At 54.0% G+C, this 1,153,433-nt stretch overlaps 6 protein-coding genes and 8 long non-coding RNA genes across 27 annotated transcripts; 9 read left to right on the top strand and 5 right to left on the bottom strand.

Annotated features, from left to right (window-relative positions):
* Positions 1–49,384: 49,384 nt before the first annotated feature.
* Positions 49,385–89,055, top strand: LOC310882732. The gene is made up of 2 exons (XR_014573118.1): positions 49,385–50,535; positions 82,507–89,055. It is a non-coding gene; the product is annotated as an uncharacterized lncRNA (long non-coding RNA).
* A 7,107-nt stretch (positions 89,056–96,162) lies between these two features.
* LOC310882734 lies at positions 96,163–150,401 on the top strand. Its single transcript, XR_014573120.1, has 2 exons — positions 96,163–97,313; positions 136,738–150,401. It is a non-coding gene; the product is annotated as an uncharacterized lncRNA (long non-coding RNA).
* Positions 150,402–279,404: 129,003 nt separating this feature from the next.
* On the top strand, positions 279,405–314,958 carry LOC310882733. The gene is made up of 2 exons (XR_014573119.1): positions 279,405–285,449; positions 314,465–314,958. It is a non-coding gene; the product is annotated as an uncharacterized lncRNA (long non-coding RNA).
* A 66,703-nt stretch (positions 314,959–381,661) lies between these two features.
* On the top strand, positions 381,662–403,117 carry LOC310882730. The gene is made up of 2 exons (XR_014573116.1): positions 381,662–382,514; positions 403,016–403,117. It is a non-coding gene; the product is annotated as an uncharacterized lncRNA (long non-coding RNA).
* On the bottom strand, positions 391,390–1,065,166 carry LOC310882731. Its single transcript, XR_014573117.1, has 2 exons — positions 1,065,127–1,065,166; positions 391,390–393,039 (listed from the first exon to the last, which is right to left on the bottom strand). It is a non-coding gene; the product is annotated as an uncharacterized lncRNA (long non-coding RNA).
* LOC310882625 lies at positions 867,750–961,020 on the bottom strand. Its single transcript, XR_014573058.1, has 11 exons — positions 959,147–961,020; positions 952,317–958,892; positions 948,104–951,231; positions 942,889–947,849; positions 930,971–934,472; positions 914,887–917,467; positions 898,675–905,594; positions 889,961–898,420; positions 882,256–885,756; positions 869,598–873,839; positions 867,750–868,512 (listed from the first exon to the last, which is right to left on the bottom strand). It is a non-coding gene; the product is annotated as an uncharacterized lncRNA (long non-coding RNA).
* On the bottom strand, positions 907,044–913,433 carry LOC310882627. The gene is made up of 4 exons (XR_014573060.1): positions 913,227–913,433; positions 911,899–912,141; positions 908,138–908,232; positions 907,044–907,883 (listed from the first exon to the last, which is right to left on the bottom strand). It is a non-coding gene; the product is annotated as an uncharacterized lncRNA (long non-coding RNA).
* Positions 909,441–923,212, top strand: LOC310882626. Its single transcript, XR_014573059.1, has 3 exons — positions 909,441–909,561; positions 911,313–911,760; positions 921,051–923,212. It is a non-coding gene; the product is annotated as an uncharacterized lncRNA (long non-coding RNA).
* ITCH (itchy E3 ubiquitin protein ligase) lies at positions 992,832–1,058,934 on the top strand. Of its 8 annotated transcripts, none has more exons than XM_083801861.1 (25): positions 992,893–992,985; positions 1,012,342–1,012,413; positions 1,019,436–1,019,526; positions 1,022,097–1,022,235; positions 1,024,750–1,024,874; positions 1,026,103–1,026,240; positions 1,028,404–1,028,446; positions 1,031,421–1,031,590; positions 1,032,828–1,033,062; positions 1,034,352–1,034,447; positions 1,035,718–1,035,892; positions 1,036,920–1,036,986; positions 1,038,192–1,038,276; positions 1,039,651–1,039,779; positions 1,042,531–1,042,603; positions 1,043,563–1,043,634; positions 1,045,488–1,045,576; positions 1,046,210–1,046,369; positions 1,047,104–1,047,237; positions 1,051,135–1,051,275; positions 1,053,092–1,053,212; positions 1,053,912–1,054,016; positions 1,054,232–1,054,328; positions 1,054,832–1,054,904; positions 1,055,552–1,058,934. In XM_083801861.1, exons 3-25 carry the CDS (start codon positions 1,019,457–1,019,459, stop codon positions 1,055,649–1,055,651), a joined length of 2,637 nt encoding a protein of 878 aa, XP_083657987.1. In that variant the 5' UTR covers positions 992,893–992,985; positions 1,012,342–1,012,413; positions 1,019,436–1,019,456; the 3' UTR covers positions 1,055,652–1,058,934. The 8 variants fall into 8 exon arrangements, 7 of the variants coding, with proteins under 7 accessions (XP_083657983.1, XP_083657987.1, XP_083657984.1 ...); XM_083801858.1 differs by having other exon boundaries at positions 992,898–992,972; XM_083801860.1 differs by having other exon boundaries at positions 992,929–992,972; positions 1,011,070–1,012,413.
* DYNLRB1 (dynein light chain roadblock-type 1) lies at positions 1,063,894–1,072,937 on the top strand. Of its 3 annotated transcripts, XM_083801868.1 has the most exons (5): positions 1,063,894–1,064,366; positions 1,066,427–1,066,460; positions 1,066,757–1,066,832; positions 1,068,281–1,068,448; positions 1,071,863–1,072,937. In XM_083801868.1, the coding sequence occupies exons 1-5, from the start codon at positions 1,063,909–1,063,911 to the stop codon at positions 1,071,904–1,071,906; spliced, it is 780 nt and encodes a 259-aa protein (XP_083657994.1). In that variant the 5' UTR covers positions 1,063,894–1,063,908; the 3' UTR covers positions 1,071,907–1,072,937. The 3 variants fall into 3 exon arrangements, with proteins under 3 accessions (XP_083657994.1, XP_083657996.1, XP_083657995.1); XM_083801870.1 differs by lacking the exons at positions 1,063,894–1,064,366; positions 1,066,427–1,066,460 and adding an exon at positions 1,064,481–1,064,564; XM_083801869.1 differs by lacking the exons at positions 1,063,894–1,064,366; positions 1,066,427–1,066,460 and adding an exon at positions 1,065,496–1,065,755.
* Positions 1,072,938–1,076,256: 3,319 nt separating this feature from the next.
* On the top strand, positions 1,076,257–1,092,861 carry MAP1LC3A (microtubule associated protein 1 light chain 3 alpha). Its single transcript, XM_083801871.1, has 4 exons — positions 1,076,257–1,076,444; positions 1,085,861–1,085,916; positions 1,091,059–1,091,165; positions 1,091,658–1,092,861. Exons 1-4 carry the CDS (start codon positions 1,076,405–1,076,407, stop codon positions 1,091,818–1,091,820), a joined length of 366 nt encoding a protein of 121 aa, XP_083657997.1. The 5' UTR covers positions 1,076,257–1,076,404; the 3' UTR covers positions 1,091,821–1,092,861.
* A 6,088-nt stretch (positions 1,092,862–1,098,949) lies between these two features.
* LOC310882501 (uncharacterized protein) lies at positions 1,098,950–1,100,218 on the top strand (the record flags this gene model as incomplete). The annotated part of the gene is made up of 2 exons (XM_083801359.1): positions 1,098,950–1,099,230; positions 1,099,754–1,100,218. Coding segments are annotated over 2 exons (696 nt in total), but the record flags the coding sequence as incomplete, so codon positions are not given.
* Positions 1,100,219–1,103,761: 3,543 nt separating this feature from the next.
* On the bottom strand, positions 1,103,762–1,141,343 carry L3MBTL1 (L3MBTL histone methyl-lysine binding protein 1). Of its 5 annotated transcripts, none has more exons than XM_083801863.1 (23): positions 1,141,120–1,141,343; positions 1,123,371–1,123,493; positions 1,122,962–1,123,124; positions 1,121,988–1,122,211; positions 1,120,686–1,120,830; positions 1,120,394–1,120,532; positions 1,119,594–1,119,717; positions 1,118,859–1,118,946; positions 1,116,637–1,116,728; positions 1,115,922–1,116,026; positions 1,114,877–1,115,012; positions 1,114,232–1,114,332; positions 1,113,036–1,113,187; positions 1,111,828–1,111,904; positions 1,111,317–1,111,402; positions 1,110,627–1,110,737; positions 1,110,228–1,110,342; positions 1,109,874–1,109,973; positions 1,108,646–1,108,843; positions 1,108,263–1,108,309; positions 1,107,133–1,107,290; positions 1,106,211–1,106,273; positions 1,103,762–1,105,240 (listed from the first exon to the last, which is right to left on the bottom strand). In XM_083801863.1, the coding sequence occupies exons 3-23, from the start codon at positions 1,123,095–1,123,097 to the stop codon at positions 1,105,106–1,105,108; spliced, it is 2,532 nt and encodes an 843-aa protein (XP_083657989.1). In that variant the 5' UTR covers positions 1,123,098–1,123,124; positions 1,123,371–1,123,493; positions 1,141,120–1,141,343; the 3' UTR covers positions 1,103,762–1,105,105. The 5 variants fall into 5 exon arrangements, with proteins under 5 accessions (XP_083657989.1, XP_083657992.1, XP_083657993.1 ...); XM_083801866.1 differs by having other exon boundaries at positions 1,123,371–1,123,488; XM_083801867.1 differs by having other exon boundaries at positions 1,114,232–1,114,323; positions 1,141,120–1,141,342.
* Positions 1,141,344–1,147,795: 6,452 nt separating this feature from the next.
* Positions 1,147,796–1,152,674, bottom strand: SRSF6 (serine and arginine rich splicing factor 6). The gene is made up of 6 exons (XM_083801855.1): positions 1,152,390–1,152,674; positions 1,151,832–1,151,980; positions 1,150,304–1,150,431; positions 1,149,869–1,150,077; positions 1,149,421–1,149,510; positions 1,147,796–1,149,302 (listed from the first exon to the last, which is right to left on the bottom strand). Exons 1-6 carry the CDS (start codon positions 1,152,494–1,152,496, stop codon positions 1,148,939–1,148,941), a joined length of 1,047 nt encoding a protein of 348 aa, XP_083657981.1. The 5' UTR covers positions 1,152,497–1,152,674; the 3' UTR covers positions 1,147,796–1,148,938.
* Between the last annotated feature and the right edge of the window lie 759 nt (positions 1,152,675–1,153,433).

Here is a 1,153,433-nt window from a genome sequence, read left to right as displayed (position 1 = left end):
ATGCACTGCAGTGAGTCCAGAGAGTGCACTGGCACCACTGGGGATGCACTGCAGTGAGTCCAGAGAGTGCACTGGCACCACTGGGGATGCACTGCAGTGAGTCCAGAGAGTGCACTGGCACCACTGGGGATGCAGTGCAGTGAGTCCAGAGAGGGCACAGGCACCACTGATAATGCACTTCAGTGAGTCCAGAGAGTGCACTGGCACCACTGGGGATGCACTGCAGTGAGTCCAGAGATTGCACTGGCACCACTGGGGATGCAGTTCAGTGAGTCCAGAGAGTGCACTGGCACCACTGGGGATGCAGTGCAGTGAGTCCAGAGAGTGCACTGGCACCACTGAGAATGCACTTCAGTGAGTCCAGAGAGTGCACTGGCACCACTGGGGATGCAGTGCAGTGAGTCCAGAGATTGCACTGGCACCACTGGGGATGCAGTGCTGTGACTCCAGAGAGTGCACTGCCACCACTGGGGATGCACTGCAGTGAGTCCAGAGAGTGCACTGGCACCACTGGGGATGCACTGCAGTGAGTCCAGAGAGTGCACTGGCACCACTGGGGATGCACTGCAGTACTCGAAAGAGTGCACTGGCACCACTGGGGAAGCCGAGCAGTGAGTCCAGAGAGTGCACTGGCACCACTGGGGATGCACTGCAGTGAGTCCAGAGAGTGCACTGTCACTACTGGGGATGCAGTGCAGTGAGTCCAGAGAGTGCACTGGCACCACTGAGAATGCACTTCAGTGAGTCCAGAGAGTGCACTGGCATCACTGGGGATGCACTGCAGTGAGTCCAGAGATTGCACTGGCACAATTGGGGATGCGGCGCAGTGACTCTAGAGAGTGCACTGGCACCACTGCGGATGCGGTGCAGTGAGTCCAGAGAGTGCACTGGCACCACAGGTGATGCAGTGCAGTGAGTCCAGAGAGTGCACTGGCAGCACTGGGGATGCAGTCCAGTGAGTCCAGAGAGTGCACTGGCACCACTGGGGATGCACTCCAGTGAGTCCAGAGAGTGCACTTGCACCACGGGGGATGCAGTGCAGTGACGCCAGAGAGTGCACTGGCAGCATTGGGGTGCAGTGCAGTGAGTCCAGAGAGTGCACTGGCACCACTGGGGATGCAGTGCAGTGAGTCCAGAGAGTGCACTGGCAGCACTGGGGATGCAGTCCAGTGAGTCCAGAGAGTGCACTGGCACCACAGGTGATGCACTCCAGTGAGTCCAGAGAGTGCACTTGCACCACGGGGGATGCAGTGCAGTGATGCCAGAGAGTGCACTGGCAGCATTGGGGTGCAGTGCAGTGAGTCCAGAGAGTGCACTGGCACCACTGGGGATGCAGTGCAGTGAGTCCAGAGAGTGCACTGGCAGCACTGGGGATGCAGTCCAGTGAGTCCAGAGAGTGCACTGGCACCACAGGTGATGCACTCCAGTGAGTCCAGAGAGTGCACTTGCACCACGGGGGATGCAGTGCAGTGACGCCAGAGAGTGCACTGGCAGCATTGGGGTGCAGTGCAGTGAGTCCAGAGAGTGCACTGGCACCACTGGGGATGCAGTGCAGTGAGTCCAGAGAGTGCACTGGCACCACTGGGGATGCACTGCAGTGAGTCCTGAGAGTACACTGGCTCCACCGGGGATGCCCTGCAGTGAGTCCAGAGAGTGCACTGGCGATGCAGTGCAGTGAGTCCAGAGAGTGCACTGGCACCACAGGTGATGCACTCCAGTGAGTCCAGAGAGTGCACTTGCACCACGGGGGATGCAGTGCAGTGACGCCAGAGAGTGCACTGGCAGCATTGGGGTGCAGTGCAGTGAGTCCAGAGAGTGCACTGGCACCACTGGCGATGCAGTGCAGTGAGTCCAGAGAGTGCACTGGCACCACTGGGGATGCACTGCAGTGAGTCCTGAGAGTACACTGGCTCCACCGGGGATGCCCTGCAGTGAGTCCAGAGAGTGCACTGGCGATGCAGTGCAGTGAGTCCAGAGAGTGCACTGGCACCACTGGGGATGCAGCGCAGTGAGTCCAGAGAGTGCACTGGCACCACTGGGGATGCACTGCAGTGAGTCCAGAGAGTGCACTGTCACTACTGGGGATGCAGTGCAGTGAGTCCAGAGAGTGCACTGGCACCACTGATAATGCACTTCAGTGAGTCCAGAGAGTGCACTGGCACCACTGGGGATGCACTGCAGTGAGTCCAGAGATTGCACTGGCACCACTGGGGATGCAGTTCAGTGAGTCCAGAGAGTGCACTGGCACCACTGGGGATGCAGTGCAGTGAGTCCAGAGAGTGCACTGGCACCACTGAGAATGCACTTCAGTGAGTCCAGAGAGTGCACTGGCACCACTGGGGATGCAGTGCAGTGAGTCCAGAGATTGCACTGGCACCACTGGGGATGCAGTGCTGTGACTCCAGAGAGTGCACTGCCACCACTGGGGATGCACTGCAGTGAGTCCAGAGAGTGCACTGGCACCACTGGGGATGCACTGCAGTGAGTCCAGAGAGTGCACTGGCACCACTGGGGATGCACTGCAGTACTCGAAAGAGTGCACTGGCACCACTGGGGAAGCCGAGCAGTGAGTCCAGAGAGTGCACTGGCACCACTGGGGATGCACTGCAGTGAGTCCAGAGAGTGCACTGTCACTACTGGGGATGCAGTGCAGTGAGTCCAGAGAGTGCACTGGCACCACTGAGAATGCACTTCAGTGAGTCCAGAGAGTGCACTGGCATCACTGGGGATGCACTGCAGTGAGTCCAGAGATTGCACTGGCTCCACTGGGGATGCAGTACAGTGAGTCCACACAGTGCACTAGCACCACTGGGGATGCAGTGCAGTGAGTCCAGAGAGTGCACTGGCACCACTGGTGATGCACTGCTGTGAGTCCAGAGAGTGCTCTTGCACCACAGGGGATGCAGTGCAGTGACTCAAGAGAGTGCACTGGCAGCACTGGGGATGCAGTGCAGTGAGTCCAGAGAGTGCAATGGCACCACTGCGGATGCACTGCAGTGAGTCCAGAGAGTGCACTGGCTCCACTGGGGATGCACTGCAGTGAGTCCAGAGAGTGCACTGGCACCACTGGGCATGCACTGCAGTGAGTCCAGAGAGTGCACTGGCACCACTGGGGATGCAGTGCAGTGAGTCCAGGAGTGCACTGGCACCACTGGCGATGCAGTGCAGTGAGTCCAGAGAGTGCACTGGCACCACTGGGGTGCAGTGCAGTGAGTCCAGAGAGCGCACTGGCACCACTGGAGATGCACTGCAGTGAGTCCAGAGAGTGCACTGGCACCACTGGGGATGCACTGCAGTGAGCCCAGAGAGTGCACTGGCACCAGTGGGGATGCACTGCAGTGAGTCCAGTGAGTGCACTGGCACCACTGGGGAAGCAGTGAAGTGAGTCCAGAGAGTGCAGTGGCACCACTGGGGATGCAGTTTAATGAGTCCAGAGAGTGCACTGGCACCACTGGGGATGCAGTGCAGTGAGTCCAGAGAGTGCACTGGCACCACTGGGGATGCACTGCAGTGAGTCCAGAGAGTGCACTGGCACCACTGAGAATGCACTTCAATGAGTCCAGAGAGTGCACTGGCACCACTGGGGATGCACTGCAGTGAGTCCAGAGAGTGCAGTGGCATCACTGGGGATGCACTGCAGTGAGTCCAGAGAGTGCTTTGGCACCAGTGGGGATGCACTGCAGTTACTCCAGAGACTGCACTGGCACCACTGGGGATGCACTGCAGTGAGTCCAGAGAGTGCACTGGCACCAGTGGGGATGCACTGCAGTGAGTCCAGAGAGTGCACTGGCACCACTGGGGATGCACTGCAGTGAGTCCAGAGAGTGCACTGGCACCACTGGGGATGCACTGCAGTGAGTCCAGAGAGTGCACTGGCACCACTGGGGATGCAGTGCAGTGAGTCCAGAGAGGGCACTGGCACCACTGGGGATGCAGTGCAGTGAATCCAGTGAGTGCACTGGCACCACTGGGGATGCACTGCAGTGAGTCCAGAGAGTGCACTGGCACTACTGGGGATGCATTGCAGTGAATCCAGAGAGTGCACTGGCACCACTGGGGATGCACTGCAGTGAGTCCAGAGAGTGCACTGTCACTACTGGGGATGCAGTGCAGTGAGTCCTGAGAGTGCACTGGCACCACTGGGGATGCACTGCAGTGAGTCCAGAGATTGCACTGGCACCACTGGGGATGCAGTACAGTGAGTCCACACAGTGCACTGGCACCACTGGGGATGCACTGCAGTGAGTCCAGAGAGTGCACTGGCACCACTGGGGATGCAGTGCAGTGAGTCCAGAGAGTGCACTGGCACCACTGGTGATGCACTGCTGTGAGTCCAGAGAGTGCTCTTGCACCACAGGTGATGCAGTGCAGTGACTCAAGAGAGTGCACTGGCAGCACTGGGGATGCAGTGCAGTGAGTCCAGAGAGTGCACTGGCACCACTGGGGATGCAGTGCAGTGAGTCCAGAGTGCACTGGCACCACTGGGGATGCAGTGCAGTGAGTCCAGAGAGTGCACTGGCACCAGTGGGGATGCACTGCAGTGAGTCCAGTGAGTGCACTGGCACCACTGTGGATGCAGTGCATTGAGTCCAGAGAGTGCACTGGCACCACTGGGGATGCACTGCAGTACTCGAAAGAGTGCACTGGCACCACTGGGGAAGCCGAGCAGTGAGTCCAGAGAGTGCACTGGCACCACTGGGGATGCACTGCAGTGAGTCCAGAGAGTGCACTGTCACTACTGGGGATGCAGTGCAGTGAGTCCAGAGAGTGCACTGGCACCACTGAGAATGCACTTCAGTGAGTCCAGAGAGTGCACTGGCATCACTGGGGATGCACTGCAGTGAGTCCAGAGATTGCACTGGCTCCACTGGGGATGCAGTACAGTGAGTCCACACAGTGCACTAGCACCACTGGGGATGCAGTTCAGTGAGTCCAGAGAGTGCACTGGCACCACTGGGGATGCAGTGCAGTGAGTCCAGAGAGTGCACTGGCACCACTGGTGATGCACTGCTGTGAGTCCAGAGAGTGCTCTTGCACCACAGGGGATGCAGTGCAGTGACTCAAGAGAGTGCACTGGCAGCACTGGGGATGCAGTGCAGTGAGTCCAGAGAGTGCAATGGCACCACTGCGGATGCACTGCAGTGAGTCCAGAGAGTGCACTGGCACCAGTGGGGATGCACTGCAGTGAGTCCAGTGAGTGCACTGGCACCACTGGGGAAGCAGTGCAGTGAGTCCAGAGAGTGTAGTGGCACCACTGGGGAAACAGTTTAATGAGTCCAGAGAGTGCACTGGCACCACTGGGGATGCAGTGCAGTGAGTCCAGAGAGTGCACTGGCACCACTGGGGATGCACTGCAGTGAGTCCAGAGAGTGCACTGGCACCACTGAGAATGCACTTCAATGAGTCCAGAGAGTGCACTGGCACCACTGGGGATGCACTGCAGTGAGTCCAGAGAGTGCAGTGGCATCACTGGGGATGCACTGCAGTGAGTCCAGAGAGTGCTTTGGCACCAGTGGGGATGCACTGCAGTTACTCCAGAGACTGCACTGGCACCACTGGGGATGCACTGCAGTGAGTCCAGAGAGTGCACTGGCACCAGTGGGGATGCACTGCAGTGAGTCCAGAGAGTGCACTGGCACCACTGGGGATGCACTGCAGTGAGTCCAGAGAGTGCACTGGCACCACTGGGGATGCACTGCAGTGAGTCCAGAGAGTGCACTGGCACCACTGGGGATGCAGTGCAGTGAGTCCAGAGAGGGCACTGGCACCACTGGGGATGCAGTGCAGTGAATCCAGTGAGTGCTCTGGCACCACTGGGGATGCACTGCAGTGAGTCCAGAGAGTGCACTGGCACTACTGGGGATGCAGTGCAGTGAGTCCAGAGAGTGCACTGGCACCACTGGGGATGCACTGCAGTGAGTCCAGAGAGTGCACTGTCACTACTGGGGATGCAGTGCAGTGAGTCCTGAGAGTGCACTGGCACCACTGGGGATGCACTGCAGTGAGTCCAGAGATTGCACTGGCACCACTGGGGATGCAGTACAGTGAGTCCACACAGTGCACTAGCACCACTGGGGATGCAGTGCAGTGAGTCCAGAGAGTGCACTGGCACCACTGGGGATGCAGTGCAGTGAGTCCAGAGAGTGCACTGGCACCACTGGTGATGCACTGCTGTGAGTCCAGAGAGTGCTCTTGCACCACAGGGGATGCAGTGCAGTGACTCAAGAGAGTGCACTGGCAGCACTGGGGATGCAGTGCAGTGAGTCCAGAGAGTGCACTGGCACCACTGGAGATGCAGTGCAGTGAGTCCAAAGAGTGCAATGGCACCACTGCAGATGCACTGCAGTGAGTCCAGAGAGTGCACTGGCTCCACTGGGGATGCAGTGCAGTGAGTCCAGAGAGTGCACTGGCACCACTGGGGATGCACTGCAGTGAGTCCAGAGAGTGTACTGGCACCACTGGGGATGCACTGAAGTGAGTCCAGAGAGTGCACTGGCACCACTGGGGATGCAGTGCAGTGAGTCCAGAGAGTGCACTGGCACCACTGGGGATGCAGTGCAGTGAGTCCAGAGAGTGCACTGGCACCACTGGGGATGCAGTGCAGTGAGTCCAGAGAGTGCACTGGCACCACTGGGGATGCACTGCAGTGAGTCCAGTGAGTGCACTGGCACCACTGTGGATGCAGTGCATTGAGTCCAGAGAGTGCACTGGCACCACTGGGGAAGCAGTGCAGTGAGTCCAGAGAGTGCACTGGCACCACTGGGGATGCACTGCAGTGAGTCCAGAGAGTGCACTGGCAGCACTGGGGATGCAGTGCAGTGAGTCCAGAGAGTGCACTGGCACCACTGGGGATGCAGTTCAGTGAGTCCAGAGAGTGCACTGGCACCACTGGGGATGCAGTGCAGTGAGTCCAGAGAGTGCACTGGCACCACTGAGAATGCAGTGCTGTGACTCCAGAGAGTGCACTAGCACCACTGGGGATGCAGTGCAGTGAGTCCAGAGATTGCACTGGCACCACTGGGGATGCAGTGCTGTGACTCCAGAGAGCGCACAGGCACCACTGGGGATGCAGTGCAGTGAGTCCAGAGAGTGTACTGGCACCACTGGGAATGCACTGCAGTGAACCCAGAGAGTGCACTGGCACCAGTGGGGATGCACTACAGTGAGTCCAGTGAGTGCACTGGCACCACTGGGGAAGCAGTGCAGTGAGTCCAGAGAGTGCAGAGGCACCACTGGTGATGCAGTTTAGTGAGTCCAGAGAGTGCACTGGCACCACTGGGGATGCAGTGCTGTGACTCCAGAGAGTGCACAGGCACCACTGGGGATGCAGTGCAGTGAGTCCAGAGAGTGCACTGGCACCACTGGGGATGCACTGCAGTGAGCCCAGAGAGTGCACTGGCACCAGTGGGGATGCACTGCAGTGAGTCCAGTGAGTGCACTGGCACCACTGGGGAAGCAGTGCAGTGAGTCCAGAGAGTGCAGAGGCTCCACTGGTGATGCAGTTTAGTGAGTCCAGAGAGTGCACTGGCACCACTGGGGATGCAGCGCAGTGAGTCCAGAGAGTGCACTGGCCCCACTGGGGATGCACTGCAGTGAGTCCAGAGAGTGCACTGACACCACTGGGGATGCAGTGCAGTGAGTCCAGAGAGTGCACTGGCACCACTGATAATGCACTTCAGTGAGTCCAGAGAGTGCACTGGCACCACTGGGGATGCACTGCAGTGAGTCCAGAGAGTGCACTGACACCACTGGGGATGCAGTTCAGTGAGTCCAGAGAGTGCACTGGCACCACTGGGGATGCAGTGCAGTGAGTCCAGAGAGTGCACTGGCACCACTGAGAATGCACTTCAGTGAGTCCAGAGAGTGCACTGGCACCACTGGGGATGCACTGCAGTGAGTCCAGAGATTGCACTGGCACCACTGGGGATGCAGTGCTGTGACTCCAGAGAGTGCACTGGCACCACTGGGGATGCACTGCAGTGAGTCCAGAGAGTGCACTGGCACTACTGGGGATGCAGTGCAGTGAGTCCAGAGAGTGCACTGGCACCACTGGGGATGCACTGCAGTGACTCGAAAGAGTGCACTGGCACCACTGGGGAAGCAGTGCAGTGAGTCCAGAGAGTGCAGTGGCACCACTGGGGATGCAGTTTAGTGAGTCCAGAGAGTGCACTGGCACCACTGGGGATGCAGTGCAGTGAGTCCAGAGAGTGCACTGGCACCAGTGGGGATGCACTGCAGTGAGTCCAGAGAGTGCACTGGCACCACTGGGGATGCACTGCAGTGAGTCCACAGAGTGCACTAGCACTACTGGGGATGCAGTGCAGTGACTCAAGAGAGTGCACTGGCAGCACTGGGGATGCAGTGCAGTGAGTCCAGAGAGTGCACTGGCACCACTGGAGATGCAGTGCAGTGAGTCCAAAGAGTGCAATGGCACCACTGCAGATGCACTGCAGTGAGTCCAGAGAGTGCACTGGCTCCACTGGGGATGCAGTGCAGTGAGTCCAGAGAGTGCACTGGCACCACTGGGGATGCACTGCAGTGAGTCCAGAGAGTGTACTGGCACCACTGGGGATGCACTGAAGTGAGTCCAGAGAGTGCACTGGCACCACTGGGGATGCAGTGCAGTGAGTCCAGAGAGTGCACTGGCACCACTGGGGATGCAGTGCAGTGAGTCCAGAGAGTGCACTGGCACCACTGGGGATGCAGTGCAGTGAGTCCAGAGAGTGCACTGGCACCAGTGGGGATGCACTGCAGTGAGTCCAGTGAGTGCACTGGCACCACTGTGGATGCAGTGCATTGAGTCCAGAGAGTGCACTGGCACCACTGGGGAAGCAGTGCAGTGAGTCCAGAGAGTGCACTGGCACCACTGGGGATGCACTGCAGTGAGTCCAGAGAGTGCACTGGCAGCACTGGGGATGCAGTGCAGTGAGTCCAGAGAGTGCACTGGCACCACTGGGGATGCAGTTCAGTGAGTCCAGAGAGTGCACTGGCACCACTGGGGATGCAGTGCAGTGAGTCCAGAGAGTGCACTGGCACCACTGAGAATGCAGTGCTGTGACTCCAGAGAGTGCACTAGCACCACTGGGGATGCAGTGCAGTGAGTCCAGAGATTGCACTGGCACCACTGGGGATGCAGTGCTGTGACCCCAGAGAGCGCACAGGCACCACTGGGGATGCAGTGCAGTGAGTCCAGAGAGTGCACTGGCACCACTGGGAATGCACTGCAGTGAGCCCAGAGAGTGCACTGGCACCACTGGGGATGCACTACAGTGAGTCCAGAGAGTGCACTGGCACCACTGGGGAAGCAGTGCAGTGAGTCCAGAGAGTGCAGAGGCACCACTGGTGATGCAGTTTAGTGAGTCCAGAGAGTGCACTGGCACCACTGGGGATGCAGTGCAGTGAGTCCAGAGAGTGCACTGGCACCACTGGGGATGCAGTTCAGTGAGTCCAGAGAGTGCACTGGCACCACTGGGGATGCAGTGCAGTGAGTCCAGAGAGTGCACTGGCACCACTGAGAATGCACTTCAGTGAGTCCAGAGAGTGCAGTGGCACCACTGGGGATGCAGTGCAGTGAGTCCAGAGATTGCACTGGCACCACTGGGGATGCAGTGCTGTGACTCCAGAGAGCGCACAGGCACCACTGGGGATGCAGTGCAGTGAGTCCAGAGAGTGCACTGGCACCACTGGGGATGCAGTGCAGTGAGTCCAGAGAGTGCACTGGCACCACTGGGGATGCACTACAGTGAGTCCAGTGAGTGCACTGGCACCACTGGGGAAGCAGTGCAGTGAGTCCAGAGAGTGCAGATGCACCACTGGTGATGCAGTTTAGTGAGTCCAGAGAGTGCACTGGCACCACTGGGGATGCAGTGCTGTGACTCCAGAGAGTGCACAGGCACCACTGGGGATGCAGTGCAGTGAGTCCAGAGAGTGCACTGGCACCACTGGGGATGCACTGCAGTGAGCCCAGAGAGTGCACTGGCACCAGTGGGGATGCACTGCAGTGAGTCCAGTGAGTGCACTGGCACCACTGGGGAAGCAGTGCAGTGAGTCCAGAGAGTGCAGAGGCTCCACTGGTGATGCAGTTTAGTGAGTCCAGAGAGTGCACTGGCACCACTGGGGATGCAGCGCAGTGAGTCCAGAGAGTGCACTGGCCCCACTGGGGATGCACTGCAGTGAGTCCAGAGAGTGCACTGGCACCACTGGGGATGCACTGCAGTGAGTCCAGAGAGTGCAGTGGCACCACTGGGGATGCACTGCAGTGAGTCCAGAGACTGCACTGGCACCACTGGGGATGCACTGCAGTGAGTCCAGAGAGTGCACTGGCAACAGTGGGGATGCACTGCAGTGAGTCCAGAGAGTGCACTGGCACCACTGGGGATGCAGTGCAGTGAGTCCTGTGAGTGCACTGGCACCACTGGGGATGCACTGCAGTGAGTCCAGAAAGTGCACTGGCACCACTGGGGATGCAGTGCAGTGAGTCCAGAGAGTGCACTGGCACCACTGGGGATGCAGTGCAGTGAATCCAGTGAGTGCACTGGCACCACTGGGGATGCAGTGCAGTGAGTCCAGAGAGTGCACTGGCACTACTGGGGATGCAGTGCAGTGAGTCCAGAGAGTGCACTGGCACCACTGGGGATGCACTGCAGTGACTCGAAAGAGTGCACTGGCACCACTGGGGAAGCAGTGCAGTGAGTCCAGAGAGTGCACTGGCACCACTGGGGATGCACTGCAGTGAGTCCAGAGAGTGCACTGTCACTACTGGGGATGCAGTGCAGTGAGTCCAGAGAGTGCACTGGCACCACTGAGAATGCACTTCAGTGAGTCCAGAGAGTGCACTGGCACCACTGGGGATGCACTGCAGTGAGTTCAGAGAGTGCACTGGCTCCACTGGGGATGCACTGCAGTGAGTCCAGAGAGTGCACTGGCACCACTGGGGATGCAGTGCAGTGAGTCCAGAGAGTGCAATGGCACCACTGCGGATGCACTGCAGTGAGTCCAGAGAGTGCACTGGCTCCACTGGGGATGCACTGCAGTGAGTCCAGAGAGTGCACTGGCACCACTGGGGATGCACTGCAGTGAGTCCAGAGAGTGTACTGGCACCACTGGGGATGCACTGAAGTGAGTCCAGAGAGTGCACTGGCACCAGTGGGGATGCACTGCAGTGAGTCCAGAGAGTGCACTGGCACCACTGGGGATGCACTGCAGTGAGTCCACAGAGTGCACTAGCACTACTGGGGATGCAGTGCAGTGAGTCCAGAGAGTGCGCTGGAACCACTGGGGATGCAGTGCAGTGAGTCCAGAGAGTGCACTGGCACCACTGGGGATGCAGTGCAGTGACTCCAGAGAGTGCACTGGCACCACTGGGGATGCACTGCAGTGAGTCCAGTGAGTGCACTGGCACCACTGGGGATGCAGTGCAGTGAGTCCAGAGAGTGCACTGGCACCACTGGGGAAGCAGTGCAGTGAGTCCAGAGAGTGCAGTGGCACCACTGGGGATGCAGTGCAGTGAGTCCAGAGAGTGCACTGGCACCACTGGGGATGCAGTGCAGTGAGTCCAGAGAGTGCACTGGCACCACTGGGGATGCAGTTCAGTGAGTCCAGAGAGTGCACTGGCACCACTGGGGATGCAGTGCAGTGAGTCCAGAGAGTGCACTGGCACCACTGAGAATGCAGTGCTGTGACTCCAGAGAGTGCAGTGGCACCACTGGGGATGCAGTGCAGTGAGTCCAGAGAGTACACTGGCACCAGTGGGGATGCACTGCAGTCAGTCCAGTGAGTGCACTGGCACCACTGGGGAAGCAGTGCAGTGAGTCCAGAGAGTGCAGTGGCACCACTGGGGATGCAGTTTAGTGAGTCCAGAGAGTGCACTGGCACCACTGGGGATGCAGTGCAGTGAGTCCAGTGAGTGTTCTGGCACCACTGGGGATGCACTGCAGTGAGTCCAGAGAGTGCACTGGCACCACTGAGAATGCACTTCAGTGAGTCCAGAGAGTGCACTGGCACCACTGGGGAAGCAGTGCAGTGAGTCCAGAGAGTGCAGTGGCACCACTGGGGATGCAGTTCAGTGAGTCCAGAGAGTGCACTGGCACCACTGGGGATGCAGTGCAGTGAGTCCAGAGAGTGCACTGGCACCACTGAGAATGCAGTGCTGTGACTCCAGAGAGCGGACAGGCACCACTGGGGATGCAGTGCAGTGAGTCCAGAGAGTGCACTGGCACCAGTGGGGATGCACTGCAGTGAGCCCAGAGAGTGCACTGGCACCAGTGGGGATGCACTGCAGTCAGTCCAGTGAGTGCACTGGCACCGCTGGGGAAGCAGTGCAGTGAGTCCAGAGAGTGCAGTGGCACCACTGGTGATGCAGTTTAGTGAGTCCAGAGAGTGCACTGGCATCACTGGGGATGCAGTGCAGTGAGTCCAGTGAGTGTACTGGCACCACTGGGGATGCACTGCAGTGAGTCCAGAGAGTTCACTGGCACCACTGAGAATGCACTTCAGTGAGTCCAGAGAGTGCACTGGCACCACTGGGGATGCACTGCAGTGAGTCCAGAGAGTGCAGTGGCACCACTGGGGATGCACTGCAGTGAGTCCAGAGAGTGCACTGGCACCACTGGGGATGCACTGCAGTGAGTCCAGAGAGTGCACTGGCACCACTGGGGTGCAGTGCAGTGAGTCCAGAGAGTGCACTGGCACCACTGGGGATGCGGTGCTGGGAGTCCAGAGAGTGCTTTGGCACCAGTGGGGATGCAGTGCAGTTACTCCAGAGACTGCACTGGCACCACCGGGGATGCAGTGCAGTGATTCCAGAGAGTGCACTGGCACCACTGGGGATGCAGTGCAGTGAGTCCAGAGATTGCACTGGCACCACTGGGGATGCAGTGCTGTGACTCCAGAGAGCGCACTGGCACCACTGGGGATGCAGTGCAGTGAGTCCAGAGAGTGCAATGGCACCAGTGGGGATGCACTGCAGTGAGTCCAGTGAGTGCACTGGCACCACTGGGGAAGCAGTGCAGTGAGTCCAGAGAGTGCAGTGGCACCACTGGGGATGCAGTTTAATGAGTCCAGAGAGTGCACTGGCACCACTGGGGATGCAGTGCAGTGAGTCCAGAGAGTGCACTGGCACCACTGGGGATGCACTGCAGTGAGTCCAGAGAGTGCACTGGCACCACTGAGAATGCACTTCAATGAGTCCAGAGAGTGCACTGGCACCACTGGGGATGCACTGCAGTGAGTCCAGAGAGTGCAGTGGCACCACTGGGGATGCACTGCAGTGAGTCCAGAGACTGCACTGGCACCACTGGGGATGCACTGCAGTGAGTCCAGAGAGTGCACTGGCAACAGTGGGGATGCACTGCAGTGAGTCCAGAGAGTGCACTGGCACCACTGGGGATGCAGTGCAGTGAGTCCTGTGAGTGCACTGGCACCACTGGGGATGCACTGCAGTGAGTCCAGAAAGTGCACTGGCACCACTGGGGATGCAGTGCAGTGAGTCCAGAGAGTGCACTGGCACCACTGGGGATGCAGTGCAGTGAATCCAGTGAGTGCACTGGCACCACTGGGGATGCAGTGCAGTGAGTCCAGAGAGTGCACTGGCACTACTGGGGATGCAGTGCAGTGAGTCCAGAGAGTGCACTGGCACCACTGGGGATGCACTGCAGTGAGTCCAGAGAGTGCACTGTCACTACTGGGGATGCAGTGCAGTGAGTCCTGAGAGTGCACTGGCACCACTGGGGATGCACTGCAGTGAGTCCAGAGATTGCACTGGCACCACTGGGGATGCAGTACAGTGAGTCCACACAGTGCTCTTGCACCACAGGGGATGCAGTGCAGTGACTCAAGAGAGTGCACTGGCAGCACTGGGGATGCAGTGCAGTGAGTCCAGAGAGTGCACTGGCACCACTGGAGATGCAGTGCAGTGAGTCCAGAGAGTGCAATGGCACCACTGCGGATGCACTGCAGTGAGTCCAGAGAGTGCACTGGCTCCACTGGGGATGCACTGCAGTGAGTCCAGAGAGTGCACTGGCACCACTGGGGATGCACTGCAGTGAGTCCAGAGAGTGTACTGGCACCACAGGGTATGCACTGAAGTGAGTCCAGAGAGTGCACTGGCACCACTGAGAATGCACTTCAGTGAGTCCAGAGAGTGCACTGGCACCACTGGGGATGCAGTGCAGTGAGTCCACAGAGTGCACTAGCACCACTGGGGATGCAGTGCAGTGAGTCCAGAGAGTGCGCTGGAACCACTGGGGATGCAGTGCAGTGAGTCCAGAGAGTGCACTGGCACCACTGGGGATGCAGTGCAGTGAGTCCAGAGAGTGCACTGGCACCAGTGGGGATGCACTGCAGTGAGTCCAGTGAGTGCACTGGCACCACTGGGGATGCAGTGCAGTGAGTCCAGAGAGTGCACTGGCACCACTGGGGATGCAGTGCAGTGAGTCCAAGGGAGTGCACTGGCACCACTGGGGATGCAGTGCAGTGAGTCCAGAGAGTGCACTGGCACCACTGGGGATGCACTGCAGTGAGTCCACAGAGTGCACTGGCACCACTGGGGATGCAGTGCAGTGAGTCCAGAGAGTGCTCTGGCACCACTGAGAATGCACTTCAGTGAGTCCAGAGAGTGCACTGGCACCACTGGGGATGCAGTGCAGTGAGTCCAGAGATTGCACTGGCACCACTGGGGATGCAGTGCTGTGACTCCAGAGAGCGCACAGGCACCACTGGGGATGCAGTGCAGTGAGTCCAGAGAGTGCACTGGCACCACTGGGGATGCACTGCAGTGAGCCCAGAGAGTGCACTGGCTCCACTGGGGATGCACTGCAGTGAGCCCAGAGACTGCACTGGCACGACTGGGGATGCACTGCAGTGAGTCCAGAGAGTGCACTGGCAACAGTGGGGATGCACTGCAGTGAGTCCAGAGAGTGCACTGGCACCACTGGGGATGCAGTGCAGTGAGTCCTGTGAGTGCACTGGCACCACTGGGGATGCACTGCAGTGAGTCCAGAGAGTGCACTGGCACCACTGGGGATGCAGTGCAGTGAGTCCAGAGAGTGCACTGGCACCACTGGGGATGCAGTGCAGTGAATCCAGTGAGTGCACTGGCACCACTGGGGATGCAGTGCAGTGAGTCCAGAGAGTGCACTGGCACTACTGGGGATGCAGTGCAGTGAGTCCAGAGAGTGCACTGGCACCACTGGGGATGCACTGCAGTGAGTCCAGAGAGTGCACTGTCACTACTGGGGATGCAGTGCAGTGAGTCCTGAGAGTGCACTGGCACCACTGGGGATCCACTGCAGTGAGTCCAGAGATTGCACTGGCACCACTGGGGAAGCAGTACAGTGAGTCCACACACTGCTCTTGCACCACAGGGGATGCAGTGCAGTGACTCAAGAGAGTGCACTGGCAGCACTGGGGATGCAGTGCAGTGAGTCCAGAGAGTGCACTGGCACCACTGGAGAAGCAGTGCAGTGAGTCCAGAGAGTGCAATGGCACCACTGCGGATGCACTGCAGTGAGTCCAGAGAGTGCACTGGCTCCACTGGGGATGCACTGCAGTGAGTCCAGAGAGTGCTTTGGCACCAGTGGGGATGCACTGCAGTGAGTCCAGAGAGTGTACTGGCACCACTGGGGATGCACTGAAGTGAGTCCAGAGAGTGCACTGGCACCACTGGGGATGCAGTGCAGTGAGTCCAGAGAGTGCACTGGCACCACTGGGGATGCAGTGCAGTGAGTCCACAGAGTGCACTAGCACCACTGGGGATGCAGTGCAGTGAGTCCAGAGAGTGCGCTGGAACCACTGGGGATGCAGTGCAGTGAGTCCAGAGAGTGCACTGGCACCACTGGGGATGCAGTGCAGTGAGTCCAGAGAGTGCACTGGCACCAGTGGGGATGCACTGAAGTGAGTCCAGTGAGTGCACTGGCACCACTGGGGATGCAGTGCAGTGAGTCCAGAGAGTGCACTGGCACCACTGGGGAAGCAGTGCAGTGAGTCCAGAGAGTGCACTGGCACCACTGGGGATGCAGTGCAGTGAGTCCAGAGAGTGCACTGGCACCACTGGGGATGCAGTGCAGTGAGTCCAGAGAGTGCACTGGCACCACTGGGGATGCACTGCAGTGAGTCCACAGAGTGCACTGGCACCACTGGGGATGCAGTGCAGTGAGTCCAGAGAGTGCACTGTCACTACTGGGGATGCAGTGCAGTGAGTCCTGAGAGTGCACTGGCACCACTGGGGATGCACTGCAGTGAGTCCAGAGAGTGCACTGGCACCACTGGGGATGCAGTACAGTGAGTCCACACAGTGCTCTTGCACCACAGGGGATGCAGTGCAGTGACTCAAGAGAGTGCACTGGCACCACTGGGGATGCAGTTTAATGAGTCCAGAGAGTGCACTGGCACCACTGGGGAAGCAGTGCAGTGAGTCCAGAGAGTGCACTGGCACCACTGGGGATGCACTGCAGTGAGTCCAGAGAGTGCACTGGCACCACTGAGAATGCACTTCAATGAGTCCAGAGAGTGCACTGGCACCACTGGGGATGCAGTGCAGTGAGTCCAGAGAGTGCAGTGGCACCACTGGGGATGCACTGCAGTGAGTCCAGAGACTGCACTGGCACCACTGGGGATGCACTGCAGTGAGTCCAGAGAGTGCACTGGCAACAGTGGGGATGCACTGCAGTGAGTCCAGAGAGTGCACTGGCACCACTGGGGATGCAGTGCAGTGAGTCCTGTGAGTGCACTGGCACCACTGGGGATGCACTGCAGTGAGTCCAGAGAGTGCACTGGCACCACTGGGGATGTAGTGCAGTGAGTCCAGAGAGTGCACTGGCACCACTGGGGATGCAGTGCAGTGAATCCAGTGAGTGCACTGGCACCACTGGGGATGCAGTGCAGTGAGTCCAGAGAGTGCACTGGCACCACTGGGGATGCAGTGCAGTGAGTCCAGAGAGTGCACTGGCACCAGTGGGTATGCACTGCAGTGAGTCCAGTGAGTGCACTGGCACCACTGGGGATGCAGTGCAGTGAGTCCAGAGATTGCACTGGCACCACTGGGGATGCAGTGCTGTGACTCCAGAGAGCGCACAGGCACCACTGGGGATGCAGTGCAGTGAGTCCAGAGAGTGCACTGGCACCACTGGGGATGCACTGCAGTGAGTCCAGAGAGTGCACTGGCTCCACTGGGGATGCACTGCAGTGAGCCCAGAGACTGCACTGGCACCACTGGGGATGCACTGCAGTGAGTCCAGAGAGTGCACTGGCAACAGTGGGGATGCACTGCAGTGAGTCCAGAGAGTGCACTGGCACCACTGGGGATGCAGTGCAGTGAGTCCTGTGAGTGCACTGGCACCACTGGGGATGCACTGCAGTGAGTCCAGAGAGTGCACTGGCACCACTGGGGATGCAGTGCAGTGAGTCCAGAGAGTGCACTGGCACCACTGCGGATGCACTGCAGTGAGTCCAGAGAGTGCACTGGCTCCACTGGGGATGCACTGCAGTGAGTCCAGAGAGTGCACTGGAACCACTGGGGATGCACTGCCGTGAGTCCAGAGAGTGTACTGGCACCACAGGGTATGCACTGAAGTGAGTCCAGAGAGTGCACTGGCACCACTGAGAATGCACTTCAGTGAGTCCAGAGAGTGCACTGGCACCACTGGGGATGCAGTGCAGTGAGTCCACAGAGTGCACTAGCACCACTGGGGATGCAGTGCAGTGAGTCCAGAGAGTGCGCTGGAACCACTGGGGATGCAGTGCAGTGAGTCCAGAGAGTGCACTGGCACCACTGGGGATGCACTGCAGTGAGTCCAGAGAGTGCACTGGCACCAGTGGGGATGCACTGCAGTGAGTCCAGTGAGTGCACTGGCACCACTGGGGATGCAGTGCAGTGAGTCCAGAGAGTACACTGGCACCACAGGGGAAGCAGTGCAGTGAGTCCAGAGAGTGCACTGGCACCACTGGGGATGCAGTGCAGTGAGTCCAGAGAGTGCACTGGCACCACTGGGGATGCAGTGCAGTGAGTCCAGAGAGTGCACTGGCACCACTGGGGATGCACTGCAGTGAGTCCACAGAGTGCACTGGCACCACTGGGGATGCAGTGCAGTGAGTCCAGAGAGTGCACTGGCACCACTGAGAATGCACTTCAGTGAGTCCAGAGAGTGCACTGGCACCACTGGGGATGCAGTTTAGTGAGTCCAGTGAGTGTACTGGCACCACTGGGGATGCACTGCAGTGAGTCCAGAGAGTGCACTGGCACCACTGAGAATGCACTTCAGTGAGTCCAGAGAGTGCACTGGCACCACTGGGGATGCACTTCAGTGAGTCCAGAGAGTGCACTGGCACCACTGGGGATGCAGTGCTGTGACTCCAGAGAGTGCACTGGCACCACTGGGGATGCAGTGCAGTGAGTCCAGAGAGTGCACTGGCACCACTGGGGATGCGGTGCCGGGAGTCCAGAGAGTGCTTTGGCACCAGTGGGGATGCACTGCAGTTACTCCAGAGACTGCACTGGCACCACTGGGGATGCAGTGCAGTGAGTCCAGAGAGTGCACTGGCACCACTGGGGATGCAGTGCAGTGAGTCCAGAGAGTGCACTGGCACCACTGAGAGTGCACTTCAATGAGTCCAGAGAGTGCACTGGCACCACTGGGGATGCACTGCAGTGAGTCCAGAGAGTGCAGTGGCACCACTGGGGATGCACTGCAGTGAGTCCAGAGAGTGCTTTGGCACCAGTGGGGATGCACTGCAGTTACTCCAGAGACTGCACTGGCACCACTGGGGATGCACTGCAGTGAGTCCAGAGAGTGCACTGGCAAAAGTGGGGATGCACTGCAGTGAGTCCAGAGAGTGCACTGGCACCACTGGGGATGCACTGCAGTGAGTCCAGAGAGTGCACTGGCACCACTGGGGATGCACTGCAGTGAGTCCAGAGAGTGCACTGGCACCACTGGGGATGCAGTGCAGTGAGTCCAGAGAGTGCACTGGTACCACTGGGGATGCAGTGCAGTGAGTCCAGAGAGTGCACTGGCACCACTGGGGATGCAGTGCAGTGAGTCCAGACAGTGCACTGGCACTACTGGGGATGCAGTGCAGTGAGTCCAGAGAGTGCACTGGCACCACTGGGGATGCACTGCAGTGAGTCCAGAGAGTGCACTGTCACTACTGGGGATGCAGTGCAGTGAGTCCTGAGAGTGCACTGGCACCACTGGGGATGCAGTACAGTGAGTCCACACAGTGCACTAGCACCACTGGGGATGCAGTGCAGTGAGTCCAGAGAGTGCACTGGCACCACTGGGGATGCAGTGCAGTGAGTCCAGAGAGTGCACTGGCACCACTGGTGATGCACTGCTGTGACTCCAGAGAGTGCTCTTGCACCACAGGGGATGCAGTGCAGTGACTCAAGAGAGTGCACTGGCAGCACTGGGGATGCAGTGCAGTGAGTCCAGAGAGTGCACTGGCACCACTGGAGATGCAGTGCAGTGAGTCCAGAGAGTGCAATGGCACCACTGCGGATGCACTGCAGTGAGTCCAGAGAGTGCACTGGCTCCACTGGGGATGCACTGCAGTGAGTCCAGAGAGTGCACTGGCACCACTGGGGATGCACTGCAGTGAGTCCAGAGAGTGTACTGGCACCACTGGGGATGCAGTGCAGTGAGTCCAGAGAGTGCACTGGCACCACTGAGAATGTACTTCAGTGAGTCCAGAGAGTGCACTGGCACCACTGGGGATGCACTGCAGTGAGTCCACAGAGTGCACTAGTACCACTGGGGATGCAGTGCAGTGAGTCCAGAGAGTGCGCTGGCACCACTGGGGATGCAGTGCAGTGAGTCCAGAGAGTGCACTGGCACCACTGGGGATGCAGTGCAGTGAGTCCAGAGAGTGCACTGGCACCAGTGGGGATGCACTGCAGTGAGTCCAGTGAGTGCACTGGCACCACTGGGGATGCAGTGCAGTGAGTCCAGAGAGTGCACTGGCACCACTGGGGAAGCAGTGCAGTGAGTCCATAGAGTGCACTGGCACCACTGGGGATGCAGTGCAGTGAGTCCAGAGAGTGCACTGGCACCACTGGGGATGCAGTGCAGTGAGTCCAGAGAGTGCACTGGCACCACTGGGGATGCACTGCAGTGAGTCCACAGAGTGCACTGGCACCACTGGGGATGCAGTGCAGTGAGTCCAGAGAGTGCACTGGCACCACTGAGAATGCACTTCAGTGAGTCCAGAGAGTGCACTGGCACCACTGGGGATGCAGTGCAGTGAGTCCAGAGATTGCACTGGCACCACTGGGGATGCAGTGCTGTGACTCCAGAGAGCGCACTGGCACCACTGGGGATGCAGTGCAGTGAGTCCAGAGAGTGCACTGGCACCACTGGGGATGCACTGCAGTGAGCCCAGAGAGTGCACTGGCACCAGTGGGGATGCACTGCAGTGAGTCCAGTGAGTGCACTGGCACCACTGGGGAAGCAGTGCAGTGAGTCCAGAGAGTGCAGAGGCACCACTGGTGATGCAGTTTAGTGAGTCCACAGAGTGCACTGGCACCACTGGGGATGCAGTGCAGTGAGTCCAGAGAGTGCACTGGCCCCACTGGGGATGCACTGCAGTGAGTCCAGAGAGTGCACTGTCACTACTGGGGATGCAGTGCAGTGAGTCCAGAGAGTGCACTGGCACCACTGATAATGCACTTCACTGAGTCCAGAGAGTGCACTGGCACCACTGGGGATGCACTGCAGTGAGTCCAGAGAGTGCACTGGCACCACTGGGGATGCAGTTCAGTGAGTCCAGAGAGTGCACTGGCACCACTGGGGATGCACTGCAGTGAGTCCAGAGAGTGCACTGGCACCACTGAGAATGCACTTCAGTGAGTCCAGAGAGTGCACTGGCACCACTGGGGATGCAGTGCAGTGAGTCCAGAGATTGCACTGGCACCACTGGGGATGCAGTGCTGTGACTCCAGAGAGTGCACTGGCACCACTGGGGATGCACTGCAGTGAGTCCAGAGAGTGCACTGGCACTACTGGGGATGCAGTGCAGTGAGTCCAGAGAGTGCACTGGCACCACTGGGGATGCACTGCAGTGACTCGAAAGAGTGCACTGGCACCACTGGGGAAGCAGTGCAGTGAGTCCAGAGAGTGCACTGGCACCACTGGGGATGCACTGCAGTGAGTCCAGAGAGTGCACTGTCACTACTGGGGATGCAGTGCAGTGAGTCCAGAGAGTGCACTGGCACCACTGAGAATGCACTTCAGTGAGTCCAGAGAGTGCACTGGCACCACTGGGGATGCACTGCAGTGAGTTCAGAGATTGCACTGGCACCACTGGGGATGCAGTACAGTGAGTCCACACAGTGCACTAGCACCACTGGGAATGCAGTGCAGTGAGTCCAGAGAGTGCACTGGCACCACTGGGGATGCACTGCAGTGACTCCAGAGAGTGCACTGGCACCACTGGGGATGCACTGCAGTGAGTCCAGAGAGTGTACTGGCACCACTGGGGATGCACAGAAGTGAGTCCAGAGAGTGCACTGGCACCAGTGGGGATGCACTGCAGTGAGTCCAGAGAGTGCACTGGCACCACTGGGGATGCACTGCAGTGAGTCCACAGAGTGCACTAGCACTACTGGGGATGCAGTGCAGTGAGTCCAGAGAGTGCGCTGGAACCACTGGGGATGCAGTGCAGTGAGTCCAGAGAGTGCACTGGCACCACTGGGGATGCAGTGCAGTGACTCCAGAGAGTGCACTGGCACCACTGGGTATGCAGTGCAGTGAGTCCAGTGAGTGCACTGGCACCACTGGGGATGCAGTGCAGTGAGTCCAGAGAGTGCACTGGCACCACTGGGGAAGCAGTGCAGTGAGTCCAGTGAGTGCACTGGCACCACTGGGGATGCAGTGCAGTGAGTCCAGAGAGTGCACTGGCACCACTGGGGATGCAGTGCAGTGAGTCCAGAGAGTGCACTGGCACCACTGGGGATGCAGTTCAGTGAGTCCAGAGAGTGCACTGGCACCACTGGGGATGCAGTGCAGTGAGTCCAGAGAGTGCACTGGCACCACTGAGAATGCAGTGCTGTGACTCCAGAGAGTGCACAGGCACCACTGGGGATGCAGTGCAGTGAGTCCAGAGAGTGCACTGGCACCAGTGGGGATGCACTGCAGTCAGTCCAGTGAGTGCACTGGCACCACTGGGGAAGCAGTGCAGTGAGTCCAGAGAGTGCAGTGGCACCACTGGGGATGCAGTTTAGTGAGTCCAGAGAGTGCACTGGCACCACTGGGGATACAGTGCAGTGAGTCCAGTGAGTGTACTGGCACCACTGGGGATGCACTGCAGTGAGTCCAGAGAGTGCACTGGCACCACTGAGAATGCACTTCAGTGAGTCCAGAGAGTGCACTGGCACCACTGGGGAAGCAGTGCAGTGAGTCCAGAGAGTGCAGTGGCACCACTGGGGATGCAGTGCAGTGAGTCCAGAGAGTGCACTGGCAGCACTGGGGATGCAGTGCAGTGAGTCCAGAGAGTGCACTGGCACCACTGGGGATGCAGTGCAGTGAGTCCAGAGAGTGCACTGGCACCACTGAGAATGCAGTGCTGTGACTCCAGAGAGCGCACAGGCACCACTGGGAATGCAGTGCAGTGAGTCCAGAGAGTGCACTGGCACCAGTGGGGATGCACTGCAGTGAGCCCAGAGAGTGCACTGGCACCAGTGGGGATGCACTGCAGTCAGTCCAGTGAGTGCACTGGCACCGCTGGGGAAGCAGTGCAGTGAGTCCAGAGAGTGCAGTGGCACCACTGGTGATGCAGTTTAGTGAGTCCAGAGAGTGCACTGGCACCACTGGGGATGCAGTGCAGTGAGTCCAGTGAGTGTACTGGCACCACTGGGGATGCACTGCAGTGAGTCCAGAGAGTTCACTGGCACCACTGAGAATGCACTTCAGTGAGTCCAGAGAGTGCACTGGCACCACTGGGGATGCACTGCAGTGAGTCCAGAGAGTGCAGTGGCACCACTGGGGATGCACTGCAGTGAGTCCAGAGAGTGCACTGGCACCACTGGGGATGCAGTGCAGTGAGTCCAGAGAGTGCACTGGCACCACTGGGGTGCAGTGCAGTGAGTCCAGAGAGTGCACTGGCACCACTGGGGATGCGGTGCTGGGAGTCTTGAGAGTGCTTTGGCACCAGTGGGGATGCAGTGCAGTTACTCCAGAGACTGCACTGGCACCACCGGGGATGCAGTGCAGTGATTCCAGAGAGTGTACTGGCACCACTGGGGATGCAGTGCAGTGAGTCCAGAGATTGCACTGGCACCACTGGGGATGCAGTGCTGTGACTCCAGAGAGCGCACTGGCACCACTGGGGATGCAGTGCAGTGAGTCCAGAGAGTGCACTGGCACCACTGGGGATGCAGTGCAGTGAGTCCAGAGAGTGCACTGGCACCAGTGGGGATGCACTGCAGTGAGTCCAGTGAGTGCACTGGCACCACTGGGGAAGCAGTGCAGTGAGTCCAGAGAGTGCAGTGGCACCACTGGGGATGCAGTTTAATGAGTCCAGAGAGTGCACTGGCACCACTGGGGATGCAGTGCAGTGAGTCCAGAGAGTGCACTGGCACCACTGGGGATGCACTGCAGTGAGTCCAGAGAGTGCACTGGCACCACTGAGAATGCACTTCAATGAGTCCAGAGAGTGCACTGGCACCACTGGGGATGCACTGCAGTGAGTCCAGAGAGTGCAGTGGCACCACTGGGGATGCACTGCAGTGAGTCCAGAGAGTGCAGTGGCACCACTGGGGATGCACTGCAGTGAGTCCAGAGAGTGCACTGGCAACAGTGGGGATGCACTGCAGTGAGTCCAGAGAGTGCACTGGCACCACTGGGGATGCAGTGCAGTGAGTCCTGTGAGTGCACTGGCACCACTGGGGATGCACTGCAGTGAGTCCAGAGAGTGCACTGGCACCACTAGGGATGCAGTGCAGTGAGTCCAGAGAGTGCACGGGCACCACTGGGGATGCAGTGCAGTGAATCCAGTGAGTGCACTGGCACCACTGGGGATGCTGTGCAGTGAGTCCAGAGAGTGCACTGGCACTACTGGGGATGCAGTGCAGTGAGTCCAGAGAGTGCACTGGCACCACTGGGGATGCACTGCAGTGAGTCCAGAGAGTGCACTGTCACTACTGGGGATGCAGTGCAGTGAGTCCTGAGAGTGCACTGGCACCACTGGGGATGCACTGCAGTGAGTCCAGAGATTGCACTGGCACCACTGGGGATGCAGTACAGTGAGTCCACACAGTGCTCTTGCACCACAGGGGATGCAGTGCAGTGACTCAAGAGAGTGCACTGGCAGCACTGGGGATGCAGTGCAGTGAGTCCAGAGAGTGCACTGGCACCACTGGAGATGCAGTGCAGTGAGTCCAGAGAGTGCAATGGCACCACTGCGGATGCACTGCAGTGAGTCCAGAGAGTGCACTGGCACCACTGGGGATGCACTGCAGTGAGTCCAGAGAGTGCACTGGCACCACTGGGGATGCACTGCAGTGAGTCCAGAGAGTGTACTGGCACCACAGGGTATGCACTGAAGTGAGTCCAGAGAGTGCACTGGCACCACTGAGAATGCACTTCAGTGAGTCCAGAGAGTGCACTGGCACCACTGGGGATGCAGTGCAGTGAGTCCACAGAGTGCACTAGCACCACTGGGGATGCAGTGCAGTGAGTCCAGAGAGTGCGCTGGAACCACTGGGGATGCAGTGCAGTGAGTCCAGAGAGTGCACTGGCACCACTGGGGATGCAGTGCAGTGAGTCCAGAGAGTGCACTGGCACCAGTGGGGATGCACTGCAGTGAGTCCAGTGAGTGCACTGGCACCACTGGGGATGCAGTGCAGTGAGTCCAGAGAGTGCACTGGCACCACTGGGGAAGCAGTGCAGTGAGTCCAGAGAGTGCACTGGCACCACTGGGGATGCAGTGCAGTGAGTCCAGAGAGTGCACTGGCACCACTGGGGATGCAGTGCAGTGAGTCCAGAGAGTGCACTGGCACCACTGGGGATGCACTGCAGTGAGTCCACAGAGTGCACTGGCACCACCGGGGATGCAGTGCAGTGAGTCCAGAGAGTGCACTGGCACCACTGAGAATGCACTTCAGTGAGTCCAGAGAGTGCACTGGCACCACTGGGGATGCAGTGCAGTGAGTCCAGAGATTGCACTGGCACCACTGGGGATGCAGTGCTGTGACTCCAGAGAGCGCACAGGCACCACTGGGGATGCAGTGCAGTGAGTCCAGAGAGTGCACTGGCACCACTGGGGATGCACTGCAGTGAGCCCAGAGAGTGCACTGGCTCCACTGGGGATGCACTGCAGTGAGCCCAGAGAGTTCACTGGCACCACTGGGGATGTAGTGCAGTGAGTCCAGAGAGTGCACTGGCAACAGTGGGGATGCACTGCAGTGAGTCCAGAGAGTGCACTGGCACCACTGGGGATGCAGTGCAGTGAGTCCTGTGAGTGCACTGGCACCACTGGGGATGCACTGCAGTGAGTCCAGAGAGTGCACTGGCACCACTGGGGATGCAGTGCAGTGAGTCCTGAGAGTGCACTGGCACCACTGGGGATGCACTGCAGTGAGTCCAGAGATTGCACTGGCACCACTGGGGATGCAGTACAGTGAGTCCACACAGTGCTCTTGCACCACAGGGGATGCAGTGCAGTGACTCAAGAGAGTGCACTGGCAGCACTGGGGATGCAGTGCAGTGAGTCCAGAGAGTGCACTGGCACCACTGGAGATGCAGTGCAGTGAGTCCAGAGAGTGCAATGGCACCACTGCGGATGCACTGCAGTGAGTCCAGAGAGTGCACTGGCTCCACTGGGGATGCACTGCAGTGAGTCCAGAGAGTGCACTGGCACCACTGGGGATGCACTGCAGTGAGTCCAGAGAGTGTACTGGCACCACAGGGTATGCACTGAAGTGAGTCCAGAGAGTGCACTGGCACCACTGAGAATGCACTTCAGTGAGTCCAGAGAGTGCACTGGCACCACTGGGGATGCAGTGCAGTGAGTCCACAGAGTGCACTAGCACCACTGGGGATGCAGTGCAGTGAGTCCAGAGAGTGCGCTGGAACCACTGGGGATGCAGTGCAGTGAGTCCAGAGAGTGCACTGGCACCACTGGGGATGCAGTGCAGTGAGTCCAGAGAGTGCACTGGCACCACTGGGGATGCAGTGCAGTGAGTCCAGTGAGTGCACTGGCACCACTGGGGATGCAGTGCAGTGAGTCCAGAGAGTGCACTGGCACCACTGGGGAAGCAGTGCAGTGAGTCCAGAGAGTGCACTGGCACCACTGGGGATGCAGTGCAGTGAGTCCAGAGAGTGCACTGGCACCACTGGGGATGCAGTGCAGTGAGTCCAGAGAGTGCACTGGCACCACTGGGGATGCACTGCAGTGAGTCCAGAGAGTGCACTGGCACCACTGGGGATGCAGTGCAGTGAGTCCAGAGAGTGCACTGGCACCACTGAGAATGCACTTCAGTGAGTCCAGAGAGTGCACTGGCACCACTGGGGATGCAGTGCAGTGAGTCCAGAGATTGCACTGGCACCACTGGGGATGCAGTGCTGTGACTCCAGAGAGCGCACAGGCACCACTGGGGATGCAGTGCAGTGAGTCCAGAGAGTGCACTGGCACCACTGGGGATGCACTGCAGTGAGCCCAGAGAGTGCACTGGCACCACTGGGGATGCACTGCAGTGAGTCCAGTGAGTGCACTGGCACCACTGGGGAAGCAGTGCAGTGAGTCCAGAGAGTGCAGAGGCACCACTGGTGATGCAGTTTAGTGAGTCCAGAGAGTGCACTGGCACCACTGGGGATGCAGTGCAGTGAGTCCAGTGAGTGTACTGGCACCACTGGGGATGCAGTGCAGTGAGTCCAGAGAGTGCACTGGCACCACTGGGGATGCAGTGCAGTGAATCCAGTGAGTGCACTGGCACCACTGGGGATGCAGTTTAGTGAGTCCAGAGAGTGCACTGGCACTACTGGGGATGCAGTGCAGTGAGTCCAGAGAGTGCACTGGCACCACTGGGGATGCACTGCAGTGAGTCCAGAGAGTGCACTGTCACTACTGGGGATGCAGTGCAGTGAGTCCTGAGAGTGCACTGGCACCACTGGGGATGCACTGCAGTGAGTCCAGAGAGTGCACTGGCACCACTGGGGATGCAGTACAGTGAGTCCACACAGTGCTCTTGCACCACAGGGGATGCAGTGCAGTGACTCAAGAGAGTGCACTGGCAGCACTGGGGATGCAGTGCAGTGAGTCCAGAGAGTGCACTGGCACCACTGGGGATGCAGTGCAGTGAGTCCAGAGAGTGCAATGGCACCACTGCGGATGCACTGCAGTGAGTCCAGAGAGTGCAGTGGCACCACTGGTGATGCAGTTTAGTGAGTCCAGAGAGTGCACTGGCACCACTGGGGATGCAGTGCAGTGAGTCCAGTGAGTGTACTGGCACCACTGGGGATGCACTGCAGTGAGTCCAGAGAGTTCACTGGCACCACTGAGAATGCACTTCAGTGAGTCCAGAGAGTGCACTGGCACCACTGGGGATGCACTGCAGTGAGTCCAGAGAGTGCAGTGGCACCACTGGGGATGCACTGCAGTGAGTCCAGAGAGTGCACTGGCACCACTGGGGATGCAGTGCAGTGAGTCCAGAGAGTGCACTGGCACCACTGGGGTGCAGTGCAGTGAGTCCAGAGAGTGCACTGGCACCACTGGGGATGCGGTGCTGGGAGTCCAGAGAGTGCTTTGGCACCAGTGGGGATGCAGTGCAGTTACTCCAGAGACTGCACTGGCACCACCGGGGATGCAGTGCAGTGATTCCAGAGAGTGTACTGGCACCACTGGGGATGCAGTGCAGTGAGTCCAGAGATTGCACTGGCACCACTGGGGATGCAGTGCTGTGACTCCAGAGAGCGCACTGGCACCACTGGGGATGCAGTGCAGTGAGTCCAGAGAGTGCACTGGCACCACTGGGGATGCAGTGCAGTGAGTCCAGAGAGTGCACTGGCACCAGTGGGGATGCACTGCAGTGAGTCCAGTGAGTGCACTGGCACCACTGGGGAAGCAGTGCAGTGAGTCCAGAGAGTGCAGTGGCACCACTGGGGATGCAGTTTAATGAGTCCAGAGAGTGCACTGGCACCACTGGGGATGCAGTGCAGTGAGTCCAGAGAGTGCACTGGCACCACTGGGGATGCACTGCAGTGAGTCCAGAGAGTGCACTGGCACCACTGAGAATGCACTTCAATGAGTCCAGAGAGTGCACTGGCACCACTGGGGATGCACTGCAGTGAGTCCAGAGAGTGCAGTGGCACCACTGGGGATGCACTGCAGTGAGTCCAGAGAGTGCACTGGCAACAGTGGGGATGCACTGCAGTGAGTCCAGAGAGTGCACTGGCACCACTGGGTATGCAGTGCAGTGAGTCCTGTGAGTGCACTGGCACCACTGGGGATGCACTGCAGTGAGTCCAGAGAGTGCACTGGCACCACTAGGGATGCAGTGCAGTGAGTCCAGAGAGTGCACTGGCACCACTGGGGATGCAGTGCAGTGAATCCAGTGAGTGCACTGGCACCACTGGGGATGCTGTGCAGTGAGTCCAGAGAGTGCACTGGCACTACTGGGGATGCACTGCAGTGAGTCCAGAGAGTGCACTGGCACCACTGGGGATGCACTGCAGTGAGTCCAGAGAGTGCACTGGCACAAATGGGGATGCAGTGCAGTGAGTCCTGAGAGTGCACTGGCACCACTGGGGATGCACTGCAGTGAGTCCAGAGATTGCACTGGCACCACTGGGGATGCAGTACAGTGAGTCCACACAGTGCTCTTGCACCACAGGGGATGCAGTGCCGTGACTCAAGAGAGTGCACTGGCAGCACTGGGGATGCAGTGCAGTGAGTCCAGAGAGTGCACTGGCACCACTGGAGATGCAGTGCAGTGAGTCCAGAGAGTGCAATGGCACCACTGCGGATGCACTGCAGTGAGTCCAGAGAGTGCACTGGCACCACTGGGGATGCACTGCAGTGAGTCCAGAGAGTGCACTGGCACCACTGGGGATGCACTGCAGTGAGTCCAGAGAGTGTACTGGCACCACAGGGTATGCACTGAAGTGAGTCCAGAGAGTGCACTGGCACCACTGAGAATGCACTTCAGTGAGTCCAGAGAGTGCACTGGCACCACTGGGGATGCAGTGCAGTGAGTCCACAGAGTGCACTAGCACCACTGGGGATGCAGTGCAGTGAGTCCAGAGAGTGCGCTGGAACCACTGGGGATGCAGTGCAGTGAGTCCAGAGAGTGCACTGGCACCACTTGGGATGCAGTGCAGTGAGTCCAGAGAGTGCACTGGCACCAGTGGGGATGCACTGCAGTGAGTCCAGTGAGTGCACTGGCACCACTGGAGATGCAGTGCAGTGAGTCCAGAGAGTGCACTGGCACCACTGGGGAAGCAGTGCAGTGAGTCCACAGAGTGCACTGGCACCACCGGGGATGCAGTGCAGTGAGTCCAGAGAGTGCACTGGCACCACTGAGAATGCACTTCAGTGAGTCCAGAGAGTGCACTGGCACCACTGGGGATGCAGTGCAGTGAGTCCAGAGATTGCACTGGCACCACTGGGGATGCAGTGCTGTGACTCCAGAGAGCGCACAGGCACCACTGGGGATGCAGTGCAGTGAGTCCAGAGAGTGCACTGGCACCACTGGGGATGCACTGCAGTGAGCCCAGAGAGTTCACTGGCACCACTGGGGATGCACTGCAGTGAGTCCAGAGAGTGCACTGGCAACAGTGGGGATGCACTGCAGTGAGTCCAGAGAGTGCACTGGCACCACTGGGGATGCAGTGCAGTGAGTCCTGTGAGTGCACTGGCACCACTGGGGATGCACTGCAGTGAGTCCAGAGAGTGCACTGGCACCACTGGGGATGCAGTGCAGTGAGTCCAGAGAGTGCACTGGCACCACTGGGGATGCAGTGCAGTGAATCCAGTGAGTGCACTGGCACCAGTGGGGATGCACTGCAGTGAGTCCAGAGAGTGCACTGGCACTACTGGGGATGCAGTGCAGTGAGTCCAGAGAGTGCACTGGCACCACTGGGGATGCAGTGCAGTGAGTCCAGAGAGTGCACTGTCACTACTGGGGATGCAGTGCAGTGAGTCCTGAGAGTGCACTGGCACCACTGGGGATGCACTGCAGTGAGTCCAGAGATTGCACTGGCACCACTGGGGATGCAGTACAGTGAGTCCACACAGTGCTCTTGCACCACAGGGGATGCAGTGCAGTGACTCAAGAGAGTGCACTGGCAGCACTGGGGATGCAGTGCAGTGAGTCCAGAGAGTGCACTGGCACCACTGGAGATGCAGTGCAGTGAGTCCAGAGAGTGCAATGGCACCACTGCGGATGCACTGCAGTGAGTCCAGAGAGTGCACTGGCTCCACTGGGGATGCACTGCAGTGAGTCCAGAGAGTGCACTGGCACCACTGGGGATGCACTGCAGTGAGTCCAGAGAGTGTACTGGCACCACAGGGTATGCACTGAAGTGAGTCCAGAGAGTGCACTGGCACCACTGAGAATGCACTTCAGTGAGTCCAGAGAGTGCACTGGCACCACTGGGGATGCAGTGCAGTGAGTCCACAGAGTGCACTAGCACCACTGGGGATGCAGTGCAGTGAGTCCAGAGAGTGCGCTGGAACCACTGGGGATGCAGTGCAGTGAGTCCAGAGAGTGCACTGGCACCACTGGGGATGCAGTGCAGTGAGTCCAGAGAGTGCACTGGCACCAGTGGGGATGCACTGCAGTGAGTCCAGTGAGTGCACTGGCACCACTGGGGATGCAGTGCAGTGAGTCCAGAGAGTGCACTGGCACCACTGGGGAAGCAGTGCAGTGAGTCCAGAGAGTGCACTGGCACCACTGGGGATGCAGTGCAGTGAGTCCAGAGAGTGCACTGGCACCACTGGGGATGCAGTGCAGTGAGTCCAGAGAGTGCACTGGCACCACTGGGGATGCACTGCAGTGAGTCCACAGAGTGCACTGGCACCACTGGGGATGCAGTGCAGTGAGTCCAGAGAGTGCACTGGCACCACTGAGAATGCACTTCAGTGAGTCCAGAGAGTGCACTGGCACCACTGGGGATGCAGTGCAGTGAGTCCAGAGATTGCACTGGCACCACTGGGGATGCAGTGCTGTGACTCCAGAGAGCGCACAGGCACCACTGGGGATGCAGTGCAGTGAGTCCAGAGAGTGCACTGGCACCACTGGGGATGCACTGCAGTGAGCCCAGAGAGTGCACTGGCACCACTGGGGATGCACTGCAGTGAGTCCAGTGAGTGCACTGGCACCACTGGGGAAGCAGTGCAGTCAGTCCAGAGAGTGCAGAGGCACCACTGGTGATGCAGTTTAGTGAGTCCAGAGAGTGCACTGGCACCACTGGGGATGCAGTGCAGTGAGTCCAGTGAGTGCACTGGCACCACTGGGGATGCAGTGCAGTGAGTCCAGAGAGTGCACTGGCACCACTGGGGATGCAGTGCAGTGAATCCAGTGAGTGCACAGGCACCACTGGGGATGCAGTTTAGTGAGTCCAGAGAGTGCACTGGCACTACTGGGGATGCAGTGCAGTGAGTCCAGAGAGTGCACTGGCACCACTGGGGATGCACTGCAGTGAGTCCAGAGAGTGCACTGTCACTACTGGGGATGCAGTGCAGTGAGTCCTGAGAGTGCACTGGCACCACTGGGGATGCACTGCAGTGAGTCCAGAGAGTGCACTGGCACCACTGGGGATGCAGTACAGTGAGTCCACACAGTGCTCTTGCACCACAGGGGATGCAGTGCAGTGACTCAAGAGAGTGCACTGGCAGCACTGGGGATGCAGTGCAGTGAGTCCAGAGAGTGCACTGGCACCACTGGGGATGCAGTGCAGTGAGTCCAGAGAGTGTAATGGCACCACTGCGGATGCACTGCAGTGAGTCCAGAGAGTGCACTGGCTCCACTGGGGATGCACTGCAGTGAGTCCAGAGAGTGCACTGGCACCACTGGGGATGCACTGCAGTGAGTCCAGAGAGTGTACTGGCACCACAGGGTATGCACTGAAGTGAGTCCAGAGAGTGCACTGGCACCACTGAGAATGCACTTCAGTGAGTCCAGAGAGTGCACTGGCACCACTGGGGATGCAGTGCAGTGAGTCCACAGAGTGCACTAGCACCACTGGGGATGCAGTGCAGTGAGTCCAGAGAGTGCGCTGGAACCACTGGGGATGCACTGCAGTGAGTCCAGAGAGTGCACTGGCACCAGTGGGGATGCACTGCAGTGAGTCCAGTGAGTGCACTGGCACCACTGGGGATGCAGTGCAGTGAGTCCAGAGAGTGCACTGGCACCACAGGGGAAGCAGTGCAGTGAGTCCAGAGAGTGCACTGGCACCACTGGGGATGCAGTGCAGTGAGTCCAGAGAGTGCACTGGCACCACTGGGGATGCAGTGCAGTGAGTCCAGAGAGTGCACTGGCGCCACTGGGGATGCACTGCAGTGAGTCCACAGAGTGCACTGGCACCACTGGGGATGCAGTGCAGTGAGTCCAGAGAGTGCACTGGCACCACTGAGAATGCACTTCAGTGAGTCCAGAGAGTGCACTGGCACCACTGGGGATGCAGTGCAGTGAGTCCAGAGATTGCACTGGCACCACTGGGGATGCAGTGCTGTGACTCCAGAGAGCGCACAGGCACCACTGGGGATGCAGTGCAGTGAGTCCAGAGAGTGCACTGGCACCACTGGGGATGCACTGCAGTGAGCCCAGAGAGTGCACTGGCACCACTGGGGATGCACTGCAGTGAGTCCAGTGAGTGCACTGGCACCACTGGGGAAGCAGTGCAGTGAGTCCAGAGAGTGCAGAGGCACCACTGGTGATGCAGTTTAGTGAGTCCAGAGAGTGCACTGGCACCACTGGGGATGCAGTGCAGTGAGTCCAGTGAGTGTACTGGCACCACTGGGGATGCACTGCAGTGAGTCCAGAGAGTGCACTGGCACCACTGAGAATGCACTTCAGTGAGTCCAGAGAGTGCACTGGCACCACTGGGGATGCAGTGCAGTGAGTCCAGAGAGTGCACTGGCACCACTGGGGATGCAGTGCAGTGAGTCCAGAGAGTGCACTGGCACCAATGGGGATGCAGTGCAGTGAGTCCAGAGAGTGCACTGGCACCACTGGGGATGCGGTGCCGGGAGTCCAGAGAGTGCTTTGGCACCAGTGGGGATGCACTGCAGTTACTCCAGAGACTGCACTGGCACCACTGGGGATGCAGTGCAGTGAGTCCAGAGAGTGCACTGGCACCACTGGGGATGCACTGCAGTGAGTCCAGAGAGTGCACTGGCACCACTGGGGATGCACTGCAGTGAGTCCAGAGAGTGCACTGGCACCACTGGGGATGCACTGCAGTGAGTCCAGAGATTGCACTGACACCACTGGGGATGCAGTGCAGTGAGTCCAGAGAGTGCACTGGCACCACTGGGGATGCACTACAGTGAGTCCACAGAGTGCACTGGCACCACTGGGGATGCTCTGCAGTGAGTCCAGAGATTGCACTGGCACCACTGGGGATGCAGTGCAGTGAGTGCAGAGAGTGCACTGGCACCACTGGGAATGCACTTCAGTGAGTTCAGAGAGTGCACTTGCACCACTGGGGATGGGTTTCAAGCCAACTGCATTAACCGCTCATGCTTCTTTTTTATGAGAATTAGTAAACCAATTACATAGCCTTGTCAAGACTAAATCACAGGTAAAAATCCTGTACATCTCATGTGGCCAACCACTCCCAACTAGGATTCCAAGAACCAGGAGGTTCGGTGAAAATAGGGCTAGTGCTATTAGAGGGGTGATTATTAGGGTAAGCCCTAAGCTGTCTTTAATGGAGAAGTATGGGTGGAATGGGATTTTGTCGCAGTCTGATACGATTCCTAGTGGGTTATTTGAGCCTGATTCGTGTAGGAAGGTTAGGTGGACTAGGGTGATTCCTGCAATTAGGAAGGGCAGTAGGAAGTGGATGGCGAAGAATCGGGTTAAGGTTGGATTGTCTACTGAGAATCCTCCTCAGGCTCATTCTACTAGAGTTTGCCCAATGTACGGGATGGCTGAGAATAGGTTGGTGATTACGGTGGCCCCTCAGAATGACATTTGTCCTCATGGTAGGACATACCCTACGAAGGCAGTTGCTATTAGGGTGAGTAGGAGGATTACTCCTGTGTTTCAGGTTTCTTTGTATAGGTAGGAGCCGTAGTAGAGGCCTCGTCCGATGTGTAAGTAGATGCAGATAAAGAAGAGCGAAGCACCGTTGGCGTGGAGGTTGCGGATGAGCCATCCGTACTGGACGTCTCGGCATGTGTGAGCTACTGAGGAGAAGGCGAGTGAAGTGTCTGCGGTGTAGTGTATGGCTAGTAGCAGGCCTGTTAGGATTTGTGTGGCTAAGCAGATGGCTAGAAGGGAGCCGAAGTTTCATCAGGCAGAGATGTTGGAGGGGGCGGGTAGGTCGATTAGGGAGTTGTTGATTATTTTTAGTAGGGGATGGGATTTGCGGATGTTAGGGGCCATTAGTGAGTCTGTGTGTTATTAGGATTATTACCAGGATGGAGAGGGCGAAGGATCCTAGGTAGGCCTTAATTAGCCCTGTGTGTATTGAGGTTGCGGCTTTGCTTGCGGCTACTTGTAGTTCAGCAAGGCCCTCTGGCCCTATTTTTTTGAGTCAGGAGAGGTCGATCAAGTGTAGGGCAATGTTTTGTCCCTTTTCTAGTAGGTTTTTGGAGAAGAATCGGTGTACTAGGGGGTTGAAGTACCCTAATGCAGAGGAGAAGTTTATGAGGGGGTTTGGTTTGGGGTGAGTGAGGGTGTGTGTTATGTTCGATAGTTCTAGGGCTAGGATGATTCCTAGGATTGTTATGAGGATGGCAGCGGTTTTGGTGATAAGGGGTATGGTTATTGGGGGGGTTTTGGTTGGTGTGATGAAAGAGGTAATGATTATTCCTGCTGTAATGCTGCCTAGGGCGAGTCGGGTTAGGGGGGCGGTGATTAGTGGGTTGTTTTCGTTTATTGATACTATTGGGGGGATTCGGGTTTGTCCAGCTTGGACTAGGATGGTTATGCGGATGCTGTAGGTTGCGGTGAATGCTGTGGCTATAAGGGTTAGGAGTAGGGCTCAAGTATTTAGGTATGATGTGTTTAAGCTTTCGATGATGAGGTCTTTTGAGTAGAATCCGGCTAGGAATGGGGTTCCTATCAGCGCCAGGTTTCCGATGGTTAGGCAGGAAGTAGTGACTGGGAGTATTTTCTGTAGGCCTCCTATCTTTCGGATATCTTGTTCTCCGTTTAGGTTGTGGATGATAGACCCTGAGCATAGGAATAGTATGGCTTTAAAGAAGGCATGGGTTGAGATGTGTAGGAAGGCTAGTTGTGGGAGGTTTAGTCCGATAGTGACTATTATTAGTCCTAGTTGGCTGGATGTTGAGAAAGCAATGATTTTTTTGATGTCATTTTGGGTTAGGGCGCATGTGGCAGCGAATAGGGTTGATAGAGCACCTAGGCATAGGCAGGCAGTTAGGGCTGTCTGGTTGGTGGCTAGCAGGGGGTGCATGCGGATGAGCAGGAAGATTCCGGCTACTACTATGGTACTGGAGTGCAGTAGGGCTGATACTGGGGTGGGGCCTTCTATTGCTGCGGGCAGTCATGGGTGGAGTCCAAATTGGGCGGATTTTCCTGCGGCTGCGAGGATTAATCCTATGAGGGGGAGGATTGGGGTTTGGTGGGGGTGTACGGCTTGTTGGATCTCTCAGGTGTTGAATGTTGAAGCTAGTCATGCTATGCTCAGGATCAGTCCGATGTCTCCGATTCGGTTGTAGATTACGGCTCGTAGGGCGGCGGTGTTGGCATCTGCTCGGCCTTGTCATCAGCCGATGAGAAGGAAGGACATGATTCGTACTCCTTCCCAGCCTACGAATAGGAGGAATATGTTGTTTGCGGTTGTTAGGAGGAGTATGGCGACTAGGAATGTCAGTAGGTAGGTGAAAAATTTTGTTACGTATGGCTCTGAGGCCATGTATCATATGGCGAATTGTAGGATTGATCATGTTACAAATAGGGCGATTGGAAGAAATGTTATTGAGTATTGGTCTATTTTTAGGCTCAGGGGGATTTTAAAGTTTATAATGAATTTTCACTCCCAGTGGCAGGTGACAGATTCTACTCCCGAGTAGATGAATGCGGTTGTAGGGGCTAGGCTAATTAGGAATGCGGTTTTAACAGCGCGGGTGGTGGCTTGTGGGGTGTTTTTAAAGTTTTTAAATAGAAATGGCAGGATGATTGGGGTTAGGAGGATTGTCAGCGTGAGTAGTGTGAGGGAGTTGATTAGTAGTGTGGGGTTCACTACTTTTACTTGGATTTGCACCAAGATGGGTGGTTCCTAAGACCAGTGGATTGCTGTTATCCTTTAAAAGTAAGGGGGCTGAGGTTTTAGGCTCAGATGTAAGAGTTAGCAGCTCTTGTTGGTTAAACCCTCCCCTCGGCAGGTAAGAAGGTTTGAACTTCTATTCTTAGAATCACAGTCTAATGTTTGGTTTAAACTATACTTGCATGAGGGGATTCCGGAGATCAGTTCGGGTTTGAGGATTAGGAGGAATATTGGGATAATGTGGAGTGTTATGAGCAGGTGTTCTCGCGTGGTTGAGTTTTGCATAGATGTGATGTGGGAGGGGATTGAGCCTCGTTGGGTCATTAGTAGTATGAATAAGGTGTAGGAGGCGGTTAGTAGGGTTGCGATTCCTGTTAGGATGATCGTGAAGGCAGATCAGTTGAATAAGGTGATTATAATGGTTAGCTCTGCTATGAGGTTTGTTGTTGGGGGTAAGGCTATGTTTGTTAGATTGGCCAGCAATCATCAGGTAGCTACGAGTGGTAGGAGAGGTTGTAGGCCTCGTGTGAGTAGTAGAATTCGGCTGTGCGTACGTTCATAGTTTGTGTTGGCTAGGCAGAATAGTATGGAGGAAGTTAGTCCATGGGAAATTATTAGGATCATTGCCCCTGAGAATGATCAGTGGGTTTGGATTATTCCTGCGGCGATAACTAGGCCTATGTGGCTAACGGATGAATAAGCGATTAGTGATTTTAGGTCTGTCTGTCGTAGGCAGATTGAGCTAGTCATTAGGGCGCCTCATAGGGCCAGGGTTAGGAAGGGGTAGTGCAGGAGGTTGGACAGTGGGCCCATAAATAGAGTGACTCGTATAATTCCGTATCCTCCTAGCTTTAGTAGTAGGGCGGCGAGGAGTATTGAGCCTGCGATGGGTGCTTCTACGTGGGCTTTTGGCAGTCAGAGGTGTAGGCCGTATAGTGGGGCTTTTACTATGAATGCTATGAGCAGTGCTAGACCTGATAGTATTCCTGTCCATGAGGTGGATAGGGTTGGGTGGGTTAGTTGTAGGGTTGGCAGGTGCAGGGTGCCAATTTTCACGTATAGGTGTATGATTGTGATTAGCAGGGGTAGAGAGCTTACTGGCGTGTAGAATAGCAGGTAGATGCCAGCGCTTAGGCGTTCTGGTTGGTTCCCCCATCGGGTGATTAAGATTAGGGTGGGAATGAGGGTTGCTTCAAATGAGATGTAAAATAGTGCTAGTTCTGTGGTGGAAAAGGCTAGTAGGATGAATGGCTGGACTGCGACTAAGGTTGAGATAAAGATTCGTTTGCGTTGTAGGGGTTCTTGTTGCAGGTGGTTTTGGCTTGCTATGATTATGAGTGGGAGTAGTCAGCAGGATAGTACTAGGAGGGGGGATGAGATTTGGTCAATTCCTGTTCAGTTGGATAAAAATTTGTAGGGGTAGTAGGTTGGGATTAATCACTGTAGGCTTAGGGCAGCGATTAGGAGGCTGTATAAGGTGGTGTTAGTCCATAGAAATTTTGGTGGAGACAGCAGGGCTGTTGGAAGAAGTATGATTGTGGGTAGGATGATTTTTAGCATTGCAGGAGGTTTAGGTTGTGTAGATGGTCGGAGCCATGTGTGCGGGTGGAGGCTACTAGGATGGCCAGGCCTGTGCCCGCCTCACACGCTGAGAAGGTTAGCATGAGAATTGGTACCATGGTGAATGAGGAGACTTGGTTTTCGATGGATCATATTGATAGGCCTACGAATATCGATAATATTATGCTTTCAAGGCATAGTAGGGCGGATACTAGGTGGGTTCGGTGGAAGGCTAGTCCTAGTCCGCTGAAAATGAAGGCTGAGTAGAAGCTTAAATGTAGGGGCGACATAAGAAAGTTACAGGGTTGGCTGTAATCTGCTGGGTCGAAACCAGCTATCTTTTTGGTTAGACTAACTTTCTGTTATTCTGCTCATTCTAGGCCCCCTTGAATTCACTCGTAGGCCAGTCCGAGTGTTAGGAGAAGGAGGATCACTACAGTTCAGGTGAGGGTCATTAGGGGGGATTGGAGTTGGACGGCTCATGGCAGGGGGAGTAGGAGGGCGATTTCTAGGTCGAATAGGACGAACAGGATGGCTACTGAGGAAGAATCGGACTGAGAATGGTAATCGAGCAGATCCAAGTGGGTCGAATCCACATTCGTACGGTGAGAGTTTCTCTGAGTCGGGGTTTATTTGGGCGAGTCAGAAGTTTAATGCGGTTAGGGCGGCGCTTAGGATTGATGATAGGGCGAATATGAACATGAGTGCGTTCATTGCTCTCCTCTGGGTTTATACCAGATTCTAGAGATTGGAAGTCAATTGTAATTAATATACTAGAAGAGCAAGATCCTCATCAGTAGATGGTTATGTAGAGGAATAGTCAGATGACGTCTACGAAGTGTCAGTATCAGGCTGCTGCCTCGAATCCGAAGTGGTGGTCTGATGTAAAGTGGAACTTGATCAGTCGGAAGAGGCAGACGGTCAGGAAGGAGGATCCGATGATTACGTGGAGTCCGTGGAATCCAGTGGCAACGAAGAAGGTAGATCCGTAGACGCTATCGGCGATTGAGAATGGGGCTTCGTGGTATTCTATTGCTTGTAGGGCTGTGAAGTAGAATCCCAGGAGGATCGTTAGGGTTAGGGCGTGGATGGCGTGTTTTCGGTTTCCTTCTGTGATGCTGTGATGGGCTCACGTTACGGTAACGCCTGAGGCTAGTAGGATGGCTGTGTTTAGTAGGGGGACTTCTATCGGGTTGAGTGGTTTAATTCCTGTTGGGGGTCATTGGCCTCCTAGTTCTGGGGTTGGGGCCAGGCTCGAGTGGAAGAACGCTCAGAAGAACCCTAAGAAGAAGAATGCTTCGGATGTGATGAAAAGGATTATGCCGTATTGTAGGCCTTTTTGGACTGTGGGAGTGTGATGGCCTTGGAAGGTGCTTTCTCGTACAATGTCTCGTCATCATTGGAGTATTACTAGGAGTATTGAGATGAGGCCTAGGGTTAGTAGTATGGATGAGTTGTAGTGGAATCACATGATTAATCCTGAGGTTGTGAGTAGGGCGGCGGCTGCCCCGAAGATTGGTCAAGGGCTTGGGTCAACTATGTGGTATGAGTGTGCTTGGTGTGCCATTAGATGTTTTCTTGTAAGTATAGGCTTAGAAGGAGCACGAAGACGTAGGCCTGGATTATGGCTACTGCTACTTCTAGGATGGTTAGGAGTAGTAGGATGATTATTGTTAGGATGGATACTGCAGGAAGCGTGGGTATTAATGCAATGGAAGCTGTAGAGATGAGTTGGATGAGTAAGTGTCCTGCTGTAAGGTTGGCTGTAAGGCGGACTCCGAGGGCTAGGGGGCGGATTAGTAGGCTGGTTGTTTCGATCAGGATTAGTGCGGGGATTAGGGGTGTAGGGGTACCTTCGGGTAATAGGTGGGCTAAAGAGGCTGATGGTTGGTTTCGTAGGCCTGTTAGTAGTGTGGCGAGCCATAGTGGGAAGGCTAGGGCTATGTTCATAGATAGTTGGGTGGTTGGGGTGAATGTATATGGAAGGAGGCCTAGAAGGTTGATTGTAAGAAGTATGATTATTAGGGATGTAAATATTATGGCTCATTTGTGGCCATTTTTGTTGAGTGGGACTATTAGTTGTTTTGTGATTAGGTGAAGGAGTCATGTTTGGATAGTAGAAAGGCGGTTGTTGATTCATCGGTTGTTTGGGGACGGGAATAGTAGGGCTGGGAAGAGTAGGGATAGTAGGATTAAGGGGATGCCAAATAGATTGGGGCTGGAAAATTGGTCAAAGAAGCTTAGGTTCATGGTCAGGATCATGGTGTGGGTTTGGTAGTGAGGGAGGTCTTATTTGATGGGGGGTTGGTTGTGGTGAAGGCTAGTAGTTTTGGTTGGATGAGGAGTGCTAGGGTTAATCAGGTTATAATTATGATTGAAAATCATGGTGCGGGGTTAAGCTGTGGCATATCATTAAGGAGGGGGAAGTCCCTCTTTGGCTAGCTTAAAAGGCTAGTGCTGTTGCATAGCTTCTTAATGATTAGGATGATGATAGAAGGGACGATCAGGCCTCGAAATGTGGGAGTGGGGTTGATTCTACTACAATGGGTATGTAGCTGTGATTAGCCCCGCAAATTTCTGAGCATTGTCCGTAAAAAATCCCAGGCCGGGTGGTAATGAATGAAGTTTGGTTTAGTCGGCCTGGGATTGCGTCTGTTTTAACTCCGAGCGTTGGGACTGCTCAGGAGTGGAGTACGTCTCCTGCAGTAATGATCACGCGGATGGGGGATTCTATTGGGATAACTACGCGGTGGTCAACTTCTAGCAGTCGGAAGTGGCCGTTGGGTAAGTCTGGGGTGGGCACTATGTAGGAGTCGAATGATAGGTCTTTGAAGTCTGTGTATTCGTAGCTTCAGTATCATTGGTGGCCGATGGCTTTTAGGGTGAGGTCTGGTTCGTCGATTTTGTCCATTATGTAGAGGATTTGTAGGGATGGGAGGGCGAGGAGTACCAGGACGATAGCAGGTAGGATTGTCCAGATCAGCTCTACTTCTTGGGCGTCTACAGCATTGGACGAGAGTTTTTTCTGTTAGTATGTGGGCTAAAAGGTAGAGAACTAGGCTGCAGATAGCTAGGGCAACGATTAGGGCGTGGTCGTGGAATTCAACGAGTTCTTCTATGATGGGTGATGAGGCGTCTTGGAATCCTAGTTGGGAGTGGTTGGCCACATGAGATGTACAGGATTTTTACCTGTGATTTAGTCTTGACAAGGCTATGTAATTGGTTTACTAACGTCTCATAAGAAAGAAGCATGAGCGGTTAATGCAGTTGGCTTGAAACCAGCATGTGAGGGTTCGATTCCTTCCTTTCTTGTACTTGGACGAAGGCCGGTTCCTCGAAAGTATGGTATGGGGGAGGGCAGCCGTGGATTCATTCAACGTTTGTGGTAGTTAGTTCTGGTTGTAGGACTTTTCGTTTGGCCGAAAAGGCTTCTCAGATGATGAATATTAGTATGATTACGGCTACTATTGAGATTAGGGAGCCGATGGAGGAAATGGTGTTTCATAGTGTGTAGGCGTCGGGATAGTCCGAGTATCGTCGGGGTATTCCTGCTAGGCCTAGGAAGTGCTGGGGGAAGAACGTTAGGTTTACTCCTGTAAATATTACCCCGAAGTGGGCTTTTGCTCATGTTTGGTGTAGGGTAAACCCAGTGAGTAGTGGGAATCAGTGAGTAAATCCTGCTAGAATGGCAAAGACGGCGCCTATGGATAGGACGTAGTGGAAGTGGGCAACTACGTAGTACGTGTCGTGCAGGGCGATGTCTAGGGAAGAGTTTGCAAGAACGATTCCTGTTAATCCTCCGATGGTAAATAGGAAGATAAATCCTAGAGCTCATAGTATTGGGGGGGTCTCATTTGATTGTTCCTCCGTGCAGGGTGGCTAGTCAGCTAAATACTTTGATTCCGGTAGGGATGGCAATGATTATAGTGGCTGATGTAAAGTAGGCTCGGGTATCAACGTCTATTCCTACTGTAAACATGTGGTGAGCTCAGACGATGAATCCTAGGAAGCCGATGGATAGTATGGCTCAGACTATTCCCATGTAGCCGAAGGGCTCCTTTTTGCCTGAGTAGTACGTGACTACGTGTGAGATGATTCCAAACCCCGGTAGGATCAGAATATAGACTTCTGGGTGTCCGAAGAATCAGAATAGGTGTTGGTACAGGATTGGGTCTCCTCCTCCAGCGGGGTCGAAGAATGTGGTGTTTAGGTTTCGATCAGTTAGTAATATTGTAATACCGGCGGCGAGTACGGGGAGTGATAGAAGGAGTAGGATGGCGGTAATTAGTACGGATCAGACAAATAGTGGGGTTTGGTATTGTGAGAGTGCGGGGGGTTTTATGTTGATGGCTGTGGTGATAAAGTTGATGGCCCCAAGGATGGAGGAGATACCGGCTAAGTGGAGTGAGAAGATAGCCAGGTCTACTGAAGCTCCGGCGTGGGCAAGGTTACCTGCTAGGGGAGGGTAGACAGTTCAGCCTGTGCCGGCGCCAGCTTCTACAGTGGATGAGGCTAGTAGGAGGAGGAATGATGGGGGGAGGAGTCAAAAGCTTATGTTGTTTATTCGCGGGAATGCTATGTCGGGGGCACCGATTATGAGGGGGACTAATCAGTTGCCGAATCCTCCGATCATGATGGGTATGACTATAAAGAAGCTTATTACAAAGGCGTGAGCGGTAACGATTACATTGTAAATTTGGTCGTCGCCTAGGAGAGTTCCTGGTTGTCCTAGTTCTGCGCGGATTAATAGGCTGAGTGCGGTGCCGACTATTCCTGCTCATGCCCCGAAGATGAGGTACAGGGTGCCAATATCCTTATGGTTAGTGGAAAATAGTCATCGGTTGATGAAGGTGACGGGTAAGATGGCTGAGTGTTGAAGCGTTAGGCTGTAGTCCTTTTTACAGAGGTTTAATTCCTCTTCTTATCGGCTCTGTAGTGAAATTCATGTTGAGTTGCAAGCTCATCGATGCGCACTAGGGTGCGTCAGGGTCTTTGTAGGCAGAAGCCAATTGGTTTAGGCATTTAGCTGTTAACTAGAGTTTTGTGGGATCGAAGCCCATCTGTCTAGGGAGGCTTTAGCTTAATTAAAGCGTCTGACTTGCATTCAGAAGATACAGGTTAATATTCTGTAAGTCTTAATGTGCAGAAACTAAGAGGGTTTAACTCTTATTTAAGGCTTTGAAGGCCTTCGGTTTGGGGTGTTATCCTAAGTTTCTAGACAATGGCATGTATTATTGGGGACAGGGGAAGTAAGAGGATTGATAGTGAGGCAAGGACCGCAGTAGGTGTGCTTGGGGCTTTGCTAGTGTATCATTGTTTTATGTGGTTAGAGGAGTTGGGGGGAAGGGTAATTGTTGAGTGGTATGCGAGGCGTAGGTAGAAGAAGAGGCTGAGCAGTGATAGCATGGCAATTGCCATGGCTGCTGGTGTTATTTCCTGTTTAGTTAGTTCTTGGATGATAAGTCACTTTGGTATAAAGCCTGTTAATGGGGGGAGGCCTGCTAGGGATAAAAGTACTAGTATTAGGGTGGCGTTTAGCACTGGGGTTTTTGTTCATGAGGTTGTGATCATGGATAGGTTAAGGGCTTTGATTTTGTTAAGGGCTAGGAATACGGCTGATGTTATGATTGTGTATAGGTAGAAGGTAAGTAAGGCCAATTTGGGGCTGTAAACTAGGATGATGGCGATTCAGCCTAAGTGGGAGATGGACGAGAAGGCTAGGATTTTGCGTGTTTGTGTTTGGTTCAGTCCTATTCAGCCTCCTAGTGCTGTTGAGGCTAGGGCCATGGCGGTGAGTAGAGCTGGGTCGAGGGATTTGGATGTTAGTAGGAGCAGGGTTAGTGGGGGGAATTTTATGAGGGTCGAGAGTAGCAGGGCTGTTATTAGTGGCGATCCTTGTAGTACTTCTGGGAATCAGAAGTGAAATGGCACTAGGCCCAGTTTAATAGCGATTGCTGCTGTCAGTAGTAGACAGGAGGTTGGGTGGTTTATTTGTGTGATGTCTCATTGGCCGGTGACTCAGGCATTGGTTATGCTAGAGAATAGGACCAGGGCGGAAGCAGCTGCTTGGGTTAGGAAGTATTTCGTTGCGGCTTCTACTGCTCGTGGGTGGTGGGATTTGGCAATTAGGGGAATGATGGCTAGTGCGTTGATCTCCAGTCCTGTCCAGGCCAGAACTCAGTGGTTGCTGGAAATTGTGATTGTGGTGCCCAAGATGAGGCTGAAGGTTATGATTGGGGTCGCGTAAGGGTTCATTAGTAGAGGAGGGGGTTAAACCATCATTTTCGGGGTATGGGCCCGATAGCTTGATTAGCTGACTCTACTAGAAAATAATATAAGGGAAGTATGGAGAATTTTGATTTCTCTTGTGTGGGTTCAATTCCTACTTTTCTAAGGTCAACAGGAAATGAGAGGGCTGTTATACCTCTATGTTCACTTTATCATAGTGACCCTTTGTAGTTCAGGCACATTTCCTTATGTAAGGAGGTAGGCCTGCATAGCAGATAGGTATGCTGATGTGTCAGAGGCACAGAGCTAGTGTGAGGGGTAGGAAGTTTTTTCATAGTAGGTGCATTAGTTGGTCATATCGGAATCGTGGGTATGAAGCTCGGACCCATAAGAAACCAGAAGATAGTAGGAGGACTTTTGTGGCTAGGATGACGGGGAATAGTTCTGTGGGTGGCCCTAGGGCGCTTGGGTTTAGGAATATGATGGCTGTAAGTGTATTTATTAGCATAATGTTCGCATATTCAGCTAGGAAGAATAAGGCGAAGGGTCCTGCGGCGTATTCAACGTTAAACCCTGAGACTAGCTCAGATTCACCCTCTGTGAGGTCAAAAGGAGCTCGGTTTGTCTCTGCTAGGGTGGATACGTATCATATTATTGCTAGGGGTCATGAGGAGAAAATGAAGTATAGAGGCTCCTGTGCGACGGCAAAGGAGCTGAGTGTGTAGCTTCCGCTTAGTATGATTATTGATAGCAGGATTATGGCCAGTGTCACTTCGTATGAAATGGTCTGTGCTACTGCCCGTAGGGCTCCGATTAGTGCGTATTTTGAGTTCGAGGCTCAGCCTGATCATAGGACTGAGTAGACGGCTAGGCTTGACATGGCTATTAGGAAGAGAACTCCGAGGTTTAGATCTGCTAGGGGAAATGGGAGTGGTAGTGGTGCTCAAGTGGTGAGGGCTAGGACAAGGGCTAGTATTGGTATCAGAATGAATAGAAGTGGGGAAGAGGTAGAGGGTCGGATGGGCTCTTTGGTAAATAGTTTCAGTCCGTCCGCAAATGGTTGAAGTAGGCCAAAAGGCCCGACAACGTTAGGGCCTTTGCGGGATTGTATGTAGCTTAGGATTTTCCGTTCTACTAGGGTTAGGAAGGCTACGGCAATCAGGATTGGGATGATGTATAGGAGGGATATAACGAGGCAGCTTAGTGTTGTTATTTGAATCATGGGTGAAGCTAGGGAGAGGATTTGAACATCTGGGGAAAGGGCTTAAGCCTTCTGCACTTGCCGGGCTCTGCCACTCTAGCTGGTCCTTTTCTAGGATTGAAAGTGGTGGGGGAAGGCCCTCTTCACGGTTTAGTTGGTTTCACTGCTTAGAGGGGGGGGGCGTGCTTGTGGTATTGGCCCCACTTTCCCGGTCCTTTCGTACTGGGGAGAGTGTGTCATAGATAGAAACCGACCTGGATTGCTCCGGTCTGAACTCAGATCACGTAGGACTGTTAATCGTTGAACAAACGAACCCTTAATAGCGGCTGCACCATTAGGATGTCCTGATCCAACATCGAGGTCGTAAACCCCCCTGTCGATATGGGCTCTTGAGGGGGATTGCGCTGTTATCCCTGGGGTAGCTTGGTCCATTAATCAATTATATTGGGTCTGGTCACTGTTAGCACTTTGAGGGGTAGCTCTAGGTAAAGAGGTATGGTCTTGTTTTTGGAGGATTTGTTCTCCTCCAAGGTCGCCCCAACCGAAAAATATCGACCAGGCTCTGCGATGGTAGTGGCCCCAGTGGGGTTGATTGAGGATTCGCGGTGGTCGTTGATTTTTAAGTTCCACAGGGTCTTCTCGTCTTATGTTCACATCCCCGCTTTTGCACGGGGAGATCAATTTCACTGATTATCTGTGAGAGACAGTTAAGACCTCGTTTAGCCATTCATACAAGTCTCGATTTATGGGACAATTGATTGCGCTACCTTTGCACGGTTAGGATACCGCGGCCGTTAAACCTAAGTCACCGGGCAGGCATCACCTTCAATACTTGTTTAATTTGCTGAAGGCTATGTTTTTGGTAAACAGTCGGGCCTTATTAATTTGCCGAGTTCCTTTCACAGATTTTAATCGCTCTTATAGGCGCTCCTGAGTCGGGTTAACAGGGTTAGTTAATACGTGGTCTTGTAGGGGTTTTTGTATCTGTCTAGGTCTGTTAATAATGTTTCTATGTAAGCTTGCGCCGTTAGAGGGGTGTGGCCCTGAGTTACTTATTTTAGCATTAATTCTCCTATATTCATAGGTTGACCTGTTTGTGATAAGGGAATCATCTTATTTTGGTATTTTTAGGTGGTGGAGCTTTGACGCACTCTTTTTTGATGGCTGCTTTAGGGCCCACGGTAGGATCAGTAGTAAGAATTATCCGCTAGTCGAGGTTGTGTCCTTTTTTAATGGAGCTGTCCCTCCATTAAATAGCTCTTAATCATCTCATTAGGGTTCAGGATGTCCGGTAGGGAGGATTAAGGGGGAACTTAGATTCGTTTCACAGGTAACCAGCTATCACCCAGCTCGGTTGGCTTTTCACCTCTACTGACAAGTCATCCCACTCTTTTGCAACAGAGACGGGTTCGCTCTCTTTAACTGCTTGAAAGTAGCTCGCTTGGGTTTCGGGGGGGCAAACTTTAGTTCACTTTGCTTGGTTGTTCTCGCTAAACCATGATGCAAAAGGTACAAGGGTTGATCTTTGCTGTCTGTCGCTTTGATTGTTTCACTGCTATTTCATCTTTCCCTTACGGTACTGGGGTCTCTATCGCGTCTAAGTGTCTTTTCTATCGCCTATACTAAGACTGTAAAATGCTTTAGTTTAATTAGTTTAGTAAATTCTTTAGTTTTGGTGTACTATTTGTGTGGTTGAGCTAGAGGGGGGGCTTCAAGACGATCCGGTCTAGTAGATATCTTTCAGGTGTAAGCTGAGTGCTTTGGTGTTATAGCTACGTCTTGATATTCTAAGTACACCTTCCGGTACACTTACCTTGTTACGACTTACCTCATCTTCAGCGTATTTATGGTATTAGTTATGTGGGATGTGGCTTTTGAGGAGGGTGACGGGCGGTATGTACGTGCCCCAGGGCCGGCTTAAAGTAGGCTCTATTGTCCCACTTTACTGCTAAATCCGCCTTCCAGAAGTGGTTTCACGCTTCTTTCCGTGTGCCCTATGAATAGGGAATGTAGCCCATTTCTTCCACTCCATAGGCTATACCTTGACCTGTCTTATTAGCGGGGTGCTATTGTGTCCACTGTTGTGCTCTCATTCGAGGTGGGCTGGCGACGGCGGTATGTAGGCTGTGTTGGCAAGGGGTGGTTGGGTTAATCGGGGATTATCGATTGTAGAACAGGCTCCTCTAGGTGGGTTTGGGGCACCGCCAAGTCCTTAGAGTTTTAAGCGTTTGTGCTCGTAGTTCTCTGGCGGATACTTCGGTAAAGTAAGTATCAAGATTTAGGGCCAGGCATAGTGGGGTATCTAATCCCAGTTTGGGCCCTGGCTTTCGTGGGTTTAAATCAGTCGTTAGTTCCTAAGATCATCTTAATGGTGTGTTTAGGTGCATCTTGGGCTTATGACAGCTCAGTTGCATTTTGATCTTAGTTAGCTAGGATAGGCATTTTACCACTCTTTACGCCGTGTCAATAGGACGGTTGATTTGGGTTTCTTGTATGACCGCGGTGGCTGGCACAAGATTTACCAACCCTTGAAGTTAGGCTGTTGCTATAACTAAGTCAAGTTTGCACTCATTGCTTAATGTTAATTACTGCTGAATACCCGTGGGGGCGTGGCTTAGCGAGGCGTCTTGGGCTACTACTTGGGTGTGCCTGATACCCGCTCCTCAAGGCCTGTATGGGGGTAGGTGGTCGAGGGCGTTTACACTGGGGCGCGGATACTTGCATGTATATATTTAGCAAAAACCAACCGTAAGGTTAGGACTAAGTCTTTTGTCCGCAGGCATGTTTTATGCCATCTTGGCAACTTCAGTGCCATGCTTTGTGTTAAGCTATGTGGACGGGGGTGTGGTTAGCTGATAGTTGAGTGGTGAGTGAGAGTGAAGTATATGAAATTATTGCTTGTGTTTACTATTTTTAGTACTGGAGTTTCTCTAATAAGTTTAAGTTATTTTGTATGTGTTTGTGTGTATATATACATCGTTCCGATGATGTCATGGAAGGGATGATTAATGGAGTTTTAGAGGTAGTTTGCTGGGATTGGGCGATGAAGGTTTATGCTACATGGTGGTTAGCGAAAGTTTACTGGTTTAGTTTGTGAAGCGCAGGGGTTGCGCTTAATGATTTGTTGTTTTGTGCTATGTCCAACGAGCATTCATCCAATAGCCCCATTTAACCCGGAGGGTGGAGGTAACATTAACTGAATGTGGTCAAAGTGCATCAGTGTCAGGATGATTCCCCATATACGCCAACCGTCTCATCGAGGGACCCTTGAAATATAGGATAGGCCGTGAGGCAGGTGTGTCCAGGCTTAGATTGTGGGACCCCCGAGATCACTGGGAATAGCCACCTGTGAGGTAACCCCGGAAAAAATAAGAGGAACCAGAGGCGCCAAAAAGCTGGAACATGCCGCGATTACGCATTGAGAAGGTGAAAGTACTCACAGATGCCACTTTGAAGGGCAAGGAGGGGTGAGTGAACCCAATGGATGGCCCTGACCGAGGAACCAGAGGCGCAAAAATGTGAGGAGGGCGAGGGGTTTAGGGGGAACGTATGGGCCTGAAGCTAGTCATACCGGACATTATGTGCAACGGGTTGCTGATTTCACGTGAGGAGTACGATTAATAAATCCGTCTGATACGAACTGCATGAGATATGTGGTGGAGAGTTGTTGTTGGAGCATGTCCTGTGAGCATTCATTAAAATGGGGTCTTGTTATGCGCTTGAGTGGAGTTGTATTGGGTGTTGTGGGGTATGGTCCTAGAACATTCATGCCGGGTGGTTTGGTAGGAGTGTGTTTAAGGGTTTAATGGCCGTGTACATGTATGGGTTTAGCACCTGCTTATAAGATAGTCCGTATATAATGTATATTACTGGTACTATAGTATGTATGTATATGGGGTATATAAATTTATGCACGAATATGCATAACCAAATACCCCCGCCTCGGGGGGGGAGGGGGGGGGGGGTTAAGCATAATGGCATAGATGGGGTAGAATTATTGGGGGCTTGCGGTTAGTTCCTGTAGTTGAGAACAATGGCGGCTTTTCGAGCCGCAGGCCTCGGGTAGTGTCCGGGCAGGAATAATGACTTATTTTATGTTTTTTTTAGGGATTTGCTTTGCGGTGGGTGTTTTGGGTGTGGCGTCGAATCCTTCGCCGTATTATGGGGTTGTTGGTTTGGTGTTAGCGTCTGTGGCGGGGTGCGGGTGGTTGCTGGGCCTTGGGGTTTCGTTCGTGGCTTTAGTGCTGTTTATGGTGTATTTGGGGGGTATGCTGGTGGTGTTTGTTTATTCAGTAGCTTTAGCAGCGGAGCCTTTCCCTGGGGCTTGGGGGGATTGACGGGTGATTGGATGTGCAGTAGCGTTTGTGGCAATTGTTTTTGGGGGGTTGGTGTTTGGGGGGTTTATGGGGGCTTGGAAGTTCGGGGTTTCTACTGTGAATAATGTTGGGGTGTTTGTTGTTCGGTCGGATTTTAGTGGAGTTTCCATGTTTTATTCACATGGGGCAGGGATGTTTTTAGTGGCGGGTTGGGGGCTGTTGTTGACTTTGTTTGTTGTATTGGAGCTTGTGCGGGGGTTGTCGCGGGGTGCTATTCGGGCGGTTTAGGGGTTAGGGTCAGAGAATAGTTTATTGAAAATGCCAGCTTTGGGAGCTGGAGATAAAGGTTTGAGTCCTTTTTTTCTGAGTTTGGGGTACTCTAAGAAGTGGTAAGTCTTCAATCTTTGGTTTACAAGACCAATGTTTTTATAAACTATTAGAGTATTTAGCAGTTGAGTATTTTGTTTTCTAGGGCGCTTGCGGCGGGGAGGAGAAATAGGAGGATAGTGAAGTAGGCGATTGAAGCGAGTTGGCCGATGATGATGAATGGGTGTTCGACGGGTTGGCTTCCTACTCATGTTAGGACGAGGAGGTCGGCGACTAGTACTCAGAATAGGAGCTGGGAGAGTGGTCGGAATGTTATTGCTCGTTGTTTTGATTTGTGCAGGAATGGGATTAGGAATAGGATCAGTACGGAGGCGGCCAGTGCTAATACGCCTCCTAGTTTATTTGGGATTGAACGTAGGATGGCGTAGGCGAATAGGAAGTATCATTCTGGCTTGATGTGTGGTGGGGTTACTAGTGGGTTTGCTGGGGTGAAGTTTTCTGGGTCTCCCAGGAGGTTAACCGCTCATGCTTCTTTCTTATGAGACGTTAGTAAACCAATTACATAGCCTTGTCAAGACTAAATCACAGGTAAAAATCCTGTACATCTCATGTGGCCAACCACTCCCAACTAGGATTCCAAGACGCCTCATCACCCATCATAGAAGAACTCGTTGAATTCCACGACCACGCCCTAATCGTTGCCCTAGCTATCTGCAGCCTAGTTCTCTACCTTTTAGCCCACATACTAACAGAAAAACTCTCGTCCAATGCTGTAGACGCCCAAGAAGTAGAGCTGATCTGGACAATCCTACCTGCTATCGTCCTGGTACTCCTCGCCCTCCCATCCCTACAAATCCTCTACATAATGGACAAAATCGACGAACCAGACCTCACCCTAAAAGCCATCGGCCACCAATGATACTGAAGCTACGAATACACAGACTTCAAAGACCTATCATTCGACTCCTACATAGTGCCCACCCCAGACTTACCCAACGGCCACTTCCGACTGCTAGAAGTTGACCACCGCGTAGTTATCCCAATAGAATCCCCCATCCGCGTGATCATTACTGCAGGAGACGTACTCCACTCCTGAGCAGTCCCAACGCTCGGAGTTAAAACAGACGCAATCCCAGGCCGACTAAACCAAACTTCATTCATTACCACCCGGCCTGGGATTTTTTACGGACAATGCTCAGAAATTTGCGGGGCTAATCACAGCTACATACCCATTGTAGTAGAATCAACCCCACTCCCACATTTCGAGGCCTGATCGTCCCTTCTATCATCATCCTAATCATTAAGAAGCTATGCAACAGCACTAGCCTTTTAAGCTAGCCAAAGAGGGACTTCCCCCTCCTTAATGATATGCCACAGCTTAACCCCGCACCATGATTTTCAATCATAATTATAACCTGATTAACCCTAGCACTCCTCATCCAACCAAAACTACTAGCCTTCACCACAACCAACCCCCCATCAAATAAGACCTCCCTCACTACCAAACCCACACCATGATCCTGACCATGAACCTAAGCTTCTTTGACCAATTTTCCAGCCCCAATCTATTTGGCATCCCCTTAATCCTACTATCCCTACTCTTCCCAGCCCTACTATTCCCGTCCCCAAACAACCGATGAATCAACAACCGCCTTTCTACTATCCAAACATGACTCCTTCACCTAATCACAAAACAACTAATAGTCCCACTCAACAAAAATGGCCACAAATGAGCCATAATATTTACATCCCTAATAATCATACTTCTTACAATCAACCTTCTAGGCCTCCTTCCATATACATTCACCCCAACCACCCAACTATCTATGAACATAGCCCTAGCCTTCCCACTATGGCTCGCCACACTACTAACAGGCCTACGAAACCAACCATCAGCCTCTTTAGCCCACCTATTACCCGAAGGTACCCCTACACCCCTAATCCCCGCACTAATCCTGATCGAAACAACCAGCCTACTAATCCGCCCCCTAGCCCTCGGAGTCCGCCTTACAGCCAACCTTACAGCAGGACACTTACTCATCCAACTCATCTCTACAGCCTCCATTGCATTAATACCCACCCTTCCTGCAGTATCCATCCTAACAATAATCATCCTACTACTCCTAACCATCCTAGAAGTAGCAGTAGCCATAATCCAGGCCTACGTCTTCGTGCTCCTTCTAAGCCTATACTTACAAGAAAACATCTAATGGCACACCAAGCACACTCATACCACATAGTTGACCCAAGCCCTTGACCAATCTTCGGGGCAGCCGCCGCCCTACTCACAACCTCAGGATTAATCATGTGATTCCACTACAACTCATCCATACTACTAACCCTAGGCCTCATCTCAATACTCCTAGTAATACTCCAATGATGACGAGACATTGTACGAGAAAGCACCTTCCAAGGCCATCACACTCCCACAGTCCAAAAAGGCCTACGATACGGCATAATCCTTTTCATCACATCCGAAGCATTCTTCTTCTTAGGGTTCTTCTGAGCGTTCTTCCACTCGAGCCTGGCCCCAACCCCAGAACTAGGAGGCCAATGACCCCCAACAGGAATTAAACCACTCAACCCGATAGAAGTCCCCCTACTAAACACAGCCATCCTACTAGCCTCAGGCGTTACCGTAACGTGAGCCCATCACAGCATCACAGAAGGAAACCGAAAACATGCCATCTACGCCCTAACCCTAACGATCCTCTTGGGATTCTACTTCACAGCCCTACAAGCAATAGAATACCACGAAGCCCCATTCTCAATCGCTGATAGCGTCTACGGATCTACCTTCTTCGTTGCCACTGGATTCCACGGACTCCACGTAATCATCGGATCCTCCTTCCTGACCGTCTGCCTCTTCCGACTGATCAAGTTCCACTTTACATCAGACCACCACTTCGGATTCGAGGCAGCAGCCTGATACTGACACTTCGTAGACGTCATCTGACTATTCCTCTACATAACCATCTACTGATGAGGATCTTGCTCTTCTAGTATATTAATTACAATTGACTTCCAATCTCTAGAATCTGGTATAAACCCAGAGGAGAGCAATGAACGCACTCATGTTCATATTCGCCCTATCATCAATCCTAAGCGCCGCCCTAACCGCATTAAACTTCTGACTCGCCCAAATAAACCCCGACTCAGAGAAACTCTCACCGTACGAATGTGGATTCGACCCACTTGGATCTGCTCGATTACCATTCTCAGTCCGATTCTTCCTCAGTAGCCATCCTGTTCGTCCTATTCGACCTAGAAATCGCCCTCCTACTCCCCCTGCCATGAGCCGTCCAACTCCAATCCCCCCTAATGACCCTCACCTGAACTGTAGTGATCCTCCTTCTCCTAACACTCGGACTGGCCTACGAGTGAATTCAAGGGGGCCTAGAATGAGCAGAATAACAGAAAGTTAGTCTAACCAAAAAGATAGCTGGTTTCGACCCAGCAGATTACAGCCAACCCTGTAACTTTCTTATGTCGCCCCTACATTTAAGCTTCTACTCAGCCTTCATTTTCAGCGGACTAGGACTAGCCTTCCACCGAACCCACCTAGTATCCGCCCTACTATGCCTTGAAAGCATAATATTATCGATATTCGTAGGCCTATCAATATGATCCATCGAAAACCAAGTCTCCTCATTCACCATGGTACCAATTCTCATGCTAACCTTCTCAGCGTGTGAGGCGGGCACAGGCCTGGCCATCCTAGTAGCCTCCACCCGCACACATGGCTCTGACCATCTACACAACCTAAACCTCCTGCAATGCTAAAAATCATCCTACCCACAATCATACTTCTTCCAACAGCCCTGCTGTCTCCACCAAAATTTCTATGGACTAACACCACCTTATACAGCCTCCTAATCGCTGCCCTAAGCCTACAGTGATTAATCCCAACCTACTACCCCTACAAATTTTTATCCAACTGAACAGGAATTGACCAAATCTCATCCCCCCTCCTAGTACTATCCTGCTGACTACTCCCACTCATAATCATAGCAAGCCAAAACCACCTGCAACAAGAACCCCTACAACGCAAACGAATCTTTATCTCAACCTTAGTCGCAGTCCAGCCATTCATCCTACTAGCCTTTTCCACCACAGAACTAGCACTATTTTACATCTCATTTGAAGCAACCCTCATTCCCACCCTAATCTTAATCACCCGATGGGGGAACCAACCAGAACGCCTAAGCGCTGGCATCTACCTGCTATTCTACACGCCAGTAAGCTCTCTACCCCTGCTAATCACAATCATACACCTATACGTGAAAATTGGCACCCTGCACCTGCCAACCCTACAACTAACCCACCCAACCCTATCCACCTCATGGACAGGAATACTATCAGGTCTAGCACTGCTCATAGCATTCATAGTAAAAGCCCCACTATACGGCCTACACCTCTGACTGCCAAAAGCCCACGTAGAAGCACCCATCGCAGGCTCAATACTCCTCGCCGCCCTACTACTAAAGCTAGGAGGATACGGAATTATACGAGTCACTCTATTTATGGGCCCACTGTCCAACCTCCTGCACTACCCCTTCCTAACCCTGGCCCTATGAGGCGCCCTAATGACTAGCTCAATCTGCCTACGACAGACAGACCTAAAATCACTAATCGCTTATTCATCCGTTAGCCACATAGGCCTAGTTATCGCCGCAGGAATAATCCAAACCCACTGATCATTCTCAGGGGCAATGATCCTAATAATTTCCCATGGACTAACTTCCTCCATACTATTCTGCCTAGCCAACACAAACTATGAACGTACGCACAGCCGAATTCTACTACTCACACGAGGCCTACAACCTCTCCTACCACTCGTAGCTACCTGATGATTGCTGGCCAATCTAACAAACATAGCCTTACCCCCAACAACAAACCTCATAGCAGAGCTAACCATTATAATCACCTTATTCAACTGATCTGCCTTCACGATCATCCTAACAGGAATCGCAACCCTACTAACCGCCTCCTACACCTTATTCATACTACTAATGACCCAACGAGGCTCAATCCCCTCCCACATCACATCTATGCAAAACTCAACCACGCGAGAACACCTGCTCATAACACTCCACATTATCCCAATATTCCTCCTAATCCTCAAACCCGAACTGATCTCCGGAATCCCCTCATGCAAGTATAGTTTAAACCAAACATTAGACTGTGATTCTAAGAATAGAAGTTCAAACCTTCTTACCTGCCGAGGGGAGGGTTTAACCAACAAGAGCTGCTAACTCTTACATCTGAGCCTAAAACCTCAGCCCCCTTACTTTTAAAGGATAACAGCAATCCACTGGTCTTAGGAACCACCCATCTTGGTGCAAATCCAAGTAAAAGTAGTGAACCCCACACTACTAATCAACTCCCTCACACTACTCACGCTGACAATCCTCCTAACCCCAATCATCCTGCCATTTCTATTTAAAAACTTTAAAAACACCCCACAAGCCACCACCCGCGCTGTTAAAACCGCATTCCTAATTAGCCTAGCCCCTACAACCGCATTCATCTACTCGGGAGTAGAATCTGTCACCTGCCACTGGGAGTGAAAATTCATTATAAACTTTAAAATCCCCCTGAGCCTAAAAATAGACCAATACTCAATAACATTTCTTCCAATCGCCCTATTTGTAACATGATCAATCCTACAATTCGCCATATGATACATGGCCTCAGAGCCATACGTAACAAAATTTTTCACCTACCTACTGACATTCCTAGTCGCCATACTCCTCCTAACAACCGCAAACAACATATTCCTCCTATTCGTAGGCTGGGAAGGAGTACGAATCATGTCCTTCCTTCTCATCGGCTGATGACAAGGCCGAGCAGATGCCAACACCGCCGCCCTACGAGCCGTAATCTACAACCGAATCGGAGACATCGGACTGATCCTGAGCATAGCATGACTAGCTTCAACATTCAACACCTGAGAGATCCAACAAGCCGTACACCCCCACCAAACCCCAATCCTCCCCCTCATAGGATTAATCCTCGCAGCCGCAGGAAAATCCGCCCAATTTGGACTCCACCCATGACTGCCCGCAGCAATAGAAGGCCCCACCCCAGTATCAGCCCTACTGCACTCCAGTACCATAGTAGTAGCCGGAATCTTCCTGCTCATCCGCATGCACCCCCTGCTAGCCACCAACCAGACAGCCCTAACTGCCTGCCTATGCCTAGGTGCTCTATCAACCCTATTCGCTGCCACATGCGCCCTAACCCAAAATGACATCAAAAAAATCATTGCTTTCTCAACATCCAGCCAACTAGGACTAATAATAGTCACTATCGGACTAAACCTCCCACAACTAGCCTTCCTACACATCTCAACCCATGCCTTCTTTAAAGCCATACTATTCCTATGCTCAGGGTCTATCATCCACAACCTAAACGGAGAACAAGATATCCGAAAGATAGGAGGCCTACAGAAAATACTCCCAGTCACTACTTCCTGCCTAACCATCGGAAACCTGGCGCTGATAGGAACCCCATTCCTAGCCGGATTCTACTCAAAAGACCTCATCATCGAAAGCTTAAACACATCATACCTAAATACTTGAGCCCTACTCCTAACCCTTATAGCCACAGCATTCACCGCAACCTACAGCATCCGCATAACCATCCTAGTCCAAGCTGGACAAACCCGAATCCCCCCAATAGTATCAATAAACGAAAACAACCCACTAATCACCGCCCCCCTAACCCGACTCGCCCTAGGCAGCATTACAGCAGGAATAATCATTACCTCTTTCATCACACCAACCAAAACCCCCCCAATAACCATACCCCTTATCACCAAAACCGCTGCCATCCTCATAACAATCCTAGGAATCATCCTAGGCCCCTCATGTACAGGGCCACACCCCTCTAACGGCGCAAGCTTACATAGAAACATTATTAACAGACCTAGACAGATACAAAAACCCCTACAAGACCACGTATTAACTAACCCTGTTAACCCGACTCAGGAGCGCCTATAAGAGCGATTAAAATCTGTGAAAGGAACTCGGCAAATTAATAAGGCCCGACTGTTTACCAAAAACATAGCCTTCAGCAAATTAAACAAGTATTGAAGGTGATGCCTGCCCGGTGACTTAGGTTTAACGGCCGCGGTATCCTAACCGTGCAAAGATAGCGCAATCAATTGTCCCATAAATCGAGACTTGTATGAATGGCTAAACGAGGTCTTAACTGTCTCTCACAGATAATCAGTGAAATTGATCTCCCCGTGCAAAAGCGGGGATGTGAACATAAGACGAGAAGACCCTGTGGAACTTAAAAATCAACGACCACCGCGAATCCTCAATCAACCCCACTGGGGCCACTACCATCGCAGAGCCTGGTCGATATTTTTCGGTTGGGGCGACCTTGGAGGAGAACAAATCCTCCAAAAACAAGACCATACCTCTTTACCTAGAGCTACCCCTCAAAGTGCTAACAGTGACCAGACCCAATATAATTGATTAATGGACCAAGCTACCCCAGGGATAACAGCGCAATCCCCCTCAAGAGCCCATATCGACAGGGGGGTTTACGACCTCAATGTTGGATCAGGACATCCTAATGGTGCAGCCGCTATTAAGGGTTCGTTTGTTCAACGATTAACAGTCCTACGTGATCTGAGTTCAGACCGGAGCAATCCAGGTCGGTTTCTATCTATGACACACTCTCCCCAGTACGAAAGGACCGGGAAAGTGGGGCCAATACCACAAGCACGCCCCCCCCCCTCTAAGCAGTGAAACCAACTAAACCGTGAAGAGGGCCTTCCCCCACCACTTTCAATCCTAGAAAAGGACCAGCTAGAGTGGCAGAGCCCGGCAAGTGCAGAAGGCTTAAGCCCTTTCCCCAGAGGTTCAAATCCTCTCCCTAGCTTCACCCATGATTCAAATAACAACACTAAGCTGCCTCGTTATATCCCTCCTATACATCATCCCAATCCTGATTGCCGTAGCCTTCCTAACCCTAGTAGAACGGAAAATCCTAAGCTACATACAATCCCGCAAAGGCCCTAACGTTGTCGGGCCTTTTGGCCTACTTCAACCATTTGCGGACGGACTGAAACTATTTACCAAAGAGCCCATCCGACCCTCTACCTCTTCCCCACTTCTATTCATTCTGATACCAATACTAGCCCTTGTCCTAGCCCTCACCACTTGAGCACCACTACCACTCCCATTTCCCCTAGCAGATCTAAACCTCGGAGTTCTCTTCCTAATAGCCATGTCAAGCCTAGCCGTCTACTCAGTCCTATGATCAGGCTGAGCCTCGAACTCAAAATACGCACTAATCGGAGCCCTACGGGCAGTAGCACAGACCATTTCATATGAAGTGACACTGGCCATAATCCTGCTATCAATAATCATACTAAGCGGAAGCTACACACTCAGCTCCTTTGCCATCGCACAGGAGCCTCTATACTTCATTTTCTCCTCATGACCCCTAGCAATAATATGATACGTATCCACCCTAGCAGAGACAAACCGAGCTCCTTTTGACCTCACAGAGGGTGAATCTGAGCTAGTCTCAGGGTTTAACGTTGAATACGCCGCAGGACCCTTCGCCTTATTCTTCCTAGCTGAATATGCGAACATTATGCTAATAAATACACTTACAGCCATCATATTCCTAAACCCAAGCGCCCTAGGGCCACCCACAGAACTATTCCCCGTCATCCTAGCCACAAAAGTCCTCCTACTATCTTCTGGTTTCTTATGGGTCCGAGCTTCATACCCACGATTCCGATATGACCAACTAATGCACCTACTATGAAAAAACTTCCTACCCCTCACACTAGCTCTGTGCCTCTGACACATCAGCATACCTATCTGCTATGCAGGCCTACCTCCTTACATAAGGAAATGTGCCTGAACTACAAAGGGTCACTATGATAAAGTGAACATAGAGGTATAACAGCCCTCTCATTTCCTGTTGACCTTAGAAAAGTAGGAATTGAACCCACACAAGAGAAATCAAAATTCTCCATACTTCCCTTATATTATTTTCTAGTAGAGTCAGCTAATCAAGCTATCGGGCCCATACCCCGAAAATGATGGTTTAACCCCCTCCTCTACTAATGAACCCTTACGCGACCCCAATCATAACCTTCAGCCTCATCTTGGGCACCACAATCACAATTTCCAGCAACCACTGAGTTCTGGCCTGGACAGGACTGGAGATCAACGCACTAGCCATCATTCCCCTAATTGCCAAATCCCACCACCCACGAGCAGTAGAAGCCGCAACGAAATACTTCCTAACCCAAGCAGCTGCTTCCGCCCTGGTCCTATTCTCTAGCATAACTAATGCCTGAGTCACCGGCCAATGAGACATCACACAAATAAACCACCCAACCTCCTGTCTACTACTGACAGCAGCAATCGCTATTAAACTGGGCCTAGTGCCATTTCACTTCTGATTCCCAGAAGTACTACAAGGATCGCCACTAATAACAGCCCTGCTACTCTCGACCCTCATAAAATTCCCCCCAATAACCCTGCTCCTACTAACATCCAAATCCCTCGACCCAGCTCTACTCACCGCCATGGCCCTAGCCTCAACAGCACTAGGAGGCTGAATAGGACTGAACCAAACACAAACACGCAAAATCCTAGCCTTCTCGTCCATCTCCCACTTAGGCTGAATCGCCATCATCCTAGTTTACAGCCCCAAATTGGCCTTACTTACCTTCTACCTATACACAATCATAACATCAGCCGTATTCCTAGCCCTTAACAAAATCAAAGCCCTTAACCTATCCATGATCACAACCTCATGAACAAAAACCCCAGTGCTAAACGCCACCCTAATACTAGTACTTTTATCCCTAGCAGGCCTCCCCCCATTAACAGGCTTTATACCAAAGTGACTTATCATCCAAGAACTAACTAAACAGGAAATAACACCAGCAGCCATGGCAATTGCCATGCTATCACTGCTCAGCCTCTTCTTCTACCTACGCCTCGCATACCACTCAACAATTACCCTTCCCCCCAACTCCTCTAACCACATAAAACAATGATACACTAGCAAAGCCCCAAGCACACCTACTGCGGTCCTTGCCTCACTATCAATCCTCTTACTTCCCCTGTCCCCAATAATACATGCCATTGTCTAGAAACTTAGGATAACACCCCAAACCGAAGGCCTTCAAAGCCTTAAATAAGAGTTAAACCCTCTTAGTTTCTGCACATTAAGACTTACAGAATATTAACCTGTATCTTCTGAATGCAAGTCAGACGCTTTAATTAAGCTAAAGCCTCCCTAGACAGATGGGCTTCGATCCCACAAAACTCTAGTTAACAGCTAAATGCCTAAACCAATTGGCTTCTGCCTACAAAGACCCTGACGCACCCTAGTGCGCATCGATGAGCTTGCAACTCAACATGAATTTCACTACAGAGCCGATAAGAAGAGGAATTAAACCTCTGTAAAAAGGACTACAGCCTAACGCTTCAACACTCAGCCATCTTACCCGTCACCTTCATCAACCGATGACTATTTTCCACTAACCATAAGGATATTGGCACCCTGTACCTCATCTTCGGGGCATGAGCAGGAATAGTCGGCACCGCACTCAGCCTATTAATCCGCGCAGAACTAGGACAACCAGGAACTCTCCTAGGCGACGACCAAATTTACAATGTAATCGTTACCGCTCACGCCTTTGTAATAAGCTTCTTTATAGTCATACCCATCATGATCGGAGGATTCGGCAACTGATTAGTCCCCCTCATAATCGGTGCCCCCGACATAGCATTCCCGCGAATAAACAACATAAGCTTTTGACTCCTCCCCCCATCATTCCTCCTCCTACTAGCCTCATCCACTGTAGAAGCTGGCGCCGGCACAGGCTGAACTGTCTACCCTCCCCTAGCAGGTAACCTTGCCCACGCCGGAGCTTCAGTAGACCTGGCTATCTTCTCACTCCACTTAGCCGGTATCTCCTCCATCCTTGGGGCCATCAACTTTATCACCACAGCCATCAACATAAAACCCCCCGCACTCTCACAATACCAAACCCCACTATTTGTCTGATCCGTACTAATTACCGCCATCCTACTCCTTCTATCACTCCCCGTACTCGCCGCCGGTATTACAATATTACTAACTGATCGAAACCTAAACACCACATTCTTCGACCCCGCTGGAGGAGGAGACCCAATCCTGTACCAACACCTATTCTGATTCTTCGGACACCCAGAAGTCTATATTCTGATCCTACCGGGGTTCGGAATCATCTCACACGTAGTCACGTACTACTCAGGCAAAAAGGAGCCCTTCGGCTACATGGGAATAGTCTGAGCCATACTATCCATCGGCTTCCTAGGATTCATCGTCTGAGCTCACCACATGTTTACAGTAGGAATAGACGTTGATACCCGAGCCTACTTTACATCAGCCACTATAATCATTGCCATCCCTACCGGAATCAAAGTATTTAGCTGACTAGCCACCCTGCACGGAGGAACAATCAAATGAGACCCCCCCAATACTATGAGCTCTAGGATTTATCTTCCTATTTACCATCGGAGGATTAACAGGAATCGTTCTTGCAAACTCTTCCCTAGACATCGCCCTGCACGACACGTACTACGTAGTTGCCCACTTCCACTACGTCCTATCCATAGGCGCCGTCTTTGCCATTCTAGCAGGATTTACTCACTGATTCCCACTACTCACTGGGTTTACCCTACACCAAACATGAGCAAAAGCCCACTTCGGGGTAATATTTACAGGAGTAAACCTAACGTTCTTCCCCCAGCACTTCCTAGGCCTAGCAGGAATACCCCGACGATACTCGGACTATCCCGACGCCTACACACTATGAAACACCATTTCCTCCATCGGCTCCCTAATCTCAATAGTAGCCGTAATCATACTAATATTCATCATCTGAGAAGCCTTTTCGGCCAAACGAAAAGTCCTACAACCAGAACTAACTACCACAAACGTTGAATGAATCCACGGCTGCCCTCCCCCATACCATACTTTCGAGGAACCGGCCTTCGTCCAAGTACAAGAAAGGAAGGAATCGAACCCTCACATGCTGGTTTCAAGCCAACTGCATTAACCGCTCATGCTTCTTTCTTATGAGACGTTAGTAAACCAATTACATAGCCTTGTCAAGACTAAATCACAGGTAAAAATCCTGTACATCTCATGTGGCCAACCACTCCCAACTAGGATTCCAAGACGCCTCATCACCCATCATAGAAGAACTCGTTGAATTCCACGACCACGCCCTAATCGTTGCCCTAGCTATCTGCAGCCTAGTTCTCTACCTTTTAGCCCACATACTAACAGAAAAACTCTCGTCCAATGCTGTAGACGCCCAAGAAGTAGAGCTGATCTGGACAATCCTACCTGCTATCGTCCTGGTACTCCTCGCCCTCCCATCCCTACAAATCCTCTACATAATGGACAAAATCGACGAACCAGACCTCACCCTAAAAGCCATCGGCCACCAATGATACTGAAGCTACGAATACACAGACTTCAAAGACCTATCATTCGACTCCTACATAGTGCCCACCCCAGACTTACCCAACGGCCACTTCCGACTGCTAGAAGTTGACCACCGCGTAGTTATCCCAATAGAATCCCCCATCCGCGTGATCATTACTGCAGGAGACGTACTCCACTCCTGAGCAGTCCCAACGCTCGGAGTTAAAACAGACGCAATCCCAGGCCGACTAAACCAAACTTCATTCATTACCACCCGGCCTGGGATTTTTTACGGACAATGCTCAGAAATTTGCGGGGCTAATCACAGCTACATACCCATTGTAGTAGAATCAACCCCACTCCCACATTTCGAGGCCTGATCGTCCCTTCTATCATCATCCTAATCATTAAGAAGCTATGCAACAGCACTAGCCTTTTAAGCTAGCCAAAGAGGGACTTCCCCCTCCTTAATGATATGCCACAGCTTAACCCCGCACCATGATTTTCAATCATAATTATAACCTGATTAACCCTAGCACTCCTCATCCAACCAAAACTACTAGCCTTCACCACAACCAACCCCCCATCAAATAAGACCTCCCTCACTACCAAACCCACACCATGATCCTGACCATGAACCTAAGCTTCTTTGACCAATTTTCCAGCCCCAATCTATTCGGCATCCCCTTAATCCTACTATCCCTACTCTTCCCAGCCCTACTATTCCCGTCCCCAAACAACCGATGAATCAACAACCGCCTTTCTACTATCCAAACATGACTCCTTCACCTAATCACAAAACAACTAATAGTCCCACTCAACAAAAATGGCCACAAATGAGCCATAATATTTACATCCCTAATAATCATACTTCTTACAATCAACCTTCTAGGCCTCCTTCCATATACATTCACCCCAACCACCCAACTATCTATGAACATAGCCCTAGCCTTCCCACTATGGCTCGCCACACTACTAACAGGCCTACGAAACCAACCATCAGCCTCTTTAGCCCACCTATTACCCGAAGGTACCCCTACACCCCTAATCCCCGCACTAATCCTGATCGAAACAACCAGCCTACTAATCCGCCCCCTAGCCCTCGGAGTCCGCCTTACAGCCAACCTTACAGCAGGACACTTACTCATCCAACTCATCTCTACAGCTTCCATTGCATTAATACCCACCCTTCCTGCAGTATCCATCCTAACAATAATCATCCTACTACTCCTAACCATCCTAGAAGTAGCAGTAGCCATAATCCAGGCCTACGTCTTCGTGCTCCTTCTAAGCCTATACTTACAAGAAAACATCTAATGGCACACCAAGCACACTCATACCACATAGTTGACCCAAGCCCTTGACCAATCTTCGGGGCAGCCGCCGCCCTACTCACAACCTCAGGATTAATCATGTGATTCCACTACAACTCATCCATACTACTAACCCTAGGCCTCATCTCAATACTCCTAGTAATACTCCAATGATGACGAGACATTGTACGAGAAAGCACCTTCCAAGGCCATCACACTCCCACAGTCCAAAAAGGCCTACGATACGGCATAATCCTTTTCATCACATCCGAAGCATTCTTCTTCTTAGGGTTCTTCTGAGCGTTCTTCCACTCGAGCCTGGCCCCAACCCCAGAACTAGGAGGCCAATGACCCCCAACAGGAATTAAACCACTCAACCCGATAGAAGTCCCCCTACTAAACACAGCCATCCTACTAGCCTCAGGCGTTACCGTAACGTGAGCCCATCACAGCATCACAGAAGGAAACCGAAAACACGCCATCCACGCCCTAACCCTAACGATCCTCCTGGGATTCTACTTCACAGCCCTACAAGCAATAGAATACCACGAAGCCCCATTCTCAATCGCCGATAGCGTCTACGGATCTACCTTCTTCGTTGCCACTGGATTCCACGGACTCCACGTAATCATCGGATCCTCCTTCCTGACCGTCTGCCTCTTCCGACTGATCAAGTTCCACTTTACATCAGACCACCACTTCGGATTCGAGGCAGCAGCCTGATACTGACACTTCGTAGACGTCATCTGACTATTCCTCTACATAACCATCTACTGATGAGGATCTTGCTCTTCTAGTATATTAATTACAATTGACTTCCAATCTCTAGAATCTGGTATAAACCCAGAGGAGAGCAATGAACGCACTCATGTTCATATTCGCCCTATCATCAATCCTAAGCGCCGCCCTAACCGCATTAAACTTCTGACTCGCCCAAATAAACCCCGACTCAGAGAAACTCTCACCGTACGAATGTGGATTCGACCCACTTGGATCTGCTCGATTACCATTCTCAGTCCGATTCTTCCTCAGTAGCCATCCTGTTCGTCCTATTCGACCTAGAAATCGCCCTCCTACTCCCCCTGCCATGAGCCGTCCAACTCCAATCCCCCCTAATGACCCTCACCTGAACTGTAGTGATCCTCCTTCTCCTAACACTCGGACTGGCCTACGAGTGAATTCAAGGGGGCCTAGAATGAGCAGAATAACAGAAAGTTAGTCTAACCAAAAAGATAGCTGGTTTCGACCCAGCAGATTACAGCCAACCCTGTAACTTTCTTATGTCGCCCCTACATTTAAGCTTCTACTCAGCCTTCATTTTCAGCGGACTAGGACTAGCCTTCCACCGAACCCACCTAGTATCCGCCCTACTATGCCTTGAAAGCATAATATTATCGATATTCGTAGGCCTATCAATATGATCCATCGAAAACCAAGTCTCCTCATTCACCATGGTACCAATTCTCATGCTAACCTTCTCAGCGTGTGAGGCGGGCACAGGCCTGGCCATCCTAGTAGCCTCCACCCGCACACATGGCTCTGACCATCTACACAACCTAAACCTCCTGCAATGCTAAAAATCATCCTACCCACAATCATACTTCTTCCAACAGCCCTGCTGTCTCCACCAAAATTTCTATGGACTAACACCACCTTATACAGCCTCCTAATCGCTGCCCTAAGCCTACAGTGATTAATCCCAACCTACTACCCCTACAAATTTTTATCCAACTGAACAGGAATTGACCAAATCTCATCCCCCCTCCTAGTACTATCCTGCTGACTACTCCCACTCATAATCATAGCAAGCCAAAACCACCTGCAACAAGAACCCCTACAACGCAAACGAATCTTTATCTCAACCTTAGTCGCAGTCCAGCCATTCATCCTACTAGCCTTTTCCACCACAGAACTAGCACTATTTTACATCTCATTTGAAGCAACCCTCATTCCCACCCTAATCTTAATCACCCGATGGGGGAACCAACCAGAACGCCTAAGCGCTGGCATCTACCTGCTATTCTACACGCCAGTAAGCTCTCTACCCCTGCTAATCACAATCATACACCTATACGTGAAAATTGGCACCCTGCACCTGCCAACCCTACAACTAACCCACCCAACCCTATCCACCTCATGGACAGGAATACTATCAGGTCTAGCACTGCTCATAGCATTCATAGTAAAAGCCCCACTATACGGCCTACACCTCTGACTGCCAAAAGCCCACGTAGAAGCACCCATCGCAGGCTCAATACTCCTCGCCGCCCTACTACTAAAGCTAGGAGGATACGGAATTATACGAGTCACTCTATTTATGGGCCCACTGTCCAACCTCCTGCACTACCCCTTCCTAACCCTGGCCCTATGAGGCGCCCTAATGACTAGCTCAATCTGCCTACGACAGACAGACCTAAAATCACTAATCGCTTATTCATCCGTTAGCCACATAGGCCTAGTTATCGCCGCAGGAATAATCCAAACCCACTGATCATTCTCAGGGGCAATGATCCTAATAATTTCCCATGGACTAACTTCCTCCATACTATTCTGCCTAGCCAACACAAACTATGAACGTACGCACAGCCGAATTCTACTACTCACACGAGGCCTACAACCTCTCCTACCACTCATAGCTACCTGATGATTGCTGGCCAATCTAACAAACATAGCCTTACCCCCAACAACAAACCTCATAGCAGAGCTAACCATTATAATCACCTTATTCAACTGATCTGCCTTCACGATCATCCTAACAGGAATCGCAACCCTACTAACCGCCTCCTACACCTTATTCATACTACTAATGACCCAACGAGGCTCAATCCCCTCCCACATCACATCTATGCAAAACTCAACCACGCGAGAACACCTGCTCATAACACTCCACATTATCCCAATATTCCTCCTAATCCTCAAACCCGAACTGATCTCCGGAATCCCCTCATGCAAGTATAGTTTAAACCAAACATTAGACTGTGATTCTAAGAATAGAAGTTCAAACCTTCTTACCTGCCGAGGGGAGGGTTTAACCAACAAGAGCTGCTAACTCTTACATCTGAGCCTAAAACCTCAGCCCCCTTACTTTTAAAGGATAACAGCAATCCACTGGTCTTAGGAACCACCCATCTTGGTGCAAATCCAAGTAAAAGTAGTGAACCCCACACTACTAATCAACTCCCTCACACTACTCACGCTGACAATCCTCCTAACCCCAATCATCCTGCCATTTCTATTTAAAAACTTTAAAAACACCCCACAAGCCACCACCCGCGCTGTTAAAACCGCATTCCTAATTAGCCTAGCCCCTACAACCGCATTCATCTACTCGGGAATAGAATCTGTCACCTGCCACTGGGAGTGAAAATTCATTATAAACTTTAAAATCCCCCTGAGCCTAAAAATAGACCAATACTCAATAACATTTCTTCCAATCGCCCTATTTGTAACATGATCAATCCTACAATTCGCCATATGATACATGGCCTCAGAGCCATACGTAACAAAATTTTTCACCTACCTACTGACATTCCTAGTCGCCATACTCCTCCTAACAACCGCAAACAACATATTCCTCCTATTCGTAGGCTGGGAAGGAGTACGAATCATGTCCTTCCTTCTCATCGGCTGATGACAAGGCCGAGCAGATGCCAACACCGCCGCCCTACGAGCCGTAATCTACAACCGAATCGGAGACGTCGGACTGACCCTGAGCATAGCATGACTAGCTTCAACATTCAACACCTGAGAGATCCAACAAGCCGTACACCCCCACCAAACCCCAATCCTCCCCCTCATAGGATTAATCCTCGCAGCCGCAGGAAAATCCGCCCATTTGGACTCCACCCATGACTGCCCGCAGCAATAGAAGGCCCCACCCCAGTATCAGCCCTACTGCACTCCAGTACCATAGTAGTAGCCGGAATCTTCCTGCTCATCCGCATGCACCCCCTGCTAGCCACCAACCAGACAGCCCTAACTGCCTGCCTATGCCTAGGTGCTCTATCAACCCTATTCGCTGCCACATGCGCCCTAACCCAAAATGACATCAAAAAAATCATTGCTTTCTCAACATCCAGCCAACTAGGACTAATAATAGTCACTATCGGACTAAACCTCCCACAACTAGCCTTCCTACACATCTCAACCCATGCCTTCTTTAAAGCCATACTATTCCTATGCTCAGGGTCTATCATCCACAACCTAAACGGAGAACAAGATATCCGAAAGATAGGAGGCCTACAGAAAATACTCCCAGTCACTACTTCCTGCCTAACCATCGGAAACCTGGCGCTGATAGGAACCCCATTCCTAGCCGGATTCTACTCAAAAGACCTCATCATCGAAAGCTTAAACACATCATACCTAAATACTTGAGCCCTACTCCTAACCCTTATAGCCACAGCATTCACCGCAACCTACAGCATCCGCATAACCATCCTAGTCCAAGCTGGACAAACCCGAATCCCCCCAATAGTATCAATAAACGAAAACAACCCACTAATCACCGCCCCCCTAACCCGACTCGCCCTAGGCAGCATTACAGCAGGAATAATCATTACCTCTTTCATCACACCAACCAAAACCCCCCCAATAACCATACCCCTTATCACCAAAACTGCTGCCATCCTCATAACAATCCTAGGAATCATCCTAGCCCTAGAACTATCGAACATAACACACACCCTCACTCACCCCAAACCAAACCCCCTCATAAACTTCTCCTCTGCATTAGGGTACTTCAACCCCCTAGTACACCGATTCTTCTCCAAAAACCTACTAGAAAAGGGACAAAACATTGCCCTACACTTGATCGACCTCTCCTGACTCAAAAAAATAGGGCCAGAGGGCCTTGCTGAACTACAAGTAGCCGCAAGCAAAGCCGCAACCTCAATACACACAGGGCTAATTAAGGCCTACCTAGGATCCTTCGCCCTCTCCATCCTGGTAATAATCCTAATAACACACAGACTCACTAATGGCCCCTAACATCCGCAAATCCCATCCCCTACTAAAAATAATCAACAACTCCCTAATCGACCTACCCGCCCCCTCCAACATCTCTGCCTGATGAAACTTCGGCTCCCTTCTAGCCATCTGCTTAGCCACACAAATCCTAACAGGCCTGCTACTAGCCATACACTACACCGCAGACACTTCACTCGCCTTCTCCTCAGTAGCTCACACATGCCGAGACGTCCAGTACGGATGGCTCATCCGCAACCTCCACGCCAACGGTGCTTCGCTCTTCTTTATCTGCATCTACTTACACATCGGACGAGGCCTCTACTACGGCTCCTACCTATACAAAGAAACCTGAAACACAGGAGTAATCCTCCTACTCACCCTAATAGCAACTGCCTTCGTAGGGTATGTCCTACCATGAGGACAAATGTCATTCTGAGGGGCCACCGTAATCACCAACCTATTCTCAGCCATCCCGTACATTGGGCAAACTCTAGTAGAATGAGCCTGAGGAGGATTCTCAGTAGACAATCCAACCTTAACCCGATTCTTCGCCATCCACTTCCTACTGCCCTTCCTAATTGCAGGAATCACCCTAGTCCACCTAACCTTCCTACACGAATCAGGCTCAAATAACCCACTAGGAATCGTATCAGACTGCGACAAAATCCCATTCCACCCATACTTCTCCATTAAAGACAGCTTAGGGCTTACCCTAATAATCACCCCTCTAATAGCACTAGCCCTATTTTCACCGAACCTCCTGGTTCTTGGAATCCTAGTTGGGAGTGGTTGGCCACATGAGATGTACAGGATTTTTACCTGTGATTTAGTCTTGACAAGGCTATGTAATTGGTTTACTAACGTCTCATAAGAAAGAAGCATGAGCGGTTAATGCAGTTGGCTTGAAACCCATCCCCAGTGGTGCCAGTGCACTCTCTGAACTCACTGAAGTGCATCCCCAGTGGTGCCAGTGCACTCTCTGCACTCACTGCACTGCATCCCCAGTGGTGCCAGTGCGCTCTCTGGAGTCACAGCACTGCATCCCCAGTGGTGCCAGTGCACTCGCTGGACTCACTGCACTGCATCACCAGTGGTGCCAGTGTACTCTCTGGACTCACTGCACTGCATCCCCAGTGGTGCCAGTGCACTCTCTGGACTCACTGCACTACATCCCCAGTGGTGCCATTGCACTCTCTGGACTCACTGTACTGCATCATCGTTGGTGCCAGTGCACTCTCTGGACTCACTACACTGCATCCCCAGTGGTGCCAGTGCACTCTCTGGACTCACTGCACTGCAGACCCAGTGGTGCCAGTGCACTCACTGGACTCACTGTACTGCATCACCAGTGCTGCCAGTGCACTCTCTGGACTCACTGCACTGCATCCCCAGTGGTTCCAGTGCATTCACTGGACTCACTGTACTGCATCACCAGTGGTGCCAGTGCACTCTCTGGACTCACTGCACTGCATCCCCAGTGGTGCCAGTGAGCTCTCTGGACTCACTGCACTGCATCCCCAGTGGTGCCAGTGTACTAACAGGATTCACTGCACTGCATCCCCAGTGGTGCTAGTGCACTCTCTGGACTCACTGCAGTGCATCCCCAGTGGTGCCAGTGCACTCTCTGGACTCACTGCACTGCATCCCCAGTGGAGCCAGTGAAGTCTTTGGACTCACTGCACTGCATCCCCAGTGGTGCCAGTGCACTCTGTGGAGTCACTGAAGTGCATCCCCAGTGGTGCCAGTGCACTCTCTGGACTCACTGCACTGCATGTCCAGTGGTGCCAGTTCACTCTCTGAAGTCACTGTACTGCATCCCCACTGGTGCCAGTGCACTATGTGGACTCACTGTACTGCATCCCCAGTGGTGACAGTGCACTCTCTGGACTAACTGCAGTGCATCCCCAGTGGTGCCAGTGCACTCTCTGGACTCACTGCACTGCATCCCCAGTGCTGCCAGTGCACTCTCTGGACTCACTGTACTGCATCCCCAGTGGTGCCAGTGCACTCTCTGGACTCACTGCAGTGCATCCCCAGTGGTGCCAGTGCACTCTCTGGACTCACTGCAGTGCATCCCCAGTGGCGCCAGTGCACTCTCTGGACTCACTGCACTGCAACCCCAGTGGTGCCAGTGCACTCTCTGCACTCACTGCACTGCATTCCCAGTGGTGCCAGTGAAGTCTCTGGACTCACTGCACTGCATCCCCAGTGGTGCCAGTGCACTCTCTGGACTCACTGCACTGCATCCCCACTGCTGCCAGTGCACTCTCTGGACTCACTGCCGTGCATCCCCAGTGGTGCCAGTGCACTCTCTGGACTCACTGCAGGGCGTCCCCAGTGGTGCCAGTGCACTGTCTGGACTCACTGCAGTGCATCCCCAGTGGTGCCAGTGCACTCTCTGGACTCACTGTACTGCACCCCCAGTGGTGCCAGTGCACTCACTGGACTGACTGCACTGCATCCCCAGTGGTGCCAGTGCACTCTCTGGACTCACTGCACTGCATCCCCACTGGTGCCAGTGTACTCTCTGGACTCACTGCACTGCATCCCCAGTGGTGCCAGTGCACTCACTGGACTCACTGCACTGCATCCCCAGTGGTGCCACTGCACTCTCTGGACTCACTGCAGTGCATCCCCAGTGGTGCCAGTGCACTCTCTGGACTCACTGCACTGCATCCCCACTGGTGCCAGTGTACTCTCTGGACTCACTGCACTGCATCCCCAGTGGTGCCAGTGCACTCTCTGGACTCACTGCACTGCATCCCCAGTGGTCCCAGTGCACTCTCTGGACTCACTGCACTGCATCCCCAGTGGTGCCAGTGCAATCTCTGGACTCACTGTAGTGCATCCCCAGTGGTGCCAGTGCACTCTCTGGACTCACTGCAGTGCATCCCCAGTGGTGCCAGTGCACTCTCTGGACTCACTGTACTGCATCCCCAGTGGTGCCAGTGCACTCTCTGGACTCACTGCAGTGCATTCCCAGTGGTGCCAGTGCACTCTTTGGACTCACTGCACTGCAGCCCCATTGGTGCCAGTGCACTCTCTGGACTCACTGCACTGCATCACAGGTGGTGCCAGTGCACTCTCTGGACTCACTGCACTGCATCCCCAGTGGTGCCAGTGCACTCTCTGCACTCACTTCTCTGCATTCCCAGTGGTGCCAGTGAAGTCTCTGGACTCACTGCACTGCATCCCCAGTGGTGCCAGTGCAATCTCTGGACTCACTGCAGTGCATCATCAGTGGTGCCAGTGCACTCTCTGGACTCACTGCACTGCATCCCCAGTGGTGCCAGTGCACTCTCTGGACTCACTGCAGTGCATCCCCAGTGGTGCCAGTGCACTCTCTGGACTCACTGCACTGCATCCCCAGTGGTGCAAGTGCACTCTCTCGAGTCACTGCACTACATCCCCAGTGGTGCCAGTGCACTCACTGGACTCACTGTACTGCATCATCTGTGGTGCCAGTGCACTCTCTGGACTCACTGCAATGCATCCCCAGTGGTGCCAGTGCACTCTCTGGACTCACTGCAGTGCATCCCCCGTGGTGCCAGTGCACTCTCTGGACTCACTGCACTGTATCCCCAGTGGTGCCAGTGCACTCACTGGATTCACTGCAGTGCATCCCCAGTGGTGCCAGTGCACTCTCTGGACACACTGCACTGCATCCCCAGTGGTGCCAGTGCACTCTGTGGACTCACTGCACTGCATCCCCAGTGGTGACAGTGCACTCTCTGGACTCACTGCAGTGCATCCCCAGTGGTGACAGTGCACTCTCTGGACTCAATGCAGTGCATCCCCAGTGGTGCCAGTGCACTCTCTGGACTCACTGCACTGCATCCCCAGTGGTGCCAGTGCAGTCTCTGGAGTAACTGCAGTGCATCCCCACTGGTGCCAAAGCACTCTCTGGACTCCCGGCACCGCATTCCCAGTGGTGCCAGTGCACTCTCTGGACTCACTGCACTGCATCCCCAGTGGTGCCAGTGCACTCTCTGGAGTCACAGCACTGCATCCCCAGTGGTGCCGGTGCACTCTCTGGACTCACTGCACTGCATCCCCAGTGGTGCCACTGCACTCTCTGGACTCACTGAAGTGCATTCTCAGTGGTGCCAGTGCACTCCCTGGACTCACTGCACTGCATCCCCAGTGGTGCCAGTACACTCACTGGACTCACTGCACTGCATCCCCAGTGGACCCAGTGCACTCTCTGGACTCACTAAACTGCATCACCAGTGGTGCCTCTGCACTCTCTGGACTCACTGCACTGCATCCCCAGTGGTGCCAGTGCACTCACTGGTCTCACTGCAGTGCATCCCCAGTGGTGCCAGTGCACTCTCTGGGCTCACTGCAGTGCATCCCCAGTGGTGCCAGTGCACTCTCTGGACTCACTGCACTGCATCCCCAGTGGTGCCTGTGCGCTTTCTGGAGTCACAGCACTGCAACCCCAGTGGTGCCAGTGCAATCTCTGGACTCACTGCACTGCATCCCCAGTGGTGCCAGTGCACTCTCTGGACTCACTGAAGTACATTCTCAGTGGTGCCAGTGCACTCTCTGGACTCACTGCACTGCATCCCCAGTGGTGCCAGTGCACTCTCTGGACTCACTGAACTGCATCCCCAGTGGTGCCAGTGCACTCTCTGGACTCACTGCACTGCATCCCCAGTGCTGCCAGTGCACTCTCTGGACTCACTGCACTGCATCCCCAGTGGTGCCAGTGCACTCTCTGGACTCACTGCACTGCATCCCCAGTGGTGCCAGTGCACTCTCTGGACTCACTGCACTGCTTCCCCAGTGGTGCCAGTGCACTCTCTGGACTCAATGCAGTGCATCCGCAGTGGTGCCATTGCACTCTCTGGACTCACTGCAATGCATCTCCAGTGGTGCCAGTGCACTCTCTGGACTCACTGCACCGCATTCCCACTGGTGTCAGTGCAGTCTGTGGACTCACTGCACTGCATCCACAGTGGTGCCAAAGCACTCTCTGGACTCCCGGCACCGTATCCCCAGTGGTGCCAGTGCATTCTCTGGACTCACGGCACTGCATCCCCATTGGTGCCAGTGCACTCTCTGGACTCACTGCACTGCATCCCCAGTGGTGCCAGTGCACTCTCTGGACTCACTGCACTACATCCCCAATGGTGCCAGTGCACTCTCTTTACTCACTGCACTGCATCCCCAAGGTGCCAGTGCACTCTCTGGACTCACTGCACTGCTCCAGCCTCGGCATCCGCTCCAGCCGCGTTAACCGCTCCAGCCGCGGTAGCTCCTGCAGCCGCGCCAGCCGCTCCAGCCGCGGCAGCCGCTCCAGCCGCTCCAGCCGCGGCAGCCGCTCCAGCCGCTCCAGCCGCGTCAGCCGCTCCAACCGCGGCATCCGCTCCAGCCGCGGCAGCCGCTCCAGCCGCTACCGAGTGGAGCGGCTGCCACGGCTGGAGGACTACCGCGGCTGGAGCGGCTGCCGCGGCTGGAGCAGTGCAGTGAGTCCAGGGAGTGCAAAGGCACCAGTGGGGATGGAGTGCAGTGAGTCCAAAGACTTCACTGTCACCACTGGGAATGCAGTGCAGTGAGTCCAGAGAGTGCACTGGCACCACTGGCGATGCAGTGAAGTGAGTGCAGAGAGTGCAATGGCACTACTGGGGATGCACTGCAGTGAGTCCAGAGAGTGCACTGGCACCACTGGGGATGCAGTGCACTGAGTCCAGAGAGTGCACTGGCACCATAGGGGATGCCCTGCAGTGAGTCCAGAGAGTGCACTGGCACCACTGGGGATGCAGTGCAGTGAGTCCAGGGATAGCACTGGCGCCACTGGGGATGCACTGCAGTGAGTCCAGAGAGTGCACTGGCACCACGGGGGATGCACTACAGTGAGCCCAGAGAGTGCACTGGCACCACTGGGGATGCCCTGCAGTGAGCCCAGAGAGTGCACTGGCACCACTGGGGATGCAGTGCAGTGAGTCCAGTGAGTGCACTGGCACCACTGGGGATGCACTGCAGTGAGTCCAGAGAGTGCACTGGCACCACTGAGAATGCACTTCAGTGAGTCCAGAGAGTGCACTGGCACCACTGGGGATGCACTGCAGTGAGTCCAGAGAGTGCACTGGCACCACTGGGGATGCACTGCAGTGAGTCAAGAGAGTGCACTGGCAGGACTGGGGATGCAGTGCAGTGAGTCCAGAGAGTGCACTGGCACCACTGGGGATGCCCTGCAGTGAGTCCAGAGAGCGCACTGGCACCACTGGGGATGCACTGCAGTGAGTCCACAGAGTGCACTGGCACCACTGGGGATGCAGTGCAGTGAGTCCAGAGAGTGCACTGGCACCACTGGGGATGGACTGCAGTGAGTCCAGAGAGTGCACCTGCACCACTGGGGCTTCAATGCAGTGAGTCCAGAGAGTGCACTGGCACCACTGGGGATGCAGTGCAGTGAGTCCAGAGAGTGCACTGGCACCACTGAAAATGCACTTCAGTGTGTCCAGAGAGTGCACTGGCACCACTGGGGATGCACTGCAGTGAGTCCAGAGAGTGCACTAGCGCCACTGGGGATGCAGTGCAGTGAGTCCAGAGAGTGCACTGGCACCACTGGGGATGCACTGCAGTGAGTCCAGTGAGTGCACTGGCACCACTGGTGATGCAGTGCAGTGAGTCCAGAGAGTGCACTGGCACCACTGGTGATGCAGTGCAGTGAGTCCAGAGAGTGGCGCTCCAGCCTCGGTTTCCGCTCCAGCCGCGTCAACCGCTCCAGCCGCGGTAGCCCCTCCAGCCGCGGCAGACGCTCTAGACGCTCCAACCGCGTCAGCCTCTCCAGCCGCGTTAGCCCCTCCAGCCGCGGCAGCCGCTCCAGCCGCGGCAGCCGCTCCAGCCGCTCCAGCCGCGGTAACCGCTCCAAACGCGGCAGGAGCTCCAGCCGCGGCAGCCGCTCCAGCCGCTCTAGCCGCGGCAGCCGCTCCAGCCGCTACCGAGTGGAGCGGCTGCCACGGCTGGAGCGGTTGCCGCGGTTGGAGCGCCTGCCGCGTTTGGAGCGGCTGCCGCGGCTTCCGCGGCTGGAGCGGCTGCCGCGGTTGGAGAGTCTACCGCGTATGCCGCGGACGGAGCGGCTGCCGCGGCTGGAGCGGCTGCCGCGGTTGCCGCGGCTGCCGAGGCTGGAGGGCTACCGCGGCTGGAGCGACTGCCGCGGCTGGAGTAGTGCAGTGAGTCCAGAGAGTGCACTGGCACCACTGGGGATGCACTGCAGTGAGTCCAGAGAGTGCACTGTCACCTTTGGGGATGCACTGCAGTGTCTGCAGAGAGTGCCCTGGCACCACTAGGGATGCAGTGCAGTGAGTCCAGAGAGTGCACTGGCACCACTGGGGATGCAGTGCAGTGAGTCCAGAGAGTTCACTGGCGCCACTGGAGATGCAGTGCAGTGAGTCCAGAGAGTGCACTGGCACCACTAGGGATGCAGTGCAGTGAGTCCAGAGAGTGCAATGGCACCACTCGGGATGCAGTGCAGTGAGTCCAGAGAGTGCATTAGCACCACTGGGGATGCATTGACGCGAGTCCAGAGAGTGCACTGGCACCACTGGGGATGCACTGCAGTCACTCCAGAGAGTGCACTGGCACCACTGGGGATGCGGTGCAGTGAGACCAGAGAGTGCACTGGCACCACTGGGGATGCAGTGCAGTGAGTCCAGAGAGTGCACTGGAACCACTGGGGATGCGGTGGCGGGAGTCCAGAGAGTGCACTGGCACCACTGGGGATGCAGCGCAGTGACTCTAGAGAGTGCACTGGCACCACTGGGGATGCGGTGCAGTGAGTCCAGAGAGTACACTGGCACCACTCAGGGTGCAGTGCGGTGAGTCCAGAGACTGCACTGGTACCACTGGGGATGCAGTACAGTGAGTCCAGAGAGTACACTGGCACCACTGGGGATTCAGTGCAGTGAGTCTAGAGAGTGCACTGGCACCACTGGGGATGCACTGCAGTGAGTCCAGAGTGCACTAGCACCACTGGGGATGCACTGCAGTGAGTCCAGAGAGTGCACTGGCACCACCGGGAATGCACTGCAGTGAGTCCAGAGAGTGCACTGGCACCACTCAGGGTGCAGTGCGGTGAGTCCAGAGAGTGCACTGGCACCACTGGGGATGCAGTACAGTGAGTCCAGAGAGTGCACTGGCACCACTGGGGATGCACTGCAGTGAGTCCAGAGTGCACTAGCACCACTGGGGATGCACTGCAGTGAGTCCAGAGAGTGCACTGGCACCACCGGGAATGCACTGCAGTGAGTCCAGAGAGTGAACTGTCACCACTGGGGATGCACTTCAGTGAGTCCAGAGAGTGCACTGGCACCACTGGGGATGCAGTGACGCGAGTCCAGAGAGTGCACTGGCAGCACTGGGGATGCAGTGCAGTGAGTCCAGAGAGTGCACTGGCAGCACAGGTGATGCACTCCAGTGAGTCCAGAGAGTGCACTTGCACCACGGGGGATGCAGTGCAGTGACGCCAGAGAGTGCACTGGCACCACTGGGGTGCAGTGCAGTCAGTCCAGAGAGTGCAGTGGCACCACTGGGGATGCAGTGCAGTGAGTCCAGAGAGTGCACTGGCACCACTGGGGATGCACTGCAGTGAATCCTGAGAGTACACTGGCTCCACCGGGGATGCCCTGCAGTGAGTCCAGAGAGTGCACAGGCAGCACTGGGGATGCGGTGCAGTGAGTCCAGAGAGTGCACTGGAACCACTGGGGATGCGGTGGCGGGAGTCCAGAGAGTGCTTTGGCACCACTGGGGATGCAGCGCAGTGACTCCAGAGAGTGCACTGGCACCAGTGGGGATGCGGTGCAGTGAGTCCAGAGAGTGCACTGGCACCACTCAGGGTGCAGTGCGGTGAGTCCAGAGAGTGCACTGGCACCACTGGGGATGCAGTACAGTGAGTCCAGAGAGTGCACTGGCACCACTGGGGATGCACTGCAGTGAGTCCAGAGTGCACTAGCACCACTGGGGATGCACTGCAGTGAGTCCAGAGAGTGCACTGGCAGCAATGGGGAATGCACTGCAGTGAGTCCAGAGAGTGCACTGGCACCACTGGGGATGCAGTGCAGTGAGTCCAGAGAGTGCACTGTCACCACTGGGGATGCACTGCAGTGAGTCCAGAGTGCAATAGCACCACTGGGGATGCACTGCAGTGAGTCCAGAGAGTGCACTGGCACCACCGGGAATGCACTGCAGTGAGTCCAGAGAGTGCACTGGGGATGCAATTCAGTGAGTCCAGAGAGTGCACTGGCATCACTGATGATGCAGTACAGTGAGTCCAGTGAGTGCACTGGCACAACTGGGGATGTAGTGCAGTGACTCGAGAGAGTGCACTGGAACCACTGGGGATGCAGTGCCGCGAGTCCAGAGAGTGCACTGGCTCCACTGGGGATGCGGTGCCGGAAGTCCAGAGAGTGCATTGGCACCACTGGGGATGCAGTGCAGTGACTCCAGAGAGTGCACTGGCACCACTGGGGATGCAGTGCAGTGAGCCCAGAGAGTGCACTGGCACCACTGGGGATGCGGTGCCGGGAGTCCAGAGAGTGCTTTGGCACCGCTGGGGATGGCCTGCAGTTACTCCAGAGAGTGCACAGGCACCAAGGGGGATGCACATCAGTGAGTCCAGAGAGTGCTCTGGCACCACTGGGGATGCACTTCAGTGAGTCCAGAGAGCGCACTGGCACCACTGGGGATGCACAGCAGTGAGTCCAGAGAGTGCACTGGCACCACTGGGGATGCACTGCAGTGAGTCCAGAGTGCACTAGCACCACTGGGGATGCACTGCAGTGAGTCCAGAGAGTGCACTGGCAGCAATGGGGAATGCACTGCAGTGAGTCCAGAGAGTGCACTGGCACCACTGGGGATGCAGTGCAGTGAGTCCAGAGAGTGCACTGTCACCACTGGGGATGCACTGCAGTGAGTCCAGAGTGCAATAGCACCACTGGGGATGCACTGCAGTGAGTCCAGAGAGTGCACTGGCACCACCGGGAATGCACTGCAGTGAGTCCAGAGAGTGCACTGGGGATGCAATTCAGTGAGTCCAGAGAGTGCACTGGCATCACTGATGATGCAGTACAGTGAGTCCAGTGAGTGCACTGGCACCACTGGGGATGCAGTGCAGTGAGCCCAGAGAGTGCACTGGCACCACTGGGGATGCGGTGCCGGGAGTCCAGAGAGTGCTTTGGCACCGCTGGGGATGGCCTGCAGTTACTCCAGAGAGTGCACAGGCACCAAGGGGGATGCACATCAGTGAGTCCAGAGAGTGCTCTGGCACCACTGGGGATGCACTTCAGTGAGTCCAGAGAGCGCACTGGCACCACTGGGGATGCACAGCAGTGAGTCCAGAGAGTGCATTGGCACCACTGGGGATGCAGTGCAGTGAGTCCAGAGAGTGCACTGGCACCACTGGGGATGCAGTACAGTGAGTCCAGAGAGTGCACTGGCACCACTGGGGATGCAGTGCAGTGAGTCCAGAGAGTGCACTGGCACCACTGGGGATGCAGTGCAGTGAGTCCAGAGAGTGCACTTGCACCACTGAGAATGCACTTCAGTGAGTCCAGAGAGTGCACTGGCACCACTGGGGATGCACAGCAGTGAGTCCAGAGAGTGCATTGGCACCACTGGGGATGCAGTGCAGTGAGTCCAGAGAGTGCACTGGCACCTCTGGGGATGCAGTACAGTGAGTCCAGAGAGTGCACTGGCACAACTGGGGATGCAGTGCAGTGAGTCCAGAGAGTGCACTGGCACCACTGGGGATGCAGTGCAGTGAGTCCAGAGAGTGCACTGGCACCACTGGGGATGCACTGCAGTGAGTCCAGAGAGTTCACTGGCACCACTGGAGATGCACTTCAGTGAGTGCAGAGACTGCACTGGCACCACTGGGGATGCAGTGCAGTGAGTCCAGTGAGTGTACAGGCACCACTGGGGATGCAGCGCAGTGAGTCCAGAGAGTGCACTGGCACCACTGAGAATGCACTTCAGTGTGTCCAGAGAGTGTACTGGCACCACTGGTGATGCACTGCAGTGAGTCCAGAGAGTGCACTGGCACCACTGTGGATGCAGTGCAGTGAGTCCAGAGAGTGCACTGGCAACACTGGGGATGCACTGCAGTTAGTCCAGAGAGTGCACTGGCACCAGTGGGGATGCAGTGCAGTGAGTCCAGATTGTGCACTGGCACCACTGGGAATGCAGTGCAGTGAGTCCAGAGATCGCACTGGCACCACGGGGGATGCACTTCAGTGAGTCCAGAGAGTGCACTGGCACCACTGGGGATGCACTGCAGTGAGTCCAGAGTGCACTAGCACCACTGGGGATGCACTGCAGTGAGTCCAGAGAGTGCACTGGCACCACCGGGAATGCACTGCAGTGAGTCCAGAGAGTGCACTGGGGATGCACTTCAGTGAGTCCAGAGAGTGCACTGGAACCACTGGGGATGCCCTGCAGTGAGTCCAGAGAGTGCACCTGCACCACTGGGGATGCACTACAGTGAGTCCAGGGATAGCACTGGCTCCACTGGGGATGCAGTGCAGTGAGTCCAGAGAGTGCTCTGGCACCACTGGGGATGCCCTGCAGTGAGCCCAGAGAGTGCACTGGCACCACTGGGGATGCAGCGCAGTGAGTCCAGTGAGTGCACTGGCACCACTGGGGATGCAGTGCAGTGAGTCCAGAGAGTGCACTGGCACCATTGGGACGCACTGCAGTGAGTCCAGAGAGTGCACTGGCACCACTGGGGATGCACTACAGTGAGTCCAGGGATAGCACTGGCACCACTGGGGATGCAGTGCAGTGAGTCCACAGAGTGCACTGGCACCACTGGGGATGCAGTGCAGTGAGTCCAGAGAGTGCACTGCCACCACTGGGGATGCAGTGCAGTGACTCCAGAGAGTGCACTGGCACCACTTGGGATGCAGTGCAGTGAGTCCAGAGAGTGCACTGGCACCAGTGGGGATGCACTGCAGTGAGTCCAGAGAGTGCATTGGCACCACTGGGGATGCAGTGCAGTGAGTCCAGAGAGTGCACTGGCACCACTGGGGATGCACTGCAGTGAGTCCACAGAGTGCACTGGTACCACTGGGGATGCAGTGCAGTGAGTCCAGAGAGTGCACTGGCACCAGTGGGGATGCACTGCAGTGAGTCCAGAGAGTGCACTGGCACCACTGGGGATGCAGTGCAGTGAGTCCAGAGAGTGCAGTGGCACCACTGGGGATGCAGTGCAGTGAGTCCAGAGAGCGCACTGGCACCACTGGGGATGCACTGCAGTGAGTCCAGAGAGCGCACTGGCACCACTGGGGATGCACTGCAGTGAGTCCACAGAGTGCACTGGCACCACTGAGAATGCACTTCAGTGAGTCCAGAGAGTGCACTGGTACCACTGGGGATGCACTGCAGTGAGTCCAGAGAGTGCACTAGCACCACTGGGGATGCAGTGCAGTGAATCCAGTGAGTGCACTGGCACCACTGGGGATGCAGTGCAGTGAGTCAAGAGAGTGCACTGGCACCACTGGGGATGCACTGCAGTGAGCCCAGAGAGTGCACTGGCACCACTGGGGATGCGGTGCCGGGAGTCCAGAGAGTGCACTGGCACCACTGGGGATGCAGTGCAGTGAGTCCAGAGAGTGCACTGGCACCACTGGGGATGCAGTGCAGTGAGTCCAGAGAGTGCACTGGCACCACTGGTGATGGACTGCAGTGAGTCCAGAGAGTGCTCTGGCACCACTGGGGATGCAGTGCAGTGAGTCCAGAGAGTGCACTGGCACCACTGGGAATGCAGTGCAGTGAGTCCAGAGAGTGCACTGGCACCACTGGTGATGCACTGCAGTTACTCCAGAGAGTGCACTGGCACCACTGGGGATGCGGTGAGGTGAGTCCAGAGAGTGCCCTGGCACCACTGGGAATGCAGTGCAGTCAGTCCAGTGAGTGTACTGGCACCACTGGGGATGCAGTGCAGTGAGTCCAGAGAGTGCACTGGCACCACTGAGAATGCCCTTCAGTGAGTCCAGAGAGTGCACTGGCACCACTGGGGATGCACTGCAGTGAGTCCACAGAGTGCACTAGCACCACTGGGGATGCAGTGCTGTGACTCCAGAGAGTGCACTGGCACCACTGGGGATGCACTTCAGTGAGTCCAGAGAGTGCACTGGCACCACTGGGGATGCAGTGCAGTGAGTCCAGAGAGTGCATTGGCACCAGTGGGGATGCAGTGCAGTGAGTCCAGAGAGTGCACTGGCACCACTGGGTCTGCAGTGCAGTGAGTCCAGAGAGTGCACTGGCACCACTGGGGATGCACTGCAGTGAGTCCAGAGAGTGCACTGGCAGCACAGAGGATGCAGTGCAGTGAGTCCAGAGAGTGCTCTGGCACCACTGGTGATGCAGTGCAGTGAGTCCAGAGAGTGCACTGGCACCACTGGGGATGCAGTGCAGTGAGTCCAGAGAGTGCAATGGCACCACTAGGGATGCACTGCAGTGAGTCCACAGAGTGCACTGGCACCAGAGGGAATGCAGTGCAGTGAGTGCAGAGAGTGCACTGGCACCACTGGACATGCAGTGCAGTGAGTCCAGAGAGTGCACTGGCACCACTGGGGATGGGTTTCAAGCCAACTGCATTAACCGCTCATGCTTCTTTCTTATGAGACGTTAGTAAACCAATTACATAGCCTTGTCAAGACTAAATCACAGGTAAAAATCCTGTACATCTCATGTGGCCAACCACTCCCAACTAGGATTCCAAGAACCAGGAGGTTCGGTGAAAATAGGGCTAGTGCTATTAGAGGGGTGATTATTAGGGTAAGCCCTAAGCTGTCTTTAATGGAGAAGTATGGGTGGAATGGGATTTTGTCGCAGTCTGATACGATTCCTAGTGGGTTATTTGAGCCTGATTCGTGTAGGAAGGTTAGGTGGACTAGGGTGATTCCTGCAATTAGGAAGGGCAGTAGGAAGTGGATGGCGAAGAATCGGGTTAAGGTTGGATTGTCTACTGAGAATCCTCCTCAGGCTCATTCTACTAGAGTTTGCCCAATGTACGGGATGGCTGAGAATAGGTTGGTGATTACGGTGGCCCCTCAGAATGACATTTGTCCTCATGGTAGGACATACCCTACGAAGGCAGTTGCTATTAGGGTGAGTAGGAGGATTACTCCTGTGTTTCAGGTTTCTTTGTATAGGTAGGAGCCGTAGTAGAGGCCTCGTCCGATGTGTAAGTAGATGCAGATAAAGAAGAGCGAAGCACCGTTGGCGTGGAGGTTGCGGATGAGCCATCCGTACTGGACGTCTCGGCATGTGTGAGCTACTGAGGAGAAGGCGAGTGAAGTGTCTGCGGTGTAGTGTATGGCTAGTAGCAGGCCTGTTAGGATTTGTGTGGCTAAGCAGATGGCTAGAAGGGAGCCGAAGTTTCATCAGGCAGAGATGTTGGAGGGGGCGGGTAGGTCGATTAGGGAGTTGTTGATTATTTTTAGTAGGGGATGGGATTTGCGGATGTTAGGGGCCATTAGTGAGTCTGTGTGTTATTAGGATTATTACCAGGATGGAGAGGGCGAAGGATCCTAGGTAGGCCTTAATTAGCCCTGTGTGTATTGAGGTTGCGGCTTTGCTTGCGGCTACTTGTAGTTCAGCAAGGCCCTCTGGCCCTATTTTTTTGAGTCAGGAGAGGTCGATCAAGTGTAGGGCAATGTTTTGTCCCTTTTCTAGTAGGTTTTTGGAGAAGAATCGGTGTACTAGGGGGTTGAAGTACCCTAATGCAGAGGAGAAGTTTATGAGGGGGTTTGGTTTGGGGTGAGTGAGGGTGTGTGTTATGTTCGATAGTTCTAGGGCTAGGATGATTCCTAGGATTGTTATGAGGATGGCAGCAGTTTTGGTGATAAGGGGTATGGTTATTGGGGGGGTTTTGGTTGGTGTGATGAAAGAGGTAATGATTATTCCTGCTGTAATGCTGCCTAGGGCGAGTCGGGTTAGGGGGGCGGTGATTAGTGGGTTGTTTTCGTTTATTGATACTATTGGGGGGATTCGGGTTTGTCCAGCTTGGACTAGGATGGTTATGCGGATGCTGTAGGTTGCGGTGAATGCTGTGGCTATAAGGGTTAGGAGTAGGGCTCAAGTATTTAGGTATGATGTGTTTAAGCTTTCGATGATGAGGTCTTTTGAGTAGAATCCGGCTAGGAATGGGGTTCCTATCAGCGCCAGGTTTCCGATGGTTAGGCAGGAAGTAGTGACTGGGAGTATTTTCTGTAGGCCTCCTATCTTTCGGATATCTTGTTCTCCGTTTAGGTTGTGGATGATAGACCCTGAGCATAGGAATAGTATGGCTTTAAAGAAGGCATGGGTTGAGATGTGTAGGAAGGCTAGTTGTGGGAGGTTTAGTCCGATAGTGACTATTATTAGTCCTAGTTGGCTGGATGTTGAGAAAGCAATGATTTTTTTGATGTCATTTTGGGTTAGGGCGCATGTGGCAGCGAATAGGGTTGATAGAGCACCTAGGCATAGGCAGGCAGTTAGGGCTGTCTGGTTGGTGGCTAGCAGGGGGTGCATGCGGATGAGCAGGAAGATTCCGGCTACTACTATGGTACTGGAGTGCAGTAGGGCTGATACTGGGGTGGGGCCTTCTATTGCTGCGGGCAGTCATGGGTGGAGTCCAAATTGGGCGGATTTTCCTGCGGCTGCGAGGATTAATCCTATGAGGGGGAGGATTGGGGTTTGGTGGGGGTGTACGGCTTGTTGGATCTCTCAGGTGTTGAATGTTGAAGCTAGTCATGCTATGCTCAGGATCAGTCCGATGTCTCCGATTCGGTTGTAGATTACGGCTCGTAGGGCGGCGGTGTTGGCATCTGCTCGGCCTTGTCATCAGCCGATGAGAAGGAAGGACATGATTCGTACTCCTTCCCAGCCTACGAATAGGAGGAATATGTTGTTTGCGGTTGTTAGGAGGAGTATGGCGACTAGGAATGTCAGTAGGTAGGTGAAAAATTTTGTTACGTATGGCTCTGAGGCCATGTATCATATGGCGAATTGTAGGATTGATCATGTTACAAATAGGGCGATTGGAAGAAATGTTATTGAGTATTGGTCTATTTTTAGGCTCAGGGGGATTTTAAAGTTTATAATGAATTTTCACTCCCAGTGGCAGGTGACAGATTCTACTCCCGAGTAGATGAATGCGGTTGTAGGGGCTAGGCTAATTAGGAATGCGGTTTTAACAGCGCGGGTGGTGGCTTGTGGGGTGTTTTTAAAGTTTTTAAATAGAAATGGCAGGATGATTGGGGTTAGGAGGATTGTCAGCGTGAGTAGTGTGAGGGAGTTGATTAGTAGTGTGGGGTTCACTACTTTTACTTGGATTTGCACCAAGATGGGTGGTTCCTAAGACCAGTGGATTGCTGTTATCCTTTAAAAGTAAGGGGGCTGAGGTTTTAGGCTCAGATGTAAGAGTTAGCAGCTCTTGTTGGTTAAACCCTCCCCTCGGCAGGTAAGAAGGTTTGAACTTCTATTCTTAGAATCACAGTCTAATGTTTGGTTTAAACTATACTTGCATGAGGGGATTCCGGAGATCAGTTCGGGTTTGAGGATTAGGAGGAATATTGGGATAATGTGGAGTGTTATGAGCAGGTGTTCTCGCGTGGTTGAGTTTTGCATAGATGTGATGTGGGAGGGGATTGAGCCTCGTTGGGTCATTAGTAGTATGAATAAGGTGTAGGAGGCGGTTAGTAGGGTTGCGATTCCTGTTAGGATGATCGTGAAGGCAGATCAGTTGAATAAGGTGATTATAATGGTTAGCTCTGCTATGAGGTTTGTTGTTGGGGGTAAGGCTATGTTTGTTAGATTGGCCAGCAATCATCAGGTAGCTATGAGTGGTAGGAGAGGTTGTAGGCCTCGTGTGAGTAGTAGAATTCGGCTGTGCGTACGTTCATAGTTTGTGTTGGCTAGGCAGAATAGTATGGAGGAAGTTAGTCCATGGGAAATTATTAGGATCATTGCCCCTGAGAATGATCAGTGGGTTTGGATTATTCCTGCGGCGATAACTAGGCCTATGTGGCTAACGGATGAATAAGCGATTAGTGATTTTAGGTCTGTCTGTCGTAGGCAGATTGAGCTAGTCATTAGGGCGCCTCATAGGGCCAGGGTTAGGAAGGGGTAGTGCAGGAGGTTGGACAGTGGGCCCATAAATAGAGTGACTCGTATAATTCCGTATCCTCCTAGCTTTAGTAGTAGGGCGGCGAGGAGTATTGAGCCTGCGATGGGTGCTTCTACGTGGGCTTTTGGCAGTCAGAGGTGTAGGCCGTATAGTGGGGCTTTTACTATGAATGCTATGAGCAGTGCTAGACCTGATAGTATTCCTGTCCATGAGGTGGATAGGGTTGGGTGGGTTAGTTGTAGGGTTGGCAGGTGCAGGGTGCCAATTTTCACGTATAGGTGTATGATTGTGATTAGCAGGGGTAGAGAGCTTACTGGCGTGTAGAATAGCAGGTAGATGCCAGCGCTTAGGCGTTCTGGTTGGTTCCCCCATCGGGTGATTAAGATTAGGGTGGGAATGAGGGTTGCTTCAAATGAGATGTAAAATAGTGCTAGTTCTGTGGTGGAAAAGGCTAGTAGGATGAATGGCTGGACTGCGACTAAGGTTGAGATAAAGATTCGTTTGCGTTGTAGGGGTTCTTGTTGCAGGTGGTTTTGGCTTGCTATGATTATGAGTGGGAGTAGTCAGCAGGATAGTACTAGGAGGGGGGATGAGATTTGGTCAATTCCTGTTCAGTTGGATAAAAATTTGTAGGGGTAGTAGGTTGGGATTAATCACTGTAGGCTTAGGGCAGCGATTAGGAGGCTGTATAAGGTGGTGTTAGTCCATAGAAATTTTGGTGGAGACAGCAGGGCTGTTGGAAGAAGTATGATTGTGGGTAGGATGATTTTTAGCATTGCAGGAGGTTTAGGTTGTGTAGATGGTCGGAGCCATGTGTGCGGGTGGAGGCTACTAGGATGGCCAGGCCTGTGCCCGCCTCACACGCTGAGAAGGTTAGCATGAGAATTGGTACCATGGTGAATGAGGAGACTTGGTTTTCGATGGATCATATTGATAGGCCTACGAATATCGATAATATTATGCTTTCAAGGCATAGTAGGGCGGATACTAGGTGGGTTCGGTGGAAGGCTAGTCCTAGTCCGCTGAAAATGAAGGCTGAGTAGAAGCTTAAATGTAGGGGCGACATAAGAAAGTTACAGGGTTGGCTGTAATCTGCTGGGTCGAAACCAGCTATCTTTTTGGTTAGACTAACTTTCTGTTATTCTGCTCATTCTAGGCCCCCTTGAATTCACTCGTAGGCCAGTCCGAGTGTTAGGAGAAGGAGGATCACTACAGTTCAGGTGAGGGTCATTAGGGGGGATTGGAGTTGGACGGCTCATGGCAGGGGGAGTAGGAGGGCGATTTCTAGGTCGAATAGGACGAACAGGATGGCTACTGAGGAAGAATCGGACTGAGAATGGTAATCGAGCAGATCCAAGTGGGTCGAATCCACATTCGTACGGTGAGAGTTTCTCTGAGTCGGGGTTTATTTGGGCGAGTCAGAAGTTTAATGCGGTTAGGGCGGCGCTTAGGATTGATGATAGGGCGAATATGAACATGAGTGCGTTCATTGCTCTCCTCTGGGTTTATACCAGATTCTAGAGATTGGAAGTCAATTGTAATTAATATACTAGAAGAGCAAGATCCTCATCAGTAGATGGTTATGTAGAGGAATAGTCAGATGACGTCTACGAAGTGTCAGTATCAGGCTGCTGCCTCGAATCCGAAGTGGTGGTCTGATGTAAAGTGGAACTTGATCAGTCGGAAGAGGCAGACGGTCAGGAAGGAGGATCCGATGATTACGTGGAGTCCGTGGAATCCAGTGGCAACGAAGAAGGTAGATCCGTAGACGCTATCGGCGATTGAGAATGGGGCTTCGTGGTATTCTATTGCTTGTAGGGCTGTGAAGTAGAATCCCAGGAGGATCGTTAGGGTTAGGGCGTGGATGGCGTGTTTTCGGTTTCCTTCTGTGATGCTGTGATGGGCTCACGTTACGGTAACGCCTGAGGCTAGTAGGATGGCTGTGTTTAGTAGGGGGACTTCTATCGGGTTGAGTGGTTTAATTCCTGTTGGGGGTCATTGGCCTCCTAGTTCTGGGGTTGGGGCCAGGCGCGAGTGGAAGAACGCTCAGAAGAACCCTAAGAAGAAGAATGCTTCGGATGTGATGAAAAGGATTATGCCGTATCGTAGGCCTTTTTGGACTGTGGGAGTGTGATGGCCTTGGAAGGTGCTTTCTCGTACAATGTCTCGTCATCATTGGAGTATTACTAGGAGTATTGAGATGAGGCCTAGGGTTAGTAGTATGGATGAGTTGTAGTGGAATCACATGATTAATCCTGAGGTTGTGAGTAGGGCGGCGGCTGCCCCGAAGATTGGTCAAGGGCTTGGGTCAACTATGTGGTATGAGTGTGCTTGGTGTGCCATTAGATGTTTTCTTGTAAGTATAGGCTTAGAAGGAGCACGAAGACGTAGGCCTGGATTATGGCTACTGCTACTTCTAGGATGGTTAGGAGTAGTAGGATGATTATTGTTAGGATGGATACTGCAGGAAGGGTGGGTATTAATGCAATGGAAGCTGTAGAGATGAGTTGGATGAGTAAGTGTCCTGCTGTAAGGTTGGCTGTAAGGCGGACTCCGAGGGCTAGGGGGCGGATTAGTAGGCTGGTTGTTTCGATCAGGATTAGTGCGGGGATTAGGGGTGTAGGGGTACCTTCGGGTAATAGGTGGGCTAAAGAGGCTGATGGTTGGTTTCGTAGGCCTGTTAGTAGTGTGGCGAGCCATAGTGGGAAGGCTAGGGCTATGTTCATAGATAGTTGGGTGGTTGGGGTGAATGTATATGGAAGGAGGCCTAGAAGGTTGATTGTAAGAAGTATGATTATTAGGGATGTAAATATTATGGCTCATTTGTGGCCATTTTTGTTGAGTGGGACTATTAGTTGTTTTGTGATTAGGTGAAGGAGTCATGTTTGGATAGTAGAAAGGCGGTTGTTGATTCATCGGTTGTTTGGGGACGGGAATAGTAGGGCTGGGAAGAGTAGGGATAGTAGGATTAAGGGGATGCCGAATAGATTGGGGCTGGAAAATTGGTCAAAGAAGCTTAGGTTCATGGTCAGGATCATGGTGTGGGTTTGGTAGTGAGGGAGGTCTTATTTGATGGGGGGTTGGTTGTGGTGAAGGCTAGTAGTTTTGGTTGGATGAGGAGTGCTAGGGTTAATCAGGTTATAATTATGATTGAAAATCATGGTGCGGGGTTAAGCTGTGGCATATCATTAAGGAGGGGGAAGTCCCTCTTTGGCTAGCTTAAAAGGCTAGTGCTGTTGCATAGCTTCTTAATGATTAGGATGATGATAGAAGGGACGATCAGGCCTCGAAATGTGGGAGTGGGGTTGATTCTACTACAATGGGTATGTAGCTGTGATTAGCCCCGCAAATTTCTGAGCATTGTCCGTAAAAAATCCCAGGCCGGGTGGTAATGAATGAAGTTTGGTTTAGTCGGCCTGGGATTGCGTCTGTTTTAACTCCGAGCGTTGGGACTGCTCAGGAGTGGAGTACGTCTCCTGCAGTAATGATCACGCGGATGGGGGATTCTATTGGGATAACTACGCGGTGGTCAACTTCTAGCAGTCGGAAGTGGCCGTTGGGTAAGTCTGGGGTGGGCACTATGTAGGAGTCGAATGATAGGTCTTTGAAGTCTGTGTATTCGTAGCTTCAGTATCATTGGTGGCCGATGGCTTTTAGGGTGAGGTCTGGTTCGTCGATTTCGTCCATTATGTAGAGGATTTGTAGGGATGGGAGGGCGAGGAGTACCAGGACGATAGCAGGTAGGATTGTCCAGATCAGCTCTACTTCTTGGGCGTCTACAGCATTGGACGAGAGTTTTTTCTGTTAGTATGTGGGCTAAAAGGTAGAGAACTAGGCTGCAGATAGCTAGGGCAACGATTAGGGCGTGGTCGTGGAATTCAACGAGTTCTTCTATGATGGGTGATGAGGCGTCTTGGAATCCTAGTTGGGAGTGGTTGGCCACATGAGATGTACAGGATTTTTACCTGTGATTTAGTCTTGACAAGGCTATGTAATTGGTTTACTAACGTCTCATAAGAAAGAAGCATGAGCGGTTAATGCAGTTGGCTTGAAACCAGCATGTGAGGGTTCGATTCCTTCCTTTCTTGTACTTGGACGAAGGCCGGTTCCTCGAAAGTATGGTATGGGGGAGGGCAGCCGTGGATTCATTCAACGTTTGTGGTAGTTAGTTCTGGTTGTAGGACTTTTCGTTTGGCCGAAAAGGCTTCTCAGATGATGAATATTAGTATGATTACGGCTACTATTGAGATTAGGGAGCCGATGGAGGAAATGGTGTTTCATAGTGTGTAGGCGTCGGGATAGTCCGAGTATCGTCGGGGTATTCCTGCTAGGCCTAGGAAGTGCTGGGGGAAGAACGTTAGGTTTACTCCTGTAAATATTACCCCGAAGTGGGCTTTTGCTCATGTTTGGTGTAGGGTAAACCCAGTGAGTAGTGGGAATCAGTGAGTAAATCCTGCTAGAGGCCATCCTAGTATAGGTAGAAGGTAAGTAAGGCCAATTTGGGGCTGTAAACTAGGATGATGGCGATTCAGCCTAAGTGGGAGATGGACGAGAAGGCTAGGATTTTGCGTGTTTGTGTTTGGTTCAGTCCTATTCAGCCTCCTAGTGCTGTTGAGGCTAGGGCCATGGCGGTGAGTAGAGCTGGGTCGAGGGATTTGGATGTTAGTAGGAGCAGGGTTATTGGGGGGAATTTTATGAGGGTCGAGAGTAGCAGGGCTGTTATTAGTGGCGATCCTTGTAGTACTTCTGGGAATCAGAAGTGAAATGGCACTAGGCCCAGTTTAATAGCGATTGCTGCTGTCAGTAGTAGACAGGAGGTTGGGTGGTTTATTTGTGTGATGTCTCATTGGCCGGTGACTCAGGCATTGGTTATGCTAGAGAATAGGACCAGGGCGGAAGCAGCTGCTTGGGTTAGGAAGTATTTCGTTGCGGCTTCTACTGCTCGTGGGTGGTGGGATTTGGCAATTAGGGGAATGATGGCTAGTGCGTTGATCTCCAGTCCTGTCCAGGCCAGAACTCAGTGGTTGCTGGAAATTGTGATTGTGGTGCCCAAGATGAGGCTGAAGGTTATGATTGGGGTCGCGTAAGGGTTCATTAGTAGAGGAGGGGGTTAAACCATCATTTTCGGGGTATGGGCCCGATAGCTTGATTAGCTGACTCTACTAGAAAATAATATAAGGGAAGTATGGAGAATTTTGATTTCTCTTGTGTGGGTTCAATTCCTACTTTTCTAAGGTCAACAGGAAATGAGAGGGCTGTTATACCTCTATGTTCACTTTATCATAGTGACCCTTTGTAGTTCAGGCACATTTCCTTATGTAAGGAGGTAGGCCTGCATAGCAGATAGGTATGCTGATGTGTCAGAGGCACAGAGCTAGTGTGAGGGGTAGGAAGTTTTTTCATAGTAGGTGCATTAGTTGGTCATATCGGAATCGTGGGTATGAAGCTCGGACCCATAAGAAACCAGAAGATAGTAGGAGGACTTTTGTGGCTAGGATGACGGGGAATAGTTCTGTGGGTGGCCCTAGGGCGCTTGGGTTTAGGAATATGATGGCTGTAAGTGTATTTATTAGCATAATGTTCGCATATTCAGCTAGGAAGAATAAGGCGAAGGGTCCTGCGGCGTATTCAACGTTAAACCCTGAGACTAGCTCAGATTCACCCTCTGTGAGGTCAAAAGGAGCTCGGTTTGTCTCTGCTAGGGTGGATACGTATCATATTATTGCTAGGGGTCATGAGGAGAAAATGAAGTATAGAGGCTCCTGTGCGACGGCAAAGGAGCTGAGTGTGTAGCTTCCGCTTAGTATGATTATTGATAGCAGGATTGTGGCCAGTGTCACTTCGTATGAAATGGTCTGTGCTACTGCCCGTAGGGCTCCGATTAGTGCGTATTTTGAGTTCGAGGCTCAGCCTGATCATAGGACTGAGTAGACGGCTAGGCTTGACATGGCTATTAGGAAGAGAACTCCGAGGTTTAGATCTGCTAGGGGAAATGGGAGTGGTAGTGGTGCTCAAGTGGTGAGGGCTAGGACAAGGGCTAGTATTGGTATCAGAATGAATAGAAGTGGGGAAGAGGTAGAGGGTCGGATGGGCTCTTTGGTAAATAGTTTCAGTCCGTCCGCAAATGGTTGAAGTAGGCCAAAAGGCCCGACAACGTTAGGGCCTTTGCGGGATTGTATGTAGCTTAGGATTTTCCGTTCTACTAGGGTTAGGAAGGCTACGGCAATCAGGATTGGGATGATGTATAGGAGGGATATAACGAGGCAGCTTAGTGTTGTTATTTGAATCATGGGTGAAGCTAGGGAGAGGATTTGAACCTCTGGGGAAAGGGCTTAAGCCTTCTGCACTTGCCGGGCTCTGCCACTCTAGCTGGTCCTTTTCTAGGATTGAAAGTGGTGGGGGAAGGCCCTCTTCACGGTTTAGTTGGTTTCACTGCTTAGAGGGGGGGGGGCGTGCTTGTGGTATTGGCCCCACTTTCCCGGTCCTTTCGTACTGGGGAGAGTGTGTCATAGATAGAAACCGACCTGGATTGCTCCGGTCTGAACTCAGATCACGTAGGACTGTTAATCGTTGAACAAACGAACCCTTAATAGCGGCTGCACCATTAGGATGTCCTGATCCAACATCGAGGTCGTAAACCCCCCTGTCGATATGGGCTCTTGAGGGGGATTGCGCTGTTATCCCTGGGGTAGCTTGGTCCATTAATCAATTATATTGGGTCTGGTCACTGTTAGCACTTTGAGGGGTAGCTCTAGGTAAAGAGGTATGGTCTTGTTTTTGGAGGATTTGTTCTCCTCCAAGGTCGCCCCAACCGAAAAATATCGACCAGGCTCTGCGATGGTAGTGGCCCCAGTGGGGTTGATTGAGGATTCGCGGTGGTCGTTGATTTTTAAGTTCCACAGGGTCTTCTCGTCTTATGTTCACATCCCCGCTTTTGCACGGGGAGATCAATTTCACTGATTATCTGTGAGAGACAGTTAAGACCTCGTTTAGCCATTCATACAAGTCTCGATTTATGGGACAATTGATTGCGCTACCTTTGCACGGTTAGGATACCGCGGCCGTTAAACCTAAGTCACCGGGCAGGCATCACCTTCAATACTTGTTTAATTTGCTGAAGGCTATGTTTTTGGTAAACAGTCGGGCCTTATTAATTTGCCGAGTTCCTTTCACAGATTTTAATCGCTCTTATAGGCGCTCCTGAGTCGGGTTAACAGGGTTAGTTAATACGTGGTCTTGTAGGGGTTTTTGTATCTGTCTAGGTCTGTTAATAATGTTTCTATGTAAGCTTGCGCCGTTAGAGGGGTGTGGCCCTGAGTTACTTATTTTAGCATTAATTCTCCTATATTCATAGGTTGACCTGTTTGTGATAAGGGAATCATCTTATTTTGGTATTTTTAGGTGGTGGAGCTTTGACGCACTCTTTTTTGATGGCTGCTTTAGGGCCCACGGTAGGATCAGTAGTAAGAATTATCCGCTAGTCGAGGTTGTGTCCTTTTTTAATGGAGCTGTCCCTCCATTAAATAGCTCTTAATCATCTCATTAGGGTTCAGGATGTCCGGTAGGGAGGATTAAGGGGGAACTTAGATTCGTTTCACAGGTAACCAGCTATCACCCAGCTCGGTTGGCTTTTCACCTCTACTGACAAGTCATCCCACTCTTTTGCAACAGAGACGGGTTCGCTCTCTTTAACTGCTTGAAAGTAGCTCGCTTGGGTTTCGGGGGGGCAAACTTTAGTTCACTTTGCTTGGTTGTTCTCGCTAAACCATGATGCAAAAGGTACAAGGGTTGATCTTTGCTGTCTGTCGCTTTGATTGTTTCACTGCTATTTCATCTTTCCCTTACGGTACTGGGGTCTCTATCGCGTCTAAGTGTCTTTTCTATCGCCTATACTAAGACTGTAAAATGCTTTAGTTTAATTAGTTTAGTAAATTCTTTAGTTTTGGTGTACTATTTGTGTGGTTGAGCTAGAGGGGGGGCTTCAAGACGATCCGGTCTAGTAGATATCTTTCAGGTGTAAGCTGAGTGCTTTGGTGTTATAGCTACGTCTTGATATTCTAAGTACACCTTCCGGTACACTTACCTTGTTACGACTTACCTCATCTTCAGCGTATTTATGGTATTAGTTATGTGGGATGTGGCTTTTGAGGAGGGTGACGGGCGGTATGTACGTGCCCCAGGGCCGGCTTAAAGTAGGCTCTATTGTCCCACTTTACTGCTAAATCCGCCTTCCAGAAGTGGTTTCACGCTTCTTTCCGTGTGCCCTATGAATAGGGAATGTAGCCCATTTCTTCCACTCCATAGGCTATACCTTGACCTGTCTTATTAGCGGGGTGCTATTGTGTCCACTGTTGTGCTCTCATTCGAGGTGGGCTGGCGACGGCGGTATGTAGGCTGTGTTGGCAAGGGGTGGTTGGGTTAATCGGGGATTATCGATTGTAGAACAGGCTCCTCTAGGTGGGTTTGGGGCACCGCCAAGTCCTTAGAGTTTTAAGCGTTTGTGCTCGTAGTTCTCTGGCGGATACTTCGGTAAAGTAAGTATCAAGATTTAGGGCCAGGCATAGTGGGGTATCTAATCCCAGTTTGGGCCCTGGCTTTCGTGGGTTTAAATCAGTCGTTAGTTCCTAAGATCATCTTAATGGTGTGTTTAGGTGCATCTTGGGCTTATGACAGCTCAGTTGCATTTTGATCTTAGTTAGCTAGGATAGGCATTTTACCACTCTTTACGCCGTGTCAATAGGACGGTTGATTTGGGTTTCTTGTATGACCGCGGTGGCTGGCACAAGATTTACCAACCCTTGAAGTTAGGCTGTTGCTATAACTAAGTCAAGTTTGCACTCATTGCTTAATGTTAATTACTGCTGAATACCCGTGGGGGCGTGGCTTAGCGAGGCGTCTTGGGCTACTACTTGGGTGTGCCTGATACCCGCTCCTCAAGGCCTGTATGGGGGTAGGTGGTCGAGGGCGTTTACACTGGGGCGCGGATACTTGCATGTATATATTTAGCAAAAACCAACCGTAAGGTTAGGACTAAGTCTTTTGTCTGCAGGCATGTTTTATGCCATCTTGGCAACTTCAGTGCCATGCTTTGTGTTAAGCTATGTGGACGGGGGTGTGGTTAGCTGATAGTTGAGTGGTGAGTGAGAGTGAAGTATATGAAATTATTGCTTGTGTTTACTATTTTTAGTACTGGAGTTTCTCTAATAAGTTTAAGTTATTTTGTATGTGTTTGTGTGTATATATACATCGTTCCGATGATGTCATGGAAGGGATGATTAATGGAGTTTTAGAGGTAGTTTGCTGGGATTGGGCGATGAAGGTTTATGCTACATGGTGGTTAGCGAAAGTTTACTGGTTTAGTTTGTGAAGCGCAGGGGTTGCGCTTAATGATTTGTTGTTTTGTGCTATGTCCAACGAGCATTCATCCAATAGCCCCATTTAACCCGGAGGGTGGAGGTAACATTAACTGAATGTGGTCAAAGTGCATCAGTGTCAGGATGATTCCCCATATACGCCAACCGTCTCATCGAGGGACCCTTGAAATATAGGATAGGCCGTGAGGCAGGTGTGTCCAGGCTTAGATTGTGGGACCCCCGAGATCACTGGGAATAGCCACCTGTGAGGTAACCCCGGAAAAAATAAGAGGAACCAGAGGCGCCAAAAAGCTGGAACATGCCGCGATTACGCATTGAGAAGGTGAAAGTACTCACAGATGCCACTTTGAAGGGCAAGGAGGGGTGAGTGAACCCAATGGATGGCCCTGACCGAGGAACCAGAGGCGCAAAAATGTGAGGAGGGCGAGGGGTTTAGGGGGAACGTATGGGCCTGAAGCTAGTCATACCGGACATTATGTGCAACGGGTTGCTGATTTCACGTGAGGAGTACGATTAATAAATCCGTCTGATACGAACTGCATGAGATATGTGGTGGAGAGTTGTTGTTGGAGCATGTCCTGTGAGCATTCATTAAAATGGGGTCTTGTTATGCGCTTGAGTGGAGTTGTATTGGGTGTTGTGGGGTATGGTCCTAGAACATTCATGCCGGGTGGTTTGGTAGGAGTGTGTTTAAGGGTTTAATGGCCGTGTACATGTATGGGTTTAGCACCTGCTTATAAGATAGTCCGTATATAATGTATATTACTGGTACTATAGTATGTATGTATATGGGGTATATAAATTTATGCACGAATATGCATAACCAAATACCCCCGCCTCGGGGGGGGAGGGGGGGGGGGGTTAAGCATAATGGCATAGATGGGGTAGAATTATTGGGGGCTTGCGGTTAGTTCCTGTAGTTGAGAACAATGGCGGCTTTTCGAGCCGCAGGCCTCGGGTAGTGTCCGGGCAGGAATAATGACTTATTTTATGTTTTTTTTAGGGATTTGCTTTGCGGTGGGTGTTTTGGGTGTGGCGTCGAATCCTTCGCCGTATTATGGGGTTGTTGGTTTGGTGTTAGCGTCTGTGGCGGGGTGCGGGTGGTTGCTGGGCCTTGGGGTTTCGTTCGTGGCTTTAGTGCTGTTTATGGTGTATTTGGGGGGTATGCTGGTGGTGTTTGTTTATTCAGTAGCTTTAGCAGCGGAGCCTTTCCCTGGGGCTTGGGGGGATTGACGGGTGATTGGATGTGCAGTAGCGTTTGTGGCAATTGTTTTTGGGGGGTTGGTGTTTGGGGGGTTTATGGGGGCTTGGAAGTTCGGGGTTTCTACTGTGAATAATGTTGGGGTGTTTGTTGTTCGGTCGGATTTTAGTGGAGTTTCCATGTTTTATTCACATGGGGCAGGGATGTTTTTAGTGGCGGGTTGGGGGCTGTTGTTGACTTTGTTTGTTGTATTGGAGCTTGTGCGGGGGTTGTCGCGGGGTGCTATTCGGGCGGTTTAGGGGTTAGGGTCAGAGAATAGTTTATTGAAAATGCCAGCTTTGGGAGCTGGAGATAAAGGTTTGAGTCCTTTTTTTCTGAGTTTGGGGTACTCTAAGAAGTGGTAAGTCTTCAATCTTTGGTTTACAAGACCAATGTTTTTATAAACTATTAGAGTATTTAGCAGTTGAGTATTTTGTTTTCTAGGGCGCTTGCGGCGGGGAGGAGAAATAGGAGGATAGTGAAGTAGGCGATTGAAGCGAGTTGGCCGATGATGATGAATGGGTGTTCGACGGGTTGGCTTCCTACTCATGTTAGGACGAGGAGGTCGGCGACTAGTACTCAGAATAGGAGCTGGGAGAGTGGTCGGAATGTTATTGCTCGTTGTTTTGATTTGTGCAGGAATGGGATTAGGAATAGGATCAGTACGGAGGCGGCCAGTGCTAATACGCCTCCTAGTTTATTTGGGATTGAACGTAGGATGGCGTAGGCGAATAGGAAGTATCATTCTGGCTTGATGTGTGGTGGGGTTACTAGTGGGTTTGCTGGGGTGAAGTTTTCTGGGTCTCCCAGGAGGTTAACCGCTCATGCTTCTTTCTTATGAGACGTTAGTAAACCAATTACATAGCCTTGTCAAGACTAAATCACAGGTAAAAATCCTGTACATCTCATGTGGCCAACCACTCCCAACTAGGATTCCAAGACGCCTCATCACCCATCATAGAAGAACTCGCTGAATTCCACGACCACGCCCTAATCGTTGCCCTAGCTATCTGCAGCCTAGTTCTCTACCTTTTAGCCCACATACTAACAGAAAAACTCTCGTCCAATGCTGTAGACGCCCAAGAAGTAGAGCTGATCTGGACAATCCTACCTGCTATCGTCCTGGTACTCCTCGCCCTCCCATCCCTACAAATCCTCTACATAATGGACGAAATCGACGAACCAGACCTCACCCTAAAAGCCATCGGCCACCAATGATACTGAAGCTACGAATACACAGACTTCAAAGACCTATCATTCGACTCCTACATAGTGCCCACCCCAGACTTACCCAACGGCCACTTCCGACTGCTAGAAGTTGACCACCGCGTAGTTATCCCAATAGAATCCCCCATCCGCGTGATCATTACTGCAGGAGACGTACTCCACTCCTGAGCAGTCCCAACGCTCGGAGTTAAAACAGACGCAATCCCAGGCCGACTAAACCAAACTTCATTCATTACCACCCGGCCTGGGATTTTTTACGGACAATGCTCAGAAATTTGCGGGGCTAATCACAGCTACATACCCATTGTAGTAGAATCAACCCCACTCCCACATTTCGAGGCCTGATCGTCCCTTCTATCATCATCCTAATCATTAAGAAGCTATGCAACAGCACTAGCCTTTTAAGCTAGCCAAAGAGGGACTTCCCCCTCCTTAATGATATGCCACAGCTTAACCCCGCACCATGATTTTCAATCATAATTATAACCTGATTAACCCTAGCACTCCTCATCCAACCAAAACTACTAGCCTTCACCACAACCAACCCCCCATCAAATAAGACCTCCCTCACTACCAAACCCACACCATGATCCTGACCATGAACCTAAGCTTCTTTGACCAATTTTCCAGCCCCAATCTATTCGGCATCCCCTTAATCCTACTATCCCTACTCTTCCCAGCCCTACTATTCCCGTCCCCAAACAACCGATGAATCGACAACCGCCTTTCTACTATCCAAACATGACTCCTTCACCTAATCACAAAACAACTAATAGTCCCACTCAACAAAAATGGCCACAAATGAGCCATAATATTTACATCCCTAATAATCATACTTCTTACAATCAACCTTCTAGGCCTCCTTCCATATACATTCACCCCAACCACCCAACTATCTATGAACATAGCCCTAGCCTTCCCACTATGGCTCGCCACACTACTAACAGGCCTACGAAACCAACCATCAGCCTCTTTAGCCCACCTATTACCCGAAGGTACCCCTACACCCCTAATCCCCGCACTAATCCTGATCGAAACAACCAGCCTACTAATCCGCCCCCTAGCCCTCGGAGTCCGCCTTACAGCCAACCTTACAGCAGGACACTTACTCATCCAACTCATCTCTACAGCCTCCATTGCATTAATACCCACCCTTCCTGCAGTATCCATCCTAACAATAATCATCCTACTACTCCTAACCATCCTAGAAGTAGCAGTAGCCATAATCCAGGCCTACGTCTTCGTGCTCCTTCTAAGCCTATACTTACAAGAAAACATCTAATGGCACACCAAGCACACTCATACCACATAGTTGACCCAAGCCCTTGACCAATCTTCGGGGCAGCCGCCGCCCTACTCACAACCTCAGGATTAATCATGTGATTCCACTACAACTCATCCATACTACTAACCCTAGGCCTCATCTCAATACTCCTAGTAATACTCCAATGATGACGAGACATTGTACGAGAAAGCACCTTCCAAGGCCATCACACTCCCACAGTCCAAAAAGGCCTACGATACGGCATAATCCTTTTCATCACATCCGAAGCATTCTTCTTCTTAGGGTTCTTCTGAGCGTTCTTCCACTCGCGCCTGGCCCCAACCCCAGAACTAGGAGGCCAATGACCCCCAACAGGAATTAAACCACTCAACCCGATAGAAGTCCCCCTACTAAACACAGCCATCCTACTAGCCTCAGGCGTTACCGTAACGTGAGCCCATCACAGCATCACAGAAGGAAACCGAAAACACGCCATCCACGCCCTAACCCTAACGATCCTCCTGGGATTCTACTTCACAGCCCTACAAGCAATAGAATACCACGAAGCCCCATTCTCAATCGCCGATAGCGTCTACGGATCTACCTTCTTCGTTGCCACTGGATTCCACGGACTCCACGTAATCATCGGATCCTCCTTCCTGACCGTCTGCCTCTTCCGACTGATCAAGTTCCACTTTACATCAGACCACCACTTCGGATTCGAGGCAGCAGCCTGATACTGACACTTCGTAGACGTCATCTGACTATTCCTCTACATAACCATCTACTGATGAGGATCTTGCTCTTCTAGTATATTAATTACAATTGACTTCCAATCTCTAGAATCTGGTATAAACCCAGAGGAGAGCAATGAACGCACTCATGTTCATATTCGCCCTATCATCAATCCTAAGCGCCGCCCTAACCGCATTAAACTTCTGACTCGCCCAAATAAACCCCGACTCAGAGAAACTCTCACCGTACGAATGTGGATTCGACCCACTTGGATCTGCTCGATTACCATTCTCAGTCCGATTCTTCCTCAGTAGCCATCCTGTTCGTCCTATTCGACCTAGAAATCGCCCTCCTACTCCCCCTGCCATGAGCCGTCCAACTCCAATCCCCCCTAATGACCCTCACCTGAACTGTAGTGATCCTCCTTCTCCTAACACTCGGACTGGCCTACGAGTGAATTCAAGGGGGCCTAGAATGAGCAGAATAACAGAAAGTTAGTCTAACCAAAAAGATAGCTGGTTTCGACCCAGCAGATTACAGCCAACCCTGTAACTTTCTTATGTCGCCCCTACATTTAAGCTTCTACTCAGCCTTCATTTTCAGCGGACTAGGACTAGCCTTCCACCGAACCCACCTAGTATCCGCCCTACTATGCCTTGAAAGCATAATATTATCGATATTCGTAGGCCTATCAATATGATCCATCGAAAACCAAGTCTCCTCATTCACCATGGTACCAATTCTCATGCTAACCTTCTCAGCGTGTGAGGCGGGCACAGGCCTGGCCATCCTAGTAGCCTCCACCCGCACACATGGCTCCGACCATCTACACAACCTAAACCTCCTGCAATGCTAAAAATCATCCTACCCACAATCATACTTCTTCCAACAGCCCTGCTGTCTCCACCAAAATTTCTATGGACTAACACCACCTTATACAGCCTCCTAATCGCTGCCCTAAGCCTACAGTGATTAATCCCAACCTACTACCCCTACAAATTTTTATCCAACTGAACAGGAATTGACCAAATCTCATCCCCCCTCCTAGTACTATCCTGCTGACTACTCCCACTCATAATCATAGCAAGCCAAAACCACCTGCAACAAGAACCCCTACAACGCAAACGAATCTTTATCTCAACCTTAGTCGCAGTCCAGCCATTCATCCTACTAGCCTTTTCCACCACAGAACTAGCACTATTTTACATCTCATTTGAAGCAACCCTCATTCCCACCCTAATCTTAATCACCCGATGGGGGAACCAACCAGAACGCCTAAGCGCTGGCATCTACCTGCTATTCTACACGCCAGTAAGCTCTCTACCCCTGCTAATCACAATCATACACCTATACGTGAAAATTGGCACCCTGCACCTGCCAACCCTACAACTAACCCACCCAACCCTATCCACCTCATGGACAGGAATACTATCAGGTCTAGCACTGCTCATAGCATTCATAGTAAAAGCCCCACTATACGGCCTACACCTCTGACTGCCAAAAGCCCACGTAGAAGCACCCATCGCAGGCTCAATACTCCTCGCCGCCCTACTACTAAAGCTAGGAGGATACGGAATTATACGAGTCACTCTATTTATGGGCCCACTGTCCAACCTCCTGCACTACCCCTTCCTAACCCTGGCCCTATGAGGCGCCCTAATGACTAGCTCAATCTGCCTACGACAGACAGACCTAAAATCACTAATCGCTTATTCATCCGTTAGCCACATAGGCCTAGTTATCGCCGCAGGAATAATCCAAACCCACTGATCATTCTCAGGGGCAATGATCCTAATAATTTCCCATGGACTAACTTCCTCCATACTATTCTGCCTAGCCAACACAAACTATGAACGTACGCACAGCCGAATTCTACTACTCACACGAGGCCTACAACCTCTCCTACCACTCGTAGCTACCTGATGATTGCTGGCCAATCTAACAAACATAGCCTTACCCCCAACAACAAACCTCATAGCAGAGCTAACCATTATAATCACCTTATTCAACTGATCTGCCTTCACGATCATCCTAACAGGAATCGCAACCCTACTAACCGCCTCCTACACCTTATTCATACTACTAATGACCCAACGAGGCTCAATCCCCTCCCACATCACATCTATGCAAAACTCAACCACGCGAGAACACCTGCTCATAACACTCCACATTATCCCAATATTCCTCCTAATCCTCAAACCCGAACTGATCTCCGGAATCCCCTCATGCAAGTATAGTTTAAACCAAACATTAGACTGTGATTCTAAGAATAGAAGTTCAAACCTTCTTACCTGCCGAGGGGAGGGTTTAACCAACAAGAGCTGCTAACTCTTACATCTGAGCCTAAAACCTCAGCCCCCTTACTTTTAAAGGATAACAGCAATCCACTGGTCTTAGGAACCACCCATCTTGGTGCAAATCCAAGTAAAAGTAGTGAACCCCACACTACTAATCAACTCCCTCACACTACTCACGCTGACAATCCTCCTAACCCCAATCATCCTGCCATTTCTATTTAAAAACTTTAAAAACACCCCACAAGCCACCACCCGCGCTGTTAAAACCGCATTCCTAATTAGCCTAGCCCCTACAACCGCATTCATCTACTCGGGAGTAGAATCTGTCACCTGCCACTGGGAGTGAAAATTCATTATAAACTTTAAAATCCCCCTGAGCCTAAAAATAGACCAATACTCAATAACATTTCTTCCAATCGCCCTATTTGTAACATGATCAATCCTACAATTCGCCATATGATACATGGCCTCAGAGCCATACGTAACAAAATTTTTCACCTACCTACTGACATTCCTAGTCGCCATACTCCTCCTAACAACCGCAAACAACATATTCCTCCTATTCGTAGGCTGGGAAGGAGTACGAATCATGTCCTTCCTTCTCATCGGCTGATGACAAGGCCGAGCAGATGCCAACACCGCCGCCCTACGAGCCGTAATCTACAACCGAATCGGAGACATCGGACTGATCCTGAGCATAGCATGACTAGCTTCAACATTCAACACCTGAGAGATCCAACAAGCCGTACACCCCCACCAAACCCCAATCCTCCCCCTCATAGGATTAATCCTCGCAGCCGCAGGAAAATCCGCCCAATTTGGACTCCACCCATGACTGCCCGCAGCAATAGAAGGCCCCACCCCAGTATCAGCCCTACTGCACTCCAGTACCATAGTAGTAGCCGGAATCTTCCTGCTCATCCGCGTGCACCCCCTGCTAGCCACCAACCAGACAGCCCTAACTGCCTGCCTATGCCTAGGTGCTCTATCAACCCTATTCGCTGCCACATGCGCCCTAACCCAAAATGACATCAAAAAAATCATTGCTTTCTCAACATCCAGCCAACTAGGACTAATAATAGTCACTATCGGACTAAACCTCCCACAACTAGCCTTCCTACACATCTCAACCCATGCCTTCTTTAAAGCCATACTATTCCTATGCTCAGGGTCTATCATCCACAACCTAAACGGAGAACAAGATATCCGAAAGATAGGAGGCCTACAGAAAATACTCCCAGTCACTACTTCCTGCCTAACCATCGGAAACCTGGCGCTGATAGGAACCCCATTCCTAGCCGGATTCTACTCAAAAGACCTCATCATCGAAAGCTTAAACACATCATACCTAAATACTTGAGCCCTACTCCTAACCCTTATAGCCACAGCATTCACCGCAACCTACAGCATCCGCATAACCATCCTAGTCCAAGCTGGACAAACCCGAATCCCCCCAATAGTATCAATAAACGAAAACAACCCACTAATCACCGCCCCCCTAACCCGACTCGCCCTAGGCAGCATTACAGCAGGAATAATCATTACCTCTTTCATCACACCAACCAAAACCCCCCCAATAACCATACCCCTTATCACCAAAACCGCTGCCATCCTCATAACAATCCTAGGAATCATCCTAGGCCCCTCATGTACAGGGCCACACCCCTCTAACGGCGCAAGCTTACATAGAAACATTATTAACAGACCTAGACAGATACAAAAACCCCTACAAGACCACGTATTAACTAACCCTGTTAACCCGACTCAGGAGCGCCTATAAGAGCGATTAAAATCTGTGAAAGGAACTCGGCAAATTAATAAGGCCCGACTGTTTACCAAAAACATAGCCTTCAGCAAATTAAACAAGTATTGAAGGTGATGCCTGCCCGGTGACTTAGGTTTAACGGCCGCGGTATCCTAACCGTGCAAAGATAGCGCAATCAATTGTCCCATAAATCGAGACTTGTATGAATGGCTAAACGAGGTCTTAACTGTCTCTCACAGATAATCAGTGAAATTGATCTCCCCGTGCAAAAGCGGGGATGTGAACATAAGACGAGAAGACCCTGTGGAACTTAAAAATCAACGACCACCGCGAATCCTCAATCAACCCCACTGGGGCCACTACCATCGCAGAGCCTGGTCGATATTTTTCGGTTGGGGCGACCTTGGAGGAGAACAAATCCTCCAAAAACAAGACCATACCTCTTTACCTAGAGCTACCCCTCAAAGTGCTAACAGTGACCAGACCCAATATAATTGATTAATGGACCAAGCTACCCCAGGGATAACAGCGCAATCCCCCTCAAGAGCCCATATCGACAGGGGGGTTTACGACCTCAATGTTGGATCAGGACATCCTAATGGTGCAGCCGCTATTAAGGGTTCGTTTGTTCAACGATTAACAGTCCTACGTGATCTGAGTTCAGACCGGAGCAATCCAGGTCGGTTTCTATCTATGACACACTCTCCCCAGTACGAAAGGACCGGGAAAGTGGGGCCAATACCACAAGCACGCCCCCCCCCCTCTAAGCAGTGAAACCAACTAAACCGTGAAGAGGGCCTTCCCCCACCACTTTCAATCCTAGAAAAGGACCAGCTAGAGTGGCAGAGCCCGGCAAGTGCAGAAGGCTTAAGCCCTTTCCCCAGAGGTTCAAATCCTCTCCCTAGCTTCACCCATGATTCAAATAACAACACTAAGCTGCCTCGTTATATCCCTCCTATACATCATCCCAATCCTGATTGCCGTAGCCTTCCTAACCCTAGTAGAACGGAAAATCCTAAGCTACATACAATCCCGCAAAGGCCCTAACGTTGTCGGGCCTTTTGGCCTACTTCAACCATTTGCGGACGGACTGAAACTATTTACCAAAGAGCCCATCCGACCCTCTACCTCTTCCCCACTTCTATTCATTCTGATACCAATACTAGCCCTTGTCCTAGCCCTCACCACTTGAGCACCACTACCACTCCCATTTCCCCTAGCAGATCTAAACCTCGGAGTTCTCTTCCTAATAGCCATGTCAAGCCTAGCCGTCTACTCAGTCCTATGATCAGGCTGAGCCTCGAACTCAAAATACGCACTAATCGGAGCCCTACGGGCAGTAGCACAGACCATTTCATACGAAGTGACACTGGCCATAATCCTGCTATCAATAATCATACTAAGCGGAAGCTACACACTCAGCTCCTTTGCCATCGCACAGGAGCCTCTATACTTCATTTTCTCCTCATGACCCCTAGCAATAATATGATACGTATCCACCCTAGCAGAGACAAACCGAGCTCCTTTTGACCTCACAGAGGGTGAATCTGAGCTAGTCTCAGGGTTTAACGTTGAATACGCCGCAGGACCCTTCGCCTTATTCTTCCTAGCTGAATATGCGAACATTATGCTAATAAATACACTTACAGCCATCATATTCCTAAACCCAAGCGCCCTAGGGCCACCCACAGAACTATTCCCCGTCATCCTAGCCACAAAAGTCCTCCTACTATCTTCTGGTTTCTTATGGGTCCGAGCTTCATACCCACGATTCCGATATGACCAACTAATGCACCTACTATGAAAAAACTTCCTACCCCTCACACTAGCTCTGTGCCTCTGACACATCAGCATACCTATCTGCTATGCAGGCCTACCTCCTTACATAAGGAAATGTGCCTGAACTACAAAGGGTCACTATGATAAAGTGAACATAGAGGTATAACAGCCCTCTCATTTCCTGTTGACCTTAGAAAAGTAGGAATTGAACCCACACAAGAGAAATCAAAATTCTCCATACTTCCCTTATATTATTTTCTAGTAGAGTCAGCTAATCAAGCTATCGGGCCCATACCCCGAAAATGATGGTTTAACCCCCTCCTCTACTAATGAACCCTTACGCGACCCCAATCATAACCTTCAGCCTCATCTTGGGCACCACAATCACAATTTCCAGCAACCACTGAGTTCTGGCCTGGACAGGACTGGAGATCAACGCACTAGCCATCATTCCCCTAATTGCCAAATCCCACCACCCACGAGCAGTAGAAGCCGCAACGAAATACTTCCTAACCCAAGCAGCTGCTTCCGCCCTGGTCCTATTCTCTAGCATAACTAATGCCTGAGTCACCGGCCAATGAGACATCACACAAATAAACCACCCAACCTCCTGTCTACTACTGACAGCAGCAATCGCTATTAAACTGGGCCTAGTGCCATTTCACTTCTGATTCCCAGAAGTACTACAAGGATCGCCACTAATAACAGCCCTGCTACTCTCGACCCTCATAAAATTCCCCCCAATAACCCTGCTCCTACTAACATCCAAATCCCTCGACCCAGCTCTACTCACCGCCATGGCCCTAGCCTCAACAGCACTAGGAGGCTGAATAGGACTGAACCAAACACAAACACGCAAAATCCTAGCCTTCTCGTCCATCTCCCACTTAGGCTGAATCGCCATCATCCTAGTTTACAGCCCCAAATTGGCCTTACTTACCTTCTACCTATACACAATCATAACATCAGCCGTATTCCTAGCCCTTAACAAAATCAAAGCCCTTAACCTATCCATGATCACAACCTCATGAACAAAAACCCCAGTGCTAAACGCCACCCTAATACTAGTACTTTTATCCCTAGCAGGCCTCCCCCCATTAACAGGCTTTATACCAAAGTGACTTATCATCCAAGAACTAACTAAACAGGAAATAACACCAGCAGCCATGGCAATTGCCATGCTATCACTGCTCAGCCTCTTCTTCTACCTACGCCTCGCATACCACTCAACAATTACCCTTCCCCCCAACTCCTCTAACCACATAAAACAATGATACACTAGCAAAGCCCCAAGCACACCTACTGCGGTCCTTGCCTCACTATCAATCCTCTTACTTCCCCTGTCCCCAATAATACATGCCATTGTCTAGAAACTTAGGATAACACCCCAAACCGAAGGCCTTCAAAGCCTTAAATAAGAGTTAAACCCTCTTAGTTTCTGCACATTAAGACTTACAGAATATTAACCTGTATCTTCTGAATGCAAGTCAGACGCTTTAATTAAGCTAAAGCCTCCCTAGACAGATGGGCTTCGATCCCACAAAACTCTAGTTAACAGCTAAATGCCTAAACCAATTGGCTTCTGCCTACAAAGACCCTGACGCACCCTAGTGCGCATCGATGAGCTTGCAACTCAACATGAATTTCACTACAGAGCCGATAAGAAGAGGAATTAAACCTCTGTAAAAAGGACTACAGCCTAACGCTTCAACACTCAGCCATCTTACCCGTCACCTTCATCAACCGATGACTATTTTCCACTAACCATAAGGATATTGGCACCCTGTACCTCATCTTCGGGGCATGAGCAGGAATAGTCGGCACCGCACTCAGCCTATTAATCCGCGCAGAACTAGGACAACCAGGAACTCTCCTAGGCGACGACCAAATTTACAATGTAATCGTTACCGCTCACGCCTTTGTAATAAGCTTCTTTATAGTCATACCCATCATGATCGGAGGATTCGGCAACTGATTAGTCCCCCTCATAATCGGTGCCCCCGACATAGCATTCCCGCGAATAAACAACATAAGCTTTTGACTCCTCCCCCCATCATTCCTCCTCCTACTAGCCTCATCCACTGTAGAAGCTGGCGCCGGCACAGGCTGAACTGTCTACCCTCCCCTAGCAGGTAACCTTGCCCACGCCGGAGCTTCAGTAGACCTGGCTATCTTCTCACTCCACTTAGCCGGTATCTCCTCCATCCTTGGGGCCATCAACTTTATCACCACAGCCATCAACATAAAACCCCCCGCACTCTCACAATACCAAACCCCACTATTTGTCTGATCCGTACTAATTACCGCCATCCTACTCCTTCTATCACTCCCCGTACTCGCCGCCGGTATTACAATATTACTAACTGATCGAAACCTAAACACCACATTCTTCGACCCCGCTGGAGGAGGAGACCCAATCCTGTACCAACACCTATTCTGATTCTTCGGACACCCAGAAGTCTATATTCTGATCCTACCGGGGTTCGGAATCATCTCACACGTAGTCACGTACTACTCAGGCAAAAAGGAGCCCTTCGGCTACATGGGAATAGTCTGAGCCATACTATCCATCGGCTTCCTAGGATTCATCGTCTGAGCTCACCACATGTTTACAGTAGGAATAGACGTTGATACCCGAGCCTACTTTACATCAGCCACTATAATCATTGCCATCCCTACCGGAATCAAAGTATTTAGCTGACTAGCCACCCTGCACGGAGGAACAATCAAATGAGACCCCCCCAATACTATGAGCTCTAGGATTTATCTTCCTATTTACCATCGGAGGATTAACAGGAATCGTTCTTGCAAACTCTTCCCTAGACATCGCCCTGCACGACACGTACTACGTAGTTGCCCACTTCCACTACGTCCTATCCATAGGCGCCGTCTTTGCCATTCTAGCAGGATTTACTCACTGATTCCCACTACTCACTGGGTTTACCCTACACCAAACATGAGCAAAAGCCCACTTCGGGGTAATATTTACAGGAGTAAACCTAACGTTCTTCCCCCAGCACTTCCTAGGCCTAGCAGGAATACCCCGACGATACTCGGACTATCCCGACGCCTACACACTATGAAACACCATTTCCTCCATCGGCTCCCTAATCTCAATAGTAGCCGTAATCATACTAATATTCATCATCTGAGAAGCCTTTTCGGCCAAACGAAAAGTCCTACAACCAGAACTAACTACCACAAACGTTGAATGAATCCACGGCTGCCCTCCCCCATACCATACTTTCGAGGAACCGGCCTTCGTCCAAGTACAAGAAAGGAAGGAATCGAACCCTCACATGCTGGTTTCAAGCCAACTGCATTAACCGCTCATGCTTCTTTCTTATGAGACGTTAGTAAACCAATTACATAGCCTTGTCAAGACTAAATCACAGGTAAAAATCCTGTACATCTCATGTGGCCAACCACTCCCAACTAGGATTCCAAGACGCCTCATCACCCATCATAGAAGAACTCGTTGAATTCCACGACCACACCCTAATCGTTGCCCTAGCTATCTGCAGCCTAGTTCTCTACCTTTTAGCCCACATACTAACAGAAAAACTCTCGTCCAATGCTGTAGACGCCCAAGAAGTAGAGCTGATCTGGACAATCCTACCTGCTATCGTCCTGGTACTCCTCGCCCTCCCATCCCTACAAATCCTCTACATAATGGACAAAATCGATGAACCAGACCTCACCCTAAAAGCCATCGGCCACCAATGATACTGAAGCTACGAATACACAGACTTCAAAGACCTATCATTCGACTCCTACATAGTGCCCACCCCAGACTTACCCAACGGCCACTTCCGACTGCTAGAAGTTGACCACCGCGTAGTTATCCCAATAGAATCCCCCATCCGCGTGATCATTACTGCAGGAGACGTACTCCACTCCTGAGCAGTCCCAACGCTCGGAGTTAAAACAGACGCAATCCCAGGCCGACTAAACCAAACTTCATTCATTACCACCCGGCCTGGGATTTTTTACGGACAATGCTCAGAAATTTGCGGGGCTAATCACAGCTACATACCCATTGTAGTAGAATCAACCCCACTCCCACATTTCGAGGCCTGATCGTCCCTTCTATCATCATCCTAATCATTAAGAAGCTATGCAACAGCACTAGCCTTTTAAGCTAGCCAAAGAGGGACTTCCCCCTCCTTAATGATATGCCACAGCTTAACCCCGCACCATGATTTTCAATCATAATTATAACCTGATTAACCCTAGCACTCCTCATCCAACCAAAACTACTAGCCTTCACCACAACCAACCCCCCATCAAATAAGACCTCCCTCACTACCAAACCCACACCATGATCCTGACCATGAACCTAAGCTTCTTTGACCAATTTTCCAGCCCCAATCTATTCGGCATCCCCTTAATCCTACTATCCCTACTCTTCCCAGCCCTACTATTCCCGTCCCCAAACAACCGATGAATCAACAACCGCCTTTCTACTATCCAAACATGACTCCTTCACCTAATCACAAAACAACTAATAGTCCCACTCAACAAAAATGGCCACAAATGAGCCATAATATTTACATCCCTAATAATCATACTTCTTACAATCAACCTTCTAGGCCTCCTTCCATATACATTCACCCCAACCACCCAACTATCTATGAACATAGCCCTAGCCTTCCCACTATGGCTCGCCACACTACTAACAGGCCTACGAAACCAACCATCAGCCTCTTTAGCCCACCTATTACCCGAAGGTACCCCTACACCCCTAATCCCCGCACTAATCCTGATCGAAACAACCAGCCTACTAATCCGCCCCCTAGCCCTCGGAGTCCGCCTTACAGCCAACCTTACAGCAGGACACTTACTCATCCAACTCATCTCTACAGCTTCCATTGCATTAATACCCACCCTTCCTGCAGTATCCATCCTAACAATAATCATCCTACTACTCCTAACCATCCTAGAAGTAGCAGTAGCCATAATCCAGGCCTACGTCTTCGTGCTCCTTCTAAGCCTATACTTACAAGAAAACATCTAATGGCACACCAAGCACACTCATACCACATAGTTGACCCAAGCCCTTGACCAATCTTCGGGGCAGCCGCCGCCCTACTCACAACCTCAGGATTAATCATGTGATTCCACTACAACTCATCCATACTACTAACCCTAGGCCTCATCTCAATACTCCTAGTAATACTCCAATGATGACGAGACATTGTACGAGAAAGCACCTTCCAAGGCCATCACACTCCCACAGTCCAAAAAGGCCTACGATACGGCATAATCCTTTTCATCACATCCGAAGCATTCTTCTTCTTAGGGTTCTTCTGAGCGTTCTTCCACTCGAGCCTGGCCCCAACCCCAGAACTAGGAGGCCAATGACCCCCAACAGGAATTAAACCACTCAACCCGATAGAAGTCCCCCTACTAAACACAGCCATCCTACTAGCCTCAGGCGTTACCGTAACGTGAGCCCATCACAGCATCACAGAAGGAAACCGAAAACACGCCATCCACGCCCTAACCCTAACGATCCTCCTGGGATTCTACTTCACAGCCCTACAAGCAATAGAATACCACGAAGCCCCATTCTCAATCGCCGATAGCGTCTACGGATCTACCTTCTTCGTTGCCACTGGATTCCACGGACTCCACGTAATCATCGGATCCTCCTTCCTGACCGTCTGCCTCTTCCGACTGATCAAGTTCCACTTTACATCAGACCACCACTTCGGATTCGAGGCAGCAGCCTGATACTGACACTTCGTAGACGTCATCTGACTATTCCTCTACATAACCATCTACTGATGAGGATCTTGCTCTTCTAGTATATTAATTACAATTGACTTCCAATCTCTAGAATCTGGTATAAACCCAGAGGAGAGCAATGAACGCACTCATGTTCATATTCGCCCTATCATCAATCCTAAGCGCCGCCCTAACCGCATTAAACTTCTGACTCGCCCAAATAAACCCCGACTCAGAGAAACTCTCACCGTACGAATGTGGATTCGACCCACTTGGATCTGCTCGATTACCATTCTCAGTCCGATTCTTCCTCAGTAGCCATCCTGTTCGTCCTATTCGACCTAGAAATCGCCCTCCTACTCCCCCTGCCATGAGCCGTCCAACTCCAATCCCCCCTAATGACCCTCACCTGAACTGTAGTGATCCTCCTTCTCCTAACACTCGGACTGGCCTACGAGTGAATTCAAGGGGGCCTAGAATGAGCAGAATAACAGAAAGTTAGTCTAACCAAAAAGATAGCTGGTTTCGACCCAGCAGATTACAGCCAACCCTGTAACTTTCTTATGTCGCCCCTACATTTAAGCTTCTACTCAGCCTTCATTTTCAGCGGACTAGGACTAGCCTTCCACCGAACCCACCTAGTATCCGCCCTACTATGCCTTGAAAGCATAATATTATCGATATTCGTAGGCCTATCAATATGATCCATCGAAAACCAAGTCTCCTCATTCACCATGGTACCAATTCTCATGCTAACCTTCTCAGCGTGTGAGGCGGGCACAGGCCTGGCCATCCTAGTAGCCTCCACCCGCACACATGGCTCTGACCATCTACACAACCTAAACCTCCTGCAATGCTAAAAATCATCCTACCCACAATCATACTTCTTCCAACAGCCCTGCTGTCTCCACCAAAATTTCTATGGACTAACACCACCTTATACAGCCTCCTAATCGCTGCCCTAAGCCTACAGTGATTAATCCCAACCTACTACCCCTACAAATTTTTATCCAACTGAACAGGAATTGACCAAATCTCATCCCCCCTCCTAGTACTATCCTGCTGACTACTCCCACTCATAATCATAGCAAGCCAAAACCACCTGCAACAAGAACCCCTACAACGCAAACGAATCTTTATCTCAACCTTAGTCGCAGTCCAGCCATTCATCCTACTAGCCTTTTCCACCACAGAACTAGCACTATTTTACATCTCATTTGAAGCAACCCTCATTCCCACCCTAATCTTAATCACCCGATGGGGGAACCAACCAGAACGCCTAAGCGCTGGCATCTACCTGCTATTCTACACGCCAGTAAGCTCTCTACCCCTGCTAATCACAATCATACACCTATACGTGAAAATTGGCACCCTGCACCTGCCAACCCTACAACTAACCCACCCAACCCTATCCACCTCATGGACAGGAATACTATCAGGTCTAGCACTGCTCATAGCATTCATAGTAAAAGCCCCACTATACGGCCTACACCTCTGACTGCCAAAAGCCCACGTAGAAGCACCCATCGCAGGCTCAATACTCCTCGCCGCCCTACTACTAAAGCTAGGAGGATACGGAATTATACGAGTCACTCTATTTATGGGCCCACTGTCCAACCTCCTGCACTACCCCTTCCTAACCCTGGCCCTATGAGGCGCCCTAATGACTAGCTCAATCTGCCTACGACAGACAGACCTAAAATCACTAATCGCTTATTCATCCGTTAGCCACATAGGCCTAGTTATCGCCGCAGGAATAATCCAAACCCACTGATCATTCTCAGGGGCAATGATCCTAATAATTTCCCATGGACTAACTTCCTCCATACTATTCTGCCTAGCCAACACAAACTATGAACGTACGCACAGCCGAATTCTACTACTCACACGAGGCCTACAACCTCTCCTACCACTCATAGCTACCTGATGATTGCTGGCCAATCTAACAAACATAGCCTTACCCCCAACAACAAACCTCATAGCAGAGCTAACCATTATAATCACCTTATTCAACTGATCTGCCTTCACGATCATCCTAACAGGAATCGCAACCCTACTAACCGCCTCCTACACCTTATTCATACTACTAATGACCCAACGAGGCTCAATCCCCTCCCACATCACATCTATGCAAAACTCAACCACGCGAGAACACCTGCTCATAACACTCCACATTATCCCAATATTCCTCCTAATCCTCAAACCCGAACTGATCTCCGGAATCCCCTCATGCAAGTATAGTTTAAACCAAACATTAGACTGTGATTCTAAGAATAGAAGTTCAAACCTTCTTACCTGCCGAGGGGAGGGTTTAACCAACAAGAGCTGCTAACTCTTACATCTGAGCCTAAAACCTCAGCCCCCTTACTTTTAAAGGATAACAGCAATCCACTGGTCTTAGGAACCACCCATCTTGGTGCAAATCCAAGTAAAAGTAGTGAACCCCACACTACTAATCAACTCCCTCACACTACTCACGCTGACAATCCTCCTAACCCCAATCATCCTGCCATTTCTATTTAAAAACTTTAAAAACACCCCACAAGCCACCACCCGCGCTGTTAAAACCGCATTCCTAATTAGCCTAGCCCCTACAACCGCATTCATCTACTCGGGAGTAGAATCTGTCACCTGCCACTGGGAGTGAAAATTCATTATAAACTTTAAAATCCCCCTGAGCCTAAAAATAGACCAATACTCAATAACATTTCTTCCAATCGCCCTATTTGTAACATGATCAATCCTACAATTCGCCATATGATACATGGCCTCAGAGCCATACGTAACAAAATTTTTCACCTACCTACTGACATTCCTAGTCGCCATACTCCTCCTAACAACCGCAAACAACATATTCCTCCTATTCGTAGGCTGGGAAGGAGTACGAATCATGTCCTTCCTTCTCATCGGCTGATGACAAGGCCGAGCAGATGCCAACACCGCCGCCCTACGAGCCGTAATCTACAACCGAATCGGAGACATCGGACTGATCCTGAGCATAGCATGACTAGCTTCAACATTCAACACCTGAGAGATCCAACAAGCCGTACACCCCCACCAAACCCCAATCCTCCCCCTCATAGGATTAATCCTCGCAGCCGCAGGAAAATCCGCCCAATTTGGACTCCACCCATGACTGCCCGCAGCAATAGAAGGCCCCACCCCAGTATCAGCCCTACTGCACTCCAGTACCATAGTAGTAGCCGGAATCTTCCTGCTCATCCGCATGCACCCCCTGCTAGCCACCAACCAGACAGCCCTAACTGCCTGCCTATGCCTAGGTGCTCTATCAACCCTATTCGCTGCCACATGCGCCCTAACCCAAAATGACATCAAAAAAATCATTGCTTTCTCAACATCCAGCCAACTAGGACTAATAATAGTCACTATCGGACTAAACCTCCCACAACTAGCCTTCCTACACATCTCAACCCATGCCTTCTTTAAAGCCATACTATTCCTATGCTCAGGGTCTATCATCCACAACCTAAACGGAGAACAAGATATCCGAAAGATAGGAGGCCTACAGAAAATACTCCCAGTCACTACTTCCTGCCTAACCATCGGAAACCTGGCGCTGATAGGAACCCCATTCCTAGCCGGATTCTACTCAAAAGACCTCATCATCGAAAGCTTAAACACATCATACCTAAATACTTGAGCCCTACTCCTAACCCTTATAGCCACAGCATTCACCGCAACCTACAGCATCCGCATAACCATCCTAGTCCAAGCTGGACAAACCCGAATCCCCCCAATAGTATCAATAAACGAAAACAACCCACTAATCACCGCCCCCCTAACCCGACTCGCCCTAGGCAGCATTACAGCAGGAATAATCATTACCTCTTTCATCACACCAACCAAAACCCCCCCAATAACCATACCCCTTATCACCAAAACTGCTGCCATCCTCATAACAATCCTAGGAATCATCCTAGCCCTAGAACTATCGAACATAACACACACCCTCACTCACCCCAAACCAAACCCCCTCATAAACTTCTCCTCTGCATTAGGGTACTTCAACCCCCTAGTACACCGATTCTTCTCCAAAAACCTACTAGAAAAGGGACAAAACATTGCCCTACACTTGATCGACCTCTCCTGACTCAAAAAAATAGGGCCAGAGGGCCTTGCTGAACTACAAGTAGCCGCAAGCAAAGCCGCAACCTCAATACACACAGGGCTAATTAAGGCCTACCTAGGATCCTTCGCCCTCTCCATCCTGGTAATAATCCTAATAACACACAGACTCACTAATGGCCCCTAACATCCGCAAATCCCATCCCCTACTAAAAATAATCAACAACTCCCTAATCGACCTACCCGCCCCCTCCAACATCTCTGCCTGATGAAACTTCGGCTCCCTTCTAGCCATCTGCTTAGCCACACAAATCCTAACAGGCCTGCTACTAGCCATACACTACACCGCAGACACTTCACTCGCCTTCTCCTCAGTAGCTCACACATGCCGAGACGTCCAGTACGGATGGCTCATCCGCAACCTCCACGCCAACGGTGCTTCGCTCTTCTTTATCTGCATCTACTTACACATCGGACGAGGCCTCTACTACGGCTCCTACCTATACAAAGAAACCTGAAACACAGGAGTAATCCTCCTACTCACCCTAATAGCAACTGCCTTCGTAGGGTATGTCCTACCATGAGGACAAATGTCATTCTGAGGGGCCACCGTAATCACCAACCTATTCTCAGCCATCCCGTACATTGGGCAAACTCTAGTAGAATGAGCCTGAGGAGGATTCTCAGTAGACAATCCAACCTTAACCCGATTCTTCGCCATCCACTTCCTACTGCCCTTCCTAATTGCAGGAATCACCCTAGTCCACCTAACCTTCCTACACGAATCAGGCTCAAATAACCCACTAGGAATCGTATCAGACTGCGACAAAATCCCATTCCACCCATACTTCTCCATTAAAGACAGCTTAGGGCTTACCCTAATAATCACCCCTCTAATAGCACTAGCCCTATTTTCACCGAACCTCCTGGTTCTTGGAATCCTAGTTGGGAGTGGTTGGCCACATGAGATGTACAGGATTTTTACCTGTGATTTAGTCTTGACAAGGCTATGTAATTGGTTTACTAACGTCTCATAAGAAAGAAGCATGAGCGGTTAATGCAGTTGGCTTGAAACCCATCCCCAGTGGTGCCAGTGCACTCTCTGAACTCACTGAAGTGCATCCCCAGTGGTGCCAGTGCACTCTCTGCACTCACTGCACTGCATCCCCAGTGGTGCCAGTGCGCTCTCTGGAGTCACAGCACTGCATCCCCAGTGGTGCCAGTGCACTCGCTGGACTCACTGCACTGCATCACCAGTGGTGCCAGTGTACTCTCTGGACTCACTGCACTGCATCCCCAGTGGTGCCAGTGCACTCTCTGGACTCACTGCACTACATCCCCAGTGGTGCCATTGCACTCTCTGGACTCACTGTACTGCATCATCGTTGGTGCCAGTGCACTCTCTGGACTCACTACACTGCATCCCCAGTGGTGCCAGTGCACTCTCTGGACTCACTGCACTGCAGACCCAGTGGTGCCAGTGCACTCACTGGACTCACTGTACTGCATCACCAGTGCTGCCAGTGCACTCTCTGGACTCACTGCACTGCATCCCCAGTGGTTCCAGTGCATTCACTGGACTCACTGTACTGCATCACCAGTGGTGCCAGTGCACTCTCTGGACTCACTGCACTGCATCCCCAGTGGTGCCAGTGAGCTCTCTGGACTCACTGCACTGCATCCCCAGTGGTGCCAGTGTACTAACAGGATTCACTGCACTGCATCCCCAGTGGTGCTAGTGCACTCTCTGGACTCACTGCAGTGCATCCCCAGTGGTGCCAGTGCACTCTCTGGACTCACTGCACTGCATCCCCAGTGGTGCCAGTGAAGTCTTTGGACTCACTGCACTGCATCCCCAGTGGTGCCAGTGCACTCTGTGGAGTCACTGAAGTGCATCCCCAGTGGTGCCAGTGCACTCTCTGGACTCACTGCACTGCATGTCCAGTGGTGCCAGTTCACTCTCTGAAGTCACTGTACTGCATCCCCACTGGTGCCAGTGCACTATGTGGACTCACTGTACTGCATCCCCAGTGGTGACAGTGCACTCTCTGGACTAACTGCAGTGCATCCCCAGTGGTGCCAGTGCACTCTCTGGACTCACTGCACTGCATCCCCAGTGCTGCCAGTGCACTCTCTGGACTCACTGTACTGCATCCCCAGTGGTGCCAGTGCACTCTCTGGACTCACTGCAGTGCATCCCCAGTGGTGCCAGTGCACTCTCTGGACTCACTGCAGTGCATCCCCAGTGGCGCCAGTGCACTCTCTGGACTCACTGCACTGCAACCCCAGTGGTGCCAGTGCACTCTCTGCACTCACTGCACTGCATTCCCAGTGTTGCCAGTGAAGTCTCTGGACTCACTGCACTGCATCCCCAGTGGTGCCAGTGCACTCTCTGGACTCACTGCACTGCATCCCCACTGCTGCCAGAGCACTCTCTGGACTCACTGCACTGCATCCCCAGTGGTGCCAGTGCACTCTCTCGAGTCACTGCACTACATCCCCAGTAGTGCCAGTGCACTTCACTGGACTCACTGTACTGCATCATCGGTGGTGCCAGTGTACTCTCTGGACTCACTGCACTGCAGGCCCAGTGGTACCAGTGCACTCACTGGACTCACTGTACTGCATCACCAGTGGTGCCAGTGCACTCTCTGGACTCACTGTACTGCATCCCCAGTGGTTCCAGTGCATTCACTGGACTCACTGTACTGCATCTCCAGTGGTGCCAGTGCACTCTCTGGACTCACTGCACTGCATCCCCAGTGGTGCCAGTGAGCTCTCTGGACTCACTGCACTGCATCCCCAGTGGTGCCAGTGTACTCACAGGATTCACTGCACTGCATCCCCAGTGGTGCTAGTGCAGTCTCTGGACTCACTGCAGTGCATCCCCAGTGGTGCCAGTGCACTCTCTGGACTCACTGAAGTGCATTCTCAGTGGTGCCAGTGCACTCTCTGGGCTCACTGAAGTGCATCCCCAGTGGTGCCAGTACACTCACTGGACTCACTGCACTGCATGCCCAGTGGTACCAGTGCACTCTCTGGACTCACTGTAGTGCATCCCCAGTGGTGCCAGTGCACTCTCTGGACTCACTGCAGTGCATCCCCAGTGGTGCCAGAGCACTCTCTGGACTCACTACACTGCATCCCCAGTGGTGCCAGTGAAGTCTTTGGACTCACTGCACTGCATCCCCAGTGGTGAAAGTGCACTCTGTGGAGTCACTGAAGTGCATCCCCAGTGGTGCCAGTGCACTCTCTGGACTCACTGCACGTCCAGTGGTGCCAGTGCACTCTCTGGACTCACTGTACTGCAGCCCCACTGGTGCCAGTGCACTATGTGGACTCACTGTACTGCATCCCCAGTGGTGACAGTGCACTCTCTGGACTAACTGCAATGCATCCCCAGTGGTGCCAGTGCACTCTCTGGACTCACTGCAGTGCATCCCCAGTGGTGCCAGTGCACTCTCTGGTCTCACTGCAGTGCATCCCCAGTGGTGCCAGTGCAGTCTCTGGACTCACTGCACTGCTTCCACAGTGGTGCCAGTGCACTGTCTGGACTCACTGCAGTGCATCCCCAGTGGTGTCAGTGCACTCTCTGGACTCACTGTACTGCACCCCCAGTGGTGCCAGTGCACTCACTGGACTCACTGCACTGCATCCCCAGTGGTGCCAGTGCGCTCTCTGGAGTCACAGCACTGCATCCCCAGTGGTGCCAGTGCACTCACTGGACTCACTGCACTGCATCACAGGTGGTGCCAGTGCACTCTCTGGACTCACTGCAGTGAATCCCCGGTGGTGCCAGTGTACTCTCTGCAGTCACTGCACTGCATCCCCAGTGTTGCCAGTGCACTCACTGGACTGCATCCCCAGTGGTGCCAGTGCACTCTCTGGACTCACTGCACTGCATCCCCAGTGGTGCCAGTGTACTCTCTGGACTCAGTGCACTGCATCCCCAGTGCTGCCAGTGCAATCTCTGGACTCACTGTAGTGCATCCAGAGTGGTGCCAGTGCACTCTCTGGACTCACTGCAGTGCATCCCCAGTGGTGCCAGTGCACTCTCTGGACTCACTGTACTGCATCCCCAGTGGTGCCAGTGCACTCTCTGGACTCATTGCAGTGCATCCCAAGTGGTGCCAGTGCACTCTCTGGACTCACTGCACTGCATCCCCAGTGGTGCCAGTGCACTCTCTGGAGTCACTGAAGTGCATCCCCAGTGGTGCCAGTGCACTCTCTGGACTCACTGCACTGCATCCCCAGTGGTGCCAGTGCACTCTCTGGACTCACTGTACTGCATCCCCACTGGTACCAGTGCACTCTCTGGACTCACTGTACTGCATCCCCAGTGGTGACAGTGTACTCTCTGGACTCACTGCAGTGCATCCCCAGTGGTGCCAGTGCACTCTCTGGACTCACTGCAGTGCATCCCCAGTGGTGCCAGTGCACTCTCTGGACTCACTGCACTGCATCCCCAGTGCTGCCAGTGCACTCTCTGGACTCACTGCAGTGCATCCACAGTAGTGCCAGTGCACTCACTGGACTCACTGCAGTGCATTCCCTCTGTTGCCAGTGCACTCTCTGCACTCACTGCACTGCATCCCCAGTGGTGCCAGTGCACTCTCTGGACTCACTGCACTGCATCCCCAGTGGTGCCAGTGCACTCTCTGGACTCACTGCAGTGCATCACCAGTGGTGCCAGTGCACTCTCTGGACTCACTGAGGTGCATCCCCAGTGGTGCCAGTGCACTCTCTGGAGTCACTGAAGTGCATCCCCAGTGGTGCCAGTGCACTCTCTGGACTCACTGCACTGCATCCCCAGTGGTGCCAGTGCACTCTCTGGACTCACTGAACTGCATCCCCAGTGGTGCCAGTGCACTCTCTGGACTCACTGCACTGCATCCCCAGTGGTGCCAGTGCACTCTCTGGACTCACTGCACTGCATCCCTAGTGGTGCCACTGCACTCTCTGGACTCACTGCACTGCTTCCCCAGTGGTGCCAGTGCACTCTCTGGACTCACTGCACTGCATCCCCAGTGGTGCCAGTGCACTCTCTGGACTCACTGCAGTGCATCCCCACTGGTGCCAGTGCACTCTCTGGACTCACTGCACTGCATCCCCATTTGTGCCAGTGCACTCTCTGGACTCACTGCAGTGCATCCCCAGTGGTGCCAGTGCACTCTCTGGGCTCACTGCAGTGCATCCCCAGTGGTGCCAGTGCACTCTCTGGACTCACTGCACTGCATCCCCAGTGGTGCCAGTGCGCTCTCTGGAGTCACAGCACTGCATCCCCAGTGGTGCCAGTGCAATCTCTGGACTCACTGCACTGCATCCCCACTGGTGCCAAAGCACTCTCTGGACTCCCAGCACCGCATCCCCAGTGGTGCCAGTGCACTCTCTGGACTCACTGCACTGCATGCCCAGTGGTGCCAGTGCACTCTCTGGACTCACTGTACTGCATACCCACTGGTGCGAGTGCACTCTGTGGACTAACTGTACTGCATCCCCAGTGGTGACAGTGCACTCTCTGGACTCACTGCAGTGCATCCCCAGTGGTGCCAGTGCACTCTCCGGACTCACTGCACTGCATCCCCAGTGGTGCCAGTGCACTCTCTGGACTCACTGCACTGAAGCCCCAGTGGTGCCAGTGCACTCTCTGGACTCACTGCAGTGCATCCCCAGTGGTGCCAGTGCACTCTCTTGACTCACTGCAGTGCATCCCCAGTGGTGCCAGTGCACTCTCTGGACTCACTGTACTGCACCCCCAGTGGTGCCAGTGCACTCACTGGACTGACTGCACTGCATCCCCAGTGGTGCCAGTGTACTCTCTGGACTCACTGCACTGCATCCCCAGTGGTGCCAGTGCACTCACTGGACTCACTGGACACATCCCCAGTGGTGCCAGTGCACTCTCTGGACTCACTGCAGTGCATCCCCAGTGGTGCCAGTGCACTCTCTGGACTCACTGCACTGCATCCCCACTGGTGCCAGTGTACTCTCTGGACTCACTGCAGTGCATCCCCAGTGGTGCCAGTGCACTCTCTGGACTCACTGCACTGCATCCCCAGTGGTCCCAGTGCACTCTCTGGACTCACTGCACTGCATCCCCAGTGGTGCCAGTGCAATCTCTGGACTCACTGTAGTGCATCCCCAGTGGTGCCAGTGCACTCTCTGGACTCACTGCAGTGCATCCCCAGTGGTGCCAGTGCACTCTCTGGACTCACTGTACTGCATCCCCAGTGGTGCCAGTGCACTCTCTGGACTCACTGCAGTGCATTCCCAGTGGTGCCAGTGCACTCTTTGGACTCACTGCACTGCAGCCCCATTGGTGCCAGTGCACTCTCTGGACTCACTGCACTGCATCACAGTTGGTGCCAGTGCACTCTCTGGACTCACTGCACTGCATCCCCAGTGGTGCCAGTGCACTCTCTGCACTCACTTCTCTGCATTCCCAGTGGTGCCAGTGAAGTCTCTGGACTCACTGCACTGCATCCCCAGTGGTGCCAGTGCAATCTCTGGACTCACTGCAGTGCATCATCAGTGGTGCCAGTGCACTCTCTGGACTCACTGCACTGCATCCCCAGTGGTGCCAGTGCACTCTCTGGACTCACTGCAGTGCATCCCCAGTGGTGCCAGTGCACTCTCTGGACTCACTGCACTGCATCCCCAGTGGTGCAAGTGCACTCTCTCGAGTCACTGCACTACATCCCCAGTGGTGCCAGTGCACTCACTGGACTCACTGTACTGCATCATCTGTGGTGCCAGTGCACTCTCTGGACTCACTGCAATGCATCCCCAGTGGTGCCAGTGCACTCTCTGGACTCACTGCAGTGCATCCCCCGTGGTGCCAGTGCACTCTCTGTACTCACTGCACTGTATCCCCAGTGGTGCCAGTGCACTCACTGGATTCACTGCAGTGCATCCCCAGTGGTGCCAGTGCACTCTCTGGACACACTGCACTGCATCCCCAGTGGTGCCAGTGCACTCTGTGGACTCACTGCACTGCATCCCCAGTGGTGACAGTGCACTCTCTGGACTCACTGCAGTGCATCCCCAGTGGTGACAGTGCACTCTCTGGACTCAATGCAGTGCATCCCCAGTGGTGCCAGTGCACTCTCTGGACTCACTGCACTGCATCCCCAGTGGTGCCAGTGCAGTCTCTGGAGTAACTGCAGTGCATCCCCACTGGTGCCAAAGCACTCTCTGGACTCACTGCACTGCATCCCCAGTGGTGCCAGTGCACTCTCTGGACTCACTGAAGTGCATTCTCAGTGGTGCCAGTGCACTCTCTGGACTCACTGCACTGCATCCCCAGTGGTGCCAGTACACTCACTGGACTCACTGCACTGCATCCCCAGTGGACCCAGTGCACTCTCTGGACTCACTAAACTGCATCACCAGTGGTGCCTCTGCACTCTCTGGACCCACTGCACTGCATCCCCAGTGGTGCCAGTGCACTCACTGGTCTCACTGCAGTGCATCCCCAGTGGTTCCAGTGCACTCTCTGGGCTCACTGCAGTGCATCCCCAGTGGTGCCAGTGCACTCTCTGGACTCACTGCACTGCATCCCCAGTGGTGCCTGTGCGCTTTCTGGAGTCACAGCACTGCAACCCCAGTGGTGCCAGTGCAATCTCTGGACTCACTGCAGTGCATCCCCAGTGGTGCCAGTGCACTCTCTGGACTCACTGAAGTACATTCTCAGTGGTGGCAGTGCACTCTCTGGACTCACTGCACTGCATCCCCAGTGGTGCCAGTGCACTCTCTGGACTCACTGAACTGCATCCCCAGTTGTGCCAGTGCACTCTCTGGACTCACTTCACTGCATCCCCAGTGCTGCCAGTGCACTCTCTGGACTCACTGCACTGCATCCCCAGTGGTGCCAGTGCACTCTCTGGACTCACTGCACTGCATCCCCATTGGTGCCAGTGCACTCTCTGGACTCACTGCACTGCTTCCCCAGTGGTGCCAGTGCACTCTCTGGACTCACTGCACTGCATCCCCAGTGGTGCCAGTGCACTCTCTGGACTCACTGCAGTGCATCCGCAGTGGTGCCATTGCACTCTCTGGACTCACTGCAATGCATCTCCAGTGGTGCCAGTGCAATCTCTGGACTCACTGCACTGCATCCCCAGTGGTGCCAGTGCACTCTCTGGACTCACTGCACTGCATCCCCGGTGGTGCCAGTGCAGTCTCTGGAGTAACTGCACTGCATCCCCACTGGTGCCAAAGCACTCTCTGGACTCCCAGCACCGCAACCCCAGTGGTGCCAGTGCACTCTCTGGACTCACTGCACTGCATGCCCAGTGGTGCCAGTGCACTCTCTGGACTCACTGTACTGCATCCCCAGTGGTGACAGTGCACTCTCTGGACTCACTGCACTGCATCCCCAGTGGTGCCAGTGCACTCTCTGGACTCACTGCACTGCATCCCCAGTGGTGCCAGTGCACTCTCTGGACTCACTGCAGTGCATCCCCAGTGGAGCCAGTGCACTCTCTGGACTCACTGCAGGGCATCCCCAGTCGTGCCAGTGCACTGTCTGGACTCACTGCAGTGCATCCCCAGTGGTGCCAGTGCACTCTCTGGACTCACTGTACTGCACCCCCAGTGGTGCCAGTGCACTCACTGGACTGACTGCACTGCATCCCCAGTGGTGCCAGTGCACTCTCTGGACTCACTGCACTGCATCCCCACTGGTGCCAGTGTACTCTCTGGACTCACTGCACTGCATCCCCAGTGGTGCCAGTGCACTCACTGGACTCACTGGACACATCCCCAGTGGTGCCAGTGCACTCTCTGGACTCACTGCAGTGCATCCCCAGTGGTGCCAGTGAACTCTCTTTACTCACTGCACTGCATCCCCACTGGTGCCAGTGTACTCTCTGGACTCACTGCAGTGCATCCCCAGTGGTGCCAGTGCACTCTCTGGACTCACTGCACTGCATCCCCAGTGGTCCCAGTGCACTCTCTGGACTCACTGCACTGCATCCCCAGTGGTGCCAGTGCAATCTCTGGACTCACTGTAGTGCATCCCCAGTGGTGCCAGTGCACTCTCTGGACTCACTGCAGTGCATCCCCAGTGGTGCCAGTGCACTCTCTGGACTCACTGTACTGCATCCCCAGTGGTGCCAGTGCACTCTCTGGACTCACTGCAGTGCATTCCCAGTGGTGCCAGTGCACTCTTTGGACTCACTGCACTGCAGCCCCATTGGTGCCAGTGCACTCTCTGGACTCACTGCACTGCATCACAGGTGGTGCCAGTGCACTCTCTGGACTCACTGCACTGCATCCCCAGTGGTGCCAGTGCACTCTCTGCACTCACTTCTCTGCATTCCCAGTGGTGCCAGTGAAGTCTCTGGACTCACTGCACTGCATCCCCAGTGGTGCCAGTGCAATCTCTGGACTCACTGCAGTGCATCATCAGTGGTGCCAGTGCACTCTCTGGACTCACTGCACTGCATCCCCAGTGGTGCCAGTGCACTCTCTGGACTCACTGCAGTGCATCCCCAGTGGTGCCAGTGCACTCTCTGGACTCACTGCACTGCATCCCCAGTGGTGCAAGTGCACTCTCTCGAGTCACTGCACTACATCCCCAGTGGTGCCAGTGCACTCACTGGACTCACTGTACTGCATCATCTGTGGTGCCAGTGCACTCTCTGGACTCACTGCAATGCATCCCCAGTGGTGCCAGTGCACTCTCTGGACTCACTGCAGTGCATCCCCCGTGGTGCCAGTGCACTCTCTGGACTCACTGCACTGTATCCCCAGTGGTGCCAGTGCACTCACTGGATTCACTGCAGTGCATCCCCAGTGGTGCCAGTGCACTCTCTGGACACACTGCACTGCATCCCCAGTGGTGCCAGTGCACTCTGTGGACTCACTGCACTGCATCCCCAGTGGTGACAGTGCACTCTCTGGACTCACTGCAGTGCATCCCCAGTGGTGACAGTGCACTCTCTGGACTCAATGCAGTGCATCCCCAGTGGTGCCAGTGCACTCTCTGGACTCACTGCACTGCATCCCCAGTGGTGCCAGTGCAGTCTCTGGAGTAACTGCAGTGCATCCCCACTGGTGCCAAAGCACTCTCTGGACTCCCGGCACCGCATTCCCAGTGGTGCCAGTGCACTCTCTGGACTCACTGCACTGCATCCCCAGTGGTGCCAGTGCACTCTCTGGAGTCACAGCACTGCATCCCCAGTGGTGCCGGTGCACTCTCTGGACTCACTGCACTGCATCCCCAGTGGTGCCAGTGCACTCTCTGGACTCACTGCAGTGCATCCCCAGTGGAGCCAGTGCACTCTCTGGACTCACTGCAGGGCATCCCCAGTGGTGCCAGTGCACTGTCTGGACTCACAGCAGTGCATCCCCAGTGGTGCCAGTGCACTCTCTGGACTCACTGTACTGCACCCCCAGTGGTGCCAGTGCACTCACTGGACTGACTGCACTGCATCCCCAGTGGTGCCAGTGCACTCTCTGGACTCACTGCACTGCATCCCCACTGGTGCCAGTGTACTCTCTGGACTCACTGCACTGCATCCCCAGTGGTGCCAGTGCACTCACTGGACTCACTGGACACATCCCCAATGGTGCCAGTGCACTCTCTGGACTCACTGCAGTGCATCCCCAGTGGTGCCAGTGCACTCTCTGGACTCACTGCACTGCATCCCCACTGGTGCCAGTGTACTCTCTGGACTCACTGCAGTGCATCCCCAGTGGTGCCAGTGCACTCTCTGGACTCACTGCACTGCATCCCCAGTGGTCCCAGTGCACTCTCTGGACTCACTGCACTGCATCCCCAGTGGTGCCAGTGCAATCTCTGGACTCACTGTAATGCATCCCCAGTGGTGCCAGTGCACTCTCTGGACTCACTGCAGTGCATCCCCAGTGGTGCCAGTGCACTCTCTGGACTCACTGTACTGCATCCCCAGTGGTGCCAGTGCACTCTCTGGACTCACTGCAGTGCATTCCCAGTGGTGCCAGTGCACTCTTTGGACTCACTGCACTGCAGCCCCATTGGTGCCAGTGCACTCTCTGGACTCACTGCACTGCATCACAGGTGGTGCCAGTGCACTCTCTGGACTCACTGCACTGCATCCCCAGTGGTGCCAGTGCACTCTCTGCACTCACTTCTCTGCATTCCCAGTGGTGCCAGTGAAGTCTCTGGACTCACTGCACTGCATCCCCAGTGGTGCCAGTGCAATCTCTGGACTCACTGCAGTGCATCATCAGTGGTGCCAGTGCACTCTCTGGACTCACTGCACTGCATCCCCAGTGGTGCCAGTGCACTCTCTGGACTCACTGCAGTGCATCCCCAGTGGTGCCAGTGCACTCTCTGGACTCACTGCACTGCATCCCCAGTGGTGCAAGTGCACTCTCTCGAGTCACTGCACTACATCCCCAGTGGTGCCAGTGCACTCACTGGACTCACTGTACTGCATCATCTGTGGTGCCAGTGCACTCTCTGGACTCACTGCAATGCATCCCCAGTGGTGCCAGTGCACTCTCTGGACTCACTGCAGTGCATCCCCCGTGGTGCCAGTGCACTCTCTGGACTCACTGCACTGTATCCCCAGTGGTGCCAGTGCACTCACTGGATTCACTGCAGTGCATCCCCAGTGGTGCCAGTGCACTCTCTGGACACACTGCACTGCATCCCCAGTGGTGCCAGTGCACTCTGTGGACTCACTGCACTGCATCCCCAGTGGTGACAGTGCACTCTCTGGACTCACTGCAGTGCATCCCCAGTGGTGACAGTGCACTCTCTGGACTCAATGCAGTGCATCCCCAGTGGTGCCAGTGCACTCTCTGGACTCACTGCACTGCATCCCCAGTGGTGCCAGTGCAGTCTCTGGAGTAACTGCAGTGCATCCCCACTGGTGCCAAAGCACTCTCTGGACTCCCGGCACCGCATTCCCAGTGGTGCCAGTGCACTCTCTGGACTCACTGCACTGCATCCCCAGTGGTGCCAGTGCACTCTCTGGAGTCACAGCACTGCATCCCCAGTGGTGCCGGTGCACTCTCTGGACTCACTGCACTGCATCCCCAGTGGTGCCAGTGCACTCTCTGGACTCACTGAAGTGCATTCTCAGTGGTGCCAGTGCACTCCCTGGACTCACTGCACTGCATCCCCAGTGGTGCCAGTACACTCACTGGACTCACTGCACTGCACCCCAGTGGACCCAGTGCACTCTCTGGACTCACTAAACTGCATCACCAGTGGTGCCTCTGCACTCTCTGGACTCACTGCACTGCATCCCCAGTGGTGCCAGTGCACTCACTGGTCTCACTGCAGTGCATCCCCAGTGGTGCCAGTGCACTCTCTGGGCTCACTGCAGTGCATCCCCAGTGGTGCCAGTGCACTCTCTGGACTCACTGCACTGCATCCCCAGTGGTGCCAGTGCACTCTCTGGACTCAATGCAGTGCATCCCCAGTGGTGCCAGTGCACTCTCTGGACTCACTGCAGTGCATCCCCAGTGGTGCCAGTGCACTCTCTGGACTCACTGAAGTACATTCTCAGTGGTGCCAGTGCACTCTCTGGACTCACTGCACTGCATCCCCAGTGGTGCCAGTGCACTCTGTGGACTCACTGCAGTGCATCCCCAGTGGTGCCAGTGCACTCTCTGGACTCACTGCACTGCATCCCCAGTGCTGCCAGTGCACTCTCTGGACTCACTGCACTGCATCCCCAGTGGTGCCAGTGCACTCTCTGGACTCACTGCACTGCATCCCCTGTGGTGCCAGTGCACTCTCTGGACTCACTGCACTGCTTCCCCAGTGGTGCCAGTGCACTCTCTGGACTCAATGCACTGCATCCCCAGTGGTGCCAGTGCACTCTCTGGACTCACTGCAGTGCATCCGCAGTGGTGCCATTGCACTCTCTGGACTCACTGCAATGCATCTCCAGTGGTGCCAGTGCACTCTCTGGACTCACTGCACCGCATTCCCACTGGTGTCAGTGCAGTCTGTGGACTCACTGCACTGCATCCACAGTGGTGCCAAAGCACTCTCTGGACTCCCGGCACCGTATCCCCAGTGGTGCCAGTGCATTCTCTGGACTCACGGCACTGCATCCCCATTGGTGCCAGTGCACTCTCTGGACTCACTGCACTGCATCCCCAGTGGTGCCAGTGCACTCTCTGGACTCACTGCACTACATCCCCAATGGTGCCAGTGCACTCTCTTTACTCACTGCACTGCATCCCCAAGGTGCCAGTGCACTCTCTGGACTCACTGCACTGCTCCAGCCGCGGCATCCTCTCCAGCCGCACCAGCCGCGGCATCCGCTCCAGCCTCGGCATCCGCTCCAGCCGCGTTAACCGCTCCAGCCGCGGTAGCTCCTGCAGCCGCGCCAGCCGCTCCAGCCGCGGCAGCCGCTCCAGCCGCTCCAGCCGCGGCAGCCGCTCCAGCCGCTCCAGCCGCGTCAGCCGCTCCAACCGCGGCATCCGCTCCAGCCGCGGCAGCCGCTCCAGCCGCTACCGAGTGGAGCGGCTGCCACGGCTGGAGGACTACCGCGGCTGGAGCGGCTGCCGCGGCTGGAGCAGTGCAGTGAGTCCAGGGAGTGCAAAGGCACCAGTGGGGATGGAGTGCAGTGAGTCCAAAGACTTCACTGTCACCACTGGGAATGCAGTGCAGTGAGTCCAGAGAGTGCACTGGCACCACTGGCGATGCAGTGAAGTGAGTGCAGAGAGTGCAATGGCACTACTGGGGATGCACTGCAGTGAGTCCAGAGAGTGCACTGGCACCACTGGGGATGCAGTGCACTGAGTCCAGAGAGTGCACTGGCACCATAGGGGATGCCCTGCAGTGAGTCCAGAGAGTGCACTGGCACCACTGGGGATGCAGTGCAGTGAGTCCAGGGATAGCACTGGCACCACTGGGGATGCACTGCAGTGAGTCCAGAGAGTGCACTGGCACCACGGGGGATGCACTACAGTGAGCCCAGAGAGTGCACTGGCACCACTGGGGATGCCCTGCAGTGAGCCCAGAGAGTGCACTGGCACCACTGGGGATGCAGTGCAGTGAGTTCAGTGAGTGCACTGGCACCACTGGGGATGCACTGCAGTGAGTCCAGAGAGTGCACTGGCACCACTGAGAATGCACTTCAGTGAGTCCAGAGAGTGCACTGGCACCACTGGGGATGCACTGCAGTGAGTCAAGAGAGTGCACTGGCAGGACTGGGGATGCAGTGCAGTGAGTCCAGAGAGTGCACTGGCACCACTGGGGATGCAGTGCAGTGAGTCAAGAGAGTGCACTGGCAGGACTGGGGATGCAGTGCAGTGAGTCCAGAGAGTGCACTGGCACCACTGGGGATGCCCTGCAGTGAGTCCAGAGAGCGCACTGGCACCACTGGGGATGCACTGCAGTGAGTCCACAGAGTGCACTGGCACCACTGGGGATGCAGTGCAGTGAGTCCAGAGAGTGCACTGGCACCACTGGGGATGGACTGCAGTGAGTCCAGAGAGTGCACCTGCACCACTGGGGCTTCAATGCAGTGAGTCCAGAGAGTGCACTGGCACCACTGGGGATGCAGTGCAGTGAGTCCAGAGAGTGCACTGGCACCACTGAAAATGCACTTCAGTGTGTCCAGAGAGTGCACTGGCACCACTGGGGATGCACTGCAGTGAGTCCAGAGAGTGCACTAGCGCCACTGGGGATGCAGTGCAGTGAGTCCAGAGAGTGCACTGGCACCACTGGGGATGCACTGCAGTGAGTCCAGTGAGTGCACTGGCACCACTGGTGATGCAGTGCAGTGAGTCCAGAGAGTGCACTGGCACCACTGGTGATGCAGTGCAGTGAGTCCAGAGAGTGGCGCTCCAGCCTCGGTTTCCGCTCCAGCCGCGTCAACCGCTCCAGCCGCGGTAGCCCCTCCAGCCGCGGCAGACGCTCTAGACGCTCCAACCGCGTCAGCCTCTCCAGCCGCGTTAGCCCCTCCAGCCGCGGCAGCCGCTCCAGCCGCGGCAGCCGCTCCAGCCGCTCCAGCCGCGGTAACCGCTCCAAACGCGGCAGGAGCTCCAGCCGCGGCAGCCGCTCCAGCCGCTCTAGCCGCGGCAGCCGCTCCAGCCGCTACCGAGTGGAGCGGCTGCCACGGCTGGAGCGGTTGCCGCGGTTGGAGCGCCTGCCGCGTTTGGAGCGGCTGCCGCGGTTGGAGAGTCTACCGCGTATGCCGCGGACGGAGCGGCTGCCGCGGCTGGAGCGGCTGCCGCGGTTGCCGCGGCTGCCGAGGCTGGAGGGCTACCGCGGCTGGAGCGACTGCCGCGGCTGGAGTAGTGCAGTGAGTCCAGAGAGTGCACTGGCACCACTGGGGATGCACTGCAGTGAGTCCAGAGAGTGCACTGTCACCTTTGGGGATGCACTGCAGTGTCTGCAGAGAGTGCCCTGGCACCACTAGGGATGCAGTGCAGTGAGTCCAGAGAGTGCACTGGCACCACTGGGGATGCAGTGCAGTGAGTCCAGAGAGTTCACTGGCGCCACTGGAGATGCACTTCAGTGAGTGTAGAGACTGCACTGGCACCACTGGGGATGCTGTGCAGTGAGTCCAGAGAGAGCACTGGCAGCACTGGGGATGCAGTGCAGTGAGTCCAGAGAGTGCACTGGCACCACTAGGGATGCACTGCAGTGAGTCCAGAGAGTGCAATGGCACCACTGGGGATGCAGTGCAGTGAGTCCAGAGAGTGCACTGGCACCACTCGGGATGCAGTGCAGTGAGTCCAGAGAGTGCATTAGCACCACTGGGGATGCATTGACGCGAGTCCAGAGAGTGCACTGGCACCACTGGGGATGCACTGCAGTCACTCCAGAGAGTGCACTGGCACCACTGGGTATGCGGTGCAGTGAGACCAGAGAGTGCACTGGCACCACTGGGGATGCAGTGCAGTGAGTCCAGAGAGTGCACTGGAACCACTGGGGATGCGGTGGCGGGAGTCCAGAGAGTGCACTGGCACCACTGGGGATGCAGCGCAGTGACTCTAGAGAGTGCACTGGCACCACTGGGGATGCGGTGCAGTGAGTCCAGAGAGTACACTGGCACCACTGGGGGTGCAGTGCGGTGAGTCCAGAGAGTGCACTGGCACCACTGGGGATGCAGTACAGTGAGTCCAGAGAGTACACTGGCACCACTGGGGATTCAGTGCAGTGAGTCTAGAGAGTGCACTGGCACCACTGGGGATGCACTGCAGTGAGTCCAGAGTGCACTAGCACCACTGGGGATGCACTGCAGTGAGTCCAGAGAGTGCACTGGCACCACCGGGAATGCACTGCAGTGAGTCCAGAGAGTGCACTGGCACCACTCAGGGTGCAGTGCGGTGAGTCCAGAGAGTGCACTGGCACCACTGGGGATGCAGTACAATGAGTCCAGAGAGTGCACTGGCACCACTGGGGATGCACTGCAGTGAGTCCAGAGTGCACTAGCACCACTGGGGATGCACTGCAGTGAGTCCAGAGAGTGCACTGGCACCACCGGGAATGCACTGCAGTGAGTCCAGAGAGTGCACTGGCACCACAGGTGATGCACTCCAGTGAGTCCAGAGAGTGCACTTGCACCACGGGGGATGCAGTGCAGTGACGCCAGAGAGTGCACTGGCACCACTGGGGTGCAGTGCAGTCAGTCCAGAGAGTGCACTGGCACCACTGGGGATGCAGTGCAGTGAGTCCAGAGAGTGCACTGGCACCACTGGGGATGCACTGCAGTGAGTCCTGAGAGTACACTGGCTCCACCGGGGATGCCCTGCAGTGAGTCCAGAGAGTGCACAGGCAGCACTGGGGATGCAGTGCAGTGAGTCCAGAGAGTGCACTGGCACCACTGGGAATGCACTGCAGTCACTCCAGAGAGTGCACTGGCACCACTGGCGATGCGGTGCAGTGAGTCCAGAGAGTGCACTGGAACCACTGGGGATGCGGTGGCGGGAGTCCAGAGAGTGCTTTGGCACCACTGGGGATGCAGCGCAGTGACTCCAGAGAGTGCACTGGCACCAGTGGGGATGCGGTGCAGTGAGTCCAGAGAGTGCACTGGCACCACTCAGGGTGCAGTGCGGTGAGTCCAGAGAGTGCACTGGCACCACTGGGGATGCAGTACAGTGAGTCCAGAGAGTGCACTGGCACCACTGGGGATGCACTGCAGTGAGTCCAGAGTGCACTAGCACCACTGGGGATGCACTGCAGTGAGTCCAGAGAGTGCACTGGCAGCAATGGGGAATGCACTGCAGTGAGTCCAGAGAGTGCACTGGCACCACTGGGGATGCAGTGCAGTGAGTCCAGAGAGTGCACTGTCACCACTGGGGATGCACTGCAGTGAGTCCAGAGTGCACTAGCACCACTGGGGATGCACTGCAGTGAGTCCAGAGAGTGCACTGGCACCACCGGGAATGCACTGCAGTGAGTCCAGAGAGTGCACTGGGGATGCAATTCAGTGAGTCCAGAGAGTGCACTGGCATCACTGATGATGCAGTACAGTGAGTCCAGTGAGTGCACTGGCACAACTGGGGATGTAGTGCAGTGACTCGAGAGAGTGCACTGGAAACACTGGGGATGCAGTGCCGCGAGTCCAGAGAGTGCACTGGCTCCACTGGGGATGCGGTGCCGGAAGTCCAGAGAGTGCATTGGCACCACTGGGGATGCAGTGCAGTGACTCCAGAGAGTGCACTGGCACCACTGGGGATGCAGTGCAGTGAGCCCAGAGAGTGCACTGGCACCACTGGGGATGCGGTGCCGGGAGTCCAGAGAGTGCTTTGGCACCGCTGGGGATGGCCTGCAGTTACTCCAGAGAGTGCACAGGCACCAAGGGGGATGCACATCAGTGAGTCCAGAGAGTGCACTGGCACCACTGGGGATGCACTTCAGTGAGTCCAGAGAGCGCACTGGCACCACTGGGGATGCACAGCAGTGAGTCCAGAGAGTGCATTGGCACCACTGGGGATGCAGTGCAGTGAGTCCAGAGAGTGCACTGGCACCACTGGGGATGCAGTACAGTGAGTCCAGAGAGTGCACTGGCACCACTGGGGATGCAGTGCAGTGAGTCCAGAGAGTGCACTGGCACCACTGGGGATGCAGTGCAGTGAGTCCAGAGAGTGCACTTGCACCACTGAGAATGCACTTCAGTGAGTCCAGAGAGTGCACTGGCACCACTGGGGATGCACAGCAGTGAGTCCAGAGAGTGCATTGGCACCACTGGGGATGCAGCGCAGTGAGTCCAGAGAGTGCACTGGCACCACTGGGGATGCAGTACAGTGAGTCCAGAGAGTGCACTGGCACAACTGGGGATGCAGTGCAGTGAGTCCAGAGAGTGCACTGGCACCACTGGGGATGCAGTGCAGTGAGTCCAGAGAGTGCACTGGCACCACTGGGGATGCACTGCAGTGAGTCCAGAGAGTTCACTGGCACCACTGGAGATGCACTTCAGTGAGTGCAGAGACTGCACTGGCACCACTGGGGATGCAGTGCAGTGAGTCCAGTGAGTGTACAGGCACCACTGGGGATGCAGCGCAGTGAGTCCAGAGAGTGCACTGGCACCACTGAGAATGCACTTCAGTGTGTCCAGAGAGTGTACTGGCACCACTGGTGATGCACTGCAGTGAGTCCAGAGAGTGCACTGGCACCACTGTGGATGCAGTGCAGTGAGTCCAGAGAGTGCACTGGCAACACTGGGGATGCACTGCAGTTAGTCCAGAGAGTGCACTGGCACCAGTGGGGATGCAGTGCAGTGAGTCCAGAGTGTGCACTGGCACCACTGGGAATGCAGTGCAGTGAGTCCAGAGATCGCACTGGCACCACGGGGGATGCACTTCAGTGAGTCCAGAGAGTGCACTGGCACCACTGGGGATGCAGTGCAGTGAGTCCAGAGAGTGCACTGTCACCACTGGGGATGCACTGCAGTGAGTCCAGAGTGCACTAGCACCACTGGGGATGCACTGCAGTGAGTCCAGAGAGTGCACTGGCACCACCGGGAATGCACTGCAGTGAGTCCAGAGAGTGCACTGGGGATGCACTTCAGTGAGTCCAGAGAGTGCACTGGAACCACTGGGGATGCCCTGCAGTGAGTCCAGAGAGTGCACCTGCACCACTGGGGATGCACTACAGTGAGTCCAGGGATAGCACTGGCACCACTGGGGATGCAGTGCAGTGAGTCCAGAGAGTGCTCTGGCACCACTGGGGATGCCCTGCAGTGAGCCCAGAGAGTGCACTGGCACCACTGGGGATGCAGCGCAGTGAGTCCAGTGAGTGCACTGGCACCACTGGGGATGCAGTGCAGTGAGTCCAGAGAGTGCACTGGCACCATTGGGACGCACTGCAGTGAGTCCAGAGAGTGCACTGGCACCACTGGGGATGCACTACAGTGAGTCCAGGGATAGCACTGGCACCACTGGGGATGCAGTGCAGTGAGTCCACAGAGTGCACTGGCACCACTGGGGATGCAGTGCAGTGAGTCCAGAGAGTGCACTGCCACCACTGGGGATGCAGTGCAGTGACTCCAGAGAGTGCACTGGCACCACTTGGGATGCAGTGCAGTGAGTCCAGAGAGTGCACTGGCACCACTGGGGATGCACTGCAGTGAGTCCAGAGAGTGCATTGGCACCACTGGGGATGCAGTGCAGTGAGTCCAGAGAGTGCACTGGCACCACTGGGGATGCACTGCAGTGAGTCCACAGAGTGCACTGGTACCACTGGGGATGCAGTGCAGTGAGTCCAGAGAGTGCACTGGCACCAGTGGGGATGCACTGCAGTGAGTCCAGAGAGTGCACTGGCACCACTGGGGATGCAGTGCAGTGAGTCCAGAGAGTGCAGTGGCACCACTGGGGATGCAGTGCAGTGAGTCCAGAGAGCGCACTGGCACCACTGGGGATGCACTGCAGTGAGTCCAGAGAGCGCACTGGCACCACTGGGGATGCACTGCAGTGAGTCCACAGAGTGCACTGGCACCACTGAGAATGCACTTCAGTGAGTCCAGAGAGTGCACTGGTACCACTGGGGATGCACTGCAGTGAGTCCAGAGAGTGCACTAGCACCACTGGGGATGCAGTGCAGTGAATCCAGTGAGTGCACTGGCACCACTGGGGATGCAGTGCAGTGAGTCAAGAGAGTGCACTGGCACCACTGGGGATGCACTGCAGTGAGCCCAGAGAGTGCACTGGCACCACTGGGGATGCGGTGCCGGGAGTCCAGAGAGTGCACTGGCACCACTGGGGATGCAGTGCAGTGAGTCCAGAGAGTGCACTGGCACCACTGGGGATGCAGTGCAGTGAGTCCAGAGAGTGCACTGGCACCACTGGTGATGGACTGCAGTGAGTCCAGAGAGTGCTCTGGCACCACTGGGGATGCAGTGCAGTGAGTCCAGAGAGTGCACTGGCACCACTGGGAATGCAGTGCAGTGAGTCCAGAGAGTGCACTGGCACCACTGGTGATGCACTGCAGTTACTCCAGAGAGTGCACTGGCACCACTGGGGATGCGGTGAGGTGAGTCCAGAGAGTGCCCTGGCACCACTGGGAATGCAGTGCAGTCAGTCCAGTGAGTGTACTGGCACCACTGGGGATGCAGTGCAGTGAGTCCAGAGCGTGCACTGGCACCACTGAGAATGCCCTTCAGTGAGTCCAGAGAGTGCACTGGCACCACTGGGGATGCACTGCAGTGAGTCCACAGAGTGCACTAGCACCACTGGGGATGCAGTGCTGTGACTCCAGAGAGTGCACTGGCACCACTGGGGATGCACTTCAGTGAGTCCAGAGAGTGCACTGGCACCACTGGGGATGCAGTGCAGTGAGTCCAGAGAGTGCATTGGCACCACTGGGGATGCAGTGCAGTGAGTCCAGAGAGTGCACTGGCACCACTGGGTCTGCAGTGCAGTGAGTCCAGAGAGTGCACTGGCACCACTGGGGATGCACTGCAGTGAGTCCAGAGAGTGCACTGGCAGCACAGAGGATGCAGTGCAGTGAGTCCAGAGAGTGCTCTGGCACCACTGGGGATGTAGTGCAGTGAGTCCAGAGAGTGCACTGGCACCACTGGGGATGCAGTGCAGTGAGTCCAGAGAGTGCAATGGCACCACTAGGGATGCACTGCAGTGAGTCCACAGAGTGCACTGGCACCAGAGGGAATGCACTGCAGTGAGTCCAGTGAGTGCACTGGCACCACTGGGGATGCAGTGCAGTGAGTGCAGAGAGTGCACTGGCACCACTGGACATGCAGTGCAGTGAGTCCAGAGAGTGCACTGGCACCACTGGGGATGGGTTTCAAGCCAACTGCATTAACCGCTCATGCTTCTTTCTTATGAGACGTTAGTAAACCAATTACATAGCCTTGTCAAGACTAAATCACAGGTAAAAATCCTGTACATCTCATGTGGCCAACCACTCCCAACTAGGATTCCAAGAACCAGGAGGTTCGGTGAAAATAGGGCTAGTGCTATTAGAGGGGTGATTATTAGGGTAAGCCCTAAGCTGTCTTTAATGGAGAAGTATGGGTGGAATGGGATTTTGTCGCAGTCTGATACGATTCCTAGTGGGTTATTTGAGCCTGATTCGTGTAGGAAGGTTAGGTGGACTAGGGTGATTCCTGCAATTAGGAAGGGCAGTAGGAAGTGGATGGCGAAGAATCGGGTTAAGGTTGGATTGTCTACTGAGAATCCTCCTCAGGCTCATTCTACTAGAGTTTGCCCAATGTACGGGATGGCTGAGAATAGGTTGGTGATTACGGTGGCCCCTCAGAATGACATTTGTCCTCATGGTAGGACATACCCTACGAAGGCAGTTGCTATTAGGGTGAGTAGGAGGATTACTCCTGTGTTTCAGGTTTCTTTGTATAGGTAGGAGCCGTAGTAGAGGCCTCGTCCGATGTGTAAGTAGATGCAGATAAAGAAGAGCGAAGCACCGTTGGCGTGGAGGTTGCGGATGAGCCATCCGTACTGGACGTCTCGGCATGTGTGAGCTACTGAGGAGAAGGCGAGTGAAGTGTCTGCGGTGTAGTGTATGGCTAGTAGCAGGCCTGTTAGGATTTGTGTGGCTAAGCAGATGGCTAGAAGGGAGCCGAAGTTTCATCAGGCAGAGATGTTGGAGGGGGCGGGTAGGTCGATTAGGGAGTTGTTGATTATTTTTAGTAGGGGATGGGATTTGCGGATGTTAGGGGCCATTAGTGAGTCTGTGTGTTATTAGGATTATTACCAGGATGGAGAGGGCGAAGGATCCTAGGTAGGCCTTAATTAGCCCTGTGTGTATTGAGGTTGCGGCTTTGCTTGCGGCTACTTGTAGTTCAGCAAGGCCCTCTGGCCCTATTTTTTTGAGTCAGGAGAGGTCGATCAAGTGTAGGGCAATGTTTTGTCCCTTTTCTAGTAGGTTTTTGGAGAAGAATCGGTGTACTAGGGGGTTGAAGTACCCTAATGCAGAGGAGAAGTTTATGAGGGGGTTTGGTTTGGGGTGAGTGAGGGTGTGTGTTATGTTCGATAGTTCTAGGGCTAGGATGATTCCTAGGATTGTTATGAGGATGGCAGCAGTTTTGGTGATAAGGGGTATGGTTATTGGGGGGGTTTTGGTTGGTGTGATGAAAGAGGTAATGATTATTCCTGCTGTAATGCTGCCTAGGGCGAGTCGGGTTAGGGGGGCGGTGATTAGTGGGTTGTTTTCGTTTATTGATACTATTGGGGGGATTCGGGTTTGTCCAGCTTGGACTAGGATGGTTATGCGGATGCTGTAGGTTGCGGTGAATGCTGTGGCTATAAGGGTTAGGAGTAGGGCTCAAGTATTTAGGTATGATGTGTTTAAGCTTTCGATGATGAGGTCTTTTGAGTAGAATCCGGCTAGGAATGGGGTTCCTATCAGCGCCAGGTTTCCGATGGTTAGGCAGGAAGTAGTGACTGGGAGTATTTTCTGTAGGCCTCCTATCTTTCGGATATCTTGTTCTCCGTTTAGGTTGTGGATGATAGACCCTGAGCATAGGAATAGTATGGCTTTAAAGAAGGCATGGGTTGAGATGTGTAGGAAGGCTAGTTGTGGGAGGTTTAGTCCGATAGTGACTATTATTAGTCCTAGTTGGCTGGATGTTGAGAAAGCAATGATTTTTTTGATGTCATTTTGGGTTAGGGCGCATGTGGCAGCGAATAGGGTTGATAGAGCACCTAGGCATAGGCAGGCAGTTAGGGCTGTCTGGTTGGTGGCTAGCAGGGGGTGCATGCGGATGAGCAGGAAGATTCCGGCTACTACTATGGTACTGGAGTGCAGTAGGGCTGATACTGGGGTGGGGCCTTCTATTGCTGCGGGCAGTCATGGGTGGAGTCCAAATTGGGCGGATTTTCCTGCGGCTGCGAGGATTAATCCTATGAGGGGGAGGATTGGGGTTTGGTGGGGGTGTACGGCTTGTTGGATCTCTCAGGTGTTGAATGTTGAAGCTAGTCATGCTATGCTCAGGATCAGTCCGATGTCTCCGATTCGGTTGTAGATTACGGCTCGTAGGGCGGCGGTGTTGGCATCTGCTCGGCCTTGTCATCAGCCGATGAGAAGGAAGGACATGATTCGTACTCCTTCCCAGCCTACGAATAGGAGGAATATGTTGTTTGCGGTTGTTAGGAGGAGTATGGCGACTAGGAATGTCAGTAGGTAGGTGAAAAATTTTGTTACGTATGGCTCTGAGGCCATGTATCATATGGCGAATTGTAGGATTGATCATGTTACAAATAGGGCGATTGGAAGAAATGTTATTGAGTATTGGTCTATTTTTAGGCTCAGGGGGATTTTAAAGTTTATAATGAATTTTCACTCCCAGTGGCAGGTGACAGATTCTACTCCCGAGTAGATGAATGCGGTTGTAGGGGCTAGGCTAATTAGGAATGCGGTTTTAACAGCGCGGGTGGTGGCTTGTGGGGTGTTTTTAAAGTTTTTAAATAGAAATGGCAGGATGATTGGGGTTAGGAGGATTGTCAGCGTGAGTAGTGTGAGGGAGTTGATTAGTAGTGTGGGGTTCACTACTTTTACTTGGATTTGCACCAAGATGGGTGGTTCCTAAGACCAGTGGATTGCTGTTATCCTTTAAAAGTAAGGGGGCTGAGGTTTTAGGCTCAGATGTAAGAGTTAGCAGCTCTTGTTGGTTAAACCCTCCCCTCGGCAGGTAAGAAGGTTTGAACTTCTATTCTTAGAATCACAGTCTAATGTTTGGTTTAAACTATACTTGCATGAGGGGATTCCGGAGATCAGTTCGGGTTTGAGGATTAGGAGGAATATTGGGATAATGTGGAGTGTTATGAGCAGGTGTTCTCGCGTGGTTGAGTTTTGCATAGATGTGATGTGGGAGGGGATTGAGCCTCGTTGGGTCATTAGTAGTATGAATAAGGTGTAGGAGGCGGTTAGTAGGGTTGCGATTCCTGTTAGGATGATCGTGAAGGCAGATCAGTTGAATAAGGTGATTATAATGGTTAGCTCTGCTATGAGGTTTGTTGTTGGGGGTAAGGCTATGTTTGTTAGATTGGCCAGCAATCATCAGGTAGCTATGAGTGGTAGGAGAGGTTGTAGGCCTCGTGTGAGTAGTAGAATTCGGCTGTGCGTACGTTCATAGTTTGTGTTGGCTAGGCAGAATAGTATGGAGGAAGTTAGTCCATGGGAAATTATTAGGATCATTGCCCCTGAGAATGATCAGTGGGTTTGGATTATTCCTGCGGCGATAACTAGGCCTATGTGGCTAACGGATGAATAAGCGATTAGTGATTTTAGGTCTGTCTGTCGTAGGCAGATTGAGCTAGTCATTAGGGCGCCTCATAGGGCCAGGGTTAGGAAGGGGTAGTGCAGGAGGTTGGACAGTGGGCCCATAAATAGAGTGACTCGTATAATTCCGTATCCTCCTAGCTTTAGTAGTAGGGCGGCGAGGAGTATTGAGCCTGCGATGGGTGCTTCTACGTGGGCTTTTGGCAGTCAGAGGTGTAGGCCGTATAGTGGGGCTTTTACTATGAATGCTATGAGCAGTGCTAGACCTGATAGTATTCCTGTCCATGAGGTGGATAGGGTTGGGTGGGTTAGTTGTAGGGTTGGCAGGTGCAGGGTGCCAATTTTCACGTATAGGTGTATGATTGTGATTAGCAGGGGTAGAGAGCTTACTGGCGTGTAGAATAGCAGGTAGATGCCAGCGCTTAGGCGTTCTGGTTGGTTCCCCCATCGGGTGATTAAGATTAGGGTGGGAATGAGGGTTGCTTCAAATGAGATGTAAAATAGTGCTAGTTCTGTGGTGGAAAAGGCTAGTAGGATGAATGGCTGGACTGCGACTAAGGTTGAGATAAAGATTCGTTTGCGTTGTAGGGGTTCTTGTTGCAGGTGGTTTTGGCTTGCTATGATTATGAGTGGGAGTAGTCAGCAGGATAGTACTAGGAGGGGGGATGAGATTTGGTCAATTCCTGTTCAGTTGGATAAAAATTTGTAGGGGTAGTAGGTTGGGATTAATCACTGTAGGCTTAGGGCAGCGATTAGGAGGCTGTATAAGGTGGTGTTAGTCCATAGAAATTTTGGTGGAGACAGCAGGGCTGTTGGAAGAAGTATGATTGTGGGTAGGATGATTTTTAGCATTGCAGGAGGTTTAGGTTGTGTAGATGGTCGGAGCCATGTGTGCGGGTGGAGGCTACTAGGATGGCCAGGCCTGTGCCCGCCTCACATGCTGAGAAGGTTAGCATGAGAATTGGTACCATGGTGAATGAGGAGACTTGGTTTTCGATGGATCATATTGATAGGCCTACGAATATCGATAATATTATGCTTTCAAGGCATAGTAGGGCGGATACTAGGTGGGTTCGGTGGAAGGCTAGTCCTAGTCCGCTGAAAATGAAGGCTGAGTAGAAGCTTAAATGTAGGGGCGACATAAGAAAGTTACAGGGTTGGCTGTAATCTGCTGGGTCGAAACCAGCTATCTTTTTGGTTAGACTAACTTTCTGTTATTCTGCTCATTCTAGGCCCCCTTGAATTCACTCGTAGGCCAGTCCGAGTGTTAGGAGAAGGAGGATCACTACAGTTCAGGTGAGGGTCATTAGGGGGGATTGGAGTTGGACGGCTCATGGCAGGGGGAGTAGGAGGGCGATTTCTAGGTCGAATAGGACGAACAGGATGGCTACTGAGGAAGAATCGGACTGAGAATGGTAATCGAGCAGATCCAAGTGGGTCGAATCCACATTCGTACGGTGAGAGTTTCTCTGAGTCGGGGTTTATTTGGGCGAGTCAGAAGTTTAATGCGGTTAGGGCGGCGCTTAGGATTGATGATAGGGCGAATATGAACATGAGTGCGTTCATTGCTCTCCTCTGGGTTTATACCAGATTCTAGAGATTGGAAGTCAATTGTAATTAATATACTAGAAGAGCAAGATCCTCATCAGTAGATGGTTATGTAGAGGAATAGTCAGATGACGTCTACGAAGTGTCAGTATCAGGCTGCTGCCTCGAATCCGAAGTGGTGGTCTGATGTAAAGTGGAACTTGATCAGTCGGAAGAGGCAGACGGTCAGGAAGGAGGATCCGATGATTACGTGGAGTCCGTGGAATCCAGTGGCAACGAAGAAGGTAGATCCGTAGACGCTATCGGCGATTGAGAATGGGGCTTCGTGGTATTCTATTGCTTGTAGGGCTGTGAAGTAGAATCCCAGGAGGATCGTTAGGGTTAGGGCGTGGATGGCGTGTTTTCGGTTTCCTTCTGTGATGCTGTGATGGGCTCACGTTACGGTAACGCCTGAGGCTAGTAGGATGGCTGTGTTTAGTAGGGGGACTTCTATCGGGTTGAGTGGTTTAATTCCTGTTGGGGGTCATTGGCCTCCTAGTTCTGGGGTTGGGGCCAGGCGCGAGTGGAAGAACGCTCAGAAGAACCCTAAGAAGAAGAATGCTTCGGATGTGATGAAAAGGATTATGCCGTATCGTAGGCCTTTTTGGACTGTGGGAGTGTGATGGCCTTGGAAGGTGCTTTCTCGTACAATGTCTCGTCATCATTGGAGTATTACTAGGAGTATTGAGATGAGGCCTAGGGTTAGTAGTATGGATGAGTTGTAGTGGAATCACATGATTAATCCTGAGGTTGTGAGTAGGGCGGCGGCTGCCCCGAAGATTGGTCAAGGGCTTGGGTCAACTATGTGGTATGAGTGTGCTTGGTGTGCCATTAGATGTTTTCTTGTAAGTATAGGCTTAGAAGGAGCACGAAGACGTAGGCCTGGATTATGGCTACTGCTACTTCTAGGATGGTTAGGAGTAGTAGGATGATTATTGTTAGGATGGATACTGCAGGAAGGGTGGGTATTAATGCAATGGAGGCTGTAGAGATGAGTTGGATGAGTAAGTGTCCTGCTGTAAGGTTGGCTGTAAGGCGGACTCCGAGGGCTAGGGGGCGGATTAGTAGGCTGGTTGTTTCGATCAGGATTAGTGCGGGGATTAGGGGTGTAGGGGTACCTTCGGGTAATAGGTGGGCTAAAGAGGCTGATGGTTGGTTTCGTAGGCCTGTTAGTAGTGTGGCGAGCCATAGTGGGAAGGCTAGGGCTATGTTCATAGATAGTTGGGTGGTTGGGGTGAATGTATATGGAAGGAGGCCTAGAAGGTTGATTGTAAGAAGTATGATTATTAGGGATGTAAATATTATGGCTCATTTGTGGCCATTTTTGTTGAGTGGGACTATTAGTTGTTTTGTGATTAGGTGAAGGAGTCATGTTTGGATAGTAGAAAGGCGGTTGTTGATTCATCGGTTGTTTGGGGACGGGAATAGTAGGGCTGGGAAGAGTAGGGATAGTAGGATTAAGGGGATGCCAAATAGATTGGGGCTGGAAAATTGGTCAAAGAAGCTTAGGTTCATGGTCAGGATCATGGTGTGGGTTTGGTAGTGAGGGAGGTCTTATTTGATGGGGGGTTGGTTGTGGTGAAGGCTAGTAGTTTTGGTTGGATGAGGAGTGCTAGGGTTAATCAGGTTATAATTATGATTGAAAATCATGGTGCGGGGTTAAGCTGTGGCATATCATTAAGGAGGGGGAAGTCCCTCTTTGGCTAGCTTAAAAGGCTAGTGCTGTTGCATAGCTTCTTAATGATTAGGATGATGATAGAAGGGACGATCAGGCCTCGAAATGTGGGAGTGGGGTTGATTCTACTACAATGGGTATGTAGCTGTGATTAGCCCCGCAAATTTCTGAGCATTGTCCGTAAAAAATCCCAGGCCGGGTGGTAATGAATGAAGTTTGGTTTAGTCGGCCTGGGATTGCGTCTGTTTTAACTCCGAGCGTTGGGACTGCTCAGGAGTGGAGTACGTCTCCTGCAGTAATGATCACGCGGATGGGGGATTCTATTGGGATAACTACGCGGTGGTCAACTTCTAGCAGTCGGAAGTGGCCGTTGGGTAAGTCTGGGGTGGGCACTATGTAGGAGTCGAATGATAGGTCTTTGAAGTCTGTGTATTCGTAGCTTCAGTATCATTGGTGGCCGATGGCTTTTAGGGTGAGGTCTGGTTCGTCGATTTCGTCCATTATGTAGAGGATTTGTAGGGATGGGAGGGCGAGGAGTACCAGGACGATAGCAGGTAGGATTGTCCAGATCAGCTCTACTTCTTGGGCGTCTACAGCATTGGACGAGAGTTTTTTCTGTTAGTATGTGGGCTAAAAGGTAGAGAACTAGGCTGCAGATAGCTAGGGCAACGATTAGGGCGTGGTCGTGGAATTCAACGAGTTCTTCTATGATGGGTGATGAGGCGTCTTGGAATCCTAGTTGGGAGTGGTTGGCCACATGAGATGTACAGGATTTTTACCTGTGATTTAGTCTTGACAAGGCTATGTAATTGGTTTACTAACGTCTCATAAGAAAGAAGCATGAGCGGTTAATGCAGTTGGCTTGAAACCAGCATGTGAGGGTTCGATTCCTTCCTTTCTTGTACTTGGACGAAGGCCGGTTCCTCGAAAGTATGGTATGGGGGAGGGCAGCCGTGGATTCATTCAACGTTTGTGGTAGTTAGTTCTGGTTGTAGGACTTTTCGTTTGGCCGAAAAGGCTTCTCAGATGATGAATATTAGTATGATTACGGCTACTATTGAGATTAGGGAGCCGATGGAGGAAATGGTGTTTCATAGTGTGTAGGCGTCGGGATAGTCCGAGTATCGTCGGGGTATTCCTGCTAGGCCTAGGAAGTGCTGGGGGAAGAACGTTAGGTTTACTCCTGTAAATATTACCCCGAAGTGGGCTTTTGCTCATGTTTGGTGTAGGGTAAACCCAGTGAGTAGTGGGAATCAGTGAGTAAATCCTGCTAGAGGCCATCCTAGTATAGGTAGAAGGTAAGTAAGGCCAATTTGGGGCTGTAAACTAGGATGATGGCGATTCAGCCTAAGTGGGAGATGGACGAGAAGGCTAGGATTTTGCGTGTTTGTGTTTGGTTCAGTCCTATTCAGCCTCCTAGTGCTGTTGAGGCTAGGGCCATGGCGGTGAGTAGAGCTGGGTCGAGGGATTTGGATGTTAGTAGGAGCAGGGTTAGTGGGGGGAATTTTATGAGGGTCGAGAGTAGCAGGGCTGTTATTAGTGGCGATCCTTGTAGTACTTCTGGGAATCAGAAGTGAAATGGCACTAGGCCCAGTTTAATAGCGATTGCTGCTGTCAGTAGTAGACAGGAGGTTGGGTGGTTTATTTGTGTGATGTCTCATTGGCCGGTGACTCAGGCATTGGTTATGCTAGAGAATAGGACCAGGGCGGAAGCAGCTGCTTGGGTTAGGAAGTATTTCGTTGCGGCTTCTACTGCTCGTGGGTGGTGGGATTTGGCAATTAGGGGAATGATGGCTAGTGCGTTGATCTCCAGTCCTGTCCAGGCCAGAACTCAGTGGTTGCTGGAAATTGTGATTGTGGTGCCCAAGATGAGGCTGAAGGTTATGATTGGGGTCGCGTAAGGGTTCATTAGTAGAGGAGGGGGTTAAACCATCATTTTCGGGGTATGGGCCCGATAGCTTGATTAGCTGACTCTACTAGAAAATAATATAAGGGAAGTATGGAGAATTTTGATTTCTCTTGTGTGGGTTCAATTCCTACTTTTCTAAGGTCAACAGGAAATGAGAGGGCTGTTATACCTCTATGTTCACTTTATCATAGTGACCCTTTGTAGTTCAGGCACATTTCCTTATGTAAGGAGGTAGGCCTGCATAGCAGATAGGTATGCTGATGTGTCAGAGGCACAGAGCTAGTGTGAGGGGTAGGAAGTTTTTTCATAGTAGGTGCATTAGTTGGTCATATCGGAATCGTGGGTATGAAGCTCGGACCCATAAGAAACCAGAAGATAGTAGGAGGACTTTTGTGGCTAGGATGACGGGGAATAGTTCTGTGGGTGGCCCTAGGGCGCTTGGGTTTAGGAATATGATGGCTGTAAGTGTATTTATTAGCATAATGTTCGCATATTCAGCTAGGAAGAATAAGGCGAAGGGTCCTGCGGCGTATTCAACGTTAAACCCTGAGACTAGCTCAGATTCACCCTCTGTGAGGTCAAAAGGAGCTCGGTTTGTCTCTGCTAGGGTGGATACGTATCATATTATTGCTAGGGGTCATGAGGAGAAAATGAAGTATAGAGGCTCCTGTGCGACGGCAAAGGAGCTGAGTGTGTAGCTTCCGCTTAGTATGATTATTGATAGCAGGATTATGGCCAGTGTCACTTCGTATGAAATGGTCTGTGCTACTGCCCGTAGGGCTCCGATTAGTGCGTATTTTGAGTTCGAGGCTCAGCCTGATCATAGGACTGAGTAGACGGCTAGGCTTGACATGGCTATTAGGAAGAGAACTCCGAGGTTTAGATCTGCTAGGGGAAATGGGAGTGGTAGTGGTGCTCAAGTGGTGAGGGCTAGGACAAGGGCTAGTATTGGTATCAGAATGAATAGAAGTGGGGAAGAGGTAGAGGGTCGGATGGGCTCTTTGGTAAATAGTTTCAGTCCGTCCGCAAATGGTTGAAGTAGGCCAAAAGGCCCGACAACGTTAGGGCCTTTGCGGGATTGTATGTAGCTTAGGATTTTCCGTTCTACTAGGGTTAGGAAGGCTACGGCAATCAGGATTGGGATGATGTATAGGAGGGATATAACGAGGCAGCTTAGTGTTGTTATTTGAATCATGGGTGAAGCTAGGGAGAGGATTTGAACCTCTGGGGAAAGGGCTTAAGCCTTCTGCACTTGCCGGGCTCTGCCACTCTAGCTGGTCCTTTTCTAGGATTGAAAGTGGTGGGGGAAGGCCCTCTTCACGGTTTAGTTGGTTTCACTGCTTAGAGGGGGGGGGGCGTGCTTGTGGTATTGGCCCCACTTTCCCGGTCCTTTCGTACTGGGGAGAGTGTGTCATAGATAGAAACCGACCTGGATTGCTCCGGTCTGAACTCAGATCACGTAGGACTGTTAATCGTTGAACAAACGAACCCTTAATAGCGGCTGCACCATTAGGATGTCCTGATCCAACATCGAGGTCGTAAACCCCCCTGTCGATATGGGCTCTTGAGGGGGATTGCGCTGTTATCCCTGGGGTAGCTTGGTCCATTAATCAATTATATTGGGTCTGGTCACTGTTAGCACTTTGAGGGGTAGCTCTAGGTAAAGAGGTATGGTCTTGTTTTTGGAGGATTTGTTCTCCTCCAAGGTCGCCCCAACCGAAAAATATCGACCAGGCTCTGCGATGGTAGTGGCCCCAGTGGGGTTGATTGAGGATTCGCGGTGGTCGTTGATTTTTAAGTTCCACAGGGTCTTCTCGTCTTATGTTCACATCCCCGCTTTTGCACGGGGAGATCAATTTCACTGATTATCTGTGAGAGACAGTTAAGACCTCGTTTAGCCATTCATACAAGTCTCGATTTATGGGACAATTGATTGCGCTACCTTTGCACGGTTAGGATACCGCGGCCGTTAAACCTAAGTCACCGGGCAGGCATCACCTTCAATACTTGTTTAATTTGCTGAAGGCTATGTTTTTGGTAAACAGTCGGGCCTTATTAATTTGCCGAGTTCCTTTCACAGATTTTAATCGCTCTTATAGGCGCTCCTGAGTCGGGTTAACAGGGTTAGTTAATACGTGGTCTTGTAGGGGTTTTTGTATCTGTCTAGGTCTGTTAATAATGTTTCTATGTAAGCTTGCGCCGTTAGAGGGGTGTGGCCCTGAGTTACTTATTTTAGCATTAATTCTCCTATATTCATAGGTTGACCTGTTTGTGATAAGGGAATCATCTTATTTTGGTATTTTTAGGTGGTGGAGCTTTGACGCACTCTTTTTTGATGGCTGCTTTAGGGCCCACGGTAGGATCAGTAGTAAGAATTATCCGCTAGTCGAGGTTGTGTCCTTTTTTAATGGAGCTGTCCCTCCATTAAATAGCTCTTAATCATCTCATTAGGGTTCAGGATGTCCGGTAGGGAGGATTAAGGGGGAACTTAGATTCGTTTCACAGGTAACCAGCTATCACCCAGCTCGGTTGGCTTTTCACCTCTACTGACAAGTCATCCCACTCTTTTGCAACAGAGACGGGTTCGCTCTCTTTAACTGCTTGAAAGTAGCTCGCTTGGGTTTCGGGGGGGCAAACTTTAGTTCACTTTGCTTGGTTGTTCTCGCTAAACCATGATGCAAAAGGTACAAGGGTTGATCTTTGCTGTCTGTCGCTTTGATTGTTTCACTGCTATTTCATCTTTCCCTTACGGTACTGGGGTCTCTATCGCGTCTAAGTGTCTTTTCTATCGCCTATACTAAGACTGTAAAATGCTTTAGTTTAATTAGTTTAGTAAATTCTTTAGTTTTGGTGTACTATTTGTGTGGTTGAGCTAGAGGGGGGGCTTCAAGACGATCCGGTCTAGTAGATATCTTTCAGGTGTAAGCTGAGTGCTTTGGTGTTATAGCTACGTCTTGATATTCTAAGTACACCTTCCGGTACACTTACCTTGTTACGACTTACCTCATCTTCAGCGTATTTATGGTATTAGTTATGTGGGATGTGGCTTTTGAGGAGGGTGACGGGCGGTATGTACGTGCCCCAGGGCCGGCTTAAAGTAGGCTCTATTGTCCCACTTTACTGCTAAATCCGCCTTCCAGAAGTGGTTTCACGCTTCTTTCCGTGTGCCCTATGAATAGGGAATGTAGCCCATTTCTTCCACTCCATAGGCTATACCTTGACCTGTCTTATTAGCGGGGTGCTATTGTGTCCACTGTTGTGCTCTCATTCGAGGTGGGCTGGCGACGGCGGTATGTAGGCTGTGTTGGCAAGGGGTGGTTGGGTTAATCGGGGATTATCGATTGTAGAACAGGCTCCTCTAGGTGGGTTTGGGGCACCGCCAAGTCCTTAGAGTTTTAAGCGTTTGTGCTCGTAGTTCTCTGGCGGATACTTCGGTAAAGTAAGTATCAAGATTTAGGGCCAGGCATAGTGGGGTATCTAATCCCAGTTTGGGCCCTGGCTTTCGTGGGTTTAAATCAGTCGTTAGTTCCTAAGATCATCTTAATGGTGTGTTTAGGTGCATCTTGGGCTTATGACAGCTCAGTTGCATTTTGATCTTAGTTAGCTAGGATAGGCATTTTACCACTCTTTACGCCGTGTCAATAGGACGGTTGATTTGGGTTTCTTGTATGACCGCGGTGGCTGGCACAAGATTTACCAACCCTTGAAGTTAGGCTGTTGCTATAACTAAGTCAAGTTTGCACTCATTGCTTAATGTTAATTACTGCTGAATACCCGTGGGGGCGTGGCTTAGCGAGGCGTCTTGGGCTACTACTTGGGTGTGCCTGATACCCGCTCCTCAAGGCCTGTATGGGGGTAGGTGGTCGAGGGCGTTTACACTGGGGCGCGGATACTTGCATGTATATATTTAGCAAAAACCAACCGTAAGGTTAGGACTAAGTCTTTTGTCCGCAGGCATGTTTTATGCCATCTTGGCAACTTCAGTGCCATGCTTTGTGTTAAGCTATGTGGACGGGGGTGTGGTTAGCTGATAGTTGAGTGGTGAGTGAGAGTGAAGTATATGAAATTATTGCTTGTGTTTACTATTTTTAGTACTGGAGTTTCTCTAATAAGTTTAAGTTATTTTGTATGTGTTTGTGTGTATATATACATCGTTCCGATGATGTCATGGAAGGGATGATTAATGGAGTTTTAGAGGTAGTTTGCTGGGATTGGGCGATGAAGGTTTATGCTACATGGTGGTTAGCGAAAGTTTACTGGTTTAGTTTGTGAAGCGCAGGGGTTGAGCTTAATGATTTGTTGTTTTGTGCTATGTCCAACGAGCATTCATCCAATAGCCCCATTTAACCCGGAGGGTGGAGGTAACATTAACTGAATGTGGTCAAAGTGCATCAGTGTCAGGATGATTCCCCATATACGCCAACCGTCTCATCGAGGGACCCTTGAAATATAGGATAGGCCGTGAGGCAGGTGTGTCCAGGCTTAGATTGTGGGACCCCCGAGATCACTGGGAATAGCCACCTGTGAGGTAACCCCGGAAAAAATAAGAGGAACCAGAGGCGCCAAAAAGCTGGAACATGCCGCGATTACGCATTGAGAAGGTGAAAGTACTCACAGATGCCACTTTGAAGGGCAAGGAGGGGTGAGTGAACCCAATGGATGGCCCTGACCGAGGAACCAGAGGCGCAAAAATGTGAGGAGGGCGAGGGGTTTAGGGGGAACGTATGGGCCTGAAGCTAGTCATACCGGACATTATGTGCAACGGGTTGCTGATTTCACGTGAGGAGTACGATTAATAAATCCGTCTGATACGAACTGCATGAGATATGTGGTGGAGAGTTGTTGTTGGAGCATGTCCTGTGAGCATTCATTAAAATGGGGTCTTGTTATGCGCTTGAGTGGAGTTGTATTGGGTGTTGTGGGGTATGGTCCTAGAACATTCATGCCGGGTGGTTTGGTAGGAGTGTGTTTAAGGGTTTAATGGCCGTGTACATGTATGGGTTTAGCACCTGCTTATAAGATAGTCCGTATATAATGTATATTACTGGTACTATAGTATGTATGTATATGGGGTATATAAATTTATGCACGAATATGCATAACCAAATACCCCCGCCTCGGGGGGGGAGGGGGGGGGGGGTTAAGCATAATGGCATAGATGGGGTAGAATTATTGGGGGCTTGCGGTTAGTTCCTGTAGTTGAGAACAATGGCGGCTTTTCGAGCCGCAGGCCTCGGGTAGTGTCCGGGCAGGAATAATGACTTATTTTATGTTTTTTTTAGGGATTTGCTTTGCGGTGGGTGTTTTGGGTGTGGCGTCGAATCCTTCGCCGTATTATGGGGTTGTTGGTTTGGTGTTAGCGTCTGTGGCGGGGTGCGGGTGGTTGCTGGGCCTTGGGGTTTCGTTCGTGGCTTTAGTGCTGTTTATGGTGTATTTGGGGGGTATGCTGGTGGTGTTTGTTTATTCAGTAGCTTTAGCAGCGGAGCCTTTCCCTGGGGCTTGGGGGGATTGACGGGTGATTGGATGTGCAGTAGCGTTTGTGGCAATTGTTTTTGGGGGGTTGGTGTTTGGGGGGTTTATGGGGGCTTGGAAGTTCGGGGTTTCTACTGTGAATAATGTTGGGGTGTTTGTTGTTCGGTCGGATTTTAGTGGAGTTTCCATGTTTTATTCACATGGGGCAGGGATGTTTTTAGTGGCGGGTTGGGGGCTGTTGTTGACTTTGTTTGTTGTATTGGAGCTTGTGCGGGGGTTGTCGCGGGGTGCTATTCGGGCGGTTTAGGGGTTAGGGTCAGAGAATAGTTTATTGAAAATGCCAGCTTTGGGAGCTGGAGATAAAGGTTTGAGTCCTTTTTTTCTGAGTTTGGGGTACTCTAAGAAGTGGTAAGTCTTCAATCTTTGGTTTACAAGACCAATGTTTTTATAAACTATTAGAGTATTTAGCAGTTGAGTATTTTGTTTTCTAGGGTGCTTGCGGCGGGGAGGAGAAATAGGAGGATAGTGAAGTAGGCGATTGAAGCGAGTTGGCCGATGATGATGAATGGGTGTTCGACGGGTTGGCTTCCTACTCATGTTAGGACGAGGAGGTCGGCGACTAGTACTCAGAATAGGAGCTGGGAGAGTGGTCGGAATGTTATTGCTCGTTGTTTTGATTTGTGCAGGAATGGGATTAGGAATAGGATCAGTACGGAGGCGGCCAGTGCTAATACGCCTCCTAGTTTATTTGGGATTGAACGTAGGATGGCGTAGGCGAATAGGAAGTATCATTCTGGCTTGATGTGTGGTGGGGTTACTAGTGGGTTTGCTGGGGTGAAGTTTTCTGGGTCTCCCAGGAGGTTAACCGCTCATGCTTCTTTCTTATGAGACGTTAGTAAACCAATTACATAGCCTTGTCAAGACTAAATCACAGGTAAAAATCCTGTACATCTCATGTGGCCAACCACTCCCAACTAGGATTCCAAGACGCCTCATCACCCATCATAGAAGAACTCGCTGAATTCCACGACCACGCCCTAATCGTTGCCCTAGCTATCTGCAGCCTAGTTCTCTACCTTTTAGCCCACATACTAACAGAAAAACTCTCGTCCAATGCTGTAGACGCCCAAGAAGTAGAGCTGATCTGGACAATCCTACCTGCTATCGTCCTGGTACTCCTCGCCCTCCCATCCCTACAAATCCTCTACATAATGGACGAAATCGACGAACCAGACCTCACCCTAAAAGCCATCGGCCACCAATGATACTGAAGCTACGAATACACAGACTTCAAAGACCTATCATTCGACTCCTACATAGTGCCCACCCCAGACTTACCCAACGGCCACTTCCGACTGCTAGAAGTTGACCACCGCGTAGTTATCCCAATAGAATCCCCCATCCGCGTGATCATTACTGCAGGAGACGTACTCCACTCCTGAGCAGTCCCAACGCTCGGAGTTAAAACAGACGCAATCCCAGGCCGACTAAACCAAACTTCATTCATTACCACCCGGCCTGGGATTTTTTACGGACAATGCTCAGAAATTTGCGGGGCTAATCACAGCTACATACCCATTGTAGTAGAATCAACCCCACTCCCACATTTCGAGGCCTGATCGTCCCTTCTATCATCATCCTAATCATTAAGAAGCTATGCAACAGCACTAGCCTTTTAAGCTAGCCAAAGAGGGACTTCCCCCTCCTTAATGATATGCCACAGCTTAACCCCGCACCATGATTTTCAATCATAATTATAACCTGATTAACCCTAGCACTCCTCATCCAACCAAAACTACTAGCCTTCACCACAACCAACCCCCCATCAAATAAGACCTCCCTCACTACCAAACCCACACCATGATCCTGACCATGAACCTAAGCTTCTTTGACCAATTTTCCAGCCCCAATCTATTCGGCATCCCCTTAATCCTACTATCCCTACTCTTCCCAGCCCTACTATTCCCGTCCCCAAACAACCGATGAATCAACAACCGCCTTTCTACTATCCAAACATGACTCCTTCACCTAATCACAAAACAACTAATAGTCCCACTCAACAAAAATGGCCACAAATGAGCCATAATATTTACATCCCTAATAATCATACTTCTTACAATCAACCTTCTAGGCCTCCTTCCATATACATTCACCCCAACCACCCAACTATCTATGAACATAGCCCTAGCCTTCCCACTATGGCTCGCCACACTACTAACAGGCCTACGAAACCAACCATCAGCCTCTTTAGCCCACCTATTACCCGAAGGTACCCCTACACCCCTAATCCCCGCACTAATCCTGATCGAAACAACCAGCCTACTAATCCGCCCCCTAGCCCTCGGAGTCCGCCTTACAGCCAACCTTACAGCAGGACACTTACTCATCCAACTCATCTCTACAGCCTCCATTGCATTAATACCCACCCTTCCTGCAGTATCCATCCTAACAATAATCATCCTACTACTCCTAACCATCCTAGAAGTAGCAGTAGCCATAATCCAGGCCTACGTCTTCGTGCTCCTTCTAAGCCTATACTTACAAGAAAACATCTAATGGCACACCAAGCACACTCATACCACATAGTTGACCCAAGCCCTTGACCAATCTTCGGGGCAGCCGCCGCCCTACTCACAACCTCAGGATTAATCATGTGATTCCACTACAACTCATCCATACTACTAACCCTAGGCCTCATCTCAATACTCCTAGTAATACTCCAATGATGACGAGACATTGTACGAGAAAGCACCTTCCAAGGCCATCACACTCCCACAGTCCAAAAAGGCCTACGATACGGCATAATCCTTTTCATCACATCCGAAGCATTCTTCTTCTTAGGGTTCTTCTGAGCGTTCTTCCACTCGCGCCTGGCCCCAACCCCAGAACTAGGAGGCCAATGACCCCCAACAGGAATTAAACCACTCAACCCGATAGAAGTCCCCCTACTAAACACAGCCATCCTACTAGCCTCAGGCGTTACCGTAACGTGAGCCCATCACAGCATCACAGAAGGAAACCGAAAACACGCCATCCACGCCCTAACCCTAACGATCCTCCTGGGATTCTACTTCACAGCCCTACAAGCAATAGAATACCACGAAGCCCCATTCTCAATCGCCGATAGCGTCTACGGATCTACCTTCTTCGTTGCCACTGGATTCCACGGACTCCACGTAATCATCGGATCCTCCTTCCTGACCGTCTGCCTCTTCCGACTGATCAAGTTCCACTTTACATCAGACCACCACTTCGGATTCGAGGCAGCAGCCTGATACTGACACTTCGTAGACGTCATCTGACTATTCCTCTACATAACCATCTACTGATGAGGATCTTGCTCTTCTAGTATATTAATTACAATTGACTTCCAATCTCTAGAATCTGGTATAAACCCAGAGGAGAGCAATGAACGCACTCATGTTCATATTCGCCCTATCATCAATCCTAAGCGCCGCCCTAACCGCATTAAACTTCTGACTCGCCCAAATAAACCCCGACTCAGAGAAACTCTCACCGTACGAATGTGGATTCGACCCACTTGGATCTGCTCGATTACCATTCTCAGTCCGATTCTTCCTCAGTAGCCATCCTGTTCGTCCTATTCGACCTAGAAATCGCCCTCCTACTCCCCCTGCCATGAGCCGTCCAACTCCAATCCCCCCTAATGACCCTCACCTGAACTGTAGTGATCCTCCTTCTCCTAACACTCGGACTGGCCTACGAGTGAATTCAAGGGGGCCTAGAATGAGCAGAATAACAGAAAGTTAGTCTAACCAAAAAGATAGCTGGTTTCGACCCAGCAGATTACAGCCAACCCTGTAACTTTCTTATGTCGCCCCTACATTTAAGCTTCTACTCAGCCTTCATTTTCAGCGGACTAGGACTAGCCTTCCACCGAACCCACCTAGTATCCGCCCTACTATGCCTTGAAAGCATAATATTATCGATATTCGTAGGCCTATCAATATGATCCATCGAAAACCAAGTCTCCTCATTCACCATGGTACCAATTCTCATGCTAACCTTCTCAGCGTGTGAGGCGGGCACAGGCCTGGCCATCCTAGTAGCCTCCACCCGCACACATGGCTCCGACCATCTACACAACCTAAACCTCCTGCAATGCTAAAAATCATCCTACCCACAATCATACTTCTTCCAACAGCCCTGCTGTCTCCACCAAAATTTCTATGGACTAACACCACCTTATACAGCCTCCTAATCGCTGCCCTAAGCCTACAGTGATTAATCCCAACCTACTACCCCTACAAATTTTTATCCAACTGAACAGGAATTGACCAAATCTCATCCCCCCTCCTAGTACTATCCTGCTGACTACTCCCACTCATAATCATAGCAAGCCAAAACCACCTGCAACAAGAACCCCTACAACGCAAACGAATCTTTATCTCAACCTTAGTCGCAGTCCAGCCATTCATCCTACTAGCCTTTTCCACCACAGAACTAGCACTATTTTACATCTCATTTGAAGCAACCCTCATTCCCACCCTAATCTTAATCACCCGATGGGGGAACCAACCAGAACGCCTAAGCGCTGGCATCTACCTGCTATTCTACACGCCAGTAAGCTCTCTACCCCTGCTAATCACAATCATACACCTATACGTGAAAATTGGCACCCTGCACCTGCCAACCCTACAACTAACCCACCCAACCCTATCCACCTCATGGACAGGAATACTATCAGGTCTAGCACTGCTCATAGCATTCATAGTAAAAGCCCCACTATACGGCCTACACCTCTGACTGCCAAAAGCCCACGTAGAAGCACCCATCGCAGGCTCAATACTCCTCGCCGCCCTACTACTAAAGCTAGGAGGATACGGAATTATACGAGTCACTCTATTTATGGGCCCACTGTCCAACCTCCTGCACTACCCCTTCCTAACCCTGGCCCTATGAGGCGCCCTAATGACTAGCTCAATCTGCCTACGACAGACAGACCTAAAATCACTAATCGCTTATTCATCCGTTAGCCACATAGGCCTAGTTATCGCCGCAGGAATAATCCAAACCCACTGATCATTCTCAGGGGCAATGATCCTAATAATTTCCCATGGACTAACTTCCTCCATACTATTCTGCCTAGCCAACACAAACTATGAACGTACGCACAGCCGAATTCTACTACTCACACGAGGCCTACAACCTCTCCTACCACTCATAGCTACCTGATGATTGCTGGCCAATCTAACAAACATAGCCTTACCCCCAACAACAAACCTCATAGCAGAGCTAACCATTATAATCACCTTATTCAACTGATCTGCCTTCACGATCATCCTAACAGGAATCGCAACCCTACTAACCGCCTCCTACACCTTATTCATACTACTAATGACCCAACGAGGCTCAATCCCCTCCCACATCACATCTATGCAAAACTCAACCACGCGAGAACACCTGCTCATAACACTCCACATTATCCCAATATTCCTCCTAATCCTCAAACCCGAACTGATCTCCGGAATCCCCTCATGCAAGTATAGTTTAAACCAAACATTAGACTGTGATTCTAAGAATAGAAGTTCAAACCTTCTTACCTGCCGAGGGGAGGGTTTAACCAACAAGAGCTGCTAACTCTTACATCTGAGCCTAAAACCTCAGCCCCCTTACTTTTAAAGGATAACAGCAATCCACTGGTCTTAGGAACCACCCATCTTGGTGCAAATCCAAGTAAAAGTAGTGAACCCCACACTACTAATCAACTCCCTCACACTACTCACGCTGACAATCCTCCTAACCCCAATCATCCTGCCATTTCTATTTAAAAACTTTAAAAACACCCCACAAGCCACCACCCGCGCTGTTAAAACCGCATTCCTAATTAGCCTAGCCCCTACAACCGCATTCATCTACTCGGGAGTAGAATCTGTCACCTGCCACTGGGAGTGAAAATTCATTATAAACTTTAAAATCCCCCTGAGCCTAAAAATAGACCAATACTCAATAACATTTCTTCCAATCACCCTATTTGTAACATGATCAATCCTACAATTCGCCATATGATACATGGCCTCAGAGCCATACGTAACAAAATTTTTCACCTACCTACTGACATTCCTAGTCGCCATACTCCTCCTAACAACCGCAAACAACATATTCCTCCTATTCGTAGGCTGGGAAGGAGTACGAATCATGTCCTTCCTTCTCATCGGCTGATGACAAGGCCGAGCAGATGCCAACACCGCCGCCCTACGAGCCGTAATCTACAACCGAATCGGAGACATCGGACTGATCCTGAGCATAGCATGACTAGCTTCAACATTCAACACCTGAGAGATCCAACAAGCCGTACACCCCCACCAAACCCCAATCCTCCCCCTCATAGGATTAATCCTCGCAGCCGCAGGAAAATCCGCCCAATTTGGACTCCACCCATGACTGCCCGCAGCAATAGAAGGCCCCACCCCAGTATCAGCCCTACTGCACTCCAGTACCATAGTAGTAGCCGGAATCTTCCTGCTCATCCGCATGCACCCCCTGCTAGCCACCAACCAGACAGCCCTAACTGCCTGCCTATGCCTAGGTGCTCTATCAACCCTATTCGCTGCCACATGCGCCCTAACCCAAAATGACATCAAAAAAATCATTGCTTTCTCAACATCCAGCCAACTAGGACTAATAATAGTCACTATCGGACTAAACCTCCCACAACTAGCCTTCCTACACATCTCAACCCATGCCTTCTTTAAAGCCATACTATTCCTATGCTCAGGGTCTATCATCCACAACCTAAACGGAGAACAAGATATCCGAAAGATAGGAGGCCTACAGAAAATACTCCCAGTCACTACTTCCTGCCTAACCATCGGAAACCTGGCGCTGATAGGAACCCCATTCCTAGCCGGATTCTACTCAAAAGACCTCATCATCGAAAGCTTAAACACATCATACCTAAATACTTGAGCCCTACTCCTAACCCTTATAGCCACAGCATTCACCGCAACCTACAGCATCCGCATAACCATCCTAGTCCAAGCTGGACAAACCCGAATCCCCCCAATAGTATCAATAAACGAAAACAACCCACTAATCACCGCCCCCCTAACCCGACTCGCCCTAGGCAGCATTACAGCAGGAATAATCATTACCTCTTTCATCACACCAACCAAAACCCCCCCAATAACCATACCCCTTATCACCAAAACCGCTGCCATCCTCATAACAATCCTAGGAATCATCCTAGGCCCCTCATGTACAGGGCCACACCCCTCTAACGGCGCAAGCTTACATAGAAACATTATTAACAGACCTAGACAGATACAAAAACCCCTACAAGACCACGTATTAACTAACCCTGTTAACCCGACTCAGGAGCGCCTATAAGAGCGATTAAAATCTGTGAAAGGAACTCGGCAAATTAATAAGGCCCGACTGTTTACCAAAAACATAGCCTTCAGCAAATTAAACAAGTATTGAAGGTGATGCCTGCCCGGTGACTTAGGTTTAACGGCCGCGGTATCCTAACCGTGCAAAGGTAGCGCAATCAATTGTCCCATAAATCGAGACTTGTATGAATGGCTAAACGAGGTCTTAACTGTCTCTCACAGATAATCAGTGAAATTGATCTCCCCGTGCAAAAGCGGGGATGTGAACATAAGACGAGAAGACCCTGTGGAACTTAAAAATCAACGACCACCGCGAATCCTCAATCAACCCCACTGGGGCCACTACCATCGCAGAGCCTGGTCGATATTTTTCGGTTGGGGCGACCTTGGAGGAGAACAAATCCTCCAAAAACAAGACCATACCTCTTTACCTAGAGCTACCCCTCAAAGTGCTAACAGTGACCAGACCCAATATAATTGATTAATGGACCAAGCTACCCCAGGGATAACAGCGCAATCCCCCTCAAGAGCCCATATCGACAGGGGGGTTTACGACCTCGATGTTGGATCAGGACATCCTAATGGTGCAGCCGCTATTAAGGGTTCGTTTGTTCAACGATTAACAGTCCTACGTGATCTGAGTTCAGACCGGAGCAATCCAGGTCGGTTTCTATCTATGACACACTCTCCCCAGTACGAAAGGACCGGGAAAGTGGGGCCAATACCACAAGCACGCCCCCCCCCTCTAAGCAGTGAAACCAACTAAACCGTGAAGAGGGCCTTCCCCCACCACTTTCAATCCTAGAAAAGGACCAGCTAGAGTGGCAGAGCCCGGCAAGTGCAGAAGGCTTAAGCCCTTTCCCCAGAGGTTCAAATCCTCTCCCTAGCTTCACCCATGATTCAAATAACAACACTAAGCTGCCTCGTTATATCCCTCCTATACATCATCCCAATCCTGATTGCCGTAGCCTTCCTAACCCTAGTAGAACGGAAAATCCTAAGCTACATACAATCCCGCAAAGGCCCTAACGTTGTCGGGCCTTTTGGCCTACTTCAACCATTTGCGGACGGACTGAAACTATTTACCAAAGAGCCCATCCGACCCTCTACCTCTTCCCCACTTCTATTCATTCTGATACCAATACTAGCCCTTGTCCTAGCCCTCACCACTTGAGCACCACTACCACTCCCATTTCCCCTAGCAGATCTAAACCTCGGAGTTCTCTTCCTAATAGCCATGTCAAGCCTAGCCGTCTACTCAGTCCTATGATCAGGCTGAGCCTCGAACTCAAAATACGCACTAATCGGAGCCCTACGGGCAGTAGCACAGACCATTTCATACGAAGTGACACTGGCCATAATCCTGCTATCAATAATCATACTAAGCGGAAGCTACACACTCAGCTCCTTTGCCGTCGCACAGGAGCCTCTATACTTCATTTTCTCCTCATGACCCCTAGCAATAATATGATACGTATCCACCCTAGCAGAGACAAACCGAGCTCCTTTTGACCTCACAGAGGGTGAATCTGAGCTAGTCTCAGGGTTTAACGTTGAATACGCCGCAGGACCCTTCGCCTTATTCTTCCTAGCTGAATATGCGAACATTATGCTAATAAATACACTTACAGCCATCATATTCCTAAACCCAAGCGCCCTAGGGCCACCCACAGAACTATTCCCCGTCATCCTAGCCACAAAAGTCCTCCTACTATCTTCTGGTTTCTTATGGGTCCGAGCTTCATACCCACGATTCCGATATGACCAACTAATGCACCTACTATGAAAAAACTTCCTACCCCTCACACTAGCTCTGTGCCTCTGACACATCAGCATACCTATCTGCTATGCAGGCCTACCTCCTTACATAAGGAAATGTGCCTGAACTACAAAGGGTCACTATGATAAAGTGAACATAGAGGTATAACAGCCCTCTCATTTCCTGTTGACCTTAGAAAAGTAGGAATTGAACCCACACAAGAGAAATCAAAATTCTCCATACTTCCCTTATATTATTTTCTAGTAGAGTCAGCTAATCAAGCTATCGGGCCCATACCCCGAAAATGATGGTTTAACCCCCTCCTCTACTAATGAACCCTTACGCGACCCCAATCATAACCTTCAGCCTCATCTTGGGCACCACAATCACAATTTCCAGCAACCACTGAGTTCTGGCCTGGACAGGACTGGAGATCAACGCACTAGCCATCATTCCCCTAATTGCCAAATCCCACCACCCACGAGCAGTAGAAGCCGCAACGAAATACTTCCTAACCCAAGCAGCTGCTTCCGCCCTGGTCCTATTCTCTAGCATAACCAATGCCTGAGTCACCGGCCAATGAGACATCACACAAATAAACCACCCAACCTCCTGTCTACTACTGACAGCAGCAATCGCTATTAAACTGGGCCTAGTGCCATTTCACTTCTGATTCCCAGAAGTACTACAAGGATCGCCACTAATAACAGCCCTGCTACTCTCGACCCTCATAAAATCTCCCCCACTAACCCTGCTCCTACTAACATCCAAATCCCTCGACCCAGCTCTACTCACCGCCATGGCCCTAGCCTCAACAGCACTAGGAGGCTGAATAGGACTGAACCAAACACAAACACGCAAAATCCTAGCCTTCTTGTCCATCTCCCACTTAGGCTGAATCGCCATCATCCTAGTTTACAGCCCCAAATTGGCCTTACTTACCTTCTACCTATACACAATCATAACATCAGCCGTATTCCTAGCCCTTAACAAAATCAAAGCCCTTAACCTATCCATGATCACAACCTCATGAACAAAAACCCCAGTGCTAAACGCCACCCTAATACTAGTACTTTTATCCCTAGCAGGCCTCCCCCCATTAACAGGCTTTATACCAAAGTGACTTATCATCCAAGAACTAACTAAACAGGAAATAACACCAGCAGCCATGGCAATTGCCATGCTATCACTGCTCAGCCTCTTCTTCTACCTACGCCTCGCATACCACTCAACAATTACCCTTCCCCCCAACTCCTCTAACCACATAAAACAATGATACACTAGCAAAGCCCCAAGCACACCTACTGCGGTCCTTGCCTCACTATCAATCCTCTTACTTCCCCTGTCCCCAATAATACATGCCATTGTCTAGAAACTTAGGATAACACCCCAAACCGAAGGCCTTCAAAGCCTTAAATAAGAGTTAAACCCTCTTAGTTTCTGCACATTAAGACTTACAGAATATTAACCTGTATCTTCTGAATGCAAGTCAGACGCTTTAATTAAGCTAAAGCCTCCCTAGACAGATGGGCTTCGATCCCACAAAACTCTAGTTAACAGCTAAATGCCTAAACCAATTGGCTTCTGCCTACAAAGACCCTGACGCACCCTAGTGCGCATCGATGAGCTTGCAACTCAACATGAATTTCACTACAGAGCCGATAAGAAGAGGAATTAAACCTCTGTAAAAAGGACTACAGCCTAACGCTTCAACACTCAGCCATCTTACCCGTCACCTTCATCAACCGATGACTATTTTCCACTAACCATAAGGATATTGGCACCCTGTACCTCATCTTCGGGGCATGAGCAGGAATAGTCGGCACCGCACTCAGCCTATTAATCCGCGCAGAACTAGGACAACCAGGAACTCCATCCTACTCCTTCTATCACTCCCCGTACTCGCCGCCGGTATTACAATATTACTAACTGATCGAAACCTAAACACCACATTCTTCGACCCCGCTGGAGGAGGAGACCCAATCCTGTACCAACACCTATTCTGATTCTTCGGACACCCAGAAGTCTATATTCTGATCCTACCGGGGTTTGGAATCATCTCACACGTAGTCACGTACTACTCAGGCAAAAAGGAGCCCTTCGGCTACATGGGAATAGTCTGAGCCATACTATCCATCGGCTTCCTAGGATTCATCGTCTGAGCTCACCACATGTTTACAGTAGGAATAGACGTTGATACCCGAGCCTACTTTACATCAGCCACTATAATCATTGCCATCCCTACCGGAATCAAAGTATTTAGCTGACTAGCCACCCTGCACGGAGGAACAATCAAATGAGACCCCCCCAATACTATGAGCTCTAGGATTTATCTTCCTATTTACCATCGGAGGATTAACAGGAATCGTTCTTGCAAACTCTTCCCTAGACATCGCCCTGCACGACACGTACTACGTAGTTGCCCACTTCCACTACGTCCTATCCATAGGCGCCGTCTTTGCCATTCTAGCAGGATTTACTCACTGATTCCCACTACTCACTGGGTTTACCCTACACCAAACATGAGCAAAAGCCCACTTCGGGGTAATATTTACAGGAGTAAACCTAACGTTCTTCCCCCAGCACTTCCTAGGCCTAGCAGGAATACCCCGACGATACTCGGACTATCCCGACGCCTACACACTATGAAACACCATTTCCTCCATCGGCTCCCTAATCTCAATAGTAGCCGTAATCATACTAATATTCATCATCTGAGAAGCCTTTTCGGCCAAACGAAAAGTCCTACAACCAGAACTAACTACCACAAACGTTGAATGAATCCACGGCTGCCCTCCCCCATACCATACTTTCGAGGAACCGGCCTTCGTCCAAGTACAAGAAAGGAAGGAATCGAACCCTCACATGCTGGTTTCAAGCCAACTGCATTAACCGCTCATGCTTCTTTCTTATGAGACGTTAGTAAACCAATTACATAGCCTTGTCAAGACTAAATCACAGGTAAAAATCCTGTACATCTCATGTGGCCAACCACTCCCAACTAGGATTCCAAGACGCCTCATCACCCATCATAGAAGAACTCGTTGAATTCCACGACCACGCCCTAATCGTTGCCCTAGCTATCTGCAGCCTAGTTCTCTACCTTTTAGCCCACATACTAACAGAAAAACTCTCGTCCAATGCTGTAGACGCCCAAGAAGTAGAGCTGATCTGGACAATCCTACCTGCTATCGTCCTGGTACTCCTCGCCCTCCCATCCCTACAAATCCTCTACATAATGGACAAAATCGATGAACCAGACCTCACCCTAAAAGCCATCGGCCACCAATGATACTGAAGCTACGAATACACAGACTTCAAAGACCTATCATTCGACTCCTACATAGTGCCCACCCCAGACTTACCCAACGGCCACTTCCGACTGCTAGAAGTTGACCACCGCGTAGTTATCCCAATAGAATCCCCCATCCGCGTGATCATTACTGCAGGAGACGTACTCCACTCCTGAGCAGTCCCAACGCTCGGAGTTAAAACAGACGCAATCCCAGGCCGACTAAACCAAACTTCATTCATTACCACCCGGCCTGGGATTTTTTACGGACAATGCTCAGAAATTTGCGGGGCTAATCACAGCTACATACCCATTGTAGTAGAATCAACCCCACTCCCACATTTCGAGGCCTGATCGTCCCTTCTATCATCATCCTAATCATTAAGAAGCTATGCAACAGCACTAGCCTTTTAAGCTAGCCAAAGAGGGACTTCCCCCTCCTTAATGATATGCCACAGCTTAACCCCGCACCATGATTTTCAATCATAATTATAACCTGATTAACCCTAGCACTCCTCATCCAACCAAAACTACTAGCCTTCACCACAACCAACCCCCCATCAAATAAGACCTCCCTCACTACCAAACCCACACCATGATCCTGACCATGAACCTAAGCTTCTTTGACCAATTTTCCAGCCCCAATCTATTTGGCATCCCCTTAATCCTACTATCCCTACTCTTCCCAGCCCTACTATTCCCGTCCCCAAACAACCGATGAATCAACAACCGCCTTTCTACTATCCAAACATGACTCCTTCACCTAATCACAAAACAACTAATAGTCCCACTCAACAAAAATGGCCACAAATGAGCCATAATATTTACATCCCTAATAATCATACTTCTTACAATCAACCTTCTAGGCCTCCTTCCATATACATTCACCCCAACCACCCAACTATCTATGAACATAGCCCTAGCCTTCCCACTATGGCTCGCCACACTACTAACAGGCCTACGAAACCAACCATCAGCCTCTTTAGCCCACCTATTACCCGAAGGTACCCCTACACCCCTAATCCCCGCACTAATCCTGATCGAAACAACCAGCCTACTAATCCGCCCCCTAGCCCTCGGAGTCCGCCTTACAGCCAACCTTACAGCAGGACACTTACTCATCCAACTCATCTCTACAGCCTCCATTGCATTAATACCCACCCTTCCTGCAGTATCCATCCTAACAATAATCATCCTACTACTCCTAACCATCCTAGAAGTAGCAGTAGCCATAATCCAGGCCTACGTCTTCGTGCTCCTTCTAAGCCTATACTTACAAGAAAACATCTAATGGCACACCAAGCACACTCATACCACATAGTTGACCCAAGCCCTTGACCAATCTTCGGGGCAGCCGCCGCCCTACTCACAACCTCAGGATTAATCATGTGATTCCACTACAACTCATCCATACTACTAACCCTAGGCCTCATCTCAATACTCCTAGTAATACTCCAATGATGACGAGACATTGTACGAGAAAGCACCTTCCAAGGCCATCACACTCCCACAGTCCAAAAAGGCCTACGATACGGCATAATCCTTTTCATCACATCCGAAGCATTCTTCTTCTTAGGGTTCTTCTGAGCGTTCTTCCACTCGCGCCTGGCCCCAACCCCAGAACTAGGAGGCCAATGACCCCCAACAGGAATTAAACCACTCAACCCGATAGAAGTCCCCCTACTAAACACAGCCATCCTACTAGCCTCAGGCGTTACCGTAACGTGAGCCCATCACAGCATCACAGAAGGAAACCGAAAACACGCCATCCACGCCCTAACCCTAACGATCCTCCTGGGATTCTACTTCACAGCCCTACAAGCAATAGAATACCACGAAGCCCCATTCTCAATCGCCGATAGCGTCTACGGATCTACCTTCTTCGTTGCCACTGGATTCCACGGACTCCACGTAATCATCGGATCCTCCTTCCTGACCGTCTGCCTCTTCCGACTGATCAAGTTCCACTTTACATCAGACCACCACTTCGGATTCGAGGCAGCAGCCTGATACTGACACTTCGTAGACGTCATCTGACTATTCCTCTACATAACCATCTACTGATGAGGATCTTGCTCTTCTAGTATATTAATTACAATTGACTTCCAATCTCTAGAATCTGGTATAAACCCAGAGGAGAGCAATGAACGCACTCATGTTCATATTCGCCCTATCATCAATCCTAAGCGCCGCCCTAACCGCATTAAACTTCTGACTCGCCCAAATAAACCCCGACTCAGAGAAACTCTCACCGTACGAATGTGGATTCGACCCACTTGGATCTGCTCGATTACCATTCTCAGTCCGATTCTTCCTCAGTAGCCATCCTGTTCGTCCTATTCGACCTAGAAATCGCCCTCCTACTCCCCCTGCCATGAGCCGTCCAACTCCAATCCCCCCTAATGACCCTCACCTGAACTGTAGTGATCCTCCTTCTCCTAACACTCGGACTGGCCTACGAGTGAATTCAAGGGGGCCTAGAATGAGCAGAATAACAGAAAGTTAGTCTAACCAAAAAGATAGCTGGTTTCGACCCAGCAGATTACAGCCAACCCTGTAACTTTCTTATGTCGCCCCTACATTTAAGCTTCTACTCAGCCTTCATTTTCAGCGGACTAGGACTAGCCTTCCACCGAACCCACCTAGTATCCGCCCTACTATGCCTTGAAAGCATAATATTATCGATATTCGTAGGCCTATCAATATGATCCATCGAAAACCAAGTCTCCTCATTCACCATGGTACCAATTCTCATGCTAACCTTCTCAGCGTGTGAGGCGGGCACAGGCCTGGCCATCCTAGTAGCCTCCACCCGCACACATGGCTCTGACCATCTACACAACCTAAACCTCCTGCAATGCTAAAAATCATCCTACCCACAATCATACTTCTTCCAACAGCCCTGCTGTCTCCACCAAAATTTCTATGGACTAACACCACCTTATACAGCCTCCTAATCGCTGCCCTAAGCCTACAGTGATTAATCCCAACCTACTACCCCTACAAATTTTTATCCAACTGAACAGGAATTGACCAAATCTCATCCCCCCTCCTAGTACTATCCTGCTGACTACTCCCACTCATAATCATAGCAAGCCAAAACCACCTGCAACAAGAACCCCTACAACGCAAACGAATCTTTATCTCAACCTTAGTCGCAGTCCAGCCATTCATCCTACTAGCCTTTTCCACCACAGAACTAGCACTATTTTACATCTCATTTGAAGCAACCCTCATTCCCACCCTAATCTTAATCACCCGATGGGGGAACCAACCAGAACGCCTAAGCGCTGGCATCTACCTGCTATTCTACACGCCAGTAAGCTCTCTACCCCTGCTAATCACAATCATACACCTATACGTGAAAATTGGCACCCTGCACCTGCCAACCCTACAACTAACCCACCCAACCCTATCCACCTCATGGACAGGAATACTATCAGGTCTAGCACTGCTCATAGCATTCATAGTAAAAGCCCCACTATACGGCCTACACCTCTGACTGCCAAAAGCCCACGTAGAAGCACCCATCGCAGGCTCAATACTCCTCGCCGCCCTACTACTAAAGCTAGGAGGATACGGAATTATACGAGTCACTCTATTTATGGGCCCACTGTCCAACCTCCTGCACTACCCCTTCCTAACCCTGGCCCTATGAGGCGCCCTAATGACTAGCTCAATCTGCCTACGACAGACAGACCTAAAATCACTAATCGCTTATTCATCCGTTAGCCACATAGGCCTAGTTATCGCCGCAGGAATAATCCAAACCCACTGATCATTCTCAGGGGCAATGATCCTAATAATTTCCCATGGACTAACTTCCTCCATACTATTCTGCCTAGCCAACACAAACTATGAACGTACGCACAGCCGAATTCTACTACTCACACGAGGCCTACAACCTCTCCTACCACTCATAGCTACCTGATGATTGCTGGCCAATCTAACAAACATAGCCTTACCCCCAACAACAAACCTCATAGCAGAGCTAACCATTATAATCACCTTATTCAACTGATCTGCCTTCACGATCATCCTAACAGGAATCGCAACCCTACTAACCGCCTCCTACACCTTATTCATACTACTAATGACCCAACGAGGCTCAATCCCCTCCCACATCACATCTATGCAAAACTCAACCACGCGAGAACACCTGCTCATAACACTCCACATTATCCCAATATTCCTCCTAATCCTCAAACCCGAACTGATCTCCGGAATCCCCTCATGCAAGTATAGTTTAAACCAAACATTAGACTGTGATTCTAAGAATAGAAGTTCAAACCTTCTTACCTGCCGAGGGGAGGGTTTAACCAACAAGAGCTGCTAACTCTTACATCTGAGCCTAAAACCTCAGCCCCCTTACTTTTAAAGGATAACAGCAATCCACTGGTCTTAGGAACCACCCATCTTGGTGCAAATCCAAGTAAAAGTAGTGAACCCCACACTACTAATCAACTCCCTCACACTACTCACGCTGACAATCCTCCTAACCCCAATCATCCTGCCATTTCTATTTAAAAACTTTAAAAACACCCCACAAGCCACCACCCGCGCTGTTAAAACCGCATTCCTAATTAGCCTAGCCCCTACAACCGCATTCATCTACTCGGGAGTAGAATCTGTCACCTGCCACTGGGAGTGAAAATTCATTATAAACTTTAAAATCCCCCTGAGCCTAAAAATAGACCAATACTCAATAACATTTCTTCCAATCGCCCTATTTGTAACATGATCAATCCTACAATTCGCCATATGATACATGGCCTCAGAGCCATACGTAACAAAATTTTTCACCTACCTACTGACATTCCTAGTCGCCATACTCCTCCTAACAACCGCAAACAACATATTCCTCCTATTCGTAGGCTGGGAAGGAGTACGAATCATGTCCTTCCTTCTCATCGGCTGATGACAAGGCCGAGCAGATGCCAACACCGCCGCCCTACAAGCCGTAATCTACAACCGAATCGGAGACGTCGGACTGACCCTGAGCATAGCATGACTAGCTTCAACATTCAACACCTGAGAGATCCAACAAGCCGTACACCCCCACCAAACCCCAATCCTCCCCCTCATAGGATTAATCCTCGCAGCCGCAGGAAAATCCGCCCAATTTGGACTCCACCCATGACTGCCCGCAGCAATAGAAGGCCCCACCCCAGTATCAGCCCTACTGCACTCCAGTACCATAGTAGTAGCCGGAATCTTCCTGCTCATCCGCATGCACCCCCTGCTAGCCACCAACCAGACAGCCCTAACTGCCTGCCTATGCCTAGGTGCTCTATCAACCCTATTCGCTGCCACATGCGCCCTAACCCAAAATGACATCAAAAAAATCATTGCTTTCTCAACATCCAGCCAACTAGGACTAATAATAGTCACTATCGGACTAAACCTCCCACAACTAGCCTTCCTACACATCTCAACCCATGCCTTCTTTAAAGCCATACTATTCCTATGCTCAGGGTCTATCATCCACAACCTAAACGGAGAACAAGATATCCGAAAGATAGGAGGCCTACAGAAAATACTCCCAGTCACTACTTCCTGCCTAACCATCGGAAACCTGGCGCTGATAGGAACCCCATTCCTAGCCGGATTCTACTCAAAAGACCTCATCATCGAAAGCTTAAACACATCATACCTAAATACTTGAGCCCTACTCCTAACCCTTATAGCCACAGCATTCACCGCAACCTACAGCATCCGCATAACCATCCTAGTCCAAGCTGGACAAACCCGAATCCCCCCAATAGTATCAATAAACGAAAACAACCCACTAATCACCGCCCCCCTAACCCGACTCGCCCTAGGCAGCATTACAGCAGGAATAATCATTACCTCTTTCATCACACCAACCAAAACCCCCCCAATAACCATACCCCTTATCACCAAAACCGCTGCCATCCTCATAACAATCCTAGGAATCATCCTAGCCCTAGAACTATCGAACATAACACACACCCTCACTCACCCCAAACCAAACCCCCTCATAAACTTCTCCTCTGCATTAGGGTACTTCAACCCCCTAGTACACCGATTCTTCTCCAAAAACCTACTAGAAAAGGGACAAAACATTGCCCTACACTTGATCGACCGCTCCTGACTCAAAAAAATAGGGCCAGAGGGCCTTGCTGAACTACAAGTAGCCGCAAGCAAAGCCGCAACCTCAATACACACAGGGCTAATTAAGGCCTACCTAGGATCCTTCGCCCTCTCCATCCTGGTAATAATCCTAATAACACACAGACTCACTAATGGCCCCTAACATCCGCAAATCCCATCCCCTACTAAAAATAATCAACAACTCCCTAATCGACCTACCCGCCCCCTCCAACATCTCTGCCTGATGAAACTTCGGCTCCCTTCTAGCCATCTGCTTAGCCACACAAATCCTAACAGGCCTGCTACTAGCCATACACTACACCGCAGACACTTCACTCGCCTTCTCCTCAGTAGCTCACACATGCCGAGACGTCCAGTACGGATGGCTCATCCGCAACCTCCACGCCAACGGTGCTTCGCTCTTCTTTATCTGCATCTACTTACACATCGGACGAGGCCTCTACTACGGCTCCTACCTATACAAAGAAACCTGAAACACAGGAGTAATCCTCCTACTCACCCTAATAGCAACTGCCTTCATAGGGTATGTCCTACCATGAGGACAAATGTCATTCTGAGGGGCCACCGTAATCACCAACCTATTCTCAGCCATCCCGTACATTGGGCAAACTCTAGTAGAATGAGCCTGAGGAGGATTCTCAGTAGACAATCCAACCTTAACCCGATTCTTCGCCATCCACTTCCTACTGCCCTTCCTAATTGCAGGAATCACCCTAGTCCACCTAACCTTCCTACACGAATCAGGCTCAAATAACCCACTAGGAATCGTATCAGACTGCGACAAAATCCCATTCCACCCATACTTCTCCATTAAAGACAGCTTAGGGCTTACCCTAATAATCACCCCTCTAATAGCACTAGCCCTATTTTCACCGAACCTCCTGGTTCTTGGAATCCTAGTTGGGAGTGGTTGGCCACATGAGATGTACAGGATTTTTACCTGTGATTTAGTCTTGACAAGGCTATGTAATTGGTTTACTAACGTCTCATAAGAAAGAAGCATGAGCGGTTAATGCAGTTGGCTTGAAACCCATCCCCAGTGGTGCCAGTGCACTCTCTGGACTCACTGCACTGCATGTCCAGTGGTGCCAGTGCACTCTCTGCACTCACTGCACTGCATCCCCAGTGGTGCCAGTGCACTCTCTGGACTCACTGCAGTGCATTCCCTCTGGTGCCAGTGCACTCTGTGGACTCACTGCAGTGCATCCCCAGTGGTGCCATTGCACTCTCTGGACTCACTGCACTGCATCCCCAGTGGTGCCAGTGCACTCTCTGGACTCACTGCACTGCATCACCAGTGGTGCCAGAGCACTCTCTGGACTCACTGCACTGCATCCTCTGTGCTGCCAGTGCACTCTCTGGACTCACTGCAGTGCATCCCCAGTGGTGCCAGTGCACTCTCTGGAGTCACAGCACTGCATCCCCAGTGGTGCTAGTGCACTCTGTGGACTCACTGCAGTGCATCCCCAGTGGTGCCAGTGCACTCTCTGGACTCACTGAAGGGCATTCTCAGTGGTGCCAGTGCACTCTCTGGACTCACTGCAGTGCATCCCCAGTGGTGCCAGTACACTCACTGGACTGACAGCACTGCATTCCCAGTGGTGCCAGGGCACTCTCTGCACTCACCTCACCGCATCCCCAGTGGTGCCAGTGCACTCTCTGGAGTAACTGCAGTGCATCACCAGTGGTGCCAGTGCACTCTCTGGACTCACTGCACTGCATTCCCAGTGGTGCCAGTGCACTCTCTGGACTCACTGCACTGCATCCCCAGTGGTGCCAGAGCACTCTCTGGACTCACTGCAGTGCATCACCAGTGGTGCCAGTGCACTCTCTGGACTCACTGCACTGCATCCCCAGTGGTGCCAGTGCACTCTCTGGACTCACTGCACTGCATCCCCAGTGGTGCCAGTGCACTCTCTGGACTCCCGGCACCGCATCCCCAGTGGTGCCAGTGCACTCTCTGGGCTCACTGCAGTGCATCCCCAGTGGTGCCAGTGCACTCTCTTGACTCACTGCACTGCATCCCCAGTGGTGCCAGTGCACTCACTGGATTCACTGCACTGCATCCCCAGTGGTGCTAGTGCACTCTCTGGACTCACTGCAGTGCATCCCCAGTGGTACCAGTGCACTCTCTGGACTCACTGTACTGCATCCCCAGTGGTGCCAGTGCACTCTCTGCACTCACTGCACTGCATCCCCAGTGGTGCCAGTGCGCTCTCTGGAGTCACAGCACTGCATCCCCAGTGGTGCCAGTGCACTCGCTGGACTCACTGCACTGCATCACCAGTGGTGCCAGTGTACTCTCTGGACTCACTGCACTGCATCCCCAGTGGTGCCAGTGCACTCTCTGGACTCACTGCACTACATCCCCAGTGGTGCCATTGCACTCTCTGGACTCACTGTACTGCATCATCGTTGGTGCCAGTGCACTCTCTGGACTCACTGCACTGCATCCCCAGTGGTTCCAGTGCATTCACTGGACTCACTGTACTGCATCACCAGTGGTGCCAGTGCACTCTCTGGACTCACTGCACTGCATCCCCAGTGGTGCAAGTGTACTAACAGGATTCACTGCACTGCATCCCCAGTGGTGCTAGTGCACTCTCTGGACTCACTGCAGTGCATCCCCAGTGGTGCCAGTGCACTCTCTGGACTCACTGCACTGCATCCCCAGTGGTGCCAGTGAAGTCTTTGGACTGACTGCACTGCATCCCCAGTGGTGCCAGTGCACTCTGTGGAGTCACTGAAGTGCATCCCCAGTGGTGCCAGTGCACTCTCTGGACTCACTGCACTGCATGTCCAGTGGTGCCAGTGCACTCTCTGGACTCACTGTACTGCATCCCCACTGGTGCCAGTGCACTATGTGGACTCACTGTACTGCATCCCCAGTGGTGACAGTGCACTCTCTGGACTAACTGCAGTGCATCCCCAGTGGTGCCAGTGCACTCTCTGGACTCACTGCAGTGCATCCCCAGTGGTGCCAGTGCACTCTCTGGACTCACTGTACTGCATCACCAGTGGTGCCAGTGCACTCTCTGGACTCACTGCAGTGCATCCCCAGTGGTGCCAGTGCACTCTCTGGACTCACTGCAGTGCATCCCCAGTGGCGCCAGTGCACTCTCTGGACTCACTGCAGTGCATCCCTAGTGGTGTCAGTGCACTCTCTGCACTCACTGCACTGCATTCCCAGTGGTGCCAGTGAAGTCTCTGGACTCACTGCACTGCATCCCCAGTGGTGCCAGTGCACTCTCTGGACTCACTGCACTGCATCCCCACTGCTGCCAGTGCACTCTCTGGACTCACTGCACTGCATCCCCAGTGGTGCCAGTGCACTCTCTCGAGTCACTGCACTACATCCCCAGTAGTGCCAGTGCACTTCACTGGACTCACTGTACTGCATCATCGGTGGTGCCAGTGCACTCTCTGGACTCACTGCAGTGCATCCCCAGTGGTGCCAGTGTACTCTCTGGACTCACTGCACTGCAGGCCCAGTGGTACCAGTACACTCACTGGACCCACTGTACTGCATCACCAGTGGTGCCAGTGCACTCTCTGGACTCACTGCACTGCATCCCCAGTGGTTCCAGTGCATTCACTGGACTCACTGTACTGCATCTCCAGTGGTGCCAGTGCACTCTCTGGACTCACTGCACTGCATCCCCAGTGGTGCCAGTGAGCTCTCTGGACTCACTGCACTGCATCCCCAGTGGTGCCAGTGCACTCTCTGGACTCACTGCAGTGCATCCCCAGTGGTGCCAGAGCACTCTCTGGACTCACTACACTGCATCCCCAGTGGTGCCAGTGAAGTCTTTGGACTCACTGCACTGCATCCCCAGTGGTGCCAGTGCACTCTGTGGAGTCACTGAAGTGCATCCCCAGTGGTGCCAGTGCACTCTCTGGACTCACTGCACTGCATGTCCAGTGGTGCCAGTGCACTCTCTGGACTCACTGTACTGCATCCCCACTGGTGCCAGTGCACTATGTGGACTCACTGTACTGCATCCCCAGTGGTGACAGTGCACTCTCTGGACTAACTGCAGTGCATCCCCAGTGGTGCCAGTGCACTCTCTGGACTCACTGCAGTGCATCCCCAGTGGTGCCAGTGCACTCTCTGGTCTCACTGCAGTGCATCCCCAGTGGTGCCAGTGCAGTCTCTGGACTCACTGCACTGCATCCACAGTGGTGCCAGTGCACTGTCTGGACTCACTGCAGTGCATCCCCAGTGGTGTCAGTGCACTCTCTGGACTCACTGTACTGCACCCCCAGTGGTGCCAGTGCACTCACTGGACTGACTGCACTGCATCCCCAGTGGTGCCAGTGCGCTCTCTGGAGTCACAGCACTGCATCCCCAGTGGTGCCAGTGCACTCACTGGACTCACTGCACTGCATCCCCAGTGGTGCCAGTGCACTCTCTGGACTCAGTGCACTGCATCCCCAGTGCTGCCAGTGCAATCTCTGGACTCACTGTAGTGCATCCCCAGTGGTGCCAGTGCACTCTCTGGACTCACTGCACTGCATCCCCAGTGGTGCCAGTGCACTCTCTGGACTCACTGCAGTGAATCCCCGGTGGTGCCAGTGTACTCTCTGCAGTCACTGCACTGCATCCCCAGTGTTGCCAGTGCACTCACTGGACTGCATCCCCAGTGGTGCCAGTGCACTCTCTGGACTCACTGCACTGCATCCCCAGTGGTGCCAGTGTACTCTCTGGACTCACTGCAGTGCATCCCCAGTGGTGCCAGAGCACTCTCTGGACTCACTGCACTGCATCCCCAGTGCTGCCAGTGCACTCTCTGGACTCACTGCATTGCATCCCCAGTGGTGTCAGTGCACTCTCTGGACTCACTGATGTGCATACCCAGTTGTGCCAGTGCACTCTCTGGACTCAATGCACTGCATCCCCAGTGGTGCCAGTGCACTCTCTGGACTCAGTGCACTGCATCCCCAGTGCTGCCAGTGCAATCTCTGGACTCACTGTAGTGCATCCCCAGTGGTGCCAGTGCACTCTCTGGACTCACTGCACTGCATCCCCAGTGGTGCCAGTGCACTCTCTGGACTCACTGTACTGCATCCCCGGTGGTGCCAGTGCACTCTCTGGACTCACTGCAGTGCATCCCCAGTGGTGCCAGTGCACTCTCTGGTCTCACTGCACTGCATCCCCAGTGGTGCCAGTGCACTCTCTGGAGTCACTGAAGTGCATCCCCAGTGGTGCCAGTGCACTCTCTGGACTCACTGCACTGCATGCCCAGTGGTGCCAGTGCACTCTCTGGACTCACTGTACTGCATCCCCACTGGTACCAGTGCACTCTGTGGACTCACTGTACTGCATCCCCAGTGGTGACAGTGCACTCTCTGGACTCACTGCAGTGCATCCCCAGTGGTGCCAGTGCACTCTCTGCACTCACTGCAGTGCATCCCCAGTGGTGCCAGTGCACTCTCTGGACTCACTGCACTGCATCCCCAGTGGTGCCAGTGCACTCTCTGGACTCACTGCAGTGCATCCCCAGTGGTGCCAGTGCACTCACTGGACTCACTGCAGTGCATTCCCTCTGTTGCCAGTGCACTCTCTGGACTCACTGCACTGCATCCCCAGTGGTGCCAGTGCACTCTCTGGACTCACTGCACTGCATCCCCAGTGGTGCCAGTGCATTCTCGGGACTCACTGCAGTGCATCACCAGTGGTGCCAGTGCACTCTCTGGACTCACTGCGCTGCATCCCCAGTGGTGCCAGTGCACTCTCTGGAGTCACTGAAGTGCATCCCCAGTGGTGCCAGTGCACTCTCTGGACTCACTGCACTGCATCCCCAGTGGTGCCAGTGCACTCTCTGGACTCACTGAACTGCATCCCCAGTGGTGCCAGTGCACTCTCTGGACTCACTGCAGTGCATCCCCAGTGGTGCCAGTGCACTCTCTGGACTCACTGCACTGCATCCCTAGTGGTGCCACTGCACTCTCTGGACTCACTGCACTGCTTCCCCAGTGGTGCCAGTGCACTCTCTGGACTCACTGCACTGCATCCCCAGTGGTGCCAGTGCACTCTCTGGACTCACTGCAGTGCATCCCCACTGGTGCCAGTGCACTCTCTGGACTCACTGCACTGCATCCCCAGTGGTGCCAGTGCACTCTCTGGACTCACTGTACTGCATCCCCAGTGGTGACAGTGCACTCTCTGGACTCACTGCAGTGCATCCCCAGTGGTGCCAGTGCACTCTCTGGACTCACTGCAGTGCATCCCCAGTGGTGCCAGTGCACTCTCTGGACTCACTGCAGTGCATCCCCAGTGGTGCCAGTGCACTCTCTGGACTCACTGCAGTGCATCCACAGTGGTGCCAGTGCACTCACTGGACTCACTGCAGTGCATTCCCTCTGTTGCCAGTGCACTCTCTGGACTCACTGCAGTGCATCCCCAGTGGTGCCAGTGCACTCTCTGGACTCACTGCACTGCATCCCCAGTGGTGCCAGTGCATTCTCTGGACTCACTGCAGTGCATCACCAGTGGTGCCAGTGCACTCTCTGGACTCACTGAGGTGCATCCCCAGTGGTGCCAGTGCACTCTCTGGACTCACTAAACTGCATCACCAGTGGTGCCACTGCACTCTCTGGACTCACTGCACTGCTTCCCCAGTGGTGCCAGTGCACTCTCTGGACTCACTGAACTGCATCCCCAGTGGTGCCAGTGCACTCTCTGGACTCACTGCACTGCATCCCCAGTGCTGCCAGTGCACTCTCTGGACTCACTGCACTGCATCCCTAGTGGTGCCACTGCACTCTCTGGACTCACTGCACTGCTTCCCCAGTGGTGCCAGTGCACTCTCTGGACTCACTGCACTGCATCCCCAGTGGTGCCAGTGCACTCTCTGGACTCACTGCACTGCATCCCCAGTGGTTCCAGCTCACTCTCTGGACTCACTGCACTGCATCCCCAGTGGTGCTAGTGCACTCTGTGGACTCACTGCAGTGCATACCCATTGGTGCCAGTGCACTCTCTGGACTCACTGAAGTGCATTCTCAGTGGTGCCAGTGCACTCTCTGGACTCACTTCAGTGCATCCCCAGTGGTGCCAGTGCACTCTCTGGACTCACTGCAGTGCATCCCCAGTGGAGCCAGTGCACTCTCTGGACTCACTGCAGTGCATCCGCAGTGGTGCCATTGCACTCTCTGGACTCACTGCACTGCATCTCCAGTGGTGCCAGTGCACTCTCTGGACTCACTGCACTGCATCCCCAGTGCTGCCTGTGCACTCTCTTGAGTCACTGCACTGCATCCCCTGTGGTGCAAGAGCACTCTCTGGACTCACAGCAGTGCATCACCAGTGGTGCCAGTGCACTCTCTGGACTCACTGCAGTGCATCCCCAGTGGTGCCAGTGCACTCTCTGGACTCACTGCACTGCATCCCCAGTGGTGCTAGTGCACTGTGTGGACTCAGTGTACTGCATCCCCAGTGGTGCCAGTGCAATCTCTGGACTCACTGCAGTGCATCACCAGTGGTGCCAGTGCACTCTCTGGACTCACTGCACTGCATCCCCAGTGGTGCCAGTGCACTCTCTGGACTCACTGCACTGCATCCCCAGTAGTGCCAGTGCACTCTCTGAACTCACTGCACTGCATCCCCAGTGGTGCCAGTGCACTCACTGGATTCACTGCACTGCATCCCCAGTGGTGCCAGTGCACTCTCTGGACTCACTGCACTGCATCCCCAGTGGTGCCAGTGCACTCTCTGGACTCACTGAAGTGCATTCTCAGTGGTGCCAGTGCACTCTCTGGACTCACTGCACTGCATCCCCAGTGGTGCCAGTGCACTCTCTGGACTCACTAAACTGCATCACCAGTGGTGCCACTGCACTCTCTGGACTCACTGCACTGCTTCCCCAGTGGTGCCAGTGCACTCACTGGACTCACTGCAGTGCATCCCCACTGGTGCCAGTGCACTCTCTGGACTCACTGCAGTGCATCCCCAGTGGTGCCAGTGCACTCTCTGGACTCACTGCACTGCATCCCCGGTGGTGCCAGTGCAGTCTCTGGAGTAACTGCACTGCATCCCCACTGGTGCCAAAGCACTCTCTGGACTCCCAGCACCGCATCCCCAGTGGTGCCAGTGCACTCTCTGGACTCACTGCACTGCATGCCCAGTGGTGCCAGTGCACTCTCTGGACTCACTGTACTGCATACCCACTGGTGCCAGTGCACTCTGTGGACTCACTGCACTGCATCCCCAGTGGTGCCAGTGCACTCTCTGGACTCACTGCAGTGCATCCCCAGTGGTGCCAGTGCACTCTCTGGACTCACTGCACTGAAGCCCCAGTGGTGCCAGTGCACTCTCTGGACTCACTGCACTGCATCCCCAGTGGTGCCAGTGCACTCTCTGGACTCACTGCACTGCATCCCCAGTGGTGCCAGTGCACTGTCTGGACTCACTGCAGGGCATCCCCAGTGGTGCCAGTGCACTGTCTGGACTCACTGCAGTGCATCCCCAGTGGTGCCAGTGCACTCTCTGGACTCACTGTACTGCACCCCCAGTGGTGCCAGTGCACTCACTGGACTGACTGCACTGCATCCCCAGTGGTGCCAGTGCACTCTCTGGACTCACTGCACTGCATCCCCACTGGTGCCAGTGTACTCTCTGGACTCACTGCACTGCATCCCCAGTGGTGCCAGTGCACTCACTGGACTCACTGGACACATCCCCAGTGGTGCCAGTGCACTCTCTGGACTCACTGCAGTGCATCCCCAGTGGTGCCAGTGCACTCTCTGGACTCACTGCACTGCATCCCCACTGGTGCCAGTGTACTCTCTGGACTCACTGCAGTGCATCCCCAGTGGTGCCAGTGCACTCTCTGGACTCACTGCACTGCATCCCCAGTGGTGCCAGTGCACTCTCTGGACTCACTGCACTGCATCCCCAGTGGTGCCAGTGCAATCTCTGGACTCACTGTAGTGCATCCCCAGTGGTGCCAGTGCACTCTCTGGACTCACTGCAGTGCATCCCCAGTGGTGCCAGTGCACTCTCTGGACTCACTGTACTGCATCCCCAGTGGTGCCAGTGCACTCTCTGGACTCACTGCAGTGCATCCCCAGTGGTGCCAGTGCACTCTCTGGACTCACTGCAGTGCATCCCCAGTGGTGCCAGTGCACTCTCTGGACTCACTGTACTGCATCCCCAGTGGTGCCAGTGCACTGTCTGGACTCACTGCACTGCATCCCCAGTGGTGCCAGTGCACTCTCTGGACTCACTGTACTGCACCCCCAGTGGTGCCAGTGCACTCACTGGACTGACTGCACTGCATCCCCAGTGGTGCCAGTGCACTCTCTGGACTCACTGCACTGCATCCCCACTGGTGCCAGTGTACTCTCTGGACTCACTGCACTGCATCCCCAGTGGTGCCAGTGTACTCTCTGGACTCACTGCAGTGCATCCCCAGTGGTGCCAGTGCACTCTCTGGACTCACTGCACTGCATCCCCAGTGGTGCCACTGCACTCTCTGGACTCACTGCACTGCATCCCCACTGGTGCCAGTGTACTCTCTGGACTCACTGCAGTGCATCCCCAGTGGTGCCAGTGCACTCTCTGGACTCACTGCACTGCATCCCCAGTGGTGCCAGTGCACTCTCTGGACTCAGTGCACTGCATCCCCAGTGCTGCCAGTGCAATCTCTGGACTCACTGTAGTGCATCCCCAGTGGTGCCAGTGCACTCTCTGGACTCACTGCAGTGCATCCCCAGTGGTGCCAGTGCACTCTCTGGACTCACTGTACTGCATCCCCAGTGGTGCCAGTGCACTCTCTGGACTCACTGCAGTGCATCCCCAGTGGTGCCAGTGCACTCTCTGGACTCACTGCACTGCATGTCCAGTGGTGCCAGTGCACTCTCTGGAGTCACTGAAGTGCATCCCCAGTGGTGCCAGTGCACTCTCTGGACTCACTGCACTGCATGCCCAGTGGTGCCAGTGCACTCTCTGGACTCACTGTACTGCATCCCCACTGGTACCAGTGCACTCTGTGGACTCACTGTACTGCATCCCCAGTGGTGACAGTGCACTCTCTGGACTCACTGCAGTGCATCCCCAGTGGTGCCAGTGCACTCTCTGGACTCACTGCAGTGCATCCCCAGTGGTGCCAGTGCACTCTCTGGACTCACTGCACTGCATCCCCAGTGCTGCCAGTGCACTCTCTGGACTCACTGCAGTGCATCCACAGTGGTGCCAGTGCACTCACTGGACTCACTGCAGTGCATTCCCTCTGTTGCCAGTGCACTCTCTGGACTCACTGCACTGCATCCCCAGTGGTGCCAGTGCACTCTCTGGACTCACTGCACTGCATCCCCAGTGGTGCCAGTGCACTCTCTGGACTCACTGCACTGCATCCCCAGTGGTGCCAGTGCACTCTCTGGACTCACTGAACTGCATCCCCAGTGGTGCCAGTGCACTCTCTGGACTCACTGCAGTGCATCCCCAGTGGTGCCAGTGCACTCTCTGGACTCACTGCACTGCATCCCTAGTGGTGCCACTGCACTCTCTGGACTCACTGCACTGCTTCCCCAGTGGTGCCAGTGCACTCTCTGGACTCACTGCACTGCATCCCCAGTGGTGCCAGTGCACTCTCTGGACTCACTGCAGTGCATCCCCACTGGTGCCACTGCACTCTCTGGACTCACTGCACTGCATCCCCAGTGGTGCCAGTGCACTCTCTGGACTCACTGTACTGCATCCCCAGTGGTGACAGTGCACTCTCTGGACTCACTGCAGTGCATCCCCAGTGGTGCCAGTGCACTCTCTGGACTCACTGCAGTGCATCCCCAGTGGTGCCAGTGCACTCTCTGGACTCACTGCAGTGCATCCCCAGTGGTGCCAGTGCACTCTCTGGACTCACTGCAGTGCATCCACAGTGGTGCCAGTGCACTCACTGGACTCACTGCAGTGCATTCCCTCTGTTGCCAGTGCACTCTCTGGACTCAATGCAGTGCATCCCCAGTGGTGCCAGTGCACTCTCTGGACTCACTGCACTGCATCCCCAGTGGTGCCAGTGCATTCTCTGGACTCACTGCAGTGCATCACCAGTGGTGCCAGTGCACTCTCTGGACTCACTGAGGTGCATCCCCAGTGGTGCCAGTGCACTCTCTGGACTCACTAAACTGCATCACCAGTGGTGCCACTGCACTCTCTGGACTCACTGCACTGCTTCCCCAGTGGTGCCAGTGCACTCTCTGGACTCACTGAACTGCATCCCCAGTGGTGCCAGTGCACTCTCTGGACTCACTGCACTGCATCCCCAGTGCTGCCAGTGCACTCTCTGGACTCACTGCACTGCATCCCTAGTGGTGCCACTGCACTCTCTGGACTCACTGCACTGCTTCCCCAGTGGTGCCAGTGCACTCTCTGGACTCACTGCACTGCATCCCCAGTGGTGCCAGTGCACTCTCTGGACTCACTGCAGTGCATCCCCACTGGTGCCAGTGCACTCTCTGGACTCACTGCACTGCATCTCCAGTGGTGCCAGTGCACTCTCTGGACTCACTGCACTGCATCCCCAGTGCTGCCTGTGCACTCTCTTGAGTCACTGCACTGCATCCCCTGTGGTGCAAGAGCACTCTCTGGACTCACAGCAGTGCATCACCAGTGGTGCCAGTGCACTCTCTGGACTCACTGCAGTGCATCCCCAGTGGTGCCAGTGCACTCTCTGGACTCACTGCACTGCATCCCCAGTGGTGCTAGTGCACTGTGTGGACTCACTGTACTGCATCCCCAGTGGTGCCAGTGCAATCTCTGGACTCACTGCAGTGCATCCCCAGTGGTGCCAGTGCACTCTCTGGACTCACTGCACTGCATCCCCAGTGGTGCCAGTGCACTCTCTGGACTCACTGCACTGCATCCCCAGTAGTGCCAGTGCACTCTCTGGACTCACTGCACTGCATCCCCAGTGGTGCCAGTGCACTCACTGGATTCACTGCACTGCATCCCCAGTGGTGCCAGTGCACTCTCTGGACTCACTGCACTGCATCCCCAGTGGTGCCAGTGCACTCTCTGGACTCACTGAAGTGCATTCTCAGTGGTGCCAGTGCACTCTCTGGACTCACTGCACTGCATCCCCAGTGGTGCCAGTGCACTCTCTGGACTCACTAAACTGCATCACCAGTGGTGCCACTGCACTCTCTGGACTCACTGCACTGCTTCCCCAGTGGTGCCAGTGCACTCACTGGACTCACTGCAGTGCATCCCCACTGGTGCCAGTGCACTCTCTGGACTCACTGCAGTGCATCCCCAGTGGTGCCAGTGCACTCTCTGGACTCACTGCACTGCATCCCCGGTGGTGCCAGTGCAGTCTCTGGAGTAACTGCACTGCATCCCCACTGGTGCCAAAGCACTCTCTGGACTCCCAGCACCGCATCCCCAGTGGTGCCAGTGCACTCTCTGGACTCTCTGCACTGCATGCCCAGTGGTGCCAGTGCACTCTCTGGACTCACTGTACTGCATACCCACTGGTGCCAGTGCACTCTGTGGACTCACTGCACTGCATCCCCAGTGGTGCCAGTGCACTCTCTGGACTCACTGCAGTGCATCCCCAGTGGTGCCAGTGCACTCTCTGGACTCACTGCACTGAAGCCCCAGTGGTGCCAGTGCAGTCTCTGGACTCACTGCACTGCATCCCCAGTGGTGCCAGTGCACTCTCTGGACTCACTGCACTGCATCCCCAGTGGTGCCAGTGCACTGTCTGGACTCACTGCAGGGCATCCCCAGTGGTGCCAGTGCACTGTCTGGACTCACTGCAGTGCATCCCCAGTGGTGCCAGTGCACTCTCTGGACTCACTGTACTGCACCCCCAGTGGTGCCAGTGCACTCACTGGACTGACTGCACTGCATCCCCAGTGGTGCCAGTGCACTCTCTGGACTCACTGCACTGCATCCCCACTGGTGCCAGTGTACTCTCTGGACTCACTGCACTGCATCCCCAGTGGTGCCAGTGCACTCACTGGACTCACTGGACACATCCCCAGTGGTGCCAGTGCACTCTCTGGACTCACTGCAGTGCATCCCCAGTGGTGCCAGTGCACTCTCTGGACTCACTGCACTGCATCCCCACTGGTGCCAGTGTACTCTCTGGACTCACTGCAGTGCATCCCCAGTGGTGCCAGTGCACTCTCTGGACTCACTGCACTGCATCCCCAGTGGTGCCAGTGCACTCTCTGGACTCACTGCACTGCATCCCCAGTGGTGCCAGTGCAATCTCTGGACTCACTGTAGTGCATCCCCAGTGGTGCCAGTGCACTCTCTGGACTCACTGCAGTGCACCCCCAGTGGTGCCAGTGCACTCTCTGGACTCACTGTACTGCATCCCCAGTGGTGCCAGTGCACTCTCTGGACTCACTGCAGTGCATCCCCAGTGGTGCCACTGCACTCTCTGGACTCACTGCAGTGCATCCCCAGTGGTGCCAGTGCACTCTCTGGACTCACTGCACTGAAGCCCCAGTGGTGCCAGTGCACTCTCTGGACTCACTGCACTGCATCCCCAGTGGTGCCAGTGCACTCTCTGGACTCACTGCACTGCATCCCCAGTGGTGCCAGTGCACTCTCTGGACTCACTGCAGGGCATCCCCAGTGGTGCCAGTGCACTGTCTGGACTCACTGCACTGCATCCCCAGTGGTGCCAGTGCACTCTCTGGACTCACTGTACTGCACCCCCAGTGGTGCCAGTGCACTCACTGGACTGACTGCACTGCATCCCCAGTGGTGCCAGTGCACTCTCTGGACTCACTGCACTGCATCCCCACTGGTGCCAGTGTACTCTCTGGACTCACTGCACTGCATCCCCAGTGGTGCCAGTGTACTCTCTGGACTCACTGCAGTGCATCCCCAGTGGTGCCAGTGCACTCTCTGGACTCACTGCACTGCATCCCCAGTGGTGCCACTGCACTCTCTGGACTCACTGCACTGCATCCCCACTGGTGCCAGTGTACTCTCTGGACTCACTGCAGTGCATCCCCAGTGGTGCCAGTGCACTCTCTGGACTCACTGCACTGCATCCCCAGTGGTGCCAGTGCACTCTCTGGACTCAGTGCACTGCATCCCCAGTGCTGCCAGTGCAATCTCTGGACTCACTGTAGTGCATCCCCAGTGGTGCCAGTGCACTCTCTGGACTCACTGCAGTGCATCCCCAGTGGTGCCAGTGCACTCTCTGGCCTCACTGTACTGCATCCCCAGTGGTGCCAGTGCACTCTCTGGACTCACTGCAGTGCATCCCCAGTGGTGCCAGTGCACTCTCTGGACTCACTGCACTGCATGTCCAGTGGTGCCAGTGCACTCTCTGGAGTCACTGAAGTGCATCCCCAGTGGTGCCAGTGCACTCTCTGGACTCACTGCACTGCATGCCCAGTGGTGCCAGTGCACTCACTGGACTCACTGTACTGCATCCCCACTGGTACCAGTGCACTCTGTGGACTCACTGTACTGCATCCCCAGTGGTGACAGTGCACTCTCTGGACTCACTGCAGTGCATCCCCAGTGGTGCCAGTGCACTCTCTGGACTCACTGCAGTGCATCCCCAGTGGTGCCAGTGCACTCTCTGGACTCACTGCACTGCATCCCCAGTGCTGCCAGTGCACTCTCTGGACTCACTGCAGTGCATCCACAGTGGTGCCAGTGCACTCACTGGACTCACTGCAGTGCATTCCCTCTGTTGCCAGTGCACTCTCTGGACTCACTGCACTGCATCCCCAGTGGTGCCAGTGCACTCTCTGGACTCACTGCACTGCATCCCCAGTGGTGCCAGTGCATTCTCTGGACTCACTGCAGTGCATCACCAGTGGTGCCAGTGCACTCTCTGGACTCACTGAGGTGCATCCCCAGTGGTGCCAGTGCACTCTCTGGAGTCACTGAAGTTCATCCCCAGTGGTGCCAGTGCACTCTCTGGACTCACTGCACTGCATCCCCAGTGGTGCCAGTGCACTCTCTGGACTCACTGAACTGCATCCCCAGTGGTGCCAGTGCACTCTCTGGACTCACTGCAGTGCATCCCCAGTGGTGCCAGTGCACTCTCTGGACTCACTGCACTGCATCCCTAGTGGTGCCACTGCACTCTCTGGACTCACTGCACTGCTTCCCCAGTGGTGCCAGTGCACTCTCTGGACTCACTGCACTGCATCCCCAGTGGTGCCAGTGCACTCTCTGGACTCACTGCAGTGCATCCCCACTGGTGCCACTGCACTCTCTGGACTCACTGCACTGCATCCCCAGTGGTGCCAGTGCACTCTCTGGACTCACTGCAGTGCATCCCCAGTGGTGCCAGTGCACTCTCTGGACTCACTGCAGTGCATCCACAGTGGTGCCAGTGCACTCACTGGACTCACTGCAGTGCATTCCCTCTGTTGCCAGTGCACTCTCTGGACTCAATGCAGTGCATCCCCAGTGGTGCCAGTGCACTCTCTGGACTCACTGCACTGCATCCCCAGTGGTGCCAGTGCATTCTCTGGACTCACTGCAGTGCATCACCAGTGGTGCCAGTGCACTCTCTGGACTCACTGAGGTGCATCCCCAGTGGTGCCAGTGCACTCTCTGGACTCACTAAACTGCATCACCAGTGGTGCCACTGCACTCTCTGGACTCACTGCACTGCATCCCCAGTGGTGCCAGTGCACTCTCTGGACTCACTGAACTGCATCCCCAGTGGTGCCAGTGCACTCTCTGGACTCACTGCACTGCATCCCCAGTGCTGCCAGTGCACTCTCTGGACTCACTGCACTGCATCCCTAGTGGTGCCACTGCACTCTCTGGACTCACTGCACTGCTTCCCCAGTGGTGCCAGTGCACTCTCTGGACTCACTGCACTGCATCCCCAGTGGTGCCAGTGCACTCTCTGGACTCACTGCAGTGCATCCCCACTGGTGCCAGTGCACTCTCTGGACTCACTGAACTGCATCCCCAGTGGTGCCAGTGCACTCTCTGGACTCACTGCACTGCATCCCCAGTGGTTCCAGCGCACTCTCTGGACTCACTGCACTGCATCCCCAGTGGTGCTAGTGCACTCTGTGGACTCACTGCAGTGCATCCCCATTGGTGCCAGTGCACTCTCTGGACTCACTGAAGTGCATTCTCAGTGGTGCCAGTGCACTCTCTGGACTCACTTCAGTGCATCCCCAGTGGTGCCAGTGCACTCTCTGGACTCACTGCAGTGCATCCCCAGTGGAGCCAGTGCACTCTCTGGACTCACTGCAGTGCATCCGCAGTGGTGCCATTGCACTCTCTGGACTCACTGCACTGCATCTCCAGTGGTGCCAGTGCACTCTCTGGACTCACTGCACTGCATCCCCAGTGCTGCCAGTGCACTCTCTTGAGTCACTGCACTGCATCCCCTGTGGTGCAAGAGCACTCTCTGGACTCACAGCAGTGCATCACCAGTGGTGCCAGTGCACTCTCTGGACTCACTGCACTGCATCCCCAGTGGTGCCAGTGCACTCTCTGGACTAACTGCACTGCATCCCCAGTGGTGCCAGTGCACTCTCTGGACTCATTGAAGTGCATTCTCAGTGGTGCCAGTGCACTCTCTGGACTCACTAAACTGCATCACCAGTGGTGCCACTGCACTCTCTGGACTCACTGCACTGCTTCCCCAGTGGTGCCAGTGCACTCACTGGACTCACTGCAGTGCATCCCCAGTGGTGCCAGTGCACTCTCTGGAGTCACTGCAGTGCATCCCCAGTGGTGCCAGTGCACTCTCTGGACTCACTGCACTGCATCCCCAGTGGTGCCAGTGCACTCTCTGGAGTCACAGCACTGCATCCCCAGTGGTGCCAGTGCAATCTCTGGACTCACTGCACTGCATCCCCAGTGGTGCCAGTGCACTCTCTGGACTCACTGCACTGCATCCCCGGTGGTGCCAGTGCAGTCTCTGGAGTAACTGCACTGCATCCCCACTGGTGCCAAAGCACGCTCTGGACTCCCAGCACCGCATCCCCAGTGGTGCCAGTGCACTCTCTGGACTCACTGCACTGCATGCCCAATGGTGCCAGTGCACTCTCTGGACTCACTGTACTGCATACCCACTGGTGCCAGTGCACTCTGTGGACTCACTGTACTGCATCCCCAGTGGTGCCAGTGCACTCTCTGGACTCACTGCAGTGCATCCCCAGTGGTGCCAGTGCACTCTCTGGACTCACTGCAGTGCATCCCCAGTGGTGCCAGTGCACTCTCTGGACTCACTGCACTGAAGCCCCAGTGGTGCCAGTGCACTCTCTGGACTCACTGCAGTGCATCCCCAGTGGTGCCAGTGCACTCTCTGGACTCACTGCACTGCATCCCCAGTGGTGACAGTGCACTCTCTGGACTCACTGCAGGGCATCCCCAGTGGTGCCAGTGCACTGTCTGGACTCACTGCAGTGCATCCCCAGTGGTGCCAGTGCACTCTCTGGACTCACTGTACTGCACACCGAGTGGTGCCAGTGCACTCACTGGACTGACTGCACTGCATCCCCAGTGGTGCCAGTGCACTCTCTGGACTCACTGCACTGCATCTCCACTGCTGCCAGTGTACTCTCTGGACTCACTGCACTGCATCCCCAGTGGTGCCAGTGCACTCACTGGACTCACTGGACACATCCCCAGTGGTGCCAGTGCACTCTCTGGACTCACTGCAGTGCATCCCCAGTGGTGCCAGTGCACTCTCTGGACTCACTGCACTGCATCCCCACTGGTGCCAGTGTACTCTCTGGACTCACTGCAGTGCATCCCCAGTGGTGCCAGTGCACTCTCTGGACTCACTGCACTGCATCCCCAGTGGTGCCAGTGCACTCTCTGGACTCACTGCACTGCATGCCCAGTGGTGCCAGTGCAATCACTGGACTCACTGTAGTGCATCCCCAGTGGTGCCAGTGCACTCTCTGGACTCACTGCAGTGCATCCCCAGTGGTGCCAGTGCACTCTCTGGACTCACTGTACTGCATCCCCAGTGGTGCCAGTGCACTCTCTGGACTCACTGCAGTGCATTCCCAGTGGTGCCAGTGCACTCTTTGGACTCACTGCACTGCAGCCCCATTGGTGCCAGTGCACTCTCTGGACTCACTGCACTGCATCACAGGTGGTGCCAGTGCACTCTCTGGACTCACTGCACTGCATCCCCAGTGGTGCCAGTGCACTCTCTGCACTCACTTCTCTGCATTCCCAGTGGTGCCAGTGAAGTCTGTGGACTCACTGCACTGCATCCCCAGTGGTGCCAGTGCAATCTCTGGACTCACTGCAGTGCATCACCAGTGGTGCCAGTGCACTCTCTGGACTCACTGCACTGCATCCCCAGTGGTGCCAGTGCACTCTCTGGACTCACTGCAGTGCATCCCCAGTGGTGCCAGTGCACTCTCTGGACTCACTGCACTGCATCCCCAGTGGTGCAAGTGCACTCTCTCGAGTCACTGCACTACATCCCCAGTGGTGCCAGTGCACTCACTGGACTCACTGTACTGCATCATCTGTGGTGCCAGTGCACTCTCTGGACTCACTGCAATGCATCCCCAGTGGTGCCAGTGCACTCTCTGGACTCACTGCAGTGCATCCCCAGTGGTGCCAGTGCACTCTCTGGACTCACCGGGGTGTATCCCCAGTGGTGCCAGTGCACTCACTGGATTCACTGCAGTGCATCCCCAGTGGTGCCAGTGCACTCTCTGGACACACTGCACTGCATCCCCAGTGGTGCCAGTGCACTCTGTGGACTCACTGCACTGCATCCCCAGTGGTGACAGTGCACTCTCTGGACTCACTGCAGTGCATCCCCAGTGGTGACAGTGCACTCTCTGGACTCAATGCAGTGCATCCCCAGTGGTGCCAGTGCACTCTCTGGACTCACTGCACTGCATCCCCAGTGGTGCCAGTGCAGTCTCTGGAGTAACTGCAGTGCATCCCCACTGGTGCCAAAGCACTCTCTGGACTCCCGGCACCGCATCCCCAGTGGTGCCAGTGCACTCTCTGGACTCACTGCACTGCATCCCCAGTGGTGCCAGTGCACTCTCTGGAGTCACAGCACTGCATCCCCAGTGGTGCCAGTGCACTCTCTGGACTCACTGAAGTGCATCCCCAGTGGTGCCAGTGTACTCTCTGGACTCACTGCACTGCATCCCCAGTGGTGCCAGTGCACTCTCTGGACTCACTGCACTGCATCCCCAGTGGTGCCAGTACACTCACTGGACTCACTGCACTGCATCCCCAGTGGACCCAGTGCACTCTCTGGACTCACTAAACTGCATCACCAGTGGTGCCCCTGCACTCTCTGGACTCACTGCACTGCATCCCCAGTGGTGCCAGTGCACTCACTGGTCTCACTGCAGTGCATCCCCACTGGTGCCAGTGCACTCTCTGGGCTCACTGCAGTGCATCCCCAGTGGTGCCAGTGCACTCTCTGGACTCACTGCACTGCATCCCCAGTGGTGCCTGTGCGCTCTCTGGAGTCACAGCACTGCAACCCCAGTGGTGCCAGTGCAATCTCTGGACTCACTGCACTGCATCCCCAGTGGTGCCAGTGCACTCTCTGGACTCACTGAAGTACATTCTCAGTGGTGCCAGTGCACTCTCTGGACTCACTGCACTGCATCCCCAGTGGTGCCAGTGCACTCTCTGGACTCACTGAACTGCATCCCCAGTGGTGCCAGTGCACTCTCTGGACTCACTGCACTGCATCCCCAGTGCTGCCAGTGCACTCTCTGGACTCACTGCACTGCATCCCCAGTGGAGCCAGTGCACTCTCTGGACTCACTGCACTGCTTCCCCAGTGGTGCCAGTGCACTCTCTGGACTCACTGCACTGCTTCCCCAGTGGTGCCAGTGCACTCTCTGGACTCAATGTACTGCATCCACAGTGGTGCCAGTGCACTCACTGGACTCACTGCAGTGCATCCCCACTGGTGCCAGTGCACTCTCTGGACTCACTGCACTGCATCCCCAGTGGTGCCAGCGCACTCTCTGGACTCACTGCACTGCATCCCCAGTGGTGCTAGTGCACTCTGTGGACTCACTGCAGTGCATCCCCAGTGGTGCCAGTGCACTCTCTGGACTCACTGAAGTGCATTCTCAGAGGTGCCAGTGCACTCTCTGGACTCACTTCAGTGCATCCTCAGTGGTGCCAGTGCACTCTCTGGACTCACTGCACTGCATCCCCAGTGGTGCCAGTGCACTCTCTGGACTCACTGCAGTGCATCCCCAGTGGTGCCAGTGCACTCTCTGGACTCACTGCAGTGCATCCGCAGTGGTGCCATTGCACTCTCTGGACTCACTGCAATGCATCTCCAGTGGTGCCAGTGCACTCTCTGGACTCACTGCACTGCATCCCCAGTGCTGCCAGTGCACTCTCTTGAGTCACTGCACCGCATCCCCTGTGGTGCAAGAGCACTCTCTGGACTCACAGCAGTGCATCCCCAGTGGTGCCAGTGCACTCTCTGGACTCACTGCACTGCATCCCCAGTGGTGCCAGTGCACTCTCTGGACTCACTGCACTGCATCCCCAGTGGTGCTAGTGCACTGTGTGGACTCACTGTACTGCATCCCCAGTGGTGCCAGTGCAATCTCTGGACTCACTGCAGTGCATCCCCACTGGTGCCAGTGCACTCTCAGGACTCACTGCACTGCATCCCCAGTAGTGACAGTGCACTCTCTGGACTCACTGCACTGCATCCCCAGTGGTGCCAGTGCACTCTCTGGACTCACTGCACTGCATCCCCAGTAGTGCCAGTGCACTCTCTGGACTCACTGCACTGCATCCCCAGTGGTGCCAGTGCACTCACTGGATTCACTGCACTGCATCCCCAGTGGTGCCAGTGCACTCTCTGGACTCACTGCACTGCATCCCCAGTGGTGCCAGTGCACTCTCTGGACTCACTGCAGTGCATCCCCAGTGGTGCCAGTGCACTCTCTGGACTCACTGCAGTGCATCCCCAGTGGTGCCAGTGCACTCTCTGGACTCACTGCAGTGCATCCCCACTGGTGCCAGTGCACTCTCTGGACTCACTGCACTGCATCCCCAGTTTTGCCAGTGCAGTCTCTGGAGTAACTGCAGTGCATCCCCAGTGGTGCCAAAGCACTCTCTGGACTCACTGCAGTACATCCCCAGTGGTGCCACTGCACTCTCTGGACTCACTGCAGTGCATCCCCAGTGGTGCCAGTGCACTCTCTGGACTCACTGCACTGCATCCCCAGTGGTGCCAGTGCACTCTCTGGACTCACTGTACTGCATCCCCAGTGGTGCCAGTGCACTCACTGGGCTCACTGCAGTGCATACCCAGTGGTGCCAGTGCACTCTCTGGACTCACTGCACTGCATCCCCAGTGGTGCCAGTGCGCTCTCTGGAGTCACAGCACTGCATCCCCAGTGGTGCCAGTGCAATCTCTGGACTCACTGCAGTGCATCCCCACTGGTGCCAGTGCACTCTCTGGACTCACTGAAGTGCATTCTCAGTGGTGCCAGTGCGCTCTCTGGACTCACTGCACTGCATCCCCAGTAGTGGCAGTGCACTCTCTGGACTCACTGCAGTGCATCCCCAGTGGTGCCAGTGCACTCTCTGGACTCACTGCACTGCTTCCCCAGTGGTGCCAGTGCACTCTTTCGAGTCACTGCAGTGCATCCCCAGTGGAGCCAGTGCACTCTCTGGACTCACTGCAGTGCATCCCCAGTGGTGCCAGTGCACTCTCTGGACTCACTGCAGTGCATCCCCAGTGGTGCCAGTGCACTCTCTGGAGTCACAGCACTGCATCCCCAGTGGTGCCAGTGCAATATCTGGACTCACTGCACTGCATCCCCAGTGGTGCCAGTGCACTCTCTGGACTCACTGAAGTGCATTCTCAGTGGTGCCAGTGCACTCTCTGGACTCACTGCACTGCATCCCCAGTGGTGCCAGTGCACTCTCTGGACTCACTGAACTGCATCCCCAGTGGTGCCAGTGCACTCTCTGGACTCACTGCAGTGCATCCCCAGTGGTGCCAGTGCACTCTCTGGACTCACTGAAGTGCATTATCAGTGGTGCCAGTGCACTCTCTGGACTCACTGCACTGCATCCCCAGTAGTGACAGTGCACTCTCTGGACTCACTGCAGTGCATCCCCAGTGGTGCCAGTGCACTCTCTGGACTCACTGCGCTGCATCCCTAGTGGTGCCAGTGCACTCTCTGGACTCACGGCACTGCATAGCCAGTGCACTCTCTGGACTCACTGCAGGGCATCCCCGGTGGAGCCAGTGTACTCTCAGGACTCACTGCAGTGCATCCCCAGTGGTGCCAGTGCACTCTCTGGACTCACTGCACTGCATCCCCAGTGGTGCCAGTGCACTCTCTGGACTCACTGCACTGCACCCCAATGCTGCCAGTGCACTCTCTGGCGTCACTGCACTGCATCCCCATTGCTGCCAGTGCACTCTCTGGACTCACTGCACTGCATCACCTGTGGTGCCAGTGCACTCTCTGGACTCACTGCACCGCATCCGCAGTGGTGCCAGTGCACTCTCTAGAGTCACTGCGCTGCATCCCCAGTTGTACCAGTGCACTCTCTGGACTCACTGCAGCGCATCCCCAGTGGTGCCAGTGCACTCTCTGGAGTGACTGCAGTGCATCCCCAGTGGTGCCAGTGCACTCTCTGGACTCGCGTCACTGCATCCCCAGTGGTGCCAGTGCACTCTCTGGACTCGCGTCACTGCATCCCCAGTGGTGCCAGTGCACTCTCTGGACTCACTGCAGTGCATCCCCAGTGGTGCCAGTGCACTCTCTGGACTCACTGCACTGCATCCCTAGTGGTGCCACTGCACTCTCTGGACTCACTGCACTGCTTCCCCAGTGGTGCCAGTGCACTCTCTGGACTCACTGCACTGCATCCCCAGTGGTGCCAGTGCACTCTCTGGACTCACTGCAGTGCATCCCCACTGGTGCCAGTGCACTCTCTGGACTCACTGCACTGCATCCCCAGTGGTGCCAGTGCACTCTCTGGACTCACTGTACTGCATCCCCAGTGGTGACAGTGCACTCTCTGGACTCACTGCAGTGCATCCCCAGTGGTGCCAGTGCACTCTCTGGACTCACTGCAGTGCATCCCCAGTGGTGCCAGTGCACTCTCTGGACTCACTGCAGTGCATCCCCAGTGGTGCCAGTGCACTCTCTGGACTCACTGCAGTGCATCCACAGTGGTGCCAGTGCACTCTCTGGACTCACTGCAGTGCATTCCCTCTGTTGCCAGTGCACTCTCTGGACTCACTGCAGTGCATCCCCAGTGGTGCCAGTGCACTCTCTGGAGTCACTGCACTGCATCCCCAGTGGTGCCAGTGCATTCTCTGGACTCACTGCAGTGCATCACCAGTGGTGCCAGTGCACTCTCTGGACTCACTGAGGTGCATCCCCAGTGGTGCCAGTGCACTCTCTGGACTCACTAAACTGCATCACCAGTTGTGCCACTGCACTCTCTGGACTCACTGCACTGCTTCCCCAGTGGTGCCAGTGCACTCTCTGGACTCACTGAACTGCATCCCCAGTGGTGCCAGTGCACTCTCTGGACTCACTGCACTGCATCCCCAGTGGTGCCAGTGCACTCTCTGGACTCACTGCACTGCATCCCTAGTGGTGCCACTGCACTCTCTGGACTCACTGCACTGCTTCCCCAGTGGTGCCAGTGCACTCTCTGGACTCACTGCACTGCATCCCCAGTGGTGCCAGTGCACTCTCTGGACTTACTGCAGTGCATCCCCACTGGTGCCAGTGCACTCTCTGGACTCACTGCACTGCATCCCCAGTGGTGCCAGTGCACTCTCTGGACTCACTGCACTGCATCCCCAGTGGTTCCAGCTCACTCTCTGGACTCACTGCACTGCATCCCCAGTGGTGCTAGTGCACTCTGTGGACTCACTGCAGTGCATACCCATTGGTGCCAGTGCACTCTCTGGACTCACTGAAGTGCATTCTCAGTGGTGCCAGTGCACTCTCTGGACTCACTTCAGTGCATCCCCAGTGGTGCCAGTGCACTCTCTGGACTCACTGCAGTGCATCCCCAGTGGAGCCAGTGCACTCTCTGGACTCACTGCAGTGCATCCGCAGTGGTGCCATTGCACTCTCTGGACTCACTGCACTGCATCTCCAGTGGTGCCAGTGCACTCTCTGGACTCACTGCACTGCATCCCCAGTGCTGCCAGTGCACTCTCTTGAGTCACTGCACTGCATCCCCTGTGGTGCAAGAGCACTCTCTGGACTCACAGCAGTGCATCACCAGTGGTGCCAGTGCACTCTCTGGACTCACTGCAGTGCATCCCCAGTGGTGCCAGTGCACTCTCTGGACTCACTGCACTGCATCCCCAGTGGTGCTAGTGCACTGTGTGGACTCACTGTACTGCATCCCCAGTGGTGCCAGTGCAATCTCTGGACTCACTGCAGTGCATCCCCAGTGGTGCCAGTGCACTCTCTGGACTCACTGCACTGCATCCCCAGTGGTGCCAGTGCACTCTCTGGACTCACTGCACTGCATCCCCAGTAGTGCCAGTGCACTCTCTGGACTCACTGCACTGCATCCCCAGTGGTGCCAGTGCACTCACTGGATTCACTGCACTGCATCCCCAGTGGTGCCAGTGCACTCTCTGGACTCACTGCACTGCATCCCCAGTGGTGCCAGTGCACTCTCTGGACTCACTGAAGTGCATTCTCAGTGGTGCCAGTGCACTCTCTGGACTCACTGCACTGCATCCCCAGTGGTGCCAGTGCACTCTCTGGACTCACTAAACTGCATCACCAGTGGTGCCACTGCACTCTCTGGACTCACTGCACTGCTTCCCCAGTGGTGCCAGTGCACTCACTGGACTCACTGCAGTGCATCCCCACTGGTGCCAGTGCACTCTCTGGACTCACTGCAGTGCATCCCCAGTGGTGCCAGTGCACTCTCTGGACTCACTGCACTGCATCCCCGGTGGTGCCAGTGCAGTCTCTGGAGTAACTGCACTGCATCCCCACTGGTGCCAAAGCACTCTCTGGACTCCCAGCACCGCATCCCCAGTGGTGCCAGTGCACTCTCTGGACTCACTGCACTGCATGCCCAGTGGTGCCAGTGCACTCTCTGGACTCACTGTACTGCATACCCACTGGTGCCAGTGCACTCTGTGGACTCACTGTACTGCATCCCCAGTGGTGCCAGTGCACTCTCTGGACTCACTGCAGTGCATCCCCAGTGGTGCCAGTGCACTCTCTGGACTCACTGCAGTGCATCCCCAGTGGTGCCAGTGCACTCTCTGGACTCACTGCACTGAAGCCCCAGTGGTGCCAGTGCACTCTCTGGACTCACTGCAGTGCATCCCCAGTGGTGCCAGTGCACTCTCTGGACTCACTGCACTGCATCCCCAGTGGTGCCAGTGCACTGTCTGGACTCACTGCAGGGCATCCCCAGTGGTGCCAGTGCACTGTCTGGACTCACTGCAGTGCATCCCCAGTGGTGCCAGTGCACTCTCTGGACTCACTGTACTGCACCCCCAGTGGTGCCAGTGCACTCACTGGACTGACTGCACTGCATCCCCAGTGGTGCCAGTGCACTCTCTGGACTCACTGCACTGCATCCCCACTGGTGCCAGTGTACTCTCTGGACTCACTGCACTGCATCCCCAGTGGTGCCAGTGCACTCACTGGACTCACTGGACACATCCCCAGTGGTGCCAGTGCACTCTCTGGACTCACTGCAGTGCATCCCCAGTGGTGCCAGTGCACTCTCTGGACTCACTGCACTGCATCCCCACTGGTGCCAGTGTACTCTCTGGACTCACTGCAGTGCATCCCCAGTGGTGCCAGTGCACTCTCTGGACTCACTGCACTGCATCCCCAGTGGTGCCAGTGCACTCTCTGGACTCACTGCACTGCATCCCCAGTGGTGCCAGTGCAATCTCTGGACTCACTGTAGTGCATCCCCAGTGGTGCCAGTGCACTCTCTGGACTCACTGCAGTGCATCCCCAGTGGTGCCAGTGCACTCTCTGGACTCACTGTACTGCATCCCCAGTGGTGCCAGTGCACTCTCTGGACTCACTGCAGTGCATCCCCAGTGGTGCCAGTGCACTCTCTGGACTCACTGCAGTGCATCCCCAGTGGTGCCAGTGCACTCTCTGGACTCACTGTACTGCACCCCCAGTGGTGCCAGTGCACTCACTGGACTGACTGCACTGCATCCCCAGTGGTGCCAGTGCACTCTCTGGACTCACTGCACTGCATCCCCACTGGTGCCAGTGTAGTCTCTGGACTCACTGCACTGCATCCCCAGTGGTGCCAGTGTACTCTCTGGACTCACTGCAGTGCATCCCCAGTGGTGCCAGAGCACTCTCTGGACTCACTGCACTGCATCCCCAGTGGTGCCACTGCACTCTCTGGACTCACTGCACTGCATCCCCACTGGTGCCAGTGTACTCTCTGGACTCACTGCAGTGCATCCCCAGTGGTGCCAGTGCACTCTCTGGACTCACTGCACTGCATCCCCAGTGGTGCCAGTGCACTCTCTGGACTCAGTGCACTGCATCCCCAGTGCTGCCAGTGCAATCTCTGGACTCACTGTAGTGCATCCCCAGTGGTGCCAGTGCACTCTCTGGACTCACCGGGGTGTATCCCCAGTGGTGCCAGTGCACTCTCTGGACTCACTGTACTGCATCCCCAGTGGTGCCAGTGCACTCTCTGGACTCACTGCAGTGCATCCCCAGTGGTGCCAGTGCACTCTCTGGACTCACTGCACTGCATGTCCAGTGGTGCCAGTGCACTCTCTGGAGTCACTGAAGTGCATCCCCAGTGGTGCCAGTGCACTCTCTGGACTCACTGCACTGCATGCCCAGTGGTGCCAGTGCACTCTCTGGACTCACTGTACTGCATCCCCACTGGTACCAGTGCACTCTGTGGACTCACTGTACTGCATCCCCAGTGGTGACAGTGCACTCTCTGGACTCACTGCAGTGCATCCCCAGTGGTGCCAGTGCACTCTCTGGACTCACTGCAGTGCATCCCCAGTGGTGCCAGTGCACTCTCTGGACTCACTGCACTGCATCCCCAGTGCTGCCAGTGCACTCTCTGGACTCACTGCAGTGCATCCACAGTGGTGCCAGTGCACTCACTGGACTCACTGCAGTGCATTCCCTCTGTTGCCAGTGCACTCTCTGGACTCACTGCACTGCATCCCCAGTGGTGCCAGTGCACTCTCTGGACTCACTGCACTGCATCCCCAGTGGTGCCAGTGCATTCTCTGGACTCACTGCAGTGCATCACCAGTGGTGCCAGTGCACTCTCTGGACTCACTGAGGTGCATCCCCAGTGGTGCCAGTGCACTCTCTGGAGTCACTGAAGTTCATCCCCAGTGGTGCCAGTGCACTCTCTGGACTCACTGCACTGCATCCCCAGTGGTGCCAGTGCACTCTCTGGACTCACTGAACTGCATCCCCAGTGGTGCCAGTGCACTCTCTGGACTCACTGCAGTGCATCCCCAGTGGTGCCAGTGCACTCTCTGGACTCACTGCACTGCATCCCTAGTGGTGCCACTGCACTCTCTGGACTCACTGCACTGCTTCCCCAGTGGTGCCAGTGCACTCTCTGGACTCACTGCACTGCATCCCCAGTGCTGCCAGTGCACTCTCTGGACTCACTGCAGTGCATCCCCACTGGTGCCACTGCACTCTCTGGACTCACTGCACTGCATCCCCAGTGGTGTCAGTGCACTCTCTGGACTCACTGTACTGCATCCCCAGTGGTGACAGTGCACTCTCTGGACTCACTGCAGTGCATCCCCAGTGGTGCCAGTGCACTCTCTGGACTCACTGCACTGCATCCCCAGTGGTGCCAGTGCACTCTCTGGACTCACTGCAGTGCATCCCCAGTGGTGCCAGTGCACTCTCTGGACTCACTGCAGTGCATCCACAGTGGTGCCAGTGCACTCACTGGACTCACTGCAGTGCATTCCCTCTGTTGCCAGTGCACTCTCTGGACTCACTGCAGTGCATCCCCAGTGGTGCCAGTGCACTCTCTGGACTCACTGCACTGCATCCCCAGTGGTGCCAGTGCATTCTCTGGACTCACTGCAGTGCATCACCAGTGGTGCCAGTGCACTCTCTGGACTCACTGAGGTGCATCCCCAGTGGTGCCAGTGCACTCTCTGGACTCACTAAACTGCATCACCAGTGGTGCCACTGCACTCTCTGGACTCACTGCACTGCTTCCCCAGTGGTGCCAGTGCACTCTCTGGACTCACTGAACTGCATCCCCAGTGGTGCCAGTGCACTCTCTGGACTCACTGCACTGCATCCCCAGTGCTGCCAGTGCACTCTCTGGACTCACTGCACTGCATCCCTAGTGGTGCCACTGCACTCTCTGGACTCACTGCACTGCTTCCCCAGTGGTGCCAGTGCACTCTCTGGACTCACTGCACTGCATCCCCAGTGGTGCCAGTGCACTCTCTGGACTCACTGCAGTGCATCCCCACTGGTGCCAGTGCACTCTCTGGACTCACTGAACTGCATCCCCAGTGGTGCCAGTGCACTCTCTGGACTCACTGCACTGCATCCCCAGTGGTTCCAGCGCACTCTCTGGACTCACTGCACTGCATCCCCAGTGGTGCTAGTGCACTCTGTGGACTCACTGCAGTGCATCCCCATTGGTGCCAGTGCACTCTCTGGACTCACTGAAGTGCATCCCCAGTGGTGCCAGTGCACTCTCTGGACTCACTGCAGTGCATCCCCAGTGGAGCCAGTGCACTCTCTGGACTCACTGCAGTGCATCCGCAGTGGTGCCATTGCACTCTCTGGACTCACTGCACTGCATCTCCAGTGGTGCCAGTGCACTCTCTGGACTCACTGCACTGCATCCCCAGTGCTGCCAGTGCACTCTCTTGAGTCACTGCACTGCATCCCCTGTGGTGCAAGAGCACTCTCTGGACTCACAGCAGTGCATCACCAGTGGTGCCAGTGCACTCTCTGGACTCACTGCACTGCATCCCCAGTGGTGCCAGTGCACTCTCTGGACTAACTGCACTGCATCCCCAGTGGTGCCAGTGCACTCTCTGGACTCATTGAAGTGCATTCTCAGTGGTGCCAGTGCACTCTCTGGACTCACTAAACTGCATCACCAGTGGTGCCACTGCACTCTCTGGACTCACTGCACTGCTTCCCCAGTGGTGCCAGTGCACTCACTGGACTCACTGCAGTGCATCCCCAGTGGTGCCAGTGCACTCTCTGGAGTCACTGCAGTGCATCCCCAGTGGTGCCAGTGCACTCTCTGGAGTCACCGCAGTGCATCCCCAGTGGTGCCAGTGCGCTCTCTGGAGTCACAGCACTGCATCCCCAGTGGTGCCAGTGCAATCTCTGGACTCACTGCACTGCATCCCCAGTGGTGCCAGTGCACTCTCTGGACTCACTGCACTGCATCCCCGGTGGTGCCAGTGCAGTCTCTGGAGTAACTGCACTGCATCCCCACTGGTGCCAAAGCACGCTCTGGACTCCCAGCACCGCATCCCCAGTGGTGCCAGTGCACTCTCTGGACTCACTGCACTGCATGCCCAATGGTGCCAGTGCACTCTCTGGACTCACTGTACTGCATACCCACTGGTGCCAGTGCACTCTGTGGACTCACTGTACTGCATCCCCAGTGGTGCCAGTGCACTCTCTGGACTCACTGCACTGCATCCCCAGTGGTGCCAGTGCACTCTCTGGACTCACTGCAGTGCATCCCCAGTGGTGCCAGTGCACTCTCTGGACTCACTGCACTGAAGCCCCAGTGGTGCCAGTGCACTCTCTGGACTCACTGCACTGCATCCCCTGTGGTGCCAGTGCACTCTCTGGACTCACTGCACTGCATCCCCAGTGGTGACAGTGCACTCTCTGGACTCACTGCAGGGCATCCCCAGTGGAGCCAGTGCACTGTCTGGACTCACTGCAGTGCATCCCCAGTGGTGCCAGTGCACTCTCTGGACTCACTGTACTGCACACCGAGTGGTGCCAGTGCACTCACTGGACTGACTGCACTGCATCCCCAGTGGTGCCAGTGCACTCTCTGGACTCACTGCACTGCATCCCCACTGCTGCCAGTGTACTCTCTGGACTCACTGCACTGCATCCCCAGTGGTGCCAGTGCACTGTCTGGACTCACTGCAGTGCATCCCCAGTGGTGCCAGTGCACTCTCTGGACTCACTGTACTGCACACCGAGTGGTGCCAGTGCACTCACTGGACTGACTGCACTGCATCCCCAGTGGTGCCAGTGCAATCTCTGGACTCACTGTAGTGCATCCCCAGTGGTGCCAGTGCACTCTCTGGACTCACTGCAGTGCATCCCCACTGGTGCCAGTGCACTCTCTGGACTCACTGTACTGCATCCCCAGTGGTGCCAGTGCACTCTCTGGACTCACTGCAGTGCATTCCCAGTGGTGCCAGTGCACTCTTTGGACTCACTGCACTGCAGCCCCATTGGTGCCAGTGCACTCTCTGGACTCACTGCACTGCATCACAGGTGGTGCCAGTGCACTCTCTGGACTCACTGCACTGCATCCCCAGTGGTGCCAGTGCACTCTCTGCACTCACTTCTCTGCATTCCCAGTGGTGCCAGTGAAGTCTGTGGACTCACTGCACTGCACCCCCAGTGGTGCCAGTGCAATCTCTGGACTCACTGCAGTGCATCACCAGTGGTGCCAGTGCACTCTCTGGACTCACTGCACTGCATCCCCAGTGGTGCCAGTGCACTCTCTGGACTCACTGCAGTGCATCCCCAGTGGTGCCAGTGCACTCTCTGGACTCACTGCACTGCATCCCCAGTGGTGCAAGTGCACTCTCTCGAGTCACTGCACTACATCCCCAGTGGTGCCAGTGCACTCACTGGACTCACTGTACTGCATCATCTGTGGTGCCAGTGCACTCTCTGGACTCACTGCAATGCATCCCCAGTGGTGCCAGTGCACTCTCTGGACTCACTGCAGTGCATCCCCAGTGGTGCCAGTGCACTCTCTGGACTCACCGGGGTGTATCCCCAGTGGTGCCAGTGCACTCACTGGATTCACTGCAGTGCATCCCCAGTGGTGCCAGTGCACTCTCTGGACACACTGCACTGCATCCCCAGTGGTGCCAGTGCACTCTGTGGACTCACTGCACTGCATCCCCAGTGGTGACAGTGCACTCTCTGGACTCACTGCAGTGCATCCCCAGTGGTGACAGTGCACTCTCTGGACTCAATGCAGTGCATCCCCAGTGGTGCCAGTGCACTCTCTGGACTCACTGCAGTGCATCCCCAGTGGTGCCAGTGCAGTCTCTGGAGTAACTGCAGTGCATCCCCACTGGTGCCAAAGCACTCTCTGGACTCCCGGCACCGCATCCCCAGTGGTGCCAGTGCACTCTCTGGACTCACTGCACTGCATCCCCAGTGGTGCCAGTGCACTCTCTGGAGTCACAGCACTGCATCCCCAGTGGTGCCAGTGCACTCTCTGGACTCACTGCACTGCATCCCCAGTGGTGCCAGTGCACTCTCTGGACTCACTGCACTGCATCCCCAGTGGTGCCAGTACACTCACTGGACTCACTGCACTGCATCCCCAGTGTACCCAGTGCACTCTCTGGACTCACTAAACTGCATCACCACTGGTGCCCCTGCACTCTCTGGACTCACTGCACTGCATCCCCAGTGGTGCCAGTGCACTCACTGGTCTCACTGCAGTGCATCCCCACTGGTGCCAGTGCACTCTCTGGGCTCACTGCAGTGCATCCCCAGTGGTGCCAGTGCACTCTCTGGACTCACTGCACTGCATCCCCAGTGGTGCCTGTGCGCTCTCTGGAGTCACAGCACTGCAACCCCAGTGGTGCCAGTGCAATCTCTGGACTCACTGCACTGCATCCCCAGTGGTGCCAGTGCACTCTCTGGACTCACTGAAGTACATTCTCAGTGGTGCCAGTGCACTCTCTGGACTCACTGCACTGCATCCCCAGTGGTGCCAGTGCACTCTCTGGACTCACTGAACTGCATCCCCAGTGGTGCCAGTGCACTCTCTGGACTCACTGCACTGCATCCCCAGTGCTGCCAGTGCACTCTCTGGACTCACTGCACTGCATCCCCAGTGGAGCCAGTGCACTCTCTGGACTCACTGCACTGCTTCCCCAGTGGTGCCAGTGCACTCTCTGGACTCACTGCACTGCTTCCCCAGTGGTGCCAGTGCACTCTCTGGACTCAATGTACTGCATCCACAGTGGTGCCAGTGCACTCACTGGACTCACTGCAGTGCATCCCCACTGGTGCCAGTGCACTCTCTGGACTCACTGCACTGCATCCCCAGTGGTGCCAGCGCACTCTCTGGACTCACTGCACTGCATCCCCAGTGGTGCTAGTGCACTCTGTGGACTCACTGCAGTGCATCCCCAGTGGTGCCAGTGCACTCTCTGGACTCACTGAAGTGCATTCTCAGAGGTGCCAGTGCACTCTCTGGACTCACTTCAGTGCATCCTCAGTGGTGCCAGTGCACTCTCTGGACTCACTGCACTGCATCCCCAGTGGTGCCAGTGCACTCTCTGGACTCACTGCAGTGCATCCCCAGTGGTGCCAGTGCACTCTCTGGACTCACTGCAGTGCATCCGCAGTGGTGCCATTGCACTCTCTGGACTCACTGCAATGCATCTCCAGTGGTGCCAGTGCACTCTCTGGACTCACTGCACTGCATCCCCATTGCTGCCAGTACACTCTCTTGAGTCACTGCACCGCATCCCCTGTGGTGCAAGAGCACTCTCTGGACTCACAGCAGTGCATCCCCAGTGGTGCCAGTGCACTCTCAGGACTCACTGCACTGCATCCCCAGTAGTGACAGTGCACTCTCTGGACTCACTGCACTGCATCCCCAGTGGTGCCAGTGCACTCTCTGGACTCACTGCACTGCATCCCCAGTAGTGCCAGTGCACTCTCTGGACTCACTGCACTGCATCCCCAGTGGTGCCAGTGCACTCACTGGATTCACTGCACTGCATCCCCAGTGGTGTCAGTGCACTCTCTGGACTCACTGCACTGCATCCCCAGTGGTGCCAGTGCACTCTCTGGACTCACTGCAGTGCATCCCCAGTGGTGCCAGTGCACTCTCTGGACTCACTGCAGTGCATGCCCAGTGGTGCCAGTGCACTCTCTGGACTCACTGCAGTGCATCCCCAGTGGAGCCAGTGCACTCTCTGGACTCACTGCAGTGCATCCCCAGTTTTGCCAGTGCAGTCTCTGGAGTAACTGCAGTGCATCCCCAGTGGTGCCAAAGCACTCTCTGGACTCACTGCAGTACATCCCCAGTGGTGCCACTGCACTCTCTGGACTCACTGCAGTGCATCCCCAGTGGTGCCAGTGCACTCTCTGGACTCACTGCACTGCATCCCCAGTGGTGCCAGTGCACTCTCTGGACTCACTGTACTGCATCCCCAGTGGTGCCAGTACACTCACTGGGCTCACTGCAGTGCATACCCAGTGGTGCCAGTGCACTCTCTGGACTCACTGCACTGCATCCCCAGTGGTGCCAGTGCGCTCTCTGGAGTCACAGCACTGCATCCCCAGTGGTGCCAGTGCAATCTCTGGACTCACTGCAGTGCATCCCCACTGGTGCCAGTGCACTCTCTGGACTCACTGTACTGCATCCCCAGTGGTGCCAGTGCACTCACTGGGCTCACTGCAGTGCATACCCAGTGGTGCCAGTGCACTCTCTGGACTCACTGCACTGCATCCCCAGTGGTGCCAGTGCACTCTCTGGACTCACTGCACTGCATCCCCAGTAGTGGCAGTGCCCTCTCTGGACTCACTGCAGTGCATCCCCAGTGGTGCCAGTGGACTCTCTGGACTCACTGCACTGCTTCCCCAGTGGTGCCAGTGCACTCTTTCGAGTCACTGCAGTGCATCCCCAGTGGAGCCAGTGCACTCTCTGGACTCACTGCAGTGCATCCCCAGTGGTGACAGTGCACTCTCTGGACTCACTGCAGTGCATCCCCAGTGGTGCCAGTGCACTCTCTGGAGTCACAGCACTGCATCCCCAGTGGTGCCAGTGCAATATCTGGACTCACTGCACTGCATCCCCAGTGGTGCCAGTGCACTCTCTGGACTCACTGAAGTGCATTCTCAGTGGTGCCAGTGCACTCTCTGGACTCACTGCACTGCATCCCCAGTGGTGCCAGTGCACTCTCTGGACTCACTGAACTGCATCCCCAGTGGTGCCAGTGCACTCTCTGGACTCACTGCACTGCATCCCCAGTGGTGCCAGTGCACTCTCTGGACTCACTGAAGTGCATTATCAGTGGTGCCAGTGCACTCTCTGGACTCACTGCACTGCATCCCCAGTAGTGACAGTGCACTCTCTGGACTCACTGCAGTGCATCCCCAGTGGTGCCAGTGCACTCTCTGGACTCACTGCGCTGCATCCCTAGTGGTGCCAGTGCACTCTCTGGACTCACGGCACTGCATAGCCAGTGCACTCTCTGGACTCACTGCAGGGCATCCCCGGTGGAGCCAGTGTACTCTCAGGACTCACTGCAGTGCATCCCCAGTGGTGCCAGTGCACTCTCTGGACTCACTGCACTGCATCCCCAGTGGTGCCAGTGCACTCTCTGGACTCACTGCACTGCACCCCAATGCTGCCAGTGCACTCTCTGGCGTCACTGCACTGCATCCCCAGTGGTGCCAGGGCTCTCTCTGGACTCACTGCAGTGCATCCACAGTGGTGCCAGTGCACTCACTGGACTCACTGCAGTGCATTCCCTCTGTTGCCAGTGCACTCTCTGGACTCACTGCAGTGCATCCCCAGTGGTGCCAGTGCACTCTCTGGACTCACTGCACTGCATCCCCAGTGGTGCCAGTGCATTCTCTGGACTCACTGCAGTGCATCACCAGTGGTGCCAGTGCACTCTCTGGACTCACTGAGGTGCATCCCCAGTGGTGCCAGTGCACTCTCTGGACTCACTAAACTGCATCACCAGTGGTGCCACTGCACTCTCTGGACTCACTGCACTGCTTCCCCAGTGGTGCCAGTGCACTCTCTGGACTCACTGAACTGCATCCCCAGTGGTGCCAGTGCACTCTCTGGACTCACTGCACTGCATCCCCAGTGCTGCCAGTGCACTCTCTGGACTCACTGCACTGCATCCCTAGTGGTGCCACTGCACTCTCTGGACTCACTGCACTGCTTCCCCAGTGGTGCCAGTGCACTCTCTGGACTCACTGCACTGCATCCCCAGTGGTGCCAGTGCACTCTCTGGACTCACTGCAGTGCATCCCCACTGGTGCCAGTGCACTCTCTGGACTCACTGAACTGCATCCCCAGTGGTGCCAGTGCACTCTCTGGACTCACTGCACTGCATCCCCAGTGGTTCCAGCGCACTCTCTGGACTCACTGCACTGCATCCCCAGTGGTGCTAGTGCACTCTGTGGACTCACTGCAGTGCATCCCCATTGGTGCCAGTGCACTCTCTGGACTCACTGAAGTGCATCCCCAGTGGTGCCAGTGCACTCTCTGGACTCACTGCAGTGCATCCCCAGTGGAGCCAGTGCACTCTCTGGACTCACTGCAGTGCATCCGCAGTGGTGCCATTGCACTCTCTGGACTCACTGCACTGCATCTCCAGTGGTGCCAGTGCACTCTCTGGACTCACTGCACTGCATCCCCAGTGCTGCCAGTGCACTCTCTTGAGTCACTGCACTGCATCCCCTGTGGTGCAAGAGCACTCTCTGGACTCACAGCAGTGCATCACCAGTGGTGCCAGTGCACTCTCTGGACTCACTGCACTGCATCCCCAGTGGTGCCAGTGCACTCTCTGGACTAACTGCACTGCATCCCCAGTGGTGCCAGTGCACTCTCTGGACTCATTGAAGTGCATTCTCAGTGGTGCCAGTGCACTCTCTGGACTCACTAAACTGCATCACCAGTGGTGCCACTGCACTCTCTGGACTCACTGCACTGCTTCCCCAGTGGTGCCAGTGCACTCACTGGACTCACTGCAGTGCATCCCCAGTGGTGCCAGTGCACTCTCTGGAGTCACTGCAGTGCATCCCCAGTGGTGCCAGTGCACTCTCTGGAGTCACCGCAGTGCATCCCCAGTGGTGCCAGTGCGCTCTCTGGAGTCACAGCACTGCATCCCCAGTGGTGCCAGTGCAATCTCTGGACTCACTGCACTGCATCCCCAGTGGTGCCAGTGCACTCTCTGGACTCACTGCACTGCATCCCCGGTGGTGCCAGTGCAGTCTCTGGAGTAACTGCACTGCATCCCCACTGGTGCCAAAGCACGCTCTGGACTCCCAGCACCGCATCCCCAGTGGTGCCAGTGCACTCTCTGGACTCACTGCACTGCATGCCCAATGGTGCCAGTGCACTCTCTGGACTCACTGTACTGCATACCCACTGGTGCCAGTGCACTCTGTGGACTCACTGTACTGCATCCCCAGTGGTGCCAGTGCACTCTCTGGACTCACTGCAGTGCATCCCCAGTGGTGCCAGTGCACTCTCTGGACTCACTGCAGTGCATCCCCAGTGGTGCCAGTGCACTCTCTGGACTCACTGCACTGAAGCCCCAGTGGTGCCAGTGCACTCTCTGGACTCACTGCACTGCATCCCCTGTGGTGCCAGTGCAATATCTGGACTCACTGCACTGCATCCCCAGTGGTGACAGTGCACTCTCTGGACTCACTGCAGGGCATCCCCAGTGGTGCCAGTGCACTGTCTGGACTCACTGCAGTGCATCCCCAGTGGTGCCAGTGCACTCTCTGGACTCACTGTACTGCACACCGAGTGGTGCCAGTGCACTCACTGGACTGACTGCACTGCATCCCCAGTGGTGCCAGTGCACTCTCTGGACTCACTGCACTGCATCCCCACTGCTGCCAGTGTACTCTCTGGACTCACTGCACTGCATCCCCAGTGGTGCCAGTGCACTGTCTGGACTCACTGCAGTGCATCCCCAGTGGTGCCAGTGCACTCTCTGGACTCACTGTACTGCACACCGAGTGGTGCCAGTGCACTCACTGGACTGACTGCACTGCATCCCCAGTGGTGCCAGTGCAATCTCTGGACTCACTGTAGTGCATCCCCAGTGGTGCCAGTGCACTCTCTGGACTCACTGCAGTGCATCCCCAGTGGTGCCAGTGCACTCTCTGGACTCACTGTACTGCATCCCCAGTGGTGCCAGTGCACTCTCTGGACTCACTGCAGTGCATTCCCAGTGGTGCCAGTGCACTCTTTGGACTCACTGCACTGCAGCCCCATTGGTGCCAGTGCACTCTCTGGACTCACTGCACTGCATCACAGGTGGTGCCAGTGCACTCTCTGGACTCACTGCACTGCATCCCCAGTGGTGCCAGTGCACTCTCTGCACTCACTTCTCTGCATTCCCAGTGGTGCCAGTGAAGTCTGTGGACTCACTGCACTGCACCCCCAGTGGTGCCAGTGCAATCTCTGGACTCACTGCAGTGCATCACCAGTGGTGCCAGTGCACTCTCTGGACTCACTGCACTGCATCCCCAGTGGTGCCAGTGCACTCTCTGGACTCACTGCAGTGCATCCCCAGTGGTGCCAGTGCACTCTCTGGACTCACTGCACTGCATCCCCAGTGGTGCAAGTGCACTCTCTCGAGTCACTGCACTACATCCCCAGTGGTGCCAGTGCACTCACTGGACTCACTGTACTGCATCATCTGTGGTGCCAGTGCACTCTCTGGACTCACTGCAATGCATCCCCAGTGGTGCCAGTGCACTCTCTGGACTCACTGCAGTGCATCCCCAGTGGTGCCAGTGCACTCTCTGGACTCACCGGGGTGTATCCCCAGTGGTGCCAGTGCACTCACTGGATTCACTGCAGTGCATCCCCAGTGGTGCCAGTGCACTCTCTGGACACACTGCACTGCATCCCCAGTGGTGCCAGTGCACTCTGTGGACTCACTGCACTGCATCCCCAGTGGTGACAGTGCACTCTCTGGACTCACTGCAGTGCATCCCCAGTGGTGACAGTGCACTCTCTGGACTCAATGCAGTGCATCCCCAGTGGTGCCAGTGCACTCTCTGGACTCACTGCAGTGCATCCCCAGTGGTGCCAGTGCAGTCTCTGGAGTAACTGCAGTGCATCCCCACTGGTGCCAAAGCACTCTCTGGACTCCCGGCACCGCATCCCCAGTGGTGCCAGTGCACTCTCTGGACTCACTGCACTGCATCCCCAGTGGTGCCAGTGCACTCTCTGGAGTCACAGCACTGCATCCCCAGTGGTGCCAGTGCACTCTCTGGACTCACTGCACTGCATCCCCAGTGGTGCCAGTGCACTCTCTGGACTCACTGCACTGCATCCCCAGTGGTGCCAGTACACTCACTGGACTCACTGCACTGCATCCCCAGTGTACCCAGTGCACTCTCTGGACTCACTAAACTGCATCACCACTGGTGCCCCTGCACTCTCTGGACTCACTGCACTGCATCCCCAGTGGTGCCAGTGCACTCACTGGTCTCACTGCAGTGCATCCCCACTGGTGCCAGTGCACTCTCTGGGCTCACTGCAGTGCATCCCCAGTGGTGCCAGTGCACTCTCTGGACTCACTGCACTGCATCCCCAGTGGTGCCTGTGCGCTCTCTGGAGTCACAGCACTGCAACCCCAGTGGTGCCAGTGCAATCTCTGGACTCACTGCACTGCATCCCCAGTGGTGCCAGTGCACTCTCTGGACTCACTGAAGTACATTCTCAGTGGTGCCAGTGCACTCTCTGGACTCACTGCACTGCATCCCCAGTGGTGCCAGTGCACTCTCTGGACTCACTGAACTGCATCCCCAGTGGTGCCAGTGCACTCTCTGGACTCACTGCACTGCATCCCCAGTGCTGCCAGTGCACTCTCTGGACTCACTGCACTGCATCCCCAGTGGAGCCAGTGCACTCTCTGGACTCACTGCACTGCTTCCCCAGTGGTGCCAGTGCACTCTCTGGACTCACTGCACTGCTTCCCCAGTGGTGCCAGTGCACTCTCTGGACTCAATGTACTGCATCCACAGTGGTGCCAGTGCACTCACTGGACTCACTGCAGTGCATCCCCACTGGTGCCAGTGCACTCTCTGGACTCACTGCACTGCATCCCCAGTGGTGCCAGCGCACTCTCTGGACTCACTGCACTGCATCCCCAGTGGTGCTAGTGCACTCTGTGGACTCACTGCAGTGCATCCCCAGTGGTGCCAGTGCACTCTCTGGACTCACTGAAGTGCATTCTCAGAGGTGCCAGTGCACTCTCTGGACTCACTTCAGTGCATCCTCAGTGGTGCCAGTGCACTCTCTGGACTCACTGCACTGCATCCCCAGTGGTGCCAGTGCACTCTCTGGACTCACTGCAGTGCATCCCCAGTGGTGCCAGTGCACTCTCTGGACTCACTGCACTGCATCCGCAGTGGTGCCATTGCACTCTCTGGACTCACTGCAATGCATCTCCAGTGGTGCCAGTGCACTCTCTGGACTCACTGCACTGCATCCCCATTGCTGCCAGTACACTCTCTTGAGTCACTGCACCGCATCCCCTGTGGTGCAAGAGCACTCTCTGGACTCACAGCAGTGCATCCCCAGTGGTGCCAGTGCACTCTCAGGACTCACTGCACTGCATCCCCAGTAGTGACAGTGCACTCTCTGGACTCACTGCACTGCATCCCCAGTGGTGCCAGTGCACTCTCTGGACTCACTGCACTGCATCCCCAGTAGTGCCAGTGCACTCTCTGGACTCACTGCACTGCATCCCCAGTGGTGCCAGTGCACTCACTGGATTCACTGCACTGCATCCCCAGTGGTGTCAGTGCACTCTCTGGACTCACTGCACTGCATCCCCAGTGGTGCCAGTGCACTCTCTGGACTCACTGCAGTGCATCCCCAGTGGTGCCAGTGCACTCTCTGGACTCACTGCAGTGCATGCCCAGTGGTGCCAGTGCACTCTCTGGACTCACTGCAGTGCATCCCCAGTGGAGCCAGTGCACTCTCTGGACTCACTGCAGTGCATCCCCAGTTTTGCCAGTGCAGTCTCTGGAGTAACTGCAGTGCATCCCCAGTGGTGCCAAAGCACTCTCTGGACTCACTGCAGTACATCCCCAGTGGTGCCACTGCACTCTCTGGACTCACTGCAGTGCATCCCCAGTGGTGCCAGTGCACTCTCTGGACTCACTGCACTGCATCCCCAGTGGTGCCAGTGCACTCTCTGGACTCACTGTACTGCATCCCCAGTGGTGCCAGTACACTCACTGGGCTCACTGCAGTGCATACCCAGTGGTGCCAGTGCACTCTCTGGACTCACTGCACTGCATCCCCAGTGGTGCCAGTGCGCTCTCTGGAGTCACAGCACTGCATCCCCAGTGGTGCCAGTGCAATCTCTGGACTCACTGCAGTGCATCCCCACTGGTGCCAGTGCACTCTCTGGACTCACTGTACTGCATCCCCAGTGGTGCCAGTGCACTCACTGGGCTCACTGCAGTGCATACCCAGTGGTGCCAGTGCACTCTCTGGACTCACTGCACTGCATCCCCAGTGGTGCCAGTGCACTCTCTGGACTCACTGCACTGCATCCCCAGTAGTGGCAGTGCCCTCTCTGGACTCACTGCAGTGCATCCCCAGTGGTGCCAGTGGACTCTCTGGACTCACTGCACTGCTTCCCCAGTGGTGCCAGTGCACTCTTTCGAGTCACTGCAGTGCATCCCCAGTGGAGCCAGTGCACTCTCTGGACTCACTGCAGTGCATCCCCAGTGGTGACAGTGCACTCTCTGGACTCACTGCAGTGCATCCCCAGTGGTGCCAGTGCACTCTCTGGAGTCACAGCACTGCATCCCCAGTGGTGCCAGTGCAATATCTGGACTCACTGCACTGCATCCCCAGTGGTGCCAGTGCACTCTCTGGACTCACTGAAGTGCATTCTCAGTGGTGCCAGTGCACTCTCTGGACTCACTGCACTGCATCCCCAGTGGTGCCAGTGCACTCTCTGGACTCACTGAACTGCATCCCCAGTGGTGCCAGTGCACTCTCTGGACTCACTGCACTGCATCCCCAGTGGTGCCAGTGCACTCTCTGGACTCACTGAAGTGCATTATCAGTGGTGCCAGTGCACTCTCTGGACTCACTGCACTGCATCCCCAGTAGTGACAGTGCACTCTCTGGACTCACTGCAGTGCATCCCCAGTGGTGCCAGTGCACTCTCTGGACTCACTGCGCTGCATCCCTAGTGGTGCCAGTGCACTCTCTGGACTCACGGCACTGCATAGCCAGTGCACTCTCTGGACTCACTGCAGGGCATCCCCGGTGGAGCCAGTGTACTCTCAGGACTCACTGCAGTGCATCCCCAGTGGTGCCAGTGCACTCTCTGGACTCACTGCACTGCATCCCCAGTGGTGCCAGTGCACTCTCTGGACTCACTGCACTGCACCCCAATGCTGCCAGTGCACTCTCTGGCGTCACTGCACTGCATCCCCAGTGGTGCCAGGGCTCTCTCTGGACTCACTGCACTGCATCACCTGTGGTGCCAGTGCACTCTCTGGCGTCACTGCACTGCATCCCCAGTGGTGCCAGTGCACTCTCTAGAGTCACTGCGCTGCATCCCCAGTTGTACCAGTGCACTCTCTGGACTCACTGCAGCGCATCCCCAGTGGTGCCAGTGCACTCTCTGGAGTGACTGCAGTGCATCCCCAGTGGTGCCAGTGCACTCTCTGGACTCGCGTCACTGCATCCCCAGTGGTGCCAGTGCACTCTCTGGACTCGCGTCACTGCATCCCCAGTGGTGCCAGTGCACTCTCTGGACTCACTGAAGTGCATCCCCAGTGGTGCCAGTGCACTCTCTGGACTCACTGCAGTGCATTCCCGGTGGTGCCAGTGCACTCTCTGGACTCACTGCAGTGCATCCCCAGTGGAGCTAGTGCACTCCGGACTCACTGCAGTGCATCCCCAGTGGTGCCAGTGCACTCTCTGGACTCACCGCACTGCACCCTGAGTGGTGCCAGTGCACTCTCTGGACTCACTGCACTGCTACAGCCGCGGCAGCCGCTCCAGCCGCGGTAGCCCTCCAGCAGTGGCAGCCGCTCCACTCGGTAGCGGCTGGAGCGGCTGCCGCGGCTGGAGCGGCTGGAGCGTCTGCCGCGGCTGGAGCGGATGCCGCGGATGGAGAGGCTGGCGCGGCTGGAGGGACTGGAGCGGCTGCCGCGGCTGGAATGGCTGGAGCGGCTGCCGCGGCTGGAGCGTCTGCCGCGGCTGGAGGGGCTACCGCGGGGTTGACTCGGCTGGAGCGGATGCCGAGGCTGGAGCGGCACTCTCTGGACTCACGGAAATGCATTCTCAGCGGTGCCAGTGCACTCTCTGGACTCACTGCTCTGCATCCCCAGTGTTGCTAGTTCACTCTGGACTCACTGCAGTGCATCCCCAGTGGTGCCATTGCACTCTCTGGACTCACTGCACCGCATTCCCACTGGTGTCAGTGCAGTCTGTGGACTCACTGTACTGCATCCACAGTGGTGCCAAAGCACTCTCTGGACTCCAGGCACCACATCCCCAGTGGTGTCAGTGCACTCTCTGGACTCCCGGCACCGTATCCCCAGTGGTGCCAGTGCACTCTCTGGAGTCACTGAAGTGCATCCCCAGTGGTGCCAGTGCACTCTCTGGACTCACTGCACTGCATCCCCAGTGGTGCCAGTGCACTCTCTGGACTCACTGCACTGCATCCCCAATGGTGCCAGTGCACTCTCTTTACTCACTGCACTGCATCCCCAAGGTGCCAGTGCACTCTCTGGACTCACTGCACTGCTCCAGCCGCGGCAGCCTCTCCAGCCGCACCAGCCGCGGCATACGCTCCAGCCTCGGCATCCGCTCCAGCCGCTCCAGCCGCTCCAGCCGCTCCAGCCGCGGCATCCGCTCCAGCCGCTCCAGCCGCGGCAGCCGCTCCAACCGCGGCAGCCGCTCCAGCCGCGGCAGCCGCTCCAGCCGCTACCGAGTGGAGCGGCTGCCACGGCTGGAGGACTACCGCGGCTGGAGCGGCTGCCGCGGCTGGAGCAGTGCAGTGAGTCCAGGGAGTGCAAAGGCACCAGTGGGGATGGAGTGCAGTGAGTCCAAAGACTTCACTGTCACCACTGGGAATGCAGTGCAGTGAGTCCAGAGAGTGCACTGGCACCACTGGCGATGCAGTGAAGTGAGTGCAGAGAGTGCAATGGCACTACTGGGGATGCACTGCAGTGAGTCCAGAGAGTGCACTGGCACCACTGGGGATGCAGTGCACTGAGTCCAGGGATAGCACTGGCACCACTGGGGATGCAGTGCAGTGAGTCCAGAGAGTGCACTGGCACCACTGGGGATGCAGTGCAGTGAGTCCAGTGAGTGCACTGGCACCACTGGGGATGCACTGCAGTGAGTCCAGAGAGTGCACTGGCACCACTGAGAATGCACTTCAGTGAGTCCAGAGAGTGCACTGGCACCACTGGGGATGCACTGCAGTGAGTCCAGAGAGCGCACTGGCACCACTGGGGATGCACTACAGTGAGTCCAGGGATAGCACTGGCACCACTGGGGATGCAGTGCAGTGAGTCCAGAGAGTGCACTGGCACCACTGGGGATGCAGTGCAGTGAGTCAAGAGAGTGCACTGGCAGGACTGGGGATGCAGTGCAGTGAGTCCAGAGAGTGCACTGGCACCACTGGGGATGCAGTGCAGTGAGTCAAGAGAGTGCACTGGCAGGACTGGGGATGCAGTGCAGTGAGTCCAGAGAGTGCACTGGCACCACTGGGGATGCCCTGCAGTGAGTCCAGAGAGCGCACTGGCACCACTGGGGATGCACTGCAGTGAGTCCACAGAGTGCACTGGCACCACTGGGGATGCAGTGCAGTGAGTCCAGAGAGTGCACTGGCACCACTGGGGATGGACTGCAGTGAGTCCAGAGAGTGCACCTCCACCACTGGGGCTTCAGTGCAGTGAGTCCAGAGAGTGCACTGGCACCACTGGAGATGCAGTGCAGTGAGTCCAGAGAGTGCACTGGCACCACTGAAAATGCACTTCAGTGTGTCCAGAGAGTGCACTGGCACCACTGGGGATGCACTGCAGTGAGTCCAGAGAGTGCACTAGCGCCACTGGGGATGCAGTGCAGTGAGTCCAGAGAGTGCACTGGCACCACTGGGGATGCACTGCAGTGAGTCCAGTGAGTGCACTGGCACCACTGGTGATGCAGTGCAGTGAGTCCAGAGAGTGCACTGGCACCACTGGTGATGCAGTGCAGTGAGTCCAGAGAGTGGCGCTCCAGCCTTGGTTTCCGCTCCAGCCGCGTCAACCGCTCCAGCCGCGGTAGCCCCTCCAGCCGCGGCAGACGCTCTAGACGCTCCAACCGCGTCAGCCTCTCCAGCCGCGTTAGCCCCTCCAGCCGCGCCAGCCGCTCCAGCCGCGGCAGCCGATCCAGCCGCTCCAGCCGCGGTAACCGCTCCAAACGCGGCAGGAGCTCCAGCCGCGGCAGCCGCTCCAGCCGCTCTAGCCGCGGCAGCCGCTCCAGCCGCTACCGAGTGGAGCGGCTGCCACGGCTGGAGCGGTTGCCGCGGTTGGAGCGCCTGCCGCGTTTGGAGCGGCTGCCGCGGCTTCCGCGGCTGGAGCGGCTGCCGCGGTTGGAGAGTCTGCCGCGTATGCCGCGGACTGAGCGGCTGCCGCGGCTGGAGCGGCTGCCGCGGTTGCCGCGGCTGCCGAGGCTGGAGGGCTACCGCGGCTGGAGCGACTGCCGCGGCTGGAGTAGTGCAGTGAGTCCAGAGAGTGCACTGGCACCACTGGGGATGCAGTGCAGTGAGTCCAGAGAGTGCACTGTCACCACTGGAGATGCACTTCAGTGAGTGTAGAGACTGCACTGGCACCACTGGGGATGCAGTGCAGTGAGTCCAGTGAGTGTACTGGCACCATTGGGGATGCAGCGCAGTGAATCCAGAGAGTGCACTGGCACCACTGAGAATGCACTTCAGTGTGTCCAGAGAGTGCACTGGCACCACTGGGGATGCACTGCAGTGAGTCCAGAGAGTGCACTGGCACCACTGGGGTTGCACTGCAGTGAGTCCAGAGAGTGCACTGGCACCACTCGGGATGCAGTGCAGTGAGTCCAGAGAGTGCATTAGCACCACTGGGGATGCATTGACGCGAGTCCAGAGAGTGCACTGGCACCACTGGGGATGCACTGCAGTCACTCCAGAGAGTGCACTGGCACCACTGGGGATGCGGTGCAGTGAGACCAGAGAGTGCACTGGCACCACTGGGGATGCAGTGCAGTGAGTCCAGAGAGTGCACTGGAACCACTGGGGATGCGGTGGCGGGAGTCCAGAGAGTGCTTTGGCACCACTGGGGATGCAGTACAGTGAGTCCAGAGAGTGCACTGGCACCACTGGGGATGCAGCGCAGTGACTCTAGAGAGTGCACTGGCACCACTGGGGATGCGGTGCAGTGAGTCCAGAGAGTGCACTGGCACCACTCAGGGTGCAGTGCGGTGAGTCCAGAGAGTGCACTGGCACCACTGGGGATGCAGTACAGTGAGTCCAGAGAGTACACTGGCACCACTGGGGATGCAGTGCAGTGAGTCCAGAGAGTGCACTGGCACCACTGGGGATGCACTGCAGTGAGTCCAGAGTGCACTAGCACCACTGGGGATGCACTGCAGTGAGTCCAGAGAGTGCACTGGCACCACCGGGAATGCACTGCAGTGAGTCCAGAGAGTGCACTGGCACCAGTCAGGGTGCAGTGCGGTGAGTCCAGACAGTGCATTGGCACCACTGGGGATGCAGTACAGTGAGTCCAGAGAGTACACTGGCACCACTGGGGATGCAGTGCAGTGAGTCCAGAGAGTGCACTGGCACCACTGGGGATGCACTGCAGTGAGTCCAGAGTGCACTAGCACCACTGGGGATGCAGTGCAGTGAGTCCAGAGAGTGCACTGGCACCACCGGGAATGCACTGCAGTGAGTCCAGAGAGTGCACTGTCACCACTGGGGATGCACTTCAGTGAGTCCAGAGAGTGCACTGGCACCACTGGGGATGCAGTGACGCGAGTCCAGAGAGTGCACTGGCAGCACTGGGGATGCAGTGCAGTGAGTCCAGAGAGTGCACTGGCACCACAGGTGATGCACTCCAGTGAGTCCAGAGAGTGCACTTGCACCACGGGGGATGCAGTGCAGTGAGTCCAGAGAGTGCACTGGCACCACTGGGGTGCAGTGCAGTGAGTCCAGAGAGTGCACTGGCACCACTGGGGATGCAGTGCAGTGAGTCCATAGAGTGCACTGGCACCACTGGGGATGCACTGCAGTGAGTCCTGAGAGTACACTGGCTCCACCGGGGATGCCCTGCAGTGAGTCCAGAGAGTGCACTGGAACCACTGGGGATGCGGTGGCGGGAGTCCAGAGAGTGCTTTGGCACCCCTGGGGATGCAGTACAGTGAGTCCAGAGAGTGCACTGGCACCACTGGGGATGCAGCGCAGTGACTCTAGAGAGTGCACTGGCACCACTGGGGATGCGGTGCAGTGAGTCCAGAGAGTGCACTGGCACCACTCAGGGTGCAGTGCGGTGAGTCCAGAGAGTGCTCTGGCACCACTGGGGATGCAGTACAGTGAGTCCAGAGAGTGCACTGGCACCACTGGGGATGCACTGCAGTGAGTCCAGAGTGCACTAGCACCACTGGGGATGCACTGCAGTGAGTCCAGAGAGTGCACTGGCAGCAATGGGGAATGCACTGCAGTGAGTCCAGAGAGTGCACTGGCACCACTGGGGATGCAGTGCAGTGAGTCCAGAGAGTGCACTGTCACCACTGGGGATGCACTGCAGTGAGTCCAGAGTGCACTAGCACCACTGGGGATGCACTGCAGTGAGTCCAGAGAGTGCACTGGCACCACCGGGAATGCACTGCAGTGAGTCCAGAGAGTGCACTGGGGATGCACTTCAGTGAGTCCAGAGAGTGCACTGGAACCACTGGGGATGCCCTGCAGTGAGTCCAGAGAGTGCACCTGCACCACTTGGGATGCAGCGCAGTGAGTCCAGTGAGTGCACTGGCACCACTGGGGATGCAGTGCAGTGAGTCCAGAGAGTGCTCTGGCACCACTGGGGATGCCCTGCAGTGAGCCCAGAGAGTGCACTGGCACCACTTGGGATGCAGCGCAGTGAGTCCAGTGAGTGCACTGGCACCACTGGGGATGCACTGCAGTGAGTCCAGAGAGTGCACTGGCACCATTGGGACGCACTGCAGTGAGTCCAGAGAGTGCACTGGCACCACTGGGGATGCACTACAGTGAGTCCAGGGATAACACTGGCACCACTGGGGATGCAGTGCAGTGAGTCCAGAGAGTGCACTGGCACCACTGGGGATGCAGTGCAGTGAGTCCAGAGAGTGCACTGGCACCACTGATGATGCAGTACAGTGAGTCCAGTGAGTGCACTGGCACAACTGGGGATGTAGTGCAGTGACTCGAGAGAGTGCACTGGAACCACTGGGGATGCAGTGCCGCGAGTCCAGAGAGTGCACTGGCTCCACTGGGGATGCGGTGCCGGAGGTCCAGAGAGTGCATTGGCACCACTGGGGATGCAGTGCAGTGACTCCAGAGAGTGCACTGGCACCACTGGGGATGCGGTGCCGGGAGTCCAGAGAGTGCTTTGGCACCGCTGGGGATGCACTGCAGTTACTCCAGAGAGTACACAGGCACCAATGGGGATGCATATCAGTGAGTCCAGAGAGTGCACTGGCACCACTGGGGATGCACTTCAGTGAGTCCAGAGAGCGCACTGGCACCACTGGGGATGCAGTGCAGTGAGTCCAGAGAGTGCACTTGCACCACTGAGAATGCACTTCAGTGAGTCCAGAGAGTGCACTGGCACCACTGGGGATGCACAGCAGTGAGTCCAGAGAGTGCATTGGCACCACTGGGGATGCAGTGCAGTGAGTCCAGAGAGTGCACTGGCACCACTTGGGAAGCAGAGCAGTGAGTCCAGAGAGTGCACTGGCACCACTGGGGATGCAGTGCAGTGAGTCCAGAGAGTGCACTGGCACCACTGGGGATGCAGTGCAGTGAGTGCAGAGAGTGCACTGGCACCACTGGGGATGCACTGCAGTGAGTCCAGAGAGTTCACTGGCACCACTGGAGATGCACTTCAGTGAGTGCAGAGACTGCACTGGCACCACTGGGAATGCAGTGCAGTGAGTCCAGTGAGTGTACAGGCACCACTGGGGATGCAGCGCAGTGACTCTAGAGAGTGCACTGGCACCACTGGGGATGCGGTGCAGTGAGTCCAGAGAGTGCACTGGCACCACTCAGGGTGCAGTGCGGTGAGTCCAGAGAGTGCACTGGCACCACTGGGGATGCAGTGCAGTGAGTCCAGAGAGTGCACTGGCAACACTGGGGATGCACTGCAGTGAGTCCAGAGAGTGCACTGGCACCAGTGGGGATGCACTACAGTGAGTCCAGGGATAGCACTGGCACCACTGGGGATGCAGTGCAGTGAGTCAAGAGAGTGCACTGGCAGGACTGGGGATGCAGTGCAGTGAGTCCAGAGAGTGCACTGGCACCACTGGGGATGCACTGCAGTGAGTCAAGAGAGTGCACTGGCAGGACTGGGGATGCAGTGCAGTGAGTCCAGAGAGTGCACTGGACCACTGGGGATGCAGTGCAGTGAGTCAAGAGAGTGCACTGGCAGGACTGGGGATGCAGTGCAGTGAGTCCAGAGAGTGCACTGGCACCACTGGGGATGCCCTGCAGTGAGTCCAGAGAGCGCACTGGCACCACTGGGGATGCACTGCAGTGAGTCCACAGAGTGCACTGGCACCACTGGGGATGCAGTGCAGTGAGTCCAGAGAGTGCACTGGCACCACTGGGGATGGACTGCAGTGAGTCCAGAGAGTGCACTGGCACCACTGAGAATGCCCTTCAGTGAGTCCAGAGAGTGCACTGGCACCACTGGGGATGCACTGCAGTGAGTCCACAGAGTGCACTAGCACCACTGGGGATGCAGTGCAGTGAGTCCAGAGAGTGTACTGGCAGCACTGGGGATGCACTGCAGTGAGTCCAGAGAGTGCACTGGCACCACTGGGGATACAGTGCAGTGAGTCCAGAGAGTGCACTGGCACCACTGAGAATGCACTTCAGTGAGTCCAGAGAGTGCACTGGCACCACTGGGGATGCACTGCAGTGAGTCCAGAGAGTGCACTAGCACCACTGGGAATGTAGTGCAGTGAATCCAGTGAGTGCACTGGCACCAGTGGGGATGCACTGCAGTGAGTCCAGAGAGTGCACTGGCACCACTGGAGATGCAGTACAGTGAGTCCAGTGAATGCACTGGCAACACTGGGGATGCAGTGCAGTGAGTCCAGAGAGTGCACTGGCACCACTGGGGATGCAGTATAGTGAGTCCAGTGAGTGCACTGGCACCACTGGGGATGCAGTGCAGTGAGTCCAGAGAGTGCACTGGCACCACTGGGGATGCACTGCAGTGAGTCCAGAGAGTGCACTGGAACCACTGATGATGCAGTACAGTGAGTCCAGTGAGTGCACTGGCACCACTGGGGATGTAGTGCAGTGACTCGAGAGAGTGCACTGCCACCACTGGGGATGCAGTGCAGTGAGTCCAGAGAGTGCACTGGCACCACTGGGGATGCAGTGCAGTGAGTCCAGAGAGTGCACTGGCACCAGTGGAGATGCACTGCAGTGAGTCCAGAGAGTGCATTGGCACCACTGGGGATGCAGTGCAGTGAGTCCAGAGAGTGCACTGGCACCACTGGGGATGCAGTGCAGTGAGTCCACAGAGTGCACTGGTACCACTGGGGATGCAGTGCAGTGAGTCCAGAGAGTGCACTGGCACCACTGGGGATGCACTGCAGTGAGTCCAGAGAGTGCACTGGCACCACTGGGGATGCACTGCAGTGAGTCCAGAGAGTGCACTGGCACCACTGGGGATGCAGTGCAGTGAGTCCAGAGAGTGCACTGGCACCACTGGGGATGCAGTGCAGTGAGTCCAGAGAGCGCACTGGCACCACTGGGGATGCACTGCAGTGAGTCCAGAGAGCGCACTGGCACCACTGGGGATGCACGGCAGTGAGTCCACAGAGTGCACTGGCACCACTGAGAATGCACTTCAGTGAGTCCAGAGAGTGCACTGGTACCACTGGGGATGCAGTGCAGTGAGTCCAGAGAGTGCTTTGGCACCACTGGGGATGCAGTACAGTGAGTCCAGAGAGTGCACTGGCACCACTGGGGATGCAGCGCAGTGACTCTAGAGAGTGCACTGGCACCACTGGGGATGCGGTGCAGTGAGTCCAGAGAGTGCACTGGCACCACTCAGGGTGCAGTGCGGTGAGTCCAGAGAGTGCACTGGCACCACTGGGGATGCAGTGCAGTGAGTCCAGAGAGTGCACTGGCACCACTGGGGATGCAGTGCAGTGAGTCCAGAGAGTGCACTGGCACCACTGGTGATGCACTGCAGTTACTCCAGAGAGTGCACTGGCACCACTGGGGATGCAGTGCAGTCAGTCCAGTGAGTGTACTGGCACCACTGGGGATGCACTGCAGTGAGTCCAGAGAGTGCACTGGCACCACTGAGAATGCCCTTCAGTGAGTCCAGAGAGTGCACTGGCACCACTGGGGATCCACTGCAGTGAGTCCACAGAGTGCACTAGCACCACTGGGGATGCAGTGCTGTGACTCCAGAGAGTGCACTGGCACCACTGGGGATGCACTTCAGTGAGTCCAGAGAGTGCACTGGCAGCACTGGGGATGCAGTGCAGTGAGTCCAGAGAGTGCATTGGCACCACTGGGGATGCAGTGCAGTGAGTCCAGAGAGTGCACTGGCAGCACAGAGGATGCAGTGCAGTGAGTCCAGAGAGTGCTCTGGCACCACTGGGGATGCAGTGCAGTGAGTCCAGAGAGTGCACTGGCACCACTGGGGATGCAGTGCAGTGAGTCCAGAGAGTGCAATGGCACCACTGGGGATGCACTGCAGTGAGTCCAGAGAGTGTACTGGCACCAGAGGGAATGCACTGCAGTGAGTCCAGTGAGTGCACTGGCACCACTGGGGATGCAGTGCAGTGAGTCCAGAGAGTGCACTGGCACCACTGGACATGCAGTGCAGTGAGTCCAGAGAGTACACTGGCACCACTGGGAATGCACTGCAGTGAGTCCAGAGAGTGCACTGGCTGCACTGGGAATGCAGTGCAGTGAGTCCAGAGAGTGCACTGGCACCAGAGGGAATGCACTGCAGTGAGTCCAGTGAGTGCACTGGCACCACTGGGGATGCAGTGCAGTGAGTGCAGAGAGTGCACTGGCACCACTGGACATGCAGTGCAGTGAGTCCAGAGAGTGCAGTGGCACCACTGGGGATGCAGTGCAGTGAGTCCACAGAGTGCACTGGCTGCACTGGGGATGCAGTGCAGTGAGTCCAGAGAGTGCACTGGCAATACTGGGGATGCAGTGCAGTGAGTCCAGAGAGTGCACTGGCACCACTGGGGATGCAGTGCAGTGAGTCCAGAGAGTGCACTGGCACCACTGGGGATGCAGTGCAGTGAGTCCAGAGAGTGCTCTGGCACCACTGGGGATGCACTGAAGTGAGTCCAGAGAGTGCACTGGCACCACTGGTGGTGCAGTGCAGTGAGTCCAGAGAGTGCACTGGCAACACTGGGGTTGCAGTGCAGTGAGTCCAGAGAGTGCACTGGCACCATGGGGATGCAGTGCAGTGAGTCCAGAGAGTGCACTGGCACCACTGGGGATGCAGTGCAGTGAGTCCAGAGAGTGCTCTGGCACCACTGGGGATGCAGTGCAGTGAGTCCAGAGAGTGCACTGGCACCACTGGGGATGCAGTGCAGTGAGTCCAGAGAGTGCACTGGAACCACTGGGGATGCAGTGCAGTGAGTCCAGAGAGTGCACTGGCACCACTGGTGATGCACTGCAGTGAGTCCAGAGAGTGCACTGGCACCACTGGGGATGCACTGCAGTGAGTCCAGAGAGTGCACTGGCACCACTGGGGATGCAGTGCAGTGAGTCCAGAGAGTGCACTGGCACCAGAGGGAATGCACTGCAGTGAGTCCAGTGAGTGTACTGGCACCAGTGGGGATGCAGTGCAGTGAGTGCAGAGAGTGCACTGGCACCACTGGGGATGCAGTGCAGTGAGTCCAGAGAGTGCACTGGCAGCACTGGGGATGCAGTGCAGTGAGTCCAGAGAGTGCACTGGCAGCACTGGAGAATCAGTGCAGTGAGTCCAGAGAGTGCACTGGCACCACTGGGGATGCAGTGCAGTGAGTCCAGAGAGTGCACTGGCACCACTGGGGATGCAGTGCAGTGAGTCCAGAGAGTGCTCTGGCACCACTGGGGATGCACTGAAGTGAGTCCAGAGAGTGCACTGGCACCACTGGGGATGCAGTGCAGTGAGTCCAGAGAGTGCACTGGCAACACTGGGGTTGCAGTGCAGTGAGTCCAGAGAGTGCACTGGCACCACTGGGGATGCAGTGCAGTGAGTCCAGAGTGTGCACTGGCACGACTTGGAATGCAGTGCAGTGAGTCCAGAGATTGCACTGGCACCACTGGGGATGCAGTGCAGTGAGTCCAGAGAGTGCACTGGCACCACTGGGGATGCACTGCAGTGAGTCCAGAGTGCACTAGCACCACTGGGGATGCACTGCAGTGAGTCCAGAGAGTGCACTGGCACCACCGGGAATGCACTGCAGTGAGTCCAGAGAGTGCACTGGCACCACTCAGGGTGCAGTGCGGTGAGTCCAGAGAGTGCACTGGCACCACTGGGGATGCAGTACAGTGAGTCCAGAGAGTGCACTGGCACCACTGGGGATGCACTGCAGTGAGTCCAGAGTGCACTAGCACCACTGGGGATGCACTGCAGTGAGTCCAGAGAGTGCACTGGCACCACCGGGAATGCACTGCAGTGAGTCCAGAGAGTGCACTGGCACCACTGGGGATGCACTTCAGTGAGTCCAGAGAGTGCACTGGCACCACTGGGGATGCAGTGACGCGAGTCCAGAGAGTGCACTGGCAGCACTGGGGATGCAGTGCAGTGAGTCCAGAGAGTGCACTGGCACCACAGGTGATGCACTCCAGTGAGTCCAGAGAGTGCACTTGCACCACGGGGGATGCAGTGCAGTGAGTCCAGAGAGTGCACTGGCACCACTGGGGTGCAGTGCAGTGAGTCCAGAGAGTGCACTGGCACCACTGGGGATGCAGTGCAGTGAGTCCAGAGAGTGCACTGGCACCACTGGGGATGCACTGCAGTGAGTCCTGAGAGTACACTGGCTCCACCGGGGATGCCCTGCAGTGAGTCCAGAGAGTGCACAGGCAGCACTGGGGATGCAGTGCAGTGAGTCCAGAGAGTGCACTGGCACCACTGGGGATGCACTGCAGTCACTCCAGAGAGTGCACTGGCACCACTGGGGATGCGGTGCAGTGAGTCCAGAGAGTGCACTGGAACCACTGGGGATGCGGTGGCGGGAGTCCAGAGAGTGCTTTGGCACCACTGGGGATGCAGTACAGTGAGTCCAGAGAGTGCACTGGCACCACTGGGGATGCAGCGCAGTGACTCTAGAGAGTGCACTGGCACCACTGGGGATGCGGTGCAGTGAGTCCAGAGAGTGCACTGGCACCACTCAGGGTGCAGTGCGGTGAGTCCAGAGAGTGCACTGGCACCACTGGGGATGCAGTGCAGTGAGTCCAGAGAGTGCACTGGCACCATTGTGACGCACTGCAGTGAGTCCAGAGAGTGCACTGGCACCACTGGGGATGCACTACAGTGAGTCCAGGGATAGCACTGGCACCACTGGGGATGCAGTGCAGTGAGTCCAGAGAGTGCACTGGCACCACTGGGGATGCAGTGCAGTGAGTCCAGAGAGTGCACTGGCACCACTGATGATGCAGTACAGTGAGTCCAGTGAGTGGACTGGCACAACTGGGGATGTAGTGCAGTGACTCGAGAGAGTGCACTGGAACCACTGGGGATGCAGTGCCGCGAGTCCAGAGAGTGCACTGGCTCCACTGGGGATGCGGTGCCGGAGGTCCAGAGAGTGCATTGGCACCACTGGGGATGCAGTGCAGTGACTCCAGAGAGTGCACTGGCACCAATGGGGATGCACTGCAGTGAGCCCAGAGAGTGCACTGGCACCACTGGGGATGCAGTGCAGTGAGTCCAGAGAGTGCACTTGCACCACTGAGAATGCACTTCAGTGAGTCCAGAGAGTGCACTGGCACCACTGGGGATGCAGTGCAGTGAGTCCAGAGAGTGCACTGGCACCACTTGGGATGCAGAGCAGTGAGTCCAGAGAGTGCACTGGCACCACTGGGGATGCAGTGCAGTGAGTCCAGAGAGTGCACTGGCACCACTGGGGATGCAGTGCAGTGAGTCCAGAGAGTGCACTGGCACCACTGGGGATGCACTGCAGTGAGTCCAGAGAGTTCACTGGCACCACTGGAGATGCACTTCAGTGAGTGCAGAGACTGCACTGGCACCACTGGGGATGCAGTGCAGTGAGTCCAGTGAGTGTACAGGCACCACTGGGGATGCAGCGCAGTGAGTCCAGAGAGTGCACTGGCACCACTGAGAATGCACTTCAGTGTGTCCAGAGAGTGTACTGGCACCACTGGTGATGCACTGCAGTGAGTCCAGAGAGTGCACTGGCACCACTGTGGATGCAGTGCAGTGAGTCCAGAGAGTGCACTGGCAACACTGGGGATGCACTGCAGTGAGTCCAGAGAGTGCACTGGCACCAGTGGGGATGCAGTGCAGTGAGTCCAGAGTGTGCACTGGCACCACTGGGAATGCAGTGCAGTGAGTCCAGAGATCGCACTGGCACCACGGGGGATGCACTTCAGTGAGTCCAGAGAGTGCACTGGCACCACTGGGGATGCAGTGCAGTGAGTCCAGAGAGTGCACTGGCAGCACTGGGGATGCACTGCAGTGAGTCCAGAGAGTGCTCTGGCACCACTGGGGATGCAGTGCAGTGAGTCCAGAGAGTGCACTGGCACCACTGAGGATGCAGTGCAGTGAGTCCAGAGAGTGCACTGGCACCACTGGTGATGCACTGCAGTTACTCCAGAGAGTGCACTGGCACCACTGGGGATGCGGTGCGGAGAGTCCAGAGAGTGCACTGGCACCACTGGTGATGCACTGCAGTGAGTCCAGAGAGTGCACTGGCACCACTGAGAATGCCCTTCAGTGAGTCCAGAGAGTGCACTGGCACCACTGGGGATGCACTGCAGTGAGTCCACAGAGTGCACTAGCACCACTGGGGATGCAGTGCAGTGAGTCCAGAGAGTGTACTGGCAGCACTGGGGATGCACTGCAGTGAGTCCAGAGAGTGCACTGGCACCACTGGGGATACAGTGCAGTGAGTCCAGAGAGCGCACTGGCACCACTGGGGATGCAGTGCAGTGAGTCCAGAGAGTGCACTGGCACCACTGAGAATGCACTTCAGTGAGTCCAGAGAGTGCACTGGCACCACTGGGGATGCACTGCAGTGAGTCCAGAGAGTGCACTAGCACCACTGGGAATGTAGTGCAGTGAATCCAGTGAGTGCACTGGCACCAGTGGGGATGCACTGCAGTGAGTCCAGAGAGTGCACTGGCACCACTGGGGATGCACTGCAGTGAGCCCAGAGAGTGCACTGGCACCACTGGAGATGCAGTACAGTGAGTCCAGTGAATGCACTGGCAACACTGGGGATGCAGTGCAGTGAGTCCAGAGAGTGCACTGGCACCACTGGGGATGCAGTATAGTGAGTCCAGTGAGTGCACTGGCACCACTGGGGATGCAGTGCAGTGAGTCCAGAGAGTGCACTGGCACCACTGGGGATGCACTGCAGTGAGTCCAGAGAGTGCACTGGCACCACTGATGATGCAGTACAGTGAGTCCAGTGAGTGCACTGGCACCACTGGGGATGTAGTGCAGTGACTCGAGAGAGTGCACTGCCACCACTGGGGATGCAGTGCAGTGAGTCCAGAGAGTGCACTGGCACCACTTGGGATGCAGTGCAGTGAGTCCAGAGAGTGCACTGGCACCAGTGGAGATGCACTGCAGTGAGTCCAGAGAGTGCATTGGCACCACTGGGGATGCAGTGCAGTGAGTCCAGAGAGTGCACTGGCACCACTGGGGATGCACTGCAGTGAGTCCACAGAGTGCACTGGTACCACTGGGGATGCAGTGCAGTGAGTCCAGAGAGTGCACTGGCACCACTGGGGATGCACTGCAGTGAGTCCAGAGAGTGCACTGGCACCACTGGGAATGCACTGCAGTGAGTCCAGAGAGTGCACTGGCACCACTGGGGATGCACTGCAGTGAGTCCAGAGAGTGCATTGGCACCACTGGGGATGCAGTGCAGTGAGTCCAGAGAGTGCACTGGCACCACTGGGGATGCACTGCAGTGAGTCCAGAGAGTGCACTGGCACCAGTGGAGATGCACTGCAGTGAGTCCAGAGAGTGCATTGGCACCACTGGGGATGCAGTGCAGTGAGTCCAGAGAGTGCACTGGCACCACTGGGGATGCACTGCAGTGAGTCCACAGAGTGCATTGGCACCACTGGGGATGCAGTGCAGTGAGTCCAGAGAGTGCACTGGCACCACTGGGGATGCACTGCAGTGAGTCCACAGAGTGCACTGGCACCACTGGGGATGCACTGCAGTGAGTCCAGAGAGTGCACTGGCACCACTGGGGATGCAGTGCAGTGAGTCCAGAGAGCGCACTGGCACCACTGGGGATGCACTGCAGTGAGTCCAGAGAGCGCACTGGCACCACTGGGGATGCACGGCAGTGAGTCCAGAGAGTGCACTGGCACCACTGAGAATGCACTTCAGTGAGTCCAGAGAGTGCACTGGCACCACTGGGGATGCACTGCAGTGAGTCCAGAGAGTGCACTAGCACCACTGGGGATGCAGTGCAGTGAATCCAGTGAGTGCACTGGCACCACTGGGGATGCAGTGCAGTGAGTCAAGAGAGTGCACTGGCACAACTGGGGATGCACTGCAGTGAGCCCAGAGAGTGCACTGGCACCACTGGGGATGCGGTGCCGGGAGTCCAGAGAGTGCACTCGCACCACTGGGGATGCAGTGCAGTGAGTCCAGAGAGTGCACTGGCACCACTGGGGATGCAGTGCAGTGAGTCCAGAGAGTGCACTGGCACCACTGGGGATGCACTGCAGTGAGTCCAGAGAGTGCTCTGGCACCACTGGGGATGCAGTGCAGTGAGTCCAGAGAGTGCACTGGCACCACTGGGGATGCAGTGCAGTGAGTCCAGAGAGTGCACTGGCACCACTGGTGATGCACTGCAGTTACTCCAGAGAGTGCACTGGCACCACTGGGGATGCGGTGCGGTGAGTCCAGAGAGTGCACTGGCACCACTGGGAATGCAGTGCAGTCAGTCCAGTGAGTGTACTGGCACCACTGGGGATGCACTGCAGTGAGTCCAGAGAGTGCACTGGCACCACTGAGAACGCCCTTCAGTGAGTCCAGAGAGTGCACTGGCACCACTGGGGATCCACTGCAGTGAGTCCACAGAGTGCACTAGCACCACTGGGGATGCAGTGCTGTGACTCCAGAGAGTGCACTGGCACCACTGGGGATGCACTTCAGTGAGTCCAGAGAGTGCACTGGCACCACTGGGGATGCAGTGCAGTGAGTCCAGAGAGTGCATTGGCACCACTGGGGATGCAGTGCAGTGAGTCCAGAGAGTGCACTGGCAGCACAGAGGATGCAGTGCAGTGAGTCCAGAGAGTGCTCTGGCACCACTGGGGATGCAGTGCAGTGAGTCCAGAGAGTGCACTGGCACCACTGGAGATGCAGTGCAGTGAGTCCAGAGAGTGCAATGGCACCACTGGGGATGCACTGCAGTGAGTCCAGAGAGTGTACTGGCACCAGAGGGAATGCACTGCAGTGAGTCCAGTGAGTGCACTGGCACCACTGGGGATGCAGTGCAGTGACTCCAGAGAGTGCACTGGCACCACTGGACATGCAGTGCAGTGAGTCCAGAGACTGCACTGGCACCACTGGGAATGCACTGCAGTGAGTCCAGAGAGTGCACTGGCACCACTGGGGATGCAGTGCAGTGAGTCCAGAGAGTGCACTGGCACCAGAGGGAATGCACTGCAGTGAGTCCAGTGAGTGCACTGGCACCACTGGGGATGCAGTGCAGTGAGTGCAGAGAGTGCACTGGCACCACTGGACATGCAGTGCAGTGAGTCCAGAGAGTGCAGTGGCACCACTGGGGATGCAGTGCAGTGAGTCCAGAGAGTGCACTGGCTGCACTGGGGATGCAGTGCAGTGAGTCCAGAGAGTGCACTGGCAATACTGGGGATGCAGTGCAGTGAGTCCAGAGAGTGCACTGGCACCACTGGGGATGCAGTGCAGTGAGTCCAGAGAGTGCACTGGCACCACTGGGGATGCAGTGCAGTGAGTCCAGAGAGTGCTCTGGCACCACTGGGGATGCACTGAAGTGAGTGCAGAGAGTGCACTGGCACCACTGGGGATGCAGTGCAGTGAGTCCAGAGAGTGCACTGGCAACACTGGGGTTGCAGTGCAGTGAGTCCAGAGAGTGCACTGGCACCACTGGGGATGCAGTGCAGTGAGTCCAGAGAGTGCACTGGCAGCACAGAGGATGCAGTGCAGTGAGTCCAGAGAGTGCTCTGGCACCACTGGGGATGCAGTGCAGTGAGTCCAGAGAGTGCACTGGCACCACTGGGGATGCAGTGCAGTGAGTCCAGAGAGTGCACTGGCACCACTGGGGATGCAGTGCAGTGAGTCCAGAGAGTGCACTGGCACCACTGGTGATGCAATGCAGTGAGTCCAGAGAGTGCACTGGCACCACTGGGGATGCACTGCAGTGAGTCCAGAGAGTGCACTGGCACCACTGGGGATGCAGTGCAGTGAGTCCAGAGAGTGCACTGGCACCAGAGGGAATGCACTGCAGTGAGTCCAGTGAGTGTACTGGCACCAGTGGGGATGCAGTGCAGTGAGTGCAGAGAGTGCACTGGCACCACTGGGGATGCAGTGCAGTGAGTCCAGAGAGTGCACTGGCAGCACTGGAGAATCAGTGCAGTGAGTCCAGAGAGTGCACTGGCAATACTGGGGATGCAGTGCAGTGAGTCCAGAGAGTGCACTGGCACCACTGGGGATGCAGTGCAGTGAGTCCAGAGAGTGCACTGGCACCACTGGGGATGCAGTGCAGTGAGTCCAGAGAGTGCTCTGGCACCACTGGGGATGCACTGAAGTGAGTCCAGAGAGTGCACTGGCACCACTGGGGATGCACTGCAGTGAGTCCAGAGAGTGCACTGGCAACACTGGGGTTGCAGTGCAGTGAGTCCAGAGAGTGCACTGGCACCACTGGGGATGCAGTGCAGTGAGTCCAGAGTGTGCACTGGCACGACTGGGAATGCAGTGCAGTGAGTCCAGAGATTGCACTGGCACCACTGGGGATGCACTTCAGTGAGTCCAGAGAGTGCACTGGCACCACAGGTTATGCAATGCAGTGAGTCCAGAGAGTGCACTGGCACCACTGGGGATGCAGTGCAGTGAGTCCAGAGAGTGCACTGGCACCACTGGGGATGCACTGCAGTGAGTCCAGAGAGTGCACTGGCACCAGAGGGAATGCACTGCAGTGAGTCCAGTGAGTTCACTGGCACCACTGGGTATGCAGTGCAGTGAGTGCAGAGAGTGCACTGGCACAACTGGGGATGCAGTGCAGTGAGTCCAGAGAGTGCAGTGACACCACTGGGGATGCAGTGCAGTGAGTCCAGAGAGTGCAGAGGCAGCACTGGGGATGCAGTGCAGTGAGTCCAGAGAGTGCACTGGCACCACTGGGGATGCACTGCAGTGAGTCCAGAGAGTGCACTGGCACCACTGGGGATGCAGTGCAGTGAGTCCAGTGAGTGTACTGGCACCACTGGCGATGCACTGCAGTGAGTCCAGAGAGTGCACTGGCACCACTGAGAATTCACTTCAGTGAGTCCAGAGAGTGCACTGGCACCACTGGGGATGCAGTGCAGTGAGTCCAGAGAGTGCACTGGCACCACCGGGAATGCACTGCAGTGAGTCCAGAGAGTGCACTGGCACCACTCAGGGTGCAGTGCGGTGAGTCCAGAGAGTGCACTGGCACCACTGGGGATGCAGTACAGTGAGTCCAGAGAGTGCACTGGCACCACTGGGGATGCACTGCAGTGAGTCCAGAGTGCACTAGCACCACTGGGGATGCACTGCAGTGAGTCCAGAGAGTGCACTGGCACCACCGGGAATGCACTGCAGTGAGTCCAGAGAGTGCACTGGCACCACTGGGGATGCACTTCAGTGAGTCCAGAGAGTGCACTGGCACCACTGGGGATGCAGTGACGCGAGTCCAGAGAGTGCACTGGCAGCACTGGGGATGCAGTGCAGTGAGTCCAGAGAGTGCACTGGCACCACAGGTGATGCACTCCAGTGAGTCCAGAGAGTGCACTTGCACCACGGGGGATGCAGTGCAGTGAGTCCAGAGAGTGCACTGGCACCACTGGGGATGCAGTGCAGTGAGTCCAGAGAGTGCACTGGCACCACTGGGGATGCAGTGCAGTGAGTCCAGAGAGTGCACTGGCACCACTGGGGATGCACTGCAGTGAGTCCTGAGAGTACACTGGCTCCACCGGGGATGCCCTGCAGTGAGTCCAGAGAGTGCACAGGCAGCACTGGGGATGCAGTGCAGTGAGTCCAGAGAGTGCACTGGCACCACTGGGGATGCACTGCAGTCACTCCAGAGAGTGCACTGGCACCACTGGGGATGCGGTGCAGTGAGTCCAGAGAGTGCACTGGAACCACTGGGGATGCGGTGGCGGGAGTCCAGAGAGTGCTTTGGCACCACTGGGGATGCAGTACAGTGAGTCCAGAGAGTGCACTGGCACCACTGGGGATGCAGCGCAGTGACTCTAGAGAGTGCACTGGCACCACTGGGGATGCGGTGCAGTGAGTCCAGAGAGTGCACTGGCACCACTCAGGGTGCAGTGCGGTGAGTCCAGAGAGTGCACTGGCACCACTGGGGATGCAGTGCAGTGAGTCCAGAGAGTGCACTGGCACCATTGTGACGCACTGCAGTGAGTCCAGAGAGTGCACTGGCACCACTGGGGATGCACTACAGTGAGTCCAGGGATAGCACTGGCACCACTGGGGATGCAGTGCAGTGAGTCCAGAGAGTGCACTGGCACCACTGGGGATGCAGTGCAGTGAGTCCAGAGAGTGCACTGGCACCACTGATGATGCAGTACAGTGAGTCCAGTGAGTGGACTGGCACAACTGGGGATGTAGTGCAGTGACTCGAGAGAGTGCACTGGAACCACTGGGGATGCAGTGCCGCGAGTCCAGAGAGTGCACTGGCTCCACTGGGGATGCGGTGCCGGAGGTCCAGAGAGTGCATTGGCACCACTGGGGATGCAGTGCAGTGACTCCAGAGAGTGCACTGGCACCAATGGGGATGCACTGCAGTGAGCCCAGAGAGTGCACTGGCACCACTGGGGATGCAGTGCAGTGAGTCCAGAGAGTGCACTTGCACCACTGAGAATGCACTTCAGTGAGTCCAGAGAGTGCACTGGCACCACTGGGGATGCAGTGCAGTGAGTCCAGAGAGTGCACTGGCACCACTTGGGATGCAGAGCAGTGAGTCCAGAGAGTGCACTGGCACCACTGGGGATGCAGTGCAGTGAGTCCAGAGAGTGCACTGGCACCACTGGGGATGCAGTGCAGTGAGTCCAGAGAGTGCACTGGCACCACTGGGGATGCACTGCAGTGAGTCCAGAGAGTTCACTGGCACCACTGGAGATGCACTTCAGTGAGTGCAGAGACTGCACTGGCACCACTGGGGATGCAGTGCAGTGAGTCCAGTGAGTGTACAGGCACCACTGGGGATGCAGCGCAGTGAGTCCAGAGAGTGCACTGGCACCACTGAGAATGCACTTCAGTGTGTCCAGAGAGTGTACTGGCACCACTGGTGATGCACTGCAGTGAGTCCAGAGAGTGCACTGGCACCACTGTGGATGCAGTGCAGTGAGTCCAGAGAGTGCACTGGCAACACTGGGGATGCACTGCAGTGAGTCCAGAGAGTGCACTGGCACCAGTGGGGATGCAGTGCAGTGAGTCCAGAGTGTGCACTGGCACCACTGGGAATGCAGTGCAGTGAGTCCAGAGATCGCACTGGCACCACGGGGGATGCACTTCAGTGAGTCCAGAGAGTGCACTGGCACCACTGGGGATGCAGTGCAGTGAGTCCAGAGAGTGCACTGGCAGCACTGGGGATGCACTGCAGTGAGTCCAGAGAGTGCTCTGGCACCACTGGGGATGCAGTGCAGTGAGTCCAGAGAGTGCACTGGCACCACTGAGGATGCAGTGCAGTGAGTCCAGAGAGTGCACTGGCACCACTGGTGATGCACTGCAGTTACTCCAGAGAGTGCACTGGCACCACTGGGGATGCGGTGCGGAGAGTCCAGAGAGTGCACTGGCACCACTGGTGATGCACTGCAGTGAGTCCAGAGAGTGCACTGGCACCACTGAGAATGCCCTTCAGTGAGTCCAGAGAGTGCACTGGCACCACTGGGGATGCACTGCAGTGAGTCCACAGAGTGCACTAGCACCACTGGGGATGCAGTGCAGTGAGTCCAGAGAGTGTACTGGCAGCACTGGGGATGCACTGCAGTGAGTCCAGAGAGTGCACTGGCACCACTGGGGATACAGTGCAGTGAGTCCAGAGAGCGCACTGGCACCACTGGGGATGCAGTGCAGTGAGTCCAGAGAGTGCACTGGCACCACTGAGAATGCACTTCAGTGAGTCCAGAGAGTGCACTGGCACCACTGGGGATGCACTGCAGTGAGTCCAGAGAGTGCACTAGCACCACTGGGAATGTAGTGCAGTGAATCCAGTGAGTGCACTGGCACCAGTGGGGATGCACTGCAGTGAGTCCAGAGAGTGCACTGGCACCACTGGGGATGCACTGCAGTGAGCCCAGAGAGTGCACTGGCACCACTGGAGATGCAGTACAGTGAGTCCAGTGAATGCACTGGCAACACTGGGGATGCAGTGCAGTGAGTCCAGAGAGTGCACTGGCACCACTGGGGATGCAGTATAGTGAGTCCAGTGAGTGCACTGGCACCACTGGGGATGCAGTGCAGTGAGTCCAGAGAGTGCACTGGCACCACTGGGGATGCACTGCAGTGAGTCCAGAGAGTGCACTGGCACCACTGATGATGCAGTACAGTGAGTCCAGTGAGTGCACTGGCACCACTGGGGATGTAGTGCAGTGACTCGAGAGAGTGCACTGCCACCACTGGGGATGCAGTGCAGTGAGTCCAGAGAGTGCACTGGCACCACTTGGGATGCAGTGCAGTGAGTCCAGAGAGTGCACTGGCACCAGTGGAGATGCACTGCAGTGAGTCCAGAGAGTGCATTGGCACCACTGGGGATGCAGTGCAGTGAGTCCAGAGAGTGCACTGGCACCACTGGGGATGCACTGCAGTGAGTCCACAGAGTGCACTGGTACCACTGGGGATGCAGTGCAGTGAGTCCAGAGAGTGCACTGGCACCACTGGGGATGCACTGCAGTGAGTCCAGAGAGTGCACTGGCACCACTGGGAATGCACTGCAGTGAGTCCAGAGAGTGCACTGGCACCACTGGGGATGCACTGCAGTGAGTCCAGAGAGTGCATTGGCACCACTGGGGATGCAGTGCAGTGAGTCCAGAGAGTGCACTGGCACCACTGGGGATGCACTGCAGTGAGTCCAGAGAGTGCACTGGCACCAGTGGAGATGCACTGCAGTGAGTCCAGAGAGTGCATTGGCACCACTGGGGATGCAGTGCAGTGAGTCCAGAGAGTGCACTGGCACCACTGGGGATGCACTGCAGTGAGTCCACAGAGTGCATTGGCACCACTGGGGATGCAGTGCAGTGAGTCCAGAGAGTGCACTGGCACCACTGGGGATGCACTGCAGTGAGTCCACAGAGTGCACTGGCACCACTGGGGATGCACTGCAGTGAGTCCAGAGAGTGCACTGGCACCACTGGGGATGCAGTGCAGTGAGTCCAGAGAGCGCACTGGCACCACTGGGGATGCACTGCAGTGAGTCCAGAGAGCGCACTGGCACCACTGGGGATGCACGGCAGTGAGTCCAGAGAGTGCACTGGCACCACTGAGAATGCACTTCAGTGAGTCCAGAGAGTGCACTGGCACCACTGGGGATGCACTGCAGTGAGTCCAGAGAGTGCACTAGCACCACTGGGGATGCAGTGCAGTGAATCCAGTGAGTGCACTGGCACCACTGGGGATGCAGTGCAGTGAGTCAAGAGAGTGCACTGGCACAACTGGGGATGCACTGCAGTGAGCCCAGAGAGTGCACTGGCACCACTGGGGATGCGGTGCCGGGAGTCCAGAGAGTGCACTCGCACCACTGGGGATGCAGTGCAGTGAGTCCAGAGAGTGCACTGGCACCACTGGGGATGCAGTGCAGTGAGTCCAGAGAGTGCACTGGCACCACTGGGGATGCACTGCAGTGAGTCCAGAGAGTGCTCTGGCACTACTGGGGATGCAGTGCAGTGAGTCCAGAGAGTGCACTGGCACCACTGGGGATGCAGTGCAGTGAGTCCAGAGAGTGCACTGGCACCACTGGTGATGCACTGCAGTTACTCCAGAGAGTGCACTGGCACCACTGGGGATGCGGTGCGGTGAGTCCAGAGAGTGCACTGGCACCACTGGGAATGCAGTGCAGTCAGTCCAGTGAGTGTACTGGCACCACTGGGGATGCACTGCAGTGAGTCCAGAGAGTGCACTGGCACCACTGAGAACGCCCTTCAGTGAGTCCAGAGAGTGCACTGGCACCACTGGGGATCCACTGCAGTGAGTCCACAGAGTGCACTAGCACCACTGGGGATGCAGTGCTGTGACTCCAGAGAGTGCACTGGCACCACTGGGGATGCACTTCAGTGAGTCCAGAGAGTGCACTGGCACCACTGGGGATGCAGTGCAGTGAGTCCAGAGAGTGCATTGGCACCACTGGGGATGCAGTGCAGTGAGTCCAGAGAGTGCACTGGCAGCACAGAGGATGCAGTGCAGTGAGTCCAGAGAGTGCTCTGGCACCACTGGGGATGCAGTGCAGTGAGTCCAGAGAGTGCACTGGCACCACTGGGGATGCAGTGCAGTGAGTCCAGAGAGTGCAATGGCACCACTGGGGATGCACTGCAGTGAGTCCAGAGAGTGTACTGGCACCAGAGGGAATGCACTGCAGTGAGTCCAGTGAGTGCACTGGCACCACTGGGGATGCAGTGCAGTGAGTGCAGAGAGTGCACTGGCACCACTGGACATGCAGTGCAGTGAGTCCAGAGACTGCACTGGCACCACTGGGAATGCACTGCAGTGAGTCCAGAGAGTGCACTGGCACCACTGGGGATGCAGTGCAGTGAGTCCAGAGAGTGCACTGGCACCAGAGGGAATGCACTGCAGTGAGTCCAGTGAGTGCACTGGCACCACTGGGGATGCAGTGCAGTGAGTGCAGAGAGTGCACTGGCACCACTGGACATGCAGTGCAGTGAGTCCAGAGAGTGCAGTGGCACCACTGGGGATGCAGTGCAGTGAGTCCAGAGAGTGCACTGGCTGCACTGGGGATGCAGTGCAGTGAGTCCAGAGAGTGCACTGGCAATACTGGGGATGCAGTGCAGTGAGTCCAGAGAGTGCACTGGCACCACTGGGGATGCAGTGCAGTGAGTCCAGAGAGTGCACTGGCACCACTGGGGATGCAGTGCAGTGAGTCCAGAGAGTGCTCTGGCACCACTGGGGATGCACTGAAGTGAGTGCAGAGAGTGCACTGGCACCACTGGGGATGCAGTGCAGTGAGTCCAGAGAGTGCACTGGCAACACTGGGGTTGCAGTGCAGTGAGTCCAGAGAGTGCACTGGCACCACTGGGGATGCAGTGCAGTGAGTCCAGAGAGTGCACTGGCAGCACAGAGGATGCAGTGCAGTGAGTCCAGAGAGTGCTCTGGCACCACTGGGGATGCAGTGCAGTGAGTCCAGAGAGTGCACTGGCACCACTGGGGATGCAGTGCAGTGAGTCCAGAGAGTGCACTGGCACCACTGGGGATGCAGTGCAGTGAGTCCAGAGAGTGCACTGGCACCACTGGTGATGCAATGCAGTGAGTCCAGAGAGTGCACTGGCACCACTGGGGATGCACTGCAGTGAGTCCAGAGAGTGCACTGGCACCACTGGGGATGCAGTGCAGTGAGTCCAGAGAGTGCACTGGCACCAGAGGGAATGCACTGCAGTGAGTCCAGTGAGTGTACTGGCACCAGTGGGGATGCAGTGCAGTGAGTGCAGAGAGTGCACTGGCACCACTGGGGATGCAGTGCAGTGAGTCCAGAGAGTGCACTGGCAGCACTGGAGAATCAGTGCAGTGAGTCCAGAGAGTGCACTGGCAATACTGGGGATGCAGTGCAGTGAGTCCAGAGAGTGCACTGGCACCACTGGGGATGCAGTGCAGTGAGTCCAGAGAGTGCACTGGCACCACTGGGGATGCAGTGCAGTGAGTCCAGAGAGTGCTCTGGCACCACTGGGGATGCACTGAAGTGAGTCCAGAGAGTGCACTGGCACCACTGGGGATGCACTGCAGTGAGTCCAGAGAGTGCACTGGCAACACTGGGGTTGCAGTGCAGTGAGTCCAGAGAGTGCACTGGCACCACTGGGGATGCAGTGCAGTGAGTCCAGAGTGTGCACTGGCACGACTGGGAATGCAGTGCAGTGAGTCCAGAGATTGCACTGGCACCACTGGGGATGCACTTCAGTGAGTCCAGAGAGTGCACTGGCACCACAGGTTATGCAATGCAGTGAGTCCAGAGAGTGCACTGGCACCACTGGGGATGCAGTGCAGTGAGTCCAGAGAGTGCACTGGCACCACTGGGGATGCACTGCAGTGAGTCCAGAGAGTGCACTGGCACCAGAGGGAATGCACTGCAGTGAGTCCAGTGAGTTCACTGGCACCACTGGGTATGCAGTGCAGTGAGTGCAGAGAGTGCACTGGCACAACTGGGGATGCAGTGCAGTGAGTCCAGAGAGTGCAGTGACACCACTGGGGATGCAGTGCAGTGAGTCCAGAGAGTGCAGAGGCAGCACTGGGGATGCAGTGCAGTGAGTCCAGAGAGTGCACTGGCACCACTGGGGATGCACTGCAGTGAGTCCAGAGAGTGCACTGGCACCACTGGGGATGCAGTGCAGTGAGTCCAGTGAGTGTACTGGCACCACTGGCGATGCACTGCAGTGAGTCCAGAGAGTGCACTGGCACCACTGAGAATTCACTTCAGTGAGTCCAGAGAGTGCACTGGCACCACTGGGGATGCAGTGCAGTGAGTCCAGAGAGTGCACTGGCACCACTGAGAATGCACTTCAGTGAGTCCAAAGAGTGCACTGGCACCACTGGGGATGCACTGCAGTGAGTCCAGAGAGTGCACTATCACCACTGGGAATGCAGTACAGTGAGTCCAGTGAGTGCACTGGCACCACTGGGGATGTAGTGCAGTGACTCGAGAGAGTGCACTGGCACCACTGGGGATGCAGTGCAGTGAGTCCAGAGAGTGCACTGGTACCACTTGGGATGCAGTACAGTGAGTCCAGTGAGTGCACTGGCACCACTGGGGATGCAGTGCAGTGAGTCCAGAGAGTGCATTGGCACCACTGGGGATGCAGTGCAGTGAGTCCAGAGAGTGCACTGGCACCACTGGGGATGCACTGCAGTCACTCCAGAGAGTGCACTGGCACCACTGATGATGCAGTAGAGTGAGTCCAGTGAGCGCACTGGCACCACTGGGGATGTAGTACAGTGACTCGAGAGAGTGCACTGGCACCACTGGGGATGCAGTGCAGTGAGTCCAGAGAGTGCACTGGCACCACTTGGGATGCAGTGCAGTGAGTCCAGAGAGTGCACTGGCACCACTGGGGATGCAGTGCAGTGAGTCCAGAGAGTGCATTGGCACCACTGGGGATGCAGTGCAGTGAGTCCAGAGAGTGCACTGGCACCACTGGGGATGCACTGCAGTGAGTCCAGAGAGTGCACTGGCAGCAGTGGGGATGCACTGCAGTGAGTCCAGAGAGTGCACTGGCACCACTGGGGATGCACTGCAGTGAGTCCAGAGAGTGCAGTGGCACCACTGGGGATGCAGTGCAGTGAGTCCAGAGAGTGCACTGGCACCACTGGGGATGCAGTGCAGTGAGTCCAGAGAGTGCACTGGCACCACTGGGGATGCAGTGCAGTGAGTCCAGAGAGTGCACTGGCAGCACTGGGGATGCAGTGCAGTGAGTCCAGAGAGTGCACTGGCACCACTGGGGATGCACTTCAGTGAGTCCAGAGAGCGCACTGGCACCACTGGGGATGCAGTGCAGTGAGTCCAGAGAGTGCACTTGCACCACTGAGAATGCACTTCAGTGAGTCCAGAGAGTGCACTGGCACCACTGGGGATGCACTGCAGTGAGTCCAGAGAGTGCACTAGCACCACTGGGGAATGCAGTGCAGTGAGTCCAGTGAGTACATTGACACCACTGGGGATGCAGTGCAGTGAGTCAAGAGAGTGCACTGTCACCACTGGGGATGCACTGCAGTGAGCCCAGAGAGTGCACTGGCACCACTGGGGATGCGGTGCCGGGAGTCCAGAGAGTGCTTTGGCACCACTGGGGATGCACTGCAGTTACTCCAGAGAGTGAACTGGCAACACTGGGGATGCAGTACAGTGAGTCCAGAGAGTGCACTGGCACCACTGGGGATGCACTGCAGTGAGTCCAGAGAGTGCACTGGCACCACTCAGGGTGCAGTGCGGTGAGTCCAGAGAATGCACTGGCACCACTGGGGATGCAGTGCAGTGAGTCCAGAGAGTGCACTGGCACCACTGGGGATGCAGTGCAGTGAGTCCAGAGAGTGCACTGGCACCACTGAGAATTCACTTCAGTGAGTCCAGAGAGTGCACTGGCACCACTGGGGATGCAGTGCAGTGAGTCCAGAGAGTGCACTGGCACCACTGAGAATGCACTTCAGTGAGTCCAAAGAGTGCACTGGCACCACTGGGGATGCACTGCAGTGAGTCCAGAGAGTGCACTATCACCACTGGGAATGCAGTACAGTGAGTCCAGTGAGTGCACTGGCACCACTGGGGATGTAGTGCAGTGACTCGAGAGAGTGCACTGGCACCACTGGGGATGCACTGCCGTGAGTCCAGAGAGTGCACTGGTACCACTTGGGATGCAGTACAGTGAGTCCAGTGAGTGCACTGGCACCACTGGGGATGCAGTGCAGTGAGTCCAGAGAGTGCATTGGCACCACTGGGGATGCAGTGCAGTGAGTCCAGAGAGTGCACTAGCAGCACTGGGGATGCACTGCAGTCACTCCAGAGAGTGCACTGGCACCACTGATGATGCAGTAGAGTGAGTCCAGTGAGCGCACTGGCACCACTGGGGATGTAGTGCAGTGACTCGAGAGAGTGCACTGGCACCACTGGGGATGCAGTGCAGTGAGTCCAGAGAGTGCACTGGCACCACTTGGGATGCAGTGCAGTGAGTCCAGAGAGTGCACTGGCACCACTGGGGATGCAGTGCAGTGAGTCCAGAGAGTGCATTGGCACCACTGGGGATGCAGTGCAGTGAGTCCAGAGAGTGCACTGGCACCACTGGGGATGCACTGCTGTGAGTCCAGAGAGTGCACTGGCAGCAGTGGGGATGCACTGCAGTGAGTCCAGAGAGTGCACTGGCACCACTGGGGATGCAGTGCAGTGAGTCCAGAGAGTGCAGTGGCACCACTGGGGATGCAGTGCAGTGAGTCCAGAGAGTGCACTGGCACCACTGGGGATGCAGTGCAGTGAGTCCAGAGAGTGCACTGGCACCACTGGGGATGCAGTGCAGTGAGTCCAGAGAGTGCACTGGCAGCACTGGGGATGCAGTGCAGTGAGTCCAGAGAGTGCACTGGCACCACTGGGGATGCACTGCAGTGAGTCCAGAGAGTGCACTGGCACCACTGGGGATGCACTGCAGTGAGTCCTCAGAGTGCACTGGAACCACTGAGAATGCACTTCAGTGAGTCCAGGGAGTGCACTGGCACCACTGGGGATGCACTGCAGTGAGTCCAGAGAGTGCACTAGCACCACTGGGGAATGCAGTGCAGTGAGTCCAGTGAGTACACTGACACCACTGGGGATGCAGTGCAGTGAGTCAAGAGAGTGCACTGTCACCACTGGGGATGCACTGCAGTGAGCCCAGAGAGTGCACTGGCACCACTGGGGATGCGGTGCCGGGAGTCCAGAGAGTGCTTTGGCACCACTGGGGATGCACTGCAGTTACTCCAGAGAGTGAACTGGCAACACTGGGGATGCAGTACAGTGAGTCCAGAGAGTGCACTGGCACCACTGGGGATGCACTGCAGTGAGTCCAGAGAGTGCACTGGCACCACTCAGGGTGCAGTGCGGTGAGTCCAGAGAATGCACTGGCACCACTGGGGATGCAGTGCAGTGAGTCCAGAGAGCGCACTGGCTCCACTGGGGATGCAGTGCAGTCAGTCTTGTGAGTGTACTGGCACCACTGGGGATGCAGTGCAGTGAGTCCAGAGAGTGCACTGGCACCACTGAGAATGCACTTCAGTGAGTCCAGAGAGTGCACTGGCACCACTGGGGATGCACTGCAGTGAGTCCAGAGAGTGCACTGGCACCAACGGGGATGCACTGCAGTGAGTCCAGAGAGTGCACTGGCACCACTGGGGATGCAGTTCAGTGAGTCCAGAGAGTGCACGGGCTCCACTGGGGATGCAGTGCAGTGAGTCCAGAGAGTGCACTGGCACCACCGGGGATGCAGTGCAGTGAGTCCAGAGAGTGCACTGACACCACTGGGGATGCAGTGCAGTGAGTCCACAGAGTGCACTGGCACCACTGGGGATGCAGTGCAGTGAGTCCAGAGAGTGCACGGGCACCACTGGGGTTGCAGTGTAGTGAGTCCAGAGAGTGCACTGTGAACACTGGGGATGCAGTGCAGTGAGTCCAGAGAGTGCACTGGCACCACTGGGGATGCAGTGCAGTGAGTCCAGAGTGTGCACTGGCACCACTGGGGATGCACTGCAGTGAGTCCAGAGATTGCACTGGCACCACTGGGGATGCACCTCAGTGAGTCCAGAGAGTGCACTGGCACAACAGGTGATGCACTGCAGTGAGTCCAGAGAATGCACTGGCACCACTGGGGATGCAGTGCAGTGAGTCCAGAGAGTGCACTGGCAACACTGGTGATGCAGTGCAGTGAGTCCAGAGAGTGCACTGGCACCAGAGGGAATGCACTGCAGTGAGTCCAGTGAGTGCACTGGCACCACTGTGGATGCACTGCAGTGAGTCAAGAGAGTGCACTGGCACCAATGGGGATGCAGTGCAGTGAGTCCAGAGAGTGCACTGGCACCACTGGGGATGCACTGCAGTGAGTCCAGAGAGTGCACTGGCACCACTGGGGATGCACTGCAGTGAGTCCAGAGAGTGCACTGTCACCACTGGGGATGCAGTACAGTGAGTCCACAGAGTGCACAGGTACCAGTGGGGATGCAGTACAGTGAGTCCAGAGAGTGCACTGGCACCACTGGGCATGCAGTGCAGTGAGTCCAGAGAGTGCACTGGCACCACTGTGGATGCACTTCAGTGACTCCAGAGAGTGCACTGGCACCACTGGGGATGCAGTGCAGTGAGTCCAAAGACTTCACTGGCAAAACTGGAGATGCAGTGCAGTGAGTCCAGAGAGTGCACTGGCACCACTGGGGATGCACTGCTGTGAGTCCAGAGATTGCACTGGCACCACCGGGGCTGCAGTGCAGTGAGTCCAGAGATTGCACTGGCACCACCGGGGCTGCAGTGCAGTGAGTCCAGAGAGTGCACTGGCACCACTGGGGATGCACTGCAGTGAGTCCAGAGAGTGCACTGGCACCACTGGGGATGCACTGCAGTGAGTCCAGAGAGTGCACTGGCACCACTGGGGATGCACTACAGTGAGTCCAGAGATTGCACTGGCACCACTGGGGATGCAGTGCACTGAGTCCATAGAGTGCACTGGCACCACTGGGGATGCAGTGCATTGAGTCCAGAGAGTGCACTGGCACAACTGGGGATGCACTTCAGTGAGTCCAGAGAGTGCACTGGCACCACTGGGGATGCAGTGCAGTGAGTCCAGAGAGTGCACTGGCACCACTGGGGATGCAGTGCAGTGAGTCCAGAGAGTGCTCTGGCACCACTGGGGATGCACTGCAGTGAGTCCAGAGAGTACACTGGCACCACTGGGGATGCAGTGCAGTGAGTCCAGTGAGTGCACTGGCACCACTGGGGATGCAGTGCAGTGAGTCCAGAGAGCGCACTGGCACCACTGGGGATGCAGTGCAGTCAGTCCAGTGAGTGCACTGGCACCACTGGGGGTGCAGTACAGTGAGTACAGAGAGTGCACTGACACCACTGGGGATGCACTGCAGTGAGTCCAGACAGTGCACTGGCACCACTGGGGATGCAGTGCAGTGAGTCCAGAGACTGCACTGGCACCACTGGGGATGCAGTGCAGTGAGACCAGAGAGTGCACTGGCACCACTGGGGATGCACTGCAGTGAGTCCAGAGAGTGCACTGGCACCACTGGGGATGCAGTACAGTGAGTCCACATAGTGCACTGGCACCAGTGGGGATGCAGTACAGTGAGTCCAGAGAGTGCACTGGCACCACTGGACATGCAGTGCAGTGAGTCCAGAGAGTGCACTGGCACCACTGGGGATGCACTTGAGTGACTCCACAGAGTGCACTGGCAACACTGGGGATGCAGTGCAGTGAGTACAAAGACTTCACTGGCACCACTGGGGTTGCAGTGCAGTGAGTCCAGAGAGTGCACTTGCACCACTGGGGATGCAGTGAAGTGAGTGCAGAGAGTGCACTGGCACCACTGGGGATGCAGTGCAGTGAGTCCACAGAGTGCACTGGCACCACTGGGGATGCACTGCAGTGAGTCCAGTGAGTGTACTGGCACCACTGGGGATGCACTTCAGTGAGCCCAGAGAGTGCACTGGCACCACTGAGAATGCACTTCAGTGAGTCCAGAGAGTGCACTGGCACCACTGGGGATGCACTGCAGTGAGTCCAGAGAGTGTACTAGCACCACTGGGGATGCAGTGCAGTGAATCCTGTGAGTACACTGGCACCACTGGGGATGCAGAGCAGTGAGTCCAGAGAGCTCCCTGGCACCACTGGCGATGCAGTGCAGTGAGTCCAGAGAGTGCACTGGCACCACTGGTGATGCAGTACAGTGAGTCCAGTGAATGCACTGGAACCACTGGGGATGCAGTGCAGTGAGTCCAGAGAGTGCACTGGCACCACTGGTGATGCAGTACAGTGAGTCCAGTGAGTGCACTGGTACCACTGGGCCTGCAGTGCAGTGAGTCCAGAGAGTGCACTGGCACCACTGGGGATGCAGTGAAGTGAGTCCAGAGAGTGCACTGGCACCACCGATGATGCAGTACAGTGAGTCCAGTGAGTGCACTGGCACCACTGGGGATGTAGTGCAGTGACTCGAGAGAGTGCACTGGCACCACTGGGGATGCAGTGCAGTGAGTCCAGAGAGTGCACTGGCACCACTGGGGATGCAGTGCAGTGAGTCCAGAGAGTGCACTGGCAGCAGTGGGGATGCAGTGCAGTGAGTCCAGAGAGTGCACTGGCACCACTGGGGATGCAGTGCAGTGAGTCCAGAGACTTCACTGGCACCACTGGGAATGCAGTGCAGTGAGTGCAGAGAGTGCACTGGCACCACTGGGGATGCAGTGCAGTGAGTCCAGAGAGTGCACTGGCACCACTGGGGCTGCAGTGCAATGAGTCCAGAGAGTGCACTGGCACCACTGGGGATGCACTGCAGTGAGTCCAGAGAGTGTACTGACACCACTGGGGATGCGGTGCAATGAGTCCAGAGAGTGCACTGGCACCACTGGGGATGCAGTGCAGTGAGTCCAGAGAGTGCTCTGGCACCACTGGGGATGCAGTGCAGTGAGTCCAGAGACTGCACTGGCACCACTGGGGATGCAGTGCAGTGAGTCCAGAGAGTGCACTGGCACCACTCGGATGCAGTGCAGTGAGTCCAGAGAGTGCACTGGCACCACTGGTGATGCAGTCCAGTGAGTCCAGTGAATGCACTGGCACCACTGGGGATGCTGTGCAGTGAGTGCAGAGAGTGCACTGGCACCACCTGTGATGCAGTACAGTGTGTCCAGTGAGTGCACTGGCACCACTGGGGATGCAGTGCTGTGACTCCGGAGAGCGCACTGGCACCACTGGGGATGCAGTGCAGTCAGTCCAGTGAGTGCACTGGCACCACTGGGGATGCAGTGCAGTGAGTGCAGAGAGTGCACTGGCACCAATGGGGATGCACTTCAGTGAGTCCAGAGAGTGCACTGGCACCACTGGGGATGCAGTGCAGTGAGTCCAGAGATTGCACTGGCACCACTGGGGATGCAGTGCTGTGACTCCAGAGAGCGCACTGGCACCACTGGGGATGCAGTGCAGTGAGTCCAGAGAGTGCACTGGCACCACTGGGGATGCACTGCAGTGAGTCCAGAGAGTGCACTGGCACCACTGGGGATGCAGTGCAGTGAGTCCAGAGAGTGCAGTGGCACCACTGGGGATGCAGTGCAGTGAGTCCAGAGAGTGCACTGGCACCACTGGGGATGCAGTGCAGTGAGTCCAGAGAGTGCACTGGCACCACTGGGGATGCACTGCAGTGAGTCCAGAGACTTCACTGGCACCACTGGGAATGCAGTGCAGTGAGTGCAGAGAGTGCACTGGCAGCACTGGGGATGCAGTGCAGTGAGTCCAGAGAGTGCACTGGCACCACTGGGGATGCACTACAGTGAGTCCAGAGATTGCACTGGCACCACTGGGGATGCAGTGCAGTGAGTCCAGAGAGTGCAATGGCACCACTGGTGATGCAGTTTAGTGAGTCCAGAGAGTGCACTGGCACCACTGGGGATGCACTTCAGTGAGTCCAGAGAGTGTACTGACACCACTGAGGATGCGGTGCAATGAGTCCAGAGAGTGCACTGGCACCACTGGGGATGCAGTGCAGTGAGTCCAGAGAGTGCACTGGCACCACTGGGGATGCACTGCAGTGAGTCCAGAGAGTGTACTAGCACCACTGGGGATGCAGTGCAGTGAATCCTGTGAGTACACTGGCACCACTGGGGATGCAGAGCAGTGAGTCCAGAGAGCTCCCTGGCACCACTGGCGATGCAGTGCAGTGAGTCCAGAGAGTGCACTGGCACCACTGCAGATGCAGTACAGTGAGTCCAGTTAATGCACTGGAACCACTGGGGATGCAGTGCAGTGAGTCCAGAGAGTGCACTGGCACCACTGGTGATGCAGTACAGTGAGTCCAGTGAGTGCACTGGTACCACTGGGCCTGCAGTGCAGTGAGTCCAGAGAGTGCACTGGCACCACTGGGGATGCAGTGAAGTGAGTCCAGAGAGTGCACTGGCACCACCGATGATGCAGTGCAGTGAGTCCAGAGAGTGCACTGGCACCACTGGGGATGTAGTGCAGTGACTCGAGAGAGTGCACTGGCACCACTGGGGATGCAGTGCAGTGAGTCCAGAGAGTGCACTGGCACCACTGGGGATGCAGTGCAGTGAGTCCAGAGAGTGCACTGGCAGCAGTGGGGATGCAGTGCAGTGAGTCCAGAGAGTGCACTGGCACCACTGGGGATGCAGTGCAGTGAGTCCAGAGACTTCACTGGCACCACTGGGAATGCAGTGCAGTGAGTCCAGAGAGTGCACTGGCACCACTGGGGATGCAGTGCAGTGAGTCCAGAGAGTGCACTGGCACCACTGGGGATGCACTGCAGTGAGTCCAGAGAGTGCACTGGCACCACTGGTGATGCACTGCAGTGAGTCCAGAGAGTGCACTGGCACCACTGGGGATGCACTACAGTGAGTCCAGAGATTGCACTGGCAGCACTGGGGATGCAGTGCAGTGAGTCCAGAGAGTGCACTGGCACCACTGGTGATGCAGTTTAGTGAGTCCAGAGAGTGCACTGGCACCACTGGGCATGCACTTCAGTGAGTCCAGAGAGTGTACTGACACCACTGGGGATGCGGTGCAATGAGTCCAGAGAGTGCACTGGCACCACTGGGGATGCAGTGCAGTGAGTCCAGAGAGTGCTCTGGCACCACTGGGGATGCAGTGCAGTGAGTCCAGAGAGTGCACTGGCACCACTGGGGATGCAGTGCAGTGAGTCCAGAGAGTGCACTGGCACCACTCGGATGCAGTGCAGTGAGTCCAGAGAGTGCACTGGCACCACTGGTGATGCAGTCCAGTGAGTCCAGTGAATGCACTGGCACCACTGGGGATGCTGTGCAGTGAGTGCAGAGAGTGCACTGGCACCACCTGTGATGCAGTACAGTGTGTCCAGTGAGTGCACTGGCACCACTGGGGATGCAGTGCTGTGACTCCGGAGAGCGCACTGGCACCACTGGGGATGCAGTGCAGTCATTCCAGTGAGTGCACTGGCACCACTGGGGATGCAGTGCAGTGAGTGCAGAGAGTGCACTGGCACCACTGGTGATGCACTTCAGTGAGTCCAGAGAGTGCACTGGCACCACTGGGGATGCAGTGCAGTGAGTCCAGAGATTGCACTGGCACCACTGGGGATGCAGTGCTGTGACTCCAGAGAGCGCACTGGCACCACTGGGGATGCAGTGCAGTGAGTCCAGAGAGTGCACTGGCACCACTGGGGATGCACTGCAGTGAGTCCAGAGAGTGCACTGGCACCACTGGGGATGCAGTGCAGTGAGTCCAGAGAGTGCACTGGCACCACTGGGGATGCAGTGCAGTGAGTCCAGAGAGTGCACTGGCAGCAGTGGGGATGCACTGCAGTGAGTCCAGAGAGTGCACTGGCACCACTGGGGATGCAGTGCAGTGAGTCCAGAGACTTCACTGGCACCACTGGGAATGCAGTGCAGTGAGTGCAGAGAGTGCACTGGCAGCACTGGGGATGCAGTGCAGTGAGTCCAGAGAGTGCACTGGCACCACTGGGGATGCACTGCAGTGAGTCCAGAGAGTGCACTGGCACCACTGGGGATGCACTGCAGTGAGTCCAGAGAGTGCACTGGCACCACTGGGGATGCACTACAGTGAGTCCAGAGATTGCACTGGCACCACTGGGGATGCAGTGCAGTGAGTCCAGAGAGTGCACTGGCACCACTGGTGATGCAGTTTAGTGAGTCCAGAGAGTGCACTGGCACCACTGGGGATGCACTTCAGTGAGTCCAGAGAGTGTACTGACACCACTGGGGATGCGGTGCAATGAGTCCAGAGAGTGCACTGGCACCACTGGGGATGCAGTGCAGTGAGTCCAGAGAGTGCTCTGGCACCACTGGGGATGCACTGCAGTGAGTCCAGAGACTGCACTGGCACCACTGGGGATGCAGTGCAGTGAGTGCAGAGAGTGCACTGGCACCACTGGACATGCAGTGCAGTGAGTCCAGAGAGTGCACTGGCACCACTGGTGATGCAGTCCAGTGAGTCCAGTGAATGCACTGGCACCACTGGGGATGCTGTGCAGTGAGTGCAGAGAGTGCACTGGCACTACCTGTGATGCAGTACAGTGTGTCCAGTGAGTGCACTGGCACCACTGGGGATGCAGTGCTGTGACTCCGGAGAGCGCACTGGCACCACTGGGGATGCAGTGCAGTCAGTCCAGTGAGTGCACTGGCACCACTAGGGATGCAGTGCAGTGAGTGCAGAGAGTGCAATGGCACCAATGGGGATGCACTTCAGTGAGTCCAGAGAGTGCACTGGCACCACTGGGGATGCAGTGCAGTGAGTCCAGAGATTGCACTGGCACCACTGGGGATGCAGTGCTGTGACTCCAGAGAGCGCACTGGCACCACTGGGGATGCAGTGCAGTGAGTCCAGAGAGTGCACTGGCACCACTGGGGATGCACTGCAGTGAGTCCAGAGAGTGCACTGGCACCACTGGGGATGCAGTGCAGTGAGTCCAGAGAGTGCACTGGCACCACTGGGGATGCACTGCAGTGAGTCCAGAGAGTGCACTGGCAGCACTGGGGATGCAGTGCAGTGAGTCCAGAGAGTGCACTGGCACCACTGGGGATGCAGTGCAGTGAGTCCAGAGACTTCACTGGCACCACTGGGAATGCAGTGCAGTGAGTGCAGAGAGTGCACTGGCACCACTGGGGATGCAGTGCAGTGAGTCCAGAGAGTGCACTGGCACCACTGGGGATGCACTGCAGTGAGTCCAGAGAGTGCACTGGCACCACTGGGGATGCACTACAGTGAGTCCAGAGAGTGCACTGGCACCACTGGGGATGCACTACAGTGAGTCCAGAGATTGCACTGGCACCACTGGGGATGCAGTGCAGTGAGTCCAGAGAGTGCACTGGCACCACTGGTGATGCAGTTTAGTGAGTCCAGAGAGTGCACTGGCACCACTGGGGATGCACTTCAGTGAGTCCAGAGAGTGTACTGACACCACTGGGGATGCGGTGCAATGAGTCCAGAGAGTGCACTGGCACCACTGGGGATGCAGTGCAGTGAGTCCAGAGAGTGCTCGGGCACCACTGGGGATGCACTGCAGTGAGTCCAGAGAGTGCACTGGCACCACTGGGGATGCAGTGCAGTGAGTCCAGAGAGTGCACTGGCACCACTGGGGATGCACTGCAGTGAGTCCAGAGAGTGCACTGGCACCACTGGTGATGCAGTCCAGTGAGTCCAGTGAATGCACTGGCGCCACTGGGGTTGCTGTGCAGTGAGTGCAGAGAGTGCACTGGCACCACCTGTGATGCAGTACAGTGTGTCCAGTGAGTGCACTGGCACCACTGGGGATGCAGTGCTGTGACTCCGGAGAGCGCACTGGCACCACTGGGGATGCAGTGCAGTGAGTCCAGAGAGTGCACTGGCACCACTGGGGATGCAGTGCAGTGAGTGCAGAGAGTGCAATGGCACCAATGGGGATGCACTTCAGTGAGTCCAGAGAGTGCACTGGCACCACTGGGGATGCAGTGCAGTGAGTGCAGAGATTGCACTGGCACCACTGGGGATGCAGTGCTGTGACTCCAGAGAGCGCACTGGCACCACTGGGGATGCAGTGCAGTGAGTCCAGAGAGTGCACTGGCACCACTGGGGATGCACTGCAGTGAGTCCAGAGAGTGCACTGGCACCACTGGGGATGCAGTGCAGTGAGTCCAGAGAGTGCACTGGCACCACTGGGGCTGCAGTGCAGTGAGTCCAGAGAGTGCACTGGCACCACTGGGGATGCACTGCAGTGAGTCCGGAGATTGCACTGGGGATGCACTTCAGTGAGTCCAGAGAGTGCACTGGAACCACTGGGGATGCCCTGCAGTGAGTCCAGAGAGTGCACCTGCACCACTGGGGATGCACTACAGTGAGTCCAGGGATAGCACTGGCACCACTGGGGATGCAGTGCAGTGAGTCCAGAGAGTGCTCTGGCACCACTGGGGATGCCCTGCAGTGAGCCCAGAGAGTGCACTGGCACCACTGGGGATGCAGCGCAGTGAGTCCAGGGATAGCACTTGCACCACTGGGGATGCAGTGCAGTGAGTCCAGAGAGTGCACTGGCACCACTGGGGATGCAGTGCAGTGAGTCCAGAGAGTGCACTGGCACCACTGATGATGCAGTACAGTGAGTCCAGTGAGTGCACTGGCACAACTGGGGATGTAGTGCAGTGACTCGAGAGAGTGCACTGGAACCACTGGGGATGCAGAGCCGCGAGTCCAGAGAGTGCACTGGCTCCACTGGGGATGCGGTGCCGGAGGTCCAGAGAGTGCACTGGCACCACTGGGGATGCACTGCAGTGAGCCCAGAGAGTGCACTGGCACCACTGGGGATGCGGTGCCGGGAGTCCAGAGAGTGCTTTGGCACCGCTGGGGATGCACTGCAGTTACTCCAGAGAGTGCACTGGCACCACTGGGGATGCACTTCAGTGAGTCCAGAGAGCGCACTGGCACCACTGGGGATGCAGTGCAGTGAGTCCAGAGAGTGCACTTGCACCACTGAGAATGCACTTCAGTGAGTCCAGAGAGTGCACTGGCACCACTGGGGATGCACAGCAGTGAGTCCAGAGAGTGCACTGGCACCACTGGGGATGCAGTGCAGTGAGTCCAGAGAGTGCACTGGCACCACTGGGGATGCACTGCAGTGAGTCCAGAGAGTGCACTGGCACCACTGGAGATGCACTTCAGTGAGTGCAGAGACTGCACTGGCACCACTGGGGATGCAGTGCAGTGAGTCCAGTGAGTGTACAGGCACCACTGGGGATGCAGCGCAGTGAGTCCAGAGAGTGCACTGGCACCACTGAGAATGCACTTCAGTGTGTCCAGAGAGTGTACTGGCACCACTGGTGATGCACTGCAGTGAGTCCAGAGAGTGCACTGGCACCACTGTGGATGCAGTGCAGTGAGTCCAGAGAGTGCACTGGCAACACTGGGGATGCACTGCAGTGAGTCCAGAGAGTGCACTGGCACCAGTGGAGATGCAGTGCAGTGAGTCCAGAGCGTGCACTGGCACCACTGGGAATGTAGTGCAGTGAATCCAGTGAGTGCACTGGCACCAGTGGGGATGCACTGCAGTGAGTCCAGAGAGTGCACTGGCACCACTGGGGATGCAGTGCAGTGAGCCCAGAGAGTGCACTGGCACCACTGGAGATGCAGTACAGTGAGTCCAGTGAATGCACTGGCAACACTGGGGATGCAGTGCAGTGAGTCCAGAGAGTGCACTGGCACCACTGGTGATGCAGTATAGTGAGTCCAGTGAGTGCACTGGCACCACTGGGGATGCAGTGCAGTGAGTCCAGAGAGTGCGCAGGCACCACTGGGGATGCACTGCAGTGAGTCCAGAGAGTGCACTGGCACCACTGATGATGCAGTACAGTGAGTCCAGTGAGTGCACTGGCACCACTGGGGATGTAGTGCAGTGACTCGAGAGAGTGCACTGCCACCACTGGGGATGCAGTGCAGTGACTCCAGAGAGTGCACTGGCACCACTTGGGATGCAGTGCAGTGAGTCCAGAGAGTGCACTGGCACCACTGGGGATGCACTGCAGTGAGTCCACAGAGTGCACTGGTACCACTGGGGATGCAGTGCAGTGAGTCCAGAGAGTGCACTGGCACCACTGGGGATGCACTGCAGTGAGTCCAGAGAGTGCACTGGCACCACTGGGGATGCACTGCAGTGAGTCCAGAGAGTGCACTGGCACCACTGGGGATGCAGTGCAGTGAGTCCAGAGAGTGCACTGGCACCACTGGGGATGCACTGCAGTGAGTCCAGAGAGCGCACTGGCACCACTGGGGATGCACTGCAGTGAGTCCAGAGAGCGCACTGGCACCACTGGGGATGCACGGCAGTGAGTCCAGAGAGTGCACTGGCACCACTGAGAATGCACTTCAGTGAGTCCAGAGAGTGCACTGGTACCACTGGGGATGCAGTGCTGTGACTCCAGAGAGTGCACTGGCACCACTGGGGATGCAGTGCAGTGAATCCAGTGAGTGCACTGGCACCACTGGGGATGCAGTGCAGTGAGTCAAGAGGGTGCACTGGCACCACTGGGGATGCACTGCAGTGAGCCCAGAGAGTGCACTGGCACCACTGGGGATGCGGTGCCGGGAGTCCAGAGAGTGCACTGGCACCACTGGGGATGCAGTGCAGTGAGTCCAGAGAGTGCACTGGCACCACTGGGGATGCAGTGCAGTGAGTCCAGAGAGTGCACTGGCACCAATGGGGATGCACTGCAGTGAGTCCAGAGAGTGCTCTGGCACCACTGGGGATGCAGTGCAGTGAGTCCAGAGAGTGCACTGGCACCACTGGTGATGCACTGCAGTTACTCCAGAGAGTGCACTGGCACCACTGGGGATGCGGTGCGGTGAGTCCAGAGAGTGCACTGGCACCACTGGGAATGCAGTGCAGTCAGTCCAGTGAGTGTACTGGCACCACTGGGGATGCACTGCAGTGAGTCCAGAGAGTGCACTGGCACCGCTGAGAATGCCCTTCAGTGAGTCCAGAGAGTGCACTGGCACCACTGGGGATGCACTGCAGTGAGTCCACAGAGTGCACTAGCACCACTGGGGATGCAGTGCTGTGACTCCAGAGAGTGCACTGGCACCACTGGGGATGCACTTCAGTGAGTCCAGAGAGTGCACTGGCACCACTGGGGATGCAGTGCAGTGAGTCCAGAGAGTGCATTGGCACCACTGGGGATGCAGTGCAGTGAGTCCAGAGAGTGCACTGGCAGCACAGAGGATGCAGTGCAGTGAGTCCAGAGAGTGCTCTGGCACCACTGGGGATGCAGTGCAGTGAGTCCAGAGAGTGCACTGGCACCACTGGGGATGCAGTGCAGTGAGTCCAGAGAGTGCAATGGCACCACTGGGGATGCACTGCAGTGAGTCCAGAGAGTGTACTAGCACCACTGGGGATGCAGTGCAGTGAATCCTGTGAGTACACTGGCACCACTGGGGATGCAGAGCAGTGAGTCCAGAGAGCTCCCTGGCACCACTGGCGATGCAGTGCAGTGAGTCCAGAGAGTGCACTGGCACCACTGCAGATGCAGTACAGTGAGTCCAGTGAATGCACTGGAACCACTGGGGATGCAGTGCAGTGAGTCCAGAGAGTGCACTGGCACCACTGGTGATGCAGTACAGTGAGTCCAGTGAGTGCACGGGTACCACTGGGGATGCAGTGCAGTGAGTCCAGAGAGTGCACTGGCACCACTGGGGATGCAGTGAAGTGAGTCCAGAGAGTGCACTGGCACCACCGATGATGCAGTACAGTGAGTCCAGTGAGTGCACTGGCACCACTGGGGATGTAGTGCAGTGACTCGAGAGAGTGCACTGGCACCACTGGGGATGCAGTGCAGTGAGTCCAGAGAGTGCACTGGCACCACTGGGGATGCAGTGCAGTGAGTCCAGAGAGTGCACTGGCAGCAGTGGGGATGCAGTGCAGTGAGTCCAGAGAGTGCACTGGCACCACTGGGGATGCAGTGCAGTGAGTCCAGAGACTTCACTGGCACCACTGGGAATGCAGTGCAGTGAGTGCAGAGAGTGCACTGGCACCACTGGGGATGCACTGCAGTGAGTCCAGAGAGTGCACTGGCACCACTGGGGATGCAGTGCAGTGAGTCCAGAGAGTGCACTGGCACCACTGGGGATGCACTGCTGTGAGTCCAGAGAGTGCACTGGCACCACTGGGGATGCACTACAGTGAGTCCAGAGATTGCACTGGCAGCACTGGGGATGCAGTGCAGTGAGTCCAGAGAGTGCACTGGCACCACTGGTGATGCAGTTTAGTGAGTCCAGAGAGTGCACTGGCACCACTGGGGATGCACTTCAGTGAGTCCAGAGAGTGTACTGACACCACTGGGGATGCGGTGCAATGAGTCCAGAGAGTGCACTGGCACCACTGGGGATGCAGTGCAGTGAGTCCAGAGAGTGCTCTGGCACCACTGGGGATGCAGTGCAGTGAGTCCAGAGACTGCACTGGCACCACTGCGGATGCAGTGCAGTGAGACCAGAGAGTGCACTGGCACCACTCGGATGCAGTGCAGTGAGTCCAGAGAGTGCACTGGCACCACTGGTGATGCAGTCCAGTGAGTCCAGTGAATGCACTGGCACCACTGGGGATGCTGTGCAGTGAGTGCAGAGAGTGCACTGGCACCACCTGTGATGCAGTACAGTGTGTCCAGTGAGTGCACTGGCACCACTGGGGATGCAGTGCTGTGACTCCGGAGAGCGCACTGGCACCACTGGGGATGCAGTGCAGTCAGTCCAGTGAGTGCACTGGCACCACTGGGGATGCAGTGCAGTGAGTCCAGAGAGTGCACTGGCACCAATTGGGATGCACTTCAGTGAGTCCAGAGAGTGCACTGGCACCACTGGGGATGCAGTGCAGTGAGTCCAGAGATTGCACTGGCACCACTGGGGATGCAGTGCTGTGACTCCAGAGAGCGCACTGGCACCACTGGGGATGCAGTGCAGTGAGTCCAGAGAGTGCACTGGCACCACTGGGGATGCACTGCAGTGAGTCCAGAGAGTGCACTGGCACCACTGGGGATGCAGTGCAGTGAGTCCAGAGAGTGCACTGGCACCACTGGGGATGCAGTGCAGTGAGTCCAGAGAGTGCACTGGCACCACTGGGGATGCAGTGCAGTGAGTCCAGAGAGTGCACTGGCAGCAGTGGGGATGCAGTGCAGTGAGTCCAGAGAGTGCACTGGCACCACTGGGGATGCAGTGCAGTGAGTCCAGAGACTTCACTGGCACCACTGGGAATGCAGTGCAGTGAGTGCAGAGAGTGCACTGGCAGCACTGGGGATGCAGTGCAGTGAGTCCAGAGAGTGCACTGGCACCACTGGGGATGCACTGCAGTGAGTCCAGAGAGTGCACTGGCACCACTGGGGATGCACTGCAGTGAGTCCAGAGAGTGCACTGGCACCACTGGGGATGCACTACAGTGAGTCCAGAGATTGCACTGGCACCACTGGGGATGCAGTGCAATGAGTCCAGAGAGTGCACTGGCACCACTGGTGATGCAGTTTAGTGAGTCCAGAGAGTGCACTGGCACCACTGGGGATGCACTTCAGTGAGTCCAGAGAGTGTACTGACACCACTGGGGATGCGGTGCAATGAGTCCAGAGAGTGCACTGGCACCACTGGGGATGCAGTGCAGTGAGTCCAGAGAGTGCTCTGGCACCACTGGGGATGCACTGCAGTGAGTCCAGAGACTGCACTGGCACCACTGGGGATGCAGTGCAGTGAGTGCAGAGAGTGCACTGGCACCACTCGGATGCAGTGCAGTGAGTCCAGAGAGTGCACTGGCACCACTGGTGATGCAGTCCAGTGAGTCCAGTGAATGCACTGGCACCACTGGGGATGCTGTGCAGTGAGTGCAGAGAGTGCACTGGCACCACCTGTGATGCAGTACAGTGTGTCCAGTGAGTGCACTGGCACCACTGGGGATGCAGTGCTGTGACTCCGGAGAGCGCACTGGCACCACTGGGGATGCAGTGCAGTCAGTCCAGTGAGTGCACTGGCACCACTGGGGATGCAGTGCAGTGAGTGCAGAGAGTGCAATGGCACCAATGGGGATGCACTTCAGTGAGTCCAGAGAGTGCACTGGCACCACTGGGGATGCACTGCAGTGAGTCCAGAGAGTGCACTGGCACCAATGGGGATGCACTTCAGTGAGTCCAGAGAGTGCACTGGCACCACTGGGGATGCAGTGCAGTGAGTCCAGAGATTGCACTGGCACCACTGGGGATGCAGTGCTGTGACTCCAGAGAGCGCACTGGCACCACTGGGGATGCAGTGCAGTGAGTCCAGAGAGTGCACTGGCACCACTGGGGTTGCAGTGCAGTGAGTCCAGAGAGTGCACTGGCACCACTGGGGATGCAGTGCAGTGAGTCCAGAGAGTGCACTGGCACCACTGGGGATGCAGTGCAGTGAGTCCAGAGAGTGCACTGGCACCACTGGGGATGCAGTGCAGTGAGTCCAGAGAGTGCACTGGCAGCAGTGGGGATGCAGTGCAGTGAGTCCAGAGAGTGCACTGGCACCACTGGGGATGCAGTGCAGTGAGTCCAGAGACTTCACTGGCACCACTGGGAATGCAGTGCAGTGAGTGCAGAGAGTGCACTGGCAGCACTGGGGATGCAGTGCAGTGAGTCCAGAGAGTGCACTGGCACCACTGGGGATGCACTGCAGTGAGTCCAGAGAGTGCACTGGCACCACTGGGGATGCACTGCAGTGAGTCCAGAGAGTGCACTGGCACCACTGGGGATGCACTACAGTGAGTCCAGAGATTGCACTGGCACCACTGGGGATGCAGTGCAGTGAGTCCAGAGAGTGCACTGGCACCACTGGGGATGCAGTTTAGTGAGTCCAGAGAGTGCACTGGCACCACTGGGGATGCACTTCAGTGAGTCCAGAGAGTGTACTGACACCACTGGGGATGCGGTGCAATGAGTCCAGAGAGTGCACTGGCACCACTGGGGATGCAGTGCAGTGAGTCCAGAGAGTGCTCTGGCACCACTGGGGATGCACTGCAGTGAGTCCAGAGACTGCACTGGCACCACTCGGATGCAGTGCAGTGAGTCCAGAGAGTGCACTGGCACCACTGGTGATGCAGTCCAGTGAGTCCAGTGAATGCACTGGCACCACTGGGGATGCTGTGCAGTGAGTGCAGAGAGTGCACTGGCACCACCTGTGATGCAGTACAGTGTGTCCAGTGAGTGCACTGGCACCACTGGGGATGCAGTGCTGTGACTCCGGAGAGCGCACTGGTACCACTGGGGATGCAGTGCAGTGAGTCCAGAGAGTGCACTGGTACCACTGGGGATGCAGTGCAGTGAGTCCAGAGAGTGCACTGGTACCACTGGGGATGCACTGCAGTGAGTCCAGAGAGTGCACTAGCACCACTGGGGATGCAGTGCAGTGAATCCAGTGAGTACACTGGCACCACTGGGGATGCAGTGCAGTGAGTCAAGAGAGTGCACTGGCACCACTGGGGATGCACTGCAGTGAGCCCAGAGAGTGCACTGGCACCACTGGGGATGCGGTGCCGGGAGTCCAGAGAGTGCACTGGCACCACTGGGGATGCACTGCAGTGAGTCCAGAGAGTGCACTGGCACCACTGGGGATGCAGTGCAGTGAGTCCAGAGAGTGCACTGGCACCACTGGGGATGCACTGCAGTGAGTCCAGAGAGTGCTCTGGCACCACTGGGGATGCAGTGCAGTGAGTCCAGAGAGTGCACTGGCACCACTGGGGATGCAGTGCAGTGAGTCCAGAGAGTGCACTGGCAGCACTGGTGATGCACTGCAGTTACTCCAGAGAGTGCACTGGCACCACTGGGGATGCGGTGCGGTGAGTCCAGAGAGTGCACTGGCACCACTGGGAATGCAGTGCAGTCAGTCCAGTGAGTGTACTGGCACCACTGGGGATGCACTGCAGTGAGTCCAGAGAGTGCACTGGCACCACTGAGAATGCCCTTCATTGAGTCCAGAGAGTGCACTGGCACCACTGGGGATGCACTGCAGTGAGTCCACAGAGTGCACTAGCACCACTGGGGATGCAGTGCTGTGACTCCAGAGAGTGCACTGGCACCACTGGGGATGCACTTCAGTGAGTCCAGAGAGTGCACTGGCACCACTCGGGATGCAGTGCAGTGAGTCCAGAGAGTGCATTGGCACCACTGGGGATGCAGTGCAGTGAGTCCAGAGAGTGCACTGGCAGCACAGAGGATGCAGTGCAGTGAGTCCAGAGAGTGCTCTGGCACCACTGGGGATGCAGTGCAGTGAGTCCAGAGAGTGCACTGGCACCACTGGGGATGCAGTGCAGTGAGTCCAGAGAGTGCAATGGCACCACTGGGGATGCACTGCAGTGAGTCCAGAGAGTGTACTGGCACCAGAGGGAATGCACTGCAGTGAGTCCAGTGAGTGCACTGGCACCACTGGGGATGCAGTGCAGTGAGTGCAGAGAGTGCACTGGCACCACTGGACATGCAGTGCAGTGAGTCCAGAGAGTGCACTGGCACCACTGGGAATGCACTGCAGTGAGTCCAGAGAGTGCACTGGCACCACTGGGGATGCAGTGCAGTGAGTCCAGAGAGTGCACTGGCACCAGAGGGAATGCACTGCAGTGAGTCCAGTGAGTGCACTGGCACCACTGGGGATGCAGTGCAGTGAGTGCAGAGAGTGCACTGGCACCACTGGACATGCAGTGCAGTGAGTCCAGAGAGTGCAGTGGCACCACTGGGGATGCAGTGCAGTGAGTCCAGAGAGTGCACTGGCTGCACTGGGGATGCAGTGCAGTGAGTCCAGAGAGTGCACTGGCAATACTGGGGATGCAGTGCAATGAGTCCAGAGAGTGCACTGGCACCACTGGGGCTGCAGTGCAGTGAGTCCAGAGAGTGCACTGGCACCACTGGGGATGCAGTGCAGTGAGTCCAGAGAGTGCTCTGGCACCACTGGGGATGCACTGAAGTGAGTCCAGAGAGTGCACTGGCACCACTGGGGATGCACTGCAGTGAGCCCAGAGAGTGCACTGGCACCACTGGGGATGCGGTGCCGGGAGTCCAGAGAGTGCACTGGCACCACTGGGGATGCAGTGCAGTGAGTCCAGAGAGTGCACTGGCACCACTGGGGATGCAGTGCAGTGAGTCCAGAGAGTGCACTGGCACCACTGGGGATGCACTGCAGTGAGTCCAGAGAGTGCTCTGGCACCACTGGGGATGCAGTGCAGTGAGTCCAGAGAGTGCACTGGCACCACTGGGGATGCAGTGCAGTGAGTCCAGAGAGTGCACTGGCACCACTGGTGATGCACTGCAGTTACTCCAGAGAGTGCACTGGCACCACTGGGGATGCGGTGCGGTGAGTCCAGAGAGTGCACTGGCACCACTGGGAATGCAGTGCAGTCAGTCCAGTGAGTGTAATGGCACCACTGGGGATGCACTGCAGTGAGTCCAGAGAGTGCACTGGCACCACTGAGAATGCCCTTCAGTGAGTCCAGAGAGTGCACTGGCACCACTGGGGATGCACTGCAGTGAGTCCACAGAGTGCACTAGCACCACTGGGGATGCAGTGCTGTGACTCCAGAGAGTGCACTGGCACCACTGGGGATGCACTTCAGTGAGTCCAGAGAGTGCACTGGCACCACTCGGGATGCAGTGCAGTGAGTCCAGAGAGTGCATTGGCACCACTGGGGATGCAGTGCAGTGAGTCCGGAGAGTGCACTGGCAGCACAGAGGATGCAGTGCAGTGAGTCCAGAGAGTGCTCTGGCACCACTGGGGATGCAGTGCAGTGAGTCCAGAGAGTGCACTGGCACCACTGGGGATGCAGTGCAGTGAGTCCAGAGAGTGCAATGGCACCACTGGGGATGCACTGCAGTGAGTCCAGAGAGTGTACTGGCACCAGAGGGAATGCACTGCAGTGAGTCCAGTGAGTGCACTGGCACCACTGGGGATGCAGTGCTGTGACTCCAGAGAGTGCACTGGCACCACTGGGGATGCAGTGCAGTGAGTCCAGAGAGTGCACTGGCACCACTGGGAATGCACTGCAGTGAGTCCAGAGAGTGCACTGGCACCACTGGGGATGCAGTGCAGTGAGTCCAGAGAGTGCACTGGCACCAGAGGGAATGCACTGCAGTGAGTCTAGTGAGTGCACTGGCACCACTGGGGATGCAGTGCAGTGAGTGCAGAGAGTGCACTGGCACCACTGGACATGCAGTGCAGTGAGTCCAGAGAGTGCAGTGGCACCACTGGGGATGCAGTGCAGTGAGTCCAGAGAGTGCACTGGCTGCACTGGGGATGCAGTGCAGTGAGTCCAGAGAGTGCACTGGCAATACTGGGGATGCAGTGCAGTGAGTCCAGAGAGTGCACTGGCACCACTGGGGCTGCAGTGCAGTGAGTCCAGAGAGTGCACTGGCACCACTGGGGATGCAGTGCAGTGAGTCCAGAGAGTGCTCTGGCACCACTGGGGATGCACTGAAGTGAGTCCAGAGAGTGCACTGGCACCACTGGGGATGCAGTGCAGTGAGTCCAGAGAGTGCACTGGCAACACTGGGGTTGCAGTGCAGTGAGTCCAGAGAGTGCACTGGCACCACTGGGGATGCAGTGCAGTGAGTCCAGAGAGTGCACTGGCAGCACAGAGTATGCAGTGCAGTGAGTCCAGAGAGTGCTCTGGCACCACTGGGGATGCAGTGCAGTGAGTCCAGAGAGTGCACTGGCACCACTGGGGATGCACTGCAGTGAGTCCAGAGAGTGCACTGGCACCACTGGGGATGCAGTGCAGTGAGTCCAGAGAGTGCACTGGCACCACTGGTGATGCACTGCAGTGAGTCCAGAGAGTGCACTGGCACCACTGGGGATGCACTGCAGTGAGTCCAGAGAGTGCACTGGCACCACTGGGGATGCAGTGCAGTGAGTCCAGAGAGTGCACTGGCACCAGAGGGAATGCACTGCAGTGAGTCCAGTGAGTGTACTGGCACCACTGGGGATGCAGTGCAGTGAGTGCAGAGAGTGCACTGGCACCACTGGGGATGCAGTGCAGTGAGTCCAGAGAGTGCACTGGCAGCACTGGAGAATCAGTGCAGTGAGTCCAGAGAGTGCACTAGCAATACTGGGGATGCAGTGCAGTGAGTCCAGAGAGTGCACTGGCACCACTGGGGATGCAGTGCAGTGAGTCCAGAGAGTGCACTGGCACCACTGGGGATGCAGTGCAGTGAGTCCAGAGAGTGCTCTGGCACCACTGGGGATGCACTGAAGTGAGTCCAGAGAGTGCACTGGCACCACTGGGGATGCAGTGCAGTGAGTCCAGAGAGTGCACTGGCAACACTGGGGTTGCAGTGCAGTGAGTCCAGAGAGTGCACTGGCACCACTGGGGATGCAGTGCAGTGAGTCCAGAGTGTGCACTGGCACGACTGGGAATGCAGTGCAGTGAGTCCAGAGATTGCACTGGCACCACTGGGGATGCACTTCAGTGAGTCTAGAGAGTGCACTGGCACCACAGGTTATGCACTGCAGTGAGTCCAGAGAGTGCACTGGCACCACTGGGGATGCAGTGCAGTGAGTCCAGAGAGTGCACTGGCACCACTGGGGATGCACTGCAGTGAGTCCAGAGAGTGCACTGGCACCAGAGGGAATGCACTGCAGTGAGTCCAGTGAGTGCACTGGCACCACTGGGTATGCAGTGCAGTGAGTGCAGAGAGTGCACTGGCACAACTGGGGATGCAGTGCAGTGAGTCCAGAGAGTGCAGTGACACCACTGGGGATGCAGTGCAGTGCGTCCAGAGAGTGCACAGGCAGCACTGGGGATGGAGTGCAGTGAGTCCAGAGAGTGCACTGGCACCACTGGGGATGCAGTGCAGTGAGTCCACAGAGTGCACTGGCACCACTGGGGATGCAGTGCAGTGAGTCCAGTGAGTGTACTGGCACCACTGGGGATGCACTGCAGTGAGTCCAGAGAGTGCACTGGCACCACTGGGGATGCACTGCAGTGAGTCCTCAGAGTGCACTGGAACCACTGAGAATGCACTTCAGTGAGTCCAGAGAGTGCACTGGCACCACTGGGGATGCACTGCAGTGAGTCCAGAGAGTGCACTAGCACCACTGGGGAATGCAGTGCAGTGAGTCCAGTGAGTACACTGGCACCACTGGGGATGCAGTGCAGTGAGTCAAGAGAGTGCACTGGCACCACTGGGGATGCACTGCAGTGAGCCCAGAGAGTGCACTGGCACCACTGGGGATGCGGTGCCGGGAGTCCAGAGAGTGCTTTGGCACCACTGGGGATGCACTGCAGTTACTCCAGAGAGTGAACTGGCAACACTGGGGATGCAGTGCAGTGAGTCCAGAGAGTGCACTGACACCACTGGGGATGCACTGCAGTGAGTCCAGAGAGTGCACTGGCACCACTCAGGGTGCAGTGCGGTGAGTCCAGAGAATGCACTGGCACCACTGGGGATGCAGTGCAGTGAGTCCAGAGAGCGCACTGGCTCCACTGGGGATGCAGTGCAGTCAGTCTTGTGAGTGTACTGGCACCACTGGGGATGCAGTGCAGTGAGTCCAGAGAGTGCACTGGCACCACTGAGAATGCACTTCAGTGAGTCCAGAGAGTGCACTGGCACCACTGGGGATGCACTGCAGTGAGTCCAGAGAGTGCACTGGCACCACTGGGGATGCACTGCAGTGAGTCCAGAGAGTGCACTGGCACCACTGGGGATGCACTTCAGTGAGTCCAGAGAGTGCACGGGCTCCACGGGGAATGCAGTGCAGTGAGTCCAGAGAGTGCACTGGCACCACTGGGGATGCAGTGCAGTGAGTCCAGAGAGTGCACTGACACCACTGGGGATGCAGTGCAGTGAGTCCACAGAGTGCACTGGCACCACTGGGGATGCAGTGCAGTGAGTCCAGAGAGTGCACGGGCACCACTGGGGTTGCAGTGTAGTGAGTGCAGAGAGTGCACTGTGAACACTGGGGATGCAGTGCAGTGAGTCCAGAGAGTGCACTGGCACCACTGGGGATGCAGTGCAGTGAGTCCAGAGTGTGCACTGGCACCACTGGGGATGCACTGCAGTGAGTCCAGAGATTGCACTGGCACCACTGGGGATGCACCTCAGTGAGTCCAGAGAGTGCACTGGCACAACTGGTGATGCACTGCAGTGAGTCCAGAGAATGCACTGGCACCACTGGGGATGCAGTGCAGTGAGTCCAGAGAGTGCACTGGCACCACTGGGGATGCAGTGCAGTGAGTCCAGAGAGTGCACTGGCACCAGAGGGAATGCACTGCAGTGAGTCCAGTGAGTGCACTGGCACCACTGGGGATGCACTGCAGTGAGTCAAGAGAGTGCACTGGCACCACTGGGGATGCAGTGCAGTGAGTCCAGAGAGTGCACTGGCACCACTGGGGATGCACTGCAGTGAGTCCAGAGAGTGCACTGGCACCACTGGGGATGCACTGCAGTGAGTCCAGAGAGTGCACTGTCACCACTGGGGATGCAGTACAGTGAGTCCACAGAGTGCACTGGTACCAGTGGGGATGCAGTACAGTGAGTCCAGAGAGTGCAGTGGCACCACTGGGCATGCAGTGCAGTGAGTCCAGAGAGTGCACTGGCACCACTGTGGATGCACTTCAGTGAGTCCAGAGAGTGCACTGGCACCACTGGGGATGCAGTGCAGTGAGTCCAAAGACTTCACTGGCAAAACTGGGGATGCAGTGCAGTGAGTCCAGAGAGTGCACTGGCACCACTGGGGATGCAGTGCAGTGAGTCCAGAGATTGCACTGGCACCACCGGGGCTGCAGTGCAGTGAGTCCAGAGATTGCACTGGCACCACCGGGGCTGCAGTGCAGTGAGTCCAGAGAGTGCACTGGCACCACTGGGGATGCACTGCAGTGAGTCCAGAGAGTGCACTGGCACCACTGGGGATGCACTGCAGTGAGTCCAGAGAGTGCACTGGCACCACTGGGGATGCACTGCAGTGAGTCCAGAGAGTGCACTGGCACCACTGGGGATGCACTACAGTGAGTCCAGAGATTGCACTGGCACCACTGGGGATGCAGTGCACTGAGTCCAGAGAGTGCACTGGCACCACTGGGGATGCAGTGCATTGAGTCCAGAGAGTGCACTGGCACAACTGGGGATGCACTTCAGTGAGTCCAGAGAGTGCACTGGCACCACTGGGGATGCAGTGCAGTGAGTCCAGAGAGTGCACTGGCACCACTGGGGATGCAGTGCAGTGAGTCCAGAGAGTGCTCTGGCACCACTGGGGATGCACTGCAGTGAGTCCAGAGAGTACACTGGCACCACTGGGGATGCAGTGCAGTGAGTCCAGTGAGTGCACTGGCACCACTGGGGATGCAGTGCCGTGACTGCAGAGAGTACACTGGCACCACCGGGGATTCACTGCAGTGAGTCCAGAGAGTGCACTGGCACCACTGGGGATGCAGTGCAGTGAGTCCATTGAGTGCACTGGCACCACTGGGGATGCAGTGCAGTGAGTCCAGAGAGCGCACTGGCACCACTGGGGATGCAGTGCAGTCAGTCCAGTGAGTGCACTGGCACCACTGGGGGTGCAGTACAGTGAGTACAGAGAGTGCACTGACACCACTGGGGATGCACTGCAGTGAGTCCAGACAGTGCACTGGCACCACTGGGGATGCAGTGCAGTGAGTCCAGAGACTGCACTGGCACCACTGGGGATGCAGTGCAGTGAGACCAGAGAGTGCACTGGCACCACTGGGGATGCACTGCAGTGAGTCCAGAGAGTGCACTGGCACCACTGGGGATGCAGTGCAGTGAGTCCAGAGAGTGCACTGGCACCAGTGGGGATGCAGTACAGTGAGTCCAGAGAGTGCACTGGCACCACTGGACATGCAGTGCAGTGAGTCCAGAGAGTGCACTGGCACCACAGGGGATGCACTTGAGTGACTCCACAGAGTGCACTGGCAACACTGGGGATGCAGTGCAGTGAGTCCAAAGACTTCACTGGCACCACTGGGGATGCAGTGCAGTGAGTCCAGAGAGTGCACTGGCACCACTGGGGATGCAGTGAAGTGAGTGCAGAGAGTGCACTGGCACCACTGGGAATGCAGTGCAGTGAGTCCACAGAGTGCACTGGCACCACTGGGGATGCAGTGCAGTGAGTCCAGTGAGTGTACTGGCACCAGTGGGGATGCACTTCAGTGAGCCCAGAGAGTGCACTGGCACCACTGGGGATGCACTGCAGTGAGTCCAGAGAGTGTACTAGCACCACTGGGGATGCAGTGCAGTGAATCCTGTGAGTACACTGGCACCACTGGGGATGCAGAGCAGTGAGTCCAGAGAGCTCCCTGGCACCACTGGCGATGCAGTGCAGTGAGTCCAGAGAGTGCACTGGCACCACTGCAGATGCAGTACAGTGAGTCCAGTGAATGCACTGGAACCACTGGGGATGCAGTGCAGTGAGTCCAGAGAGTGCACTGGCACCACTGGTGATGCAGTACAGTGAGTCCAGTGAGTGCACTGGTACCACTGGGCCTGCAGTGCAGTGAGTCCAGAGAGTGCACTGGCACCACTGGGGATGCAGTGAAGTGAGTCCAGAGAGTGCACTGGCACCACCGATGATGCAGTACAGTGAGTCCAGTGAGTGCACTGGCACCACTGGGGATGTAGTGCAGTGACTCGAGAGAGTGCACTGGCACCACTGGGGATGCAGTGCAGTGAGTCCAGAGAGTGCACTGGCACCACTGGGGATGCAGTGCAGTGAGTCCAGAGAGTGCACTGGCAGCAGTGGGGATGCAGTGCAGTGAGTCCAGAGAGTGCACTGGCACCACTGGGGATGCAGTGCAGTGAGTCCAGAGACTTCACTGGCACCACTGGGAATGCAGTGCAGTGAGTGCAGAGAGTGCACTGGCACCACTGGGGATGCAGTGCAGTGAGTCCAGAGAGTGCACTGGCACCACTGGGGATGCAGTTTAGTGAGTCCAGAGAGTGCACTGGCACCACTGGGGATGCACTTCAGTGAGTCCAGAGAGTGTACTGACACCACTGGGGATGCGGTGCAATGAGTCCAGAGAGTGCACTGGCACCACTGGGGATGCAGTGCAGTGAGTCCAGAGAGTGCTCTGGCACCACTGGGGATGCAGTGCAGTGAGTCCAGAGACTGCACTGGCACCACTGCGGATGCAGTGCAGTGAGTCCAGAGAGTGCACTGGCACCACTCGGATGCAGTGCAGTGAGTCCAGAGAGTGCACTGGCACCACTGGTGATGCAGTCCAGTGAGTCCAGTGAATGCACTGGCACCACTGGGGATGCTGTGCAGTGAGTGCAGAGAGTGCACTGGCACCACCTGTGATGCAGTACAGTGTGTCCAGTGAGTGCACTGGCACCACTGGGGATGCAGTGCTGTGACTCCGGAGAGCGCACTGGCACCACTGGGGATGCAGTGCAGTCAGTCCAGTGAGTGCACTGGCACCACTGGGGATGCAGTGCAGTGAGTCCAGAGAGTGCACTGGCACCAATTGGGATGCACTTCAGTGAGTCCAGAGAGTGCACTGGCACCACTGGGGATGCAGTGCAGTGAGTCCAGAGATTGCACTGGCACCACTGGGGATGCAGTGCTGTGACTCCAGAGAGCGCACTGGCACCACTGGGGATGCAGTGCAGTGAGTCCAGAGAGTGCACTGGCACCACTGGGGATGCACTGCAGTGAGTCCAGAGAGTGCACTGGCACCACTGGGGATGCAGTGCAGTGAGTCCAGAGAGTGCACTGGCACCACTGGGGATGCAGTGCAGTGAGTCCAGAGAGTGCACTGGCACCACTGGGGATGCAGTGCAGTGAGTCCAGAGAGTGCACTGGCAGCAGTGGGGATGCAGTGCAGTGAGTCCAGAGAGTGCACTGGCACCACTGGGGATGCAGTGCAGTGAGTCCAGAGACTTCACTGGCACCACTGGGAATGCAGTGCAGTGAGTGCAGAGAGTGCACTGGCACCACTGGGGATGCACTGCAGTGAGTCCAGAGAGTGCACTGGCACCACTGGGGATGCACTGCAGTGAGTCCAGAGAGTGCACTGGCACCACTGGGGATGCACTACAGTGAGTCCAGAGATTGCACTGGCACCACTGGGGATGCAGTGCAGTGAGTCCAGAGAGTGCACTGGCACCACTGGTGATGCAGTTTAGTGAGTCCAGAGAGTGCACTGGCACCACTGGGGATGCACTTCAGTGAGTCCAGAGAGTGTACTGACACCACTGGGGATGCGGTGCAATGAGTCCAGAGAGTGCACTGGCAGCACTGGGGATGCAGTGCAGTGAGTCCAGAGAGTGCTCTGGCACCACTGGGGATGCACTGCAGTGAGTCCAGAGACTGCACTGGCACCACTGGGGATGCAGTGCAGTGAGTGCAGAGAGTGCACTGGCACCACTCGGATGCAGTGCAGTGAGTCCAGAGAGTGCACTGGCACCACTGGTGATGCAGTCCAGTGAGTCCAGTGAATGCACTGGCACCACTGGGGATGCTGTGCAGTGAGTGCAGAGAGTGCACTGGCACCACCTGTGATGCAGTACAGTGTGTCCAGTGAGTGCACTGGCACCACTGGGGATGCAGTGCTGTGACTCCGGAGAGCGCACTGGCACCACTGGGGATGCAGTGCAGTCAGTCCAGTGAGTGCACTGGCACCACTGGGGATGCAGTGCAGTGAGTGCAGAGAGTGCAATGGCACCAATGGGGATGCACTTCAGTGAGTCCAGAGAGTGCACTGGCACCACTGGGGATGCACTGCAGTGAGTCCAGAGAGTGCACTGGCACCAATGGGGATGCACTTCAGTGAGTCCAGAGAGTGCACTGGCACCACTGGGGATGCAGTGCAGTGAGTCCAGAGATTGCACTGGCACCACTGGGGATGCAGTGCTGTGACTCCAGAGAGCGCACTGGCACCACTGGGGATGCAGTGCAGTGAGTCCAGAGAGTGCACTGGCACCACTGGGGATGCACTGCAGTGAGTCCAGAGAGTGCACTGGCACCACTGGGGATGCAGTGCAATGAGTCCAGAGAGTGCACTGGCACCACTGGGGATGCAGTGCAGTGAGTCCAGAGAGTGCACTGGCACCACTGGGGATGCAGTGCAGTGAGTCCAGAGAGTGCACTGGCAGCAGTGGGGATGCAGTGCAGTGAGTCCAGAGAGTGCACTGGCACCACTGGGGATGCAGTGCAGTGAGTCCAGAGACTTCACTGGCACCACTGGGGATGCACTGCAGTGAGTCCAGAGAGTGCACTGGCACCACTGGGGATGCACTGCAGTGAGTCCAGAGAGTGCACTGGCACCACTGGGGATGCACTACAGTGAGTCCAGAGATTGCACTGGCACGACTGGTGATGCAGTGCAGTGAGTCCAGAAAGTGCACTGGCACCACTGGTGATGCAGTTTAGTGAGTCCAGAGAGTGCACTGGCACCACTGGGGATGCACTTCAGTGAGTCCAGAGAGTGTACTGACACCACTGGGGATGCGGTGCAATGAGTCCAGAGAGTGCACTGGCACCACTGGGGATGCAGTGCAGTGAGTCCAGAGAGTGCTCTGGCACCACTGGGGATGCACTGCAGTGAGTCCAGAGACTGCACTGGCACCACTGGGGATGCAGTGCAGTGAGTGCAGAGAGTGCACTGGCACCACTCGGATGCAGTGCAGTGAGTCCAGAGAGTGCACTGGCACCACTGGTGATGCAGTCCAGTGAGTCCAGTGAATGCACTGGCACCACTGGGGATGCTGTGCAGTGAGTGCAGAGAGTGCACTGGCACCACCTGTGATGCAGTACAGTGTGTCCAGTGAGTGCACTGGCACCACTGGGGATGCAGTGCTGTGACTCCGGAGAGCGCACTGGTACCACTGGGGATGCAGTGCAGTGAGTCCAGAGAGTGCACTGGTACCACTGGGGATGCAGTGCAGTGAGTCCAGAGAGTGCACTGGTACCACTGGGGATGCACTGCAGTGAGTCCAGAGAGTGCACTAGCACCACTGGGGATGCAGTGCAGTGAATCCAGTGAGTGCACTGGCACCACTGGGGATGCAGTGCAGTGAGTCAAGAGAGTGCACTGGCACCACTGGGGATGCACTGCAGTGAGCCCAGAGAGTGCACTGGCACCACTGGGGATGCGGTGCCGGGAGTCCAGAGAGTGCACTGGCACCACTGGGGATGCAGTGCAGTGAGTCCAGAGAGTGCACTGGCACCACTGGGGATGCAGTGCAGTGAGTCCAGAGAGTGCACTGGCACCACTGGGGATGCACTGCAGTGAGTCCAGAGAGTGCTCTGGCACCACTGGGGATGCAGTGCAGTGAGTCCAGAGAGTGCACTGGCACCACTGGGGATGCAGTGCAGTGAGTCCAGAGAGTGCACTGGCACCACTGGTGATGCACTGCAGTTACTCCAGAGAGTGCACTGGCACCACTGGGGATGCGGTGCGGTGAGTCCAGAGAGTGCACTGGCACCACTGGGAATGCAGTGCAGTCAGTCCAGTGAGTGTACTGGCACCACTGGGGATGCACTGCAGTGAGTCCAGAGAGTGCACTGGCACCACTGAGAATGCCCTTCATTGAGTCCAGAGAGTGCACTGGCACCACTGGGGATGCACTGCAGTGAGTCCACAGAGTGCACTAGCACCACTGGGGATGCAGTGCAGTGAGTCCAGAGAGTGCACTGGCAACACTGGGGATGCACTTCAGTGAGTCCAGAGAGTGCACTGGCACCACTCGGGATGCAGTGCAGTGAGTCCAGAGAGTGCATTGGCACCACTGGGGATGCAGTGCAGTGAGTCCAGAGAGTGCACTGGCAGCACAGAGGATGCAGTGCAGTGAGTCCAGAGAGTGCTCTGGCACCACTGGGGATGCAGTGCAGTGAGTCCAGAGAGTGCACTGGCACCACTGGGGATGCAGTGCAGTGAGTCCAGAGAGTGCAATGGCACCACTGGGGATTCACTGCAGTGAGTCCAGAGAGTGTACTGGCACCAGAGGGAATGCACTGCAGTGAGTCCATTGAGTGCACTGGCACCACTGGGGATGCAGTGCAGTGAGTGCAGAGAGTGCACTGGCACCACTGGACATGCAGTGCAGTGAGTCCAGAGAGTGCACTGGCACCACTGGGAATGCACTGCAGTGAGTCCAGAGAGTGCACTGGCACCACTGGGGATGCAGTGCAGTGAGTCCAGAGAGTGCACTGGCACCAGAGGGAATGCACTGCAGTGAGTCCAGTGAGTGCACTGGCACCACTGGGGATGCAGTGCAGTGAGTGCAGAGAGTGCACTGGCACCACTGGACATGCAGTGCAGTGAGTCCAGAGAGTGCACTGGCAATACTGGGGATGCAGTGCAATGAGTCCAGAGAGTGCACTGGCACCACTGGGTCTGCAGTGCAGTGAGTCCAGAGAGTGCACTGGCACCACTGGGGATGCAGTGCAGTGAGTCCAGAGAGTGCACTGGCACCACTGGGGATGCAGTGCAGTGAGTCCAGAGAGTGCACTGGCACCACTGCGGATGCACTGCAGTGAGTCCAGAGAGTGCTCTGGCACCACTGGGGATGCAGTGCAGTGAGTCCAGAGAGTGCACTGGCACCACTGGGGATGCAGTGCAGTGAGTCCAGAGAGTGCACTGGCACCACTGGTGATGCACTGCAGTTACTCCAGAGAGTGCACTGGCACCACTGGGGATGCGGTGCGGTGAGTCCAGAGAGTGCACTGGCACCACTGGGAATGCAGTGCAGTCAGTCCAGTGAGTGTAATGGCACCACTGGGGATGCACTGCAGTGAGTCCAGAGAGTGCACTGGCACCACTGAGAATGCCCTTCAGTGAGTCCAGAGAGTGCACTGGCACCACTGGGGATGCACTGCAGTGAGTCCACAGAGTGCACTAGCACCACTGGGGATGCAGTGCTGTGACTCCAGAGAGTGCACTGGCACCACTGGGGATGCACTTCAGTGAGTCCAGAGAGTGCACTGGCACCACTCGGGATGCAGTGCAGTGAGTCCAGAGAGTGCATTGGCACCACTGGGGATGCAGTGCAGTGAGTCCAGAGAGTGCACTGGCAGCACAGAGGATGCAGTGCAGTGAGTCCAGAGAGTGCTCTGGCACCACTGGGGATGCAGTGCAGTGAGTCCAGAGAGTGCACTGGCACCACTGGGGATGCAGTGCAGTGAGTCCAGAGAGTGCAATGGCACAACTGGGGATGCACTGCAGTGAGTCCAGAGAGTGTACTGGCACCAGAGGGAATGCACTGCAGTGAGTCCAGTGAGTGCACTGGCACCACTGGGGATGCAGTGCTGTGACTCCAGAGAGTGCACTGGCACCACTGGGGATGCAGTGCAGTGAGTCCAGAGAGTGCACTGGCACCACTGGGAATGCACTGCAGTGAGTCCAGAGAGTGCACTGGCACCACTGGGGATGCAGTGCAGTGAGTCCAGAGAGTGCACTGGCACCAGAGGGAATGCACTGCAGTGAGTCCAGTGAGTGCACTGGCACCACTGGGGATGCAGTGCAGTGAGTGCAGAGAGTGCACTGGCACCACTGGACATGCAGTGCAGTGAGTCCAGAGAGTGCAGTGGCACCACTGGGGATGCAGTGCAGTGAGTCCAGAGAGTGCACTGGCTGCACTGGGGATGCAGTGCAGTGAGTCCAGAGAGTGCACTGGCAATACTGGGGATGCAGTGCAGTGAGTCCAGAGAGTGCACTGGCACCACTGGGGCTGCAGTGCAGTGAGTCCAGAGAGTGCACTGGCACCACTGGGGATGCAGTGCAGTGAGTCCAGAGAGTGCTCTGGCACCACTGGGGATGCACTGAAGTGAGTCCAGAGAGTGCACTGGCACCACTGGGGATGCAGTGCAGTGAGTCCAGAGAGTGCACTGGCACCACTGGGGTTGCAGTGCAGTGAGTCCAGAGAGTGCACTGGCACCACTGGGGATGCAGTGCAGTGAGTCCAGAGAGTGCACTGGCAGCACAGAGGATGCAGTGCAGTGAGTCCAGAGAGTGCTCTGGCACCACTGGGGATGCAGTGCAGTGAGTCCAGAGAGTGCACTGGCACCACTGGGGATGCACTGCAGTGAGTCCAGAGAGTGCACTGGCACCACTGGGGATGCAGTGCAGTGAGTCCAGAGAGTGCACTGGCACCACTGGTGATGCACTGCAGTGAGTCCAGAGAGTGCACTGGCACCACTGGGGATGCACTGCAGTGAGTCCAGAGAGTGCACTGGCACCACTGGGGATGCAGTGCAGTGAGTCCAGAGAGTGCACTGGCACCAGAGGGAATGCACTGCAGTGAGTCCAGTGAGTGTACTGGCACCACTGGGGATGCAGTGCAGTGAGTGCAGAGAGTGCACTTGCACCACTGGGGATGCAGTGCAGTGAGTGCAGAGAGTGCACTGGCAGCACTGGAGAATCAGTGCAGTGAGTCCAGAGAGTGCACTGGCAATACTGGGGATGCAGTGCAGTGAGTCCAGAGAGTGCACTGGCACCACTGGGGATGCAGTGCAGTGAGTCCAGAGAGTGCACTGGCACCACTGGGGATGCAGTGCAGTGAGTCCAGAGAGTGCTCTGGCACCACTGGGGATGCACTGAAGTGAGTCCAGAGAGTGCACTGGCACCACTGGGGATGCAGTGCAGTGAGTCCAGAGAGTGCACTGGCAACACTGAGGTTGCAGTGCAGTGAGTCCAGAGAGTGCACTGGCACCACTGGGGATGCAGTGCAGTGAGTCCAGAGTGTGCACTGGCACGACTGGGAATGCAGTGCAGTGAGTCCAGAGATTGCACTGGCACCACTGGGGATGCACTTCAGTGAGTCTAGAGAGTGCACTGGCACCACTGGGGATGCAGTGCAGTGAGTCCAGAGAGTGCACTGGCACCACTGGGGATGCAGTGCAGTGAGTCCAGAGAGTGCACTGGCACCACTGGGGATGCACTGCAGTGAGTCCAGAGAGTGCACTGGCACCAGAGGGAATGCACTGCAGTGAGTCCAGTGAGTGCACTGGCACCACTGGGTATGCAGTGCAGTGAGTGCAGAGAGTGCACTGGCACAACTGGGGATGCAGTGCAGTGAGTCCAGAGAGTGCAGTGACACCACTGGGGATGCAGTGCAGTGAGTCCAGAGAGTGCACAGGCAGCACTGGGGATGGAGTGCAGTGAGTCCAGAGAGTGCACTGGCACCACTGGGGATGCAGTGCAGTGAGTCCACAGAGTGCACTGGCACCACTGGGGATGCAGTGCAGTGAGTCCAGTGAGTGTACTGGCACCACTGGGGATGCACTGCAGTGAGTCCAGAGAGTGCACTGGCACCACTGGGGATGCACTGCAGTGAGTCCTCAGAGTGCACTGGAACCACTGAGAATGCACTTCAGTGAGTCCAGAGAGTGCACTGGCACCACTGGGGATGCACTGCAGTGAGTCCAGAGAGTGCACTAGCACCACTGGGGAATGCAGTGCAGTGAGTCCAGTGAGTACACTGGCACCACTGGGGATGCAGTGCAGTGAGTCCAGAGAGTGCACTGGCACCACTGGGGATGCACTGCAGTGAGCCCAGAGAGTGCACTGGCACCACTGGGGATGCGGTGCCGGGAGTCCAGAGAGTGCTTTGGCACCACTGGGGATGCACTGCAGTTACTCCAGAGAGTGAACTGGCAACACTGGGGATGCAGTACAGTGAGTCCAGAGAGTGCACTGGCACCACTGGGGATGCACTGCAGTGAGTCCAGAGAGTGCACTGGCACCACTCAGGGTGCAGTGCGGTGAGTCCAGAGAATGCACTGGCACCACTGGGGATGCAGTGCAGTGAGTCCAGAGAGCGCACTGGCTCCACTGGGGATGCAGTGCAGTCAGTCTTGTGAGTGTACTGGCACCACTGGGGATGCAGTGCAGTGAGTCCAGAGAGTGCACTGGCACCACTGAGAATGCACTTCAGTGAGTCCAGAGAGTGCACTGGCACCACTGGGGATGCACTGCAGTGAGTCCAGAGAGTGCACTGGCACCACTGGGGATGCACTGCAGTGAGTCCAGAGAGTGCACTGGCACCACTGGGGATGCACTTCAGTGAGTCCAGAGAGTGCACGGGCTCCACGGGGAATGCAGTGCACTGAGTCCAGAGAGTGCACTGGCACCACTGGGGATGCAGTGCAGTGAGTCCAGAGAGTGCACTGACACCACTGGGGAAGCAGTGCAGTGAGTCCACAGAGTGCACTGGCACCACTGGGGATGCAGTGCAGTGAGTCCAGAGAGTGCACGGGCACCACTGGGGTTGCAGTGTAGTGAGTGCAGAGAGTGCACTGTGAACACTGGGGATGCAGTGCAGTGAGTCCAGAGAGTGCACTGGCACCAATGGGGATGCAGTGCAGTGAGTCCAGAGTGTGCACTGGCACCACTGGGGATGCACTGCAGTGAGTCCAGAGATTGCACTGGCACCACTGGGGATGCACCTCAGTGAGTCCAGAGAGTGCACTGGCACAACTGGTGATGCACTGCAGTGAGTCCAGAGAATGCACTGGCACCACTGGGGATGCAGTGCAGTGAGTCCAGAGAGTGCACTGGCAACACTGGGGATGCAGTGCAGTGAGTCCAGAGAGTGCACTGGCACCAGAGGGAATGCACTGCAGTGAGTCCAGTGAGTGCACTGGCACCACTGTGGATGCACTGCAGTGAGTCAAGAGAGTGCACTGGCACCACTGGGGATGCAGTGCAGTGAGTCCAGAGAGTGCACTGGCACCACTGGGGATGCACTGCAGTGAGTCCAGAGAGTGCACTGTCACCACTGGGGATGCAGTACAGTGAGTCCACAGAGTGCACTGGTACCAGTGGGGATGCAGTACAGTGAGTCCAGAGAGTGCAGTGGCACCACTGGGCATGCAGTGCAGTGAGTCCAGAGAGTGCACTGGCACCACTGTGGATGCACTTCAGTGAGTCCAGAGAGTGCACTGTCACCACTGGGGATGCAGTGCAGTGAGTCCAAAGACTTCACTGGCAAAACTGGAGATGCAGTGCAGTGAGTCCAGAGAGTGCACTGGCACCACTGGGGATGCAGTGCAGTGAGTCCAGAGATTGCACTGGCACCACCGGGGCTGCAGTGCAGTGAGTCCAGAGATTGCACTGGCACCACCGGGGCTGCAGTGCAGTGAGTCCAGAGAGTGCACTGGCACCACTGGGGATGCACTGCAGTGAGTCCAGAGAGTGCACTGGCACCACTGGGGATGCACTGCAGTGAGTCCAGAGAGTGCACTGGCACCACTGGGGATGCACTGCAGTGAGTCCAGAGAGTGCACTGGCACCACTGGGGATGCACTACAGTGAGTCCAGAGATTGCACTGGCACCACTGGGGATGCAGTGCACTGAGTCCAGAGAGTGCACTGGCACCACTGGGGATGCAGTGCATTGAGTCCAGAGAGTGCACTGGCACAACTGGGGATGCACTTCAGTGAGTCCAGAGAGTGCACTGGCACCACTGGGGATGCAGTGCAGTGAGTCCAGAGAGTGCACTGGCACCACTGGGGATGCAGTGCAGTGAGTCCAGAGAGTGCTCTGGCACCACTGGGGATGCACTGCAGTGAGTCCAGTGAGTGCACTGGCACCACTGGGGATGCAGTGCCGTGACTGCAGAGAGTACACTGGCACCACCGGGGATTCACTGCAGTGAGTCCAGAGAGTGCACTGGCACCACTGGGGATGCAGTGCAGTGAGTCCATTGAGTGCACTGGCACCACTGGGGATGCAGTGCAGTGAGTCCAGAGAGCGCACTGGCACCACTGGGGATGCAGTGCAGTCAGTCCAGTGAGTGCACTGGCACCACTGGGGGTGCAGTACAGTGAGTACAGAGAGTGCACTGACACCACTGGGGATGCACTGCAGTGAGTCCAGACAGTGCACTGGCACCACTGGGGATGCAGTGCAGTGAGTCCAGAGACTGCACTGGCACCACTGGGGATGCAGTGCAGTGAGACCAGAGAGAGCACTGGCACCACTGGGGATGCACTGCAGTGAGTCCAGAGAGTGCACTGGCACCACTGGGGATGCAGTGCAGTGAGTCCAGAGAGTGCACTGGCACCAGTGGGGATGCAGTACAGTGAGTCCAGAGAGTGCACTGGCACCACTGGACATGCAGTGCAGTGAGTCCAGAGAGTGCACTGGCACCACAGGGGATGCACTTGAGTGACTCCACAGAGTGCACTGGCAACACTGGGGATGCAGTGCAGTGAGTCCAAAGACTTCACTGGCACCACTGGGGATGCAGTGCAGTGAGTCCAGAGAGTGCACTGGCACCACTGGGGATGCAGTGAAGTGAGTGCAGAGAGTGCACTGGCACCACTGGGAATGCAGTGCAGTGAGTCCACAGAGTGCACTGGCACCACTGGGGATGCAGTGCAGTGAGTCCAGTGAGTGTACTGGCACCACTGGGGATGCACTTCAGTGAGCCCAGAGAGTGCACTGGCACCACTGGGGATGCACTGCAGTGAGTCCAGAGAGTGTACTAGCACCACTGGGAATGCAGTGCAGTGAATCCTGTGAGTACACTGGCACCACTGGGGATGCAGAGCAGTGAGTCCAGAGAGCTCCCTGGCACCACTGGCGATGCAGTGCAGTGAGTCCAGAGAGTGCACTGGCACCACTGCAGATGCAGTACAGTGAGTCCAGTGAATGCACTGGAACCACTGGGGATGCAGTGCAGTGAGTCCAGAGAGTGCACTGGCACCACTGGTGATGCAGTACAGTGAGTCCAGTGAGTGCACTGGTACCACTGGGCCTGCAGTGCAGTGAGTCCAGAGAGTGCACTGGCACCACTGGGGATGCAGTGAAGTGAGTCCAGAGAGTGCACTGGCACCACCGATGATGCAGTACAGTGAGTCCAGTGAGTGCACTGGCACCACTGGGGATGTAGTGCAGTGACTCGAGAGAGTGCACTGGCACCACTGGGGATGCAGTGCAGTGAGTCCAGAGAGTGCACTGGCACCACTGGGGATGCAGTGCAGTGAGTCCAGAGAGTGCACTGGCAGCAGTGGGGATGCAGTGCAGTGAGTCCAGAGAGTGCACTGGCACCACTGGGGATGCAGTGCAGTGAGTCCAGAGACTTCACTGGCACCACTGGGAATGCAGTGCAGTGAGTGCAGAGAGTGCACTTGCACCACTGGGGATGCAGTGCAGTGAGTCCAGAGAGTGCACTGGCACCACTGGGGATGCACTGCAGTGAGTCCAGAGAGTGCACTGGCACCACTGGGGATGCACTGCAGTGAGTCCAGAGAGTGCACTGGCACCACTGGGGATGCACTACAGTGAGTCCAGAGATTGCACTGGCAGCACTGGGGATGCAGTGCAGTGAGTCCAGAGAGTGCACTGGCACCACTGGTGATGCAGTTTAGTGAGTCCAGAGAGTGCACTGGCACCACTGGGGATGCACTGCAGTGAGTCCAGAGAGTGCACTGGCACCACTCGGATGCAGTGCAGTGAGTCCAGAGAGTGCACTGGCACCACTGGTGATGCAGTCCAGTGAGTCCAGTGAATGCACTGGCACCACTGGGATGCTGTGCAGTGAGTGCAGAGAGTGCACTGGCACCACCTGTGATGCAGTACAGTGTGTCCAGTGAGTGCACTGGCACCACTGGGGATGCAGTGCTGTGACTCCGGAGAGCGCACTGGCACCACTGGGGATGCAGTGCAGTCAGTCCAGTGAGTGCACTGGCACCACTGGGGATGCAGTGCAGTGAGTGCAGAGAGTGCACTGGCACCAATGGGGATGCACTTCAGTGAGTCCAGAGAGTGCACTGGCACCACTGGGGATGCAGTGCAGTGAGTCCAGAGATTGCACTGGCACCACTGGGGATGCAGTGCTGTGACTCCAGAGAGCGCACTGGCACCACTGGGGATGCAGTGCAGTGAGTCCAGAGAGTGCACTGGCACCACTGGGGATGCAGTGCAGTGAGTCCAGAGAGTGCACTGGCACCACTGGGGATGCAGTGCAGTGAGGCCAGAGAGTGCACTGGCACTACTGGGGATGCAGTGCAGTGAGTCCAGAGAGTGCACTGGCACCACTGGGGATGCAGTGCAGTGAGTCCAGAGAGTGCACTGGCAGCAGTGGGGATGCGGTGCAGTGAGTCCAGAGAGTGCACTGGCACCACTGGGGATGCAGTGCAGTGAGTCCAGAGAGTGCTCTGGCACCACTGGGGATGCAGTGCAGTGAGTCCAGAGACTGCACTGGCACCACTGGGGATGCAGTGCAGTGAGTGCAGAGAGTGCACTGGCACCACTCGGATGCAGTGCAGTGAGTCCAGAGAGTGCACTGGCACCACTGGTGATGCAGTCCAGTGAGTCCAGTGAATGCACTGGCACCACTGGGGATGCTGTGCAGTGAGTGCAGAGAGTGCACTGGCACCACCTGTGATGCAGTACAGTGTGTCCAGTGAGTGCACTGGCACCACTGGGGATGCAGTGCTGTGACTCCGGAGAGCGCACTGGCACCACTGGGGATGCAGTGCAGTCAGTCCAGTGAGTGCACTGGCACCACTGGGGATGCAGTGCAGTGAGTGCAGAGAGTGCAATGGCACCAATGGGGATGCACTTCAGTGAGTCCAGAGAGTGCACTGGCACCACTGGGGATGCAGTGCAGTGAGTCCAGAGATTGCACTGGCACCACTGGGGATGCAGTGCTGTGACTCCAGAGAGCGCACTGGCACCACTGGGGATGCAGTGCAGTGAGTCCAGAGAGTGCACTGGCACCACTGGGGATGCACTGCAGTGAGTCCAGAGAGTGCACTGGCACCACTGGGGATGCAGTGCAGTGAGTCCAGAGAGTGCACTGGCACCACTGGGGCTGCAGTGCAGTGAGTCCAGAGAGTGCACTGGCACCACTGGGGATGCACTGCAGTGAGTCCAGAGAGTGCACTGGCAGCACTGGGGATGCAGTGCAGTGAGTCCAGAGAGTGCACTGGCACCACTGGGGATGCAGTGCAGTGAGTCCAGAGACTTCACTGGCACCACTGGGAATGCAGTGCAGTGAGTGCAGAGAGTGCACTGGCAACACTGGGGATGCAGTGCAGTGAGTCCAGAGAGTGCACTGGCACCACTGGGGATGCACTGCAGTGAGTCCAGAGAGTGCACTGGCACCACTGGGGATGCACTTCAGTGAGTCCAGAGAGTGCACTGGCACCACTGGGGATGCACTACAGTGAGTCCAGAGATTGCACTGGCACCACTGGGGATGCAGTGCAGTGAGTCCAGAGAGTGCACTGGCACCACTGGTGATGCAGTTTAGTGAGTCCAGAGAGTGCACTGGCACCACTGGGGATGCACTTCAGTGAGTCCAGAGAGTGTACTGACACCACTGGGGATGCGGTGCAATGAGTCCAGAGAGTGCACTGGCACCACTGGGGATGCAGTGCAGTGAGTCCAGAGAGTGCTCTGGCACCACTGGGGATGCACTGCAGTGAGTCCAGAGACTGCACTGGCACCACTGGGGATGCAGTGCAGTGAGTCCAGAGAGTGCACTGGCACCACTGGGGATGCAGTGCAGTGAGTCCAGAGAGTGCACTGGCACCACTGGTGATGCAGTCCAGTGAGTCCAGTGAATGCACTGGCACCACTGGGGTTGCTGTGCAGTGAGTGCAGAGAGTGCACTGGCACCACCTGTGATGCAGTACAGTGTGTCCAGTGAGTGCACTGGCACCACTGGGGATGCAGTGCTGTGACTCCGGAGAGCGCACTGGCACCACTGGACATGCAGTGCAGTCAGTCCAGTGAGTGCACTGGCACCACTGGGGATGCAGTGCAGTGAGTGCAGAGAGTGCAATGGCACCAATGGGGATGCACTTCAGTGAGTCCAGAGAGTGCACTGGCACCACTGGGGATGCACTACAGTGAGTCCAGAGATTGCACTGGCACCACTGGGGATGCAGTGCAGTGAGTCCAGAGAGTGCACTGGCACCACTGGGGATGCAGTTTAGTGAGTCCAGAGAGTGCACTGGCACCACTGGGGATGCACTTCAGTGAGTCCAGAGAGTGTACTGACACCACTGGGGATGCGGTGCAATGAGTCCAGAGAGTGCACTGGCACCACTGGGGATGCAGTGCAGTGAGTCCAGAGAGTGCTCTGGCACCACTGGGGATGCACTGCAGTGAGTCCAGAGACTGCACTGGCACCACTGGGGATGCAGTGCAGTGAGTCCAGAGAGTGCACTGGCACCACTGGGGATGCAGTGCAGTGAGTCCAGAGAGTGCACTGGCACCACTGGTGATGCAGTCCAGTGAGTCCAGTGAATGCACTGGCACCACTGGGGTTGCTGTGCAGTGAGTGCAGAGAGTGCACTGGCACCACCTGTGATGCAGTACAGTGTGTCCAGTGAGTGCACTGGCACCACTGGGGATGCAGTGCTGTGACTCCGGAGAGCGCACTGGCACCAGTGGGGATGCAGTGCAGTCAGTCCAGTGAGTGCACTGGCACCACTGGGGATGCAGTGCAGTGAGTGCAGAGAGTGCAATGGCACCAATGGGGATGCACTTCAGTGAGTCCAGAGAGTGCACTGGCACCACTGGGGATGCAGTGCAGTGAGTGCAGAGATTGCACTGGCACCACTGGGGATGCAGTGCTGTGACTCCAGAGAGCGCACTGGCACCACTGGGGATGCAGTGCAGTGAGTGCAGAGAGTGCACTGGCACCACTGGTGATGCACTTCAGTTTGTCCAGAGAGTGCACTGGCACCACTGGGGATGCAGTGCAGTGAGTCCAGAGAGTGCACTGGCACCACTGGGGATGCAGTGCAGTGAGTCCAGAGAGTGCACTGGCACCACTGGGGATGCAGTGCAGTGAGTCCAGAGAGTGCACTGGCACCACTGGGGCTGCAGTGCAGTGAGTCCAGAGAGTGCACTGGCACCACTGGGGATGCACTGCAGTGAGTCCAGAGATTGCACTGACACCACTGGGGATGCAGTGCAGTGAGTCCAGAGAGTGCACTGGCACCACTGGGGATGCACTACAGTGAGTCCACAGAGTGCACTGGCACCACTGGGGATGCTCTGCAGTGAGTCCAGAGATTGCACTGGCACCACTGGGGATGCAGTGCAGTGAGTGCAGAGAGTGCACTGGCACCACTGGGGATGGGTTTCAAGCCAACTGCATTAACCGCTCATGCTTCTTTCTTATGAGACGTTAGTAAACCAATTACATAGCCTTGTCAAGACTAAATCACAGGTAAAAACCCTGTACATCTCATGTGGCCAACCACTCCCAACTAGGATTCCAAGAACCAGGAGGTTCGGTGAAAATAGGGCTAGTGCTATTAGAGGGGTGATTATTAGGGTAAGCCCTAAGCTGTCTTTAATGGAGAAGTATGGGTGGAATGGGATTTTGTCGCAGTCTGATACGATTCCTAGTGGGTTATTTGAGCCTGATTCGTGTAGGAAGGTTAGGTGGACTAGGGTGATTCCTGCAATTAGGAAGGGCAGTAGGAAGTGGATGGCGAAGAATCGGGTTAAGGTTGGATTGTCTACTGAGAATCCTCCTCAGGCTCATTCTACTAGAGTTTGCCCAATGTACGGGATGGCTGAGAATAGGTTGGTGATTACGGTGGCCCCTCAGAATGACATTTGTCCTCATGGTAGGACATACCCTACGAAGGCAGTTGCTATTAGGGTGAGTAGGAGGATTACTCCTGTGTTTCAGGTTTCTTTGTATAGGTAGGAGCCGTAGTAGAGGCCTCGTCCGATGTGTAAGTAGATGCAGATAAAGAAGAGCGAAGCACCGTTGGCGTGGAGGTTGCGGATGAGCCATCCGTACTGGACGTCTCGGCATGTGTGAGCTACTGAGGAGAAGGCGAGTGAAGTGTCTGCGGTGTAGTGTATGGCTAGTAGCAGGCCTGTTAGGATTTGTGTGGCTAAGCAGATGGCTAGAAGGGAGCCAAAGTTTCATCAGGCAGAGATGTTGGAGGGGGCGGGTAGGTCGATTAGGGAGTTGTTGATTATTTTTAGTAGGGGATGGGATTTGCGGATGTTAGGGGCCATTAGTGAGTCTGTGTGTTATTAGGATTATTACCAGGATGGAGAGGGCGAAGGATCCTAGGTAGGCCTTAATTAGCCCTGTGTGTATTGAGGTTGCGGCTTTGCTTGCGGCTACTTGTAGTTCAGCAAGGCCCTCTGGCCCTATTTTTTTGAGTCAGGAGAGGTCGATCAAGTGTAGGGCAATGTTTTGTCCCTTTTCTAGTAGGTTTTTGGAGAAGAATCGGTGTACTAGGGGGTTGAAGTACCCTAATGCAGAGGAGAAGTTTATGAGGGGGTTTGGTTTGGGGTGAGTGAGGGTGTGTGTTATGTTCGATAGTTCTAGGGCTAGGATGATTCCTAGGATTGTTATGAGGATGGCAGCGGTTTTGGTGATAAGGGGTATGGTTACTGGGGGGGTTTTGGTTGGTGTGATGAAAGAGGTAATGATTATTCCTGCTGTAATGCTGCCTAGGGCGAGTCGGGTTAGGGGGGCGGTGATTAGTGGGTTGTTTTCGTTTATTGATACTATTGGGGGGATTCGGGTTTGTCCAGCTTGGACTAGGATGGTTATGCGGATGCTGTAGGTTGCGGTGAATGCTGTGGCTATAAGGGTTAGGAGTAGGGCTCAAGTATTTAGGTATGATGTGTTTAAGCTTTCGATGATGAGGTCTTTTGAGTAGAATCCGGCTAGGAATGGGGTTCCTATCAGCGCCAGGTTTCCGATGGTTAGGCAGGAAGTAGTGACTGGGAGTATTTTCTGTAGGCCTCCTATCTTTCGGATATCTTGTTCTCCGTTTAGGTTGTGGATGATAGACCCTGAGCATAGGAATAGTATGGCTTTAAAGAAGGCATGGGTTGAGATGTGTAGGAAGGCTAGTTGTGGGAGGTTTAGTCCGATAGTGACTATTATTAGTCCTAGTTGGCTGGATGTTGAGAAAGCAATGATTTTTTTGATGTCATTTTGGGTTAGGGCGCATGTGGCAGCGAATAGGGTTGATAGAGCACCTAGGCATAGGCAGGCAGTTAGGGCTGTCTGGTTGGTGGCTAGCAGGGGGTGCATGCGGATGAGCAGGAAGATTCCGGCTACTACTATGGTACTGGAGTGCAGTAGGGCTGATACTGGGGTGGGGCCTTCTATTGCTGCGGGCAGTCATGGGTGGAGTCCAAATTGGGCGGATTTTCCTGCGGCTGCGAGGATTAATCCTATGAGGGGGAGGATTGGGGTTTGGTGGGGGTGTACGGCTTGTTGGATCTCTCAGGTGTTGAATGTTGAAGCTAGTCATGCTATGCTCAGGATCAGTCCGATGTCTCCGATTCGGTTGTAGATTACGGCTCGTAGGGCGGCGGTGTTGGCATCTGCTCGGCCTTGTCATCAGCCGATGAGAAGGAAGGACATGATTCGTACTCCTTCCCAGCCTACGAATAGGAGGAATATGTTGTTTGCGGTTGTTAGGAGGAGTATGGCGACTAGGAATGTCAGTAGGTAGGTGAAAAATTTTGTTACGTATGGCTCTGAGGCCATGTATCATATGGCGAATTGTAGGATTGATCATGTTACAAATAGGGTGATTGGAAGAAATGTTATTGAGTATTGGTCTATTTTTAGGCTCAGGGGGATTTTAAAGTTTATAATGAATTTTCACTCCCAGTGGCAGGTGACAGATTCTACTCCCGAGTAGATGAATGCGGTTGTAGGGGCTAGGCTAATTAGGAATGCGGTTTTAACAGCGCGGGTGGTGGCTTGTGGGGTGTTTTTAAAGTTTTTAAATAGAAATGGCAGGATGATTGGGGTTAGGAGGATTGTCAGCGTGAGTAGTGTGAGGGAGTTGATTAGTAGTGTGGGGTTCACTACTTTTACTTGGATTTGCACCAAGATGGGTGGTTCCTAAGACCAGTGGATTGCTGTTATCCTTTAAAAGTAAGGGGGCTGAGGTTTTAGGCTCAGATGTAAGAGTTAGCAGCTCTTGTTGGTTAAACCCTCCCCTCGGCAGGTAAGAAGGTTTGAACTTCTATTCTTAGAATCACAGTCTAATGTTTGGTTTAAACTATACTTGCATGAGGGGATTCCGGAGATCAGTTCGGGTTTGAGGATTAGGAGGAATATTGGGATAATGTGGAGTGTTATGAGCAGGTGTTCTCGCGTGGTTGAGTTTTGCATAGATGTGATGTGGGAGGGGATTGAGCCTCGTTGGGTCATTAGTAGTATGAATAAGGTGTAGGAGGCGGTTAGTAGGGTTGCGATTCCTGTTAGGATGATCGTGAAGGCAGATCAGTTGAATAAGGTGATTATAATGGTTAGCTCTGCTATGAGGTTTGTTGTTGGGGGTAAGGCTATGTTTGTTAGATTGGCCAGCAATCATCAGGTAGCTATGAGTGGTAGGAGAGGTTGTAGGCCTCGTGTGAGTAGTAGAATTCGGCTGTGCGTACGTTCATAGTTTGTGTTGGCTAGGCAGAATAGTATGGAGGAAGTTAGTCCATGGGAAATTATTAGGATCATTGCCCCTGAGAATGATCAGTGGGTTTGGATTATTCCTGCGGCGATAACTAGGCCTATGTGGCTAACGGATGAATAAGCGATTAGTGATTTTAGGTCTGTCTGTCGTAGGCAGATTGAGCTAGTCATTAGGGCGCCTCATAGGGCCAGGGTTAGGAAGGGGTAGTGCAGGAGGTTGGACAGTGGGCCCATAAATAGAGTGACTCGTATAATTCCGTATCCTCCTAGCTTTAGTAGTAGGGCGGCGAGGAGTATTGAGCCTGCGATGGGTGCTTCTACGTGGGCTTTTGGCAGTCAGAGGTGTAGGCCGTATAGTGGGGCTTTTACTATGAATGCTATGAGCAGTGCTAGACCTGATAGTATTCCTGTCCATGAGGTGGATAGGGTTGGGTGGGTTAGTTGTAGGGTTGGCAGGTGCAGGGTGCCAATTTTCACGTATAGGTGTATGATTGTGATTAGCAGGGGTAGAGAGCTTACTGGCGTGTAGAATAGCAGGTAGATGCCAGCGCTTAGGCGTTCTGGTTGGTTCCCCCATCGGGTGATTAAGATTAGGGTGGGAATGAGGGTTGCTTCAAATGAGATGTAAAATAGTGCTAGTTCTGTGGTGGAAAAGGCTAGTAGGATGAATGGCTGGACTGCGACTAAGGTTGAGATAAAGATTCGTTTGCGTTGTAGGGGTTCTTGTTGCAGGTGGTTTTGGCTTGCTATGATTATGAGTGGGAGTAGTCAGCAGGATAGTACTAGGAGGGGGGATGAGATTTGGTCAATTCCTGTTCAGTTGGATAAAAATTTGTAGGGGTAGTAGGTTGGGATTAATCACTGTAGGCTTAGGGCAGCGATTAGGAGGCTGTATAAGGTGGTGTTAGTCCATAGAAATTTTGGTGGAGACAGCAGGGCTGTTGGAAGAAGTATGATTGTGGGTAGGATGATTTTTAGCATTGCAGGAGGTTTAGGTTGTGTAGATGGTCGGAGCCATGTGTGCGGGTGGAGGCTACTAGGATGGCCAGGCCTGTGCCCGCCTCACACGCTGAGAAGGTTAGCATGAGAATTGGTACCATGGTGAATGAGGAGACTTGGTTTTCGATGGATCATATTGATAGGCCTATGAATATCGATAATATTATGCTTTCAAGGCATAGTAGGGCGGATACTAGGTGGGTTCGGTGGAAGGCTAGTCCTAGTCCGCTGAAAATGAAGGCTGAGTAGAAGCTTAAATGTAGGGGCGACATAAGAAAGTTACAGGGTTGGCTGTAATCTGCTGGGTCGAAACCAGCTATCTTTTTGGTTAGACTAACTTTCTGTTATTCTGCTCATTCTAGGCCCCCTTGAATTCACTCGTAGGCCAGTCCGAGTGTTAGGAGAAGGAGGATCACTACAGTTCAGGTGAGGGTCATTAGGGGGGATTGGAGTTGGACGGCTCATGGCAGGGGGAGTAGGAGGGCGATTTCTAGGTCGAATAGGACGAACAGGATGGCTACTGAGGAAGAATCGGACTGAGAATGGTAATCGAGCAGATCCAAGTGGGTCGAATCCACATTCGTACGGTGAGAGTTTCTCTGAGTCGGGGTTTATTTGGGCGAGTCAGAAGTTTAATGCGGTTAGGGCGGCGCTTAGGATTGATGATAGGGCGAATATGAACATGAGTGCGTTCATTGCTCTCCTCTGGGTTTATACCAGATTCTAGAGATTGGAAGTCAATTGTAATTAATATACTAGAAGAGCAAGATCCTCATCAGTAGATGGTTATGTAAAGGAATAGTCAGATGACGTCTACGAAGTGTCAGTATCAGGCTGCTGCCTCGAATCCGAAGTGGTGGTCTGATGTAAAGTGGAACTTGATCAGTCGGAAGAGGCAGACGGTCAGGAAGGAGGATCCGATGATTACGTGGAGTCCGTGGAATCCAGTGGCAACGAAGAAGGTAGATCCGTAGACGCTATCGGCGATTGAGAATGGGGCTTCGTGGTATTCTATTGCTTGTAGGGCTGTGAAGTAGAATCCCAGGAGGATCGTTAGGGTTAGGGCGTGGATGGCGTGTTTTCGGTTTCCTTCTGTGATGCTGTGATGGGCTCACGTTACGGTAACGCCTGAGGCTAGTAGGATGGCTGTGTTTAGTAGGGGGACTTCTATCGGGTTGAGTGGTTTAATTCCTGTTGGGGGTCATTGGCCTCCTAGTTCTGGGGTTGGGGCCAGGCTCGAGTGGAAGAACGCTCAGAAGAACCCTAAGAAGAAGAATGCTTCGGATGTGATGAAAAGGATTATGCCGTATCGTAGGCCTTTTTGGACTGTGGGAGTGTGATGGCCTTGGAAGGTGCTTTCTCGTACAATGTCTCGTCATCATTGGAGTATTACTAGGAGTATTGAGATGAGGCCTAGGGTTAGTAGTATGGATGAGTTGTAGTGGAATCACATGATTAATCCTGAGGTTGTGAGTAGGGCGGCGGCTGCCCCGAAGATTGGTCAAGGGCTTGGGTCAACTATGTGGTATGAGTGTGCTTGGTGTGCCATTAGATGTTTTCTTGTAAGTATAGGCTTAGAAGGAGCACGAAGACGTAGGCCTGGATTATGGCTACTGCTACTTCTAGGATGGTTAGGAGTAGTAGGATGATTATTGTTAGGATGGATACTGCAGGAAGGGTGGGTATTAATGCAATGGAGGCTGTAGAGATGAGTTGGATGAGTAAGTGTCCTGCTGTAAGGTTGGCTGTAAGGCGGACTCCGAGGGCTAGGGGGCGGATTAGTAGGCTGGTTGTTTCGATCAGGATTAGTGCGGGGATTAGGGGTGTAGGGGTACCTTCGGGTAATAGGTGGGCTAAAGAGGCTGATGGTTGGTTTCGTAGGCCTGTTAGTAGTGTGGCGAGCCATAGTGGGAAGGCTAGGGCTATGTTCATAGATAGTTGGGTGGTTGGGGTGAATGTATATGGAAGGAGGCCTAGAAGGTTGATTGTAAGAAGTATGATTATTAGGGATGTAAATATTATGGCTCATTTGTGGCCATTTTTGTTGAGTGGGACTATTAGTTGTTTTGTGATTAGGTGAAGGAGTCATGTTTGGATAGTAGAAAGGCGGTTGTCGATTCATCGGTTGTTTGGGGACGGGAATAGTAGGGCTGGGAAGAGTAGGGATAGTAGGATTAAGGGGATGCCGAATAGATTGGGGCTGGAAAATTGGTCAAAGAAGCTTAGGTTCATGGTCAGGATCATGGTGTGGGTTTGGTAGTGAGGGAGGTCTTATTTGATGGGGGGTTGGTTGTGGTGAAGGCTAGTAGTTTTGGTTGGATGAGGAGTGCTAGGGTTAATCAGGTTATAATTATGATTGAAAATCATGGTGCGGGGTTAAGCTGTGGCATATCATTAAGGAGGGGGAAGTCCCTCTTTGGCTAGCTTAAAAGGCTAGTGCTGTTGCATAGCTTCTTAATGATTAGGATGATGATAGAAGGGACGATCAGGCCTCGAAATGTGGGAGTGGGGTTGATTCTACTACAATGGGTATGTAGCTGTGATTAGCCCCGCAAATTTCTGAGCATTGTCCGTAAAAAATCCCAGGCCGGGTGGTAATGAATGAAGTTTGGTTTAGTCGGCCTGGGATTGCGTCTGTTTTAACTCCGAGCGTTGGGACTGCTCAGGAGTGGAGTACGTCTCCTGCAGTAATGATCATGCGGATGGGGGATTCTATTGGGATAACTACGCGGTGGTCAACTTCTAGCAGTCGGAAGTGGCCGTTGGGTAAGTCTGGGGTGGGCACTATGTAGGAGTCGAATGATAGGTCTTTGAAGTCTGTGTATTCGTAGCTTCAGTATCATTGGTGGCCGATGGCTTTTAGGGTGAGGTCTGGTTCGTCGATTTCGTCCATTATGTAGAGGATTTGTAGGGATGGGAGGGCGAGGAGTACCAGGACGATAGCAGGTAGGATTGTCCAGATCAGCTCTACTTCTTGGGCGTCTACAGCATTGGACGAGAGTTTTTCTGTTAGTATGTGGGCTAAAAGGTAGAGAACTAGGCTGCAGATAGCTAGGGCAACGATTAGGGCGTGGTCGTGGAATTCAACGAGTTCTTCTATGATGGGTGATGAGGCGTCTTGGAATCCTAGTTGGGAGTGGTTGGCCACATGAGATGTACAGGATTTTTACCTGTGATTTAGTCTTGACAAGGCTATGTAATTGGTTTACTAACGTCTCATAAGAAAGAAGCATGAGCGGTTAATGCAGTTGGCTTGAAACCAGCATGTGAGGGTTCGATTCCTTCCTTTCTTGTACTTGGACGAAGGCCGGTTCCTCGAAAGTATGGTATGGGGGAGGGCAGCCGTGGATTCATTCAACGTTTGTGGTAGTTAGTTCTGGTTGTAGGACTTTTCGTTTGGCCGAAAAGGCTTCTCAGATGATGAATATTAGTATGATTACGGCTACTATTGAGATTAGGGAGCCGATGGAGGAAATGGTGTTTCATAGTGTGTAGGCGTCGGGATAGTCCGAGTATCGTCGGGGTATTCCTGCTAGGCCTAGGAAGTGCTGGGGGAAGAACGTTAGGTTTACTCCTGTAAATATTACCCCGAAGTGGGCTTTTGCTCATGTTTGGTGTAGGGTAAACCCAGTGAGTAGTGGGAATCAGTGAGTAAATCCTGCTAGAATGGCAAAGACGGCGCCTATGGATAGGACGTAGTGGAAGTGGGCAACTACGTAGTACGTGTCGTGCAGGGCGATGTCTAGGGAAGAGTTTGCAAGAACGATTCCTGTTAATCCTCCGATGGTAAATAGGAAGATAAATCCTAGAGCTCATAGTATTGGGGGGGTCTCATTTGATTGTTCCTCCGTGCAGGGTGGCTAGTCAGCTAAATACTTTGATTCCGGTAGGGATGGCAATGATTATAGTGGCTGATGTAAAGTAGGCTCGGGTATCAACGTCTATTCCTACTGTAAACATGTGGTGAGCTCAGACGATGAATCCTAGGAAGCCGATGGATAGTATGGCTCAGACTATTCCCATGTAGCCGAAGGGCTCCTTTTTGCCTGAGTAGTACGTGACTACGTGTGAGATGATTCCGAACCCCGGTAGGATCAGAATATAGACTTCTGGGTGTCCGAAGAATCAGAATAGGTGTTGGTACAGGATTGGGTCTCCTCCTCCAGCGGGGTCGAAGAATGTGGTGTTTAGGTTTCGATCAGTTAGTAATATTGTAATACCGGCGGCGAGTACGGGGAGTGATAGAAGGAGTAGGATGGCGGTAATTAGTACGGATCAGACAAATAGTGTCCACTTCCACTACGTCCTATCCATAGGCGCCGTCTTTGCCATTCTAGCAGGATTTACTCACTGATTCCCACTACTCACTGGGTTTACCCTACACCAAACATGAGCAAAAGCCCACTTCGGGGTAATATTTACAGGAGTAAACCTAACGTTCTTCCCCCAGCACTTCCTAGGCCTAGCAGGAATACCCCGACGATACTCGGACTATCCCGACGCCTACACACTATGAAACACCATTTCCTCCTAGTCCTAGGACTTAGAGAAACTCCAGTACTAAAAATAGTAAACACAAGCAATAATTTCATATACTTCACTCTCACTCACCACTCAACTATCAGCTAACCACACCCCCGTCCACATAGCTTAACACAAAGCATGGCACTGAAGTTGCCAAGATGGCATAAAACATGCCTGCGGACAAAAGACTTAGTCCTAACCTTACGGTTGGTTTTTGCTAAATATATACATGCAAGTATCCGCGCCCCAGTGTAAACGCCCTCGACCACCTACCCCCATACAGGCCTTGAGGAGCGGGTATCAGGCACACCCAAGTAGTAGCCCAAGACGCCTCGCTAAGCCACGCCCCCACGGGTATTCAGCAGTAATTAACATTAAGCAATGAGTGCAAACTTGACTTAGTTATAGCAACAGCCTAACTTCAAGGGTTGGTAAATCTTGTGCCAGCCACCGCGGTCATACAAGAAACCCAAATCAACCGTCCTATTGACACGGCGTAAAGAGTGGTAAAATGCCTATCCTAGCTAACTAAGATCAAAATGCAACTGAGCTGTCATAAGCCCAAGATGCACCTAAACACACCATTAAGATGATCTTAGGAACTAACGACTGATTTAAACCCACGAAAGCCAGGGCCCAAACTGGGATTAGATACCCCACTATGCCTGGCCCTAAATCTTGATACTTACTTTACCGAAGTATCCGCCAGAGAACTACGAGCACAAACGCTTAAAACTCTAAGGACTTGGCGGTGCCCCAAACCCACCTAGAGGAGCCTGTTCTACAATCGATAATCCCCGATTAACCCAACCACCCCTTGCCAACACAGCCTACATACCGCCGTCGCCAGCCCACCTCGAATGAGAGCACAACAGTGGACACAATAGCACCCCGCTAATAAGACAGGTCAAGGTATAGCCTATGGAGTGGAAGAAATGGGCTACATTCCCTATTCATAGGGCACACGGAAAGAAGCGTGAAACCACTTCTGGAAGGCGGATTTAGCAGTAAAGTGGGACAATAGAGCCTACTTTAAGCCGGCCCTGGGGCACGTACATACCGCCCGTCACCCTCCTCAAAAGCCACATCCCACATAACTAATACCATAAATACGCTGAAGATGAGGTAAGTCGTAACAAGGTAAGTGTACCGGAAGGTGTACTTAGAATATCAAGACGTAGCTATAACACCAAAGCACTCAGCTTACACCTGAAAGATATCTACTAGACCGGATCGTCTTGAAGCCCCCCCTCTAGCTCAACCACACAAATAGTACACCAAAACTAAAGAATTTACTAAACTAATTAAAGTAAAGCATTTTACAGTCTTAGTATAGGCGATAGAAAAGACACTTAGACGCGATAGAGACCCCAGTACCGTAAGGGAAAGATGAAATAGCAGTGAAACAATCAAAGCGACAGACAGCAAAGATCAACCCTTGTACCTTTTGCATCATGGTTTAGCGAGAACAACCAAGCAAAGTGAACTAAAGTTTGCCCCCCCGAAACCCAAGCGAGCTACTTTCAAGCAGTTAAAGAGAGCGAACCCGTCTCTGTTGCAAAAGAGTGGGATGACTTGTCAGTAGAGGTGAAAAGCCAACCGAGCTGGGTGATAGCTGGTTACCTGTGAAACGAATCTAAGTTCCCCCTTAATCCTCCCTACCGGACATCCTGAACCCTAATGAGATGATTAAGAGCTATTTAATGGAGGGACAGCTCCATTAAAAAAGGACACAACCTCGACTAGCGGATAATTCTTACTACTGATCCTACCGTGGGCCCTAAAGCAGCCATCAAAAAAGAGTGCGTCAAAGCTCCACCACCTAAAAATACCAAAATAAGATGATTCCCTTATCACAAACAGGTCAACCTATGAATATAGGAGAATTAATGCTAAAATAAGTAACTCAGGGCCACACCCCTCTAACGGCGCAAGCTTACATAGAAACATTATTAACAGACCTAGACAGATACAAAAACCCCTACAAGACCACGTATTAACTAACCCTGTTAACCCGACTCAGGAGCGCCTATAAGAGCGATTAAAATCTGTGAAAGGAACTCGGCAAATTAATAAGGCCCGACTGTTTACCAAAAACATAGCCTTCAGCAAATTAAACAAGTATTGAAGGTGATGCCTGCCCGGTGACTTAGGTTTAACGGCCGCGGTATCCTAACCGTGCAAAGGTAGCGCAATCAATTGTCCCATAAATCGAGACTTGTATGAATGGCTAAACGAGGTCTTAACTGTCTCTCACAGATAATCAGTGAAATTGATCTCCCCGTGCAAAAGCGGGGATGTGAACATAAGACGAGAAGACCCTGTGGAACTTAAAAATCAACGACCACCGCGAATCCTCAATCAACCCCACTGGGGCCACTACCATCGCAGAGCCTGGTCGATATTTTTCGGTTGGGGCGACCTTGGAGGAGAACAAATCCTCCAAAAACAAGACCATACCTCTTTACCTAGAGCTACCCCTCAAAGTGCTAACAGTGACCAGACCCAATATAATTGATTAATGGACCAAGCTACCCCAGGGATAACAGCGCAATCCCCCTCAAGAGCCCATATCGACAGGGGGGTTTACGACCTCGATGTTGGATCAGGACATCCTAATGGTGCAGCCGCTATTAAGGGTTCGTTTGTTCAACGATTAACAGTCCTACGTGATCTGAGTTCAGACCGGAGCAATCCAGGTCGGTTTCTATCTATGACACACTCTCCCCAGTACGAAAGGACCGGGAAAGTGGGGCCAATACCACAAGCACGCCCCCCCCCTCTAAGCAGTGAAACCAACTAAACCGTGAAGAGGGCCTTCCCCCACCACTTTCAATCCTAGAAAAGGACCAGCTAGAGTGGCAGAGCCCGGCAAGTGCAGAAGGCTTAAGCCCTTTCCCCAGAGGTTCAAATCCTCTCCCTAGCTTCACCCATGATTCAAATAACAACACTAAGCTGCCTCGTTATATCCCTCCTATACATCATCCCAATCCTGATTGCCGTAGCCTTCCTAACCCTAGTAGAACGGAAAATCCTAAGCTACATACAATCCCGCAAAGGCCCTAACGTTGTCGGGCCTTTTGGCCTACTTCAACCATTTGCGGACGGACTGAAACTATTTACCAAAGAGCCCATCCGACCCTCTACCTCTTCCCCACTTCTATTCATTCTGATACCAATACTAGCCCTTGTCCTAGCCCTCACCACTTGAGCACCACTACCACTCCCATTTCCCCTAGCAGATCTAAACCTCGGAGTTCTCTTCCTAATAGCCATGTCAAGCCTAGCCGTCTACTCAGTCCTATGATCAGGCTGAGCCTCGAACTCAAAATACGCACTAATCGGAGCCCTACGGGCAGTAGCACAGACCATTTCATACGAAGTGACACTGGCCATAATCCTGCTATCAATAATCATACTAAGCGGAAGCTACACACTCAGCTCCTTTGCCGTCGCACAGGAGCCTCTATACTTCATTTTCTCCTCATGACCCCTAGCAATAATATGATACGTATCCACCCTAGCAGAGACAAACCGAGCTCCTTTTGACCTCACAGAGGGTGAATCTGAGCTAGTCTCAGGGTTTAACGTTGAATACGCCGCAGGACCCTTCGCCTTATTCTTCCTAGCTGAATATGCGAACATTATGCTAATAAATACACTTACAGCCATCATATTCCTAAACCCAAGCGCCCTAGGGCCACCCACAGAACTATTCCCCGTCATCCTAGCCACAAAAGTCCTCCTACTATCTTCTGGTTTCTTATGGGTCCGAGCTTCATACCCACGATTCCGATATGACCAACTAATGCACCTACTATGAAAAAACTTCCTACCCCTCACACTAGCTCTGTGCCTCTGACACATCAGCATACCTATCTGCTATGCAGGCCTACCTCCTTACATAAGGAAATGTGCCTGAACTACAAAGGGTCACTATGATAAAGTGAACATAGAGGTATAACAGCCCTCTCATTTCCTGTTGACCTTAGAAAAGTAGGAATTGAACCCACACAAGAGAAATCAAAATTCTCCATACTTCCCTTATATTATTTTCTAGTAGAGTCAGCTAATCAAGCTATCGGGCCCATACCCCGAAAATGATGGTTTAACCCCCTCCTCTACTAATGAACCCTTACGCGACCCCAATCATAACCTTCAGCCTCATCTTGGGCACCACAATCACAATTTCCAGCAACCACTGAGTTCTGGCCTGGACAGGACTGGAGATCAACGCACTAGCCATCATTCCCCTAATTGCCAAATCCCACCACCCACGAGCAGTAGAAGCCGCAACGAAATACTTCCTAACCCAAGCAGCTGCTTCCGCCCTGGTCCTATTCTCTAGCATAACCAATGCCTGAGTCACCGGCCAATGAGACATCACACAAATAAACCACCCAACCTCCTGTCTACTACTGACAGCAGCAATCGCTATTAAACTGGGCCTAGTGCCATTTCACTTCTGATTCCCAGAAGTACTACAAGGATCGCCACTAATAACAGCCCTGCTACTCTCGACCCTCATAAAATTCCCCCCACTAACCCTGCTCCTACTAACATCCAAATCCCTCGACCCAGCTCTACTCACCGCCATGGCCCTAGCCTCAACAGCACTAGGAGGCTGAATAGGACTGAACCAAACACAAACACGCAAAATCCTAGCCTTCTCGTCCATCTCCCACTTAGGCTGAATCGCCATCATCCTAGTTTACAGCCCCAAATTGGCCTTACTTACCTTCTACCTATACACAATCATAACATCAGCCGTATTCCTAGCCCTTAACAAAATCAAAGCCCTTAACCTATCCATGATCACAACCTCATGAACAAAAACCCCAGTGCTAAACGCCACCCTAATACTAGTACTTTTATCCCTAGCAGGCCTCCCCCCATTAACAGGCTTTATACCAAAGTGACTTATCATCCAAGAACTAACTAAACAGGAAATAACACCAGCAGCCATGGCAATTGCCATGCTATCACTGCTCAGCCTCTTCTTCTACCTACGCCTCGCATACCACTCAACAATTACCCTTCCCCCCAACTCCTCTAACCACATAAAACAATGATACACTAGCAAAGCCCCAAGCACACCTACTGCGGTCCTTGCCTCACTATCAATCCTCTTACTTCCCCTGTCCCCAATAATACATGCCATTGTCTAGAAACTTAGGATAACACCCCAAACCGAAGGCCTTCAAAGCCTTAAATAAGAGTTAAACCCTCTTAGTTTCTGCACATTAAGACTTACAGAATATTAACCTGTATCTTCTGAATGCAAGTCAGACGCTTTAATTAAGCTAAAGCCTCCCTAGACAGATGGGCTTCGATCCCACAAAACTCTAGTTAACAGCTAAATGCCTAAACCAATTGGCTTCTGCCTACAAAGACCCTGACGCACCCTAGTGCGCATCGATGAGCTTGCAACTCAACATGAATTTCACTACAGAGCCGATAAGAAGAGGAATTAAACCTCTGTAAAAAGGACTACAGCCTAACGCTTCAACACTCAGCCATCTTACCCGTCACCTTCATCAACCGATGACTATTTTCCACTAACCATAAGGATATTGGCACCCTGTACCTCATCTTCGGGGCATGAGCAGGAATAGTCGGCACCGCACTCAGCCTATTAATCCGCGCAGAACTAGGACAACCAGGAACTCTCCTAGGCGACGACCAAATTTACAATGTAATCGTTACCGCTCACGCCTTTGTAATAAGCTTCTTTATAGTCATACCCATCATGATCGGAGGATTCGGCAACTGATTAGTCCCCCTCATAATCGGTGCCCCCGACATAGCATTCCCGCGAATAAACAACATAAGCTTTTGACTCCTCCCCCCATCATTCCTCCTCCTACTAGCCTCATCCACTGTAGAAGCTGGCGCCGGCACAGGCTGAACTGTCTACCCTCCCCTAGCAGGTGACCTTGCCCACGCCGGAGCTTCAGTAGACCTGGCTATCTTCTCACTCCACTTAGCCGGTATCTCCTCCATCCTTGGGGCCATCAACTTTATCACCACAGCCATCAACATAAAACCCCCCGCACTCTCACAATACCAAACCCCACTATTTGTCTGATCCGTACTAATTACCGCCATCCTACTCCTTCTATCACTCCCCGTACTCGCCGCCGGTATTACAATATTACTAACTGATCGAAACCTAAACACCACATTCTTCGACCCCGCTGGAGGAGGAGACCCAATCCTGTACCAACACCTATTCTGATTCTTCGGACACCCAGAAGTCTATATTCTGATCCTACCGGGGTTCGGAATCATCTCACACGTAGTCACGTACTACTCAGGCAAAAAGGAGCCCTTCGGCTACATGGGAATAGTCTGAGCCATACTATCCATCGGCTTCCTAGGATTCATCGTCTGAGCTCACCACATGTTTACAGTAGGAATAGACGTTGATACCCGAGCCTACTTTACATCAGCCACTATAATCATTGCCATCCCTACCGGAATCAAAGTATTTAGCTGACTAGCCACCCTGCACGGAGGAACAATCAAATGAGACCCCCCCCAATACTATGAGCTCTAGGATTTATCTTCCTATTTACCATCGGAGGATTAACAGGAATCGTTCTTGCAAACTCTTCCCTAGACATCGCCCTGCACGACACGTACTACGTAGTTGCCCACTTCCACTACGTCCTATCCATAGGCGCCGTCTTTGCCATTCTAGCAGGATTTACTCACTGATTCCCACTACTCACTGGGTTTACCCTACACCAAACATGAGCAAAAGCCCACTTCGGGGTAATATTTACAGGAGTAAACCTAACGTTCTTCCCCCAGCACTTCCTAGGCCTAGCAGGAATACCCCGACGATACTCGGACTATCCCGACGCCTACACACTATGAAACACCATTTCCTCCTAGTCCTAGGACTTAGAGAAACTCCAGTACTAAAAATAGTAAACACAAGCAATAATTTCATATACTTCACTCTCACTCACCACTCAACTATCAGCTAACCACACCCCCGTCCACATAGCTTAACACAAAGCATGGCACTGAAGTTGCCAAGATGGCATAAAACATGCCTGCGGACAAAAGACTTAGTCCTAACCTTACGGTTGGTTTTTGCTAAATATATACATGCAAGTATCCGCGCCCCAGTGTAAACGCCCTCGACCACCTACCCCCATACAGGCCTTGAGGAGCGGGTATCAGGCACACCCAAGTAGTAGCCCAAGACGCCTCGCTAAGCCACGCCCCCACGGGTATTCAGCAGTAATTAACATTAAGCAATGAGTGCAAACTTGACTTAGTTATAGCAACAGCCTAACTTCAAGGGTTGGTAAATCTTGTGCCAGCCACCGCGGTCATACAAGAAACCCAAATCAACCGTCCTATTGACACGGCGTAAAGAGTGGTAAAATGCCTATCCTAGCTAACTAAGATCAAAATGCAACTGAGCTGTCATAAGCCCAAGATGCACCTAAACACACCATTAAGATGATCTTAGGAACTAACGACTGATTTAAACCCACGAAAGCCAGGGCCCAAACTGGGATTAGATACCCCACTATGCCTGGCCCTAAATCTTGATACTTACTTTACCGAAGTATCCGCCAGAGAACTACGAGCACAAACGCTTAAAACTCTAAGGACTTGGCGGTGCCCCAAACCCACCTAGAGGAGCCTGTTCTACAATCGATAATCCCCGATTAACCCAACCACCCCTTGCCAACACAGCCTACATACCGCCGTCGCCAGCCCACCTCGAATGAGAGCACAACAGTGGACACAATAGCACCCCGCTAATAAGACAGGTCAAGGTATAGCCTATGGAGTGGAAGAAATGGGCTACATTCCCTATTCATAGGGCACACGGAAAGAAGCGTGAAACCACTTCTGGAAGGCGGATTTAGCAGTAAAGTGGGACAATAGAGCCTACTTTAAGCCGGCCCTGGGGCACGTACATGGTTAAACATGACTGTTAGTAGTGTGGCGAGCCATAGTGGGAAGGCTAGGGCTATGTTCATAGATAGTTGGGTGGTTGGGGTGAATGTATATGGAAGGAGGCCTAGAAGGTTGATTGTAAGAAGTATGATTATTAGGGATGTAAATATTATGGCTCATTTGTGGCCATTTTTGTTGAGTGGGACTATTAGTTGTTTTGTGATTAGGTGAAGGAGTCATGTTTGGATAGTAGAAAGGCGGTTGTTGATTCATCGGTTGTTTGGGGACGGGAATAGTAGGGCTGGGAAGAGTAGGGATAGTAGGATTAAGGGGATGCCAAATAGATTGGGGCTGGAAAATTGGTCAAAGAAGCTTAGGTTCATGGTCAGGATCATGGTGTGGGTTTGGTAGTGAGGGAGGTCTTATTTGATGGGGGGTTGGTTGTGGTGAAGGCTAGTAGTTTTGGTTGGATGAGGAGTGCTAGGGTTAATCAGGTTATAATTATGATTGAAAATCATGGTGCGGGGTTAAGCTGTGGCATATCATTAAGGAGGGGGAAGTCCCTCTTTGGCTAGCTTAAAAGGCTAGTGCTGTTGCATAGCTTCTTAATGATTAGGATGATGATAGAAGGGACGATCAGGCCTCGAAATGTGGGAGTGGGGTTGATTCTACTACAATGGGTATGTAGCTGTGATTAGCCCCGCAAATTTCTGAGCATTGTCCGTAAAAAATCCCAGGCCGGGTGGTAATGAATGAAGTTTGGTTTAGTCGGCCTGGGATTGCGTCTGTTTTAACTCCGAGCGTTGGGACTGCTCAGGAGTGGAGTACGTCTCCTGCAGTAATGATCACGCGGATGGGGGATTCTATTGGGATAACTACGCGGTGGTCAACTTCTAGCAGTCGGAAGTGGCCGTTGGGTAAGTCTGGGGTGGGCACTATGTAGGAGTCGAATGATAGGTCTTTGAAGTCTGTGTATTCGTAGCTTCAGTATCATTGGTGGCCGATGGCTTTTAGGGTGAGGTCTGGTTCGTCGATTTCGTCCATTATGTAGAGGATTTGTAGGGATGGGAGGGCGAGGAGTACCAGGACGATAGCAGGTAGGATTGTCCAGATCAGCTCTACTTCTTGGGCGTCTACAGCATTGGACGAGAGTTTTTCTGTTAGTATGTGGGCTAAAAGGTAGAGAACTAGGCTGCAGATAGCTAGGGCAACGATTAGGGCGTGGTCGTGGAATTCAACGAGTTCTTCTATGATGGGTGATGAGGCGTCTTGGAATCCTAGTTGGGAGTGGTTGGCCACATGAGATGTACAGGATTTTTACCTGTGATTTAGTCTTGACAAGGCTATGTAATTGGTTTACTAACGTCTCATAAGAAAGAAGCATGAGCGGTTAACCTCCTGGGAGACCCAGAAAACTTCACCCCAGCAAACCCACTAGTAACCCCACCACACATCAAGCCAGAATGATACTTCCTATTCGCCTACGCCATCCTACGTTCAATCCCAAATAAACTAGGAGGCGTATTAGCACTGGCCGCCTCCGTACTGATCCTATTCCTAATCCCATTCCTGCACAAATCAAAACAACGAGCAATAACATTCCGACCACTCTCCCAGCTCCTATTCTGAGTACTAGTCGCCGACCTCCTCGTCCTAACATGAGTAGGAAGCCAACCCGTCGAACACCCATTCATCATCATCGGCCAACTCGCTTCAATCGCCTACTTCACTATCCCCCTATTTCTCCTCCCCGCCGCAAGCGCCCTAGAAAACAAAATACTCAACTGCTAAATACTCTAATAGTTTATAAAAACATTGGTCTTGTAAACCAAAGATTGAAGACTTACCACTTCTTAGAGTACCCCAAACTCAGAAAAAAAGGACTCAAACCTTTATCTCCAGCTCCCAAAGCTGGCATTTTCAATAAACTATTCTCTGACCCTAACCCCTAAACCGCCCGAATAGCACCCCGCGACAACCCCCGCACAAGCTCCAATACAACAAACAAAGTCAACAACAGCCCCCAACCCGCCACTAAAAACATCCCTGCCCCATGTGAATAAAACATGGAAACTCCACTAAAATCCGACCGAACAACAAACACCCCAACATTATTCACAGTAGAAACCCCGAACTTCCAAGCCCCCATAAACCCCCCAAACACCAACCCCCCAAAAACAATTGCCACAAACGCTACTGCACATCCAATCACCCGTCAATCCCCCCAAGCCCCAGGGAAAGGCTCCGCTGCTAAAGCTACTGAATAAACAAACACCACCAGCATACCCCCCAAATACACCATAAACAGCACTAAAGCCACGAACGAAACCCCAAGGCCCAGCAACCACCCGCACCCCGCCACAGACGCTAACACCAAACCAACAACCCCATAATACGGCGAAGGATTCGACGCCACACCCAAAACACCCACCGCAAAGCAAATCCCTAAAAAAAACATAAAATAAGTCATTATTCCTGCCCGGACACTACCCGAGGCCTGCGGCTCGAAAAGCCGCCATTGTTCTCAACTACAGGAACTAACCGCAAGCCCCCAATAATTCTACCCCATCTATGCCATTATGCTTAACCCCCCCCCCCTCCCCCCCCGAGGCGGGGGTATTTGGTTATGCATATTCGTGCATAAATTTATATACCCCATATACATACATACTATAGTACCAGTAATATACATTATATACGGACTATCTTATAAGCAGGTGCTAAACCCATACATGTACACGGCCATTAAACCCTTAAACACACTCCTACCAAACCACCCGGCATGAATGTTCTAGGACCATACCCCACAACACCCAATACAACTCCACTCAAGCGCATAACAAGACCCCATTTTAATGAATGCTCACAGGACATGCTCCAACAACAACTCTCCACCACATATCTCATGCAGTTCGTATCAGACGGATTTATTAATCGTACTCCTCACGTGAAATCAGCAACCCGTTGCACATAATGTCCGGTATGACTAGCTTCAGGCCCATACGTTCCCCCTAAACCCCTCGCCCTCCTCACATTTTTGCGCCTCTGGTTCCTCGGTCAGGGCCATCCATTGGGTTCACTCACCCCTCCTTGCCCTTCAAAGTGGCATCTGTGAGTACTTTCACCTTCTCAATGCGTAATCGCGGCATGTTCCAGCTTTTTGGCGCCTCTGGTTCCTCTTATTTTTTCCGGGGTTACCTCACAGGTGGCTATTCCCAGTGATCTCGGGGGTCCCACAATCTAAGCCTGGACACACCTGCCTCACGGCCTATCCTATATTTCAAGGGTCCCTCGATGAGACGGTTGGCGTATATGGGGAATCATCCTGACACTGATGCACTTTGACCACATTCAGTTAATGTTACCTCCACCCTCCGGGTTAAATGGGGCTATTGGATGAATGCTCGTTGGACATAGCACAAAACAACAAATCATTAAGCGCAACCCCTGCGCTTCACAAACTAAACCAGTAAACTTTCGCTAACCACCATGTAGCATAAACCTTCATCGCCCAATCCCAGCAAACTACCTCTAAAACTCCATTAATCATCCCTTCCATGACATCATCGGAACGATGTATATATACACACAAACACATACAAAATAACTTAAACTTATTAGAGAAACTCCAGTACTAAAAATAGTAAACACAAGCAATAATTTCATATACTTCACTCTCACTCACCACTCAACTATCAGCTAACCACACCCCCGTCCACATAGCTTAACACAAAGCATGGCACTGAAGTTGCCAAGATGGCATAAAACATGCCTGCGGACAAAAGACTTAGTCCTAACCTTACGGTTGGTTTTTGCTAAATATATACATGCAAGTATCCGCGCCCCAGTGTAAACGCCCTCGACCACCTACCCCCATACAGGCCTTGAGGAGCGGGTATCAGGCACACCCAAGTAGTAGCCCAAGACGCCTCGCTAAGCCACGCCCCCACGGGTATTCAGCAGTAATTAACATTAAGCAATGAGTGCAAACTTGACTTAGTTATAGCAACAGCCTAACTTCAAGGGTTGGTAAATCTTGTGCCAGCCACCGCGGTCATACAAGAAACCCAAATCAACCGTCCTATTGACACGGCGTAAAGAGTGGTAAAATGCCTATCCTAGCTAACTAAGATCAAAATGCAACTGAGCTGTCATAAGCCCAAGATGCACCTAAACACACCATTAAGATGATCTTAGGAACTAACGACTGATTTAAACCCACGAAAGCCAGGGCCCAAACTGGGATTAGATACCCCACTATGCCTGGCCCTAAATCTTGATACTTACTTTACCGAAGTATCCGCCAGAGAACTACGAGCACAAACGCTTAAAACTCTAAGGACTTGGCGGTGCCCCAAACCCACCTAGAGGAGCCTGTTCTACAATCGATAATCCCCGATTAACCCAACCACCCCTTGCCAACACAGCCTACATACCGCCGTCGCCAGCCCACCTCGAATGAGAGCACAACAGTGGACACAATAGCACCCCGCTAATAAGACAGGTCAAGGTATAGCCTATGGAGTGGAAGAAATGGGCTACATTCCCTATTCATAGGGCACACGGAAAGAAGCGTGAAACCACTTCTGGAAGGCGGATTTAGCAGTAAAGTGGGACAATAGAGCCTACTTTAAGCCGGCCCTGGGGCACGTACATACCGCCCGTCACCCTCCTCAAAAGCCACATCCCACATAACTAATACCATAAATACGCTGAAGATGAGGTAAGTCGTAACAAGGTAAGTGTACCGGAAGGTGTACTTAGAATATCAAGACGTAGCTATAACACCAAAGCACTCAGCTTACACCTGAAAGATATCTACTAGACCGGATCGTCTTGAAGCCCCCCCTCTAGCTCAACCACACAAATAGTACACCAAAACTAAAGAATTTACTAAACTAATTAAACTAAAGCATTTTACAGTCTTAGTATAGGCGATAGAAAAGACACTTAGACGCGATAGAGACCCCAGTACCGTAAGGGAAAGATGAAATAGCAGTGAAACAATCAAAGCGACAGACAGCAAAGATCAACCCTTGTACCTTTTGCATCATGGTTTAGCGAGAACAACCAAGCAAAGTGAACTAAAGTTTGCCCCCCCGAAACCCAAGCGAGCTACTTTCAAGCAGTTAAAGAGAGCGAACCCGTCTCTGTTGCAAAAGAGTGGGATGACTTGTCAGTAGAGGTGAAAAGCCAACCGAGCTGGGTGATAGCTGGTTACCTGTGAAACGAATCTAAGTTCCCCCTTAATCCTCCCTACCGGACATCCTGAACCCTAATGAGATGATTAAGAGCTATTTAATGGAGGGACAGCTCCATTAAAAAAGGACACAACCTCGACTAGCGGATAATTCTTACTACTGATCCTACCGTGGGCCCTAAAGCAGCCATCAAAAAAGAGTGCGTCAAAGCTCCACCACCTAAAAATACCAAAATAAGATGATTCCCTTATCACAAACAGGTCAACCTATGAATATAGGAGAATTAATGCTAAAATAAGTAACTCAGGGCCACACCCCTCTAACGGCGCAAGCTTACATAGAAACATTATTAACAGACCTAGACAGATACAAAAACCCCTACAAGACCACGTATTAACTAACCCTGTTAACCCGACTCAGGAGCGCCTATAAGAGCGATTAAAATCTGTGAAAGGAACTCGGCAAATTAATAAGGCCCGACTGTTTACCAAAAACATAGCCTTCAGCAAATTAAACAAGTATTGAAGGTGATGCCTGCCCGGTGACTTAGGTTTAACGGCCGCGGTATCCTAACCGTGCAAAGGTAGCGCAATCAATTGTCCCATAAATCGAGACTTGTATGAATGGCTAAACGAGGTCTTAACTGTCTCTCACAGATAATCAGTGAAATTGATCTCCCCGTGCAAAAGCGGGGATGTGAACATAAGACGAGAAGACCCTGTGGAACTTAAAAATCAACGACCACCGCGAATCCTCAATCAACCCCACTGGGGCCACTACCATCGCAGAGCCTGGTCGATATTTTTCGGTTGGGGCGACCTTGGAGGAGAACAAATCCTCCAAAAACAAGACCATACCTCTTTACCTAGAGCTACCCCTCAAAGTGCTAACAGTGACCAGACCCAATATAATTGATTAATGGACCAAGCTACCCCAGGGATAACAGCGCAATCCCCCTCAAGAGCCCATATCGACAGGGGGGTTTACGACCTCGATGTTGGATCAGGACATCCTAATGGTGCAGCCGCTATTAAGGGTTCGTTTGTTCAACGATTAACAGTCCTACATGATCTGAGTTCAGACCGGAGCAATCCAGGTCGGTTTCTATCTATGACACACTCTCCCCAGTACGAAAGGACCGGGAAAGTGGGGCCAATACCACAAGCACGCCCCCCCCCTCTAAGCAGTGAAACCAACTAAACCGTGAAGAGGGCCTTCCCCCACCACTTTCAATCCTAGAAAAGGACCAGCTAGAGTGGCAGAGCCCGGCAAGTGCAGAAGGCTTAAGCCCTTTCCCCAGAGGTTCAAATCCTCTCCCTAGCTTCACCCATGATTCAAATAACAACACTAAGCTGCCTCGTTATATCCCTCCTATACATCATCCCAATCCTGATTGCCGTAGCCTTCCTAACCCTAGTAGAACGGAAAATCCTAAGCTACATACAATCCCGCAAAGGCCCTAACGTTGTCGGGCCTTTTGGCCTACTTCAACCATTTGCGGACGGACTGAAACTATTTACCAAAGAGCCCATCCGACCCTCTACCTCTTCCCCACTTCTATTCATTCTGATACCAATACTAGCCCTTGTCCTAGCCCTCACCACTTGAGCACCACTACCACTCCCATTTCCCCTAGCAGATCTAAACCTCGGAGTTCTCTTCCTAATAGCCATGTCAAGCCTAGCCGTCTACTCAGTCCTATGATCAGGCTGAGCCTCGAACTCAAAATACGCACTAATCGGAGCCCTACGGGCAGTAGCACAGACCATTTCATACGAAGTGACACTGGCCATAATCCTGCTATCAATAATCATACTAAGCGGAAGCTACACACTCAGCTCCTTTGCCGTCGCACAGGAGCCTCTATACTTCATTTTCTCCTCATGACCCCTAGCAATAATATGATACGTATCCACCCTAGCAGAGACAAACCGAGCTCCTTTTGACCTCACAGAGGGTGAATCTGAGCTAGTCTCAGGGTTTAACGTTGAATACGCCGCAGGACCCTTCGCCTTATTCTTCCTAGCTGAATATGCGAACATTATGCTAATAAATACACTTACAGCCATCATATTCCTAAACCCAAGCGCCCTAGGGCCACCCACAGAACTATTCCCCGTCATCCTAGCCACAAAAGTCCTCCTACTATCTTCTGGTTTCTTATGGGTCCGAGCTTCATACCCATGATTCCGATATGACCAACTAATGCACCTACTATGAAAAAACTTCCTACCCCTCACACTAGCTCTGTGCCTCTGACACATCAGCATACCTATCTGCTATGCAGGCCTACCTCCTTACATAAGGAAATGTGCCTGAACTACAAAGGGTCACTATGATAAAGTGAACATAGAGGTATAACAGCCCTCTCATTTCCTGTTGACCTTAGAAAAGTAGGAATTGAACCCACACAAGAGAAATCAAAATTCTCCATACTTCCCTTATATTATTTTCTAGTAGAGTCAGCTAATCAAGCTATCGGGCCCATACCCCGAAAATGATGGTTTAACCCCCTCCTCTACTAATGAACCCTTACGCAACCCCAATCATAACCTTCAGCCTCATCTTGGGCACCACAATCACAATTTCCAGCAACCACTGAGTTCTGGCCTGGACAGGACTGGAGATCAACACACTAGCCATCATTCCCCTAATTGCCAAATCCCACCACCCACGAGCAGTAGAAGCCGCAACGAAATACTTCCTAACCCAAGCAGCTGCTTCCGCCCTGGTCCTATTCTCTAGCATAACCAATGCCTGAGTCACTGGCCAATGAGACATCACACAAATAAACCACCCAACCTCCTGTCTACTACTGACAGCAGCAATCGCTATTAAACTGGGCCTAGTGCCATTTCACTTCTGATTCCCAGAAGTACTACAAGGATCGCCACTAATAACAGCCCTGCTACTCTCGACCCTCATAAAATTCCCCCCACTAACCCTGCTCCTACTAACATCCAAATCCCTCGACCCAGCTCTACTCACCGCCATGGCCCTAGCCTCAACAGCACTAGGAGGCTGAATAGGACTGAACCAAACACAAACACGCAAAATCCTAGCCTTCTCGTCCATCTCCCACTTAGGCTGAATCGCCATCATCCTAGTTTACAGCCCCAAATTGGCCTTACTTACCTTCTACCTATACACAATCATAACATCAGCCGTATTCCTAGCCCTTAACAAAATCAAAGCCCTTAACCTATCCATGATCACAACCTCATGAACAAAAACCCCAGTGCTAAACGCCACCCTAATACTAGTACTTTTATCCCTAGCAGGCCTCCCCCCATTAACAGGCTTTATACCAAAGTGACTTATCATCCAAGAACTAACTAAACAGGAAATAACACCAGCAGCCATGGCAATTGCCATGCTATCACTGCTCAGCCTCTTCTTCTACCTACGCCTCGCATACCACTCAACAATTACCCTTCCCCCCAACTCCTCTAACCACATAAAACAATGATACACTAGCAAAGCCCCAAGCACACCTACTGCGGTCCTTGCCTCACTATCAATCCTCTTACTTCCCCTGTCCCCAATAATACATGCCATTGTCTAGAAACTTAGGATAACACCCCAAACCGAAGGCCTTCAAAGCCTTAAATAAGAGTTAAACCCTCTTAGTTTCTGCACATTAAGACTTACAGAATATTAACCTGTATCTTCTGAATGCAAGTCAGACGCTTTAATTAAGCTAAAGCCTCCCTAGACAGATGGGCTTCGATCCCACAAAACTCTAGTTAACAGCTAAATGCCTAAACCAATTGGCTTCTGCCTACAAAGACCCTGACGCACCCTAGTGCGCATCGATGAGCTTGCAACTCAACATGAATTTCACTACAGAGCCGATAAGAAGAGGAATTAAACCTCTGTAAAAAGGACTACAGCCTAACGCTTCAACACTCAGCCATCTTACCCGTCACCTTCATCAACCGATGACTATTTTCCACTAACCATAAGGATATTGGCACCCTGTACCTCATCTTCGGGGCATGAGCAGGAATAGTCGGCACCGCACTCAGCCTATTAATCCGCGCAGAACTAGGACAACCAGGAACTCTCCTAGGCGACGACCAAATTTACAATGTAATCGTTACCGCTCACGCCTTTGTAATAAGCTTCTTTATAGTCATACCCATCATGATCGGAGGATTCGGCAACTGATTAGTCCCCCTCATAATCGGTGCCCCCGACATAGCATTCCCGCGAATAAACAACATAAGCTTTTGACTCCTCCCCCCATCATTCCTCCTCCTACTAGCCTCATCCACTGTAGAAGCTGGCGCCGGCACAGGCTGAACTGTCTACCCTCCCCTAGCAGGTGACCTTGCCCACGCCGGAGCTTCAGTAGACCTGGCTATCTTCTCACTCCACTTAGCCGGTATCTCCTCCATCCTTGGGGCCATCAACTTTATCACCACAGCCATCAACATAAAACCCCCCGCACTCTCACAATACCAAACCCCACTATTTGTCTGATCCGTACTAATTACCGCCATCCTACTCCTTCTATCACTCCCCGTACTCGCCGCCGGTATTACAATATTACTAACTGATCGAAACCTAAACACCACATTCTTCGACCCCGCTGGAGGAGGAGACCCAATCCTGTACCAACACCTATTCTGATTCTTCGGACACCCAGAAGTCTATATTCTGATCCTACCGGGGTTCGGAATCATCTCACACGTAGTCACGTACTACTCAGGCAAAAAGGAGCCCTTCGGCTACATGGGAATAGTCTGAGCCATACTATCCATCGGCTTCCTAGGATTCATCGTCTGAGCTCACCACATGTTTACAGTAGGAATAGACGTTGATACCCGAGCCTACTTTACATCAGCCACTATAATCATTGCCATCCCTACCGGAATCAAAGTATTTAGCTGACTAGCCACCCTGCACGGAGGAACAATCAAATGAGACCCCCCCAATACTATGAGCTCTAGGATTTATCTTCCTATTTACCATCGGAGGATTAACAGGAATCGTTCTTGCAAACTCTTCCCTAGACATCGCCCTGCACGACACGTACTACGTAGTTGCCCACTTCCACTACGTCCTATCCATAGGCGCCGTCTTTGCCATTCTAGCAGGATTTACTCACTGATTCCCACTACTCACTGGGTTTACCCTACACCAAACATGAGCAAAAGCCCACTTCGGGGTAATATTTACAGGAGTAAACCTAACGTTCTTCCCCCAGCACTTCCTAGGCCTAGCAGGAATACCCCGACGATACTCGGACTATCCCGACGCCTACACACTATGAAACACCATTTCCTCCTAGTCCTAGGACTTAGAGAAACTCCAGTACTAAAAATAGTAAACACAAGCAATAATTTCATATACTTCACTCTCACTCACCACTCAACTATCAGCTAACCACACCCCCGTCCACATAGCTTAACACAAAGCATGGCACTGAAGTTGCCAAGATGGCATAAAACATGCCTGCGGACAAAAGACTTAGTCCTAACCTTACGGTTGGTTTTTGCTAAATATATACATGCAAGTATCCGCGCCCCAGTGTAAACGCCCTCGACCACCTACCCCCATACAGGCCTTGAGGAGCGGGTATCAGGCACACCCAAGTAGTAGCCCAAGACGCCTCGCTAAGCCACGCCCCCACGGGTATTCAGCAGTAATTAACATTAAGCAATGAGTGCAAACTTGACTTAGTTATAGCAACAGCCTAACTTCAAGGGTTGGTAAATCTTGTGCCAGCCACCGCGGTCATACAAGAAACCCAAATCAACCGTCCTATTGACACGGCGTAAAGAGTGGTAAAATGCCTATCCTAGCTAACTAAGATCAAAATGCAACTGAGCTGTCATAAGCCCAAGATGCACCTAAACACACCATTAAGATGATCTTAGGAACTAACGACTGATTTAAACCCACGAAAGCCAGGGCCCAAACTGGGATTAGATACCCCACTATGCCTGGCCCTAAATCTTGATACTTACTTTACCGAAGTATCCGCCAGAGAACTACGAGCACAAACGCTTAAAACTCTAAGGACTTGGCGGTGCCCCAAACCCACCTAGAGGAGCCTGTTCTACAATCGATAATCCCCGATTAACCCAACCACCCCTTGCCAACACAGCCTACATACCACCGTCGCCAGCCCACCTCGAATGAGAGCACAACAGTGGACACAATAGCACCCCGCTAATAAGACAGGTCAAGGTATAGCCTATGGAGTGGAAGAAATGGGCTACATTCCCTATTCATAGGGCACACGGAAAGAAGCGTGAAACCACTTCTGGAAGGCGGATTTAGCAGTAAAGTGGGACAATAGAGCCTACTTTAAGCCGGCCCTGGGGCACGTACATACCGCCCGTCACCCTCCTCAAAAGCCACATCCCACATAACTAATACCATAAATACGCTGAAGATGAGGTAAGTCGTAACAAGGTAAGTGTACCGGAAGGTGTACTTAGAATATCAAGACGTAGCTATAACACCAAAGCACTCAGCTTACACCTGAAAGATATCTACTAGACCGGATCGTCTTGAAGCCCCCCCTCTAGCTCAACCACACAAATAGTACACCAAAACTAAAGAATTTACTAAACTAATTAAAGTAAAGCATTTTACAGTCTTAGTATAGGCGATAGAAAAGACACTTAGACGCGATAGAGACCCCAGTACCGTAAGGGAAAGATGAAATAGCAGTGAAACAATCAAAGCGACAGACAGCAAAGATCAACCCTTGTACCTTTTGCATCATGGTTTAGCGAGAACAACCAAGCAAAGTGAACTAAAGTTTGCCCCCCCGAAACCCAAGCGAGCTACTTTCAAGCAGTTAAAGAGAGCGAACCCGTCTCTGTTGCAAAAGAGTGGGATGACTTGTCAGTAGAGGTGAAAAGCCAACCGAGCTGGGTGATAGCTGGTTACCTGTGAAACGAATCTAAGTTCCCCCTTAATCCTCCCTACCGGACATCCTGAACCCTAATGAGATGATTAAGAGCTATTTAATGGAGGGACAGCTCCATTAAAAAAGGACACAACCTCGACTAGCGGATAATTCTTACTACTGATCCTACCGTGGGCCCTAAAGCAGCCATCAAAAAAGAGTGCGTCAAAGCTCCACCACCTAAAAATACCAAAATAAGATGATTCCCTTATCACAAACAGGTCAACCTATGAATATAGGAGAATTAATGCTAAAATAAGTAACTCAGGGCCACACCCCTCTAACGGCGCAAGCTTACATAGAAACATTATTAACAGACCTAGACAGATACAAAAACCCCTACAAGACCACGTATTAACTAACCCTGTTAACCCGACTCAGGAGCGCCTATAAGAGCGATTAAAATCTGTGAAAGGAACTCGGCAAATTAATAAGGCCCGACTGTTTACCAAAAACATAGCCTTCAGCAAATTAAACAAGTATTGAAGGTGATGCCTGCCCGGTGACTTAGGTTTAACGGCCGCGGTATCCTAACCGTGCAAAGGTAGCGCAATCAATTGTCCCATAAATCGAGACTTGTATGAATGGCTAAACGAGGTCTTAACTGTCTCTCACAGATAATCAGTGAAATTGATCTCCCCGTGCAAAAGCGGGGATGTGAACATAAGACGAGAAGACCCTGTGGAACTTAAAAATCAACGACCACCGCGAATCCTCAATCAACCCCACTGGGGCCACTACCATCGCAGAGCCTGGTCGATATTTTTCGGTTGGGGCGACCTTGGAGGAGAACAAATCCTCCAAAAACAAGACCATACCTCTTTACCTAGAGCTACCCCTCAAAGTGCTAACAGTGACCAGACCCAATATAATTGATTAATGGACCAAGCTACCCCAGGGATAACAGCGCAATCCCCCTCAAGAGCCCATATCGACAGGGGGGTTTACGACCTCGATGTTGGATCAGGACATCCTAATGGTGCAGCCGCTATTAAGGGTTCGTTTGTTCAACGATTAACAGTCCTACGTGATCTGAGTTCAGACCGGAGCAATCCAGGTCGGTTTCTATCTATGACACACTCTCCCCAGTACGAAAGGACCGGGAAAGTGGGGCCAATACCACAAGCACGCCCCCCCCCTCTAAGCAGTGAAACCAACTAAACCGTGAAGAGGGCCTTCCCCCACCACTTTCAATCCTAGAAAAGGACCAGCTAGAGTGGCAGAGCCCGGCAAGTGCAGAAGGCTTAAGCCCTTTCCCCAGAGGTTCAAATCCTCTCCCTAGCTTCACCCATGATTCAAATAACAACACTAAGCTGCCTCGTTATATCCCTCCTATACATCATCCCAATCCTGATTGCCGTAGCCTTCCTAACCCTAGTAGAACGGAAAATCCTAAGCTACATACAATCCCGCAAAGGCCCTAACGTTGTCGGGCCTTTTGGCCTACTTCAACCATTTGCGGACGGACTGAAACTATTTACCAAAGAGCCCATCCGACCCTCTACCTCTTCCCCACTTCTATTCATTCTGATACCAATACTAGCCCTTGTCCTAGCCCTCACCACTTGAGCACCACTACCACTCCCATTTCCCCTAGCAGATCTAAACCTCGGAGTTCTCTTCCTAATAGCCATGTCAAGCCTAGCCGTCTACTCAGTCCTATGATCAGGCTGAGCCTCGAACTCAAAATACGCACTAATCGGAGCCCTACGGGCAGTAGCACAGACCATTTCATACGAAGTGACACTGGCCATAATCCTGCTATCAATAATCATACTAAGCGGAAGCTACACACTCAGCTCCTTTGCCGTCGCACAGGAGCCTCTATACTTCATTTTCTCCTCATGACCCCTAGCAATAATATGATACGTATCCACCCTAGCAGAGACAAACCGAGCTCCTTTTGACCTCACAGAGGGTGAATCTGAGCTAGTCTCAGGGTTTAACGTTGAATACGCCGCAGGACCCTTCGCCTTATTCTTCCTAGCTGAATATGCGAACATTATGCTAATAAATACACTTACAGCCATCATATTCCTAAACCCAAGCGCCCTAGGGCCACCCACAGAACTATTCCCCGTCATCCTAGCCACAAAAGTCCTCCTACTATCTTCTGGTTTCTTATGGGTCCGAGCTTCATACCCACGATTCCGATATGACCAACTAATGCACCTACTATGAAAAAACTTCCTACCCCTCACACTAGCTCTGTGCCTCTGACACATCAGCATACCTATCTGCTATGCAGGCCTACCTCCTTACATAAGGAAATGTGCCTGAACTACAAAGGGTCACTATGATAAAGTGAACATAGAGGTATAACAGCCCTCTCATTTCCTGTTGACCTTAGAAAAGTAGGAATTGAACCCACACAAGAGAAATCAAAATTCTCCATACTTCCCTTATATTATTTTCTAGTAGAGTCAGCTAATCAAGCTATCGGGCCCATACCCCGAAAATGATGGTTTAACCCCCTCCTCTACTAATGAACCCTTACGCGACCCCAATCATAACCTTCAGCCTCATCTTGGGCACCACAATCACAATTTCCAGCAACCACTGAGTTCTGGCCTGGACAGGACTGGAGATCAACGCACTAGCCATCATTCCCCTAATTGCCAAATCCCACCACCCACGAGCAGTAGAAGCCGCAACGAAATACTTCCTAACCCAAGCAGCTGCTTCCGCCCTGGTCCTATTCTCTAGCATAACCAATGCCTGAGTCACCGGCCAATGAGACATCACACAAATAAACCACCCAACCTCCTGTCTACTACTGACAGCAGCAATCGCTATTAAACTGGGCCTAGTGCCATTTCACTTCTGATTCCCAGAAGTACTACAAGGATCGCCACTAATAACAGCCCTGCTACTCTCGACCCTCATAAAATTCCCCCCACTAACCCTGCTCCTACTAACATCCAAATCCCTCGACCCAGCTCTACTCACCGCCATGGCCCTAGCCTCAACAGCACTAGGAGGCTGAATAGGACTGAACCAAACACAAACACGCAAAATCCTAGCCTTCTCGTCCATCTCCCACTTAGGCTGAATCGCCATCATCCTAGTTTACAGCCCCAAATTGGCCTTACTTACCTTCTACCTATACACAATCATAACATCAGCCGTATTCCTAGCCCTTAACAAAATCAAAGCCCTTAACCTATCCATGATCACAACCTCATGAACAAAAACCCCAGTGCTAAACGCCACCCTAATACTAGTACTTTTATCCCTAGCAGGCCTCCCCCCATTAACAGGCTTTATACCAAAGTGACTTATCATCCAAGAACTAACTAAACAGGAAATAACACCAGCAGCCACGGCAATTGCCATGCTATCACTGCTCAGCCTCTTCTTCTACCTACGCCTCGCATACCACTCAACAATTACCCTTCCCCCCAACTCCTCTAACCACATAAAACAATGATACACTAGCAAAGCCCCAAGCACACCTACTGCGGTCCTTGCCTCACTATCAATCCTCTTACTTCCCCTGTCCCCAATAATACATGCCATTGTCTAGAAACTTAGGATAACACCCCAAACCGAAGGCCTTCAAAGCCTTAAATAAGAGTTAAACCCTCTTAGTTTCTGCACATTAAGACTTACAGAATATTAACCTGTATCTTCTGAATGCAAGTCAGACGCTTTAATTAAGCTAAAGCCTCCCTAGACAGATGGGCTTCGATCCCACAAAACTCTAGTTAACAGCTAAATGCCTAAACCAATTGGCTTCTGCCTACAAAGACCCTGACGCACCCTAGTGCGCATCGATGAGCTTGCAACTCAACATGAATTTCACTACAGAGCCGATAAGAAGAGGAATTAAACCTCTGTAAAAAGGACTACAGCCTAACGCTTCAACACTCAGCCATCTTACCCGTCACCTTCATCAACCGATGACTATTTTCCACTAACCATAAGGATATTGGCACCCTGTACCTCATCTTCGGGGCATGAGCAGGAATAGTCGGCACCGCACTCAGCCTATTAATCCGCGCAGAACTAGGACAACCAGGAACTCTCCTAGGCGACGACCAAATTTACAATGTAATCGTTACCGCTCACGCCTTTGTAATAAGCTTCTTTATAGTCATACCCATCATGATCGGAGGATTCGGCAACTGATTAGTCCCCCTCATAATCGGTGCCCCCGACATAGCATTCCCGCGAATAAACAACATAAGCTTTTGACTCCTCCCCCCATCATTCCTCCTCCTACTAGCCTCATCCACTGTAGAAGCTGGCGCCGGCACAGGCTGAACTGTCTACCCTCCCCTAGCAGGTGACCTTGCCCACGCCGGAGCTTCAGTAGACCTGGCTATCTTCTCACTCCACTTAGCCGGTATCTCCTCCATCCTTGGGGCCATCAACTTTATCACCACAGCCATCAACATAAAACCCCCCGCACTCTCACAATACCAAACCCCACTATTTGTCTGATCCGTACTAATTACCGCCATCCTACTCCTTCTATCACTCCCCGTACTCGCCGCCGGTATTACAATATTACTAACTGATCGAAACCTAAACACCACATTCTTCGACCCCGCTGGAGGAGGAGACCCAATCCTGTACCAACACCTATTCTGATTCTTCGGACACCCAGAAGTCTATATTCTGATCCTACCGGGGTTCGGAATCATCTCACACGTAGTCACGTACTACTCAGGCAAAAAGGAGCCCTTCGGCTACATGGGAATAGTCTGAGCCATACTATCCATCGGCTTCCTAGGATTCATCGTCTGAGCTCACCACATGTTTACAGTAGGAATAGACGTTGATACCCGAGCCTACTTTACATCAGCCACTATAATCATTGCCATCCCTACCGGAATCAAAGTATTTAGCTGACTAGCCACCCTGCACGGAGGAACAATCAAATGAGACCCCCCCCAATACTATGAGCTCTAGGATTTATCTTCCTATTTACCATCGGAGGATTAACAGGAATCGTTCTTGCAAACTCTTCCCTAGACATCGCCCTGCACGACACGTACTACGTAGTTGCCCACTTCCACTACGTCCTATCCATAGGCGCCGTCTTTGCCATTCTAGCAGGATTTACTCACTGATTCCCACTACTCACTGGGTTTACCCTACACCAAACATGAGCAAAAGCCCACTTCGGGGTAATATTTACAGGAGTAAACCTAACGTTCTTCCCCCAGCACTTCCTAGGCCTAGCAGGAATACCCCGACGATACTCGGACTATCCCGACGCCTACACACTATGAAACACCATTTCCTCCTAGTCCTAGGACTTAGAGAAACTCCAGTACTAAAAATAGTAAACACAAGCAATAATTTCATATACTTCACTCTCACTCACCACTCAACTATCAGCTAACCACACCCCCGTCCACATAGCATAACACAAAGCATGGCACTGAAGTTGCCAAGATGGCATAAAACATGCCTGCGGACAAAAGACTTAGTCCTAACCTTACGGTTGGTTTTTGCTAAATATATACATGCAAGTATCCGCGCCCCAGTGTAAACGCCCTCGACCACCTACCCCCATACAGGCCTTGAGGAGCGGGTATCAGGCACACCCAAGTAGTAGCCCAAGACGCCTCGCTAAGCCACGCCCCCACGGGTATTCAGCAGTAATTAACATTAAGCAATGAGTGCAAACTTGACTTAGTTATAGCAACAGCCTAACTTCAAGGGTTGGTAAATCTTGTGCCAGCCACCGCGGTCATACAAGAAACCCAAATCAACCGTCCTATTGACACGGCGTAAAGAGTGGTAAAATGCCTATCCTAGCTAACTAAGATCAAAATGCAACTGAGCTGTCATAAGCCCAAGATGCACCTAAACACACCATTAAGATGATCTTAGGAACTAACGACTGATTTAAACCCACGAAAGCCAGGGCCCAAACTGGGATTAGATACCCCACTATGCCTGGCCCTAAATCTTGATACTTACTTTACCGAAGTATCCGCCAGAGAACTACGAGCACAAACGCTTAAAACTCTAAGGACTTGGCGGTGCCCCAAACCCACCTAGAGGAGCCTGTTCTACAATCGATAATCCCCGATTAACCCAACCACCCCTTGCCAACACAGCCTACATACCGCCGTCGCCAGCCCACCTCGAATGAGAGCACAACAGTGGACACAATAGCACCCCGCTAATAAGACAGGTCAAGGTATAGCCTATGGAGTGGAAGAAATGGGCTACATTCCCTATTCATAGGGCACACGGAAAGAAGCGTGAAACCACTTCTGGAAGGCGGATTTAGCAGTAAAGTGGGACAATAGAGCCTACTTTAAGCCGGCCCTGGGGCACGTACATGGTTAAACATGACTGTTAGTAGTGTGGCGAGCCATAGTGGGAAGGCTAGGGCTATGTTCATAGATAGTTGGGTGGTTGGGGTGAATGTATATGGAAGGAGGCCTAGAAGGTTGATTGTAAGAAGTATGATTATTAGGGATGTAAATATTATGGCTCATTTGTGGCCATTTTTGTTGAGTGGGACTATTAGTTGTTTTGTGATTAGGTGAAGGAGTCATGTTTGGATAGTAGAGAGGCGGTTGTCGATTCATCGGTTGTTTGGGGACGGGAATAGTAGGGCTGGGAAGAGTAGGGATAGTAGGATTAAGGGGATGCCAAATAGATTGGGGCTGGAAAATTGGTCAAAGAAGCTTAGGTTCATGGTCAGGATCATGGTGTGGGTTTGGTAGTGAGGGAGGTCTTATTTGATGGGGGGTTGGTTGTGGTGAAGGCTAGTAGTTTTGGTTGGATGAGGAGTGCTAGGGTTAATCAGGTTATAATTATGATTGAAAATCATGGTGCGGGGTTAAGCTGTGGCATATCATTAAGGAGGGGGAAGTCCCTCTTTGGCTAGCTTAAAAGGCTAGTGCTGTTGCATAGCTTCTTAATGATTAGGATGATGATAGAAGGGACGATCAGGCCTCGAAATGTGGGAGTGGGGTTGATTCTACTACAATGGGTATGTAGCTGTGATTAGCCCCGCAAATTTCTGAGCATTGTCCGTAAAAAATCCCAGGCCGGGTGGTAATGAATGAAGTTTGGTTTAGTCGGCCTGGGATTGCGTCTGTTTTAACTCCGAGCATTGGGACTGCTCAGGAGTGGAGTACGTCTCCTGCAGTAATGATCACGCGGATGGGGGATTCTATTGGGATAACTACGCGGTGGTCAACTTCTAGCAGTCGGAAGTGGCCGTTGGGTAAGTCTGGGGTGGGCACTATGTAGGAGTCGAATGATAGGTCTTTGAAGTCTGTGTATTCGTAGCTTCAGTATCATTGGTGGCCGATGGCTTTTAGGGTGAGGTCTGGTTCGTCGATTTCGTCCATTATGTAGAGGATTTGTAGGGATGGGAGGGCGAGGAGTACCAGGACGATAGCAGGTAGGATTGTCCAGATCAGCTCTACTTCTTGGGCGTCTACAGCATTGGACGAGAGTTTTTCTGTTAGTATGTGGGCTAAAAGGTAGAGAACTAGGCTGCAGATAGCTAGGGCAACGATTAGGGCGTGGTCGTGGAATTCAACGAGTTCTTCTATGATGGGTGATGAGGCGTCTTGGAATCCTAGTTGGGAGTGGTTGGCCACATGAGATGTACAGGATTTTTACCTGTGATTTAGTCTTGACAAGGCTATGTAATTGGTTTACTAACGTCTCATAAGAAAGAAGCATGAGCGGTTAACCTCCTGGGAGACCCAGAAAACTTCACCCCAGCAAACCCACTAGTAACCCCACCACACATCAAGCCAGAATGATACTTCCTATTCGCCTACGCCATCCTACGTTCAATCCCAAATAAACTAGGAGGCGTATTAGCACTGGCCGCCTCCGTACTGATCCTATTCCTAATCCCATTCCTGCACAAATCAAAACAACGAGCAATAACATTCCGACCACTCTCCCAGCTCCTATTCTGAGTACTAGTCGCCGACCTCCTCGTCCTAACATGAGTAGGAAGCCAACCCGTCGAACACCCATTCATCATCATCGGCCAACTCGCTTCAATCGCCTACTTCACTATCCTCCTATTTCTCCTCCCCGCCGCAAGCGCCCTAGAAAACAAAATACTCAACTGCTAAATACTCTAATAGTTTATAAAAACATTGGTCTTGTAAACCAAAGATTGAAGACTTACCACTTCTTAGAGTACCCCAAACTCAGAAAAAAAGGACTCAAACCTTTATCTCCAGCTCCCAAAGCTGGCATTTTCAATAAACTATTCTCTGACCCTAACCCCTAAACCGCCCGAATAGCACCCCGCGACAACCCCCGCACAAGCTCCAATACAACAAACAAAGTCAACAACAGCCCCCAACCCGCCACTAAAAACATCCCTGCCCCATGTGAATAAAACATGGAAACTCCACTAAAATCCGACCGAACAACAAACACCCCAACATTATTCACAGTAGAAACCCCGAACTTCCAAGCCCCCATAAACCCCCCAAACACCAACCCCCCAAAAACAATTGCCACAAACGCTACTGCACATCCAATCACCCGTCAATCCCCCCAAGCCCCAGGGAAAGGCTCCGCTGCTAAAGCTACTGAATAAACAAACACCACCAGCATACCCCCCAAATACACCATAAACAGCACTAAAGCCACGAACGAAACCCCAAGGCCCAGCAACCACCCGCACCCCGCCACAGACGCTAACACCAAACCAACAACCCCATAATACGGCGAAGGATTCGACGCCACACCCAAAACACCCACCGCAAAGCAAATCCCTAAAAAAAACATAAAATAAGTCATTATTCCTGCCCGGACACTACCCGAGGCCTGCGGCTCGAAAAGCCGCCATTGTTCTCAACTACAGGAACTAACCGCAAGCCCCCAATAATTCTACCCCATCTATGCCATTATGCTTAACCCCCCCCCCCCTCCCCCCCCGAGGCGGGGGTATTTGGTTATGCATATTCGTGCATAAATTTATATACCCCATATACATACATACTATAGTACCAGTAATATACATTATATACGGACTATCTTATAAGCAGGTGCTAAACCCATACATGTACACGGCCATTAAACCCTTAAACACACTCCTACCAAACCACCCGGCATGAATGTTCTAGGACCATACCCCACAACACCCAATACAACTCCACTCAAGCGCATAACAAGACCCCATTTTAATGAATGCTCACAGGACATGCTCCAACAACAACTCTCCACCACATATCTCATGCAGTTCGTATCAGACGGATTTATTAATCGTACTCCTCACGTGAAATCAGCAACCCGTTGCACATAATGTCCGGTATGACTAGCTTCAGGCCCATACGTTCCCCCTAAACCCCTCGCCCTCCTCACATTTTTGCGCCTCTGGTTCCTCGGTCAGGGCCATCCATTGGGTTCACTCACCCCTCCTTGCCCTTCAAAGTGGCATCTGTGAGTACTTTCACCTTCTCAATGCGTAATCGCGGCATGTTCCAGCTTTTTGGCGCCTCTGGTTCCTCTTATTTTTTCCGGGGTTACCTCACCGGTGGCTATTCCCAGTGATCTCGGGGGTCCCACAATCTAAGCCTGGACACACCTGCCTCACGGCCTATCCTATATTTCAAGGGTCCCTCGATGAGACGGTTGGCGTATATGGGGAATCATCCTGACACTGATGCACTTTGACCACATTCAGTTAATGTTACCTCCACCCTCCGGGTTAAATGGGGCTATTGGATGAATGCTCGTTGGACATAGCACAAAACAACAAATCATTAAGCGCAACCCCTGCGCTTCACAAACTAAACCAGTAAACTTTCGCTAACCACCATGTAGCATAAACCTTCATCGCCCAATCCCAGCAAACTACCTCTAAAACTCCATTAATCATCCCTTCCATGACATCATCGGAACGATGTATATATACACACAAACACATACAAAATAACTTAAACTTATTAGAGAAACTCCAGTACTAAAAATAGTAAACACAAGCAATAATTTCATATACTTCACTCTCACTCACCACTCAACTATCAGCTAACCACACCCCCGTCCACATAGCTTAACACAAAGCATGGCACTGAAGTTGCCAAGATGGCATAAAACATGCCTGCGGACAAAAGACTTAGTCCTAACCTTACGGTTGGTTTTTGCTAAATATATACATGCAAGTATCCGCGCCCCAGTGTAAACGCCCTCGACCACCTACCCCCATACAGGCCTTGAGGAGCGGGTATCAGGCACACCCAAGTAGTAGCCCAAGACGCCTCGCTAAGCCACGCCCCCACGGGTATTCAGCAGTAATTAACATTAAGCAATGAGTGCAAACTTGACTTAGTTATAGCAACAGCCTAACTTCAAGGGTTGGTAAATCTTGTGCCAGCCACCGCGGTCATACAAGAAACCCAAATCAACCGTCCTATTGACACGGCGTAAAGAGTGGTAAAATGCCTATCCTAGCTAACTAAGATCAAAATGCAACTGAGCTGTCATAAGCCCAAGATGCACCTAAACACACCATTAAGATGATCTTAGGAACTAACGACTGATTTAAACCCACGAAAGCCAGGGCCCAAACTGGGATTAGATACCCCACTATGCCTGGCCCTAAATCTTGATACTTACTTTACCGAAGTATCCGCCAGAGAACTACGAGCACAAACGCTTAAAACTCTAAGGACTTGGCGGTGCCCCAAACCCACCTAGAGGAGCCTGTTCTACAATCGATAATCCCCGATTAACCCAACCACCCCTTGCCAACACAGCCTACATACCGCCGTCGCCAGCCCACCTCGAATGAGAGCACAACAGTGGACACAATAGCACCCCGCTAATAAGACAGGTCAAGGTATAGCCTATGGAGTGGAAGAAATGGGCTACATTCCCTATTCATAGGGCACACGGAAAGAAGCGTGAAACCACTTCTGGAAGGCGGATTTAGCAGTAAAGTGGGACAATAGAGCCTACTTTAAGCCGGCCCTGGGGCACGTACATACCGCCCGTCACCCTCCTCAAAAGCCACATCCCACATAACTAATACCATAAATACGCTGAAGATGAGGTAAGTCGTAACAAGGTAAGTGTACCGGAAGGTGTACTTAGAATATCAAGACGTAGCTATAACACCAAAGCACTCAGCTTACACCTGAAAGATATCTACTAGACCGGATCGTCTTGAAGCCCCCCCTCTAGCTCAACCACACAAATAGTACACCAAAACTAAAGAATTTACTAAACTAATTAAACTAAAGCATTTTACAGTCTTAGTATAGGCGATAGAAAAGACACTTAGACGCGATAGAGACCCCAGTACCGTAAGGGAAAGATGAAATAGCAGTGAAACAATCAAAGCGACAGACAGCAAAGATCAACCCTTGTACCTTTTGCATCATGGTTTAGCGAGAACAACCAAGCAAAGTGAACTAAAGTTTGCCCCCCCGAAACCCAAGCGAGCTACTTTCAAGCAGTTAAAGAGAGCGAACCCGTCTCTGTTGCAAAAGAGTGGGATGACTTGTCAGTAGAGGTGAAAAGCCAACCGAGCTGGGTGATAGCTGGTTACCTGTGAAACGAATCTAAGTTCCCCCTTAATCCTCCCTACCGGACATCCTGAACCCTAATGAGATGATTAAGAGCTATTTAATGGAGGGACAGCTCCATTAAAAAAGGACACAACCTCGACTAGCGGATAATTCTTACTACTGATCCTACCGTGGGCCCTAAAGCAGCCATCAAAAAAGAGTGCGTCAAAGCTCCACCACCTAAAAATACCAAAATAAGATGATTCCCTTATCACAAACAGGTCAACCTATGAATATAGGAGAATTAATGCTAAAATAAGTAACTCAGGGCCACACCCCTCTAACGGCGCAAGCTTACATAGAAACATTATTAACAGACCTAGACAGATACAAAAACCCCTACAAGACCACGTATTAACTAACCCTGTTAACCCGACTCAGGAGCGCCTATAAGAGCGATTAAAATCTGTGAAAGGAACTCGGCAAATTAATAAGGCCCGACTGTTTACCAAAAACATAGCCTTCAGCAAATTAAACAAGTATTGAAGGTGATGCCTGCCCGGTGACTTAGGTTTAACGGCCGCGGTATCCTAACCGTGCAAAGGTAGCGCAATCAATTGTCCCATAAATCGAGACTTGTATGAATGGCTAAACGAGGTCTTAACTGTCTCTCACAGATAATCAGTGAAATTGATCTCCCCGTGCAAAAGCGGGGATGTGAACATAAGACGAGAAGACCCTGTGGAACTTAAAAATCAACGACCACCGCGAATCCTCAATCAACCCCACTGGGGCCACTACCATCGCAGAGCCTGGTCGATATTTTTCGGTTGGGGCGACCTTGGAGGAGAACAAATCCTCCAAAAACAAGACCATACCTCTTTACCTAGAGCTACCCCTCAAAGTGCTAACAGTGACCAGACCCAATATAATTGATTAATGGACCAAGCTACCCCAGGGATAACAGCGCAATCCCCCTCAAGAGCCCATATCGACAGGGGGGTTTACGACCTCGATGTTGGATCAGGACATCCTAATGGTGCAGCCGCTATTAAGGGTTCGTTTGTTCAACGATTAACAGTCCTACGTGATCTGAGTTCAGACCGGAGCAATCCAGGTCGGTTTCTATCTATGACACACTCTCCCCAGTACGAAAGGACCGGGAAAGTGGGGCCAATACCACAAGCACGCCCCCCCCCTCTAAGCAGTGAAACCAACTAAACCGTGAAGAGGGCCTTCCCCCACCACTTTCAATCCTAGAAAAGGACCAGCTAGAGTGGCAGAGCCCGGCAAGTGCAGAAGGCTTAAGCCCTTTCCCCAGAGGTTCAAATCCTCTCCCTAGCTTCACCCATGATTCAAATAACAACACTAAGCTGCCTCGTTATATCCCTCCTATACATCATCCCAATCCTGATTGCCGTAGCCTTCCTAACCCTAGTAGAACGGAAAATCCTAAGCTACATACAATCCCGCAAAGGCCCTAACGTTGTCGGGCCTTTTGGCCTACTTCAACCATTTGCGGACGGACTGAAACTATTTACCAAAGAGCCCATCCGACCCTCTACCTCTTCCCCACTTCTATTCATTCTGATACCAATACTAGCCCTTGTCCTAGCCCTCACCACTTGAGCACCACTACCACTCCCATTTCCCCTAGCAGATCTAAACCTCGGAGTTCTCTTCCTAATAGCCATGTCAAGCCTAGCCGTCTACTCAGTCCTATGATCAGGCTGAGCCTCGAACTCAAAATACGCACTAATCGGAGCCCTACGGGCAGTAGCACAGACCATTTCATACGAAGTGACACTGGCCATAATCCTGCTATCAATAATCATACTAAGCGGAAGCTACACACTCAGCTCCTTTGCCGTCGCACAGGAGCCTCTATACTTCATTTTCTCCTCATGACCCCTAGCAATAATATGATACGTATCCACCCTAGCAGAGACAAACCGAGCTCCTTTTGACCTCACAGAGGGTGAATCTGAGCTAGTCTCAGGGTTTAACGTTGAATACGCCGCAGGACCCTTCGCCTTATTCTTCCTAGCTGAATATGCGAACATTATGCTAATAAATACACTTACAGCCATCATATTCCTAAACCCAAGCGCCCTAGGGCCACCCACAGAACTATTCCCCGTCATCCTAGCCACAAAAGTCCTCCTACTATCTTCTGGTTTCTTATGGGTCCGAGCTTCATACCCACGATTCCGATATGACCAACTAATGCACCTACTATGAAAAAACTTCCTACCCCTCACACTAGCTCTGTGCCTCTGACACATCAGCATACCTATCTGCTATGCAGGCCTACCTCCTTACATAAGGAAATGTGCCTGAACTACAAAGGGTCACTATGATAAAGTGAACATAGAGGTATAACAGCCCTCTCATTTCCTGTTGACCTTAGAAAAGTAGGAATTGAACCCACACAAGAGAAATCAAAATTCTCCATACTTCCCTTATATTATTTTCTAGTAGAGTCAGCTAATCAAGCTATCGGGCCCATACCCCGAAAATGATGGTTTAACCCCCTCCTCTACTAATGAACCCTTACGCGACCCCAATCATAACCTTCAGCCTCATCTTGGGCACCACAATCACAATTTCCAGCAACCACTGAGTTCTGGCCTGGACAGGACTGGAGATCAACGCACTAGCCATCATTCCCCTAATTGCCAAATCCCACCACCCACGAGCAGTAGAAGCCGCAACGAAATACTTCCTAACCCAAGCAGCTGCTTCCGCCCTGGTCCTATTCTCTAGCATAACCAATGCCTGAGTCACTGGCCAATGAGACATCACACAAATAAACCACCCAACCTCCTGTCTACTACTGACAGCAGCAATCGCTATTAAACTGGGCCTAGTGCCATTTCACTTCTGATTCCCAGAAGTACTACAAGGATCGCCACTAATAACAGCCCTGCTACTCTCGACCCTCATAAAATTCCCCCCACTAACCCTGCTCCTACTAACATCCAAATCCCTCGACCCAGCTCTACTCACCGCCATGGCCCTAGCCTCAACAGCACTAGGAGGCTGAATAGGACTGAACCAAACACAAACACGCAAAATCCTAGCCTTCTCGTCCATCTCCCACTTAGGCTGAATCGCCATCATCCTAGTTTACAGCCCCAAATTGGCCTTACTTACCTTCTACCTATACACAATCATAACATCAGCCGTATTCCTAGCCCTTAACAAAATCAAAGCCCTTAACCTATCCATGATCACAACCTCATGAACAAAAACCCCAGTGCTAAACGCCACCCTAATACTAGTACTTTTATCCCTAGCAGGCCTCCCCCCATTAACAGGCTTTATACCAAAGTGACTTATCATCCAAGAACTAACTAAACAGGAAATAACACCAGCAGCCACGGCAATTGCCATGCTATCACTGCTCAGCCTCTTCTTCTACCTACGCCTCGCATACCACTCAACAATTACCCTTCCCCCCAACTCCTCTAACCACATAAAACAATGATACACTAGCAAAGCCCCAAGCACACCTACTGCGGTCCTTGCCTCACTATCAATCCTCTTACTTCCCCTGTCCCCAATAATACATGCCATTGTCTAGAAACTTAGGATAACACCCCAAACCGAAGGCCTTCAAAGCCTTAAATAAGAGTTAAACCCTCTTAGTTTCTGCACATTAAGACTTACAGAATATTAACCTGTATCTTCTGAATGCAAGTCAGACGCTTTAATTAAGCTAAAGCCTCCCTAGACAGATGGGCTTCGATCCCACAAAACTCTAGTTAACAGCTAAATGCCTAAACCAATTGGCTTCTGCCTACAAAGACCCTGACGCACCCTAGTGCGCATCGATGAGCTTGCAACTCAACATGAATTTCACTACAGAGCCGATAAGAAGAGGAATTAAACCTCTGTAAAAAGGACTACAGCCTAACGCTTCAACACTCAGCCATCTTACCCGTCACCTTCATCAACCGATGACTATTTTCCACTAACCATAAGGATATTGGCACCCTGTACCTCATCTTCGGGGCATGAGCAGGAATAGTCGGCACCGCACTCAGCCTATTAATCCGCGCAGAACTAGGACAACCAGGAACTCTCCTAGGCGACGACCAAATTTACAATGTAATCGTTACCGCTCACGCCTTTGTAATAAGCTTCTTTATAGTCATACCCATCATGATCGGAGGATTCGGCAACTGATTAGTCCCCCTCATAATCGGTGCCCCCGACATAGCATTCCCGCGAATAAACAACATAAGCTTTTGACTCCTCCCCCCATCATTCCTCCTCCTACTAGCCTCATCCACTGTAGAAGCTGGCGCCGGCACAGGCTGAACTGTCTACCCTCCCCTAGCAGGTGACCTTGCCCACGCCGGAGCTTCAGTAGACCTGGCTATCTTCTCACTCCACTTAGCCGGTATCTCCTCCATCCTTGGGGCCATCAACTTTATCACCACAGCCATCAACATAAAACCCCCCGCACTCTCACAATACCAAACCCCACTATTTGTCTGATCCGTACTAATTACCGCCATCCTACTCCTTCTATCACTCCCCGTACTCGCCGCCGGTATTACAATATTACTAACTGATCGAAACCTAAACACCACATTCTTCGACCCCGCTGGAGGAGGAGACCCAATCCTGTACCAACACCTATTCTGATTCTTCGGACACCCAGAAGTCTATATTCTGATCCTACCGGGGTTCGGAATCATCTCACACGTAGTCACGTACTACTCAGGCAAAAAGGAGCCCTTCGGCTACATGGGAATAGTCTGAGCCATACTATCCATCGGCTTCCTAGGATTCATCGTCTGAGCTCACCACATGTTTACAGTAGGAATAGACGTTGATACCCGAGCCTACTTTACATCAGCCACTATAATCATTGCCATCCCTACCGGAATCAAAGTATTTAGCTGACTAGCCACCCTGCACGGAGGAACAATCAAATGAGACCCCCCCAATACTATGAGCTCTAGGATTTATCTTCCTATTTACCATCGGAGGATTAACAGGAATCGTTCTTGCAAACTCTTCCCTAGACATCGCCCTGCACGACACATACTACGTAGTTGCCCACTTCCACTACGTCCTATCCACAGGCGCCGTCTTTGCCATTCTAGCAGGATTTACTCACTGATTCCCACTACTCACTGGGTTTACCCTACACCAAACATGAGCAAAAGCCCACTTCGGGGTAATATTTACAGGAGTAAACCTAACGTTCTTCCCCCAGCACTTCCTAGGCCTAGCAGGAATACCCCGACGATACTCGGACTATCCCGACGCCTACACACTATGAAACACCATTTCCTCCATCGGCTCCCTAATCTCAATAGTAGCCGTAATCATACTAATATTCATCATCTGAGAAGCCTTTCCGGCCAAACGAAAAGTCCTACAACCAGAACTAACTACCACAAACGTTGAATGAATCCACGGCTGCCCTCCCCCATACCATACTTTCGAGGAACCGGCCTTCGTCCAAGTACAAGAAAGGAAGGAATCGAACCCTCACATGCTGGTTTCAAGCCAACTGCATTAACCGCTCATGCTTCTTTCTTATGAGACGTTAGTAAACCAATTACATAGCCTTGTCAAGACTAAATCACAGGTAAAAATCCTGTACATCTCATGTGGCCAACCACTCCCAACTAGGATTCCAAGACGCCTCATCACCCATCATAGAAGAACTCGTTGAATTCCACGACCACGCCCTAATCGTTGCCCTAGCTATCTGCAGCCTAGTTCTCTACCTTTTAGCCCACATACTAACAGAAAAACTCTCGTCCAATGCTGTAGACGCCCAAGAAGTAGAGCTGATCTGGACAATCCTACCTGCTATCGTCCTGGTACTCCTCGCCCTCCCATCCCTACAAATCCTCTACATAATGGACAAAATCGATGAACCAGACCTCACCCTAAAAGCCATCGGCCACCAATGATACTGAAGCTACGAATACACAGACTTCAAAGACCTATCATTCGACTCCTACATAGTGCCCACCCCAGACTTACCCAACGGCCACTTCCGACTGCTAGAAGTTGACCACCGCGTAGTTATCCCAATAGAATCCCCCATCCGCGTGATCATTACTGCAGGAGACGTACTCCACTCCTGAGCAGTCCCAACGCTCGGAGTTAAAACAGACGCAATCCCAGGCCGACTAAACCAAACTTCATTCATTACCACCCGGCCTGGGATTTTTTACGGACAATGCTCAGAAATTTGCGGGGCTAATCACAGCTACATACCCATTGTAGTAGAATCAACCCCACTCCCACATTTCGAGGCCTGATCGTCCCTTCTATCATCATCCTAATCATTAAGAAGCTATGCAACAGCACTAGCCTTTTAAGCTAGCCAAAGAGGGACTTCCCCCTCCTTAATGATATGCCACAGCTTAACCTCGCACCATGATTTTCAATCATAATTATAACCTGATTAACCCTAGCACTCCTCATCCAACCAAAACTACTAGCCTTCACCACAACCAACCCCCCATCAAATAAGACCTCCCTCACTACCAAACCCACACCATGATCCTGACCATGAACCTAAGCTTCTTTGACCAATTTTCCAGCCCCAATCTATTCGGCATCCCCTTAATCCTACTATCCCTACTCTTCCCAGCCCTACTATTCCCGTCCCCAAACAACCGATGAATCGACAACCGCCTTTCTACTATCCAAACATGACTCCTTCACCTAATCACAAAACAACTAATAGTCCCACTCAACAAAAATGGCCACAAATGAGCCATAATATTTACATCCCTAATAATCATACTTCTTACAATCAACCTTCTAGGCCTCCTTCCATATACATTCACCCCAACCACCCAACTATCTATGAACATAGCCCTAGCCTTCCCACTATGGCTCGCCACACTACTAACAGGCCTACGAAACCAACCATCAGCCTCTTTAGCCCACCTATTACCCGAAGGTACCCCTACACCCCTAATCCCCGCACTAATCCTGATCGAAACAACCAGCCTACTAATCCGCCCCCTAGCCCTCGGAGTCCGCCTTACAGCCAACCTTACAGCAGGACACTTACTCATCCAACTCATCTCTACAGCCTCCATTGCATTAATACCCACCCTTCCTGCAGTATCCATCCTAACAATAATCATCCTACTACTCCTAACCATCCTAGAAGTAGCAGTAGCCATAATCCAGGCCTACGTCTTCGTGCTCCTTCTAAGCCTATACTTACAAGAAAACATCTAATGGCACACCAAGCACACTCATACCACATAGTTGACCCAAGCCCTTGACCAATCTTCGGGGCAGCCGCCGCCCTACTCACAACCTCAGGATTAATCATGTGATTCCACTACAACTCATCCATACTACTAACCCTAGGCCTCATCTCAATACTCCTAGTAATACTCCAATGATGACGAGACATTGTACGAGAAAGCACCTTCCAAGGCCATCACACTCCCACAGTCCAAAAAGGCCTACGATACGGCATAATCCTTTTCATCACATCCGAAGCATTCTTCTTCTTAGGGTTCTTCTGAGCGTTCTTCCACTCGAGCCTGGCCCCAACCCCAGAACTAGGAGGCCAATGACCCCCAACAGGAATTAAACCACTCAACCCGATAGAAGTCCCCCTACTAAACACAGCCATCCTACTAGCCTCAGGCGTTACCGTAACGTGAGCCCATCACAGCATCACAGAAGGAAACCGAAAACACGCCATCCACGCCCTAACCCTAACGATCCTCCTGGGATTCTACTTCACAGCCCTACAAGCAATAGAATACCATGAAGCCCCATTCTCAATCGCCGATAGCGTCTACGGATCTACCTTCTTCGTTGCCACTGGATTCCACGGACTCCACGTAATCATCGGATCCTCCTTCCTGACCGTCTGCCTCTTCCGACTGATCAAGTTCCACTTTACATCAGACCACCACTTCGGATTCGAGGCAGCAGCCTGATACTGACACTTCGTAGACGTCATCTGACTATTCCTCTACATAACCATCTACTGATGAGGATCTTGCTCTTCTAGTATATTAATTACAATTGACTTCCAATCTCTAGAATCTGGTATAAACCCAGAGGAGAGCAATGAACGCACTCATGTTCATATTCGCCCTATCATCAATCCTAAGCGCCGCCCTAACCGCATTAAACTTCTGACTCGCCCAAATAAACCCCGACTCAGAGAAACTCTCACCGTACGAATGTGGATTCGACCCACTTGGATCTGCTCGATTACCATTCTCAGTCCGATTCTTCCTCAGTAGCCATCCTGTTCCTCCTATTCGACCTAGAAATCGCCCTCCTACTCCCCCTGCCATGAGCCGTCCAACTCCAATCCCCCCTAATGACCCTCACCTGAACTGTAGCGATCCTCCTTCTCCTAACACTCGGACTGGCCTACGAGTGAATTCAAGGGGGCCTAGAATGAGCAGAATAACAGAAAGTTAGTCTAACCAAAAAGATAGCTGGTTTCGACCCAGCAGATTACAGCCAACCCTGTAACTTTCTTATGTCGCCCCTACATTTAAGCTTCTACTCAGCCTTCATTTTCAGCGGACTAGGACTAGCCTTCCACCGAACCCACCTAGTATCCGCCCTACTATGCCTTGAAAGCATAATATTATCGATATTCGTAGGCCTATCAATATGATCCATCGAAAACCAAGTCTCCTCATTCACCATGGTACCAATTCTCATGCTAACCTTCTCAGCGTGTGAGGCGGGCACAGGCCTGGCCATCCTAGTAGCCTCCACCCGCACACATGGCTCCGACCATCTACACAACCTAAACCTCCTGCAATGCTAAAAATCATCCTACCCACAATCATACTTCTTCCAACAGCCCTGCTGTCTCCACCAAAATTTCTATGGACTAACACCACCTTATACAGCCTCCTAATCGCTGCCCTAAGCCTACAGTGATTAATCCCAACCTACTACCCCTACAAATTTTTATCCAACTGAACAGGAATTGACCAAATCTCATCCCCCCTCCTAGTACTATCCTGCTGACTACTCCCACTCATAATCATAGCAAGCCAAAACCACCTGCAACAAGAACCCCTACAACGCAAACGAATCTTTATCTCAACCTTAGTCGCAGTCCAGCCATTCATCCTACTAGCCTTTTCCACCACAGAACTAGCACTATTTTACATCTCATTTGAAGCAACCCTCATTCCCACCCTAATCTTAATCACCCGATGGGGGAACCAACCAGAACGCCTAAGCGCTGGCATCTACCTGCTATTCTACACGCCAGTAAGCTCTCTACCCCTGCTAATCACAATCATACACCTATACGTGAAAATTGGCACCCTGCACCTGCCAACCCTACAACTAACCCACCCAACCCTATCCACCTCATGGACAGGAATACTATCAGGTCTAGCACTGCTCATAGCATTCATAGTAAAAGCCCCACTATACGGCCTACACCTCTGACTGCCAAAAGCCCACGTAGAAGCACCCATCGCAGGCTCAATACTCCTCGCCGCCCTACTACTAAAGCTAGGAGGATACGGAATTATACGAGTCACTCTATTTATGGGCCCACTGTCCAACCTCCTGCACTACCCCTTCCTAACCCTGGCCCTATGAGGCGCCCTAATGACTAGCTCAATCTGCCTACGACAGACAGACCTAAAATCACTAATCGCTTATTCATCCGTTAGCCACATAGGCCTAGTTATCGCCGCAGGAATAATCCAAACCCACTGATCATTCTCAGGGGCAATGATCCTAATAATTTCCCATGGACTAACTTCCTCCATACTATTCTGCCTAGCCAACACAAACTATGAACGTACGCACAGCCGAATTCTACTACTCACACGAGGCCTACAACCTCTCCTACCACTCATAGCTACCTGATGATTGCTGGCCAATCTAACAAACATAGCCTTACCCCCAACAACAAACCTCATAGCAGAGCTAACCATTATAATCACCTTATTCAACTGATCTGCCTTCACGATCATCCTAACAGGAATCGCAACCCTACTAACCGCCTCCTACACCTTATTCATACTACTAATGACCCAACGAGGCTCAATCCCCTCCCACATCACATCTATGCAAAACTCAACCACGCGAGAACACCTGCTCATAACACTCCACATTATCCCAATATTCCTCCTAATCCTCAAACCCGAACTGATCTCCGGAATCCCCTCATGCAAGTATAGTTTAAACCAAACATTAGACTGTGATTCTAAGAATAGAAGTTCAAACCTTCTTACCTGCCGAGGGGAGGGTTTAACCAACAAGAGCTGCTAACTCTTACATCTGAGCCTAAAACCTCAGCCCCCTTACTTTTAAAGGATAACAGCAATCCACTGGTCTTAGGAACCACCCATCTTGGTGCAAATCCAAGTAAAAGTAGTGAACCCCACACTACTAATCAACTCCCTCACACTACTCACGCTGACAATCCTCCTAACCCCAATCATCCTGCCATTTCTATTTAAAAACTTTAAAAACACCCCACAAGCCACCACCCGCGCTGTTAAAACCGCATTCCTAATTAGCCTAGCCCCTACAACCGCATTCATCTACTCGGGAATAGAATCTGTCACCTGCCACTGGGAGTGAAAATTCATTATAAACTTTAAAATCCCCCTGAGCCTAAAAATAGACCAATACTCAATAACATTTCTTCCAATCGCCCTATTTGTAACATGATCAATCCTACAATTCGCCATATGATACATGGCCTCAGAGCCATACGTAACAAAATTTTTCACCTACCTACTGACATTCCTAGTCGCCATACTCCTCCTAACAACCGCAAACAACATATTCCTCCTATTCGTAGGCTGGGAAGGAGTACGAATCATGTCCTTCCTTCTCATCGGCTGATGACAAGGCCGAGCAGATGCCAACACCGCCGCCCTACAAGCCGTAATCTACAACCGAATCGGAGACATCGGACTGACCCTGAGCATAGCATGACTAGCTTCAACATTCAACACCTGAGAGATCCAACAAGCCGTACACCCCCACCAAACCCCAATCCTCCCCCTCATAGGATTAATCCTCGCAGCCGCAGGAAAATCCGCCCAATTTGGACTCCACCCATGACTGCCCGCAGCAATAGAAGGCCCCACCCCAGTATCAGCCCTACTGCACTCCAGTACCATAGTAGTAGCCGGAATCTTCCTGCTCATCCGCATGCACCCCCTGCTAGCCACCAACCAGACAGCCCTAACTGCCTGCCTATGCCTAGGTGCTCTATCAACCCTATTCGCTGCCACATGCGCCCTAACCCAAAATGACATCAAAAAAATCATTGCTTTCTCAACATCCAGCCAACTAGGACTAATAATAGTCACTATCGGACTAAACCTCCCACAACTAGCCTTCCTACACATCTCAACCCATGCCTTCTTTAAAGCCATACTATTCCTATGCTCAGGGTCTATCATCCACAACCTAAACGGAGAACAAGATATCCGAAAGATAGGAGGCCTACAGAAAATACTCCCAGTCACTACTTCCTGCCTAACCATCGGAAACCTGGCGCTGATAGGAACCCCATTCCTAGCCGGATTCTACTCAAAAGACCTCATCATCGAAAGCTTAAACACATCATACCTAAATACTTGAGCCCTACTCCTAACCCTTATAGCCACAGCATTCACCGCAACCTACAGCATCCGCATAACCATCCTAGTCCAAGCTGGACAAACCCGAATCCCCCCAATAGTATCAATAAACGAAAACAACCCACTAATCACCGCCCCCCTAACCCGACTCGCCCTAGGCAGCATTACAGCAGGAATAATCATTACCTCTTTCATCACACCAACCAAAACCCCCCCAATAACCATACCCCTTATCACCAAAACTGCTGCCATCCTCATAACAATCCTAGGAATCATCCTAGCCCTAGAACTATCGAACATAACACACACCCTCACTCACCCCAAACCAAACCCCCTCATAAACTTCTCCTCTGCATTAGGGTACTTCAACCCCCTAGTACACCGATTCTTCTCCAAAAACCTACTAGAAAAGGGACAAAACATTGCCCTACACTTGATCGACCTCTCCTGACTCAAAAAAATAGGGCCAGAGGGCCTTGCTGAACTACAAGTAGCCGCAAGCAAAGCCGCAACCTCAATACACACAGGGCTAATTAAGGCCTACCTAGGATCCTTCGCCCTCTCCATCCTGGTAATAATCCTAATAACACACAGACTCACTAATGGCCCCTAACATCCGCAAATCCCATCCCCTACTAAAAATAATCAACAACTCCCTAATCGACCTACCCGCCCCCTCCAACATCTCTGCCTGATGAAACTTCGGCTCCCTTCTAGCCATCTGCTTAGCCACACAAATCCTAACAGGCCTGCTACTAGCCATACACTACACCGCAGACACTTCACTCGCCTTCTCCTCAGTAGCTCACACATGCCGAGACGTCCAGTACGGATGGCTCATCCGCAACCTCCACGCCAACGGTGCTTCGCTCTTCTTTATCTGCATCTACTTACACATCGGACGAGGCCTCTACTACGGCTCCTACCTATACAAAGAAACCTGAAACACAGGAGTAATCCTCCTACTCACCCTAATAGCAACTGCCTTCGTAGGGTATGTCCTACCATGAGGACAAATGTCATTCTGAGGGGCCACCGTAATCACCAACCTATTCTCAGCCATCCCGTACATTGGGCAAACTCTAGTAGAATGAGCCTGAGGAGGATTCTCAGTAGACAATCCAACCTTAACCCGATTCTTCGCCATCCACTTCCTACTGCCCTTCCTAATTGCAGGAATCACCCTAGTCCACCTAACCTTCCTACACGAATCAGGCTCAAATAACCCACTAGGAATCGTATCAGACTGCGACAAAATCCCATTCCACCCATACTTCTCCATTAAAGACAGCTTAGGGCTTACCCTAATAATCACCCCTCTAATAGCACTAGCCCTATTTTCACCGAACCTCCTGGTTCTTGGAATCCTAGTTGGGAGTGGTTGGCCACATGAGATGTACAGGATTTTTACCTGTGATTTAGTCTTGACAAGGCTATGTAATTGGTTTACTAACGTCTCATAAGAAAGAAGCATGAGCGGTTAATGCAGTTGGCTTGAAACCCATCCCCAGTGGTGCCAGTGCACTCTCTGAACTCACTGAAGTGCATCCCCAGTGGTGCCAGTGCACTCTCTGCACTCACTGCACTGCATCCCCAGTGGTGCCAGTGCGCTCTCTGGAGTCACAGCACTGCATCCCCAGTGGTGCCAGTGCACTCGCTGGACTCACTGCACTGCATCACCAGTGGTGCCAGTGTACTCTCTGGACTCACTGCACTGCATCCCCAGTGGTGCCAGTGCACTCTCTGGACTCACTGCACTACATCCCCAGTGGTGCCATTGCACTCTCTGGACTCACTGTACTGCATCATCGTTGGTGCCAGTGCACTCTCTGGACTCACTACACTGCATCCCCAGTGGTGCCAGTGCACTCTCTGGACTCACTGCACTGCAGACCCAGTGGTGCCAGTGCACTCACTGGACTCACTGTACTGCATCACCAGTGCTGCCAGTGCACTCTCTGGACTCACTGCACTGCATCCCCAGTGGTTCCAGTGCATTCACTGGACTCACTGTACTGCATCACCAGTGGTGCCAGTGCACTCTCTGGACTCACTGCACTGCATCCCCAGTGGTGCCAGTGAGCTCTCTGGACTCACTGCACTGCATCCCCAGTGGTGCCAGTGTACTAACAGGATTCACTGCACTGCATCCCCAGTGGTGCCAGTGCACTCTCTGGGCTCACTGTAGTGCATCCCCAGTGGTGCCAGTGCACTCTCTGGACTCACTGCAGTGCATCCCCAGTGGTGCCAGTGCACTCTCTGGACTCACTGCACTGCATCCCCAGTGGTGCCAGTGAAGTCTTTGGACTCACTGCACTGCATCCCCAGTGGTGCCAGTGCACTCTGTGGAGTCACTGAAGTGCATCCCCAGGGGTGCCAGTGCACTCTCTGGACTCACTGTACTGCATGTCCAGTGGTGCCAGTGCACTCTCTGGACTCACTGTACTGCATCCCATCTGGTGCCAGTGCACTATGTGGACTCACTGTACTGCATCCCCAGTGGTGACAGTGCACTCTCTGGACTAACTGCAGTGCATCCCCAGTGGTGCCAGTGCATTCTCTGGACTCACTGCAGTGCATCCCCAGTGGTGCCAGTGCACTCTCTGGTCTCACTGCACTGCATCCCCAGTGGTGCCAGTGCAGTCTCTGGACTCACTGCACTGCATCTCCTGTGGTGCCAGTGCACTGTCTGGACTCACTGCAGTGCATCCCCAGTGGTGTCAGTGCACTCTCTGGACTCACTGTACTGCACCCCCAGTGGTGCCAGTGCACTCACTGGACTGACTGCACTGCATCCCCAGTGGTGCCAGTGCGCTCTCTGGAGTCACAGCACTGCATCCCCAGTGGTGCCAGTGCACTCACTGGACTCACTGCACTGCATCACAGGTGGTGCTAGTGCACTCTCTGGACTCACTGCAGTGAATCCCCGGTGGTGCCAGTGTACTCTCTGCAGTCACTGCACTGCATCCCCAGTGGTGCCAGTGCACTCACTGGACTGCATCCCCAGTGGTGCCAGTGCACTCTCTGGACTCACTGCACTGCATCCCCAGTGGTGCCAGTGTACTCTCTGGACTCACTGCACTGCATCCCCAGTGGTGCCAGAGCACTCTCTGGACTCACTGCACTGCATCCCCAGTGGTGCCACTGCACTCTCTGGACTCACTGCACTGCATCCCCAGTGGTGTCAGTGCACTCTCTGGACTCACTGAAGTGCATACCCAGTTGTGCCAGTGCACTCTCTGGACTCAATGCACTGCATCCCCAGTGGTGCCAGTGCACTCTCTGGACTCAGTGCACTGCATCCCCAGTGGTGCCAGTGCAATCTCTGGACTCACTGTAGTGCATCCCCAGTGGTGCCAGTGCACTCTCTGGACTCACTGCAGTGCATCCCCAGTGGTGCCAGTGCACTCTCTGGACTCACTGTACTGCATCACCAGTGGCGCCAGTGCACTCTCTGGACTCACTGCACTGCATCCCCAGTGGTGCCAGTGCACTCTCTGGACTCACTGCACTGCATCCCCAGTGGTGCCAGTGCACTCTCTGGAGTCACTGAAGTGCATCCCCAGTGGTGCCAGTGCACTCTCTGGACTCACTGCACTGCATGCCCAGTGGTGCCAGTGCACTCTCTGGACTCACTGTACTGCATCCCCACTGGTACCAGTGCACTCTGTGGACTCACTGTACTGCATCCCCAGTGGTGACAGTGCACTCTCTGGACTCACTGCAGTGCATCCCCAGTGGTGCCAGTGCACTCTCTGGACTCACTGCACTGCATCCCCAGTGGTGCCAGTGCACTCTCTGGACTCACTGCACTGCATCCCCAGTGGTGCCAGTGCACTCTCTGGAATCACTGCAGTGCATCCACAGTGGTGCCACTGCACTCACTGGACTCACTGCAGTGCATTCCCTCTGGTGCCAGTGCACTCTCTGGACTCACTGCACTGCATCCCCAGTGGTGCCAGTGCAATCTCTGGACTCACTGTAGTGCATCCCCAGTGGTGCCAGTGCACTCTCTGGACTCACTGCAGTGCATCCCCAGTGGTGCCAGTGCACTCTCTGGACTCACTGTACTGCATCCCCAGTGGTGCCAGTGCACTCTCTGGACTCACTGCACTGCATCCCCAGTGGTGCCAGTGCACTCTCTGGACTCACTGCACTGCATCCCCAGTGGTGCCAGTGCACTCTCTGGAGTCACTGAAGTGCATCCCCAGTGGTGCCAGTGCACTCTCTGGACTCACTGCACTGCATGCCCAGTGGTGCCAGTGCACTCTCTGGACTCACTGTACTGCATCCCCACTGGTACCAGAGCACTCTGTGGACTCACTGTACTGCATCCCCAGTGGTGACAGTGCACTCTCTGGACTCACTGCACTGCATCCCCAGTGGTGCCAGTGCACTCTCTGGACTCACTGCACTGCATCCCCAGTGGTGCCAGTGCACTCTCTGGACTCACTGCACTGCATCCCCAGTGGTGCCAGTGCACTCTCTGGACTCACTGCAGTGCATCCACAGTGGTGCCAGTGCACTCACTGGACTCACTGCAGTGCATTCCCTCTGGTGCCAGTGCACTCTCTGGACTCACTGCACTGCATCCCCAGTGGTGCCAGTGCACTCTCTGGACTCACTGCACTGCATCCCCAGTGGTGCCAGTGCATTCTCTGGACTCACTGCAGTGCATCACCAGTGGTGCTAGTGCACTCTCTGGACTCACTGAGGTGCATCCTCAGTGGTGCCAGTGCACTCTCTGGACTCACTGAAGTGCATCCCCAGTGGTGCCAGTGCACTCTCTGGACTCACTGCACTGCATCCCCAGTGTTGCCAGTGCACTCACTGGACTGACTGCAGTGCATCCCCACTGGTGCCAGTGCACTCTCTGGACTCACTGCACTGCATCCCCAGTGGTGCCAGTGCACTCTCTGGACTCACTGCACTGCATCCCCAGTGGTTCCAGCGCACTCTCTGGACTCACTGCACTGCATCCCCAGTGGTGCTAGTGCACTCTGTGGACTCACTGCAGTGCATCCCCAGTGGTGCCAGTGCACTCTCTGGACTCACTGAAGTGCATTATCAGTGGTGCCAGTCCACTCTCTGGACTCACTTCAGTGCATCCCCAGTGGTGCCAGTGCACTCTCTGGACTCACTGCAGTGCATCCCCAGTGGAGCCAGTGCACTCTCTGGACTCACTGCAGTGCATCCGCAGTGGTGCCATTGCACTCTCTGGACTCACAGCACTGCATCCCCAGTGGTGCCAGTGCACTCTCTGGACTCACTGCACTGCATCCCCAGTGCTGCAAGTGCACTCTCTTCAGTCACTGCACTGCATCCCCTGTGGTGCAAGAGCACTCTCTGGACTCACAGCAGTGCTCACCAGTGGTGCCAGTGCACTCTCTGGACTCACTGCACTGCATCCCCAGTGGTGCCAGTGCACTCTCTGGACTCACTGCACTGCATCCCCAGTGCTGCCAGTGCACTGTGTGGACTCACTGTACTGCATCACCAGTGGTGCCAGTGCAATATCTGGACTCAGTGCACTGCATTCCCAGTGGTGCCAGTGCACTCTCTGGACTCACTGCACTGCATCCCCGGTGGTGCCAGTGCAGTCTCTGGAGTAACTGCACTGCATGCCCAGTGGTGCCAGAGCACTCTCTGGACTCACTGTACTGCATACCAACTGGTGCCAGTGCACTCTGTGGACTCACTGTACTGCATCCCCAGTGGTGCCAGTGCAATATCTGGACTCAGTGCACTGCATTCCCAGTGGTGCCAAAGCACTCTCTGGACTTCCAGCACCGCATCCCCAGTGGTGCCAGTGCACTCTCTGGACTCACTGCACTGCATGCCCAGTGGTGCCAGAGCACTCTCTGGACTCACTGTACTGCATACCCACTGGTGCCAGTGCACTCTGTGGACTCACTGTACTGCATAACCAGTGGTGCCAGTGCACTCTCTGGACTCACTGCAGTGCATCCCCAGTGGTGCCAGTGCACTCTCTGGACTCACTGCAGTACATCCCCAGTGGTGCCAGTGCACTCTCTGGACTCACTGCACTGCATCCCCAGTGGTGCCACTGCACTCTCTGGACTCACTGCACTGCATCCCCAGTGGTGCCAGTGCACTCTCTGCACTCACTGCACTGCATCCCCAGTGGTGCCAGGGCACTCTCTGGACTCACTGCAGTGCATCTCCAGTGGTGCCAGGGCACTGTCTGGACTCACTGCAGTGCATCCCCAGTGGTGCCAGTGCACTCTCTGGACTCACTGAACTGCACCCCCAGTGGTGCCAGTGCACTCACTGGACTGACTGCACTGCATCCCCAGTGGTGCCAGTGCACTCTCTGGACTCACTGCACTGCATCCCCACTGGTGCCAGTGTACTCTCTGGACTCACTGCACTGCATCCCCAGTGGTGCCAGTGCACTCACTGGACTCACTGGACACATCCCCAGTGGTGCCAGTGCACTCTCTGGACTCACTGCAGTGCATCCCCAGTGGTGCCAGTGCACTCTCTGGACTCACTGCACTGCATCCCCACTGGTGCCAGTGTACTCTCTGGACTCACTGCAGTGCATCCCCAGTGGTGCCAGTGCACTCTCTGGACTCACTGCACTGCATCCCCACTGGTGCCAGTGCACTCTCTGGACTCACTGCAGTGCATCCCCAGTTGTGCCAGTGCACTCTCTGGACTCAATGCACTGCATCCCCAGTGCTGCCAGTGCACTCTCTGGACTCACTGCACTGCATCCCCAGTGGTGCCAGTGCAATCTCTGGACTCACTGTAGTGCATCCCCAGTGGTGCCAGTGCACTCTCTGGACTCACTGCAGTGCATCCCCAGTGGTGCCAGTGCACTCTCTGGACTCACTGTACTGCATCACCAGTGGTGCCAGTGCACTCTCTGGACTCACTGCAGTGCATTCCCAGTGGTGCCAGTGCACTCTTTGGACTCACTGCACTGCAGCCCCATTGGTGCCAGTGCACTCTCTGGACTCACTGCACTGCATCACAGGTGGTGCCAGTGCACTCTCTGGACTCACTGCACTGCATCCCCAGTGGTGCCAGTGCACTCTCTGGACTCACTGCACTGCATCCCCAGTGGTGCCAGTGCACTCTCTGCACTCACTTCTCTGCATTCCCAGTGGTGCCAGTGAAATCTCTGGACTCACTGCACTGCATCCCCAGTGGTGCCAGTGCAGTCTCTGGACTCACTGCACTGCATCCCCAGTGGTGCCAGTGCACTCTCTGGACTCACTGCAGTGCATCCCCAGTGGTGCCAGTGCACTCTCTGGACTCACTGCACTGCATCCCCAGTGGTGCAAGTGCACTCTCTCGAGTCACTGCACTACATCCCCAGTGGTGCCAGTGCACTCACTGGACTCACTGTACTGCATCATCTGTGGTGCCAGTGCACTCTCTGGACTCACTGCAATGCATCCCCAGTGGTGCCAGTGCACTCTCTGGACTCACTGCACTGCATCCCCAGTGGTGCCAGTGCACTCTCTGGACTCACTGCACTGCATCCCCAGTGGTGACAGTGCACTCTCTGGACTCACTGCAGTGCATCCCCAGTGGTGACAGTGCACTCTCTGGACTCACTGCACTGCATCCCCAGTGGTGACAGTGCACTCTCTGGACTCACTGCACTGCATCCCCAGTGGTGCCAGTGCAGTCTCTGGAGTAACTGCAGTGCATCCCCACTGGTGCCAAAGCACTCTCTGGACTCCCAGCACCGCATCCCCAGTGGTGCCAGTGCACTCTCTGGACTCACTGCACTGCATCCCCAGTGGTGCCAGTGCACTCTCTGGACTCACTGTACTGCATCACCAGTGGTGCCAGTGCACTCTCTGGACTCACTGCAGTGCATTCCCAGTGGTGCCAGTGCACTCTTTGGACTCACTGCACTGCAGCCCCATTGGTGCCAGTGCACTCTCTGGACTCACTGCACTGCATCACAGGTGGTGCCAGTGCACTCTCTGGACTCACTGCACTGCATCCCCAGTGGTGCCAGTGCACTCTCTGGACTCACTGCACTGCATCCCCAGTGGTGCCAGTGCACTCTCTGCACTCACTTCTCTGCATTCCCAGTGGTGCCAGTGAAATCTCTGGACTCACTGCACTGCATCCCCAGTGGTGCCAGTGCAGTCTCTGGACTCACTGCACTGCATCCCCAGTGGTGCCAGTGCACTCTCTGGACTCACTGCAGTGCATCCCCAGTGGTGCCAGTGCACTCTCTGGACTCACTGCACTGCATCCCCAGTGGTGCAAGTGCACTCTCTCGAGTCACTGCACTACATCCCCAGTGGTGCCAGTGCACTCACTGGACTCACTGTACTGCATCATCTGTGGTGCCAGTGCACTCTCTGGACTCACTGCAATGCATCCCCAGTGGTGCCAGTGCACTCTCTGGACTCACTGCACTGCATCCCCAGTGGTGCCAGTGCACTCTCTGGACTCACTGCACTGCATCCCCAGTGGTGACAGTGCACTCTCTGGACTCACTGCAGTGCATCCCCAGTGGTGACAGTGCACTCTCTGGACTCACTGCACTGCATCCCCAGTGGTGCCAGTGCAGTCTCTGGAGTAACTGCAGTGCATCCCCACTGGTGCCAAAGCACTCTCTGGACTCCCAGCACCGCATCCCCAGTGGTGCCAGTGCACTCTCTGGACTCACTGCACTGCATCCCCAGTGGTGCCAGTGCACTCTCTGGAGTCACAGCACTGCATCCCCAGTGGTGCCAGTGCACTCTCTGGACTCACTGAAGTGCATCCCCAGTGGTGCCAGTGCACTCTCTGGACTCACTGAAGTGCATTCTCAGTGGTGCCAGTGCACTCTCTGCACTCACTGCACTGCATTCCCAGTGGTGCCAGTGAAGTCTCTGGACTCACTGCACTGCATCCCCAGTGGTGCCAGTGCACTCTCTGGACTCACTGCAGTGCATCCCCAGTGGTGCCAGTGCACTCTCTGGACTCACTGCACTGCATCCCCAGTGGTGCCAGTGCACTCTCTGGACTCACTGCACTACATCCCCAGTGGTGCCAGTGCACTCTCTCGAGTCACTGCACTACATCCCCAGTAGTGCCAGTGCACTTCACTGGACTCACTGTACTGCATCATCGGTGGTGCCAGTGCACTCTCTGGACTCACTGCACTGCATCCCCAGTGGTGCCAGTGTACTCTCTGGACTCACTGCACTGCAGGCCCAGTGGTACCAGTGCACTCACTGGACTCACTGTACTGCGTCATCAGTGGTGCCAGTGCACTCTGTGGACTCACTGCACTGCATCCCCAGTGGTTCCAGTGCATTCACTGGGCTCACTGTACTGCATCTCCAGTGGTGCCAGTGCACTCTCTGGACTCACTGCACTGCATCCCCAGTGGTGCCAGTGAGCTCTCTGGACTCACTGCACTGCATCTCCAGTGGTGCCAGTGTACTCACAGGATTCACTGCACTGCATCCCCAGTGGTACTAGTGCAGTCTCTGGACTCACTGCAGTGCATCCCCAGTGGTGCCAGTGCACTCTCTGGACTCACTGAAGTGCATTCTCAGTGGTGCCAGTGCACTCTCTGGGCTCACTGAAGTGCATCCCCAGTGGTGCCAGTACACTCACTGGACTCACTGCACTGCATCCCCAGTGGTGCCAGTGCACTCTCTGGGCTCACTGTAGTGCATCCCCAGTGGTGCCAGTGCACTCTCTGGACTCACTGCAGTGCATCCCCAGTGGTGCCAGTGCACTCTCTGGACTCACTGCACTGCATCCCCAGTGGTGCCAGTGAAGTCTTTGGACTCACTGCACTGCATCCCCAGTGGTGCCAGTGCACTCTGTGGAGTCACTGAAGTGCATCCCCAGGGGTGCCAGTGCACTCTCTGGACTCACTGCACTGCATGTCCAGTGGTGCCAGTGCACTCTCTGGACTCACTGTACTGCATCCCCACTGGTGCCAGTGCACTATGTGGACTCACTGTACTGCATCCCCAGTGGTGACAGTGCACTCTCTGGACTAACTGCAGTGCATCCCCAGTGGTGCCAGTGCATTCTCTGGACTCACTGCAGTGCATCCCCAGTGGTGCCAGTGCACTCTCTGGTCTCACTGCACTGCATCCCCAGTGGTGCCAGTGCAGTCTCTGGACTCACTGCACTGCATCCCCTGTGGTGCCAGTGCACTGTCTGGACTCACTGCAGTGCACCCCCAGTGGTGTCAGTGCACTCTCTGGACTCACTGTACTGCACCCCCAGTGGTGCCAGTGCATTCACTGGACTGACTGCACTGCATCCCCAGTGGTGCCAGTGCGCCCTCTGGAGTCACAGCACTGCATCCCCAGTGGTGCCAGTGCACTCACTGGACTCACTGCACTGCATCACAGGTGGTGCTAGTGCACTCTCTGGACTCACTGCAGTGAATCCCCGGTGGTGCCAGTGTACTCTCTGCAGTCACTGCACTGCATCCCCAGTGGTGCCAGTGCACTCACTGGACTGCATCCCCAGTGGTGCCAGTGCACTCTCTGGACTCACTGCACTGCATCCCCAGTGGTGTCACTGCACTCTCTGGACTCACTGCAGTGCATCCCCAGTGGTGCCAGAGCACTCTCTGGACTCACTGCACTGCATCCCCAGTGGTGCCACTGCACTCTCTGGACTCACTGCACTGCATCCCCAGTGGTGTCAGTGCACTCTCTGGACTCACTGAAGTGCATACCCAGTTGTGCCAGTGCACTCTGTGGACTCAATGCACTGCATCCCCAGTGGTGCCAGTGCACTCTCTGGACTCAGTGCACTGCATCCCCAGTGGTGCCAGTGCAATCTCTGGACTCACTGTAGTGCATCCCCAGTGGTGCCAGTGCACTCTCTGGACTCACTGCAGTGCATCCCCAGTGGTGCCAGTGCACTCTCTGGACTCACTGTACTGCATCCCCAGTGGTGCCAGTGCACTCTCTGGACTCAATGCACTGCATCCCCAGTGGTGCCAGTGCACTCTCTGGACTCACTGCACTGCATCCCCAGTGGTGCCAGTGCACTCTCTGGAGTCACTGAAGTGCATCCCCAGTGGTGCCAGTGCACTCTCTGGACTCACTGCACTGCATGCCCAGTGGTGCCAGTGCACTCTCTGGACTCACTGTACTGCATCCCCACTGGTACCAGTGCACTCTGTGGACTCACTGCAGTGCATCCCCAGTGGTGCCAGTGCACTCTCTGGACTCACTGCAGTGCATCCACAGTGGTGCCAGTGCACTCACTGGACTCACTGCAGTGCATTCCCTCTGGTGCCAGTGCACTCTCTGGACTCACTGCACTGCATCCCCAGTGGTGCCAGCGCAATCTCTGGACTCACTGTAGTGCATCCCCAGTGGTGCCAGTGCACTCTCTGGACTCACTGCAGTGCATCCCCACTGGTGCCAGTGCACTCTCTGGACTCACTGTACTGCATCACCAGTGGTGCCAGTGCACTCTCTGGACTCACTGCACTGCATCCCCAGTGGTGCCAGTGCACTCTCTGGACTCACTGCACTGCATCCCCAGTGGTGCCAGTGCACTCTCTGGAGTCACTGCAGTGCATCCCCAGTGGTGCCAGTGCACTCTCTGGACTCACAGCACTGCATGCCCAGTGGTGCCAGTGCACTCTCTGGACTCACTGTACTGCATCCCCAGTGGTGCCAGTGCACTCTCTGGACTCACTGCAGTGCATCCACAGTGGTGCCAGTGCACTCACTGGACTCACTGCAGTGCATTCCCTCTGGTGCCAGTGCACTCTCTGGACTCACTGCACTGCATCCCCAGTGGTGCCAGTGCACTCTCTGGACTCACTGCACTGCATCCCCAGTGGTGCCAGTGCATTCTCTGGACTCACTGCAGTGCATCACCAGTGGTGCTAGTGCACTCTCTGGACTCACTGAGGTGCATCCCCAGTGGTGCCAGTGCACTCTCTGGAGTCACTGAAGTGCATCCCCAGTGGTGCCAGTGCACTCTCTGGAGTCACTGCACTGCATCCCCAGTGGTGCCAGTGCACTCTCTGGACTCACTGCACTGCATCCCCAGTGGTGCCAGTGCACTCTCTGGACTCACTGCACTGCATCCCTAGTGGTGCCACTGCACTCTCTGGACTCACTGCACTGCTTCCCCAGTGGTGCCAGTGCACTCTCTGGACTCACTGCACTGCATCCCCAGTGGTGCCAGTGCACTCACTGGACTGACTGCAGTGCATCCCCAGTGGTGCCAGTGCACTCTCTGGACTCACTGGACTGCATCCGCAGTGGTGCCAGTGCACTCTCTGGACTCACTGCACTGCATCCCCAGTGGTTCCAGCGCACTCTCTGGACTCACTGCACTGCATCCCCAGTGGTGCTAGTGCACTCTGTGGACTCACTGCAGTGCATCCCCAGTGGTGCCAGTGCACTCTCTGGACTCACTGAAGTGCATTATCAGTGGTGCCAGTCCACTCTCTGGACTCACTGCAGTGCATCCCCAGTGGTGCCAGTGCACTCTCTGGACTCACTGCAGTGCATCCCCAGTGGAGCCAGTGCACTCTCTGGACTCACTGCAGTGCATCCGCAGTGGTGCCATTGCACTCTCTGGACTCACAGCACTGCATCCCCAGTGGTGCCAGTGCACTCTCTGGACTCACTGCACTGCATCCCCAGTGCTGCAAGTGCACTCTCTTCAGTCACTGCACTGCATCCCCTGTGGTGCAAGAGCACTCTCTGGACTCACAGCAGTGCTCACCAGTGGTGCCAGTGCACTCTCTGGACTCACTGCACTGCATCCCCAGTGGTGCCAGTGCACTCTCTGGACTCACTGCACTGCATCCCCAGTGCTGCCAGTGCACTGTGTGGACTCACTGTACTGCATCACCAGTGGTGCCAGTGCAATATCTGGACTCAGTGCACTGCATTCCCAGTGGTGCCAGTGCACTCTCTGGACTCACTGCACTGCATCCCCGGTGGTGCCAGTGCAGTCTCTGGAGTAACTGCACTGCATGCCCAGTGGTGCCAGAGCACTCTCTGGACTCACTGTACTGCATACCCACTGGTGCCAGTGCACTCTGTGGACTCACTGTACTGCATCCCCAGTGGTGCCAGTGCAATATCTGGACTCAGTGCACTGCATTCCCAGTGGTGCCAAAGCACTCTCTGGACTTCCAGCACCGCATCCCCAGTGGTGCCAGTGCACTCTCTGGACTCACTGCACTGCATGCCCAGTGGTGCCAGAGCACTCTCTGGACTCACTGTACTGCATACCCACTGGTGCCAGTGCACTCTGTGGACTCACTGTACTGCATAACCAGTGGTGCCAGTGCACTCTCTGGACTCACTGCAGTGCATCCCCAGTGGTGCCAGTGCACTCTCTGGACTCACTGCAGTACATCCCCAGTGGTGCCAGTGCACTCTCTGGACTCACTGCACTGCATCCCCAGTGGTGCCAGTGCACTCTCTGGACTCACTGCACTGCATCCCCAGTGGTGCCAGTGCACTCTCTGCACTCACTGCACTGCATCCCCAGTGGTGCCAGGGCACTCTCTGGACTCACTGCAGTGCATCTCCAGTGGTGCCAGGGCACTGTCTGGACTCACTGCAGTGCATCCCCAGTGGTGCCAGTGCACTCTCTGGACTCACTGAACTGCACCCCCAGTGGTGCCAGTGCACTCACTGGACTGACTGCACTGCATCCCCAGTGGTGCCAGTGCACTCTCTGGACTCACTGCACTGCATCCCCACTGGTGCCAGTGTACTCTCTGGACTCACTGCACTGCATCCCCAGTGGTGCCAGTGCACTCACTGGACTCACTGGACACATCCCCAGTGGTGCCAGTGCACTCTCTGGACTCACTGCAGTGCATCCCCAGTGGTGCCAGTGCACTCTCTGGACTCACTGCACTGCATCCCCACTGGTGCCAGTGTACTCTCTGGACTCACTGCAGTGCATCCCCAGTGGTGCCAGTGCACTCTCTGGACTCACTGCACTGCATCCCCACTGGTGCCAGTGCACTCTCTGGACTCACTGCAGTGCATCCCCAGTTGTGCCAGTGCACTCTCTGGACTCAATGCACTGCATCCCCAGTGCTGCCAGTGCACTCTCTGGACTCACTGCACTGCATCCCCAGTGGTGCCAGTGCAATCTCTGGACTCACTGTAGTGCATCCCCAGTGGTGCCAGTGCACTCTCTGGACTCACTGCAGTGCATCCCCAGTGGTGCCAGTGCACTCTCTGGACTCACTGTACTGCATCACCAGTGGTGCCAGTGCACTCTCTGGACTCACTGCAGTGCATTCCCAGTGGTGCCAGTGCACTCTTTGGACTCACTGCACTGCAGCCCCATTGGTGCCAGTGCACTCTCTGGACTCACTGCACTGCATCACAGGTGGTGCCAGTGCACTCTCTGGACTCACTGCACTGCATCCCCAGTGGTGCCAGTGCACTCTCTGGACTCACTGCACTGCATCCCCAGTGGTGCCAGTGCACTCTCTGCACTCACTTCTCTGCATTCCCAGTGGTGCCAGTGAAATCTCTGGACTCACTGCACTGCATCCCCAGTGGTGCCAGTGCAGTCTCTGGACTCACTGCACTGCATCCCCAGTGGTGCCAGTGCACTCTCTGGACTCACTGCAGTGCATCCCCAGTGGTGCCAGTGCACTCTCTGGACTCACTGCACTGCATCCCCAGTGGTGCAAGTGCACTCTCTCGAGTCACTGCACTACATCCCCAGTGGTGCCAGTGCACTCACTGGACTCACTGTACTGCATCATCTGTGGTGCCAGTGCACTCTCTGGACTCACTGCAATGCATCCCCAGTGGTGCCAGTGCACTCTCTGGACTCACTGCACTGCATCCCCAGTGGTGCCAGTGCACTCTCTGGACTCACTGCACTGCATCCCCAGTGGTGACAGTGCACTCTCTGGACTCACTGCAGTGCATCCCCAGTGGTGACAGTGCACTCTCTGGACTCACTGCACTGCATCCCCAGTGGTGACAGTGCACTCTCTGGACTCACTGCACTGCATCCCCAGTGGTGCCAGTGCAGTCTCTGGAGTAACTGCAGTGCATCCCCACTGGTGCCAAAGCACTCTCTGGACTCCCAGCACCGCATCCCCAGTGGTGCCAGTGCACTCTCTGGACTCACTGCACTGCATCCCCAGTGGTGCCAGTGCACTCTCTGGAGTCACAGCACTGCATCCCCAGTGGTGCCAGTGCACTCTCTGGACTCACTGAAGTGCATCCCCAGTGGTGCCAGTGCACTCTCTGGACTCACTGAAGTGCATTCTCAGTGGTGCCAGTGCACTCTCTGCACTCACTGCACTGCATTCCCAGTGGTGCCAGTGAAGTCTCTGGACTCACTGCACTGCATCCCCAGTGGTGCCAGTGCACTCTCTGGACTCACTGCAGTGCATCCCCAGTGGTGCCAGTGCACTCTCTGGACTCACTGCACTGCATCCCCAGTGCTGCCAGTGCACTCTCTGGACTCACTGCACTGCATCCCCAGTGGTGCCAGTGCACTCTCTCGAGTCACTGCACTACATCCCCAGTAGTGCCAGTGCACTTCACTGGACTCACTGTACTGCATCATCGGTGGTGCCAGTGCACTCTCTGGACTCACTGCACTGCATCCCCAGTGGTGCCAGTGTACTCTCTGGACTCACTGCACTGCAGGCCCAGTGGTACCAGTGCACTCACTGGACTCACTGTACTGCGTCATCAGTGGTGCCAGTGCACTCTGTGGACTCACTGCACTGCATCCCCAGTGGTTCCAGTGCATTCACTGGACTCACTGTACTGCATCTCCAGTGGTGCCAGTGCACTCTCTGGACTCACTGCACTGCATCCCCAGTGGTGCCAGTGAGCTCTCTGGACTCACTGCACTGCATCTCCAGTGGTGCCAGTGTACTCACAGGATTCACTGCACTGCATCCCCAGTGGTACTAGTGCAGTCTCTGGACTCACTGCAGTGCATCCCCAGTGGTGCCAGTGCACTCTCTGGACTCACTGAAGTGCATTCTCAGTGGTGCCAGTGCACTCTCGGGGCTCACTGAAGTGCATCCCCAGTGGTGCCAGTACACTCACTGGACTCACTGCACTGCATCCCCAGTGGTGCCAGTGCACTCTCTGGGCTCACTGTAGTGCATCCCCAGTGGTGCCAGTGCACTCTCTGGACTCACTGCAGTGCATCCCCAGTGGTGCCAGTGCACTCTCTGGACTCACTGCACTGCATCCCCAGTGGTGCCAGTGAAGTCTTTGGACTCACTGCACTGCATCCCCAGTGGTGCCAGTGCACTCTGTGGAGTCACTGAAGTGCATCCCCAGGGGTGCCAGTGCACTCTCTGGACTCACTGCACTGCATGTCCAGTGGTGCCAGTGCACTCTCTGGACTCACTGTACTGCATCCCCACTGGTGCCAGTGCACTATGTGGACTCACTGTACTGCATCCCCAGTGGTGACAGTGCACTCTCTGGACTAACTGCAGTGCATCCCCAGTGGTGCCAGTGCATTCTCTGGACTCACTGCAGTGCATCCCCAGTGGTGCCAGTGCACTCTCTGGTCTCACTGCACTGCATCCCCAGTGGTGCCAGTGCAGTCTCTGGACTCACTGCACTGCATCCCCTGTGGTGCCAGTGCACTGTCTGGACTCACTGCAGTGCACCCCCAGTGGTGTCAGTGCACTCTCTGGACTCACTGTACTGCACCCCCAGTGGTGCCAGTGCACTCACTGGACTGACTGCACTGCATCCCCAGTGGTGCCAGTGCGCCCTCTGGAGTCACAGCACTGCATCCCCAGTGGTGCCAGTGCACTCACTGGACTCACTGCACTGCATCACAGGTGGTGCTAGTGCACTCTCTGGACTCACTGCAGTGAATCCCCGGTGGTGCCAGTGTACTCTCTGCAGTCACTGCACTGCATCCCCAGTGGTGCCAGTGCACTCACTGGACTGCATCCCCAGTGGTGCCAGTGCACTCTCTGGACTCACTGCACTGCATCCCCAGTGGTGTCACTGCACTCTCTGGACTCACTGCAGTGCATCCCCAGTGGTGCCAGAGCACTCTCTGGACTCACTGCACTGCATCCCCAGTGGTGCCACTGCACTCTCTGGACTCACTGCACTGCATCCCCAGTGGTGTCAGTGCACTCTCTGGACTCACTGAAGTGCATACCCAGTTGTGCCAGTGCACTCTGTGGACTCAATGCACTGCATCCCCAGTGGTGCCAGTGCACTCTCTGGACTCAGTGCACTGCATCCCCAGTGGTGCCAGTGCAATCTCTGGACTCACTGTAGTGCATCCCCAGTGGTGCCAGTGCACTCTCTGGACTCACTGCAGTGCATCCCCAGTGGTGCCAGTGCACTCTCTGGACTCACTGTACTGCATCCCCAGTGGTGCCAGTGCACTCTCTGGACTCAATGCACTGCATCCCCAGTGGTGCCAGTGCACTCTCTGGACTCACTGCACTGCATCCCCAGTGGTGCCAGTGCACTCTCTGGAGTCACTGAAGTGCATCCCCAGTGGTGCCAGTGCACTCTCTGGACTCACTGCACTGCATGCCCAGTGGTGCCAGTGCACTCTCTGGACTCACTGTACTGCATCCCCACTGGTACCAGTGCACTCTGTGGACTCACTGCACTGCATCCCCAGTGGTGCCAGTGCACTCTCTGGACTCACTGCAGTGCATCCACAGTGGTGCCAGTGCACTCACTGGACTCACTGCAGTGCATTCCCTCTGGTGCCAGTGCACTCTCTGGACTCACTGCACTGCATCCCCAGTGGTGCCAGCGCAATCTCTGGACTCACTGTAGTGCATCCCCAGTGGTGCCAGTGCACTCTCTGGACTCACTGCAGTGCATCCCCACTGGTGCCAGTGCACTCTCTGGACTCACTGTACTGCATCACCAGTGGTGCCAGTGCACTCTCTGGACTCACTGCACTGCATCCCCAGTGGTGCCAGTGCACTCTCTGGACTCACTGCACTGCATCCCCAGTGGTGCCAGTGCACTCTCTGGAGTCACTGCAGTGCATCCCCAGTGGTGCCAGTGCACTCTCTGGACTCACAGCACTGCATGCCCAGTGGTGCCAGTGCACTCTCTGGACTCACTGTACTGCATCCCCAGTGGTGCCAGTGCACTCTCTGGACTCACTGCAGTGCATCCACAGTGGTGCCAGTGCACTCACTGGACTCACTGCAGTGCATTCCCTCTGGTGCCAGTGCACTCTCTGGACTCACTGCACTGCATCCCCAGTGGTGCCAGTGCACTCTCTGGACTCACTGCACTGCATCCCCAGTGGTGCCAATGCATTCTCTGGACTCACTGCAGTGCATCACCAGTGGTGCTAGTGCACTCTCTGGACTCACTGAGGTGCATCCCCAGTGGTGCCAGTGCACTCTCTGGAGTCACTGAAGTGCATCCCCAGTGGTGCCAGTGCACTCTCTGGAGTCACTGCACTGCATCCCCAGTGGTGCCAGTGCACTCTCTGGACTCACTGCACTGCATCCCCAGTGGTGCCAGTGCACTCTCTGGACTCACTGCACTGCATCCCTAGTGGTGCCACTGCACTCTCTGGACTCACTGCACTGCTTCCCCAGTGGTGCCAGTGCACTCTCTGGACTCACTGCACTGCATCCCCAGTGGTGCCAGTGCACTCACTGGACTGACTGCAGTGCATCCCCAGTGGTGCCAGTGCACTCTCTGGACTCACTGCACTGCATCCGCAGTGGTGCCAGTGCACTCTCTGGACTCACTGCACTGCATCCCCAGTGGTTCCAGCGCACTCTCTGGACTCACTGCACTGCATCCCCAGTGGTGCTAGTGCACTCTGTGGACTCACTGCAGTGCATCCCCAGTGGTGCCAGTGCACTCTCTGGACTCACTGAAGTGCATTATCAGTGGTGCCAGTCCACTCTCTGGACTCACTTCAGTGCATCCCCAGTGGTGCCAGTGCACTCTCTGGACTCACTGCAGTGCATCCCCAGTGGAGCCAGTGCACTCTCTGGACTCACTGCAGTGCATCCGCAGTGGTGCCATTGCACTCTCTGGACTCACTGCACTGCATCTCCAGTGGTGCCAGTGCACTCTCTGGACTCACTGCACTGCATCCCCAGTGCTGCCAGTGCACTCTCTTCAGTCACTGCACTGCATCCCCTGTGGTGCAAGAGCACTCTCTGGACTCACAGCAGTGCTCACCAGTGGTGCCAGTGCACTCTCTGGACTCACTGCACTGCATCCCCAGTGGTGCCAGTGCACTCTCTGGACTCACTGCACTGCATCCCCAGTGGTGCTAGTGCACTGTGTGGACTCACTGTACTGCATCCCCAGTGGTGCCAGTGCAATATCTGGACTCCTTGCACTGCATTCCCAGTGGTGCCAGTGCACTCTCTGGACTCACTGCACTGCATCCCCGGTGGTGCCAGTGCAGTCTCTGGAGTAACTGCACTGCATCCCCACTGGTGCCAAAACACTCTCTGGACTTCCAGCACCGCATCACCAGTGGTGCCAGTGCACTCTCTGGACTCACTGTACTGCACCCCCAGTGGTGCCAGTGCACTCACTGGACTGACTGCACTGCATCCCCAGTGGTGCCAGTGCACTCTCTGGACTCACTGCACTGCATCCCCACTGGTGCCAGTGTACTCTCTGGACTCACTGCACTGCATCCCCAGTGGTGCCAGTGCACTCTCTGCACTCACTTCTCTGCATTCCCAGTGGTGCCAGTGCACTCTCTGGACTCACTGCAGTGCATCCCCAGTGGTGCCAGTGCACTCTCTGGACTCACTGCACTGCATCCCCACTGGTGCCAGTGTACTCTCTGGACTCACTGCAGTGCATCCCCAGTGGTGCCAGTGCACTCTCTGGACTCACTGCACTGCATCCCCACTGGTGCCAGTGCACTCTCTGGACTCACTGCAGTGCATCCCCATTTGTGCCAGTGCACTCTCTGGACTCAATGCACTGCATCCCCAGTGGTGCCAGTGCACTCTCTGGACTCACTGCACTGCATCCCCAGTGGTGCCAGTGCAATCTCTGGACTCACTGTAGTGCATCCCCAGTGGTGCCAGTGCACTCTCTGGACTCACTGCAGTGCATCTCCAGTGGTGCCAGTGCACTCTCTGGACTCACTGTACTGCATCACCAGTGGTGCCAGTGCACTCTCTGGACTCACTGCAGTGCATTCCCAGTGGTGCCAGTGCACTCTTTGGACTCACTGCACTGCAGCCCCATTGGTGCCAGTGCACTCTCTGGACTCACTGCACTGCATCACAGGTGGTGCCAGTGCACTCTCTGGACTCACTGCACTGCATCCCCAGTGGTGCCAGTGCACTCTCTGGACTCACTGCACTGCATCCCCAGTGGTGCCAGTGCACTCTCTGCACTCACTTCTCTGCATTCCCAGTGGTGTCAGTGAAGTCTCTGGACTCACTGCACATCATCCCCAGTGGTGCCAGTGCAATCTCTGGACTCACTGCAGTGCATCACCAGTGGTGCCAGTGCAGTCTCTGGACTCCCAGCACCGCATCCCCAGTGGTGCCAGTGCACTCTCTGGACTCACTGCACTGCATCCCCAGTGGTGCCAGTGCACTCTCTGGAGTCACAGCACTGCATCCCCAGTGGTGCCAGTGCACTCTCTGGACTCACTGAAGTGCATCCCCAGTGGTGCCAGTGCACTCTCTGGACTCACTGAAGTGCATTCTCAGTGGTGCCAGTGCACTCTCTGGACTCACTGCAGTGCATCCATAGTGGTGCCAGTACACTCACTGGACTCACTGCACTGCATCCCCAGTGGTGCCAGTGCACTCTCTGGACTCACTAAACTGCATCACCAGTGGTGCCTCTGCACTCTCTGGACTCACTGCACTGCTTCCCCAGTGGTGCCAGTGCACTCACTGGACTCACTGCAGTGTATCCCCAGTGGTGCCAGTGCACTCTCTGGACTCACTGCACTGCATCCCCAGTGGTGCCTGTGCGCTCTCTGGAGTCACAGCACTGCATCCCCAGTGGTGCCAGTGCAATCTCTGGACTCACTGCACTGCATCCCCAGTGGTGCCAGTGCACTCTCTGGACTCACTGAAGTGCATTCTCAGTGGTGCCAGTGCACTCTCTGGACTCACTGCACTGCATCCCCAGTGGTGCCAGTGCACTCTCTGGACTCACTGAACTGCATCCCCAGTGGTGCCAGTGCACTCTCTGGACTCACTGCACTGCATCCCAAGTGCTGCCAGTGCACTCTCTGGACTCACTGCACTGCATCCCCAGTGGTGCCAGTGCACTCTCTGGACTCACTGCACTGCTTCCCCAGTGGTGCCAGTGCACTCTCTGGACTCACTGCACTGCATCCCCAGTGGTGCCAGTGCACTCACTGGACTCACTGCAGTGCATCCCCACTGGTGCCAGTGCACTCTCTGGACTCACTGCACTGCATCCCCAGTGGTGCCAGTGCACTCTCTGGACTCACTGCACTGCATCCCCAGTGGTTCCAGCGCACTCTCTGGACTCACTGCACTGCATCGCCAGTGGTGCTAGTGCACTCTGTGGACTCACTGCAGTGCATCCCCAGTGGTGCCAGAGCACTCTCTGGACTCACTGAAGTGCATTCTCAGTGGTACCAGTGCACTCTCTGGACTCACTTCAGTGCATCCCCAGTGGTGCCAGTACACTCTCTGGACTCACTGCAGTGCATCCCCAGTGGTGCCAGTGCACTCTCTGGACTCACTGCACTGCATCCCCAGTGGAGCCAGTGCACTCTCTGGACTCACTGCAGTGCATCCGCAGTGGTGCCAGTGCACTCTGTGGACTCACTGCAGTGCATCCCCAGTGGTGCCAGTGCACTCTCTGGACTCACTGAAGTGCATCCCCAGTGCTGCCAGTGCACTCTCTTGAGTCACTGCACTGCATCCCCTGTGGTGCCAGTGCACTCTCTGGACTCACAGCAGTGCATCACCAGTGGTGCCAGTGCACTCTCTGGACTCACTGCACTGCATCCCCAGTGGTGCCAGTGCACTCTCTGGACTCACTGAAGTGCATCCCCAGTGGTGCCACTGCACTCTCTGGACTCACTGCACTGCTTCCCCAGTGGTGCCAGTGCACTCACTGCACTCACTGCAGTGCATCCCCACTGGTGCCAGTGCACTCTCTGGGCTCACTGCAGTGCATCCCCAGTGGTGCCAGTGCACTCTCTGGACTCACTGCACTGCATCCCCAGTGGTGCCAGTGCGCTCTCTGGAGTCACAGCACTGCATCCCCAGTGGTGCCAGTGCAATCTCTGGACTCACTGCACTGCATCCCCAATGGTGCCAGTGCACTCTCTGGACTCACTGCACTGCATCCCCGGTGGTGCCAGTGCAGTCTCTGGAGTAACTGCACTGCATCCCCACTGGTGCCAAAGCACTCTCTGGACTCCCAGCACCGCATCCCCAGTGTTGCCAGTGCACTCTCTGGACTCACAGCACTGCATCCCCAGTGGTGCCAGTGCACTCTCTGGACTCACTGCACTGCATCCCCAGTGGTGCCAGTGCACTCTCTGGACTCACTGCAGTGCATCCCCAGTGGTGTCACTGCACTCTCTGGACTCACTGCACTGCATCCCCAGTGGTGCCAGTGCACTCTCTGGACTCACTGAAGTGCATTCTCAGTGGTGCCAGTGCACTCTCTGGACTCACTGCAGTGCATCCCCAGTGGTGCCAGTACACTCACTGGACTCACTAAACTGCATCACCAGTGGTGCCACTGCACTCTCTGGACTCACTGCACTGCTTCCCCAGTGGTGCCAGTGCACTCACTGGACTGACTGCAGTGCATCCCCACTGGTGCCAGTGCACTCTCTGGGCTCACTGCAGTGCATCCCCACTTGTGCCAGTGCACTCTCTGGACTCACTGCACTGCATCCCCAGTGGTGCCAGTGCACTCTCTGGACTCACAGCAGTGCATCACCAGTGGTGCCAGTGCACTCTCTGGACTCACTGCACTGCATCCCCAGTGGTGCCAGTGCACTCTCTGGACTCACTGCACTGCATCCCCAGTGCTGCCAGTGCACTCTCTGGACTCACTGCACTGCATCCCCAGTGGTGCCACTGCACTCTCTGGACTCACTGCACTGCTTCCTCAGTGGTGCCAGTGCACTCTCTGGACTCACTGCACTGCATCGCCAGTGGTGCCAGTGCACTCACTGGACTCACTGCAGTGCATCCCCAGTGGTGCCAGTGCACTCTCTGGAGTCACTGCACTGCATCCCCAGTGGTGCCAGTGCACTCTCTGGACTCACTGCACTGCATCCCCAGTGGTTCCAGCGCACTCTCTGGACTCACTGCACTGCATCCCCAGCAGTGCTAGTGCACTCTGTGGACTCACTGCAGTGCATCCCCAGTGGTGCCAGTGCACTCTCTGGACTCACTGAAGTGCATTCTCAGTGGTGCCAGTGCACTCTCTGGACTCACTTCAGTGCATCCCCAGTGGTGCCAGTACACTCTCTGGACTCACTGCAGTGCATCCCCAGTGGTGCCAGTGCACTCTCTGGACTCACTGCAGTGCATCCCCAGTGGAGCCAGTGCACTCTCTGGACTCACTGCAGTGCATCCGCAGTGGTGCCATTGCACTCTCTGGACTCACTGCCCTGCATCCCCAGTGGTGCCAGTGCACTCTCTGGACTCACTGCAGTGCATCCCCAGTGGTGCCAGTGCACTCTCTTGAGTCACTGCACTGCATCCCCTGTGGTGCAAGAGCACTCTCTGGACTCACAGCAGTGCATCACCAGTGGTGCCAGTGCACTCTCTGGACTCACTGCACTGCTTCCCCAGTGGTGCCAGTGCACTCTTTCGAGTCACTGCAGTGCATCCCCAGTGGTGCCAGTGCACTCTCTGGACTCACTGCAGTGCATCCCCAGTGGTGCCAGTGCACTCTCTGGACTCACTGCACTGCATCCCCAGTGGTGCCAGTGCACTCTCTGGAGTCACAGCACTGCATCACCAGTGGTGCCAGTGCAATCTCTGGACTCACTGCACTGCATCCCCAGTGGTGCCAGTGCACTCTCTGGACTCACTGAAGTGTATTCTCAGTGGTGCCAGTGCACTCTCTGGACTCACTGCACTGCATCCCCAGTGGTGCCAGTGCACTCTCTGGACTCACTGAACTGCATCCCCAGTGGTGCCAGTGCAATCTCTGGACTCACTGCAGAGCATCCCCAGTGGTGCCAGTGCACTCTCTGGACTCACTGAAGTGCATTATCAGTGGTGCCAGTGCACTCTCTGGACTCACTGCACTGCATCCCCAGTAGTGACAGTGCACTCTCTGAATTCAATGCAGTGCATCCCCAGTGGGGCCAGTGCACTCTCTGGACTCACTGCGCTGCATCCCCAGTGGTGCCAGTGCACTCTCTGGACTCACTGCAGTGCATCCCCAGTGGTGCCAGTGCACTCTCTTGAGTCACTGCACTGCATCCCCTGTGGTGCAAGAGCACTCTCTGGACTCACTGTACTGCATCACCAGTGGTGCCAGTGCACTCTCTGGACTCACTGCACTGCTTCCCCTGTGGTGCGAGTGCACTCTTTCGAGTCACTGCAGTGCATCCCCAGTGGTGCCAGTGCACTCTCTGGACTCACTGCAGTGCATCCCCAGTGGTGCCAGTGCACTCTCTGGACTCACTGCACTGCATCCCCAGTGGTGCCAGTGCACTCTCTGGAGTCACAGCACTGCATCCCCAGTGGTGCCAGTGCAATCTCTGGACTCACTGCACTGCATCCCCAGTGGTGCCAGTGCACTCTCTGGACTCACTGAAGTGCATTCTCAGTGGTGCCAGTGCACTCTCTGGACTCACTGCACTGCATCCCCAGTGGTGCCAGTGCACTCTCTGGACTCACTGAACTGCATCCCCAGTGGTGCCAGTGCAATCTCTGGACTCACTGCAGAGCATCCCCAGTGGTGCCAATGCACTCTCTGGACTCACTGAAGTGCATTATCAGTGGTGCCAGTGCACTCTCTGGACTCACTGCACTGCATCCCCAGTAGTGACAGTGCACTCTCTGGATTCAATGCAGTGCATCCCCAGTGGGGCCAGTGCACTCTCTGGACTCACTGCGCTGCATCCCCAGTGGTGCCAGTGCACTCTCTGTACTCACTGCACTGCATCGCCAGTGCACTCTATGGACTCACTGCAGGGCATCACCGGTGGAGCCAGTGTACTCTCAGGACTCACTGCAGTGCATCCCCACTGGTGCCAGTGCACTCTCTGGACTCACTGCACTGCATCCCCAGTGGTGCCAGTGCACTCTCTGGACTCACTGCACTGCACCCCAATGCTGCCAGTGCACTCTCTGGCGTCACTGCACTGCATCCCCTCTGGTGCAAGAGCACTCTCTGGACTCACAGCAGTGCATCCCCAGTGGTGCCAGTGCACTCTCTGGACTCACTGAAGTGCATTCTCAGTGGTGCCAGTGCACTCTCTGGACTCACTGCACTGCATCCCCAGTAGTGACAGTGCTCTCTCTGGACTCACTGCAGTGCATCCCCAGTGGTGCCAGTGCACTCTCTGGACTCACTGCACTGCTTCCCCAGTGGTGCCAGTGCACTCTTTCGAGTCACTGCAGTGCATCCCCAGTGGTGCCAGTGCACTCTCTGGACTCACTGCAGTGCATCCCCATTGGTGCCAGTGCACTCTCTGGAGTCACAGCACTGCATCCCCAGTGGTGCCAGTGCAATCTCTGGACTCACTGCACTGCTTCCCCAGTGGTGCCAGTGCACTCTCTGGACTCACTGCAGTGCATCCCCAGTGGTGCCAGTGCACTCTCTGGACTCACTGCAGTGCATCCCCAGTGGTGCCAGTGCAATCTCTGGACTCACTGCACTGCTTCCCCAGTGGTGCCAGTGCACTCTCTGGACTCACTGAAGTGCATTCTCAGTGGTGCCAGTGCACTCTCTGGACTCACTGCACTGCATCCCCAGTGGTGCCAGTGCACTCTCTGGGCTCACTGAACTGCATCCCCAGTGGTGCCAGTGCAATCTCTGGACTCACTGCAGAGCACCCCAATGGTGCCAGTGCACTATCTGGACTCACTGAAGTGCATTATCAGTGGTGCCAGTGCACTCTCTGGACTCACTGCACTGCATCCCCAGTAGTGACAGTGCACTCTCTGGATTCACTGCAGTGCATACCCAGTGGGGCCAGTGCACTCTCTGGACTCACTGCGCTGCATACCCAGTGGTGCCAGTGCACTCTCTGGACTCACTGCACTGCATCGCCAGTGCACTCTATGGACTCACTGCAGGGCATCCCCGGTGGAGCCAGTGTACTCTCAGGACTCACTGCAGTGCATCCCCAGTGGTGCCAGTGCACTCTCTGGACTCACTGCACTGCATCCCCAGTGGTGCCAGTGCACTCTCTGGACTCACTGCACTGCACCCCAATGCTGCCAGTGCACTCTCTGGCGTCACTGCACTGCATCCCCCGGGGTGCAAGTGCACTCTCTGGACGCACTGGAGTGCATCACCTGTGGTGCCAGTGCACTCTCTGGACTCACTGCACTGCATCCCCAGTGCTGCCAGTGCACTCTCTGGACTCACTGCACTGCATCACCTGTGGTGCCAGTGCACTCTCTGGACTCACTGCACCGCATCCGCAGTGGTGCCAGTGCCCTCTCTAGAGTCACTGCGCTGCATCCCCAGTTGTGCCAGTGCACTCTCTGGACTCACTGCAGCGCATCCCCAGTGGTGCCAGTGCACTCTCTGGACTCACTGCACTGCTTCCCCAGTGGTGCCAGTGCACTCTTTCGAGTCACTGCAGTGCATCCCCAGTGGTGCCAGTGCACTCTCTGGACTCACTGCAGTGCATTCCCAGTGGTGCCAGTGCACTCTCTAGAGTCACTGCGCTGCATCCCCAGTTGTGCCAGTGCACTCTCTGGACTCACTGCAGCGCATCCCCAGTGGTGCCAGTGCACTCTCTGGACTCACTGCACTGCATCCCCAGTGCTGCCAGTGCACTCTCTGGACTCACTGCACTGCATCCCCAGTGGTGCCACTGCACTCTCTGGACTCACTGCACTGCTTCCTCAGTGGTGCCAGTGCACTCTCTGGACTCACTGCACTGCATCGCCAGTGGTGCCAGTGCACTCACTGGACTCACTGCAGTGCATCCCCAGTGGTTCTAGTGCACTCTCTGGAGTCACTGCACTGCATCCCCAGTGGTGCCAGTGCACTCTCTGGACTCACTGCACTGCATCCCCAGTGGTTCCAGCGCACTCTCTGGACTCACTGCACTGCATCCCCAGCAGTGCTAGTGCACTCTGTGGACTCACTGCAGTGCATCCCCAGTGGTGCCAGTGCACTCTCTGGACTCACTGAAGTGCATTCTCAGTGGTGCCAGTGCACTCACTGGACTCACTTCATTTCATCCTCAGTGGTGCCAGTACACTCTCTGGACTCACTGCAGTGCATCCCCAGTGGTGCCAGTGCACTCTCTGGACTCACTGCAGTGCATCCCCAGTGGAGCCAGTGCACTCTCTGGACTCACTGCAGTGCATCCGCAGTGGTGCCATTGCACTCTCTGGACTCACTGCCCTGCATCCCCAGTGGTGCCAGTGCACTCTCTGGACTCACTGCAGTGCATCCCCAGTGGTGCCAGTGCACTCTCTTGAGTCACTGCACTGCATCCCCTGTGGTGCAAGAGCACTCTCTGGACTCACAGCAGTGCATCACCAGTGGTGCCAGTGCACTCTCTGGACTCACTGCACTGCTTCCCCAGTGGTGCCAGTGCACTCTTTCGAGTCACTGCAGTGCATCCCCAGTGGTGCCAGTGCACTCTCTGGACTCACTGCAGTGCATCCCCAGTGGTGCCAGTGCACTCTCTGGACTCACTGCACTGCATCCCCAGTGGTGCCAGTGCACTCTCTGGAGTCACAGCACTGCATCCCCAGTGGTGCCAGTGCAATCTCTGGACTCACTGCACTGCATCCCCAGTGGTGCCAGTGCACTCTCTGGACTCACTGAAGTGTATTCTCAGTGGTGCCAGTGCACTCTCTGGACTCACTGCACTGCATCCCCAGTGGTGCCAGTGCACTCTCTGGACTCACTGAACTGCATCCCCAGTGGTGCCAGTGCAATCTCTGGACTCACTGCAGAGCATCCCCAGTGGTGCCAGTGCACTCTCTGGACTCACTGAAGTGCATTATCAGTGGTGCCAGTGCACTCTCTGGACTCACTGCACTGCATCCCCAGTAGTGACAGTGCACTCTCTGGACTCACTGCCGTGCATCCCCAGTGGTGCCAGTGCACTCTCTGGACTCACTGCGCTGCATCCCCAGTGGTGCCAGTGCACTCTCTGGACTCACTGCCGTGCATCCCCAGTGGTGCCAGTGCACTCTCTTGAGTCACTGCACTGCATCCCCTGTGGTGCAAGAGCACTCTCTGGACTCACTGTACTGCATCACCAGTGGTGCCAGTGCACTCTCTGGACTCACTGCACTGCTTCCCCAGTGGTGCGAGTGCACTCTTTCGAGTCACTGCAGTGCATCCCCAGTGGTGCCAGTGCACTCTCTGGACTCACTGCAGTGCATCCCCAGTGGTGCCAGTGCACTCTCTGGACTCACTGCACTGCATCCGCAGTGGTGCCAGTGCACTCTCTGGAGTCACAGCACTGCATCCCCAGTGGTGCCAGTGCAATCTCTGGACTCACTGCACTGCATCCCCAGTGGTGCCAGTGCACTCTCTGGACTCACTGAAGTGCATTCTCAGTGGTGCCAGTGCACTCTCTGGACTCACTGCACTGCATCCCCAGTGGTGCCAGTGCACTCTCTGGACTCACTGAACTGCATCCCCAGTGGTGCCAGTGCAATCTCTGGACTCACTGCAGAGCATCCCCAGTGGTGCCAATGCACTCTCTGGACTCACTGAAGTGCATTATCAGTGGTGCCAGTGCACTCTCTGGACTCACTGCACTGCATCCCCAGTAGTGACAGTGCACTCTCTGGATTCAATGCAGTGCATCCCCAGTGGGGCCAGTGCACTCTCTGGACTCACTGCGCTGCATCCCCAGTGGTGCCAGTGCACTCTCTGTACTCACTGCACTGCATCGCCAGTGCACTCTATGGACTCACTGCAGGGCATCACCGGTGGAGCCAGTGTACTCTCAGGACTCACTGCAGTGCATCCCCAGTGGTGCCAGTGCACTCTCTGGACTCACTGCACTGCATCCCCAGTGGTGCCAGTGCACTCTCTGGCGTCACTGCACTGCATCCCCTCTGGTGCAAGAGCACTCTCTGGACTCACAGCAGTGCATCCCCAGTGGTGCCACTGCACTCTCTGGACTCACTGAAGTGCATTCTCAGTGGTGCCAGTGCACTCTCTGGACTCACTGCACTGCATCCCCAGTAGTGACAGTCCTCTCTCTGGACTCACTGCACTGCATCACCTGTGGTGCCAGTGCACTCTCTGGACTCACTGCACCGCATCCGCAGTGGTGCCAGTGCCCTCTCTAGAGTCACTGCGCTGCATCCCCAGTTGTGCCAGTGCACTCTCTGGACTCATCGCAGCGCATCCCCAGTGGTGCCAGTGCACTCTCTGGACTCACTGCACTGCTTCCCCAGTGGTGCCAGTGCACTCTTTCGAGTCACTGCAGTGCATCCCCAGTGGTGCCAGTGCACTCTCTGGACTCACTGCAGTGCATTCCCAGTGGTGCCAGTGCACTCTCTAGAGTCACTGCGCTGCATCCCCAGTTGTGCCAGTGCACTCTCTGCACTCACTGCAGCGCATCCCCAGTGGTGCCAGTGCACTCTCTGGACTCACTGCACTGCATCCCCAGTGCTGCCAGTGCACTCTCTGGACTCACTGCACTGCATCCCCAGTGGTGCCACTGCACTCTCTGGACTCACTGCACTGCTTCCCCAGTGGTGCCAGTGCACTCTCTGGACTCACTGCACTGCATCGCCAGTGGTGCCAGTGCACTCACTGGACTCACTGCAGTGCATCCCCAGTGGTGCCAGTGCACTCTCTGGAGTCACTGCACTGCATCCCCAGTGGTGCCAGTGCACTCTCTGGACTCACTGCACTGCATCCCCAGTGGTTCCAGCGCACTCTCTGGACTCACTGCACTGCATCCCCAGCAGTGCTAGTGCACTCTGTGGACTCACTGCAGTGCATCCCCAGTGGTGCCAGTGCACTCTCTGGACTCACTTCAGTGCATCCCCAGTGGTGCCAGTACACTCTCTGGACTCACTGCAGTGCATCCCCAGTGGTGCCAGTGCACTCTCTGGACTCACTGCAGTGCATCCCCAGTGGAGCCAGTGCACTCTCTGGACTCACTGCAGTGCATCCGCAGTGGTGCCATTGCACTCTCTGGACTCACTGCCCTGCATCCCCAGTGGTGCCAGTGCACTCTCTGGACTCACTGCAGTGCATCCCCAGTGGTGCCAGTGCACTCTCTTGAGTCACTGCACTGCATCCCCTGTGGTGCAAGAGCACTCTCTGGACTCACAGCAGTGCATCACCAGTGGTGCCAGTGCACTCTCTGGACTCACTGCACTGCTTCCCCAGTGGTGCCAGTGCACTCTTTCGAGTCACTGCAGTGCATCCCCAGTGGTGCCAGTGCACTCTCTGGACTCACTGCAGTGCATCCCCAGTGGTGCCAGTGCACTCTCTGGACTCACTGCACTGCATCCCCAGTGGTGCCAGTGCACTCTCTGGAGTCACAGCACTGCATCCCCAGTGGTGCCAGTGCAATCTCTGGACTCACTGCACTGCATCCCCAGTGGTGCCAGTGCACTCTCTGGACTCACTGAAGTGTATTCTCAGTGGTGCCAGTGCACTCTCTGGACTCACTGCACTGCATCCCCAGTGGTGCCAGTGCACTCTCTGGACTCACTGAACTGCATCCCCAGTGGTGCCAGTGCAATCTCTGGACTCACTGCAGAGCATCCCCAGTGGTGCCAGTGCACTCTCTGGACTCACTGAAGTGCATTATCAGTGGTGCCAGTGCACTCTCTGGACTCACTGCACTGCATCCCCAGTAGTGACAGTGCACTCTCTGGATTCAATGCAGTGCATCCCCAGTGGGGCCAGTGCACTCTCTGGACTCACTGCGCTGCATCCCCAGTGGTGCCAGTGCACTCTCTGGACTCACTGCAGTGCATCCCCAGTGGTGCCAGTGCACTCTCTTGAGTCACTGCACTGCATCCCCTGTGGTGCAAGAGCACTCTCTGGACTCACTGTACTGCATCACCAGTGGTGCCAGTGCACTCTCTGGACTCACTGCACTGCTTCCCCAGTGGTGCGAGTGCACTCTTTCGAGTCACTGCAGTGCATCCCCAGTGCTGCCAGTGCACTCTCTGGACTCACTGCAGTGCATCCCCAGTGGTGCCAGTGCACTCTCCGGACTCACTGCACTGCATCCCCAGTGGTGCCAGTGCACTCTCTGGAGTCACAGCACTGCATCCCCAGTGGTGCCAGTGCAATCTCTGGACTCACTGCACTGCATCCCCAGTGGTGCCAGTGCACTCTCTGGACTCACTGAAGTGCATTCTCAGTGGTGCCAGTGCACTCTCTGGACTCACTGCACTGCATCCCCAGTGGTGCCAGTGCACTCTCTGGACTCACTGAACTGCATCCCCAGTGGTGCCAGTGCAATCTCTGGACTCACTGCACTGCATCCCCAGTAGTGACAGTGCACTCTCTGGATTCAATGCAGTGCATCCCCAGTGGGGCCAGTGCACTCTCTGGACTCACTGCGCTGCATCCCCAGTGGTGCCAGTGCACTCTCTGTACTCACTGCACTGCATCGCCAGTGCACTCTATGGACTCACTGCAGGGCATCCCCGGTGGAGCCAGTGTACTCTCAGGACTCACTGCAGTACATCCCCAGTGGTGCCAGTGCACTCTCTGGACTCACTGCACTGCATCCCCAGTGGTGCCAGTGCACTCTCTGGACTCACTGCACTGCACCCCAATGCTGCCAGTGCACTCTCTGGCGTCACTGCACTGCATCCCCTCTGGTGCAAGAGCACTCTCTGGACTCACAGCAGTGCATCCCCAGTGGTGCCAGTGCACTCTCTGGACTCACTGAAGTGCATTCTCAGTGGTGCCAGTGCACTCTCTGGACTCACTGCACTGCATCCCCAGTAGTGACAGTGCTCTCTCTGGACTCACTGCAGTGCATCCCCAGTGGTGCCAGTGCACTCTCTGGACTCACTGCACTGCTTCCCCAGTGGTGCCAGTGCACTCTTTCGAGTCACTGCAGTGCATCCCCAGTGGTGCCAGTGCACTCTCTGGACTCACTGCAGTGCAGCCCCATTGGTGCCAGTGCACTCTCTGGAGTCACAGCACTGCATCCCCAGTGGTGCCAGTGCAATCTCTGGACTCACTGCACTGCTTCCCCAGTGGTGCCAGTGCACTCTCTGGACTCACTGCAGTGCATCCCCAGTGGTGCCAGTGCACTCTCTGGACTCACTGCAGTGCATCCCCAGTGGTGCCAGTGCAATCTCTGGACTCACTGCACTGCTTCCCCAGTGGTGCCAGTGCACTCTCTGGACTCACTGAAGTGCATTCTCAGTGGTGCCAGTGCACTCTCTGGACTCACTGCACTGCATCCCCAGTGGTGCCAGTGCACTCTCTGGGCTCACTGAACTACATCCCCAGTGGTGCCAGTGCAATCTCTGGACTCACTGCACTGCACCCCAATGGTGCCAGTGCACTATCTGGACTCACTGAAGTGCATTATCAGTGGTGCCAGTGCACTCTCTGGACTCACTGCACTGCATCCCCAGTAGTGACAGTGCACTCTCTGGATTCACTGCAGTGCATACCCAGTGGGGCCAGTGCACTCTCTGGACTCACTGCGCTGCATCCCCAGTGGTGCCAGTGCACTCTCTGGACTCACTGCACTGCATCGCCAGTGCACTCTATGGACTCACTGCAGGGCATCCCCAGTGGTGCCAGTGCAATCTCTGGACTCACTGTAGTGCATCCCCAGTGGTGCCAGTGCACTCTCTGGACTCACTGCACTGCATCCCCAGTGGTGCCAGTGCACTCTCTGGCGTCACTGCACTGCATCCCCCGGGGTGCAAGTGCACTCTCTGGACGCACTGGAGTGCATCACCTCTGGTGCCAGTGCACTCTCTGGACTCACTGCACTGCATCCCCAGTGCTGCCAGTGCACTCTTTCGAGTCACTGCAGTGCATCCCCAGTGGTGCCAGTGCACTCTCTGGACTCACTGCAGTGCATTCCCAGTGGTGCCAGTGCACTCTCTAGAGTCACTGCGCTGCATCCCCAGTTGTGCCAGTGCACTCTCTGGACTCACTGCAGCGCATCCCCAGTGGTGCCAGTGCACTCTCTGGACTCACTGCACTGCTTCCCCAGTGGTGCAAGAGCACTCTTTCGAGTCACTGCAGTGTATCCCCAGTGGTGCCAGTGCACTCTCTAGAGTCACTGCGCTGCATCCCCAGTTGTGCCAGTGCACTCTCTGGACTCACTGCACTGCATCCCCTGTGGTGCCAGTGCACTCTCTGGACTCACTGCACTACTCCAGCCGCGGCAGACTCTCCAACCGCGGCAGCCGCACCAGCCGCGGAAGCCGCGGCAGCCGCTCCAGCCGAGGCAGCCGCTCCACTCGGTAGCGGCTGGAGCGGCTGCCGCGGCTAGAGCGGCTGGAGCGTCTGCCGCGGCTGGAGCTCCTGCCGCGTTTGGAGCGGTTACCGCGGCTGGAGCGGCTGGAGCGGCTGCCGCGGCTGCCGCGGCCGGAGGGGCTAACGCGGCTGCAGAGGCTGACGCGGTTGAAGCGTCTAGAGCGTCTGCCGCGGCTGGAGGGGCTACCGCGGCTGGAGCGGTTGACGCGGCTGGAGCGGAAACCGAGACTGGAGCGCCACTCTCTGGTATCACTGCACTGCATCACCAGTGGTGCCAGTGCACTCACTGGACTCACTGCACTGCATCACCAGTGGTGCAAGTGCAGTCTCTGGACTCACTGCACTGCATCCCCAGTGCTGACAGTGCACTCTCTGGACTCACTGCAGTGCATCCCCAGTGGTGCCAGTGCACTCACTGGACTCACTGCAGTGCATTTTCAGTGTTGCCAGTGCACTCTCTGGGCTCACTGCAGTGCATCCCCAGTGGTGCCAGTGCACTCACTGGACTCACTGCAGTGCATTTTCAGTGGTGCCAGTGCACTCTCTGGACTCACTGCAGTGCATCCCCAGTGGTGCCAGTGCACTCTCTGGACTCACTGCACTGCATCCCCAGTGGTGCCAGTGCACTCAGTGGACTCACTGCACTGCATCCCCAGTGGTGCCAGTGCACTCTCTGGACTCACTGCACTGCTTCCCCAGTGGTGCCAGTGCACTCTTTCGAGTCACTGCAGTGCATCCCCAGTGGTGCCAGTGCACTCTCTGGACTCACTGCAGTGCATTCCCAGTGGTGCCAGTGCACTCTCTAGAGTCACTGCGCTGCATCCCCAGTTGTGCCAGTGCACTCTCTGGACTCACTGCAGCGCATCCCCAGTGGTGCCAGTGCACTCTCTGGACTCACTGCACTGCTTCCCCAAGGGTGCCAGAGCACTCTTTCGAGTCACTGCAGTGCATCCCCAGTGGTGCCAGTGCACTCTCTAGAGTCACTGCGCTGCATCCCCAGTTGTGCCAGTGCCCTCTCTGGACTCACTGCAGTGCATCCCCAGTGGTGCCAGTGCACTCTCTGGACTCACTGCGCTGCATCCCCAGTGGTGCTAGTGCACTCTGTGGACTCACTGCAGTGCATCCCCAGTGGTGCCAGTGCGCTCTCTGGACTCACTGCACTGCATCCCCAGTGGTGCCAGTGCACTCTCTGCACTCACTGCACTACTCCAGCCGCGGCAGCCGCTCCAGCCGCTCCAGCCGCGGCATCCAGCGGCTGGAGCGGCTGCCGCGGCTGGAGCGGCTGCCGCGGATGGAGAGGCTGGCGCGGCTGGAGGGGCTGGAGCGGCTGCCGCGGCTGGAGCGGCTGGAGCGGCTGCCGCGGCTGGAACGTCTGCCGCGGCTGGAGGGGCTACCGCGGGGTTGACTCGGCTGGAGCGGATGCCGAGGCTGGAGCGGCACTCTCTGGACTCACTGAAATGCATTCTCAGTGGTGCCAGTGCACTCTCTGGACTCACTGCTCTGCATCCCCAGTGGTGCTAGTGCACTCTGGACTCACTGCAGTGCATCCCCAGTGGTGCCATTGCACTCTCTGGACTCACTGCACCGCATTCCCACTGGTGTCAGTGCAGTCTGTGGACTCACTGCACTGCATCCCCAGTGGTGCCAAAGCACTCTCTGGACTCACTGCACTGCATCCCCAGTGGTGTCAGTGCACTCTCTGGACTCCCGGCACCGTATCCCCAGTGGTGCCAGTGCATTCTCTGGACTCACGGCACTGCATCCCCAGTGGTGCCAGTGCACTCTCTGGACTAACTGCAGTGCATTCCCAGTGTTGCCATTGCACTCTCTGGACTCACTGCACTGCTCCAGCCGCGGCAGCCGCTCCAGCCGCTCCAGCCGCGGCATCCGCTCCAGCCGCTCCAGCCGCGGCAGCCGCTCCAACCGCGGCAGCCGCTCCAGCCGCGGCAGCCGCTCCAGCCGCTCCAGCCGCGGCAGTCGCTCCAGTCGCTAACGAGTGGAGCGGCTGCCACGGCTGGAGGGCTACCGCGGCTGGAGCGGCTGCCGCGGCTGGAGCAGTGCAGTGAGTCCAGGGAGTGCAAAGGCACCACTGGCGATGCAGTGAAGTGAGTGCAGAGAGTGCAATGGCACTACTGGGGATGCACTGCAGTGAGTCCAGAGAGTGCACTGGCACCACTGGGGATGCAGTGCAGTGAGTCCAGAGAGTGCACTGGCACCACTGGGGATGCACTGCAGTGAGTCCAGAGAGTGCACTGGCACCACTGGGGATGCACTACAGTGAGTCCAGGGATAGCACTGGCAGGACTGGGGATGCAGTGCAGTGAGTCCAGAGAGTGCACTGGCACCACTGGGGATGCACTGCAGTGAGTCCAGAGAGTGCACTGGCACCATTGAGAATGCACTTCAGTGAGTCCAGAGAGTGCACTGGCACCACTGCGGATGCAGTGCAGTGAGTCAAGAGAGTGCACTGGCAGGACTGGGGATGCAGTGCAGTGAGTCCAGAGAGTGCACTGGCACCACTGGGGATGCACTGCAGTGAGTCCAGTGAGTGCACTGGCACCACTGGGGCTTCAGTGCAGTGAGTCCAGAGAGTGCACTGGCACCACTGGGGATGCAGTGCAGTGAGTCCAGAGAGTGCACTGGCACCACTGGGGATGCAGTGCAGTGAGTCCAGAGAGTGCACTGGCACCACTGGTGATGCAGTGCAGTGAGTCCAGAGAGTGGCGCTCCAGCCTCGGTTTCCGCTCCAGCCGCGTCAACCGCTCCAGCCGCGGTAGCCCCTCCAGCCGCGGCAGACGCTCTAGACGCTCCAACCGCGTCAGCCTCTCCAGACGCGTTAGCCCCTCCAGCCGCGGCAGCCGCTCCAGCCGCGGCAGCCGCTCCAGCCGCTCCAGCCGCGATAACCGCTCCAAGCGCGGCAGGAGCTCCAGCCGCGGCAGCCGCACCAGCCGCTCTAGCCGCGGTAGCCGCTCCAGCCGCTACCGAGTGGAGCGGCTGCCACGGCTGGAGCGGTTGCCGCGGTTGGAGCGCCTGCCGCGTTTGGAGCGGCTGCCGCGGTTGGAGAGTCTGCCCCGTATGCCGCGGACGGAGCGGTTGCCGCGGCTGGAGCGGCTGCCGCGGCTGCCGCGGCTGCCGAGGCTGGAGGGCTACCGCGGCTGGAGCGACTGCCGCGGCTGGAGTAGTGCAGTGAGTCCAGAGAGTGCACTGGCACCACTGGGGATGCAGTGCAGTGAGTCCAGAGAGTGCACTGTCACCTTTGGGGATGCACTGCAGTGTCTACAGAGAGTGCCCTGGCACCAATAGGGATGCAGGGCAGTGAGTCCAGAGAGTGTACTGGCACCACTGGGGATGCACTGCAGTGAGTCCAGAGTGCACTAGCACCCCTGGGGATGCACTGCAGTGAGTCCAGAGACTGTACTGGCACCACTGGGGATGCAGCGCAGTAAGTCCAGAGAGTGCACTGGCACCACTGAGAATGCACTTCAGTGTGTCCAGAGAGTGTACTGGCACCACTGGTGATGCACTGCAGTGAGTCCAGAGAGTGCACTGGCACCACTGGGGATGCACTGCAGTGAGTCCAGAGAGTGCACTGGCAACAATGGGGATGCACTGCAGTGAGTCCAGAGAGTGCACTGGCACCACTGGGGATGCAGTGCAGTGAGTCCAGAGTGTGCACTGGCACCACTGGGAATGCAGTGCAGTGAGTCCAGAGATCGCACTGGCACCACGGGGGATGCACTTCAGTGAGTCCAAAGAGTGCACTGGCACCACTGGGGATGCACTGCAGTGAGTCCAGAGAGTGCACTAGCACCACTGGGAATGTAGTGCAGTGAATCCAGAGAGTGCACTGGCACCACTGGTGATGCAGTATAGTGAGTCCAGTGAGTGCACTGGCACCACTGGGGATGCAGTGCAGTGAGTCCAGAGAGTGCACTGGCACCACTGGGGATGCACTGCAGTGAGTCCAGAGAGTGCACTGGCACCACTGATGATGCAGTACAGTGAGTCCAGTGAGTGCACTGGCAGCACTGGGGATGTAGTGCAGTGACTCGAGAGAGTGCACTTGCACCACTGGGGATGCAGTGCAGTGACTCCAGAGAGTGCACTGGCACCACTTGGGATGCAGTGCAGTGAGTCCAGAGAGTGCACTGGCACCACTGGGGATGCGGTGCGGTGAGTCCAGAGAGTGCACTGGCACCACTGGGGATGCAGTGCAGTGAGTCCAGAGAGTGCACTGGCACCACTGGGGATGCACTGCAGTGAGTCCACAGAGTGCACTGGTACCACTGGGGATGCAGTGCAGTGAGTCCAGAGAGTGCACTGGCACCACTGGGGATGCACTGCAGTGAGTCCAGAGAGCGCATTGGCACCACTGGGGATGCACTGCAGTGAGTCCACAGAGTGCACTGGCACCACTGAGAATGCACTTCAGTGAGTCCAGAGAGTGCACTGGTACCACTGGGGATGCACTTCAGTGAGTCCAGAGAGTGCACTAGCACCCCTGGGGATGCCGTGCATTGAGTCCAGTGAGTGCACTGGCACCACTGGGGATGCAGTGCAGTGAGTCAAGAGAGTGCACTGGCACCACTGGGGATGCACTGCAGTGAGCTCAGAGAGTGCACTGGCACCACTGGGGATGCGGTGCCGGGAGTCCAGAGAGTGCACTGGCACCACTGGGGATGCAGTGCAGTGAGTCCAGAGAGTGCACTGGCAGCACTGGGGTTGCAGTGCAGTGAGTCCAGAGAGTGCACTGGCACCACTGGGGATGCAGTGCAGTGAGTCCAGAGTGTGCACTGGCAGCACTGGGGATGCACTGCAGTGAGTCCAGAGAGTGCACTGGCACCACTGGGGATGCACTGCAGTGAGTCCAGAGAGTGCACTGGCACCACTGGTGGTGCACTGCAGTTACTCCAGAGAGTGCACTGGCACCACTGGGGATGCGGTGCGGTGAGTCCAGAGAGTGCACTGGCACCACTGGGGATGCAGTGCAGTGAGTCCAGAGAGTGCACTGGCACCACTGGGGATGCAGTGCAGTGAGTCCAGAGAGTGCACTGGCACCACTGAGAATGCCCTTCAGTGAGTCCAGAGAGTGCACTGGCACCACTGGAGATGCACTGCAGTGAGTCCACAGAGTGCAGTAGCACCACTGGGGATGCAGTGCAGTGACCCCAGAGAGTGCACTGGCACCACTGGGGATGCACTTCAGTGAGTCCAGAGAGTGCACTGGCACCACTGGGGATGCAGTGCAGTGAGTCCAGAGAGTGCATTGGCACCACTGGGGATGCAGTGCAGTGAGTCCAGAGAGTGCACTGGCACCACTGGGAATGCACTGCAGTGAGTGCACAGAGTGAACTGGTACCACTGGGGATGCAGTGCAGTGAGTCCAGAGAGTGCACTGGCACCACTAGGGATGCAGTGCAGTGAGTCCAGAGAGTGCACTGGCACCACTGGGGATGCTCTGCAGTGAGTCCAGAGAGTGCACTGGCACCACTGGGGATGCACTGCAGTGAGTCCAGAGAGTGCACTGGCAGCACTGGGGATGCAGTGCAGTGAGTCCAGAGAGTGCACTGGCACCACTGGGGATGCACTGCAGTGAGTCCAGAGAGCGCACTGGCACCACTGGGGATGCACTGCAGTGAGTCCACAGAGTGCAATGGCACCACTGAGAATGCACTTCAGTGAGTCCAGAGAGTGCACTGGCACCACTGGGGATGCACTGCAGTGAGTCCAGAGAGTGCACTAGCACCACTGGGGATGCAGTGCAGTGAATCCAGTGAGTGCACTGGCACCACTGGGGATGCAGTGCAGTGAGTCAAGAGAGTGCACTGGCACCACTGGGGGTGCACTGCAGTGAGCCCAGAGAGTGCACTGGCACCACTGGGGATGCGGTGCCGGGAGTCCAGAGAGTGCACTGTCACCACTGGGGATGCAGTGCAGTGAGTCCAGAGAGTGCACTGGCACCACTGGCGATGCAGTGCAGTGAGTCCAGAGAGTGCACTGGCACCACTGGTGATGCACTGCAGTTACTCCAGAGAGTGCACTGGCACCACTGGGGATGCGGTGCGGTGAGTCCAGAGAGTGCACTGGCACCACTGGGGATGCAGTGCAGTCAGTCCAGTGAGTGTACTGGCACCACTGGGGAAACACTGCAGTGAGTCCAGAGAGTGCACTGGCACCACTGAGAATGCCTTTCAGTGAGTCCAGAGAGTGCACTGGCACCACTGGGGATGCACTGCAGTGAGTCCAGAGAGTGCACTGGCACCACTGGGGATGCACTTCAGTGAGTCCAGAGAGCGCACGCGCTCCACTGGGGATGCAGTACAGTGAGTCCAGAGAGTGCACTGGCACCACTGGGGATGCAGTGCAGTGAGTCCAGAGAGTGCACTGGCAGCACAGAGGATGCAGTGCAGTGAGTCCAGAGAGTGCTCTGGCACCACTGGGGATGCAGTGCAGTGAGTCCAGAGAGTGCACTGGCACCACTGGGGATGCACTTCAGTGAGTCCAGAGAGTGCACTGGCACCACTGGTGATGCACTGCAGTGAGTCCAGAGAGTGCACTGGCACCACTGGGGATGCACTGCAGTGAGTCCAGAGAGTGCACTGACACCAACGGGTATGCACTGCAGTGAGTCCAGAGAGTGAACTGGCACCAGAGGGAATGCACTGCAGTGAGTCCAGTGAGTGCACTGGCACCACTGGGGATGCAGTGCAGTGAGTGCAGAGAGTGCACTGGCACCACTGGACATGCAGTGCAGTGAGTCCAGAGAGTGCAGTGGCACCACTGGGGATGCAGTGCAGTGAGTCCAGAGAGTGCACTGGCACCACTGGGGATGCACTGCAGTGAGTCCAGAGAGTGCACTGGCAATACTGGGGATGCAGTGCAGTGAGTCCAGAGAGTGCACTGGCACCACTGGGGCTGCAGTGCAGTGAGTCCAGAGAGTGCACTGGCACCACTGGGGATGCAGTGCAGTGAGTCCAGAGAGTGCTCTGGCACCACTGGCGATGCACTGAAGTGAGTCCAGAGAGTGCACTGGCACCACTGGGGATGCAGTGCAGTGAGTCCAGAGAGTGCACTAGCAACACTGGGGTTGCAGTGCAGTGAGTCCAGAGAGTGCACTGGCACCACTGGGGATGCAGTGCAGTGAGTCCAGAGTGTGCACTGGCAGCACTGGGGATGCAGTGCAGTGAGTCCAGAGATTGCACTGGCACCACTGGGGTGCAGTGCAGTGAGTCCAGAGAGTGCACTGGCACCACTGGAGATGCAGTACAGTGAGTCCAGTGAATGCACTGGAACCACTGGGGATGCAGTGCAGTGAGTCCAGAGAGTGCACTGGCACCACTGGGGATGCAGTGCAGTGAGTCCAGAGTGTGCACTGGCACGACTGGGAATGCAGTGCAGTGAGTCCAGAGATTGCACTGGCACCACTGGGGATGCAGTGCAGTGAGTCCAGAGAGTGCACTGGCACCACTGGAGATGCAGTACAGTGAGTCCAGTGAATGCACTGGAACCACTGGGGATGCAGTGCAGTGAGTCCAGAGAGTGCACTGGCACCACTGGTGATGCAGTACAGTGAGTCCAGAGAGTGCACTGGTACCACTGGGCCTGCAGTGCAGTGAGTCCAGAGAGTGCACTGGCACCACTGGGGATGCAGTGCTGTGAGTGCAGAGAGTGCACTGGCACAACTGGGGATGCAGTGCAGTGAGTCCAGAGAGTGCAGTGACACCACTGGGGATGCAGTGCAGTGAGTCCAGAGAGTGCACAGGCACCACTGGGGATGCAGTGCAGTGAGTCCAGAGAGTGCACTGGCACCACTGGGGATGCAGTGCAGTGAGTCCAGAGAGTGCACTGGCACCACTGGGGATGCAGTGCAGTGAGTCCAGTGAGTGTACTGGCACCACTGGGGATGCACTGCAGTGAGTCCAGAGAGTGCACTGGCACCACTGAGAATGCACTTCAGTGAGTCCAGAGAGTGCACTGGCAGCACTGGGGATGCAGTGCAGTGAGTCCAGAGAGTGCACTGGCACCACTGGAGATGGACTTCAGTGACTCCAAAGAGTGCACTGGCACCACTGGGGATGCACTGCAGTGAGTCCAGAGAGTGAACTAGCACCACTGGGAATGCAGTACAGTGAGTCCAGTGAGTGCACTGGCACCACTGAGGATGTAGTGCAGTGACTCGAGAGAGTGCACTGGCACCACTGGGGATGCAGTGCAGTGAGTCCAGAGAGTGCACTGGTACCACTTGGGATGCAGTGCAGTGAGTCCAGTGAGTGCACTGGCACCACTGGGGATGCACTGCAGTGAGTCCAGAGAGTGCACTGGCACCACTGGGGATGCACTGCAGTCACTCCAGAGAGTGCACTGGCACCATTGATGATGCAGTACAGTGAGTCCAGTGAGCGCACTGGCACCACTGGGGATGCAGTGCAGTGACTCGAGAGAGTGCACTGGCACCACTGGGGATGCAGTGCAGTGAGTCCAGAGAGTGCACTGGCACCACTTGGGATGCAGTGCAGTGAGTCCAGAGAGTGCACTGGCACCACTGGGGATGCAGTGCAGTGAGTCCAGAGAGTGCACTGGCACCACTGGGGATGCACTGCTGTGAGTCCAGAGAGTGCACTGGCAGCAGTGGGGATGCACTGCAGTGAGTCCAGAGAGTGCACTGGCACCACTGGGGATGCACTGCAGTGAGTCTAGAGAGTGCAGTGGCACCACTGGGGATGCAGTGCAGTGAGTCCAGAGAGTGCACTGGCACCAATGGGGATGCACTGCAGTGAGTCCAGAGAGTGCACTGGCAGCACTGTGGATGCAGTGCAGTGAGTCCAGAGATTGCACTGGCACCACTGGGGATGCACTGCAGTGAGTCCAGAGAGTGCACTAGCACCACTGGGGAATGCAGTGCAGTGAGTCCAGTGAGTGCACTGGCACCACTGGGGATGCAGTGCAGTGAGTCAAGAGAGTGCACTGGCACCACTGGGGATGCACTGCAGTGAGCCCAGAGAGTGCACTGGCACCACTGGGGATGCAGTACAGTGAGTCCAGAGAGTGCACTGGCACCACTGGGGATGCACTGCAGTGAGTCCAGAGAGTGCACTGGCACCACTCAGGGTGCAGTGCGGTGAGTCCAGAGAATGCACTGGCACCAATGGGGATGCAGTGCAGTGAGTCCAGAGAGCGCACTGGCTCCACTGGGGATGCAGTGCAGTGAGTCCAGAGAGTGTACTGGCACCACTGGGGATGCACTGCAGTGAGTCCAGAGAGTGCACTGGCACCACTGAGAATGCACTTCAGTGAGTCCAGAGAGTGCACTGGCACCACTGGGGATGCACTGCAGTGAGTCCAGAGAGTGCACTGGCACCAACGGGGATGCACTGCAGTGAGTCCAGAGAGTGCACTGGCACCACTGGGGATGCACTTCAGTGAGTCCAGAGAGTGCACGGGCTCCACTGGGGATGCAGTGCAGTGAGTCCAGAGAGTGCACTGGCACCACTGGGGATGCAGTGCAGTGAGTCCAGAGAGTGCACTGACACCACTGGGGATGCAGTGCAGTGAGTCCACAGAGTGCACTGGCACCACTGGGGATGCAGTGCAGTGAGTCCAGAGAGTGCACTGGCACCACTGGGGATGCAGTGCAGTGAGTGCAGAGAGTGCACTGTGAACACTGGGGATGCAGTGCAGTGAGTCCAGAGAGTGCACTGGCACCACTGGGGATGCAGTGCAGTGAGTCCAGAGTGTGCACTGGCACCACTGGGGATGCACTGCAGTGAGTCCAGAGATTGCACTGGCACCACTGGGGATGCACCTCAGTGAGTCCAGAGAGTGCACTGGCACCACTGGTGATGCACTGCAGTGAGTCCAGAGAATGCACTGGCACCACTGGGGATGCAGTGCAGTGAGTCCAGAGAGTGCACTGGCACCACTGGGGATGCAGTGCAGTGAGTCCAGAGAGTGCACTGGCACCAGAGGGAATGCACTGCAGTGAGTCCAGTGAGTGCACTGGCACCACTGTGGATGCACTGCAGTGAGCCCAGAGAGTGCACTGGCACCACTGGGGATGCAGTGCAGTGAGTCCAGAGAGTGCACTGGCACCACTGGGGATGCAGTGCAGTGAGTCCAGAGAGTGCACTGGCACCACTGGGGATGCACTGCAGTGAGTCCAGAGAGTGCACTGTCACCACTGGGGATGCAGTACAGTGAGTCCACAGAGTGCACTGGTACCAGTGGGGATGCAGTACAGTGAGTCCAGAGAGTGCAGTGGCACCACTGGGCATGCAGTGCAGTGAGTCCAGAGAGTGCACTGGCACCACTGGGGATGCAGTGCAGTGAGTCCAGAGAGTGCACTGGCACCACTGGGGATGCAGTGCAGTGAGTCCAAAGACTTCACTGGCAAAACTGGAGATGCAGTGCAGTGAGTCCAGAGAGTGCACTGGCACCACTGGGGATGCAGTGCAGTGAGTCCAGAGATTGCACTGGCACCAACGGGGCTGCAGTGCAGTGAGTCCAGAGAGTGCACTGGCACCACTGGGGATGCACTGCAGTGAGTCCAGAGAGTGCACTGGCACCACTGGTGATGCAGTACAGTGAGTCCAGAGAGTGCACTGGCACCACTGGGGATGCAGTGCATTGAGTCCAGAGAGTGCACTGGCACAACTGGGGATGCACTTCAGTGAGTCCAGAGAGTGCACTGACACCACTGGGGATGCAGTGCAGTGAGTCCAGAGAGTGCACTGGCACCACTGGGGATGCAGTGCATTGAGTCCAGAGAGTGCACTGGCACAACTGGGGATGCACTTCAGTGAGTCCAGAGAGTGCACTGACACCACTGGGGATGCAGTGCAGTGAGTCCAGAGAGTGCTCTGGCACCACTGGGGATGCAGTGCAGTGAGTCCAGAGAGTTCACTGGCACCACTGGGGATGCAGTCCAGTGAGTCCAGTGAGTGCACTGGCACCACTGGGGATGCAGTGCAGTGACTGCAGAGAGTACACTGGCACCACCGGGGATTCACTGCAGTGAGTCCAGAGAGTGCACTGGCACCACCTGTGATGCAGTGCAGTGAGTCCAGTGAGTGCACTGGCACCACTGGGGATGCAGTGCTGTGACTCCAGAGAGCGCACTGGCACCACTGGGGATGCAGTGCAGTCAGTCCAGTGAGTGCACTGGCACCACTGGGGGTGCAGTACAGTGAGTCCAGAGAGTGCACTGACACCACTGGGGATGCACTGCAGTGAGTCCAGAGAGTGCACTGGCACCACTGGGGATGAAGTGCAGTGAGTCCAGAGACTGCACTGGCACCACTGGGGATGCAGTGCTGTGACTCCAGAGAGCGCACTGGCACCACTGGGGATGCAGTGCAGTCAGTCCAGTGAGTGCACTGGCACCACTGGGGGTGCAGTACAGTGAGTCCAGAGAGTGCACTGGCACCACTGGGGATGCACTGCAGTGAGTCCAGAGAGTGCACTGGCACCACTGGGGATGCACTGCAGTTAGTCCAGAGAGTGCACTGGCACCACTGGGGATGCAGTGCAGTGAGTCCAAAGACTTCACTGGCAAAACTGGAGATGCAGTGCAGTGAGTCCAGAGAGTGCACTGGCACCACTGGGGATGCAGTGCAGTGAGTCCAGAGATTGCACTGGCACCAACGGGGCTGCAGTGCAGTGAGTCCAGAGAGTGCACTGGCACCACTGGGGATGCACTGCAGTGAGTCCAGAGAGTGCACTGGCACCACTGGTGATGCAGTACAGTGAGTCCAGAGAGTGCACTGGCACAACTGGGGATGCAGTGCAGTGAGTCCAGAGACTGCACTGGCACCACTGGGGATGCAGTGCAGTGAGTCCAGAGAGTGCACTGGCACCACTGGGGATGCACTGCAGTGAGTCCAGAGAGTGCACTGGCACCACTGGGGATGCACTGCAGTTAGTCCAGAGAGTGCACTGGCACCACTGGGGATGCAGTACAGTGAGTCCAGAGAGTGCACTGGCACCACTGGACATGCAGTGCAGTGAGTCCAGAGAGTGCACTGGCACCACTGGGGATGCAGTGCAGTGAGTCCAGAGAGTGCACTGGCACCACTTGGGATGCACTTGAGTGACTCCACAGAGTGCACTGGCAACACTGGGGATGCAGTGCAGTGAGTCCAAAGACTTCACTGGCACCACTGGGGATGCAGTGCAGTGAGTCCAGAGAGTGCACTGGCACCACTGGGGATGCAGTGCAGTGAGTCCAGTGAGTGTACTGGCACCACTGGGGATGCACTTCAGTGAGCCCAGAGAGTGCACTGGCACCACTGCGAATGCACTTCAGTGAGTCCAGAGAGTGCACTGGCACCACTGGGGATGCACTGCAGTGAGTCCAGAGAGTGTACTAGCACCACTGGGGATGCAGTGCAGTGAATCCTGTGAGTACACTGGCACCACTGGGGATGCAGAGCAGTGAGTCCAGAGAGTGCACTGGCACCACTGGGTATGCAGTGCAGTGAGTCCAGAGAGTGCACTGTCACCACTGGGGATGCACTGCAGTGAGTCCAGAGTGCACTAGCACCACTGGGGATGCACTGCAGTGAGTCCAGAGAGTGCACTGGCACCACCGGGAATGCACTGCAGTGAGTCCAGAGAGTGCACTGGCACCACTGGGGATGCACTTCAGTGAGTCCAGAGAGTGCACTGGCACCACTGGGGATGCAGTGACGCGAGTCCAGAGAGTGCACTGGCACCACTGGGGATGCACTGCAGTGAGTCCAGAGAGTGCACTGGCACCACTGGGGATGCACTGCAGTGACTCGAAAGAGTGCTCTGGCACCACTGGGGAAGCAGTGCAGTGAGTCCAGAGAGTGCACTGGCACCACTGGGGATGCGCTGCAGTGAGTCCAGAGAGTGCACTGGCACAACTGGGGATGCAGCGCAGTGACTCTAGAGAGTGCACTGGCACCACTGGGGATGCACTGCAGTGAGTCCAGAGAGTGCACTGGCACCACTGGGGATGCACTGCAGTGACTCGAAAGAGTGCACTGGCACCACTGGGGAAGCAGTGCAGTGAGTCCAGAGAGTGCACTGGCACCACTGGGGATGCGCTGCAGTGAGTCCAGAGAGTGCACTGGCACAACTGGGGATGCAGCGCAGTGACTCTAGAGAGGGCACTGGCACCACTGCGGATGCGGTGCAGTGAGTCCAGAGAGTGCACTGGCACCACAGGTGATGCAGTACAGTGAGTCCAGAGAGTGCACTGGCAGCACTGGGGATGCAGTGCAGTGAGTCCAGAGAGTGCACTGGCACCACTGAGAATGCACTTCAGTGAGTCCAGAGAGTGCACTGGCACCACTGGGGATGCAGTGCAGTGAGTCCAGAGATTGCACTGGCACCACTGGGGATGCAGTGCTGTGACTCCAGAGAGTGCACTGGCACCACTGGGGATGCAGTGCAGTGAGTCCAGAGAGTGCACTGGCACCACTGGGGATGCACTGCAGTGAGTCCAGAGAGTGCACTGGCACCACTGGGGATGCACTGCAGTGACTCGAAAGAGTGCACTGGCACCACTGGGGAAGCAGTGCAGTGAGTCCAGAGAGTGCACTGGCACCACTGGGGATGCACTGCAGTGAGTCCAGAGAGAGCACTGTCACTACTGGGGATGCAGTGCAGTGAGTCCAGAGAGTGCACTGGCACCACTGAGAATGCACTTCATTGAGTCCAGAGAGTGCACTGGCACCACTGGGGATGCACTGCAGTGAGTCCAGAGATTGCACTGGCACCACTGGGGATGCAGTACAGTGAGTCCACACAGTGCACTAGCACCACTGGGGATGCAGTGCAGTGAGTCCAGAGAGTGCACTGGCACCACTGGGGATGCAGTGCAGTGAGTCCAGAGAGTGCACTGGCACCAATGGTGATGCACTGCTGTGAGTCCAGAGAGTGCTCTTGCACCACAGGGGATGCAGTGCAGTGACTCAAGAGAGTGCACTGGCACCACTGGGGATGCACTGCAGTGAGTCCAGAGAGTGCACTGGCACCACTGGGGATGCAGTGCAGTGAGTCCAGAGAGTGCACTCGCACCACTGGGGATGCAGTGCAGTGAGTCCAGAGAGTGCACTGGCACCACTGGGGATGCACTGCAGTGAGTCCAGAGAGTGCACTGGCACCAGAGGGAATGCACTGCAGTGAGTCCAGTGAGTGCACTGGCACCACTGGGGATGCAGTGCAGTGAGTCCAGAGAGTGCACTGGCACAACTGGGGATGCAGTGCAGTGAGTCCAGAGAGTGCAGTGACACCACTGGGGATGCAGTGCAGTGAGTCCAGAGAGTGCACAGGCAGCACTGGGGATGCAGTGCAGTGAGTCCAGAGAGTGCACTGGCACCAATGGGGATGCAGTGCAGTGAGTCCAGAGAGTGCACTGGCACCACTGGGGATGCAGTGCAGTGAGTCCAGTGAGTGTACTGGCACCACTGGGGATGCACTGCAGTGAGTCCAGAGAGTGCACTGGCACCACTGAGAATGCACTTCAGTGAGTCCAGAGAGTGCACTGGCACCACTGGGGATGCAGTGCAGTCAGTCCAAAGAGTGCACTGGCACCACTGGGGATGCACTGCAGTGAGTCCAGAGAGTGAACTAGCACCACTGGGAATGCAGTACAGTGAGTCCAGTGAGTGCACTGGCACCACTGAGGATGTAGTGCAGTGACTCGAGAGAGTGCACTGGCACCACTGGGGATGCAGTGCTGTGAGTCCAGAGAGTGCACTGGCACCACTTGGGATGCAGTGCAGTGAGACCAGTGAGTGCACTGGCACCACTGGGAATGCAGTGCAGTGAGTCCAGAGAGTGCATTGGCACCCTGGGGATGCAGTGCAGTGAGTCCAGAGAGTGCACTGGCACCACTGGTGATGCACTGCAGTCACTCCAGAGAGTGCACTGGCACCATTGATGATGCAGTACAGTGAGTCCAGTGAGCGCACTGGCACCACTGGGGATGCAGTGCAGTGACTCGAGAGAGTGCACTGGCACCACTGGGGATGCAGTGCAGTGAGTCCAGAGAGTGCACTGGCACCACTTGGGATGCAGTGCAGTGAGTCCAGAGAGTGCACTGGCACCACTGGGGATGCAGTGCAGTGAGTCCAGAGAGTGCACTGGCACCACTGGGGATGCACTGCTGTGAGTCCAGAGAGTGCACTGGCAGCAGTGGGGATGCACTGCAGTGAGTCCAGAGAGTGCACTGGCACCACTGGGGATGCACTGCAGTGAGTCCAGAGAGTGCAGTGGCACCACTGGGGATGCAGTGCAGTGAGTCCAGAGAGTGCACTGGCACCACTGGGGATGCACTGCAGTGAGTCCAGAGAGTGCACTGGCACCACTGGGGATGCAGTGCAGTGAGTCCAGAGAGTGCACTGGCAGCACTGGGGATGCAGTGCAGTGAGTCCAGAGATTGCACTGGCACCACCTGGGATGCACTGCAGTGAGTCCAGAGAGCGCACTGGCACCACAGGGGATGCACTGCAGTGAGTCCACAGAGTGCACTGGAACCACTGAGAATGCACTTCAGTGAGTCCAGAGAGTGCACTGGCACCACTGGGGATGCACTGCAGTGAGTCCAGAGAGTGCACTAGCACCACTGGGGAATGCAGTGCAGTGAGTCCAGTGAGTGCACTGGCACCACTGGGGATGCAGTGCAGTGAGTCAAGAGAGTGCACTGGCACCACTGGGGATGCACTGCAGTGAGCCCAGAGAGTGCACTGGCACCACTGGGGATGCGGTGCCGGGAGTCCAGAGAGTGCTTTGGCACCACTGGGGATCCACTGCAGTTACTCCAGAGAGTGCAGTGGCAACACTGGGGATGCAGTACAGTGAGTCCAGAGAGTGCACTGGCACCACTGGGGATGCACTGCAGTGAGTCCAGAGAGTGCACTGGCACCACTCAGGGTGCAGTGCGGTGAGTCCAGAGAATGCACTGGCACCAATGGGGATGCAGTGCAGTGAGTCCAGAGAGTGCACTGGCTCCACTGGGGATGCAGTGCAGTCAGTCCTGTGAGTGTACTGGCACCACTGGGGATGCAGTGCAGTGAGTCCAGAGAGTGCACTGGCACCACTGAGAATGCATTTCAGTGAGTCCAGAGAGTGCACTGGCACCACTGGGGATGCACTGCTGTGAGTCCAGAGAGTGCACTGGCAGCAGTGGGGATGCACTGCAGTGAGTCCAGAGAGTGCACTGGCACCACTGGGGATGCACTGCAGTGAGTCCAGAGAGTGCAGTGGCACCACTGGGGATGCAGTGCAGTGAGTCCAGAGAGTGCACTGGCACCACTGGGGATGCACTGCAGTGAGTCCAGAGAGTGCACTGGCACCACTGGGGATGCAGTGCAGTGAGTCCAGAGAGTGCACTGGCAGCACTGGGGATGCAGTGCAGTGAGTCCAGAGATTGCACTGGCACCACTGGGGATGCACTGCACTGAGTCCAGAGAGCGCACTGGCACCACTGGGGATGCACTGCAGTGACTCCACAGAGTGCACTGGAACCACTGAGAATACACTTCAGTGAGTCCAGAGAGTGCACTGGCACCACTGGGGATGCACTACAGTGAGTCCACAGAGTGCACTGGCACCACTGGGGATGCAGTTCAGTGAGTCCAGAGATTGCACTGGCACCACTGGGGATGCAGTGCAGTGAGTGCAGAGAGTGCACTGGCACCACTGGGAATGCACTTCAGTGAGTTCAGAGAGTGCACTTGCACCACTGGGGATGGGTTTCAAGCCAACTGCATTAACCGCTCATGCTTCTTTCTTATGAGACGTTAGTAAACCAATTACATAGCCTTGTCAAGACTAAATCACAGGTAAAAATCCTGTACATCTCATGTGGCCAACCACTCCCAACTAGGATTCCAAGAACCAGGAGGTTCGGTGAAAATAGGGCTAGTGCTATTAGAGGGGTGATTATTAGGGTAAGCCCTAAGCTGTCTTTAATGGAGAAGTATGGGTGGAATGGGATTTTGTCGCAGTCTGATACGATTCCTAGTGGGTTATTTGAGCCTGATTCGTGTAGGAAGGTTAGGTGGACTAGGGTGATTCCTGCAATTAGGAAGGGCAGTAGGAAGTGGATGGCGAAGAATCGGGTTAAGGTTGGATTGTCTACTGAGAATCCTCCTCAGGCTCATTCTACTAGAGTTTGCCCAATGTACGGGATGGCTGAGAATAGGTTGGTGATTACGGTGGCCCCTCAGAATGACATTTGTCCTCATGGTAGGACATACCCTACGAAGGCAGTTGCTATTAGGGTGAGTAGGAGGATTACTCCTGTGTTTCAGGTTTCTTTGTATAGGTAGGAGCCGTAGTAGAGGCCTCGTCCGATGTGTAAGTAGATGCAGATAAAGAAGAGCGAAGCACCGTTGGCGTGGAGGTTGCGGATGAGCCATCCGTACTGGACGTCTCGGCATGTGTGAGCTACTGAGGAGAAGGCGAGTGAAGTGTCTGCGGTGTAGTGTATGGCTAGTAGCAGGCCTGTTAGGATTTGTGTGGCTAAGCAGATGGCTAGAAGGGAGCCGAAGTTTCATCAGGCAGAGATGTTGGAGGGGGCGGGTAGGTCGATTAGGGAGTTGTTGATTATTTTTAGTAGGGGATGGGATTTGCGGATGTTAGGGGCCATTAGTGAGTCTGTGTGTTATTAGGATTATTACCAGGATGGAGAGGGCGAAGGATCCTAGGTAGGCCTTAATTAGCCCTGTGTGTATTGAGGTTGCGGCTTTGCTTGCGGCTACTTGTAGTTCAGCAAGGCCCTCTGGCCCTATTTTTTTGAGTCAGGAGAGGTCGATCAAGTGTAGGGCAATGTTTTGTCCCTTTTCTAGTAGGTTTTTGGAGAAGAATCGGTGTACTAGGGGGTTGAAGTACCCTAATGCAGAGGAGAAGTTTATGAGGGGGTTTGGTTTGGGGTGAGTGAGGGTGTGTGTTATGTTCGATAGTTCTAGGGCTAGGATGATTCCTAGGATTGTTATGAGGATGGCAGCAGTTTTGGTGATAAGGGGTATGGTTATTGGGGGGGTTTTGGTTGGTGTGATGAAAGAGGTAATGATTATTCCTGCTGTAATGCTGCCTAGGGCGAGTCGGGTTAGGGGGGCGGTGATTAGTGGGTTGTTTTCGTTTATTGATACTATTGGGGGGATTCGGGTTTGTCCAGCTTGGACTAGGATGGTTATGCGGATGCTGTAGGTTGCGGTGAATGCTGTGGCTATAAGGGTTAGGAGTAGGGCTCAAGTATTTAGGTATGATGTGTTTAAGCTTTCGATGATGAGGTCTTTTGAGTAGAATCCGGCTAGGAATGGGGTTCCTATCAGCGCCAGGTTTCCGATGGTTAGGCAGGAAGTAGTGACTGGGAGTATTTTCTGTAGGCCTCCTATCTTTCGGATATCTTGTTCTCCGTTTAGGTTGTGGATGATAGACCCTGAGCATAGGAATAGTATGGCTTTAAAGAAGGCATGGGTTGAGATGTGTAGGAAGGCTAGTTGTGGGAGGTTTAGTCCGATAGTGACTATTATTAGTCCTAGTTGGCTGGATGTTGAGAAAGCAATGATTTTTTTGATGTCATTTTGGGTTAGGGCGCATGTGGCAGCGAATAGGGTTGATAGAGCACCTAGGCATAGGCAGGCAGTTAGGGCTGTCTGGTTGGTGGCTAGCAGGGGGTGCATGCGGATGAGCAGGAAGATTCCGGCTACTACTATGGTACTGGAGTGCAGTAGGGCTGATACTGGGGTGGGGCCTTCTATTGCTGCGGGCAGTCATGGGTGGAGTCCAAATTGGGCGGATTTTCCTGCGGCTGCGAGGATTAATCCTATGAGGGGGAGGATTGGGGTTTGGTGGGGGTGTACGGCTTGTTGGATCTCTCAGGTGTTGAATGTTGAAGCTAGTCATGCTATGCTCAGGATCAGTCCGACGTCTCCGATTCGGTTGTAGATTACGGCTTGTAGGGCGGCGGTGTTGGCATCTGCTCGGCCTTGTCATCAGCCGATGAGAAGGAAGGACATGATTCGTACTCCTTCCCAGCCTACGAATAGGAGGAATATGTTGTTTGCGGTTGTTAGGAGGAGTATGGCGACTAGGAATGTCAGTAGGTAGGTGAAAAATTTTGTTACGTATGGCTCTGAGGCCATGTATCATATGGCGAATTGTAGGATTGATCATGTTACAAATAGGGCGATTGGAAGAAATGTTATTGAGTATTGGTCTATTTTTAGGCTCAGGGGGATTTTAAAGTTTATAATGAATTTTCACTCCCAGTGGCAGGTGACAGATTCTACTCCCGAGTAGATGAATGCGGTTGTAGGGGCTAGGCTAATTAGGAATGCGGTTTTAACAGCGCGGGTGGTGGCTTGTGGGGTGTTTTTAAAGTTTTTAAATAGAAATGGCAGGATGATTGGGGTTAGGAGGATTGTCAGCGTGAGTAGTGTGAGGGAGTTGATTAGTAGTGTGGGGTTCACTACTTTTACTTGGATTTGCACCAAGATGGGTGGTTCCTAAGACCAGTGGATTGCTGTTATCCTTTAAAAGTAAGGGGGCTGAGGTTTTAGGCTCAGATGTAAGAGTTAGCAGCTCTTGTTGGTTAAACCCTCCCCTCGGCAGGTAAGAAGGTTTGAACTTCTATTCTTAGAATCACAGTCTAATGTTTGGTTTAAACTATACTTGCATGAGGGGATTCCGGAGATCAGTTCGGGTTTGAGGATTAGGAGGAATATTGGGATAATGTGGAGTGTTATGAGCAGGTGTTCTCGCGTGGTTGAGTTTTGCATAGATGTGATGTGGGAGGGGATTGAGCCTCGTTGGGTCATTAGTAGTATGAATAAGGTGTAGGAGGCGGTTAGTAGGGTTGCGATTCCTGTTAGGATGATCGTGAAGGCAGATCAGTTGAATAAGGTGATTATAATGGTTAGCTCTGCTATGAGGTTTGTTGTTGGGGGTAAGGCTATGTTTGTTAGATTGGCCAGCAATCATCAGGTAGCTATGAGTGGTAGGAGAGGTTGTAGGCCTCGTGTGAGTAGTAGAATTCGGCTGTGCGTACGTTCATAGTTTGTGTTGGCTAGGCAGAATAGTATGGAGGAAGTTAGTCCATGGGAAATTATTAGGATCATTGCCCCTGAGAATGATCAGTGGGTTTGGATTATTCCTGCGGCGATAACTAGGCCTATGTGGCTAACGGATGAATAAGCGATTAGTGATTTTAGGTCTGTCTGTCGTAGGCAGATTGAGCTAGTCATTAGGGCGCCTCATAGGGCCAGGGTTAGGAAGGGGTAGTGCAGGAGGTTGGACAGTGGGCCCATAAATAGAGTGACTCGTATAATTCCGTATCCTCCTAGCTTTAGTAGTAGGGCGGCGAGGAGTATTGAGCCTGCGATGGGTGCTTCTACGTGGGCTTTTGGCAGTCAGAGGTGTAGGCCGTATAGTGGGGCTTTTACTATGAATGCTATGAGCAGTGCTAGACCTGATAGTATTCCTGTCCATGAGGTGGATAGGGTTGGGTGGGTTAGTTGTAGGGTTGGCAGGTGCAGGGTGCCAATTTTCACGTATAGGTGTATGATTGTGATTAGCAGGGGTAGAGAGCTTACTGGCGTGTAGAATAGCAGGTAGATGCCAGCGCTTAGGCGTTCTGGTTGGTTCCCCCATCGGGTGATTAAGATTAGGGTGGGAATGAGGGTTGCTTCAAATGAGATGTAAAATAGTGCTAGTTCTGTGGTGGAAAAGGCTAGTAGGATGAATGGCTGGACTGCGACTAAGGTTGAGATAAAGATTCGTTTGCGTTGTAGGGGTTCTTGTTGCAGGTGGTTTTGGCTTGCTATGATTATGAGTGGGAGTAGTCAGCAGGATAGTACTAGGAGGGGGGATGAGATTTGGTCAATTCCTGTTCAGTTGGATAAAAATTTGTAGGGGTAGTAGGTTGGGATTAATCACTGTAGGCTTAGGGCAGCGATTAGGAGGCTGTATAAGGTGGTGTTAGTCCATAGAAATTTTGGTGGAGACAGCAGGGCTGTTGGAAGAAGTATGATTGTGGGTAGGATGATTTTTAGCATTGCAGGAGGTTTAGGTTGTGTAGATGGTCGGAGCCATGTGTGCGGGTGGAGGCTACTAGGATGGCCAGGCCTGTGCCCGCCTCACACGCTGAGAAGGTTAGCATGAGAATTGGTACCATGGTGAATGAGGAGACTTGGTTTTCGATGGATCATATTGATAGGCCTACGAATATCGATAATATTATGCTTTCAAGGCATAGTAGGGCGGATACTAGGTGGGTTCGGTGGAAGGCTAGTCCTAGTCCGCTGAAAATGAAGGCTGAGTAGAAGCTTAAATGTAGGGGCGACATAAGAAAGTTACAGGGTTGGCTGTAATCTGCTGGGTCGAAACCAGCTATCTTTTTGGTTAGACTAACTTTCTGTTATTCTGCTCATTCTAGGCCCCCTTGAATTCACTCGTAGGCCAGTCCGAGTGTTAGGAGAAGGAGGATCACTACAGTTCAGGTGAGGGTCATTAGGGGGGATTGGAGTTGGACGGCTCATGGCAGGGGGAGTAGGAGGGCGATTTCTAGGTCGAATAGGACGAACAGGATGGCTACTGAGGAAGAATCGGACTGAGAATGGTAATCGAGCAGATCCAAGTGGGTCGAATCCACATTCGTACGGTGAGAGTTTCTCTGAGTCGGGGTTTATTTGGGCGAGTCAGAAGTTTAATGCGGTTAGGGCGGCGCTTAGGATTGATGATAGGGCGAATATGAACATGAGTGCGTTCATTGCTCTCCTCTGGGTTTATACCAGATTCTAGAGATTGGAAGTCAATTGTAATTAATATACTAGAAGAGCAAGATCCTCATCAGTAGATGGTTATGTAGAGGAATAGTCAGATGACGTCTACGAAGTGTCAGTATCAGGCTGCTGCCTCGAATCCGAAGTGGTGGTCTGATGTAAAGTGGAACTTGATCAGTCGGAAGAGGCAGACGGTCAGGAAGGAGGATCCGATGATTACGTGGAGTCCGTGGAATCCAGTGGCAACGAAGAAGGTAGATCCGTAGACGCTATCGGCGATTGAGAATGGGGCTTCGTGGTATTCTATTGCTTGTAGGGCTGTGAAGTAGAATCCCAGGAGGATCGTTAGGGTTAGGGCGTGGATGGCGTGTTTTCGGTTTCCTTCTGTGATGCTGTGATGGGCTCACGTTACGGTAACGCCTGAGGCTAGTAGGATGGCTGTGTTTAGTAGGGGGACTTCTATCGGGTTGAGTGGTTTAATTCCTGTTGGGGGTCATTGGCCTCCTAGTTCTGGGGTTGGGGCCAGGCTCGAGTGGAAGAACGCTCAGAAGAACCCTAAGAAGAAGAATGCTTCGGATGTGATGAAAAGGATTATGCCGTATCGTAGGCCTTTTTGGACTGTGGGAGTGTGATGGCCTTGGAAGGTGCTTTCTCGTACAATGTCTCGTCATCATTGGAGTATTACTAGGAGTATTGAGATGAGGCCTAGGGTTAGTAGTATGGATGAGTTGTAGTGGAATCACATGATTAATCCTGAGGTTGTGAGTAGGGCGGCGGCTGCCCCGAAGATTGGTCAAGGGCTTGGGTCAACTATGTGGTATGAGTGTGCTTGGTGTGCCATTAGATGTTTTCTTGTAAGTATAGGCTTAGAAGGAGCACGAAGACGTAGGCCTGGATTATGGCTACTGCTACTTCTAGGATGGTTAGGAGTAGTAGGATGATTATTGTTAGGATGGATACTGCAGGAAGGGTGGGTATTAATGCAATGGAGGCTGTAGAGATGAGTTGGATGAGTAAGTGTCCTGCTGTAAGGTTGGCTGTAAGGCGGACTCCGAGGGCTAGGGGGCGGATTAGTAGGCTGGTTGTTTCGATCAGGATTAGTGCGGGGATTAGGGGTGTAGGGGTACCTTCGGGTAATAGGTGGGCTAAAGAGGCTGATGGTTGGTTTCGTAGGCCTGTTAGTAGTGTGGCGAGCCATAGTGGGAAGGCTAGGGCTATGTTCATAGATAGTTGGGTGGTTGGGGTGAATGTATATGGAAGGAGGCCTAGAAGGTTGATTGTAAGAAGTATGATTATTAGGGATGTAAATATTATGGCTCATTTGTGGCCATTTTTGTTGAGTGGGACTATTAGTTGTTTTGTGATTAGGTGAAGGAGTCATGTTTGGATAGTAGAAAGGCGGTTGTCGATTCATCGGTTGTTTGGGGACGGGAATAGTAGGGCTGGGAAGAGTAGGGATAGTAGGATTAAGGGGATGCCGAATAGATTGGGGCTGGAAAATTGGTCAAAGAAGCTTAGGTTCATGGTCAGGATCATGGTGTGGGTTTGGTAGTGAGGGAGGTCTTATTTGATGGGGGGTTGGTTGTGGTGAAGGCTAGTAGTTTTGGTTGGATGAGGAGTGCTAGGGTTAATCAGGTTATAATTATGATTGAAAATCATGGTGCGGGGTTAAGCTGTGGCATATCATTAAGGAGGGGGAAGTCCCTCTTTGGCTAGCTTAAAAGGCTAGTGCTGTTGCATAGCTTCTTAATGATTAGGATGATGATAGAAGGGACGATCAGGCCTCGAAATGTGGGAGTGGGGTTGATTCTACTACAATGGGTATGTAGCTGTGATTAGCCCCGCAAATTTCTGAGCATTGTCCGTAAAAAATCCCAGGCCGGGTGGTAATGAATGAAGTTTGGTTTAGTCGGCCTGGGATTGCGTCTGTTTTAACTCCGAGCGTTGGGACTGCTCAGGAGTGGAGTACGTCTCCTGCAGTAATGATCACGCGGATGGGGGATTCTATTGGGATAACTACGCGGTGGTCAACTTCTAGCAGTCGGAAGTGGCCGTTGGGTAAGTCTGGGGTGGGCACTATGTAGGAGTCGAATGATAGGTCTTTGAAGTCTGTGTATTCGTAGCTTCAGTATCATTGGTGGCCGATGGCTTTTAGGGTGAGGTCTGGTTCGTCGATTTCGTCCATTATGTAGAGGATTTGTAGGGATGGGAGGGCGAGGAGTACCAGGACGATAGCAGGTAGGATTGTCCAGATCAGCTCTACTTCTTGGGCGTCTACAGCATTGGACGAGAGTTTTTCTGTTAGTATGTGGGCTAAAAGGTAGAGAACTAGGCTGCAGATAGCTAGGGCAACGATTAGGGCGTGGTCGTGGAATTCAACGAGTTCTTCTATGATGGGTGATGAGGCGTCTTGGAATCCTAGTTGGGAGTGGTTGGCCACATGAGATGTACAGGATTTTTACCTGTGATTTAGTCTTGACAAGGCTATGTAATTGGTTTACTAACGTCTCATAAGAAAGAAGCATGAGCGGTTAATGCAGTTGGCTTGAAACCAGCATGTGAGGGTTCGATTCCTTCCTTTCTTGTACTTGGACGAAGGCCGGTTCCTCGAAAGTATGGTATGGGGGAGGGCAGCCGTGGATTCATTCAACGTTTGTGGTAGTTAGTTCTGGTTGTAGGACTTTTCGTTTGGCCGGAAAGGCTTCTCAGATGATGAATATTAGTATGATTACGGCTACTATTGAGATTAGGGAGCCGATGGAGGAAATGGTGTTTCATAGTGTGTAGGCGTCGGGATAGTCCGAGTATCGTCGGGGTATTCCTGCTAGGCCTAGGAAGTGCTGGGGGAAGAACGTTAGGTTTACTCCTGTAAATATTACCCCGAAGTGGGCTTTTGCTCATGTTTGGTGTAGGGTAAACCCAGTGAGTAGTGGGAATCAGTGAGTAAATCCTGCTAGAGGCCATCCTAGTATAGGTAGAAGGTAAGTAAGGCCAATTTGGGGCTGTAAACTAGGATGATGGCGATTCAGCCTAAGTGGGAGATGGACGAGAAGGCTAGGATTTTGCGTGTTTGTGTTTGGTTCAGTCCTATTCAGCCTCCTAGTGCTGTTGAGGCTAGGGCCATGGCGGTGAGTAGAGCTGGGTCGAGGGATTTGGATGTTAGTAGGAGCAGGGTTAGTGGGGGGAATTTTATGAGGGTCGAGAGTAGCAGGGCTGTTATTAGTGGCGATCCTTGTAGTACTTCTGGGAATCAGAAGTGAAATGGCACTAGGCCCAGTTTAATAGCGATTGCTGCTGTCAGTAGTAGACAGGAGGTTGGGTGGTTTATTTGTGTGATGTCTCATTGGCCAGTGACTCAGGCATTGGTTATGCTAGAGAATAGGACCAGGGCGGAAGCAGCTGCTTGGGTTAGGAAGTATTTCGTTGCGGCTTCTACTGCTCGTGGGTGGTGGGATTTGGCAATTAGGGGAATGATGGCTAGTGTGTTGATCTCCAGTCCTGTCCAGGCCAGAACTCAGTGGTTGCTGGAAATTGTGATTGTGGTGCCCAAGATGAGGCTGAAGGTTATGATTGGGGTCGCGTAAGGGTTCATTAGTAGAGGAGGGGGTTAAACCATCATTTTCGGGGTATGGGCCCGATAGCTTGATTAGCTGACTCTACTAGAAAATAATATAAGGGAAGTATGGAGAATTTTGATTTCTCTTGTGTGGGTTCAATTCCTACTTTTCTAAGGTCAACAGGAAATGAGAGGGCTGTTATACCTCTATGTTCACTTTATCATAGTGACCCTTTGTAGTTCAGGCACATTTCCTTATGTAAGGAGGTAGGCCTGCATAGCAGATAGGTATGCTGATGTGTCAGAGGCACAGAGCTAGTGTGAGGGGTAGGAAGTTTTTTCATAGTAGGTGCATTAGTTGGTCATATCGGAATCGTGGGTATGAAGCTCGGACCCATAAGAAACCAGAAGATAGTAGGAGGACTTTTGTGGCTAGGATGACGGGGAATAGTTCTGTGGGTGGCCCTAGGGCGCTTGGGTTTAGGAATATGATGGCTGTAAGTGTATTTATTAGCATAATGTTCGCATATTCAGCTAGGAAGAATAAGGCGAAGGGTCCTGCGGCGTATTCAACGTTAAACCCTGAGACTAGCTCAGATTCACCCTCTGTGAGGTCAAAAGGAGCTCGGTTTGTCTCTGCTAGGGTGGATACGTATCATATTATTGCTAGGGGTCATGAGGAGAAAATGAAGTATAGAGGCTCCTGTGCGACGGCAAAGGAGCTGAGTGTGTAGCTTCCGCTTAGTATGATTATTGATAGCAGGATTATGGCCAGTGTCACTTCGTATGAAATGGTCTGTGCTACTGCCCGTAGGGCTCCGATTAGTGCGTATTTTGAGTTCGAGGCTCAGCCTGATCATAGGACTGAGTAGACGGCTAGGCTTGACATGGCTATTAGGAAGAGAACTCCGAGGTTTAGATCTGCTAGGGGAAATGGGAGTGGTAGTGGTGCTCAAGTGGTGAGGGCTAGGACAAGGGCTAGTACTGGTATCAGAATGAATAGAAGTGGGGAAGAGGTAGAGGGTCGGATGGGCTCTTTGGTAAATAGTTTCAGTCCGTCCGCAAATGGTTGAAGTAGGCCAAAAGGCCCGACAACGTTAGGGCCTTTGCGGGATTGTATGTAGCTTAGGATTTTCCGTTCTACTAGGGTTAGGAAGGCTACGGCAATCAGGATTGGGATGATGTATAGGAGGGATATAACGAGGCAGCTTAGTGTTGTTATTTGAATCATGGGTGAAGCTAGGGAGAGGATTTGAACCTCTGGGGAAAGGGCTTAAGCCTTCTGCACTTGCCGGGCTCTGCCACTCTAGCTGGTCCTTTTCTAGGATTGAAAGTGGTGGGGGAAGGCCCTCTTCACGGTTTAGTTGGTTTCACTGCTTAGAGGGGGGGGGCGTGCTTGTGGTATTGGCCCCACTTTCCCGGTCCTTTCGTACTGGGGAGAGTGTGTCATAGATAGAAACCGACCTGGATTGCTCCGGTCTGAACTCAGATCACGTAGGACTGTTAATCGTTGAACAAACGAACCCTTAATAGCGGCTGCACCATTAGGATGTCCTGATCCAACATCGAGGTCGTAAACCCCCCTGTCGATATGGGCTCTTGAGGGGGATTGCGCTGTTATCCCTGGGGTAGCTTGGTCCATTAATCAATTATATTGGGTCTGGTCACTGTTAGCACTTTGAGGGGTAGCTCTAGGTAAAGAGGTATGGTCTTGTTTTTGGAGGATTTGTTCTCCTCCAAGGTCGCCCCAACCGAAAAATATCGACCAGGCTCTGCGATGGTAGTGGCCCCAGTGGGGTTGATTGAGGATTCGCGGTGGTCGTTGATTTTTAAGTTCCACAGGGTCTTCTCGTCTTATGTTCACATCCCCGCTTTTGCACGGGGAGATCAATTTCACTGATTATCTGTGAGAGACAGTTAAGACCTCGTTTAGCCATTCATACAAGTCTCGATTTATGGGACAATTGATTGCGCTACCTTTGCACGGTTAGGATACCGCGGCCGTTAAACCTAAGTCACCGGGCAGGCATCACCTTCAATACTTGTTTAATTTGCTGAAGGCTATGTTTTTGGTAAACAGTCGGGCCTTATTAATTTGCCGAGTTCCTTTCACAGATTTTAATCGCTCTTATAGGCGCTCCTGAGTCGGGTTAACAGGGTTAGTTAATACGTGGTCTTGTAGGGGTTTTTGTATCTGTCTAGGTCTGTTAATAATGTTTCTATGTAAGCTTGCGCCGTTAGAGGGGTGTGGCCCTGAGTTACTTATTTTAGCATTAATTCTCCTATATTCATAGGTTGACCTGTTTGTGATAAGGGAATCATCTTATTTTGGTATTTTTAGGTGGTGGAGCTTTGACGCACTCTTTTTTGATGGCTGCTTTAGGGCCCACGGTAGGATCAGTAGTAAGAATTATCCGCTAGTCGAGGTTGTGTCCTTTTTTAATGGAGCTGTCCCTCCATTAAATAGCTCTTAATCATCTCATTAGGGTTCAGGATGTCCGGTAGGGAGGATTAAGGGGGAACTTAGATTCGTTTCACAGGTAACCAGCTATCACCCAGCTCGGTTGGCTTTTCACCTCTACTGACAAGTCATCCCACTCTTTTGCAACAGAGACGGGTTCGCTCTCTTTAACTGCTTGAAAGTAGCTCGCTTGGGTTTCGGGGGGGCAAACTTTAGTTCACTTTGCTTGGTTGTTCTCGCTAAACCATGATGCAAAAGGTACAAGGGTTGATCTTTGCTGTCTGTCGCTTTGATTGTTTCACTGCTATTTCATCTTTCCCTTACGGTACTGGGGTCTCTATCGCGTCTAAGTGTCTTTTCTATCGCCTATACTAAGACTGTAAAATGCTTTAGTTTAATTAGTTTAGTAAATTCTTTAGTTTTGGTGTACTATTTGTGTGGTTGAGCTAGAGGGGGGGCTTCAAGACGATCCGGTCTAGTAGATATCTTTCAGGTGTAAGCTGAGTGCTTTGGTGTTATAGCTACGTCTTGATATTCTAAGTACACCTTCCGGTACACTTACCTTGTTACGACTTACCTCATCTTCAGCGTATTTATGGTATTAGTTATGTGGGATGTGGCTTTTGAGGAGGGTGACGGGCGGTATGTACGTGCCCCAGGGCCGGCTTAAAGTAGGCTCTATTGTCCCACTTTACTGCTAAATCCGCCTTCCAGAAGTGGTTTCACGCTTCTTTCCGTGTGCCCTATGAATAGGGAATGTAGCCCATTTCTTCCACTCCATAGGCTATACCTTGACCTGTCTTATTAGCGGGGTGCTATTGTGTCCACTGTTGTGCTCTCATTCGAGGTGGGCTGGCGACGGCGGTATGTAGGCTGTGTTGGCAAGGGGTGGTTGGGTTAATCGGGGATTATCGATTGTAGAACAGGCTCCTCTAGGTGGGTTTGGGGCACCGCCAAGTCCTTAGAGTTTTAAGCGTTTGTGCTCGTAGTTCTCTGGCGGATACTTCGGTAAAGTAAGTATCAAGATTTAGGGCCAGGCATAGTGGGGTATCTAATCCCAGTTTGGGCCCTGGCTTTCGTGGGTTTAAATCAGTCGTTAGTTCCTAAGATCATCTTAATGGTGTGTTTAGGTGCATCTTGGGCTTATGACAGCTCAGTTGCATTTTGATCTTAGTTAGCTAGGATAGGCATTTTACCACTCTTTACGCCGTGTCAATAGGACGGTTGATTTGGGTTTCTTGTATGACCGCGGTGGCTGGCACAAGATTTACCAACCCTTGAAGTTAGGCTGTTGCTATAACTAAGTCAAGTTTGCACTCATTGCTTAATGTTAATTACTGCTGAATACCCGTGGGGGCGTGGCTTAGCGAGGCGTCTTGGGCTACTACTTGGGTGTGCCTGATACCCGCTCCTCAAGGCCTGTATGGGGGTAGGTGGTCGAGGGCGTTTACACTGGGGCGCGGATACTTGCATGTATATATTTAGCAAAAACCAACCGTAAGGTTAGGACTAAGTCTTTTGTCCGCAGGCATGTTTTATGCCATCTTGGCAACTTCAGTGCCATGCTTTGTGTTAAGCTATGTGGACGGGGGTGTGGTTAGCTGATAGTTGAGTGGTGAGTGAGAGTGAAGTATATGAAATTATTGCTTGTGTTTACTATTTTTAGTACTGGAGTTTCTCTAATAAGTTTAAGTTATTTTGTATGTGTTTGTGTGTATATATACATCGTTCCGATGATGTCATGGAAGGGATGATTAATGGAGTTTTAGAGGTAGTTTGCTGGGATTGGGCGATGAAGGTTTATGCTACATGGTGGTTAGCGAAAGTTTACTGGTTTAGTTTGTGAAGCGCAGGGGTTGAGCTTAATGATTTGTTGTTTTGTGCTATGTCCAACGAGCATTCATCCAATAGCCCCATTTAACCCGGAGGGTGGAGGTAACATTAACTGAATGTGGTCAAAGTGCATCAGTGTCAGGATGATTCCCCATATACGCCAACCGTCTCATCGAGGGACCCTTGAAATATAGGATAGGCCGTGAGGCAGGTGTGTCCAGGCTTAGATTGTGGGACCCCCGAGATCACTGGGAATAGCCACCTGTGAGGTAACCCCGGAAAAAATAAGAGGAACCAGAGGCGCCAAAAAGCTGGAACATGCCGCGATTACGCATTGAGAAGGTGAAAGTACTCACAGATGCCACTTTGAAGGGCAAGGAGGGGTGAGTGAACCCAATGGATGGCCCTGACCGAGGAACCAGAGGCGCAAAAATGTGAGGAGGGCGAGGGGTTTAGGGGGAACGTATGGGCCTGAAGCTAGTCATACCGGACATTATGTGCAACGGGTTGCTGATTTCACGTGAGGAGTACGATTAATAAATCCGTCTGATACGAACTGCATGAGATATGTGGTGGAGAGTTGTTGTTGGAGCATGTCCTGTGAGCATTCATTAAAATGGGGTCTTGTTATGCGCTTGAGTGGAGTTGTATTGGGTGTTGTGGGGTATGGTCCTAGAACATTCATGCCGGGTGGTTTGGTAGGAGTGTGTTTAAGGGTTTAATGGCCGTGTACATGTATGGGTTTAGCACCTGCTTATAAGATAGTCCGTATATAATGTATATTACTGGTACTATAGTATGTATGTATATGGGGTATATAAATTTATGCACGAATATGCATAACCAAATACCCCCGCCTCGGGGGGGGAGGGGGGGGGGGGTTAAGCATAATGGCATAGATGGGGTAGAATTATTGGGGGCTTGCGGTTAGTTCCTGTAGTTGAGAACAATGGCGGCTTTTCGAGCCGCAGGCCTCGGGTAGTGTCCGGGCAGGAATAATGACTTATTTTATGTTTTTTTTAGGGATTTGCTTTGCGGTGGGTGTTTTGGGTGTGGCGTCGAATCCTTCGCCGTATTATGGGGTTGTTGGTTTGGTGTTAGCGTCTGTGGCGGGGTGCGGGTGGTTGCTGGGCCTTGGGGTTTCGTTCGTGGCTTTAGTGCTGTTTATGGTGTATTTGGGGGGTATGCTGGTGGTGTTTGTTTATTCAGTAGCTTTAGCAGCGGAGCCTTTCCCTGGGGCTTGGGGGGATTGACGGGTGATTGGATGTGCAGTAGCGTTTGTGGCAATTGTTTTTGGGGGGTTGGTGTTTGGGGGGTTTATGGGGGCTTGGAAGTTCGGGGTTTCTACTGTGAATAATGTTGGGGTGTTTGTTGTTCGGTCGGATTTTAGTGGAGTTTCCATGTTTTATTCACATGGGGCAGGGATGTTTTTAGTGGCGGGTTGGGGGCTGTTGTTGACTTTGTTTGTTGTATTGGAGCTTGTGCGGGGGTTGTCGCGGGGTGCTATTCGGGCGGTTTAGGGGTTAGGGTCAGAGAATAGTTTATTGAAAATGCCAGCTTTGGGAGCTGGAGATAAAGGTTTGAGTCCTTTTTTTCTGAGTTTGGGGTACTCTAAGAAGTGGTAAGTCTTCAATCTTTGGTTTACAAGACCAATGTTTTTATAAACTATTAGAGTATTTAGCAGTTGAGTATTTTGTTTTCTAGGGTGCTTGCGGCGGGGAGGAGAAATAGGAGGATAGTGAAGTAGGCGATTGAAGCGAGTTGGCCGATGATGATGAATGGGTGTTCGACGGGTTGGCTTCCTACTCATGTTAGGACGAGGAGGTCGGCGACTAGTACTCAGAATAGGAGCTGGGAGAGTGGTCGGAATGTTATTGCTCGTTGTTTTGATTTGTGCAGGAATGGGATTAGGAATAGGATCAGTACGGAGGCGGCCAGTGCTAATACGCCTCCTAGTTTATTTGGGATTGAACGTAGGATGGCGTAGGCGAATAGGAAGTATCATTCTGGCTTGATGTGTGGTGGGGTTACTAGTGGGTTTGCTGGGGTGAAGTTTTCTGGGTCTCCCAGGAGGTTAACCGCTCATGCTTCTTTCTTATGAGACGTTAGTAAACCAATTACATAGCCTTGTCAAGACTAAATCACAGGTAAAAATCCTGTACATCTCATGTGGCCAACCACTCCCAACTAGGATTCCAAGACGCCTCATCACCCATCATAGAAGAACTCGTTGAATTCCACGACCACGCCCTAATCGTTGCCCTAGCTATCTGCAGCCTAGTTCTCTACCTTTTAGCCCACATACTAACAGAAAAACTCTCGTCCAATGCTGTAGACGCCCAAGAAGTAGAGCTGATCTGGACAATCCTACCTGCTATCGTCCTGGTACTCCTCGCCCTCCCATCCCTACAAATCCTCTACATAATGGACGAAATCGACGAACCAGACCTCACCCTAAAAGCCATCGGCCACCAATGATACTGAAGCTACGAATACACAGACTTCAAAGACCTATCATTCGACTCCTACATAGTGCCCACCCCAGACTTACCCAACGGCCACTTCCGACTGCTAGAAGTTGACCACCGCGTAGTTATCCCAATAGAATCCCCCATCCGCGTGATCATTACTGCAGGAGACGTACTCCACTCCTGAGCAGTCCCAACGCTCGGAGTTAAAACAGACGCAATCCCAGGCCGACTAAACCAAACTTCATTCATTACCACCCGGCCTGGGATTTTTTACGGACAATGCTCAGAAATTTGCGGGGCTAATCACAGCTACATACCCATTGTAGTAGAATCAACCCCACTCCCACATTTCGAGGCCTGATCGTCCCTTCTATCATCATCCTAATCATTAAGAAGCTATGCAACAGCACTAGCCTTTTAAGCTAGCCAAAGAGGGACTTCCCCCTCCTTAATGATATGCCACAGCTTAACCCCGCACCATGATTTTCAATCATAATTATAACCTGATTAACCCTAGCACTCCTCATCCAACCAAAACTACTAGCCTTCACCACAACCAACCCCCCATCAAATAAGACCTCCCTCACTACCAAACCCACACCATGATCCTGACCATGAACCTAAGCTTCTTTGACCAATTTTCCAGCCCCAATCTATTCGGCATCCCCTTAATCCTACTATCCCTACTCTTCCCAGCCCTACTATTCCCGTCCCCAAACAACCGATGAATCGACAACCGCCTTTCTACTATCCAAACATGACTCCTTCACCTAATCACAAAACAACTAATAGTCCCACTCAACAAAAATGGCCACAAATGAGCCATAATATTTACATCCCTAATAATCATACTTCTTACAATCAACCTTCTAGGCCTCCTTCCATATACATTCACCCCAACCACCCAACTATCTATGAACATAGCCCTAGCCTTCCCACTATGGCTCGCCACACTACTAACAGGCCTACGAAACCAACCATCAGCCTCTTTAGCCCACCTATTACCCGAAGGTACCCCTACACCCCTAATCCCCGCACTAATCCTGATCGAAACAACCAGCCTACTAATCCGCCCCCTAGCCCTCGGAGTCCGCCTTACAGCCAACCTTACAGCAGGACACTTACTCATCCAACTCATCTCTACAGCCTCCATTGCATTAATACCCACCCTTCCTGCAGTATCCATCCTAACAATAATCATCCTACTACTCCTAACCATCCTAGAAGTAGCAGTAGCCATAATCCAGGCCTACGTCTTCGTGCTCCTTCTAAGCCTATACTTACAAGAAAACATCTAATGGCACACCAAGCACACTCATACCACATAGTTGACCCAAGCCCTTGACCAATCTTCGGGGCAGCCGCCGCCCTACTCACAACCTCAGGATTAATCATGTGATTCCACTACAACTCATCCATACTACTAACCCTAGGCCTCATCTCAATACTCCTAGTAATACTCCAATGATGACGAGACATTGTACGAGAAAGCACCTTCCAAGGCCATCACACTCCCACAGTCCAAAAAGGCCTACGATACGGCATAATCCTTTTCATCACATCCGAAGCATTCTTCTTCTTAGGGTTCTTCTGAGCGTTCTTCCACTCGAGCCTGGCCCCAACCCCAGAACTAGGAGGCCAATGACCCCCAACAGGAATTAAACCACTCAACCCGATAGAAGTCCCCCTACTAAACACAGCCATCCTACTAGCCTCAGGCGTTACCGTAACGTGAGCCCATCACAGCATCACAGAAGGAAACCGAAAACACGCCATCCACGCCCTAACCCTAACGATCCTCCTGGGATTCTACTTCACAGCCCTACAAGCAATAGAATACCACGAAGCCCCATTCTCAATCGCCGATAGCGTCTACGGATCTACCTTCTTCGTTGCCACTGGATTCCACGGACTCCACGTAATCATCGGATCCTCCTTCCTGACCGTCTGCCTCTTCTGACTGATCAAGTTCCACTTTACATCAGACCACCACTTCGGATTCGAGGCAGCAGCCTGATACTGACACTTCGTAGACGTCATCTGACTATTCCTCTACATAACCATCTACTGATGAGGATCTTGCTCTTCTAGTATATTAATTACAATTGACTTCCAATCTCTAGAATCTGGTATAAACCCAGAGGAGAGCAATGAACGCACTCATGTTCATATTCGCCCTATCATCAATCCTAAGCGCCGCCCTAACCGCATTAAACTTCTGACTCGCCCAAATAAACCCCGACTCAGAGAAACTCTCACCGTACGAATGTGGATTCGACCCACTTGGATCTGCTCGATTACCATTCTCAGTCCGATTCTTCCTCAGTAGCCATCCTGTTCGTCCTATTCGACCTAGAAATCGCCCTCCTACTCCCCCTGCCATGAGCCGTCCAACTCCAATCCCCCCTAATGACCCTCACCTGAACTGTAGTGATCCTCCTTCTCCTAACACTCGGACTGGCCTACGAGTGAATTCAAGGGGGCCTAGAATGAGCAGAATAACAGAAAGTTAGTCTAACCAAAAAGATAGCTGGTTTCGACCCAGCAGATTACAGCCAACCCTGTAACTTTCTTATGTCGCCCCTACATTTAAGCTTCTACTCAGCCTTCATTTTCAGCGGACTAGGACTAGCCTTCCACCGAACCCACCTAGTATCCGCCCTACTATGCCTTGAAAGCATAATATTATCGATATTCGTAGGCCTATCAATATGATCCATCGAAAACCAAGTCTCCTCATTCACCATGGTACCAATTCTCATGCTAACCTTCTCAGCGTGTGAGGCGGGCACAGGCCTGGCCATCCTAGTAGCCTCCACCCGCACACATGGCTCCGACCATCTACACAACCTAAACCTCCTGCAATGCTAAAAATCATCCTACCCACAATCATACTTCTTCCAACAGCCCTGCTGTCTCCACCAAAATTTCTATGGACTAACACCACCTTATACAGCCTCCTAATCGCTGCCCTAAGCCTACAGTGATTAATCCCAACCTACTACCCCTACAAATTTTTATCCAACTGAACAGGAATTGACCAAATCTCATCCCCCCTCCTAGTACTATCCTGCTGACTACTCCCACTCATAATCATAGCAAGCCAAAACCACCTGCAACAAGAACCCCTACAACGCAAACGAATCTTTATCTCAACCTTAGTCGCAGTCCAGCCATTCATCCTACTAGCCTTTTCCACCACAGAACTAGCACTATTTTACATCTCATTTGAAGCAACCCTCATTCCCACCCTAATCTTAATCACCCGATGGGGGAACCAACCAGAACGCCTAAGCGCTGGCATCTACCTGCTATTCTACACGCCAGTAAGCTCTCTACCCCTGCTAATCACAATCATACACCTATACGTGAAAATTGGCACCCTGCACCTGCCAACCCTACAACTAACCCACCCAACCCTATCCACCTCATGGACAGGAATACTATCAGGTCTAGCACTGCTCATAGCATTCATAGTAAAAGCCCCACTATACGGCCTACACCTCTGACTGCCAAAAGCCCACGTAGAAGCACCCATCGCAGGCTCAATACTCCTCGCCGCCCTACTACTAAAGCTAGGAGGATACGGAATTATACGAGTCACTCTATTTATGGGCCCACTGTCCAACCTCCTGCACTACCCCTTCCTAACCCTGGCCCTATGAGGCGCCCTAATGACTAGCTCAATCTGCCTACGACAGACAGACCTAAAATCACTAATCGCTTATTCATCCGTTAGCCACATAGGCCTAGTTATCGCCGCAGGAATAATCCAAACCCACTGATCATTCTCAGGGGCAATGATCCTAATAATTTCCCATGGACTAACTTCCTCCATACTATTCTGCCTAGCCAACACAAACTATGAACGTACGCACAGCCGAATTCTACTACTCACACGAGGCCTACAACCTCTCCTACCACTCATAGCTACCTGATGATTGCTGGCCAATCTAACAAACATAGCCTTACCCCCAACAACAAACCTCATAGCAGAGCTAACCATTATAATCACCTTATTCAACTGATCTGCCTTCACGATCATCCTAACAGGAATCGCAACCCTACTAACCGCCTCCTACACCTTATTCATACTACTAATGACCCAACGAGGCTCAATCCCCTCCCACATCACATCTATGCAAAACTCAACCACGCGAGAACACCTGCTCATAACACTCCACATTATCCCAATATTCCTCCTAATCCTCAAACCCGAACTGATCTCCGGAATCCCCTCATGCAAGTATAGTTTAAACCAAACATTAGACTGTGATTCTAAGAATAGAAGTTCAAACCTTCTTACCTGCCGAGGGGAGGGTTTAACCAACAAGAGCTGCTAACTCTTACATCTGAGCCTAAAACCTCAGCCCCCTTACTTTTAAAGGATAACAGCAATCCACTGGTCTTAGGAACCACCCATCTTGGTGCAAATCCAAGTAAAAGTAGTGAACCCCACACTACTAATCAACTCCCTCACACTACTCACGCTGACAATCCTCCTAACCCCAATCATCCTGCCATTTCTATTTAAAAACTTTAAAAACACCCCACAAGCCACCACCCGCGCTGTTAAAACCGCATTCCTAATTAGCCTAGCCCCTACAACCGCATTCATCTACTCGGGAGTAGAATCTGTCACCTGCCACTGGGAGTGAAAATTCATTATAAACTTTAAAATCCCCCTGAGCCTAAAAATAGACCAATACTCAATAACATTTCTTCCAATCGCCCTATTTGTAACATGATCAATCCTACAATTCGCCATATGATACATGGCCTCAGAGCCATACGTAACAAAATTTTTCACCTACCTACTGACATTCCTAGTCGCCATACTCCTCCTAACAACCGCAAACAACATATTCCTCCTATTCGTAGGCTGGGAAGGAGTACGAATCATGTCCTTCCTTCTCATCGGCTGATGACAAGGCCGAGCAGATGCCAACACCGCCGCCCTACAAGCCGTAATCTACAACCGAATCGGAGACGTCGGACTGATCCTGAGCATAGCATGACTAGCTTCAACATTCAACACCTGAGAGATCCAACAAGCCGTACACCCCCACCAAACCCCAATCCTCCCCCTCATAGGATTAATCCTCGCAGCCGCAGGAAAATCCGCCCAATTTGGACTCCACCCATGACTGCCCGCAGCAATAGAAGGCCCCACCCCAGTATCAGCCCTACTGCACTCCAGTACCATAGTAGTAGCCGGAATCTTCCTGCTCATCCGCATGCACCCCCTGCTAGCCACCAACCAGACAGCCCTAACTGCCTGCCTATGCCTAGGTGCTCTATCAACCCTATTCGCTGCCACATGCGCCCTAACCCAAAATGACATCAAAAAAATCATTGCTTTCTCAACATCCAGCCAACTAGGACTAATAATAGTCACTATCGGACTAAACCTCCCACAACTAGCCTTCCTACACATCTCAACCCATGCCTTCTTTAAAGCCATACTATTCCTATGCTCAGGGTCTATCATCCACAACCTAAACGGAGAACAAGATATCCGAAAGATAGGAGGCCTACAGAAAATACTCCCAGTCACTACTTCCTGCCTAACCATCGGAAACCTGGCGCTGATAGGAACCCCATTCCTAGCCGGATTCTACTCAAAAGACCTCATCATCGAAAGCTTAAACACATCATACCTAAATACTTGAGCCCTACTCCTAACCCTTATAGCCACAGCATTCACCGCAACCTACAGCATCCGCATAACCATCCTAGTCCAAGCTGGACAAACCCGAATCCCCCCAATAGTATCAATAAACGAAAACAACCCACTAATCACCGCCCCCCTAACCCGACTCGCCCTAGGCAGCATTACAGCAGGAATAATCATTACCTCTTTCATCACACCAACCAAAACCCCCCCAATAACCATACCCCTTATCACCAAAACTGCTGCCATCCTCATAACAATCCTAGGAATCATCCTAGCCCTAGAACTATCGAACATAACACACACCCTCACTCACCCCAAACCAAACCCCCTCATAAACTTCTCCTCTGCATTAGGGTACTTCAACCCCCTAGTACACCGATTCTTCTCCAAAAACCTACTAGAAAAGGGACAAAACATTGCCCTACACTTGATCGACCTCTCCTGACTCAAAAAAATAGGGCCAGAGGGCCTTGCTGAACTACAAGTAGCCGCAAGCAAAGCCGCAACCTCAATACACACAGGGCTAATTAAGGCCTACCTAGGATCCTTCGCCCTCTCCATCCTGGTAATAATCCTAATAACACACAGACTCACTAATGGCCCCTAACATCCGCAAATCCCATCCCCTACTAAAAATAATCAACAACTCCCTAATCGACCTACCCGCCCCCTCCAACATCTCTGCCTGATGAAACTTCGGCTCCCTTCTAGCCATCTGCTTAGCCACACAAATCCTAACAGGCCTGCTACTAGCCATACACTACACCGCAGACACTTCACTCGCCTTCTCCTCAGTAGCTCACACATGCCGAGACGTCCAGTACGGATGGCTCATCCGCAACCTCCACGCCAACGGTGCTTCGCTCTTCTTTATCTGCATCTACTTACACATCGGACGAGGCCTCTACTACGGCTCCTACCTATACAAAGAAACCTGAAACACAGGAGTAATCCTCCTACTCACCCTAATAGCAACTGCCTTCGTAGGGTATGTCCTACCATGAGGACAAATGTCATTCTGAGGGGCCACCGTAATCACCAACCTATTCTCAGCCATCCCGTACATTGGGCAAACTCTAGTAGAATGAGCCTGAGGAGGATTCTCAGTAGACAATCCAACCTTAACCCGATTCTTCGCCATCCACTTCCTACTGCCCTTCCTAATTGCAGGAATCACCCTAGTCCACCTAACCTAATGCAGTTGGCTTGAAACCCATCCCCAGTGGTGCAAGTACACTCTCTGAATTCACTGAAGTGCATCCCCAGTGGTGCCAGTGCACTCTCTGGACTCACTGCACTGCATCCCCAGTGGTGCCAGTGCAATCTCTGGACTCACTGTAGTGCATCCCCAGTGGTGCCAGTGCACTCTCTGGACTCACTGCAGTGCATCCCCAGTGGTGCCAGTGCACTCTCTGGACTCACAGCAGTGCATCCCCAGTGGTGCCAGTGTACTCTCTGGACTCACTGCACTGCATCCCCAGTGGTGCCAATGCACTCTCTGGACTCACTGCACTGCATCCCCAGTGGTGCCAGTGCACTCTCTGGACTCACTGCACTGCATCCCCAGTGGTGCCAGTGACGTCTCTGGACTCACTGCACTGCATCCCCACTGCTGCCAGTGCACTCTCTGGACTCACTGCACTGCATCCCCGGTGGTGCCAGTGCACTCTCTGGACTCACTGCACTGCATCCCCAGTGGTGCCAGTGCACTCTCTCGAGTCACTGCACTACATCCCCAGTGGTGCCAGTGCACTCACTGGACTCACTGTACTGCATCATCGGTGGTGCCAGTGCACTCTCTGGACTCACTGCACTGCATCCCCAGTGGTGCCAGTGCACTCTCTGGACTCACTGCACTGCAGGCCCAGTGGTACCAGTGCACTCTCTGGACTCACTGTACTGCATCACCAGTGGTGCCAGTGCACTCTCTGGACTCACTGCACTGCATCCCCAGTGGTTCCAGTGCATTCACTGGACTCACTGTACTGCATCTCCAGTGGTGCCAGTGCACTCTCTGGACTCACTGCACTGCATCCCCAGTGGTGCCAGTGAGCTCTCTGGACTCACTGCACTGCATCCCCAGTGGTGCCAGTGTACTCACAGGATTCACTGCACTGCATCCCCAGTGGTGCTAGTGCACTCTCTGGACTCACTGCAGTGCATCCCCAGTAGTGCCAGTGCACTCTCTGGACTCACTGAAGTGCATTCTCAGTGGTGCCAGTGCACTCTCTGGGCTCACTGAAGTGCATCCCCAGTGGTGCCAGTACACTCACTGGACTCACTGCAGTGCATCGCCAGTGGTGCCAGTGCACTCTCTGGACTCACTGCACTGCATCCCCAGTGGTGCCAGTGCACTCTCTGCACTCACTGCACTGCATCCACAGTGGTGCCAGTGCGCTCTCTGGAGTCACAGCACTGCATCCCCAGTGGTGCCAGTGCAATCTCTGGACTCACTGCACTGCATCCCCAGTGGTGCCAGTGCACTCTCTGGACTCACTGAAGTGCATCACCAGTGGTGCCATTGCACTCTCTGCACTCACTGCACTGCATCCCCAGTGGTGCCAGTGCACTCACTGGACTGACTGCACTGCATCCCCAGTGGTGCCAGTGCGCTCTCCGGAGTCACAGCACTGCATCCCCAGTGGTGCCAGTGCACTCACTGGACACACTGTACTGCAACACAGGTGGTGCCAGTGCACTCTCTGCACTCACTGCACAGCATCCCCAGTGGTGCCAGTGCATTCACTGGACTCACTGGACTGCATCACCAGTGGTGCCAGTGCACTCTCTGGACTCAATGCACTACATCCCCTGTGGTGCCAGTGCACTCTCTGGACTCACGGCACTGCATCCCCAGTGGTGCCAGTGTACTCTCTGGACTCACTGCAGTGCATCCCCAGTGGTGCCAGAGCACTCTCTGGACTCACTGCACTGCATCCCCAGTGGTGCCAGTGCACTCTCTGGACTCACTGCACTGTATCCGCAGTGGTGTCAGTGCACTCTCTGTACTCACTGAAGTGCATCCCCAGTGGTGCCAGTGCACTCTCTGGACTCACTGCACTGCATCCCCAGTGGTGCCAGTGCACTCTCTGGACTCACTGCACTGCATCCCCAGTGGTGCCAGTGCAATCTCTGGACTCACTGTAGTGCATCCCCAGTGGTGCCAGTGCACTCTCTGGACTCACTGCAGTGCATCCCCAGTGGTGCCAGTGCACTCTCTGGACTCACAGCAGTGCATCCCCAGTGGTGCCAGTGCACTCTCTGGACTCACTGCACTGCATCCCCAGTGGTGCCAATGCACTCTCTGGACTCACTGCACTGCATCCCCAGTGGTGCCAGTGCACTCTCTGGACTCACTGCACTGCATCCCCAGTGGTGCCAGTGCACTCTCTGGACTCACTGCACTGCATCCCCAGTGGTGCCAGTGAAGTCTCTGGACTCACTGCACTGCATCCCCACTGCTGCCAGTGCACTCTCTGGACTCACTGCACTGCATCCCCGGTGGTGCCAGTGCACTCTCTGGACTCACTGCACTGCATCCCCAGTGGTGCCAGTGCACTCTCTCGAGTCACTGCACTACATCCCCAGTGGTGCCAGTGCACTCACTGGACTCACTGTACTGCATCATCGGTGGTGCCAGTGCACTCTCTGGACTCACTGCACTGCATCCCCAGTGGTGCCAGTGCACTCTCTGGACTCACTGCACTGCAGGCCCAGTGGTACCAGTGCACTCTCTGGACTCACTGTACTGCATCACCAGTGGTGCCAGTGCACTCTCTGGACTCACTGCACTGCATCCCCAGTGGTTCCAGTGCATTCACTGGACTCACTGTACTGCATCTCCAGTGGTGCCAGTGCACTCTCTGGACTCACTGCACTGCATCCCCAGTGGTGCCAGTGAGCTCTCTGGACTCACTGCACTGCATCCCCAGTGGTGCCAGTGTACTCACAGGATTCACTGCACTGCATCCCCAGTGGTGCTAGTGCACTCTCTGGACTCACTGCAGTGCATCCCCAGTGGTGCCAGTGCACTCTCTGGACTCACTGAAGTGCATTCTCAGTGGTGCCAGTGCACTCTCTGGGCTCACTGAAGTGCATCCCCAGTGGTGCCAGTACACTCACTGGACTCACTGCACTGCATCCCCAGTGGTGCCAGTGCACTCTCTGGACTCACTGCACTGCATCCCCAGTGGTGCCAGTGCACTCTCTGGACTCACTGCACTGCATCCCCAGTGGTGCCAGTGCAATCTCTGGACTCACTGTAGTGCATCCCCAGTGGTGCCAGTGCACTCTCTGGACACACTGCAGTGCATCCCCAGTGGTGCCAGTGCACTCTCTGGACTCACAGCAGTGCATCCCCAGTGGTGCCAGTGCACTCTCTGGACTCACTGCACTGCATCCCCAGTGGTGCCAATGCACTCTCTGGACTCACTGCACTGCATCCCCAGTGGTGCCAGTGCACTCTCTGGACTCACTGCACTGCATCCCCAGTGGTGCCAGTGCACTCTCTGGACTCACTGCACTGTATCCCCAGTGGTGCCAGTGACGTCTCTGGACTCACTGTAGTGCATCCCCAGTGGTGCCAGTGCACTCTCTGGACTCACTGCACTGCATCCCCGGTGGTGCCAGTGCACTCTCTGGACTCACTGCACTGCATCCCCAGTGGTGCCAGTGCACTCTCTTGAGTCACTGCACTACATCCCCAGTGGTGCCAGTGCACTCACTGGACTCACTGTACTGCATCATCGGTGGTGCCAGTGCACTCTCTGGACTCACTTCAGTGCATCCCCAGTGGTGCCAGTGCACTCTCTGGACTCACTGCACTGCAGGCCCAGTGGTACCAGTGCACTCTCTGGACTCACTGTACTGCATCACCAGTGGTGCCAGTGCACTCTCTGGACTCACTGCCCTGCATCCCCAGTGGTTCCAGTGCATTCACTGGACTCACTGTACTGCATCTCCAGTGGTGCCAGTGAACTCTCTGGACTCACTGCACTGCATCCCCAGTGGTGCCAGTGAGCTCTCTGGACTCACTGCACTGCATCCCCAGTGGTGCCAGTGTACTCACAGGATTCACTGCACTGCATCCCCAGTGGTGCTAGTGCACTCTCTGGACTCACTGCAGTGCATCCCCAGTGGTGCCAGTGCACTCTCTGGACTCACTGAAGTGCATTCTCAGTGGTGCCAGTGCACTCTCTGGGCTCACTGAAGTGCATCCCCAGTGGTGCCAGTACACTCACTGGACTCACTGCAGTGCATCGCCAGTGGTGCCAGTGCACTCTCTGGACTCACTGCACTGCATCCCCAGTGGTGCCAGTGCACTCTCTGGACTCACTGCACTGCATCCACAGTGGTGCCAGTGCGCTCTCTGGAGTCACAGCACTGCATCCCCAGTGGTGCCAGTGCAATCTCTGGACTCACTGCACTGCATCCCCAGTGGTGCCAGTGCACTCTCTGTACTCACTGAAGTGCATCCCCAGTGGTGCCAGTGCACTCTCTGGACTCACTGCACTGCATCCCCAGTGGTGCCAGTGCACTCACTGGACTGACTGCACTGCATCCCCAGTGGTGCCAGTGCGCTCTCCGGAGTCACAGCACTGCATCCCCAGTGGTGCCAGTGCACTCACTGGACACACTGTACTGCAACACAGGTGGTGCCAGTGCACTCTCTGCACTCACTGCACAGCATCCCCAGTGGTGCCAGTGCATTCACTGGACTCACTGGACTGCATCACCAGTGGTGCCAGTGCACTCTCTGGACTCAATGCACTACATCCCCTGTGGTGCCAGTGCACTCTCTGGACTCACGGCACTGCATCCCCAGTGGTGCCAGTGTACTCTCTGGACTCACTGCACTGCATCCCCAGTGGTGCCAGAGCACTCTCTGGACTCACTGCACTGCATCCCCAGTGGTGCCAGTGCACTCTCTGGACTCACTGCACTGTATCCGCAGTGGTGTCAGTGCACTCTCTGTACTCACTGAAGTGCATCCCCAGTGGTGCCAGTGCACTCTGTGGACTCACTGCACTGCATCCCCAGTGGTGCCAGTGCACTCTCTGGACTCACTGCACTGCATCCCCAGTGGTGCCAGTGCAATCTCTGGACTCACTGTAGTGCATCCCCAGTGGTGCCAGTGCACTCTCTGGACTCACTGCGCTGCATCCCCAGTGGTGCCAGTGCACTCTCTGGACTCACAGCAGTGCATCCCCAGTGGTGCCAGTGCACTCTCTGGACTCACTGCACTGCATCCCCAGTGGTGCCAATGCACTCTCTGGACTCACTGCACTGCATCCCCAGTGGTGCCAGTGCACTCTCTGGACTCACTGCACTGCATCCCCAGTGGTGCCAGTGCACTCTCTGGACTCACTGCACTGCATCCCCAGTGGTGCCAGTGAGCTCTCTGGACTCACTGCACTGCATCCCGAGTGGTGCCAGTGTACTCACAGGATTCACTGCACTGCATCCCCAGTGGTGCTAGTGCACTCTCTGGACTCACTGCAGTGCATCCCCAGTGGTGCCAGTGCACTCTCTGGACTCACTGAAGTGCATTCTCAGTGGTGCCAGTGCACTCTCTGGGCTCACTGAAGTGCATCCCCAGTGGTGCCAGTACACTCACTGGACTCACTGCACTGCATCCCCAGTGGTGCCAGTGCACTCTCTGGACTCACTGCACTGCATCCCCAGTGGTGCCAGTGCACTCTCTGGACTCACTGCACTGCATCGCCAGTGGTGCCAGTGCACTCTCTGGACTCACTGCACTGTATCCGCAGTGGTGTCAGTGCACTCTCTGTACTCACTGAAGTGCATCCCGAGTGGTGCCAGTGCACTCTCTGGACTCACTGCACTGCATCCCCAGTGGTGCCAGTGCACTCTCTGGACTCACTGCACTGCATCCCCAGTGGTGCCAGTGCAATCTCTGGACTCACTGTAGTGCATCACCAGTGGTGCCAGTGCACTCTCTGGACACACTGCAGTGCATCCCCAGTGGTGCCAGTGCACTCTCTGGACTCACAGCAGTGCATCCCCAGTGGTGCCAGTGCACTCTCTGGACTCACTGCACTGCATCCCCAGTGGTGCCAATGCACTCTCTGGACTCACCGCACTGCATCCCCAGTGGTGCCAGTGCACTCTCTGGACTCACTGCACTTCATCCCCAGTGGTGCCAGTGCACTCTCTGGACTCACTGCACTGCATCCCCAGTGGTGCCAGTGACGTCTCTGGACTCACTGTAGTGCATCCCCAGTGGTGCCAGTGCACTCTCTGGACTCACTGCACTGCATCCCCGGTGGTGCCAGTGCACTCTCTGGACTCACTGCACTGCATCCCCAGTGGTGCCAGTGCACTCTCTTGAGTCACTGCACTACATCCCCAGTGGTGCCAGTGCACTCACTGGACTCACTGTACTGCATCATCGGTGGTGCCAGTGCACTCTCTGGACTCACTTCAGTGCATCCCCAGTGGTGCCAGTGCACTCTCTGGACTCACTGCACTGCAGGCCCAGTGGTACCAGTGCACTCTCTGGACTCACTGTACTGCATCACCAGTGGTGCCAGTGCACTCTCTGGACTCACTGCCCTGCATCCCCAGTGGTTCCAGTGCATTCACTGGACTCACTGTACTGCATCTCCAGTGGTGCCAGTGCACTCTCTGGACTCACTGCACTGCATCCCCAGTGGTGCCAGTGAGCTCTCTGGACTCACTGCACTGCATCCCCAGTGGTGCCAGTGTACTCACAGGATTCACTGCACTGCATCCCCAGTGGTGCTAGTGCACTCTCTGGACTCACTGCAGTGCATCCCCAGTGGTGCCAGTGCACTCTCTGGACTCACTGAAGTGCATTCTCAGTGGTGCCAGTGCACTCTCTGGGCTCACTGAAGTGCATCCCCAGTGGTGCCAGTACACTCACTGGACTCACTGCAGTGCATCGCCAGTGGTGCCAGTGCACTCTCTGGACTCACTGCACTGCATCCCCAGTGGTGCCAGTGCACTCTCTGCACTCACTGCACTGCATCCACAGTGGTGCCAGTGCGCTCTCTGGAGTCACAGCACTGCATCCCCAGTGGTGCCAGTGCAATCTCTGGACTCACTGCACTGCATCCCCAGTGGTGCCAGTGCACTCTCTGTACTCACTGAAGTGCATCCCCAGTGGTGCCAGTGCACTCTCTGGACTCACTGCACTGCATCCCCAGTGGTGCCAGTGCACTCACTGGACTGACTGCACTGCATCCCCAGTGGTGCCAGTGCGCTCTCCGGAGTCACAGCACTGCATCCCCAGTGGTGCCAGTGCACTCACTGGACACACTGTACTGCAACACAGGTGGTGCCAGTGCACTCTCTGCACTCACTGCACAGCATCCCCAGTGGTGCCAGTGCATTCACTGGACTCACTGGACTGCATCACCAGTGGTGCCAGTGCACTCTCTGGACTCAATGCACTACATCCCCTGTGGTGCCAGTGCACTCTCTGGACTCACGGCACTGCATCCCCAGTGGTGCCAGTGTACTCTCTGGACTCACTGCACTGCATCCCCAGTGGTGCCAGAGCACTCTCTGGACTCACTGCACTGCATCCCCAGCGGTGCCAGTGCACTCTCTGGACTCACTGCACTGTATCCGCAGTGGTGTCAGTGCACTCTCTGTACTCACTGAAGTGCATCCCCAGTGGTGCCAGTGCACTCTCTGGACTCACTGCACTGCATCCCCAGTGGTGCCAGTGCACTCTCTGGACTCACTGCACTGCATCCCCAGTGGTGCCAGTGCAATCTCTGGACTCACTGTAGTGCATCCCCAGTGGTGCCAGTGCACTCTCTGGACTCACTGCGCTGCATCCCCAGTGGTGCCAGTGCACTCTCTGGACTCACAGCAGTGCATCCCCAGTGGTGCCAGTGCACTCTCTGGACTCACTGCACTGCATCCCCAGTGGTGCCAATGCACTCTCTGGACTCACTGCACTGCATCCCCAGTGGTGCCAGTGCACTCTCTGGACTCACTGCACTGCATCCCCAGTGGTGCCAGTGCACTCTCTGGACTCACTGCACTGCATCCCCAGTGGTGCCAGTGAAGTCTCTGGACTCACTGCACTGCATCCCCACTGCTGCCAGTGCACTCTCTGGACTCACTGCACTGCATCCCCGGTGGTGCCAGTGCACTCTCTGGACTCACTGCACTGCATCCCCAGTGGTGCCAGTGCACTCTCTCGAGTCACTGCACTACATCCCCAGTGGTGCCAGTGCACTCACTGGACTCACTGTACTGCATCATCGGTGGTGCCAGTGCACTCTCTGGACTCACTGCACTGCATCCCCAGTGGTGCCAGTGCACTCTCTGGACTCACTGCACTGCAGGCCCAGTGGTACCAGTGCACTCTCTGGACTCACTGTACTGCATCACCAGTGGTGCCAGTGCACTCTCTGGACTCACTGCACTGCATCCCCAGTGGTTCCAGTGCATTCACTGGACTCACTGTACTGCATCTCCAGTGGTGCCAGTGCACTCTCTGGACTCACTGCACTGCATCCCCAGTGGTGCCAGTGAGCTCTCTGGACTCACTGCACTGCATCCCCAGTGGTGCCAGTGTACTCACAGGATTCACTGCACTGCATCCCCAGTGGTGCTAGTGCACTCTCTGGACTCACTGCAGTGCATCCCCAGTGGTGCCAGTGCACTCTCTGGACTCACTGAAGTGCATTCTCAGTGGTGCCAGTGCACTCTCTGGGCTCACTGAAGTGCATCCCCAGTGGTGCCAGTACACTCACTGGACTCACTGCACTGCATCCCCAGTGGTGCCAGTGCACTCTCTGGACTCACTGCACTGCATCCCCAGTGGTGCCAGTGCACTCTCTGGACTCACTGCAGTGCATCGCCAGTGGTGCCAGTGCACTCTCTGGACTCACTGCACTGTATCCGCAGTGGTGTCAGTGCACTCTCTGTACTCACTGAAGTGCATCCCCAGTGGTGCCAGTGCACTCTCTGGACTCACTGCACTGCATCCCCAGTGGTGCCAGTGCACTCTCTGGACTCACTGCACTGCATCCCCAGTGGTGCCAGTGCAATCTCTGGACTCACTGTAGTGCATCCCCAGTGGTGCCAGTGCACTCTCTGGACTCACTGCAGTGCATCCCCAGTGGTGCCAGTGCACTCTCTGGACTCACAGCAGTGCATCCCCAGTGGTGCCAGTGCACTCTCTGGACTCACTGCACTGCATCCCCAGTGGTGCCAATGCACTCTCTGGACTCACTGCACTGCATCCCCAGTGGTGCCAGTGCACTCTCTGGACTCACTGCACTGCATCCCCAGTGGTGCCAGTGCACTCTCTGGACTCACTGCACTGCATCCCCAGTGGTGCCAGTGACGTCTCTGGACTCACTGCACTGCATCCCCACTGCTGCCAGTGCACTCTCTGGACTCACTGCACTGCATCCCCGGTGGTGCCAGTGCACTCTCTGGACTCACTGCACTGCATCCCCAGTGGTGCCAGTGCACTCTCTCGAGTCACTGCACTACATCCCCAGTGGTGCCAGTGCACTCACTGGACTCACTGTACTGCATCATCGGTGGTGCCAGTGCACTCTCTGGACTCACTGCACTGCATCCCCAGTGGTGCCAGTGCACTCTCTGGACTCACTGCACTGCAGGCCCAGTGGTACCAGTGCACTCTCTGGACTCACTGTACTGCATCACCAGTGGTGCCAGTGCACTCTCTGGACTCACTGCACTGCATCCCCAGTGGTTCCAGTGCATTCACTGGACTCACTGTACTGCATCTCCAGTGGTGCCAGTGCACTCTCTGGACTCACTGCACTGCATCCCCAGTGGTGCCAGTGAGCTCTCTGGACTCACTGCACTGCATCCCCAGTGGTGCCAGTGTACTCACAGGATTCACTGCACTGCATCCCCAGTGGTGCTAGTGCACTCTCTGGACTCACTGCAGTGCATCCCCAGTGGTGCCAGTGCACTCTCTGGACTCACTGAAGTGCATTCTCAGTGGTGCCAGTGCACTCTCTGGGCTCACTGAAGTGCATCCCCAGTGGTGCCAGTAAACTCACTGGACTCACTGCAGTGCATCGCCAGTGGTGCCAGTGCACTCTCTGGACTCACTGCACTGCATCCCCAGTGGTGCCAGTGCACTCTCTGCACTCACTGCACTGCATCCACAGTGGTGCCAGTGCGCTCTCTGGAGTCACAGCACTGCATCCCCAGTGGTGCCAGTGCAATCTCTGGACTCACTGCACTGCATCCCCAGTGGTGCCAGTGCACTCTCTGGACTCACTGAAGTGCATCACCAGTGGTGCCATTGCACTCTCTGCACTCACTGCACTGCATCCCCAGTGGTGCCAGTGCACTCACTGGACTGACTGCACTGCATCCCCAGTGGTGCCAGTGCACTCTCTGGAGTCACTGAAGTGCATCCCCAGTGGTGCCAGTGCACTCTCTGGACTCACTGCACTGCATGTCCAGTGGTGCCAGTGCACTCTCTGGACTCACTGTACTGCATCCCCACTGGTGCCAGTGCACTCTCTGGACTCACTGTACTGCATCCCCAGTGGTGACAGTGCACTCTCTGGACTCACTGCAGTGCATCCCCAGTGGTGCCAGTGCACTCTCTGGAGTCACTGCACTGCATCCCCAGTGGTGTCAGTGCACTCTCTGGTCTCACTGCACTGAAGCCCCAGTGGTGCCAGTGCACTCTCTGGACTCACTGCACTGCATCCCCAGTGGTGCCAGTGCACTGTCTGGACTCACTGCACTGCATCCCCAGTGGTGTCAGTGCACTCTCTGGACTCACTGTACTGCACCCCCAGTGGTGCCAGTGCACTCACTGGACTGACTGCACTGCATCCCCAGTGGTGCCAGTGCACTCTCTGGAGTCACAGCACTGCATCCCCAGTGGTGCCAGTGCACTCACTGGACTCACTGCACTGAATCACAGGTGGTGCCAGTGCACTCTCTGGACTCACTGCAGTGAATCCCCGGTGGTGCCAGTGCGCTCTCTGCAGTCACTGCGCTGCATCCCCAGTGGTGCCAGTGCACTCACTGGACTCACTGGACTGCATCCCCAGTGGTGCCAGTGCACTCTCTGGACTCACTGCACTGCATCCCCAGTGGTGCCAGTGCACTCTCTGGACTCACTGCACTGCATCCCCAGTGGTGCCAGTGCACTCTCTGGACTCACTGCACTGCATCCCCAGTGGTGCCAGTGCACTCTCTGGACTCACTGCACTGCATCCCCAGTCGTGTCAGTGCACTCTCTGGACTCACTGAAGTGCATCCCCAGTTGTGCCAGTGCACTCTCTGGACTCAATGCACTGCATCCCCAGTGGTGCCAGTGCACTCTCTGGACTTAGTGCACTGCATCCCCAGTGGTGCCAGTGCAATCTCTGGACTCACTGTAGTGCATCCCCAGTGGTGCCAGTGCACTCTCTGGACTCACTGCAGTGCATTCCCAGTGGTGCCAGTGCACTCTCTGGACTCACTGTACTGCATCACCAGTGGTGCCAGTGCACTCTCTGGACTCACTGCAGTGCATCCCCAGTGGTGCCAGTGCACTCTCTGGACTCACTGCACTGCAGCCCCGGTGGTGCCAGTGCAATCTCTGGACTCACTGCACTGCATCCCCAGTGGTGCCAGTGCACTCTCTGGACTCACTGCACTGCATCCCCAGTTTTGCCAGTGAAGTCTTTGGACTCACTGCACTGCATCCCCAGTGGTGCCAGTGCACTCTCTGGAGTCACTGAAGTGCATCCCCAGTGGTGCCAGTGCACTCTCTGGACTCACTGCACTGCATGCCCAGTGGTGCCAGTGCACTCTCTGGACTCACTGCACTGCATCCGCTCATGATCGGAGGATTCGGCAACTGAGTAGTCCCCCTCATAATCGGTGCCCCCGACATAGCATTCCCGTGAATAAACAACATAAGCTTTTGACTCCTCCCCCCATCATTCCTCCTACTACTTGTCTCATCCACTGTAGAAGCTGGCGCCGGCACAGGCTGAACTGTCTACCCTCCCCTAGCAGGTAACCTTGCCCACGCCGGAGCTTCAGTAGACCTGGCTATCTTCTCACTCCACTTAGCCGGTATCTCCTCCATCCTTGGGGCCATCAACTTTATCACCACAGCCATCAACATAAAACCCCCCGCACTCTCACAATACCAAACCCCACTATTTGTCTGATCCGTACTAATTACCGCCATCCTACTCCTTCTATCACTCCCCGTACTCGCCGCCGGTATTACAATATTACTAACTGATCGAAACCTAAACACCACATTCTTCGACCCCGCTGGAGGAGGAGACCCAATCCTGTACCAACACCTATTCTGATTCTTCGGACACCCAGAAGTCTATATTCTGATCCTACCGGGGTTCGGAATCATCTCACACGTAGTCACGTACTACTCAGGCAAAAAGGAGCCCTTCGGCTACATGGGAATAGTCTGAGCCATACTATCCATCGGCTTCCTAGGATTCATCGTCTGAGCTCACCACATGTTTACAGTAGGAATAGACGTTGATACCCGAGCCTACTTTACATCAGCCACTATAATCATTGCCATCCCTACCGGAATCAAAGTATTTAGCTGACTAGCCACCCTGCACGGAGGAACAATCAAATGAGACCCCCCCAATACTATGAGCTCTAGGATTTATCTTCCTATTTACCATCGGAGGATTAACAGGAATCGTTCTTGCAAACTCTTCCCTAGACATCGCCCTGCACGACACGTACTACGTAGTTGCCCACTTCCACTACGTCCTATCCATAGGCGCCGTCTTTGCCATTCTAGCAGGATTTACTCACTGATTCCCACTACTCACTGGGTTTACCCTACACCAAACATGAGCAAAAGCCCACTTCGGGGTAATATTTACAGGAGTAAACCTAACGTTCTTCCCCCAGCACTTCCTAGGCCTAGCAGGAATACCCCGACGATACTCGGACTATCCCGACGCCTACACACTATGAAACACCATTTCCTCCATCGGCTCCCTAATCTCAATAGTAGCCGTAATCATACTAATATTCATCATCTGAGAAGCCTTTCCGGCCAAACGAAAAGTCCTACAACCAGAACTAACTACCACAAACGTTGAATGAATCCACGGCTGCCCTCCCCCATACCATACTTTCGAGGAACCGGCCTTCGTCCAAGTACAAGAAAGGAAGGAATCGAACCCTCACATGCTGGTTTCAAGCCAACTGCATTAACCGCTCATGCTTCTTTCTTATGAGACGTTAGTAAACCAATTACATAGCCTTGTCAAGACTAAATCACAGGTAAAAATCCTGTACATCTCATGTGGCCAACCACTCCCAACTAGGATTCCAAGACGCCTCATCACCCATCATAGAAGAACTCGTTGAATTCCACGACCACGCCCTAATCGTTGCCCTAGCTATCTGCAGCCTAGTTCTCTACCTTTTAGCCCACATACTAACAGAAAAACTCTCGTCCAATGCTGTAGACGCCCAAGAAGTAGAGCTGATCTGGACAATCCTACCTGCTATCGTCCTGGTACTCCTCGCCCTCCCATCCCTACAAATCCTCTACATAATGGACGAAATCGACGAACCAGACCTCACCCTAAAAGCCATCGGCCACCAATGATACTGAAGCTACGAATACACAGACTTCAAAGACCTATCATTCGACTCCTACATAGTGCCCACCCCAGACTTACCCAACGGCCACTTCCGACTGCTAGAAGTTGACCACCGCGTAGTTATCCCAATAGAATCCCCCATCCGCGTGATCATTACTGCAGGAGACGTACTCCACTCCTGAGCAGTCCCAACGCTCGGAGTTAAAACAGACGCAATCCCAGGCCGACTAAACCAAACTTCATTCATTACCACCCGGCCTGGGATTTTTTACGGACAATGCTCAGAAATTTGCGGGGCTAATCACAGCTACATACCCATTGTAGTAGAATCAACCCCACTCCCACATTTCGAGGCCTGATCGTCCCTTCTATCATCATCCTAATCATTAAGAAGCTATGCAACAGCACTAGCCTTTTAAGCTAGCCAAAGAGGGACTTCCCCCTCCTTAATGATATGCCACAGCTTAACCCCGCACCATGATTTTCAATCATAATTATAACCTGATTAACCCTAGCACTCCTCATCCAACCAAAACTACTAGCCTTCACCACAACCAACCCCCCATCAAATAAGACCTCCCTCACTACCAAACCCACACCATGATCCTGACCATGAACCTAAGCTTCTTTGACCAATTTTCCAGCCCCAATCTATTCGGCATCCCCTTAATCCTACTATCCCTACTCTTCCCAGCCCTACTATTCCCGTCCCCAAACAACCGATGAATCGACAACCGCCTTTCTACTATCCAAACATGACTCCTTCACCTAATCACAAAACAACTAATAGTCCCACTCAACAAAAATGGCCACAAATGAGCCATAATATTTACATCCCTAATAATCATACTTCTTACAATCAACCTTCTAGGCCTCCTTCCATATACATTCACCCCAACCACCCAACTATCTATGAACATAGCCCTAGCCTTCCCACTATGGCTCGCCACACTACTAACAGGCCTACGAAACCAACCATCAGCCTCTTTAGCCCACCTATTACCCGAAGGTACCCCTACACCCCTAATCCCCGCACTAATCCTGATCGAAACAACCAGCCTACTAATCCGCCCCCTAGCCCTCGGAGTCCGCCTTACAGCCAACCTTACAGCAGGACACTTACTCATCCAACTCATCTCTACAGCCTCCATTGCATTAATACCCACCCTTCCTGCAGTATCCATCCTAACAATAATCATCCTACTACTCCTAACCATCCTAGAAGTAGCAGTAGCCATAATCCAGGCCTACGTCTTCGTGCTCCTTCTAAGCCTATACTTACAAGAAAACATCTAATGGCACACCAAGCACACTCATACCACATAGTTGACCCAAGCCCTTGACCAATCTTCGGGGCAGCCGCCGCCCTACTCACAACCTCAGGATTAATCATGTGATTCCACTACAACTCATCCATACTACTAACCCTAGGCCTCATCTCAATACTCCTAGTAATACTCCAATGATGACGAGACATTGTACGAGAAAGCACCTTCCAAGGCCATCACACTCCCACAGTCCAAAAAGGCCTACGATACGGCATAATCCTTTTCATCACATCCGAAGCATTCTTCTTCTTAGGGTTCTTCTGAGCGTTCTTCCACTCGAGCCTGGCCCCAACCCCAGAACTAGGAGGCCAATGACCCCCAACAGGAATTAAACCACTCAACCCGATAGAAGTCCCCCTACTAAACACAGCCATCCTACTAGCCTCAGGCGTTACCGTAACGTGAGCCCATCACAGCATCACAGAAGGAAACCGAAAACACGCCATCCACGCCCTAACCCTAACGATCCTCCTGGGATTCTACTTCACAGCCCTACAAGCAATAGAATACCACGAAGCCCCATTCTCAATCGCCGATAGCGTCTACGGATCTACCTTCTTCGTTGCCACTGGATTCCACGGACTCCACGTAATCATCGGATCCTCCTTCCTGACCGTCTGCCTCTTCCGACTGATCAAGTTCCACTTTACATCAGACCACCACTTCGGATTCGAGGCAGCAGCCTGATACTGACACTTCGTAGACGTCATCTGACTATTCCTCTACATAACCATCTACTGATGAGGATCTTGCTCTTCTAGTATATTAATTACAATTGACTTCCAATCTCTAGAATCTGGTATAAACCCAGAGGAGAGCAATGAACGCACTCATGTTCATATTCGCCCTATCATCAATCCTAAGCGCCGCCCTAACCGCATTAAACTTCTGACTCGCCCAAATAAACCCCGACTCAGAGAAACTCTCACCGTACGAATGTGGATTCGACCCACTTGGATCTGCTCGATTACCATTCTCAGTCCGATTCTTCCTCAGTAGCCATCCTGTTCGTCCTATTCGACCTAGAAATCGCCCTCCTACTCCCCCTGCCATGAGCCGTCCAACTCCAATCCCCCCTAATGACCCTCACCTGAACTGTAGTGATCCTCCTTCTCCTAACACTCGGACTGGCCTACGAGTGAATTCAAGGGGGCCTAGAATGAGCAGAATAACAGAAAGTTAGTCTAACCAAAAAGATAGCTGGTTTCGACCCAGCAGATTACAGCCAACCCTGTAACTTTCTTATGTCGCCCCTACATTTAAGCTTCTACTCAGCCTTCATTTTCAGCGGACTAGGACTAGCCTTCCACCGAACCCACCTAGTATCCGCCCTACTATGCCTTGAAAGCATAATATTATCGATATTCATAGGCCTATCAATATGATCCATCGAAAACCAAGTCTCCTCATTCACCATGGTACCAATTCTCATGCTAACCTTCTCAGCGTGTGAGGCGGGCACAGGCCTGGCCATCCTAGTAGCCTCCACCCGCACACATGGCTCCGACCATCTACACAACCTAAACCTCCTGCAATGCTAAAAATCATCCTACCCACAATCATACTTCTTCCAACAGCCCTGCTGTCTCCACCAAAATTTCTATGGACTAACACCACCTTATACAGCCTCCTAATCGCTGCCCTAAGCCTACAGTGATTAATCCCAACCTACTACCCCTACAAATTTTTATCCAACTGAACAGGAATTGACCAAATCTCATCCCCCCTCCTAGTACTATCCTGCTGACTACTCCCACTCATAATCATAGCAAGCCAAAACCACCTGCAACAAGAACCCCTACAACGCAAACGAATCTTTATCTCAACCTTAGTCGCAGTCCAGCCATTCATCCTACTAGCCTTTTCCACCACAGAACTAGCACTATTTTACATCTCATTTGAAGCAACCCTCATTCCCACCCTAATCTTAATCACCCGATGGGGGAACCAACCAGAACGCCTAAGCGCTGGCATCTACCTGCTATTCTACACGCCAGTAAGCTCTCTACCCCTGCTAATCACAATCATACACCTATACGTGAAAATTGGCACCCTGCACCTGCCAACCCTACAACTAACCCACCCAACCCTATCCACCTCATGGACAGGAATACTATCAGGTCTAGCACTGCTCATAGCATTCATAGTAAAAGCCCCACTATACGGCCTACACCTCTGACTGCCAAAAGCCCACGTAGAAGCACCCATCGCAGGCTCAATACTCCTCGCCGCCCTACTACTAAAGCTAGGAGGATACGGAATTATACGAGTCACTCTATTTATGGGCCCACTGTCCAACCTCCTGCACTACCCCTTCCTAACCCTGGCCCTATGAGGCGCCCTAATGACTAGCTCAATCTGCCTACGACAGACAGACCTAAAATCACTAATCGCTTATTCATCCGTTAGCCACATAGGCCTAGTTATCGCCGCAGGAATAATCCAAACCCACTGATCATTCTCAGGGGCAATGATCCTAATAATTTCCCATGGACTAACTTCCTCCATACTATTCTGCCTAGCCAACACAAACTATGAACGTACGCACAGCCGAATTCTACTACTCACACGAGGCCTACAACCTCTCCTACCACTCATAGCTACCTGATGATTGCTGGCCAATCTAACAAACATAGCCTTACCCCCAACAACAAACCTCATAGCAGAGCTAACCATTATAATCACCTTATTCAACTGATCTGCCTTCACGATCATCCTAACAGGAATCGCAACCCTACTAACCGCCTCCTACACCTTATTCATACTACTAATGACCCAACGAGGCTCAATCCCCTCCCACATCACATCTATGCAAAACTCAACCACGCGAGAACACCTGCTCATAACACTCCACATTATCCCAATATTCCTCCTAATCCTCAAACCCGAACTGATCTCCGGAATCCCCTCATGCAAGTATAGTTTAAACCAAACATTAGACTGTGATTCTAAGAATAGAAGTTCAAACCTTCTTACCTGCCGAGGGGAGGGTTTAACCAACAAGAGCTGCTAACTCTTACATCTGAGCCTAAAACCTCAGCCCCCTTACTTTTAAAGGATAACAGCAATCCACTGGTCTTAGGAACCACCCATCTTGGTGCAAATCCAAGTAAAAGTAGTGAACCCCACACTACTAATCAACTCCCTCACACTACTCACGCTGACAATCCTCCTAACCCCAATCATCCTGCCATTTCTATTTAAAAACTTTAAAAACACCCCACAAGCCACCACCCGCGCTGTTAAAACCGCATTCCTAATTAGCCTAGCCCCTACAACCGCATTCATCTACTCGGGAGTAGAATCTGTCACCTGCCACTGGGAGTGAAAATTCATTATAAACTTTAAAATCCCCCTGAGCCTAAAAATAGACCAATACTCAATAACATTTCTTCCAATCGCCCTATTTGTAACATGATCAATCCTACAATTCGCCATATGATACATGGCCTCAGAGCCATACGTAACAAAATTTTTCACCTACCTACTGACATTCCTAGTCGCCATACTCCTCCTAACAACCGCAAACAACATATTCCTCCTATTCGTAGGCTGGGAAGGAGTACGAATCATGTCCTTCCTTCTCATCGGCTGATGACAAGGCCGAGCAGATGCCAACACCGCCGCCCTACAAGCCGTAATCTACAACCGAATCGGAGACGTCGGACTGATCCTGAGCATAGCATGACTAGCTTCAACATTCAACACCTGAGAGATCCAACAAGCCGTACACCCCCACCAAACCCCAATCCTCCCCCTCATAGGATTAATCCTCGCAGCCGCAGGAAAATCCGCCCAATTTGGACTCCACCCATGACTGCCCGCAGCAATAGAAGGCCCCACCCCAGTATCAGCCCTACTGCACTCCAGTACCATAGTAGTAGCCGGAATCTTCCTGCTCATCCGCATGCACCCCCTGCTAGCCACCAACCAGACAGCCCTAACTGCCTGCCTATGCCTAGGTGCTCTATCAACCCTATTCGCTGCCACATGCGCCCTAACCCAAAATGACATCAAAAAAATCATTGCTTTCTCAACATCCAGCCAACTAGGACTAATAATAGTCACTATCGGACTAAACCTCCCACAACTAGCCTTCCTACACATCTCAACCCATGCCTTCTTTAAAGCCATACTATTCCTATGCTCAGGGTCTATCATCCACAACCTAAACGGAGAACAAGATATCCGAAAGATAGGAGGCCTACAGAAAATACTCCCAGTCACTACTTCCTGCCTAACCATCGGAAACCTGGCGCTGATAGGAACCCCATTCCTAGCCGGATTCTACTCAAAAGACCTCATCATCGAAAGCTTAAACACATCATACCTAAATACTTGAGCCCTACTCCTAACCCTTATAGCCACAGCATTCACCGCAACCTACAGCATCCGCATAACCATCCTAGTCCAAGCTGGACAAACCCGAATCCCCCCAATAGTATCAATAAACGAAAACAACCCACTAATCACCGCCCCCCTAACCCGACTCGCCCTAGGCAGCATTACAGCAGGAATAATCATTACCTCTTTCATCACACCAACCAAAACCCCCCCAATAACCATACCCCTTATCACCAAAACTGCTGCCATCCTCATAACAATCCTAGGAATCATCCTAGCCCTAGAACTATCGAACATAACACACACCCTCACTCACCCCAAACCAAACCCCCTCATAAACTTCTCCTCTGCATTAGGGTACTTCAACCCCCTAGTACACCGATTCTTCTCCAAAAACCTACTAGAAAAGGGACAAAACATTGCCCTACACTTGATCGACCTCTCCTGACTCAAAAAAATAGGGCCAGAGGGCCTTGCTGAACTACAAGTAGCCGCAAGCAAAGCCGCAACCTCAATACACACAGGGCTAATTAAGGCCTACCTAGGATCCTTCGCCCTCTCCATCCTGGTAATAATCCTAATAACACACAGACTCACTAATGGCCCCTAACATCCGCAAATCCCATCCCCTACTAAAAATAATCAACAACTCCCTAATCGACCTACCCGCCCCCTCCAACATCTCTGCCTGATGAAACTTCGGCTCCCTTCTAGCCATCTGCTTAGCCACACAAATCCTAACAGGCCTGCTACTAGCCATACACTACACCGCAGACACTTCACTCGCCTTCTCCTCAGTAGCTCACACATGCCGAGACGTCCAGTACGGATGGCTCATCCGCAACCTCCACGCCAACGGTGCTTCGCTCTTCTTTATCTGCATCTACTTACACATCGGACGAGGCCTCTACTACGGCTCCTACCTATACAAAGAAACCTGAAACACAGGAGTAATCCTCCTACTCACCCTAATAGCAACTGCCTTCGTAGGGTATGTCCTACCATGAGGACAAATGTCATTCTGAGGGGCCACCGTAATCACCAACCTATTCTCAGCCATCCCGTACATTGGGCAAACTCTAGTAGAATGAGCCTGAGGAGGATTCTCAGTAGACAATCCAACCTTAACCCGATTCTTCGCCATCCACTTCCTACTGCCCTTCCTAATTGCAGGAATCACCCTAGTCCACCTAACCTTCCTACACGAATCAGGCTCAAATAACCCACTAGGAATCGTATCAGACTGCGACAAAATCCCATTCCACCCATACTTCTCCATTAAAGACAGCTTAGGGCTTACCCTAATAATCACCCCTCTAATAGCACTAGCCCTATTTTCACCGAACCTCCTGGTTCTTGGAATCCTAGTTGGGAGTGGTTGGCCACATGAGATGTACAGGATTTTTACCTGTGATTTAGTCTTGACAAGGCTATGTAATTGGTTTACTAACGTCTCATAAGAAAGAAGCATGAGCGGTTAATGCAGTTGGCTTGAAACCCATCCCCAGTGGTGCAAGTGCACTCTCTGAACTCACTGAAGTGCATTCCCAGTGGTGCCAGTGCACTCTCTGCACTCACTGCACTGCATCCCCAGTGGTGCCAGTGCAATCTCTGGACTCACTGAACTGCATCCCCAGTGGTGCCAGTGCACTCTGTGGACTCACTGTAGTGCATCCCCAGTGGTGCCAGTGCACTCTCTGGACTCACTGCACTGCATCCCCAGTGGTGTCAGTGCAATCTCTGGACTCACTGCAGTGCATCCCCAGTGGTGCCAGTGCACTCTCTGGACTCACTGCACTGCAGCCCCAGTGGTGCCAGTGCACTCTCTGGACTCACTGCACTGCATCCCCAGTGGTGCCAGTGCACTCTCTGGACTCACTGCAGTGCATCCCCAGTGGTGCCAGTGCACTCTCTGGACTCACTGCACTGCATCCCCAGTGGTGACAGTGCACTCTCTGGACAAACTGAAGTGCATCCCCAGTGGTGCCAGTGCACTCTCTGCACTCACTGCACTGCATGTCCAGTGGTGCCAGTGCGCTCTCTGGAGTCACAGCACTGCATCCCCAGTGGTGCCAGTGCAATCTCTGGACTCACTGCACTGCATCCCCAGTGGTGCCAGTGCACTCTCTGGACTCACTGAAGTGCATCCCCATTGGTGCCATTGCACTCTCTGCACTCACTGCACTGCATCCCCAGTGGTGCCAGTGCACTCACTGGACTGACTACACTGCATCCCCAGTGGTGCCAGTGCGCTCTCCGGAGTCACAGCACTGCATCCCCAGTGGTGCCAGTGCACTCACTGGACACACTGTACTGCATCACAGGTGGTGCCAGTGCACTCTCTGCACTCACTGCACAGCATCCCCAGTGGTGCCAGTGCATTCACTGGACTCACTGGACTGCATCACCAGCGGTGCCAGTGCACTCTCTGGGCTCACTGCAGTGCATCCCCAGTGGTGCCAGTGCACTCTCTGGACTCACTGCACTGCATCCCCAGTGGTGCCAGTGCAGTCTCTGGACTCACTGCACTGCATCCCCAGTGGTGCCAGTGCACTCTCTGGACTCACTGCACTGCATCCCCAGTGGTGCCAGTGCACTCTCTGGACTCACTGCACCGCATCCCCAGTGGTGTCAGTGCACTCTCTGGACTAAGTGCACTGCATCCCCAGTGGTGCCAGTGCACTCTCTGGACTCACTGCAGTGCATCCCCAGTGGTGCCAGTGCACTCTCTGGACTCACTGCACTGCATCCCCAGTGGTGCCAGTGCAATCTCTGGACTCACTGTAGTGCATCCCCAGTGGTGCCAGTGCACTCTCTGGACTCACTGCAGTGCATCCCCAGTGGCGCCAGTGCACTCTCTGGACTCACTGCACTGCATCCCCAGTGGTGCCAGTGCACTCTCTGCACTCACTGCACTGCATTCCCAGTGGTGCCAGTGAAGTCTCTGGACTCACTGCACTGCATCCCCAGTGGTGCCAGTGCACTCTCTGGACTCACTGCACTGCATCCCCACTGCTGCCAGTGCACTCTCTGGACTCACTGCACTGCATCCCCAGTGGTGCCAGTGCACTCTCTGGACTCACTGCACTGCATCCCCAGTGGTGCCAGTGCACTCTCTCGAGTCACTGCACTACATCCCCAGTAGTGCCAGTGCACTTCACTAGACTCACTGTACTGCATCATCGGTGGTGCCAGTGCACTCTCTGGACTCACTGCACTGCATCCCCAGTGGTGCCAGTGCACTCTCTGGACTCACTGCACTGCATCCCCACTGCTTCCAGTGCACTCTCTGGACTCACTGCACTGCATCCCTAGTGGTGCCAGTGCACTCTCTGGACTCACTGCACTGCATCCCCAGTGGTGCCAGTGCACTCTCTCGAGTCACTGCACTACATCCCCAGTAGTGCCAGTGCACTTCACTGGACTCACTGTACTGCATCATCGGTGGTGCCAGTGCACTCTCTGGACTCACTGCACTGCATCCCCAGTGGTGCCAGTGTACTCTCTGGACTCACTGCACTGCAGGCCCAGTGGTACCAGTGCACTCACTGGACTCACTGTACTGCATCACCAGTGGTGCCAGTGCACTCTCTGGACTCACTGCACTGCATCCCCAGTGGTTCCAGTGCATTCACTGGACTCACTGTACTGCATCTCCAGTGGTGCCAGTGCACTCTCTGGACTCACTGCACTGCATCCCCAGTGGTGCCAGTGAGCTCTCTGGACTCACTGCACTGCATCCCCAGTGGTGCCAGTGTACTCACAGGATTCACTGCACTGCATCCCCAGTGGTGCTAGTGCAGTCTCTGGACTCACTGCACTGCATCCCCAGTGGTGCCAGTGCACTCTCTGGACTCACTGAAGTGCATTCTCAGTGGTGCCAGTGCACTCTCTGGGCTCACTGAAGTGCATCCCCAGTGGTGCCAGTACACTCACTGGACTCACTGCACTGCATCCCCAGTGGTGCCAGTGCACTCTCTGGACTCACTGCACTGCATCCCCAGTGGTGCCAGTGCACTCTCTGGACTCACTGTAGTGCATCCCCAGTGTTGCCAGTGCACTCTCTGGACTCACTGCAGTGCATCCCCAGTGGTGCCAGTGCACTCTCTGGACTCACTGCACTGCATCCCCAGTGGTGCCAGTGAAGTCTTTGGACTCACTGCACTGCATCCCCAGTGGTGCCAGTGCACTCTGTGGAGTCACTGAAGTGCATCCCCAGTGGTGCCAGTGCACTCTCTGGACTCACTGTACTGCATCCCCACTGGTGCCAGTGCACTATGTGGACTCACTGTACTGCATCCCCAGTGGTGACAGTGCACTCTCTGGACTAACTGCAGTGCATCCCCAGTGGTGCCAGTGCACTCTCTGGACTCACTGCAGTGCATCCCCAGTGGTGCCAGTGCACTCTCTGGACTCACTGTACTGCATCACCAGTGGTGCCAGTGCACTCTCTGGACTCACTGCACTGCATCCCCAGTGGTGCCAGTGCACTCTCTGGACTCACTGCAGTGCATCCCCAGTGGCGCCAGTGCACTCTCTGGACTCACTGCACTGCATCCCCAGTGGTGCCAGTGCACTCTCTGCACTCACTGCACTGCATTCCCAGTGGTGCCAGTGAAGTCTCTGGACTCACTGCACTGCATCCCCAGTGGTGCCAGTGCACTCTCTGGACTCACTGCATTGCATCCCCAGTGGTGCCAGTGCACTCTCTGGACTCACTGCACTGCATCCCCAGTGGTGCCAGTGCACTCTCTGGACTCACTGCACTGCATCCCCAGTGGTGCCAGTGCACTCTCTCGAGTCACTGCACTACATCCCCAGTAGTGCCAGTGCACTTCACTGGACTCACTGTACTGCATCATCGGTGGTGCCAGTGCACTCTCTGGACTCACTGCACTGCATCCCCAGTGCTGCCAGTGTACTCTCTGGACTCACTGCACTGCAGGCCCAGTGGTACCAGTGCACTCACTGGACTCACTGTACTGCATCACCAGTGGTGCCAGTGCACTCTCTGGACTCACTGCACTGCATCCCCAGTGGTTCCAGTGCATTCACTGGACTCACTGTACTGCATCTCCAGTGGTGCCAGTGCACTCTGTGGACTCACTGCACTGCATCCCCAGTGGTGCCAGTAAGCTCTCTGGACTCACTGCACTGCATCCCCAGTGGTGCCAGTGTACTCACAGGATTCACTGCACTGCATCCCCAGTGGTGCTAGTGCAGTCTCTGGACTCACTGCAGTGCATCCCCAGTGGTGCCAGTGCACTTTCTGGACTCACTGAAGTGCATTCTCAGTGGTGCCAGTGCACTCCTGGGCTCACTGAAGTGCATCCCCAGTGGTGCCAGTACACTCACTGGACTCACTGCACTGCATCCCCAGTGGTGCCAGTGCACTCTCTGGACTCACTGTAGTGCATCCCCAGTGGTGCCAGTGCACTCTCTGGACTCACTGTACTGCATCCCCACTGGTGCCAGTGCACTATGTGGACTCACTGTACTGCATCCCCAGTGGTGACAGTGCACTCTCTGGACTAACTGCAATGCATCCCCAGTGGTGCCAGTGCACTCTCTGGACTCACTGCAGTGCATCCCCAGTGGTGCCAGTGCACTCTCTGGTCTCACTGCACTGCATCCCCAGTGGTGCCAGTGCACTCTCTGGACTCACTGCACTGCATCCCCAGTGGTGCCAGTGCACTCTCTGGACTCACTGCAGTGCATCCCCAGTGGTGTCAGTGCACTCTCTGGACTCACTGTACTGCACCCCCAGTGGTGCCAGTGCACTCACTGGACTGACTGCACTGCATCCCCAGTGGTGCCAGTGCGCTCTCTGGAGTCACAGCACTGCATCCCCAGTGGTGCCAGTGCACTCACTGGACTCACTGCACTGCATCACAGGTGGTGCCAGTGCACTCTCTGGACTCACTGCAGTGAATCCCCGGTGGTGCCAGTGTACTCTCTGCAGTCACTGCACTGCATCCCCAGTGGTGCCAGTGCACTCACTGGACTGCATCCCCAGTGGTGCCAGTGCACTCTCTGGACTCACTGCACTGCATCCCCAGTGGTGCCAGTGTACTCTCTGGACTCACTGCAGTGCATCCCCAGTGGTGCCAGAGCACTCTCTGGACTCACTGCACTGCATCCCCAGTGGTGCCACTGCACTCTCTGGACTCACTGCACTGCATCCCCAGTGGTGTCAGTGCACTCTCTGGACTCACTGAAGTCCATACCCAGTTGTGCCACTGCACTCTCTGGACTCAATGCACTGCATCCCCAGTGGTGCCAGTGCACTCTCTGGACTCAGTGCACTGCATCCCCAGTGGTGCCAGTGCAATCTCTGGACTCACTGTAGTGCATCCCCAGTGGTGCCAGTGCACTCTCTGGACTCACTGCACTGCATCCCCAGTGGTGCCAGTGCACTCTCTGGACTCACTGTACTGCATCACCAGTGGTGCCAGTGCACTCTCTGGACTCACTGCACTGCATCCCCAGTGGTGCCTGTGCACTCTCTGGACTCACTGCACTGCATCCCCAGTGGTGCCAATGCACTCTCTGGACTCACTGCAGTGCATCCCCAGTGGTGCCAGTGCACTCTCTGGACTCACTGCACTGCATGCCCAGTGGTGCCAGTGCACTCTCTGGACTCACTGTACTGCATCCCCACTGGTACCAGTGCACTCTGTGGACTCACTGTACTGCATCCCCAGTGGTGACAGTGCACTCTCTGGACTCACTGCAGTGCATCCCCAGTGGTGCCAGTGCACTCTCTGGACTCACTGCAGTGCATCCCCAGTGGTGCCAGTGCACTCTCTGGACTCACTGCACTGCATCCCCAGTGGTGCCAGTGCACTCTCTGGACTCACTGAACTGCATCCCCAGTGGTGCCAGTGCACTCTCTGGACTCACTGCACTGCATCCCCAGTGCTGCCAGTGCACTCTCTGGACTCACTGAACTGCATCACTAGTGGTGCCACTGCACTCTCTGGACTCACTGCACTGCTTCCCCAGTGGTGCCAGTGCACTCTCTGGACTCACTGCACTGCATCCCCAGTGGTGCCAGTGCACTCACTGGACTCACTGCAGTGCATCCCCACTGGTGCCAGTGCACTCTCTGGACTCACTGCACTGCATCCCCAGTGGTTCCAGCGCACTCTCTGGACTCACTGCACTGCATCCCCAGTGGTGCTAGTGCACTCTGTGGACTCACTGCAGTGCATCCCCAGTGGTGCCAGTGCACTCTCTGGACTCACTGAAGTGCATTCTCAGTGGTGCCAGTGCACTCTCTGGACTCACTTCAGTGCATCCCCAGTGGTGCCAGTGCACTCTCTGGACTCACTGCAGTGCATCCCGAGTGGAGCCAGAGCACTCTCTGGACTCACTGCAGTGCATCCGCAGTGGTGCCATTGCACTCTCTGGACTCACTGCACTGCATCTCCAGTGGTGCCAGTGCACTCTCTGGACTCACTGCACTGCATCCCCAGTGCTGCCAGTGCACTCTCTTGAGTCACTGCACTGCATCCCCTGTGGTGCAAGAGCACTCTCTGGACTCACTGCACTGCATCCCCAGTGGTGCCAGTGCACTCTCTGGACTCACTGTACTGCATCCCCAGTGGTGCTAGTGCACTGTGTGGACTCACTGTACTGCATCCCCAGTGGTGCCAGTGCAATCTCTGGACTCACTGCAGTGCATCCCCAGTGGTGCCAGTGCACTCTCAGGACTCACTGCACTGCATCCCCAGTGGTGCCAGTGCACTCTCTGGACTCACTGCAGTGCATCCCCAGTGGTGCCAGTACACTCACTGGACTCACTGCACTGCATCCCCAGTGGTGCCAGTGCACTCTCTGGACTCACTAAACTGCATCCCCAGTGGTGCCGCTGCACTCTCTGGACTCACTGCACTGCTTCCCCAGTGGTGCCAGTGCACTCACTGGACTCACTGCAGTGCATCCCCACTGGTGCCAGTGCACTCTCTGGGCTCACTGCAGTGCATCCCCAGTGGTGCCAGTGCACTCTCTGGACTCAGTGCACTGCATCCCCAGTGGTGCCAGTGCACTCTCTGGACTCACTGCACTGCATCCCCGGTGGTGCCAGTGCAGTCTCTGGAGTAACTGCACTGCATCCCCACTGGTGCCAAAGCACTCTCTGGACTTCCAGCACCGCATCCCCAGTGGTGCCAGTGCACTCTCTGGACTCACTGCACTGCATGCCCAGTGGTGCCAGTGCACTCTCTGGACTCACTGTACTGCATACCCACTGGTGCCAGTGCACTCTGTGGACTCACTGTACTGCATCCCCAGTGGTGCCAGTGCACTCTCTGGACTCACTGCAGTGCATCCCCAGTGGTGCCAGTGCACTCTCTGGACTCACTGCAGTGCATCCCCAGTGGTGCCAGTGCACTCTCTGGACTCACTGCACTGAAGCCCCAGTGGTGCCAGTGCACTCTCTGGACTCACTGCACTGCATCCCCAGTGGTGCCAGTGCACTCTCTGGACTCACTGCACTGCATCCCCAGTGGTGCCAGTGCACTCTCTGGACTCACTGCAGTGCATCCCCAGTGGTGCCAGTGCACTGTCTGGACTCACTGCAGTGCATCCCCAGTGGTGCCAGTGCACTCTCTGGACTCACTGTATTGCACCCCCAGTGGTGCCAGTGCACTCACTGGACTGACTGCACTGCATCCCCAGTGGTGCCAGTGCACTCTCTGGACTCACTGCACTGCATCCCCACTGGTGCCAGTGTACTCTCTGGACTCACTGCACTGCATCCCCAGTGGCGCCAGTGCACTCACTGGACTCACTGCAGTGCATCCCCACTGGTGCCAGTGCACTCTCTGGGCTCACTGCAGTGCATCCCCAGTGGTGCCAGTGCACTCTCTGGACTCACTGCACTGCATCCCCAGTGGTGCCAGTGCGCTCTCTGGAGTCACAGCACTGCATCCCCAGTGGTGCCAGTGCAATCTCTGGACTCAGTGCACTGCATCCCCAGTGGTGCCAGTGCACTCTCTGGACTCACTGCACTGCATCCCCGGTGGTGCCAGTGCAGTCTCTGGAGTAACTGCACTGCATCCCCACTGGTGCCAAAGCACTCTCTGGACTTCCAGCACCGCATCCCCAGTGGTGCCAGTGCACTCTCTGGACTCACTGCACTGCATGCCCCGTGGTGCCAGTGCACTCTCTGGACTCACTGTACTGCATACCCACTGGTGCCAGTGCACTCTGTGGACTCACTGTACTGCATCCCCAGTGGTGCCAGTGCACTCTCTGGACTCACTGCAGTGCATCCCCAGTGGTGCCAGTGCACTCTCTGGACTCACTGCAGTGCATCCCCAGTGGTGCCAGTGCACTCTCTGGACTCACTGCACTGAAGCCCCAGTGGTGCCAGTGCACTCTCTGGACTCACTGCACTGCATCCCCAGTGGTGCCAGTGCACTCTCTGGACTCACTGCAGTGCATCCCCAGTGGTGCCAGTGCACTGTCTGGACTCACTGCAGTGCATCCCCAGTGGTGCCAGTACACTCTCTGGACTCACTGTATTGCACCCCCAGTGGTGCCAGTGCACTCACTGGACTGACTGCACTGCATCCCCAGTGGTGCCAGTGCACTCTCTGGACTCACTGCACTGCATCCCCACTGGTGCCAGTGTACTCTCTGGACTCACTGCAGTGCATCCCCAGTGGTGCCAGTGCACTCTCTGGACTCACTGCAGTGCATCCCCAGTGGTGCCAGTGCACTCTCTGGACTCACTGCACTGCATCCCCACTGGTGCCAGTGCACTCTCTGGACTCACTGCACTGCATCCCCAGTGGTGCCAGTGCACTCTCTGGACTCACTGTACTGCATCACCAGTGGTGCCAGTGCACTCTCTGGACTCACTGCAGTGCATTCCCAGTGGTGCCAGTGCACTCTTTGGACTCACTGCACTGCAGCCCCATTGGTGCCAGTGCACACTCTGGACTCACTGCACTGCATCACAGGTTGTGCCAGTGCACTCTCTGGACTCACTGCACTGCATCCCCAGTGGTGCCAGTGCACTCTCTGGACTCACTGCACTGCATCCCCAGTGGTGCCAGAGCACTCTCTGCACTCACTTCTCTGCATTCCCAGAGGTGCCAGTGAAGTCTCTGGACTCACTGCACTGCATCCCCAGTGGTGCCAGTGCAATCTCTGGACTCACTGCAGTGCATCACCAGTGGTGCCAGTGCACTCTCTGGACTCACTGCACTGCATCCCCAGTGGTGCCAGTGCACTCTCTGGACTCACTGCAGTGCATCCCCAGTGGTGCCAGTGCACTCTCTGGACTCACTGCACTGCATCCCCAGTGTTGCAAGTGCACTCTCTCGAGTCACTGCACTACATCCCCAGTGGTGCCAGTGCACTCACTGGACTCACTGTACTGCATCATCTGTGGTGCCAGTGCACTCTCTGGACTCACTGCAATGCATCCCCTGTGGTGCCAGTGCACTCTCTGGACTCACTGCACTGCATCCCCAGTGGTGCCAGTGCACTCTCTGGACTCACTGCACTGTATCCCCAGTGGTGCCAGTGCACTCACTGGATTCACTGCAGTGCATCCCCAGTGGTGCCAGTGCACTCTGTGGACTCACTGCACTGCATCCCCAGTGGTGCCAGTGCACTCTCTGGACTCACTGCAGTGCATCCCCAGTGGTGACAGTGCACTCTCTGGACTCACTGCAGTGCATCCCCAGTGGTGCCAGTGCACTCTCTGGACTCACTGCACTGCATCCCCAGTGGTGCCAGTGCAGGCTCTGGAGTAACTGCAGTACATCCCCACTGGTGCCAAAGCACTCTCTGGACTCCCGGCACCGCATCCCCAGTGGTGCCAGTGCACTCTCTGGACTCACTGCACTGCATCCCCAGTGGTGCCAGTGCACTCTCTGGACTCACTGAAGTGCATCCCCAGTGGTGCCAGTGCACTCTCTGGACTCACTGCAGTGCATCCCCAGTGGTGCCAGTGCACTCTCTGGACTCACTGCACTGCATCCCCAGTGGTGCCAGTGCACTGTCTGGACTCACTGCAGTGCATCCCCAGTGGTGCCAGTGCACTCTCTGGACTCACTGTATTGCACCCCCAGTGGTGCCAGTGCACTCACTGGACTGACTGCACTGCATCCCCAGTGGTGCCAGTGCACTCTCTGGACTCACTGCACTGCATCCCCACTGGTGCCAGTGTACTCTCTGGACTCACTGCACTGCATCCCCAGTGGTGCCAGTGAACTCTCTGGACTCACTGCAGTGCATCCGCAGTGGTGCCAGTGCACTCTCTGGACTCACTGCACTGCATCCCCACTGGTGCCAGTGCACTCTCTGGACTCACTGCAGTGCATCCCCAGTGGTGCCAGTGCACTCTCTGGACTCACTGTACTGCATCACCAGTGGTGCCAGTGCACTCTCTGGACTCACTGCAGTGCATTCCCAGTGGTGCCAGTGCACTCTTTGGACTCACTGCACTGCAGCTCCATTGGTGCCATTGCACTCTCTGGACTCACTGCACTGCATCTCCAGTGGTGCCAGTGCACTCTCTGGACTCACTGCACTGCATCCCCAGTGGTGCCAGTGCACTCTCTTGAGTCACTGCACTGCATCCCCTGTTGTGCAAGAGCACTCTCTGGACTCACTGCACTGCATCACCAGTGGTGCCAGTGCACTCTCTGGACTCACTGCACTGCATCCCCAGTGGTGCTAGTGCACTGTGTGGACTCACTGTACTGCATTCCCGGTGGTGCCAGTGCAATCTCTGGACTCACTGCAGTGCATCCCCAGTGGTGCCAGTGCACTCTCAGGACTCACTGCACTGCATCCCCAGTGGTGCCAGTGCACTCTCTGGACTCACTGCAGTGCATCCCCAGTAGTGACAGTGCACTCTCTGGACTCACTGCACTACATCCCCAGTGGTGCCAGTGCACTCACTGGACTCACTGTACTGCATCATCGGTGGTGCCAGTGCACTCTGTGGACTCACTGCACTGCATCCCCAGTGGTGCCAGTGCACTCACTGGATTCACTGCACTGCATCCCCAGTGGTGCCAGTGCACTCTCTGGACTCACTGCACTGCATCCCCGGTGGTGCCAGTGCACTCTCTGGACTCACTGCAGTGCATCCCCAGTGGTGCCAGTGCACTCTCTGGACTCACTGCAGTGCATCCCCAGTGGTGCCAGTGCACTCTCTGGACTCACTGCACTGCATCCCCAGTGGTGCCAGTGCACTCTCTGGACTCACTGCAGTGCATCCCCACTGGTGCCAGTGCACTCTCTGGACTCACTGCAGTGCATCCCCAGTGGTGCCAGTGCAGTCTCTGGAATAACTGCAGTGCATCCCCACTGGTGCCAAAGCACTCTCTGGATTCACTGCAGTGCATCCCCAGTGGTGCCACTGCACTCTCTGGACTCACTGCAGTGCATCCCCAGTGGTGCCAGTGCACTCTCTGGACTCATTGAAGTGCATTCTCAGTGGTGCCAGTGCACTCTCTGGACTCACTGCACTGCATCCCCAGTGGTGCCAGTACACTCACTGGACTCACTGCACTGCATCCCCAGTGGTGCCAGTGCTCTCTCTGGACTCACTAAACTGCATCCCCAGTGGTGCCAGTGCACTCTCTGGACTCACAGCAGTGCATCCCCAGTGGTGCCAGTGCACTCACTGGACTCACTGCACTGCATCCCCACTGGTGCCAGTGCACTCTCTGGGCTCACTGCAGTGCATCCCCAGTGGTGCCAGTGCAATCTCTGGACTCACTGCAGAGCATCCCCAGTGGTGCCAGTGCACTCTGTGGACTCACTGTAGTGCATCCCCAGTGGTGCCAGTGCACTCTCTGGACTCACTGCACTGCATCCCCAGTGGTGTCAGTGCAATCTCTGGACTCACTGCAGTGCATCCGCAGTGGTGCCAGTGCACTCTCTGGACTCACTGCACTGCAGCCCCAGTGGTGCCAGTGCACTCTCTGGACTCACTGCAGTGAATCCCCAGTGGTGCTGGTGCACTCTCTGGACTCACTGCACTGCATCTCCAGTGGTGACAGTGCACTCTCTGGACAAACTGAAGTGCATCACCAGTGGTGCCAGTGCACTCTCTGCACTCACTGCACTGCATGTCCAGTGGTGCAAGTGCGCTCTCTGGAGTCACAGCACTGCATCCCCAGTGGTGCCAGTGCAATCTCTGGACTCACTGCACTGCATCCCCAGTGGTGCCAGTGCACTCTCTGGACTCACTGAAGTGCATCCCCATTGGTGCCATTGCACTCTCTGCACTCACTGCACTGCATCCCCAGTGGTGCCAGTGCACTCACTAGACTGACTACACTGCATCCCCAGTGGTGCCAGTGCGCTCTCCGGAGTCACAGCACTGCATCCCCAGTGGTGCCAGTGCACTCACTGGACACACTGTACTGCATCACAGGTGGTGCCAGTGCACTCTCTGCACTCACTGCACAGCATCCCCAGTGGTGCCAGTGCATTCACTGGACTCACTGGACTGCATCACCAGTGGTGCCAGTGCACTCTCTGGACTCACTGCAGTGCATCCCCAGTGGTGCCAGTGCACTCTCTGGACTCACTGCAGTGCATCCCCAGTGGTGCCAGTGCAGTCTCTGGACTCACTGCACTGCATCCCCAGTGGTGCCAGAGCACTCTCTGGACTCACTGCACTGCATCCCCAGTGGTGTCAGTGCACTCTCTGGACTAAGTGCACTGCATCCCCAGTGGTGCCAGTGCACTCTCTGGACTCACTAGAGTGCATCCCCAGTGGTGCCAGTGCACTCTCTGTACTCACTGCACTGCATCCCCAGTGGTGCCAGAGCACTCTCTGGACTCACTGCACCGCATCCCCAGTGGTGTCAGTGCACTCTCTGGACTAAGTGCACTGCATCCCCAGTGGTGCCAGTGCACTCTCTGGACTCACTGCAGTGCATCCCCAGTGGTGCCAGTGTTCTCTCTGGACTCACTGCACTGCATCCCCAGTGGTGCCAGTGCAATCTCTGGACTCACTGTAGTGCATCCCCAGTGGTGCCAGTGCACTCTCTGGACTCACTGTAGTGCATCCCCAGTGGTGCCAGTGCACTCTCTGGGCTCACTGAAGTGCATCCCCAGTGGTGCCAGTACACTCACTGGACTCACTGCACTGCATCCCCAATGGTGCCAGTGCACTCTCTGGACTCACTGCACTGCATCCCCAGTGGTGCCAGTGCACTCTCTGGACTCACTGTAGTGCATCCCCAGTGGTGCCAGTGCACTCTCTGGACTCACTGCAGTGCATCCCCAGTGGTGCCAGTGCACTCTCTGGACTCACTGCACTGCATCCCCAGTGGTGCCAGTGAAGTCTTTGGACTCACTGCACTGCATCCCCAGTGGTGCCAGTGCACTCTGTGGAGTCACTGAAGTGCATCCCCAGTGGTGCCAGTGCACTCTCTGGACTCACTGCACTGCATGTCCAGTGGTGCCAGTGCACTCTCTGGACTCACTGTACTGCATCACCAGTGGTGCCAGTGCACTCTCTGGACTCACTGTACTGCATCCCCAGTGGTGCCAGTGCACTCTCTGGACTCACTGCAGTGCATCCCCAGTGGTGCCAGTGCACTCTCTGGACTCACTGCAGTGCATCCCCAGTGGTGCCAGTGCACTCTCTGGACTCACTGTACTGCATCACCAGTGGTGCCAGTGCACTCTCTGGACTCACTGCACTGCATCCCCAGTGGTGCCAGTGCACTCTCTGGACTCACTGCAGTGCATCCCCAGTGGCGCCAGTGCACTCTCTGGACTCACTGCACTGCATCCCCAGTGGTGCCAGTGCACTCTCTGCACTCACTGCACTGCATTCCCAGTGGTGCCAGTGAAGTCTCTGGACTCACTGCACTGCATCCCCAGTGGTGCCAGTGCACTCTCTGGACTCACTGCACTGCATCCCCACTGCTGCCAGTGCACTCTCTGGACTCACTGCACTGCATCCCCAGTGGTGCCAGTGCACTCTCTGGACTCACTGCAGTGCATCCCCAGTGGTGCCAGTGCACTCTCTCGAGTCACTGCACTACATCCACAGTAGTGCCAGTGCACTTCACTGGACTCACTGTACTGCATCATCGGTGGTGCCAGTGCACTCTCTGGACTCACTGCACTGCATCCCCAGTGGCGCCAGTGTACTCTCTGGACTCACTGCACTGCAGGCCCAGTGGTACCAGTGCACTCACTGGACTCACTGTACTGCATCACCAGTGGTGCCAGTGCACTCTCTGGACTCACTGCACTGCATCCCCAGTGGTTCCAGTGCATTCACTGGACTCACTGTACTGCATCTCCAGTGGTGCCAGTGCACTCTTGACTCACTGCACTGCATCCCCAGTGGTGCCAGTGAGCTCTCTGGACTCACTGCACTGCATCCCCAGTGGTGCCAGTGTACTCACAGGATTCACTGCACTGCATCCCCAGTGGTGCTAGTGCAGTCTCTGGACTCACTGCAGTGCATCCCCAGTGGTGCCAGTGCACTCTCTGGACTCACTGAAGTGCATTCTCAGTGGTGCCAGTGCACTCCTGGGCTCACTGAAGTGCATCCCCAGTGGTGCCAGTGCACTCTCTGGACTCACTGCACTGCATCCCCAGTGGTGCCAGTGCACTCTCTGGACTCACTGTAGTGCATCCCCAGTGGTGCCAGTGCACTCTCTGCACTCACTGTACTGCATCCCCACTGGTGCCAGTGCACTATGTGGACTCACTGTACTGCATCCCCAGTGGTGACAGTGCACTCTCTGGACTAACTGCAGTGCATCCCCAGTGGTGCCAGTGCACTCTCTGGACTCACTGCAGTGCATCCCCAGTGGTGCCAGTGCACTCTCTGGTCTCACTGCACTGCATCCCCAGTGGTGCCAGTGCACTCTCTGGACTCACTGCACTGCATCCCCAGTGGTGCCAGTGCACTCTGTGGACTCACTGCACTGCATCCCCAGTGGTGCCAGTGCGCTCTCTGGAGTCACAGCACTGCATCCCCAGTGGTGCCAGTGCACTCAGTGGACTCACTGCACTGCATCACAGGTGGTGCCAGTGCACTCTCTGGACTCACTGCAGTGAATCCCCGGTGGTGCCAGTGTACTCTCTGCAGTCACTGCACTGCATCCCCAGTGGTGCCAGTGCACTCACTGGACTGCATCCCCAGTGGTGCCAGTGCACTCTCTGGACTCACTGCACTGCATCCCCAGTGGTGCCAGTTTACTCTCTGTACTCACTTCAGTGCATCCCCAGTGGTGCCAGAGCACTCTCTGGACTCACTGCACTGCATCCCCAGTGGTGCCACTGCACTCTCTGGACTCACTGCACTGCATCCCCAGTGGTGTCAGTGCACTCTCTGGACTCACTGAAGTGCATACCCAGTTGTGCCAGTGCACTCTCTGGACTCAATGCACTGCATCCCCAGTGGTGCCAGTGCACTCTCTGGACTCAGTGCACTGCATTCCCAGTGGTGCCAGTGCAATCTCTGGACTCACTGTAGTGCATCCCCAGTGGTGCCAGTGCACTCTCTGGACTCACTGCAGTGCATCCCCAGTGGTGCCAGTGCACTCTCTGGACTCACTGTACTGCATCACCAGTGGTGCCAGTGCACTCTCTGGACTCACTGCACTGCATCCCCAGTGGTGCCAGTGCACTCTCTGGACTCACTGCACTGCATCCCCAGTGGTGCCAATGCACTCTCTGGACTCACTGCAGTGCATCCCCAGTGGTGCCAGTGCACTCTCTGGACTCACTGCACTGCATGCCCAGTGGTGCCAGTGCACTCTCTGGACTCACTGTACTGCATCCCCACTGGTACCAGTGCACTCTCTGGACTCACTGTACTGCATCCCCAGTGGTGACAGTGCACTCTCTGGACTCACTGCAGTGCATCCCCAGTGGTGCCAGTGCACTCTCTGGACTCACTGCAGTGCATCCCCAGTGGTGCCAGTGCACTCTCTGGACTCACTGCACTGCATCCCCAGTGGTGCCAGTGCACTCTCTGGACTCACTGCAGTGCATCCCCAGTGGTGCCAGTGCACTCTCTGGACTCACTGCAGTGCATTCCCTCTGGTGTCAGTGCACTCTCTGGACTCACTGCACTGCATCCCCAGTGGTGCCAGTGCACTCTCTGGACTCACTGCACTGCATCCCCAGTGGTGCCAGTGCATTCTCTGGACTCACTGCAGTGCATCCCCAGTGGTGCTAGTGCACTCTCTGGACTCACTGAGGTGCATCCCCAGTGGTGCCAGTGCACTCTCTGGACTCACTGAAGTGCATCCCCAGTGGTGCCAGTGCACTCTCTGGACTCACTGCACTGCATCCCCAGTGGTGCCAGTGCACTCTCTGGACTCACTGAACTGCATCCCCAGTGGTGCCAGTGCACTCTCTGGACTCACTGCACTGCATCCCCAGTGCTGCCAGTGCACTCTCTGGACTCACTGCACTGCATCACTAGTGGTGCCACTGCACTCTCTGGACTCACTGCACTGCTTCCCCAGTGGTGCCAGTGCACTCTCTGGACTCACTGCACTGCATCCCCAGTGGTGCCAGTGCACTCACTGGACTCACTGCAGTGCATCCCCACTGGTGCCAGTGCACTCTCTGGACTCACTGCACTGCATCCCCAGTGGTTCCAGCGCACTCTCTGGACTCACTGCACTGCATCCCCAGTGGTGCTAGTGCACTCTGTGGACTCACTGCAGTGCATCCCCAGTGGTGCCAGTGCACTCTCTGGACTCACTGAAGTGCATTCTCAGTGGTGCCAGTGCACTCTCTGGACTCACTTCAGTGCATCCCCAGTGGTGCCAGTGCACTCTCTGGACTCACTGCAGTGCATCCCGAGTGGAGCCAGTGCACTCTCTGGACTCACTGCAGTGCATCCGCAGTGGTGCCATTGCACTCTCTGGACTCACTGCACTGCATCCCCAGTGGTGCCAGTGCACTCTCTGGACTCACTGCACTGCATCCCCAGTGCTGCCAGTGCACTCTCTTGAGTCACTGCACTGCATCCCCTGTGGTGCAAGAGCACTCTCTGGACTCACTGCACTGCATCCCCAGTGGTGCCAGTGCACTCTCTGGACTCACTGCACTGCATCCCCAGTGGTGCTAGTGCACTGTGTGGACTCACTGTACTGCATCCCCAGTGGTGCCAGTGCACTCTCTGGACTCACTGCAGTGCATCCCCAGTGGTGCCAGTGCACTCTCAGGACTCACTGCACTGCATCCCCAGTGGTGCCAGTGCACTCTCTGGACTCACTGCACTGCATCCCCAGTGGTGCCAGTGCACTCTCTGGACTCATTGAAGTGCATTCTCAGTGGTGCCAGTGCACTCTCTGGACTCACTGCAGTGCATCCCCAGTGGTGCCAGTACACTCACTGGACTCACTGCACTGCATCCCCAGTGGTGCCAGTGCACTCTCTGGACTCACTAAACTGCATCACCAGTGGTGCCACTGCACTCTCTGGACTCACTGCACTGCTTCCCCAGTGGTGCCAGTGCACTCACTGGACTCACTACAGTGCATCCCCACTGGTGCCAGTGCACTCTCTGGGCTCACTGCAGTGCATCCCCAGTGGTGCCAGTGCACTCTCTGGACTCACTGCACTGCATCCCCAGTGGTGCCAGTGCGCTCTCTGGAGTCACAGCACTGCATCCCCAGTGGTGCCAGTGCAATCTCTGGACTCAGTGCACTGCATCCCCAGTGGTGCCAGTGCACTCTCTGGACTCACTGCACTGCATCCCCGGTGGTGCCAGTGCAGTCTCTGGAGTAACTGCACTGCATCCCCACTGGTGCCAAAGCACTCTCTGGACTTCCAGCACCGCATCCCCAGTGGTGCCAGTGCACTCTCTGGACTCACTGCACTGCATGCCCAGTGGTGCCAGTGCACTCTCTGGACTCACTGTACTGCATACCCACTGGTGCCAGTGCACTCTGTGGACTCACTGTACTGCATCCCCAGTGGTGCCAGTGCACTCTCTGGACTCACTGCAGTGCATCCCCAGTGGTGCCAGTGCACTCTCTGGACTCACTGCAGTGCATCCCCAGTGGTGCCAGTGCACTCTCTGGACTCACTGCACTGAAGCCCCAGTGGTGCCAGTGCACTCTCTGGACTCACTGCACTGCATCCCCAGTGGTGCCAGTGCACTCTCTGGACTCACTGCAGTGCATCCCCAGTGGTGCCAGTGCACTCTCTGGACTCACTGCAGTGCATCCCCAGTGGTGCCAGTGCACTCTCTGGACTCACTGTATTGCACCCCCAGTGGTGCCAGTGCACTCACTGGACTGACTGCACTGCATCCCCAGTGGTGCCAGTGCACTCACTGGACTCACTACAGTGCATCCCCACTGGTGCCAGTGCACTCTCTGGGCTCACTGCAGTGCATCCCCAGTGGTGCCAGTGCACTCTCTGGACTCACTGCACTGCATCCCCAGTGGTGCCAGTGCGCTCTCTGGAGTCACAGCACTGCATCCCCAGTGGTGCCAGTGCAATCTCTGGACTCAGTGCACTGCATCCCCAGTGGTGCCAGTGCACTCTCTGGACTCACTGCACTGCATCCCCGGTGGTGCCAGTGCAGTCTCTGGAGTAACTGCACTGCATGTCCAGTGGTGCCAGTGCACTCTCTGGACTCACTGTACTGCATCACCAGTGGTGCCACTGCACTCTCTGGACTCACTGTACTGCATCCCCAGTGGTGCCAGTGCACTCTCTGGACTCACTGCAGTGCATCCCCAGTGGTGCCAGTGCACTCTCTGGACTCACTGCAGTGCATCCCCAGTGGTGCCAGTGCACTCTCTGGACTCACTGTACTGCATCACCAGTGGTGCCAGTGCACTCTCTGGACTCACTGCACTGCATCCCCAGTGGTGCCAGTGCACTCTCTGGACTCACTGCAGTGCATCCCCAGTGGCGCCAGTGCACTCTCTGGACTCACTGCACTGCATCCCCAGTGGTGCCAGTGCACTCTCTGCACTCACTGCACTGCATTCCCAGTGGTGCCAGTGAAGTCTCTGGACTCACTGCACTGCATCCCCAGTGGTGCCAGTGCACTCTCTGGACTCACTGCACTGCATCCCCACTGCTGCCAGTGCACTCTCTGGACTCACTGCACTGCATCCCCAGTGGTGCCAGTGCACTCTCTGGACTCACTGCAGTGCATCCCCAGTGGTGCCAGTGCACTCTCTCGAGTCACTGCACTACATCCACAGTAGTGCCAGTGCACTTCACTGGACTCACTGTACTGCATCATCGGTGGTGCCAGTGCACTCTCTGGACACACTGCACTGCATCCCCAGTGGTGCCAGTGTACTCTCTGGACTCACTGCACTGCAGGCCCAGTGGTACCAGTGCACTCACTGGACTCACTGTACTGCATCACCAGTGGTGCCAGTGCACTCTCTGGACTCACTGCACTGCATCCCCAGTGGTTCCAGTGCATTCACTGGACTCACTGTACTGCATCTCCAGTGGTGCCAGTGCACTCTGTGGACTCACTGCACTGCATCCCCAGTGGTGCCAGTGAGCTCTCTGGACTCACTGCACTGCATCCCCAGTGGTGCCAGTGTACTCACAGGATTCACTGCACTGCATCCCCAGTGGTGCTAGTGCAGTCTCTGGACTCACTGCAGTGCATCCCCAGTGGTGCCAGTGCACTCTCTGGACTCACTTCAGTGCATCCCCAGTGGTGCCAGAGCACTCTCTGGACTCACTGCACTGCATCCCCAGTGGTGCCACTGCACTCTCTGGACTCACTGCACTGCATCCCCAGTGGTGTCAGTGCACTCTCTGGACTCACTGAAGTGCATACCCAGTTGTGCCAGTGCACTCTCTGGACTCAATGCACTGCATCCCCAGTGGTGCCAGTGCACTCTCTGGACTCAGTGCACTGCATCCCCAGTGGTGCCAGTGCAATCTCTGGACTCACTGTAGTGCATCCCCAGTGGTGCCAGTGCACTCTCTGGACTCACTGCAGTGCATCCCCAGTGGTGCCAGTGCACTCTCTGGACTCACTGTACTGCATCACCAGTGGTGCCAGTGCACTCTCTGGACTCACTGCACTGCATCCCCAGTGGTGCCAGTGCACTCTCTGGACTCACTGCACTGCATCCCCAGTGGTGCCAATGCACTCTCTGGACTCACTGCAGTGCATCCCCAGTGGTGCCAGTGCACTCTCTGGACTCACTGCACTGAATGCCCAGTGGTGCCAGTGCACTCTCTGGACTCACTGCACTGCATCCCCAGTGGTTCCAGTGCATTCACTGGACTCACTGTACTGCATCTCCAGTGGTGCCAGTGCACTCTGTGGACTCACTGCACTGCATCCCCAGTGGTGCCAGTGAGCTCTCTGGACTCACTGCACTGCACCCCAGTGGTGCCAGTGTACTCACAGGATTCACTGCACTGCATCCCCAGTGGTGCTAGTGCAGTCTCTGGACTCACTGCAGTGCATCCCCAGTGGTGCCAGTGCACTCTCTGGACTCACTGAAGTGCATTCTCAGTGGTGCCAGTGCACTCCTGGGCTCACTGAAGTGCATCCCCAGTGGTGCCAGTGCACTCTCTGGACTCACTGCACTGCATCCCCAGTGGTGCCAGTGCACTCTCTGGACTCACTGTAGTGCATCCCCAGTGGTGCCAGTGCACTCTCTGCACTCACTGTGCTGCATCCCCACTGGTGCCAGTGCACTATGTGGACTCACTGTACTGCATCCCCAGTGGTGACAGTGCACTCTCTGGACTAACTGCAGTGCATCCCCAGTGGTTCCAGTGCACTCTCTGGACTCACTGCAGTGCATCCCCAGTGGTGCCAGTGCACTCTCTGGTCTCACTGCACTGCATCCCCAGTGGTGCCAGTGCACTCTCTGGACTCACTGCACTGCATCCCCAGTGGTGCCAGTGCACTCTGTGGACTCACTGCAGTGCATCCCCAGTGGTGTCTGTGCACTCTCTGGACTCACTGTACTGCACCCCCAGTGGTGCCAGTGCACTCACTGGACTGACTGCACTGCATCCCCAGTGGTGCCAGTGCGCTCTCAGGAGTCACAGCACTGCATCCCCAGTGGTGCCAGTGCACTCAGTGGACTCACTGCACTGCATCACAGGTGGTGCCAGTGCACTCTCTGGACTCACTGCAGTGAATCCCCGGTGGTGCCAGTGTACTCTCTGCAGTCACTGCACTGCATCCCCAGTGGTGCCAGTGCACTCACTGGACTGCATCCCCAGTGGTGCCAGTGCACTCTCTGGACTCACTGCACTGCATCCCCAGTGGTGCCAGTTTACTCTCTGTACTCACTTCAGTGCATCCCCAGTGGTGCCAGAGCACTCTCTGGACTCACTGCACTGCATCCCCAGTGGTGCCACTGCACTCTCTGGACTCACTGCACTGCATCCCCAGTGGTGTCAGTGCACTCTCTGGACTCACTGTATTGCACCCCCAGTGGTGCCAGTGCACTCACTGGACTGACTGCACTGCATCCCCAGTGGTGCCAGTGCACTCTCTGGACTCACTGCACTGCATCCCCACTGGTGCCAGTGTACTCTCTGGACTCACTGCACTGCATCCCCAGTGGTGCCAGTGAACTCTCTGGACTCACTGCAGTGCATCCGCAGTGGTGCCAGTGCACTCTCTGGACTCACTGCACTGCATCCCCACTGGTGCCAGTGCACTCTCTGGACTCACTGCAGTGCATCCCCAGTGGTGCCAGTGCACTCTCTGGACTCACTGTACTGCATCACCAGTGGTGCCAGTGCACTCTCTGGACTCACTGCAGTGCATTCCCAGTGGTGCCAGTGCACTCTTTGGACTCACTGCACTGCAGCTCCATTGGTGCCATTGCACTCTCTGGACTCACTGCACTGCATCTCCAGTGGTGCCAGTGCACTCTCTGGACTCACTGCACTGCATCCCCAGTGGTGCCAGTGCACTCTCTTGAGTCACTGCACTGCATCCCCTGTGGTGCAAGAGCACTCTCTGGACTCACTGCACTGCATCACCAGTGGTGCCAGTGCACTCTCTGGACTCACTGCACTGCATCCCCAGTGGTGCTAGTGCACTGTGTGGACTCACTGTACTGCATTCCCGGTGGTGCCAGTGCAATCTCTGGACTCACTGCAGTGCATCCCCAGTGGTGCCAGTGCACTCTCAGGACTCACTGCACTGCATCCCCAGTGGTGCCAGTGCACTCTCTGGACTCACTGCAGTGCATCCCCAGTAGTGACAGTGCACTCTCTGGACTCACTGCACTACATCCCCAGTGGTGCCAGTGCACTCACTGGACTCACTGTACTGCATCATCGGTGGTGCCAGTGCACTCTGTGGACTCACTGCACTGCATCCCCAGTGGTGCCAGTGCACTCACTGGATTCACTGCACTGCATCCCCAGTGGTGCCAGTGCACTCTCTGGACTCACTGCACTGCATCCCCGGTGGTGCCAGTGCACTCTCTGGACTCACTGCAGTGCATCCCCAGTGGTGCCAGTGCACTCTCTGGACTCACTGCACTGCATCCCCAGTGGTGCCAGTGCACTCTCTGGACTCACTGCACTGCATCCCCAGTGGTGCCAGTGCACTCTCTGGACTCACTGCAGTGCATCCCCACTGGTGCCAGTGCACTCTCTGGACTCACTGCAGTGCATCCCCAGTGGTGCCAGTGCAGTCTCTGGAATAACTGCAGTGCATCCCCACTGGTGCCAAAGCACTCTCTGGATTCACTGCAGTGCATCCCCAGTGGTGCCACTGCACTCTCTGGACTCACTGCAGTGCATCCCCAGTGGTGCCAGTGCACTCTCTGGACTCATTGAAGTGCATTCTCAGTGGTGCCAGTGCACTCTCTGGACTCACTGCACTGCATCCCCAGTGGTGCCAGTACACTCACTGGACTCACTGCACTGCATCCCCAGTGGTGCCAGTGCTCTCTCTGGACTCACTAAACTGCATCCCCAGTGGTGCCAGTGCACTCTCTGGACTCACAGCAGTGCATCCCCAGTGGTGCCAGTGCACTCACTGGACTCACTGCACTGCATCCCCACTGGTGCCAGTGCACTCTCTGGGCTCACTGCAGTGCATCCCCAGTGGTGCCAGTGCAATCTCTGGACTCACTGCAGAGCATCCCCAGTGGTGCCAGTGCACTCTGTGGACTCACTGTAGTGCATCCCCAGTGGTGCCAGTGCACTCTCTGGACTCACTGCACTGCATCCCCAGTGGTGTCAGTGCAATCTCTGGACTCACTGCAGTGCATCCGCAGTGGTGCCAGTGCACTCTCTGGACTCACTGCACTGCAGCCCCAGTGGTGCCAGTGCACTCTCTGGACTCACTGCAGTGAATCCCCAGTGGTGCTGGTGCACTCTCTGGACTCACTGCACTGCATCTCCAGTGGTGACAGTGCACTCTCTGGACAAACTGAAGTGCATCACCAGTGGTGCCAGTGCACTCTCTGCACTCACTGCACTGCATGTCCAGTGGTGCAAGTGCGCTCTCTGGAGTCACAGCACTGCATCCCCAGTGGTGCCAGTGCAATCTCTGGACTCACTGCACTGCATCCCCAGTGGTGCCAGTGCACTCTCTGGACTCACTGAAGTGCATCCCCATTGGTGCCATTGCACTCTCTGCACTCACTGCACTGCATCCCCAGTGGTGCCAGTGCACTCACTAGACTGACTACACTGCATCCCCAGTGGTGCCAGTGCGCTCTCCGGAGTCACAGCACTGCATCCCCAGTGGTGCCAGTGCACTCACTGGACACACTGTACTGCATCACAGGTGGTGCCAGTGCACTCTCTGCACTCACTGCACAGCATCCCCAGTGGTGCCAGTGCATTCACTGGACTCACTGGACTGCATCACCAGTGGTGCCAGTGCACTCTCTGGACTCACTGCAGTGCATCCCCAGTGGTGCCAGTGCACTCTCTGGACTCACTGCAGTGCATCCCCAGTGGTGCCAGTGCAGTCTCTGGACTCACTGCACTGCATCCCCAGTGGTGCCAGAGCACTCTCTGGACTCACTGCACTGCATCCCCAGTGGTGTCAGTGCACTCTCTGGACTAAGTGCACTGCATCCCCAGTGGTGCCAGTGCACTCTCTGGACTCACTAGAGTGCATCCCCAGTGGTGCCAGTGCACTCTCTGTACTCACTGCACTGCATCCCCAGTGGTGCCAGAGCACTCTCTGGACTCACTGCACCGCATCCCCAGTGGTGTCAGTGCACTCTCTGGACTAAGTGCACTGCATCCCCAGTGGTGCCAGTGCACTCTCTGGACTCACTGCAGTGCATCCCCAGTGGTGCCAGTGTTCTCTCTGGACTCACTGCACTGCATCCCCAGTGGTGCCAGTGCAATCTCTGGACTCACTGTAGTGCATCCCCAGTGGTGCCAGTGCACTCTCTGGACTCACTGTAGTGCATCCCCAGTGGTGCCAGTGCACTCTCTGGGCTCACTGAAGTGCATCCCCAGTGGTGCCAGTACACTCACTGGACTCACTGCACTGCATCCCCAATGGTGCCAGTGCACTCTCTGGACTCACTGCACTGCATCCCCAGTGGTGCCAGTGCACTCTCTGGACTCACTGTAGTGCATCCCCAGTGGTGCCAGTGCACTCTCTGGACTCACTGCAGTGCATCCCCAGTGGTGCCAGTGCACTCTCTGGACTCACTGCACTGCATCCCCAGTGGTGCCAGTGAAGTCTTTGGACTCACTGCACTGCATCCCCAGTGGTGCCAGTGCACTCTGTGGAGTCACTGAAGTGCATCCCCAGTGGTGCCAGTGCACTCTCTGGACTCACTGCACTGCATGTCCAGTGGTGCCAGTGCACTCTCTGGACTCACTGTACTGCATCACCAGTGGTGCCAGTGCACTCTCTGGACTCACTGTACTGCATCCCCAGTGGTGCCAGTGCACTCTCTGGACTCACTGCAGTGCATCCCCAGTGGTGCCAGTGCACTCTCTGGACTCACTGCAGTGCATCCCCAGTGGTGCCAGTGCACTCTCTGGACTCACTGTACTGCATCACCAGTGGTGCCAGTGCACTCTCTGGACTCACTGCACTGCATCCCCAGTGGTGCCAGTGCACTCTCTGGACTCACTGCAGTGCATCCCCAGTGGCGCCAGTGCACTCTCTGGACTCACTGCACTGCATCCCCAGTGGTGCCAGTGCACTCTCTGCACTCACTGCACTGCATTCCCAGCGGTGCCAGTGAAGTCTCTGGACTCACTGCACTGCATCCCCAGTGGTGCCAGTGCACTCTCTGGACTCACTGCACTGCATCCCCACTGCTGCCAGTGCACTCTCTGGACTCACTGCACTGCATCCCCAGTGGTGCCAGTGCACTCTCTGGACTCACTGCAGTGCATCCCCAGTGGTGCCAGTGCACTCTCTCGAGTCACTGCACTACATCCACAGTAGTGCCAGTGCACTTCACTGGACTCACTGTACTGCATCATCGGTGGTGCCAGTGCACTCTCTGGACTCACTGCACTGCATCCCCAGTGGCGCCAGTGTACTCTCTGGACTCACTGCACTGCAGGCCCAGTGGTACCAGTGCACTCACTGGACTCACTGTACTGCATCACCAGTGGTGCCAGTGCACTCTCTGGACTCACTGCACTGCATCCCCAGTGGTTCCAGTGCATTCACTGGACTCACTGTACTGCATCTCCAGTGGTGCCAGTGCACTCTGTGGACTCACTGCACTGCATCCCCAGTGGTGCCAGTGAGCTCTCTGGACTCACTGCACTGCATCCCCAGTGGTGCCAGTGTACTCACAGGATTCACTGCACTGCATCCCCAGTGGTGCTAGTGCAGTCTCTGGACTCACTGCAGTGCATCCCCAGTGGTGCCAGTGCACTCTCTGGACTCACTGAAGTGCATTCTCAGTGGTGCCAGTGCACTCCTGGGCTCACTGAAGTGCATCCCCAGTGGTGCCAGTGCACTCTCTGGACTCACTGCACTGCATCCCCAGTGGTGCCAGTGCACTCTCTGGACTCACTGTAGTGCATCCCCAGTGGTGCCAGTGCACTCTCTGCACTCACTGTACTGCATCCCCACTGGTGCCAGTGCACTATGTGGACTCACTGTACTGCATCCCCAGTGGTGACAGTGCACTCTCTGGACTAACTGCAGTGCATCCCCAGTGGTGCCAGTGCACTCTCTGGACTCACTGCAGTGCATCCCCAGTGGTGCCAGTGCACTCTCTGGTCTCACTGCACTGCATCCCCAGTGGTGCCAGTGCACTCTCTGGACTCACTGCACTGCATCCCCAGTGGTGCCAGTGCACTCTGTGGACTCACTGCACTGCATCCCCAGTGGTGCCAGTGCGCTCTCTGGAGTCACAGCACTGCATCCCCAGTGGTGCCAGTGCACTCAGTGGACTCACTGCACTGCATCACAGGTGGTGCCAGTGCACTCTCTGGACTCACTGCAGTGAATCCCCGGTGGTGCCAGTGTACTCTCTGCAGTCACTGCACTGCATCCCCAGTGGTGCCAGTGCACTCACTGGACTGCATCCCCAGTGGTGCCAGTGCACTCTCTGGACTCACTGCACTGCATCCCCAGTGGTGCCAGTTTACTCTCTGTACTCACTTCAGTGCATCCCCAGTGGTGCCAGAGCACTCTCTGGACTCACTGCACTGCATCCCCAGTGGTGCCACTGCACTCTCTGGACTCACTGCACTGCATCCCCAGTGGTGTCAGTGCACTCTCTGGACTCACTGAAGTGCATACCCAGTTGTGCCAGTGCACTCTCTGGACTCAATGCACTGCATCCCCAGTGGTGCCAGTGCACCCTCTGGACTCAGTGCACTGCATTTCCAGTGGTGCCAGTGCAATCTCTGGACTCACTGTAGTGCATCCCCAGTGGTGCCAGTGCACTCTCTGGACTCACTGCAGTGCATCCCCAGTGGTGCCAGTGCACTCTCTGGACTCACTGTACTGCATCACCAGTGGTGCCAGTGCACTCTCTGGACTCACTGCACTGCATCCCCAGTGGTGCCAGTGCACTCTCTGGACTCACTGCACTGCATCCCCAGTGGTGCCAATGCACTCTCTGGACTCACTGCAGTGCATCCCCAGTGGTGCCAGTGCACTCTCTGGACTCACTGCACTGCATGCCCAGTGGTGCCAGTGCACTCTCTGGACTCACTGTACTGCATCCCCACTGGTACCAGTGCACTCTCTGGACTCACTGTACTGCATCCCCAGTGGTGACAGTGCACTCTCTGGACTCACTGCAGTGCATCCCCAGTGGTGCCAGTGCACTCTCTGGACTCACTGCAGTGCATCCCCAGTGGAGCCAGTGCACTCTCTGGACTCACTGCACTGCATCCCCAGTGGTGCCAGTGCACTCTCTGGACTCACTGCAGTGCATCCCCAGTGGTGCCAGTGCACTCTCTGGACTCACTGCAGTGCATTCCCTCTGGTGTCAGTGCACTCTCTGGACTCACTGCACTGCATCCCCAGTGGTGCCAGTGCACTCTCTGGACTCACTGCACTGCATCCCCAGTGGTGCCAGTGCATTCTCTGGACTCACTGCAGTGCATCCCCAGTGGTGCTAGTGCACTCTCTGGACTCACTGAGGTGCATCCCCAGTGGTGCCAGTGCACTCTCTGGACTCACTGAAGTGCATCCCCAGTGGTGCCAGTGCACTCTCTGGACTCACTGCACTGCATCCCCAGTGGTGCCAGTGCACTCTCTGGACTCACTGAACTGCATCCCCAGTGGTGCCAGTGCACTCTCTGGACTCACTGCACTGCATCTCCAGTGGTGCCAGTGCACTCTCTGGACTCACTGCACTGCATCACTAGTGGTGCCACTGCACTCTCTGGACTCACTGCACTGCTTCCCCAGTGGTGCCAGTGCACTCTCTGGACTCACTGCACTGCATCCCCAGTGGTGCCAGTGCACTCACTGGACTCACTGCAGTGCATCCCCACTGGTGCCAGTGCACTCTCTGGACTCACTGCACTGCATCCCCAGTGGTTCCAGCGCACTCTCTGGACTCACTGCACTGCATCCCCAGTGGTGCTAGTGCACTCTGTGGACTCACTGCAGTGCATCCCCAGTGGTGCCAGTGCACTCTCTGGACTCACTGAAGTGCATTCTCAGTGGTGCCAGTGCACTCTCTGGACTCACTTCAGTGCATCCCCAGTGGTGCCAGTGCACTCTCTGGACTCACTGCAGTGCATCCCGAGTGGAGCCAGTGCACTCTCTGGACTCACTGCAGTGCATCCGCAGTGGTGCCATTGCACTCTCTGGACTCACTGCACTGCATCCCCAGTGGTGCCAGTGCACTCTCTGGACTCACTGCACTGCATCCCCAGTGCTGCCAGTGCACTCTCTTGAGTCACTGCACTGCATCCCCTGTGGTGCAAGAGCACTCTCTGGACTCACTGCACTGCATCCCCAGTGGTGCCAGTGCACTCTCTGGACTCACTGCACTGCATCCCCAGTGGTGCTAGTGCACTGTGTGGACTCACTGTACTGCATCCCCAGTGGTGCCAGTGCACTCTCTGGACTCACTGCAGTGCATCCCCAGTGGTGCCAGTGCACTCTCAGGACTCACTGCACTGCATCCCCAGTGGTGCCAGTGCACTCTCTGGACTCACTGCACTGCATCCCCAGTGGTGCCAGTGCACTCTCTGGACTCATTGAAGTGCATTCTCAGTGGTGCCAGTGCACTCTCTGGACTCACTGCAGTGCATCCCCAGTGGTGCCAGTACACTCACTGGACTCACTGCACTGCATCCCCAGTGGTGCCAGTGCACTCTCTGGACTCACTAAACTGCATCACCAGTGGTGCCACTGCACTCTCTGGACTCACTGCACTGCTTCCCCAGTGGTGCCAGTGCACTCACTGGACTCACTACAGTGCATCCCCACTGGTGCCAGTGCACTCTCTGGGCTCACTGCAGTGCATCCCCAGTGGTGCCAGTGCACTCTCTGGACTCACTGCACTGCATCCCCAGTGGTGCCAGTGCGCTCTCTGGAGTCACAGCACTGCATCCCCAGTGGTGCCAGTGCAATCTCTGGACTCAGTGCACTGCATCCCCAGTGGTGCCAGTGCACTCTCTGGACTCACTGCACTGCATCCCCGGTGGTGCCAGTGCAGTCTCTGGAGTAACTGCACTGCATCCCCACTGGTGCCAAAGCACTCTCTGGACTTCCAGCACCGCATCCCCAGTGGTGCCAGTGCACTCTCTGGACTCACTGCACTGCATGCCCAGTGGTGCCAGTGCACTCTCTGGAATCACTGTACTGCATACCCACTGGTGCCAGTGCACTCTGTGGACTCACTGTACTGCATCCCCAGTGGTGCCAGTGCACTCTCTGGACTCACTGCAGTGCATCCCCAGTGGTGCCAGTGCACTCTCTGGACTCACTGCAGTGCATCCCCAGTGGTGCCAGTGCACTCTCTGGACTCACTGCACTGAAGCCCCAGTGGTGCCAGTGCACTCTCTGGACTCACTGCACTGCATCCCCAGTGGTGCCAGTGCACTCTCTGGACTCACTGCAGTGCATCCCCAGTGGTGCCAGTGCACTCTCTGGACTCACTGCAGTGCATCCCCAGTGGTGCCAGTGCACTCTCTGGACTCACTGTATTGCACCCCCAGTGGTGCCAGTGCACTCACTGGACTGACTGCACTGCATCCCCAGTGGTGCCAGTGCACTCACTGGACTCACTACAGTGCATCCCCACTGGTGCCAGTGCACTCTCTGGGCTCACTGCAGTGCATCCCCAGTGGTGCCAGTGCACTCTCTGGACTCACTGCACTGCATCCCCAGTGGTGCCAGTGCGCTCTCTGGAGTCACAGCACTGCATCCCCAGTGGTGCCAGTGCAATCTCTGGACTCAGTGCACTGCATCCCCAGTGGTGCCAGTGCACTCTCTGGACTCACTGCACTGCATCCCCGGTGGTGCCAGTGCAGTCTCTGGAGTAACTGCACTGCATGTCCAGTGGTGCCAGTGCACTCTCTGGACTCACTGTACTGCATCACCAGTGGTGCCACTGCACTCTCTGGACTCACTGTACTGCATCCCCAGTGGTGCCAGTGCACTCTCTGGACTCACTGCAGTGCATCCCCAGTGGTGCCAGTGCACTCTCTGGACTCACTGCAGTGCATCCCCAGTGGTGCCAGTGCACTCTCTGGACTCACTGTACTGCATCACCAGTGGTGCCAGTGCACTCTCTGGACTCACTGCACTGCATCCCCAGTGGTGCCAGTGCACTCTCTGGACTCACTGCAGTGCATCCCCAGTGGCGCCAGTGCACTCTCTGGACTCACTGCACTGCATCCCCAGTGGTGCCAGTGCACTCTCTGCACTCACTGCACTGCATTCCCAGTGGTGCCAGTGAAGTCTCTGGACTCACTGCACTGCATCCCCAGTGGTGCCAGTGCACTCTCTGGACTCACTGCACTGCATCCCCACTGCTGCCAGTGCACTCTCTGGACTCACTGCACTGCATCCCCAGTGGTGCCAGTGCACTCTCTGGACTCACTGCAGTGCATCCCCAGTGGTGCCAGTGCACTCTCTCGAGTCACTGCACTACATCCACAGTAGTGCCAGTGCACTTCACTGGACTCACTGTACTGCATCATCGGTGGTGCCAGTGCACTCTCTGGACACACTGCACTGCATCCCCAGTGGTGCCAGTGTACTCTCTGGACTCACTGCACTGCAGGCCCAGTGGTACCAGTGCACTCACTGGACTCACTGTACTGCATCACCAGTGGTGCCAGTGCACTCTCTGGACTCACTGCACTGCATCCCCAGTGGTTCCAGTGCATTCACTGGACTCACTGTACTGCATCTCCAGTGGTGCCAGTGCACTCTGTGGACTCACTGCACTGCATCCCCAGTGGTGCCAGTGAGCTCTCTGGACTCACTGCACTGCATCCCCAGTGGTGCCAGTGTACTCACAGGATTCACTGCACTGCATCCCCAGTGGTGCTAGTGCAGTCTCTGGACTCACTGCAGTGCATCCCCAGTGGTGCCAGTGCACTCTCTGGACTCACTTCAGTGCATCCCCAGTGGTGCCAGAGCACTCTCTGGACTCACTGCACTGCATCCCCAGTGGTGCCACTGCACTCTCTGGACTCACTGCACTGCATCCCCAGTGGTGTCAGTGCACTCTCTGGACTCACTGAAGTGCATACCCAGTTGTGCCAGTGCACTCTCTGGACTCAATGCACTGCATCCCCAGTGGTGCCAGTGCACTCTCTGGACTCAGTGCACTGCATCCCCAGTGGTGCCAGTGCAATCTCTGGACTCACTGTAGTGCATCCCCAGTGGTGCCAGTGCACTCTCTGGACTCACTGCAGTGCATCCCCAGTGGTGCCAGTGCACTCTCTGGACTCACTGTACTGCATCACCAGTGGTGCCAGTGCACTCTCTGGACTCACTGCACTGCATCCCCAGTGGTGCCAGTGCACTCTCTGGACTCACTGCACTGCATCCCCAGTGGTGCCAATGCACTCTCTGGACTCACTGCAGTGCATCCCCAGTGGTGCCAGTGCACTCTCTGGACTCACTGCACTGAATGCCCAGTGGTGCCAGTGCACTCTCTGGACTCACTGCACTGCATCCCCAGTGGTTCCAGTGCATTCACTGGACTCACTGTACTGCATCTCCAGTGGTGCCAGTGCACTCTGTGGACTCACTGCACTGCATCCCCAGTGGTGCCAGTGAGCTCTCTGGACTCACTGCACTGCACCCCAGTGGTGCCAGTGTACTCACAGGATTCACTGCACTGCATCCCCAGTGGTGCTAGTGCAGTCTCTGGACTCACTGCAGTGCATCCCCAGTGGTGCCAGTGCACTCTCTGGACTCACTGAAGTGCATTCTCAGTGGTGCCAGTGCACTCCTGGGCTCACTGAAGTGCATCCCCAGTGGTGCCAGTGCACTCTCTGGACTCACTGCACTGCATCCCCAGTGGTGCCAGTGCACTCTCTGGACTCACTGTAGTGCATCCCCAGTGGTGCCAGTGCACTCTCTGCACTCACTGTACTGCATCCCCACTGGTGCCAGTGCACTATGTGGACTCACTGTACTGCATCCCCAGTGGTGACAGTGCACTCTCTGGACTAACTGCAGTGCATCCCCAGTGGTTCCAGTGCACTCTCTGGACTCACTGCAGTGCATCCCCAGTGGTGCCAGTGCACTCTCTGGTCTCACTGCACTGCATCCCCAGTGGTGCCAGTGCACTCTCTGGACTCACTGCACTGCATCCCCAGTGGTGCCAGTGCACTCTGTGGACTCACTGCAGTGCATCCCCAGTGGTGTCTGTGCACTCTCTGGACTCACTGTACTGCACCCCCAGTGGTGCCAGTGCACTCACTGGACTGACTGCACTGCATCCCCAGTGGTGCCAGTGCGCTCTCTGGAGTCACAGCACTGCATCCCCAGTGGTGCCAGTGCACTCAGTGGACTCACTGCACTGCATCACAGGTGGTGCCAGTGCACTCTCTGGACTCACTGCAGTGAATCCCCGGTGGTGCCAGTGTACTCTCTGCAGTCACTGCACTGCATCCCCAGTGGTGCCAGTGCACTCACTGGACTGCATCCCCAGTGGTGCCAGTGCACTCTCTGGACTCACTGCACTGCATCCCCAGTGGTGCCAGTTTACTCTCTGTACTCACTTCAGTGCATCCCCAGTGGTGCCAGAGCACTCTCTGGACTCACTGCACTGCATCCCCAGTGGTGCCACTGCACTCTCTGGACTCACTGCACTGCATCCCCAGTGGTGTCAGTGCACTCTCTGGACTCACTGAAGTGCATACCCAGTTGTGCCAGTGCACTCTCTGGACTCAATGCACTGCATCCCCAGTGGTGCCAGTGCACTCTCTGGACTCAGTGCACTGCATCCCCAGTGGTGCCAGTGCAATCTCTGGACTCACTGTAGTGCATCCCCAGTGGTGCCAGTGCACTCTCTGGACTCACTGCAGTGCATCCCCAGTGGTGCCAGTGCACTCTCTGGACTCACTGCACTGCATCACCAGTGGTGCCAGTGCACTCTCTGGACTCACTGCAGTGCATCCCCAGTGGTGCCAGTGCACTCTCTGGACTCACTGCACTGCATCCCCAGTGGTGCCAATGCACTCTCTGGACTCACTGCAGTGCATCCCCAGTGGTGCCAGTGCACTCTCTGGACTCACTGCACTGCATGCCCAGTGGTGCCAGTGCACTCTCTGGACTCACTGTACTGCATCCCCACTGGTACCAGTGCACTCTGTGGACTCACTGTACTGCATCCCCAGTGGTGACAGTGCACTCTCTGGACTCACTGCAGTGCATCCCCAGTGGTGCCAGTGCACTCTCTGGACTCACTGCAGTGCATCCCCAGTGGTGCCAGTGCACTCTCTGGACTCACTGCACTGCATCCCCAGTGGTGCCAGTGCACTCTCTGGACTCACTGCAGTGCATCCCCAGTGGTGCCAGTGCACTCTCTGGACTCACTGCAGTGCATTCCCTCTGGTGTCAGTGCACTCTCTGGACTCACTGCACTGCATCCCCAGTGGTGCCAGTGCACTCTCTGGACTCACTGCACTGCATCCCCAGTGGTGCCAGTGCATTCTCTGGACTCACTGCACTGCATCCCCAGTGGTGCTAGTGCACTCTCTGGACTCACTGAGGTGCATCCCCAGTGGTGCCAGTGCACTCTCTGGACTCACTGAAGTGCATCCCCAGTGGTGCCAGTGCACTCTCTGGACTCACTGCACTGCATCCCCAGTGGTGCCAGTGCACTCTCTGGACTCACTGAACTGCATCCCCAGTGGTGCCAGTGCACTCTCTGGACTCACTGCACTGCATCCCCAGTGCTGCCAGTGCACTCTCTGGACTCACTGCACTGCATCACTAGTGGTGCCACTGCACTCTCTGGACTCACTGCACTGCTTCCCCAGTGGTGCCAGTGCACTCTCTGGACTCACTGCACTGCATCCCCAGTGGTGCCAGTGCACTCACTGGACTCACTGCACTGCATCCCCAGTGGTGCCAGTGCACTCTCTGGACTCACTGCACTGCATCCCCAGTGGTTCCAGCGCACTCTCTGGACTCACTGCACTGCATCCCCAGTGGTGCTAGTGCACTCTGTGGACTCACTGCAGTGCATCCCCAGTGGTGCCAGTGCACTCTCTGGACTCACTGAAGTGAATTCTCAGTGGTGCCAGTGCACTCTCTGGACTCACTTCAGTGCATCCCCAGTGGTGCCAGTGCACTCTCTGGACTCACTGCAGTGCATCCCGAGTGGAGCCAGTGCACTCTCTGGACTCACTGCAGTGCATCCGCAGTGGTGCCATTGCACTCTCTGGACTCACTGCACTGCATCTCCAGTGGTGCCAGTGCACTCTCTGGACTCACTGCACTGCATCCCCAGTGCTGCCAGTGCACTCTCTTGAGTCACTGCACTGCATCCCCTGTGGTGCAAGAGCACTCTCTGGACTCACTGCACTGCATCCCCAGTGGTGCCAGTGCACTCTCTGGACTCACTGCACTGCATCCCCAGTGGTGCTAGTGCACTGTGTGGACTCACTGTACTGCATCCCCAGTGGTGCCAGTGCACTCTCTGGACTCACTGCAGTGCATCCCCAGTGGTGCCAGTGCACTCTCAGGACTCACTGCACTGCATCCCCAGTGGTGCCAGTGCACTCTCTGGACTCACTGCAGTGCATCCCCAGTGGTGCCAGTGCACTCTCTGGACTCATTGAAGTGCATTCTCAGTGGTGCCAGTGCACTCTCTGGACTCACTGCAGTGCATCCCCAGTGGTGCCAGTACACTCACTGGACTCACTGCACTGCATCCCCAGTGGTGCCAGTGCACTCTCTGGACTCACTAAACTGCATCACCAGTGGTGCCACTGCACTCTCTGGACTCACTGCACTGCTTCCCCAGTGGTGCCAGTGCACTCACTGGACTCACTGCAGTGCATCCCCACTGGTGCCAGTGTACTCTCTGGGCTCACTGCAGTGCATCCCCAGTGGTGCCAGTGCACTCTCTGGACTCACTGCACTGCATCCCCAGTGGTGCCAGTGCGCTCTCTGGAGTCACAGCACTGCATCCCCAGTGGTGCCAGTGCAATCTCTGGACTCAGTGCACTGCATCCCCAGTGGTGCCAGTGCACTCTCTGGACTCACTGCACTGCATCCCCGGTGGTGCCAGTGCAGTCTCTGGAGTAACTGCACTGCATCCCCACTGGTGCCAAAGCACTCTCTGGACTTCCAGCACCGCATCCCCAGTGGTGCCAGTGCACTCTCTGGACTCACTGCACTGCATGCCCAGTGGTGCCAGTGCACTCTCTGGACTCACTGTACTGCATACCCACTGGTGCCAGTGCACTCTGTGGACTCACTGTACTGCATCTCCAGTGGTGCCAGTGCACTCTCTGGACTCACTGCAGTGCATCCCCAGTGGTGCCAGTGCACTCTCTGGACTCACTGCACTGAAGCCCCAGTGGTGCCAGTGCACTCTCTGGACTCACTGCACTGAAGCCCCAGTGGTGCCAGTGCACTCTCTGGACTCACTGCACTGCATCCCCAGTGGTGCCAGTGCACTCTCTGGACTCACTGCAGTGCATCCCCAGTGGTGCCAGTGCACTCTCTGGACTCACTGCAGTGCATCCCAGTGGTGCCAGTGCACTCTCTGGACTCACTGCACTGCATCCCCACTGGTGCCAGTGCACTCTCTGGACTCACTGCAGTGCATCCCCAGTGGTGCCAGTGCACTCTCTGGACTCACTGCACTGCATCACCAGTGGTGCCAGTGCACTCTCTGGACTCACTGCAGTGCATTCCCAGTGGTGCCAGTGCACTCTTTGGACTCACTGCACTGCAGCCCCATTGGTGCCAGTGCACACTCTGGACTCACTGCACTGCATCACAGGTGGTGCCAGTGCACTCTCTGGACTCACTGCACTGCATCCCCAGTGGTGCCAGTGCACTCTCTGGACTCACTGCACTGCATCCCCAGTGGTGCCACAGCACTCTCTGCACTCACTTCTCTGCATTCCCAGTGGTGCCAGTGAAGTCTCTGGACTCACTGCACTGCATCCCCAGTGGTGCCAGTGCAATCTCTGGACTCACTGCACTGCATCACCAGTGGTGCCAGTGCACTCTCTGGACTCACTGCACTGCATCCCCAGTGGTGCCAGTGCACTCTCTGGACTCACTGCAGTGCATCCCCAGTGGTGCCAGTGCACTCTCTGGACTCACTGCACTGCATCCCCAGTGGTGCAAGTGCACTCTCTCGAGTCACTGCACTACATCCCCAGTGGTGACAGTGCACTCACTGGACTCACTGTACTGCATCATCTGTGGTGCCAGTGCACTCTCTGGACTCACTGCAATGCATCCCCAGTGCTGCCAGTGCAATCTCTGGACTCACTGCACTGCATCCCCAGTGGTGCCAGTGCACTCTCTGGACTCACTGCACTGTATCCCCAGTGGTGCCAGTGCACTCACTGGATTCACTGCAGTGCATCCCCAGTGGTGCCAGTGCACTCTGTGGACTCACTGCACTGCATCCCCAGTGGTGACAGTGCACTCTCTGGACTCACTGCAGTGCATCCCCAGTGGTGCCAGTGCACTCTGTGGACTCACTGCACTGCATCCCCAGTGGTGCCAGTGCACTCTCTGGACTCACTGCACTGCATCCCCAGTGGTGCCAGTGCAGTCTCTGGAGTAACTGCAGTACATCCCCACTGGTGCCAAAGCACTCTCTGGACTCCCGGCACCGCATCCCCAGTGGTGCCAGTGCACTCTCTGGACTCACTGCACTGCATCCCCAGTGGTGCCAGTGCACTCTCTGGAGTCACAGCACTGCATCACCAGTGGTGCCAGTGCACTCTCTGGACTCACTGAAGTGCATCCCCAGTGGTGACAGTGCACTCTCTGGACTCACTGAAGTGCATTCTCAGTGGTGCCAGTGCACTCTCTGGACTCACTGCAGTGCATCCCCAGTGGTGCCAGTACACTCACTGGACTCACTGCACTGCATCCCCAGTGGTGCCAGTGCACTCTCTGGACTCACTAAACTGCATCACCAGTGGTGCCTCTGCACTCTCTGGACTCACTGCACTGAAGCCCCAGTGGTGCCAGTGCACTCTCTGGACTCACTGCACTGCATCCCCAGTGGTGCCAGTGCACTCTCTGGACTCACTGCAGTGCATCCCCAGTGGTGCCAGTGCACTGTCTGGACTCACTGCAGTGCATCCCCAGTGGTGCCAGTGCACTCTCTGGACTCACTGTATTGCACCCCCAGTGGTGCCAGTGCACTCTCTGGACTCACTGCACTGCATCCCCGGTGGTGCCAGTGCAGTCTCTGGAGTAACTGCACTGCATCCCCACTGGTGCCAAAGCACTCTCTGGACTTCCAGCACCGCATCCCCAGTGGTGCCAGTGCACTCTCTGGACTCACTGCACTGCATGCCCAGTGGTGCCAGTGCACTCTCTGGACTCACTGTACTGCATACCCACTGGTGCCAGTGCACTCTGTGGACTCACTGTACTGCATCTCCAGTGGTGCCAGTGCACTCTCTGGACTCACTGCAGTGCATCCCCAGTGGTGCCAGTGCACTCTCTGGACTCACTGCACTGAAGCCCCAGTGGTGCCAGTGCACTCTCTGGACTCACTGCACTGCATCCCCAGTGGTGCCAGTGCACTCTCTGGACTCACTGCAGTGCATCCCCAGTGGTGCCAGTGCACTCTCTGGACTCACTGCAGTGCATCCCCAGTGGTGCCAGTGCACTCTCTGGAATCACTGTATTGCACCCCCAGTGGTGCCAGTGCACTCACTGGACTGACTGCACTGCATCCCCAGTGGTGCCAGTGCACTCTCTGGACTCACTGCACTGCATCCCCACTGGTGCCAGTGTACTCTCTGGACTCACTGCACTGCATCCCCAGTGGTGCCAGTGCACTCTCTGGACTCACTGCAGTGCATCCCAGTGGTGCCAGTGCACTCTCTGGACTCACTGCACTGCATCCCCACTGGTGCCAGTGCACTCTCTGGACTCACTGCAGTGCATCCCCACTGGTGCCAGTGCACTCTCTGGACTCACTGCACTGCATCACCAGTGGTGCCAGTGCACTCTCTGGACTCACTGCAGTGCATTCCCAGTGGTGCCAGTGCACTCTTTGGACTCACTGCACTGCAGCCCCATTGGTGCCAGTGCACACTCTGGACTCACTGCACTGCATCACAGGTGGTGCCAGTGCACTCCCTGGACTCACTGCACTGCATCCCCAGTGGTGCCAGTGCACTCTCTGGACTCACTGCACTGCATCCCCAGTGGTGCCACAGCACTCTCTGCACTCACTTCTCTGCATTCCCAGTGGTGCCAGTGAAGTCTCTGGACTCACTGCACTGCATCCCCAGTGGTGCCAGTGCAATCTCTGGACTCACTGCAGTGCATCACCAGTGGTGCCAGTGCACTCTCTGGACTCACTGCACTGCATCCCCAGTGGTGCCAGTGCACTCTCTGGACTCACTGCAGTGCATCCCCAGTGGTGCCAGTGCACTCTCTGGACTCACTGCACTGCATCCCCAGTGGTGCAAGTGCACTCTCTCGAGTCACTGCACTACATCCCCAGTGGTGACAGTGCACTCACTGGACTCACTGTACTGCATCATCTGTGGTGCCAGTGCACTCTCTGGACTCACTGCAATGCATCCCCAGTGCTGCCAGTGCAATCTCTGGACTCACTGCACTGCATCCCCAGTGGTGCCAGTGCACTCTCTGGACTCACTGCACTGTATCCCCAGTGGTGCCAGTGCACTCACTGGATTCACTACACCGCATCCCCAGTGGTGCCAGTGCACTCTGTGGACTCACTGCACTGCATCCCCAGTGGTGACAGTGCACTCTCTGGACTCACTGCAGTGCATCCCCAGTGGTGCCAGTGCACTCTGTGGACTCACTGCACTGCATCCCCAGTGGTGCCAGTGCACTCTGTGGACTCACTGCACTGCATCCCCAGTGGTGCCAGTGCAGTCTCTGGAGTAACTGCAGTACATCCCCACTGGTGCCAAAGCACTCTCTGGACTCCCGGCACCGCATCCCCAGTGGTGCCAGTGCACTCTCTGGACTCACTGCACTGCATCCCCAGTGGTGCCAGTGCACTCTCTGGAGTCACAGCACTGCATCACCAGTGGTGCCAGTGCACTCTCTGGACTCACTGAAGTGCATCCCCAGTGGTGACAGTGCACTCTCTGGACTCACTGAAGTGCATTCTCAGTGGTGCCAGTGCACTCTCTGGACTCACTGCAGTGCATCCCCAGTGGTGCCAGTACACTCACTGGACTCACTGCACTGCATCCCCAGTGGTGCCAGTGCACTCTCTGGACTCACTAAACTGCATCACCAGTGGTGCCTCTGCACTCTCTGGACTCACTGCACTGAAGCCCCAGTGGTGCCAGTGCACTCTCTGGACTCACTGCACTGCATCCCCAGTGGTGCCAGTGCACTCTCTGGACTCACTGCAGTGCATCCCCAGTGGTGCCAGTGCACTGTCTGGACTCACTGCAGTGCATCCCCAGTGGTGCCAGTGCACTCTCTGGACTCACTGTATTGCACCCCCAGTGGTGCCAGTGCACTCTCTGGACTCACTGCACTGCATCCCCACTGGTGCCAGTGTACTCTCTGGACTCACTGCACTGCATCCCCAGTGGTGCCAGTGAACTCTCTGGACTCACTGCAGTGCATCCCCAGTGGTGCCAGTGCACTCTCTGGACTCACTGCACTGCATCCCCACTGGTGCCAGTGCACTCTCTGGACTCACTGCAGTGCATCCCCAGTGGTGCCAGTGCACTCTCTGGACTCACTGTACTGCATCACCAGTGGTGCCAGTGCACTCTCTGGACTCACTGCAGTGCATTCCCAGTGGTGCCAGTGCACTCTTTGAATTCACTGCACTGCAGCCCCATTGGTGCCAGTGCACACTCTGGACTCACTGCACTGCATCACAGGTGGTGCCAGTGCACTCTCTGGACTCACTGCACTGCATCCCCAGTGGTGCCAGTGCACTCTCTGGACTCACTGCACTGCATGCCCAGTGGTGCCAGTGCACTCTCTGCACTCACTTCTCTGCATTCCCAGTGGTGCCAGTGAAGTCTCTGGACTCACTGCACTGCATCCCCAGTGGTGCCAGTGCAATCTCTGGACTCACTGCAGTGCATCACCAGTGGTGCCAGTGCACTCTCTGGACTCACTGCACTGCATCCCCAGTGGTGCCAGTGCACTCTCTGGACTCACTGCAGTGCATCCCCAGGGTGCCAGTGCTTTCTCTGGACTCACTGCACTGCATCCCCAGTGGTGCAAGTGCACTCTCTCGAGTCACTGCACTACATCCCCAGTGGTGCCAGTGCACTCACTGGACTCACTGTACTGCATCATCTGTGGTGCCAGTGCACTCTCTGGACTCACTGCAATGCATCCCCTGTGGTGCCAGTGCACTCTCTGGACTCACTGCACTGCATCCCCAGTGGTGCCAGTGCACTGTCTGGACTCACTGCACTGTATCCCCAGTGGTGCCAGTGCACTCACTGGATTCACTGCAGTGCATCCCCAGTGGTGCCAGTGCACTCTCTGGACTCACTGCACTGCATCCCCAGTGGTGCCAGTGCACTCTGTGGACTCACTGCACTGCATCCCCAGTGGTGCCAGTGCACTCTCTGGACTCACTGCACTGCATCCCCAGTGGTGCCAGTGCACTCTCTGGACTCACTGCACTGCATCCCCAGTGGTGCCAGTGCAGTCTCTGGAGTAACTGCAGTGCATCCCCACTGGTGCCAAAGCACTCTCTGGACTCCCGGCACCGCATCCCCAGTGGTGCCAGTGCACTCTCTGGACTCACTGCACTGCATCCCCAGTGGTGCCACTGCACTCTCTGGAGTCACAGCACTGCATCACCAGTGGTGCCAGTGCACTCTCTGGACTCACTGAAGTGCATCCCCAGTGGTGCCAGTGCACTCTCTGGACTCACTGAAGTGCATTCTCAGTGGTGCCAGTGCACTCTCTGGACTCACTGCAGTGCATCCCCAGTGGTGCCAGTACACTCACTGGACTCACTGCACTGCATCCCCAGTGGTGCCAGTGCACTCTCTGGACTCACTAAACTGCATCACCAGTGGTGCCTCTGCACTCTCTGGACTCACTGCACTGCTTCCCCAGTGGTGCCAGTGCACTCACTGGACTCACTGCAGTGCATCCCCAGTGGTGCCAGTGCACTCTCTGGACTCACTGCACTGCATCCCCAGTGGTGCCTGTGCGCTCTCTGGAGTCACAGCACTGCATCCCCAGTGGTGCCAGTGCAATCTCTGGACTCACTGCACTGCATCCCCAGTGGTGCCAGTGCACTCTCTGGACTCACTGAAGTGCATTCTCAGTGGTGCCAGTGCACTCTCTGGACTCACTGCACTGCATCCCCAGTGGTGCCAGTGCACTCTCTGGACTCACTGCACTGCATCCCCAGTGCTGCCAGTGCACTCTCTGGACTCACTAAACTGCATCACCAGTGCTGCCAGTGCACTGTCTGGACTCACTGCACTGCATCCCCAGTGGTGCCAGTGCACTCTCTGGACTCACTGCACTGCTTCCCCAGTAGTGCCAGTGCACTCTCTGGACTCACTGCACTGCATCCCCAGTGGTGCCAGTGCACTCACTGGACTCACTGCAGTGCATCCCCAGTGGTGCCAGTACACTCACTGGACTCACTGCACTGCATCCCCAGTGGTGCCAGTGCACTCTCTGGACTCACTAAACTGCATCACCAGTGGTGCCTCTGCACTCTCTGGACTCACTGCACTGAAGCCCCAGTGGTGCCAGTGCACTCTCTGGACTCACTGCACTGCATCCCCAGTGGTGCCAGTGCACTCTCTGGACTCACTGCAGTGCATCCCCAGTGGTGCCAGTGCACTGTCTGGACTCACTGCAGTGCATCCCCAGTGGTGCCAGTGCACTCTCTGGACTCACTGTATTGCACCCCCAGTGGTGCCAGTGCACTCTCTGGACTCACTGCACTGCATCCCCGGTGGTGCCAGTGCAGTCTCTGGAGTAACTGCACTGCATCCCCACTGGTGCCAAAGCACTCTCTGGACTTCCAGCACCGCATCCCCAGTGGTGCCAGTGCACTCTCTGGACTCACTGCACTGCATGCCCAGTGGTGCCAGTGCACTCTCTGGACTCACTGTACTGCATACCCACTGGTGCCAGTGCACTCTGTGGACTCACTGTACTGCATCTCCAGTGGTGCCAGTGCACTCTCTGGACTCACTGCAGTGCATCCCCAGTGGTGCCAGTGCACTCTCTGGACTCACTGCACTGAAGCCCCAGTGGTGCCAGTGCACTCTCTGGACTCACTGCACTGAAGCCCCAGTGGTGCCAGTGCACTCTCTGGACTCACTGCACTGCATCCCCAGTGGTGCCAGTGCACTCTCTGGACTCACTGCAGTGCATCCCCAGTGGTGCCAGTGCACTCTCTGGACTCACTGCAGTGCATCCCCAGTGGTGCCAGTGCACTCTCTGGAATCACTGTATTGCACCCCCAGTGGTGCCAGTGCACTCACTGGACTGACTGCACTGCATCCCCAGTGGTGCCAGTGCACTCTCTGGACTCACTGCACTGCATCCCCACTGGTGCCAGTGTACTCTCTGGACTCACTGCACTGCATCCCCAGTGGTGCCAGTGCACTCTCTGGACTCACTGCAGTGCATCCCAGTGGTGCCAGTGCACTCTCTGGACTCACTGCACTGCATCCCCACTGGTGCCAGTGCACTCTCTGGACTCACTGCAGTGCATCCCCACTGGTGCCAGTGCACTCTCTGGACTCACTGCACTGCATCACCAGTGGTGCCAGTGCACTCTCTGGACTCACTGCAGTGCATTCCCAGTGGTGCCAGTGCACTCTTTGGACTCACTGCACTGCAGCCCCATTGGTGCCAGTGCACACTCTGGACTCACTGCACTGCATCACAGGTGGTGCCAGTGCACTCTCTGGACTCACTGCACTGCATCCCCAGTGGTGCCAGTGCACTCTCTGGACTCACTGCACTGCATCCCCAGTGGTGCCACAGCACTCTCTGCACTCACTTCTCTGCATTCCCAGTGGTGCCAGTGAAGTCTCTGGACTCACTGCACTGCATCCCCAGTGGTGCCAGTGCAATCTCTGGACTCACTGCAGTGCATCACCAGTGGTGCCAGTGCACTCTCTGGACTCACTGCACTGCATCCCCAGTGGTGCCAGTGCACTCTCTGGACTCACTGCAGTGCATCCCCAGTGGTGCCAGTGCACTCTCTGGACTCACTGCACTGCATCCCCAGTGGTGCAAGTGCACTCTCTCGAGTCACTGCACTACATCCCCAGTGGTGACAGTGCACTCACTGGACTCACTGTACTGCATCATCTGTGGTGCCAGTGCACTCTCTGGACTCACTGCAATGCATCCCCAGTGCTGCCAGTGCAATCTCTGGACTCACTGCACTGCATCCCCAGTGGTGCCAGTGCACTCTCTGGACTCACTGCACTGTATCCCCAGTGGTGCCAGTGCACTCACTGGATTCACTACACCGCATCCCCAGTGGTGCCAGTGCACTCTGTGGACTCACTGCACTGCATCCCCAGTGGTGACAGTGCACTCTCTGGACTCACTGCAGTGCATCCCCAGTGGTGCCAGTGCACTCTGTGGACTCACTGCACTGCATCCCCAGTGGTGCCAGTGCACTCTCTGGACTCACTGCACTGCATCCCCAGTGGTGCCAGTGCAGTCTCTGGAGTAACTGCAGTACATCCCCACTGGTGCCAAAGCACTCTCTGGACTCCCGGCACCGCATCCCCAGTGGTGCCAGTGCACTCTCTGGACTCACTGCACTGCATCCCCAGTGGTGCCAGTGCACTCTCTGGAGTCACAGCACTGCATCACCAGTGGTGCCAGTGCACTCTCTGGACTCACTGAAGTGCATCCCCAGTGGTGACAGTGCACTCTCTGGACTCACTGAAGTGCATTCTCAGTGGTGCCAGTGCACTCTCTGGACTCACTGCAGTGCATCCCCAGTGGTGCCAGTACACTCACTGGACTCACTGCACTGCATCCCCAGTGGTGCCAGTGCACTCTCTGGACTCACTAAACTGCATCACCAGTGGTGCCTCTGCACTCTCTGGACTCACTGCACTGAAGCCCCAGTGGTGCCAGTGCACTCTCTGGACTCACTGCACTGCATCCCCAGTGGTGCCAGTGCACTCTCTGGACTCACTGCAGTGCATCCCCAGTGGTGCCAGTGCACTGTCTGGACTCACTGCAGTGCATCCCCAGTGGTGCCAGTGCACTCTCTGGACTCACTGTATTGCACCCCCAGTGGTGCCAGTGCACTCTCTGGACTCACTGCACTGCATCCCCACTGGTGCCAGTGTACTCTCTGGACTCACTGCACTGCATCCCCAGTGGTGCCAGTGAACTCTCTGGACTCACTGCAGTGCATCCCCAGTGGTGCCAGTGCACTCTCTGGACTCACTGCACTGCATCCCCACTGGTGCCAGTGCACTCTCTGGACTCACTGCAGTGCATCCCCAGTGGTGCCAGTGCACTCTCTGGACTCACTGTACTGCATCACCAGTGGTGCCAGTGCACTCTCTGGACTCACTGCAGTGCATTCCCAGTGGTGCCAGTGCACTCTTTGAATTCACTGCACTGCAGCCCCATTGGTGCCAGTGCACACTCTGGACTCACTGCACTGCATCACAGGTGGTGCCAGTGCACTCTCTGGACTCACTGCACTGCATCCCCAGTGGTGCCAGTGCACTCTCTGGACTCACTGCACTGCATGCCCAGTGGTGCCAGTGCACTCTCTGCACTCACTTCTCTGCATTCCCAGTGGTGCCAGTGAAGTCTCTGGACTCACTGCACTGCATCCCCAGTGGTGCCAGTGCAATCTCTGGACTCACTGCAGTGCATCACCAGTGGTGCCAGTGCACTCTCTGGACTCACTGCACTGCATCCCCAGTGGTGCCAGTGCACTCTCTGGACTCACTGCAGTGCATCCCCAGTGGTGCCAGTGCACTCTCTGGACTCACTGCACTGCATCCCCAGTGGTGCAAGTGCACTCTCTCGAGTCACTGCACTACATCCCCAGTGGTGCCAGTGCACTCACTGGACTCACTGTACTGCATCATCTGTGGTGCCAGTGCACTCTCTGGACTCACTGCAATGCATCCCCTGTGGTGCCAGTGCACTCTCTGGACTCACTGCACTGCATCCCCAGTGGTGCCAGTGCACTGTCTGGACTCACTGCACTGTATCCCCAGTGGTGCCAGTGCACTCACTGGATTCACTGCAGTGCATCCCCAGTGGTGCCAGTGCACTCTCTGGACTCACTGCACTGCATCCCCAGTGGTGCCAGTGCACTCTGTGGACTCACTGCACTGCATCCCCAGTGGTGACAGTGCACTCTCTGGACTCACTGCAGTGCATCCCCAGTGGTGCCAGTGCACTCTCTGGACTCACTGCACTGCATCCCCAGTGGTGCCAGTGCAGTCTCTGGAGTAACTGCAGTGCATCCCCACTGGTGCCAAAGCACTCTCTGGACTCCCGGCACCGCATCCCCAGTGGTGCCAGTGCACTCTCTGGACTCACTGCACTGCATCCCCAGTGGTGCCAGTGCACTCTCTGGAGTCACAGCACTGCATCACCAGTGGTGCCAGTGCACTCTCTGGACTCACTGAAGTGCATCCCCAGTGGTGCCAGTGCACTCTCTGGACTCACTGAAGTGCATTCTCAGTGGTGCCAGTGCACTCTCTGGACTCACTGCAGTGCATCCCCAGTGGTGCCAGTACACTCACTGGACTCACTGCACTGCATCCCCAGTGGTGCCAGTGCACTCTCTGGACTCACTAAACTGCATCACCAGTGGTGCCTCTGCACTCTCTGGACTCACTGCACTGCTTCCCCAGTGGTGCCAGTGCACTCACTGGACTCACTGCAGTGCATCCCCAGTGGTGCCAGTGCACTCTCTGGACTCACTGCACTGCATCCCCAGTGGTGCCTGTGCGCTCTCTGGAGTCACAGCACTGCATCCCCAGTGGTGCCAGTGCAATCTCTGGACTCACTGCACTGCATCCCCAGTGGTGCCAGTGCACTCTCTGGACTCACTGAAGTGCATTCTCAGTGGTGCCAGTGCACTCTCTGGACTCACTGCACTGCATCCCCAGTGGTGCCAGTGCACTCTCTGGACTCACTGCACTGCATCCCCAGTGCTGCCAGTGCACTCTCTGGACTCACTAAACTGCATCACCAGTGCTGCCAGTGCACTGTCTGGACTCACTGCACTGCATCCCCAGTGGTGCCAGTGCACTCTCTGGACTCACTGCACTGCTTCCCCAGTAGTGCCAGTGCACTCTCTGGACTCACTGCACTGCATCCCCAGTGGTGCCAGTGCACTCACTGGACTCACTGCAGTGCATCCCCACTGGTGCCAGTGCACTCTCTGGACTCACTGCAGTGCATCCCCAGTGGTGCCAGTGCACTCTCTGGACTCAATGCACTGCATCCCCAGTGGTTCCAGCGCACTCTGTGGACTCACTGCAGTGCATCCCCAGTGGTGCCAGTGCACTCTCTGGACTCACTGAAGTGCATTCTCAGTGGTGCCAGTGCACTCTCTGGACTCACTTCAGTGCATCCCCAGTGGTGCCAGTACACTCTTTGGCTCACTGCAGTGCATCCCCAGTGGTGCCAGTGCACTCTCTGGACTCACTGCAGTGCATCCCCAGTGGAGCCAGTGCACTCTCTGGACTCACTGCAGTGCATCCGCAGTGGTGCCATTGCACTCTCTGGACTCACTGCACTGCAACTCCAGTGGTGCCAGTGCACTCTCTGGACTCACTGCACTGCATCCCCAGTGGTGCCAGTGCACTCTCTTGAGTCACTGCACTGCATCCCCTGTGGTGCAAGAGCACTCTCTGGACTCACTGCACTGCATCACCAGTGGTGCCAGTGCACTCTCTGGACTCACTGCACTGCATCCCCAGTGGTGCTAGTGCACTGTGTGGACTCACTGTACTGCATTCCCGGTGGTGCCAGTGCAATCTCTGGACTCACTGCAGTGCATCCCCAGTGGTGCCAGTGCACTCTCAGGACTCACTGCACTGCATCCCCAGTGGTGCCAGTGCACTCTCTGGACTCACTGCACTGCATCCCCAGTAGTGACAGTGCACTCTCTGGACTCACTGCACTACATCCCCAGTGGTGCCAGTGCACTCACTGGACTCACTGTACTGCATCATCGGTGGTGCCAGTGCACTCTCTGGACTCACTGCACTGCATCCCCAGTGGTGCCAGTGCACTCACTGGATTCACTGCACTGCATCCCCAGTGGTGCCAGTGCACTCTCTGGACTCACTGCACTGCATCCCCGGTGGTGCCAGTGCACTCTCTGGACTCACTGCAGTGCATCCCCAGTGGTGCCAGTGCACTCTCTGGACTCACTGCACTGCATCCCCAGTGGTGCCACTGCACTCTCTGGACTCACTGCACTGCATCCCCAGTGGTGCCAGTGCACTCTCTGGACTCACTGCAGTGCATCCCCAGTGGTGCCAGTGCACTCTCTGGACTCACTGCAGTGCATCCCCAGTGGTGCCAGTGCAGTCTCTGGAATAACTGCAGTGCATCCCCACTGGTGCCAAAGCACTCTCTGGATTCACTGCAGTGCATCCCCAGTGGTGCCACTGCACTCTCTGGACTCACTGCAGTGCATCCCCAGTGGTGCCAGTGCACTCTCTGGACTCATTGAAGTGCATTCTCAGTGGTGCCAGTGCACTCTCTGGACTCACTGCAGTGCATCCACTGTGGTGCCAGTACACTCACTGGACTCACTGCACTGCATCCCCAGTGGTGGCAGTGCTCTCTCTGGACTCACTGCACTGCATCCCCAGTGGTGCCACTGCACTCTCTGGACTCACTGCACTGCTTCCCCAGTGGTGCCAGTGCACTCACTGGACTCACTGCAGTGCATCCCCACTGGTGCCAGTGCACTCTCTGGGCTCACTGCAGTGCATCCCCAGTGGTGCCAGTGCAATCTCTGGACTCACTGCAGAGCATCCCCAGTGGTGCCAGTGCACTCTGTGGACTCACTGTAGTGCATCCCCAGTGGTGCCAGTGCACTCTCTGGACTCACTGCACTGCATCCCCAGTGGTGTCAGTGCAATCTCTGGACTCACTGCAGTGCATCCCCAGTGGTGCCAGTGCACTCTCTGGACTCACTGCACTGCATCCCCAGTGGTGCCAGTGCACTCTCTGGACTCACTGCACTGCATCCCCAGTGGTGACAGTGCACTCTCTGGACAAACTGAAGTGCATCACCAGTGGTGCCAGTGCACTCTCTGCACTCACTGCACTGCATGTCCAGTGGTGCAAGTGCGCTCTCTAGAGTCACAGCACTGCATCACCAGTGGTGCCAGTGCACTCTCTGGACTCACTGAAGTGCATCCCCATTGGTGCCATTGCACTCTCTGCACTCACTGCACTGCATCCCCAGTGGTGCCAGTGCACTCACTGGACTGACTACACTGCATCCCCAGTGGTGCCAGTGCGCTCTCCGGAGTCACAGCACTGCATCCCCAGTGGTGCCAGTGCACTCACTGGACACACTGTACTGCATCACAGGTGGTGCCAGTGCACTCTCTGCACTCACTGCACAGCATCCCCAGTGGTGCCAGTGCATTCACTGGACTCACTGGACTGCATCACCAGTGGTGCCAGTGCACTCTCTGGACTCACTGCAGTGCATCCCCAGTGGTGCCAGTGCACTCTCTGGACTCACTGCAGTGCATCCCCAGTGGTGCCAGTGCAGTCTCTGGACTCACTGCACTGCATCCCCAGTGGTGCCAGAGCACTCTCTGGACTCACTGCACTGCATCCCCAGTGGTGTCAGTGCACTCTCTGGACTAAGTGCACTGCATCCCCAGTGGTGCCAGTGCACTCTCTGGACTCACTGCAGTGCATCCCCAGTGGTGCCAGTGCACTCTCTGGACTCACTGCACTGCATCCCCAGTGGTGCCAGAGCACTCTCTGGACTCACTGCACCGCATCCCCAGTGGTGTCAGTGCACTCTCTGGACTAAGTGCACTGCATCCCCAGTGGTGCCAGTGCACTCTCTGGACTCACTGCAGTGCATCCCCAGTGGTGCCAGTGTTCTCTCTGGACTCACTGCACTGCATCCCCAGTGGTGCCAGTGCAATCTCTGGACTCACTGTAGTGCATCCCCAGTGGTGCCAGTGCACTCTCTGGACTCACTGAAGTGCATTCTCAGTGGTGCCAGTGCACTCTCTGGGCTCACTGAAGTGCATCCCCAGTGGTGCCAGTACACTCACTGGACTCACTGCACTGCATCCCCAGTGGTGCCAGTGCACTCTCTGGACTCACTGCACTGCATCCCCAGTGGTGCCAGTGCACTCTCTGGACTCACTGTAGTGCATCCCCAGTGGTGCCAGTGCACTCTCTGGACTCACTGCAGTGCATCCCCAGTGGTGCCAGTGCACTCTCTGGACTCACTGCACTGCATCCCCAGTGGTGCCAGTGAAGTCTTTGGACTCACTGCACTGCATCCCCAGTGGTGCCAGTGCACTCTGTGGAGTCACTGAAGTGCATCCCCAGTGGTGCCAGTGCACTCTCTGGACTCACTGCACTGCATGTCCAGTGGTGCCAGTGCACTCTCTGGACTCACTGTACTGCATCCCCACTGGTGCCAGTGCACTATGTGGACTCACTGTACTGCATCCCCAGTGGTGACAGTGCACTCTCTGGACTAACTGCAGTGCATCCCCAGTGGTGCCAGTGCACTCTCTGGACTCACTGCAGTGCATCCCCAGTGGTGCCAGTGCACTCTCTGGACTCACTGTACTGCATCACCAGTGGTGCCAGTTCACTCTCTGGACTCACTGCACTGCATCCCCAGTGGTGCCAGTGCACTCTCTGGACTCACTGCAGTGCATCCCCAGTGGCGCCAGTGCACTCTCTGCACTCACTGCACTGCATCCCCAGTGGTGCCAGTGCACTCTCTGCACTCACTGCACTGCATCCCCAGTGGTGCCAGTGCACTCTCTGGACTCACTGCAGTGCATCCCCAGTGGTGCCAGTGCACTCTCTCGAGTCACTGCACTACATCCACAGTAGTGCCAGTGCACTTCACTGGACTCACTGTACTGCATCATCGGTGGTGCCAGTGCACTCTCTGGACTCACTGCACTGCATCCCCAGTGGTGCCAGTGTACTCTCTGGACTCACTGCACTGCAGGCCCAGTGGTACCAGTGCACTCACTGGACTCACTGTACTGCATCACCAGTGGTGCCAGTGCACTCTCTGGACTCACTGCACTGCATCCCCAGTGGTGCCAGTGCATTCACTGGACTCACTGTACTGCATCTCCAGTGGTGCCAGTGCACTCTGTGGATTCACTGCACTGCATCCCCAGTGGTGCCAGTGAGCTCTCTGGACTCACTGCACTGCATCCCCAGTGGTGCCAGTGTACTCACAGGATTCACTGCACTGCATCCCCAGTGGTGCTAGTGCAGTCTCTGGACTCACTGCAGTGCATCCCCAGTGGTGCCAGTGCACTCTCTGGACTCACTGAAGTGCATTCTCAGTGGTGCCAGTGCACTCCTGGGCTCACTGAAGTGCATCCCCAGTGGTGCCAGTACACTCACTGGACTCACTGCACTGCATCCCCAGTGGTGCCAGTGCACTCTCTGGACTCACTGTAGTGCATCCCCAGTGGTGCCAGTGCACTCTCTGCACTCACTGTACTGCATCCCCACTGGTGCCAGTGCACTATGTGGACTCACTGTACTGCATCCCCAGTGGTGACAGTGCACTCTCTGGACTAACTGCAGTGCATCCCCAGTGGTGCCAGTGCACTCTCTGGACTCACTGCAGTGCATCCCCAGTGGTGCCAGTGCACTCTCTGGTCTCACTGCACTGCATCCCCAGTGGTGCCAGTGCACTCTCTGGACTCACTGCACTGCATCCCCAGTGGTGCCAGTGCACTCTCTGGACTCACTGCAGTGCATCCCCAGTGGTGTCAGTGCACTCTCTGGACTCACTGTACTGCACCCCCAGTGGTGCCAGTGCACTCACTGGACTGACTGCACTGCATCCCCAGTGGTGCCAGTGCAGTCTCTGGAGTCACAGCACTGCATCCCCAGTGGTGCCAGTGCACTCACTGGACTCACTGCACTGCATCACAGGTGGTGCCAGTGCACTCTCTGGACTCACTGCAGTGAATCCCCGGTGGTGCCAGTGTACTCTCTGCAGTCACTGCACTGCATCCCCAGTGGTGCCAGTGCACTCACTGGACTGCATCCCCAGTGGTGCCAGTGCACTCTCTGGACTCACTGCACTGCATCCCCAGTGGTGCCAGTGTACTCTCTGGACTCACTGCAGTGCATCCCCAGTGGTGCCAGAGCACCCTCTGGACTCACTGCACTGCATCCCCAGTGGTGTCAGTGCACTCTCTGGACTCACTGAAGTGCATACCCAGTTGTGCCAGTGCACTCTCTGGACTCAATGCACTGCATCCCCAGTGGTGCCAGTGCAATCTCTGGACTCACTGTAGTGCATCCCCAGTGGTGCCAGTGCACTCTCTGGACTCACTGCAGTGCATCCCCAGTGGTGCCAGTGCACTCTCTGGACTCACTGCACTGCATCCCCAGTGGTGCCAGTGCACTCTCTGGACTCACTGCACTGCATCCCCAGTGGTGCCAATGCACTCTCTGGACTCACTGCAGTGCATCCCCAGTGGTGCCAGTGCACTCTCTGGACTCACTGCACTGCATGCCCAGTGGTGCCAGTGCACTCTCTGGACTCACTGTACTGCATCCCCACTGGTACCAGTGCACTCTGTGGACTCACTGTACTGCATCCCCAGTGGTGACAGTGCACTCTCTGGACTCACTGCAGTGCATCCCCAGTGGTGCCAGTGCACTCTCTGGACTCACTGCAGTGCATCCCCAGTGGTGCCAGTGCACTCTCTGGACTCACTGCACTGCATCCCCAGTGGTGCCAGTGCACTCTCTGGACTCACTGCAGTGCATCCCCAGTGGTGCCAGTGCACTCTCTGGACTCACTGCAGTGCATTCCCTCTGGTGTCAGTGCACTCTCTGGACTCACTGCACTGCATCCCCAGTGGTGCCAGTGCACTCTCTGGACTCACTGCACTACATCCCCAGTGGTGCCAGTGCATTCTCTGGACTCAATGCAGTGCATCACCAGTGGTGCTAGTGCACTCTCTGGACTCCCTGAGGTGCATCCCCAGTGGTGCCAGTGCACTCTCTGGAGTCACTGAAGTGCATCCCCAGTGGTGCCAGTGCACTCTCTGGACTCACTGCACTGCATCCCCAGTGGTGCCAGTGCACTCTCTGGACTCACTGAACTGCATCCCCACTGGTGCCAGTGCACTCTCTGGACTCACTGCACTGCATCACCAGTGGTGCCAGTGCACTCTCTGGACTCACTGCACTGCATCCCCAGTGGTGCCAGTGCACTCTCTGGACTCACTGAACTGCATCCCCAGTGGTGCCAGTGCACTCTCTGGACTCACTGCACTGCATCCCCAGTGCTGCCAGTGCACTCTCTGGACTCACTGCACTGCATCACTAGTGGTGCCACTGCACTCTCTGGACTCACTGCACTGCTTCCCCAGTGGTGCCAGTGCACTCTCTGGACTCACTGCACTGCATCCCCAGTGGTGCCAGTGCACTCACTGGACTCACTGAAGTGCATCCCCACTGGTGCCACTGCACTCTCTGGACTCACTGCACTGCATCCCCAGTGGTTCCAGCGCACTCTCTGGACTCACTGCACTGCATCCCCAGTGGTGCTAGTGCACTCTGTGGACTCACTGCAGTGCATCCCCAGTGGTGCCAGTGCACTCTCTGGACTCACTGAAGTGCGTTCTCAGTGGTGCCAGTGCACTCTCTGGACTCACTTCAGTGCATCCCCAGTGGTGCCAGTGCACTCTCTGGACTCACTGCAGTGCATCCCGAGTGGAGCCAGTGCACTCTCTGGACTCACTGCAGTGCATCCGCAGTGGTGCCATTGCACTCTCTGGACTCACTACACTACATCTCCAGTGGTGCCAGTGCACTCTCTGGACTCACTGCACTGCATCCTCAGTGCTGCCAGTGCACTCTCTTGAGTCACTGCACTGCATCCCCTGTGGTGCAAGAGCACTCTCTGGACTCACTGCACTGCATCCCCAGTGGTGCCAGTACACTCTCTGGACTCACTGCAGTGCATCCCCAGTGGTGCTAGTGCACTGTGTGGACTCACTGTACTGCATCCCCAGTGGTGCCAGTGCACTCTCTGGACTCACTGCAGTGCATCCCCAGTGGTGCCAGTGCACTCTCAGGACTCACTGCACTGCATCCCCAGTGGTGCCAGTGCACTCTCTGGACTCACTGCAGTGCATCCCCAGTGGTGCCAGTGCACTCTCTGGACTCATTGAAGTGCATTCTCAGTGGTGCCAGTGCACTCTCTGGACTCACTGCACTGCATCCCCAGTGGTGCCAGTGCACTCTCTGGACTCACTAAACTGCATCACCAGTGGTGCCACTGCACTCTCTGGACTCACTGCACTGCTTCCCCAGTGGTGCCAGTGCACTCACTGGACTCACTGCAGTGCATCCCCACTGGTGCCAGTGCACTCTCTGGGCTCACTGCAGTGCATCCCCAGTGGTGCCAGTGCACTCTCTGGACTCACTGCACTGCATCCCCAGTGGTGCCAGTGCGCGCTCTGGAGTCACAGCACTGCATCCCCAGTGGTGCCAGTGCAATCTCTGGACTCAGTGCACTGCATCCCCAGTGGTGCCAGTGCACTCTCTGGACTCACTGCACTGCATCCCCGGTGGTGCCAGTGCAGTCTCTGGAGTAACTGCACTGCATCCCCACTGGTGCCAAAGCACTCTCTGGACTTCCAGCACCGCATCCCCAGTGGTGCCACTGCACTCTCTGGACTCACTGCACTGCATGCCCAGTGGTGCCAGTGCACTCTCTGGACTCACTGTACTGCATACCCACTGGTGCCAGTGCACTCTGTGGACTCACTGTACTGCATCCCCAGTGGTGCCAGTGCACTCTCTGGACTCAGTGCACTGCATCCCCAGTGGTGCCAGTGCACTCTCTGGACTCACTGCACTGAAGCCCCAGTGGTGCCAGTGCACTCTCTGGACTCACTGCACTGCATCCCCAGTGGTGCTAGTGCACTCTCTGGACACACTGCACTGCATCCCCAGTGGTGCCAGTGCACTCTCTGGACTCACTGCAGTGCATCCCCAGTGGTGCCAGTGCACTCTCTGGACTCACTGCAGTGCATTCCCTCTGGTGTCAGTGCACTCTCTGGACTCACTGCACTGCATCCCCAGTGGTGCCAGTGCACTCTCTGGACTCACTGCACTACATCCCCAGTGGTGCCAGTGCATTCTCTGGACTCAATGCAGTGCATCACCAGTGGTGCTAGTGCACTCTCTGGACTCCCTGAGGTGCATCCCCAGTGGTGCCAGTGCACTCTCTGGAGTCACTGAAGTGCATCCCCAGTGGTGCCAGTGCACTCTCTGGACTCACTGCACTGCATCCCCAGTGGTGCCAGTGCACTCTCTGGACTCACTGAACTGCATCCCCACTGGTGCCAGTGCACTCTCTGGACTCACTGCACTGCATCACCAGTGGTGCCAGTGCACTCTCTTTACTCACTGCACTGCATCCCCAGTGGTGCCAGTGCACTCTCTGGACTCACTGAACTGCATCCCCAGTGGTGCCAGTGCACTCTCTGGACTCACTGCACTGCATCCCCAGTGCTGCCAGTGCACTCTCTGGACTCACTGCACTGCATCACTAGTGGTGCCACTGCACTCTCTGGACTCACTGCACTGCTTCCCCAGTGGTGCCAGTGCACTCTCTGGACTCACTGCACTGCATCCCCAGTGGTGCCAGTGCACTCACTGGACTCACTGAAGTGCATCCCCACTGGTGCCACTGCACTCTCTGGACTCACTGCACTGCATCCCCAGTGGTTCCAGCGCACTCTCTGGACTCACTGCACTGCATCCCCAGTGGTGCTAGTGCACTCTGTGGACTCACTGCAGTGCATCCCCAGTGGTGCCAGTGCACTCTCTGGACTCACTGAAGTGCGTTCTCAGTGGTGCCAGTGCACTCTCTGGACTCACTTCAGTGCATCCCCAGTGGTGCCAGTGCACTCTCTGGACTCACTGCAGTGCATCCCGAGTGGAGCCAGTGCACTCTCTGGACTCACTGCAGTGCATCCGCAGTGGTGCCATTGCACTCTCTGGACTCACTACACTACATCTCCAGTGGTGCCAGTGCACTCTCTGGACTCACTGCACTGCATCCTCAGTGCTGCCAGTGCACTCTCTTGAGTCACTGCACTGCATCCCCTGTGGTGCAAGAGCACTCTCTGGACTCACTGCACTGCATCCCCAGTGGTGCCAGTACACTCTCTGGACTCACTGCAGTGCATCCCCAGTGGTGCTAGTGCACTGTGTGGACTCACTGTACTGCATCCCCAGTGGTGCCAGTGCACTCTCTGGACTCACTGCAGTGCATCCCCAGTGGTGCCAGTGCACTCTCAGGACTCACTGCACTGCATCCCCAGTGGTGCCAGTGCACTCTCTGGACTCACTGCAGTGCATCCCCAGTGGTGCCAGTGCACTCTCTGGACTCATTGAAGTGCATTCTCAGTGGTGCCAGTGCACTCTCTGGACTCACTGCACTGCATCCCCAGTGGTGCCAGTGCACTCTCTGGACTCACTAAACTGCATCACCAGTGGTGCCACTGCACTCTCTGGACTCACTGCACTGCTTCCCCAGTGGTGCCAGTGCACTCACTGGACTCACTGCAGTGCATCCCCACTGGTGCCAGTGCACTCTCTGGGCTCACTGCAGTGCATCCCCAGTGGTGCCAGTGCACTCTCTGGACTCACTGCACTGCATCCCCAGTGGTGCCAGTGCGCGCTCTGGAGTCACAGCACTGCATCCCCAGTGGTGCCAGTGCAATCTCTGGACTCAGTGCACTGCATCCCCAGTGGTGCCAGTGCACTCTCTGGACTCACTGCACTGCATCCCCGGTGGTGCCAGTGCAGTCTCTGGAGTAACTGCACTGCATCCCCACTGGTGCCAAAGCACTCTCTGGACTTCCAGCACCGCATCCCCAGTGGTGCCACTGCACTCTCTGGACTCACTGCACTGCATGCCCAGTGGTGCCAGTGCACTCTCTGGACTCACTGTACTGCATACCCACTGGTGCCAGTGCACTCTGTGGACTCACTGTACTGCATCCCCAGTGGTGCCAGTGCACTCTCTGGACTCACTGCAGTGCATCCCCAGTGGTGCCAGTGCACTCTCTGGACTCAGTGCACTGCATCCCCAGTGGTGCCAGTGCACTCTCTGGACTCACTGCACTGAAGCCCCAGTGGTGCCAGTGCACTCTCTGGACTCACTGCACTGCATCCCCAGTGGTGCTAGTGCACTCTCTGGACACACTGCACTGCATCCCCAGTGGTGCCAGTGCACTCTCTGGACTCACTGCAGTGCATCCCCAGTGGTGCCAGTGCACTGTCTGGACTCACTGCAGTGCATCCCCAGTGGTGCCAGTGCACTCTCTGGACTCACTGTATTGCACCCCCAGTGGTGCCAGTGCACTCACTGGACTGACTGCACTGCATCCCCAGTGGTGCCAGTGCACTCTCTGGACTCACTTCACTGCATCCCCACTGGTGCCAGTGTACTCTCTGGACTCACTGCACTGCATCCCCAGTGGTGCCAGTGCACTCACTGGACTCACTGCAGTGCATCCCCAGTGGTGCCAGTGCACTCTCTGGGCTCACTGCAGTGCATCCCCAGTGGTGCCAGTGCACTCTCTGGACTCACTGCACTGCATCCCCAGTGGTGCCAGTGCGCTCTCTGGAGTCACAGCACTGCATCCCCAGTGGTGCCAGTGCAATCTCTGGACTCAGTGCACTGCATCACCAGTGGTGCCAGTGCACTCTCTGGACTCACTGCACTGCATCCCCGGTGGTGCCAGTGCAGTCTCTGGAGTAACTGCACTGCATCCCCACTGGTTCCAAAGCACTCTCTGGACTTCCAGCACCGCATCCCCAGTGGTGCCAGTGCACTCTCTGGACTCACTGCACTGCATGCCCAGTGGTGCCAGTGCACTCTATGGACTCACTGTACTGCATACCCACTGGTGCCAGTGCACTCTGTGGACTCACTGTACTGCATCCCCAGTGGTGCCAGTGCACTCTCTGGACTCACTGCAGTGCATCCCCAGTGGTGCCAGTGCACTCTCTGGACTCACTGCAGTGCATCCCCAGTGGTGCCAGTGCACTCTCTGGACTCACTGCACTGAAGCCCCAGTGGTGCCAGTGCACTCTCTGGACTCACTGCACTGCATCCCCAGTGGTGCCAGTGCACTCTCTGGACTCACTGCACTGCATCCCCAGTGGTGCCAGTGCACTCTCTGGACTCACTGCAGTGCATCCCCAGTGGTGCCAGTGCACTGTCTGGACTCACTGCAGTGCATCCCCAGTGGTGCCAGTGCACTCTCTGGACTCACTGTATTGCACCCCCGTGGTGCCAGTGCACTCACTGGACTGACTGCACTGCATCCCCAGTGGTGCCAGTGCACTCTCTGGACTCACTGCACTGCATCCCCACTGGTGCCAGTGTACTCTCTGGACTCACTGCACTGCATCCCCAGTGGTGCCAGTGCACTCTCTGGACTCACTGCAGTGCATCCCCAGTGGTGCCAGTGCACTCTCTGGACTCACTGCACTGCATCCCCACTGGTGCCAGTGCACTCTCTGGACTCACTGAAGTGCATCCCCAGTGGTGCCAGTGCAATCTCTGGACTCACTGTACTGCATCCCCAGTGGTACCAGTGCACTCTCTGGACTCACTGCAGTGCATTCCCAGTGGTGCCAGTGCACTCTCTGGACTCACTGCACTGCATCCCCAGTGGTGCCAGTGCACTCTCTGGACTCACTGCAGTGCATCCCCAGTGGTGCCAGTGCACTCTCTGGACTCACTGCAGTGCATCCCCAGTGGTGCAAGTGCACTCTCTCGAGTCACTGCACTACATCCCCAGTGGTGCCAGTGCACTCACTGGACTCACTGTACTGCATCATCTGTGGTGCCAGTGCACTCTCTGGACTCACTGCAATGCATCCCCTGTGGTGCCAGTGCACTCTCTGGACTCACTGCACTGCATCCCCAGTGGTGCCAGTGCACTCTCTGGACTCACTGCACTGTATCCCCAGTGGTGCCAGTGCACTCACTGGATTCACTGCAGTGCATCCCCAGTGGTGCCAGTGCACTCTCTGGACTCACTGCACTGCATCCCCAGTGGTGCCAGTGCACTCTGTGGACTCACTGCACTGCATCCCCAGTGGTGACAGTGCACTCTCTGGACTCACTGCAGTGCATCCCCAGTGGTGACAGTGCACTCTCTGGACTCACTGCACTGCATCCCCAGTCGTGCCAGTGCACTCTCTGGACTCACTGCACTGCATCCCCAGTGGTGCCAGTGCAGTCTCTGGAGTAACTGCAGTGCATCCCCACTGGTGCCAAAGCACTCTCTGGACTCCCGGCACCGCATCCCCAGTGGTGCCAGTGCACTCTCTGGACTCACTGCACTGCATCCCCAGTGGTGCCAGTGCACTCTCTGGAGTCACAGCACTGCATCACCAGTGGTGCCAGTGCACTCTCTGGACTCACTGAAGTGCATCCCCAGTGGTGCCAGTGCACTCTCTGGACTCACTGCACTGCATCCCCAGTGGTGCCAGTGCACTCTCTGGACTCACTAAACTGCATCACCAGTGGTGCCTCTGCACTCTCTGGACTCACTGCACTGCTTCCCCAGTGGTGCCAGTGCACTCACTGGACTCACTGCAGTGCATCCCCAGTGGTGCCAGTGCACTCTCTGGACTCACTGCACTGCATCCCCAGTGGTGCCTGTGCGCTCTCTGGAGTCACAGCACTGCATCCCCAGTGGTGCCAGTGCAATCTCTGGACTCACTGCACTGCATTCCCAGTGGTGCCAGTGCACTCTCTGGACTCACTGAAGTGCATTCTCAGTGGTACCAGTGCACTCTCTGGACTCACTGCACTGCATCCCCAGTGGTGCCAGTGCACTCTCTGGACTCACTGCACTGCATCCCCAGTGGTGCCAGTGCACTCTCTGGACTCACTGCACTGCATCCCCAGTGCTGCCAGTGCACTCTCTGGACTCACTGCAGTGCATCCCCAGTGGTGCCAGTGCACTCTCTGGACTCACTGCACTGCTTCCCCAGTGGTGCCAGTGCACTCTCTGGACTCACTGCACTGCATCCCCAGTGGTGCCAGTGCACTCACTGGACTCACTGTACTGCATGTCCAGTGGTGCCAGTGCACTCTCTGGACTCACTGCACTGCATCCCCAGTGGTGCCAGTGCACTCACTGGACTCACTGCAGTGCATCCCCACTGGTGCCAGTGCACTCTCTGGACTCACTGCAGTGCATCCGCAGTGGTGCCATTGCACTCTCTGGACTCACTGCACTGCATCTCCAGTGGTGCCAGTGCACTCTCTGGACTCACTGAAGTGCATTCTAAGTGGTGCCAGTGCACTCTCTGGACTCACTTCAGTGCATCCCCAGTGGTGCCAGTACACTCTCTGGACTCACTGCAGTGCATCCCCAGTGGTGCCAGTGCACTCTCTGGACTCACTGCAGTGCATCCCCAGTGGAGCCAGTGCACTCTCTGGACTCACTGCACCGCATCCCCAGTGGTGTCAGTGCACTCTCTGGACTAAGTGCACTGCATCTCCAGTGGTGCCAGTGCACTCTCTGGACTCACTGCAGTGCATCCCCAGTGGTGCCAGTGTTCTCTCTGGACTCACTGCACTGCATCCCCAGTGGTGCCAGTGCAATCTCTGGACTCACTGTAGTGCATCCCCAGTGGTGCCAGTGCACTCTCTGGACTCACTGAAGTGCATTCTCAGTGGTGCCAGTGCACTCTCTGGGCTCACTGAAGTGCATCCCCAGTGGTGCCAGTACACTCACTGGACTCACTGCACTGCATCCCCAGTGGTGCCAGTGCACTCTCTGGACTCACTGCACTGCATCCCCAGTGGTGCCAGTGCACTCTCTGGACTCACTGTAGTGCATCCCCAGTGGTGCCAGTGCACTCTCTGGACTCACTGCAGTGCATCCCCAGTGGTGCCAGTGCACTCTCTGGACTCACTGCACTGCATCCCCAGTGGTGCCAGTGAAGTCTTTGGACTCACTGCACTGCATCCCCAGTGGTGCCAGTGCACTCGGTGGAGTCACTGAAGTGCATCCCCAGTGGTGCCAGTGCACTCTCTGGACTCACTGCACTGCATGTCCAGTGGTGCCAGTGCACTCTCTGGACTCACTGTACTGCATCCCCACTGGTGCCAGTGCACTATGTGGACTCACTGTACTGCAACCCCAGTGGTGACAGTGCACTCTCTGGACTCACTGCAGTGCATCCCCAGTGGTGCCAGTGCACTCTCTGGACTCACTGTACTGCATCCCCAGTGGTGCCAGTGCACTCTCTGGACTCACTGCACTGCATCCCCAGTGGTGCCAGTGCACTCTCTGGACTCACTGCAGTGCATCCCCAGTGGCGCCAGTGCACTCTCTGGACTCACTGCACTGCATCCCCAGTGGTGCCAGTGCACTCTCTGCACTCACAGCACTGCATTCCCAGTGGTGCCAGTGAAGTCTCTGGACTCACTGCACTGCATCCCCAGTGGTGCCAGTGCACTCTCTGGACTCACTGCACTGCATCCCCAGTGGTGCCAGTGTACTCTCTGGACTCACTGCACTGCAGGCCCAGTGGTACCAGTGCACTCACTGGACTCACTGTACTGCATCACCAGTGGTGCCAGTGCACTCTCTGGACTCACTGCACTGCATCCCCAGTGGTTCCAGTGCATTCACTGGACTCACTGTACTGCATCTCCAGTGGTGCCAGTGCACTCTGTGGACTCACTGCACTGCATCCCCAGTGGTGCCAGTGAGCTCTCTGGACTCACTGCACTGCATGTCCAGTGGTGCCAGTGTACTCACAGGATTCACTGCACTGCATCCCCAGTGGTGCTAGTGCAGTCTCTGGACTCACTGCAGTGCATCCCCAGTGGTGCCAGTGCACTCTCTGGACTCACTGAAGTGCATTCTCAGTGGTGCCAGTGCACTCCTGGGCTCACTGAAGTGCATCCCCAGTGGTGGCAGTACACTCACTGGACTCACTGCACTGCATCCCCAGTGGTGCCAGTGCACTCTCTGGACTCACTGTAGTGCATCCCCAGTGGTGCCAGTGCACTCTCTGCACTCACTGTACTGCATCCCCACTGGTGCCAGTGCACTATGTGGACTCACTGTACTGCATCCCCAGTGGTGACAGTGCACTCTCTGGACTAACTGCAGTGCATCCCCAGTGGTGCCAGTGCACTCTCTGGACTCACTGCAGTGCATCCCCAGTGGTGCCAGTGCACTCTCTGGTCTCACTGCACTTCATCCCCAGTGGTGCCAGTGCACTCTCTTTACTCACTGCACTGCATCCCCAGTGGTGCCAGTGCACTCTCTGGACTCACTGCAGTGCATCCCCAGTGGTGTCAGTGCACTCTCTGGACTCACTGTACTGCACCCCCAGTGGTGCCAGTGCACTCACTGGACTGACTGCACTGCATCCCCAGTGGTGCCAGTGCGCTCTCTGGAGTCACAGCACTGCATCCCCAGTGGTGCCAGTGCACTCACTGGACTCACTGCACTGCATCACAGGTGGTGCCAGTGCACTCTCTGGACTCACTGCAGTGAATCCCCGGTGGTGCCAGTGTACTCTCTGCAGTCACTGCACTGCATCCCCAGTGGTGCCAGTGCACTCACTGGACTGCATCCCCAGTGGTGCCAGTGCACTCTCTGGACTCACTGCACTGCATCCCCACTGGTGCCAGTGTACTCTCTGGACTCACTGCAGTGCATCCCCAGTGGTGCCAGAGGACTCTCTGGACTCACTGTACTGCATCCCCAGTGGTGCCACTGCACTCTCTGGACTCACTGCACTGCATCCCCAGTGGTGTCAGTGCACTCTCTGGACTCACTGAAGTGCATACCCAGTTGTGCCAGTGCACTCTCTGCACTCACTGCACTGCATCCCCAGTGGTGCCAGTGCACTCTCTGGACTCAGTGCACTGCATCCCCAGTGGTGCCAGTGCAATCTCTGGACTCACTGTAGTGCATCCCCAGTGGTGCCAGTGCACTCTCTGGACTCACTGCAGTGCATCCCCAGTGGTGCCAGTGCACTCTCTGGACTCACTGTACTGCATCACCAGTGGTGCCAGTGCACTCTCTGGACTCACTGCACTGCATCCCCAGTGGTGCCAGTGCACTCTCTGGACTCACTGCACTGCATCCCCAGTGGTGCCAATGCACTCTCTGGACTCACTGCAGTGCATCCCCAGTGGTGCCAGTGCACTCTCTGGACTCACTGCACTGCATGCCCAGTGGTGCCAGTGCACTCTCTGGACTCACTGTACTGCATCCCCACTGGTACCAGTGCACTCTGTGGACTCACTGTACTGCATCCCCAGTGGTGACAGTGCACTCTCTGGACTCACTGCAGTGCATCCCCAGTGGTGCCAGTGCACTCTCTGGACTCACTGCACTGCATCCCCAGTGGTGCCAGTGCACTCTCTGGACTCACTGCAGTGCATCCCCAGTGGTGCCAGTGCACTCTCTGGACTCACTGCAGTGCATTCCCTCTGGTGTCAGTGCACTCTCTGGACTCACTGCACTGCATCCCCAGTGGTGCCAGTGCACTCTCTGGACTCACTGCACTGCATCCCCAGTGGTGCCATTGCATTCTCTGGACTCACTGCAGTGCATCACCAGTGGTGCTAGTGCACTCTCTGGACTCACTGAGGTGCATCCCCAGTGGTGCCAGTGCACTCTCTGGAGTCACTGAAGTGCATCCCCAGTGGTGCCAGTGCACTCTCTGGACTCACTGCACTGCATCCCCAGTGGTGCCAGTGCACTCTCTGGACTCACTGAACTGCATCCCCAGTGGTGCCAGTGCACTCTCTGGACTCACTGCACTGCATCCCCAGTGCTGCCAGTGCACTCTCTGGACTCACTGCACTGCATCACTAGTGGTGCCACTGCACTCTCTGGACTCACTGCACTGCTTCCCCAGTGGTGCCAGTGCACTCTCTGGACTCACTGCACTGCATCCCCAGTGGTGCCAGTGCACTCTCTGGACTCACTGCAGTGCATCCCCACTGGTGCCAGTGCACTCTCTGGACTCACTGCACTGCATCCCCAGTGGTTCCAGCGCACTCTCTGGACTCACTGCACTGCATCCCCAGTGGTGCTAGTGCACTCTGTGGACTCACTGCAGTGCATCCCCAGTGGTGCCAGTGCACTCTCTGGACTCACTGAAGTGCATTCTCAGTGGTGCCAGTGCACTCTCTGGACTCACTTCAGTGCATCCCCAGTGGTGCCAGTGCACTCTCTGGACTCACTGCAGTGCATCCCGAGTGGAGCCAGTGCACTCTCTGGACTCACTGCAGTGCATCCGCAGTGGTGCCATTGCACTCTCTGGACTCACTGCACTGCATCTCCAGTGGTGCCAGTGCACTCTCTGGACTCACTGCACTGCATCCCCAGTGCTGCCAGTGCACTCTCTTGAGTCACTGCACTGCATCCCCTGTGGTGCAAGAGCACTCTCTGGACTCACTGCACTGCATCCCCAGTGGTGCCAGTGCACTCTCTGGACTCACTGCACTGCATCCCCAGTGGTGCTAGTGCACTGTGTGGACTCACTGTACTGCAGCCCCAGTGGTGCCAGTGCACTCTCTGGACTCACTGCACTGCATCCCCAGTGGTGCCAGTGCACTCTCAGGACTCACTGCACTGCATCCCCAGTGGTGCCAGTGCACTCTCTGGACTCACTGCAGTGCATCCCCAGTGGTGCCAGTGCACTCTCTGGACTCATTGAAGTGCATTCTCAGTGGTGCCAGTGCACTCTCTGGACTCACTGCAGTGCATCCCCAGTGGTGCCAGTACACTCACTGGACTCACTGCACTGCATCCCCAGTGGTGCCAGTGCACTCTCTGGACTCACTAAACTGCATCACCAGTGGTGCCACTGCACTCTCTGGACTCACTGCACTGCTTCCCCAGTGGTGCCAGTGCACTCACTGGACTCACTGCAGTGCATCCCCACTGGTGCCAGTGCACTCTCTGGGCTCACTGCAGTGCATCCCCAGTAGTGCCAGTGCACTCTCTGGACTCACTGCACTGCATCCCCAGTGGTGCCAGTGCGCTCTCTGGAGTCACAGCACTGCATCCCCAGTGGTGCCAGTGCAATCTCTGGACTCAGTGCACTGCATCCCCAGTGGTGCCAGTGCACTCTCTGGACTCAATGCACTGCATCCCCGGTGGTGCCAGTGCAGTCTCTGGAGTAACTGCACTGCATCCCCACTGGTGCCAAAGCACTCTCTGGACTTCCAGCACCGCATCCCCAGTGGTGCCAGTGCACTCTCTGGACTCACTGCACTGCATGCCCAGTGGTGCCAGTGCACTCTCTGGACTCACTGTACTGCATACCCACTGGTGCCAGTGCACTCTGTGGACTCACTGTACTGCATCCCCAGTGGTGCCAGTGCACTCTCTGGACTCACTGCAGTGCATCCCCAGTGGTGCCAGTGCACTCTGTGGACTCACTGCAGTGCATCCCCAGTGGTGCCAGTGCACTCTCTGGACTCACTGCACTGAAGCCCCAGTGGTGCCAGTGCACTCTCTGGACTCACTGCACTGCATCCCCACTGGTGCCAGTGTACTCTCTGGACTCACTGCACTGCATCCCCAGTGGTGCCAGTGCACTCACTGGACTCACTGCAGTGCATCCCCACTGGTGCCAGTGCACTCTCTGGACTCACTGCACTGCATCCCCAGTGGTGCCAGTGCACTCTCTGGACTCACTGCACTGCATCCCCAGTGGTGCCAGTGCGCTCTCTGGAGTCACAGCACTGCATCCCCAGTGGTGCCAGTGCAATCTCTGGACTCAGTGCACTGCATCCCCAGTGGTGCCAGTGCACTCTCTGGACTCACTGCACTGCATCCCCGGTGGTGCCAGTGCAGTCTCTGGAGTAACTGCACTGCATCCCCACTGGTGCCAAAGCACTCTCTGGACTTCCAGCACCGCATCCCCAGTGGTGCCAGTGCACTCTCTGGACTCACTGCACTGCATGCCCAGTGGTACCAGTGCACTCTATGGACTCACTGTACTGCATACCCACTGGTGCCAGTGCACTCTCTGGACTCACTGTACTGCATCCCCAGTGGTGCCAGTGCACTCTCTGGACTCACTGCACTGCATCCCCAGTGGTGCCAGTGCACTCTCTGGACTCACTGCAGTGCATCCCCAGTGGTGCCAGTGCACTCTCTGGACTCACTGCACTGAAGCCCCAGTGGTGCCAGTGCACTCTCTGTACTCATTGCACTGCATCCCCAGTGGTGCCAGTGCACTCTCTGGACTCACTGCACTGCATCCCCAGTGGTGCCAGTGCACTCTCTGGACTCACTGCAGTGCATCCCCAGTGGTGCCAGTGCACTGTCTGGACTCACTGCAGTGCATCCCCAGTGGTGCCAGTGCACTCTCTGGACTCACTGTATTGCACCCCCAGTGGTGCCAGTGCACTCACTGGACTGACTGCACTGCATCCCCAGTGGTGCCAGTGCACTCTCTGGACTAACTGCACTGCATCCCCACTGGTGCCAGTGTACTCTCTGGACTCACTGCACTGCATCCCCAGTGGTGCCAGTGCACTCTCTGGACTCACTGCAGTGCATCCCCAGTGGTGCCAGTGCACTCTCTGGACTCACTGCACTGCATCCCCACTGGTGCCAGTGCACTCTCTGGACTCACTGAAGTGCATCCCCAGTGGTGCCAGTGCACTCTCTGGACTCACTGTACTGCATCCCCAGTGGTACCAGTGCACTCTCTGGACTCACTGCAGTGCATTCTCAGTGGTGCCAGTGCACTCTTTGGACTCACTGCACTGCAGCCCCATTGGTGCCAGTGCACACTCTGGACTCACTGCACTGCATCACAGGTGGTGCCAGTGCACTCTCTGGACTCACTGCACTGCATCCCCAGTGGTGCCAGTGCACTCTCTGGACTCACTGCAGTGCATCCCCACTGGTGCCAGTGCACTCTCTGCACTCACTTCTCTGCATTCCCAGTGGTGCCAGTTAAGTCTCTGGACTCACTGCACTGCATCCCCAGTGGTGCCAGTGCAATCTCTGGACTCACTGCAGTGCATCACCAGTGGTGCCAGTGCACTCGGTGGAGTCACTGAAGTGCATCCCCAGTGGTGCCAGTGCACTCTCTGGACTCACTGCACTGCATGTCCAGTGGTGCCAGTGCACTCTCTGGACTCACTGTACTGCATCCCCACTGGTGCCAGTGCACTATGTGGACTCACTGTACTGCATCCCCAGTGGTGACAGTGCACTCTCTGGACTAACTGCAGTGCATCCCCAGTGGTGCCAGTGCACTCTCTGGACTCACTGCAGTGCATCCCCAGTGGTGCCAGTGCACTCTCTGGACTCACTGTACTGCATCACCAGTGGTGCCAGTGCACTCTCTGGACTCACTGCACTGCATCCCCAGTGGTGCCAGTGCACTCTCTGGACTCACTGCAGTGCATCCCCAGTGGCGCCAGTGCACTCTCTGGACTCACTGCACTGCATCCCCAGTGGTGCCAGTGCACTCTCTGCACTCACTGCACTGCATTCCCAGTGGTGCCAGTGAAGTCTCTGGACTCACTGCACTGCATCCCCAGTGGTGCCAGTGCACTCTCTGGACTCACTGCACTGCATCCCCACTGCTGCCAGTGCACTCTCTGGACTCACTGCACTGCATCCCCAGTGGTGCCAGTGCACTCTCTGGACTCACTGCAGTGCATCCCCAGTGGTGCCAGTGCACTCTCTCGAGTCACTGCACTACATCCCCAGTAGTGCCAGTGCACTTCACTGGACTCACTGTACTGCATCATCGGTGGTGCCAGTGCACTCTCTGGACTCACTGCACTGCATCCCCAGTGGTGCCAGTGTACTCTCTGGACTCACTGCACTGCAGGCCCAGTGGTACCAGTGCACTCACTGGACTCACTGTACTGCATCACCAGTGGTGCCAGTGCACTCTCTGGACTCACTGCACTGCATCCCCAGTGGTTCCAGTGCATTCACTGGACTCACTGTACTGCATCTCCAGTGGTGCCAGTGCACTCTGTGGACTCACTGCACTGCATCCCCAGTGGTGCCAGTGAGCTCTCTGGACTCACTGCACTGCATGTCCAGTGGTGCCAGTGTACTCACAGGATTCACTGCACTGCATCCCCAGTGGTGCTAGTGCAGTCTCTGGACTCACTGCAGTGCATCCCCAGTGGTGCCAGTGCACTCTCTGGACTCACTGAAGTGCATTCTCAGTGGTGCCAGTGCACTCCTGGGCTCACTGAAGTGCATCCCCAGTGGTGCCAGTACACTCACTGGACTCACTGCACTGCATCCCCAGTGGTGCCAGTGCACTCTCTGGACTCACTGTAGTGCATCCCCAGTGGTGCCAGTGCACTCTCTGCACTCACTGTACTGCATCCCCACTGGTGCCAGTGCACTATGTGGACTCACTGTACTGCATCCCCAGTGGTGACAGTGCACTCTCTGGACTAACTGCAGTGCATCCCCAGTGGTGCCAGTGCACTCTCTGGACTCACTGCAGTGCATCCCCAGTGGTGCCAGTGCACTCTCTGGTCTCACTGCACTGCATCCCCAGTGGTGCCAGTGCACTCTCTGGACTCACTGCACTGCATCCCCAGTGGTGCCAGTGCACTCTCTGGACTCACTGCAGTGCATCCCCAGTGGTGTCAGTGCACTCTCTGGACTCACTGTACTGCACCCCCAGTGGTGCCAGTGCACTCACTGGACTGACTGCACTGCATCCCCAGTGGTGCCAGTGCGCTCTCTGGAGTCACAGCACTGCATCCCCAGTGGTGCCAGTGCACTCTCTGGACTCACTGCACTGCATCACAGGTGGTGCCAGTGCACTCTCTGGACTCACTGCAGTGAATCCCCGGTGGTGCCAGTGTACTCTCTGCAGTCACTGCACTGCATCACCAGTGGTGCCAGTGCACTCACTGGACTGCATCCCCAGTGGTGCCAGTGCAATCTCTGGACTCACTGCACTGCATCCCCACTGGTGCCAGTGTACTCTCTGGACTCACTGCAGTGCATCCCCAGTGGTGCCAGAGGACTCTCTGGACTCACTGCACTGCATCCCCAGTGGTGCCACTGCACTCTCTGGACTCACTGCACTGCATCCCCAGTGGTGTCAGTGCACTCTCTGTACTCACTGAAGTGCATACCCAGTTGTGCCAGTGCACTCTCTGCACTCACTGCACTGCATCCCCAGTGGTGCCAGTGCACTCTCTGGACTCAGTGCACTGCATCCCCAGTGGTGCCAGTGCAATCTCTGGACTCACTGTAGTGCATCCCCAGTGGTGCCAGTGCACTCTCTGGACTCACTGCAGTGCATCCCCAGTGGTGCCAGTGCACTCTCTGGACTCACTGTACTGCATCACCAGTGGTGCCAGTGCACTCTCTGGACTCACTGCACTGCATCCCCAGTGGTGCCAGTGCACTCTCTGGACTCACTGCACTGCATCCCCAGTGGTGCCAATGCACTCTCTGGACTCACTGCAGTGCATCCCCAGTGGTGCCAGTGCACTCTCTGGACTCACTGCACTGCATGCCCAGTGGTGCCAGTGCACTCTCTGGACTCACTGTACTGCATCCCCACTGGTACCAGTGCACTCTGTGGACTCACTGTACTGCATCCCCAGTGGTGACAGTGCACTCTCTGGACTCACTGCAGTGCATCCCCAGTGGTGCCAGTGCACTCTCTGGACTCACTGCAGTGCATCCCCAGTGGTGCCAGTGCACTCTCTGGACTCACTGCACTGCATCCCCAGTGGTGCCAGTGCACTCTCTGGACTCACTGCAGTGCATCCCCAGTGGTGCCAGTGCACTCTCTGGACTCACTGCAGTGCATTCCCTCTGGTGTCAGTGCACTCTCTGGACTCACTGCACTGCATCCCCAGTGGTGCCAGTGCACTCTCTGGACTCACTGCACTGCATCCCCAGTGGTGCCAGTGCATTCTCTGGACTCACTGCAGTGCATCACCAGTGGTGCTAGTGCACTCTCTGGACTCACTGAGGTGCATCCCCAGTGGTGCCAGTGCACTCTCTGGAGTCACTGAAGTGCATACCCAGTGGTGCCAGTGCACTCTCTGGACTCACTGCACTGCATCCCCAGTGGTGCCAGTGCACTCTCTGGACTCACTGAACTGCATCCCCAGTGGTGCCAGTGCACTCTCTGGACTCACTGCACTGCATCCCCAGTGCTGCCAGTGCACTCTCTGGACTCACTGCACTGCATCACTAGTGGTGCCACTGCACTCTCTGGACTCACTGCACTGCTTCCCCAGTGGTGCCAGTGCACTCTCTGGACTCACTGCACTGCATCCCCAGTGGTGCCAGTGCACTCACTGGACTCACTGCAGTGCATCCCCACTGGTGCCAGTGCACTCTCTGGACTCACTGCACTGCATCCCCAGTGGTTCCAGCGCACTCTCTGGACTCACTGCACTGCATCCCCAGTGGTGCTAGTGCACTCTGTGGACTCACTGCAGTGCATCCCCAGTGGTGCCAGTGCACTCTCTGGACTCACTGAAGTGCATTCTCAGTGGTGCCAGTGCACTCTCTGGACTCACTTCAGTGCATCCCCAGTGGTGCCAGTGCACTCTCTGGACTCACTGCAGTGCATCCCGAGTGGAGCCAGTGCACTCTCTGGACTCACTGCAGTGCATCCGCAGTGGTGCCATTGCACTCTCTGGACTCACTGCACTGCATCTCCAGTGGTGCCAGTGCACTCTCTGGACTCACTGCACTGCATCCCCAGTGCTGCCAGTGCACTCTCTTGAGTCACTGCACTGCATCCCCTGTGGTGCAAGAGCACTCTCTGGACTCACTGCACTGCATCCCCAGTGGTGCCAGTGCACTCTCTGGACTCACTGCACTGCATCCCCAGTGGTGCTAGTGCACTGTGTGGACTCACTGTACTGCATCCCCAGTGGTGCCAGTGCACTCTCTGGACTCACTGCAGTGCATCCCCAGTGGTGCCAGTGCACTCTCAGGACTCACTGCACTGCATCCCCAGTGGTGCCAGTGCACTCTCTGGCCTCACTGCAGTGCATCCCCAGTGGTGCCAGTGCACTCTCTGGACTCATTGAAGTGCATTCTCAGTGGTGCCAGTGCACTCTCTGGACTCACTGCAGTGCATCCCCAGTGGTGCCAGTACACTCACTGGACTCACTGCACTGCATCCCCAGTGGTGCCAGTGCACTCTCTGGACTCACTAAACTGCATCACCAGTGGTGCCACTGCACTCTCTGGACTCACTGCACTGCTTCCCCAGTGGTGCCAGTGCACTCACTGGACTCACTGCAGTGCATCCCCACTGGTGCCAGTGCACTCTCTGGGCTCACTGCAGTGCATCCCCAGTAGTGCCAGTGCACTCTCTGGACTCACTGCACTGCATCCCCAGTGGTGCCAGTGCGCTCTCTGGAGTCACAGCACTGCATCCCCAGTGGTGCCAGTGCAATCTCTGGACTCAGTGCACTGCATCCCCAGTGGTGCCAGTGCACTCTCTGGACTCACTGCACTGCATCCCCGGTGGTGCCAGTGCAGTCTCTGGAGTAACTGCACTGCATCCCCACTGGTGCCAAAGCACTCTCTGGACTTCCAGCACCGCATCCCCAGTGGTGCCAGTGCACTCTCTGGACTCACTGCACTGCATGCCCAGTGGTGCCAGTGCACTCTCTGGACTCACTGTACTGCATACCCACTGGTGCCAGTGCACTCTGTGGACTCACTGTACTGCATCCCCAGTGGTGCCAGTGCACTCTCTGGACTCACTGCAGTGCATCCCCAGTGGTGCCAGTGCACTCTCTGGACTCACTGCAGTGCATCCCCAGTGGTGCCAGTGCACTCTCTGGACTCACTGCACTGCATCCCCAGTGGTGCCAGTGCACTCTCTGGACTCACTGCACTGCATCCCCACTGGTGCCAGTGTACTCTCTGGACTCACTGCACTGCATCCCCAGTGGTGCCAGTGCACTCACTGGACTCACTGCAGTGCATCCCCACTGGTGCCAGTGCACTCTCTGGACTCACTGCACTGCATCCCCAGTGGTGCCAGTGCACTCTCTGGACTCACTGCACTGCATCCCCAGTGGTGCCAGTGCGCTCTCTGGAGTCACAGCACTGCATCCCCAGTGGTGCCAGTGCAATCTCTGGACTCAGTGCACTGCATCCCCAGTGGTGCCAGTGCACTCTCTGGACTCACTGCACTGCATCCCCAGTGGTGCCAGTGCAGTCTCTGGAGTAACTGCACTGCATCCCCACTGGTGCCAAAGCACTCTCTGGACTTCCAGCACCGCATCCCCAGTGGTGCCAGTGCACTCTCTGGACTCACTGCACTGCATGCCCAGTGGTGCCTCTGCACTCTCTGGACTCACTGTACTGCATACCCACTGGTGCCAGTGCACTCTGTGGACTCACTGTACTGCATCCCCAGTGGTGCCAGTGCACTCTCTGGACTCACTGCACTGCATCCCCAGTGGTGCCAGTGCACTCTCTGGACTCACTGCAGTGCATCCCCAGTGGTGCCAGTGCACTCTCTGGACTCACTGCACTGAAGCCCCAGTGGTGCCAGTGCACTCTCTGGACTCACTGCACTGCATCCCCAGTGGTGCCAGTGCACTCTCTGGACTCACTGCACTGCATCCCCAGTGGTGCCAGTGCACTCTCTGGACTCACTGCAGTGCATCCCCAGTGGTGCCAGTGCACTGTCTGGACTCACTGCAGTGCATCCCCAGTGGTGCCAGTGCACTCTCTGGACTCACTGTATTGCACCCCCAGTGGTGCCAGTGCACTCACTGGACTCACTGCACTGCATCCCCAGTGGTGCCAGTGCACTCTCTGGACTCACTGCACTGCATCCCCACTGGTGCCAGTGTACTCTCTGGACTCACTGCACTGCATCCCCAGTGGTGCCAGTGCACTCTCTGGACTCACTGCAGTGCATCCCCAGTGGTGCCAGTGCACTCTCTGGACTCACTGCACTGCATCCCCACTGGTGCCAGTGCACTCTCTGGACTCACTGAAGTGCATCCCCAGTGGTGCCAGTGCACTCTCTGGACTCACTGTACTGCATCCCCAGTGGAGCCAGTGCACTCTCTGGACTCACTGCAGTGCATCCCCACTGGTGCCAGTGCACTCTCTGCACTCACTTCTCTGCATCCCCAGTGGTGCCAGTGCACTCTCTGGACTCACTGCAGTGCATCCCCAGTGGTGCCAGTGCACTCTCTGGACTCACTGCACTGCATCCCCAGTGGTGCAAGTGCACTCTCTCGAGTCACTGCACTACATCCCCAGTGGTGCCAGTGCACTCACTGGACTCACTGTACTGCATCATCTGTGGTGCCAGTGCACTCTCTGGACTCACTGCAATGCATCCCCTGTGGTGCCAGTGCACTCTCTGGACTCACTGCACTGCATCCCCAGTGGTGCCAGTGCACTCTCTGGACTCACTGCACTGTATCCCCAGTGGTGCCAGTGCACTCACTGGATTCACTGCAGTGCATCCCCAGTGGTGCCAGTGCACTCTCTGGACTCACTGCACTGCATCCCCAGTGGTGCCAGTGCACTCTGTGGACTCACTGCACTGCATCCCCAGTGGTGACAGTGCACTCTCTGGACTCACTGCAGTGCATCCCCAGTGGTGACAGTGCACTCTCTGGACTCACTGCAGTGCATCCCCAGTGGTGCCAGTGCACTCTCTGGACTCACTGCACTGCATCCCCAGTGGTGCCAGTGCAGTCTCTGGAGTAACTGCAGTGCATCCCCACTGGTTCCAAAGCACTCTCTGGACTCCCGGCACCGCATCCCCAGTGGTGCCAGTGCACTCTCTGGACTCACTGCACTGCATCACCAGTGGTGCCAGTGCACTCTCTGGACTCACTGAAGTGCATCCCCAGTGGTGCCAGTGCACTCTCTGGACTCACTGAAGTGCATTCTCAGTGGTGCCAGTGCACTCTCTGGACTCACTGCAGTGCATCCCCAGTGGTGCCAGTACACTCACTGGACTCACTGCACTGCATCCCCAGTGGTGCCAGTGCACTCTCTGGACTCACTAAACTGCATCACCAGTGGTGCCTCTGCACTCTCTGGACTCACTGCACTGCTTCCCCAGTGGTGCCAGTGCACTCACTGGACTCACTGCAGTGCATCCCCAGTGGTGCCAGTGCACTCTCTGGACTCACTGCACTGCATCCCCAGTGGTGCCTGTGCGCTCTCTGGAGTCACAGCACTGCATCCCCAGTGGTGCCAGTGCAATCTCTGGACTCACTGCACTGCATTCCCAGTGGTGCCAGTGCACTCTCTGGACTCACTGAAGTGCATTCTCAGTGGTACCAGTGCACTCTCTGGACTCACTGCACTGCATCCCCAGTGGTGCCAGTGCACTCTCTGGACTCACTGTAGTGCATCCCCAGTGGTGCCAGTGCACTCTCTGGACTCACTACACTGCATCCCCAGTGCTGCCAGTGCACTCTCTGGACTCACTGCACTGCATCCCCAGTGGTGCCAGTGCACTCTCTGGACTCACTGCACTGCTTCCCCAGTGGTGCCAGTGCACTCTCTGGACTCACTGCACTGCATCCCCAGTGGTGCCAGTGCACTCACTGGACTCACTGCAGTGCATCCCCACTGGTGCCAGTGCACTCTCTGGACTCACTGCACTGCATCCCCAGTGGTGCCAGTGCACTCTCTGGACTCAATGCACTGCATCCCCAGTGGTTCCAGCGCACTCTGTGGACTCACTGCAGTGCATCCCTAGTGGTGCCAGTGCACTCTCTGGACTCACTTCAGTGCATCCCCAGTGGTGCCAGTACACTCTCTGGACTCACTGCAGTGCATCCCCAGTGGTGCCAGTGCACTCTCTGGACTCAGTGCAGTGCATCCCCAGTGGAGCCAGTGCACTCTCTGGACTCACTGCAGTGCATCCGCAGTGGTGCCATTGCACTCTCTGGACTCACTGCACTGCATCCCCAGTGGTGCCAGTGCACTGTGTGGACTCACTGTACTGCATTCCCGGTGGTGCCAGTGCAATCTCTGGACTCACTGCAGTGCATTCTCAGTGGTGCCAGTGCACTCTCAGGACTTACTTCAGTGCATCCCCAGTGGTGCCAGTACACTCTCTGGACTCACTGCACTGCATCTCCAGTGGTGCCAGTGCACTCTCTGGACTCACTGCACTGCATCCCCAGTGGTGCTAGTGCACTGTGTGGACTCACTGTACTGCATCCCCAGTGGTGCCAGTGCAATCTCTGGACTCACTGCAGTGCATCCCCAGTGGTGCCAGTGCACTCTCAGGACTCACTGCACTGCATCCCCAGTGGTGCCAGTGCACTCTCTGGACTGACTGCACTGCATCCCCAGTAGTGACAGTGCACTCTCTGGACTCACTGCACTACATCCCCAGTGGTGCCAGTGCACTCACTGGACTCACTGTACTGCATCATCGGTGGTGCCAGTGCACTCTCTGGACTCACTGCACTGCATCCCCAGTGGTGCCAGTGCACTCACTGGATTCACTGCACTGCATCCCCAGTGGTGCCAGTGCACTCTCTGGACTCACTGCACTGCATCCCCAGTGCTGCCAGTGCACTCTCTGGACTCACTGCAGTGCATCCCCAGTGGTGCCAGTGCACTCTCTGGACTCACTACAGTGCATCCCCAGTGGTGCCAGTGCACTCTCTGGACTCACTGCAGTGCATCCCCACTGGTGCCAGTGCACTCTCTGGACTAACTGCAGTGCATCCCCAGTGGTGCCAGTGCAGTCTCTGGAATAACTGCAGTGCATCCCCACTGGTGCCAAAGCACTCTCTGGATTCACTGCAGTGCATCCCCAGTGGTGCCACTGCACTCTCTGGACTCACTGCAGTGCATCCCCTGTGGTGCCAGTGCACTCTCTGGACTCACTGCACTGCATCCCCAGTGGTGCCAGTGCTCTCTCTGGACTCACTAAACTGCATCCCCAGTGGTGCCACTGCACTCTCTGGACTCACTGCACTGCTTCCCCAGTGGTGCCAGTGCACTCACTGGACTCACTGCAGTGCATCCCCACTGGTGCCAGTGCACTCTCTGGGCTCACTGCAGTGCATCCCCAGTGGTGCCAGTGCAATCTCTGGACTCACTGCAGAGCATCCCCAGTGGTGCCAGTGCACTCTGTGGACTCACTGTAGTGCATCCCCAGTGGTGCCAGTGCACTCTCTGGACTCACTGCACTGCATCCCCAGTGGTGTCAGTGCAATCTCTGGACTCACTGCAGTGCATCCCCAGTGGTGCCAGTGCACTCTCTGGACTCACTGCAGTGCATCCCCAGTGGTGCCAGTGCACTCTCTGGACTCACTGCAGTGCATCCCCAGTGGTTCCAGTGCACTCTCTGGACTCACTGCACTGCATCCCCAGTGGTGACAGTGCACTCTCTGGACAAACTGAAGTGCATCACCAGTGGTGCCAGTGCACTCTCTGCACTCACTGCACTGCATGTCCAGTGGTGCAAGTGCGCTCTCTGGAGTCACAGCACTGCATCCCCAGTGGTGCCAGTGCAATCTCTGGACTCACTGCACTGCATCCCCAGTGGTGCCAGTGCACTCTCTGGACTCACTGAAGTGCATCCCCATTGGTGCCATTGCACTCTCTGCACTCACTGCACTGCATCCCCAGTGGTTCCAGTGCACTCACTGGACTGACTACACTGCATCCCCAGTGGTGCCAGTGCGCTCTCCGGAGTCACAGCACTGCATCCCCAGTGGTGCCAGTGCACTCACTGGACACACTGTACTGCATCACAGGTGGTGCCAGTGCACTCTCTGCACTCACTGCACAGCATCCCCAGTGGTGCCAGTGCATTCACTGGACTCACTGGACTGCATCACCAGTGGTGCCAGTGCACTCTCTGGAGTCACTGCAGTGCATCCCCAGTGGTGCCAGTGCACTCTCTGGACTCACTGCACTGCATCCCCAGTGGTGCCAGTGCAGTCTCTGGACTCACTGCACTGCATCCCCAGTGGTGCCAGAGCACTCTCTGGACTCACTGCACTGCATCCCCAGTGGTGTCAGTGCACTCTCTGGACTAAGTGCACTGCATCCCCAGTGGTGCCAGTGCACTCTCTGGACTCACTGCAGTGCATCCCCAGTGGTGCCAGTGCACTCTCTGGACTCACTGCACTGCATCCCCAGTGGTGCCAGTGCAATCTCTGGACTCACTGTAGTGCATCCCCAGTGGTGCCAGTGCACTCTCTGGACTCACTGCAGTGCATCCCCAGTGGTGCCAGTGCACTCTCTGGACTCACTGCAGTGCATCCCCAGTGGTGCCAGTGCACTCTCTGGACTCACTGCAGTGCATCCCCAGTGGCGCCAGTGCACTCTCTGGACTCAATGCACTGCATCCCCAGTGGTGCCAGTGCACTCTCTGCACTCACTGCACTGCATTCCCAGTGGTGCCAGTGAAGTCTCTGGACTCACTGCACTGCATCCCCAGTGGTGCCAGTGCGCTCTCTGGACTCACTGCACTGCATCCCCACTGCTGCCAGTGCACTCTCTGGACTCACTGTACTGCATCCCCAGTGGTGCCAGTGCACTCTCTGGACTCACTGCACTGCATCCCCAGTGGTGCCAGTGCACTCTCTCGAGTCACTGCACTACATCCCCAGTAGTGCCAGTGCACTTCACTGGACTCACTGTACTGCATCATCGGTGGTGCCAGTGCACTCTCTGGACTCACTGCACTGCATCCCCAGTGGTGCCAGTGTACTCTCTGGACTCACTGCACTGCAGGCCCAGTGGTGCCAGTGCACTCTCTGGACTCACTGTGCTGCATCACCAGTGGTGCCAGTGCACTCTCTGGACTCACTGCACTGCATCCCCAGTGGTTCCAGTGCATTCACTGGACTCACTGTACTGCATCTCCAGTGGTGCCAGTGCACTCTCTGGACTCACTGCACTGCATCCCCAGTGGTGCCAGTGAGCTCTCTGGACTCACTGCACTGCATCCCCAGTGGTGCCAGTGTACTCACAGGATTCACTGCACTGCATCCCCAGTGCTGCTAGTGCAGTCTCTGGACTCACTGCACTGCATCCCCAGTGGTGCCAGTGCACTCTCTGGACTCACTGAAGTGCATTCTCAGTGGTGCCAGTGCACTCTCTGGGCTCACTGAAGTGCATCCCCAGTGGTGCCAGTACACTCACTGGACTCACTGCACTGCATCCCCAGTGGTGCCAGTGCACTCTCTGGACTCACTGCACTGCATCCCCAGTGGTGCCAGTGCACTCTCTGGACTCACTGTAGTGCATCCCCACTGGTGCCAGTGCACTCTCTGGACTCACTGCAGTGCATCCCCAGTGGTGCCAGTGCACTCTCTGGACTCACTGCACTGCATCCCCAGTGGTGCCAGTGAAGTCTTTGGACTCACTGCAGTGCATCCCCAGTGGTGCAAGAGCACTCTCTGGACTCACTGCACTGCATCCCCAGTGGTGCCACTGCACTCTCTGGACTCACTGCACTGCATGTCCAGTGGTGCCAGTGCACTCTCTGGACTCATTGAAGTGCATTCTCAGTGGTGCCAGTGCACTCTCTGGACTCACTGCAGTGCATCCCCAGTGGTGCCAGTACACTCACTGGACTCACTGCACTGCATCCCCAGTGGTGCCAGTGCTCTCTCTGGACTCACTAAACTGCATCTCCAGTGGTGCCACTGCACTCTCTGGACTCACTGCACTGCTTCCCCAGTGGTGCCAGTGCACTCACTGGACTCACTGCAGTGCATCCCCAGTGGTGCCAGTGCAATCTCTGGACTCACTGCAGAGCATCCCCAGTGGTGCCAGTGCACTCTGTGGACTCACTGTAGTGCATCCCCAGTGGTGCCAGTGCACTCTCTGGACTCCCTGCACTGCATCCCCAGTGGTGTCAGTGCAATCTCTGGACTCACTGCAGTGCATCCCCAGTGGTGCCAGTGCACTCTCTGGACTCACTGCAGTGCATCCCCAGTGGTGCCAGTGCACTCTCTGGACTCACTGCAGTGCATCCCCAGTGGTGCCAGTGCACTCTCTGGACTCACTGCACTGCATCCCCAGTGGTGACAGTGCACTCTCTGGACAAACTGAAGTGCATCACCAGTGGTGCCAGTGCACTCTCTGCACTCACTGCACTGCATGTCCAGTGGTGCAAGTGCGCTCTCTGGAGTCACAGCACTGCATCCACAGTGGTGCCAGTGCAATCTCTGGACTCACTGCACTGCATCCCCAGTGGTGCCAGTGCACTCTCTGGACTCACTGAAGTGCATCCCCATTGGTGCCATTGCACTCTCTGCACTCACTGCACTGCATCCCCACTGGTTCCAGTGCACTCACTGGACTGACTACACTGCATCCCCAGTGGTGCCAGTGCGCTCTCCGGAGTCACAGCACTGCATCCCCAGTGGTGCCAGTGCACTCACTGGACACACTGTACTGCATCACAGGTGGTGCCAGTGCACTCTCTGCACTCACTGCACAGCATCCCCAGTGGTGCCAGTGCATTCACTGGACTCACTGGACTGCATCACCAGTGGTGCCAGTGCACTCTCTGGACTCACTGCAGTGCATCCCCAGTGGTGCCAGTGCACTCTCTGGACTCACTGCAGTGCATCCCCAGTGGTGCCAGTGCAGTCTCTGGACTCACTGCACTGCATCCCCAGTGGTGCCAGAGCACTCTCTGGACTCACTGCACTGCATCCCCAGTGGTGTCAGTGCACTCTCTGGACTAAGTGCACTGCATCCCCAGTGGTGCCAGTGCACTCTCTGGACTCACTGCAGTGCATCCCCAGTGGTGCCAGTGCACTCTCTGTACTCACTGCACTGCATCCCCAGTGGTGCCAGAGCACTCTCTGGACTCACTGCACCGCATCCCCAGTGGTGTCAGTGCACTCTCTGGACTAAGTGCACTGCATCCGCAGTGGTGCCAGTGCACTCTCTGGACTCACTGCAGTGCATCCCCAGTGGTGCCAGTGCACTCTCTGGACTCACTGCACTGCATCCCCAGTGGTGCCAGTGCAATCTCTGGACTCACTGTAGTGCATCCCCAGTGGTGCCAGTGCACTCTCTGGACTCACTGCACTGCATCCCCAGTGGTGCCAGTGCACTCTCTGGACTCACTGCACTGCATCCCCAGTGGTGCCAGTGCACTCTCTGGACTCACTGCAGTGCATCCCCAGTGGCGCCAGTGCACTCTCTGGACTCAATGCACTGCATCCCCAGTGGTGCCAGTGCACTCTCTGCACTCACTGCACTGCATTCCCAGTGGTGCCAGTGAAGTCTCTGGACTCACTGCACTGCATCCCCAGTGGTGCCAGTGCACTCTCTGGACTCACTGCACTGCATCCCCACTGCTGCCAGTGCACTCTCTGGACTAACTGCACTGCATCCCCAGTGGTGCCAGTGCACTCTCTGGACTCACTGCACTGCATCCCCAGTGGTGCCAGTGCACTCTCTCGAGTCACTGCACTACATCCCCAGTAGTGCCAGTGCACTTCACTGGACTCACTGTACTGCATCATCGGTGGTGCCAGTGCACTCTCTGGACTCACTGCACTGCATCCCCAGTGGTGCCAGTGTACTCTCTGGACTCACTGCACTGCAGGCCCAGTGGTGCCAGTGCACTCACTGGACTCACTGTGCTGCATCACCAGTGGTGCCAGTGCACTCTCTGGACTCACTGCACTGCATCCCCAGTGGTTCCAGTGCATTCACTGGACTCACTGTACTGCATCTCCAGTGGTGCCAGTGCACTCTCTGGACTCACTGCACTGCATCCCCAGTGGTGCCAGTGAGCTCTCTGGACTCACTGCACTGCATCCCCAGTGGTGCCAGTGTACTCACAGGATTCACTGCACTGCATCCCCAGTGCTGCTAGTGCAGTCTCTGGACTCACTGCACTGCATCCACAGTGGTGCCAGTGCACTCTCTGGACTCACTGAAGTGCATTCTCAGTGGTGCCAGTGCACTCTCTGGGCTCACTGAAGTGCATCCCCAGTGGTGCCAGTACACTCACTGGACTCACTGCACTGCATCCCCAGTGGTGCCAGTGCACTCTCTGGACTCACTGCACTGCATCCCCAGTGGTGCCAGTGCACTCTCTGGACTCACTGTAGTGCATCCCCAGTGGTGCCAGTGCACTCTCTGGACTCACTGCAGTGCATCCCCAGTGGTGCCAGTGCACTCTCTGGACTCACTGCACTGCATCCCCAGTGGTGCCAGTGAAGTCTTTGGACTCACTGCAGTGCATCCCCAGTGGTGCCAGAGCACTCTCTGGACTCACTGCACTGCATCCCCAGTGGTGCCACTGCACTCTCTGGACTCACTGCACTGCATGTCCAGTGGTGCCAGTGCACTCTCTGGACTCACTGTACTGCATCCCCACTGGTGCCAGTGCACTCTGTGGACTCACTGTACTGCATCCCCAGTGGTGACAGTGCACTCTCTGGACTCACTGCAGTGCATCCCCAGTGGTGCCAGTGCACTCTCTGGACTCACTGTACTGCATCACCAGTGGTGCCAGTGCACTCTCTGGACTCACTGCAGTGCATCCCCAGTGGCGCCAGTGCACTCTCTGGACTCACTGCACTGCATCCCCAGTGGTGCCAGTGCACTCTCTGCACTCACTGCACTGCATTCCCAGTGGTGCCAGTGAAGTCTCTGGACTCACTGCACTGCATCCCCAGTGGTGCCAGTGCACTCTCTGGACTCACTGCACTGCATCCCCAGTGGTGCCAGTGCACTTTCTGGACTCACTGCACTGCATCCCCAGTGGTGCCAGTGCACTCTCTGGACTCACTGCACTGCATCCCCAGTGGTGCCAGTGCACTCTCTCGAGTCACTGCACTACATCCCCAGTAGTGCCAGTGCACTTCACTGGACTCACTGTACTGCATCCCCAGTGGTGCCAGTGCACTCTCTGGACTCACTGCACTGCATCCCCAGTGGTGCCAGTGTACTCTCTGGACTCACTGCACTGCATCCCCAGTGGTGCCAGTGCACTCTCTGGACTCACTGCACTGCATCCCCAGTGGTGCCAGTGCACTCTCTGGACTCACTGCAGTGCATCCCCAGTGGTGCCAGTGCACTGTCTGGACTCACTGCAGTGCATCCCCAGTGGTGCCAGTGCACTCTCTGGACTCACTGTATTGCACCCCCAGTGGTGCCAGTGCACTCACTGGACTCACTGCACTGCATCCCCAGTGGTGCCAGTGCACTCTCTGGACTCACTGCACTGCATCCCCACTGGTGCCAGTGTACTCTCTGGACTCACTGCACTGCATCCCCAGTGGTGCCAGTGCACTCTCTGGACTCACTGCAGTGCATCCCCAGTGGTGCCAGTGCACTCTCTGGACTCACTGCACTGCATCCCCAGTGGTGCCAGTGCACTCTCTGGACTCACTGAAGTGCATCCCCAGTGGTGCCAGTGCACTCTCTGGACTCACTGTACTGCATCCCCAGTGGTACCAGTGCACTCTCTGGACTCACTGCAGTGCATTCTCAGTGGTGCCAGTGCACTCTTTGGACTCACTGCACTGCAGCCCCATTGGTGCCAGTGCACACTCTGGACTCACTGCACTGCATCACAGGTGGTGCCAGTGCACTCTCTGGACTCACTGCACTGCATCCCCAGTGGTGCCAGTGCACTCTCTGGACACACTGCACTGCATCCCCACTGGTGCCAGTGCACTCTCTGCACTCACTTCTCTGCATTCCCAGTGGTGCCAGTGAAGTCTCTGGACTCACTGCACTGCATCCCCAGTGGTGCCAGTGCAATCTCTGGACTCACTGCAGTGCATCACCAGTGGTGCCAGTGCACTCTCTGGACTCACTGCACTGCATCCCCAGTGGTGCCAGTGCACTCTCTGGACTCACTGCAGTGCATCCCCAGTGGTGCCAGTGCACTCTCTGGACTCACTGCACTGCATCCCCAGTGGTGCAAGTGCACTCTCTCGAGTCACTGCACTACATCCCCAGTGGTGCCAGTGCACTCACTGGACTCACTGTACTGCATCATCTGTGGTGCCAGTGCACTCTCTGGACTCACTGCAATGCATCCCCAGTGGTGCCAGTGCACTCTCTGGACTCACTGCACTGCATCCCCAGTGGTGCCAGTGCACTCTCTGGACTCACTGCACTGTATCCCCAGTGGTGCCAGTGCACTCACTGGATTCACTGCAGTGCATCCCCAGTGGTGCCAGTGCACTCTCTGGACTCACTGCACTGCATCCCCAGTGGTGCCAGTGCACTCTGTGGACTCACTGCACTGCATCCCCAGTGGTGACAGTGCACTCTCTGGACTCACTGCAGTGCATCCCCAGTGGTGCCAGTGCACTCTCTGGACTCACTGCACTGCATCCCCAGTGGTGCCAGTGCAGTCTCTGGAGTAACTGCAGTGCATCCCCACTGGTTCCAAAGCACTCTCTGGACTCCCGGCACCGCATCCCCAGTGGTGCCAGTGCACTCTCTGGACTCACTGCACTGCATCCCCAGTGGTGCCAGTGCACTCTCTGGAGTCACAGCACTGCATCACCAGTGGTGCCAGTGCACTCTCTGGACTCACTGAAGTGCATCCCCAGTGGTGCCAGTGCACTCTCTGGACTCACTGAAGTGCATTCTCAGTGGTGCCAGTGCACTCTCTGGACTCACTGCAGTGCATCCCCAGTGGTGCCAGTACACTCACTGGACTCACTGCACTGCATCCCCAGTGGTGCCAGTGCACTCTCTGGACTCACTAAACTGCATCACCAGTGGTGCCTCTGCACTCTCTGGACTCACTGCACTGCTTCCCCAGTGGTGCCAGTGCACTCACTGGACTCACTGCAGTGCATCCCCAGTGGTGCCAGTGCACTCTCTGGACTCACTGCACTGCATCCCCAGTGGTGCCTGTGCGCTCTCTGGAGTCACAGCACTGCATCCCCAGTGGTGCCAGTGCAATCTCTGGACTCACTGCACTGCATTCCCAGTGGTGCCAGTGCACTCTCTGGACTCACTGAAGTGCATTCTCAGTGGTACCAGTGCACTCTCTGGACTCACTGCACTGCATCCCCAGTGGTGCCAGTGCACTCTCTGGACTCACTGTAGTGCATCCCCAGTGGTGCCAGTGCACTCTCTGGACTCACTACACTGCATCCCCAGTGCTGCCAGTGCACTCTCTGGACTCACTGCACTGCATCCCCAGTGGTGCCAGTGCACTCTCTGGACTCACTGCACTGCTTCCCCAGTGGTGCCAGTGCACTCTCTGGACTCACTGCACTGCATCCCCAGTGGTGCCAGTGCACTCACTGGACTCACTGCAGTGCATCCCCACTGGTGCCAGTGCACTCTCTGGACTCACTGCACTGCATCCCCAGTGGTGCCAGTGCACTCTCTGGACTCAATGCACTGCATCCCCAGTGGTTCCAGCGCACTCTGTGGACTCACTGCAGTGCATCCCCAGTGGTGCCAGTGCACTCTCTGGACTCACTGAAGTGCATTCTCAGTGGTGCCAGTGCACTCTCTGGACTCACTTCAGTGCATCCCCAGTGGTGCCAGTACACTCTCTGGACTCACTGCACTGCATGTCCAGTGGTGCCAGTGCACTCTCTGGACTCACTGTACTGCATCCCCACTGGTGCCAGTGCACTATGTGGACTCACTGTACTGCATCCCCAGTGGTGACAGTGCACTCTCTGGACTCACTGCAGTGCATCCCCAGTGGTGCCAGTGCACTCTCTGGACTCACTGTACTGCATCACCAGTGGTGCCAGTGCACTCTCTGGACTCACTGCAGTGCATCCCCAGTGGCGCCAGTGCACTCTCTGGACTCACTGCACTGCATCCCCAGTGGTGCCAGTGCACTCTCTGCACTCACTGCACTGCATTCCCAGTGGTGCCAGTGAAGTCTCTGGACTCACTGCACTGCATCCCCAGTGGTGCCAGTGCACTCTCTGGACTCACTGCACTGCATCCCCAGTGGTGCCAGTGCACTCTCTGGACTCACTGCACTGCATCCCCAGTGGTGCCAGTGCACTCTCTGGACTCACTGCACTGCATCCCCAGTGGTGCCAGTGCACTCTCTCGAGTCACTGCACTACATCCCCAGTAGTGCCAGTGCACTTCACTGGACTCACTGTACTGCATCATCGGTGGTGCCAGTGCACTCTCTGGACTCACTGCACTGCATCCCCAGTGGTGCCAGTGTACTCTCTGGACTCACTGCACTGCATCCCCAGTGGTGCCAGTGCACTCTCTGGACTCACTGCACTGCATCCCCAGTGGTGCCAGTGCACTCTCTGGACTCACTGCAGTGCATCCCCAGTGGTGCCAGTGCACTGTCTGGACTCACTGCAGTGCATCCCCAGTGGTGCCAGTGCACTCTCTGGACTCACTGTATTGCACCCCCAGTGGTGCCAGTGCACTCACTGGACTCACTGCACTGCATCCCCAGTGGTGCCAGTGCACTCTCTGGACTCACTGCACTGCATCCCCACTAGTGCCAGTGTACTCTCTGGACTCACTGCACTGCATCCCCAGTGGTGCCAGTGCACTCTCTGGACTCACTGCAGTGTATCCCCAGTGGTGCCAGTGCACTCTCTGGACTCACTGCACTGCATCCCCACTGGTGCCAGTGCACTCTCTGGACTCACTGAAGTGCATCCCCAGTGGTGCCAGTGCACTCTCTGGACTCACTGTACTGCATCCCCAGTGGTACCAGTGCACTCTCTGGACTCACTGCAGTGCATTCTCAGTGGTGCCAGTGCACTCTTTGGACTCACTGCACTGCAGCCCCATTGGTGCCAGTGCACACTCTGGACTCACTGCACTGCATCACAGATGGTGCCAGTGCACTCTCTGGACTCACTGCACTGCATCCCCAGTGGTGCCAGTGCACTCTCTGGACACACTGCACTGCATCCCCACTGGTGCCAGTGCACTCTCTGCACTCACTTCTCTGCATTCCCAGTGGTGCCAGTGAAGTCTCTGGACTCACTGCACTGCATCCCCAGTGGTGCCAGTGCAATCTCTGGACTCACTGCAGTGCATCACCAGTGGTGCCAGTGCACTCTCTGGACTCACTGCACTGCATCCCCAGTGGTGCCAGTGCACTCTCTGGACTCACTGCAGTGCATCCCCAGTGGTGCCAGTGCACTCTCTGGACTCACTGCACTGCATCCCCAGTGGTGCAAGTGCACTCTCTCGAGTCACTGCACTACATCCCCAGTGGTGCCAGTGCACTCACTGGACTCACTGTACTGCATCATCTGTGGTGCCAGTGCACTCTCTGGACTCACTGCACTGCATCCCCAGTGGTGCCAGTGCACTCTCTGGACTCACTGCAGTGCATCCCCAGTGGTGCCAGTGCACTCTCTGGACTCACTGCACTGCATCCCCAGTGGTGCCAGTGCACTCTCTGGACTCACTGAAGTGCATCCCCAGTGGTGCCAGTGCACTCTCTGGACTCACTGTACTGCATCCCCAGTGGTACCAGTGCACTCTCTGGACTCACTGCAGTGCATTCTCAGTGGTGCCAGTACACTCTTTGGACTCACTGCACTGCAGCCCCATTGGTGCCAGTGCACACTCTGGACTCACTGCACTGCATCACAGGTGGTGCCAGTGCACTCTCTGGACTCACTGCACTGCATCCCCAGTGGTGCCAGTGCACTCTCTGGACACACTGCACTGCATCCCCACTGGTGCCAGTGCACTCTCTGGACTCACTGCAGTGCATCCCCAGTGGTGCCAGTGCACTCTCTGGACTCACTGCACTGCATCCCCAGTGGTGCCAGTGCAATCTCTGGACTCACTGCACTGCATCCCCAGTGGTGCCAGTGCACTCTCTGGACTCACTGCAGTGCATCCCCAGTGGTGCTAGTGCACTCTCTGGACTCACTGCACTGCATCCCCAGTGGTGCAAGTGCACTCTCTCGAGTCACTGCACTACATCCCCAGTGGTGCCAGTGCACTCACTGGACTCACTGTACTGCATCATCTGTGGTGCCAGTGCACTCTCTGGACTCACTGCAATGCATCCCCAGTGGTGCCAGTGCACTCTCTGGACTCACTGCACTGCATCCCCAGTGGTGCCAGTGCACTCTCTGGACTCACTGCACTGTATCCCCAGTGGTGCCAGTGCACTCACTGGATTCACTGCAGTGCATCCCCAGTGGTGCCAGTGCACTCTCTGGACTCACTGCACTGCATCCCCAGTGGTGCCAGTGCACTCTGTGGACTCACTGAACTGCATCCCCAGTGGTGACAGTGCACTCTCTGGACTCACTGCACTGCATCCCCAGTGGTGCCAGTGCAGTCTCTGGAGTAACTGCAGTGCATCCCCACTGGTTCCAAAGCACTCTCTGGACTCCCGGCACCGCATCCCCAGTGGTGCCAGTGCACTCTCTGGACTCACTGCACTGCATCCCCAGTGGTGCCAGTGCACTCTCTGGAGTCACAGCACTGCATCACCAGTGGTGCCAGTGCACTCTCTGGACTCACTGAAGTGCATCCCCAGTGGTGCCAGTGCACTCTCTGGACTCACTGAAGTGCATTCTCAGTGGTGCCAGTGCACTCTCTGGACTCACTGCAGTGCATCCCCAGTGGTGCCAGTACACTCACTGGACTCACTGCACTGCATCCCCAGTGGTGCCAGTGCACTCTCTGGACTCACTAAACTGCATCACCAGTGGTGCCTCTGCACTCTCTGGACTCACTGCACTGCTTCCCCAGTGGTGCCAGTGCACTCACTGGACTCACTGCAGTTCATCCCCAGTGGTGCCAGTGCACTCTCTGGACTCACTGCACTGCATCCCCAGTGGTGCCTGTGCGCTCTCTGGAGTCACAGCACTGCATCCCCAGTGGTGCCAGTGCAATCTCTGGACTCACTGCACTGCATTCCCAGTGGTGCCAGTGCACTCTCTGGACTCACTGAAGTGCATTCTCAGTGGTACCAGTGCACTCTCTGGACTCACTGCACTGCATCCCCAGTGGTGCCAGTGCACTCTCTGGACTCACTGTAGAGCATCCCCAGTGGTGCCAGTGCACTCTCTGGACTCACTACACCGCATCCCCAGTGCTGCCAGTGCACTCTCTGGACTCACTGCACTGCATCCCCAGTGGTGCCAGTGCACTCTCTGGACTCACTGCACTGCTTCCCCAGTGGTGCCAGTGCACTCTCTGGACTCACTGCACTGCATCCCCAGTGGTGCCAGTGCACTCACTGGACTCACTGCAGTGCATCCCCACTGGTGCCAGTGCACTCTCTGGACTCAATGCACTGCATCCCCAGTGGTTCCAGCGCACTCTGTGGACTCACTGCAGTGCATCCCCAGTGGTGCCAGTGCACTCTCTGGACTCACTGAAGTGCATTCTCAGTGGTGCCAGTGCACTCTCTGGACTCACTTCAGTGCATCCCCAGTGGTGCCAGTACACTCTCTGGACTCACTGCAGTGCATCCCCAGTGGTGCCAGTGCACTCTCTGGACTCACTGCAGTGCATCCCCAGTGGAGCCAGTGCACTCTCTGGACTCACTGCAGTGCATCCGCAGTGGTGCCATTGCACTCTCTGGACTCACTGCACTGCATCCCCAGTGGTGCCAGTGCACTGTGTGGACTCACTGTACTGCATTCCCGGTGGTGCCAGTGCAATCTCTGGACTCACTGCAGTGCATCCCCAGTGGTGCCAGTACACTCTCTGGACTCACTGCACTGCATCTCCAGTGGTGCCAGTGCACTCTCTGGACTCACTGCACTGCATCCCCAGTGGTGCTAGTGCACTGTGTGGACTCACTGTACTGCATTCCCGGTGGTGCCAGTGCAATCTCTGGACTCACTGCAGTGCATCCCCAGTGGTGCCAGTGCACTCTCAGGACTCACTGCACTGCATCCCCAGTGGTGCCAGTGCACTCTCTGGACTCACTGCACTGCATCCCCAGTAGTGACAGTGCACTCTCTGGACTCACTGCACTACATCCCCAGTGGTGCCAGTGCACTCACTGGACTCACTGTACTGCATCATCGGTGGTGCCAGTGCACTCTCTGGACTCACTGCACTGCATCCCCAGTGGTGCCAGTGCACTCACTGGATTCACTGCACTGCATCCCCAGTGGTGCCAGTGCACTCTCTGGACTCACTGCACTGCATCCCCAGTGCTGCCAGTGCACTCTCTGGACTCACTGCAGTGCATCCCCAGTGGTGCCAGTGCACTCTCTGGACTCACTACAGTGCATCCCCAGTGGTGCCAGTGCACTCTCTGGACTCACTGCAGTGCATCCCCACTGGTGCCAGTGCACTCTCTGGACTCACTGCAGTGCATCCCCAGTGGTGCCAGTGCAGTCTCTGGAATAACTGCAGTGCATCCCCACTGGTGCCAAAGCACTCTCTGGATTCACTGCAGTGCATCCCCAGTGGTGCCACTGCACTCTCTGGACTCACTGCAGTGCATCCCCAGTGGTGCCAGTGCACTCTCTGGACTCATTGAAGTGCATTCTCAGTGGTGCCAGTGCACTCTCTGGACTCACTGCAGTGCATCCCCAGTGGTGCCAGTACACTCACTGGACTCACTGCACTGCATCCCCAGTGGTGCCAGTGCTCTCTCTGGACTCACTAAACTGCATCCCCAGTGGTGCCAGTGCACTCTCTGGACTCACTGCACTGCTTCCCCAGTGGTGCCAGTGCACTCACTGGACTCACTGCAGTGCATCCCCACTGGTGCCAGTGCACTCTCTGGGCTCACTGCAGTGCATCCCCAGTGGTGCCAGTGCAATCTCTGGACTCACTGCAGAGCATCCCCAGTGGTGCCAGTGCACTCTGTGGACTCACTGTAGTGCATCCCCAGTGGTGCCAGTGCACTCTCTGGACTCACTGCACTGCATCCCCAGTGGTGTCAGTGCAATCTCTGGACTCACTGCAGTGCATCCCCAGTGGTGCCAGTGCACTCTCTGGACTCACTGCAGTGCATCCCCAGTGGTGCCAGTGCACTCTCTGGACTCACTGCAGTGCATCCCCAGTGGTGCCAGTGCACTCTCTCGACTCACTGCACTGCATCCCCAGTGGTGACAGTGCACTCTCTGGACAAACTGAAGTGCATCACCAGTGGTGCCAGTGCACTCTCTGCACTCACTGCACTGCATGTCCAGTGGTGCAAGTGCGCTCTCTGGAGTCACAGCACTGCATCCCCAGTGGTGCCAGTGCAATCTCTGGACTCACTGCACTGCATCCCCAGTGGTGCCAGTGCACTCTCTGGACTCACTGAAGTGCATCCCCATTGGTGCCATTGCACTCTCTGCACTCACTGCACTGCATCCCCAGTGGTTCCAGTGCACTCACTGGACTGACTACACTGCATCCCCAGTGGTGCCAGTGCGCTCTCCGGAGTCACAGCACTGCATCCCCAGTGGTGCCAGTGCACTCACTGGACACACTGTACTGCATCACAGGTGGTGCCAGTGCACTCTCTGCACTCACTGCACAGCATCCCCAGTGGTGCCAGTGCATTCACTGGACTCACTGGACTGCATCACCAGTGGTGCCAGTGCACTCTCTGGACTCACTGCAGTGCATCCCCAGTGGTGCCAGTGCACTCTCTGGACTCACTGCAGTGCATCCCCAGTGGTGCCAGTGCAGTCTCTGGACTCACTGCACTGCATCCCCAGTGGTGCCAGAGCACTCTCTGGACTCACTGCACTGCATCCCCAGTGGTGTCAGTGCACTCTCTGGACTAAGTGCACTGCATCCCCAGTGGTGCCAGTGCACTCTCTGGACTCACTGCACTGCATCCCCAGTGGTGCCAGAGCACTCTCTGGACTCACTGCACCGCATCCCCAGTGGTGTCAGTGCACTCTCTGGACTAAGTGCACTGCATCCCCAGTGGTGCCAGTGCACTCTCTGGACTCACTGCAGTGCATCCCCAGTGGTGCCAGTGCACTCTCTGGACTCACTGCAGTGCATCCCCAGTGGTGCCAGTGCAATCTCTGGACTCACTGTAGTGCATCCCCAGTGGTGCCAGTGCACTCTCTGGACTCACTGCAGTGCATCCCCAGTGGTGCCAGTGCACTCTCTGGACTCACTGCAGTGCATCCCCAGTGGTGCCAGTGCACTCTCTGGACTCACTGCAGTGCATCCCCAGTGGCGCCAGTGCACTCTCTGGACTCAATGCACTGCATCCCCAGTGGTGCCAGTGCACTCTCTGCACTCACTGCACTGCATTCCCAGTGGTGCCAGTGAAGTCTCTGGACTCACTGCACTGCATCCCCAGTGGTGCCAGTGCACTCTCTGGACTCACTGCACTGCATCCCCACTGCTGCCAGTGCACTCTCTGGACTCAACTGCACTGCATCCCCAGTGGTGCCAGTGCACTCTCTGGACTCACTGCACTGCATCCCCAGTGGTGCCAGTGCACTCTCTCGAGTCACTGCACTACATCCCCATTAGTGCCAGTGCACTTCACTGGACTCACTGTACTGCATCATCGGTGGTGCCAGTGCACTCTCTGGACTCACTGCACTGCATCCCCAGTGGTGCCAGTGTACTCTCTGGACTCACTGCACTGCATCCCCAGTGGTGCCAGTGTACTCTCTGGACTCACTGCACTGCATCACCAGTGGTGCCAGTGCACTCACTGGACTCACTGTACTGCATCACCAGTGGTGCCAGTGCACTCTCTGGACTCACTGCACTGCATCCCCAGTGGTTCCAGTGCATTCACTGGACTCACTGTACTGCATCTCCAGTGGTGCCAGTGCACTCTCTGGACTCACTGCACTGCATCCCCAGTGGTGCCAGTGAGCTCTCTGGACTCACTGCACTGCATCCCCAGTGGTGCCAGTGTACTCACAGGATTCACTGCACTGCATCCCCAGTGCTGCTAGTGCAGTCTCTGGACTCACTGCACTGCATCCCCAGTGGTGCCAGTGCACTCTCTGGACTCACTGAAGTGCATTCTCAGTGGTGCCAGTGCACTCTCTGGGCTCACTGAAGTGCATCCCCAGTGGTGCCAGTACACTCACTGGACTCACTGCACTGCATCCCCAGTGGTGCCAGTGCACTCTCTGGACTCACTGCACTGCATCCCCAGTGGTGCCAGTGCACTCTCTGGACTCACTGTAGTGCATCCCCAGTGGTGCCAGTGCACTCTCTGGACTCACTGCAGTGCATCCCCAGTGGTGCCAGTGCACTCTCTGGACTCACTGCACTGCATCCCCAGTGGTGCCAGTGAAGTCTTTGGACTCACTGCAGTGCATCCCCAGTGGTGCCAGAGCACTCTCTGGACTCACTGCACTGCATCCCCAGTGGTGCCACTGCACTCTCTGGACTCACTGCACTGCATGTCCAGTGGTGCCAGTGCACTCTCTGGACTCATTGAAGTGCATTCTCAGTGGTGCCAGTGCACTCTCTGGACTCACTGCAGTGCATCCCCAGTGGTGCCAGTGCACTCTCTGGACTCACTGCACTGCATCCCCAGTGGTGTCAGTGCAATCTCTGGACTCACTGCAGTGCATCCCCAGTGGTGCCAGTGCACTCTCTGGACTCACTGCAGTGCATCCCCAGTGGTGCCAGTGCACTCTCTGGACTCACTGCAGTGCATCCCCAGTGGTGCCAGTGCACTCTCTGGACTCACTGCACTGCATCCCCAGTGGTGACAGTGCACTCTCTGGACAAACTGAAGTGCATCACCAGTGGTGCCAGTGCACTCTCTGCACTCACTGCACTGCATGTCCAGTGGTGCAAGTGCGCTCTCTGGAGTCACAGCAGTGCATCCCCAGTGGTGCCAGTGCAATCTCTGGACTCACTGCACTGCATCCCCAGTGCTGCCAGTGCACTCTCTGGACTCACTGAAGTGCATCCCCATTGGTGCCATTGCACTCTCTGCACTCACTGCACTGCATCCCCAGTGGTTCCAGTGCACTCACTGGACTGACTACACTGCATCCCCAGTGGTGCCAGTGCGCTCTCCGGAGTCACAGCACTGCATCCCCAGTGGTGCCAGTGCACTCACTGGACACACTGTACTGCATCACAGGTGGTGCCAGTGCACTCTCTGCACTCACTGCACAGCATCCCCAGTGGTGCCAGTGCATTCACTGGACTCACTGGACTGCATCACCAGTGGTGCCAGTGCACTCTCTGGACTCACTGCAGTGCATCCCCAGTGGTGCCAGTGCACTCTCTGGACTCACTGCAGTGCATCCCCAGTGGTGCCAGTGCAGTCTCTGGACTCACTGCACTGCATCCCCAGTGGTGCCAGAGCACTCTCTGGACTCACTGCACTGCATCCCCAGTGGTGTCAGTGCACTCTCTGGACTAAGTGCACTGCATCCCCAGTGGTGCCAGTGCACTCTCTGGACTCACTGCAGTGCATCCCCAGTGGTGCCAGTGCACTCTCTGTACTCACTGCACTGCATCCCCAGTGGTGCCAGAGCACTCTCTGGACTCACTGCACCGCATCCCCAGTGGTGTCAGTGCACTCTCTGGACTAAGTGCACTGCATCCCCAGTGGTGCCAGTGCACTCTCTGCACTCACTGCACTGCATTCCCAGTGGTGCCAGTGAAGTCTCTGGACTCACTGCACTGCATCCCCAGTGGTGCCAGTGCACTCTCTGGACTCACTGCACTGCATCCCCACTGCTGCCAGTGCACTCTCTGGACTAACTGCACTGCATCCCCAGTGGTGCCAGTGCACTCTCTGGACTCACTGCACTGCATCCCCAGTGGTGCCAGTGCACTCTCTCGAGTCACTGCACTACATCCCCAGTAGTGCCAGTGCACTTCACTGGACTCACTGTACTGCATCACCGGTGGTGCCAGTGCACTCTCTGGACTCACTGCACTGCATCCCCAGTGGTGCCAGTGTACTCTCTGGACTCACTGCACTGCAGGCCCAGTGGTGCCAGTGCACTCACTGGACTCACTGTGCTGCATCACCAGTGGTGCCAGTGCACTCTCTGGACTCACTGCACTGCATCCCCAGTGGTTCCAGTGCATTCACTGGACTCACTGTACTGCATCTCCAGTGGTGCCAGTGCACTCTCTGGACTCACTGCACTGCATCCCCAGTGGTGCCAGTGAGCTCTCTGGACTCACTGCACTGCATCCCCAGTGGTGCCAGTGTACTCACAGGATTCACTGCACTGCATCCCCAGTGCTGCTAGTGCAGTCTCTGGACTCACTGCACTGCATCCCCAGTGGTGCCAGTGCACTCTCTGGACTCACTGAAGTGCATTCTCAGTGGTGCCAGTGCACTCTCTGGGCTCACTGAAGTGCATCCCCAGTGGTGCCAGTACACTCACTGGACTCACTGCACTGCATCCCCAGTGGTGCCAGTGCACTCTCTGGACTCACTGCACTGCATCCCCAGTGGTGCCAGTGCACTCTCTGGACTCACTGTAGTGCATCCCCAGTGGTGCCAGTGCACTCTCTGGACTCACTGCAGTGCATCCCCAGTGGTGCCAGTGCACTCTCTGGACTCACTGCACTGCATCCCCAGTGGTGCCAGTGAAGTCTTTGGACTCACTGCAGTGCATCCCCAGTGGTGCCAGAGCACTCTCTGGACTCACTGCACTGCATCCCCAGTGGTGCCACTGCACTCTCTGGACTCACTGCACTGCAAGTCCAGTGGTGCCAGTGCACTCTCTGGACTCACTGTACTGCATCCCCACTGGTGCCAGTGCACTATGTGGACTCACTGTACTGCATCCCCAGTGGTGACAGTGCACTCTCTGGACTCACTGCAGTGCATCCCCAGTGGTGCCAGTGCACTCTCTGGACTCACTGTACTGCATCACCAGTGGTGCCAGTGCACTCTCTGGACTCACTGCAGTGCATCCCCAGTGGCGCCAGTGCACTCTCTGGACTCACTGCACTGCATCCCCAGTGGTGCCAGTGCACTCTCTGCACTCACTGCACTGCATTCCCAGTGGTGCCAGTGAAGTCTCTGGACTCACTGCACTGCATCCCCAGTGGTGCCAGTGCACTCTCTGGACTCACTGCACTGCATCCCCAGTGGTGCCAGTGCACTCTCTCGAGTCACTGCACTACATCCCCAGTAGTGCCAGTGCACTTCACTGGACTCACTGTACTGCATCATCGGTGGTGCCAGTGCACTCTCTGGACTCACTGCACTGCATCCCCAGTGGTGCCAGTGTACTCTCTGGACTCACTGCACTGCAGGCCCAGTGGTACCAGTGCACTCACTGGACTCACTGTACTGCATCACCAGTGGTGCCAGTGCACTCTCTGGACTCACTGCACTGCATCCCCAGTGGTTCCAGTGCATTCACTGGACTCACTGTACTGCATCTCCAGTGGTGCCAGTGCACTCTGTGGACTCACTGCACTGCATCCCCAGTGGTGCCAGTGAGCTCTCTGGACTCACTGCACTGCTTCCCCAGTGGTGCCAGTGTACTCACAGGATTCACTGCACTGCATCCCCAGTGGTGCTAGTGCAGTCTCTGGACTCACTGCAGTGCATCCCCAGTGGTGCCAGTGCACTCTCTGGACTCACTGAAGTGCATTCTCAGTGGTGCCAGTGCACTCCTGGGCTCACTGAAGTGCATCCCCAGTGGTGCCAGTACACTCACTGGACTCACTGCACTGCATCCCCAGTGGTGCCAGTGCACTCTCTGCACTCACTGTAGTGCATCCCCAGTGGTGCCAGTGCACTCTCTGGACTCACTGTACTGCATCCCCACTGGTGCCAGTGCACTATGTGGACTCACTGTACTGCATCCCCAGTGGTGACAGTGCACTCTCTGGACTAACTGCACTGCATCCCCAGTGGTGCCAGTGCACTCTCTGGACTCACTGCAGTGCATCCCCAGTGGTGCCAGTGCACTCTCTGGTCTCACTGCACTGCATCCCCAGTGGTGCCAGTGCACTCTCTGGACTCACTGCACTGCATCCCCAGTGGTGCCAGTGCACTCTCTGGACTCACTGCAGTGCATCCCCAGTGGTGTCAGTGCACTCTCTGGACTCACTGTACTGCACCCCCAGTGGTGCCAGTGCACTCACTGGACTGACTGCACTGCATCCCCAGTGGTGCCAGTGCGCTCTCTGGAGTCACAGTACTGCATCCCCAGTGGTGCCAGTGCACTCACTGGACTCACTGCACTGCATCACAGGTGGTGCCAGTGCACTCTCTGGACTCACTGCAGTGAATCCCCGGTGGTGCCAGTGTACTCTCTGCAGTCACTGCACTGCATCCCCAGTGGTGCCAGTGCACTCACTGTACTGCATCCCCAGTGGTGCCAGTGCACTCTCTGGACTCACTGCACTGCATCCCCAGTGGTGCCAGTGTACTCTCTGGACTCACTGCACTGCATCCCCAGTGGTGCCAGTGCACTCTCTGGACTCACTGCAGTGCATCCCCAGTGGCGCCAGTGCACTCTCTGGACTCACTGCACTGCATCCCCAGTGGTGCCAGTGCACTCTCTGCACTCACTGCACTGCATTCCCAGTGGTGCCAGTGAAGTCTCTGGACTCACTGCACTGCATCCCCAGTGGTGCCAGTGCACTCTCTGGACTCACTGCACTGCATCCCCACTGCTGCCAGTGCACTCTCTGGACTCACTGCACTGCATCCCCAGTGGTGCCAGTGCACTCTCTGGACTCACTGCACTTCATCCCCAGTGGTGCCAGTGCACTCTCTCGAGTCACTGCACTACATCCCCAGTAGTGCCAGTGCACTTCACTGGACTCACTGTACTGCATCATCGGTGGTGCCAGTGCACTCTCTGGACTCACTGCACTGCATCCCCAGTGGTGCCAGTGTACTCTCTGGACTCACTGCACTGCAGGCCCAGTGGTGCCAGTGCACTCACTGGACTCACTGTACTGCATCACCAGTGGTGCCAGTGCACTCTCTGGACTCACTGCACTGCATCCCCAGTGGTTCCAGTGCATTCACTGGACTCACTGTACTGCATCTCCAGTGGTGCCAGTGCACTCTCTGGACTCACTGCACTGCATCCCCAGTGGTGCCAGTGAGCTCTCTGGACTCACTGCACTGCATCCCCAGTGGTGCCAGTGTACTCACAGGATTCACTGCACTGCATCCCCAGTGGTGCTAGTGCAGTCTCTGGACTCACTGCACTGCATCCCCAGTGGTGCCAGTGCACTCTCTGGACTCACTGAAGTGCATTCTCAGTGGTGCCAGTGCACTCTCTGGGCTCACTGAAGTGCATCCCCAGTGGTGCCAGTACACTCACTGGACTCACTGCACTGCATCCCCAGTGGTGCCAGTGCACTCTCTGGACTCACTGCACTGCATCCCCAGTGGTGCCAGTGCACTCTCTGGACTCACTGTAGTGCATCCCCAGTGGTGCCAGTGCACTCTCTGGACTCACTGCACTGCATCCCCAGTGGTGCTAGTGCACTCTGTGGAGTCACTGCACTGTATCCCCAGTGGTGCCAGTGCACTCTCTGGACTCACTGCACTGCATGTCCAGTGGTGCCAGTGCACTCTCTGGACTCACGGTACTGCAACCCCACTGGTGCCAGTGCACTATGTGGACTCACTGTACTGCATCCCCAGTGGTGACAGTGCACTCTCTGGACTAACTGCAGTGCATCCCCAGTGGTGCCAGTGCACTCTCTGGACTCACTGCAGTGCATCCCCAGTGGTGCCAGTGCACTCTCTGGACTCACTGTACTGCATCACCAGTGGTGCCAGTGCACTCTCTGGACTCACTGCAGTGCATCCCCAGTGGTGCCAGTGCACTCTCTGGACTCACTGCAGTGCATCCCCAGTGGCGCCAGTGCACTCTCTGGACTCACTGCACTGCATCCCCAGTGGTGCCAGTGTACTCTCTGCACTCACTGCACTGCATTCCCAGTGGTGCCAGTGAAGTCTCTGGACTCACTGCACTGCATCCCCAGTGGTGCCAGTGCACTCTCTGGACTCACTGCACTGCATCCCCAGTGGTGCCAGTGCACTCTCTGGACTCACTGCACTGCATCCCCAGTGGTGCCAGTGCACTCTCTGGACTCACTGCACTGCATCCCCAGTGGTGCCAGTGCACTCTCTCGAGTCACTGCACTACATCCCCAGTAGTGCCAGTGCACTTCACTGGACTCACTGTACTGCATCATCGGTGGTGCCAGTGCACTCTCTGGACTCACTGCACTGCATCCCCAGTGGTGCCAGTGTACTCTCTGGACTCACTGCACTGCAGGCCCAGTGGTACCAGTGCACTCACTGGACTCACTGTACTGCATCACCAGTGGTGCCAGTGCACTCTCTGGACTCACTGCACTGCATCCCCAGTGGTTCCAGTGCATTCACTGGACTCACTGTACTGCATCTCCAGTGGTGCCAGTGCACTCTGTGGACTCACTGCACTGCATCCCCAGTGGTGCCAGTGAGCTCTCTGGACTCACTGCACTGCATCCCCAGTGGTGCCAGTGTACTCACAGGATTCACTGCACTGCATCCCCAGTGGTGCTAGTGCAGTCTCTGGACTCACTGCAGTGCATCCCCAGTGGTGTCAGTGCACTCTCTGGACTCACTGAAGTGCATTCTCAGTGGTGCCAGTGCACTCCTGGGCTCACTGAAGTGCATCCCCAGTGGTGCCAGTACACTCACTGGACTCACTGCACTGCATCCCCAGTGGTGCCAGTGCACTCTCTGGACTCACTGTAGTGCATCCCCAGTGGTGCCAGTGCACTCTCTGGACTCACTGTACTGCATCCCCACTGGTGCCAGTGCACTATGTGGACTCACTGTACTGCATCCCCAGTGGTGCCAGTGCACTCTCTGGACTAACTGCAGTGCATCCCCACTGGTGCCAGTGCACTCTCTGGACTCACTGCAGTGCATCCCCAGTGGTGCCAGTGCACTCTCTGGTCTCACTGCACTGCATCCCCAGTGGTGCCAGTGCACTCTCTGGACTCACTGCACTGCATCCCCAGTGGTGCCAGTGCACTCTCTGGACTCACTGCAGTGCATCCCCAGTGGTGTCAGTGCACTCTCTGGACTCACTGTACTGCACCCCCAGTGGTGCCAGTGCACTCACTGGACTGACTGCACTGCATCCCCAGTGGTGCCAGTGCTCTCTCTGGAGTCACAGCACTGCATCCCCAGTGGTGCCAGTGCACTCACTGGACTCACTGCACTGCATCACAGGTGGTGCCAGTGCACTCTCTGGACTCACTGCAGTGAATCCCCGGTGGTGCCAGTGTACTCTCTGCAGTCACTGCACTGCATCCCCAGTGGTGCCAGTGCACTCACTGTACTGCATCCCCAGTGGTGCCAGTGCACTCTCTGGACTCACTGCACTGCATCCCCAGTGGTGCCAGTGTACTCTCTGGACTCACTGCAGTGCATCCCCAGTGGTGCCAGAGCACTCTCTGGACTCACTGCACTGCATCCCCAGTGGTGCCAGTGCACTCTCTGGACTCACTGCACTGCATCCCCAGTGGTGTCCGTGCACTCTCTGGACTCACTGAAGTGCATACCCAGTTGTGCCAGTGCACTCTCTGGACTCAATGCACTGCATCCCCAGTGGTGCCAGTGCACTCTCTGGACTCAGTGCACTGCATCCCCAGTGGTGCCAGTGCAATCTCTGGACTCACTGTAGTGCATCCCCAGTGGTGCCAGTGCACTCTCTGGACTCACTGCACTGCATCCCCAGTGGTGCCAGTGCACTCTCTCGAGTCACTGCACTACATCCCCAGTAGTGCCAGTGCACTTCACTGGACTCACTGTACTGCATCATCGGTGGTGCCAGTGCACTCTCTGGACTCACTGCACTGCATCCCCAGTGGTGCCAGTGTACTCTCTGGACTCACTGCACTGCAGGCCCAGTGGTACCAGTGCACTCACTGGACTCACTGTACTGCATCACCAGTGGTGCCAGTGCACTCTCTGGACTCACTGCACTGCATCCCCAGTGGTTCCAGTGCATTCACTGGACTCACTGTACTGCATCTCCAGTGGTGCCAGTGCACTCTGTGGACTCACTGCACTGCATCCCCAGTGGTGCCAGTGAGCTCTCTGGACTCACTGCACTGCATCCCCAGTGGTGCCAGTGTACTCACAGGATTCACTGCACTGCATCCCCAGTGGTGCTAGTGCAGTCTCTGGACTCACTGCAGTGCATCCCCAGTGGTGTCAGTGCACTCTCTGGACTCACTGAAGTGCATTCTCAGTGGTGCCAGTGCACTCCTGGGCTCACTGAAGTGCATCCCCAGTGGTGCCAGTACACTCACTGGACTCACTGCACTGCATCCCCAGTGGTGCCAGTGCACTCTCTGGACTCACTGTAGTGCATCCCCAGTGGTGCCAGTGCACTCTCTGGACTCACTGTACTGCATCCCCACTGGTGCCAGTGCACTATGTGGACTCACTGTACTGCATCCCCAGTGGTGCCAGTGCACTCTCTGGACTAACTGCAGTGCATCCCCACTGGTGCCAGTGCACTCTCTGGACTCACTGCAGTGCATCCCCAGTGGTGCCAGTGCACTCTCTGGTCTCACTGCACTGCATCCCCAGTGGTGCCAGTGCACTCTCTGGACTCACTGCACTGCATCCCCAGTGGTGCCAGTGCACTCTCTGGACTCACGGCAGTGCATCCCCAGTGGTGTCAGTGCACTCTCTGGACTCACTGTACTGCACCCCCAGTGGTGCCAGTGCACTCACTGGACTGACTGCACTGCATCCCCAGTGGTGCCAGTGCTCTCTCTGGAGTCACAGCACTGCATCCCCAGTGGTGCCAGTGCACTCACTGGACTCACTGCACTGCATCACAGGTGGTGCCAGTGCACTCTCTGGACTCACTGCAGTGAATCCCCGGTGGTGCCAGTGTACTCTCTGCAGTCACTGCACTGCATCCCCAGTGGTGCCAGTGCACTCACTGTACTGCATCCCCAGTGGTGCCAGTGCACTCTCTGGACTCACTGCACTGCATCCCCAGTGGTGCCAGTGTACTCTCTGGACTCACTGCAGTGCATCCCCAGTGGTGCCAGAGCACTCTCTGGACTCACTGCACTGCATCCCCAGTGGTGCCAGTGCACTCTCTGGACTCACTGCACTGCATCCCCAGTGGTGTCCGTGCACTCTCTGGACTCACTGAAGTGCATACCCAGTTGTGCCAGTGCACTCTCTGGACTCAATGCACTGCATCCCCAGTGGTGCCAGTGCACTCTCTGGACTCAGTGCACTGCATCCCCAGTGGTGCCAGTGCAATCTCTGGACTCACTGTAGTGCATCCCCAGTGGTGCCAGTGCACTCTCTGGACTCACTGCATTGCATCCCCAGTGGTGCCAGTGCACTCTCTGGACTCACTGTACTGCATCACCAGTGGTGCCAGTGCACTCTCTGGACTCACTGCACTGCATCCCCAGTGGTGCCAGTGCACTCTCTGGACTCACTGCACTGCATCCCCAGTGGTGCCAATGCACTCTCTGGACTCACTGCAGTGCATCCCCAGTGGTGCCAGTGCACTCTCTGGACTCACTGCACTGCATGCCCAGTGGTGCCAGTGCACTCTCTGGACTCACTGTACTGCATCCCCACTGGTACCAGTGCACTCTGTGGACTCACTGTACTGCATCCCCAGTGGTGCCAGTGCACTCTCTGGACTCACTGCAGTGCATCCCCAGTGGTGCCAGTGCACTCTCTGGACTCACTGCACTGCATCCCCAGTGGTGCCAGTGCACTCTCTGGACTCACTGCAGTGCATCCCCAGTGGTGCCAGTGCACTCACTGGACTCACTGCAGTGCATTCCCTCTGGTGCCAGTGCACTCTCTGGACTCACTGCACTGCATCCCCAGTGGTGCCAGTGCACTCTCTGGACTCACTGCACTGCATCCCCAGTGGTGCCAGTGCATTCTCTGGACTCACTGCAGTGCATCACCAGTGGTGCTAGTGCACTCTCTGGACTCACTGAGGTGCATCCCCAGTGGTACCAGTGCACTCTCTGGAGTCACTGAAGTTCATCCCCAGTGGTGCCAGTGCACTCTCTGGACTCACTGCACTGCATGTCCAGTGGTGCCAGTGCACTCTCTGGACTCACTGAACTGCATCCCCAGTGGTGCCAGTGCACTCTCTGGACTCACTGCACTGCATCCCCAGTGCTGCCAGTGCACTCTCTGGACTCACTGCACTGCATCACTAGTGGTGCCACTGCACTCTCTGGACTCACTGCACTGCTTCCCCAGTGGTGCCAGTGCACTCTCTGGACTCACTGCACTGCATCCCCAGTGGTGCCAGTGCACTCACTGGACTCACTGCAGTGCATCCCCACTGGTGCCAGTGCACTCTCTGGACTCACTGCACTGCATCCCCAGTGGTTCCAGCGCACTCTCTGGACTCACTTCACTGCATCCCCAGTGGTGCTAGTGCACTCTCTGGACTCACTGCACTGCATCTCCAGTGGTGCCAGTGCACTCTCTGGACTCACTGAAGTGCATTCTCAGTGGTGCCAGTGCACTCTCTGGACTCACTTCAGTGCATCCCCAGTGGTGCCAGTGCACTCTCTGGACTCACTGCAGTGCATCCCGAGTGGAGCCAGTGCACTCTCTGGACTCACTGCATTGCATCCCCAGTGGTGCCAGTGCACTCTCTGGACTCACTGTACTGCATCACCAGTGGTGCCAGTGCACTCTCTGGACTCACTGCACTGCATCCCCAGTGGTGCCAGTGCACTCTCTGGACTCACTGCACTGCATCCCCAGTGGTGCCAATGCACTCTCTGGACTCACTGCAGTGCATCCCCAGTGGTGCCAGTGCACTCTCTGGACTCACTGCACTGCATGCCCAGTGGTGCCAGTGCACTCTCTGGACTCACTGTACTGCATCCCCACTGGTACCAGTGCACTCTGTGGACTCACTGTACTGCATCCCCAGTGGTGCCAGTGCACTCTCTGGACTCACTGCAGTGCATCCCCAGTGGTGCCAGTGCACTCTCTGGATTCACTGCAGTGCATCCCCAGTGGTGCCAGTGCACTCTCTGGACTCACTGCACTGCATCCCCAGTGGTGCCAGTGCACTCTCTGGACTCACTGCAGTGCATCCCCAGTGGTGCCAGTGCACTCACTGGACTCACTGCAGTGCATTCCCTCTGGTGCCAGTGCACTCTCTGGACTCACTGCACTGCATCCCCAGTGGTGCCAGTGCACTCTCTGGACTCACTGCACTGCATCCCCAGTGGTGCCAGTGCATTCTCTGGACTCACTGCAGTGCATCACCAGTGGTGCTAGTGCACTCTCTGGACTCACTGAGGTGCATCCCCAGTGGTACCAGTGCACTCTCTGGAGTCACTGAAGTTCATCCCCAGTGGTGCCAGTGCACTCTCTGGACTCACTGCACTGCATCCCCAGTGGTGCCAGTGCACTCTCTGGACTCACTGAACTGCATCCCCAGTGGTGCCAGTGCACTCTCTGGACTCACTGCACTGCATCCCCAGTGCTGCCAGTGCACTCTCTGGACTCACTGCACTGCATCACTAGTGGTGCCACTGCACTCTCTGGACTCACTGCACTGCTTCCCCAGTGGTGCCAGTGCACTCTCTGGACTCACTGCACTGCATCCCCAGTGGTGCCAGTGCACTCACTGGACTCACTGCAGTGCATCCCCACTGGTGCCAGTGCACTCTCTGGACTCACTGCACTGCATCCCCAGTGGTTCCAGCGCACTCTCTGGACTCACTTCACTGCATCCCCAGTGGTGCTAGTGCACTCTCTGGACTCACTGCACTGCATCTCCAGTGGTGCCAGTGCACTCTCTGGACTCACTGAAGTGCATTCTCAGTGGTGCCAGTGCACTCTCTGGACTCACTTCAGTGCATCCCCAGTGGTGCCAGTGCACTCTCTGGACTCACTGCAGTGCATCCCGAGTGGAGCCAGTGCACTCTCTGGACTCACTGCAGTGCATCCGCAGTGGTGCCAGTGCACTCTCTGGACTCACTGCACTGCATCTCCAATGGTGCCAGTGCACTCTCTGGACTCACTGCACTGCATCCCCAGTGCTGCCAGTGCACTCTCTTGAGTCACTGCACTGCATCCCCTGTGGTGCAAGAGCACTCTCTGGACTCACTGCACTGCATCCCCAGTGGTGCCAGTGCACTCTCTGGACTCACTGCACTGCATCCCCAGTGGTGCTAGTGCACTGTGTGGACTCACTGTACTGCATCCCCAGTGGTGCCAGTGCAATCTCTGGACTCACTGCAGTGCATCCCCAGTGGTGCCAGTGCACTCTCAGGACTCACTGCACTGCATCCCCAGTGGTGCCAGTGCACTCTCTGGACTCACTGCAGTGCATCCCCAGTGGTGCCAGTGCACTCTCTGGACTCATTGAAGTGCATTCTCAGTGGTGCCAGTGCACTCTCTGGACTCACTGCAGTGCATCCCCAGTGGTGCCAGTACACTCACTGGACTCACTGCACTGCATCCCCAGTGGTGCCAGTGCACTCTCTGGACTCACTAAACTGCATCACCAGTGGTGCCACTGCACTCTCTGGACTCACTGCACTGCTTCGCCAGTGGTGCCAGTGCACTCACTGGACTCACTGCAGTGCATCCCCACTGGTGCCAGTGCACTCTCTGGTCTCACTGCAGTGCATCCCCAGTGGTGCCAGTGCACTCTCTGGACTCACTGCACTGCATCCCCAGTGGTGCCAGTGCGCTCTCTGGAGTCACAGCACTGCATCCCCAGTGGTGCCAGTGCAATCTCTGGACTCAGTGCACTGCATCCCCAGTGGTGCCAGTGCACTCTCTGGACTCACTGCACTGCATCCCCGGTGGTGCCAGTGCAGTCTCTGGAGTAACTGCACTGCATCCCCACTGGTGCCAAAGCACTCTCTGGACTCACTGCACTGCATCCCCAGTGGTGCCAGTGCACTCTCTGGACTCACTGTACTGCATACCCACTGGTGCCAGTGCACTCTGTGGACTCACTGTACTGCATCCCCAGTGGTGCCAGTGCACTCTCTGGACTCACTGCAGTGCATCCCCAGTGGTGCCAGTGCACTCTCTGGACTCACAGCAGTGCATCCCCAGTGGTGCCAGTGCACTCTCTGGACTCACTGCACTGAAGCCCCAGTGGTGCCAGTGCACTCTCTGGACTCACTGCACTGCATCCCCAGTGGTGCCAGTGCACTCTCTGGACTCACTGTATTGCACCCCCAGTGGTGCCAGTGCACTCACTGGACTGACTGCACTGCATCCCCAGTGGTGCCAGTGCACTCTCTGGACTCACTGCACTGCATCCCCACTGGTGCCAGTGTACTCTCTGGACTCACTGCACTGCATCCCCAGTGGTGCCAGTGCACTCACTGGACTCACTGGACACATCCCCAGTGGTGCCAGTGCACTCTCTGGACTCACTGCAGTGCATCCCCAGTGGTGCCAGTGCACTCCCTGGACTCACTGCACTGCATCCCCACTGGTGCCAGTGTACTCTCTGGACTCACTGCAGTGCATCCCCAGTGGTGCCAGTGCACTCTCTGGACTCACTGCACTGCATCCCCACTGGTGCCAGTGCACTCTCTGGACTCACTGAAGTGCATCCCCAGTTGTGCCAGTGCACTCTCTGGACTCTATGCACTGCATCCCCAGTGGTGCCAGTGCACTCTCTGGACTCACTGCAGTGCATCCCCAGTGGTGCCAGTGCAATCTCTGGACTCACTGTAGTGCATCCCCAGTGGTGCCAGTGCACTCTCTGGACTCACTGCAGTGCATCCCCAGTGGTGCCAGTGCACTCTCTGGACTCACTGTACTGCATCACCAGTGGTGCCAGTGCACTCTCTGGACTCACTGCAGTGCATTCCCAGTGGTGCCAGTGCACTCTTTGGACTCACTGCACTGCAGCCCCATTGGTGCCAGTGCACACTCTGGACTCACTGCACTGCATCACAGGTGGTGCCAGTGCACTCTCTGGACTCACTGCACTGCATCCCCAGTGGTGCCAGTGCATTCTCTGGACTCACTGCAGTGCATCACCAGTGGTGCTAGTGCACTCTCTGGACTCACTGAGGTGCATCCGCAGTGGTGCCAGTGCACTCTCTGGACTCACTGCACTGCATCCCCAGTGCTGCCAGTGCACTCTCTTGAGTCACTGCACTGCATCCCCTGTGGTGCAAGAGCACTCTCTGGACTCACTGCACTGCATCCCCAGTGGTGCCAGTGCACTCTCTGGACTCACTGCACTGCATCCCCAGTGGTGCTAGTGCACTGTGTGGACTCACTGTACTGCATCCCCAGTGGTGCCAGTGCAATCTCTGGACTCACTGCACTGCATCCCCAGTGGTGCCAGTGCACTCTCTGGACTCACTGCAGTGCATCCCCAGTGGTGCCAGTGCACTCTCTGGACTCATTGAAGTGCATTCTCAGTGGTGCCAGTGCACTCTCTGGACTCACTGCAGTGCATCCCCAGTGGTGCCAGTACAATCACTGGACTCACTGCACTGCATCCCCAGTGGTGCCAGTGCACTCTCTGGACTCACTAAACTGCATCACCAGTGGTGCCACTGCACTCTCTGGACTCACTGCACTGCTTCCCCAGTGGTGCCAGTGCACTCACTGGACTCACTGCAGTGCATCCCCACTGGTGCCAGTGCACTCTCTGGGCTCACTGCAGTGCATCCCCAGTGGTGCCAGTGCACTCTCTGGACTCACTGCACTGCATCCCCAGTGGTGCCAGTGCGCTCTCTGGAGTCACAGCACTGCATCCCCAGTGGTGCCAGTGCAATCTCTGGACTCAGTGCACTGCATCCCCAGTGGTGCCAGTGCACTCTCTGGACTCACTGCACTGCATCCCCGGTGGTGCCAGTGCAGTCTCTGGAGTAACTGCACTGCATCCCCACTGGTGCCAAAGCACTCTCTGGACTTCCAGCACCGCATCCCCAGTGGTGCCAGTGCACTCTCTGGACTCACTGCAGTGCATCCCCAGTGGTGCCAGTGCACTCTCTGGACTCACTGTACTGCATACCCACTGGTGCCAGTGCACTCTGTGGACTCACTGTACTGCATCCCCAGTGGTGCCAGTGCACTCTCTGGACTCACTAAACTGCATCACCAGTGGTGCCACTGCACTCTCTGGACTCACTGCACTGCTTCCCCAGTGGTGCCAGTGCACTCACTGGACTCACTGCAGTGCATCCCCACTGGTGCCAGTGCACTCTCTGGGCTCACTGCAGTGCATCCCCAGTGGTGCCAGTGCACTCTCTGGACTCACTGTACTGCATACCCACTGGTGCCAGTGCACTCTGTGGACTCACTGTACTGCATCCCCAGTGGTGCCAGTGCACTCTCTGGACTCACTGCAGTGCATCCCCAGTGGTGCCAGTGCACTCTCTGGACTCACTGCAGTGCATCCCCAGTGGTGCCAGTGCACTCTCTGGACTCACTGCACTGCATCCCCAGTGGTGCCAGTGCACTCTCTGGACTCACTGCAGTGCATCCCCAGTGGTGCCAGTGCACTCACTGGACTCACTGCAGTGCATTCCCTCTGGTGCCAGTGCACTCTCTGGACTCACTGCACTGCATCCCCAGTGGTGCCAGTGCACTCTCTGGACTCACTGCACTGCATCCCCAGTGGTGCCAGTGCATTCTCTGGACTCACTGCAGTGCATCACCAGTGGTGCTAGTGCACTCTCTGGACTCACTGAGGTGCATCCCCAGTGGTACCAGTGCACTCTCTGGAGTCACTGAAGTTCATCCCCAGTGGTGCCAGTGCACTCTCTGGACTCACTGCACTGCATGTCCCGTGGTGCCAGTGCACTCTCTGGACTCACTGAACTGCATCCCCAGTGGTGCCAGTGCACTCTCTGGACTCACTGCACTGCATCCCCAGTGCTGCCAGTGCACTCTCTGGACTCACTGCACTGCATCACTAGTGGTGCCACTGCACTCTCTGGACTCACTGCACTGCTTCCCCAGTGGTGCCAGTGCACTCTCTGGACTCACTGCACTGCATCCCCAGTGGTGCCAGTGCACTCACTGGACTCACTGCAGTGCATCCCCACTGGTGCCAGTGCACTCTCTGGACTCACTGCACTGCATCCCCAGTGGTTCCAGCGCACTCTCTGGACTCACTTCACTGCATCCCCAGTGGTGCTAGTGCACTCTCTGGACTCACTGCACTGCATCTCCAGTGGTGCCAGTGCACTCTCTGGACTCACTGAAGTGCATTCTCAGTGGTGCCAGTGCACTCTCTGGACTCACTTCAGTGCATCCCCAGTGGTGCCAGTGCACTCTCTGGACTCACTGCAGTGCATCCCGAGTGGAGCCAGTGCACTCTCTGGACTCACTGCATTGCATCCCCAGTGGTGCCAGTGCACTCTCTGGACTCACTGTACTGCATCACCAGTGGTGCCAGTGCACTCTCTGGACTCACTGCACTGCATCCCCAGTGGTGCCAGTGCACTCTCTGGACTCACTGCACTGCATCCCCAGTGGTGCCAATGCACTCTCTGGACTCACTGCAGTGCATCCCCAGTGGTGCCAGTGCACTCTCTGGACTCACTGCACTGCATGCCCAGTGGTGCCAGTGCACTCTCTGGACTCACTGTACTGCATCCCCACTGGTACCAGTGCACTCTGTGGACTCACTGTACTGCATCCCCAGTGGTGCCAGTGCACTCTCTGGACTCACTGCAGTGCATCCCCAGTGGTGCCAGTGCACTCTCTGGATTCACTGCAGTGCATCCCCAGTGGTGCCAGTGCACTCTCTGGACTCACTGCACTGCATCCCCAGTGGTGCCAGTGCACTCTCTGGACTCACTGCAGTGCATCCCCAGTGGTGCCAGTGCACTCACTGGACTCACTGCAGTGCATTCCCTCTGGTGTCAGTGCACTCTCTGGACTCACTGCACTGCATCCCCAGTGGTGCCAGTGCACTCTCTGGACTCACTGCACTGCATCCCCAGTGGTGCCAGTGCATTCTCTGGACTCACTGCAGTGCATCACCAGTGGTGCTAGTGCACTCTCTGGACTCACTGAGGTGCATCCCCAGTGGTACCAGTGCACTCTCTGGAGTCACTGAAGTTCATCCCCAGTGGTGCCAGTGCACTCTCTGGACTCACTGCACTGCATCCCCAGTGGTGCCAGTGCACTCTCTGGACTCACTGAACTGCATCCCCAGTGGTGCCAGTGCACTCTCTGGACTCACTGCACTGCATCCCCAGTGCTGCCAGTGCACTCTCTGGACTCACTGCACTGCATCACTAGTGGTGCCACTGCACTCTCTGGACTCACTGCACTGCTTCCCCAGTGGTGCCAGTGCACTCTCTGGACTCACTGCACTGCATCCCCAGTGGTGCCAGTGCACTCACTGGACTCACTGCAGTGCATCCCCACTGGTGCCAGTGCACTCTCTGGACTCACTGCACTGCATCCCCAGTGGTTCCAGCGCACTCTCTGGACTCACTTCACTGCATCCCCAGTGGTGCTAGTGCACTCTCTGGACTCACTGCACTGCATCTCCAGTGGTGCCAGTGCACTCTCTGGACTCACTGAAGTGCATTCTCAGTGGTGCCAGTGCACTCTCTGGACTCACTTCAGTGCATCCCCAGTGGTGCCAGTGCACTCTCTGGACTCACTGCAGTGCATCCCGAGTGGAGCCAGTGCACTCTCTGGACTCACTGCAGTGCATCCGCAGTGGTGCCAGTGCACTCTCTGGACTCACTGCACTGCATCTCCAATGGTGCCAGTGCACTCTCTGGACTCACTGCACTGCATCCCCAGTGCTGCCAGTGCACTCTCTTGAGTCACTGCACTGCATCCCCTGTGGTGCAAGAGCACTCTCTGGACTCACTGCACTGCATCCCCAGTGGTGCCAGTGCACTCTCTGGACTCACTGCACTGCATCCCCAGTGGTGCTAGTGCACTGTGTGGACTCACTGTACTGCATCCCCAGTGGTGCCAGTGCAATCTCTGGACTCACTGCAGTGCATCCCCAGTGGTGCCAGTGCACTCTCAGGACTCACTGCACTGCATCCCCAGTGGTGCCAGTGCACTCTCTGGACTCACTGCAGTGCATCCCCAGTGGTGCCAGTGCACTCTCTGGACTCATTGAAGTGCATTCTCAGTGGTGCCAGTGCACTCTCTGGACTCACTGCAGTGCATCCCCAGTGGTGCCAGTACACTCACTGGACTCACTGCACTGCATCCCCAGTGGTGCCAGTGCACTCTCTGGACTCACTAAACTGCATCACCAGTGGTGCCACTGCACTCTCTGGACTCACTGCACTGCTTCCCCAGTGGTGCCAGTGCACTCACTGGACTCACTGCAGTGCATCCCCACTGGTGCCAGTGCACTCTCTGGGCTCACTTCAGTGCATCCCCAGTGGTGCCAGTGCACTCTCTGGACTCACTGCACTGCATCCCCAGTGGTGCCAGTGCGCTCTCTGGAGTCACAGCACTGCATCCCCAGTGGTGCCAGTGCAATCTCTGGACTCAGTGCACTGCATCCCCAGTGGTGCCAGTGCACTCTCTGGACTCACTGCAGTGCATCCCCGGTGGTGCCAGTGCAGTCTCTGGAGTAACTGCACTGCATCCCCACCGGTGCCAAAGCACTCTCTGGACTTCCAGCACCGCATCCCCAGTGGTGCCCGTGCACTCTCTGGACTCACTGCAGTGCATCCCCAGTGGTGCCAGTGCACTCTCTGGACTCACTGTACTGCATACCCACTGGTGCCAGCGCACTCTGTGGACTCACTGTACTGCATCCCCAGTGGTGCCAGTGCACTCTCTGGACTCACTGCAGTGCATCCCCAGTGGTGCCAGTGCACTCTCTGGACTCACAGCAGTGCATCCCCAGTGGTGCCAGTGCACTCTCTGGACTCACTGCACTGAAGCCCCAGTGGTGCCAGTGCACTCTCTGGACTCACTGCACTGCATCCCCAGTGGTGCCAGTGCACTCTCTGGACTCACTGTATTGCACCCCCAGTGGTGCCAGTGCACTCACTGGACTGACTGCACTGCATCCCCAGTGGTGCCAGTGCACTCTCTGGACTCACTGCACTGCATCCCCACTGGTGCCAGTGTACTCTCTGGACTCACTGCACTGCATCCCCAGTGGTGCCAGTGCACTCACTGGACTCACTGGACACATCCCCAGTGGTGCCAGTGCACTCTCTGGACTCACTGCAGTGCATCCCCAGTGGTGCCAGTGCACTCTCTGGACTCACTGCACTGCATCCCCACTGGTGCCAGTGTACTCTCTGGACTCACTGCAGTGCATCCCCAGTGGTGCCAGTGCACTCTCTGGACTCACTGCACTGCATCCCCACTGGTGCCAGTGCACTCTCTGGACTCACTGAAGTGCATCCCCAGTTGTGCCAGTGCACTCTCTGGACTCTATGCACTGCATCCCCAGTGGTGCCAGTGCACTCTCTGGACTCACTGCAGTGCATCCCCAGTGGTGCCAGTGCAATCTCTGGACTCACTGTAGTGCATCCCCAGTGGTGCCAGTGCACTCTCTGGACTCACTGCAGTGCATCCCCAGTGGTGCCAGTGCACTCTCTGGACTCACTGTACTGCATCACCAGTGGTGCCAGTGCACTCTCTGGACTCACTGCAGTGCATTCCCAGTGGTGCCAGTGCACTCTTTGGACTCACTGCACTGCAGCCCCATTGGTGCCAGTGCACACTCTGGACTCACTGCACTGCATCACAGGTGGTGCCAGTGCACTCTCTGGACTCACTGCAGTGCATCCCCAGTGGTGCCAGTGCATTCTCTGGACTCACTGCAGTGCATCACCAGTGGTGCTAGTGCACTCTCTGGACTCACTGAGGTGCATCCGCAGTGGTGCCAGTGCACTCTCTGGACTCACTGCACTGCATCCCCAGTGCTGCCAGTGCACTCTCTTGAGTCACTGCACTGCATCCCCTGTGGTGCAAGAGCACTCTCTGGACTCACTGCACTGCATCCCCAGTGGTGCCAGTGCACTCTCTGGACTCACTGCACTGCATCCCCAGTGGTGCTAGTGCACTGTGTGGACTCACTGTACTGCATCCCCAGTGGTGCCAGTGCAATCTCTGGACTCACTGCACTGCATCCCCAGTGGTGCCAGTGCACTCTCTGGACTCACTGCAGTGCATCCCCAGTGGTGCCAGTGCACTCTCTGGACTCATTGAAGTGCATTCTCAGTGGTGCCAGTGCACTCTCTGGACTCACTGCAGTGCATCCCCAGTGGTGCCAGTACAATCACTGGACTCACTGCACTGCATCCCCAGTGGTGCCAGTGCACTCTCTGGACTCACTAAACTGCATCACCAGTGGTGCCACTGCACTCTCTGGACTCACTGCACTGCTTCCCCAGTGGTGCCAGTGCACTCACTGGACTCACTGCAGTGCATCCCCACTGGTGCCAGTGCACTCTCTGGGCTCACTGCAGTGCATCCCCAGTGGTGCCAGTGCACTCTCTGGACTCACTGCACTGCATCCCCAGTGGTGCCAGTGCGCTCTCTGGAGTCACAGCACTGCATCCCCAGTGGTGCCAGTGCAAACTCTGGACTCAGTGCACTGCATCCCCAGTGGTGCCAGTGCACTCTCTGGACTCACTGCACTGCATCCCCGGTGGTGCCAGTGCAGTCTCTGGAGTAACTGCACTGCATCCCCACTGGTGCCAAAGCACTCTCTGGACTTCCAGCACCGCATCCCCAGTGGTGCCAGTGCACTCTCTGGACTCACTGCAGTGCATCCCCAGTGGTGCCAGTGCACTCTCTGGACTCACTGTACTGCATACCCACTGGTGCCAGTGCACTCTGTGGACTCACTGTACTGCATCCCCAGTGGTGCCAGTGCACTCTCTGGACTCACTGCAGTGCATCCCCAGTGGTGCCAGTGCACTCTCTGGACTCACAGCAGTGCATCCCCAGTGGTGCCAGTGCACTCTCTGGACTCACTGCACTGAAGCCCCAGTGGTGCCAGTGCACTCTCTGGACTCACTGCAGTGCATCCCCAGTGGTGCCAGTGCACTCTCTGGACTCACTGTATTGCACCCCCAGTGGTGCCAGTGCACTCACTGGACTGACTGCACTGCATCCCCAGTGGTGCCAGTGCACTCTCTGGACTCACTGCACTGCATCCCCACTGGTGCCAGTGTACTCTCTGGACTCACTGCACTGCATCCCCAGTGGTGCCAGTGCACTCACTGGACTCACTGGACACATCCCCAGTGGTGCCAGTGCACTCTCTGGACTCACTGCAGTGCATCCCCAGTGGTGCCAGTGCACTCTCTGGACTCACTGCACTGCATCCCCACTGGTGCCAGTGTACTCTCTGGACTCACTGCAGTGCATCCCCAGTGGTGCCAGTGCACTCTCTGGACTCACTGCACTGCATCCCCACTGGTGCCAGTGCACTCTCTGGACTCACTGAAGTGCATCCCCAGTTGTGCCAGTGCACTCTCTGGACTCTATGCACTGCATCCCCAGTGGTGCCAGTGCACTCTCTGGACTCACTGCAGTGCATCCCCAGTGGTGCCAGTGCAATCTCTGGACTCACTGTAGTGCATCCCCAGTGGTGCCAGTGCACTCTCTGGACTCACTGCAGTGCATCCCCAGTGGTGCCAGTGCACTCTCTGGACTCACTGTACTGCATCACCAGTGGTGCCAGTGCACTCTCTGGACTCACTGCAGTGCATTCCCAGTGGTGCCAGTGCACTCTTTGGACTCACTGCACTGCAGCCCCATTGGTGCCAGTGCACACTCTGGACTCACTGCACTGCATCACAGGTGGTGCCAGTGCACTCTCTGGACTCACTGCACTGCATCCCCAGTGGTGCCAGTGCATTCTCTGGACTCACTGCAGTGCATCACCAGTGGTGCTAGTGCACTCTCTGGACTCACTGAGGTGCATCCGCAGTGGTGCCAGTGCACTCTCTGGACTCACTGCACTGCATCCCCAGTGCTGCCAGTGCACTCTCTTGAGTCACTGCACTGCATCCCCTGTGGTGCAAGAGCACTCTCTGGACTCACTGCACTGCATCCCCAGTGGTGCCAGTGCACTCTCTGGACTCACTGCACTGCATCCCCAGTGGTGCTAGTGCACTGTGTGGACTCACTGTACTGCATCCCCAGTGGTGCCAGTGCAATCTCTGGACTCACTGCAGTGCATCCCCAGTGGTGCCAGTGCACTCTCAGGACTCACTGCACTGCATCCCCAGTGGTGCCAGTGCACTCTCTGGACTCACTGCAGTGCATCCCCAGTGGTGCCAGTGCACTCTCTGGACTCATTGAAGTGCATTCTCAGTGGTGCCAGTGCACTCTCTGGACTCACTGCAGTGCATCCCCAGTGGTGCCAGTACACTCACTGGACTCACTGCACTGCATCCCCAGTGGTGCCAGTGCACTCTCTGGACTCACTAAACTGCATCACCAGTGGTGCCACTGCACTCTCTGGACTCACTGCACTGCTTCCCCAGTGGTGCCAGTGCACTCACTGGACTCACTGCAGTGCATCCCCACTGGTGCCAGTGCACTCTCTGGGCTCACTGCAGTGCATCCCCAGTGGTGCCAGTGCACTCTCTGGACTCACTGTACTGCATACCCACTGGTGCCAGTGCACTCTGTGGACTCACTGTACTGCATCCCCAGTGGTGCCAGTGCACTCTCTGGACTCACTGTATTGCACCCCCAGTGGTGCCAGTGCACTCACTGGACTGACTGCACTGCATCCCCAGTGGTGCCAGTGCACTCTCTGGACTCACTGCACTGCATCCCCACTGGTGCCAGTGTACTCTCTGGACTCACTGCACTGCATCCCCAGTGGTGCCAGTGCACTCACTGGACTCACTGGACACATCCCCAGTGGTGCCAGTGCACTCTCTGGACTCACTGCAGTGCATCCCCAGTGGAGCCAGTGCACTCTCTGGACTCACTGCACTGCATCCCCACTGGTGCCAGTGTACTCTCTGGACTCACTGCAGTGCATCCCCAGTGGTGCCAGTGCACTCTCTGGACTCACTGCACTGCATCCCCACTGGTGCCAGTGCACTCTCTGGACTCACTGAACTGCATCCCCAGTTGTGCCAGTGCACTCTCTGGACTCAATGCACTGCATCCCCAGTGGTGCCAGTGCACTCTCTGGACTCACTGCAGTGCATCCCCAGTGGTGCCAGTGCAATCTCTGGACTCACTGTAGTGCATCCCCAGTGGTGCCAGTGCACTCTCTGGACTCACTGCAGTGCATCCCCAGTGGTGCCAGTGCACTCTCTGGACTCACTGTACTGCATCACCAGTGGTGCCAGTGCACTCTCTGGACTCACTGCAGTGCATTCCCAGTGGTGCCAGTGCACTCTTTGGACTCACTGCACTGCAGCCCCATTGGTGCCACTGCACACTCTGGACTCACTGCACTGCATCACAGGTGGTGCCAGTGCACTCTCTGGACTCAATGCACTGCATCCCCAGTGGTGCCAGTGCACTCTCTGGACTCACTGCAGTGCATCCCCAGTGGTGCCAGTGCAATCTCTGGACTCACTGTAGTGCATCCCCAGTGGTGCCCGTGCACTCTCTGGACTCACTGCAGTGCATCCCCAGTGGTGCCAGTGCACTCTCTGGACTCACTGTACTGCATCACCAGTGGTGCCAGTGCACTCTCTGGACTCACTGCAGTGCATTCCCAGTGGTGCCAGTGCACTCTTTGGACTCACTGCACTGCAGCCCCATTGGTGCCACTGCACACTCTGGACTCACTGCACTGCATCACAGGTGGTGCCAGTGCACTCTCTGGACTCACTGCACTGCATCCCCAGTGGTGCCAGTGCATTCTCTGGACTCACTGCAGTGCATCACCAGTGGTGCTAGTGCACTCTCTGGACTCACTGAGGTGCATCCCCAGTGGTACCAGTGCACTCTCTGGAGTCACTGAAGTGCATCCCCAGTGGTGCCAGTGCACTCTCTGGACTCACTGCACTGCATCCCCAGTGGTGCCAGTGCACTCTCTGGACTCACTGAACTGCATCCCCAGTGGTGCCAGTGCACTCTCTGGACTCACTGCACTGCATCCCCAGTGCTGCCAGTGCACTCTCTGGACTCACTGCACTGCATCACTAGTGGTGCCACTGCACTCTCTGGACTCACTGCACTGCTTCCCCAGTGGTGCCAGTGCACTCTCTGGACTCACTGCACTGCATCCCCAGTGGTGCCAGTGCACTCACTGGACTCACTGCAGTGCATCCCCAGTGGTGCCAGTGCACTCTCTGGACTCACTGCACTGCATCCCCAGTGATTCCAGCGCACTCTCTGGACTCACTGCACTGCATCCCCAGTGGTGCTAGTGCACTCTGTGGACTCACTGCAGTGCATCCCCAGTGGTGCCAGTGCACTCTCTGGACTCACTGCACTGCATCCCCCGTCGTGCCAGTGCACTCACTGGACTCACTGCAGTGCATCCCCAGTGGTTCCAGTGCACTCTCTAGACTCACTGCACTGCATCCCCAGTGGTGCCAGTGCACTCTCTGGACTCACTGCACTGCTTCCCCAGTGGTGCCAGTGCACTCTCTGGACTCACTGCACTGCATCCCCCGTCGTGCCAGTGCACTCACTGGACTCACTGCAGTGCATCCCCACTGGTGCCAGTCCACTCTCTGGACTCACTGCACTGCATCCCCAGTGGTGCCAGTGCACTCTCTGGACTCAATGCACTGCATCCCCAGTGGTTCCAGCGCACTCTGTGGACTCACTGCAGTGCATCCCCAGTGGTGCCAGTACACTCTCTGGACTCACTGCAGTGCATCCCCAGTGGTGCCAGTGCACTCTCTGGACTCACTGCAGTGCATCCCCAGTGGAGCCAGTGCACTCTCTGGACTCACTGCAGTGCATCCGCAGTGGTGCCATTGCACTCTCTGGACTCACTGCACTGCATCTCCAGTGGTGGCAGTGCACTCTCTGGACTCACTGCACTGCATCCCCAGTGGTGCCAGTGCACTCTCTTGAGTCACTGCACTGCATGCCCTGTGGTGCAAGAGCACTCTCTGGACTCACAGCAGAGCATCACCAGTGGTGCCAGTGCACTCTCTGGACTCACTGCACTGCATCCCCAGTGGTGCCAGTGCACTCTCTGGACTCACTGCACTGCATCCCCAGTGGTGCTAGTGCACTGTGTGGACTCACTGTACTGCATTCCCGGTGGTGCCAGTGCAATCTCTGGACTCACTGCAGTGCATCCCCAGTGGTGCCAGTGCACTCTCAGGACTCACTGCACTGCATCCCCAGTGGTGCCAGTGCACTCTCTGGACTCACTGCACTGCATCCCCAGTAGTGACAGTGCACTCTCTGGACTCACTGCACTACATCCCCAGTGGTGCCAGTGCACTCACTGGACTCACTGTACTGCATCATCGGTGGTGCCAGTGCACTCTCTGGACTCACTGCACTGCATCCCCAGTGGTGCCAGTGCACTCACTGGATTCACTGCACTGCATCCCCAGTGGTGCCAGTGCACTCTCTGGACTCACTGCACTGCATCCCCAGTGGTGCCAGTGCACTCTCTGGACTCACTGCAGTGCATCCCCAGTGGTGCCAGTGCACTCTCTGGACTCACTGCAGTGCATCCCCAGTGGTGCCAGTTCACTCTCTGGACTCACTGCAGTGCATCCCCACTGGTGCCAGTGCACTCTCTGGACTCACTGCAGTGCATCCCCAGTGGTGCCAAAGCACTCTCTGGATTCACTGCAGTGCATCCCCAGTGGTGCCACTGCACTCTCTGGACTCACTGCACTGCATCCCCAGTGGTGCCAGTGCACTCTCTGGACTCATTGAAGTGCATTGCAGTGGTGCCAGTGCACTCTCTGGACTCACTGCAGTGCATCCCCAGTGGTGCCAGTACACTCACTGGACTCACTGCACTGCATCCCCAGTGGTGCCAGTGCACACTCTGGACTCACTAAACTGCATCCCCAGTGGTGCCACTGCACTCTCTGGACTCACTGCACTGCTTCCCCAGTGGTGCCAGTGCACTCACTGGACTCACTGCAGTGCATCCCCAGTGGTGCCAGTGCACTCTCTGGGCTCACTGCAGTGCATCCCCAGTGGTGCCAGTGCACTCTCTGGACTCACTGCACTGCATCCCCAGTGGTGCCAGTGCGCTCTCTGGAGTCACAGCACTGCATCCCCAGTGGTGCCAGTGCAATCTCTGAACTCACTGCACTGCATCCCCAGTGGTGCCAGTGCACTCTCTGGACTCACTGCACTGCATCCCCGGTGGTGCCAGTGCAGTCTCTGGAGTAACTGCACTGCATCCCCACTGGTGCCAAAGCACTCTCTGGACTCCCAGCACCGCATCCCCAGTGGTGCCAGTGCACTCTCTGGACTCACTGCACTGCATCCCCAGTGGTGCCAGTGCACTCTCTGGACTCACTGCACTGCATCCCCAGTGGTGCCAGTGCACTCTCTGGACTCACTGCAGTGCATCCCCAGTGGTGTCACTGCACTCTCAGGACTCACTGCAGTGCATCCCCAGTGGTGCCAGTGCACTCTCTGGACTCACTGAAGTGCATTCTCAGTGGTGCCAGTGCACTCTCTGGACACACTGCAGTGCATCCCCAGTGGTGCCAGTACACTCACTGGACTCACTGCACTGCATCCCCACTGGTGCCAGTGCACTCTCTGGACTCACTAAACTGCATCACCAGTGGTGCCACTGCACTCTCTGGACTCACTGCACTGCTTCCCCAGTGGTGCCAGTGCACTCACTGGACTGACTGCAGTGCATCCCCACTGGTGCCAGTGCACTCTCTGGGCTCACTGCAGTGCATCCCCAGTGGTGCCAGTGCACTCTCTGGACTCACTGCACTGCATCCCCAGTGGTGCCTGTGCACTCTCTGGACTCACTGCACTGCATCCCCAGTGCTGCCAGTGCACTCTCTTGAGTCACTGCACTGCATCCCCTGTGGTGCAAGAGCACTCTCTGGACTCACTGCACTGCTTCCCCAGTGGTGCCAGTGCACTCACTGGACTCACTGCAGTGCATCCCCACTGGTGCCAGTGCACTCTCTGGGCTCACTGCAGTGCATCCCCAGTGGTGCCAGTGCACTCTCTGGACTCACTGCACTGCATCCCCAGTGGTGCCTGTGCGCTCTCTGGAGTCACAGCACTGCATCCCCAGTGGTGCCAGTGCAATCTCTGGACTCACTGCACTGCATCCCCAGTGGTGCCAGTGCACTCTCTGGACTCACTGCACTGCATCCCCGTTGGTGCCAGTGCAGTCTCTGGAGTAACTGCACTGCATCCCCACTGGTGCCAAAGCACTCTCTGGACTCCCAGCACCGCATCCCCAGTGGTGCCAGTGCACTCTCTGGACTCACTGCACTGCTTCCCCAGTGGTGCCAGTGCACTCACTGGACTGACTGCAGTGCATCCCCACTGGTGCCAGTGCACTCTCTGGGCTCACTGCAGTGCATCCCCAGTGGTGCCAGTGCACTCTCTGGACTCACTGCACTGCATCCCCAGTGGTGCCTGTGCACTCTCTGGAGTCACAGCACTGCATTCTCAGTGGTGCCAGTGCACTCTCTGGACTCACTGCACTGCATCCCCAGTGGTGCCAGTGCACTGTCTGGACTCACTGAACTGCATCCCCAGTGGTGCCAGTGCACTCACTGGACTCACTGCACTGCATCCCCAGTGCTGCCAGTGCACTCTCTGGACTCACTGCACTGCATCCCCAGTGGAGCCACTGCACTCTCTGGACTCACTGCACTGCTTCCCCAGTGGTGCCAGTGCACTCTCTGGACTCACTGCACTGCATCCCCAGTGGTGCCAGTGCACTCACTGGACTCACTGCACTGCATCCCCAGTGGTGCCAGTGCACTCTCTGGAGTCACTGCACTGCATCCCCAGTGGTGCCAGTGCACTCTCTGGACTCACTGCACTGCATCCCCAGTGGTTCCAGCGCACTCTCTGGACTCAATGCACTGCATCCCCAGTAGTGCTAGTGCACTCTGTGGACTCACTGCAGTGCATCCCCAGTGGTGCCAGTGCACTCTCTGGACTCACTGAAGTGCATTCTCAGTGGTGCCAGTGCACTCTCTGGACTCACTTCAGTGCATCCCCAGTGGTGCCAGTACACTCTCTGCACTCACTGCAGTGCATCCCCAGTGGAGCCAGTGCACTCTCTGGACTCACTGCAGTGCATCCCCAGTGGAGCCAGTGCACTCTCTGGACTCACTGCAGTGCATCCCCAGTGGTGCCATTGCACTCTCTGGACTCACTGCACTGCATCCCCAGTGGTGCCAGTGCACTCTCTGGACTCACTGCAGTGCATCCCCAGTGGTGCCAGTTCACTCTCTGGACTCACTGCAGTGCATCCCCACTGGTGCCAGTGCACTCTCTGGACTCACTGCAGTGCATCCCCAGTGGTGCCAAAGCACTCTCTGGATTCACTGCAGTGCATCCCCAGTGGTGCCACTGCACTCTCTGGACTCACTGCACTGCATCCCCAGTGGTGCCAGTGCACTCTCTGGACTCATTGAAGTGCATTGCAGTGGTGCCAGTGCACTCTCTGGACTCACTGCAGTGCATCCCCAGTGGTGCCAGTACACTCACTGGACTCACTGCACTGCATCCCCAGTGGTGCCAGTGCACACTCTGGACTCACTAAACTGCATCCCCAGTGGTGCCACTGCACTCTCTGGACTCACTGCACTGCTTCCCCAGTGGTGCCAGTGCACTCACTGGACTCACTGCAGTGCATCCCCAGTGGTGCCAGTGCACTCTCTGGGCTCACTGCAGTGCATCCCCAGTGGTGCCAGTGCACTCTCTGGACTCACTGCAGTGCATCCCCAGTGGTGCCAGTGCGCTCTCTGGAGTCACAGCACTGCATCCCCAGTGGTGCCAGTGCAATCTCTGAACTCACTGCACTGCATCCCCAGTGGTGCCAGTGCACTCTCTGGACTCACTGCACTGCATCCCCGGTGGTGCCAGTGCAGTCTCTGGAGTAACTGCACTGCATCCCCACTGGTGCCAAAGCACTCTCTGGACTCCCAGCACCGCATCCCCAGTGGTGCCAGTGCACTCTCTGGACTCACTGCACTGCATCCCCAGTGGTGCCAGTGCACTCTCTGGACTCACTGCACTGCATCCCCAGTGGTGCCAGTGCACTCTCTGGACTCACTGCAGTGCATCCCCAGTGGTGTCACTGCACTCTCAGGACTCACTGCAGTGCATCCCCAGTGGTGCCAGTGCACTCTCTGGACTCACTGAAGTGCATTCTCAGTGGTGCCAGTGCACTCTCTGGACACACTGCAGTGCATCCCCAGTGGTGCCAGTACACTCACTGGACTCACTGCACTGCATCCCCACTGGTGCCAGTGCACTCTCTGGACTCACTAAACTGCATCACCAGTGGTGCCACTGCACTCTCTGGACTCACTGCACTGCTTCCCCAGTGGTGCCAGTGCACTCACTGGACTGACTGCAGTGCATCCCCACTGGTGCCAGTGCACTCTCTGGGCTCACTGCAGTGCATCCCCAGTGGTGCCAGTGCACTCTCTGGACTCACTGCACTGCATCCCCAGTGGTGCCTGTGCACTCTCTGGACTCACTGCACTGCATCCCCAGTGCTGCCAGTGCACTCTCTTGAGTCACTGCACTGCATCCCCTGTGGTGCAAGAGCACTCTCTGGACTCACTGCACTGCTTCCCCAGTGGTGCCAGTGCACTCACTGGACTCACTGCAGTGCATCCCCACTGGTGCCAGTGCACTCTCTGGGCTCACTGCAGTGCATCCCCAGTGGTGCCAGTGCACTCTCTGGACTCACTGCACTGCATCCCCAGTGGTGCCTGTGCGCTCTCTGGAGTCACAGCACTGCATCCCCAGTGGTGCCAGTGCAATCTCTGGACTCACTGCACTGCATCCCCAGTGGTGCCAGTGCACTCTCTGGACTCACTGCACTGCATCCCCGTTGGTGCCAGTGCAGTCTCTGGAGTAACTGCACTGCATCCCCACTGGTGCCAAAGCACTCTCTGGACTCCCAGCACCGCATCCCCAGTGGTGCCAGTGCACTCTCTGGACTCACTGCACTGCATCCCCAGTGGTGCCAGTGCACTCTCTGGACTCACTGCACTGCATCCCCAGTGGTGCCATTGCACTCTCTGGACTCACTGCACTGCATCCCCAGTGCAGCCAGTGCACTCTCAGGACTCACTGCAGTGCATCCCCAGTGGTGCCAGTGCACTCTCTGGACTCACTGAAGTGCATTCTCAGTGGTGCCAGTGCACTCTCTGGACTCACTGCAGTGCATCCCCAGTGGTGCCAGTACACTCACTGGACTCACTGCACTGCATCCCCAGTGGTGCCAGTGCACTCTCTGGACTCACTAAACTGCATCCCCAGTGGTGCCACTGCACTCTCTGGACTCACTGCACTGCTTCCCCAGTGGTGCCAGTGCACTCACTGGACTGACTGCAGTGCATCCCCACTGGTGCCAGTGCACTCTCTGGGCTCACTGCAGTGCATCCCCAGTGGTGCCAGTGCACTCTCTGGACTCACTGCACTGCATCCCCAGTGGTGCCTGTGCACTCTCTGGAGTCACAGCACTGCATTCTCAGTGGTGCCAGTGCACTCTCTGGACTCACTGCACTGCATCCCCAGTGGTGCCAGTGCACTGTCTGGACTCACTGAACTGCATCCCCAGTGGTGCCAGTGCACTCTCTGGACTCACTGCACTGCATCCCCAGTGCTGCCAGTGCACTCTCTGGACTCACTGCACTGCATCCCCAGTGGTGCCACTGCACTCTCTGGACTCACTGCACTGCTTCCCCAGTGGTGCCAGTGCACTCTCTGGACTCACTGCACTGCATCCCCAGTGGTGCCAGTGCACTCACTGGACTCACTGCACTGCATCCCCAGTGGTGCCAGTGCACTCTCTGGAGTCACTGCAGTGCATCCCCAGTGGTGCCAGTGCACTCTCTGGACTCACTGCACTGCATCCCCAGTGTTTCCAGCGCACTCTCTGGACTCAATGCACTGCATCCCCAGTAGTGCTAGTGCACTCTGTGGACTCACTGCAGTGCATCCCCAGTGGTGCCAGTGCACTCTCTGGACTCACTGAAGTGCATTCTCAGTGGTGCCAGTGCACTCTCTGGACTCACTTCAGTGCATCCCCAGTGGTGCCAGTACACTCTCTGCACTCACTGCAGTGCATCCCCAGTGGAGCCAGTGCACTCTCTGGACTCACTGCAGTGCATCCCCAGTGGAGCCAGTGCACTCTCTGGACTCACTGCAGTGCATCCCCAGTGGTGCCATTGCACTCTCTGGACTCACTGCACTGCATCCCCAGTGGTGCCAGTGCACTCTCTGGACTCACTGCACTGCACCCCAGTGCTGCCAGTGCACTCTCTTGAGTCACTGCACTGCATCCCCTGTGGTGCCAGTGCACTCTCTGGACTCACAGCAGTGCATCACCAGTGGTGCCAGTGCACTCTCTGGACTCACTGCACTGCATCCCCAGTGGTGCCAGTGCACTCTCTGGACTCACTGCACTGCATCCCCCGTGGTGCTAGTGCACTGTGTGGACTCACTGTACTGCATCCCCAGTGGTGCCAGTGCAATCTCTGGACTCACTGCAGTGCATCCCCAGTGGTGCCAGTGCACTCTCTGGACTCACTGAAGTGCATTCTCAGTGGTGCCAGTGCACTCTCTGGACTCACTGCACTGCATCCCCAGTAGTGACAGTGCACTCTCTGGACTCACTGCAGTGCATCCCCAGTGGTGCCAGTGCACTCTCTGGACTCACTGCACTGCTTCCCCAGTGGTGCCAGTGCACTCTTTCGAGTCACTGCAGTGCATCCCCAGTGGTGCCAGTGCACTCTCTGGACTCACTGCAGTGCATCCCCAGTGGTGCCAGTGCACTCTCTGGACTCACTGCAGTGCATCCCCAGTGGTGCCAGTGCACTCTCTGGAGTCACAGCACTGCATCCCCAGTGGGGCCAGTGCAATCTCTGGACTCACTGCACTGCATCCCCAGTGGTGCCAGTGCACTCTCTGGACTCACTGAAGTGCATTCTCAGTGGTGCCAGTGCACTCTCTGGACTCACTGAACTGCATCCCCAGTGGTGCCAGTGCAATCTCTGGACTCACTGCAGAGCATCCCCAGTGGTGCCAGTGCACTCTCTGGACTCACTGAAGTGCATTATCAGTGGTGCCAGTGCACTCTCTGGACTCACTGCACTGCATCCCCAGTAGTGACAGTGCACTCTCTGGATTCACTGCAGTGCATCCCCAGTGGGGCCAGTGCACTCTCTGGACTCACTGCGCTGCATCCCCAGTGGTGCCAGTGCACTCTCTGGACTCACTGCACTGCATCCCCAGTGCACTCAATGGACTCACTGCAGGGCATCCCCGGTGGAGCCAGTGTACTCTCAGGACTCACTGCAGTGCATCCCCAGTGGTGCCAGTGCACTCTCTGGACTCACTGCACTGCATCCCCAGTGGTGCCAGTGAACTCTCTGGACTCACTGCACTGCACCCCAATGCTGCCAGTGCACTCTCTGGCGTCACTGCACTGCATCCCCAGTGCTGCCAGTGCACTCTCTGGACTCACTGCACTGCATCCCCAGTGGTGCCAGTGCACTCTCTGGACTCACTGCACCGCATCCGCAGTGGTGCCAGTGCACTCTCTAGAGTCACTGCGCTGCATCCCCAGTTGTGCCAGTGCACTCTCTGGACTCACTGCAGCGCATCCCCAGTGGTGCCAGTGCACTCTCTGGACTCACTGCAGTGCATCCCCAGTGGTGCCAGTGCACTCTCTGGACTCGCGTCAATGCATCCCCAGTGGTGCCAGTGCACTCTCTGGACTCACTGCACTACTTCCCCACTGGTGCCAGTGCACTCTCTGGGCTCACTGCAGTGCATCCCCAGTGGTGCCAGTGCACTCTCTGGACTCACTGCAGTGCATCCCCAGTGGTGCCAGTGCAGTCTCTGGAGTAACTGCACTGCATCACCAGTGGTGCCAAAGCACTCTCTGGACTCCCAGCACCGCATCCCCAGTGGTGCCAGCGCACTCTCTGGACTCACTGCACTGCATCCCCAGTGGTGCCAGTGCACTCTCTGGACTCACTGCACTGCATCCCCAGTGGTGCCATTGCACTCTCTGGACTCACTGCACTGCATCCCCAGTGGTGCCTGTGCGCTCTCTGGAGTCACAGCACTGCATCCCCAGTGGTGCCAGTGCAATCTCTGGACTCACTGCACCGCATCCCCAGTGGTGCCAGTGCACTCTCTGGACTCACTGCACTGCATCCCCAGTGGTGCCAGTGCACTCTCTGGACTCACTGCACTGCATCCCCAGTGGTGCCAGTGCACTCTCTGGACTCACTGCACTGCTTCCCCAGTGGTGCCTGTGCGCTCTCTGGAGTCACAGCACTGCATCCCCAGTGGTGCCAGTGCAATCTCTGGACTCACTGCACTGCATCCCCAGTGGTGCCAGTGCGCTCTCTGGACTCACTGCACTGCATCCCCGTTGGTGCCAGTGCAGTCTCTGGAGTAACTGCACTGCATCCCCACTGGTGCCAAAGCACTCTCTGGACTCCCAGCACCGCATCCCCAGTGGTGCCAGTGCACTCTCTGGACTCACTGCACTGCATCCCCAGTGGTGCCAGTGCACTCTCTGGACTCACTGCACTGCATCCCCAGTGGTGCCATTGCACTCTCTGGACTCACTGCACTGCATCCCCAGTGCAGCCAGTGCACTCTCAGGACTCACTGCAGTGCATCCCCAGTGGTGCCAGTGCACTCTCTGGACTCACTGAAGTGCATTCTCAGTGGTGCCAGTGCACTCTCTGGACTCACTGCAGTGCATCCCCAGTGGTGCCAGTGCACTCTCTGGACTCACTGCACTGCTTCCCCAGTGGTGCCAGTGCACTCACTGGACTGACTGCAGTGCATCCCCACTGGTGCCAGTGCACTCTCTGGGCTCACTGCAGTGCATCCCCAGTGGTGCCAGTGCACTCTCTGGACTCACTGCAGTGCATCCCCAGTGGTGCCTGTGCACTCTCTGGAGTCACAGCACTGCATTCTCAGTGGTGCCAGTGCACTCTCTGGACTCACTGCACTGCATCCCCAGTGGTGCCAGTGCACTGTCTGGACTCACTGAACTGCATCCCCAGTGGTGCCAGTGCACTCTCTGGACTCACTGCACTGCATCCCCAGTGCTGCCAGTGCACTCTCTGGACTCACTGCACTGCATCCCCAGTGGTGCCACTGCACTCTCTGGACTCACTGCACTGCTTCCCCAGTGGTGCCAGTGCACTCTCTGGACTCACTGCACTGAAGCCCCAGTGGTGCCAGTGCACTCACTGGACTCACTGCACTGCATCCCCAGTGGTGCCAGTGCACTCTCTGGAGTCACTGCACTGCATCCCCCGTCGTGCCAGTGCACTCTCTGGACTCACTGCACTGCATCCCCAGTGGTTCCAGCGCACTCTCTGGACTCAATGCACTGCATCCCCAGTAGTGCTAGTGCACTCTGTGGACTCACTGCAGTGCATCCCCAGTGGTGCCAGTGCACTCTCTGGACTCACTGAAGTGCATTCTCAGTGGTGCCAGTGCACTCTCTGGACTCACTTCAGTGCATCCCCAGTGGTGCCAGTACACTCTCTGGACTCACTGCAGTGCATCCCCAGTGGTGCCAGTGCACTCTCTGGACTCACTGCACTGCATCCCCAGTGGAGCCAGTGCACTCTCTGGACTCACTGCAGTGCATCCCCAGTGGTGCCATTGCACTCTCTGGACTCACTGCACTGCATCCCCAGTGGTGCCAGTGCACTCTCTGGACTCACTGCACTGCATCCCCAGTGCTGCCAGTGCACTCTCTTGAGTCACTGCACTGCATCCCCTGTGGTGCCAGTGCACTCTCTGGGCTCACAGCAGTGCATCACCAGTGGTGCCAGTGCACTCTCTGGACTCACTGCACTGCATCCCCAGTGGTGCCAGTGCACTCTCTGGACTCACTGCACTGCATCCCCAGTGGTGCTAGTGCACTGTGTGGACTCACTGTACTGCATCCCCTGTGGTGCCAGTGCAATCTCTGGACACACTGCAGTGCATCCCCAGTGGTGCCAGTGCACTCTCTGGACTCACTGAAGTGCATTCTCAGTGGTGCCAGTGCACTCTCTGGACTCACTGCACTGCATCCCCAGTAGTGACAGTGCACTCTCTGGACTCACTGCAGTGCATCCCCAGTGGTGCCAGTGCACTCTCTGGACTCACTGCACTGCTTCCCCAGTGGTGCCAGTGCACTCTTTCGAGTCACTGCAGTGCATCCCCAGTGGTGCCAGTGCACTCTCTGGACTCACTGCAGTGCATCCCCAGTGGTGCCAGTGCACTCTCTGGACTCACTGCAGTGCATCCCCAGTGGTGCCAGTGCACTCTCTGGAGTCACAGCACTGCATCCCCAGTGGGGCCAGTGCAATCTCTGGACTCTCTGCACTGCATCCCCAGTGGTGCCAGTGCACTCTCTGGACTCACTGAAATGCATTCTCAGTGGTGCCAGTGCACTCTCTGGACTCACTGAACTGCATCCCCAGTGGTGCCAGTGCAATCTCTGGACTCACTGCAGAGCATCCCCATTGGTGCCAGTGCACTCTCTGGACTCACTGAAGTGCATTATCAGTGGCGCCAGTGCACTCTCTGGACTCACTGCACTGCATCCCCAGTAGTGACAGTGCACTCTCTGGATTCACTGCAGTGCATCCCCAGTGGGGCCAGTGCACTCTCTGGACTCACTGCACTGCATCCCCAGTGCACTCTATGGACTCACTGTAGGGCATCCCCGGTGGAGCCAGTGTACTCTCAGGACTCACTGCAGTGCATCCCCAGTGGTGCCAGTGCACTCTCTGGACTCACTGCACTGCATCCCCAGTGGTGCCAGTGCACTCTCTGGACTCACTGCACTGCACCCCAATGCTGCCAGTGCACTCTCTGGCGTCACTGCACTGCATCCCCCGTGGTGCAAGTGCACTCTCTGTACTCACTGGAGTGCATCGCCTGTGGTGCCAGTGCACTCTCTGGACTCACTGCACTGCATCCCCAGTGCTGCCAGTGCACTCTCTGGACTCACTGCACTGCATCACCTGTGGTGCCAGTGCACTCTCTGGACTCACTGCACCGCATCCGCAGTGGTGGCAGTGCACTCTCTAGAGTCACTGCGCTGCATCCCCAGTTGTGCCAGTGCAATCTCTGGACTCACTGCAGCGCATCCCCAGTGGTGCCAGTGCACTCTCTGGACTCGCGTCAATGCATCCCCAGTGGTGCCAGTGCACTCTCTGGACTCACTGCACTGCATCCCCAGTGGTGCCAGTGCACTCTCTGGACTCACTGCAGTGCATTCCCGGTGGTGCCAGTGCACTCTCTGGACTCACTGCAGTGCATCCCCAGTGGTGCTAGTGCACTCTGGACTCACTGCAGTGCATCCCCAGTGGTGCCAGTGCACTCTCTGGACTCACCGCACTGCTTCCCCAGTGGTGCCAGTGCACTCTCTGGACTCACTGCAGTGCATCCCCAGTGGCGCTAGTGCACTCTCTGGACTCACTGCACTGCTTCCCCACTGGTGCCAGTGCACTCTCTGGACTCACTGCACTGCATCCCCAGTGGCGCTAGTGCACTCTCTGGACTCACTGCAGTGCATCCCCAGTGGTGCCAGTGCACTCTCTGGACACACTGAAGTGCATTTTCAGTGGTGCCAGTGCACTCTCTGGACTCAAGGCACTGCATCCCCAGTGATGCCAGTGCACTCTCTGGACTCACTCCACTGCATCCCCAATGGTGCCAGTGCACTCTCTGGAGTGACTGCAGTGCATCCCCAGTGGTGCCAGTGCACTCTCTGGACTCGCGTCAATGCATCCCCAGTGGTGCCAGTGCACTCTCTGGACTCACTGAAGTGCATCCCCAGTGGTGCCAGTGCACTCTCTGGACTCACTGCAGTGCATTCCCGGTGGTGCCAGTGCACTCTCTGGACTCACTGCAGTGCATCCCCAGTGGTGCTAGTGCACTCTGGACTCACTGCAGTGCATCCCCAGTGGTGACAGTGCACTCTCTGGACTCACTGCACTGCAGCCCAGGTGGTGCCAGTGCACTCTCTGGGCTCACTGAAGTGCATCCCCAGTGGTGCCAGTGCACTCTCTGGACTCACCGCACTGCAACCTGAGTGGTGCCATTGCACTCTCTGGACTCACTGTACTTCATCCCCAGTGGTGCCAAAGCACTCTCTGGACTCCCGCCACCGCATCCCCAGTGGTTCCAGTGCACTCTCTGGACTCACTGCACTGCATACCCAGTGCTGCCTGTGCACTCTCTGGACTCACTGCAGCGCATCCCCAGTGGTGCCAGTGCACTCTCTGGACTCACGTCACTGCATCCCCATTGGTGCCAGTGCACTCTCTGGACTCACTGAAGTGCATCCCCAGTGGTGCCAGTGCACTCTCTGGACTCACTGCAGTGCATCCCCAGTGGTGCCAGTGCACTCTCTGGACTCACTGCAGTGCATCCCCAGTGGTGCCAGTGCACTCTCTGGACTCACTGCACTGCATCCCCAGTGGTGCCAGTGCACTCTCTGGACTCACTGCACTGCATCCCCAGTGGTGCCATTGCACTCTCTGGACTCACTGCACTGCATCCCCAGTGCAGCCAGTGCACTCTCAGGACTCACTGCAGTGCATCCCCAGTGGTGCCAGTGCACTCTCTGGACTCACTGAAGTGCATTCTCAGTGGTGCCAGTGCACTCTCTGGACTCACTGCAGTGCATCCCCAGTGGTGCCAGTGCACTCTCTGGACTCACTGCACTGCTTCCCCAGTGGTGCCAGTGCACTCACTGGACTGACTGCAGTGCATCCCCACTGGTGCCAGTGCACTCTCTGGGCTCACTGCAGTGCATCCCCAGTGGTGCCAGTGCACTCTCTGGACTCACTGCAGTGCATCCCCAGTGGTGCCTGTGCACTCTCTGGAGTCACAGCACTGCATTCTCAGTGGTGCCAGTGCACTCTCTGGACTCACTGCACTGCATCCCCAGTGGTGCCAGTGCACTGTCTGGACTCACTGAACTGCATCCCCAGTGGTGCCAGTGCACTCTCTGGACTCACTGCACTGCATCCCCAGTGCTGCCAGTGCACTCTCTGGACTCACTGCACTGCATCCCCAGTGGTGCCACTGCACTCTCTGGACTCACTGCACTGCTTCCCCAGTGGTGCCAGTGCACTCTCTGGACTCACTGCACTGAAGCCCCAGTGGTGCCAGTGCACTCACTGGACTCACTGCACTGCATCCCCAGTGGTGCCAGTGCACTCTCTGGAGTCACTGCACTGCATCCCCCGTCGTGCCAGTGCACTCTCTGGACTCACTGCACTGCATCCCCAGTGGTTCCAGCGCACTCTCTGGACTCAATGCACTGCATCCCCAGTAGTGCTAGTGCACTCTGTGGACTCACTGCAGTGCATCCCCAGTGGTGCCAGTGCACTCTCTGGACTCACTGAAGTGCATTCTCAGTGGTGCCAGTGCACTCTCTGGACTCACTTCAGTGCATCCCCAGTGGTGCCAGTACACTCTCTGGACTCACTGCAGTGCATCCCCAGTGGTGCCAGTGCACTCTCTGGACTCACTGCACTGCATCCCCAGTGGAGCCAGTGCACTCTCTGGACTCACTGCAGTGCATCCCCAGTGGTGCCATTGCACTCTCTGGACTCACTGCACTGCATCCCCAGTGGTGCCAGTGCACTCTCTGGACTCACTGCACTGCATCCCCAGTGCTGCCAGTGCACTCTCTTGAGTCACTGCACTGCATCCCCTGTGGTGCCAGTGCACTCTCTGGGCTCACAGCAGTGCATCACCAGTGGTGCCAGTGCACTCTCTGGACTCACTGCACTGCATCCCCAGTGGTGCCAGTGCACTCTCTGGACTCACTGCACTGCATCCCCAGTGGTGCTAGTGCACTGTGTGGACTCACTGTACTGCATCCCCTGTGGTGCCAGTGCAATCTCTGGACACACTGCAGTGCATCCCCAGTGGTGCCAGTGCACTCTCTGGACTCACTGAAGTGCATTCTCAGTGGTGCCAGTGCACTCTCTGGACTCACTGCACTGCATCCCCAGTAGTGACAGTGCACTCTCTGGACTCACTGCAGTGCATCCCCAGTGGTGCCAGTGCACTCTCTGGACTCACTGCACTGCTTCCCCAGTGGTGCCAGTGCACTCTTTCGAGTCACTGCAGTGCATCCCCAGTGGTGCCAGTGCACTCTCTGGACTCACTGCAGTGCATCCCCAGTGGTGCCAGTGCACTCTCTGGACTCACTGCAGTGCATCCCCAGTGGTGCCAGTGCACTCTCTGGAGTCACAGCACTGCATCCCCAGTGGGGCCAGTGCAATCTCTGGACTCTCTGCACTGCATCCCCAGTGGTGCCAGTGCACTCTCTGGACTCACTGAAATGCATTCTCAGTGGTGCCAGTGCACTCTCTGGACTCACTGAACTGCATCCCCAGTGGTGCCAGTGCAATCTCTGGACTCACTGCAGAGCATCCCCATTGGTGCCAGTGCACTCTCTGGACTCACTGAAGTGCATTATCAGTGGCGCCAGTGCACTCTCTGGACTCACTGCACTGCATCCCCAGTAGTGACAGTGCACTCTCTGGATTCACTGCAGTGCATCCCCAGTGGGGCCAGTGCACTCTCTGGACTCACTGCACTGCATCCCCAGTGCACTCTATGGACTCACTGTAGGGCATCCCCGGTGGAGCCAGTGTACTCTCAGGACTCACTGCAGTGCATCCCCAGTGGTGCCAGTGCACTCTCTGGACTCACTGCACTGCATCCCCAGTGGTGCCAGTGCACTCTCTGGACTCACTGCACTGCACCCCAATGCTGCCAGTGCACTCTCTGGCGTCACTGCACTGCATCCCCCGTGGTGCAAGTGCACTCTCTGTACTCACTGGAGTGCATCGCCTGTGGTGCCAGTGCACTCTCTGGACTCACTGCACTGCATCCCCAGTGCTGCCAGTGCACTCTCTGGACTCACTGCACTGCATCACCTGTGGTGCCAGTGCACTCTCTGGACTCACTGCACCGCATCCGCAGTGGTGGCAGTGCACTCTCTAGAGTCACTGCGCTGCATCCCCAGTTGTGCCAGTGCAATCTCTGGACTCACTGCAGCGCATCCCCAGTGGTGCCAGTGCACTCTCTGGACTCGCGTCAATGCATCCCCAGTGGTGCCAGTGCACTCTCTGGACTCACTGCACTGCATCCCCAGTGGTGCCAGTGCACTCTCTGGACTCACTGCAGTGCATTCCCGGTGGTGCCAGTGCACTCTCTGGACTCACTGCAGTGCATCCCCAGTGGTGCTAGTGCACTCTGGACTCACTGCAGTGCATCCCCAGTGGTGCCAGTGCACTCTCTGGACTCACCGCACTGCTTCCCCAGTGGTGCCAGTGCACTCTCTGGACTCACTGCAGTGCATCCCCAGTGGCGCTAGTGCACTCTCTGGACTCACTGCACTGCTTCCCCACTGGTGCCAGTGCACTCTCTGGACTCACTGCACTGCATCCCCAGTGGCGCTAGTGCACTCTCTGGACTCACTGCAGTGCATCCCCAGTGGTGCCAGTGCACTCTCTGGACACACTGAAGTGCATTTTCAGTGGTGCCAGTGCACTCTCTGGACTCAAGGCACTGCATCCCCAGTGATGCCAGTGCACTCTCTGGACTCACTCCACTGCATCCCCAATGGTGCCAGTGCACTCTCTGGAGTGACTGCAGTGCATCCCCAGTGGTGCCAGTGCACTCTCTGGACTCGCGTCAATGCATCCCCAGTGGTGCCAGTGCACTCTCTGGACTCACTGAAGTGCATCCCCAGTGGTGCCAGTGCACTCTCTGGACTCACTGCAGTGCATTCCCGGTGGTGCCAGTGCACTCTCTGGACTCACTGCAGTGCATCCCCAGTGGTGCTAGTGCACTCTGGACTCACTGCAGTGCATCCCCAGTGGTGACAGTGCACTCTCTGGACTCACTGCACTGCAGCCCAGGTGGTGCCAGTGCACTCTCTGGGCTCACTGAAGTGCATCCCCAGTGGTGCCAGTGCACTCTCTGGACTCACCGCACTGCAACCTGAGTGGTGCCATTGCACTCTCTGGACTCACTGTACTTCATCCCCAGTGGTGCCAAAGCACTCTCTGGACTCCCGCCACCGCATCCCCAGTGGTTCCAGTGCACTCTCTGGACTCACTGCACTGCATACCCAGTGCTGCCTGTGCACTCTCTGGACTCACTGCAGCGCATCCCCAGTGGTGCCAGTGCACTCTCTGGACTCACGTCACTGCATCCCCATTGGTGCCAGTGCACTCTCTGGACTCACTGAAGTGCATCCCCAGTGGTGCCAGTGCACTCTCTGGACTCACTGCAGTGCATCCCCAGTGGTGCCAGTGCACTCTCTGGACTCACTGCAGTGCATCCCCAGTGGTGCCAGTGCACTCTCTGGACTCACTGAAGTGCATCCCCAGTGGTGCCAGTGCACTCTCTGGACTCACTGCAGTGCATTCCCGGTGGTGCCAGTGCACTCTCTGGACTCACTGCAGTGCATCCCCAGTGGTGCTAGTGCACTCTGGACTCACTGCAGTGCATCCCCAGTGGTGACAGTGCACTCTCTGGACTCACTGCACTGCATCCCCAGTGGTGCCAGTGCACTCTCTGGACTCACTGTACTGCATCCCCAGTGGTGCCAAAGCACTCTCTGGACTCCCGCCACCGCATCCCCAGTGGTTCCAGTGCACTCTCTGGACTCACTGCACTGCATCCCCAGTGGTGCCAGTGCACTCTCTGGACTCACTGCACCGCATCCCCTGTGCTGCCAGTGCTCTCTCTGGACTCACTGCACTGCATCCACAGTGGTGCCAGTGCACTCTCTGGACTCACTGCAGTGCATCACCAGTGGTGCCAGTACACTCTCTGGACACACTGAAGTGCATTCTCAGTGGTGCCAGTGCACTCTCTGGACTCACTGCGCTGCATCCCCAGTGGTGCCAGTACACTCACTGGACTCACTGCACTGCATCCCTCGTGGTGCCAGGGCACTCTCTGCAGACACTGCAGTGCATCCCCAAAGGTGACAGTGCACTCTCTGGACTCACTGCAGTGCATCCCCAGTGGTGCCAGTGCACTCTCTGGACTCACTGCACTACTCCAGCCGCGGCAGTCGCTCCAGCCGCGGCAGCCGCTCCGTCCGCGGCATACGCGGCAGACTCTCCAACCGCGGCAGCCGCACCAGCCGCGGAAGCCGCGGCAGCCGCTCCAAACGCGGCAGTCGCTCCAACCGCGGCAACCGCTCCAGCCGTGGCAGTCGCTCCACTCGGTAGCGGCTGGAGAGGCTGCCGCGGCTAGAGCGGCTGGAGCTTCTGCCGCGGCTAGAGCTCCTGCCGCGTTTGTAGCGGTTACCGCGGCTGGAGCGGCTGGAGCGGCTGCCGCGGCTGGAGCGGCTGCCGCGGCTGGAGGGGCTAACGCGGCTGGAGAGGCTGACGCGGTTGAAGCGTCTAGAGCGTCTGCCGCGGTTGGAGGGGCTACCGCGGCTGGAGCGGTTAACGCGGCTGGAGCGGAAACCGAGGCTGGAGCGCCACTCTCTGGTATCACTGCAGTGCATCACCAGTGGTGCCAGTGCACTCTCTGGACTCACTGCACTGCTTCCCCAGTGGTGCCAGTGCACTCTCTGGACTCACTGCACTGCTTCCCCAGTGGTGCCAGTGCACTCTCTGGACTCACTGCACTGCATCCCCAGTGGCGCTAGTGCACTCTCTGGACTCACTGCACTGCTTCCCCACTGGTGCCAGTGCACTCTCTGGACTCACTGCACTGCATCCCCAGTGGCGCTAGTGCACTCTCTGGACTCACTGCAGTGCATCCCCAGTGGTGCCAGTGCACTCTCTGGACACACTGAAGTGCATTTTCAGTGGTGCCAGTGCACTCTCTGGACTCAAGGCACTGCATCCCCAGTGATGCCAGTGCACTCTCTGGACTCACTCCACTGCATCCCCAGTGCTGCCAGTGCACTCTCTGGACTCACTGCAGTGCATCCCCAGTGGTGCCAGTGCACTCTCTGGACTCACTGCAGTGCATCCCCAGTGGTGCCAGTGCACTCTGTGGACTCACTGCAGTACATCCCCAGTGGTGCCAGTGCGCTCTCTGGACTCACTGCACTGCATCCCCAGTGGTGCCAGTGCACTCTCTGGACTCACTGCACTGCATCCCCAGTCCTGCCAGTGCACTCTGTGGACTCACTGCAGGGCATCCCCAGTGGTGCCAGTACACTCACTGGACTGACTGAAGTGCATCCCCAGTGGTGTCAGTGCACTCTCTTGAGTCACTGCGCTGCATCCCCAGTGGTGCCAGTGCACTCCCTGGACTCACTGCACTGCTACAGCCGCGGCAGCCGCTCCAGCCGCGGTAGCCCTCCAGCCGTGGCAGCCGCTCCACTCGGTAGCGGCTGGAGCGGCTGCCGCGGCTGGAGCGGCTGGAGCGGCTGCCGCGGCTGGAGCGGCTGCCGCGGATGGAGAGGCTGGCGCGGCTGGAGGGGCTGGAGCGGCTGCCGCGGCTGGAGCGGCTGGAGCGGCTGCCGCGGCTGGAGAGGCTGCCGCGGCTGGAGGGGTTACCGCGGGGTTGACTCGGCTGGAGCGGCTGCCACGGCTGGAGGGCTACCGCGGCTGGAGCAGTGCAGTGAGTCCAGGAAGTGCAAAGGCACCACTGGCGATGCAGTGAAGTGAGTGCAGAGAGTGCAATGGCACTACTGGGGATGCACTGCAGTGAGTCCAGAGAGTGCACTGGCACCACTGGGGATGCAGTGCAGTGAGTCCAGAGAGTGCACTGGCACCACTGGGGATGCCCTGCAGTGAGTCCAGAGAGTGCACTGGCACCACTGGGGATGCACTACAGTGAGTCCAGGGATAGCACTGGCACCATTGGGGATGCAGTGCAGTGAGTCCAGAGAGTGCACTGGCACCACTGGGGATGCCCTGCAGTGAGCCCAGAGAGTGCACTGGCACCACTGGGGATGCACTGCAGTGAGTCCAGTGAGTGCACTGGCACCACTGGGGATGCACTGCAGTGAGTCCAGAGAGTGCACTGGCACCACTGAGAATGCATTTCAGTGAGTCCAGAGAGTGCACTGGCACCACTGGGGATGCACTGCATTGAGTCCAGAGAGTGCACTGGCACCACTGGGGATGCACTACAGTGAGTCCAGGGATAGCACTGGCACCACTGGGGATGCAGTGCAGTGAGTCCAGAGAGTGCACTGGCACCACTGGGGATGCAGTGCAGTGAGTCCAGAGAGTGCACTGGCTCCACTGAGAATGCACTTCAGTGAATCCAGAGAGTGCACTGTCACCACTGGGGATGCAGTGCAGTGAGTCCAGAGAGTGCACTGGCAGGACTGGGGATGCAGTGCATTGAGTCCAGAGAGTGCACTGGCACCACTGGGGATGCACTGCAGTGAGTCCAGAGAGCGCACTGGCACCACTGGGGATGCAGTTCAGTGAGTCCAGAGAGTGCACTGGCACCACTGGGGATGCAGTGCAGTGAGTCCAGAGATTGCACTTGCATCACTGGGGATGCAGTACAGTGAGTCCAGAGAGTGCACTGGCACCACAGGTGATGGACTCCAATGAGTCCAGAGAGCGCACTGGCACCACTGGGGATGCACTGCAGTGAGTCCACAGAGTGCACTGGCACCACTGGGGTGCAGTGCAGTGAGTCCAGAGAGTGCACTGGCACCACTAGGGATGCACTGCAGTGAGTCCAGAGAGTGCACTGGCACCACTGGGGCTTCAGTGCAGTGAGTCCAGAGAGTGCACTGGCACCACTGAAAATGCACTTCAGTGTGTCCAGAGAGTGCACTGGCACCACTGGGGATGCACTGCAGTGAGTCCAGAGAGTGCACTAGCGCCACTGGGGATGCAGTGCAGTGAGTCCAGAGAGTGCACTGGCACCACTGGGGATGCAGTGCCGTGAGTCCAGAGAGTGCACTGGCACCACTGGGGATGCAGTGCAGTGAGTCCAGAGAGTGGCGCTCCAGCCTCGGTTTCCGCTCCAGCCGCGTCAACCGCTCCAGCCGCGGTAGCCCCTCCAGCCGCGGCAGACGCTCTAGACGCTCCAACCGCGTCAGCCTCTCCAGACGCGTTAGCCCCTCCAGCCGCGGCAGCCGCTCCAGCCGCGGCAGCCGCTCCAGCCGCTCCAGCCGCGGTAACCGCTCCAAACGCGGCAGGAGCTCCAGCCGCGGCAGCCGCTCCAGCCGCTCTAGCCGCGGCAGCCGCTCCAGCCGCTACCGAGTGGAGCGGCTGCCACGGCTGGAGCGGTTGCCGCGGTTGGAGCGCCTGCCGCGGACGGAGCGGCTGCCGCGGCTGGAGCGGCTGCCGCGGCTGCCGCGGCTGCCGAGGCTGGAGGGCTACCGCGGCTGGAGCGACTGCCGCGGCTGGAGTAGTGCAGTGAGTCCAGAGAGTGCACTGGCACCACTGGGCATGCAGTGCAGTGAGTCCAGAGAGTGCACTGGCACCACTGGGGGTGCAGTCCAGTGAGTCCAGAGAGTGCACTGGCACCACTGGGGATGCAGTGCAGTGAGTCCAGAGAGTGCACTGGCACCACTGGGGATGCACTGCAGTGAGTCCAGAGAGTGCACTGGCACCACTGGGATGCAGTGCAGTGAGTCCAGAGAGTGCACTGGCACCACTGGGATGCAGTGCACTGAGTCCACAGAGTGCACTGGCACCACAGGGGATACACTGCAGTGAGTCCAGAGAGTGCACTGGCACCACTGGGGATGCACTGCCGTGAGTGCAGAGAGTGCACTGGCACCGCTGCGGTTGCACCCCGGTGTTTTCAGAGAGTGCAGTGGCACCACTGGGGATGCAGTGCAGTGAGTCCAGAGAGTGCAGTGGCACCACTGGGGATGCAGTGCAGTGAGTCCAGAGAGTGCAATGGCACCACACTGGATGCAGTGCAGTGAGTCCTGAGAGTGCAATGGCACCACTTGGGATGCACTGCAGTGAGTCCAGAGAGTGCACTGGCACCACTGGGGATGCAATGCAGTGAGTCCAGAGAGTGCACTGGCACCACTGGGGATGCAGTACAGTGAGTCCAGAGAGTGCACTGGCACCACTGGGGATTCAGTTCCTTGAGTCCAGAGAATGAACTGGCACCACTGGGGATGTAGAGCAGTGAGTCCAGAGAGTGCACTGGCACCTCTGGGGATGCACCCCGGTGACTCCAGAGAGTGCACTGGCACCAATGGGGATGCATCCCGGCAAGTCCAGAGAGTGCACTGTCACCACTGGGGATGAAGTGCAGTGAGTCCAGAGAGTGCACTGGCACCACTGGGGATGCAGTGCAGTGAGTCCAGAGAGTGCACTGGCACCAGTGGGAATGCAGTGCAGTGAGTCCAGAGAGTGCACTGGTACCACTGGGGATGCACTGCAGTGAGTCCAGAGAGTGCACTGGCACCACTGGGGATGCACTGCAGTGAGACCAGAGGTTGCAGTGGCACCACTGGGGATGCAGTGCAGTGAGTCCAGAGAGTGCACTGTCAGCAATGGGGTTGCAGTGCAGTGAGTCCAGGGAGTGCAGTGGCACCACTGGGGATGCAGTGCAGTGAGTCCAGAGACTTCACAGGCACCACTGGGGATGCAGTGCAGTGAGTCCAGAGAGTGCAATGGCACCACACTGGATGCAGTGCAGTGAGTCCTGAGAGTGCAATGGCACCACTTGGGATGCAGTGCAGTGAGTCCAGAGAGTGCACTGGCACCACTGGGATGCACTGCAGTGAGTCCAGAGACTTCACAGGCACCACTGGGGATGCAGTACAGTGAGTCCAGAGAGTGCACTGGCACCACTGGGGATTCAGTTCCTTGAGTCCAGAGAGTGAACTGGCACCACTGGGGATGTAGAGCAGTGAGTCCAGAGAGTGCACTGGCACCTCTGGGGATGCACCCCGGTGACTCCAGAGAGTGCACTGGCACCAATGGGGATGCATCCCGGCAAGTCCAGAGAGTGCACTGGTACCACTGGGGATGCACTGCGGTGAGTCCAGAGAGTGCACTGGCACCACTGGGGATGCACTGCAGTGAGACCAGAGGTTGCAGTGGCACCACTAGGGATGCAGTGCAGTGAGTCCAGAGAGTGCACTGGCACCACTGGGGATGCACCCCGGCAAGTCCAGAGAGTGCACTGGCACCACTGGGGATGCAGCGCACTGAGTCCAGAGAGTGCACTGGCACCACTGGGGATGCAGTGCAGTGAGTCCAGAGAGTGCACTGGCACCACTGGGGATGCAGTGCAGTGAGTCCAGAGAGTGCACTGGCACCACTGGGGATGAAGTGCAGTGAGTCCAGGGAGTGCACTGGCACCACTGGGGATGCACTGCAGTGAGTCCAGAGAGTGCACTGGCACCACTGGGGATGCACTGCAGTGACTCCAGAGAGTGCACTGGCACCACTGGGGATGCACTGCAGTGAGTCCAGATGTTAGCCTAGCAACCACATAATCACCAAGTGATTATATGAAGGTGCTTTATTCAGCGCTGGAAGCCGGGGCAGGTGCCCAAATCTGGCTTCAAGTCCCATTACTTCCCAGCCGTTATTTATACATACAATATTGCGTCAGGTATACATATTCATTACAGGTTGCAACAGCAGCCTCGCTTTTCATTCTAATTAGCTCCCCTCCCCTTTGCACATGTGTGGCGCACTCTGGTGGTCGTCCAGATGAAGTAAGGAGTCTTCCTCTCCGCTAAACTTTTCACCTTTCTTACTCGACGCATGCTCCCTCCGCTTCTTGGTTCTGCTTAAACTCATTTCATCATTTCCAGGCCCTTATCTAAGGTCAGGTTGTACCTGTTCCCTCCCAAGGTTCCCCTTCAATGATTCTTTTGATTGTTCCATGTACTCCCTAAGTATCCAGTATACATAGATTAATTGATAATGTAAGTACATTTGGCAATGCTTAATTATACTGTAGGTCCCATTACCTAAGAGACATTAGTAAAATATCCATTCGATTCTCCCCAACACTAACACAGAGACTGCACTGGCAACACTGGGGATGCACCCCGGCAAGTCCAGAGAGTGCACTGCCACCACTGGGGATGCAGTGCAGTGAGTCCAGAGAGTGCACTGGCACCTCTGGGGATGCACTGCCGTGAGTCCAGAGAGTGCACTGGCACCACTGGGGATGCACTGCCGTGAATCCAGAGAGTGCACTGGAACCACTGGGGATGCAGTGCAGTGAGTCAGAGAGTGCACTGGCACCACTGGGGATGCAGTACAGTGAGTCCAGAGAGTGCACTGGCACCAATGGGGATGCAGTGCAGTGAGTAAAGAGAGTGCACTGACATCACTGGGGATGCAGTGCAGTGAGTCCAGAGAGTGCACTGGCACCACTGGGGATGCAGTGCAGTGAGCTCAGAGAGTGCACTGGCACCACTGGGGATGCAGTGCGGTGTGTCCAGAGAGTGCACTGGCACCACTGGGGATGCAGTGCAGTGAGTCCACAGAGGGCACTGGCACCACTGGGGATGCAGTGCAGTGAGTCCAGAGGGTGCACTGGCACCACTGGGGATGCACTGCAGTGAGTCCAGAGAGTGAACTGGCACCAATGGGGATGCAGTGCAGTGAGTCCAGAGGGTGCACTGGCACCAATGGGGATGCAGTGCAGTGAGTAAAGAGAGTGCACTGGCACCACTGGGGATGCAGTGCAGTGAGTCCAGAGAGTGCACTGGCACCACTGGGGATGCAGTGCAGTGAGCTCAGAGAGTGCACTGGCACCACAGGGGATGCAGTGCGATGTGTCCACAGAGTGCACTGGCACCACTGGGGATGCAGTGCAGTGAGTCCAGAGAGTGCACTGGCACCACTGGGGATGCAGTGCAGTGAGTCCAGAGGGTGCACTGGCACCACTGGGGATGCAGTGCAGTGAGTCCAGAGAGTGCACTGGCACCACTGGGGATGCAGTGCATAGAGTCCAGAGGGTGCACTGGCACCACTGGGGATGCACTGCAGTGAGTCCAGAGAGTGCACTGGAACCACTGGGGATGCAGTGCAGTGAGTCCAGAGAGTGCACTGGCACCACTGGGGACGCAGTGCAGTGAGTCCACAGAGGGCACTGGCACCACTGGGGATGCAGTGCAGTGAGTCCAGAGAGTGCCCCGGCACCACTGGGGATGCAGTGCAGTGAGTCCAGAGAGTGCAATGGCACCACTGGGGATGCACTGCAGTGAGTCCAGAGAGTGCACTGGCACCACTGGGGATGCACTGCAGTGAGTCCAGAGAGTGCACTAGCGCCACTGGGGATGCAGTGCAGTGAGTCCAGAGAGTGCACTGGCACCACTGGGGATGCAGTGCCGTGAGTCCAGAGAGTGCACTGGCACCACTGGTGATGCACTGCAGTGAGTCCAGAGAGTGGCGCTCCAGCCTCGGTTTCCGCTCCAGCCGCGTCAACCGCTCCAGCCGCGGTAGCCCCTCCAGCCGCGGCAGCCGCTCCAGCCGCGGCAGCCGCTCCAGCCGCTCCAGCCGCGGTAACCGCTCCAAACGCGGCAGGAGCTCCAGCCGCGGCAGCCGCTCCAGCCGCTCTAGCCGCGGCAGCCGCTCCAGCCGCTACCGAGTGGAGCGGCTGCCACGGCTGGAGCGGTTGCCGCGGTTGGAGGCCTGCCGCGTTTGGAGCGGCTGCCGCGGCTTCCGCGGCTGGAGCGGCTGCCGCGGATGGAGAGTCTGCCGCGTATGCCGCGGACGGAGCGGCTGCCGCGGCTGGAGCGGCTGCCGCGGCTGCCGCGGCTGCCGAGGCTGGAGGGCTACCGCGGCTGGAGCGACTGCCGCGGCTGGAGTAGTGCAGTGAGTCCAGAGAGTGCACTGGCACCACTGGGATGCAGTGCAGTGAGTCCAGAGAGTGCACTGGCACCACTGGGATGCAGTGCACTGAGTCCACAGAGTGCACTGGCACCACAGGGGATACACTGCAGTGAGTCCAGAGAGTGCACTGGCACCACTGGGGATGCACTGCCGTGAGTGCAGAGAGTGCACTGGCACCGCTGCGGTTGCACCCCGGTGTTTTCAGAGAGTGCAGTGGCACCACTGGGGATGCAGTGCAGTGAGTCCAGAGAGGGCACTGTCAGCAATGGGGTTGCAGTGCAGTGAGTCCAGAGAGTGCAGTGGCACCACTGGGGATGCAGTGCAGTGAGTCCAGAGACTTCACAGGCACCACTGGGGATGCAGTGCAGTGAGTCCTGAGAGTGCAATGGCACCAGTTGGGATGCACTGCAGTGAGTCCAGAGAGTGCACTGGCACCACTGGGGATGCAATGCAGTGAGTCCAGAGAGTGCACTGGCACCACTGGGGATGGAGTACAGTGAGTCCAGAGAGTGCACTGGCACCACTGGGGATTCAGTTCCTTGAGTCCAGAGAGTGAACTGGCACCACTGGGGATGTAGAGCAGTGAGTCCAGAGAGTGCACTGGCACCTCTGGGGATGCACCCCGGTGACTCCAGAGAGTGCACTGGCACCAATGGGGATGCATCCCGGCAAGTCCAGAGAGTGCACTGTCACCACTGGGGATGAAGTGCAGTGAGTCCAGAGAGTGCACTGGCACCACTGGGGATGCAGTGCAGTGAGTCCAGAGAGTGCACTGGCACCAGTGGGAATGCATTGCAGTGAGTCCAGAGAGTGCACTGGCACCACTGGGGATGCACTGCAGTGAGACCAGAGGTTGCAGTGGCACCACTGGGGATGCAGTGCAGTGAGTCCAGAGACTTCACAGGCACCACTGGTGATGCAGTGCAGTGAGTCCAGAGAGTGCAATGGCACCACACTGGATGCAGTGCAGTGAGTCCTGAGAGTGCAATGGCACCACTGGGGATGCACTGCAGTGAGTCCAGAGAGTGCACTGGCACCACTGGGATGCACTGCAGTGAGTCCAGAGACTTCACAGGCACCACTGGGGATGCAGTACAGTGAGTCCAGAGAGTGCACTGGCACCACTGGGGATTCAGTTCCTTGAGTCCAGAGAGTGAACTGGCACCACTGGGGATGTAGAGCAGTGAGTCCAGAGAGTGCACTGGCACCTCTGGGGATGCACCCCGGTGACTCCAGAGAGTGCACTGGCACCAATGGGGATGCATCCCGGCAAGTCCAGAGAGTGCACTGTCAGCACTGGGGATGCAGTGCAGTGAGTCCAGAGAGTGCACTGGCACCACTGGGGATGCAGTGCAGTGAGTCCAGAGAGTGCACTGGCACCAGTGGGAATGCAGTGCAGTGAGTCCAGAGAGTGCATTGGCACCACTGAGGATGCAGTGCAGTGAGTCCAGAGAGTGCACTGGCACCACTGGGGATGCACTGCAGTGAGTGCAGAGAGTGCACTGTCACCACTGGGGATGCAGTGCAGTGAGTCCAGAGAGTGCACTGGCACCACTGGGGATGCACCCCGGCAAGTCCAGAGAGTGCACTGGCACCACTGAGGATGCAGCGCACTGAGTCCAGAGAGTGCACTGGCACCACTGGGGATGCAGTGCAGTGAGTCCAGAGAGTGCACTGGCACCACTGGGGATGCACCCCGGTGAGTCCAGAGAGTGCACTGGCAACACTGGGGATGAAGTGCAGTGAGTCCAGGGAGTGCACTGGCACCACTGGGGATGCACTGCAGTGAGTCCAGAGAGTGCACTGGCACCACTGGGGATGCACTGCAGTGACTCCAGAGAGTGCACTGGCACCACTGGGGATGCACTGCAGTGAGTCCAGATGTTAGCCTAGCAACCACATAATCACCAAGTGATTATATGAAGTTGCTTTATTCAGCGCTGGAAGCCGGGGCAGGTGCCCAAATCTGGCTTCAAGTCCCATTACTTCCCAGCCGTTATTTATACATACAATATTGCGTCAGGTATACATATTCATTACAGGTTGCAACAGCAGCCTCGCTTTTCATTCTAATTAGCTCCCCTCCCCTTTGCACATGCGTGGCGCACTCTGGTGGTCGTCCAGATGAAGTAAGGAGTCTTCCTCTCCGCTAAACTTTTCACCTTTCTTACTCGACGCGTGCTCCCTCCGTTTCTTGGTTCTGCTTCAACTCATTTCATCATTTCCAGGCCCTTATCCAAGGTCAGGTTGTACCTGTTCCCTCCCAAGGTTCCCCTTCAATGATTCTTTTGATTGTTCCATGTACTCCCTAAGTATCCAGTATACATAGATTAATTGATAATGTAAGTACATTTGGCAATGCTTAATTATACTGTAGGTCCCATTACCTAAGAGACATTAGTAAAATATCCATTCGATTCTCCCCAACACTAACACAGAGACTGCACTGGCAACACTGGGGATGCACCCCGGCAAGTCCAGAGAGTGCACTGGCACCACTGGGGATGCAGTGCAGTGAGTCCAGAGAGTGCACTGGCACCTCTGGGGATGCACTGCCGTGAGTCCAGAGAGTGCACTGGCACCACTGGGGATGCACTGCCGTGAGTCCAGAGAGTGCACTGGCACCACTGGGGATGCAGTGCAGTGAGTCAGAGAGTGCACTGGCACCACTGGGGATGCAGTACAGTGAGTCCAGAGAGTGCACTGGCACCAATGGGGATGCAGTGCAGTGAGTAAAGAGAGTGCACTGACACCACTGGGGATGCAGTGCAGTGAGTCCAGAGAGTGCACTGGCACCACTGGGGATGCAGTGCAGTGAGCTCAGAGAGTGCACTGGCACCACTGGGGATGCAGTGCGGTGTGTCCAGAGAGTGCACTGGCACCACTGGGGATGCAGTGCAGTGAGTCCACAGAGGGCACTGGCACCACTGGGGATGCAGTGCAGTGAGTCCAGAGGGTGCACTGGCACCACTGGGGATGCACTGCAGTGAGTCCAGAGAGTGCACTGGCACCACTGGGGATGCAGTGCAGTGAGTCCAGAAGGGTGCACTGGCACCACTGGGGATGCACTGCAGTGAGTCCAGAGAGTGCACTGGAACCACTGGGGATGCAGTGCAGTGAGTCCAGAGAGTGCACTGGCACCACTGGGGACGCAGTGCAGTGAGTCCACAGAGGGCACTGGCACCACTGGGGATGCAGTGCAGTGAGTCCAGAGAGTGCCCCGGCACCACTGGGGATGCAGTGCAGTGAGTCCAGAGAGTGCATTGGCACCACTGGGGATGCACTGCAGTGAGTCCAGAGAGTGCACTGGCACCACTGGGGATGCACTGCAGTGAGTCCAGATGTTAGCCTAGCAACCACATAATCACCAAGTGATTATATGAAGGTGCTTTATTCAGCGCTGGAAGCCGGGGCAGGTGCCCAAATCTGGCTTCAAGTCCCGTTACTTCCCAGCCGTTATTTATACATACAATATTGCGTCAGGTATACATATTCATTACAGGTTGCAACAGCAGCCTCGCTTTTCATTCTAATTAGCTCCCCTCCCCTTTGCACATGCGTGGCGCACTCTGGTGGTCGTCCAGGTGGTCGTCCAGATGAAGTAAGGAGTCTTCCTCTCCGCTAAACTTTTCACCTTTCTTACTCGATGCATGCTCCCTCCGCTTCTTGGTTCTGCTTCAACTCATTTCATCATTTCCAGGCCCTTATCCAAGGTCAGGTTGTACCTGTTCCCTCCCAAGGTTCCCCTTCAATGACTCTTTTGATTGTTCAATGTACTCCCTAATATCCAGTGTACATAGATTAATTGATAATGTAACTACATTTGGCAATGCTTAATTATACTGTAGGTCCCATTACGTAAGAGACATTACATCCATTCGATTCTCCCCAACACTAACACAGAGACTGCACTGGCACCACTGGGGATGCAGTGCAGTGAGTCCAGAGAGGGCACTGGCACCACTGGGGATGCAGTGCAGTGAGTCCAGAGAGTGCACTGGCACCACTGGCGATGCACTGCAGTGAGTCCAGAGAGTGCACTGGCACCACCTGGGATGCAGTTTAGTGAGTCCAGAGAGTGCACTGGCACCACTGGTGATGCAGTGCAGTGACTCCAGAGAGTCCACAGGCACCACTGGAGCTGCAGTGCAGTGAGTCCAGAGAGTGCACTGGAACCACTGGGGATGCAGCGCAGTGACTCCTGAGAGTGCACTGGCACCACTGGGGATGCAGTGCAGTGAGTCCAGAGAGTGCACTGGCACCACTGGGGATGCAGTGCAGTGAGTCCAGAGAGTGCACTGTCATCAATGGGGATGCAGTGCAGTGAGTCCAGAGAGTGCACTGGCACCACTGGGGATGCAGTGCAGTGAGACCAGAGACTTCACAGGCACCACTGGGGATGCAGTGCAGTGAGTCCAGAGAGTGCACTGGCACCACTGGGGATGCAGTGCAGTGAGTGCAGAGAGTGCACTGGCACAAAAGGTGATGCACTGCAGTGAGTCCAGAGAGTGCACTGGCACCACTGGGGATGCAGTGCAGTGACTCCAGAGAGTGCACTGGCACCACTGGGGATGCACTGCAGTGAGTCCAGAGAGTGCACTGGCACCACTGGGGATGCACCCCGGCAAGTCCAGAGAGTGCACTGGCACCACTGAGGATGCAGTGCAGTGAGTCCAGAGAGTGCACTGGCACCACTGGGGATGCACTGCAGTGAGTGCAGAGAGTGCACTGTCACCACTGGGGATGCAGTGCAGTGAGTCCAGAGAGTGCACTGGCACCACTGGGGATGCAGTGCAGTGAGTCCAGAGAGTGCACTGGCACCACTGGGGATGCAGTGCAGTGAGTCCAGAGAGTGCACTGGCACCACTGGGGATGCAGTGCAGTGAGTAAAGAGAGTGCACTGGCACCACTGTGGATGCAGTGCAGTGAACCCAGAGAGTGCACTGGCACCACTGGGGATGGACTGCAGTGAGTCCAGAGAGTGCACTGGCACCACTGGGGATGCAGTGCAGTGAGTGCAGAGAGTGCACTGGCACCACTGGGGATGCACTGCAGTGAGTCCAGAGAGTGCACTGGCACCACGGGGGATGCACTGCAGTGAGTCCAGAGAGTGCACTGGCACCATTGGGATGCAGAGCAGTGAGTCCAGAGAGTGCACTGGCACCACTGGGGATGCAGTGCAGTGAGTCCAGAGAGTGCACTGGCACCACTGGGATGCAGTGCACTGAGTCCACAGAGTGCACTGGCAACACAGGGGATACACTGCAGTGAGTCCAGAGAGTGCACTGGCACCACTGGGGATGCAGTGCCGTGAGTGCAGAGAGTGCACTGGCACCGCTGCGGTTGCACCCCGGTGTTTTCAGAGAGTGCAGTGGCACCACTGGGGATGCAGTGCAGTGAGTCCAGAGAGTGCACTGGCACCTTGGGGATGCACTGCCGTGAGTCCAGAGAGTGCACTGGCACCACTGGGGATGCACTGCCGTGAATCCAGAGAGTGCACTGGCACCACTGGGGATGCAGTGCAGTGAGTCAGAGAGTGCACTGGCACCACTGGGGATGCAGTACAGTGAGTCCAGAGAGTGCACTGGCACCAATGGGGATGCAGTGCAGTGAGTAAAGAGAGTGCACTGGCACCACTGGGGATGCAGTGCAGTGACTCCAGAGAGTGCACTGGCACCACTGGGGATGCAGTGCAGTGAGCTCAGAGAGTGCACTGGCACCACTGGGGATGCAGTGCGGTGTGTCCAGAGAGTGCACTGGCACCACTGGGGATGCAGTGCAGTGAGTCCACAGAGGGCACTGGCACCACTGGGGATGCAGTGCAGTGAGTCCAGAGGGTGCACTGGCACCACTGGGGATGCACTGCAGTGAGTCCAGAGAGTACACTGGCACCACTGGGGATGCAGTGCAGTGAGTCCAGAGGGTGCACTGGCACCACTGGGGATGCACTGCAGTGAGTCCAGAGAGTGCACTGGAACCACTGGGGATGCAGTGCAGTGAGTCCAGAGAGTGCACTGGCACCACTGGGGACGCAGTGCAGTGAGTCCACAGAGGGCACTGGCACCACTGGGGATGCAGTGCAGTGAGTCCAGAGAGTGCCCCGGCACCACTGGGGATGCAGTGCAGTGAGTCCAGAGAGTGCATTGGCACCACTGGGGATGCACTGCAGTGAGTCCAGAGAGTGCACTGGCACCACTGGGGATGCACTGCAGTGAGTCCAGATGTTAGCCTAGCAACCACATAATCACCAAGTGATTATATGAAGGTGCTTTATTCAGCGCTGGAAGCCGGGGCAGGTGCCCAAATCTGGCTTCAAGTCCCGTTACTTCCCAGCCGTTATTTATACATACAATATTGCGTCAGGTATACATATTCATTACAGGTTGCAACAGCAGCCTCGCTTTTCATTCTAATTAGCTCCCCTCCCCTTTGCACATGCGTGGCGCACTCTGGTGGTCGTCCAGGTGGTCGTCCAGATGAAGTAAGGAGTCTTCCTCTCTGCTAAACTTTTCACCTTTCTTACTCGATGCATGCTCCCTCCGCTTCTTGGTTCTGCTTCAACTCATTTCATCATTTCCAGGCCCTTATCCAAGGTCAGGTTGTACCTGTTCCCTCCCAAGGTTCCCCTTCAATGACTCTTTTGATTGTTCAATGTACTCCCTAAGTATCCAGTGTACATAGATTAATTGATAATGTAACTACATTTGGCAATGCTTAATTATACTGTAGGTCCCATTACGTAAGAGACATTACATCCATTCGATTCTCCCCAACACTAACACAGAGACTGCACTGGCACCACTGGGGATGCAGTGCAGTGAGTCCAGAGAGGGCACTGGCACCACTGGGGATGCAGTGCAGTGAGTCCAGAGAGTGCACTGGCACCACTGGCGATGCACTGCAGTGAGTCCAGAGAGTGCACTGGCACCACCTGGGATGCAGTGCAGTGAGTCCAGAGAGTGCACTGGCACCACTGGTGATGCAGTGCAGTGACTCCAGAGAGTGCACAGGCACCACTGGAGCTGCAGTGCAGTGAGTCCAGAGAGTGCACTGGAACCACTGGGGATGCAGCGCAGTGACTCCTGAGAGTGCACTGGCACCACTGGGGATGCAGTGCAGTGAGTCCAGAGAGTGCACTGGCACCACTGGGGATGCAGTGCCGTGAGTCCAGAGAGTGCATTGGCACCACTGGGGATGCACTGCAATGAGTCCAGAGAGTGCACTGGCACCAATGGCAACGCAGAGCAGTGAGTCGAGAGAGTGCACTGGCACCACAGGGGATGCAGTGCAGTGAGTCCAGAGAGTGCACTGTCACTACTGGGGATGCAGTGCAGTGAGTCCAAAGAGTGCACTGTCACCACAGGGGATGCAGTGTAGTGAGTCCAGAGAGTGCACTGTCACCACAGGGGATGCAGTGTAGTGAGTCCAGAGAGTGCACTGGAACTACTGGGGATGCACTGCAGTGAGTCCAGAGACTTCACAGGCACCACTGGGGATGCAGTGCAGTGAGTCCAGAGAGTGCCCTGGCACCACTGGGAATGCAGTGAGTCCAGAGAGTGCACCGGCAAAACTGGGGATGCACTGCAGTGAGTCCAGAGAGTGCACTGGCACCACTGGGGATGCACCCCGGCAAGTCCAGAGAGTGCACTGGCACCACTGGGTATGCAGTGCAGTGAGTCCAGAGAGTGCACTGGCACCACTGGGGATGCAGTGCAGTGAGTCCAGAGAGTGCACTGGCACCACTGGGGATGCAGTACAGTGAGTCCAGAGAGTGCACTGGCACCACTGGTGATGCAGTGCAGTGAGTAAAGAGAGTACAGTGGCACCACTGGGGATGCAGTGCAGTGAGTTAAGAGAGTACACTGGCGCCACTGTGGATGCACTGCAGTGAGTCCAGAGAGTGCACTGGCACCACTGGTGATGCAGTGCAATGAGTCCAGAGAGCCACTGGCACCACTGGGGATGCAGTGCATTTAGTCCAGAGAGTGAACTGGCACCACTGGGGATGCAGTGCACTGAGTCCAGAGAGGGCACTGTCATCAATGGGGATGCAGTGCAGTGAGTCCAGAGAGTGCACTGGCACCACTGGGGATGCAGTGCAGTGAGACCAGAGACTTCACAGGCACCACTGGGGATGCAGTGCAGTGAGTCCAGAGAGTGCACTGGCACCACTGGGGATGCAGTGCAGTGAGTGCAGAGAGTGCACTGGCACAAAAGGTGATGCACTGCAGTGAGTCCAGAGAGTGCACTGGCACCACTGGGGATGCAGTGCAGTGACTCCAGAGAGTGCACTGGCACCACTGGGGATGCAGTGCAGTGAGTCCAGAGAGTGCACTGGCACCACTGGGGATGCACCCCGGCAAGTCCAGAGAGTGCACTGGCACCACTGAGGATGCAGTGCAGTGAGTCCAGAGAGTGCACTGGCACCACTGGGGATGCACTGCAGTGAGTGCAGAGAGTGCACTGTCACCACTGGGGATGCAGTGCAGTGAGTCCAGAGAGTGCACTGGCACCACTGGGGATGCAGTGCAGTGAGTCCAGAGAGTGCACTGGCACCACTGGGGATGCAGTGCAGTGAGTCCAGAGAGTGCACTGGCACCACCGGGGATGCAGTACAGTGAGTCCAGAGAGTGCACTGGCACCACTGGGGATGCAGTGCAGTGAGTAAAGAGAGTGCACTGGCACCACTGTGGATGCAGTGCAGTGAGTCCAGAGAGTGCACTGGCACCACTGGGGATGGACTGCAGTGAGTCCAGAGAGTGCACTGGCACCACTGGGGATGCAGTGCAGTGAGTCCAGAGAGTGCACTGGCACCACTGGGGATGCAGTTCAGTGAGTCCAGAGAGTGCACTGGCACCATTGGGATGCAGTGCAGTGAGTCCAGAGAGTGCACTGGCACCATTGGGATGCAGTGCAGTGAGTCCAGAGAGTGCACTGGCACCACTGGGGATGCAGTGCAGTGAGTCCAGAGAGTGCACTGGCACCACTGGGATGCAGTGCACTGAGTCCACAGAGTGCACTGGCACCAAAGGGGATACACTGCAGTGAGTCCAGAGAGTGCACTGGCACCACTGGGGATGCAGTGCCGTGAGTGCAGAGAGTGCACTGGCACCGCTGCGGTTGCACCCCGGTGTTTTCAGAGAGTGCAGTGGCACCACTGGGGATGCAGTGCAGTGAGTCCAGAGAGTGCACTGGCACCTTGGGGATGCAGTGCAGTGAGTCCAGAGAGTGCACTGTCACCACTGGGGATGCAGTGCAGTGAGTCCAGAGAGTGCACTGGCACCACTGGGGATGCAGTGCAGTGAGTCCAGAGAGTGCACTGGTACCTTGGGGATGCAGTTCAGTGAGTCCAGAGAGTGCACTGGCACCACTGGGGATGCAGTGCAGTGAGTCCACAGAGTGCACTGGCACCACTGGGGATGCAGTGCAGTGAGTCCAGAGAGTGCACTGGCACCACTGGGGATGCAGTGCAGTGAGTCCAGAGAGTGCAGTGGCACCATTGGGGATGCAGTGCAGTGAGTCCAGAGAGTGCACTGGCACCACTGGTGATGCAGTGCAGTGAGTTAAGAGAGTACACTGGCGCCACTGTGGATGCACTGCAGTGAGTCCAGAGAGTGCACTGGCACCACTGGGGATGCAGTGCAATGAGTCCAGAGAGCCACTGGCACCACTGGGGATGCAGTGCATTTAGTCCAGAGAGTGAACTGGCACCACTGGGGATGCAGTGCACTGAGTCCAGAGAGGGCACTGTCAGCAATGGGGATGCAGTGCAGTGAGTCCAGAGAGTGCACTGGCACCACTGGGGATGCAGTGCAGTGAGACCAGAGACTTCACAGGCACCACTGGGGATGCAGTGCAGTGAGTCCAGAGAGTGCACTGACACCACTGGGGATGCACTGCAATGAGTCCAGAGAGTGCACTGGCACCAATGGTAACGCAGAGCAGTGAGTCGAGAGAGTGCACTCGCACCACAGGGGATGCAGTGCAGTGAGTCCAGAGAGTGCACTAGCACCACTGGGGATGCACTGCAGTGAGTCCAGAGTGTGCACTGGCACCACTGGGGATGCAGTGCAGTGAGTCCAGAGAGTCCACTGGCACCTCTGGGGATGCAGTGCAGTGAGTCCAGAGAGTGCACTGGCACCACTGGGGACGTAGTGCAGTGAGTCCACAGAGGGCACTGGCACCACAGGGGATGCAGTGTAGTGAGTCCAGAGAGTACAGTGGCACCACTGGGGATGCAGTGCAGTGAGTCCAAAGAGTGCACTGGCACCTTTGGGGATGCACTGCAGTGAGTCCAGAGACTTCACAGGCACCACTGGGGATGCAGTGCAGTGAGTCCAGAGAGTGCCCTGGCACCACTGGGGATGCAGTGAGTCCAGACAGTGCACAGGCACCACTGGGGATGCAGTGCAGTGAGTCCAGAGAGTGCACTGGCACCACTGGGGATGCACCCCGGCAAGTCCAGAGAGTGCACTGGCACCACTGGGGATGCAGTGCAGTGAGTCCAGAGAGTGCACTGGCACCACTGGGGATGCACTGCAGTGAGTGCAGAGAGTGCACTGGCACCACTGGGGATGCACTGCAGTGAGTCCAGAGAGTTCACTGGCACCACTGGGGATGCACTGCAGTGAGTGCAGAGAGTGCACTGGCACAAAAGGGGATGCAGTGCAGTGAGTCCAGAGAGTGCACTGGCACCACTGGGGATGCAGTGCCGTGAGTGCAGAGAGTGCACTGGCACCGCTGCGGTTGCACCCCGGTGTTTTCAGAGAGTGCAGTGGCACCACTGGGGATGCAGTGCAGTGAGTCCAGAGAGTGCACTGGCACCTTGGGGATGCACTGCCGTGAGTCCAGAGAGTGCACTGGCACCACTGGGGATGCACTGCCGTGAATCCAGAGAGTGCACTGGCACCACTGGGGATGCAGTGCAGTGAGTCAGAGAGTGCACTGGCACCACTGGGGATGCAGTACAGTGAGTCCAGAGAGTGCACTGGCACCAATGGGGATGCAGTGCAGTGAGTCCAGAGAGTGCACTGGCACCACTGGGGATGCAGTGCAGTGACTCCAGAGAGTGCACTGGCACCACTGGGGATGCAGTGCAGTGAGCTCAGAGAGTGCACTGGCACCACTGGGGATGCAGTGCGGTGTGTCCAGAGAGTGCACTGGCACCACTGGGGATGCAGTGCAGTGAGTCCACAGAGGGCACTGGCACCACTGGGGATGCAGTGCAGTGAGTCCAGAGGGTGCACTGGCACCACTGGGGATGCACTGCAGTGAGTCCAGAGAGTACACTGGCACCACTGCGGATGCAGTGCAGTGAGTCCAGAGGGTGCACTGGCACCACTGGGGATGCACTGCAGTGAGTCCAGAGAGTGCACTGGAACCACTGGGGATGCAGTGCAGTGAGTCCAGAGAGTGCACTGGCACCACTGGGGACGCAGTGCAGTGAGTCCACAGAGGGCACTGGCACCACTGGGGATGCAGTGCAGTGAGTCCAGAGAGTGCCCCGGCACCACTGGGGATGCAGTGCAGTGAGTCCAGAGAGTGCATTGGCACCACTGGGGATGCACTGCAGTGAGTCCAGAGAGTGCACTGGCACCACTGGGGATGCACTGCAGTGAGTCCAGATGTTAGCCTAGCAACCACATAATCACCAAGTGATTATATGAAGGTGCTTTATTCAGCGCTGGAAGCCGGGGCAGGTGCCCAAATCTGGCTTCAAGTCCCGTTACTTCCCAGCCGTTATTTATACATACAATATTGCGTCAGGTATACATATTCATTACAGGTTGCAACAGCAGCCTCGCTTTTCATTCTAATTAGCTCCCCTCCCCTTTGCACATGCGTGGCGCACTCTGGTGGTCGTCCAGGTGGTCGTCCAGATGAAGTAAGGAGTCTTCCTCTCTGCTAAACTTTTCACCTTTCTTACTCGATGCATGCTCCCTCCGCTTCTTGGTTCTGCTTCAACTCATTTCATCATTTCCAGGCCCTTATCCAAGGTCAGGTTGTACCTGTTCCCTCCCAAGGTTCCCCTTCAATGACTCTTTTGATTGTTCAATGTACTCCCTAAGTATCCAGTGTACATAGATTAATTGATAATGTAACTACATTTGGCAATGCTTAATTATACTGTAGGTCCCATTACGTAAGAGACATTACATCCATTCGATTCTCCCCAACACTAACACAGAGACTGCACTGGCACCACTGGGGATGCAGTGCAGTGAGTCCAGAGAGTGCACTGGCACCACTGGCGATGCACTGCAGTGAGTCCAGAGAGTGCACTGGCACCACCTGGGATGCAGTGCAGTGAGTCCAGAGAGTGCACTGGCACCACTGGTGATGCAGTGCAGTGACTCCAGAGAGTGCACAGGCACCACTGGAGCTGCAGTGCAGTGAGTCCAGAGAGTGCACTGGAACCACTGGGGATGCAGCGCAGTGACTCCTGAGAGTGCACTGGCACCACTGGGGATGCAGTGCAGTGAGTCCAGAGAGTGCACTGGCACCACTGGGGATGCACTGCAGTGAGTCCAGAGAGTGCACTGGCACCACCTGGGATGCAGTGCAGTGAGTCCAGAGAGTGCACTGGCACCACCTGGGATGCAGTGCAGTGAGTCCAGAGAGTGCACTGGCACCACTGGCGATGCACTGCAGTGAGTCCAGAGAGTGCACTGGCACCACCTGGGATGCAGTGCAGTGAGTCCAGAGAGTGCACTGGCACCACTGGTGATGCAGTGCAGTGACTCCAGAGAGTGCACAGGCACCACTGGAGCTGCAGTGCAGTGAGTCCAGAGAGTGCACTGGAACCACTGGGGATGCAGCGCAGTGACTCCTGAGAGTGCACTGGCACCACTGGGGATGCAGTGCAGTGAGTCCAGAGAGTGCACTGGCACCACTGGGGATGCAGTGCCGTGAGTCCAGAGAGTGCATTGGCACCACTGGGGATGCACTGCAATGAGTCCAGAGAGTGCACTGGCACCAATGGCAACGCAGAGCAGTGAGTCGAGAGAGTGCACTGGCACCACAGGGGATGCAGTGCAGTGAGTCCAGAGAGTGCACTGTCACCACTGGGGATGCAGTGCAGTGAGTCCAAAGAGTGCACTGTCACCACAGGGGATGCAGTGTAGTGAGTCCAGAGAGTGCACTGTCACCACAGGGGATGCAGTGTAGTGAGTCCAGAGAGTGCACTGGAACTACTGGGGATGCACTGCAGTGAGTCCAGAGACTTCACAGGCACCACTGGGGATGCAGTGCAGTGAGTCCAGAGAGTGCCCTGGCACCACTGGGAATGCAGTGAGTCCAGAGAGTGCACCGGCAAAACTGGGGATGCACTGCAGTGAGTCCAGAGAGTGCACTGGCACCACTGGGGATGCACCCCGGCAAGTCCAGAGAGTGCACTGGCACCACTGGGTATGCAGTGCAGTGAGTCCAGAGAGTGCACTGGCACCACTGGGGATGCAGTGCAGTGAGTCCAGAGAGTGCACTGGCACCACTGGGGATGCAGTACAGTGAGTCCAGAGAGTGCACTGGCACCACTGGTGATGCAGTGCAGTGAGTAAAGAGAGTACAGTGGCACCACTGGGGATGCAGTGCAGTGAGTTAAGAGAGTACACTGGCGCCACTGTGGATGCACTGCAGTGAGTCCAGAGAGTGCACTGGCACCACTGGTGATGCAGTGCAATGAGTCCAGAGAGCCACTGGCACCACTGGGGATGCAGTGCATTTAGTCCAGAGAGTGAACTGGCACCACTGGGGATGCAGTGCACTGAGTCCAGAGAGGGCACTGTCATCAATGGGGATGCAGTGCAGTGAGTCCAGAGAGTGCACTGGCACCACTGGGGATGCAGTGCAGTGAGACCAGAGACTTCACAGGCACCACTGGGGATGCAGTGCAGTGAGTCCAGAGAGTGCACTGGCACCACTGGGGATGCAGTGCAGTGAGTGCAGAGAGTGCACTGGCACAAAAGGTGATGCACTGCAGTGAGTCCAGAGAGTGCACTGGCACCACTGGGGATGCAGTGCAGTGACTCCAGAGAGTGCACTGGCACCACTGGGGATGCAGTGCAGTGAGTCCAGAGAGTGCACTGGCACCACTGGGGATGCACCCCGGCAAGTCCAGAGAGTGCACTGGCACCACTGAGGATGCAGTGCAGTGAGTCCAGAGAGTGCACTGGCACCACTGGGGATGCACTGCAGTGAGTGCAGAGAGTGCACTGTCACCACTGGGGATGCAGTGCAGTGAGTCCAGAGAGTGCACTGGCACCACTGGGGATGCAGTGCAGTGAGTCCAGAGAGTGCACTGGCACCACTGGGGATGCAGTGCAGTGAGTCCAGAGAGTGCACTGGCACCACCGGGGATGCAGTACAGTGAGTCCAGAGAGTGCACTGGCACCACTGGGGATGCAGTGCAGTGAGTAAAGAGAGTGCACTGGCACCACTGTGGATGCAGTGCAGTGAGTCCAGAGAGTGCACTGGCACCACTGGGGATGGACTGCAGTGAGTCCAGAGAGTGCACTGGCACCACTGGGGATGCAGTGCAGTGAGTCCAGAGAGTGCACTGGCACCACTGGGGATGCAGTTCAGTGAGTAAAGAGAGTGCACTGGCACCATTGGGATGCAGTGCAGTGAGTCCAGAGAGTGCACTGGCACCATTGGGATGCAGTGCAGTGAGTCCAGAGAGTGCACTGGCACCACTGGGGATGCAGTGCAGTGAGTCCAGAGAGTGCACTGGCACCACTGGGATGCAGTGCACTGAGTCCACAGAGTGCACTGGCACCACAGGGGATACACTGCAGTGAGTCCAGAGAGTGCACTGGCACCACTGGGGATGCAGTGCCGTGAGTGCAGAGAGTGCACTGGCACCGCTGCGGTTGCACCCCGGTGTTTTCAGAGAGTGCAGTGGCACCACTGGGGATGCAGTGCAGTGAGTCCAGAGAGTGCACTGGCACCTTGGGGATGCAGTGCAGTGAGTCCAGAGAGTGCACTGTCACCACTGGGGATGCAGTGCAGTGAGTCCAGAGAGTGCACTGGCACCACTGGGGATGCAGTGCAGTGAGTCCAGAGAGTGCACTGGTACCTTGGGGATGCAGTTCAGTGAGTCCAGAGAGTGCACTGGCACCACTGGGGATGCAGTGCAGTGAGTCCACAGAGTGCACTGGCACCACTGGGGATGCAGTGCAGTGAGTCCAGAGAGTGCACTGGCACCACTGGGGATGCAGTGCAGTGAGTCCAGAGAGTGCAGTGGCACCATTGGGGATGCAGTGCAGTGAGTCCAGAGAGTGCACTGGCACCACTGGTGATGCAGTGCAGTGAGTTAAGAGAGTACACTGGCGCCACTGTGGATGCACTGCAGTGAGTCCAGAGAGTGCACTGGCACCACTGGGGATGCAGTGCAATGAGTCCAGAGAGCCACTGGCACCACTGGGGATGCAGTGCATTTAGTCCAGAGAGTGAACTGGCACCACTGGGGATGCAGTGCACTGAGTCCAGAGAGGGCACTGTCAGCAATGGGGATGCAGTGCAGTGAGTCCAGAGAGTGCACTGGCACCACTGGGGATGCAGTGCAGTGAGACCAGAGACTTCACAGGCACCACTGGGGATGCAGTGCAGTGAGTCCAGAGAGTGCACTGACACCACTGGGGATGCACTGCAATGAGTCCAGAGAGTGCACTGGCACCAATGGTAACGCAGAGCAGTGAGTCGAGAGAGTGCACTCGCACCACAGGGGATGCAGTGCAGTGAGTCCAGAGAGTGCACTAGCACCACTGGGGATGCACTGCAGTGAGTCCAGAGTGTGCACTGGCACCACTGGGGATGCAGTGCAGTGAGTCCAGAGAGTCCACTGGCACCTCTGGGGATGCAGTGCAGTGAGTCCAGAGAGTGCACTGGCACCACTGGGGACGTAGTGCAGTGAGTCCACAGAGGGCACTGGCACCACAGGGGATGCAGTGTAGTGAGTCCAGAGAGTACAGTGGCACCACTGGGGATGCAGTGCAGTGAGTCCAAAGAGTGCACTGGCACCTTTGGGGATGCACTGCAGTGAGTCCAGAGACTTCACAGGCACCACTGGGGATGCAGTGCAGTGAGTCCAGAGAGTGCCCTGGCACCACTGGGGATGCAGTGAGTCCAGACAGTGCACAGGCACCACTGGGGATGCAGTGCAGTGAGTCCAGAGAGTGCACTGGCACCACTGGGGATGCACCCCGGCAAGTCCAGAGAGTGCACTGGCACCACTGGGGATGCAGTGCAGTGAGTCCAGAGAGTGCACTGGCACCACTGGGGATGCACTGCAGTGAGTGCAGAGAGTGCACTGGCACCACTGGGGATGCACTGCAGTGAGTCCAGAGAGTTCACTGGCACCACTGGGGATGCACTGCAGTGAGTGCAGAGAGTGCACTGGCACAAAAGGGGATGCAGTGCAGTGAGTCCAGAGAGTGCACTGGCACCACTGGGGATGCAGTGCAGTGAGTCCAGAGAGTGCACTGGCACCACTGGGGATGCACTGCAGTGAGTCCAGAGAGTGCACTGGCACCACTGGGGATGTAGTGCACTGAGTCCACAGAGGGCACAGGCACCACTGGGGATGCAGTGTAGTGAGTCCAGAGAGTACAGTGGCACCACTGGGGATGCAGTGCAGTGAGTCCAAAGAGTGCACTGGCACCATTGGGGATGCACTGCAGTGAGTCCAGAGACTTCACAGGCACCCCTGGGGATGCAGTGCAGTGAGTCCAGAGAGTGCACTGGCACCACTGGGAATGCAGTGAGTCCAGAGAGTGCACTGGAACCACTGGAAATGCACCCCGGCAAGTCCAGAGAGTGCACTGGCACCACTGGGGATGCAGTGCAGTGAATCCAGAGAGTGCACTGGCACCACTGGGGATGCACTGCCGTGAGTGCAGAGAGTGCACTGTCACCACTGGGGATGCAGTGCAGTGAGTCCAGAGAGTGCACTGGCACCACTGGGGATGCAGTGCAGTGAGTCCAGAGAGTGCACTGGCACCACTGGGGATGCAGTACAGTGAGTCCAGAGAGTGCACTGGCACCACTGGGGATGCAGTGCAGTGAGTCCAGAGAGTGCACTGGCACCACTGTGGATGCAGTGCCGTGAGTCCAGAGAGTGCACTGGCACCACTGGGGATGGACTGCAGTGAGTCCAGAGAGTGCACTGGCACCACTGGGGATGCAGTGCAGTGATTCCAGAGAGTGCACTGGCACCACTGGGGATGCACTGCAGTGAGTCCAGAGAGTGCACTGGCACCACTGGGGATGCAGTGCAGTGAGTCCAGAGAGTGCACTGGCACCATTGGGATGCAGTGCAGTGAGTCCAGAGAGTGCACTGGCACCACTGGGGATGCACTGCAGTGAGTCCAGAGAGTGCACTGGCACCACTGGGATGCAGTGCACTGAGTCCACAGAGTGCACTGGCACCACAGGGGATACACTGCAGTGAGTCCAGAGAGTGCAGTGGCACCACTGGGGATGCAGTGCCGTGAGTCCAGAGAGTGCACTGGCACCACGGGGGATGCAGTGCAGTGAGTCCAGAGAGTGCACTGGCACCACTGGGGATGCAGTGCAGTGAGTCCAGAGAGTGCACTGGCACCTTGGCGATGCAGTTCAGTGAGTCCAGAGAGTGCACTGGCACCACTGGGGATGCAGTGCAGTGAGTCCACAGAGTACACTGGCACCACTGGTGATGCAGTGCAGTGAGTCCAGAGAGTGCACTGGCACCACTGGGGATGCTTTGCAGTGAGTCCAGAGAGTGCAGTGGCACCACTGGTGATGCAGTGCAATGAGTCCAGAGAGCCACTGGCACCACTGTGGATGCAGTGCATTTAGTCCAGTGAGTGAACTGGCACCACTGGGGATGCAGTGAACTGAGTCCAGAGAGGGCACTGGCACCACTGGGGATGCAGTGCAGTGAGTCCAGAGAGTGCACTGGCACCACTGGGGATGCAGTGCAGTGAGACCAGAGACTTCACAGGCACCACTGGGGATGCAGTGCAGTGAGTCCATACAGTGCACTGGCACCACTGGGGATGCAGTGCAGTGAGTGCAGAGAGTGCACTGGCACAAAAGGGGATGCACTGCAGTGAGTCCAGAGAGTGCACTGGCACCACTGGGGATGCAGTGCAGTGAGTCCAGAGAGTGCACTGGCACCACTGGGGATGCACTGCAGTGAGTCCAGAGAGCGCACTGGCACCACTGGGGATGCAGTGCAGTGAGTCCAGAGAGTGCACTGGCACCACTGGGGATGCAGTCCACTGAGTCCAGAGAGTACACTGGCACCACTGGGGATGCAGTGCAGTGAGTCCAGAGAGTGCACTGTCAGCACTGGGGATGCAGTGCAGTGAGTCCAGAGAGTGCACTGGCACCAACTGGAGCTGCACTGCTGTGAGTCCTGAGATTGCACTGGCACCACTGGGGATGCACTGCAGTGAGTCCAGAGACTTCACAGGCACCACTGGGGATGCAGTACAGTGAGTCCAGAGAGTGCACTGGCACCACTGGGGATTCAGTTCAGTGAGTCCAGAGAGTGAACTGGCACCACTGGGGATGTAGTGCAGTGAGTCCAGAGAGTGCACTGGTACGATTGGGGATGCACTGCAGTGAGTCCAGAGAGTGCACTGGCACCACTGGGTATGCACTGCAGTGATTCCAGAGAGTGCACTGGCACCACTGGGGATGCACTGCAGTGAGTCCAGAGAGTGCACTGGCACCACTGGGGATGCACTGCAGTGAGTCCAGGGAGTGCACTGGCACCACTTGGGATGCACTGCAGTGACTCCAGAGAGTGCACTGGCACCACTGGGGATGCACTGCAGTGAGTCCAGATGTTAGCCTAGCAACCACATAATCACCAAGTGATTATATGAAGGTGCTTTATTCAGCGCTGGAAGCCGGGGCAGGTGCCCAAATCTGGCTTCAAGTCCCGTTACTTCCCAGCCATTATTTATACATACAATATTGCGTCAGGTGTACATATTCATTACAGGTTGCAACAGCAGCCTCGCTTTTCATTCTAATTAGCTCCCCTCCCCTTTGCACATGCGTGGCGCACTCTGGTGGTCGTCCAGGTGGTCGTGCAGATGAAGTAAGGAGTCTTCCTCTCCGCTAAACTTTTCACCTTTCTTACTCGACGCATGCTCCCTCCGCTTCTTGGTTCTGCTTCAACTCATTTCATCATTTCCAGGCCCTTATCCAAGGTCAGGTTGTACCTGTTCCCTCCCAAGGTTCCCCTTCAATGATTCTTTTGATTGTTCAATGTACTCCCTAAGTATCCAGTATACATAGATTAATTGATAATGTAAGTACATTTGGCAATGCTTAATTATACTGTAGGTCCCATTACCTAAGAGACATTAGTAAAACATCCATTCGATTCTTCCCAACACTAACACAGAGACTGCACTGGCACCACTGGGGATGCACCCCGGCAAGTCCAGAGAGTGCACTGGCACCACTGGCGATGCAGTGCAGTGAGTCCAGAGAGTGCACTGGCACCTCTGGGGATGCAGTGCAGTGAGTCCAGAGAGTGCACTGGCACCACTGGGGATGCACTGCCGTGAGTCCAGAGAGTGCACTGGCACCACTGGGGATGCACTGCAGTGAGTCCAGAGAGTGCACTGGCACCACTGGGGATGCAGTGCAGTGAGTCCAGAGTGTGCACTGGCACCACGGAGGATGCAGTGCAGTGAGTCCGGAGAGTGCACTGGCACCACTGGGGATGCAGTGCAGTGAGTGCAGAGAGTGCACTGGCAACACTGGGGATGCACTGCAGTGAGTAAATAGAGTGCACTGGCACCACTGGGGATGCAGTGCAGTGAGTCCAGAGAGTGCACTGGCACCACTGGGGATGCAGTGCAGTGAGTCCAGAGAGTGCACTGGTACCACTGGGGATGCACCCCGGTGAGTCCAGAGATTGCACTGGCACCACTGGAGATGCACTGCAGTGAGTCCAGAGAGTGCACTGGCACCACTGGGGATGCAGTGCAATGAGTCCAGAGAGTGCACTGGCACCACTGGGGATGCAGTGCAGTGAGACCACAGATTGCAGTGGCACCACTGGGAATGGAGTGCAGCGAGTCCAGAGAGGGCACTGGCACCACTGGGGATGCAACGCAGTGAGTCCTGAGAGTGCACTGGCACCACTGGGGATGCACTGCAGTGAGTCCAGAGAGTGCACTGGCACCACTGGGGATGAACTCGGGTGAGTCCAGAGAGTGCACCGGCAAAACTGGGGATGCACTGCAGTGAGTCCAGAGAGTGCACTGGCACCACTGGGGATGCACCCCGGCAAGTCCAGAGAGTGCACTGGCACCACTGGGTATGCAGTGCAGTGAGTCCAGAGAGTGCACTGGCACCACTGGGGATGCAGTGCAGTGAGTCCAGAGAGTGCACTGGCACCACTGGGGATGCAGTACAGTGAGTCCAGAGAGTGCACTGGCACCACTGGGGATGCAGTGCAGTGAGTAAAGAGAGTACAGTGGCACCACTGGGGATGCAGTGCAGTGAGTTAAGAGAGTACACTGGCGCCACTGTGGATGCACTGCAGTGAGTCCAGAGAGTGCACTGGCACCACTGGTGATGCAGTGCAATGAGTCCAGAGAGCCACTGGCACCACTGGGGATGCAGTGCATTTAGTCCAGAGAGTGAACTGGCACCACTGGGGATGCAGTGCACTGAGTCCAGAGAGGGCACTGTCATCAATGGGGATGCAGTGCAGTGAGTCCAGAGAGTGCACTGGCACCACTGGGGATGCAGTGCAGTGAGACCAGAGACTTCACAGGCACCACTGGGGATGCAGTGCAGTGAGTCCAGAGAGTGCACTGGCACCACTGGGGATGCAGTGCAGTGAGTGCAGAGAGTGCACTGGCACAAAAGGTGATGCACTGCAGTGAGTCCAGAGAGTGCACTGGCACCACTGGGGATGCAGTGCAGTGACTCCAGAGAGTGCACTGGCACCACTGGGGATGCACTGCAGTGAGTCCAGAGAGTGCACTGGCACCACTGGGGATGCACCCCGGCAAGTCCAGAGAGTGCACTGGCACCACTGAGGATGCAGTGCAGTGAGTCCAGAGAGTGCACTGGCACCACTGGGGATGCACTGCAGTGAGTGCAGAGAGTGCACTGTCACCACTGGGGATGCAGTGCAGTGAGTCCAGAGAGTGCACTGGCACCACTGGGGATGCAGTGCAGTGAGTCCAGAGAGTGCACTGTCACCACTGGGGATGCAGTGCAGTGAGTCCAGAGAGTGCACTGGCACCACCGGGGATGCAGTACAGTGAGTCCAGAGAGTGCACTGGCACCACTGGGGATGCAGTGCAGTGAGTAAAGAGAGTGCACTGGCACCACTGTGGATGCAGTGCAGTGAGTCCAGAGAGTGCACTGGCACCACTGGGGGTGGACTGCAGTGAGTCCAGAGAGTGCACTGGCACCACTGGGGATGCAGTGCAGTGAGTCCAGAGAGTGCACTGGCACCACTGGGGATGCACTGCAGTGAGTCCAGAGAGTGCACTGGCACCACGGGGGATGCACTGCAGTGAGTCCAGAGAGTGCACTGGCACCATTGGGATGCAGTGCAGTGAGTCCAGAGAGTGCACTGGCACCACTGGGGATGCAGTGCAGTGAGTCCAGAGAGTGCACTGGCACCACTGGGATGCAGTGCACTGAGTCCACAGAGTGCACTGGCACCACAGGGGATACACTGCAGTGAGTCCAGAGAGTGCACTGGCACCACTGGGGATGCAGTGCCGTGAGTGCAGAGAGTGCACTGGCACCGCTGCGGTTGCACCCCGGTGTTTTCAGAGAGTGCAGTGGCACCACTGGGGATGCAGTGCAGTGAGTCCAGAGAGTGCACTGGCACCACTGGGGATGCAGTGCAGTGAGTCCAGAGAGTGCAATGTCACCACTGGGGATGCAGTGCAGTGAGTCCAGAGAGTGCACTGGCACCACTGGGGATGCAGTGCAGTGAGTCCAGAGAGTGCACTGGTACCTTGGGGATGCAGTTCAGTGAGTCCAGAGAGTGCACTGGCACCACTGGGGATGCAGTGCAGTGAGTCCACAGAGTGCACTGGCACCACTGGTGATGCAGTGCAGTGAGTCCAGAGAGTGCACTGGCACCACTGGGGATGCAGTGCAGTGAGTCCAGAGAGTGCAGTGGCACCATTGGGGATGCAGTGCAGTGAGTCCAGAGAGTGCACTGGCACCACTGGTGATGCAGTGCAGTGAGTTAAGAGAGTACACTGGCGCCACTGTGGATGCACTGCAGTGAGTCCAGAGAGTGCACTGGCACCACTGGGGATGCAGTGCAATGAGTCCAGAGAGCCACTGGCACCACTGGGGATGCAGTGCATTTAGTCCAGAGAGTGAACTGGCACCACTGGGGATGCAGTGCACTGAGTCCAGAGAGGGCACTGTCAGCAATGGGGATGCAGTGCAGTGAGTCCAGAGAGTGCACTGGCACCACTGGGGATGCAGTGCAGTGAGACCAGAGACTTCACAGGCACCACTGGGGATGCAGTGCAGTGAGTCCAGAGAGTGCACTGACACCACTGGGGATGCACTGCAATGAGTCCAGAGAGTGCACTGGCACCAATGGTAACGCAGAGCAGTGTGTCGAGAGAGTGCACTCGCACCACGGGTATGCAGTGCAGTGAGTCCAGAGAGTGCACTAGCACCACTGGGGATGCACTGCAGTGAGTCCAGAGTGTGCACTGGCACCACTGGGGATGCAGTGCAGTGAGTCCAGAGAGTCCACTGGCACCTCTGGGGATGCAGTGCAGTGAGTCCAGAGAGTGCACTGGCACCACTGGGGACGTAGTGCAGTGAGTCCACAGAGGGCACTGGCACCACAGGGGATGCAGTGTAGTGAGTCCAGAGAGTACAGTGGCACCACTGGGGATGCAGTGCAGTGAGTCCAAAGAGTGCACTGGCACCTTTGGGGATGCACTGCAGTGAGTCCAGAGACTTCACAGGCACCACTGGGGATGCAGTGCAGTGAGTCCAGAGAGTGCCCTGGCACCACTGGGGATGCAGTGAGTCCAGACAGTGCACAGGCACCACTGGGGATGCAGTGCAGTGAGTCCAGAGAGTGCACTGGCACCACTGGGGATGCACCCCGGCAAGTCCAGAGAGTGCACTGGCACCACTGGGGATGCAGTGCAGTGAGTCCAGAGAGTGCACTGGCACCACTGGGGATGCAGTGCAGTGACTCCAGAGAGTGCACTGGTACCTTGGGGATGCAGTTCAGTGAGTCCAGAGAGTGCACTGGCACCACTGGGGATGCAGTGCAGTGAGTCCACAGAGTGCACTGGCACCACTGGTGATGCAGTGCAGTGAGTCCAGAGAGTGCACTGGCACCACTGGGGATGCAGTGCAGTGAGTCCAGAGAGTGCAGTGGCACCATTGGGGATGCAGTGCAGTGAGTCCAGAGAGTGCACTGGCACCACTGGTGATGCAGTGCAGTGAGTTAAGAGAGTACACTGGCGCCACTGTGGATGCACTGCAGTGAGTCCAGAGAGTGCACTGGCACCACTGGGGATGCAGTGCAATGAGTCCAGAGAGCCACTGGCACCACTGGGGATGCAGTGCATTTAGTCCAGAGAGTGAACTGGCACCACTGGGGATGCAGTGCACTGAGTCCAGAGAGGGCACTGTCAGCAATGGGGATGCAGTGCAGTGAGTCCAGAGAGTGCACTGGCACCACTGGGGATGCAGTGCAGTGAGACCAGAGACTTCACAGGCACCACTGGGGATGCAGTGCAGTGAGTCCAGAGAGTGCACTGACACCACTGGGGATGCACTGCAATGAGTCCAGAGAGTGCACTGGCACCAATGGTAACGCAGAGCAGTGTGTCGAGAGAGTGCACTCGCACCACAGGGGATGCAGTGCAGTGAGTCCAGAGAGTGCACTAGCACCACTGGGGATGCACTGCAGTGAGTCCAGAGTGTGCACTGGCACCACTGGGGATGCAGTGCAGTGAGTCCAGAGAGTCCACTGGCACCTCTGGGGATGCAGTGCAGTGAGTCCAGAGAGTGCACTGGCACCACTGGGGACGTAGTGCAGTGAGTCCACAGAGGGCACTGGCACCACAGGGGATGCAGTGTAGTGAGTCCAGAGAGTACAGTGGCACCACTGGGGATGCAGTGCAGTGAGTCCAAAGAGTGCACTGGCACCTTTGGGGATGCACTGCAGTGAGTCCAGAGACTTCACAGGCACCACTGGGGATGCAGTGCAGTGAGTCCAGAGAGTGCCCTGGCACCACTGGGGATGCAGTGAGTCCAGACAGTGCACAGGCACCACTGGGGATGCAGTGCAGTGAGTCCAGAGAGTGCACTGGCACCACTGGGGATGCACCCCGGCAAGTCCAGAGAGTGCACTGGCACCACTGGGGATGCAGTGCAGTGAGTCCAGAGAGTGCACTGGCACCACTGGGGATGCACTGCAGTGAGTGCAGAGAGTGCACTGGCACCACTGGGGATGCACTGCAGTGAGTCCAGAGAGTTCACTGGCACCACTGGGGATGCACTGCAGTGAGTGCAGAGAGTGCACTGGCACAAAAGGGGATGCACTGCAGTGAGTCCAGAGAGTGCACTGGCACCACTGGGGATGCAGTGCAGTGAGTCCAGAGAGTGCACTGGCACCACTGGGGATGCACTGCAGTGAGTCCAGAGAGTGCACTGGCACCACTGGGGATGTAGTGCACTGAGTCCACAGAGGGCACAGGCACCACTGGGGATGCAGTGTAGTGAGTCCAGAGAGTACAGTGGCACCACTGGGGATGCAGTGCAGTGAGTCCAAAGAGTGCACTGGCACCTTTGGGGATGCACTGCAGTGAGTCCAGAGACTTCACAGGCACCACTGGGGATGCAGTGCAGTGAGTCCAGAGAGTGCACTGGCACCACTGGGAATGCAGTGAGTCCAGAGAGTGCACTGGAACCACTGGAAATGCACCCCGGCAAGTCCAGAGAGTGCACTGGCACCACTGGGGATGCAGTGCAGTGAATCCAGAGAGTGCACTGGCACCACTGGGGATGCACTGCCGTGAGTGCAGAGAGTGCACTGTCACCACTGGGGATGCAGTGCAGTGAGTCCAGAGAGTGCACTGGCACCACTGGGGATGCAGTGCAGTGAGTCCAGAGAGTGCACTGGCACCACTGGGGATGCAGTACAGTGAGTCCAGAGAGTGCACTGGCACCACTGGGGATGCAGTGCAGTGAGTCCAGAGAGTGCACTGGCACCACTGTGGATGCAGTGCAGTGAGTCCAGAGAGTGCACTGGCACCACTGGGGATGGACTGCAGTGAGTCCAGAGAGTGCACTGGCACCACTGGGGATGCAGTGCAGTGATTCCAGAGAGTGCACTGGCACCACTGGGGATGCACTGCAGTGAGTCCAGAGAGTGCACTGGCACCACTGGGGATGCAGTGCAGTGAGTCCAGAGAGTGCACTGGCACCATTGGGATGCAGTGCAGTGAGTCCAGAGAGTGCACTGGCACCACTGGGGATGCACTGCAGTGAGTCCAGAGAGTGCACTGGCACCACTGGGATGCAGTGCACTGAGTCCACAGAGTGCACTGGCACCACAGGGGATACACTGCAGTGAGTCCAGAGAGTGCAGTGGCACCACTGGGGATGCAGTGCCGTGAGTCCAGAGAGTGCACTGGCACCACGGGGGATGCAGTGCAGTGAGTCCAGAGAGTGCACTGGCACCACTGGGGATGCAGTGCAGTGAGTCCAGAGAGTGCACTGGCACCTTGGCGATGCAGTTCAGTGAGTCCAGAGAGTGCACTGGCACCACTGGGGATGCAGTGCAGTGAGTCCACAGAGTACACTGGCACCACTGGTGATGCAGTGCAGTGAGTCCAGAGAGTGCACTGGCACCACTGGGGATGCTTTGCAGTGAGTCCAGAGAGTGCAGTGGCACCACTGGTGATGCAGTGCAATGAGTCCAGAGAGCCACTGGCACCACTGTGGATGCAGTGCATTTAGTCCAGTGAGTGAACTGGCACCACTGGGGATGCAGTGAACTGAGTCCAGAGAGGGCACTGGCACCACTGGGGATGCAGTGCAGTGAGTCCAGAGAGTGCACTGGCACCACTGGGGATGCAGTGCAGTGAGACCAGAGACTTCACAGGCACCACTGGGGATGCAGTGCAGTGAGTCCATACAGTGCACTGGCACCACTGGGGATGCAGTGCAGTGAGTCCAGAGAGTGCACTGGCACAAAAGGGGATGCACTGCAGTGAGTCCAGAGAGTGCACTGGCACCACTGGGGATGCAGTGCAGTGAGTCCAGAGAGTGCACTGGCACCACTGGGGATGCACTGCAGTGAGTCCAGAGAGCGCACTGGCACCACTGGGGATGCAGTGCAGTGAGTCCAGAGAGTGCAGTGGCACCACTGGGGATGCAGTCCACTGAGTCCAGAGAGTACACTGGCACCACTGGGGATGCAGTGCAGTGAGTCCAGAGAGTGCACTGGCACCACTGGGGATGCAGTGCAGTGAGTCCAGAGAGTGCACTGGCACCAACTGGAGCTGCACTGCTGTGAGTCCTGAGATTGCACTGGCACCACTGGGGATGCACTGCAGTGAGTCCAGAGACTTCACAGGCACCACTGGGGATGCAGTACAGTGAGTCCAGAGAGTGCACTGGCACCACTGGGGATTCAGTTCAGTGAGTCCAGAGAGTGAACTGGCACCACTGGGGATGTAGTGCAGTGAGTCCAGAGAGTGCACTGGCACCTCTGGGGATGCACCCCGGTGACTCCAGAGAGTGCACTGGCACCACTGGGGATGCACCCCGGCAAGTCCAGAGAGTGCACTGGCACCACTGGGGGTGCAGTGCAGTGAGTCCAGAGAGTGCACTGGCACCACTGGGGATGCACTGCAGTGAGTCCAGAGTGTGCACTGGCACCACTGGGGATGCAGTGCAGTGAGTCCAGAGAGTGCACTGGTACCACTGGGGATGCAGTGCAGTGAGTCCAGAGAGTGCACTGGTACGATTGGGGATGCACTGCAGTGAGTCCAGAGAGTGCACTGGCACCACTGGGGATGCACTGCAGTGAGTCCAGAGAGTGCACTGGCACCACTGGGGATGCACTGCAGTGAGTCCAGGGAGTGCACTGGCACCACTTGGGATGCACTGCAGTGACTCCAGAGAGTGCACTGGCACCACTGGGGATGCACTGCAGTGAGTCCAGATGTTAGCCTAGCAACCACATAATCACCAAGTGATTATATGAAGGTGCTTTATTCAGCGCTGGAAGCCGGGGCAGGTGCCCAAATCTGGCTTCAAGTCCCGTTACTTCCCAGCCGTTATTTATACATACAATATTGCGTCAGGTGTACATATTCATTACAGGTTGCAACAGCAGCCTCGCTTTTCATTCTAATTAGCTCCCCTCCCCTTTGCACATGCGTGGCGCACTCTGGTGGTCGTCCAGGTGGTCGTGCAGATGAAGTAAGGAGTCTTCCTCTCCGCTAAACTTTTCACCTTTCTTACTCGACGCATGCTCCCTCCGCTTCTTGGTTCTGCTTCAACTCATTTCATCATTTCCAGGCCCTTATCCAAGGTCAGGTTGTACCTGTTCCCTCCCAAGGTTCCCCTTCAATGATTCTTTTGATTGTTCAATGTACTCCCTAAGTATCCAGTATACATAGATTAATTGATAATGTAAGTACATTTGGCAATGCTTAATTATACTGTAGGTCCCATTACCTAAGAGACATTAGTAAAACATCCATTCGATTCTTCCCAACACTAACACAGAGACTGCACTGGCACCACTGGGGATGCACCCCGGCAAGTCCAGAGAGTGCACTGGCACCACTGGCGATGCAGTGCAGTGAGTCCAGAGAGTGCACTGGCACCTCTGGGGATGCAGTGCAGTGAGTCCAGAGAGTGCACTGGCACCACTGGGGATGCACTGCCGTGAGTCCAGAGAGTGCACTGGCACCACTGGGGATGCACTGCAGTGAGTCCAGAGAGTGCACTGGCACCACTGGGGATGCAGTGCAGTGAGTCCAGAGTGTGCACTGGCACCACGGAGGATGCAGTGCAGTGAGTCCGGAGAGTGCACTGGCACCACTGGGGATGCAGTGCAGTGAGTGCAGAGAGTGCACTGGCAACACTGGGGATGCACTGCAGTGAGTAAATAGAGTGCACTGGCACCACTGGGGATGAAGTGCAGTGAGTCCAGAGAGTGCACTGGCACCACAGGGGATGCAGTGCAGTGAGTCCAGAGAGTGCACTGGTACCACTGGGGATGCACCCCGGTGAGTCCAGAGATTGCACTGGCACCACTGGAGATGCACTGCAGTGAGTCCAGAGAGTGCACTGGCACCACTGGGGATGCAGTGCAATGAGTCCAGAGAGTGCACTGGCACCACTGGGGATGCAGTGCAGTGAGACCACAGATTGCAGTGGCACCACTGGGAATGGAGTGCAGCGATTCCAGAGAGGGCACTGGCACCACTGGGGATGCAACGCAGTGAGTCCTGAGAGTGCACTGGCACCACTGGGGATGCACTGCAGTGAGTCCAGAGAGTGCACTGGCACCACTGGGGATGAACTCGGGTGAGTCCAGAGAGTGCACTGGTACCACTGGGGATGCACTCGGGTGAGTGCAGAGAGTGCACTGGCACCACAGGGGATGCAGTGCAGTGAGTCCAGAGAGTGCACTGGCACCACTGGGGATGCAACCCCGTGAGTCCAGAGAGTGCACTGGCACCACTGGGGATGCACCCCGGCAAGTCCAGAGAGTGCACTCTCTGGACTCACTGCACTGCATCCCCAGTGCACTGGCACCACTGGGGATGCACCCCGGCAAGTCCAGAGAGTGCACTCTCTGGTCTCACTGACGTGCATCCCCAGTGGTGCCATTGCACTCTCTGGACTCACTGCACTGCATCCCCAGTGGTGCCAGTGCACTCACTGGACTCACTGCAGTGCATCCCCAGTGGTGCCAGTGTACTCACTGGACTCACTGTACTGCATCACCAGTGGTGCCAGTGCACTCTCTGGACTCACTGCACTGCATCCCCAGTGGTGCCAGTGCACTCTCTGGACTCACCGCACTGCATCCCCAGTGGTGCCAGTGCACTCTCTGGAATCACTGCAGTGCATCCACTGTGGTGCCAGTGCACTCTCTGGACTAACTGCACTGCATCCCCAGTGGTGCCTGTGCACTCTCTTGAGTCACTGCACCGCATCCCCAGTGGAGCCAGTGCACTCTATGGACTAACTGCACTGCATACCCAGTGGTGCCAGTGCACTCTCTGGACTCACTGCACTGCATCCCCAGTGGTGCCAGTGCACTCTTTCGAATCACTGCACTGCATCCCCAGTGGTGCCAGTGCATTCTCTGGACTCACTGCAGTGCATCCCCATTGGTGCCAGTGCAGTCTCTGGACTCACTGCAGTGCATCCCCATTGGTGCCAGTGCACTCTCTGGACTCACTGCAGTGCATCCCCAGTGGTGCCAGTGCACTCTCTGGACTCACTGCACTGCATCCCCAGTGGTGCCAGAGCACTCTCTGGACTCACTGCAGTGCATCCCCAGTGGTGCCAGTGCACTCCCTGGACTCACTGCACTGCATCCCCAGTGGTGCCAGTGCACTCTCTGGACTCACTGCACTGCATCCCCAGTGGTGCCAGTGCACTCTCTGGACTCACTGCAGTGCATCCCCAATGGTGCCAGTGCACTCTCTGGACTCACTGCACTGCACACCAGTGCTGACAGTGCACTCTCTGGACTCACTGCACTGCATCACCAGTGGTGGCAGTGTACTCTCTGGACTCACTGCACTGCATCCCCAGTGGAGACAGTGCACTCTCTGTAGTCACTGCGCTGCATCCCCAGTGGTTCCAGGGCACTCTGTCGACTCACTGCACTGCAACTCCAGTGGTGCCAGTGCACTCTCTGGACTCACTGCACTGCATCCCCAGTGGTGACAGTGCACTCTCTGGACTCACTGCGCTGCATCCCCAGTGGTGCCAGTGCCCTCTGTGGACTCACTGCACTACATCCCCTGTGGGGCCAGTGCACTCTTTCGACTCACTGCAGTGCATCCCCACTGGTGCGAGTGCACTCTCTGGACTCACCGGGGTGCATCCCCAGTGGTGCCAGTGCACTCTCTGGACTCACCGGGGTGCATCCCCAGTGGTGCCAGTGCACTCTCTGGACTCACTGCAGTGCATCCCCAGTGGTGCCAGTGCACTCTGTGGACTCACTGCAGTGCATCCCCAGTGTTGCCAGTGCACTCTCTGGAGTCACTGCACTGCATCCCCAGTGGTGCCAGTGCACTCTCTGGAGTCACTGCACTGCATCCCCAGTGGTGCCAGTGCACTCTCTGGACTCACTGCACTGCATCCCCAGTGGTGCCAGTGCACTCTCTGGACTCACTGCAGTGCATCCCCAGTGGCGCCAGTGCACTAACTGGACTCACTGCACTGCATCCCATTGGTGCTAGTGCACTCTCTGGACTCACTGCACTGCATCCCCAGTGGTGCCACTACACTCTCTGGACTCACTGCACTGCATCCCCAGTGGTGCCAGTGCACTCTCTGGACTCACTGCAGTGCATCGCCAGTGGTGCCAGTGCACTCTCTGGACTCACTGCACTGCATCCCAATGGTGCCAGTGCACTCTCTGGCATCACTGCAGTGCATCCCCAGTGGTGCCAGTGCACTCTCTGGACTCACTGCAGTGCATCCCCAGTGGTGCCAGTGCACTCTCTGGAATCACTGCACTGCATCCCCAGTGGTGCCAGTGCACTCTCTGGACTCACTGCACTGCATCCCCAGTGGTGCCAGTGGACTCTCTGGATTCACTGCACTGCATCCCTTGTGGTGCCTTTGCACTCTCAGGACTCACTGCACTGCATCCCCAGTGGTGCCAGTGCACTCTCTGGACTCAGTGCACTGCATCCCCAGTGGTGCCAGTGCACTCTCTGAACTCAGTTCTCTGCATCCCCAATGGTGCCACTGCACTCTCTGGACTCACTGCAGTACATCCCCAGTGGTGCCAGTGCACTCTCTGGACTCACTGCACTGCATCCCCAGTGGTGCCAGTGCACTCTCTGAGCTCTTTGCAGTGCATCCCCAGTGGTGCCAGTGCACTCTCTGGACTCACTGCAGTGCATCCCCAGTGGTGCCAGTGTAGTCTCTGGACTCACAGCAGTGCATCCCCAGTGGTGCCAGTGCAACTACTGGACTCACTGCAGTGTAGCTCAGTGGTGCCAGAGCACTCTCTGGACTCACTGCACTGCATCCCCAGTGGTGCCAGTGCACTCTCTGGACTCACTGCACTGCATCCCCAGTGGTGCCAGTGCACTCTCTGGACTCACTGCACTGCATCCCCTGTGGTGCCAGTACACTCTCTGGACTCACTGCACTGCATCCCCAGTGGTGCCAGTGTACTCTCTGGACTCACTGCACTGCATCACCAGCGGTGCCAGTGCACTTTCTGGACTCACTGCACTGCATCCCCAGTGGTGCCAGTGCACTCTCTGGACTCACTGCACTGCATCCCCAGTGGTTCCATTGCACTCTCTGGACTCACTGCATTGGATCCCCAGTGGTGTCAGTGCACTCTCTGGACTCAGTGCAGTGCATCCCCAGTGGTGCCAGTGCACTCTCTGGACTCACTGCAGTGCTTCCCCACTGGTGCCAGTGCACTCTCTGGACTCACTGCACTGCATCCCCAGTGGTGCCAGTGCACTCTCTGGACTCACTGCAGTGCATCACCAGTGGTGCCAGTGCACTCTCTGGAGTCACTGCACTGCACTCCCAGTGGTGCCAGTGTAGTCTCTGGACTCACTGCACTGCATTCCCAGTGGTGCCAGTGCACTCTCTGGACTCACTGCACTGCATCCCCAGTGGTGCCAGTGCACTCCCTGGACTCACTGTACTGCATCCCCAGTGGTGCCAGTGCACTCTCTGGACTCAGTGCACTGCATCCCCAATGGTGCCAGTGCACTCTCTGTAGTCACTGCACTGCGTTCCCAGTGGTGCCAGTGCACTCTCTGGACTGACTGCAGTGTATCCCCTGTGGTGCCAGTGCACTCTGTGGACTCACTGCACTGCATCCCAGTGGTGACAGTGCACTCTCTGGACTCACTGCACTGCATCCCCAAGGTGCCAGTGCACTCTCTGGACTCAACTGCACTGCATCCCCAGTGCTGCCAGTGCACTCTCTGGACTCACTGCAGTGCATCCCCAGTGGTGCCAGTGCACTCTCTGGACTCACTGCACTGCATCCCCAGTGGTGTCACTGCACTCTCTGGACTCACTGCACTGCATCACCATTGGTGCCAGGGCACTCTCCGGACTCACTACAGTGCATCCGCAGTGGTGCCAGTGCACTCTTTCGAGTCACTGCAGTGCATCCCCAGTGGTGCCAGTGCACTCTCTGGACTCACTGCAGTGCATCCCCAGTGGTGCCAGTGCACTCTCTGCACTCACTGCACTGCATCCCCAGTGGTGACAGTGCACTCTCTGCACTCACTACACTGCATCCCCGGTGTTCCCAGAGCACTCTCTGGACTCACCGAGGTGCATCCCCAGTGGTGCCAGTGCACTCTCTGGACTCACCGCACTGCATCCCCAGTGGTGCCAGTGCACTCTCTGGAATCACTGCAGTGCATCCACTGTGGTGCCAGTGCACTCTCTGGACTAACTGCACTGCATCCCCAGTGGTGCCTGTGCACTCTCTTGAGTCACTGCACTGCATCCCCAGTGGAGCCAGTGCACTCTATGGACTAACTGCACTGCATACCCAGTGGTGCCAGTGCACTCTCTGGACTCACTGCACTGCATCCCCAGTGGTGCCAGTGCACTCTTTCGAGTCAGTGCACTGCATCCCCAGTGGTGCCAGTGCATTCTCTGGACTCACTGCAGTGCATCCCCATTGGTGCCAGTGCAGTCTCTGGACTCACTGCAGTGCATCCCCATTGGTGCCAGTGCACTCTCTGGACTCACTGCAGTGCATCCCCAGTGGTGCCAGTGCACTCTCTGGACTCACTGCACTGCATCCCCAGTGGTGCCAGAGCACTCTCTGGACTCACTGCAGTGCATCCCCAGTGGTGCCAGTGCACTCCCTGGACTCACTGCACTGCATCCCCAGTGGTGCCAGTGCACTCTCTGGAGTCACTGCACTGCATCCCCAGTGGTGCCAGTGCACTCTCTGGACTCACTGCAGTGCATCCCCAATGGTGCCAGTGCACTCTCTGGACTCACTGCACTGCACCCCAGTGCTGACAGTGCACTCTCTGGACTCACTGCACTGCATCACCAGTGGTGGCAGTGTACTCTCTGTACTCACTGCACTGCATCCCCAGTGGAGACAGTGCACTCTCTGTAGTCACTGCGCTGCATCCCCAGTGGTTCCAGGGCACTCTGTCGACTCACTGCACTGCAACTCCAGTGGTGCCAGTGCACTCTCTGGACTCACTGCACTGCATCCCCAGTGGTGACAGTGCACTCTCTGGACTCACTGCGCTGCATCCCCAGTGGTGCCAGTGCCCTCTGTGGACTCACTGCACTACATCCCCTGTGGGGCCAGTGCACTCTTTCGACTCACTGCAGTGCATCCCCACTGGTGCGAGTGCACTCTCTGGACTCACCGGGGTGCATCCCCAGTGGTGCCAGTGCACTCTCTGGACTCACCGGGGTGCATCCCCAGTGGTGCCAGTGCACTCTCTGGACTCACTGCAGTGCATCCCCAGTGGTGCCAGTGCACTCTGTGGACTCACTGCAGTGCATCCCCAGTGTTGCCAGTGCACTCTCTGGAGTCACTGCACTGCATCCCCAGTGGTGCCAGTGCACTCTCTGGAGTCACTGCACTGCATCCCCAGTGGTGCCAGTGCACTCTCTGGACTCACTGCACTGCATCCCCAGTGGTGCCAGTGCACTCTCTGGACTCACTGCAGTGCATCCCCAGTGGCGCCAGTGCACTAACTGGACTCACTGCACTGCATCCCATTGGTGCTAGTGCACTCTCTGGACTCACTGCACTGCATCCCCAGTGGTGCCACTACACTCTCTGGACTCACTGCACTGCATCCCCAGTGGTGCCAGTGCACTCTCTGGACTCACTGCAGTGCATCCCCAGTGGTGCCAGTGCACTCTCTGGACTCACTGCACTGCATCCCAATGGTGCCAGTGCACTCTCTGGACTCACTGCAGTGCATCCCCAGTGGTGCCAGTGCACTCTCTGGACTCACTGCAGTGCATCCCCAGTGGTGCCAGTGCACTCTCTGGAATCACTGCACTGCATCCCCAGTGGTGTCACTGCACTCTCTGGACTCACTGCACTGCATCCCCAGTGGTGCCAGTGGACTCTCTGGACTCACTGCACTGCATCCCTTGTGGTGCCTTTGCACTCTCAGGACTCACTGCACTGCATCCCCAGTGGTGCCAGTGCACTCTCTGGACTCAGTGCACTGCATCCCCAGTGGTGCCAGTGCACTCTCTGAACTCAGTGCACTGCATCCCCAATGGTGCCACTGCACTCTCTGGACTCACTGCAGTACATCCCCAGTGGTGCCAGTGCACTCTCTGGACTCACTGCACTGCATCCCCAGTGGTGCCAGTGCACTCTCTGAGCTCTTTGCAGTGCATCCCAAGTGGTGCCAGTGCACTCTATGGACTCACTGCACTGCATCCCCAGTGGTGCCAGTGTAGTCTCTGGACTCACAGCAGTGCATCCCCAGTGGTGCCAGTGCAACTACTGGACTCACTGCAGTGTAGCTCAGTGGTGCCAGAGCACTCTCTGGACTCACTGCACTGCATCCCCAGTGGTGCCAGTGCACTCTCTGGACTCACTGAACTGCATCCCCAGTGGTGCCAGTGCACTCTCTGGACTCACTGCACTGCATCCCCTGTGGTGCCAGTACACTCTCTGGACTCACTGCAGTGCATCCCCAGTGGTGCCAGTGTACTCTCTGGACTCACTGCACTGCATCACCAGCGGTGCCAGTGCACTTTCTGGACTCACTGCACTGCATCCCCCGTGGTGCCAGTGCACTCTCTGGACTCACTGCACTGCATCCCCAGTGGTTCCATTGCACTCTCTGGACTCACTGCATTGGATCCCCAGTGGTGTCAGTGCACTCTCTGGACTCAGTGCAGTGCATCCCCAGTGGTGCCAGTGCACTCTCTGGACTCACTGCAGTGCTTCCCCACTGGTGCCAGTGCACTCTCTGGACTCACGGCACTGCATCCCCAGTGGTGCCAGTGCACTCTCTGGACTCACTGCAGTGCATCACCAGTGGTGCCAGTGCACTCTCTGGAGTCACTGCACTGCACTCCCAGTGGTGCCAGTGTAGTCTCTGGACTCACTGCACTGCATTCCCAGTGGTGCCAGTGCACTCTCTGGACTCACTGCACTGCATCCCCAGTGGTGCCAGTGCACTCTCTGGACCCACTGCAGTGCATCCCCAGTGGTGCCAGTGCACTCTCTGGACTCAGTGCACTGCATCCCCAATGGTGCCAGTGCACTCTCTGTAGTCACTGCACTGCGTTCCCAGTGGTGCCAGTGCACTCTCTGGACTCACTGCAGTGTATCCCCTGTGGTGCCAGTGCACTCTGTGGACTCACTGCACTGCATCCCAGTGGTGACAGTGCACTCTCTGGACTCACTGCACTGCATCCCCAAGGTGCCAGTGCACTCTCTGGACTCAACTGCACTGCATCCCCAGTGCTGCCAGTGCACTCTCTGGACTCACTGCAGTGCATCCCCAGTGGTGCCAGTGCACTCTCTGGACTCACTGCACTGCATCCCCAGTGGTGTCACTGCACTCTCTGGACTCGCTGCACTGCATCACCATTGGTGCCAGGGCACTCTCCGGACTCACTACAGTGCATCCGCAGTGGTGCCAGTGCACTCTTTCGAGTCACTGCAGTGCATCCCCAGTGGTGCCAGTGCACTCTCTGGACTCACTGCAATGCATCCCCAGTGCTGCCAGTGCACTCTCTGGAATCACTGCAGTGCATCCCCAGTGGTGCCAGTGCACTCTCTGGACTCACTGCACTGCATCCCCAGTGGTGCCAGTGCACTCTCTGGACTCACTGCATTGCATCCCCAGTGGTGCCAGTGCACTATGTGGACTCACTGTACTGTATCCCCAGTGGTGCCACTGCACTCTCTGGACTCACTGCAGTGCATCCCCAGTGGTGCCAGTGCACTCTCTGCACTCACTGCACTGCATCCCCAGTGGTGCCAGTGCACTCTCTGCACTCACTGCACTGCATCCCCTGTGTTCCCAGAGCACTCTCTGGACTCACAGAGGTGCATCCCCAGTGGTGCCAGTGCACTCTCTGGACTCACTGCAGTGCATCCCCAGTGGTGCCAGTGCACTCTCTGGACTCACTGCAGTGCAGCCCCTTAGGTGCCAGTGTACTCTCTGGACTCACTGCACTGCATCCCCAGTGGTGCCAGTGCACTCTCTGGACTCACTGCAGTGCAGCCCCTTAGGTGCCAGTGTACTCTCTGGACTCACTGCACTGCATCCCCAGTGGAGCCAGTGCACTCTCTGGACTCACTGCACTGCATCCCCAGTGGTGCCAGTGCACTCTCTGGACTCACTGCACTGCATCCCCTGTGGTGCCAGTGCACTCTCATGTCTCACTGCACTGCATCCCCAGTGGTTCCAGTGCACTCTCTGGATCACTGCACTGCATCACCATTGGTGCCAGGGCACACTCCGGACTCACTGCAGTGCATCCCCAGTGGTGCCAGTGCACTCTTTCGAGTCACTGCAGTGCATCCCCAGTGGTGCCAGTGCATTCTCTGGACTCACTGCAGTGCATCCCCATTGGTGCCAGTGCAGTCTCTGGAGTCACTGCAGTGCATCCCCAGTGGTGCCAGTGCACTCTCTGGACTCACTGCACTGCATCCCCAGTGGTGCCAGTGCACTCTCTGGACTCACTGCACTGCATCCCCAGTGGTGCCAGTGTACTCTCTGGACTCAGTGCACTGCATCCCCAGTGGTGCCAGTGCACTCTCTGGACTCACTGCAGTGCATCCCCAGTGGTGCCAGTGCACTCTCTGGACTCACTGCACTGCATCCCCAGTGGTGCCAGTGCACTCTCTGGACTCACTGCAGTGCATCCCCAGTGGTGCCAGTGCACTCTCTGGAGTCACTGCACTGCATCCCCAGTGGTGCCAGTGCACTCTCTGGACTCACTGCACTGCATCCCCAGTGGTGCCAGTGCACTCTCTGGACTCACTGCAGTGCATCCCCAGTGGCGCCAGTGCACTCTCTGGACTCACTGCACTGCATCCCATTGGTGCTAGTGCACTCTCTGGACTCACTGCACTGCATCCCCAGTGGTGCCAGTGCACTCTCTGGACTCACTGCACTGCATCCCCAGTGGTGCCAGTGCACTCTCTGGACTCACTGCAGTGCTTCCGCACTGGTGCCAGTGCACTCTCTGCACTCACTGCACTGCATCAACAGTGGTGCCTCTGCACTCTCTGGAGTCACTGCACTGCATCCCCAGTGGTGCCAGTGTACTCTCTGGACTCACTGTAGTGCATCCCCAGTGGTGCCAGTGCACTCTCTGGACTCACTGCACTGCATCCCCAGTGGTGCCAGGGCACTCTCTGGACTCACTGCACTGCATCCCCTGTGGTCCCAGTGCACTCTCTGCCCTCACTGCAGTGCATTCCCAGTGGTGCCAGTGCACTCTCTGCACTCACTGCAGTGCATCCCCAGTGGTGCCAGTGCAATCTCTGGGCTCACCGGGGTGCATCCCCAGTGGTGCCAGTGCACTCTCTGGACTCACTGCACTGCATCCCCAGTGGTGCCAGTGCACTCTCTGGAGTCACAACACTGCATCCCCAGTGGAGCCAGTGCACTCTCTGCACTCACTGCACTGCATCCCCAGTGGTGCCAGTGCACTCTCTGGACTCACTGCACTGCATCCCCAGTGGTGCCAGTGCACTCTCTGGACTCACTGCACTGCATCCGCAGTGGTGCCAGTGCACTCTCTGGACTCACTGCAGTGCATCCCCAGTAGTGCCAGTGCACTCTCTGGACTCACTGCGCTGCATCCCCAGTGGTGCCAGTGCACTCTCTGGACTCACTGCACTGCATCCCCAGTGGTGCCAGTGCACTCTCTGGACTCACTGCAGTGCATCGACAGTGGTGCCAGTGCACTCTCTGGAGTCACTGCACTGCACTCCCAGTGGTGCCAGTGTAGTCTCTGGACACACTGCACTGCATTCCCAGTGGTGCCAGTGCACTCTCTGGACTCACTGCACTGCATCCCCAGTGGTGCCAGTGCACTCTCTGGACCCACTGCAGTGCATCCCCAGTGGTGCCAGTGCACTCTCTGGACTCACTGCACTCCATCCCCACTGGTGCCAGTCCACTCTCTGGACTCACTGCACTGCATCCCCAGTGGTGCCAGTGGACTCTCTGCACTCATGCACTGCATCCCCAGTGGTGCCAGTGGACTCTCTGCACTCATGCACTGCATCCCCAGTGGTGCCAGTGCACTCTCTGGACTCACTGCACTGCATCCCCAGTGGTGCCAGTGTAGTCTCTGGACTCACTGTAGTGCATCCCCAGTGGTGCCAGTGCAATCTCAGGACTCACTGCAGTGCAGCTCCAGTTGGTGCCAGTGCAGTCTCTGGACTCACTGCACTGCATTCCCAGTGGTGCCAGTGCACTCTCTGGACTCACTGCAGTGCATCCCCAGTGGTGCCAGTGCACTCTCTGGAGTCACTGCAGTGTATCCCCAGTGGTGCCAGTGCACTCTCTGGACTCACTGAACTGCATCCCCAGTGGTGCCAGAGCACTCTCTGGACTCACTGCAGTGCATCCCCAGTGCTGCCAGTGCACTCTCTGGACTCACTGCACTGCATCGCCAGTGGTGCCAGTGCACTCTCTGGACTCACTGCACTGCATCCCCAGTGGTGCCAGTGCACTCTCTGGACTCACTGCATTGCATCCCCAGTGGTGCCAGTGCACTCTCTGGACTCACTGCAGTGCATCCCCAGTGGTGCCAGTGCACTCTCTGGACTCACAGCACTGCATCCCCAGTGGTGCCAGTGCACTCTCTGTACGCACTGCAGTGCATCCCCAGTGCTGCCAGTGCACTCTCTGGACTCACTACACTGCATCCCCAGTGGTGCCAGTGCACTCTCTGGACTCACTGCACTCAATCCCCACTGGTGCCAGTCCACTCTCTGGACTCACTGCACTGCATCCCCAGTTGTGCCAGTGGACTCTCTGCACTCATGCACTGCATACCCAGTGGTGCCAGTGCACTCTTTGGACTCACTGCACTGCATGAACAGTGGTGCCAGTGCACTCTCTGGACTCACTGCACTGCATCCCCAGTGGTGCCATTGTAGTCTCTGGACTCACTGTAGTGCATCCCCAGTGGTGCCAGTGCAATCTCAGGACTCACTGCAGTGCAGCTCCAGTTGGTGCCAGTGCAGTCTCTGGACTCACTGCACTGCATCCCCAGTGGTGCCAGTGCACTCTCTGGACTCACTGCAGTGCATCCCCAGTGGTGCCAGTGCACTCTCTGGAGTCACTGCAGTGTATCCCCAGTGGTGCCAGTGCACTCTCTGGACTCACTGAACTGCATCCCCAGTGGTGCCAGAGCACTCTCTGGACTCACTGCATTGCATCCCCAGTGCTGCCAGTGCACTCTCTGGACTCACTGCACTGCATCGCCAGTGGTGCCAGTGCACTCTCTGGACTCACTGCACTGCATCCCCAGTGGTGCCAGTGCACTGTCTGGACTCACTGCATTGCATCCCCAGTGGTGCCAGTGCACTCTCTGGACTCACTGCAGTGCATCCCCAGTGGTGCCAGTGCACTCTCTGGACTCACAGCACTGCATCCCCAGTGGTGCCACTGCACTCTCTGGACTCACTGCACTGCATCACCATTGGTGCCAGGGCACTCTCCGGACTCACTGCAGTGCATCCGCAGTGGTGCCAGTGCACTCTTTCGAGTCACTGCACTGCATCCCCAGTGGTGCCAGTGCACTCTCTGGACTCACTGCAGTGCATCCCCAGTGGTGCCAGTGCACTCTCTGGACTCACTGCAGTGCATCCCCAGTGGTGCCAGTACACTCTCTAGAGTCACAGCACTGCATCCCCAGTGGTGCCTCTGCACTCTCTGGACTCACTGCACTGCATCCCCAGTGGTGCCAGTGCACTCTCTGGACTCACTGCAGTGCATCCCCAGTGGTGCCAGTGCACTCTCTGGACTCACTGCACTGCATCCCCAGTGGTGCCAGTGCACTCTCTGGACTCACTGCAGTGCATCCCCAGTGGTGCCAGTGCACTCTCTGGAGTCACTGCACTGCATCCCCAGTGGTGCCAGTGCACTCTCTGGACTCACTGCACTGCATCCCCGGTGGTGCCAGTGCACTCTCTGCCCTCACTGCAGTGCATCCCCAGTGGTGCCAGTGCACTCTCTGCACTCACTGCAGTGCATCCCCAGTGGTGCCAGTGCAATCTCTGGGCTCACCGGGGTGCATCCCCAGTGGTGCCAGTGCACTCTCTGGACTCAACTGCACTGCATCCCCAGTGGTGCCAGTGCACTCTCTGGACTCACTGCACTGCATCCCCAGTGGTGCCAGGGCACTCTCTGGACTCACTGCACTGCATCCCCAGTGGTGCCAGTGCACTCTCTGGACTCACTGCACTGCAACCCCAGTGGTGCCAGTGCACTCTCTGGACTCACTGCAGTGCACCCCCACTGGTGCCAGTGCACTCTCTGGACTCACTGCACTGCATCCCCAGTGGTGACAGTGCACTCTCTGGACTCACTGCACTGCATCCCCAAGGTGCCAGTGCACTCTCTGGACTCAACTGCACTGCATCCCCAGTGCTGCCAGTGCACTCTCTGGACTCACTGCAGTGCATCCCCAGTGGTGCCAGTGCACTCTCTGGACTCAGTGCACTGCATCCCCAATGGTGCCAGTGCACTCTCTGTAGTCACTGCACTGCGTCCCCAGTGGTGCCAGTGCACTCTCTGGACTCACTGCAGTGTATCCCCTGTGGTGCCAGTGCACTCTGTGGACTCACTGCACTGCATCCCAGTGGTGACAGTGCACTCTCTGGACTCACTGCACTGCATCCCCAAGGTGCCAGTGCACTCTCTGGACTCAACTGCACTGCATCCCCAGTGCTGCCAGTGCACTCTCTGGACTCACTGCAGTGCATCCCCAGTGGTGCCAGTGCACTCTCTGGACTCACTGCAGTGCATCCCCAGTGGTGTCACTGCACTCTCTGGACTCACTGCACTGCATCACCATTGGTGCCAGGGCACTCTCCGGACTCACTACAGTGCATCCGCAGTGGTGCCAGTGCACTCTTTCGAGTCACTGCAGTGCATCCCCAGTGGTGCCAGTGCACTCTCTGGACTCACTGCAGTGCATCCCCAGTGCTGCCAGTGCACTCTCTGGAATCACTGCAGTGCATCCCCAGTGGTGCCAGTGCACTCTCTGGACTCACTGCACTGCATCCCCAGTGGTGCCAGTGCACTCTCTGGACTCACTGCATTGCATCCCCAGTGGTGCCAGTGCACTCTCTGGACTCACTGCACTGCATCCCCAGTGGTGCCACTGCACTCTCTGGACTCACTGCAGTGCATCCCCAGTGGTGCCAGTGCACTCTGTGCACTCACTGCACTGCATCCCCAGTGGTGCCAGTGCACTCTCTGCACTCACTGCACTGCATCCCCTGTGTTCCCAGAGCACTCTCTGGACTCACAGAGGTGCATCCCCAGTGGTGCCAGTGCACTCTCTGGACTCACCGCACTGCATCCCCAGTGGTGCCAGTGCACTCTCTGGACTCACTGCAGTGCAGCCCCTGAGGTGCCAGTGTACTCTCCGGACTCACTGCAGTGCATCCCCAGTGGTGCCAGTGCACTCTTTCGAGTCACTGCACTGCATCCCCAGTGGTGCCAGTGCATTCTCTGGACTCACTGCAGTGCATCCCCAGTGGTGCCAGTGCACTCTCTGGACTCACTGCAGTGCATCCCCAGTGGTGCCAGTGCACTCTCTGGACTCACTGCAGTGCATCCCCAGTGGTGCCAGTGCACTCTCTGGAGTCACAGCACTGCATCCCAAGTGGTGCCTCTGCACTCTCTGGACTCACTGCACTGCATCCCCAGTGGTGCCAGTGCACTCTCTGGACTCACTGCAGTGCATCCCCAGTGGTGCCAGTGCACTCTCTGGACTCACTGCAGTGCATCCCAAGTGGTGCCAGTGCACTCTCTGGACTGACTGCACTGCATCCCCAGTGGTGCCAGTGCACTCTCCGGAATCACTGCAGTGCATCCCCAGTGGTGCCAGTGCACTCTCTGGACTCACTGCACTGCATCCACAGTGGTGCCAGTGCACTCTCTGGACTCACTGCATTGCATCCCCAGTGGTGCCAGTGCACTCTCTGGAGTCACTGCAGTGCATCCGCAGTGGTGCCAGTGCACTCTCTGGACTCACTGCAGTACATCCACAGTGGTGCCAGTGCACTCTCTGCCCTCACTGCAGTGCATCCCCAGTGGTGCCAGTGCACTCTCTGCACTCACTGCAGTGCATCCCCAGTGGTGCCAGTGCAATCTCTGGGCTCACCGGGGTGCATCCCCAGTGGTGCCAGTGCACTCTCTGGACTCACTGCACTGCATCCCCAGTGGTGCCAGTGCACTCTCTGGACTCACTGCACTGCATCCCCAGTGGTGCCAGGGCACTCTCTGCACTCACTGCACTGCATCCCCAGTGGTGCCACTGCACTCTCTGGACTCACTGCACTGCAACCCCAGTGGTGCCAGTACACTCTCTGGACTCACTGCAGTGCACCCCCACTGGTGCCAGTGCACTCTCTGGACTCACTGCACTGCATCCCCAGTGGTGCCAGTGAACTCTCTGGACTCACTGCACTGCATCCCCAAGGTGCCAGTGCACTCTCTGGACTCAACTGCACTGCATCCCCAGTGCTGCCAGTGCACTCTCTGGACTCACTGCAGTGCATCCCCACTGGTGCCAGTGCACTCTCTGGACTCAGTGCACTGCATCCCCAATGGTGCCAGTGCACTCTCTGTAGTCACTGCACTGCGTCCCCAGTGGTGCCAGTGCACTCTCTGGACTCACTGCAGTGTATCCCCTGTGGTGCCAGTGCACTCTGTGGACTCACTGCACTGCATCCCAGTGGTGACAGTGCACTCTCTGGACTCACTGCACTGCATCCCCAAGGTGCCAGTGCACTCTCTGGACTCAACTGCACTGCATCCCCAGTGCTGCCAGTGCACTCTCTGGACTCACTGCAGTGCATCCCCAGTGGTGCCAGTGCACTCTCTGGACTCACTGCAGTGCATCCCCAGTGGTGTCACTGCACTCTCTGGACTCACTGCACTGCATCACCATTGGTGCCAGGGCACTCTCCGGACTCACTACAGTGCATCCGCAGTGGTGCCAGTGCACTCTTTCGAGTCACTGCAGTGCATCCCCAGTGGTGCCAGTGCACTCTCTGGACTCACTGCAGTGCATCCCCAGTGCTGCCAGTGCACTCTCTGGAATCACTGCAGTGCATCCCCAGTGGTGCCAGTGCACTCTCTGGACTCACTGCACTGCATCCCCAGTGGTGCCAGTGCACTCTCTGGACTCACTGCATTGCATCCCCAGTGGTGCCAGTGCACTCTCTGGACTCACTGCACTGCATCCCCAGTGGTGCCACTGCACTCTCTGGACTCACTGCAGTGCATCCCCAGTGGTGCCAGTGCACTCTCTGCACTCACTGCACTGCATCCCCAGTGGTGCCAGTGCACTCTCTGCACTCACTGCACTGCATCCCCTGTGTTCCCAGAGCACTCTCTGGACTCACAGAGGTGCATCCCCAGTGGTGCCACTGCACTCTCTGGACTCAACGCACTGCATCCCCAGTGGTGCCAGTGCACTCTCTGGACTCACTGCAGTGCAGCCCCTGAGGTGCCAGTGTACTCTCTGGACTCACTGCACTGCATCCCCAGTGGTGCCAGTGCACTCTCTGGAATCACTGCAGTGCATCCCCTGTGGTGCCATTGCACTCTCTGGACTCACTGCACTGCATCCCCAGTGGTGCCTGTGCACTCTCTTGAGTCACTGCACTGCATCCCCAGTGGAGCCAGTGCACTCTATGGACTAACTGCACTGCATCCCCAGTGGTGCCAGTGCACTCTCTGGACTCACTGCACTGCATCCCCTGTGGTGCCAGTGCACTCTCTTGTCTCACTGCACTGCATCCCCAGTGGTTCCAGTGCACTCTCTGGATCACTGCACTGCATCACCATTGGTGCCAGGGCACTCTCCGGACTCACTGCAGTGCATCCCCAGTGGTGCCAGTGCACTCTTTCGAGTCACTGCACTGCATCCCCAGTGGTGCCAGTGCATTCTCTGGACTCACTGCAGTGCATCCCCAGTGGTGCCAGTGCACTCTCTGGACTCACTGCACTGCATCCCCAGTGCTGACAGTGCACTCTCTGGACTCACTGCAGTGCATCCCCAGTGGTGCCAGTGCACTCTCTGGACTCACTGCACTGCATCCCCAGTGGTGCCAGTGCACTCTCTGGACTCACTGCAGTGCATCCCCAGTGTTGCCAGTGCACTCTCTGGAGTCACTGCACTGCATCCCCAGTGGTGCCAGTGCACTCTCTGGACTCACTGCACTGCATCCCCAGTGGTGCCAGTGCACTCTCTGGACTCACTGCAGTGCATCCCCAGTGGCGCCAGTGCACTCTCTGGACTCACTGCACTGCATCCCATTGGTGCTAGTGCACTCTCTGGACTCACTGCACTGCATCCCCAGTGGTGCCAGTGCACTCTCTGGACTCACTGCACTGCATCCCCAGTTGTGCCAGTGCACTCTCTGGACTCACTGCAGTGCATCCCCAGTGGTGCCAGTGCACTCTCTGGACTCACTGCAGTGCTTCCGCACTGGTGCCAGTGCACTCTCTGCACTCACTGCACTGCATCCTCAGTGGTGCCTCTGCACTCTCTGGAGTCACTGCACTGCATCCCCAGTGCTGCCAGTGTACTCTCTGGACTCACTGTAGTGCATCCCCAGTGGTGCCAGTGCACTCTCTGGACTCACTGCACTGCATCCCCAGTGGTGCCAGGGCACTCTCTGGACTCACTGCACTGCATCCCCAGTGGTGCCAGTGCACTCTCTGCCCTCACTGCAGTGCATCCCCAGTGGTGCCAGTGCACTCTCTGCCCTCACTGCAGTGCATCCCCAGTGGTGCCAGTGCAATCTCTGGGCTCACCGGGGTGCATCCCCAGTGGTGCCAGTGCACTCTCTGGACTCACTGCACTGCATCCCCAGTGGTGACAGTGTATTCTCTGGACTCACTGCACTGCATCCCCAGTGGTGCCAGTGCACTCTCTGGACTCACTGCACTGCATCCCCAGTGGTGCCAGTGCACTCTCTGGACTCACTGCACTGCATCCCCAGTGGTGCCAGTGCACTCTCTGGACTCACTGCACTGCATCCGCAGTGGTGCCAGTGCACTCTCTGGACTCACTGCACTGCATCCCCAGTAGTGCCAGTGCACTCTCTGGACTCACTGCGCTGCATCCCCAGTGGTGCCAGGGCACTCTCCGGAATCACAGCAGTGCATCCGCAGTGGTGCCAGTGCACTCTTTCGAGTCACTGCAGTGCATCCCCAGTGGTGCCAGTGCACTCTCTGGACTCACTGCAGTGCATCCCCAGTGGTGCCAGTGCACTCTCTGGACTCACTGCAGTGCATCACCAGTGCTGCCAGTGCACTCTCTGGACTCACTGCACTGCATCCCCAGTGGTGCCAGTGCACTCTCTGGACTCACTGCACTCCATCCCCACTGGTGCCAGTCCACTCTCTGGACTCACTGCACTGCATCCCCAGTGGTACCAGTGGACTCTCTGCACTCATGCACTGCATCCCCAGTGGTGCCAGTGCACTCTCTGGACTCACTGCACTGCAACCCCAGTGGTGCCAGTGCACTCTCTGGACTCACTGCAGTGCACCCCCACTGGTGCCAGTGCACTCTCTGGACTCACTGCACTGCATCCCCAGTGGTGACAGTGCACTCTCTGGACTCACTGCACTGCATCCCCAAGGTGCCAGTGCACTCTCTGGACTCAACTGCACTGCATCCCCAGTGCTGCCAGTGCACTCTCTGGACTCACTGCAGTGCATCCCCAGTGGTGCCAGTGCACTCTCTGGACTCAGTGCACTGCATCCCCAATGGTGCCAGTGCACTCTCTGTAGTCACTGCACTGCGTCCCCAGTGGTGCCAGTGCACTCTCTGGACTCACTGCAGTGTATCCCCTGTGGTGCCAGTGCACTCTGTGGACTCACTGCACTGCATCCCAGTGGTGACAGTGCACTCTCTGGACTCACTGCACTGCATCCCCAAGGTGCCAGTGTACTCTCTGGACTCAACTGCACTGCATCCCCAGTGCTGCCAGTGCACTCTCTGGACTGACTGCAGTGCATCCCCAGTGGTGCCAGTGCACTCTCTGGACTCACTGCAGTGCATCCCCAGTGGTGTCACTGCACTCTCTGGACTCACTGCACTGCATCACCATTGGTGCCAGGGCACTCTCCGGACTCACTACAGTGCATCCGCAGTGGTGCCAGTGCACTCTTTCGAGTCACTGCAGTGCATCCCCAGTGGTGCCAGTGCACTCTCTGGACTCACTGCAGTGCATCCCCAGTGCTGCCAGTGCACTCTCTGGAATCACTGCAGTGCATCCCCAGTGGTGCCAGTGCACTCTCTGGACTCACTGCACTGCATCCCCAGTGGTGCCAGTGCACTCTCTGGACTCACTGCATTGCATCCCCAGTGGTGCCAGTGCACTCTCTGGACTCACTGCACTGCATCCCCAGTGGTGCCACTGCACTCTCTGGACTCACTGCAGTGCATCCCCAGTGGTGCCAGTGCACTCTGTGCACTCACTGCACTGCATCCCCAGTGGTGCCAGTGCACTCTCTGCACTCACTGCACTGCATCCCCTGTGTTCCCAGAGCACTCTCTGGACTCACAGAGGTGCATCCCCAGTGGTGCCAGTGCACTCTCTGGACTCACCGCACTGCATCCCCAGTGGTGCCAGTGCACTCTCTGGACTCACTGCAGTGCAGCCCCTGAGGTGCCAGTGTACTCTCCGGACTCACTGCAGTGCATCCCCAGTGGTGCCAGTGCACTCTTTCGAGTCACTGCACTGCATCCCCAGTGGTGCCAGTGCATTCTCTGGACTCACTGCAGTGCATCCCCAGTGGTGCCAGTGCACTCTCTGGACTCACTGCAGTGCATCCCCAGTGGTGCCAGTGCACTCTCTGGACTCACTGCAGTGCATCCCCAGTGGTGCCAGTGCACTCTCTGGAGTCACAGCACTGCATCCCAAGTGGTGCCTCTGCACTCTCTGGACTCACTGCACTGCATCCCCAGTGGTGCCAGTGCACTCTCTGGACTCACTGCAGTGCATCCCCAGTGGTGCCAGTGCACTCTCTGGACTCACTGCAGTGCATCCCAAGTGGTGCCAGTGCACTCTCTGGACTGACTGCACTGCATCCCCAGTGGTGCCAGTGCACTCTCCGGAATCACTGCAGTGCATCCCCAGTGGTGCCAGTGCACTCTCTGGACTCACTGCACTGCATCCACAGTGGTGCCAGTGCACTCTCTGGACTCACTGCATTGCATCCCCAGTGGTGCCAGTGCACTCTCTGGAGTCACTGCAGTGCATCCGCAGTGGTGCCAGTGCACTCTCTGGACTCACTGCAGTACATCCACAGTGGTGCCAGTGCACTCTCTGCCCTCACTGCAGTGCATCCCCAGTGGTGCCAGTGCACTCTCTGCACTCACTGCAGTGCATCCCCAGTGGTGCCAGTGCAATCTCTGGGCTCACCGGGGTGCATCCCCAGTGGTGCCAGTGCACTCTCTGGACTCACTGCACTGCATCCCCAGTGGTGCCAGTGCACTCTCTGGACTCACTGCACTGCATCCCCAGTGGTGCCAGGGCACTCTCTGCACTCACTGCACTGCATCCCCAGTGGTGCCAGTGCACTCTCTGGACTCACTGCACTGCAACCCCAGTGGTGCCAGTGCACTCTCTGGACTCACTGCAGTGCACCCCCACTGGTGCCAGTGCACTCTCTGGACTCACTGCACTGCATCCCCAGTGGTGCCAGTGAACTCTCTGGACTCACTGCACTGCATCCCCAAGGTGCCAGTGCACTCTCTGGACTCAACTGCACTGCATCCCCAGTGCTGCCAGTGCACTCTCTGGACTCACTGCAGTGCATCCCCACTGGTGCCAGTGCACTCTCTGGACTCAGTGCACTGCACCCCCAATGGTGCCAGTGCACTCTCTGTAGTCACTGCACTGCGTCCCCAGTGGTGCCAGTGCACTCTCTGGACTCACTGCAGTGTATCCCCTGTGGTGCCAGTGCACTCTGTGGACTCACTGCACTGCATCCCAGTGGTGACAGTGCACTCTCTGGACTCACTGCACTGCATCCCCAAGGTGCCAGTGCACTCTCTGGACTCAACTGCACTGCATCCCCAGTGCTGCCAGTGCACTCTCTGGACTCACTGCAGTGCATCCCCAGTGGTGCCAGTGCACTCTCTGGACTCACTGCAGTGCATCCCCAGTGGTGTCACTGCACTCTCTGGACTCACTGCACTGCATCACCATTGGTGCCAGGGCACTCTCCGGACTCACTACAGTGCATCCGCAGTGGTGCCAGTGCACTCTTTCGAGTCACTGCAGTGCATCCCCAGTGGTGCCAGTGCACTCTCTGGACTCACTGCAGTGCATCCCCAGTGCTGCCAGTGCACTCTCTGGAATCACTGCAGTGCATCCCCAGTGGTGCCAGTGCACTCTCTGGACTCACTGCACTGCATCCCCAGTGGTGCCAGTGCACTCTCTGGACTCACTGCATTGCATCCCCAGTGGTGCCAGTGCACTCTCTGGACTCACTGCACTGCATCCCCAGTGGTGCCACTGCACTCTCTGGACTCACTGCAGTGCATCCCCAGTGGTGCCAGTGCACTCTCTGCACTCACTGCACTGCATCCCCAGTGGTGCCAGTGCACTCTCTGCACTCACTGCACTGCATCCCCTGTGTTCCCAGAGCACTCTCTGGACTCACAGAGGTGCATCCCCAGTGGTGCCACTGCACTCTCTGGACTCACCGCACTGCATCCCCAGTGGTGCCAGTGCACTCTCTGGACTCACTGCAGTGCAGCCCCTGAGGTGCCAGTGTACTCTCTGGACTCACTGCACTGCATCCCCAGTGGTGCCAGTGCACTCTCTGGAATCACTGCAGTGCATCCCCTGTGGTGCCATTGCACTCTCTGGACTCACTGCACTGCATCCCCAGTGGTGCCTGTGCACTCTCTTGAGTCACTGCACTGCATCCCCAGTGGAGCCAGTGCACTCTATGGACTAACTGCACTGCATCCCCAGTGGTGCCAGTGCACTCTCTGGACTCACTGCACTGCATCCCCTGTGGTGCCAGTGCACTCTCTTGTCTCACTGCACTGCATCCCCAGTGGTTCCAGTGCACTCTCTGGATCACTGCACTGCATCACCATTGGTGCCAGGGCACTCTCCGGACTCACTGCAGTGCATCCCCAGTGGTGCCAGTGCACTCTTTCGAGTCACTGCACTGCATCCCCAGTGGTGCCAGTGCATTCTCTGGACTCACTGCAGTGCATCCCCAGTGGTGCCAGTGCACTCTCTGGACTCACTGCACTGCATCCCCAGTGCTGACAGTGCACTCTCTGGACTCACTGCAGTGCATCCCCAGTGGTGCCAGTGCACTCTCTGGACTCACTGCACTGCATCCCCAGTGGTGCCAGTGCACTCTCTGGACTCACTGCAGTGCATCCCCAGTGTTGCCAGTGCACTCTCTGGAGTCACTGCACTGCATCCCCAGTGGTGCCAGTGCACTCTCTGGACTCACTGCACTGCATCCCCAGTGGTGCCAGTGCACTCTCTGGACTCACTGCAGTGCATCCCCAGTGGCGCCAGTGCACTCTCTGGACTCACTGCACTGCATCCCATTGGTGCTAGTGCACTCTCTGGACTCACTGCACTGCATCCCCAGTGGTGCCAGTGCACTCTCTGGACTCACTGCACTGCATCCCCAGTTGTGCCAGTGCACTCTCTGGACTCACTGCAGTGCATCCCCAGTGGTGCCAGTGCACTCTCTGGACTCACTGCAGTGCTTCCGCACTGGTGCCAGTGCACTCTCTGCACTCACTGCACTGCATCCTCAGTGGTGCCTCTGCACTCTCTGGAGTCACTGCACTGCATCCCCAGTGCTGCCAGTGTACTCTCTGGACTCACTGTAGTGCATCCCCAGTGGTGCCAGTGCACTCTCTGGACTCACTGCACTGCATCCCCAGTGGTGCCAGGGCACTCTCTGGACTCACTGCACTGCATCCCCAGTGGTGCCAGTGCACTCTCTGCCCTCACTGCAGTGCATCCCCAGTGGTGCCAGTGCACTCTCTGCACTCACTGCAGTGCATCCCCAGTGGTGCCAGTGCAATCTCTGGGCTCACCGGGGTGCATCCCCAGTGGTGCCAGTGCACTCTCTGGACTCACTGCACTGCATCCCCAGTGGTGACAGTGTATTCTCTGGACTCACTGCACTGCATCCCCAGTGGTGCCAGTGCACTCTCTGCACTCACTGCACTGCATCCCCAGTGGTGCCAGTGCACTCTCTGGACTCACTGCACTGCATCCCCAGTGGTGCCAGTGCACTCTCTGGACTCACTGCACTGCATCCGCAGTGGTGCCAGTGCACTCTCTGGACTCACTGAACTGCATCCCCAGTGGTGCCAGAGCACTCTCTGGACTCACTGCAGTGCATCCCCAGTGCTGCCAGTGCACTCTCTGGACTCACTGCACTGCATCGCCAGTGGTACCAGTGCACTCTCTGGACTCACTGCACTGCATCCCCAGTGGTGCCAGTGCACTCTCTGGACTCACTGCATTGCATCCCCAGTGGTGCCAGTGCACTCTCTGGACTCACTGCAGTGCATCCCCAGTGGTGCCAGTGCACTCTCTGGACTCACAGCACTGCATCCCCAGTGGTGCCAGTGCACTCTCTGGAGTCACAGCACTGCATCCCCAGTGGTGCCAGTACACTCTCTGGACTCACTGCACTGCATCACCATTGGTGCCAGGGCACTCTCCGGACTCACTGCAGTGCATCCGCAGTGGTGCCAGTGCACTCTTTCGAGTCCCTGCAGTGCATCCCCAGTGGTGCCAGTGCACTCTCAGGACTCACTGCAGTGCATCCCCAGTGGTGCCAGTGCACTCTCTGGACTCACTGCAGTGCATCCCCAGTGGTGCCAGTGCACTCTCTGGACTCACTGCACTGCATCCCCAGTGGTGCCAGTGCACTCTCTGGACTCACTGCAGTGCATCCCAAGTGGTGCCAGTGCACTCTCTGGACTCACTGCACTGCATCCCCAGTGGTGCCAGTGCACTCTCCGGAATCACTGCAGTGCATCCCCAGTGGTGCCAGTGCACTCTCTGGAGTCACTGCACTGCATCCACAGTGGTGCCAGTGCACTCTCTGGACTCACTGCATTGCATCCCCGGTGGTGCCAGTGCACTCTCTGGAGTCACTGCACTGCATCCCCAGTGGTGCCAGTGCACTCTCTGGACTCACTGCAGTGCATCCCCAGTGGTGCCAGTGCACTCTCTGCCCTCACTGCAGTGCATCCCCAGTGGTGCCAGTGCACTCTCTGGACTCACTGCAGTGCATCCCCAGTGGTGCCAGTGCACTCTCTGGACTCACTGCAGTGCATCCCCAGTGGTGTCACTGCACTCTCTGGACTCACTGCACTGCATCACCATTGGTGCCAGGGCACTCTCCGGACTCACTACAGTGCATCCGCAGTGGTGCCAGTGCACTCTTTCGAGTCACTGCAGTGCATCCCCAGTGGTGCCAGTGCACTCTCTGGACTCACTGCAGTGCATCCCCAGTGCTGCCAGTGCACTCTCTGGAATCACTGCAGTGCATCCCCAGTGGTGCCAGTGCACTCTCTGGACTCACTGCACTGCATCTCCAGTGGTGCCAGTGCACTCTCTGGACTCACTGCACTGCATCCCCAGTGGTGCCAGTGCACTCTCTGGAGTCACTGCAGTGCATCCCCAGTGGTGCCAGTGCACTCTCTGGACTCACTGCACTGCATCCCCAGTGGTGCCAGTGCACTCTCTGCACTCACTGCAGTGCATCCCCAGTGGTGCCAGTGCACTCTCTGCACTCACTGCACTGCATCCCCTGTGTTCCCAGAGCACTCTCTGGACTCACAGAGGTGCATCCCCAGTGGTGCCAGTGCACTCTCTGGACTCACCGCACTGCATCCCCAGTGGTGCCAGTGCACTCTCTGGACTCGCTGCAGTGCAGCCCCTGAGGTGCCAGTGTACTCTCTGGACTCACTGCACTGCATCCCCAGTGGTGCCAGTCCACTCTCTGGAATCACTGCAGTGCATCCCCTGTGGTGCCATTGCACTCTCTGGACTCACTGCACTGCATCACCATTGGTGCCAGTGCACTCTCCGGACTCACTGCAGTGCATCCGCAGTGGTGCCAGTGCACTCTTTTGAGTCACTGCAGTGCATCCCCAGTGGTGCCAGTGCACTCTCTGGATTCACTGCAGTGCATCCCCAGTGGTGCCAGTGCACTCTCTGCACTCACTGCACTGCATCACCAGTGGTGCCAGTGCACTCTCTGGACTCACTGCAGTGCATCCCCAGTGGTGCCAGTGCACTCTCTGGACTCACTGCACTGCATCCCCAGTGGTGCCAGTGCACTCTCTGGAGTCGCAGCACTGCATCAACAGTGGTGCCTCTGCACTCTCTGGAGTCACTGCACTGCATCAACAGTGCTGCCAGTGCACTCCCTGGACTCACTGCAGTGCTTCCCCAGTGTTGCCAGTGCACTCTCTGGACTCACTGCAGTGCATCTCCAGTGGTGCCAGTGTACTCTCTGGACTCACTGCACTGCATCCCCAGTGGTGCCAGTGCACTCTCTGGACTCACTGCAATTCATCCCCAGTGGTGCCAGTGCACTCTCTGGACTCACTGCATTGCATCCCCAGTGGTGCCAGTGCACTCTCTGGACTCACTGCACTGCATCCCCAGTGGTGCCACTGCACTCTCTGGACTCACTGCACTGCATCACCATTGGTGCCAGGGCACTCTCCGGACTCACTGCACTGCATCCCCAGTGGTGCCAGTGCACACTTTCGAGTCACTGCACTGCATCCCCATTAGTGCCAGTGCATTCTCTGGACTCATTGCAGTGCATCCCCAGTGGTGCCAGTGCACTCTCTGGACTCACTGCAGTGCATCCCCAATGGTATCAGTGCACTCTCTGGACTCACTGCACTGCATCCCCAGTGCTGACAGTGCACTCTCTGGACTCACTGCACTGCATCACCACTGGTGGCAGTGTGCTCTCTGGACTCACTGCACTGCATCCCCAGTGGAGACAGTGCACTCTCTGTAGTCACTGCGCTGCATCCCCAGTGGTTCCAGGGCACCTTCTCGACTCACTGCACTGCAACTCCAGTGGTGCCAGTGCACTCTCTGGACTCACTGCACTGCATCCCCAGTGGTGCCAGTGCACTCTCTGGAGTCACTGCGCTGCATCCCCAGTGGTGCCAGTGCCCTCTGTGGACTCACTGCACTACATCCCCTGTGGGGCTAGTGCACTCTTTCGACTCACTGCAGTGCATCCCCAGTGGTGCAAGTGCACTCTCTGGACTCACCGGGGTGCATCCCCAGTGGTGCCAGTGCACTCTCTGGACTCACTGCACTGCATCCCCAGTGGTGCCAGTGCACTCTCTGGACTCACTGTAGTGCATCCCCAGTGGTGCCAGTGCACTCTGTGGACTCACTGCAGTGCATCCCCAGTGTTGCCAGTGCACTCTCTGGAGTCACTGCACTGCATCCCCAGTGGTGCCAGTGCACTCTCTGGACTCACTGCAGTGCATCCCCAGTTGTGCCAGTGCACTCTCTGGACTCACTGCAGTGCATCCCCAGTGGTGCCAGTGCACTCTCTGGACTCACTGCAGTGCTTCCGCACTGGTGCCAGTGCACTCTCTGCACTCACTGCACTGCATCAACAGTGGTGCCTCTGCACTCTCTGGAGTCACTGCACTGCATCCCCAGTGGTGCCCGTGCACTCTCTGGACTCACTGTAGTGCATCCCCAGTGGTGCCAGTGCACTCTCTGGACTCACTGCACTGCATCCCCAGTGGTGCCACTGCACTCTCTGGACTCACTGCAGTGCATCCCCAAGGTGCCAGTGTACTCTCTGGACTCACTGAAGTGCATCCCCTGTGGTGCCAGTGCACTCTCTGGACTCACTGCAGTGAATCCCCAGTGGTGCCAGTGCACTCTCTGTACTCACTGCACTGCATCACCTGTGGTGCCAGTGCACTCTCTGGACTCACTGCACTGCATCCCCAGTGGTGCCAGTGCACTCTCTGAACTCACCGCACTGCATCCCCAGTGGTGTCAGTGCAGTCTCTGGACTCACTGCACTGCATCCCCAGTGGTGCCAGTGCACTCTCTGGACTCACCGCATTGCATCCCCAGTGGTGCCAGTGCACTCTCTGGACTCACTGCACTGCATCTCCAGTGGTGCCAGTGCACTCTCTGGACTCACTGCACTGCATCCTCAGTGGTGCCAGTGCACTCTCTGGACTCACTGCACTGCATCCCCAGTGGTGCCAGGGCACTCTCTGGACTCACTGCACTGCATCCCCTGTGGTCCCAGTGCACTCTCTGCCCTCACTGCCGTGCATCCCAAGTGGTGCCAGTGCACTCTCTGCACTCACTGCAGTGCATCCCCAGTGGTGTCAGTGCAATCTCTGGGCTCACCGGGGTGCATCCCCAGTGGTGCCAGTGCACTCTCTGGACTCACTGCACTGCATCCCCAGTGGTGACAGTGCACTCTCTGGACTCACTGCACTGCATCCCCAGTGGTGCCAGTGCACTCTCTGCACTCACTGCACTGCATCCCCAGTGGTGCCAGTGCACTCTCTGGACTCACTGCACTGCATCCCCAGTGGTGCCAGTGCACTCTCTGGAGTCACTGCACTGCATCCCCAGTGGTTCCTGTGAAGTCTCTGGTCTCACTGCAGTGCATCTCCAGTGGTGCCAGTGCACTCTCTGCACTCACTGCACTGCATCCCCAGTGGTGCCAGTGCACTCTCCGGACTCACTGCAGTGCATCCGCAGTGGTGCCAGTGCACTCTTTCGAGTCACTGCACTGCATCCCCATTAGTGCCAGTTCATTCTCTGGACTCATTGCAGTGCATCCCCAGTGGTGCCAGTGCACTCTCTGGACTCACTGCAGTGCATCCCCAGTGGTGCCAGTGCACTCTCTGGACTCACTGCACTGCATCACATGTGGTGCCAGTGCACTCTCTGGACTCACTGCAGTGCATCCCCAGTGGTGCCAGTGCACTCTCTGAACTCACCGCACTGCATCCCCAGTGGTGTCAGTGCACTCTCTGGACTCACTGCACTGCATCCCCAGTGGTGCCAGTGCACTCTCTGGACTCACCGCATTGCATCCCCAGTGGTGCCAGTGCACTCTCTGGACTCACTGCACTGCATCTCCAGTGGTGCCAGTGCACTCTCTGGAGTCACTGCACTGCATCCTCAGTGGTGCCAGTGCACTCTCTGGACTCACAGCACTGCATCCCCAGTGGTGCCAGGGCACTCTCTGGACTCACTGCAGTGCATCCCCTGTGGTCCCAGTGCACTCTCTGCCCTCACTGCAGTGCATCCCAAGTGGTGCCAGTGCACTCTCTGCACTCACTGCAGTGCATCCCCAGTGGTGTCAGTGCAATCTCTGGGCTCACCGGGGTGCATCCCCAGTGGTGCCAGTGCACTCTCTGGACTCACTGCACTGCATCCCCAGTGGTGACAGTGCACTCTCTGGACTCACTGCACTGCATCCCCAGTGGTGCCAGTGCACTCTCTGCACTCACTGCACTGCATCCCCAGTGGTGCCAGTGCACTCTCTGGACTCACTGCACTGCATCCCCAGTGGTGCCAGTGCACTCTCTGGAGTCACTGCACTGCATCCCCAGTGGTGCCAGTGCACTCTCCGGACTCACTGCAGTGCATCAGCAGTGGTGCCAGTGCACTCTTTCGAGTCACTGCACTGCATCCCCATTAGTGCCAGTGCATTCTCTGGACTCATTGCAGTGCATCCCCAGTGGTGCCAGTGCACTCTCTGGACTCACTGCACTGCATCCTCAGTGGTGCCAGTGTACTCTCTGGACTCACTGCACTGCATCCCCAGTGCTGAAAGTGCACTCTCTGGACTCACTGCACTGTATCCCCAGTGCTGACAGTGCACTCTCTGGACTCACTGCAGTGCATCCCCAGTGGTGCCAGTGCACTCTCTGGACTCACTGCACTGCATCCCCAGTGGTGCCAGTGCACTCTCCGGACTCACTGCACTGCATCCCCAGTGGTGCCAGTGCACTCTCTGGACTCACTGCAGTGCATCCCCAGTGGTGCCAGTGCACTCTCTGCACTCACTGCACTGCATCCCCAGTGGTGACAGTGCACTCTCTGCACTCACTGCACTGCATCCCCGGTGTTCCCAGAGCACTCACTGGACTCACCGAGGTGCATCCCCAGTGGTGCCAGTGCACTCTCTGGACTCACCGCACTGCATCCCCAGTGGTGCCAGTGCACTCTCTGGAATCACTGCAGTGCATCCCCTGTGGTGCCAGTGCACTCTCTGGACTAACTGCACTGCATCCCCAGTGGTGCCTGTGCACTCTCTTGAGTCACTGCACTGCATCCCCAGTGGAGCCAGTGCACTCTATGGACTAACTGCACTGCATACCCAGTAGTGCCAGTGCACTCTCTGCACTCACTGCACTGCATCCCCAGTGGTGCCAGTGCACTCTCTGGACTCACTGCACTGCATCCCCAGTGGTTCCAGTGCACTCTCTGGATCACTGCACTGCATCACCATTGGTGCCAGGGCACTCTCCGGACTCACTGCAGTGCATCCCCAGTGGTGCCAGTGCACTCTTTCGAGTCACTGCACTGCATCCCCAGTGGTGCCAGTGCATTCTCTGGACTCACTGCAGTGCATCCCCATTGGTGCCAGTGCAGTCTCTGGACTCACTGCAGTGCATCCCCATTGGTGCCAGTGCACTCTCTGGACTCACTGCACTGCATCCCCAGTGCTGACAGTGCACTCTCTGGACTCACTGCACTGCATCCCCAGTGGTGCCAGTGCACACTCTGGACTCACTGCAGTGCATCCCCTTTTGTGCCAGTGCACTCTCTGGACTCACTGCACTGCATCCCCAGTGGTGCCAGTGCACTCTCCGGAATCACTGCACTGCATCCCCAGTGGTGCCAGTGCACTCTCTGGACTCACTGCACTGCATCCACAGTGGTGCCAGTGCACTCTCTGGACTCACTGCATTGCATCCCCAGTGGTGCCAGTGCACTCTCTGGAGTCACTGCACTGCATCCCCAGTGGTGCCAGTGCACTCTCTGGACTCACTGCACCGCATCACCAGTGGTGGCAGTGTACTCTCTGGACTCACTGCACTGCATCCCCAGTGGAGACAGTGCACTCTCTGTAGTCACTGCGCTGCATCCCCAGTGGTTCGAGGGCACTCTCTCGACTCACTGCACTGCATCCCCAGTGGTGCCAATGCCCTCTGTGGACTCACTGCACTACATCCCCTGTGGGGCCAGTGCACTCTTTCGACTCACTGCAGTGCATCCCCACTGGTGCGAGTGCACTCTCTGGACTCACCGGGGTGCATCTCCAGTGGTGCCAGTGCACTCTCTGGACTCACTGCAGTGCATCCCCAGTGGTGCCAGTGCACTCTCTGAGCTCTTTGCAGTGCATCCCCAGTGGTGCCAGTGCACTCTCTGGACTCACTGCACTGCATCCACAGTGGTGCCAGTGCACTCTCTGGACTCACTGCACTGCATCCCCAGTGGTGCCAGTGCACTCTCTGGACTCACTGCACTGCATCACCAGTGGTGGCAGTGTACTCTCTGGACTCACTGCACTGCATCCCCAGTGGAGACAGTGCACTCTCTGTAGTCACTGCGCTGCATCCCCAGTGGTTCGAGGGCACTCTCTCGACTCACTGCACTGCATCCCCAGTGGTGCCAATGCCCTCTGTGGACTCACTGCACTACATCCCCTGTGGGGCCAGTGCACTCTTTCGACTCACTGCAGTGCATCCCCACTGGTGCGAGTGCACTCTCTGGACTCACCGGGGTGCATCTCCAGTGGTGCCAGTGCACTCTCTGGACTCACTGCAGTGCATCCCCAGTGGTGCCAGTGCACTCTCTGAGCTCTTTGCAGTGCATCCCCAGTGGTGCCAGTGCACTCTCTGGACTCACTGCACTGCATCCACAGTGGTGCCAGTGCACTCTCTGGACTCACTGCACTGCATCCCCAGTGGTGCCAGTGCACTCTCTGGACTCACTGCAGTGCATCCCCAGTGGCACCAGTGCACTAACTGGACTCACTGCACTGCATCCCATTGGTGCTAGTGCACTCTCTGGACTCACTGCACTGCATCCCCAGTGGTTCCAGTGCACTCTCTGGACTCACTGCACTGCATCCCCAGTTGTGCCAGTGCACTCTCTGGACTCACTGCACTGCATCTCCAGTGGTGCCAGTGCACTCTCTGGACTCACTGCAGTGCTTCCGCACTGGTGCCAGTGCACTCTCTGCACTCACTGCACTGCATCAACAGTGGTGCCTCTGCACTCTCTGGAGTCACTGCACTGCATCCCCAGTGGTGCCAGTGCACTCTCTGGACTCACTGTAGTGCATCCCCAGTGGTGCCAGTGCACTCTCTGGACTCACTGCAGTGCATCCCCAGTGGTGCCAGTGCACTCTCTGGACTCACTGCAGTGCATCCCTTGTGGTGCCTTTGCACTCTCAGGACTCACTGCACTGCATCCCCAGTGGTGCCAGTGCACTCTCTGGACTCAGTGCACTGCATCCCCAGTGGTGCCAGTGCACTCTCTGAACTCACTGCACTGCATCCCCAATGGTGCCACTGCACTCTCTGGACTCACTGCACTGCATCCCCAGTGGTGCCAGTGCACTCTCTGGACTCACTGCACTGCATCCCCAGTGGTGGAAGTGCACTCTCTGAGCTCTTTGCAGTGCATCCCAAGTGGTGCCAGTGCACTCTCTGGACTCACTGCACTGCATCCCCAGTGGTGCCAGTGCACTCTCTGGACTCACGGCAGTGCATCCCCAGTAGTGCCAGTGCACTCTCTGGACTCACTGCACTGCATCCCCAGTGGTGCCAGTGTAGTCTCTGGACTCACAGCAGTGCATCCCCAGTGGTGCCAGTGCAACTACTGGACTCACTGCAGTGTAGCTCAGTGGTGCCAGAGCACTCTCTGGACTCACTGCACTGCATCCCCAGTGGTGCCAGTGCACTCTCTGGACTCACTGCACTGCATCCCCAGTGGTGCCAGTGCACTGTCTGGACTCACTGCAGTGTATCGCCATTGGAGCCGGTGCACTCTCTGGACTCACTAAACTGCATCCCCAGTGGTGCCAGAGAACTCTCTGGTCTCACTGCAGTGCATCCCCAGTGGTGCCAGTGCACTGTCTGGACTCACTGCATCCCCAGTGGTGCCAGGGCACTCTCTGGACTCACAGCACTGCATCCCCATTGGTGCCAGTGCACTCTCTGGACTCACTGCACTAAAACCCCAGTGGTGCCAGTGCACTCTCTGGACTCACTGCACTGCATCCCCAGTGGTGCCAGTGCACTCTCTGGACTCACCGGGGTGCATCCCCAGTGGTGCCAGTGCACTCTCTGGACTCCTTGCACTGCATCCCCTGTGGTGCCAGTACACTCTCTGGACTCACTGCAGTGCATCCCCAGTGGTGCCAGTGTACTCTCTGGACTCACTGCACTGCATCACCCGCGGTGCCAGTGCACTCTCTGGACTCACTGCAGTGCATCCCCAGTGGTGCCAGTGCACTTTCTGGACTCACTGCACTGCATCCCCAGTTGTGCCAGTGCACTCTCTGCACTCACTGCACTGCATCCCCCGTGGTGCCAGTGCACTCTCTGGACTCACTGCACTGCATCCCCAGTGCTTCCATTGCACTCTCTGGACTCACTGCATTGGATCCCCAGTGGTGTCAGTGCACTCTCTGGACTCAGTGCAGTGCATCCCCAGTGGTGCCAGTGCACTCTCTGGACTCACTGCAGTGCTTCCCCACTGGTGCCAGTGCACTCTCTGGACTCACTGCACTGCATCCCCAGTGGTGCCAGTGCACTCTCTGGACTCACTGCAGTGCATCACCAGTGGTGCCAGTGCACTCTCTGGACTCACTGCACTGCACTCCCAGTGGTGCCAGTGCACTCTCTGGACTCACTGCACTGCATCCCCAGTGGTGCCAGTGCACTCTCTGGACCCACTGCAGTGCATCCCACTGGTGCCAGTGCACTCTCTGGACTCACTGCACTGCATCCCCAATGGTGCCAGTGCACTCTCTGTAGTCACTGCACTGCGTCCCCAGTGGTGCCAGTGCACTCTCTGGACTCACTGCAGTGTATCCCCTGTGGTGCCAGTGCACTCTGTGGACTCACTGCACTGCATCCCAGTGGTGCCAGTGCACTCTCTGGACTCACTGCAGTGCATCCCCAAGGTGCCAGTGCACTCTCTGGACTCAACTGCACTGCATCCCCAGTGCTGCCAGTGCACTCTCTGGATTCACTGCAGTGCATCCCCAGTGGTGCCAGTGCACTCTCTGGACTCACTGCAGTGCATCCCTTGTGGTGCCAGTGCACTCTCTGGACTCACTGCACTGCATCTCCAGTGGTGCCAGTGCACTCTCTGGACTCACTGCATTGCATCCCCAGTGGTGCCAGTGCACTCTCTGGACTCACTGCACTGCATCCCCAGTGGTGCCACTGCACTCTCTGGACTCACTGCAGTGCATCCCCAGTGGTGCCAGTGCACTCTCTGCACTCACTGCACTGCATCCCCAGTGGTGCCAGTGCACTCTCTGCACTCACTGCACTGCATCCCCTGTGTTCCCAGAGCACTCTCTGGACTCACCGAGGTGCATCCCCAGTGGTGCCAGTGCACTCTCTGGACTCACCGCACTGCATCCCCAGTGGTGCCAGTGCACTCTCTGGACTCACTGCAGTGCAGCCCCTGAGGTGCCAGTGTACTCTCTGGACTCACTGCACTGCATCCCCAGTGGTGACAGTGCACTCTCTGGAATCACTGCAGTGCATCCCCTGTGGTGCCATTGCACTCTCTGGACTCACTGCACTGCATCCCCAGTGGTGCCTGTGCACTCTCTTGAGTCACTGCACTGCATCCCCAGTGGAGCCAGTGCACTCTATGGACTAACTGCACTGCATCCCCAGTGGTGCCAGTGCACTCTCTGGACTCACTGCACTACATCCCCTGTGGTGCCAGTGCACTCTCTTGTCTCACTGCACTGCATCCCCAGTGGTTCCAGTGCACTCTCTGGATCTCTGCACTGCATCACCATTGGTGCCAGGGCACTCTCCGGACTCACTGCAGTGCATCCGCAGTGGTGCCAGTGCACTCTTTCGAGTCACTGTACTGCATCCCCAGTGGTGCCAGTGCATTCTCTGGACTCACTGCAGTGCATCCCCATTGGTGCCAGTGCAGTCTCTGGAGTCACTGCAGTGCATCCCCAGTGGTGCCAGTGCACTCTCTGGACTCACTGCACTGCATCCCCAGTGCTGACAGTGCACTCTCTGGACTCACTGCACTGCATCCCCAGTGGTGCCAGTGTACTCTCTGGACTCAGTGCACTGCATCCACAGAGGTGCCAGTGCACTCTCTGGACTCACTGCAGTGCATCCCCAGTGGTGCCAGTGCACTCTCTGGACTCACTGCACTGCATCCCCAGTGGTGCCAGTGCACTCTCTGGACTCACTGCAGTGCATCCCCAGTGTTGCCAGTGCACTCTCTGGAGTCACTGCACTGCATCCCCAGTGGTGCCAGTGCACTCTCTGGACTCACTGCAGTGCATCCCCAGTGGTGCCAGTGCACTCTCTGGACTCACTGCAGTGCATCCCCAGTGGCGCCAGTGCACTCTCTGGACTCACTGCACTGCATCCCATTGGTGCTAGTGCACTCTCTGGACTCACTGCACTGCATCCCCAGTGGTGCCAGTGCACTCTGTGGACTCACTGCACTGCATCCCCAGTTGTGCCAGTGCACTCTCTGGACTCACTGCAGTGCTTCCGCACTGGTGCCAGTGCACTCTCTGCACTCACTGCACTGCATCAACAGTGGTGCCTCTGCACTCTCTGGAGTCACTGCACTGCATCCCCAGTGGTGCCAGTGCACTCTCTGGACTCACTGTAGTGCATCCCCAGTGGTGCCAGTGCACTCTCTGGACTCACTGCACTGCATCCCCAGTGGTGCCAGGGCACTCTCTGGACTCACTGCACTGCATCCCCTGTGGTCCCAGTGCACTCTCTGCCCTCACTGCAGTGCATCCCCAGTGGTGCCAGTGTACTCTCTGCACTCACTGCAGTGCATCCCCAGTGGTGCCAGTGCAATCTCTGGGCTCACCGGGGTGCATCCCCAATGGTGCCAGTGCACTCTCTGGACTCACTGCACTGCATCCCCAGTGGTGACAGTGCACTCTCTGGACTCACTGCACTGCATCCCCAGTGGTGCCAGTGCACTCTCTGCACTCACTGCACTGCATCCCCAGTGGTGCCAGTGCACTCTCTGGACTCACTGCACTGCATCCGCAGTGGTGCCAGTGCACTCTCTGGACTCACTGCACTGCATCCGCAGTGGTGCCAGTGCACTCTCTGGACTCACTGCAGTGCATCCCCAATAGTGCCAGTGCACTCTCTGGACTCACTGCGCTGCATCCCCAGTGGTGCCAGTGCACTCTCTGGAATCACTGCACTGCATCCCCAGTGGTGCCAGTGCACTCTCTGCACTCACTGCACTGCATCCCCAGTGGTGCCAGTGCACTCTCCGGACTCACTGCAGTGCATCCGCAGTGGTGCCAGTGCACTCTTTCGAGTCACTGCAGTGCATCCCCAGTGGTGCCAGTGCACTCTCTGGACTCACTGCACTGCATCCCCAGTGGTGCCAGTGCACTCTCTGGACTCACTGCACTCCATCCCCACTGGTGCCAGTCCACTCTCTGGACTCACTGCACTGCATCCCCAGTGGTGCCAGTGCACTCTCTGCACTCATGCACTGCATACCCAGTGATGCCAGTGCACTCTTTGGACTCACTGCACTGCATGAACAGTGGTGCCAGTGCACTCTCTGGACTCACTGCACTGCATCCCCAGTGGTGCCAGTGTAGTCTCTGGACTCACTGTAGTGCATCCCCAGTGGTGCCAGTGCAATCTCAGGACTCACTGCAGTGCAGCTCCAGTTGGTGTCAGTGCAGTCTCTGGACTCACTGCACTGCATCCCCAGTGGTGCCAGTGCACTCTCTGGACTCACTGCAGTGCATCCCCACTGGTGCCAGTGCACTCTCTGGAGTCACTGCAGTGTATCCCCAGTGGTGCCAGTGCACTCTCTGGACTCACTGAACTGCATCCCCAGTGGTGCCAGAGCACTCTCTGGACTCACTGCAGTGCATCCCCAGTACTGCCACTGCACTCTCTGGACTCACTGCACTGCATCGCCAGTGGTGCCAGTGCACTCTCTGGACTCACTGCACTGCATCCCCAGTGGTGCCAGTGCACTCTCTGGACTCACTGCATTGCATCTCCAGTGGTGCCAGTGCTCTCTCTGGACTCACTGCAGTGCATCCCCAGTGGTGCCAGTGCACTCTCTGGACTCACAGCACTGCATCCCCAGTGGTGCCAGTGCACTCTCTGGAGTCACAGCACTGCATCCCCAGTGGTGCCACTGCACTCTCTGGACTCACTGCACTGCATCACCATTGGTGCCAGGGCACTCTCCGGACTCACTGCAGTGCATCCGCAGTGGTGCCAGTGCACTCTTTCGAGTCACTGCAGTGCATCCCCAGTGGTGCCAGTGCACTCTCTGGACTCACTGCAGTGCATCCCCAGTGGTGCCAGTGCACTCTCTGGACTCACTGCACTGCATCCCCAGTGGTGCCAGTGCACTCTCTGGAGTCACAGCACTGCATCCCCAGTGGTGCCTCTGCACTCTCTGGAGTCACTGCACTGCATCCCCAGTGGTGCCAGTGCACTCTCTGGACTCACTGCAGTGCATCCCAAGTGGTGCCAGTGCACTCTCTGGACTCACTGCAGTGCATCCCAAGTGGTGCCAGTGCACTCTCTGGACTCACTGCACTGCATCCCCAGTGGTGCCAGTGCACTCTCCGGACTCACTGCACTGCATCCCCAGTGGTGCCAGTGCACTCTCCGGAATCACTGCATTGCATCCCCAGTGGTGCCAGTGCACTCTCTGGACTCACTGCACTGCATCCCCAGTGGTGCCAGTGCACTCTCTGGACTCACTGTATTGCATCCCCAGTGGTGCCAGTGCACTCTCTGGAGTCACTGCACTGCATCCCCAGTGGTGCCAGTGCACTCTCTGGACTCACTACAGTGCATCCCCAGTGGTGCCAGTGCACTCTCTGCCCTCACTGCAGTGCATCCCCACTGGTGCCAGTGCACTCTCTGCACTCACTGCAGTGCATCCCCAGTGGTGCCAGTGCAATCTCTGGGCTCACCGGGGTGCATCCCCAGTGGTGCCAGTGCACTCTCTGGACTCACTGCACTGCATCCCCAGTGGTGCCAGTGCACTCTCTGGACTCACTGCACTGCATCCCCATTGGTGCCAGTGCACTCTCTGCACTCACTGCACTGCATCCCCAGTGGTGCCAGTGCACTCTCTGGACTCACTGCACTCCATCCCCACTGGTGCCAGTCCACTCTCTGGACTCACTGCACTGCATCCCCAGTGGTGCCAGTGGACTCTCTGCACTCATGCACTGCATACCCAGTGGTGCCAGTGCACTCTTTGGACTCACTGCACTGCATGAACAGTGGTGCCAGTGCAATCTCTGGACTCACTGCACTGCATCCCCAGTGGTGCCAGTGTAGTCTCTGGACTCACTGTAGCTGCATCCCCAGTGGTGCCAGTGCAATCTCAGGACTCACTGCAGTGCAGCTCCAGTTGGTGCCAGTGCAGTCTCTGGACTCACTGCACTGCATCCCCAGTGGTGCCAGTGCACTCTCTGGAGTCACTGCACTGCATCCCCAGTGGTGCCAGTGCACTCTCTGGAGTCACTGCAGTGCATCCCCAGTGGTGCCAGTGCACTCTCTGGACTCACTGAACTGCATCCCCAGTGGTGCCAGAGCACTCTCTGGACTCACTGCAGTGCATCCCCAGTGCTGCCAGTGCACTCTCTGGACTCACTGTACTGCATCTCCAGTGGTGCCAGTGCACTCTCTGGACTCACTGCACTGCATCACCAGTGGTGCCAGTGCACTCTCTGGACTCACTGCACTGCATCACCAGTGGTGCCAGTGCACTCTCTGGACTCACTGCATTGCATCCCCAGTGGTGCCAGTGCACTCTCTGGAGTCACAGCACTGCATCCCCAGTGGTGCCACTGCACTCTCTGGAGTCACTGCACTGCATCACCATTGGTGCCAGGGCACTCTCCGGACTCACTGCAGTGCATCCGCAGTGGTGCCAGTGCACTCTTTCGAGTCACTGCAGTGCATCCCCAGTGGTGCCAGTGCACTCTCTGGACTCACTGCAGTGCATCCCCAGTGGTGCCAGTGCACTCTCTGGACTCACTGCAGTGCATCCCAAGTGGTGCCAGTGCACTCTCTGGACTCACTGCATTGCATCCCAAGTGGTGCCAGTGCACTCTCTGGACTCACTGCACTGCATCCCCAGTGGTGCCAGTGCACTCTCCGGACTCACTGCACTGCATCCCCAGTGGTGCCAGTGCACTCTCCGGAATCACTGCATTGCATCCCCAGTGGTGCCAGTGCACTCTCTGGACTCACTGTAGCTGCATCCCCAGTGGTGCCAGTGCAATCTCTGGACTCACTGCACTGCATCCCCAGTGGTGCCAGTGCACTCTCTGGACTCACTGCAGTGCATCACCAGTGGTGCCAGTGCACTCTCTGGAGTCACTGCACTGCATCCCCAGTGGTGCCAGTGCACTCTCTGGAGTCACTGCAGTGCATCCCCAGTGGTGCCAGTGCACTCTCTGGACTCACTGAACTGCATCCCCAGTGGTGCCAGTGCACTCTCTGGACTCACTGCAGTGCATCCCCAGTGCTGCCAGTGCACTCTCTGGACTCACTGTACTGCATCTCCAGTGGTGCCAGTGCACTCTCTGGACTCACTGCACTGCATCACCAGTGGTGCCAGTGCACTCTCTGGAGTCACAGCACTGCATCCCCAGTGGTGCCACTGCACTCTCTGGACTCACTGCAGTGCATCCCCAGTGGTGCCAGTGCACTCTCTGGACTCACTGTATTGCATCCCCAGTGGTGCCAGTGCACTCTCTGGAGTCACTGCACTGCATCCCCAGTGGTGCCAGTGCACTCTCTGGACTCACTACAGTGCATCCCCAGTGGTGCCAGTGCACTCTTTCGAGTCACTGCAGTGCATCCCCAGTGGTGCCAGTGCACTCTCTGGACTCACTGCAGTGCATCCCCAGTGGTGCCAGTGCACTCTCTGGACTCACTGCAGTGCATCCCCAGTGGTGCCAGTGCACTCTCTGGAGTCACAGCACTGCATCCCCAGTGGTGCCTCTGCACTCTCTGGAGTCACTGCACTGCATCCCCAGTGGTGCCAGTGCACTCTCTGGACTCACTGCAGTGCATCCCCAGTGGTGCCAGTGCACTCTCTGGACTCACTGCAGTGCATCCCCAGTGGTGCCAGTGCACTCTCTGGACTCACTGCACTGCATCCCCAGTGGTGCCACTGCACTCTCTGCCCTCACTGCAGTGCATCCCCAGTGGTGCCAGTGCACTCTCTGCACTCACTGCAGTGCATCCCCAGTGGTGCCAGTGCACTCTCTGGACTCACCGGGGTGCATCCCCAGTGGTGCCAGTGCACTCTCTGGACTCACTGCAGTGCATCCCCAGTGGTGCCAGTGCACTCTGTGGACTCACTGCAGTGCATCCCCAGTGTTGCCAGTGCACTCTCTGGAGTCACTGCACTGCATCCCCAGTGGTGCCAGTGCACTCTCTGGACTCACTGCACTGCATCCCCAGTGGTGCCAGTGCACTCTCTGGACTCACTGCAGTGCATCCCCAGTGGCGCCAGTGCACTCTCTGGAGTCACTGCACTGCATCCCATTGGTGCTAGTGCACTCTCTGGACTCACTGCACTGCATCCCCAGTGGTGCCAGTGCACTCTCTGGACTCACTGCACTGCATCCCCAGTGGTGCCAGTGCACTCTCTGGACTCACTGCAGTGCTTCCGCACTGGTGCCAGTGCACTCTCTGCACTCACTGCACTGCATCAACAGTGGTGCCTCTGCACTCTCTGGAGTCACTGCACTGCATCCCCAGTGGTGCCAGTGCACTCTCTGGACTCACTGTAGTGCATCCCCAGTGGTGCCAGTGCACTCTCTGGACTCACTGCACTGCATCCCCAGTGGTGCCAGTGCACTCTCTGGACTCACTGCAGTGCATCCCTTGTGGTGCCTTTGCACTCTCAGGACTCACTGCACTGCATCCCCAGTGGTGCCAGTGCACTCTCTGGACTCAGTGCACTGCATCCCCAGTGGTGCCAGTGCACTCTCTGAACTCAGTGCACTGCATCCGCAGTGGTGCCACTGCACTCTCTGGACTCACTGCAGTGCATCCCCAGTGGTGCCAGTGCACTCTCTGGACTCACTGCACTGCATCCCCAGTGGTGCCAGTGCACTCTCTGGACTCACTGCAGTGCATCCCCAGTGGTGCCAGTGCACTCTCTGCACTCACTGCACTGCATCCCCAGTGGTGCCAGTGCACTCTCTGCACTCACTGCACTGCATCCCCGGTGTTCCCAGAGCACTCTCTGGACTCACCGAGGTGCATCCGCAGTGGTGCCAGTGCACTCTCTGGACTCACGGCACTGCATCCCCAGTGGTGCCAGTGCACTCTCTGGACTCACTGCAGTGCAGCACCTGAGGTGCCAGTGTACTCTCTGGACTCACTGCACTGCATCCCCAGTGGTGCCAGTGCACTCTCTGGAATCACTGCAGTGCATCCCCTGTGGTGCCATTGCACTCTCTGGACTCACTGCACTGCATCCCCAGTGGTGCCTGTGCACTCTCTTGAGTCACTGCACTGCATCCCCAGTGGAGCCAGTGCACTCTATGGACTAACTGCACTGCATACCCAGTGGTGCCAGTGTACTCTCTGGACTCACTGCACTGCATCCCCAGTGCTGCCAGTGCACTCTCTGGACTCACTGCACTGCATCGCCAGTGGATCCAGTACACTCTCTGGATCACTGCACTGCATCACCATTGGTGCCAGGGCACTCTCCGGACTCACTGCAGTGCATCCCCAGTGGTGCCAGTGCACTCTTTCGAGTCACTGCACTGCATCCCCAGTGGTGCCAGTGCAGTCTCTGGACTCACTGCACTGCATCCCCAGTGGTGCCAGTGCACTCTCTGGACTCACTGCAGTGCATCCCCAATGGTGCCAGTGCACTCTCTGGACTCACTGCACTGCATCCCCAGTGCTGACAGTGCACTCTCTGGACTCACTGCACTGCATCACCAGTGGTGGCAGTGTACTCTCTGGACTCACTGCACTGCATCCCCATTGGAGACAGTGCACTCTCTGTAGTCACTGCGCTGCATCCCCAGTGGTTCCAGGGCACTCTCTCGACTCACTGCACTGGAACTCCAGTGGTGCCAGTGCACTCTCTGGACTCACTGCACTGCATCCCCAGTGGTGCCAGTGCACTCTCTGGAGTCACTGCGCTGCATCCCCAGTGGTGCCAGTGCCCTCTGTGGACTCACTGCACTACATCCCCTGTGGGGCCAGTGCACTCTTTCGACTCACTGCAGTGCATCCCCAGTGGTGCGAGTGCACTCTCTGGACTCACCGGGGTGCATCCCCAGTGGTGCCAGTGCACTCTCTGGACTCACCGGGGTGCATCCCCAGTGGTGCCAGTGCACTCTCTGGACTCACTGCAGTGCATCCCCAGTGGTGCCAGTGCACTCTGTGGACTCACTGCAGTGCATCCCCAGTGTTGCCAGTGCACTCTCTGGAGTCACTGCACTGCATCCCCAGTGGTGCCAGTGCACTTTCTGGAGTCACTGCAGTGCATCCCCTGTTGTGCCAGTGCACTCTCTGCACTCACTGCACTGCATCCCCAGTGGTGCCAGTGCACTCTCTGGACTCACTGCACTGCATCCCCAGTGGTTCCATTGCACTCTCTGGACTCACTGCATTGGATACCCAGTGGTTTCAGTGCACTCTCTGGACTCAGTGCAGTGCATCCCCAGTGGTGCCAGTGCACTCTCTGGACTCACTGCAGTGCTTCCCCAGTGGTGCCAGTGCACTCTCTGGACTCACTGCACTGCATCCCCAGTGGTGCCAGTGCACTCTCTGGACTCACTGCAGTGCATCCCCAATGGTGCCAGTGCACTCTCTGGAGTCACTGCACTGCGTCCCCAGTGGTGCCAGTGCACTCTCTGGACTCACTGCAGTGTATCCCCTGTGGTGCCAGTGCACTCTGTGGACTCACTGCACTGCATCCCAGTGGTGCCAGTGCACTCTCTGGACTCACTGCACTGCATCCCCAAGGTGCCAGTGCACTCTCTGGACTCAACTGCACTGCATCCCCAGTGCTGCCAGTGCACTCTCTGGACTCACTGCAGTGCATCCCCAGTGGTGCCAGTGCACTCTCTGGACTCACTGCAGTGCATCCCCAGTGGTGCCAGTGCACTCTCTGGACTCACTGCACTGCATCCCCAGTGGTGCCAGTGCACTCTCTGGACTCACTGCACTTCATCCCCAGTGGTGCCAGTGCACTCTCCGGACTCACTGCAGTGCATCCGCAGTGGTGCCACTGCACTCTCTGGACTCACTGCACTGCATCCCCAGTGGTGTCACTGCACTCTCTGGACTCACTGCACTGCATCACCATTGGTGCCAGGGCACTCTCCGGACTCACTGCACTGCATCCTCACTGGTGCCAGTGCACTCTTTCGAGTCACTGCAGTGCATCCCCAGTGGTGCCAGTGCACTCTCTGGACTCACTGCACTGCATCCCCAGTGGTGCCAGTGCACTCTCTGGAATCACTGCAGTGCATCCCCAGTGGTGCCAGTGCACTCTCTGGACTCACTGCACTGCATCCCCAGTGCTGACAGTGCCCTCTCTGGAATCACTGCATTGCATCCCCAGTGGTGCCAGTGCACTCTCTGGACTCACTGCACTGCATCCCCAGTGGTGCCACTGCACTCTCTGGACTCACTGCACTGCATCACCATTGGTGCCAGTGCACTCTCCGGACTCACTGCAGTGCATCCGCAGTGGTGCCAGTGCACTCTTTTGAGTCACTGCAGTGCATCCCCAGTGGTGCCAGTGCACTCTCTGGACTCACTGCAGTGCATCCCCAGTGGTGCCAGTGCACTCTCTGCACTCACTGCACTGCATCCCCGTTGTTCCCAGAGCACTCTCTGGACTCACCGAGGTGCATCCCCAGTGGTGCCAGTGCACTCTCTGGACTCACCGCACTGCATCCCCAGTGGTGCCAGTGCACTCTCTGGACTCACTGCAGTGCAGCCCCTGATGTGCCAGTGTACTCTCTGGACTCACTGCACTGCATACCCAGTGGTGACAGTGCACTCTCTGGAATCACTGCAGTGCATCCCCTGTGGTGCCATTGCACTCTCTGGACTCACTGCACTGCATCCCCAGTTGTGCCTGTGCACTCTCTTGAGTCACTGCACTGCATCCCCAGTGGAGCCAGTGCACTCTATGGACTAACTGCACTGCATCCCCAGTGGTGCCAGTGCACTCTCTGGACTCACTGCACTGCATCCCCAGTGGTGCCAGTGCACTCTCTTGTCTCACTGCACTGCATCCCCAGTGGTTCCAGTGCACTCTCTGGATCACTGCACTGCATCACCATTGGTGCCAGGGCACTCTCCGGACTCACTGCAGTGCATCCCCAGTGGTGCCAGTGCACTCTTTCGAGTCACTGCACTGCATCCCCAGTGGTGCCTGTGAAGTCTCTGGACTCACTGCAGTGCATCCCCATTGGTGCCAGTGCAGTCTCTGGAGTCACTGCAGTGCATCCCCAGTGGTGCCAGTGCACTCTCAGGACTCACTGCACTGCATCCCCAGTGGTGCCAGTGCACTCTCTGGACTCAGTGCACTGCATCCCCAGTGGTGCCAGTGTACTCTCTGGACTCAGTGCACTGCATCCCCAGTGGTGCCAGTGCACTCTCTGGACTCACTGCAGTGCATCCCCAGTGGTGCCAGTGCACTCTCTGGACTCACTACACTGCATCCCCAGTGGTGCCAGTGCACTCTCTGGACTCACTGCAGTGCATCCCCAGTGGTGCCAGTGTACTCTCTGGACTCACTGCACTGCATCACCAGCGGTGCCAGTGCACTCTCTGCACTCACTGCAGTGCATCCCCAGTGGTGCCAGTGCACTTTCTGGAGTCACTGCGTGCATCCCCTGTTGTGCCAGTGCACTCTCTGCACTCACTGCACTGCATCCCCAGAAGTGCCAGTGCACTCGCTGGACTCACTGCACTGCATCCCCAGTGGTTCCATTGCACTCTCTGGACTCACTGCGCTGCATCCCCAGTGGTGCCAGTGCACTCTCTGGACTCACTGCAGTGCATCCCCAGTGGTGCCACTGCACTCTCTGGACTCACTGCAGTGCTTCCGCACTGGTGCCAGTGCACTCTCTGCACTCACTGCAGTGCATCCCCAGTGGTGCCAGTGCACTCTCTGGAGTCACTGCACTGCATCCCCAGTGGTGCCAGTGCACTCTCTGGACTCACTGTAGTGCATCCCCAGTGGTGCCAGTGCACTCTTTCGAGTCACTGCAGTGCATCCCCAGTGGTGCCAGTGCACTCTCTGGACTCACTGCAGTGCATCCCTTGTGGTGCCTTTGCACTCTCAGGACTCACTGCACTGCATCCCCAGTGGTGCCAGTGCACTCTCTGGACTCAGTGCACTGCATCCCCAGTGGTGCCAGTGCACTCTCTGGACTCAGTGCACTGCATCCCCATTGGTGCCAGTGCACTCTCTGGACTCACTGCAGTGCATCCCCAGTGGTGCCAGTGCACTCTCTGGACTCACTGCAGTGCATCCCCAGTGGTGCCAGTGCACTCTCTGAGCTCTTTGCAGTGCATCCCCAGTGGTGCCAGTGCACTCTCTGGACTCACTGCACTGCATCCCCAGTGGTGCCAGTGCACTCTCTGGACTCACGGCAGTGCATCCCCAGTGGTGCCAGTGCACTCTCTGGAGTCACTGCACTGCATCCCCAGTGGTGCCAGTGTAGTCTCTGGACTCACAGCAGTGCATCCCCAGTGGTGCCAGTGCAACTACTGGACTCACTGCAGTGTAGCTCAGTGGTGCCAGAGCACTCTCTGGACTCACTGCACTGCATCCCCAGTGGTGCCAGTGCACTCTCTGGACTCACTGCACTGCATCCCCAGTGGTGCCAGTGCACTGTTGTTGTGGTTTAACCCGGCTGGCAGCTAAACACCACACAGCCGTTCGCTCACCCTCCCCCCTCCCTCTCTGGGATGGGGGAGAGAAACGGGAAAGTGAAGCCTGTGAGTTGAGATAAAGACAGTTTATTAAGACAGGAAAATAATAATAACAATAATAATAATAATAGTGATAATGGTAATAGTATTAACAATAATAATGTGTAAGAAAACAAGTGATGCACAATGCAATTGCTCACCACCCGCTGACCGATGCCCAGCCTATTCCCGAGCAGCCGGCCCCCCCACCCCGGCCAGCCACCCCTATATATTGTTTTGCATGACGTCAGATGGTATGGAATACCCCTTTGGCCAGTTTGGGTCAGCTGTCCTGGGTCTGTCCCCTCCCAGCTCCTGCTGCACCCCCAGCCTGCTCGCTGGCAGGACAGAGCAAGAAGCCGAAAAGTCCTTGGCCTGGTGTAAACACTGCTCTGCAACAATTAAAACATCAGCATGTTATCAGCGCTCTTCTCATCCTAATCCAAAACATAGCACCCTACCAGCTACTATGAGCTACTTAACTCTGTCCTAACTGGAACCAGGACAACTGTCTGGACTCACTGCAGTATATCGCCATTGGAGCCGGTGCACTCTCTGGACTCACTAAACTGCATCCCCAGTTATGCCAGAGAACTCTCTGGTCTCACTGCAGTGCATCCCCAGTGGTGCCAGTGCACTGTCTGGACTCACTGCATCCCCAGTGGTGCCAGGGCACTCTCTAGACTCACTGCACTGCATCCCCATTGGTGCCAGTGCACTCTCTGGACTCACTGCACTAAAACACCAGTGGTTCCAGTGCAGTCTCTGGACTCACTGCACTGCATCCCCAGTGGTGCCAGTGCACTCTCTGGACTCACTGCACTGCATCCCCTGTGGTGCCAGTACACTCTCTGGACTCACTGCAGTGCATCCCCAGTGGTGCCAGTGTACTCTCTGGACTCACTGCACTGCATCACCAGCGGTGCCAGTGCACTCTCTGCACTCACTGCAGTGCATCCCCAGTGGTGCCAGTGCACTTTCTGGAGTCACTGCGTGCATCCCCTGTTGTGCCAGTGCACTCTCTGCACTCACTGCACTGCATCCCCAGAAGTGCCAGTGCACTCGCTGGACTCACTGCACTGCATCCCCAGTGGTTCCATTGCACTCTCTGGACTCACTGCATTGGATCCCCAGTGGTGTCAAGTGCACTCTCTGGACTCAGTGCAGTGCATCCCCAGTGGTGCCAGTGCACTCTCTGGACTCACTGCAGTGCTTCCCCACTGGTGCCAGTGCACTCTCTGGACTCACTGCACTGCATCCCCAGTGGTGCCAGTGCACTCTCTGGACTCACTGCAGTGCATCACCAGTGGTGCCAGTGCACTCTCTGGAGTAACTGCACTGCATCCCCAGTGGTGCCAGTGCACTCTCTGGACTCACTGCACTGCATTCCCAGTGGTGCCAGTGCACTCTCTGGACTCACTGCAGTGCATCCCTTGTGGTGCCTTTGCACTCTCAGGACTCACTGCACTGCATCCCCAGTGGTGCCAGTGCACTCTCTGGACTCAGTGCACTGCATCCCCAGTGGTGCCAGTGCACTCTCTGGACTCAGTGCACTGCATCCCCAATGGTGCCAGTGCACTCTCTGGACTCACTGCAGTGCATCCCCAGTGGTGCCAGTGCACTCTCTGGACTCACTGCAGTGCATCCCCAGTGGTGCCAGTGCACTCTCTGAGCTCTTTGCAGTGCATCCCCAGTGGTGCCAGTGCACTCTCTGGACTCACTGCACTGCATCCCCAGTGGTGCCAGTGCACTCTCTGGACTCACTGCAGTGCATCCCCAGTGGTGCCAGTGCACTCTCTGGAGTCACTGCACTGCATCCCCAGTGGTGCCAGTGTAGTCTCTGGACTCACAGCAGTGCATCCCCAGTGGTGCCAGTGCAACTACTGGACTCACTGCAGTGTAGCTCAGTGGTGCCAGAGCACTCTCTGGAGTCACTGCACTGCATCCCCAGTGGTGCCAGTGCACTCTCTGGACTCACTGCACTGCATCCCCAGTGGTGCCAGTGCACTGTTGTTGTGGTTTAACCCGGCTGGCAGCTAAACACCACACAGCCGTTCGCTCACCCTCCCCCCTCCCTCTCTGGGATGGGGGAGAGAAACGGGAAAGTGAAGCCTGTGAGTTGAGATAAAGACAGTTTATTAAGACAGGAAAATAATAATAACAATAATAATAATAATAGTGATAATGGTAATAGTATTAACAATAATAATGTGTAAGAAAACAAGTGATGCACAATGCAATTGCTCACCACCCGCTGACCGATGCCCAGCCTATTCCCGAGCAGCCGGCCCCCCCACCCCGGCCAGCCACCCCTATATATTGTTTAGCATGACGTCAGATGGTATGGAATACCCCTTTGGCCAGTTTGGGTCAGCTGTCCTGGGTCTGTCCCCTCCCAGCTCCTGCTGCACCCCCAGCCTGCTCGCTGGCAGGACAGAGCAAGAAGCCGAAAAGTCCTTGGCCTGGTGTAAACACTGCTCTGCAACAATTAAAACATCAGCATGTTATCAGCGCTCTTCTCATCCTAATCCAAAACATAGCACCCTACCAGCTACTATGAGCTACTTAACTCTGTCCTAACTGGAACCAGGACAACTGTCTGGACTCACTGCAGTATATCGCCATTGGAGCCGGTGCACTCTCTGGACTCACTAAACTGCATCCCCAGTTATGCCAGAGAACTCTCTGGTCTCACTGCAGTGCATCCCCAGTGGTGCCAGTGCACTGTCTGGACTCACTGCATCCCCAGTGGTGCCAGGGCACTCTCTGGACTCACTGCACTGCATCCCCATTGGTGCCAGTGCACTCTCTGGACTCACTGCACTAAAACACCAGTGGTGCCAGTGCAGTCTCTGGACTCACTGCACTGCATCCCCAGTGGTGCCAGTGCACTCTCTGGACTCACTGCACTGCATCCCCTGTGGTGCCAGTACACTCTCTGGACTCACTGCAGTGCATCCCCAGTGGTGCCAGTGTACTCTCTGGACTCACTGCACTGCATCACCAGCGGTGCCAGTGCACTCTCTGCACTCACTGCAGTGCATCCCCAGTGGTGCCAGTGCACTTTCTGGAGTCACTGCGTGCATCCCCTGTTGTGCCAGTGCACTCTCTGCACTCACTGCACTGCATCCCCAGAAGTGCCAGTGCACTCGCTGGACTCACTGCACTGCATCCCCAGTGGTTCCATTGCACTCTCTGGACTCACTGCATTGGATCCCCAGTGGTGTCAAGTGCACTCTCTGGACTCAGTGCAGTGCATCCCCAGTGGTGCCAGTGCACTCTCTGGACTCACTGCAGTGCTTCCCCACTGGTGCCAGTGCACTCTCTGGACTCACTGCACTGCATCCCCAGTGGTGCCAGTGCACTCTCTGGACTCACTGCAGTGCATCCCCAGTGGTGCCAGTGCACTCTCTGGAGTCACTGCACTGCATCCCCAGTGGTGCCAGTGCACTCTCTGGACTCACTGCACTGCATTCCCAGTGGTGCCAGTGCACTCTCTGGACTCACTGTACTGCATCCCCAGTGGTGCCAGTGCACTCTCTGGACTCACTGCAGTGCATCCCCACTGGTGCCAGTGCACTCTCTGGACTCAGGGCACTGCATCCCCAATGGTGCCAGTGCACTCTCTGTAGTCTCTGCACTGCGTCCCCAGTGGTGCCAGTGCACTCTCTGGACTCACTGCAGTGTATCCCCAGTGGTGCCAGTGCACTCTGTGGACTCACTGCACTGCATCCCAGTGGTGCCAGTGCACTCTCTGGACTCACTGCACTGCATCCCCAAGGTGCCAGTGCACTCTCTGGACTCAACTGCACTGCATACCCAGTGCTGCCAGTGCACTCTCTGGACTCACTGCACTGCATCCCCAGTGGTGCCAGTGCACTCTCTGCACTCACTGCAGTGCATCCCCAGTGGTGCCAGTGCACTCTCTGGACTCACTGCACTGCATGCCCAGTGGTGCCAGTGCACTCTCTGGACTCACTGCACTTCATCCCCAGTGGTGCCAGTGCACTCTCTGGACTCACTGCATTGCATCCCCAGTGGTGCCAGTGCACTCTCTGGACTCACTGCACTGCATCCACAGTGGTGCCAGTGCACTCTCTGGACTCACTGCACTGCATCCCCAGTGGTGGCAGTGCACTCTCTGGACTCACTGCAGTGCATCCCCAGTGGTGCCAGTGCACTCTCTGCACTCACTGCACTGCATCCCCAGTGGTGCCAGTGCACTCTCTGCACTCACTGCACTGCATCCCCGGTGTTCCCAGAGCACTCTCTGGACTCACCGAGGTGCATCCGCAGTGGTGCCAGTGCACTCTCTGGACTCACGGCACTGCATCCCCAGTGGTGCCAGTGCACTCTCTGGAATCACTGCAGTGCATCCCCTGTGGTGCCATTGCACTCTCTGGACTCACTGCACTGCATCCCCAGTGGTGCCTGTGCACTCTCTTGAGTCACTGCACTGCATCCCCAGTGGAGCCAGTGCACTCTATGGACTAACTGCACTGCATACCCAGTGGTGCCAGTGTACTCTCTGGACTCACTGCACTGCATCCCCAGTGCTGCCAGTGCACTCTCTGGACTCACTGCACTGCATCGCCAGTGGATCCAGTACACTCTCTGGATCACTGCACTGCATCACCATTGGTGCCAGGGCATTCTCCGGACTCACTGCAGTGCATCCCCAGTGGTGCCACTGCACTCTTTCGAGTCACTGCACTGCATCCCCAGTGGTGCCAGTGCAGTCTCTGGACTCACTGCACTGCATCCCCAGTGGTGCCAGTGCACTCTCTGGACTCACTGCACTGCATCCCCAGTGCTGACAGTGCACTCTCTGGACTCACTGCAGTGCATCCCCAGTGGTGCCAGTGCACTCTCTGGACTCACTGAACTGCATCCCCAGTGGAGACAGTGCACTCTCTGGACTCACTGCACTGCATCCCCAGTGGTGCCAGTGCACTCTCTGGAGTCACTGCACTGCATCCCCAGTGCTGACAGTGCACTCTCTGGACTCACTGCATTGCATCACCAGTGGTGGCAGTGTACTCTCTGGACTCACTGCACTGCATCCCCATTGGAGACAGTGCACTCTCTGTAGTCACTGCGCTGCATCCCCAGTGGTTCCAGGGCACTCTCTCGACTCACTGCACTGGAACTCCAGTGGTGCCAGTGCACTCTCTGGACTCACTGCACTGCATCCCCAGTGGTGCCAGTGCACTCTCTGGAGTCACTGCGCTGCATCCCCAGTGGTGCCAGTGCCCTCTGTGGACTCACTGCACTACATCCCCTGTGGGGCCAGTGCACTCTTTCGACTCACTGCAGTGCATCCCCAGTGGTGCGAGTGCACTCTCTGGACTCACCGGGGTGCATCCCCAGTGGTGCCAGTGCACTCTCTGGACTCACCGGGGTGCATCCCCAGTGGTGCCAGTGCACTCTCTGGACTCACTGCACTGCATCCCCAGTGGTGCCAGTGCACTCTGTGGACTCACTGCAGTGCATCCCCAGTGTTGCCAGTGCACTCTCTGGAGTCACTGCACTGCATCCCCAGTGGTGCCAGTGCACTTTCTGGAGTCACTGCAGTGCATCCCCTGTTGTGCCAGTGCACTCTCTGGACTCACTGCACTGCATCCCCAGTGGTGCCAGTGCACTCTCTGGACTCACTGCACTGCATCCCCAGTGGTTCCATTGCACTCTCTGGACTCACTGCATTGGATACCCAGTGGTTTCAGTGCACTCTCTGGACTCAGTGCAGTGCATCCCCAGTGGTGCCAGTGCACTCTCTGGACTCACTGCAGTGCTTCCCCAGTGGTGCCAGTGCACTCTCTGGACTCACTGCACTGCATCCCCAGTGGTGCCAGTGCACTCTCTGGACTCACTGCAGTGCATCCCCAATGGTGCCAGTGCACTCTCTGGAGTCACTGCACTGCGTCCCCAGTGGTGCCAGTGCACTCTCTGGACTCACTGCAGTGTATCCCCTGTGGTGCCAGTGCACTCTGTGGACTCACTGCACTGCATCCCAGTGGTGCCAGTGCACTCTCTGGACTCACTGCACTGCATCCCCAAGGTGCCAGTGCACTCTCTGGACTCAACTGCACTGCATCCCCAGTGCTGCCAGTGCACTCTCTGGACTCACTGCAGTGCATCCCCAGTGGTGCCAGTGCACTCTCTGGACTCACTGCAGTGCATCCCCAGTGGTGCCAGTGCACTCTCTGGACTCACTGCACTGCATCCCCAGTGGTGCCAGTGCACTCTCTGGACTCACTGCACTTCATCCCCAGTGGTGCCAGTGCACTCTCTGGACTCACTGCATTGCATCCCCAGTGGTGCAAGTGCACTCTCTGGACTCACTGCACTGCATCCCCAGTGGTGTCACTGCACTCTCTGGACTCACTGCACTGCATCACCATTGGTGCCAGGGCACTCTCCGGACTCACTGCACTGCATCCGCACTGGTGCCAGTGCACTCTTTCGAGTCACTGCAGTGCATCCCCAGTGGTGCCAGTGCACTCTCTGGACTCACTGTACTGCATCCCCAGTGGTGCCAGTGCACTCTCTGGAATCACTGCAGTGCATCCTCAGTGGTGCCAGTGCACTCTCTGGACTCACTGCACTGCATCCCCAGTGCTGACAGTGCCCTCTCTGGAATCACTGCATTGCATCCCCAGTGGTGCCAGTGCACTCTCTGGACTCACTGCACTGCATCCCCAGTGGTGCCACTGCACTCTCTGGACTCACTGCACTGCATCACCATTGGTGCCAGTGCACTCTCCGGACTCACTGCAGTGCATCCGCAGTGGTGCCAGTGCACTCTTTTGAGTCACTGCAGTGCATCCCCAGTGGTGCCAGTGCACTCTCTGGACTCACTGCAGTGCATCCCCAGTGGTGCCAGTGCACTCTCTGCACTCACTGCACTGCATCCCCGGTGTTCCCAGAGCACTCTCTGGACTCACCGAGGTGCATCCCCAGTGGTGCCAGTGCACTCTCTGGACTCACCGCACTGCATCCCCAGTGGTGCCAGTGCACTCTCTGGACTCACTGCAGTGCAGCCCCTGATGTGCCAGTGTACTCTCTGGACTCACTGCACTGCATACCCAGTGGTGACAGTGCACTCTCTGGAATCACTGCAGTGCATCCCCTGTGGTGCCATTGCACTCTCTGGACTCACTGCACTGCATCCCCAGTTGTGCCTGTGCACTCTCTTGAGTCACTGCACTGCATCCCCAGTGGAGCCAGTGCACTCTATGGACTAACTGCACTGCATCCCCAGTGGTGCCAGTGCACTCTCTGGACTCACTGCACTGCATCCCCAGTGGTGCCAGTGCACTCTCTGGACTCACTGCACTGCATCCCCAGTGGTTCCAGTGCACTCTCTGGATCACTGCACTGCATCACCATTGGTGCCAGGGCACTCTCCGGACTCACTGCAGTGCATCCCCAGTGGTGCCAGTGCACTCTTTCGAGTCACTGCACTGCATCCCCAGTGGTGCCAGTGCATTCTCTGGACTCACTGCAGTGCATCCCCATTGGTGCCAGTGCAGTCTCTGGAGTCACTGCAGTGCATCCCCAGTGGTGCCAGTGCACTCTCTGGACTCACTGCACTGCATCCCCAGTGGTGCCAGTGCACTCTCTGGACTCAGTGCACTGCATCCCCAGTGGTGCCAGTGTACTCTCTGGACTCAGTGCACTGCATCCCCAGTGGTGCCAGTGCACTCTCTGGACTCACTGCAGTGCATCCCCAGTGGTGCCAGTGCACTCTCTGGACTCACTGCACTGCATCCCCAGTGGTGCCAGTGCACTCTCTGGACTCACTGCAGTGCATCCCAGTGTTGCCAGTGCACTCTCTGGAGTCACTGCACTGCATCCCCAGTGGTGCCAGTGCACTCTCTGGACTCACTGCAGTGCATCCCCAGTGGTGCCAGTGCACTCTCTGGACTCACTGCAGTGCATCCCCAGTGGCGCCAGTGCACTCTCTGGACTCACTGCACTGCATCCCATTGGTGCTAGTGCACTCTCTGGACTCACTGCACTGCATCCCCAGTGGTGCCAGTGCACTCTCTGGACTCACTGCACTGCATCCCCAGTTGTTCCAGTGCACTCTCTGGACTCACTGCAGTGCATCCCCAGTGGTGCCAGTGCACTCTCTGGACTCACTGCAGTGCTTCCGCACTGGTGCCTGTGCACTCTCTGCACTCACTGCACTGCATCAACAGTGGTACCTCTGCACTCTCTGGACTCACTGCAGTGCATCCCCAGTGGTGCCAGTGCACTCTCTGGACTCACTGCGCTGCATCCCCAGTGGTGCCAGTGCACTCTCTGGACTCACTGCAGTGCATCCCCAGTGGTGCCAGTGCACTCTCTGGACTCACTGCAGTGCTTCCGCACTGGTGCCAGTGCACTCTCTGCACTCACTGCACTGCATCAACAGTGGTGCCTCTGCACTCTCTGGAGTCACTGCACTGCATCCCCAGTGGTGCCAGTGCACTCTCTGGACTCACTGTAGTGCATCCCCAGTGGTGCCAGTGCACTCTTTCGAGTCACTGCAGTGCATCCCCAGTGGTGCCAGTGCACTCTCTGGACTCACTGCAGTGCATCCCTTGTGGTGCCTTTGCACTCTCAGGACTCACTGCACTGCATCCCCAGTGGTGCCAGTGCACTCTCTGGACTCAGTGCACTGCATCCCCAGTGGTGCCAGTGCACTCTCTGGACTCAGTGCACTGCATCCCCAATGGTGCCAGTGCACTCTCTGGACTCACTGCAGTGCATCCCCAGTGGTGCCAGTGCACTCTCTGGACTCACTGCAGTGCATCCCCAGTGGTGCCAGTGCACTCTCTGAGCTCTTTGCAGTGCATCCCCAGTGGTGCCAGTGCACTCTCTGGACTCACTGCACTGCATCCCCAGTGGTGCCAGTGCACTCTCTGGACTCACGGCAGTGCATCCCCAGTGGTGCCAGTGCACTCTCTGGAGTCACTGCACTGCATCCCCAGTGGTGCCAGTGTAGTCTCTGGACTCACAGCAGTGCATCCCCAGTGGTGCCAGTGCAACTACTGGACTCACTGCAGTGTAGCTCAGTGGTGCCAGAGCACTCTCTGGACTCACTGCACTGCATCCCCAGTGGTGCCAGTGCACTCTCTGGACTCACTGCACTGCATCCCCAGTGGTGCCAGTGCACTGTTGTTGTGGTTTAACCCGGCTGGCAGCTAAACACCACACAGCCGTTCGCTCACCCTCCCCCCTCCCTCTCTGGGATGGGGGAGAGAAACGGGAAAGTGAAGCCTGTGAGTTGAGATAAAGACAGTTTATTAAGACAGGAAAATAATAATAACAATAATAATAATAATAGTGATAATGGTAATAGTATTAACAATAATAATGTGTAAGAAAACAAGTGATGCACAATGCAATTGCTCACCACCCGCTGACCGATGCCCAGCCTATTCCCGAGCAGCCGGCCCCCCCACCCCGGCCAGCCACCCCTATATATTGTTTAGCATGACGTCAGATGGTATGGAATACCCCTTTGGCCAGTTTGGGTCAGCTGTCCTGGGTCTGTCCCCTCCCAGCTCCTGCTGCACCCCCAGCCTGCTCGCTGGCAGGACAGAGCAAGAAGCCGAAAAGTCCTTGGCCTGGTGTAAACACTGCTCTGCAACAATTAAAACATCAGCATGTTATCAGCGCTCTTCTCATCCTAATCCAAAACATAGCACCCTACCAGCTACTATGAGCTACTTAACTCTGTCCTAACTGGAACCAGGACAACTGTCTGGACTCACTGCAGTGTATCGCCATTGGAGCCGGTGCACTCTCTGGACTCACTAAACTGCATCCCCAGTTATGCCAGAGAACTCTCTGGTCTCACTGCAGTGCATCCCCAGTGGTGCCAGTGCACTGTCTGGACTCACTGCATCCCCAGTGGTGCCAGGGCACTCTCTGGACTCACTGCACTGCATCCCCATTGGTGCCAGTGCACTCTCTGGACTCACTGCACTAAAACACCAGTGGTGCCAGTGCAGTCTCTGGACTCACTGCACTGCATCCCCAGTGGTGCCAGTGCACTCTCTGGACTCACTGCACTGCATCCCCTGTGGTGCCAGTACACTCTCTGGACTCACTGCAGTGCATCCCCAGTGGTGCCAGTGTACTCTCTGGACTCACTGCACTGCATCACCAGCGGTGCCAGTGCACTCTCTGCACTCACTGCAGTGCATCCCCAGTGGTGCCAGTGCACTTTCTGGAGTCACTGCGTGCATCCCCTGTTGTGCCAGTGCACTCTCTGCACTCACTGCACTGCATCCCCAGAAGTGCCAGTGCACTCGCTGGACTCACTGCACTGCATCCCCAGTGGTTCCATTGCACTCTCTGGACTCACTGCATTGGATCCCCAGTGGTGTCAAGTGCACTCTCTGGACTCAGTGCAGTGCATCCCCAGTGGTGCCAGTGCACTCTCTGGACTCACTGCAGTGCTTCCCCACTGGTGCCAGTGCACTCTCTGGACTCACTGCACTGCATCCCCAGTGGTGCCAGTGCACTCTCTGGACTCACTGCAGTGCATCACCAGTGGTGCCAGTGCACTCTCTGGAGTCACTGCACTGCATCCCCAGTGGTGCCAGTGCACTCTCTGGACTCACTGCACTGCATTCCCAGTGGTGCCAGTGCACTCTCTGGACTCACTGCACTGCATCCCCAGTGGTGCCAGTGCACTCTCTGGACTCACTGCAGTGCATCCCCACTGGTGCCAGTGCACTCTCTGGACTCAGGGCACTGCATCCCCAATGGTGCCAGTGCACTCTCTGTAGTCTCTGCACTGCGTCCCCAGTGGTGCCAGTGCACTCTCTGGACTCACTGCAGTGTATCCCCAGTGGTGCCAGTGCACTCTGTGGACTCACTGCACTACATCCCAGTGGTGCCAGTGCACTCTCTGGACTCACTGCACTGCATCCCCAAGGTGCCAGTGCACTCTCTGGACTCAACTGCACTGCATCCCCAGTGCTGCCAGTGCACTCTCTGGACTCACTGCACTGCATCCCCAGTGGTGCCAGTGCACTCTCTGCACTCACTGCAGTGCATCCCCAGTGGTGCCAGTGCACTCTCTGGACTCACTGCACTGCATGCCCAGTGGTGCCACTGCACTCTCTGGACTCACTGCACTTCATCCCCAGTGGTGCCAGTGCACTCTCTGGACTCACTGCATTGCATCCCCAGTGGTGCCAGTGCACTCTCTGGACTCACTGCACTGCATCCACAGTGGTGCCAGTGCACTCTCTGGACTCACTGCACTGCATCCCCAGTGGTGGCAGTGCACTCTCTGGACTCACTGCAGTGCATCCCCAGTGGTGCCAGTGCACTCTCTGCACTCACTGCACTGCATCCCCAGTGGTGCCAGTGCACTCTCTGCACTCACTGCACTGCATCCCCGGTGTTCCCAGAGCACTCTCTGGACTCACCGAGGTGCATCCGCAGTGGTGCCAGTGCACTCTCTGGACTCACGGCACTGCATCCCCAGTGGTGCCAGTGCACTCTCTGGAATCACTGCAGTGCATCCCCTGTGGTGCCATTGCACTCTCTGGACTCACTGCACTGCATCCCCAGTGGTGCCTGTGCACTCTCTTGAGTCACTGCACTGCATCCCCAGTGGAGCCAGTGCACTCTATGGACTAACTGCACTGCATACCCAGTGGTGCCAGTGTACTCTCTGGACTCACTGCACTGCATCCCCAGTGGTGCCAGTGCACTCTCTGGACTCACTGCACTGCATCGCCAGTGGATCCAGTACACTCTCTGGATCACTGCACTGCATCACCATTGGTGCCAGGGCATTCTCCGGACTCACTGCAGTGCATCCCCAGTGGTGCCACTGCACTCTTTCGAGTCACTGCACTGCATCCCCAGTGGTGCCAGTGCAGTCTCTGGACTCACTGCACTGCATCCCCAGTGGTGCCAGTGCACTCTCTGGACTCACTGCACTGCATCCCCAGTGCTGACAGTGCACTCTCTGGACTCACTGCAGTGCATCCCCAGTGGTGCCAGTGCACTCTCTGGACTCACTGAACTGCATCCCCAGTGGAGACAGTGCACTCTCTGGACTCACTGCACTGCATCCCCAGTGGTGCCAGTGCACTCTCTGGAGTCACTGCACTGCATCCCCAGTGCTGACAGTGCACTCTCTGGACTCACTGCATTGCATCACCAGTGGTGGCAGTGTACTCTCTGGACTCACTGCACTGCATCCCCATTGGAGACAGTGCACTCTCTGTAGTCACTGCGCTGCATCCCCAGTGGTTCCAGGGCACTCTCTCGACTCACTGCACTGGAACTCCAGTGGTGCCAGTGCACTCTCTGGACTCACTGCACTGCATCCCCAGTGGTGCCAGTGCACTCTCTGGAGTCACTGCGCTGCATCCCCAGTGGTGCCAGTGCCCTCTGTGGACTCACTGCACTACATCCCCTGTGGGGCCAGTGCACTCTTTCGACTCACTGCAGTGCATCCCCAGTGGTGCCAGTGCACTCTCTGGACTCACCGGGGTGCATCCCCAGTGGTGCCAGTGCACTCTCTGGACTCACTGCACTGCATCCCCAGTGGTGCCAGTGCACTCTCTGGACTCACTGCACTGCATCCCCAGTGGTGCCAGTGCACTCTGTGGACTCACTGCAGTGCATCCCCAGTGTTGCCAGTGCACTCTCTGGAGTCACTGCACTGCATCCCCAGTGGTGCCAGTGCACTTTCTGGAGTCACTGCAGTGCATCCCCTGTTGTGCCAGTGCACTCTCTGGACTCACTGCACTGCATCCCCAGTGGTGCCAGTGCACTCTCTGGACTCACTGCACTGCATCCCCAGTGGTTCCATTGCACTCTCTGGACTCACTGCATTGGATACCCAGTGGTTTCAGTGCACTCTCTGGACTCAGTGCAGTGCATCCCCAGTGGTGCCAGTGCACTCTCTGGACTCACTGCAGTGCTTCCCCAGTGGTGCCAGTGCACTCTCTGGACTCACTGCACTGCATCCCCAGTGGTGCCAGTGCACTCTCTGGACTCACTGCAGTGCATCCCCAATGGTGCCAGTGCACTCTCTGGAGTCACTGCACTGCGTCCCCAGTGGTGCCAGTGCACTCTCTGGACTCACTGCAGTGTATCCCCTGTGGTGCCAGTGCACTCTGTGGACTCACTGCACTGCATCCCAGTGGTGCCAGTGCACTCTCTGGACTCACTGCACTGCATCCCCAAGGTGCCAGTGCACTCTCTGGACTCAACTGCACTGCATCCCCAGTGCTGCCAGTGCACTCTCTGGACTCACTGCAGTGCATCCCCAGTGGTGCCAGTGCACTCTCTGGACTCACTGCAGTGCATCCCCAGTGGTGCCAGTGCACTCTCTGGACTCACTGCACTGCATCCCCAGTGGTGCCAGTGCACTCTCTGGACTCACTGCACTTCATCCCCAGTGGTGCCAGTGCACTCTCTGGACTCACTGCATTGCATCCCCAGTGGTGCAAGTGCACTCTCTGGACTCACTGCACTGCATCCCCAGTGGTGTCACTGCACTCTCTGGACTCACTGCACTGCATCACCATTGGTGCCAGGGCACTCTCCGGACTCACTGCACTGCATCCGCACTGGTGCCAGTGCACTCTTTCGAGTCACTGCAGTGCATCCCCAGTGGTGCCAGTGCACTCTCTGGACTCACTGTACTGCATCCCCAGTGGTGCCAGTGCACTCTCTGGAATCACTGCAGTGCATCCTCAGTGGTGCCAGTGCACTCTCTGGACTCACTGCACTGCATCCCCAGTGCTGACAGTGCCCTCTCTGGAATCACTGCATTGCATCCCCAGTGGTGCCAGTGCACTCTCTGGACTCACTGCACTGCATCCCCAGTGGTGCCACTGCACTCTCTGGACTCACTGCACTGCATCACCATTGGTGCCAGTGCACTCTCCGGACTCACTGCAGTGCATCCGCAGTGGTGCCAGTGCACTCTTTTGAGTCACTGCAGTGCATCCCCAGTGGTGCCAGTGCACTCTCTGGACTCACTGCAGTGCATCCCCAGTGGTGCCAGTGCACTCTCTGCACTCACTGCACTGCATCCCCGGTGTTCCCAGAGCACTCTCTGGACTCACCGAGGTGCATCCCCAGTGGTGCCAGTGCACTCTCTGGACTCACCGCACTGCATCCCCAGTGGTGCCAGTGCACTCTCTGGACTCACTGCAGTGCAGCCCCTGATGTGCCAGTGTACTCTCTGGACTCACTGCACTGCATACCCAGTGGTGACAGTGCACTCTCTGGAATCACTGCAGTGCATCCCCTGTGGTGCCATTGCACTCTCTGGACTCACTGCACTGCATCCCCAGTTGTGCCTGTGCACTCTCTTGAGTCACTGCACTGCATCCCCAGTGGAGCCAGTGCACTCTATGGACTAACTGCACTGCATCCCCAGTGGTGCCAGTGCACTCTCTGGACTCACTGCACTGCATCCCCAGTGGTGCCAGTGCACTCTCTGGACTCACTGCACTGCATCCCCAGTGGTTCCAGTGCACTCTCTGGATCACTGCACTGCATCACCATTGGTGCCAGGGCACTCTCCGGACTCACTGCAGTGCATCCCCAGTGGTGCCAGTGCACTCTTTCGAGTCACTGCACTGCATCCCCAGTGGTGCCAGTGCATTCTCTGGACTCACTGCAGTGCATCCCCATTGGTGCCAGTGCAGTCTCTGGAGTCACTGCAGTGCATCCCCAGTGGTGCCAGTGCACTCTCTGGACTCACTGCACTGCATCCCCAGTGGTGCCAGTGCACTCTCTGGACTCAGTGCACTGCATCCCCAGTGGTGCCAGTGTACTCTCTGGACTCAGTGCACTGCATCCCCAGTGGTGCCAGTGCACTCTCTGGACTCACTGCAGTGCATCCCCAGTGGTGCCAGTGCACTCTCTGGACTCACTGCACTGCATCCCCAGTGGTGCCAGTGCACTCTCTGGACTCACTGCAGTGCATCCCCAGTGGTGCCAGTGCACTCTCTGGACTCACTGCAGTGCATCCCCAGTGGTGCCAGTGCACTCTCTGGACTCACTGCACTGCATCCCCAGTGGTGCCAGTGCACTCTCTGGACTCACTGCACTTCATCCCCAGTGGTGCCAGTGCACTCTCTGGACTCACTGCATTGCATCCCCAGTGGTGCAAGTGCACTCTCTGGACTCACTGCACTGCATCCCCAGTGGTGTCACTGCACTCTCTGGACTCACTGCACTGCATCACCATTGGTGCCAGGGCACTCTCCGGACTCACTGCACTGCATCCGCACTGGTGCCAGTGCACTCTTTCGAGTCACTGCAGTGCATCCCCAGTGGTGCCAGTGCACTCTCTGGACTCACTGTACTGCATCCCCAGGGGTGCCAGTGCACTCTCTGGAATCACTGCAGTGCATCCTCAGTGGTGCCAGTGCACTCTCTGGACTCACTGCACTGCATCCCCAGTGCTGACAGTGCCCTCTCTGGAATCACTGCATTGCATCCCCAGTGGTGCCAGTGCACTCTCTGGACTCACTGCACTGCATCCCCAGTGGTGCCACTGCACTCTCTGGACTCACTGCACTGCATCACCATTGGTGCCAGTGCACTCTCCGGACTCACTGCAGTGCATCCGCAGTGGTGCCAGTGCACTCTTTTGAGTCACTGCAGTGCATCCCCAGTGGTGCCAGTGCACTCTCTGGACTCACTGCAGTGCATCCCCAGTGGTGCCAGTGCACTCTCTGCACTCACTGCACTGCATCCCCGGTGTTCCCAGAGCACTCTCTGGACTCACCGAGGTGCATCCCCAGTGGTGCCAGTGCACTCTCTGGACTCACCGCACTGCATCCCCAGTGGTGCCAGTGCACTCTCTGGACTCACTGCAGTGCAGCCCCTGATGTGCCAGTGTAGTCTCTGGACTCACTGCACTGCATACCCAGTGGTGACAGTGCACTCTCTGGAATCACTGCAGTGCATCCCCTGTGGTGCCATTGCACTCTCTGGACTCACTGCACTGCATCCCCAGTTGTGCCTGTGCACTCTCTTGAGTCACTGCACTGCATCCCCAGTGGAGCCAGTGCACTCTATGGACTAACTGCACTGCATCCCCAGTGGTGCCAGTGCACTCTCTGGACTCACTGCACTGCATCCCCAGTGGTGCCAGTGCACTCTCTGGACTCACTGCACTGCATCCCCAGTGGTTCCAGTGCACTCTCTGGATCACTGCACTGCATCACCATTGGTGCCAGGGCACTCTCCGGACTCACTGCAGTGCATCCCCAGTGGTGCCAGTGCACTCTTTCGAGTCACTGCACTGCATCCCCAGTGGTGCCAGTGCATTCTCTGGACTCACTGCAGTGCATCCCCATTGGTGCCAGTGCAGTCTCTGGAGTCACTGCAGTGCATCCCCAGTGGTGCCAGTGCACTCTCTGGACTCACTGCACTGCATCCCCAGTGGTGCCAGTGCACTCTCTGGACTCAGTGCACTGCATCCCCAGTGGTGCCAGTGTACTCTCTGGACTCAGTGCACTGCATCCCCAGTGGTGCCAGTGCACTCTCTGGACTCACTGCAGTGCATCCCCAGTGGTGCCAGTGCACTCTCTGGACTCACTGCACTGCATCCCCAGTGGTGCCAGTGCACTCTCTGGACTCACTGCAGTGCATCCCAGTGTTGCCAGTGCACTCTCTGGAGTCACTGCACTGCATCCCCAGTGGTGCCAGTGCACTCTCTGGACTCACTGCAGTGCATCCCCAGTGGTGCCAGTGCACTCTCTGGACTCACTGCAGTGCATCCCCAGTGGCGCCAGTGCACTCTCTGGACTCACTGCACTGCATCCCATTGGTGCTAGTGCACTCTCTGGACTCACTGCACTGCATCCCCAGTGGTGCCAGTGCACTCTCTGGACTCACTGCACTGCATCCCCAGTTGTTCCAGTGCACTCTCTGGACTCACTGCAGTGCATCCCCAGTGGTGCCAGTGCACTCTCTGGACTCACTGCAGTGCTTCCGCACTGGTGCCTGTGCACTCTCTGCACTCACTGCACTGCATCAACAGTGGTACCTCTGCACTCTCTGGACTCACTGCAGTGCATCCCCAGTGGTGCCAGTGCACTCTCTGGACTCACTGCGCTGCATCCCCAGTGCTGCCAGTGCACTCTCTGGACTCACTGCAGTGCATCCCCAGTGGTGCCAGTGCACTCTCTGGACTCACTGCAGTGCTTCCGCACTGGTGCCAGTGCACTCTCTGCACTCACTGCACTGCATCAACAGTGGTGCCTCTGCACTCTCTGGAGTCACTGCACTGCATCCCCAGTGGTGCCAGTGCACTCTCTGGACTCACTGTAGTGCATCCCCAGTGGTGCCAGTGCACTCTTTCGAGTCACTGCAGTGCATCCCCAGTGGTGCCAGTGCACTCTCTGGACTCACTGCAGTGCATCCCTTGTGGTGCCTTTGCACTCTCAGGACTCACTGCACTGCATCCCCAGTGGTGCCAGTGCACTCTCTGGACTCAGTGCACTGCATCCCCAGTGGTGCCAGTGCACTCTCTGGACTCAGTGCACTGCATCCCCAATGGTGCCAGTGCACTCTCTGGACTCACTGCAGTGCATCCCCAGTGGTGCCAGTGCACTCTCTGGACTCACTGCAGTGCATCCCCAGTGGTGCCAGTGCACTCTCTGAGCTCTTTGCAGTGCATCCCCAGTGGTGCCAGTGCACTCTCTGGACTCACTGCACTGCATCCCCAGTGGTGCCAGTGCACTCTCTGGACTCACGGCAGTGCATCCCCAGTGGTGCCAGTGCACTCTCTGGAGTCACTGCACTGCATCCCCAGTGGTGCCAGTGTAGTCTCTGGACTCACAGCAGTGCATCCCCAGTGGTGCCAGTGCAACTACTGGACTCACTGCAGTGTAGCTCAGTGGTGCCAGAGCACTCTCTGGACTCACTGCACTGCATCCCCAGTGGTGCCAGTGCACTCTCTGGACTCACTGCACTGCATCCCCAGTGGTGCCAGTGCACTGTTGTTGTGGTTTAACCCGGCTGGCAGCTAAACACCACACAGCCGTTCGCTCACCCTCCCCCCTCCCTCTCTGGGATGGGGGAGAGAAACGGGAAAGTGAAGCCTGTGAGTTGAGATAAAGACAGTTTATTAAGACAGGAAAATAATAATAACAATAATAATAATAATAGTGATAATGGTAATAGTATTAACAATAATAATGTGTAAGAAAACAAGTGATGCACAATGCAATTGCTCACCACCCGCTGACCGATGCCCAGCCTATTCCCGAGCAGCCGGCCCCCCCACCCCGGCCAGCCACCCCTATATATTGTTTAGCATGACGTCAGATGGTATGGAATACCCCTTTGGCCAGTTTGGGTCAGCTGTCCTGGGTCTGTCCCCTCCCAGCTCCTGCTGCACCCCCAGCCTGCTCGCTGGCAGGACAGAGCAAGAAGCCGAAAAGTCCTTGGCCTGGTGTAAACACTGCTCTGCAACAATTAAAACATCAGCATGTTATCAGCGCTCTTCTCATCCTAATCCAAAACATAGCACCCTACCAGCTACTATGAGCTACTTAACTCTGTCCTAACTGGAACCAGGACAACTGTCTGGACTCACTGCAGTGTATCGCCATTGGAGCCGGTGCACTCTCTGGACTCACTAAACTGCATCCCCAGTTATGCCAGAGAACTCTCTGGTCTCACTGCAGTGCATCCCCAGTGGTGCCAGTGCACTGTCTGGACTCACTGCATCCCCAGTGGTGCCAGGGCACTCTCTGGACTCACTGCACTGCATCCCCATTGGTGCCAGTGCACTCTCTGGACTCACTGCACTAAAACACCAGTGGTTCCAGTGCAGTCTCTGGACTCACTGCACTGCATCCCCAGTGGTGCCAGTGCACTCTCTGGACTCACTGCACTGCATCCCCTGTGGTGCCAGTACACTCTCTGGACTCACTGCAGTGCATCCCCAGTGGTGCCAGTGTACTCTCTGGACTCACAGCACTGCATCACCAGCGGTGCCAGTGCACTCTCTGCACTCACTGCAGTGCATCCCCAGTGGTGCCAGTGCACTTTCTGGAGTCACTGCGTGCATCCCCTGTTGTGCCAGTGCACTCTCTGCACTCACTGCACTGCATCCCCAGAAGTGCCAGTGCACTCGCTGGACTCACTGCACTGCATCCCCAGTGGTTCCATTGCACTCTCTGGACTCACTGCATTGGATCCCCAGTGGTGTCAAGTGCACTCTCTGGACTCAGTGCAGTGCATCCCCAGTGGTGCCAGTGCACTCTCTGGACTCACTGCACTGCATCCCCAGTGGTGCCAGTGCACTCTCTGGACTCACTGCAGTGCATCACCAGTGGTGCCAGTGCACTCTCTGGAGTCACTGCAGTGCATCCCCAGTGGTGCCAGTGCACTCTCTGGACTCACTGCACTGCATTCCCAGTGGTGCCAGTGCACTCTCTGGACTCACTGCACTGCATCCCCAGTGGTGCCAGTGCACTCTCTGGACTCACTGCAGTGCATCCCCACTGGTGCCAGTGCACTCTCTGGACTCAGGGCACTGCATCCCCAATGGTGCCAGTGCACTCTCTGTAGTCTCTGCACTGCGTCCCCAGTGGTGCCAGTGCACTCTCTGGACTCACTGCAGTGTATCCCCAGTGGTGCCAGTGCACTCTGTGGACTCACTGCACTGCATCCCAGTGGTGCCAGTGCACTCTCTGGACTCACTGCACTGCATCCCCAAGGTGCCAGTGCACTCTCTGGACTCAACTGCACTGCATCCCCAGTGCTGCCAGTGCACTCTCTGGACTCACTGCACTGCATCCCCAGTGGTGCCAGTGCACTCTCTGCACTCACTGCAGTGCATCCCCAGTGGTGCCAGTGCACTCTCTGGACTCACTGCACTGCATGCCCAGTGGTGCCAGTGCACTCTCTGGACTCACTGCACTTCATCCCCAGTGGTGCCAGTGCACTCTCTGGACTCACTGCATTGCATCCCCAGTGGTGCCAGTGCACTCTCTGGACTCACTGCACTGCATCCACAGTGGTGCCAGTGCACTCTCTGGACTCACTGCAGTGCATCACCAGTGGTGCCAGTGCACTCTCTGGAGTCACTGGACTGCATCCCCAGTGGTGCCAGTGCACTCTCTGGACTCACTGCACTGCATTCCCAGTCGTGCCAGTGCACTCTCTGGACTCACTGCACTGCATCCCCAGTGGTGCCAGTGCACTCTCTGGACTCACTGCAGTGCATCCCCACTGGTGCCAGTGCACTCTCTGGACTCAGTGCACTGCATCCCCAATGGTGCCAGTGCACTCTCTGTAGTCACTGCACTGCGTCCCCAGTGGTGCCAGTGCACTCTCTGGACTCACTGCAGTGTATCCCCTGTGGTGCCAGTGCACTCTGTGGACTCACTGCACTGCATCCCAGTGGTGCCAGTGCACTCTCTGGACTCACTGCACTGCATCCCCAAGGTGCCAGTGCACTCTCTGGACTCAACTGCACTGCATCCCCAGTGCTGCCAGTGCACTCTCTGGACTCACTGCAGTGCATCCCCAGTGGTGCCAGTGCACTCTCTGGACTCACTGCAGTGCATCCCCAGTGGTGCCAGTGCGCTCTCTGGACTCACTGCACTGCATCCCCAGTGGTGCCAGTGCACTCTCTGGACTCACTGCACTTCATCCCCAGTGGTGCCAGTGCACTCTCTGGACTCACTGCACTGCATCCCCAGTGGTGTCACTGCACTCTCTGGACACACTGCACTGCATCACCATTGGTGCCAGGGCACTCTCCGGACTCACTGCAGTGCATCCGCAGTGGTGCCAGTGCACTCTTTCGAGTCACTGCAGTGCATCCCCAGTGGTGCCAGTGCACTCTCTGGACTCACTGCACTGCATCCCAGTGGTGCCAGTGCACTCTCTGGAATCACTGCAGTGCATCCCCAGTGGTGCCAGTGCACTCTCTGGACTCACTGCACTGCATCCCCAGTGGTGACAGTGCACTCTCTGGACTCACTGCATTGCATCCCCAGTGGTGCCAGTGCACTCTCTGGACTCACTGTACTGCATCCCCAGTGGTGCCAGTGCACTCTCTGGACTCACTGCACTGCATCCCCAGTGGTGCCAGTGCACTCTCTGGACTCACTGCAGTGCATCCGCAGTGGTGCCAGTGCACTCTTTTGAGTCACTGCAGTGCATCCCCAAGGTGCCAGTGCACTCTCTGGACTCACTGCACTGCATCCCCAGTGGTGCCAGTGCACTCTCTGCACTCACTGCACTGCATCACCAGTGGTGCCAGTGCACTCTCTGGACTCACTGCAGTGCATCCCCAGTGGTGCCAGTGCACTCTCTGGACTCACTGCACTGCATCCCCAGTGGTGCCAGTGCACTCTCTGGACTCACTGCAGTGCATCCCCAGTGGTGCCTCTGCACTCTCTGGAGTCACTGCACTGCATCCACAGTGCTGCCAGTGCACTCTCTGGACTCACTGCAGTGCATCCCCAGTGGTGCCAGTGCACTCTCTGAACTCACTGCACTGCATCCCCAGTGGTGCCACTGCAGTCTCTGGACTCACTGCACTGCATCCCCAGTGGTGCCAGTGCACTCTCTGGACTCACTGGACTTCATCCCCAGTGGTGCCAGTGCACTCTCTGGACTCACTGCATTGCATCCCCAGTGATGCCAGTGCACTCTCTGGACTCACTGCACTGCATCCCCAGTGGTGCCACTGCACTCTCTAGACTCACTGCACTGCATCACCATTGGTGCCAGGGCACTCTCCGGACTCACTGCAGTGCATCCGCAGTGGTGGCAGTGCACTCTTTCGAGTCACTGCAGTGCATCCCCAGTGGTGCCAGTGCACTCTCTGGACTCACTGCACTGCATCCCCAGTGGTGCCAGTGCACTCTCTGCACTCACTGCACTGCATCCCCAGTGTTCCCAGAGCACTCTCTGGACTCACTGCAGTGCATCCCCAGTGGTGCCAATGCACTCTCTGGACTCACTGCAGTGCATCCCCAGTGGTGCCAGTGCACTCTCTGGACTCACTGCACTGCATCCCCAGTGGTGTCACTGCACTCTCTGGACTCACTGCACTGCATCACCATTGGTGCCAGGGCACTCTCCGGACTCACTGCAGTGCATCCGCAGTGGTGCCAGTGCACTCTTTCGAGTCACTGCACTGCATCCCCATTAGTGCCAGTGCATTCTCTGGACTCATTGCAGTGCATCCCCAGTGGTGCCAGTGCACTCTCTGGTCTCACTGCACTGCATCCCCAGTGGTGCCAGTGCACTCTCTGGACTCACTGCACTGCATCCCCAGTGCTGACAGTGCACTCTCTGGACTCACTGCACTGCATCCCCAGTGCTGACAGTGCACTCTCTGGACTCACTGCAGTGCAACCCCAGTGGTGCCAGTGCACTCTCTGGACTCACTGCACTGCATCCCCAGTGGTGCCAGTGCACTCTCCGGACTCACTACACTGCATCCCTAATGGTACCAGTGCACTCTCTGGACTCACTGCACTGCATCCCCAGTGGTGCCAGTGCACTCTCTGGACTCACTGCACTGCATCCCCAGTGGTGCCAGTGCACTCTCTGGATTCACTGCACTGCATCCCCAGTGGTTCCAGTGCACTCTCTTGATCACTGCACTGCATCACCATTGGTGCCAGGGCACTCTCCGGACTCATTGCAGTGCATCCCCAGTTGTGCCAGTGCACTCTTTCGAGTCACTGCACTGCATCCCCAGTGGTGCCAGTGCATTCTCTGGACTCACTGCAGTGCATCCCCATTGGTGCCAGTGCAGTCTCTGGAGTCACTGCAGTGCATCCCCAGTGGTGCCAGTGCACTCTCTGGACCCACTGCAGTGCACCCCCACTGGTGCCAGTGCACTCTCTGGACTCAGTGCACTGCATCCCCAGTGGTGCCAGTGCACTCTCTGTAGTCACTGCACTGCGTCCCCAGTGGTGCCAGTGCACTCTCTGGACTCACTGCATTGCATCCCCAGTGGTGCCAGTGCACTCTCTGGACTCACTGCACTGCATCCCCAGTGGTGTCACTGCACTCTCTGGACTCACTGCACTGCATCACCATTGGTGCCAGGGCACTCTCCGGACTCACTGCAGTGCATCCCCAGTGGTGCCAGTGCACTCTTTCGAGTCACTGCAGTGCATCCCCAGTGGTGCCAGTGCACTCTCTGGACTCACTGCACTGCATCCCAGTGGTGCCAGAGCACTCTCTGGAATCACTGCAGTGCATCCCCAGTGGTGCCAGTGCACTCTCAGCACTCACTGCACTGCATCCCCAGTGGTGCCAGTGCACTCTCTGGACTCACTGCATTGCATCCCCAGTGGTGCCAGTGCACTCTCTGGACTCACTACACTGCATCCCCAGTGGTGCCAGTGCACTCTCTGGACTCACTGCACTGCATCCCCAGTGGTGCCAGTACACTCTCCGGACTCACTGCAGTGCCTCGGCAGTGGTGCCAGTGCACTCTTTTGAGTCACTGCAGTGCATCCCCAAGGTGCCAGTGCACTCTCCGGTCTCACTGCACTGCATCCCCAGTGGTGCCAGTGCACTCTCTGCACTCACTGCACTGCATCACCAGTGGTGCCAGTGCACTCTCTGGACTCACTGCAGTGCATCCCCAGTGGTGCCAGTGCACTCTCTGGACTCACTGCACTGCATCCCCAGTGGTGCCAGTGCACTCTCTGGACTCACTGCACTGCATCCCCAGTGGTGCCAGTGCACTCTCTGGAGTCACTGCACTGCATCCCCAGTGCTGCCAGTGCACTCTCTGGACTCACTGCAGTGCATCCCCAGTGGTGCCAGTGCACTCTCTGAACTCACTGCACTGCATCCCCAGTGGTGCCAGTGCAGTCTCTGGACTGACTGCACTGCATCCCCAGTGGTGCCAGTGCACTCTCTGGACTCACTGCACTTCATCCCCAGTGGTGCCAGTGCACTCTCTGGACTCACTGCATTGCATCCCCAGTGGTGCCAGTGCACTCTCTGGACTCACTGCACTGCATCCCCAGTGGTGCCACTGCACTCTCTGGACTCACTGCACTGCATCACCATTGGTGCCAGGGCACTCTCCGGACTCACTGCAGTGCATCCCCAGTGGTGCCAGTGCACTCTTTCGAGTCACTGCACTGCATCCCCAGTGGTGCCAGTGCACTCTCTGGACTCACTGCACTGCATCCCCAGTGGTGCCAGTGCACTCTCTGCACTCACTGCACTGCATCCCCAGTATTCCCAGAGCACTCTCTGGACTCACTGCAGTGCATCCCCAGTGGTGCCAGTGCACTCTCTGGACTCACTGCAGTGCATCCCCAGTGGTGCCAGTGCACTCTCTGGACTCACTGCACTGCATCCCCACTGGTGCCACTGCACTCTCTGGACTCACTGCACTGCATCACCATTGGTGCCAGGGCACTCTCCGGACTCACTGCAGTGCATCCGCAGTGGTGCCAGTGCACTCTTTTGAGTCACTGCACTGCATCCCCATTAGTGCCAGTGCATTCTCTGGACTCATTGCAGTGCATCCCCAGTGGTGCCAGTGCACTCTCTGGACTCACTGAACTGCATCCCCAGTGGTGCCAGTGCACTCTCTGGACTCACTGCACTGCATCCCCAGTGCTGACAGTGCACTCTCTGGACTCACTGCAGTGCAACCCCAGTGGTGCCAGTGCACTGTCTGGACTCACTGCACTGCATCCCCAGTGGTGCCAGTGCACTCTCCGGACTCACTACACTGCATCCCTAATGGTGCCAGTGCACTCTCTGGACTCACCGAGGTGCATCCCCAGGGGTGCCAGTGCACTCTCTGGACTCACTGCACTGCATCCCCAGTGGTGCCAGTGCACTCTCTGGACTCACTGCAGTGGAGCCCCTGAGGTGCCAGTGGACTCTCTGGACTCACTGCACTGCATCCCCAGTGGTGACAGTGCACTCTCTGGAATCACTGCAGTGCATCCCCTGTGGTGCCATTGCACTCTCTGGACTCACTGCACTGCATCCCCAGTGGTGCCTGTGCACTCTCTTGAGTCACTGCAGTGCATCCCCAGTGGAGCCAGTGCACTCTATGGACTAACTGCACTGCATCCCCAGTGGTGCCAGTGCACTCTCTGGACTCACTGCACTGCATCCCCAGTGGTGCCAGTGCACTCTCTGGATTCACTGCACTGCATCCCCAGTGGTTCCAGTGCACTCTCTTGATCACTGCACTGCATCACCATTGGTGCCAGGGCACTCTCCGGACTCACTGCAGTGCATCCCCTGTTGTGCCAGTGCACTCTCTGGACTCACTGCACTGCATCCCCAGTGGTGCCAGTGCACTCTCTGCACTCACTGCACTGCATCCCCTTTTGTGCCAGTGCACTCTCTGGACTCACTGCACTGCATCCCCAGTGGTGCCAGTGCACTCTCTGCACTCACTGCACTGCATCCCCAGTGGTGCCAGTGCACTCTCTGGACTCACTGCAGTGCATCCCCAGTTGTGCCAGTGCACTCTCTGGACTCACTGCAGTGCATCCCCAGTGGTGCCAGTGCACTCTCTGCACTCACTGCACTGCATCACCAGTGGTGCCAGTGCACTCTCTGGACTCACTGCAGTGCATCCCCAGTGGTGCCAGTGCACTCTCTGGACTCACTGCACTGCATCCCCAGTGGTGCCAGTGCACTCTCTGGAGTCGCAACACTGCATCAACAGTGGTGCCTCTGCACTCTCTGGACTCACTGCACTTCATCCCCAGTGGTGCCTGTGCACTCTCTGGACTCACTGCACTGCATCCCCAGTGGTGCCAGTGCACTCTCCGGACTCACTGCACTGCATCCCCAGTGTTCCCAGAGCACTCTCTGGACTCACTGCAGTGCATCCCCAGTGGTGCCAGTGCACTCTCTGGACTCACTGCAGTGCATCCCCAGTGGTGCCAGTGCACTCTCTGGACTCACTGCACTGCATCCCCAGTGGTGCCACTGCACTCTCTGGACTCACTGCACTGCATCACCATTGGTGCCTGGGCACTCTCCGGACTCACTGCAGTGCATCCCCAGTGGTGCCAGTGCACTCTTTCGAGTCACTGCACTGCATCCCCATTAGTGCCAGTGCATTCTCTGGACTCATTGCAGTGCATCCCCAGTGGTGCCAGTGCACTCTCTGGACTCACTGAACTGCATCCCCAGTGGTGCCAGTGCACTCTCTGGACTCACTGCAGTGCAACCCCAGTGGTGCCAGTGCCCTCTCCGGACTCACTGCAGTGCATCCCTAATGGTGCCAGTGCACTCTCTGTACTCACCGAGGTGCATCCCCAGTGGTGCCAGTGCACTCTCTGGACTCACCGCACTGCATCCCCAGTGGTGCCAGTGCACTCTCTGGACTCACTGCAGTGGAGCCCCTGATGTGCCAGTGTACTCTCTGGACTCACTGCACTGCATCCCCTGTGGTGACAGTGCACTCTCTGGAATCACTGCAGTGCATCCCCTGTGGTGCCATTGCACTCTCTGGACTCACTGCACTGCATCCCCAGTGGTGCCTGTGCACTCTCTTGAGTCACTGCACTGCATCCCCAGTGGAGCCAGTGCACTCTATGGACTAACTGCACTGCATCCACAGTGGTGCCAGTGCACTCTCTGGGCTCACTGCACTGCATCCCCAGTGGTGCCAGTGCACTCTCTGGATTCACTGCACTGCATCCCCAGTGGTTCCAGTGCACTCTCTTGATCACTGCACTGCATCACCATTGGTGCCAGGGCACTCTCCGGACTCACTGCAGTGCATCCCCAGTTGTGCCAGTGCACTCTTTCGAGTCACTGCACTGCATCCCCAGTGGTGCCAGTGCATTCTCTGGACTCACTGCAGTGCATCCCCATTGGTGCCAGTGCAGTCTCTGGAGTCACTGCAGTGCATCCCCAGTGGTGCCAGTGCACTCTCTGGACTCACTGCACTGCATCCCCAGTGCTGACAGTGCACTCTCTGGACTCACTGCACTGCATCCCCAGTGTTGCCAGTGTACTCTCTGGACTCAGTGCACTGCATCCCCAGTGGTGCCACTGCACTCTCTGGAGTCACTGCAGTGCATCCCCTTTTGTGCCAGTGCACTCTCTGGACTCACTGCACTGCATCCCCAGTGGTGCCAGTGCACTCTCTGGAGTCACTGCACTGCATCCCCAGTGGTGCCAGTGCACTCTCTGGACTCACTGCAGTGCATCCCCAGTTGTGCCAGTGCACTCTCTGGACTCACTGCAGTGCATCCCCAGTGGTGCCAGTGCACTCTCTGCACTCACTGCACTGCATCACCAGTGGTGCCAGTGCACTCTCTGGACTCACTGCAGTGCATCCCCAGTGGTGCCAGTGCACGCTCTGGACTCACTGCACTGCATCCCCAGTGGTGCCAGTGCACTCTCTGGAGTCGCAGCACTGCATCAACAGTGGTGCCTCTGCACTCTCTGGACTCACTGCACTTCATCCCCAGTGGTGCCAGTGCACTCTCTGGACTCACTGCACTGCATCCCCAGTGGTGCCAGTGCACTCTCTGCACTCACTGCACTGCATCACCAGTGGTGCCAGTGCACTCTCTGGACTCACTGCAGTGCATCCCCAGTGGTGCCAGTGCACTCTCTGGACTCACTGCACTGCATCCCCAGTGGTGCCAGTGCACTCTCTGGATTCGCAGCACTGCATCAACAGTGGTGCCTCTGCACTCTCTGGACTCACTGCACTTCATCCCCAGTGGTGACTGTGCACTCTATGGACTCACTGCACTGCATCCCCAGTGGTGCCAGTGTACTCTCTGGACTCACTGCAGTGCATCCCCTTTTGTGCCAGTGCACTCTCTGGACTCACTGCACTGCATCCCCAGTGGTGCCAGTGCACTCTCTGGACTCACTGCAGTGCATCTCCTTTTGTGCCAGTGCACTCTCTGGACTCATTGCAGTGCATCCCCAGTGGTGCCAGTGCACTCTCTGGACTCATTGCAGTGCATCCCCAGTGGTGCCAGTGCACTCTCTGGACTCACTGCACTGCATCCCCAGTGGTGCCAGTGCACTCTCTGGACTCACTGCACTTCATCCCCAGTGGTGCCAGTGCACTCTCTGGACTCATTGCATTGCATCCCCAGTGGTGCCAGTGCACTCTCTGGACTCACTGCACTGCAACCCCACTGGTGCCACTGCACTCTCTGGACTCACTGCACTGCATCACCATTGGTGCCAGGGCACTCTCCGGACTCACTGCAGTGCATCCGCAGTGGTGCCAGTGCACTCTTTCGAGTCACTGCAGTGCATCCCCAGTGGTGCCAGTGCACTCTCTGGACTCACTGCACTTCATCCCCAGTGGTGCCAGTGCACTCTCTGGACTCACTGCACTGCATCCCCAGTGGTGCCAGTGCACTCTCTGCACTTACTGCACTGCATCCCCAGTGTTCCCAGAGCACTCTCTGGACTCACTGCAGTGCATCCCCAGTGGTGCCAGTGCACTCTCTGGACTCACTGCAGTGCATCCCCAGTGGTTCCAGTGCACTCTCTGGACTCACTGCACTGCATCCCCAGTGGTGCCACTGCACTCTCTGGACTCACTGCACTGCATCACCATTGGTGCCAGGGCACTCTCCGGACTCACTGCAGTGCATCCCCAGTGGTGCCAGTGCACTCTTTCGAGTCACTGCAGTGCATCCCCAGTGGTGCCAGTGCACTCTCTGGACTCACTGCACTGCATCCCAGTGGTGCCAGAGCACTCTCTGGAATCACTGCAGTGCATCCCCAGTGGTGCCAGTGCACTCTCAGCACTCACTGCACTGCATCCCCAGTGGTGCCAGTGCACTCTCTGGACTCACTGCATTGCATCCCCAGTGGTGCCAGTGCACTCTCTGGACTCACTACACTGCATCCCCAGTGGTGCCAGTGCACTCTCTGGACTCACTGCACTGCATCCCCAGTGGTGCCAGTGCACTCTCCGGACTCACTGCAGTGCCTCGGCAGTGGTGCCAGTGCACTCTTTTGAGTCACTGCAGTGCATCCCCAAGGTGCCAGTGCACTCTCCGGTCTCACTGCACTGCATCCCCAGTGGTGACAGTGCACTCTCTGCACTCACTGCACTGCATCACCAGTGGTGCCAGTGCACTCTCTGGACTCACTGCAGTGCATCCCCAGTGGTGCCAGTGCACTCTCTGGACTCACTGCACTGCATCCCCAGTGGTGCCAGTGCACTCTCTGGACTCACTGCACTGCATCCCCAGTGGTGCCAGTGCACTCTCTGGAGTCACTGCACTGCATCCCCAGTGCTGCCAGTGCACTCTCTGGACTCACTGCAGTGCATCCCCAGTGGTGCCAGTGCACTCTCTGAACTCACTGCACTGCATCCCCAGTGGTGCCAGTGCAGTCTCTGGACTGACTGCACTGCATCCCCAGTGGTGCCAGTGCACTCTCTGGACTCACTGCATTGCATCCCCAGTGGTGCCAGTGCACTCTCTGGACTCACTGCAGTGCATCCCCAGTGGTGCCAGTGCACTCTCTGGACTCACTGCATTGCATCCCCAGTGGTGCCAGTGCACTCTCTGGACTCACTGCACTGCATCCCCAGTGGTGCCACTGCACTCTCTGGACTCACTGCACTGCATCACCATTGGTGCCAGGGCACTCTCCGGACTCACTGCAGTGCATCCCCAGTGGTGCCAGTGCACTCTTTCGAGTCACTGCACTGCATCCCCAGTGGTGCCAGTGCACTCTCTGGACTCACTGCACTGCATCCCCAGTGGTGCCAGTGCACTCTCTGCACTCACTGCACTGCATCCCCAGTGTTCCCAGAGCACTCTCTGGACTCACTGCAGTGCATCCCCAGTGGTGCCAGTGCACTCTCTGGACTCACTGCAGTGCATCCCCAGTGGTGCCAGTGCACTCTCTGGACTCACTGCACTGCATCCCCAGTGGTGCCACTGCACTCTCTGGACTCACTGCACTGCATCACCATTGGTGCCAGGGCACTCTCCGGACTCACTGCAGTGCATCCGCAGTGGTGCCAGTGCACTCTTTTGAGTCACTGCACTGCATCCCCATTAGTGCCAGTGCATTCTCTGGACTCATTGCAGTGCATCCCCAGTGGTGCCAGTGCACTCTCTGGACTCACTGAACTGCATCCCCAGTGGTGCCAGTGCACTCTCTGGACTCACTGCACTGCATCCCCAGTGCTGACAGTGCACTCTCTGGACTCACTGCAGTGCAACCCCAGTGGTGCCAGTGCACTGTCTGGACTCACTGCACTGCATCCCCAGTGGTGCCAGTGCACTCTCCGGACTCACTACACTGCATCCCTAATGGTGCCAGTGCACTCTCTGGACTCACCGAGGTGCATCCCCAGTGGTGCCAGTGCACTCTCTGGACTCACCGCACTGCATCCCCAGTGGTGCCAGTGCACTCTCTGGACTCACTGCAGTGGAGCCCCTGAGGTGCCAGTGTACTCTCTGGACTCACTGCACTGCATCCCCAGTGGTGACAGTGCACTCTCTGGAATCACTGCAGTGCATCCCCTGTGGTGCCATTGCACTCTCTGGACTCACTGCACTGCATCCCCAGTGGTGCCTGTGCACTCTCTTGAGTCACTGCAGTGCATCCCCAGTGGAGCCAGTGCACTCTATGGACTAACTGCACTGCATCCCCAGTGGTGCCAGTGCACTCTCTGGACTCACTGCACTGCATCCCCAGTGGTGCCAGTGCACTCTCTGGATTCACTGCACTGCATCCCCAGTGGTTCCAGTGCACTCTCTTGATCACTGCACTGCATCACCATTGGTGCCAGGGCACTCTCCGGACTCACTGCAGTGCATCCCCTGTTGTGCCAGTGCACTCTCTGGACTCACTGCACTGCATCCCCAGTGGTGCCAGTGCACTCTCTGCACTCACTGCACTGCATCCCCTTTTGTGCCAGTGCACTCTCTGGACTCACTGCACTGCATCCCCAGTGGTGCCAGTGCACTCTCTGCACTCACTGCACTGCATCCCCAGTGGTGCCAGTGCACTCTCTGGACTCACTGCAGTGCATCCCCAGTTGTGCCAGTGCACTCTCTGGACTCACTGCAGTGCATCCCCAGTGGTGCCAGTGCACTCTCTGCACTCACTGCACTGCATCACCAGTGGTGCCAGTGCACTCTCTGGACTCACTGCAGTGCATCCCCAGTGGTGCCAGTGCACTCTCTGGACTCACTGCACTGCATCCCCAGTGGTGCCAGTGCACTCTCTGGAGTCGCAACACTGCATCAACAGTGGTACCTCTGCACTCTCTGGACTCACTGCACTTCATCCCCAGTGGTGCCTGTGCACTCTCTGGACTCACTGCACTGCATCCCCAGTGGTGCCAGTGCACTCTCCGGACTCACTGCACTGCATCCCCAGTGTTCCCAGAGCACTCTCTGGACTCACTGCAGTGCATCCCCAGTGGTGCCAGTGCACTCTCTGGACTCACTGCAGTGCATCCCCAGTGGTGCCAGTGCACTCTCTGGACTCACTGCACTGCATCCCCAGTGGTGCCACTGCACTCTCTGGACTCACTGCACTGCATCACCATTGGTGCCTGGGCACTCTCCGGACTCACTGCAGTGCATCCCCAGTGGTGCCAGTGCACTCTTTCGAGTCACTGCACTGCATCCCCATTAGTGCCAGTGCATTCTCTGGACTCATTGCAGTGCATCCCAGTGGTGCCAGTGCACTCTCTGGACTCACTGAACTGCATCCCCAGTGGTGCCAGTGCACTCTCTGGACTCACTGCAGTGCAACCCCAGTGGTGCCAGTGCCCTCTCCGGACTCACTGCAGTGCATCCCTAATGGTGCCAGTGCACTCTCTGTACTCACCGAGGTGCATCCCCAGTGGTGCCAGTGCACTCTCTGGACTCACCGCACTGCATCCCCAGTGGTGCCAGTGCACTCTCTGGACTCACTGCAGTGGAGCCCCTGATGTGCCAGTGTACTCTCTGGACTCACTGCACTGCATACCCAGTGGTGACAGTGCACTCTCTGGAATCACTGCAGTGCATCCCCTGTGGTGCCATTGCACTCTCTGGACTCACTGCACTGCATCCCCAGTGGTGCCTGTGCACTCTCTTGAGTCACTGCACTGCATCCCCAGTGGAGCCAGTGCACTCTATGGACTAACTGCACTGCATCCACAGTGGTGCCAGTGCACTCTCTGGGCTCACTGCACTGCATCCCCAGTGGTGCCAGTGCACTCTCTGGATTCACTGCACTGCATCCCCAGTGGTTCCAGTGCACTCTCTTGATCACTGCACTGCATCACCATTGGTGCCAGGGCACTCTCCGGACTCACTGCAGTGCATCCCCAGTTGTGCCAGTGCACTCTTTCGAGTCACTGCACTGCATCCCCAGTGGTGCCAGTGCATTCTCTGGACTCACTGCAGTGCATCCCCATTGGTGCCAGTGCAGTCTCTGGAGTCACTGCAGTGCATCCCCAGTGGTGCCAGTGCACTCTCTGGACTCACTGCACTGCATCCCCAGTGCTGACAGTGCACTCTCTGGACTCACTGCACTGCATCCCCAGTGTTGCCAGTGTACTCTCTGGACTCAGTGCACTGCATCCCCAGTGGTGCCACTGCACTCTCTGGAGTCACTGCAGTGCATCCCCAGTGGTGCCAGTGCACTCTCTGGACTCACTGCACTGCATCCCCGGTGTTCCCAGAGCACTCTCTGGACTCACCGAGGTGCATCCCCAGTGGTGCCAGTGCACTCTCTGGACTCACCGCACTGCATCCCCAGTGGTGCCAGTGCACTCTCTGGACTCACTGCAGTGGAGCCCCTGAGGTGCCAGTGTACTCTCTGGACTCACTGCACTGCATCCCCAGTGGTGACAGTGCACTCTCTGGAATCACTGCAGTGCATCCCCTGTGGTGCCATTGCACTCTCTGGACTCACTGCACTGCATCCCCAGTGGTGCCTGTGCACTCTCTTGAGTCACTGCACTGCATCCCCAGTGGAGCCAGTGCACTCTATGGACTAACTGCACTGCATCCACAGTGGTGCCAGTGCACTCTCTGGATTCACTGCACTGCATCCCCAGTGGTTCCAGTGCACTCTCTTGATCACTGCACTGCATCACCATTGGTGCCAGGGCACTCTCCGGACTCACTGCAGTGCATCCCCAGTTGTGCCAGTGCACTCTTTCGAGTCACTGCACTGCATCCCCAGTGGTGCCAGTGCATTCTCTGGACTCACTGCAGTGCATCCCCATTGGTGCCAGTGCAGTCTCTGGAGTCACTGCAGTGCATCCCCAGTGGTGCCAGTGCACTCTCTGGACTCACTGCACTGCATCCCCAGTGGTGACAGTGCACTCTCTGGACTCACTGCACTGCATCCCCAGTGGTGCCAGTGTACTCTCTGGACTCAGTGCACTGCATCCCCAGTGGTGCCACTGCACTCTCTGGACTCACTGCACTGCATCCCCAGTGGTGCCAGTGCACTCTCTGGACTCACTGCAGTGCATCCCCTTTTGTGCCAGTGCACTCTCTGGACTCACTGCACTGCATCCCCAGTGGTGCCAGTGCACTCTCTGGAGTCACTGCACTGCATCCCCAGTAGTGCCAGTGCACTCTCTGGACTCACTGCAGTGCATCCCCAGTTGTGCCAGTGCACTCTCTGGACTCACTGCAGTGCATCCCCAGTGGTGCCAGTGCACTCTCTGCACTCACTGCACTGCATCACCAGTGGTGCCAGTGCACTCTCTGGACTCACTGCAGTGCATCCCCAGTGGTGCCAGTGCACTCTCTGGACTCACTGCACTGCATCCCCAGTGGTGCCAGTGCACTCTCTGGAGTCGCAGCACTGCATCAACAGTGGTGCCTCTGCACTCTCTGGACTCACTGCACTTCATCCCCAGTGGTGCCTGTGCACTCTCTGGACTCACTGCACTGCATCCCCAGTGGTGCCAGTGCACTCTCTGCACTCACTGCACTGCATCCCCAGTGGTGCCAGTGCACTCTCTGGACTCACTGCAGTGCATCCCCAGTGGTGCCAGTGCACTCTCTGGACTCACTGCACTGCATCCCCAGTGGTGCCACTGCACTCTCTAGACTCACTGCACTGCATCCCCAGTGGTGCCAGGGCACTCTCCGGACTCACTGCAGTGCATCCGCAGTGGTGCCAGTGCACTCTTTCGAGTCACTCACTGCATCCCCATTAGTGCCAGCGCATTCTCTGGACTCATTGCAGTGCATCCCCAGTGGTGCCAGTGCACTCTCTGGACTCACTGCACTGCATCCCCAGTGGTGCCAGTGCACTCTCTGGACTCACCGGGGTGCATCCCCAGTGGTGCCAGTGTACTCTCTGGACTCACTGCACTGCATCCCCAGTTTTGACAGTGCACTCTCTGGACTCACTGCAGTGCATCCCCAGTGGTGCCAGTGCATTCTCTCGACTCACTGCACTGCATCCCCAGTGGTGCCAGTGTACTCTCTGGACTCACTGCACTGCATACCCAGTGGTGCCAGTGCACTCTCTGGACTCACTGCACTGCATCCCCAGTGGTGCCAGTGCACTCTCTGGACTCACTGCGGTGCATCCCCTTTTGTGCCAGTGCACTCTCTGGACTCATTGCAGTGCATCCCCAGTGGTGCCAGTGCACTCTCTGGACTCATTGCAGTGCATCCCCAGTGGTGCCAGTGCACTCTCTGGACTCAGTGCACTGCATCCCCAGTGGTGCCAGTGCACTCTCTGGACTCACTGCAGTGCATCCCCTTTTGTGCCAGTGCACTCTCTGGACTCACTGCACTGCATCCCCAGTGGTGCCAGTGCACTCTCTGGAGTCACTGCACTGCATCCCCAGTGGTGCCAGTGCACTCTCTGGACTCACTGCAGTGCATCCCCAGTTGTTCCAGTGCACTCTCTGGACTCACTGCAGTGCATCCCCAGTGGTGCCAGTGCACTCTCTGCACTCACTGCACTGCATCCCCAGTGGTGCCAGTGTACTCTCTGGACTCACTGCACTGCATCCCCAGTGGTGCCAGTGCACTCTCTGGACTCACTGCACTGCATCCCCAGTGGTGCCAGTGCACTCTGTGGAGTCGCAGCACTGCATCAACAGTGGTGCCTCTGCACTCTCTGGAGTCATTGCACTGCATCCCCAGTGCTGCCAGAGCACTCTTTGGACTCACGGCAGTGCATCCCCAGTGGTGCCAGTGCACTCTCTGGACTCACTGCAGTGCATCCGCAGTGGTGCCAGTGCACTCTTTCGAGTCACTGCAGTGCATCCCCAGTGGTGCCAGTGCACTCTCTGGACTCACTGCACTGCATCCCCAGTGGTGCCAGTGCACTGTCTGGACTCACTGCATCCCCAGTGGTGCCAGGGCACTCTCTGGACTCTCTGCAGTGCATCCCCAGTGGTTCCATTGCACTCTCTGGCCTCACTGCACTGCATCCCCTGTGGTGACAGTGCACTCTCTGGACTCACTGCACTGCATCCCCAGTGGAGCCAGTGCTCTCTGTGGACTCACTGCACTGCATCCCCAGTGGTGCCAGTGCACTCTCTGGACTCACTGCACTGCATCCCCAAGGTGCCAGTGCACTCTCTGGACTCACTGCACTGCATCCCCAGTGGTGACAGTGCACTCTCTGGACTCACTGCAGTGCATCCCCAGTGCTGACAGTGCACTCTCTGGACTCACTGCACTGCATCCCCAGTGGTGCCACTGCACTCTCTGGACTCACTGCACTGCATCCCCAGTGGTGCCAGTGCAATCTCTGGACTCACTGCAGTGTATCCCCTGTGGTGCCAGTGCACTCTGTGGACTCAGTGCACTGCATCTCCAAAGGTGCCAGTGCACTCTCTGGACTCACTGCACTGCATCCCAGTGGTGCCAGTGCACTCTCTGGACTCACTGCAGTGCATCCCCAGTGGAGACAGTGCACTCTCTGGACTCACTGCACTGCATCCCCAGTAGTGCCAGTGCACTCTCTGGGCTCACTGCACTGCATCCCCAAGGTGCCAGTGCACTCTCTGGACTCACTGCACTGCATCCCCTGTGGTGCCAGTGCACTCTCTGTACTCACTGCAGTGCAACCCCAATGGTGCCAGTGCATTCTCTTTACTCACTGCAGTGCATCCCCACTGGTGCCAGTGCACTCTCTGGACTCACTGCAGTGCATCCCAAGTGGTGCCAGTGCACTCTCTGGACTCACAGCACTGCATCCCCAGTGGTGCCAGTGCACTCTCTGGACTCACTGCAGTGCGTCCCCAGTGGTGCCAGGGCACTCTCTGCAGACAATGCAGTGCATCCCCAAAGGTGACAGTGCACTCTCTGGACTCACTGTACTGCTCGAGCCGCGGCAACCGCTCCAGCCGCGGTAGCCACTCCAGCCTCGGCAGCCGCTCCTGCCGCTCCAGCCGCGGCAGCCGCGGCAGCCGGTCCAGCCGCGGCAGCCGCTCCATCCGCGGCATACGCGGCAGACGCAATGCAGTGAGTCCAGAGAGTGCACTGGCACCACTGGGGATGAAGTGCAGTGAGTCCAGAGAGTGCACTGGCACCACTGGGGATGCAGTGCAGTGAGTCCAGAGAGTGCACTGGCACCACTGGGGATGCAGTGCAGTGAGTCCAGAGAGTGCACTGGCACCACTGGGGATGCACTGCAGTGAGTCCAGATGTTAGCCTAGCAACCACATAATCACCAAGTGATTATATGAAGGTGCTTTATTCAGCGCTGGAAGCCGGGGCAGGTGCCCAAATCTGGCTTCAAGTCCCGTTACTTCCCAGCCGTTATTTATACATACAATATTGCGTCAGGTATACATATTCATTACAGGTTGCAACAGCAGCCTCGCTTTTCATTCTAATTAGCTCCCCTCCCCTTTGCACATGCGTGGCGCACTCTGGTGGTCGTCCAGCTGGTCGTCCAGATGAAGTAAGGAGTCTTCCTCTCCGCTAAACTTTTCACCTTTCTTACTCGACGCGTGCTCCCTCCGCTTCTTGGTTCTGCTTCAACTCATTTCATCATTTCCAGGCCCTTATCCAAGGTCAGGTTGTACCTGTTCCCTCCCAAGGTTCCCCTTCAATGACTCTTTTGATTGTTCAATGTACTCCCTAAGTATCCAGTATACATAGATTAATTGATAATGTAAGTACATTTGGCAATGCTTAATTATACTGTAGGTCCCATTACGTAAGAGACATTAGCAAAACATCCATTCGATTCTCCCCAACACCAACACAGAGACTGCACTGGCACCACTGGGGATGCAGTGCAGTGAGTCCAGAGAGGGCACTGGCACCACTGGGGATACAGTGCAGTGAGTCCAGAGAGTGCACTGGCACCACTGGCGATGCACTGCAGTGAGTCCAGAGAGTGCACTGGAACCACTGGGGATGCAGCGTAGTGACTCCTGAGAGTGCACTGGCACCACTGGGGATGCAGTGCAGTGAGTCCAGAGAGTGCACTGGCACCACTGGGGATGCAGTGCCGTGAGTCCAGAGAGTGCATTGGCACCACTGGGGATGCACTGCAATGAGTCCAGAGAGTGCACTGGCACCAATGGCAACGCAGAGCAGTGAGTCGAGAGAGTGCACTGGCACCACAGGGGATGCAGTGCAGTGAGTCCAGAGAGTGCACTAGCACCACTGGGGATGCACTGCAGTGAGTCCAGAGTGTGCACTGGCACCACTGGGCATGCACTGCAGTGAGTCCAGAGAGTGCACTGGCACCACTGGGGATGCAGTGCAGTGAGTCCAGAGAGTGCACTGGCACCACTGGGGATGTAGTGCAGTGAGTCCACAGAGGGCACTGGCACCACTGGGGATGCATTGTAGTGAGTCCAGAGAGTACAGTGGCACCACTGGGGATGCAGTGCAGTGAGTCCAAAGAGTGCACTGGCACCATTGGGGATGCACTGCAGTGAGACCAGAGACTTCACAGGCACCACTGGGGATGCAGTGCAGTGAGTCCAGAGAGTGCCCTGGCACCACTGGGAATGCAGTGAGTCCAGACAGTGCACTGGCACCACTGGGGATGCACTGCAGTGAGTCCAGAGAGTGCACTGGCACCACTGGGGATGCACCCCGGCAAGTCCAGAGAGTGCACTGGCACCACTGGGGATGCAGTGCAGTGAGTCCAGAGAGTGCACTGGCACCACTGGGGATGCACTGCAGTGAGTCCAGAGAGTGCACTGGCACCACTGGGGATGCACTGCAGTGAGTCCAGAGAGTGCACTGGCACCACTGGGGATGCAGTGCAGTGAGTCCAGAGAGTGCACTGGCAACACTGGGGATGCAGTGCAGTGAGTCCAGAGAGTGAACTGGCACCACTGGGGATGCAGTGCAGTGAGTAAAGAGAGTGCACTGGCACCACTGGGGATGCAGTGCAGTGAGTCCAAAGAGTGCACTGGCACCATTGGGGATGCACTGCAGTGAGTCCAGAGACTTCACAGGCACCAATGGGGATGCAGTGCAGTGAGTCCAGAGAGTGCCCTGGCACCACTGGGAATGCAGTGAGTCCAGACAGTGCACTGGCACCACTGGGGATGCACTGCAGTGAGTCCAGAGAGTGCACTGGCACCACTGGGGATGCAGTGCAGTGAGTCCAGATAGTGTACAGGCACCACTGGGGATGCACTGCAGTGAGTTCAGAGAGTGCACTGGCACCACTGGGGATGCAGTGCAGTGAGTCCAGAGAGTGCACTGGCACCACTGGGGATGCAGTGCAGTGAGTCCAGAGAGTGCAGTGGCACCACTGGGGATGCAGTGCAGTGAGTCCAGAGAGTGCACTGGCACCACTGGGGATGCAGTGCAGTGAGTAAAGAGAGTGCACTGGCACCACTGTGGATGCAGTGCAGTGAGTCCAGAGAGTGCACTGGCACCACTGGGGATGGACTGCAGTGAGTCCAGAGAGTGCACTGGCACCACTGGGGATGCAGTGCAGTGAGTCCAGAGAGTGCACTGGCACCACTGGGGATGCACCCCGGTGAGTCCAGAGAGTGCACTGGCACCACTGGGGATGCAGTGCAGTGAGTCCAGAGAGTGCACTGGCACCACTGGGGATGCACTGCAGTGACTCCAGAGAGTGCACTGGCACCACTGGGGATGCACTGCAGTGAGTCCAGATGTTAGCCTAGCAACCACATAATCACCAAGTGATTATATGAAGGTGCTTTATTCAGCGCTGGAAGCCGGGGCAGGTGCCCAAATCTGGCTTCAATTCCCGTTACTTCCCAGCCGTTATTTATACATACAATATTGCGTCAGGTATACATATTCATTACAGGTTGCAACAGCAGCCTTGCTTTTCATTCTAATTAGCTCCCCTCCCCTTTGCACATGCGTGGCGCACTCTGGTGGTCGTCCAGATGAAGTAAGGAGTCTTCCTCTCCGCTAAACTTTTCACCTTTCTTACTCGACGCGTGCTCCCTCCGTTTCTTGGTTCTGCTTCAACTCATTTCATCATTTCCAGGCCCTTATCCAAGGTCAGGTTGTACCTGTTCCCTCCCAAGGTTCCCCTTCAATGATTCTTTTGATTGTTCAATGTACTCCCTAAGTATCCAGTATACATAGATTAATTGATAATGTAAGTACATTTGGCAATGCTTAATTATACTGTAGGTCCCATTACCTAAGAGACATTAGTAAAATATCCATTCGATTCTCCCCAACACTAACACAGAGACTGCACTGGCACCACTGGGGATGCAGTGCAGTGAGTCCAGAGAGGGCACTGGCACCACTGGGGATGCAGTGCAGTGAGTCCAGAGAGTGCACTGGCACCACTGGCGATGCACTGCAGTGAGTCCAGAGAGTGCACTGGCACCACCTGGGATGCAGTGCAGTGAGTCCAGAGAGTGCACTGGCACCACTGGTGATGCAGTGCAGTGACTCCAGAGAGTGCACTGGCACCACTGGAGTTGCAGTGCAGTGAGTCCAGAGAGTGCACTGGAACCACTGGGGATGCAGCGCAGTGACTCCTGAGAGTGCACTGGCACCACTGGGGATGCAGTGCAGTGAGTCCAGAGAGTGCACTGGCACCACTGGGGATGCAGTGCCGTGAGTCCAGAGAGTGCATTGGCACCACTGGGGATGCACTGCAATGAGTCCAGAGAGTGCACTGGCACCAATGGCAACGCAGAGCAGTGACTCGAGAGAGTGCACTGGCACCACAGGGGATGCAGTGCAGTGAGTCCAGAGAGTGCACTGGCACCACTGGGGATGCACTGCAGTGAGTCCAGAGTGTGCACTGGCACCACTGGGGATGCAGTGCAGTAAGTCCAGAGAGTGCACTGGCACCACTGGGGATGCAGTGCAGTGAGTCCAGAGAGTGCACTGGCACCACTGGGCATGTAGTGCAGTGAGTCCACAGAAGCACTGGCACCACTGGGGATGCATTGTAGTGAGTCCAGAGAGTACAGTGGCACCACTGGGGATGCAGTGCAGTGAGTCCAAAGAGTGCACTGGCACCATTGGGGATGCACTGCAGTGAGACCAGAGACTTCACAGGCACCACTGGGGATGCAGTGCAGTGAGTCCAGAGAGTGCCCTGGCACCACTGGGAATGCAGTGAGTCCAGACAGTCCACTGGCACCACTGGGGATGCAGTGCAGTGAGTCCAGAGAGTGCACTGGCACCTCTGGGGATACACCCCGGCAAGTCCAGAGAGTGCACTGGCACCACTGGGGATGCAGTGCAGTGAGTCCAGAGAGTGAACTGGCACCACTGGGGATGCAGTGCAGTGAGTAAAGAGAGTACAGTGGCACCACTGGGGATGCAGTGCAGTGAGTCCAAAGAGTGCACTGGCACCATTGGGGATGCACTGCAGTGAGTCCAGAGACTTCACAGGCACCACTGGGGATGCAGTGCAGTGAGTCCAGAGAGTGCCCTGGCACCACTGGGAATGCAGTGAGTCCAGACAGTGCACTGGCACCACTGGGGATGCACTGCAGTGAGTCCAGAGAGTGCACTGGCACCACTGGGGATGAACCCCGGCAAGTCCAGAGAGTGCACTGGCACCACTGGGGATGCAGTGCAGTGAGTCCAGAGAGTGCACTGGCACCACTGGGGATGCACTGCAGTGAGTCCAGAGAGTGCACTGGCACCACTGGGTATGCAGTGCAGTGAGTCCAGAGAGTACACTGGCACCACTGGGGATGCAGTGCAGTGAGTCCAGAGAGTGCACTGGCACCACTGGGGATGCAGTACAGTGAGTCCAGAGAGTGCACTGGCACCACTGGGGATGCAGTGCAGTGAGTAAAGAGAGTGCACTGGCACCACTGTGGATGCAGTGCAGTGAGTCCAGAGAGTGCACTGGCACCACTGGGGATGGACTGCAGTGAGTCCAGAGAGTGCACTGGCACCACTGGGGATGTAGTGCAGTGAGTCCAGAGAGTGCACTGGCACCACTGGGGATGCACTGCAGTGAGTCCAGAGAGTGCACTGGCACCACTGGGGATGCACTGCACTGAGTCCAGAGAGTGCACTGGCACCACTGGGGATGCACTGCAGTGAGTCGAGAGTGCACTGGCACCACTGGGATACAGTGCACTGAGTCCACAGAGTGCACTGGCACCACTGGGGATACACTGCAGTGAGTCCAGAGAGTGCACTGGCACCACTCGTGATGCAGTGCCGTGAGTCCAGAGAGTGCACTGGCACCGCTGCGGTTGCACCCCGGTGTTTTTAGAGAGTGCAGTGGCACCACTGGGGATGCAGTGCAGTGAGTCCAGAGAGTGCACTGGCACCACTGGGGATGCAGTGCAGTGAGTCCAGAGAGTGCAGTGGCACCATTGGGGATGCAGTGCAGTGAGTCCAGAGAGTGCACTGGCACCACTGGGGATGCACTGCAGTGAGTTAAGAGAGTACACTGGCGCCACTGTGGATGCACTGCAGTGAGTCCTGAGAGTGCACTGGCACCACTGGTGATGCAGTGCAATGAGTCCAGAGAGCCACTGGCACCACTGGGGATGCAGTGCATTTAGCCCAGAGATTGAACTGGCAACACTGGGGATGCAGTGCACTGAGTCCAGAGAGGGCACTGTCAGCAATGGGGATGCAGTGCAGTGAGTCCAGAGAGTGCACTGGCACCACTGGGGATGCAGTGCAGTGAGACCAGAGACTTCACAGGCACCACTGGGGATGCAGTGCAGTGAGTCCAGAGAGTGCACTGGCACCACTGGGGATGCAGTGCAGTGAGTCCAGAGAGTGCACTGGTACAAAAGGGGATGCACTGCAGTGAGTCCAGAGAGTGCACTGGCACCACTGGTGATGCAGTGCAGTGAGTCCAGAGCGTGCACTGGCACCACTGGGGATGCACTGCAGTGAGTCCAGAGAGTGCACTGGCACCACTGGGGATGTAGTGCAGTGAGTCCACAGAGGGCACTGGCACCAATGGGGATGCAGTGTAGTGAGTCCAGAGAGTACAGTGGCACCACTGGGGATGCAGTGCAGTGAGTCCAAAGAGTGCACTGGCACCATTGGGGATGCACTGCAGTGAGTCCAGAGACTTCACAGGCACCACTGGGGATGCAGTGCAGTGAGTCCAGAGAGTGCCCTGGCACCACTGGGAATGCAGTGAGTCCAGACAGTGCACTGGCACCACTGGGGATGCACTGCAGTGAGTCCAGAGAGTGCACTGCCACCACTGGGCATGCACCCCGGCAAGTCCAGAGAGTGCACTGGCACCACTGGGTATGCAGTGCAGTGAGTCCAGAGAGTGCACTGGCACCACTGGGGATGCACTGCAGTGAGTGCAGAGAGTGCACTGGCACCACTGGGGATGCACTGCAGTGAGTCCAGAGAGTGCACTGGCACCACTGTGGATGCAGTGCAGTGACTCCAGAGAGTGCACGGGCACCACTGGGGATGGACTGCAGTGAGTCCAGAGAGTGCACTGGCACCACTGGGGATGCAGTGCAGTGAGTCCAGAGAGTGCACTGGCACCACTGGGGATGCACTGCAGTGAGTCCAGAGAGTGCACTGGCACCACAGGGATGCAGTGCACTGAGTCCACAGAGTGCACTGGCACCACAGGGGATACACTGCAGTGAGTCCAGAGAGTGCACTGGCACCACTGGGGATGCAGTGCCGTGAGTGCAGAGCGTGCACTGACACCGCTGCGGTTGCACCCCGGTGTTTTCAGAGAGTGCACTGGCACCACTGGGGATGCAGTGCAGTGAGTCCAGAGAGTGCACTGTCACCACTGGGGATGCAGTGCAGTGAGTCCAGAGAGTGCACTGGCACCACTGGGGATGCAGTGCAGTGAGTCCAGAGAGTGCACTGGCACCTTGGGGATGCAGTTCAGTGAGTCCAGAGAGTGCAGTGGCACCATTGGGGATGCAGTGCAGTGAGTCCAGAGAGTGCACTGGCACCACTGGTGATGCAGTGCAGTGAGTTAAGAGAGTACACTGGCGCCACTTTGGTTCACTGCAGTGAGTCCAGAGAGTGCACTGGCACCACTGGTGATGCAGTGCAATGAGTCCAGAGAGCCACTGGCACCACTGGGGATGCAGTGCATTTAGTCCAGAGAGTGAACTGGCACCACTGGCGATGCAGTGCACTGAGTCCAGAGAGGGCACTGTCAGTAATGGGGATGCAGTGCAGTGAGTCCAGAGAGTGCACTGGCACCACTGGGGATGCAGTGCAGTGAGACCAGAGACTTCACAGGCACCACTGGGGATGCAGTGCAGTGAGACCAGAGAGTGCACTGGCACCACTGGGGATGCAGTGCAGTGAGTGCAGAGAGTGCACTGGCACAAAAGAGAATGCACTGCAGTGAGTCCAGAGAGTGCACTGGCACCACTGGGGATGCAGTGCAGTGAGTCCAGAGAGTGCACTGGCACCACTGGGGATGCACTGCAGTGACTCCAGAGAGTGCACTGGCACCACTGGGGATGCAGTGCAGTGAGTCCAGAGAGTGCACTGGCACCACTGGGGATGCACTGCAGTGAGTCCAGAGAGTGCACTGGCACCACTGGGGATGCAGTGCAGTGAGTCCAGAGAGTGCACTGGCACCACTGTTGATGGTGCAGGTGCCCATAGATTAATTGATAATGTAAGTACATTTGGCAATGCTTAATTATACTGTAGGTCCCATTACCTAAGAGACATTAGTAAAATATCCATTCGATTCTCCCCAACACTAACAAAGAGACTGCACTGGCACCACTGGGGATGCACCCCGGCAAGTCCAGAGAGTGCACTGGCACCACTGGGGATGCAGTGCAGTGAGTCCAGAGAGTGCACTGGCACCTCTGGGGATGCACTGCCGAGAGTCCAGAGAGTGCACTGGCACCACTGGGGATGCAGTGCAGTGAGTCAGAGAGTGCACTGGCACCACTGGGGATGCAGTACAGTGAGTCCAGAGAGTGCACTGGCACCAATGGGGATGCAGTGCAGTGAGTAAAGAGAGTGCACTGGCACCACTGGGGATGCAGTGCAGTGAGTCCAGAGAGTGCACTGGCACCACTGGGGATGCACTGCCGTGAGTCCAGAGAGTGCACTGGCACCACTGGGGATGCAGTGCGGTGTGTCCAGAGAGTGCACTGGCACCACTGGGGATGCAGTGCAGTGAGTCCACAGAGGGCACTGGCACCACTGGGGATGCAGTGCAGTGAGTAAAGAGAGTGCACTGGCACCACTGGGGATGCACTGCAGTGAGTCCAGAGAGTGCACTGGCACCACTGGGGATGCACCCCGGTGAGTCCAGAGAGTGCACTGGCACCACTGGGGATGCACCCCGGCAAGTCCAGAGAGTGCACTGGCACCACTGGGGATGCAGTGCAGTGAGTCCAGAGAGTGCACTGGCACCACTGGGGATGCAGTGCAGTGAGTCCAGAGAGTGCCCCGGCACCACTGGGGATGCAGTGCAGTGAGTCCAGAGAGTGCATTGGCACCACTGGGGATGCAGTGCAGTGAGTCCAGAGAGTGCACTGGCACCACTGGGGATGCACTGCAGTGAGTCCAGATGTTAGCCTAGCAACCACATAATCACCAAGTGATTATATGAAGGTGCTTTATTCAGCGCTGGATGCCGGGGCAGGTGCCCAAATCTGGCTTCAAGTCCCGTTACTTCCCAGCCGTTATTTATACATACAATATTGCGTCAGGTATACGTATTCATTACAGGTTGCAACAGCAGCCTCGCTTTTCATTCTAATTAGCTCCCCTCCCCTTTGCACATGCGTGGCGCACTCTGGTGGTCGTCCAGGTGGTCGTCCAGATGAAGTAAGGAGTCTTCCTCTCCGCTAAACTTTTCACCTTTCTTACTCGATGCATGCTCCCTCCGCTTCTTGGTTCTGCTTCAACTCATTTCATCATTTCCAGGCCCTTATCCAAGGTCAGGTTGTACCTGTTCCCTCCCAAGGTTCCCCTTCAATGACTCTTTTGATTGTTCAATGTACTCCCTAAGTATCCAGTGTACATAGATTAATTGATAATGTAAGTACATTTGGCAATGCTTAATTATACTGTAGGTCCCATTACGTAAGAGACATTAGTAAAACATCCATTCGATTCTCCCCAACACTAACACAGAGACTGCACTGGCACCACTGGGGATGCAGTGCAGTGAGTCCAGAGAGGGCACTGGCACCACTGGGGATGCAGTGCAGTGAGTCCAGAGAGTGCACTGGCACCACTGGCGATGCACTGCAGTGAGTCCAGAGAGTGCACTGGCACCACCTGGGATGCAGTGCAGTGAGTCCAGAGAGTGCACTGGCACCACTGGTGATGCAGTGCAGTGACTCCAGAGAGTGCACTGGCACCACTGGAGTTGCAGTGCAGTGAGTCCAGAGAGTGCACTGGAACCACTGGGGATGCAGCGCAGTGAGTCCAGAGAGTGCACTGGCACCACTGGGGATGCAGTGCAGTGAGTCCAGAGAGTGCACTGGCACCACTGGGGATGCAGTGCCGTGAGTCCAGAGAGTGCATTGGCACCACTGGGGATGCACTGCAATGAGTCCAGAGAGTGCACTGGCACCAATGGCAACGCAGAGCAGTGAGTCGAGAGAGTGCACTGGCACCACAGGGGATGCAGTGCAGTGAGTCCAGAGAGTGCACTAGCACCACTGGGGATGCACTGCAGTGAGTCCAGAGTGTGCACTGGCACCACTGGGGATGCAGTGCAGTGAGTCCAGAGAGTGCACTGGCACCTCTGGGGATGCACCCCGGTGACTCCAGAGAGTGCACTGGCACCACTGGGGATGCACCCCGGCAAGACCAGAGAGTGCACTGTCACCACTGGTGATGCAGTGCAGTGAGTCCAGAGAGTGCACTGGCACCACTGGGGATGCAGTGCAGTGAGTCCAGAGAGTGCACTGGCACCATTGGGGATGCAGTGCAGTGAGTCCAGAGAGTGCACTGGTACCACTGGGGATGCACTGCAGTGAGTCCAGAGAGTGCACTGGCACCACTGGGGATGCACTGCAGTGAGATCAGAGGTTGCAGTGGCACCACTGGGGATGCAGTGCAGTGAGTCCAGAGAGTGCACTGGTACGATTGGGGATGCACTGCAGTGAGTCCAGAGAGTGCACTGGCACCACTGGGGATGCACTGCAGTGAGTCCAGAGAGTGCACTGGCACCACTGCGGATGCAATGCAGTGAGTCCAGAGAGTGCACTGGCACCACTGGGGATGCACCCTGGCAAGTCCAGAGAGTGCACTGGCACCACTGGGGATGCAGCGCACTGAGTCCAGAGAGTGCACTGGCACCACTGGGGATGCAGTGCAGTGAGTCCAGAGAGTGCACTGGCACCACTGGGGATGCAGTGCAGTGAGTCCAGAGAGTGCACTGGCACCACTGGGGATGCACTGCAGTGAGTCCAGAGAGTGCACTGGCACCACTGGGGATGCACTGCAGTGAGTCCAGAGAGTGCACTGGCACCACTGGGGATGCACTGCAGTGACTCCAGAGAGTGCACTGGCACCACTGGGGATGCACTGCAGTGAGTCCAGATGTTAGCCTAGCAACCACATAATCACCAAGTGATTATATGAAGGTGCTTTATTCAGCGCTGGATGCCGGGGCAGGTGCCCAAATCTGGCTTCAAGTCCCGTTACTTCCCAGCCGTTATTTATACATACAATATTGCGTCAGGTATACATATTCATTACAGGTTGCAACAGCAGCCTCGCTTTTCATTCTAATTAGCTCCCCTCCCCTTTGCACATGCGTGGCGCACTCTGGTGGTCGTCCAGATGAAGTAAGGAGTCTTCCTCTCCGCTAAACTTTTCACCTTTCTTACTCGACGCGTGCTCCCTCCGTTTCTTGGTTCTGCTTCAACTCATTTCATCATTTCCAGGCCCTTATCCAAGGTCAGGTTGTACCTGTTCCCTCCCAAGGTTCCCCTTCAATGATTCTTTTGATTGTTCAATGTACTCCCTAAGTATCCAGTATACATAGATTAATTGATAATGTAAGTACATTTGGCAATGCTTAATTATACTGTAGGTCCCATTACCTAAGAGACATTAGTAAAATATCCATTCGATTCTCCCCAACACTAACAAAGAGACTGCACTGGCACCACTGGGGATGCACCCCGGCAAGTCCAGAGAGTGCACTGGCACCACTGGGGATGCAGTGCAGTGAGTCCAGAGAGTGCACTGGCACCTCTGGGGATGCACTGCCGAGAGTCCAGAGAGTGCACTGGCACCACTGGGGATGCACTGCAGTGAATCCAGAGAGTGCACTGGCACCACTGGGGATGCAGTGCAGTGAGTCAGAGAGTGCACTGGCACCACTGGGGATGCAGTACAGTGAGTCCAGAGAGTGCACTGGCACCAATGGGGATGCAGTGCAGTGAGTAAAGAGAGTGCACTGGCACCACTGGGGATGCAGTGCAGTGAGTCCAGAGAGTGCACTGGCACCACTGGGGATGCACTGCCGTGAGTCCAGAGAGTGCACTGGCACCACTGGGGATGCAGTGCGGTGTGTCCAGAGAGTGCACTGGCACCACTGGGGATGCAGTGCAGTGAGTCCACAGAGGGCACTGGCACCACTGGGGATGCAGTGCAGTGAGTCCACAGAGGGCACTGGCACCACTGGGGATGCAGTGCAGTGAGTAAAGAGAGTGCACTGGCACCACTGGGGATGCACTGCAGTGAGTCCAGAGAGTGCACTGGCACCACTGGGGATGCACCCCGGTGAGTCCAGAGAGTGCACTGGCACCACTGGGGATGCAGTGCAGTGAGTCCAGAGAGTGCACTGGCACCACTGGGGATGCAGTGCAGTGAGTCCAGAGAGTGCACTGGCACCACTGGGTATGCAGTGCAGTGAGTCGAGAGAGTACACTGGCACCACTGGGGATGCAGTGCAGTGAGTCCAGAGAGTGCACTGGCACCACTGGGGATGCAGTACAGTGAGTCCAGAGAGTGCACTGGCACCACTGGGGATGCAGTGCAGTGAGTAAAGAGAGTGCACTGGCACCACTGTGGATGCAGTGCAGTGAGTCCAGAGAGTGCACTGGCACCACTGGGGATGGACTGCAGTGAGTCCAGAGAGTGCACTGGCACCACTGGGGATGCAGTGCAGTGAGTCCAGAGATTGCACTGGCACCACTGGGGATGCACTGCAGTGAGTCCAGAGAGTGCACTGGCACCACTGGGGATGCACTGAACTGAGTCCAGAGAGTGCACTGGCACCACTGGAGATGCACTGCAGTGAGTCGAGAGTGCACTGGCACCACTGGGATACAGTGCACTGAGTCTACAGAGTGCACTGGCACCACTGGGGATACACTGCAGTGAGTCCAGAGAGTTCACTGGCACCACTCGTGATGCAGTGCCGTGAGTCCAGAGAGTGCACTGGCACCGCTGCGGTTGCACCCCGGTGTTTTCAGAGAGTGCAGTGGCACCACTGGGGATGCAGTGCAGTGAGTCCAGAGAGTGCACTGGCACCACTGGGGATGCAGTGCAGTGAGTCCAGAGAGTGCAGTGGCACCATTGGGGATGCAGTGCAGTGAGTCCAGAGAGTGCACTGGCACCACTGGTGATGCAGTGCAGTGAGTTATGAGAGTACACTGGCGCCACTGTGGATGCACTGCAGTGAGTCCTGAGAGTGCACTGGCACCACTGGTGATGCAGTGCAATGAGTCCAGAGAGCCACTGGCACCACTGGGGATGCAGTGCATTTAGTCCAGAGAGTGAACTGGCAACACTGGGGATGCAGTGCACTGAGTCCAGAGAGGGCACTGTCAGCAATGGGGATGCAGTGCAGTGAGTCCAGAGAGTGCACTGGCACCACTGGGGATGCAGTGCAGTGAGACCAGAGACTTCACAGGCACCACTGGGGATGCAGTGCAGTGAGTCCAGAGAGTGCACTGGCACCACTGGGGATGCACTGCAGTGAGTCCAGAGAGTGCACTGGTACAAAAGGGGATGCACTGCAGTGAGTCCAGAGAGTGCACTGGCACCACTGGGGATGCACTGCAGTGAGTCCAGAGCGTGCACTGGCACCACTGGGGATGCACTGCAGTGAGTCCAGAGAGTGCACTGGCACCACTGGGGATGTAGTGCAGTGAATCCACAGAGGGCACTGGCACCAATGGGGATGCAGTGTAGTGAGTCCAGAGAGTACAGTGGCACCACTGGGGATGCAGTGCAGTGAGTCCAAAGAGTGCACTGGCACCATTGGGGATGCACTGCAGTGAGTCCAGAGACTTCACAGGCACCACTGGGGATGCAGTGCAGTGAGTCCAGAGAGTGCCCTGGCACCACTGGGAATGCAGTGAGTCCAGACAGTGCACTGGCACCACTGGGGATGCACTGCAGTGAGTCCAGAGAGTGCACTGCCACCACTGGGGATGCACCCCGGCAAGTCCAGAGAGTGCACTGGCACCACTGGGGATGCAGTGCAGTGAGTCCAGAGAGTGCACTGGCACCACTGGGGATGCACTGCAGTGAGTGCAGAGAGTGCACTGGCACCACTGGGGATGCACTGCAGTGAGTCCAGAGAGTGCACTGGCACCACTGTGGATGCAGTGCAGTGACTCCAGAGAGTGCACGGGCACCACTGGGGATGGACTGCAGTGAGTCCAGAGAGTGCACTGGCACCACTGGGGATGCAGTGCAGTGAGTCCAGAGAGTGCACTGGCACCACTGGGGATGCACTGCAGTGAGTCCAGAGAGTGCACTGGCACCACTGGGGATGCACTGCAGTGAGTCCAGAGAGTGCACTGGCACCACAGGGATGCAGTGCACTGAGTCCACAGAGTGCACTGGCACCACAGGGGATACACTGCAGTGAGTCCAGAGAGTGCACTGGCACCACTGGGGATGCAGTGCCGTGAGTGCAGAGCGTGCACTGACACCGCTGCGGTTGCACCCCGGTGTTTTCAGAGAGTGCACTGGCACCACTGGGGATGCAGTGCAGTGAGTCCAGAGAGTGCACTGGCACCACGGGGGATGCAGTGCAGTGAGTCCAGAGAGTGCACTGTCACCACTGGGGATGCAGTGCAGTGAGTCCAGAGAGTGCACTGGCACCACTGGGGATGCAGTGCAGTGAGTCCAGAGAGTGCACTGGCACCTTGGGGATGCAGTTCAGTGAGTCCAGAGAGTGCAGTGGCACCATTGGGGATGCAGTGCAGTGAGTCCAGAGAGTGCACTGGCACCACTGGTGATGCAGTGCAGTGAGTTAAGAGAGTACACTGGCGCCACTGTGGATGCACTGCAGTGAGTCCAGAGAGTGCACTGGCACCACTGGTGATGCAGTGCAATGAGTCCAGAGAGCCACTGGCACCACTGGGGATGCAGTGCATTTAGTCCAGAGAGTGAACTGGCACCACTGGCGATGCAGTGCACTGAGTCCAGAGAGGGCACTGTCAGTAATGGGGATGCAGTGCAGTGAGTCCAGAGAGTGCACTGGCACCACTGGGGATGCAGTGCAGTGAGACCAGAGACTTCACAGGCACCACTGGGGATGCAGTGCAGTGAGTCCAGAGAGTGCACTGGCACCACTGGGGATGCACTGCAGTGAGTGCAGAGAGTGCACTGGCACAAAAGAGAATGCACTGCAGTGAGTCCAGAGAGTGCACTGGCACCACTGGGGATGCAGTGCAGTGAGTCCAGAGAGTGCACTGGCACCACTGGGGATGCACTGCAGTGACTCCAGAGAGTGCACTGGCACCACTGGGGATGCAGTGCAGTGAGTGCAGAGAGTGCACTGGCACCACTGGGGATGCACTGCAGTGAGTCCAGAGAGTGCACTGGCACCACTGGGGATGCAGTGCAGTGAGTCCAGAGAGTGCACTGGCACCACTGTTGATGCAGTGCTGTGACTCCAGAGAGTGCACTGGCACCACTGGGGATGCACTGCAGTGAGTCCAGAGAGTGCACTGGCACCACTGGGGATGCAGTGCAGTGAGTCCAGAGAGTGCACTGGCACCACTGGGGATGCACTGCAGTGAGTCCAGAGAGTGCACTGGCACCACTGCGGATGCACTGCAGTGACTCGAAAGAGAGCACTGGCACCACTGCGGATGCACTGCAGTGAGTCCGGAGAGTGCCCTGGCACCAATGGTGATGCAGTGCAGTGAGTCCAGAGAGTGCACTGTCACCACTGGGGATGCAGTGCAGTGAGTCCAGAGAGTGCACTGGCACCACTGGGGATGCAGTGCAGTGAGTCCAGAGAGTGCACTGGCACCACTGGGGATGCAGTGCAGTGAGTCCAGAGAGTGCACTGGTACCACTGGGGATGCAGTGCAGTGAGTCCAGAGAGTGCACTGGTACGATTGGGGATGCACTGCAGTGAGTCCAGAGAGTGCACTGGCACCTCTGGGGATGCAATGCAGTGAGTCCAGAGAGTGCACTGGCACCACTGGGGATGCACCCCGGCAAGTCCAGAGAGTGCACTGGCACCACTTGGGATGCAGCGCACTGAGTCCAGAGAGTGCACTGGCACCACTTGGGATGCAGTGCAGTGAGTCCAGAGAGTGCACTGGCACCACAGGGGATGCACCCCGGTGAGTCCAGAGAGTGCACTGGCACCACTGGGGATGCAGTGCAGTGAGTCCAGAGAGTGCACTGGTACGATTGGGGATGCACTGCAGTGAGTAAAGAGAATGCACTGGCACCTTTGGGTTTGCACTGCAGTGAGTCCAGGGAGTGCACTGGCACCACTGGGGATGCAGTGCAGTGAGTCCAGAGAGTGCACTGGCACCACTGGGGATGCAATGCAGTGAGTCCAGAGAGTGCACTGGCACCACTGGGGGTGCAGTGCAGTGAGTCCAGAGAGTGCACTGGCACCACTGGGGATGCAGTACAGTGAGTCCAGAGAGTGCACTGTCACCACTGGGGATGCAGTGCAGTGAGTCCAGAGAGTGCACTGGCACCACTGGGGATGCACTGCAGTGAGTCCAGAGAGTGCACTGGCACCACTGGGATGCAGTGCAGTGAGTCCAGAGAGTGCACTGGCACCACTGGAATGCAGTGCACTGAGTCCACAGAGTGCACTGGCACCACAGGGGATACACTGCAGTGAGTCCAGAGAGTGCACTGGCACCACTGGGGATGCACTGCCGTGAGCGCAGAGAGTGCACTGGCACCACTGCGGTTGCACCCCGGTGTTTTCAGAGAGTGCAGTGGCACCACTGGGGATGCAGTGCACTGAGTCCAGAGAGGGCACTGTCAGCAATGGGGATGCAGTGCAGTGAGTCCAGAGAGTGCACTGGCACCACTGGGGATGCAGTGCAGTGAGTCCAGAGACTTCACAGGCACCACTGGGGATGCAGTGCAGTGAGTCCAGAGAGTGCACTGGCACCATTGGGGATGCAGTGCAGTGAGTCCTGAGAGTGCAATGGCACCACAGGGGATGCACTGCAGTGAGTCCACAGAGTGCACTGGCACCACTGGGGATGCAATGCAGTGAGTCCACAGAGTGCACTGGCACCACTGGGGATGCACTGCAGTGAGTCCAGAGAGTGCACTGGCTCCAACTGGAGCTGCACTGCTGTGACTCCTGAGATTGCACTGGCACCACTGGGATGCACTGCAGTGAGTCCAGAGACTTCACAGGCACCACTGGGGATGCAGTACAGTGAGTCCAGAGAGTGCACTGGCACCACTGGGGATTCAGTTCCTTCAGTCCAGAGAGTGAACTGGCACCACTGGGGATGTAGAGCAGTGAGTCCAGAGAGTGCACTGGCACCTCTGGGGATGCACCCCGGTGACTCCAGAGAGTGCACTGGCACCACTGGGGATGCACCCCGGCAAGTCCAGAGAGTGCACTGTACCACTGGTGATGCAGTGCAGTGAGTCCAGAGAGTGCACTGGCACCACTGGGGATGCAGTGCAGTGAGTCCAGAGAGTGCAGTGGCACCATTGGGGATGCAGTGCAGTGAGTCCAGAGAGTGCACTGGTACCACTGGGGATGCACTGCAGTGAGTCCAGAGAGTGCACTGGCACCACTGGGGATGCACTGCAGTGAGACCAGAGGTTGCAGTGGCACCACTGGGGATGCACTGCAGTGAGTCCAGAGAGTGCACTGGCACCACTGCGGATGCAATGCAGTGAGTCCAGAGAGTGCACTGGCACCACTGGGGATGCACCCTGGCAAGTCCAGAGAGTGCACTGGCACCACTGGGGATGCAGCGCACTGAGTCCAGAGAGTGCACTGGCACCACTGGGGATGCAGTGCAGTGAGTCCAGAGAGTGCACTGGCACCACTGGGGATGCACCCCGGTGAGTCCAGAGAGTGCACTGGCACCACTGGGGATGCACTGCAGTGAGTCCAGGGAGTGCACTGGCACCACTGGGGATGCACTGCAGTGAGTCCAGAGAGTGCACTGGCACCACTGGGGATGCACTGCAGTGACTCCAGAGAGTGCACTGGCACCACTGGGGATGCACTGCAGTGAGTCCAGATGTTAGCCTAGCAACCACATAATCACCAAGTGATTATATGAAGGTGCTTTATTCAGCGCTGGATGCCGGGGCAGGTGCCCAAATCTGGCTTCAAGTCCCGTTACTTCCCAGCCGTTATTTATACATACAATATTGCGTCAGGTATACATATTCATTACAGGTTGCAACAGCAGCCTCGCTTTTCATTCTAATTAGCTCCCCTCCCCTTTGCACATGCGTGGCGCACTCTGGTGGTCGTCCAGATGAAGTAAGGAGTCTTCCTCTCCGCTAAACTTTTCACCTTTCTTACTCGACGCGTGCTCCCTCCGTTTCTTGGTTCTGCTTCAACTCATTTCATCATTTCCAGGCCCTTATCCAAGGTCAGGTTGTACCTGTTCCCTCCCAAGGTTCCCCTTCAATGATTCTTTTGATTGTTCAATGTACTCCCTAAGTATCCAGTATACATAGATTAATTGATAATGTAAGTACATTTGGCAATGCTTAATTATACTGTAGGTCCCATTACCTAAGAGACATTAGTAAAATATCCATTCGATTCTCCCCAACACTAACAAAGAGACTGCACTGGCACCACTGGGGATGCACCCCGGCAAGTCCAGAGAGTGCACTGGCACCACTGGGGATGCACTACAGTGAGTCCAGAGAGTGCACTGGCACCTCTGGGGATGCACTGCCGAGAGTCCAGAGAGTGCACTGGCACCACTGGGGATGCACTGCCGTGAGTCCAGAGAGTGCACTGGCACCACTGGGGATGCACTGCAGTGAATCCAGAGAGTGCACTGGCACCACTGGGGATGCAGTGCAGTGAGTCAGAGAGTGCACTGGCACCACTGGGGATGCAGTACAGTGAGTCCAGAGAGTGCACTGGCACCAATGGGGATGCAGTGCAGTGAGTCCAGAGAGTGCACTGGCACCACTGGGGATGCACTGCCGTGAGTCCAGAGAGTGCACTGGCACAACTGGGGATGCAGTGCGGTGTGTCCAGAGAGTGCACTGGCACCACTGGGGATGCAGTGCAGTGAGTCCACAGAGGGCACTGGCACCACTGGGGATGCAGTGCAGTGAGTAAAGAGAGTGCACTGGCACCACTGGGGATGCAGTGCAGTGAGTAAAGAGAGTGCACTGGCACCACTGGGGATGCACTGCAGTGAGTCCAGAGAGTGCACTGGCACCACTGGGGATGCACCCCGGTGAGTCCAGAGAGTGCACTGGCACCACTGGGGATGCACCCCGGCAAGTCCAGAGAGTGCACTGGCACCACTGGGGATGCAGTGCAGTGAGTCCAGAGAGTGCACTGGCACCACTGGGGATGCAGTGCAGTGAGTCCAGAGAGTGCCCCGGCACCACTGGGGATGCAGTGCAGTGAGTCCAGAGAGTGCATTGGCACCACTGGGGATGCAGTGCAGTGAGTCCAGAGAGTGCACTGGCACCACTGGGGATGCACTGCAGTGAGTCCAGATGTTAGCCTAGCAACCACATAATCACCAAGTGATTATATGAAGGTGCTTTATTCAGCGCTGGATGCCGGGGCAGGTGCCCAAATCTGGCTTCAAGTCCCGTTACTTCCCAGCCGTTATTTATACATACAATATTGCGTCAGGTATACGTATTCATTACAGGTTGCAACAGCAGCCTCGCTTTTCATTCTAATTAGCTCCCCTCCCCTTTGCACATGCGTGGCGCACTCTGGTGGTCGTCCAGGTGGTCGTCCAGATGAAGTAAGGAGTCTTCCTCTCCGCTAAACTTTTCACCTTTCTTACTCGATGCATGCTCCCTCCGCTTCTTGGTTCTGCTTCAACTCATTTCATCATTTCCAGGCCCTTATCCAAGGTCAGGTTGTACCTGTTCCCTCCCAAGGTTCCCCTTCAATGACTCTTTTGATTGTTCAATGTACTCCCTAAGTATCCAGTGTACATAGATTAATTGATAATGTAAGTACATTTGGCAATGCTTAATTATACTGTAGGTCCCATTACGTAAGAGACATTAGTAAAACATCCATTCGATTCTCCCCAACACTAACACAGAGACTGCACTGGCACCACTGGGGATGCAGTGCAGTGAGTCCAGAGAGGGCACTGGCACCACTGGGGATGCAGTGCAGTGAGTCCAGAGAGTGCACTGGCACCACTGGCGATGCACTGCAGTGAGTCCAGAGAGTGCACTGGCACCACCTGGGATGCAGTGCAGTGAGTCCAGAGAGTGCACTGGCACCACTGGTGATGCAGTGCAGTGACTCCAGAGAGTGCACTGGCACCACTGGAGTTGCAGTGCAGTGAGTCCAGAGAGTGCACTGGAACCACTGGGGATGCAGCGCAGTGAGTCCAGAGAGTGCACTGGCACCACTGGGGATGCAGTGCAGTGAGACCAGAGAGTGCACTGGCACCATTGGGGATGCAGTGCCGTGAGTCCAGAGAGTGCATTGGCACCACTGGGGATGCACTGCAATGAGTCCAGAGAGTGCACTGGCACCAATGGCAACGCAGAGCAGTGAGTCGAGAGAGTGCACTGGCACCACAGGGGATGCAGTGCAGTGAGTCCAGAGAGTGCACTAGCACCACTGGGGATGCACTGCAGTGAGTCCAGAGTGTGCACTGGCACCACCGGGGATGCAGTGCAGTGAGTCCAGAGAGTGCACTGGCACCTCTGGGGATGCACCCCGGTGACTCCAGAGAGTGCACTGGCACCACTGGGGATGCACCCCGGCAAGACCAGAGAGTGCACTGTCACCACTGGTGATGCAGTGCAGTGAGTCCAGAGAGTGCACTGGCACCACTGGGGATGCACTGCAGTGAGTCCAGAGAGTGCACTGGCACCACTGGGGATGCAGTGCAGTGAGTCCAGAGAGTGCACTGGCACCACTGGGGATGCACTGCAGTGAGTCCAGAGAGTGCACTGGCACCACTGGGTATGCAGTGCAGTGAGTCCAGAGAGTGCACTGGCACCACTGGGGATGCAGTGCAGTGAGTCCAGAGAGTGCACTGGCACCACTGGGGATGCAGTGCAGTGAGTAAAGAGAGTACAGTGGCACCACTGGGGATGCAGTGCAGTGAGTCCAAAGAGTGCACTGGCACCAATGGGGATGCACTGCAGTGAGTCCAGAGACTTCACAGGCACCACTGGGGATGCAGTGCAGTGAGTCCAGAGAGTGCCCTGGCACTACTGGGAATGCAGTGAGTCCAGACAGTGCACTGGCACCACTGGGGATGCAGTGCAGTGAGTCCAGAGAGTGCACTGGCACCACTGGGGATGAACCCCAGCAAGTCCAGAGAGTGCACTGGCACCACTGGGGATGCAGTGCAGTGAGTCCAGAGAGTGCACTGGCACCACTGGGGATGCAGTGCAGTGAGTCCAGAGAGTGCACTGGCACCACTGGGGATGCACTGCAGTGAGTCCAGAGAGTGCACTGGCACCACTGGGGATGCAGTACAGTGAGTCCAGAGAGTGCACTGGCACCACTGGGGTTGCAGTGCAGTGAGTAAAGAGAGTGCACTGGCACCACTGGGGATGGACTGCAGTGAGTCCAGAGAGTGCACTGGCACCACTGGGGATGCAGTGCAGTGAGTCCAGAGAGTGCACTGGCACCACTGGGGATGCACTGCAGTGAGTCCAGAGAGTGCACTGGCACCACTGGGATGCAGTGCAGTGAGTCCCGAGAGTGCACTGGCACCACTGGGGATGCACTGCAGTGAGTCCAGAGAGTGCACTGGCACCACTGGGATACAGTGCACTGAGTCCACAGAGTGCACTGGCACCACAGGGGATACACTGCAGTGAGTCCAGAGAGTGCACTGGCACCACTGGGGATGCAGTGCCGTGAGTACAGTGAGTGCACTGGCACCGCTGCGGTTGCACTCCGGTGTTTTCAGAGAGTGCACTGGCACCACTGGGGATGCAGTGCAGTGAGTCCAGAGAGTGCACTGGCACCACTGGGGATGCAGTGCAGTGAGTCCAGAGAGTGCAGTGGCACCATTGGGGATACAGTGCAGTGAGTCCAGAGAGTGCACTGGCACCACTGGTGATGCAGTGCAGTGAGTTAAGAGAGTGCACTGGCACCACTGGGGATGCGGTGGAGTGAGTCCAGAGAGTGCACTGGCACCATCGGTATGCAGTGCAGTGAGTCCAGAGAGTGCACTGGCACCACTGGGGATGCAGTGCAGTGAGTCCAGAGAGTGCACAGGCACCACTGGGGATGCAGTGCAGTGAGTCCAGAGAGTGCACTGGCACCACTGGGGATGCACTGCAGTGAGTCCAGAGAGTGCACTGGCACCACTGGGGATGCACTGCAGTGACTCTAGAGAGTGCACTGGCACCTTGGGGATGCAGTGCAGTGACTCCAGAGAGTGCACTGGCACCACTGGGGATGCAGTGCGGTGAGTCCAGAGAGTGCACTGGCACCACTGGGGATGCACTGCAGTGAGTCCAGAGAGTGCACTGGCACCACTGGGGATGCAGTGCAGTGAGTCCAGAGAGTGCACTGGCACCACTGGGGATGCACTGCAGTGACTCCAGAGAGTGCACTGGCACCACTGGGGATGCAATGCAGTGAGTCCAGAGAGTGCACTGGCACCACTGGGGATGCACTGCAGTGAGTCCAGACAGTGCACTGGCACCACTGGGGATGCAGTGCAGTGAGTCCAGAGAGTGCACAGGCACCACTGGGGATGCACTGCAGTGAGTCCAGAGAGTGCACTGGCACCACTGGGGATGCAGTGCAGTGAGTCCAGAGAGTGCACTGGCACCACTGGGGATGCAGTGCCGTGAGTCCAGAGAGGGCACTGGCACCACTGCGGATGCACTGCAGTGAGTCCAGAGAGTGCACTGGCACCACTGGGGATGCAGTGCAGTGAGTCCAGAGAGGGCACTGGCACCACCTGAGATGCAGTGCAGTGAGTCCAGAGAGTGCACTGGCACCACTGGGCATGCAGTGCAGTGAGTCCAGAGAGTGCACTGGCACCACTGGTGATGCACTGCAGTGAGTCCAGAGACTGCACGGGCACCACTGGGGATGCAGTGCAGTGAGTCCAGAGAGTGCACTGGCACCACTGGGGATGCAGTGCAGTGAGTCCAGAGAGGGCACTGGCACCACTGGGGATGCACTGCAGTGAGTCCAGAGAGGGCACTGGCACCACTGGGGATGCACTGCAGTGAGTCCAGAGAGTGCACTGGCACCACTGGGGATGCACTGCAGTGAGTCCAGAGAGTGCACCTGCACCACCGGGGATGCACTGCTATGAGTCCAGAGAGTGCACTGGCACCACCTGGGATGCAGTGCAGTGAGTCCAGAGAGGGCACTGGCACCACTGGGCATGCAGTGCAGTGAGTCCAGAGAGTGCACTGTCACCACTGGAGATGCACTGCAGTGAGTCCAGAGAGTGCACTGGCACCACTGGGGATGCACTGCAGTGAGTCCAGAGAGTGCACTGTCACCGCTGGGGATGCAGTGCAGTGAGTCCAGAGAGTGCACTGGCACCACTGGGGATGCAGTGCAGTGAGTCCAGAGAGTGCACTGGCACCACTGGGGATGCAGTGCAGTGACTCCAGAGAGTGCACTGGCACCACTGGGGATGCAGTGCAGTGAGTCCAGAGAGTGCACTGGCACCACTGGGGATGCAGTGCAGTGACTCCAGAGAGTGCACTGGCACCAACGGGGATGCAGTGCAGTGAGTCCATAGAGTGCACTGGCACCACTGGGGATGCACTGCAGTGAATCCAGAGAGTGCACTGGCACCACTGGGGATGCACTGCAGTGAGTCCAGAGAGTGCACTGGCACCACTGGGGATGCACTGCAGTGAGTCCCGAGAGTGCACTGGCACCACTGGGGATGCATTGCAGTGAGTCCAGAGAGTGCACTGGCACCACTGGAAATGCACTGCAGTGAGTCCAGAGAGTGCACTGGCACCACTGGGGATGCACTGCAGTGACTCTAGAGAGTGCACCGGCACCACTGGGGATGCAGTGCAGTGACTCCAGAGAGTGCACTGGCACCACTGGGGATGCACTGCAGTGAGTCCAGAGAGTGCACTGGCACCACTGGGGATGCAGTGCAGTGAGTCCAGAGAGTGCACTGTCACAACAGGAGATGCAGTTCAGTGAGTCCAGAGAGTGCACTGGCACCACTGGGGATGCAGTGCAGTGAGTCCAGAGAGTGCACTGGCACCACTGGGGATGCAGTGCAGTGACCCCAGAGAGTGCACTGGCACCACTGTTGATGCAGTGCAGTGAGTCTAGAGAGTGCACTGGCACCACTGGGAATGCAGTGCAGTGAGTCCAGAGAGTGCACTGGCACCACTGGGGATGCAGTTCAGTGAGTCCAGAGAGTGCACTGGCATAACTGGGGATGCAGTGCCGTGAGTCCAGAGAGGGCACTGGCACCACTGGGGATGCAGTGCAGTGAGTCCAGAGAGTGCACTGGCACCACTGGGGATGCAGTGCAGTGAGTCCAGAGAGTGCACTGGCACCACCGGAGATGCACTGCTATGAGCCCAGAGAGTGCACTGGCACCACCAGGGATGCAGTGCTGTGAGTCCAGAGAGGGCACTGGCACCACTGGGGATGCATTTCAGTGAGTCCAGAGAGTGCACTGGCACCACTGGGGATGCAGTGCAGTGAGTCCAGAGAGTGCACTGGCACCACTGGGGATGCAGTGCAGTGAGTCCAGAGAGTGCACTGGCACCACTGGGGATGCAGTGCAGTGAGTCCAGAGAGTGCACTGGCACCACTGGGGATGCAGTGCAGTGAGTCCAGAGAGTGCACTGGCACCACTGGGGATGCAGTGCAGTGAGTCCAGAGAGTGCACTGGCACCAATGGGGATGCAGTGCAGTGAGTCCAGAGAGTGCATTGGCACCACTGGGGATGCACTGCAGTGAATCCAGAGAGTGCACTGGCACCACTGGGGATGCACTGCAGTGAGTCCAGAGAGTGCACTGGCACCACTGTGGATGCTCTGCAGTGAGTCCCGAGAGTGCTCTGGCACTACTGGGGATGCATTGCAGTGAGTCCAGAGAGTGCACTGGCACCACTGGGGATGCACTGCAGTGACTCCAGAGAGTGCACTGGCACCACTGGGGATGCAGTGCAGTGAGTCCAGAGACTGCACTGGCACCACTGGGGATGCAGTGCAGTGAGTCCAGAGAGTGCACTGGCACCACTGGGGATGCAGTGCAGTGAGTCCAGAGAGTGCACAGGCACCACTGGGGATGCACTGCAGTGAGTCCAGAGAGTGCACTGGCACCACTGGGGATGCAGTGTAGTGAGTCCAGAGAGTGCACTGGCACCACTGGGGATGCAGTGCAGTGAGTCCAGAGAGTGCACAGGCACCACTGTGGATGCAGTGCAGTGAGTCCAGAGAGGGCACTGGCACCATTGGGGATGCAATGCAGTGACTCTAGAGAGTGCACTGGCACCTTGGGGATGCAGTGCAGTGACTCCAGAGAGTGCACTGGCACCACTGGGGATGCACTGCAGTGAGTCCAGAGTGTGCACTGGCACCACTGGGGATGCACTGCAGTGAGTCCAGAGAGTGCACTGGCACCACTCGGGATGCACTGCAGTGAGTCCAGAGAGTGCACTGGCACCACTGGGGATGCAGGGCAGTAAGTCCAGAGAGTGCACTGTCACAACAGGAGATGCAGTTCAGTGAGTCCAGAGAGTGCACTGGCACCACTGGGGATGCAGTGCAGTGAGTCCAGAGAGTGCACTGGCACCACTGGGGATGCAATGCAGTGACTCCAGAGAGTGCACTGGCACCACTGGGGATGCACTGCAGTGAGTCCAGAGAGTGCACTGGCACCACTGGGGATGCACCCCGGTGAGTCCAGATAGTGCACTGGCACCAATGGGGATGCAGTGCAGTGAGTCCAGAGAGTGCACTGGCACCACTGGGGATGCACTGCAGTGAGTCCAGAGAGTACACTGGCACCACTGGGGATGCACTGCAGTGAATCCAGAGAGTGCACTGGCACCACTGGGGATGCAGTGCAGTGAGTCCAGAGAGTGCACTGGCACCACTGGGGATGCACTGCAGTGAGTCCAGAGAGTGCACTGGCACCTCTGGTGATGCAGTGCAGTGACTCCAGAGAGTGCACTGGCACCACTGGGGATGCACTGCAGTGAGTCCAGAGAGTGCACTGGCACCACTGGGGATGCACTGCAGTGAGTCCAGAGAGTGCACTGGCACCACTGTGGATGCTCTGCAGTGAGTCCCGAGAGTGCTCTGGCACCACTGGGGATGCATTACAGTGAGTCCAGAGAGTGCACTGGCACCACTGGGGATGCACTGCAGTGACTCCAGAGAGTGCACTGGCACCACTGGGGATGTAGTGCAGTGAGTCCAGAGACTGCACTGGCACCACTGGGGATGCAGTGCAGTGAGTCCAGAGAGTGCACTGGCACCACTGGGGATGCAGTGCAGTGAGTCCAGAGAGTGCACAGGCACCACTGGGGATGCACTGCAGTGAGTCCAGAGAGTGCACTGGCACCACTGGGGATGCAGTGCAGTGAGTCCAGAGAGTGCACTGGCACCACTGGGGATGCAGTGCAGTGAGTCCAGAGAGTGCACAGGCACCACTGTGGATGCAGTGCAGTGAGTCCAGAGAGGGCACTGGCACCATTGGGGATGCAATGCAGTGACTCTAGAGAGTGCACTGGCACCTTGGGGATGCAGTGCAGTGACTCCAGAGAGTGCACTGGCACCACTGGGGATGCACTGCAGTGAGTCCAGAGTGTGCACTGGCACCACTGGGGATGCACTGCAGTGAGTCCAGAGAGTGCACTGGCACCACTCGGGATGCACTGCAGTGAGTCCAGAGAGTGCACTGGCACCACTGGGGATGCAGGGCAGTAAGTCCAGAGAGTGCACTGTCACAACAGGAGATGCAGTTCAGTGAGTCCAGAGAGTGCACTGGCACCACTGGGGATGCAGTGCAGTGAGTCCAGAGAGTGCACTGGCACCACTGGGGATGCAATGCAGTGACTCCAGAGAGTGCACTGGCACCACTGGGGATGCACTGCAGTGAGTCCAGAGAGTGCACTGGCACCACTGGGGATGCACCCCGGTGAGTCCAGATAGTGCACTGGCACCAATGGGGATGCAGTGCAGTGAGTCCAGAGAGTGCACTGGCACCACTGGGGATGCACTGCAGTGAGTCCAGAGAGTACACTGGCACCACTGGGGATGCACTGCAGTGAATCCAGAGAGTGCACTGGCACCACTGGGGATGCAGTGCAGTGAGTCCAGAGAGTGCACTGGCACCACTGGGGATGCACTGCAGTGACTCTAGAGAGTGCACTGGCACCTCTGGTGATGCAGTGCAGTGACTCCAGAGAGTGCACTGGCACCACTGGGGATGCACTGCAGTGAGTCCAGAGAGTGCACTGGCACCACTGGGGATGCACTGCAGTGAGTCCAGAGAGTGCACTGGCACCACTGGGGATGCACTGCAGTGAGTCCAGAGAGTGCACTGGCACCACTGGGGATGCAGTGCAGTGAGTCCAGAGAGTGCACTGGCACCACTGGGGATGCACTGCAGTGATTCCTACAGTGCACTGGCACCACTGGGGATGCACCTCGGTGAGTCCAGAGAGTGCACTGGCACCAATGGGGATGCCGTGCAGTGAATCCAGAGAGTGCACTGGCACCACAGGGGATGCAGTGCAGTGAGTCCATAGAGTGCACTAGCACCACTGGGGATGCACTGCAGTGAATCCAGTGAGTGCACTGGCACCACTGGGGATGCAGTGCAGTGAGTCCAGAGAGTGCACTGGCACCACTGGGGATGCACTGCAGTGAGTCCCGAGAGTGCACTGGCACCACTGGGGATGCACTGCAGTGAATCCAGAGACTGCACTGGCACCACTGGGGATGCAGTGCAGTGAGTCCAGAGAGTGCACTGGCACCACTGGGGATGCAGTTCAGTGAGTCCAGGGAGTGCACTGGCACCACTGGGGATGCAGTTCAGTGAGTCCAGAGAGTGCACTGGCACCACTGGGGATGCAGTGCAGTGAGTCCAGAGAGTGCCCTGGCACCACTGGGGATGCAGTGCAGTGCCTCCAGAGAGTGCACTGGCACCACTGGGGATGCAGTGCAGTGAGTCCAGAGAGTTCACTGAAACCACTGGGGATGGACTGCAGTGAGTCCAGAGAGTGCACTCGCACCACTGGGGATGCAGTGCAGTGAGTCCAGAGAGTGCACTGGCACCACTGGGGATGCAGTGCAGTGAGTCCAGAGAGTGCACTGGCACCACTGGGGATGCACTGCAGTGAGTCCAGAGAGTGCACTGGCACCACTGGGGATGAAGTGCAGTGAGTCCAGAGAGTGCACTGGCACCACAGGGGATGTAGTGCAGTAAGTCCAGAGAGTGCACTGGCACCACTGGGGATGCACTGCAGAGAGTCCAGAGAGTGCACTGGCACCACTGCGGATGCAGTGCAGTGAGTCTAGAGAGTGCACTGACACAACTGGGATGCAGTGCTGTGAGTCCAGAGAGGGCACTGGCACCACTGGGGATGCAGTGCAGTGAGTCCAGAGAGTGCACTCGCACCACTGCGGATGCACCCTGGTGAGTCCAGTGAGTGCACTGGCACCACTGGGAATGCACTGCAGTGAGTCCAGAGAGTGCACTGGCACCACTGGGGATGCAGTGCAGTGAGTCCAGAGAGTGCACTGGCACCACTGGGGATGCACTACAGTGAGTCCAGAGAGTGCACTGGCACCACTGGGGATGCACTGCAGTGAGTGCAGAGAGTGCACTGTCACCACTGGGGATGCAGTGCACTGAGTCCAGAGAGTGCAATGGCACCACTGGGGATGGACTGCAGTGAGTCCAGAGAGGGCACTCGCACCACTGGGATGCAGTGCAGTGAGTCCAGAGAGTGCACTGGCACCACTGCGGATGCACTGCAGTGAGTCCAGAGAGTGCAATGGCACCACTGGGGATGCACTGCAGTGAGTCCAGAGAGTGCACTGGCACCACAGGGGATGAAGTGCAGTGAGTCCAGAGAGTGCACTGGCACCACAGGGGATGTAGTGCAGTAAGTCCAGAGAGTGCACTGGCACCACTGGGGATGCACTGCAGTGAGTCCAGAGAGTGCACTGGCACCACAGGGGATGCAGTGCAGTAAGTCCAGAGAGTGCACTGGCACCACTGGGGATGCACTGCAGTGAGTCCAGAGAGTGCACTGGCACCACTGGGGATGCACTGCAGTGAGTCCAGAGAGTGCACTGGCACCACTGGGGATGCAGTGCAGTGAGTCCAGAGAGTGCACTGGCACCACTGGGGATGCAGTGCAGTGAGTCCAGGGAGTGCACTGGCACCACTGGGGATGCACTGCAGTGAGTCCAGAGAGTGCACTGGCACCACTGGGGATGCAGTTCAGTGAGTCCAGAGAGTGCACTGGCACCACTGGGGATGCAGTGCAGTGAGTCCAGAGAGTGCACTGGCACCACTGGGGATGCACGGCAGTTAGTCCAGAGAGTGCACTGGCACCACAGGGGATGTAGTGCAGTAAGTCCAGAGAGTGCACTGGCACCAGTGGGGATGCAGTGCAGAGAGTTCAGAGAGTGCACTGGCACCACTGCGGATGCACTGCAGTGAGTCCAGAGAGTGCACTGTCACCACTGGGGATGCAGTGCAGTGAGTCCAGAGAGTGCACTGCCACCACTGGGGATGCACTGCAGTGAGTCCAGAGAGTGCACTGGCACCACTGGGGTTGCAGTGCAGTGAGTCCAGAGAGTGCACTGGCACCACTGGGGATGCAGTGCAGTGACTCCAGAGAGTGCACTGTAACCACTGGGGATGCACTGCAGTGACTCCAGAGAGTGCACTGGCACCACTCGTGATGCAGTGCAGTGAGTCCAGAGAGTGCACTGGCACCACTGGGGATGCAGTGCAGTGAGTCCAGAGAGTGCACTGGCACCATTGGGGATGCAGTGCAGTGCCTCCAGAGAGTGCACTGGCACCAGTGGGGATGCAGTGCTGTGAGTCCAGAGAGTGCACTGGCACCATTAGGGATGCAGTGCACTGAGTGCACTGGCACCACTGGGGATGCACTGCTGTGAGTGCAGAGAGTGCACTGGCACCACTGGAGATGCACTGCAGTGATTCCAGAGAGTGCACTGGCACCACTGGGGATGCTGTGCATTGAGTCCAGAGAGTGCACTGGCACCACTGGGGATGCACTGCAAAGAGCTCAGAGAGTGCACTGGCACCACTGGGGATGCACTGCAGTGAGTCCAGAGAGTGCACTGGCACCACTGGGGATACAGCGCAATGATTCCAGAGAGTGCACTGGCACCACTGGGGATGCACTGCAGTGAGTCCAGAGAGTGCACTGGCACCACTGGGGATGCAGTGCTGTGAGTCCAGAGAGTGCACTGGCACCAATGCGGATGCACTGCAGTGAGTCCAGAGAGTGCACTGGCACCACTGGGGATGCACTGCAGTGACTCCAGAGACTGCACTGTCACCACTGGGGATGCACTGCAGTGAGTCCAGAGAGTGCACTGGCACCACTCGGGATGCACTGCAGTGAGTCCAGAGAGTGCACTGGCACCACTGGGGATGCAGGGCAGTAAGTCCAGAGAGTGCACTGTCACAACAGGAGATGCAGTTCAGTGAGTCCAGAGAGTGCACTGGCACCACTGGGGATGCAGTGCAGTGAGTCCAGAGAGTGCACTGGCACCACTGGGGATGCAATGCAGTGACTCCAGAGAGTGCACTGGCACCACTGGGGATGCACTGCAGTGAGTCCAGAGAGTGCACTGGCACCACTGGGGATGCACCCCGGTGAGTCCAGATAGTGCACTGGCACCAATGGGGATGCAGTGCAGTGAGTCCAGAGAGTGCACTGGCACCACTGGGGATGCACTGCAGTGAGTCCAGAGAGTACACTGGCACCACTGGGGATGCACTGCAGTGAATCCAGAGAGTGCACTGGCACCACTAGGGATGCAGTGCAGTGAGTCCAGAGAGTGCACTGGCACCACTGGGGATGCACTGCAGTGACTCTAGAGAGTGCACTGGCACCTCTGGTGATGCAGTGCAGTGACTCCAGAGAGTGCACTGGCACCACTGGGGATGCACTGCAGTGAGTCCAGAGAGTGCACTGGCACCACTGGGGATGCACTGCAGTGAGTCCAGAGAGTGCACTGGCACCACTGGGGATGCGGTGCAGTGAGTCCAGAGAGTGCACTGGCACCACTGGGGATGCACTGCAGTGAGTCCAGAGAGTGCACTGGCACCACTGGGGATGCAGTGCAGTGAATCCAGAGAGTGCACTGGCACCACTGGGGATGCAGTGCAGTGAGTCCAGAGAGTGCACTGGCACCACTGGGTCTGCAGTGCAATGAGTCCAGGGAGTGCACTGGCACCACTGGGGATGCACTGCAGTGAGTCCAGAGAGTGCACTGGCACCACTGGGGATGCACTGCAGTGAGTCCATACAGTGCACTGGCACCACTGGGGATGCACTGCAGTGAGTCCAGAGAGTGCACTGGCACCACTGGGGATGCAGTGCAGTGACTCCAGAGAGTGCACTGGCACCACTGGGGATGCACTGCAGTGAGTCCAGAGAGTGCACTGGCACCACTGGGGATGCACCTCGGTGAGTCCAGAGAGTGCACTGGCACCAATGGGGATGCCGTGCAGTGAATCCAGAGAGTGCACTGGCACCACAGGGGATGCAGTGCAGTGAGTCCATAGAGTGCACTAGCACCACTGGGGATGCACTGCAGTGAATCCAGTGAGTGCACTGGCACCACTGGGGATGCACTGCAGTGAGTCCAGAGAGTGCACTGGCACCACTGGGGATGCACTGCAGTGAGTCCCGAGAGTGCACTGGCACCACTGGGGATGCACTGCAGTGAATCCAGAGACTGCACTGGCACCACTGGGGATGCAGTGCAGTGAGTCCAGAGAGTGCACTGGCACCACTGGGGATGCAGTTCAGTGAGTCCAGGCAGTGCACTGGCACCACTGGGGATGCAGTTCAGTGAGTCCAGAGAGTGCACTGGCACCACTGGGGATGCAGTGCAGTGAGTCCAGAGAGTGCCCTGGCACCACTGGGGATGCAGTGCAGTGCCTCCAGAGAGTGCACTGGCACCACTGGGGATGCAGTGCAGTGAGTCCAGAGAGTGCACTGAAACCACTGGGGATGGACTGCAGTGAGTCCAGAGAGTGCACTCGCACCACTGGGGATGCAGTGCAGTGAGTCCAGAGAGTGCACTGGCACCACTGGGGATGCAGTGCAGTGAGTCCAGAGAGTGCACTGGCACCACTGGGGATGCACTGCAGTGAGTCCAGAGAGTGCACTGGCACCACTGGGGATGAAGTGCAGTGAGTCCAGAGAGTGCACTGGCACCACAGGGGATGTAGTGCAGTAAGTCCAGAGAGTGCACTGGCACCACTGGGGATGCACTGCAGAGAGTCCAGAGAGTGCACTGGCACCACTGCGGATGCAGTGCAGTGAGTCTAGAGAGTGCACTGGCACCACTGGGGATGCAGTGCAGTGATTCCAGAGAGTGCACTGGCACCACTGGGGATGCAGTGCAGTGAGTCCAGAGAGTGCACTCGCACCACTGCGGATGCACCCTGGTGAGTCCAGTGAGTGCACTGGCACCACTGGGGATGCACTGCAGTGAGTCCAGAGAGTGCACTGGCACCACTGGGGATGCAGTGCAGTGAGTCCAGAGAGTGCACTGGCACCACTGGGGATGCACTACAGTGAGTCCAGAGAGTGCACTGGCACCACTGGGGATGCACTGCAGTGAGTGCAGAGAGTGCACTGTCACCACTGGGGATGCAGTGCACTGAGTCCAGAGAGTGCAATGGCACCACTGGGGATGGACTGCAGTGAGTCCAGAGAGGGCACTCGCACCACTGGGATGCAGTGCAGTGAGTCCAGAGAGTGCACTGGCACCACTGCGGATGCACTGCAGTGAGTCCAGAGAGTGCAATGGCACCACTGGGGATGCACTGCAGTGAGTCCAGAGAGTGCACTGGCACCACAGGGGATGAAGTGCAGTGAGTCCAGAGAGTGCACTGGCACCACAGGGGATGTAGTGCAGTAAGTCCAGAGAGTGCACTGGCACCACTGGGGATGCACTGCAGTGAGTCCAGAGAGTGCACTGGCACCACAGGGGATGCAGTGCAGTAAGTCCAGAGAGTGCACTGGCACCACTGGGGATGCACTGCAGTGAGTCCAGAGAGTGCACTGGCACCACTGGGGATGCACTGCAGTGAGTCCAGAGAGTGCACTGGCACCACTGGGGATGCAGTGCAGTGAGTCCAGAGAGTGCACTGGCACCACTGGGTCTGCAGTGCAGTGAGTCCAGGGAGTGCACTGGCACCACTGGGGATGCACTGCAGTGAGTCCAGAGAGTGCACTGGCACCACTGGGGATGGAGTTCAGTGAGTCCAGAGAGTGCACTGGCACCACTGGGGATGCAGTGCAGTGAGTCCAGAGAGTGCACTGGCACCACTGGGGATGCACGGCAGTTAGTCCAGAGAGTGCACTGGCACCACAGTTGATGTAGTGCAGTAAGTCCAGAGAGTGCACTGGCACCAGTGGGGATGCAGTGCAGAGAGTCCAGAGAGTGCACTGGCACCACTGCGGATGCACTGCAGTGAGTCCAGAGAGTGCACTGTCACCACTGGGGATGCAGTGCAGTGAGTCCAGGGAGTGCACTGCCACCACTGGGGATGCACTGCAGTGAGTCCAGAGAGTGCACTGGCACCACTGGGGTTGCAGTGCAGTGAGTCCAGAGAGTGCACTGGCACCACTGGGGATGCACTGCAGTGACTCCAGAGAGTGCACTGTAACCACTGGGGATGCACTGCAGTGACTCCAGAGAGTGCACTGGCACCACTCGTGATGCAGTGCAGTGAGTCCAGAGAGTGCACTGGCACCACTGGGGATGCAGTGCAGTGAGTCCAGAGAGTGCACTGGCACCATTGGGGATGCAGTGCAGTGCCTCCAGAGAGTGCACTGGCACCAGTGGGGATGCAGTGCTGTGAGTCCAGAGAGTGCACTGGCACCATTAGGGATGCAGTGCACTGAGTGCACTGGCACCACTGGGGATGCACTGCTGTGAGTGCAGAGAGTGCACTGGCACCACTAGAGATGCACTGCAGTGATTCCAGAGAGTGCACTGGCACCACTGGGGATGCTGTGCATTGAGTCCAGAGAGTGCACTGGCACCACTGGGGATGCAGTGCAGTGAGTCCAGAGAGTGCACTGGCACCACTGGGGATGCACTGCAGTGAGTCCAGAGAGTGCACTGGCACCACTGGGGATGCAGTGCAGTGAGTCCAGAGAGTGCACTGGCACCACTGGGTCTGCAGTGCAGTGAGTCCAGGGAGTGCACTGGCACCACTGGGGATGCACTGCAGTGAGTCCAGAGAGTGCACTGGCACCACTGGGGATGGAGTTCAGTGAGTCCAGAGAGTGCACTGGCACCACTGGGGATGCAGTGCAGTGAGTCCAGAGAGTGCACTGGCACCACTGGGGATGCACGGCAGTTAGTCCAGAGAGTGCACTCGCACCACTGCGGATGCACCCTGGTGAGTCCAGTGAGTGCACTGGCACCACTGGGGATGCACTGCAGTGAGTCCAGAGAGTGCACTGGCACCACTGGGGATGCAGTGCAGTGAGTCCAGAGAGTGCACTGGCACCACTGGGGATGCACTACAGTGAGTCCAGAGAGTGCACTGGCACCACTGGGGATGCACTGCAGTGAGTGCAGAGAGTGCACTGTCACCACTGGGGATGCAGTGCACTGAGTCCAGAGAGTGCAATGGCACCACTGGGGATGGACTGCAGTGAGTCCAGAGAGGGCACTCGCACCACTGGGATGCAGTGCAGTGAGTCCAGAGAGTGCACTGGCACCACTGCGGATGCACTGCAGTGAGTCCAGAGAGTGCAATGGCACCACTGGGGATGCACTGCAGTGAGTCCAGAGAGTGCACTGGCACCACAGGGGATGAAGTGCAGTGAGTCCAGAGAGTGCACTGGCACCACAGGGGATGTAGTGCAGTAAGTCCAGAGAGTGCACTGGCACCACTGGGGATGCACTGCAGTGAGTCCAGAGAGTGCACTGGCACCACAGGGGATGCAGTGCAGTAAGTCCAGAGAGTGCACTGGCACCACTGGGGATGCACTGCAGTGAGTCCAGAGAGTGCACTGGCACCACTGGGGATGCACTGCAGTGAGTCCAGAGAGTGCACTGGCACCACTGCGGATGCACTGCAGTGAGTCCAGAGAGTGCACTGGCACCACTGGGGTTGCAGTGCAGTGAGTCCAGAGAGTGCACTGGCACCACTGGGGATGCACTGCAGTGACTCCAGAGAGTGCACTGTAACCACTGGGGATGCACTGCAGTGACTCCAGAGAGTGCACTGGCACCACTCGTGATGCAGTGCAGTGAGTCCAGAGAGTGCACTGGCACCACTGGGGATGCAGTGCAGTGAGTCCAGAGAGTGCACTGGCACCATTGGGGATGCAGTGCAGTGCCTCCAGAGAGTGCACTGGCACCAGTGGGGATGCAGTGCTGTGAGTCCAGAGAGTGCACTGGCACCATTAGGGATGCAGTGCACTGAGTGCACTGGCACCACTGGGGATGCACTGCTGTGAGTGCAGAGAGTGCACTGGCACCACTAGAGATGCACTGCAGTGATTCCAGAGAGTGCACTGGCACCACTGGGGATGCTGTGCATTGAGTCCAGAGAGTGCACTGGCACCACTGGGGATGCAGTGCAGTGAGTCCAGAGAGTGCACTGGCACCACTGGGGATGCACTGCAGTGAGTCCAGAGAGTGCACTGGCACCACTGGGGATGCAGTGCAGTGAGTCCAGAGAGTGCACTGGCACCACTGGGTCTGCAGTGCAGTGAGTCCAGGGAGTGCACTGGCACCACTGGGGATGCACTGCAGTGAGTCCAGAGAGTGCACTGGCACCACTGGGGATGGAGTTCAGTGAGTCCAGAGAGTGCACTGGCACCACTGGGGATGCAGTGCAGTGAGTCCAGAGAGTGCACTGGCACCACTGGGGATGCACGGCAGTTAGTCCAGAGAGTGCACTCGCACCACTGCGGATGCACCCTGGTGAGTCCAGTGAGTGCACTGGCACCACTGGGGATGCACTGCAGTGAGTCCAGAGAGTGCACTGGCACCACTGGGGATGCAGTGCAGTGAGTCCAGAGAGTGCACTGGCACCACTGGGGATGCACTACAGTGAGTCCAGAGAGTGCACTGGCACCACTGGGGATGCACTGCAGTGAGTGCAGAGAGTGCACTGTCACCACTGGGGATGCAGTGCACTGAGTCCAGAGAGTGCAATGGCACCACTGGGGATGGACTGCAGTGAGTCCAGAGAGGGCACTCGCACCACTGGGATGCAGTGCAGTGAGTCCAGAGAGTGCACTGGCACCACTGCGGATGCACTGCAGTGAGTCCAGAGAGTGCAATGGCACCACTGGGGATGCACTGCAGTGAGTCCAGAGAGTGCACTGGCACCACAGGGGATGAAGTGCAGTGAGTCCAGAGAGTGCACTGGCACCACAGGGGATGTAGTGCAGTAAGTCCAGAGAGTGCACTGGCACCACTGGGGATGCACTGCAGTGAGTCCAGAGAGTGCACTGGCACCACAGGGGATGCAGTGCAGTAAGTCCAGAGAGTGCACTGGCACCACTGGGGATGCACTGCAGTGAGTCCAGAGAGTGCACTGGCACCACTGGGGATGCACTGCAGTGAGTCCAGAGAGTGCACTGGCACCACTGGGGATGCAGTGCAGTGAGTCCAGAGAGTGCACTGGCACCACTGGGTCTGCAGTGCAGTGAGTCCAGGGAGTGCACTGGCACCACTGGGGATGCACTGCAGTGAGTCCAGAGAGTGCACTGGCACCACTGGGGATGGAGTTCAGTGAGTCCAGAGAGTGCACTGGCACCACTGGGGATGCAGTGCAGTGAGTCCAGAGAGTGCACTGGCACCACTGGGGATGCACGGCAGTTAGTCCAGAGAGTGCACTGGCACCACAGTTGATGTAGTGCAGTAAGTCCAGAGAGTGCACTGGCACCAGTGGGGATGCAGTGCAGAGAGTCCAGAGAGTGCACTGGCACCACTGCGGATGCACTGCAGTGAGTCCAGAGAGTGCACTGTCACCACTGGGGATGCAGTGCAGTGAGTCCAGGGAGTGCACTGCCACCACTGGGGATGCACTGCAGTGAGTCCAGAGAGTGCACTGGCACCACTGGGGTTGCAGTGCAGTGAGTCCAGAGAGTGCACTGGCACCACTGGGGATGCACTGCAGTGACTCCAGAGAGTGCACTGTAACCACTGGGGATGCACTGCAGTGACTCCAGAGAGTGCACTGGCACCACTCGTGATGCAGTGCAGTGAGTCCAGAGAGTGCACTGGCACCACTGGGGATGCAGTGCAGTGAGTCCAGAGAGTGCACTGGCACCATTGGGGATGCAGTGCAGTGCCTCCAGAGAGTGCACTGGCACCAGTGGGGATGCAGTGCTGTGAGTCCAGAGAGTGCACTGGCACCATTAGGGATGCAGTGCACTGAGTGCACTGGCACCACTGGGGATGCACTGCTGTGAGTGCAGAGAGTGCACTGGCACCACTAGAGATGCACTGCAGTGATTCCAGAGAGTGCACTGGCACCACTGGGGATGCTGTGCATTGAGTCCAGAGAGTGCACTGGCACCACTGGGGATGCAGTGCAGTGAGTCCAGAGAGTGCACTGGCACCACTGGGGATGCACTGCAGTGAGTCCAGAGAGTGCACTGGCACCACTGGGGATACAGCGCAATGATTCCAGAGAGTGCACTGGCACCACTGGGGATGCACTGCAGTGAGTCCAGAGAGTGCACTGGCACCACTGGGGATGCAGTTCTGTGAGTCCAGAGAGTGCACTGGCACCAATGCGGATGCACTGCAGTGAGTCCAGAGAGTGCACTGGCACCACTGGGGATGCACTGCAGTGACTCCAGAGACTGCACTGTCACCACTGGGGATGCACTGCAGTGAGTCCAGAGAGTGCACTGGCACCACTGGGGATGCAGCGCAGTGAGTCCAGAGAGTGCACTGGCACCACTGGGGATGCAGCGCAGTGAGTCCAGAGAGTGCACTGGCACCACTGGGGATGCACTGCAGTGAGTGCAGAGAGTGCACTGGCACCACTGGGGATGCACTGCAGTGACTCCAGAGAGTGCACTGGCACCACTCGTGATGCAGTGCAGTGAGTCCAGAGAGTGCACTGGCACCACTGGGGATGCAGTGCAGTGAGTCCAGAGAGTGCACTGGCACCATTGGGGATGCAGTGCAGTGCCTCCAGAGAGTGCACTGGCACCAGTGGGGATGCAGTGCTGTGAGTCCAGAGAGTGCACTGGCACCATTAGGGATGCAGTGCACTGAGTGCACTGGCACCACTGGGGATGCACTGCTGTGAGTGCAGAGAGTGCACTGGCACCACTAGAGATGCACTGCAGTGATTCCAGAGAGTGCACTGGCACCACTGGGGATGCTGTGCATTGAGTCCAGAGAGTGCACTGGCACCACTGGGGATGCAGTGCAGTGAGTCCAGAGAGTGCACTGGCACCACTGGGGATGCACTGCAGTGAGTCCAGAGAGTGCACTGGCACCACTGGGGATGCAGTGCAGTGAGTCCAGAGAGTGCACTGGCACCACTGGGTCTGCAGTGCAGTGAGTCCAGGGAGTGCACTGGCACCACTGGGGATGCACTGCAGTGAGTCCAGAGAGTGCACTGGCACCACTGGGGATGGAGTTCAGTGAGTCCAGAGAGTGCACTGGCACCACTGGGGATGCAGTGCAGTGAGTCCAGAGAGTGCACTGGCACCACTGGGGATGCACGGCAGTTAGTCCAGAGAGTGCACTGTCACCACTGGGGATGCAGTGCAGTGAGTGCAGAGAGTGCACTGTCACCACTGGGGATACAGTGCAGTGAGTCCAGAGAGTGCAATGGTACCACTGGGGATACACTGCAGTGACTCCAGAGAGTGCACTGTAACCACTGGGGATGCACTGCAGTGACTCCAGAGAGTGAACTGGCACCACTGGGGATGCACTACAGTGAGTCCAGAGAGTGCACTGACACCACTGGGGATGCACTGCAGTGAGTCCAGAGAGTGCACTGGCACCACTGCGGATGCACTGCAGTGACTCCAGAGAGTGCACTGTCACCACTGGGGATGCACTGCAGTGAGTCCAGAGAGTACACTGGCACCATTGGGGATGCAGTTCAGTGAGTCCAGAGAGTGCACTGTCACCACTGGGGATGCAGTGCTGTGAGTCCAGAGAGTGCACTGGCACCTTGGGGATGCACTGCAGTGAGTCCAGAGAGTGCACTGGCACCACTGGGGATGCAGTGCAGTGAGTCTAGAGAGTGCACTGGCACCACTGGGGATGCACTGCAGTGAGTCCAGTGAGTGCACTGGCACCACACTGGATGCACTGCAGTGAGTCCAGAGAGTGCACTGGCACCACTGGGGATGCACTGCAGTGAGTCCAGAGAGTGCACTGGCACCACTGGGGATGCACGGCAGTGAGTCCAGAGAATGCACTGGCACTACTGAGGATGCAGTGCAGTGAGTCCAGAGAGTGCACTGGCATCACTGGGGATGCACTACAGTGAGTCCAGAGAGTGCACTGGCATCACTGGGGATGCAGTGCAGTGAGTCCAGAGAGTGCACTGGCACCACTTGGGATGCAGTGCAGTGCCTCCAGATAGTGCACTGGCACCACTGGTGATGCAGCACAGTGAGTCCAGAGAGTGCACTGGCACCACTGGGAATGCACTGCATTGAGTCCAGAGAGTGCACTGGCACCACTGGGGATGCACTGCAGTGAGTGCAGAGAGTGCACTGGCACCACTGGGGATTAAGTGCAGTGAGTCCAAAGAGTGCACTGGCACCACTGGGGATGCACGGCAGTGAGTCCAGAGAGTGAACTGGCACCACTGGGGATGCAGTGCAGTGAGTCCAGAGAATGCACTGGCACCACTGGGGATGCACTGCAGTGAGTCCAGAGAGTGCACTCGCACGACTGGGGATGCAGTACAGTGAGTCCAGAGAGTGCACTGGCACCACAGGGGATGCAGTGCAGTGAGTCCAGAGAGTGCACTGGCACCACTGGGGATGCACGGCAGTGAGTCCAGAGAATGCACTGGCACCACTGGGGATGCACTGCAGTGAGTCCAGAGAGTGCACTGGCACCACTGGGGATGCACCCTGGTGAGTCCAGAGAGTCCACTGGCACCACTCGTGATGCACTGCAGTGAGTCCAGAGAGTGCAATGGCACCACTGGGGATGCAATGCAGTGAGTCCAGAGAATGCACTGGCACCACTGGGGATGCACTGCAGTGAGTCCAGAGAGTGCACTGGCACCACTGGGGATGCACGGCAGTGAGTCCAGAGAGTGCACTGGCACCACTGGGGATGCACGGCAGTTAGTCCAGAGAGTGCACTGGCACCACAGGGGATGTAGTGCAGTAAGTCCAGAGACTGCACTGGAACCAGTGGGGATGCAGTGCAGAGAGTCCAGAGAGTGCACTGGCACCACTGCGGATGCACTGCAGTGAGTCCAGAGAGTGCACTGGCACCACTGGGGATGCACTGCAGTGAGTCCAGAGAGTGCACTGGCACCACTGGGGATGCAGTGCAGTGAGTCCAGAGAGTGCACTGCCACCACTGGGGATGCACTGCAGTGAGTCCAGAGAGTGCACTGGCACCACTGGGGTTGCAGTGCAGTGAGTCCAGAGAGTGCACTGGCACCACTGGGGATGCACTGCAGTGAGTCCAGAGAGTGCACTGGCACCACTGGGGATGCAGTGCAGTGAGTGCAGAGAGTGCACTGTCACCACTGGGGATGCAGTGTAGTGAGTCCAGAGAGTGTACTGGCACCACTGGGGATACAGTGCAGTGAGTCCAGAGAGTGCAATGGTACCACTGGGGATGCACTGCAGTGACTCCAGAGAGTGCACTGTAACCACTGGGGATGCACTGCAGTGACTCCAGAGAGTGAACTGGCACCACTGGGGATGCAGTGCAGTGAGTCCAGAGAGTGCACTGGCACCACCGGGGATGCAGTGCAGTGAGTCCAGAGAGTGCACTGGCACCATTGGGGATGCAGTGCAGTGCCTCCAGAGAGTGCACTGGCACCAGTGGGGATGCAGTGCTGTGAGTCCAGAGAGTGCACTGGCACCATTAGGGATGCAGTGCACTGAGTGCACTGGCACCACTGGGGATGCACTGCTGTGAGTGCAGAGAGTGCACTGGCACCACTGGAGATGCACTGCAGTGATTCCAGAGAGTGCACTGGCACCACTGGGAATGCAGTGCAGTGAGTCCAGAGAGTGCACTGGCACCACTGGGGATGCACTGCAGTGAGTCCAGAGAGTGCACTGGCACCACTGGGGATGCAGTGCAGTGAGTCCAGAGAGTGCACTGGCACCACTGGGGATGCTGTGCATTGAGTCCAGAGAGTGCACTGGCACCACTGGGGATGCAGTGCAGTGAGTACAGAGAGTGCACTGGCACCACTGGGGATGCACTGCAGTGAGTCGAGAGAGTGCACTGGCACCACTGGGGATACAGCGCAATGATTCCAGAGAGTGCACTGGCACCACTGGGGATGCACTGCAGTGAGTCCAGAGAGTGCACTGGCACCACTGGGGATGCAGTGCTGTGAGTCCAGAGAGTGCACTGGCACCAATGCGGATGCACTGCAGTGAGTCCAGAGAGTGCACTGGCACCACTGGGGATGCACTGCAGTGACTCCAGAGACTGCACTGTCACCACTGGGGATGCACTGCAGTGAGTCCAGAGAGTGCACTGGCACCACTGGGGATGCAGTGCAGTGAGTCCAGAGAGTGCACTGGCACCACTGGGGATGCACCCCGGTGAGTCCAGAGAGTGCACTGGCACCACTGGGGATGCACTGCAGTGATTCCAGAGAGTGCACTGGCACCACTGGGGATGCAGTGCAGTGAGTCCAGAGAGTGCACTGGCACCACTGGGGTTGCACTGCAGTGAGTCCAGAGAGTGCACTGGCACCACTGGGGATGCACTGCAGTGAGTCCAGTGACTGCACTGGCACCACTGGGGATGCACTACAGTGAGTCCAGTGACTGCACTGGCACCACTGGGGATGCACTGCAGTGAGTCCAGAGAGGGCACTGGCACCACTGGGGATGCAGTGCAGTGACTCCAGAGAGTGCACTGGCACCACTGGGGATGCACTGCAGTGAGTCCAGAGAGTGCACTGGCACCACTGAGGATGCACTGCAGTGACTCCAGAGAGTGCACTGTAACCACTGGGGATGCACTGCAGTGACTCCAGAGAGTGAACTGGCACCACTGGGGATGCACTGCAGTGAGTCCAGAGAGTGCACTGGCACCACTGGGGATGCACTACAGTGAGTCCAGTGACTGCACTGGCACCACTGGGGATGCACTGCAGTGAGTCCAGAGAGTGCACTGGCACCACTGGGGATGCAGTGCAGTGACTCCAGAGAGTGCACTGGCACCACTGGGGATGCACTTCAGTGAGTCCAGAGAGTGCACTGGCACCACTGAGGATGCAATGCAGTGAGTCCAGAGAGTGCACTGGCACCACTGGGGATGCACGGCAGTGAGTCCAGAGAGTGCACTGGCACCACTGGGGATGCACTGCAGTGAGTCCAGAGAGTGCACTGGCACCACTGGGGATGCAGTGCAGTGAGTCCAGAGAATGCACTGGCACCACTGGGGATGCAGTGCAGTGAGTCCAGAGAGTGCACTGGCACCACTGGGGATACAGTGCAGTGAGTCCAGAGAGTGCAATGGCACCACTGGGGATGCACTGCAGTGACTCCAGAGAGTGAACTGGCACCACTGGGGATGCACTGCAGTGAGTCCAGAGAGTGAACTGGCACCACCTGGGATGCAGTGCAGTGAGTCCAGAGAGTGCACTGTCACCACTGGGGATGCACTGCATTGAGTCCAGAGAGTGCACTGGCACCACTGGGGATGCATTGCAGTAAGTCCAGAGAGTGCACTGGCACCACTGGGGATGCAGTTCAGTGCCTCCAGAGAGTGCACTGGCACCACTGGGGATGCAGTGCAGTGAGTCCAGAGAGTGCACTGGCACCACAGGGGTGCACTGCAGTGAGCCAAAAGAGTGCACTTACACCACTGCGGATGCAGTGCAGTGAGTCCAGAGAGTGCACTGGCACCACTGGGGATGCAGTGCAGTGAGTCCAGAGAGTGCACAGGCACCACTGGGGATGCCGTGCAGTGAGTCCAGAGAGTGCACCGGCACCACTGGAGATGCACTGCAGTGAGTTCAGAGAGTGCACTGGCACCTTTGGAGATGCAGTGCAGTGAGTCCAGAGATTGCACTGGCACCACTGGGGATGCAGTGCAGTGAGTAAAGAGAGTGCACTGGCACCTCTGGGGATGCACCACAGTGAGTCCAGAGAGTGCACTGGCACCACTGGGGATGCAATGCTGTGAGTCCAGAGAGTGCACTGGCACCACTGGGGATGCCGTGCAGTGAGTCCAGAGAGTGCACCGGCACCACTGGGGATGCAGTGCAGTGAGTCCAGAGAGTGCACTGGCACCTTTGGAGATGCAGTGCAGTGAGTCCAGAGATTGCACTGGCACCACTGGGGATGCAGTGCAGTGAGTCCAGAGAGTGCACTGGCACCACTGGGGATGCAGTGCAGTGAGTCCAGAGAGTGCACTGGCACCTTGGGGATGCAGTGCAGTGAGTCCAGAGAGTGCACTGGCACCACTGGGGATGCAGTGCAGTGAGTCCAGAGAGTGCACTGGCACCACTGGGGATGCACTGCAGTGAGTCCAGAGAGTGCACTGGCACCACACTGGATGCACTGCAGTGAGTCCAGAGAGTGCACTGGCACCACTGGGGATGCACTGCAGTGAGCCCAGAGAGTGCACTGGCACCACTGGCGATTCAGAGCAGTGAGTCCAGAGAGTGCACTGGCACTACAGGGGATGCACTGCAGTGAGTCCAGAGAGTGCACTGGCACCACTGGGGATGCACTGCAGTGACTCCAGAGAGTGCACTGGCACCACTCGTGATGCAGTGCAGTGAGTCCAGAGAGTGCACAGGCACCACTGGGGATGCACTGCAATGAGTACAGACAGTGCACTGGCACCACTGGGGATGCACTACAGTGAGTCCAGAGAGTGCACTGGCACCACTGGGGATGAAGTGCAGAGAGTCCAGAGAGTGCACTGGCACTACTGAGGATGCAGTGCAGTGAGTACAGAGACTACACTGGCACCACTGGGGATGCACTACAGTGACTCCAGAGAGTGCACTGGCACCACTGGGGATGCAGTGCAGTGAGTCCAGAGAGTGCACTGGCACCACTTGGGATGCAGTGCAGTGCCTCCAGATAGTGCACTGGCACCACTGGTGATGCAGCGCAGTGAGTCCAGAGAGTGCACTGGCACCACTGGGAATGCACTGCATTGAGTCCAGAGAGTGCACTGGCACCACTGGGGATGCACTGCAGTGAGTGCAGAGAGTGCACTGGCACCACTGGGGATTAAGTGCAGTGAGTCCAAAGAGTGCACTGGCACCACTGGGGATGCACGGCAGTGAGTCCAGAGAGTGCACTGGCACCACTGGGGATGCACGGCAGTGAGTCCAGAGAATGCACTGGCACCACTGGGGATGCACTGCAGTGAGTCCAGAGAGTGCACTCGCACCACTGGGGATGCAGTACAGTGAGTCCAGAGAGTGCACTGGCACCACTGGGGATGCACTGCAGTGAGTCCAGAGAGTGCACTGGCACCACTGGGGATGCACGGCAGTGAGTCCAGAGAATGCACTGGCACCACTGGGGATGCACTGCAGTGAGTCCAGAGAGTGCACTGGCACCACTGGGGATGCACTGCAGTGAGTCCAGAGAGTGCACTGGCACCACTGGGGATGAAGTGCAGAGAGTCCAGAGAGTGCACTGGCACTACTGAGGATGCAGTGCAGTGAGTCCAGAGAGTGCACTGGCACCACTGGGGATGCACTACAGTGAGTGCAGAGAGTGCACTGGCACCACTGGGGATGCACTGCAGTGAGTCCAGAGAGTGCACTGGCACCACTTGGGATGCAGTGCAGTGAGTCCAGAGAGTGCACTGGTACCATGGGGTTTTAGTGCAGTGAGTCCAGAGAGTGCACTGGCACCACTGGGGATGCACTGCAGTGACTCCAGAGAGTGCACTGGCACCACTCGTGATGCAGTGCAGTGAGTCCAGAGAGTGCACTGGCACCACTGGGGATGCATTTCAGTGAGTCCAGAGAGTGCACTGGCACCACTGGGGATGCAGTGCAGTGAGTCCAGAGAGTGCACTGGCACCACTGGGGATGAAGTGCAGTGAGTCCAGAGAGTGCACTGGCACTACTGAGGATGCACTGCAGTGATTTCAGAGAGTGCACTGGCACCACTGGGGATGCACTGCAGTGAGTGCAGAGAGTGCACTGGCACCACTGGGAATGCAGTGCAGTGAGCCCAGAGAGTGCACTGGCACCACTTGGGATGCACTGCAGTGAGTGCAGAGAGTGCACTGGCACCACTGGGGTTGCAGTGCAGTGACTCCAGAGAGTGCACTGGCACCTCTGGTGATGCACTGCAGTGAGTGCAGAGAGTGCACTGGCACCACTGGGGATGCACTGCAGTGAGTCCAGAGAGTGCACTGGCACCACCTGGGATGCAGTGCAGTGAGTCCAGAGAGTGCACTGTCAACACTGGGGATGCACTGCATTGAGTCCAGAGAGTGCACTGGCACCACTGGGGATGCATTGCAGTAAGTCCAGAGAGTGCACTGGCACCACTGGGGATGCAGTTCAGTGCCTCCAGAGAGTGCACTGGCACCACTGGGGATGCAGTGCAGTGAGTCCAGAGAGTGCACTGGCACCACAGGGGTGCACTGCAGTGAGCCAAAAGAGTGCACTTACACCACTGGGGATGCAGTGCAGTGAGTCCAGAGAGTGCTCTGGCACCACTGGGGATGCAGTGCAGTGAGTCCAGAGAGTGCACAGGCACCACTGGGGATGCCGTGCAGTGAGTCCAGAGAGTGCACCGGCACCACTGGGGATGCACTGCAGTGAGTCCAGAGAGTGCACTGGCACCTTTGGAGATGCAGTGCAGTGAGTCCAGAGATTGCACTGGCACCACTGGGGATGCAGTGCAGTGAGTCCAGAGAGTGCACTGGCACCTCTGGGGATGCACCACAGTGAGTCCAGAGAGTGCACTGGCACCACTGGGGATGCAATGCTGTGAGTCCAGAGAGTGCACTGGCACCACTGGGGATGCCGTGCAGTGAGTCCAGAGAGTGCACCGGCACCACTGGGGATGCACTGCAGTGAGTCCAGAGAGTGCACTGGCACCTTTGGAGATGCAGTGCAGTGAGTCCAGAGATTGCACTGGCACCACTGGGGATGCAGTGCAGTGAGTCCAGAGAGTGCACTGGCACCACTGGGGATGCAGTGCAGTGAGTTCAGAGAGTGCACCGGCACCACTGGGGATGCCGTGCAGTGCGTCCAGAGAGTGCACCGGCACCACTGGGGATGCACTGCAGTGAGTCCAGAGAGTGCACTGGCACCTTTGGAGATGCAGTGCAGTGAGTCCAGAGAGTGCACTGGCACCACTGGGGATGCAGTGCAGTGAGTCCTGAGAGTGCACTTGCACCTCTGGGGATGCACTGCAGTGAGTCCAGAGAGTGCACTGGCATCACTGGCGATGCAGTGCAGTGAGTCCAGAGAGTGCACTGGCACCACAGGGGATGCACTGCAGTGAGTCCAGAGAGTGCACTGGCACCACTGCGGATGCACTGCAGTGAGTCCAGAGAGTGCACTGGCACCACAGGGGATGCAGTGCAGTGAGTCCAGAGAGTGCACTGGCACCACTGCGGATGCAGTGCAGTGACTCCAGAGAGTGCACTGGCACCACTGGGTATGCACTGCAGTGAGTCCAGAGAGTGCACTGGCACCACTGGGGATGCACTGCAGTGAGTCCAGAGAGTGCACTGGCAACACTGGGGATGCACTGCAGTGACTCCAGAGAGTGCACTGGCACCACTGGGGATGCAGTGCAGTGAGTCCAGAGAGTGCACTGGCACCACTGGGGATGCACTGCAATGAGTACAGACAGTGCTCTGGCACCACTGGGGATGCACTGCAGTGAGTCCAGAGAGTGCACTGGCACCACTGGGGATGCAGTGCAGTGAGTCCAGAGAGTGCACTGGCACCACTGGGGATGAAGTGCAGAGAGTCCAGAGAGTGCACTGGCACTACTGAGGATGCAGTGCAGTGAGTCCAGAGAGTGCACTGTCACCACTGGGGATGCACTACAGTGAGTGCAGAGAGTGCACTGGCACCACTGGGGATGCAGTGCAGTGAGTCCAGAGAGTGCAGTGGCACCATTGGGGATGCAGTGCAGTGAGTCCAGAGAGTGCACTGGTACCACTGGGGATGCACTGCAGTGAGTCCAGAGAGCGCACTGGCACCACTGGGGATGCACTGCAGTGAGACCAGAGGTTGCAGTGGCACCACTGGGGATGCAGTGCAGTGAGTCCAGAGAGTGCACTGGTACGATTGGGGATGCACTGCAGTGAGTCCAGAGAGTGCACTGGCACCACTGGGGATGCACTGCAGTGAGTCCAGAGAGTGCACTGGCACCACTGCGGATGCAATGCAGTGAGTCCAGAGAGTGCACTGGCACCACTGGGGATGCACCCTGGCAAGTCCAGAGAGTTCACTGGCACCACTGGGGATGCAGCGCACTGAGTCCAGAGAGTGCACTGGCACCACTGGGGATGCAGTGCAGTGAGTCCAGAGAGTGCACTGGCACCACTGGGGATGCACCCCGGTGAGTCCAGAGAGTGCACTGGCACCACTGGGGATGCACTGCAGTGAGTCCAGGGAGTGCACTGGCACCACTGGGGATGCACTGCAGTGAGTCCAGAGAGTGCACTGGCACCACTGGGGATGCACTGCAGTGACTCCAGAGAGTGCACTGGCACCACTGGGGATGCACTGCAGTGAGTCCAGATGTTAGCCTAGCAACCACATAATCACCAAGTGATTATATGAAGGTGCTTTATTCAGCGCTGGATGCCGGGACAGGTGCCCAAATCTGGCTTCAAGTCCCGTTACTTCCCAGCCGTTATTTATACATACAATATTGCGTCAGGTATACATATTCATTACAGGTTGCAACAGCAGCCTCGCTTTTCATTCTAATTAGCTCCCCTCCCCTTTGCACATGCGTGGCGCACTCTGGTGGTCGTCCAGATGAAGTAAGGAGTCTTCCTCTCCGCTAAACTTTTCACCTTTCTTACTCGACGCGTGCTCCCTCCGTTTCTTGGTTCTGCTTCAACTCATTTCATCATTTCCAGGCCCTTATCCAAGGTCAGGTTGTACCTGTTCCCTCCCAGGGTTCCCCTTCAATGATTCTTTTGATTGTTCAATGTACTCCCTAAGTATCCAGTATACATAGATTAATTGATAATGTAAGTACATTTGGCAATGCTTAATTATACTGTAGGTCCCATTACCTAAGAGACATTAGTAAAATATCCATTCGATTCTCCCCAACACTAACAAAGAGACTGCACTGGCACCACTGGGGATGCACCCCGGCAAGTCCAGAGAGTGCACTGGCACCACTGGGGATGCACTGCAGTGAGTCCAGAGAGTGCACTGGCACCTGTGGGGATGCACTGCCGAGAGTCCAGAGAGTGCACTGGCACCACTGGGGATGCACTGCAGTGAATCCAGAGAGTGCACTGGCACCACTGGGGATGCAGTGCAGTGAGTCAGAGAGTGCACTGGCACCACTGGGGATGCAGTACAGTGAGTCCAGAGAGTGCACTGGCACCAATGGGGATGCAGTGCAGTGAGTAAAGAGAGTGCACTGGCACCACTGGGGATGCAGTGCAGTGAGTCCAGAGAGTGCACTGGCACCACTGGGGATGCACTGCCGTGAGTCCAGAGAGTGCACTGGCACCACTGGGGATGCAGTGCGGTGTGTCCAGAGAGTGCACTGGCACCACTGGGGATGCAGTGCAGTGAGTCCACAGAGGGCACTGGCACCACTGGGGATGCAGTGCAGTGAGTAAAGAGAGTGCACTGGCACCACTGGGGATGCACTGCAGTGAGTCCAGAGAGTGCACTGGCACCACTGGGGATGCACCCCGGTGAGTCCAGAGAGTGCACTGGCACCACTGGGGATGCACCCCGGCAAGTCCAGAGAGTGCACTGGCACCACTGGGGATGCAGTGCAGTGAGTCCAGAGAGTGCACTGGCACCACTGGGGATGCAGTGCGGTGTGTCCAGAGAGTGCACTGGCACCACTGGGGATGCAGTGCAGTGAGTCCACAGAGGGCACTGGCACCACTGGGGATGCAGTGCAGTGAGTCCACAGAGGGCACTGGCACCACTGGGGATGCAGTGCAGTGAGTCCAGAGAGTGCCCCGGCACCACTGGGGATGCAGTGCAGTGAGTCCAGAGAGTGCATTGGCACCACTGGGGATGCAGTGCAGTGAGTCCAGAGAGTGCACTGGCACCACTGGGGATGCACTGCAGTGAGTCCAGATGTTAGCCTAGCAACCACATAATCACCAAGTGATTATATGAAGGTGCTTTATTCAGCGCTGGAAGCCGGGGCAGGTGCCCAAATCTGGCTTCAAGTCCCGTTACTTCCCAGCCGTTATTTATACATACAATATTGCGTCAGGTATACATATTCATTACAGGTTGCAACAGCAGCCTCGCTTTTCATTCTAATTAGCTCCCCTCCCCTTTGCACATGCGTGGCGCACTCTGGTGGTCGTCCAGGTGGTCGTCCAGATGAAGTAAGGAGTCTTCCTCTCCGCTAAACTTTTCACCTTTCTTACTCGATGCATGCTCCCTCCGCTTCTTGGTTCTGCTTCAACTCATTTCATCATTTCCAGGCCCTTATCCAAGGTCAGGTTGTACCTGTTCCCTCCCAAGGTTCCCCTTCAATGACTCTTTTGATTGTTCAATGTACTCCCTAAGTATCCAGTGTACATAGATTAATTGATAATGAAAGTACATTTGGCAATGCTTAATTATACTGTAGGTCCCATTACGTAAGAGACATTAGTAAAACATCCATTCGATTCTCCCCAACACTAACACAGAGACTGCACTGGCACCACTGGGGATGCAGTGCAGTGAGTCCAGAGAGGGCACTGGCACCACTGGGGATGCAGTGCAGTGAGTCCAGAGAGTTCACTGGCACCACTGGCGATGCACTGCAGTGAGTCCAGAGAGTGCACTGGCACCACCTGGGATGCAGTGCAGTGAGTCCAGAGAGTGCACTGGCACCACTGGTGATGCAGTTCAGTGACTCCAGAGAGTGCACTGGCACCACTGGAGTTGCAGTGCAGTGAGTCCAGAGAGTGCACTGGAACCACTGGGGATGCAGCGCAGTGACTCCTGAGAGTGCACTGGCACCACTGGGGATGCAGTGCAGTGAGTCCAGAGAGTGCACTGGCACCACTGGGGATGCAGTGCCGTGAGTCCAGAGAGTGCATTGGCACCACTGGGGATGCACTGCAATGAGTCCAGAGAGTGCACTGGCACCAATGGCAACGCAGAGCAGTGAGTCGAGAGAGTGCACTGGCACCACAGGGGATGCAGTGCAGTGAGTCCAGAGAGTGCACTAGCACCACTGGGGATGCACTGCAGTGAGTCCAGAGTGTGCACTGGCACCACTGGGGATGCAGTGCAGTGAGTCCAGAGAGTGCACTGGCACCTCTGGGGATGCACCCCGGTGACTCCAGAGAGTGCACTGGCACCACTGGGGATGCACCCCGGCAAGACCAGAGAGTGCACTGTCACCACTGGTGATGCAGTGCAGTGAGTCCAGAGAGTGCACTGGCACCACTGGGGATGCAGTGCAGTGAGTCCAGAGAGTGCACTGGCACCACTGGGGATGCACTGCAGTGAGTCCAGAGAGTGCACTGGCACCACTGGGTATGCAGTGCAGTGAGTCCAGAGAGTGCACTGGCACCACTGGGGATGCAGTGCAGTGAGTCCAGAGAGTGCACTGGCACCACTGGGGATGCAGTGCAGTGAGTAAAGAGAGTACAGTGGCACCACTGGGGATGCAGTGCAGTGAGTCCAAAGAGTGCACTGGCACCATTGGGGATGCACTGCAGTGAGTCCAGAGACTTCACAGGCACCACTGGTGATGCAGTGCAGTGAGTCCAGAGAGTGCCCTGGCACTACTGGGAATGCAGTGAGTCCAGACAGTGCACTGGCACCACTGGGGATGCAGTGCAGTGAGTCCAGAGAGTGCACTGGCACCACTGGGGATGAACCCCAGCAAGTCCAGAGAGTGCACTGGCACCACTGGGGATGCAGTGCAGTGAGTCCAGAGAGTGCACTGGCACCACTGGGGATGCAGTGCAGTGAGTCCAGAGAGTGCACTGGCACCACTGGGGATGCACTGCAGTGAGTCCAGAGAGTGCACTGGCACCACTGGGGATGCAGTACAGTGAGTCCAGAGAGTGCACTGGCACCACTGGGGTTGCAGTGCAGTGAGTAAAGAGAGTGCACTGGCACCACTGGGGATGGACTGCAGTGAGTCCAGAGAGTGCACTGGCACCACTGGGGATGCAGTGCAGTGAGTCCAGAGAGTGCACTGGCACCACTGGGGATGCACTGCAGTGAGTCCAGAGAGTGCACTGGCACCACTGGGATGCAGTGCAGTGAGTCCAGAGAGTGCACTGGCACCTTGGGGATGCACTGCAGTGAGTCCAGAGAGTGCACTGGCACCTTGGGGATGCACTGCAGTGAGTCCACAGAGTGCACTGGCACCACAGGGGATACACTGCAGTGAGTCCAGAGAGTGCACTGGCACCACTGGGGATGCAGTGCCGTGAGTGCAGTGAGTGCACTGGCACCGCTGCGGTTGCACCCCGGTGTTTTCAGAGAGTGCACTGGCACCACTGGGGATGCAGTGCAGTGAGTCCAGAGAGTGCACTGGCACCACTGGGGATGCAGTGCAGTGAGTCCAGAGAGTGCAGTGGCACCATTGGGGATGCAGTGCAGTGAGTCCAGAGAGTGCACTGGCACCACTGGTGATGCAGTGCAGTGAGTTAAGAGAGTGCACTGGCACCACTGGGGATGCGGTGCAGTTTGTCCAGAGAGTGCACTGGCACCACTGGGGATGCACTCCAGTGACTCTAGAGAGTGCACTGGCACCTTGGGGATGCAGTGCAGTGACTCCAGAGAGTACACTGGCACCACTGGGGATGCAGTGCGGTGACTCCAGAGAGTGCACTGGCACCACTGGGGATGCACTGCAGTGAGTCCAGAGAGTGCACTGGCACCACTGGGGATGCAGTGCAGTGAGTCCAGAGAGTGCACTGGCACCACTGGGGATGCACTGCAGTGACTCCAGAGAGTGCACTGGCACCACTGGGGATGCAGTGCAGTGAGTCCAGAGAGTGCACTGGCACCACTGGGGATGCACTGCAGTGAGTCCAGACAGTGCACTGGCACCACTGGGTATGCAGTGCAGTGAGTCCAGAGAGTGCACAGGCACCACTGGGGATGCACTGCAGTGAGTCCAGAGAGTGCACTGGAACTACTGGGGATGCACTGCAGTGAGTCCAGAGAGTGCACTGGCACCACTGGGGATGCAGTGCAGTGAGTCCAGAGAGTGCACTGGCACCACTGGGGATGCAGTGCCGTGAGTCCAGAGAGGGCACTGGCACCACTGGGGATGCACTGCAGTGAGTCCAGAGAGTGCACTGGCACCACTGGGGATGCACTGCAGTGAGTCCAGAGAGTGCACTGGCACCACTGGGGATGCAGTGCAGTGAGTCCAGAGAGGGCACTGGCACCACCTGGGATGCAGTGCAGTGAGTCCAGAGAGTGCACTGGCACCACTGGGCATGCAGTGCAGTGAGTCCAGAGAGTGCACTGGCACCACTGGGGATGCAGTGCAGTGAGTCCAGAGAGTGCACTGGCACCACTGGTGATGCACTGCAGTGAGTCCAGAGACTGCACGGGCACCACTGGGGATGCAGTGCAGTGAGTCCAGAGAGTGCACTGGCACCACTGGGGATGCAGTGCAGTGAGTCCAGAGAGGGCACTGGCACCACTGGGGATGCACTGCAGTGAGTCCAGAGAGGGCACTGGCACCACTGGGGATGCACTGCAGTGAGTCCAGAGAGTGCACTGGCACCACTGGGGATGCACTGCAGTGAGTCCAGAGAGTGCACTGGCACCACCGGGGATGCACTGCTATGAGTCCAGAGAGTGCACTGGCACCACCTGGGATGCAGTGCAGTGAGTCCAGAGAGGGCACTGGCACCACTGGGGATGCAGTGCAGTGACTCCAGAGAGTGCACTGGCACCAATGGGGATGCAGTGCAGTGAGTCCATAGAGTGCACTGGCACCACTGGGGATGCACTGCAGTGAATCCAGAGAGTGCACTGGCACCACTGGGGATGCACTGCAGTGAGTCCAGAGAGTGCACTGGCACCACTGGGGATGCACTGCAGTGAGTCCCGAGAGTGCACTGGCACCACTGGGGATGCATTGCAGTGAGTCCAGAGAGTGCACTGGCACCACTGGGGATGCACTGCAGTGAGTCCAGAGAGTGCACTGGCACCACTGGGGATGCACTGCAGTGACTCTAGAGAGCGCACTGGCACCACTGGGGATGCAGTGCAGTGAGTCCAGAGAGTGCACTGGCACCACTGGGGATGCACTGCAGTGAGTCCAGAGAGTGCACTGGCACCACTGGGGATGCAGTGCAGTGAGTCCAGAGAGTGCACTGTCACAACAGGAGATGCAGTTCAGTGAGTCCAGAGAGTGCACTGGCACCACTGTTGATGCAGTGCAGTGAGTGCAGAGAGTGCACTGGCACCACTGGGGATGCAGTGCAGTGACCCCAGAGAGTGCACTGGCACCACTGGGGATGCAGTTCAGTGAGTCCAGAGAGTGCACTGGCATAACTGGGGATGCAGTGCCGTGAGTCCAGAGAGGGCACTGGCACCACTGGGGATGCAGTGCAGTGAGTCCAGAGAGTGCACTGGCACCACTGGGGATGCAGTGCAGTGAGTCCAGAGAGTGCACTGGCACCACCGGAGATGCACTGCTATGAGTCCAGAGAGTGCACTGGCACCACCTGGGATGCAGTGCTGTGAGTCCAGAGAGGGCACTGGCACCACTGGGGATGCAGTGCAGTGAGTCCAGAGAGTGCACTGGCACCACTGGGGATGCACTGCAGTGAGTCCAGAGAGTGCACTGGCACCACTGGGGATGCAGTGCAGTGAGTCCAGAGAGTGCACTGGCACCACTGGGGATGCAGTGCAGTGAGTCCAGAGAGTGCACTGGCACCACTGGGGATGCAGTGCAGTGAGTCCAGAGAGTGCACTGGCACCACTGGGGATGCAGTGCAGTGAGTCCAGAGAGTGCACTGGCACCAATGGGGATGCAGTGCAGTGAGTCCAGAGAGTGCATTGGCACCACTGGGGATGCACTGCAGTGAATCCAGAGAGTACACTGGCACCACTGGGGATGCACTGCAGTGAGTCCAGAGAGTGCACTGGCACCACTGTGGATGCTCTGCAGTGAGTCCCGAGAGTGCTCTGGCACCACTGGGGATGCATTGCAGTGAGTCCAGAGAGTGCACTGGCACCACTGGGGATGCACTGCAGTGATTCCAGAGAGTGCACTGGCACCACTGGGGATGCAGTGCAGTGAGTCCAGAGACTGCACTGGCACCACTGGGGATGCAGTGCAGTGAGTCCAGAGAGTGCACTGGCACCACTGGGGATGCAGTGCAGTGAGTCCAGAGAGTGCACAGGCACCACTGGGGATGCACTGCAGTGAGTCCAGAGAGTGCACTGGCACCACTGGGGATGCAGTGTAGTGAGTCCAGAGAGTGCACTGGCACCACTGGGGATGCAGTGCAGTGAGTCCAGAGAGTGCACAGGCACCACTGTGGATGCAGTGCAGTGAGTCCAGAGAGGGCACTGGCACCACTGGGGATGCAATGCAGTGACTCTAGAGAGTGCACTGGCACCTTGGGGATGCAGTGCAGTGACTCCAGAGAGTGCACTGGCACCACTGGGGATGCACTGCAGTGAGTCCAGAGTGTGCACTGGCACCACTGGGGATGCACTGCAGTGAGTCCAGAGAGTGCACTGGCACCACTCGGGATGCACTGCAGTGAGTCCAGAGAGTGCACTGGCACCACTGGGGATGCAGGGCAGTGAGTCCAGAGAGTGCACTGTCACAACAGGAGATGCAGTTCAGTGAGTCCAGAGAGTGCACTGGCACCACTGGGTATGCAGTGCAGTGAGTCCAGAGAGTGCACTGGCACCACTGGGGATGCAATGCAGTGAGTCCAGAGAGTGCACTGGCACCACTGGGGATGCACTGCAGTGAGTCCAGAGAGTGCACTGGCACCACTGGGGATGCACCCCGGTGAGTCCAGATAGTGCACTGGCACCAATGGGGATGCAGTGCAGTGAGTCCAGAGAGTGCACTGGCACCACTGGGGATGCACTGCAGTGAGTCCAGAGAGTACACTGGCACCACTGGGGATGCACTGCAGTGAATCCAGAGAGTGCACTGGCACCACTGGGGATGCAGTGCAGTGAGTCCAGAGAGTGCACTGGCACCACTGGGGATGCACTGCAGTGACTCTAGAGAGTGCACTGGCACCTCTGGTGATGCAGTGCAGTGACTCCAGAGAGTGCACTGGCACCACTGGGGATGCACTGCAGTGAGTCCAGAGAGTGCATTGGCACCACTGGGGATGCACTGCAGTGAGTCCAGAGAGTGCACTGGCACCACTGGGGATGCGGTGCAGTGAGTCCAGAGAGTGCACTGGCACCACTGGGGATGCACTGCAGTGAGTCCAGAGAGTGCACTGGCACCACTGGGGATGCAGTGCAGTGAATCCAGAGAGTGCACTGGCACCACTGGGGATGCACTGCAGTGAGTCCAGAGAGTGCACTGTCACCGCTGGGGATGCAGTGCAGTGAGTCCAGAGAGTGCACTGTAACCACTGGGGATGCACTGCAGTGACTCCAGAGAGTGAACTGGCACCACTGGGGATGCACTGCAGTGACTCCAGAGAGTGCACTGGCACCACTGGGGATGCAGTGCAGTGAGTCCAGAGAGTGCACTGGCACCACTGGGGATGCAGTGCAGTGACTCCAGAGAGTGCACTGGCACCAATGGGGATGCAGTGCAGTGAGTCCATAGAGTGCACTGGCACCACTGGGGATGCACTGCAGTGAATCCAGAGAGTGCACTGGCACCACTGGGGATGCACTGCAGTGAGTCCAGAGAGTGCACTGGCACCACTGGGGATGCAGTGCAGTGAGTCCAGAGAGGGCACTGGCACCACCTGGGATGCAGTGCAGTGAGTCCAGAGAGTGCACTGGCACCACTGGGCATGCAGTGCAGTGAGTCCAGAGAGTGCACTGGCACCACTGGGGATGCACTGCAGTGAGTCCAGAGAGTGCACTGGCACCACTGGTGATGCACTGCAGTGAGTCCAGAGACTGCACGGGCACCACTGGGGATGCAGTGCAGTGAGTCCAGAGAGTGCACTGGCACCACTGGGGATGCAGTGCAGTGAGTCCAGAGAGGGCACTGGCACCACTGGGGATGCACTGCAGTGAGTCCAGAGAGGGCACTGGCACCACTGGGGATGCACTGCAGTGAGTCCAGAGAGTGCACTGGCACCACTGGGGATGCACTGCAGTGAGTCCAGAGAGTGCACTGGCACCACCGGGGATGCACTGCTATGAGTCCAGAGAGTGCACTGGCACCACCTGGGATGCAGTGCAGTGTGTCCAGAGAGGGCACTGGCACCACTGGGGATGCAATGCAGTGAGTCCAGAGAGTGCACTGGCACCACTGGGGATGCACTGCAGTGAGTCCAGAGAGTGCACTGGCACCACTGGGGATGCACCCCGGTGAGTCCAGATAGTGCACTGGCACCAATGGGGATGCAGTGCAGTGAGTCCAGAGAGTGCACTGGCACCACTGGGGATGCACTGCAGTGAGTCCAGAGAGTACACTGGCACCACTGGGGATGCACTGCAGTGAATCCAGAGAGTGCACTGGCACCACTGGGGATGCAGTGCAGTGAGTCCAGAGAGTGCACTGGCACCACTGGGGATGCACTGCAGTGACTCTAGAGAGTGCACTGGCACCTCTGGTGATGCAGTGCAGTGACTCGAGAGAGTGCACTGGCACCACTGGGGATGCACTGCAGTGAGTCCAGAGAGTGCATTGGCACCACTGGGGATGCACTGCAGTGAGTCCAGAGAGTGCACTGGCACCACTGGGGATGCGGTGCAGTGAGTCCAGAGAGTGCACTGGCACCACTGGGGATGCAGTGCAGTGAGTCCAGAGAGTGCACTGGCACCACTGGGGATGCAGTGCAGTGAATCCAGAGAGTGCACTGGCACCACTGGGGATGCAGTGCAGTGAGTCCAGAGAGTGCACTGGCACCACTGGGTCTGCAGTGCAATGAGTCCAGGGAGTGCACTGGCACCACTGGGGATGCACTGCAGTGAGTCCAGAGAGTGCACTGGCACCACTGGGGATGCAGTTCAGTGAGTCCAGAGAGTGCACTGGCACCACTGGGGATGCACTGCAGTGAGTCCAGAGAGTGCACTGGCACCACTGGGGATGCAGTGCAGTGACTCCAGAGAGTGCACTGGCACCACTGGGGATGCACTGCAGTGAGTCCATACAGTGCACTGGCACCACTGGGGATGCACCTCGGTGAGTCCAGAGAGTGCACTGGCACCAATGGGGATACCGTGCAGTGAATCCAGAGAGTGCACTGGCACCACAGGGGATGCAGTGCAGTGAGTCCATAGAGTGCACTAGCACCACTGGGGATGCACTGCAGTGAATCCAGTGAGTGCACTGGCACCACTGGGGATGCACTGCAGTGAGTCCAGAGAGTGCACTGGCACCACTGGGGATGCACCCCGGTGAGTCCCGAGAGTGCACTGGCACCACAGGGGATGCACTGCAGTGAATCCAGAGACTGCACTGGCACCACTGGGGATGCAGTGCAGTGAGTCCAGAGAGTGCACTGGCACCACTGGGGATGCAGTTCAGTGAGTCCAGGGAGTGCACTGGCACCACTGGGGATGCAGTTCAGTGAGTCCAGAGAGTGCACTGGCACCACTGGGGATGCAGTGCAGTGAGTCCAGAGAGTGCCCTGGCACCACTGGGGATGCAGTGCAGTGCCTCCAGAGAGTGCACTGGCACCACTGGGGATGCAGTGCAGTGAGTCCAGAGAGTGCACTGAAACCACTGGGGATGGACTGCAGTGAGTCCAGAGAGTGCACTCGCACCACTGGGGATGCAGTGCAGTGAGTCCAGAGAGTGCACTGGCACCACTGGGGATGCAGTGCAGTGAGTCCAGAGAGTGCACTGGCACCACTGGGGATGCACTGCAGTGAGTCCAGAGAGTGCACTGGCACCACTGGGGATGAAGTGCAGTGAGTCCAGAGAGTGCACTGGCACCACAGGGGATGTAGTGCAGTAAGTCCAGAGAGTGCACTGGCACCACTGGGGATGCACTGCAGAGAGTCCAGAGAGTGCACTGGCACCACTGCGGATGCAGTGCAGTGAGTCTAGAGAGTGCACTGGCACAACTGGGGATGCAGTGCAGTGATTCCAGAGAGTGCACTGGCACCACTGGGGATGCAGTGCAGTGAGTCCAGAGAGTGCACTCGCACCACTGTGGATGCACCCTGGTGAGTCCAGAGAGTGCACTGGCACCACTGGGGATGCACTGCAGTGAGTCCAGAGAGTGCACTGGCACCACTGGGGATGCACTGCAGTGAGTCCAGAGAGTGCACTGGCACCACTGGGGATGCACTACAGTGAGTCCAGAGAGTGCACTGGCACCACTGGGGATGCACTGCAGTGAGTGCAGAGAGTGCACTGTCACCACTGGGGATGCAGTGCAGTGAGTCCAGAGAGTGCAATGGCACCACTGGGGATGGACTGCAGTGAGTCCAGAGAGGGCACTCGCACCACTGGGATGCAGTGCAGTGAGTCCAGAGAGTGCACTGGCACCACTGCGGATGCACTGCAGTGAGTCCAGAGAGTGCAATGGCACCACTGGGGATGCACTGCAGTGAGTCCAGAGAGTGCACTGGCACCACAGGGGATGAAGTGCAGTGAGTCCAGAGAGTGCACTGGCACCACAGGGGATGTAGTGCAGTAAGTCCAGAGAGTGCACTGGCACCACTGGGGATGCACTGCAGTGAGTCCAGAGAGTGCACTGGCACCACTGGGTCTGCAGTGCAGTCAGTCCAGGGAGTGCACTGGCACCACTGGGCATGCACTGCAGTGAGTCCAGAGAGTGCACTGGCACCACTGGGGATGCAGTTCAGTGAGTCCAGAGAGTGCACTGGCACCACTGGGGATGCAGTGCAGTGAGTCCAGAGAGTGCACTGGCACCACTGGGGATGCAGTGCAGTGAGTCCAGGGAGTGCACTGGCACCACTGGGGATGCACTGCAGTGAGTCCAGAGAGTGCACTGGCACCACTGGGGATGCAGTTCAGTGAGTCCAGAGAGTGCACTGGCACCACTGGGGATGCACTGCAGTGAGTCCAGAGAGTGCACTGGCACCACTGGGGATGCACGGCAGTTAGTCCAGAGAGTGCACTGGCACCACAGGGGATGTAGTGCAGTAAGTCCAGAGACTGCACTGGCACCAGTGGGGATGCAGTGCAGAGAGTCCAGAGAGTGCACTGGCACCACTGCGGATGCACTGCAGTGAGTCCAGAGAGTGCACTGTCACCACTGGGGATGCAGTGCAGTGAGTCCAGAGAGTGCACTGCCACCACTGGGGATGCAGTGCAGTGAGTCCAGAGAGTGCACTGGCACCACTGGGGTTGCAGTGCAGTGAGTCCAGAGAGTGCACTGACACCACTGGGGATGCACTGCAGTGAGTCCAGAGAGTGCACTGGCACCACTGGGGATGCAGTGCAGTGAGTGCAGAGAGTGCACTGTCACCACTGGGGATGCAGTGTAGTGAGTCCAGAGAGTGTACTGGCACCACTGGGGATACAGTGCAGTGAGTCCAGAGAGTGCAATGGTACCACTGGGGATGCACTGCAGTGACTCCAGAGAGTGCACTGTAACCACTGGGGATGCACTGCAGTGACTCCAGAGAGTGCACTGGCACCACTCGTGATGCAGTGCAGTGAGTCCAGAGAGTGCACTGGCACCACTGGGGATGCAGTGCAGTGAGTCCAGAGAGTGCACTGGCACCATTGGGGATGCAGTGCAGTGCCTCCAGAGAGTGCACTGGCACCATTAGGGATGCAGTGCACTGAGTGCACTGGCACCACTGGGGATGCACTGCTGTGAGTGCAGAGAGTGCACTGGCACCACTGGAGATGCACTGCAGTGATTCCAGAGAGTGCACTGGCACCACTGGGGATGCTGTGCATTGAGTCCAGAGAGTGCACTGGCACCACTGGGGATGCAGTGCAGTGAGTACAGAGAGTGCACTGGCACCACTGGGGATGCACTGCAGTGAGTCCAGAGAGTGCACTGGCACCACTGGGGATACAGCGCAATCATTCCAGAGAGTGCACTGGCACCACTGGGGATGCACTGCAGTGAGTCCAGAGAGTGCACTGGCACCACAGGGGATGCAGTGCTGTGAGTCCAGAGAGTGCACTGGCACCAATGCGGATGCACTGCAGTGAGTCCAGAGAGTGCACTGGCACCACTGGGGATGCCGCGCAGTGAGTCCAGAGAGTGCACTGGCACCACTGGGGATGCACTGCAGTGAGTGCAGAGTGTGCACTGGCACCACTGGGGATGCAGTGCAGTGAGTCCAGAGAGTGCACTGGCACCACTGGGGATGCACTGCAGTGAGTCCAGAGAGTGCTCTGGGAACACTGGGGATGCAGTGCAGTGAGTGCAGAGAGTGCACTGGCACCACTGGGGATGCAGTGCAGTGAGTCCAGAGAGTGCACTGGCACCACTGGGGATGCACTGCAGTGAGTCCAGAGAGTGCACTGGCACCACTGGGGATGCACTGCAGTGAGTCCAGAGAGTACACTGGCACCACTAGGGATGCACTACAGTGAGTCCAGTGACTGCACTGGCACCACTGGGGATGCACTACAGTGAGTCCAGAGAGTGCACTGGCACCACTGGGGATGCAGTGCAGTGAGTCCAGAGAGTGCACTGGCACCACAGGGGATGCACTTCAGTGAGTCCAGAGAGTGCACTGGCACCACTGAGGATGCACTGCAGTGAGTCCAGAGAGTGCAGTGGCACCACTGGGAATGCAGTGCAGTGAGTCCAGAGAGTGCACTGGCACCACTGGTGATGCAATGCAGTGAGTCCAGAGAGTGCACTGGCACTACTGGAGATGCACGGCAGTGAGTCCACAGAATGCACTGGCACCACTGGGGATGCACTGCAGTGAGTCCAGAGAGTGCACTGGCACCACAGGGGATGCACTGCAGTGAGTCCAGAGAGTGCACTGGCACCACTGGGGATGCAGTGCAGTGAGTGCAGAGAGTGCACAGTCACCACTGGGGATGCAGTGCAGTGAGTGCACTGGCACCACTGGGGATGCACTGCTGTGAGTGCAGAGAGTGCACTGGCACCACTGGAGATGCACTGCAGTGATTCCAGAGAGTGCACTGGCACCACTGGGGATGCTGTGCATTGAGTCCAGAGAGTGCACTGGCACCACTGGGGATGCAGTGCAGTGAGTACAGAGAGTGCACTGGCACCACTGGGGATGCACTGCAGTGAGTCCAGAGAGTGCACTGGCACCACTGGGGATACAGCGCAATGATTCCAGAGAGTGCACTGGCACCACTGGGGATGCACTGCAGTGAGTCCAGAGAGTGCACTGGCACCACTGGGGATGCAGTGCTGTGAGTCCAGAGAGTGCACTGGCACCAATGCGGATGCACTGCAGTGAGTCCAGAGAGTGCACTGGCACCACTGGGGATGCACTGCAGTGACTCCAGAGACTGCACTGTCACCACTGGGGATGCACTGCAGTGAGTCCAGAGAGTGCACTGGCACCACTGGGGATGCAGCGCAGTGAGTCCAGAGAGTGCACTGGCACCACTGGGGATGCAGCGCAGTGAGTCCAGAGAGTGCACTGGCACCACTGGGGATGCACTGCAGTGAGTGCAGAGTGTGCACTGGCACCACTGGGGATGCAGTGCAGTGAGTCCAGAGAGTGCACTGGCACCACTGGGGATGCACTGCAGTGAGTCCAGAGAGTGCTCTGGGAACACTGGGGATGCAGTGCAGTGAGTGCAGAGAGTGCACTGGCACCACTGGGGATGCAGTGCAGTGAGTCCAGAGAGTGCACTGGCACCACTGGGGATGCAGTGCAGTGAGTCCAGAGAGTGCACTGGCACCACTGGGGATGCACTGCAGTGAGTCCAGAGAGTACACTGGCACCACTGTGGATGCACTACAGTGAGTCCAGTGACTGCACTGGCACCACTGGGGATGCACTACAGTGAGTCCAGAGAGTGCACTGGCACCACTGCGGATGCAGTGCAGTGAGTCCAGAGAGTGCACTGGCACCACTGGGGATGCACTTCAGTGAGTCCAGAGAGTGCACTGGCACCACTGAGGATGCACTGCAGTGAGTCCAGAGAGTGCAGTGGCACCACTGGGGATGCAGTGCAGTGAGTCCAGAGAGTGCACTGGCACCACTGGTGATGCAATGCAGTGAGTCCAGAGAGTGCACTGGCACCACTGGTGATGCAATGCAGTGAGTCCAGAGAGTGCACTGGCACCACTGGAGATGCACGGCAGTGAGTCCACAGAATGCACTGGCACCACTGGGGATGCACTGCAGTGAGTCCAGAGAGTGCACTGGCACCACTGGGGATGCACTGCAGTGACTCCAGAGAGTGCACTGGCACCACTGGGGATGCAGTGCAGTGAGTGCAGAGAGTGCACTGTCACCACTGGGGATGCAGTGCAGTGAGTGCAGAGAGTGCACTGTCACCACTGGGGATACAGTGCAGTGAGTCCAGAGAGTGCAATGGTACCACTGGGGATGCACTGCAGTGACTCCAGAGAGTGCACTGTAACCACTGGGGATGCACTGCAGTGACTCCAGAGAGTGAACTGGCACCACTGGGGATGCACTGCAGTGAGTCCAGAGAGTGCACTGACACCACTGGGGATGCACTGCAGTGAGTCCAGAGAGTGCACTGGCACCACAGGGGATGCACTGCAGTGACTCCAGAGAGTGCACTGTCACCACTGGGGATGCACTGCAGTGAGTCCAGAGAGTACACTGGCACCATTGGGGATGCAGTTCAGTGAGTCCAGAGACTGCACTGGCACCAGTGGGGATGCAGTGCTGTGAGTCCAGAGAGTGCACTGGCACCTTGGGGATGCACTGCAGTGAGTCCAGAGAGTGCACTGGCACCACTGGGGATGCAGTGCAGTGAGTCCAGAGAGTGCACTGGCACCACTGGGGATGCAGTGCAGTGAGTCCAGAGAGTGCACTGGCACCACACTGGATGCACTGCAGTGAGTCCAGAGAGTGCACTGGCACCACTGGGGATGCACTGCAGTGAGTCCAGAGAGTGCACTGGCACCACTGGGGATGCACGGCAGTGAGTCCAGAGAATGCACTGGCACTACTGAGGATGCAGTGCAGTGAGTCCAGAGAGTGCACTGGCATCACTGGGGATGCACTACAGTGACTCCAGAGAGTGCACTGGCACCACTGGGGATGCAGTGCAGTGAGTCCAGAGAGTGCACTGGCACCACTTGGGATGCAGTGCAGTGCCTCCAGATAGTGCACTGGCACCACTGGTGATGCAGCGCAGTGAGTCCAGAGAGTGCACTGGCACCACTGGGAATGCACTGCATTGAGTCCAGAGAGTGCACTGGCACCACTGGGGATGCACTGCAGTGAGTGCAGAGAGTGCACTGGCACCACTGGGGATTAAGTGCAGTGAGTCCAAAGAGTGCACTGGCACCACTGGGGATGCACGGCAGTGAGTCCAGAGAGTGCACTGGCACCACTGGGGATGCAGTGCAGTGAGTCCAGAGAATGCACTGGCACCACTGGGGATGCACTGCAGTGAGTCCAGAGAGTGCACTCGCACGACTGGGGATGCAGTACAGTGAGTCCAGAGAGTGCACTGGCACCACTGGGGATGCAGTGCAGTGAGTCCAGAGAGTGCACTGGCACCACTGGGGATGCACGGCAGTGAGTCCAGAGAATGCACTGGCACCACTGGGGATGCACTGCAGTGAGTCCAGAGAGTGCACTGGCACCACTGGGGATGCACCCTGGTGAGTCCAGAGAGTGCACTGGTACCACTGGGGATGCACTGCAGTGAGTCCAGAGAGTGCACTGGCACCACTGGGGATGTACCCTGGTGAGTCCAGAGAGTGCACTGGCACCACTGGGGATGGACTGCAGTGAGTCCAGAGAGGGCACTCGCACCACTGGGATGCAGTGCAGTGAGTCCAGAGAGTGCAATGGCACCACTGGGGATGCACTGCAGTGAGTCCAGAGAATGCACTGGCACCACTGGGGATGCACTGCAGTGAGTCCAGAGAGTGCACTGGCACCACTGGGGATGCACGGCAGTTAGTCCAGAGAGTGCACTGGCACCACAGGGGATGTAGTGCAGTAAGTCCAGAGACTGCACTGGAACCAGTGGGGATGCAGTGCAGAGAGTCCAGAGAGTGCACTGGCACCACTGCGGATGCACTGCAGTGAGTCCAGAGAGTGCACTGGCACCACTGGGGATGCACTGCAGTGAGTCCAGAGAGTGCACTGTCACCACTGGGGATGCAGTGCAGTGAGTCCAGAGAGTGCACTGCCACCACTGGGGATGCACTGCAGTGAGTCCAGAGAGTGCACTGGCACCACTGGGGTTGCAGTGCAGTGAGTCCAGAGAGTGCACTGGCACCACTGGGGATGCACTGCAGTGAGTCCAGAGAGTGCACTGGCACCACTGGGGATGCAGTGCAGTGAGTGCAGAGAGTGCACTGTCACCACTGGGGATGCAGTGTAGTGAGTCCAGAGAGTGTACTGGCACCACTGGGGATACAGTGCAGTGAGTCCAGAGAGTGCAATGGTACCACTGGGGATGCACTGCAGTGACTCCAGAGAGTGCACTGTAACCACTGGGGATGCACTGCAGTGACTCCAGAGAGTGAACTGGCACCACTGGGGATGCACTGCAGTGAGTGCAGAGAGTGCACTGGCACCACTGGGGATACAGTGCAGTGAGTCCAGAGAGTGCACTGGCACCATTGGGGATGCAGTGCAGTGCCTCCAGAGAGTGCACTGGCACCAGTGGGGATGCAGTGCTGTGAGTCCAGAGAGTGCACTGGCACCATTAGGGATGCAGTGCACTGAGTGCACTGGCACCACTGGGGATGCACTGCTGTGAGTGCAGAGAGTGCACTGGCACCACTGGAGATGCACTGCAGTGATTCCAGAGAGTGCACTGGCACCACTGGGGATGCAGTGCAGTGAGTCCAGAGAGTGCACTGGCACCACTGGGGATGCACTGCAAAGAGCTCAGAGAGTGCACTGGCACCACTGGGGATGCAGTGCAGTGAGTCCAGAGAGTGCACTGGCACCACTGGGGATGCTGTGCATTGAGTCCAGAGAGTGCACTGGCACCACTGGGGATGCAGTGCAGTGAGTACAGAGAGTGCACTGGCACCACTGGGGATGCACTGCAGTGAGTCCAGAGAGTGCACTGGCACCACTGGGGATACAGCGCAATGATTCCAGAGAGTGCACTGGCACCACTGGGGATGCACTGCAGTGAGTCCAGAGAGTGCACTGGCACCACTGGAGATGCAGTGCTGTGAGTCCAGAGAGTGCACTGGCACCAATGCGGATGCACTGCAGTGAGTCCAGAGAGTGCACTGGCACCACTGGGGATGCACTGCAGTGACTCCAGATACTGCACTGTCACCACTGGGGATGCACTGCAGTGAGTCCAGAGAGTGCACTGGCACCACTGGGGATGCAGTGCAGTGAGTCCAGAGAGTGCACTGGCACCACTGGGGATGCACCCCGGTGAGTCCAGAGAGTGCACTGGCACCACTGGGGATGCACTGCAGTGAGTCCAGAGAGTGCACTGGCACCACTGGGGATGCAGTGCAGTGAGTCCAGAGAGTGCACTGGCACCACTGGGGTTGCACTGCAGTGAGTCCAGAGAGTGCACTGGCACCACTGGGGATGCACTGCAGTGAGTCCAGTGACTGCACTGGCACCACTGGGGATGCACTACAGTGAGTCCAGTGACTGCACTGGCACCACTGGGGATGCACTGCAGTGAGTCCAGAGAGTGCACTGGCACCACTGGGGATGCAGTGCTGTGACTCCAGAGAGTGCACTGGCACCACTGGGGATGCACTTCAGTGAGTCCAGAGAGTGCACTGTCACCACTGAGGATGCACTGCAGTGAGTCCAGAGAGTGCACTGGCACCACTGGGGATGCACGGCAGTGAGTCCAGAGAGTGCACTGGCACCACTGGGGATGCACTGCAGTGAGTCCAGAGAGTGCACTGGCACCACTGGGGATGCACTGCAGTGAGTCCAGAGAGTGCACTGGCACCACTGGGGATGCAGTGCAGTGAGTGCAGAGAGTGCACTGGCACCACTGGGGATACAGTGCAGTGAGTCCAGAGAGTGCAATGGTACCACTGGGGATGCACTGTAGTGACTCCAGAGAGTGCACTGTAACCACTGGGGATGCACTGCAGTGACTCCAGAGAGTGAACTGGCACCACTGGGGATGCACTGCAGTGAGTCCAGAGAGTGCACTGGCACCACTGGGGATGCACTACAGTGAGTCCAGTGACTGCACTGGCACCACTGGGGATGCACTGCAGTGAGTCCAGAGAGTGCACTGGCACCACTGGGGATGCAGTGCAGTGACTCCAGAGAGTGCACTGGCACCACTGGGGATGCACTTCAGTGAGTCCAGAGTGTGCACTGGCACCACTGAGGATGCAATGCAGTGAGTCCAGAGAGTGCACTGGCACCACTGGCGATTCAGTGCAGTGAGTCCAGAGAGTGCACTGGCACTACAGGGGATGCACTGCAGTGAGTCCAGAGAGTGCACTGGCACCACTGGGGATGCACTGCAGTGACTCCAGAGAGTGCACTGGCACCACTCGTGATGCAGTGCAGTGAGTCCAGAAAGTGCACTGGCACAACTGGGGATGCACTGCAATGAGTACAGACAGTGCACTGGCACCACTGGGGATGCACTGCAGTGAGTCCAGAGAGTGCACTGGCACCACTGGGGATGCACTGCAGTGAGTCCAGAGAGTGCACTGGCACCACTGGGGATGCAGTGCAGTGAGTGCAGAGAGTGCACTGTCACCACTGGGGATGCAGTGCAGTGAGTGCAGAGAGTGCACTGTCACCACTGGGGATACACTGCAGTGAGTCCAGAGAGTGCAATGGTACCACTGGGGATGCACTGCAGTGACTCCAGAGAGTGCACTGTAACCACTGGGGATGCACTGCAGTGACTCCAGAGAGTGAACTGGCACCACTGGGGATGCAGTGCAGTGAGTCCAGAGAGTGCACTGACACCACTGGGGATGCACTGCAGTGAGTCCAGAGAGTGCACTGGCACCACAGGGGATGCACTGCAGTGACTCCAGAGAGTGCACTGTCACCACAGGGGATGCACTGCAGTGAGTCCAGAGAGTACACTGGCACCATTGGGGATGCAGTTCAGTGAGTCCAGAGACTGCACTGGTACCAGTGGGGATGCAGTGCTGTGAGTCCAGAGAGTGCACTGGCACCTTGGGGATGCACTGCAGTGAGTCCAGAGAGTGCACTGGCACCACTGGGGATGCAGTGCAGTGAGTCCAGAGAGTGCACTGGCACCACTGGGGATGCAGTGCAGTGCGTCCAGAGAGTGCACTGGCACCACTGGGGATGCAGTGCAGTGAGTCCAGAGAGTGCACTGGCACCACTGGGGATGCACTGCAGTGAGTCCAGAGAGTGCACTGGCACCACTGGGGATGCACGGCAGTGAGTCCAGAGAATGCACTGGCACTACTGAGGATGCAGTGCAGTGAGTCCAGAGAGTGCACTGGCATCACTGGGGATGCACTACAGTGACTCCAGAGAGTGCACTGGCACCACTGGGGATGCAGTGCAGTGAGTCCAGAGAGTGCACTGGCACCACTTGGGATGCAGTGCAGTGCCTCCAGATAGTGCACTGGCACCACTGGTGATGCAGCGCAGTGAGTCCAGAGAGTGCACTGGCACCACTGGGAATGCACTGCATTGAGTCCAGAGAGTGCACTGGCACCACTGGGGATGCACTGCAGTGAGTGCAGAGAGTGCACTGGCACCACTGGGGATTAAGTGCAGTGAGTCCAAAGAGTGCACTGGCACCACTGGGGATGCACGGCAGTGAGTCCAGAGAGTGCACTGGCACCACTGGGGATGCAGTGCAGTGAGTCCAGAGAATGCACTGGCACCACTGGGGATGCACTGCAGTGAGTCCAGAGAGTGCACTCGCACGACTGGGGATGCAGTACAGTGAGTCCAGAGAGTGCACTGGCACCACTGGGGATGCAGTGCAGTGAGTCCAGAGAGTGCACTGGCACCACTGGGGATGCACTGCAGTGAGTCCAGAGAATGCACTGGCACCACTGGGGATGCACTGCAGTGAGTCCAGAGAGTGCACTGGCACCACTGGGGATGCACCCTGGTGAGTCCAGAGAGTGCACTGGCACCACAGGGGATGCACTGCAGTGAGTCCAGAGAGTGCACTGGCACCACTGGGGATGTACCCTGGTGAGTCCAGAGAGTGCACTGGCACCACTGGGGATGGACTGCAGTGAGTCCAGAGAGGGCACTCGCACCACTGGGATGCAGTGCAGTGAGTCCAGAGAGTGCAATGGCACCACTGGGGATGCACTGCAGTGACTCCAGAGAGTGAACTGGCACCACTGGGGATGCACTGCAGTGAGTCCAGAGAGTGCACTGGCACCACCGGGGATGCAGTGCAGTGAGTCCAGAGAGTGCACTGGCACCATTGGGGATGCAGGGCAGTGCCTCCAGAGAGTGCACTGGCACCAGTGGGGATGCAGTGCTGTGAGTCCAGAGAGTGCACTGGCACCATTAGGGATGCAGTGCACTGAGTGCACTGGCACCACTGGGGATGCACTGCTGTGAGTGCAGAGAGTGCACTGGCACCACTGGAGATGCACTGCAGTGATTCCAGAGAGTGCACTGGCACCAGTGGGGATGCAGTGCAGTGAGTCCAGAGAGTGCACTGGCACCACTGGGGATGCACTGCAGTGAGTCCAGAGAGTGCACTGGCACCACTGGGGATGCAGTGCAGTGAGTCCAGAGAGTGCACTGGCACCACAGGGGATGCTGTGCATTGAGTCCAGAGAGTGCACTGGCACCACTGGGGATGCACTGCAGTGAGTCCAGAGAGTGCACTGGCACCACTGGGGATACAGCGCAATGATTCCAGAGAGTGCACTGGCACCACTGGGGATGGACTGCAGTGAGTCCAGAGAGTGCACTGGCACCACTGGAGATGCAGTGCTGTGAGTCCAGAGAGTGCACTGGCACCAATGCGGATGCACTGCAGTGAGTCCAGAGAGTGCACTGGCACCACTGGGGATGCACTACAGTGAGTCCAGTGACTGTACTGGCACCACTGTTGATGCAGTGCAGTGAGTCCAGAGAGTGCACTGGCACCACTGGGGATGCAGTGCTGTGACTCCAGAGAGTGCACTGACACCACTGGAGATGCACTTCAGTGAGTCCAGAGAGTGCACTGGCACCACTGAGGATGCACTGCAGTGAGTCCAGAGAGTGCACTGGCACCACTGGGGATGCACGGCAGTGAGTCCAGAGAGTGCACTGGCACCACTGGGGATGCACTGCAGTGAGTCCAGAGAGTGCACTGGCACCACTGGGGATGCACTGCAGTGAGTCCAGAGAGTGCACTGGCACCACTGGGGATGCAGTGCAGTGAGTGCAGAGAGTGCACTGGCACCACTGGGGATACAGTGCAGTGAGTCCAGAGAGTGCAATGGTACCACTGGGGATGCACTGTAGTGACTCCAGAGAGTGCACTGTAACCACTGGGGATGCACTGCAGTGACTCCAGAGAGTGAACTGGCACCACTGGGGATGCACTGCAGTGAGTCCAGAGAGTGCACTGGCACCACTGGGGATGCACTACAGTGAGTCCAGTGACTGCACTGGCACCACTGGGGATGCACTGCAGTGAGTCCAGAGAGTGCACTGGCACCACTGGGGATGCAGTGCAGTGACTCCAGAGAGTGCACTGGCACCACTGGGGATGCACTTCAGTGAGTCCAGAGAGTGCACTGGCACCACTGAGGATGCACTGCAGTGAGTCCAGAGAGTGCACTGGCACCACTGGCGATTCAGTGCAGTGAGTCCAGAGAGTGCACTGGCACTACAGGGGATGCACTGCAGTGAGTCCAGAGAGTGCACTGGCACCACTGGGGATGCACTGCAGTGACTCCAGAGAGTGCACTGGCACCACTCGTGATGCAGTGCAGTGAGTCCAGAAAGTGCACTGGCACAACTGGGGATGCACTGCAATGAGTACAGACAGTGCACTGGCACCACTGGGGATGCACTACAGTGAGTCCAGAGAGTGCACTGGCACCACTGGGGATGAAGTGCAGAGAATCCAGAGAGTACACTGGCACTACTGAGGATGCAGTGCAGTGAGTCCAGAGAGTGCACTGGCACCACTGGGGATGCACTACAGTGACTCCAGAGAGTGCACTTGCACCACTGGGGATGCACTGCAGTGAGTCCAGAGAGTGCACTGGCACCATTTGGGATGCAGTGCAGTGAGTCAAGAGAGTGCACTGGTACCATGGGGTTTTAGTGCAGTGAGTCCAGAGAGTGCACTGGCACCACTGGGGATGCAGTGCAGTGAGTCCAGAGAGTGCACTGGCACCACTGGGGATGCACTGCAGTGACTCCAGAGAGTGCACTGGCACCACTCGTGATGCAGTGCAGTGAGTCCAGAGAGTGCACTGGCACCACTGGGGATGCATTTCAGTGAGTCCAGAGAGTGCACTGGCACCACTGGGGATGCACTACGGTGAGTCCAGAGAGTGCACTGGCACCACTGGGGATGAAGTGCAGTGAGTCCAGAGAGTGCACTGGCACTACTGAGGATGCAATGCAGTGATTTCAGAGAGTGCACTGGCACCACTGGGGATGCACTGCAGTGAGTCCAGAGAGTGCACTGGCACCACTGGGGATGCAATGCAGTCAGTCCAGAGAGTGCACTGGCACCACTGGGGATGCACTGCAGTGAGCCCAGAGAGTGCACTGGCACCACTGGCGATTCAGTGCAGTGAGTCCAGAGAGTGCACTGGCACTACAGGGGATGCACTGCAGTGAGTCCAGAGAGTGCACTGGCACCACTGGGGATGCACTGCAGTGACTCCAGAGAGTGCACTGGCACCACTCGTGATGCAGTGCAGTGAGTCCAGAGAGTGCACAGGCACCACTGGGGATGCACTGCAATGAGTACAGACAGTGCACTGGCACCACTGGGGATGCACTACAGTGAGTCCAGAGAGTGCACTGGCACCACTGGGGATGAAGTGCAGAGAGTCCAGAGAGTGCACTGGCACTACTGAGGATGCAGTGCAGTGAGTCCAGAGACTACACTGGCACCACTGGGGATGCACTACAGTGACTCCAGAGAGTGCACTGGCACCACTGGGGATGCAGTGCAGTGAGTCCAGAGAGTGCACTGGCACCACTGGGGATGCACTGCAGTGAGTGCAGAGAGTGCACTGGCACCACTGGGGATTAAGTGCAGTGAGTCCAAAGAGTGCACTGGCACCACTGGGGATGGAGTGCAGTGAGTCCAGAGAGTGCACTGGCACCACTGGGGATGCACGGCAGTGAGTCCAGAGAATGCACTGGCACCACTGGGGATGCACTGCAGTGAGTCCAGAGAGTGCACTCGCACCACTGGGGATGCAGTACAGTGAGTCCAGAGAGTGCACTGGCACCACTGGGGATGCACTGCAGTGAGTCCAGAGAGTGCACTGGCACCACTGGGGATGCACGGCAGTGTGTCCAGAGAATGCACTGGCACCACTGGGGATGCACTGCAGTGAGTCCAGAGAGTGCACTGGCACCACTGGGGATGCACTGCAGTGAGTCCAGAGAGTGCACTGGCACCACTGGGGATGAAGTGCAGAGAGTCCAGAGAGTGCACTGGCACTACTGAGGATGCAGTGCAGTGAGTCCAGAGAGTGCACTGGCACCACTGGGGATGCACTGCAGTGAGTGCAGAGAGTGCACTGGCACCACTGGGGATGCACTGCAGTGAGTCCAGAGAGTGCACTGGCACCACCTGGGATGCAGTGCAGTGAGTCCAGAGAGTGCACTGTCACCACTGGGGATGCACTGCATTGAGTCCAGAGAGTGCACTGGCACCACTGGGGATGCATTGCAGTAAGTCCAGAGAGTGCACTGGCACCACTGGGGATGCAGTGCAGTGAGTCCAGAGAGTGCACTGGCACCACAGGGGTGCACTGCAGTGAGCCAAAGAGTGCACTTACACCACTGGGGATGCAGTGCAGTGAGTCCAGAGAGTGCTCTGGCACCACTGGGGATGCAGTGCAGTGAGTCCAGAGAGTGCACAGGCACCACTGGGGATGCCGTGCAGTGAGTCCAGAGAGTGCACCGGCACCACTGGGGATGCACTGCAGTGAGTCCAGAGAGTGCACTGGCACCTTTGGAGATGCAGTGCAGTGAGTCCAGAGATTGCACTGGCACCACTGGGGATGCAGTGCAGTGAGTCCAGAGAGTGCACTGGCACCTCTGGGGATGCACCACAGTGAGTCCAGAGAGTGCACTGGCACCACTGGGGATGCAGTGCAGTGAGTCCAGAGAGTGCACTGGCACCACTGGGGATGCAGTGCAGTGAGTCCAGAGAGTGCACCGGCAACACTGGGGATGCACTGCAGTGAGTCCAGAGAGTGCACTGGCACCTTTGGAGATGCAGTGCAGTGAGTCCAGAGATTGCACTGGCACCACTGGGGATACACTGCAGTGAGTCCAGAGAGTACACTGGCACCACTGGGGATGCAGTGCAGTGAGACCAGAGAGTGCACCGGCACCACTGGGGATGCCGTGCAGTGAGTCCAGAGAGTGCACCGGCACCACTGGGGATGCACTGCAGTGAGTCCAGAGAGTGCACTGGCACCTTTGGAGATGCAGTGCAGTGAGTCCAGAGAGTGCACTGGCACCACTGGGGATGCAGTGCAGTGAGTCCTGAGAGTGCACTTGCACCTCTGGGGATGCACTGCAGTGAGTCCAGAGAGTGCACTGGCATCACTGGCGATGCAGTGCAGTGAGTCCAGAGAGTGCACTGGCACCACAGGGGATGCACTGCAGTGAGTCCAGAGAGTGCACTGGCACCACTGCGGATGCACTGCAGTGAGTCCAGAGAGTGCACTGGCACCACAGGGGATGCAGTGCAGTGAGTCCAGAGAGTGCACTGGCACCACTGCGGATGCAGTGCAGTGACTCCAGAGAGTGCACTGGCACCACTGGGTATGCACTGCAGTGAGTCCAGAGAGTGCACTGGCACCACTGGGGATGCACTGCAGTGAGTCCAGAGAGTGCACTGGCAACACTGGGGATGCACTGCAGTGACTCCAGAGAGTGCACTGGCACCACTCATGATGCAGTGCAGTGAGTCCAGAGAGTGCACTGGCACCACTGGGGATGCACTGCAATGAGTACAGACAGTGCACTGGCACCACTGGGGATGCACTGCAGTGAGTCCAGAGAGTGCACTGGCACCACTGGGGATGCACTGCAGTGAGTCCAGAGAGTGCACTGGCACCACGGGAGATGAAGTGCAGAGAGTCCAGAGAGTGCACTGGCACTACTGAGGATGCAGTGCAGTGAGTCCAGAGAGTGCACTGGCACCACTGGGGATGCACTACAGTGAGTGCAGAGAGTGCACTGGCACCACTGGGGATGCAGTGCAGTGAGTCCAGAGAGTGCACTGGCACCACTGGGGATGCACTACAGTGAGTCCAGAGAGTGCACTGGCACCACTGGGGATGCACTGCAGTGAGTCCAGAGAGTGCACTGGCACCACTGGGGATGCACTGCAGTGACTCCAGAGAGTGCACTGGCACCACTCGTGATGCAGTGCAGTGAGTCCAGAGAGTGCACTGGCACCACTGGGGATGCATTTCAGTGAGTCCAGAGAGTGCACTGGCACCACTGGGGATGCACTACAGTGAGTCCAGAGAGTGCACTGGCACCACTGGGGATGAAGTGCAGTGAGTCCAGAGAGTGCACTGGCACTACTGAGGATGCACTGCAGTGATTTCAGAGAGTGCACTGGCACCACTGGGGATGCACTGCAGTGAGTGCAGAGAGTGCACTGGCACCACTGGGAATGCAGTGCAGTGAGCCCAGAGAGTGCACTGGCACCACTTGGGATGCACTGCAGTGAGTGCAGAGAGTGCACTGGCACCACTGGGGTTGCAGTGCAGTGACTCCAGAGAGTGCACTGGCACCTCTGGTGATGCACTGCAGTGAGTGCAGAGAGTGCACTGGCACCACTGGGGATGCACTGCAGTGAGTCCAGAGAGTGCACTGGCACCACCTGGGATGCGTTGCAGTGAGTCCAGAGAGTGCACTGTCACCACTGGGGATGCACTGCATTGAGTCCAGAGAGTGCACTGGCACCACTGGGGATGCATTGCAGTAAGTCCAGAGAGTGCACTGGCACCACTGGGGATGCAGTTCAGTGAGTCCAGAGAGTGCACTGGCACCACTGGGGATGCAGTGCAGTGAGTCCAGAGAGTGCACTGGCACCACAGGGGTGCACTGCAGTGAGCCAAAAGAGTGCACTTACACCACTGGGGATGCAGTGCAGTGAGTCCAGATAGTGCACTGGCACCACTGGGGATGCAGTGCAGTGAGTCCAGAGAGTGCACAGGCACCACTGGGGATGCAGTGCAGTGAGTCCAGAGAGTGCACTGGCACCACTGGGGATGCACTGCAGTGAGTCCAGAGAGTGCACTGGCACCTTTGGAGATGCAGTGCAGTGAGTCCAGAGATTGCACTGGCACCACTGGGGATGCAGTGCAGTGAGTCCAGAGAGTGCACTGGCACCTCTGGGTATGCACCACAGTGAGTCCAGAGAGTGCACTGGCACCACTGGGGATGCAATGCTGTGAGTCCAGAGAGTGCACTGGCACCACTGGGGATGCCGTGCAGTGAGTCCAGAGAGTGCACCGGCACCACTGGGGATGCACTGCAGTGAGTCCAGAGAGTGCACTGGCACCTTTGGAGATGCAGTGCAGTGAGTCCAGAGATTGCACTGGCACCACTGGGGATGCAGTGCAGTGAGTCTAGAGAGTGCACTGGCACCACTGGGGATGCAGTGCAGTGAGTCCAGAGAGTGCACCGGCACCACTGGGGATGCCGTGCAGTGAGTCCAGAGAGTGCACCGGCACCACTGGGGATGCACTGCAGTGAGTCCAGACAGTGCACTGGCACCTTTGGAGATGCAGTGCAGTGAGTCCAGAGATTGCACTGGCACCACTGGGGATGCAGTGCAGTGAGTCCTGAGAGTGCACCTGCACCTCTGGGGATGCACTGCAGTGAGTCCAGAGAGTGCACTGGCATCACTGGCGATGCAGTGCAGTGAGTCCAGAGAGTGCACTGGCACCACAGGGGATGCACTGCAGTGAGTCCAGAGAGTGCACTGGCACCACTGCGGATGCACTGCAGTGAGTCCAGAGAGTGCACTGGCACCACAGGGGATGCAGTGCAGTGAGTCCAGAGAGTGCACTGGCACCACTGGGGATGCAGTGCAGTGCCTCCAGAGAGTGCACTGGCACCACTGGGTATGCACTGCAGTGAGTCCAGAGAGTGCACTGGCACCACTGGGGATGCACTGCAGTGAGTCCAGAGAGTGCACTGGCACCACTGGGGATGCACTGCAGTGACTCCAGAGAGTGCACTGGCACCACTCGTGATGCAGTGCAGTGAGTCCAGAGAGTGCACTGGCACCACTGGGGATGCACTGCAATGAGTACAGACAGTGCACTGGCACCACTGGGGATGCACTACAGTGAGTCCAGAGAGTGCACTGGCACCACTGGGGATGAAGTGCAGAGAGTCCAGAGAGTGCACTGGCACTACTGAGGATGCAGTGCAGTGAGTCCAAAGAGTGCACTGGCACCACTGGGGATGCACTACAGTGACTCCAGAGAGTGCTCTGGCACCACTGGGGATGCACTGCAGTGAGTCTAGAGAGTGCACTGGCACCACTTGGGATGCAGTGCAGTGAGTCCAGAGAGTGCACTGGTACCATGGGGTTTTAGTGCAGTGAGTCCAGAGAGTGCACTGGCACCACTGGGGATGCAGTGCAGTGAGTCCAGAGAGTGCACTGGCACCACTGGGGATGCACTGCAGTGACTCCAGAGAGTGCACTGGCACCACTCGTGATGCAGTGCAGTGAGTCCAGAGAGTGCACTGGCACCACTGGGGATGCATTTCAGTGAGTCCAGAGAGTGCACTGGCACCACTGGGGATGCACTACAGTGAGTCCAGAGAGTGCACTGGCACCACTGGGGATGAAGTGCAGTGAGTCCAGAGAGTGCACTGGCACCACTGGGGATGCACTGCAGTGAGTGCAGAGAGTGCACTGGCACCACTGGGAATGCAGTGCAGTGAGCCCAGAGAGTGCACTGGCACCACCTGGGATGCACTGCAGTGAGTCCAGAGAGTGCACTGTCACCACTGGGGATGCACTGCATTGAGTCCAGAGAGTGCACTGGCACCACTGGGGATGCATTGCAGTAAGTCCAGAGAGTGCACTGGCACCACTGGGGATGCAGTTCAGTGCCTCCAGAGAGTGCACTGGCACCACGGGAGATGAAGTGCAGAGAGTCCAGAGAGTGCACTGGCACTACTGAGGATGCAGTGCAGTGAGTCCAGAGAGTGCACTGGCACCACTGGGGATGCACTACAGTGAGTGCAGAGAGTGCACTGGCACCACTGGGGATGCAGTGCAGTGAGTCCAGAGAGTGCACTGGCACCACTGGGGATGCACTACAGTGAGTCCAGAGAGTGCACTGGCACCACTGGGGATGCACTGCAGTGAGTCCAGAGAGTGCACTGGCACCACTGGGGATGCACTGCAGTGACTCCAGAGAGTGCACTGGCACCACTCGTGATGCAGTGCAGTGAGTCCAGAGAGTGCACTGGCACCACTGGGGATGCATTTCAGTGAGTCCAGAGAGTGCACTGGCACCACTGGGGATGCACTACAGTGAGTCCAGAGAGTGCACTGGCACCACTGGGGATGAAGTGCAGTGAGTCCAGAGAGTGCACTGGCACTACTGAGGATGCACTGCAGTGATTTCAGAGAGTGCACTGGCACCACTGGGGATGCACTGCAGTGAGTGCAGAGAGTGCACTGGCACCACTGGGAATGCAGTGCAGTGAGCCCAGAGAGTGCACTGGCAACACTTGGGATGCACTGCAGTGAGTGCAGAGAGTGCACTGGCACCACTGGGGTTGCAGTGCAGTGACTCCAGAGAGTGCACTGGCACCTCTGGTGATGCACTGCAGTGAGTGCAGAGAGTGCACTGGCACCACTGGGGATGCACTGCAGTGAGTCCAGAGAGTGCACTGGCACCACCTGGGATGCGTTGCAGTGAGTCCAGAGAGTGCACTGTCACCACTGGGGATGCACTGCATTGAGTCCAGAGAGTGCACTGGCACCACTGGGGATGCATTGCAGTAAGTCCAGAGAGTGCACTGGCACCACTGGGGATGCAGTTCAGTGAGTCCAGAGAGTGCACTGGCACCACTGGGGATGCAGTGCAGTGAGTCCAGAGAGTGCACTGGCACCACAGGGGTGCACTGCAGTGAGCCAAAAGAGTGCACTTACACCACTGGGGATGCAGTGCAGTGAGTCCAGATAGTGCACTGGCACCACTGGGGATGCAGTGCAGTGAGTCCAGAGAGTGCACAGGCACCACTGGGGATGCAGTGCAGTGAGTCCAGAGAGTGCACTGGCACCACTGGGGATGCACTGCAGTGAGTCCAGAGAGTGCACTGGCACCTTTGGAGATGCAGTGCAGTGAGTCCAGAGATTGCACTGGCACCACTGGGGATGCAGTGCAGTGAGTCCAGAGAGTGCACTGGCACCTCTGGGTATGCACCACAGTGAGTCCAGAGAGTGCACTGGCACCACTGGGGATGCAATGCTGTGAGTCCAGAGAGTGCACTGGCACCACTGGGGATGCCGTGCAGTGAGTCCAGAGAGTGCACCGGCACCACTGGGGATGCACTGCAGTGAGTCCAGAGAGTGCACTGGCACCTTTGGAGATGCAGTGCAGTGAGTCCAGAGATTGCACTGGCACCACTGGGGATGCAGTGCAGTGAGTCTAGAGAGTGCACTGGCACCACTGGGGATGCAGTGCAGTGAGTCCAGAGAGTGCACCGGCACCACTGGGGATGCCGTGCAGTGAGTCCAGAGAGTGCACCGGCACCACTGGGGATGCACTGCAGTGAGTCCAGACAGTGCACTGGCACCTTTGGAGATGCAGTGCAGTGAGTCCAGAGATTGCACTGGCACCACTGGGGATGCAGTGCAGTGAGTCCTGAGAGTGCACCTGCACCTCTGGGGATGCACTGCAGTGAGTCCAGAGAGTGCACTGGCATCACTGGCGATGCAGTGCAGTGAGTCCAGAGAGTGCACTGGCACCACAGGGGATGCACTGCAGTGAGTCCAGAGAGTGCACTGGCACCACTGCGGATGCACTGCAGTGAGTCCAGAGAGTGCACTGGCACCACAGGGGATGCAGTGCAGTGAGTCCAGAGAGTGCACTGGCACCACTGGGGATGCAGTGCAGTGCCTCCAGAGAGTGCACTGGCACCACTGGGTATGCACTGCAGTGAGTCCAGAGAGTGCACTGGCACCACTGGGGATGCACTGCAGTGAGTCCAGAGAGTGCACTGGCACCACTGGGGATGCACTGCAGTGACTCCAGAGAGTGCACTGGCACCACTCGTGATGCAGTGCAGTGAGTCCAGAGAGTGCACTGGCACCACTGGGGATGCACTGCAATGAGTACAGACAGTGCACTGGCACCACTGGGGATGCACTACAGTGAGTCCAGAGAGTGCACTGGCACCACTGGGGATGAAGTGCAGAGAGTCCAGAGAGTGCACTGGCACTACTGAGGATGCAGTGCAGTGAGTCCAAAGAGTGCACTGGCACCACTGGGGATGCACTACAGTGACTCCAGAGAGTGCTCTGGCACCACTGGGGATGCACTGCAGTGAGTCTAGAGAGTGCACTGGCACCACTTGGGATGCAGTGCAGTGAGTCCAGAGAGTGCACTGGTACCATGGGGTTTTAGTGCAGTGAGTCCAGAGAGTGCACTGGCACCACTGGGGATGCAGTGCAGTGAGTCCAGAGAGTGCACTGGCACCACTGGGGATGCACTGCAGTGACTCCAGAGAGTGCACTGGCACCACTCGTGATGCAGTGCAGTGAGTCCAGAGAGTGCACTGGCACCACTGGGGATGCATTTCAGTGAGTCCAGAGAGTGCACTGGCACCACTGGGGATGCACTACAGTGAGTCCAGAGAGTGCACTGGCACCACTGGGGATGAAGTGCAGTGAGTCCAGAGAGTGCACTGGCACCACTGGGGATGCACTGCAGTGAGTGCAGAGAGTGCACTGGCACCACTGGGAATGCAGTGCAGTGAGCCCAGAGAGTGCACTGGCACCACCTGGGATGCACTGCAGTGAGTCCAGAGAGTGCACTGTCACCACTGGGGATGCACTGCATTGAGTCCAGAGAGTGCACTGGCACCACTGGGGATGCATTGCAGTAAGTCCAGAGAGTGCACTGGCACCACTGGGGATGCAGTTCAGTGCCTCCAGAGAGTGCACTGGCACCACTGGGGATGCAGTGCAGTGAGTCCAGAGAGTGCACTGGCACCACAGGGGTGCACTGCAGTGAGCCAAAAGAGTGCACTTACACCACTGGGGATGCAGTGCAGTGAGTCCAGAGAGTGCTCTGGCACCACTGGGGATGCAGTGCAGTGAGTCCAGAGAGTGCACAGGCACCACTGGGGATGCCGTGCAGTGAGTCCAGAGAGTGCACCGGCACCACTGGGGATGCAGTACAGTGAGTCCAGAGAGTGCACTGGCACCTTTGGAGATGCAGTGCAGTGAGTCCAGAGATTGCACTGGCACCACTGGGGATGCAGTGCAGTGAGTCCAGAGAGTGCACTGGCACCTCTGGGGATGCAATGCTGTGAGTCCAGAGAGTGCACTGGCACCACTGGGGATGCCGTGCAGTGAGTCCAGAGAGTGCACCGGCACCACTGGGGATGCAGTGCAGTGAGTCCAGAGATTGCACTGGCACCACTGGGGATGCAGTGCAGTGAGTCCAGAGAGTGCACTGGCACCACTGGGGATGCACTGCAGTGAGTCCAGAGAGTGCACCGGCACCACTGGGGATGCCGTGCAGTGAGTCCAGAGAGTGCACCGGTACCACTGGGGATGCACTGCAGTGAGTCCAGAGAGTGCACTGGCACCTTTGGAGATGCAGTGCAGTGAGTCCAGAGATTGCACTGGCACCACTGGGGATGCAGTGCAGTGAGTCCTGAGAGTGCACTGGCACCTCTGGGGATGCACTGCAGTGAGTCCAGAGAGTGCACTGGCATCACTGGCGATGCAGTGCAGTGAGTCCAGAGAGTGCACTGGCACCACAGGGGATGCACTGCAGTGAGTCCAGAGAGTGCACTGGCACCACTGCGGATGCACTGCAGTGAGTCCAGAGAGTGCACTGGCACCACAGGGGATGCAGTGCAGTGAGTCCAGAGAGTGCACTGGCACCACTGCGGATGCAGTGCAGTGACTCCAGAGAGTGCACTGGCACCACTGGGTATGCACTGCAGTGAGTCCAGAGAGTGCACTGGCACCACTGGGGATACACTGCAGTGAGTCCAGAGAGTGCACTGGCACCACTGGCGATGCGGTGCCGTGAGTCCAGAGAGTGCACTGGCACCACTGGGGATGCACTGCAGTGAGTCCAGAGAGTGCACTGGCACCACTGGCGATGCGGTGCAGTGAGTCCACAGAGTGCACTGGCACCACAGGGGATGCACTGTAGTGACTCCAGAGAGTGCACTGTCACCACTGGGGATGCACTGCAGTGAGTCCAGAGAGTACACTGGCACCACTGGGGATGCAGTTCAGTGAGTCCAGAGAGTGCACTGGCACCACTGGGGATGCAGTGCTGTGAGTCCAGAGAGTGCACTGGCACCTCGGGGATGCAGTGCAGTGAGTCCAGAGAGTGCACTGGCACCACTGGGGTTGCACTTCAGTGACTCCAGAGAGTGCACTGGCACCACTGGGGATGCAGTGCAGTGAGTCCAGAGAGTGCACTGGCACCACTGGGGATGCACTGCAAAGAGCTCAGAGAGTGCACTGGCAACACACTGGATGCACTGCAGTGATTCCAGAGAGTGCACTGGCACCACTGGGGATGCACTGAAGTGAGTCCAGAGAGTGCACTGGCACCACCTGGGATGCAGTGCAGTGAGTCCAGAGAGTGCACTGTCACCACTGGCGATGCAATGCAGTTAGTGCAGAGAGTGCACTGGCACCACTGGGGATGCACTGCAGTGAGTCCAGAGAGTGCACTGGCACCACAGGGGATGCAGTGCAGTGAGTCCAGAGAGGTCACTGGCACCACTGGGGATGCACTACAGTGACTCCAGAGAGTGCACTGGCACCACTGGGGATGAAGTGCAGTGAGTCCAGAGAGTGCACTGGCACCACTGGGGATGCAGTGCAGTGAGTCCAGAGAGTGCACTGGCACCACTGGGGATGCAGCGCAGTGAGTCCAGAGAGTGCACTGGCACCACTGGGGATGCACTGCAGTGAGTCCAGAGAGTGCACTGGCACCACTGGCGATGCGGTGCAGTGAGTCCACAGAGTGCACTGGCACCACAGGGGATGCACTGTAGTGACTCCAGAGAGTGCACTGTCACCACTGGGGATGCACTGCAGTGAGTCCAGAGAGTACACTGGCACCACTGGGGATGCAGTTCAGTGAGTCCAGAGAGTGCACTGGCACCACTGGGGATGCAGTGCTGTGAGTCCAGAGAGTGCACTGGCACCTCGGGGATGCAGTGCAGTGAGTCCAGAGAGTGCACTGGCACCACTGGGGTTGCACTTCAGTGAGTCCAGAGAGTGCACTGGCACCACTGGGGATGCAGTGCAGTGAGTCCAGAGAGTGCACTGGCACCACTGGGGATGCACTGCAAAGAGCTCAGAGAGTGCACTGGCAACACACTGGATGCACTGCAGTGATTCCAGAGAGTGCACTGGCACCACTGGGGATGCACTGAAGTGAGTCCAGAGAGTGCACTGGCACCACCTGGGATGCAGTGCAGTGAGTCCAGAGAGTGCACTGTCACCACTGGCGATGCAATGCAGTTAGTGCAGAGAGTGCACTGGCACCACTGGGGATGCACTGCAGTGAGTCCAGAGAGTGCACTGGCACCACAGGGGATGCAGTGCAGTGAGTCCAGAGAGGTCACTGGCACCACTGGGGATGCACTACAGTGACTCCAGAGAGTGCACTGGCACCACTGGGGATGAAGTGCAGTGAGTCCAGAGAGTGCACTGGCACCACTGGGGATGCAGTGCAGTGAGTCCAGAGAGTGCACTGGCACCACTGGGGATGCAGCGCAGTGAGTCCAGAGAGTGCACTGGCACCACTGGGGATGCACTACAGTGAGTCCAGAGAGTGCACTGGCACCACTGGGGATGCACTGCAGTGAGTCCAGAGAGTGCACTGGCACCACTTGGGATGCATTGCAGTAAGTCCAGAGAGTGCACTGGTACCATGGGATTTTAGTGGAGTGAGTCCAGAGAGTGCACTGGCACCACTGGAGATGCAGTGCAGTGAGTCCAGAGAGTGCACTGGCACCACTGGGGATGCAGTGCAGTGAGTCCAGAGAGTGCACTGGCACCACTCGTGATGCAGTCCAGTGAGTCCAGAGAGTGCACTGGCACCACTGGGGATGCAGTGCAGTGAGTCCAGAGAGTGCACTGGCACCACTGGGGATGCACTACAGTGAGTCCAGAGAGTGCACTGGCACCACTGGGGATGAAGTGCAGTGAGTCCAGAGAGTGCACTGGCACCACTGGGGATGCACTGCAGTGAGTGCAGAGAGTGCACTGGCACCACTGGGAATGCACTGCAGTGAGTGCAGAGAGTGCACTGGCACCACTTGGGATGCACTGCAGTGAGTGCAGAGAGTGCACTGGCACCACTGGGGTTGCAGTGCAGTGAGTCCAGAGAGTGCACTGGCACCACTGGGGATGCACTGCAGTGAGTCCAGAGAGTGCACTGGCACCACCTGAGATGCAGTGCAGTGAGTCCAGAGAGTGCACTGGCACCACTGGGGATGCACTACATTGAGTCCAGAGAGTGCACTGGCACCACTGGGGATGCATTGCAGTAAGTCCAGAGAGTGCACTGGCACCACTGGGGATGCAGTTCAGTGCCTCCAGAGAGTGCACTGGCACCACTGGGGATGCAGTGCAGTGAGTCCAGAGAGTGCACTGGCACCACAGGGGTGCACTGCAGTGAGCCAAAAGAGTGCACTTACACCACTGGGGATGCAGTGCAGTGAGTCCAGAGAGTGCACTGGCACCACTGGGGATGCAGTGCAGTGAGTCCAGAGAGTGCACAGGCACCACTGGGGATGCCGTGCAGTGAGTCCAGAGAGTGCACCGGCACCACTGGGGATGCACTGCAGTGAGTCCAGAGAGTGCACTGGCACCTTTGGAGATGCAGTGCAGTGAGTCCAGAGATTGCACTGGCACCACTGGGGATGCAGTGCAGTGAGTCCAGAGAGTGCACTGGCACCACTGGGGATGCACCACAGTGAGTCCAGAGAGTGCACTGGCACCACTGGGGATGCAATGCTGTGAGTCCAGAGAGTGCACTGGCACCACTGGGGATGCCGTGCAGTGAGTCCAGAGAGTGCACCGGCACCACTGGAGATGCACTGCAGTGAGTCCAGAGAGTGCACTGGCACCTTTGGAGATGCAGTGCAGTGAGTCCAGAGATTGCACTGGCACCACTGGGGATGCAGTGCAGTGAGTCCAGAGAGTGCACTGGCACCACTGGGGATGCAGTGCAGTGAGTCCAGAGAGTGCACCGGCACCACTGGGGATGCCGTGCAGTGAGTCCAGAGAGTGCACTGGCACCACTGGAGATGCACTGCAGTGAGTCCAGAGAGTGCACTGGCACCTTTGGAGATGCAGTGCAGTGAGTCCAGAGATTGCACTGGCACCACTGGGGATGCAGTGCAGTGAGTCCTGAGAGTGCACTGGCACCTCTGGGGATGCACTGCAGTGAGTCCGGAGAGTGCACTGGCATCACTGGCGATGCAGTGCAGTGAGTCCAGAGAGTGCACTGGCACCATTGGGGATGCACTGCAGTGAGTCCAGAGAGTGCACTGGCACCACTGCGGATGCACTGCAGTGAGTCCAGAGAGTGCACTGGCACCACAGGGGATGCAGTGCAGTGAGTCCAGAGAGTGCACTGGCACCACTGCGGATGCAGTGCAGTGACTCCAGAGAGTGCACTGGCACCACTGGGGATGCACTGCAGTGAGTCCAAAGAGTGCACTGGCACCACTGGCGATGCGGTGCCGTGAGTCCAGAGAGTGCACTGGCACCACTGGGGATGCACTGCAGTGAGTCCAGAGAGTGCACTGGCACCACTGGCGATGCGGTGCAGTGAGTCCACAGAGTGCACTGGCACCACATGGGATGCACTGCAGTGACTCCAGAGAGTGCACTGTCACCACTGGGGATGCACTGCAGTGAGTCCAGAGAGTACACTGGCACCACTGGGGATGCAGTTCAGTGAGTCCAGAGAGTGCACTGGCACCAGTGGGGATGCAGTGCAGTGAGTCCAGAGAGTGCACTGGCACCTCGGGGATGCAGTGCAGGGAGTCCAGAGAGTGCACTGGCACCACTGGCGTTGCACTTCAGTGACTCCAGAGAGTGCACTGGCACCACTGGGGATGCAGTGCAGTGAGTCCAGAGAGTGCACTGGCACCACTGGGGATGCACTGCAGTGAGTCCAGAGAGTGCACTGGCAACACACTGGATGCACTGCAGTGATTCCAGAGAGTGCACTGGCACCACTGGGGATGCACTGAAGTGAGTCCAGAGAGTGCACTGGCACCACCTGGGATGCAGTGCGGTGAGTCCAGAGAGTGCACTGTCACCACTGGCGATGCAATGCAGTGAGTGCAGAGAGTGCACTGGCACCACTGGGGATGCACTGCAGTGAGTCCAGAGAGTGCACTGGCACCACTGGGGATGCACTGCAGTGAGTCCAGAGAGTGCACTGGCACCACTGGGGATGCAGTGCAGTGAGTCCAGAGAGTGCACTGGCACCACTGGGGATGCAGTGCAGTGAGTCCAGAGAGTGCACTGGCAGCACTGGGGATGCACTGCAGTGACTCCAGAGAGTGCACTGGCACCACTCGTGATGCAGTGCAGTGAGTCCAGAGAGTGCACTGGCACCACTTGGGATGCACTGCAGTGAGTGCAGAGAGTGCACTGGCACCACTGGGGTTGCAGTGCAGCGACTCCAGAGAGTGCACTGGCACCTCTGGTGATGCACTGCAGTGAGTGCAGAGAGTGCACTGGCACCACTGGGGATGCACTGCAGTGAGTCCAGAGAGTGCACTGGCACCACCTGGGATGCAGTGCAGTGAGTCCAGAGAGTGCACTGTCACCACTGGGGATGCACTGCATTGAATCCAGAGAGTGCACTGGCACCACTGGGGATGCATTGCAGTAAGTCCAGAGATTGCACTGCCACAACTGGGGATGCAGTGCAGTGAGTCCAGAGAGTGCACTGGCACCACTGCGGATGCAGTGCAGTGACTCCAGAGAGTGCACTGGCACCACTGGGGATGCAGTGCAGTGAGTCCAGAGAGTGCACTGGCACCACTGGCGATGCGGTGCCGTGTGTCCAGAGAGTGCACTGGCACCACATGGAGATGCACTGCAGTGAGTCCAGAGAGTTCACTGGCACCACTGGCGATGCGGTGCAGTGAGTCCACAGAGTGCACTGGCACCACAGGTGATGCACTGCAGTGACTCCAGAGAGTGCACTGTCACCACTGGGGATGCACTGCAGTGAGTCCAGAGAGTACACTGGCACCTTTGGAGATGCAGTTCAGTGAGTCCAGAGAGTGCACTGGCACCAGTGGGGATGCAGTGCTGTGAGTCCAGAGAGTGCACTGGCACCTCGGGGATGCAGTGCAGTGAGTCCAGAGAGTGCACTGGCACCACTGGGGTTGCACTTCAGTGACTCCAGAGAGTGCACTGGCACCACTGGGGATGCAGTGCAGTGAGTCCAGAGAGTGCACTGGCACCACTGGAGATGCAGTGCAGTGAGTCCAGAGAGTGCACTGGCAACACACTGGATGCACTGCAGTGAGTGCAGAGAGTGCACTGGCACCACTGGGGATGCACTGAAGTGAGTCCAGAGAGTGCACTGGCACCACCTGGGATGCAGTGCAGTGACTCCAGAGAGTGCACTGTCACCACTGGCGATGCAATGCAGTGAGTGCAGAGAGTGCACTGGCACCACTGGGGATGCACTGCAGTGAGTCCAGAGAGTGCACTGGCAACACTGGGGATGCACTGCAGTGAGTCCAGAGAGTGCACTGGCACCACTGGGAATGCAGTGCAGTGAGCCCAGAGAGTGCACTGGCACCACTGGGGATGCAGTGCAGTGAGTCCAGAGAGTGCACTGGCACCACTGGGGATGCACTGCAGTGACTCCAGAGAGTGCACTGGCACCACTCGTGATGCAGTGCAGTGAGTCCAGAGAGTGCACTGGCACCACTGGGGATGCAGTGCAGTGAGTCCAGAGAGTGCACTGGCACCACTGGGGATGCACTACAGTGAGTCCAGAGAGTGCACTGGCACCACTGGGGATGAAGTGCAGTGAGTCCAGAGAGTGCACTGGCACCACTGGGGATGCAGTGCAGTGAGTCCAGAGAGTGCACTGGCACCACTGGGGATGCACTACAGTGAGTCCAGAGAGTGCACTGGCACCACTGGGGATGCACTGCAGTGAGTCCAGAGAGTGCACTGGCACCACTGGGGATGCACTGCAGTGACTCCAGAGAGTGCACTGGCACCACTCGTGATGCAGTGCTGTGAGTCCAGAGAGTGCACTGGCACCACTGGGGATGCAGTGCAGTGAGTCCAGAGAGTGCACTGGCACCACTGGGGATGCACTACAGTGAGTCCAGAGAGTGCACTGGCACCACTGGGGATGAAGTGCAGTGAGTCCAGAGAGTGCACTGGCACCACTGGGGATGCAGTGCAGTGAGTCCAGAGAGTGCACTGGCACCACTGGGGATGCACTACAGTGAGTCCAGAGAGTGCACTGGCACCACTGGGGATGCACTGCAGTGAGTCCAGAGAGTGCACTGGCACCACTTGGGATGCAGTGCAGTGAGTCCAGAGAGTGCACTGGTACCATGGGGTTTTAGTGCAGTGAGTCCAGAGAGTGCACTGGCACCACTGGGGATGCATTTCAGTGAGTCCAGAGAGTGCACTGGCACCACTGGGGATGCACTACAGTGAGTCCAGAGAGTGCACTGGCACCACTGGGGATGAAGTGCAGTGAGTCCAGAGAGTGCACTGGCACTACTGAGGATGCACTGCAGTGATTTCAGAGAGTGCACTGGCACCACTGGGGATGCACTGCAGTGAGTGCAGAGAGTGCACTGGCACCACTGGGAATGCAGTGCAGTGAGCCCAGAGAGTGCACTGGCACCACTGGGGATGCACTGCAGTGAGTGCAGAGAGTGCACTGGCACCACTGGGGTTGCAGTGCAGTGACTCCAGAGAGTGCACTGGCACCTCTGGTGATGCACTGCAGTGAGTGCAGAGAGTGCACTGGCACCACTGGGGATGCACTGCAGTGAGTCCAGAGAGTGCACTGGCACCACCTGGGATGCAGTGCAGTGAGTCCAGAGAGTGCACTGTCACCACTGGGGATGCACTGCATTGAGTCCAGAGAGTGCACTGGCACCACTGGGGATGCATTGCAGTAAGTCCAGAGAGTGCACTGGCACCACTGGGGATGCAGTTCAGTGCCTCCAGAGAGTGCACTGGCACCACTGGGGATGCAGTGCAGTGAGTCCAGAGAGTGCACTGGCACCACAGGGGTGCACTGCAGTGAGCCAAAAGAGTGCACTTACACCACTGGGGATGCAGTGCAGTGAGTCCAGAGAGTGCTCTGGCACCACTGGGGATGCAGTGCAGTGAGTCCAGAGAGTGCACAGGCACCACTGGGGATGCCGTGCAGTGAGTCCAGAGAGTGCACCGGCACCACTGGGGATGCACTGCAGTGAGTCCAGAGAGTGCACTGGCACCTTTGGAGATGCAGTGCAGTGAGTCCAGAGATTGCACTGGCACCACTGGGGATGCAGTGCAGTGAGTCCAGAGAGTGCACTGGCACCTCTGGGGATGCACCACAGTGAGTCCAGAGAGTGCACTGGCACCACTGGGGATGCAATGCTGTGAGTCCAGAGAGTGCACTGTCACCACTGGGGATGCCGTGCAGATAGTCCAGAGAGTGCACTGGCACCACTGGGGATGCACTGCAGTGACTCCAGAGACTGCACTGTCACCACTGGGGATGCACTGCAGTGAGTCCAGAGATTGCACTGGCACCACTGGGGATGCAGTGCAGTGAGTCCAGAGAGTGCACTGGCACCACTGGGGATGCAGTGCAGTGAGTCCAGAGAGTGCACTGGCACCACTGGGGATGCACTACAGTGAGTCCGGAGAGTGCACTGGCACCACTGGGGATGCACTGCAGTGAGTCCAGAGAGTGCACTGGCACCACTGGGGATGCACTGCAGTGACTCCAGAGAGTGCACTGGCACCACTCGTGATGCAGTGCAGTGAGTCCAGAGAGTGCACTGGCACCACTGGGGATGCAGTGCAGTGAGTCCAGAGAGTGCACTGGCACCACTGGGGATGCACTACAGTGAGTCCAGAGAGTGCACTGGCACCACTGGGGATGAAGTGCAGTGAGTCCAGAGAGTGCACTGGCACCACTGGGGATGCAGTGCACTGAGTCCAGAGAGTGCACTGGCACCACTGGGGATGCACTACAGTGAGTCCAGAGAGTGCACTGGCACCACTGGGGATGCACTGCAGTGAGTCCAGAGAGTGCACTGGCACCACTTGGGATGCAGTGCAGTGAGTCCAGAGAGTGCACTGGTACCATGGGGTTTTAGTGCAGTGAGTCCAGAGAGTGCACTGGCACCACTGGGGATGCATTTCAGTGAGTCCAGAGAGTGCACTGGCACCACTGGGGATGCACTACAGTGAGTCCAGAGAGTGCACTGGCACCACTGGGGATGAAGTGCAGTGAGTCCAGAGAGTGCACTGGCACTACTGAGGATGCACTGCAGTGATTTCAGAGAGTGCACTGGCACCACTGGGGATGCACTGCAGTGAGTGCAGAGAGTGCAGTGGCACCACTGGGAATGCAGTGCAGTGAGCCCAGAGAGTGCACTGGCACCACTGGGGATGCACTGCAGTGAGTGCAGAGAGTGCACTGGCACCACTGGGGTTGCAGTGCAGTGACTCCAGAGAGTGCACTGGCACCTCTGGTGATGCACTGCAGTGAGTGCAGAGAGTGCACTGGCACCACTGGGGATGCACTGCAGTGAGTCCAGAGAGTGCACTGGCACCACCTGGGATGCAGTGCAGTGAGTCCAGAGAGTGCACTGTCACCACTGGGGATGCACTGCATTGAGTCCAGAGAGTGCACTGGCACCACTGGGGATGCATTGCAGTAAGTCCAGAGAGTGCACTGGCACCACTGGGGATGCAGTTCAGTGCCTCCAGAGAGTGCACTGGCACCACTGGGGATGCAGTGCAGTGAGTCCAGAGAGTGTACTGGCACCACAGGGGTGCACTGCAGTGAGCCAAAAGAGTGCACTTACACCACTGGGGATGCAGTGCAGTGAGTCCAGAGAGTGCTCTGGCACCACTGGGGATGCAGTGCACTGAGTCCAGAGAGTGCACAGGCACCACTGGGGATGCCGTGCAGTGAGTCCAGAGAGTGCACCGGCACCACTGGGGATGCACTGCAGTGAGTCCAGAGAGTGCACTGGCACCTTTGGAGATGCAGTGCAGTGAGTCCAGAGATTGCACTGGCACCACTGGGGATGCAGTGCAGTGAGTCCAGAGAGTGCACTGGCACCTCTGGGGATGCACCACAGTGAGTCAAGAGAGTGCACTTACACCACTGGGGATGCAGTGCAGTGAGTCCAGAGATTGCACTGGCACCACTGGGGATGCACTGCAGTGAGTCCAGAGAGTGCACTGGCACCACTGGGGATGCAGTGCCGTGAGTCCAGAGAGTGCACCGGCACCACTGGGGATGCCGTGCAGTGAGTCCAGAGAGTGCACCGGCACCACTGGGGATGCACTGCAGTGAGTCCAGAGAGTGCACTGGCACCACTGGGGATGCACTGCAGTGAGTCCAGAGAGTGCACTGGCACCACTGGGGATGCAGTGCCATGAGTCCAGAGAGTGCACCGGCACCACTGGGGATGCCGTGCAGTGAGTCCAGAGAGTGCACCGGCACCACTGGGGATGCCGTGCAGTGAGTCCAGAGAGTGCACCGGCACCACTGGGGATGCACTGCAGTGAGTCCAGAGAGTGCACTGGCACCACTGGGGATGCACTGCAGTGACTCCAGAGAGTGCACTGGCACCACTCGTGATGCACTGCAGTGAGTCCAGAGAGTGCACTGGCACCACTGGGGATGCACTGCAGTGAGTCCAGAGAGTGCACTGGCACCACTGGGGATGCACTACAGTGAGTCCAGAGAGTGCACTGGCACCACTGGGGATGAAGTGCAGTGAGTCCAGAGAGTGCACTGGCACCACTGGGGATGCAGTGCAGTGAGTCCAGAGAGTGCACTGGCACCACTGGGGATGCACTACAGTGAGTCCGGAGAGTGCACTGGCACCACTGGGGATGCACTGCAGTGAGTCCAGAGAATGCACTGGCACCACTGGGGATGCACTGCAGTGAGTCCAGAGAGTGCACTGGCACCACTGGGGATGCACGGCAGTTAGTCCAGAGAGTGCACTGGCACCACAGGGGATGTAGTGCAGTAAGTCCAGAGAGTGCACTGGCACCAGTGGGGATGCAGTGCAGAGAGTCCAGAGAGTACACTGGCACCACTGCGGATACACTGCAGTGAGTCCAGAGAGTGCACTGGCACCACTGGGGATGCACTGCAGTGAGTCCAGAGAGTGCACTGGCACCACTGGGGATGCACTGCAGTGAGTCCAGAGAGTGCACTGGCACCACTTGGGATGCAGTGCAGTGAGTCCAGAGAGTGCACTGGTACCATGGGGTTTTAGTGCAGTGAGTCCAGAGAGTGCACTGGCACCACTGGGGATGCATTTCAGTGAGTCCAGAGAGTGCACTGGCACCACTGGGGATGCACTACAGTGAGTCCAGAGAGTGCACTGGCACCACTGGGGATGAAGTGCAGTGAGTCCAGAGAGTGCACTGGCACTACTGAGGATGCACTGCAGTGATTTCAGAGAGTGCACTGGCACCACTGGGGATGCAGTGCAGTGAGTGCAGAGAGTGCACTGGCACCACTGGGAATGCAGTGCAGTGAGCCCAGAGAGTGCACTGGCACCACTGGGGATGCACTGCAGTGAGTGCAGAGAGTGCACTGGCACCACTGGGGTTGCAGTGCAGTGACTCCAGAGAGTGCACTGGCACCTCTGGTGATGCACTGCAGTGAGTGCAGAGAGTGCACTGGCACCACTGGGGATGCACTGCAGTGAGTCCAGAGAGTGCACTGGCACCACCTGGGATGCAGTGCAGTAAGTCCAGAGAGTGCACTGGCACCACTGGGGATGCAGTTCAGTGCCTCCAGAGAGTGCACTGGCACCACTGGGGATGCAGTGCAGTGAGTCCAGAGAGTGCACTGGCACCACAGGGGTGCACTGCAGTGAGCCAAAAGAGTGCACTTACACCACTGGGGATGCAGTGCAGTGAGTCCAGAGAGTGCTCTGGCACCACTGGGGATGCAGTGCAGTGAGTCCAGAGAGTGCACAGGCACCACTGGGGATGCCGTGCAGTGAGTCCAGAGAGTGCACCGGCACCACTGGGGATGCACTGCAGTGAGTCCAGAGAGTGCACTGGCACCTTTGGAGATGCAGTGCAGTGAGTCCAGAGAGTGCACTGGCACCTCTGGGGATGCACCACAGTGAGTCAAGAGAGTGCACTTACACCACTGGGGATGCAGTGCAGTGAGTCCAGAGATTGCACTGGCACCACTGGGGATGCACTGCAGTGAGTCCAGAGAGTGCACTGGCACCACTGGGGATGCAGTGCCGTGAGTCCAGAGAGTGCACCGGCACCACTGGGGATGCCGTGCAGTGAGTCCAGAGAGTGCACCGGCACCACTGGGGATGCACTGCAGTGAGTCCAGAGAGTGCACTGGCACCTTTGGAGATGCAGTGCAGTGAGTCCAGAGATTGCACTGGCACCACTGGGGATGCAGTGCAGTGAGTCCTGAGAGTGCACTGGCACCTCTGGGGATGCACTGCAGTGAGCCAAAAGAGTGCACTTACACCACTGGGGATGCAGTGCAGTGAGTCCAGAGAGTGCTCTGGCACCACTGGGGATGCAGTGCAGTGAGTCCAGAGAGTGCACAGGCACCACTGGGGATGCCGTTCAGTGAGTCCAGAGAGTGCACCGGCACCACTGGGGATGCACTGCAGTGAGTCCAGAGAGTGCACTGGCACCTTTGGAGATGCAGTGCAGTGAGTCCAGAGAGTGCACTGGCACCTCTGGGGATGCACCACAGTGAGTCAAGAGAGTGCACTTACACCACTGGGGATGCAGTGCAGTGAGTCCAGAGATTGCACTGGCACCACTGGGGATGCACTGCAGTGAGTCCAGAGAGTGCACTGGCACCACTGGGGATGCAGTGCCGTGAGTCCAGAGAGTGCACTGGCATCACTGGCGATGCAGTGCAGTGAGTCCAGAGAGTGCACTGGCACCACAGGGGATGCACTGCAGTGAGTCCAGAGAGTGCACTGGCACCACTGGGGATGCACTGCAGTGAGTCCAGAGAGTGCACTGGCACCACAGGGGATGCAGTGCAGTGAGTCCAGAGAGTGCACTGGCACCACTGCGGATGCAGTGCAGTGACTCCAGAGAGTGCACTGGCACCACTGGGTATGCACTGCAGTGAGTCCAGAGAGTGCACTGGCACCACTGGGGATGCACTGCAGTGAGTCCAGAGAGTGCACTGGCACCACTGGCGATGCGGTGCCGTGAGTCCAGAGAGTGCACTGGCACCACTGGGGATGCACTGCAGTGAGTCCAGAGAGTGCACTGGCACCACTGGCGATGCGGTGCAGTGAGTCCACAGAGTGCACTGGCACCACAGGGGATGCACTGCAGTGACTCCAGAGAGTGCACTGGCACCACTGGGGATGCACTGCAGTGAGTCCAGAGAGTACACTGGCACCACTGGGGATGCAGTTCAGTGAGTCCAGAGAGTGCACTGGCACCAGTGGGGATGCAGTGCTGTGAGTCCAGAGAGTGCACTGGCACCTCGGGGATGCAGTGCAGTGAGTCCAGAGAGTGCACTGGCACCACTGGGGTTGCACTTCAGTGACTCCAGAGAGTGCACTGGCACCACTGGGGATGCAGTGCAGTGAGTCCAGAGAGTGCACTGGCACCACTGGGGATGCACTGCAAAGAGCTCAGAGAGTGCACTGGCAACACACTGGATGCACTGCAGTGATTCCAGAGAGTGCACTGGCACCACTGGGGATGCACTGAAGTGAGTCCAGAGAGTGCACTGGCACCACCTGGGATGCAGTGCAGTGAGTCCAGAGAGTGCACTGTCACCACTGGCGATGCAATGCAGTGAGTGCAGAGAGTGCACTGGCACCACTGGGGATGCACTTCAGTGAGTCCAGAGAGTGCACTGGCACCACAGGGGATGCAGTGCAGTGAGTCCAGAGAGGTCACTGGCACCACTGGGGATGCACTACAGTGAGTCCAGAGAGTGCACTGGCACCACTGGGGATGAAGTGCAGTGAGTCCAGAGAGTGCACTGGCACCACTGGGGATGCAGTGCAGTGAGTCCAGAGAGTGCACTGGCACCACTGGGGATGCAGCGCAGTGAGTCCAGAGAGTGCACTGGCACCACTGGGGATGCACTACAGTGAGTCCAGAGAGTGCACTGGCACCACTGGGGATGCACTGCAGTGAGTCCAGAGAGTGCACTGGCACCACTTGGGATGCAGTGCAGTGAGTCCAGAGAGTGCACTGGTACCATGGGGTTTTAGTGCAGTGAGTCCAGAGAGTGCACTGGCACCACTGGGGATGCAGTGCAGTGAGTCCAGAGAGTGCACTGGCACCACTGGGGATGCACTGCAGTGACTCCAGAGAGTGCACTGGCACCACTCGTGATGCAGTGCAGTGAGTCCAGAGAGTGCACTGGCACCACTGGGGATGCAGTGCAGTGAGTCCAGAGAGTGCACTGGCACCACTGGGGATGCACTACAGTGAGTCCAGAGAGTGCACTGGCACCACTGGGGATGAAGTGCAGTGAGTCCAGAGAGTGCACTGGCACTACTGAGGATGCACTGCAGTGATTTCAGAGAGTGCACTGGCACCACTGGGGATGCACTGCAGTGAGTGCAGAGAGTGCACTGGCACCACTGGGAATGCAGTGCAGTGAGCCCAGAGAGTGCACTGGCACCACTTGGGATGCACAGCAGTGAGTGCAGAGAGTGCACTGGCACCACTGGGGTTGCAGTGCAGTGACTCCAGAGAGTGCACTGGCACCTCTGGTGATGCACTGCAGTGAGTGCAGAGAGTGCACTGGCACCACTGGGGATGCACTGCAGTGAGTCCAGAGAGTGCACTGGCACCACCTGGGATGCAGTGCAGTGAGTCCAGAGAGTGCACTGTCACCACTGGGGATGCACTGCATTGAGTCCAGAGAGTGCACTGGCACCACTGGGGATGCATTGCAGTAAGTCCAGAGAGTGCACTGGCACCACTGGGGATGCAGTTCAGTGCCTCCAGAGAGTACACTGGCACCACTGGGGATGCAGTGCAGTGAGTCCAGAGAGTGCACTGGCACCACAGTGGTGCACTGCAGTGAGCCAAAAGAGTGCACATACACCACTGGGGATGCAGTGCAGTGAGTCGAGAGAGTGCACTGGCACCACTGGGGATGCAGTGCAGTGAGTCCAGAGAGTGCACAGGCACCACTGGGGATGCCGTGCAGTGAGTCCAGAGAGTGCACCGGCACCACTGGGGATGCACTGCAGTGAGTCCAGAGAGTGCACTGGCACCTTTGGAGATGCAGTGCAGTGAGTCCAGAGATTGCACTGGCATCACTGGCGATGCAGTGCAGTGAGTCCAGAGAGTGCACTGGCACCACAGGGGATGCACTGCAGTGAGTCCAGAGAGTGCACTGGCACCACTGGCGATGCGGTGCAGTGAGTCCACAGAGTGCACTGGCACCACAGGGGATGCACTGCAGTGACTCCAGAGAGTGCACTGTCACCACTGGGGATGCACTGCAGTGAGTCCAGAGAGTACACTGGCACCACTGGGGATGCAGTTCAGTGAGTCCAGAGAGTGCACTGGCACCAGTGGGGATGCAGTGCTGTGAGTCCAGAGAGTGCACTGGCACCTCGGGGATGCAGTGCACGGAGTCCAGAGAGTGCACTGGCACCACTGGCGTTGCACTTCAGTGACTCCAGAGAGTGCACTGGCACCACTGGGGATGCAGTGCAGTGAGTCCAGAGAGTGCACTGGCACCACTGGGGATGCAATGCTGTGAGTCCAGAGAGTGCACTGGCACCACTGGGGATGCACTGCAGTGAGTCCGGAGAGTGCACTGGCATCACTGGCGATGCAGTGCAGTGAGTCCAGAGAGTGCACTGGCACCACAGGGGATGCACTGCAGTGAGTCCAGAGAGTGCACTGGCACCACTGCGGATGCACTGCAGTGAGTCCAGAGAGTGCACTGGCACCACAGGGGATGCAGTGCAGTGAGTCCAGAGAGTGCACTGGCACCACTGCGGATGCAGTGCAGTGAGTCCAGAGAGTGCACTGGCACCACTGGGGATGCACTGCAGTGAGTCCAGAGAGTGCACTGGCACCACTGGGGATGCACTGCAGTGAGTCCAGAGAGTGCACTGGCACCACTGGCGATGCGGTGCCGTGAGTCCAGAGAGTGCACTGGCACCACTGGGGATGCACTGCAGTGAGTCCAGAGAGTGCACTGGCACCACTGGCGATGCGGTGCAGTGAGTCCACAGAGTGCACTGGCACCACAGGGGATGCACTGCAGTGACTCCAGAGAGTGCACTGTCACCACTGGGGATGCACTGCAGTGAGTCCAGAGAGTACACTGGCACCACTGGGGATGCAGTTCAGTGAGTCCAGAGAGTGCACTGGCACCAGTGGGGATGCAGTGCTGTGAGTCCAGAGAGTGCACTGGCACCTCGGGGATGCAGTGCAGGGAGTCCAGAGAGTGCACTGGCACCACTGGCGTTGCACTTCAGTGACTCCAGAGAGTGCACTGGCACCACTGGGGATGCAGTGCAGTGAGTCCAGAGAGTGCACTGGCACCACTGGGGATGCACTGCAGTGAGTCCAGAGAGTGCACTGGCAACACACTGGATGCACTGCAGTGATTCCAGAGAGTGCACTGGCACCACTGGGGATGCACTGAAGTGAGTCCAGAGAGTGCACTGGCACCACCTGGGATGCAGTGCAGTGAGTCCAGAGAGTGCACTGTCACCACTGGCGATGCAATGCAGTGAGTGCAGAGAGTGCACCGGCACCACTGGGGATGCAGTGCAGTGAGTGCAGAGAGTGCACTGGCACCACTGGGGATGCAGTGCAGTGAGTCCAGAGAGTGCACTGGCACCACTGGGGATGCACTGCAGTGAGTCCGGAGAGTGCACTGGCACCACTGGGGATGCAGTTCAGTGACTCCAGAGAGTGCACTGGCACCACTCGTGATGCAGTGCAGTGAGTCCAGAGAGTGCACTGGCACCACTGGGGATGCAGTGCAGTGAGTGCAGAGAGTGCACTGGCACCACTGGGGATGCACTACAGTGAGTCCAGAGAGTGCACTGGCACCACTGGGGATGAAGTGCAGTGAGTCCAGAGAGTGCACTGGCACTACTGAGGATGCACTGCAGCGGTTTCAGAGAGTGCACTCGCACCACTGGGGATGCACTGCAGTGAGTGCAGAGAGTGCACTGGCACCACTGGGAATGCAGTGCAGTGAGCCCAGAGAGTGCACTGGCACCACTGGGGTTGCAGTGCAGTGACTCCAGAGAGTGCACTGGCACCTCTGGTGATGCACTGCAGTGAGTGCAGAGAGTGCACTGGCACCACTGGGGATGCACTGCAGTGAGTCCAGAGAGTGCACTGGCACCACTGGGGATGCAGTGCAGTGAGTCCAGAGAGTGCACTGTCACCACTGGGGATGCACTGCATTGAATCCAGAGAGTGCACTGGCACCACTGGGGATGCATTGCAGTAAGTCCAGAGAGTGCACTGGCACCACTGGGGATGCAGTTCAGTGCCTCCAGAGAGTGCACTGGCACCACTGGGGATGCAGTGCAGTGAGTCCAGAGAGTGCACTGGCACCACAGGGGTGCACTGCAGTGAGCCAAAAGAGTGCACTTACACCACTGGGGATGCAGTGCAGTGAGTCCAGAGAGTGCAATGGCACCACTGGGGATGCAGTGCAGTGAGTCCAGAGAGTGCACAGGCACCACTGGGGATGCCGTGCAGTGAGTCCAGAGAGTGCACCGGCACCACTGGGGATGCACTGCAGTGAGTCCAGAGAGTGCACTGGCACCTTTGGAGATGCAGTGCAGTGAGTCCAGAGATTGCACTGGCACCACTGGGGATGCACTACAGTGAGTCCAGAGAGTGCACTGGCACCACTGGGGATGCACCACAGTGAGTCCAGAGAGTGCACTGGCACCACTGGGGATGCAATGCTGTGAGTCCAGAGAGTGCACTGGCACCACTGGGGATGCCGTGCAGTGAGTCCAGAGAGTGCACCGGCACCACTGGGGATGCACTGCAGTGAGTCCAGAGAATGCACTGGCACCTTTGGAGATGCAGTGCAGTGAGTCCAGAGATTGCACTGGCACCACTGGGGATGCAGTGCAGTGAGTCCAGAGAGTGCACTGGCACCACTGGGGATGCAGTGCAGTGAGTCCAGAGAGTGCACCGGCACCACTGGGGATGCCGTGCAGTGAGTCCAGAGAGTGCACCGGCACCACAGGGGATGCACTGCAGTGAGTCCAGAGAGTGCACTGGCACCTTTGGAGATGCAGTGCAGTGAGTCCAGAGATTGCACTGCCACCACTGGGGATGCAGTGCAGTGAGTCCTGAGAGTGCACTGGCACCACTGGGGATGCAGTGCAGTGACTCCAGAGAGTGCACTGGCACCACTGGGGATGCAGTGCAGTGAGTCCAGAGAGTGCACTGGCACCACTGGGGATGCACTGCAGTGAGTCCAGAGAGTGCACTGGCACCACTGGCGATGCGGTGCCGTGTGTCCAGAGAGTGCACTGGCACCACATGGAGATGCACTGCAGTGAGTCCAGGGAGTGCACTGGCACCACTGGCGATGCGGTGCAGTGAGTCCACAGAGTGCACTGGCACCACAGGTGATGCACTGCAGTGACTCCAGAGAGTGCACTGTCACCACTGGGGATGCACTGCAGTGAGTCCAGAGAGTACACTGGCACCACTGGGGATGCAGTTCAGTGAGTCCAGAGAGTGCACTGGCACCAGTGGGGATGCAGTGCTGTGAGTCCAGAGAGTGCACTGGCACCACTGGGGATGCAGTGCAGTGAGTCCAGAGAGTGCACTGGCACCACTGGGGATGCAGTGCAGTGAGTCCAGAGAGTGCACTGGCAACACACTGGATGCACTGCAGTGATTCCAGAGAGTGCACTGGCACCACTGGGGATGCACTGAAGTGAGTCCAGAGAGTGCACTGGCACCACCTGGGATGCAGTGCAGTGAGTCCAGAGAATGCACTGTCACCACTGGCGATGCAATGTAGTGAGTGCAGAGGGTGCACTGGCACCACTGGGGATGCACTGCAGTGAGTCCAGAGAGTGCACTGGCACCACTGGGGATGCACTGCAGTGAGTCCAGAGAGTGCACTGGCACCACTGGAGATGCAGTGCAGTGAGTCCAGAGAGTGCACTGGCACCACTGGGGATGCACTGCAGTGAGTCCAGAGAGTGCACTGGCACCACTGGGGATGCACTGAAGTGAGTCCAGAGAGTGCACTGGCACCACTCGTGATGCAGTGCAGTGAGTCCAGAGAGTGCACTGGCACCACTGGGGATGCAGTGCAGTGAGTCCAGAGAGTGCACTGGCACCACTGGGGATGCACTACAGTGAGTCCAGAGAGTGCACTGGCACCACTGGGGATGAAGTGCAGTGAGTCCAGAGAGTGCACTGGCACCACTGGGGATGCAGTGCAGTGAGTCCAGAGAGTGCACTGTCACCACTGGGGATGCAGTGCAGTGAGTCCAGAGAGTGCACTGGTACCATGGGGTTTTAGTGCAGTGAGTCCAGAGAGTGCACTGGCACCACTGGGGATGCACTGCAGTGACTCCAGAGAGTGCACTGGCACCACTCGTGATGCAGTGCAGTGAGTCCAGAGAGTGCACTGGCACCACTGGGGATGCATTTCAGTGAGTCCAGAGAGTGCACTGGCACCACTGGGGATGCACTACAGTGAGTCCAGAGAGTGCACTGGCACCACTGGGGATGAAGTGCAGTGAGTCCAGAGAGTGCACTGGCACCACTGGGGATGCAGTGCAGTGAGTCCAGAGAGTGCACTGGCACCACTGGGGATGCACTACAGTGAGTCCAGAGAGTGCACTGGCACCACTGGGGATGCACTGCAGTGAGTCCAGAGAGTGCACTGGCACCACTTGGGATGCAGTGCAGTGAGTCCAGAGAGTGCACTGGTACCATGGGGTTTTAGTGCAGTGAGTCCAGAGAGTGCACTGGCACCACTGGGGATGCACTGCAGTGACTCCAGAGAGTGCACTGGCACCACTCGTGATGCAGTGCTGTGAGTCCAGAGAGTGCACTGGCACCACTGGGGATGCACTGCAGTGAGTCCTGATCTCCTTCTATGACCAAGTGACGCGCTTGGTGGATGAGGGGAAGGCTGTGGACGTGGTCTACCTTGACCTCCGTAAGTCTTTTGACACCGTTCCCCACAACATTCTCCTCAAGAAACTGGCTGCTCGGGGCTTGGACTGGCTTACGCTTCGCTGGGTTAGAAACTGGCTGGATGGCCGGGCCCAGAGAGTTGTGGTGAATGGAGTCAAATCTGGTTGGAGGCCGGTCACTAGTGGAGTCCCCCAGGGCTCGGTACTGGGGCCGGTCCTCTTTAATATCTTTATTGATGATCTGGATGAGGGCGTCCAGTGCACCCTCAGTAAATTTGCAGATGACACCAAGCTAAGTGTGTGTGTCGATCTGCTCGAGGGCAGGAAGGCTCTGCAGGAGGATCTGGATAGGCTGGAGCGATGGGCTGGGGTCAACTGCATGAAGTTCAACAAGGCCAAGTGCCGGGTCCTGCACCTGGGCTGCAACAACCCCAAGCAGAGCTACAGGCTGGGAGATGAGTGGCTGGAAAGCTGCCTGGCCGAGAAGGACCTGGGAGTATTGGTGGATAGTCGGCTGAATATGAGCCAGCAGTGTGCTCAGGTGGCCAAGAAGGCCAATGGCATCCTGGCCTGTATAAGAAGCAGTGTGGCCAGCAGGTCGAGGGAAGTGATTGTGCCCCTGTACTCGGCTCTGGTGAGGCCGCACCTCGAGTACTGTGTTCAGTTTTGGGCCCCTCGCTACAGGAAGGACATGGACGTGCTCGAGCGAGTCCAGAGAAGGGCGACCAAGCTTGTGAGGGGTCTGGAGAACAAGTCTTACGAGGAGCGGCTGAGGGAGCTGGGCTTGTTCAGCCTGGAGAAGAGGAGGCTCAGGGGCGACCTCATTGCTCTCTTCAGTTACCTGAAAGGAGGCTGTAGAGAGCTGGGGGTTGGTCTATTCTCCCACGTGCCTGGTGACAGGACGAGGGGGAATGGGCTAAAGTTGCGACAGGGGAGTTTTAGGTTGGATGTTAGGAAGTACTTCTTTACCGAAAGGGTTATTAAGCATTGGAACGGGCTGCCCAGGGAGGTGGTGGAGTCACCATCCCTGGAGGTCTTTAAGAGACGTTTAGATGTAGAGCTTAGGGATATGGTTTAGTGGAGTACTTAGTGTTAGGTCGGAGGTTGGACTCGATGATCTTGAGGTCTCTTCCAACCTAGAGAAATCTGTGAATCTGTGAGTCCAGAGAGTGCACTGGCACCACTGGGGATGCTGTGCAGTGAGTCCAGAGAGTGCACTGGCACCACTGGGGATGCACTGCAGTGAGTCCAGAGAGTGCACTGGCACCACTGGGGATGCACTGCAGTGAGTCCAGAGAGTGCACTGGCACCACTGGGGATGCACTGCAGTGAGTCCAGAGAATTCAAAGGCACCACTGGGGATGCAGTGCAGTGAGTCCAGAGAGTGCACTGGCACCACTGGGGATGCAGTGCAGTGAGTCCAGAGAGTGCACTGGCACCTCTGGGGATGCAGTGCAGTGAGTCCAGAGAGTGCACTGGCACCACTGGGGATGCAGTGCAGTGAGTCCAGAGAGTGCACTGGCACCACTGGGGATGCACTGCAGTGAGTCCAGAGAGTGCACTGGCACCACTGGGGATGCACTGCAGTGAGTGCAGAGAGTGCACTGGCACCACTGAGGATGCACCCCGGCAAGTCCAGAGAGTGCACTGGCACCACTCGTGATGCACTGCAGTGAGTCCAGAGAGTGCACTGGAACCACTGGGGATGCAGCGCAGTGAGTCCAGAGAGTGCACTGGCACCACTGGGGATGCAGCGCAGTGAGTCCAGAGAGTGCAACGGTACCACTGGGGATGCAGTGCAGTGAGTCCAGAGAGTGCACTGGCACCACCTGGGATGCACTCCAGTGACTCCAGACAGTGCACTGGCACCACTGGGGATGCAGTGCAGTGAGTCCAGAGAGTGCACTGGCACCACTGGGGATGCAGTGCAGTGATTCCAGAGAGTGCACTGGCACCACTGGGGATGCTGTGCATTGAGTCCAGAGAGTGCACTGTCACCACTGGGGATGCAGTGCAGTGAGTCCAGAGAGTGCACTGGCACCACTGGGGATGCAGTGCAGTGATTCCAGAGAGTGCACTGGCACCACTGGGGATGCACTGCAGTGAGTCCAGAGAGTGCACTGGCACCACTGGGGATGCAGTGCTGTGAGTCCAGAGAGTGCACTGGCACCACTGGGGATGCACTGCAGTGAGTGCAGAGAGTGCACTGGCACCACTGGGGATGCAGCGCAGTGAGAGCAGAGAGTGCACTGGCACCACTGGGGATGCAGTGCAGTGAGTCCAGAGAGTTCACTGGCACCACTGCGGATGCAGTGCAGTGAGTCCAGAGAGTGCACTGGCACCACTGGGGATGCACTGCAGTGAGTCCAGAGAGTGCACTGGCACCTCTGAGGATGCAGCGCAGTGAGTCCAGAGTGTGCACTGGCACCACTGGGGATGCAGTGCAGTGAGTGCAGAGAGTGCACTGGCACCACTGGGGATGCACTGCAGTGAGTCCAGAGAGTGCACTGGCACCACTGGGGATGCAGTGCAGTGAGTCCAGAGAGTGCACTGGCACCACTGGAGATGCAATGCAGTGAGTCCAGAGAGTGCACTGGCACCACTGGGGATGCACTGCAGTGAGTCCAGAGAGTGCACTGGAACCACTGGGGATGCAGCGCAGTGAGTCCAGAGAGTGCACTGGCGCCACTGGGGATGCACTGCAGTGATTCCAGAGAGTGCACTGGCACCACTGGGGATGCACTTCAGTGAGTCCAGAGAATGCACTGGCACCACTGGGGATGCACCCCGGTGAGTACAGAGAGTGCAATGGCACCACACTTGATGCACTGCAGTGAGTCCAGAGAGTGCACTGGCACCACTGGGGATGCACTACAGTGACTCCAGAGAGTGCACTGGCACCACTGGGGATGCAGTGCAGTGAGTCCAGAGAGTGCACTGGCACCACTGGGGATGCAGTGCAGTGCCTCCAGAGAGTGCACTGGCACCACTGGGGATGCAGTGCAGTGAGTCCAGAGAGTGCACTGAAACCACTGGGGATGGACTGCAGTGAGTCCAGAGAGTGCACTCGCACCACTGGGGATGCAGTGCAGTGAGTCCAGAGAGTGCACTGGCACCACTGGGGATGCAGTGCAGTGAGTCCAGAGAGTGCAATGGCACCACTGGGGATGCACTGCAGTGAGTCCAGAGAATGCAATGGCACCACTGGGAATGCACTGCAGTAAGTCCAGAGAGTGCACTGGCACCACTGGGGATGCACTGCAGAGAGTCCAGAGAGTGCACTGGCACCACTGCGGATGCAGTGCAGTGAGTCTAGAGAGTGCACTGGCACCACTGGGGATGCACTGCAGTGATTCCAGAGAGTGCACTGGCACCACAGGGGATGCACCCCGGTGAGTACAGAGGGTGCACTGCCACCACTGGGGATGCACTGCAGTGATTTCAGAGAGTGCACTGGCACCACTGGGGATGCAGTGCAGTGAGTCCAGAGAGTGCACTAGCACCACTGGGGATGCACCCTGGTGAGTACAGAGAGTGCAATGGCACCACTGGGGATGCACTGCAGTGAGTGCAGAGAGTGCACTGGCACCACTGGGGATGCAGTGCAGTGAGTCCAGAGAGTGCACTGGCACCACTGGGGATGCACTGCAGTGAGTGCAGAGAGTGCACTGTCACCACTGGGGATGCAGTGCACTGAGTCCAGAGAGTGCAATGGCACCACTGGGGATGGACTGCAGTGAGTCCAGAGAGGGCACTCGCACCACTGGAATGCAGTGCAGTGAGTCCAGAGAGTGCACTGGCACCACTGCGGATGCACTGCAGTGAGTCCAGAGAGTGCACTGGCACCACTGGGGATGCACTGCAGTGAGTCCAGAGAATGCACTGGCACCACTGGGGATGCACTGCAGTGAGTCCAGAGAGTGCACTGGCACCACTGGGGATGCACGGCAGTTAGTCCAGAGAGTGCACTGGCACCACAGGGGATGTAGTGCAGTAAGTCCAGAGAGTGCACTGGCACCACTGGGGATGCAGTGCAGAGAGTCCAGAGAGTACACTGGCACCACTGCGGATGCACTGCAGTGAGTCCAGAGAGTGCACTGGCACCACTGGGGATGCACTGCAGTGAGTCCAGAGAGTGCACTGTCACCACAGGGGATGCAGTGCAGTGAGTCCAGAGAGTGCACTGCCACCACTGGGGATGCAGTGCAGTGAGTCCAGAGAGTGCACTGGCACCACTGGGGTTGCAGTGCAGTGAGTCCAGAGAGTGCACTGGCACCACTGGGGATGCACTGCAGTGAGTCCAGAGAGTGCACTGGCACCACTGGGGATGCAGTGCAGTGAGTGCAGAGAGTGCACTGTCACCACTGGGGATGCAGTGTAGTGAGTCCAGAGAGTGTACTGGCACCACTGGGGATGCAGTGCAGTGAGTCCAGAGAGTGCAATGGTACCACTGGGGATGCACTGCAGTGACTCCAGAGAGTGCACTGTAACCACTGGGGATGCACTGCAGTGACTCCAGAGAGTGCACTGGCACCACTGGGGATGCACTGCAGTGACTCCAGAGAGTGCACTGGCACCACTGGGGATGCAGTGCAGTGAGTCCAGAGAGTGCACTGGCACCATTGGGGATGCAGTGCAGTGCCTCCAGAGAGTGCACTGGCACCAGTGGGGATGCAGTGCTGTGAGTCCAGAGAGTGCACTGGCACCATTAGGGATGCAGTGCAGTGAGTGCAGAGAGTGCACTGGCACCACTGGGGATGCACTGCTGTGAGTGCAGAGAGTGCACTGGCACCACTGGAGATGCACTGCAGTGATTCCAGAGAGTGCACTGGCACCACTGGGGATGCAGTGCAGTGAGTCCAGAGAGTGCACTGAAACCACTGGGGATGGACTGCAGTGAGTCCAGAGAGTGCACTCGCACCACTGGGGATGCAGTGCAGTGAGTCCAGAGAGTGCACTGGCACCACTGGGGATGCAGTGCAGTGAGTCCAGAGAGTGCAATGGCACCACTGGGGATGCACTGCAGTGAGTCCAGAGAATGCAATGGCACCACTGGGAATGCACTGCAGTGAGTCCAGAGAGTGCACTGGCACCACTGGGGATGAAGTGCAGTGAGTCCAGAGAGTGCACTGGCACCACAGGGGATGTAGTGCAGTAAGTCCAGAGAGTGCACTGGCACCACTGGGGATGCACTGCAGAGAGTCCAGAGAGTGCACTGGCACCACTGCTGATGCAGTGCAGTGAGTCTAGAGAGTGCACTGGCACCACTGGGGATGCACTGCAGTGATTCCAGAGAGTGCACTGGCACCACAGGGGATGCACCCCGGTGAGTACAGAGGGTGCACTGCCACCACTGGGGATGCACTGCAGTGATTTCAGAGAGTGCACTGGCACCACTGGGGATGCAGTGCAGTGAGTCCAGAGAGTGCACTAGCACCACTGGGGATGCACCCTGGTGAGTACAGAGAGTGCAATGGCACCACTGGGGATGCACTGCAGTGAGTGCAGAGAGTGCACTGGCACCACTGGGGATGCAGTGCAGTGAGTCCAGAGAGTGCACTGGCACCACTGGGGATGCACTACAGTGAGTCCAGAGAGTGCACTGGCACCACTGGGGATGCACTGCAGTGAGTGCAGAGAGTGCACTGTCACCACTGGGGATGCAGTGCACTGAGTCCAGAGAGTGCAATGGCACCACTGGGGATGGACCGCAGTGAGTCCAGAGAGGGCACTCGCACCACTGGGATGCAGTGCAGTGAGTCCAGAGAGTGCACTGGCACCACTGGGGATGCACTGCAGTGAGTCCAGAGAATGCACTGGCACCACTGGGGATGCACTGCAGTGAGTCCAGAGAGTGCACTGGCACCACTGGGGATGCACGGCAGTTAGTCCAGAGAGTGCACTGGCACCACAGGGGATGTAGTGCAGTAAGTCCAGAGAGTGCACTGGCACCAGTGGGGATGCAGTGCAGAGAGTCCAGAGAGTACACTGGCACCACTGCGGATACACTGCAGTGAGTCCAGAGAGTGCACTGGCACCACTGGGGATGCACTGCAGTGAGTCCAGAGAGTGCACTGTCACCACAGGGGATGCAGTGCAGTGAGTCCAGAGAGTGCACTGCCACCACTGGGGATGCAGTGCAGTGAGTCCAGAGAGTGCACTGGCACCACTGGGGTTGCAGTGCAGTGAGTCCAGAGAGTGCACTGGCACCACTGGGGATGCACTGCAGTGAGTCCAGAGAGTGCACTGGCACCACTGGGGATGCAGTGCAGTGAGTGCAGAGAGTGCACTGTCACCACTGGGGATGCAGTGTAGTGAGTCCAGAGAGTGTACTGGCACCACTGGGGATGCAGTGCAGTGAGTCCAGAGAGTGCAATGGTACCACTGGGGATGCACTGCAGTGACTCCAGAGAGTGCACTGTAACCACTGGGGATGCACTGCAGTGACTCCAGAGAGTGAACTAGCACCACAGGGGATGCAGTGCAGTGAGTCCAGAGAGTGCACTGGCACCACTGGGGATGCAGTGCAGTGAGTCCAGAGAGTGCACTGGCAGCATTGGGGATGCAGTGCAGTGCCTCCAGAGAGTGCACTGGCACCAGTGGGGATGCAGTGCTGTGAGTCCAGAGAGTGCACTGGCACCATTAGGGATGCAGTGCAGTGAGTGCAGAGAGTGCACTGGCACCACTGGGGATGCACTGCTGTGAGTGCAGAGAGTGCACTGGCACCACTGGAGATGCACTGCAGTGATTCCAGAGAGTGCACTGGCACCACTGGGGATGCAGTGCAGTGAGTCCAGAGAGTGCACTGGCACCACTGGGGATGCACTGCAGTGAGTCCAGAGAGTGCACTGGCACCACTGGGGATGCAGTGCAGTGAGTCCAGAGAGTGCACTGGCACCACTGGGGATGCTGTGCATTGAGTCCAGAGAGTGCACTGGCACCGCTGGGGATGCAGTGCAGTGAGTGCAGAGAGTGCACTGGCACCACTGGGGATGCACTGCAGTGAGTCCAGAGAGTGCACTGGCACCACTGGGGATGCACTGCAGTGAGTCCAGAGAGTGCACTGGCACCACTGGGGATGCACTGCAGTGAGTCCAGAGAGTGCACTGTCACCACTGGGGATGCAGTGCAGTGAGTGCAGAGAGTGCACTGGCACCACTGGGGATACAGTGCAGTGAGTCCAGAGAGTGCAATGGCACCACTGGGGATGCACTGCAGTGACTCCAGAGAGTGCACTGTAACCACTGGGGATGCACTGCAGTGACTCCAGAGAGTGAACTGGCACCACTGGGGATGCACTGCAGTGAGTCCAGAGAGTGCACTGGCACCACTGGGGATGCAGTGCAGTGAGTCCAGAGAGTGCACTAGCACCACTGGGGATGCACCCTGGTGAGTACAGAGAGTTCAATGGCACCACTGGGGATGCACTGCAGTGAGTGCAGAGAGTGCACTGGCACCACTGGGGATGCAGTGCAGTGAGTCCAGAGAGTGCACTGGCACCACTGGGGATGCACTACAGTGAGTCCAGAGAGTGCACTGGCACCACTGGGGATGCACTGCAGTGAGTGCAGAGAGTGCACTGTCACCACTGGGGATGCAGTGCACTGAGTCCAGAGAGTGCAATGGCACCACTGGGGATGGACTGCAGTGAGTCCAGAGAGGGCACTCGCACCACTGGGATGCAGTGCAGTGAGTCCAGAGAGTGCACTGGCACCACTGCGGATGCACTGCAGTGAGTCCAGAGAGTGCACTGGCACCACTGGGGATGCACTGCAGTGAGTCCAGAGAATGCACTGGCACCACTGGGGATGCACTGCAGTGAGTCCAGAGAGTGCACTGGCACCACTGGGGATGTAGTGCAGTAAGTCCAGAGAGTGCACTGGCACCACTGGGGATGCAGTGCAGAGAGTCCAGAGAGTACACTGGCACCACTGCGGATGCACTGCAGTGAGTCCAGAGAGTGCACTGGCACCACTGGGGATGCACTGCAGTGAGTCCAGAGAGTGCACTGTCACCACAGGGGATGCAGTGCAGTGAGTCCAGAGAGTGCACTGCCACCACTGGGGATGCAGTGCAGTGAGTCCAGAGAGTGCACTGGCACCACTGGGGTTGCAGTGCAGTGAGTCCAGAGAGTGCACTGGCACCACTGGGGATGCACTGCAGTGAGTCCAGAGTGTGCACTGGCACCACTGGGGATGCAGTGCAGTGAGTGCAGAGAGTGCACTGTCACCACTGGGGATGCAGTGTAGTGAGTCCAGAGAGTGTACTGGCACCACTGGGGATGCAGTGCAGTGAGTCCAGAGAGTGCAATGGTACCACTGGGGATGCACTGCAGTGACTCCAGAGAGTGCACTGTAACCACTGGGGATGCACTGCAGTGACTCCAGAGAGTGAACTAGCACCACTGGGGATGCAGTGCAGTGAGTCCAGAGAGTGCACTGGCACCACTGGGGATGCAGTGCAGTGAGTCCAGAGAGTGCACTGGCACCATTGGGGATGCAGTGCAGTGCCTCCAGAGAGTGCACTGGCACCAGTGGGGATGCAGTGCTGTGAGTCCAGAGAGTGCACTGGCACCATTAGGGATGCAGTGCAGTGAGTGCAGAGAGTGCACTGGCACCACTGGGGATGCACTGCTGTGAGTGCAGAGAGTGCACTGGCACCACTGGAGATGCACTGCAGTGATTCCAGAGAGTGCACTGGCACCACTGGGGATGCAGTGCAGTGAGTCCAGAGAGTGCACTGAAACCACTGGGGATGGACTTCAGTGAGTCCAGAGAGTGCACTCGCACCACTGGGGATGCAGTGCAGTGAGTCCAGAGAGTGCACTGGCACCACTGGGGATGCAGTGCAGTGAGTCCAGAGAGTGCAATGGCACCACTGGGGATGCACTGCAGTGAGTCCAGAGAATGCAATGGCACCACTGGGAATGCACTGCAGTGAGTCCAGAGAGTGCACTGGCACCACTGGGGATGAAGTGCAGTGAGTCCAGAGAGTGCACTGGCACCACAGGGGATGTAGTGCAGTAAGTCCAGAGAGTGCACTGGCACCACTGGGGATGCACTGCAGAGAGTCCAGAGAGTGCACTGGCACCACTGCTGATGCAGTGCAGTGAGTCTAGAGAGTGCACTGGCACCACTGGGGATGCACTGCAGTGATTCCAGAGAGTGCACTGGCACCACAGGGGATGCACCCCGGTGAGTACAGAGGGTGCACTGCCACCACTGGGGATGCACTGCAGTGATTTCAGAGAGTGCACTGGCACCACTGGGGATGCAGTGCAGTGAGTCCAGAGAGTGCACTAGCACCACTGGGGATGCACCCTGGTGAGTACAGAGAGTGCAATGGCACCACTGGGGATGCAGTGCAGTGAGTCCAGAGAGTGCACTGGCACCACTGGGGATGCACTACAGTGAGTCCAGAGAGTGCACTGGCACCACTGGGGATGCACTGCAGTGAGTCCAGAGAGTGCACTGTCACCACTGGGGATGCAGTGCACTGAGTCCAGAGAGTGCAATGGCACCACTGGGGATGGACCGCAGTGAGTCCAGAGAGGGCACTCGCACCACTGGGATGCAGTGCAGTGAGTCCAGAGAGTGCACTGGCACCACTGGGGATGCACTGCAGTGAGTCCAGAGAATGCACTGGCACCACTGGGGATGCACTGCAGTGAGTCCAGAGAGTGCACTGGCACCACTGGGGATGCACGGCAGTTAGTCCAGAGAGTGCACTGGCACCACAGGGGATGTAGTGCAGTAAGTCCAGAGAGTGCACTGGCACCACTGGGGATGCAGTGCAGAGAGTCCAGAGAGTACACTGGCACCACTGCGGATGCACTGCAGTGAGTCCAGAGAGTGCACTGGCACCACTGGGGATGCACTGCAGTGAGTCCAGAGAGTGCACTGTCACCACAGGGGATGCAGTGCAGTGAGTCCAGAGAGTGCACTGCCACCACTGGGGATGCAGTGCAGTGAGTCCAGAGAGTGCACTGGCACCACTGGGGTTGCAGTGCAGTGAGTCCAGAGAGTGCACTGGCACCACTGGGGATGCACTGCAGTGAGTCCAGAGAGTGCACTGGCACCACTGGGGATGCAGTGCAGTGAGTGCAGAGAGTGCACTGTCACCACTGGGGATGCAGTGTAGTGAGTCCAGAGAGTGTACTGGCACCACTGGGGATGCAGTGCAGTGAGTCCAGAGAGTGCAATGGTACCACTGGGGATGCACTGCAGTGACTCCAGAGAGTGCACTGTAACCACTGGGGATGCACTGCAGTGACTCCAGAGAGTGCACTGGCACCACTGGGGATGCACTGCAGTGACTCCAGAGAGTGCACTGGCACCACTGGGGATGCAGTGCAGTGAGTCCAGAGAGTGCACTGGCACCATTGGGGATGCAGTGCAGTGCCTCCAGAGAGTGCACTGGCACCAGTGGGGATGCAGTGCTGTGAGTCCAGAGAGTGCACTGGCACCATTAGGGATGCAGTGCAGTGAGTGCAGAGAGTGCACTGGCACCACTGGGGATGCACTGCTGTGAGTGCAGAGAGTGCACTGGCACCACTGGAGATGCACTGCAGTGATTCCAGAGAGTGCACTGGCACCACTGGGGATGCAGTGCAGTGAGTCCAGAGAGTGCACTGAAACCACTGGGGATGGACTGCAGTGAGTCCAGAGAGTGCACTCGCACCACTGGGGATGCAGTGCAGTGAGTCCAGAGAGTGCACTGGCACCACTGGGGATGCAGTGCAGTGAGTCCAGAGAGTGCAATGGCACCACTGGGGATGCACTGCAGTGAGTCCAGAGAATGCAATGGCACCACTGGGAATGCACTGCAGTGAGTCCAGAGAGTGCACTGGCACCACTGGGGATGAAGTGCAGTGAGTCCAGAGAGTGCACTGGCACCACAGGGGATGTAGTGCAGTAAGTCCAGAGAGTGCACTGGCACCACTGGGGATGCACTGCAGAGAGTCCAGAGAGTGCACTGGCACCACTGCTGATGCAGTGCAGTGAGTCTAGAGAGTGCACTGGCACCACTGGGGATGCACTGCAGTGATTCCAGAGAGTGCACTGGCACCACAGGGGATGCACCCCGGTGAGTACAGAGGGTGCACTGCCACCACTGGGGATGCACTGCAGTGATTTCAGAGAGTGCACTGGCACCACTGGGGATGCAGTGCAGTGAGTCCAGAGAGTGCACTAGCACCACTGGGGATGCACCCTGGTGAGTACAGAGAGTGCAATGGCACCACTGGGGATGCACTGCAGTGAGTGCAGAGAGTGCACTGGCACCACTGGGGATGCAGTGCAGTGAGTCCAGAGAGTGCACTGGCACCACTGGGGATGCACTACAGTGAGTCCAGAGAGTGCACTGGCACCACTGGGGATGCACTGCAGTGAGTGCAGAGAGTGCACTGTCACCACTGGGGATGCAGTGCACTGAGTCCAGAGAGTGCAATGGCACCACTGGGGATGGACCGCAGTGAGTCCAGAGAGGGCACTCGCACCACTGGGATGCAGTGCAGTGAGTCCAGAGAGTGCACTGGCACCACTGGGGATGCACTGCAGTGAGTCCAGAGAATGCACTGGCACCACTGGGGATGCACTGCAGTGAGTCCAGAGAGTGCACTGGCACCACTGGGGATGCACGGCAGTTAGTCCAGAGAGTGCACTGGCACCACAGGGGATGTAGTGCAGTAAGTCCAGAGAGTGCACTGGCACCAGTGGGGATGCAGTGCAGAGAGTCCAGAGAGTACACTGGCACCACTGCGGATACACTGCAGTGAGTCCAGAGAGTGCACTGGCACCACTGGGGATGCACTGCAGTGAGTCCAGAGAGTGCACTGTCACCACAGGGGATGCAGTGCAGTGAGTCCAGAGAGTGCACTGCCACCACTGGGGATGCAGTGCAGTGAGTCCAGAGAGTGCACTGGCACCACTGGGGTTGCAGTGCAGTGAGTCCAGAGAGTGCACTGGCACCACTGGGGATGCACTGCAGTGAGTCCAGAGAGTGCACTGGCACCACTGGGGATGCAGTGCAGTGAGTGCAGAGAGTGCACTGTCACCACTGGGGATGCAGTGTAGTGAGTCCAGAGAGTGTACTGGCACCACTGGGGATGCAGTGCAGTGAGTCCAGAGAGTGCAATGGTACCACTGGGGATGCACTGCAGTGACTCCAGAGAGTGCACTGTAACCACTGGGGATGCACTGCAGTGACTCCAGAGAGTGAACTAGCACCACAGGGGATGCAGTGCAGTGAGTCCAGAGAGTGCACTGGCACCACTGGGGATGCAGTGCAGTGAGTCCAGAGAGTGCACTGGCAGCATTGGGGATGCAGTGCAGTGCCTCCAGAGAGTGCACTGGCACCAGTGGGGATGCAGTGCTGTGAGTCCAGAGAGTGCACTGGCACCATTAGGGATGCAGTGCAGTGAGTGCAGAGAGTGCACTGGCACCACTGGGGATGCACTGCTGTGAGTGCAGAGAGTGCACTGGCACCACTGGAGATGCACTGCAGTGATTCCAGAGAGTGCACTGGCACCACTGGGGATGCAGTGCAGTGAGTCCAGAGAGTGCACTGGCACCACTGGGGATGCACTGCAGTGAGTCCAGAGAGTGCACTGGCACCACTGGGGATGCAGTGCAGTGAGTCCAGAGAGTGCACTGGCACCACTGGGGATGCTGTGCATTGAGTCCAGAGAGTGCACTGGCACCGCTGGGGATGCAGTGCAGTGAGTGCAGAGAGTGCACTGGCACCACTGGGGATGCACTGCAGTGAGTCCAGAGAGTGCACTGGCACCACTGGGGATGCACTGCAGTGAGTCCAGAGAGTGCACTGGCACCACTGGGGATGCACTGCAGTGAGTCCAGAGAGTGCACTGTCACCACTGGGGATGCAGTGCAGTGAGTGCAGAGAGTGCACTGGCACCACTGGGGATACAGTGCAGTGAGTCCAGAGAGTGCAATGGCACCACTGGGGATGCACTGCAGTGACTCCAGAGAGTGCACTGTAACCACTGGGGATGCACTGCAGTGACTCCAGAGAGTGAACTGGCACCACTGGGGATGCACTGCAGTGAGTCCAGAGAGTGCACTGGCACCACTGGGGATGCAGTGCAGTGAGTCCAGAGAGTGCACTAGCACCACTGGGGATGCACCCTGGTGAGTACAGAGAGTTCAATGGCACCACTGGGGATGCACTGCAGTGAGTGCAGAGAGTGCACTGGCACCACTGGGGATGCAGTGCAGTGAGTCCAGAGAGTGCACTGGCACCACTGGGGATGCACTACAGTGAGTCCAGAGAGTGCACTGGCACCACTGGGGATGCACTGCAGTGAGTGCAGAGAGTGCACTGTCACCACTGGGGATGCAGTGCACTGAGTCCAGAGAGTGCAATGGCACCACTGGGGATGGACTGCAGTGAGTCCAGAGAGGGCACTCGCACCACTGGGATGCAGTGCAGTGAGTCCAGAGAGTGCACTGGCACCACTGCGGATGCACTGCAGTGAGTCCAGAGAGTGCACTGGCACCACTGGGGATGCACTGCAGTGAGTCCAGAGAATGCACTGGCACCACTGGGGATGCACTGCAGTGAGTCCAGAGAGTGCACTGGCACCACTGGGGATGTAGTGCAGTAAGTCCAGAGAGTGCACTGGCACCACTGGGGATGCAGTGCAGAGAGTCCAGAGAGTACACTGGCACCACTGCGGATGCACTGCAGTGAGTCCAGAGAGTGCACTGGCACCACTGGGGATGCACTGCAGTGAGTCCAGAGAGTGCACTGTCACCACAGGGGATGCAGTGCAGTGAGTCCAGAGAGTGCACTGCCACCACTGGGGATGCAGTGCAGTGAGTCCAGAGAGTGCACTGGCACCACTGGGGTTGCAGTGCAGTGAGTCCAGAGAGTGCACTGGCACCACTGGGGATGCACTGCAGTGAGTCCAGAGTGTGCACTGGCACCACTGGGGATGCAGTGCAGTGAGTGCAGAGAGTGCACTGTCACCACTGGGGATGCAGTGTAGTGAGTCCAGAGAGTGTACTGGCACCACTGGGGATGCAGTGCAGTGAGTCCAGAGAGTGCAATGGTACCACTGGGGATGCACTGCAGTGACTCCAGAGAGTGCACTGTAACCACTGGGGATGCACTGCAGTGACTCCAGAGAGTGAACTAGCACCACTGGGGATGCAGTGCAGTGAGTCCAGAGAGTGCACTGGCACCACTGGGGATGCAGTGCAGTGAGTCCAGAGAGTGCACTGGCACCATTGGGGATGCAGTGCAGTGCCTCCAGAGAGTGCACTGGCACCAGTGGGGATGCAGTGCTGTGAGTCCAGAGAGTGCACTGGCACCATTAGGGATGCAGTGCAGTGAGTGCAGAGAGTGCACTGGCACCACTGGGGATGCACTGCTGTGAGTGCAGAGAGTGCACTGGCACCACTGGAGATGCACTGCAGTGATTCCAGAGAGTGCACTGGCACCACTGGGGATGCAGTGCAGTGAGTCCAGAGAGTGCACTGAAACCACTGGGGATGGACTTCAGTGAGTCCAGAGAGTGCACTCGCACCACTGGGGATGCAGTGCAGTGAGTCCAGAGAGTGCACTGGCACCACTGGGGATGCAGTGCAGTGAGTCCAGAGAGTGCAATGGCACCACTGGGGATGCACTGCAGTGAGTCCAGAGAATGCAATGGCACCACTGGGAATGCACTGCAGTGAGTCCAGAGAGTGCACTGGCACCACTGGGGATGAAGTGCAGTGAGTCCAGAGAGTGCACTGGCACCACAGGGGATGTAGTGCAGTAAGTCCAGAGAGTGCACTGGCACCACTGGGGATGCACTGCAGAGAGTCCAGAGAGTGCACTGGCACCACTGCTGATGCAGTGCAGTGAGTCTAGAGAGTGCACTGGCACCACTGGGGATGCACTGCAGTGATTCCAGAGAGTGCACTGGCACCACAGGGGATGCACCCCGGTGAGTACAGAGGGTGCACTGCCACCACTGGGGATGCACTGCAGTGATTTCAGAGAGTGCACTGGCACCACTGGGGATGCAGTGCAGTGAGTCCAGAGAGTGCACTAGCACCACTGGGGATGCACCCTGGTGAGTACAGAGAGTGCAATGGCACCACTGGGGATGCAGTGCAGTGAGTCCAGAGAGTGCACTGGCACCACTGGGGATGCACTACAGTGAGTCCAGAGAGTGCACTGGCACCACTGGGGATGCACTGCAGTGAGTCCAGAGAGTGCACTGTCACCACTGGGGATGCAGTGCACTGAGTCCAGAGAGTGCAATGGCACCACTGGGGATGGACCGCAGTGAGTCCAGAGAGGGCACTCGCACCACTGGGATGCAGTGCAGTGAGTCCAGAGAGTGCACTGGCACCACTGGGGATGCACTGCAGTGAGTCCAGAGAATGCACTGGCACCACTGGGGATGCACTGCAGTGAGTCCAGAGAGTGCACTGGCACCACTGGGGATGCACGGCAGTTAGTCCAGAGAGTGCACTGGCACCACAGGGGATGTAGTGCAGTAAGTCCAGAGAGTGCACTGGCACCAGTGGGGATGCAGTGCAGAGAGTCCAGAGAGTACACTGGCACCACTGCGGATACACTGCAGTGAGTCCAGAGAGTGCACTGGCACCACTGGGGATGCACTGCAGTGAGTCCAGAGAGTGCACTGTCACCACAGGGGATGCAGTGCAGTGAGTCCAGAGAGTGCACTGCCACCACTGGGGATGCAGTGCAGTGAGTCCAGAGAGTGCACTGGCACCACTGGGGTTGCAGTGCAGTGAGTCCAGAGAGTGCACTGGCACCACTGGGGATGCACTGCAGTGAGTCCAGAGAGTGCACTGGCACCACTGGGGATGCAGTGCAGTGAGTGCAGAGAGTGCACTGTCACCACTGGGGATGCAGTGTAGTGAGTCCAGAGAGTGTACTGGCACCACTGGGGATGCAGTGCAGTGAGTCCAGAGAGTGCAATGGTACCACTGGGGATGCACTGCAGTGACTCCAGAGAGTGCACTGTAACCACTGGGGATGCACTGCAGTGACTCCAGAGAGTGAACTAGCACCACTGGGGATGCAGTGCAGTGAGTCCAGAGAGTGCACTGGCACCACTGGGGATGCAGTGCAGTGAGTCCAGAGAGTGCACTGGCAGCATTGGGGATGCAGTGCAGTGCCTCCAGAGAGTGCACTGGCACCAGTGGGGATGCAGTGCTGTGAGTCCAGAGAGTGCACTGGCACCATTAGGGATGCAGTGCAGTGAGTGCAGAGAGTGCACTGGCACCACTGGGGATGCACTGCTGTGAGTGCAGAGAGTGCACTGGCACCACTGGAGATGCACTGCAGTGATTCCAGAGAGTGCACTGGCACCACTGGGGATGCAGTGCAGTGAGTCCAGAGAGTGCACTGGCACCACTGGGGATGCACTGCAGTGACTCCAGAGAGTGCACTGGCACCACTGGGGATGCAGTGCAGTGAGTCCAGAGAGTGCACTGGCACCACTGGGGATGCTGTGCATTGAGTCCAGAGAGTGCACTGGCACCGCTGGGGATGCAGTGCAGTGAGTGCAGAGAGTGCACTGGCACCACTGGGGATGCACTGCAGTGAGTCCAGAGAGTGCACTGGCACCACTGGGGATGCACTGCAGTGAGTCCAGAGAGTGCACTGGCACCACTGGGGATGCAGTGCAGTGAGTCCAGAGAGTGCACTGTCACCACTGGGGATGCAGTGCAGTGAGTGCAGAGAGTGCACTGGCACCACTGGGGATACAGTGCAGTGAGTCCAGAGAGTGCAATGGCACCACTGGGGATGCACTGCAGTGACTCCAGAGAGTGCACTGTAACCACTGGGGATGCACTGCAGTGACTCCAGAGAGTGAACTGGCACCACTGGGGATGCACTGCAGTGAGTCCAGAGAGTGCACTGGCACCACTGGGGATGCAGTGCAGTGAGTCCAGAGAGTGCACTAGCACCACTGGGGATGCACCCTGGTGAGTACAGAGAGTGCAATGGCACCACTGGGGATGCACTGCAGTGAGTGCAGAGAGTGCACTGGCACCACTGGGGATGCAGTGCAGTGAGTCCAGAGAGTGCACTGGCACCACTGGGGATGCACTACAGTGAGTCCAGAGAGTGCACTGGCACCACTGGGGATGCACTGCAGTGAGTGCAGAGAGTGCACTGTCACCACTGGGGATGCAGTGCACTGAGTCCAGAGAGTGCAATGGCACCACTGGGGATGGACTGCAGTGAGTCCAGAGAGGGCACTCGCACCACTGGGATGCAGTGCAGTGAGTCCAGAGAGTGCACTGGCACCACTGCGGATGCACTGCAGTGAGTCCAGAGAGTGCACTGGCACCACTGGGGATGCACTGCAGTGAGTCCAGAGAATGCACTGGCACCACTGGGGATGCACTGCAGTGAGTCCAGAGAGTGCACTGGCACCACTGGGGATGCACGGCAGTTAGTCCAGAGAGTGCACTGGCACCACAGGGGATGTAGTGCAGTAAGTCCAGAGAGTGCACTGGCACCACTGGGGATGCAGTGCAGAGAGTCCAGAGAGTACACTGGCACCACTGCGGATGCACTGCAGTGAGTCCAGAGAGTGCACTGGCACCACTGGGGATGCACTGCAGTGAGTCCAGAGAGTGCACTGTCACCACAGGGGATGCAGTGCAGTGAGTCCAGAGAGTGCACTGCCACCACTGGGGATGCAGTGCAGTGAGTCCAGAGAGTGCACTGGCACCACTGGGGTTGCAGTGCAGTGAGTCCAGAGAGTGCACTGGCACCACTGGGGATGCACTGCAGTGAGTCCAGAGAGTGCACTGGCACCACTGGGGATGCAGTGCAGTGAGTGCAGAGAGTGCACTGTCACCACTGGGGATGCAGTGTAGTGAGTCCAGAGAGTGTACTGGCACCACTGGGGATGCAGTGCAGTGAGTCCAGAGAGTGCAATGGTACCACTGGGGATGCACTGCAGTGACTCCAGAGAGTGCACTGTAACCACTGGGGATGCACTGCAGTGACTCCAGAGAGTGAACTAGCACCACTGGGGATGCAGTGCAGTGAGTCCAGAGAGTGCACTGGCACCACTGGGGATGCACTGCAGTGAGTCCAGAGAGTGCACTGGCACCATTGGGGATGCAGTGCAGTGCCTCCAGAGAGTGCACTGGCACCAGTGGGGATGCAGTGCTGTGAGTCCAGAGAGTGCACTGGCACCATTAGGGATGCAGTGCAGTGATTGCAGAGAGTGCACTGGCACCACTGGGGATGCACTGCTGTGAGTGCAGAGAGTGCACTGGCACCACTGGAGATGCACTGCAGTGATTCCAGAGAGTGCACTGGCACCACTGGGGATGCAGTGCAGTGAGTCCAGAGAGTGCACTGAAACCACTGGGGATGGACTTCAGTGAGTCCAGAGAGTGCACTCGCACCACTGGGGATGCAGTGCAGTGAGTCCAGAGAGTGCACTGGCACCACTGGGGATGCAGTGCAGTGAGTCCAGAGAGTGCAATGGCACCACTGGGGATGCACTGCAGTGAGTCCAGAGAATGCAATGGCACCACTGGGAATGCACTGCAGTGAGTCCAGAGAGTGCACTGGCACCACTGGGGATGAAGTGCAGTGAGTCCAGAGAGTGCACTGGCACCACAGGGGATGTAGTGCAGTAAGTCCAGAGAGTGCACTGGCACCACTGGGGATGCACTGCAGAGAGTCCAGAGAGTGCACTGGCACCACTGCTGATGCAGTGCAGTGAGTCTAGAGAGTGCACTGGCACCACTGGGGATGCACTGCAGTGATTCCAGAGAGTGCACTGGCACCACAGGGGATGCACCCCGGTGAGTACAGAGGGTGCACTGCCACCACTGGGGATGCACTGCAGTGATTTCAGAGAGTGCACTGGCACCACTGGGGATGCAGTGCAGTGAGTCCAGAGAGTGCACTAGCACCACTGGGGATGCACCCTGGTGAGTACAGAGAGTGCAATGGCACCACTGGGGATGCACTGCAGTGAGTGCAGAGCGTGCACTGGCACCACTGGGGATGCAGTGCAGTGAGTCCAGAGAGTGCACTGGCACCACTGGGGATGCACTACAGTGAGTCCAGAGAGTGCACTGGCACCACTGGGGATGCACTGCAGTGAGTGCAGAGAGTGCACTGTCACCACTGGGGATGCAGTGCACTGAGTCCAGAGAGTGCAATGGCACCACTGGGGATGGACCGCAGTGAGTCCAGAGAGGGCACTCGCACCACTGGGATGCAGTGCAGTGAGTCCAGAGAGTGCACTGGCACCACTGGGGATGCACTGCAGTGAGTCCAGAGAATGCACTGGCACCACTGGGGATGCACTGCAGTGAGTCCAGAGAGTGCACTGGCACCACTGGGGATGCACGGCAGTTAGTCCAGAGAGTGCACTGGCACCACAGGGGATGTAGTGCAGTAAGTCCAGAGAGTGCACTGGCACCACTGGGGATGCAGTGCAGAGAGTCCAGAGAGTACACTGGCACCACTGCGGATACACTGCAGTGAGTCCAGAGAGTGCACTGGCACCACTGGGGATGCACTGCAGTGAGTCCAGAGAGTGCACTGTCACCACAGGGGATGCAGTGCAGTGAGTCCAGAGAGTGCACTGCCACCACTGGGGATGCAGTGCAGTGAGTCCAGAGAGTGCACTGGCACCACTGGGGTTGCAGTGCAGTGAGTCCAGAGAGTGCACTGGCACCACTGGGGATGCACTGCAGTGAGTCCAGAGAGTGCACTGGCACCACTGGGGATGCAGTGCAGTGAGTGCAGAGAGTGCACTGTCACCACTGGGGATGCAGTGTAGTGAGTCCAGAGAGTGTACTGGCACCACTGGGGATGCAGTGCAGTGAGTCCAGAGAGTGCAATGGTACCACTGGGGATGCACTGCAGTGACTCCAGAGAGTGCACTGTAACCACTGGGGATGCACTGCAGTGACTCCAGAGAGTGAACTAGCACCACAGGGGATGCAGTGCAGTGAGTCCAGAGAGTGCACTGGCACCACTGGGGATGCAGTGCAGTGAGTCCAGAGAGTGCACTGGCAGCATTGGGGATGCAGTGCAGTGCCTCCAGAGAGTGCACTGGCACCAGTGGGGATGCAGTGCTGTGAGTCCAGAGAGTGCACTGGCACCATTAGGGATGCAGTGCAGTGAGTGCAGAGAGTGCACTGGCACCACTGGGGATGCACTGCTGTGAGTGCAGAGAGTGCACTGGCACCACTGGAGATGCACTGCAGTGATTCCAGAGAGTGCACTGGCACCACTGGGGATGCAGTGCAGTGAGTCCAGAGAGTGCACTGGCACCACTGGGGATGCACTGCAGTGAGTCCAGAGAGTGCACTGGCACCACTGGGGATGCAGTGCAGTGAGTCCAGAGAGTGCACTGGCACCACTGGGGATGCTGTGCATTGAGTCCAGAGAGTGCACTGGCACCGCTGGGGATGCAGTGCAGTGAGTGCAGAGAGTGCACTGGCACCACTGGGGATGCACTGCAGTGAGTCCAGAGAGTGCACTGGCACCACTGGGGATGCACTGCAGTGAGTCCAGAGAGTGCACTGGCACCACTGGGGATGCACTGCAGTGAGTCCAGAGAGTGCACTGTCACCACTGGGGATGCAGTGCAGTGAGTGCAGAGAGTGCACTGGCACCACTGGGGATACAGTGCAGTGAGTCCAGAGAGTGCAATGGCACCACTGGGGATGCACTGCAGTGACTCCAGAGAGTGCACTGTAACCACTGGGGATGCACTGCAGTGACTCCAGAGAGTGAACTGGCACCACTGGGGATGCACTGCAGTGAGTCCAGAGAGTGCACTGGCACCACTGGGGATGCACTGCAGTGAGTCCAGAGAGTGCACTAGCACCACTGGGGATGCACCCTGGTGAGTACAGAGAGTGCAATGGCACCACTGGGGATGCACTGCAGTGAGTGCAGAGAGTGCACTGGCACCACTGGGGATGCAGTGCAGTGAGTCCAGAGAGTGCACTGGCACCACTGGGGATGCACTACAGTGAGTCCAGAGAGTGCACTGGCACCACTGGGGATGCACTGTAGTGAGTGCAGAGAGTGCACTGTCACCACTGGGGATGCAGTGCACTGAGTCCAGAGAGTGCAATGGCACCACTGGGGATGGACTGCAGTGAGTCCAGAGAGGGCACTCGCACCATTGGGATGCAGTGCAGTGAGTCCAGAGAGTGCACTGGCACCACTGCGGATGCACTGCAGTGAGTCCAGAGAGTGCACTGGCACCACTGGGGATGCACTGCAGTGAGTCCAGAGAATGCACTGGCACCACTGGGGATGCACTGCAGTGAGTCCAGAGAGTGCACTGGCACCACTGGGGATGCACGGCAGTTAGTCCAGAGAGTGCACTGGCACCACAGGGGATGTAGTGCAGTAAGTCCAGAGAGTGCACTGGCACCACTGGGGATGCAGTGCAGAGAGTCCAGAGAGTACACTGGCACCACTGCGGATGCACTGCAGTGAGTCCAGAGAGTGCACTGGCACCACTGGGGATGCACTGCAGTGAGTCCAGAGAGTGCACTGTCACCACAGGGGATGCAGTGCAGTGAGTCCAGAGAGTGCACTGCCACCACTGGGGATGCAGTGCAGTGAGTCCAGAGAGTGCACTGGCACCACTGGGGTTGCAGTGCAGTGAGTCCAGAGAGTGCACTGGCACCACTGGGGATGCACTGCAGTGAGTCCAGAGAGTGCACTGGCACCACTGGGGATGCAGTGCAGTGAGTGCAGAGAGTGCACTGTCACCACTGGGGATGCAGTGTAGTGAGTCCAGAGAGTGTACTGGCACCACTGGGGATGCAGTGCAGTGAGTCCAGAGAGTGCAATGGTACCACTGGGGATGCACTGCAGTGACTCCAGAGAGTGCACTGTAACCACTGGGGATGCACTGCAGTGACTCCAGAGAGTGAACTAGCACCACTGGGGATGCAGTGCAGTGAGTCCAGAGAGTGCACTGGCACCACTGGGGATGCAGTGCAGTGAGTCCAGAGAGTGCACTGGCACCATTGGGGATGCAGTGCAGTGCCTCCAGAGAGTGCACTGGCACCAGTGGGGATGCAGTGCTGTGAGTCCAGAGAGTGCACTGGCACCATTAGGGATGCAGTGCAGTGAGTGCAGAGAGTGCACTGGCACCACTGGGGATGCACTGCTGTGAGTGCAGAGAGTGCACTGGCACCACTGGAGATGCACTGCAGTGATTCCAGAGAGTGCACTGGCACCACTGGGGATGCAGTGCAGTGAGTCCAGAGAGTGCACTGAAACCACTGGGGATGGACTTCAGTGAGTCCAGAGAGTGCACTCGCACCACTGGGGATGCAGTGCAGTGAGTCCAGAGAGTGCACTGGCACCACTGGGGATGCAGTGCAGTGAGTCCAGAGAGTGCAATGGCAGCACTGGGGATGCACTGCAGTGAGTCCAGAGAATGCAATGGCACCACTGGGAATGCACTGCAGTGAGTCCAGAGAGTGCACTGGCACCACTGGGGATGAAGTGCAGTGAGTCCAGAGAGTGCACTGGCACCACAGGGGATGTAGTGCAGTAAGTCCAGAGAGTGCACTGGCACCACTGGGGATGCACTGCAGAGAGTCCAGAGAGTGCACTGGCACCACTGCTGATGCAGTGCAGTGAGTCTAGAGAGTGCACTGGCACCACTGGGGATGCACTGCAGTGATTCCAGAGAGTGCACTGGCACCACAGGGGATGCACCCCGGTGTGTACAGAGGGTGCACTGCCACCACTGGGGATGCACTGCAGTGATTTCAGAGAGTGCACTGGCACCACTGGGGATGCAGTGCAGTGAGTCCAGAGAGTGCACTAGCACCACTGGGGATGCACCCTGGTGAGTACAGAGAGTGCAATGGCACCACTGGGGATGCACTGCAGTGAGTGCAGAGAGTGCACTGGCACCACTGGGGATGCAGTGCAGTGAGTCCAGAGAGTGCACTGGCACCACTGGGGATGCACTACAGTGAGTCCAGAGAGTGCACTGGCACCACTGGGGATGCACTGCAGTGAGTGCAGAGAGTGCACTGTCACCACTGGGGATGCAGTGCACTGAGTCCAGAGAGTGCAATGGCACCACTGGGGATGGACCGCAGTGAGTCCAGAGAGGGCACTCGCACCACTGGGATGCAGTGCAGTGAGTCCAGAGAGTGCACTGGCACCACTGGGGATGCACTGCAGTGAGTCCAGAGAATGCACTGGCACCACTGGGGATGCACTGCAGTGAGTCCAGAGAGTGCACTGGCACCACTGGGGATGCACGGCAGTTAGTCCAGAGAGTGCACTGGCACCACAGGGGATGTAGTGCAGTAAGTCCAGAGAGTGCACTGGCACCAGTGGGGATGCAGTGCAGAGAGTCCAGAGAGTACACTGGCACCACTGCGGATACACTGCAGTGAGTCCAGAGAGTGCACTGGCACCACTGGGGATGCACTGCAGTGAGTCCAGAGAGTGCACTGTCACCACAGGGGATGCAGTGCAGTGAGTCCAGAGAGTGCACTGCCACCACTGGGGATGCAGTGCAGTGAGTCCAGAGAGTGCACTGGCACCACTGGGGTTGCAGTGCAGTGAGTCCAGAGAGTGCACTGGCACCACTGGGGATGCACTGCAGTGAGTCCAGAGAGTGCACTGGCACCACTGGGGATGCAGTGCAGTGAGTGCAGAGAGTGCACTGTCACCACTGGGGATGCAGTGTAGTGAGTCCAGAGAGTGTACTGGCACCACTGGGGATGCAGTGCAGTGAGTCCAGAGAGTGCAATGGTACCACTGGGGATGCACTGCAGTGACTCCAGAGAGTGCACTGTAACCACTGGGGATGCACTGCAGTGACTCCAGAGAGTGAACTAGCACCACTGGGGATGCAGTGCAGTGAGTCCAGAGAGTGCACTGGCACCACTGGGGATGCAGTGCAGTGAGTCCAGAGAGTGCACTGGCAGCATTGGGGATGCAGTGCAGTGCCTCCAGAGAGTGCACTGGCACCAGTGGGGATGCAGTGCTGTGAGTCCAGAGAGTGCACTGGCACCATTAGGGATGCAGTGCAGTGAGTGCAGAGAGTGCACTGGCACCACTGGGGATGCACTGCTGTGAGTGCAGAGAGTGCACTGGCACCACTGGAGATGCACTGCAGTGATTCCAGAGAGTGCACTGGCACCACTGGGGATGCAGTGCAGTGAGTCCAGAGAGTGCACTGGCACCACTGGGGATGCACTGCAGTGAGTCCAGAGAGTGCACTGGCACCACTGGGGATGCAGTGCAGTGAGTCCAGAGAGTGCACTGGCACCACTGGGGATGCTGTGCATTGAGTCCAGAGAGTGCACTGGCACCGCTGGGGATGCAGTGCAGTGAGTGCAGAGAGTGCACTGGCACCACTGGGGATGCACTGCAGTGAGTCCAGAGAGTGCACTGGCACCACTGGGGATGCACTGCAGTGAGTCCAGAGAGTGCACTGGCACCACTGGGGATGCACTGCAGTGAGTCCAGAGAGTGCACTGTCACCACTGGGGATGCAGTGCAGTGAGTGCAGAGAGTGCACTGGCACCACTGGGGATACAGTGCAGTGAGTCCAGAGAGTGCAATGGCACCACTGGGGATGCACTGCAGTGACTCCAGAGAGTGCACTGTAACCACTGGGGATGCACTGCAGTGACTCCAGAGAGTGAACTGGCACCACTGGGGATGCACTGCAGTGAGTCCAGAGAGTGCACTGGCACCACTGGGGATGCAGTGCAGTGAGTCCAGAGAGTGCACTAGCACCACTGGGGATGCACCCTGGTGAGTACAGAGAGTGCAATGGCACCACTGGGGATGCACTGCAGTGAGTGCAGAGAGTGCACTGGCACCACTGGGGATGCAGTGCAGTGAGTCCAGAGAGTGCACTGGCACCACTGGGGATGCACTACAGTGAGTCCAGAGAGTGCACTGGCACCACTGGGGATGCACTGCAGTGAGTGCAGAGAGTGCACTGTCACCACTGGGGATGCAGTGCACTGAGTCCAGAGAGTGCAATGGCACCACTGGGGATGGACTGCAGTGAGTCCAGAGAGGGCACTCGCACCACTGGGATGCAGTGCAGTGAGTCCAGAGAGTGCACTGGCACCACTGCGGATGCACTGCAGTGAGTCCAGAGAGTGCACTGGCACCACTGGGGATGCACTGCAGTGAGTCCAGAGAATGCACTGGCACCACTGGGGATGCACTGCAGTGAGTCCAGAGAGTGCACTGGCACCACTGGGGATGCACGGCAGTTAGTCCAGAGAGTGCACTGGCACCACAGGGGATGTAGTGCAGTAAGTCCAGAGAGTGCACTGGCACCACTGGGGATGCAGTGCAGAGAGTCCAGAGAGTACACTGGCACCACTGCGGATGCACTGCAGTGAGTCCAGAGAGTGCACTGGCACCACTGGGGATGCACTGCAGTGAGTCCAGAGAGTGCACTGTCACCACAGGGGATGCAGTGCAGTGAGTCCAGAGAGTGCACTGCCACCACTGGGGATGCAGTGCAGTGAGTCCAGAGAGTGCACTGGCACCACTGGGGTTGCAGTGCAGTGAGTCCAGAGAGTGCACTGGCACCACTGGGGATGCACTGCAGTGAGTCCAGAGAGTGCACTGGCACCACTGGGGATGCAGTGCAGTGAGTGCAGAGAGTGCACTGTCACCACTGGGGATGCAGTGTAGTGAGTCCAGAGAGTGTACTGGCACCACTGGGGATGCAGTGCAGTGAGTCCAGAGAGTGCAATGGTACCACTGGGGATGCACTGCAGTGACTCCAGAGAGTGCACTGTAACCACTGGGGATGCACTGCAGTGACTCCAGAGAGTGAACTAGCACCACTGGGGATGCAGTGCAGTGAGTCCAGAGAGTGCACTGGCACCACTGGGGATGCAGTGCAGTGAGTCCAGAGAGTGCACTGGCACCATTGGGGATGCAGTGCAGTGCCTCCAGAGAGTGCACTGGCACCAGTGGGGATGCAGTGCTGTGAGTCCAGAGAGTGCACTGGCACCATTAGGGATGCAGTGCAGTGAGTGCAGAGAGTGCACTGGCACCACTGGGGATGCACTGCTGTGAGTGCAGAGAGTGCACTGGCACCACTGGAGATGCACTGCAGTGATTCCAGAGAGTGCACTGGCACCACTGGGGATGCAGTGCAGTGAGTCCAGAGAGTGCACTGAAACCACTGGGGATGGACTTCAGTGAGTCCAGAGAGTGCACTCGCACCACTGGGGATGCAGTGCAGTGAGTCCAGAGAGTGCAATGGCACCACTGGGGATGCACTGCAGTGAGTCCAGAGAATGCAATGGCACCACTGGGAATGCACTGCAGTGAGTCCAGAGAGTGCACTGGCACCACTGGGGATGAAGTGCAGTGAGTCCAGAGAGTGCACTGGCACCACAGGGGATGTAGTGCAGTAAGTCCAGAGAGTGCACTGGCACCACTGGGGATGCACTGCAGAGAGTCCAGAGAGTGCACTGGCACCACTGCTGATGCAGTGCAGTGAGTCTAGAGAGTGCACTGGCACCACTGGGGATGCACTGCAGTGATTCCAGAGAGTGCACTGGCACCACAGGGGATGCACCCCGGTGAGTACAGAGGGTGCACTGCCACCACTGGGGATGCACTGCAGTGATTTCAGAGAGTGCACTGGCACCACTGGGGATGCAGTGCAGTGAGTCCAGAGAGTGCACTAGCACCACTGGGGATGCACCCTGGTGAGTACAGAGAGTGCAATGGCACCACTGGGGATGCACTGCAGTGAGTGCAGAGAGTGCACTGGCACCACTGGGGATGCAGTGCAGTGAGTCCAGAGAGTGCACTGGCACCACTGGGGATGCACTACAGTGAGTCCAGAGAGTGCACTGGCACCACTGGGGATGCACTGCAGTGAGTGCAGAGAGTGCACTGTCACCACTGGGGATGCAGTGCACTGAGTCCAGAGAGTGCAATGCCACCACAGGGGATGGACCGCAGTGAGTCCAGAGAGGGCACTCGCACCACTGGGATGCAGTGCAGTGAGTCCAGAGAGTGCACTGGCACCACTGGGGATGCACTGCAGTCAGTCCAGAGAATGCACTGGCACCACTGGGGATGCACTGCAGTGAGTCCAGAGAGTGCACTGGCACCACTGGGGATGCACGGCAGTTAGTCCAGAGAGTGCACTGGCACCACAGGGGATGTAGTGCAGTAAGTCCAGAGAGTGCACTGGCACCAGTGGGGATGCAGTGCAGAGAGTCCAGAGAGTACACTGGCACCACTGCGGATACACTGCAGTGAGTCCAGAGAGTGCACTGGCACCACTGGGGATGCACTGCAGTGAGTCCAGAGAGTGCACTGTCACCACAGGGGATGCAGTGCAGTGAGTCCAGAGAGTGCACTGCCACCACTGGGGATGCAGTGCAGTGAGTCCAGAGAGTGCACTGGCACCACTGGGGTTGCAGTGCAGTGAGTCCAGAGAGTGCACTGGCACCACTGGGGATGCACTGCAGTGAGTCCAGAGAGTGCACTGGCACCACTGGGGATGCAGTGCAGTGAGTGCAGAGAGTGCACTGTCACCACTGGGGATGCAGTGCAGTGAGTCCAGAGAGTGCACTGGCACCACTGGGGATGCAGTGCAGTGAGTCCAGAGAGTGCACTGGCACCATTGGGGATGCAGTGCAGTGCCTCCAGAGAGTGCACTGGCACCAGTGGGGATGCAGTGCTGTGAGTCCAGAGAGTGCACTGGCACCATTAGGGATGCAGTGCAGTGAGTGCAGAGAGTGCACTGGCACCACTGGGGATGCACTGCTGTGAGTGCAGAGAGTGCACTGGCACCACTGGAGATGCACTGCAGTGATTCCAGAGAGTGCACTGGCACCACTGGGGATGCACTGCAGTGAGTCCAGAGAGTGCACTGGCACCACTGGGGATGCAGTGCAGTGAGTCCAGAGAGTGCACTGGCACCACTGGGGATGCTGTGCATTGAGTCCAGAGAGTGCACTGGCACCGCTGGGGATGCAGTGCAGTGAGTGCAGAGAGTGCACTGGCACCGCTGGGGATGCACTGCAGTGAGTCCAGAGAGTGCACTGGCACCACTGGGGATGCACTGCAGTGAGTCCAGAGAGTGCACTGGCACCACTGGGGATGCACTGCAGTGAGTCCAGAGAGTGCACTGTCACCACTGGGGATGCAGTGCAGTGAGTGCAGAGAGTGCACTGGCACCACTGGGGATACAGTGCAGTGAGTCCAGAGAGTGCAATGGCACCACTGGGGATGCACTGCAGTGACTCCAGAGAGTGCACTGTAACCACTGGGGATGCACTGCAGTGACTCCAGAGAGTGAACTGGCACCACTGGGGATGCACTGCAGTGAGTCCAGAGAGTGCACTGGCACCACCGGGGACGCAGTGCAGTGAGTCCAGAGAGTGCACTGGCACCATTGGGGATGCAGTGCAGTGCCTCCAGAGAGTGCACTGGCACCACTGGGGATGCAGTGCTGTGAGTCCAGAGAGTGCACTGGCACCACTGGGGATGCACTGCAGTGACTCCAGAGACTGCACTGGCACCACTGGGGATGCACTGCAGTGAGTGCAGAGAGTGCACTGGCACCACTGGGGATGCAGCGCAGTGAGTCCAGAGAGTGCACTGGCACCACTGGGGATGCACTGCAGTGAGTGCAGAGTGTGCACTGGCACCACTGGGGATGCACTGCAGTGAGTCCAGAGAGTGCAATGGCACCACTGGGGATGCACCCCGGTGAGTACAGAGGGTGCACTGGCACCACTGGGGATGCACTGCAGTGATTCCAGAGAGTGCACTGGCACCACTGGGGATGCAGTTCAGTGAGTCCAGAGAGTGCACTGGCACCACTGGGGATGCACTGCAGTGAGTCCAGAGAGTGCACTGGCACCACTGGGGATGCACGGCAGTAAGTCCAGAGAGTACACTGGCACCACTGGGGATGCACTGCAGTGAGTCCAGAGAGTGCACTGGCACCACTGGGGATGCACTGCAGTGAGTCCAGAGAGTACACTGGCACCACTGGGGATGCAGTGCAGTGACTCCAGAGAGTGCACTGGCACCACTGGGGATGCACTTCAGTGAGTCCAGAGAGTGCACTGGCACCACTGAGGATGCACTGCAGTGAGTCCAGAGAGTGCACTCGCACCACTGGGGATGCAGTACAGTGAGTCCAGAGAGTGCACTGGCACCACTGGGGATGCACTGCAGTGAGTCCAGAGAGTGCACTGGCACCAATGGGGATGCACTGCAGAGAGTCCAGAGAATGCACTGGCACCACTGGGGATGCACTGCAGTGAGTCCAGAGAGTGCACTGGCACCACTGGGGATGCACTGCAGTGAGTCCAGAGAGTGCACTGGCACCACTGGGGATGCAGTGCAGTGAGTGCAGAGAGTGCACTGTCACCACTGGGGATGCAGTGCAGTGAGTGCAGAGAGTGCACTGGCACCACTGGGGATACAGTGCAGTGAGTGCAGAGAGTGCAATGGCACCACTGGGGATGCACTGCAGTGACTCCAGAGAGTGCACTGTAACCACTGGGGATGCACTGCAGTGACTCCAGAGAGTGAACTGGCACCACAGGGGATGCACTGCAGTGAGTCCAGAGAGTGCACTGGCACCACCGGGGATGCACTGCAGTGAGTCCAGAGAGTGCACTGGCACCATTGGGGATGCAGTGCAGTGCCTCCAGAGAGTGCACTGGCACCAGTGGGGATGCAGTGCTGTGAGTCCAGAGAGTGCACTGGCACCATTAGGGGTGCAGTGCAGGGAGTGCAGAGAGTGCACTGGCACCACTGGGGATGCACTGCTGTGAGTGCAGAGAGTGCACTGGCACCACTGGAGATGCACTGCAGTGATTCCAGAGAGTGCACTGGCACCACTGGGGATGCAGTGCAGTGAGTCCAGAGAGTGCACTGGCACCACTGGGGATGCACTGCAGTGAGTCCAGAGAGTGCACTGGCACCACTGGGGATGCTGTGCATTGAGTCCAGAGAGTGCACTGGCACCACTGGGGATGCACTGCAGTGAGTACAGAGAGTGCACTGGCACCACTGGGGATGCACTGCAGTGAGTCCAGAGAGTGCACTGGCACCACTGGGGATACAGCGCAATGATTCCAGAGAGTGCACTGGCACCACTGGGGATGCAGTGCAGTGAGTCCAGAGAGTGCACTGGCACCACTGGGGATGCAGTGCTGTGAGTCCAGAGAGTGCACTGGCACGACTGGGGATGCACTGCAGTGACTCCAGAGACTGCACTGGCACCACTGGGGATGCACTGCAGTGAGTCCAGAGAGTGCACTGGCACCACTGGGGATGCACTGCAGTGAGTCCAGAGAGTGCACTGGCACCACTGGGGATGCAGCGCAGTGAGTCCAGAGAGTGCACTGGCACCACTGGGGATGCAGCGCAGTGAGTCCAGAGAGTACACTGGCACCACTGGGGATGCACTGCAGTGAGTGCAGAGAGTGCACTGGCACCACTGGGGATGCACTGCAGTGAGTCCAGAGAGTGCAATGGCACCACTGGGGATGCACTGCAGTGAGTCCAGAGAGTGCACTGGCACCACTGGCGATGCGGTGCAGTGAGTACAGAGAGTGCACTGGCACCACTGGGGATGCACTGCAGTGAGTCCAGAGAGTACACTGGCACCACTGGGGATGCACTACAGTGAGTCCAGAGAGTGCACTGGCACCACTGGGGATGCAGTGCAGTGACTCCAGAGAGTGCACTGGCACCACTGGGGATGCAGTGCAGTGAGTCCAGAGAGTGCACTGGCACCACTGAGGATGCACTGCAGTGAGTCCAGAGAGTGCACTCGCAACACTGGGGATGCAGTACAGTGAGTCCAGAGAGTGCACTGGCACCACTGGGGATGCACTGCAGTGAGTCCAGAGAGTGCACTGGCACCACTGGGGATGCACGGCAGTGAGTCCAGAGAGTGCACTGGCACCACTGGGGATGCACTGCAGTGAGTCCAGAGAGTGCACTGGCACCACTGGGGATGCACTGCAGTGAGTCCAGAGAGTGCACTGGCAACACAGGGGATGCAGTGCAGTGAGTCCAGAGAGTGCACTGGCACCACTGGGGATGCAGCGCAGTGAGTCCAGAGAGTGCACTGGCACCACTGGGGATGCACTACACTGAGTGCAGAGAGTGCACTGTCACCACTGGGGATGCAGTGCAGTGAGTCCAGAGAGTGCACTGGCACCACTGGCGATGCGGTGTAGTGAGTCCAGAGAGTGCAGTGGCACCACTGGGGATGCAGTGCATTGAGTCCAGAGAGTGCACTGGCTCCACTGGGGATGCAGTGCAGTGAGTCCAGAGAGTGCACTGGCAGCACTGGGGATGCACTGCAGTGAGTGCAGAGAGTGCACTGGCACCACTGGGGATGCACTGCAGTGAGTCCAGAGAGTGCACTGTCACCACTGGGGATGCAGTGCAGTGAGTCCAGAGAGTGCACTGGGACCACCTGGGATGCAGTGCAGTGAGTCCAGAGAGTGCAATGGTACCACTGGGGATGCACTGCAGTGACTCCAGAGAGTGCACTGGCACCACGTGGGATGCACTGCAGTGACTCCAGAGAATGAACTGGCAGCACTGGGGATGCAGTACAGTGAGTGCAGAGAGTGCACTGGCAGCACTGGGGATGCAGTGCAGTGAGTCCATAGAGTGCACTGGCACCACTGGGGATGCAGTGCAGTGCCTCCAGAGAGTGCACTGGCACCAGTGGGGATGTAGTGCTGTGAGTCCAGAGAGTGCACTGGCACCATTGGGGATGCAGTGCAGTGAGTCCAGAGAGTACACTGGCACCACTGCGGATGCAGTGCAGTGAGTCCAGAGAGTGCACTGGCACCACTGGAGATGCTGTGCATTGAGTCCAGAGAGTGCACTGGCACCACTGCGGATGCAGTGCAGTGAGTCCAGAGAGTGCACTGGCACCACTGGGGATGCACTGCAGTGAGTCCAGAGAGTGCACTGGCACCACCGGGGATGCAGCGCAGTGATTCCAGAGAGTGCACTGGCACCACTGGGGATGCACTGCAGTGAGTCCTGAGAGTGCACTGGCACCACTGGGGATGCAGTGCAGTGAGTCCAGAGAGTGCACTGGCACCACCGGGGATGCAGTGCAGTGAGTCCAGAGAGTGCACTGGCACCATTGGGGATGCAGTGCAGTGCCTCCAGAGAGTGCACTGGCACCAGTGGGGATGCAGTGCTGTGAGTCCAGAGAGTGCACTGGCACCACTGGGGATGCACTGCAGTGACTCCAGAGACGGCACTGGCACCACTGGGGATGCACTGCAGTGAGTGCAGAGAGTGCACTGGCACCACTGGGGATGCACTGCAGTGAGTCCAGAGAGTGCACTGGCACCACTGGGGATGCACTGCAGTGAGTCCAGAGAGTGCACTGGCAACACAGGGGATGCAGTGCAGTGAGTCCAGAGAGTGCACTGGCACCACTGGGGATGCAGCGCAGTGAGTCCAGAGAGTGCACTGGCACCACTGGGGATGCACTACACTGAGTGCAGAGAGTGCACTGTCACCACTGGGGATGCAGTGCAGTGAGTCCAGAGAGTGCACTGGCACCACTGGCGATGCGGTGTAGTGAGTCCAGAGAGTGCAGTGGCACCACTGGGGATGCAGTGCATTGAGTCCAGAGAGTGCACTGGCTCCACTGGGGATGCAGTGCAGTGAGTCCAGAGAGTGCACTGGCAGCACTGGGGATGCACTGCAGTGAGTGCAGAGAGTGCACTGGCACCACTGGGGATGCACTGCAGTGAGTCCAGAGAGTGCACTGTCACCACTGGGGATGCAGTGCAGTGAGTCCAGAGAGTGCACTGGGACCACAGGGGATGCAGTGCAGTGAGTCCAGAGAGTGCAATGGTACCACTGGGGATGCACTGCAGTGACTCCAGAGAGTGCACTGGCACCACGTGGGATGCACTGCAGTGACTCCAGAGAATGAACTGGCAGCACTGGGGATGCAGTACAGTGAGTGCAGAGAGTGCACTGGCAGCACTGGGGATGCAGTGCAGTGAGTCCATAGAGTGCACTGGCACCACTGGGGATGCAGTGCAGTGCCTCCAGAGAGTGCACTGGCACCAGTGGGGATGTAGTGCTGTGAGTCCAGAGAGTGCACTGGCACCATTGGGGATGCAGTGCAGTGAGTCCAGAGAGTACACTGGCACCACTGCGGATGCAGTGCAGTGAGTCCAGAGAGTGCACTGGCACCACTGGAGATGCTGTGCATTGAGTCCAGAGAGTGCACTGGCACCACTGCGGATGCAGTGCAGTGAGTCCAGAGAGTGCACTGGCACCACTGGGGATGCACTGCAGTGAGTCCAGAGAGTGCACTGGCACCACCGGGGATGCAGCGCAGTGATTCCAGAGAGTGCACTGGCACCACTGGGGATGCACTGCAGTGAGTCCTGAGAGTGCACTGGCACCACTGGGGATGCAGTGCAGTGAGTGCAGAGAGTGCACTGGCACCACCGGGGATGCAGTGCAGTGAGTCCAGAGAGTGCACTGGCACCATTGGGGATGCAGTGCAGTGCCTCCAGAGAGTGCACTGGCACCAGTGGGGATGCAGTGCTGTGAGTCCAGAGAGTGCACTGGCACCACTGGGGATGCACTGCAGTGACTCCAGAGACTGCACTGGCACCACTGGGGATGCACTGCAGTGAGTGCAGAGAGTGCACTGGCACCACTGGGGATGCAGCGCAGTGAGTCCAGAGAGTGCACTGGCACCACTGGGGATGCAGCGCAGTGAGTCCAGAGAGTGCACTGGCACCACTGGGGATGCACTGCAGTGAGTGCAGAGTGTGCACTGGCACCACTGGGGATGCACTGCAGTGAGTCCAGAGAGTGCACTGGCACCACTGGGGATGCACCCCGGTGAGTACAGAGGGTGCACTGGCACCACTGGGGATGCACTGCAGTGATTCCAGAGAGTGCACTGGCACCACTGGGGATGCAGTGCAGTGAGTCCAGAGAGTGCACTGGCACCACTGGGGATGCACTGCAGTGAGTCCAGAGAGTGCACTGGCACCACTGGGGATGCACGGCAGTAAGTCCAGAGAGTACACTGGCACCACTGGGGATGCACTACAGTGAGTCCAATGACTGCACTGGCACCACTGGGGATGCACTGCAGTGAGTCCAGAGAGTGCACTGGCACCACTGGGGATGCAGTGCAGTGACTCCAGAGAGTGCACTGGCACCACTGGGGATGCACTTCAGTGAGTCCAGAGAGTGCACTGGCACCACTGAGGATGCACTGCAGTGAGTCAGGAGAGTGCACTCGCACCACTGGGGATGCAGTACAGTGAGTCCAGAGAGTGCACTGGCACCACTGGGGATGCACTGCAGTGAGTCCAGAGAGTGCACTGGCACCAATGGGGATGCACTGCAGAGAGTCCAGAGAATGCATTGGCACCACTGGGGATGCACTGCAGTGAGTCCAGAGAGTGCACTGGCACCACTGGGGATGCACTGCAGTGAGTCCAGAGAGTGCACTGGCACCACTGGGGATGCAGTGCAGTGAGTGCAGAGAGTGCACTGTCACCACTGGGGATGCAGTGCAGTGAGTGCAGAGAGTGCACTGGCACCACTGGGGATACAGTGCAGTGAGTCCATAGAGTGCACTGGCACCACTGGGGATGCACTGCAGTGACTCCAGAGAGTGCACTGTAACCACTGGGGATGCACTGCAGTGACTCCAGAGAGTGAACTGGCACCACTGGGGATGCACTGCAGTGAGTCCAGAGAGTGCACTGGCACCACCGGGGATGCAGTGCAGTGAGTCCAGAGAGTGCACTGGCACCATTAGGGATGCAGTGCAGTGAGTCCAGAGAGTGCACTGGCACCACTGGGGATGCAGTGCAGTGAGTCCAGAGAGTGCACTGGCACCACTGGGGATGCACTGCAGTGAGTCCAGAGAGTGCACTGGCACCACTGGGGATGCTGTGCATTGAGTCCAGAGAGTGCACTGGCACCACTGGGGATGCACTGCAGTGAGTACAGAGAGTGCACTGGCACCACTGTGGATGCACTGCAGTGAGTCCAGAGAGTGCACTGGCACCACTGGGGATACAGCGCAATGATTCCAGAGAGTGCACTGGCACCACTGGGGATGCAGTGCAGTGAGTCCAGAGAGTACACTGGCACCACTGGGGATGCAGTGCTGTGAGTCAAGAGAGTGCACTGGCACCACTGGGGATGCACTGCAGTGACTCCAGAGACTGCACTGGCACCACTGGGGATGCACTGCAGTGAGTCCAGAGAGTGCACTGGCACCACTGGGGATGCACTGCAGTGAGTCCAGAGAGTGCACTGGCACCACTGGGGATGCAGCGCAGTGAGTCCAGAGAGTGCACTGGCACCACTGGGGATGCAGCGCAGTGAGTCCAGAGAGTACACTGGCACCACTGGGGATGCACTGCAGTGAGTCCAGAGAGTGCACTGGCACCACTGGGGATGCACTGCAGTGAGTCCAGAGAGTGCACTGGCACCACTGGGGATGCACCCCGGTGAGTACAGAGGGTGCACTGGCACCACTGGGGATGCACTGCAGTGATTCCAGAGAGTGCACTGGCACCACTGGGGATGCACTGCAGTGAGTCCAGAGAGTGCACTGGCACCACTGGGGATGCACTGCAGTGAGTCCAGAGAGTGCACTGGCACCACTGGCGATGCACTGCAGTGAGTCCAGAGAGTGCACTGGCACCACTGGGGATGCACTGCAGTGAGTCCAGAGAGTACACTGGCACCACTGGGGATGCACTACAGTGAGTCCAGAGAGTGCACTGGCACCACTGGGGATGCAGTGCAGTGAGTCCAGAGAGTGCACTGGCACCACTGGGGATGCAGTGCAGTGAGTCCAGAGAGTGCACTGGCACCACTGAGGATGCACTGCAGTGAGTCCAGAGAGTGCACTCGCAACACTGGGGATGCACTTCAGTGAGTCCAGAGAGTGCACTGGCACCACTGGGGATGCACTGCAGTGAGTCCAGAGAGTGCACTGGCACCACTGGGGATGCACGGCAGTGAGTCCAGAGAATGCACTGGCACCACTGGGGATGCACTGCAGTGAGTCCAGAGAGTGCACTGGCACCACGTGGGATGCACTGCAGTGAGTCCAGAGAGTGCACTGGCAACACAGGGGATGCAGTGCAGTGAGTCCAGAGAGTGCACTGGCACCACTGGGGATGCAGCGCAGTGAGTCCAGAGAGTGCACTGGCACCACTGGGGATGCAGCGCAGTGAGTCCAGAGAGTGCACTGGCACCACTGGGGATGCACTACACTGAGTGCAGAGAGTGCACTGTCACCACTGGGGATGCAGTGCAGTGAGTCCAGAGAGTGCACTGGCACCACTGGCGATACGGCGTAGTGAGTCCAGAGAGTGCACTGGCTCCACTGGGGATGCAGTGCAGTGAGTCCAGAGAGTGCACTGGCACCACTGGGGATGCACTGCAGTGAGTCCAGAGAGTGCACTGGCACCACTGGGGATGCACCCCGGTGAGTACAGAGAGTGCACTGTCACCACTGGGGATGCAGTGCAGTGAGTCCAGAGAGTGCACTGGGACCACAGGGGATGCAGTGCAGTGAGTCCAGAGAGTGCAATGGTACCACTGGGGATGCACTGCAGTGAGTCCAGAGAGTGCACTGGCACCACGTGGGATGCACTGCAGTGACTCCAGAGAATGAACTGGCAGCACTGGGGATGCAGTGCAGTGAGTGCAGAGAGTGCACTGGCACCACTGGGGATGCAGTGCAGTGAGTCCATAGAGTGCACTGGCACCACTGGGGATGCAGTGCAGTGCCTCCAGAGAGTGCACTGGCACCAGTGGGGATGTAGTGCTGTGAGTCCAGAGAGTGCACTGGCACCATTGGGGATGCAGTGCAGTGAGTCCAGAGAATACACTGGCACCACTGGGGATGCACTGCAGTGAATGCAGAGAGTGCACTGGCACCACTGGAGATGCACTGCAGTGAGTCCAGAGAGTGCACTGGCACCACTGGGGATGCACTGCAGTGAGTCCAGAGAGTGCACTGGCACCACCGGGGATGCAGCGCAGTGATTCCAGAGAGTGCACTGGCACCACTGGGGATGCACTGCAGTGAGTCCTGAGAGTGCACTGGCACCACTGGGGATGCAGTGCAGTGAGTCCACAGAGTGCACTGGCACCACTGCGGATGCACTGCAGTGAGTCCAGAGAGTGCACTGGCACCACTGGGGACGCACTGCAGTGAGTGCAGACAGTGCACTGGCACCACTGGGGATGCACTGCAGTGAGTCCAGAGAGTGCACTGGCACCACCTGGGATGCAGTGCAGTGAGTCCAGAGAGTGCACTGGCACCACTGGGGATGCACTGCCTTGAGTCCAGAGAGTGCACTGGCACCACTGGGGATGCAGTGCTGTGAGTCCAAAGAGTGCACTGGCACCACTGGGGATGCACTGCAGTGAGTCCAGAGAGTGAACTGGCACCATGGGGTTTTAGTGCAGTGAGTCCAGAGAGTGCACTGGCACCACTGGGGATGCACTGCAGTGACTCCAGAGAGTGCACTGGCACCACTCGTGATGCAGTGCAGTGAGTCCAGAGAGTGCACTGGCACCACTGGGGATGCAGTGCAGTGAGTCCAGAGAGTGCACTGGCACCACTGGGGATGCACTACAGTGAGTCCAGAGAGTGCACTGGCACCACTGGGGATGCACTGCAGTGAGTCCAGAGAGTGCACTGGCACCACTGGGGATGCACTGCAGTGAGTCCAGAGAGTGCACTGGCACCACTGTGGATGCAGTGCAGTGAGTCCAGAGAGTGCACTGGCACCACTGGGGATGCACTGCAGTGAGTCCAGAGAGTGCACTGGCACCATTGGGGATGCAGCGCAGTGAGTCCAGAGAGTGCACTGGCACCACTGGGGATGCACTACACTGAGTGCAGAGAGTGCACTGTCACCACTGGGGATGCAGTGCAGTGAGTCCAGAGAGTGCACTGGCACCACTGACGATGCGGTGTAGTGAGTCCAGAGAGTGCACTGGCACCACTGGGGATGCAGTGCATTGAGTCCGGAGAGTGCACTGGCTCCACTGGGGATGCGGTGTAGTGAGTCCAGAGAGTGCACTGGCACCACTGGGGATGCACTGCAGTGAGTCCAGAGAGTGCACTGGCACCACTGGGGATGCACTGCAGTGAGTCCAGAGAGTGCACTGTCACCACTGGGGATGCAGTGCAGTGAGTCCAGAGAGTGCACTGGGACCACAGGGGATGCAGTGCAGTGAGTCCAGAGAGTGCACTGGCACCACTGGGGATGCAGTGCAGTGAGTCCATAGAGTGCACTGGCACCACTGGGGATGCAGTGCAGTGCCTCCAGAGAGTGCACTGACACCAGTGGGGATGTAGTGCTGTGAGTCCAGAGAGTGCACTGGCACCATTGGGGATGCACTGCAGTGAGTCCAGAGAGTGCACTGTCACCACTGGGGATGCAGTGCAGTGAGTCCATAGAGTGCACTGGCACCACTGGGGATGCAGTGCAGTGCCTCCAGAGAGTGCACTGGCACCAGTGGGGATGTAGTGCTGTGAGTCCAGAGAGTGCACTGGCACCACTGGGGATGCAGTGCAGTGAGTCCAGAGAGTGCACTGTCACCACTGGGGATGCAGTGTAGTGACTCCAGAGAATGAACTGGCACCACTGGGGATGCAGTGCAGTGAGTCCAGAGAGTGCACTGGCACCACTGGGGATGCAGTGCAGTGAGTCCATAGAGTGCACTGGCACCACTGGGGATGCAGTGCAGTGCCTCCAGAGAGTGCACTGGCACCAGTGGGGATGTAGTGCTGTGAGTCCAGAGAGTGCACTGGCACCATTGGGGATGCACTGCAGTGAGTCCAGAGAGTGCACTGGCACCACTGGGGATGCAGTGCAGTGAGTCCATAGAGTGCACTGGCACCACTGGGGATGCAGTGCAGTGAGTCCAGAGAGTGCACTGGCACCAGTGGGGATGTAGTGCTGTGAGTCCAGAGAGTGCACTGGCACCACTGGGGATGCACTGCATTGAGTCCAGAGAGTGCACTGTCACCACTGGGGATGCAGTGCAGTGACTCCAGAGAATGAACTGGCACCACTGGGGATGCAGTGCAGTAAGTCCAGAGAGTGCACTGGCACCACTGGGGATGCAGTGCAGTGAGTCCATAGAGTGCACTGGCACCACTGGGGATGCAGTGCAGTGACTCCAGAGAGTGCACTGGCACCACAGGGGTGCAGTGCAGTGAGCCAAAAGAGTGCACTGGCACCACTGGGGATGCAGTGCAGTGAGTGCAGAGAGTGCACTGGCACCACTGGGGATGCAGTGCAGTGAGTCCAGAGAGTGCACTGGCACCACTGGGGATGCAGTGCATTGAGTCCAGAGAGTGCACTGGCTCCACTGGGGATGCAGTGCAGTGAGTCCAGAGAGTGCACTGGCACCACTGGGGATGCACTGCAGTGAGTCCAGAGAGTGCACTGGCACCACTGGGGATGCACTGCAGTGAGTCCAGAGAGTGCACTGTCACCACTGGGGATGCAGTGCAGTGAGTCCAGAGAGTGCACTGGGACCACAGGGGATGCAGTGCAGTGAGTCCAGAGAGTGCAATGGTACCACTGGGGATGCACTGCAGTGACTCCAGAGAGTGCACTGGCACCACGTGGGATGCACTGCAGTGACTCCAGAGAATGAACTGTCAGCACTGGGGATGCAGTGCAGTGAGTGCAGAGAGTGCACTGGCACCACTGGGGATGCAGTGCAGTGAGTCCATAGAGTGCACTGGCACCACTGGGGATGCAGTGCAGTGCCTCCAGAGAGTGCACTGGCACCAGTGGGGATGTAGTGCTGTGAGTCCAGAGAGTGCACTGGCACCATTGGGGATGCAGTGCAGTGAGTCCAGAGAGTACACTGGCACCACTGGGGATGCACTGCAGTGAATGCAGAGAGTGCACTGGCACCACTGGAGATGCACTGCAGTGAGTCCAGAGAGTGCACTGGCACCACTGGGGATGCAGTACAGTGAGTCCAGAGAGTGCACTGGCACCACTGGGGATGCAGTGCAGTGAGTCCAGAGAGTGCACTGGCACCACTGGAGATGCTGTGCTTTGAGTCCAGAGAGTGCACTGGCACCACTGCGGATGCAGTGCAGTGAGTCCAGAGAGTGCACTGGCACCACTGGGGATGCACTGCAATGAGTCCAGAGAGTGCACTGGCACCACCGGGGATGCAGCGCAGTGATTCCAGAGAGTGCACTGGCACCACTGGGGATGCACTGCAGTGAGTCCTGAGAGTGCACTGGCACCACTGGGGATGCAGTGCAGTGAGTCCACAGAGTGCACTGGCACCACTGCGGATGCACTGCAGTGAGTCCAGAGAGTGCACTGGCACCACTGGGGATGCACTGCAGTGAGTGCAGACAGTGCACTGGCACCACTGGGGATGCAGCGCAGTGAGTCCAGAGAGTGCACTGGCACCACTGGGAATGCACTGCAGTGATTCCAGAGAGTGCACTGGCACCACTGGCGATGCACTGCAGTGAGTCCAGAGAGTGCACTGGCACCACTGGGGATTCAGTGCAGTGAGTCCAAAGAGTGCACTGGCACCACTGGGGATGCACTGCAGTGAGTCCAGAGAGTGAACTGGCACCATGGGGTTTTAGTGCAGTGAGTCCAGAGAGTGCACTGGCACCACTGGGGATGCACTGCAGTGAGTCCAGAGAGTGCACTGGCACCACTCGTGATGCAGTGCAGTGAGTCCAGAGAGTGCACTGTCACCACTGGGGATGCAGTGCAGTGAGTCCAGAGAGTGCACTGGAACCACTGGGGATGCACTACAGTGAGTCCAGAGAGTGCACTGGCACCACTGGGGATGAAGTGCAGTGAGTCCAGAGAGTGCACTGGCACTACTGAGGATGCAGTGCAGTGAGTCCAGAGAGTGCACTGGCACCTTGGGGATGCAGTGCAGTGAGTCCAGAGAGTGCACTGGCACCACTGGGGTTGCACTTCAGTGACTCCAGAGAGTGCACTGGCACCAGTGGGGATGCAGTGCAGTGAGTCCAGAGAGTGCACTGGCACCACTGGGGATGCCGTGCAGTGAGTCCAGAGAGTGCACTGGCACCACACTGGACGCACTGCAGTGAGTCCAGAGAGTGCACTGGCACCACTGGGGATGCACTGCAGTGAGTCCAGAGAGTGCACTGGCACCACCTGGGATGCAGTGCAGTGAGTCCAGAGAGTGCACTGTCACCACTGGGGATGCACTGCCTTGAGTCCAGAGAGTGCACTGGCACCACTGGGGATGCAGTACTGTGAGTCCAAAGAGTGCACTGGCACCACTGGGGATGCACTGCAGTGAGTCCAGAGAGTGAACTGGCACCATGGGGTTTTAGTGCAGTGAGTCCAGAGAGTGCACTGGCACCACTGGGGATGCACTGCAGTGACTCCAGAGAGTGCACTGGCACCACTCGTGATGCAGTGCAGTGAGTCCAGAGAGTGCACTGGCACCACTGGGGATGCAGTGCAGTGAGTCCAGAGAGTGCACTGGCACCACTGGGGATGCACTACAGTGAGTCCAGAGAGTGCACTGGCACCACTGGGGATGCACTACAGTGAGTCCAGAGAGTGCACTGGCACCACTGGGGATGCACTGCAGTGAGTCCAGAGAGTGCACTGGCAACACTGGGGATGCACTGCAGTGAGTCCAGAGAGTGCACTGGCACCACTGGGGATGCAGCGCAGTGAGTCCAGAGAGTGCACTGGCACCACTGGGGATGCACTACACTGAGTGCAGAGAGTGCACTGTCACCACTGGGGATGCAGTGCAGTGAGTCCAGAGAGTGCACTGGCACCACTGGCGATGCGGTGTAGTGAGTCCAGAGAGTGCACTGGCACCACTGGGGATGCAGTGCATTGAGTCCGGAGAGTGCACTGGCTCCACTGGGGATGCAGTGCAGTGAGTCCAGAGAGTGCACTGGCACCACTGGGGATGCACTGCAGTGAGTCCAGAGAGTGCACTGGCACCACTGGGGATGCACTGCAGTGAGTCCAGAGAGTGCACTGTCACCACTGGGGATGCAGTGCAGTGAGTCCAGAGAGTGCACTGGGACCACAGGGGATGCAGTGCAGTGAGTCCAGAGAGTGCACTGGCACCACTGGGGATGCAGTGCAGTGAGTCCATAGAGTGCACTGGCACCACTGGGGATGCAGTGCAGTGCCTCCAGAGAGTGCACTGGCACCAGTGGGGATGTAGTGCTGTGAGTCCAGAGAGTGCACTGGCACCATTGGGGATGCACTGCAGTGAGTCCAGAGAGTGCACTGTCACCACTGGGGATGCAGTGCAGTGAGTCCATAGAGTGCACTGGCACCACTGGGGATGCAGTGCAGTGCCTCCAGAGAGTGCACTGGCACCAGTGGGGATGTAGTGCTGTGAGTCCAGAGAGTGCACTGGCACCACTGGGGATGCAGTGCAGTGAGTCCAGAGAGTGCACTGTCACCACTGGGGATGCAGTGTAGTGACTCCAGAGAATGAACTGGCACCACTGGGGATGCAGTGCAGTGAGTCCATAGAGTGCACTGGCACCACTGGGGATGCAGTGCAGTGCCTCCAGAGAGTGCACTGGCACCAGTGGGGATGTAGTGCTGTGAGTCCAGAGAGTGCACTGGCACCACTGGGGATGCAGTGCAGTGAGTCCAGAGAGTGCACTGGCACCACTGGGGATGCACTGCAGTGAATGCAGAGAGTGCACTGGCACCACTGGAGATGCACTGCAGTGAGTCCAGAGAGTGCACTGGCACCACTGGGGATGCAGTACAGTGAGTCCAGAGAGTGCACTGGCACCACTGGGGATGCACTGCAGTGAGTCCAGAGAGTGCACTGGCACCACTGGAGATGCTGTGCATTGAGTCCAGAGAGTGCACTGGCACCACTGGGGATGCAGTTCAGTGAGTCCAGAGAGTGCACTGGCACCACTGGGGATGCAGTGCAGTGAGTCCAGAGAGTGCACTGGCACCACTGGGGATGCACTGCAGTGAGTGCAGACAGTGCACTGGCACCACTGGGGATGCAGCGCAGTGAGTCCAGAGAGTGCACTGGCACCACTGGGGATGCACTGCAGTGAGTCCAGAGAGTGCACTGGCACCACTGGGGATGCAGTGCAGTGAGTCCAGAGAGTGCACTGGCACCACTGGGGATGCACTGCAGTGAGTCCAGAGAGTACACTGGCACCACTGGGGATGCAGTGCAGTGAGTGCAGAGAGTGCACTGGCACCACTGGGGATGCAGTGCAGTGAGTCCAGAGAGTGCACTGGCACCACTGGGGATGCACTGCAGTGAGTCCAGAGAGTGCACTGGCACCACTGGGGATGCACTGCAGTGAGTACAGAGAGTGCACTGGCACCACTGGGGATGCAGTGCTGTGAGTCCAGAGAGTGCACTGCCACCACTGGGGATGCAGTGCAGTGAGTCCAGAGAGTGCACTGGCACCACTGGGGATGCACTACAGTGACTCCAGAGAGTGCACTGGCACCACTGGGGTTGCTGTGCAGTGAGTCCAGAGAGTGCACTGGCACCACTGGGGATGCAGTGCTGTGAGTCCAGAGAGTGCACTGGCACCACTGTGGATGCAGTGCAGTGAGTCCAGAGAGTGCACTGGCACCACAGGGGATGCACTGCAGTGAGTCCAGAGAGTGCACTGGCACCACTGGGGATGCAGTACAGTGAGTCCAGAGAGTGCACTGGCACCACTGCGGATGCACTGCACTGAGTCCAGAGAGTGCACCGGCACCACTGGGGATGCACTGCAGTGAGTCCAGAGAGTGCACTGGCACCACTGGCGATGCGGTGCAGTGAGTCCAGAGAGTGCACTGGCACCACTGGGGATGCACTGCAGTGAGTCCAGAGAGTGCACTGGCACCACAGGGGATGCACTGCAGTGACTCCAGAGAGTGCACTGTCACCACTGGGGATGCACTGCAGTGAGTCCAGAGAGTACACTGGCACCACTGGGGTTGCAGTTCAGTGAGTCCAGAGAGTGCACTGGCACCAGTGGGGATGGAGTGCAGTGAGTCCAGAGAGTGCACTGGCACCTTGGGGATGCAGTGCAGTGAGTCCAGAGAGTGCACTGGCACCACTGGGGTTGCACTTCAGTGACTCCAGAGAGTGCACTGGCAACACTGGGGATGCAGTGCAGTGAGTCCAGAGAGTGCACTGGCACCACCTGGGATGCAGTGCAGTGAGTCCAGAGAGTGCACTGGCACCACTGGGGATGCACTGCATTGAGTCCAGAGAGTGCACTGGCACCACTTGGGATGCAGTGCAGTGCCTCCAGAGAGTGCACTGGCACCACTGGGGATGCAGCGCAGTGAGTCCAGAGAGTGCACTGGCACCACTGGGAATACACTGCAGTGATTCCAGAGAGTGCACTGGCACCACTGGCGATGCACTGCAGTGAGTCCAGAGAGTGCACTGGCACCACTGGGGATTCAGTGCAGTGAGTCCATAGAGTGCACTGGCACCACTGGGGATGCACTGCAGTGAGTCCAGAGAGTGCACTGGCACCACTGCGGATGCAGTGCAGTGAGTCCAGAGAGTGCACTGGCACCACTGGGGATGCACTGCAGTGCGTCCAGAGAGTGCACTGGCACAACTGGGAATGCAGTTCAGTGAGTCCAGAGAGTGCACTGGCACCACTAGGGATGCAGTGCTGTGAGTCCAGAGAGTGCACTGGCACCTTGGGGATGCAGTGCAGTGAGTCCAGAGAGTGCACTGGCACCACTGGGGATGCACTACAGTGACTCCAGAGAGTGCACTGGCACCACTGGGGATGCAGTGCAGTGAGTCCAGAGAGTGCACTGGCACCACTTGGGATGCAGTGCAGTGCCTCCAGAGAGTGCACTGGCACCACTGGGGATGCAGCGCAGTGAGTCCAGAGAGTGCACTGGCACCACTGGGGATGCACTGCAGTGAGTCCACAGAGTGCACTGGCACCACTGGGGATGCACTGCAGTGAGTCCAGAGAGTGCACTGGCACCACTGGGGATTCAGTGCAGTGAGTCCAAAGAGTGCACTGGCACAACTGGGGATGCACTGCAGTGAGTCCAGAGAGTGCACTGGCACCATGGGGTTTTAGTGCAGTGAGTCCAGAGAGTGCACTGGCACCACTGGGGATGCAGTGCACTGAGTCCAGAGACTGCACTGGCACCACTCGTGATGCAGTGCAGTGAGTCCAGAGAGTGCACTGGCACCACTGGGGATGCAGTGCAGTGAGTGCAGAGAGTGCACTGGCACTACTGAGGATGCACTGCAGTGATTTCAGAGAGTGCACTGGCACCACTGGGGATGCACTGCAGTGAGTGCAGAGAGTGCACTGGCACCACTGGGGATGCACTGCACTGAGTCCAGAGAGTGCACTGGCACCACTGGGGATGCACTGCAGTGAGTCCAGAGAGTGCACTGGCACCACTGGCGATGCGGTGCAGTGAGTCCAGAGAGTGCACTGGCACCACTGGGGATGCACTGCAGTGAGTCCAGAGAGTGCACTGGCACCACAGGGGATGCACTGCAGTGACTCCAGAGAGTGCACTGTCACCACTGGGGATGCACTGCAGTGAGTCCAGAGAGTACACTGGCACCACTGGGGATGCAGTTCAGTGAGTCCAGAGAGTGCACTGGCACCAGTGGGGATGGAGTGCAGTGAGTCCAGAGAGTGCACTGGCACCTTGGGGATGCAGTGCAGTGAGTCCAGAGAGTGCACTGGCACCACTGGGGTTGCACTTCAGTGACTCCAGAGAGTGCACTGGCACCACTGGGGATGCAGTGCAGTGAGTCCAGAGAGTGCACTGGCACCACTGCGGATGCCGTGCACTGAGTCCAGAGAGTGCACTGGCACCACACTGGACGCACTGCAGTGAGTCCAGAGAGTGCACTGGCACCACTGGGGATGCAGTGCAGTGAGTCCAGAGAGTGCACTGGCACCACCTGGGATGCAGTGCAGTGAGTCCAGAGAGTGCACTGGCACCACTGGGGATGCACTGCATTGAGTCCAGAGAGTGCACTGGCACCACTTGGGATGCAGTGCAGTGACTCCAGAGAGTGCACTGGCACCACTGGGGATGCAGCGCAGTGAGTCCAGAGAGTGCACTGGCACCACTGGGAATACACTGCAGTGATTCCAGAGAGTGCACTGGCACCACTGGCGATGCACTGCAGTGAGTCCAGAGAGTGCACTGGCACCACTGGGGATTCAGTGCAGTGAGTCCAGAGAGTGCACTGGCACCACTGGGGATGCACTGCAGTGAGTCCAGAGAGTGAACTGGCACAATGGGGTTTTAGTGCAGTGAGTCCAGAGAGTGCACTGGCACCACTGGGGATGCACTGCAGTGAGTCCAGAGAGTGCACTGGCACCACTCGTGATGCAGTGCAGTGAGTCCAGAGAGTGCACTGGCACCACTGGGGATGCACTGCAGTGACTCGAGAGAGTGCACTGGCACCACTGGGGATGCAGTGCAGTGAGTCCAGAGAGTGCACTGTCACCACTGGGGATGCAGTGCATTGAGTCCAGAGAGTGCACTGGCACTACTAGGGATGCATTGAAGTGAGTCCAGAGAGTGCACTGGCACCACTGGGGATGCAGTTCAGTGCCTCCAGAGAGTGCACTGGCACCACAGGGGTGCAGTGCAGTGAGCCAAAAGAGTGCACTGGCACCACTGGGGATGCAGTGCAGTGAGTGCAGAGAGTGCACTGGCACCACTGGGGATGCAGTGCAGTGAGTCCAGAGAGTGCACTGGCACCACAGGGGTGCAGTGCAGTGAGCCAAAAGAGTGCACTGGCACCACTGGGGATGCAGTGCAGTGAGTGCAGAGAGTGCACTGGCACCACTGGGGATGCAGTGCAGTGAGTCCAGAGAGTGCACTGGCACCACTGGTGATGCCGTGCAGTGAGTCCAGAGAGTGCACCGGCACCACTGGGGATGCACTGCAGTGAGTCCAGAGAGTGCACTGGCACCACTGGAGATGCACTGCAGTGAGTCCAGAGATTGCACTGGCACCACTGGGGATGCAGTGCAGTGAGTCCAGAGAGTGCACTGGCACCTCTGGGGATGCACTGCAGTGAGTCCAGAGAGTGCACTGGCACCACTGGGGATGCACTGCAGTGAGTCCAGAGAGTGCACTGGCACCACTGGGGATGCACTGCAGTGAGTCCAGAGAGTGCACTGGCATCACTGGGGATGCAGTGCTGTGAGTCCAGAGAGTGCACTGCCACCACTGGGGATGCAGTGCAGTGAGTGCAGAGAGTGCACTGTCACCACTGGGGATGCAGTGCAGTGAGTCCATAGAGTGCACTGGCACCACAGGGGATGCACTGCAGTGAGTCCAGAGAGTGCACTGGCACCACTGCGGATGCAGTGCAGTGAGTCCACAGAGTGCACTGGCACCACTGGGGATGCACTGCAGTGAGTCCAGAGAGTGCACTGGCACCACTGGGAATGAAGTTCAGTGAGTCCAGAGAGTGCACTGGCACCACTAGGGATGCAGTGCTGTGAGTCCAGAGAGTGCACTGGCACCTTGGGGATGCAGTGCAGTGAGTCCAGAGAGTGCACTGGCACCACTGGGGATGCACTACAGTGACTCCAGAGAGTGCACTGGCACCACTGGGGTTGCTGTGCAGTGAGTCCAGAGAGTGCACTGGCACCACTTGGGATGCAGTGCAGTGCCTCCAGAGAGTGCACTGGCACCACTGGGGATGCAGCGCAGTGAGTCCAGAGAGTGCACTGGCACCACAGGGGATGCACTGCAGTGACTCCACAGAGTGCACTGGCACCACTGGGGATGCACTGCAGTGAGTCCAGAGAGTGCACTGGCACCACTGGGGATTCAGTGCAGTGAGTCCAAAGAGTGCACTGGCACAACTGGGGATGCACTGCAGTGAGTCCAGAGAGTGCACTGGCACCATGGGGTTTTAGTGCAGTGAGTCCAGAGAGTGCACTGGCACCACTCGTGATGCAGTGCAGTGAGTCCAGAGAGTGCACTGGCACCACTGGGGATGCAGTGCAGTGAGTGCAGAGAGTGCACTGGCACTACTGAGGATGCACTGCAGTGATTTCAGAGAGTGCACTGGCACCACTGGGGATGCACTGCAGTGAGTGCAGAGAGTGCACTGGCACCACTGGGGATGCAGTGCAGTGACTCCAGAGAGTGCACTGGCACCACTGGGGTTGCACTTCAGTGACTCCAGAGAGTGCACTGGCACCTCTGGAGATGCAGTGCAGTGAGTCCAGAGAGTGCACTGGCACCACTGGCGATGCACTGCAGTGAGTGCAGAGAGTGCACTGGCACCACAGGGGTGCAGTGCAGTGAGTCCAGAGAGTGCACTGGCACCACTGGGGATGCAGTGCAGTGAGTCCAGAGAGTCAACTGTCACCACAGGGGATGCAGTGCAGTGAGTCCAGAGAGTGCACTGGCACCACTGGGGATGCACTGCAGTGACTCCAGAGAGTGCACTGGCACCACTGGCGATGCGGTGCAGTGAGTCCAGAGAGTGCACTGGCACCACTGGGGATGCACTGCAGTGAGTCCACAGAGTGCACTGGCACCACAGGGGATGCACTGCAGTGAGTCCAGAGAGTGCACTGGCACCACTGGGGATGCAGTGCAGTGAGTCCAGAGAGTGCACTGGCACCAGTGGGGATGCAGTTCAGTGAGTCCAGAGAGTGCACTGGCACCACTGGGGATGCAGTGCTGTGAGTCCAGAGAGTGCACTGGCACCTTGGGGATGCAGTGCAGTGAGTCCAGAGAGTGCACTGGCACCACTTGGGTTGCACTTCAGTGACTCCAGAGAGTGCACTGGCACCACTGGGGATGCAGTGCAGTGAGTCCAGAGAGTGCACTGGCACCACACTGGATGCACTACAGTGAGTCCAGAGAGTGCACTGGCACCACTGGGGATGCACTGCAGTGAGTCCAGAGAGTGCACTGGCACCACCTGGGATGCAGTGCAGTGAGTCCAGAGAGTGCACTGGCACCACTGGCGATGCACTGCAGTGAGTCCAGAGAGTGCACTGGCACCACTGGGGATTCAGTGCAGTGCGTCCAGAGAGTGCACTGGCACCATGGGGTTTTAGTGCAGTGTGTCCAGAGAGTGCACTGGCACCACTGGGGATGCACTGCAGTGAGTCCAGAGAGTGCACTGGCACCACAGGGGATGCACTGCAGTGACTCCAGAGAGTGCACTGGCACCACTGGGGATGCACTGCAGTGAGTCCAGAGAGTGCACTGGCACCATGGGGTTTTAGTGCAGTGAGTCCAGAGAGTGCACTGGCACCACTGGGGATGCAGTGCAGTGAGTCCAGAGAGTGCACTGGCACCACAGGGGATGCACTGCAGTGACTCCAGAGAGTGCACTGGCACCACTCGTGATGCAGTGCAGTGAGTCCAGAGAGTGCACTGGCACCACTGGGGATGCAGTGAAGTGAGTCCAGAGAGTGCACTGGCACCACTGGGGATGCACTACAGTGAGTCCAGAGAGTGCACTGGCACCACTGGGGATGAAGTGCAGTGAGTCCAGAGAGTGCACTGGCACTAGTGAGGATGCAGTGCAGTGAGTCCAGAGAGTGCACTGTCACCACTGGGGATGCAGCGCAGTTGTCCAGAGAGTGCACTGGCACCACTGGGGATGCACTGCAGTGAGTCCAGAGAGTGCACTGGCACTAGTGGGGATGCAGTGCAGTGAGTCCAGAGAGTGCACTGGCACCACTGGGGATGCAGTGCAGTGAGTCCAGAGAGTGCACTGGCACCACTGGGGATGCACTGCAGTGAGTCCAGAGAGTGCACTGGCACCACTGGGGATGCAGTGCAGTGAGTCCGGAGAGTGCACTGGCACCACTGGGGTTGCAGTTCAGTGAGTCCAGAGAGTGCACTGGCACCACTGGGGATGCACTGCAGTGAGTCCAGAGAGTGCACTGACACCACTGGGGATGCACTGCAGTGAGTCCAGAGAGTGCACTGGCACCACTGGGGATGCACTGCAGTGCGTCCAGAGAGTGTACTGGCACCACTGGGGATGCAGTTCAGTGAGTCCAGAGAGTGCACTGGCACCACTGGGGATGCACTGCAGTGAGTCCAGAGAGTGCACTGGCACCACTGGGGATGCACTGCAGTGAGTCCAGAGAGTGCACTGGCACCACTGGGGATGCACTGCAGTGAGTCCAGAGAGTGCACTGGCACCACTGGGGATGCACTGCAGTGAGTGCAGAGAGTGCACTGGCACCACTGGGGATGCACTGCAGTGAGTCCAGAGTGTGCACTGTCACCACTGGGGATGCAGTTCAGTGAGTCCAGAGAGTGCACTGGCACCACTGGGGTTGCACTTCAGTGACTCCAGAGAGTGCACTGGCACCACTGGGGATGCAGTGCAGTGAGTCCAGAGAGTGCACTGGCACAACAGTGGATGCAGTGCAGTGAGTCCAGAGAGTGCACTGGCACCACTGGGGATGCACTGCAGTGAGTCCAGAGAGTGCACTGGCACCACCTGGGATGCAGTGCAGTGAGTCCAGAGAGTGCACTGGCACCACTGGGGATGCACTGCATTGAGTCCAGAGAGTGCACTGGCACTACTGGAGATGCAGTGCAGTGCCTCCAGAGAGTGCACTGGCACCACTGGGGATGCAGCACAGTGACTCCAGAGAGTGCACTGGCACCACTGGGGATGCAGTGCAGTGAGTCCAGAGAGTGCACTGGCACCACTGGGGATGCAGTGCAGTGAGTCCAGAGAGTGCACTGGCACCACTGGGGATGCACTGCAGTGAGTCCAGAGAGTGCACTGGCACCACCTGGGATGCAGTGCAGTGAGTCCAGAGAGTGCACTGGCACCACTGGGGATGCACTGCAGTGATTCCAGAGAGTGCACTGGCACCACTGGCGATGCAGTGCAGTGCCTCCAGAGAGTACACTGGCACCACTGGGGATGCAGCACAGTGAGTCCAGAGAGTGCTCTGGCACCACTGGGAATGCACGGCAGTGAGTCCAGAGAGTGCACTGGCACCACTGGGGATGCAGTGCAGTGAGTCCAGAGAGTGCACTGGCACCATGGGGTTTTAGTGCAGTGAGTCCAGAGAGTGCACTGGCACCACTGCGGATGCACTGCAGTGAGTCCAGAGAGTGCACTGGCACCACAGGGGATGCACTACAGTGAGTCCAGAGAGTGCACTGGCACCACTGGGGATGAAGTGCAGTGATTTCAGAGAGTGCACTGTCACCACTGGGGATGCAGTGCAGTGAGTCCAGAGAGTGCACTGGCACCACTGGGGTTGCACTTCAGTGACTCCAGAGAGTGCACTGGCACCACTGGGGATGCAGTTCAGTGAGTCCAGAGAGTGCACTGGCACCACTGGGGATGCACTGCAGTGAGTCCAGAGAGTGTACTGGCACCACTGGGGATGCACTGCAGTGAGTCCAGAGAGTGCACTGGCACCACTGGGGATGCACTGCAGTGAGTCCAGAGAGTGCACTGGCACCACTGGGGATGCAGTGCAGTGAGTCCAGAGAGTGCACTGGCACCACAGGGGATGCACTGCACTGAGTCCAGAGAGTGCACTGGCACCACTGCGGATGCAGTGCAGTGAGTCCAGAGAGTGCACTGGCACCACTGGGGATGCCCTGCAGTGAGTCCAGAGAGTGCACTGGCACCACTGGCGATGCGGTGCAGTGAGTCCAGAGAGTGCACTGGCACCACTGGGGATGCACTGCAGTGAGTCCAGAGAGTGCACTGGCACCACTGGGGATGCACTGCAGTGAGTCCAGAGAGTGCTCTGGCACCACTGGGGATGCAGTTCAGTGAGTCCAGAGAGTGCACTGGCACCACTGGGGATGCAGTGCTGTGAGTCCAGAGAGTGCACTGGCACCTTGGGGATGCAGTGCAGTGAGTCCAGAGATTGCACTGGCACCACTAGCGATGCAGTGCAGTGAGTCCGGAGAGTGCACTCGCACCACTGGGGTTGCACTTCAGTGACTCCAGAGAGTGCACTGGCACCACTGGGGATGCAGTGCAGTGAGTCCAGAGAGTGCACTGGCACAACAGTGGATGCACTGCAGTGAGTCCAGAGAGTGCACTGGCACCACTGGGGATGCACTGCAGTGAGTCCAGAGAGTGCACTGGCACCATGGGGTTTTAGTGCAGTGAGTCCAGAGAGTGCACTGGCAGCACTGGGGATGCAGTGCAGTGAGTCCAGAGAGTGCACTGGCACCACAGGGGATGCACTGCAGTGACTCCAGAGAGTGCACTGGCACCACTCGTGATGCAGTGCAGTGAGTCCAGAGAGTGCACTGGCACCACTGGAGATGCACTGCAGTGAGTACAGAGAGTGCACTGGCACCATTGGGGATGCACTACAGTGAGTCCAGAGAGTGCACTGGCACCACTGGGGATGCAGTGCAGTGAGTCCAGAGAGTGCACTGGCACCACTGGGGATGCACTACAGTGACTCCAGAGAGTGCACTGGCACCACTGGGGATGCAGTGCAGTGAGTCCAGAGAGTGCACTGGCACCACTTGGGATGCAGTGCAGTGCCTCCAGAGAGTGCACTGGCACCACTGGGGATGCAGCGCAGTGAGTCCAGAGAGTGCACTGGCACCACTGGGAATGCACTGCAGTGATTCCAGAGAGTGCACTGGCACCACTGGGGATGCACTGCAGTGAGTCCAGAGAGTGCACTGGCACCACCTGGGATGCAGTGCAGTGAGTCCAAAGAGTGCACTGGCACCACTGGGGATGCACTGCAGTGAGTCCAGAGAGTGCACTGGCACCATGGGATTTTAGTGCAGTGAGTGCAGAGAGTGCACTGGCACCACTGGGGATGCAGCGCAGTGAGTCCAGAGAGTGCACTGGCACCACTGGGGATGCACTGCAGTGAGTGCAGAGAGTGCACTGGCACCACACTGGATGCACTGCAGTGAGTCCAGAGAGTGCACTGGCACCACTGGGAATGCAGTTCAGTGAGTCCAGAGAGTGCACTGGCACCACTGGGGATGCACTACAGTGAGTCCAGAGAGTGCACTGGCACCACTGGAGATGAAGTGCAGTGAGTCCAGAGAGTGCACTGGCACTGCTGAGGATGCACTGCAGTGATTTCAGAGAGTGCACTGGCACCACTGGGGATGCAGTGCAGTGAGTCCAGAGAGTGCACTGGCACCACTGGGGATGCACTGCAGTGAGTGCAGAGAGTGCACTGGCACCACTGGGGATGCAGTTCAGTGAGTCCAGAGAGTGCACTGGCACCACTGGGGATGCAGTGCTGTGAGTCCAGAGAGTGTACTGGCACCTTGGGGATGCAGTGCAGTGAGTCCAGAGATTGCACTGGCACCACTAGCGATGCAGTGCAGTGAGTCCGGAGAGTGCACTCGCACCACTGGGGTTGCACTTCAGTGACTCCAGAGAGTGCACTGGCACCACTGGGGATGCAGTGCAGTGAGTCCAGAGAGTGCACTGGCACAACAGTGGATGCACTGCAGTGAGTACAGAGAGTGCACTGGCACCACTGGGGATGCACTGCAGTGAGTCCAGAGAGTGCACTGGCACCATGGGGTTTTAGTGCAGTGAGTCCAGAGAGTGCACTGGCAGCACTGGGGATGCAGTGCAGTGAGTCCAGAGAGTGCACTGGCACCACAGGGGATGCACTGCAGTGACTCCAGAGAGTGCACTGGCACCACTCGTGATGCAGTGCAGTGAGTCCAGAGAGTGCACTGGCACCACTGGGGATGCACTGCAGTGAGTAGAGAGAGTGCACTGGCACCACTGGGGATGCACTACAGTGAGTCCAGAGAGTGCACTGGCACCACTGGGGATGCAGTGCAGTGAGTCCAGAGAGTGCACTGGCACCACTGGGGATGCACTACAGTGACTCCAGAGAGTGCACTGGCACCACTGGGGATGCAGTGCAGTGAGTCCAGAGAGTGCACTGGCACCACTTGGGATGCAGTGCAGTGCCTCCAGAGAGTGCACTGGCACCACTGGGGATGCAGCGCAGTGAGTCCAGAGAGTGCACTGGCACCACTGGGAATGCACTGCAGTGATTCCAGAGAGTGCACTGGCACCACAGGGGATGCACTGCAGTGAGTCCAGAGAGTGCACTGGCACCACCTGGGATGCAGTGCAGTGAGTCCAAAGAGTGCACTGGCACCACTGGGGATGCACTGCAGTGAGTCCAGAGAGTGCACTGGCACCATGGGATTTTAGTGCAGTGAGTGCAGAGAGTGCACTGGCACCACTGGGGATGCAGCGCAGTGAGTCCAGAGAGTGCACTGGCACCACTGGGGATGCACTGCAGTGAGTGCAGAGAGTGCACTGGCACCACACTGGATGCACTGCAGTGAGTCCAGAGAGTGCACTGGCACCACTGGGAATGCAGTTCAGTGAGTCCAGAGAGTGCACTGGCACCACTGGGGATGCACTACAGTGAGTCCAGAGAGTGCACTGGCACCACTGGAGATGAAGTGCAGTGAGTCCAGAGAGTGCACTGGCACTGCTGAGGATGCACTGCAGTGATTTCAGAGAGTGCACTGGCACCACTGGGGATGCAGTGCAGTGAGTCCAGAGAGTGCACTGGCACCACTGGGGATGCACTGCAGTGAGTGCAGAGAGTGCACTGGCACCACTGGGGATGCACTGCAGTGAGTCCAGAGAGTGCACTGGCACCACTGGGGCTGCAGTGCAGTGAGTCCAGAGTGTGCACTGTCACCACTGGGGATGCAGTTCAGTGAGTCCAGAGAGTGCACTGGCACCACTGGGGTTGCACTTCAGTGACTCCAGAGAGTGCACTGGCACCACTGGGGATGCAGTGCAGTGAGTCCAGAGAGTGCACTGGCACAACAGTGGATGCAGTGCAGTGAGTCCAGAGAGTGCACTGGCACCACTGGGGATGCACTGCAGTGAGTCCAGAGAGTGCACTGGCACTACCTGGGATGCAGTGCAGTGAGTCCAGAGAGTGCACTGGCACCACTGGGGATGCACTGCATTGAGTCCAGAGAGTGCACTGGCACTACTGGAGATGCAGTGCAGTGCCTCCAGAGAGTGCACTGGCACCACTGGGGATGCAGCACAGTGACTCCAGAGAGTGCACTGGCACCACTGGGGATGCACTGCAGTGAGTCCAGAGAGTGCAGTGGCACCACTGGGGATGCAGTGCAGTGAGTCCAGAGAGTGCACTGGCACCACTGGGGATGCACTGCAGTGAGTCCAGAGAGTGCACTGGCACCACCTGGGATGCAGTGCAGTGAGTCCAGAGAGTGCACTGGCACCACTGGGGATGCACTGCAGTGATTCCAGAGAGTGCACTGGCACCACTGGCGATGCAGTGCAGTGCCTCCAGAGAGTACACTGGCACCACTGGGGATGCAGCACAGTGAGTCCAGAGAGTGCACTGGCACCACTGGGAATGCACTGCAGTGAGTCCAGAGAGTGCACTGGCACCACTGGGGATGCACTGCAGTGAGTCCAGAGAGTGCACTGGCACCATGGGGTTTTAGTGCAGTGAGTCCAGAGAGTGCACTGGCACCACTGCGGATGCACTGCAGTGAGTCCAGAGAGTGCACTGGCACCACAGGGGATGCACTACAGTGAGTCCAGAGAGTGCACTGGCACCACTGGGGATGAAGTGCAGTGATTTCAGAGAGTGCACTGTCACCACTGGGGATGCAGTGCAGTGAGTCCAGAGAGTGCACTGGCACCACTGGGGTTGCACTTCAGTGACTCCAGAGAGTGCACTGGCACCACTGGGGATGCAGTTCAGTGAGTCCAGAGAGTGCACTGGCACCACTGGGGATGCACTGCAGTGAGTCCAGAGAGTGTACTGGCACCACTGGGGATGCACTGCAGTGAGTCCAGAGAGTGCACTGGCACCACTGGGGATGCACTGCAGTGAGTCCAGAGAGTGCACTGGCACCACTGGGGATGCAGTGCAGTGAGTCCAGAGAGTGCACTGGCACCACAGGGGATGCAGTGCAGTGAGTCCAGAGAGTGCACTGGCACCACTGCGGATGCAGTGCAGTGAGTCCAGAGAGTGCACTGGCACCACTGGGGATGCCCTGCAGTGAGTCCAGAGAGTGCACTGGCACCACTGGCGATGCGGTGCAGTGAGTCCAGAGAGTGCACTGGCACCACTGGGGATGCACTGCAGTGAGTCCAGAGAGTGCACTGGCACCACTGGGGATGCACTGCAGTGAGTCCAGAGAGTGCTCTGGCACCACTGGGGATGCAGTTCAGTGAGTCCAGAGAGTGCACTGGCACCACTGGGGATGCAGTGCTGTGAGTCCAGAGAGTGCACTGGCACCTTGGGGATGCAGTGCAGTGAGTCCAGAGATTGCACTGGCACCACTAGCGATGCAGTGCAGTGAGTCCGGAGAGTGCACTCGCACCACTGGGGTTGCACTTCAGTGACTCCAGAGAGTGCACTGGCACCACTGGGGATGCAGTGCAGTGAGTCCAGAGAGTGCACTGGCACAACAGTGGATGCACTGCAGTGAGTACAGAGAGTGCACTGGCACCACTGGGGATGCACTGCAGTGAGTCCAGAGAGTGCACTGGCACCATGGGGTTTTAGTGCAGTGAGTCCAGAGAGTGCACTGGCAGCACTGGGGATGCAGTGCAGTGAGTCCAGAGAGTGCACTGGCACCACAGGGGATGCACTGCAGTGAGTCCAGAGAGTGCACTGGCACCACTCGTGATGCAGTGCAGTGAGTCCAGAGAGTGCACTGGCACCACTGGAGATGCACTGCAGTGAGTACAGAGAGTGCACTGGCACCACTGGGGATGCACTACAGTGAGTCCAGAGAGTGCACTGGCACCACTGGGGATGCAGTGCAGTGAGTCCAGAGAGTGCACTGGCACCACTGGGGATGCACTACAGTGACTCCAGAGAGTGCACTGGCACCACTGGGGATGCAGTGCAGTGAGTCCAGAGAGTGCACTGGCACCACTTGGGATGCAGTGCAGTGCCTCCAGAGAGTGCACTGGCACCACTGGGGATGCAGCGCAGTGAGTCCAGAGAGTGCACTGGCACCACTGGGAATGCACTGCAGTGATTCCAGAGAGTGCACTGGCACCACTGGGGATGCACTGCAGTGAGTCCAGAGAGTGCACTGGCACCACCTGGGATGCAGTGCAGTGAGTCCAAAGAGTGCACTGGCACAACTGGGGATGCACTGCAGTGAGTCCAGAGAGTGCACTGGCACCATGGGATTTTAGTGCAGTGAGTGCAGAGAGTGCACTGGCACCACTGGGGATGCAGCGCAGTGAGTCCAGAGAGTGCACTGGCACCACTGGGGATGCACTGCAGTGAGTGCAGAGAGTGCACTGGCACCACACTGGATGCACTGCAGTGAGTCCAGAGAGTGCACTGGCACCACTGGGAATGCAGTTCAGTGAGTCCAGAGAGTGCACTGGCACCACTGGGGATGCACTACAGTGAGTCCAGAGAGTGCACTGGCACCACTGGAGATGAAGTGCAGTGAGTCCAGAGAGTGCACTGGCACTGCTGAGGATGCACTGCAGTGATTTCAGAGAGTGCACTGGCACCACTGGGGATGCAGTGCAGTGAGTCCAGAGAGTGCACTGGCACCACTGGGGATGCACTGCAGTGAGTGCAGAGAGTGCACTGGCACCACTGGGGATGCAGTTCAGTGAGTCCAGAGAGTGCACTGGCACCACTGGGGATGCAGTGCTGTGAGTCCAGAGAGTGCACTGGCACCTTGGGGATGCAGTGCAGTGAGTCCAGAGATTGCACTGGCACCACTAGCGATGCAGTGCAGTGAGTCCGGAGAGTGCACTCGCACCACTGGGGTTGCACTTCAGTGACTCCAGAGAGTGCACTGGCACCACTGGGGATGCAGTGCAGTGAGTCCAGAGAGTGCACTGGCACAACAGTGGATGCACTGCAGTGAGTACAGAGAGTGCACTGGCACCACTGGGGATGCACTGCAGTGAGTCCAGAGAGTGCACTGGCACCATGGGGTTTTAGTGCAGTGAGTCCAGAGAGTGCACTGGCAGCACTGGGGATGCAGTGCAGTGAGTCCAGAGAGTGCACTGGCACCACAGGGGATGCACTGCAGTGACTCCAGAGAGTGCACTGGCACCACTCGTGATGCAGTGCAGTGAGTCCAGAGAGTGCACTGGCACCACTGGGGATGCACTGCAGTGAGTAGAGAGAGTGCACTGGCACCACTGGGGATGCACTACAGTGAGTCCAGAGAGTGCACTGGCACCACTGGGGATGCAGTGCAGTGAGTCCAGAGAGTGCACTGGCACCACTGGGGATGCAGCGCAGTGAGTCCAGAGAGTGCACTGGCACCACTGGGGATGCACTGCAGTGAGTGCAGAGAGTGCACTGGCACCACACTGGATGCACTGCAGTGAGTCCAGAGAGTGCACTGGCACCACTGGGAATGCAGTTCAGTGAGTCCAGAGAGTGCACTGGCACCACTGGGGATGCACTACAGTGAGTCCAGAGAGTGCACTGGCACCACTGGAGATGAAGTGCAGTGAGTCCAGAGAGTGCACTGGCACTGCTGAGGATGCACTGCAGTGATTTCAGAGAGTGCACTGGCACCACTGGGGATGCAGTGCAGTGAGTCCAGAGAGTGCACTGGCACCACTGGGGATGCACTGCAGTGAGTGCAGAGAGTGCACTGGCACCACTGGGGATGCACTGCAGTGAGTCCAGAGAGTGCACTGGCACCACTGGGGCTGCAGTGCAGTGAGTCCAGAGTGTGCACTGTCACCACTGGGGATGCAGTTCAGTGAGTCCAGAGAGTGCACTGGCACCACTGGGGTTGCACTTCAGTGACTCCAGAGAGTGCACTGGCACCACTGGGGATGCAGTGCAGTGAGTCCAGAGAGTGCACTGGCACAACAGTGGATGCAGTGCAGTGAGTCCAGAGAGTGCACTGGCACCACTGGGGATGCACTGCAGTGAGTCCAGAGAGTGCACTGGCACTACCTGGGATGCAGTGCAGTGAGTCCAGAGAGTGCACTGGCACCACTGGGGATGCACTGCATTGAGTCCAGAGAGTGCACTGGCACTACTGGAGATGCAGTGCAGTGCCTCCAGAGAGTGCACTGGCACCACTGGGGATGCAGCACAGTGACTCCAGAGAGTGCACTGGCACCACTGGGGATGCACTGCAGTGAGTCCAGAGAGTGCAGTGGCACCACTGGGGATGCAGTGCAGTGAGTCCAGAGAGTGCACTGGCACCACTGGGGATGCACTGCAGTGAGTCCAGAGAGTGCACTGGCACCACCTGGGATGCAGTGCAGTGAGTCCAGAGAGTGCACTGGCACCACTGGGGATGCACTGCAGTGATTCCAGAGAGTGCACTGGCACCACTGGCGATGCAGTGCAGTGCCTCCAGAGAGTACACTGGCACCACTGGGGATGCAGCACAGTGAGTCCAGAGAGTGCACTGGCACCACTGGGAATGCACTGCAGTGAGTCCAGAGAGTGCACTGGCACCACTGGGGATGCACTGCAGTGAGTCCAGAGAGTGCACTGGCACCATGGGGTTTTAGTGCAGTGAGTCCAGAGAGTGCACTGGCACCACTGCGGATGCACTGCAGTGAGTCCAGAGAGTGCACTGGCACCACAGGGGATGCACTACAGTGAGTCCAGAGAGTGCACTGGCACCACTGGGGATGAAGTGCAGTGATTTCAGAGAGTGCACTGTCACCACTGGGGATGCAGTGCAGTGAGTCCAGAGAGTGCACTGGCACCACTGGGGTTGCACTTCAGTGACTCCAGAGAGTGCACTGGCACCACTGGGGATGCAGTTCAGTGAGTCCAGAGAGTGCACTGGCACCACTGGGGATGCACTGCAGTGAGTCCAGAGAGTGTACTGGCACCACTGGGGATGCACTGCAGTGAGTCCAGAGAGTGCACTGGCACCACTGGGGATGCACTGCAGTGAGTCCAGAGAGTGCACTGGCACCACTGGGGATGCAGTGCAGTGAGTCCAGAGAGTGCACTGGCACCACAGGGGATGCACTGCAGTGACTCCACAGAGTGCACTGGCACCACTGCGGATGCAGTGCAGTGAGTCCAGAGAGTGCACTGGCACCACTGGGGATGCCCTGCAGTGAGTCCAGAGAGTGCACTGGCACCACTGGCGATGCGGTGCAGTGAGTCCAGAGAGTGCACTGGCACCACTGGGGATGCACTGCAGTGAGTCCAGAGAGTGCACTGGCACCACTGGGGATGCACTGCAGTGAGTCCAGAGAGTGCTCTGGCACCACTGGGGATGCAGTTCAGTGAGTCCAGAGAGTGCACTGGCACCACTGGGGATGCAGTGCTGTGAGTCCAGAGAGTGCACTGGCACCTTGGGGATGCAGTGCAGTGAGTCCAGAGATTGCACTGGCACCACTAGCGATGCAGTGCAGTGAGTCCGGAGAGTGCACTCGCACCACTGGGGTTGCACTTCAGTGACTCCAGAGAGTGCACTGGCACCACTGGGGATGCAGTGCAGTGAGTCCAGAGAGTGCACTGGCACAACAGTGGATGCACTGCAGTGAGTACAGAGAGTGCACTGGCACCACTGGGGATGCACTGCAGTGAGTCCAGAGAGTGCACTGGCACCATGGGGTTTTAGTGCAGTGAGTCCAGAGAGTGCACTGGCAGCACTGGGGATGCAGTGCAGTGAGTCCAGAGAGTGCACTGGCACCACAGGGGATGCACTGCAGTGAGTCCAGAGAGTGCACTGGCACCACTGGAGATGCACTGCAGTGAGTCCAGAGAGTGCACTGGCACCACTGGGGATGCACTACAGTGAGTCCAGAGAGTGCACTGGCACCACTGGGGATGCAGTGCAGTGAGTCCAGAGAGTGCACTGGCACCACTGGGGATGCACTACAGTGACTCCAGAGAGTGCACTGGCACCACTGGGGATGCAGTGCAGTGAGTCCAGAGAGTGCACTGGCACCACTTGGGATGCAGTGCAGTGCCTCCAGAGAGTGCACTGGCACCACTGGGGATGCAGCGCAGTGAGTCCAGAGAGTGCACTGGCACCACTGGGAATGCACTGCAGTGATTCCAGAGAGTGCACTGGCACCACTGGGGATGCACTGCAGTGAGTCCAGAGAGTGCACTGGCACCACCTGGGATGCAGTGCAGTGAGTCCAAAGAGTGCACTGGCACAACTGGGGATGCACTGCAGTGAGTCCAGAGAGTGCACTGGCACCATGGGATTTTAGTGCAGTGAGTGCAGAGAGTGCACTGGCACCACTGGGGATGCAGCGCAGTGAGTCCAGAGAGTGCACTGGCACCACTGGGGATGCACTGCAGTGAGTGCAGAGAGTGCACTGGCACCACACTGGATGCACTGCAGTGAGTCCAGAGAGTGCACTGGCACCACTGGGAATGCAGTTCAGTGAGTCCAGAGAGTGCACTGGCACCACTGGGGATGCACTACAGTGAGTCCAGAGAGTGCACTGGCACCACTGGAGATGAAGTGCAGTGAGTCCAGAGAGTGCACTGGCACTGCTGAGGATGCACTGCAGTGATTTCAGAGAGTGCACTGGCACCACTGGGGATGCAGTGCAGTGAGTCCAGAGAGTGCACTGGCACCACTGGGGATGCACTGCAGTGAGTGCAGAGAGTGCACTGGCACCACTGGGGATGCAGTTCAGTGAGTCCAGAGAGTGCACTGGCACCACTGGGGATGCAGTGCTGTGAGTCCAGAGAGTGCACTGGCACCTTGGGGATGCAGTGCAGTGAGTCCAGAGATTGCACTGGCACCACTAGCGATGCAGTGCAGTGAGTCCGGAGAGTGCACTCGCACCACTGGGGTTGCACTTCAGTGACTCCAGAGAGTGCACTGGCACCACTGGGGATGCAGTGCAGTGAGTCCAGAGAGTGCACTGGCACAACAGTGGATGCACTGCAGTGAGTACAGAGAGTGCACTGGCACCACTGGGGATGCACTGCAGTGAGTCCAGAGAGTGCACTGGCACCATGGGGTTTTAGTGCAGTGAGTCCAGAGAGTGCACTGGCAGCACTGGGGATGCAGTGCAGTGAGTCCAGAGAGTGCACTGGCACCACAGGGGATGCACTGCAGTGACTCCAGAGAGTGCACTGGCACCACTCGTGATGCAGTGCAGTGAGTCCAGAGAGTGCACTGGCACCACTGGGGATGCACTGCAGTGAGTAGAGAGAGTGCACTGGCACCACTGGGGATGCACTACAGTGAGTCCAGAGAGTGCACTGGCACCACTGGGGATGCAGTGCAGTGAGTCCAGAGAGTGCACTGGCACCACTGGGGATGCACTACAGTGACTCCAGAGAGTGCACTGGCACCACTGGGGATGCAGTGCAGTGAGTCCAGAGAGTGCACTGGCACCACTTGGGATGCAGTGCAGTGCCTCCAGAGAGTGCACTGGCACCACTGGGGATGCAGCGCAGTGAGTCCAGAGAGTGCACTGGCACCACTGGGAATGCACTGCAGTGATTCCAGAGAGTGCACTGGCACCACAGGGGATGCACTGCAGTGAGTCCAGAGAGTGCACTGGCACCACCTGGGATGCAGTGCAGTGAGTCCAAAGAGTGCACTGGCACCACTGGGGATGCACTGCAGTGAGTCCAGAGAGTGCACTGGCACCATGGGATTTTAGTGCAGTGAGTGCAGAGAGTGCACTGGCACCACTGGGGATGCAGCGCAGTGAGTCCAGAGAGTGCACTGGCACCACTGGGGATGCACTGCAGTGAGTGCAGAGAGTGCACTGGCACCACACTGGATGCACTGCAGTGAGTCCAGAGAGTGCACTGGCACCACTGGGAATGCAGTTCAGTGAGTCCAGAGAGTGCACTGGCACCACTGGGGATGCACTACAGTGAGTCCAGAGAGTGCACTGGCACCACTGGAGATGAAGTGCAGTGAGTCCAGAGAGTGCACTGGCACTGCTGAGGATGCACTGCAGTGATTTCAGAGAGTGCACTGGCACCACTGGGGATGCAGTGCAGTGCCTCCAGAGAGTGCACTGGCACCACTGGGGATGCACTGCAGTGAGTGCAGAGAGTGCACTGGCACCACTGGGGATGCACTGCAGTGAGTCCAGAGAGTGCACTGGCACCACTGGGGATGCAGTGCAGTGAGTCCAGAGAGTGCACTGGCACCACTGGGGATGCAGTGCAGTGAGTCCAGAGTGTGCACTGTCACCACTGGGGATGCAGTTCAGTGAGTCCAGAGAGTGCACTGGCACCACTGGGGTTGCACTTCAGTGACTCCAGAGAGTGCACTGGCACCACTGGGGATGCAGTGCAGTGAGTCCAGAGAGTGCACTGGCACAACAGTGGATGCAGTGCAGTGAGTCCAGAGAGTGCACTGGCACCACTGGGGATGCACTGCAGTGAGTCCAGAGAGTGCACTGGCACTACCTGGGATGCAGTGCAGTGAGTCCAGAGAGTGCACTGGCACCACTGGGGATGCACTGCATTGAGTCCAGAGAGTGCACTGGCACTACTGGAGATGCAGTGCAGTGCCTCCAGAGAGTGCACTGGCACCACTGGGGATGCAGCACAGTGACTCCAGAGAGTGCACTGGCACCACTGGGGATGCACTGCAGTGAGTCCAGAGAGTGCAGTGGCACCACTGGGGATGCAGTGCAGTGAGTCCAGAGAGTGCACTGGCACCACTGGGGATGCACTGCAGTGAGTCCAGAGAGTGCACTGGCACCACCTGGGATGCAGTGCAGTGAGTCCAGAGAGTGCACTGGCACCACTGGGGATGCACTGCAGTGATTCCAGAGAGTGCACTGGCACCACTGGCGATGCAGTGCAGTGCCTCCAGAGAGTACACTGGCACCACTGGGGATGCAGCACAGTGAGTCCAGAGAGTGCACTGGCACCACTGGGAATGCACTGCAGTGAGTCCAGAGAGTGCACTGGCACCACTGGGGATGCACTGCAGTGAGTCCAGAGAGTGCACTGGCACCATGGGGTTTTAGTGCAGTGAGTCCAGAGAGTGCACTGGCACCACTGCGGATGCACTGCAGTGAGTCCAGAGAGTGCACTGGCACCACTGGGGATGCACTACAGTGAGTCCAGAGAGTGCACTGGCACCACTGGGGATGAAGTGCAGTGATTTCAGAGAGTGCACTGTCACCACTGGGGATGCAGTGCAGTGAGTCCAGAGAGTGCACTGGCACCACTGGGGTTGCACTTCAGTGACTCCAGAGAGTGCACTGGCACCACTGGGGATGCAGTTCAGTGAGTCCAGAGAGTGCACTGGCACCACTGGGGATGCACTGCAGTGAGTCCAGAGAGTGTACTGGCACCACTGGGGATGCACTGCAGTGAGTCCAGAGAGTGCACTGGCACCACTGGGGATGCACTGCAGTGAGTCCAGAGAGTGCACTGGCACCACTGGGGATGCAGTGCAGTGAGTCCAGAGAGTGCACTGGCACCACAGGGGATGCAGTGCAGTGAGTCCAGAGAGTGCACTGGCACCACTGCGGATGCAGTGCAGTGAGTCCAGAGAGTGCACTGGCACCACTGGGGATGCCCTGCAGTGAGTCCAGAGAGTGCACTGGCACCACTGGCGATGCGGTGCAGTAAGTCCAGAGAGTGCACTGGCACCACTGGGGATGCACTGCAGTGAGTCCAGAGAGTGCACTGGCACCACTGGGGATGCACTGCAGTGAGTCCAGAGAGTGCTCTGGCACCACTGGGGATGCAGTTCAGTGAGTCCAGAGAGTGCACTGGCACCACTGGGGATGCAGTGCTGTGAGTCCAGAGAGTGCACTGGCACCTTGGGGATGCAGTGCAGTGAGTCCAGAGATTGCACTGGCACCACTAGCGATGCAGTGCAGTGAGTCCGGAGAGTGCACTGGCACCACTGGGGTTGTACTTCAGTGACTCCAGAGAGTGCACTGGCACCACTGGGGATGCAGTGCAGTGAGTCCAGAGAGTGCACTGGCACAACAGTGGATGCACTGCAGTGAGTACAGAGAGTGCACTGGCACCACTGGGGATGCACTGCAGTGAGTCCAGAGAGTGCACTGGCACCATGGGGTTTTAGTGCAGTGAGTCCAGAGAGTGCACTGGCAGCACTGGGGTTGCAGTGCAGTGAGTCCAGAGAGTGCACTAGCACCACTGGGGATGCACTGCAGTGACTCCAGAGAGTGCACTGGCACCACTCGTGATGCAGTGCAGTGAGTCCAGAGAGTGCACTGGCACCACTGGGGATGCACTGCAGTGAGTACAGAGAGTGCACTGGCACCACTGGGGATGCACTACAGTGAGTCCAGAGAGTGCACTGGCACCACTGGGGATGCAGTGCAGTGAGTCCAGAGAGTGCACTGGCACCACTGGGGATGCACTACAGTGACTCCAGAGAGTGCACTGGCACCACTGGGGATGCAGCGCAGTGAGTCCAGAGAGTGCACTGGCACCACTGGGAATGCACTGCAGTGATTCCAGAGAGTGCACTGGCACCACTGGGGATGCACTGCAGTGAGTCCAGAGAGTGCACTGGCACCACCTGGGATGCAGTGCAGTGAGTCCAAAGAGTGCACTGGCACCACTGGGGATGCACTGCAGTGAGTCCAGAGAGTGCACTGGCACCATGGGATTTTAGTGCAGTGAGTGCAGAGAGTGCACTGGCACCACTGGGGATGCAGCGCAGTGAGTCCAGAGAGTGCACTGGCACCACTGGGGATGCACTGCAGTGAGTGCAGAGAGTGCACTGGCACCACACTGGATGCACTGCAGTGAGTCCAGAGAGTGCACTGGCACCACTGGGAATGCAGTTCAGTGAGTCCAGAGAGTGCACTGGCACCACTGGGGATGCACTACAGTGAGTCCAGAGAGTGCACTGGCACCACTGGGGATGAAGTGCAGTGAGTCCAGAGAGTGCACTGGCACTGCTGAGGATGCACTGCAGTGATTTCAGAGAGTGCACTGGCACCACTGGGGATGCAGTGCAGTGAGTGCAGAGAGTGCACTGGCACCACTGGAAATGCAGTGCAGTGAGCCCAGAGAGTGCACTGGCACCACTGGGGATGCAGTGCAGTGAGTGCAGAGAGTGCACTGGCACCACTGGGGTTGCACTTCAGTGACTCCAGAGAGTGCACTGGCACCTCTGGGGATGCACTGCAGTGAGTCCAGAGAGTGCACTGGCACCACTGCGGATGCAGTGCAGTGAGTCCAGAGAGTGCACTGTCACCACTGGGGATGCAGTGCATTGAGTCCAGAGAGTGCACTGGCACTACTAGGGATGCATTGAAGTGAGTCCAGAGAGTGCACTGGCACCACTGGGGATGCAGTTCAGTGCCTCCAGAGAGTGCACTGGCACCACTGCGGATGCAGTGCAGTGAGTGCAGAGAGTGCACTGGCACCACTGGAGATGCACTGCAGTGAGTCCAGAGAGTGCAGTGGCACCACTGGGGATGCAGTGCAGTGAGTCCAGAGACTGCACAGGCACCACTGGGGATGCACTGCAGTGAGTCCAGAGAGTGCACTGGCACCACTGTGGATGCACTGCAGTGACTCTAGAGAGTGCACTGGCACCACTGGGGATGCACCCTGGTGAGTCCAGAGAGGGCACTGGCACCACGGGGGATGCAGTGCGGTGAGTCCAGAGAGTGCACTGGCACCACTGGGGATGCAGTGCAGTGAATCCAGAGAGTGCACTGGCACCACGGGAGATGCACTGCAGTGAGTCCAGAGAGTGCACTGGCACCACTGGGGATGCAGTGCAGTGAGTCCAGAGAGTGCACTGGCACCACTGGGGATGCAGTTCAGTGAGTCCAGAGAGTGCACTGGCACCATTGGGGATGCAGTGCAGTGAGTCCAGAGAGTGCACTGGCACCACTGGGGATGCACTGCAGTGAGTCCTGTTGTGGTTTAACCCGGCTGGCAGCTAAACACCGCACAGCCGTTCGCTCACCGTCCCCCCTCCCTCTCTGGGATGGCGGAGAGAAACGGGAAATTGAAGCCGGTGAGTTGAGATAAAGACAGTTTATTAAGACAGGAATATAATACTAATAATAATAATAATGATAACGATAATAGTATTAATAATAATAATGTGTAAGAAAACAAGTGATGCACAATGCAATTGCTCACCACCCGCTGACCGATGCCCAGCCTATCCCCGAGCAGCCGGCCACCCACCCCGGCCAGCCACCCCTATATATTGTTTAGCATGACGTCAGATGGTATGGAATACCCCTTTTGCCAGTTTGGGTCAGCTGTCCTGGGTCTGTCCTCTCCCAGCTCCTGCTGCACCGCCAGCCTGCTCGCTGGCAGGACAGAGCGAGAAGCCGAAAAGTCCTTGGCCTGGTGTAAACACTGCTCTGCAACAATTAAAACATCAGCATGTTATCAGCATTCTTCTCACCCTAATCCAAAACATAGCACCCTACCAGCTACTATGAGGGAAAATTATCTCTGTCCTAACTGGAACCAGGACAGATATCCACCCCTTATTCCATACCATTTATGTCATGCTCAGGTTACACTCTTTCCAATACATTCTGATTAATCACCATTTTCACGTATGATATATAGCAATCATGGTAGTGATGACATACAGTATTATATAATAATTAACATACTACAATTCAACTCATAGGCTATTCTCACCCGGTATCAAATCCCCTTGAGGTACACATCGGACCTCCCCATTCTTTTGCATTACCCACCAAGTGCATCCAGGTCCCTGAGCAAAAGCAATTCCATGAATGGGTTTGCCTTTTCCTGAGGCAGGAGTAGCCCAGACTGTTTTACCCAACATGTTTCTTACGTGCACTACAGGAGCTTTATCCCCTTCTACAGTGCGTAACAGGTTTGATTGGGCAGGTCCAGCTCGGTTGGCAGATCCCCTGGTATTGACTAACCAGGTGGCCTTTGCCAAATGTGTATCCCAGTTTTTGAATGTCCCAGCACCCATTGCTTTCAGTGTAGTCTTTAACAGTCCATTGCATCGTTCAACTTTTCCAGAGGCTGGTGCATGATAGGGGATGTGATATACCCACTCAATACCATGTTCTTTGGCCCAAGTGTCTATAAGGTTATTTCGGAAATGAGTCCCGTTGTCTGACTCAATTCTCTCTGGGGTGCCATGTCGCCATAGGACTTGCTTTTCAAGGCCCAGGATAGTGTTCCGGGTGGTGGCATGGGGCACCGGATATGTTTCCAGCCATCCGGTGGTTGCTTCCACCATTGTAAGTACGTGGCGCTTGCCGCCACGGGTTTGAGGGAGTGTGATGTAATCAATCTGCCAGGCCTCTCCATATTTATATTTCAGCCATCGTCCTCCATACCAAAGAGGTTTTGACCGTTTGGCTTGCTTGATTGCAGCACATGTTTCACAGTCATGAATAACCTGTGCTATAGTGTCCATGGTCAGGTCCACCCCTCGATCACGAGCCCATCTGTAGGTTGCATCTCTACCTTGATGGCCTGAGGTGTCATGGGCCCATCGGGCTATAAATAATTCACCTTTATGTTGCCAGTCCAGGTCCACCTGAGCCACTTCAGTCTTAGCAGCCTGATCCACCTGCTGGTTGTTTTGATGTTCTTCAGTAGCCCGATTCTTGGGCACATGAGCATCTACATGGCGTACCTTTACAACCTGGTTCTCTACCCGGGCAGCAATATCTTGCCACAATGCCGCAGCCCAGATGGGCTTGCCCATGCGCTGCCAGTTGTTCTGCTTCCATTGCTGTAACCACCCCCACAGGGCATTTGCTACCATCCATGAATCAGTATAGAGATAGAGAACTGGCCACTTTTCTCGTTCAGCAATATCTAAAGCCAGCTGAATGGCTTTCACTTCTGCAAACTGACTCGATTCACCTTCTCCCTCAGCAGCTTCTGCAACTCGTCGTGTAGGACTCCATACAGCAGCTTTCCATCTCCGATGCTTTCCCACAATACGACAGGACCCGTCAGTGAACAAGGCATATTTCTTCTCATTTTCCGGTAGCTTGTTGTACAGTGGGGCTTCTTCAGCACGAACCACCTCCTCCTCTGATGATATCCCAAAGTATTTGCCTTCTGGCCAGTCCATAATCATCTCCAAGATTCCTGGGCGACTGGGGTTTCCTATTCGAGCCCGCTGAGTAATCAGTGCAACCCACTTGCTCCATGTAGCATCAGTTGCATGATGTGTAGAGGGGACCCTTCCTTTGAACATCCAGCCTAGTACCGGCAGTCGGGGTGCCAGGAGGAGCTGCGCTTCAGTACCGACCACTTCCGAAGCAGATCAAACTCCTTCATATGCTGCCAATATCTCCTTTTCAGCTGGAGTATAGCGGGCTTCAGATCCTCTGTATCCCCGACTCCAAAACCCCAGGGGTCGACCTCGAGTTTCCCCAGGTTCTTTCTGCCAGAGGCTCCAGGTGGGGCCATTCTCCCCGGCTGCGGTGTAGAGCACATTCTTTACATCTGGTCCTGTTCGGACTGGCCCGAGGGCTACTGCATGAACTATTTCCTGCTTAATTTGTTCAAAGGCTTGTCGTTGCTCAGGGCCCCATTCAAAAGCATTCTTCTTACGGGTTACTTGGTAGAGCGGGTTTACAATCAGACTGTAATTTGGAATATGCATTCTCCAAAACCCCACGACACCTAGGAAAGTTTGTGTTTCTTTTTTGCTAGTTGGTGGAGACATAGCTGTTATTTTGTTGATCACATCCATTGGGATTTGACGACGTCCATCTTGCCATTTTATTCCTAAAAACTGGATCTCTCGTGCAGGTCCTTTAACTTTATTCTGTTTTATGGCAAAACCGGCCTTCAGAAGGATTTGGACTGTTTTCTTCCCTTTCTCGAAAACTTCTTCTGCAGTGTCACCCCACACAATGATGTCATCGATGTACTGCAGGTGTTCAGGAGCTTCCCCCTGCTCCAGCACAGACTGGATCAGTCCATGGCAAATGGTAGGGCTGTGTTTCCACCCCTGGGGCAGCCGATTCCAAGTATATTGGACTCCCCTCCAAGTGAAAGCAAACTGTGGCCTGCATTGTGCTGCTAGAGGGATGGAGAAAAATGCATTAGAAAAATGCATTAGCGATATCAATTGTGGCATACCACTTGGCTGCCTTTGATTCCAGTTCATACTGGAGTTCTAGCATGTCTGGCACTGCAGCACTCAGTGGTGGCGTGACTTCGTTCAGGCCACGATAGTCCACTGTTAGTCTCCACTCACCATTAGACTTTCGCACTGGCCATATGGGACTATTAAAAGGTGAATGAGTCTTGCTGATCACTCCTTGGCTCTCCAGTTGACGAATTAGCTTATGGATGGGACTCAGGGAGTCTCGGTTGGTGCGATATTGCCGCCGGTGCACAGTTGTGGTAGCGATCGGCACTTGCTGTTCTTCAACCCTCAGCAACCCCACAACAGAAGGGTCCTCTGAGAGACCCGGCAAGGTAGACAACTGTTTAATGTCCTCTGTCTCCAAGGCAGCTATGCCAAAAGCCCAGCGGAACCCTTTTGGGTCCTTGAAATATCCTCTTCTAAGATAGTCTATGCCAAGGATGCATGGAGCATCCGGGCCAGTCACAATACGGTGCTTTTGCCACTCATTGCCGGTTAGACTCACTTCAGCCTCCAATACAGTTAACTGCTGGGATCCCTCCGTCACACCATAAATACAGATGGGCTCTGGCCCTGTATAGCTTGATGGCATTAGAGTACATTGTGCACCACTGTCTATCAAAGCCTTATACTTCTGTGCGTCTGACGTGCCAGGCCATCGAATCCACACAGTCCAATAAACTCGATTGTCCCTTTCCTCCCCCTGGCTGGAGGCAGGGCCCCTCTAGTCCTGGTCAGAATCTTCGTTTCTGTGTCTAAAGGACTGCCTGCTGGAAGTTGGAGCAGCAAACTTTTCAGAGAATTCCTTTTTCCCAATTGTTTTCCTTTGCAATTCACGTACCCGTGCCTCTAGGGTCGCAGTAGATTTTCCATCCCATTTTCTCATGTCCTCTCCATGGTCACGTACGTAAAACCACAGGGTGGCGCGGTGTGTGTGCCCACCATATTGTCTTCCTTGCATAGATGAACGTTTAGCCCTAATAGCTGAGACACTGGTTTGTACAGGTGGGGAGGAAAATAATCTCTCTTCAAGTTGGTGGATCTTTTCAGAAAGTTTCTCCAAAGTATTCTCTTTTAGCTGGTGGACACTGGTTCGTTCAGGTGGAAGGGAAGATAATCTTTCTTCAAGTTGGTGGATCTTTTCAGAAAGTTTCTCCAAAGCATTCTCTTTTAGCTGGTGGACACTGGTTCGTTCAGGTGGAGGGGAAGATAAATTCTCTTTAAGTTGGTGGACCTCTTCAGAGAGTTTCTCCACAGCCGAGACACAGGCCTGTAGGGAAGAAGAGAGATTTCCTTCGTACTGCCGGAGTAATTTAGCCACTTCATTCACTGGGGGATTCTCCTCCGCTTTCCAGGCTATTATTGCCAATGAACTGGCATATGATGATGGTGCACTCCGTACAAACTTCCACCACATAGGTGGTGTACACTGGACTGCATCTGGCTCTGCGGATGTTTGTGCGTCGTCTAGGGCCTTATAAATTACTTCCCGTACGGCCAATTCCCTCAGGTACTGAATTCCCTTCTCCATGGTGGTCCACTTGCCTGGTAGACATACAAGTTCTTCCTTGAAGGGATACCTTTCCTGCACAGCTGACAGGAGACGCCTCCAGAGACTGCGAGATCGTGCTCCATCTCCAATTGCTTTGTCAATGCATGCGTCCCTAGCAAGGGATCCCAGCCGCCTGGCTTTCTTGCCCTCTAATTCCACATAATCGGCTCCAGTGTCCCAGCACTGGAGCAGCCAGGTGACAAGCTGCTCACTTATACAGCAACCAAAATCTTTTCGCACATCTCGTAGCTCACACTGGTATAGAGTCCGGGTAGTTACTGTTGATTTTTCGACATCCCCATCCTCATCTTCAGTCTCCTGCACCTTTGATGGCCCAGCCTCGTCTTCACTATGCCCAGACTTAGCAGAAGACTGTTTGCGTTCTAAACGACCTGAGCCTCTATACCATTTCTTCACCTTGTCTACAGGGTCAACTTGCACTGCTACAGTTCGTTTCTCTGACCCAGACGCCACCACATTGTACTTAGGGAAAATTTTGCCTTACCTGCGTTAGTTCTGGAAAAGCAGCTTACCTGTCTGGTATTTGTTACCTGCCTGTGTCTGCATGTCCTGTAGCTCTCACGGATTACCTCAAATTGTACGGAGGTTCCCCACTTTTTTCTCCATTTGTTGAGGTCTGGTCCTGTTTGACCCTTAAGGCTCTTTCCAAGCATCTCTTTGAGCCTTTCCTTTTGGCATTCTCTGAACACAGCTGAAACCTCGGCTTGCTGCCTCAAACTCCTCCAAGGCTGTTGCTCTAATTCCTTTGTGTCCATCGGTGTACGTTCCCAACCCTGCAGCAATGGAATAGACAGTTTTTGTTTGATTTTGTTTTGTCTGGTTGTTTCTTTTCATTATGACCTTTTCTTTCTTTGGTCTTTCCTTCAATCCTACCACTTTTGATAGTTTGAATCCTCCTCTTAGTTTTGTTGTTTCTTTGCTTTTTTCAGACATCAGCACCCCACCCCATTTTCCTTGTGCACTGCCTCCCTCATAGAATCCTACAATGCCTGGGGTTGGAAGGGACCTTAAAGACCATCCAGCTCGAGCCCACCTGCACTGGTGCCCCATGACCCTGTTGGGAGCCGCACGTCTGGGCTGGGGCCAGCTCTGCCTTGGGGGTGACTGAGGCTGTGCCTGTCAGCCCTGCAGTGGGACATGGCGGTTGCCTAGCACCACTCTGGGTCACAATATGCACTGCCCCTGACAGCACAGGGCTGCCATGTGGTCACGGTCCCTGTCCTTGGCTTCCCAAGGAGCTGGGTCCCCATGCTTGGTCCTGAGCGAGGTGGTGCATGTGCGAGTCCAGGAGTCCCCAAGTGCCACAGGGTGGACTTCTCTCTCTTTCCCCTGGAGCTGAACACTCTCTTTTGGTTCCACCATACCTGTGCCCCTGAGAAGCTCCACAGCCAGGACGTCCATGGCCCAGCTCTCTCAAGCTCACGGCTGGGCTGTCCTGCCCCAGGAGGTCCTGACAGGTGCCTGGAGCACACTGGAAAAGTTGGGCCTACATGCCTTAGTTCTGAACAAAAGCAGCATACCCAGGCTGTGACAAACCCTCTTTGCGCATCAGAACAGAATCTTGAAGTCTGCGGTGCCCAAAGTGAAACCTTTTGCTTCACTCCTTATAAAATAAACATTAAAGTTAACTCTTAAGGAGATAATGAGATTAAGGAAGTACATGCTAAACATAGAAGACTATAATACGCAACTTTTTGCCCAAAATATGCTCATTGTCATCCCAGGGTGGGACAGATAAGCTTAGGATATAAAAGTGTTAGGAGGTAGTGGTAAAAAAGTTAATGACAGCAAAACCCTAGAGTGAGGAAAAAAGGGAGAGCTGGGGGGTTGGGGGGGAGAAGAAAAATTGAAAACCTATAAGAGGCAGGCGATGTTCTGTGCTCCTTCTCCACCAAGACAGGGACACCTCCTTGGTAAGCTCTGCACCTTCACCTTCACTTTGGTGAGGAATACCTGCGATAGCATTTATACGTTAAATAAACATATTAACTGCCTAGTGGGTTAGGGGCATAGATTCATTTTAGCTGCCTATCAGGTCAGTGGAATAGACCCACAAGAAAGAGGACAATCCCTTGTCATGAAGACCTCAGGGTTCTCCCATTTGGCTGCATCTGTTCAAAAACCAGCCTGCATACAAGCGATGCAGGAGAAGGATCTCACGGAGATCCCCAAGGCTAGCCCTGATTGATCTGGCAAGGTTAACTCCCCCTTATCTGTAGCCTCCCAGACAGCATAAAGACACACGTAGCTAGTCTCCAAGACCACATACAAACTGCATGTGCTATCAATGCTGCCCTGGATGCCACACAGCTGGCAGATCTGGTTTGCCAAAACCTTGTGGCTACCTCCACATACAGATTTACTTTGGGATCCTGCCCTCAGATCGCTTCAGGCTAGGTACCTGACAACTTTGCCCAATTTCCGACGGAGGTACCTGCCTGGGTACCTTCACTTCCCTTCGCTCATCTTGTTTTCCAAAACTTTGGGGCTAGCTCCAAATACACAAATGCTTGTCATAACCAGCTGAAGACCCCTCCACGTTACGTCTCTCTCAACTTTGGCCCTACTTTGGACGTAGCTGCATGCCTGCTAGCAACCATCGCTTCCTCCACAAAAGCTTCTCAAAATGTTTGGGATTATTCCTGGGAGAGATTTACCAGCTGCAAAGACCTTCAGGGTAGGGACACCACAAGTTTGGCCAACTTTATGCATAACTGTATGCCTGGTAGCTAACCTTGTCTTCTCACCTTGGCATGCTTCTAGAAAAAAGATTTGGCTTCCTCCAACAGAAATTTTTTCTTTGGGGATCCTAAACTCGGATTCCCCTGGGCTAGGTAACAGAATTTGGGCTATTTTGGACGTTGGTACATGCCCGGTAGCATACTTTGCCTCCGCCAGATTGTACTTTTGAAAAAGTTTCGCCTCCCTGCGGCAGTTCTTGATAAAAGCAGCGTACCCGTCTGGGGTAGCAACCGGAATTTTGGCCAACTTGGGAATTATCTGCATGCCCAGTAGCTACCCGTTCCTCCTCCCAGGCATACTTTCTGAAATGTTTTGGCCTCTTCCAGAGAGAGAGGGACTTGTGGATTCGGTCCGCAGAACCCTTCAGGATTGGTACCCAAGAACTTGGGCCAATTTTCGACGGAGGTGCATGCCAAGAGGCTTCTCTTGCCTCTGGCTGATCTGGTTTGCCAAACCCTTGTGGCTACCTCCACATACAGATTTCCTTTGGGATCCTGCCCTCAGATCGCTTCAGGCTAGGTACCTGACAACTTTGCCCAATTTCCGACGGAGGTACCTGCCTGGGTACCTTCACTTCCCTTCGCTCATCTTGTTTTCCAAAACTTCTGGGCTAGCTCCGAATACACAACTGCTTGTCAATACCAGCTGAAGACCCCTCCACGTTACGTCTCTCTCAACTTTGGCCCTACTTTGGACGTAGCTGCATGCCTGCTAGCTACCTCTCCTTCCTCCACGAGAGTTTCTCAAAATGTATGGGATTCTGCCTGACACACATTTAGCTCTGGGTACCAGCTGCAAAGCCCTTCAGGGTACGGACACCACAAGTTTGGCCAAGTTTATGCATAACTGTATGCCTGGTAGCTACCCTTGTCTTCTCACCTTGGCATGCTTCTAGAAAAAAGATTTGGCTTCCTCCAACAGAGATTTTTTCTTTGGGGATCCTAAACTCGGATTCCCCTGGGCTAGGTAACAGAATTTTGGCTATTTTGGACATTGGTACATGCCCGGTAGCATACTTTGCCTCCGCCAGATTGTACTTTTGAAAAAGTTTCGCCTCCCTGCAGAAGTTCTGGACAAAAGCAGCATACCCACCTGGGGTAGCTACCTGAAGTTTGGACAAATTGGGAATTATGTGCATGCCCAGCAGCTACCCGTTCCTCCTCCCAGGCATACTTTCTGAAATGTTTTGGCCTCTTCCAGAGAGAGAGGGACTTGTGGATTCGGTCCGCAGAACCCTTCAGGCTAGGTACCCAAGAACTTGGGCCAATTTTCGACGGAGGTGCATGCCAAGAGGCTTCTCTTGCCTCTGGCTGATCTGGTTTGCCAAAACCTTGTGGCTATCTCCACATGCAGATTTACTTTGGGATCCTGCCCTCAGATCGCTTCAGGCTAGGTACCTGACAACTTTGCCCAATTTCCGATGGAGGTACCTGCCTGGGTACCTTCACTTCCCTTCCCTCATCTTGTTTTCCAAAACTTTTGGGCTAGCTGCAAATACACAAATGCTTCTCAATACCAGCTGAAGACCCCTCCACGTTACGTCTCTCTCAACTTTGGCCCTACTTTGGACGTAGCTGCATGCCTGCTAGCAACCATCGCTTCCTCCACAAAAGCTTCTCAAAATGTTTCGGATTATTCCTGGGAGAGATTTACCAGCTGCAAAACCCTTCAGGGTAGGGACATCACAAGTTTGGCCAAGTTTATGCATAACTCTATGCCTGGTAGCTACCCTTGCCTTCTCACCTCGGCATGCTTCTGCAAAAGATTTGGCTTCCTCCAACAGAAATTTTTTCTTTGGGGATCCTAAACTCGGATTCCCCTGGGCTAGGTAACAGAATTTGGGCTATTTTGGACGTTGGTACATGCCCGGTAGCATACTTTGCCTCTGCCAGATTGTACTTTTGAAAAAGTTTCGCCTCCCTGCGGCAGTTCTTGATAAAAGCAGCGTACCCGTCTGGGGTAGCAACCGGAATTTTGGCCAACTTGGGAATTATCTGCATGCCCAGTAGCTACCCGTTCCTCCTCCCAGGCATACTTTCTGAAATGTTTTTGGCCTCTTCCAGAGAGAGAGGGACTTGTGGATTCGGTCCGCAGAACCCTTCAGGCTAGGTACCTGAGAACTTGGGCCAATTTTCGACGGAGGTGCATGCCAAGAGGCTTCTCTTGCCTCTGGCTGATCTGGTTTGCCAAACCCTTGTGGCTACCTCCACATACAGATTTCCTTTGGGATCCTGCCCTCAGATCGCTTCAGGGGAGGTACCTGACAACTTTACCCAGTTTCCGACGGAGGTACCTGCCTGGGTACCTTCACTTCCCTTCGCTCATCTTGTTTTCCAAAACTTCTGGGCTAGCTCCGAATACACAACTGCTTGTCAATACCAGCTGAAGACCCCTCCACGTTACGTCTCTCTCAACTTTGGCCCTACTTTGGACGTAGCTGCATGCCTGCTAGCTACCTCTCCTTCCTCCACGAGAGTTTCTCAAAATGTATGGGATTCTGCCTGACACACATTTAGCTCTGGGTACCAGCTGCAAAGCCCTTCAGGGTAGGGACACCACAAGTTTGGCCAAGTTTATGCATAACTGTATGCCTGGTAGCTACCCTTGTCTTCTCACCTTGGCATGCTTCTAGAAAAAAGATTTGGCTTCCTCCAACAGAGATTTTTTCTTTGGGGATCCTAAACTCAGATTCCCCTGGGCTAGGTAACAGAATTTTGGCTATTTTGGACGTTGGTACATGCCCGGTAGCATACTTTGCCTCCGCCAGATTGTACTTTTGAAAAAGTTTTGCCTCCCTGCAGAAGTTCTGGACAAAAGCAGCATACCCACCTGGGGTAGCTACCTGAAGTTTGGACAAATTGGGAATTATGTGCATGCCCAGCAGCTACCCGTTCCTCCTCCCAGGCATACTTTCTGAAATGTTTTGGCCTCTTCCAGAGAGAGAGGGACTTGTGGATTCGGTCCGCAGAACCCTTCAGGGTAGGTACCCGAGAACTTGGGCCAATTTTCGATGGAGATGCATGCGAAAAGGCTTCTCTTGCCTCCCGCTTATCTTGGTTGCCAAAACTTTGTGGCTACCTCCACATACAGATTTACTTTGGGATCCTGCCCTCAGATCGCTTCAGCGTAGGTACCTGACAACTTTGCCCAATTTCCGACGGAGGTACCTGGCTGGGTACCTTCACTTCCCTTCGCTCATCTTGTTTTCCAAAACTTCTGGGCTAGCTCCAAATACACAACTGCTTGTCAATACCAGCTGAAGACCCCTCCACGTTACGTCTCTCTCAACTTTGGCCCTACTTTGGACGTAGCTGCATGCCTGCTAGCAACCATCGCTTCCTCCACAAAAGCTTCTCAAAATGTTTGGGATTATTCCTGGGAGAGATTTACCTCCGGGTACCAGCTGCAACGCCCTTCAGGGTAGGGACACCACAAGTTTGGCCAACTTTATGCATAACTGTATGCCTGGTAGCTACCCTTGCCTTCTCACCTCGGCATGCTTCTGCAAAAGATTTGGCTTCCTCCAACAGAGATTTCTTCTTTGGGGATCCTAAACTCGGATACCTCTGAGCTAGGTAACAGAGAATTTGGGATAGTTTGGAGGTTTTTACATGCCCGGTAGCATACTTTGCCTCCGCCAGATTGTACTTTTGAAAAAGTTTCGCCTCCCTGCGGCAGTTCTTGATAAAAGCAGCGTACCCGTCTAGGGTAGCTACCTGAATTTCGGCCAAATTGGGAATTATGCGCATGCCCAGTAGCTACCCGTTCCTCCTCCCAGGCATACTTTCTGAAATGTTTTTGGCCTCTTCCAGAGAGAGAGGGACTTGTGGATTCGGTCCGCAGAACCCTTCAGGCTAGGTACCTGAGAACTTGGGCCAATTTTCGACGGAGGTGCATGCCAAGAGGCTTCTCTTGCCTCTGGCTGATCTGCTTTGCCAAAACCTTGTGGCTACCTCCACATACAGGTTTACTTTGGGATCCTGCCCTCAGATCGCTTCAGGCTAGGTACCTGACAACTTTGCCCAATTTGGGACGAAGGTACCTGCCTGGGTACCTTCACTTCTCTTCCCTCATCTTTTTTTCCAAAACTTCTGGGCTAGCTCGAAATACACAACTGCTTCTCAATACCAGCTGAAGACCCCTCCACGTTACGTCTCTCTCAACTTTGGCCCTACTTTGGACGTAGCTGCATGCCTGCTAGCAACCATCGCTTCCTCCACAAAAGCTTCTCAAAATGTTTGGGATTATTCCTGGGAGAGATTTAGCTCTGGGTACCAGCTGCAAAGCCCTTCAGGGTAGGGACACCACAAGTTTGGCCAAGTTTATGCATAACTGTATGCCTGGTAGCTACCCTTGCCTTCTCAACTCGGCATGCTTCTGCAAAAGATTTGGCTTCCTCCAACAGAGATTTTTTCTTTGGGGATCCTAAACTCGGATTCCCCTGGGCTAGGTAACAGAGAATTTGGGATAGTTTGGAGGTTTTTACATGCCCGCTAGCTACCTTTGCCTCCGCCACATTGTACTTTTGAAAAAGTTTCGCCTCCCTGCGGCAGTTCTGGATAAAAGCACCGTACCCGTCTGGGGTAGCTACCTGAAGTTTGGCCAAATTGGGAATTATACGCATGCCCAGTAGCTACCCATTCCTCCTCCCAGGCATACTTTCTGAAATGTTTTGAGCCTCTTCCAGAGAGAGAGGGACTTGTGGATTCGGTCCGCAGAACCCTTCAGGCTAGGTACCTGAGAACTTGGGCCAATTTTCGACGGAGGTGCATGCCAAGAGGCTTCTCTTGCCTCTGGCTGATCTGCTTTGCCAAAACCTTGTGGCTACCTCCACATACAGATTTACTTTGGGATCCTGCCCTCAGATCGCTTCAGGCTAGGTACCTGACAACTTTGCCCAATTTCCGACGGAGGTACCTGCCTGGGTACCTTCACTTCCCTTCCCTCATCTTGTTCTCCAAAACTTCTGGGCTAGCTCCAAATAAACAAGTGCTTGTCAATACCAGCTGAAGACCCCTCCACGTTACGTCTCTCTCAACTTTGGCCCTACTTTGGACGTAGCTGCATGCCTGCTAGCAACCATCGCTTCCTCCACAAAAGTTTCTCAAAATGTATGGGATTCTGCCTGACACACATTTAGCTCTGGGTACCAGCTGCAAAGCCCTTCAGGGTAGGGACACCACAAGTTTGGCCAAGTTTATGCATAACTGTATGTCTGGTAGCTACCCTTCCCTCCTCACCTCGGCATGCTTCTAGAAAAAAGATTTGGCTTCCTCCAAGAGAGATTTTTTCTTTGAGGATCCTAAAAGGCTAGGTAACAGAGAATTCTGGCTAATTTGGACGTTGGTACATGCCCGCTAGCTACCTTTGCCTCCACCACATTGTACTTAGGGAAAATTTTGCCTTACCTGCGTTAGTTCTGGAAAAGCAGCTTACCTGTCTGGTATTTGTTACCTACCTGTGTCTGCATGTCCTGTAGCTCTCACGGATTACCTCAAATTGTACGGAGGTTCCCCACTTTTTTCTCCATTTGTTGAGGTCTGGTCCTGTTTGACCCTTAAGGCTCTTTCCTAGCATCTCTTTGAACCTTTCCTTTTGGCATTCTCCGAACACAGCTGAAACCTCGGCTTGCTGCCTCAAACTCCTCCAAGGCTGTTGCTCTAATTCCTTTGTGTCCATCGGTGTACGTTCCCAACCCTGCAACAATGGAATAGACAGTTTTTGTTTGATTTTGTTTTGTCTGGTTGTTTCTTTTCATTATGACCTTTTCTTTCTTTGGTCTTTCCTTCAGTCCTACCACTTTTGTTAGTTTGAATCCTCCTCTTAGTTTTGTTGTTTCTTTGCTTTCTTCAGACATCAGCACCCCACCCCATTTTCCTTGTGCACTGCCTCCCTCACAGAATCCTACAATGGCTGGGGTTGGAAGAGACCTTGAAGACCATCCAGCTCGAGCCCACCTGCACTGGTGCCCCAGGACCCTGTTGGGAGCCGCACGTCTGGGCTGGGGCCAGCTCTGCCTTGGGGCTGACTGAGGCTGTGCCTGTCAGCCCTGCAGTGGGACATGGCGGTTGCCTAGCACCACTCTGGGTCACAATATGCACTGCCCCTGACAGCACAGGGCTGCCATGTGGTCACGGTCCCTGTCCTTGGCTTCCCAAGGAGCTGGGTCCCCATGCTTGGTCCTGAGCGAGGTGGTGCATGTGCGAGTCCATGAGCCCCCAAGTGCCACAGTGCGGACTTCTCACTCTTTCCCCTGGAGATGAACACTCTCTTTTGGTTCCACCATACCTGTGCCCCTGAGAAGCTCCACAGCCACGACGTCCATGGCCCAGCTCCCTCAAGCTCACGGCTGGGCTGTCCTGCCCCAGGGGGTCCTGCCAGGTGCCTGGAGCACACTGGAAAAGTTGGGCCTACATGCCTTAGTTCTGAACAAAAGCAGCATACCCAGGCTGTGACAAACCCTCTCTGGGCATCAGAACAGAATCTTGAAGTCTGCGGTGCCCAAAGTGAAACCTTTTTCTTCATTCCTTATAAAATAAACATTAAAGTTAACTCTTAAGGAGATAATGAGATTAAGGAAGTACATGCTAAACAGAAGACTATAATACGCAACTTTTTGCCCAAAATATGCTCATTGTCATCCCAGGGTGGGACAGATAAGCTTAGGATATAAAAGTGTTAGGAGGTAGTGGTAAAAAAGTTAATGACAGCAAAACCCTAGAGTGAGGAAAAAAGGGAGAGCTGGGGGTTGGGGGGGAGAAGAAAAATTGAAAACCTACAAGAGGCAGGCGATGTTCTGTGCTCCTTCTCCACCAAGACAGGGACACCTCCTTGGTAAGCTCTGCACCTTCACCTTCACTTTGGTGAGGAATACCTGCGATAGCATTTATACGTTAAATAAACATATTAACTGCCTAGTGGGTTAGGGGCATAGATTCATTTTAGCTGCCTATCGGGTCAGTGGAATAGACCCACAGGAAAGAGGACAATCCCTTGTCATGAAGACCTCAGGGTTCTCCCATTTGGCTGCATCTGTTCAAAAACGAGCCTGCATACAAGCGATGCAGGAGAAGGATCTCACGAAGATCCCCAAGGCTAGCCCTGATTGATCTGGCAAGGTTAACTCCCCCTTATCTGTAGCCTCCCAGACAGCATAAAGACACACGTAGCTAGTCTCCAAGACCACATATAAACTGCCTGTGCTATCAATACTGCCCTGGATGCCACACAGCTGGCAGATCTTTTTTGCTAAAACCTTGTGGCTACCTCCACATACAGATTTACTTTGGGATACTCTCCTCAGATCGCTTCAGGGGAGGTACCTGAAAACTTTGCCCAATTAGGGACCGAGGTACCTGCCTGGGTACCTTCACTTCCCTTCGCTCATCTTGTTTTCCAAAACTTCTGGGCTAGCTCCAAAACACAACTGCTTGTCAATACCAGCTGAAGACCCCTCCACGTTACGTCTCTCTCAACTTTGGCCCTACTTTGGACATAGCTGCATGCCTGTTAGCTACCTTCGCTTCCTCCACAAAAGATTCTCAAGATGTATGTGGTCAAGATTGTGGTCGGAAGCTGTCTGGGGCAGAGTGACCACGAAATGCTAGAGTTCTCTATTCTTGGCGAGGCCAGGAAGGGGACCAGTAAAACTGCCGTCTTGGACTTCCGGAGGGCTGACTTTGAGCTGCTCAGGACGCTGGTTGGCCGAGTCCCTTGGGAGGCGGTTCTGAAGGGCAGAGGAGTCCAGGAAGGCTGGGCGCTCCTCAAGAAGGAAATCGTGATGGCACAGGAGCGGTCCGTCCCCACGTGCCCAAAGATGAGCCGGCGTGGAAGAAGACCGGCCTGGCTCAACAGAGAGTTGCGGCTGGAGCTTAGCAGAAAAAAGAGGGTTTATAATCTTTGGAAAAAAGGGCGGGCCACTGAGGAGGACTACAAGGATGTAGCGAGGCTGTGCAGGGAGAAAATTAGAAAGGCCAAAGCTCATCTGGAGCTCAATCTGGCTACTGCCGTTAAAGACAACAAAAAATCCTTTTATAAATACATCAACGCGAAACGGAGGACTAGGGAGAATCTCCATCCTTTACTGGATGCGAGGGGAAACCTAGTTACTAAGGATGAGGAAAAGGCTGAGGTGCTTAATGCCGCCTTTGCCTCAGTCTTTAGCGGCAATACCGGTTGTTCTCCGGACACCCAGTGCCCTGAGCTGGTGGAAGGGGATGGGGAGCAGGATGTGGCCTTCGCTATCCATGAGGAAATGGTTGGCGACCTGCTACGGAGCTTGGATGTGCGCAAGTCGATGGGGCCGGATGGGATCCACCCAAGGGTACTGAGAGAACTGGCGGAGGAGCTGGCCGAGCCGCTTTCCATCATTTATCGGCAGTCCTGGCTATCGGGGGAGGTCCCGGTTGACTGGCGGCTAGCCAATGTGACGCCCATCTATAAGAAGGGCCGGAGGGCAGACCCGGGAAACTATAGGCCTGTCAGTTTGACCTCAGTGCCGGGGAAGCTCATGGAGCAGATTATCTTGAGGGTCATCACGCGGCACTTGCAGGGCAACCAGGCGATCAGGCCCAGTCAGCATGGGTTTATGAAAGGCAGGTCCTGCTTGACGAACCTGATCTCCTTCTATGACCAAGTGACGCGCTTGGTGGATGAGGGAAAGGCTGTGGACGTGGTCTACCTTGACCTCAGTAAGGCTTTTGACACCGTTCCCCACAACATTCTCCTCAAGAAACTGGCTGCTCGGGGCTTGGACTGGCGTACGCTTCGCTGGGTTAGAAACTGGCTGGATGGCCGGGCCCAGAGAGTTGTGGTGAATGGAGTCAAATCCAGTTGGAGGCCGGTCGCTAGTGGAGTCCCCCAGGGCTCGGTACTGGGGCCGGTCCTCTTTAATATCTTTATTGATGATCTGGATGAGGGCGTCCAGTGCACCCTCAGTAAATTTGCAGATGACACCAAGCTAAGTGTGTGTGTCGATCTGCTCGAGGGCAGGAAGGCTCTGCAGGAGGATCTGGATAGGCTGGAGCGATGGGCTGGGGTCAACTGCATGAAGTTTAACAAGGCCAAGTGCCGGGTCCTGCACCTGGGCTGCAACAACCCCAAGCAGAGCTACAGGCTGGGAGATGAGTAGCTGGAAAGCTGCCTGGCCGAGAAGGACCTGGGAGTATTGGTGGATAGTCAGCTGAATATGAGCCAGCAGTGTGCTCAGGTGGCCAAGAAGGCCAACGGCATCCTGGCCTGTATAAGAAGCAGTGTGGCCAGCAGGTCGAGGGAAGTGATTGTGCCCCTGTACTCGGCTCTGGTGAGGCCGCACCTCGAGTACTGTGTTCAGTTTTGGGCCCCTCGCTACAGGAAGGACATGGACGTGCTCGAGCGAGTCCAGAGAAGGGCGACCAAGCTTGTGAGGGGTCTGGAGAACAAGTCTTACGAGGAGCGGCTGAGGGAGCTGGGCTTGTTCAGCCTGGAGAAGAGGAGGCTCAGGGGCGACCTCATCGCTCTCTACAGTTACCTGAAAGGAGGCTGTAGAGAGGTGGGGGTTGGTCTATTCTCCCACGTGCCTAGTGACAGGACGAGGGGGAATGGGCTAAAGTTGCGACAGGGGAGTTTTAGGTTGGATGTTAGGAAGTACTTCTTTACCGAAAGGGTTATTAAGCATTGGAACGGGCTGCCCAGGGAGGTGGTGGAGTCACCATCCCTGGAGGTCTTTAAAAGACGTTTAGATGTAGAGCTTAGGGATATGGTTTAGTGGAGTACTTAGTGTTGGGCCGGAGGTTGGACTCGATGATCTTGAGGTCTCTTCCAACCTAGAGAAATCTGTGAATCTGTGAATCTGTATGGGATTCTGCTTGAGAAACATTTAGCTCTGGGTACCAGCTGCAAAGCCCTTCAGGGTAGGGACACCACAAGTTTGGCCAACTTTCTGCAGAAGTGTATGCCTGGTAGCTACCCTTGCCTTCTCACCTTGGCATGCTTCTAGAAAAAAGATTTGGCTTCCTCCAACAGAGATTTTTTTCTTTGGGGATCCTAAACTCGGATTCCCGTGGTCTAGGTAACAGAGAATTTGGGCTACTTTGGAGGTTTTTACATGCCCACTAGCTACCTTTGCCTCCTCCACATTGTACTTTTGAAAAATTTTCGCCTACCTGCAGCAGTTCTGGACAAAAGCAGCGTACCTGTCTGGGGTAGCAACCGGAATTTTGGCCAAATTGGGAATTATGTGCATGCCCAGTAGCTACCCGTTCCTCCTCCCAGGCATACTTTCTGAAATGTTTTGGTCTTTTCCAGAGAGAGAGGGACTTGTGGATTCGGTCCGCAGAACCCTTCAGGCTAGGTACCTGAGAACTTGGGCCAATTTTCGACGGAGGTGCATGCCAGGAGGCTTCTCTTGCCCCTGGCTGATCTGGTTTGCCAAAACCCTGTGGCTACCTCCACATACAGATTTACTTTGGGATCCTGCCCTCAGATTGCTTCAGGCTAGGTACCTGACAACTTTGCCCAATTTCCGACGGAGGTACCTGCCTGGGTACCTTCACTTCCCTTCGCTCATCTTGTTTTCCAAAACTTCTGGGCTAGCTCCAAATACACAACTGCTTCTCAATACCAGCTGAAGACCCCTCCACGTTACGTCTCTCTCAACTTTGGCCCTACTTTGGACATCGCTGCATGCCTGCTAGCTACCTCTGCTTCCTCAACAAAAGTTTCTCAAAATGTATGGGATTCTGCCTGAGACACATTTAGCTCTGGGTACCAGCTGCAAAGCCCTTCAGGGTACGGACACCACAAGTTTGGCCAAGTTTATACATAACTGTATGCCTGGTAGCTACCCTTCCCTCCTGGTTCCAGTTAGGACAGAGTTAATTTTCCCTCATAGTAGCTGGTAGGGTGCTATGTTTTGGATTAGGGTGAGAAGAATGCTGATAACATGCTGATGTTTTAATTGTTGCAGAGCAGTGTTTACACCAGGCCAAGGACTTTTCGGCTTCTCGCTCTGTCCTGACAGCGAGCAGGCTGGGGGTGCAGCAGGAGCTGGGAGGGGACAGACCCAGGACAGCTGACCCAAACTGGCCAAAGGGGTATTCCATACCATCTGACGTCAAGCTAAACAATATATAGGGGTGGCTGGCCGGGGTGGGGGGGCCGGCTGCTCGGGAATAGGCTGGGCATCGGTCAGCGGGTGGTGAGAAATTCCATTGTGCATCACTTGTTTTCTTAAACATTATTATTTTTAATACTATTATCATTATCACTATTATTATTATTATTGTTATTATTATATTCCTGTCTTAATAAACTGTCTTTATCTCAACTCACCGGCTTCACTATCCCGTTTCTCTCCCCCATCCCATAGAGGGAGGGGGGAGGGTGAGCGAACGGCTGTGTGGTGTTTAGCTGCCAACCGGGTTAAACCACAACACCTTGCCTTCTCACCTCTGCATGCTTCTGCAAAAGATTTGGCTTCCTCCAACAGAAATTTTTTCTTTGGGGATCCTAAACTCGGATTCCCCTGGGCTAGGTAACAGAGAATTTGGGCTACTTTGGAGGTTGGTACAGGCCCGCTAGCTACTTTTGCCTCCGCCAGATTGTACTTTTGAAAAAGTTTTGCCTCCCTACGGCAGTTCTGGACAAAAGCAGCATACCCGTCTGGGGTAGCTACCGGAATTTTGGCCAAATTGGGAATTATGTGCATGCCCAGTAGCTACCCGTTCCTCCTCCCAGGTATACTTTCTGAAATGTTTTGGCCTCTTCCAGAGAGAGAGGGACTTGTGGATTCGGTCCGCAGAACCCTTCAGGCTAGGTACCTGAGAACTTTGCCCAGTTTGGGACGGAGGTGCATGCCAAGAGGCTTCTCTTGCCTCTGGCTGATCTGGTTTGCCAAACCCTTGTGGCTACCTCCACATACAGATTTACTTTGGGATCCTGCCCTCAGATCGCTTCAGGCTAGGTACCTGACAACTTTGCCCAATTTGGAACGGAGGTACCTGCCTCGGTATCTTCACTTCCCTTCGCTCATCTTGTTTTCCAAATCTTCTGGGCTAGCTCCAAATACACAACTGCTTGTCAATACCAGCTGAAGACCCCTCCACGTTACGTCTCTCTCAACTTTGGCCCTACTTTGGACGTAGCTGCATGCCTCCTAGTTACCTCTGCGTCCTCCACAAAAGTTTCTCAAAATGTATGGGATTCTGCCTGAGACACATTTAGCTCTGGGTACCAGCTGCAAAGCCCTTCAGGGTAGGGACACCACAAGTTTGGCCAAGTTTATGCATAACTGTATGCCTGGTAGCTACCCTTGCCTTCTCACCTCGGCATGCTTCTGCAAAAGATTTGGCTTCCTCCAAGAGAGATTTTTTCTTTGGGGATCCTAAACTAGGATTCTCCTGGGCTAGGTAACAGAATTTTGGCTATTTTGGACGTTGGTACATGCCCGGTAGCTACCTTTCCCTCCGCCACATTGTACTTTTGAAAAAGTTTTGCCTCCCTGCGGCAGTTCTTGATAAAAGCACCGTATCCGTCCGGGGTAGCTACCTGAATTTTGGCCAGATTGGGAATTATGTGCATGCCCAGTAGCTACCCGTTCCTCCTCCCAGGCATACTTTCTGAAATGTTTTGGGCCTCTTCCAGAGAGAGAGGGACTTGTGGATTCGGTCTGCAGAACCCTTCAGGCTAGGTACCTGAGAACTTGGGCCAATTTTGGAGGGAGGTACATGCCAAGAGGCTTCTCTTGCCTCTGGCTGATCTGGTTTGCCAAAACCTTGTGCCTACCTCCACATACAGATTTACTTTGGGATCCTGCCCTCAGATCGCTTCAGGCTAGGTACCTGACAACTTTGCCCAATTTCCGACGGAGGTACCTGCCTGGGTACCTTCACTTCCCTTCCCTCATCTTGTTTTCCAAAACTTCTGGGCTAGCTCCAAATACACAACTGCTTGTCAATACCAGCTGAAGACCCCTCCACATTACGTCTCTCTCAAATTTGGCCCTACTTTGGACGTAGCTGCATGCCTGCTAGCAACCATCGCTTCCTCAACAAAAGCTTCTCAAAATGTTTGGGATTATTCCTGGGAGAGATTTACCTCTGGGTACCAGCTGCAAAGCCCTTCAGGGTAGGGACACCACAAGTTCGGTCAAGTTTACAGGGAAGTGTATTCCTGGTATCTACCCTTGCCTTCTCACCTCGGCATGCTTCTGCAAAAGATTTGGCTTCCTCCAACAGAAATTTTTTCTTTGGGGATCCTAAACTCGGATTCCCCTGGGCTAGGTAACAGAGAATTTGGGCTACTTTGGAAGTTTTAACATGCCCGCTAGATACCTTTGCCTCCGCCACATTGTACTTTTGAAAAAGTTTTGCCTCCCTGCGGCAGTTCTGGATAAAAGCACCGTATCCGTCTGGGGTAGCTACCTGAATTTTGGCCAGATTGGGAATTATGTGCATGCCCAGTAGCTACCCGTTCCTCCTCCCAGGCATACTTTCTGAAATGTTTTGGGCCTCTTCCAGAGAGAGAGGGACTTGTGGATTTGGTCCGCAGAACCCCTCAGGATAGGTACCTGAGAACTTGGGCCAATTTTCGACGGAGGTGCATGCCAAGAGGCTTCTCTTGCCTCTGCCTGATCTGGTTTGCCAAAACCTTGTGGCTACCTCCACATACAGATTTACTTTGGGATCCTGCCCTCAGATCGCTTCAGGCTAGGTACCTGACAACTTTGCCCAATTTCCGATGGAGGTACCTGCCTGGGTACCTTCACTTCCCTTCCCTCATCTTGTTTTCCAAAACTTCTGGGCTAGCTCCAAATACACAACTGCTTGTCAATACCAGCTGAAGACCCCTCCACGTTACGTCTCTCTCAACTTTGGCCCTACTTTGGACGTAGCTGCATGCCTGCTAGCTACCTTTGCTTCCTCCACAAAAGCTTCTCAAAATGTATGGGATTCTGCCTGAGACACATTTAGCTCTGGGTACCAGCTGCAAAGCCCTTCAGGGTAGGGACACCACAAGTTTGGCCAACTTTATGCATAACTGTATGCCTGGTAGCCACCCTTGCCTTCTCACCTTGGCATGCTTCTAGAAAAAAGATTCACAGATTCACAGATTCACAGATTTCTCTAGGTTGGAAGAGACCTCAAGATCATCGAGTCCAACCTCCGACCTAACACTAAGTACTCCACTAAACCATATCCCTAAGCTCTACATCTAAACGTCTTTTAAAGACCTCCAGGGATGGTGACTCCACCACCTCCCTGGGCAGCCCGTTCCAATGCTTAATAACCCTTTCGGTAAAGAAGTACTTCCTAACATCCAACCTAAAACTCCCCTGTTGCAACTTTAGCCCATTCCCCCTCGTCCTGTCACTAGGCACGTGGGAGAATAGACCAACCCCCACCTCTCTACAGCCTCCTTTCAGGTAACTGTAGAGAGCGATGAGGTCGCCCCTGAGCCTCCTCTTCTCCAGGCTGAACAAGCCCAGCTCCCTCAGCCGCTCCTCGTAAGACTTGTTCTCCAGACCCCTCACAAGCTTGGTCGCCCTTCTCTGGACTCGCTCGAGCACGTCCATGTCCTTCCTGTAGCGAGGGGCCCAAAACTGAACACAGTACTCGAGGTGCGGCCTCACCAGAGCCGAGTACAGGGGCACAATCACTTCCCTCGACCTGCTGGCAAGATTTGGCTTCCTCCAACAGAGATTTTTTCTTTGGGGATTCTAAACTCGGATACCTCTGGGCTAGGTAACAGAGAATTTGGGCTAATTTGGAGGTTGGTACATGCCCGCTAGCATACTTTGCCTCCGCCATATTGTACTTTTGAAAAAGTTTTGCCTCCCTGCGGCAGTTCTGGACAAAAGCAGCGTACCCGTCTGGGGTAGCTACCTGAATTTTGGCCAAACTGGGAATTATGTGCGTGCCCAGTAGCTACCCGTTCCTCCTCCCAGGCATACTTTCTGAAATGTTTTGGCCTCTTCCAGAGAGAGAGGGACTTGTGGATTCGGTCCGCAGAACCCTTCAGGCTAGGTACCTGAGAACTTGGGCCGATTTTCGACGGAGGTGCATGCCAAGAGGCTTCTCTTGCCTCTGGCTGATCTGCTTTGCCAAAACCTTGTGGCTACCTCCACATACAGATTTCCTTTGGGATCCTGCCCTCAGATCGCTTCAGGCTAGGTACCTGACAACTTTGCCCAATTTCCGACGGAGGTACCTGCCTGGGTACCTTCACTTCCCTTCGCTCATCTTGTTTTCCAAAACTTCTGGGCTAGCTCCAAATACACAACTGCTTGTCAATACCAGCTGAAGACCCCTCCACGTTACGTCTCTCTCAACTTTGGCCCTACTTTGGACGTAGCTGCATGCCCTCTAGCAACCATCGCTTCCTCCACAAAAGTTTCTCAAAATGTATGCGATTATGCCTGAGACACTTTTAGCTCTGGGAACCAGCTGCAAAGCCCTTCAGGGTAGGGACACCACAAGTTTGGCCAAGTTTACAGGGAGGTGTATGCCTGCTAGCTACCCTTGCCTTCTCACCTCGGCATGCTTCTAGAAAAAAGATTTGGCTTCCTCCAACAGAGATTTTTTCTTTGAGGATCCTAAACTCGGATCCCTCTAGGCTAGGTAACAGAGAATTCTGGCTAATTTGGACGTTGGTACATGCCCGCTAGCTACCTTTGCCTCCACCACATTGTACTTAGGGAAAATTTTGCCTTACCTGCGTTAGTTCTTGAAAAGCAGCTTACCTGTCTGGTATTTGTTACCTGCCTGTGTCTGCATGTCCTGTAGCTCTCACGGATTACCTCAAATTGCACGGAGGTTCCCCACTTTTTTCTCCATTTGTTGAGGTCTGCTCCTGTTTGACCCTTAAGGCTCTTTCCAAGCATCTCTTTGAGCCTTTCCTTTTGGCATTCTCCGAACACAGCTGAAACCTCGGCTTGCTGCCTCAAACTCCTCCAAGGCTGTTGCTCTAATTCCTTTGTGTCCATCGGTGTACGTTCCCAACCCTGCAGCAATGGAATAGACAGTCTTTGTTTCATTTTCTTTTGTCTGGTTGTTTCTTTTCATTATGACCTTTTCTTTCTTTGGTCTTTCCTTCAGTCCTACCACTTTTGTTAGTTTGAATCCTCCTCTTAGTTTTGTTGTTTCTTTGCTTTTTTCAGACATCAGCACCCCACCCCATTTTCCCTGTGCACTGCCTCCCTCATAGAATCCTACAATGCCTGGGGTTGGAAGGGACCTTAAAGACCATCCAGCTCGAGCCCACCTGCACTGGTGCCCCAGGACCCTGTTGGGAGCCGCACGTCTGGGCTGGGGCCAGCTCTGCCTTGGGGCTGACTGAGGCTGTGCCTGTCAGCCCTGCAGTGGGACATGGCGGTTGCCTAGCACCACTCTGGGTCACAATATGCACTGCCCCTGACAGCACAGGGCTGCCATGTGGTCACGGTCCCTGTCCTTGGCTTCCCAAGGAGCTGCGTCCCCATGCTTGGTCCTGAGCGAGGTGCTGGATGTGCGAGTCCAGGAGTCCCAAGTGCCACAGGGTGGACTTCTCTCTCTTCCCCTGGAGATGAACACTCTCTTTTGGTTCCACCATACCTGTGCCCCTGAGAAGTTCCACACCCACGACGTCCATGGCCCAGCTCTCTCAAGCTCACGGCTGGGCTGTCCTGCCCCAGGGGGTCCTGCCAGGTGCCTGGAGCACACTGGAAAAGTTTGGCCTACATGCCTTAGTTCTGAACAAAAGCAGCATACCCAGGCTGTGCCAAACCCTCTCTGGGCATCAGAACAGAATCTTGAAGTCTGCCGTGCCCAAAGTGAAACCTTTTTCTTCATTCCTTATAAAATAAACATTAAAGTTAACTCTTAAGGAGATAATGAGATTAAGGAAGTACATGCTAAACATAGAAGACTATAATACGCAACATTTTGCCCAAAATATGCTCATTGTCATCCCAGGGTGGGACAGATAAGCTTAGGATATAAAAGTGTTAGGAGGTAGTGGTAAAAAAGTTAATGACAGCAAAACCCTAGAGTGAGGAAAAAAGGGAGAGCTGGGGGGTTGGGGGGGAGAAGAAAAATTGAAAACCTACAAGAGGCAGGCGATGTTCTGTGCTCCTTCTCCACCAAGACAGGGACACCTCCTTGGTAAGCTCTGCACCTTCACCTTCACTTTGGTGAGGAATACCTGCGATAGCATTTATACGTTAAATAAACATATTAACTGCCTAGAGGTTAGGGGCATAGATTCATTTTAGCTGCCTATCAGGTCAGTGGAATAGACCCACAGGAAAGAGGACAATCCCTTGTCATGAAGACCTCAGGGTTCTCCCATTTGGCTGCATCTGTTCAAAAACCAGCATGCATACAAGCAATGCAGGAGAAGGATCTCTTCCGGAGATCCCCAAGGCTAGCCCTGATTGATCTGGCAAGGTTAACTCCCCCTTATCTGTAGCCTCCCAGACAGCATAAAGACACACGTAGCTAGTCTCCAAGACCACATACAAACTGCCTGTGCTATGGATGCCACACAGCTGCCCTGGATGCCACACAGCTGGCAGATCTGGTTTGCCAAAACCTTGTGGCTACCTCCACATACAGATTTACTTTGGGATCCTGCCCTCAGATCGCTTCAGGGGAGGTACCTGACACCTTTGCCCAATTAGGGACCGAGGTACCTGCCTGGGTACCTTCACTTCCCTTCGCTCATCTTGTTTTCCAAAACTTCTGGGCTAGCTCCAAAACACAACTGCTTGTCAATACCAGCTGAAGACCCCTCCACGTTACGTCTCTCTCAACTTTGGCCCTACTTTGGACGTAGCTGCATGCCTGCTAGCTACCTTTGCTTCCTCCACAAAAGCTTCTCAAAATGTATGGGATTCTGCCTGAGATACATTTAGCTCTGGGTACCAGCTGCAAAGCCCTTCAGGGTAGGGACACCACAAGTTCGGTCAAGTTTACAGGGAAGTGTATGCCTGGTAGCTACCCTTGCCTTCTCACCTTGGCATGCTTCTAGAAAAAAGATTTGGCTTCCTCCAACAGAGATTTTTTCTTTGGGGATCCTAAACTCGGATACCTCTGGGCTAGGTAACAGAGAATTTGGGCTAATTTGGAGGTTGGTACATGCCCCGTAGCATACTTTGCCTCCGCCAGATTGTACTTCGGAAAACGTTTCGCCTCCCTGCGTTAGTTCTGGACAAAAGCAGCGTACCCGTCTGGGGTAGCTACCGGAATTTTGGCCAAATTGGGAATTATGCGCATGCCCCGTAGCTACCCGTTCCTCCTCCCAGGCATACTTTCTGAAATGTTTTGGCCTCTTCCAGAGAGAGAGGGACTTGTGGATTCGGTCCGCAGAACCCTTCAGGATAGGTACCCGAGAACTTGGGCCAATTTTTGACGGAGGGGCATGCCAAGAGGCTTCTCTTGCCTCTGGCTGATCTGGTTTGCCAAAACCTTGTGGCTACCTCCACATACAGATTTCCTTTGGGATCCTGCCCTCAGATCGCTTCAGGCTAGGTACCTGACAACTTTCCCAATTTCCGACGGGGGTACCTCCCTGGGTACCTTCACTTCCCTTCGCTCATCTTGTTTTCCAAAACTTTTGGGCTAGCTCCAAATACACAACTGCTTGTCAATACCAGCTGAAGACCCCTCCACGTTACGTCTCTCTCAACTTTGGCCCTACTTTGGACGTAGCTGCATGCCTGCTAGCAACGATCGCTTCCTCCACAAAAGCCTCTCAAAATGTATGGGATTCTGCCTGAGATACATTTAGCTCTGGGTACAAGCTGCAAAGACCTTCAGGGTAGGGACACCACAAGTTTGGCCAAGTTTATGCATAACTGTATGCCTGGTAGCTACCCTTCCCTCCTCACCTCGGCATGCTTCTAGAAAAAAGATTTGGCTTCCTACAAGAGAGATTTTTTCTTTGGGGATCCTAAACTCGGATTCCCCTGGGCTAGGTAACAGAGAATTTGGGCGACTTTGGAGGTTGGTACATGGCCGGTAGAATACTTTGCCTCCGCCAGATTGTACTTTTGAAAAAGTTTTGCCTCCCTGCGGCAGTTCTGGACAAAAGCAGCGTACCCGTCTGGGGTAGCTACCGGAATTTTGGCCAACTTGGGAATTATCTGCATGCCCAGTAGCTACCCGTTCCGCCACCCAGGCATACTTTCTGAAATGTTTTGGCCTCTTCCAGAGAGAGAGGGACTTGTGGATTCGGTCCGCAGAACCCTTCAGGCTAGGTACCTGAGAACTTGGGCCAATTTTCGACGGAGGTGCATGCCAAGAGGCTTCTCTTGCCTCTGGCTGATCTGGTTTGCCAAAACCTTGTGGCTATCTCCACATGCAGATTTACTTTGGGATCCTGCCCTCAGATCGCTTCAGGCTAGGTAACTGACAACTTTGCCCAATTTCCGACGGAGGTACCTGCCTGGGTACCTTCACTTCCCTTTGCTCATCTTGTTTTCCAAAACTTCTGGGCTAGCTCCAAATACACAACTGCTTCTCAATACCAGCTGAAGACCCCTCCACGTTACGTCTCTCTCAACTTTGGCCCTACTTTGGACGTAGCTGCATGCCTGCTAGCAACGATCGCTTCCTCCACAAAAGCCTCTCAAAATGTATGGGATTCTGCCTGAGATACATTTAGCTCTGGGTACCAGCTGCAAAGCCCTTCAGGGCAGGGACACCACAAGTTTGGCCAAGTTTATGCATAACTGTATGCCAGGTAGCTACCCTTGCCTTCTCACCTTGGCATGCTTCTAGAAAAAAGATTTGGCTTCCTCCAACAGAGATTTTTTCTTTGGGGATCCTAAACTCGGATTCCCCTGGGTTAGGTAAGAGAATTTTGGCTATTTTGGACGTTGGTACATGCCCGGTAGCATACTTTGCCTCCGCCACATTGTACTTAGGGAAAATTTTGCCTTACCTGCGTTAGTTCTGGAAAAGCAGCTTACCTGTCTGGTATTTGTTACCTGCCTGTGTCTGCATGTCCTGTAGCTCTCACGGATTACCTCAAATTGCACGGAGCTTCCCCACTTTTTTCTCCATTTGTTGAGGTCTGGTCCTGTTTGACCCTTAAGGCTCTTTCCTAGCATCTCTTTGAGCCTTTCCTTTTGGCATTCTCTGAACGCTGCTGAAACCTCGGGTTGCTGCCTCAAACTCCTCCAAGGCTGTTGCTGTAATTTGTTTGTGTCCATCGGTGTACGTTCCCAACCCTGCAACAATGGAATAGACAGTTTTTGTTTGATTTTGTTTTGTCTAGTTGTTTCTTTTCATTATGACCTTTCCTTTCTTTGGTCTTTCCTTCAATCCTACCACTTTTGATAGTTTGAATCCTCCTCTTAGTTTTGTTGTTTCTTTGCTTTTTTCAGACATCAGCACGCCACCCCATTTTCCCTGTGCACTGCCTCCCTCATAGAATCCTACAATGCCTGGGGTTGGAAGGGACCTTAAAGACCATCCAGCTCGAGCCCACCTGCACTGGTGCCCCAGGACCCTGTTGGGAGCCGCACGTCTGGGCTGGGGCCAGCTCTGCCTTGGGGCTGACTGAGGCTGTGCCTGTCAGCCCTGCAGTGGGACATGGCGGTTGCCTAGCACCACTCTGGGTCACAATATGCACTGCCCCTGACAGCACAGGGCTGCCATGTGGTCACGGTCCCTGTCCTTGGCTTCCCAAGGAGCTGGGTCCCCATGCTTGGTCCTGAGCGAGGTGCTGGATGTGCGAGTCCAGGAGTCCCCAAGTGCCACAGGGTGGACTTCTCTCTCTTTCCCCTGGAGCTGAACACTCTCTTTTGGTTCCACCATACCTGTGCCCCTGAGAAGCTCCACAGCCAGGACGTCCATGGCCCAGCTCTCTCAAGCTCACGGCTGGGCTGTCCTGCCCCAGGGGGTCCTGCCAGGTGCCTGGAGCACACTGGAAAAGTTGGGCCTACATGCCTTAGTTCTGAACAAAAGCAGCATACCCAGGCTGTGACAAACCCTCTTTGCGCATCAGAACAGAATCCTGAAGTCTGCCGTGCCCAAAGTGAAACCTTTTTCTTCATTCCTTATAAAATAAACATTAAAGTTAACTCTTAAGGAGATAATGAGATTAAGGAAGTACATGCTAAACATAGAAGACTATAATACTCAACTTTTTGCCCAAAATATGCTCATTGTCATCCCAGGGTGGGACAGATAAGCTTAGGATATAAAAGTGTTAGGAGGTAGTGGTAAAAAAGTTAATGACAGCAAAACCCTAGAGTGAGGAAAAAAGGGAGAGCTGGGGGGTTGGGGGGGAGAAGAAAAATTGAAAACCTACAAGAGGCAGGCGATGTTCTGTGCTCCTTCTCCACCAAGACAGGGACACCTCCTTGGTAAGCTCTGCACCTTCACCTTCACTTTGGTGAGGAATACCTGCGATAGCATTTATACGTTAAATAAACATATTAACTGCCTAGTGGGTTAGGGGCATAGATTCATTTTAGCTGCCTATCGGGTCAGTGGAATAGACCCACAGGAAAGAGGACAATCCCTTGTCATTAAGACGTCAGGGTTCTCCCATTTGGCTGCATCTGTTCAAAAACCAGCATGCATACAAGCAATGCAGGAGAAGGATCTCTTCCGGAGATCCCCAAGGCTAGCCCTGATTGATCTGGCAAGGTTAACTCCCCCTTATCTGTAGCCTCCCAGACAGCATAAAGACACACGTAGCTAGTCTCCAAGACCACATACAAACTGCCTGTGCTATCAATACTGCCCTGGATGCCACACAGCTGGCAGATCTGGTTTGCCAAAACCTTGTGGCTACCTCCACATACAGATTTACTTTGGGATCCTGCCCTCAGATCGCTTCAGGCTAGGTACCTGACAACTTTGCCCAATTTGGGATCGAGGTACCTGCCTGGGTAACTTCACTAACCTTTGCTCATCTTGTTTTCCAAAACTTCTGGGCTAGCTCCAAAACACAACTGCTTGTCAATACCAGCTGAAGACCCCTCCACGTTACGTCTCTCTCAACTTTGGCCCTACTTTGGACGTAGCTGCATGCCTGCTAGCTACCTCTGCTTCCTCCACAAAAGCTTCTCAAAATGTTTGGGATTATTCCTGGGAGAGATTTACCTCTGGGTACCAGTTGGAAAGCCCTTCAGGGTAGGGACACCACAAGTTTGGCCAAGTTTACAAGGAAGTGTATGCCTGGTGGCTACCCTTGCCTTCTCACCTCTGCATGCTTCTGCAAAAGATTTGGCTTCCTCCAACAGAGATTTTTTCTTTGGGGATCCTAAACTCGGATTCCTCTGGGCTAGGTAACAGGGAATTTGGGCTACTTTGGAGGTTGGAACATGCCTGCTAGCTACCTTTGCCTCCGCCAGATTGTACTTTTGAAAAAGTTTTGCCTACCTACAGCAGTTCTGGACAAAAGCAGCATACCCGTCTGGGGTAGCTACCTGAATTTTGGCCAAATTGGGAATTATGCGCATGCCCAGTAGCTACCCGTTCCTCCTCCCAGGTATACTTTCTGAAATGTTTTGGGCCTCTTCCAGAGAGAGAGGGACTTGTGGATTTGGTCCGCAGAACCCTTCAGGATATGTAGCTGAGAACTTGGGACAATTTTCGACGGAGGTGCATGCCAAGAGGCTTCTCTTGCCTCTGCCTGATCTGGTTTGCCAAAACCTTGTGGCTACCTCCACATGCAGATTTACTTTGGGATCCTGCCCTCAGATCGCTTCAGGCTAGGTACCTGACAACTTTGCCCAATTTCCGATGGAGGTACCTGCCTGGGTACCTTCACTTCCCTTCCCTCATCTTATTTTCCAAAACTTCTGGGCTAGCTCCAAATACACAACTGCTTGTCAATACCAGCTGAAGACCCCTCCACGTTACGTCTCTCTCAACTTTGGCCCTACTTTGGACGTAGCTGCATGCCTGCTAGCAACCACCGCTTCCTCCACAAAAGTTTCTTAAAATGTATGGGATTCTGCATGAGACACTTTTAGCTCTGGGGACCAGCTGCAAAGCCCTTCAGGGCAGGGGCACCACAAGTTTGGCCAAGTTTATGCATAACTGTATGCCTGGTAGCCACCCTTGCCTTCTCACCTCGGCATGCTTCTAGAAAAAAGATTTGGCTTCCTCCAACAGAGATTTTTTCTTTGGGGATCCTAAACTCGGATACCTCTGGGCTAGGTAACAGAATTTTGGCCATTTTTGACGTTGATACATGCCCGGTACAATACTTTGGCTCCGCCAGATTGTACTTTTGAAAAGGTTTTGCCTACCCCGGGCAGTTCTGGACAAAAGCAGCGTACCTGTCTGGGGTAGCTACCTGAATTTTGGCCAAATTGGGAATTATGCACATGCCCAGTAGCTACCCGTTCCTCCTCCCAGGCATACTTTCTGAAATGTTTTGGGCCTCTTCCAGAGAGAGAGGGACTTGTGGATTCGGTCCACAGAAATCTTCAGGCTAGGTACCTGATTACTTGGGGCAATTTTCGACAGAGGTGCATACCAAGAGGCTTCTCTTGCCTCTGGCTGATCTGGTTTGGCAAAACCTTGTGGCTACCTCCACATACAGATTTACTTTGGGATCCTGCCCTCAGATCGCTTCAGGCTAGGTACCTGACAACTTTGCCCAATTTCCGACGGAGGTACCTGCCTGGATACCTTCACTTCCCTTCCCTCATCTTGTTTTCCAAAACTTCTGGGCTAGCTCCGAATACACAACTGCTTGTCAATACCAGCTGAAGACCCCTCCACGTTACGTCTCTCTCAGCTTTGGCCCTACTTTGGACGTAGCTACATGCCTGCTAGCTACCTTTGCTTCCTCCACAAAAGCTTCTCAAAATGTATGGGATTCGGCCTGAGATACATTTAGCTCTGGGTACCAGCTGCAAAGGCCTTCATGGTAGGGACACCACAAGTTTGGCCAAGTTTATGCATAACTGTATGCCTGGTAGCTACCCTTGCCTTCTCACCTTGGCATGCTTCTAGAAAAAAGATTTGGCTTCCTCCAACAGAGATTTTTTTTTTTGGGGATCCAAAACTCGGATTCCCCTGGGCTAGGTAATAGAGAATTTGGGCTAATTTCGAGGTTGGTACATGCCCCGTAGCATACCTTTGCCTCCGCCAGATTGTACTTTTGAAAACGTTTCGCCTACCTGCAGCAGTTCTGGACAAAAGCAGTGTACCCGTCTGGGGTAGCTACCGGAATTTTGGCCAAACTGGGAATTATGCGCATGCCCAGTAGCTACCCGTTCCTCCTCCCAGGCATACTTTCTGAAATGTTTTGGCCTCTTCCAGAGAGAGAGGGACTTGTGGATTCGGTCCGCAGAACCCTTCAGGATAGGTACCTGAGAACTTGGGCCAATTTTCGACGGAGGTGCATGCCAAGAGGCTTCTCTTGCCTCCCGTTTATCTTGGTTGCCAAAACTTTGTGGCTACCTCCACATACAGATTTACTTTGGGATCTTGCCCTCAGATCGCTTCAGGGGAGGTACCTGACAACTTTGCCCAATTTGGGACGGAGGTACCTGCCTGGGTACCTTCACTTCCCTTCCCTCATCTTGTTTTCCAAAACTTCTGGGCTAGCTCCAAATACACAACTGCTTCTCAATACCAGCTGAAGACCCCTCCACATTACGTCTCTCTCAACTTTGGCCCTACTTTGGACGTAGCTGCATGCCTGCTAGCTACCTTTGCTTCCTCCACAAAAGCTTCTCAAAATGTATGGGATTCTGCCTGAGACACATTTAGCTCTGGGAACCAGCTGCAAAGCCCTTCAGGGTACGGACACCACAAGTTTGGCCACGTTTATGCATAACTGTATGCCTGGTAGCTACCCTTGCCTTCTCACCTTGGCATGCTTCTGCAAAAATTTGGCTTCCTCCAACAGAGATTTTTTTTTGGGGGATCCTAAACTCGGATTCCCCTGGGCTAGGTAATAGAGAATTTGGGCTAATTTGGAGGTTGGTACATGCCCGCTAGCTACCTTTGCCTCCGCAACATTGTACTTTTGAATAAGTTTTGCCTCCCTGCAGCAGTTCTGGACAAAAGCAGCGTACCCGTCTCGGGTAGCTACCTGAAGTTTGGCCAAATTGGGAATTATGCACATGCCCAGTAGCTACCCGTTCCTCCTCCCAGGCATACTTCGTAAAATGTTTTGGCCTCTTCCAGAGAGAGAGGGACTTGTGGATTCGTTCCGCAGAACCCTTCAGGCTAGGTACCAGAGAACTTGGGCCAAATTTGGAGGGAGGTGCATGCCAAGAGGCTTCTCTTGCCTCTGGCTGATCTGGTTTGCCAAAACCTTGTGCCTACCTCCACATACAGATTTACTTTGGGATCCTGCCCTCAGATCGCTTCCGGTTAGGTTTCCTGACAACTTTGCCCAATTTGAGATGGAGGTACCTGCCTGGGTACCTTCACTTCCCTTCGCTCATCTTCTTTTCCAAAACTTTGGGGCTAGCTCCAAATACACAACTGCTTGTCAATACCAGCTGAAGACCCCTCCGTATTAAGTCCCTCACAATTTTGCCTCTACTTTGGAGGTAGCTGCATGCCTGCTACCTACCTTTGCTTCTTCCACAAAAACTTCTCAAAATGTATGGGATTCTGCCTGAGAAACATTTAGCTCTGGGTACCAGCTGCAAAGCCCTTCAGGGTGGGGACACCACACGTTTGGCCAGCATTCTGCAGAAGTGTATGCCTGGTAGCTACCCTTGCCTTCTCACCTCGGCATGCTTCTGCAAAAGATTTGGCTTCCTCCAAGAGAGATTTTTTCTTTGAGGATCCTAAACTCGGATTCCTCTGGGCTAGGTAACAGAGAATTTGGGCTACTTTGGACGGTGGTACATGCCCGCTAGCTACCTTTGCCTCCGCCACATTGTACTTTTCAAACCATTTTGCCTCTCTGCGGCAGTTCTGGACAAAAGCAGCGTACCCGTCTGGGGTAGCTACCTGACGTTTGGCCAAATTGGGAATTATGCGCATGCCCAGTAGCTACCCATTCCTCCTCCCAGGCATACTTTCTGAAATGTTTTGGCCTCTCCCAGAGAGAGAGGGACTTGTGGATTCGGTCCGCAGAACCCTTCAGGCTAGGTACCTGAGGACTTGGGCCAAATTTGGAGGGAGGTGCATGCCAAGAGGCTTCTCTTGCCTCTGGATGATCTGGTTTGCCAAAACCTTGTGCCTACCTCCACATACAGATTTCCTTTGGGATCCTCTCCTCAGATCGCTTCAGGGGAGGTACCTGACACCTTTGCCCAATTTGAGAAGGAGGTACCTGCCTGGGTACCTTCACTTCCCTTCGCTCATCTTCTTTTCCAAAACTTTGGGGCTAGCTCCAAATACACAACTGCTTCTCAATACCAGCTGAAGACCCCTCCACGTTACATCTCTCTCAACTTTGGCCCTACTTTGGACATAGCTCCATACCTGCTAGCTACCTTTGCTTCCTCCACAAAAGCTGCTCAAGATGTTTGGGATTCTGCCTGAGACACATTTAGCTCTGGGTACCAGCTGCAAAGCCCTTCAGGGTACGGACACCACAGGTTTGGCCAAGTTTAGAGGGAAGTGTATGCCTGGTAGCTTCCCTTGCCTTCTCACCTTGGCATGCTTCTAGAAAAAAGATTTGGCTTCCTCCAAGAGAGATTTTTTCTTTGAGGATACTAAACTCGGATCCCTCTAGGCTAGGTAACAGAGAATTCTGGCTAATTTGGACGTTGGTACATGCCCGCTAGCTACCTTTGCCTCCACCACATTGTACTTAGGGAAAATTTTGCCTTACCTGCGTTAGTTCTGGAAAAGCAGCTTACCTGTCTGGTATTTGTTACCTGCCTGTGTCTGCATGTCCTGTAGCTCTCACGGATTACCTCAAATTGCACGGAGCTTCCCCACTTTTTTCTCCATTTGTTGAGGTCTGGTCCTGTTTGACCCTTAAGGCTCTTTCCTAGCATCTCTTTGAGCCTTTCCTTTTGGCATTCTCTGAACGCTGCTGAAACCTCGGGTTGCTGCCTCAAACTCCTCCAAGGCTGTTGCTGTAATTTGTTTGTGTCCATCGGTGTACGTTCCCAACCCTGCAACAATGGAATAGACAGTTTTTGTTTGATTTTGTTTTGTCTAGTTGTTTCTTTTCATTATGACCTTTCCTTTCTTTGGTCTTTCCTTCAATCCTACCACTTTTGATAGTTTGAATCCTCCTCTTAGTTTTGTTGTTTCTTTGCTTTTTTCAGACATCAGCACGCCACCCCATTTTCCCTGTGCACTGCCTCCCTCATAGAATCCTACAATGCCTGGGGTTGGAAGGGACCTTAAAGACCATCCAGCTCGAGCCCACCTGCACTGGTGCCCCAGGACCCTGTTGGGAGCCGCACGTCTGGGCTGGGGCCAGCTCTGCCTTGGGGCTGACTGAGGCTGTGCCTGTCAGCCCTGCAGTGGGACATGGCGGTTGCCTAGCACCACTCTGGGTCACAATATGCACTGCCCCTGACAGCACAGGGCTGCCATGTGGTCACGGTCCCTGTCCTTGGCTTCCCAAGGAGCTGGGTCCCCATGCTTGGTCCTGAGCAAGGTGGTGCATGTGCGAGTCCATGAGCCCCCAAGTGCCACAGTGCGGACTTCTCACTCTTTCCCCTGGAGATGAACACTCTCTTTTGGTTCCACCATACCTGTGCCCCTGAGAAGTTCCATACCCACGACGTCCATGGCCCAGCTCTCTCAAGCTCACCGCTGGGCTGTCCTGCCCCAGGGGGTCCTGCCAGGTGCCTGGAGCACACTGGAAAAGTTTGGCCTACATGCCTTAGTTCTGAACAAAAGCAGCATACCCAGGCTGTGCCAAACCCTCTTTGCGCATCAGAACAGAATCCTGAAGTCTGCCGTGCCCAAAGTGAAACCTTTTTCTTCATTCCTTGTAAAATAAACATTAAAGTTAACTCTTAATAAGATAATGAGATTAAGGAAGTACATGCTAAACATAGAAGACTATAATACTCAACTTTTTGCCCAAATTACGCTCATTGTCATCCCAGGCTGGGACAGATAAGCTAGGATATAAAAGTGTTAGGAGGTAGTGGTAAAAAAATTAATGATAGCAAAACCCTAGAGTGAGGAAAAAAGGGAGAGCTGGGGGGTTGGGGGGGAGAAGAAAAATTGAAAACCTACAAGAGGCAGGCAATGTTCTGTGCTCCTTCTCCACCAAGACAGGGACACCTCCTTGGTAAGCTCTGCACCTTCACCTTCACTTTGGTGAGGAATACCTGCGATAGCATTTATACGTTAAATAAACATATTAACTTCCTTGTGGGTTAGTGGCATAGATTCATTTTAGCTGCCTATCGGGTCAGTGGAATAGACCCACAGGAAAGAGGACAATCCCTTGTCATTAAGACGTCAGGGTTCTCCCATTTGGCTGCATCTGTTCAAAAACCAGCATGCATACAAGCAATGCAGGAGAAGGATCTCTTCCGGAGATCCCCAAGGCTAGCCCTGATTGATCTGGCAAGGTTAACTCCCCCTTATCTGTAGCCTGCCAGACAGCATAAAGACACACGTAGCTAGTCTCCAAGACCACATACAAACTGCCTGTGCTATGGATGCCACACAGCTGCCCTGGATGCCACACAGCTGGCAGATCTGGTTTGCCAAAACCTTGTGGCTACCTCCACATACAGATTTACTTTGGGATCCTGCCCTCAGATCGCTTCAGGGGAGGTACCTGAAAACTTTGCCCAATTAGGGACCGAGGTACCTGCCTGGGTACCTTCACTTCCCTTCGCTCATCTTGTTTTCCAAAACTTCTGGGCTAGCTCCAAAACACAACTGCTTGTCAATACCAGCTGAAGACCCCTCCACGTTACGTCTCTCTCAACTTTGGCCCTACTTTGGACGTAGCTGCATGCCTGCTAGCTACCTTTGCTTCCTCCACAAAAGCTTCTCAAAATGTATGGGATTCTGCCTGAGATACATTTAGCTCTGGGTACCAGCTGCAAAGCCCTTCAGGGTAGGGACACCACAAGTTTGGCCAAGTTTATGCATAACTGTATGCCTGGTAGCTACCCTTCCCTCCTCACCTCGGCATGCTTCTAGAAAAAAGATTTGGCTTCCTCCAAGAGAGATTTTTTCTTTGGGGATCCTAAACTCGGATTCCCCTGGGCTAGGTAACAGAGAATTTGGGCTACTTTGGAGGTTGGTACATGGCCGGTAGAATACTTTGCCTCCGCCAGATTGTACTTAGGAAAACGTTTCGCCTCCCTGCGTTAGTTCTGGACAAAAGCAGCGTACCCGTCTGGGGTAGCAACCGGAATTTTGGCCAAATTGGGAATTATGTGCGTGCCCAGTAGCTACCCGTTCCTCCTCCCAGGCATACTTTCTGAAATGTTTTGGCCTCTTCCAGAGAGAGAGGGACTGGTGGATTCGGTCCGCAGAACCCTTCAGGATAGGTACCCGAGAACTTGGGCCAATTTTTGACGGAGGGGCATGCCAAGAGGCTTCTCTTGCCTCTGGCTGATCTGCTTTGCCAAAACCTTGTGGCTACCTCCACATACAGATTTACTTTGGGATCCTGCCCTCAGATCGCTTCAGGCTAGGTACCTGACAACTTTGCCCAATTTCCGACGGAGGTACCTGCCTGGGTACCTTCACTACCCTTCGCTCATCTTCTTTTCCAAAACTTTTGGGCTAGCTCCAAATACACAACTGCTTGTCAATACCAGCTGAAGACCCCTCCACGTTACGTCTCTCTCAACTTTGGCCCTACTTTGGACGTAGCTGCATGCCTGCTAGCTACCTTTGCTTCCTCCACAAAAGCCTCTCAATATGTATGGGATTCTGCCTGAGATACATTTAGCTCTGGGTACCAGCTGCAAAGCCCTTCAGGGTAGGGACACCACAAGTTCGGTCAAGTTTACAGGGAAGTGTATGCCTGGTAGCTACCCTTGCCTTCTCACCTTGGCATGCTTCTAGAAAAAAGATTTGGCTTCCTCCAACAGAGATTTTTTCTTTGGGGATCCTAAACTCGGATACCTCTGGGCTAGGTAACAGAGAATTTGGGCTAATTTGGAGGTTGGTACATGCCCCGTAGCATACTTTGCCTCCGCCAGATTGTACTTCGGAAAACGTTTCGCCTCCCTGCGGCAGTTCTGGACAAAAGCAGCGTACCCGTCTGGGGTAGCTACCGGAATTTTGGCCAAATTGGGAATTATGCGCATGCCCCGTAGCTACCCGTTCCTCCTCCCAGGCATACTTTCTGAAATGTTTTGGCCTCTTCCAGAGAGAGAGGGACTTGTGGATTCGGTCCGCAGAACCCTTCAGGATAGGTACCCGAGAACTTGGGCCAATTTTTGACGGAGGGGCATGCCAAGAGGCTTCTCTTGCCTCTGGCTGATCTGGTTTGCCAAAACCTTGTGGCTACCTCCACATACAGATTTCCTTTGGGATCCTGCCCTCAGATCGCTTCAGGCTAGGTACCTGACAACTTTCCCAATTTCCGACGGGGGTACCTCCCTGGGTACCTTCACTTCCCTTCGCTCATCTTGTTTTCCAAAACTTTTGGGCTAGCTCCAAATACACAACTGCTTGTCAATACCAGCTGAAGACCCCTCCACGTTACATCTCTCTCAACTTTGGCCCTACTTTGGACGTAGCTGCATGCCTGCTAGCAACGATCGCTTCCTCCACAAAAGCCTCTCAAAATGTATGGGATTCTGCCTGAGATACATTTAGCTCTGGGTACAAGCTGCAAAGACCTTCAGGGTAGGGACACCACAAGTTTGGCCAAGTTTATGCATAACTGTATGCCTGGTAGCTACCCTTCCCTCCTCACCTCGGCATGCTTCTAGAAAAAAGATTTGGCTTCCTACAAGAGAGATTTTTTCTTTGGGGATCCTAAACTCGGATTCCCCTGGGCTAGGTAACAGAGAATTTGGGCGACTTTGGAGGTTGGTACATGGCCGGTAGAATACTTTGCCTCCGCCAGATTGTACTTTTGAAAAAGTTTTGCCTCCCTGCGGCAGTTCTGGACAAAAGCAGCATACCCGTCTGGGGTAGCTACCGGAATTTTGGCCAACTTGGGAATTATCTGCATGCCCAGTAGCTACCCGTTCCGCCACCCAGGCATACTTTCTGAAATGTTTTGGCCTCTTCCAGAGAGAGAGGGACTTGTGGATTCGGTCCGCAGAACCCTTCAGGCTAGGTACCTGAGAACTTGGGCCAATTTTCGACGGAGGTGCATGCCAAGAGGCTTCTCTTGCCTCTGGCTGATCTGGTTTGCCAAAACCTTGTGGCTATCTCCACATGCAGATTTACTTTGGGATCCTGCCCTCAGATCGCTTCAGGCTAGGTAACTGACAACTTTGCCCAATTTCCGACGGAGGTACCTGCCTGGGTACCTTCACTTCCCTTTGCTCATCTTGTTTTCCAAAACTTCTGGGCTAGCTCCAAATACACAACTGCTTGTCAATACCAGCTGAAGACCCCTCCACGTTACGTCTCTCTCAACTTTGGCCCTACTTTGGACGTAGCTGCATGCCTGCTAGCAACGATCGCTTCCTCCACAAAAGCCTCTCAAAATGTATGGGATTCTGCCTGAGATACATTTAGCTCTGGGTACCAGCTGCAAAGCCCTTCAGGGCAGGGACACCACAAGTTTGGCCAAGTTTATGCATAACTGTATGCCAGGTAGCTACCCTTGCCTTCTCACCTTGGCATGCTTCTAGAAAAAAGATTTGGCTTCCTCCAACAGAGATTTTTTCTTTGGGGATCCTAAACTCGGATTCCCCTGGGTTAGGTAAGAGAATTTTGGCTATTTTGGACGTTGGTACATGCCCGGTAGCATACTTTGCCTCCGCCACATTGTACTTAGGGAAAATTTTGCCTTACCTGCGTTAGTTCTGGAAAAGCAGCTTACCTGTCTGGTATTTGTTACCTGCCTGTGTCTGCATGTCCTGTAGCTCTCACGGATTACCTCAAATTGCACGGAGCTTCCCCACTTTTTTCTCCATTTGTTGAGGTCTGGTCCTGTTTGACCCTTAAGGCTCTTTCCTAGCATCTCTTTGAGCCTTTCCTTTTGGCATTCTCTGAACGCTGCTGAAACCTCGGGTTGCTGCCTCAAACTCCTCCAAGGCTGTTGCTGTAATTTGTTTGTGTCCATCGGTGTACGTTCCCAACCCTGCAACAATGGAATAGACAGTTTTTGTTTGATTTTGTTTTGTCTAGTTGTTTCTTTTCATTATGACCTTTCCTTTCTTTGGTCTTTCCTTCAATCCTACCACTTTTGATAGTTTGAATCCTCCTCTTAGTTTTGTTGTTTCTTTGCTTTTTTCAGACATCAGCACGCCACCCCATTTTCCCTGTGCACTGCCTCCCTCATAGAATCCTACAATGCCTGGGGTTGGAAGGGACCTTAAAGACCATCCAGCTCGAGCCCACCTGCACTGGTGCCCCAGGACCCTGTTGGGAGCCGCACGTCTGGGCTGGGGCCAGCTCTGCCTTGGGGCTGACTGAGGCTGTGCCTGTCAGCCCTGCAGTGGGACATGGCGGTTGCCTAGCACCACTCTGGGTCACAATATGCACTGCCCCTGACAGCACAGGGCTGCCATGTGGTCACGGTCCCTGTCCTTGGCTTCCCAAGGAGCTGGGTCCCCATGCTTGGTCCTGAGCGAGGTGCTGGATGTGCGAGTCCAGGAGTCCCCAAGTGCCACAGGGTGGACTTCTCTCTCTTTCCCCTGGAGCTGAACACTCTCTTTTGGTTCCACCATACCTGTGCCCCTGAGAAGCTCCACAGCCAGGACGTCCATGGCCCAGCTCTCTCAAGCTCACGGCTGGGCTGTCCTGCCCCAGGGGGTCCTGCCAGGTGCCTGGAGCACACTGGAAAAGTTGGGCCTACATGCCTTAGTTCTGAACAAAAGCAGCATACCCAGGCTGTGACAAACCCTCTTTGCGCATCAGAACAGAATCCTGAAGTCTGCCGTGCCCAAAGTGAAACCTTTTTCTTCATTCCTTATAAAATAAACATTAAAGTTAACTCTTAAGGAGATAATGAGATTAAGGAAGTACATGCTAAACATAGAAGACTATAATACTCAACTTTTTGCCCAAAATATGCTCATTGTCATCCCAGGGTGGGACAGATAAGCTTAGGATATAAAAGTGTTAGGAGGTAGTGGTAAAAAAGTTAATGACAGCAAAACCCTAGAGTGAGGAAAAAAGGGAGAGCTGGGGGGTTGGGGGGGAGAAGAAAAATTGAAAACCTACAAGAGGCAGGCGATGTTCTGTGCTCCTTCTCCACCAAGACAGGGACACCTCCTTGGTAAGCTCTGCACCTTCACCTTCACTTTGGTGAGGAATACCTGCGATAGCATTTATACGTTAAATAAACATATTAACTGCCTAGTGGGTTAGGGGCATAGATTCATTTTAGCTGCCTATCGGGTCAGTGGAATAGACCCACAGGAAAGAGGACAATCCCTTGTCATGAAGACCTCAGGGTTCTCCCATTTGGCTGCATCTGTTCAAAAACCAGCATGCATACAAGCAATGCAGGAGAAGGATCTCTTCCGGAGATCCCCAAGGCTAGCCCTGATTGATCTGGCAAGGTTAACTCCCCCTTATCTGTAGCCTCCCAGACAGCATAAAGACACACGTAGCTAGTCTCCAAGACCACATACAAACTGCCTGTGCTATCAATACTGCCCTGGATGCCACACAGCTGGCAGATCTGGTTTGCCAAAACCTTGTGGCTACCTCCACATACAGATTTACTTTGGGATCCTGCCCTCAGATCGCTTCAGGCTAGGTACCTGACAACTTTGCCCAATTTGGGATCGAGGTACCTGCCTGGGTAACTTCACTAACCTTTGCTCATCTTGTTTTCCAAAACTTCTGGGCTAGCTCCAAAACACAACTGCTTGTCAATACCAGCTGAAGACCCCTCCACGTTACGTCTCTCTCAACTTTGGCCCTACTTTGGACGTAGCTGCATGCCTGCTAGCTACCTCTGCTTCCTCCACAAAAGCTTCTCAAAATGTTTGGGATTATTCCTGGGAGAGATTTACCTCTGGGTACCAGTTGGAAAGCCCTTCAGGGTAGGGACACCACAAGTTTGGCCAAGTTTACAAGGAAGTGTATGCCTGGTGGCTACCCTTGCCTTCTCACCTCTGCATGCTTCTGCAAAAGATTTGGCTTCCTCCAACAGAGATTTTTTCTTTGGGGATCCTAAACTCGGATTCCTCTGGGCTAGGTAACAGGGAATTTGGGCTACTTTGGAGGTTGGAACATGCCTGCTAGCTACCTTTGCCTCCGCCAGATTGTACTTTTGAAAAAGTTTTGCCTACCTACAGCAGTTCTGGACAAAAGCAGCATACCCGTCTGGGGTAGCTACCTGAATTTTGGCCAAATTGGGAATTATGCGCATGCCCAGTAGCTACCCGTTCCTCCTCCCAGGTATACTTTCTGAAATGTTTTGGGCCTCTTCCAGAGAGAGAGGGACTTGTGGATTTGGTCCGCAGAACCCTTCAGGATATGTAGCTGAGAACTTGGGACAATTTTCGACGGAGGTGCATGCCAAGAGGCTTCTCTTGCCTCTGCCTGATCTGGTTTGCCAAAACCTTGTGGCTACCTCCACATGCAGATTTACTTTGGGATCCTGCCCTCAGATCGCTTCAGGCTAGGTACCTGACAACTTTGCCCAATTTCCGATGGAGGTACCTGCCTGGGTACCTTCACTTCCCTTCCCTCATCTTATTTTCCAAAACTTCTGGGCTAGCTCCAAATACACAACTGTTTGTCAATACCAGCTGAAGACCCCTCCACATTACGTCTCTCTCAACTTTGGCCCTACTTTGGACGTAGCTGCATGCCTGCTAGCAACCACCGCTTCCTCCACAAAAGTTTCTTAAAATGTATGGGATTCTGCATGAGACACTTTTAGCTCTGGGGACCAGCTGCAAAGCCCTTCAGGGCAGGGGCACCAGCAGTTTGGCCAAGTTTATGCATAACTGTATGCCTGGTAGCCACCCTTGCCTTCTCACCTCGGCATGCTTCTAGAAAAAAGATTTGGCTTCCTCCAACAGAGATTTTTTCTTTGGGGATCCTAAACTCGGATACCTCTGGGCTAGGTAACAGAATTTTGGCCATTTTTGACGTTGATACATGCCCGGTACAATACTTTGGCTCCGCCAGATTGTACTTTTGAAAAGGTTTTGCCTACCCCGGGCAGTTCTGGACAAAAGCAGCGTACCTGTCTGGGGTAGCTACCTGAATTTTGGCCAAATTGGGAATTATGCACATGCCCAGTAGCTACCCGTTCCTCCTCCCAGGCATACTTTCTGAAATGTTTTGGGCCTCTTCCAGAGAGAGAGGGACTTGTGGATTCGGTCCACAGAAATCTTCAGGCTAGGTACCTGATTACTTGGGGCAATTTTCGACAGAGGTGCATACCAAGAGGCTTCTCTTGCCTCTGGCTGATCTGGTTTGGCAAAACCTTGTGGCTACCTCCACATACAGATTTACTTTGGGATCCTGCCCTCAGATCGCTTCAGGCTAGGTACCTGACAACTTTGCCCAATTTCCGACGGAGGTACCTGCCTGGATACCTTCACTTCCCTTCCCTCATCTTGTTTTCCAAAACTTCTGGGCTAGCTCCAAATACACAACTGCTTGTCAATACCAGCTGAAGACCCCTCCACGTTACGTCTCTCTCAGCTTTGGCCCTACTTTGGACGTAGCTACATGCCTGCTAGCTACCTTTGCTTCCTCCACAAAAGCTTCTCAAAATGTATGGGATTCGGCCTGAGATACATTTAGCTCTGGGTACCAGCTGCAAAGGCCTTCATGGTAGGGACACCACAAGTTTGGCCAAGTTTATGCATAACTGTATGCCTGGTAGCTACCCTTGCCTTCTCACCTTGGCATGCTTCTAGAAAAAAGATTTGGCTTCCTCCAACAGAGATTTTTTTTTGGGGGATCCTAAACTCGGATTCCCCTGGGCTAGGTAATAGAGAATTTGGGCTAATTTCGAGGTTGGTACATGCCCCGTAGCATACCTTTGCCTCCGCCAGATTGTACTTTTGAAAACGTTTCGCCTACCTGCAGCAGTTCTGGACAAAAGCAGCGTACCCGTCTGGGGTAGCTACCGGAATTTTGGCCAAACTGGGAATTATGCGCATGCCCAGTAGCTACCCGTTCCTCCTCCCAGGCATACTTTCTGAAATGTTTTGGCCTCTTCCAGAGAGAGAGGGACTTGTGGATTCGGTCCGCAGAACCCTTCAGGATAGGTACCTGAGAACTTGGGCCAATTTTCGACGGAGGTGCATGCCAAGAGGCTTCTCTTGCCTCCCGTTTATCTTGGTTGCCAAAACTTTGTGGCTACCTCCACATACAGATTTACTTTGGGATCTTGCCCTCAGATCGCTTCAGGGGAGGTACCTGACAACTTTGCCCAATTTGGGACGGAGGTACCTGCCTGGGTACCTTCACTTCCCTTCCCTCATCTTGTTTTCCAAAACTTCTGGGCTAGCTCCAAATACACAACTGCTTCTCAATACCAGCTGAAGACCCCTCCACATTACGTCTCTCTCAACTTTGGCCCTACTTTGGACGTAGCTGCATGCCTGCTAGCTACCTTTGCTTCCTCCACAAAAGCTTCTCAAAATGTATGGGATTCTGCCTGAGACACATTTAGCTCTGGGAACCAGCTGCAAAGCCCTTCAGGGTACGGACACCACAAGTTTGGCCACGTTTATGCATAACTGTATGCCTGGTAGCTACCCTTGCCTTCTCAACTTGGCATGCTTCTGCAAAAATTTGGCTTCCTCCAACAGAGATTTTTTTTTGGGGGATCCTAAACTCGGATTCCCCTGGGCTAGGTAATAGAGAATTTGGGCTAATTTGGAGGTTGGTACATGCCCGCTAGCTACCTTTGCCTCCGCAACATTGTACTTTTGAATAAGTTTTGCCTCCCTGCAGCAGTTCTGGACAAAAGCAGCGTACCCGTCTCGGGTAGCTACCTGAAGTTTGGCCAAATTGGGAATTATGCACATGCCCAGTAGCTACCCGTTCCTCCTCCCAGGCATACTTCGTAAAATGTTTTGGCCTCTTCCAGAGAGAGAGGGACTGGTGGATTCGTTCCGCAGAACCCGTCAGGATAGGTACCAGAGAACTTGGGCCAAATTTGGAGGGAGGTGCATGCCAAGAGGCTTCTCTTGCCTCTGGATGATCTGGTTTGCCAAAACCTTGTGCCTACCTCCACATACAGATTTACTTTGGGATCCTGCCCTCAGATCGCTTCCGGTTAGGTTTCCTGACAACTTTGCCCAATTTGAGATGGAGGTACCTGCCTGGGTACCTTCACTTCCCTTCGCTCATCTTCTTTTCCAAAACTTTGGGGCTAGCTCCAAATACACAACTGCTTGTCAATACCAGCTGAAGACCCCTCCGTATTAAGTCCCTCACAATTTTGCCTCTACTTTGGAGGTAGCTGCATGCCTGCTACCTACCTTTGCTTCTTCCACAAAAACTTCTCAAAATGTATGGGATTCTGCCTGAGAAACATTTAGCTCTGGGTACCAGCTGCAAAGCCCTTCAGGGTGGGGACACCACACGTTTGGCCAGCATTCTGCAGAAGTGTATGCCTGGTAGCTACCCTTCCCTCCTCACCTCGGCATGCTTCTAGAAAAAAGATTTGGCTTCCTCCAAGAGAGATTTTTTCTTTGGGGATCCTAAACTCGGAATCCCCTGGGCTAGGTAACAGAGAATTTGGACTACTTTGGAGGTTGGTACATGGCCGGTAGAATACTTTGCCTCCGCCAGATTGTACTTAGGAAAACGTTTCGCCTCCCTGCGTTAGTTCTGGACAAAAGCAGCGTACCCGTCTGGGGTAGCAACCGGAATTTTGGCCAAATTGGGAATTATGTGCGTGCCCAGTAGCTACCCATTCCTCCTCCCAGGCATACTTTCTGAAATGTTTTGGCCTCTTCCAGAGAGAGAGGGACTGGTGGATTCGGTCCGCAGAACCCTTCAGGATAGGTACCCGAGAACTTGGGCCAATTTTTGACGGAGGGGCATGCCAAGAGGCTTCTCTTGCCTCTGGCTGATCTGGTTTGCCAAAACCTTGTGGCTACCTCCACATACAGATTTCCTTTGGGATCCTGCCCTCAGATCGCTTCAGGCTAGGTACCTGACAACTTTCCCAATTTCCGACGGGGGTACCTCCCTGGGTACCTTCACTTCCCTTCGCTCATCTTGTTTTCCAAAACTTTTGGGCTAGCTCCAAATACACAACTGCTTGTCAATACCAGCTGAAGACCCCTCCACGTTACGTCTCTCTCAACTTTGGCCCTACTTTGGACGTAGCTGCATGCCTGCTAGCAACGATCGCTTCCTCCACAAAAGCCTCTCAAAATGTATGGGATTCTGCCTGAGATACATTTAGCTCTGGGTACAAGCTGCAAAGACCTTCAGGGTAGGGACACCACAAGTTTGGCCAAGTTTATGCATAACTGTATGCCTGGTAGCTACCCTTCCCTCCTCACCTCGGCATGCTTCTAGAAAAAAGATTTGGCTTCCTACAAGAGAGATTTTTTCTTTGGGGATCCTAAACTCGGATTCCCCTGGGCTAGGTAACAGAGAATTTGGGCGACTTTGGAGGTTGGTACATGGCCGGTAGAATACTTTGCCTCCGCCAGATTGTACTTTTGAAAAAGTTTTGCCTCCCTGCGGCAGTTCTGGACAAAAGCAGCGTACCCGTCTGGGGTAGCTACCGGAATTTTGGCCAACTTGGGAATTATCTGCATGCCCAGTAGCTACCCGTTCCTCCACCCAGGCATACTTTCTGAAATGTTTTGGCCTCTTCCAGAGAGAGAGGGACTTGTGGATTCGGTCCGCAGAACCCTTCAGGCTAGGTACCTGAGAACTTGGGCCAATTTTCGACGGAGGTGCATGCCAAGAGGCTTCTCTTGCCTCTGGCTGATCTGGTTTGCCAAAACCTTGTGGCTATCTCCACATGCAGATTTACTTTGGGATCCTGCCCTCAGATCGCTTCAGGCTAGGTAACTGACAACTTTGCCCAATTTCCGACGGAGGTACCTGCCTGGGTACCTTCACTTCCCTTTGCTCATCTTGTTTTCCAAAACTTCTGGGCTAGCTCCAAATACACAACTGCTTGTCAATACCAGCTGAAGACCCCTCCACGTTACGTCTCTCTCAACTTTGGCCCTACTTTGGACGTAGCTGCATGCCTGCTAGCAACGATCGCTTCCTCCACAAAAGCCTCTCAAAATGTATGGGATTCTGCCTGAGATACATTTAGCTCTGGGTACCAGCTGCAAAGCCCTTCAGGGCAGGGACACCACAAGTTTGGCCAAGTTTATGCATAACTGTATGCCAGGTAGCTACCCTTGCCTTCTCACCTTGGCATGCTTCTAGAAAAAAGATTTGGCTTCCTCCAACAGAGATTTTTTCTTTGGGGATCCTAAACTCGGATTCCCCTGGGTTAGGTAAGAGAATTTTGGCTATTTTGGACGTTGGTACATGCCCGGTAGCATACTTTGCCTCCGCCACATTGTACTTAGGGAAAATTTTGCCTTACCTGCGTTAGTTCTGGAAAAGCAGCTTACCTGTCTGGTATTTGTTACCTGCCTGTGTCTGCATGTCCTGTAGCTCTCACGGATTACCTCAAATTGCACGGAGCTTCCCCACTTTTTTCTCCATTTGTTGAGGTCTGGTCCTGTTTGACCCTTAAGGCTCTTTCCTAGCATCTCTTTGAGCCTTTCCTTTTGGCATTCTCTGAACGCTGCTGAAACCTCGGGTTGCTGCCTCAAACTCCTCCAAGGCTGTTGCTGTAATTTGTTTGTGTCCATCGGTGTACGTTCCCAACCCTGCAACAATGGAATAGACAGTTTTTGTTTGATTTTGTTTTGTCTAGTTGTTTCTTTTCATTATGACCTTTCCTTTCTTTGGTCTTTCCTTCAATCCTACCACTTTTGATAGTTTGAATCCTCCTCTTAGTTTTGTTGTTTCTTTGCTTTTTTCAGACATCAGCACGCCACCCCATTTTCCCTGTGCACTGCCTCCCTCATAGAATCCTACAATGCCTGGGGTTGGAAGGGACCTTAAAGACCATCCAGCTCGAGCCCACCTGCACTGGTGCCCCAGGACCCTGTTGGGAGCCGCACGTCTGGGCTGGGGCCAGCTCTGCCTTGGGGCTGACTGAGGCTGTGCCTGTCAGCCCTGCAGTGGGACATGGCGGTTGCCTAGCACCACTCTGGGTCACAATATGCACTGCCCCTGACAGCACAGGGCTGCCATGTGGTCACGGTCCCTGTCCTTGGCTTCCCAAGGAGCTGGGTCCCCATGCTTGGTCCTGAGCGAGGTGCTGGATGTGCGAGTCCAGGAGTCCCCAAGTGCCACAGGGTGGACTTCTCTCTCTTTCCCCTGGAGCTGAACACTCTCTTTTGGTTCCACCATACCTGTGCCCCTGAGAAGCTCCACAGCCAGGACGTCCATGGCCCAGCTCTCTCAAGCTCACGGCTGGGCTGTCCTGCCCCAGGGGGTCCTGCCAGGTGCCTGGAGCACACTGGAAAAGTTGGGCCTACATGCCTTAGTTCTGAACAAAAGCAGCATACCCAGGCTGTGACAAACCCTCTTTGCGCATCAGAACAGAATCCTGAAGTCTGCCGTGCCCAAAGTGAAACCTTTTTCTTCATTCCTTATAAAATAAACATTAAAGTTAACTCTTAAGGAGATAATGAGATTAAGGAAGTACATGCTAAACATAGAAGACTATAATACTCAACTTTTTGCCCAAAATATGCTCATTGTCATCCCAGGGTGGGACAGATAAGCTTAGGATATAAAAGTGTTAGGAGGTAGTGGTAAAAAAGTTAATGACAGCAAAACCCTAGAGTGAGGAAAAAAGGGAGAGCTGGGGGGTTGGGGGGGAGAAGAAAAATTGAAAACCTACAAGAGGCAGGCGATGTTCTGTGCTCCTTCTCCACCAAGACAGGGACACCTCCTTGGTAAGCTCTGCACCTTCACCTTCACTTTGGTGAGGAATACCTGCGATAGCATTTATACGTTAAATAAACATATTAACTGCCTAGTGGGTTAGGGGCATAGATTCATTTTAGCTGCCTATCGGGTCAGTGGAATAGACCCACAGGAAAGAGGACAATCCCTTGTCATTAAGACGTCAGGGTTCTCCCATTTGGCTGCATCTGTTCAAAAACCAGCATGCATACAAGCAATGCAGGAGAAGGATCTCTTCCGGAGATCCCCAAGGCTAGCCCTGATTGATCTGGCAAGGTTAACTCCCCCTTATCTGTAGCCTCCCAGACAGCATAAAGACACACGTAGCTAGTCTCCAAGACCACATACAAACTGCCTGTGCTATCAATACTGCCCTGGATGCCACACAGCTGGCAGATCTGGTTTGCCAAAACCTTGTGGCTACCTCCACATACAGATTTACTTTGGGATCCTGCCCTCAGATCGCTTCAGGCTAGGTACCTGACAACTTTGCCCAATTTGGGATCGAGGTACCTGCCTGGGTAACTTCACTAACCTTTGCTCATCTTGTTTTCCAAAACTTCTGGGCTAGCTCCAAAACACAACTGCTTGTCAATACCAGCTGAAGACCCCTCCACGTTACGTCTCTCTCAACTTTGGCCCTACTTTGGACGTAGCTGCATGCCTGCTAGCTACCTCTGCTTCCTCCACAAAAGCTTCTCAAAATGTTTGGGATTATTCCTGGGAGAGATTTACCTCTGGGTACCAGTTGGAAAGCCCTTCAGGGTAGGGACACCACAAGTTTGGCCAAGTTTACAAGGAAGTGTATGCCTGGTGGCTACCCTTGCCTTCTCACCTCTGCATGCTTCTGCAAAAGATTTGGCTTCCTCCAACAGAGATTTTTTCTTTGGGGATCCTAAACTCGGATTCCTCTGGGCTAGGTAACAGGGAATTTGGGCTACTTTGGAGGTTGGAACATGCCTGCTAGCTACCTTTGCCTCCGCCAGATTGTACTTTTGAAAAAGTTTTGCCTACCTACAGCAGTTCTGGACAAAAGCAGCATACCCGTCTGGGGTAGCTACCTGAATTTTGGCCAAATTGGGAATTATGCGCATGCCCAGTAGCTACCCGTTCCTCCTCCCAGGTATACTTTCTGAAATGTTTTGGGCCTCTTCCAGAGAGAGAGGGACTTGTGGATTTGGTCCGCAGAACCCTTCAGGATATGTAGCTGAGAACTTGGGACAATTTTCGACGGAGGTGCATGCCAAGAGGCTTCTCTTGCCTCTGCCTGATCTGGTTTGCCAAAACCTTGTGGCTACCTCCACATGCAGATTTACTTTGGGATCCTGCCCTCAGATCGCTTCAGGCTAGGTACCTGACAACTTTGCCCAATTTCCGATGGAGGTACCTGCCTGGGTACCTTCACTTCCCTTCCCTCATCTTATTTTCCAAAACTTCTGGGCTAGCTCCAAATACACAACTGCTTGTCAATACCAGCTGAAGACCCCTCCACGTTACGTCTCTCTCAACTTTGGCCCTACTTTGGACGTAGCTGCATGCCTGCTAGCAACCACCGCTTCCTCCACAAAAGTTTCTTAAAATGTATGGGATTCTGCATGAGACACTTTTAGCTCTGGGGACCAGCTGCAAAGCCCTTCAGGGCAGGGGCACCACAAGTTTGGCCAAGTTTATGCATAACTGTATGCCTGGTAGCCACCCTTGCCTTCTCACCTCGGCATGCTTCTAGAAAAAAGATTTGGCTTCCTCCAACAGAGATTTTTTCTTTGGGGATCCTAAACTCGGATACCTCTGGGCTAGGTAACAGAATTTTGGCCATTTTTGACGTTGATACATGCCCGGTACAATACTTTGGCTCCGCCAGATTGTACTTTTGAAAAGGTTTTGCCTACCCCGGGCAGTTCTGGACAAAAGCAGCGTACCTGTCTGGGGTAGCTACCTGAATTTTGGCCAAATTGGGAATTATGCACATGCCCAGTAGCTACCCGTTCCTCCTCCCAGGCATACTTTCTGAAATGTTTTGGGCCTCTTCCAGAGAGAGAGGGACTTGTGGATTCGGTCCACAGAAATCTTCAGGCTAGGTACCTGATTACTTGGGGCAATTTTCGACAGAGGTGCATACCAAGAGGCTTCTCTTGCCTCTGGCTGATCTGGTTTGGCAAAACCTTGTGGCTACCTCCACATACAGATTTACTTTGGGATCCTGCCCTCAGATCGCTTCAGGCTAGGTACCTGACAACTTTGCCCAATTTCCGACGGAGGTACCTGCCTGGATACCTTCACTTCCCTTCCCTCATCTTGTTTTCCAAAACTTCTGGGCTAGCTCCAAATACACAACTGCTTGTCAATACCAGCTGAAGACCCCTCCACGTTACGTCTCTCTCAGCTTTGGCCCTACTTTGGACGTAGCTACATGCCTGCTAGCTACCTTTGCTTCCTCCACAAAAGCTTCTCAAAATGTATGGGATTCGGCCTGAGATACATTTAGCTCTGGGTACCAGCTGCAAAGGCCTTCATGGTAGGGACACCACAAGTTTGGCCAAGTTTATGCATAACTGTATGCCTGGTAGCTACCCTTGCCTTCTCACCTTGGCATGCTTCTAGAAAAAAGATTTGGCTTCCTCCAACAGAGATTTTTTTTTTGGGGATCCTAAACTCGGATTCCCCTGGGCTAGGTAATAGAGAATTTGGGCTAATTTCGAGGTTGGTACATGCCCCGTAGCATACCTTTGCCTCCGCCAGATTGTACTTTTGAAAACGTTTCGCCTACCTGCAGCAGTTCTGGACAAAAGCAGTGTACCCGTCTGGGGTAGCTACCGGAATTTTGGCCAAACTGGGAATTATGCGCATGCCCAGTAGCTACCCGTTCCTCCTCCCAGGCATACTTTCTGAAATGTTTTGGCCTCTTCCAGAGAGAGAGGGACTTGTGGATTCGGTCCGCAGAACCCTTCAGGATAGGTACCTGAGAACTTGGGCCAATTTTCGACGGAGGTGCATGCCAAGAGGCTTCTCTTGCCTCCCGTTTATCTTGGTTGCCAAAACTTTGTGGCTACCTCCACATACAGATTTACTTTGGGATCTTGCCCTCAGATCGCTTCAGGGGAGGTACCTGACAACTTTGCCCAATTTGGGACGGAGGTACCTGCCTGGGTACCTTCACTTCCCTTCCCTCATCTTGTTTTCCAAAACTTCTGGGCTAGCTCCAAATACACAACTGCTTCTCAATACCAGCTGAAGACCCCTCCACATTACGTCTCTCTCAACTTTGGCCCTACTTTGGACGTAGCTGCATGCCTGCTAGCTACCTTTGCTTCCTCCACAAAAGCTTCTCAAAATGTATGGGATTCTGCCTGAGACACATTTAGCTCTGGGAACCAGCTGCAAAGCCCTTCAGGGTACGGACACCACAAGTTTGGCCACGTTTATGCATAACTGTATGCCTGGTAGCTACCCTTGCCTTCTCACCTTGGCATGCTTCTGCAAAAATTTGGCTTCCTCCAACAGAGATTTTTTTTTGGGGGATCCTAAACTCGGATTCCCCTGGGCTAGGTAATAGAGAATTTGGGCTAATTTGGAGGTTGGTACATGCCCGCTAGCTACCTTTGCCTCCGCAACATTGTACTTTTGAATAAGTTTTGCCTCCCTGCAGCAGTTCTGGACAAAAGCAGCGTACCCGTCTCGGGTAGCTACCTGAAGTTTGGCCAAATTGGGAATTATGCACATGCCCAGTAGCTACCCGTTCCTCCTCCCAGGCATACTTCGTAAAATGTTTTGGCCTCTTCCAGAGAGAGAGGGACTGGTGGATTCGTTCCGCAGAACCCTTCAGGCTAGGTACCAGAGAACTTGGGCCAAATTTGGAGGGAGGTGCATGCCAAGAGGCTTCTCTTGCCTCTGGCTGATCTGGTTTGCCAAAACCTTGTGCCTACCTCCACATACAGATTTACTTTGGGATCCTGCCCTCAGATCGCTTCAGGCTAGGTACCTGACAACTTTGCCCAATTTCCGATGGAGGTACCTGCCTGGGTACCTTCACTTCCCTTCCCTCATCTTATTTTCCAAAACTTCTGGGCTAGCTCCAAATACACAACTGCTTGTCAATACCAGCTGAAGACCCCTCCACGTTACGTCTCTCTCAACTTTGGCCCTACTTTGGACGTAGCTGCATGCCTGCTAGCAACCACCGCTTCCTCCACAAAAGTTTCTTAAAATGTATGGGATTCTGCATGAGACACTTTTAGCTCTGGGGACCAGCTGCAAAGCCCTTCAGGGCAGGGGCACCAGCAGTTTGGCCAAGTTTATGCATAACTGTATGCCTGGTAGCCACCCTTGCCTTCTCACCTCGGCATGCTTCTAGAAAAAAGATTTGGCTTCCTCCAACAGAGATTTTTTCTTTGGGGATCCTAAACTCGGATACCTCTGGGCTAGGTAACAGAATTTTGGCCATTTTTGACGTTGATACATGCCCGGTACAATACTTTGGCTCCGCCAGATTGTACTTTTGAAAAGGTTTTGCCTACCCCGGGCAGTTCTGGACAAAAGCAGCGTACCTGTCTGGGGTAGCTACCTGAATTTTGGCCAAATTGGGAATTATGCACATGCCCAGTAGCTACCCGTTCCTCCTCCCAGGCATACTTTCTGAAATGTTTTGGGCCTCTTCCAGAGAGAGAGGGACTTGTGGATTCGGTCCACAGAAATCTTCAGGCTAGGTACCTGATTACTTGGGGCAATTTTCGACAGAGGTGCATACCAAGAGGCTTCTCTTGCCTCTGGCTGATCTGGTTTGGCAAAACCTTGTGGCTACCTCCACATACAGATTTACTTTGGGATCCTGCCCTCAGATCGCTTCAGGCTAGGTACCTGACAACTTTGCCCAATTTCCGACGGAGGTACCTGCCTGGATACCTTCACTTCCCTTCCCTCATCTTGTTTTCCAAAACTTCTGGGCTAGCTCCAAATACACAACTGCTTGTCAATACCAGCTGAAGACCCCTCCACGTTACGTCTCTCTCAGCTTTGGCCCTACTTTGGACGTAGCTACATGCCTGCTAGCTACCTTTGCTTCCTCCACAAAAGCTTCTCAAAATGTATGGGATTCGGCCTGAGATACATTTAGCTCTGGGTACCAGCTGCAAAGGCCTTCATGGTAGGGACACCACAAGTTTGGCCAAGTTTATGCATAACTGTATGCCTGGTAGCTACCCTTGCCTTCTCACCTTGGCATGCTTCTAGAAAAAAGATTTGGCTTCCTCCAACAGAGATTTTTTTTTTGGGGATCCTAAACTCGGATTCCCCTGGGCTAGGTAATAGAGAATTTGGGCTAATTTCGAGGTTGGTACATGCCCCGTAGCATACCTTTGCCTCCGCCAGATTGTACTTTTGAAAACGTTTCGCCTACCTGCAGCAGTTCTGGACAAAAGCAGTGTACCCGTCTGGGGTAGCTACCGGAATTTTGGCCAAACTGGGAATTATGCGCATGCCCAGTAGCTACCCGTTCCTCCTCCCAGGCATACTTTCTGAAATGTTTTGGCCTCTTCCAGAGAGAGAGGGACTTGTGGATTCGGTCCGCAGAACCCTTCAGGATAGGTACCTGAGAACTTGGGCCAATTTTCGACGGAGGTGCATGCCAAGAGGCTTCTCTTGCCTCCCGTTTATCTTGGTTGCCAAAACTTTGTGGCTACTTCCACATACAGATTTACTTTGGGATCTTGCCCTCAGATCGCTTCAGGGGAGGTACCTGACAACTTTGCCCAATTTGGGACGGAGGTACCTGCCTGGGTACCTTCACTTCCCTTCCCTCATCTTGTTTTCCAAAACTTCTGGGCTAGCTCCAAATACACAACTGCTTCTCAATACCAGCTGAAGACCCCTCCACATTACGTCTCTCTCAACTTTGGCCCTACTTTGGACGTAGCTGCATGCCTGCTAGCTACCTTTGCTTCCTCCACAAAAGCTTCTCAAAATGTATGGGATTCTGCCTGAGACACATTTAGCTCTGGGAACCAGCTGCAAAGCCCTTCAGGGTACGGACACCACAAGTTTGGCCAAGTTTATGCATAACTGTATGCCTGGTAGCTACCCTTGCCTTCTCACCTTGGCATGCTTCTGCAAAAATTTGGCTTCCTCCAACAGAGATTTTTTTTTGGGGGATCCTAAACTCGGATTCCCCTGGGCTAGGTAATAGAGAATTTGGGCTAATTTGGAGGTTGGTACATGCCCGCTAGCTACCTTTGCCTCCGCAACATTGTACTTTTGAATAAGTTTTGCCTCCCTGCAGCAGTTCTGGACAAAAGCAGCGTACCCGTCTCGGGTAGCTACCTGAAGTTTGGCCAAATTGGGAATTATGCACATGCCCAGTAGCTACCCGTTCCTCCTCCCAGGCATACTTCGTAAAATGTTTTGGCCTCTTCCAGAGAGAGAGGGACTGGTGGATTCGTTCCGCAGAACCCTTCAGGCTAGGTACCAGAGAACTTGGGCCAAATTTGGAGGGAGGTGCATGCCAAGAGGCTTCTCTTGCCTCTGGCTGATCTGGTTTGCCAAAACCTTGTGCCTACCTCCACATACAGATTTACTTTGGGATCCTGCCCTCAGATCGCTTCCGGTTAGGTTTCCTGACAACTTTGCCCAATTTGAGATGGAGGTACCTGCCTGGGTACCTTCACTTCCCTTCGCTCATCTTCTTTTCCAAAACTTTGGGGCTAGCTCCAAATACACAACTGCTTGTCAATACCAGCTGAAGACCCCTCCGTATTAAGTCCCTCACAATTTTGCCTCTACTTTGGAGGTAGCTGCATGCCTGCTACCTACCTTTGCTTCTTCCACAAAAACTTCTCAAAATGTATGGGATTCTGCCTGAGAAACATTTAGCTCTGGGTACCAGCTGCAAAGCCCTTCAGGGTGGGGACACCACACGTTTGGCCAGCATTCTGCAGAAGTGTATGCCTGGTAGCTACCCTTGCCTTCTCACCTCGGCATGCTTCTGCAAAAGATTTGGCTTCCTCCAACAGAGATTTTTTCTTTGGGGATCCTAAACTCGGATTCCTCTGGGCTAGGTAACAGAGAATTTGGGCTACTTTGGACGTTGGTACATGCCCGCTAGCTACCTTTGCCTCCGCCACATTGTACTTTTCAAACCATTTTGCCTCTCTGCGGCAGTTCTGGACAAAAGCAGCGTACCCGTCTGGGGTAGCTACCTGAAGTTTGGCCAAATTGGGAATTATGCGCATGCCCAGTAGCTACCCATTCCTCCTCCCAGGCATACTTTCTGAAATGTTTTGGCCTCTCCCAGAGAGAGAGGGACTTGTGGATTCGGTCCGCAGAACCCTTCAGGCTAGGTACCTGAGGACTTGGGCCAAATTTGGAGGGAGGTGCATGCCAAGAGGCTTCTCTTGCCTCTGGATGATCTGGTTTGCCAAAACCTTGTGCCTACCTCCACATACAGATTTCCTTTGGGATCCTCTCCTCAGATCGCTTCAGGGGAGGTACCTGACACCTTTGCCCAATTTGAGAAGGAGGTACCTGCCTGGGTACCTTCACTTCCCTTCGCTCATCTTCTTTTCCAAAACTTTGGGGCTAGCTCCAAATACACAACTGCTTCTCAATACCAGCTGAAGACCCCTCCACGTTACGTCTCTCTCAACTTTGGCCCTACTTTGGACATAGCTCCATACCTGCTAGCTACCTTTGCTTCCTCCACAAAAGCTGCTCAAGATGTTTGGGATTCTGCCTGAGACACATTTAGCTCTGGGTACCAGCTGCAAAGCCCTTCAGGGTACGGACACAACAGGTTTGGCCAAGTTTAGAGGGAAGTGTATGCCTGGTAGCTTCCCTTGCCTTCTCACCTTGGCATGCTTCTAGAAAAAAGATTTGGCTTCCTCCAAGAGAGATTTTTTCTTTGAGGATACTAAACTCGGATCCCTCTAGGCTAGGTAACAGAGAATTCTGGCTAATTTGGACGTTGGTACATGCCCGCTAGCTACCTTTGCCTCCACCACATTGTACTTAGGGAAAATTTTGCCTTACCTGCGTTAGTTCTGGAAAAGCAGCATACCCGTCTCTTATTTGTTACCTGCCTGTGTCTGCATGTCCTGTAGCTCTCACGGATTACCTCAAATTGCACGGAGCTTCCCCAGGTTTTTCTCCATTTGTTGAGGTCTGGTCCTCTTTGCCCCTTAATGCTCTTTCCAAGCATCTCTTTCAGCCTTTCCTTTTGGCATTCTCTGAACACAGCTGAAACCTCGGGTTGCTGCCTCAAACTCCTCCAAGGCTGTTGCTCTAATTCCTTTGTGTCCATCGGTGTACGTTCCCAACCCTGCAACAATGGAATAGACAGTCTTTGTTTCATTTTCTTTTGTCTGGTTGTTTCTTTTCATTATGACCTTTTCTTTCTTTGGTCTTTCCTTCAATCCTACCACTTTTGATAGTTTGAATCCTCCTCTTAGTTTTGTTGTTTCTTTGCTTTTTTCAGACATCAGCACCCCACCCCATTTTCCTTGTGCACTGCCTCCCTCACAGAATCCTACAATGGCTGGGGTTGGAAGAGACCTTGAAGACCATCCAGCTCGAGCCCACCTGCACTGGTGCCCCAGGACCCTGTTGGGAGCCGCACGTCTGGGCTGGGGCCAGCTCTGCCTTGGGGCTGACTGAGGCTGTGCCTGTCAGCCCTGCAGTGGGACATGGCGGTTGCCTAGCACCACTCTGGGTCACAATATGCACTGCCCCTGACAGCACAGGGCTGCCATGTGGTCACGGTCCCTGTCCTTGGCTTCCCAAGGAGCTGGGTCCCCATGCTTGGTCCTGAGCAAGGTGGTGCATGTGCGAGTCCATGAGCCCCCAAGTGCCACAGTGCGGACTTCTCACTCTTTCCCCTGGAGATGAACACTCTCTTTTGGTTCCACCATACCTGTGCCCCTGAGAAGTTCCATACCCACGACGTCCATGGCCCAGCTCTCTCAAGCTCACCGCTGGGCTGTCCTGCCCCAGGGGGTCCTGCCAGGTGCCTGGAGCACACTGGAAAAGTTTGGCCTACATGCCTTAGTTCTGAACAAAAGCAGCATACCCAGGCTGTGCCAAACCCTCTTTGCGCATCAGAACAGAATCCTGAAGTCTGCCGTGCCCAAAGTGAAACCTTTTTCTTCATTCCTTGTAAAATAAACATTAAAGTTAACTCTTAATAAGATAATGAGATTAAGGAAGTACATGCTAAACATAGAAGACTATAATACTCAACTTTTTGCCCAAATTACGCTCATTGTCATCCCAGGCTGGGACAGATAAGCTAGGATATAAAAGTGTTAGGAGGTAGTGGTAAAAAAATTAATGATAGCAAAACCCTAGAGTGAGGAAAAAAGGGAGAGCTGGGGGGTTGGGGGGGAGAAGAAAAATTGAAAACCTACAAGAGGCAGGCAATGTTCTGTGCTCCTTCTCCACCAAGACAGGGACACCTCCTTGGTAAGCTCTGCACCTTCACCTTCACTTTGGTGAGGAATACCTGCGATAGCATTTATACGTTAAATAAACATATTAACTTCCTTGTGGGTTAGTGGCATAGATTCATTTTAGCTGCCTATCGGGTCAGTGGAATAGACCCACAGGAAAGAGGACAATCCCTTGTCATGAAGACGTCAGGGTTCTCCCATTTGGCTGCATCTGTTCAAAAACCAGCATGCATACAAGCAATGCAGGAGAAGGATCTCTTCCGGAGATCCCCAAGGCTAGCCCTGATTGATCTGGCAAGGTTAACTCCCCCTTATCTGTAGCCTCCCAGACAGCATAAAGACACACGTAGCTAGTCTCCAAGACCACATACAAACTGCCTGTGCTATGGATGCCACACAGCTGCCCTGGATGCCACACAGCTGGCAGATCTGGTTTGCCAAAACCTTGTGGCTACCTCCACATACAGATTTACTTTGGGATCCTGCCCTCAGATCGCTTCAGGGGAGGTACCTGAAAACTTTGCCCAATTAGGGACCGAGGTACCTGCCTGGGTACCTTCACTTCCCTTCGCTCATCTTGTTTTCCAAAACTTCTGGGCTAGCTCCAAAACACAACTGCTTGTCAATACCAGCTGAAGACCCCTCCACGTTACGTCTCTCTCAACTTTGGCCCTACTTTGGACGTAGCTGCATGCCTGCTAGCTACCTTTGCTTCCTCCACAAAAGCTTCTCAAAATGTATGGGATTCTGCCTGAGATACATTTAGCTCTGGGTACCAGCTGCAAAGCCCTTCAGGGTAGGGACACCACAAGTTTGGCCAAGTTTATGCATAACTGTATGCCTGGTAGCTACCCTTCCCTCCTCACCTCGGCATGCTTCTAGAAAAAAGATTTGGCTTCCTCCAAGAGAGATTTTTTCTTTGGGGATCCTAAACTCGGATTCCCCTGGGCTAGGTAACAGAGAATTTGGACTACTTTGGAGGTTGGTACATGGCCGGTAGAATACTTTGCCTCCGCCAGATTGTACTTAGGAAAACGTTTCGCCTCCCTGCGTTAGTTCTGGACAAAAGCAGCGTACCCGTCTGGGGTAGCAACCGGAATTTTGGCCAAATTGGGAATTATGTGCGTGCCCAGTAGCTACCCGTTCCTCCTCCCAGGCATACTTTCTGAAATGTTTTGGCCTCTTCCAGAGAGAGAGGGACTGGTGGATTCGGTCCGCAGAACCCTTCAGGATAGGTACCCGAGAACTTGGGCCAATTTTTGACGGAGGGGCATGCCAAGAGGCTTCTCTTGCCTCTGGCTGATCTGCTTTGCCAAAACCTTGTGGCTACCTCCACATACAGATTTACTTTGGGATCCTGCCCTCAGATCGCTTCAGGCTAGGTACCTGACAACTTTGCCCAATTTCCGATGGAGGTACCTGCCTGGGTACCTTCACTACCCTTCGCTCATCTTCTTTTCCAAAACTTTTGGGCTAGCTCCAAATACACAACTGCTTGTCAATACCAGCTGAAGACCCCTCCACGTTACGTCTCTCTCAACTTTGGCCCTACTTTGGACGTAGCTGCATGCCTGCTAGCTACCTTTGCTTCCTCCACAAAAGCCTCTCAATATGTATGGGATTCTGCCTGAGATACATTTAGCTCTGGGTACCAGCTGCAAAGCCCTTCAGGGTAGGGACACCACAAGTTCGGTCAAGTTTACAGGGAAGTGTATGCCTGGTAGCTACCCTTGCCTTCTCACCTTGGCATGCTTCTAGAAAAAAGATTTGGCTTCCTCCAACAGAGATTTTTTCTTTGGGGATCCTAAACTCGGATACCTCTGGGCTAGGTAACAGAGAATTTGGGCTAATTTGGAGGTTGGTACATGCCCCGTAGCATACTTTGCCTCCGCCAGATTGTACTTTTGAAAACGTTTCGCCTCCCTGCGGCAGTTCTGGACAAAAGCAGCGTACCCGTCTGGGGTAGCTACCGGAATTTTGGCCAAATTTGGAATTATGCGCATGCCCCGTAGCTACCCGTTCCTCCTCCCAGGCATACTTTCTGAAATGTTTTGGCCTCTTCCAGAGAGAGAGGGACTTGTGGATTCGGTCCGCAGAACCCTTCAGGATAGGTACCCGAGAACTTGGGCCAATTTTTGACGGAGGGGCATGCCAAGAGGCTTCTCTTGCCTCTGGCTGATCTGGTTTGCCAAAACCTTGTGGCTACCTCCACATGCAGATTTCCTTTGGGATCCTGCCCTCAGATCGCTTCAGGCTAGGTACCTGACAACTTTCCCAATTTCCGACGGAGGTACCTCCCTGGGTACCTTCACTTCCCTTCGCTCATCTTGTTTTCCAAAACTTTTGGGCTAGCTCCAAATACACAACTGCTTGTCAATACCAGCTGAAGACCCCTCCACGTTACGTCTCTCTCAGCTTTGGCCCTACTTTGGACGTAGCTACATGCCTGCTAGCTACCTTTGCTTCCTCCACAAAAGCTTCTCAAAATGTATGGGATTCGGCCTGAGATACATTTAGCTCTGGGTACCAGCTGCAAAGGCCTTCATGGTAGGGACACCACAAGTTTGGCCAAGTTTATGCATAACTGTATGCCTGGTAGCTACCCTTGCCTTCTCACCTTGGCATGCTTCTAGAAAAAAGATTTGGCTTCCTCCAACAGAGATTTTTTTTTTGGGGATCCTAAACTCGGATTCCCCTGGGCTAGGTAATAGAGAATTTGGGCTAATTTCGAGGTTGGTACATGCCCCGTAGCATACCTTTGCCTCCGCCAGATTGTACTTTTGAAAACGTTTCGCCTACCTGCAGCAGTTCTGGACAAAAGCAGCGTACCCGTCTGGGGTAGCTACCGGAATTTTGGCCAAACTGGGAATTATGCGCATGCCCAGTAGCTACCCGTTCCTCCTCCCAGGCATACTTTCTGAAATGTTTTGGCCTCTTCCAGAGAGAGAGGGACTTGTGGATTCGGTCCGCAGAACCCTTCAGGATAGGTACCTGAGAACTTGGGCCAATTTTCGACGGAGGTGCATGCCAAGAGGCTTCTCTTGCCTCCCGTTTATCTTGGTTGCCAAAACTTTGTGGCTACCTCCACATACAGATTTACTTTGGGATCTTGCCCTCAGATCGCTTCAGGGGAGGTACCTGACAACTTTGCCCAATTTGGGACGGAGGTACCTGCCTGGGTACCTTCACTTCCCTTCCCTCATCTTGTTTTCCAAAACTTCTGGGCTAGCTCCAAATACACAACTGCTTCTCAATACCAGCTGAAGACCCCTCCACATTACGTCTCTCTCAACTTTGGCCCTACTTTGGACGTAGCTGCATGCCTGCTAGCTACCTTTGCTTCCTCCACAAAAGCTTCTCAAAATGTATGGGATTCTGCCTGAGACACATTTAGCTCTGGGAACCAGCTGCAAAGCCCTTCAGGGTACGGACACCACAAGTTTGGCCAAGTTTATGCATAACTGTATGCCTGGTAGCTACCCTTGCCTTCTCACCTTGGCATGCTTCTGCAAAAATTTGGCTTCCTCCAACAGAGATTTTTTTTTGGGGGATCCTAAACTCGGATTCCCCTGGGCTAGGTAATAGAGAATTTGGGCTAATTTGGAGGTTGGTACATGCCCGCTAGCTACCTTTGCCTCCGCAACATTGTACTTTTGAATAAGTTTTGCCTCCCTGCAGCAGTTCTGGACAAAAGCAGCGTACCCGTCTCGGGTAGCTACCTGAAGTTTGGCCAAATTGGGAATTATGCACATGCCCAGTAGCTACCCGTTCCTCCTCCCAGGCATACTTCGTAAAATGTTTTGGCCTCTTCCAGAGAGAGAGGGACTGGTGGATTCGTTCCGCAGAACCCTTCAGGCTAGGTACCAGAGAACTTGGGCCAAATTTGGAGGGAGGTGCATGCCAAGAGGCTTCTCTTGCCTCTGGCTGATCTGGTTTGCCAAAACCTTGTGCCTACCTCCACATACAGATTTACTTTGGGATCCTGCCCTCAGATCGCTTCAGGCTAGGTACCTGACAACTTTGCCCAATTTCCGATGGAGGTACCTGCCTGGGTACCTTCACTTCCCTTCCCTCATCTTATTTTCCAAAACTTCTGGGCTAGCTCCAAATACACAACTGCTTGTCAATACCAGCTGAAGACCCCTCCACGTTACGTCTCTCTCAACTTTGGCCCTACTTTGGACGTAGCTGCATGCCTGCTAGCAACCACCGCTTCCTCCACAAAAGTTTCTTAAAATGTATGGGATTCTGCATGAGACACTTTTAGCTCTGGGGACCAGCTGCAAAGCCCTTCAGGGCAGGGGCACCACAAGTTTGGCCAAGTTTATGCATAACTGTATGCCTGGTAGCCACCCTTGCCTTCTCACCTCGGCATGCTTCTAGAAAAAAGATTTGGCTTCCTCCAACAGAGATTTTTTCTTTGGGGATCCTAAACTCGGATACCTCTGGGCTAGGTAACAGAATTTTGGCCATTTTTGACGTTGATACATGCCCGGTACAATACTTTGGCTCCGCCAGATTGTACTTTTGAAAAGGTTTTGCCTACCCCGGGCAGTTCTGGACAAAAGCAGCGTACCTGTCTGGGGTAGCTACCTGAATTTTGGCCAAATTGGGAATTATGCACATGCCCAGTAGCTACCCGTTCCTCCTCCCAGGCATACTTTCTGAAATGTTTTGGGCCTCTTCCAGAGAGAGAGGGACTTGTGGATTCGGTCCACAGAAATCTTCAGGCTAGGTACCTGATTACTTGGGGCAATTTTCGACAGAGGTGCATACCAAGAGGCTTCTCTTGCCTCTGGCTGATCTGGTTTGGCAAAACCTTGTGGCTACCTCCACATACAGATTTACTTTGGGATCCTGCCCTCAGATCGCTTCAGGCTAGGTACCTGACAACTTTGCCCAATTTCCGACGGAGGTACCTGCCTGGATACCTTCACTTCCCTTCCCTCATCTTGTTTTCCAAAACTTCTGGGCTAGCTCCAAATACACAACTGCTTGTCAATACCAGCTGAAGACCCCTCCACGTTACGTCTCTCTCAGCTTTGGCCCTACTTTGGACGTAGCTACATGCCTGCTAGCTACCTTTGCTTCCTCCACAAAAGCTTCTCAAAATGTATGGGATTCGGCCTGAGATACATTTAGCTCTGGGTACCAGCTGCAAAGGCCTTCATGGTAGGGACACCACAAGTTTGGCCAAGTTTATGCATAACTGTATGCCTGGTAGCTACCCTTGCCTTCTCACCTTGGCATGCTTCTAGAAAAAAGATTTGGCTTCCTCCAACAGAGATTTTTTTTTTGGGGATCCTAAACTCGGATTCCCCTGGGCTAGGTAATAGAGAATTTGGGCTAATTTCGAGGTTGGTACATGCCCCGTAGCATACCTTTGCCTCCGCCAGATTGTACTTTTGAAAACGTTTCGCCTACCTGCAGCAGTTCTGGACAAAAGCAGTGTACCCGTCTGGGGTAGCTACCGGAATTTTGGCCAAACTGGGAATTATGCGCATGCCCAGTAGCTACCCGTTCCTCCTCCCAGGCATACTTTCTGAAATGTTTTGGCCTCTTCCAGAGAGAGAGGGACTTGTGGATTCGGTCCGCAGAACCCTTCAGGATAGGTACCTGAGAACTTGGGCCAATTTTCGACGGAGGTGCATGCCAAGAGGCTTCTCTTGCCTCCCGTTTATCTTGGTTGCCAAAACTTTGTGGCTACTTCCACATACAGATTTACTTTGGGATCTTGCCCTCAGATCGCTTCAGGGGAGGTACCTGACAACTTTGCCCAATTTGGGACGGAGGTACCTGCCTGGGTACCTTCACTTCCCTTCCCTCATCTTGTTTTCCAAAACTTCTGGGCTAGCTCCAAATACACAACTGCTTCTCAATACCAGCTGAAGACCCCTCCACATTACGTCTCTCTCAACTTTGGCCCTACTTTGGACGTAGCTGCATGCCTGCTAGCTACCTTTGCTTCCTCCACAAAAGCTTCTCAAAATGTATGGGATTCTGCCTGAGACACATTTAGCTCTGGGAACCAGCTGCAAAGCCCTTCAGGGTACGGACACCACAAGTTTGGCCACGTTTATGCATAACTGTATGCCTGGTAGCTACCCTTGCCTTCTCACCTTGGCATGCTTCTGCAAAAATTTGGCTTCCTCCAACAGAGATTTTTTTTTGGGGGATCCTAAACTCGGATTCCCCTGGGCTAGGTAATAGAGAATTTGGGCTAATTTGGAGGTTGGTACATGCCCGCTAGCTACCTTTGCCTCCGCAACATTGTACTTTTGAATAAGTTTTGCCTCCCTGCAGCAGTTCTGGACAAAAGCAGCGTACCCGTCTCGGGTAGCTACCTGAAGTTTGGCCAAATTGGGAATTATGCACATGCCCAGTAGCTACCCGTTCCTCCTCCCAGGCATACTTCGTAAAATGTTTTGGCCTCTTCCAGAGAGAGAGGGACTGGTGGATTCGTTCCGCAGAACCCTTCAGGCTAGGTACCAGAGAACTTGGGCCAAATTTGGAGGGAGGTGCATGCCAAGAGGCTTCTCTTGCCTCTGGCTGATCTGGTTTGCCAAAACCTTGTGCCTACCTCCACATACAGATTTACTTTGGGATCCTGCCCTCAGATCGCTTCCGGTTAGGTTTCCTGACAACTTTGCCCAATTTGAGATGGAGGTACCTGCCTGGGTACCTTCACTTCCCTTCGCTCATCTTCTTTTCCAAAACTTTGGGGCTAGCTCCAAATACACAACTGCTTGTCAATACCAGCTGAAGACCCCTCCGTATTAAGTCCCTCACAATTTTGCCTCTACTTTGGAGGTAGCTGCATGCCTGCTACCTACCTTTGCTTCTTCCACAAAAACTTCTCAAAATGTATGGGATTCTGCCTGAGAAACATTTAGCTCTGGGTACCAGCTGCAAAGCCCTTCAGGGTGGGGACACCACACGTTTGGCCAGCATTCTGCAGAAGTGTATGCCTGGTAGCTACCCTTGCCTTCTCACCTCGGCATGCTTCTGCAAAAGATTTGGCTTCCTCCAACAGAGATTTTTTCTTTGGGGATCCTAAACTCGGATTCCTCTGGGCTAGGTAACAGAGAATTTGGGCTACTTTGGACGTTGGTACATGCCCGCTAGCTACCTTTGCCTCCGCCACATTGTACTTTTCAAACCATTTTGCCTCTCTGCGGCAGTTCTGGACAAAAGCAGCGTACCCGTCTGGGGTAGCTACCTGAAGTTTGGCCAAATTGGGAATTATGCGCATGCCCAGTAGCTACCCATTCCTCCTCCCAGGCATACTTTCTGAAATGTTTTGGCCTCTCCCAGAGAGAGAGGGACTTGTGGATTCGGTCCGCAGAACCCTTCAGGCTAGGTACCTGAGGACTTGGGCCAAATTTGGAGGGAGGTGCATGCCAAGAGGCTTCTCTTGCCTCTGGATGATCTGGTTTGCCAAAACCTTGTGCCTACCTCCACATACAGATTTCCTTTGGGATCCTCTCCTCAGATCGCTTCAGGGGAGGTACCTGACACCTTTGCCCAATTTGAGAAGGAGGTACCTGCCTGGGTACCTTCACTTCCCTTCGCTCATCTTCTTTTCCAAAACTTTGGGGCTAGCTCCAAATACACAACTGCTTCTCAATACCAGCTGAAGACCCCTCCACGTTACGTCTCTCTCAACTTTGGCCCTACTTTGGACATAGCTCCATACCTGCTAGCTACCTTTGCTTCCTCCACAAAAGCTGCTCAAGATGTTTGGGATTCTGCCTGAGACACATTTAGCTCTGGGTACCAGCTGCAAAGCCCTTCAGGGTACGGACACAACAGGTTTGGCCAAGTTTAGAGGGAAGTGTATGCCTGGTAGCTTCCCTTGCCTTCTCACCTTGGCATGCTTCTAGAAAAAAGATTTGGCTTCCTCCAAGAGAGATTTTTTCTTTGAGGATACTAAACTCGGATCCCTCTAGGCTAGGTAACAGAGAATTCTGGCTAATTTGGACGTTGGTACATGCCCGCTAGCTACCTTTGCCTCCACCACATTGTACTTAGGGAAAATTTTGCCTTACCTGCGTTAGTTCTGGAAAAGCAGCATACCCGTCTCTTATTTGTTACCTGCCTGTGTCTGCATGTCCTGTAGCTCTCACGGATTACCTCAAATTGCACGGAGCTTCCCCAGGTTTTTCTCCATTTGTTGAGGTCTGGTCCTCTTTGCCCCTTAATGCTCTTTCCAAGCATCTCTTTCAGCCTTTCCTTTTGGCATTCTCTGAACACAGCTGAAACCTCGGGTTGCTGCCTCAAACTCCTCCAAGGCTGTTGCTGTAATTCCTTTGTGTCCATCGGTGTACGTTCCCAACCCTGCAACAATGGAATAGACAGTCTTTGTTTCATTTTCTTTTGTCTGGTTGTTTCTTTTCATTATGACCTTTTCTTTCTTTGGTCTTTCCTTCAATCCTACCACTTTTGATAGTTTGAATCCTCCTCTTAGTTTTGTTGTTTCTTTGCTTTTTTCAGACATCAGCACCCCACCCCATTTTCCTTGTGCACTGCCTCCCTCACAGAATCCTACAATGGCTGGGGTTGGAAGAGACCTTGAAGACCATCCAGCTCGAGCCCACCTGCACTGGTGCCCCAGGACCCTGTTGGGAGCCGCACGTCTGGGCTGGGGCCAGCTCTGCCTTGGGGCTGACTGAGGCTGTGCCTGTCAGCCCTGCAGTGGGACATGGCGGTTGCCTAGCACCACTCTGGGTCACAATATGCACTGCCCCTGACAGCACAGGGCTGCCATGTGGTCACGGTCCCTGTCCTTGGCTTCCCAAGGAGCTGGGTCCCCATGCTTGGTCCTGAGCAAGGTGGTGCATGTGCGAGTCCATGAGCCCCCAAGTGCCACAGTGCGGACTTCTCACTCTTTCCCCTGGAGATGAACACTCTCTTTTGGTTCCACCATACCTGTGCCCCTGAGAAGTTCCATACCCACGACGTCCATGGCCCAGCTCTCTCAAGCTCACCGCTGGGCTGTCCTGCCCCAGGGGGTCCTGCCAGGTGCCTGGAGCACACTGGAAAAGTTTGGCCTACATGCCTTAGTTCTGAACAAAAGCAGCATACCCAGGCTGTGCCAAACCCTCTTTGCGCATCAGAACAGAATCCTGAAGTCTGCCGTGCCCAAAGTGAAACCTTTTTCTTCATTCCTTGTAAAATAAACATTAAAGTTAACTCTTAATAAGATAATGAGATTAAGGAAGTACATGCTAAACATAGAAGACTATAATACTCAACTTTTTGCCCAAATTACGCTCATTGTCATCCCAGGCTGGGACAGATAAGCTAGGATATAAAAGTGTTAGGAGGTAGTGGTAAAAAAATTAATGATAGCAAAACCCTAGAGTGAGGAAAAAAGGGAGAGCTGGGGGGTTGGGGGGGAGAAGAAAAATTGAAAACCTACAAGAGGCAGGCAATGTTCTGTGCTCCTTCTCCACCAAGACAGGGACACCTCCTTGGTAAGCTCTGCACCTTCACCTTCACTTTGGTGAGGAATACCTGCGATAGCATTTATACGTTAAATAAACATATTAACTTCCTTGTGGGTTAGTGGCATAGATTCATTTTAGCTGCCTATCGGGTCAGTGGAATAGACCCACAGGAAAGAGGACAATCCCTTGTCATGAAGACGTCAGGGTTCTCCCATTTGGCTGCATCTGTTCAAAAACCAGCATGCATACAAGCAATGCAGGAGAAGGATCTCTTCCGGAGATCCCCAAGGCTAGCCCTGATTGATCTGGCAAGGTTAACTCCCCCTTATCTGTAGCCTCCCAGACAGCATAAAGACACACGTAGCTAGTCTCCAAGACCACATACAAACTGCCTGTGCTATGGATGCCACACAGCTGCCCTGGATGCCACACAGCTGGCAGATCTGGTTTGCCAAAACCTTGTGGCTACCTCCACATACAGATTTACTTTGGGATCCTGCCCTCAGATCGCTTCAGGGGAGGTACCTGAAAACTTTGCCCAATTAGGGACCGAGGTACCTGCCTGGGTACCTTCACTTCCCTTCGCTCATCTTGTTTTCCAAAACTTCTGGGCTAGCTCCAAAACACAACTGCTTGTCAATACCAGCTGAAGACCCCTCCACGTTACGTCTCTCTCAACTTTGGCCCTACTTTGGACGTAGCTGCATGCCTGCTAGCTACCTTTGCTTCCTCCACAAAAGCTTCTCAAAATGTATGGGATTCTGCCTGAGATACATTTAGCTCTGGGTACCAGCTGCAAAGCCCTTCAGGGTAGGGACACCACAAGTTTGGCCAAGTTTATGCATAACTGTATGCCTGGTAGCTACCCTTCCCTCCTCACCTCGGCATGCTTCTAGAAAAAAGATTTGGCTTCCTCCAAGAGAGATTTTTTCTTTGGGGATCCTAAACTCGGATTCCCCTGGGCTAGGTAACAGAGAATTTGGGCTACTTTGGAGGTTGGTACATGGCCGGTAGAATACTTTGCCTCCGCCAGATTGTACTTAGGAAAACGTTTCGCCTCCCTGCGTTAGTTCTGGACAAAAGCAGCGTACCCGTCTGGGGTAGCAACCGGAATTTTGGCCAAATTGGGAATTATGTGCGTGCCCAGTAGCTACCCGTTCCTCCTCCCAGGCATACTTTCTGAAATGTTTTGGCCTCTTCCAGAGAGAGAGGGACTGGTGGATTCGGTCCGCAGAACCCTTCAGGATAGGTACCCGAGAACTTGGGCCAATTTTTGACGGAGGGGCATGCCAAGAGGCTTCTCTTGCCTCTGGCTGATCTGCTTTGCCAAAACCTTGTGGCTACCTCCACATACAGATTTACTTTGGGATCCTGCCCTCAGATCGCTTCAGGCTAGGTACCTGACAACTTTGCCCAATTTCCGATGGAGGTACCTGCCTGGGTACCTTCACTACCCTTCGCTCATCTTCTTTTCCAAAACTTTTGGGCTAGCTCCAAATACACAACTGCTTGTCAATACCAGCTGAAGACCCCTCCACGTTACGTCTCTCTCAACTTTGGCCCTACTTTGGACGTAGCTGCATGCCTGCTAGCTACCTTTGCTTCCTCCACAAAAGCCTCTCAATATGTATGGGATTCTGCCTGAGATACATTTAGCTCTGGGTACCAGCTGCAAAGCCCTTCAGGGTAGGGACACCACAAGTTCGGTCAAGTTTACAGGGAAGTGTATGCCTGGTAGCTACCCTTGCCTTCTCACCTTGGCATGCTTCTAGAAAAAAGATTTGGCTTCCTCCAACAGAGATTTTTTCTTTGGGGATCCTAAACTCGGATACCTCTGGGCTAGGTAACAGAGAATTTGGGCTAATTTGGAGGTTGGTACATGCCCCGTAGCATACTTTGCCTCCGCCAGATTGTACTTTTGAAAACGTTTCGCCTCCCTGCGGCAGTTCTGGACAAAAGCAGCGTACCCGTCTGGGGTAGCTACCGGAATTTTGGCCAAATTTGGAATTATGCGCATGCCCCGTAGCTACCCGTTCCTCCTCCCAGGCATACTTTCTGAAATGTTTTGGCCTCTTCCAGAGAGAGAGGGACTTGTGGATTCGGTCCGCAGAACCCTTCAGGATAGGTACCCGAGAACTTGGGCCAATTTTTGACGGAGGGGCATGCCAAGAGGCTTCTCTTGCCTCTGGCTGATCTGGTTTGCCAAAACCTTGTGGCTACCTCCACATGCAGATTTCCTTTGGGATCCTGCCCTCAGATCGCTTCAGGCTAGGTACCTGACAACTTTCCCAATTTCCGACGGAGGTACCTCCCTGGGTACCTTCACTTCCCTTCGCTCATCTTGTTTTCCAAAACTTTTGGGCTAGCTCCAAATACACAACTGCTTGTCAATACCAGCTGAAGACCCCTCCACGTTACGTCTCTCTCAACTTTGGCCCTACTTTGGACGTAGCTGCATGCCTGCTAGCAACGATCGCTTCCTCCACAAAAGCCTCTCAAAATGTATGGGATTCTGCCTGAGATACATTTAGCTCTGGGTACAAGCTGCAAAGACCTTCAGGGTAGGGACACCACAAGTTTGGCCAAGTTTATGCATAACTGTATGCCTGGTAGCTACCCTTCCCTCCTCACCTCGGCATGCTTCTAGAAAAAAGATTTGGCTTCCTACAAGAGAGATTTTTTCTTTGGGGATCCTAAACTCGGATTCCCCTGGGCTAGGTAACAGAGAATTTGGGCGACTTTGGAGGTTGGTACATGGCCGGTAGAATACTTTGCCTCCGCCAGATTGTACTTTTGAAAAAGTTTTGCCTCCCTGCGGCAGTTCTGGACAAAAGCAGCGTACCCGTCTGGGGTAGCTACCGGAATTTTGGCCAACTTGGGAATTATCTGCATGCCCAGTAGCTACCCGTTCCGCCACCCAGGCATACTTTCTGAAATGTTTTGGCCTCTTCCAGAGAGAGAGGGACTTGTGGATTCGGTCCGCAGAACCCTTCAGGCTAGGTACCTGAGAACTTGGGCCAATTTTCGACGGAGGTGCATGCCAAGAGGCTTCTCTTGCCTCTGGCTGATCTGGTTTGCCAAAACCTTGTGGCTATCTCCACATGCAGATTTACTTTGGGATCCTGCCCTCAGATCGCTTCAGGCTAGGTAACTGACAACTTTGCCCAATTTCCGACGGAGGTACCTGCCTGGGTACCTTCACTTCCCTTCCCTCATCTTGTTTTCCAAAACTTCTGGGCTAGCTCCAAATACACAACTGCTTGTCAATACCAGCTGAAGACCCCTCCACGTTACGTCTCTCTCAACTTTGGCCCTACTTTGGACGTAGCTGCATGCCTGCTAGCAACGATCGCTTCCTCCACAAAAGCCTCTCAAAATGTATGGGATTCTGCCTGAGATACATTTAGCTCTGGGTACCAGCTGCAAAGCCCTTCAGGGCAGGGACACCACAAGTTTGGCCAAGTTTATGCATAACTGTATGCCAGGTAGCTACCCTTGCCTTCTCACCTTGGCATGCTTCTAGAAAAAAGATTTGGCTTCCTCCAACAGAGATTTTTTTCTTTGGGGATCCTAAACTCGGATTCCCCTGGGTTAGGTAAGAGAATTTTGGCTATTTTGGACGTTGGTACATGCCCGGTAGCATACTTTGCCTCCGCCACATTGTACTTAGGGAAAATTTTGCCTTACCTGCGTTAGTTCTGGAAAAGCAGCTTACCTGTCTGGTATTTGTTACCTGCCTGTGTCTGCATGTCCTGTAGCTCTCACGGATTACCTCAAATTGCACGGAGCTTCCCCAGGTTTTTCTCCATTTGTTGAGGTCTGGTCCTGTTTGACCCTTAAGGCTCTTTCCTAGCATCTCTTTGAGCCTTTCCTTTTGGCATTCTCTGAACGCTGCTGAAACCTCGGGTTGCTGCCTCAAACTCCTCCAAGGCTGTTGCTGTAATTTGTTTGTGTCCATCGGTGTACGTTCCCAACCCTGCAACAATGGAATAGATAGTTTTTGTTTGATTTTGTTTTGTCTAGTTGTTTCTTTTCATTATGACCTTTCCTTTCTTTGGTCTTTCCTTCAATCCTACCACTTTTGATAGTTTGAATCCTCCTCTTAGTTTTGTTGTTTCTTTGCTTTTTTCAGACATCAGCACGCCACCCCATTTTCCCTGTGCACTGCCTCCCTCATAGAATCCTACAATGCCTGGGGTTGGAAGGGACCTTAAAGACCATCCAGCTCGAGCCCACCTGCACTGGTGCCCCAGGACCCTGTTGGGAGCCGCACGTCTGGGCTGGGGCCAGCTCTGCCTTGGGGCTGACTGAGGCTGTGCCTGTCAGCCCTGCAGTGGGACATGGCGGTTGCCTAGCACCACTCTGGGTCACAATATGCACTGCCCCTGACAGCACAGGGCTGCCATGTGGTCACGGTCCCTGTCCTTGGCTTCCCAAGGAGCTGGGTCCCCATGCTTGGTCCTGAGCGAGGTGCTGGATGTGCGAGTCCAGGAGTCCCCAAGTGCCACAGGGTGGACTTCTCTCTCTTTCCCCTGGAGATGAACACTCTCTTTTGGTTCCACCATACCTGTGCCCCTGAGAAGCTCCACAGCCAGGACGTCCATGGCCCAGCTCTCTCAAGCTCACGGCTGGGCTGTCCTGCCCCAGGGGGTCCTGCCAGGTGCCTGGAGCACACTGGAAAAGTTGGGCCTACATGCCTTAGTTCTGAACAAAAGCAGCATACCCAGGCTGTGCCAAACCCTCTTTGCGCATCAGAACAGAATCCTGAAGTCTGCCGTGCCCAAAGTGAAACCTTTTTCTTCATTCCTTATAAAATAAACATTAAAGTTAACTCTTAAGGAGATAATGAGATTAAGGAAGTACATGCTAAACATAGAAGACTATAATACTCAACTTTTTGCCCAAAATATGCTCATTGTCATCCCAGGGTGGGACAGATAAGCTTAGGATATAAAAGTGTTAGGAGGTAGTGGTAAAAAAGTTAATGACAGCAAAACCCTAGAGTGAGGAAAAAAGGGAGAGCTGGGGGGTTGGGGGGGAGAAGAAAAATTGAAAACCTACAAGAGGCAGGCGATGTTCTGTGCTCCTTCTCCACCAAGACAGGGACACCTCCTTGGTAAGCTCTGCACCTTCACCTTCACTTTGGTGAGGAATACCTGCGATAGCATTTATACGTTAAATAAACATATTAACTGCCTAGTGGGTTAGGGGCATAGATTCATTTTAGCTGCCTATCGGGTCAGTGGAATAGACCCACAGGAAAGAGGACAATCCCTTGTCATGAAGACCTCAGGGTTCTCCCATTTGGCTGCATCTGTTCAAAAACCAGCATGCATACAAGCAATGCAGGAGAAGGATCTCTTCTGGAGATCCCCAAGGCTAGCCCTGATTGATCTGGCAAGGTTAACTCCCCCTTATCTGTAGCCTCCCAGACAGCATAAAGACACACGTAGCTAGTCTCCAAGACCACATACAAACTGCCTGTGCTATCAATACTGCCCTGGATGCCACACAGCTGGCAGATCTGGTTTGCCAAAACCTTGTGGCTACCTCCACATACAGATTTACTTTGGGATCCTGCCCTCAGATCGCTTCAGGCTAGGTACCTGACAACTTTGCCCAATTTGGGATCGAGGTACCTGCCTGGGTAACTTCACTAACCTTTGCTCATCTTGTTTTCCAAAACTTCTGGGCTAGCTCCAAAACACAACTGCTTGTCAATACCAGCTGAAGACCCCTCCACGTTACGTCTCTCTCAACTTTGGCCCTACTTTGGACGTAGCTGCATGCCTGCTAGCTACCTCTGCTTCCTCCACAAAAGCTTCTCAAAATGTTTGGGATTATTCCTGGGAGAGATTTACCTCTGGGTACCAGTTGGAAAGCCCTTCAGGGTAGGGACACCACAAGTTTGGCCAAGTTTACAAGGAAGTGTATGCCTGGTGGCTACCCTTGCCTTCTCACCTCTGCATGCTTCTGCAAAAGATTTGGCTTCCTCCAACAGAGATTTTTTCTTTGGGGATCCTAAACTCGGATTCCTCTGGGCTAGGTAACAGGGAATTTGGGCTACTTTGGAGGTTGGAACATGCCTGCTAGCTACCTTTGCCTCCGCCAGATTGTACTTTTGAAAAAGTTTTGCCTACCTACAGCAGTTCTGGACAAAAGCAGCATACCCGTCTGGGGTAGCTACCTGAATTTTGGCCAAATTGGGAATTATGCGCATGCCCAGTAGCTACCCGTTCCTCCTCCCAGGTATACTTTCTGAAATGTTTTGGGCCTCTTCCGGAGAGAGAGGGACTTGTGGATTTGGTCCGCAGAACCCTTCAGGATATGTAGCTGAGAACTTGGGACAATTTTCGACGGAGGTGCATGCCAAGAGGCTTCTCTTGCCTCTGCCTGATCTGGTTTGCCAAAACCTTGTGGCTACCTCCACATGCAGATTTACTTTGGGATCCTGCCCTCAGATCGCTTCAGGCTAGGTACCTGACAACTTTGCCCAATTTCCGATGGAGGTACCTGCCTGGGTACCTTCACTTCCCTTCGCTCATCTTATTTTCCAAAACTTCTGGGCTAGCTCCAAATACACAACTGCTTGTCAATACCAGCTGAAGACCCCTCCACGTTACGTCTCTCTCAACTTTGGCCCTACTTTGGACGTAGCTGCATGCCTGCTAGCAATCACCGCTTCCTCCACAAAAGTTTCTTAAAATGTATGGGATTCTGCATGAGACACTTTTAGCTCTGGGGACCAGCTGCAAAGCCCTTCAGGGCAGGGGCACCACAAGTTTGGCCAAGTTTATGCATAACTGTATGCCTGGTAGCCACCCTTGCCTTCTCACCTCGGCATGCTTCTAGAAAAAAGATTTGGCTTCCTCCAACAGAGATTTTTTCTTTGGGGATCCTAAACTCGGATACCTCTGGGCTAGGTAACAGAATTTTGGCCATTTTTGACGTTGATACATGCCCGGTACAATACTTTGGCTCCGCCAGATTGTACTTTTGAAAAGGTTTTGCCTACCCCGGGCAGTTCTGGACAAAAGCAGCGTACCTGTCTGGGGTAGCTACCTGAATTTTGGCCAAATTGGGAATTATGCACATGCCCAGTAGCTACCCGTTCCTCCTCCCAGGCATACTTTCTGAAATGTTTTGGGCCTCTTCCAGAGAGAGAGGGACTTGTGGATTCGGTCCACAGAAATCTTCAGGCTAGGTACCTGATTACTTGGGGCAATTTTCGACAGAGGTGCATACCAAGAGGCTTCTCTTGCCTCTGCCTGATCTGGTTTGGCAAAACCTTGTGGCTACCTCCACATACAGATTTACTTTGGGATCCTGCCCTCAGATCGCTTCAGGCTAGGTACCTGACAACTTTGCCCAATTTCCGACGGAGGTACCTGCCTGGATACCTTCACTTCCCTTCCCTCATCTTGTTTTCCAAAACTTCTGGGCTAGCTCCAAATACACAACTGCTTGTCAATACCAGCTGAAGACCCCTCCACGTTACGTCTCTCTCAGCTTTGGCCCTACTTTGGACGTAGCTACATGCCTGCTAGCTACCTTTGCTTCCTCCACAAAAGCTTCTCAAAATGTATGGGATTCGGCCTGAGATACATTTAGCTCTGGGTACCAGCTGCAAAGGCATTCATGGTAGGGACACCACAAGTTTGGCCAAGTTTATGCATAACTGTATGCCTGGTAGCTACCCTTGCCTTCTCACCTTGGCATGCTTCTAGAAAAAAGATTTGGCTTCCTCCAACAGAGATTTTTTTTTTGGGGATCCTAAACTCGGATTCCCCTGGGCTAGGTAATAGAGAATTTGGGCTAATTTCGAGGTTGGTACATGCCCCGTAGCATACCTTTGCCTCCGCCAGATTGTACTTTTGAAAACGTTTCGCCTACCTGCAGCAGTTCTGGACAAAAGCAGTGTACCCGTCTGGGGTAGCTACCGGAATTTTGGCCAAACTGGGAATTATGCGCATGCCCAGTAGCTACCCGTTCCTCCTCCCAGGCATACTTTCTGAAATGTTTTGGCCTCTTCCAGAGAGAGAGGGACTTGTGGATTCGGTCCGCAGAACCCTTCAGGATAGGTACCTGAGAACTTGGGCCAATTTTCGACGGAGGTGCATGCCAAGAGGCTTCTCTTGCCTCCCGTTTATCTTGGTTGCCAAAACTTTGTGGCTACCTCCACATACAGATTTACTTTGGGATCTTGCCCTCAGATCGCTTCAGGGGAGGTACCTGACAACTTTGCCCAATTTGGGACGGAGGTACCTGCCTGGGTACCTTCACTTCCCTTCCCTCATCTTGTTTTCCAAAACTTCTGGGCTAGCTCCAAATACACAACTGCTTCTCAATACCAGCTGAAGACCCCTCCACATTACGTCTCTCTCAACTTTGGCCCTACTTTGGACGTAGCTGCATGCCTGCTAGCTACCTTTGCTTCCTCCACAAAAGCTTCTCAAAAAGTATGGGATTCTGCCTGAGACACATTTAGCTCTGGGAACCAGCTGCAAAGCCCTTCAGGGTACGGACACCACAAGTTTGGCCACGTTTATGCATAACTGTATGCCTGGTAGCTACCCTTGCCTTCTCACCTTGGCATGCTTCTGCAAAAATTTGGCTTCCTCCAACAGAGATTTTTTTTTGGGGGATCCTAAACTCGGATTCCCCTGGGCTAGGTAATAGAGAATTTGGGCTAATTTGGAGGTTGGTACATGCCCGCTAGCTACCTTTGCCTCCACAACATTGTACTTTTGAATAAGTTTTGCCTCCCTGCAGCAGTTCTGGACAAAAGCAGCGTACCCGTCTCGGGTAGCTACCTGAAGTTTGGCCAAATTGGGAATTATGCACATGCCCAGTAGCTACCCGTTCCTCCTCCCAGGCATACTTCGTAAAATGTTTTGGCCTCTTCCAGAGAGAGAGGGACTGGTGGATTCGTTCCGCAGAACCCTTCAGGCTAGGTACCAGAGAACTTGGGCCAAATTTGGAGGGAGGTGCATGCCAAGAGGCTTCTCTTGCCTCTGGCTGATCTGGTTTGCCAAAACCTTGTGCCTACCTCCACATACAGATTTACTTTGGGATCCTGCCCTCAGATCGCTTCCGGTTAGGTTTCCTGACAACTTTGCCCAATTTGAGATGGAGGTACCTGCCTGGGTACCTTCACTTCCCTTCGCTCATCTTCTTTTCCAAAACTTTGGGGCTAGCTCCAAATACACAACTGCTTGTCAATACCAGCTGAAGACCCCTCCGTATTAAGTCCCTCACAATTTTGCCTCTACTTTGGAGGTAGCTGCATGCCTGCTACCTACCTTTGCTTCTTCCACAAAAACTTCTCAAAATGTATGGGATTCTGCCTGAGAAACATTTAGCTCTGGGTACCAGCTGCAAAGCCCTTCAGGGTGGGGACACCACACGTTTGGCCAGCATTCTGCAGAAGTGTATGCCTGGTAGCTACCCTTGCCTTCTCACCTCGGCATGCTTCTGCAAAAGATTTGGCTTCCTCCAACAGAGATTTTTTCTTTGGGGATCCTAAACTCGGATTCCTCTGGGCTAGGTAACAGAGAATTTGGGCTACTTTGGACGTTGGTACATGCCCGCTAGCTACCTTTGCCTCCGCCACATTGTACTTTTCAAACCATTTTGCCTCTCTGCGGCAGTTCTGGACAAAAGCAGCGTACCCGTCTGGGGTAGCTACCTGAAGTTTGGCCAAATTGGGAATTATGCGCATGCCCAGTAGCTACCCATTCCTCCTCCCAGGCATACTTTCTGAAATGTTTTGGCCTCTCCCAGAGAGAGAGGGACTTGTGGATTCGGTCCGCAGAACCCTTCAGGCTAGGTACCTGAGGACTTGGGCCAAATTTGGAGGGAGGTGCATGCCAAGAGGCTTCTCTTGCCTCTGGATGATCTGGTTTGCCAAAACCTTGTGCCTACCTCCACATACAGATTTCCTTTGGGATCCTCTCCTCAGATCGCTTCAGGGGAGGTACCTGACACCTTTGCCCAATTTGAGAAGGAGGTACCTGCCTGGGTACCTTCACTTCCCTTCGCTCATCTTCTTTTCCAAAACTTTGGGGCTAGCTCCAAATACACAACTGCTTCTCAATACCAGCTGAAGACCCCTCCACGTTACATCTCTCTCAACTTTGGCCCTACTTTGGACATAGCTCCATACCTGCTAGCTACCTTTGCTTCCTCCACAAAAGCTGCTCAAGATGTTTGGGATTCTGCCTGAGACACATTTAGCTCTGGGTACCAGCTGCAAAGCCCTTCAGGGTACGGACACCACAGGTTTGGCCAAGTTTAGAGGGAAGTGTATGCCTGGTAGCTTCCCTTGCCTTCTCACCTTGGCATGCTTCTAGAAAAAAGATTTGGCTTCCTCCAACAGAGATTTTTTCTTTGAGGATACTAAACTCGGATCCCTCTAGGCTAGGTAACAGAGAATTCTGGCTAATTTGGACGTTGGTACATGCCCGCTAGCTACCTTTGCCTCCACCACATTGTACTTAGGGAAAATTTTGCCTTACCTGCGTTAGTTCTGGAAAAGCAGCATACCCGTCTCTTATTTGTTACCTGCCTGTGTCTGCATGTCCTGTAGCTCTCACGGATTACCTCAAATTGCACGGAGCTTCCCCAGGTTTTTCTCCATTTGTTGAGGTCTGGTCCTCTTTGCCCCTTAATGCTCTTTCCAAGCATCTCTTTCAGCCTTTCCTTTTGGCATTCTCTGAACACAGCTGAAACCTCGGGTTGCTGCCTCAAACTCCTCCAAGGCTGTTGCTGTAATTTGTTTGTGTCCATCGGTGTACGTTCCCAACCCTGCAACAATGGAATAGACAGTCTTTGTTTCATTTTCTTTTGTCTGGTTGTTTCTTTTCATTATGACCTTTTCTTTCTTTGGTCTTTCCTTCAATCCTACCACTTTTGATAGTTTGAATCCTCCTCTTAGTTTTGTTGTTTCTTTGCTTTTTTCAGACATCAGCACCCCACCCCATTTTCCTTGTGCACTGCCTCCCTCACAGAATCCTACAATGGCTGGGGTTGGAAGAGACCTTGAAGACCATCCAGCTCGAGCCCACCTGCACTGGTGCCCCAGGACCCTGTTGGGAGCCGCACGTCTGGGCTGGGGCCAGCTCTGCCTTGGGGCTGACTGAGGCTGTGCCTGTCAGCCCTGCAGTGGGACATGGCGGTTGCCTAGCACCACTCTGGGTCACAATATGCACTGCCCCTGACAGCACAGGGCTGCCATGTGGTCACGGTCCCTGTCCTTGGCTTCCCAAGGAGCTGGGTCCCCATGCTTGGTCCTGAGCAAGGTGGTGCATGTGCGAGTCCATGAGCCCCCAAGTGCCACAGTGCGGACTTCTCACTCTTTCCCCTGGAGATGAACACTCTCTTTTGGTTCCACCATACCTGTGCCCCTGAGAAGTTCCATACCCACGACGTCCATGGCCCAGCTCTCTCAAGCTCACCGCTGGGCTGTCCTGCCCCAGGGGGTCCTGCCAGGTGCCTGGAGCACACTGGAAAAGTTTGGCCTACATGCCTTAGTTCTGAACAAAAGCAGCATACCCAGGCTGTGCCAAACCCTCTTTGCGCATCAGAACAGAATCCTGAAGTCTGCCGTGCCCAAAGTGAAACCTTTTTCTTCATTCCTTGTAAAATAAACATTAAAGTTAACTCTTAATAAGATAATGAGATTAAGGAAGTACATGCTAAACATAGAAGACTATAATACTCAACTTTTTGCCCAAATTACGCTCATTGTCATCCCAGGCTGGGACAGATAAGCTAGGATATAAAAGTGTTAGGAGGTAGTGGTAAAAAAATTAATGATAGCAAAACCCTAGAGTGAGGAAAAAAGGGAGAGCTGGGGGGTTGGGGGGGAGAAGAAAAATTGAAAACCTACAAGAGGCAGGCAATGTTCTGTGCTCCTTCTCCACCAAGACAGGGACACCTCCTTGGTAAGCTCTGCACCTTCACCTTCACTTTGGTGAGGAATACCTGCGATAGCATTTATACGTTAAATAAACATATTAACTTCCTTGTGGGTTAGTGGCATAGATTCATTTTAGCTGCCTATCGGGTCAGTGGAATAGACCCACAGGAAAGAGGACAATCCCTTGTCATGAAGACCTCAGGGTTCTCCCATTTGGCTGCATCTGTTCAAAAACCAGCATGCATACAAGCAATGCAGGAGAAGGATCTCTTCCGGAGATCCCCAAGGCTAGCCCTGATTGATCTGGCAAGGTTAACTCCCCCTTATCTGTAGCCTCCCAGACAGCATAAAGACACACGTAGCTAGTCTCCAAGACCACATACAAACTGCCTGTGCTATGGATGCCACACAGCTGCCCTGGATGCCACACAGCTGGCAGATCTGGTTTGCCAAAACCTTGTGGCTACCTCCACATACAGATTTACTTTGGGATCCTGCCCTCAGATCGCTTCAGGGGAGGTACCTGAAAACTTTGCCCAATTAGGGACCGAGGTACCTGCCTGGGTACCTTCACTTCCCTTCGCTCATCTTGTTTTCCAAAACTTCTGGGCTAGCTCCAAAACACAACTGCTTGTCAATACCAGCTGAAGACCCCTCCACGTTACGTCTCTCTCAACTTTGGCCCTACTTTGGACGTAGCTGCATGCCTGCTAGCTACCTTTGCTTCCTCCACAAAAGCTTCTCAAAATGTATGGGATTCTGCCTGAGATACATTTAGCTCTGGGTACCAGCTGCAAAGCCCTTCAGGGTAGGGACACCACAAGTTTGGCCAAGTTTATGCATAACTGTATGCCTGGTAGCTACCCTTCCATCCTCACCTCGGCATGCTTCTAGAAAAAAGATTTGGCTTCCTCCAAGAGAGATTTTTTCTTTGGGGATCCTAAACTCGGATTCCCCTGGGCTAGGTAACAGAGAATTTGGGCGACTTTGGAGGTTGGTACATGGCCGGTAGAATACTTTGCCTCCGCCAGATTGTACTTAGGAAAACGTTTCGCCTCCCTGCGTTAGTTCTGGACAAAAGCAGCGTACCCGTCTGGGGTAGCAACCGGAATTTTGGCCAAATTGGGAATTATGTGCGTGCCCAGTAGCTACCCGTTCCTCCTCCCAGGCATACTTTCTGAAATGTTTTGGCCTCTTCCAGAGAGAGAGGGACTGGTGGATTCGGTCCGCAGAACCCTTCAGGATAGGTACCCGAGAACTTGGGCCAATTTTTGACGGAGGGGCATGCCAAGAGGCTTCTCTTGCCTCTGGCTGATCTGCTTTGCCAAAACCTTGTGGCTACCTCCACATACAGATTTACTTTGGGATCCTGCCCTCAGATCGCTTCAGGCTAGGTACCTGACAACTTTGCCCAATTTCCGATGGAGGTACCTGCCTGGGTACCTTCACTACCCTTCGCTCATCTTCTTTTCCAAAACTTTTGGGCTAGCTCCAAATACACAACTGCTTGTCAATACCAGCTGAAGACCCCTCCACGTTACGTCTCTCTCAACTTTGGCCCTACTTTGGACGTAGCTGCATGCCTGCTAGCTACCTTTGCTTCCTCCACAAAAGCCTCTCAATATGTATGGGATTCTGCCTGAGATACATTTAGCTCTGGGTACCAGCTGCAAAGCCCTTCAGGGTAGGGACACCACAAGTTCGGTCAAGTTTACAGGGAAGTGTATGCCTGGTAGCTACCCTTGCCTTCTCACCTTGGCATGCTTCTAGAAAAAAGATTTGGCTTCCTCCAACAGAGATTTTTTCTTTGGGGATCCTAAACTCGGATACCTCTGGGCTAGGTAACAGAGAATTTGGGCTACTTTGGAGGTTGGTACATGCCCCGTAGCATACTTTGCCTCCGCCAGATTGTACTTCGGAAAACGTTTCGCCTCCCTGCGGCAGTTCTGGACAAAAGCAGCGTACCCGTCTGGGGTAGCTACCGGAATTTTGGCCAAATTGGGAATTATGCGCATGCCCCGTAGCTACCCGTTCCTCCTCCCAGGCATACTTTCTGAAATGTTTTGGCCTCTTCCAGAGAGAGAGGGACTTGTGGATTCGGTCCGCAGAACCCTTCAGGATAGGTACCCGAGAACTTGGGCCAATTTTTGACGGAGGGGCATGCCAAGAGGCTTCTCTTGCCTCTGGCTGATCTGGTTTGCCAAAACCTTGTGGCTACCTCCACATACAGATTTCCTTTGGGATCCTGCCCTCAGATCGCTTCAGGCTAGGTACCTGACAACTTTCCCAATTTCCGACGGGGGTACCTCCCTGGGTACCTTCACTTCCCTTCGCTCATCTTGTTTTCCAAAACTTTTGGGCTAGCTCCAAATACACAACTGCTTGTCAATACCAGCTGAAGACCCCTCCACGTTACGTCTCTCTCAACTTTGGCCCTACTTTGGACGTAGCTGCATGCCTGCTAGCAACGATCGCTTCCTCCACAAAAGCCTCTCAAAATGTATGGGATTCTGCCTGAGATACATTTAGCTCTGGGTACAAGCTGCAAAGACCTTCAGGGTAGGGACACCACAAGTTTGGCCAAGTTTATGCATAACTGTATGCCTGGTAGCTACCCTTCCCTCCTCACCTCGGCATGCTTCTAGAAAAAAGATTTGGCTTCCTACAAGAGAGATTTTTTCTTTGGGGATCCTAAACTCGGATTCCCCTGGGCTAGGTAACAGAGAATTTGGGCGACTTTGGAGGTTGGTACATGGCCGGTAGAATACTTTGCCTCCGCCAGATTGTACTTTTGAAAAAGTTTTGCCTCCCTGCGGCAGTTCTGGACAAAAGCAGCGTACCCGTCTGGGGTAGCTACCGGAATTTTGGCCAACTTGGGAATTATCTGCATGCCCAGTAGCTACCCGTTCCGCCACCCAGGCATACTTTCTGAAATGTTTTGGCCTCTTCCAGAGAGAGAGGGACTGGTGGATTCGGTCCGCAGAACCCTTCAGGCTAGGTACCTGAGAACTTGGGCCAATTTTCGACGGAGGTGCATGCCAAGAGGCTTCTCTTGCCTCTGGCTGATCTGGTTTGCCAAAACCTTGTGGCTATCTCCACATGCAGATTTACTTTGGGATCCTGCCCTCAGATCGCTTCAGGCTAGGTAACTGACAACTTTGCCCAATTTCCGACGGAGGTACCTGCCTGGGTACCTTCACTTCCCTTTGCTCATCTTGTTTTCCAAAACTTCTGGGCTAGCTCCAAATACACAACTGCTTGTCAATACCAGCTGAAGACCCCTCCACGTTACGTCTCTCTCAACTTTGGCCCTACTTTGGACGTAGCTGCATGCCTGCTAGCAACGATCGCTTCCTCCACAAAAGCCTCTCAAAATGTATGGGATTCTGCCTGAGATACATTTAGCTCTGGGTACCAGCTGCAAAGCCCTTCAGGGCAGGGACACCACAAGTTTGGCCAAGTTTATGCATAACTGTATGCCAGGTAGCTACCCTTGCCTTCTCACCTTGGCATGCTTCTAGAAAAAAGATTTGGCTTCCTCCAACAGAGATTTTTTCTTTGGGGATCCTAAACTTGGATTCCCCTGGGTTAGGTAAGAGAATTTTGGCTATTTTGGACGTTGGTACATGCCCGGTAGCATACTTTGCCTCCGCCACATTGTACTTAGGGAAAATTTTGCCTTACCTGCGTTAGTTCTGGAAAAGCAGCTTACCTGTCTGGTATTTGTTACCTGCCTGTGTCTGCATGTCCTGTAGCTCTCACGGATTACCTCAAATTGCATGGAGCTTCCCCAGGTTTTTCTCCATTTGTTGAGGTCTGGTCCTCTTTGCCCCTTAATGCTCTTTCCAAGCATCTCTTTCAGCCTTTCCTTTTGGCATTCTCTGAACACAGCTGAAACCTCGGGTTGCTGCCTCAAACTCCTCCAAGGCTGTTGCTCTAATTCCTTTGTGTCCATCGGTGTACGTTCCCAACCCTGCAACAATGGAATAGACAGTCTTTGTTTCATTTTCTTTTGTCTGGTTGTTTCTTTTCATTATGACCTTTTCTTTCTTTGGTCTTTCCTTCAATCCTACCACTTTTGATAGTTTGAATCCTCCTCTTAGTTTTGTTGTTTCTTTGCTTTTTTCAGACATCAGCACCCCACCCCATTTTCCTTGTGCACTGCCTCCCTCACAGAATCCTACAATGGCTGGGGTTGGAAGAGACCTTGAAGACCATCCAGCTCGAGCCCACCTGCACTGGTGCCCCAGGACCCTGTTGGGAGCCGCACGTCTGGGCTGGGGCCAGCTCTGCCTTGGGGCTGACTGAGGCTGTGCCTGTCAGCCCTGCAGTGGGACATGGCGGTTGCCTAGCACCACTCTGGGTCACAATATGCACTGCCCCTGACAGCACAGGGCTGCCATGTGGTCACGGTCCCTGTCCTTGGCTTCCCAAGGAGCTGGGTCCCCATGCTTGGTCCTGAGCAAGGTGGTGCATGTGCGAGTCCATGAGCCCCCAAGTGCCACAGTGCGGACTTCTCACTCTTTCCCCTGGAGATGAACACTCTCTTTTGGTTCCACCATACCTGTGCCCCTGAGAAGTTCCATACCCACGACGTCCATGGCCCAGCTCTCTCAAGCTCACCGCTGGGCTGTCCTGCCCCAGGGGGTCCTGCCAGGTGCCTGGAGCACACTGGAAAAGTTTGGCCTACATGCCTTAGTTCTGAACAAAAGCAGCATACCCAGGCTGTGCCAAACCCTCTTTGCGCATCAGAACAGAATCCTGAAGTCTGCCGTGCCCAAAGTGAAACCTTTTTCTTCATTCCTTGTAAAATAAACATTAAAGTTAACTCTTAATAAGATAATGAGATTAAGGAAGTACATGCTAAACATAGAAGACTATAATACTCAACTTTTTGCCCAAATTACGCTCATTGTCATCCCAGGCTGGGACAGATAAGCTAGGATATAAAAGTGTTAGGAGGTAGTGGTAAAAAAATTAATGATAGCAAAACCCTAGAGTGAGGAAAAAAGGGAGAGCTGGGGGGTTGGGGGGGAGAAGAAAAATTGAAAACCTACAAGAGGCAGGCAATGTTCTGTGCTCCTTCTCCACCAAGACAGGGACACCTCCTTGGTAAGCTCTGCACCTTCACCTTCACTTTGGTGAGGAATACCTGCGATAGCATTTATACGTTAAATAAACATATTAACTTCCTTGTGGGTTAGTGGCATAGATTCATTTTAGCTGCCTATCGGGTCAGTGGAATAGACCCACAGGAAAGAGGACAATCCCTTGTCATGAAGACCTCAGGGTTCTCCCATTTGGCTGCATCTGTTCAAAAACCAGCATGCATACAAGCAATGCAGGAGAAGGATCTCTTCCGGAGATCCCCAAGGCTAGCCCTGATTGATCTGGCAAGGTTAACTCCCCCTTATCTGTAGCCTCCCAGACAGCATAAAGACACACGTAGCTAGTCTCCAAGACCACATACAAACTGCCTGTGCTATGGATGCCACACAGCTGCCCTGGATGCCACACAGCTGGCAGATCTGGTTTGCCAAAACCTTGTGGCTACCTCCACATACAGATTTACTTTGGGATCCTGCCCTCAGATCGCTTCAGGGGAGGTACCTGAAAACTTTGCCCAATTAGGGACCGAGGTACCTGCCTGGGTACCTTCACTTCCCTTCGCTCATCTTGTTTTCCAAAACTTCTGGGCTAGCTCCAAAACACAACTGCTTGTCAGTACCAGCTGAAGACCCCTCCACGTTACGTCTCTCTCAACTTTGGCCCTACTTTGGACGTAGCTGCATGCCTGCTAGCTACCTTTGCTTCCTCCACAAAAGCTTCTCAAAATGTATGGGATTCTGCCTGAGATACATTTAGCTCTGGGTACCAGCTGCAAAGCCCTTCAGGGTAGGGACACCACAAGTTTGGCCAAGTTTATGCATAACTGTATGCCTGGTAGCTACCCTTCCCTCCTCACCTCGGCATGCTTCTAGAAAAAAGATTTGGCTTCCTCCAAGAGAGATTTTTTCTTTGGGGATCCTAAACTCGGATTCCCCTGGGCTAGGTAACAGAGAATTTGGGCTACTTTGGAGGTTGGTACATGGCCGGTAGAATACTTTGCCTCCGCCAGATTGTACTTAGGAAAACGTTTCGCCTCCCTGCGTTAGTTCTGGACAAAAGCAGCGTACCCGTCTGGGGTAGCAACCGGAATTTTGGCCAAATTGGGAATTATGTGCGTGCCCAGTAGCTACCCGTTCCTCCTCCCAGGCATACTTTCTGAAATGTTTTGGCCTCTTCCAGAGAGAGAGGGACTGGTGGATTCGGTCCGCAGAACCCTTCAGGATAGGTACCCGAGAACTTGGGCCAATTTTTGACGGAGGGGCATGCCAAGAGGCTTCTCTTGCCTCTGGCTGATCTGCTTTGCCAAAACCTTGTGGCTACCTCCACATACAGATTTACTTTGGGATCCTGCCCTCAGATCGCTTCAGGCTAGGTACCTGACAACTTTGCCCAATTTCCGATGGAGGTACCTGCCTGGGTACCTTCACTACCCTTCGCTCATCTTCTTTTCCAAAACTTTTGGGCTAGCTCCAAATACACAACTGCTTGTCAATACCAGCTGAAGACCCCTCCACGTTACGTCTCTCTCAACTTTGGCCCTACTTTGGACGTAGCTGCATGCCTGCTAGCTACCTTTGCTTCCTCCACAAAAGCCTCTCAATATGTATGGGATTCTGCCTGAGATACATTTAGCTCTGGGTACCAGCTGCAAAGCCCTTCAGGGTAGGGACACCACAAGTTCGGTCAAGTTTACAGGGAAGTGTATGCCTGGTAGCTACCCTTGCCTTCTCACCTTGGCATGCTTCTAGAAAAAAGATTTGGCTTCCTCCAACAGAGATTTTTTCTTTGGGGATCCTAAACTCGGATACCTCTGGGCTAGGTAACAGAGAATTTGGGCTAATTTGGAGGTTGGTACATGCCCCGTAGCATACTTTGCCTCCGCCAGATTGTACTTTTGAAAACGTTTCGCCTCCCTGCGGCAGTTCTGGACAAAAGCAGCGTACCCGTCTGGGGTAGCTACCAGAATTTTGGCCAAATTTGGAATTATGCGCATGCCCCGTAGCTACCCGTTCCTCCTCCCAGGCATACTTTCTGAAATGTTTTGGCCTCTTCCAGAGAGAGAGGGACTTGTGGATTCGGTCCGCAGAACCCTTCAGGCTAGGTACCCGAGAACTTGGGCCAATTTTTGACGGAGGGGCATGCCAAGAGGCTTCTCTTGCCTCTGGCTGATCTGGTTTGCCAAAACCTTGTGGCTACCTCCACATGCAGATTTCCTTTGGGATCCTGCCCTCAGATCGCTTCAGGCTAGGTACCTGACAACTTTCCCAATTTCCGACGGGGGTACCTCCCTGGGTACCTTCACTTCCCTTCCCTCATCTTGTTTTCCAAAACTTTTGGGCTAGCTCCAAATACACAACTGCTTGTCAATACCAGCTGAAGACCCCTCCACGTTACGTCTCTCTCAACTTTGGCCCTACTTTGGACGTAGCTGCATGCCTGCTAGCAACGATCGCTTCCTCCACAAAAGCCTCTCAAAATGTATGGGATTCTGCCTGAGATACATTTAGCTCTGGGTACAAGCTGCAAAGACCTTCAGGGTAGGGACACCACAAGTTTGGCCAAGTTTATGCATAACTGTATGCCTGGTAGCTACCCTTCCCTCCTCACCTCGGCATGCTTCTAGAAAAAAGATTTGGCTTCCTACAAGAGAGATTTTTTCTTTGGGGATCCTAAACTCGGATTCCCCTGGGCTAGGTAACAGAGAATTTGGGCGACTTTGGAGGTTGGTACATGGCCGGTAGAATACTTTGCCTCCGCCAGATTGTACTTTTGAAAAAGTTTTGCCTCCCTGCGGCAGTTCTGGACAAAAGCAGCGTACCCGTCTGGGGTAGCTACCGGAATTTTGGCCAACTTGGGAATTATCTGCATGCCCAGTAGCTACCCGTTCCGCCACCCAGGCATACTTTCTGAAATGTTTTGGCCTCTTCCAGAGAGAGAGGGACTTGTGGATTCGGTCCGCAGAACCCTTCAGGCTAGGTACCTGAGAACTTGGGCCAATTTTCGACGGAGGTGCATGCCAAGAGGCTTCTCTTGCCTCTGGCTGATCTGGTTTGCCAAAACCTTGTGGCTATCTCCACATGCAGATTTACTTTGGGATCCTGCCCTCAGATCGCTTCAGGCTAGGTACCTGACAACTTTGCCCAATTTGGGACGGAGGTACCTGCCTGGGTACCTTCACTTCCCTTCCCTCATCTTGTTTTCCAAAACTTCTGGGCTAGCTCCAAATACACAACTGCTTGTCAATACCAGCTGAAGACCCCTCCACGTTACGTCTCTCTCAACTTTGGCCCTACTTTGGACGTAGCTGCATGCCTGCTAGCAACGATCGCTTCCTCCACAAAAGCCTCTCAAAATGTATGGGATTCTGCCTGAGATACATTTAGCTCTGGGTACCAGCTGCAAAGCCCTTCAGGGCAGGGACACCACAAGTTTGGCCAAGTTTATGCATAACTGTATGCCAGGTAGCTACCCTTGCCTTCTCACCTTGGCATGCTTCTAGAAAAAAGATTTGGCTTCCTCCAACAGAGATTTTTTCTTTGGGGATCCTAAACTCGGATTCCCCTGGGTTAGGTAAGAGAATTTTGGCTATTTTGGACGTTGGTACATGCCCGGTAGCATACTTTGCCTCCGCCACATTGTACTTAGGGAAAATTTTGCCTTACCTGCGTTAGTTCTGGAAAAGCAGCTTACCTGTCTGGTATTTGTTACCTGCCTGTGTCTGCATGTCCTGTAGCTCTCACGGATTACCTCAAATTGCACGGAGCTTCCCCACTTTTTTCTCCATTTGTTGAGGTCTGGTCCTGTTTGACCCTTAAGGCTCTTTCCTAGCATCTCTTTGAGCCTTTCCTTTTGGCATTCTCTGAACGCTGCTGAAACCTCGGGTTGCTGCCTCAAACTCCTCCAAGGCTGTTGCTGTAATTTGTTTGTGTCCATCGGTGTACGTTCCCAACCCTGCAACAATGGAATAGACAGTTTTTGTTTGATTTTGTTTTGTCTAGTTGTTTCTTTTCATTATGACCTTTCCTTTCTTTGGTCTTTCCTTCAATCCTACCACTTTTGATAGTTTGAATCCTCCTCTTAGTTTTGTTGTTTCTTTGCTTTTTTCAGACATCAGCACGCCACCCCATTTTCCCTGTGCACTGCCTCCCTCATAGAATCCTACAATGCCTGGGGTTGGAAGGGACCTTAAAGACCATCCAGCTCGAGCCCACCTGCACTGGTGCCCCAGGACCCTGTTGGGAGCCGCACGTCTGGGCTGGGGCCAGCTCTGCCTTGGGGCTGACTGAGGCTGTGCCTGTCAGCCCTGCAGTGGGACATGGCGGTTGCCTAGCACCACTCTGGGTCACAATATGCACTGCCCCTGACAGCACAGGGCTGCCATGTGGTCACGGTCCCTGTCCTTGGCTTCCCAAGGAGCTGGGTCCCCATGCTTGGTCCTGAGCGAGGTGCTGGATGTGCGAGTCCAGGAGTCCCCAAGTGCCACAGTGCGGACTTCTCTCTCTTTCCCCTGGAGCTGAACACTCTCTTTTGGTTCCACCATACCTGTGCCCCTGAGAAGCTCCACAGCCAGGACGTCCATGGCCCAGCTCTCTCAAGCTCACGGCTGGGCTGTCCTGCCCCAGGGGGTCCTGCCAGGTGCCTGGAGCACACTGGAAAAGTTGGGCCTACATGCCTTAGTTCTGAACAAAAGCAGCATACCCAGGCTGTGACAAACCCTCTTTGCGCATCAGAACAGAATCCTGAAGTCTGCCGTGCCCAAAGTGAAACCTTTTTCTTCATTCCTTATAAAATAAACATTAAAGTTAACTCTTAAGGAGATAATGAGATTAAGGAAGTACATGCTAAACATAGAAGACTATAATACTCAACTTTTTGCCCAAAATATGCTCATTGTCATCCCAGGGTGGGACAGATAAGCTTAGGATATAAAAGTGTTAGGAGGTAGTGGTAAAAAAGTTAATGACAGCAAAACCCTAGAGTGAGGAAAAAAGGGAGAGCTGGGGGGTTGGGGGGGAGAAGAAAAATTGAAAACCTACAAGAGGCAGGCGATGTTCTGTGCTCCTTCTCCACCAAGACAGGGACACCTCCTTGGTAAGCTCTGCACCTTCACCTTCACTTTGGTGAGGAATACCTGCGATAGCATTTATACGTTAAATAAACATATTAACTGCCTAGTGGGTTAGGGGCATAGATTCATTTTAGCTGCCTATCGGGTCAGTGGAATAGACCCACAGGAAAGAGGACAATCCCTTGTCATTAAGACGTCAGGGTTCTCCCATTTGGCTGCATCTGTTCAAAAACCAGCATGCATACAAGCAATGCAGGAGAAGGATCTCTTCCGGAGATCCCCAAGGCTAGCCCTGATTGATCTGGCAAGGTTAACTCCCCCTTATCTGTAGCCTCCCAGACAGCATAAAGACACACGTAGCTAGTCTCCAAGACCACATACAAACTGCCTGTGCTATCAATACTGCCCTGGATGCCACACAGCTGGCATATCTGGTTTGCCAAAACCTTGTGGCTACCTCCACATACAGATTTACTTTGGGATCCTGCCCTCAGATCGCTTCAGGCTAGGTACCTGACAACTTTGCCCAATTTGGGATCGAGGTACCTGCCTGGGTAACTTCACTAACCTTTGCTCATCTTGTTTTCCAAAACTTCTGGGCTAGCTCCAAAACACAACTGCTTGTCAATACCAGCTGAAGACCCCTCCACGTTACGTCTCTCTCAACTTTGGCCCTACTTTGGACGTAGCTGCATGCCTGCTAGCTACCTCTGCTTCCTCCACAAAAGCTTCTCAAAATGTTTGGGATTATTCCTGGGAGAGATTTACCTCTGGGTACCAGTTGGAAAGCCCTTCAGGGTAGGGACACCACAAGTTTGGCCAAGTTTACAAGGAAGTGTATGCCTGGTGGCTACCCTTGCCTTCTCACCTCTGCATGCTTCTGCAAAAGATTTGGCTTCCTCCAACAGAGATTTTTTCTTTGGGGATCCTAAACTCGGATTCCTCTGGGCTAGGTAACAGGGAATTTGGGCTACTTTGGAGGTTGGAACATGCCTGCTAGCTACCTTTGCCTCCGCCAGATTGTACTTTTGAAAAAGTTTTGCCTACCTACAGCAGTTCTGGACAAAAGCAGCATACCCGTCTGGGGTAGCTACCTGAATTTTGGCCAAATTGGGAATTATGCGCATGCCCAGTAGCTACCCGTTCCTCCTCCCAGGTATACTTTCTGAAATGTTTTGGGCCTCTTCCAGAGAGAGAGGGACTTGTGGATTTGGTCCGCAGAACCCTTCAGGATATGTAGCTGAGAACTTGGGACAATTTTCGACGGAGGTGCATGCCAAGAGGCTTCTCTTGCCTCTGCCTGATCTGGTTTGCCAAAACCTTGTGGCTACCTCCACATGCAGATTTACTTTGGGATCCTGCCCTCAGATCGCTTCAGGCTAGGTACCTGACAACTTTGCCCAATTTCCGATGGAGGTACCTGCCTGGGTACCTTCACTTCCCTTCCCTCATCTTATTTTCCAAAACTTCTGGGCTAGCTCCAAATACACAACTGCTTGTCAATACCAGCTGAAGACCCCTCCACGTTACGTCTCTCTCAACTTTGGCCCTACTTTGGACGTAGCTGCATGCCTGCTAGCAACCACCGCTTCCTCCACAAAAGTTTCTTAAAATGTATGGGATTCTGCATGAGACACTTTTAGCTCTGGGGACCAGCTGCAAAGCCCTTCAGGGCAGGGGCACCACAAGTTTGGCCAAGTTTATGCATAACTGTATGCCTGGTAGCCACCCTTGCCTTCTCACCTCGGCATGCTTCTAGAAAAAAGATTTGGCTTCCTCCAACAGAGATTTTTTCTTTGGGGATCCTAAACTCGGATACCTCTGGGCTAGGTAACAGAATTTTGGCCATTTTTGACGTTGATACATGCCCGGTACAATACTTTGGCTCCGCCAGATTGTACTTTTGAAAAGGTTTTGCCTACCCCGGGCAGTTCTGGACAAAAGCAGCGTACCTGTCTGGGGTAGCTACCTGAATTTTGGCCAAATTGGGAATTATGCACATGCCCAGTAGCTACCCGTTCCTCCTCCCAGGCATACTTTCTGAAATGTTTTGGGCCTCTTCCAGAGAGAGAGGGACTTGTGGATTCGGTCCACAGAAATCTTCAGGCTAGGTACCTGATTACTTGGGGCAATTTTCGACAGAGGTGCATACCAAGAGGCTTCTCTTGCCTCTGGCTGATCTGGTTTGGCAAAACCTTGTGGCTACCTCCACATACAGATTTACTTTGGGATCCTGCCCTCAGATCGCTTCAGGGGAGGTACCTGACAACTTTGCCCAATTTCCGACGGAGGTACCTGCCTGGATACCTTCACTTCCCTTCCCTCATCTTGTTTTCCAAAACTTCTGGGCTAGCTCCAAATACACAACTGCTTGTCAATACCAGCTGAAGACCCCTCCACGTTACGTCTCTCTCAGCTTTGGCCCTACTTTGGACGTAGCTACATGCCTGCTAGCTACCTTTGCTTCCTCCACAAAAGCTTCTCAAAATGTATGGGATTCGGCCTGAGATACATTTAGCTCTGGGTACCAGCTGCAAAGGCCTTCATGGTAGGGACACCACAAGTTTGGCCAAGTTTATGCATAACTGTATGCCTGGTAGCTACCCTTGCCTTCTCACCTTGGCATGCTTCTAGAAAAAAGATTTGGCTTCCTCCAACAGAGATTTTTTTTTTGGGGATCCTAAACTCGGATTCCCCTGGGCTAGGTAATAGAGAATTTGGGCTAATTTCGAGGTTGGTACATGCCCCGTAGCATACCTTTGCCTCCGCCAGATTGTACTTTTGAAAACGTTTCGCCTACCTGCAGCAGTTCTGGACAAAAGCAGTGTACCCGTCTGGGGTAGCTACCGGAATTTTGGCCAAACTGGGAATTATGCGCATGCCCAGTAGCTACCCGTTCCTCCTCCCAGGCATACTTTCTGAAATGTTTTGGCCTCTTCCAGAGAGAGAGGGACTTGTGGATTCGGTCCGCAGAACCCTTCAGGATAGGTACCTGAGAACTTGGGCCAATTTTCGACGGAGGTGCATGCCAAGAGGCTTCTCTTGCCTCCCGTTTATCTTGGTTGCCAAAACTTTGTGGCTACCTCCACATACAGATTTACTTTGGGATCTTGCCCTCAGATCGCTTCAGGGGAGGTACCTGACAACTTTGCCCAATTTGGGACGGAGGTACCTGCCTGGGTACCTTCACTTCCCTTCCCTCATCTTGTTTTCCAAAACTTCTGGGCTAGCTCCAAATACACAACTGCTTCTCAATACCAGCTGAAGACCCCTCCACATTACGTCTCTCTCAACTTTGGCCCTACTTTGGACGTAGCTGCATGCCTGCTAGCTACCTTTGCTTCCTCCACAAAAGCTTCTCAAAATGTATGGGATTCTGCCTGAGACACATTTAGCTCTGGGAACCAGCTGCAAAGCCCTTCAGGGTACGGACACCACAAGTTTGGCCACGTTTATGCATAACTGTATGCCTGGTAGCTACCCTTGCCTTCTCACCTTGGCATGCTTCTGCAAAAATTTGGCTTCCTCCAACAGAGATTTTTTTTTGGGGGATCCTAAACTCGGATTCCCCTGGGCTAGGTAATAGAGAATTTGGGCTAATTTGGAGGTTGGTACATGCCCGCTAGCTACCTTTGCCTCCGCAACATTGTACTTTTGAATAAGTTTTGCCTCCCTGCAGCAGTTCTGGACAAAAGCAGCGTACCCGTCTCGGGTAGCTACCTGAAGTTTGGCCAAATTGGGAATTATGCACATGCCCAGTAGCTACCCGTTCCTCCTCCCAGGCATACTTCGTAAAATGTTTTGGGCCTCTTCCAGAGAGAGAGGGACTGGTGGATTCGTTCCGCAGAACCCTTCAGGCTAGGTACCAGAGAACTTGGGCCAAATTTGGAGGGAGGTGCATGCCAAGAGGCTTCTCTTGCCTCTGGCTGATCTGGTTTGCCAAAACCTTGTGCCTACCTCCACATACAGATTTACTTTGGGATCCTGCCCTCAGATCGCTTCCGGTTAGGTTTCCTGACAACTTTGCCCAATTTGAGATGGAGGTACCTGCCTGGGTACCTTCACTTCCCTTCGCTCATCTTCTTTTCCAAAACTTTGGGGCTAGCTCCAAATACACAACTGCTTGTCAATACCAGCTGAAGACCCCTCCGTATTAAGTCCCTCACAATTTTGCCTCTACTTTGGAGGTAGCTGCATGCCTGCTACCTACCTTTGCTTCTTCCACAAAAACTTCTCAAAATGTATGGGATTCTGCCTGAGAAACATTTAGCTCTGGGTACCAGCTGCAAAGCCCTTCAGGGTGGGGACACCACACGTTTGGCCAGCATTCTGCAGAAGTGTATGCCTGGTAGCTACCCTTGCCTTCTCACCTCGGCATGCTTCTAGAAAAAAGATTTGGCTTCCTCCAACAGAGATTTTTTCTTTGGGGATCCTAAACTCGGATACCTCTGGGCTAGGTAACAGAATTTTGGCCATTTTTGACGTTGATACATGCCCGGTACAATACTTTGGCTCCGCCAGATTGTACTTTTCAAACCATTTTGCCTCTCTGCGGCAGTTCTGGACAAAAGCAGCGTACCCGTCTGGGGTAGCTACCTGAAGTTTGGCCAAATTGGGAATTATGCGCATGCCCAGTAGCTACCCATTCCTCCTCCCAGGCATACTTTCTGAAATGTTTTGGCCTCTCCCAGAGAGAGAGGGACTTGTGGATTCGGTCCGCAGAACCCTTCAGGCTAGGTACCTGAGGACTTGGGCCAAATTTGGAGGGAGGTGCATGCCAAGAGGCTTCTCTTGCCTCTGGATGATCTGGTTTGCCAAAACCTTGTGCCTACCTCCACATACAGATTTCCTTTGGGATCCTCTCCTCAGATCGCTTCAGGGGAGGTACCTGACAACTTTGCCCAATTTGAGAAGGAGGTACCTGCCTGGGTACCTTCACTTCCCTTCGCTCATCTTCTTTTCCAAAACTTTGGGGCTAGCTCCAAATACACAACTGCTTCTCAATACCAGCTGAAGACCCCTCCACGTTACGTCTCTCTCAACTTTGGCCCTACTTTGGACATAGCTCCATACCTGCTAGCTACCTTTGCTTCCTCCACAAAAGCTGCTCAAGATGTTTGGGATTCTGCCTGAGACACATTTAGCTCTGGGTACCAGCTGCAAAGCCCTTCAGGGTACGGACACCACAGGTTTGGCCAAGTTTAGAGGGAAGTGTATGCCTGGTAGCTTCCCTTGCCTTCTCACCTTGGCATGCTTCTAGAAAAAAGATTTGGCTTCCTCCAACAGAGATTTTTTCTTTGAGGATACTAAACTCGGATCCCTCTAGGCTAGGTAACAGAGAATTCTGGCTAATTTGGACGTTGGTACATGCCCGCTAGCTACCTTTGCCTCCACCACATTGTACTTAGGGAAAATTTTGCCTTACCTGCGTTAGTTCTGGAAAAGCAGCATACCCGTCTCTTATTTGTTACCTGCCTGTGTCTGCATGTCCTGTAGCTCTCACGGATTACCTCAAATTGCACGGAGCTTCCCCAGGTTTTTCTCCATTTGTTGAGGTCTGGTCCTCTTTGCCCCTTAATGCTCTTTCCAAGCATCTCTTTCAGCCTTTCCTTTTGGCATTCTCTGAACACAGCTGAAACCTCGGGTTGCTGCCTCAAACTCCTCCAAGGCTGTTGCTCTAATTCCTTTGTGTCCATCGGTGTACGTTCCCAACCCTGCAACAATGGAATAGACAGTCTTTGTTTCATTTTCTTTTGTCTGGTTGTTTCTTTTCATTATGACCTTTTCTTTCTTTGGTCTTTCCTTCAATCCTACCACTTTTGATAGTTTGAATCCTCCTCTTAGTTTTGTTGTTTCTTTGCTTTTTTCAGACATCAGCACCCCACCCCATTTTCCTTGTGCACTGCCTCCCTCACAGAATCCTACAATGGCTGGGGTTGGAAGAGACCTTGAAGACCATCCAGCTCGAGCCCACCTGCACTGGTGCCCCAGGACCCTGTTGGGAGCCGCACGTCTGGGCTGGGGCCAGCTCTGCCTTGGGGCTGACTGAGGCTGTGCCTGTCAGCCCTGCAGTGGGACATGGCGGTTGCCTAGCACCACTCTGGGTCACAATATGCACTGCCCCTGACAGCACAGGGCTGCCATGTGGTCACGGTCCCTGTCCTTGGCTTCCCAAGGAGCTGGGTCCCCATGCTTGGTCCTGAGCAAGGTGGTGCATGTGCGAGTCCATGAGCCCCCAAGTGCCACAGTGCGGACTTCTCACTCTTTCCCCTGGAGATGAACACTCTCTTTTGGTTCCACCATACCTGTGCCCCTGAGAAGTTCCATACCCACGACGTCCATGGCCCAGCTCTCTCAAGCTCACCGCTGGGCTGTCCTGCCCCAGGGGGTCCTGCCAGGTGCCTGGAGCACACTGGAAAAGTTTGGCCTACATGCCTTAGTTCTGAACAAAAGCAGCATACCCAGGCTGTGCCAAACCCTCTTTGCGCATCAGAACAGAATCCTGAAGTCTGCCGTGCCCAAAGTGAAACCTTTTTCTTCATTCCTTGTAAAATAAACATTAAAGTTAACTCTTAATAAGATAATGAGATTAAGGAAGTACATGCTAAACATAGAAGACTATAATACTCAACTTTTTGCCCAAATTACGCTCATTGTCATCCCAGGCTGGGACAGATAAGCTAGGATATAAAAGTGTTAGGAGGTAGTGGTAAAAAAATTAATGATAGCAAAACCCTAGAGTGAGGAAAAAAGGGAGAGCTGGGGGGTTGGGGGGGAGAAGAAAAATTGAAAACCTACAAGAGGCAGGCAATGTTCTGTGCTCCTTCTCCACCAAGACAGGGACACCTCCTTGGTAAGCTCTGCACCTTCACCTTCACTTTGGTGAGGAATACCTGCGATAGCATTTATACGTTAAATAAACATATTAACTTCCTTGTGGGTTAGTGGCATAGATTCATTTTAGCTGCCTATCGGGTCAGTGGAATAGACCCACAGGAAAGAGGACAATCCCTTGTCATGAAGACCTCAGGGTTCTCCCATTTGGCTGCATCTGTTCAAAAACCAGCATGCATACAAGCAATGCAGGAGAAGGATCTCTTCCGGAGATCCCCAAGGCTAGCCCTGATTGATCTGGCAAGGTTAACTCCCCCTTATCTGTAGCCTCCCAGACAGCATAAAGACACACGTAGCTAGTCTCCAAGACCACATACAAACTGCCTGTGCTATGGATGCCACACAGCTGCCCTGGATGCCACACAGCTGGCAGATCTGGTTTGCCAAAACCTTGTGGCTACCTCCACATACAGATTTACTTTGGGATCCTGCCCTCAGATCGCTTCAGGGGAGGTACCTGAAAACTTTGCCCAATTAGGGACCGAGGTACCTGCCTGGGTACCTTCACTTCCCTTCGCTCATCTTGTTTTCCAAAACTTCTGGGCTAGCTCCAAAACACAACTGCTTGTCAATACCAGCTGAAGACCCCTCCACGTTACGTCTCTCTCAACTTTGGCCCTACTTTGGACGTAGCTGCATGCCTGCTAGCTACCTTTGCTTCCTCCACAAAAGCTTCTCAAAATGTATGGGATTCTGCCTGAGATACATTTAGCTCTGGGTACCAGCTGCAAAGCCCTTCAGGGTAGGGACACCACAAGTTTGGCCAAGTTTATGCATAACTGTATGCCTGGTAGCTACCCTTCCCTCCTCACCTCGGCATGCTTCTAGAAAAAAGATTTGGCTTCCTCCAAGAGAGATTTTTTCTTTGGGGATCCTAAACTCGGATTCCCCTGGGCTAGGTAACAGAGAATTTGGGCTACTTTGGAGGTTGGTACATGCCCCGTAGCATACTTTGCCTCCGCCAGATTGTACTTAGGAAAACGTTTCGCCTCCCTGCGTTAGTACTGGACAAAAGCAGCGTACCCGTCTGGGGTAGCAACCGGAATTTTGGCCAAATTGGGAATTATGTGCGTGCCCAGTAGCTACCCGTTCCTCCTCCCAGGCATACTTTCTGAAATGTTTTGGCCTCTTCCAGAGAGAGAGGGACTGGTGGATTCGGTCCGCAGAACCCTTCAGGATAGGTACCCGAGAACTTGGGCCAATTTTTGACGGAGGGGCATGCCAAGAGGCTTCTCTTGCCTCTGGCTGATCTGCTTTGCCAAAACCTTGTGGCTACCTCCACATACAGATTTACTTTGGGATCCTGCCCTCAGATCGCTTCAGGCTAGGTACCTGACAACTTTGCCCAATTTCCGATGGAGGTACCTGCCTGGGTACCTTCACTACCCTTCGCTCATCTTCTTTTCCAAAACTTTTAGGCTAGCTCCAAATACACAACTGCTTCTCAATACCAGCTGAAGACCCCTCCACGTTACGTCTCTCTCAACTTTGGCCCTACTTTGGACGTAGCTGCATGCCTGCTAGCTACCTTTGCTTCCTCCACAAAAGCCTCTCAATATGTATGGGATTCTGCCTGAGATACATTTAGCTCTGGGTACCAGCTGCAAAGCCCTTCAGGGTAGGGACACCACAAGTTCGGTCAAGTTTACAGGGAAGTGTATGCCTGGTAGCTACCCTTGCCTTCTCACCTTGGCATGCTTCTAGAAAAAAGATTTGGCTTCCTCCAACAGAGATTTTTTCTTTGGGGATCCTAAACTCGGATACCTCTGGGCTAGGTAACAGAGAATTTGGGCTAATTTGGAGGCTGGTACATGCCCCGTAGCATACTTTGCCTCCGCCAGATTGTACTTCGGAAAACGTTTCGCCTCCCTGCGGCAGTTCTGGACAAAAGCAGCGTACCCGTCTGGGGTAGCTACCGGAATTTTGGCCAAATTTGGAATTATGCGCATGCCCCGTAGCTACCCGTTCCTCCTCCCAGGCATACTTTCTGAAATGTTTTGGCCTCTTCCAGAGAGAGAGGGACTTGTGGATTCGGTCCGCAGAACCCTTCAGGATAGGTACCTGAGAACTTGGGCCAATTTTTGACGGAGGGGCATGCCAAGAGGCTTCTCTTGCCTCTGGCTGATCTGGTTTGCCAAAACCTTGTGGCTACCTCCAGATACAGATTTCCTTTGGGATCCTGCCCTCAGATCGCTTCAGGCTAGGTACCTGACAACTTTCCCAATTTCCGACGGGGGTACCTCCCTGGGTACCTTCACTTCCCTTCGCTCATCTTGTTTTCCAAAACTTTTGGGCTAGCTCCAAATACACAACTGCTTGTCAATACCAGCTGAAGACCCCTCCACGTTACGTCTCTCTCAACTTTGGCCCTACTTTGGACGTAGCTGCATGCCTGCTAGCAACGATCGCTTCCTCCACAAAAGCCTCTCAAAATGTATGGGATTCTGCCTGAGATACATTTAGCTCTGGGTACAAGCTGCAAAGACCTTCAGGGTAGGGACACCACAAGTTTGGCCAAGTTTATGCATAACTGTATGCCTGGTAGCTACCCTTCCCTCCTCACCTCGGCATGCTTCTAGAAAAAAGATTTGGCTTCCTACAAGAGAGATTTTTTCTTTGGGGATCCTAAACTCGGATTCCCCTGGGCTAGGTAACAGAGAATTTGGGCGACTTTGGAGGTTGGTACATGGCCGGTAGAATACTTTGCCTCCGCCAGATTGTACTTTTGAAAAAGTTTTGCCTCCCTGCGGCAGTTCTGGACAAAAGCAGCGTACCCGTCTGGGGTAGCTACCGGAATTTTGGCCAACTTGGGAATTATCTGCATGCCCAGTAGCTACCCGTTCCGCCACCCAGGCATACTTTCTGAAATGTTTTGGCCTCTTCCAGAGAGAGAGGGACTTGTGGATTCGGTCCGCAGAACCCTTCAGGCTAGGTACCTGAGAACTTGGGCCAATTTTCGACGGAGGTGCATGCCAAGAGGCTTCTCTTGCCTCTGGCTGATCTGCTTTGCCAAAACCTTGTGGCTATCTCCACATGCAGATTTACTTTGGGATCCTGCCCTCAGATCGCTTCAGGCTAGGTAACTGACAACTTTGCCCAATTTGGGACGGAGGTACCTGCCTGGGTACCTTCACTTCCCTTCCCTCATCTTGTTTTCCAAAACTTCTGGGCTAGCTCCAAATACACAACTGCTTGTCAATACCAGCTGAAGACCCCTCCACGTTACGTCTCTCTCAACTTTGGCCCTACTTTGGACGTAGCTGCATGCCTGCTAGCAACGATCGCTTCCTCCACAAAAGCCTCTCAAAATGTATGGGATTCTGCCTGAGATACATTTAGCTCTGGGTACCAGCTGCAAAGCCCTTCAGGGCAGGGACACCACAAGTTTGGCCAAGTTTATGCATAACTGTATGCCAGGTAGCTACCCTTGCCTTCTCACCTTGGCATGCTTCTAGAAAAAAGATTTGGCTTCCTCCAACAGAGATTTTTTCTTTGGGGATCCTAAACTCGGATTCCCCTGGGTTAGGTAAGAGAATTTTGGCTATTTTGGACGTTGGTACATGCCCGGTAGCATACTTTGCCTCCGCCACATTGTACTTAGGGAAAATTTTGCCTTACCTGCGTTAGTTCTGGAAAAGCAGCTTACCTGTCTGGTATTTGTTACCTGCCTGTGTCTGCATGTCCTGTAGCTCTCACGGATTACCTCAAATTGCACGGAGCTTCCCCACTTTTTTCTCCATTTGTTGAGGTCTGGTCCTGTTTGACCCTTAAGGCTCTTTCCTAGCATCTCTTTGAGCCTTTCCTTTTGGCATTCTCTGAACGCTGCTGAAACCTCGGGTTGCTGCCTCAAACTCCTCCAAGGCTGTTGCTGTAATTTGTTTGTGTCCATCGGTGTACGTTCCCAACCCTGCAACAATGGAATAGACAGTTTTTGTTTGATTTTGTTTTGTCTAGTTGTTTCTTTTCATTATGACCTTTCCTTTCTTTGGTCTTTCCTTCAATCCTACCACTTTTGATAGTTTGAATCCTCCTCTTAGTTTTGTTGTTTCTTTGCTTTTTTCAGACATCAGCACGCCACCCCATTTTCCCTGTGCACTGCCTCCCTCATAGAATCCTACAATGCCTGGGGTTGGAAGGGACCTTAAAGACCATCCAGCTCGAGCCCACCTGCACTGGTGCCCCAGGACCCTGTTGGGAGCCGCACGTCTGGGCTGGGGCCAGCTCTGCCTTGGGGCTGACTGAGGCTGTGCCTGTCAGCCCTGCAGTGGGACATGGCGGTTGCCTAGCACCACTCTGGGTCACAATATGCACTGCCCCTGACAGCACAGGGCTGCCATGTGGTCACGGTCCCTGTCCTTGGCTTCCCAAGGAGCTGGGTCCCCATGCTTGGTCCTGAGCGAGGTGCTGGATGTGCGAGTCCAGGAGTCCCCAAGTGCCACAGGGTGGACTTCTCTCTCTTTCCCCTGGAGCTGAACACTCTCTTTTGGTTCCACCATACCTGTGCCCCTGAGAAGCTCCACAGCCAGGACGTCCATGGCCCAGCTCTCTCAAGCTCACGGCTGGGCTGTCCTGCCCCAGGGGGTCCTGCCAGGTGCCTGGAGCACACTGGAAAAGTTGGGCCTACATGCCTTAGTTCTGAACAAAAGCAGCATACCCAGGCTGTGACAAACCCTCTTTGCGCATCAGAACAGAATCCTGAAGTCTGCCGTGCCCAAAGTGAAACCTTTTTCTTCATTCCTTATAAAATAAACATTAAAGTTAACTCTTAAGGAGATAATGAGATTAAGGAAGTACATGCTAAACATAGAAGACTATAATACTCAACTTTTTGCCCAAAATATGCTCATTGTCATCCCAGGGTGGGACAGATAAGCTTAGGATATAAAAGTGTTAGGAGGTAGTGGTAAAAAAGTTAATGACAGCAAAACCCTAGAGTGAGGAAAAAAGGGAGAGCTGGGGGGTTGGGGGGGAGAAGAAAAATTGAAAACCTACAAGAGGCAGGCGATGTTCTGTGCTCCTTCTCCACCAAGACAGGGACACCTCCTTGGTAAGCTCTGCACCTTCACCTTCACTTTGGTGAGGAATACCTGCGATAGCATTTATACGTTAAATAAACATATTAACTGCCTAGTGGGTTAGGGGCATAGATTCATTTTAGCTGCCTATCGGGTCAGTGGAATAGACCCACAGGAAAGAGGACAATCCCTTGTCATTAAGACGTCAGGGTTCTCCCATTTGGCTGCATCTGTTCAAAAACCAGCATGCATACAAGCAATGCAGGAGAAGGATCTCTTCCGGAGATCCCCAAGGCTAGCCCTGATTGATCTGGCAAGGTTAACTCCCCCTTATCTGTAGCCTCCCAGACAGCATAAAGACACACGTAGCTAGTCTCCAAGACCACATACAAACTGCCTGTGCTATCAATACTGCCCTGGATGCCACACAGCTGGCAGATCTGGTTTGCCAAAACCTTGTGGCTACCTCCACATACAGATTTACTTTGGGATCCTGCCCTCAGATCGCTTCAGGCTAGGTACCTGACAACTTTGCCCAATTTGGGATCGAGGTACCTGCCTGGGTAACTTCACTAACCTTTGCTCATCTTGTTTTCCAAAACTTCTGGGCTAGCTCCAAAACACAACTGCTTGTCAATACCAGCTGAAGACCCCTCCACGTTACGTCTCTCTCAACTTTGGCCCTACTTTGGACGTAGCTGCATGCCTGCTAGCTACCTCTGCTTCCTCCACAAAAGCTTCTCAAAATGTTTGGGATTATTCCTGGGAGAGATTTACCTCTGGGTACCAGTTGGAAAGCCCTTCAGGGTAGGGACACCACAAGTTTGGCCAAGTTTACAAGGAAGTGTATGCCTGGTGGCTACCCTTGCCTTCTCACCTCTGCATGCTTCTGCAAAAGATTTGGCTTCCTCCAACAGAGATTTTTTCTTTGGGGATCCTAAACTCGGATTCCTCTGGGCTAGGTAACAGGGAATTTGGGCTACTTTGGAGGTTGGAACATGCCTGCTAGCTACCTTTGCCTCCGCCAGATTGTACTTTTGAAAAAGTTTTGCCTACCTACAGCAGTTCTGGACAAAAGCAGCATACCCGTCTGGGGTAGCTACCTGAATTTTGGCCAAATTGGGAATTATGCGCATGCCCAGTAGCTACCCGTTCCTCCTCCCAGGTATACTTTCTGAAATGTTTTGGGCCTCTTCCAGAGAGAGAGGGACTTGTGGATTTGGTCCGCAGAACCCTTCAGGATATGTAGCTGAGAACTTGGGACAATTTTCGACGGAGGTGCATGCCAAGAGGCTTCTCTTGCCTCTGCCTGATCTGGTTTGCCAAAACCTTGTGGCTACCTCCACATGCAGATTTACTTTGGGATCCTGCCCTCAGATCGCTTCAGGCTAGGTACCTGACAACTTTGCCCAATTTCCGATGGAGGTACCCGCCTGGGTACCTTCACTTCCCTTCGCTCATCTTATTTTCCAAAACTTCTGGGCTAGCTCCAAATACACAACTGCTTGTCAATACCAGCTGAAGACCCCTCCACGTTACGTCTCTCTCAACTTTGGCCCTACTTTGGACGTAGCTGCATGCCTGCTAGCAACCACCGCTTCCTCCACAAAAGTTTCTTAAAATGTATGGGATTCTGCATGAGACACTTTTAGCTCTGGGGACCAGCTGCAAAGCCCTTCAGGGCAGGGGCACCACAAGTTTGGCCAAGTTTATGCATAACTGTATGCCTGGTAGCCACCCTTGCCTTCTCACCTCGGCATGCTTCTAGAAAAAAGATTTGGCTTCCTCCAACAGAGATTTTTTCTTTGGGGATCCTAAACTCGGATACCTCTGGGCTAGGTAACAGAATTTTGGCCATTTTTGACGTTGATACATGCCCGGTACAATACTTTGGCTCCGCCAGATTGTACTTTTGAAAAGGTTTTGCCTACCCCGGGCAGTTCTGGACAAAAGCAGCGTACCTGTCTGGGGTAGCTACCTGAATTTTGGCCAAATTGGGAATTATGCACATGCCCAGTAGCTACCCGTTCCTCCTCCCAGGCATACTTTCTGAAATGTTTTGGGCCTCTTCCAGAGAGAGAGGGACTTGTGGATTCGGTCCACAGAAATCTTCAGGCTAGGTACCTGATTACTTGGGGCAATTTTCGACAGAGGTGCATACCAAGAGGCTTCTCTTGCCTCTGGCTGATCTGGTTTGGCAAAACCTTGTGGCTACCTCCACATACAGATTTACTTTGGGATCCTGCCCTCAGATCGCTTCAGGCTAGGTACCTGACAACTTTGCCCAATTTCCGACGGAGGTACCTGCCTGGATACCTTCGCTTCCCTTCCCTCATCTTGTTTTCCAAAACTTCTGGGCTAGCTCCAAATACACAACTGCTTGTCAATACCAGCTGAAGACCCCTCCACGTTACGTCTCTCTCAGCTTTGGCCCTACTTTGGACGTAGCTACATGCCTGCTAGCTACCTTTGCTTCCTCCACAAAAGCTTCTCAAAATGTATGGGATTCGGCCTGAGATACATTTAGCTCTGGGTACCAGCTGCAAAGGCCTTCATGGTAGGGACACCACAAGTTTGGCCAAGTTTATGCATAACTGTATGCCTGGTAGCTACCCTTGCCTTCTCACCTTGGCATGCTTCTAGAAAAAAGATTTGGCTTCCTCCAACAGAGATTTTTTTTTTGGGGATCCTAAACTCGGATTCCCCTGGGCTAGGTAATAGAGAATTTGGGCTAATTTCGAGGTTGGTACATGCCCCGTAGCATACCTTTGCCTCCGCCAGATTGTACTTTTGAAAACGTTTCGCCTACCTGCAGCAGTTCTGGACAAAAGCAGTGTACCCGTCTGGGGTAGCTACCGGAATTTTGGCCAAACTGGGAATTATGCGCATGCCCAGTAGCTACCCGTTCCTCCTCCCAGGCATACTTTCTGAAATGTTTTGGCCTCTTCCAGAGAGAGAGGGACTTGTGGATTCGGTCCGCAGAACCCTTCAGGATAGGTACCTGAGAACTTGGGCCAATTTTCGACGGAGGTGCATGCCAAGAGGCTTCTCTTGCCTCCCGTTTATCTTGGTTGCCAAAACTTTGTGGCTACCTCCACATACAGATTTACTTTGGGATCTTGCCCTCAGATCGCTTCAGGGGAGGTACCTGACAACTTTGCCCAATTTGGGACGGAGGTACCTGCCTGGGTACCTTCACTTCCCTTCCCTCATCTTGTTTTCCAAAACTTCTGGGCTAGCTCCAAATACACAACTGCTTCTCAATACCAGCTGAAGACCCCTCCACATTACGTCTCTCTCAACTTTGGCCCTACTTTGGACGTAGCTGCATGCCTGCTACCTACCTTTGCTTCTTCCACAAAAACTTCTCAAAATGTATGGGATTCTGCCTGAGAAACATTTAGCTCTGGGTACCAGCTGCAAAGCCCTTCAGGGTGGGGACACCACACGTTTGGCCAGCATTCTGCAGAAGTGTATGCCTGGTAGCTACCCTTGCCTTCTCACCTCGGCATGCTTCTGCAAAAGATTTGGCTTCCTCCAAGAGAGATTTTTTCTTTGAGGATCCTAAACTCGGATTCCTCTGGGCTAGGTAACAGAGAATTTGGGCTACTTTGGACGGTGGTACATGCCCGCTAGCTACCTTTGCCTCCGCCACATTGTACTTTTCAAACCATTTTGCCTCTCTGCGGCAGTTCTGGACAAAAGCAGCGTACCCGTCTGGGGTAGCTACCTGAAGTTTGGCCAAATTGGGAATTATGCGCATGCCCAGTAGCTACCCATTCCTCCTCCCAGGCATACTTTCTGAAATGTTTTGGCCTCTCCCAGAGAGAGAGGGACTTGTGGATTCGGTCCGCAGAACCCTTCAGGCTAGGTACCTGAGGACTTGGGCCAAATTTGGAGGGAGGTGCATGCCAAGAGGCTTCTCTTGCCTCTGGATGATCTGGTTTGCCAAAACCTTGTGCCTACCTCCACATACAGATTTCCTTTGGGATCCTCTCCTCAGATCGCTTCAGGGGAGGTACCTGACACCTTTGCCCAATTTGAGAAGGAGGTACCTGCCTGGGTACCTTCACTTCCCTTCGCTCATCTTCTTTTCCAAAACTTTGGGGCTAGCTCCAAATACACAACTGCTTCTCAATACCAGCTGAAGACCCCTCCACGTTACGTCTCTCTCAACTTTGGCCCTACTTTGGACATAGCTCCATACCTGCTAGCTACCTTTGCTTCCTCCACAAAAGCTGCTCAAGATGTTTGGGATTCTGCCTGAGACACATTTAGCTCTGGGTACCAGCTGCAAAGCCCTTCAGGGTACGGACACCACAGGTTTGGCCAAGTTTAGAGGGAAGTGTATGCCTGGTAGCTTCCCTTGCCTTCTCACCTTGGCATGCTTCTAGAAAAAAGATTTGGCTTCCTCCAAGAGAGATTTTTTCTTTGAGGATACTAAACTCGGATCCCTCTAGGCTAGGTAACAGAGAATTCTGGCTAATTTGGACGTTGGTACATGCCCGCTAGCTACCTTTGCCTCCACCACATTGTACTTAGGGAAAATTTTGCCTTACCTGCGTTAGTTCTGGAAAAGCAGCATACCCGTCTCTTATTTGTTACCTGCCTGTGTCTGCATGTCCTGTAGCTCTCACGGATTACCTCAAATTGCACGGAGCTTCCCCAGGTTTTTCTCCATTTGTTGAGGTCTGGTCCTCTTTGCCCCTTAATGCTCTTTCCAAGCATCTCTTTCAGCCTTTCCTTTTGGCATTCTCTGAACACAGCTGAAACCTCGGGTTGCTGCCTCAAACTCCTCCAAGGCTGTTGCTCTAATTCCTTTGTGTCCATCGGTGTACGTTCCCAACCCTGCAACAATGGAATAGACAGTCTTTGTTTCATTTTCTTTTGTCTGGTTGTTTCTTTTCATTATGACCTTTTCTTTCTTTGGTCTTTCCTTCAATCCTACCACTTTTGATAGTTTGAATCCTCCTCTTAGTTTTGTTGTTTCTTTGCTTTTTTCAGACATCAGCACCCCACCCCATTTTCCTTGTGCACTGCCTCCCTCACAGAATCCTACAATGGCTGGGGTTGGAAGAGACCTTGAAGACCATCCAGCTCGAGCCCACCTGCACTGGTGCCCCAGGACCCTGTTGGGAGCCGCACGTCTGGGCTGGGGCCAGCTCTGCCTTGGGGCTGACTGAGGCTGTGCCTGTCAGCCCTGCAGTGGGACATGGCGGTTGCCTAGCACCACTCTGGGTCACAATATGCACTGCCCCTGACAGCACAGGGCTGCCATGTGGTCACGGTCCCTGTCCTTGGCTTCCCAAGGAGCTGGGTCCCCATGCTTGGTCCTGAGCAAGGTGGTGCATGTGCGAGTCCATGAGCCCCCAAGTGCCACAGTGCGGACTTCTCACTCTTTCCCCTGGAGATGAACACTCTCTTTTGGTTCCACCATACCTGTGCCCCTGAGAAGTTCCATACCCACGACGTCCATGGCCCAGCTCTCTCAAGCTCACCGCTGGGCTGTCCTGCCCCAGGGGGTCCTGCCAGGTGCCTGGAGCACACTGGAAAAGTTTGGCCTACATGCCTTAGTTCTGAACAAAAGCAGCATACCCAGGCTGTGCCAAACCCTCTTTGCGCATCAGAACAGAATCCTGAAGTCTGCCGTGCCCAAAGTGAAACCTTTTTCTTCATTCCTTGTAAAATAAACATTAAAGTTAACTCTTAATAAGATAATGAGATTAAGGAAGTACATGCTAAACATAGAAGACTATAATACTCAACTTTTTGCCCAAATTACGCTCATTGTCATCCCAGGCTGGGACAGATAAGCTAGGATATAAAAGTGTTAGGAGGTAGTGGTAAAAAAATTAATGATAGCAAAACCCTAGAGTGAGGAAAAAAGGGAGAGCTGGGGGGTTGGGGGGGAGAAGAAAAATTGAAAACCTACAAGAGGCAGGCAATGTTCTGTGCTCCTTCTCCACCAAGACAGGGACACCTCCTTGGTAAGCTCTGCACCTTCACCTTCACTTTGGTGAGGAATACCTGCGATAGCATTTATACGTTAAATAAACATATTAACTTCCTTGTGGGTTAGTGGCATAGATTCATTTTAGCTGCCTATCGGGTCAGTGGAATAGACCCACAGGAAAGAGGACAATCCCTTGTCATGAAGACCTCAGGGTTCTCCCATTTGGCTGCATCTGTTCAAAAACCAGCATGCATACAAGCAATGCAGGAGAAGGATCTCTTCCGGAGATCCCCAAGGCTAGCCCTGATTGATCTGGCAAGGTTAACTCCCCCTTATCTGTAGCCTCCCAGACAGCATAAAGACACACGTAGCTAGTCTCCAAGACCACATACAAACTGCCTGTGCTATGGATGCCACACAGCTGCCCTGGATGCCACACAGCTGGCAGATCTGGTTTGCCAAAACCTTGTGGCTACCTCCACATACAGATTTACTTTGGGATCCTGCCCTCAGATCGCTTCAGGGGAGGTACCTGAAAACTTTGCCCAATTAGGGACCGAGGTACCTGCCTGGGTACCTTCACTTCCCTTCGCTCATCTTGTTTTCCAAAACTTCTGGGCTAGCTCCAAAACACAACTGCTTGTCAATACCAGCTGAAGACCCCTCCACGTTACGTCTCTCTCAACTTTGGCCCTACTTTGGACGTAGCTGCATGCCTGCTAGCTACCTTTGCTTCCTCCACAAAAGCTTCTCAAAATGTATGGGATTCTGCCTGAGATACATTTAGCTCTGGGTACCAGCTGCAAAGCCCTTCAGGGTAGGGACACCACAAGTTTGGCCAAGTTTATGCATAACTGTATGCCTGGTAGCTACCCTTCCCTCCTCACCTCGGCATGCTTCTAGAAAAAAGATTTGGCTTCCTCCAAGAGAGATTTTTTCTTTGGGGATCCTAAACTCGGATTCCCCTGGGCTAGGTAACAGAGAATTTGGGCTACTTTGGAGGTTGGTACATGGCCGGTAGAATACTTTGCCTCCGCCAGATTGTACTTAGGAAAACGTTTCGCCTCCCTGCGTTAGTTCTGGACAAAAGCAGCGTACCCGTCTGGGGTAGCAACCGGAATTTTGGCCAAATTGGGAATTAGGTGCGTGCCCAGTAGCTACCCGTTCCTCCTCCCAGGCATACTTTCTGAAATGTTTTGGCCTCTTCCAGAGAGAGAGGGACTGGTGGATTCGGTCCGCAGAACCCGTCAGGATAGGTACCCGAGAACTTGGGCCAATTTTTGACGGAGGGGCATGCCAAGAGGCTTCTCTTGCCTCTGGCTGATCTGCTTTGCCAAAACCTTGTGGCTACCTCCACATACAGATTTACTTTGGGATCCTGCCCTCAGATCGCTTCAGGCTAGGTACCTGACAACTTTGCCCAATTTCCGATGGAGGTACCTGCCTGGGTACCTTCACTACCCTTCGCTCATCTTCTTTTCCAAAACTTTTGGGCTAGCTCCAAATACACAACTGCTTGTCAATACCAGCTGAAGACCCCTCCACGTTACGTCTCTCTCAACTTTGGCCCTACTTTGGACGTAGCTGCATGCCTGCTAGCTACCTTTGCTTCCTCCACAAAAGCCTCTCAATATGTATGGGATTCTGCCTGAGATACATTTAGCTCTGGGTACCAGCTGCAAAGCCCTTCAGGGTAGGGACACCACAAGTTCGGTCAAGTTTACAGGGAAGTGTATGCCTGGTAGCTACCCTTGCCTTCTCACCTTGGCATGCTTCTAGAAAAAAGATTTGGCTTCCTCCAACAGAGATTTTTTCTTTGGGGATCCTAAACTCGGATACCTCTGGGCTAGGTAACAGAGAATTTGGGCGACTTTGGAGGTTGGTACATGGCCGGTAGAATACTTTGCCTCCGCCAGATTGTACTTTTGAAAAAGTTTTGCCTCCCTGCGGCAGTTCTGGACAAAAGCAGCGTACCCGTCTGGGGTAGCTACCGGAATTTTGGCCAACTTGGGAATTATCTGCATGCCCAGTAGCTACCCGTTCCTCCACCCAGGCATACTTTCTGAAATGTTTTGGCCTCTTCCAGAGAGAGAGGGACTTGTGGATTCGGTCCGCAGAACCCTTCAGGCTAGGTACCTGAGAACTTGGGCCAATTTTCGACGGAGGTGCATGCCAAGAGGCTTCTCTTGCCTCTGGCTGATCTGGTTTGCCAAAACCTTGTGGCTATCTCCACATGCAGATTTACTTTGGGATCCTGCCCTCAGATCGCTTCAGGCTAGGTAACTGACAACTTTGCCCAATTTCCGACGGAGGTACCTGCCTGGGTACCTTCACTTCCCTTTGCTCATCTTGTTTTCCAAAACTTCTGGGCTAGCTCCAAATACACAACTGCTTGTCAATACCAGCTGAAGACCCCTCCACGTTACGTCTCTCTCAACTTTGGCCCTACTTTGGACGTAGCTGCATGCCTGCTAGCAACGATCGCTTCCTCCACAAAAGCCTCTCAAAATGTATGGGATTCTGCCTGAGATACATTTAGCTCTGGGTACCAGCTGCAAAGCCCTTCAGGGCAGGGACACCACAAGTTTGGCCAAGTTTATGCATAACTGTATGCCAGGTAGCTACCCTTGCCTTCTCACCTTGGCATGCTTCTAGAAAAAAGATTTGGCTTCCTCCAACAGAGATTTTTTCTTTGGGGATCCTAAACTCGGATTCCCCTGGGTTAGGTAAGAGAATTTTGGCTATTTTGGACGTTGGTACATGCCCGGTAGCATACTTTGCCTCCGCCACATTGTACTTAGGGAAAATTTTGCCTTACCTGCGTTAGTTCTGGAAAAGCAGCTTACCTGTCTGGTATTTGTTACCTGCCTGTGTCTGCATGTCCTGTAGCTCTCACGGATTACCTCAAATTGCACGGAGCTTCCCCACTTTTTTCTCCATTTGTTGAGGTCTGGTCCTGTTTGACCCTTAAGGCTCTTTCCTAGCATCTCTTTGAGCCTTTCCTTTTGGCATTCTCTGAACGCTGCTGAAACCTCGGGTTGCTGCCTCAAACTCCTCCAAGGCTGTTGCTGTAATTTGTTTGTGTCCATCGGTGTACGTTCCCAACCCTGCAACAATGGAATAGACAGTTTTTGTTTGATTTTGTTTTGTCTAGTTGTTTCTTTTCATTATGACCTTTCCTTTCTTTGGTCTTTCCTTCAATCCTACCACTTTTGATAGTTTGAATCCTCCTCTTAGTTTTGTTGTTTCTTTGCTTTTTTCAGACATCAGCACGCCACCCCATTTTCCCTGTGCACTGCCTCCCTCATAGAATCCTACAATGCCTGGGGTTGGAAGGGACCTTAAAGACCATCCAGCTCGAGCCCACCTGCACTGGTGCCCCAGGACCCTGTTGGGAGCCGCACGTCTGGGCTGGGGCCAGCTCTGCCTTGGGGCTGACTGAGGCTGTGCCTGTCAGCCCTGCAGTGGGACATGGCGGTTGCCTAGCACCACTCTGGGTCACAATATGCACTGCCCCTGACAGCACAGGGCTGCCATGTGGTCACGGTCCCTGTCCTTGGCTTCCCAAGGAGCTGGGTCCCCATGCTTGGTCCTGAGCGAGGTGCTGGATGTGCGAGTCCAGGAGTCCCCAAGTGCCACAGGGTGGACTTCTCTCTCTTTCCCCTGGAGCTGAACACTCTCTTTTGGTTCCACCATACCTGTGCCCCTGAGAAGCTCCACAGCCAGGACGTCCATGGCCCAGCTCTCTCAAGCTCACGGCTGGGCTGTCCTGCCCCAGGGGGTCCTGCCAGGTGCCTGGAGCACACTGGAAAAGTTGGGCCTACATGCCTTAGTTCTGAACAAAAGCAGCATACCCAGGCTGTGCCAAACCCTCTTTGCGCATCAGAACAGAATCCTGAAGTCTGCCGTGCCCAAAGTGAAACCTTTTTCTTCATTCCTTATAAAATAAACATTAAAGTTAACTCTTAAGGAGATAATGAGATTAAGGAAGTACATGCTAAACATAGAAGACTATAATACTCAACTTTTTGCCCAAAATATGCTCATTGTCATCCCAGGGTGGGACAGATAAGCTTAGGATATAAAAGTGTTAGGAGGTAGTGGTAAAAAAGTTAATGACAGCAAAACCCTAGAGTGAGGAAAAAAGGGAGAGCTGGGGGGTTGGGGGGGAGAAGAAAAATTGAAAACCTACAAGAGGCAGGCGATGTTCTGTGCTCCTTCTCCACCAAGACAGGGACACCTCCTTGGTAAGCTCTGCACCTTCACCTTCACTTTGGTGAGGAATACCTGCGATAGCATTTATACGTTAAATAAACATATTAACTGCCTAGTGGGTTAGGGGCATAGATTCATTTTAGCTGCCTATCGGGTCAGTGGAATAGACCCACAGGAAAGAGGACAATCCCTTGTCATTAAGACGTCAGGGTTCTCCCATTTGGCTGCATCTGTTCAAAAACCAGCATGCATACAAGCAATGCAGGAGAAGGATCTCTTCCGGAGATCCCCAAGGCTAGCCCTGATTGATCTGGCAAGGTTAACTCCCCCTTATCTGTAGCCTCCCAGACAGCATAAAGACACACGTAGCTAGTCTCCAAGACCACATACAAACTGCCTGTGCTATCAATACTGCCCTGGATGCCACACAGCTGGCAGATCTGGTTTGCCAAAACCTTGTGGCTACCTCCACATACAGATTTACTTTGGGATCCTGCCCTCAGATCGCTTCAGGCTAGGTACCTGACAACTTTGCCCAATTTGGGATCGAGGTACCTGCCTGGGTAACTTCACTAACCTTTGCTCATCTTGTTTTCCAAAACTTCTGGGCTAGCTCCAAAACACAACTGCTTGTCAATACCAGCTGAAGACCCCTCCACGTTACGTCTCTCTCAACTTTGGCCCTACTTTGGACGTAGCTGCATGCCTGCTAGCTACCTCTGCTTCCTCCACAAAAGCTTCTCAAAATGTTTGGGATTATTCCTGGGAGAGATTTACCTCTGGGTACCAGTTGGAAAGCCCTTCAGGGTAGGGACACCACAAGTTTGGCCAAGTTTACAAGGAAGTGTATGCCTGGTGGCTACCCTTGCCTTCTCACCTCTGCATGCTTCTGCAAAAGATTTGGCTTCCTCCAACAGAGATTTTTTCTTTGGGGATCCTAAACTCGGATTCCTCTGGGCTAGGTAACAGGGAATTTGGGCTACTTTGGAGGTTGGAACATGCCTGCTAGCTACCTTTGCCTCCGCCAGATTGTACTTTTGAAAAAGTTTTGCCTACCTACAGCAGTTCTGGACAAAAGCAGCATACCCGTCTGGGGTAGCTACCTGAATTTTGGCCAAATTGGGAATTATGCGCATGCCCAGTAGCTACCCGTTCCTCCTCCCAGGTATACTTTCTGAAATGTTTTGGGCCTCTTCCAGAGAGAGAGGGACTTGTGGATTTGGTCCGCAGAACCCTTCAGGATATGTAGCTGAGAACTTGGGACAATTTTCGACGGAGGTGCATGCCAAGAGGCTTCTCTTGCCTCTGCCTGATCTGGTTTGCCAAAACCTTGTGGCTACCTCCACATGCAGATTTACTTTGGGATCCTGCCCTCAGATCGCTTCAGGCTAGGTACCTGACAACTTTGCCCAATTTCCGATGGAGGTACCTGCCTGGGTACCTTCACTTCCCTTCCCTCATCTTATTTTCCAAAACTTCTGGGCTAGCTCCAAATACACAACTGCTTGTCAATACCAGCTGAAGACCCCTCCACGTTACGTCTCTCTCAACTTTGGCCCTACTTTGGACGTAGCTGCATGCCTGCTAGCAACCACCGCTTCCTCCACAAAAGTTTCTTAAAATGTATGGGATTCTGCATGAGACACTTTTAGCTCTGGGGACCAGCTGCAAAGCCCTTCAGGGCAGGGGCACCAGCAGTTTGGCCAAGTTTATGCATAACTGTATGCCTGGTAGCTACCCTTCCCTCCTCACCTCGGCATGCTTCTAGAAAAAAGATTTGGCTTCCTCCAACAGAGATTTTTTTCTTTGGGGATCCTAAACTCGGATACCTCTGGGCTAGGTAGCAGAATTTTGGCCATTTTTGACGTTGATACATGCCCGGTACAATACTTTGGCTCCGCCAGATTGTACTTTTGAAAAGGTTTTGCCTACCCCGGGCAGTTCTGGACAAAAGCAGCGTACCTGTCTGGGGTAGCTACCTGAATTTTGGCCAAATTGGGAATTATGCACATGCCCAGTAGCTACCCGTTCCTCCTCCCAGGCATACTTTCTGAAATGTTTTGGGCCTCTTCCAGAGAGAGAGGGACTTGTGGATTCGGTCCACAGAAATCTTCAGGCTAGGTACCTGATTACTTGGGGCAATTTTCGACAGAGGTGCATACCAAGAGGCTTCTCTTGCCTCTGGCTGATCTGGTTTGGCAAAACCTTGTGGCTACCTCCACATACAGATTTACTTTGGGATCCTGCCCTCAGATCGCTTCAGGCTAGGTACCTGACAACTTTGCCCAATTTCCGACGGAGGTACCTGCCTGGATACCTTCACTTCCCTTCCCTCATCTTGTTTTCCAAAACTTCTGGGCTAGCTCCAAATACACAACTGCTTGTCAATACCAGCTGAAGACCCCTCCACGTTACGTCTCTCTCAGCTTTGGCCCTACTTTGGACGTAGCTACATGCCTGCTAGCTACCTTTGCTTCCTCCACAAAAGCTTCTCAAAATGTATGGGATTCGGCCTGAGATACATTTAGCTCTGGGTACCAGCTGCAAAGGCCTTCATGGTAGGGACACCACAAGTTTGGCCAAGTTTATGCATAACTGTATGCCTGGTAGCTACCCTTGCCTTCTCACCTTGGCATGCTTCTAGAAAAAAGATTTGGCTTCCTCCAACAGAGATTTTTTTTTTGGGGATCCTAAACTCGGATTCCCCTGGGCTAGGTAATAGAGAATTTGGGCTAATTTCGAGGTTGGTACATGCCCCGTAGCATACCTTTGCCTCCGCCAGATTGTACTTTTGAAAACGTTTCGCCTACCTGCAGCAGTTCTGGACAAAAGCAGTGTACCCGTCTGGGGTAGCTACCGGAATTTTGGCCAAACTGGGAATTATGCGCATGCCCAGTAGCTACCCGTTCCTCCTCCCAGGCATACTTTCTGAAATGTTTTGGCCTCTTCCAGAGAGAGAGGGACTTGTGGATTCGGTCCGCAGAACCCTTCAGGATAGGTACCTGAGAACTTGGGCCAATTTTCGACGGAGGTGCATGCCAAGAGGCTTCTCTTGCCTCCCGTTTATCTTGGTTGCCAAAACTTTGTGGCTACCTCCACATACAGATTTACTTTGGGATCTTGCCCTCAGATCGCTTCAGGGGAGGTACCTGACAACTTTGCCCAATTTGGGACGGAGGTACCTGCCTGGGTACCTTCACTTCCCTTCCCTCATCTTGTTTTCCAAAACTTCTGGGCTAGCTCCAAATACACAACTGCTTCTCAATACCAGCTGAAGACCCCTCCACATTACGTCTCTCTCAACTTTGGCCCTACTTTGGACGTAGCTGCATGCCTGCTAGCTACCTTTGCTTCCTCCACAAAAGCTTCTCAAAATGTATGGGATTCTGCCTGAGACACATTTAGCTCTGGGAACTAGCTGCAAAGCCCTTCAGGGTACGGACACCACAAGTTTGGCCACGTTTATGCATAACTGTATGCCTGGTAGCTACCCTTGCCTTCTCACCTTGGCATGCTTCTGCAAAAATTTGGCTTCCTCCAACAGAGATTTTTTTTTGGGGGATCCTAAACTCGGATTCCCCTGGGCTAGGTAATAGAGAATTTGGGCTAATTTGGAGGTTGGTACATGCCCGCTAGCTACCTTTGCCTCCGCAACATTGTACTTTTGAATAAGTTTTGCCTCCCTGCAGCAGTTCTGGACAAAAGCAGCGTACCCGTCTCGGGTAGCTACCTGAAGTTTGGCCAAATTGGGAATTATGCACATGCCCAGTAGCTACCCGTTCCTCCTCCCAGGCATACTTCGTAAAATGTTTTGGCCTCTTCCAGAGAGAGAGGGACTTGTGGATTCGTTCCGCAGAACCCTTCAGGCTAGGTACCAGAGAACTTGGGCCAAATTTGGAGGGAGGTGCATGCCAAGAGGCTTCTCTTGCCTCTGGATGATCTGGTTTGCCAAAACCTTGTGCCTACCTCCACATACAGATTTACTTTGGGATCCTGCCCTCAGATCGCTTCCGGTTAGGTTTCCTGACAACTTTGCCCAATTTGAGATGGAGGTACCTGCCTGGGTACCTTCACTTCCCTTCGCTCATCTTCTTTTCCAAAACTTTGGGGCTAGCTCCAAATACACAACTGCTTCTCAATACCAGCTGAAGACCCCTCCGTATTAAGTCCCTCACAATTTTGCCTCTACTTTGGAGGTAGCTGCATGCCTGCTACCTACCTTTGCTTCTTCCACAAAAACTTCTCAAAATGTATGGGATTCTGCCTGAGAAACATTTAGCTCTGGGTACCAGCTGCAAAGCCCTTCAGGGTGGGGACACCACACGTTTGGCCAGCATTCTGCAGAAGTGTATGCCTGGTAGCTACCCTTGCCTTCTCACCTCGGCATGCTTCTGCAAAAGATTTGGCTTCCTCCAAGAGAGATTTTTTCTTTGAGGATCCTAAACTCGGATTCCTCTGGGCTAGGTAACAGAGAATTTGGGCTACTTTGGACGTTGGTACATGCCCGCTAGCTACCTTTGCCTCCGCCACATTGTACTTTTCAAACCATTTTGCCTCTCTGCGGCAGTTCTGGACAAAAGCAGCGTACCCGTCTGGGGTAGCTACCTGAAGTTTGGCCAAATTGGGAATTATGCGCATGCCCAGTAGCTACCCATTCCTCCTCCCAGGCATACTTTCTGAAATGTTTTGGCCTCTCCCAGAGAGAGAGGGACTTGTGGATTCGGTCCGCAGAACCCTTCAGGCTAGGTACCTGAGGACTTGGGCCAAATTTGGAGGGAGGTGCATGCCAAGAGGCTTCTCTTGCCTCTGGATGATCTGGTTTGCCAAAACCTTGTGCCTACCTCCACATACAGATTTCCTTTGGGATCCTCTCCTCAGATCGCTTCAGGGGAGGTACCTGACACCTTTGCCCAATTTGAGAAGGAGGTACCTGCCTGGGTACCTTCACTTCCCTTCGCTCATCTTCTTTTCCAAAACTTTGGGGCTAGCTCCAAATACACAACTGCTTCTCAATACCAGCTGAAGACCCCTCCACGTTACGTCTCTCTCAACTTTGGCCCTACTTTGGACATAGCTCCATACCTGCTAGCTACCTTTGCTTCCTCCACAAAAGCTGCTCAAGATGTTTGGGATTCTGCCTGAGACACATTTAGCTCTGGGTACCAGCTGCAAAGCCCTTCAGGGTACGGACACCACAGGTTTGGCCAAGTTTAGAGGGAAGTGTATGCCTGGTAGCTTCCCTTGCCTTCTCACCTTGGCATGCTTCTAGAAAAAAGATTTGGCTTCCTCCAAGAGAGATTTTTTCTTTGAGGATACTAAACTCGGATCCCTCTAGGCTAGGTAACAGAGAATTCTGGCTAATTTGGACGTTGGTACATGCCCGCTAGCTACCTTTGCCTCCACCACATTGTACTTAGGGAAAATTTTGCCTTACCTGCGTTAGTTCTGGAAAAGCAGCATACCCGTCTCTTATTTGTTACCTGCCTGTGTCTGCATGTCCTGTAGCTCTCACGGATTACCTCAAATTGCACGGAGCTTCCCCAGGTTTTTCTCCATTTGTTGAGGTCTGGTCCTCTTTGCCCCTTAATGCTCTTTCCAAGCATCTCTTTCAGCCTTTCCTTTTGGCATTCTCTGAACACAGCTGAAACCTCGGGTTGCTGCCTCAAACTCCTCCAAGGCTGTTGCTCTAATTCCTTTGTGTCCATCGGTGTACGTTCCCAACCCTGCAACAATGGAATAGACAGTCTTTGTTTCATTTTCTTTTGTCTGGTTGTTTCTTTTCATTATGACCTTTTCTTTCTTTGGTCTTTCCTTCAATCCTACCACTTTTGATAGTTTGAATCCTCCTCTTAGTTTTGTTGTTTCTTTGCTTTTTTCAGACATCAGCACCCCACCCCATTTTCCTTGTGCACTGCCTCCCTCACAGAATCCTACAATGGCTGGGGTTGGAAGAGACCTTGAAGACCATCCAGCTCGAGCCCACCTGCACTGGTGCCCCAGGACCCTGTTGGGAGCCGCACGTCTGGGCTGGGGCCAGCTCTGCCTTGGGGCTGACTGAGGCTGTGCCTGTCAGCCCTGCAGTGGGACATGGCGGTTGCCTAGCACCACTCTGGGTCACAATATGCACTGCCCCTGACAGCACAGGGCTGCCATGTGGTCACGGTCCCTGTCCTTGGCTTCCCAAGGAGCTGGGTCCCCATGCTTGGTCCTGAGCAAGGTGGTGCATGTGCGAGTCCATGAGCCCCCAAGTGCCACAGTGCGGACTTCTCACTCTTTCCCCTGGAGATGAACACTCTCTTTTGGTTCCACCATACCTGTGCCCCTGAGAAGTTCCATACCCACGACGTCCATGGCCCAGCTCTCTCAAGCTCACCGCTGGGCTGTCCTGCCCCAGGGGGTCCTGCCAGGTGCCTGGAGCACACTGGAAAAGTTTGGCCTACATGCCTTAGTTCTGAACAAAAGCAGCATACCCAGGCTGTGCCAAACCCTCTTTGCGCATCAGAACAGAATCCTGAAGTCTGCCGTGCCCAAAGTGAAACCTTTTTCTTCATTCCTTGTAAAATAAACATTAAAGTTAACTCTTAATAAGATAATGAGATTAAGGAAGTACATGCTAAACATAGAAGACTATAATACTCAACTTTTTGCCCAAATTACGCTCATTGTCATCCCAGGCTGGGACAGATAAGCTAGGATATAAAAGTGTTAGGAGGTAGTGGTAAAAAAATTAATGATAGCAAAACCCTAGAGTGAGGAAAAAAGGGAGAGCTGGGGGGTTGGGGGGGAGAAGAAAAATTGAAAACCTACAAGAGGCAGGCAATGTTCTGTGCTCCTTCTCCACCAAGACAGGGACACCTCCTTGGTAAGCTCTGCACCTTCACCTTCACTTTGGTGAGGAATACCTGCGATAGCATTTATACGTTAAATAAACATATTAACTTCCTTGTGGGTTAGTGGCATAGATTCATTTTAGCTGCCTATCGGGTCAGTGGAATAGACCCACAGGAAAGAGGACAATCCCTTGTCATGAAGACCTCAGGGTTCTCCCATTTGGCTGCATCTGTTCAAAAACCAGCATGCATACAAGCAATGCAGGAGAAGGATCTCTTCCGGAGATCCCCAAGGCTAGCCCTGATTGATCTGGCAAGGTTAACTCCCCCTTATCTGTAGCCTCCCAGACAGCATAAAGACACACGTAGCTAGTCTCCAAGACCACATACAAACTGCCTGTGCTATGGATGCCACACAGCTGCCCTGGATGCCACACAGCTGGCAGATCTGGTTTGCCAAAACCTTGTGGCTACCTCCACATACAGATTTACTTTGGGATCCTGCCCTCAGATCCCTTCAGGGGAGGTACCTGAAAACTTTGCCCAATTAGGGACCGAGGTACCTGCCTGGGTACCTTCACTTCCCTTCGCTCATCTTGTTTTCCAAAACTTCTGGGCTAGCTCCAAAACACAACTGCTTGTCAATACCAGCTGAAGACCCCTCCACGTTACGTCTCTCTCAACTTTGGCCCTACTTTGGACGTAGCTGCATGCCTGCTAGCTACCTTTGCTTCCTCCACAAAAGCTTCTCAAAATGTATGGGATTCTGCCTGAGATACATTTAGCTCTGGGTACCAGCTGCAAAGCCCTTCAGGGTAGGGACACCACAAGTTTGGCCAAGTTTATGCATAACTGTATGCCTGGTAGCTACCCTTCCCTCCTCACCTCGGCATGCTTCTAGAAAAAAGATTTGGCTTCCTCCAAGAGAGATTTTTTCTTTGGGGATCCTAAACTCGGATTCCCCTGGGCTAGGTAACAGAGAATTTGGGCTACTTTGGAGGTTGGTACATGGCCGGTAGAATACTTTGCCTCCGCCAGATTGTACTTAGGAAAACGTTTCGCCTCCCTGCGTTAGTTCTGGACAAAAGCAGCATACCCGTCTGGGGTAGCAACCGGAATTTTGGCCAAATTGGGAATTAGGTGCGTGCCCAGTAGCTACCCGTTCCTCCTCCCAGGCATACTTTCTGAAATGTTTTGGCCTCTTCCAGAGAGAGAGGGACTGGTGGATTCGGTCCGCAGAACCCTTCAGGATAGGTACCCGAGAACTTGGGCCAATTTTTGACGGAGGGGCATGCCAAGAGGCTTCTCTTGCCTCTGGCTGATCTGCTTTGCCAAAACCTTGTGGCTACCTCCACATACAGATTTACTTTGGGATCCTGCCCTCAGATCGCTTCAGGCTAGGTACCTGACAACTTTGCCCAATTTCCGATGGAGGTACCTGCCTGGGTACCTTCACTACCCTTCGCTCATCTTCTTTTCCAAAACTTTTGGGCTAGCTCCAAATACACAACTGCTTGTCAATACCAGCTGAAGACCCCTCCACGTTACGTCTCTCTCAACTTTGGCCCTACTTTGGACGTAGCTGCATGCCTGCTAGCTACCTTTGCTTCCTCCACAAAAGCCTCTCAATATGTATGGGATTCTGCCTGAGATACATTTAGCTCTGGGTACCAGCTGCAAAGCCCTTCAGGGTAGGGACACCACAAGTTCGGTCAAGTTTACAGGGAAGTGTATGCCTGGTAGCTACCCTTGCCTTCTCACCTCGGCATGCTTCTAGAAAAAAGATTTGGCTTCCTCCAACAGAGATTTTTTCTTTGGGGATCCTAAACTCGGATACCTCTGGGCTAGGTAACAGAGAATTTGGGCTAATTTGGAGGCTGGTACATGCCCCGTAGCATACTTTGCCTCCGCCAGATTGTACTTCGGAAAACGTTTCGCCTCCCTGCGGCAGTTCTGGACAAAAGCAGCGTACCCGTCTGGGGTAGCTACCGGAATTTTGGCCAAATTGGGAATTATGCGCATGCCCCGTAGCTACCCGTTCCTCCTCCCAGGCATACTTTCTGAAATGTTTTGGCCTCTTCCAGAGAGAGAGGGACTTGTGGATTCGGTCCGCAGAACCCTTCAGGATAGGTACCCGAGAACTTGGGCCAATTTTTGACGGAGGGGCATGCCAAGAGGCTTCTCTTGCCTCTGGCTGATCTGGTTTGCCAAAACCTTGTGGCTACCTCCACATACAGATTTACTTTGGGATCCTGCCCTCAGATCGCTTCAGGCTAGGTACCTGACAACTTTCCCAATTTCTGACGGGGGTACCTCCCTGGGTACCTTCACTTCCCTTCGCTCATCTTGTTTTCCAAAACTTTTGGGCTAGCTCCAAATACACAACTGCTTGTCAATACCAGCTGAAGACCCCTCCACGTTACGTCTCTCTCAACTTTGGCCCTACTTTGGACGTAGCTGCATGCCTGCTAGCAACGATCGCTTCCTCCACAAAAGCCTCTCAAAATGTATGGGATTCTGCCTGAGATACATTTAGCTCTGGGTACAAGCTGCAAAGACCTTCAGGGTAGGGACACCACAAGTTTGGCCAAGTTTATGCATAACTGTATGCCTGGTAGCTACCCTTCCCTCCTCACCTCGGCATGCTTCTAGAAAAAAGATTTGGCTTCCTACAAGAGAGATTTTTTCTTTGGGGATCCTAAACTCGGATTCCCCTGGGCTAGGTAACAGAGAATTTGGGCGACTTTGGAGGTTGGTACATGGCCGGTAGAATACTTTGCCTCCGCCAGATTGTACTTTTGAAAAAGTTTTGCCTCCCTGCGGCAGTTCTGGACAAAAGCAGCGTACCCGTCTGGGGTAGCTACCGGAATTTTGGCCAACTTGGGAATTATCTGCATGCCCAGTAGCTACCCGTTCCTCCACCCAGGCATACTTTCTGAAATGTTTTGGCCTCTTCCAGAGAGAGAGGGACTTGTGGATTCGGTCCGCAGAACCCTTCAGGCTAGGTACCTGAGAACTTGGGCCAATTTTCGACGGAGGTGCATGCCAAGAGGCTTCTCTTGCCTCTGGCTGATCTGGTTTGCCAAAACCTTGTGGCTATCTCCACATGCAGATTTACTTTGGGATCCTGCCCTCAGATCGCTTCAGGCTAGGTAACTGACAACTTTGCCCAATTTCCGACGGAGGTACCTGCCTGGGTACCTTCACTTCCCTTTGCTCATCTTGTTTTCCAAAACTTCTGGGCTAGCTCCAAATACACAACTGCTTGTCAATACCAGCTGAAGACCCCTCCACGTTACGTCTCTCTCAACTTTGGCCCTACTTTGGACGTAGCTGCATGCCTGCTAGCAACGATCGCTTCCTCCACAAAAGCCTCTCAAAATGTATGGGATTCTGCCTGAGATACATTTAGCTCTGGGTACCAGCTGCAAAGCCCTTCAGGGCAGGGACACCACAAGTTTGGCCAAGTTTATGCATAACTGTATGCCAGGTAGCTACCCTTGCCTTCTCACCTTGGCATGCTTCTAGAAAAAAGATTTGGCTTCCTCCAACAGAGATTTTTTCTTTGGGGATCCTAAACTCGGATTCCCCTGGGTTAGGTAAGAGAATTTTGGCTATTTTGGACGTTGGTACATGCCCGGTAGCATACTTTGCCTCCGCCACATTGTACTTAGGGAAAATTTTGCCTTACCTGCGTTAGTTCTGGAAAAGCAGCTTACCTGTCTGGTATTTGTTACCTGCCTGTGTCTGCATGTCCTGTAGCTCTCACGGATTACCTCAAATTGCACGGAGCTTCCCCACTTTTTTCTCCATTTGTTGAGGTCTGGTCCTGTTTGACCCTTAAGGCTCTTTCCTAGCATCTCTTTGAGCCTTTCCTTTTGGCATTCTCTGAACGCTGCTGAAACCTCGGGTTGCTGCCTCAAACTCCTCCAAGGCTGTTGCTGTAATTTGTTTGTGTCCATCGGTGTACGTTCCCAACCCTGCAACAATGGAATAGACAGTTTTTGTTTGATTTTGTTTTGTCTAGTTGTTTCTTTTCATTATGACCTTTCCTTTCTTTGGTCTTTCCTTCAATCCTACCACTTTTGATAGTTTGAATCCTCCTCTTAGTTTTGTTGTTTCTTTGCTTTTTTCAGACATCAGCACGCCACCCCATTTTCCCTGTGCACTGCCTCCCTCATAGAATCCTACAATGCCTGGGGTTGGAAGGGACCTTAAAGACCATCCAGCTCGAGCCCACCTGCACTGGTGCCCCAGGACCCTGTTGGGAGCCGCACGTCTGGGCTGGGGCCAGCTCTGCCTTGGGGCTGACTGAGGCTGTGCCTGTCAGCCCTGCAGTGGGACATGGCGGTTGCCTAGCACCACTCTGGGTCACAATATGCACTGCCCCTGACAGCACAGGGCTGCCATGTGGTCACGGTCCCTGTCCTTGGCTTCCCAAGGAGCTGGGTCCCCATGCTTGGTCCTGAGCGAGGTGCTGGATGTGCGAGTCCAGGAGTCCCCAAGTGCCACAGGGTGGACTTCTCTCTCTTTCCCCTGGAGCTGAACACTCTCTTTTGGTTCCACCATACCTGTGCCCCTGAGAAGCTCCACAGCCAGGACGTCCATGGCCCAGCTCTCTCAAGCTCACGGCTGGGCTGTCCTGCCCCAGGGGGTCCTGCCAGGTGCCTGGAGCACACTGGAAAAGTTGGGCCTACATGCCTTAGTTCTGAACAAAAGCAGCATACCCAGGCTGTGACAAACCCTCTTTGCGCATCAGAACAGAATCCTGAAGTCTGCCGTGCCCAAAGTGAAACCTTTTTCTTCATTCCTTATAAAATAAACATTAAAGTTAACTCTTAAGGAGATAATGAGATTAAGGAAGTACATGCTAAACATAGAAGACTATAATACTCAACTTTTTGCCCAAAATATGCTCATTGTCATCCCAGGGTGGGACAGATAAGCTTAGGATATAAAAGTGTTAGGAGGTAGTGGTAAAAAAGTTAATGACAGCAAAACCCTAGAGTGAGGAAAAAAGGGAGAGCTGGGGGGTTGGGGGGGAGAAGAAAAATTGAAAACCTACAAGAGGCAGGCGATGTTCTGTGCTCCTTCTCCACCAAGACAGGGACACCTCCTTGGTAAGCTCTGCACCTTCACCTTCACTTTGGTGAGGAATACCTGCGATAGCATTTATACGTTAAATAAACATATTAACTGCCTAGTGGGTTAGGGGCATAGATTCATTTTAGCTGCCTATCGGGTCAGTGGAATAGACCCACAGGAAAGAGGACAATCCCTTGTCATTAAGACGTCAGGGTTCTCCCATTTGGCTGCATCTGTTCAAAAACCAGCATGCATACAAGCAATGCAGGAGAAGGATCTCTTCCGGAGATCCCCAAGGCTAGCCCTGATTGATCTGGCAAGGTTAACTCCCCCTTATCTGTAGCCTCCCAGACAGCATAAAGACACACGTAGCTAGTCTCCAAGACCACATACAAACTGCCTGTGCTATCAATACTGCCCTGGATGCCACACAGCTGGCATATCTGGTTTGCCAAAACCTTGTGGCTACCTCCACATACAGATTTACTTTGGGATCCTGCCCTCAGATCGCTTCAGGCTAGGTACCTGACAACTTTGCCCAATTTGGGATCGAGGTACCTGCCTGGGTAACTTCACTAACCTTTGCTCATCTTGTTTTCCAAAACTTCTGGGCTAGCTCCAAAACACAACTGCTTGTCAATACCAGCTGAAGACCCCTCCACGTTACGTCTCTCTCAACTTTGGCCCTACTTTGGACGTAGCTGCATGCCTGCTAGCTACCTCTGCTTCCTCCACAAAAGCTTCTCAAAATGTTTGGGATTATTCCTGGGAGAGATTTACCTCTGGGTACCAGTTGGAAAGCCCTTCAGGGTAGGGACACCACAAGTTTGGCCAAGTTTACAAGGAAGTGTATGCCTGGTGGCTACCCTTGCCTTCTCACCTCTGCATGCTTCTGCAAAAGATTTGGCTTCCTCCAACAGAGATTTTTTCTTTGGGGATCCTAAACTCGGATTCCTCTGGGCTAGGTAACAGGGAATTTGGGCTACTTTGGAGGTTGGAACATGCCTGCTAGCTACCTTTGCCTCCGCCAGATTGTACTTTTGAAAAAGTTTTGCCTACCTACAGCAGTTCTGGACAAAAGCAGCATACCCGTCTGGGGTAGCTACCTGAATTTTGGCCAAATTGGGAATTATGCGCATGCCCAGTAGCTACCCGTTCCTCCTCCCAGGTATACTTTCTGAAATGTTTTGGGCCTCTTCCAGAGAGAGAGGGACTTGTGGATTTGGTCCGCAGAACCCTTCAGGATATGTAGCTGAGAACTTGGGACAATTTTCGACGGAGGTGCATGCCAAGAGGCTTCTCTTGCCTCTGCCTGATCTGGTTTGCCAAAACCTTGTGGCTACCTCCACATGCAGATTTACTTTGGGATCCTGCCCTCAGATCGCTTCAGGCTAGGTACCTGACAACTTTGCCCAATTTCCGATGGAGGTACCTGCCTGGGTACCTTCACTTCCCTTCCCTCATCTTATTTTCCAAAACTTCTGGGCTAGCTCCAAATACACAACTGCTTGTCAATACCAGCTGAAGACCCCTCCACGTTACGTCTCTCTCAACTTTGGCCCTACTTTGGACGTAGCTGCATGCCTGCTAGCAACCACCGCTTCCTCCACAAAAGTTTCTTAAAATGTATGGGATTCTGCATGAGACACTTTTAGCTCTGGGGACCAGCTGCAAAGCCCTTCAGGGCAGGGGCACCACAAGTTTGGCCAAGTTTATGCATAACTGTATGCCTGGTAGCCACCCTTGCCTTCTCACCTCGGCATGCTTCTAGAAAAAAGATTTGGCTTCCTCCAACAGAGATTTTTTCTTTGGGGATCCTAAACTCGGATACCTCTGGGCTAGGTAACAGAATTTTGGCCATTTTTGACGTTGATACATGCCCGGTACAATACTTTGGCTCCGCCAGATTGTACTTTTGAAAAGGTTTTGCCTACCCCGGGCAGTTCTGGACAAAAGCAGCGTACCTGTCTGGGGTAGCTACCTGAATTTTGGCCAAATTGGGAATTATGCACATGCCCAGTAGCTACCCGTTCCTCCTCCCAGGCATACTTTCTGAAATGTTTTGGGCCTCTTCCAGAGAGAGAGGGACTTGTGGATTCGGTCCACAGAAATCTTCAGGCTAGGTACCTGATTACTTGGGGCAATTTTCGACAGAGGTGCATACCAAGAGGCTTCTCTTGCCTCTGGCTGATCTGGTTTGGCAAAACCTTGTGGCTACCTCCACATACAGATTTACTTTGGGATCCTGCCCTCAGATCGCTTCAGGCTAGGTACCTGACAACTTTGCCCAATTTCCGACGGAGGTACCTGCCTGGATACCTTCACTTCCCTTCCCTCATCTTGTTTTCCAAAACTTCTGGGCTAGCTCCAAATACACAACTGCTTGTCAATACCAGCTGAAGACCCCTCCACGTTACGTCTCTCTCAGCTTTGGCCCTACTTTGGACGTAGCTACATGCCTGCTAGCTACCTTTGCTTCCTCCACAAAAGCTTCTCAAAATGTATGGGATTCGGCCTGAGATACATTTAGCTCTGGGTACCAGCTGCAAAGGCCTTCATGGTAGGGACACCACAAGTTTGGCCAAGTTTATGCATAACTGTATGCCTGGTAGCTACCCTTGCCTTCTCACCTTGGCATGCTTCTAGAAAAAAGATTTGGCTTCCTCCAACAGAGATTTTTTTTTTGGGGATCCTAAACTCGGATTCCCCTGGGCTAGGTAATAGAGAATTTGGGCTAATTTCGAGGTTGGTACATGCCCCGTAGCATACCTTTGCCTCCGCCAGATTGTACTTTTGAAAACGTTTCGCCTACCTGCAGCAGTTCTGGACAAAAGCAGTGTACCCGTCTGGGGTAGCTACCGGAATTTTGGCCAAACTGGGAATTATGCGCATGCCCAGTAGCTACCCGTTCCTCCTCCCAGGCATACTTTCTGAAATGTTTTGGCCTCTTCCAGAGAGAGAGGGACTTGTGGATTCGGTCCGCAGAACCCTTCAGGATAGGTACCTGAGAACTTGGGCCAATTTTCGACGGAGGTGCATGCCAAGAGGCTTCTCTTGCCTCCCGTTTATCTTGGTTGCCAAAACTTTGTGGCTACCTCCACATACAGATTTACTTTGGGATCTTGCCCTCAGATCGCTTCAGGGGAGGTACCTGACAACTTTGCCCAATTTGGGACGGAGGTACCTGCCTGGGTACCTTCACTTCCCTTCCCTCATCTTGTTTTCCAAAACTTCTGGGCTAGCTCCAAATACACAACTGCTTCTCAATACCAGCTGAAGACCCCTCCACATTACGTCTCTCTCAACTTTGGCCCTACTTTGGACGTAGCTGCATGCCTGCTAGCTACCTTTGCTTCCTCCACAAAAGCTTCTCAAAATGTATGGGATTCTGCCTGAGACACATTTAGCTCTGGGAACTAGCTGCAAAGCCCTTCAGGGTACGGACACCACAAGTTTGGCCACGTTTATGCATAACTGTATGCCTGGTAGCTACCCTTGCCTTCTCACCTTGGCATGCTTCTGCAAAAATTTGGCTTCCTCCAACAGAGATTTTTTTTTGGGGGATCCTAAACTCGGATTCCCCTGGGCTAGGTAATAGAGAATTTGGGCTAATTTGGAGGTTGGTACATGCCCGCTAGCTACCTTTGCCTCCGCAACATTGTACTTTTGAATAAGTTTTGCCTCCCTGCAGCAGTTCTGGACAAAAGCAGCGTACCCGTCTCGGGTAGCTACCTGAAGTTTGGCCAAATTGGGAATTATGCACATGCCCAGTAGCTACCCGTTCCTCCTCCCAGGCATACTTCGTAAAATGTTTTGGCCTCTTCCAGAGAGAGAGGGACTTGTGGATTCGTTCCGCAGAACCCTTCAGGCTAGGTACCAGAGAACTTGGGCCAAATTTGGAGGGAGGTGCATGCCAAGAGGCTTCTCTTGCCTCTGGATGATCTGGTTTGCCAAAACCTTGTGCCTACCTCCACATACAGATTTACTTTGGGATCCTGCCCTCAGATCGCTTCCGGTTAGGTTTCCTGACAACTTTGCCCAATTTGAGATGGAGGTACCTGCCTGGGTACCTTCACTTCCCTTCGCTCATCTTCTTTTCCAAAACTTTGGGGCTAGCTCCAAATACACAACTGCTTGTCAATACCAGCTGAAGACCCCTCCGTATTAAGTCCCTCACAATTTTGCCTCTACTTTGGAGGTAGCTGCATGCCTGCTACCTACCTTTGCTTCTTCCACAAAAACTTCTCAAAATGTATGGGATTCTGCCTGAGAAACATTTAGCTCTGGGTACCAGCTGCAAAGCCCTTCAGGGTGGGGACACCACACGTTTGGCCAGCATTCTGCAGAAGTGTATGCCTGGTAGCTACCCTTGCCTTCTCACCTCGGCATGCTTCTGCAAAAGATTTGGCTTCCTCCAAGAGAGATTTTTTCTTTGAGGATCCTAAACTCGGATTCCTCTGGGCTAGGTAACAGAGAATTTGGGCTACTTTGGACGGTGGTACATGCCCGCTAGCTACCTTTGCCTCCGCCACATTGTACTTTTCAAAACATTTTGCCTCTCTGCGGCAGTTCTGGACAAAAGCAGCGTACCCGTCTCGGGTAGCTACCTGAAGTTTGGCCAAATTGGGAATTATGCGCATGCCCAGTAGCTACCCATTCCTCCTCCCAGGCATACTTTCTGAAATGTTTTGGCCTCTCCCAGAGAGAGAGGGACTTGTGGATTCGGTCCGCAGAACCCTTCAGGCTAGGTACCTGAGGACTTGGGCCAAATTTGGAGGGAGGTGCATGCCAAGAGGCTTCTCTTGCCTCTGGATGATCTGGTTTGCCAAAACCTTGTGCCTACCTCCACATACAGATTTCCTTTGGGATCCTCTCCTCAGATCGCTTCAGGCTAGGTACCTGACACCTTTGCCCAATTTGAGAAGGAGGTACCTGCCTGGGTACCTTCACTTCCCTTCGCTCATCTTCTTTTCCAAAACTTTGGGGCTAGCTCCAAATACACAACTGCTTCTCAATACCAGCTGAAGACCCCTCCACGTTACGTCTCTCTCAACTTTGGCCCTACGTTGGACATAGCTCCATGCCTGCTACATACCTTTGCTTCCTCCACAAAAGCTGCTCAAGATGTTTGGGATTCTGCCTGAGACACATTTAGCTCTGGGTACCAGCTGCAAAGCCCTTCAGGGTACGGACACCACAGGTTTGGCCAAGTTTAGAGGGAAGTGTATGCCTGGTAGCTTCCCTTGCCTTCTCACCTTGGCATGCTTCTAGAAAAAAGATTTGGCTTCCTCCAAGAGAGATTTTTTCTTTGAGGATACTAAACTCGGATCCCTCTAGGCTAGGTAACAGAGAATTCTGGCTAATTTGGACGTTGGTACATGCCCGCTAGCTACCTTTGCCTCCACCACATTGTACTTAGGGAAAATTTTGCCTTACCTGCGTTAGTTCTGGAAAAGCAGCATACCCGTCTCTTATTTGTTACCTGCCTTTGTCTGCATGTCCTGTAGCTCTCACGGATTACCTCAAATTGCACGGAGCTTCCCCAGGTTTTTCTCCATTTGTTGAGGTCTGGTCCTCTTTGCCCCTTAATGGTCTTTCCAAGCATCTCTTTCAGCCTTTCCTTTTGGCATTCTCTGAACACAGCTGAAACCTCGGGTTGCTGCCTCAAACTCCTCCAAGGCTGTTGCTCTAATTCCTTTGTGTCCATCGGTGTACGTTCCCAACCCTGCAACAATGGAATAGACAGTCTTTGTTTCATTTTCTTTTGTCTGGTTGTTTCTTTTCATTATGACCTTTTCTTTCTTTGGTCTTTCCTTCAATCCTACCACTTTTGATAGTTTGAATCCTCCTCTTAGTTTTGTTGTTTCTTTGCTTTTTTCAGACATCAGCACCCCACCCCATTTTCCTTGTGCACTGCCTCCCTCACAGAATCCTACAATGGCTGGGGTTGGAAGAGACCTTGAAGACCATCCAGCTCGAGCCCACCTGCACTGGTGCCCCAGGACCCTGTTGGGAGCCGCACGTCTGGGCTGGGGCCAGCTCTGCCTTGGGGCTGACTGAGGCTGTGCCTGTCAGCCCTGCAGTGGGACATGGCGGTTGCCTAGCACCACTCTGGGTCACAATATGCACTGCCCCTGACAGCACAGGGCTGTCATGTGGTCACGGTCCCTGTCCTTGGCTTCCCAAGGAGCTGGGTCCCCATGCTTGGTCCTGAGCGAGGTGGTGCATGTGCGAGTCCATGAGCCCCCAAGTGCCACAGTGCGGACTTCTCACTCTTTCCCCTGGAGATGAACACTCTCTTTTGGTTCCACCATACCTGTGCCCCTGAGAAGTTCCACACCCACGACGTCCATGGCCCAGCTCTCTCAAGCTCACCGCTGGGCTGTCCTGCCCCAGGGGGTCCTGCCAGGTGCCTGGAGCACACTGGAAAAGTTGGGCCTACATGCCTTAGTTCTGAACAAAAGCAGCATACCCAGGCTGTGCCAAACCCTCTTTGCGCATCAGAACAGAATCCTGAAGTCTGCCGTGCCCAAAGTGAAACCTTTTTCTTCATTCCTTGTAAAATAAACATTAAAGTTAACTCTTAATAAGATAATGAGATTAAGGAAGTACATGCTAAACATAGAAGACTATAATACTCAACTTTTTGCCCAAATTACGCTCATTGTCATCCCAGGCTGGGACAGATAAGCTAGGATATAAAAGTGTTAGGAGGTAGTGGTAAAAAAATTAATGATAGCAAAACCCTAGAGTGAGGAAAAAAGGGAGAGCTGGGGGGTTGGGGGGGAGAAGAAAAATTGAAAACCTACAAGAGGCAGGCAATGTTCTGTGCTCCTTCTCCACCAAGACAGGGACACCTCCTTGGTAAGCTCTGCACCTTCACCTTCACTTTGGTGAGGAATACCTGCGATAGCATTTATACGTTAAATAAACATATTAACTTCCTTGTGGGTTAGTGGCATAGATTCATTTTAGCTGCCTATCGGGTCAGTGGAATAGACCCACAGGAAAGAGGACAATCCCTTGTCATGAAGACCTCAGGGTTCTCCCATTTGGCTGCATCTGTTCAAAAACCAGCATGCATACAAGCAATGCAGGAGAAGGATCTCTTCCGGAGATCCCCAAGGCTAGCCCTGATTGATCTGGCAAGGTTAACTCCCCCTTATCTGTAGCCTCCCAGACAGCATAAAGACACACGTAGCTAGTCTCCAAGACCACATACAAACTGCCTGTGCTATGAATGCTGCCCTGGATGCCACACAGATGGCTGATCTGGTTTGCCAAAACCTTGTGCCTACCTCCACATACAGATTTACTTTGGGATCCTGCCCTCAGATCGCTTCAGGGGAGGTACCTGACAACTTTGCCCAATTTGGGACGGAGGTACCTGCCTGGGTACCTTCACTTCCCTTCGCTCATCTTCTTTTCCAAAACTTTGGGGCTAGCTCCAAATACACAACTGCTTGTCAATACCAGCTGAAGACCCCTCCGTATTAAGTCCCTCACAATTTTGCCTCTACTTTGGAGGTAGCTGCATGCCTGCTAGCTACCTTTGCTTCCTCCACAAAAGCTTCTCAAAATGTATGGGATTCTGCCTGAGACACATTTAGCTCTGGGTACCAGCTGCAAAGCCCTTCAGGGTGGGGACACCACACGTTTGGCCAACTTTCTGCAGAAGTGTATGCCTCGTAGCTACCCTTGCCTTCTCACCTCGGCATGCTTCTGCAAAAGATTTGGCTTCCTCCAAGAGAGATTTTTTCTTTGAGGATCCTAAACTCGGATTCCTCTGGGCTAGGTAACAGAGAATTTGGGCTACTTTGGACGGTGGTACATGCCCGCTAGCTACCTTTGCCTCCGCCACATTGTACTTTTCAAAACATTTTGCCTCTCTGCGGCAGTTCTGGACAAAAGCAGCGTACCCGTCTGGGGTAGCTACCTGAATTTTGGCCAAATTGGGAATTATGCGCATGCCCAGTAGCTACCCGTTCCTCCTCCCAGGCATACTTTCTGAAATGTTTTGGCCTCTTCCAGAGAGAGAGGGACTTGTGGATTCGGTCCGCAGAACCCTTCAGGCTAGGTACCTGAGAACTTGGGCCAATTTTCGACGGAGGTGCATGCCAAGAGGCTTCTCTTGCCTCTGGATGATCTGGTTTGCCAAAACCTTGTGCCTACCTCCACATACAGATTTCCTTTGGGATCCTGCCCTCAGATCGCTTCAGGCTAGGTACCTGACAACTTTGCCCAGTTTGGGACGGAGGTACCTGCCTGGGTACCTTCACTTCCCTTCGCTCATTTCTTTTCCAAACCTTTGGGGCTAGCTCCAAATACACAAATGCTTGTCAATACCAGCTGAAGACCCCTCCGTATTAAGTCCCTCACAATTTTGCCTCTACTTTGGAGGTAGCTGCATGCCTGCTACCTACCTTTGCTTCCTCCACAAAAGCTTCTCAAAATGTATGGGATTCTGCCTGAGAAACATTTAGCTCTGGGTACCAGCTGCAAAGCCCTTCAGGGTGGGGACACCACACGTTTGGCCAACTTTCTGCAGAAGTGTATGCCTGGTAGCTACCCTTGCCTTCTCACCTCGGTATGCTTCTGCAAAAGATTTGGCTTCCTCCAAGAGGGATTTTTGCTTTGAGGATCCTAAACTCGGATTCCTCTGGGCTAGGTAACAGAGAATTTGGGCTACTTTGGACGTTGGTCCATGCCCGCTAGCTACCTTTGCCTCCGCCACATTGTACTTTTCAAAACATTTTGCCACTCTGCGGCAGTTCTGGACAAAAGCAGCGTACCCGTCTGGGGTAGCTACCTGAAGTTTGGCCAAATTGGGAATTATGCGCATGCCCAGTAGCTACCCATTCCTCCTCCCAGGCATACTTTCTGAAATGTTTTGGCCTCTTCCAGAGAGAGAGGGACTTGTGGATTCGGTCCGCAGAACCCTTCAGGCTAGGTACCTGAGAACTTGGGCCAATTTATGGAGGGAGGTGCATGCCAAGAGGCTTCTCTTGCCTCTGGATGATCTGGTTTGCCAAAACCTTGTGCCTACCTCCACATACAGATTTACTTTGGGATCCTGCCCTCAGATCGCTTCCGGTTAGGTTCCTGACAACTTTGCCCAATTTGAGATGGAGGTACCTGCCTGGGTACCTTCACTTCCCTTCGCTCATCTTGTTTTCCAAAACTTCTGGGCTAGCTCCAAATACACAACTGCTTGTCAATAGCAGCTGAAGACCCCTCCACGTTACGTCTCTCTCAACTTTGGCCCTACTTTGGACATAGCTCCATACCTGCTAGCTACCTTTGCTTCCTCAACAAAAGCTGCTCAAGATGTTTGGGATTCTGCCTGAGACACATTTAGCTCTGGGTACCAGCTGCAAAGCCCTTCAGGGTACGGACACCACAGGTTTGGCCAAGTTTAGAGGGAAGTGTATGCCTGGTAGCTTCCCTTGCCTTCTCACCTTGGCATGCTTCTAGAAAAAAGATTTGGCTTCCTCCAAGAGAGATTTTTTCTTTGAGGATACTAAACTCGGATCCCTCTAGGCTAGGTAACAGAGAATTCTGGCTTATTTGGACGTTGGTACATGCCCGCTAGCTACCTTTGCCTCTACCACATTGTACTTAGGGAAAATTTTGCCTTACCTGCGTTAGTTCTGGAAAAGCAGCATACCCGTCTCTTATTTGTTACCTGCCTGTGTCTGCATGGCCTGTAGCTCTCACGGATTACCTCAAATTGCACGGAGCTTCCCCAGGTTTTTCTCCATTTGTTGAGGTCTGGTCCTGTTTGACCCTTAATGGTCTTTCCAAGCATCTCTTTCAGCCTTTCCTTTTGGCATTCTCTGAACACAGCTGAAACCTCGGGTTGCTGCCTCAAACTCCTCCAAGGCTGTTGCTCTAATTCCTTTGTGTCCATCGGTGTACGTTCCCAACCCTGCAACAATGGAATAGACAGTCTTTGTTTCATTTTCTTTTGTCTGGTTGTTTCTTTTCATTATGACCTTTTCTTTCTTTGGTCTTTCCTTCAATCCTACCACTTTTGTTAGTTTGAATCCTCCTCTTAGTTTTGTTGTTTCTTTGCTTTCTTCAGACATCAGCACCCCACCCCATTTTCCTTGTGCACTGCCTCCCTCATAGAATCCTACAATGCCTGGGGTTGGAAGGGACCTTAAAGACCATCCAGCTCGAGCCCACCTGCACTGGTGCCCCAGGACCCTGTTGGGAGCCGCACGTCTGGGCTGGGGCCAGCTCTGCCTTGGGGCTGACTGAGGCTGTGCCTGTCAGCCCTGCAGTGGGACATGGCGGTTGCCTAGCACCACTCTGGGTCACAATATGCACTGCCCCTGACAGCACAGGGCTGCCATGTGGTCACGGTCCCTGTCCTTGGCTTCCCAAGGAGCTGGGTCCCCATGCTTGGTCCTGAGCAAGGTGGTGCATGTGCGAGTCCATGAGCCCCCAAGTGCCACAGTGCGGACTTCTCACTCTTTCCCCTGGAGATGAACACTCTCTTTTGGTTCCACCATACCTGTGCCCCTGAGAAGCTCCACATCCACAACGTCCATGGCCCAGCTCCCTCGAGCTCACCGCTGGGCTGTCCTGCCCCAGGGGGTCCTGCCAGGTGCCTGGAGCACACTGGAAAAGTTGGGCCTACATGCCTTAGTTCTGAACAAAAGCAGCATACCCAGGCTGTGCCAAACCCTCTTTGCGCATCAGAACAGAATCTTCAAGTCTGCCGTGCCCAAAGCGAAACCTTTTTCTTCATTCTTTATAAAATGAACATTAAAGTTAACTCTTAATAAGATAATGAGATTAAGGAAGTACATGCTAAACATAGAAGACTATAATACTCAACTTTTTGCCCAAATTACGCTCATTGTCATCCCAGGCTGGGACAGACAAGCTTAGGTCTCTCACAATTTTGGCCCTACTTTGGAGGTAGCTGCAGCATGCCTACTAGCTACCATCGCTTCCTGCAGGGAAGCTTCTGCAAATGTTTGGGATTCTGCCTGAGAGACATTTAGCTCTAGGTACCACAGAATCACAGAATCCTCTAGGTTGGAAGAGACCTCCAAGATCACCTAGTCCAACCTCTGACCTAACACTAACAAGACCTCCACTAAACCATATCACTAAGCTCTACGTCTAAACGTCTTTTAAAGACCTCCAGGGATTGACTGTACCACTTCCCTGGGCAGCCCATTCCAATGCCTAGCAACCCTTTCAACAATGAATTTTTTCCTAATATCCAACCTAAACCTCCCCTGGCGCAACTTTAGCCCATTCCCCCTCGTCCTGTCACCAGGCACGTGGGAGAATAGACCAACCCCCACCTCGCTACAGCCTCCTTTAAGGTACCTGTAGAGTGTGATAAGGTCACCCCTGAGCCTCCCTCCTCTTCTCCAGACTGAACAATCCCAGCTCCCTCAGCCGCTCCTCGTAAGACTTGTTCTCCAGACCCCTCACCAGTTGCCCTTCTCGTTGTCCTCGTTGTCCTTCCTTTAGCAAGGGGCCCAAAACTGAACACAGTACTTGAGATGCGGCCTCACCAGAGCCGAGTACAGGGGGACAATCACCTCCCTAGACCTGCTGGCCACACTGTTTCTTATGCAAGCCAGGATGCTGTTGGCCTTCTTGGCCACCTGAGCACACTGCTGGCTCATATTCAGCTGACTATCAACCAGTATTCCCAGGTCCTTCTCGGCCAGGCAGCTTTCCAACCACTCATCTCCCAGCCTGTAGCGCTGCTTGGGGTTGTTGTGCCCCAGGTGCAGGACCCGGCACTTGGCCTTGTTGAACCTCATACAGTTGGCCTCAGCCCATCGGTCCAGCCTATCCAGATCCTCCTGCAGAGCCTTCCTACCCTCAAGCAGATCGACACACGCACCTAACTTGGTGTCATCTGCAAACTTACTGAGGGGGCACTCGATCCCCTCATCCAGATCATCGATATGAAAGGGAACTGGCCCCAGTTCTGAGCCCTGGGGGACTCCACTAGTGACCGGCCTCCAACTGGATTTAACTGCATTCACCACGACTCTTTGGGCCCTGCTACCCAGCCAGTTTCTAACCCAATGAAGCGTATGCCAATCCAAGCCAAGAGCAGCCAGTTTCTCAAAAAGAATGCTGTGGGAAACGGTGTCAAAAGCCTTACTGAATTCAAGGTAGACCACATCCACAGCCTTTCCCTCATCCACCAAGCGCGTCACTTTGTCAGAGAAGGAGATCAGGTTTGTCAAGCAGGACCTGCCTTTCATAAACCCATGCTGACTGGGCCTGATCGCCTGGTTGCCCTGTAAGTGCCGCATGATGACACTCAAGATAATCTGCTCCATGAGCTTCCCTGGCACTGAGGTCAAACTAACAGGCCTATAGTTTCCCGGGTCAACCTTCCAGCCCTTCTTGTAGATGGGCGTCACATTTGCTAGCTGCCAGTCCACTGGGACCTCCCCTGATAGCCAGGACTGCTGATAAATCATGGAAAGCGGCTTGGCCAGTTCTTCCACCACTTCTCTCAGCACCCCCGGTGGATCCCATCCGGCCCCATCGACTTGCATACATCCAAGTGCTGTAGCAGGTCGCCAAACATTTCCTCGTGGATTGTGAGGGCCACATCCTGCTCCCCATCCTCTTCCACCAGCTCAGGGTGCTGGGTATCTAGAGAACAACTGGTCTTGCCACTAAAGACTGAGGCAAAGAAGGCATTAAGCACCTCAGCCTTTTCCTCATCTCTCGTCACTAAGTTTCCCCCCGCATCCAGTAAAGGATGGCGATTCTCCTTAGTCCTGGGTCCTCCGGGGCCCCCGGGGGCCCACCGGGGATCACCGGAGTGAATCCTCCGGGGCACTCGGGGGCCCCACCGGGGGTCACCAGGGTGGGTCCTCTGGGGCCCCTGGGGGCCCGCTGGGGATCACGGGGGTGGGTCCTCTTGGGCACACAGTGGCCCACCTGGGGGTCACCGGGGTGGGTCCTCCAGGGCCCCTGGGGGCCCACCGGGGGTGTCCTGGTTTCAGTTAGGACAGAGTTAATTTTCCTCCTAATAGCTGGTAGGTTGCTATGTTTTGGATTAGGATGAGAAGAGCGCTGATAACATGCTGATGTTTTAAGTGTTGCAGAGCAGTGCTTACACCAAGCCAAGGACTATTCAGCTTCTCGCTCGGTCCTGCCAGCGGGCAGGCTGGGGATGCAGCAGGAGCTGGGAGGGGATAGACCCAGGACAGCTGACCCCAACTGGCCAAAGTGGTATTCCGTACCATGTGACATCATGCTGAACAATATATAGGGGTGGCTGGCCGGGGTGGGGGGGCCGGCTGCTCGGGGATAGGCTGGGCATCGGTCAGCAGGTGGTGAGCAATTGCATTGTGAATCACTTGTTTCGTACACATTATTATTAGTAATACTATTATTATTATTATTGTTATTATTTTCCTGTCTTAATAAACTGTCTTTATCTCAACTCACAGGCTTCACTTTCCTGTTTCTCTCCCCATCCCAGAGTGGGAGGGGGGAGGGTGAGTGAACAGCTGTGTGGTGTTTAGCTGCCGGCCGGGTTAAACCACAACAGTCCATTTGGCGCCCAACGTGGGGCAAAGGGGCACAAAGGGTTGAGATAACGACAGATTTGACCAGAGTGTGTTAAACTAAAATTGGTATAAGTATTGGACCTGCTTAATAGTTGCTAGTCACAATGTTGATTGCCTTAATCTCAAGTCTGCTGTGCCTGTTTTTCAAACTGAGTTTTATAGCACGTTACTTTCTGTATGTGCTCCCTGTTGCACTGTTTATCCTTTCCGGGCCCTGGTTTAAGATTGTTATGGTACTGTGCGGTGTAACAATGGCCTATGAAATGATGAGATTTCTTGTCATGACTCTTACCTGGTATTTGTACTCAGCACTGTCGTTGACGCTATACTTTGGAAACCATATCTCAGAAACTATTAGCAGTTACACCTATTGCTTTTTTTCGTCAGGGAGCCAATCTGTGGAGGGGACAGTGGAAGATATTTTTTTCCTACCTGTTCACTCTCCCCTTCTCCTTCACCACCCTCTTATCCCCCGAGCTAGTTATGATAGTTCTCCAAGATGTTGAATATCCTTGGGATACTCAGACCAGCCTGCTCTTGTTGTTATGTCTCCTGAATGCACTTCAGGTTTTGTTTAAGATTAAACAACTACTTAGGAATCTCATCCGGAGATCTGTCTTGAGGCGGGATAGTTGTGAGTGGGAGGGAGTGTGGGAGGATATGGGCAGGTTTCTAGAGCAGTGGTCACCTCCAGTGTTTTGGACATTCACCCCTGAACAACTGCAAAATCCTAAAAAACTGGTAGAATGCTTGAAAAAAAGGTGTCATGACTCTGGCAGTTCCAAAGTGACACAAATCATTGTAGCGTGCTGGGGTCTGGCTTGTGCCTATCGAGCTGCAATTGATGCTACTATCAACCTAGTGACAGACCCTGCAGCCGCTCCAGCTCCTGCAGCCGCTCCAGCTCCTGCAGCAGTTCCAGTTCCAGCTCCTGCAGCCGCTCCAGCTCCTGCAGCAGTTCCAGTTCCAGCTCCTGCAGCCGCTCCAGCTCCTGCAGCAGTTCCAGTTCCAGCTCCTGCAGCCGCTCCAGCTCCTGCAGCAGTTCCAATTCCAGCTCCTGCAGCCGCTCCAGCTCCTGCAGCCGTTCTAGTTCCAGCTCCCACAGCCACTCCAGCTCCTGCAGCTGCTCCAGCTCCTGCAGCTGCTCCCACTCCTGTGGCTGGGTCAGAGAAACGAGCTGTAGCAGTGCAAGTTGCCCCTGCAGAGGGTATTCCAACCCCTGTGGCAGACCCTGTGGCTGGGTCAGAGAAACGAGCTGTAGCAGTGCAAGTTGACCCTGTAGGCAAGGTGAAAAAATGGTATAGAGACTCAGGTCGTTTAGAACGCAGACAGTCTTCTGCTAGGTCTAGGTATAGAGGAGACAAGGCTGGGCCATCAAATGTGCAGGAGGATGAAGATGAGGATGAGGATGTCAAAAAATCAACAGTAACTACCCGAACCCTATACCAGTGTGAGCTACGAGATGTGCGAAAAGATTTTGGTCGCTGCATAGGTGAGCAGCTTGTCACCTGGCTGCTCCGGTGCTGGGACACCGGAGTCAATTATGTGGAATTAGAGGGCAAGGAAGCCAGGCGGCTGGGATCCCTTGCTAGAGACGCAGGCATTGACAAAGCAATTGGAGGTGGAGCACCATCTCACAGTCTCTGGAGGCGTCTCCTGTCAGCTGTGAAGGAAAGGTATCCCTTCATGGAAGAACTTGTATGTCTACCAGGCAAGTGGACCACCATGGAGAAGGGAATTCAGTACCTGAGGGAATTAGCCGTACGGGAGGTAATTTATAAGGACCCAGACGACGCACAAATACCCACAGATCCAGATCAAGTCCAGTGTACACGACCCATGTGGCAGAAGTTTGTACAGAGTGCACCATCAACATATGCCAGCTCATTGGCAATAATGGCCTGGAAAGAGGATGAGAAACCCACAGTGGATGAAGTGGCTAAACAACTCCAGCAGTACGAAGAAAGTCTCTCCTCTTCCCTACAGGCCTGCGTCTCAGCTGTGGAAAAACTCTCTGAAGAGGTCCACCAACTTATAGAGAATTTATCTTCCCCCCCCCACCTGAACGAACCAGTGTCCACCAACTAAAAGAGAATACTTTAGAGAAACTTTCTGAAGAGGTCCACCAACATAAAGAGAGTTTATTTTCCTCCCCACCTGTACAAACCAGTGTCTCAGCTATTAGGGCTAAACGTTCATCTATGCAAGGAAGACAATATGGTGGGCACACACACCGCGCCACCCTGTGGTTTTACGTACGTGACCATGGAGAGGACATGAGAAAATGGGATGGAAAATCTACTGCGACCCTAGAGGCACGGGTACGTGAATTGCAAAGGAAAACAATTGGGAAAAAGGAATTCTCTGAAAAGTTTGCTGCTCCAACTTCCAGCAGGCAGTCCTTTAGACACAGAAACGAAGATTCTGACCAGGACTAGAGGGGCCCTGCCTCCAGCCAGGGGGAGGAAAGGGACAATCGAGTTTATTGGACTGTGTGGATTCGATGGCCTGGCACGTCAGACGCACAGAAGTATAAGGCTTTGATAGACAGTGGTGCACAATGTACTCTAATGCCATCAAGCTATACAGGGCCAGAGCCCATCTGTATTTATGGTGTGACGGAGGGATCCCAGCAGTTAACTGTATTGGAGGCTGAAGTGAGTCTAACCGGCAATGAGTGGCAAAAGCACCGTATTGTGACTGGCCCGGATGCTCCATGCATCCTTGGCATAGACTATCTTAGAAGAGGATATTTCAAGGACCCAAAAGGGTTCCGCTGGGCTTTTGGCATAGCTGCCTTGGAGACAGAGGACATTAAACAGTTGTCTACCTTGCCGGGTCTCTCAGAGGACCCTTCTGTTGTGGGGTTGCTGAGGGTTGAAGAACAGCAAGTGCCGATCGCTACCACAACTGTGCACCGGCGGCAATATCGCACCAACCGAGACTCCCTGAGTCCCATCCATAAGCTAATTCGTCAACTGGAGAGCCAAGGAGTGATCAGCAAGACTCATTCACCTTTTAATAGTCCCATATGGCCAGTGCGAAAGTCTAATGGTGAGTGGAGACTAACAGTGGACTATCGTGGCCTGAACGAAGTCACGCCACCACTGAGTGCTGCAGTGCCAGACATGCTAGAACTCCAGTATGAACTGGAATCAAAGGCAGCCAAGTGGTATGCCTCAATTGATATCGCTAATGCATTTTTCTAATGCATTTTTCTCCATCCCTCTAGCAGCACAATGCAGGCCACAGTTTGCTTTCACTTGGAGGGGAGTCCAATATACTTGGAATCGGCTGCCCCAGGGGTGGAAACACAGCCCTACCATTTGCCATGGACTGATCCAGTCTGTGCTGGAGCAGGGGGAAGCTCCTGAACACCTGCAGTACATCGATGACATCATTGTGTGGGGTGACACTGCAGAAGAAGTTTTCGAGAAAGGGAAGAAAACAGTCCAAATCCTTCTGAAGGCCGGTTTTGCCATAAAACAGAATAAAGTTAAAGGACCTGCACGAGAGATCCAGTTTTTAGGAATAAAATGGCAAGATGGACGTCGTCAAATCCCAATGGATGTGATCAACAAAATAACAGCTATGTCTCCACCAACTAGCAAAAAAGAAACACAAACTTTCCTAGGTGTCGTGGGGTTTTGGAGAATGCATATTCCAAATTACAGTCTGATTGTAAACCCGCTCTACCAAGTAACCCGTAAGAAGAATGCTTTTGAATGGGGCCCTGAGCAACGACAAGCCTTTGAACAAATTAAGCAGGAAATAGTTCATGCAGTAGCCCTCGGGCCAGTCCGAACAGGACCAGATGTAAAGAATGTGCTCTACACCGCAGCCGGGGAGAATGGCCCCACCTGGAGCCTCTGGCAGAAAGAACCTGGGGAAACTCGAGGTCGACCCCTGGGGTTTTGGAGTCGGGGATACAGAGGATCTGAAGCCTGCTATACTCCAGCTGAAAAGGAGATATTGGCAGCATATGAAGGAGTTCGATCTGCTTCGGAAGTGGTCGGTACTGAAGCGCAGCTCCTCCTGGCACCCCGACTGCCGGTACTAGGCTGGATGTTCAAAGGAAGGGTCCCCTCTATGCATCATGCAACTGATGCTACATGGAGCAAGTGGGTTGCACTGATTACTCAGCGGGCTTGAATAGGAAACCCCAGTCGCCCAGGAATCTTGGAAGTGATTATGGACTGGCCAGAAGGCAAATACTTTGGGATATCATCAAAGGAGGAGGTGGTCCGTGCTGAAGAAGCCCCACTATACAACAAGCTACCGGAAAATGAGAAGAAATATGCCCTGTTCACTGACGGGTCCTGTCGTATTGTGGGAAAGCATCGGAGATGGAAAGCTGCTGTATGGAGTCCTACACGACGAGTTGCAGAAGCTGCTGAGGGAGAAGGTGAATCGAGTCAGTTTGCAGAAGTGAAAGCCATTCAGCTGGCTTTAGATATTGCTGAACGAGAAAAGTGGCCAGTTCTCTATCTCTATACTGATTCATGGATGGTAGCAAATGCCCTGTGGGGGTGGTTACAGCAATGGAAGCAGAACAACTGGCAGCGCAGGGGCAAACCAATCTGGGTTGCTGCATTGTGGCAAGATATTGCTGCCCGGGTAGAGAACTTGGTTGTAAACGTACGCCATGTAGATGCTCATGTGCCCAAGAATCGGACTACTGAAGAACATCAAAACAACCAGCAGGTGGATCAGGCTGCTAAGACTGAAGTGGCTCAGGTGGACCTGGACTGGCAACATAAAGGTGAATTATTTATAGCCCGATGGGCCCATGACACTTCAGGCCATCAAGGTAGAGATGCAACATACAGATGGGCTCGTGATCGAGGGGTGGACCTGACCATGGACACTATAGCACAAGTTATTCATGATTGTGAAACACGTGCTGCAATCAAGCAAGCCAAACGGTCAAAGCCTCTTTGGTATGGAGGACGATGGCTGAAATATAAATATGGAGAGGCCTGGCAGATTGATTACATCACACTCCCTCAAACCCGTGGCGGCAAGCGCCACGTACTTACAATGGTGGAAGCAACCACTGGATGGCAGGAAACATATCCTGTGCCCCACGCCACCGCCCGGAACACTATCCTGGGCCTTGAAAAGCAAGTCCTGTGGTGACGTGGCACCCCAGAGAGAATCGAGTCGGACAATGGGACTCATTTCCGAAACAACCTTATAGACACTTGGGCCAAAGAACATGGTATTGAGTTGGTGTATCACATCCCCTATCATGCACCAGCCTCTGGGAAAGTCGAACGATACAATGGACTGTTAAAGACTACACTGAAAGCAATGGGTGCTGGGACATTCAAAAATTGGGATACACACTTGACAAAGGCCACCTGGTTAGTCAATACTAGGGGATCTGCCAACCAAGCTGGACCTGCCCAATCAAACCTGTTACGCACTGTAGAAGGAGATAAAGTTCCTGTAGTGCACGTAAGAAACATGCTGGGTAAAACAATCTGGGCTACTCCTGCCTCAGGAAAAGGCAAACCCATTCGTGGGATTGCTTTTGCTCAGGGACCTGGATGCACTTGGTGGGTAATGCAAAAGAATGGGGAGGTCCAGTGTGTACCTCAAGGGGATTTAATACTGGGTGAGAATAGCCCATGAGTTGAATTGTAGTATGTTAATTATTATATAATACTGTATGTCATCACTACCATGATTGCTATATACCATAGATGAAAATGGTGATTAATTAGAATGTATTGGAAAGAGTGTAACCTGAGCATGACATAAATGGTATGGAATAAGGGGTGGATATCTGCCCTGGTTTCAGTTAGGACAGAGTTAATTTTCCTCCTAATAGCTGGTAGGGTGCTATGTTTTGGATTAGGGTGAGAAGAATGCTGATAACATGCTGATGTTTTAATTGTTGCAGAGCAGTACTTACACCAAGCCAAGGACTATTCAGATTCTCGCTCGATCCTGCTAGCGAGCAGGCTAGGGGTGCAGCAGGAGCTGGGAGGGGATAGACCCAGGACAGTTGACCGCAACTGGCCAAAGTGGTATTCCATACCATGTGACGTCATGCTGAACAATATATGGGGTGGGGGAGCTGGCTGCTCGGGGATAGGCTGGGCATCGGTCAACGGGAGGTGAGCAATTGCATTGTGCATCACTTGTTTCGTACTCATTATTATTAGTAATACTATTATTATTATTTATTATTTATTATTATTTTGTTATTTATAATTATTATTATTGTAATTATTTTCCTTTCTTAATACACTGTCTTTATCTCAACTCACAGGCTTCACTTTCCCGTTTCTCTCCCCATCCCAGAGAGGGAGGGGGGAGAGTGAGCAAACGGCTGTGTGGTGTTTAGCTGCCAGCCAGGTTAAACCACAACACCCCCGGCGGGCCTCTGGGCGCCAAGGAGGACCCACCCTGGTGACCCCCGGTGGGTCCAGGGCGCCCCAGACGACCCCCCCGGTGACGAACGGTGGCCCCGGTGGACCCACCACGGTGGCCCCCCGGCGGGCCCGCAGGCCACCCGGAGGACCCAGTCCGGTGATCCCCTGGCGGGCAACCGGGCGCACCACAGTATCCACACCGGGGACCCCCGGCGGGCCCCCAGGCGCCCCGGAGGACCCACCTCGGTGACCCCCGGCGGGCCACCGGGCGCACCGAAGTATCCACACTGGTGACCCCCGGCGGGCCCCCGAGTACCCTGGAGACCCACCCCGGTGACCCCCGGCGGACCCCCAGGGACAAGGAACGCCACCCCCCATGACCCCTGGCAGGCCCCTGTTGACCTGGGGGACCCACCCCAGTGACCCCCGGCGGGTCACCTGGCGCACCAAAGTATCCACCCCGGTGACACCCGGCGGGCACTTGGGTGACCCGGAGGACCCACCCCGGTGACTCCCGGAGGGCACCTGGGCGCCCCTCAGGACCCAACCCAGTAACCCCCGGCGGGCCCCCAGGTGCCCCGGAGGACCCACCTCAGTGACCCCAACGGGCCACCGGGCGCCCCAGAGGATCCACTGCTGTAACCCCCGGTCGGCCCTCGGGGGCCCCGGAGGACCCACCCCGGTGACCCCCGGCGGGCCCTGGTGTGCCCTGCAGGACGCACCCCGGTGACCCCCGGTGGGCCCCGGGCGCTCCAGAGGACCCAGCGCGGTAAGTCCTGATGGCCCCCTGGGCGCCCCAGAGGACCAGCCCGGTGACCCCAGGCGGGCTCCCAGGCGCCCCAGAGGACCCGCCGCAGTGACCCCCGGCAGGCCCCTGGCCAAAGTGAAGGACCCACCCTGGTGACCCCCAGAGGGTCACTGGGCGCACTGAAGTATCCACCCCGGTGACACCCAGTGGGCCACCAGGCGCCCGGTTGGAGCCACCCCGGTGACCCCTGGTGGGCGCGCAGGCACCCCAGAGGACCAAGCGCGGTGACCCTCGGAGGGCCCCCGGGGGCCCCGGAGGACCCACCTCGGTGACCCCATGCGGGCCCCCGGGCACCCCAGAGGACCCATCCCGGTGATCCCTGACAGGCCCCCGGGTGCCCCGGAGGACCCAACCCAGTGTCCCCTGGCGGGCCACTGGGTGACCTGGAGAACCCATAACGGTGACCCCCAGCGGGACCCCGGGCGCCACGGAGGACCCACCCCGTTGACCCCCGGCAGGCCCCCGGGCGCCCCGCAGAACCCAACCCGGTGATCCCCGGTGGCCCCCGGATGCCCTGCAGGTCTAACCCCGGTGACCCCCGGGGGGCACCTGGGCGTCTAGAAGGACCCACCACGGTGACACCCGGCAGGCCCCTGGGTGCCCTGGAGGACTCACCTGGTGACACCCGGTGGGCCCCTGGTTGCCTAGGAGGACCCACCCCGGTGACACCTGGGGGGCCCCCGGACACCATGGAGGACCCACCCTGGTGACACCCGGCGAGCCCCCGGGCGCCACAGAGGACCCACCTGGGTGACCCTCTGCGGGCCACTGGGCACACAGAAATATGCACCTGGGGAACCCCGGCGGGCCCCAGAGCGCCCCGGAGGAACCACCCTGCTGACCCCTGGTTGGTCACCGGGCACACTGAATTATCCACCCCAGTGACCCCAGTGGGCTCCCAGGCGCCTTGGAGGACCCACCCCGGTTACCCCCGGCGGGACACCAGGTGCCACGGAGGACCCACCCCGGTGACACCCGGTGGACCCCTGACTGCCCCTGGGGACCCACGGTGGTGATCCCCGGTGGGCCCCCAGGCACCCCCGAGGACCCACCCCGTTGACCCCCACTGGGACCCCGGGCGCCCTGGAGGACCCACCCCGGTGACCTCTGGCAGGCCCCAGGCCTCCCCGGAAGACCCACACCGGTGACCCCTGGCGGGCCCCCGGGCGCCCCGGAGTACCCACCCTGGTGACCCCTGGCGGCCCAGCAGGCCCCCCAGAGGACCCACCCCGGTGACCCCCAGCGGGCCCCCAGTCTCTTAGGAGGACCCTCCCCAGTGACCCCCGACAGGCCCCCAGGCGCCCTGGAGGACACAACCCGGTGACCCCCGGCGGGCCCCAGGGTACCCCAGATGACCCACCCCAGTGACCCCTGGCAGGCCCCCAGGCGCCCCGGAGGACCCACCCCAGTGACCCCCGACGGGCCCCTGTGTGCCCTAGAGGACCGTGGCCAGTGACCCCCTGCAGAGCCGGACGCCCCGGAGGACCCACTCCGGTGACCCCCGATGGGCCCCGAGGCAGCCCAGAGGATCACCCCCCGTGACCCCCGGCAGGCCCCAGGGCGCCCCGGAGGACCGCCCCCAGTGAACCCCGGTGGGCCCACGGGCGCCCCAGAGGACCAACCCCTGTGACTCCCGGTGGGCACCCGGGCACCCCGGAGGACCCACCCCGGTGACCCCCGGTGGGCCCCCAGGCACTGCAAAGAACCCACTACAGTGACCTCATCAGTCCCCCAGGCAACCCGAAAGACCCACCCCAGTGAACCCCAGCGGGCCACCGGGCGCCCCGGAGGACCCACCCCGCTGACCCCTGGTGGGCCTCCGGGCACCCCAGCATTCCCTGCCCGGTTACCCCTGTCAAGCCACCAGGCGCAGAGGCGGACCCTGCCCGGCGACCACCGTCGGGGCCCCCGGGAGCCCCAGCAGACCCCGCCCGGCAACCCCTGGAGGGCCCCTGAGCATCCCGGCAGACCCTGCTCGGTGACCCCCATCTGGTCCCCAGGTGACCTGATGGACCCTGCCAGGCGACCCCCAGCGGCCCCCGGGCGAGATTGAGATATGCTTGCAGTGATAAGAAAGCTTAACAGACAACCTTGTAAAATGCAGACAACCAGAATCCTTAGAGCAATTAGGTGGAAATCACTGTGAAGAAACATTACCACCTCAAAGAGTATAAAAGTCAAAAGAAATTTGAGTTATAACAGGCCAGCAACTGAAAGCCATGTATTGTCTGTGAAGCACGGGATAGATTGTGAACCTGGATTACCCAGTCAATGGGGAAATAGGGGAGGGTCCCGGTCCTCGAGAAAAAAAGTATATAAACTGTGTTATGGAACTAGTAGGTGCACTCCTGCTTGTGGGATGCCCGCCATTGCAATCACGAATAAATTACTACTTCACTGAGATCCTGGCCTGAGCCTAAGTTATTGGCTACAGAGTGTTTCTCACACTGGGGCTCGGAGTCAGCACTCTGGGTCCGCCATGGGGCCTGGGGCTCAGAGTCAGTACTCGGTGTCAGCCACGGGGCTTGGGTCCCGGGAGTCAGCGCTCAGCATCAGCCACAGGGCCCAGGGCTCCGAGTCGGTGCTTGGGGTCCACCGTGGGGCCTGGGGTTCAGAGTCCCTCTCGGGTCAGCTATGGGGTCTGGGGCCTGGGAGTCGAAGCTCGGGGTCAGCCACAGAGCCTGGGGCTCCGAGTCAGCTCTTGGGGTCAGCCGCGGACTCTGGAGCTCGGAGTTGGCGCTCAGGGTCCGCCGTGGGGCCTGGGGTTCGGAGTCACTCTCGGGTTCAGCTGCAGGGTCTGGGGTGTGGGAGTCGGCGCTCAGGGTCAGCCACAGAGCCTGGGGCTCCAAGTCAGCTCTCAGGGTCATCTGTGGGCTCTGGGGCTCGGAGTCGGCACTCGGGGTCAGCCACGGGGTATGAGGCTCGGAGTGGGTGCTCAGGGTCAGCTGTGGGCTCCGGGGCTAGAAGTTGTCACTCGGGGTCAGCTGCGGGGCCTGGGGCTCAGGAGTCAGCACTTGGGGTCAGCCACAGAGCCTGGAGCCTGGGAGTCAGTGCTCGGGGTCAGCCACAGGGCCTGGGGCCCAGGAGTCGGCGCTCAGGGTCAGCTGCGGGACCTGGGGATCGGAGTCAGCGCTCGGGGTCAGCCGCTTGGAGTCAGGTCCGTGCCTCAGGGTCAGGTCCAGGGCTTGGGGCTGGGGTTTGGGGTTGGGGCTCAGGGTCCAGGGTCAGGGGTCAAGGGTCTGTGATCAAGGGTCTGGAGTTGGGGCTCAGGGTTAGCTCCGGGTCCAGGTTCTGTTCCGGGGGTGGCGGGTCGGGGTTATCTCTGGGGTCATGGTCAGCTCCAGGGTCGGCAGCTCAGGGTCAAGGGCTCAGGGTTGGGGTCTGGCTTCGGGGCTCTGGGTCCAGGGTCCGTTTTGGGGTTGGGGGCTCGGGGTCAGCTTTGGGGTTGGGGGCTTGGGGTCAGCCTTGGGGTCAGGGGTTCGGGATCAGCTCCTGGGTCGGGGCTCGGGGTCAGCTGCTGGGTCGCATCTTGGGGTCAGCTCCAGGGTGGGGGCTACGGGGTCAAGGCTGCAAGGTCAAGGGTCTGGGGTCTATGGTCCCAGGTTGAGTGTATGGCGCTCAGGGTTCAGGCTCAGTGTTAGCTCTGGGTCTGAGGTCCATTCTGGGTGGCGGGGGCTTGGGGTCAGCTCAGGGTGGGGGCTCCAGACTCAAGGGTCCAGGGTTGGACTCAGGGTTGGGACTCAGGATTAGCTCTGGGTCTGGGTCCGAGGTCCGTTTCGGGGTCTGGGTCAGCTCTGGCTTGGTCTGAGGCTTGGGCTCAGCTCCGGGTCTGGGGCTTGCGGTCAGCTTCGGGGTTGAGGGTCTGGGGTCGAGGGTGCGGGCTTGGGGCTTGGAGCTGGGGCTCGGGGCTGGGGCTCTGGACTGGGGCCCAGGGTTGGGGCACGGGGTCAGCTCCGGGCCCGGGTCCTTGGCTCAGGTCCGGGTCCAGGACTCGGGGTTAGATCTGGGGTGGGGGCTCCAGGGTCAGGTCCAGGGTGGGGGTTCCAGGTTTGAAGGTCTGGTGTTGAGGGTCCGGTTTTGGGGCTCAGAGTTGAAGCTCATGGAGTCATGGTTGGGGCTCAGGTTTGGGTCTCGGGGTTGGAGCTTGGGGTTGGAGCTTGGGGTTAGCTCCAGGTCCGGTCTGAACTATTGACTGGGGGCTTGGGGTCAGCTCCAGGTTCAGAGCCCGGGATCAGCTCCAGGGTGGGGCTCCGGGTCAGCTACGGCGCTGGGGCTTGGGGTTAGCTATGGGGTCTGGGGCTCGGGTCCGAGGCTCAGATTTAGCTCCAGGGTGGGGGCTCTGTGGTCAAGAGTCTGGGATTGGAGCTGGGTGTTGGGGTTCAGGGTTGGGCCTCATGGTCGGGTCCAGTTCCAGGGCTCGTCTCCAGGGTCCGGGGTTGGCCTGGGTTGGGGGTTCTGGGGTCATGTTTCCAAGGTCAAGGGTCCGGAGTTGAGGGTCTGGGGTTGGGGTTCGTGGTTGGGGCTCAGGCTTATCTCTGCGTCCAGGATCCGTTCCGGGAGTCAGGGGCTCAGGGTCAGCTCTAGGGTGGGGGCTCCACAGTCAAGGGTCCGGGGTCGAGGGTTCAAGTGTCCAGGGCTCAGGCTCAGGGTTTGGGCTCAGGGTTGGGGATCGGGGTTTGCTCCGGGTCCAGAGTATATTCCGGGTGTCGGGGGCTTGAGGTTAGCTCTGGGTCCGGGTTCTGTTCCGGGGGTCGCGAGTCAGGGTCAGCTCTGGGGTTGGGGTCAGCTCCAGCATCGGGGTCAGCTCTGGGGTCGGGGCTTGGGGTCAGCTCCGAGGTGGGGGCTCCAGGCTCGAGGGTCTGGGGTTGAGGGGCTGGGGTTGGGGCTCGGGGTTCGGGCTTGGGGTTGGAAATCGGGGTTAGGTCCAGGTCCAGGATCCATTCTGGGTGTCAGGGGCTCGGGGTCAGCTCCGGGGTGGGGGCTATGGGTTCGAGGAGCCGGGGTTGGGGCTTGGGGTTGGCGTTTGGGGTTAGCGCTTGGGGTTAGCTTCGAGTATGGGTCCAAGGTCCGTTTCAGGGCTCGGGGTCAGCTCTGGGGTCCAGGCTCGGGGTCACCTCCAGGTCGGTCCAGGGCTCAGGGTCAGGTCTAGGTCAGGGGCTCGGGGTCAAGGGTCTGGGAATGGGGCTCAGGGCTGGGGCTCGGGATTGGGGATCAAGGTTGGCACTTGGGTGAGGTCCAGGTCAGGGGCTCAGGGTCAGCTCCAGGTCCGGGTCTTTGGGTCAGGTACAGGTCCGGGGTGTGGGGTCGGGTCCAGGGTGGATGATCCAGGGTCGGGTCCAGGTTGGGGGCTCCAGGTTTTAAGGTCCGGGTTCGAGGGCTCGGAGTATAGGCTCAGGGTTGGGGCTTGGGTTTGGGTCTCCGGGTGTGAGCTCGGGGCTGGGGACTCAGGGTCAGCTCTGGTGTTGGGGCTCTGGGTCCGGGTCTGGTTCCGGGAATTTGGGTCTCAGGGTCAGCTCCAGAGCTGGGGGCTCAGGGTCAGCTGCAGTGTCAGGGATTGGGGTCAGGGCCTAGGGTTATCTCCAGGTTTGGGTCTGGGGTCTGTTTCAGGGGTCGGGTTCAGCTCTGGGGTTGGGGTTCGGGGTCAGCTCCAGTGTCAGGGCTCTGGGGTTGGGCCTGGGTCAGAGGCTCCAGAGTCGGGTCCGCGGTGGGGGCTCTGGGGTTGGGTGCTCCGGCGTCGAGGGTTCGGGGTGGGGGCTCATTACTGGGGCTCAGGGTTGGGCCTGGGGGTCGAGTCCGGGTCGGGGGCTCTGGAATCGGGTCTGGGGTCAGGGGCTCCGTGGTCAGGTCCGGGTCGGGTGCTCCGGGGTCAAGGGTCCGGAGTCAAGGGTCCAGGGTTTGGGCTCGGGGTTGGGACTCAGGTTTGGGGCTCAGTGTTAGGGCTCAATGTTGGGGCTCCAGTTTAGCTCTGGGTCCGGGGTCAGCTCCGGGTTTGGGGGCTCAGGGTCAGCTAAGCTTTGGGGCTCTGAGCTGGGGCTCAGGGCTGGGACTCACGGTTGAGGCTCGGAGTCCAGGGTCAGGGGTCCAGGGTCTGGGATCCAGGATCTGGTGTTGGGGCTTGCGGTCATCTCCGGGTCTGGGTTCTGTTCCGGGGGTCGCAGGTCAGGGTCAGCTCTGGGGCTCGGGTCCAGGGCTCGGGGTGAGCTTCAGGGTGGGGGCTCCGGGTCAAGGGTCTAGGTTCAAGGGCCTGGGGTCAAGGGTCCAGGGTTGTGGCTCCGGGGTCGAGGGTCCAGTGTCAAGGGTCTGGAGTTAGGGTTTGGGGTTCAGGCTCGGGGTTAGCTCCGGGGTCAAGGGTCTGTTTTGGGGGTTGGGGTTTGTGGTCTGTTTTAGGGGTCATTTTGTCAGGGTCAGCTCCGTGGTTGGGATCAGCTCCAAAGTCTGGGGCTCAGATTTGGGGCTTGGGGTTAGCTCTGGGGTGGGGGCTCAGGGTCAGCTCTGGGGTCGGCTTCGGGATTGATGGTCCGAGGTCTGCTCCAGGTTCAGGGGCTCAGGGTTTTGGGCTTGGGGTCAGAGCTCAGTTCCAGGTGTTGGGGTCACCTCCAGGTTTGGGGCACAGGGTTGAGGGTCTGGGGTTGAGGGTCCAGGGTCGAGCATCTGGAGCTGGGGCTTGGGGTTCAGGCTTGCGGTTGGGAATTGGGCTTAGCTCTGGGTCCAGGGTCCATTCCAGGTGTTGGGGGCTTGGGGTTAGCACCAGGGCAGGGGCTCCGGGATCGGGGGTCCAGGATTGGGGCTCAGGGTTGGTGCTCGGGGTTAGCTCCAGGTCCGGGTCCGAGAACCATTTCAGGGGTTGGGGTCAGCTCAGGGTCCTGGCTTGGGGTCAGCTCTGGGTCAGTCCAGGGCTCGGGGTCAGCTCTGGATCCAGGCTTGGGGGTCAGCTTCAGGGTGGGGGCTCCCCAGTCGAGGGTCCGGGTCTGGGGCTCGGGGTTGGCGCTTGGGGTCAGGGGCTCGGGGTCAGCTCCAGGTCTGGGACTTTGGGTCAGGTCCAGGTCCGGGGCTTGGGGTCAACTCTGGGGTGGGGGCTCTGGGGTCGAGGGTCTGGGGTCAAGGGTCCGCTGTCAATTGTCCCAGGTTGGGGCTCAGGATTTGGGCTCGGGGTTAGCTCTGGTCCGGGGTCCATTCTGGGTGTCAGGGGCTCAGGGTCAGCTCTGGGGTGTGGGCTCTGGCGTCAAGGGTCCAGGGCTGGGGCTCGGGGTTGGGTCTTGGGGTTAGCTCCGGGTCCACATTCACGGTCTGTTTTGGGAGTCGGGATCAGCTCCGGGGCGGGGGCTCCGGGGTCGAGTGTCCACGGCTGGGGCTCGGGGTTGGGGCTCAAGGCTGGGGTTCGGGGTTGGTGCTCGGGGTCAGCTCCGGGTCAGGTGCCCTGTGGAGCGGCCGTGCCGAGCGGTGCCAGTTACCGCAGCGGGGCCTACACACACGCACGGGCGCTCCACGCAGCCGCCGCTAAAGGATAGCTGCAGGAGGGAACCAGGGCCGGGACCGAGCGCTGCAGCCGCGCAGGGGGGCTTCACCGGAGCGGGGAAACGGCAGCCGCGGCCTGCAGCCGGCCGCCCCTGCGAGGTGCCCACGGGAGCCCAGCGCCGAGGCGGGGACTCCGCGAAGCCTCCGAGCGCCCTCCCCCCAAACCGCGGGGCCCAGGCGAGGCAGCGGCAGAGCCGCGCCCCCACGGCACCCCTCAGCTCCCTCAGGCCCTCGCCGCCCGCCCGCCCCTCTGGCTGCCGGGCGCGCGCGCAGCGCCGAGCGCGGAGCACGCCGGGACTTGTAGTCCGGGCGCCCCGGCCGCGGCTCCGGCGGCTCCGCGCGTGCGCGGATCCCGCCCGACTTCGGAAAGTCGCTGCTTCGGGTCGGGCCCGGATCGGCTGCCATCTTGGCCGAGGGTCGGAGGAGCCGCCGCGCCCGGTGAGGGGAGCGGGTACCGCGCCGCGGGCAGCCAAGGAGGGCGGGGGCGAAGGCGGCGGGGAGGGGGCCTGTGGGGGAGGCGCGGCGGCCCCGCCGCTCCCCTGGGCTCCGGGCGGCAGAGGCGGGGGGCGCGAGGACCCCGGAGGGCGCGGGCCTGGCTCCTCCAGGGGCTCCGGGTCCCCGCAGCGCCTCGCCGAGGGGCGGCCCCGCCGCGCTGCCTCCCCTGGGCGCCGGGCGGCCGCTGCCGGGCCGGGGGTATCGTTCTGCCTCCCCAGGGCACGGGGCGGCGGTGCCGGGACCCCGGCGCGCCCCTGCGGGGCTGCCGGGCTGTGTGCAGGGCCCTTCCCGGCTTTTGCTGGTGGGGCCGCCCGACGCCGGGCACCCAGGCTCCAGTGTTTGCTTGCCCTCCCCAGTCGGCCCCTGTCATCCTCTCCGGGCTCCTTGTGGCAGAGATCAGCCCGTGGACCTTCGCCCTTTCGGGGCCTTGGGGGTTGCTCCCGTCACAGGCTTTGCTTTCCGGTAGCCGCGCCGTAGCACAGCCCCTCCTGCAGGCTTTGTTTTTAGTCTCCTCCGAGGATCTCGTTCCCTCTCTTCTGGGGTCTTATCCAGCTAAGGCTGCTGCAGCCGCTTTACGAGGGTTTGCTGTCTTTGTCTTGTCAAGATACAGCCGTGCCATAAAGTAATGCTACCCAGTGATAAAGTACGAGTTGGGGTGGAGGTTTATGGTGAACTGTGTTATCTCCTGCTGGTGCCACTGCTGTATTTTGGAAACATGGATAAGTTCTAGCTGTTAACCCTCCTGCTGCCAGATAGGGGTTTTTGACCTTGTGTGGTGATAATATCCAAGTGAAAGTAGAAGACGCTGTTTGAGATTATGAATGCCTTGATGGAATTGGCTCTGAAATCCGGGCATTCAGCTTGTTTTGATAGGTGTAATTTGTGATGTTAAATTGACAAAAGAACTTTGTATCTGCATATAATGCAGAGAGAGAAGACCGAGCGTAGCACTTAGCACTTATGACTTGTTGTCATTTGTGTGGTGTTCTTTACCCTTGAAGCTTCAGAAAATGTTCCGAGTTAAACTAATCTATATAGCTTGGTTAGAATTGAAGAAATCAGAAACCAGGGGGTTTTAAACCATCTTTTCTCAAGGTATTATTGCTCTTTTTTTTAAATGAGTTTCTCATTGCTTTATTCCATCTCTGCTACCTTGCTACTTGTCCTTTTTGCAGAGTAAAGCAGAGAAATTTGCACCAATTCCAATGATGACAATCAGTATTGAGAGAATGACAATAGATCCAGCTATTGATTACTTGAATTGACCTGAACAAGGCATATAGAAGAATGAAAAATCAACTGCAATCTGTCATCAGCTCTTTATTGCTTTAAAAAGCATCTTGTTTGGAAAAAAAAAAATCACTTCTCTCTTCTTACAGTGAAGGACCAAAGCAGTTCTGATTTAATTACAATTATATTGCTCTTAGCTACAGCCGTTTAAATCTGAACTTCATCTGGTGTGCATTCTTAGTTGTGGTTTGACTGACAGTTTTAATCACTGTCCTGAATGCATTCACCTCAAGTGATCATCAGGGTAATATGCACCATTCTGATCTAAAGTGAGTTTTCTTGTGTTTAAACAAAGAACTGATACAGTACACATGAAAGATGATGTTGCAGTGGAAAATAACTGAGACTTCCGAGTGCTAACTTGGAAAGCTTCTTACAGATTAAATAGTTATTTCGGGTCTTAAGAGAGGTTGAGAGAAGATTATTCATATGAATTTATTGGTTAAGCAACAGCATTTTCTTCAGTCAATTTTCTCTCCCTCTGTTAAGTTATGTTTCTTCTGTGATGAGACGGGCCTGAAATATGAAGTTGTCTTGTTTCTTTGGTTGTAAGTTTCAGAATGATTTGTGAAATTAACTACTGAATAGATAAGCTAATAGGAAGACAGGTGTTAAAGTAGTATTATATTTCTCATGTGGAGTTTACATTTGTCATTATCTCTAAGAAAGCTTGCCTTTGGACTGCTTGAAAAAATGTTAAATGAGATTTTAAAAATTATTTTTCTTTTATTTTGTGGCACATACAATAGGTAAGTCACTTAACTTTATCTGTATCAGTCGATGGCAACGTCTAAACAAACATCTGTAAATGTGGACTGTATAAGCAGAGTGGTAAACATTCAACCCTGGCAAAATGCTTCCTGTGCTGCAGCTGAAACAATTTGATTTCTCCTTAAAAGCAAGGAAAAAGCATCTATAGGGTTAGACCAGAATGAAAACCTTAGAAAGGATAATTATGAAGATTCTGGGATTGCTATCGCCAATTTGCTATTTATTTTTAAGACTTTGTTTGGCTGTCCAGTTAAGTTCATATAATACTCTAATTTTTGTTAGTCTGCTCTATTTATACATAATTGGAGGAACTGCTTTGTGCCCTTACAGCTAAGGAGAACGAACAGGCATGCATAACTTGGAGGAGAGCACTGGCCTCAGTTGCGTGCTGTAACTGCACTTTGCTCAACTGCCGATGCACTTTGAAGTGTGTGCTCACCTCAGAAGAGGAAGTAGACGAGCAGTGATTACAGTCTAGCTTGGGAGCATTTTGTTTGTAAAGTTACTTTTTTACTGTCTCGTAAACTGAGTATTTTTAAAGGTTTTAGCCAGTCAACCTGCTTGTTTGTATTCTTGGGCTGTGGTTTGCCCGTTACCAGAGCTAATTCTGTGCCCATATTTTGGAGAGGGAAAGGTAGTTTTTCTTCTTCATCCCTCTTGCGTGAAGTGTAAAGCGATAAGGACTGGAGAGTTTTCTGCAAGTGGCTGGCATTCAGCTTTTACTTACTGTGCAGAGTTCTTGCAGCTGAAAGATTGATCATTTTCTTCATCAGAATTGCAAATTGCACTTTGATGAAATGAAAATACTGCATCAAACTGGGAAAGAACATTTTAAAGAAACCAAGGCCCCATTTCTTATGACCAGCTTTTAAGTTATGCCTGGAATTACTCCCTTTACTACAGTGGGGCAAAGAACAAAATTCCTGATAAAACATCAAGGACAGAGTTTTTTTTCTTTTTTTCCTCTCTGAGGAAATGTGATACTAGATGTTGTTGCACTGGTTATTCAAATATTTTTATTTAAAAAAAAAAAACTGGCAGTATGTTAATACACTGTTCTTTTTTTTTTTAAAAAAAAAAAGGTCCTCCCGTTTAGAAATTGATAATGCATGCCTTCCACCCACCTGCATGATCTATTCTAAACTGTGCTCGTAGAAGATGCCTATTGTTTCAGTCGGCACAGAACTACTTAACATGTTTGCATTTAGATAATTGGTTTTGAAGTTCAGAGTTTGCATTTAAATAGTGTGGCCATTGAGCAGAAAAGACCTATTTTCTTCAGGTGGATTACTGAAGTATTACCATGTGCAGCCCTGTTTCTTTTCAAGAGAAGATAATGGTAAGTGACTTACCTTTTCTTGAGCTGCACAGATCTCGAGCTTTAGGTTAGGCAGATTATGGCAGGGAAACTGGAGCTGTCAAGGAGAGGCTGTTGATATTGGCCTTTGTAAAATCTTTGTGCTGTTTACTTTTGTTTATAGGTCTGGCTTTTTGTCAAGAGGACATACCTTTTTCTCTCTGTGTTACCTAGATACCTGGAAATCTTTTTGAAGTTTAATATGAAGCAAAAGAAAGATCAGTTAAGCTTTAAAGAGAGCTTGGATAGAAAGAAAAAGCAAAGTAAAGGCATGGGTGTATAATCTGGTTCGGATTTACTCTTTACATCATGAAATGGAAAGCCATTTGCAGTGGAGTACCCATCAAGAGCATAAATTTGTGACCAGGAGCATATTAATTTACTTAAGAAATTAAACAGCCTGTTTTATTTAAGTTTCCCATGGTTGTGGTGGAACTTCTGCCTGTGCGAGGCATTCACGTACTCTGCAGGATTACGTCTGAGAGCAGAGTGAAGCAGTTGCTGCCTTCCTGAGCTTTGCTTCTTCCAGTACAGTGAAAAAAGCTCAGGAAGACTAGATGCTGGGCAAGCTAAAGAGACAAAGAGTGGATTACGTTAATTTTCAATGTGCTTTTGGTCAGCATCCATCCCCAGTGCCTGCTCCTATTCCCAGTGCTTGTTGTCTTTTAATTATATATTAATAATCATTACTCTTGCTTGACAGTTAGAGTGGTCAGATATCCAAATTTTAATTTCTTCACTGCTGGCTTCATACACATTTAAATAGACAAAGACCTGTTGCTTCAAATTCTATGTTTGTGCTTTGCTGACACTAATTTTTGCTCTGCCAGTGCCGTGAGCTGCTCTTCTCTTTATTTGCAATGCAGCTAGATGGAATCAGCTCTTTCTTTATAGAGATTCAGTTATGAGTTTTTTTTCTTACTTTGGCTTGTCACAGCCTGAATTGTCCATTGTATCACGGAGTAATTTCTCTTCATCTAGCTTACCTTTACAAGTGTGTGTGTTTAGGTATCTGTGTCCCTCGTACTGCTCTGACTATATCATTCCATAGACTGGATTGAAAATTAACGGTTAATGTATAAAAATGGTCACAAGGCGAATAATGTCTTTGACATGATCTTTAATTTGACCTGCTGTTATTTGACCTGCTTCCTGTTGTTGGAAAATGATGAGCTCCTTATTTTCACTGGATTTTACTTGAACACCTCCCTTTTCAAGTTCAAACCTCCTGGGGTGATCCTGCACGTGAAGGGCACTTCATTCTGTAAAACAGTGGGGAAAAAAAAGCCATCACACTTACTTTTTTATCTTGTATTTTCTTACTTGCCTTTTCATGGAAGAATAGCAAGGCTGTTCTTTTTCTAAATGTGTGTGGTTCCTACAGTGTATGTTCTGTCATCAATAATGCGGTCTTCAAAGAAGCTTCTTATTCCAGCTGTTTGAAGGGGAATAAAGTGCATCATGGTAACAGGAACGAGGAGGGAAATGCTGAAGGTAAAATGTTCATCACCTAAAGATGCAGAGGAAACCTTCTGATCAGTGGGTGGTACTTGTGCAGATAACTGGCATGCTCATTCCTGTGCTTGTTAAACTGAGTTTACTGGTGAGTCATTGGAATATCTTTTTTGGATGCTACTTCAACATTTTTGTTATTAATCCCCCAGGTTAGTATAAAAACATAGAGGCAGCCTGTGGAGTATTCTGAAATAACAGAATACTTATCCACGTGAAATAAGTGGAATTATTTGTCTTTTTGCAAACGTGCCATGTGTTGTATATTACAATGACAATTTCCAGAGCAGAGCTGCATTTGTTAAACATTTGCCTGACCCAAATCTAGTTCACATCACTGAATAAGCTACCACAAGACGCAGGTTTTCTCACTGTTCTTCTCGCTGTGCACCCCTAGAATCAATGTATTTAAGCCCTGATCTGAAATCTAGTTTGGACAGGTGGGTTGGCTCTCTGTGGAACCTGTAGCTATTGTCGGTGGTTTCTTTGGGCATTCTCCATGGTTAATGGTTTGAAACAGAGTCCTGCAAGGCGTGGTGTGCCATTCCTTTTTCCTTTCCCCCTCCACGAGGCCCTGAGCACTGCAAGGCTTTTGTGGTGTTAGTGACAATTCAGGAGCTATTAAAGCAGAAGATAACATGTAAGGAAAGTCTTGCTTTCCTGTTCGTCTGGGATGTGAGCATCTGAACAAAAAAATTACTATTCCTGATGCTGATATTAGAGGTGAAAATACACAGACTGCTGTGTGTTTCCTTTGAAGCTGTGAACTTCCCAGGGAGTTGTGTTGCTGAATGTCGAATGAATTCCCAGTTAAGGGCTGGGCGATGCAGGAGCTGGGGGTGGAGAGGCTGCAGCCAGTAACAGTGGGGACAGGGTCTGTTGGGGGAGAGAGCCTCAGTCGTAGTTGGAATTTCTTTCCTTTTTGGAATTTCATTTCGTATTTTTAAAATAGCAAATTCTGTACTTCGTATATTATATTTCTGCTACCACACCTTAAAATCAAATGCAGTAAAATTCCTGTGCATTGCAACTAAATAAGAAAGCGTCTTAAACTGTTAGAGTAGGACTGTTGCACCTCAGGTGACTTAGGGTTTGTGACTGGAAGAGTGCCTTGATGGTTGAAGAGGTGATTACATAGTGTTAGGGCCCTTTGGGCCTGTTCTTGTACTCCAGTATGCAAGTAGCTTTTTTGTTTGCGTGATAATGCAGGGAAAAGTAAGCTGCGAAGGGGTGTTGTGTAGTATGTCTGTATGGTGTAGTAATTGTGTTTATGCTGAATTACGCTCTCCATGTAGAGTAGTATTCCTGGGAATGCCTTTGACTATTTAATATTAAAATAAAATAACAAAACAACCTACCACCACCAAAAAAAAACGTAACTATTGTTTTGCCGTTAATCAGGCTTTTTTTTTTTCCCTGAGGGTTTGCTGAATTGAGACAGGTCACTAAGTGTCAATCTAGTGCAAGAGCTGGCCCAAAGATGGACGCAAGCTTCAACGTGGCTGGGAGGAAGAGAGGAGAAGGTGAGGGACAGCCACTCTGAGGACCGCTCCTCCGGCAGTATCAGGCTGCCCAGCGCCCGTGTGCGCCCGTGATAACTGCAGGAGCTGCCCTGGCACCACACTTACTGCATGGTTACCTCTAGCTCCTTTTAAAATTTTAATGTGGGAGATGTTTCTAAGCTTCCTCACAGTTGTGTTTATGTTGTACCCCTGTAGTGTGGTGATTTACTTTAAATTGAAGGATGTCATTAATGTTTATTGTTAGCAGATAGTCCTGTTCTTTTTTCAAATGTGTAATTTTCAGTTCTGCATACAAAAGATCTGGGATGTAAAGACTGAAACTTTCATTGAATAATTTTATTTATTAATTAATTTATTACATAAATATGTTAATTACTACAGTCTTCTGGGTAACCCAAGATTTCAAAAGAGAGGTCTGCTTTATCTTCTGATTGTTTTAGGGCTGCACCAGAATAAAACAGGACGGCTGGGAATATTGAAATAATGGAGCAGTTCTAAGCCATCTTTTTTCTTATAGTTTGTTTTATTTTTCAGGGAGGCATGAGCTGGAACGTAGTAAACAGGAGCATTTTGCAAGTTTGAGATGGTTATGTTGTCCACTCCTGGCTATTTTTTCATGTTGCCACTGGCAAAAGGTTCCTAGGAAGCAGGTGACAGACCTCTGTTGCAATTAGATAGCAAAATCTTGAGTTTGGGAAGAAATATCTTGTTAGCAGCAGTTTATAGTCTAACAAAAGACAGTGACCCAGAGCAGAATATCAGCTACCTCAGGGTTTGCTTAAATCATCTCAAAAATGTGGAGATTATCATTTACATTACAACTTTCTGATTTGTTTGCTTAATAATGCATAATTTAGGTTGGAAAAAATCAACCTTTATTTCTGTCTGGCACTGAATTTAGCACACAGGAATATTATGTAATTTTCTTGCATATAGGAGATTTCCAGTTCTTGTTTCTTCAGTCGTTTGTAATGCTTCAGAGTATTCACAGAAGAAGCTTATTTTTCTTGTGGGACAATGCATGTGTGTTTTACCTTCCTAGTTAGCTAGCTCTACGAAATTCTGTGCATTGGCTACAGTAGCAGTCTCTGGTTCTTAGAGCTGGCTTTACTAAGAGGAGAAGTCTTGTGCCACCTCATTTGGTAGAGCAGTTATAAGCAGCAAGTGACGAAACTTTCTTTTTCAAGAGATTTCAAATAATCAGCACATTTCAGATTTGTGGTTATGTCACTGGTGGCAGAGAGCGATTCCTCATTTCTTTGGTGATCCTTGCCAACTTGAATTGCAGATCTGCACAGTCTGGTTTGATTCACTTCATTGCTCAGGGACCTACAGCGGAATCTGTTCTGCAAGGTAGTTTTTGTAAGGTGATAGATACAATTTGCCAGTATGTGTATATTCATGCTTCCATGGCCCAGGTTGTCCACATTCATGAGAGCAAAGAAACTGAGTTGTTTCTGTGGCTTTCTTCACTGTTACACCCCAAGAGAGAGGTGCCTTTGTACACATGCACACCTTCATCAGTGCTGTTTATGAAAATCCTCAGAATTGTACAGATAAACTATTAAAGCAGGTGTGCAGCGTGCTGTACAGGTTTGTAGCGATCATACCTACATTAATGTAAACGTGAATCTTTGGTATCAGATTTATTACCTTTTTGAAAAATATATCTGCTACTTTTAAGTCCTGCAAGTAGCAGAATATAGTTTTGGTTCTAGGTGTGTAGACTACTAATATATAACAGCCTTTAAAAACACTACTTTTTAAAACAAGTGAAATAGTAAATTGTGATACTTAGTAATGATTAAAGGTAAGAGCATAATTTAATGGTCAAATTTTGTTTTTCATTCTCCCAAGAGTAAAAACCTTGGTTTGTAGGTTAGTATGAATAAAGATGTGTATGTACCATTGATAATGAAGTGTAGTGCTGAGAGTGGAGTGGGAAAATAGATTGAAACAGGCACTGACCAAGAAGAAAAACTAATGGGCACAGGTTACAAAATGCTCTGTAGATGCTGTCCTCTGTTATTAACGTCTGAATATGTAACTGCTTCTAAAGCAACTTACTTTAAAACTGCAAAAGGTGGTGGTCTTGTATTTTGGTTTACTGCAACAGTTTATAATATAGAGATCATTTATAATATTCATATTCTTACAGGCACATGAAAGGTAAGGCCTTTGAAATACATTTTAAAATAGCTGTAATACCAAAACCATTAGTTTTCTTCTGATGCCAAATCACAAAATAACCAATATTGTTAACGCTCAAGTGGTGCTTCAGCATAGCTACTGATGCCAGCCTTTGTCTTCATCCCCGTGGGCATCAAATTGCATTCAGTAGTGTTTCTGAAGTCTGCTCGTGAAGGTTAATGATTTCAGCCTTTTAATTGAAAAAGATCATAAGACTGTAATCTAAACAGCAATGCTACGTAGGTATTTCTGTAATAACGAGTTAGGGGAGCTAAATGTATGCACTGGGAACTGTGGAATGAGTGAAAGTTAGCGGGTATGTTGTAACCATAAGGCTAGCCTGGTAGAACAGCACACTGATGTGAATTTGTCAGCTTAGTACGCAGCTATATCATGCCTCCATAATTAATTTACCTGTGTACAACATGGAGACTTTTGGCAGCATAGTTTTGTGTGCTTGTAGTATCAGAAGTGAAACTGCACTGCCATTTTTCCCACAGAGGTTTGGATTAATTTATATGGATACCTAGGAGGAACTTTTAGAAAGTGTTAGAGGACCAGCACTCTAACACTCACCCTTGAGTGACTCTGAAACCCGAATTAGTCACACATGGGATTTTTTTCTAGGCAAAATAGGGTAATTAATTTGATTGAAATTACTGGAGAAATTGGCGTGCAGACTTTGTAGGCGCATGGAAGCGATGCAGAGCAAGGTATGGATTAACTGTCCAGATGGGCTCTCTAAAGTTATCCCAATATGTGTTAAAATGAGGGAAATCCTTAAAGGCACAAGCAGTCGGACACTTGTTGATAGCAAAGTAAAACAGTTTTTTGAATAAACAGTCTCAGCAATGATATTCAATGACTTTCTAATCTCTGGTGTTATGTAAATAATGAAGGGATTCCACAGGTTCCAAAACAGCCTTATGTGAATGTTTTATGAGGTTTCTTATCAGTGCAAAAGAAAATAAAATAAGCCAGGAACACTGTGCATATAAAGCATACAATGACATTCTTTCTGTGGGGACAGTTAAACTTGGCCCTGATTTTTTTCACGTTTTTCAACCTCACCTTACCTTATTGTTGTTAGTTGAAGCTACTTAATACTTCGGTACATTCAGTCTTGGGCGTTTTGTAGAAGGCTGACTCAAGCTGCATGGTTTTGTGTTTTTCATAGTGATCAGCAAAAAGGTAAAAGGAGATGGTCTTTAAAAGTGAGAATAAATACCTAGTGTAGGCTTTTGCACTGAATTTGAATACAGGCCTTGGGAAGAGCTGGAGAAACTAAAGTAGCTGACACTGAAGGTGAAGATTACTGAATCGTAAGAAAGTGCCTACTTGTTTATGTGGACTGTGCCATTCTGTTCGGACTGGTAACACTTAAGCTGTCATCAATAACTGGTCACTGAAAAGGAACCTCAGCTGAGGTGGGGGGGGGGGGGGGGGGAAACGAAGCCCAACTTGATAGATGTCTCTGTAGAGGAGGAATCAGCTGCAAGACAGAGACCTAAAGAGAACGGGCTGGAAGAACAGAACAGGTAGAACAGGAATGATTGATTTTAGGGAATTCAGAGAATCACAGAAAATTGAGGCTTTAAAAGAGTTTTGGAGATAACTAGTCCAAACCCATCTGCTTAAAGCAACATCAGTGAGCACAGATTGTTCAGGACCACGTTCAATCAGGTTTGGAGTTTCTCTGAGGATGGAGCACCATTGGCAAGAGCCTGACTTCATCTTCTTTGCCCTCACCCCCTTCAGTTATTTATGCACACTGATAAGATCCTGCTGAGCCTTCTCTTTTCCAGGCTTAACAATCCCAGCTCTCAGACTGTCCTCATATGTCACATTCCCATCTTTTTGTCATCTCATTGCCCCCTTTGGTGGGCTCACCCCAGTACATCCGCGTGTCTCTTGATTTGGGTGGCCCAGAAGTACACTCCCTGGTGGTGTGGTCTCACTAGTGCTGAGTAGAAGGGAAGGACCACCTCCCTGATCATGCTAGTGATGCTTGTCCTAATGCAGCCAGGAGATGCTGTTGATGCTTTTTCTTTGCTGCAAGAAAGCACTGCTAGTTCGTCTTCAACAGGACCAATGTTTTCTGCAAGCTGCTGTCTAGCCAGCTGGCCCCCTGCCTTTACTGGTTCATCGGTTTATTCCTCCCCAGGTGCAGAATTCTGCACTTTGTTGAACTTCATTAGGTTTCTGTCTGTCCATTTCTCCAGCCTACTGCGGTCCCTCTGAGTGGTAGCGACCTGTCTTGTGTATCAGCCACTCCAGCCAGCTTTGCGTCAGCATATTTGCTGAGGGTCGGCTTGGTCCTGTTGTCCAGGTCATAAATGAAGAAGTTAAACAGTGTGGACCAAGGGGTATATACTGTAGGGTACACCACTGATGGCCAGCCTCCAACTGGACCTTGTACTACTCAGCACAGCCCTTTGAGCATCACAGTGCTGCCAGAGTTCAGCCCCCCCTCACAGACATCTAAACTAGCCCAGACTTCTTCAGCTTGTCTGTATGTTACAGGAGACAGCCTTGAAAGCCTCACTGAAGGCAAGCATCTGCTGCTGTCTTCTCACCCACAGAGCCAGTCATAGCCTGTCAGGTTGCTCAGACATGATTTCCCCATCCTAAATCTATGCTGACTAATCCCAGTCAACTTGTCATTAATATTTGGAAATAGCTCCTGTGAGCATCTGTTTCCTGACCTTCCCAGGGACTGAGATCAGGCCAACCAGCCTGTGGTTTCCTGCATCCTCTTTCTTGCTCTTTTTGAAGATAGCAGTGACATTTGCTTTTTTCAGTCCCCAGGAACCTTTTAGGAACCTGCAGAGTCACTCAGAGGGAGCCGAGTGACATTTCTGCTGCTGTGTGGCCCAGCACGGGCTTCACCGGGCTCAAACGTCCCTTCAGAGAGCTGGCAGAAATTGAAATTTTGATGCATTATTTTACCTGTTGTATGTAGAATGAGTGGGAAAAGAAAGTTCAGTTTTTCGTCATCTCCATAGGTACTTTGTACTTGGAATTTATCTTCTTTACAAAGAAAAGGCATTTGTATTTCCACCAGGAGTGCCGCTCAGTTACTTGCTGCCCTTCATGTGGCGCCGGTGGTCCTGTGGCCCAGCTGAGCGCAGTCGCCAGCTCTGGCCTCAGGAGAAACCCAGTCTCCTGCCTGTGTCAGGGCACGAGCACTTTGCTCATCATCAGAGCTTTCTTTCACCTATAGCATTGTTCATTCTTGTGAAATAGAAATGTGCTTTAAATGTGGCCTTAATCGGTTAGATCCTTATTTCCTTAATTTTAACTGCTGTGGTAATGTCTTTCCAGTAGTTTCATAGAAATGTTTTTTTTAGCCTTGATAGTATGCAGAAGAAAGGAGAGATGGGGAGGATTCTGAAATTCAGTAGTTACAGTTCCTCCAGAATAGTCTCCAGCATGGTGACAGCAAATTAATTTAATCTCTCTGAGCCTTAGTGTCCATAGGTCAAATGGCTAGAGCAGTATCACAGAATCACGAAAAGCAGCTCTATTCCTAATGATGGAGAATGGGAAACTTTGGGACTTCCTTTGCATATTTTTATAAAACAAAGCAAACATTCTGTGCAAATATCTCCAAACTGAAAGGGAGTAACAGGCGCTTCTCAGTGCACTCGGGTGAACCACTGAAACTGTCAAAACAGTGAAAGGTAGAAATCTTTTGAAACAAAGTAACTAGGCATACTAGTGCATGAAGATGCTAACAGTCAAATTCATAGAATTGAAGAAAGAGAACAGAAGTCATGCCAAAGAATGAGCTTGAGTCAGCAGGCATAACTTAAACCCGGCGAGGTACTCTGTATAGCCAGAGAGGAACAGGTGAAGAAGAGGAAAGCGGGAACGCACCTGTATTGGTGTTTTAATTTGGGCGAGAGGTGCACTTCGAAGTGTCCTGAGCGCAATCAGGCTGCCCTTGGGTTTGACTTATGAAACGAGCTTGGCTCCAAGAAGCTGAGTTGCTTTTGGATGAAATGGAGTGGGAATGTGCAGTCCAGCTGCTGTCTGGCCATGGGATCAGGGCAGAGCTGCTGCGAAGTAAAGCTCCAGAAATGCGTGCGGTGTTGGTACCGGGTCCACAGGCTGGCCCTGCTTTCCAGCTTCACTTCTGTGAGATTGCACTTTGTGTTGATGTGGGCAAAGCTGCAGGAAGACAGAGTAAGAATTGATGAGTTATTGGCTTGAAAAAGATTTACAGTTCTAAAATGTGCTGGGACAAGGAGGTGGGCTGACTCTGGTACTTCTGAAAGGTGCATGCAAGGAAGTTCTTAGAAAGATTAGAGCATGAGAGGTGAAAAATAGGTCTGTAATGAAATAATATACATTAGGCAAGTATTTCGCCCTGTGAAGCCTAGAAGCCATCAAAACACACAATAAGTTAATGCAAGCTAAAAAGCAGTAGGCCTATTTTTAAATTCAACTTTAAGAAAGGAGCTATTTTTGTTTGCCTTTAATGTGTACAATGTGATCAGTGTAGAAAATTAAGAAGCAATAGAAGTCTTTAAGAAAAGGCACAAAATGAAAATAAATTCTTACTGATAGCTTGGTAGGGAAAGCACTTGTGTGGATTTTTGTTAATAAAAGATGCAGGGAAACACAGAGCCTAACGTGTTGAGGGAATAGTTATTACCGTTATTAAACCCAAAATTATTTATGGAAAGCAGTGAGTGCGTTAGAAGGGGTTAGCTTGGAAGCTGTTCTCAGTCTTTCAGTTGAGAACCAGATGAAACGAATGTGCAAATTTATATTGGAAAAAAATATCATAAATATTAAGAGGAAGAAAATTTCTGAGGAATGCATCTTTAAGCAACTTTGTATTATAACTTCTGGGGAGTCTCCTGAAAGTTTCTCTTACTACATTTTACTAGCAGTATGGAAGAAACGTACGACAGGCCCGAAATGTTAGGAGTGGAAGGCACTTGTGCCCAGTTATGCATTACGCAAATGAGATATGCATTTGTATAAAACCACAGAGCCACTCACTTTGTTGTTGTGATATTTGGAAACTTGGTTCTCTCTCGAGATACAGTGATTACAGCTTGTATCTTGCTGCTACGTTAGTGTACGGATTCAGAACTGTTTTTCTCTGACTGAGCACCGGGTCTCACTTTGAAGCTGGCCCTCTTTGGGAGGGTGTTGGGGTGGGTGACCTCCAGAGGTCCTTCCCAGCCTAAACCGTTCTCTGAGTCTATGAAACACATTTGCGAGGAAATGAGAAAGTGCTTCACAGAAGCATGTTCTCATTTTAAGATACCTGTGTTTCCTCAAATGCTCTTCAAATAGCACATTTTTATTTATGTTATTTTCAGATCATTTTGGATAAAGCTTTTTTTAAAAGCAGCATGGTGGAGAATTAAAATCTGTCTGGGAAGGTTCTGAGATACAGATGCTGCTTGATAGTTGTTTAGGCTGCCTTCAGAAATGTCTGAGAGTAAAACCAAGTAAACTCGTCTTCTCAGCCAGTGAAATTTTTCCCAAGGCTTTGTATCACTGCTCTAAAGACACTACCTGTTCTACATATTTTGTCTTGTCCTTAATGTTCTGGGCACACGATAGGCAAAATTTCCTATGGTGTATTATTATAAGTTTTTTTTAAGACCTGTTTATGTGGACTAACACTTTGTCCTTGAATATCTTTGTTTTAAATATAGAAGTGTTAATTTTTGTTTTTCCTGACTATTACGCTCCCTTCTTGCATTTCAGTAAAATTGTTAGAACTACTGAAAGACAGGTAAGAGGGAGGTGAGGAAAATCTCTTCCAGGCAATCATGAGTTAATAGACCTCAAGGAAGAAAATTGCTTGAAGGGGAAAAATAACTTCCAGTTTGAGTTAATGTTTATGCTCTGGGTGATCACATTAAGATTATTTCATTGCCCTAATTAAAAATTAATTGCTTACCATGAGTAAGTAGCTTATGGCCTATAGATTTGTGTGACCATCTCTTCTTGCTCCTGTGTCACATAGCTGAAGCAGTGATAAACAGAGGCCTCCAGAGAAAATTCTTTCCTTCCTCTTCCCATAGCGAAAGGCAAGAGGTGACTGAGAAAAGTTCTTCAGAAAATTTGTTTTTAATGCTTTCAGGGTAAGGTTCAAAACAATCTGCTGCTAATACAAACATTAATACTCAGCTGAGGTGCTTAGGGTGAGGATTTTTGCTTTGTAGGAAGAACTGCTTAGCCTCAGAGCCAGTTGAAGCATAAATGTATTGTAGGGCTAAATGAGGTTTATAGGGCAGCTAATGAAAGATACTGCTGCTTTGATAACTGTGTTCTGTAACTGTCTTGAACTTGTTCTCTTCAGTAGTTGTTTGGTGCTCTAGGTTGTCTTTTTTGATGACATTTATTTAGAGTAGCATTGAGAAAAATAATCTCAGAATTACAAAATATATATGTGTATTTCTACAGTTAGAATACAGTCTGACTTGGGTAAACCGTAACTAAGGCTGTATGTTGTAGTATATTATGTACATGAAACAACTGCAATCCAGAGAGCAGTGATGCTCCCAGGTGCTGGTGCTGTGGGTTCACCCCAGTGGGCAGCTCAGCACCACGCGGCTGCTCACCCACTCACCCCAAGTGGGATGGGGAAGGGAATTGGAAGAGTGAGGAAACTCACGGGCTGTGATAAAAGCAGTTCCCCGGGTAAAGCAGAAACTGATTGCACCAGCAAAGGCAAACAAGGAATCCGTTCGCCACTTCCCCTGGCAGGCAGGTGTTCAGCCGCTTCAGGAGAGCAGGGCTCACCACACAGGACAGTTTCTTGGGAAGACAAATGCCATAACTTCAAATATTCCCCCTTCCTCCTCATTTCCCCCAGATTTTCTTGCTGAGCTTTGCGCCCTATGGCACGTGGTGTCCCTCTGGCCATTAGGGCCAGCTGTCCTGGCTGTGCCCCCCAGCTGCCTGTGCACCCCCAGTGCCCCGCTGGCAGGGCAGCACAAGGAGCTGAGAAGCCCTGGGCTCTGTGCAAGCACTGCTCTGCAACAGCTAAAACATCAGTGTGTTATCAACACTGAACCACAAACCCAAAACATAGCACTGGAGGAGCCCCTGTAAAGAAACACATCCCCAAAGCAGTACCCCTGGTCATCCCTTGGTAGCGCAGAGTTTATCAGTGACTGTGTGCTGCTGTCTGGGCATGCTGTCTGTCTGTCCCCTGGGGAAATTCCCTTCCAGAGTTGCCACTGGAAAGCATTGTTTATACTTTCTAGATATTTTCTTCTCAGAAACCTGGAAATACAATGATGCTTACTTTTAAATTAAGAAATAAGAAAAGGCTTTGCTCATTAGGGTTCTATCAATACATGTCTGTAGATTATATTCTGTTTTACTCTTTGTAACCATCTTGCCTTCTTCAGAGAGGAAGGGAAGAGATGCCCCTGAAGTTACAGTACTGATGGATTTATTTTTGAGAGCTGTATTTCCACAAAACTTCATACAGGAGAGAGTTCGCAGTGCAAGGAAGTGGAAGAATTAAAAAGAAATGCTGTAATTAATTTCTACAAGACACAACAGTTCTGATTGTTAGGATGCAATTGGTGGTTTTTTGTTTGTTTTGTCAGAGATCTGCAATAACAGTCAACAAGGAATTGTAAAAGTTGAGAGAAATTCATGGATTTGGAGGTGCCTTCCTGTGAAGGAGGGGTATCACTTGCTCAGAGAGCCTGGTTCACTGTGGGTAGTTGGTCACCCCCAGTTCTGGATGCTGCAGCTCTGATCGGAGTATCGTCAGCTGGTGGGCTGCTGATTGTGAGTTTGGTTTGTGTGTTGGAAGCAGAACTTTCTTTAAACCATACTGAAAGACGTGATGCAACTAAACTGTGTGCACTCACGGTAGTCCAGCCGCTGTAAAGACAGGTTTGAGTCTAAATTTGTTTAGTCATCTTTGTTAAGTTATGTAAAAATGTTCTGTAGTCATGTGCTTAGGGATTTGTTTCTGCCTAAAGTGAAGTCAACAAATAGCGACTTAAAAAGTTCAACAAAGTAGCCTTGCTGAAAAGGGGGCCTAGAAAAATAGTTTAGCCCATCATGAAATGGGTAAAGGAGTGCCAACCCTTATAAATAATCTCTTACTCTGCACACACAGAACCAGCCTGTGATAACACTTGAACACTTTAAGGCTTAAAAGGAATAAACTGGAATGTTGGATTTGTGGAATGAAAAGCCATTTGCCTTGCCTTGCAGGCAGCCAGGTGGCTGTCCACCTTCCATCCAGAAACTGGAACATTGCTCTGGTTGGGCACAGCCACGGAAATTGTCTCCTGAAACCTCAGCACAGGAGTGTTGGGAAAAGACGTAGTTTTGAGTCAATGCAGCATTGTGTTGAAACTGCATTATTACAAGTACTTCTCTTAAAGAGTTAAAAAGGACAATGTGAATTACTAAAAGCCATAGTTTGTAAAATGCAGGAGTTAATCCAGTTAATGCCCAGTTAATAACAGTGACTCCAGCATAGCTTAAAAGTCAGTTTTCTAAATTTTTGGTAGTTACAAAGATACTATTTCATTGTCTCCTCTTCTGCCTTCCTAATAAGTTTAATATTCTTTACTGTGGGTTAACGTGCTTGCCAAGTTTAATCTATTTTGTTTTCTAACTGTGGTACTTAGGAACAAGCCATTTCAAGAATCTCTCTTTCTAAGATTACAGTAGTGAACCAGTTTCAGCTTAGTGGTTTGCATATATGAATTATTGTTCTTCCTTGGAATGGATTGTAGCATGACAAGGAAACAGCTGAAATAAAAATAGGCTATCTTTGTTTTCACAAATGGTTTTAATTATCTTCTGCAGCTCTGCAGTGGCTTTTCTTGCCAGGCTTTTTAGAATTAAGTAAAAGGCATATAATGTTCATTTACAGTTTTTTCCTTTTTTTTTCCCCTTTATGAACATGTGTTAAAAGTTAGTAAAAGCCAACGTCCTTTTAGGTTAGGAAGGAAATTCATTGGCAAGTTATGACAGTTGGCAGCAAAACCAGTTTGTGCCATTTGTCCTGCCTGCCACAGCTTTAGTCTGTTCCAAGGACAGCTTACGGTGGGGGAATTACAAATGTACTACTGAAAGTGGAAACAGCTGTTGAATTACATTGCTTTATTTTCTTTCAATTTGGTGTATTGCAGTGCTGTTTCTTTGCATGGTTTTTTTTTTTTCCTTTTTCCAGTTCTCTTCTTCAGTATCAAATACTATATGTGTTATAGAAAGTTCACAGGAAAATCTTCTACGCTGTAGGTTCTCTAAGCAGGTCTTTGGTGCACAGAAATGGTAATGAATGAATTCTCTGTAATTTTGATGCAAGTCTTTGGTTTGGGAGGCCTGAAGACGCTTTAATTTGGATTGCAAGCAGTTTTGTTGAAAGCATTTTTCTTCTCTGCAGGTGGAAGCTGATGGACCAGTTTTTCTAATCTGTGCCGTTTGCATAAGGAGCACTGGTTATCCCTGGTATTGGGGTAAAAGTTACAGCGTGGAAGTGTCACCGAATGTCTGCCCACAACATTTCCAGCATTCTTTTGTCTTTCTCTTTGTCTTGATAGCCAGGTTAAATGGTTCCAACTTAAAAAAAAGTTTGGATTCAGAGAAGTTTCCCATGTTCAACTCCCCTTTGAAGTAGGTATCAAGGGAGATATTTAGGAAAATCAAGGGTTCAGACCTAAGGATTAGCCTTGCAGAAGTAATTGTCCAAGTGTGTTTAGGAAAGATGTTTAAGGCTGTTACTTATTCTTCTCTACTGTAATTTTTATTATGTCCATGACAGTGAAGCCATCTCCTGCTCCTGTTGTAGGGAACTGGCACGGTGGCACTGATTGCTGCTCCCTGGTGTGTGTGAGGTTGCAGGAAACTAACACAGTTCTGTGTGAGACTCTACAGAAGGGGAGCGTGCTATTTACTTTGACAGATCTGACGTCCATCTACCCCTTTGTGCTGATCTCACAGGGATTTCCCTGCTGTCTCTGCCTCGCCTACCCAGGAGCAGCAGCACGTTGCTGTGCGCAGGTGGCTCCTGGATGCAGCATGGGGGTCACTAATGGCCCCTGCTCATCATGCCCTGATGTCCCTGTAGTGACAACAAGATAATTCGTAGGTGGAACTTTCAGACACTTTGGGAGTCAACAGTTGTTTGAGGGCATGCCTTTGCATCAGACTCTGGCTTACTTCAGCCTCCCTAAATCTTAAGTGAATGTTAATGCTACTTGTTTGTTTTTTCCTGGTGTGGAGCATCTGTCTCCCCATAGCTACAGCATGTTTTCCTGTTGGGTTAACATGTAAAAGAATGACAGAGGTGCTGTGCTGTCACCCTCTTGTCATTCTCCTCTAAGCACATGCTTTTATGCTGGCTGCTCTGCTGTGGCCTTAACAGAGTGAAGGCATCCTGGTCTTGACAGCAAGACAGTTCTCTGTTTTATTGCTGCAAGAAGCGCCTTTGTTTGTCAGTGAAAGCTGTTCTTCTAACCTTTGCTCTGCTTTTTTTTGCTGATTTATATATGAGTGTTTCCATTCTTTCTTTGTTCATACCAATCTTAATGTGTTACATTTCTCAACAATGTTCATGTGTAGCAGGAACACATTGAGTAAAAAGATTGAGGCAGGTAGTTGCCTAGAATAGATTTAGAAAATCTCACAAAATATAACTAGACTTGTTGATTTACAGGAGGTGTGACTTCTAACTGATGTACTACAACGCTTTGAAAGGGAGTACAAATAGTCTGTAAGCAGACAACAGGTAGGTGATTCTGGTGATGAGCCAAAAATACAGCAGATTGTATGCCTTGTGTAAATTAATTAGATGGGGAAAATACAAAATATTTGCATATGCAGATAAGACAACATAATGGATAAAGTTTCTACTTCAGTGTCCAGGATTTGTTATTATCAGTCCTTAGCAGGGCAAGGACAGACGGAAGCTGGGCAGCTCTTCTCCCGTAGCACAGGGTTTATTGCTTTATTGCAGCCTCTAAAGGTCACGTCACTTGAGTTGCTTCCCAAAGTGATTACATAGTATCTCCCAAAGAATATATTTTTAGCTAGTATATTGTCTTTGAGTCTGCACTTCGCTCATTGTTATCAGAACAGCTGCTTGCGTGTTAGCTTTGTAAATAGCTAAGCGGAGCTACGCACAGCAAGACAGAGGTGCGCAGTTGTTGCTGACTGCAGTATCTGCACTGGCTGTGCTCTGCCGAGCTGAGTCTCTGATAGCACTGGAGATGGGACAGCAGGGCCTTGCCCGCCCTGCTGTGCACGTGTGCACTCCTCGGATGCCTGGCTGGCTTAGCTCTTGGGAGTTGCTTTCATTTGAGGTGTGAGTCTGCTTTGTGATTCTGCTCCTGCATGTAAATTCAAACCCTTGAAAAAGTCTCAGGTCTGCTTAATTTTCGGTTCTTGAATTGTAAGTGGGTGTGCTCTGTAACTGCTGGTACTACATATGAAAGTATTTGGTTTAAATACTACGTTTTGTCATGAAATTATGCTCTTTTGTAAAGAGAGCTACAGTCTTGCTCTGAATATCTGTAACAATTTTAATATTCCTCTTGTGTTTAGATGCCTGATGTTGCTAAGCATCTGGCTTTTGAATTTTAACTGATGCATTATGGCAGAGATACTTCTGATTTTACTGCATTTTCAGTGAATTGGTATAGCGCTGCTCACATGCCATAATGGCTTAAGGGAGCTAAGCTGCACTCTGCTGTTCCTTTGCTTCCCTTCCTTATATAAGCATCCCTTGATGCAAACCTCATAATTGCTTCCTTTTCCAACCTGCACTCAGCACTCTTATAATCTGTGTCTGTTCTTTTTTTCATAGTAGATTACTCAGCAGTTTCTTTATGTCATCTTACTTGCTTGGGCAGAACTGACCGTGTCTTTATAACTTATTTTAAGGAAAAACCAATAAAAGCAGCTTTTTAAAACCACTTCTTGAAATTTGAACAGTTAAACGAACTGCAAATTTGCTAAGCAAGAAAGCTAGCTGTCTGTGCTTAGTCTTGCTGGGTAATTATATCCAACATTTGAGAGAGAAGAACTTTTCCACAATATGAATGCCTGCAATTAAAAAGAGGCTTCAGAGTTTTAAGGGGAGGGAGAGGAAATGTGTATTTAAATTCTTGCACACACAAAAAATACAGTATTAACATAGACAACAAGTGAGTTTGAATTTTCTCTGAAATACGTAGTCTAATCTCTTAATGGTACACAACTCGCATACCCATTGTTTTAAAAAAAAAAAGTCACAAAAGGGACTTAATTAGAAGAGTTGTTAATAAAATAGCTTACGCTTTTTCCAAAAGTCTGTGTTCCTGTGCACACAATCAGGTTTTCAAAACCATTGTTAAAATTAGTGTGTTAAAGAAATATTTTCGTTACTGCAAATAGCAAATTCACTTCGCATTGGTACACCTCTAAACAACAGTTGAGTTTATGTTCTTAAAATTAATAACTAAACAAACATAGGTTTTTCAGCCGCTGACTTGGCAATTGCTTCATTATTCTTTGAATTGTAAAGAATATATGCCAGCATACTTTCAAAACTATGCTAGTATAATATACAGTCACAGTATTTCCTTCTGTGACCCTGTTGTGTCTTCTGTAGTTTCAAATAAATACGAAATAAAACGTCCTTTTTTAGTAAGTCAGCTCTTTAACAAACGAATCCCATCAATGAATGAAGTTCCCCCAAGTTAAACTGGCATGACACTCCGAAGATCTTTGTAGCCTTCAATAGCATTTTTCTGCAACTTACATTCCCTGTTTTTGGGGGGGAAGAAACTCTTTGCCTTTCTTCACTTCAGCCATGAAGCACTCAAGGCTGCTTTTCTTCCTACTCTTTCTCACGATTTTTTAAGGCAAAAGTAAATGAAGACCCTTCCTTCCTGCCATCTATTTTCTGAAAGTGTTGATAATATCTGGGCTGTGGCCCTCCAGAATTTCATCTTCTGCAACAAACAAACGCAAGAGACAAATTTGGTGATGAACTTTGCTGTTGTAGATTAAAATGCCACTGGAGATGATGCAGCTTGGCCTAACTGCATGTCATGCTGTAGGGGAGGTTTTGGAGAAAGCACTATGGTGAGAGTGGAAATTCAAAAAACTGAATCCCAAAAGCGTGTGTGGACTAAGGTTGTGACTGAAGTGGATTTATTCTAAGCTGTGTTTGTTCCAACCTGTCTGAGCACAAAAAGTGGCATATGCACTTTTGAAACTGAGCACAACCACAGTTTGTCTTGCTAAGATGCTGTTAAGTGAGCAAAAAATGTTGCTGCTTTTATGTGATTGCAGCTGTCCATGGCATTTATTGGTGTTTTTCCTTGCTGTTTTCTTTATATTGTGAGCTTAATGAATTCTGCATATCTGCTTTTGTACTGCTCTCTTCAAAAGGAGAGGTGAGGCACTTTTACATGGAGCAGCAGAAGCATCAAGTAGTTATTAACCTGATAGAACCTAATGAAATCTGGGTTGAATCTTACTAGCATTAGATTGAATTTCAGTGAGATATGAAGCGTGTGGACTGACTGCATTAGGAGCTCAGAGCTCTGCAGAGGGGCAGCATGACATGGCCATGTGAAGGAATGAGAAGACAGGATCAGCTCGTGGCTGGCGTGGTTTCAGGTCAGGACTGGGAGGAAAGTGTGGCTCCGTGATCTCCTGGGACATATTCTACTTGTCAGATTCTTCTTTTGTTTTTTCTTGTGTGTTACCACCCAATTCCACTAAGGTTGCATTTCCAAAGGTGAAATGTAAACTTCTGAAGCTCATGTTGGCTGATGCATCTTCTGCTGTGCTCCCTGTTGCAAGCCATCTTAAAACAATAACAGTCCCTAGTTCATTGTGCATGCACATACACAAAGGAAGAATAATGAAAGCTGTCTTTCAGCTCTTATAAAACAGCGGAAAATTCTGGGCGGCTTAAAATTAAAGGCTGTCAGATGGTTTAAAATCAACAAGCATTGCTGAATGGTCCCAGTTTACAAAGCAGAAAGTTGTACCGGACTAATGTAGCATAATTTATCTAATAAACTGCACATTACTGTAGCATGTTACAAAAAATAAATTTAACTAGGAGGATGTATGTAGCCACCAAAGCGATTCAGGCAAGCATTTCAATGGTTATTTCTACTGACAAAAAACATTAATTCTATATTATGCTATATTATTATGTCTTTCAATATGCTAAATAATTTGTGTGGTTGTGTTCATTTCTTAAGAAAATTAAACTTATGCGATCACGCTCTCAAATGTCTGTTACCCTGCCTTTCTTCTCTATTATCACAGCTTTTGAACCTTTCAACTAATGTTCCCAAATCTCAGATTCTGGCATGTTTCTTGGAAATGGGTAGTGGCATCCAGGAGAAAAAAATTTCAATATGAGCTTACTATAATTTAAAGAAAAAAATATCCAAACAACTAAATATTTATGAAGATGCATATAATTTTCTACTGCCCAAGAAAAGGTTGAGTAGGGATTCTCAATTGTCTGGAATGATAATTATTTTCAACTTGTAGAAGTACTTGTTGCATTACTATATCTTGAATTATATTTTTGTTTGTAAAATGATGACTTATAACACAGGTTGAAAGCAATCATTGTGTTCCTTTCCATTGGCAAGGGGACCAAAAGTCTAGTACAGTTACCGTGCTTGTCAGCATTCATAACTTCACGCTTAATGGCTTGTTCACATCTAGCTGCTGACAGAATTGCTTGTCTTTAAGAAAGATGTCTGCTTTTTGCAGAATACTTGGTATTGTCCCTACTGTAATAAAACAAACTGGAAATATTTTTATAATTATTCAAGATTGTAGTCTTTATTTTGCAGTTATGCTTATAAATTGCTCTAGGCTGTTTTTTTGAGCTGAAACGACGTGCAGTTACCATTAAAAAATGGCTGCTAAGACAGCAGTTTCTTACCAGATTTTAATTTTTGTGTGTCTTTGTTACATAAACAAAGAGGAGTTAAATGCTAAAAATTAGATCTAAATACAGCCATCCATGGGATTTTTGTCACTTACAGTACTGTTACCTTTTGCAGTTTGATTAGGCTCCTTCAATGTTGTTCACTAATCATCATGGATTTTTGTTTGAGTAATTAATGTATTTTAGCATGCTTCCTGAGAAAGCGAGGTAAATACACTTAACACTGTCACTCCTGCTGTACTCTTCTTCCCCTTCTTCTGTTTGCCACTTTGCGACCTGTGCTACCTGCTGATATCCAGTCCAGCTACAAACTGATGGAGCTGGAGGTATCAAAGATGATAAAATTTCTAAAAGTTACGAAAAATCTGGATAGTGTGTGTACATGCACGGCAAGGAAGAGACTGAAATTAGTGCCCAGCTGAGAGAAAAGCTGCAGTGTGAGCTGAGCGATGGCTCCTTGCTGGACACCTGGCATTGTGCGCGCATGGCTGGGATCCAGCTCTTGTGCTTCGTGTGCTGAGGCTTTTTCAGCTGGCAGAAGGGGAGCAGAAAGGGTGCGGGGAACAAGGTGTCCAAAAACACAAAGAGAAACAGGGCTGGTAAAATGTGCAGGGCATGGGGAAGGTGAACAAAGGGACAAGGACATGCCAGCTTGCTTGATGCTTTGTCCTACAGACCTCTTTTTTTTTTTCCCCCCTTCCTTCCTTGCTTAACTAGCGAAGCTTCCTATAACTGAAGAGCTTCTACGTTTTAGCAAATGTTCAACAAAGTAAGACTCTTCAATTTTGTTGTTTGAACAGTAATTAGAAACTTTACAGTAGCTGAGAGAACTAAACAATGTGTGATATAATTTCTTAATTTTAGAAGTATTGGGAGGCAGTAGGTTCTTGAAATTTGACTTAGGCTAGTTAGTAAGAACTGCAGGTCTCGTGTAAGCACTTGCACATCTGTGTGCTAATTCAGATAGATTAATGTGTTTTCAGGAAGGTCATTTCACATGTGATTAAGCTATAGGAATTTTTTTCTGTATTTTCTTAATGAAAATGGTAAAATATAAATAAAATATTTTTAATAAGCGTAATCTGCAGGCTTAGAAATGAAAATAGCTTTAACATGCTTCTGCTGTATGTGCTTACTGTGTGACTTCAAATGTAAATTAATTATCACCTTCAGTAATTACGTTTGTACTGTGTGCGGTATTATTTCTCCAGGTGGAAATAGCAGCTGTCTTGTAAATGCCAACTCCTTTAGGCTGTCTGGGATGTCTGTATTGGTCTAGACACTTTATTCAACCGCTTTCTTAAAGCGTAAAGGTTACCTAGCAAGTTTTGGTAGAACAGGATCAGCCTTAAGAATTGTCTTCTAAAATCTTGTACATTTGAATAACTTTCAAAAACATTAAAAGCTTTTTCACTCAAGCTGGGTTTAGATTTGTGTGATTTGCATCTGGAATCTGGTAAAGATTTGGCAATATTCAAATCCAGTCTCCTTTCTCAAACTCCGTGTTGCATGGCACGCAGGTGATAAGGCCCGCACTTGTGGGTTAGACTGCTTGTGGCATTCCTGTTGGGGAAATCCACACATGTCGCCCTTTGTACTCCAGATAAAGGCAGCAGCAGCTTAAGGTAACTTGATCCTTTCATTTCTGGCAACAGCACTGTGTGCTGCAAATGACCTGGTCCATGATGTTTGCTGGGCCGAGGGATTCAGGCTGGGTGGCGAACGAGAGACGTGCCCAGCACTTGGGAGACTCGCAGGCGCTGAGGAGATGGGTAGGCCGTACGCGTGGGTCAGTGGCTCTGGCTGCAGGGGGCAGTGAAGATGTGGCACGGTGGGGATGTGACATGGGAGGGGGTGCAGGAAGAAGTCTGGAAGTCAGGTTCAGCTGGTAATTTGGAATCTTCAGTAACCCTTTTGTTTTCCAGTGGGTAAAGCTATAAAGGACTTACAGCCCTCGCTCCCTCAAGGTTGACCTGAACAAGTGTTTTAAAAATCCAGATATATTTGTCTCCTATGAATATTTCCAAACTAATCTCTATTTCAATATAATATGAAACACAGTTTCATTTCTGTCTGTTAACATCCAAACTATATGATGCATATTGTCCCCTTTTTTCTTCTTCCTTCCCGCTGCCAAGAAACAAATACTGGACTGAGTACTCAAGTTTGAAGAGCAGTAGGATGCTGTTCACCTCAGTGCAGTGTGCAGGGGGTGCTGGAAGGCTCAGGCCACCGCAGGTGTGGTGAGAGGGAAGGTTGGGCTGTAAAGGAAGGGTGTCTTGTCCTCTTCCAGAAGTGATGTTTCCCCTCATAGTGAAGTGCGTTGTGGAATTACAACCCTGGGCTTTAGCTTTGATCTTACAAGTGGAGGCGAAAGACTTAGAGAAGCAGATTTCTCTAAATTCTCTTTTTAATGTAATAGTTCCTTTTTCATATGCTTGTAGGGTTTGTTTGTTTGTTTTAATATAAAATAATACTTGACGTGGGTAGGTAAACTTCTTACCCAGGACTTACAACATTTAAAAAGGCAGATATTTTCAGATGTAAGAGGTACAGTAAACTTTGGTAAGATAAGAATGTTGTTCACACTCAATCAGTGGGCAAATTCAAGGGACGAGATCAAAAGACCTTTTCTGACAAGGACAGGGATGTTTACGGATCATGTTATGGCAGAGACAAAGCCCTTTGTGAACCATATTTGGTACTTCAGGGAAATGGAAAGAAAAGAGAGAGCAAGAGTGCCAGTTTTGTTTGCAGCGTAATGTATCTACATGTCAAAAAATAGATAATTTCATTTTTGAGTTTCCAGTGATTGAAATGTTTACATTTTCTTTATCCAGATTCAAGATCCAGCCCATATTATGGCTGGCACTGGATCCAAATCGGGATCATCTAGTGGGTTTTCCATGAAATCACAGCTTCAAATCACTGGTAAGTCATTTAAAATTATATATCCCTTTCTGGTTAAAAATGTAAAAGTAAAAAGCGTTTTTCCCATAATGAAAGAGTAATTACTAGTATGTTGCATTTCAGCAAGTTTTTAGTAGTTCAAAACCAAGAGAAATAGCAAAATAAAACTAATAGTTTAATGCAATCATGAATTGGCAGAAATTCTTCTGTTTTATTCAAAATTTCATCTAAAATGCATTTTGAAATTATACATTTTCATGTAAGGAAGGAAGAAATTATTTTTGGATACTGTTAAGTCAATTGTACAGAACAGTTTTCTTTGAAATGTAAAAATGTAATACAATACTGCTTTCTGTTGCTAACACTTCACATAATATCAAACTTAACAATTTCACATAATCTTTTTACATCTCAAGCTAAGTTAATTTGAACTACTGTTCATTAAATTTGACTTGCTACTACTTTGTTAAATGTTTTCATGGCACCATTATAAAAGTGTTTTTAGTAAGTATTGATGACAATATTACTATAATTGGGGACCTGTAGATTGCATATGAATGGATTTACATGGCATGCTTTTGCTTTTTGTAGTGCCCTACCAACAGAGCATCTGTTGAAACTTATTCATCAAGTTTTCTTCACTTTCTAACTGACAAATTTTACTGAAGTGTCAAAGCTGAAGCCTGAGAATGCAAGATCTGTGGATATATGCAGGTCTACGTTTAGAAGCATTGAGGGTAAACTTTATGCAATAACTCTGCATATACCCACAGTTTCCACACTGAGGGTGCAAAGTTGATATTGTGGGGTTGAAAAGAATTGTCAAAAATAGATGGGGAGACTTTAGTCTAAACAGAAGTTTGGAAATGAACAAATTATGTTGCCCTTAACTATCACACTGAGGTCACAAGCTTGTGGTTTTTTTTCTCAGTGGACCATGAGGCTTTAAGAAAACCCTTGTCTATACAGACCGATATTGGCAAGAAGACTTGTAGAGGTTTCAAAGGAGGTACATCCTCTGCGTAGCTAAGGATTAAAGTGGTGATGCCTGTCTAAGGTTTGCTCCTTTAAAGGCCTATAACTCTCGTAAAGAAAGCAGAGTTAAAGAAATGTCTCATGTTCAAATGGAGACATTTATGATGGTTGATTTTTAATTTCTACAAAAGTTCAACCACACTTCTAGAAAACCATTTCCCTTGCAGGCAGGCTTTATCTTTTTGTAGAAAGTTCTGTAACCAAGTCTCCACCTGCCCTATTCTCATCTCTCCATTCTGCTGTCTTCGTTAGGTTTAAATTAACTTTCAGATTGTCTCTGTAAGTAAAACCTTGAAAATAGGTACACAGCTGCTGATATGTGCTGCCTCAAACTGGATCTTGATGTCTTTGAGGTAGATCATGATGTTGAGGCATGAAATGCTGTAACGCTGAAGTAGTGGAGGCATCAGGGGAAGGGAATTCATGAAATTAATTCTAGATAACTGAAGCTAATTTCTGAGTGCTCATATAAATAGAGAAAGAGTTTCCGTTGGGAGCAGTTCACAGCAGTTTATACTAAGCTACTTCTCTAAATCTCTAAAGGAGCGTAGACTATAAAAGGAATCTAGGTAGATTAGCCACATGGACTTGAATTAGTTATCTTTTTTTAAGCATGTAGAATAGCTGATCTGAGATGGGTGTTGAAAATACAGGAGACCAGGTTGACATTTGTAGCAACAGAGCAGAGTTACTTGGCTGATTAGAAATGATCATGTATTTGTTTTAAGTTTTGTTTTATGAGCTTAGTGCTGTCAATGAATCTAAGAACGCTCCTCATCAAGGAGTCAAATAGACTGGGGTAACTGTTGGGGTAACGTGTGTTTCTTTGGCTAAATGGAGGCAACTCACAGTGTTTGACAAGCCAGGACCATTGCAGTAAGTTATGTTGAATGTTAGAAAAAAATAATTACAAAAAATCCAGATTTATGTTGCTGCCCAGCCATTAATACAAAGAGTATATTTACTAACACGAGAAACGGTCTAGAGCTGCAAGTCCTGTCCAGGTTTTGTTGCAGAACAGCAGGTAGTTATTGGAACTCTGAATTGTGCCTTTAGTTAGCTTTTCTGTAATTTTATTTTGTTACAGAAAGCTTAACACAAAGTTCTTTCTGTTAAAGATCTTTTCATCAGAAGTTGTGGCAGTTGTCCAAGATTGCTTAATGAGGACGATGGATCGTATTTTGAGCTTTTTAACAAGCAACTGTAATAAATTCCAGGCATTTTTCTGGCTGCCGATAAGGAGGAGGAGGTTCTAGAGGATATTTTGTACTTTCAACACTAAAGTGCTTTTGGAATCTTACACTGATAATTATCAATGATAGTGTCTGATGGTATAGAAATACTGTTGCATGTTTTAGGCTTTTGTTTGAACTATAGCATTGGACAAAATGGTCTGAAATGCAAGAACATATTTGGAAAAAAGAATGTGTTTTTCTCTGCAGCATTACTGTCAGGTGTCAATGACCTGGTATTTGAATACTGAAGTACCCAGCTGAAAAATACTTTTAGCGGTTGAAATACTTAGTCAGTTATATTTTTTTTCTCTTTCTTAACAGTTATTTCAGCAAAACTGAAAGAAAAAAATAAATGGTTTGGACCTAGCCCTTATGTGGAAGTCTCAGTAGATGGACAGTCAAAGAAGACAGAAAAATGCAACAACACAAGTAGTCCGAAGTGGAAACAGCATCTTACAGTGTATGTTTGGTGGTTTTGTTTTCCAGTTTGAGCTAAATTAATGCTGTGATTCGTTTGATGATAAAACTGGCAGTGCCATGCACATTTTTTGTTGCTGCATTTAAGGTTACTTTTTCATGGTTGAAAATTGTTGCTGTTCTTTGTGCAGCACTGTGTGGTCTAACCTTCGTCTTCCCCCATAAATTTGTTTCTCTGTCATAAGGCTTCTGAAAACTCGAGGGAATATGAGGGGCAGGTGAATATTTTACCTCTAAAAGTGACTTTCTAGAAGCAGTTTTGAGAGTATATTCTTAATTGTAATATCATCAGCGCTTTCATAATGCTCATCTTTCCGCTGTTGTCAGAATACTTTTGAGAAAGAAAAAGAAAAATCCCCAGACTTTTAGGTTTTTCTTAGTACCAGGAGAGTTGCTTTATTCTCCAAGGTTTGCTGGCTTGCATACACCATCTCAGATGCAATCATCTTCCTGCACAATACCTAGTAAGATTTAGCAGTTTTGAAATGAGCATGGTTTGGTTCAGCTTGTTTGGGGGGTAGAGGGAAGGGAGTAATTGCTCTGGTAAAAGTTACTTCTGTTATCCTATGTTTCTTCTCCAGTGAGGTGCTCTCCCAGTACATAACTGCTGACAAGGGTTTAGGAGTGGAGGGCCTCACAGCACGGGTCATTGAGAGCTTTCAGGTTTAGAGAGAAGCTCAGCTGACAGCTTCTCTAGGAACAGGTCCGCACCATCTCTGCCACAGGCTGACCAATTTGAACAGCCTATGTGTTTGGCAGAGGTTCCAATGTTGTGGTTCTATCACCTAGTCAGATAAAAAGATTCTTCAGAGAGAACTTTGTTGTTTGGACTATGTAGAGGCTTACATTGCCACAGTTTGTACTGTGTCTATGCTGTGGAAGACATTGCTTCAGGTTATTAGCACCAGATTTTTGTGTCACAAAACCAAGTAACTGTCCTTTAAAAAAAAAAAAAAGACAAGCCTGAGGAAAGTGAAATGGAGGTAAAAATAAAAAAAAAATGAATTCTTCAAATTGTTTGATTTGGAACAGAGAGAAACTGTTGTGGTACTTGGATCTATAAGGGATCTATAACGGATCTGTTTTCATAATAAACCTGGAGCCCATTCTCCAAGAATGTAATAAAAATGTCACACTGTGTAAATAATACATCCCACTTCTGAAAGTGGTGAGAGAACTTTGTGACATGAGTCAGCAACGTGCCCTTATGGCTATAAATGTCAGTGTATGCTGGGGTGCATTAGAAGAGTGTTGGCAGCAGGTCAAGGGAGGTGATCCTGCCCCTCTACTCAGCCCTGGTGAGGCCACACCTGGAGCATTGTGTCCAGATCTGGGCTCCCCAGTACAGGAGGGACATGCAGCTCCTGGAGTGAGTCCAGAGGAGGGCTGTGAAGATGATTAGAGGACTGGAGCACCTGTTATATGAAGCCAGGCTGAGAGAGCTGGGCCTGTTTAGCCTGGAAAAGAGAAGACTGAGGGGAGACCTCACTAATGGGTACAAATATCTGGGGGGAGGGTGTCGAGAGGATGGAGACTGTCTCCTTTCAGTGGTGACCAGCAACAGGACGAGAGGCAACGGGCACAAACTGAAGCACAGGAGGTTCCGGCTCAATATGAGGGGGCACTTCTTTACTGTGAGGGTGACAGAGCACTGGGACAGGTTGCCCAGAGAGGTTGTGGAGTCTTCTTTTCTGAAGATACTCAAACCCCGCCTGGATGCCATCCTGTGCAGTGTGCTCTAGGTGATCCTGCCTGGCAGGGGGGTTGGACCAGATGAACTTCAGAGGTCCCTTCCAAACTCAGCCATTCTGGAATTCTGTGACTTGTTAAGTTGTGGAAGAATTGTGATGTTCTTTTTGTCTCTCTATATATGTTCTACAGCCAGAAATGTACTAGTAAAATGTTAGATCATTTTATATATATATATATATATATGTGTGTGTGTGTGTATATTTTTTTTTTCCACACGATTCAAGTATGTAGCAATTTATCAGGAGAACATTCATCTTCGCAAAATACTTGAAATAGTTTAGAACAGTTTTGAGTACTATCCTTTTTACAGGATGTACTAAAATTTTCAAATAACATTTTCAGAAGGGAAATTTTGCTGTATTCCCTCTGTGTAGAAAATTCTCATGACAAGGTATACAGATGCTGAATATTCATGAGATGTGAACCCGCAAGAATCAGTCTTTTTTTTCTAATCTTGGTTACACAGTTGTTAATTACAAACTAGTAGTCTTTCTATAAGTATTTCCCTTAAAACGATAATAAAAAACGTACTCACTCTGTGAACAGTCTTGCAACACATTTTATTGATGTCTCTCTCCTATATGAAAGAGAAAGTAACTGTGTACTAAAACTTTATAATTTAAAAGGGTTTAATGTTATCACCGTGATTTCTTTGAAACTTAAATGTTATTTAAAAACAGTTGTTTTAGATTATTCAGTTCAACCAACAAGTGCCTTTACGTAATATTCAACCTTTTCTTTTCAGAATTGTCACTCCTGTAAGTAAATTAACCTTTCGAGTCTGGAGCCATCAAACATTAAAATCTGATGTCCTTCTGGGAAGTGCTGCTCTGGATATTCATGAGACTTTGAAATCAAACAGTATGAAACGTAAGTATAAGTTTGAGTGCTGTGTGCAACTCTCTGAAGACTACATGGGCCTCAAGAATTCCTTTTGTTGCTGCAGATTGCATTTATGAGCTTCCTCAGGCTTTTTCAGTGTTATCTTTCTTTGTTATACACAATCTGCTATGGTGTTATTGGAAATGTGGTATTTTTCATTTTGCTTTTGTGTACAGGAGTGAAGGCTTACTTAAAGCATTTCTTTTTTCATAGTGTAAAAGCTACAACTCAGATACATTCCTAGTGCTAGACCAGGAAATGTGTGAAGCTTTGTTATTGTTGTTCTAAATAGTGTTTTAGGGGCATGTTGCATGAAAAAGCATCTTAAAACAAGTTAGCCTTTAGGCAGTATGTGCATCCTGTGAAGGTTCAAAGCAGAATACAACACATCCATTACAGTATTTGTGTTGCTACAGTATATAGCACCGATGTGCTCTCATACTTGTGTTCTGTGCTTTTAAGATGTCTTTGCTTTTGTAATTTCAAATGTGGACACTGTAAATGCGGCATGTTGATAGCAGTGTAACAAACTTTTCTCCTGATAGACTGTTACTGTCCTGTTGATTATGGGTAAAAATTGCCTTGGGTAGCTACATTGTTCTGTATGACACTTGATATCATGCTGTATCACTGAATTTTGTTTTGGGCATGGTTATTTACAGTTGAGTTTCGATGAAAAAACATGAATTTTGTTTTGGGCATGGTTATTTACAGTTGAGTTTCGACGAAAAAACATGATGTACCAGAAAAATGTCTTTGGTCTAGGGATGTGATGCAAGGTTTTCTAATGTTCTAAAAATATTCTAAATGCAAAATTGCATGTCATTAGATAAATTTGAAATGCTGTAATCTGAAGATAGAATTGATATCTGCTCTGAATGAAAAATGAGGTGAATTACATTTCCTAACTATAGGTTTTTGAGGACAGGTGTACTAATTGCTTGAGTAGTGTGGGCAGAACCTGGAGACTCGATTTCTGTTGTAATGTTAACCCTTTCTTTAGGCAGCAACAAGCTTATGCTCTACTATTCCCATTTTTATAGAAATAATATCTTTTACTGATACGTGGAAATGATTAGCTTTACCACACAAAGCATAAAAAAATATGGAGAGTGTGAGCTATGATAACTGTGGTCTGTGATTGTCTTCTTAAATTAAATGTACTCCTTCGTTATATAGTAAGATAAACTCCCACTTTTTTTCTGTACTTTTTCAGTTGAACAGGTAGTGGTGACATTGCATCTTCTTGGTGACAGAGAACCAGCAGAAGTGGTAGGAGATTTGTCTGTCTGTCTAGATGGGATGCAGGTAGATCCTGAGCTCCTAACCAATGGTGATGCCTCAAGTACAAGGAGTAAGTTCAAATGTACAATCTACGTGTAGTGTCTGGTATACAAAGCTTTTTCTGCTGGATGTTTTAACACAATGTTGTAGTAATGGTTTTCGTTTTTTTTTCACTTCATATTTGTAGAGACCGGAACTCCTGTGTGCTTTATTTTGAGGTGGAGTCATAGTCCACAGCAAAGATTATCAGCATTACTGTAATGCAAATAAGATCAGAACATTTCTTTTCTGGACTTCACTAACTTTTATCTAGCAATTCCAAACTGCTTTTATGCCTTGTTTTAATGAAAACCTTTAGTTTCCCTCGGTTTTTCATAACATCATAAGCAGAAAATCAATATAAAGCAGGTTAGTTTAGTCTCATAAATATTCCAATGGCTAGGAAACAGTATTTTTTATTATCTTTAAATATCTCATTTAATTTAAGTAAATGCTTTCATAGATTTTGTTACCTCTGGAGTGCTGCAGGGTGAGACTCACTATTCTTTCTGTTAAGTTGATATCTTCAGTCTCAGATAACTAGTATGATAACTGAAAATCTTGAAGTAAAATGTGTAATTAGACTAAAATAAAAAGTAAGAGATTTTAGTTCCATTGGTGCAGAACAGGCAAAAGAGCATGTCTGAGGGTAAATGCACAGTGCAGACTAGAAACATGTAAAGTGACTAGCTACAGCAGATAGCTTCTCCAAAGCTAGAGAAATAAACTAGGCAATTGATTGGCTTGTTCAAGAAAAGCAGTTTTTTGGGCTTCTGTTTTTTTCTTAGGTTTGTTTGTTTTAAAGGACTAAATGAGGTTGATTTCTGATTTCATCCAAGTATCACAGGAACGCTGAGTTAGCACACCAGGCTTTTAACCATTATTTCTTAAGGCTTTTGTTTTTTCTGTAAAGAAAAGCCAAATACTTGGATTGCGTGGGACTTCTAGAGCAGGGCTGAGGTATGTTGACAGAAGCACCTGGTGAAAGTAACAAATTTTTCTCAGATGAAATATTGGAAGAAGTAAAAGCATGGATGAAAACCATTTCCGTGAATTCATCTACTGAGAAAAACATGCTACTAAGTAGAAAAAGTCATGCAGTTAGTTGAACTGAGTACTATGTATAGTTTTGGGCTCTACAGTACAAGGCAGATGTTGACATGCCAAGCAGAAGCTCAGCAGAGGGTTACCAGGTCATCTGGTGACTGGAGCAGATGAGGAAAGAGTGAAATCTTAAGAAAATGTAGTCTAACACATTCTTATTTTACAAAACTGGAGGTACTGATAGGCAGATACACTGTTTACTGACTAGCATTTTAAGTTAAGATTTCTGTTTCTGTAATTAAAATCATCTCCTTGTACAGCACATTAACAGCATTTTATAATAAACAGCCTTTACATCATAGTCTTTATCTTAGATTTGTAGTTAGTTCCCATCAGAACTGATAACTGATTCTCTTGTTAATTATATTCATTTAATTCTGTGGAAATAGTGTTTGTGCTGTCTGTATGAATGAGTAGTTCAGCGTTGTATATTCAAGCATTGTGAGTACTGGCACAAAAGGCAAATATTTGCAAGGTAGCTGAATAAGCAGTTGCAAAACATTTGCAGATCTAGCCTGAGTTGCTGTAATTCTGTTAGGAGGGCAGCCAACTTCTGTACCTGCTTGAATGCCTTTATGCTAAACAATTTACAGAGAAAGGGAAGGGTCCAGGCTGGATAGCCCGAGATAGCAAAGTCCCTGCTGTTGTTTGCTAGCCAGTCAGATAGAAGATTTTAAAGAAGTTGTTGCCCTAACTGCTCTGCATATCAGCAAAACAGGGTAGAGAATATGAAAAGGAAGCTCCACTTGAAAAATGGAGAACGCTACATGATATTGTTACAAAGACAGAAGACAGTGACCTGTGTGCATTTAGCAATATTCATACAGTGGAATGAAGTAGTGTTTTAACTTCCAAAAAGTGGAAATATTGCTGCTTTCATGCTTCACAGCAGCAGTGCATTAAAAATCATATAAAGAGAGATGAAAAATATATAGTCTTGAAATAAGACAGAAGATAAATAGCACTTACAGTGCATCACCTCCACGTTTGAGAGAAATCTGAGCATTTAAGACTGTTTTGTTTTGTATTCTTGGAAATGATTTAAAGTGTTGCTCATACTACTGTTGTCTTTTTCTTTCTGTTATTTAAGGTCCTGTACAGAATGATAGCTCCAGAGCAAGGAATGATACACGGTAAGATTTTTTTCCTATTTTTTTTTGTACTGCCTTAGTGCTTGCATTTCTGAATGAGGAATTGTCTGTTTTACGTACATGATGACTGAAGAATTTCTGAGTGTGGACTGCAACAGTATCTGTTAAGATCTGAGCATATCCTTAAACAAAAATACTATACAATTGTGCATTCAAATATTAAGTTTTTTCTGTATGAACCACATCTAGCTTCAGTTTGCCTCCATACCTGACTGATCTTTTGTGTTTTTATCCCTTTGTGTTCCTCATCTCCTCAAAAAGCTTCATTCCATGAAAAAGTGTGCTACAGACGTAACATATTCTTCAGCCTTATAAAGGCCTTAAAAGAAATGCCTTATGGATTATTTAGTTTTGTTAATATGTATCTTTAAAAACAATATATTGTGAGAATGCTGGCTTTGAGTTTGGCAGTTACTCTTTAAAGATCTTTTCTGTGTTTATCTGTTTCATTTAAAATATTATAAAATTGCATGGACATCTTTGGCATCAGAACAAATGCTTTGGTTTGGTTGTGTCCACTAGCAAATCTAGCTACCCTGTTTTTACAATTAATCCCAGTAATAGTTCATTCTCTGCTTACCCTGAGCCACACCAAAATTGCTGGAAGGGGTACGTGCTGGCTTTAATTGTTCTTCACTGGGCACTTTGAGCTATTGCTGTAAGGTGCATGCATATCCTGCTGTCTCTTTTGGGAATGTGGCACCTGGAGCTAAGAGTGCTAACAGCTATGGGACCAGTGATATTTTAGCTGCCACAGTGGCATACTTTGTACATTTCTGCCTTAAAGAGGACTGAAGTACATCTGATGTTATACTTACTCTCATACATCAGTTTGCATTTGTAGTTCAGAAAATGTGAACCTTTTCACATACATTATTCTTGGATTTATAACTCTTGTGAAAATTCTTGAGCTCAGTGCAATTTTTCAGTATCACAGGCAAATTCTGTTCTGTTTTGAGGACATCTGGTTGAGTGTGAGCTTGACTGGCCCCACTGTGAGGAACTAGTTCAGAGAGTATAGTAACAGTATACTTCATTTTTTTCAAGGAAAACTAGCAAGCTGCAGTTTAGAACTAGTCTAAAAAGGAGTTGTCTTACTCCAAAGTACAGACTATTTCTACTTTTAATGTCTGCTGAGTGTAGCCTCCATTTTTAAGACAAGGGTCCGTCTTATGTACTAAAGTAAAAAGTTGTCTTTGAGATTTGTTTAATCTCCCAGTGATTAACCAAATTGTTTCAAAATAAATTATAATAATAAAAATCCCACAGATGCATAAATACCACTGTTTTTTTTACACAGTTTTGTTTTACAACATGGAAGTATCAGAATTATATTTAGCCTTTTTAAGACAATACCAAAAGCTGTCTAATAACTAGTGTTTTACGGTTGATATGGGATTATGTACCATGCTAGTTGGTAGGATAAGTGTGACCATACTCAGTGGATTAACCTGCAACGAGAGCACCAAGCTGCTTTAATTAGTTTTCAGTACTACAAGTATTTTAAATATTTGTACAGTGCACAACGCTCTTGGATGACCTCTGGAGTAGCTAAGTTAAATTCCACTATTCTTTTATAGATTATAACTCACTGAACTGTGTAGGCTAGAGCCTTTCCGTAACAGTTTTATTTTCTATTTTTTATGCCCAGAAGAATGTTTTCATGCTTGAGTATTCCGAATGTCTGAGTGTATAATAGTATAATAATTGTAGTAACATGTGCATAGTTTTAGTACTAACCAGTGGGGTTTCTGGTGTTCATTAAAGGTTTATTTTCAGGATCATGTAAATGATCTGGAGTATGTTTAGCAGTGCTTATTGCTATATACATATGTTTGCTGCCTGTTCCAGGTACATGAAAAATAAAAGGTTATACTTGACTTTATTATTCAAACAGCAGCAGTGTGTTTTCTGGGACTGAGGAAAAGCTAGGTGGTAGTTCTTGCAAACTTCATGTCTCTAACAATTTGTACATGCTTTCATAGTCATCTACTTTAGGGTTGTTGCGGTATGGTATAAATTGTCGTATGTACCACACCTGCTATAGACCAAAAGTGTGTTTGATGCTGAGGTCAGATATATATGGTTCTGCTTGATCCTCTATGACTATGTGATTTAATTAGGCCTACCTACTGATACTTGTGTGTACTTAAAAGTATGTGATTTTAGAGGTATTGGGTTGAAACCATAAGCTGCGTTTTTGTTACTAATGGCCTGTGTATTTGACTTGTCAGTCCACTAGAATTTTAATAGATCTTTTTTATTTTGCTCAACATATATAATTCTGAAAATGTTTTAGATGTAAAGATGTGGATACGTTTAACTCTGCTCAAAGAGGCACAAATATATCAGAATGTATAACCGAACAGCACAGAATGGATGGGGACTGGTATTTAAAGTTCAGTGCTTGAAAAGTTGAGAAGCTTATATTAATTCACACCTGCTGGTCAGAATGTGAATGCTTAGTCCTAAATTCTCTAGCCATTTCCAGAACTGAGTTTAGGAAGAAATCTGTGTATACGTAGTTAAGTCTTCTAAAATTATCAAGCATTCTATGTATTCTAAGCATGTGCTCACACTGTGGAGCCAATGCACACAGGCTGTTCTCTGGTCTTAATCAGCTTCCTGTCTTAGAGATGAATGGCATTCACGGGAGGGAATAGCTGAGCAGCAAAATGCAGAAGGCCTAAAGGCAGTTGTATTGAGCTGGATAATGAAAAAGGAGATTTCAGCAACAGATGTTAATACATCTGTTGCACTACCTTTTCATCTGTTGATACCTTGTATCCATCAGAACATAAACTATCAATGTTTCTACAAATATATAGGCTTTTATAATCCTTATGAATGTAAAAACCTCACTTAGTAGTAACTACTACATTCTCATTTCTTTTATAAAGCTTGGTGTAATCACAGACTCTTAGTATAATTCTCCTTTCTGTCTTTTCCTGCAAAGGACCAACTCAAATGGCCTCGAAAACTCTGAAGATGCTGCTCCCAATGAAAACAAGACTGTTAATGGCAGTGATTCTCCATTACTCACAAATGGAAGCTGCAAACCTTCTAGACCTCCCAGGCCTTCCAGACCACCTCCACCGACTCCGCGCAGGCCTACTTCAGTAGCTGGTATGTATTCTAGGAGCAGGCATTCATTTCAAAGCTATCGATAAGCCACGCAGTGTTAGAATGAACGCAGCGATTGCTGAGGCATGTTTTTAACTACTACATTTTGTCACGGCAAAATTTTTGGCAGTAAAGTTCTAAAAGATTCTTTTTTCAGCTTGCATTCAATATATACTGTTTAGTCATTGTTCATATTGTTAGAAAATTCTTGCCTCCATGTGTGATAAATGATGATTGTAGTGATGCTGCTAAATGTAATGGAGACGGTGCCAAAAGAACACAAAGGAATGCTACTATTACATTCCATTAAGTTTAATAAGACTTAGAAAGAAATCTACTGAAGGACTCATTGAACTCCCTCAAGTAGATAATACTGGGTTTTGAAAGACTAGTGACTTGTTTTTACAATTCTAGTTAAATTCTTTGAAATAGCAGCACTTAAAACATTGATTACTCTTTTGCACGGAAACAGATAAATGTGTTTTATTTTATCCAATCATTTAAAAACTACAAAACTTTGAGATGTAGTACTGAGAAGTTAGTTGACAGATGTTTTCAGGTTAACTGTTCCACACCCATACACTGCCATCTGTTTCAGTGATCCCATTATCACAGTTGATGATAAATACCTATTCGGGACTGGAAACTGGACTATAGTAATTACTTTAAAAGCTAAATCTAGTGTAGTTCAGTAATAAGGCCTGACTTATATACAGCTTTTAATATCACCCAGCAAATGGCATCCAGAAAAAAAAATAAAACAAAGAAAAGCTGAAAGCAGTTAAAGAATGCATGTATTCTCCATCCCACACCCTTAATTTTTCCACATCATGTCAATCTTTCCTTGAAAATATTAATGCATATTATCCATTACAATATCATTGCAAATAATAAATGCAAAATTAATCAATGCAAGCAAGTAGCTTTTTGTTTATAATCATTTAGTGTTTACAGAATGCAGACAACTTGCTTTGGTAAATATAATTTATTTTAACAGTAATGTCAAAATTGTGCAGCTCATGGCTGTTCTTGGATTAAAACATTTTTGCAAACCAAGAGGAAGTTGCATTTTTAGTTCTTGTGTAAAGTGTGAAATGTGGCTGTATGCAGACTCTTCAAAATACACATTTTTGCATGTTTACTTCCGTGATTCAGAACTTCTGAAATAGGTTGCTGATAAGTAGAGAAATACTAATTAGTGTTTTTTTCCCTTCATGTCTTTTGATCTCTGACATTATAGCAAGTATAAATGGTCCTTCATCCACATCTACAGAAAATGATGGGGCCAGTGCAGGATCGCTGGCAGGTACAGCTGCAAGTACGTCTTCAGAACAGAGCCCTGAGGGGGCAACAGCTGCAACAACAGCTCCTGCAACTGCTGCACTCACCACGCCTCCAGTATCAAGACAAGTCCAGCCAGGAAATCCTCCAGCTCAGGCACTTACTACAGTCAGTCAAGGTCCTCTTCCACCTGGGTATGAGTTTAATGATCTTTTGTGCTGATTTTTCTCATTTGATTTTCTTGCAGTAGGTATACTGAAACATTCATAACATCTACCTTTTACTGTATAACAAAAATCCCCCAAAATGCTTGAAGTGGAAGTTCTCTGAACTGTTTGATCTAGTATATCTTGAAGCATAGTTTATTCAAGAAAGAATTTGAACTTTCAAGTATTTCTGATGCTTGTCATATGCTGCCGAGTCAGTGAAACATGGAAGTTTTAAATCACAAGGCAGCTTGCTGTCTTCAAATTGAAATGAAGTCAGGTAGTAAAATACTGGAGTGGATAAGTAAACGAAAAGCTATTATTGCAGGACATAATTTGCTGTCTTCCATTTTGGAGGTCGCAGCTCCTGGGAGTAGTGCAGGCGTAATGTGGTATTTTACATGCATGTGGAATTTGCCAGGTGATTGGTCTGTTGCCTGAAAGCTCTCATGTAGATTCTTAACTTTTTCTTAAAAAAATAAATAAAAGTTTCTGGACTCTTTGAGTGAGGGAAAGCAAAAGCTTCCTGATGTGAATGGTATAATTGGAACTGACTGCAAATTAAGTCAGGTAATAAGCGGTGAGAGAAATCTGAATAACCTTACTTACAGGATAACTGTGAAATATAAAAGCACTCTTGAAAACATCAGTTTTTGCTTAACCATTTTGATTTTGTTAGAAATGACAAATTAGTATGCTTCCTTCCAATGTTATATTTGATACAAATACAAGAGTAAGTCAGTATCCCAAATGCTGCATATTCAGAAAATACATCAGTGCTCTTGTGATGAATTCCGTGTATACATGATGTGTACAAAATTTGTATAATTTGGGGATTTAAGTTGAATGAATGTTATTCTAATGGGATTATGCTCCTTAAACGATACTGCTCAACACATAACTGAACACATATTAAATACTGAATACAAAATACTGCTTCATTGCTTGATAAGACTGCATGCATATACATGCATTTTAGCTTCAGTTTTCCAGAAACTGGAGGTGGTCATGTAGAAAGTTTTTCTAAAATATTTTTCATTTTTTATTTTTTTTGTTCTAGTTAACATAGAATTACTGCTACTATGGACATCATACCACTGTATATTGTACAGCATTTTGGTGCATATCATGTACCAACATGGTCAGGTGTTTTACATAGAAATAAGCATTTTATGAAAACAAATACTTCTCCTCTTTATACTGTATGCTTCATACTATACATGAATGGTTGGAGTACATTCATCTCGAGAAAAACAAAACTATTGTTTTATTTTCAGTTGGGAGCAAAGAGTAGACCAACATGGTCGAATATACTATGTAGATCATGTTGAAAAACGAACTACGTGGGATCGGCCAGAGCCTCTTCCTCCAAGGTAAGCCATGTAAAATCGTCTCCTTGCCTAGGGTATGTTTGGATTGGTTGTATCAAAAATTGACTGACACCTTACTAAAGCTAAAGAGCAGGTTTGTAAATAGCATTGAGCTCAAACAATTGCTCCAGGTTGTCTCCAAAGAGTTCTGCAATAATGCATAGTATATAGTGTGGAAAAGAGTTGAATGTTAAAGATAACAGAATAGGAATTTCCTGTCAAAGAATAAGTGCGTGCCTGTATGCTGAAAAATGGGTTAAAGCTAAAGACAGCAGACATCCCTGACAGTAGAAGAGAACCAAAACCACAGAAAGGTATTTTGGGATTAAGGTAACTATTAGCTTGAGCAAGAATGCCCTTGGTTACTTCTTTATCCTGAGGTTACTGTTTACAGTCCTTTGATCTTGCCTCAGGGTTCCCAGCTGCTAATTTACTATGCTCTTAAAAATCATCTTTGGTTATTAGGCTTTTCCAGGTCTTAGAACAACCAGTGATGTTAGTCTTTACATGGAAGTAGTATTCTTATTTGTTGTTTGTTTTTATTTTTTCCTGAAGTGAAAGGAAAAACAATTGTTTTATTGCACTTCATTCATACTCAGGTGGCTCACATGTTATGCAGAATTACAAAGTAAAAACACGTGGGACCCTAAAGAGAACTTGATTTTAAGGAATAAACAAGCTGGCAGACTGTCTCATAAAAAGGAACCTACCTGTTGTACTCAAGCTGTTTTAAACTCTAAGATGATTTACTATTGTTGTAAATAGTATTGATTTTATATGAACTGAAGATAAATAAAAACACACACCAACACCAAAACTTCATTTTCTGCCCAAACCGACTGATCTCCTCAGAAAGAGAATGAGGAAATCTTGCATTGTACAGCCAAACTGTCTGAGCTTTTGTTGTCTTTTTAGGACAAACCTGTAGACTTGCGAATTGAGTAGGATAAATGCCATAACAGTACAGTGTTGACAGTGGTTCGTGTAGCATTTAAAAAAATAGGTTTAAACCTTTCAGTGTTTAAAGTGAAAGTACAGTAAATAGAATGAGTTTGACTTGGAAACAAAATAAGTGATTCTCTTCAATTTTAGCTCTTTACACACAGTTTTAGTGGAGGGTAAAAGGAGGAAAAAAAACTATCTACTAATGATACCATGCTTTATATCCACTTCCAAACATACTGCCTGTTTTCCTAAATGTGCTTCTGAGCACTTAAAGTTGTCAACTATTGAGAACCGTTGCTTCTAATTTTATTTTTTTATTTTTTTAAAGCTGGGAGCGACGAGTTGACAACATGGGGAGAATTTATTATGTTGACCACTTCACCAGAACAACAACATGGCAGAGGCCAACATTAGAGTCTGTCCGAAATTATGAGCAGTGGCAGCTTCAACGCAGTCAGCTTCAAGGAGCCATGCAGCAATTTAATCAGAGATTTATATATGGGGTAAGGAGTACAATGCGTACTAATGCTGATAAAGGATAAGAGAAGTATCTTTTCCAAATTCTCAACCCATTAGTCTCTTTTCTAAATATTGAAACTATATATGTATTTGTGTTTTGAGAATGCTTGTAGGTGACTTTTCCCAGCAAAGACACAAGATTTTGTTATGGTTTATTCTTTGTGATATATAGTATCTTTACATTTGTTAGTATGGCATGAGCCTTGGTTCAGTAACCTTAGTTCATGTCCTTGCAATGACTGCAGGCAGTGTGATGGATTTTGTTTGTCAGCTGAATATATGTGGTGATCTTTGGTAAAATGTATGTATAATATTAACAAAAGCCAGTAGTTCAAAGCAAACTGCAGCGTAGTAATAAGCTGTTTTATTTAAATTGTGCCTTGCAATGGCCTAGAAGGAAGGCAGGCTCACAGGACATGTTTCAGCTCTGGGTAAAATAAGTGCTATGAAGGCAGAGGAAAATAACCCTTTCAGAATTTCAAATGTATTGTTTACCTCTGAATAATAGACTTTGGATAACTACATATAACGCTACTAGTTCATTAAAAACAGCATAGGTTCTAAATTTGCTGTATATATACAGAATAAAAACGCACCTCATAAATGGTGGTAGGGAGAACAGTACTGAATGCAGGACTGAAGTGATTTGCTTTCTGGTTGTTTTGGGTACTGTGGTACTAATTTCCCTTCTGTGTAGGCAGGGGCACTTCACAAAGAATAATTATTTTCTTGGCACTGCAGTTAATTAAGTATGCCAACGGCTATAAAATTAACAAACAGAAGAGCTGCGAATCCTTAGTACAAGGAAGCAGAAGAGCTTAAATAAAAGACGAATTTGTAATACAACATATGCCATCTCTGTGGAATAAAAAAAAAGTTGGCCTCTGATTATATGTAAAATTAACAAAAATGCATTTACTTTAATAATTTATGATGGCTATGTTAGAGCATCTGGAAGGCAAATGGATGGAGGCTAGTCATTAATGCACCATTTGTTTGTGTGACTTGCAGAACCAGGACTTTTCTTCCATGCAAAGCAAAGAGTTTGATCCTCTTGGCCCTCTGCCACCTGGATGGGGTAAGACTGACTTGAAACAGTGTTTTGTAATGCAGTATAATTAGACATTGAAGCATACTTCTGCCAAATTATCTTGTCAGCTGTTCTAGGCTAGTTTTATTTAAAAGAAAATCTAGATTATTTTAAAAATGAATTAAATCTAATCAAATGTGCTGTTAAAGCATCAAGTTCTGACAAGGATGTGTAGTTCCAAAGTAGATTGGAAACTACAAACTATTCTGTTTTGTTCCCAATAATTGTCATGTCATAATAGCTTCTTTCCCGCTATCATCCCATTTTTCACCGTTTTCATTAGGCAGGATTTACCCCTTACCCTCCTCCTGGGTATGTAGCCAATTCTTGGAGAATTCTGTAGCACTGAAAAGCTTTTATGATGACTAATCATTCCTTGACTTGTTCCCTCTCTCTGGAGTGAATTTGTTTGGTTTTGTAATTCACAGGGCTAACCTTTTACAATAAACAGATTTCTTAGTGTGTGTCTATGTACAAAAATGTAAGTGTAAAACTTTATTTCTGGTGACTATGAAGCTGCTGTAAGAATTCAGGGTTCATGATACATAGGCAGTGTTCTCAGAGTTGTTTAGTCTTAAAGCAAGTGACTATACTTGTCAGAATTAGAGCTGGGTTTGTCTCTTGCTTTTCAAATATAACCGTCAGTATTTTTAGTTCTGGTATTGATGTGATGTCATGCTATAAGATCATTGTGCCCACACTTGTGCTTTGATGCACTACATATGTAACATTTCAAGTAATGTTTTTGAGGCTGACTGCCCAGGAAGCAACAAAACTGAATTTCAACGTCATGTTGAATTCTGCTCTCAGTATAACTCCTATAGACAAGTGTCTGCTTCTACACTTTCCTTCTTAACTGAAGCTTTGTATTTGTGATAGTCAACACATAGCCAGTTTTTGTAATTTGTATTCTACATTTTGCGTGCTGCTTATAACGCTCTAAATAAAAATTGCATGAAGGACTGTTTCATATAGTTGTTAGTAGTCAGTGGTATTAAAATAGACTCCTTTTGGTGAGTTGACTATTGAGGAGTAATGCCAATGAAAGTGAAAAGATGTTGAGTCAAAGGAGGTATGGAGAACCTTGAAGACAGGTGAAACTGTAGCAGGCTTTGTTTATATTAATTTATTTTGTAGTCTCAGCAATACAGTAAGGGGGTATTGAAATTTGTTTTCATTTTGTATCTTTTCAGAAAAGAGAACTGACAGCAATGGCAGAGTATATTTTGTCAATCACAACACACGTATCACTCAGTGGGAAGATCCCAGGAGTCAGGGGTAAGAAATCAGTTGCAGCTTCATGTAAATCTGAAATGAAAATATAACAAGTAGTGAGATTGAGAATTAGGAGATGGTGCTTACAGCTAAAACATAGGCTGTCCTATACACGCTTGTCAGGCAGTCCTGTAAAAGGTACCAGATGAAATGGAAACTGTCAAAATAACACTTGGTAATAATACAGTTATCAGGAAAGTCTTTGTCACCAGCAGTAAGTTCATTCCCAGAACAGTTCATACTCTTTTTATAGAATAAGAGAAACTTGGATCATTGCAGGAGGGAGGGAAGTGTTTGTTTCAGCTGATGTGTTAGTGCAGAAGATCCTGCATAATTTGATTATTTATTAGACTGGCAGTAGCTAAGAGACAGAAGACAAACTCCAAAAGTTGCAGCACCTCTACTTTACCACTCTAAAACAAACAATAAAAAAGAAACAGAACTTGGATACTCTACAAGTATTGGATTAATAGATTACTGTTTAGTTTGGGATCCAGTTACTTTGACTCTGAGGTAGGAAATGTAGGCAGGAAATCAAGGGTGAAGGGTGTTCTATGTTTGAGATGAAAATTTCCACTTGGTGAAGCAAATTCATCTGTAATGAAATGGAATAAAATGAGGGAGAGTGGAAGGGTTAATAGACACAGCCAGAGATGACAGCCTTTCAACGGCTTTCAGTGACTTGAAGTTCACTGCAGCAGTTGACTGTACAGAAAGCACTGTTATTTTTAATAACCACCCAACAATCAAAAGTTCTGATTTCATAGCTGGAAACACTTTCCTGAAGTATATTTCCATGGAGGGAAGTCACTCTGAGAGCACTTCGATGGAGTGATAATACTCAGGTTTTCCAAACATATCAAGATACACTTATATTGATACCAAAATTGAGTTGGAAGTTGTCAAAAAAAACAAACTTGCATAAGATCAGTATTTTTATTGTCTTGATAATTTTATTTTTGTCATTCTGAAACTCTTTAAGCTTTTAGCTATTGTGATTGTATGTGAGGTACCAAAAGCTAGTTATTAGGGCAATGTCATCTTGAGAGTAAAAATCTAACAAAAGTTAGATTTTAGTTGCTGTTGCTTAAGTGGAGGAAACATAGAAACTTACAGAAAAATACAAGAATGTTTACCGATTTGCTGTTATTCTTGATAGTGCAATTGAAGGTGCTATTGTTTAAATAAACATTCATTTTGGTCCAGCTGAGAGCTGATGTGAAAATTTGAGGAAAAAAACGTGGAATAAATGTTGAAATGAAAGCTTCTCCGTCTGTAGTTTTCTAGATCTGCTAAATTTTTTACTGTCTCAAGTACTGATCAATTGACTTCATGTATTAAGTTCATAATTTACTATGTATTTTCTTGTACCCATAGTCAATTAAATGAGAAACCTTTACCGGAAGGCTGGGAAATGCGATTTACTGTGGAAGGTATTCCATATTTTGTGGATCACAACAGAAGAACCACTACATACATAGATCCCCGCACGGGCAAGTCTGCTCTGTAAGCGTTTTTTTAAACTATTTCTGAGCTCCTAAAAGTGAAGTTTAACATTCATAAGTTGTTTTTTTCTTTTGCCTGTTTTGTGTGCAGAAAGTGTTACGTGTATTAAAGCCTCTGATTTTTTTTTTTATCCACTGATAAGTGTCCCTGAAGATTACTGTTCTGAATACTTAAGAATCTGACTCACCAAGTAGTAGATAAGATAGGGGGACCATCAACACTTCTGATGACCAGATCCCTTCCTTCCACTTACTGGTCTTCATTTTTACAAGTATACTCCTCCTTTCTTTGATTCTTAGGAAACAGAATGGAGTTAAAAACAGAACTTAGCTGCAAGCTTAAATTACCTGAATGTCATCCCACCTTATTGTTAGTATCTTCTTTACACCGAATCACAGAATGGCTGAGTTTGGAAGGGACCTCTGACGATCATCTGGTCCAACCCTGCTGCCAGGCAGGATCACCTAGAGCATGTTGCACAGGATGGCATCCAGGCGGGGTTTGAGTATCTTCAGAAAAGAAGACTCCACAACCTCTCTGGGCAACCTGTCCCAGTGCTCTGTCACCCTCACAGTAAAGAAGTGCCCCCTCATGTTGAGCCGGAACCTCCTGTGCTTCAGTTTGTGCCCGTTGCCTCTCGTCCTGTTGCTGGTCACCACTGAAAGGAGACAGTCTCCATCCTCTCGACACCCTCCCCCCAGATATTTGTACCCATTAGTGAGGTCTCCCCTCAGTCTTCTCTTTTCCAGGCTAAACAGGCTCAGCTCTCTCAGCCTGGCTTCATACAACAGGTGCTCCAGTCCTCTAATCATCTTCACAGCCCTCCTCTGGACTCGCTCCAGGAGCTCCATGTCCCTCCTGTACTGGGGAGCCCAGATCTGGACACAGTGCTCCAGGTGTGGCCTCACCAGGGCTGAGTAGAGGGGCAAGATCACCTCCCTTGACCTGCTGCCAACACTCTTCTGAATGCATCCCAGGATACACTGGCCTTTTTGGCCAAAAGGGCACATTGCTGGCTCATGGTCAGCCTGCTGCCCACCAGGACTCCCAGGTCCCTCTCTGCAGAGCTGCTCTCCATCAGGTCAGCCCCCAGCCTGTACTGGCGCTTGGGGTTATTCCTCCCTAGGTGCAGGACCCCGCTCTTGCCCTTGTTGAACTTCATGATGTTCCTCTCGGCCCAACCCTCCAGCCTGTTGAGGTCCCTCTGAAGGGCAGCACAGCCCCCTGGGGTATCAGCCACTCCTCCCAGGTTTGTGTCATCCACAAACCTGCTGAGGGTGCACTCTGTTCCATTGTCCGGGTTGTTGACGAATATGTTGAACACTGGACCCAGTACTGACCCCTGGGGGACACTGCTAGCTACAGGCCTCCAACTAGAGGCACAACCCTCTGAGCTCTGCCATCCAGCCAGTTGCCAATCCACCTCACTGTCCACTCAGCTAGGTCGCATTTCCTGAGCTTGTCTATGGGGAGGTTATGGGAGACAGTGTCAAAAGCCATTCTGAAGTCAAGGCAGACCACATCCACCGCTCTCCCCTCATCTACCCTGCTAGTCATCTTACCATAGAAGGATATGAGATTGGTTAAACATGATTTCCCCTTGGTGTACCCATGCATACTACTCCTGATCACCTTCTTATCCTCCACATGCTTGGAGATGACCTCCAGGATGAGCTGTTCCATCACCTGTCCAGGGATGGAGGTGAGGCTGACTGGCCTGTAGCTTCCTGGGTCCTCCTTGCCCTTTTTGAAGACTGGCATGATACTGACTTTCTTCCAGTTCCCTCAGGCACCTCTCCTGTTCTCCATGACCTTTCAAAGATGATTGAGAGTGGTCTAGCAATAACATCAGCCAGCTCCTTCAGCATCCATGGGTACATTCTATTGGGGCCCATGGATTTGTGGGTGTCAAGTTCACTTAGATGATCTCTGACCCGATCCTTTTCGACCAAGGGAAAGTCCTCCTTTCTCTGGGCTTTCTGTCTTGTCTCCAGGGTCTGAGATTCCCAAAGGCTGATCTTAACAGTAAAGACTGAAGCAAAAAAGGCATTCAGCAACTCTGCCTTCTCCATATCGTTTGTCACAAGGACACCCGCCCCATTCAGCAGTGGGCCGACCGAAGAGGCCAAAGTTTGCTCTCCTGAAGTCCAGGGTTGCAATCCTACTTTTTGCCCTGCTTCCTCTTTGCAAGGTCCTGAACTCCACCATAATCATGGTCACTGCAGCCAAGGCTGCCCCCTACCTTCACATCTCCAACTAGTCCTTCCTCATTCGTTAGTACAAGGTCCAGCAGCACACCTGTCCTTGTTGGCTTCTCTACCACCTGTGTCAAAAAGTGCCATCAATGCACTGCAGGAACCTCCTGGACTGTTTGTGCCATCTGTGTAGTCTTCCCGGCAGATAATCAGTGTGGTCGAAGTCCCCCATGAGAACCTGGGCTGGTGACTGAGAGGCTACTTTGAGCAGTCTGAAGAAGGTTTCATCTATCTCCTCTTCCTGATAATTAATTAAATTACAATGAATTAGATACTGTTGGGAAAAGTACTGCATATGCGCTCCACAATTTACAAAACGGATTTTTTTAGTTAAAAAAAACAAAAACAACTATACCCCAAAACCAGACGAAGTGCATAAGAATCTTCCAGCCAGATAGCCTACTAAACCACGTAACTATATAACAAATAAATTTTCATACTGTTTTTTAAATTACAAAAACACTTTGGAAATTAATTTTTCTCCCTTTGGTTCCAGAGACAATGGACCCCAGATAGCTTATGTACGCGATTTCAAGGCAAAGGTCCATTATTTCCGATTCTGGTGTCAGGTACAAATTTATTTCTTGAGAACATTTGTTTGAATTTTCATTTTCTGTTTACTTTCTGTAAATTAACTATTCATTGCCCTGCAAATAAAATTAATCAACCCACTTAAAGTGAATTTAACCAGGAGTGAGCAAATACTGGGTTTGTATAAGCTGATATAAGTTGTAGGGTAACTTTAAAACTTTTTAGAGTAAAAGAAAACCTGAATTTATTTACAGTTTATTTTAGAAAGTACTAGGTTTCAGAATGTTGTTCTTTTTCTGCTCTTAATAAGTGAATATATGAAAACATAGTAGTTTTAAATATAATTAATATATAAGGTCTAGTTTCTATACAAATAAATACTTCTGGAAGAAACTGCAGGGCATTTGACACAGACCATACATGTCTAAACATTGAAGACTATATTGTGTTGTACTTTAGCATGTCCTAACATAATAGCATACTGCAATGTCGTTCTTGGTCCTTTAAACTCTATGAATATCAAAAGATTATGTAACTTGGTATCTAGGAAAATGTATTAGGTTCAAATGTTCCAGTTTTCAAGTGTTAATGAATTATACTTTGAAAAATAGCAGAGGATAGCCTAATTTTTCACGTTTACAGAATAACCTGAATTCTCTTTTATTATTATTATTGAATGTTGGAGTAGAAGGCCTTGCTGATTTAGAATATGTTATTTATCTTATTTTTTTTCCAATGTCTTGTAAAAATACAGTATTTGAACCTGTTCAAAGCAGGATATGGAGGCCTGTATACCTTTGCTGCAGATCTCAGTATTGGAATCGATTTTTTTCTTGGAGTAAATTAAAATTCAAGCATCTTGATTACTGACTGTTTTATGTGGATTAGTGAAATTTACCTCTACCTCTGAAAACAACACATTCAACAAACAACAGTTAAAACAATATGAGAAATATTAAGTGGTTGTAGATCTCACCTCTGAAAAATTTCATTTCAGCAACTGGCAATGCCACAACACATAAAGATTACAGTGAGCAGAAAAACATTATTTGAAGACTCATTTCAACAGGTATTGTATTAAAACATGTTAGTAGACATGAAAAGTTGAATCAAAGAAATTTGTCACTTGTCTTTCTTGATCCTGTGACATCTTAATAATGTAATTTTACTAGAGACTTAACAAAAACGAATACTTAGGATACAGTCATGCTTATAAAAAGATCATAGTAAAATGTCAAGTTCTGGCTCTACTGGCTGATTAATTGTGGGGACAGCAGTGGCAGAGCAACTCAGGAAGTTAGCATGTTTTGCTATGTTTGTTGACATGTCCTCCCCTACCATTTTTGTTATATAAGCATGGTTATGTACCAAAATATATTAAGTTGAGCTTACTTCTACTGTAGATATTACAGGTCTTTAAATAAGTAATTAAGTGGTTAAAAGAAAACAAAAACTAATAATTATACTTAGGTTATTAGCAGCAAAATTCTTAAGAATGCTAAGAGACCTAAATCGTGCTTAAATTTGTTTCTATACACTATTTTTAAGTGTTTTCGAATTCTACCTTTTTTTTTAATGTTCGCTGTGGCAATAAATTACTCCCCTTGCCAGTTAAATAGAAGATGAGAGCTACAGGGAACAATATGAAATTCCTATTGGCCACTTCTGTATTTTTCTGGTTTTAAAGAAATTAAGATGCAAACCTTATGCAAGAAGATAGGAATTTCTACCTTCCTCTGTCCCTAGCTGATCTTTTCATTTCTCATAGGAGTTATCAATTTGTCAAGTCAAGAAGTTAGAACATGTTGAATAATATGTTTTGAGACAAGAATATATATTCTTAAATAAGGTTTAATGCTTACTTATTCAAGTTACTGTAAACTGTCTTAGCAGAAACAGCAAATGCTAGTGCAGCTGGCTAGTCTTTTCTTTTGGAACACTCTTGTCTTCAAATAGAGTGGGTTAGAAGTAGATGAAATAAGTCCTGGAACTGAAAACTGGTTCCACCCTTATTTCTAAAATTGTACTGTGTCCTTTTACAGTAATTGTAAAGGTAACAATATTATAGTAGAAAGAGCCGAGAGAGATTATGTAAGCATGTAAATGTCAACAAACCGAGGTATATTTAGGAAAACATGGCACTTTGTCAATAATTTAGACTATAACTCAATCACACACACCTGACTTCTTTTTTTAATACTGATTCTTTTGTCATTTGTAGATATCTATGTTGGAGGTACAAAATCTATTGTGATGACAACTTCAGACATCTAGCACAGATTTTAAAATTTTTGATCCAAATTCTGTGCCTGTTATTACAGACAAAAAATGATCTCACACATATATGTTCTGTGAAATTTCTTTAAGTAAATGTCTGACATTTGAACAAAACAGCATTACTAAAATTCCTTAGCTTCTAAAAATGCTAGATTTTTATTATCCTCTTTAGGAGATGAAACTGTAAAATGAAAATAAATATTTTATATATAATTTTTGTGTGGTTTTTTAATATAATTCTTTGAGATCTTAGTCATGTCTCTTCATTGCGTGTAACTTGGGTACCTTTCAGATATCATTCACTATAGTATTTTACAAATCCTGAATTTACTTACTTTGAGCCCCTGTTATTTATTGGCTTGATTTTTGTCATAAATTTTTACATAGGCTGCTGGCATAATTATAGGTCTTCCATTTTAAAATTAATTTTTCTTTTGCATCTTTTACTTGTTAATCTGTGGAAATAGGTTGCCACTAACCCCTCAAATTCCATGAAAGTTACATAAGCGGGTACTTCATGTACTTATAGCACATTTTATGCTCTGATTTATTAAATGCTATATTGCTTGATATAGGAAATAGTCATATATCCAACCAGTGCTTATGATTTTCTTGAAATAAATTGGCTGTTTCTCTTTCACTTAGATAATGAGCTTCAGTGCTCAGGATCTACGGAGACGTTTATGGGTTATTTTCCCTGGTGAAGAAGGCTTAGATTATGGAGGTGTTGCAAGGTAAACTATAGTAAAATGGCAAATGATTTCTTTTTCCTGTTTTTTGTTGTGAAAAATTCCCTAAGGTAGATAATTGAACTGTAATGATTTCAGAATAGTAGTGAAGCTTATTCCTCATCTTTCCTTAGAACATCAGTGCATGTTTTAGAACTGTATGAAAGCATTTTCAGTTCACTTTAGGAATTACTTTAATCTGTCTCAGTGATTAGTGAGAACACATGCGCAGTTTATTGACTTCAGCATGACCATTACCACCAAAGTAGAGGTTTACTGAAAATGAACAAAAATGTAATTTCATGTCAGAAGTCCATACATGAATGTAACTAGGTAGGGCGTATATTAGCGTTCCCTAAAAGCCTAATGTTTAAATCAGTGGCAGTCTTTTAATTACCTCCATAAGATAAGGGGTCTTTTTCCAAATCACTGACATCTGTATAACATTTTAACCTTGCCTACTAAATCCTAATTTACGTTAGTTTCAGTTTGGTGTAGCCATAATTTCTAAAAAAAAAATCAGGTTGACTAGCTATGTGCCAGCAAGTTCCTAAGTCAATTTTCAGCATATCAGTTAGCTGAAGTAATTTTTAATGTTTTGAAATGTGTTTTTTGTTGTTGTTGTTTGTGTAATTTCAGGGAATGGTTCTTTCTATTGTCACATGAAGTTTTGAACCCAATGTATTGCCTGTTTGAATATGCAGGGAAGGATAACTACTGCTTACAAATAAACCCAGCCTCCTATATTAACCCAGATCATCTGAAATACTTCCGTTTTATTGGAAGATTCATTGCCATGGTAAGTTAGAAATAGAAAAAAGTTACCTCCTGTAATTTTTCATGTAAATAAATATAGTACTATAGAATAATAGAATATCCGTAGTTGGAAGGGACCCACAAGGATCATCAAATCCAACTCCTGGGTCCCCAGAGGACCACCCATATATCAGACCATGTGTCAGAGAGCGTTGTCTAAATGGTTCTTGAACTCTGGCAGGCTCAGTGCCATGACTACGTCCCTGGGGAGCCTGTTCCACTGCCCAACCACCCTCTTGGTGAAGAACCTTTTCCTGATATCTGGCCTGAACCTCCCCTGTTGCAGCTTCATTCGGTTCCATTGGTTCCTATCACTGGTTACCAGAGAGCAGAGATTAGTGCCTGCCCCTCTGCTCCCCTTGTGAGGAAGCTGTAGACTGTGATGAGGCTTCCCATCAGTCTTCTCTTCTCCAGGCTGAACAAACTGCTGACTTCAGCTGCTCCTCATATATATTCCCCTCCAGACCCTTCACCATCTGCGTAGCCCTTCGTACCGTCAAATGGATTAGTAAACAATTCATCTTTGAGATGAAATTTTCATCAGCATACATAGTTTTTATTATGTATAAATAAATAAAGCATATTTACTGTAATGATATTCTAGCTTACTTTAATTCTTTGGCCATCAAACTCCATTGGTACGCTGTACAGAATGTTGTCATATTGAGTAATCAATCATCCTTTGCATTATTTTTTGTCTATTTTCATGTTCTTCAGGCTTTATTCCATGGGAAATTCATTGACACTGGTTTCTCTCTGCCGTTCTATAAGCGTATCCTAAACAAGCCAGTAGGACTCAAGGATTTAGAATCTGTTGACCCAGAGTTTTACAACTCTCTCATCTGGGTAAAGTGAGTTCGTCTTGATTTTGTTCTTGAAATAGCAATAAAATGTTTTTGTTTTTCACTTTCGCCAGTAAGTGTAAAACTACTACTACAAACAAATTGACCAGTAGAGTATGTCAATTACAAAGTAGTATTGGAATTTTTAATGGAATATTAGATACACAAATAATTTGATAATGCAAAAATCCATTGCATTTTTAGTTCACTGAATATTCTGTGCAGTATCGTGCATTCCATTTTTACTATTTTTTGAATAAATCTAGCTAGACGTTATACAAATGTGGTGGTCTTGCACAGCATTAGAAATAAAATAGCTTGAGTAAGTTCCACTGAAACTTTTTAGATAACCGATTAAAAAAAATTAGCAAGAAATCCTTTCAATAATGCTTTAAAATATCTGGTTTAATTAGAAAACATAGTTTAGCGCTACAATAATTTGGAGTTAGCAAATGGAACTTATATGCTGTCACATAATTATTCTGTCAGTCATACCTGAAATTTGTGTAAAGGATTCATGTCAAAGATTTAAAGTTAATTCTCATACATTTTCATAGCTGCTGTTGGTTTTTTTTTTTTTTGCTCCAACCTGGATGATTTAAGACCATTTCTACATAGGGCCTTCCATGTATGCATTGTCAATCATCTGTACGCTCTACAATCATAATCCTGTTGAGTCTTCCTTCACTCCTTTGCAGGTTCCTCTCTGGAGAGCAGCAAGTAAAAAGGTTCTAGAGTTTATAGACCAGAAATTCCATTATTTTGGAAATGCATTAAAACTATTTTTAGATATAATTAAAAAAAAAAAATTGCCATTCGAAGTAATTTGGTACTTCTTTTATAATAGCAAGATTCCAAGACATTGTAATCCATGGTTATTGTGCACCATTTGTTTCAGTAACTGGTGACTTTCTTTTCCCGAGAGTAAAAAAAAAAAAAAAAAAAAAAAAAAAAAAGGGTGTGTGTGGGGGTGCTTAGAAGAGATGGATAGTCAATTTAAACTTTTTTTTGTTTCTGCTATAAGGAAGTTTAGCAGAAAATCTAGTCTGCGTTATGTGTCTAGAAAGATACAACACACTTTAGTCAAGAATCATACACAAAGTAGTTTAAAAAAGCCTTGAGGACTTCATAAAGATGGGGATAGTTTGTTTTTAAAAAGCAGAAATAAATATAAAAGACAAGAATGTCATTTCCTGTAGTTGCGAATCTTGGAAGGGTTATCTTGGATAATGAGGAGGTGATAAGAGGTTTGAGATATTTACAATTTGAGATAGGCGTTTTGATACAGTGTTCGATGAGTAGTATGTTCTGTACTGAATGATTTGCTACTAAAGGTGTAGTAAACATTCTAGTAGGAAATGTCAGTAGTGGATATCTGAGTAAAGATACTGTGAATCTGAGACTTGAAAGGCAAGAAAAGGTCTCAAAGTTGTAGGGCCAGATTCCTGTAGTTATATTACACGAATCTTGTAATCTGTTTTGTAGTCAGAAGGTGCATGTTTATTTTTGTCTTTAAAAGAAGAGTGTTTTTTGTCATCCTGTGACTTACTGAGTTTTAAAAAACAAGTAAATATGATAATGAAAAGAGCAAGTTACAGGAAAGAAATTTGCATTAATTGGTCTTTAATCATGGGCGAAGCTATTACTGGTGAATGATCTTGTGCAACTCATTTCAATTTACTCATATGTAACAACATTTACCTTTTGAATATTATCAGCCCGTTAACTTTCTGTGGAAAGTCTAGAGTAAAAGGGTATTGTTTTTAAGCCATTATCTGCAGACACAGACACATCTTTGCATTTGACAGCACGTAAGCTGGGCACTTATTCAGCAGTATCCTTTGTATATCACAAAGGAATGTGTTTTTTTTATAGCTGATATTTGAAAGGTCTTTCAGTACTGCAGAAGCGCGTTATATTTGTTCTTCACATGGTTCTTTAGGTGCATGTGTTATACTTACAGTGGTCCATAAGAGAGCACAGAAGCTTCTGAATATTAATATTAGGCTTCTTCTCTATGGCAGTATAAGGGCACTTGCAGACACTGCAGACTAGTGCATTCAGACTAGTGCATTCAGACTAATGCACTAGACACTGCATTCCCCCTTCATCTTTACTTCAAAGTGTGCCAGATACCGTTCAGTTGATTGCTCTTGTGAGCTTTCCAAGTAGGATAAGTTTGGGTACCAGCAGTCCCGAACAAGGGAATTTTGTCAAAGACAGGAGAAGCTTACATCTGAAGTAAAGAACTAGAAAACTCCAAACTTAGTGACGAGAACAACCATTACATCTCACTCTGTAAGTGAGGGTTTCAGATGACTTCTTTGTGTTGGCTACCTATGCTTTTATTAAATTGAACTTAGTAATTTGAGGGGTTTATTGAGTTCGTTTGGTTTGCTTCTTTGTTTTGTTAGCTGATTGCCTCAGAAGAAAGCAAGGAGGAAGCTTAAGGCTGTATGTAACAAGAATTTTTCTGAAAGCTGTCTTCAGAGCAAATGCGACCTATATATCAATAGCAATATCTAGTGATACAGGAGTTTTGTAGGTTGGAATCCATGAAAGGCTTTGCCCATTTGAAAAGGCACTTAAGGTTTCTGGAGAACTTTCAGACCTCTAAGCTACTCACACTGAACTCTTAAGTACAGAGATCAAAACTTCAGATTTTGCGTAGTTGACCCTGCTTATCTGCTATGGTGATGAAGTTATCTTTGAAGGAAATGGCTAAACTTGCAGAAAAAAAATAATGTCTCTCAGAGAGGATATCATTTTATTCATCGCCAAAAAAGCAATGTTTATAACTTTCCAGGAAACTTTGCAGTAATATTGAATTGCATGGTGCTTCTCTGATCAGGTGACTGTTTTTCTCATTCCCACTGTTTCAGAAATTTCACAGAATCATTTTGTTTGGAAGGGATATCAAGAGATCATTTAGTCAAGCCCCTCTACCCAAGCTAGGTCAGCTAGAACAGATATCTTTCATTTTAAAAGGAAGAGGTTATTTTATTTCACCATCCATCAGTCTGAAGCCCTCTCTCATCTGAGATTTCATTCAATAGCATGTATTTTGGAGAGTTCAAATTCAGAAGTACCATTGCTAGATAAACCACAGTTTTTCAAGGCTTACATTTCTGTTATGGTTCAGGAGGAATGTCTTGGTTTTGCACTTTATTTGGAGGAAAATGTTCATGAGGATCTCTGCATATGTAGATGACTCAGCACTTTATAGAAGCACATATCGTATAAATTACAATGTTGTGCCTGTTATTTTGGCTGTTAACCCCCCTATAAAGAGAAAAGAGTTTGAGTAATGTTTATTGGGTACAGATTCTTCCTTATGTTGAAATTTCTAATAGTACAATTCCTCTTTAATAGTAATATGTGTTACTTTGGTAACTTAAAAGCTGGGGATGTTTGATATATGTTTACAAGATAGTCCCATAAATATATTGGAGTTGAAGATAATTCATTAAGCATTCGAAGTCTTTCTTATCCACTATTATCTGACAAAGTGACAACTGCATCTTAAAGTCCTTACATTGCCTGTTAGAAGAAGCAGTTGTGTAATGAAACATACAAAAATGTCATTACTTGAAAAGTTTCTGTATTCCATAGACATTCCACAGATCCTAGAGTCAACAGGTCATTTGTAAGCATAGTGAAAAGTAAATTTAAGGGTACTACTAAGAGTTTCTGGTCAAGAGTACAACTCATGTATACACATCAGTGAAATGAAGTCAATAAATCTTGCAAAATCACAATTATTGTGTAAGTAACATTTCCTTAGCTTGATTCTTGAGCTCCAAACAATTAAGGAAAAAAAAATGCTTAAGGTTCTCCGTACCCATCCCCTCTCCTGAGTACATAGTTCTTACCCAGTTATTTAAAATTACATTTTCTTTCATACAGAGAGAATGATATTGAAGAATGTGGCTTGGAAATGTTTTTCTCAGTTGATAAAGAAATCTTAGGTGAAATCAAAAGCCATGATTTGAAGCCAAATGGTAGCAACATTCTAGTGACAGAAGAAAATAAAGAAGAATATATTAGGTAAGAATAAATTAAGATTTTAAAATAGTCTTATGTCATTTTCTTTCTTTAGTTCTAGCAATACCATCAAACTATAGTCTTATGTCATTTTCTTTCTTTAGTTCTAGCAATACCATCAAACTATGTAATCTGAAGCACTGTTGAAATTCTATCTATGAATAATTGCTGATGTTGGCAACAAGTGGCAATTGTTTGGATTTCATATTTGAAAGAAAATTCCTGATAGAAATAATTTTTAAAAATCCACTTTTCCAAAAAGGTTGCACTTAGTAGAAGCTTTACTTTTTTTCCTTCTAGAGATGATTAAATTTAGCAGAACATCATGACAGCAAATGTGAACCTTGGGTATTTTACCAGATTACTGCATGCATTTATTATTTGAATTGTGTGGCTTCACAGGCTGCTGATAATTCTGCCCAGTCATTTGTTTGCTTGTTTTAAACAGAAGAACATTTTTGGATGCTTTTGTGATGAACCTTAGTCTTTAAAAGATACATAGGATTGCTACTAGTTTCATCTGAACTGGCTTTATAGTATAATTAGGTCTTGGCATTCCTAACCAGATTGTTATGAATTATGACAGTACGTGTCATCGCATCGGTGAAGGATTATGACTGCAGTACCAGAATGTTTTAAAGCAATAGATTGAGAGGGAAGGAGCCTAAAAGAGTTAAAAAAAAAAAAAAAAAAGGAACAATGAGCTGATTTGTCTCAGAATACCCCTTTCATGTCTCAAAATATCCTCATTGTGTAGCAGTATATAAGCTCTGCTTTGAGGCTTCAAAAAAAAAAACACAAATACAATACAACGAACCACCTCACATCGCAGGTACAAAATAAATTGAATCATAGTAGAATTTTCCTATTTCTTATAATATGTTCTGTGAACGCTTTTTTTTTGGGGGGGGGGGAAGGAATAAGGCAGTAGAATTTGTTTTCATCACATGAGTAATCTGAAAGCATTTCACAGAAATGATAATATTTGCAGAAGAAACATACTGGCATTTTGCAGTTTCCCAAAATATTAATATTGGGGTAGAAAATAGGGAGTATCTGCAGAAAACCATTCTCTTCTAGTTTCCAGGAACCCAGGGAGATCTCAGATTCCAGCTTAAGTCATATTCTTCTGTCTTACTCTGGGTCCTGCTTTAAGTCCCCCCAAAGTTTTCATCTCTCCTTTAGGTTCCAGTTCTCCTGACAGGTTAGGCTTGAATTCAGCATAATATCTGCTTCTCCCTGGGTTCAGGTTCTTCGGGTCTCCTGCCTGCTTTTCACCCTTTTATTAATGGAGAGTGGAGTTTCTGCCACAGAGCAAAGTTTCATGATTAACAGAAACAAATATGGAACTTTCCAAATGGACATAGTCGTTTCTTGGTAAGCTAGCAGTCCTACTTATCTTCACCAGTACAACGTGACCTAGTTTTTACCTTTTCATGGATAATGACTGAGATTTCTGGGGAGAATATTAGATGAATACAGCTCTGCATTTTTTTTTCTTTCTCCAAATACCTAGGGACTGCTGTGCTCCCATTAATATAATCAGTGAATAGATACTGCCTCCTCTTCGAGCCTAAAGCACTTTCCATAGCAGAGTGGTTGGAATTGTAGGGTTTTAATTAAAAAAAAAAAAAACAAAACTGTTTGCACAGAGTGAAGGTTGCAAATAAAATTATAGAATGCTCTATCCCCAGAACTTTCCAGACTTTCCATATTTTTTTTTAACATAGCTTACAGTTCATTTCAGTAGGCTAACAAAGATGTGAACTTGGGTTAGCATAGGCCAGATCAAGTTATCTTTCTGTATCCTATTTTACAGGCTAGTAGCAGAATGGCGACTTTCCCGGGGTGTTGAAGAACAAACACAGGCTTTCTTTGAAGGCTTCAATGAAATTTTGCCACAACAGTATTTGCAGTATTTTGATGCAAAGGAACTGGAGGTAAAGGATTGTTTGGCTATTGCTGGATCTAGTGTTTTACACATAATACCAGAATGTCAGTCATTGTCTGAAGAGCAAGGTTCACTAAGGCTGACAGTTCTGTTTTATAGGGTGTTTGAAGGAAACTTTATGGAGTAATATTTGGTTAGTGTATTTTCCTTCACTTTCATCTTTGCAGCTTTCTTACACATTTTTAAAGGCTAAGATTCTGCCTGTAGAATTTTTTTTTGACTAAGTGCTTTTGTAATCCTCAGCAATTTGATTTGCCTGTGTTTAAAGAATGAGTACCTTGACAGAAAGGGTAATAGAACCAGATACGTAATGGATGATAGAGTGCATCAGGTTTTCGATGCTTTTGATCTATCAAAATTATACTTTATTATACTTTTTGAAGGAAAATATCCTATTTCTAGCACAGAATCATATTGTTGGGCAATGATCAAGTATGTGTTCCTGGTTTGAATGTCTAAATGCAAACAGCTATTCCATTTTTCATGAATGTATTGATTTCTATCTTGTGGCCTCTCCAAATGTTTTTTGTGAGCAGTCATTATTATGTGCTGTGGAAGTTTAAAAATGGTTTAAAATTGAGTATACTGTCATTGCAGATGCTTTTAAGTACAATGGAGTTGATCTCTTGCTGTAGAAGCAAGTGATAGCTTGTAGTTTAATGTTTATTTCCCTTTTTCTCCCCTGAAGGTGCTTCTATGTGGAATGCAAGAAATTGATCTGAATGACTGGCAGAGGCATACTATCTACCGGCATTATACCAGGACCAGCAGACAGATACTATGGTTCTGGCAGGTTTGTAGACTTTTTTCAGAAGAACAAAGCACAGCAGAGCACAGCAACAGCTTAGTGAGCAATAATCAGAATTACTGAACAGATCTGTTGTGTGTAAATATGAATTTACTGCTAATCTACGTATTTGTAACATTTGTGCAATTTGCTAAACTATGGATGATGTGAAAATATGAATATTAAATAATACATCAATGTTTATTTCAATTATTTTTCAGTTTGTGAAAGAAATAGATAATGAGAAGAGAATGAGACTCCTGCAGTTTGTTACTGGAACATGCAGATTACCGGTGGGAGGATTTGCTGACCTCATGGGTATGCATAATAACACACCTAAGGCAATTTTGAAAAGGATCAAGCTACATGTTTAAGGATATTTTTTATGAATTTTATACTGAATACTGTTTTTTAAGTCCTGAATATACTAGAGCTATGAGAGAAAAACGGATGGAGGGAAAGTTAATATCTATTGTATGATTGACATGATACATGATCTGGACATGGTCCTGGGCAATCTGCTCCTAGGAGTCCCTGCTTGAGCAGGGGAGTTGGACCAGGTGACTTCCAACCAGGTTGCTTCCAACCTCATCCATTCTGTGATTCTGATTGAGTCTCTTTCAGCATCACTTCAAATTTATTCATTTCACCACATGCATGCTTTGATCTGGACAGAGTTGTATAGTGAAAGACAGATGTCTTTGTTCGGTTTAAATAATGGTATCTTTTCTTCAAGTCTTTCATGCTCAGTTGTCATCTGTTACCTACTGATGATACAAAGGGAGCTAGACCCATGGCTGTTTTATTTGCATTTGTTACAGGGAGCAATGGACCCCAAAAATTTTGTATCGAAAAAGTTGGAAAGGAAAACTGGTTACCTAGAAGTCATACCTGGTAAGTACATAAAACAAAATGCTACTATGGCTCTGTGTCTGCTGATGGCAATCTATTTTGAGATTTTAGTAAATAGGTAATATACTTAAATGGACTGTGAGACCGCAAACACCAAGTTATGCCAATAAGCTTTGTTGTTGGATAATAGTTAAGCTTCTGAAAAACAGATTTGTGTCATGGACTAGATTCCATTGTAAATTCCATGGATTTGCATACTACTGAAAACCTAAAGTAATAAACAGTACTTTCTAAAGAAGTTGGGACTGATCTTTTATTATCACCACACTCAATCTTGATAATGAAATAAATAGCCACATTTAGGCTTCCTCTTCCCTAAAGAAAACATAGCTTCTACTCAGTTCCATTAGTGCTTGGTAAAAATATACAAACTTCACATTTCAGATATGAAACTTATTGAGACTTCTTACCAAGTACGGTACATTTCTGGAAAAATATTGCTCTTCAACACAGGTGCTTGTACGTTAACTTTTGCTCTAATAAATAGATAAATTTGTGTCAGGAGTCAGCTTATCACTGGGTGTAAATCCAGGTATCCATCTACGCAGGAAAGTTAACATATCCATAATGGATTTTTTTGGTAATGTTTATATTATTCTCTAGTACTTAAGGTTTTTCTTTATTTTCAGTTTCAATCGCTTAGACCTTCCACCCTATAAGAATTATGAGCAGTTGAAGGAAAAGCTGTTGTTTGCAATTGAAGAAACAGAAGGATTTGGGCAGGAATAGCTAAGATTTGCACCTTGAAGAACGTGAACTTGATGTATGTTCTTCACTTCTTCTGCTTGTTGCACACTTCATTGTAAAGTAGACTTGACTTGGATTTATTTAACAATACTAGTGTGTAAGTAAATGGGTGTTATCCTGAGGTTTTATCCATGTTAACTCCGGATTTCTGCTGAGCACTTTCAGAGATCAAAAGAGCAATCAGATATGGCTACAAATTAATTATGACTGAAGTAGAGATTTAATACAGCTTTGGGCGCTCATTCGTTCCTTAGAATGTCTCCTTAATGACTGACAGATTTTTTTAAAATAGTTTTGTCTTTCCTTTTTAGTAGCATATTTTGCTACTGATGCACTGGGAAGTTCATTGGTAGCTGCAATGCTGCAGCAGCATCATAACCTCTTTACAGCAGTGTTACTAGAGCCAACTCTTAACCATCCTCTGCCTACTGTGAGCAAATTCATTGCTTAAGCTCTTTTTTGTAACTCAAGTGTGGCTGGACTGTTTTTTTTCCCTGCCTGGAGTCTGCTCACATGCCAGTTGGACTCAGACTGCTGTTAAGGGAATGTGAAACTGTGGCACAGATCTGAGGCATAGCTTTGCTTTTTTTTTTTTTGTTCACAATCCTGCTAATTTCAGCAAAATAGATGCCTGCCCAAAGTTGCTGGAATGTTTTTGTGTGCCCTCAGAAGAATTCTTACTTTTTTCTGTGTAACACATCTAACTTTTAAAACTGTATTAACACTGTGGTACTTCACTTGTTTTGCAAAAGACAAGACCACCTGGGATTGCACTGATTCCATTTAGATTCCTGTTTGCAGACTGATATTTCTTGTCAGAAGTGTTAATGGACATTATATTCAGTGTTATTCTTACATGTTGCAAACAGTTTTCTCTGAAGACTTCGTTGGGTTCTCAGGAAGAGGTACAAAGTAACTGGATTTAAAAAATGATAATACCTATCATTTTTGGTGATGAACTGATAAGCAATATTGGCTAAGACTAAGAGGACTAGAAAGTTCATATGTGGATTACAGATTTTTGAAAAGTTGGAGCATCAGAAAACAGTTCAATTAGAATTGAAGTTTTTGGGGGACGTTTTTAAGCTAGGTCACCCTAAGATGCTTACATAGCTGGTAACTTTTGTAGCAAGTTCTTACTGGATTAATAACATCTTTTTCTTCCTTTTAGAATCTGTCAATGTTCAGTTCTCTTCTGGTTTACAAAAACATTTTACTGCTCCTTTAGACTGAATGCACTTTTTGGGTATGGTTGGCTCTTTCCTTATCTGAACTGAGGAAAGCAAACTTCGGTGAGACAAGCTGTTAGCCATAGTAAGAAACATGACACTCGAAATACCATGTAGCACAAGTTAAAGCATAACCGTAGCTCAAAGCGTTGGGACAGCAGCTGTTTTTAAGAGGCTTCTATATACTGGAGCTGAAACAGGACAATGGGGAACAATAAAACTGAACTTCCAGTCTCAAAAAGAGTATTTCCTTCCTGCTATCCCTTCTGTATAAACTACAAGATGGAAAAAATGATTCAGGCGTAAGAAAATCTAAGATACTACTGACTCGAGATTTTTCAGGTCAAAGTGATACAGCCTGCTTGGAAAGCAGAATTAGACCTTAGAGTGAATTTTGTTATGCATATTCTAACAAAAGCAACAGAAAAGAGTTTCTGATGGTACAGGAATCACCCTCTTTTACATTTTCACTGATGGTGAGAACTAACCTGGTTTTGTGGTTTTACTAGCAGGAAAATCTGCCAACTTCAAAACATTTGATGGATATTTTACAGCATACAGCTCATAAGGAGAAAAAAGCCTTATAAATATTCTGTTTATGTTAATTCTTACAATGAAATCTAGATATCTAACATATTTACAAGAGAGATTAAATTAAGCAAGATAATACAAGATTAAACTATGAAAAATAGTTGTGTTCTGCATAACGCTTCATGATTCATGTAGGAAACCTAGAAATGTTGTTAATGTATAAATATCACCCAAAAGGCTTTCAGCCCTATATTTTTAAAATAAAGAATAGTTATAATTGAAATAGCCTTAGCCCTAGTTCTATAGGGTATGGCTGTTTAATATTTTTATGGTTGAAATATTTAGTTCAGGAAAAAGGTAAATGCTTGTATATATTTTTGCAATCCGGGATTCCACTTACTCCATTTTTCTTTCTTTAATTTAAATGGCATGTTTATATGTCTTTTCTGCTGTATTAGGGAGGGGGGAAAGGGGGCTGGATATCCCAAGCACCAGAAATTATTTTTAAAATACTGCAAAGAAAGAATCAGCTGGAGGGAAAAAAATATCTGTGAAACATTGGATTTAGCCAAAATTTAAAGTAAGGCTACTACTGTGTTTAATTGGCAGTATTTCTGAAGTCGGAAGTAGAGACTACTTAGACATTTTTCTTTGTAAGCATTGTAAATGCTAACAAGTCTGTTAATTTTTTTCACAGCATGTTGTGTAGAAATAAAAAGCTGTTAATATGAACTGCTAGTGCACTTCTCCGTTCTTTATGGGGATTTGGTGGAAACATGTGGATAAGCCCACAGTGTCTGGTATCCCAGATAATAGATGATTATAAATTGGACTTTCAGCAGAGATTAATGAATTTGTCTCTCACTACTCCGACTGCTTTAGCAGCCTGAGCTGCATAAATTCATAGTATATAACAAATGTATATTCATATGCAACTGCCAATTGATCCCAATTTTCAAGTATTAAAATAACATTTGTTTACAATTTTGCCTTATGATAATGACATGAGAAAAGTAATTAAGTGCTGACTGGCTGATCTAAAAATTAACAAAGCCTCATTGTTCTGGGTAGCTCAAGAAATGTTAGTATACTAAAGTGCACAGTAAATGTGTCATGTCTTCATCTGACCTAGTATGGAAGTTTATTTTTTAATCCGTTTGCTTGTGGTTTAAAAAAAAAATTACTCAAAGTAAAACAAAGAAAAATTGCCTAAATTTTTGGTTTGCGTTTTTGTTACATGCTGCACTGAATTTATAATCTCAGCTCTTTGTTGTATTGGCATCTCCAGCCTCCTTTTTTTGTGGTGTCTTTTGATTTTCTTCTAGAATCATTATTTGTGTATATGTGCTCTAGTGAACTAGTAAATAAACTGGGATCAGCAGCACTGGATTGTAAAATACTGTACTGAAATTCATTGTTGAAATTTCCTTGCATTGTAATTTCAAATACTCAGGTAACTGTAACAGTATCTCAGTAAGTCAAATACTTTTATAAACTACTTAAAAGAGCTGGTAGTCTTGTTATTCCATCTGTGTCACGAAGCACCTGTGTGGAAATAAACTTGTCTGTCTGCTCTTGGGGGGCAGGAGTGGGTGTGTAGGCTGGCTTTGTGTGTTCAGAGATTTGTCTTCTGCCTTGTTTCTCCAGCCTCTTAAGGTCCCTTAGAATGACTGCACAGTCATCTAGTCACCTGGTGTATCAGCTCCTGCTCACGGTTTTACATCTGCAGAGCTGCTGAGGGCACGCTCTGCCCCATTCCCAGCTCACTGGCGAAGGGATTAAACAGTCCCTCACCGGTATTGCCCTTGGGGCATCCCACTAGTGACTGGCTTCCAGCTGTGCCACTGGTCACAGCACTTCCCAGCTCACTTCTCAGCCCACCTCACAGCCCTCTCTCTAATTTAGTTGGTATTTCATCAGCTTGCCCACAAGGCTGTTACGGGAGACAGTGCTGAAAGCCTTACTTAAGTAGAGAGAAACAACCTTCACTGCTGTTTCCTTCCCCCACCGAGCTGGTCACCTCATTGTCGAAGGCTATCACATCAGTAAGGAGTGATTTCCTCTTTGCAAATCCATGCTGACTGTTCCCAATCATCACGTTTTCCTTAATGTTTTTGGAAATGACTTCTACGAGGAGGTATTCCCTGACCTTCCAGGGACTGTGCTGAGACAGGCAAGCCTCTCATTCCCTGGATCCCTCCTCTTGAAGGCAGAAGTGACAGTTGCATTCTTCCTGTCCTCAGGAGCCTTTCCTGATCACCGTGCAGATTATCTGCATGGCAGGTAATGGAGATTTGCCTTGCAGCAACTTGTGCTTTTAGGTACATCCCCTCAGGTCCCATGAACTTGTTTATGTCCAATTAGTTCAAATGTTCCTCAACTGATCCTCCCCCACTGGAGGTAACCTGCCTTGCTGCGGCCTTTTCCACTGGGTTTTCGCTCTGCTTGTGACTTGGGAAAACTGACTCCACAGTCAGTAAGATTGTAAAGTAGGTATGTTTATTCAGTGCTGGGCAGCATGGGGGGTAGTCCCACCAAAATCATAGGCACAAGATGCGGCAACTTGCCATTGTTATATGCAGTAAAGAGTTACATATTCCTGAAGTTTCACAATGCACCTATACATATGCATAACCCGTCCGTGCTTCATGTTAAAATTAGTTCAAGAAGTCACTTCCATAAGCTCCTCCCATCTGCACTTGCGCAGTGTCTCCCGGTGGTGGTCGCCAGGGGTCGTGGGGATAAAGGTTGGTGACTCTTCCTCATCACTGCTAGTTGACCTCTTGTCTTTGCGCAGACTCAGTTGTTCCTTGGCTCTTGTCCATCTACAGGACCAGTTTCTGTCAGTTTTTTAGCTGAGTTTTCCGTCCTCTAATAGGATTTTCCCATTCAAAGGCAAAAGTTTCTGGCTTTCAGTTGCTACAGGCAGGCAGAAGAAGGCGTCCTTTAAATCTAGTACAGTGAACCAAACTTGACTGTTTTCTAATTTTGTCAAAAGATTATTTCCATTTTTCCTTGTTCAAAAGAAATTTTTGCATCCAATTTTTCCAGCAAGTCCCTTCCTAATAAGGACCTTGGCAAATTGGGTAAGTATAAAAATTGATGAATTCCAATCATTTTTCCCAATTTAAATTTCAAGCATTGCAAAAAATGCCTTGTCCTGTAGGCCAGTTGCTCCCATTACATTTACAGACTCAGCACTTTTCCAAAATCAATTTTTGAATTAACACAGAGAAAGAAGCTTCCTTAACCAACAAAAAAATCAAGCCTCTCTCTTCGTTCCCTAGCTTTATTTCAGCCAGTGGACCTGCTAGGGTAGATGCCCCAGGTCCCTGATATTCCTACTCTGAATATTTCAAGTTTATCCTGCAACCTAAAACAATTTCTTTCTGATGTCATGGGCCGATTGCCCGAGAAAGAGGCTAGCCTGTTTGTCTTCCAAAGCCAGGTCCAAATTGTTTTTTTTTTGTTTTCTCTTTTTTTTTTTCTTTTCCATTGCATTTCCAAGTTGGTCCAAAAATTCCATAGGGGTTTCTTTTGGACCTTGTTGGAACAGATTCTCAATTCCCAATTTAAGTAGATTTTGGTATTTACATAACCGTTCATAATTTCCGGGATGATTATGATTAGGGTCTCAGTGGGGGGTCAGTCAGGGGAATGCAATCGTTGAAAGTTCCCTGAGAGGTCCCATTGGCAATCTGAGCTCACACATGAACTCAGGTTGTTTTAAGAGTTAGCTGCTTTTCTGTTTCCAGGACAACTCTCTCTCGGACCCATCATGATCCCTCTGCCTCAGAGGGCTCACACCCGTGATTTTGAGATCTCAGCCTCGGGTTGAGGTGGAACTACTAATATTCCTACATCCTCTTTCCCTGCTCATTCAACTTCAAACATCTCTGTCAAATACTACATGCCACACCTTTAACACCTTCAACAACCCTTTTAACACTTCCTTTACCTTTCTCCAGCCTGTACTTTTCTAATGCCAACACCGCAGGCTCAGTCAGGGGCCAACTTAATTCCGTACCTTTTCCCTCTAAGATGCTGAAACAACATATCAGTACACAACATTTCATCCCATTTCCCTTCCCTCCTCAAAAACAACATTAATTGCAAGACAGCATTATAGTCGATTGATCCATAAAGTGGCCATTTAATTTATATAGTGGCCACCATTGATTGCAATACTTAATGAGAGTCCTCTTGCTTTCTGTGCCCCCAGTTCCAACAATATCCTTCCAATGTGCCAATATGCACCCAAGGAGGCTTTCTTTAAAACGTCTTTGTTCTTGATATTACCCATTTCCTTGATTTCACATTCCCTTTTATTTATCTGTGTATTTATTACTATTTCTTATTAGTTACTGTCCCCTGTTTCAATTTCCACGCAAACCTTTTTATTGCAGGTTTTTACTATCTTTTCCTAATCTTCTTCCCAAATGTCCCAATTCTCTGGGATTAAACTTTTCTTTCCACATACAAACTTTACTATTTCAGATTCTTAATGAGCCCTGTTTCAATCATAAATCCACAGGACTTAGGGAAAACACCTAGAGCACTCAGCCTTCTGTCTTCTAGTCAAACAATACCACCTTTTTCACAAAATTTACATTTCAACAGGACCCAAGGCGAATGCCACTTTTTCTCATTCACTTAGTAAGCCCACACAAAACAAGGAATCACTCGTATGTACCCGCCAATATCGCGGTTTAAAGGTATTGAGGATAGGTTGTTCCCAATCTAAGGCTACTTTCTGTCGGCCAGGTGTTAAATACATTCCTCCTAAATAAATTTGCTCTCCCCCCCCCTTCCTACCAAATTCCCAGGACTCAAGCCCGAACCACCAAAGAAGTGACCCTCTCCGTTCTACCACTTTGATAATCAGTCAGCCCCCTCGTGACACTTGGGAAACTGATGAAACACCACAGCGAAAATACCAAAACTTCTAAACTGTTACTTAGATAATGCTCCCGCCTTTCTCCTTGTCACACTCAAAACATATAAGAAGAAAAATAGTATTACAAGATACACCGCCGGGCCCATATATTGGGCACCACTAATCAACACTTGGATAAAACAGCACTTCTTTTCGGTCTGTCATGCGCTTCATTTGTCTTCGGCCGTTCCCCTCGCGGACAATACGGAACCGCAGGTCGGAACTCCGCACTCGCTTCGCAGCGATGCGGCATCTCACACAGCACTATCACGAAATCACACAGAGAGGCCCCTTGCACTTCTTGTTCATACCACAAGAATATCACTTAAAACAATAACCAAACTTGTTTGTATCATCTCTGGCCGTGTTCCTCGTGGAGTAACTCGCTTCACAACAATACTTTGTCTCAAACACATACACTTACACAAATGCTTTCAACATGTGATACCCAGACATCTACAAATAAGACATACAATTATTAACACTCCAGTTAGTATCCCTCCAGCAGCTGCAAATATTACCCAGATAACCCTGTCACAACTGTGAGTGGCCTGCTTACTCTTCTGCATCTTATACAGTCATTAGCAGGTCTGTCCTGGCTCCCAAAACTGGGATGCAGCGGTAACCTCGGATTTGCTCGATCTACTCCCAAGATCGCTAGCGGCCACCCTGTCGGTCAGCAAATCCCCCTTGACCACTCTGTCAGTCAGCAAATACCCCTTGACTGCTCTGTCGGTCAGCAAATACCCTTGACCGCTCTATCGGTCAGCCTGTAGGGTACCCTACTCCCATACAGGGACTATGCTGCACGCCGGACATCTCTGCATGAGCTGCCCTGGCCACACGTACAACTTACAGGCCCTTCCTGTACTGTAAAACGTACCGTTTGTCCACGGCTTCAGGAGGTCTTTGTCTGCTCCCATGGTGAGTGGCTGAGAGTGGAGGCTCCTCCGAGGAAAATACTCCTCCGAGGCTCCTCCGAGGAAAATGCGGCAACTTGCCATTGTTATATGCAGTAAAGAGTTACATATGCCTGAAGTTTCACAATGCACCTATACATATGCATAACCCATCCCTGCTTCATGTTAAAATTAGTTCAAGAAGTCATTTCCATAAGCTCCTCCCATCTGCACTTGCGCAGTGTCTCCTGGTGGTGGTCGCGTGGGGATGAAGGTTGGTGACTCTTCCTCATCACCGCTAGTTGACCTCTTGTCTTTGCACAGACTCAGTTGTTCCTTGGCTCTTGTCCATCCACAGGACCAGTTTCTGCCAGTTTCTTAAGATAGGCTCACACTCTTATCAAGAGACTGACCTTGGTAAGGGGCCCAGGGCTTCTTACTTTAATTAATTTGCACAATGCACCATAGTCAGCAAAGACACTGAGTAGCATCCACTAGTTTAAAAGTGTCAGCGCTCTACCTCTATTTGAAAGGATTCTCCTAACTCACTCTCTCACTTGTTTTCCCACATCTTCATACAGCCTCAATGAATATAACTTTGTTAGCAGCAACACATCCCAGTTATGTTTTTCTATGCCTGGTAAATGTATACAATAGGAAGTGCCTTTTTTTTACAGTCGGGGCAGTCTGAAGTTGTTTGCTTTGTGCTCTGGATACAATCGCTTAAAAGCATACTAACAAATTGTGTTAACCCAAACTTCGGTAGTGCTTTGGGAGAGTTTGTTAGTACAGCTGTGAAGCTATTTTCACTATTTCAGGATTTTTTATTTTTTTATTTTTTGAAGTGGAGCAAAGCCGCCGGTCAGTGTTGCTATACCCACACAACCTGGTCGTGGCGTTGGGTCACTTCCCAGCGCCGTGACCCTCTGCGGGTCGCTGGTGCCGGCTCCAGGCCGGGGCAGGGGACAGGGGTCACACCGAGGGGCCCTGCGGCGGGAGGAGCTGCGTGCCGCTTCCCGCCCGGCCTCCAGAAGGGCCGGCCTTCTGCTACACACACACACCCTGCCGTGTTGTTTTCGTTTTCTGTTGTTTTTTCCCCAAAGTATGTCGGGGGGGGGGGCGCCTTCCTGAGTCCACCTCCCCGCCCTGCGATGCCGTCACCGCCGCAACGGCCCCGGGGCCGCGCACGCGCGTGGCCCGGCCCTGCCGCCGGAGAACTGCCGCGGATTGGCCGAGCGGCGCGCGCACGCGCGCGGGGCCGTGACTGGCGACGGGGCGGCGGCGGCGGCGGCTCGCGATGGTGGGTGAGGCCGCGGGGGGGGCGCGCTTAGGCCGGGTCGCGGCTGGGGGAGCCCGGGGGGCGTCCCGGGGCTGAGGGCTCAGTGCCGCGCGGTCCCGAGGCTGGGGCGGCTGGGGCGGCTGGGGAAGGCGAATCGGCCTGCGTGAAGGCCGCCGGCTTCTTCGGTCTCGCGTCCCGCAGAACCCGGGGCGTGTTTTTTTTTGCTGTAGCGGGACCGGAGGCTGTTGCCCGGTGAAACGTGCGGCCGGGCAGCTGCCGTGTGTAACACCCCACGGCGTGCCTGGGAAGTCTTTGGAGGAGCAGGTGCTGACCTGAGCGGTGGATGGAAAACTGGCGTGGGCTGTTAAGACGCCTTTGTTAGGTGGGAGTAGAAGCTGGGGCCTCCTGGGCAGAGCCGGGGGGCGAAGGCTGCCTCCGTACGGGCAGCTGAGCGTTTGTACGAGCTGGGTGCTCGCACGAAGGGGTTTTATTCTCCTTCCCCCCGGCGCATCTCTGCTTTCCCGTGTACAGGCTCTTGTAGTTTTTCGGCCCTTTATTAAGGTGAAGTTTTTGTTTGGGTCACAAGTTCAATATTTCCTTTTTTTTTTTTTTTTTTTTTTTTCCTGGGTAGTGCCTCTGTTGCTGTGGTGAGTGGAGCTGGCTCGCAGCGGTGCTGGGTGAGCCCCGAGGCTCCCGCTTGTCGGGCAGTAGGAGCATTTGGTCAGCATCGAGCTGCCAGAGCAGTTCACCCCTCAGTGAAATAGGTTATCTGCTGGTTGTTAGAAGAATTTCAACATGGGTACGGTTCTGTCGGGATGCTTGTTTGCATCCAGATAGGCACGTTAAGGCCTGATGAAGTATTTGATTAATTAGGACTTGGAATTCAACTAGGAAGAAGTCAGGAAATTATTTCAAACTGAGCAGCGTGCCGCTGTATATTGCTCAGCATTTGTGCACGCTGTAGGTTTTTTTCCTCTTTCATTGTCTTCCACTTGGAAACAGTCTGGCATTCAAAAATTACCAAGGGCTTTGGCAAAGTGATTAAACTCAAATGTTTCTCTCAAGTATGTGACAAAAAAACTTCTTTGTGAAGACAAATTCCAGTAGTACCATCGTTGTAGCAGGGGGTTGTGTTACTCTTAACTACCTATGCTAACAAACCCTGCAGAAAGTTTGCCAACAGCTCCGAAGCAGAAGCTGTCTTGTGATAGGGTAAGTCACCTCTGGTTTGACGGAGGGTAGAGGTGGAGAGAGGGTTCCTTGCAGTGCCTAACAAATGTGGCATCTTGGCCAAGTGTCCTGTGTGGATCTCACCTTTCCCCTGAGCTTAGATGAGCTCCCCTTTTCTTCTGATCTGAATTGCTTCTTGCAGGATCTGAAAGATGCTGCATGCCTCTGTTTCCTTTAGTGGGAATCAGATATAATAAATGCCTTTTGAAGGGGATTCACCCAGTTGTGAAATGCTCCAGTGGTCAGATCTTAGGGCTGTGCTGGAGAGCCCACAGACAGGTTTGGGTTGATGGCTTGTGGCAGTGAAAGATGTGCAGAAGGGGCTGAAAGCTCTCCTGAAGTTGATGGTGATTTTTATAGAGAAGGCAATGGAATTAATGCCTTGCCCTTCATTTTTTTTTGTTTATTAAGTTGGTTTTCCAAAGCAGTAAATCGGTGGTTTTAATCTTGTAGCTATACCAGCACGAATCATAATTACAAATGCATAGCATGGTTCTTTTTCCTTTCACTTTTCTGATTTTTAATTGCTCTTAGCATTCATATGGTAAAAGGGAAGGTAGTCTTTTACTTAGGATATGTATTTTTCTGATCTGTTCATACATTCCACGTGTGTTTTCATACATGGTTTTTGCTTGGCACCTAAACTGTCGCAGACTGACTGAGCCGACTTCCAGCTGCGAGCCTACAGTAAGGAACTGATGCCTGAGGTTGTGGGAGGGTTGGGGAGGAGGAGGGAGAGAAAGATCAGAAGGGAGTCCAAGTTTATAAACACACGAACATAATCACAAATGAGTGAAGGCAGATGGAAGGCAACTGCCATGCAGAAAAGGTAGTACCAAAGCACACCTTGCTTTGTAAAGAGGTGTAGGTAGTGTCTGTTTGAATTATCTTCGTGCAGTTTTACTTTCAGACTCGTTATTACAAAGCATTAGTTGAAGCCAAAGAGAAGCTGTGATCTTTTGATTTGTGCTTTGTTTTTGCAGGCTGAGGTGGAAGAAACACTGAAGCGAATTCAGAGCCAAAAAGGAGTGCAAGGAATCATCGTTGTTAATTCTGAAGGTATTGTGTCAGTCTGCTTTCAGAGGTTGTAACTTATTCTGAGCGTGTAGTTTAAGGACCGCTGGTTGTACTACTTGCAGTTAAAGTCTCTCCTTAGCAAACACTTACTGTAGTCGAAGTAGATAAATAATTGGCTACAAGAGAAAATGAATTTCCTTTTCTGGTTTTCTGCAAGCTCACTTTATTGTTTTAGGAAATCAACGAAGCTGAAATCACAAAAGCTTGTACGTGCCATGCCAGTGTTTGGAACTGGTCTGTCAGAGCCTCACCTTTTTGAGATGCTTTTATGGGTAGCACTGCAAGTTCTCATGACATCTGAAATGTTGCTGCTGTCCATGTCCAGAGTGCCTTGGCAGACATGAGGAGCACAGCTGCTGTCTCCTGCTGATGGCCTCATGGGATTCATAAGCTAGTTGCCTCTCTTTGGAGCCACTGAAGGGTCCAACGCAGCAGACTTGTTTAGAGCACTCCAAATATACTGTGGGCAGCCCAGCTTGTTAAAATTGTGTGATTATCAATTTAAAATGAGTGTTTCTTAGAAGTAGTCCTTAGAAAAAATGACAAGTAGCAGCTATATGTGAATATACTGAAGATTGGATCAGTGCATACTTAGCCCTTGGTTATGCAGTTTGTGTTCCTGCTTGCTGCTTTTTCATGATTGTTAATAATGGTTTGTGCTCTCCAGGCTGAAGTATGCTTACTTGAACGTACACCTGCTGTGGTTTTTCTGCCATGATAGTATTTGGTAGTAGGCTATTGCATCAACCTTCTGATATGTGAGCTGAATTTTGGCTGGCTTTTTATGAGGAAATGCATCTGATGGGTGGCAGCAGTATAAAGGAGGGAAGGCTCTGGCCAAACAGCGTGCATTGTGTCTGCATTCTTGGCTGGTGCACAGGAGTTGAACCTTGCAGGACTGCATGAGCTGTTACGGCTGTGCCTAAAAGCTTCAGCTTTGTATCTGTGGGATGCAGCTACTGACGGCCTCTAGAATCAACACCGATCCCAGCCTAGCTTACGTGACTGTTGTTTAGCTGTGATATTCAGGAATCTGTCTGAAAAGATGAGCTGTCCCCCATCAGGAAACAAACCTGAAATGTTGATATTTCCACTCTCCCCCTAAAATACTTGGGTTTGTTTTTATTTATTTCTAATTTTACACCTCAGGTGAATAACTGAAAAAGCAAAAGTAAATCACTGATACGACTAGAGGTAAACCGTACTTTTCACAGCCGTGGTTACAGAATGTAGCCTCTGCACATCTTATTTCTGTTCACATTCTTCTTTTAAGCCTTAAAAAGAACACTCTTAATCCCGTTCCCTTGTTACAGCTATAACACTTGCATAGGTTCAATGGCCACAACAATTGGACGTGGTGATACCCAAAGGAAAGGTAGTTCTGGAGTTTTGTTACTGACCCTTGCTGTCCCTGTGGTGGCTTCTTGCAGGTATTCCTATCAAAAGTACTATGGACAACTCCACAACGATCCAATATGCGGGCCTAATGCACAGTTTCATCATGAAGGCAAGGAGCACTGTGCGAGACATTGATCCCCAAAATGACCTCACATTCCTGCGGATCCGCTCCAAGAAAAATGAAATCATGGTTGCACCAGGTAAGAGGGAGTGGGGTGAACTCAGGCATCAGAGAATCCAGCAGAATGCTTTTCTTGTGAGATTTGCCATAGTTGGGTATTGCTTGTTTTGTGGTGTAGAGACTGAGCCTGAGAAATGAGTTCTGCATGCTGCTGTTCTCTATAATATATAGTCTATTCTGTTCCAAAGAGTTTGTCATTGTTTACTTTCTTCAGTTGAAGACTCTTGTCATTGACCTTATGTTTGCTGTTTAATATTTTGATGTGGGAAATCAGTTTTCATTTCATTTCCATAACAGTAGAAAGGATTAAATAGCATTTGGGGGCATGCAAAAGAGCTTGCAGCTTCTCATGCTTTGTGTTTTTCAGTATGAAACCACAAGAACCAGAAAGGAATATGTTTTGAGAGCAATTTCAGTTCAGCGGTTGACTAAGTGATAAAACAAACCAGCCTAATAGATATTCTGGTCAAGAATTCTGAATTAGAATTGTTCATTTGGAAGGAACCTACAAAGATCTTTGAGTCCAACTGCCTGACTTCTTTAGGGCTATCCAAAAGCTAAAGCAAGTTATTGAGGGCATTATCCAAATGCCTCTTGAACACTGACAGGCACTGGGCATCAACCACCTTGCTAGAAAGCCTCTTCCAACCTTTGGCCACCCTCACAGTCCAGAATATTTTCCCGATGCCCGGTCTGACCCTCCCCTGGCACAGCTTTGTGCCCTTCCCACACATCCTGCCATCGGTCCCCAGGGGGCAGAGACCGGCACCTCCTCGGGAAGCCACAGAGAGCAGCGAGGTCGCCTCTTGGCCTCCTTTCCTCCAGACTGGACCACCCAGGTGCCCTCAGCCTCTCCTCACAGGACAGGCCTTCCAGCCTCTTTTCCAGGTTTGTTGCCCTCCTCTCTCAAGGACCTTAACATCTGTTTCATACTGTGGGGCCCAGAACTGCACACAGTATTCCAGGCGAGGCCCCACCAACAGAAAACAGAGGGACAATCGCCTCATTTGACCGGCTGGCTGGGCTGTGTTTAATGCACCCCAAAATGCATATTTTTTTTCCCCCCTTGGCTGCCAGGGCTCGCTGCTGGCTCGTGCTGAGCTGCTGTCCCCAGCACCCCCAGGCCCCATCCAGCTGAGCTGCTCTCCAGCCACGCGTCTCCCAGGCTGTGCCCGTGTCCGGCACTGCTCCGTCCCAGGGGCAGCACCCAGCCTTTCCCTTTGTTGACTGCCCCATGCTCCCATCTCTCCAGGTCCCCCTGCGAGGCCTCTGCAGGGAGTCAGCAGCACCTCCCAGTTCAGTGCCATCAGCAGACTCGCTGAGGATGCGTCCCACTCCTGCCGGCAGATCGCTGATAAAGATGTTGAACAGGCCTGGCCCTAGAAATGAGCCCTGGGGAACACCAGTTACACTGACAGGCTGTTGCTTTCTGGGTCTTCTCTCGTGCCCTTGTAGATGTGTATGATGTTGGCTACTTTCCAGTCAGCAGGGATCTCCTCAGGTTCCCACAGCCTTTGGTAAATTGTTGGAAGGGGTCCAGCTATGATGACAACTAATTCCTTCAGCATTGTGGGGTGAATCCTGTCAAGCCCCATGGACTCGAGTACTGAAACTGTAAGGGACCAGTTGTATCAGCTGGTAAGTCTAAGATGTATCATTACTATCAAAGACAGAGGCAAAAAAGGCATTAGATGCCTCTGCCTTTTCCATGATTCTTATTAGTTAGGTGACCATCATCATCAAGTATTAGTACAATGTTTTCCTTAGACTCCTCTTGCTGTTGATGTTCTTAAAAAAGCCTTTTTTGTTGTCTCGCTCCACGCTGTCCAGCATCAACTCAGGTTGAGCTTTGGCTTTTCTCATTTTTCTCCCTGTGGTTGTGAACTGCAGCTTTGTCATCTCCCTGTGAAGCCTAACTATGCTCCCAGTGATCATGTATTTTCTTTTTCTGCCCAACTTCCAAGAGGAGTTCCCTGTTCAGCCAAGTCTTCTGCCCCCCTTACTTGACTTGTGACACAATGGGATTGTGTGCTCCTGGGCTTTTAAAAGGTGGTTCTTAAAAAGTGACCAGCTCTCATGGACCCCTAAACCCACTGAAGCACATTCCTGGGGATGTTACTAACTAGCTCCTGGAGGAACTTCAAGTCTGCTCTCTTAAAGTCCAGGGTGGCAACTCTTACTTCATTACAGCAAAAATTTTGGATTCACCTAATTCATGAACACTATGGCAAAGACAGCCCACATACTGTCACAGTTCCCATAAGGCCTTCCCTGTTGTCCTTTCCCACTTGGCTCACACAGTACTTGTGGCAGGAAGTTATCTTTAACATGCTTTAGGAATGTCCCAGACTTGCTTGTTGCAGCAGTAATTCCCGGTTTGTGTGGGAAGTTAAAGTCTCCCATAAGGGCAGGGTCAACTGATCGCAAGATTTCCCCCTATTGCCTAGAGGGCTCATCCGTGCCTGGATGGACAGTCAGTAGTAGAAGCCCCTGATGACATCTGCTTTGCCATTCATCCCCTTAATCCTCAACCAGAGGTTCTCTGCCGCGTTATCCCCAGCAGCAAGGGCTGGGTCTCATCTCTCCTGTATGTATGGTGCAACACCCCTGCCCTGCCTGTCGCTCCCAAACAGCCGAGCACACCCCATCCCAGCACGCTGGCTGTGGGACGCATCCCGCCTCTTTGGCTTAAAAGAGGGAAGGTAGCATGGGACAGGTGTACTCCTGAGCCGTGGAGTATAGCCGCCTTCTCTTCAGGAGGTGCCCTCAGTATTTCATCAGATTATGAAACGGGAAGCAATGAAATGAGCGTGGCTCATTAATGTGGCAAGAATGCAGCTTTGTTCCTTTCATACTGCATCTGCTCTGTCATGGGATTGTGCTGATGGGGGGGCACAGAAGAGGACTGCAGCTCCAGCAGGCTGCTCCGTGGGGACTGGAGAAGGCAGAGCTTTAGAATGAGAGGCTGTGGGGTTTATGCTGGTGCAGCTTCCAATATGCAGCTTTCCATATGGAAGAAGAGAAGAGGGATAACCATTGCTCCAGAACAAATACATCTATAGCTGCTTCAGCCTAGCAGTCTGCCTGTGAGATATGGGAAATCATTGTCTTGCACCACCTATTTTAGCTAAATTATTTTATTTGCCAGTTACCATTATTTCTTAGGCACACGTTAAGTTACATTCAAATGGCTTGTGAGCATGAAGTTTCCGAAGTTGAGACTTCTCCATCCTAAGAGTTGAAATGAGTGCTCTGACATGTCAAACCTGTTCTGCTTATTGAGAATAAATGTCAGGACTCAGTAGTTCCAACAGCATATCGGTGGGATGTGTAAAAATGCTCAAAGTTACTTTTGCTAAATGCAGGAATGTTTTTCTTTGGCTGTGAACAAATATCAACAATGAAAGAATATTCTTTTTCTTTTCCGTTCCAGATAAGGACTACTTCCTGATTGTCATCCAGAATCCTACTGAATGATTACACTAACTTGGTCTGTTTTTTCCCCCCCTTTGCCCAACTTTTTTTTAATTTAATAGTAAAGAGTAGAGCATTAGTGTTAACTTGGCTGTGCCACTTCAGTAATATCTGGAAAGACAAAAGCAAATGTTTCCGTTGTTTACAAACAGAAAAAAGTGGCTTCTTTTGTTATCACAAGTCATTTTGAGAAGGAGTTGGTGAATTATAATCAGGTGACTTAAGCAGTAAAAAATGCAACAGATTCTTTTAATAGTTAAGAAGATAATATAAAAAAAAATCTAATAATGTTCTAAAAAATTATTCTTTGTACATTTCCATGTTCCTGTCACAACTATTTGAGTTAAACTTTTACACTATTACTTTTGAATTACTGTAAATATGAAACTGGCCTATCCTCTTGTTCTCTCTGTTGGTTTTGCAAGTTACTTTGGAAAAGTAACTGGTCGTATTAAATTAAAAAGTGTCGTCAGTGATTTGTTTTTGTCTTTTTTCCATTTTCTTGTAAGAATTTTAATTGTCATGATTGACTTGAGATTTATTCTTCAAAAAGTAGAACCTTCATAGGACTATTTTTACCAATCTGTTGCTTTCTCTGAGCAGTGATTTATTTTAAGTACATGGGCTATGTACTTATAATTGCCTCAAATGTTGGAGCATTTTCCCGTCACTTCCTTTTTTGTCTCAGAACAGAGATGTGTTGTGACTGAGTGAGGCCATTAACGCTGCCTGCGGGAGTCCTGGGCTATCACATTTCAGTAGCTGATTCAATCTGGTATCTCGCTTTTGTAATTTTTTTGTTAATGGCTGTTAAGGACAAAAATGCTCATCTGGTTCCTCCAAAATAATAAAGGGGTTATTTTTTGTAGCCTTGAAAAAGTCTTGTATTTGCATGCAGAGCTCAAGGATTTGTGCAAAATGTGTACATTGAAGATGTATGCCACGTGTGACAGACGCAACTCCGCCTTGTACTGAAATTGTCTTAGTGATGTGCAGAACATCATAGCCCAGATTAAAAAATCATGCATATTGTATTGTGCTGCTTTTTCTTTTTCCTGTGTCCTCGAGTAGCTCAGTACGGGGAACTGCTTCAGCAGGGAGCAGTGCCCAGACAGCCCCCTCATTCCTGAGGCACCTTCATCCCATGGGAGCAGGAGGGGCTTTCAGCGAGCTCTTCTGCCTGCTTGGGCAGCAGCCTCCTCACACACGTGGCCGCAACCAGAAGTGATGGGATGGGAGGTTTTGTCAGCGTGAAAAGTAATTCCTCCTAAGGTGCACCTGAGCAAAGAGGGACAGCCTACACGTGTAAAACATGCTGTACAATTAGGGAGAGAACCTTAACTGAGTAACTGCAGTTTTATTAGGGAATGCTATTTCTTGAGCTGGTAAGGGATTGTTCCTGACTGATGTATCTGTGTTAGCAAAAGTGTGTATCCTGGGTTTACCCCTGCTTTCTGAAAATTGTGAACAGTACTTGGGAATGTGTGATAACTGTCCAATTGTACACAAAGGAACAAACTTGGAATTTATGGCTGATCTCAGCAGGTTGGGGAATATTCCAGGCGATTGGCTGCAGTGTGGTTTTGGAGACTAGTAAAAATGTTGGTGTTGACTTGGATGTTTTTCTGGATTTCAGATCACAAAGTATGGGGTGTGTATGTGGTGACTCAAACAGCTAAGGTAACCTGAGTGTTCTGCATTTTCCTGTGTGTTTTCAGACTTGGCCATTAATTTATAAACTGCTCCTATTTTTTTTAAGTTAGTGTTTATGACCATGACGTCCAGAAATGCTTTTTGGAAGAGAACCACGTTTTTAACTTATAATTATGTAAAGTGGTTAGTTCTGCAGCACCTGGTTATGGGCACTTGTCAGTATTTTGGGCACTTGTCAGTATTTTGGGCATCTCAGCTGTCATCATGGTGATTCAGTGTCGGCTGTTGCTCTGTTCATGAACTGTTTCTCCCATCAGCAGATGTCTGACCACACTAAATTGGTGTAGCCCTGCAATCACATTTTATGCCAAGAAGTGACTAATGTAAATAACCATCTCCTAGTCCTAGAAATCTGACAGATAACTCACATAGCACGTATTTACTGGCACTTCTATTACTGAATCATGGTTTGAGCCATATCATCAAATCGGTGAATAGGGTCTGAAATCACACTCCGCATTTGGAGTAGTTCCTGATATACAGCAGCTTGTGTAAAGCATGTTATCTGCTATGATTTAGTTGAATGTTGTCTCCAAAAAATGATCTCCACCAAGCTGAAATCTTGGGATAATAATTGAATAGTGAAGCAGTGCAGAAGAAGAATGTGACTTCAGTTGTCTCCTTTATCTTCTGTTGTTCATAGCCAGAGAAATGTTTCCCTGGAGGTAGTGACCTGCTGATGTGCTTTGACTTCCCCTAGCAGGTGGCAATGTTGCTCTTTTCAAAACGGGAGAATTTCTGCAGTGTCCTGCATTCTTTTGGACACTTCCTTAAGGGTAACTATCCTCCTAATGGTTCCATATCACATCTGAGTTAAGGATAGAGTGTTGGGTTTTTGCCCCCCCCCCCTTTTTTTTTTAACAATCTGTAATAAATAACCCTATTACAAAACAAAGATGCGCACTTTCTGCATTGTATTGAGATAATAAACTTCCGGTGAAATTAGGGAGTTCCTGCCATATGCTGATTTTTTTTTTTTTCTCTCCAAGGACTGGTAGCAATCTGACTAAAATACACTCAGGGACTTGAGTAAAAAGTCTTGAAGCTCGTTTTGGACTCTCTGGAGGTGTGTCATATCCAACTGGTGAGGGCAGGGCCTTGCTAATGCCCTGCTAGTGCCACCTAGCATTCCAAGTTCACTCATTCTATTTCATTTTTTTAAATGAGAGGTTGTGGATCAAGCTGAACAGCAACTACCCCCATTTAGATAGTTATTATGGAGAAAAAGTGTCTTACTTGGATCAGGAGCATCAAAGGCAAAACAGTCTGGCTGGAAGCAGTTCCTCTGCATGCAAGTTAGAGGTGGACTTCGCTTTTCCTAAGTTACCTTAATGAGGTCAAAGAAGGAGATTGTGTGATGTTTTGCTTGTCCTGTATTTGCTGAGTCTGGGCCTAGTCATTCGTATGGTAAAAGTACTGACAACAGCAAATTGAGGAAGAACAGAAGAATAAGCAGTTCTAGTCTTTTTTTCCTAGCCAGAAGTGGTGATTCAGAGGAGGGCTTGAATAACTTTTGTGCTCTGTGCCTTTGAGCTGCTTTGTGTTATGGTTGGAGACTGGCCTAATTTGCTGTCTTTGAGAAGTGAGTTTTCATGGGTCCCTATCTGAAGGCAGAGGAAGCACCTGCTGCAGCACTTTGCTGCGAAGAAAAATAAACAACTAATGCATTAACAAGTCAATGAAAAGAAGTTTGGGAAGCTTGAGGTATGGCTCTGGGCTATGAAGAGCAGCACTTGAGGCCTCTACTAGAGGAATGGAGGTGGTAACACTTTAGGACCACAAAAGCTAGACTTGCAGAAATTAATCTTCTGTGGATCTTCAGACAAGTTGTGTGCAAGATTTTTCAGGAAAGCTGAGGCTGGAGGAAATAAAAACCCTCCTTCAACCATGTCCCATTTATGTAAGTGCAATAACACGCTGAGAAGCTCCAGAGCTTCCGTGCATCAGTGTCTTCTCCCATTCAAGGTGTACAAATAATGTTTTGTGGAATTATGGCCCCAGTCCTGTAACCTGGTCTGCATGGATAAAATCAGAGATCGAATCACTAAAACAGAAAGTGTTCCTCGTGCCTTCAAGAAGGGGTTCGCACTTTATAACAACAGTAATAAATCCTTCACCTGAGCACGCAGTCTGTAAAGTTAATCAGCTTGCCCTAAGTCAACATCGCTACTTCTGCTTATATATTTTTGGTTAGATGAGGTGTGTTTTGGAAATGAACGTCTTTACCTGTATCTTACTTACAGCAGTGAAACTGAAGACTTTACATTTGTTCATTAAGATCCAATTACTTTTGTGTGAGCAGGACGTACCCATTGTCTTAGCCCTGTAAGTAATTTGTTTCCTTTGTTGGGTAAACCCTGCAAGGAGGAAATACTTCGTTAGGTTTTAGTTAAATATTTTTGTCTAAATAGGTGACAGCGTTCAGCATTAAAAAACTAAAATTAAAAAAACCGTGCTTTTGTGTCTTTTTTTTTTTTTTTTCAACGGAGGGCGTGCTCCCTCCCTTACTCTTCGGCGTCCGCCCGCGTCTCCTACCGCAGACAATGAAACGCTCGGGGCGGAGCACAGCCGGCGTTGCCGCGTGCGTTTGGGAGGCGCCTGAGGCGCCGCTCCCCCGGCGAACGCCCTCGCTCCGTTTCCTGCCGCCTCTCGTGTGCTCGCGGCAGGCCCCGGCCCCCGGGGGCGCGGAGGCCCCGCCCCGCCCCGCGGTGACGTCACCGCCGCGCTCCGCCGCAGCCCCCGCCGCACGGAGCCGCCGCCGGCAGCCGCGCTCCGGCCCGGACCCGCCATGCCCTCGGAGCGGCCCTTCAAGCAGCGCCGCGCCTTCGGTGAGCCCCGCCCGGGCCCCGAGCCGCGGGGACGGCTCCGCGGGGGGCGGCCGGCCGCGGTGCCCGGTCACGCGTGGTGGGAGGCGGCCGCCTGGGGAGCGGGACAGGGGCTGGGGCTGAGCTCAGGGGACCCGCGGCCACCGGGCATCTCCGGGCTGGCCCCGGGGAGCGAGCAGGGCGGGGGGAGCTGGCCTGGGGCTCCGGGACCTGGGGAGGGGAAGGGTGGGGAAGGGAAGGGGGGACCCGCGCCGCACCGCGCCCCGCTGCCCCCCGGGGAGCCGCTTTTCGGCCCGGCCAGCCGGCGCGGGGGCAGCTCCTGCTGCGGGCCCCGCTGCGCCCCCCGGAGCTCCGAGCCCCGCAGGTTCCTCCCTCGCCTCCCGGGCGCCGTTGGCTCAAGCGCGCGGCGTTGTGCAGGGGCAGGCGGCGGCTGCCGTGGAAGGCGCCGGGCCTGGTCGCCGAACCGATGGCGAAACCGGGCGGAACGCCAGCTGCTGCTTCTCCTGACCTCTGCCAGCTGACGCTGGGGAACGCGCGTTTCTGGCGGTTACGTCCCGAGCAGGGAGGGATCGGCTGGGCGTTACCACCAGGTGATGCCCGAACGAGGGCTACTGGTGCCAAACAGGAGCTTGGGTGTCAGGTGCTGGCCAGGCGCTGGTTAGGGCATGTTTCCTATGCGAGGCTTGAAAACTGGAGCTTTTTCCTCCCAAAGTGCTGAGTCAGCCCCTCACTGCTCTCTTGGAAACTGTAACTGTTTGGCAATTTATTGTCACAACCCTTCCAGCCTTGAACACTTACACAGCCTCCTCAGGCTGCAGCGACCCATCCAAGTAAACGTGCACCAACAAAAATCAGGTCTGGGTGCCCGGGGGATGCTTGCTTTGCTCACTGCTGTCTTATTCTCTACTCTCCTAAGCTATTTGTTAAAAGCAATAAAGTCCTAAATCAAACCCTTAGTAACTACCTTTTGCCGAACTGGTGAGAATCAGCTTACTACAGTCAGGAGGAGTCTGGCTTGTGCCTTTCCACATTGCTCAGACTTTGCACAAACCCGAAGGAAAACAAAATCCAAGGCTCAGAGCAGTTAAAAGAAAGCAGGATTAAAATAGCCCGGGAGGGAAAGAGGGGGGTGAGGGAGTTTGGTACTGGCAACTGCCTGTGCCGCTTGTTTCTGTGTACTTTCCTCTGCCCTTTTGCTCCCTCAGCTGACTGCTTTGCAGAGCTCGGCCAGGAGGAGGGGAAGGAGGAGGAGGCCTGGCAGCCCACGCAGTTGCTTTGGGTTAGGGCTGGAATTGCTCGGTTGGAGAAAGTAAATACAGCTTGTTTTCATCTTCAAATCATTACACAACAGGAGCAGGAAGTGATTGTTTACAATGCAGTTGGAAAGGGCTGATGGAAAATATTTCCAGGGACACTGTACCCTCAGAATGGCTTAATTTTTAAGGCTTCAAAACTTAAGAGAAGTGGAACAGTTCCAAAAAAACAGAAAAGGAAGAGTCAGGAATATGGCTGTTTACCAAAGCTGCCCAGGCTCTGGTTTGCTTGCTTTCACAGCAAGTGGCTTGCTTAGGTCTTGGTCTACCACCTCTTAGTGAAGATTCTGCTTTTCTCAGTACCCATTTTACCCTTGTAGTTCTGATGTCGAGATTTGTTTTTCCATTGAGTTTCTTCTGTTTGTTCATCTGCTTTGTCTTGTGTCTATTCTGAATAAATTTTCCGGATTCCTGCTCATTGTGGTTGAGGACTTGAAAAAGGAACTGGATGAGAAACACCAAAGGTTGGAGACGAGGCATGCTGAGGGCACAGAGGCTGGCTTCCCCTGTGATCCGAAGCACAGTGAGAGAGTGAGGTGCCGTGAGCTGCTCCAGCCCTTGGCACATCTGCGGCAGGGCATCTTTGGTCTAGATGCATGGGGGTAAAATCTGGTGGTGACCCTCAGCTCCCCCACGCTAATCCTTTCTGGGGATGCTGAGACTGCTGTGTTCTGCTTAGTCAGGCCCATTGCAGGAGTCTAAAACAGTTTCCAGAATAAAGCTGTGGTCTGTAGCAAAGGAATAGGGTGTCCTGGCTGCAGCCGCATGTGCCGCTGCCCGATGACACTATCGCACATCCTGTGAGGAGCGTGAGTCCTCCGGCGGGTTAGGTGGCAATGATGCCTCCCACTGCTCTCAGAGGGATTGTTCTGCAGCGGCTGCCCTGCTGTTCCGAGACTGCCAGCAAGCTTCAGGCTTTGTTTTCGCTGCGGTGTGTAACTGGTGTGAGTATGGACGTGGACCTTCCACCTCACCTGCCGGTCAGCTGAGCTCAGGTCTCGTAGCGAGCCAGCCTCATGCCCTGGCGTCCTGTTGAAATTGAGGCGCTTTGCAAGGAGACACGTACGTGTGTGTCCTGGAGCCCCTGGCAAGGTGACAGACTGAGGTTTGACCTCAGCCTCTACACGCTGAATATTCCCATCCTGGATTCAGTTCCCTGGGAGACTTGCCTTCAGGTCTGGGAACGCACTTCTCTTTACAGAAAAGGCAGCAATAAATGAGAGTAGCGCGTAGAACTGAATTCCCTCTCTGCTTGGCTCCAGGGAAAAATAAAGCATTGCCTTCTCTGGGGACTCACCTAGTATAAGCTGGCCAAGCTTGTATCAGTTGAAAGACCACCAGTGGACAAACTGTCTCTGCCACGCGCCATCCTGTGCTTGTCATACCTGTTTTGTGTAATGGTCACTTGGAAAAACATCCTGGTCTTGCTCTGAGGTTGGTTGCAGGGTCAGCTTGTCCCCATGCGCTGTGCTTTGAGCGTTCACGCTCTCGCAGCTGTGCTTTAACAGACGAGGCTCCTTGAAGTGAAGTTTGCTGTTTCACCTCGATGCCTGGTGGCCTCTACCTGCTTGTATTAATCACTGAGGATGTTCTGTGACGTGATTTGATGTGGGGTTGATTAACAGCATTGACAAAAATATTCGTACAAGAGGAGTTAACATGTTGAAAACAAATGCCAGTGAGATGTACAGACTGCAAATATTTATTTTATATATATATATATTATATATATATAATGAAAGCTGCCAACTGGCAGCCAGGAATAATAAGGCCTGTGTGTCTCTCGGTCCTTACTTCATACTTTCTTCACTACAAAAACCGAAGATAACCCCTCGAACCAGAAGGGCAGAGGTTCCAATGAGTTCTGGACCGGTGAATTTGCCTCTGCCACTGCTGAGCTGTGGCCATGGCCTGGTCATTGTCCTCGGCCTCAGCCTGCCTTCCGCTGCCAGCTGTGGGGGGACCGCTGCCACCAGAGCCCTGCGGGAGGTCTCCCGGGCCATCCCCCTGCTTGTGCCACCACCTGCAGCCGACCTGCTGTGTGTACACACCACTAACTGTGGTTGGGGCATTGTTTGATGCCTTTTGTCTTGAAGGCAGTTTGGGAATAGGCTTTGAGGGAAAACAGAGGAGTATATCTGAGTCTCTCCTGCCTGGCAAAATCTCCCCAAATAGGCTCTGCAAATCTCTGCGTGTCCAGGCATGCTTGTGTGCAAACAGCAATGACCCGGCCTCTGCAAAGTCTCTCTGTACATGCGCAGATGTGTTCTGCCTTGTGGTTGTCGGGAGCGCCAGTCCTTTGCTTGAGCAACTTGAAGCGTCCTGAGTGGTTCTGAGAAATGGGAGTACATTCCTGCTATCCTGGAGGCTCGGGGGTGTGGAGAACAAACAAAAGGCAGAGGGAAGCCCTTGCAGAGGACAGCCTTCTGGCTGCTCATGAGAAAGGAACTTGTTCTTTTTCCAGGGCTAGTGAAACTGTGACTAAACATTGAGCGAAAAAGCCAGTTCTTTATCTGGAGCACTGATGTAAACACCGTGTGTACAATCCAAACATGGCACAGAAGGTATGACTTGTTTGTCCCCCATGCTCAGGGGAGAAGCTTTCAACATCTGCTTTCTCCTTCTCTGTTTCTCGTGCTTTTTACACAGTCCCTGTCCCTGGAAGCAGAGCTGTTGGCTCCTCAGTGCCATTTTGTAGCAAGGGTGCACTAAAGCTTGTTGAGAAACAATAGCCTTTACTTGGTTAACTTCATCTGACGGGAAGAGAAAACATCTGGTCTGATGTAACAAGACAGTGATTTCTTCTCCTGTCTGAGTACGCTACATCCATCCTCTCTGTGGCATCCAGGCTGATGCTTCCAGCTGCCCCTGGGCTGTAAGTGAAGAGGGGAGGTCAAGGGCCCAAACCCCTGCAGTGCCGTTCAGTGTAGCAGGGCCCCTTCTCTTGGCCCACATGTAGCTTCTCAAGGGTGGGCTCCACAAGCCCACAGGAGCATCTTCCGCTGGTCCCCTGTGCCAGGCCTGCTACGAGGCTGTCAGCATGTGTGGAGCAGAGCTGTATCTTCCTCATAACGCCCCCATCACGTCACGACAATGTGACTCCAGACTTCTCCGGCACTCCTCGTTTCGCTGTGTGTGCTGGAGCACACAGCGCCTGCACCGCTGCGTTGGGGATGTCCCCGGGCAGGTGCAGAGAGGAGAAGCCCTGAATTGCCCTGTCTGAACGATGGAGGCCCGGCGCTCCCCTGGCGTGTTCCACGGCAGGGGGACACAGAGCTGTGTGACCGGGGATCAAGTCTCTTGGCGTGAGTTTACTTAGCAGCTGCTGTGCGGCTTTGCTTGGCGACGAGCTGAGCCCTTACCACAGATGTGTCAGGTACAAATGCTCCTCCCTGGAGGTAGGCACAAAATTATGCTCACATTGTGAAACCACTAAGAAAATGGTGTGTGATTCCTGTTTAATCTATTTGTAAGCTCTACCTCTGATACCTTTCTGTGACAGCGGAGCATAACCCTCTACCTGCACCATGTCGCAGAGACGCACTTTGTATTGGACAGTAAGTTCAAAACAGCGGGTTTTGTCCGGAGTCCTCCCACCTGTCCAGAGGCCCCCAGCTTTGCAGACAAAAGAAGAAAGCTAGGAACAGTGATCACAATCATTGCCAAGTTGCTGTAATGCTGCTGTCCCACGTGGCCTGGGACAATGGCCCTTTCTCAGCAGCGAGGACTGCCTTCCCCGGGCAGGGCTGGCCTTACCAGCTTCATCCTCCATTCCTGGACGTGGGAGTCTCCCCTTGCTCCTCCTGCAGTGCCACGGGCCTGAGACTGAGCTCTCCAGCACCAGGCAGGGACAGGGCAGGTTAGCTGTGGTGTGAGCTGTGCAGATAAACAGGGGTGTATTTCCTGGTAGGTAGAGGTGTCAGGCCTTAGGGCAGCATGTTACATAAATATTTATTGACGTTCATCTGGAATGACCTGCATAACTTGCCCGTGTCTTTGGCAGTTGCCAGCTCATCCCAGATGCATCCTTATTTCAGACTATCCAATTCCTTCCTCCTTGCAGAATATCTCTCGGTGGGATGACCATGCTCTAGCAACGCTTTGCCCTGAGACTGAGCACAGCAGCTTCTTGGGGAAACGTGTTGGTTTTCTGCATCTGCTTCGGATATGAGGCAGATCCAGCCCCACGCTGGCTGGCAGAGCACCTCGCAGGTGGCAGAGGCAGCCCCAGGGCTTCCTGAGTGCTCCTGCTCAGCTTGGGTGCTGTTGACCTTGCAGTATGTTGATAGCATGTGCAGGTGGTGTTTTCAAATGCAAGCCACAGCGTTGCTGTTGGTCACAGGCAGCAGAGCTGGTCACCGAGTCCGTCTGCTGCCCCAGGGCAGTACCAGTGCCTGACCAGCGTTCATCTGCTGTCCCCTGAAAAATGCTGCCCCTTATGCAACTGCACTGTTAGAGAATTTGCCATGTGTTCTCCTTATGTTCCACCATCTGTATCTTTTGTCTGATTAAGCTCTTGCGCACCCAGGGCTGTCCTTTCATCCTGTGTCTGCATGGTGTTCGGCACAGCCGAGCCCCGTGTCCCGTAGCCAGAGTTTCTGGGCACTTCTGGCAAACAGGTTCATGCTCTGAAAGTCGTAAAATTTTCCACTGCTGTCCGTAACTGGCATAATGATCTCATCCTGTATTGCCATGGGAGATGTTGTATGTCCACATCTTTGGGAGAACAGCTTGGGAAGGACCTCAGTCAAGAAAACAGCAGAGATTCCTGTGCTTGGGACAATTTGCAAGCTTTGCTGTTAGTGCTTAACAGCTGAAACAGCAGTTGGAGGAGAGAGGGGCGATTTTCCTGGCATATGCACTGCTACAAAAATACTCTCGTCTTTCAATAGGCCCTAGCAGTGAACTTTTTTTTTCAGGAACAGCCAATAAAAAGCGTGATTTTTATCTTACTGCCATTTTGAGCTTTTGCATCCTGGCAGTAGAAGCCTGGCTCCCCTCGTGGCTGATGAACGGTACCTGCACCTGGGAGCAGAGGCAGTGCTTCTCCCTCTGGTGGGTGTCTGCAGGTTATTCGCCTTTGCTCAGCCCTTTTGAAATACTGGCCTTATTTCCTTTGTCGTCGTCCCCCCCCCCGGCTGGAGTCCCTGAGCTGCCAAAGTGCGGGGAGGTGTTCGGCTTGTCCTTGTGGCAGGGAGAGACCAGAGGAAAAATGAGGGTATGGGCTGGGTCCTGTAAACAGCTCTCGTTCACCTATCAGCCAAGGCTTGACTGTAGCCAGATGCTGCAGCAAAGGGGAAAGTCTTAACCTCAGCTAGCACGACTATAATTCAGGAGAAGAACAAGGCTTGTAAGATCGGACCTGCAGCATGTGAAGCGTGACTGCAGACACTGCTGGCAGAAGGGGAGGGAAGCTGCGAGGGAAGCTGCCTGCTGGCAGTGTCCTGCATGGCCTGGGGCTGGGCTGGCCCCTGTCAACGGCCGCTGCAAGCTCCTGATCCGTGCTCCGTCCTTTCTTACTGTTTTCTCTTTATTCCTGTGATTTACTTAATTGGACCACATGTGAGCTAAATTAAAGATAGTAGTATACAGCTATTCTTTGCTGCAGGATGTTGAGGATGCTTTCTTGAGGCAGAGGATCCACATCCACCTCTGTTGTGCACATAGAAATGACCCTGTTGTGCAGGGCTTGGTGCAGGATGCCTTCTTCCGATTCCCAGCCCTACTTGGGCAGGAGATAGTCGTGGAAGTAATTGGTGCACTAAGACTAAGAGGAGACTGCATGTGCTCCTTAGGAGACCTTTGTGTGTCCTGGAGACTTCTGCCTGCATCTTCAGGCACCTGGACAGCTTAGGTGGGGTTGCCCTGAACTGCTTTCCTGAAGGTAGACTCTGAAACGGACGGCCCCTGGAGCAAAGCAGCACATTCTGCCGTTGCATTGTGTTAACGCCAATCTGCTGGGTCCTGCAGGGTCCTCTGGGATGAGAGAGGCTGCAAAAGCTCCAACCCCTGTGAGCAGAAGGACCAGATCCTGGGTGCGTGGCAGGTCTCGGAGGGTGTGAATAGGCAGCTGTAGCTCTGACTAGCGAGAACTTCAGAGCTGATGGCTCATGCCCTGAATTCCTGCTGGCTTTGAGGAAGCTCATCCACATGGCAACATCTCTATAGTACGCAGAGAGATGCAGGACAGTGTGGGTACTGAAGCTGGAAAAACACAAAGCATTCTGCAGGCTATGTTAGTCCCCAGCAGATCTGAGTCAACAGCAGTCAGGTCGTCTAAGTATGTGTGCCAGTGTGCTGTCCGCTCCTGCTGCGGGCTTGCAGGCTTTGGGACGTGCTGTGGAGCGCAGCGAGCAGTGGCAGCAGGGCTCTGCAGGGAGGCAGGCCTGTGCCACAGGCTGGCTGCTCCCTCTGGGTGCCCTGCACTCCCAACGGGGTGCCGTCGTACCAGCATCACCCGTGCTGATTTCTGTGTAACTCCTCAGTGACTGAGACCTCGGGAGAGTTGGCTCCTTCATGGGATAACTCTGTATGCCCTGGATCATCGGATAGGGTGAAACGGAAGCATGAGGAAACACATCTCCAATCATGAAAGCCGAAACGAGTATGCCCAAATTTTTCATTCAGTCCAAATAATCTTGCTGTCTTGCTAGCCCATGAAGCCCTATAGAAGGAAGGTCTAGCTGTTCCTAGCAGAGGGATGTTTTTCTCTCAGGGGAGGCAAAAATAATGCTCAAAAACTTCTGTGATATGGTGATTTTGTGGCCTCTGAAGAGTTCCAGGCTGTTCCCAAAGTAGTATCTAGCCAAATCTATAAGCAACGAGGTTTTATTGAGTAGTTAGAGGAGAAATGCTCAAAACTTACGGGGAGAAAATACAATACAGTCACCTGTACTTGCCCTTACCTCAGCACTGGCAGGTCAGGAGGCACTTGGGCTGCCTGAGGCAGGCAGCCAGGCTTGGGGCAGGTGCTGTGGGCAGGGTGATCCAAGACAGGTCCTGTGATACCAAGATCTTCTACAAGATGTTTGCATGTCTGTGCAGCCCGTAGTTATCGGCCATCACCCCTGGCTCACACACTGCGATCCATGACGCTGATTCCCCAGTGCATTTCTGACAAAGTCTCTGCAGGTTGCGCGGTGCCTCCCAGGGCTGCAGTGTCCCAGGAGGAGGCCGAGGGCCGCCGTGTCCCTGTGCAGGACGCACAGCCCGCTGGCACCCTGCTCAGCTTCCCCATCCTCCAGTTTTGAATTGGGGTGGAAAGCGGAGGTTCCCCTGGCAGAGCAGTGGGGGAGAGGGGAATTGAAATTCTCCTGTCAGCTCGAAAAGTATGCACGCTTTTACGTGCTGCCTGCTGTATGTGTCAGTGAGTGTGAACTCTGGAGGAAGATGTGTTAGAATGGCTGGGAGTAACTGCAGGAAAAAAATTGTACAGCATGTAGGTCCTTCTCCTTGCTTAACTTTGTTTCCCTGTTTCCACAGCAGGTCTAGAAATACTTTCTCTCAGGCCAAGAGCTGTTGTAGCTGCAGATCTGTGATGGTGAAGGAGTCCTACTTGACAAGGCATATCTCTTTAGGACTGAGGCACTCTGCCAAGTAGTGCTTGCAAGTGCACAGCAGGCAGAAGGAAATGGCTAAAACCCAGTCCCAGATGGAGAATCATCTGGGGAAGCAGCCAGGAGACACGAGGAGCCTGAGCTTCCAGAGTTGAGACCCTAAAGCCGCTGCTGCTGCCTGGCACTGATGGTTACGAACTCTGTTTGCTCATGTGGATTTAGGAATACAGCTTTATAATCCTTACAGTCTTATTTCAGTCACTTTGTTTCCACATGTTTTGGCCAGTTTTACCAGGCAGGGTGGCACTTCCTGTCTTTGGGGGGCGACTGGGGTGGTGAGAAGCCATAAAGGTCTGCTCACTGAAGCTGAGATTGCGCTGACAATCTCACTGCTGCAAAATATGAAGCACTGGCCCAGAGTACAGAATTTGCATTTCTTTTGCCATGTCCCTCCTGTCAGTTTGTAGCTTGTAGGGTGGTTGCTTCGTTTTGACTTGCATTACCACAGCCAGATGTTCCTAACTTCCTTGTTTTACTTTTCTCCTTCCAGCGGATCGTTGTAAAGAAGTACAGCAGATCCGAGAGCAGCATCCAAACAAAATCCCAGTAAGTGCTGATTCTTGCTCTTCTCGTAATTAACTGTTAAAGTAACTTCACTTGTGTTGCTGGGGCTTCCTATGCATTGGAATAAGCAAAAGGGTTTGAGCCTGCAGCTCTGTGAGACTGGGAGAAGATGGCCCAGATGGAGAGGGCTCACGTCACACCCTTCCTGCTGGCAGGACTCGCAGCAAGCTGTGTTGCAGCTGCTGCCCTCTTCCTGCATCTCCAGTTTCTACTCCAGGCCTTTGGGTGAGTCCCCTTTTGCTTTGACAGAGGGCCTGGAGGATTTGCAGAGTGCGTGGCTTGGCTTTGTGCCCAGGGAAAGACAAATCTCTCCTCCTCCCATGAGAGTGCTTCCTGAGGGAGTGAGGAAGGGGCTGTGCCATGTGCAGGTGTGGGGGACTGCCTGGGAAGAGCACTTTTGGTGTGTTTGTCTCAGCCCACTAGAGACAAAGGAGTAAAAAAAAAGGAGTCAAACCTGAACTCTACCTGAAAGAAGGAGTTTTCTGCTTGTGTTTGAAGGAAAATCACATCCTAGGATGATGCCTCACTGTGCTTAAGATTTTCTGGCACATCTCATAAAGAGGTAGGCAGAAGCTGGGGGCTGTCCTGTGTTTCCCTATCCACCTTATGCCGGGGGCTAGCTTTCTGTCTCCACATTTCCTGAAGCTGACTACATTTCCATGGCAAGAAATGCTGACTGCAGGAACACACAGCTCCCACTGAGGAGGCTGTGGGTGTGTGTCGGGGGGTGCTGCTTCCACTTGGTTCTGCTGGGAAGGAACCTCCAGCTGAGGCTGGCAGGCAGCTGAGGGGTGACTCTGCCTCAGCTTCATGCCTCCTCGCTGGGAGCTCTAGCCACAGCCTGCAGCAGATGCTTTAGAAACCCATCTTCTGCCCCATTAAAGGATGGGCTGAGCTTATGTCTGCCCATTGCCCTCACCAGCTATTGGCTCCAGCACTCTCCTTCTGGAGCCCATTGAAGTTGGGCCTTTGAAGAGCAGCTGCAAGCTTCCAACCAGCTCTGTTGAGTTGAAGGGTCTAAAATCAAAGAGGAACAATCCTGTTCAACCCAGCCTGCACTGGGGGTAGCAACAGGAGCAAGCCCAGAGCACTTTAATTCTCAGCTAAATGAGATCTGGTGACTCATGGGCAGTGGTGCTGCAGAGGGAAAGCCAAGGCTGTGTTTGTGCTGTGCAAAGAAATATCTGCCAGGTTATAAGGTTAAACAAACAAACACGTCTGCACACTCACAGAGGAACACAGAGATGCAGTGTCAGTTAGGGGACCCAAAATAACACCCTGTCTCAGGACAGCGGTGGGTGGAAACTTGAGTTATGTACTCAGAGGAAGGGACAGCCTTCCCTGGGCTCCTGCCAGGGCTGTGCCAGGGACCCTCAGCTCCAGTGTCTAAGGCCAGCAGACATCGATATGAGTAAATGCCGGAGCGCCTTTGGGACTGAGGGGACACTGTACCTATTCCCACTGAGGGACTTCCACCCCGCTCAGCTGGACAGGGGGAGGCTGTTGATGATGGTAGCATTCACTGGAGTGTTGATCTGTGTGGCTGGCTGTGTATGGAGGTCCGTATGTGTTACATACATGCATTGCTGTGTGTGCACATGCCTCCTGGGAATACATCCTTAGCCTTGCTGATGATTGGACCTGGGGACATGGAGCCACAGCAGCCTTGCCTATGTCAGGTTGTCACATCTGGTCCCATTCCCTAACATAATCCCTTCCATCTCTTCAGTCTGGGCCCCACAACAAGAATTGAGTTTGTGAATGCTGCCCAGGCCCCTGCTGCAGTGGGACCGTGTCTCCCCAGGCTCTGCACTAAGCCTTCCCACTTGTGCCGAGCTCGCTTTATGTCTGCAGAGGGTTCCCACCACGAGAGGGGGTGTCCCAAGCTGAGGAACCCCTGGGCTGGGGCAGCAGCTTGGGAGAGGTCATTCTGTATACAAGCCCAGTGGCTTCAGGGATGTAATATTAACATTTGATCGTGCAGTTACCTCCAGAGCTACACAAGAACTTCTTATCCATTGGTCACCTGTTCCTTTAGCCATTACCCAAATAGCAGCTCATGCTCTGGAAATAGAAACTCTTGGAGCTGTTCTACATGAGAGACCCTGTGTCTGCTCAAGGCACGATGCAGCTGTTGCTTTAACAGCTGGGACATCCTCCTCAGCCCATTCTTGGATTAACTGAAAGGCTTTTCTTGGTGGGATGGAACTGTCTGGTAATTAGAGATAGCTACCTCTGTCTTTGTTAGACACAAGTGAGAAATGGGGCACAGCCCAGGTGTACCGGGCCCTCTACAGCTGAAGGTGTGCGTGCAAGCAGTTGCTGTGTAGCTGTCCCTTTGTGCACACTCCTGTTAAAATCCTGAGCTCCAGGTGTTGCCTCTGTATCTCCCAGTGGCCAGAGCTGCATCCCTGTCTGTGGCTGTTGCAAGAGTCCAGCCCCTTGAGACTGTTCATCTACCTGTAGCCAAAATACTCATTTGTGAAAGTGAAACTCAAATTAAACAGAATAGGATAGCTTTGTTTGTGCTTGTCTCCCCTCCTGCAGGGAGTAAGGGAAGTTAGGAGGTAGGTAAGTAAATAAAATCACTCTTTCAGCAGGACCCTATATGGCAAAAGGGAGCAATACCTGTTTTTTCATGGTCCTTTGCTCTGGAAAAAGAGGAGACACATGGCCAGTGTGAGTACATGGGTGGATTGAGGGACCCTTCATACATTGGTTGTCCGGTTTCTTTGGCTCCTGGGTTTCCCTTATGTGATCTTTGGGGATGGGCTCTTCAGGCAGTGTTTAGGTGCAGAGCTCCCACCAAAGTGCCTTGTACCACTCCCTTGTCTGGGCACTGCCTGGGGTGCAGGCTCTGTGCTAGGCGAGTGTCCTGTTAGGCCAGAGGAGGAAGCTCTGCAAGTGGTGAGCAGGCTGTGGAAGGAGCTGAGCCACCTCTCAGTGCTGTCTCCTGGGGGGACCGAGCTTGGCTTGAGTGCAGTGTCCTGCAGTCCCCTGCCTTCTGCTGGCTGCTGTGACTGGCAAGGCGCCTCTCTCCAGCACTGTTACCAGCTGGGCTTCAATCTGTTCCAGGCCAACACCCTTGGAGATTCCTTTCTCCAAGGGAGAAACGAGTCTCAGTAGCCAGTGGTAAATAAAGGCTGCAGTGCCCTCAGCTTTCTCTGTCTTGCAGGGTGGTAGCTCGATGGTGGTGTCTGGGAACACCACCTTTTTCTCACTCCAGACTTTTCCCTTGCTGCTTCTGCTTGTGTTTAGCTTCACCTCTGCAATCCCTTCTGCCACAGCAGGGGCTGAGGGGCAGTGAAGGGCCACAGGCAAGTCCCAGTTGGCATCCGTGTCCTTGGCCCCACTGTTCCCCACAGCTCTGCATGGGGCATATGGCATTGCATGCGCTGCGTATGCGGGGCTGCTCCTGATGGAGGTGCAGCCACACAAATGGCGTGTTGTCCTGTGATTCCTTCCCGTCTTGTAGGTGTTGAGGACTCTCCTGACTGTCTGGGAACAGCTCTCCTTCCCAGCAAGATGAGCGCTGGTGAGGGGACCCTTCTCCAGGACAGCCTCTGCTGCAGAGGGAGAGAGTAGGAGTGGGAATGGGGTGGGCAGGAGACCTTCTGCACTGGGAAGGGATCTGGGTGTTCTTCCACTGCACTTCTGACTGGGTCTGCAGGGACCCCAGAGGTGCTCAGTGCTTTTATTTGTGGTCAGGCAGCAGGAGCTGCCTTGCTGCTGCTGACAGAAGCCAGCATGTCACCAAATGGTTTAGAGAAAGGCAAATCAAGCAGTGTTCCCAAAGGCAAATCCCAGTGTTCCCTGTTCCTTCTGGATCCATGGAGCCATCTTCTGGGCAGCATGATCTCCTCAAGCTGCTCTGTGCCCCTGCTGCCAAAGGCGTTTTTGGTCTCCCATTTATTTTTTTTGGAAAGGAGCTGGGAAAATGATTCACGGGAATTACCTTACAGTGAAAAATAATGTTCAGTAGTGAAAAATAATGTTCAGTCTCAACTTGGAGAAGACAATGAACGGATTAGTATACAAGTGTCCTTCTGTGGAGAAAATAGCTAGGGACTGGAGAGATGTGGGAGTCAGTGTCACTGTAATGGGAATGTATTGAGCTTTATAAGAAATATCATTAATTACTATAAATACCTACCTCCTTCTTTCTTGGTATACAAATAGTACATTTCCAGGTTGGTTTAGAATAGCAATTGTAGCTGTCAGCAGACACTCCTTAACAGAAGAAATTCATTAATTATTGGTGGGAAAACTGAATAGAAATCCTTGTTTTGTCTTTTCAGAGCGTAGGTGTGGTAAGAACTTTGCCAAGCAAGATCTCTTGAAAGACAAGGAGGACAGGCTGGGCTGTTCCCTTGGTGGCACTGTGCTGAAGTGCCATGGAAGCTCCCTGCCACCGGAGAAGTGGCCATGGGTTCTGATACATTTTGGAGTCAGTGTGTCTGACTGTTACCATGAGGAATGGAACTGGCAAAATCCAACCCCGCCTTTCTGAAGGAATGCCTTGGGTGACTTTGCAGTTATTTATAAAAACTTTGCTTGTTTGGGAATATCCACAGCTTTTCCTAAACAAGCAGAGTGATGCTGAACTGCAGCAGCTCAGCTTCATGGCACAGAAAGGATGGAAAATGTCTTCTGCTATGCAGAGGCTGTCTGGTCAGGACTGATCAGGTTGAGCAAGCTCCTCTTTCTCTCCCCCTGTCCTCTCCGCCATGTGTACGGGGAGTTGGGCCCTTAGCTCAGTTTTTGGTTAAGTCTGAAAGTGATGTTAAAATACACTTTGCTGCTATTACAGATCTCCTGCATGTTAGGGGAGGCATCAGTCCACTAGGGCGTACTGTTTCTCAGTCAGCCAGAGCAGTTGATGTTTTAGTTCACTTATCTTGGATGCTCTCCACCATCTGGCTCTGGCAGACAGGCTCGGGCATGACTCTTTGCTGAAGAGCTGTCTGCAGCCAACCTGGTGGTCACTGCTTGTGTCCTTTTTTGTTTCTCTGCAGGGAGAAACAAGGTGGGGCCTTACCTCAACATCTCCACTTGTATGACCTTGAGGCTATGGCTTGGGGCACTGTAAACTGAGGCTAACCCTGCTGTTGACTTTCTCTCCAGGTCATCATTGAACGCTATAAAGGGGAGAAACAGCTGCCAGTGCTGGACAAGACCAAGTTCCTTGTCCCAGACCATGTCAACATGAGTGAATTGGTCAAAATAATCCGGTGAGTAGGGTGGCCCTGACTGACATGCTGTGAACACAGAGAGGTGGGGCGAGGGTGAGGCAAAGGCAGCTGCTGAGGGTGAGGGTGGAGGACAGAAAAAACACAGCAACGTTTTGTTGTAGTATGGACCAGTTGTTTGTGTGAGGGATGCCCAGCACCTGATGAAGGACTATGACCTCTCCCTCACAGGACACTTCATGAGCTGACAAGGGGGACTCCAGTTCCCTTCCCGTATCCTTCAGCTCAGATGGAAGAGTCCCCTCTGCTTTGCCCAAGGCAGCAGTGTTTGGGGAAAGGAGCTTTGCAGAGCCCCAACTCCTGAGGACTTAGAGCCCCTAGCAGCTCAGCATGGCTCACCAGCAGCATGTCCTGAGCATATGGGAGGAGGTCCTGGTTGTGCTGGCCCAGTCCTGTGTGAACGGCGTTGTGGGGGGAGGCAGAACTTGCTCTCACAGTGAGTTGACCCAGGTCCTCCTGCCCTTGCCCCTCCAGGCGCCGCTTGCAGCTGAATCCCACCCAGGCTTTCTTCCTGCTGGTGAACCAGCATAGCATGGTGAGCGTGTCCACCCCCATCTCAGAGATCTACGAGCAGGAGAAGGATGAGGATGGCTTCCTCTACATGGTCTATGCTTCCCAGGAGACCTTTGGCTACTGAGGCCTGCCGAGAGGTGGCATGTGGAGATGGATGAACTGTGGTACGCAGGCCCCTGGCCTTGGGAAACCGCACAACCAGGGGCTTGCAAGAGGGGACCTGTGCTGACTCCCTTCCTCTCCCTCCCTCCCCTTCCTTTCACCCTCTCACCAAAGAGGCTCGTGGCGTGTATTGGACTCACAGAACCCTTCACCTCCGTGTAGATAGTTCCGTTCCCTCCATGCGCATGCACATGTGTGCGTGTAGACCTACAGACACCCAGGCACACAAATTGGGCCTCAGCTTCCCATCCCATCCCCTTGGCGTAACCCCTGCTGCTCTCACTGTGTGTGTGTTTGCGTGTTTTTAGCCTACTGCCAGAATGGTTTGGCCAGTGGTGGAGAGAGGTGTCCTGGGACACTGAAGAGGACACTGTCACCTTCGCTTTCAGCACAGGGAGAGCTGCCTCCTTCTCCCAGACACTAATAAAGGGCAGGAAGTCTGCAAAAGCAGCAAACAAATGTTACCGTTGCTCCTGAGTTTTAATTGATTTTAATTATACCCATATCAGATTCTTGGTGCTACTGAGTAGATGTAGGCGTCTCTATAGGACTGTGGATAATGTATATTCTTTAGGTTTTTTTTTGGTTTTTTTTGAGGGATAGGTTGGAATGGGGAGAGGGAGTAATTTTTCCTGTTTTCTGTAGGTAAATGAGGCTTTGTTGCACTTTAAGTCATAGTAGATGTCGGAGTGAAATTTAATTTATACAGGTTTGCTATATATAGTGCTGCTCCTCTGTTGACAGTTGTACCTAGATTGTATTTGCTTTTTTTTTTTAATAGAACTTATTTCCCTTCTCTATGTCTCTGCATTGCATGCAATTTTTCAGTCTCAGTGTGGCAAAGAGTTTGTTCAAGGAATGTAATGATTTGTATTTGCTACGTTCCCGTTCCTGTTTTTCATGTATTATACCAAAAAATGTATATGATAAAATTCCACCCAGTTTAACCTATACAAAGGTACATATATAAATATATATATATATAAAATAAATATAAATCCAAGTTGTGTCTTGTAGGAATGTTCTGTTTCCATCTCATTTGTCTATGTTAATCTGTCCCTCCTATCAAGTAAGAATGCATGGTCCCCATGTTTGCTACTGCGTTGTATGCCCAGTCCTTGGAGCTGGTTAGTCAGTCCAAGCTATGGGAAGAGTTGCTGGCTTGGGTTGGTGGACTAGGGCAAAGGTAGAAGCTTGGTCCGGAGGACAGGGCACGGGATAGTGATGTGGGAAACATGGTTATCTTTAACCTGTTTGTGACAGTGTTAGGTAAGTGTCTTGTGACTGAGTTTACTCATCTGGGGAAAAAATGGATATGGAGGGATTTGCATGGTCTCTGTGCTTTTAAAGGAAGCTGAGCAGTGCTGGAAACCTCCCTGAGTACTCAGTCAAAACCATTTTCCAGCCAAAGGCAGGAACTGAAGGGCATTTAGCATTTCAGTGTGTTTTCCTTCCTTTGCACTGCCTAGCAGAGAAGAGTTTCCCTGAGTTGCAGCTGACAGTTGTTTTGTTTATGTCTTTTGCCTAAAGGGAATTTTCTGTCCAGGGAAGGTCCCAGTGTAAGGGACAGACTCAGAAGAGCTCACACACGTGGGTAAATGCTGAAGAAAGACTGTGGGAAGCCAGCTTGAAGCACTGCACCCAGCAGAGTATAGATGAGAACAGTTGCCCCCTGCTCCTTGCAGCTGGAGCAGCAATGGGAGCTTGCCCCTTGTTAAGCATCAAACTCAGGTCTTTAAACTCTGGTGCCAAAGCTGAAGCCCTCTCCCACCCATTTCCCTGTGGGATGCACTCCTGCAGGTGAGGGGGGCTGTGCCTTGCTTCAGCATCCCCACAGCAGAGTAGTTTCAGGTGAGGTTTTTTCCCTCTGGGAACTGGTAAAGGAGTAGCAGACATGGTTAAACACAGTGGACTGGAGCCCTTGGTGGGGTAGAGCAGTGGAGCTCAGCTGTCTCACTGTGTCCACCATGAACAGTCACCTGGAGATGTGCTGATTCCCTTCACAGCTGTGACTCTGCTGCAAGTGACAGGGAAAGTATGATTTCAGAAGACAAAGCTATGGAAGAGGTAAAACAGCACTGCCAGTGTCAGCAGGTCTTGAATAATTTTAGTGCACTTGACTGTATTAAAAGGGGAAGAAAGGTTACTGTTGGGGTGGCTCCCCTTTAGGATAGCCTGGAGCTGTTACTACTCTCTCTCCCTTCTGCCTCCCACATAATATTATTGCCTTCAAGGTTCAACCACTTCCAGGGTCTCTCCTCTTTTGCAGGCAGTACTTTGCTGTTCTCCTTTCCCCCACACCGCCCTTAATTCCTTGTGACTCTTAAATGATGGTAAGTAACAATTTGAGATCATCCTCATAGCTCTGGGAGCACAGGACTGCCCTGTTCGTTCACGCACTGACGTTATCCTATGCACTCCGCTGGGGTCAGTGCTGGCCTGGCTTCTAATAACTTCAGCTTCTCACAGGTCTCTGAAAATGCCACTGCCTTCCCCATGTCCCACAGGGCAACCTCCTTATGTTGGACATGAAAGCAGATCCTTGCCTTGCCTTTCTGCAACCCTTTCACTAGTAAAATTCAGGAAAATCTGTGTGTTTGATGCAAGCAACTACTTGTGCATGAGGAACTGCATGGGCTTTACATAGTCTGATGCCTTTAGGCATTGCTTGAATAGTGAATAATGTTCCTCATGAGAGACTGGCTAAAGGGCTGACCAGAACAGGCCTAGCCAGCCAGCCTGACCCAGAGCTGAGTCAATGAGCCAAGGCAGAGTTTGCAGCACAGAGCTCTGCAGGTGCTGGCTGACAGAAAATTAGCAAACCATCAGGGTAGGAGGAAGGAGAATTTTCTCTGGAGGCAGTGTGAGGCTGGGGTAAGGCACCCAGCAAGCAAAGATACATGCTGGTTGGTTTGCTCATGATATGAAAGGGGGGTGAAAACCCAGAGATGATCATGACAGTTTCAGAGGACGCTTTCAGTCCCCTTTTATGTCATCTGCCTTATCACAGATGTGTGTCTTAATGTCTGTTCCATCTCTAGATTAACACGCTGGTGTGAGTCTTTGCACTAGACCATCATTAGTACAACATTTTAAGATAAAACCCAGTGCTGCAATCTTCTGAATGTTACCTTTGACCCATGAGCAAACCCACCCATAGGATTGGTACAGATGATGTGGTGACTGCTAACAATGTAGACTGCAGCTGATGATTTGGTAGGCAACACACTGCCTTCTTGTACAATCACAACCTATAATGCTGAGAGTTACAACCCGGGGAACCCCTGTTCTTGTTTAACAAATAATACCCTGAGTTGATGAGCTATGGCCATATCGAGTAATGGAAAAATACAATCCACATGAGCTTAAAAAATAGGAAAACTCAGAAAGGACTTCATAAAGCTGTGAAAGTGGTGGCTGCCATATGGTTTTAAAAAAAAAAAAAGACAGGACACCATGCAATAGGGATGTTTCTTTGCCAAAAGGTGTGAGAGTACGAGGCAAAGGGGTCACAGGAAACAATGCATGCAAGTAGAGTTCTGGGTGTCTCAAGCTCCACTAAACCAGTAGCATTCTGCCCAACTAGAGTGAGTTACAGATGTGAGAGTAGAACAAAAGGCTAGAAAGTGGAAATCTGAGGTGTTAATGTAACATCCCGAGCATGAGTTTGAAAATGGGAAAACATCTAGAAAACATAAAAACTGGCATGAGTGGTATGGGGACATTTGGAGTGATTCCGTCACCATGAGACTGAGCCATTCACCCAGAACCAAAGTTGTAAAAATGCTGACAGCAGCAGGTCTTATGTGCCCACTGACTCACAGGGGCAGAGAAGGAAGAAGAGCTGGAAGACAACAGCCTGAGAAACTCCTCCTTCTCCCCTGAGCACAGTGAAAATGGCTTGGCTGATTTTCTAAATGGTTTAAACAAGGACAATCTCCAGTTAGGAGAAATGGAGAAATGTGCATAACTTAAAACCTCATGAGGTTCTTTTAAATCACGTTACTTAGGAGAGCATGTTCACCACCCCCCTCCCCATCTGTATCTGCTGCTGTGACCTGTCCCACCTGCTCCAAGGATGCATGGACCAGCTCAGAAACAGCCAGGCCCAGCTGCACAACAGCAGCTCCTATTGCTAATGAAACCCCAGTGTTGTGAGGGAAGGATGAGGAGAAAGCCTGCAGAGAGCTAAGGGAGGCACTCCTTGGGTGCCCTACCAGCAATGGTAGCCTCACAAACGTGCACTCATAACACAGATGGTGTGTTGGCCTTGGCTAGCTGCCAGAAACCCACCCAGTCAACCTGTCACTCCCCCTCCTCAGAAACACTTGGAGAACACAAGGTGAAAAAAATCGCAGGTCAAGATAAAGACAAGGAGATAAATGCCAGTGAACCTGACACACAACACAGCCTTAACCTGGGGAAAACCGATTTAAATTTATTGTCAATTAAAACAGATTTGGATGGTGACAAACAAAGACAACAATTAAAACACTTTCCCCCGTGTCTTTTACCTGGGTACAAGTTCAGTCATAGAATCACAGCATGGTTCAGTCATAGAGAATTTACATCCATTCAGTCATAGAGAATTTACATCCTGAGTGCTGATTTCTCAGAATATGTTCAGTCATAGAATCACAGCATGGTTTGGGTTGGAAGGGACCCCAAATCCCATCTAGTTCCAACCCGTTGCCATAGGGATGCCACCTGCTAGATCAGGTTGCCCAGGGCCTCATCCAACCTGGCCTTGAACTCCTCCAGGGATGGGGCATCCACAGCTTCTCTGGGCAACCTGTTCCAGTGCCTCACCACCCTCTGAGTGAAGAATTTCCTCCTAACCTCTAGTCTAAATCTCCCCTCTTCTAGTTTAAAACCACTCCCCCTTGTCCTATCATTATCTACATGAGTAGAGAGTCCTTCTCCATCTTTTTATCTCTTTATCTTTTCATCTTTTTATAAGAACCCTCCTTCTTATAAGAACTTCTCCAGGCTGAACAGCCCCAGCTCTCTCAGCCTTTCTCCATAGGAGAGGTGCTCCAGCCCTCTGATCATCTTTGTAGCCTTCCTCTGGACTCGCTCTAACTGGTCAATGAACCTCTTTGGCACTCTTTGGGCCACTGTGGGCCTCTTTGGCCCTCTGTTACCCTCGAAGACTCTCCAGGACACAAGGATAGTCAATGATTCTTGAACTTTCAAAGACACTGAAAATCACTCTGTGATGCTCTAGGTTGCTCTGCAACACTTGATAACTCTTGAGGACGCTCAGTAACACTCCATGGTTCTCTGTGGCTCTCTGTGACAGTATAAGAATCCCAAGGACACCTTAGAAGGCTCTGTGACACTCTGTGACACTATGACACTGTGACTTATGATACTGTGTGACACTGTTATCTTCTATCACACTGTAATGTGCTGTGAAAATCTCTGACACGACACTATGACACTATGAAGCTGTTTGAATCCAAGAATCTTTGGCAGTATTCCTCTGTGAGACTGTGACATTCTATAACCTCCTATGTGTCTGTGACGCTTGATAACTATGTCACTCTGAGACACTTGAGGACACTGTGAGTCTCTACCACATGTTGAGACTGTGACTGTGGCAGTCTATGTGTCTATTACAATCGCTGACACTCTGCAATGGTTTGCCACTTTATCACACCGTGACTGACTCACTAAGACACATATGATTGACTCTGTGAACATCTATAAGAACCTATGACAACCCATATCACTGTGATGCTCTATGTCTCTTTTGGGCTCTCCAAGGCTCTCTATGACAATCGTCACAACTTTATGGCACTGTGACACTCTGGGATGCTAATGAAACTCTGTGATACTGGCATTCTGTGATTCCCTTTGACTCTTAATTAACCCCAAAGGTTAATTTCCTGCTTTCTTCCACCAGACTAGCAGTTGCTGCTACAGCTTGAACGCATTCAGGCCATCCTCTGGAAACTGGGCCCAGCAGTTTAAACAAATAAGCCCCTGGTTGCTGCTTATCCCCCACTCCTGGGTCAATACTCCCAATGCTGCTCCCCGATCCACGGTAGCGAAGAGATTAAAAAGGCTTCTTTAATGTGGGAACTGCTAAGACTGGTGCTCTCATTAAGCTCTGCTTCAATTTTTCTATTAACTCCTTTTCCTCTTCTGTCCATTCATGTATATAAGGCTCCCCCTCTAATAATTTAAGATACAACCCTTTTGTTTTCTGAACATATGCTTCTATCCATAATCGACAATATCCCATTAACCCCCAAAACTTTCTTAGTTCTTTCTTAGTTTTAGGGTAGGGGTAGCTCAACAATTTCCTGAAACCTCTCTGGATTTATTATTCATTTTCCCTCAGACACTTAGATGCCCTAAATACTTGTCTTCTTTTTCCACATATTGTAATTTATTTTTCAATACTCTCAAGCCCTCTTTTCCCAGAAAGTGTAATGGTTTGTTATTGGCTTCCTTCACAACTGTTGTCTCCTGTTCTGACAATAAAAGATCCCCTACATATTGTAACATATACACCCCCTCCAGAGGCTGGAATTGCTCCAAAATCTGTTCTAGAAATTGCCCAAATAAGTTCAGTGACTCTGTAAACCCTGGAGGTAAAACTGTCCATTTGTATTGTTGTCTCCACCCCATTTCAGGGTCTTTCCACTCAAAGGCAAATATATCTTTGCTCTCAAGGTCCGAGAGCACTCCGTTAATAACACTATTATTCTAGTCTAAAAACTTACTATTCCAATGCCCAATCTCATAATCAAATCCCTTCCCAACAAGTTAGTCCCTGCCTTGGGTACGTACAATAATTGCCCTGTGATTTTTTAATCCCCTAGTCTCAGCATGGTGTCCCCACAGAATAGCACTGTTATTCCAGTCCCTGCTACCCCTGTCACCTTTAGAGTTTCATTAGTTAATTTAAGCCCTGATACTTTATGGGCCAGTGACGACCCAGCTGCCCCAGGTTTATGTGGCAAGGGCCACAAGGGTGTCCTTATGTTGCTGGGCCACCAGGTGCAGGGTGGGTGTCAGGAAAAGGGTTTGGTGTTGGGCCGGAGGGGCTGTGTGGGCTGATCCAGCTCTGATGGCTGCTACCTGTGCCTGTGTCACAGCTCCCCAGCCCCTCCATCTCTGTGACACCATGCGATGGAGCCATCCTGGGACACAACCATGGCAAGTGTCAATGCCACAGGGCAGTCATGCTGCTGTACACATCTGGGAACATCAGTGTCAAGCAGAGAGCCCAGCTGGCTGTGGATGTGGCAATGTTCACCGTCACCCAGGTAGCCCAAGAAGATGGGGGTGCCTATGCCTGCTGCTATGGGAATAAATCTGACCCCCAGCAGGTCAGACCCAGGAGGTGTGTTAGCAATAGGCAATAAGTTTCGCTAATCTCCCTATATTGAGTCTGTTTTGCCTGTGATTATAATTGTTGAGTGATTTCCCCATCCTTATCTCAACCCTTGAGCCTTTGTCATCGTATTTTCTTCCCCTTTTCCTTTGAGGAGGGGGAGTGAGAGAGCAGCTGTGGTGGAGCTCAGCTGCCCACCTGAGTGAAACCACCACATCCAGAGCATTCAGTTTTACTTCTGGAGGGACTGGGAGCTGGTAGGGGTTGTAGAGCCAGGAGGCAGTGTGGCCACCTTTGTGCCAGCGCATGTGATGAGGCAGCATGGAGGCACCTACCATCCCTGGCATGGTCATACACCTCGGCACAGTCCAGCAGCATCTGGCTGAGGGCCAGTTCCACGTTCCTGGCATCTTCCTCGCCCTCAGTGCCAGGGCACACTGGGTTGGGTGGCAGGTCAGAAACTGTGAGTAGGAGGATTTCCCAGCAAGCAGGGCCATGGGAAGTGGAGGCAGATAGGAGCCCTTGGGGGTTCCCTTTGTTCCCTGTAAACTTTTTATCCCTCTTTAGCACAGGAGTTCCCCAGCACGTCCCATTGTCCACATCTGTTTGCCCTGGGAGCCCCTTGCGTATCCCTTTTGTCCTCTTTGGTCCCCTGTTGCCTCCGTGGGAGTCCTTTGCTCTGGGAACTCCCCTGGCTCCTCCCAGAGGCCCCCCTTTTTTCACGGGGACCCCAGTGCCAGTGCCTCCCTGCGCTCTGTAGCTTACACCCAGCTCACCTGGCCCTGGGAGATGCGGTCCTGATCCTGCTGGGGCTGGTTGTGACTGAGGCTGTGCAGGGCCACAGGCACACCCCAGGACAGCTGCCCCCACCCCGGGGTGGGACACATTCCCCCCGAACCTCAAGGAGAGGCCGCCTGGGGTGGATGGGCCAGTGTGCACCCAGCACAGAGAGACCCTTTTAACTGGTGTCCTCCCAGCTAGGGCCAGTACCGCTAGGATTGATACTAGGATTTCCCTTCAAGTTCTTTATGTTGAAGTAAATAAATCAGCCCCCTCCCCATCCCGCTGCCTCCCGTGGGATGGGCAGGGGCCGGGGTGCCCCAACGGCAGGAGGTGGGGGCGTCCTGGGATGTGTCTTAATAAGCAGTCTCCAGCTGTGCTGACTTCCATTGCTCACATTCATTTATTATTTTAAAACACTGACAAAACACATCACATCGTGATCTATATATATAAATTTATTTTTATACAGTTATAAATTTATATATATAAGACCTTTAAACTTCTGTATACTCAGGACACAAAGTTTGGGATAGCTTCACTGGCTACAACAAAAGTATTTTTGCTATGAAAACACAAAAAGGGGAGGTGCAAATATCAAAAATGCTGAAAAATAAAAATAAAAATAAAAACGAGTGCAAAATGAATGAAAGTGCAAAAAGGCTTTATCATAATCACGCTCTTTCCAAAACATACCCCTCTTTTTCTCCTCCCAAGAAGGAAGGGGTGGATTGGAGGGACAGAGCTGTGCTGCAACGCTCGGCTATTTCCCTCTCCTGTGCACCAAGGGGTCACCCCAAAGAGGTTGAGGACTGAGGAACAGAAGAGCAGAAGCATCCAAGTTGTGTTTCTCTCAAGGCTCCCTCCTCTTCTCCAACTCCTTTCATTGCACTCAAGTCCCCCGACTGCCTCTGCAGGAGGCAGCTGCCCTAAGCCATAAACACACCCAGACAAACTTGGTCTCTGGCAAGACAGAAAACTGTCACCCTCCTTGCTGAGCTTCAGGCTGGCTGCTTTCAGAAATGGAGACCTCAGCCTCGCACCATTACACTGCGTGTTTCCACAAGGAAAAAAAAATCCCTTCTCAAGAGACTCTAACAGTCCCCACGCACCCAGAGCCACCTGTGGAACTGCCACCCCAGAAGATGCCTTGTGCCCGAAGCCAGTGTTTGGTGGGACATCCCACATGGCTCCAGCAGGAACAGGAACGACGGGAGCACAGGCGTGGGGAGCCTCTACTCACAAATACATTTGACTTCAAAAACCCTTCATTGACTTAGAAGCTTTCGCTGTCGTCACAGCTCTCAGGAAGGCCCCAGACCTGTGGGCCCAATTCAGTCCCTGTGTTGACTCCAGCTTCTCGGTGACACAGCAGTGGATGTTCCTGCAAGGAGTCTCATTGGGTGAACAGGAAAGGAAACTTTGGTCTTTCTGCCTTGGTCACAGCTGCCCTTGATGCTCCCTAAAGAGGGCCTCTTGGTCAATGCTCTGTGAAGACAGAGGACTTGCCAAGGCCAGGGGTGCAAGCGAACCTTCCTTCTCCTGGCTTCCTTCTTGGGACCAGAGACAACTTCTGCTCATGGAGAATGTGTTGCCTGAGACCCTGGGCCAGGGGTCTGCCACCTCCATGGCTTCAGAGACCATCACAATAAAACAGCATCACACCAACAGTGGAGGACATGATATTGTGATTTTTTTTTTTTTTTTTCCACACTGGTACCCACAAACACCCATCCACATGTACACACAATACTTTGGGTTTGGTTTCCTTTTTAAAGGAAACAAAATGCCTTATAAGATTTAACAGCAAATAGCCCTTGACCATCTACAAACCCTATAACTCCTTCACCTAAAACAACCCAGAAGATTTGTACCCAAAGGGCTGAGAGACAGCCTAAGAGGCTGAAGAACTGGTGTTCAAGCAGCAGGCAAGTGTGTACAGCAGAGACCCTCCCCTTTCAAGCGGGGCTGGTTTTCCTCACAGCTGCTCCCTGGGCAGAACTCAGATCCTGCAGAGGCTGGGATCCAGCTCTGCAGCCAGACCTCACAGCCAAGGTAAAGCACCTCTGCAGTCCTGTCCGGTTTGGGGCTGCTTGCTTAGAGGGAGGTCAGAAGAGCCCAGGTGTGGCATTATGCCATTGGCATAGCTTCCTGCTGATGCTGAAGGCTAGCACAGTATAGAGCACACACCTCTGCCTGTTTGCCTGCTGCCCAGGCAGAGCATGGCTCAACCACATGCAACAGAGCAAGAGCTGATGGCATTGGCTGTGCCTGGTCTTGAAAGCTTTACGGCTCCCCTTCCCCTTCAGCAGGGATCTTCTGAACTCACCACTACCTCTGCTTCCCAGGGCAGCCCTGTGAGAAACAAGGCACTCCATCACTCACACCGGTTTCTAATCTGACACTCCTCTCCTAGCACCCAGTGACACTGCTTAGTCCCTTCTCCAGCAGGGGGAATGGCTTTCCATAAGGGAAGGGAGTAGACGAGAACAGGATGTTCATAAGTTGTTTCCTTACAAGCCCAATAATCACATCCTATGCAAGGGTAACAAGAGCCAAGCAGGAACCATTCCAGATCACACCTGAAGATGTCTCAGCAGGGCTTGCCTGAAGAGTCCCACAGCTGAAGGTCCTAGGCCTGCTCCTCCTCTCCCCTAGCACGCAGTGGCCCAGGAAGACACTCCCCATTAGCTGAAGAGACCACCTTCAGGACCATTTACTATGAATCAAAGGTGACTAGGAGTAACTGTGGGACCCAGTTTTTCTTTCCTACTCACCCTCTCTCCACAGCTGGCCACACCACAATGCTTGAAAAGGTGAAAGAAAGTGAAAAGGGAAAGGAGAGGGAGAGCTAACTCAAACCCAAGCATTGACAAAATAAATACACGGACCAGTTTCAAGTCCTGCATAAAGAGCAAGCAGCAGGCATTTCAAGAGCAGGTCAAATGTGACCCCAAATATTCAGTAACAAAGAGTCAAAATGCTACATTTCCATGGGAATCCTAGAACAGATTGACCCAAGTGTAACAGTGGCTTCCAAGGCAGTTCTGCTCCAAGAGACATTGCTAGGGCACTTACCAAGACCCTTAATCTCTGTCTTTGGACACTGGAAAAGGGGAAAAAATGTTTTGCTCTGGCATGTCATTCTTGGGAATGAGAAAGAAAGTGGATGTGGGACTTGGATAACATCACTGCACACTATGGAGAGCCCTTGGGTTGGGTGGCTGCCCTCCAGCACTGCACTGCCATACCACTGCTCCAGCAGCACCCGCAGGATGACAAAGTACAGCAAGTGCAGTGTGGGTGCTACAGGGCTCATCCCTGGTACCTGGGAACACACGGAATATCTGACTGCGCCAGGAACCTTCTCCATTGCAAGGGAGAGTTACGTGGGCATTTCCAAAGTGCTTGCACCCTTGTTGGAAAGGTGGCATGTTACTAAAAGGACAGAAGGAAGGAAGGAAGGAAGGAAGGAAGGAAGGAAGGAAGGAAGGAAGGAAGGAAGGAAGGAAGGAAGGAAGGAAGGAAGGAAGGAAGGAAGGAAGGAAGGAAGGAAGGGAGGAAGGGAGGAAGGGAGGAAGGGAGGAAGGGAGGAAGGGAGGAAGGGAGGGAGGAAGGGAGGAAGGGAGGAAGGGAGGAAGGGAGGGAGGGAGGGAGGAAGGGAGGAAGGGAGGAAGGGAGGAAGGGAGGAAGGAAGGAAGGAAGGAAGGAAGGAAGGAAGGAAGGAAGGAAGGAAGGAAGGAAGGAAGGAAGGAAGGAAGGAAGGAAGGAAGGAAGGAAGGAAGGAAGAAAGGAAGAAAGGAAGGAAGGAAGGAAGGAAGGAAGGAAGGAAGGAAGGAAGGAAGGAAGGAAGGAAGGAAGGAAGGAAGGAAGGAAGGAAGGAAGGAAGGAAGGAAGGAAGGAAGGAAGGAAGGAAGGAAGGAAAAACAGTTAGCTGCTGGCTTTCTTTTGGTTTGAAGGGAAGGTATCTAGAAGACAGCAGAGGATCCTGCTCTTCACACAAGAAAGCCTGAGGGCCTCTCAAGGGCAAAAAAGGGGGAGAAGGCAGCTTGACAGGATCAAGTCAGTCAAGTCAGGAATGCTTTAGGAACCAAGCCCTGATTCTGCCTACAGATACTTTTTGCCCTTGGCAGCGGTCTCAACTCTAGAAAGGGCCTTGCTCCTAATCACAGAATCACAGAATGGCTCGGGTTGGAAGGGACCTTTAAAGCTCATCTAACTCCATACCCCCTGCCATAGGCAGGGATGCCACCCACGAGATCAGGTTCGCCAAGGCCCCAAATGGGCCAAAGCAGGCCTGACTCTCCTTCACAGAAGATTTTTTAATTGCTGCAGGAGGGAAAAAACTAACCAAGCATTGTTTCTCCCAGAGACATGTTGTCGAAGACAGCCTGAAGTGCAAGTGGAAATGGAGCTTGTTCTGCACCCACCCAGCTCTGACCCCATGGATTTGCGGCATTACAGTAAAGAGGAATAAAACAGAGATGCTGGTCATGGGCAGAGCTGCAGCCAGGAAACACTGCTCCCAGTGGGGGAAAGATGGGCCGCTGGTTCCCAGTGCGGTGAAGGGGCAAAGCAAAGTTATCATCTAGTCTCGAGTCACAAGATTTCAGATAGGAAAAGGCAAAGTGAGCAGAAGCTCCTTGGGAGCATCCAAGCCCTCTGAGAGGAACATACTGAGAAAAAAAAAAAATCTCCCTCAGCTGCTGAGCAAAGGCAAGACCAGCCTGTGAGTATGTACCCTTATCTCGGTGGCTTAAGCTGTGGTGCCAGTGCCCAGCTGCTACAACCTCTGCACTGCTCCGCCATCCCTGAACACACCCGAATAGGTGCAGTCATAGCAGGACATCGGGGCAGCTTTCGCACTGACGCAGGCTAGTCCCACATCCACCTGCTGCCTGTGTAGCCACCCCCAAGGCTCGTGGTCAGCCTGTACCCAGCGCTGGAGCAGAGAGGCAGCGTGGAGAGAGAGTGAGGGAGAGGACAGGAGATGGACTGGTGGGAGAGCAGAGATGCTGCAGGACACGACAAGCTGTGGGCGGTCGGGGGAATCTCTGTCCTGGCCAGACAGATTGGCAGCACCAGTGCTGAAGGATGGTCCCAACGGGGCCAAGAAAAGTCACTTTAAGGTGTCATCAGCGTTCTTGAACATGAGGATGGCATTGTAGATCTTGAGTGCTGGGCCCAGCTTAACACTCATAATCTTGACGATGTCAGCCTGAGTCAGCAAGAGGAATGCTTCGCCATCAATCATCTGGAGAGGAGAGCAGGGACAGAGGCATTCACCAACAACCCAGGCTGTGACCTCCCAGAGACAGACAGCTCAGTTACTCACTGGGGACATGCACAGCTACATTCACAGCCCTTGCTGGGCTGCCACAGCAGCATTCCTGTTCACATGGAGCAAGGCAGGGGCCACCCACGGTGCTCCCACACTGCCCCAGATAAGCCAGAGCTGGGAACTCATGCACCCGGAATCGGGGCAGGGATAGGGAAAGGCCTATCCAGGGGCTGGCCCAGGCGGTCCCATTGGAGTTGGCCCAGGCTCTGGGAACAGGACAGCCAACAGGCAAGCCACTCTGGGCAAACACCAAGCCATTCCCTGCTCCAGGCACCAGCATGGATGGAGGCTGCCCCAGCTTGGCTTTGCATGCTGAGCACCCTTAAAGCACAGGGGCCGTTTATTAACAGGCTGGAACACTTGCTGTACCCAGCGTGTCTGTGATCAGCCTGCCCTGGGTGTATTGCACATGCTAGAAAGTCGTTCCCTTTGCGTGTCTGTCCACAGAGGGGTCTAAAAACCATGAACCTCCTTGATGGACAGCAGTGTTTCCAAACTGATGTGTTGGTGAGAGGATGCAGGAGGGGGAAGATGAATGGATGTGGATTAAGCAGTTTCCCTCAGGAGGCAATGATGCTACCGAGACTGCAGCACCATGCTCCCTACTACCCCATCCCAGCCTCCTCAGAGGGTTCATCCCTCACCCACGCAGCACAGAACACGGCAGCACGAGTTAGGGGTCAGAATCTCCCTTCTGCTACCCTCTGCACAAGCAGACAGCTACACACTGGAATGCAGCATGGGAATCACTGCCAGGTGGGGGACATGCTCTAAGCATCTAGTGGCAGAGCTGCTGAAGGAAACAGCACTGGCCAGTTCTTCCCTCCCCTGTTGGCAAACAGCTGTCCTTGGCTGCCTTCACTCATCCTCCAGCCCTTCTCACCTCATCCTTGAAGAGTTTGGCTTGGTCCTCGCAACCCGTCAGAGTCTGAACAAAGCTAAAAACCTGGAACAAACAGAGTGAAATGTCAAGATGGAAGCAATGTTTCTGGCTGCAGACACCCTACAAGCCCACATCCTCATTTCCACAGAAGCATTTTTGGCTCCTGTAAGGTAACATGTGCCTGTTAGGGCAAAGTGCTGCAGTTGCAGCACTCTCCCATGCCTAGAGATCCCTCTTGGAGCAAGGCACGGGTGTCAGTCAGCCTTCTCCAGCCCCAGAGTAGCAAATGCTACAGCCGTTTTATCTCCAGTAAGTCATCTTTAGCACAGCAAGATGATTCCAGCAGAGGGGCTGGGGCAGGAGTGGTGCACACAGAAGGTTAAAATGGAAATCAGGCAGGGCTGTCTGCTGGGGCTGCCTCTCCAATGCCAGAGGCCAGCTACACAGGCCTCAAGAATAGCTGTTACAGATGCCAAAGAAAGTGAATGAAGGTGACAAGGAAAAATCAGATGTAAAGATTTCTTCAGAGGAGACACAGGAAAGTGACTCCTTATTTGCAGTCTACAGTTTTGCATTGTTGTTTTACTTAGAGAAGATGAAACTGACTTCTTTGTAAAACTGCATCATGCTAAATGAAGAGACTGCTGTTTACCTTCACCTGCCTGCCCTGCTAATGTCACATCCAAGTCAAGCTAGAATCTGGTAGTTGTGCATGTGCTCCCAGCAGCTGCCTTAAGGGCAGGTGACTGGCAGCTGTCCACACTGTATGCCACAAGGGGCACTTTCTTGATAGCCTAGGGAAGAGGCCACTAAAGCCCTTCTGTGCCTGGTACATGTACCATGGCATTGCACAGCCAGCTTGAGTGTTCCCAGTCATGCCAGTGGTTTAGAAGCCAGCACACAACCTCCAAACATGCCTTACCTCATCGATGGTCCACTTGGCCACTGTGGTTGCTGTGATGCCAGCCACCCCTGGCAGGAGTTTGCAATGCTGTTCCCAGCAGAGTGACAGAGAGCGGTCAGGATGGGCAGACAGGGCAGACATGAAGAGCGACTGGTGCATACTGTCTGAAGAAATAGCTGGCAATAAAAATGCAAGGTGTGACACAAGGAAGAGCGATGAGAACATCCCATCCCACCCTACAAGCTTTGGAGAGGACTCTGTTCAGGACAGGCCTGGGGCTAGGAGCAGATGGTCTCATGGGTCCAAGTTATCAAGAGCTAGTGGTTGTCCCTCGAATTAACAGGAGAGTAATGCATCGAAGGCTTCAGTTTGGTGGGATTGCAGATGGTAAGGGAAGAAGTTTAGCAACAACAAGCTTGACTTTGCCTTGTTCTCACCACCTTCTCTCTGTTTTCCATACTGTACTAAACTTCCAAGCCAAATTTCACACCAGAATGCCATCCCTTATCATTCAGCCCATTTCAGGTTTTTAACAAAGCTTTAAGCCCTTGTCTCTGCTCCAGTGCACCAATGATGACTTCCAAGAAGAGATCTTCATTCAATCCCAGTACTAGGGTAAACACCAGGCCAGCCCATGGTAAAACTGATACTGGCTAGAAGAGATACCTTTCCACCTGAGGGTCATTTACTGTCTTATGTTGATCATCAGAACTAAACGCCAAACAAGTACTGTTGTTCATCAACAGTTTCTGTACTGTAGCAGTAATGTGGCACCTCACACTGAGGTTCTGAGGTACAGCATCCATAGGATGAAGGCACAGGTCTGGATAAGACAAAGTGCCTAGGAAAATGCACTGCCACAGAGAGAGGGTCCTAATTCCCTATGCTATAGTACTCAAAGATTCACAGATATAAATCAAGAGAAGTGACAAGGGACCCAGCAGAACTCTGGTAAGAGGCATGGACATCCCTTCTCAGATGGTTGGCTTTGACATCATGAGCTCTACACAGCCTCTCAGCTTGGTGCTGACCTCTGCAAGGTCTGACTGAGCGAGCCAAGGAGAGACCTGCCTCTGCTAGCCACCACCTCTGCTCCCCTAGTCTCACTTTTGCTCCGAGAAGACACCGTGGCAGAGGAACACACTTACTTTGGAAGTCTTCCTGCTGGATCTTCCGGTACTTTGGAGGTCGCCCTCTAAAGAGACAGGAAAACTGATTTCCAACTGGGTTGGGACTGGCCCAAGTGCCCTTCTCCACACTGCACAGAGCAATGCCTTGGCAGTAGGAGTAAGGATTACCTCTCAGATCCTGGTAAAAAGGGTTGACAGCCAATAACACAAAATGTGAAACAAAAAAACAGGAGAGGTGCCTGAGGTGACCCAAGAGAGCTGCAATAACAATTGTCAGCTGTCTACAAGCACGCTGCCCCACAGGCAAGGAGCCTCTCCAGCTCAGCCATCCATCCTAGGGATGCCAAGTGTAGCACAGGTGGCCCACACTGCTGCACGGGGCTTGCCAGGCACGGCCCTACCTCCCGTGGTGCCTGGATTTCTTCCGCTGAGGGAAGCCCATCAGGTTCCTCTTGCGAGCTGAGGCCTCAGTGTCGGACAAGTCTGCCTTGAGTCTGCCCTGGTTCTTCTCTGCCAGCGGGCACCCTGAGAGGCAGTAGTGGGCTGTGAATCTCCCAGTCACATGTCCTGACCCATCACAGCCTGGTGTGGGGCACTTCCTAGGGAGCAGACAGAGAGGCAAGAGTTAGACTCAGCATGGGGCAGGACAGGGGTAAAGCCACCTGGTGGCAGGGCCACACTTCTGCCCTCAGCCACAGGAAGCCATAGCCCAGGCCGGACAAAGTGTAGTACAGACTTGCTGAACAAATTCCCTCGTCCAGGGTGCGATGTGCACTGGCTCACAGGCAGGGCAAACCTAGCTCCTCCAGGTAAAAACACCTGTCCTACCTTCTGTGCTGCCATCACAGCCACCCTGTACAAGTCACCAGAATGCTGATCAAGCAGGTCAGCGGGGGTCGTAAGATTTTTCATACTCCCTTCCTTGCCCCCAACAGGCAACCAGACTAGCCTCAGAGTAAGGACGAAGCATGTGTTATGACTGTGGGCAGTAGAGAAACCCTCGAGAGCCAGATCTGCCTCTCTAATCCTCAAGTACTCTCTGTTGTAGTCACTCCTCTTCTCTGATGCCAGCCTGCCATGCTGGGATCAGCATTACATCAGTCCCGATTTCCCCTGAAAAGGGTCATGCAAGCAACTGACAAAGCCCTGAGGGATATGCAACATCCCCTCTCAGTACTTCCCAGCTTACAACCTCACAGTGAAAGGGTATCCACAAGGGGTGGGAGAAATATCGTCCTCAAAGCCATGTTCATCCATCAATGTTCATCCATCCATGAACAGCGTCTTAAAAGTATGTAGGGGCTTTCCCCTACAAGGCCTATACGACCCCTTAGCAGATGGGCATGAAGAATGTCCCCAGGAGCTATAGGGGGACACAGGGCATGCACAGGTGGGGATGCACCAGTTTGTCAGGAGTTCCCCTGGCAGCGGGCTCCAGACTGTCTCACAGGCTTGGCTCAGAGAAAGCAAGAGCTGCCCCCGAGCTGGAGGCAGAGCCAAGCACGGGCTGGGTGCAGGGGCTGGTTGCTGACAGTTGCAGGGGCGCGCAGGTGCAGGGGAGCAGAGGAAGGCACAGGAACAGGGCTGGCATGGGAGCCCTGCCCCTCTGAGCCGAGCTGGGGAGCTCACCTGTGGTGAAAGCTGTATTTGGAGCTCTTGGTGTGAGGCATGTTCTTGCAGCCCAGGGTTGGGCAGCCCCCATGGGAAGAGGAGGCTGGTTCCTTTGGCCCTAGACCAGAAGGAGAACAGGGGACACACTGTTGTGGCCATAACCCCAGGCAGAGCCAGGGCTCTGGGCTCCCTGCCTGCACCACACAGGAAGGATTTTCCCAACCCTGCAGTAAAAGCCCTTCCTCCCTGCCCACCCTTGGCTAGCACCACGACCGCACCCTCCCTTTTCTGCACATGGACAGGTGATGGTGACAGTGGGGATCTGGCACATTTGGGCCCTGGTATTAGGGGATGCCCAGGCCCAGAACTTACTAAGAGGAGGCTGCAGTGGGTGCCCAGTTTTTGAGCACCAGCCTATGGGGTGGATGTCCGGATGATCTGCATCAATCCAGAAATCATACACATGGCTCCAGCCGTCAAAATGGATCTGGGGAGATAAGTAGAGAGGTCACCCTTCAAACCTCAGGGCACCTCTCTGAGGAGCTCTGGAGCCTTCCAAGCTGACAGCAAGAAGCAGAGCAAAGCTGAACTGCAACACAAGACTCTGCTCTGCTCCTGGAACCAGGCACTGGGACCTGCCATCTTACACACTGCGTGCTTCTACAGACCTCTATACAAATTGCCATTGCAGCTGGCAGTGGGTTGGGAAGGGCAGGAGCAAGCCAGCACAGTGCCTGGACACAGGCTCAGCATTGAGACTCCAGAACCCACCTTTATCCTATGATCTTCCACATCCTCCACACTAGCCACTCGGATGAAGGAAGGAGTTCTTCTGTCCACTGCCTCCAGCTTCATGTTGACCAGGAAGCCATGGGGTGGGCGCTGGGACAACGAAAAGCCCAGATCAGCAGGTTCCAAGCTCCAGGTTCACATGACTCTCAGATGCTGATTTGCTTTCCCAGCAGCAAATGTGTTCCTAAAGCCTAGCTCCTAACCCTGTCCCCTGTCCTGTCCAGGTAAGAGCCGCTCGTGGTGAACACCAGGAGAGAGTGAGGACAGCCCTCCGTGATCTGGGCTGTGTTTTTAACAAGATGGGAAATCTTTGCCCAAGGGAAGAAGGCCTTCAGGAGATACATTTGGGGCATTTATAGCACAGCTGCACTTGGCTGGATACATCTGCTGTTGCAGCAATTGGAGACAACTATCAAGCAAACTTAAATGATTTCCCACCACAGAGCTTCTGTCTACCAAGGGCGATGGTCATACTTCCCATTTTTCTCAGTTTTGAACTATTTGCCCAGGATAGCTCTGACTTCTGAACTTAGACTGTAGATCCAGATCCCAGGCCTGTGGCAGGAGAATACTAAACATCATTTTACTTTTCATAAAAGCGAAGACCTGACAATGGAGAAAACCTGAATTCCTGCCCAGGCACAATGGAGCAGACAATGTGGTACTCACCACTTTAAAGGCCCAAGCTGGAACAGCAGATGCTCCAGTTTCTTTTAAGTACTTTTCCCAGATGAAGTTGTCAGGGTCAGGATAATCTAGGAGGGGGAAGATGCAGAAGGTGAGACACAAACTAGAAGACATCAAGTATCCCAGAATGTAGTACTGCCTCGAAGGATCAACCAAGCCTGTGTCAGGCATGTGGGAATCTGAGAGACATTGAGACGTGCTACTATTTCCTCGTGGACCATAAAACCCAGGGTGAAGGGAAGCAGAAACATTTGGGCCTGCATATATAGCTTGTCTCTTCCTGATCTCTCCTCGTGGCCTGACACAAACACCATGCTGTACCTGAACACATGTACAAGAACCTTGGCTGTGATTTCGCTGAAAGAAACTGCCCGGGCCTGCAGGGAAGCACAGGCCATGGGGTTTGAGCCCCCAGGCACTCTGTCCCACCCTAGAAGGCCCATCCCTGAGGTGATGCACCAGTGAAGGCTGCGTTCCCCAGCCACCAGCTCACCTTGAGGAGGTGTGAGGGGTTTGCCATGCTCCTGACACCATCCGACCGGGTGGATGTATGGACTGCTGGGGTCACACCTAGGAGACACACCTGAACTGTTATACAGGACTGAAATACCTGGCTCACCACTGCCAGACAGTGCAGGCTGCCAGGGTCCTGAGCAGGCCAGCCAGCAGCACAGCCAAGACCAGCACCACCAGCAAAAGCCCCTGCAGAAACGAAGGCTTTGTACAGCACCCTTATCGCCGAGTGATCCAGGCCCTAGCAGAGCAAGGGCTATTGTGGGAGTACCCAAGCTCACTGGAGCAGGACACGAATGCACCCTGGGTGTAAGCCCTGCATCAGAGCTGCTCAGAGAAAGCAATCCCATGGGGAGGGAGATATGCCATGCCTTTCAGAGCTCAGAGCAGTTGGATCTGGACAACCTGGGGGGCTCACACCCTGGTCACAGCTTCAAGTACACCACAGAACATGCGAGGACATAGCATGCAGCAGACATTGCTTGTGCCCAACACCAGTGAGCAAGGAGCAGCCACAGACAGAAACTGCTGCAACCCCACAGCTCCTTGTACTGCAAAGTGAGAGGGAACATCAGATAGCTTCAGCCACAAAGCAGGAAGCAGAACTGTTCTCACCCCTTCTTGTGCTACTTGACCTTAATCGGCCTCAACTGGGACACCTCCCCACTCACACCAAGTCAAACAATTACCCACCCATCAGCCCATGGCTTGTAATCGGGCCTGTCTTAGCCCCGTGTTAACCAGAAGGCCATGGCAATGGCCCAGAGGGTGACATTGGACAGGTAAAGTTTGTACCCCAGCATAGGTGGGTGACCCCCTGCCTCACTGTCTCATAATGTTCTCAAGTTGGGCCAGGAGAGGTTTGGATTGAATATTAAGAATTTCTTCATGGAGAAGGGGTTTAGAGGGCATTCGAACAGGCTGCCCAGTGAAGTCGTGGAGTCCCCATCCCAGGACATGGTTTAGTGACAGGGCTAGGTAGGTCAGGTTGATGGGTGAACTTGATGATCTTAAAGGTCTTTTCCAACCTACATGATTCCATGATTCTCACTAGGTCACTGGTAGCCTGTCAGCAGCAGCATGCTTGTGGTATCATCCTATGCTTTCTAGAGCACCTCATCACTCTTGCTGAAGCAGCAGCACGGTGTCTCCCTGGCACTGGAAACCCAGAAGCCTCTGTGCACTTACCAGTAGTCGTAAGTATCATCCCAGTTGTCAAAGTGCACCAAAAAGCGATTGTCCACCACGTCAGTCACTGTGGCAACACAGATCAGGGAAGGGTTCATGCGGTCCACAGCCTCAAGCTTCATGCCCACCTCAAAGCCTGGAGGAGCCTCGTGCTGGGAGGAGAGAGGGGCAGGTTTCTTTCACAGCCTAGATTCCAGCACACTTGTAACTGCTTACCTTGCCCACTGCAAGAGGGCACCTGCCCCAAACCAGATCTCTGGCCTCCAGGAAGGCCCAGGACCACTTAGGGTCCCAGAAGAGCAGTGCCCTCCTGGGCGCACAAGAAAACAGGCAGAGGGTAAGTAACTCAGCCTGGTGATAAAAATAAAGAGGAAAAAGGTCTTCAGACCCTCAGGATCTCCTATAAACAAAGAGAAAAGCAGCCTCCAACTTACACTGATTCAGATTTAGCATTACATTTGTAGCCATGCTCCCCCAGTGGTAGCAGTTACTAATGCCCTAGGCTTGGCAGGAAGAGGTGGGACAGTGCCCTGCATCCTACCTTACCTTTAATACTTGGATCCAAAACCTGTGCAAACCACTATCATGCGTGCTAGTGGGATTGTTGCAGCAAATATATCCCCACCTTGGCAAGGAACCCATTAGTCAAGGAGGAGGATTTAGACACAGTAAATAATTTGAAGAGGCTGATTTATCAGGAGGCTGTTTCCTCTGCAGCTAACAAAGAAACCATCAGGATTTTGCATTCCACTGTACTCTCACTTACCTTACCAAAGCTGCCATATGAAAAAAAGGTAGAGACAGAGATAATGAAGACAGAAAACAGTGGCAAAAGAATTATACTTATGGAACATCAACTGTTTTTGTTTTGGTTTTCTTTGGCAAAATAATTGTTGAGAGTAATGGCTCTCATTGGCCCAAACCAATACCTTTGTGACAGATGTAACTGTCCATGAGATGGACCTAGATGAAACAGCGAATCAGATCAGCTCCAATTCTGGGCACACCAAACTAGCGTCCAAGTTACAGATCCTCGGCAGCAAAGCATGCCACATCTCGATAAGCAATGCAAGCAGTGCACTCTCCTGTCCCTCTGCACTGTGGGTTTGAGAAGTGTGGGGTGGACAGAGAAAAGCCCAGCACTCTGTCAGAGGGGAACCTGAAGGTTCTGACAGGAACGAGAAGCTGCCACTCACAGTATTTCGGATCACGAAGAGTTGCTTAGGAGCTGCTTGAGCCTTTGTTATCTTCAGGTAGTTTGTCCAGCTGAATTCTTCCTCCTTATAACCTAAAACCCCTCATGAAGAGAAATGAGAGCAGCAAGTTCACAGAGAGCCAGACAGAAGGCCATGTGGCTGAGCCCAGCCATCCTAATACATCCAGCCCTCACCCTGCCAAGTGTGTCCAGCTGCAGGTGGATGGGGTTTTGAACAGTCCTTCATCACCCACAGCCCATGGTTTAAGCCAATAGATGATTTCTAATTGCTATGAAATGTTAGTAACGGAGTGGAGAAACAGAGCTCAGCTCCTCCCCGGAGAGCACTGGTCCTGCCTGCCCCAGGGTGCACCACACCCGGGTCAGGGCAGCACAGCCGCCAGGCTCCGGCCTGGCACCGGGACATCCAGGGTAATGGGGCTTTGACCCAGAATGGGAATGAGCAGAGAAGTTTAGTCATGATAGGTACCTGAAGAGGTGTCATGGGGCAACCCCCAGCACAGTATCATCCCTCCTGGGACCCATGGAGCCACCCTGTCCCCATTTCTGACTCTTTGACTGGGGACCCATTATTCACCCCCCTCCTTCAACAGGGCCTGCTAACCGAGACTCTCCAACTCCTTACCTTTTGGAGGCTGGAGTTTATGTCCTGTCTCCTCAAACCAGCCCGCAGGGTGGATGTCAGGGGAGTCAGCATTCAGCCAGAAATCATGACACTCAGAGTAGCCATCAAAGTGGAGGCGCATCCGGTAACCACACACCTACCCACAGGGAGAGCAGGAGAAGGAAAGGCCCATGGAAACCTCCTGCTGTCCCTGGTTAGGTGTGCCACACACCACTCCTCCCACGCACCATTTCAGCACAGCACTTAAGGAAGCGAAGCACTTAAGAGCCACAATCATATGCCAGTGCACAAATCAGGAGGCACGTGCCAGTCCCAAGAGGTGTCTGACATGAAGCAAGGCAAGTGCAAGGCCTCCACAAGCCATCTCTAAGCAGAAGGGTTCAGGCTGGTGCTTAAGATGCCATGGTGGGACACTTTTGTATTCACTGCATCTGATGGATCCAGAATGTGCAAAGATTCCCTTTTCTGCACCTGGGAAGGTGCTCACACAGAGATTTTGGCTAAACGCCATGTTGATTTTGTGAAATCTCTAGCAGCAAGAACAATGGCTCATCTCCCTGGCTGCCTATGGGCCCGAGGAGCATTGCAATGCAAAGCTGTTTTGGGGGCATGCCATGGGGCCACATGGAGAACCCCGAAGACAGAGAGCCTCCACGGACACAAGAAAGGGCAATGAGGCACCTTCACACCATCTCCAGGGCTCAGACCTGTCTGATTGGCATCAACTCAGAAGTAAAACACTGTTGCCATCACCACCATTTCTTCCCCCATTTCTCTGCTGTGTCAGGGTGGTGGAGAGATTAATGAGGCTGGGATACGGCAGCTGCTCCACTGTACTGTCTCCTGCCCGCCCATACAAGCTAGAAGGAAACATGACTGAGGTGCTGGAGTGCCAGCTCATCCCATGTGGTGCTGGCAGCAGCATGCAGGCGAGGGCCCTCCACCAGCACCCCAGAGGGACCTCCTCTCCTGTAGAGCCTCCTGCTGGGCAGGCATGAGGAGCCCGTGGAGGGACTGAGGGACGAGGAAACCAAAGGCGCCTTACCTCAGCCACTGTCAGGATAAAGTACATGGATGGGTGTTGTGGGTCGATTCCCTCCAGCTTCATCCCCACTTTAAAGCCATTCTTGTGCTGGGAAGCTACTTGGTACTGGAAACAAAAATTAAGCTACAGTGTAAAAAAATGACAGACGTACATGAGTCTAGAACCATCCCAAGGAGCAACCATCAAGCTACGGGAGCTGCTGGGCCCAGGAGACTGTGAGCAACAGGTTATGTTGTCAGCTAAACTGAAGTTCCTTTTACACAGAAAAACACCTTCTTCCACCTCCTTGCAGGTTTGTGTATGTTGCTGCTGTCAGGGCAGGGTGTCCCAGGGCTGACAGGGAGTGGGGCATGGGGCTTGGGCTCTTCTTGCACCCTGGGGAGCAGGGGTGCGGCACCCAGCACGGCCTCAGGAGAGCCCAGACCTGGACTTGAGGAAGGACTGGAAGGGATCCACCAACCTGCCAGAACCACAGGCAGACCACGGGGTGCTTGGGATGGGGGACAGCATCCTTATGGGGAGTGGGACTTGGGGCAAATCAAAGCTGGAGGCTGACTGGTCACCTTCAGGTGAAGATGGGAGTGCTTGCTTATCCCTCAGAGCCCCACAAAACAGGGAAGCAAGGAAGAGAGGAGAAAGAGGAGGGATGGGAAAAACAAAGGGAAAGAAAAGAGAAGACCAAAGAGGGGAAAAAGACAGGAAAAACCCAACTCACATCCTGGAAGAGATCTAAAGGGGCAGCGACAGCTTTCTGCTCCTCCAGGTACGACGCCCAAGACCAGCCTTCTTTCTTCTCCTCGCTGGCACCTGAGCGCAGCACAAACGCACACACAAGAGGCGCTGCTGAGGGTCCGCTCCAGCCCCAGTCCCTGCCTGCCTCGGGGCAGGTGAGCGCGTGGGTCCTGAGGGGGCCACATCCCGCTCTCACGCACAGTCCTGCATCCCTGCAGAGCCGAGCACTGTCCTACCAGAGCCCCTTCTCCAACAAACCTAGCCAGCTGTCCAAGGATGGACAGAGACAAAAGGTCTCTCTCTCTCACAGGTCCCTGTGACCAAAATGTCTTTCGTCACTGTACAACACTCTAGGAAGGCATGCAAGGCCCCTGAAGAACAAGCCATCTTGTGCAAAAACATCAGGATACTTCTGCAACCAGTCCTCCAGCCAGTACATCCAAAATGGCCACAGAGCTGACAGATTTGGGACAGCCAGCACAATCCATCTAGAGGTCTGGGAATACAAGGAGCTCCCAGACATCAAACCAGCAGCAGATTCACCTCCCACTTCCACTCTGAAGGCACCAGCTCTGCTATCCTCTACTCTGAGACATTCAGCTGAGTCCCCCTCAGCATACCAGGACCACTCTGATGCCATAGAGATGCATTTACCCTTATAACACTCATTTAAAGAAGACAGCATTGTCTCTTTGTAGGCAGGGAGGTGACCCTGCATGCTGTCAACTCCTTGAGGAAGTCCACAGAGACCTTGTCCAAGGCACAGAAGATACAACCCAGATTTCTTGCCCTCTGTCTACTTTTTCTCCCTGCTTCAAAGCACCTGAACAGACTCCAGGAGTGCAGTCCTTAGTCCAGCACTAAGTAACTAACATTTGCAGATCAGCCTTGGCAGACTGTCTTCTGTAGGACAGGCCAGAAATGCAGGAGAAAGACAGACCTATTCCTTCCTCCCTTGGGCTTAGAGGCAGTGGAGACAGAAAAAATGGGAACTTGCAGGCAAAATTAAAGCAGAGCTTTGGTGAGCAAGGTTACTAACACAGATACTTCATTTAATTATTAAGACAAATACCCTTATTACTGTTTAGGACAGAAAAAAGCAGCAAAATATGTTCAGGGAATCCCTAAGTACAAATTCTATGCTTTGGGGAATGATGAATACACCCAGAGACAGTGTACACCTACTCTGCTGCACTGAAGTATCCAGGTGTGTAGTTTGTCTACTGATGTACTTCTAAAATAGGAGAAAATAAAATGTTGAAAGTAACAAGGTTCAGCACTGCTTACTTGTAAGCAGCAGGGAAGATTACATGTTCAGAGCTCACACTGTAGAGAAAAGGACCTGGCAAGCAAATATGACCTCTCTTTTCAATAGTGTTTAACTCAGCATAAAATCAGGGGAGTATGGAGGGGAGTATGAAGCTGGAACAGTTTCATTATAAAATGACTTTAACGATGACCTTTCACTATTCAAAGAAAAAAAAAATTCATAAATGTTTACTTCCAGTACTTTTTCAAGCTTTCCTCTTTCATCCCCATCACACTCTAGGGGAAAAAAAAAAAAAAAAGCAACACTGAATCTTTCAGCTTGTCTAACTTCCCTCAGTGCCAACAGCTCTGGGTTTGAGCTTTCCTCTGATTTGGTCCAGGAATAGATCCCTGTGAGATGAGACAACCCCAGATTGCTCGGTTCCAGAGGCACCAGACCTACAAGAGCAGCTCCCAAACTTGTGAGCTCCTGATCACAAGAGAGAAGTTCCCTGTGAGACCATCCAAAGGGAAAGCCCAACATGGCACAGAGTCACGTTACTGCTCAGGACAGCACCTCTCAACGCACAGCATCCACAAGGGAGGGTAGATTCCCAAAGGGAAGGACCAGAAAGCACTCTACAGTATGGCACAGCTTCTGAAGAAGACAGCCGTAGCTGTAAGGGTGCGCTCGTCCCATGAGGAGGAAGAGAGGAAAGGAGAGAAAGGGAAAGAGACAGAGAGAGCAGGATCAAGCAAGCAGAGAAGTTTACAAGCCTTTGGGAACATGTACCAGCGTAAGGAACTGGGTGCTTGACTCTGCTGCAGCACCAAAATGAAGGCCCAGCCCCGCAGGACCACAGCAGGACCCCTCAGCCTCTGCCACGCAGCTCTGCTCCCAGCCACGCAGATGTGCCAGAAGATCGCTCACCCCACCGCCACCTGGCCCCTCCGTACCGTGCTGGCTCCCATTCCATGTGTCAGCCTCCGGATTACTGATGGCAGAGTCTCCCACAGAGTTCTTCCTCTCTTCCTGCTTTTCCTCCTAGACACAAGGGCAGAAAAAAGTGTTGGAGATCTGGATTCCTGAGCAGAGGTTTGTGCAACGTGTTGTACACTCATGCCAGCACCAAGGGCCATAATGGGCCTCCAGCAACATCTATGATTTGACTGGTACTTGGCCCAGAAATGGGAAGCCAACAGGATCTGATGATGGGAACCCAATGGGGAAATATTGGTACTGTGTGGTAGCAATCACACCTGGTATGGATCAGCTACAGTCCGGGCTGGCAAGGAGAGCTTCTTTGCCTTGTCAGAGTCACTCCCCCTTCCCCAGGACATATATCACACATATAGGTGCTCTCTTCAACACTTCTACTTTTGAGTGGCTTAGACTCGAGAGTAGCTGAGAGCATTCAGTACCTACAGCCCAATCAGGAAGTGTTCAACACTGCACAATCTGAGGCACTCAGCTGCCAAACAGCCAGCCAAGTGTCCAGAAGCCATGATGCTTCACACATTCAAGTCTTTGGGGCATTAACTGTTTCTGGCTACCCCTTCAACATATAGCTGACATGGCACTGAAAAGCACTGATGAGAGCTACACATATCAACAGGGCATACAAAGGTGGCCCAGGAGCCACCCTTGACATTGGCATGGGCATACATATGCTCTTCCTGCGCTCTTCTTACCATTTGCTCAGATTCATATTCTTCCTCTGAAGGGCTCTGGTAGTCCTTCCTCTTTCTTTTCTTAACAGGCTTGAGGATTTCAGTGGTGTTGGTGCTGCTGGCAGAGTTTTCCACAATGACAGACCTGCACAGAGGAAGGAAAAGTAAACCACTGTGGCATGATACGTGGCAGTGACTGGGGTGTTGCTAAGGGAGTCATTGCTGGAGAATCACTGTCACCCCATTTCCTTCTCACACACCTCCCGTGCCTCCTGACTAATGTACGCACTCCTCCTAGTGACAAAGTTGGCAAGAGGCTAGAACCAGGATACAAACAAGAACCACCCTCATGCCTTCTGTCAGAAACCTGAACCTAGGGATGGATCAAAAGTGATCTGGTTTTGTAGCAGGGCTCTAACCTACATCAGTCACACAGATGCTAGAAAACCAGTCCTGGGAGCCACATGTCAGTAAGCAGAGGGGCTGGAAATGCCCTTGTGACCCACACTTCCCACTGCTGCCCACTGCAGCAGCCTCCCATAGCAGTCCTGCCCCAACAGATGCATGCAATTTGTGAGGCCACAAACTGGGCAGGAGAAAATCTGTCTTCTTGTACCTCCTGTTGCCTCCTGGAACAAGTTTTCATCTACCCCACATCGTACCCAGGACACCCTGCCTACAGGAAAGAGGGAAACGAGTGGGGTACCCAGCACGTGCCAGAGGCAGATGCACTTGCATCTCTTGCTGGAGCATACAGACCAGGGGAGAGAGGGCAGATGGATGGATTTGGCTCTGCACGGAGCAGACTCCCCTTCCTTTACCTTTCTATGAACTGCTGGTGACAGTGCTCGCTGCAGAAGCCCCTGCCTTCCCGGGCTCCATCTGACACATGTCTCCGGCCACATGTGTCACAGTGGCACATGCTTTCTGGTGTTGGCAGCTTGGGCTGTTCTGACACATCTGAGTTGGAGAGAAGAGGAGTAGTGAGGGCCAAGGAGCAGCAAAGAAAGGAGAGCAGGAAGCAGGAAATATTTGCCTTGTTTATGTCCTAAGCCAGACAGCACCTACAGAGTGATGTTACCCACACCAGAAGTACCACAGTGGTGCCCTTACCCTGAGCAGGAGTAGGATTGTCCCTGCTAGTTGGTGCCACCTCTGAGTCCCCATCTTTCTCTGCGTGGCCCTCCTTTATAGCTTCCGATGGAGGCATCTTATCAGCACTCACCACCTTCAGTGTCCCATACTCATTTATTCGAAACTATGACATTGAACCAAAAAACAGAAGGAAAAATGTTAACAATGAGGATAGAAATGTAACTTGAAAGCTAGTCGATGCATGGGAATTCTGAGAATGACAGGGACATGGTTTGGTGATTAGTGTATCCAAAAAGAGGCCAGCTCTTCCAGTGATGGGGGTGAGCACAGCTCTGAAGTCACCTGTGCTGCTCCTCCTGCAGGCAGTCTCTGCTGGCTGCTGAGCCTGACAGGCTGGTGCACTGCAGAACAATACATGGCTCAAGGAGGGAAGGAACACAGGAGAGGCTCCAGTCCTAGCCCTCCTCCGCCTTCTGTCTGCACTTGGGTGCAATCAGCACCAGCTGGTAGCACTGATCAGGCAAGCATGATGTGGTGCCCTGGGGCTGAATAGAAGCTGAGAAATCCATCCACTTTGTGCAAGCTCCTTCATGCTACTCAGTAGCCTCAGCACACTTACAGGTACCTGCTGTCTGATGAGTGCCAGGCTGCTGTTTCCAGGATGAGTGCAGGAGTTTGTTGACAGCCAACACCACAGCACAGCTTGGAAAGCAAAAATGCCCTGCACAGCAAGTAGGGACATCCTTCTGCCTCCCCGCACAGGGCAGGCCTGCTGCAGCCCCACACACACTCTGCATGTGCTCTCCACTAAGCTCACAACACAGTGCAAGGTGGAGGTAGGGATGGGGCACAAGCAGCCTTGCAGAATGGGAACAGCTGAGGTATTCTGGGGTGTCGAGAGGCAGGAGACCTTTTCTCCATTAACACCAGTGACAGGACCCGCGGGAACGGGGTTAAGCTGAGGCAGGGGAAATTTAGGCTCGACATCAGGAGGGGGTTCTTCACAGAGAGGGTGGTTGCACACTGGAACAGGCTCCCCAGGGAAGTGGTCACTGCACCAAGCCTGTCTGAATTTAAGAAGAGATTGGACTGTGCACTTAGTCACATGGTCTGAACTTTTGGGTAGACCTGTGCGGTATCAAGAGTTGGACTTGATGATCCTTAAGGGTCCCTTCCAACTCAGGATATTCTATGATTCTATGATTCTATGATTCTCCAGCAGGGCCACGGGTACTTCCAGGACCCCACGTCACATTCCAGTGGACCCAGCCTGGCATAGGGGGGAGGAGGGCAAGTGTAGTGGCCCATAGTTACACTTACCCGCAGGTTACTTCCAGGCAAAGTAGCCACCCCATCCTTCCACTCCAGCACACGGACTGTGTTGCAGGTCTGCACCCCGCTGATCTGGGGGATGACAGTAGCTGTGACAGGTTCACTCCCTGCTCCCCTCTCTGTCCTCTCAGCCCCTGTGCTTCTCTGTGGCTCCCTCGGGAATCGCTGGATTTCTAAGGTGCTTGCAGGAAGGTTGATGGTAGTGGCATTTGCTTAAAAGGGGAAAAAAAGAAACAACCAAACAGAGACATACATGGAACACTTCACTGATGCAAACAAGTCTTAAAAGAACCACAGTGGCCTTAGACAGCACAAAATGACAGAGTGGACATAATCTTCCTGCCAAGGGCTCAGTGTTGTGGTCTAAAGTACTCATAAGCAGGCAGCAGGACCCAACAGGATCTTTAGCCAGGGATGGCTGGTACTAGGAGGCAGCACCCTCACTATCCACATTCAGGGGTTCTTACTTCAGCCTAACCTCAGCCTGTTCCCATGACCAGAATGCAGCCACCTGCTGTGGCAGGCTTGTGCCAGTGAGATCCCGGATTGCACAATGAATGCACTATATAATCCAGGGCCTTTCCACAGTGGGAACTGAGACATCAGGAGCAGGAAAAACTGGGAGATTTGCTTTTAATGCATACCCCCAATCTCACCTAATGCACATCCTCCTGAAAGACACTGGTCAGCTGGGCCAGACAGAGCAGGCATCCAAGCACACTGTGCTGCACTGGCACAGAACCCTAGAGACCAGGGCTTCAGTTCAAAAGTTAAGAGATTTTCATCAGCCACAAACTATCAAAGTGATGTGGGATAGCCAACAGAGAATCTCTAAGACAGTAACAGCAGCATGGCTTTGCCTCCCAAGGTTTGTATGCACAGACATACAAGAAGTGTGAGAGGTATCGATGTGTAGTGAGAAAGCTGAGGAACTACCTGGTAGACAGAACAATCCCACATACCTGGTATGATGAAGGCAGTCGCTGGCAGGTGAGTGCTCTGCACAGTGCTCTCAGTGGTGACCACATGGACACTGACCTCCCCAGCAGCATTCCCCTTTGTGCTTCTCACAACCTCCATCTCTGCTCTGCTGTCCATCACCTTGTGTGGGCACAGACCAAGCCACTGGAAGCCAACAAGAAAGAAATCAAGTTGGTAGTACAAACACAAGGGAGTGAGAAAGAGACAGTGGAGGATGGTCCCTCCCTTTCCACCATCTCCCAGCAGACATCCCTGTAAGATGTATTAAAGGTCAATTGAACCCACGAGAGCAGAGAATGAAAGCCACAGCTGGTACCAACATGACTTAGTAAAGTAAAATGTTGTGAGATCACAGCACAGAGCCTGCGAACACCAAAGGGTTTTTCTTACCTGGCACCACCATAAGATGGTATGAGCACAGCAGGTCCACCACAAGCAAGGGCTGCTCCTGGCTCCACTCTGGTCCTATACCACTCAGATGCAGACTGTGACTGAGATTTGGCAAACCCTACCCTGGAAAAGAAAGAGGTCCCTGAAGTTCATCTTTCAGTTCTCCATCTGTGCAGTGACTCTTGATTTTCTTCTAACTGGCTATTAGAGAGAATTTCACAAACAATATGGCTTAATGAGAAGAAAGGCATGAAGTTCATTGCATGCAACTGAATTTCTCACAGATCAGTGATGTTTAACCTGTTTAGCTGTGAATTTCAAAGAGTAGGCAAGAGGGGGTCTGAGAACCCTGAGAGCACTGCTGTGCCTTACTGGCCCTGACCAGGCTCAGCCAGGACCCCTACCAATGGGCCCAGGAGCCCCATTTAAGCACAGCCTCTGCCCATGCCATGCTTTAGCAGTGCTGATGTTCAGCCCTGCTGATCTGGAGCATGGCTTGACTTCAGCTCTGTATGGCAGTCATGGGACCTGGCCTGCAGATGGGTCTCCTGGTTGATCTCGTACCTTGCCTCGTAATCTGGGTTCTCACCTGGACTTGGCTACAAGGGCTGGGTCCCTACTCCCTTTCCTGGGTAGAAGAGGCCAGGCCTAAGCCAGCAGGCACTGCCCTGCCAACCACCTCACCCATATCCTGTGGCAGCAGCTGGACCCGCTGTGCCCTGGAGGACAGGACAAGATCCACAGAAGAGTGTCTCCAGACCAGGCTCTGTCTGCAAAGCAGGGGCAAGAACAGCGTTATCACCCAGTGCCCAGAGGGCGTCAGCAAGGGAGGGCTTTCAGTGCTGCTCTTACCTAATGAAAAATGCAGTGCAAATACAGAATTAAAAGCAAAACCAGTAATATCACTGGATGCGTTCACAGAAGTTCTCTCCATGCCTATTGAAAATGATGGTCTAGATGTACCAGACTGCTGGAAACTGAGGGCACTGGGCCAGAGGATTCTGGACTTGCCCTGTGTCCTGCACCCTCCCCGAAGCAGCAGCCAGCTGCCCTTGGAGATGGGATGGAGGTAAGACTGCTCTACGGGCTAATCTATGGGACTGTGCCCAAGTCTTGGTTGCTTCTGATGCAACCTGAATTTGAAAGAAAAGACAAACATGTAGGAAAGGGGATCGTTTCACTGAAGGTCCAGTAAATAAGAATATTGCTACATAAGGCAACATCTGGAATTTTACACCGAGAGACAAAGGTGTTACAACCAGAGGGTAAAGAGTGGGCTGGTGTACTCATGATAGGAGATTTACTTCTACCTTTCTCTTGCAGTGCTGTCAGATTTGTGATCAGAAATATCTCATATTCAACTGACAGAAGGCACTGACCTTTCATACCTTCCAGGTCCAATGACAGAAGGACATTATTAAGTATCAGAAGAACTGAAGGAATTGAGTAACTCAACTGGACACCTTGCTCCAGCTGAAAGCCAAAATGTACTTGGCACCCAATCTGGCCTTGCTGCTTCCTAATACCTACCAGAAACCTATCTGCTTTTCTAGCCATTTAAATCCAGTATTTATCCTTGATTCATCACTTGGGCCCAATGTTTCAAGGACTGATGTTTCATTTTGTGTCAGTTGTTGGCTTTTTTTTATTATTATTATTTAAATAGAACTTGAGACTGAAAATGACTAGAATAAAAATAACTAGTTCCAGTGCTGGGTGATACACAAACTCAACTCTGTACAGCAGTCTATTACACTGTCAGCATTTTGGTTGGGATACAGTTAATTTTCTTTGTAGAGGCTCACACAATGCTGTGCTTTGGATTTTTGATGAAAATGATGGTGATAACACACTGATGTTTTCAGTTGTTGAAGAGCAGTGCTTACACAGAGTCAAGGACTTCTCAGCTTCTCATGCTGCCCTGCCAACTGGGAGGGGGTGCAGCCAGGACAGCTGGCCCAAACTGACAAAGAGATATTCCAACCAAATGATGTCACGGTCAGCAATACAAGCTGGGTAAAGAAGGAGGAAGTGTGGGGATGTTCAGAGCAATGGCATTTGTCTTCCCAAGGAACCCTTACACATGGGGAGCCCTGCTCTCCTAGGGGTGGCTGAACACCTGCCTGCCGGTGGGAAGCAGCAAATGATTCCTTGTTTGGCTTTGCTGGTGCATGTGGCTTCTGCTTTACCTAGCACACCATCTTTATCTCAACCCATGAGTTCTTGCACTTTTCCTTCTCCGATTCCCTCTCTCATCCCACCTGGGTGAGTGAGCGGCTGAGTGGTGCTGAGCTGCCTGTTCGGGTCACACAACAGTTGGTTTTGGTGCCCAACGTGGCAACCAGAGAGTTCGAGATGATGACAGATTTGCTTGCAGTGGGGAGTATGCTAGACAAAATTTATAGATATTACAGCTGTTTAGCTGCTAATCAGCAGGCTCCTGTGCTTGCTGCTGGGCTTGCTTGCTTTAATGTGTGTAGAATGCAGTGTTTGTTAGGGGCTGCTTTTGCTTCTGCCATTTCCTCTACTCTTTATCATTGTGCTTTGCCATGCCTGGGTGCACTCTGACAACGGCAATGCCCCATCCGCCTGGGCTGACATCGCTGCTGTCCCTGTGCTGCTGTACTGGCAGGTTGGAACTGCGGGCTGAACTCAGGTCTGACACACTGCGACCTGTGGATGAGTCCACTGGGAGCGCCTACACCATGAAGTGTCCGTGGCCACAGGTAAGCCCACTGCGTAGCAAGTGCAGCTCAAAGTGTCTGTGGCCACGGAAAAGTCTGTGCCACAGCAGGTAGGTATTGCAGTGTCTGTGGATAAGGTCATGCCAGAATACCTCAAAGTATCCGTAGCTGTGGATGAGACCACGGCAAAGCAAGTGTCCAAAGGGACCTCTGAAGGGACTGTAGCCAATGGAAAGGGACACATCAGAGCAGGTACACTTCAAAGCATCTGTGACCATAGGTAAGCCCACGACACAGCAGGCTCTTCAAAGTCTCTTCAAAGTCTCTTTGAAGAGACTTTGGCTCATGGAGAAGGCCGTGCTGGAGCAGGTACACCCCTAAGGGACTCTGGCTAATAGACAAGCCCAGGCTGGGGTAGCAGCAAGGGGAGTTCACTGTAACATTAAACCTTATGGCCTGGTCCAAACTGACAAAGGGTGGAGATTGTAATGGAAGTCAGAAGTCACTTTAAAGGGTCTCCTGTAAGCCCTCATATAATCCATTAAAGATAGTCCATCACTGGATAATTCAGGCTGGAAGGGACCTCAGAACCTCTCCAGCTCAACCTCTCCAGCTCAAACTCCTACCCACAGCAGAGCCAGCTATGAGATCAGACCAGGCTGCTGAGGGCTTTATCCAGGCTGGTCTTGAAAACTCCTGGAATGGAAAATACTTCCTGCAAATTAGCACAATGCTCAAACTAACACATTTCTTTTCTGGTGACTGCTCTAGACAATAAACAAAAGTTATTTATGTTCTAAATTTTTATTCAGTTAGTGTAATGGATGCAATCATGATAGGGTTAATTTTCCTCCTAGCAGCATGTATAGTACTGTGTTTTGGGTTTAGGATGAGAATAATGCTGATAACACTGCGATGTTTTAGTTGTTGCAGAGCAGTACAGTCAAGGACTTCTCAGCTTCTTGTGCTGCCCTGCTAGTGAGGAGGCTGGAGGGCACAAGAAGCTGGGGGGGACACAGCCAGCACAGCTGGCCCCAATGGCCAGAGGGACGTTCGGTGCCATGTGTGTCATGGCGAGCAATAAAACTGGGGGGAGTTGGCTGGGGTAGGCTGCCACTGCTTGGGGACTGGCTGGGCATCAGTTGGCTGGTGGTGTGCAATTGCATTTGTGCAATCACCTGCTTTGTGTATTTTTTTTCCTCTTTTTTTTTTCTCCTATTAAATGGTATTCATCTCAACCCAAAGTTTTGCTCAACTCAAAAGTTTTCCCTTTTTCCCCCCAATTCTCTTTTCCTTCCTACTGTGGGGGAAGCAAGCGAAAGGCTGTGTGGTGCTTGTCTGCCTGACAGGTTAAGCCACAACAGTCCTTTTTAGTGCCCAATGTGGGGCACGAAGGGTTGAGATAACAACAGATCTGACTGGTGTGTGTTAGAACAAATTTGTTTATAATTTGTTGTAAGTGTTACATTAATTTAACAGTTGCTGGTCACAACATTGATTTATTTGCTCTCAAAGTTTATTTATTTGCTCGCAATGTTCTTTTATGTAATGCTGGCTTGCTGTTTCTCACTTCTGAGGACTGTCTTAAGGTTGGTTTTGGTTTCCTCAGTTTGTATGTAATATTCAATAAGTTACACTGGCCATGAGCCTAATCTTATATTTGTATTCAGCACTGCTGTCATCCTTGTACTTTGGGAACTGTTTTACGGAAATTATTAATAAGTACACTTTTTACCTTTTCTCCACAGGGAATCAATCTGTGGAGGACACCTTCCCCTTCTCTTCTCCTCCAGGCTAGTTTCAACGGCTCTTCAAAACTTTAAATATCCTCAGGATGTTCAAACAAGCATATTCCTATTGCTATATCTCTTGAACGTGTTTCAGGTTTTGTCTAGGGTTAAACAACTATTTAAGAATGTCACCCAGAGGTCTGTCCTGAAGCAGGAAAGCTGAGTGGCAGGGAACGTGGGAGGATATGCACGGCACAAGAATTGCGCTACAGTGCTTTGGAACTTCACCCCTGAACAAATGCAGAACACTGAAAAACTGGTAAAAACTTTGTTGTTGCCCTGGCAAATCCAAAGAGACACAAATCACTGCAACATGCTGGGGCTTGGCCTATGCCTACCAAGCCACGCTCAACACTAATCCAGCTCCCACCAGAGACGCTGCGGCTAATTCAACCCCAGTAACAGACACTGCAGCTAATCCATCTCCAGCAACAGACACTGTGGCTAATCTAACTTCTGCTACAAGCACTGCAGCTCCTCACACTCCCGCCACAAACACTGTGGCTGAAGCAGAGAGCCAACCCACAATGGTATCAGCCACGCCTGTAGTCAAGAAGAAACAATGGCAGTGGAAGTCAGCTTATATGGTATGGGAAGAAGCAGCGTCTCCTCGGAGATACCAGGAGGAAGAACTGGAAGAGGCAGGCTGCTCTGCAGCAGGACCATCACAAGAACAGGATGGGGAAGAGACAGAACTCATAAATGAGTCAGAAACCACCCGATCCTGATCCCTGAGAGAGCTGTGAGATATACAAAAGGATTTCAGCCCTCACCCAGGTGAGCACATTGTCACCTGGCCGCTCTGATGCTGTCGTAATGAGGCCAGTAGCCTGGAATTAGAGGGCAGGGAAGCCAAGCAGCTGGGATCCCTCTCTAGGGAAGGAGGAATAAACAAAGTGATAGGAAAGGGGGCAGAAGTCCTCAGCTTCTGGAGGCAACTCCTGTCAGGCATCAAGGAAAGGCATCCCTTCAAGGAAGATGCTGTATGTCACCAAGGTAAGTGGACCACCATGGAGAAAGGTATCCAGTACCTGAGGTGCTGAAGGTGATTTATAGTGACCTGGATAACAAGCAGATAAACAAAGATACAGACCAGGTCCAGTGCACATGATCAATGAGGCAGAAGTTTGTACAGAGTGCACCATCGTTGTGTGCCAGTGCACAGGCAATGACACCTGGAAAGATGGAGATGAACCAACAGTGGATGTAGTGGTCAGCCAACTCCAGCAAAATGAAGAAAATTTCTCTTCTTCTCCATAGGCCTGCACCTCAGTGGTGCAGAAACTGTACCAAGAGGTCCAGCAACTCAAAGAGAATGTATCTTCCTTCCCACCTGTGCAGACCAGTATCTCAGCGATTAGGAGCAAGCATTTGTCTACTCAAGAGAGAGGATATAGTGGGTACACACCATGTACCACCCTGTGATTTTTTAACCTGTGTGATCACACAGAGGACATGAGGAAGGAGGATGGAAAATCTGCCTTGAAGCTAGAAGGGCAGATATGCGAGTTGTAAGAATAAAACAGTCACCAAAAGGAGTTCTTCCAGGAAAATTACTGCTCCAGTTTCTATTGGTCAGTCCCCCAGACGGAGTAGAAGGGCTGATCTTATGTCTGATCTAAATGGAGGGACTTCTGATTTGCACTTCAAAGAATTAAGTAATGAACACTGCAGCCAGGACTAGAAGGGCCCTGCCTCCAGCCAGGTACTGGTAGGCTTTTGGCGTAGCTGCCTTGAATATGGAGAAGATTAAACAGCTGTCTACCTTGCCCGGACTCTCAGAGGACCCTTTTGTTGTGGGGTTGCTGAGGGTTGAAGAACAGCAGGTGCCAATCACAACCACAACAGTGCAACAGCAGCAATATCGCACCAAGAGTACCTGATTCCCATCCATGAGCTGATTCGTCACCTGGAGACCCAAAGAGCGATCAGGAAGACTTGTTTGTCCTTTAATAGTCCCATATGGCCAGTGAGGATGTCTAATGGTGAGTGGAGGCTAACACACTACCATGAACCCTCCAAGGCAAGCAACGGTGGAAACATATCCTGTGCCCCATGCCACTGCCCAAAACACTACCCTGGGCTTTGATAAGCAAGTCTTATGGTGACTTGGAGCCCCAAAAACAATTGAATCAGAGAACGGGACTCTTTTCTGAAACAACTTCATAGACACCTGGGTCAAAGAGCATTGACCAGGTATATCACATCCCCTATCATGCACCAGCCTTAGGGAAAAATGAATGATACAATGGACTGTTAAAGACCACACTTCAGTGCAATGGGTGCTGGGACATTCAAACATTGGCATACACATTTAGCAAAAGCCCCTTGGTTAGTTAACGCTAGAGATTCTGCCAGTTGAGCTGGCCCTGCCCAATCAAAACCCCTTATGTACTGTAGAAGGGGATAAAATTCCTGTAGTGTGTGTACAAAACATGTTGAGGAAGACCATCTAGGTTATTCCTGCCTCAGGCAAAGGCAAGCCCATCTGTGGGATTGCTTTTGCTCAGGGACCTGGGTGCACTTGGTAGATAATGCAGAAGGATGGGGAAGTCCACTGTGTACCTCAAGGGAATTTGATTCTGCATGAGAATAGCCCATGACTTGAATAGTACGATGCCAATTGCTATATAATGCTGTACATCATGTCAATGGTATTACAGTAAGAATCATCCAAACAAATGAAGAACGAATCTTGATGGAACCAGGCAAGTGAAGTGGTGATGGAGCCAGAGCTGGCTTCAGCATGCTACAATCCAACACCATGAACCATCTCTCCTGCCCTAGAGGATGGTTACAACGAACAGAGCCCAAAGTCATGTACTAAATGACCTCAATGGACATTTTAGATAGCCCATAGTCTAAGGAAATTATGTCTGTGTGTGTACATCAAAGGATGGGAAGGGTGGTGGTAATTAGAAGGGAGGACATAGTGGAAAGCATGGGACCCGAGCATAATTTAAATGGTATGGAATAAAGGGTAGAATTTATCCTGGTTTTGTTGGGATAATTTTCTTCATGGTTGCTCATATGGTACTATGTTTTGGATCTGTAATGAAAAAGATGCTGACAAAACACTGACATTTTAGTTGTTGCTGAACAGTGTTTACACAGGATCAGTCACAGAACCACAGATTTTAGGGTTTGGAAGGGACCTCGAAAGATCATCTAGTCCAATCCCCCTGCCGGAGCAGGAACACCTCGATCAGGTCACACAGGAACACATCCAGGTGGGTTTTGAAAGTCTCCAGAGAAGGAGACTCCACAACCCCCCCGAGCAGCCTGTCCCAGTGCTCTGTCACCCTCAATGTGAAGAAGTTTCTTCTCATATTTTAAGTGGATCCTCCTATATTCCAGCTTGCACCCATTGCTCCTTCTCCTATCATTGGATGTCACCGAGAAGAGCCTGGCTCCATCCTCCTGACACTCACCCTTTACATATTTACAAACATTAATGAGGTCACCCCTCAGTCTCCTCTTCTCCAAGCTAAAGAGACCCAGCTCCACCGGCCTTCTTGGCCACAAGGGCACAGTGCTGGCTTATGGTCATCCGGCTGTCCACCAGCACCCTCAGGTCCCTCTCCCCTTTGCTGCTCTCCAACAGGGCAGTCCCCAACTTACACTGGTGTCTGGGGCTGTTCTTGCCCAGATGCAGGACCCTACACTTGCCCTTGTTATCTTACAGTAAGTTTCTCCCTGCCCAACTCTCCAACCTGTCGAGGTCCCGCTGGATGGCAGCACAGCCTTCTGGCGTGTCAGCCACTCCTCCCAGTTTAGTGTTGTCAGTGATTGAATACATTGCCATTGATGAATATGTTGAACAGTACTGGTCCCAGTACCGACCCTTGAAGGACTCCACTAGATACAGGCCTCCAGCTCGACTCCATCCCATTGACCACAACCCTCTGGCTTCTTCCCTTCAGCCAGTTCACAGTCCACCTCACCACCCGATCGTCCAGACCACACTTCCTCAGTTTAGCTGCAAGGATGCTGTGGGAGACAGTGTCAAAAGCTTTAATGAAATCAAGATAGACCCTTCCATCATCTATCCACCTCGATATGTCCTCATAAAAGGCTATCAGGTTGGTCAAGCACGACTTCCCCTTGGTGAAGCCATGCTGACTGCCCCTAATGACCCTCTTATCCTTGATACTCCCAGAGTCAGCGCCAAGGATAAGTTGTTCCATCATCTTTCTAGGGATGGAGGTGAGGCTGACCAGTCTATAGCTACCCGGGTCCTCCTTCTTGCCCTTTTTGAAGACTGGAGTGACATTTGCTTTCCTCCAGTCCTCAGTCTTTTGAGATTCTCAAGATGCCTGCTAGCAAGGAGGCTGGGGGTGTACAAGGAGCTGGGAAGGAACACAACCAGGACAGCTGACCCAAACCAACCAAAGGGATATTCCATACTACACAACATCACGATCAACAACAAAAACAGGGGGAACTGGCGAGGGGAGCTACCATTCCTCAGGGACTGGCTGAGCATCAGTCGGCTGGTGGCGAACAATTGTATTGTACATCACCTGCTTTGTGTATTCTTTTCTTTTTTCCTTTTATTCTTCCTGTTTCTTTCCTATTATACTGTCTTCATCTCAATACCCAAGTTCTACTTTTTTTTCCCTAGTTCTCTCCCCCATCCAGCTGTGTGGTGGGCAAATGGAAGTGTGGTGCTTATCTGCTTGCTGGGTACAACCAGAACATTTGGGAACTTAAAGAACTTTCAGACTACACGTGTCCCAGTGACATCCAGTAAAAACTTGACCTGCCCCCGGCAGGACCAGACCAACATTTGACCAGGACCAAGTCAACACTACAGAGCTTTCAATAACCCCTCCATCCAGATTTTAAAATAGCAAGCAATTTTAGAGGTGAAAGCTAGTTTCGACTTATCAGAGTTATCGTGGAGTTATCCTGTTTTCCTGGTATTGAGCATGACATCATACATCATACTCATTCTTGCCCATGGCAGCGGGGTTGGAACTGGATGATCTTTAAGGTCCCTTCCAATCCAAGCCATTCTATAATTCTATGATTCTATGTCTTACAGTGGGTGTACTTAGGACATAGTAGTCCCTTCAGCAAGCCTTCCAACTCACTCTTTCATTGGCTTACTCAGAGAACTAGATCTCGGCATATCCCCTCCTCTCTCTCACCTCTTGAGGGACAACAAAAGACCTCAGGCTCATGCTCTGGGGTCTAACAGAGAAGCCAGAAAGGAGAAATGCCATCCTAGGACACCCTGGCCACACATGTATGACTGACCTGTTGTCCCCCCAGAGACCACCGTGATATGTTAGCTGGAAGGAATACTTTCTCACAAAAACCCAAAAAAACCTTTCATCCAGAAATGCTCTTTCTTGGCCTGTTTTCCTGCAATACAGCAGTTTTTGCAGTCGTGTTCTCAATGTATGTGTATAGAGCCATCTGTCTGCAGTCAGACCCTGCAGCATATTTCAACCAGCTTTGACAAGATATATGTCTCCATAATTGCAGTCTCTAGTAGTAAAACCTTCACATCTGAGAAGCAAAGTATCCAGCAGCAGGGGGACTTGGAAAGCTAGAATTTCACAGAATCACAGAATTGAAGGGGTTGGAAGGGACCTTGAAAGATCTTTGGGTCCAACGCCCCTGCCAAAGCAGGTTCCTTAGAGCAGGCTGCCCAGGTAGGCGTCCAGATGGGCCTTGAATATCTCCAGAGAAGGAGACTCCACAACCTCCCTGGGCAGCCTGTCCCAGTGCTCCGTCACCCTCACTGTGAAGAAGTTCTTTCGCATGTTGGTGTGGAACTTCCTGTGCTCTATCTTGTGGCCATTACCCCTTGTCCTGTCCCCACAAACCACTGAAAAGAGGCTGGCCAAATCCCTCTGTCTCCCACACCTCAGGTATTTATACACATTGATGAGATCCCCTCTCAGTCTTCTTTTCTCCAGGCTGAACAGACCCAGGTCTCCCAGCCTTTCCTCATAGGGAAGATGCTCTAGGCCCCGTATCATCTTTGTGGCCCTCCGCTGGACTCTTTCCAGGAGATCCCCGTCTTTTTTGTAGCGGGGAGCCCAGAACTGGACACAGTACTCCAGGTGAGGCCTGACCAGGGCAGAGTAGAGGGGGAGGATCACCTCCCTTGACCTGCTGGCCATGCTCCTTTTAATGCACGCCAGGATCCCATTGGCCTTCTTGGCCACCAGGGCACACTGCTGGCTCACGGCCAACCTGTCGCCCACCAGGACCCCCAGGTCCTTCTCCGCAGAGCTCCTCTCCAGCAGGTCATCCCCCAGCCTGTACTGATACATGTGGTTGTTCCTTCCCAGGTGCAGGACTCTACACTTGCCCTTATTAAACCTCATTTGGTTTCTTCCTGCCCATCTCTCCAGCCTGTCCAGGTCTCGCTGAATGGCAGCACAGCCTTCTGGCGTATCGGCCACTCCTCCCAGCTTTGTGTCTTTGGCATACTTGCTGAGGGCAGACACTATTCCCTCATCAAAGTCGTCGATGAAGATGCTGAACAAGATGGGACCCAGCACCGACCCCTGGGGAACGCCGCTAGTCACAGGTCTCCAGCCGGACTCTGTGCCGCCGATCACCACCCTCTGAGCTCGGCCAGTCAGCCAGTTCTCAGCCCACCTTACTGTCCACTCCTCTATCCCACACTTTCTCAGCTTTGCTATCAGGATGCCATGGGAGACAGTATCGAAAGCCTTGCTAAAGTCAAGGTAGATGACATCCACTGCTCTCCCCCCATCTACCCAGCTGGTGATGCCATCATAGAAGGCAATGAGGTTGGTCGAGCACGACTTCCCCTTGGTGAATCCATGCTGACTACTCCTCATAACGTTCTTCTCTTCCAATTGCTTGGAGATGACATCCAGAACAAGCTGTTCCAACACCTTTCCAGGGACAGAGGTGAGACTGACAGGCCTGTAGTTTCCTGGATCCTCCTTCTTGCCCTTCTTGAAGACCGGAGTGACATTGGCTATCCTCCAGTCTTCAGGCACCTCTCCTGTTCTCCAGGACCTTTCAAGATGATAGAGAGTGGTTCGGTGATCACCTCTGCCAATTCCCTTAGCACACGTGGATGCATCCCATCAGGACCCACGGATTTGTGTGTGTTGAGCCCACTCAGATGCTCCCAAACCACTCTCTCGTCAACCAGGGAGGAGCCCTCCATTTCCCAGACCCTTTCTCCTCCCACCAGGGTTGAGAAGTCCCAGGGGGGAGTCCTTGAAGCAAAGACTGAAGCAAAGAAAGCATTCAGTATCTCCGCCTTCTCAGTGTCTCCCGTTACCAGGACACCCCCCTCGTTCAGTGAGGGACCCGCATTATCCCTAGTCTTCCTTTTACTGTTTACATACTTAAAAAACCCTTCTTATTATCTTTTATCTCTTTTGCAAGCCTCATTTCTAGGTGGGCTTTAGCCTTCCTCGTCGCGTCCCTGCAGGCCCTGACAATACTTCTATACTCCGCCCAAGAGGACAGGCCCTTTTTCCACATTTCATAGACCTTCCTCTTCCTTTTGATCTTATCAATGAGCTCCTTGCTCATCCACGCAGGTTTCCTGCCCCCCTTCCCCGATTTCCGACTCTTAGGGTTGCACCGATCCTGAGCTTGGAAGAAGTGCTGTTCCAATTTCTATTGTTGCTACACACGAGAGGCTCCAACTCTGCCATGGCCTCACACCCTACCTCTCACAAACCCATGACAAAGCCAGGGGATTATCTGTTGGCAGATAGGAAAGCTAAGCTCTGCGCAACAGGCCATAAAGGAGCAGGGAGAAGAGCAGCTCTCAGCTCAGGGATGTGCTACAGCCCCATCAATCAGCACTTTATAAAGCACAGTGCAGTCAAAATTTATATATATTTTCATCACAAAATTGGCTTAAAATAGCTATATCTAAAACAATATAACATGTTTACTGGTTTTGTAGCTTCTGAGAATTTAAAACATTATTTCTGCACTGGTGTGCTCTGGGGGACGCCTGCCTGGAAAGCAGCTTTACAGGAAAGGGCCTCGTGGTCCTGGTGGACACCATGGTGACCATGAGCCAGCAGCATACCCCTGCCACAAGGACAGCTGAGGGGATCCTGGGCTGCATTAGGAGCACCACAGCAGGTCAGGGGAGGTGCTCCTTCCCCTCTGCTCAGCACTGGCAAGGCCACAGCTGGAGCACTGGATCCAGTTCTGGGCTCCACAGCACAGGACAGACATGGAGCTACTGGACAGAGCCCAGGCTGAAACTTGGACACTTAATTACCTCCAGTGGCAAAACTGAGCCTTTAATAAAAAGCAACACCTGGGATCATGCTAAAACTACAGATGGTGTTACAAAGCACTGCAGACAGTGAGCAGGGAGCTGATTTCCTGGAATTTCCTCTGTCTTCAGGCATTGCCCAGAGCAGGCATTGTAAGAGACTAATGGCACTGTAATAGTATTTGCACCATATAAACACAGGGGAACACTCAGCAGCACCCTTCACACAGGCAGGCAGTCCAGTGGATAAAGGCAAACATACACACCTCTTCCCTTCCAAATTTGACTGCTTTAAACCCATGAGTCAATAAATCCTCTGGAGGTACATCAGGGCCCCCAGACCCCTTAAGTTTTTGCTGCAGCAAAGGGTGAGGGTTGGAGTGGACTGAGGCTGTCTCCATTGCTCTTCTCTGTGCTGTGGCTTTTACCTACAGCTCAAAACAGGGTGAAATGTTCTTCAGGGTGATGAGAGGCTGTTTTCTGTATTGCACATTTCAAGTTACTGAATGGATGCTGTGAACACAGAGATGGGAGGGAGAAGGGCAAGAGAGCATCAAGTGGCTGTTCGCTTCAGGTACAGTCAGAGTTAACAACGCAGAAACACTTGGAACTTCTCTCCTGGTGGCTGTGTCACCTGCCATCCCAGCAGTGTCACTGTCACTGGGACCTGCTCCTGGACTTGTGGATGGCTCAGACACACACCTGGGAAGAATAAGCAGTTATCATAGAATCATAGAATATCATAGACTATCCCGAGTTGGAAGGGACCCATAAGGATCATCAAGTCCAACTCCTGGCACCACACAGGTCTACCCAAAAGTTTAGACCATGTGACTAAGTGCACAGTCCAATCGCTTCTTAAATTCCTAAAGGCTTGGTGCAGTGACTACTTCCCTGCAAGCCTGTTCCAGTGTGCAACCACCCTCTCGGTGAAGAACCTCTTCCTGATGTCCAGCCTAAACTTCCCCTGCCTCAGCTTAACACCGTTCCCATGGGTCCTGTCACTGGTGATAACAGAGAATAGGTCACCTGCCCCTCCACTCCCCTTCACGAGGAAGCTGTAGACTGCAATGAGGTCCCCCCTCAGCCTCCCCTTCTCCAGGCTGAACAGGCCAAGTGACCTCAGCCGCTCCTCATACGTCTTCCCCTCTGGGCCCTTCACCATTTTCATCGCCCTCCTCTGGACACTCTCCAACAGTTTCACGCCCTTTTTGTACTGCGGTGCCCAGAACTGCACACAGTACTCGAGGTGAGGCCGCAACAGCGCAGAGCAGAGCGGGACAATCACTTCCCTCAACCGACTAGCAATGCCGTGCTTGATGCACCCCAGGATACGGTTGGCCCTCCTGGCTGCCAGGGCACACTGCTGGCTCATATTCAACTTGGTGTCAACCACAACCCCCAGATCCCTCTCTGCGGGGCTGCTCTCCAGCGTCTCGTCACCCAGTCTGTACGTACAGCCAGGGTTGCCCCGTCCCAGGTGCAGGACCTGGCACTTGCTTTCGTTAAACTTCATGCGGTTGGTGATCGCCCAGCTCTCCAATCTGTCCAGATGTCTCTGCAAGGCCTTTTCACCCTCATCCAAGTCCACAACTCCTCCAAGTTTGGTGTCATCAGCAAATTTGCTCAGAACACCTTCTAGTCCTACATCCAAATCATTTATAAAGACATTGAAGAGGACTGGCCCTAAAATGGAGCCTTGAGGGACCCCACTGGTGACCATCCGCCAGCCAGATGTGGCCCCATTTACCACAACCCTTTGAGCCCTGCCCGTCAGCCAATTGCTCACCCATCGCATGATGTTTTTGTTAAGATGCATGCTGGACATTTTGTCCAGTAGGATCCTACGGGAAACCGTGTCAAAAGCTTTGCTGAAGTCCAAAAAGATCACATCAGCTGGTTTCCCTTGATCGACTAGATGGGTGATCTTATAAAAGGAAATCAAATTTGTTAGGCAGGACCTACCCCTCATGAACCCATGTTGGCTGGGAAGTGATCTAATATGCCATGCTGGGGCTACTAAAGACCTTGCCAGCCAACTCCGCCTCCAAGCACTGCTCAGAACATTCCAGCATGCTATTGTCTACAGCCTGGCTTTTGAAATTTATACTCTAATGCTGCTGAGGTGCTCCCTGTTTGGCCAGACACTGTGCTCCGGTGAAATCCACAGCAGGCAGACTCAGGCATGGCTGATCACCCTGCTTGGGGGAGCACAGCTCACACTGGAGCAGTGCCAGTTCCCCACCTTCTCACCCAGGCCAAGTTAAAACTATCACCTCTCTCTGCTTATTCTGCCCTCACTCACCAGCCCCAAAAGGGCTCAAGGTAACATCATCCAGGCTCAATGCTAAGACCAGAAGGCAGCCTGAAACTCAGGCAGCCAACATCTGGGTGCCGATCCCCACAGAAGTACAAGTTACACTTATGAGCAGCCAAAAGCATCCAAAGAGGACTAAGATATGATCCCAAAACATTTTAAAATGTCCAGTCTTCTATCTCCTTTTATAACTAATACAGAAATACATTCAGAGTCTGCCCTAGACCACCTACACCATCCTCTCCGTAGCCCAAGCTGTTTGTTGCACAGCCCCCTAGGCTGGACTAATGCCATGCTGCAGCCACTTTCAAGGACTGTAGCGGTGTCATCCTCAGGTGCCAGGACAGCATGTTTTCATGCACCGCCGAAAAATGCCAGAAGGAACGTTGCCAGGCATCTACCAACCTCCATGCAGCCTAAAGAGAATTTCTTGGGAAAGCCAAGAAAGAGCAGTCTTGTGCCCTGTCTCTGCCTCAGCTGGAGTTCCTGGACACTGCAGGAGCTCCACATGGGAGAGACACCCCTTGGTCACTCCTGGGCACACATGTGGGGGTTTTACTCAGCTGGACAGCTGAGCTCCACCACAGCCGCTCTCTCACTCTATCCCCCCCCCCCCCCCCAAAGGGAAAGGGAGAGAAAAAATGAAAGTGTTGAAGGACTGAGATAAAGACAGGAAATTCATTCAAGAATTTTTGTCACAGGCAACGCAGACTCAACATAAGGGAGATTAATGCAATTTATTATCTATTACTAACAACCTAGAGCAGTAAGAAACTAAAAACAAACTAAAAACACCTTCCCCCATCCACCTTTTTCCACCTCCTTCCCCCCGAGCAGTGCAGGGAAATGGGGGCTATGGTCAGCCCATGACATTTCGTCTCCGGCACTCCTTCTCGGTCACTCGCAGCCCCTGCTCCAGCTTGGGGTCCCTCTCACGGGATGCCGTCCTTCCCGAACTGAGCCTGTGGGGGCTGACCACAGGCAGCAGCTCTTCAACAACTGCTCCCACACGGCTCCGTACCACGGGGTCCATCCCCCAGGAGCAAACTGCTCCAGCACGGGTCCCCCACGGGTGGCAGCTCCCCCCAGACCCCCTGCTCCTGCGGGGGCTCCTCTCCACGGGCTGCAGCTCCGGCCCGGGGCCTGCTCCTGCGGGGGCTCTCCATGGGCCGCAGCCTCCTCCAGGCCACATCCACCTGCCCCACCGGGGGCTCCTCCACGGGCTGCAGCGTGGAGATCTGCTCCGTGTGGGACCCGTGGGCTGCAGGGGGACAGCCTGCTCCACCAGGGGCCTCTCCACAGGCCGCAGGGGAACTGCTGCTGTGTGCCTGGAGCACCTCCTGCCTCCTGCTGCACTGCCCTTGGGGTCTGCAGGGCTGTTTCTCACTCCTCGCTCTCCCAGCTGCTGTTGCCCAGCAGGTTTTTTCCTACTTTCTTAAATGTTCTCTCACAGAGGCACAAACAACATCGCTTAATGGCTCGGCTCTGGCCAGTGGTGGGTCCCTTTGGAGCCAGCTGGAACTGGCCCTTATCTAACATGAGGCAGCTTCTGGATTCTTCTCACAGAGGCCACCCCTACAGCCCCCCGCTACTGCAACCTTGCCACATAAACCCCACACAACATGGTGAGAGCCCTGTCTCACACCACACAAACCCTGTTTGCTCCCCCTAGCAGTCAACAAAGGGTGGAATGAAAGGGGTTATCCTGTTCTCCCAAGAAGCCACCGTGGCGGCAGACCAGTCTGCGCACCATGATCTACAGCCAGCCAGTACAGAACTTACTCCAGAAGAGACACACATCCGCACACGCTTTTTTGTTTTTCTTTTTTTTTTTTTTTCGGTTAGATACGCCCCCCATTGTTTGGCATAGTGTTATGCATAAAGAAAAATTTCTGTGTTGCACAGACATGACACAGTCCAAAAACTATCCCAACAGCCCCTCTCTCCCTATCCGCTCTGCAGGGCCCGGGACTCCCGCTGACGCCGAGCAGCGGCCCCACGGCTCGGGCGCAGCCCCGCACGCAGGGACGGGGCCCGGGGCCGACTCAGCCGCCTCCTTCCCGCCGCGTCCCGGCCGGCACGGGCAGCGAGGGCCGCCCCGGCTTTCCTCTCTCTCTCCCGCCGGCAGGCCGAGCCGCAGAGCCGCTGCCGGGCCCGGTGAGGCCTCGGTGCGGCCTCAGCCGCCGCGCAACGCGCAGGGCCCAGCCCGAGGCCCCGCGGCCGCGAAGGCACGGCTCTCCTTTCAGGCCGTGAAAATGGCGGAGTTCTTCCCCCCCGCCCCCGCCTCCGCGGGGAGCGCCGGGGCCGCCTCGCCTGCAGGGGGCGGCGCGCAGCGAGGGCGCCACGGGCAGGAGCTGCCCCTGCAGCCGGCGGCCGCCAGGGCCCGGCCCCGCGCCCTGCCCTGCCCTGCCCCGGGACAGCGCGGCCAGCACAGCGCAGGGGCCCGGCGGGGGCGGGCCGCCCCTCTCGGCGAGGCTCGGGCAGGGCCTACGGGCGCGCGTGCCCCGCTGCCCTTGGGGAGACCGAACCGCAAAGCTACCGCGCTGCTAGTCCTGCCTTTCGGGGAGAAAGAAAAAAATAAAACACGGAAAGGCAGAACCCCAGCGAGCCCGCCGCAGCGGCGAGCCCGGGCTGGCAGGGGCGGGGAGGCGCTGGCCGCAGCCCCCGTCTGCCGCGGGCCCGGGCCCGGCAGTGCCCCCGCCGCGCCGCTTACCTGCACGGCGGCGCCCGGCGGCCCGCACCGCACCGCACCGGGCGGCCCGGCCAGGGCGGTGCTCGCGGGGCCGCGCCGAGCCGCGCCGGAGCCGCACGGGCCGGGAGCGGGCTGCGCAGATGCGGGTGACAGCCGTGCCGCCCCGCCGCTGCCGGGCTCCGCGGCGCCCGCGCGGCCCGAGGGCAGCGGAGCCCCGCGCCGGGAGGGGCGCTGGGCGGCTCGGGCCGGCCGCGTGCGTGAGTGTGAGTGTGTGCACGGGGGGGGGGGGGGCGGTAATTGGGCAGGTTGAGAATGCATGCACTTAATGAGTGCCGTCGCCATGGTAACCCGTGTATTCTTCAACGCTGCAGTGTCAATTTTTAATCCGACCGCACGATTTTGGGGAGCTGCCTGGCCGCGCACGGCGGGTCGCCACGGCAACGCGCAGCCCGGGCAGCCCCGACGCGGCCGCGGTGCGGAAGGGGCCGCGAGGCTCCCCGGGAGCCGCCCGCTGCCCGCGGTGCCCTCCTCCGGGCCGCGCCACCGCCGCCAGGCCCGGCCCAGCTCCGTCGGGCCCTGCGCCGCGTCCCGCGGGCACGGAGCGGGCGGCGGGGCCCGGCCTTGGAGCAGCGGCGAGCTCCGGGGCTCCCCGGCCCTCCGGGCACCGCCGGTGCCCAGCACAGAGCACAGGTGGGACCCGGCACCAGCAGTGACCGCCAAGGACCAGTCAGCCCAGCCGAGGCAACGGCTGCCAGCACGCGGGCAGCAAAAGAGCCGTGGGGTGGGAGCGAAGGCAAGTGCTGACCAGCACAGAGCTCCAGGAAGGGGAGCACACCAGCTCGAGTGCAGCTCTTGGTGCCAGTTCTGGGCAAAGCAGAGAAATGCTGCACGCCGCTCAGCAGCAAAACAGCGCCTCTGCTTACACCCAAGCCCTGGAGAGCTGGTGTAGACAAGACATGGCAGCTTTGATTGCTGTTAAGAGGGAACAACCCCACTCAGGAACTCTGATAAACTGTGGCAGGAACGGTAAATCCAGCTCTGCCACGTTGTCTTGCCTCCACCCCTTTTCATAGCAGAAGCAGGTAGTCATGAAGCACTTTGTTCCCACAATACTGAGAAGTCAGGCTGAGCTTGAGGGCCCCAGCATCTCCCATCCTTGCCTTGCATTGGGGTTTTGAGGTGGCTTAAACATGATTTTCACCCTTTTTCAAAAATTAAGCTTGAAATTGGGCTACAACAGGCAGGAGGCATGAAAGATGGGAGCTCCTCTAAGTCATTAATGTTAACCTAACTCCCCTGGAGAGCAATCAAACTCCATCGCTGATGGTAACGTATCTACATCTTACCTAGCAGTTAAGAGACCTCCAAGATCAAACTAGTTCCTGAGGCCTTATCTGAAGTAGGCAGGCTTGTGCTGCCCCAGTGGAGAGCGAGGAGGACCTCCTTAGCACTCATTCCACAGGCACAAAGAATAATTACAAAATATTAACATGAAATCTCCAAAGAACTCTAGGAAGTGAGGAAACGTAGGACTTGCTGTTGCTCAGTGCTGAGCAGTGCTTAGTAAGTGCTGGTCAAAAAAACAGTACGGTTTGTCTGTCTACCCTGTAGAATCTCATGGGTACAAAAAATGTGCCTTTTGGACATTACAGTGTTTGTCCTGCTTATCCACAGAAGGTTGGAGCTGAAGAAACCAAGACCGGAAGCAGTACAAGAAGTGCAAAAAGGTGTACAGCTGTTGAAAACAGCACTTGATACACGTTGTACAGGCTGGGAGAGGCAACTTTCTGTACACCCCTCAGGCCACATCCTGCCATATGAAATCCAGGGTAACTGGTATTTCTGCTTGCTTTGGGGAGAGCAGGAACAAGCTCTTTGTGTCTAATATAACTGCCACTTCCAGTAGTCTGTGCCTACCAAGAGACATACATGCAAGACATAAATCCTAATGCATTCCTGCTGTGCGGGATGGCAGTACCCTGCAGGTGGCTGTGCCTGCCACTCCTCACCTTCAGTCATATCTCGCACTCATTTGACCCAACAGCCTGACTGAGACCTTGCAAAACATGAGGCAACATAAGAGTTTGAACTACAAACTGGCACGCATAGCTTCTATTTTATTAATTCACTGGGCAAGTCACTTTGGTTCTGTTCCTCAGTTTCACTGTCTCTAGAGGGTTTTCATGACCTGATAACTATGAAAAATTCTGCTTATAGTTGTCAGACGTAATAGGTGACACCCAAGTTATGGCAAATGGTGGATTACACTTTCAGCTCATAGAGCAACAATTATTAATCATCAGAGAATAGACCAAGACAAGGTAACTAAGAGGCACTTTTAAAATATTTTATGCTGTCTTCCCAGTTACTGGCAGCATTTACTCTAGGCTGAGTGGCATGCCTCTACCAGGCAGCTCAGCAGAACAGGATTTGCAATCCCAGTGCAGCCGTTGCACACTGCCCCTCAACTTAATTGCACAACATAACTGTTGTGCCACTACGATCACAAAAGACTGTATGCAGCATTATTTTCTTCTCATGTTGATGCTGAGCAGTGATGCTGACACTGAGCAGAATAAGGAACACAAATGCTGCACAGGGGAAAGGTTTTGCACTTTACCCATTTCTAGGAGCAACATTTCTCTTGACTAGCAGATAAATCAGGTGCAGTTGTACGTTGTGATTACACCAAGCAGATGAGACGTGATCTATTTCATACCTACTTACCTAACAGCATTAATATTTACTACTCATATACACAACATAATCTGTTCCAGGAGCTGCACAGACCATTTATTTTCCAAATTCCACCTACACCTCCATCCACATGAGAGCACAAGCTGCATCTTCCAGTCACCTCCAACTCTGGCTTCACCTCCATGATTTTCAGTATTTTGGACTGAAATCACTGAACTGTGGCCCTGTTTAGTCAAAACATTCAAGCAAAACTTAAGGTTTTGCTTTTAAAACAAGTCAAAATACTCCTTTTTTAAAATGTGCATTCGAGATTTCTAAATCAAAGCAGGTCACCCTGCAGGAGCAAATTTCTGTGAACAAGAGGATGTAGCCCTGTAGAGAATCACCCAGGATCATCTCCAAAACTATGAACCATTGTACATACCTTCCAAAACACGTGCTAGTTGTAGATATCTTCCTATTGCCACTACTCTTCCAGCAGTATAGATCATACCAATTGCTGTGATCTGTTCCCTTGCGTACAGGTTACTGCACCTGTGTTTATTTAGTTAAGCAACTTAGACATTTCATTGAAAGATGTTGCTAAAAGGAATTAAGCTCAAATCTCACAAAACCAGGTAAAATGAAACAACTGAAACTTCTTCAACATCTGCATACACGTTTAGCAAAAATAATAGCGTAAAGAAGCTTTGAGAGTTAAGAGCCTACATTGCACTATTCAAGTCTACCTAACCACAAAACAAAACTTGTGGAAAAAGGGTGGATCGCATTAATGCTTCCAAAGCTACAGGTCACTCATGACAAGCATTCTGACTCATCACCTACATAAACACTTTCCTACTGTCTGCCAGAGTTTGAGACACAGCGAAGGTGTGAGGCATTTGCACCATCTACCTTTAAGGCAGATATTTAACATCATGTGAATAGCTAATGTATGGAATTTGCAATTGTGTCAAACACCAAAATGTAGGAAGAGACATGTTTTTCAAAAATAGGAGCAGCTTTGAAACAGACTCCGAATACCGCCACAGAGGTTCTAAACTTGACATTTTTTTTTAATGGTACAGCATTAATTTCTCCTTCAAAAACTGCTGACACTAACATTTAAAAATCAATCCTTCAATTCATGTTTGATGACAATGCGTATTTTTTCAAGAACAAATTTATACTGCGTTAGGACACCTAATACATAAGCACATCCCCCTGTCCTGGTTTCACCTGGGATAGTTAATTTCTTCCTAGTAGCACGTACTGTGTTGTGTTTTGGGTTTAAGATGAGAATAATGCTGATAACACAATGATGTTTTAGTTGTTGCAGAGCTTCTGCTTAGTCAAGGACTTCTAAGCTTATTGTACTGCCCCATGAGTGAGGAGGCTGGGGGTGCACAAGAAGACGGGAGATGACAGAACCAGGACAACTGACCCCAACTGGCAGAAGGGACATTCCATGCCATATGGCATCATGCAGGACAGTAAAAACTCAGGGGGGTTGGCTTGCAGTTAAGGGTTAAAATTGAGCTATGAGCAACACCAGATGGTTTTGCCATCACCTACTGCTGCTACTGCAGGCTGATGGAAAGCATGCGCTACAGCCCCACAATACAGCTATGCATGCAAGTCTTCTATGATCTTTTTTTGCTCTTCTATGAAGTTTAAGACATTATTCATGCAAACTACACTTTTGTAACATCTAAAAGAGATCTCAGAAAGTCGTACTTGTGAACACACCTGACACCAGATTGTCTTCCACTGCCACAAACAAGTGACACTAGCAGAGCTAAAGGGATTTTTTTGTTGTTGTTGTTGTTTGTTTTTTGTTGTTTGTCTGTTAGGGGTTTTTGTGGATTCTTAAGGTTATAGAAGGCCTAGCACTTAACTGCACTGGCTCAGTATCTGGCACTATTGAAATCCTACTAGCTTTCCACAGGAAAAAATCCAGAAGGATCCAGGTGATACCAAGGAATTCCTGTTTCGTTAGCGTTTTAAAAGGCCGTTTATCTTTTGTATAGTAACCACGGGAGACATCACACATTGTTCCAGTAATGGTTAAATAGAACTTCAACATTTAAAGGAGTTATAAGCAGGTTGGTTAAATCCAATCTAGGCCCTTCCTCGAAGTATTCATGAATAAAGATGACTTCAAACAATCATTGTCCTAACAACCTTACTTTAAAAAGCTAATATAGTTGGTAAAAGCCATCACTATCTAATGCAGTGTTATCAGAGATGGTAACTGCTACTATAAGGCCAATACAAACTCACACTGGGAACTGGTCGTAGAAACCAACTGTCATTAATATCTACAGGCACATGCAAGAAACTAATTATTGTCTTGTTTTATTACAAATTTATTGAAAACATATATAGCTTTTAAGCTACTGATCTCCAAGCTCACAATTCCTGTTTTGAGGGGCATGCGTTTTACCAAAAGATAATTAAAGGGCAGCAATTCTCCAGGAAATCTAACCTACTCCCCCTTTTTTTTTAAACCAGCATGCTTTTGTGTCAGTAAGTTTCAGGGAGGTAAATATTTCCACACACGTAGCACAGAATCATCTGACTTCTCTTAAAAGTCCCCACTAAAACCCCCACTGTTGAAGCCCAAAGTACAACCTGCAATGATCAGAACTTACAGCATGTAAGTTTGCTAGCCATTCTGCTAAAGTATACCTTAACTAAAACCTCATTTCTTTAAAAAAAAAAAAAAAAAGCTTTTATCACTAACCCTAGTAGCCTGCTCTCATTCCAGATGCAGAAAATAAACTTTGATACCAAACACTCTTCAGAACTGTGGATTTAGTTATAACAGAAATATCTGCAAAACTCCATGTAGGAAAGCTGGGCATAGCAGCTCAAACAGTGCAGATTTTTTCCACGCTTGGCTGTCCTGGTTCCAGTTAGGACAGAGTTAATTTTCCTCCTAGTAGCTGGTAGGCTGCTATGTTTTGGATTAGGATGAAAAGAGCGCTGATAACATGCTGATGTTTTAATTGTTGCAGAGCAGTGCTTACACTAAGCCAAGGACTTTCCGGCTTCTCGCTCTGTCCTGCCAGCAGGCAGGCTGGGGGTGCAGCAGGAGCTGGGAGGGGATGGACCCAGGACAGCTGACCCAAACTGGCCAAAGGGGTATTCCGTACCATATGGGGTCATGCTAAACAATATATAGGGGTGGCTGGCCGGGGTGGGGGGGTGGCTGCTCAGGGACAGGCTGGGCATCAGTCAGCGGGTGGTGAGCAATTGCATTGTGCATCACTTGTTTCATACATATTATTAGTAGTAGTACTATTATCATTATTATCTTCCTGTCTTAATAAACTGTCTTCATCTGAACTCACCGGCTTCACTTTCCCATTTCTCTCCCCATCCCAGAGAGGGAGGGGGGGAGGGTGAGCACACAGCTGTGTGGTGTTTAGCTGCTGACTGGGTTAAACCATAGCACTGGGGTAGATACAACATTGAAAGTGTGCAATATAGAAGTAATCTGATCTGCCAACATAAGCCTTGAAATCACTTCAGTTTATGTTTCACTAGGAATGTGGGCTTATGAAGCAGAACAAGCTTCACTCATTTTAGATCCCTTCTTCTACTAGAACAAATACTAGTATGTAACAGGCAAAAGCTGAAGCTGTGATAAGGAAATAGCAAAAAGTGTTTAGCTAATACAGCAACTCCAGGCAAGTTGGCATCAAGTCACATTTGAATGCGGCTCCTAGTACATGATCCAATTTATCTCAACAGGTGTCTAAAATCCTGGTAACTCAGAGATGCTTTCACGTTCAGTCACACTTTAAGGAAGGACAATGAAAAACTAGTGAATTTTCTAATGAATAACTGTTTGGTTGACTAGCTCATCTCAAGCACAAAACCAACTTTATTTCAAGAATTCCCGAGTCTCCTGCTAAAACAAAGTAGTTACTCCAGTAAAAGAGATAAGTAGGATAAATTGTTATTTCCCCAGCATTCTCCCAGAAGTCCATAACACTGTAATAAACACAAGAGCTTGAGTCACCAATTTAATTTTATACAAGTCAAACTACACATTGTATAAAGAGTACAAGGCAGTTCTAACGTTTCCTATTGCATGTTACAAAAATCAATTTAGCTATAAAGGGGAATTTTTGGGATGAGTTCTATTCCACAATTTAAGTGAATTGGCAACTGTGGTTTAGCAAAGCCTTTAAGACTAGAACTCTAGCTCGAAGAGATTACACTTCCAGTAAAGTTCAGATTCACACACAACAGGATTGTAGTTCTATTCTGAAGCAAAATGTTAACATAAATGAGTCAAAAGGGAGGGAAGACAGCTTTATTTAGCTAGTTTTCATATCCAATAGATATTTCGAGCTGACAAACCATACAACATACTAGTGACTTGGACCACATCCAAGAGACATTAGTGTCTGACAACTGTCACTTGATAGTCAAACAAAAAAATGTCAGAGCACTTTCATTCTTTTAAGTTTCAGAAGTATGACTTGCAGCAATACTGTACGACACAGGTTACAGAGTACCTTTATTACCTTTAATACAGTCACAGTATCGGGGGGATGTTCTTTTGGCAAGTTAAGATGCAACACAAATGCTCCAACTTGAGTTTATTGCTGGTCTAAGGTTTTCCTAGTAATGTTAACAGTTTATAGTTTTGCAGCCTGCTCCCACAAATTAAGATAAGCTAGAGAATTATCTGACCTGTTCAGCAAGGCAATCCTACCTTTGGTAGCAAGCTGTAAACCTATGAAGCCAATGATACTCAGTTCTAAAACCACGAAAAAATGAAAAAAATTATACTTTCAAAAAAGCCCAGATTTAAGCTTGTTATATTCATTTTTTAATATAAAAACCACTTTACACTTAAGAGTAGTTAAGTTACTCCTGTGGAAATGTTATAAAATCAAAGTTTTAGCTGAATTTCTAAAAAAAAAAAAAAAAGGGGGGGGGGCCTTTTCCTGCTTTGTACCACCATCTGATCTTGTAATTTCAAATTTAGGATACAAATTAAACCTTTATGCCTCATTACTTAGTTCTTAGGCCATCTGCTCCTGCAATAGAAAAAAACTTCTGAAGTACTAACGTAACACTAATGGCCTGACAAGTAGGAAAAATGTTCCATAATAGTGTGCAATTTAAGAGGAGAGTTCTAGTCTTAATCTCTTGAACTAGATCTTGATCGTGAGCGAGACTTTGAACGAGATCTGGAACGGGACCTCGATGCAGCTCTTTTGGGTGGTGACTCTGAACGAGCCTTGGTAGATGGCTGCTGCTGTGGAGAATTGGAACGAGACCTACTCCTTGACCTGGATTTAGACTTAGCATCTCCTTTACCATTTTCTTTGGGAGATCGAGACCTGGACCTGGACCTGGACCGAGACTTCTCAGACTTCTCCTTGGATCTGCTGTGAGAGCGCGAACCCCTGTCAGACTTGGGTTTCGATTTGCTCTTTGATCTAGACTTCCTGCTTTTAGATCTGGAACGTGAGCGGTCTTTGCTTCGTGACCTGGATTTAGATCTTTTGAAAAGAAAGACAGTTACTCTACATGAACTGAAGTACACTTATAGCTGTTGTAAATAGTTATCAGTTAATAAGCAGCAACTCCTGTACTAACACAGAGCAATGTATCACTTACCTGGAACGACTTTTAGAGACACTACGGGACCTGCTGCGGCTGCTCCTACTCCTACGACTTCTGCTTCTAGATCGTCTTCTAGATCGTGACCTAGAAACATTTAACGTTAACATTTAACATCCCTTGTTCTTTGTCTGGTGTACCCTGCTATGCCATCTAACACAGAAAAACTATTAAAGAACTTGTCAGTAATACACCCACATCAAGACATACCACTAATCCACCCAGACTCAATATACTGTCAGCCAATTACATCTGATGTTTCACACACAAAAAATTCTCAACACCAGCTTTGCCGTATCACATAAAATAATTCCTTCCACATTTCTCAGGAATTGCCCTATTCCTAGAATATCAATTGAAGGTAATTACTGTAGGCCAGCCTACATATACCCGTTCTCAAGTTTAACTGGTCTTGATATAGAGAGTAACACGTCCCAAAAGTTACCTTGACCTGCTGCCAGAGTAAGATCGCCTATGGCTTGACCGTGGCTTGTCTTCAACCAGCCTGATTTTCCTTCCGTTTATCTCTGTGCCATCCAGTTTGTCCAGGGCACGCTTCATGTCCGAGTATGATCGGAACTCAATTACTCCTTCATTTGTGCGTTCTTTGTGAGCATCTGCATAGGTTACCTCCCCAGCTTGCCTCATGAAATCCTTGAGAGTAGATGAAAAGTTACACAACCACTCCATATACTTGTACTCTGCAACTACATTAGCTTAAGACGAGTCTGAGCAGATGTAAAAAGCATTGTGTGCATTCACGTGCACATTCATACTTCTCAATTACTTCTACTTAAATCGAAATGAACAATTACATTAAAAGGAAGTTATTGGTTCCTGCTAATCACAACATGCTCTACTATAGAACATTAATACATACTTTCAAATCCTGCCAACTGCAGCGACTGGAAAGGTTTTCAACAATCAGTCTGTACTCTGTACGAACAGGCGGTCCATATTTATCTCTTCCAGATTGTCTCCGACTGCTATATCCGCCACCACCCCCACCTTTATTGTGCAAAGAAATAAAGTTAGATTGTCTTCTAGCATGAAGAAAACTAAAATGTTCTGAAAAAGTTAGTTAAACAGTTATATTTACTGGAGTAGGACTTTATTTCTCTATGCCTCCAATAAACTTTCAATTTTGCCATAATCTATATTAATGGCAAATCAAACAGACTAAAATCCTACAAGTCTGTCCTCCTAAGATCTGTTAGAGAGTGACTGCTCCTTATTAGATTCACCTTGCTAAGTTTTATTTTACAGAACATTGTAAAATATAAAACTTAACTGATTACATGCATTTCTACATTTTACAAAAACGTTTACTAGTTACACTAAGTACTTACATCACAGTATGAGGTTTTTGGTGGTGGTTTGGCCACAAAACACGCAAGGTAACAGTCACCTAGTTCAGTTTAACCAGTTTTGTCTAACCCTTGGAATCCTCACCATCACCCTGCGTCTAATGGCAAAAGGCTGCTGTCGTCATGGCTTCCGGTAAGGTCAGCCAAAGGGTCATAGGGCAAGGGTCACACAATGTATGGAAAAGCCATGGCCAATCAGGAAAGGCAGTCATCTTAGCCTCAGTGGACACAGCCTCAGCCCCACTGGTCACTTTTAAATTGAAACATCAAGGACTTGTTAAAAAGTTTGAAATTGAACATGCAACAATTTTAAACAACATACATTTGATTTAAAAAAAAATACAGATTCCCACCCCCCCCAACACAAAGATTCTAGAGACTACTGAAAAGTGAGCCATAGTACTTTAATTACAGTACCAGGCCAGTAAAGTTAAATATAGCTCAGCTCCTCAAGAAATTACACAAGTTAGCTGAGCACAGAAACGTTTACAATATCCCCCACTTAAGACAGTAATTTCTTGCTTGAAATCCTCCCCCACCCACTACATGAAATTTTACAACTGACTGCTTCTACCCCAACTATGCAATGGTATTTATTCATAAACATTAGTGATGGAACATCACTGATTTATCTAAATGCTCCGAAGAACGCTGGAGCCTTTAAAATAGCAGAGCATATAGTTTCTAAATAACAAGAAACCCTTTCTAGAAGACGCCACAATTTTGCAGCCAGAATTGTTTCATGTATTTGCATTTGTAGATTTCTTAAGGGGGTACCTGAGTGCAATGCTGGTGCCAGGAAGAACATCTATTAACACTATGTCTACAGACAGCTCGCTCCCAGCGATGCACCAGGTATCCCCTGCTCCCATACTTGCAGAGATAGTGACAACCCACCCCCACAACCCCAAGGGACTCGGTCCCATCCACTCTATCACCCCAGGCTCTGCCCTGCCAACATAGCCGAGCTGCCTCCCCTTGCCTCCAGTCCCTCGCCCGAAGCAGCCCTGTAACCAAGCAGAAAGACGGGCCCATACTCACTGCGACTACTGTAGCTGTATCCATCCCTGTCGCGGCGGGGGCCGCGGGCGTGCTCCACGATCACGCGCTCCCCACACAGATCCTTGCCGTTCAGCTCGTAAACGGCATCGTCGGCGTCTCGGGAGTCCTCAAACTCCACGAAGCCGTAACTGGGGGGAGAAGGAACAGGCCCGTCAGCCACAAGCCCGGCCCCGCAAGTACCGACGCGCAGCGGGGTGGGGACGACGCGCCCGACGGCCCCGCCTGGCTCCTCGCCGCCCGCCCCCCGGCCGCTCCCCGGGGGCAGAGGCTGGCAGCGCGAGCCGCGCCGGGACAATGGGGGCCGGCCCCGCCGCAGCGCCCTCGCTCCCCCCCGCGCCGCCGCCATTTTGAGTCGGGCGCCACGCGGCAGCGCGGCCGCGAGAGCCGCCGACAACATGGGCGGGGGGGGGGGGGGGGGGGGGGGGGGCAGGGGGAGCTGCCAGGCGCGGCCTGCCCGGCCCTGCCGGAGAAGGCGACGCGCGGTACCGGGCCCGAGGCGTTCGCCCGCCGGCTCCCGGCCCGCGGCACGGCGCTCACCCGTTTTTGAGGTCGACCTCGAGCAGGCGGCCATAGCCGCTGAAGAAGCGCTGGATGTCCTTCTCCCGGACGTGGTAGCTCAGGCGGCCGATGTAAACGCGCGGCATGTCCGCAGCCGGAGGGGGAGGGAGGGGGAGAGGGGAGGGAAGGAGAAGAAGGAGGAGGAGGAGACGAACGCGAGGGAGAGGAGCGCGGGGAGAGGGCGCCGGGGGGCCCGCGAGCACGCTCCGCCGCGGCCTGCTCCACAGCACAATGGCGCCCGCTGCCCACGGCCGCTTTTATAGAAGGGGGCGGGGCCGGCGCGGACGTTACGGCGAAGGCGGGGGGGGAAGGGAAACGCCACCGCGGACGTCATCACGCTCCCACGCACGGGCAGAAGCGAATGTGGGGGGAGGGGGGGAGCGCGGCGGGCGGCGTGCCTACGCGCGTGCGCGGAGCTCGGGGCGTGCTCTGGCGGGGCGGCAGCCGGCGCTGCGCACGCGCCCGGCTGTGGCGGGACTTGACCGAAGGTGTCGGCGACGCCGCTTGGCGCACGCGCAGCGGTGTCCGCCGCGGGGCGAGGCCGGGGCCTTGCCCGCGCTCCTCCGACCCGCGGGGCTCGGCGGCTGCCGCGCCGCGGGCCGGAGCCCAACGTCTGCGGGTTACCCGCGGCGTCCGGCTCACCAGCTCCGAGCGGTGCCGGGCCCGCTGGGGTGCTGAGAGGGGACGGGTGGGGGTGGGCGGCCTCGTGGGGCTGTGCTCAGCACGTCTGGGAACAGTGCCCCGTGAGCTAGGCTGGGCTGGGCACTCTAAACAAGCCCCTGGCATTAAAAAAAGTCTGTTTCTGTAAGTAGTAGCGGGTCTCCAGTGGGCTGGGAAGCCCAGTGGCCTCTCTTCAGGTGCTTTCCAGACACAGCTTACTTGGGAGCCAGCCTTTATATCAGATAAAAGTTAACAAGTTCCATGTCCTGATTGGCTTTGTTGTAAATAAGAAGCACCCTCCCAGTATATTAAAACCACTGTTTTACTCTGATGGGCTTTTCACAGTAATATGACTACATAGTA

Source organism: Anser anser, assembly GCF_964211835.1.
Source record: "Anser anser genome assembly, chromosome: 16".
Lineage (NCBI taxonomy): Eukaryota > Metazoa > Chordata > Aves > Anseriformes > Anatidae > Anser > Anser anser.
This window is presented reverse-complemented; position numbering and strand designations above follow the sequence as displayed.

Coding starts and splice junctions, on each gene's coding strand:
- ITCH (XM_083801857.1), top strand. CDS start 1,019,457: ATGGCTGGCACTGGATCCAAATCGGGATCATCTAGTGGGTTTTCCATG. Junction 1,038,277..1,039,650: donor GAAGATCCCAGGAGTCAGGG/GTAAGAAATCAG, acceptor TTGTACCCATAG/TCAATTAAATGAGAAACCTT. Junction 1,054,017..1,054,231: donor AGATACTATGGTTCTGGCAG/GTTTGTAGACTT, acceptor ATTATTTTTCAG/TTTGTGAAAGAAATAGATAA.
- DYNLRB1 (XM_083801868.1), top strand. CDS start 1,063,909: ATGTATACAATAGGAAGTGCCTTTTTTTTACAGTCGGGGCAGTCTGAA. Junction 1,064,367..1,066,426: donor TCTGTTGTTTTTTCCCCAAA/GTATGTCGGGGG, acceptor AAACTGTCGCAG/ACTGACTGAGCCGACTTCCA. Junction 1,068,449..1,071,862: donor TGAAATCATGGTTGCACCAG/GTAAGAGGGAGT, acceptor TTTCCGTTCCAG/ATAAGGACTACTTCCTGATT.
- MAP1LC3A (XM_083801871.1), top strand. CDS start 1,076,405: ATGCCCTCGGAGCGGCCCTTCAAGCAGCGCCGCGCCTTCG. Junction 1,076,445..1,085,860: donor CAAGCAGCGCCGCGCCTTCG/GTGAGCCCCGCC, acceptor TTCTCCTTCCAG/CGGATCGTTGTAAAGAAGTA. Junction 1,085,917..1,091,058: donor AGCATCCAAACAAAATCCCA/GTAAGTGCTGAT, acceptor CTTTCTCTCCAG/GTCATCATTGAACGCTATAA.
- L3MBTL1 (XM_083801863.1), bottom strand. CDS start 1,123,097: ATGGACAGCAGAGCAGAGATGGAGGTTGTGAGAAGCACAAAGGGGAAT. Junction 1,118,947..1,119,593: donor AATATGAATCTGAGCAAATG/GTAAGAAGAGCG, acceptor CCTTGTGTCTAG/GAGGAAAAGCAGGAAGAGAG. Junction 1,106,274..1,107,132: donor CCAAGTGGACCATCGATGAG/GTAAGGCATGTT, acceptor TGTTTGTTCCAG/GTTTTTAGCTTTGTTCAGAC.
- SRSF6 (XM_083801855.1), bottom strand. CDS start 1,152,496: ATGCCGCGCGTTTACATCGGCCGCCTGAGCTACCACGTCCGGGAGAAG. Junction 1,151,981..1,152,389: donor GAGGTCGACCTCAAAAACGG/GTGAGCGCCGTG, acceptor TTCTCCCCCCAG/TTACGGCTTCGTGGAGTTTG. Junction 1,149,511..1,149,868: donor TACTCTGGCAGCAGGTCAAG/GTAACTTTTGGG, acceptor AAATGTTTCTAG/GTCACGATCTAGAAGACGAT.